The sequence below is a fragment of the Sminthopsis crassicaudata genome, chromosome 6, assembly GCF_048593235.1.
Source record: "Sminthopsis crassicaudata isolate SCR6 chromosome 6, ASM4859323v1, whole genome shotgun sequence".
NCBI classification, from domain to species: Eukaryota; Metazoa; Chordata; class Mammalia; order Dasyuromorphia; family Dasyuridae; genus Sminthopsis; species Sminthopsis crassicaudata.
In genome coordinates, this window is record NC_133622.1 from 158,545,056 (window position 1) to 159,698,488 (window position 1,153,433).

The following is a 1,153,433-nucleotide window of genomic DNA, read 5'->3' on the forward strand; positions in this document are numbered from 1 at the left end:
GACTGTTCATTTCTTAGTCTGTTATATTCAAGTCCCACAACTTGTTCAGATATTCACCAATTGATGGTCATCCTCAGAATTTCCAATTCTTTGTCATCATGAAAAGAGCTGTTAAAAATATTTTTACACCTGTAAATTATTTTTTCTTTTTTATGATCTCCTTGAGATACAGAACTAGTAAAAGTATTGCTGGATCAAAGAGTAGGCAGTATGGCTGCCCTTTGGACATAGTTCCAAATTGTTCTCCAGAATAACTAGATCAGTTTACAATGCCATTAGTGTCCCAATTTTCCTACATTCTCTCTAACATTTGTCATTTTCCTTTTTTGTCATGTTAGCCAATCTGATATGTGTGAGATGTACTTCAGAGTTGTTTTAATTTGCATTTCTCTAAACAAAAGAAATCTAGAACATATGCCTTTAGATAGCTTTGACTTCTTCATCTGAAAACTACCTGTCTATATCTTTTGACCATTTATCAAATGAAGAATGGCTTGTATTTTTATAAATTTGGCTCAGTTCTCTATATATTTGAGAAAGAAGACCTTTATCAGAGACATTGCTATAAAAATTGTTTTCTTGTCTTCTGCTTTCATTCTAATCTTGATTGCATTGGTTTTGTTTGTGTAAATGCTTTTTAATTTAATATAATCAAAATTACCTAATTTACATTTTGTAATGCTCTGTATCTCTTGTTTGGTCATGAATTCTTCCCTTTTCCAAAGATCTGAAAAGTAGACTATTTTAGTATTGATATTACTTTGTCTATGGCAAAGTTTCTTAAACTATGGGTCATGACCCTATATGGGATCTCATAACTGAATGTCAGAGGGGGTCACAAAATTATGATTTATTATAAGTAAATGTTTGATTTGTATATCTATTATATATACACAAGGGCTTCTTTTTCCATTCACATCCCATTTTTGCCCAAGAAATTTTTATATGGTATATAGGTTTATAAAATAGATACATAAACCAGACATTTACTGATAATAAATCGTAATTTTATGAGTCCCACTCTCAGTTATGAGATTCCATTTGGGATCATGACCCACAGTTTAAGAAGTTGAGTTATATACCAATATATCCAAGGTCACGTTAAAAATTTCTTGGATAAGAAACTATTTTAATGACCTAGAAAAAATAACAACAAAATTCATATGGAAGAATAAAAGGTCGAGAATTGCAAGGGAACTAATGAAAAAAAAGTCAGAGGAAGGTGGTCTAAGTGTACCTGATCTAAAGCTAAATTATATAGCAGCAGTCACCAAAACCATTTGGTACTGGCTAAGAAATAGAACGGTAGATCAGTGGAACAGATTAGATACAAAGGACAAAAAAGGGTACATCTATAGCAATCTAATCTTTGACAAACCCAAAGATACCAACATTAGGGATAAAAATTTATTATTTGGAAAAAACTGTTGGGAAAACTGGAAATTAGTATGGCAGAAATTAGATATGGATCCACACTTAACACCATATACCAAGATAAGATCAAAATGGGTTCATGACTTAGGCATAAAGAATGAGGTCATAAATAGATTAGAGGAACAGAGGATAGTCTACCTCTCAGACCTGTGGAGGAGGAAGGAATTTATGACCAGAGGAGAACTAGAGATCATTATCGATCACAAAATAGAAGATTTTGATTACATCAAACTAAAAAGTTTCTGTATAAGCAATACTAATGCAAACAAGATTAGAAGGGAAGTAACAAATTGGGAAAATATTTTTAAAGTTAAAGGTTCTGATAAAGGTCTCGTTTCCAAAATATATAGAGAACTGACCCTAATTTATAAGAAATCAAACCATTCTCCAGTTGATAAATGGTCAAAGGATATGAACAGACAATTCTCAGATGATGAAATTGAAACTATATCCACTCATATGAAAGAGTGTTCCAAATCACTACTGATTAGAGAAATGCAAATTAAGACAACTCTGAGATACCACTACACACCTGTCAGATTGGCTAAGATGACAGGAACAAACAATGATGAATGTTGGAGGGGATGTGGGAAAACTGAGACACTGATACATTGTTGGTGGAGTTTTGAAAGAATCCAGCCATTCTGGAGAGCAATTTGGAACTATGCCCCAAAAGTTATCAAACTGTGCATACTCTTTGACCCAGCCGTACTACTACTGGGCTTATATCCCAAAGAATTACTACAGAAGGGAAAGGGACCTGTATGTGCCAAAATGTTTGTGGCAGCCCTTTTTGCAGTGGCTAGAAACTGGAAGATGAATGGATGTCCATCAATTGGAGAATGGTTGGGTAAATTATGGTATATGAAGGTTATGGAATATTATTGCTCTGTAAGAAATGAGCAGCAGGATGAATTCAGAAAGGTTTGGAAAGACTTACATTAACTGATGCTGAGTGAAATGAACAGAATCAGAAGATCGCTGTACATTTCAACAACAATACTGTGTGAAGATGTATTCTGATGGAAGTGGATATCTTCAACATAAAGAACATCCAACTCACTTCCAGTTGATCAATGATGGACAGAAATAACTACACCCAGAGAAGGAACACTGGGAAGTGAATGTAAATTGTTAGCACTACTGTCTATCTACCCAGGTTACTTATACCTTCGGAAACCAATACTTAGTGTGCAACAAGAAAATGGTATTTACACACATATATTGTATCTAGGTTTTATTGTAACACATGTAAAATGTATGGGATAGCCTGTCATCGGAGGGAGGGAGTGGAGGAAGGGGGGGGATAATTTGGAGAAATGAATACAAGGGATAATATTATAAAAAAATTACTCATGCATATATACTGTGAAAAAAAATTCTAAATTAAAAAAAAATTCTTGGATAAAAAGGAGTTGCAAATGAAAAAAGTTAAAAGAAACCCTGTTCTAAGGTATCTTTTAGTAAGTTGTGGTTTCCCTTTTCATCTCTTTTAATTAGATTAGTTTTTACTTTTGCTTTGCCTGAGATCAGAAGTACTAATCCATGCTTTTTTATTTTTTAAACTTTAGCTGAAGCATAATAGTTTTTGTTCCAGTCCCTTACCTTTACTCTGTGTTTCTCTGCTTCAAGTGTGTTTCTTGTAAGCAAGTTTCTGAAGGATTCTGGGTTTTAATCCATTGCTATCCATTTTTCTTGCATGGGAGAGTTCATCCCATTCACATTTACAGTTATGATTATTGATCTCATATTTCCCTCCATTTTATTTTTCTTCCTGTTTGTCCTCTTTTTCCTTTCATCCTTTCCTTCCTCAGAAGGAAATTTTACATCTGTCTACCACTTCCTCTGGTCTGCCCTCTCTTCTACCAGTCTCTACCTCCCCACCCCCCCTACCCCGTCCCTGACCTTTATTCAACTTCCTCTTTACTTCCTTGTTGGGCAAGATAGATTTGTATATTCAACTGATTGTGTATAATATTCCCTCTTTAAGAAATATCAATGAGAGTACGGTTCAAGCAGTGTTCATCAAGCAGTGCTATAATTGGTTTTTCACACATCTTCATGTGAAATAATGACCATATTTTACTTCTCCCTTCCTTCTATACATAGTATACTCCTCTTTCTTAGCCATTAGTTTTTTTTTTTTTTCTGTCATTCCCTCAAATTCACTTTATATCCCTACTCTCTGGCTATATATATTCCTTATAGCTATATTATATTAGTGCTTAAATTTTAAAGAATTACAAGAATCATTTTCCTTTGTAGGATTTAAACAGTTCAACTCCATTGAATTCTTTGTTTTCTTTTTCCTTTTTTATATTTTTAGATTCTCTTGGGTTTTAATATTGGAGATTAACTTTTCTGTTAAGTCTTATTTTTATCAAAACTTGAAATCCTATTTCATTAAATGACCATTTTTCCCTTGAAGAATTATGTTTAATTTTGTTGAGTAAGTGATTCTTGTTTGTAGCCCTAGTTCTTTCACCTTCCACAATATCATGTTCCATGATCCCTTAATCTGCAGCTGCTAAGTCCTATGTAATTCTAATTGTTGCTTCCCAATATATAACTTGTTTCTTTCTGGCCACTTGCAGTATTTTTTTTTTAACTTGATCTGATGATTTTGAAATTTAGCTATAATGTTCTTTGAAGCTTTTATTTTAATGCTTTTTAACGCCAATTTTACATTGTGGTTCTACGATATACAAGCAATTTTCCTTGATAATTTCTTGAAAGATGCTGTCCCAATCCTCTTTTTGATTATGACCTTAAGGTAGTCCAATAATTCTTAAATTATCTCTCTCCTGGATCTATTTTCCAAATCAGTTGTTTTTCCCACCAGATATTTACATTTTCTTCTATTTTTCATTCTTTTGATTTTGTTTGGCTGATTCTTGATGTCTCATAAAGTCATTAGCTTCCACTTGTACAATTCTTACTTTTAGAGTTGTTTTCCTCAAATTAGCTTTTTAAATTCTTTTTCCATTTGGCCATTTCTACTTTTTAAGCAGTTATTTTCTTTTTTTCCAAAATGTTGCCTCTTCATAATTGTCTTTCTTCACTCTCACTTCTTTTCCCAAGTTTTCTTCTATCTCTCTTATATAATTTTTAAGTTCCTTTTTGAGCTCTTTCATGAATTTTTTCTGGGCTTGAGATCACTTCCTATTTTTCTTTAGGGCTTTGACATTGTTGTCCCCTTTCTCACATAACTTTCTGTGTCTGATTCTTTTTATTATTTTTGCTCATCTCTTTTAGCCTTTCTTTTTTCTCTTAAATTTGAGTTCTGTTCCCAGGATGTAAGGGTCACTGTCTCAGACTTTTTGTGCCTGAGGCTGTAGGCCCTGGCTATTTAATATTCTGTTGCACTGATGTTGCTCTGAGACCTATGGGAGAGTTTGGAGTCCAGTGATGCACTTGAGGGGGTAGGTTGAGCGGTAGCATGGAGATATTTCTTCATTTCCCCAGGGCTACACAGAAACACATGGAAATCTGACTGCTAAAGGTTGCCTATTTGCCCAGGCAGTTCTCATAACTGTAGACTGCTGGTTATATGAGGCATGTGGGGAGTCCTGATGTTGACATTTGTCTGTTCCACTGCACTGGAGTACAGGATCTACTGCTGTTTTGCAAAGGTGGAACCTCATGCTATTTGTTGGGACATTTCCTGTTCTGGATTGGGCTCCCTGTTTATCCAAGTGAAACAGACCTTTTCTATTGATTTTTCAAGTTTCTTGGCTAAAAAATTGTTTCACCCCATCTGGGATGATTTTATTGTTCCAGGATTTGTTTGTAGGCACTATTTTATGGTTGTTTGGAGGTGACTATGAAGAATTACAGCAATGTTACTGCTTATACCTCCATCCTGGATCCTGAAACTGATCATCTCAGCTTTGAATTCTTCATTCAAAAACTGCCCATTCATCTTCCTTGATTCACTGGGGGAAGACTCATATTTTTTATGAATTTGATAAAGTTCTCTATAAATTTGAAATATAAGATCTTATCCAACAAACGTATGTAAAAAATCCCTGCTCCTCAACCTTTCCTTCTATTTTGGCTACAATGATTTTATTTGGACAAAACATTTTTTAATTTAATATGATCAACATTTTCCATTTCACATCTCATAATGCTATCTCTTGCTTATTCATAAGTTTTTCTCCTATTTATAAGACTGATAGGTAATATGAGCTATGTTCTTTTAATTTACTAATGATTTCTCCTTTGATATCTAGGTCATGTATCCATTTTGACCTTATTTTGGTAAATAGTGTAAAATATTGATCTATATTTAATTTCTGCCAAACTGATTTCTATTAAGTACCTATTTTGAAATTGAAATGCAGATGTCATCATAAACATAGAAAAGTATGGATCTTTAACTGAAAGGGAATATATGGAGATGGACTAATTACTTGTTTTAAGGGTGATAAGAAATGTCCACTCAGAATTATAAAATCTTTAAATGTCACAGAAAAAAAGTTGAAATGATTGCATGACTGTGGGTACTTTAGTTTTGTTTTAGTAGTCTAAGGAGAAGACAAAATGGGAGGGATGGGAACTATGTTGAGGAGAAAAGGAAGAAAGAGAAAGAAATCACTATGTATAATAACAATGAATAAATGAAGAAATAAGGCCATGGAGGAAGGAGGAAGGTGGGTAGGTAAGAGGGGAATAGGATCCCATTAACTATACTTCCATCTGAATCTGATAAAGGAACATTGAGCAAATTACACACACACACACACACACACACACACACACACACGTCTGGGAGAGAAAGAGAGAAAGAGAGAGAAGGGGGGGAGGGAGAAATATAGCGCTGAGGTTCCTTAAAGTATCTTTTCAGACTAAATAAAAATATGATCAAATGATAAACAAGAAATTAGCAAAGGACCTGAAAAAACTTTAGAAAAAATTAGCTCACTAAAGGATGGCTACAAAAATAATAAACCATGTTAATAATACAAATAATAAAAGCCACAAGCATATGATTATAAATAGCAAAATTCACATGGAAGAAAAAAATTAGAAAGTTTCAGTGATAATAATGAAAAAAATGGGAAGTAAGAAATCTATTAGAACTAAATCTCAAAGTGAATTACAAGGCAGTGATCATTAAAACAATTTGGTACTTGTCCAAAGAGAGGAAAAAACAATCAGTGGCATAGCTAAGATGCACAATATGCAGAAGCTGATAAAGTAGCACGATTTTTTACAAAGACCCCAGTTACTTATGGAAGGGGTAAAAGCAAAGAAAGATACTTGTTATTTGATAGAAACTGCTTAGAACTCAACAGAAATTTAGCAAAAAAATTGAAAATTGCAAAGAAACTAAGTAAAAAAAAATTCAATGTTTTTCTAATTTAGTCCCATTTCTAAGAATTTTTTTCAAATTTCTAAGACTAAGAGCTATTCCTCCAAAAGATAATGGTCTAAAGATATTAACAAGTAATATTTGAAAGAAATCCTATCAACAACCATGCAAAGAGGAATAATAACTAGAAAATGCAAATTAAAGCAACTTTAAGCTTCCACATCCTTTTGTGGATCAGTAAAGTTGACCAAAAAAAAAAAAAAAAAAGGAAAATGATAAATGTCAGAAGGGCTACAAGAAAACAGACACACCAGTGCCCTGCACTGTTGGTACTATACATCGATCCAGACTTGCTGAAAAGTAGTAGAACTGTCCAGAAAGTTGCCAAGCTATCCTTTTAGTCAACTATTCCACTACTATGTCTATATCCCCAAAGAAATAATAGAAAGAGAAAGAGGGTTTATATGTACAAAAATATCTGTGGCAACTCTTTTCATGGGAACCAAAAGTTGTCAACTAATTATCCTCCTATTGTAAATCAATTAAACAAATTGTGATATGTGAATATAATGAAATATTACTGTACAATAAAAATTATGAAATAGACAATTTCAGAGGAAACTGGGAAGATCTTTGTGAAATGATGTAAAGCAAAGTGAGCATAAGTAGAACAATTTATAAAATTACAGAAAAAACAACTTTGAAAGATTTTAAAACTCTGATCAATGCAATGATCATCTGTAAATTCAAAAGAATAATGAGCATGCTATTCACTTCTAAAATGAAAAAAAGAGATGAGCATTTTTAGCCTTGGCTAATGTAGAAATTTATTTTGCTGGATTATGCACCCTTTTGTTGAGAGATTTGTATTTGTTTGTTTTTAGATTTATTAAAAAGTTTATTTAACTTTATTGAAGAATTTAAAACTTATTACTTAATAAATGTAAATGAAAGTAATGGATTGATTTAGCATATATTTCCTTTTAAAAAACAAACAATATGAAATAGATTTATTGCTTCAAACACACACAAATTTCAACTAGATATCTTGTTTTATAAAAAATTATCTTCCACAAGGCAATACTAGGCAAACAGCTGGCAATATATAATTATCTCCATTATAATTTTATCCCAGTACCCTCTCTTTCTGAGAAGAACAGAATGGCTAACCTCTGTTCTGAATCTCCTAATTCTCATAGCAATAATCAAAGTCTTCCTTGGAGAAGAGTAGAGGAAGGAGATTTTAAAATATTTATTCTTGCCTCCTTGTGAGGCATATTTAGACTTACCCGTGTGGACACATTAACCTATATGAGCAAAACCAAATAGTACCCACATACCACTCCTAATACCATGATGAAGTATGGAAGTAGAAATTTAAGAAGGGGAGACTAATCCTTTGAAAAGTTTGGCTATAAAAGAACCCAGTGCTGGTATAACAAAGAGGAGCCAAAGACAGAAAGAAAGTTAGTATATAAACCAAAACATTAACAGCATCACATTATTTATTTATTTATTTTGTTTGCTTATTTTTGTTTGTTTTTGTAGGAAAGAACTAGAAACAAGGTGATAAAAGAATGTAAACAGATATTATTATATTGTGAGAATCAATAAATATGAAGACTTTAGAGAAATTCTTTAGAATTTAGAGTTCTTTAGCGAATTCTTATGAATTGTTGCAAAGTGAAGTAAAGAAAACAATATATATATATGTATATATATTTTAAAACAATGACTACAACATTGCAAATGAAAAGACAGTAAAACAAAATCAAAGTCTATATAATACCAGTCTTATGCTTGGAGAAAGAATGAAAACATACTTCCCTTCCCTTTTGTTAAGCAAGTGATAGATCATTGAGGTTGTTGTGTTAATTGGTTTTATTTAATTGTGTTTCAGTTGTTAAAAGAGACTCTTATGAGGTTGTAAACTCCTAGAGGATAGGGACTAGCTTTTGCCTTTTTTTTTTTTTTTAATCCCCAGAGTTTAGCACAGTGCCTGGCATATAGAGACACTTGGTAAATGTTTACTGAATTGAAATTGAAATGAGGAGAGGATGAAAAGAGGGCATATATGGAAATATATGAAAACAAAAGGAATTAATAAAACACTTTTATTTGTTTTGTTTTGTTTTTTAATATTGGCAATGAAAAGGATGATGAAAAGATAGCTTGGTTGATGGGATAAATTTTGGAACGGTTGGAGGGAGGGAGCTGTTAACATATGAGAAAGAACCAATTGTATGTAACTGTATTGCAAGTTACTTCTCCCAACTGACTTCTCTTTGAGTCTTAATTGCCTTATTTATAAAATGGTGATAATAATACCCATTATATTCGCCTTGGCTATTGTCAGGTACAAAAGAAAGAACATGCATAATATCTTTTGTATATCTAAAAGCTTTATGTAAATGCTAGATATCACCAGTACGTTCAGGAAGAAAGAAAGAATTGTGGGATTAAAAACATGTCCTTCAGAAAAACATAGTGCCAGAAGAAATGGAGACATTGAATATTCAATATCCAAATGTATGTAATAAGAAGCTATCCTATAATGATCCTTTTCTTTCTCTTTCAGGGTCAGGCAAATGGACATGGAAAGCTTTTTAAAAAGAAAAAAGCTCCAACTTTCTTGTCTGGATATAAAGGACAATAGAAACATATTTTATTCAGTGTTCTTGAAGTTATTCCAAAATCTAAAATCACTTTATAGATAACAAATAAAGTAGTGCATGCAAAGAAAGTAAACAATCTAAAGGGAGTTATGACCCTATATAATGGAAAAATAGTCCAAATTGATTTTTTTCATTTTCTAATATAGAATAGAAGAGACTTGAAAAATACCCAATAGATATAACTCACTATTTCTCAGCTGACAAAGAAAATGTTTTTAAGATTTTTCAAGCAGGAAAAATATCAAAGGCTGGGGTGTAGATTGTGAAGTATAAAATGACTATAAAGTGTAGTGTTCCTTTTAGAGCCTCCAAGTTGAGGTGCCAAAATATACCATCTGGACTAGCTCTCTGGAGGATATCGGAACCAGCCCTAGTCCTTGGTCTTAGTGGAGGAGAGAAGAAGGCAGGAGAATGGTGAGGATAGTCAAAGATGAAGTCTGCTTATTTTAAGTCTTCTTATCCATTAAATACCTTAGTATGATTACATCATTATAGCACCCTAAGCATGTGCCAACTAGAGAACCATTACATCACCACAGCACTAACTATAAGCACTCTTTTTTTGATATGTAAATGCATCTCTTTACTGTAAGTATCCTTTGCTTCAAGTAGAACACAAGTGGTCATGCCTTCCTTGACTTCTCAGGAAGGGTGAGAGCCCTTAGGGGAGAAGGGGAGCCAAACCAGACATTGTCAACAGGTTCCCTCTGGGCTGAAGGGTCTTATACCTTACTCAGAGTTCCCCCACTATCTGTGGCCCTCTACAATAAAGAACTATTTTTTAAAGTTCTGTGACTAGAGTTTTGGTATTACATTTACAATCATGGAAGACATACAAATTAACCAAATCCTGGATTTTGGTATTTAAACATCCCAAAGAGTACAACAAAGAAAACAAAGTTGAACATCATGAAATTTATTTCCAGAATACCAATGAAAGATATGATTTTAATTTAGAAAACATGGGATGAAATCTGCAGTCACCAATACCAAAATACAATGCTTAACTAGTTGAAATCAAATACCTTGGAGAAGAAATATATATTTTTTCAAATACTTAAGTATAGTGACTAATCCTATAATGATGATGATGATGATGATGACAATGATGTCATTTTTATTTTTATCAACTCTACTTAAATTTAGTCAATCAGCTAGTAGCCCACTCTGCATATTTAATTGAAGTATTGTTCTATTAGTGTATTGAATTTATTGGATTTAACTAAATACCTTTCATAAAAAGACTCATATTTCTCTCTTACAGAAAGAATATAGAGACATTCCCAAATGAAAATACAGTTTCTTTTAATTTCTTAATCAGAAAAAATGTGTATTAGCAATTAGACCATCACAATAATACATCAAAATGTTGTATCTCATTTCTAAAGAAATGAGAAACTAAGCACTAATTCAGCTATTCCACCCAGTTGGAATTGTTGAGCATTCCATAACCAATCACTAACAGAGTCTTGAAATACTAATTGAGGAGAAAAAAATGTCAAATGTATTAACTTATTTTGACTTAGTTATATTATTGCTCACTATATTCCCTACCAAGTGTATAATTAAATTGAATTTCATATCTACATTTTATTCTTTACTTTTGAATGCAGTAAATATTGTTTACAAAATCACTTTCAAGATATAATATTATCTTAAAATGCTATTTCTCAATGAACAAGGATTATTCCTCCTCTAGTATGAAAAGAAGCCCCATTTTTATGAAAGAAAAAGGGAAATACAGTAGATCTGTGGTCATCCATACAAGTGAGCTAAGATACTGAGCCTCCAAAATAATTGATGCCCTAACCTCAATTTTTAAGTTTTCCTCTTACAATTTAGTTTCCTTTAATTTTGAAACATGCCTTAGTTTTAATTCTTGTGAATAGAAATGAATGGAAAGTGAATAAAAAGAATATTTTTACTGGATGGTTATTCAATAAATGTATGTCAAAGGAAAAATAAATAAAATTCTCTGAATATGCATGATTTAATAGCACTTTGGGCATGTTTCCAAATTGCTGAACAGAATTGGTAGAGTTGTGAACTCCACCAATAGTGCATTAGTATCTCAATTTCCTATATCCTTTCCATCATTTGCCATTTTTCTTTTCTGTTATATTAACTAATCTTATAGGTGTGAAATAGATATCTCAGAACTATCTTAATTTGCATTTCTCTTACACTATTTATTAGAGAAACGCAAATTAAGACAACTCTGAAGTACCACTACACCTCTCAGATTGGCTAAGTTGATAGGAAAAGATAATAATAAATGTTGGAGGGGATGTGGGAAAACTGGGACATTAATACATTGTTGGTGGAGTTGTGAACTAATCCAACCATTCTGGAGAGCAATTTGGAACTGGGTTATCAAATTGTGCATACCCTTTGATCCAGTAGATCCTTTCCACTGGGTCTGTATCCCAAAGAGATGATAAAAAAGGGAAAAAGACAAAAATGTTTGTAGCTGCTCTTTTTATAGTGGCAAAGAACTGGAAACTGAGTGGATGCCCATGAGTTGGAGAATGGCTTAATAAATTATGATATATGAATATTATGGAATATTATTATTCTATAAGAAATGATCAGTAAAATGATTTCAAAGAAGTCTGGAGAAACTAAGTGAGTAGAACCAAGAGAAGACTGTTCACAGTAGCAACAAAATTATGTGATGATCAATGAGCTTGGATCTTTTCAAATGTGAAATGATTCAGGCCAATTCCAATAGACTTGTGATGGAGGGAGCCATCTCCATCCAGAAAGAAGACTATGGGGATGAATATGGATCACTACATAGTATTTATGCTTTTTTTGTTGTTGTTTGCTCTTTTTTTTTTCTTTTTCATTTTTCCCTTTTTGATCTGATATTTCTTGTGCAGCATGATAAATGTGGAAATAGGTATAGAAGAATTACACATGTTTAACATATGTTAAACTTATTTAACTTGTTATTAACAACAACTGCTTCTTGTCTTTTAAAAGAGGGGGTAGGGGAAGGGAGAGTAAAAAACTTGGAACATAGGGTTTTGCAAGGGTGAATGTTGAAAACTATCTTTGTATGTATTTTGAAAATTAAGCTATTATTAAAATAGAAATAAATAAATAGTGATTTAGAGCATTTTTTTCATATACCTATAGTTAGCTTTGATAACTTCATCTGAAACCTGCTTGCCTTTTGACCATTTATCAATTAGAAAATTATCTCTTATTTTTATGAATTTGACTCAGTTCTCTATATATTTGACTTTGGGCTTTCTAAGACTATCAGTAGAGCATAAGTGCTGGCAAGTCTTTGAATATGATCCCACAGCAGAATATCTTCTTTTCAAGAACTAGTCTTGCTAAGTATTAGCTTGGCAACTCATGAAACAAAATTTCAAGATGACTGTTAGTCCTATTCCCTTCTGGTGGCAGAGTGGTAAGAAAGAGGGTAGAAGGCATTAAATATCACAGAATACTTTGTATCTTAATTTAAAAGCCCAACATGAAGATTGTAACTTATGTGCTAGTATCTCTTTTTTAAAATATTTATTTTATCTTTAATTTACAAATTAATTGTACAAAAGTTAAAATGAAACATCCAATGGAAATAACTTTCAGACATAGAACTATTGTTCTTTGAATATTAAATAAGTACAAACTTATATAATTCAGATGTAAGACAAAGGGTTGACTATCTGTCTTCAGTGAATAAGACTTCAATAAATAAGAAATATGTTTGAAGGATACTTTGATCCTTCAGTGAATCTGATACTTCACTATTTCTGTGCTTCAAGTCCTTAGAAGAAAAAAACATTAAATAATTCACTACATCTATCTGGCCCCAAATACTACATGACATATCTCTTCCAGGACATCTTGACATCTGACCTCATGTTGCTCTCTCTTCCCACCTGTTACTCTCTAGTAAATTTATCTATTTTTAGCACACATTGCTTTATGAATCATGTTAGAAGAGAAAAATCAGAGCAAAATGGAAAAACCATGGGAGAGATTTAAAAAAAAAAAACAAACAGAAAAAAGAAGTATCCATAATATATGTTGATTTTCATACAGTTTCCTTAGTTCTTTTTCTGGATTTTTTCTGACATTTTCTGTCCAAAGTCTATGCAGATTGCTTTGGATTGTGCTAGCATCTCTTGCCAAGGATAAAGAAATGGAGAAATTCTATACAGAATCAGGTAAAAACATGTATACTTTTTTTTTTGTAGGTGTTTAAAACTCAGAAGTTTAAAAATACATTTTAACAAGTGTTTTTAAAATTAATCTTCCATTTTTACAATCCATTCCATCCCCAGTAAACATATTTTTCTTTAAATATCACTCAATACATATCTACTTATTCTGGCAAAACAAATTCCCACATTGGCCTTGTCTGAAAATGTGTATCTCTGCATTTTAAACTTTTCACCTCTCTGTTAAGAGGTGAGTAATGTGTTTCTTTTCTTTTTTTTTTTTTTTTTTAGATTGTGGAGTGGGATTTGAGTAGAATTTATTAGGTAAAAAAAATAGGGGAAATAAAGTCTTTGAAAGACAGTTTTCTCTACAACGTTATAACTGAATAAATTGTTCTAGTTCTCATTTCACTTTGCATCAATTCATAAAGGTCTTTCTGGTTTCCTTTGAAATTATCCATTTTATCATTTCTTACAGTTCAATAATATTCCATCCATGGGCCACTGTTTTTCCAATAGCCTCCACATTTTGTCAGCATATGTTTTAATATTCAATGACTTCAATAAAAGGTAGAAATAAGGGAGAATAGCAAAAAAATTGAGAAAATATGTCTCATAATAAAGAAATAAAAGAGGGTAAAAGTCACCTAGAAGCTATATACCTTTATCTCATTAAAAAAATTAAAAATTTCCTCTGCCAATAAAGATTGACACTTTTTCTATAATTCAGGGAATCATCAAGTGCTTTGACAGTATTACACAGCCAGTATGTGTGATTTGAATGCATTTTTTCCTCATTCTGAGTCCAGCCTTCTATTAAGTCACACTATCCTAAATTTCTATACAATATTTAGCAGAAATATGTGTATGCTTTAAAGGCATTCTTGATAGAAAACATAAGAATTCCTTTCCTGAAAAACTTTTTAGATCAACTTTACCTAAAGTCCAACTTCTTCCTGTGAGGAAACGAAACTACAAGTCCTGGAAAGAGCCCTAAACTCCTTTAAAATAGAAATTCAGTGTGATAAACAGAATTGGAGCAGGAACACCTTAACCCAATTAAGATTATTACCTGTCTCCACCCTTTACTGAATTAAATAGTTTTAGAAAATGATTCTATTGGTTCAACCAAACCATAACCTAAACTTCATTGTTGTTTTCTCTTATAGAATTCTGTCTTTTGTATGGGAATATTATGAAAACTTAGCATGATGACTGGCACTTAGTGGGAGAGAGAGAAATTTGAAGGTTGGATATACTTGGTTCCCTTTGGATTTTCTCTTTTTTATAAGCACAAATACTTAGAGTTAGAACCACTTAATTAATAAAATTGTCTCTGGCAGGCTTGTGCCCCAAATTCAAAAAACAGTATTTTTCTTCTATGCCAAGAAGTTTTTAGATTTTACTTTTCTTTTTTAAAATGTTAATTTGTCGGCTATTGCTGGCTTTAGAAATTCTTATAATTTAGAGAATATTGAAATCTTTAGAATGTTTTCATGCAAATCTCCTTTAGCATACAACTGAGAACAAAAAAAAATAACAATATTGGGTATGCTGGATATGATTTATTTTATTTCTTTTTGCCTCTATTGTCTTTTAAAAAATTCAATTCACCTCATAATTATGCTTAATTATGTATAACAGACAATCTAGATAGACCATTTTAAACATATTTTCCATGTAAAAATTACCTTTCAGATAACCCCCCAGCAAATTTAGTCTTTGATAATCCAAACGGGGAACAGTCATGGTTCATTTAACAAGATACATTCAACAGAACTATATTATCTCCTCCAATTAAACAAAGAGAGGGCATGGCATGGAGAGGATGAGAAAGTAGAAAGACTGATGTCCAGGTGTCTACCACTAGTTAACTGTGCAACATTAAAATAATCACTCTACCTTCCTTATCTATAAAATGGAGTAGATAAACTCTAAAGTTTTCCCCATTCTATAACTTTAGGAATAGATTTTAGTAATATTATTTGCACATGTATGCTACTTTTATAATTATAAATTTATTCTGTGAAACCTATCCCCCTCAATATGATTAATGAACTGGAGAAGAAAATGGCCAACCACTCCAGTATCTGCCAAGAAAACCCCAAAGGGTTCACAATATTAGACATAACTGAAATGACTTAACTACAATAATAACAAATGAATGTCTATAGCAGTAGGATCATAGATCCATTAAATATTAATTAAAGTTATGAAAGAAATATAAAAATAAATAAGGAACAGTCCCTGTCCTTAAGGAGCTTATGATCTAGTTCAATGAATGATATATGTACACAAATCGCTATGATAGCTCATATAGCTCCTTAATATTTATGAAGTGCTTTTCATGAATTATATAATTTGTTCCTCACAACTGAGTGATAAAGATAATATGACTATTACACTCCTTATTTTACAAATTAGGGAACTAATTCAAGTTTAAGTGCCTTCCCAAAAGTCTATTGGACAGTCAGGTTTTGAATTCAGGTACCCTGACTTCAAACCTGACCACATTCCATCCTCATATAAATTAGAATATGATGAGAGCATTTGAGAGCTACAAATGGCGTGAGTGTTCTAAGGAGGAAAAGATTAATGCAAAAAACTACCTCTAGCTAGAGGTGTGCTGCCTAAGAGACAGATACTTCAAAAAGTATGCATAGCTTACTTTTAAATTTAATCTATATTATTAACATTTTTCTATCATTTTCTTAAGTCTGGGCAATCAACCAAACAATAAATCAAATCCTAACTTGTAGTCACTGCTGAGCTATAAATGTTCATGTTGAAAATTTAATAAAGGACTCTTGTGCTAGTTTAAGCTAACTCCATAATACTCCTGCCTCTAGAAGTGAGAATATCAGACATCTGGGCAAACTCACCTAGCTGGAGAAATTTGGAACCAGATGGACTTTTGGCATACTTCATTTCAAAATTTTTAGCAATCTACTATGAAAAGAAATTAAATTAGCTTTAATTTTCCTTATGATTATGATATTTGAATTTATCACTAGGGGAATCCCAAGAAAAGATCATTTATGCTAATTACCTTTTCACTTCCTTACTTACCTCCTACTCTTTTCTCAGCCTTCTAAATCCTCACCATTCAACCAAAGCTACTCTCTTAAAGATTAGCAGTGATCTCTTAATTGCTAGATCCAGTACAATGGCTTTTTCTCTATTTCCATCGTTCTTGCCTGTTCTGATGTTTTTGACATTGTGAAACATCCTTGCTTCATATTCTGTATTCTCCTCTTCATCTAATCACTTCTGAGTTTTCTTTAGTAGATCACCATCCATTTTCTGTCCTAACTGTGGATGTGTATGAGAGCCACATATGTCCTTCTCTCTTCATTATATCAGCTATCTCAGATTTAAACATCTAGTCATACTGTTTCTCCCAGATTCCAGTTCTGTATCACCTATTGTATGCCTCCATCTCTATGTTCCTTTGGTATTTCAAACTCAGTATGCACACAAAAGAATTATTTTCCTCCCTTAACTCTCTATTCCTTCAAACTTCCCTATGACTGTTGAGGACACTGCCATCCTGCCTAGTTACCCAAATTTGTGACTCTTCTCACTTTGACAATCTGCTCACTTACCAAATATAGTCAGTTTACAAAGCTTTTACAAAAACTCCCAAAAAACTACTTCCCTGGTGGGAAATGAACTTACCACATAGCTTCCAAGATTAAGAGCAAAAACATAGCCATTAGACTAGGTAGTAAATCTATAGACCAAAGCCTTCTCATTATTATAGCCATTGGATGGAAATAGGAACAACCTTTCTTTGCATAGCTGCATTTTGCTCAAAAACTGTGTAGGTTTTGTGTGTGCTCATTTTTCTGCTCATTTCACTAACTGGCTCTACTAAATATACTCTCATGTTATCTTAGAACAATTTTTTGCACAAAATATGCAAATATAGGACCATCTCTAACCCCAAAACAGAATGTTTGGGAGTTCCCCATTTAATGGGTTCCAGTGAAGTATTCCAGCCATACTAGGCCTCATTTTACTTCCTCAAATCCCTTTTCACTTCTCTTTTGTTGCTTACTTCTGTCTTATCTCAATCAACTTGTTTCCAAGAAACAGGGGGAGGAGGGAAAGGAAGAGTATTTTTAATATTGTCATTTCTTTCATATTTTTAACCTTTAGAAATGCTTTTTAAAAATATATATATATATATATATATATATATATAATTATTTAGCTTTGAAGATATATTTTTATTCATATTGAGGATATGTATAAGGTCTTAAAATAATATTTCATAAAGTTATCCAGGAGTGTGCTGGATCCAATAAAAACAGCAAGAAAGTCCATTGTTAAATTTTTTATCTAAGTTCTTACACCCCAGAAATCAGCAAGTGCTACTAATAAGGGCTTACTTCATTATTTTATTGATTGCCTGGAGTTAAGTGGTACAAATATTAATTATGTAGATTAAACTTAAAAGTGTATCCTGTGTATACTGTGGAGTTTTTTTAATTTGTTTGAGAGCCAATTGTTAATCCTTTACTAGCACAATCCTGGCATTGTCTGATAGTGTCCCAATATTCAAATAGTGATGTCATTGATTCGGAACTCCTCAAATGTGTTATGTTTCATGCATTTCTCCCTATATCTAGAGAATTTCCTTATTCTTGTCAATATAACTGATTCATTTTCTCTTCCTATCATACAATTCCTTAGTTTAATGCCTGTTCTATAATCATTTATTTTCAAAATTTTAGCCAACTTTCAATTACTCATACAAACACAAAAGACTTTTGTTATAAGATAATGACTTTTTTAGTGCTTTAAGAATCAAAAACCTTTTTTCTTATCCAACCGGAGCTTTCAAAGCAATAGGAGGAGTAGAGTTATGGAGTATTTGGGATAATGGAAGGGTAGACAGTTGAGTCAGAGACAAGGCCCTTGGCTAATTAACTTGGGGAAATTGGGATATAACTCATTTTCCCATCTTCCTCCATCTTTTGGGGGTCTTGGCTTGACCTCCAAGGAGGCTAATGCCTCAACAAGATTATGTTGTTTGGAAGTGCCTAGATAGCAAGATAGAATAAATTAGCAATCTTTTCTATTAAGTTGCCATAATTTTTAACTCACATTGAGTAATTAGGCCACATATAGACAGGTATTTCACAATATTTCTTGATTAGCTGAGTAGCTATTTCCAAACTTGCTGTATCAATCACTTTTTGTTATACTTGTTTTTCCCTTTCTTACCCAATCTATTAGTTCATTTCATCTCTCATTCCTCCCTCTTTCTACATCTATCATAGTCTGTGCTTAGAATACAATAGTTGCCAGTGTGGAAATTGAAGAAGTTTTTGGATCATTCCAGTGGGAGACCTCATTTCTAGACTGACAAGAGTAACTTTAGATTGTTAGTCCATATCATCTCTGAGGTTTGTTTTTTTTTTTTACTTTAAAAATTGAATTTTAAATCCTTGTGGATGTTGGGGCTAATCATGTATCCCCATTTTTAAAAAAGCATTAAGAAATAGGGAGTTGGGAATATCTAGACTCTATGCTTCAAGACTGACCATGAGAAAAACATCTTTTTTTTCATCTTATATTACTATCATTGCTGGAAGATTGTGAGAGAAAACCAGAATTTTTTTCCTCCAAAAATGTAAAAATGTTTTTCACAGTTTTTTTTATGGTAGCAAGGAATTGGAAATTGAGTGGACGCCCACCAATTGGGAAATTGCTAAATAAGTACGGTGTGAATGTATTGTTATATAAGAAATGATGAGCAAGCTGATTTCAGAAAAGCCTGAAAAGATTTACTGAACTGATGCTGATTGAATTGAAAAGAACCAGTAGGAACTGGTACATAGTAACTGCAAGATTATCTGATGATCAACTCTGATAGACTTCCCAGCAATTCCAATAGACTTCCAAGACAATTCCAATAGACTTCCAAGACAATTCCAATAGACTTGGGATGGTAAATACCATGAGTATCCAAAGAGAGAACTATGCAGACTGAATGTGGATCAAAGCACACTGTTTTCATCTTTTTTGTTTGCTTTTTCTTTCACAACATGATTGATATGGAAATAGGTTTTAAGTTGTTATACTTGAATAAACTATATTAGATTGCTTGCTGTCTTGGGGAGGGGGAAAGAAAGAGGGAAGGAGAAAAAAATTTGGAACGCAAAATCTTGTAAAAAATGAATGTTGAAAATGTTTCTCATGTGATTGGAAAAATAAAATACTGTTGAGAAAAAATTAGTTCAGTTTTTGGCTTATTAAGTTTCTTTCTCTCCAATTCCTGCTTTCATACTAAGGGATAGCAGAACACATAATAATATTTCTTCAAACACCTTAACTTCCTATCTTTTTTATTTTCTATATAATCCTCTTCCAAACCATTTCATCTATACATAGTGATGATCAGACTGTTGATCTTGCCACCACATACTTCCATGTTCATGAATTCTGGAATTCCGTTATCTGATTATTTATTATTTAATCTTTTCCTCTGTTTTAAGATGTCTAATATGTTCTTCAAGCTCAAGATGACTGCCAATCTTTCCATCCCTCAGTTCCTTCTTGTCTATCACTCCATGCATTGACTATACTTTCCTCCCTTTTCTATCTTGATCTTTTGGTGAACTTGTTCAACTCTATTCTATTTTCTGCTTTCAACTCTAGACTATTTTGCACTTTGTTTCCTTATTAAATTCTATTCCTTATTTAATTGCCAATGTCAAGCCCTAGCCTTGGATTATTCCCCAAATCTGTTTCATTTGGTCAGTTATATGTATACACTGCTAAACAAAGTTGTAGAAAATCATGAAACTGTGCCAACAGGTTGTACTACAAGTTTATATTACATAATCTCAACGAGGCCCTCACTGCAATAAGGCAATCTTTTCACATGTCCCTAATTGATTCACTAAACCACCCACCACAGCTGCTTTTTCAAACTTTCTCATCTCTTTTCAAACCTACTCATGGTTCACTCTTCACCTTACTCCAATTTTCAGTTGAGAATTTAGCATCATATTTCACTTTTAAAAATTTTGAGGTTCTTCTCCAAAAATTCCTCTCTTTAACTCATTTGTTCTAGATATCTTTTGCCGTTATGTCCTCTTTCATCCCTGACTCAAATAAAGAGGTTGCCTTGACAAATCCTAGCCCTCTACATTTCATTCCATCTTCTCCCAGCAGATTGTACCTTCTATTATCTTTGCTCTTTTACTTATCTTCAATCTTTCCCTGTCTATTTGCTGCTTTCACTGCCTACAAACAAACCTATGTTATCCTCATTCTTAACAAACTCCCTCTTGATCCATTCATCTTTGGTAGGTGTCATGCTATATCTTTCCTCTGTTTGTGGCTAAATAACTGGAGAAAACAATCTAAAATCAAGCTTCTTTTCTTCTCATTCTCTTCTTTCCAACTGTCTACTTTCCAACACCATCATAAACAGCAAGCTTCCAACCTCACCGATCAACTGCAATTAACTTCTCTAAAGTTATCCTTTACCTCTTAATTACCAAATTGAATGTTCTTTTCTCAGACATCATCCTTCTTGTCTTCTCTTCACTTTTAACACTGTGTACTATTTTCTTTGTGATTTTCTTCTTTCTAGGTTTTCACAATATGGCTCTGTCTTGTTTTTCCTCTCTATCTTACTGTTCTTCCTCAGTCTCCTTTGCTGGATTTTTATCCATTTTGTGTTTACTACTTGTGGGTGTTTCCCAAAGCTCTGTCCTGGCCCTCATTTCCCTTTGTTATTTCAACTGAAGAAGTTGAAATAACTGAAGTTATTTCAGTTCCCTTGCATTCAATTATCATCTCCATGCATATGATTCTCAGATATGTTTATTCACACTTTACCCCTTTTCTGAACTCTATTCTTGCATCTCCAGCTGCTTGTTAGATATCTCAAACTGAATGAGACCACTGGATGAAGACATCTTAATTCAATAGGACCATAATAGAACATGTTATGTTTCTCCCCAAACATCCCCTCTTCTGAACTTCCCTATTCCTCTCAAGGGCATCATCAGTTCCCAATCATCCAGGTTGACAACTTAGACATTGTCTTTAACTCCTTATTCTCTCTCTCACATACCTTTCTTTACTAGCCAATCTTTCAACAATTTCTCTCAATTATATCTTTGTAACATTTTTCATATATGCCATCTTTTGTTCTCTGACACTGTTCCCACCTGAATTATTATAATAGCCTGTTGCTTAGTCTTTCTGCTTGAAGTGTCTCCCCATTCACTCCAGTCTACCCTTCACTCAGTTATCTTCTTACATATCTGACCATATCATACTCTACCTTTCATGGCTGTCCATCACACCTGGAATTCTTTCCTTCCTCATCTTTGCCTCTTGGCTTTCTTTAAGTCTCAGTAGTAAGCCTGTCCAAATTCCTTAATGCTACTGTCTTCCCTCTGAGATTACTTCCAATTCACCTAGCTTGTACATAACTATTTGCATGTTGTCCCATCCATTAGACTTCTAGCTCCTTGAAAACATGGGCTGTTTTTCTCTTTCTTATTATCCACAGTGCTTAGCCCAGCTTCTGATACATAATAGGGGCTTATTAAATGTTTATGTCCTTACTCATTTTGCATATGAGGACATTGATGCTGAGAAGTTTAACAATTTGTCCAAATAGTCATGAGTAAAGCTGGGATCTGAACTCAAAGCTTGTGACTTGAAAACCACTCCCCGCCCCCCCCCCCATTGTCTTCTTTGTGATTGTTTCTTCATGACTGGGCAGCTCTGAATGAAATGAAATTTGATCAAGCACTATCTTTTCCATTCACATGTTGATTGTTGTACTTTTAAATAAGTCAAATGAACATTTATTTTCCATCATCATATCAGGTACTATGAAATATAGATTAGGTATATGAACTAGAGTCTCTATGAAAGCTTAAATCTAGTTGGGAATTTCAGTATACCAGGAGTAAAAAGACGTGTCTCTATATTTCTTTAAGTATCACAGCATAATTTGTTAACAGTACTAAAATAGTACAAAATTAAGTGCAAACCTGTGTTAGATGAGGTACAATAGTACAATTCTTCCACAAAAATTGCTTTTGGAAAAGATTTCACCACATTTTCACATTTTCCTATTTGCCTATATCCTTCTCCACATGTCATATGTTATTATGCATTAGAGTAAATCTGAATAAATATGTTTGAGAATTTTGTGATCATTTCAAATAATATATGATTTCCTCATTTGGCCTGAAAATCACTTTACTAGGTAAAAATTTTCACTGGTGCTTTTTTGATCCTTTCTTTTTAAAATCCCTTTTTAAAATTATGAATGAATGATTACAACAAGCACTTATTAAACACCAGCTATATTCTAGACATTGTACAGGGTTCAGGACATGCAAAGACACAAACTATATTGTCTTTTCCCCCAGTAAATATGCAAACTATCAGGAAAGATATATCCACACATAAGTATATTCTATAACCTCAAATTCTCATCTGTGATCTCATAAATTTCAAAAAATTTTTTCAATGATATAGGTTCTACCTACTCCTGGTGATTCTATGAGATTCTTGTGTCCTCAAAAAATTTCTCCCTGATGTATTGGAGGTCTTCCTTGATTTCTCCCAATATTAAGAAGGTATTGCTGCAGCACACTGGCCATCCATGTATCATCCCTTATTCTCTCCATATGACTGCCTCATCCTTTCCTTCTTTCACAAAAGTCTTAATGACATCCTTTATGCCAAATTTTCTCTTGAGATTCTTGTTGATCACATGTCACAGATTTCCTCTTATAAATATATACAAAATATATATGGGGACATCTATACATAGTCCATAGTAGATACAGTGCTAGATGTGAAATCAGGAACAGTTGAGATCCTTCCTCAGATATTTATTATCCATGGGACCTTAGACAATTTTTAATGTCTATTAACCTTATTTTCTTTATCTATAAAATGGGGGTAATAGTAGCACCCACTTTCACAGAGTTGTTGTGGGACCAAATAAGATCATATATGTAAGCATATATGTAACCTGAATGTTATCTATGAACATCATTATTATTATTTTATAGACAAATACCTCAACCTAATTTGGGGTGGGAGAGGCATAATAAGTGAAAGAAAGTCAGGTAGCACTTCATCTAGGTGAGTCTCAAGAAAACCAGAAATCCTAAAAGACAGAAGTGAGGAGATAATATAAAAGTCTATAAAAGTGAGGAAACAGCCAGAGAACAGTTAATTCATATTACATATCCATAGTGCCCTCTTCACAAAGAGATGGGAAGTGAGTTTCATCATATCTACTATGGGACCAAATTTTATCATTATAATTTATCTGAATTTCATTATCATTTAATGCTGAATTTGTTTGTATTATTATAATAGTGTATGTTGTTCCACTTGGGTTTACATATAAACTAAATTATGATATCCATTTCAAGACTTGATTTATTTTTTAAAAATAAAAAAATCTTCAGGCCAGTTCAACAGATTCCAGTTTGTACATTAGTGTTTCTGTTACAGACAAAAGAAAAATAAAAATTCAAATTAGTTTTGAGTCTTTTAGGTTACTTGAAGATTTTCTTAGTGAAATTATATTCATTTATTATATGTATATTTATATATAATATCACATATATTTATTATATTCATATATTGAAATGACATGTTTATCACATGCTTCTGAAAATGCCAATCCCAAACTAGCTTGAGAGAAGCACTGGTCAGAGAGAAGTTATGCAAATATCTCATGCTATTCATTATTTACATCCGTCAAACCTTATTTGCAAAAGGGATTTTGAGTTCCTTCATGCTGCCTCTCCACAACTGTTCAGATAATGGGAGTTCTCTCTAGACTTAATATTTTATGACTTTGTAGCTTGACCTGCATTTGAATCTGGATTCTATTGCTTTCAAGCTGTGTGGCCATTTACAAATCATCTAACTTCTGATTTGTAGTGATTTGGGCACAAAAACCTTTCCAACCCTAGCCTTCCACGTGCTTCCTTATCTGTACTTATCCAATGTGTTGTGAGGAACAAATGAGATACTGTTTATGAAGTGTGTTATAACAACAAAGGATTGTAAAATATGAGTCATTATTATTATTATTATTCATGGCACTTCACCTCCGTGGAAACTTTTTTCTTATTAGGATTACTCTTGTATCTCTGACAATCCTGTAAATTCTTACTAATTGAATAATGTAGTAAAAAAATGAAAAATGAATAATAGTTCTAAAAACCACAGCTTTAGAGTTAGAAGGAAATGTATTGGTGCCCTAGTTATAGGTCACTGGGAGAGGAATGAGATTCTCTGATTTCAAATACAGCAGGCTTTTGGTTGGTTCACCATACTACCTTTTAATGCTTCTATCCTCTATTTAATTACTATTAACTAATTTGACTAATTACTATTAACTAATTTGAAAACAAAAACTCATCTAATCACCTGGGTTTTTAAAAAATTTTATTGATCTCTTTTGTTTTTATACCAGTTTCTTTAACATGAATTCCCTCTCTTCCACCCTGCTAATGTAGATCTGTAAGAAAAAAAGTTAAGGAAAACTGACTAACAACAATAATCTCTTTTGTCATATTATGCAGCATTTATATATAATCATGATCCTCTCAATTTAAGGAAAAAAGAGAAGGACATTTATAGCTAGTTCAATTTCACTTTACAAGATTAGGTTATTAATATCTCTATTTTTATTCATTTGTAAATTTTATGTTCTATAGGTAATTATCCATTTCTTTTTATTGTTAAAAATCACTTTTTAATATATCTATTTGAAGAAACCCTACTAATTCTAATCTGCAATCATTTATCTAGTGGTCTGTTTGATTTCCTTGGACAAAAAAAGTCTAAGGCTTTCTCTGACAATTACAAAAATGTTTGAAAATGTAGTGGAAAAATATTGCCTTTGGCATGCAGGATGCCAAAGTGGATTTCTCTTTTTGTGATCATATAATTTGATACAAGTTATATCTGCCGGTCCCTCTACATAGGTTACAAATGTCAAACTTGATCAAGTTAGTGATTTACCAATTTCTTTGTCGACTTGAATAGTGTCATTCATTTTTATGGTAATGCATGGTTCAGACATCATGGGTCACCAGATAGAGGATACTTTTTGGGCTCAGAAAGGCTTTTCTCAGTTTGGACAAATTAATATATATGATCTTCCAAGCTGTGGTTTGATGGCATAATATACCAGATAAAAATTCTCAGCCATATTCTCAATGCTGATGATATCTATGACTCCAGCTGGGTACCAATGTAAACCTTCCCTACAGTTCTGATGAATCACTGTATTTAGATCTTTCTTACCTCATCTCCTGCTAGGGTGTACTTGAGTCTATTTTGAAGGAATATGATGAGTGGGAGGCACTCTCAGCTTGCATGGACTTGTGAATAGTCTTGGAGCGAAAATTCTGATTAATTTATCTAACATCCGGTGCTTTGGTGATGCTACATGTTTCAGGTGCTCTTTGGGACAATAGCTACATTGGTCCAAGGCGTAGGTAAAAAAAAATGCTCATAAACTCCAAGGATGTGGAACTGTTACTGATTCTGTCAAAAAAAGACATTTAAATAAGAGTTCTTTTTATAACTGCTCTGGGTACTCCTTTACTATGGAGGATACTTTTTTTTTTATTATTATTATTACCTCATTCCCTTAGAAACTTGCCAACACTGAACTGAAAGTTTAATTTTTTTTTGTCTTAGAATACATACAAAATCTAGAGAGTATTTTCTTTATCATTTCCCATTATATTCATTTTCTTTGGGAATAGGTTTTTAAATGCCATACAGGTATTAGAAAATTGGCTAAAAATTTCACTGATTAAATATTCTTTACATCTTCATGCAATTTTCAGATTCAATAGCACAATAGATGGCATTTTTGAAATTATTGTTTCCAAGACAAATTTGAGATATTAGCTATTTTTAAATTCCGAAAATCCAGTCTATTTCCTTTGAGTGTAATATTTATAAAAGATGCTGTTGTGACTCTGTTGTGTACTTCAAACCAGGACAGGTTTAGCTTAACATGACAGACTCAATTTTTTAAAAAAGGAAAAAAAGACTTTATAATCTAGGCTCATTGACCCCATGGCCTCCCTATTAAAATGCCAAAAGAGAAGATTCCAATTAATTTCTACTGTGATTAAAAGAGTACCCCCATCTTCTATGAACAAGACTCAAATCATTGAGCAATTTGCTATCAGAAAAATGCAATATTTGGCTAATGTCAGATTGAATTTGAAATTTCCAAGGCAGAACACTTGCATTCCATTGTATTTCCCACTTTTGAGCCATCTCATCCTGCCCCAGTAATAATTGAGACCTACTAGAGCAAGACATTTATTTTCCCTATGAAAGGTTTAAATATTGTCATCCATGTGTATATGTGTGTGTGTGTGTGTGTATGTGTGTGTGTAGGTGTGTGTGCGTGTGTGTATATGAGTATGTGTTTCTGTCAACTGGAGGCTTTGCTCATAGGCAGTTTACTTTACAACTTAGATCTAAAACTGCAAAGACCTCAGAGGGCATTTGTTCTCTTTTTGTACAGATGAGAAAACCAAAACTAAGGGAGGTCACATAAGTAGTAAGTATTGTAACATCTGGGATTTTATTTACTGCCACCATCTGATTCCTCCAAAAAAATACCGAAATGTAAAAGCTAAAGAGGGAAGTTTTCTGGCAATTAAAAACATGTTTTTATAAAATTACTATTTAAATGTGTTTTATTATACTCTTCCCTCCTTGTTTCTCCTCATGCTGCTATCTACTTTGCAAACTTCTAAGTCTTAATACTGGTCTATCTAGTAGATTTTTAAAAATTCACCAAGCTAATGTTTTCATCTGTATAACAGTTTTCATACAGAATAAATTTTTTCTCTCATGAAATTCCTGCAGAAGTCATATGAAATTTAAAACATAAGTAAAATTGTATTCTAGCAACTGTGGGGAAAAATATATTTTGGATAACAGAGTGGTAAAGCAGATTTCATTATTATGGGTATTAATATTCATTAGGGAAGGAATACTCTAAATCTTTAGTTAGTAGTCACCTGGAAAATAACACTGTGAAAAAATGCAAAATAGTATAGGATCACCAGAAGATAGTACAAAGACAGTGCTTTATAATGGAAAATTCCACAACTCTGAAAACACTCTCAGATCATGGGATTACTTGGTTTGCTTTTGCTTGAACTTACTTTACATCTGCATGGGCAAAAAATAAAGGTGTAAATATAGTGATGTTTATTTCAGGAATCACCTTTTCTTTAACCTAAAAGGGCCTAGAAGTGTGAATAATTACCAAGCAGGAATTTTAAGTTTACCCATCCAAAAGATGATAGTCTTTTTCAGTCTTGGGCAGATCATTGAATTATAGATTTAAGTTGGAAGAGACCTTGAAACTCTATCTGGTCCAAGTGCCCTAATTTTATAGATAGGAAACTGGAACATTCAGAGATTAAGTGACTTGGTCAGGGTCACATAAGTGCTAAAGTTTTAACATGATTGAAGGTCCTCAGACTCTACATATTTTATTCTTTCCATTGTATTGAACTGTTCATAAAACTTTTCATAATAGTCAATCAACAGAAATCTTCCCTTAGTATTATCATATTTTTGTTGTTATTACTGCTTATTCTAAGGTAAGGTAGGTAATTTTAGGAAAGGATGTGTAGCACTTGGTTCTTGAATTCCTAGTCCAAATGACCTCACTATGGTGAGTATGGTGGTCTCTTCCAAAATTGACCTTCTAGAACAACGTTGTTTTTTATTTGGTTGGTTTGGTTTTTGAAAATACTGGGAGAGAGAAGACATAAGAAATTGGTTCTCCATCTTATGGCTCATGAGGGTCACATTGAGCAGCTTGTTTTATATGTGGATAGATATTCCCCTGCTTCTTTTTTACACAGAATGATGAAAAAGATAAGCTGCCATTTAAAGTAATGAGAACTGAGAAAGTTGTTTCTATCTTACTCATAGGAGCACTCTACTGAGACATCTTTCTAACTTCTTACCTCTAACTGAGACAAGGAAGCAGTTCTTCATTATCTGTCAAACTCATCAGACTTCTGTCTCTTCTCCCTACCTGTGAAGGGAGAACAAAAGATTGAGTCTTTTCAGATAAGTGCTAAGTTGCTCGTTTTTTCCTATCTCATGAATTTCTCATTTCTGTCCCCCATTTTTTTATTTCTACAATTTTATTCCATTTTAAATAAAAGAAAATCTAGCTGTTGCCAAATCCTGTTTGGTATGAAATTAATATAGAGATTAGGGGAGTGTCTGGGATTTCTGTAGAGGGACAACTATTTCTTCTTCAGCAAGACTGAAATATGAGTAAAAGTAACTACTGCCTCTATTTGGATGTCCCAAACAGAGTGAAAGAATATTGAAATTATATCCTAGTCAAACACAAGTTTCTGTAAACAAGAAAGCTTATCAGCTGATTTTATATTACATATATATATATTCATTCATACACATAATATATATTTTTACACACACACACCTGTATACACAAACATACATTTGGTTTCCTGTGTTGCTTTCTCTGTTGTTATTACCAATTTCCTATTAATTATTTATGATAAGCTATTTTAGGTACCTTCTTATTCTTGGCATTAGTCATAGTTAAAATAGTGCTATCTTGTTGGAGTCTGGGTTATATTGTCTCATCTATAAAATGAGGATAATAATAGTACTGTTTTCACAAGCATGTCCCAAGGATCAAATAAAATAACATATGTAAAGTGCTCTGCAAATTTAAAGAACTATATTACATTATACTTATTGTTGTTTCTATTTTTATTATCTCAATTTTTTTCAGTTTGGATCAAAAGAGTCAGTATTAATAAAACACATTGTAAGTCTTAAAGAGCTATATAAATGTAAATAATAATAATAATTTTGTCTCATTCGCTTTTTTGCTCCTTTATGTCTTAATTGTTTAATTATTTAAAATTTTTTGTGGTTATTCAATGTATTTTTCTAGAATGATGCTTTTAAATCCTTTAATTTTGGAAATTTTTCTGTTGTACTGTTTCATGTTTGCTTTGCTTTGTTTTAATGGGCTAAATGGGACTTTGTCTCTTTCCTTTGTATATTTTATTTATCATTTAGAATTTTATTTTTTCAAATTTTGAACTTAACAAACACCAAATAAAATGAAAATTTCTACATACACAGTATAATAGGAAAAAGAGCATTGTATGCGCTACAAATCTCCATTATGCAGAGCTTGCTTTTCTTTTTAAAATATATGATAAATTCTTTTTAAAAAGCTTTTCATTTTCAAAACATATGCACAGATAATTTTTCTATATTTACCCTTGCATAGCCTTGTGTTTCAGATTTTCCCTCCTCCCCACCCCCTCCCCTAGATGGCAAACAATCCAATATATGTTATACATGTTAAAATAGATGTTAAATCCAATATGTGTAAACATATTTATATAATTCTCTTATTGCATAAGAAAGATCAGATCAAAAAGGAAAGAAAACGAGTAAGAAAACAAAATGCCAGCAAATAGCATCAAATAGAGTGAGAATGTCATGTTGTGATCCACTTTCAGTTACCACAATCCTCTCTCTGGGTGTAGATGGCTCTCTTCATCACAAGATCATTGGAACTGCATCAATCATCTCATTGTTAGAAAGAGTTATAATCATCAGAATTGATTTTCATATAATCCTGTTGTTGCTGTATACAACAGTCTTCTGGTTCTGCTCCTTTCACTTCACATCAGTTCATGTAAATCTTTCCAGGCCTCTCTGAAATCATCCTGCTGATCATTTCTTATACAACAATAATATTCCATTGCATTCATATGCCATAACTTATTCAGCCATCTCCAACTGATGGGAATTCACTCAGTTTCCAGTTTCTTGCCACTTTGAAAAGGGCTGCCACAAACATTTTTGCACATGTCAACCTGTAACTTTCAAAACTGTCCTAGTTGATTGTGATTCTTTTGGGCCTTCCCTTTGTTCTGTTCTGTGAATTAAAAAAAAAGTCCTTCAATAACCCTCTTTTCTTTTTAAGAAATCTTTCTTTCTTTTCTTTCCTTCCTTCCTTCCTTCCTTCCTTCCTTCCTTCCTTCCTTCCTTCCTTCCTTCCTTCCTTCCTTCCTTCCTTCCTTCCTTCCTTCCTTTCCTTTCTTTCTTTCTTTCTTTCTTTCTTTCTTTCTTTCTTCTTTCTTTCTTTCTTTCTTTCTTTCTTTCTTTCTTTCTTTCTTTCTTTCTTTCTTTCTTTCTTTCTTTCTTTCTTTCTTTCTTTCTTTCTTCTTTCTTTCTTTCTTCTTCCTTCCTTCCTTCCTTTCCTTCCTTCCTCCTTCCTTCCTTCCTCCTTCCTTTCCTTCCTTCCTTCCTTCCTTCCTTCCTTCCTTCCTTCCTTCCTTTCTTTTCTTTCTTTCTTTCTTTCTTTCTTTCTTTCTTTTCTTTCTTTCTTTCTTTCTTTCTTTCTTTCTTTCTTTCTTTCTTTCTTTCTTTCTTTCTTTCTTTCTTTCTTTCTTTCATTCTTTCTTTCTTTCTTTCTTTCTTTCTTTCTTTCTTTTCTTTCTTTCTTTCCCTCACTCTATTCCTAACTCCCTTCTGCCTTCCATCCATCCCATTCAGGGAAGTATTGGAACTATTAAGGATACATAAGACATTGAGAGTGTCATAGACAATTCTCTTTTTTCTATTCTTTGTTCTATAATACAACTTGTATGGAATATGCACAGAGTTTGCCATGCCTGCTTCCAGATTGCCATGTGTACTCCAGGATAATGAAGCAATTCCTTTATTGGTCCCTTAGGCCAATGATTGAGGAGTGGGTGGATGTGAGGGTACTAATTCAATTTAAAATGGAAAGACAGCTTCTCAGGATTTCCTGTCTTCCTTTGATTCTCCTAGGTAGCTAAGAGCTCTCTTTTTAGAATTCCCACGAAGGGGGGCAATGTCATATTACCTCACCCTGGCAGTATGACATCTGCTAACATTTGGCAGCTAAGGCAGAAGGCTTGTCTAAACATGCTGAACCTGACCTTTCAGCCTTGGTTGCCATTTTTATGCTTTGTGTTTCTTCCCCAAACATGGATGGCCGATCAATAATTTCAAGATGAAAGTGTCCAAACTTGGAGAGAGCCTTGTAAGTCTGAGAGGTTGAAGATCCTGGGTCTTTTGGATGTCCAGTTGTTAGTGAAGTCAGATAGTTTCTGCATCAAGAGAAGATAATATGGATATCAAGAAACATTTAAAATTTAGAAATAAACATGTATCTTTTCTAGACATAAAGGAAAAAGAAAGAAAATATAGTAAAACTTCAGTAAAAGGAATTTTACCAATTTGAATTTGTGTAAGGTATGACTAAGCTAATCAAAAAAAAGAAAAAGAAAATAACAATATTGGAAGGATTGAGGAAAAACACTCTAATGAACTGTTAAAGTTATGAATGGATGTACCCATTCTGAAAAACAATTTGACGTTTTTACATGAAAAGTTACTTATCAGTGCCTGCTCTGTGACCCAATTAGCCCAAAGAAATAACAAGAAGAGGAAAAGGGCCTATTTAGGTAAAAATATTGGTAGCAACATTTTGCAGGAGAGGGACAAAAATCTTAGAAACTAAGTGATGTCCATCATTTGTGAAATGGCTGAAAAAATGGGTATATATAAACGGAAGAGAATACTACTATGCTGTAAAAAATGAGGGAAAAGACAGTTTCAAAAAGATATGGAAATCTATATGAAAGCAGAGTGAAATGAGCAGAACCAGAAGAATTTATATTTTTGGATGTGGATCAATATGGAGCTTTTTCTTGAATATAGTTTCATAATACAGGAGTATCTTTCTTTCTTTCTTTCAATTTTCTCCATCCCACCCCAATAACTAAGTGGAAGTAGGAAGAAGGGGGGAACCCAAATACTTCTTCATTAAATATAATGATAATATTTTTGGAAGAAAAAAATCAAGAAAAACATAACTGAGAGATTCTGCTGGTCTACCTTTGTACTAAAACTTATTAAGCAAATACTAACTTCAATACTTTGAAGTCAACTCCTCACTTTAGCAGATGCTTCACAAGTCACTATGGATAGAAAAACTTCATTCTCTGGCCTCCCCACCGATTCTCAGAATTAACCTGTCTTTACTCAATGAGACTGGTCTTCTGATAACAGATCCACCATCTACTCCCAGGCCCACACTCAAAATCTTTCCAGGTTGCTAGTACCTGTTTCTGGAAGAGTCATTAAGAAACTAGTCATTTTTACTTCAGGATGAGGCCTCTTGAGTTGAACTTTGTGGAAATTGCTAAGCAAATAATTCTTATAAGGCATGTACTTAAGAGAACAAACTCTTTTTAAGCACTTTAGAATTATCCACTTACATATCAAGAAATACTGTAATTACACTCAAAGCAGAGATCAACCCTGCTTAGACTGGTACTTTGGTATGGTAATTTCAAATCATTCTTATATGTTCATTCAAAGAAGAATTTCCTTAAGCAACATTTAGCCCAAATACAATATGTACCTAAAAATAGGACAGGATGTAAGAGCTGAAAGAGACCTTGGACATTATATATATTCAATTGCCTCTATTTATAGTCTTTCCTCAACTCCCTTTATGTGAGTGCCCAAATCCTGAAATTATTTCCAACTTAACATGTCTGTAGCTTATTAATACACCTTTCTTTCATATGTCATATGTTCCTTTGGATTAGAATGTGAACTCCTCAATTTGGGGCTATGCTTAAAGGTACATACCCTCAATACCACTATTGGGTCTAAATCCCAAAACTATTTTAAAAAGGGGACAAAAATTTTTTTTTTTGTACAAAAAATTTAAAGCAGTTTTTTTGTGAGTACAAAGAATTGGAAATTGGAGGAATACCCATTGATTGGGCAACAGTTGAACAAGTCTTAGACTATGATATTACTATGCTAAAAGAAATGATAGCAGGTATATTTCAGAAAAAACTCGAAAGACATATATGAACTGAGGCAAAGCAAAGTAAAGAACAGGAGAACATTGTATATAGTAATAGCAATAATGTATGATGATCAACTGAGAATGACTTAGCTATTTTCAGTAATACAATGATCCAAGACAATCCCAAGGTCTTATGACAAAAAAAAAAAAAAAATGCTATCCACCTCCAGAGAAGGAGCTAATGAAATTTGAATACAGATCAAAGCATACTATTTTTCATTTTATGAATTTTGTATGTGTTGTTTTTTTCTTTTAAGTCTGTGGTTTCTTTCACAATGTGACTAATATGGTAATAATTTTTGCATGATTGAACATGTATAATGTTCAAATATCAAATTTCTTGTTGTCTTGGGGCGATGAGAGGTAGACAAGGGAGACAGAAAATTTGGAACTCAAAATTTTTTAACTGAGCATTTAAAAGTGTCTCTATATAACTGGGGGAAAAGAAAATGATTTAAAAAAAAAAGAATGTAAATTCCTTGAGGACAGGGCCCAGTTCTTTGTATCCTGTGTATTTAACATGTAATTCCTGACACATAGTAGAAAACTACTAGTTGCCTGTTGACTTGATGATTTTACAGAGAAGGAAATGATTTGCCAAAGAACATACAACCAAATTGTGACTAAACCAGAATGAGAATACAGGATTCCAGAGGGATTTTCTTTTGGTTTGATTTGGTTTGGTTTTTGTTCCACTACCCTACAATAATAAAATTTCATTTCTTAAGAATTCTCTTATTTATACTTGATTTTGTTGATGTAATACCCTGTTAGGAAATCCCCTTTACCAATATTGATTTTCAGTCAGTCCTTTTTAAGTCATGTCTAACTCTTCATAACTCACTTTGGGGTTTTCTTAGACAATGTTTGTCATTTCCTTCTCTAGATCATTTTAAAATGAGGAAACCAAGGCAAATAGTGGGGAATGACTTGCCCAGAAGAGTCTTCCTGATTACAATTGATCAAATGTATTATAACTGAATTGATAACATTCTGAATTTGTGTCTATCCAATTGTTTTGTCCACTGACTTTTTTTTAAAAAAGTTAAAAACAAAAGTCAAAAATATTTCTTGACTGATAGTTCAATCAAGTATACATTAGGGAAGGAAACAAGGCATTTATTAAATACATACTATATGCCAAGCCATAGCACAAGCTTATTTTGCCCTTTAAAAGCAGGAGGGTGATTAAAAGCATGATGAATATATCTTAAGCATAGCAAAGTAATAATTGTTTCAAAATTCACCTTTAATTTCTACACATGAAGGCAATTTGAATTTGTTACATCTTTATTTTTTATATTAAATTTTGATCCAATCAGAAACATCCTTCATTTTTGGTATTTATAACTAGAAGAATTAGTTAATCTTTCTCTTACATGACTTAGTTTTCACTCATTTAATCAGGGACTGTTTATTACAGATTTCCTTTTTGTTCTTATCATAGCCTCCAAAATCATTTTTTTCTTATGGTCTCTTAGCAGAAAGGTGGCTTTCCCTAGGGGGATGTCAAACACCTATGTTGCCCTCAAGTGAAGGAATGTCATAAAAAATCAACTGAATAAAAAACTATATTTGAATTTCAAGGAGTTCTGAAAAACCATTCTCTGAAACAAGAATAAAATTTTAAATTCTTTCTATTAAGAGAGTTCGATAGGGGCAGCTTGGTGGAGCAATGAATAGAATGTCAGACCTGGAGTTAGAATCCTGAGTTTAAATCTGATCCTAGGAAAATCACTTAACCCTGTTTGCCTCAGTTTCCTCACATGTAAAATGACTTAAAGAAGGAAACAGTAAACCACTTCAGTATCTTTGTCAAGAAAATTTCCAGAGTCACAAAGAACAAGACACAACTGAACAACAGCATTGAGACAGCATGGAAGGAGAGGGAAACATTATTTCTTGCTGTTGTCATATAATACTGATAGCTAAACCACAGATATAAGTGTATATGCTATCCTAAAGAACAAGGAAGTTTTCAAAAAATGAAACCTTTTTGTTGAATATGATATATACATTACAGAATGATGAATGAATACTGAGTGCTTTTTCAAATGTCAATGCAATTTTTTTTACCTTTGAAAATTTTATTTTTCATTTTACTGTTAAAAATCAATCACAAAATATGTTCAGAAGAATTGAATATGTTTAATCTATATTAGATTACTTGCTATCTAGGGGAGAGGGAAGGAGAGGACAGAAGAAGAAAAATTTGGAACACAAGGTTTTACAAGGGAGAATGTTGAAAGCTATCTTTGCATGTACTTTGAAAAATTAAAAGCTATTGTTATTTTAAAAAATCAGTCACAAATACCTCTGATCATGGGATTTGGTTGGGGGAATGAATTTTTCCCTGGGCTCAGTGACTTGCCCAATATTTCACAAGTAGTATATAATAAAATCGGAATTTGGCTGCAGATTTTCTAGAAGTAATAGCAAACTGGGAGTGATCTTCCTGTCCCCAAATTAAACAAATACCTTTGTCAAAGCTGTTACACAATTGCTAAAACTGTCCTCACAATGGCATGGACGTTCATATTTGGCTGATTGGAGAAATCATAATCATAATCACATCTGTGTAATCTTTGGTCTCTTGATTCAGTAAAGGATTTCCTGGCTTATGCTTCTAAACAAAATCTTTTAATAAATATCATTCTCTTCAACCCTAATATACATGCACACACACACACACACACACACACACACACACACACACACACACAGAACAAGAAAATAATACAAGCACACAGTCCTTTCACCTGACATCTCAAAGTGCTTTACAAATATTTTCTAATGAATTTTATTTCCTCTGCCTAATAGGTATCTATTAAGAAAGGAATGACTCTGGTGCCGAACAAGGCAAATGAATAATTTTTGTTTTCAATTAAAGAAAGTAAGACTGTTCAAGATTATTTTGTCTTCCCAACAGATAAATGAACAGAGAATACAAACAAATAATATTCTTTTTTTTAACATAATGATTTAAAAAATTTGAATATGGTATAAGCTGTATTCTACTTACAATACATTTGTTATAAATATAGTTCTTGAAAAGTTTACTTTTAATTAGCTTTAGTAGATTTGTATTTTAAATAGACCAACCCAGTTGTTAAATTACATGATAAATTAACTGACAATTTAAATGAAAATAATGTTGAAATTGTGAAATAATGCATTTTGTATTGAGATAAATGAAAAAGTCAAATAAGTTCTAAAATTATATTCAAAGCATCACATGAAGCTTAATTTGTACAAAGTTATGTATAAATAAAAAATCACTGGAGAACAATAGAATTTGTAATTACCTAACAATGTTTTAAAAATTAAATATTTTAATTGAAGAAAAGCCTCCAAATCACTAATAATTAGAGAAATGCAAGTTAAAGCAACTTTGAAAGTTCTATTTCATACTCAGATTAGCAAAAATGACATTAAAGGAATATAAAAAACGTAAGGGATATGGTGGAAGGGGAAAGACATATTAAGGTATTATTAGTGAATTGGTCCTACTATTCTGGAAAGTAATTTGGAACTATATCCCCAAAGTCACTAAATTGCATGCCTTTTGATCTAATTATAGTCCAAAAAGATTGAAAAAAGAGGAAAAGAACCCATATACATAAAAATATTTATAGCCAAAATAACTGGAAAATTAGTGAGTACTCATCAATTGGAAAATAGCTGGAAAAATTATAGTATAGAAATGTGATGGAATATTATTACAGGAACAAAAGAAATGGCAAAGGAGACTTAGAGAAACTTGGGAAGACTTTATGAACTGAGAGAATGATATGCCCTGGACCAAAAGAACAATATTATAAAGAAAAACAATCTTAAAAGTCTTAAGAACCCTAACTAATGAAATTAACAGCCATGATTCCAAAGGATCACCTACGATGTATGCTATGTATCTCTTGGCAGAAAATTGATGGACTCAAGATGCAGGTTGAGACACACATCTTTGGATGTTGCCAATATGGAACTTTGTTTTGCTGACTGTGTATGTTTATTGCAAAAGATTTCTTTTTCTTTCTTTTTTCACATGGAGGAGGATGTGGGAGAGAGAAAGTGATTAAGGATAAAGTTCTCTCTTCTCCCCTCAGAAGAGAATAAAAAACCAATTATAGACAAGCAGGAAAACTTTGAAAATTATATTCTAAATTTATTATAAAGTTAAAAAGAAAAGCAAACTATGTAATAAAAATTCATAGTTTCATGTACAATTTGTCCTATGATGTATATGAAAATGCTCATTTTATTTGTTGTTTGTGAAATTTAGAATAAAAAAGAAGATACAAAACATTTGAGGTAAAAACAAGAAACAAAAAGTTATATCTTTCCACAATACTAAATGCTTGAGCCTATGTCACAAAATACTTAATAAAAATAGGGAATAAAAAATGAAAATTTTAGAAAAGCTTAATTATTTGGTGACTTTATTCCTATGTGATTTGTGTGCCTATGCAGATTATGTATATATAAACAAGTTGTCTAAACATATGCTGAAACATGGCTTCCTTGGAAGCAGGAATAAATAGAGGCAGCTAGGCGACTCATAGAATAGAGTGAAAGTATGGACTTAGGAAGATTTAAGTTCAAATCCCAGCCTCAGTCTAATTTTGTGAAGACCGAGTTAGCACCTGGATACCTTAGAATCAGCCGGAGTCAGGATAAGCAAAAGTCCTTGGTCTTTATTCTTGGTCTTTAGGGGTAGAAGTGAACTGGATGGACGCAGGATCTCCACGACTTCCCTTCACTTCGTCTATAGCCAAAAGTGACTCTGACTGGTCTTACTCTACCCCCTAGTCCCTCCTAAATTCTCTGTATACACCAAATGATTGAGCCAGCACAGAATAGTGGGAAGGACCATTTTCCTAGCATATTCTAATAGAGTATTGTCCAATAAGTAATTAACCTTAGTGCTCAGTTGTCCAAGTGCACCTACTCAGAGTTTCAGCCCATACATAGTTTGTATATGAGTTGCATTTTTCTTTAAAATTTTGGGGTCATTCTCTTCTTCTGGATTTGTGTCTTGGGCATCCCTGATACCACATTAAGCTTTTAATAATGGGATTCTTTTTCTTTTCTCATACTTTCCTTTGTGTTAGTCAAGGGGTACAACAAATTCAAAACAAAGCTACTTCCCTACTCTTAAAGATGGAACATTACACTAAATTTGCTTGTATCCATTGACTTGGTCTCTTCCCTTGAAATGCTATTTACCCAAAAGACCATCACAAATAATATATAGTGAGTAAATCCATTTATCCTTGCAAAATAGCAAATAGAATTTGCAGAATTTCTATAGATTAGAATATAAAAGAAAATACACAAAAGTAGAAAACTTCTCCAGTTTGGAGTAAAATGATTCACTTCCAGTTGAGAGAGATGACTATCTCACTCATGAAACATTCATTAAAGTGATTGAAATGAAGGGAAAGAAATTGGAAATCAAGGACATTTTGAGTAATTGCTTCTCCTACATGTCCATAGCTTCCAAATACTTTCTCTTTTCCCTAGAATCAGTTTTGAAGAAAGAATGGGACCGCAGAAACATGCCTCAGAAATACAGCATCAGTTATTCACAAAAAAAAACAGGTAAATTATAAAACATTGAGGAGTATGTCTATAATATTCTGGTTCTGGAAATTGAGATAAAATAAACTTTTTATTTTTTTTTTTCAATTCAGTGGATTTTTTTTTTTCTGTTTTATTATTCTACCCACCTCTCTGAACTGAGCAAGAAAGAAAAATAAAACTCGTGCTAGAAACATGTACAGTAAAGCAGAGAAAACTTCTTTGAACAAATCAAAAAAAATCTCATTTTTCACTTTGATTTCTTCACTTTTCCATAGGGAAGTGAGTAGCTTTTTTCCTTATGGATCCTCTGGAATCACAATTGTTCATTATGATGATCAGAATTTCTAAGTCTTTGAAAGTTGTTTGTCTTTACCATTTTGGTCTTCCTTAAGAATGAAGGACAACAACCTTATTGTTCTCATTGCATAAACTATTTCCCTGATTCTGTGTTAGTTCATTCAACTCTTGCCAGGTTCCTCTGAAACCCTCTCCTTCAAACTTCTCCTTCATTTTTTCTTATAGGACACTAGTATTTATTATATTTATATTCCATAACTTATTCAGCCATTTCCCAATAGCTAGATATCTCCTCAGTTTCCCATTCCTTGTCACTAAAAAGAGTTTTAATAAATATTTTTATACATCTCTAAATAAAACTAATGCCTCCTTTAATATGTTGTTGAATCATTTTTCAGTTGTGTCTGATTCTTTGTGGCCTTTTTTTATTGGATGCTTCCTTAGCAAAGATACTAGAGTGCTTTCCCATTGCCTTCTTTGGCTCACTTTACAGATGAGGAAACTCATCTGGATTAAATGACTTGCCCAGAGTCACACAGCTAGTATCTAAGGGCAGATTTGAACTCAGGTCTTCCTGACTCCAGATCTGATGCTCTCTCTACATTGCCACCTAGTTGCCCCCTTAATTTACCCTCCCTCTTATTGCTCCCTCTTTCTTTTCTCTTTTCCCCTCTCTTTTCCTCTTTAGTAAAATGGACTTCTGTACCCAAGAGTCTGTGTGCATTCTTTCCTCCTTTGACCAATTCTATATATTTCTAGTAGCATATCTTAATCTTGCTCTCCCCCCATCCATCTACCCCCCTTCATTACTTTCCTTCTCCCTTTCTATCTTTCTATCTTTTAGGATCATGAAGACATAATGAGACTACTCCTAAGTGCTCTATTTAATTACCTCTATGACTTTTGATGATGGTAGAGTTCAAAGGAAAACATATATATTTATGTATATAAACATATATATATTCTCCTCATATTAAAATGTAGAAGTATATCCTCGTTTAGTCCATTAAAATTCTTTTCTCTTCTTTACTTTTTCAGGTTTCTCTTGATTTGTGCATTTACACTCCCACATTTCTATCCATTTCTGATCTTTTAGAAGTTCTTTATTTCATTAAAGGTCTATTTTTTCCTCCGTAAAATTATACTCAATTTTGTTGGGGAAGTTATATTTATATCAATATTTCTATTTGTAATATGATAGTCCATGTTTTCTGCTCTTTTATAAAAGCAGCTGCCAAATTATATGTGAACCTGACTATGGCTCCTCACTACTTGAAGTCTTTCTTTCTGTGTTCTTGCAATTTTTTTTTTCTTTAACCTGGAGCCTCAGGCTGTGGGCTATAATCCAACTGGGAGTTTTCATTTCAAGGTTTCTTTCAGGGGTGAAAAGTAGATTAAATTTTCATTCTGCCCTATGATTCTAAGACATCTTGGTGGTTTCTTTCAAGATTTCTTGAAATATCATGCCTACATTCTTTTTTTAAGGTTATGACTTTCAGGAAGTCCAATAATTCTTAAATGATCTCTTCTTGATCTATCTTCCAGGAAAATTGTTTTTTGCTGCAAGATACTTTACATTTCCTTCTATTTTTTCTATTTTTTAAAATTTTGTTCAGTGTTTTGAATTTGTCTTGTCTCATATAGACATTCACTTTTAATTTCAGAGCTTGGTACTTGGGCAAAATTTTGTATCTTTTGTATTAAGCTGTTTATTTCCTTTCTGATTCTTTCTTCCACAGAAGAAATTCCTTTTCCAGTTTTTTGCTCTCATTCTTATCGTATTTATGAGATATTTCTAAATCTTTTTTAAACTCTTATTTCATTTCTTCTAGAAATTCTAGTCTAATTTGTATGTAAGTTGTATTTTTCTTTATAGTTTTACTGTAGATGTTTTGAATTCATTCTCTTCTGAGTTTGTGTCTTGCGCATCCTTCATATCATAATATCTTTTCATGATAAGATTCTCTTTTATTTTCTCATACTTTGAATCTACTTTCTGACTTTGGACTTTATTGTTAGCGCCAGGCTCTGTGGATTTCTGAAGGAAATGCCTGCACTCATCTTCCTACTGATTTCTTGGGGGATTGAATATTGTGTTATTCTAACATCTTAGGGACAGTTCAGACTGTTGACCTATTAGCTTTCAGGGCTTTCAAACTGATCTTATTCAGGGAAAAGTAGGATTATTGCCTTCTTCTTCCAAGCTTTGCAAGTTCCTGATCTGGCTTTGGGTCTGAGGAATACACCTGTGGACTTTCCTTGTTTGGAATTCCAGCAGACTACTGCTAAACTTGGCCACTAGCTGGAAAGTTCTGCTGGCTCAGAGCTACAGCACTATAGGCTTTTTTTTTTTGGTCTAGGATTGCTGCCCTGATTATTCTTCTGCATGCCTCAGACTGGGCTGGAAGTTGGAGTTGAGATCCTGCTCAGGTTCCTTTCTTCCCTGTAAGATCTTTGCAATTTGAATTTTTTCCCATTTATTTTCTTCTATTGCTCACTTTTTGACTTCTTCTCAAAGTCTTATCTTCCTCCCCCGCTGGACAAATTATGGGTTAACTCAATGAACTAAAGAACTAAACTCTCACCCATAAAACATTCACTAAACATTCCCTTCCTACTAGATATATACCATGCTTTCAGCAGCAAGACTGTACAAGCCAACTCATGAGTCAACATGCACAAGCCAACCCATGGTCAACATGTACAAGCTAACTGTTGGGCCAGCAAAACTAAACTTTACACCTTAACATCTTCCTCTCTTCTCCAGTGTTATGGAGTACAAAGAGCAGAAGTTTGCTCACTCTGTGACAGAAGCATGGCAGTATCCTGTGTCACAGAAGAACTTGGTCAGAGAACAAAAGAATAGCCAGATAGAAGGTAAAATAGCATAGGGGAGGTTGTGTGACATTCCTCCTAGCTTGAAGGAAAGTGTCTTTTATCTAACTAGGCAGTTATGTCTCCCCATAAGTCTCCTGAGACAGAGAGACTGAGGCTGACGAAGCATGAATTGTCCAGTGTGGGAGGAGGCTGAGACTTTTTGAGAGTAAGTCAGAAAGTGGACAATACAAGAAAATAAGGAAGAAAAATATTAAAATTGTTGAAGATCTCAGAAGAAAAAAAAATCTTAAAGACCTTGAGACTAAGTAGATAAACAGAAAAGATATTAATAGCAGAAGGAAATATGACCCCCAGATCAAGTAAAAAATTTAGGCATTTATGAATAAGTATTGTGAGACAAAGGAAAATGAATCAATACCTAACAAGACAGAAGACTTTGTAGATTGCCAAGATTGCATGCATGAAACTATAGCAGGATGTTACTGAATGGTTTCAAAGAAAAATAAGAATTGTGAAAGCAGAATTTATGGCCTGTACAGCAGAAATAGTTGGCAGAAAAGAAAAATATGAATGCAGGGTGGCCAGTTCCACTAAAGAAACAAAGACAATAACTGATGGGGAATGCAAACAAATGGAAGTGCTGGATGTGGGACTTCTTGCCCTGAAGGGAGAAGAAGTATTCTGGGAAGCAGCCAACATATAGAGTAGTCAGCACCTTAATCATGTCACCATCTCCAGTTTGCTCTACTGAAGACTTTAGGGGATTTCCTTTGGATGAGATCTGGTACTTGAGCTGAGTTGAGATAGCTTGCTCCCAGTGTTCATTCACTCTGTGTATTATGTGGTGTATTCTCACCTGTATATCTTCTCTGATTTCTGTTTGCAGCTGACTTATAAAAATATTCTTATTTTCTATTCATCATGTGTCTTTTGTAGAACTAGCATTTAGTGAAAAGGGAGACAAACTTTGAATATACAGTTTGGGGTACTACTTCCTTGTTGAGGGATAGTAATCAGGTATGCAGCTTGAGACTAAGCATTATTTCCCCTGCTGGGGATAGCAGACAACTATATTTTTAGCTTGGTACTCTCTCTCTCTGAGGAGAATGGAGTTGCCTGTCTCACACCAACTTCCTGTTCCCCCTCCTTTCAAGAATCAAAAACTTCTTTGGAAACAAATGGATGGACAAAACTCTAGAAATACCTATTCATGCCTCCCTGTGAACCCCATTTAGACAGACCAATGAAGATATATTTAATAATCTTTGTGGACAAAACATATCACATATCCCTTTCACAAAGAATAAAAAAAGAATATTACATATTAAATTGGGGGGAGCGTTTTAAGGGAGAGAGAGGCAGGACTGGACCATAAGATTCCAGTTCCTAAAGCATTTGTAGATAATCCCTGCTTTGTCTCATTCTAAGATATCATTTGGAAACTTTCAAGGAAGGGGGCTTTGATTACGATGACTCAGGATTAGCTCTCTATGACAGGGAAGTATTCCATTTGTTTTTGGAGCTAGAAGAACTGATGATTCAGGAAAATGTTAGCTTGAAATGAATGTGCATGAGAAAAATGGAGCACTCACTCTTTATCTATGATATCTTGTGAGAGAAGAATCACTCTGATCTTCTGGAAGACAGAGGGAAGCTTAACTTTTCCCCTCCTTAGCCCCATCTCCATTTACCAGATGTCTCTAAGCAACTGGTACTCATTTTTTTGGTATTTTTATTTTCCAGATTTGAGAATCAAAGAATATTTTGAGAAGGGAGTTCCCAGAAAATGGAGAGATTCCTTATAGCCATCAAAGTTGATAGGAGAGTCCAATTGAGCACCTAAAGGTAGAGGTAAAAGGTGAGGCTGAGATTATGACTCCTCATGATAAAGCAAAATGCTGACTATAGATTCCAGAAAGATAACAGTAAGCTCAGGGTTATATCTAAGAGGGGCTTCATGAGAATTCCACAAAAGAAAAAAAAAAGATTTCTAGGTCCAGGAATCTGAAGGTTCCTTGAGAACCTGTGTTCTCTAAATTGTCTCACTCCTATTAAACTCCTATCAAACAAAAATCAAGCATTTTGTGTAAAGAAGGAGGGAGTATGTCCCAATATGGAAGAATATTCTATTTTTAACTACTATTCTGGTTATAGCACTTTATTGAATGTATTTTTCTAATGGATAGTTGATGTCTATTCATTGATTGATGGTGAGAAATTACTACTGGGCTTATGATCTGGAGGAGAAACAATTTAGGTGGAAAAGAAGGGGGCTAGGTCCAGACAGCATGCGATGACAATGAATAGAGATCAAAAAACTTTAAAAAATTGTCTGTGTATAACTGAGAAAGAAAAAAAAATCTCACTTGTCTGGTGAGATGGAGGTTTGTGAGTAATAATATTAGAGCCACAATCTATCCTTATTACCCTCAGGACAGAAGAAAAATGGTGTTCTTCTCTCTGAGAAAGATCCAACTACCAATGGATTATGGAAATTTGGGAAAGCTTGGGATGCCACATATGTGAAACTGAATTTCTCTCTCATATAGTATATGTGGGTGGGTGGATGGATATATAATATTAACTTCCTTCAGCCCTTTTCTTTGTATTTTCCAAATGCTTCAAAGATGATTTTTCTTTCTTTGGTATAAGTATAGTCTTTATACACTCCCATGAGTTTTTCCCAATCCCAAATTAAAAAAAAAACCCTTCCCTTGTAATGAACAAACAACAAATCCACACATTGGCATTGTCTGAATATATCTCATTTTGTTCCGCTAATCCATCATCTCTCTGTTACAAAGCATGATTCAATACTTTTCTGAAGTTGGTTTCAGTCATTACATTGATTAAAATTCTTACGTCTTCTTATTTGTCTTTACAATTTTATAGTTGTACAGATTATTCTTCTGATGTTGCTCAATTAACTGTATTGGTTTATAAAATATCTTAAGTTTCTCTGAAATAGATCTATCATTTTAATTTGTTTAGCCATCCCCCAATTGATGGATATACACTTTGTTTTTTATTCTTTACTACAAAAAATGGAGCAGGGGGGTTGCATGGTTATTTTTGTATCTAGATTTTTCTTTGATCTCTTTGGGCTATATTTCCAAAGTGTTATTACTGGATCAAAGGGTATTCAAGTTAAGAATTTTGGGGGTAAATTTCAAAATTACTTCCCAGAATGGTTGGAACAATGTACTGATATGCCTGTTTTGCCACATTCCTCTCCAGCATTTATCATTTTGGGGGGGTCATCTTTCACAATCTGATGGGTATAAAGTAGAACCTCAAAATTCTTAACATTAATTTGCATTTTCCTAACAATTAGTGATTTGGAGCATTTGTTCATATGGTTACTGATAGCTTTTTATTAAATCTGAACCTGTAGAATTACCCTGTTCTGGATTTACCTCATGGACTTTTTAATCCATAATATTTCTTCATTGTGTTTTATATTATCTTCTCCTAGTTTCTCAGTTAGATTTTTGTACAAAGGCCAAATTCTGATCCTTCTTGTACTCTTGGATAGGACAGGTAGACCCTGGGTTACTGTTATCTTATAGTTTGGTCCAGTGCTTTTGCATCTAGGATAGGATCTTGGCCTGTGCTTGAATCCCTGACTTCTAGGTGTGTCTCCTCATGATCCACCACAGATTAAGGGGCAGCTGTGTTGTCTTGTGTTGACAATGTCTTTTGTGGTAACTCTAAAAATGATTGCCTTTTAGTAGGGTCTCCTAATATAGTATATGGTTTGTGCAGTTCTATGATCCTTTCTCTTACTGAGAATGTGATGCAGCAGGACCTGCCCTGCCAGGGTCCTTTCATCCTATAACTTTTTTAGAATAGTATTTTATTTTTTCCAATTACACATAAAGACAATTTTAAACATTCATTTTTAAAAATTTTGACTTCATATTTTCTCCCTTCCTTCCTTCCTTCCTTCCTTCCCGAACCCTTTTAAAACAGTAAGCAATTTGACATAGGTTATATATGTGCAATCATGCAAACTATATTTCTGAATTAGTCAGCACACTCTGTAATTTCATCCGGGGGTTGAAGAGAACCAGTTACTTAGTTGATCAGGATCCCTTGATCAATGTCTATATTCCATATATGTTATGTATTTATCTATTTTCATGTTCCATTCTTTCTGGTGTAAAACAAGCTCTTTGTGTAAAGGGATTGGTGTATGTCTAACTTTCTGTCTTTCTGTCTCTTTTTAATCCCAACACCTTGAACAGAATCTTATATATAATAATTTATAATAAATACTTGTGGAATACATGAATGGATGAATAAATGAACCCAGGTTTCCAATAGTGAAGAAAAATAGAGGTTTAGGATGAAGAGAAACTTGTTAATTATAGATTGGGATTGCAAAGGACAGAATGAAAGGAGAGGACAGGAAAGTTAGTAACTGGGCTAGGGTAGAGTTGAGATAGGTGGGGATGAGAGAGGGACTAAGAAGCAAGAGGAGGAGGGAGTTTGTCTTTGCATACAGCCACTCTTTATTATAAGGATTAGGAATTGAGGAAGTAGAAGGCTCCTAACCTCTTCAATCATGTGATGATATCTCATTGTTGGTTCATTCTCTCTCAAATACAAGGTAAGAAGGAAGTTCAAGGTAAGCATCTGGAACAGTGAATCCTAAGGGGACTCACTGAACTCCCATTTGGTGTTAATACCCCTGGTCCATCCATTCCATGATGGTGGAATTAATTCATACACACCGCAGATACCTTGCACATGGTTTCTAGTTCATGGGTCTGATGTCTGAGAATCTGGACTTGAATAAAATAGTAAAATACATGCTGTTGTACTTAAACTAATTTTTAATGATGAGAAACTTGGTGATTGTGTCTCAAGTTTTGGATAGAGACCTAATAACTAAGATGGGATGGTTATAAAAATCTGAGACATTATTGCTTTTGTTACATCGTGCCAGAAAGAGGATTCTTCCAAATCTAATCCTAAAGAAATATTTGTTTTAGATAATTTAGTAAAAGAGAGATTTGCAGGTTAGCAATAGATAATTAAAGAACAAGTCCTCAGACAAAGACCTTGCAAGGATCATGAAAGTCATATCTATGATAGGGAAAGGGAACAGTGTGAAGAGTTAAAATGTTTTCTCTCTTCTATATCACTACGCATGTATAACCTGTCATATTACTTGTCTTCTTAATGGGAGGGAAAGAAAGGGGATAATTTGGAACTCAAAATTTGAAAAAATGAATGATAAAATTGTTTTTACATGTATTTGGAGAGTAATGAAATATTAATTTTTAAAAATTGTTTTCCTCAGACTATAGTGATAAGGAGAGAAAAGAGCCAGTACTGCCTTTATGTGTAGCATCCTACTATATTGTACTTAGTAAGGTGCATTCATAGTGGCCTGAGGAATCATGTTCTCAGAGAGTTTAGTGAGCTAAAATTGAGTTTTTCTTTCCTATGCATTCTAGGTTGACAAGACCTTCAAAGCCCAAGAAGAGAGGGGGAGAGAGAGAGAGAGAGAGAGAGAGAGAGAGAGAGAGAGAGAGAGAGAGAGAGAGAGAGAGAGAGAGAGAGACTTAGATTTCGTCTTTAGATACAGCACCATGCTAAAACTATAATAAGCATTCACCAAACCCTAGTTAGAAGGAATCTATTTAAATTTCAGGAGAAAAGAGAACTCTACAGAAGACATTGCTCAACTCCAAGACTGAATACTGAAGCAAGTTTCCAACAAATAGGGTAGAAAACCCCAGTGGGGTAATTTAGTTAGCTCAGTAGGCATTGCTTTCTATTTTTTAAACATCAGCTCTAGGGAAATCATAGTATCTAGTATACATATTATATAGGGAAATTGAGCTCTACAATGAATTTAGGTGGGATTCCCCATTTTGTCATTTTCCCCTCAGGGATGCTATTGTTTACTGGGGCACTGAGATCTAGTTGGGTTAGTTGAAAGCAAAAACTACCCGACATTGTTTTCACTCAACTTTTCCATTATTTTTAAGTGCCTGACATATCCAGGGCCCTATTCTAGGTATTGCGGCTTTCAGAGATGAATCTTACATTGTTTCTTCATGGTTTGGCTCTTCCCAACCCTTACATTCCTTAACCTCTTTGTCTATATTTTGAAGTAACAACATAGAATGCTTTGAGCCTAGGACTGTCTAAGTAACATAATGAATCAACAAAGAACTTGAAGAGAGAAAGGCACTTATATCAAAAACTATTCAGCAATTTTCTTTATGTATAACATTATTCCCTGGCCTCCCACTATGGAAAGGACATTTCTTGGAGAATGAATCTAACTATGGGAACCTCCAAGTTCTATTCATACTCTTTTAGATCCTGCATGTAATAATGATGTTTTTAGCCATGGGGACTTGATAAAATGGGAAGAGGAAGGTCTCTAGTGATATCTCTGCAGTGTATGAGTCTTAAGTGGTCTTCTAAAGATAGGAAGATTCCTCCACCAAATTAGTCATTATAAAACATTCCACAGATGGCAGAATAGCCCTGCTACCAGAGAGAAGCTTCCCCAACCTTTCCAAAGCCACAATTAATAATTCAAAAAATAACTTCCATTAAAGTCCAAGCTTGAGACTATTAAGTCCAATTGACACATATTCTATTTGAAGACTCCATTCAGGCACGAATTAGGCTAAATAAACACTGAACTCCCTACCCAGCCTACACTCCACATTTCTGAGATTCTCTCCTAAAAAATATGAATTATTTCAATGACCAAAAAGCTAATGATGGATGGTTTTCTGGAGCAATGAGTCCTATTCTGCTGGAAGGAGACTCCCTCTACACAAGTCACTTTTTAATGCAAAACAAGTACTTCTTTGAACAAGCATTGAATTCTAGTGCATACAGTGTTATTATTCGTATTCTGTCCACATACATCAGATCTCCATCTTCTTTTGCTGGCAGGGTATACATTTTTAATACCTTTCTACTTCCACTTGTTAAAATAAAATACTGAATCTCCCTTATTTTTTTGAACAAAACATCTGAGATACCAGAAGATCTCTACCTATTTAAACTCTGAAAAAGAATTAGACATATTATGTCTGCCAATTTCTTCAGTTGCTAGCACCCAATGTATTCAATCTTTTTAACTTGAGTCTCTTATTAAACTGGGACAGTCCTGAATAAAAACCACAAATAAACCTTGCACCCACTTGAAATGGGCACTAGTGCTTGCCCTCATTCAAGACATTGACATTGCTCTGGGGCATGAGTGCCATAGCCCAGGTTGCCAGGTAACAGTAGTGCTCCAGAGAATGCCACTCATTTGCTGCCATTGTGTTTGTCCCATGTGTTTGACCCACCCCACCACTGTAACTCCTTCTCCCTTATCTGTCTCTTGGGATATATATATATATATATATATATATGTAGTTTTTTTTTTCTTTTCCCCAATTAGATAGCCAGCAATGGTCTGTTTTCCCTTTAAATTTAAGAATCCTTCTCTCAACTATAAAAGTCCTTCAGAGTGCCTATTAGGAGCTACATGAAACTACAAGCATACATACATGCCAGAAATCCAGCGATGTAACCCTTGAGAGACTAGCAAAGGACATAGAGATGGAAATCTGCCTTCTAAACAAGGCTTATCTTGTCCTTCATCAGATCAGCAGGGCAATGGGCCAGGAAGCTGAGGCTTAACTGATAAGAAATTGCTCTTGAAGGAAAACAGTGAATGAAAAACTTGAATGTTTAAAAATCAGACTTCTGTATCTGCTTGAGCTATAAAAGAGGCTAGTTGTTCTAAGGTTTCAGCTCATCAGTATAAACAGCAGCTAGCATGAATATGTGCTCAATAAATTGTAATGGGGTTCTGGTGCATATGCAGAAAACTTGAGGCGGGTGTAGGCTAGGGAGCTGGCTTCCAGGAGAATTGGGCTGATAAATAAGGAAAATGTCTTGGAGAGACTGCAGAGCATGTGTAAGGAATTCTGTAACTGGTGCTAGTTAACCAATCATAGGATGACCAGGATGCTCTTTGACTCGTCATTCCATGAAGATTGGTTAAAGGGAATTGTTTCCATTATTATTGGCCCATAATAATGGGAGAGTGAGCACTTTTATTGTTCACTTGTTTTAATCATGTCTGAAACTTTTAGGGGTTTCTTAGAAAAAAAATATTGGCATGATCTGGTACTTCCTCCTCCTGATCATTTTACAGAAGAGGAAAATGATACAAACAGATTAAGTGATTTGTCCAAAATCACAAAAATATAAACGTCTGAGGTCAAATTTGAACTCAGGGAGATGAGTCTTGCAGACTCTAGGTCTGGCCCTCTAACTACTGTACCACTTGCCAGTGGGAGCATAAGCTGATTGCAATAGAAAAGAGATGTTCTCCAAAATACCACTGAGAACTTTTACAGGGAGATGACAACCTTGCTCTGGAGGGGAAATTCAGGTCATATATAACACAATGTCTAATATATAATAGACACTTGCTGAATGTTTGTTGACATTTTAAAAAATCAACTACCAATCTGGCTGCTTCAGCTCCTTTGCTCCTTGGATGTACATGGCAGTGGGGCAAGTAAATGTGTCCCCAGTCATTATTACCAACACCTTTGCAAACTGTTATTAATCCCAGGCATTTGGGGACATTGATCCCTTCTGAGAAGACCAAACCTGGTTATTTATGAAATGGCAATTTTTTTTGTGTGCCTTAGACCCTATTAGATGAAAATTCTTCTACATAGTTATACAAAGTAAATTCACAAATGTCCACTAATACCTCGGGGCAAGTTAGAGGGCTGCTTCTGACATTTGAAGGCTGTGGACCAGTCTCCTTAGTGACCAGTTCTCTCCCCTTTTTCATCTTTCACCAGAATTACTTTCTGATATCATCCTCTTGTATATTCATTCCCTTCTGGTGAATGGAGAAACAATGTTACTCATAGAAAAACCTTATTTTCTAAAAGCTCCTTTTATTCCCCCCTAAGATAGAGTGCTCATTTACTGGTGATAAGCCAGACTTGTAGTTTCTTTTTCTTTCTTTCTTTCCTTTCTTTCTTTCTTTCCTTTCTTTCTTTCTTTCTTTCTTTCTTTCTTTCTTTCTTTCTTTCTTTCTTTCTTTCTTTCTTTCTTTCTTTCTTTCTTTCTTTCTTTCTTTCTTTCTTTCTTTCTTTCTTTCTTTCTTTCTTTCTTTCTTTTTTATTTCTTGCTACTTTAATTATTTTAAATTTTTGTTAGTTTTTGACATTTGCTTTTATAAGATTTTGATTTCCATTTTTTCCCTTCTTCCCCTCACACCTTCCCAAGATGGTAAGCACAATCTGATACATGTACAATAATATTAAACATATTTCCATATTAGTCACATTGTGAAAGAAGAACCAGAAGAAAAGGGGAAAACTACCATAGAGGAAAAATAACCCACCAAATGCATGAAAATAGTGCACTCTGATCTTCATTCAGATACTGTAGTTCTTTTCCTGGATGAGAATAGAATTTTCTATCATGAATCTTTTAGAATTGTCTGAGATCATCATATTAATAAGAAGAGCAAATAGACATGTAATTTCAATTGGATATTGAGTCAATTAAGAATAGCATGTATTATTATCTTTATTTTTTTTTTTTTACAACGGTGAGGCTGCAAGGTCACAATAAAAGGAAAATCATAATTTTAGTGATAAAAAATAAAGATGATTGTGTTAAATAAAATACCTCAAAATGGGAATAAAACATTGAGTTACATCATATTATAATTACATTTTAATCAATTCAGAAAAATTCCATATGGTATATGGTGGAAGGAATTCTAGATTTGGAGCCAGAAGACTTAGGATCAAATCACAACTACTTGTGTGATAGTGGGAAAATTAGAACTTCAACTTTTTCTGTCAAATGGGGATAATATTTTTGTCATTTATGTCACAGGACTCTTGTAAGAATTAAATAAAAATGTTTTACATCACTAATAATAAAATGGCAAAATAGGGAAATGGCTATTGTTGCATGGGCTGCAAAAGGACAGACACAGTCAGAAACTGTTGGTGGAGCTGTGAATTGATCCAACCATTGTGGAAAACAGTTTGACATTATATTCAAATTTGCTAAACTATGTATACCCTTTAACCCAAAAGTATTACTTTGAGGCATAGACCCCTGAAAGAGGTAAAAGATAGAGGGAAAGGACCTATATAGATGAAAACTAAGTAAAAGTTTAAGATTTCATATACAACCTTTTTTTGTTCTTTGTATTTTAAAATGCTTATATTTATAAGTAATTAAGTTTATACTTAATAAATTTATCTAGATATAAATATCTTATATACTATATTATATAATATTTAACAATTAGCTATTTATAAGATATTAATATGATATATATGTAAATATAATATATATGTAATTATGTGAAGGTCAGAGGTATTACAAGAAACATTCTATTGTCTAAAGGATATTGGAGTGTTGTGGATCCTTTAAATTTTAAAATTACTTCAGAAGGTTTTATATTGTTTCCCTGAATTCCTGGCAAACAGATGACCATTTGAACATCAAACCTCATTCATTTTCTGTTTCTTCTCATCATAGCCACTCTTGATGTTGCTTCTTTCTCTAACCCTTTTTTCCTCTCTGTCCTATGCAGACCAAGTTTAAAGCTACAGTTGTTTACAACTATCAGTCATTCCCCCTTTGAGCAGTTTTCAAATAAAGTTCAGTCACTCTGTATAGGGAAAAGGAAGGAAATGGAAAGGCAGAACAGAATTTCCTCTCAGGAAATGACCCTGAAAAAAGTCAGAGCAATGCCAGGAAGAAGGGAAAGATAAAAGGAGCACTTAGCAAAAGTCTAGGGACAGAACTGGGAACTGGGTCTGTTGTCAGCTTTTTCATAAAGTTCCTTTGGCCTTCTGGATTCTAATTTAGTTCTCACATCATTAGGGAAAATGATAGAATTCCAAAGAATCATCACCAAAAACTATGAAAAGGTTACCTTCTGCGTGCTCTGGGCCCAAAAGGGACTCACTATAATACACCAACTATGGAGAGAGAATACTCCTCCATCTAATATTATTCACTTGTGAAATAGTGAATTACTCTCACTTGGGAGTTGTCCCATAAAAACCAGTTCCAGGCTTCTTTCCAGTCCCCTAAAAAAGAGAAATCACAAAAGCAAGTCATAAATAACAGTTCCGGGTGCTGCCCAGACGGGTTCCACAAGTTTGCTTGGGCCTTCCTTTAAGAATCTTAATTCCCTAGCTTTGACTTGTAGGACAGCTAGGTGCTCCTAATTCTCTGCTCTTGTCTTGCTCAGAGGAGGAATATTGATTGTATTATATTCATGGTGTTTTCTTTTAATTTCAGGAAGTATTATTATCATCATCATAGCTTACATTTCCTCTATTAGAGTCCTATTTGGATGTCTCTTTACAAAAGTAACTATGGATTCTTGAAGGGAAAATCAGAAGAAACTCAGCTTTTTATGTTTGGGGACAGAGATGTGCTATGTCTATTTATTATTTTCTATTATTTATTTAATTATTATTTTTATTATTATTATTGTTCAATTTCTTTTTTTTTTTTTTTTAACTTTTTTTTGGTAAGGCAAATGGGGTTAAATAACTTGAAAAGGGCAGATTTTAACTCAAATCTTCCTGACTTCAGAATCATGCTCTACCCACTGTGCTATTTAGCCGCCTCTTGTTGTTCAGTTTCAGTCCTGTCTGACATTTCATGATGCCATTTGGGGTTTTCTTGGCAAAGATAATGAAGTGGTTTGCCATTTCCTTCTCCAACTCATTTTACAGAGGGGGAAATGAGGACTTACTCAGGGTCACACAGCCAATATGTGTCTGAAGCCAGAGTGAAACTCAGGAAGAGGGGTCTTCCTGATGTGCCATGTTAGCTGCCTGCAGTATTTCTGTAAATGAAAATTTCACCACCCTGCATCCAACTTGATAATTTAGGCTAGTCTTCTTCTTGTAGCTCACCCAATCCTAGTGTTTGGTCCCCCACTCAGAAGCATTCCTTCTTAGAGAAGGTCAAGTCAGGAAGGCATGGGCAAGGAGGAGGGATCACCGTACCCCATGAAATCTTGAAAGGAAAAAGAGAACTCAGAGAATATGTTTGAGTACCTTCCAGCTTCAGAGTTCAATATTCAATTTCCTCCCTTATCATTCCTCATATCCACCAAATCCTATCCTTTACCAAGATTCCTTCACATAATTTGTTCTTTCCTTACCCTCACTGTAATTGCCTTGGGCTTCTAGAATTGGTTGTTCTTTCCCCAGTCTTGCCCATAGGTCATGCTTCTGCCCCTCATCTCTAGTATTAACCCAAATTGTGGTCCTCAGTGGCACCTTGGTCCAGGTGATGCTTCTTTTGCAATTTTTTCTTCTCATTTGCGTTTTTTGGCCCTGTATGAATTCTAATTGCATTTGTGAGTCATGTACTCTTCTCATATTACCAGGCCCCAAATTGTTATACTGGGGCACATCTTCCCCATTTCTCTCCCCTTCCATTTATTTTAGTGAGAAAGAATGGGACAAAATAAGAGTAAAGTTTGGACCAGGGAAAAGAAGGGAAACTGCCTCTTTTTCTCCCTGCCCCTATTAATTCCCCAATGAGAGGACTGAAAGAGGGGTTGCCCTATCCCTGCAGAGTGAGCCAAAGGACCAGCAACGATACTTCTAGCATCCCCAGCATGTTCCTTATGCTAGCTGAATTATGCCTTGAGTATGAGGGAAATCATACTGGAAGACAAGAAAGGATAGAAGGCACAAAATTGTAGGATATTGGTTTTTTTAAAATTAATATAAAACTTTTAGCAAAACTTCCATATTACTACAGAAACACTCTACAAAAGTCTTCAAAGTTACACAGGAGTTAAGGTTTATATCAGAGATATAATTATATCACACATTATTAAAGTACTAAAATTAGAATTATAGCTTGATTTCAGCTAGGCAGTGCAGTGAATAGAGTGCTGGGCTTGACATTAGGGAGACTCACCTTCCTGAGTTCAAATCCAGCCTTAGACACTTATTAGATTTGTAATCCCGAATAAATCACTTAACCCTGTCTGCTTCAGTTTCCTTGATTTTGCAAAATTGTAAAAATTTACAATTCTTATAAAAGACAAAGCTGAAGAAGGAAATAGCAAACCACTCCAATATCTTTGCCAAAACAGCCCCAAATAGGATCACAAAATGTAGGATATAACTGAAATAACTCAACAACAATAACAAGATGTCCTTCTTGGGGTCATAAACATCTTTTTGGGCAAGTTAAATAATCCCTGACTTGGAATTGAATGTTCTAATCTTTGATTTTTTCATTCTCTAAACTGTAATTTAAACTGATTAAGTAGAATAACTTGAAGGAATAGAAGATGTGAAAGTAAAGAGAATTTTTCAGTTTATCAGGGTTAGCAATATAATTGTAAGACCTTCCCCCATGAAAATTTAGTTAATTTTTCCTTCAAAGGTATTGAAACGATAATTGAATGTTGGTTCAAGGGATTAAAGTTTCTGCTATGGAAATCACTTCCAGATTGCCTGAGCACAAAATAGCCATGAGGATCTAGAGGGGATCACTGAAGCTTGGCTGATGGACCATGATGGGCATCTCAGTCAAAGGAGCATCACTCAACTGAATTGACTTGGGATGTTTTCAGTGTCTATCCTTGTTAAATGTTTTACTGTTGGAAATTTCTGAGGGCCTTATTTTGTTCTAATATTAAAACAAAACTACCAAGGGACTAACCTCATCTAGGTCTAATCTAGAGCAAGAGAGATGAACCATCACAACACATATTTGAAATAGATTTCATTTTAAAGTTATTTTCATAAACTTCTTAGTAAGACAACTCCATTGAATTAACTATTGCAGATCAATGAAACATTTAGCACCTTGCTAGTTTTCCCTCCACTCCTGATGATGTACATCCCCATAAAGAAATAAATGAACCTGAAAATATTAGGTTGGTAGTTTCATGTTCAAAGTCATTTAATATGATGATTACCAGCATTTTAATGAATATTTTTCAGCAGACTTTTTTTGAATTTAGTTTTTAGAGAAAAGTCTGCACTAGACATAGGCAGTCTGTTTATGTATATCCCATTACCATCAATGGCTGTGTGTATCAGGCAACTAGAAATCAAAAATTAGGAAAATCAGTAAATATAGGTCTGTGTTTCGGGAAGATGCCATGGAAGGAGGGTATTCTCTTTTGTGGCATTCACTGTATATTGATACTCCGTCCTTTGCTCAACGCCAACCCCTTCAGCATCTTTTGTGTAGGCACAAAATAAGTACAGAGACAGTTCTACAAACACAATCTCACAGCTAAAGCTTTGTCTTTCCTCAACAAAACCACCATCCTCAGAACAATAAGACTTTGTTAGGAGTGACTTGGGGGTGGTAAGAAGGCTGGTTGATACAGTTGTCTTTTTCTGACAGCAAGTATTAGCAGTGAGATTTATAAAGCTGTTTTGATTCCTAACCAAATCTAATTTCCCTCTTCTTTAGATGACTATCCATGAAGAAACATTCTATGGTGCAGATTTATTCCACAGAATTACGCTTAAAGAATTTGATGAGGTATTAGGTCTAGAAAACATTGTCTGATAGGACAATGGTGGTAGGTATTGGAAGGGATATTCTCTCACCATGTCTCCATGAGGACTGTTTTATTATTCCTCATTCTAACTGTCCTTATATGCACCCCACCCTCTGTTCCCATGTGGGGCACTCACAATAACTATCTTAAGGTTCAAGATATTCCGTGGGTCTATATCTACTCAAAACCATAGTTCATGAGCTCTATCTATACATTTCCTTTATCTGTAGTCAGACAGATGACACACTCAGTTCAAAACAAAGGCATTTAATGAAAAAGCATAGAAGGAAAATTTATAATAAAACATTCTCATTAACCTGAGGCATTTAACCCCACAAATAAACATGCTATCAGTAGTGATCATGAATGGGGATCAAGCATGAGAAGCACTAAATGTAGGGAATGAATATGTGTGGCCAGGGTACATGGGTCATGTTTGCCTTTGATACTTCAAGACCACGAATTTCTCCTAGTGATGTCATTTATACTCTTACCAGACCTATCAGGTATAATGTCTTCACTAAAAATGTTGCTTTGCTGGTTTTACGATGCTTGATAGTGAACACATGGTTCCACATGGATTTGATCTCTATTGATCTTATGGGGCTGCTGAGCATGGAAGTCTCTCCTGTTCATTGCTTATGGTAAACAACGGCTGCTGAGCCTATGAATCCTACTGAGATAGCTAAGTGGTTCGGTGGATAAAGTACAGAGCCTGAGAAGGCATGAATTAAGTTAGGAGAATGTTTGTATTAACTGTCTTTATCATGTTACCTGAGAACTCAAACTAGCAATTCTAGCAGAAATTAAGGATGATGATCATCTTCTTTTTCTTTTTGTTTTTCTCCTCTTCCTCTTCCTTCTTCTTTTCCTATTCCTTTTAGCAATTAAATGAATTTGAGCTAGAATAAAAGCTAAGTTTTGGAGGCAAAGTCATTGTAATGTCTTTAAGCCTCAAGTCCTGCTATTATTATGCAAAGCTCCACAAATATGGTGATGTGTTTTGGCCAGTGAAAATTCTTGCTGTCTCTCAGTACACTAAACATATGTTCTAATTTTTATGTTTGTTTACGGGGATAGGAAGGGAACCTTTTTTTTTTTTTTTTTTTTTTTTTTTAAATCAACTTTTAAAAAAATTAACAAGAAAAACAAAACACGCCTGCAATAAGTATGAATGGTCAAGCAAAACACATTCTTGCAAAAATACATGTCTCACTCTGCTTATCTAGATCTTCACTTCCAGGTCAGGAGGTGGGTGGGCAGCATTCTAAATGATCAGTCATCTGGAATTGTGCTTCATCATGAATTACAAAGACTTTCAAAATTGTTTTTTTGTTTTTTTGGTTTTTTTACAATATTGTTGTTAGAATATAAATTATTCTACTGATTCTGCTCCTTCATTCAGCATCAATTAAAAGTGAGATCCTTTATCCCTCCTTCATTTATATAGCCTTCAATTTATACCCCCTCATTATATAAGATAATAAATCCCTCATTCATTCCTTTTTTTTTTTTTTTTCTTTCCTTGTGTCCTGTCCCCTACCCCTCATTTTTCTTCAAATATACCCAAATCACTCCTTGGACTTTCATCTTACTTGACTCTCTTTATGACCCTTGCCAACAGCACAGTTCTTGAGGGGATATTTATATCATTCTCCCTTTTTTCCTATTTATTGTTTTAATTTCTTATTGTTACATGGAATTATTAACTTGTTCTGTCTCTTCTATTTTTCAGAGAGTACAGTCTTGTAGGTGATAAAGTGGATAGAGTGTTGGGCCTGGAGGCAAGAAGACCTTTGGTCAATTCCTGCCTCAGAAACATAGCTATGTGATCCTGGGTAACTTCTATGTACCTCAGCTTCCAATAGCATATACTTAATGTGAGTATCAAATAATATAACAATTGTAAAAAATTTAATACAGGGCTTGTCTCAAAGTAAGTGCTTTATAAATGTTAGCTATTATTTGGATAAGTTTTTATACTTTTAGCGCTAAGCTTTTAATTTTTTAAAAAAAATTATCTTCCATAAATCTTTTTAAATTCTTTCCTTTTTCATTCTCGTTTCATTTATGATATCATTTAAAACTATTTATTTAAATTCTTGCAGTTTCTTCCAGAAATACTAAATTCATGTGTGTGTGAGTGTGTGTGTGTGTGTGTGTGTGGCCAAGTTATAATTTTCTTGTAGACTTTGTAGGTACTTGGGGATTTTTTCATTTTCTGGAATTTTCAGTTATCTTTGGTCCCAACTAGCTCTTTATCTTTTGTTTTATTATCTTAACAGCAATCTGCTTTGAGCAACCCGATGTTTTTGGCTTAGCTAAGGAGTTGTTTCAAATGGCCAGAGTCCATCTGGAAGCTCCCCTATCTCTCTGCCAACTAACTCCCTGTGCTGCCTTCTTGGGCAAGAGATTGAGTACAAAATTTGCACTGAAGAACTTTTTTACATTAGGGGATTTATCTATCTTGACTCCATATTCTAATCCTGAGTTGCTGGCCTGAGCTAACTTAATACAAGATGACTTCTGGGTGTCCCTGTTCATCTTCATCTTGATGATGGTCAGGGTTGGAACTTTGGGAGCTGAATCTAGAATTCTGGACCTGCTGGGAGACCCCTTATTGTTGGCTAACCTCTGGATTCTCCTCCTATCTCTTTGACACTTCCTTCTTAGCTTTCTTAAAATCCCTCCCCTTGTCATTCACCCATATGCCAAATTGGTGATTTCTTTTTTTATTCCCTTTTGCTAGTAGTCTCACATTCTACTTAGATTACATTGAAGTTATTTTGAGGAAAGCTGAGCTATATTGCCTTCTTCCTCCTATTCCATCATTTTAGCTAGTCTGAAGGGGTGATTTTGAAAAAAAAAAATCTGTTACTTGGGCCCTTGATCACCTGATAATCATCCTTCTGATAGGATCTGTGTACTAAACTAGGAACAGATAATCTATTGTTTTGGCCCAGATTGTTTATTCTAGCTTCAGTAGAATCTACCAGAGCTAATCTAATGTAGAGAGTCTTCAAGAATACAGGGGCCATTTTTATTGTATAAAAAGGAACAGTAATATGTTTATATTTCCCCTCTTTTCTCTCTCTTCCTCTACTATATTTCTTTCTTTACTTTCACTTCTTGTTGAACCACACAAACTCTTCATTTCAAATGCCTTTTTAAAAATTTTTTTATTTTATTAAATTTATAATTATACATTTTTTGACAGTATATATGCATGAGTAATTTTTTTATAACATTATCCCTTGTATTCATTTTTCCAAATTATCCCCTCCCTCCCTCTACTCTCTCCCCTAGATGACAGGCAATCCCATACATTTTACATGTGTTACAGTATAACCTAGATACAATATATGTGTGTAAATCCAATTTTCTTGTTGCACATTAAGTATTAGATTCTGAAGGTATAAGTAACCTGGGTAGATAGACAGTAGTGCTAACAGTTTACATTCACTTCCCAGTGTTCCTGCTCTGGGTGTAGTTGTTTCTGTCCATCATTGATCAACTGGAAGTGAGTTGGATCTTCTTTATGTTGAAGATTTCCACTTCCATCAGAATACATCTTCATACAGCATTGTTGTTGAAGTGTATAGTGATCTTCTGGTTCTGCTCATTTCACTCAGCATCAGTTAATGTAAGTCTTTCCAAACCTTTCTGAATTCATCCTGCTGGTCATTTCTTACAGAGCAATAATATTCCATAACATTCATATATCATAATTTACCCAACCATTCTCCAATTGATGGACATCCATTCATCTTCCAGTTTTTAGCCACTACGAAAAGGGCTGCCACAAACATTTTGGCACATACAGGTCCCTTTCCCTTCTTTAATATTTCTTTGGGATATAAGCCCAATAGCAGCACTGCTGGATCAAAGGGTATGCACAGTTTGATAACTTTTGGGGCATAGTTCCAAATTGCTCTCCAGAATGGCCAGATTCTTTCACAACTCCACCAACAATGTATCAGTGTCCCAGTTTTCCCACATCCCCTCCAACATTCATCATTATTTGTTCCTGTCATCTTAGCCAATCTGACAGGTGGGTAGCGGTATCTCAGAGTTGTCTTAATTTGAATTTCTCTGATCAATAGTGATTTGGAACACTCTTTCATATGAGTGGATATAGTTTCAATTTCTTGAAATTGTTCTTTCTAAAGTTACCAAATATTTTCTTAATGATAAAATCCACTGGCCTTTTTTTAGTCTCCATCCTTCTTGATCTTCCTGCATTTCACACAATTGATCATTCTCCCCTGCCCCCTCCAAATACTCCTTCAAGGTTTTTGTGAAAATGCTCCCTCTGGATTCTCCTCCTATCTCTCTGACACTTCCTTCTCAGCTTTCTTGGCTGGACCATCATTTATATTCCAGTCCTTTAATTGTGAGAATGTCCTAAAGCTCTAACTTGGGATATTTAAAAATTTCTCTATATACACTGTTGCTCCCTTATCAGCTCCCATGCATTCAATTATCATCTCTATTCAAATAATTGTCAGTTCTAGTCCTATTGTCTCTCTCAGCTCCTGCTCCATATTACCAGTTGTCTAATAGACATTTCAACCTGAATGTCCCAAAGGCATCTCAAATACCTGTCCAAATCAGAATTATGAAATACCCTTCCCCACAAAAATCTATGTAAGTGGCTATGATAAACACACCATGTATGGAAGATGATTACCAAGATATTTTGACTTGTGATGAAAAACTATATATGAAAAACTTATAATAGCATAACTTGCATTAACATTGAGACAGTAATAATCAGTCATTCCTTAACCCTCAAGATATCATGTGCCCCACACTGTATGTTATATAAATCTTTGTTAGCATTTTATCTTTAAAACACAATTAAAAAAGGCTTCTATTTATGTTATACCATTTATCTGAGAAGCCCAAAGTATTTATTACTATCTCTCATTAATCTTCATAGTGTACCTGGAAGCCAAAGAGCAACACTTGAGATTTATAGCTCCTAGTATAAACAGTTCAAAGAGCTTCACATGTACTATCTCATTGAGCCTGAAAGTATGTCCTGGAGTTTCAGTTGGTAAATAGTTCACATTGAGAAATATCTTCCTTAAACTAAGGTTCAAAGAGATTAGCTGGCAAGAATGAAGTCATTTAAACCCTTGCTGAACACAAGTTAATAATCTTTCATTGCAAGAAGCAGGGACTTTATTCATTTCCACATACTTTTCTGAATGTCTAGACTCTGTATTTGTTATCTTCTGTGAGTACTGGGACTGGAGCCATCATGCTACCTTTTCAAAGAAAAGGTATATGGTTTATTTAAAAAATGGGTCTACTTAACAGTGAACAATAGCAACAGCCAAAGAACAGCAAGTCAGGAGAAAAAGAAGAAAATAGTATACTTTTCAGTTTAGATGTATGGACATATGATCATTCCAGGCTAGTTTCTTCCCTCTAATCTGTTCTCAAATTGGCAGATCTAGCTACCCAAAGAAGGACCACTCAATTATCTTAGGATCTGAGGAGTAACCTGCTCTGGGGAAATATATACACTGATTTAGCACTTCAGTTCTTGGGCCCCCACTGATGTATTTCCATTTATACAAATAAAACAATATCATATTAATGATACTTTTAGATCTTATACATAATCATTTAGCAATAGGGAAAAATAGTATCGCATATTAAAGCAATTGCAGAAATAATAATGGGATATGTAAACCTCGGTTATACTCTCCCACCTAATGCACTATCTATGAGGGAGAGTACAAAGACATTTACAGAAACCTTCCAAGGAGATATATAAATGAAGAAAACCTATGTGTTTGAGGAAAATCAGAGCAATGGCATTCTTAAATTTGATGTTCTCTTTCTTGTCAGGAACTCTAAAAGATCAACTTCTTGTTGAACAGATGCTTCTGCAGAAATCTCTATTGATCAGTGCTGTGCTTGACTAACACCTCACTAGCCCTGATGTCTCAACCAAATTAATCAATCTTGTAGTGATATTGCTGATTCTCTTCTACCGACCTGTTTCTCTATTCAGCTAGAATTATTCCTCAGTAGTATATATTGTTTCCAGCCAATTGAGTTCTGAAATTATCTTGTTCTCTCTCTCTCCCTTCTTATCTTTCTGAGTTCAAACTCTGGGTCCTCCCTAGGAGCAACTCTTATGTCATGATCCTCTTTGAGAATGTAGAACAAACAACAACTTTAGTTTATATTTAGTAACTAAAATCTCTCTTCTTTTAATCTACAATCAGACAAATTATATTGTCCTTTAATCATAAAAAGATTTCTGATATCCATTGATTTTCAATGTACTACAACTTGTCACATTAAAAAAAATAGACAAGTATATGTGTTCATCATAAGGAGAGTGGGCTTGAAGTTAAAGTATAAAAGTAGTATACCTATATAGGCAACATATGTGGCAAATGGAAACTGTAGCCTGGAACTAGGAGTCTTTTTTTTTCCCTTTCTGGAGTTTTAATGAATTTCCCTTAAATAAAATTTTCTGCTGGATTCTGAATATCAGAGCCTTTCTAAAATCCATAACTAGTATTTATTTCTCTCATCAGAGCTTTCAGTCACTGAAGACTTGTAGCTATATTTCCATATCTTTCTGTAAGCACTTCCTCTGTCAAAACTAAAAAATTGCTGGTGGGACCTCTGTGCCTGGCACATACTAAGTACATAATAAATGTTATTAACTATTGATGATACCACTGGATCTCTTGAACTAATAAAGCCATCTTGGGGGGGGGGAAGGAAGAGAGGTGAAATTCTGTCCTCCCTACAAGTAATTTTCTCTCAGAGGCTTGGCTCATACTACAGATTGGTAGGCTGCCAGAACTCTTGGGCCTGTTTTATGTACAACCTCATAGCAAGTGCCTCATTTCCGTCTCCCCTCCCCCCAACAAATCAGAAGATATTTCCTTTTGGCATAATCTACCTTCATCTAATAGCCCAAAGAATCTATGTTCCCACCTAGTTAACTTTTGATTGATTCAGTTAAAATATCTGGGCCTTTTATGATTTGTTGGCAGACTCTCTTCCTTACATATTCAGCCTAAAGGAATATGGCTAAATGGTCAATAAGCAGTCTAGGTTTTCCCATTTGTAAAAAAAAAATATTTTATTACCATGCAACTTTTTCCTTTATGAAATGGGTGGCTATCTTTCCTGGAGAGCTATATCTTGTGAGTAGCATTTGAGAAGCATATTTCCTTCGTTAGGTTGAGATGCAGTTTATCTGTAAACTCAATTCTAGCCTTCCTATTAGTTTGAAAGCTTAACCTTAAAAAAAGACACATTTGTTCTGCACAGATATCCATACATGTAGATGTGGGTGGGTTTCTTTTCATAACTGTAACTTCTTTATCAATTCCTACCATTTACTTCAGTGGTAATTTAAGGCATCAGCACCCTAATAATAAATCATATTTTTATAGTGTTTAAACTTTTCTTATAGTAACTCTAGGAAGAAAATTGTATTCATGTTATTATTCTTATTTTGCAGACAGAGACAGAGGTTCTGAGAGGTTGTTTTACTTATGATCAAATAACTAACAAATATCTGAAGCAGGATTTAAATCCTGGTCTTATGATTCCACATCCAATGCTGTCTCTTCAAACCAACACATAAAATAATAACACCTTAAAAAGATTTTAGGTATTGGAGTTAGATTGAGGGGGTGAGGAAGGGAAACGAATAAACATTTGTATAGTGTCTATTGTGTGCTGGGCAGTGTGCTAAACCCTTTTTACAAATATTATCTCTTTCAATTTCCATATTTCTATCTCTGACTCTCCTTGTGTCTGTCTTTCCTTCTGTTTTTCCCTATTGAACTAAAAGAAAGTTGTAATGAAGAAAACTATCCAGAGAAGGAGAAGAATATTGAAAGAGTCTTTTTTCATTTTTAAAATAATATTTTATTTTTCTAAATACATGTAAAGATAGTTTTCAGCATTCATTTTTGTAAAATTTTGTGTTCCAAATTTTTTCTCCCTCCTTCCCTTGCCTTCCTCCTTTCCAAGATGCAAGAAAAATCAAATCGAAAGGGAAAACTGCAAGAAAGAATAACAAACAAACAAGGTGAAAATATTGTGCTTTGATTTACATTCAGCCTCCATACCTCTCTCTCTCTCTCTAGATGCAGATGATATTTTCCATCCCACATCTATTGAAACTGTCTTGGATCACTACATTGCTGAGAAGAGCCAAGTCTATCACAGTTGATCATAGTGTAATCTTGTTCACTGTATACAATGTTCTCCCGGTTCTGTTCACTTTACTTAACATCAATTCATGTAAATCTCTCCAGGCCTCTCTAAAAACATCCTTCTGATAGTTTCTTACAGAACAATAATATTCCATGATGTTCACATACCATAACTTATTCAGCCATTCCCCAACTGATGTGCAAACACTCAATTTCCACTTCCTTGCCACTACAAAAAAGGGTACAACAAGCATTTTTGCACATGTGGATCCTTTTTAAAACAGTCTTGATGATGAGGCTGATGGGTATAATCAAATTTGGAAAGTATATTTAACTATTTCTGAGATTGTATAGCAAAGACATTGGACTCTTCCACTAGAATTCTAACTATAACTCCTTTTCCTACTAGCTGAAGGACTTTGGATAAGTTATTTGGGTTATATTTCCTTCTCTATAAATAAGAATAATACCTGATTCACAGGTTTATTGCCAAAGACTGGATGAGATAATATATGACGGTGCTTTTGAAAAGTATAAAGTTAATTATAAGGTAACAGATATTATTGCTAGGCATGTCCTGGATATGGAGCTAATGTTTCTCTCATGTTACCACAAGTTCTTATAAATATATGTTCTGATAATTAGCAACCAGACAATTAGTATTTCAAAAGGTTTAACAAGGCTGGTTGTTACAGAAATATCCCTCAAAGTGCGGTTGCATTCTCCCCTTGAATATGCAAGCTACCTAAGGAGGCATGGGCTCAAACTTAGAGAGTACATGTAACCAAATGATGGTTATATATATTGGTTACAGGAAATTCTTTTCTCCCTTCTCTCATAAAGGTTTCCTTAACTCTTTGGTGGATTCCTAGGATTAATCCTTCAAGAAGTGTGTGTTTTATCTCTCTTGGTGTCACTGTCAGTTCCCAATTCATATTTTGCCTGCTGTTCTTAGCTCTGGTTGAAACTCGACATAAAAGGGAAATCAGTATTTTCCAACTTCGTAAGTACATTCTCAAACCCATTCTCCTTTCTTCACAGGACTTTCAAACTGCTTTCTGTGGTTCTTACTCCATGCTATGGTACTGCAGGAACATTCTGCCCCAGACTTCTCCTCAGACCCAGAATCTGAGGATCTAGAATCAGAAGACAAATGAAAAAAGAAAGAATTCACTGGCCACCTCCTAAAACAAACCTTTTAATAAAAATTTCTAGGAAGGTCATAACCAAGATCCAGAGCTTCTAGGTTAAAGAAGCAAGTAGTCAGAAAGATTTCAATTACTAAGGAGCAATATTGCACAATATTTGGTGAGAACTTGGAAAATGTTATTTCAAAAGGCAAAAGATATATGCTTACAACCAAAAGTAATCTCTTCCCCAATATGTGTGTATAGAAATAGATAGCTAGATAGATGCATATATATATATAATTCTATGGTTGATCTTTAATGAATTAGAGTACTTCTAAATATTATTGAAATAGAGATAAAAGGAAAATTTGAAATGCAAAAAAGAATTAAGAGAAACATAAAAGGGATGTGTGAATAAACAATCATAAGAGACTGAACAAGGATAAACTTTTGTTGTTTAAATTTCCCCTATATTGTTCTTCTTTCATCCCAGAGAGCTATTCCATATCTCAAATAATTTTGAAAGTAAAAAATCAAAAGAACTGATCAATGTACCCCCCAGTCAGAAAATAAATTCAAAATTCTTTACCTCCTTAAAGAAGTGGGCTATTATCCCTTTTAGGGGATATCCTTGTTCTTTGTAATTTTGCAACATTCTTTTTACATTCTGTTGAGGGCTTCTTTTTTTAAACTTACACTATTGAGATTAATATGTATGTTGTTATCTTTATTCTGCTTACTTTATTCTATATCATTTCATTTAAGTCTTGATGCTTTTCTGTTTTTACCATGTTGTTTCTTACGGCACAATAATATTCTCCTACATTAATGTACTATAATTTGTTTAATTTTTTCTTAAATAATGAACATGTACTTTGCTTTTAGTTCCTTGCTACCACAAAATGTACTACTATAAATATTTTGGTGTATTTAGGCCCTTTAAGAAAAAAGTCAATGACCTCATTAGAATATATACCCAGTAATGGAATCTTGATATCATTTTAGTTATTTTACTTGCAAAATTCCAAATTGTTTCCCAAAATGGTTGTGCAAATTGATAGCTATAAATATTTGTATACTTATACTTCCACAACATTTCCAACTTTAGAAAAGACTAGAAAGCATCTGTCAGAAATTAGGTTTAGACTAACCAACATTTCATACCATATATAATTTGTGACTGAAATATAATTGATCCTATTATAAACATATTGGTCATATTATAAACAAATTAGAAAGGGAAAGGTAAAATTACATTTAGGAGCTATGGCTGGGTGATGAATTTCATTAGGGATTGAAAGATTTCATAAGGGATAGAAAGAATCACATAAGCTAAAATTGATCATTTTGATTATACGAAGTTAAAAAGGTTTTACATAAGCAAAGCAATTACAGTTAAAATAGAAACAAAACAGGTAACTAGGAAAAATCTTAGCAGCAAGTATCTCTGATAAATTTTTTTATCTCCAAACTAAAACTAAAATCACTTTATTCTCCTTTATATGGACCACCATGCATCTAGGCTATCTGTCAGACCTTATCTGGCCTGGTCAATATTATGTCATTAATACAATGGAATGCATCAATGTCCTTGGGAAGAATAGCCTCTGTATCTTTGCTTTGCAGTATTAAGTCTTTTGCAAACTCCCCAAGTCATGAAACTCTGCTGTGAAGAGGATTTTTAAACTGGCTCCATTGGAATGCATACTCAACCACCCTATTCTGCTCTCTCACAGATTGCTATTTAAGATTCTATGACCTCCTTGGTTTCTTAATGATGAAAACGACCAGCCCCACATTGAAAGAAAACATGTTCTGGGTAGGTACTTAGAAAGATAAATCAGAGACTCCCTTACCACTGGTGATGGATGGTTCCCAATAACTCCTCTTCACTTCTGCTCCCATTTTCTTCTCTTACATCTGAGATATATCATCAGGATTTAACACATACTCCAGCAAAACCAGAGCTGTAGACAAACTTTCTGTCTACAACCCAGTGTTCCCAGCCTCCCATCAATGTCAATTCCTTACCTTATCCTATTTCTAAGTCCATCAGCTGCCTTCATGGAATGATCCTTACCAAAATATCAAAAACTCTTTCTCTAGTTGCTAAATGTGCTTAACAAACTTATTTTCATTTTTCTTATGTTGGTACTTTATTACTATTAGCAATAACTAAAAGATGCTCTCCTTGAAAGCAGCTTTATCCTTTTTTTCCCATTCTCCTTTAGTTTATACTCAATTACATCAAGTCACTGGAGAGTCTTCTGTCCCATTGTCACATGGTATCATGATTCCTCATGCTCTTCATCTTCATCCTTTCCCCCACATCAATCATGATGTAAGTACTATTTCAATTCAATCCTTCCTGTTACAGAAAATGTTATAGATTAGATATAATTCAGGCTAGTCTAGTAACAAATGTTTGAGAACGGAATGAAATAAGACACTAATAGTTAACAAAAAGAGGATAACAGTCTTCTAGCATGGAAGGTACACTCAGTATGGACAAAGTGTTGCTTTGGGGAGACCTGGCCCCAATGTCTCCATTCGGAAATGCATCTGATCATCAATGTATGGTGGCTCACAGAGCAGTTGGCGATCTAAAGGGCACTGACCCCTTATGGGCAGACCTCCTTTATTGCTTTTAAGTGATTAAAAAAAAAGTTCCATTAGTGACTTGAATTTTACAGTCCCCAGACCAATCAAATTTCAGAGACATTTTCCTTACTTTTTAGGAGAAAAACCATATTGACTTACAGGGATCCTGGTATATATTGTTCCTATTTCTCAAGACCATCATGGACTCTTTCCTGCCATGGTCTAAATAATTCACTGTTTCTGAGGAAAGGGATGTGTCTATTCAGATGCAACCTTGGAGTTTCTAGGCAAGGTCCCTAGTAACTCTCTATAACAGGATGTCACTGGTATTGACTACAGATCCAGCCCAGATCTCACTGGTTACCTAAATTAAAGTGACAGGAGAATGATGAGTGGTGAAGAGTAAGGAAGAATATTTTTTTAATTAATAATTTTTTATTATATATATTTTTTATAATATTATCCCTTGTATTCATTTTTCCAAATTATCCCCCCCTCCCTCTATTCCCTCCCCCCGATGACAGGCAATCCCATACATTTTACATGTGTTACAATATAGTCTAGGTACAATACATGTGTGTGAATATCATTTTCTTGTTGCACAATAAACATTAGAATCCGAAGGTACATGTAACCTGGGCAGACAGATATTAGTGCTAACAATTTACATTCACTTCCCAGTGTTACTTCTCTGGGTGTAGTTATTTCTGTCCATCATTGATCAACTGGAAGTGAGTTGGTTTTTCTTTATGTTGAAGATTTCCACTTCCATCAGAATACGTCCTCATACAGTATTGTTGTTGAAATGTACAGCGATCTTCTGGTTCTGCTCATTTCACTCAGCATCAGTTGATTTAAGTCTCTCCAAGCCTCTCTGTATTCCTCCTGCTGGTCATTTCTTACCGAGCAATAATATTCCATAACCTTCATATACCATAATTTACCCAACCATTCTCCAACTGATGGACATCCATTCATCTGTAAGGAAGAATATTTTGAAGAACAAAGAAAAAAGCAGAAGGGAAAGAAGAGTTAAAGATTTGTGTAGTCCTAGACTCCTTCTGGCCATTTTTCCTCTAGTCTCAATTTGCTAGTCTTGAGGTTCCTTTCTATTCCTTCTTTCTCTAAGACTCTCAGAACTCTCTTAGTCAATAGCTTTCTATGCAAGGAGATCCTTCATATGCGGCTGTGTCCTTCTGTGCTAGAAAGATCCAAATTAGGAGTTTCCAAAAAGAGCTAGAATTGCCAGAACCCTGGAAGGAGAGCTTGCAAGGCTAGTCCTGAAGCCATTTCTACCTAGTAGCTCTCCTAGACAGTCAGGCACTAAACATTTATTAAACACCTACTATGTACTAGGAATTGTCTTGCTCTCAAAGAGCTCATATTTTAATTTTATGATAAGTTTTTAAACTTCCAGACATCTAATCCAGCAGCTCAGAAATAGCAGGGAGAGAGGCAGCAAAGACATTGAACTCCACCCTGGGGAGTGGAGGAAATGATGAACTATCATTACTGTTCAGATGTTGATGAGACAGTTTTTGCTAGTTGTCACAATGCTTCATGCCATTACTACCCTTTTGTCCTGATATAATTAATCTACTTTGACTGATGATGATCAGATATGTAAATGAATCATAACTAGTTTTATTCAAATGAAAGCCATTTTGGTGGGTGGGGCAGGGCCACAAATGACTAGTAATTGTAGAATTTAGTATTATAGGAAGAAGACAAAGCCATGAAGGCTGTAATTTTCCCTATCCAGAGAGGTAGGGAATAACATTGTGATTGTCACATTGGTGAAAACTTGTGTGAACACCATAACCACTGCCTCCCTCATCCTGACCCTTACCAGGTGAATCATCAGCAACTCAGCGGTAACTTATGGTCTTAAAAAATGGTCTAGAGCACCAAAACTTTCCCAAAGGTTACACTGGAGGCAAGATCCAAGGATCCAAGATTCAAAGCCAGGTCTTTTTTGACTTTGAAGCAACCCTCTACCCATTAGATTCACTGCCTCTATCATTATGTAGCAAGTGTACCTGATAGCTCTTGTCATTTAATCCGAATGGAGGAAAATAAGTGAATGAGTCAATAGGAAAATCAGAAAGTATATGCACATGTGCATTCCCCTAAATTCCAAATTTCCCTTTCCTTTGCTCTTGGAGACACTTTAAGACCTATGAGCGCAGGGTGTCAGAAAAAATAAAAAGTACTTTGGAGAAGTAAGATGCAGAGCTGAACAGCACAGAAGCCTTCAAACTGACTCTTGGTTTAGTTGTAGTTCATTAATTTTCAGAGCTTCTACCTATTGAGCCTGGTATCAGCCCAAGGTGAAACCTGGAGCCAGAACAAAGATATTATATGCCTACCAGGATTATGGGAATAAGCACTTCCAAGGAGCATCAGACCTTGGGCAGAGAGATATTCTGGGTTAATAGTTTTGAGAATTATATCATCTGATGAGACAAAGGGAGGATAACCCTTTCCTTTTCACAGTGATTTTTTTGGACATCAATTAATATAGATCATTGCCTCCTAAACAGAGCTCCAGGCACATGTCCTTCTTACATGTATGTGTGTGTGTACACACATGTATATATATATACATAAATGTGTACATACACATATGTGTATATATTTATGTGTGTAAGTATACATTGTGTGTTGAGGTTGTAAACTGAAATCTCTCTCTTTCTCTCTCTCTCTCTCTCTCTCTCTCTCTCTCTCTCTCTCTCTCTTTCACACACACACACACACACACACACACACACACACACACACACAGAGTGATTTTTGAGTTTTCTAATTCTTAAAGACCAAGGAGTCCAGAGGTCAGCAAATTACTGCCTAAGGGATAAATCAAGCCTACCAACTTCTTTTGTCAAGTCTGGAGCTTAATCTTAGAATGGTTCGCCCATTTTTAAATAAAACTGTTTATATTATAAAATATGAAAATCATTTTTAGCTGCAGGGACCTCCAAAAGCAGGCAGCCTCAGGCAATAGTTTTCCAACACCTGATCTAATCCATCCTATACATGAAAAAGAATCATTTTCTACATTTACCCTTGCAAATAGGCATCCAGTCTTTGCTTAATGACTTCTAATGAGAAGGATCACATTAATTCCTAGAATAGCTCATTCCCCTTTTAAATCATTCAAATTGTTAAGAATATCCTCTAGAACAACGTTGGAAGTTTTGGGGAAATTACTTACATGTATTTGTGATCTCACTTGTTTCATTAATCAACAAAGAAAATCAACAAATGAGAAGAAAGGAGTAAAGGGCATTTATTAAGTACCTACTGTGTGTCATGCCCTGTTAGCCACATTGCAAACATTATCTTATTTGATATTCAAAGCATTCCTGAAAGGTAGATGGCATTTTACAATGGAGTAAACAGACAAACAGAAATTGTGGCTCACTCAAGGCCCCACTGATAGGAAGTGTCTGAATCTGTATTGAACCCAATTCTTCTCAGATCTAGCACTCCATTTATTGCACATTCATAAGCATCTAATATACTAACTCCTACATTAAACTCTGATGATACATAGACAAAAAGAAATCTGCATACAGTGTGGAAATATACAAAATAGATAAATACATTAGGCCAGTTTGTGAATGGATCTAAAGATCTAAAAGCAGGGTTTATATATGATACTAGGGGTAGAAAGAACTATTAAATAGGGGAGTAACATGGTTAGGCCTGCTTTAAGACTAATACATTGGCAGCTTTGTGGAGAATGAAAGTTTAAGGTACGAAGACTATCGAGAAAGCTATTGAAATAGACCAGATGAGAGGTGTTGAGGGTTTGAAGTGGGATAATGCTTGTATACATGGAGAGAAGGGAATGGATAGGAGGGATAATGTGGAGATAGAAATGAGGTTTGACAACCGAGTGGATTTGTAGAGTGAGAATGAAGTATCAAAGATGACACCAAGGTTGTGAAGCTGAATAACTGAGAGAATAATGCAGATCTCAAAAGAAATGCTAGTTTATATTGTCCATAGGATGCTTCTCCCAATTCCCACTTTCAAAGATGCTTCTCAGGTCCCAGAGGAAAGCTGTATCTCCCCCTTCAAGATCCTAGGGGGACATTGAGGGATTGAGAGCTGTCATCTAATGTGTTAGCTTGAGGCCACACTAGTGTGCTCCCCCCCACAATACTCTCAGTAGAGAATCATTTTTAGAAAGATTAGGTAGTTGTTAGGGGCATTTACTAAGCTGATATAGTAAGAACAATATAAAATACTTCCCATCATCCATCCCCAAGGTAATTTAGCCAGGGAGGAGAACTAAAGAGAATCAAGTATTGTATAATAATTCTGAAAAAGTAGATTTTGGGTCCATGTGTTAATACCAAGTCCCACCATCCCTTCTTTTTAATGTCCTTTCTACTCTCCCACTACAGAGAGCCTATAAAATTCCCACTAAGGGGAAGAAAAGCTTACCCACTGATCCTGAACTCTTCTTTTTATCCTATCCTGTAAAAAAAATAAGAGTTCCACAATCTCTAGGTAGCCATCCCGATAGGTAGCCAACCCAAGGGTTGTTAGAATATTCTTACATATTAATCCCTTCCATATAATCTCTGATTCAGCTATGTGCTCTACATGGCACATAATAATCCCATGCCTAGAGTGCTTTGTCCCCTTACCTTTTCTTAATTTCTTTTGCTTCCTTCACAAATCAGCTCAAAGCTCATCTTCTGCAAGAGTCCATTCCTGATCTCCCCAAATACCTTTTCTCTATAAACACCTCATATGTACTTAATATACATTTAATTTTTCAGTTAATTTAAACTTAGTTATTTACACATTATCTCCTTCTTTAGGATGTACACTCCCTGAGAGGTCTGCTTCCTTCCTCCCTCCCTCCCTCCCTTCCTTCCTTTCCTTCTTTCCTTCTTTCCTTCTCTCCATATCTCTGTCTCTGTATGTATGTCTCTGCCTCTGCCTCTGTGTCTGTCTCTCTCTCTTTTCTTTATTTTTTATTCTCTGTATTCAACTCAGTGCCTGACCCCATAGTAGAGCTTAATAAATGCTTATTGACCAACTGAGAGATCACCCCCATCTCATGAGGATTTAGAAGCAGATCAGTAAATGTAAGGATGAACACAGTTGCTTTCCCAATGACAGGTCCCACATAGTGAGCTCATCTTAGAACTAGCTTGCTTATCTGCCACATTTGGGACTTCTAAGAATTTTAGTAACTTTAAAGCCAAAAAGCTTAAGAGTCCTTTTCATGATCATAAAAGAACAAAGTCATCAGCATTTGGAGAGAGACCAAGAAGACTCCAAAAACAAAACAAAACAAACAAAATAAAACAAACAAAAAACATCATGACACATTGTACATGTGTTGATGACTTTGGAGATTTTCAGAACAGAGATGATTTCATCAACAAAAATTGTTCAGGTTAGACGATTTCTACAATGACACAATCCCAATATAACCTCAGCATACAGGTGTATCAAATGATAAATAAGGTTAGAAATTTGGTAGGTAGTTAGAGGTATAAATTCAATATCAGAAACTATCCCTTCTTTTCTTCCAACCTCAACAAACAGTTATTCATAGGTAATAGATGATGCAGCAGTTAGAACATTGACTTGGAGACAGAAAAGATGAGCTCAGATCCAGCTTTAGACACTTGCTAGTTGTGTGACCCTGAGCAAGGCTAACTAGCTTTTGTCTGCTTCAGTGATCTCAACTAAAAATGAAGAATGGTGAGACTCCTGAGATAATAATTGTAAAGTCTTACCTGACAAATAATAGGTGCTAAATAAATGCTTATTAAAATCTCTACATTTAAATCTTTTTTTTAACCTTAGAATCATTTCCCAATCTACCCTCCCCATTGAGTCTTCCTTTATAACAAAAATATTCAAACTAAATCTGAATAATAGGTGTAGGTACACCTAGCTTCCCAATTTCTCTATCCAGAGCAGAAAGATCATAGAATCATAGCTTAAAGCTAGAAGGAAACTTAGAGATCTTGCGGTCTAATCCCTTCATTTTTTGAAGAAAGTGAGATCCAAAGAGATGAAATCACTTGTTCTATGTCACAGTAAACAAATGACAGAACTGAGATTCAAATTCAGGGCCTCTCACTCCAAATTTGCTCTTCTTTCCACTGTATCCCACTGCTGCTTCTCTGGGGTCAAGGCTTGTTGTTACAATTAATCTGAATTCTGGGCTCCTTTAAATAAAAATATTTAATGAACACTTATTAAGTTCCTAGTCCTATGTTTGTGAGAATTAAAAATTATAATCCATTTAGAGAAAAGGAGTGGTTGAAAGGATATAGTTGAAAAGCTGTATAAACTCATGTGATTTCCATAGCTATATTTTTTCCACTCTCTAGTTTTCATGGGGAAATACATGAACCTTTTTATTTTTTTTTTCATTTCCCTTCTGGCCCTGAGTGCAGCAACAGCTGGTCAGAGAACAAAATAGTTGTACAAATCCAGCACCCTTTAAAGGTTAGGTGGCTGGAACTTGTTCTGTTTGTAGTAACTTTGAGAACTGCAAGTAAATAGTGGAAAAGAAAAGGCTAAAGGGCACGCACAGAACAAAGCTTTAAGAGGAACCCACAATTGAAGCAATAGGAGGAGAATCAAGACCAGCAAAAGACACAAAATGAAGGTTAAAAAACTATGATAGGGACATATAGACCAAAGAAGAGATTAAAGATCAAGAAAGAGTAAGTGCTTAATGATGTCAAATGCTTGCTAAAGATAGACAGCACAGTGGATGTGATGGGCTGCAAGGGCTGACCCCCCAAAATATATTGGGGTTTCAGGCCAGTATACTGAGATGTCTAAAAAGAATTAGTAAGCTTAGACCATCTCCAAATCAAGAGGCAAAGATTTTATTATGTTGTTTGCAACTGGCTAAGTTTCAAAAGGGAGTTTAGTGAAGAGATGAGAGATTATGCCTTTGACTGGAGGGCCAAGTTCCAAAATGGAGTTATCCTTGCCATTACCAAGAGGAGAGACAGGAATAAGCTGAAACCATAAAACAGGCAAAGTTTCTAATGAACTCACCATCTAAAAGGGGAAAGACACCATAAGACAGGCAAAGTTCCTAGAAAATTTACAATTAACAAGGGGAAGGGTAGGACCTTACATAGTAAAAGAATAACTTAGGGGGTTGATAGCTTGGCCTCCAGATAGGACATTGTAATTGTGAGGTCGAAACAAGAAATTTAGCAAAGACCAGAGGCTCACTTAAATTCAAGAGGCCCACTTAAATGCCACTTACATTCAACAAAGGCCCACTCCTGTCAATGATCCTTCCTATAGGCCTACCATAGGACCTGGTCTTTTGCTGGGGACTTATATTTACCCTACAGAATCAGGAAGACTAATCTTCTAAGTTCAAATTTGATCTCAGACATTTATTAGCTGTGTGATTGGGCAAGTCATTTAACTCTGCCTCAGTTCTTCATTTGTAAAATGATTGGAAAAAAGAAATGGCAAAGCACTCCAGTATCTCTGCCAAAAGAAAAAGAAAAACAAAACAAAACAAAATAAACCATACCCAAATGGGGTCAGAAGAAGTCAGAAATGACTGAATAATAACAATGATGGTTAAGAAATAACCAAATCTATTTGGAGAAAAAGTAAACAAGCATTTATTAAGTAGTCACTCTGTGCCAGATACTGGGCTAAACACAAGTAAATATAAGCAAAAATAAAGACATTGCCTAGCCTCAAAGTGCTTATATTCTAATGGGGAAATATATCACATAAAAGGAAACTGAAAGAAGATTGGGGGGCTAGTCAAGTGGGGAATGCAGAAAGAAATCTTCAGAAAAGTGAAGACACAACTGAGGAACTGATTAGAGGAAGGTTCCACAGGTCTGGAATGAACTCCCAGGGTGAGAAGCTACTATAGTTTGGTGGACAAAGAAACTGGAGAATAAGGAATAGAGCCTAGAGCTGAACAACAACAAAAAATGATCCTTAATGTCAGGGTCTATTTAACTTTTGTGTTTATATCCCGTGGCTTATTGATTAACTGATTTTAGATGCAACCATTAAGTTCACTTGTTTATAACAGAATCAGAATAAAGGTATTGAAGGGGACCTCTGAACTCAAATAGGAATCACCTTGACAACATATGGAGCATGAATTTGTTTTGGAAATACCCAATTAAGGATGAAGAAAAAAAGCCAGAAAACAGAAGATAAGATCAGATAAGTTGGGTTAAATAAATCCTAGTCTAGGATACACGAGACTTGGAACGCCATATGTGCATGTAATAAGATTGACCAATGAAGCCCCAATTCTGCTTTGTATTCTCTGCCTAATACGTATAAGCTTGATGAACCTGCCTCATTAAGAGCATGATAATGCAGCCTTTGCCTCTCTGTTTCAGAGCATCTAGACATATGCTAACTATTTCCTGTGAACTTACTGCATAAGAAAAGCCATCTTAATTGATAGCTGATCTAGAATGGAGTGTTTACAAAACATTTAAATTGACAAAAGCTCTTGATATTTCCTGTTGGCAAATGAGGCAAGAATTGCTACAAGTCTCTGGGTAGAGGAAGAGATGAAGTGGTTGATGTGAAAGAACTCTGTTTTTTTTCTCCTCTTCAATAGCTGTCATGTTGATGAAGTCCTGAATGATGTTTTGGACCAAGAGAAACTAAAGAATTGGTCCCTGAGGCAAGCAAGCAGAAGGTTCTGATAGAGATCAGTTTAGCTCCATGCTCCCACTCTTTAGGGAGGTGGTATGGTATGAAAACCAAATTAAATCAAACTCCTGAGACTCACCCTCTGCAGAAATCCCAGTCATGTCCCTGAGGTCAACTTTTCCCTATAAAATCTATTTGTGGGCCATCCCATGGCTGCTGTCCTCCTTTGGGTCAGTCTGCCATGACACTCTGCCTTATGATGTCTTTTTCCTTACTTTTCTTCTCCCATGCCATGTAGCATCTTCCCTAACTGCACTATGCTTCCCAACCCTACTTCTCCTGCTTCCAGTTAACTTACTCTTTTAGGATGCTGAGTCACTGTCAGGATTTAGCCTGCAAACTGCAATCTCATGGGGTGCTCCCTTTCTTCGGGGTAATTGTGTTCCACTGAGGAACTTGTCTTTCTCCCACTCTATTTCATATTTACCATTCCCATTGTTCATGTGTCCCTTCATTTTGTCTATAACCTCTTCCCTAAATAAAGCTACCTTTTGCCAAAGAGGATGGCTATTGTGAATTCTTCACATGATTGAATCTCACTTTTTGGTGTTTGCCATCATCTGGTGCCAAATCCCACATCACAGATCACATTAATGTCGTCATGGATGCCACCTCTGCCTTTATCTCTGAAGTATTTCATTCTTTCTAAATCATATGTGAATTGAGTAGTTAGAATTGGATCAGATCAGATCACAGCCTTATGAGCTTCAAAAGATTGGCTCAGTTATCAGAAGTCTAACAGCTAAAATCCACAGTAGAGTCAACTAATAACTTTAACAGCTGAATCCAATGAAGAGCCAGCCCTCCCCACCCCAAAGAGTGACTTGTCTATTGCCATGTTACATCCAGAAGTGACTTGATAAGGGGAATATTTTGTAAACATCACTTTAAATAGGAGTCTTCTCTTTCCAGAGACTGAAATGATAGAGAAGAGTGGGCTCCCAATTCTGGAATTATTTCGCTTCTTGCTAAATCTTTTCAATATATACTCCCTTGTAAAAGCTAGTTAATTAAAGATAGTTAATTGACTTCAACTGATAATCATTCAAGGAAATATATCAGGTGGGGGGCTTATAAGTGATAGTACTAGAAACCACCTCCAGCTTCTCAAATTTACTCTTAGAAGGAGTATAGTTGAGAATAGTTGAGCTCGAGGGACCCATGTGCTCATGGGTGAATAAGATTTTGCCCAGAACCTTGTGCTATACAGAATTTTCCTAGGAGAAATCATTGAAGTAAACGATACCATGATCATGTAATAGAATGGAGAGAATATACCATTATTTATTTTGAGGGTTTTTTTTTTCCTCAGACAATTCTTCTGGCATTAAAGAGTTACCCAAATCAAACCCAAATCCACCCTTCTATTAGAGATTTCAGTGTTTATATAGTGGGACTAGTTCTCTGGTATTAAGGAACAGAGAGCTCCTGAAAAGCGTGGGTTTGTCACTAGATAAGGGGAGGGAAAGACAGTCTGTTCCTCACTTCTCTTGAAGGAGTATGAGAGTGGAAATCTCAGCATGAGAAAGAAGTATCCACTGTGTGTGTGTGTGTATGTGTGTGTATGCATATGTGTATGTATGTGTAGGTATGATACTAAAACATAATAAAAGTATAACAACTTAGCATAAATGTCTCCATTTTGTTTTAAGACTAATTTGTTACCTATTTCTTCTTTTGGGGAATATCTTTTTCTTTAAGATATTTTTCAAGAATAAGATAAACATCTCTGTGGTGGGACATAGTAAATAACATGTGTATTTTTTAAAAACCAATAAACATGGGACCCTCTGATGAGACTACCAATTTAAACATATTATGAACACTTTTATCAGTAATCTTGCAGAAAACCACCAATCAAAAGAAAAGGAGGCAAACAATTTAGGAACACCTGTAGCTAAAACTATGAAAACTCACCTGAGGCCGCAGTCATCAGTCTGGTCTCAGGATGTGATTCAGGTTGCCTCCCATGTTCCTAACAATTCAGACTCAAGCAGCCCATTTTGGCTGAGGGTGGGGCTGATATGACTTGCCAGATGACCATGTAGGAGGGAGATACAAGGCCTGTGACTAGGCAGAGAATAAACTTTGTTGAGACAAGCAAGAAAATAAATGGTACTTTAAAATGTCAGGGTGGTGATTTGTTTTAGAAGATATTGCTTGATAGTATTTTCACCTTTTTTGTTGTTGATGTTTGCTTGTTTTTTTCTCATATTTTTTTTCTTTCATCATTTGATCTGATTTTTCTTGTATACCATGACAAATATGGCAATATGTTTAGAAGAATTGCACATGTTTAACCTATATTAGATTCCTTGCTGTTTATAGGAAGGGATAGAGAGAGGGAGAGACAAAAATTTGGAACATAAGGTTTTACAAAGGTGAATGTTGAAAACTTATCTTTGCATGTATTTGGAAAAATAAAAAGGTATTTTAAAAAAGATATTGCTTAAATTCCAATAAATTTGTGATGGAAAGTGTCATCCACATCCAAAGAGAGAACAATGTAGACTGAATGTGGATCAAAGCTTAGTATTTTCGCCTTTTGTTGTTGCTGTTGTTTGCTTGTTTTTTTTTCCTTGTGTTTTTTCCCTTTTGCTCTGATTTGTGTGTGTGTGTGTGTGTGTGTGTGTGTGTGTGTGTGTGTGTGTGTGTGTGTGTGTAGCATGATGAAGATGGAAATGTATTTAGAAGAAACGAACATGTTTAACCTATATCAGATTGCTTACTAACTTGGGGAGAGGGGAGAAGGGAAGAAAAGGAAAAACATTGGAACACAAGGTTTTACAAAGGTGAATGTTAAAAACTATCTTTGCAGGTATTAGGGAAAATAAAATGTTATTAGAAGTAAAAAAAAAACCCAAAATATTGCTTATATGCTTTGACTTAAAAGTTTGATTACATGCACAGAGCAGACTAAGTTTAATGAGTACTTCTAAATACTTGTTAGCATATGTAACATGGCTATCCAGATATATTGTACTTTATAAAGTGAGTGTGACTTAAGATGCCGATCTATTCATTTCATGGAGAGCGTGGTGGCCCAGAGACAGGAGAAAGAATCCAGCCTGGAAAGACTGATCAGATTCAGCAATAGAGTACCACAGTCAACACTTCAGAAGGGTAATACAGGTGCTGAATTTTTCCTGATAGAGAACTCCTAAAGACCAATAACCACCTTTCTGCTCCCCCTCTATCTCCCCAGAGAGAATATATTCTATTTCTAAAGGTAATCTCTGACCTTCACAATCACATTTATTATGTTTGAACTTGTTGGTTATATAAAGTGACCAACTGTAACTTTCTGATCCGAATGCCCCAGCAGTTGTGAAGGCAAGATAAACAGACGATAGTAGGAATATAATCCCACAGTGGGGTCAAGATCTATACAAGAGAAAATTTTATTGATTTTTAATATTTTTATTAACTCCCCAACAAAATATAAAATTCATGAAGTCCTGATTATATCTAGGCCAAGCAATTTAAACAGTGAATTAGGGGAGAGAGGCTTGGTAAATTGGCCAAAGCTTCCCATGAATTTTATGCCCTAAAAGTTCTTGGAGTTGGCCCCTGGGTGAGGCTTGGAACTGAGGTTTTGTATAAAGAAGGTCTGCTGTGTCTGGCTGAAGGGAGGGAGGGAGGGAGAAAGGATGTCTCCTTCTCCAAGAAGGTAGTGTCCCCCACCAAGGGCAAGTACCTAATTTTCTGCTGACCTAAGCATCTGTAAAACTGTTAATGTTTTCTAGCCCTCAATTTCCTTTTAACTTTTCACATAGGAGGATTGTCAAGGTATCCAAGTGCTGAGCTCAGCTTGTATCCTGCAAAATTCTGCCAGTACTTTGAGTAGAATTAGTTGAATGGAGTTAGTTCTCCAGAGATGTTTAATGGGTCTGAACATACCAAAGCCATAGATTCTACCTGACATCCTCATCTTCCCTCCTGGAAGGGAAAATGTGAAGCCATTTTGAGCCTTCATATTCCTCCCATTGTCATGCCCCCAACTATTTCAGAAGTTACTCAGTATCTTTATCCCACTGTGCAAGTATCTTTTCTCAGAGATTGTGTAACTGTATCATGAGAGTATTGCTGTTTTCTGTGATTCCATTTTCAGTCATAGGAGCCTACCCCTTCTGGCATACCTACAAGCTTCCTGCCTCACTTCCTCCCTTTTAACACTTAGGGGCTAAGGGATATATGATTGTCCCTTTCTTGGGACCCCCTTTCTATCACAAGATTTTGCCCTTCCATATCCCTTGCCCCATCTATGTTTCCTTCTAAGATTGTCCATGATGACAGGATAGAATTGAAGACTGAAACTATTTTCTGACCCTCCCTCCTTTCTCTATTATCTATAGAGGGTTGGCTAGTGAAGTTGTACCTTCAGAGGCTTTCCTCTATCCTGTTTGACAATTGAAACTTCATAATTCCTTCCCCGTCTCTTTCCAGGAATTGTCAACTGAGCAGTACACAATTGTCCTTTGCAACCTTATCCTTTTTATCCTTCTTGGTTTATAAGAAATGACTATAATCTTCCCTTGGGCTCACTTAAAGTAGAGGGTCCTTCACTACTCTAGGGGATTACCCAATACAACAACCATAAGTATCCCATCTCTTTCTGGATCCATAAGAAAGCTGAAGACTGAAAAACTCAGGAAGAATGTAAGCACAATGAAATGAGCTTGCTAAGAAGTATAATGCCCCCTCAAGATTAGTTACCCAATCTCCAAAGGGGTATTGATTCTATGAATAACCCTGTTAGAGGCTAACTTCCTTATACTACTAGCTCACAAGACCCTGCTAGAATGCTTCCCATCAGCAGTCAGCAAACTCAGTTCTTTAGCAAAACATTTATTCAAATAATATAGTTCTCCTCATCTTAAAAAAAAAAACCTCCATCTCCACTAGATATTCCATTTCTCTCCTGCCTTTTGTGGCTAAATTTTTTGAGAAAATCATCGTTAATCAGTACCTCCATTTCCTTTTTTCTCTCTTCTTATCTCTTTTCAATATTGCTTCCAACTTTATCATTCAAGTGAAACTACGCTCACAAAAATTTCCAATGATCTCTTAATTGCCAAATTTAATAGCCTTTTTTCTCAATCCTCATCCTTCTTGACTTTTCATTACCTTCTACAGATTCAATAATCATTTTTATGTAGATAATTCTAAGATTTATTTGTTCATCCCTTTCTTTTTACCTTCAACTGTCTTTTGAACATTTTAAATTCATTGTCACATAGACATTTTAAATTCTCCCTTTTCCCTGACTTTTTCAATTAACCGTTGAGAGTACTACCATCCTCCCAGTCACCCAGGCTCACAATCTAGATATCATTCTCAATTTTTCATTCTCTTTTTCTCTTGGCATTTTAGTCAATCAGTGGCCAAGAACTATCAGTTCCACATTCATAACATCTCTATATATTGCTCTCTTCCTTTACCTAGGCATCCAGATAGCACATTGGAGAGAGTGTTGGACTTGGAGGCAGAAATCTTGAGCTCAAAATCAGTCTCAATTACTTTCTAGCTGTGTTACTCTGGCCAAGTCAATTTACTTTTCAATTGCCTATACTGTAAATGGGAAGAAAAGAGGAAGGAAGTCAGAAAAGCATCTATCATACAGAGTTGTTGTGAAGAGCATATGAGAAAATGTTTATAAAGTACTTAGGACAGTGCTTGGCACATAGTAGGCACTTAATAAATGCTTGCTCCTTCTTCTCTTCCCTTTTAATCTGCCATTGTCACCACTCTTACACAGGACTTCAGCACCCTTCCTTGGACTATTTCGGTATCTTTCTGATTGGTCTCCCTACCTCAAGTCTTTTTCCTACTCTAGTACATCCTCCAGTTAGTGTCAAATTTATCTTCCTAAAGCCTGGTCTGACCATGTCACATGCAGCTGCTTCTACTCAACAACTTTTCTTATGCTTCAGATCAAATATAAAATCTTCTGTTTGGTCAAGGTCCTTCATAACCTGCCTCTTGCTTCAACTTTCTAGCTTTTTGTAGCTTATTCCCCTTTCCATACTCTGATCCAGTGACACCAGACTCCTTACTGTCCTGTGCATAGGATATCCCATCTTTATCCAAAGCAAATGCTTATTGGCTATTCCCTATGCTTGGAATCCTCTCCCTATTGCTCTCCATCTCCGGACCTCTCTGGCTTTCTTCAAGTCCCAATTAAAATGCAATCTTCCATGAGAGGTTTACTCTGATTGAGTGATTTGCCTAAATCACTTCACACAGATAGATCATAAGCATTAGAGATGGAATTGAACCAAGGACCTCTGACTTCAGAGCCAATGATCTGTATCAGAGGAATCAAACTTGCTGCAAAACTCCCCAAGTGCAGCCCAAATCAGACTAAAATGTAATTGAGAAATGGTCAACATAATAAAAATTTAAAAACACAATAGAACATAGATAACATTGATTTGTCATTTTCTAAGTCCACATGAAGCCCACAGAGATGCCTTTCTATTTGAGTTAAATACCACTGCTCTGTGGTATAACTGTAGAAAAAAAGGTTGTTTGGTTTATCTAGGATTTTTTCTTTTCTTTTTATTTTAAATTGGAGCTTTTTATTTTCAAAACAAATGCAATGATAATTTTTCAACAATGACCTTTATAAAACTTTGCGTTCCAATTTCCCCCCTTCCTCTCACTCCCTCCCCTACATGACAAGCAATCCAATATATGTTAAACAATATATGTTAAATATGGTAACAATGTATGCAAATTGAATATAGGCATACATATTTATACAATTATCTTGCTACACAAGAAAAATCTGATAAGGAAGGAAGAAAAATGAGAAAAAAATAAAATTCAAACAAACAACAACAAAAGAAGTGAAAATGCCATGTTGTGATCCATACTCAATTCCCACAGTCTTCTCTCTGGGTATAGATGGCTCTCACCATCACAAGATCATTGGAACTGGCCTGAATTATCTCATTGTTATTTTTTAATAAAGCTTTTTATTTTCAAAACATATGCACAGATAATTTGACAACATTGGCCCTTGCATAGCCTTGTGTTTCATACTTTCTTCTCTCCCCACCCGTTCCCCTAGATGGCAAGTAATTCAATATATGCTAAAATATTAAAATATATATTAAATCCAATGTATATATAAATATTTATACAATTCTCTTGCTGCACAAGAGAAATCAGATTTAAAAAAAAAAGAAATTACATGAGTAAGAAAACAAAATGCAAGTGAACAACAATAAAAAGAGTGAGAATGTTATGTTGTGACCCATATTTAGTTCCTACAATCCTCTCTCTGGGTGTAGATGACTCTCTTCATCACAAGATCACTGGAACTGCCATTAATCATCTCATTTTTGGAAAGAGTCACTTTCATCAGAATTGATCATTGTATAATCTTGCTATTTTCATGTACAATGATCTCTTGCTTCTGCTCGTTTCACTTACTATTAGTTCCTGTAAATCTCTCCAGGCTTCTCTGAAATCATAGGATTTCTTTTCCTATTGTTATACCAATTTGTTATATACACATTCAATAACTTCTGATAACAATGGTGTGGCTATCAACTCATGAAATATTGATCACTGACAAGAAGGCATGGCATAAAGGAAAAAGTACTAGACTTTAATAATAAAAAAAAGCCAAAAGACTGGATTTGAGTCCACATTTTTGCATTTATCTTTAACTTTTGAGTTCATCTATATGTGACAGTTTGTTCATCTATATGTGGGGAGTGATCTACTTCCCTCAATCCCAATTAATGGTACCAAGAAAATGCTTTACTCCCTGGTACTTTATCAGTTAAGAACACCTCTTTGATTATTTAATTGCAAAATAAATCAAAGTATAAATTCGATATGAATCACTCCTTAATGGATTTGAGAGTTTTTGGCCAATGCATTAAATTAGATAATGCTACCTACACAGGAAATGTATATGGATTGATTGAAAGAATTAAACACACTTATCTGCCTGTATATATAAGAAAAAGGATTTCTAGTAGGAACTATTCAAGCTGCTGGATAGTGAATAAGACTTGTACCAGAGGGTAGCCAGAAAAAGGCTGGGGGCTGGGGACTATGATTGAGCAAGCCCAATGGAAGCATCACACTTCCCTTTTCCTTTGACCAAAAGATAATCTTGTGAACTTCAAAAAAGGGGGGGGAATGGAGTTTTCATTGTCCGTTGGAGCCTATGGCAGTATCTCCCAGAGCATCAGTGGCTAATGGCAGCATTTGCCTTTGTACTGATACAGATATTGGAGACAAAATAGACACAGTAATAAAAGGTACCTTCAGAATCTGTAAGGGTACCAACTCTCAGAACGCGGCACAAACGACCACAGAGAAATTTCATGAGGATTATCATGAAGAGAGGAGACAACTTCCAAAAGTCTTGAACTGAGTTTACCTTTTGGAGATATGAGCTCTTTAAGTCTGAGAGTTAAGAATAAACCTGTTCTCTCCAGGGATCTTGTTATGATCAAGAGGAGAGTGTATTCCCTGTTTGGGAGATGTTTCTATAACGACTGTCTTTGCTATACTTGGTTAGTAAATACCCCATTTTAAAAAGATAATTACCTCTGGCTAAATAACTGGTGATCAATGGGGAGTATACAAGATGGCTTGTGAATGAATGAATGCTAGAAAAAGAGTTAACCCCTCAAGCTTACCCCTAAAGTTATCATGAAGGAAGTAGTTAGCCCCATTATAGGGAACTCAACTTTCTTGTATATCTGAAAGGAATAGCATGTGCATAATAGATGTGCAGTTTCAAGTACAATGTTGTTCGTTTTTGTTTTTTTGTTTTTTGCATTATGTAATGGAAATTCTTGTTTTATTCCACAAATTAAAATAAAATGAGAGGAGGGGTGGAGAATAGAATAAATCTCTCCCAATAAAAGAGAAAAGGGCCCAGAACAAGAATACTGGGCATGGCTGACACTAAGTGGAAAAGACATGAATGATTTTATCCAACAAAAGAAACTTAGAAGAACAGAGCAGATAGAGAGTGGAATCTGTAGAAAAACAATAATGTGAAAACCAAATGAGAAGAAAGTATTCAGGGGGGGGGAAATATGTTCAATAGCTTTTAAAACTACAAGGTCAGTAAAATTGAGCCCTGAAGAAAGGGCTCTGCATTTAGCAGTTAAGATAGTGTGATGTCAGTAGTTAACAGTACTTAATTTGATATAGATCTCTCTCTCTCTCTCTCTCTCTCTCTCTCTCTCTCTCTCTCTCTCTCTGTGGCTCTCTCTGGCTCTCTCAAATTTCCTTTGGTCCCATTGGTTCAAGTATCATCTCTATACAGATGGTTCATATCCATATATCTATCTATGGAAAGATAAATACTGTCTATAAATAGATGGCAAATCACTCTAGTATCTTTGCCAAGAAAACCCCAGATGGGGCCACAAAGAGTCAGATATGACTGAAAAACATCATCAACAACTAGATAAATATTATGTATAGATATATGAATAGGTACACATATGCCTAAACATAGGTATATTTATATGTATTCTTGCATGTATTGCTAACCCCTCTGAACTCTAAGTATGTCTTATCAGCTGCCTCCTGGATGTCTCATAGGTATCTCAAATTCATTTACTCTCTTTTCCCTTCCTTAAACTTTTTCTGTGTCTGTTGAAGCCCCCACTAGTCTTCACATCTAGATTCATTGCTTCAGAATAACCTTCGACACTTTACTTCATTCCAATTCATTGAATCAGTTGCCAATTGTCAATGATATCTCAAATACATCTGTCACATTTGGCTCCTCTCTACTCACATAATCATCATCTCAGTGATATTATCTCTCATGTTGAATGTGGTAATAGCCTAACTGATGTTCCTGCTTCCAATCTTTCCCTTTTCCAATACATCCTGTCTGACCATGGTGTTTCCTTATTAAAAAAAAACAAAAAAACAAAAAAAAATTCAGTGGCTCCAGACTATTCAAAGGTAACTTACTAGCCCTCCACAGTCTGCTTCATTCTTACTTTTGTGGAATTATTTGTGAACTCTAAAGTCCAGACAAACTGGACTGTTAACTGTTCTACCAATTCAACATTGCATCTCTTACCATCTTGTTTTGAGCAGACTACTCTCATAGGCTTGGAATCTGGTTTTTCTTAATTATGTCTAGTTTCAGAAACCTTGGCTCAGATGATACCATTTCTATGAAATCTTTCCTAAAGCCCCTACTTGATAGCATTCTCTTCTTCTTCATTTTTCTTTATGCTATACTTTGTTTCATTCTTTAATAGAATATACATTCTTTGAAATTAAATCTTCTCTTGTTTTTGTCTTCCTACCATCAATTCTTCTTTCATGGTAAATACTTAATAGATGGTTAAGTTGAATTGAAATTGCCACCATTTTGGTAAATGAAAAAAAATCTAGTTTCTCTGACTATAAAAGATACCGTATGAATTCATATTATCTTTAAAACACATATACAGTCCTATTGTCTCTATGGAATATTCTCCTTGTGAAGTCGGGAATTTTTTATTTTTATCTCTATTATTGGAGACTAACACAATGCCTGGTAAAATGTAGAAGCTTAATAAATGCTGGTTGATTAACAGATATTTCAGAGGATATCTAACATGTAGTTGAAGGCAATAGGGTCCCCAATCTTCAGGATAAGCCATTATTAAAGGATTCTGAAGAAGTGAGATGTTAGAAAATGGTTAATTCTGAATTATCATATTTGAGTTGGTTTCAGAGAAAAGTAGGAAGATTTTTATGAACTGATGCATAATGAAATAAACAACCATGTACACAATGACAACATAAAAAATAAACAATTTTGAAACACTTAAGAACTCTTATTAATGCAATGACCAACTATGATTTCAGAGAATCTATACTAAAGCAGGATACCCACTCCCAGAGGAGATGGACATCAGATCCAAAATAAAGTCCTCTTTTTTTGTTGTTGCTAATAAAGCAGAAATTTGTTTTTCTTGACTATGTATTTTTGTCATATGAGTTTTTTTCCCTTTTTTTTAAGTGGAGCAAAGAGTAGAAGGAAGAAAAAATAAAAGCTTGTTCATTGAAAAATGGGGGGAATCATCAATATTTTAGCTCATACATTGGGAAAAGTGAAATATCATATTTTAAGATGGGGTGAAGTAAAGGGAGTTGGGAATAAGATTTATGCCTAAATAATTTAAAGAATTTATTGCTGATGAATTAAGTTCTCATGTAGAAGCCTCATAAAGTTCTTCTGGTTATTTTAGAGTCTCACAAGAACATTTTAGCTTTCCTCAATTCTCTGAGGGATATAGAGAGGCTATGGTAATCTAATGATGTGACTACAGTGGATATATCATCTAATTATCAGCTTAAGGGAAACATTTGCAAAAGAAAAAAAAGATGGTAACTTGTTGAAGTTCAGATGAGTAGTGAGGCAAATAGAGCATAGGAAAAGATGTCATGAACAGTGTTAGAACTTTACACCCATCTAATAGTTCTTAGCTTTGATCAAGCTCCGAATATGCTACTTTTTAGCTTCTCCCTTGTCATAACATGTTACCCATTAGTTTCTTAAATCGTTATTTGTCTCAGCTTGGTTTCTGCCTATGCCCTTCCTCACACAGCCTCTCTCCTTTGATAAGAAGTCACTAACTTCAATGTCACCTTTATCCCTATAAGCTATCCTCATCCTATCCTCGGTGGCTTTTTTTGAGCAAAAAAGCCCCATTTATAGCCTTCTCTCATCTGATATATAATCATTTAATCATCATTTTCATGAATATTAAACCTACAATACTTGTTTTCTTGGCTCACCATACTCTGAGCCTATCATGGATTCAGTCCTGGCTCTGCTACTAATATGCTCTGTGAATTTAGATAAACCAATTTTCTCCAAGTTTCATTTTCCTCATTTATAAAATAGAGTTGCCTGGTTACCTTATTTGGGGGTTGTGAAAATGAAATGTATAATGAATATAGAAGCCCCTAGAAAATGTGGAATGCTATAATTCTAAATCAAGTAAGCCTTTTAGTCCTTGAGTCCATATTCCCAAGCACTGATGGATGGCTTTGTAGAAAAGAAGAAAGGGAAAAAATTTTTCAGTGGGACTGAGACCTACACAGAAGCTGTTGAATGAGAAACCATTTTTAGCTGCTGCTCTTTCTCCCCTATTGTGTTTTCATTTGTGACAGGTGTAGAACCACAAAGTCAGCTCTTCCAGAATCAGAATGGTTCTTTCTTTTTTAAAAATAATATTTTATTTTTCCAGATACATATAAAAATAGTTATCAACATTCATTTTTGTAAGACTTTGTGTTCTAAATTTTTATCCTTCTCTCCTTTATCTCCCCACTCCCCAAAACAGCAAGCAATCTGATGTAGGTTAAATATGTGCAATCCAAGGGATGCATCATTCTATTTCTGGTTTCTATCTTAATATGCTAAAAGTAGGATACAGAGAACAAAGTAAACTTCACAATAAAATTATTGAAAGCAGTGGCCTTTTTCTCATTAGAACATGGTGGCATAGGAGTTAAATAAAGTCCTTTTCTAAAGGTTATACAGAGAAAGCAATGGAAAAGACCCAAAAGCAGGTGGGAGGGGGACTAAAGTTATAACTTATTCTCATGCTTTCCTAATTGAAGGTCTTGCATGCTAATGCCAAAACACAAAGCTTATTGTAAGAAAGACAGGTTTAGGAGTATGATAGCCCAAATAGAAGAGCCAGAACCATGAAATAAAAAAATAAAAACGGCAGGACCTGAACCAAATTATGCCCTTGGCTACCAGACAGGATGGAGACCTTATAATAAAAAGGGACCCTCTAGAAGGAATTTCAATGAAGTACAACTTGAACAAACACAATAACTTGCCTAGATTCCTTGGAGAGTTGTCAGATGGGCCTAGAGAGTGGAGTGCCTCTCAACCATTTTTATGCATTGAAACCAGAGAAGGACAGAACACAGACTCATTTCATAGTGATGGCAGCTCAACTTCCCACATGATCTTCTCTGGCAAATTTTCCAGTGAAAATATTTGGAGTGTGCCAATCAACTTTTCTCCCCTTGTCAAACATCTCAATCCCCTTTCCCAAATCCTCCTGTGGTCATCCTTTCCCACCAACGTCAATGTAATATCCAAAACTATAATAGTTTTGTTGTTGTTGTTGTTTTCATTTATGCTATCTTTAACAAAATACTATGAAGGTGTTTGTTGCATATTTCCCACTCTTCCACTTTTTACTAATGCTTGAAAAATATTTCCTACTGCCCAGGTACTAAATTTCCAGTCCATTATGACTGAGGATTTAGGCTTAGAATAATCCTTGAGGGAAATCTTTTCATGGAATCACCACCAAATTTTTTATAGGCTGAGTAAGTGCTGATGGTCAAGTTGCTCCCTTGCTCAGTTGGGCTAGCATCTTCCAATATGTAAAGCCTTAGTTTATTTGTCAATTCACAGCTGGGCTGGATTAAGTAGGTTGTTTAGCTGCTTTGCTGGCCTCTCCCAATCCCAGCTGCTGCTTCTACTAGCTTTGGTAGTTGCTCAGGAGCCATTCAGTGGTTCTTCTGACCTATTAAAGGTTGTAAGCTTGTTACTTAGCTCCACATCCTGATACTCATTCATCTAAAATTCAAAAAGATTAATAGAAGCAGATATCATGCTCTCAGGAACTAACCAGAACCTCTTTTTCCTCATTCATTGGATCAGACTAGTTCTATTTCAATAAAAAACCAATAGGGAAGACTGCATAGAACCTAAAGTATTGACTTATGATTCCTTTTGAATGTGAATTTACCCAACGAGAAAACTTGCTGCACATTGCACTAGTTACTCCTGACTGGATGTTAATTCACCAAGTCACCACATGTTGTGTTAATCAGGAAGGGAATGTTATACATGCTCTAATAACTCTCCAAAAACGATGTATCCCAGCATGCTCCAAAGATTGGGCCCTTTCATTACATAGGAAAACTTTAGACCATACTTACTGTAGGTAGAATCTGGCTACCTTAGACAAGGAAAAGTAGAGCTATGTTTGAACCCTGTCAAATTTTATTTTCTTTGGTAATTGCAGTGACCTAGATTAGTATCTATTCCAAGAATAGTAAATGCTATTTTCAGAGGGACTTCTTGACAGATCCTGGTTCCTGAGATTTAGATAAATAGATATCAATGGATGTCAATTTCTCTAATGTAGAAAGAGATCTAAGTATTTTCTAGAAATCTTTCCCAGACATAAGTTAAATGGACTTCTCCTTCCTCTGCATTTCTATGGTATATGTTATTTTTATGTGATGTCTTTAAATGTCCTCTTCATATTTCTTGGTCTTTCCAACAAGGGAGAACGTTTTTATATATATTTTGTATCTTCCTTGTAGCCCTTTCTTCTAGCTAGAAATTTTGAAGGAACTCTTCAAGTATTTTTAACTTAATTATGAAAGATGTGCATTGCTTCTGACAACAGGAGGAGGAGAATTTGGCAGTGGCATCTAATGCTGAATAAAGAATAATTGCTCTTCCTTTCTAAGGTAAACATGTCACCTAATTTTTTTCTCTGACAACAAATACCTTTGGTCAGATTTATGAACTGCCTTCTGTGAGTAATCAATAAAATGCTGTGTTTCTTTCCCCCTAATGATTTTAATTTCTATTTCTTCTTGATTTGTTTCTCTCCCATTATAGCTTCCCTTTCTTGATTGCTTCTTATCTTCCCTTTCTCGATTGCTTCTTAATCTTCCTTTTCTTTTGTATAATGACTGACATTTCTTCCTTGAAAGAAAAATTATGCTTGTCCCACTTCCAATCCTCACAGTACCTCTCTTGTCCTTTCTCCAACTTATAAATAAGTTGAAGTAGCTATTGATTGTTTCAGATATCTAAGATGAATAAAATGCCAAGCCTGGAGTCAGGAAGACTCATCTTAATGAGTTCAGATTTGATCTCAGACAAAGTTGAGTGATCTTAGGCAAGTCACTTAACCATATTTGCCTCAGTTTTTCATTAGTAAAATGAGCCAGAGACACTCCAGTATCCTTGCCAAGAAAATCCAAAATGGGCTCACAAAAGTCAGATATGAATAAGAAATGATTGAACAACAAAATTCTACCCTTTACAGTAGCTCTGTGCCACAATCTTGAACTGACTAAACGAGTTTCTTACTCAGAACAGCTTTCTATCAAACCCTTTCCAAAACAAACTAGGAACATTCTTGCTTCTTCATTGTCATCTACTTTATTTCCCACTTGATTGAATCTTACTATTCCTGAAAGAACTAACTTAGGTCCATCAGAGAGTTCAAGCACATCAGTGAAATAATTGTTTTTTTTTTTTTCCCAAGGACATCAATGCTTATGGAAATTCCCCTAGACAGAAAATATGCCATTAAAAATCCTACATATTTTCTCTTAGGGAAGGAGAGAAGATAGATCTGTGTAAAGATGCAAATATCAAGTAAATGCAACACTAGATTTGCCTCTCAATCTGAGCCAAATTGTACCTTTAAAAATAAACATGTTTACTTCCTCTTACTTAACTAGTAATTTTCTCCTAATCTCTTGGAAGTAAATTTAAGATATTTTTAACCTAGTTTTTGATTTATTCCAAAGAATTGTATCACTCAATTAAATATTTGGTAAGCCCTATATCTATCCCCCAATAAACTAGGTCCAAACACTACAAAGACTAAGAAAAAAATACCGTGATCTCTGTGCTCAAAAAATTTATAATCTAACAGAAAGAATAAAAATGGTTGGTTTCTAAAAGACAAACTTGATTTCACTTCCTGCCCTGTTTTCTGGTACCCTTAAAGGAGTTTGGGAGAATCTAGTCTCTCTGCAAATAGTCCTAATCCCTTTTGATAATGTTTCTTCAATTGTAGGAGGTGGTTGCCTATATTATAGTTCCATTTAGCAACTAACAATTTGATTCGTTTTTTATAAAGGAATGCTTGCTTCAAAAAGTGCATATAAAACCCCAACATGAGTGAAGTATAATCCCTCTCCTTTATGCCTCCTCAGTCTCTAGGGAAGGGAAGAAGATTAGATTAATAGTTTAGTTTAGTTCCTACACAGCTCAGACCCAGTTTCAAATCCAAAACCCACCTTGGACTCTAGTTCCATGAACCATACTATCTCTGGACAAGGCTTCCTTGCCAAGCTAGCTAGGTATACCATTCCACCTGCAATTCTAGCTTCAAGGTTGTCATGGCTTGAACCCTTGGATCCCATTAGGATAATTTAACTTAAGGAGGATAAATAATACAGAAAAAAACAACAACAAAAAAAATTCCCATGACCAAATAAAAAGAAGTTTAGTTCATGGCTTCCATGGAGTGAGTGAACAGGAATCTTTACCCCTTAGTTACAGTAGATAAGAATGACCAAATAGAGAGTAGCAACAAGTTCAGTCTCATCTGTTTCAAAGACGCAGCAGATAGCCACTGAAAAGAGGCTACCACACATAATTATAAATGAAAAGACCTCCACGTTTTGTAATCAGGACATACTGCAAGCCCATAAAACAAAGATCTGGAAACATAAGGAAGTGGGGATAGTGCCTCTTCAAGGGCTTTTTAAACACATGCAGTATTTCCTTAAGAAAAGTTATAGAGAGAATTCTGGGAAAATGAAGAAGTAGGGCAGAAAATTCCAAGCTCTCTAGATTCCCCTTTCCCCCAAATAAGATAAAATTGCACCTCATGGTTGGGAGGAATTAACTGAGTGAAGATACATTCATGGGAATATAGTCTTAAATTATAATTGTGATTTGAGACTTTATAATAACAAGTAGATCTATAGCTAAAAGTTGCCTTCCTGTTTCCCATTACCTCTTAATTATCATTTAAGTATTTCTTTTAAAAATAATGATGGCTTTGAATTCCCTTATCCAAGGATATCTGCTTGTATAGCAGTTCTCTAGGGAAACTTAGATTGAGTTTATTATTTTTTTACTTTTATTTATTTCTGGGTTAGATTTCCTCAATTAAAATGTAAGGGGGTGGAGCCAAGATGGCAGAGAGGAAACGGGTATCATTCTAAGCACCTCTTCTATCTTCACTACTAATTACCAAATTCAGCCTCAGAAATAGTGTTTGACTGGTAAAATCCATGAATATTGGGAGTACAACAAATTACCAGCCTAAAATAATCTGGAAGATCGCCAGAAAAGGTTTGTCCTGATTGGCAGAAGCAGGCCAGCTCAGGTAGCGAGGCAGAACACAGAGGCTAGCACACTGAATGGACCAGGGCAGGGGTGGTCTCCACGGGTGGAAAATTTGCACGGAGGACTCTACTACAGGTTGGCTACTCTGCTTTAGTTGCAAAGCAGTAGATCAGCAGAGAAGTTACACAAACACCAAAGGTACAGTGTACTCCAACAAATGCCACAATTTAACAGGACCTGGCTACACCCACCCAGCACCAGAAGTGATTCAGCACAAACCACAGCACAACTGTGCAGACCCATTCTGAAATGTAGGGATTTTGCCCAGGGCAGCTATACTTCTGCACACCAGGGGGGCTCTGCCTGGGGCAGCCACAAATCTGCACAGCTGAGAGGAGGAAGCAATGCTGGGGGCAGTAGAACTTTCTCAGAATGGCTGTGCCTCCCAGGCAGAGGCACTTCAGATGCTGGGCTCTTCCCAGGGCACTTCCGCAGCTCAGCCACTCTTTGCAGCCCATTTGCAGGACAGCTACTGTCCATATATCCATCCCTGTTCTGCAGAGGAAGCTGGTAACCTCCTTGCCTTGAAGGCAGAACCTAATGGCTTTTTAAAAAAATGACTAAAAAAAAAAAACAAAAAAAACAAGTGTACTCTAACCATTGATAGCTTCTATACAGCAAGAGAGCAGATTTTCACCAAGATAAGGTCAAAGTGGGTTCATGATCTGGGTATAAAAATGAGATTATAAGTAAATTAGAAGAACATAGGATAGTTTACCTCTCAGACCTGTGGAGGAGGAAGGAATCTGTGACCAAAAAAGAACTAGAGATCTTTATGATCATAAAATAGAAATTTTGATTATATTAAATTGAAAAGCTTTTGTACAAACAAAACTATGTAGACAAGATTAGAAACGAAACAATAAACTGGAAAAAACATTTTCACAGTCAAAGATTCTGATAAAGGTCTCATTTCCAAAATATAGAGAATTGACTCTAATTTATAAGAAGTCAAGCCATTCTCCAATTGATAAATGGTCAAAGGATATGAACAGACAATTTTCAGATGAAGAAATTGAAAGTATTTCTAGTCATAATAAAAGATGCTTCAAGTCATTATTAATCAGAATAATGAAAATTAAGACAACTCTGAGATACCACTACACCCTTCTCAGATTGGCTAGGATGACAGGAAAAGGTTATGCTGAATGTTGGAGGGGATGTGGGAAAACTGGGACACTGATACATTGTTGGTGGAATTGTGAATACATCCAGCCATTCTGGAGAGCAATTTGGAACTATGCTCAAAAAGTTATCAAAATGTGCATACCCTTTGATCCAGCAGTATTACTACTGGGTTTATATCCCAAAGAGATCTTAAAGAAGGGAAAGGGACCTGTATGTGCAAAAATGTTTGTGGCACCCTCTTTGTAGTGTCTAGAGACTGGAAACTGAATGGATGCCCATCAATTGGAGAATGGCTGAATAAATTGTGGTATATGAATGTTATGAAATATTATTGTTCTGTAAGAAATGACCAACAGAATGATTTCAGAAAAGTCTGGAGAGACTTACATGAACTGATGCTTAGTGAAATGACCAGGAGATCATTAATACTTCTACGACAATACTATATGATGAGCAATTCTGATGGACGTCTTCAACAATGAGATGAACCAAATCAGTTCCATTTGTTCAATAATGAATGGAACCAGCTACACCCAGCAAAAGAACTCTGGAAAATGAGTGGGAACCATTACATAGCATTTCAAATCCCTCTGGTTTTGTCTACTTGCATTTTGATTTCCTTCATAGACTAATTGTACATTATTTCAAAGTCCGATTCTTCTTGTGCAGCAAAATAACTGTATGGACATGTATACATATATTGTATTTAACTTATACTTTAACATATTTAACATGTATTGGTCTACCTGCCATCTGGGGGAGAGGGTGGGGAAAAGGAGGGGAAAAATTGGAACAAAAGGTTTTGCAAGGGTTAATTCTGAAAAATTACCCATATGTATAACTTGTAAATAAAAGCTATAATAAAAGAAAATAAAACAGTAAAATTTAAATTCTAAACTAAAAAAACAATGTAAGTCTGCACTCCCCCAAACATTGAGAGAAAAGGATAGCCTTGGAGGATGGGGGCTTTGGGACCTTCTGCATTTAGGCTACCTAATCTGGTGTTTTAAAAGTTATGGTTTGCATTTCTTTGCTGACAAATACCTTGTCAGATGGAAGATGTCCTTTCCCATGAGATCAGAATAAACTCCTTTTGCTTTTTCTCACTCTGAGTGTCTCTGATTGTTTTTCTGTATGCTGCTGTCCTACACATGGTGAACATAAACCAGTTAAAAACAAATAAGGTTTAGGGCAGAATAGTGGTCAGAGAATATCTGAAGTAAGATACTAGGACAATGATTTGGCCCCTGTGAAGTGTAAATACCTCAGGCTAGTACTACTGAAAAAGCAAGCAGAGAGCCTTGGGGCTAGGTAGGTTTAGTAGATTTGCCTTACCACAGAAACTTTTAGCTTTAGAATAGTGTAAGAAGTGGAATGCCTGAGTCCAGGAAGATTGAGGGAATCTCTATGGATAAGAAATGCCAAACCCAGTTGTGCAAATAAGACATGGCTCTAGGCAAGAACCAACACATGGCTTGTGAGTGCCCAAGCAATGGGGCAGGAATGCTGCTGGTTGCAGGCACTTACAGAAGGGTAGAGTTCTTGGTTGGGATTCTAGGTCAAAGGAGAAAACTAAAGGAGGATCTGAAGCTAGAACCTTATCGCAGGAGTAGAGGTGATGACTCCCATAACCTGCTACAAAATAAGTAGGCAAAAGAGAAAGAATTCAACCACAGAAAATTACTATGGGGATAGGGTAAAGTGGGGTTCATCTTCAGAGGAGGACACTGAAATAAAAGCCTCTCCTGCCCCAAAAAAGTAATGTCAAATATTCACTTGCCCAAAAAGAATTCCCAGAAAAATTTAAAAATATTTTTTAAAATAAAATGAGAGAGATTGAAGAAAAACTAAAAAATAAAATAAAATATCTAAAGATAAAGATTTATCTAAAGGTAAATCAAAAGACAAAATAAAAATCTAAAGATAAAGATAAATTTAATAATATTAATTATTTTAATTAATAAGATTAAATTAAATAATATAAATAATAAATAAGATATACAATAGAAATACCCAAGAAAAACAAGATATGTAAAGAAAGAGTAATTTAATTATATGAATTCAGTATTAGAGCAAGAAGTGGCACAAAAAAGTTAGTTGGGAGAGAAGGAGTGGTAGTTCTGGAATCCTACTCACATTGGGAATGGATAAAAGAGGAAATAATACATATATATCTAGAAGGTATATATCTAGAAGGGTATAAAGTCTTCTAAATTTATAAAGAAATAAGAAGGGAAGGTGTAGGGATGAAACTCTTGAGTCAATGCACTGGGGTAAAACAATCAAGCACTTGAGGCTGATTACTGATTGGACAATACTCTATAAGAATATTCTTGGAAAATGTCCCTTCCCACTATCTTGTGCTGGCCCAATTGTTTGGTGTATACAGAGAATTGTGGGAGGGACTGGAAGGTCCAGTGAGACTAGCCAGAGTTACTTCTATGAGAGAGATGAAGAGATGAGGTTGCAGAGATCCCTCATGTCCGTTCTCTTCACTTCTATTGCTAAAGACCACAAGAATAAAGACTTTTGCTTATCCTGACTTCAGATGATTCTAAGGTACTCAGGTTCCTAAAACGGTCACCACATTTTGTGCCCAATGCAGGTCCAAGAACCCTAATTTCACTGAAGAAGCCCTCAGGAACCTGGAAATAGGGTGAGTATTTCAATAGACAAACAGGGACCTTACTTTGTTAAGGGCTAAACTAGTAGCCTTTTCTAGCTGAAATGGGGCAGATGTTAGGAAAAGATTCTCCCCTGCACATCCCCTTGGTTCTTAAAGGAAGAATAAATAGAGCTAGACAATTGGAAGGTGGTAGGACAACAACTTTGTGAATACTACAGTGATAAAGGTCCTCATTCAATTTCCAAGGAAACATTCTATATATACAACATAATACAATTGGCCTTAAAGAATCCGTCAAGTTATAGAAAAAAGAAAAATTTTCAGAACAGCCAGATGAGGAAGTGTGAGGAAAAAACAGGGAGAAAATGAACAGATTAGTAGCAATATAACTAGAGGCATGTGGAGTTAAGTGAGGATGAAGGGCATGGTGAAGGGTGTGGTGAAGGGCATGGTGAAGGGCATGGTGATTCTCCCTATGACCTGGCAGCTTCAACCCCGCCTAAACCAGAAATGGTTCTTGACATTCCCCCATCAACTTCACCTTCTGGGATGGAGGGAGGAGGAGTAGTGGGAGGGGCAGTGATGTCACCAGCACCTCCCCCCCCCACCCCAGCAATCACCCCTCCTATGACTAGATTGCAAAAGGCACTACTTAAAGCCACAGAAGAAGGCCAGGATTTAGCTGATCTGAAAATCAATATGTATCCCATGATTCAACAGTTTAACTCCTCAGATCAAGAAAGTAGAAGATACACTCCTTTGATATAGAAATCCTCAAAGACCTGAAAAAGGCTTGCTCTCTTTATGGGGTTACATCAGCTTATGTTAAAATGTTATTACAGAATTTTGCTCATGAAGTCTAAATCCCTAGGGACTGGAAATCTATAGCAAAGACATGCTTAGAATCTGGACAAAACTTGTTGTGGCTTTCTGAATATAGTGAGCCCTATAGGATACAAGCCCAACAAAATAGTCATAGTGGAGTTAATCCTCCAATCACCTATGACCAACTAACAAGGGAAGGTTCTTATGCAGACATTTCAGTACAGATTAATTATCCCTGAGCAGCATATGAGCAAATTGCTGCTGCTGCTATCAAAGCATGGGCTTTTCTCCCCAGTAAAAACGACAAGGATGAGGACTTCACAAAAATTGCACAAGGGCCAAATGAACTGTTTGCTGATTTTATGGGACGTGTGCACACAGCTGTCATACAACTAATGGTAAAAATGCAGTAACAGAAATTATGATAAGGCAGCTTGCTAAAGAAAATGCTAATGAGGTTTGTAGAAGGATTATACTAGGACTACACAAGGATGCTCCTTTAGAGGAGATCATAAGACGCTATGCCACAGTGGACACAAATACCTTTTATAGCCAGGCTATGATGCAGACTTCCCAAGATCTGAACATGGGAAGACCCTTTTGGCAAGGGACTTCTAGAGAGACTCATCAATGCTTTCAATGTGGTAAAATAGGGCATCTGAAAGTTCAATGTTGGCATAGAGACAGAGTGAGAAAACAGGGTGGGAGAACAAGACCCAATATCCCATGTCCAAAATGCAACAGAGGTTTCCATTGGGCATCAGAATGTAGACTGCTTCAGGGAAACGGGATGAGGGGCCCAATTCCAGGGCCCAAGGCAAAAAATATTGGGGCATGATGGCAATTAATGCTACACCCAGAGAGTGCCTAGAAGTTCAGTACCCAGACATAACAAATCAGCCAGGAAGTCATCTGATGGGAGAAAGGGATTACACAACCAATCAGCCAGGAAGCAACCTGATGGAGAAAGGGATTACAATTGGGAAGAATAGAATTGTATAAAACTGGGACAACTGAGATATCCCCTGGAGAGGTGAAATCTGTTCCTCTCCAGCCTATGGATCCCTTGCTTCCAGGCACAGTAGGCTTGACTATTTCACCTCCTGACAGTGTCCATCCATATCCTGATGTGGGAAACTGGGGAATGTGTAGATAATAGCCCAGTCACTAATATAGGTAGATAATGTGTGACTCATCAACCAGGAGAAGTAGTAGCAACAGGTTTACTGATTTCTAATGGACAATCTGGTGATAGTCGCCCAGATTCTGACTCCAAGAAACAAAATCCAGGAATATACCGGACTGCAGCTGTGACAGCTGACCGACCTATGCTCACTATCTATATAAATGGCATACCATTAGAAGGATTGGTAGACACTGGTGCAGATCATACAATCATTAGAAGTGCCAACTGGCCTAGTCACTGGCCAAAGATTAAGGCAGAAACCTACATGTCTGGAGGATCAATAGCAGCTGAAGTTAGTGCTACTTCTTTGAGATAGAGATTTGAAAGTGAAATAGAAATTTTTACTCCTTTTATAGTTGAAAAAATCCCCATTAATCTATGGGGAAGAGACATTTTACAACAATTAGGATTAAAAATGAGTACTTCAGTTTTTTTAGGCAGGGCTACTGTTAAAGGCCTGCCAACACTTTCACCTGTTCCTATCCAATGGAAAACTGATACACCAGTGTGGATAGAACAGTGGCCCTTAGCTAGTGATAAAATTCAAGCCTTATTAGATATAATACAGGACCAACTTGACCAAGGACACTTACAACCTTCTCTACATCCTTGGAATTCCCCTCTATTTGTTGTAAGAAAGAAATCTGGAAAATGGAGAATATTGACTGATTTAAGAAAGGTAAAGGAACAGATGGAAACTATGGGAACTCTTCAGCCTGGACTTCCATCTCCTACTCAATTGCCTAGGGAATAGCCTCTTTGGGTTTTAGACATTAGGTATTGTTTCTATTCTATCCCTCTAGATAAGGAGGATATGAAAAGAGTTGCCTTTTCAGTGCCCAGTGTTAACTTAATTGAGCCTTATAAAAGATATGAATGTTTTGCCACAGGGAATGAAAAACAGCCCTACTATGTGTCAAATATATGTTGCTGCTGCTCTTACTCCAGTAAGAAAAGCATTTCCAAAAGTAATGTTATTATATTACATGGATGATATATTGGAACGTGCATCTGAGAAGCAAATGTTAGAAGCATGTCTACAAAAGATCATGGAAATACTAAGGAATTACAAATTGCACATAGCTCAAGAAAAAATTCAAAAACATGCTCCTTTTCAATATTTAGAATATGAAGTATACCCTAAGGTGCTTACAGTACAAAAACTTTCCTTAAGAACAGAGAAGCTAAACACCTTAAATGACTTTCAGAAATTGATAGGAGATATCCAATGGATGCATCCAGTGTTAGGCTTGACTACCTATCAATTGCAACCATTATATGACATCTTAAGGGGAGACAGTGCTTTAAACTCACCACACCAGCTTATAAAAGAAGCTCAAGAGGTTTTAAGAGAAGTTGAGCTGGATTTATCCAATGTGGTTGAAAGAGTCACTCAAAAACCCATAGAAATATCAGTTTTTGCTACACAAGAGGCACTCACAGCAGTCCTTCATCAAGAAGACAATGTTATATGGTGGGTGAACCTCCCAGCACAACCAGAACAAAGCCTTACTCCTTACCCAGTGCTTGTGGCTAGAATTTTATTAAAGGCCATTAAGCGAGCAGTACTATTATCTGGGATAACACCTGACAAGATATAAACCTTTTATACCAATGCACAAATTAATGTATAGTGTGAAACCAACCCAGAGTGGCAAATTTTATTAGCCATGGCTCCAAATTTTACACACGGGTCTCCGTTAAGATAACCAGAGTGTTACATTCTTGAAGAAAAGGTATCTAAAGTTCTTCTTTAATGACCAACTATCTTTCCAGATGCATCCAAACATAATATTTTCACTGTATACTCTCGTGACTTAACTATAAAGAGAGTAGTCAGAACTCCTTTTCAGTCCACTCAGCAGAATGAATTGTATACACTCATTGTAGTTCTTACTTATTATCCAAGAGATATAAATATAATATCTGATTCAGCCTATTCAGTGTGGTACAAAGAATTGCCACAGCCCAAATAAAATTTATAGCCTCTAATATATATCAGCTCTTTAAGGAACTTCAAGAGCAAGTGGGAAAGCATCTAGGTAAGATTTATGTCTTGCATGTCCACTCCCATAGTGGACTTCCAGGTCCTATTTTTGATGATAATTCAAAGGCCGATAGCCTTCTAACCACGTTGGGCAGTATTTATTTATTTCAAGAAGCCCAAGAATCTTATTTTAAATATTATCAGGCTGCTTAAGCTTTATGTTTATAATTTGGAATAACAAGAGAGGAAGCTAGGAGCATAGTAAAAGCCTGTACAGCTTGCATTCCTTTCCATGCTCCTACATTCCCTCCATGGAAGAACCCTCATGGTTTGAGACCTAATGAAATTTAGCAAATGGATGTGACCCATTATAAATCTTTTGGTTGTCTCTCTTTTGTTGTGGTAGACACTTTTTCAGGATTCACTTTTGCAATACCAGCAGCAAAAGAGACAACCCAAATGGTCACTGAATTCCTTATAAAAGCATTTGCAGTTATGGGTGCGCCACAAGCAATAAAAACAGACAATGGACCTGCATATACAAACATTTTGCACACTTTTGTGCTTTTACATACCACTGGCATACCCTTTAGTCCTCAAGGACAGGCAATATTAGAGAGGAGAAACAGAGACATTAAGACACTCCTCCAAAAACAAAAGAAAGGGGGAGCTACAGATAACCCTAGAAAATTTCTAAATCTAGCTCTTTATACTATTAACTTCTTGACTTTTGACAAAGATGCACTGGCTCTGGCAGACAGGTTTTATAACCTACTGGAAGGGTAGTGTCCAGTGCGAGCAGCTGCACTATCTTTAGATAACCACCAGGTGATGTGGAGAGATCCAGAAAGTGGTGAATGAAAGGGACAAGATAGGTTAACTGCTTGGGGGAGAGAGTTTGCTTGTATCTCTACAGATGGAGAAGGAATCAGATGGGTGCCAACGAGCCATATTCGCTTTGTTCATTGGAGAGAGATGAAGCAGACCCTTGAAACGAAGGAGAAGACCTAAGAACATTAGGTGGTTCCATTGCTGACTGTGCCCACCACTGTAAGATTATGGCAGTTATGGAGTTTGACTCATGGACATCAAAAATTGTTGGACTTCAAAATCCTCAGGAATCATTAGAATCCCTGAGAGATGAAAAGATTTTTGTAGAACTTCAAAACCCTCAGGAATCATTGGATTCTCTGAGACATGATAAGACTATTGTTGGACTTCAAAACCCTTAGAAATCATTAAATTCTCTGAGACATGATAAGACTATTGTAGGACTTCTAAATCCTCAGGAATCATTAGAATCCCTGAGACATGAAAAGATTGTTATAGAACTTCAAAACCCTCAGGAATCATTGGATTCTCTGAGACATGATAAGACTGTCATTGGACTTCGAAACCCTCAGGAATCATTGGATTCTCTGAGACATGATAAGAGTGTTGCAAGACTTCAAAATGTAAAGGAATCATTGGATTCCCTAACACATAAAAAGACTCTTGCAGGACTTCTAAAACTTGTGGGGATAATTGGATTCCCTGACACATGAAATAATGGACAATAGATTGGTTTTGGACTATCTCTTTGCTGCCGAAGGAGGCATATGTGTGATGTTTATATACCCTCCTTCTAGGACTTCTGCAAATCTTTTATAAGAGTATGTTGATTTATATTGTTTGTTATATCACTACTTGCATATACAATTCTTGTTTGTTACACCACATCAAGCCTGTACCGGCTATGGGGAGAGTCATCACTAATAGCCTATGCATTATTGCTGTATGCTTGTGTAACACCTCCCATGCTGATGGGTTTGTTCATACCTGTTTCTAATAAGACCCTTCAGCCCAGAAACCCACCAGCAATCCCCACTTCCCTTTGGTGCTTTTCATCTCCCTGAGATGTTAGGGAGGGAGTGATCATTTCCTTTTAGTGCTTTCTCCTCCTTTCCTGAGAAGTCAGGGAGGGTGTGATCACCTCATTTTTGGGGTTCTCACTGCCCTGAGAAGTCAGGGATGGCATGACCACCTATGTTCTAAAACAAAAGAAAGTGGGAGATGTAAAGGCCTGAAACTCTTGACTCAATGCACTGGGGTAAGACAATCAAGCACTTGAGGCTGATTACTGATTGGACAATACTCTATAAGAATATGCTTGGAAAATGGCCCTTCCCACTATCCTGTGCTGGCCCAGTCGTTTGTTGTATATAGAGAATTGTGGGAAGGACTGGGAGGTCCAGTGAGACTAGCCAGGGTCACTTCTGTGAGAGAGACAACAAGGTGAGGTTGCAGAGATCCTACTCTCTCTTCACTTCTACTGCTAAAGACCAAGAATAAAGACTTTTGCTTATCCTGACTCCAGCTAATTCTAAGATACTCAGGGTTCTAATGTGGTCGCCACAGGAAGGGACTTAGAAAAGGGGACGACAGAGGTGTGTATATTAATGGTAATGGGATAAAGAAGGAAGAAAGGTGGGAGGAAAGAGTGAGGGAAATGATGAAGGAGAGATCCCTGAAGAAGGAGTGGATGAGTAACAGGAAGGTAAGGTAGTGTATAGAAGTAAAGCAAAAGAGACAGCAGGGATAGGAAACAAGAGATATATACAAACATAATAATAATAATTAGGAGTGGAATTTATTTTTTTTTAAAAGTAGGGATAGTATATATTTAAATAGAATTAATCAGAAGAGAATAGGGGATTTTGACATATTTAACATGTATTGGTCTACCTGCCATCTAGGGGAGGGGATGGGGGAAAGTTGGAACAGAAGGTTTTGCAAGGGTCAATGCTGAAAAATTACCATGCATATGTCTTATAAATAAAAACCTATTATAATAAAAAATAAAATAAAAGAGAATAGGGGAAGAATCATGTACAAACAAACTATAGACAGAATGAACTAGGGATAATCTCAGAAGGAAAGCATTAGCAATAAGGAGGATGAGGAAAGGTCGGATTTTGGCTGAGATTGGAAGGAAGTCAGGGAATCCAGGAGACAGAAATGAAGAGAAAAAATATTCTAGACAGTGAAAATACCTGGAGTCTGAAAGTGGAAGATTACATATAAGGAACAACTAAGTAGCAGTATCACTGCATCCCAGAATCCATCAGAGGGCCATAACATGAAGAGCTTTGAATACCAAATAGAGAATTTTATATTTGATCCTGGATATGATAGGAAACTATTGGGGTATTGAATGGGGGTGAGGGTGGGTGCCTAATATGGTAAGTCAGATTTATGCTTTGACAGCTGAGTGGAAGATGAATTAGAGATTGGTGTCAGGGAGACCAACTAAGGGCCTATTATACTGGGTTGCTCCCCATATAATATATTCATCTAAGAAATACACCTTTAAGTCATTTGCTCAAACACATTAAGTTTCTCAGGACTGGGACTATTTCTCAGCCTTCTCAAAAGAAAAAATCCCTTCATTCAGCAAAATGTTCTCTGAAAAATAAGTTGCATTTGTTAATCTTAAGCCTTTCACCTTTCAAGTTAGGCAACAACAATGTCCAAAGCACCAACCTGTTCTGGTACATTTTCCAAGATTAAATAAATACTTTACTTATGTGAGAGAACTGGGCACTGTTTGAAATGGAACTCCTTGCTGGCTATCCATGTTGAGAACTTGTTTACAGGAATCCTGTGTTGCCAATAGAGTCACTTGTCAAGGACAATAGATGTTGGCACAGTATTGCTATGGGATCACCGGGAGAGCTGCCAATGAATGCAAACTCTTTTGTGGCATGTTCAATGTTATGCTAGGCCATCAGTTTAGGTTTGCCATTAAAGGCCTTCTGAAAAAGGCCAGTGGTAAAAAAGAAAGTGACATTAATAAAGGAAATGAACTTTTATGATAAAGCAGAAAGCAGTTTGGGTTGGAAATCAGAAGGCTTGTAATTTAATACCAACTTAGACTTTAGTTTGTGTGACTTAGGGAAAAACAGCTTCCTGGGTCTCAAAAATCTACATTAATTCATTTATTTATTCATGCAGTCATTCAACATATATTTATAGAGAGCACACTGCAAAACACAGTGCTTTTTTGCTGTTATTTCATTTCTTTAGTGTATATTTAAATGAGCATAAGAAGTTAAAATGAAATAAGAGCTGTATTCAGTTCAATTCAGCAAACATTTTTTAAAAGTACCATGGGCAAGGCACCCTTCCAGTTTGTTAGATTATTACAACAAAAAAAGAAACGGTCCCTGAATTATACTACAAGTATACAAAACATATTTAGATAAGAAAATAAAAGAGCATGGACAAAGTCATACAAAACAGAAAATATTGATAAGTATAAGAAATCAGGAAAAGCCTTATGCAGGAGGTAGCACTCAAGACATTCTTTGGAAGAAACTAAGAATTGGGAGGAGCCAAGATGGTGGAAAACAGTCACGACTTTCTGTGACCCCCTCTAACCTTCTCTCAAACCAACAGCAGATTAAGCTTCTAAACTTGTTGTTCAAAGAACCCACAAAAATTTGGAGTACAACACATTTCCAGAAGAAGATATCTTGGAAGAACTTCAGAACAGGTCTATTTCAAATGGTCAGGGGGATGATATGCCAAGCCAAGACCATAGCATAGGGAGATCCGGGCAAGGAGCTGGGGTGGGAACTCAGAACATTGCAGCTTCCAAGCAGCACACATGCTCTTCTGTGAGTCTCATAGGCTACTCTATCCTGGTTGCAAGTGGGTAGTTTGGCAGATTTGCTACAAAAGGCAAATTGTAAACCACTGAACCCCAGAAGAATGCAGGATCTAGCTATGATTATCCAGCACCAAACTCAATCAGAAGAATTTTCCCAAGGTAAACTAAAGCAGTTGTTGCACCTTTGCATTGAGCAGATCTCAAGCCTTAAAAAAATGATGAACAAAAAACCAAAAAGAACTCTCACCATATACAGTTTTTATGGAGAGAGAGAACAGACCTAAAATCCTGAGATTCCTAAAGGCAAATCAATTTCAGATGAAGCTGCAAAGGGAGATATGAGCTGGTTCTCATTTCACAAAGCATTCTTGGAAGATTGCATAAAAGATCTTAAAAGAGATTTAGAAGAAAAATGGGGAAAGGAAGTGAGGTCAATGCAAGAAGGAATGGAAAAAACATGATACCCTTCAAAATACACATGAAAAAGATAATAACTCACTGAAAAGCATAATTTGTGAAATAGAAAAAAAATGCAATGAACAAAACAATTCAATTGGCCAAATACAAAAGGAGATAAAAAAGGTAACTAAAGAAAATAATACACTAAAAATTAGAATTGAATAAATGGAAGTGAATCACTCAATAAGACTTCAAAATCAGTTAAACAAAAACAAAAAAATGAAAAAAATAGAAGAAAATATGAAATACCTTCTAGGAAAAACAACTGACCTGGAAATAGATCTAGGAGAGACAATCTAAGTATTATTGGACTTCCTGAATGCCATGATGAAAAAAAAGAACCTAGACATTGTCTTACAGGAAATTATGAAGGAAAACTGCCCTGATATTTTAGAATCACAAGGTAAAATAGGAATTTTAATTCCAGAAGCAATTCGCCAATGACCTCCTGAAAGAGACCCCGAAATTAAATCCCCAAAGAATATTGTGGCTAAATTTCAGAACTATTGCACTAAGGAAAAAATATTGTAAGCAGCCAGAAAGAAACAATTTAAATACCGAGGAGCCACAATTAGGTTTACCTAGGACTTAGTAGCTTCCACCTTCAAGGAGCAAAGGGCCTGGAATCTGATATTCCAAAAGGCAAAGGAACTTGGATTACAGCCAAGAATAAGCTATCCAGCTAAAATGAGCATTATCTTTTGGGGAAGAAGATGGATATTCAATGATATAGGTGAATTTCTCCTATTTCTAAAGAAAAGACTATGACAACACAAAATTGGATCTCCAAAAACATAACAAGAGAAACATAAAAATGCAAAAAGGAAAGAACTCTTGAGAACTATATTTCTGTTATGTGTATATTTAGAGAATGTGGATATAATTTAATTTTATTATGATAATATGAAAAAGAAACTAGAGGTAGAAAGGCAATCATACTGGAAAAAGAGGGAAAAGGAGGTAAAACAAGGGAAATTACATCTCACAAAGAGGCAAAGAAAATCTATTATATTTGAGAGAAAGAAGGGAGGGGGATAAGCATTGTGTGACTCTTACTTTCATGAGATTTGGCTCAAAGAGAGAATATCAGGCATATTTGGTTTCACAGAGGCACTTTTCTCACCTTATAGGAAAGTGGAAGGGAAAAGGGAAATGAAAGGGAAGTGTTCTGGTTAGCTTTCTGGAGGTCTTGGGACCAGCCTTGGTTTCAGCAGAATAATCACCAGAAGAATAGTCAGGAATAAAGTTCAAAAGTCTTTATTGTCTCCTTCATAGTCTGTCTCCTTTACATGGGGCTTAACAAGCTTTCTGGAGGCCTTGATTGGGCCTTGGTCTCAGTGGGGGAAGCCACCATGAGGCTGATGAAGATGGAATGTCTTTCCCTGAGTCGGGAGAGCTTGAGCTCCAGCCTACAGTCCTCTGTCTTCTCTGAGTTGCTTTGAGTCTGTCTCTAGGTCTGACTATGACCTCTTAAATACTCTATTACAATTAAATCCATTCATCATACAGAGTATAAGCCAATCATTATATCACTAGGGAACCATTATTTGTTGTAAGATTAATTCAATCATACTGAACTAGAGAACTATTAATTACCATGCTAAACTAGATAACCATTATCTTATCAATTTCACTGAGTTAACAACTTGTTGTAGGAATCCTTGTTTCAGGTACACTTCTCCAGAGTTCTGGCCCATTATAGGGAAAGACTAATAGAAGGGAAAACAGAAGTATTAGGGAAAAGGTATAAAAAGGAGGGGCTCTAAAGGGCAAGGGCTAGTTGAGGGATGTAGTCATCAAAAGCAAAATACTGGGGAAGAGGGAAAGGGGAAAGGAAAGAGAAAAGCATAATTTTGGGTAAATAAGATGGCAGGAAATACAGAATTAGTTATATGTGAATGTGAATGGAATGAACTCTCCCATAAAATGGAAGCAGATAGCAGACTGGATTAAAAGCCAAAATTCTACAATATGTTGTTTACAAGAAACACATTTAAAGCATAGTGATACATACAGAGTGAAGATAAAGGGCTCCAGCAGAATCTATTATCCTTCAGGTGAAGTTAAAAAAGCAGGGATAGCAATCCTGATCTCAGATCAACTAAAAACAAAGATAGATTTAATTAAAAGAGATAAGAAAGGAAACTATATTTTACCAAAGGGCACCATTAATAATGAAGCAATATCAATACTAAACATATATGCACCAAGTGATATAGCATCCAAATTCCTAGAAGAGAAATTAAGAGAGATGCAGGAACAAATAGACAGCAAAACTATAGTAGTGGGCAATCTCAATCTTGCTCTCTCAGAACTAGATCAATTGAACCACATAATAAATAAGAAAGAAGCTAAGGAGGTAAACAAAAGGTTAGAAAAGTTACGTATGATAGATCTTTGGAGAAAAATTGAATGGAGACAGAAAAGAGTTTACTTTTTCTCAGTGGTTCATGGAGCCTCTACAAAAACTAAGCATATATTAGGGCATAAAAACCTCAAAATCAAATGCAGAAAGGCAGAAATAGTAAATGTATTTTTTCATATCATGATGCAATAAAAATTACATACAATATAAGACCAGGAGAAAATAGAGAAAAATTAATTGGAAATTAAATAACCTAATCCTTAAGAATGAATGGGTGAAACAATAAATCATAGACACAATCAACAACTTCATCCAAGAGAATGACAATAATGAGACAACATACAAAAATTTGTGGGATGCAGCCAAAATGGGTTATAAGGGGAAATTTTATATCTCTAGATGCTTACTTGCATAAAATAAAGAAAAAGAAGATAAATGAATTGGGCTTACAACTAAAAAAGCTAGAAAAAAGACAAATTAAAAACCTTTAATTAAATACCAAATTTGAAACTCTGAAAATAAAAGGGGAGATTAATAAAACTGAAAATAAGAAAGTTATTGAATTAATAAATGAAACCAAGAGTTGGGTTTTATGGAAAAAAAAACAAAATAGATAAACCTTTAGTTAATTTGATTAGAAAAAGGAAAGAAGAAAATCAAACTCTTAATCTCAAAAATGAAAAGGAAGAACTTTCCACCAATGAAGAGGAAATTGAAGCAATAATTAGGAGTTATTTTGCCCAACTATATGCCAATAAATTTGATAATCTAAATAAAAGGAGGAATATAAACAAAAAATATAGATAGCTTAGATTAACAGAAAAGGAAATAAATTATTTAAATAGTCCCATTTTAGAAAAAGAAATAGAACAAGCTATTAATCAACTCCTAAGAAAAATCCTCCAGGACCAGATGGATTTACATGTGAATTCTTCTAAACACTGAAAGAACAATTAATACCAATGCTATATAAACTATTTGAAAAAAAAAAGGGGGGGGGGGGAGAAGTACTTCTACCAAATTGCGTTTGTGACATAGATATGGTGTTGATAGATAAACCATATAGGGTGAAAACAGAGAAAGAAAAGTATAGACCAATCTCCCTAATGAATATTGATGCTAAAATTTTAAATAAAATATTAGAAAAAAGATTACAGAAAATCATCCCCAGGATAATACACCATGACCAAGTAGTATACTAGGAATGCAGGACTAGTTCAATATTAGGAAAACTATTAGCATTATCAACTATGAACAAACAAACAAACAGAAATCATATCATTATCTCAATGGATGCAGAAAAAGCATTTGATAAAATTCAACATTCCCATTAAAAACACTGCAGAGTATAGGAATAAATGGACTTTTTTCTTAAAATGAACAGTAGCATCTATTTAAAAGCATCAGCAAACATCATATGTATGGAGACAAACTAGAACCATTTCCAATGCTAACTAAGGTAGTCTAACTGTGCCAGACCTAAGCAGTGTTCATCAAAACTGTTTGCTACTAACAAGATGATTTCAGAAAGGCCTAGAGAGACTTAGGTGAACTGATGCTGAGTGATATGAGCAGGACCAGGAAATCGTTGTATACTCGTTGTATCAGGAGTGAAACAAGGCCTCCCACTATCAACATTATTATTCAATATTGTATTAGAAATGTTAGCTTTGGCATATATAAGAGAAGAAAAAGATTAAAGAAATTAGAGTAGGTAATGAGGAAATCAAATTATCACTCTTTGCAAATGATATAGTATTCTTAGAGAACCTTAGAGAATCAACTTAAAAACTACTAGAAACAATTCACAACTTTAGCAGAATTGTAGGATACAAAATAAATCCACATAAATCATTAGCATTTTTATATATTACTAACAAAGTACAGCAGAAAGAGATATAAAAAGAAATTCCAATCAAAATAACTGTCAATAGTATAAAATATTTGGGAATCTATCTGCCAAGGGAAAGTCAGGAACTATAGGAGCATAACTACAAAACATTTAAGACATAAATAAAGTCACATCTAATCAGATAGAATAATATCAAGTGCTCATGGATAGGCCAAGTGAATATAAGAAAAATGACAATGCTACCTAAATTAATCTACTTATTTAGAGCCATAGCAATCAAACTCCCAAGAAATCATTTTATAGATCTAGAAAAAATAACAACAAACTTCATCTGGAAGAACAAAAGAGCAAGAATTTCAAGGGAATTAATGAAAAAAAAATGCTAACTAAGGTAATCTAACTGTGCCAGACCTAAGCAGTGTTCATCAAAACTGTTTGCTACTAACAAGGTGATTTCAGAAAGGCCTAGAGAGACTTAGGTGAACTGATGCTGAGTGATATGAGCAGGACCAGGAAATCGTTGTATACTTCAACAACAATACTATATGATGATCAATTCTGATGGATGTGGCTGTTTTCAACAATGAGATGAACCAAATAAGTTCCAATAGAGCAGTAATGAACTGAACCAGCTACACCCAGCAAAAGAACTCTAGGAGATGATTATGAACCACTAAATAGAATTTCCAATCCCTCTAATTTTGTCTGTCTGTATTTTGGATTTCCTTCACAGGCTAATTGTACACTATTTCAAAGTCCGATTCTTTCTGTACAGCAAAACAACTCTTTGGTCATGTATACGTATATTGCATTTAATTTATACTCTAACATATTTAACATGTATTGGTCGGCTGCCATCTGGGGCGGGGGGAAGGAGGGCAAAAATTGGCAATGTTGTAAAATTGCCCATGCATATATTTGGTAAATAAAAATTATTTTAAAAAACTGTTTGGTACTGGCTAAGAAATAGAGGAGTCGATTAGTGGAATAGGTTAGGATCACATGACAAAATATTCAATGACTATAGTAATCTAGTGTTTGAAAAACCCAAAGATCCCATCTTTTGGGATAAGAACTCACTATTTGGCAAAAACTGCTGGGAAAATTGTAAACTAATATGGAAGAAACTAGGCATTGACCCATATCTAACACTACATACCAAGATAAGATTTAAATGGGTTCATGATTTAGACATAAAGAGTAATATAAGAAAATTAAAGGATGTCCTATATCTTCTCTATCAAGGCTAGAAACCAGATGAACCTGAAGGGATTTGAAGAAATACATTTTTTCTCCTTTCTTATCAAGTCTGCTTACCCCCTCATGCATGTGTGAGCCTTGATGTATATCTATGAAGAGAATCACAAATAAGATATTTACAAAGTACATACACACACTAATTCATACACAATTAAATGGAGATAGTTTCAGAAGACACTGGCATTTCCTTCAAATATAAAGGAAAAACCACCAAAACTAACAAAATAACAAAAGAGCTCTAAATCTGAGTCTAACCAATAATGAAAGAAGATAAATAATTCAACAAATGAAGACACGAAGTATTTCTGGGAAAACAAACAAACTTGAGTAAATTATTCAACTTGCAACCCCCCACAAAAATACAAATAAAAGAAAGGAAGACATTTTACTTGATCAGCAACCCCCCCAAAAAAGTCCTCTAAATCAAGTTTCAATTTAAAAAATTCTGAGATTCTACCTCACAGCTATCAGATTAGTAAGAATGACAAAAAAAATTATAGGAGGAACTGGGAAAATAGAGATTCTTGTATACTATGGATAGAGCTGTCAAGCCCTTCTGAAAAGCTATTCAGATATATGCCCCCAAAGTTACTAAATACCCCCTGACCCAGTGATTAATAGGCCTCTAATCCAAAGAGATAAAAGAAGGAAAAAGACCCATATGTACAAAAATATCTCTAGTAAATCTTTTTATTTCCAGTGGCAAAGAACTGAAAACAATGGGTGTGGCTATCAATTGGGGAATAGTTGAACAATTTATGGTATGAAAGTATAATGGAATGCTATTGTCCCATGAGAAATAATGAAAGAGATGGTTTCACAGAAACCTGGAAAGATTTGTATGAAGTGTTGCAGAGTAAAATGAATAGAGCAAGAAAAATGATTTCTATAGTAACAACAACACTGTAAAGAAAAACAATTCTGAGGCTTAAGAATTCTGGTCAATGCGGTGACCAACCAGGATTTCAGAGAACAAAAGAAAAAGTACACTATCAACTTATTGACAAAGTGGTGATAAATTTAAGATGAAGAATGAGGCTTACATTTGTCACCACTTAATGAATCTGTTTTGCCTGATTGTGATGCAATATTACAAGAACTATGTTTTTCTTTTAGTATAGGAGGATGAAGAAGTAGGTAGCATGGAGAGTCAGATGGAAGAGGGGAACTAAGGATAAAATAATCAAAAAAAAAAAAGATCATTGAATTTTTTTTAAAAGAAAGAATTAAAATCCCAAAGGAAGTACAGACAGCAGAATAGTTTTGAAAGAATCATGTTAAATTCATTAAACACTTTTTAAAAAGTCACCTGTATACATTAGAAATTCACTTTTCATGCCCACTTTTTCTAATCTAATTTATTGGTTAATGATCTCTTCAGGGCCTAAAAAATAATCCAAGTTGATAATCCAATAGTTGAACTAAAAATTCTTTAATGACCCTATAACTAGTAAATAGTTATCTAATTATGCTACAAATAATATTTTTCTTCTGTTAGAGAAAACCCATATGTGCAAAAAGATTTTTTTTTTGACAGTTTTTTTTTTATTCATTTTTCCAAATTATCCCCTCCCTCCCTCCACTCCCTCCCCCCATGGCAGGTAATCCCATACATTTTACATGTGTTACAATATAACCTAGATACAATATATGTGTGTAAATACCATTTTCTTGTTGCACATTAATTATTAGCTTCCGAAGGTATAAGTAACCTGGGTAGATAGATAGTAGTGCTAATATTTTACATTCACTTCCCAGTGTTCCTTCTCTGGGTATAGTTATTTCTGTCCATCAACTGGAAGTGAGTTGGATCTTCTTTATGTTGAAGATTTCCACTTCCATCAGAATACATCTTCATACAGTATTGTTGTTGAAGTGTATAGTGATCTCCTGGTTCTGCTCATTTCACTCAGCATCAGTTGATGTAAGTCTCTCCAAGCCTCTCTGTATTCCTCCTGCTGGTCATTTCTTACAGAGCAATAATATTCCATAACCTTCATATACCACAATTTACCCAACCATTCTCCAATTGATGGACATCCATTCAACTTCCAGTTTCTAGCTACAACAAAAAGAGCTGCCACAAACATTTTGGTACATACAGGTCCCTTTCCACTCTTTAGTATTTCTTTGGGATATAATCCCAATAACAGCAATGCTGGGTCAAAGGGTATGCACAGTTTGACAACTTTTTGGGCATAGTTCCAAATTGTGCAAAAAGATTTATAGTAGCTGTTTGGGTTTTGTTTTGTTTTGTTTGCAGTAGCAAAGAACTGAAAACAATAGGTATGATTATCAGTTGGAGAATAATTAAACAATTTACAGTATATGAATGTAATGGAATACTATTGTGCCATGAGACATGATGAAAGAGATTACAAATTTGTTTTTGGAATGATTTGAAATCAGCTACTGATATTCAGTTTATATATAATTATTATGGTATGTTAAACAACAAGTTGTAATTTATTTCACCAAAATACTATTTATATTCAACAAAAAATTTAAAACAAAGAAACAGTATGAGGTCTTAGAGAAAATAGTAAGCATATGTGGTCTTTGGACTGCTTTTACTTATTTTTTCAATTAATTAATTAGTTAAAATTTAAAAAGTTTTTTTTGTTTTCAAAATATATGCATAATTTTCAACGTTCACCCCTGCTAAACCTTGTGTTCCAATTTTTCTCCTTCCCTTTCCCCCACACTCTTCCCTAGAAGGCAAGTAATCCAATTTATGTTAAACATGTGCAATTATTCTATACATATTTCTACAATTATCATGCTGCTTTTAATTCTTGCAGAATTTAAGAATTAATGTAATGTATTTTGGAGAACAATCTGGGATTATGCTCAGATTGTTCTTAGCCTGCTTATTAACCTTTGACCCAGCAATACCCCAACAACCCCAATAGCAATAACCCAATCTATTTCCAAAGATGATTAAGGAAAAAGGAAAAGAACCTTTATGTTTAAAATGTTTATAGTGGCTCTCTTTGTGGTGGCAAAGTACTAGAAATTGCAGGGATGCCTAACAGTTGGGAAATAACTGAACAAATTGTAGTATAATTAATGTGATAGATATTATTACTGTCTTATAAGAAATGAACTTGATGATCCTAGAAAAACACGGAAAGTTTCACACAAAATAATGAAGAGCAAAATAACTAGAACTGAGAGAACATTGTATATAGTAATAAAAATATTGTTTTAAGAACAATTTTGAATAAGTTATTTTGACTATATAAATGCTCAAATTAACTATAAAGGACAGATGAAGAAAGATGCCATTTGCATCCAAAGAAAGAACTGATAACTCAAAAGTAGGCAAAGAATAATTTTACATATATATTTGTGTCTATTAATGCCTATCTCTAGGGCAGGGCAAGGCAGGGCGGAAAAAGGGAAGAAAAAAGAGGAAAAAAGAAATTCACTTGTTAACTTTCCTGTATATTTAAAAGAAATAGTAAATTGTACCTAGATATCCAATTTCATGTACAATCATGTTTTTATTATACTTTTTTATGGGAATACTTATTTTATTTCATAAATTAAAAATAAAATAAATTTAAAAAATAAACTATAAAAAATATTTAAACATTTTAAAATATCTGGCAGAGCCAAGATGGCAGTTATAATAGCAGAAGAGAAGAAGATGGTGTTGGGGTGGGAGAGAAGGAGGGGAATAATCCTTACTCTCATCAGAATTGGCTCAAAGAAGGAATTACATACACACTCAGTTGGGTATAGAAATCTATCTTACCCTGGAGGAAAGGAGGAGGGGAGGGGGATAAAAGAAGGGTCCAAGGGGTGATAGAAGGGAGAGCAGATTAGGCGAGGGGATAATCAAAAGCAAAAATACTTTTGAGGAGAGACAGGGTAAAAGGAGGGGAGAATAGAAAAATGGAGGTGGGAAGAATAGGACAGAGGGAAATACAGTTTGCAAAACTGTAAAAAAAATTTTTTTTTAAATTTCACCAAAGTTTCTTTGATAAAGGCCTCATTTCTCAAACATATAGAGAATTGAATCAAATTTATAAAAAATGAGTCATTCCCCAATTGATGAGTTATTAGAAAATATGAACAGTTCTGAGGTATTATCTAACACAGTAGATTGACTAATAGGACAGAAAAGGAAAACAACAAATGGTGGCGGGGGTGTGGGAAAAATGAGACATTAATGAACTCTTGGTGGAGTTCTGCTTCAACCATTCTTTAAAGCAACTTGGAACTATGACCAAAAGACTATAAAATCACATAGATCTTTTGACCTAGCAATACAACTCTTAGGTCACTATTCCAAAGGAGATAAAAAACAAAAAGGAAAAGGACCTATATATACAATAACATTTATAGCAGCTCTTTTCTGGGACCAAAGAATTAGAAATTGAGGGGATGCCCATCAGTTGGGAAATGACTGAATAAACTGTGGTATATGATTATGATGAAATACTATTGTGCTATAAAAAATGATAAGTAGGATGTTCTCTGTAAAGCCTGGAAAAACTTATATGAACTGATGGAAAGTGAAATGTACTGTGCACAAAGCAATGACAATATTGTAACATCATCATCAGTTATGAGCAACTTAGCTATTCTCACTAACATAACTCTGAAGGACTTATGATGATAAATGCTCTCTCTTTCCAAAAAAAGAACTTATGGTATCTGAATATAGATTGAAGCATATTTTTTTCCTTTCTTCATTTTTCTTGAGGGTTTTTTGGGGGGGAGGGGATTGTGTTTATTTTTTTTTGCCAATATGACTATTATGGAAATGTTTTGCATTACTACATATGTATAACCTATATAGAATTTTTTTTGTCTTCTTGAAGGGTATGAAGAGTGGGGAGGGAAGAAGAGAGAGAATTTGGAATTCAAAAATTTTTAAAAAACATATTAAAATGGATTTTACATGTAAGTGAGGGAAATAAAATGCTAAACTAGAAAGTGAAAATAAAATAAAATAACATTTTGATAATTGTACAAAAACCCCAGAAAGTCCTCCCCAAATATTTTAATTATTGTTTTATAATTTTATATAGGGAGAGATTTCTTAATTATAGATAAAATAAGACTACATATTTTATAACATTATTATATGTTGTAAATTTCATTTGGAGTTTTTGGGGACAAAAGTTATCATGGTAGTTATTAATAGCACTTATGGCTAAATCTAAAAAGTATATTATGATTAGTATATTAAATTACCCTAGAGGTTCACAACACTTTTTCGATGTTGTTATTGTTGAAAGTAGTTCATAAATTAAAAACTATTGGGAACCACTCTTCTAGTCTTAAAAAATAAAGAAGCTTAGTCCTGGTAAGAAATGATAAAAGCTTCATCAGAGACAAAAGGCAGTTTGAGTAAAGAAAATGGGACAGAAGAGAGAGATATCGTGGAGGTAGAATAAATGGAACTTGACAACTCATTTGATCTGTGGGTTTCAGAAGAAGAAAGGGTCAGGAATGAGCCTGGGTTTGAGAACCTGAATTTTCGGAAGGAAAGCAATAAGAAAGTTTGAGGAAAAATTAGTTTTGATGAAAATATAACAAGTCCTGTTGTAGACACATTGAGTTTGAGATGCCAAAGGGTCATCCAAGAGAAGATTTCCATCAAGAAGATGGCAAAATGGTGCTGAAGTTCAGGAGAACGATTAGAGAAAAAGATATAGCTTTAAATTTGCAGCAATAAGACCTTTGTAGTGTTTTATAAAACATTAACAAAAACTATTATTTCAGTGGCCAGAAGAAATAAAAGCATTATACAAGAGGTAAAAGCTTGCAAGCCCTTTGCTTTTTTGTTTTTTCACATCTCTCCCCTCTCCAAATTCTTAAGGGATTACAACTCACTATTTATAATCCTTTGAGCCAATTTTCTTCTGCCAACTTTCTTTGCTGAAGGAAAGATTTCTAGATATGCAAATGAGACCCAGATTAATTAGTCCTCTTGAAAATTTTTCAAAGAAAATGTATGAATATTAATAACTCTTAAATTCTCAGAATCCTAATTCTAGTCTGGTGAATCACTATATGAAATGTAAATTATTTTTATTAGTCCTATCAATAATCTTTAGGCAAAGATTGTGCTCTATAAAATAAATATATAAATTTTAAAAGGTACACGATACACTTTTAAGTTTAATTTATATTATTAACACTTTATCAATTTCTTAAGTTTAGACAATAAAAGTAAATAGATCAAATCCTGATTTGTAACCTTTGTTGATTTCTGAGGTGTAAATGCTCACACCGATAAGTTAACAGTAGGTTCTCCAATATATTCCTATTTATCAACCTGACTAGAGTAAAAAAAATGAAACAAAGTATCCCTGAATGCTACTGGACAAGAAAGAATATCAGCAAATTGGTTTACTACATTTATTATCTTCCCAAATTATCTCACTTGTCCCTAAGAAAAATAGGCTAATTTGTTCCTCTTTAATCCTTATGGTGTTCTGTGTGGACATGCCTGTGCATCTATTTGTGTCCCTTTGTTTGAAAAAAACAGATTTGTAAGTGAAACCAAAATTGCTTGTGTAATCATTTCCTAAACCAGCTGAGCATGTCAATTAATATGAGTCAAAGAACAGTCTAGTTAGCTGTGGGTCATCCTTAAGTACCTTTGTTGTTCAGACTTGTCTGCCCCAGTGTTAGGACAACAATCTAAGGAGAAATAAAGCTTCTAAACAGTGATGCAAAACTTCTTGGTCTTAACAAATCACTTAGTTTCCAGAACATTGTAAATTCTCTTAGCCAATGTGTGTGTGTGTGTGTGTGTGTGTGTGTGTGTGTGTGTGTGTGTGTGTGTATTCCAATTGCCTTGAGGAAAGAAAAAACCCATTAGCCCCATTAACTCTTACTTTCCCTCTTTGTTAAACAAACAAACAAAACCAAAAACAGGCAAAGATCCCTCTTCTGTCAAGTCTTTGGAGCATTTTAGAGGACAGTAAATTTGTCATAGAATATTTTTGCACAGTAACACAGAGTATTGATAGCATAGCATAAAATGCCCATGACTTACTATTGTGCAAGAAAAGGACAGTGGACAGCTATCAGTTTTTCAGAGGAGATAGTCCCAGAAATTCCTCATAGTCACAATTCCACCAACAATGTATCAATGTCCCACTTTTCCCACGTTCCTTCTGAAATTCAGCATTATCTTTTCCTGTCATCCTAGTCAACATGAGAGGTGTGTAGTGGTATCTCAGAGTTGTCTTAATTTGTATTTCTCTGATTAATGATGACTTGGAGCATCTTTTCATATGGCTGGAAATAGTTTCAATTTCATCTGAAATTTGTCTGTTCATATCCTTTGACCATTTATCAATTGGAGAATGGCTTGATTTCTTATAAATTACAGTTAATTCCCTATATATTTTGGAAATGAGGCTTTATCAGAACCTTTAACTGTAAAAAGGTTTTCCCAGTTTATTGTTTCCCTTCTAATCTTGTTTGCATTAGCTTTGTTTGTATAAAAGCCTTTCATTTTGATATAATCAAAATTTTCTATTTTGTAATCAATAATGATCTCTATTTCTTCTTTGGTCACAAATTCCTTCCTCCTCCACAGGTAAACTATCTTATGTTCCTCTAATTTACTACTAGTAACTAGAACTAGGGTTCTCTAAGTATACCATCATATCATCTGAAAAGAGTGATAGTTTGGTTTCCTCATTACCTACCTAATTCCTTTAATCTCTTCCTCAACTCTTATTGCCAAAGCTAGCATTTCTAATACAATATTGAATAGTAATGGTGATAGTGGGCAACCTTGTTTCACGCCTGATCTTATTGGGAATGGTTCCAATTTATTCTCATTACATATGGTGCTTACTGATGGTTTTAAATAGGTGCTACTGACAATTTTAAGGGAAAGTCCATTTATTCCTATCCTCTCAAATGTTTTTAATAGGAATGGATGTTGGATTTTATCAAATGCTTTTTCTTCATTTATTGAGATGATCATATGGTTTTTGTTAATTTGGTTATTGATATAGTCAATTATGCTAATAGTTTTTTAAATATTGAACCAGCTCTGCATTCCTGGTATAAATCCTACTTGGTCATGGTGTATTATCCTGGGGATGATTTTCTGTAATCTTTTTTCTAATATTTTATTTAACATATTAGCATCAATATTCATTAGGGAGATTGATCTATAATTTTCTTTTTCAGTTTTCAACCTGCCTGGCTTAGGTATCAGTACCATGTCTGTGTCATAAAAGGAATTTTGTGGGAGTCCTTCAATCCCTATTTTTTCAAATAGTTTATATACATTGGAGTTAATTGTTCTTTAAATTTGGTAGAATTCACATGTAAATCCATCTGGTCCTGGAGATTTTTTCTTAGGGAATTGATTAATAGCTTGTTCTATTTCTTTTTCTAAAATGGGACTATTTAAGCAATTTACTTACTCTGTTAATCAGGGAAGCCTATATTTTTGAAGATAGGCATCCATTTCACTTAGGTTATCAAATTTATTGGCAGAAAGTTGGGCAAAGTAATTCCTAATTGTTGTTCTAATTTCCTCTTCATTGGTGGAAAGTTCTCCCTTTTCATTTTTAAGACTAACAATTTGATTTTCCTCTTTCCTTTTTCTAATCAGATTTACCAAAAGTTTATCTATTTTGTTGGCTTTTTCATAAAACCAACTCTCAGTTTTATTTATTAATTCAATAGTTTTCTTACTTTCAATTTTATCAATTTCTCCTTTTAATTTTAGAATTTCAAGTTTAGCATTTAATTGGGGGTTTTTAATTTGCTCTTTTTCTAGTTTTTTAAGTTGCAAGCCCAATTCATTGGTCTTCTCTTTCTCTATTTTATTCAATAAGCCTCTAAAGATATAAAATTTCCCCTTATTACTGCTTTGGCTGCATTCCACAAATTTTAGTATGTTGTCTCATTGTTGTCATTCTCTTGGGTGAAATTATTAATTGTGTCTATGATTTGCTGTTTCACCTAATCATTCTTTAGAGTGAAATTATTTAGTTTCCAATTACTTTTTGTTCTATTTACCCCTAGATTTCTGTTGAATGTAGTTTTTATTGCATTCTCTGAAAAGAAAGCATTTACTATTTCTGCCTTTCTGCATTTAATTTTGAGGTCTTTTTCTCCTAATATATGGTCAATTTCTGTATAGGTTCCACGAACTGCTGAGAAGAAAATGTACTCCTTTCTGTCTCCATTCAGTTTTCTTTTCTAATATTCTATTTACCTCTTAACTTCTTTCTTATTGGTTTTGTGGTTTGATTGATCTAATTCTGAGAGTGCAAGGTTGAGATCTTCCACTATTATAGTTTTGCTGTCTATTTCTTCTTGCGACTCTTTTAACTTCTCCTTTAGGAAGTTAGATGCTATACCACTTGGTGCATATATGTTTCGTATTGATATTGCTTCATTGTCTATGCTATGCTTTAGCAAGATATAGTTTCCTTCCTTATCTCTGTTAATTAGATCAATTTTTGCTTTTACTTGATCTGAGATAAGAATGGCTGCCCCTACTTTTTTGACTTCACCTGAAGCATAATAGATTCTGCCTCAGCTTTTTACCTTTACTCTGTATCACCCTGCTTTAAATGTGTTTCCTCTAAACAACATATTGTAGAATTCTGGCTTTTGATGCAGTCTGTTAGCTGCCTCTGCTTTCTGGGAGAGTTCATCCCATTCACACTTACAGCTAAATTACTAATTCTGTATTTCGTGCCATTTTATTATCCCCAGATTATGCTTTTCTTTTTCTTTCCCCCTTTACTCCCCTCCCTAGTATTAAATTAATGGGCATCACTTGCCTCACGAAGCTCTCCCTCTTTAGAATCTCTCCCACCCCCTTTGAGTCCCTTCCCCTTTCTTATACCTTTCCCTTATTATTATTTTCCTTTTCCTGTTTCCTCTCCAAGTTTTTAATGAACTGAGAGAAGTTTCTCTATAAACCAGATATGTCTAATATTTTCTCTTTGAGCCAAATCTGATGAGAGTAAGATTCACACAATGTTCCTCCCTCTCCCCAAATTTTCTCAGATAGGATAGGTTTCCTTTGCCTCTTTGTGGGATGTAATTTCCCTCTTTTTATCTCCCCTTTTCACTTTTTCTGATACTATCCCCTTTCTACTTCTACTTTTTTTTTGGTCTTATTACAGTAAAATCAAATTATACACGTGCTTTTTATGTATGCCCATAACAGAAATAAAGTTATCAAGGGTTCTTTTTATCTTTTATGCTTCTCTTGAGTCCTATAGTTGGAGGTCAAAAGTTTTTTTCGCTCTGGTTTTTTTATTAGGAATAAATTTAATTCATCTGATTCATTGAATGTCCATATTCTTCCCTGGAAGAAAATGCTAGCTTACCTGGGTAGTTTATTCTTGGCTGCATTCCAAGTTCTTTTGCCTTTCAGAATATCAGATTCCAGGCCCTTTGATCCTTTAATGTGGAAGCAGCTATATCCTCAGTGATCCTTATTGTGGCTCCTAGGTATTTGAATTTTTTTTCTGGCTGCTTGTAATATTTATTTCTAAGTCTGATAGTTCAGAAATTTAGCCAATATTTCTTGGAATTTTTATTTTGGGATCTCTTTCAGAAGGTATTCCGTGAATTCTTTCAATGACTATTTTACCTTCTGATTCTATTACATCTGGGCAGTTCTCTTTGATGATTTCTGTAAAAAAGTGTCTAGGCTCTTTTTTTTCAATCATAATTTTCAGGAAGTCCAATAATCCTCAGATTGTCTCTCCTAGATCTATTTTCCATGTCTGTTGTTTTTTCCAAGTAGATATTTAACTTTTTTTTTCTATTTTTTTCTATTTGTTTCTTGTTTTTTTTTTTTTTTGGTTTTGCTTTACTGAATCTTGATGTTTCAATGAATCATTCATTTGTATTTGTTCAGTTGTGATTTTTATTTTTTTCATTAGCTTTTTTATTTCCTTTTTTTTATATGTCCAATTGTGTTTTTAAATGAGTTATTTTACTCTATGGAAATTTTTTTCCATTTCACTATTATTTTTTTTCTTACTAAGTTATTTTCCTTTTCCAATTCACAAATCCTACTTTCCTGGAAATGCTTTACCTTTTCCAATTCACATTTCAAGAAGTTGTTTTCTTTTTCCACTTTATCAAATTTTTCTTTTAATGTGCTATATGCTTTTTTCATACTCTTTTGCAGAGTTTCTCTTTCTTTTCCCCATTTTTCTTCTAGCTCTCTTTTAACATCTTTCATAATTTTTTCTGGGAGAGCCTTGTGTGATGGGGACCAGTTACATGCCCCTTTGGAGTTTTGTGTGGAGACTGTCTTTGGGGTTGGAAACCTGCTCTCTTTCTGTATAGAAGCTATCAATAGTTAGAGTTCACTTGGCTTTTTTAGTCATTTTTTAAAAAGCCCTTAGTATCTGCCTTTAGGGCAAGGAGGTTACCAGCTTCCTCTACAGAATAAGGATAGAGAGATGGACACTAGCTGTCCTGCAAATGGGCTACAAAGAGTGGCTGAATTGCAGAAGTGCCCTGTGAAGAACCCTGCAGCGGAAGTGTCACTGGCCTGGGAAGAGCAGCTTCACTGTGGAAGTTCTACTGCCCTGGCCAGAGCCCCTACCACCACCACCACCATGCTGTGCAGAAGTGTGGCTGCCCTGGGCAAAAGCCCTGTGCTGCAGCATGTGGTTGCACAGCTGTGCTGTGAAACATGCTGTCACTTCCAGTGCTGGGTAGGTGTGGCTAGGTCCTGTATAACTTTGTTTTGGGGTACACTCTACTTTTGGCATTTGTGTAACTTCTCTGCTGATCTACTTCTTTGCAACCAAAGCAGAGCAGCCAACCTGTGGTAGATTCCTCCCTGCAAATTCTCCACCTGTGGAGATATACTCACTTCCAGTCCGTTCAATGTGATAGCCTCGGTGTTCTGCCTCCCTGACTGCGCTGGCTTCCTTCTGCCTTATCAAGACAAATCTTTCTTGGTGATCTTCCAAATTATCTTCAACTGATAATTTGTTGTACTCCAAATATTCGTAGATTTTACCAGTCAAGCATTATTTCAGAGGCTGAATTTGGTAATTAGTAGTGAGGGTAGAAGGAGAGCATAGAATGAAGCGTGTGTCCTCTCTGCCATCTTGGCTCCACCCCCTGATAATTTCTTATAGAAATATTTCTTATATTCCGTAACATTCATATACCAAAACTCATTCAGCCATTCTCCAACTAATGAGCATCCACTCATTTTCCAGTTCTTTGCCATTACAAAAATAACTGCTAACAAACATTTTTGCACATGTAGGTTTTTATCCCTTTTTTATGATTGCTTTGAGATACAGGCCCAAAAGGTTAACGCATAGTTTGATAGTCCTTTGATAGTTCTAAATTGCTCTCCAGAATGCTTGGATCAGTTCACAACTCCACCAACAATGTATTAGTGTCCAAGTTTCCCATATTCCCTCCAACATTCATCATTATCTTTTCCTGTCATCTTACTCAATCTGAGAGGTATGTCATGGTACCTCTGAGTTATCTTAATTTGCATTTCTTTGATCAAAAATGATTTAGAGCATTTTTTCATGTGACTAGAAATGGTTTTAATTTCTTTATCTAATAATTGTCGGATAATTCTTTAACCATTTGTCAATTGGAGAATGGCTTGTATTCTCATAAATTTGAGTCAATTCTCTATGTCTTTTAGAAATGAAACCTTTATCAGAACCCTTAAATGTAAAAATCTGTTTGCAGTTTTCTGCCTCCCTTCTAATCTTGTCTGAACTGATTTTGTTTGTACAAAAACTTTTTAACTTAATATAATCAAAATTATCCACTTTACATTTCATAATGTACTCTAGCTCTTTCTTAGACACAAATTCCTTCCTTCTCCACAGATCTGAGAGGTAGATTATCTTTTGTTCTTTTAATTTGCTTGTATTATTATTCTTTATGTTATTAGCCCATTTTGATCTTATTTTGGTATAAGCTGTTAAGTGCTAGTCAATGCCTAGTTTCTATTATACTATTTTCCAATTTTCCTGGCAATTTTTGTCAAATATTGAGTTGTTATCCCAGAGGCTGGGGTCTTTGAATTTATCAAATATTCTATTATTCTAGTCATTGACTACCATATCTTGTGAACTTAATCTATTCCACTGATCAATATTCCACTTCTTAGCCAGTACCAAATGGTTTTGATGAATACTGTTTTATAAAATAGTTTTAGGTCTGGTACAACAAGGTCACCTTCATTTGCATTTTTAAAAAAATTAGTTCTCTTGAAATTTTTGACTTTTTGTTTTTTCAGAGGAACTTTGTTATTATTTTTTCTAGCTCTATAAAGCAATTTTTTTGGCAGTTTGGTAAGGCACTGAATAAGTAGATTAATTTAGGCAGAATTGTCATTTTTATTATATTAAGTTGCCCTACCCATGAGCACTTGATATTCTTCCTATTGATTAGATCTGACTTTATTTGTGTGGAAAGTGTTTTGTAATTGTTCCTGACTTTGTCTTGGCAGGTAGGCTTCCAAATATTTTATATTATCCAGTTATTTTAAATGGAATTTCTCTTTGCATCTCTTGTTGCTGGACTTTGTGGTAACATACAGAAATGCTGATGATTTATGTGAATTTATTTTGTATACTGCAACTTTGCTAAGGTTGTTAATTGTTTCTAGTAGTTTTTCATTGATTCTCTAGGAGTCTTTAAGTATACCAGCATATCAATTGCAAAGTGATAATTTTGTTTCCTCATTACCTTTCTTTAATTTGTTTTTCTTCTCTTATTTCTAGAGCTCACATTTCTAATACAATATTGAATAGTAATGGTGATAGTAGGCAACCTTGTTTCACCTTTGATCTTCTTGGGAATGCTTTTAATTTATCCCCATTACATATGATGCTTATTGATGGTTTTAAATAGATGCTACTGATCATTTTAAGGAAAACTCCTTTTATTCCTATGCTCTCTAGTGTTTTTAATAGGAATGGGTGTTAAATTTGTCAAATGTTTTTTCTTCATTTATTGGGATAATCATATGATTTCTGTTAATTTGCTTACTGATACAGTCTTATGTCTAGCCCATATTTTTGACAATTCTACCTTTTAATTAACCCCTCCTTCCATGACCATTTGGGAAAAGAAAGTATCTGAAATGTACCTTAATTGATGGTCATGTAAATGGCAGAGAAAGAAATGATGATTATAACTGAAATTAAAGTAATAGCTGATATTGCCATTGACAACTAAATCACTTAATAAAAGGATCTTTGATTCTGATTTTTTTTTATCTACAGATTTCCAAGGCCCATTTTATGATTTGTTTGGTTCAATAAAATTCAAATTCAAAAAAAAATTCCTAAAAAATGGTTCCAAAAAAAGGAAGTAGTACTTCCTTGGAATTGACAGCAATGGAATTTGAGCTTTCTTATGTCCTCTTGAATCTTGATTACCTTTGTAAGAAAATCAATAGAAAGGGGAGAATGAATTCAGATGATGTTTTAAGATGAATGAAAGACCTACATTTCTTTTGTTTTTCCTCTTTTTTGGCTCTGTGTCTTTAAAATTTTACTGTGCTTCCAATTTGTACTGTTCATTTGAGGCAAAAGTCCTGTTTCCTGTTTTGTCCAAGTTTCAGCAGTTTGCCCTTCCCCCCAGAGGATGTTACCAACGTCTCCCTTCAGGATGGCTATTGCCACACCAGAGTACCTCTTGCTGAAGAATTCAGTTTTTTCTCTTCCTTCCTTTTCCCTTCCAAGCCTCCCAAGAACCTTCAAAATTCTGGCGTAATGACCCTGTTTCTGCTTCAACTATTTCCATATTTGAGTGGCTTCCAAATGTATCTCAGCTCATATTTTTATAGCTGAAATCACCCTCAAGCAAGCAGTTTGAGGTTTGTACTGCAAAATACATTAAAGCTCCTTAATTTGCCACCAAGTCTTAATTTAGATGTCACAAGATTCTTGGGGTAGAGAAGTAACTGTCCCAGTATCACCTTTCCACAGTTTAACTGAATAGTGTTATTAGTGGGGGTGGGTTGCCTTTGTGCAGCTTTGCTGGGACTTTCTCCTCTTAATAGTTACTACTAATTCAGGAGAACTGGGAAGATTTAAATTTCATGAAACAGATTGAGGGTTAATTAGAATCACTAACAGACTTATAAATACGTATATAAATAGGAAACCCCCTGAATGTGGTTAACACTTTTATTCTTTTCTGCAAGGAACAATAAAAGTGCCAAGTAAATATTAACCAAAAACAAAACAAAACAAAACCCAACAACTTAATAGCTACAGCAGATAATAACAGTAATAATCTTAACTAACATTTACATAACACTGTGTTTTTTAAGAATAGTGCCTTACAAATATCTAGTCTTTTTGTCTTGTATCTTCCTGATTCCAGACAGAGCCTCTCTTTTCTGTACCACCCAGCTTCCATTTGTGCTTCTTGGTTGATGGTCTCTGATAGAAAATTAAAAACAAATACAAGTCTCTCTTAGAGAAGAGTTTTATATTAATGAAGCACATGGAGTGGGAGTTTGTTTTAGATGACCTTTAAGAATCCTTTCAGCTCTCAAGATTCTGTGAATCAGAGGCAGGTTTGGATAGATGGTTGGCTACATTCTCTCAGTATGGTACAAGTTGCTAATAGAATCGCTTGGAGGTAAGAGCAAAGGCTGAATTTACCAGACAGCAAAGATTAAAGAGCTGATTTCTGCTGTCCTCATGGTTTTATAACACGGGCCACAGACTCCTATTCCCAGTTTTATAATATAAAATAGAATATGAGTGCTGTTTGGACTTCTTCCTTTTATTGCTCAGAAATCATGAAATTATTTTGGTGGCTTGATAATACAAAATCTCAAGACTGAGTTCTGTGTCTTTTTGTCTCTGTGTCTGTGTTTCTGTCTTGTCTGCCTCTTTTTTTTTTTTAAAGGTGAGATTACCCTAATTTTTTGTAAACAATGTCTCTTCTCTTTCCCTTGGAAATTCAAATTTCCTTTCTGACTTTATTTTGATCCCTCCCATTTCCTCTAGGAGTTTTGTCAAGTTTGTCAGCTCCCTGGTGCACTATCACCAATCCATCTGTCTGAGAACATTCCTATAAATGCCATTGTTAAATGCCATCAAATATTTTTATTGCTTTCTAGTTTCTATATTCTAATTCTATAAATATTCTATTCTATAAATAGATGATAGATATAGATAATAAATAGATTTTAAATGTAGAGAGGGCCGGGAGTGAAATGCAAGCCATATCTTTCTGTCATTTGAATTGGACCAAGAGTATTGTAGAATTACATGCAGCTTTAAAGGATTTTTGGTTTTGGTTTTGGTTTTTTAAAAAATATTATCTGGTTTACATGAGAGAGGAGTGTGCTTGTAAGGAGGGATAGCTAACTCAAAAGTGCTACTATTTCCCAAGTTCTTGAACTAGCCTTGTTTTCAGCCTGCAGAAGTGCAAGAATAAAGATTGTGGGGGTAGGAAGTGAATGCCTGTAATGTTTGTCATTCTAAAAACTCAATTTCCATAGCTTTTGCCTTTTTGCAGCATGACTTCATCAAATTGCCACTTGGGCTAAAAGCAGGGCTTCATCATTACAAATAAAGTACAAGGAACAAGAAAGCTTATGGGTGCAGTATGAATGATTATCTTATTATCAATTGTCAGTGCTGTTATGTAGGAATAAAATATAAAAAGCTATTGTGCTGATTTTTAAAATTAGGAATTTTTTTAAAAAAGGAAACTCAGAGGAGGTGATGAGGTGAAGTTCAATGAATTCTTGTTCAGATTATTGTAAATGATAGGATTAATAAGTGTCTACTGGTCAGGCTGGATTGAATTTTCCTTACATGATTAAGTTATTATTCAAAAACATGAGTTAAAAATGGGAGTGTGACAGCTTCCATCAGAATAAGGATAGTCATCTATCTACAATGATAAAGTCATGAAGTCTTTTAAGAAGATTAGGAGTCTAAATGGGATGCCCATCAATTGTGGAATGGTTCCACAAGTTGTGGTATATGATTGTGATGGAATGCTATTGTGCAAATGAAAAGCAGGATGAAACCTAAGAAGACTTATATTAACTGATGCAAGGTGAAATGAGCAGAATCAGGAGAACACAAGACAGATTAACAGGAATATTATAACAATGATCAAAACTTAGCTAGTCTTATCAATATAATGACACAACATGATTTTAAAGTACTTCTGATAAAAAATGCTATCTACCTCCAGAGAAAGAACGAATGAACTCTGAGTGCAGTCTGAGGCATTCTTTTTTCATTTTTGTTTTGCTTTTTTGGTGGTAACATGGCTAACATGGAAATAAGTTTTGCATGATTTCATATGTATAATTGATATAGTGCTTACCTTCTCTATGGGGGGTAGAAGGGTGGGCAAAAGGGAGAGAATATGGAACTCAAATTTTTTAAATGAATGCTAAAGTTAAATAAATAATAAATTTACTTAAAAAAAAAAGGAATTTGATTTTAAGATATAATGCCAGTATAGACCTTGTATTTAGAGTCTGATGCCAATATTCTGTTCAATTTTTCTTTTGGATGAAATAAGGCACTTATCTATCACTGACTCCTTTAGTTAATAGGATACAGTGATTCTTGATAAATCAGGACCCCACCAATTTTAAGGATTTTTTATGTTCTTAGACAGCCAGTAAGTTAGGGGAGTGAAGTAGAATCTCAAAAATATCTCCTTTTTGGGAAAAACAAAAACAAAAACAAAAAACTAATCTCTGTTGTAGGGTGGAGAGGAGAAGTATGGATTTGATCCAAGTAAGGGGGACAGGGAAAAGGGTGAGCGTGTAGACCTAGAATATGTTATAGTGAACAATAGTAATTATTAGTCCTACTACATCATTTTGTCTCATCTTCTTATTATTCTCATCTTATTGACCTCTGTTATACAAAGATTCTTATGTGGAAAAAGGAAGGGAAGTAAATAAGTGTTTATAATAGTTCCTACTGTGTGCCAGTCAATGTGCTTGGCACTTTACAAATGTCTCATTTGATTTGGATACAGAAGATAAGTTCTAAAGTCAACATAGTTAAGAAGAGCCAGGAAAGCTTGTATGGTTTTCTATCTCAAGACTGTTTAAACATTTTCTGCTTGTGACCCCATTTCACTTGAGAAATTTTTAGACAACCTCAAATATATGGGTATATAAAAAGGTATACAAATACATTTACTGATAAAAATCATAATTTCATAATCCTCACATTGAGTTACACAATTCATATGGAATCACAAAGCATAATTTAAGAAGCTTTGTTGCATCTAATCTGAGTACATTTTTAGCAAGGAAATATGATTAGGAATAGAGAATTAGTGATAGCCTTTATCGTTCTAAACACAATGCATATATAATTAAACATGCAAAACCTCTACTTAAACAAAAGCTAGGAGTGATGTGTGATATATGCCTAAAGCCTTTGGGTCATAAATTCCTTTTTATTACCTTATCATTTTAAATTTGATAAAATATTTTGCTATTCAGTTCATTTGAAAAATTTCTCTTTAAACTGAGTGGATGCCCATCAATTGGAGAATGGCTGAATAAATTGTGGTATATGAATGTTATTGAATATTATTGTTCTGTAAGAAATGATCAGCAGGAAGATTTCAGAAAGGCCTGGAGAGACTGACATGAACTGATGCTGAGTGAAATGAGCCGGACTAGGAGATCATTATGTGCTTCAACAACAAGACTATATGATGATCAATTCTGATGGATGTGGCCATTTTCAACAATGAGATGAAACAAATCAGTTCCAATAGAGCAGTAATGAATTGAACCAGTTACACCCAGGGACAGAACTCTGGGAAATGAGTGTGAACTACACTACATAGAATTCCCAATCCCTCTATTTTTATCCACCTGCATTTTTTATTTCTTTCACAAGTTAATTGTACACTATTTCAAAGTCTGATTCTTTTTGTACAACAAAATAATTGTTTGGATATGCATACATATATTGTATTTAACATATACTTAAACATATTTAACATGTATTGGTCTACCTGCCATCTGGGGTAGGAAGGAAGGGGAAGGAGGGGAAAATTTGGAACAAAAGGTTTTGCAACTGTCAATGCTGAAAAATTACCCATAGATATATCTTGTAAATAAAAAGCTACAATTTTTTTAAAAAGCTTTAATTAAAAAAAGAAAATTTTCTCTTTAAAAAAGTGCATGTCATCAGTCGAAAACCTTGGCAAATATAAAGTGGTCTCAAGCCAAATCAAATGGACAGATTTTTAAAAAATTAATTTCTATCCACTAAATACCATTGTATAAACTTGAGAATGTCAAGATAGTATTGTTCTTCATATTATCTCATGGAAAAAATTATTTTAGGGAATAAATTAGTCCTACACATAGACTTCTAGAGTTGGAAGAGGTATAAAAGTGAGAACAAGGGCTTAGGTGTTCTTTAAAATATCAGAGGCTTTTTGAGGTTTCAAAATAATTTTCCCCCAAAGTTCTTCCTTTTAATGGTTTCACAAACTTGAGCTTATGTCTCCTTTATGGGATGTAAGTTCCTCTTTCGTGGGGGAGGGATGATAGACGGCATAAAGCAATGGCCAAGATGATCAGATATTTTAAAATTTAACTGCCCCACAAATGTATTAACTTTTTTCACATTCAATTCAATCAACAAACATTAAGAAAGACAGAGAGACAGGAGAGAAAAAAGTGAAATCAGGAGAATAAAAGAGGGAGAGAGGGAGAAAGTATTTTTTGCTTATTTAGCATTTATTTTTTAAAATAATATTTTCTTTTTCTCTTGTTTACATATAAAGATAATTAGCATTCATTTTTTTTAAAAAACATTTTGAATTCCAAATTTTCTCTCTCTCCCTTTTCTGAGATGGTAAGCAATTTAATATGTTATACCTGTTCAATCATGCAAAATATATTACCATATTAGGCATGTCAAAGGAGACATAGAATCAAAGAAAAAAATGAAAAAAATACAGAAAGTGAAAAATAGTATGCATCAATCTTCATTCAGACTCTAGAGATAGATAACATTTTTCATCATGAATCTTTTGGAATTGTCTTGAATCCTTGCATTAGTGAAAATAACTATGCCATTCAAAATTGTTTACCATATAGTATTGCTGTTATTGTGTAAAGTAGTCTCCTGGTTCGACTCATTTCACTTTGTTCATACAAGTCTTTCCAGGTTTTTTTTTAAATTTAGCCTTCTCATTGTTTCTTGTAGCTAAGCAATATTCCTTTACAATCATCTAGCACAACTTGTTCAGCCATTCCCCAATTGATGGTTCCACTTCTTTGACACTATAAAAAACAGTTGTTACAAATATTTTGTGCAAATAGTTCATTTCTTCAGTTGCTCATGGATAGAATAAGCCAATATGACAAAAGTGACAATTCTGCCTAAGCTAACTTACTTGTTTATTACCATATTAATTAAGCTACCAAAAATATTTGAGAACTAGAAAAATCACAACAAAATTCATCTGGAGGAGCAAAAGGTCAAGAATATCAAGGGAATTAATGAAAAAAATTACAAAGGAAGATGGCCTAGCAATATCAGATCTTAAACTATATTGCAAAGCAGTAATCATCAAAACTATTTGATACTAGCTAAGAAATAGAGTAGTAGATAAGTGAAATAGATTAGACACACAAAACACAATTATCAATGACCACAATAATTTAGTGTTTGATAAAAGACCCCAGTCTTTAGGATATAAACTCACCATTTGCCAAAAACTGCTGGGAAAACTGGAAAACAATAGGGCATGGAACTAGATATAGATCTACATTTCACACCATAAACTTAAATAAAGTCAAAATGAGTACATGATTTAGACATAAAAGGTAACATCCTAAGTAAATTAGAAAAGCAAGAAATAGTCCGTCAGATCTATGGAGCAGGGAAGAATTCATTACCAAACAAAATTTAGAAAGAATTAGGAAATATAAAATAGATCATTTTGATTATATTAAATTAAAAATGTTTTACACAAACAAAACCAATGAAAACAAGAAAAGAAAGAAAGCAGAAAGATGAGAAACCATCTTTACAGCAAATATCTCTTATAAAGGCCTGATTTCTCAAAGATATAGAGATCCGAGTCAAATTGATAAGAACATAAACCATTCTCCAATTGATAAATGGTCAAAGGAGTTGGTGAATAGGCAATTTTCAGATGAAGAAACCAAAGTTATCTATAAAAATATGAAGAAATGCTTTAAATCACTTTTGATTAGAGAAATGCAAATTAAATGCAACTCTGAGATACTACCTCGCATATATCAGGTTGGCTATTATGGCAAAAAAGGAAAATGACAGATGTTGGAGAGGATTGGGAAAATTGGGATATTTATATATTGTTGGAGTTTCAAAGTGACCTAACCATTATGGAAAGTAATTTGGAGCTATGCCCAAAGAGAAACCAAATTGTGAATACCTTTTGGTCTAGCAATACTACTTGGTTTGTATCCCAAAGAGATAACAACATATTTATACCAGCCCTTTTGTGGTAACAAAATAGTGGAATTTGAAGAGATGTCCATCAATTAGGGAATGGTATATGCATATAATAGAGTAATGCTATGCAATAAGAAACGATGAACAGTCCAATTTCAGAAAAAATGGAAAGATTATACAAACTGATGCAAAGTAAAAAGAGCAAAATCAAGGGAATATTGTACACAATGACCACAAAATTGTGTGATGACCAACCATAAATGATTTAGCTCTTCTGAGCAACGCAATGATCTAAGATAAATACAAAAGACTTGTGATAGAAAATGTTATATACATCCAGATAAAGAACTGATGAATTTTGACTATAGATCAAAATATTCTTTTTTTCACTTACTTTATTTTTTCATGGTTTTTTCCTTTTGATCTGTTTCTTCTTTCACAACTATGACTAACATGGAAATAGGCTTTACATAATTGCACATTTATCAGCTATATCAAATTGCCTACCATTTTATGGAGGGAAGAAAGAATGGAAGGGAAGGAAGAGGAAGGGAGAAAAATTGAAACTCAAAATCTTATAAAAATGAATGCTAAAATTTGTCTTGCCATATAATTAGGGAAAATCAAAGACTATTTTTAAAAGTAAAAAAGAAATAGATCTTTCCCCCTTTTTTGAACTTCTTGGGATATAGACCTAATAATGGTATTACTGGATCAAAGAGTATGCACAGTTTTATAGCCTTTGGGACATAGTTCTAAATTGTTCTCTAGAATGGTGGAATCAGGTCACAACTCCATTAATAGTACATTAGTGTCCCAATTCCCACATCCAAAAGGAAGTAACTATTAGAAAATAATAGCAGACTAAATAATTATCTAAAAAATATGGGTAAGATAGATAAAAATATAGACACGCTTTTTGTAAGTGAATCACTCCTTAGTCTTCTACATGAAAGAAATTTTTACATAATGTGAATTTATTTGCTCCTGCTCACCCACTTCATTTAGCCTATATAATAAACATACACAAAATAATATCTTTATGCAAGTCCTAAAATGTAGAATACTAAATACCGTACCAGGATAATAAACAGATTTAAGAATTGAAAGGTAAAGTTAATGATAAAGTATGCTCAGTACTGTACAGTAAAGTTTTTTTTTTTCTTTTCTTTTTTTTTTTTATTTGGAGGCTGTGGTTAAGTGACTTGCCCAGGGTAACACAGCTAGGAAGTGTTAAGTGTCTGAGATCATATTTGAACTTGGGTCCTTCCAAAGTCAGGGCTGGTGCTCTATCCACTGCGCCACCTAGCTGCCCCTATAGTAAAATTAACGTAAGTATGGGGGCATTTTGCTACTTCCCCATCCACTGCACCTAACCTGGTTAGGTATGTGGCCTTTTTTATGAAGCTATTGAGAGATGTTGGAGAGAGGCTTTTTTTCTTCCTTGTTTATCTGAGAATAGCAAAAAATATTATCCTCACTAGTTTTTTAACTTTTAAAAATCTTGTATTTGGATCCACATTTTCAGTACAAGAAAAATTCACTCAAATAGGGTAATGCTTTTGCCAACTGTTTCATTGTGAAGCTTTTTGGTTCAACCTCAGGTTCCAGAGGTTCCTTTTCTTCTGCTGCAATTTTAGTAACTAGAATTTTAATCAGATTTTCATTTAATGGTTTTTCTTCATGAAACTTAATCAACTCTTCTAGATCATTCTCATTCACTTCGAGTGCCAATTCTTGTACTAATTTTACAATCTTGCTACTCACTTCTTGAATGTTTCATTTTAGTTAAATAAACAAAAAAATGGAATAAATTGGAGGCACACTCTTTTCTGAACTCTCTTCATATATATTTCTGTTATATATATTGCAATTTTTTTCTTTAATGCCTTTTGAAAAGTGGAAGCTCCAGACCTATTATCCCCACTGAATCATCCAACACTCTTGTTTCCCTCAGTAGAATTCTTTGCTTAATGTGAATTTACTTAAAGTGAGAACTTTCTGTATATGTATTTAGAAAATATGTACAAGATTAATACAAGATCATTTTTGGAGGAGGAAGACACTAGCATCTGGGAAAATCTAAAAAAGTTTCACATGGAAAGTGATACTTGAGCTGAATCTTCAAGGAACTGACAGATTCTAAATGATAGAGATGAGGAGGTAGGCATTGCAGCAACAAAAACACCCAGTGCAGAGATACAGAAAGGAAAGATGTATGAAGAACAGCAAGAGACTAGTTTGTCTGAACCATATTGTTCATGAAGGCATGTAATGAGACTAGAAAGGCAAACTGGGTCCAGAATGTGAAGTACTTTAAATACCACACAGAAATTTATATGTACCTAGTGGTAACTGGGAGACATGAGAGCTTATTGAATAGGAAAGATGGTTAAACCTATACTTTTAAAAACACTTTGTTAGCTGTATGTAGAATGAATTGGAATAGGCATAGACTAGAAGCAGACAAATGATGTGAGTGGCAGGAGAAGATATAAGAATTGTTGTAGAATTCAAAATAAGAAGTGGAAGCTTAATTGAATATATGCAGTACCTGACAAAAGAGAGAAAATGAGGATGACACCATGGCTGCAAACTTGGATGGGTGGTGGTATCTTGGCAGAAGATGGAAGTTTGGAAGAGGAGAGGATTTGGGGGAAAGACATTGACTTTGACTAAAACAAAGTTTGGATTAAAGTCAAGAAAAGTAAGACTAAGATGGTGATTTTGTTCCAGTTGACAGTGAATATAATGGAATGATAATTTAATACTATGTACAGAAACAAGATCAAATTTATTCAACATGTGTTTAATCACAACTCAAAAGTAATCTGCTACCATTAATGTCTTCCAGACATCAATCAGACTAGGCTCCTACCAGATGGTTAGTGTCATCATATTGCCTGCTACATTTAAATGAGAAATGTGTAAATTCACAATTAAGTAATTTTAATGTGGAAGTTTAAAATACCAGAATATCTTTTTACATAATAAACTAATTTAAAACTGAAACTTAAAATTGGAATAATTTGAGAAGAGTAATAAGTTTGAAAGCTTCCAATTTTATCTTTTAAAAAGATGAGATACTATTTCTTTGTAGTGAACAAATATATACATAACCAGTTTGAAGAGAAAAGTCACTGGCACAGCTGAAACTAATATAGGCAAAAGACAATAGAGACAGTTTTAAGTTTCATAAATACAAATTAAGGAGCACAATCCAGAAAATACAATACATTATAGTTATCATTAGGATTTACCAGTACTGTTATTGATGGAGAAGAAAGACTACTGTGTTTATTTTGTACAATAGCTTGGCTGCAGATGGCCTGAAACAATACATTGACATGACATCTTAAAAGTGTACATGCAGAATATGCTAGCAAGTCAAGAGAATTTTTTAGAGAAAAAATAAATTATTTTAATGAGCAAAAGCAAACTCCCCTCCCCCAAAAAGTGTGATGTCAAAAATATAGCTTGTGTCATAAGATTGCTCACAAAATCACTGTATAAAAGGCCTTATTAGACTATCCTCAGCTATTGGCATAGTTGAAATGATATTTAACTAATAATAAGCAAAATAACTTCAAATGTTCCCACATGAAGAAAATACAATAGAGAAGGATGAATGGCAATCTGTCTGAAGAACTTTTATTATAAATTAATTGAGAAATGACAACTCCAGCATCATTCCAAAAATTGTCCAAGAGAATAATTGTTCATGAACATGAAAACTTCAACAAAAATATGGAAAAGCAAAAATAGGAAAAAATGAAACAAATAAAACCACAATATTTATTGATCACAATGCAATAAAATTGAGTATAATTAAAGTGTAATCTTCACATTTTTTTCTTTTTTTGGGGTGATATGGTTAATATAGAAATATATTTTTGCATGATTTCACATGTATGATTGATAAAATTTTGCTTGCCTTCTCAGTGGGTGGAAGAGGGGTGAGAGGAAGAGATTTCAGAATAAATGTTTTTAAGAATGTTAATGTCAATAATAAATATATAAAACAAATAAAAAAGCAAATAAATAAAATTATAATGTTAGAAGGTCCATACATATCAGTGACATGTTGATATATGTGGAAATGCCCATATAATGTTTCTGAAGAAACTGGATTTCTACTTTGTGGTTAGTAGGAAGATAGCTATAACTAAGTGATTACTCTCTTGTTCTCCTACCTTTAAGAGGGCATTGGACTGAAATTAAATCTAACTATTAGATACCAGATATTTGAAATCTCATAGTATGATTCTTTTAAGGATTAGTATAAAAGCCATTATTCTTAGTTACTCTAAATTATCTTCTCTCATGTCTCCTTCCACCAAGGTAGATACCAAGAGAAAGAGTGAGAGGAATAATTTTAATGTAGATCTAGATGGTAGCAAGCAAATATATATTTTAAAGAAAGCTGGTAAAATAGTAGTTGAGAAAGCCACATCATTTAGATGATATTATAAACAAAAGTTAGTGCACTGAAATCTTCACTCGATTAGGGACAGTATTATCTCACTCATTGAGTCCACTCTTAGTAGCTCCTGGGAGTATGGATACTGAAACTCCAAGATCATATTGGGATGCCAGGTTTTTTTCACATACCTGATTTTAAAGAGCAGAGATATACATATGTATTGTGGACCAAGATCCCCAATACCCCCCAAGTGTAGCCCAAACCAGATTAAAATGTAATTGGAAAATATTTAACAAAATATGAACACACTATAAATCATAGATAATATATTTTAAGACTAAGCAAATCAATATGCAGGCTACAGGGATCCTTATGTACAAATTTCTATTTAAATTTGACATCTGTGTTTTGGGGACCTTCTATTTGCCATTCAAATTCAATATTTCGGTTCCAACTCTCTTTCTTTACTTCTCTCTCTCAGAAGTCATTGTTCTTGCATGAAATTGCAATACAATAATGTAAAGTATGGGCTAGCTCCCTGGAGGGCCTCAGGGTAAGCCAAGGGATAAATCAAAGTCTTTGGTCTTTAGGGGGAGAAATGAAGGAAGCAGGCAAGTTGTCACGCAGCTTGCCAAAGATGTATCCTGAATTCTGGACAGGTATACAAAAATCCATCAGCATGGGAGGTATTACACAAGCACATAGCAATAAAGCACAGGCTAGTAGTGATGACTCTCCCCACAGTCAGTGCAGGCTCAATGTGGTGTAACAAACATGAATTGTACATGCAAGTAGTGATATAACATACAATATGAATCATCATAGTATTGTAAAAGATTTCCAGAAGTCCTAGAAAGAGGGTATGTAAATAGCAATTACACATACACCTCCTTCCCAATAACTATTATAAATGGTCAGGGGACCACTAAGTGCATTTAAGAATAAAACTAAATTCCTCCCTGGGGCTGAAGTTTTGGGCAGTCCTTTGCAAAATGTGTCTGGGGTAAATTTAAAACCTGTATCTATGGAGAATAAACACACTATTAATGATTTAAACAATGGATGATTTTCCTCACGTACTACAAAATCAAACCAAGAAAGCCAAAGAAACCAATACACAGTTTACATGCATTCAACATGATGTTATACAAAAATGCATATAACTTGATAGAATACTTCAGTGACAACATTTCTAAGTTACAAGCAAAACCAGTAAAGCTTATTTTAAAAAAGCACCCATCTATCCATGTACACAGCCATTAATCATAAATGAGGAAGCATGGCTTATTAGCAAAGCAAATTTAGCTAACTGTAACAATTGCACTACCAATACACACACACACACACACACACACACACACACACACACACACATATATTGCACAGTAGATAAATCACAGTGAATAATAGACAAACCATTAATGGACATTAGCATGGTATGAACATATCACAACAAAGCAAAATGAACATAATAGCAAAATAATAAATAAGCATACTTGTGATGAATAAAAAGCCTAAGAGAAGAATTTCTAGATAATTAATCAATTTATTAATTAGGCTGACAAATAATCAATAAACTGATGGTCAGTGATCTCTCAGAAATTAAAGACAAGACCATGGAGATCCCTAAATGTTTAAAATATCTCAGGAAAAAGTGGTGATCCTGACAGGTGAAAATCAACCCTATTTGGTGAACAATTAATGAGGGGGTAGACATTTAATGAGGAGGTGAGCCCAAATTCCTGCAGTTGAGAATGCACTTTGATCACGAGACTGAGCAAATTTTAAAAATTTGGACAAAGGAATCCATCTCTAGCCAGACCACTCTGATTTGGTTTCTCCTTCATAAGCTGGATCACCCTAAATTCTAATGAAAAATTCCAAGGACAGAGGCTTATTTCTTAAGGATAGAAATACACCTAAATTAGATTCTGTAAATAAGATCTCCTAGGTAGCTGGTCCCCTACCTAAGAATGAAGAGGATGTACTCAGAGGATTTGGACAATCTTCTTTAACAGAAATGTCCTTGAGAGATTGATGACCTACAAGGACTAGTCCTTGAATGAGGAAATAAAAGGAAAAAACATCAATCCTAATTTAATAATTGATTATTCATATAACAGAAAGTACTTTTTCTCCTACTCATTTATATAGTAACGAACCAGGAACAAAATACAATTGTGTGATATTTAAGGCACATGTCACATAGGCACTTTAGTTTGTTACCTGGATATATATGTATCAGTTTAATCTGTAGCATCTTAAATTAGTTTAGTGATTGGTTTATTGATCAATTTAAGCAATCTGTCACTTCCACATCTGAGAAAGCAATAGAGAATTGTTTTTCTCTACTCAGTGACAGCTGAGGCAGATTGTCTATCATTAGCTTTTTGATTCTTGGATTGTACCGATACCCCTGGAGAATTTCTAGGAAAAAAAGAGCTGCCTTTGGGTTCAGTCTTCCTGCCCTATAATATTTCACATAGTCTCCACTGGAAACATCACTTTCAATGTTCCCATCTGGTTCATAAAATCTTTTTACAACTGCTGTCATTCTCAGAGATGAGTGTCCATCACTTTTCTCCACTATAAAGTCTAACTAACCTGTTTCTGTGAACAATAGGAGGCTGAGACATGTAGTCTCTTTTTAAAATAAGGCTCAGCTTTCATTCTCTCAGCAGTTTTGTATAGGTTAGCTCCATCAGTCAGCTAACTGGTGAGTCCCTTGAATACCAAAGTTTTTCAGCAAAACTATCTCCTCATGGAATGTCCTGACAACTTATTTTAGTAACATGTCATTTTAGTTTTTGTCATCTCTTTTCTGAGCTTCAGCTGTGAATAGTTGATAAGTCTCTTTTAGTTTTTCCTGATATGCTAAATGTAAATGGATTTATCAATTTCTTCATCTCAGGGGCCAAACACTCAGAAGGTTGGCTATTACCCAAACACGAGCAAGTCTTGTATAAAATATAAAGAAAGGAGAATTATGTCAAATATTAGAAATGACATGTGTTGATTCCAGTGAGTTTTTTATTCTGATCTCAGAGTTCCCAATGAGTTTACAAATGAGCACCAAGAAAGCCACTGGTGGTCCAGTAAAGGGAATGCTGAAGTCAGGAAGTCCTAAATTCAAATCTTGCTTCACACATTAGTTGTGTGATTATGGACAAATTATTTAACCTTATTTTCTCTCAGTTTCCTCAACTGTAAAACGAGGGTAATAACAGTACCTACTTCCCAAGGTTGTTGTGAAGATCAAATGAAATAATATTTGTGAAGCAGTTAGCACATGCCTGGCACATAGTAAGAGCTAAATAAATGCTTATTCCTTTCCCTCTCCTTTTCCAATTGAAACATTCGGGCTAGGGAAACGAGTTATTATAGATTTTTTATGCTTTCTAAATTCAACATTTACTAGAGTGGCTTATTTTCAAAGTTTGTCTTAGTCAAAGTGGATTCTAGCAGGTAATCCATACACTGAAAAGTACCTTCTCATAAGACTATGACAACACTGGAAGCTTTCTGATTTCTGGTTGGATACGCTAGTGTATATCTGGTAGTCAGTCAATAAATTAACATTTATTAAGCATCAATTTACCAGACACTATGCTAAGTACTGGGGATTTTAAAAAGAAGCAAAAGATAATCCCTGTTCTCAAGGAGTTCTCAATCTAAGCAAAGCAAACAAATATGCCGAAAATAGATATTTGTAGGAATGAAAAGGAAATGAGAAAGAGAAGGCAGTAGAGTTAAGAGATTTTGATAAAGGAGTTTTAACTGGAATTTAAAGGACGTTAGGGAAAACAGACAGTAAAAGAGAGCATTCTAGGCTTGGGGAATCTATTGCTAGAGAAAATGTCCAGAGGCAAAAGATGGAGTGTCTTCTACAAGAAATAGCCATTTGATAAAAGAGTATGGGGAGCAAGATATAAAAAGATTGGAAAGGCAGTAGGAGGCTAGGTTATAAAAAGCTTTGAAGGATAACAGAATTTTGTATTTGGTCTTGGAGGCAATAGGGAGCCATTAAAACTTATTCAGTGGGGGGTGATAAGGTACGATTTATACTTGAGGAAAATCACTTTGGTGACTAAATAAAGGATGGATTGGAGTGGGTAGAGAACTGAAGCAGGCCAACATAGCAGCAAACTACTGTCATAGTTTAGATATGAGACACTGAAGACTTGCACCAGAGTGGCAGCCATACCTAAGGAGAGGATGATGATACTAAGGTGAAATCAACAGGCTTTAACAAAATTGATGCGATATAGGAGATAAGAGATATTGAGAGACATATTGGATTTAAGATGTCTACTGGACATCCAGTTTGAGATGTCTGAATAGCATTTGGAGGTGCAAATTTGGAAGTTAGCCAAGAAGTTAGAGCAGGATAGGTAGATAGAGAATCATTAGCATAGGAATGGTAATTAAATCCATAGAAACTGGATTTTTAAAAATAAGGTTAAGAAGTAGAGTATAGAGGGGAAAAGAGAACAGGGTTTAGAACAGAAAAAACCTTATGGAAATGGTCAGTTATCACTAAGATATATATTTTTGCTATTCCGTTATAGAGAAAGAGAGAGTCAATATGGAAAAAATCTAAAGGATTATTAGTAATTAAATTCTCTGAATATGAAATAGGAATTGATAATACTCATCTTTGCAAACATTTGCACAATTGGTAAAATCTATTTGTTACTTTTCTAGGGTCTTTTTAACTCATATATACAAGTTATCATAATATTAAATGTTCCTGATTTCTAGGCAATCGTCTATAACAGCAGTTGTTTCTTAGTTTTTTTTTTTTGCATGGAATCAGTGATAATCTGATACAGCATTTTATTTCATAGTTCCAACTTCTGCAATTGTCTCAGCAGCAATGTACTCCCTGCTGACCAGAATTTAGTTTTTAATAGCAGTTCCTTGTTTTTTAGCTTGTATCACTTCCCTTCACCAACCATCTGTTCTCACTACCAGTCATCCACAGACAGAGCCCAGGAAGATAGGTTCAATGAGGTTTACTTGCACAACTGGCTTGCTGTCTGCTCCCATGTTCTCAGACAGACTTTAACTTGCTGTAGCCCAGTTCCTTGGGTGTGGCAATTATCTTCTTCTGAGATCCCTACTTTTCCAATGTCACATAGGATTCTGAAACAAGGCATCTTCATCCACATTAGTCTTCTTAAACCAGTTACTGACCATGCAAAGCATACATACAGTATACTACTGATATATGTATTTATATATTTACATTTATATGTGTGCATAATATGTATACACATGAACACACCTGGGGTGTGGTTATAAACACACATTTTCTGAAAGGAAAAGTTCAAGTATTTCATAGCCCAAAATCCAGAGCTCATACATTAGAGAAAAAAAATACTGCAAACATCTAGAACAAAGCAGGTAAGATATCAAGTTGGTATCATATAAGAATAGGTAGCTTCTGTGATTGATAAGAGATCTCAGAACACAATAATTCTAAAAGCAAAAAAATATATATATATATGTATATATACATATATATATGATTCCCGAGTTGTCCTGAAGCTGATTCAAATGGGCTCCTATATGGTTGTTATATCTACAGTGTGAGCATCTATAACTTATAAATCAACAAATACTACAAATTAAAGTTTGATTTATTGTTTTATTGTTGCTACCTAGCCTCAATCATTGAATTGGTGTTGCCTCCACACCTCAGTTGCCTCAGTCAAACCAAGACCTGTTAAATGCCTTAGCTTAAAAAAGTCAAGGTTTCCCATTGCATCCAGAGCCATCTTCAATTGTCCTAATCTATATCTGGCCACTGGACTCAATTGGCTCTGAAAGAGAAAGTGGGGAAGTAAGGAAAGAACAGGACCCAAAATTGGCAAGAATGGGCAAAGGAAAGATTTCCAAAAAATCAGTAACAGAGAAGTTATACAGATTAGAATATTCCAAAAAATAAAGAAAAACTTCTTTTAAATTAGCTCCTTCATTAGAAATGAGATAAGGTTTTTGTTCAAATCAGGAAAGAAAATGATTTTATTGTAAAGGAGTCCATTATCATCAGTTTTTAGGGATTCAAAGTATACAATGGAGGCTCTCCTACTCTGGTACTCCAAGCTGCCATTCAAAATTCTGTACTTTATTTCTATCTTGAGCTTTTTCTCAAGATCCTGTCTCAAAGTGTGTCTCCCATAAACTTAAGTCCTTACTCTACTTATGAAGCATGATGGGTAAATATTAAGTCTGTCAACCGGGAGTAATATCCCTTTACATTATATACAGCATAAGTAACAAAGCCGTACTTAAGAAAACCACCTGACAGTTTTAGAAGTGGGGTTAGTCAACAACAATAACATTAAACTACTTACTATATGCCAGACAATGGGCTAAATTTGGAGATATACATAGAAGCAAAAAGAAATTCTGCCTTAGCCCTCAAAAAGTTTATATTCTAATGGGGCTACAAAACATAAACAGAAACTGAAAAACAATAAAAATGATGAAAAAGGACAGAAGGGGAAAGTAAGGAGAGTCAGGAGCAAGAACAGAGTGACATGACTGATCTGTGTCCACTTCCTTAAAATGGAGGTTCCTGGAGGAATTGACTAATCAAAGAAAGGAGCCCCAGTGGCAGAGGGATATTCCAGAATAAGAAGGAAGCTGAATCATGATAGTGAAGGTGTTTCCTGGGACAAAGATAGCTAGTGGAGAATGATGGAGAAAGAGATCCAGAAAGTCAGGAGCAGGGCTTAGAGAGAAGTGAAGGACTGGGGATTATATAGAATTCTTCCAGAATTATTCTAGTGAATTCCCTATTCTCTTAAAATCCCCTCAGGAAGACCCCTTTCCTCCCTAAAATGCTCTTTCTCACACACCCTAAAATTGTTTGCTCCCAAGTCTATAAATTCATTATTTCTTGTTTGGTTTATGAACCACAAAAATCCAAGAACATTATGTTTTTAACTATTAAGTTTCTTCCCCTTGTGCTATCTTCAAGGATTAAATAAAATTCTTTGGTTTTGTAAAATCCATGGCAACTAGCAAACTTTTCTCAGAGCAAAGCTGACACTAATGGATCCCATTGGCACAAGTTGATTTCTGTGGCAAAAGAAATATAGCACTCATTAAATGGCTGTGAAACAGGAACAACGAATATGTATTTCATTTCTGTTTAGTCCCTGAAATTTGTGGGGAGGGTACCAGAAGTGGACTAAAAGATATTTCTTTGTCAGATTTCTGTTGAAGGTTAAAAGAGGAAAAATTTGGGGGAAAATGTTGGGTACTTTCCATAGTTCATAAAATGACACAAAGTGCCATTGGCAAAGGATCAAGAGGTCCATTTTATCATCCTTCTCAACTCTAAACCAGATGGCTATAAAACAGATAAAGGTGGCTTGAATTTTTTTTTTAATAATTAGCTGAGCAGAAATGACCCTACAATTTCAAGTTCTATCATATCCCCCTCTTATTCTTTTAAGATCTATTAGACATTTTCCTGTTAATTTCAGAGAGGAGGGGGGGGAAGAGCTTTTCTTTTTCATAAACCTTTCTAACTATTGCTATAGGAAAAGCTATCCTAATGCAAGGATAGAGATAACTGATGTGGCCTTAAGAGTGTTGGGGAGGCAGAGAGAAAAAGTAAATAAAAAATAAGGAACAAAGATTGCTATGGATTCTTTAAAATTTCCATGCTTCTCCCCAACACCAAGTTTAGAGAATTCTCATTTCTCTTATCTGAATATCTTGAGTTTCATTGTTCTAGAAACTTTTAACCTTTAGGAGAAATGTGCTGGTATTTCACCCTGAACTCAAACACAGCTAAAATCTACAAATTAGTTTTGCCTTCCTTGTTCAATGTGCTACTATTTTCAAAGCAAAATTAAGTGTTACTCCACTCCCTAAGATAGATTGCCTTCTATTTTAAGTTATGCACACTCCTCGAGTGAAGTAGTATTTTTCCCATAAGCAAATGATGTTAAGAAAGGCCAGAAATAAAGATTTTCAATTATCAACTGAAAGGGCATTTGCAGTAACAAGAAATTGCTTTGAAAATTGATCTTCACTATCCATTTTACAGGAATCCTATAAGGAGGATTTCCCTAATACTCTGTTTTGAGCAGTTCTGGAGCAAGTAGGATTTACCAGAAGGACCTAGACTGAAAATCCACCCTTAACTAGACCTGCCCCCTAGTGTAAGTCAGAAGCACTCTCAGTCAAAATACCACATTAGAGAATATTAGCTGTTCTTATTTTTAAAATTTTTATTATGAACTTAATCAGCAAAAAGTGAGCATTTCCATATATGCAAGAGAAACAAAAAAAGAATTCTCTTTAAAACTATGACTCTTCATTTCTTAGCATTTGCTTTAAAAATTAATTAATTCTGTACATTTTATTCAAAACTTTTGTTTTTAGGTTACTTTATTTTCTTTTTTCTCTTTTTTTTTAAGGCTACCTTCTTTACTTCCTTTTTGATGGGTCAGATGGGGTATCAATGTTGTTAAATCCCTCCCTAAGTCCCTCAATTAAACATCTAGAAAAAGGAAGGGGGAAAAAACTTTCTAAAAATAAACAAAATCAATCAAATATCTTTATCTATCCCTCTATCCCTATCTATACTACTCTATTCTTATCTAATTTATTTATAGCTATCTCAAATTATCATCGTCTTATCTTTTTATCTAAATTGACCTGCCACTATTTTATCTATCTTCAATCTATCTTATTTGTTTGTGTATATTATCTATGTATTTATCCATCTCTCTTCTCCTTTCCTCTCCTTTCATCTCTTCTTCTCCCCTCTCCTACTTCCCTCTTTCCTACCAGTTCTCTGTCAGGAATTTGGTAACATGCTTCAGCATAAGTATTAGGGAGCCATGCTTAGTCATAATATAGGTCATCATCTTTCTGAATTTCTTTTCTGTATAAAGTTGCTATACTTGTATAAATTATTTTCCTAATTCTGCTCACTTCACTCTACATCAGTTCATAATGTCAAGAATATGCTGAAATAGTTTCTTTCATCACTTCTTATGATGCAGTGATATTCCATTATATTTCTATGTAATAATTTTCTTAGCCATTCCTTAATTGTTTAAAATGGCAATATAAGGCAAATTCTTGGATACCTTTTTTGGCTATTGTTTTTCCCTCAGCTCATTTAATCCCCAGTTTCAGGATCAGAAAGTTTTGTTTCCTTCTTAACATTGCTCCATCCTCACTTGTTTCCCCATCAAGTCTGACATATGTCTGCCTCAAGCTATATGTATGCTCAATGCTTCTTTGTTCATCTCAGATATCTGAGCTTCCGTATTTGTTTTTTCCATATTAGTTGCCTTTTCCTATCACACTGAGAGACAGCAAATTCCACCCCTTTCTGAATTCATTCTACACTAGTGTATTCCTCCTTTTACCTTTACTTCAAATGCTCAGAATAGAATCAATCTCCTTTAGTTTCTTACTTAACTCCTTCAATACTCTTTGTAGGCATCAAGCTTTTGAAAGGACAGCTTTCTTCTATCTCTAATAGAATGTTGCATTACTTCTTCCCTCAATCCCTTCCAATTGTTCAAATACATTTATTTGTCTTTCCAGGTTTCTCTGGATTCTCTTGTTTTTATTTCAAAGTTTCTATCCAGGGCTTTTCATCAAAAATGTTTCAAAGTTCTCTATTAGGTTTAAGTTACTTTTCTTTCTTTCTTTCTTTTTGCCATTAAAGATTATGTGCAACTTTACAGGTAGAGGTATTCTTGGCTATAAGCATATCTCTTGCCATTTGACTTATAATCACAGAATTCCAAAGCTGAAAAGACCCAAGTTATCTAATGCAATCTATTACCGAAAAATGAATATACCTAACCAATAAACCTCTCTTTCCCGAAATGTCACATATTTAATGAAAATTCAACCAAGAAGGTAAAATCTATTCTCTCTTCTTCAGGATAGCTTTTATTATTTGGATGTTTTTCCTGACACCAGACCTAAATTTGTTTTGTAATTCCTGCCCATTGCTCCTGTGAGAGTAGGCAGAACAATGTTAAAACTCCCTTCTCACAGCCTTTCAAGGATTTGAAAAGAAATTATATCCCACCAATCCCCTTAAATATTTTAACTTCTTCCAACCTATCTTCCCATGACATGGATTCAAAAACTTATGTTATCTCAGTTCATCTTCTCAAGACAATTCCTACTTATCAATGTCTTTTCTAAATCATGGGGACCCAGACTGATAAGAATAGTACCAGATGTGGACTCAAACAAATAATGATAGTCCTTGTTTTTCTTGGAAGACAAGCCTTGGAAGCAGTCCAAAACTGGATTCATTTTTGTGACTACCACTTCATATTAGTGACTCCTCTGGAGAGTTCACTACTCTAAAACCCTTAGATTTTTTTTCTTTCAGAACAACTTCTATCTCCTCAATCTTACATTCTTAATTGTTATGTTTTTAAGCCTGAGTGATATTTTATAGCTTGCTGGTATAAGGGCCTGGAATGAGGAAGACCTGAATTCAAATACAATATCAGATACTTCCTACCTCTGTAACTCCAGTCAAGTCAGTTCACCCCGTTTGCCTCAGTTTTCCCATCTGTAAAATAAACTGGAGAAGGAAATGGCAAATTACTCTCATATCTTTGCCAAGAAAACTCCAAATGGGGTCACAAAGAGTAAGATACAACTGAATAACAACAATATTTTATGTTCATTCCTATTAAAATAAATCTTATCAGATTCAGTCAAGTGTTCTAGACCATCAAGACATCTTTGGATCCTGACTCTGGTTATCCAATTTGTTGACCATTTCTCCTAGCTTTGTGTCAACTTCAAATGTGATGAGCATTCCATTTATGACTTTTTCTAAAGTATTGATAAAGATGTTAAATGGCACACCCAAGTCATTATTAACAGCTATTTCACTGGAGTATTCTCCTCAGAAATACAGAAAGGATAGGTCCTTCCCTCAAGGAGCTTACTTCTAATGGGTGAGGTGGGAAGAGGGGAATAACATAAAAGGGAGCTGAAAAGAGAAGAGAAAGAGAGAATTGAAGGTATTTGGCATGTGGCATTATAGAAAATTGTGGAGGGTCCCCTATGGAGCAATGAAAGCCTAGGTCTTCTCCATAAAAAAAAATGAAAGTCCTAATAGAACTAGTCTATCAGGAGGAAAGGCTACAGGGGTAGAAAGTACTTACTTTCACTCTGTAAAACAAACTTCCAGAATGATAAGTTTCTGGGATGTTTGTACAGAAAGTCTGGGAGAGTCACTCAACCAATTTCATCAAATTATATTATTGTCTACAGCATATCTCTCCATCTTTTCCATAAGGTTAGCATAAGGGATCTTACCTAATGCTATGCAAAAATCTAGTTAAATTACAAACTTAGAATTCATCTGATCTACTACATTAGTAGCACCCATGTCAAAAAATGAAGTTTAGACTCCTATGAATTGCTTTGAGGAAGTGACACTAACCTTGTAAGTTCTTTACTTCATTTTTCTAGGTATGTACTAAATTCTTTATTAATTTCTTCTAGAATTTTGTCAGGATTGAAATAAACTCTAGAAGCCTATAGATTATAAACTATATTGTGTCCCATTTTTGAAAATCAGGATTTATTTCTGTGATTTGTAGGAATTTCCTCATTCTCCACAACCTTTTAAGAATCATCAAAAATATTTTGTTATTATTGTTATTGTTGTTAGCTTTCTCATTAGCTTCATCTCTTTTGGAGCTTTAGCACTCTTGAACCTGTTCCTACAGGACATACATTATTCATTTGATGTTTTAAAAAAATCTTTTAAAGTTTTTTATTTACAAAACATATGGATGAATAATTTGTCAACATTGACCCTTAAAAAACTTTTTATTCCAACTTTTCCCCTCCTTCTTCCCACCCCCTCCCCTAGATGGCAGGTAGTCTAATACATGTTAAATATGTTGAAATATAATTCATTTGATTCTTACAACAAATCTGGTTAATGGGTACAATTTTAACTCCACTTGACAGAAGAGGAAACTAAAGCTGAGAGGCATATTATGACTAACCCAGAATCACACAGCTAGTAAGTGTCCCAGTCAGATTTCAACTCAGGTCTTCTTGATTTCAAGCCATTGTGTTCATTGTATGACTTGATCAATTAAGATATTTCACACTGCAACTTCTAAAACCTTACAAGAACTCTATCTAACTACTGTAAGATACACTATATAACATATACTATGCTATACTGTTGTATTCATTTTTGTTATGTGTCCTTCTTCCTATCTTTTGCACATATATTTTCACAACAATGTTGTTTCTTTTCTTCATCCATTGATCTTCACCTATTCTCTGGTTCCTGGATTTACGCACATGAGTACACACAAAGATTTCTCAGTCCATTGCAATGTGACTTCACTCAGCGTCTCTCTTCTCTCTTCAATGTTACCACATGTCTCTTAATTGTTAATTCTAGTGCTTTTCTCTAGGACTACATCCTTTTTTAGCTTCAGATAATTTGAACTTATTACTTACTTCTCTTGGATATTCTCTTACCTCTTTGTGATACTGTTTCTTCCTTTGTCTCTTTTTACTTCTCTGATTCTTTGCTAGATCATCAACCATGTCTGGGCCCTTAAAGAGCTTTCCTGGGGACTTTTCTCCTCTTTTTCTCATGTCTCTCTTCCTCAATAAGACATTTCTTTTCATCTTTCAGTGTCTTTACAAAAACCTTTGGAGCTCACTCTATGAGCTTACTCATATAATTTTGTGTTACACATTTATATCCAGGAGTTTCCATTTGGTAAATATAATCAACATTTTTCCATATTTTGGTCTTTCTTAGACCAACAATTAAGTTGTATCTGTGGGCTTATTCTTCCTCAGAAGGAAACGTATACAGGAGAGCACAGATAGAATTGAACACGGAATAGGAATAGGCAGCAAGAGTGATAAAAACAAAAAAATCACTGGGGGAAGGTGTAATCACATATCAAGAGAAAAATAGCAGGTCAGGGGGTAGGAATAATCAAATAGTAGTCTTATCAGGTCATCCCTGGACTGGGTTGTTTTTCAGAAGGTATATAATAGTTGATCATGTTTAATCATGGGTTGGAGGTTGACATGAGCCAATCTGAGTTGGTTCTGTGGCACAGAAGAGGGAGTTTAAAGTTCAACATGAGAATGCTGCAAGGAATTTCTGATGCCAGATTAAAGAATTCTTAGTTTGTCTTTTGGTCTCTTTTGGAATAGTAGGGGAGATTGAGAAAATCAAGATAGTCAATAAAATCATAATTGCCTTAGTTTTATAATGTTATAACAATAGAATATTGTCAATCTGGAAATACTAACAGGACTTTCTCTAAAAAGTTTCTCAACTCCTTAATTCAATGGAATCAAATCTTTTTCAAAGCTCTTTTCAAAACTCTAAATCCTTCACTTTCAAATCCTCCATTCACATTGTTAGTGCAAACAGACTCTGACTTTCCTTAGCTTTTTATTTATTATCTTCTCATCACTACTTGCTTAAACTTTCCCTCTTCTTTTTCTTTATATCCCTCCAGTGAACTTTGATTAAAACTTATAATTTTCTTTATTAGGCACATCCTTTTCTGACCACAATGCAACAAAAATTATTTTACATAAAAGATTAATGAAAACCAAATAAACATATATTTAAATAAATTAAAGAGCTAGTGAGTCCAAGAATAAATCAAAGACGTCATAATTTAATTAAAGATAATAACAACAATGAGAATGTATACATTCAGTGTAATCCTTAGGAAAATATATACCTTTGACCAATTTTTTCAAACAAAAGGGGGACACATGCAAATATGTTTATGACAGCCCTTTTTGTAGTGGCAAGAAACTGGAAACTGAGAGGATCCCCATCAGTTGGAGAATAGCTAAACAAATTGTGGTGTATGAATGTTATGGAAATAACATAAGAAATGGTCAGCAGGATGAGTTCAGAGAGGCCTGGAGAGACTTACATTAATTGATGCTAAATGAAATGAGCTGACCAGGAGATCATGATGCTTAGCAACAGCAAGATTATACGATGATCAATTCTGATGGACAAGGTTTTCATTAACAATGAGGTCATTCAGACCAGTTCTGATGGTCTTGTGATGAAGAAAGTCATCTGTATCCAGAGAGAGGACAGTGGGAACTGTGTGTGGATCACAACATAATATTTTTACTTTTTTGTTATTGTTTGCTTGCATATTGTTTTCTTTCACATTTTTTCCTTTTTGATCTAATTTTTCTTGTGCAGCATTTTATTTGTGGAAATATGTAGCGAGCTGTCGTCTCCAGAAGCTGCCAGATCGCTCTCTGGGAAGAGATCTGCTGTGTCTACTCAAATCTTTCAGACAGATTCTTCTTCCTGTAGTGAACCGTTGTCTCCAGGCAGTTGCTGTTAACTCTTGTCCAGAGAAGTGACTTCCCTTCCTGCAGAGAGCCGACTTCCCTTCCTGCAGAGAGCTGCGTCAAGCCAGATGTAGTGCAGAGTCTTCTCTTCTCTCTGGAGTGGTGTCCTCTTTTATCCTCCCAGAGAATGGGCATGGGATAATGCAAGGGCTTCTGGGAAGAAGCACTTCAGCCAATGAGCTTGCTCACTCTATCAAGTCAACCTGAGTTCTCACCTTGTAATTGTCCAGACAACCTGAATTCTCACCTTGTCACTGTCCAGACAACCTGAGTTCTCACCTAGTAATCCTAACAGAAATATATATAGAGGAATTGCACATGTTTAACATATATTGGAGGAAAGGAGAGAACAATTAGAATACAGGATTTTGTAGGGATGAATGTTGAAAATTATCCATAAAAACAATAATACCCCAATTTCCCCCAAAAAACATTTAAAAGGAAGAAAAGAGCAGATCAGTGAATTGTGAATGCAAACAAATACTAGGGGAAAAAATTGAAGCCCTAATTAAACATCAAAATAAAAATTCTAAAAGTAAAGAATATATTTGCAAAATTGAAAACAAAAATGCCAAATAAATAAAATTAGGAGCTCTTTTTAAATAGAAAAACCATTAGCTGTTTGGTTACAGTACAAATTCATGCATTCTATTTTAAATTTTCAATAGTATTTTATTTTCCAAATACATGTAAAGATAGTTTTCAAATTCACTTTTGTAAGATTTTGTGTTCTAGATTTTTCTCCCTTTCTCTGTTATTTCCCCCTTCTCCAGGAGAGCAAGCAGTCTGCTGTAGGTTAAATATGTTTAATTCTTATAAACATATTTTCATATTTGTCATGTTGCACAAAAAAAATCAGAGCAAAAGGGAATAAACTATGAGAAAGAAAGAAATATAAAGGCACTATACTTCTATCCACATTCAGTCTCCATAGTTCTCTCTCTGGATACAGATGACATTTTCTATCACAAATCTTTTGGAATTGCTTTGAATTATTGCATTGTAGAGAAGAGCCAATTCCATCACATTTGATCATCATATAATCTAGTTACTGTGTAAAATGTTCTCTTGGTTCTACTAACTTCATTCAGCAAGAGTTCATGTAAGTCTTTCGAGACTTTTTTAAAATCAGTCTGCTCATCATTTCTTATAAAACAATAATATTCCATTACATTCCTATACTATAACTTATTTAGCCATTCCCCAATTGATGGGCATCCACTCAATTTCCAGATCCTTACCACTATAAAGAGAGTGACTAGAAACATTTTTGCACATGTGGATCATTTTCCCTCTTTTATAATAAAACTTATAAACTTTGAAACCAACTTGTCATTTTACACTCAGATTCTTCATTTCCCTTTACCTCCACTATTTTGAAAAGTGCACCTCATTTTATTTTTCCAATCATATTGTAATCTAACAATTCACAGAATCTCTTCTGTATAGATTTCCTCATATAGTATCATTTTTTCTTCTGAAGTTGTATAGTCTATTTTAATTTATTTTTTTATTATAGCTTTTTATTTACACAATATATGAGTGAGTAATTTTACAATACTGACAATTGCCAAGCCTTTTGTTCCAATTTTCCGCTCCTTCCCCCCCACTCCCCTCCCCCAGATGGCAGGTTGACTAATACATGTTACATATGTTAAAGTATAAATTAAATTATACACACACACACACACACACACACACACATGTCCATACATTTATTTTGCTGTACAAAAAGAATCAGACTTTGAAATAGTGTACCATTAGCCTGTGAAGGAAATCAAAAATGCAGGTAGACAAAATAGAGGGATTGGGAATTCTGTGTAGTGGTTCATAGTCATCTCCCAGAGTTCTTTCGCTGGGCATAACTGGTTCAGTTCATTACTGCTCTATTGGAACTGATTTGGTTCATCTCATTGCTGAAGATTGTGAAGAACGTCCATCAGAATTGATCATCACATAGTATTGTTGTTGAAGTATATAATGATCTCCTGGCCCTGCTCATTTCACTCAACATCAGTTCATGTAAGTCTCTCCAGGCCTTTCTGAAATCATCCTGTTGGTCATTTCTTGCAGAACAATAATATTCCATAATATTCATATACCACAATTTATTCAGTCATTCTTCAATTGATGGGCATCCACTCAGTTTCCAGTTTCTGGCCACCACAAAGGGGTGCACACAGAAGACCCTTGCCCTTCTTTAAGATCTCTTTGGGATATAAGCCCAGTAGAAACACTGCTAAGTCAAAGGGTATGAACAGTTTGATAATTTTTTGAGCATAGTTCCAAACCATTCTCCAGAATGGCTAGATGTATTCACAATTCCACCAACAATGTATCAATGTCCCTGTTTTCCCACATTTCCTCCAACATTCTGCATTATCTTTCCCTGTCATTCTAGCCAATCTGAGAGGTGTGTAGTGGTATCTCAGAGTTGTCTTAATTTGCATTTCTCTGATTAAAAATGATTTGGAGCATCTTTTCATATGGCTAGAAATAGTTTCAATTTCTTCATCTGAGAATTGACTGTTCATATCTTTCAACCATTTATCAATTGGAGAATGGCTTGATTTCTTATAAATTAGAGTCAATTCTCTATATATTTTGGAAATGACGCCTTTATCAGAACCTTTGACTGTAAAAATCTTTTCCCAGTTTATTGCTTCCCTTCTAATCTTATCGGCATTAGTTTTGTTTGTATAAAAACTTTTCAATTTGATATAATCAAAATTTTCTATTTTGTGATCAATAATGATCTCTAGTTATTCTTTGGTCATAAATTCCTTTATTATACAGGTCTGAGAGGTAAACTATCCTGTGTTCCTCTAATTTATTTATAATCTCATTCTTTATGCCTAGATCATGAACGCATTTTGACCTTATCTTGGTGTACATGGTTAAGTATGGGTTAATGCCTTGTTTTTGCCATACTAATTTCCAATTTTCCCAGCAATTTTTGTCAAACATTGAGTTCTTATCCCAAAAGCTGGGGTATTTGGGTTTGTCAAACACTAGATTATTAAAGTTATTGATTGTTTTGTTCTTTGAACCTAACCTATTCTACTGATCAACTAGTCTATTTCTCAGCCAATACCAAATGGTTTTGGTAACCATTGCTTTATAATATAATTTTAGATCTGGTACAGCTAGGCCATGTTCATTTGATTTTTTTTTCATTAATTCCCTTGAAATTCTTGACCTTTTGTTTTTCCATATGAACTTTATTGTTATTTTTTCTAGGTCATTAAAATAGTTTTTTTTGGGAGTTTGATTGGTATAGTGCTAAATAAATGGATTAGTTTAGGTAGAATTGTCGTTTTTATTATATTTGCTCCCTATCCAAGAGCATTTAATATTTTTCCAGTTGGTTAGATCAGACTTAATTTGTGTGGAAAGTGAAAGTTTTGCTCATATAGTTTCTGAATTTCCCTTGGCTGATAAATTCTAAATATTTTATGCTATTGGTAGTTACTTTAAATGGAATTTCTCTTTGTAACTCTGTTGGATTTTGTTGGTGATATATAAGAATGCTGATGACTTATGTGGGTTTATTTTGTATCTTGCAGCTTTGCTAACAGTGTGGATTATTTCTAATAGCTTTTTAGTAGAATCTCTGGGGTTTTCTAAATATACCATCATATCATCAGCAAAGAGTAATAATTTGGTTTCCTCATTACCTACTCTAATTCCTTTCATCTCTTTTTCAACTCTTATTGCCAAAGCTAGAATTTCTAGTACAACATTGAATAGTAATGGTGATAGTGGGCAACCTTGTTTCACTCCTGATCTTATTGGGAATGGTTGCAGTTTATCCCCATTACACATGATGCTTACTGATGGTTTTAAATAGATGCTACTGATTATTTTTAAGGAAAAGTCCATTTATTCCTATACTCTCAAATATTTTAATAGGAATGGATGTTGGATTTTATCAAGTGCTTTTTCTGCACTTATTGAGATGATCATATGTTTTTTCTTAATTTGGTTATTAATATGGCCAATTATACTGATAGTTTTCCTAATATTGAACCAGCTCTGCATTCCTGGTATAAATCCTACTTGATCATGGTATATTATCCTGGGGATGATTTTTTGTAGTCTTTTTGCTTATGTCATATTTAAGATTTTAGCATCAATATTCATTAGGGAGATTAGTCTATAATTTTCTTTCTCTGTTTCCAACCTACCTGGTTTAGGTATCAGTACCATGTCTGTGTCATAAAAGGAATTTGGTAGGAGTCCTTCATTCCCTATTTTTTCAAATAGTTTATATAGCATTGGGGCTAATTGTTCTTTAAATGTTTGGTAGAATTCACATATAAATCCATCTGATCCAGGGGATTTTTTCTTAGGGCATTGATTAATAGTTTGTTCTATTTCTTTTTCTGAAATAGGACTATTTAAGCAATTTACTTCCTCCTCTGTTAATCTGGGAAGCCTATATTTTTGGAGGTAGTCATCCATTTCACTTAGGTTGTCAAATTTATTGGCATAAAGTTGGGCAAAGTAACTCTTTATTATTTCTCTAATTTCCTTTTCAGTCTATTTTAATTTAGGAGTCAGCTATTACTTTCCTTAAACAATTAAATTCTGCTAGATCATTTCAAACTAGTTTCAGTTCTGTTTCTCTAGGTGAACTCAACTTGTATTGAAACATAATATAGCTATTGTCTTCCAGGAAAGGTAGAGAGACATGTACTATTTATACTACCACAGACTTCCAAGATCCATTGAAATGTTTTAGCAGTTACAAAAATCTTTAAACTATAATTTGGAAATCCACAGTAAAAAAATGTTACATTTCAGTTCCAATTTTTCATCTCCAATTTGGGATACCATAAATTTCTACAAATCAGGAAAGCGATTTCTTGTCTTGTCTTTCTTTAACTCTCTATTCTCCAACCTGGCCAGGATTATAAAGGCAGAAGGAAAGAAAGAATTTCCATTTTCGATAACCTGGAGAGCTGTTTTGAGATTCCACTCTCCTAAATTCCCTTTCTGTGCTGTATCACAGTGGTTTTGTTATGGATGAATAACACCTTTGCAAGCTGTCCAAGGAAGAAAGATCTTATATACTCTTAAGATCTCTAAGGATCTTACGTGGAAATGCCATCATCTCTTTTTCACTATCTTCATTATTCCCTTTCTGGGACTCACCAAAATTTTTATTTTCTTCTTCTCTAATTATACCTTACAGAAATGGTTTCTTAAGAGTATCATGATCTTTTTTTTTCCTTTTTATCCTTGGCTGTATTTTTACAAGCCTGGTTTTTTAATATGCATAGTCAGCAATAATCAAAAGTCTCATACTTATATTGTCAAATTGGTTTCACAATTATCCAAACTGAGAATCATGCTTAGAAAGAATTATCTCATGTCTGTCTCTTAGATTTTTGCTTAGTTTTTTCATGGCTCACTTCATGGGCTACATTTTATGGAAGATCTTTCTTATTTTTCTTGATCATTTGTGATTTCTTATCTTTATGCTATCCTCTATACACATTTATATCTTTATCCTGTATATTGGTTTACATATTGTATTGCTGCTTCCCTGACAAAGAATATAAGCTCCTTGAGGTGAGGGACTGTTTTAATTTGCATTTGCTATTGTAGCATCTAGTATAGTTTCTGGCACATTTATTAATACATACTTGTTTAGTTGAAGTGATTTTAAAATAAATTAAATTCTATCTCTTCTTGTACGATTGTAAGCATTTTCTTTTTCTGTGTGTGAAGATTGATCAAATCTATCTAAATGGGAATAAATGTTTTAAAATTTTATTTATTTAATATTTTCCCTATTTACATTTAAAATAAATTTTCACATTTGTTTTTAAAACTTTTGAGTTCCAAATTCTCCTCCTTATCCTCACTTTCAGCTCCCATTAAGAAACTACATGTGAAGTTATGCAAAACATTTCCATAAAAATCATGTTGTGAAAGAAAACATATAGCTACCACTCTAATAGGCAAAAACATGGGGTGAGGGGATATATATAAAGAGAGAGAGAGAGAGAGAAAGAGAGAGAGAGAGAGAAGACAGAGAGAGAGAGAGAGACAGAGAGAGAGACAGAGAGAAGAGAGAGAGAGAGAGAGAGAGAGAGAGAGAGAGAGAGAGAGAGAGAGAGAGAGAGAGAGAGAGAGAGAGAGAGAGAGAGAGAGAGAAAGAGAAAGAGAAAGGGAGAGAAGAAAAAGGAGGAGGAGGAGGAGGGCAAAGATGAAGAAGAAGAAAAGAGGAAGGAAGGGAGAGAGAATGCTTCAATCTATATTCAGACACAATCAGTCAATCAGTTTCTTCTCTGCTACAGATAGGATTTTCATTATAAATTCTTCAGAGTAGTCAAGGACTATTGTACTACTGAGAATAGCAAAGTCACTTACAGCTGGTCATCACAGAAATTGCTATTACTTTGTTGTATATATTTCATTTCACTTTTGGAGGACTTTCCAGGGTTTTTTCTGAGAGCATCTGAGCATTTTCTTTATAAATAAAATTACCATTATTTGCTACAACTTCTTTAAACATAATATAATCTCCTTATTTATCTTCCATTCTTCCTGGTTTGAATTCAATTTGGTAGTTCAAAGTAACTTCAAATTCTAGTTGTAGCATGATATATTTCAATCTACCCACAAACAGCCCACATATCATTGTATATAAAGTTTTACCTGAGGGAAATTATCATATAATTATGTAATATAATATCTAATACATTAAAACATTATTTTGAGATTAAAAAACATTTTTAAAAGTACTAATCAGTTCTGAAGATAAAGAGCAAGATAGAGGGATATTTGTCGCCTAGTAGAAAACATCTTTTACTTTCTCTCCTCCTCTCATAGATGTGTATAGAATAGAGATACATATTATTTTAACCTAATCTTTAACATCTTTCTCTTTTATTGATGAACTTAAGCCATTTGTATTTAATGCTAGTTATTAATTTTGATTCATGCCACATTATATAAATTGTAACTGTAATTCTCTTCACTTTACCCTGCTTCAGTTCATACAAGTCATCCTAAGTTTTTCTGAAACCATTTTTATTTCACTATTTCTTATAGTGTAATTATATCTCATTACATTAATATACCTTAATTTATTTAACTATTCCTCAATTAATGGGCTCTTAGTTTCCAACTCTTCATCACCTAAAAAATAGCTATTCAAATGGGTCCTTTTCTTTCTTCTTTGATCTCTTTAGTGTATATACTCAGTAGTATCAGAGAGAAAATGTGTATAATATGTCATAAAACAAATATAGTTTAGTAACTTTGCAGACATCATGGCAAATAGATTTCAGGATTGGACTAACTCACAAAACTACTATTAATAGATCAATTAGTAGATTAATAAACTCACAGTTGTATGTTTTCTTTCATAACAGGACTAATATGAAATTATGTTTTGCAAGACTGCACATGTATAATCTTTATAAAATTGCTTGCCTTCTTAATAATGGGAAAAGGCAACTCAAAATCGTAAAAAACAAAGATTAAAAAATTTTTACATATAAGAAAAATAAATATTAAAATTAAAAAAGAAAAAACACAATTTGATATCATAAACCTTTGATATGATGATGATGCAACTGTTTCATTTGATACATACATGTTTATTGACTATTTATTCACAAAAAATTTTCCTGTTTTCCTTTGGATTTTTCAGTATTCATCATTTTCTTTCTTTTTTTTAAAGAAATTTATTTATTTATTTTAATACACATTGCTTTATGAATCATGTTGGGACAGAAAAATCAGAACAAAAGAGAAAAATCATGAGAGAGGGAAAAAAAACCAGAAAAATGAAGTGAACATATCATGTATTGATTTACATTAAATCTCCATAGTTCTTTTTGTGGATGAAGATGGCATTTTTTATCCAAATCTATTGTGATTGTCTTGGATCACTGAAGCACTGAGAAGAACCAAGTCTTTCATAATCATCACAGATTCTTGTTGCTATTGTATACAATATATTCCTAGTTCTGCATTTTAGGCTCAGCATCGGTTTGTGTAAATCTTTCCAGGCCTCTCTAAAATCAGTTTGCTCATCATTTTTATAGAATAATAATACACCTTTATCTTCACATACCATGCCTCATTCAGCCATTCCCCAATTGATCTACTCATTTCCCAGTTCTTTGTTACCACAAAAAGAGCTGCTACAAACATTTTTGCACATGTGGATCTTTTTCCCTCCTTTATGATTTCCCTGGAATACAGAACGAGTAATGGTATTGCTGGATCAAAGGGTATGCACAATTTTATAGCTCTTTGGGCATAGTTCCAGATTGCTCTCCAGAATGGTTGGATCATTTCACAACTTCACTAATGATGCACCAATGTCCCAGTTTTCCCACATCCCCTCAAACATTTATCATTATCTTTTCCTGTTATCTTAGCCAATCTGAGAGGTGTGAGAGTTTTTTAATTTGCATTTCTCTAATCAATAGTGATTTAGAGCATTTTGGCTTTAATTTCATCACCTGAAAATTGTCTGTTCATATCTTTCATTATTTTCTTAAAACACACACACACACACACACACACACACACACACACACACACACACTTTGCCAATCTGTTGGGTGTAAGGAAGAATCTCAAGTTACTTTAATGTGCATCTCACTGATTTATTTGCAATTTGAAGCATTTTTTTTTCATTTGGCTATTTATAGATTGAATTTTCTCCCTTGAAACTGCCTAGTTGACCATTTGTCAATTGAGAAATGACTCTTACTCTTATAAATTTAAATCAGTTACCTTATATATCTTGGAAATAAGACTTTAATCCAAGAAATTTACTTTAAAGATTTTTTTCCATTTAATGGTTTCCTTTCTAATCCTAGCTACATTCATTCTACATCCTCCCTTTCAAATTCAATTTTAATTTTTTTCAACTGATGAGAATCTATTTTTTCTCCATCCTGCACTTCTCCTCTCTCAATTAAAAAAAATCCTTGTAGCCATGTACAAAAGATTATGTTTCAGGCTACATCCTGAGTCCATCATCTCTGTCAAGAGGTAAGTAATATGTTTCATCTTTTTTTTTTAAGGTTCTGGTAGGTTATTGTGTTGATTAGAGTATTATATCTTTTTTTATAAAGAAGAGGGAATTAAGAGAAGGGGTGTGCTCTTGCATGGTACGCATCTGCTTCTATTTCCTCTCCCCTTTTCTCTTTGCCTCACCCAGAAACAATTCTTATCCTTTCTTTCCTTTTACATCCCTCTTTTTGATCCACCCTTCAAGGTTAGAGTTTGTTTTACTTAGGACTAATCCTTCCCTTAATTTACCCTCTCTCTCATTTCCTCTTTTGCCTTCTTCCCTTTCCCTTCTATTTCCCTGCTAAGTGAAATATATTTCTGCATTCAATTCCATGATTGTGTGTGGGGTGTGTGTGATATAATTAGACCCATGCTTTAGAAAAATTGCTTTAGTGGTTGGTCAGGAGCTAATTTTTTTTTAAAGAGATTCAAAAAATGTGAGATGTCCCAAAGGTAAAATCTACTGTTTTTGACACCAGATTGAATTTGGGTAAGGGATGAGGAGGATTGAGAGAGATACCAAGGAGTCTAAAAATGACTTCTAGGTTGTGATCCTGAAAGTCCAGAGGGATGATTTTGCCCTTTACAGTAATAGAGAAGGTAGGAGGTGAGGAGTTTAGGGGGAAAGATAATGAATTCTATTTTGTTTTCATTATTTTTTAATTTTTATTAATTTTTACAAAAATTTTGTGCATAGGTAATTTTCCAGCATTGACAATTGTAAAACCTTTTGTTTCAACTTTTCCCCTCCTTCCCCCTTACCCCTTCCCCCAGATGACAGGTTGACCAATACATATTAAATATGTTAAAGTTGTTTATATTATTTTTAAGATGTCTATTAGAATCCAGCTTGAGATATCTGAAAGGCAGTTGGAGATGGGAAATGGGAGATCAGCACAGTTTGGGGCAAGAGAAGTAGATTTGAGAGTCATCAACATAAAGATGGAATTAAATCCATGGGAATTTATGAAATTATAGAATGAAGAAATATAAATGGAAAAGAGGAAAATGCCCAGAAGTAAACTCTGAGGGAAATCTACAGTTGAAAAGCATGATCTGGAGTACGATCTGGCAAAAGACAGGAATGGTCATATAGGTAGAGGAAGAACCATGAGAGAGTAGTGTTCCAAACACCTAGGAAGAAGAAAATATCAAGGAGGACAGGATAATCAACAATGTTAACAGTACAGAGGAATCAAGGAGAATGAGGATTGGGAGGATTGAGGAAAGGCTATTAGGTGAGGGAGGGAGAGAATTTGAAACTCAAACTGAAAAAAGTGGTGAAAAATGTTAATAAAAATTACAAACTAAAAAAAAGAGAGATTAAAAAGGAGAGGTCATTAAATTTATACATAGATCATTAGTTACTTTGGAGAGAACATTTTCAGTGAAATGATAAAGTGGAAAGCCAGATTACCTGCCCTCCTTCCTCTCTCATGTAAAATTTTAGAGATTTAATAGGCAAACCGCTTTGCAATATTTACCTTGCTTCTTACTTGTGTACAATATGGAGGCCCTTAAGTTCATATGGTCCCCTTTTCTGTCATCTTATGGAATTTAATTATAATATAACAGTTTAGACTCCTAGAAAAATTCCTAACATTCATCCAAAGTAAGCTACCTGACCCACTTTCTCTCTCTCTCTCTCACTCTCTCTCTCTCTCTCTCTCTCTCTCTCTCTCTCTCTCTCTCTCTCTCTCTCTCTCTCTCTCTCTGTCTCTCTCTGTCTCTCTCTGTCTCTCTCTGTCTCTCTGTCTCTCTCTCTCTGTCTCTCTCTCTCTCTCTCTCTCTCTCTCTCTCTCTCTCTCTCTCTCTCTCTCTCTCTCTTTCTTCTTTTCCTTCCACTGCTGCTGCTGCAAAACTTAGCTAGTAATCCTTGCTCTTCTGTTTTTTTGTTTTTTTTTTTCCTTCTATAGACTGATATTCCTTTTTGAAAACTATTGGACATGACTCAAGTCCACCTTTCAAATCAATCATCAAAATCGTCCAAATCTCTGTCTGAAGGAATACTTGTATTTCTGAACTATGTATCCCTATATGGGATTTTTCTAAATAAATTATTTTTCCTAAATCATTAGAGAGAAAGAAGGATAAAATGAATTCTAAACTCTTATCCTGGGGAAAAGTGAGCATAAACAGCTACAATGAATGAACACAGTCCTCAATAGAAACAATTAATTGCATAATTTAGACAGCTCTTGCTGAAGGTAAAATTAACATATCTCTCTACCATTCCAACATACCTATTCTAGCACTTTACAGGAATCAGGTTGACATAGACAGCCTTTCTTTCTCATGTTCATTTAGACTATTTCCAGCATTAATCATTTTATGACAAAAAGCTTTTTTTTTTTTAAATGTTTCTAGCAGGAATAGCGCAACAGATTTTATAAAAGCTGAACTAAGACACATGATCATTAGTAAAAAGGATAACTTTTATCTTCCCACTTTATAGTTAATGCTTTTCTAAATGCTGTATTTAATTCCTACTTCCCAGACGGATGGCCATTTTGGAATGATTTGACCTAAATCTTATTTTAAAACATGTTTTTGAAAAACAATTATATGATTTATAATGTGCAATAAAAGTAAGGTTTTATATATTATGAATCAATGAAAATTATAATTAAGAAAACAAACTGTATTTCCATTGGCTTATGCATTTTCAAACTTCAAAAAAAGTGATCATCAGTAGATAGTGGAGATATATCACAGGAAGATGAGAACTTCCAGATTATCTTTCCTCAGTTGTCTTTACTGCAGATATTCATGAGGACAGTTTCATAGCGCCCACAAACATGTGACTGCGAGGCCTAGATGAAGTCAGGTAGGAAATGAAATGGATATTAATGAATATAATGTAATGCCAGAGAAACTGAGGCAAGATAGAGATTAGAGAGCATTTAATAATTTATTTAAAGGGGAAGATTTACTAGGACCAAATAGATCCATGGTTTGGTCCCAGTGCTGAATGAGACTATTGTCTCCAAGAATCCAGCAAACAATGTGAGTTCTTAATGACCTATATACACGTGGCTCAGACTCAGGGGGTAGACTGAGGCAGGGGTGGAGTTAGGGTTCTGAGAATGGGAACAGGACTCTGACAGGGTAGGGTGAGCCTCTGGAGAGGGATGACATAATCAGGGAGAGGCACTCCGGACATGGGGAGAAGCAGATCGATAAGACAGTATGTGACATTCTGATAGCTTGGGATGGGGAGAGGCATTCTGATATTCTAAAACATAAGATCTTTTATCCTTATCAAATATTCTGATAAGGGGGGGGTTGCAGGACAGAGAAGCAGGGAAACTGAGTCAAGCCTGGGTCAGGATAATTAGGGAAACTGAGAATTATTTCTCTCTCTTCATTATTCAAATCATTTTATTACCTTCCTCTGGAAGGTCTTAGCCCTATAATTTTTGACCAACCCTATGTAAAGCAAATAAACCAAACTAAAACTAGAAATATTCAAGGACTTATGGCAAGGACCTGATAACTCCAGAGTTATTAGCATCAAACAGCATTCCTCATTTAGGGAGACACACAAGCCTCCCTGTTCAGGTCCTCTGCAGTTGGGGAGCATCTCAGCCAGAGATGGACAGTTTGAGATAGACAGTTCACTGTGAGTTAGGTGTGTGGCTCTTTGTGCATTTAACTCAGCCTCTGCTGAGAAGCAGTGTTCAACAGGGCAACAGGACTGTTGCCCCTCCTAAGAGGGCACCCTAAGTCTGTCAGGGATGCCAAACGGGGGAAAAAGTGGGGCCTGGAGTAGCTCCACCTGTCCCCTCTCAATAGAACAGGAGCTACTACTAGGAAACAGATTTCTGAGCAAATTAATAATTAGACCAAGGCAAACAACCCTGAACTATTAGAGTCCTGATATCAATACTGCAAGATCCTTTTAAGTATGCTAAAATACTAATTAAGAAACTGGGGTAACAGGACTGGAGAAACAGATCAGAGAGACTGCCAGTCCCAGGACAGGTTTTTGATTTCCGGTTGTTTCTAAAAAATAATCCCAAAACTGAGTCTGTCAGAACAATTCCAGCAGAATAAGGGAATTCAAAGTTAAAATATAACTAGCAAATCTCACAGTCCAATAAATTTTAAGTAAGGAGTAAAAACAAAATGTTATGCCACAGTTCTCTTTTATTGTCCTGACTCAGTTTCCATAATTATCCTGACCCAGTCCTGACTCAGTTTCTCTGCTTCAGCTCAAAACTCAGTCCTGCAAAACCTCCCCTCCCTCTTTATCAGAATATTGGTGCTCTTTAAAATATGGGAAAGAACTCTCTATCAAGGTGGAAGATCTAGATGTTGAGCACTCCACATACTCTGACTCAGCTGGTACATTGGTTAGCTTTAATGACTTGCTTTTTCTCTCCCCTCCCTTTTTATTTATTTATTTATTTTTTTGTTATAAGTCATGAACCAACCGATTGATCAATTAGCATTTATTAAGCATTTGTTATGTGTTGGGCACTGTTATAGATGTTGGGAATACAAAGCAAAAAAAAAAAATTAAGTCTGCCTTCAACTTATTTGCGTTCTATCTGGGAAAACAACATGTACACATATATAAAGGAAGCGTTGAGACAAGGTAAAAAGAAAGCTAGATTTGGAGTCAAAGGATTTAGGTTCAAATGCATATCTTTGTAGAAGCTATTCTCCAAAGCCTAAGATCACTCTTTTTTCAGATCCTTTTCTCAAAATCCTTAATTTCTTTCAATGTTCATTTCAGGTGGTACCTCTTCCTTGAAGCTTTCCTGTTATCATCCTGCTCCTCATATACCTCATACCATTAATATTTTCTCACTTCTAAAGTATCTTTGCATTTATATATAGATTGCACCCCACCCCCCGCTACAATTGCAAGGCTTGCAGGATCATTATTCTAAGCATTCTGATGATAATGATGGCACCAACAATAATAATTATAACAATAATAATGGTTCTAAAATATAATGATTTTAAGTTTATGAAGGACTGTGACATATTGTTATCTAACTGTACATAAAGTACAATTTTATAAAGTATAAGAGGATGGATTAACTCTGTACTGGCTTCAAAACATGAAAGTTCTCCTTTAGACAGAAACCCTGATACTAGCTTGCCTCTGCTCAATAGGGACTCTTTCCATTAAGTAAAGGATTCCTTTATTTGGCATTTCAGTTCAAAAACTGGAACTTTACTATTGAAAGCTCAGAGACCACAAGTTCATACATTAATATGTAGAAGAAAAATTGATTTTCTTCTCTGCAGGATTTGGAGCAGCAAGAAAAAAGCAAGGAGAGTTTCTTTATTTAAAAAAATAAAAACAGTCAATGAAGAACCAGTAAAAAAAAATATGATGGTGACTATGACATAAATGTTAATAACAATAGCAATAATAACAAAAAACCAAGATTAAAAACTTAGTAACTTTAAAGGTTAATAAAATGACACTGCACTTCTTTGGAAGGAGTAAGGAATATTGTATATTCTGCTAGATTCAGGTGATTTGTTGGACTACTTTTTTTCTCTAAGTGTTATTTATTCTTTATTATTAAGAATGACTTTCTAAGGAAGGGACAGATTTGAAATCGAAAATGTTGAAGAAAAAATTTAAATTCTTAATGTCTTAAATTCTTTAAATGTCTTAAAATGATGTTAAAATCTTACCTTAATAGCTGTATGGAGGGAGCTCCCATATTGCTTCTTGTACTCTGTTTGAATATCCAAAAGGTCAGTTTCTGATCTGGAAATTATTATTCGATTCAGAGCCCATTTATCAGTTTCAGTATCCTGTCAATAAGTACAGATGTCAGTAATGTGCATATTGCTGAACAGAAGACCAACATATTTTTCATCTGTATGGAGAAGAAATAACAATTTTCTATTAAGATACTAAGTCACCAAGATACCTAACTTCCATGGAACACACCAACTCTAGAGTGAACCAACCTGAGTTCAAGGCCTTCTCCTCATATAAAGAAGGCCCAGAAGATGTCACCTCTCTATTTCTAACTAGCTGCACTCTTTGATTTGATTCCATCATCACTGTAATTTTCCCTCAATGACTCACTTCTCAGCTTCATTTTATGTGCTGTCCTCCATTAGATTGTAAGCTCTTTGAGGGCAGGGATTGTCTTGTCCTTATTTGTATCTCCAGTGCTTAGTACTGTGCTCTTAATAAACATTTATTGTATTTGTATTGTAATCAATATAATAATTACTAAGTCATTTCAACTAAATGAAACTCAGTTTTTTCCTCTGTAAATTAAGTGGATCTGTCTGGATGGATCTCTTCCAACTCAGAATCCTTGAATGTCCCTGACAGAGTTCACTTTATTATCACATTTTGCTGAGCAAGAAGCAGCAGGAAATAATGGCCCAAATCAGAAAAGGGTATATTAAAGGAAAATAAACTTTTTTATTCTTACTATATTTGAAGTATATTATTAAAAGACATTAGTTTATATATTTATATCAATTGATACAAATATGCACATATACATATATATAGATCTACATATATACATATATTTTATATATATACACATATATACATACATACCCATATATATATGTGTGTGTGTATGTATGTATATATATATATATATATATATATACCTACATTAGAGTTGAGTGTAATGACTGCCCCCTCACTCCATTTCTATCTAGCAACAGATGCTATACAAATTAACTATAGAAAAGACAACTTAATTCAAACATGAAGTAAATGCAAAATCCCATCAATAGAATTTCAGATGATTCTCTCTCTCTCTCCTTCCCTTCTTTACCCTTTTCAGTAAACTAAGCATAGAATTAAATAAAAGACTAACCTTTAGAGCCTTATACAGTTTTTCAGCAAAAAAGGCAGGTGTGTTCTTCACACAATTAACTGTTTTTTTTATTTAAAAAAACAAAAACAAAAACAAAATAATGTTTAATTTGTAAACAAGTTTAATCTATAGTAAATGTTTTACCAAGACTTTTAGGGGCCAACCTATATATAGCTAGGAAAGGCCTTTCTATTCTTGAAGCCACTCCAGAACTCTAAATAGATCCATTTACTTGGACCCTCAGAACACTAATTGGCCACAATGATCATAAGAGCATTTACCAAAGTCGCTTGGACTTCCTTTAATCACTTATTATAAAGGGGATAGACTAGATCAAAGCTTCTTAAAGTGCGGGTTATGACCCTTTATGAGGTCACATAACTGAATGTGGAGGTCACTAAAATATAATTTATTTTTAGTAAATGTTTGAGTTGTATACCTGTTTTATATATCTCTATACCTAGGGTCATGTAAAAATTTCTCGAGTGAAATGGAGTCACAAGTCGAAAAGGTTTAAAAAGCTCTAGATCTGATGATTCCATTTTCCTTATTTTTCTAAGGCATCAGTCACCTGGGTTTGTTTTGATTACACTCCAAAAGGTGTCATGGTTTTTCATTAAAGCAATCTTCTTGAGACAAAAAACTACAAAGATACCCATCCAAATATCTCACTGGGCGACATATTACACAGCAGTTGAATTTAAAACCAAACTTTACATAACAACATATTTTAAATAACACAATTTGTATTTATAAAGAGAGTATAGTAATTGATAAGATCTGGAACTAATCATCTGAAAAATACCATAGTCTCTATCTCTTCATTTTATATGCAGTGGATACAACATATGAAAAATAAAATGGACAAAACTATGAAGAAATGAATTCCTCCTGAATAACAATGAAATCATAAGTAACATCAAATTCTGCTAGAAACAAATCCATTATTTATTACAAGACATTTTTACTCTTGAAATATTAAAAATCTGATCTGCAGAGCAATGAATAGATTTTGTAGTTAATGAATTCTGAGGAGCAGTTCAAGATCAGGAAGCATAATTCTCTCATAATTACATGAAGAAAGTAAATATTCTGGGAAAAAAGTTAAACTTATTTTGATATTTGCAAGAGATATAAGGAAAACATGAGGAGAAAAGAGCTAAGAATTCAAATGAGTAGGGGAAACGTGAGGTAACTATAAAATGTCATAGAGTGACATAACTTAATGGGTCCCTCAAACTTATTTTGAGCAAAACTTGCAAACATTTGCTTAAAAATTAAGCCCACAGGGGGCAGCTAGGTGGTACAGAGCACAGGCGGAGGCTAAGTAGAGGTCAAGTGAGCCTAAGAGGTCAAATCTAAACTCAAACACTTAATACTTCCTAGCTGTGAGACCATGGGCAAGTCACTTAACTTGCCTCAGCAAAAATAATAATAATAATAAATTAATCCCACTAAAATTTGTGATGATTTAAGTTCTTAGATCATCATCTAGTCTAACCAGCTCACATGACAGATAAAGAAACTGAAGTCCTGAGTGATGAAGGAAATCAAACATAGAAGAATGGATGAAGCAGTATTCAAATTCAGGTCTCCTGCAACTTATTCCATTCTCTCTAAGGATGCATCATCCTTACCCCTTCTAGATAAAATAATTAGTGGAAACAGATCCAGTACGCCATGAGTCTTGACTAAGAGAGTATAAGCCAATATCTACAATAGAAACAATTCTGACTTAAAATGAAATATTCTCAAGCCTTTATTTGTCACCAGTCCTGTTCTCATTCTTTAAAAAGTATATTTATTTTCTTTTTGTGGTTAGGTGGCTATATTCTTCCCTTGGGGTAGTTTGTCTTAGAGAACAGAGAAATCCTGCATTTGTTGCAGTTAATCACTAGAGTGTCTCCATTAGTACTAAGTCAAGGCACACAGATCACATGATTAGACAATCTCAAAAGTGACTTTTTGGATTCCAAAAAATTAAGAAGGTGAAGCTACTTGAATTTTAAATCAGCAATTGTAAGGTCTGGTTTTTTTCCCAACAAAATTACAAACATTATAGATCCAGTACTAGTGAGCAAACTGTCTCCTTGACCCAAGGCAATTTGTTATTTTGGTTAAGTTACTTCATCAGTGTGGGAGGCTGGGGGAGGGCTCAGTTTCCTTATCTGTCACATTAGGAAGCCAAGTCACCACAAATTTTAGTGGTCTTAATTTGTTTATCAAAAACTTGCAAGTTTTGTTCAAGATAAATTCGAGGGACCTAGTAAATCATACTACTTTATGACATTTCATACCTCACCCTTCCCATATCCATATTTAAATTCTTGGTTCTTTTCTTTCCATCTTTTCCTTAAAATTAAAACATTCCTAAGAATAATTTTTACTCCAGAATTCATCACCATCTCACTCTAGTACCTTTAATCTTACTGCTTAATAATAACAGACTAAGAAAAAAAGAATTAAATTGTGGTAAAGAATTAATAAGATATATAGAAAAAAATTCCCAAATAGTGGCCTGATGGAAGGACTGAATTTGTAGTCTGAGGTACTTGGTTCAAGTGCAATTTTTATTTGTGTTTTCCTAGAAAGATTACTTTACCCTTCTTGCCCTTAGTTTCTTCATCTACACATGAAGAGATTGACCTAGCACAGTGTCTGACACAAAGAAACCACTTAATAAATTCTTTCCTCTTCTCCTCCTTCCCTTCCTTCCTCCCTTTGCCTTCTATCCTGCCTTCCTTTTTTATTCTTCTTTCCTCTATTTCTTCTTCTCTTCCTTCCTTCCAACTTCCCTACCTGCTTACCCACAAAGGCACAGAAAGAAAAATAGAAGAAACAGTCCCAGATCTTAAAATGTTTGCAATCCAAAACAAATGTTCTTAAACTAAAGTCTGTGCATTTCGTTCTAAAAGCATTTTGATTACTGCATTTCCTTTTTTAAATTTTAATTTATTTAATTAAGCTTTATTTATTTATTATTAATCTATTAATTTATTTAGTTTTATTTTATTTATTTTATTTTTAATTTGTGGAATAAAAGCATTTTTATAACATGGTACAATAAAAAAGATGATTGCACATGAAACTGCAAATCAATTCTGTACAGTTTGCTATTCCTTTCAAATATATAACAGTATTTCAATATAATTGCTTTCCTTCATAATCCTATATATTTTATCTTATATATTTAATAACATTTTTCAGAAAAGAGGTCTATAGGCTTTCTCAGATTGCCATGCCACAAACAAAGTTAAGAACCCCTGCTCTTAAGGGAGAGATAAGACAAATTAAACAATTTACAAAAATAATTTCAGAATAAGTACAAAGGAGCTGGGCAGATGCCAAGAGCTTACCGATAGCCAACAATAACTCTGCCAAATGACCTGACATCTCTCTCTTAATGCTGTCCTCAATTTCTCTTTGGCTGATGATTTTATATTCTTCGAATACTAAGAAAATAATAATAATTGATTAATAAGCAAAGAAAAGCTGGAACACAATAACTAATCATTACAAAAGTGAGCTAGAAAACTAGAAGATATTATCATTTTATTGAGCCTCATCAGCACCAGGCAAAGCTCATAAGCAGCCAATTGCCACAACTTTCTAAGCCATCAGCATCTACAATCATTTAACATTTTCTTTGTGAAAAAGATCAGAAGGCAAAATTCTAAATCCATTTTTTCAAGGAAAACACTTTCCTAAAGCTATTTACTAAAATTAAATGAAAAGTTAAAAGAAAGGTAAAATGAATAAATTTGACTTGGTGTTGTTTTTAAATATAGCACAATATCATAAAATATTTTGAGAGAGAGGAAGAGAAAAAGCATTTATATGGTACTTAGTATGAGTCAGTTAGGTGATTCAATGGATAGCGTGCTGAGCTTGAAGTCAAGAATACTTCCTGAGTTCAAATCTGGCTTCAGGAACGTACTAGTTGTATAACTCTAGGCAAATTACTTAACCTTGTTTGCCTCTTCACCTATATAATGGGCAGAAGAAGGACATGGCCAACTTCTGCCAAGAAAAATCTCAAAATGGGGTCATAAAGAGCCTGACAGGATTGAAACAATGAACAAGTATGAAGAAGGCTAGTGAAAGTCTCACACCAATTTCAGTCACAAATGGAACCAAACTAACTCTCTTTCCAAGGCAAGCCCAAATGGGATCACAAAGATTCAGCCATGAATGAAATGAGTGAATAACAACAACAAAATAATATTGTGCCAGGTCCTAAATGCTTTTACAAATATTATCTCAAAACTTTAGGAACATAAGGTTTTGCAAGAGTAAATGTCAAAAACTATCTTTGCATGTATTTTGAAAATAAAAAGCTATTGTTAAAAAAAACAAAAACAAAAACTTACTATAGTACAATAAGTACTATTATTATCCCCTTTTTGCAAGATGAGAAAGCTAAGGCAGAGATCAATTGAGTTGCCTGTAATCACACAGCTAATAAATAGCTGAAACTAGATTTAAATTTAAGTATTGCTGAACCCAGGTCTAACTATTTACTACACTCCAGCTGCCTCACTATACTGTAAAGACATTCAAAACTAAATAGAGTTCTTCAGGTCAAGTAGAGATTCTCTCAACCAGTACATAATGGAAATTCTCCCTTTAATCATTTACATTTACATTTAATCATTTAATACATTTACAAGCAAAGGGAACCCGGGAAGGGACTAAGCATTTATTGAGCACCTACTATATGTGACGTATTGTCATAAATACTTTTGAGAAAATACATATCTCTCTATATATGTGTATTGAAATTTTATTTCATGATTCCCATAACCACCATATCACTTAGTAGTGTAAGTAATCATGTTAGTTGCCAATGTAAGGTAGTAATAAATAAGAAACAGGAACTAAAAGTGTGAGGGGGAACATAGAAGTGATTTGCCAAAACTGCTTCCTAAATGAATTAAGGTCACACTAAAGCCACATATTAAATTAAGAGAAGCCAACTAAAGATGACAGGAAAAGATAATGACACATTTTGGAGGGGATGTGGGAAAACTGGGACACTGATGCATTGTTGGTGGAGTTGTGAAAGAATCCAGCCATTCTGGAGAGCAATTTGGAACTATGCCCAAAAAGTTATCAAAATGTGCATACCCTTTGAGCCAGCACTGTTATTACTGGGCTTATATCCCAAAGATATTAAAGAAGGGACCCATATGTGCAAAAATGTTTATGGCAGCCCTTTTCGTAGTGGCTAGAATACAGAGAGACTTGAAGAGATATATATGAACTGATGCTAAGTGAAATGAACAGAACCAGGAGATCATTATACATTTCAACAACAATATTATAATTAATAATCAAATTCTTATTTAGTCATGCCTCTACCCCCATTTTGTACCTACCAGAAAGGATGAAATGTTGACATATTTAAAGTTATATTAAAACATCATTAAAATCCATCAACAACTTGTGACTCTCAGAATGTGGCAAAACAAGAATAGATTAGCTCTGGGGGAATTCTTTATTTATTGCATTTGAGCCCTTTCTTCCTCTTTATCTATCAAGCCACACTAAAAGAGCCTTTTCTACAGTTAATTATAGATCATCACTTAAACTATAACCTTCCAATCTTTCTGGCAAATGGGGTCCTCTTGTCTTGGTTTCTAGTTCCAGTTTCCTATTTTATTTTCCAAAAAAGGTAATAAATTAAAAATACAGGAGACCTTGGCTCTGTTTATTCACCTTCATTCAGTAGTACTCTGTATGTGAAAAGCAAGACCCACTTAAGGATAAACATTCAAATATGGTCTAAGATGAATCAATTTCATACTTAGTCTCAGCTGAGAAAAGCTCCTTAAACATAGGATCTCGAGGAATTTGTCTTCATCTGTACCCCACTTTTTCTCACCAGCATCATAAAGACTCTATTGAAAGAGGAAAATAATCATTTTAGTACTACAATGCATATGCCAAAATATGTTGCTTTTTAAATAATTTAATCAAGAATATGGGGATTGGAAAAGGGTAGGTATCATATTTTTTTTAATTTATGGAATAAAATAAACATTTCCATAATATAGCAGAATAAAAAAGATGAACACACATGAAGCTGCAAATCTATTATGTATCATTTGTTATTTCTTTTAAATATATAATGAAGTTATCATGTAAACCATTTTTCCCTCTATAAGACACTACTAGACACAAACAGGTGTCTGACACATATATACATGTAAAATGATTTTTGTGTTTTTATTTATCAATTCATCTCTAGATGCAAGTAATATCTTTCTTCATGTGTCCCTTATATTTAATAAGAGTATTTATAATAGTCAAAATGACATTTATTCAAAGTCATGTTTGAAACAATATTGCTATTACTGTATACAACATTCTCTTGGTTCTGCTTATTTCACTCTTCATTATTTCTTGCAAGTTTTTCCATGGTTTTCTAAAATCATTGAGCAAGAAAACATTGTGATGATTTATATGATTTTTATAACTACTTATAGTAGTATTTATCAATATTTATATAGCATATATGATTATAGTGATATCTATAATATATAGTAATCTATATTACTAGTAAATATATAGCAATATATTTTGTTTTGTATATACATAGTTTTGTAATATATAAGTATATAATACATAGCAATATGTATTTAGTATATATAATCATAGTAATATTCCATCACAATTTAACTGTGCTGTTTAGCTACTTAAAGAAATATCTGATTTTTCCAACTTCAAACCAACAACTTTCATTTTCTTTTACTAGCCACAGCTTGCAATTATTTGGAATTAGGACTTTTGCAATCTAGGATCTATGAGACAATGAATTACAAGCCAATGCAAGGAAAGGGAGCTACAAAACAAAGTTGAAGCTCATGCTAGGTATACTATACTCCCCAGGGTTTTTCCTTTTAGAAGAAGAGAAACCAAATCCAGCACTAACCAGTGTCACCACAAAGATAGAAATAGAAAGGATGTTAAATGATTGAAGGAAGAATCATTATTTTGACATTTCTCCTTTCCACGTCTGTTTCTAACCTGAGCATCCTTTTTTGCAAGACTTTTATTCACTTCCAGACTTTCATCTCTTTTGGCCTTAAACAAGAAAAAAAGGGAAAAAAGACATTCATTAAAATAGAGAAAATTCTAGGATATCGTTACCCTCAATCCAACTTTTACATAGAACATGTGGTTATAAACACACTTGCTTCTAACCAGCAAGAGACCTCAGAAGATCTCCCCAGTGCAATATTTACTCAGAACACAGTCAACTGGATGTTTGACTGATATCCTCCATGTTCTGGAACTAGTTATAGTCAATTTAAATTATTTGAAATTCACGTTGTGATCTTTACTCATATATGAATAATTCTGGTAAAGATCTCTTGGAGAGGAATGGTCCTGCTAGAATTACTCCAAACATTGTATTAAAATGACACATTCAAAAATTAATAGCTCCCACAAGAAGGTGAGGTGGTGCAGTCAAAACGATGTGAGTTCAAATTCAAACTCAGATACTTGACACTTAGGAGCTGGGTGACTCTAACTCCATTGCTTTGTCAGAGGAAAAAAAATCTAAATGATTTTGTTTCTGTTTCCAACAATGGGAGATGGGCTTGTGTGGTAGGCTGATAATGAGCATGCTAGATATTTCCCTGCTGTCCTGATCTTAGCTTTTCTAAAATTGAAGTTAGTTTCACTTCTGATAATTTATATGTTGACATGTACTCTGTGCTGTGTGTGTGTGTGAAGAATTGAAGAGTGGACAGAGAGGTCAGTGGGGCAGAAAGCTTGGGGTACGGTAACTAAAGTACGTCTCTGATTTAGAGCATGATATGTGATTCTTCAAGAAAAGTCTCAATGTTCCCATGACTTTACCCTTGATGTAAAAAAAAACAGCAACAATAACATCAATAATAATTGCACTCCTAAGTGCTTTATAATCATTATCTCGTTTGGTCCTCACAACAACTGTGGGGGATAGAAACTATTCTTATCACCATTTTATAGTTGAGGAAACAGGCAAATAAATCACCCAAGATCTCAGTTAGTGAATGTCCTAGGGAATATTTGAATTCATCTCTTGAGCAAATAGAAGACTAGAACTATTTTAAATGTCTTTTAATAAACATTTATTGAATGCCTACTACATGCATGGCATTGTGTCAAATACAAAGAAAGGCAATAATATACAGTCTCTGCTAGTAACGGGCTCACAATCTAATGGAAGAGAAAATATATAAACAATTTTGGAATAAGATTTTTAGATTTGAAATAAAACATCAAGCCAAGCATCCAAGTAAAAATGCACATAAGATATATATGTTTGCACATGCATTTGCTATCCTGTCTTTTTTCTGCTCTAAATAGCAGATCCTCATGGCCACCAGATGGTGCTAATACCTCAGTCATAGACAAAAGGTCCAATCATCAAGGCTGTCAAATGAATCATTATTGGGCAGACATGGATTGTACAAGTATAAGTATATTTTTAGATCAGTTGAAAGAGGCAAAATTTAATTTATTACAACTAAACAAATGCCTGAATACTGTAAGGCAGTCTTATCTAGTAGAAAGTAGCCTGGCCTGGATCATGGAATCTAGGTTTAGAGCCTTTGGCATTTTTCCTTTCCATGACTGTTTCTCACTTAAACATCCATCTAACCTAGCTCTGTTGAATTTGGAATTTCAGGACCGAGTTTGAATCCTGACTCTATGACTGATCATATAGGTAACTTTAGTCAAATTAATCAAATCACATAAGCTGCCAGGGCATTGATCTACAAGTCTATAAAGTGAAGTGTTGGAGTAAAAGTGAGAAGTAAAGTAGAAGTAGAAGTAAAGTGAGTTGGACCGATCAATTACTAAGTTCCCTTCAAGCTCGAGATCTTTGATTCTGTGATTCAATGATGAATGAAACAGTCTCAAACTTGATTTTCACATATGCAAAATGGAGATAATAATATCTGAACTACTCATCTCACAGAAGAAAGCATTTTGTAAATCTTAAAGTTCTCTATCAATAAAGAGTAATTATATCTATAAATATACTCTATAGCTACATACATATGGAATGTATATTTTCTTTTTTATTATAGCTTTTTATTGACAGAACATATGCATGGGTAATTTTTCAATATTGACCCTTGCACTCACTTCTGTTCCAACTTTCCCCTTTCTTCCCTCCACCCTTTCCCCTAGATGGCAGGCAGTCTCATACATGTTAAACATGTTAAAGTATATCTTAAATACAACATATGTGTGCATATTTATATAGTTCTCTTGTTGCACAAGAAAAATCAGATTCAGAAAGATAAAAATAACCTGGGAAGAAAAACAAAAATGCAAGCAGTCCACATTCATTTCCCAGTGTTCTTTCTCTGGGTGTATCTGGTTCTATCCATCATTGATCAATTAGATCTTCTCTATATTGAAGATATCCACTTCTATCAGAATACATCCTCATATCAGTATCATTGTTGAAGTGTATAATGATCTCCTAGTTCTCCTCATTTCACTCAGCATCAGTTAATGTAAGTCTCTCCAAGCCTCTCTGTATTCCTCCTGTTGGTCATTTCTTACAGAACAATAATATTCCATAACCTTCATATACCATAATTCACCCAACCATTCTCCAATTGATGGACATCCATTCATCTTCCAGTTTCTGGCCACTACAGAGAGGGCTGCCACAAACATTTTTTGCACATACAGGTCTCTTTCCCTCCTTTTTCTCTTTAGGATTATATAAGCCCAGTAGTAGCACTGCTAGATCAAAGAGTATGCACACTTTGATAACTTTTTAAGCATAATTCCTGATTGCTCTCCAGAATAGCTGGATCCGTTCACAACTCCACCAACAATGCATCAGTGTCCCAGTTTTCCCACATCTTCTCCAATGTTCGTCATTATCTTTTCCTGTCATCTTAGCCAATCTGACAAGTGTGTAGTGGTATCTCAGAGTTGTCTTAATTTGTATTTCTCTGATCAATAGTAATTTGAAATACCCTTTCATGTGAGTAGAAATAGTTTTAATTTCATCATCTGAAAATTGTCTATTCCTATCCTTTGACTATTTATCAATAGGAGAATGGCTTGATTTCCTATAAATTTCCTAGAGTCAATTCTCTGTATATTTTGGAAATGAGGCCTTTATCAAAACCTTTGACTGTAAAAATGTTTTCCCAATTTATTGTTTCCCTTCGAATCTTATTTGCATTAGTTTTGTTCATACAAAAGCCTTTCAACTTGATATAATCAAAATTTTCTATTTTGTGATCAATAATGATCTCTAGTTTTTCTTTGGTCACAAATTCCTTCCTTCTCCACAAATTTGAGTGGTAAACTATCCTATGTTCTTCTAATTTATTTATAATCTTGTTCTTTATCCTAAATCATGAATCCATTTTGATCTTATCTTTGTGTACAGTGTTAAGTGTGGGTCCATGTCTAGTTTCTGACACACTAATTTCCAGTTTTCCCAGCAGTTTTTGTAAAATAGTGAATTCTTATCCCAAAAGTTGGGATCTTTGGGTTTGTCAAACACTAGATTGCTATAGTTATTGACTATTTTGTCCTGTGAACCTAACCCATGGAATGTATATTTTCAAGCATCTACAAAATCAATTGACCCTTTTCTGCAGTAGTAGATGATCCTCAGGAGTTGCTGGGAGTTGAAAAAATCTATACTTGGTGACCAATGGCTCATGTTAAGTGTCTCTGAACTCATCTACTGTAATCACTTATGAAAGGCCTCTGTCCTTGAGCAGGTCTAGACGTCAAGCTTTTTCAAGTTGGTAGGAGCTCTGAGCCCAGAGTCTGTTCTTTTGCTGGCAAAGCTTTCAATAACTAATCCATTTCACCAAGAAGCAACCACATAGAATTTAGATATGTCAAAAAAAATCTTGACTGTTCCTTATGCCTGTAAAGCATTCCTCTTTGTGCCCTCACAGGATGAATCTTTCCTGTCCCTCAGAATGCAGTTTAGATATCACCTTCTATGAGAAGCTTTTCCTGATGCTGCACTTCCCTGTGCTCTAAACCTCCTCACTGTTAATGACTTCCCTCCCTAACAACTTTCTGTCTTTTTTGTTGTTGTTCAGTCATGTCCAACTCTTCCTGATTCCATTTGGGGTTTGGCTGTTTTTTGGTTTTTGTTTTTACGGAAATCAGGGTTAAATGACTTGTACAGAGTCACACAGCTAGTAAAGTGACTGAAATTTGAAGTCTTCCTTACTCCAGAACTAATGCTCTTAACCACTGCACCACCTAGCAGCTCCCCATTTGGGGTTTTCTTAGCACAAACACAAAAGAGATTTTCAATTTCCTTCTCCAGCTCATTTTATAGATGAGGAAGCAGAGGCAGACATACCCAGAGTTAAACAGCTAGTAAGTGTCTAAGGCCAGATTTGAACTCATTCATTCGTGAATCCCTAAATGATTCTTAATAAACATTTGTTGATTTCATTGACAAAGCAAAAAACTTACTTCTGCCAAAAAGAGCAATCCTTTTCTGAAGTATCCAGATGTCTGTGAAGTAATGTCATCAACAAGACTCTTCTTATATTCTAAAAACAAACATTTAATTAAGATGCTGTGAATGCAAAAATGCCACCATAATGCATAGAAAACTTTCATAGTAATATAAAGACCTAATGGAAGAAAAAAGGCTATTTAGGTAACTTTTGATCTTATTTTGCCTGAGAAGAGTATTAGAACTTTAACTGTTTCTTTTTGCTTATATTTTCATAATCAAAAACAGGGAATAAAATAATTTTTTAAAAGAAAGAAGTGTGTCATTTTCTCTTTTTTTCCAAACATTCCTTATCCCCTACCCCTGAGACCTAATTATTGAATTTAAATTTTTAAAATTAAGCATCTGTCCCCTTTTACTACCTCCCTATTCTCTATCTCTCTCTCTCTCTCTCTCTCTCTCTCTCTCTCTCTCTCTCTCTCTCTCTCTCTCTCTCTCTCTCTCACACACACACACACACACACACACACACACACACACACACACAAATAAAAAAGATTGGGCCCCTGCAAACAAATATGTAGTCAAGCAAAATACACATGCTGATTGCACTGAGCTTAGAATAAGGAAGATCTGAGTTTCCATGTGACCTCAGACACTTAGCTGTGTGACTCTGAAAAAGTCACTTACTCTCTGGTTGCCTTAGTTTACTCAACTGTAAATGATCATAATAGTTTACAAGGTTGTTTTGAGGATCAAACGAGATAACACTATGAAAGTAGGGCCCAAACCATATTATGTGCTATAAATGTGCTTATTCTTATTTCTCCCTTTATTAACCTTATGTAACATTTTCTGCCTCAGATAATATTCATATTTCTCTAACACATTATTCTAAATAAGTTGTCTTTTCCGCAAGTAGCTTCTCTTCCAACGTGTACCTGACCACTTATATCTAAATTGCCACACGACAGAAAGCCCCATTACCTGTAAAATAGGACTGAGAGATCTCCTTCAGTTGTTTATTGTTCCTGGTAATTAGAATTTCGATCAATACATTCGCATCATTTCGCAAGTTCTGAAATAGAAGTATGAATTTTCTAAGAATGTTAATTTTATTTTTACTCTTTTTATTTCCATCTTCACAGAAGGGAAAAGTAGTTTCCAGCAGATTAATTATATCACATATTACACTAAAATAGCTTTCTAAGCCTCAATGCATTTTGTCATTAACATAACACAAATATTCTGAAATTGGCTATCATTAAAAATTACCAAACTTCTGGAAAATGAAGAAAATAAGCTTTCCAAATATAGTAAAGATTGAATTGGTCATTGATGGTATATGCTCAGAGCTTGCTATTAGTCAACTATATGGGAGTTTCATGTATGATATGGGTCATGTAAAACTCAGGCTAAAATGCTGGCACTTTAAGATGACAAAGAGTGCCTTGATATGTAGAGTTGGAAAAATTGATGACTCAGCAGGTATTTTAAAAGGAGTGACCCTCACCTTCAGCTCTTCTCTTGCTTTCTGGCTATGATTTGTATCAGTATTGCTTTGATCTTCTTCCCAAAGGGAAATCAGGGAAAATGAATGTGTTGTTCAATTCCCTTACCACCTTGGTCTCCATGTGGCCATGAATGGATGGCACTAAAACACATACCTCTTTTGAATTTGTTTTCTCCAAACCTTAGGCAAACAAGTGTATATCCTGAGATGGAGGGATTCAGGCCTGAAAACAACTTTGAAAGGTGGAGAATGTTCCTATATTCCATTGGGTCAGAGCTGACTGGCAATGGGAGGCTCCACTAACTACTCCAAAGATCTTGGAGAGACTAATAACTGAAAAGATCTGACCAATTCTGATCTTTTTACCAGCCTACATGTAGTGGGAATTGTTTGGATAATGCAAGGCCAAAGTAAATTGCAAAATGCCTGATTAACAATACTAAAGGTCCATTTATTTTCTTTTAAGTATTAGCATTGTTATTAATACTTAATAATATTAATACTTAATGCTTAATACTTAAAGTATTAAGTATCAGCCTCCCAGCAGATTATAAGAATACATATAAATTAAGTTAGTGAATCTTATACTTTAACATGTTTAACACGTAGGAGACTGCCTGCCACCTAAAGGGGGTGGAGGGAAGGGAAGGAAAAAGTTGGAACAGAAGTTAGTGCAAGGGACAATGTTGAAAAATTACCCATGCATATGTTCTGTCAATAAAAAGCTATAATAAAAAAATTAAATAATTTTTTAAAAAAAGTTGGTGAATCTCATTTTAAACTATTCACTTTGCATATGTTATGTCTCTTTTTTACTTAGCATTTCTTTTGGATGTAGAAATAAAATATCTACCTGACTCATATTGTACACAGTACAATTTCCAACATTTTTTTTGAGGAACACATTGTATTGAAGCCATAACCTAAGCTTACATGTAAAAATTTTCCCTAGGAAATATTAGTCATAATTTAATGAACCCCAACATGTGAGAAAAAAGCATGATTCCTCCCAGTAGTGGATAATGGATGTACCGGTTCAGAGAAGAAGGGATCATTAGCAAAAAAAGGTATTGGTGCAGTATTTCAGCTCATTTGGACGGTGGTTCTTCAAAGTTAGAAATGAATAAGTCATTTTAAAATGAAAGGACAAAGAGCCTTAAAATCAGAAATCATGGCTTGTCATGAAGGTGGGATTATATTTGTTCAGTCTAGTTCCAAGGGCCAGAATAAGGAGCAAAGGGTGGAAGAAGCAAAGAAGACAATTGAGAACTGATGTGAGAGGAAATGTGCCAAGAATTAGAGCTGTCCATAAAGGGAAAGGGCTACCTTAGGAGGTGGACTCTTTAAAGGTATTCAAATAGAAAGATTTTCTGGGTATGTGAAAATGGGGATTTCTTTTTTTTAAACTGGACTGAGATGATTAAAATTATATGATGATCAAGCACGTAAGTAATGCATATTATTTTAAAAGGATCTTGTAAAATTTTAAATTAATTCCTTCTTCCATCCCTGTAGCTGTGTAGACAGGCCAATATCATAGTTCTATTGTGTAGAAGGGAGATTGTCAAAAGATCAGGCTTGTTATAAGAACCAAATATACATTTCCTCCGTGATAAAACCAAAGAGAATTTTTATTTGACTTAATAAGCTTGTAAAATTTGTGATGATAAATCCTGGAAAAGCCTTTTTCTATTGCAAATAAATAATTCACAAATGCTCATGTCTCATTAGGACATAGTTCCTTAGAATGCAAATAAATAATGAAATAGAATGACAAAGTAAAATGACACTGCTAAAGCCACAGTTTATTTTCCTTTTTACCCCATGAAGGATTTGAACTCAGAAAAACTCTTTGTAGGATTCTATACATTGCTACAAAACAGCAGAATAAATGTCAAGTCTGAATCAATTAATCAACAATTAATGCTGATAGTATTAATTGAAGTAATATTAGAAGTATTAATGAAAGAAGAACTATCACCAGTACTGGCAATAATAGAACAAATACTAGCACTATTAGTAGTAGTAGTAACAGTAGTAGTAGTAGTACTAATGGTAGTAATAGCACTGATAACAGTGACCGCATTATTAAGAGTATGAGTGGTAATATTCATAATAATAGTAATAATGTTAATAATAGTGAGGTTGAAAGTATTGTTATTAGATTGAAAGTATTAGTATTAGTTATTACAGCAGTAACAGGAGCATTATTAATAAAATATTATTAGTGCTAGTACTATGTAGTACCATTACTAGTAGTAGATAGATAGTTTTAGCACTAATACTATAATAGTAGTAGCAATTGTACTAATACTAATAGTATTCCATGATGTTACTTGGTAAAAGTGGTAATAATTGTAGCAACAGCAGCAGCAGTAGCAGCAATAATAAGAGCAATACCAGCAGCAGTAATAGTAGGTCATTAATTGACTCAAGTGCTAGACTCGAGGACAAAAGCTGAAAGCTGAGCAGTCCTTATCCCTAAGGAATCCACATAGTATTAGCTGAGCATTTTTTCAGTGGTTAAATTTATTGATTACTTTTGCAAAGGGCTACTTCCTAAGATCATGCATAGACATATACAGATGGTAAAACTTCCATTAGACTCATACCTGCATGGCTTTCTTTAATTGCTTTGCATCAAATAAAGCTGGTGAAGTAATAAGAGCCTTCAACAGACGTTCAAAGTTACCAGTGAGATCCGTCTTCAAGTCATCTTTCAGCTCCTAAAACAAATCCCCCAAAGTAAAACATTTTAAATTCTGGACATTCCTTCTCATCTCACCTGTTAGACAAGAAGAAAAAGACAAACTTCTCTACTTAGGATGGCCCACCCTTCACTCATTCACAAATTCAACTCACTTCTCAGTATTCAGTTACTGCTGCTTAATATTAGAGGATTCCTTCCTTGATCTACAGGCAGATTAGGCTCAGAAACAAGATCTCTGAAGATAAGGAATTCTGCTTAACAGTCTTCCTACATTAGGAAGGATTTGGTTTTACTATAGGGCTACTTCATGTAGAAAGATGAAGGTTTTTTTTTTATAATATTTTTTTCCAATTACATGTAAAATTGTTAACATTTTTGTTTACATTTTGATTTCCCGATTCTCTTCCTTCCTCTCTCCCTCTTTCTTCTCCTCTCTCCTCCCCCTTTTCTTATATGGCAAGCAATTTGATATGGCTATAAATATGCAAAGGCTAAGGATTTTTTTTTTTGATGGTCAAAAACACAGTGCCAAAACAATTAAGCTTTACTTCTTACACACAATTAGTAATGAGGAAAGTGGATTGTGGCTCAAGTGGATGGAGACCAATGATGTTTCTGCCTTAGCTTACAGTTTGTTCTAGCCCAAATTCATTTGTGTGTTAAATCAATAGATTTCTAGTCAATAGTCAATAAGGAAGTTTACAGCCCCATTCTTCAATCTGAGAGACAGGGGGCAGCACTAAAGTGGAGTCCCAAAGCTGATGAGATCTTGATCCCAATGAACCTACTATGGTCCATGGGATCACCAAGAATCAGATGTGACTGAACAACAAAAAAGTCACATACAGATGGTAATAAAACTTCCATTGGGCTCATACCTGCATGGCTTTCTTTAATTGCTTTGCATCAAATAAGGCTGGTGAAATAATAAGAGCCCCTTCTTGGGCTCTAGAGAGGAAATGAAAAAATGTTCCTCCTTCCTTTTATTGGGGAGCTGAGAATTGATGGGTATAGAATGTTATAAATGTGGACAGACAGACACCACTAATATATGAGTCGGAATTGCTATACTGCTTTGAGGGTTTTTGTTTGTTTTTACTGATTAGGCTGGGAGAGGAGGTCTATTCAAAATTGAATCTGATATAAAAGTAAAAGGCTTTGATAAAACATAAATCAAATGTGAAAAATAGAAATCACTGTGACACACAACTATAGTAACTCATGAGCAAAATGCCAACAAAACATCATAAAAAGAACATATCCAACATTCCACCACAGTACCTTTTGGCATTTTAACTTATCTATGTGTTTTACCTTTTCCAAAACTGTGTCAGTCATGTTTATTTTTACATATAACTCCACAGATGATTCTAGAATTATTCCTCACTTTTTTTTTAATCAAAGAGCACCATAAAGGTTAAATGACATGATAAATATCTCATAATTAGTAATGGTGGACTAAGAAAAGGCCTCCCATCTCTGGACGTTGTTTCTTTCCCATTTTATATTAAACTAGAAACGCAATTTTATAGGCACATCCATTCATGACCTTCCATACGACATATGTAATTATCTTCTTTTTTTCCTGAGTCAACTGGGGATTAAGTGACTTGCCCAGTGTCACACAGGTAGGAAGTGTTAATTGTTTGAGGTCATATTTGAACTCAGGCCCTCCTGACTTTAGAGTTGGTGCTCTATCCCCTGCATCAACTAGCTGCCCCCATGTGATTATCTACCTTCTTAGTCACTTCCACTAATTAAGTCTTACCTTCCCAGATATTTTACGATATTCCACAGCAATCAACTGCCGCTGTGCATAAGATCTTGCTGTGAGAATGCTGATAACAGTTCGCTCACTTTCTCCTAATTTTGTAAAGAAAATAATTGTACAAAGCTTCAACTCAAGCTTGCTAAATATTTATTTTGAAAACAATGATAATGATTAAGATATTATAAATGCAGAAATTTTGGCACTTCTAGTTTAATCTCCAGGTTCTGATTAGGTTAGCTCCATCTAGATGCTCATATGACTACATCTTTTTTTTTTTTTTTTTTTTTATTAAATCATTGCACAAGTACAATCAAGAAAGTTATGCTTGCAATTGAGTTAAAGGAGGCATAATCTTTCACAGCATAAGGATATAAGTAACCAGTGTGAATATTTATTTCCTTTTTATAAAGCATTTTATTTTCAAAACATATGTACAGTTTTCAACATTCACCTTTGCAAAACCTTGCATTCCAATTTTTTTTCTCCTTCTCTTCCCCCTACCTCTCCCCAACAGCAAGTAATCCAGTATATGTTAAACAAGTGCAATTCTTCTAGACATGTTTCCACAATTATTATGTTGCACAAGAAAAATCAGATCAAAAAGAAAAAAAAAAGATAAAGAAAACAAAATGCAAGCAAATAACAACAAAAAGTGAAAATACTATGTTGTGATCCACACTTAGTCCCCACTCTCTGGGTGCAGATGGCTCTCTCTCCATCACAAGACCATTGGAACTGGCCTGAATCACCTTGCTGTTTTCAACAGTGTCCATCAAAATTGATCATCACATAATCTTACTGTTACCGTGTACAATATTCTCTTGGTTCTACTCACTTCATTTTGCATCAGTTCTTTAAGCCTTTCTGAAAATCATCTTGCTATTCATTTCTTGTAGAATAATAATAATATTCCATAACATTAATATACATTAATTTATTCAGCCATTCTCAAACTGATAGGCACCCATTCAGTTTCCAATTCCTTACAAAATGACTGTCACAAACATTTTTTTCACATGTGAGTCCTTTTCCCTTTTTTATGATCTTTTTGGGATACAGGCCCAGTAGATACACTGCTGGATCACAGTTATGCTTGCACAGTTTGAGTATAGTTCCATATTGCTCTCCAGCATGATTGGATCAATTTACAACTCCATCAGCATCCCCTCCAACATCTATCATTATTTTTTCCTGACATTTTAACCAATCTGAAATGTATGTAGTAGTACCTAAAAGTTGTCCTAATTTGCATTTCTCTGATCAATAGTGACTCAGAGCATTTTTTCATATGACTAGAAATGGTTTTAATTTCATCATCTGAGAATTGTCTGTTCATATCTTTTGAACATTTATCAATTGGAGAATGGCTTGAATTCTTATAAATTTGTCAATTCTCTATATATTTTAGAATATTGACAAAATAATATGAAATACAGAACATTGCTTACTAATTTTTTCAATAGACTTATGGATAGCGTCAGCATCTGTAAGTTGATTAAAACAGGTAGTCCCTATGGTCTCAGTCTATAAGAGAACACATAAAAAAGAAACATTTTTTTAGCTGCAAAATATGTCTTTCACAAACACTTAGTCTGTACTTAATTTGAATCCTTTAAAAAATCTGGACCAAAACTATGATATTTATCAGTGATGGGAGCTCCCAGTGAGGTACTTCTATCTAAGCAAAGTATCACCCATTTTACTACTAATAACTTTAGAGAGTTGATAAAAAGATTAATTGAGTTGAAAACTTAAGTAAGTTGGCCAAAGTCACTCAGCAAGTATTCAGCAGAGATGGACCTTGAACTTAAATCTTCCTGACTCGTTTCTCTATTGACTGCACTAAAGTGTCAAAATCAAATAGAAATGGAAGCCATTCAACAATTCATAAGTCTCCCTACTGAAAGGGTATTGACTTTTATTAACATTGTCTGTGTTCTATTAATTACTTTGTTAAATATTTTTCAGTTACATTTTAATATGATTCCCATCCCACTGAGAAATTTTGGGAATTTGATACCTCCATACTATATCATATTGCTTCTTAAATGCCTCAACCAAAGATTAATCTATAGGATATACCTACCACATGTTATCATGTATGTTCTAGAAATAGAAAGAATGAATTATACATGTAATAAGCATATTTTCATTCCTTCTCCTATATATAATTGGGATGATCAGAAGATCCTTTATTTTTTATTTTTTTGGTAATAAATGTTTAGCATCATCTGAGAAATGTCCTTCCAAGAGCTTTGTTGACATTATGAATTATTTGGCATAGAGAACAAATGAGAAAAAGATATACACATATTCTAAGCACCCTCCTAAATCCATGACTTAGAAAAAGCTAGCCATTTGGCTAGGAAAAACTCACCAAAAGAAAAAAAATTAAACATTTTAGTTTTTTAAAATGTATATTGTTAATTTCTGAAAATAGCAAAAAATTCAAAAGGTAGTAGCAAAGAAGCACATTCCAGGCATGGACACTCAGTTATGTGAAAGTACAGAGGTGAGAGATGGATACTTCTCATATGCAGAAAACATTTAGTGGTTTCACTAAATAGTTTTATGTTACAATGATTTTACTCAATTCATTTTTTTCTTGAAATATTTTTGTGAAGGCATTATTCCAAAATGTGTTCCAGTAGATTGAGGCATTTACTTATTGTCACCATTTAAAATAAGTGATAGAAAAGAAGGACAAATAAACTTGAAAATGTAATGTTAAAAATATACTGTTAATGATCAAGTGTGGATAGTAATAGTAGAGATTAGAAAATACATGTTCCTTACCTCTTTGTATAGGGGTGGGAGGCTATGAGCTGTGAGTATTGAACACTATATATTCTCAGACTTGATTGGTATATAGTTTGGTTAGCTAAAATTCTTTTCCTCGGTCTTAAAATCATATCTTTTGTTTTAAGAAAGAAGCAGGAAGGAAGTGTATTCACAGATGAAGAGAAATATAAAATATATCAATTTTTAAGGAAAAATAGGACATTAAAAAAAGCATATAAATGAAAATAAGTATCTATGTGATAGGTTTTCTCCATTCCTCAATTCCCTCTTCATAGTGAGGCTGTTTCTTCATTACCATAATCAAGTTTCTTTTTAAGCTGTTATGGCTGTGACTTCCCTTTTATAAAACTCTCTAAGGTTGACTGTTGTTTTGTATTAACATGACTTCATTTGGTCTCTCCTCAAGTGCTTAATATCATTCCTGTGAAAGGCTATTATCTTGTCATTTCAAAGTGAATGGAGAATTAATGTTCCCACAAAGACAAAAATGAGATATTATGTCTGCTCAGTCAATAGATTAAATTGAGCAATCTGTTTTAATACAACCTAATTGATGAAAAATCCAAACCACTCAAATTACAGAATTTTAGATACTAAGATAATTATAATTATTCAACAACTGTCTGTCAAGGTGTTCTGAACAGACAACAGGCAAAAGATTGGCCCTGGCAATAAAAATCACTGTGGCACACTCTTGTGATTGCTCCTCATGCTTTGGTACATCTTCCCTTTGATGATGATTTCCTATAATCTCTTAGTGGTTAGTTTGTCCTTCCGTCTGCATGATTCAGTAATTCTCTACTTACTTAGCACAGGATGCTATTTGGTACAGGTACATTATCAGCTGCTGGTTATTTGAAAATTATACAAGCAATGTTTCTCATTATTTTTTTTTTTTATTTTTTCACTGTTTGTTTTTTGTTTTTTGCTTCTTGGCCATTCACTCAATACAGTGTGTACAGAGTTAAAGAATGAGGTCACAGCAATTGGTTTTGTTATGTATTCGTAGTTCTAAGATTTGCATTCCTGTGGTCCTGATACATTATTGTACCTTCTTCTAAAAAGCTAGAAGGAAATGGCTATAAATTGACTATGAATATAAAAGATTATGTTAACACCATCAAAACTTCAGCTGGAAGTTACCTACTTTTTTGTTTTTCTGAGGCAATTGGGGTTAAGTGACTTGCCCGGGGTCATACAGCTAGGAAGTATTACATGTTGAGATCACATTTGAATTCAGGTCCTCCTGACTTCAAGGCTGGTGGTCTATCCACTGCACCCCCTGGTATACTGACACAATCAAGGAGACTAGACTAATGGAGGGGAGGGAAATGGGAGAGCAGAAAGGTAATAGTTTTTGCCATTGGCCCCAACAATCTCTTCCCTTTTAAAATTGCCTTCGGGCAATATATAAAAGCTGGGCAGACTCAGTATCTCTGGACTGCTATTTCAGTTTTTTTTTTTCTTTTCTACAGTGACAAATGTAGACTGAAGGTTACTTTAACACAACATATAACTAATCCACTGAGTGACTTATATTCCATGCCTTACAGATAAAGAGCTGCAGGTATTTCACTACAGGTCTTTGTAAACTCTGATTAAATTCTTTAATCTTTTCACACTAAAGTAGATTGTCATATAAAAGAAAACATATTAACTACTCATTTCCTATATGATGCCATATATCTATTTGTCCATATGACATGGACTGTCTGCTGTATTATGCTAATAGGAGAAAAAAGAAGCCAGTGAAAGAGCAACGTAGATCCTGGAAGTCTGGTTCTCCCAGTTAGCTTTTGTAATGCATCTTTGTTTCTTTATATTATATATAAGTCTAATGCAACAGGAAATAATGCAAACAGGTTGAAGTTTCTGACTTATCCCTATTCTCTGCCTCTTCTCAGAAATTCCAGGACTGCATTGCTCAGTAATGTGACCACTCATTTGTCTACTGTCTCAGATCAGCTCAAAGCAGAGGTCTTAAGTTGTGTACCTGGATTCATGAAGAGGTCTTCTGTTATTAATAGGCTTGGATCTTCTCAGTGGTATCCAATGAAAAGCTCCTCACAATGAGCTGGAACAAAAGGCAGTCCGGAGCTTTGTTGCTCTAACTCTAGAGCTGGGCTATAAATCCAGAATGGACTAAGGAAGAGACCTGCATCAAGGTATGGGACTGGCCTATATCTGTGCGCCATAGTAAGGTGCAGTCATGAATCTAGCTGACACCTTGCCTGAAGCTGTGTACTGGGCAAGGTTCAAGATGAACAATATTTGTGTGCACAGACCACCCCCCACCCCCACCCCTGCCAAGGGGAGGGTCACAGATTTAATGTTTACTCTGGTTCAAAGCCTGTCTCTCAGTGACTAGGGGAGAGATAACAAAAAAGGGGAAGCTTCTGTTCTGTTACTCCAAACTTGCAGAAAGCTTTCCAGAAAGCTGACAGTGGCCAGAGACAGCTTAGAAAGCATGGTAATAAAAGGAGTCTTTTGTAAAATGAGAAGTAATATCTATCTAAAACCATCAGCAAGCATGATCTATAAGAAGGATAAATTAAAAGTCTTCCCAATAAAAACAGGAGTGAAGCAAGGATGTTCATTATCACCACTATTATTCAATATTTTACTAAAATGCTAGCTATAGCGATGACAAGAAAAAGAAATTAAGGGAATAAAAATAGTCAATGAGGAGCCAAAACTATTATTCTTTGCAAATGATATGATTGTATGGTTAAAGAACCCTAGATTATCAACTAAAGAACTAGTTTGAAAAAATAACTTTGGCAAAGTTGCAGTATAAAACAAACCCACATAATCACGAGCATTTCTATAAACTATCAACAAGATCTAGCAGGAAGAAATAAAAAGAGAAATTTCCTTTAAAATAGCTGCAGACAATATAAAATATTTGGGAATCTACCTATCAAGACAAAATTAGAGATAATATGAACACAATTCTAGAACACTTTTCATACAAATAAAAACAATCTAAACAACTGAAGAATATTAATTGCTCATGAGTAGGATGAGCCAATATAATATAAATGGTAATATTTTAAATTAATTTACTTATTCAGTGCCAAACCAAACTATAAAAGAATCATTTTATACAACTAGAAAAAAACCAAGCAAATTGATTAGGAAGAATAAAGGTTAAAAATACCAAGGGAATCAATGAAAAAAAAATGGGAAGGAAGGGTGGCCTACTAGTATCGGGTTTTATACTATGTTAAAAGGCAGTAATCATCAAAGCAATTTAATATTACTTAAGAAACTGAATGGTGGGTTAGTGGGATAGATTAGGTATACAATATATAGTAGCAAATGGCAATTTAGCAGAACTGAGACATAAACAAATATCTCACAAAGTTTATCATCATAATGTCAAAATGAATAAATAATTTAGATATACCAAATGATGTCATAAGTAAATTAGGTGAGCATGGAAAAACTTACCTGTCAAATCTATGGATAAGGAAAGAGTTTATGACTAACTAAGAGATAGAGTTTATGACTAACCAAGACTCAATTTATCATGAGAAGAAAAATTCATAATTTTGATTACATGCAATTAAAAAGATTTTACACAAATAAAATTAATGCATCCAGCTTAGGAGGAAAGAAGGAAATTGGGTGAGGAGAGAAATATAACAAGCTTCTCTGATAAAAGCTCATTTCTCAAATATATAAGGAACTGAGTCAAATTTGTAAGAATAAGAGTCATTTTCCAATTGATAAATGGTCAAAGGATATAAATAGGTAATCTTCAGAAGAAGAATTCAAAACCATTGGTAGTCATATGAAAGAAGTCATTATTGATTAGAGAAATGAAAATGAAAACAACTATAAGACACCATCTCACACCTATCAGATTGGCTAACATAACAGAAAAGGAAAATGACAAGTGCTTGAGGGGGTGTAGGAAAATAGGACCACTAATGCACTATGAAACAAATTCAGAAAAATATATAGAAATGAGGTTGTACATGGGTTTAAATAACAACCTGAGGATTTTGTAATTTATTCTTGAGGCAATATGGAGTCAAGGAAGATTTTTGAGCCAGAGAATGGTCTGATAGGATTTAAGTTTAAGGAATATTAATTTATTAACTGTGGAAGATGGCTTGGAAAAGAGACATTTTGGCAACAGAGAGAACAATGAAGAAACTATTTTAATAGTCCAAATTAGATGTGATTAAGAACCTGAATCAAGGTAGTATAATGTTGATGTGGATAGAAAGGAGGAGGAATGTAATAGATTGTGTTAGGTTTGAAGTCAGAGAGACTTTTGAGTTCAGATCCTGCATTTACAAACAGTGTGACCCTTGAGGTAGCATTTAAATCTCAGAAAAATGAAGATAATAATTTGACCACGACGGTGAAATAAAGTCAGGAACCCATCTGAGCTCTCCCAAAAAAACTATAAAACAATAACTCAAAATGAATTCTAGAGCAGCAGAATGACAAAATTTAGAGGTGAAAAAATTTCCCAGTAAAAGACAACTTAGAAGATGGATCTGTACCATTAGGAGGAGAGTAGAGCATAGTCCAGCACTGGCATACCTGGACAAGTCAGCATTGAGGTGACTGAATCAGCAACATTGGTCAGAAGGACATCACAAGGGACATATTGCTTACACTGGGTGCAGGACACTGTTACATTGCTCATATATAGATCAAAGGTCTGAGATACAGTACAAAGTGAGAAGGAATATTAGCCCACTAGAATTTGTGACCAAAAGGAAGCAGGGTTCCTAGTTACTTTCTAAGGCAGAAAATAGTGCTTGTGGTCATTCACAGACCAGAACACAGCTCAGGAGAGCAGTGATCATACCTTTGAAATCATATTACCTTGAAAGAAATGAAAACTTACAATTGTAGTCTCCAGAAGTAGCCCTGAGCATGAAAAATCTGAAGCCTGAAACAGTCTCCCTTCATTCCAGGAGCAGATCCCAATTTCAATATAAAAATAAAAAATCAAGAAATTGATTGGAATAATGAGCTAACAAGAAAAAAAGAAACTGACCCTAGACAGTTATTATGGTGACAGGGAAGATCAAAATTCAAACTAAGAAGAGGGCAACAATGTTAAATGACTATAGGCAAAGCATTAAAGAAAAATGCAAATTGGTTTTAGAATCAAAAATAATTCCTAGAAGAGATCAAATTTTTTTTCAAAATCAAAAATAAAAGAGGTAGAGAAAAATTGAGAAAAAAATGACAGTGATGCAAGAAAACCGGGGGGGGGGGAGTTAACAGACTGATTAAAAAGAAAGCACAAAAATATGGGTAAAGATATAGATAAATTTACTGAAGAAAAGAACCCCTTAAAATATAATTGACCAAATGAAAAAGAAATCACAAAAGGGTACTGGAGGAAATAGCTAAGTTAAAAGTTAGAACTGGGCAAATGGAAGCTAATAACTTCACAAAATATCAAGAAAAACAAAAATAAAAGAATGAAAAAAATATGAAATCTCTTTGGAAAAACAATTGACATGAAAAATAAATCCTAGAGAGATAATTAAAAAATTATAAGAGCCTAAATAACATCTTTTGACAAATTATCAGTGGAAACTGCCCTCATATCATAGAACCAGAGATTAAAAGAGAAATACAAAGAATCAACTGATCACTTCCAGAAAGAGATCCCAAAATGAAAGCTCCCAGGAATATTGTATCCAAATTCCAGAACTCCTTGGCCAAGGAGAAAATACTGCCATTACCCATAAAGGAATGGTTGAAATATTGTAGAGTCACAATAAAACAAGATTTAGCATCTTTTATGTTAATATTCTGGGATATGATATTCTGGACGACAAAGGAACTGGGATTACAAACAAGCAATACTCTCAAGAGATGAAAAGGAAAAAAAGGAGCTATAAGTACAGAAATTTTTATAACAGTTCTTTTTATAATAACAAAGAATTGGACATCAAGGGGATGCCCATTACCTGGAGAAGGGGTGAACAAATTGTGGCATATGATCATGATGGAGTACTGTTGTGATATAAGAAATGATGAGCAGGACATTTTCAGAAAAACCTAGAAAGGCTTACATGAAATGATGCAAAGTGAAGTAAGCAGAACTAAGAAAATATTGTACACATCAACAACATTTTATGATAAACTGTGAATAATTTAGCTATTCTCTATAATTAAAAAATCCAAGACAATTCCAAAAGTTTGTAAAGAAAGAAATGATGGAGTTTGAATGCAGATTGAAGTATCCTATTTTTTACTTTTTTTGTGGGAGTATTTTTGGTCTATGTTTCCTTTTATACCATGATTAATATGAATATGTGTTTTAACATAGCTATGGGTACAGCTCACCCTAACCTTCCTTCAACATGTCCTGTTGCAACAAAATGAGAAGTTATCTCTTCCCAACCACATGAGCAGGAAGGAAAAGAATAAGGATGAGACAGTCTCTAGATTGAAGAACTTCGAAGTGGTACAAATTCTGCCCAAAATACATATAAATCAGCAAAGAAAATATTAGGAAAAAAGATGTGTACTGTAATATCCAAGAGATTATAAATTATATATATATTATATTATATATTATAAATTATAAATAAAAATATAAAAATTATAAAGAAATTATAAATCTCTCTGAACAAATATTGTAAGACAAAGAAAGTTGAATGAACAACAATAAATGTGGCCTTCCAAGAGAGCATGGAGTCACAGTGAAAGAGAAGAACAGATTGGGAATACAAGGAACATATAGAAGAGAATATGAACCTGGAACAATAAAAAATAAACAGATTAAAATAACACATGATTTCTATCAAAGTAAAAACCACTGAGAATGTGTAGAGAAATAACTTAAATTTCCTACATCTCCCAGAATCATGTAACATGTCAAAAACTCTGAAAACTATAAAACAAGAAATAATGTAAAACAATTATGCAGAATTTTTGAAAAGAGAAAACAAAGTACTAATCAAAAGATTCGACAAATCACTTCTAGGAAAAAAATCTTGATGCTACAAATTCCAAGAAACATAATGGTTAAATAAGACAACTGTAATGTTTTAGAACACATTCTGAAAGTGACCAAGAGAAAGCTTTTCAGGTAAATGAAAGGAAAATTAGAATAACACAAAATTTTTCTGCATCCACTAGAAAATGCAGAAGAAAATAGAATAATATGATCTGAAAGACAAAGGCACTCAAAATGCAATCCACATTGACATATCCTAAATATCTAAGCTTAATCATCAATGAAAACAAAGATGAATATTCAACAAAAGAAAGATATTCGAAGCATGCTTGTAAAAAAATTTCAAGCAACTCAAACAACAGACACATAAGAAACATGAATAAATACAACCAAGGAAAGAATAAGTAATAAAATAAATTATTCATATCTCTAGAGATCATTTTTAAAAAGAGAGAAAGACATCTGTTGGCTTAAAACAACAAAAAGGAACATCAACAGATTTATTTTTAAATATTAAGATGAGATTTTAAACATTAAGATTAAGATAAAGAAACAGGAAAAGTGATGATAGAAGATAAGGCTTGAAACACTATGCCCTAAAATCCTATAACCTCAATCATTCTTTAGATAAATAGGTTAAAGTAAGAAAGGAAGTAAAGATCTCTAAGAAGGGAGCTACTGGAGAGAGAGAGAGAGAGAGAGAGAGAGAGAGAGAGAGAGAGAGAGAGAGAGAGAGAGAGAGAGAGAGAGAGAGAGTTAAAAATAAAAGAAAAACAAAAAAGAGGAGCTTTCAAACCCAGTTCTGGGAAGGGGTTCTGATGAAGAGCACTTCCATATTTATATGTTTAGTTTATGATGAGGAATGAGTATTTAACCTGTTGAGAGTTTGTGTAACCTAAGAAAAGGTTATGCTTCCATGAATAATATGTTGCTTCAGAAGAAAAGAAATTAGTGCTTTTATGAGCAACCAAAATTTAGGATGAGAGGGTACTGATACAAGGAGAAAATTGCATGGCAAATGGGAAAGAAAAGGTTCGGGGCTTACATATCACTTTTAAATGAAGCCTTTCCTCATTCCCACTAGCTACTAGGCCTTCATATTTTTACTAATTGTTCTGCATTTATGAATTCATTTTATGTAAATTTTATTTGTTTCTCCTGATAAAATATAAGCTTCTTGAAGTCAAGGATTATTTCATTTTTCTTTCTATAGCTTTAACTTCTAATGTTTAGTCATAGATATTTAATAAATACTTGTAAATTGATTAATTTAGAACAGTATAGTATGATTTTTGACTCTCTGGTGAAAGTTTTATAGGTTGTTAATGTCTCTGTTTTGCCTGGAATCTGAAAAAAACAGCACTTAACTGTTTCCAAACTACTAGGAAGCAAAATTATTCATATAAAATCTGATCAAACATAGTGATTCTTATTAGGGACTTACCTCCCTAGAATGAGAGTATTTGGAATATGTAAGGATAAGGAACTGAGAGGGCAACTGGCACCACTGACTGGAGTACAATGCCGAATGTGACTCAGGATTGGGGCCAAAAAGCAATTTGGGCTCATCCACTCATTTCCACAAGAGTGCAATAGTTGGGAATGGTCTGCCTAAATAACTCCTTCATTATTTACAAAGCACAAGTAAGGAAGTTGGCATCATTCTAATATTGACAAATGGAAAACAAAGACTCCACCTGTGACTTGGGAAAGATCAAGGGAGTTGTTGGAAATGCTGTCATTCTATATTCTGAGAATTTAGGGACAGTGGCCCTGAAAGCTATCCTTTATCTCTATGGTGAATCCTAGCCTTTCTAGAAGCTCTAATGATTGGACACAATGGAGAAAATGATTTACTAAACAAATTTCAAAGTTCATCTCAATTGCTTTCTTGATTTTCTAAGTGGAGAGAGAATGTCTTAGCCGGCACTGGTTATGTGTTCATGAAACTCTTCAATCACTACAATCCAGTAACCACCAGAATCCCAAAGTCCTTCAAAAGAGAGTTTACACATCTGTTCCTCCACAAGCGTTTCCTACTAGTACTTCACCCTCAAAATCTATCTCCTACTACAGAATGCAAGCTTCTTGAGGGCATGGATTATTTTATTTTTGCTTTCATATGCCCATCACCAGCCCATATCTTCCTAATAGTTTCTATGTCCATCTCTCACCAGCTTCTTTTCACTCCTTTACTGCATCACCGGTTACTTGGACAAGAATCTATTAACTGGTCTTCCTGCGTCAAGTATTTTCCTTCACCAACACAACTTCCACTCAGCTGCCTAAATGATCTTAAAACTCAGGTCTGACTATGTCTCCATCGGCTTATATTGGATCATACATTTAAAGCCAGAATCTCAGAGGCCATTTAGCTGATCCCCTCCATATTACAGAAGAGGAACTCAAAGCCCAGAAGGGTGCTAAGAAGTGACAGGGTCTGGTTTTAAGAATAGTTCTTATTCCTAATAATCTTTCCGTTTCACTCTGCTTATTTCCCCAAGGATAATATACAAAATACTCAGCCTAGCACTGTAAATCCTTCACAATCTGGCTTCTATTTTTACAGTCATTTTATATTACTTTTTTTCAAACACTCCCCATTTCAGTTAAACTTACCCACTTGCTGTTCGTTGTATATTTCAGGACATCTCCCTTTCTGCTTTTTGTTCAAGTGGTCCCTCATAATCTGGGATTTACTCTCTTCTCTCTCTCTCATAGATTCCCTGATTTTTTCTCTTAAAATACAGTTCAAATGCCATCTTCTAGACTCTTAGTTCTTCAGTTATTAACCTGCTAGCATGCTCTGTCTGTCTATCTCTCTTTCATACTCCCCTCTTTCTTCTTCCTTCCCTCCTTTCCCCCTCCTCTCTGTCTTCTTCCCTCTAATCCTCCATTTTCCCTTTCCTTCCCTCTTTCCCTCCTTCCCTCCTTTCATCCCTCCCTCCTTTCCTCTCTCTCTCCTCTCCTCTCTTTTTTCTCTACTCTCTCTCTTTCTCTTTTCTCTCATTCTCACCCTTTCTTTTCTTTTCCTTCTCCCTCTCTTTTGCTCTTTCCCTTTTCTCTTTCCTTTTACCTTCTTTCTCTTCCCCTCCTTTATCTCTTACTATTCCTATTGCTTTCTCTTCTTCTCTTTGTCTATTCTTCCCTCATTTTTATCCTCTCTTCTCTTTTTTCTCATCTTCTCTCTTAATCATTTTCTTTTCTCTTACATATGCATTTATTAATTTGTGTAATGTTCTATTTCTCCCTCAAACCCTACTTTTGCAACTATAAATATCTTGAGATCAAGGATGTCTTACTTCTAACTGCTGTTTAAACTGAATTGAAACTTTAGGTGATTTGGGTGATTTGAAAAGCACAAGGAAGTTGAGGAAATACAGAACAGGTAAATTTCATGGGAAAGGGAAAGTCATTTGGTTATGATTTAACCTGGGTATTTAGAATCAATATAATTTCTGATAAGGAGAGAAGCCCCAAGGATGAGGATTCAGGTTATGCATGAAGGAAGAAGTCCTGAAATAAACTTTCTTTACCTCACAATTTGATCTGCATTGATCTTTTCCATGATAAAAATTATAGAAGTGGTCTTGGGGATGTTATTACCCTACCAACTAAAGATCTATATTTAATTAAGAGAGTTAGAAACAATTTCACTTGTGTTCGACCAATATGCAGTTGTCTAAGGAAAATAGTGAAGGTAACAAAAGGTACCATTCTCCCTCTTCCTAAGCTTTACCAATTCTAGTTTAAGCAGGATAAGGGGGAGAGGAAAAAGCAGAATTCAATAATAAAGCTTGACATGTGGAACTTTAATTTCAACATATTGATTTATAATAATAATTCATATTTACATGGTACTTCAAGGCTTATCAAGTTCTAAACTTGGAAATAAAACTCATGAAGCACATAGTACCAATGTTATTATCTCCATTTTACAGATGAGCAAACTGAATGAGGCATAGGAAAAAACAAATAACTTGCTTCTAAGAAACATCTGACACTGAAAGAGCATGGCTGATGATAAAGACTGTTGCAGGATTTGAAAACCAACAGGACTCATTGGATTCCCTAGCACAAGATGAGACTATTGTAGGACTTCAAAACTTGCAGGAATTATTGGATTCCTGGCACATAAAATAATGGACAATAGATTTCTTTTGGACTATTTCTAGGACTTACAGATGTGTATAATTCCTCATGTGTTATGTTACTATGTGCTTTATTTAATTATGTGTAATACCTCCCATATTGATGGATTTATATATTCCTGTTTCAAGTGAGTCCCTTCAGAAGCCCACTAATCTGATTTGATTTCCCATTTCCTTTGATGTTTTCATCTCCCTGAGAAGTCAGGGAGGGTGTGACCACCTCCTTCTTATGATGTTTTCACTTCTTTTTTGAGCAGTCAGGGAAGGAGTGATCACCTTCTTTTTTGGGGTTCTCACCTCCTTGATAAGTCAGGAGGTCATGACCACCCTATGTTCTAAATCAAAAGAAAGGGGAAGATGTTAAGATTCTTACAAGGTGCTAAGTCACTGGAATGAATAGAGACAATAATTATCTAATTTAGCATGGTTCAGTATGATTGATCTGACCCTACAAGGAGATGTTATGGGCCAGAACTTGAAACAAGGTACTAAGTGGAAATGAGGAGACAATGGTTAAATCTAATTTAGCATGGATTTAATCCTACAACAAATAGTGGTTTCCTCATGATATACTCCTCATGTATACTCAGTATGGAATATATAAATGAGAAGCTCTCAGAACTTTGGGAGAACTTTGATGGACTTCCAGGAGATTTACAACTAGGATTGACTTCTGGGAAACCTACAATCCCACACTGCTGCAGATTCAGAGTCAAGATTCATTCCCACTTCCACATTTGTGCTGGCTGGAGACATTCAGACAAGAGCTCTTGGGAACCAAGGAGAGAGGAAGGCCTCCAGAAAACTAGCCAAGCCCCAAGTGAAGAAGATAACGTTTTGGAAGAGACACTAAAGGAGTTGGACTTTAACTCCTGGCTGCATTTGATGATTATTGTAACTGAACTGAAACTAAGGCTGCCTCCAAAAGCCCTCCAAGAAATCTGCCCCAAGAGAACGATTATAATTAGAGAAAAAGAACATTACACTTGCCCATGGTTAGTATTAGGGCAGACAGATCTCTGGATTCTAATTCTCATGCTCTATATATTTGAGACTTAGAGTGAAACCAACATTCCTTTACAACTGTTTCATCCCTGTTCCCCTTCTTTACCAATATCTTTCACTATTTCCTTTCCCCCTTCGTTTCCTTCTCTATACTATTATATTTTTTAAACTAATCCCACTTTATGCAGTTTCTTTAACCAATTCTCTTCCTTTATCGCTTATGTTTATTTCTCCTAAAGACAGAAATAAATGACACTATGGGTGCCATTTAGCAAAAAGCCTGTGGAACTGAGTAGGTGCTTAGTAAATGTTAATTAACTTGAATTTATGAGCCATTCCTATATTTATCCTGCATATCCCACCTCAGAGAATGGGCTTTTCTTTCTCTTTGTTTTGAAAATTACCCTCTTGATATATATTGAATATATTGCAATAATTTGAATTTGAATATTTGAAATATTTTCGATTTATTATTCCCAAGAGCTTTCCTTACAGACTTTTAAGTTTTTTTTAAAATCTGGATGGTTATCAGTGGAAACAAGAGTTAGGAAAAATGGGATGCTTTGGCCAAAGATCTCAGAAAACTTAAGCAATGAAGAAGGTTATAATCTTTGCTCACCCACTTTGACGTCATGATTTGCTTCTCTACAAGTTGAAGATTTTCGCACCTAAGAAAAATGAGAAAACCAATGAATATCATATAAATGCTATATAATTCTAAGGTAAGTTAATCCCTACATCAATTTTTCCTCTTTATACCCCAATAATCAGAAGACAAAATTAATGGAATTTTTTTCAGAGGATCAAAGGAAAAATGTAATTGGAATGTTAAATTATTGATATATTCTTCATCTATTCCACAAAAACCTTTACTGTATAACTGCCCCATGCACAGAGGATGAAAATATGGTTTCTTGAATTTGAGGACTTAGCAGATTTTCTTTCTTCTGTAAAATTCAATAGTCCCATGTGGTCTGTTCAGACCACAACTAACTTTACTTTGACTCCTTTGGGGCCTAACCAGTAGTTTTCTGATTTGATTCAGAAACTTTCATTAATAATTCTCGTGGTAATGATGGACAGAGGTAGCTACACCCAGAGAAGAAACACTGGGAAATGAATGTAAATTGTTAGCACTAATATCTGTCTGCCCAGGTTACATGTACCTTCGGAAACTAATGCTTATTGTGCAACAAGAAAATGGTATTTACACACATGTATTGTATCTAGGTTATATTGTACCATAAGTAAAATGTATGGGATTGCCTGTCATCGGGGGGAGGGAGTAGAGGGAGGGGAGGGATAATTTGGAAAAATGAATACAAGGGATAATATTATAAAAAATATATAATAAAAATTATTTAAAAAAATAATTCTCGTGGTACAATAGGCATGTTTTCTACCTCGATGTCTTATTCTATAATAGCATAAAAAGTCAGATTTTTCAGAAGGCTCTGTTCTGGACATCACTGGACAAAAAACACAAGTCCTGGAAAGGGTCCTGGCAAAGAATCCAAGGCATATTTCCCATGAGGATTCATTATTTAAATATATTTACTGGGTCATTTTCAGATCTTGTTGAGAAATTAAATTAATTCTTCCCTGATCTGGAATTTTTTTTTATTAAAACTCTTTATTTTCCAAATATATACATAGATAACTTTTAACATTCACCCTTGCAAAATCTTGTTTCAATTTTTTCTCCCTCCCCTAAAGGGAAAATAATCCAATATATGTTAAACATGTGCAATTCTTTTATATGCTACACAAGAAAAATCAGATCAAAAATGAAAAAATGAGAAAGAAACAAAATAAAAGCAAAAAACACCAAAAAGAATGAAAATACTATGTTGTGATCCACACTCAGTCCCCACAGTCCTCTTTCTGGATGCTCTCTTCATCACAAAACCATTGAAACCAGCTTGAATCATCTCATTGTCGAAGAGAGCCACATCCATCAGAATTGATCATCATATATTCTTGCTGTTGCCATGTACAGTGATCTCCCTGGTTCTGCTTACTTCACTTTGCATCAGTTCATTTAAGTCTCTCCAGGCCTCTGAAATCATCCTTCTGATCATTTCTTATAGAACAATAATATTCATTCATATACCATAACTTATTCAGCCATTCTCCAACTGATGGGCATCCCCTCAGTTTCCAGTTTCTTGCCACTACAAAAAGGGCTGCCACAAACATTTTTGCACATGGGTCCCTTTCCCACCTTTATAATCTTTTTGGGCTAGAGGTCCAGTAGAGACATTTCTGGATCAAAGTTTGTAGCTCTTTGAGTATAGGTCCAAATTGCTCTCTGGAATGGTTGAATCAGTCCACAATTTCACCAACAATGTATTAGAGTCCATATCCAATGATGTTTAATCATAATCTCCCTCCTGCCTCTACCCCAAAAGTTAACAAAAATAAGTTTATAATTGAAAGGTTAAAAATAATTTTAGTTCAATATTAATCAAACACTATGGAGCTAGATGGTACTGTGGATAGAGCACCTGGCATCAGGAAGAGTCATCATCCTGAGTTCAAATCTAATCTCAGATACTTATTAGCTGTGTGATTCTTTGTAAGTACTTTCACTGTTTTGCATCAGTTTTCTAATTTGTAAAATGGGCTGGAGAAGGAAAAAGCAAACCACTCCCTTTTCTTTGCAAAGGAAACCCCAAGTAGGATCATTCAGAGTTGGACACTACTGAAACAATTAAATCTAACACTATATGGCTCTTTGTTTCATCATGGAACAGACTTAATACTTATTGAGCAAGCCACTTAACAATGTGGAGACAATAATACTTGGGTTACTATAAACTCTGAGGGATGTTGTAAAAAAAAGACACTTAATTGGCATGAGGGGAACAAGCATTTGTTAAGTACTTACCATGTGCCAGGCATTATGCTGTGTTATATAGATAATTTATTTGAATAGTAAATTCTAAATATAAGCAAATGTTATGATTGTCATTGCCCTGTCTGCCCCCAGGAGTAGAGGAGTAACATAATTTGATATGTTCTTTATTAAAATTAAATAAATTCTAATCAGACAGAATTTAGTAAATGCTTACTAAGTGCAAGATTTTATGCTGGACACTAGGACTAAAAAAGACCAAGTTTAATCAGTAGAACAGATTAAGAGTTGGCTAAAGCAACAGATACAGTTCTCTCATCACATCATCCTCCCATATCCAATTGGGTATCAAGTCCTGCCAATTTTACCATTCCAACTTCTCTCCTCTGATACTATCAGCACTCTAATGGATTATTGCAATAGGCTATTGGTGGATCTGTCTGCCTTGTTTCTCGCCAACTCCACTCGTCCTTACACATATATCTATCTTATCACATTGCCCTCCTATTCAGGACTTACTAGCTATGTGATCCTAATCAAGTGATATAATCCTTTTTATCTCATTTTTTTAATCTGTAAAATGAACTAGAGAAAGAAATGGCCAACCAGTACAGTATATTTAATCCTATATGAGATCACCAAGAGTTGGAAAGGACTAAAAATAACTCAAAAATAACATTTAGCTTTTAAAGGTCTTCACAATCTGCCCTCCCCTACACACATACTCTTTTTAGTCTTTTGAATTAGAGTATCATTGAATTATTCAGGTATCAAAACCTGAACTCAGTGAAGGCATCAAAATGAAAAGGATGATGGATAGGGTAGATATTTAAGACAGAGGATCAATAGGACTTGGTGACACTGCATTTGGAAGTTGAGTATATAAGAGTCACATCTGACATTGAGGCTGCTAGTAAAGGTCACTAGAAGAATGATACCATTAGTAATAAAAAAAAAAAAAACTCTAGAGAAGAAATAGCTTTGGAGAATGTGGGACAGTTGAGTTTGAGCAACCAATAAAATGTCTCAGAGGCACCTAAAAATTCAGGTTTGAAATTAGAGAGGAGGTAGAGAAGAGGGAGTCATTCATACACTTAGATATGATATCTGAAGCTGATAAGATGAATGAGATCACCTGTGGAGAGTAGCAAAGATACTAAAGGATTAAAATTTATCAGTCAAGATTATCAGGAAGAGAGATAAAAGAACTAGGAAATAACATTGGTGGAAGAAGCCAGGGAAAGGAGATTGAGGAGTGGCCAGAGAAATATGAAAATCATCAGTGGAACTTGGTATCATGAAAGCCAAAAGGAGAGATAAAGAAAAGGAAACACACACACACATACACACACACACACACACACACACACACACACACACACCACACATCTACTCTTTTTTTTGGAGATTGAATGCCATCTAGTTGGAAATTCAGTGTTCATTCACAAATCCTCTTCCAGGATTGACTGGCATGGGAACTTCTGCTTCATTTCCAACCTCCTTGCTCTCAGGAATATTGATGCACACAATCAATTGATTTTAGCCCTACTATAACTCAAAATTTCCAAACTCCAGCCATCCACCATCCTCAGCCCCCCAGTAGCAAGGATTACATGTCTCAGGACAATGACCAAGCTACTTTTTAAGGGAAGAAAAAGATGGGGCAGTAGGGTAAGATTTGTTTTTTGGATAGACTAGGAGGTGGTGAACAGTAACAAAGAAGAGGCTGAAAGATTAAAAAAAAAAGAAAAGAAAAAAAGAAAAATTGACTAGAGGATGAATCAAGGACCCAGGAGGGAAAATCAGACTTGGTAAAGAAAAAGCACTATCACATTGGACAAATTACTTAAAAAAAAAAAATCAGTCTGGGTCTCAATTTCCTCATTTGTAACAATAGAAAGTTGGCTTAGATGACCCCCAAACCCAATCTATCTCATCACCCAGCAGAGGGACATAAAAGTTGAACCAATGCACAAATGGATAAAAACCACATGGAAATACATTGAAACCATAAGCTTACCTTGCAAACTTTACTGTCTAAACTATCATTACCCATTGTGGAATAAACATTTAGAGTCTTTTGGCTTATTCCAAGCCAGCAAAGCTCAAATGAATTTTTTAAAAATGCAATTGGTTTAAAATGTGTATATTTGATAAGTTCATGAACAGGTAATGCTGACCTAAATGTGCTTTTACTTTCCCTCCATCCTTATTTCACAACTTGTCTGGGTTAGAAAATGAGGTTTTGTGCAGGGCTTTAATTTTTTTTTTTCCTCGTTAATTTCTCACACTCCCCTTCTGTCCCTGCTGGTTTTCTCTTCAGTGGGACAATAGACTAGCAGGGGCAGGCTGAGCGGCAAGCTGCTCTGTCCCTTTTTATTAGGTGACTCAGGAACGGAGTTGATGCTTTCTAAGGGACATCCCTGGAGACTAAGCTTTTCCAGTCTGCCAGGAACGCAAAGGGATGTGGAGCATCTCGCTCAGCCCGTTCCACTCCTTGTCCCGCTCCAACGCTCTCCCACAAAATCCCCCCCAAACTCCATAAACTACAGTCAATTCCTCTGGTTCTCACACTCAGAAACATCGACCTCACAGGGAAATGGTAGGTGGCTGATTTTTCTGACACTTTTTTAAAAAGTAAATTTCTCCACTGGGAAATGAGTATAAACTGTGAGCACTGTTTTGTTTTGTTTTGTTTTGTTTTTCTTCCCAGATTATTTTTAGCTTCCGAATACAATCCTTCCTTTGCAACAACAACAACAACAAAATTCGGTTCTGCACATATATATTGTACCTAGGATATACTATAAGATAATTGATATGTATGGGAATGCCTGCCATCTAGGGGAAGGGGTGGAGGGAAGGAGGGGAAAATTTGGAACAGAAGGGAGTACAAGGGATAATGTTGTAAAAAAAAATTACCTATGAATATATACTGTCAAAAATGTTATAATTATAAAAATTAATAAAAAATTAAAAAAAAAGAATTGATCATAAAAAAGTGAATTTCTCCAAAATCAAAAGGTCTTATTTCTAGAGGATCAGCTCTGAAGTAAGGAGGACCTGAGTTCAAATCTATCCTCAGACCCTTCCTAATTGTGTGACTCAGGGCAAGTCACTTAACCCCAATTGCCTCAGGAAAAAAAAAGTCTTATTTCCCAATTTCTATTTTTTTTTTTTTCTTTCGTCTATACTGAAAGGTATTCTCTCTTCCAGTATAGCTGTGTGGGCTGCGAGATTACCAGCCAATTTGCATTCTTTTTGCATTTTTTGAGCTTGGAGGTCCCCCATCCCTTCCATCCCGTAGCACTCCCACACTTTCTGGCCAGAGATGGTGTCCCCACCGTGGCTCTCAGGCAAGAAGGAAAGCTTTCAGCAGCCGGAGCCACGGCCGGAGGATCGTTCTCTAGAGTCCTCCCGGCTCTCGCTTACCCTTTAAAGAGTCCACCCGACTCAGGACGTCTCCAGCAGGATCTGAGGCCGCGGAGATGAGACGCGCAGAAGAGGCCGGCAGGCAAGCAACCTAGGCCAGTCCTTTTGAGGCCAGTGCCCCACCCTTTCCGCAAGTCCGTCCCCTTTGGACTCCACCTTCTTGGCCCGGGAACCTGAGCTTCTCCCATCCAGCGATGGTGGTCCTAACCACACTTCCTCCTCTTCCTTCTAACCTCTAACTCCCGGCCTCACTTCTTCGCCTTTCCCCTGGGGATCTCCGCAGCACTCTTCCCAATTAACATTGTGCACCGTCCCTATCAATCTAGCAATTAATTAGACCTCGGGGCATTCGTTATGCACGGGCAGCTTGCTAGATATCAGGTATTCAAGACCAGAGTAAAATGGTCCTCAGTCCTCAAGTAAGTCAATAAACATTTGCCAAGCCCCTATGTGCCTGGTACTGTGCTAAGTGCTAGGGAGAAAGAGGGAAAAGACAAGTCCCCGCTTACAAAAAGACTCAAATTTCAGTGAGGGAAACAACATGCAAAGAACTGTGCAAAAACAAAGTATAGACAGGATAAGTTAAAAATCAACACAGGGAAGGCTCTAGAACTCTATATACTTTATCTTAGTATTCATTTTTTAGAATTTTGAATTCTAGTGGTGCAGTGGTTAGAGCACCAGCCCTCAAGTCAGGAGGACCTGAGTTCAAATCTAGTCTCTGACACTTAACATTTCCTAGCTGTGTGACCCTGGGCAAGTCACTTAACCCCAATTGCATCAGGCCAAAAGAAAAAAAAAATTGAATTCCAAATTTTTTCCCACCCATTGAGAAGGCAAGCAATATGATATCAATTATACATGGGAAGCTGTGGAAAACATTCATATTAGCCACCTTGCCAAAAAAATAAAATAATAATTAATAATAATAAATGAACTCTTGAGTGCAGACTGAAGCATACTTCTGAATTCATCGGTTCTCTCTGGAGGTGAATAGCATTTGTCATCATGAAATTTTGAATTGCCTTGTATCATTGTATTGCTCAGAGTAACCAATCTTTCATAGTTGATCATTACAATATTGCTGCTATTGTGTACAATGTTCTTCTGAACCTGCTCACTTCACTTTATATCAGTTCATATAAGTATTCACTGGTTTTTCTGAAACCATTCTACACAATAATATTCCATCACAGTTATGACTTATTAAGTTATCCCCCAATTGATAGATATCCCCTCAGTTTCCAATTCTTCACCACCATAAAAAAGCAGCTATAAATATTTTTGTACAAATCCATTCTTTCCCCTTCCCTTCCTCTTTGGGATACAAACCTAGTAGTGGTATTGCTGAGTCAAAGGGTATGTACAGGTTTTGTAGGAATAGTTTCAAAATACTCTGAAGAATAATTGGACTAGCTCACAATTCCATCAATGTTCCTATTTTTTCCACGTTCCCTCCAGCAATTGTCATTTTCCTTTTCTGTCAAGTTAGCCAATCTGATAGGTATGAGATGATATCTTAGAGTTCTTTTCATTTGTGTTTCTTTAATCAATAGTGATTTGGAGAATTTTTTTCATATAACTATCAATAATAAATTGATAAAGAAGGCCTTTATTAGAGAAATATTCTACAAAATTTCCCCCTCAATTTCTAATATTGGCCACATGAGTTTTGTTTGTGCAAAACCTTTTTGGCTTAATGTAATCAAAATTATCTATTTTATTTCTCATGATCCTCTCTCTATCTCTTGTTTGATCATAAATTCTTCCCTTAACCATAGGTTTAACAGATAAATTTTTCATGCTCTACTAATTTGCTTATGATATCACCCTTTGTGTCTAAATCTTGTATCTATTTTAATCTTATCTCGTTACATACAATGTGAGATATTGATCTTTACCCACTGTCTGCCAAACTGCATTCCAGTTTTCTCAGCAAATCCTTGTCCAAAAAACTTGGATATCTGAATTTGTCAAATAGAGGGTTGTTCATTTATTACTGTGTATTGTGTATCTAATCTAATCCATCAACACACCACTTTATTTCTTAGCTAGTACCAATTTGCTTTGATTACCACTTTGTAATGTCCTTTAAATTTTGTATTACCAGGCTACCTTTCTTCACATTTTTTTTTAAAAGGGAAAGCATTAAAATTAAGGAGGAAAGTAGAAGGTGGGATTTTAACTGGAACTAACATTCTTTGAGGGTGATGAGTATAATGAGAAGTTCTGAGTTCTTAAACTCAGAAGATGGGGCAAGCCTAACTTGACATTTACTAAGTAAATGTGGGCAAATAACTTCATATCTTTGAGCCTCAGTTTCCAAAGCTGTAAAATCAGTGTAATTCCAAAAGAGCTCAATCTGAAAGTCAGGAGATACCTTTCTTCAAAAGTGGATCCTGGACAACTAATAATTGTAGAAGCCTGGGAAAGTCACTTAATCTCTGTAGGCCTCAGTTTCATTTTCTGCAAAATGGAGAGATACTGACTTCACAGGATTGTCAAAAGTATCAAATGAGATAATGTATATAGGGAAAATCGATGTGGGAAACTGAAGTTTGTGGTGAGGTACTCTCTTCATGTCTCATTTTCCCATTTTCAATCAAATTAGTGGATGAGTGCCCCACTATGATGAATAGCCCTTTCAAGAGGAGAAATGACCCCTAGAAAGACCCAGTGCTATGGTCCATCAGACTCAATCTGGTATGATACCCATTGTATACTTGACATTCGACTAGGGGAAGTCTTAACATGCCTGGGATAAATATCCTCTTAACTCTCCAATGGATTTGAGGCCAAAGTCATGAAGGCAGCTAATGTAAGTGTTGTGGAGTGCTTAGAGATTGTTCAGACCCTGAAGATACTAAGATGATCCACTGCATCCAGATCATTGATAACCATTTTAACTTTTGTCTTGCCACTAGACTTAGATGATTCTGGAAAAGAGCGTGAGGCTGATGATGCCTCATTTATTTTTTGAAAATAATAGCTTTTATTTTCAAAATATATACAAAGATAGTTTTCAACATTCACCCTGGCAAAACCTTGAGTTCCAAATTTTTTCTCCTTCCCTTCCCCCCAAACCCTCTCCTAGATAGCAAGTAATCCAATATATATTAAACATAAACAATTCTTCTATATATATATTTCCACAATTATCATGCTGCACAATAAAAATCAGATCAAAAAGGAAAAAAAAATTGAAAGAAAACGAAAAGCAAACAACAACAAAAAGGTTAAAATACTATGTTGTGATCCACATTCAATCCCCGCAGTCCTCTCTCTGGATGCAGATGGCTCTCTCCATAACAAGACTACTGGAATTATGATGTTATCTCATTTAAATCTAATTCACTCAAAAGTCAAACTATCACCCTGTTGTGTCATTGGTCCTCTCTGAAAATGGAGAACAAATAATACTACTAGTAATCCCTTACGTATTATAAAAAAGGTATAGTAAGAAGAGTTAATACAAAACTATAGAAGTATGGGCCCTATTCTCCCCAAAATACATAAACTTCAAAAAAAAAGTTAGAAAAATATTTTAACATGTAATTGGAGTAAAAATAAAATACATTTAAAAAAATAGAGTTCAGGAGAAAATAAGCTCAAGAGCAAATTTGACAGAGATAATTCAGAGCTCTTATTTTCTGAAAATCTTTTTCTATCTTTGTAGGGAACTCTTTAAAAGTTCTCCTTGGGTGTGCATAAATAAATCTCTTCTGGGCTATAAGGGCTGGTAAATTTGAAGACTCCTGAAAGTCTGCTTTTTCTTAGTGTGCCATTTTGTTCTTGGCTCCAGTGTTTTTCCTTGGACAGACTGTGCTACCATTATTTATGAGAAATCCATATCTTTTGACTTTTCAAAGTTTGCAGGGTCTTTCATAGTGATAAAATTAACTCTTTTCTCCTTGACTTCCAGAGTTTCCTTTTTAGGGGATTAGCTGTGTCAAGTGTTGAAAAGCTAGATTCTAAACTGGATTGGTTATCTTTAACCAAATTTCCTTTGCAGAAATATCTGCTCTCATTAAAATCATAAGCAGTTTACTCCTTTGGTTGACTGATTCTATAACTCAATAAAGGATGTATTCTCATCTCATAAAGCTATCAGGACATAAAACCATCTTATTGGCTTCCCAGGGTCACAATCTAGTATGCCAGAAATGAATCTGAACTCAGGTATCTTCCTGACCTTGAAGTTAGTTTCTATCTGCTCTGCCAAACCTAAAGCAATGTGTAAATGCTATTTATTATTACCCATCTCAAAGTTTGTCATGAAAAAAGTACTTAAATTTTTTTTGCTTGTTTATTTTATTTTTCACTTATTAAAATTTTGCTTATATTATCTTAAATTGTCTGTTCTCATAAGTTCACCCCTCCAAAACATTGCATACTGTCCATCAGGTCCTATATATCTCCTTGGATGTACAGTTCTGGGAAGCATAATCCTTGCTTAGAGAAGGTGATGAATTCTATCTTTTGCATTAAGAGGAAACCTATCTTTTGCATTGTAAAGTCCTTATCGCTGAGCATTATATATATGCCTCCCCAATTCATCCCTATGCATTATTCTTTAAAGGCAACTTTCCATTTGACCATTTAGGGGAGGCAAAAACTTCTATTCTCCCCCACCCCATTATTTTCTCTTCTCTTAACCATAACCCCTTTGTACTTATTGAGAGATGACGAAATTACCATACTCTCTCTGCTCATCTCCAGGCTGGATAAAAGTTCCCATCTAGCACTTCTCTGTCTCTTGTCTCTCTCAAATTCCTGCTGTTATTATCCAACAAAATATAGTGGTTCTGAGGAAAAAAAATATGATTTTCATAATTATATAATTTAAATTTATCAGAGCTCCTTTTTCTGGCTTAGAAGTTAGTCTTCCAATGTAGCTTGAAATGATTAATTAAATCTTGACGAAGCTCTCCTGTGCATGCTGAGCAATATGAATCAAAGATTATATAACCTGTCCCATCACAGAACTCTGGTCCTGTCCCTCCACCAAGTAACAACCCCCAATGATTTGTCACAACTATTTGCAAACTGTTTCCACAGTATTGGGAAACACCATGGTCATGCAACCGTGGGCTTGTCATGGGAAACTACTCAGGCCCTGAAAGTGGTTGTATAGTAATCTACCTTTCCTCTCCCTTCCCACTTTGTGCATAAAATCCCTGCCTTTCCTGCTACAGGAAGAGGTTTCCTGACCAGAAGAACTTCCAATCTGCAAACTGTATTCTTCACTCTGAAAGGGATTAAACTGCTACTCAATCTCTAAAACCTGTTTATCTCTAGACCTGCTTTGTGCAGCCCCAACTACTCACAATTTAGAGATCAAAAGAGTAAAATTTTATTAAAATTAATTGGTGGCAGTGTTTTTATGAGGTGATAGTACAAGTGAAGCCTTGAACTCTCTAGGACATGAGGGAAAAGACAAGGAAGCATTGGACCTTTTTACTGAGTCCCAATTCTGTTTGACTAACAAATTCAACACACCGATTCTCCTTTTACTATTAAGTCCAGTCTTTGATCAAGCCTGCCTTTCATTAAAAGGAAAGTTCCAGGGACTTTTCTGGATTACTTTGGTAGGTACTGTTTTGTTTTTGCACACAAATTGGCTTTTGCAGAGTTTTTTTTTTTTTTTTTTTTTGATAAGGACTTTGAGTTTTTTTTCTCTCTTTTATAATTGCATGTCTGGCTATGAACTGCAGGTTTTATTTTCTGCATGTAATAAATTTACTTATGTAAGAATTGCTTATACGTTTTGTGTGTGGTTGAAAATCAGTTGAGATTAACAGTTTAATTAAGCATTTGGTTAGATTTCTGAAAAGTTTATTTTTGTAATTTAAGTTATTTGTATTTTTGTATTGTTATACCTCTTTATAATGTACTCGTATTTGTATTCTGTGTATACCTGCTGGTTAAGTGATAACTATTATCTTTGAGTGTACACCTTTAAAAATGGGACAGATGTGTGGTAAAGGCAAAAGGGAAGTTGAAGCAATTCCCATCAACTCCCCTCCAGGCAATTATGTGCCTTCAAACGAATAAGAAATATGATTTTGACTGTTCCTGATATTGCCAAGACTGGATTGTTGATTTGAGACTTTAGACCATGACTGTGTAATTTATCTGGATGTCTTGCTTTCTTCCCGGGAGGACCTAAAGGAAACTCTCTTACCAGTATACTGATAGTTCCTGCCTCAGAAATGAGAAAGGAGATTTGGTTACTGGTTATGGCATCACAGAAGTGGTGGAAGCTTCATCACTACCTGATACCCATTCTGCATAACAAGCCAAATGTGGCCCTAGGCAGGGCTTGTGAATTAGGAAAAGGAAAAAGGATTAATACCTACACTGATAGTGGGTATGCATTTGGGATAGGAAAGCAGCAATCATGCCTGTGGAAAAGATTTGGCCGACCAGCAGCTTTAACTCCCCAAATTCCTGAGAGCACAGCTCCTATAGCAGCAGTCTCTATGGAACTTTCATTTTGCCCCATAGCTAAGGCCATAGTATATCCATCTTGCCCTGAAGGTCTGCCTAAGCCTCTTAGCACAGAAGAGAATGTTTATCTCAAGGCAAGAAAAGCTTCAAAAAGTCAGATAATAGCAGGGTAGAGGTTACAGCAAATTTCAACTTGATTTAAGGAAAATGTTTCCAATACCCAGAGCTAATAAGCAGAATGGGCTGCTTCAGAGTTCCCCATCAGTGTGAGTGAAGCAGAGATCACTTGTTGGGGGGAAGATAACATTAGAGGGCATTTCTCTTTTTCCACTTAAAATTTCTTTTTTATTATAAGCATATCACTTATATTATAAGCACATGAACCCACATGACCTCTAAAAGAAAAACAAGAAACAAGATGTTTTAAGAAACTATGAACTTGAGTGTCTTTTTCAGTTAGTTTGGACTAAATGAGGTCCCTTTCTTGTCTGAGATTCTTCAAGACTTTATTCTCATACCTAGAAGAATTTTTTTAATCAATTGGTAATGATATCCATAAGGCAGATAAGGACTTCATTGTAAAGCTTTCCTTGGACTTATGTCTTAGGACTAGAAAACTCTCAAATCCTATGAAAACCACAAACTCCTACCCACCCTGCCCAAATGTTCCAAAGAAAACTGAAAACTGCAAAGAGGAATATTCCCCTGTAATGTTCTTTTGTTTGGTTTTCTTGGGGGTCTCTGGGAGCAACCTTCGTTTCAGTTCAGTGATCACCACAAGAGTGGCCAGGGGTTAAAGTCCAAATCCTTTGTTATCTTTTCAAAGTCTTGTCTCCTTTCCTGGGGCCCAGTTAGCTTAAAGCCTTCTGGAGTCTTGGTTTCAGTGGAGAAACTAAGGAGGAGAGCCTGACATCAACGTGATGTGAGATGGGATGCATGAACCCGAGTCCAAGGGCTTGTACTTCAGCCTCCAGGCCGCTTGTCTTCCCTGCCTCTGAATGATGGCTGAGGCTCCTAGCTTATATGCTGTACACTGAGTATAAACCAGTCATTATATCACTAGGAAACCATTACTTTTTGTAGGATTAAATCAATCATAGTGAACTTAGAGAACTATTAATCACTATGCTAAACTAGACAACCATTGTCTCATCAATTCCACTTAGTTAGAACCTAATAAGAATCCTTGTTTCAAGTTCAGAGTTCTGGCCCATAACATTCCCCTAGTGTAACAACTCCTGGCATCTTAATGGGGAAATTTAAATATTATGCATGATCAATTTCCAACACAGGTCATTTTGCTATAAAAGGAAAAATTAAGGATACAACATTTAGGCTAATCCGGGTCATTCAGAAGTCTATAATAATCTTGTCCGTCTTTCCTTATCAATTGGTTTAGAGCCCTTTGAAGTCTCATTAATGCTAATCATCTACTGGCTTTAATGATATAGACAACTCAATCTAATGATGCATTAATTACACTTTTGAGTAAGTTAACTTGTTTTACATTTACAAGCTATGGAGAAACATAAGCTACTTCAAAGACTTGTAAATTTATTTGTCAAGAACCCACATACTTTTGCATCTAGAAGATTTTCAAACAAAGTTGTGATGAATTTTAATAGCACACACTGAAGTTTCCTGGGACTATTTATTGAGTTTTTAATGGGAACCAGGAAATATTGGATTTTTTGCAATAGAATTGAATTATGTATTAGTGTTAGTGAGTTTCTTATATATAGACAAAACCAAGAGTTGTAGCAAGAATGCAGAGAGCAAAAAGGTGAAGAAAAAATTAAGAAATGTGAATCCATTAGTCAGTCACATCATGCAAATATAAAAAGGTTTGTATCTTTATATTTTTCCTAAACACCTAAATTAACCAGTTATAATACTGGAAAAAGTAATGTGAATTTAAGTATAGTTTTGAAAACTGTTATAGCAGTTTTATATATAGCATGGTTATATCTTCATTTCTTATAATAGTAATAGTATTGGAATCCTCATCATCATTAACCAGCAGACAAAAAGTCATTACTGTGGTAAGTTCTTGTTTTTTAATAATAAATTGCTGTTCAGTTGTGTCTGATTATTCGTGATTCTATGAACCAGACTGTCTGTGGTATTTTCTTGACAGATATCACTGCTTCTAAAAATAGGAATAGTCTCCACCAAAGTCTTCAGAAATCTCACTGTGATAATGAAATGACTTCACCTTGAAGACAATGTATGATGTGAATCCCATCCTGATCAATTATCAATTCTGATCAGGTCAGGTTTCCCAAGACTAACGGGCATAACCTTAATGAGAACTGACTTTCTCAGGTTGACCATAAATTGAGACAGTCATAATGTGAATTCTATCAACCATAATTGCTTACAAAAAGGAAATTATCATTCCTATCTTTGGACAAATCAAGGATCTGTCCAGATTCCATCTGGCCCCTCTTTGATCCCACCTTTATCTTTCCAACTCCTCTCTGGTTCCTTCTCTTTATTCTGTGAATCCTGCTGCCCACTCCTTTGCTCCCCTGAGACTTTAAAATATTGTGTTTTCCCAATACAAATTGCTGTGTTGTTTTTGCTTGAGCCCATGAAGCTATTAACATGAAATAAATAGCACACCTTTGTCATCGGTGATGGATGGCTTGTCATAGTTGCTTCATGTGGTGAACCAAAACCCTATTATAAATAATATTCTTTTACAACCTATTCCTCTCCTCGACGTTTACTACCTCTCTCTCTTAGAAACCCTTCATCACTGGATTAGATAATTATTCTATTGAGGCTGGAATTCACAATTTCAAACTGGTTTTCTGTGTCATACATAGGCCCAGAGGAGTGTCTGATTCTTTTGGTCATCCGAGAGACATTCCATGAATTACATACTGTCATACAATGATCACAGCTGTTCAATTAATTGATTAAGGATTTGTTTGAATATAGTTTCTACTGGTAGATTCACCTAAGAAATTTATCTCTACTGTTATTTATAATAAGTGGGGTAGGGGTTTCTAATCCTATGATTGCAAAAGGATTTGTTGTTGTTGTTATCATTTGATTATGATTAACATGCAGTCCTTTTTGTCCTTGCCAGAGATCCTTGTTTACCCAAACTATCTTCTGAAAAAGAAGGAAGAACTGGTAAAGAAGCTAGGATTAACCCTCTTGAATCATTGAGTTAATGAACATATTTTGGGAAAAGAAAAAACTAGGATAAAAAGTTTTAATTTGGGATGAAGTAGTTTGGAGTACTTGACAGATTCCTGGACAAGGGGTCCTAGACCTTGATTTAAATCCCTCTTCTACCACCAGCTAGGTAATCTATTCAATCTTGATTTCTTCATTTATGAAATAGGGGATAATAATGCCTGTACTACTTCTCTCACAGGATTTTTCTGTGAAGAAAATGCTTAATACATTTTAAAGTAGCTTTCTTCCCTCACCCCTAATTCCTTATTTTAATCTTTTTTCCTCTTAGGATTTTATTGGTCCCTTTTTCATTTCTGCTTTTATTTAATTATATGTTTCTTCCCCCCCCCCCCTTTTTTTTTCCTTCTTAGGCAAGTAGACTCCTTCTATTCCCTTCAGCTAGTCCTCCTGTTCATTAAGTTTAAAAAATTTCATTTTTTTGTATCCCTTTCCAAAAGGGATTTCTCTCATCATCCACAGTTTCTTTCTGTTTACACTAAATCTTCCTTCTCTTATCACTGATCTTTCTAATTATCTGGCCTTTCTTTTTTCTGTATTCTTTATTTTAATCCTTTTTAGACCCTTTCCTTTAGGTCTGCCACTGCCTTGTAGGGTTTACCACATAAATTTCCCCTTTCCAATGTGCCTTACTCCCAGAATGGTGCCATATTGTAGGGGTCAGGGAGAACGCTGACCTGTGGTTAACTCCCCCACATAATTGGGTTCTTGTATTTCTGAGATCAGAGAAATTAGATAAGCTTCCCCTTATTGCTACCCCTTGATTTGACCTTAACAAATCATTCACTTTTCCCTATTAGTTTGCCATCTCTCCCTTTTATGTACCCCCATGTTTTAATGTGGTCCCTCAAAAGAAGCATTGTAGCACCTGTAGGCAGCTCACCAGGTTCCACAATCTTCACTATCTTTTCTGTAACCTCTATCAGACTTTCTCTTTTCACCCTGTCTTTTTGTAAGCATTTAGAAGGAAGTCACTTACTGGTCTTTCTGTTGTCATTATGTAGCTATCTTTGACTCTTTCATTTATTCACTCTAACTTTTTAAGAAGCAAATAATCTCTTCAGTTTTGGTTTCCTTTCTTAAAATGTTTCAAACTCTTTTAAAAATTATTGAATATTCATATTTTGTCCTATATAGTTAAGCTCAGTTTTGTGGAACAGGTTACCCTAGGCATTATCCAGAGATCTATAACTCTTCTGAACACATTATTCCATTTCCTCCTCCTTTTTCTAGTTAGTATGGGATAGTCTTGTGTTATTCCTATGTTCTTTTCTTTGTATTTGAAGGTCTTTTCCTGAGGGCTTGCAGAACTTGTTTCTAACTTGAATTGAACCAATTCAATAAATTTAAATGGTTAAATTTAACCATTAAAATGTCTTAAAGTTTGGAGCCTTGAGTATTTTTCTGGCGATAATCAGTAAATTGTTTTAATTGCAATTTCATTTTCTCTTTTCAGAAGTTCTGAACAATGTTCTTCTATTATTTCCTTCATTATGGTTTTAAGGGTTTTTGTCCTGTTGTGTTCTTCGGGGAAATTAAGATCTAACAATCTAAAGTTGTTTCTATTCATTCTGTCTTTTTTCATATGTTTTGCTTGTTCATGATTTCTTGAAATATCCTCCCTTCTCTCAAATAACTTCCTTCTGTGCTTTTCATGTCATACAATGATATCTCCTATACTTATTTTATAAGTTAGTTGCTTCAGTTTACTTTTCCAATCTTTAGATTTACAGCTTTTTTATAATGTTGAACTGTGGTTAATTGCATTAATGATTCATGCCTGTTACTTGAGTAATGTTTGTCCCTTTCTATTCTAAGACAGCTATTTTCTTTCCATTTCTTTTTTCTGAAGTTCCTATTTTATTTTCTCTTTATTTTTGTTTCGTATTTTTCTAGATGTTCAAATTGTTCCTATAGGAAAAAAACCTTTTGAGTCTGCCAGTTAAGAAGCATTTATTAAGCATCTTCTATATGTCAGGAACTAGATCAAGTCCATAGTTTACAAAGGCAGAAACAGTTCCTTCTCACAAGGACAGACAACATGTAGACAAGTGTACATAAGCAAGAAATAGAGAGGATAAATTGGGAATAGTCTCAGATAGAAGGCACTAAGATTAAGAAAGACTAGGGAAAGATTTTTGTAGAAAACGAAAATGTAGATGGTATCTTAAGGAAGTTAGGGAAGCCAGGAGGGAGATATGAGAAGGGAGAGTGTTTCAGGCCCATGGGATGGAATGTCACATATGAGAAACAGCAGGCAGCAATGTCACTGGATTTCAGAGTACATGTCAGAGAATAAGATGTGAGAAGACTGGAAATGTAAGAAGGGATCTGGTTATGGAGGAACTTTGAATTTGAAACAGAGGATTTTATATTTGGTACCAGAGATAATAGGAACCCATTGACACTTAATGGATGGATGATATACTTGACTATGACATCCTGGTCTTTGGGAAGATGTGTGGAAGATGGACTGAAGAGAGATTTAAGGTAGATAGACCAATCAGCGGAGTATTGTAATATTCTAGTGTGAGGCAATAAGGACCAGCATTGGCATGACTTAGCAACATTGTTTATAGAGTTGAAAGAGCTCTCAAAAATGACTTGGAAGGATGGTAGTACCATCAACAGCAATAGGGAAGTTAAGGAGAGAGGAGTATTAGAAGGAATGAAAATGCATGTGTTTTGGACAGGCTGATATTGAGTTGTCTATAGAAATCTAGTTTGAGATGTACAATAAACATATGAATATTCAAGTTGAAGGTCAGGAGGAAGTTGGACAAATAGATTTGGGAATCATCTGCAGAAAGATAATAATTGAATCTATGAGAATTGATAAGATCACCTAGTACAGGAGGAGAAGATGACCTAGGATAGATTCTTGGGGGACATTCACATGATGATAAAATTAATATCTACTAGAATCTGCCTTCAACATAGCTTTCTCCTCAACTATAATAGGTATGCCCTAAAAAGAGACAATGTGGTTTTAAGATTTGGTTGATCTCTGTTCCCTGAGACAACTTCCTAGTCACCTAAGGAAATAAAACTCATGTGCATCTGAGTCCCCTTTGATTGTCAGATTTCTGAAGACTATTAGATAACACGTCCTGCACTGTTGACAAACTGAACTTTTATATGAACTTTTTATATGAAGTCCAAAGTGCCGCAGTATCCTTGTACATCTTTGTTGTCTTAGAGAAAAGAAAACCTTTTGGTATCTGTTCAGTGACTTCAACATACTTCATTTCATAACTTTTTTTCCTGTTCTCAGTGTCTTCTGTTTAAATATAACTCCAGTTTTAGTTCCTGAATTGGGGCTTTGTGCAGATTCTATCACATTCTATACTTTTGGATTATGTGGATTCCTGGATCATCTGGATTCCCTAACCTCAACTTCCCAACGTGTGTCTATACTAAAATTCTAGGTTTTCTGCTCCCCTGAATTCTTGAGTTTGAGAATTGGACCTTTAGCCTAATCTTAGAAAAGAGCAAAATGCACCTTCATAGAACCTGGGCTTACATACTGTCAAACCCAGTCTTATTGCTGATGCTCTTGGTTGTCAAAAGAAGTGGTAGCACACCTGTCAGATTGGCTAGAATGACAGGGAAAGATAATGTGGGATGTTGGAGGGGATGTGGGAAAACAAGGACACTGATACATTGTTGGTGGAATTGTGAAAGAATCCAGCCATTCTGGAGAGCTCAAAAAGTTATCAAACTGTGCATACCCTTTGACCCAGCACTGCTACTACTGGGCTTATATCCCAAAGAGATTTTAAAGAAGGGAAAGGGACCTGTATGTGGAAGAATATTTGTGGCAGCCCTGTTTGTAGTGGCCAGAAACTGGAAACTGAGTGGATGCCCATCAATTGTAGAATGGCTGAATAAATTGTGGTATATGAATGTTATGTAAGAAATGTTCTGTAAGAAATGACCCGTGGGATAATTTCAGAGAGACTTGGAGAGACTTACATGAACTGATGCTGAGTGAGATGAGCAGGACCAGGAGATCATTATATACTTCAACAACAATACTATATGATGATCAATTCTGATGGATGGGGCCCTCTCCAACAATGAGATGAACCAAATCAGTTCCAATAGAGCAGTAATGAACTGAACCAGTTACACCCAGCGAAAGAACTCAGGGAAATGAGTATGAACCACTACATAGAATTCCCAATCCCTCTATTTTTGTCTGCCTGCATTTTTGATTTCCTTCACAGGCTAATTGTACACTATTTCAAAGTCTGATTCTTTTTGTACAGCAAAATAACTGTATGGACATGTATACATGTATTGTATTTAATTTATACTTTAACATATTTAACATATATTAGTTTGTATTTAATTTATACTTTAACATATTTAACATATATTAGTCTACCTGCCATCTGGGGGAAGGGGTTGGGGGAAGGAGAGGAAAAGTTGGAACAAAAGGTTTTGCAATTATCAATGCTGGAACATTACCCATGCATATATCTCGTAAATAAAAAGCTCTAGCAAAGTATTTTTGCATATCATCCTTGACTTTTTTTCTAGATCTACAGTAATATCTTTTGCCCATCAGCATCCAAGATTTCCAACCTTTCACACTGCAAGGTATAGATACGTTTAAAATTCCATAATTGCTCAAGTCTCACAGCTTGTTTGCTCTCAATCTCAGTCCATATTTCTAGTTATATGGGTCAGGTGAAACATTGTGCCTTGTGCCTGGGCAATAATGCAATGGGTATAACCTCACTGCAACACCCTTCTCTTCAGCTCGCATCAAATAGATATCAATCATTCTGCAAAGTTCATGCAACTCTCATACAAAATAATTCATGGAAATAAAATGTTGCACATAATTGTTTGTACTGTAGGGCTCATTTCATATATATGGATTTTAAGCATTCATACTTTCCTTATATTTTGGGATAATAGAATGCTAGAGAAGGTTACAAGATCCCAGGAGGAGAGAGAGAAAGGACCTTACAGATAATCTGGACCAATTTCCCTAGATAAAGAAAATGAAGTTGAAGTTGAGGAAACTTAAATGACTTGCACAAGATCATATAGGTACCATGGCTCAGAAGTATGATTTGAACTCCAGTTTTCTGACTGGAGCCAGTGAGTACTCCTTTCATTTTACTATACTTTGATTTACTGCTATCAATCTGAATATGAATTAGCTCCGAGCCAAAATGTTTGTGGCAGCCCTTTTCATAGTGGCTAAAAACTGGAAAATGAATGGATGTCCATCAATTGGAGAATGGTTGGGTAAATTATAGTATATGAAAGTTATGGAATATTATTGCTCTGTAAGAGATGACCAGCAGGAGGAATACAGAGAGGCTTGAAGAGACTTACATCAACTGATGCTGAGTGAAATGAGCAGATCTAGGGGATCATTATACACTTCAACAATGATACTGTATGAGGATGTATTCTGATGGAAGTGGATATCTTCAACATAGAGAAGAGCTAATCCAATTTCAATTGATCAATGATGGACAGAATCAGCTACACCCAGAAAAGGAACACTGGGAAATGAGTGTAAACTGAGAGAATTGGTTTTTTTGTTTTGTTTTGTTTTGTTGTTTTTCTTCCCAGATTATTTTTACCTTGCGAATACAATCTTTCCTTTGCAACAACAACAACAACAAAATTCGGTTCTGCACATATATATTGTACCTAGGATGTAAGATATTTAATATGTATGGGAATGTCTGCCATCTAGGGGAGGGGGTGGAGGGAAGGAGGGGAAATACTTGGAACAGAAGGGAGTAGAAGGGATAATGTTGTAAAAAAAAATTACCTATGCATATGTACTGTCAAAGAAAATGTTATAATTATAAAAATTAATAAAAAAAAGAAAGAAGAAAAAAAAATGAATTAGCTCCGAACCCCCATCACTATACCTTGAAAATGAGCTCTTCTCTACAATAGTTTTTTTCTAGGAGAACAATTTTTTAAAAATCTCCCCAACCTTTTCCCCTCTGAATTAAGAATGTCTTTGTTTCACAGAATTGATATAATACTGGTATAAATAAAAGGAAAACGTAGCAAACAAGCAACCAAAATGCCATTTATTAATAAAAATCCATATTATGGCATGTGCTTTTGGAGAAATCAGAAATCTGTAACATATAGATTAACAATGAAAATACAAAAATCACAAGAAATTCAAGAAATCAGGAAGAGAGCACCACAAATGAGTTACATCATTGGATCAGGGGTGTGGGCGAGAGGGTAATACTCCAAGTAAAAATCATGGTAGCAAGATCAACTTCCACACAATGAGACAGAGAACTCCAGAACTAACTATACAAGGAAGTGTTGGCCACTGTCTAGCCCACAAGAAGAATTATATGAGTCCTTCAATGTGTACACAATTCAGCAAAAGGACAGCAAAGGACTCCCAGGGTAAAGGGTCACCCTCTTCTTCCTTAAAGCTAGTGCAGTAACATATATGGGGAAGAACAAAGCACAGATGAGCCTTTGTTCCGCCGAACCTGTTGGGTAAAATACAGAGAGATGTGCAACACGGTAATGAGAAGACAAGGGAACAGACCCAAGAAAGTCCTCAGTTGCTTGATCAAGATCATCAAATGCCAAATGAATAAACAAAAAGCTGGCAATATTGACCAAACCAGAAAATTCTCAGTTCCACGTCTTAATACTTTACATTCAGTGTGTCCATGTAATAGAGGAAGCTTTAGTCTTCAGTTGAGTTATGTTTTGGGAAGAAGGCAGTTAAGTATATTTAATGGGGAATGGGGTTTCTTTTCACTAAGACATTCTCCATGCCAGCAGCTAGCACATTTGGCTAACTAGTATACCGTGCTTTGAACACAGTAGGTGCTTAATAAATGGTCACAAAAAAGTTGTTACAAGAAAGCAAAACATGGTGGGTGTTATTAATATCTCAAACATTATGGATATGGATGCCAGGATCTTTTAGTATCCTCCTTCACACTCACATATATTTAATTGAAGAATATAGGAAGCAGAGGTATCTGGACCTGTTCCATAATTTCAACTGCAGCTCACAACAAGCAGACCATGATTTGCTTTTTGCCTATCCCCTATAGGTGCTACTGTGGGATCCAGCTAGCTGACACCGTTTGTCTTTGCTCAAATGCAAGATGGTTCCATCATCCATAGAGAAAAGCATCCTCTACTTGCCTTCTTCATAGCACCACATCAGTGATTAGTTTTGTTTCCTCACCATTTCCCTAAATGCCTAAAAAACTTTCATGGATAGTCTTACTAATGCTTTTGACACGGTACTTCTTGTTCTGAAGGTTCACCCATAGTTTGGGGTCTTCCAATTACATGTAAGATCACCAGTGTTATAAGACATGCTTGTGAGAAGGCATGCATCAAGGGAGAATGGCTCTCATACTTCTAAACCTGGATAAAAATGTTGTCTCTAATACAGAGCTGCCTCTAGCACACATGCTTATTTATATGCCAATAAGGCTACGTCAAAGATTAAAAAAAAGCAATATGATGCACCTACAGTAGTTAAACTGACCTCTGGCCATAGTATTATATTAAAACCACATATCCATGACTTCTCCATGAACAGATGTGGCCAAACCACGCACCTGAGCTACCTGATAAGAAACCCCTAAAAGAAACGTCTGACTTATTCTGTCAGGAGACACCAAGGGAGAGCAGATGGATAGCAAAAGGAATCAGGAATCAATTGTCCTCTGCTCAATTCTAACCGGAATCTCTCGTTGACTTTTCTGTAATTTGTCCTAATTAAATTCAATATATACATTTCCTGAAATACTAGTAGCTCTAAAATCCACAGCAAGTAAGAAACACAGGGTATTCTATCACCTAGTAGATAGATAAAACCTGGGGGAGCAAGATATCATGGTAGGTTTTCTAGGAAGGACTCAAGTCTAAAGTGCATCCATGACTATATGGACTGCTGTTGAATGGGAAAGCATGCAGACATTTGATGAAGAGCTTAGTGCACTGATGCATCCCTTTGGATATGCAATGAATTCATTCTTCTAGAAGACGTCAGGATAGCACTCAAGACCTCTCTCATTCTAGGGTGAAGTAACAAAGAGTGATTTGCTCCAAGATTCTGGCCAAGCCTTCAACTTTTTCAGATCTCCATTTTCTGCATTATAAAGTGGTCGCTTTTCCATCGCTGCTGGCGGACAAGTAAAATCTGCAGCTTTCTGATGGGGACTGTGGGAAAGTGTGGAAATCATATGGAAACGTCTTAGAGAAAAGTGCACTATTGATGTAAAATATGATATTAAATGGCAATCATGATTGGATACAATAAGTAAATAATGAAAATATATAGGTCCAAAGCCTTAGGAAAAGCAGAGGGGAACTGGAAGTGAATTCCTTCAGATCGCAGAATTTGGAGCTGAAAGGTCTCATTAAAACTATCTAGTCCAACTCACTCATTTTACAGAAATGGAGTCTAGAGAAATGGAATAATTTCCTTTAAGTTGTACAGTGTTTAACAGTGGAACCAATTTTTGATCCCCAGTCTCCCAAACTCCGAATCCAATGTTTTTCCAATTTGTACCACATTGCCTTTTTTTTTTCTTAAATCATTATATACCCACCAACTTATAGAATAAGTCCTAGTCTCCCAAGATCACCATGATAAATTATTCATTTGCTGATGCTGAACAAAACGAACGTGGACATCCACAGAAACACCACCTACTCAATGTTTCCTGTCCTGAGGGCCTCCCTTGGTTCTTCCCTGGATGAGGTAGCTCAGCTGTGAGTTGAAGCATGTGATGTAGAGCAGGCCACCACTCAAAGCTATAGTTTTCCCTTTTTCCACAAGATTACAAAAATACCAATAACCTTTTTTTAATTATTATTATTTTTACCATTTATAAAAAGATTCTTAGAAAAAAAATACAGATGGATCACTGCCATCAAACTTCAGTTCCATCTTGTAAATTGTTATGAACTTTGACTTCCAGGTTCACTCTTTTGACTGTAACACCTTTGAATTTGTAGGCTCCCTCATTCTCACTCAATAGATTGATGTTTCGCACAGTGCAATACTGTCTGTTCATGTTCTTCTCCAGCCTATCTGGGTTCCTCTTGGATATGTCTATCTTGGTATTCAGGGGATATTCCTCCAGGATGTCCTCGGGAGCTCTTTTCTTTTGTTTTTGGCATTTTCTGGTGATGAAATAAGCCACCAAAAGCACTAACAGCAATAGCATGACAGCAGCAAGGGCACTGCCAATCGATGCTCCAGTTTGGGACAAAGAAGCAGCCACCACTGACTCCTGCATCTCCAGATTCAACGATTTCATGTTGGTGCCATTCTTGATTTGGTCCCCTTCATTGTCATAAATGAGGGAATCATCAAGGATTAGTCGGCCTGTGTGGTCCACAAAGTCCCTGCGCTTGCGCCTCACTGCCGAGGTGAGAGAACGCTGCACTCGTGCCCCGGAGAGGGTGTCAGGGCCAATGATGTAGATGACCTGGAGATACCATTGGTGTCCTGCTTCCACCTGAAAGAAGAGAAGAACAAAAAACTCGTTTCAATGTAAGCAAAGGAGTAATGTTGAACTATAAGACAAAATGGCATGACAGATAAAACTATTCAATAATGGTATAAAAGATAATAGAATAGATAAAACAATAAAACATAATGGATGGAAGAAAAATAATAGTAATAGTAAAAAACAGTAATTTTCACAATTATTTATGGAATTGTGAATCAAATAACCTGGGCCCTACCTTAGGACCTCATATTATTTTTCTGCATTAATATTTTTTAGTAGAAATAATTTTTTCCTAAACAAATTTTTTTTAAGTATTTATACTGTCTGCTTCATCACTTGTCAATTATTGTATGTACTTCCTTTACTGGCACAGGCATAGCCTCTCTATAATTTGGTATATGCTCATTAAAAGTTGCCATAGCTAGGAATGGAGATGGGAGTGCATTCTTATAGTCCAAGCTCTTAGAGAGACTATACCTGGTAGATCTCTTGATCTGCAGTTCTGAGCTGCAGTATGTGTACTAATCAATATGGTGAGTGCCAGATGAGACAACCAGGCATACCAGGAGAGATGAACAGGCCCTGGTTGGAAATGCAATAGTTCAAACAAAGTTCCCTTGCCCATCTGGACAGAGATGTAACCTATGAGTGGTTGCCACACTTCTAGTCTGGATGAGATTGGAAAAGTTGCTGTGGCTAAAAAATGTCACTATCCTGCAACCTAACCTGGAGATATAGCATGGTATAGTAAATATAATGAATGCAGGACTTGGGGCTTGAATTCTGTATCATCACTCTGGGAAAGTGATTTAAAATTTCTGAATTCCAGTTTCCTCATCTGTAAAATGAAGGGTTGGACTTGATCTTTAATACCCATTTATTTCAGCCCCAAACCTCTGACTTCCAAAGCCAGTTCAGACAGCTCCAGAGATCAGTGCTGACATTGACATTGGCGTTGCCTAGGACCATCTTGCCAATGTAATGAGACATTAAAATAGGACCATGGTGGAGCCACAAAGAGTATATTTTCTCATTATGACTGTTATTGTCATGTGTCTCAATACATAATTGCTACATTACCTCTATATTTTATTCATACAGAAATGTTTTTTTTTTCAAAAAATCATTTCAAATTTGAGAAACTATGACTACACAGTACATATTTCAGAATTTAAAGAATTCTTGGCACTTACAAAATAAAACTGTAAAAATGATTAAACCCAACTAAAATAACCTAAGTAAACTAAAATTTCCATATTCCGTTTCTGAACTAGTGGTTGTTTCAAATCAAGCATATTTTTATTTTTTTATTTTTTTGCTGAAGCAATTGGGTTTAAGTGACTTGCCTAGGGTCACACAGCTAAATGTTAAATGTCTGAGACTAGATTTGAACCCAGGTCCTCTTGACTTCAAAGCTGGTGCTCTATCCACAGTGCAAATCAAGCATGTTTTAATAGGTAGATGTACCAATGATCTCATTGATGGAGGTTCCCTCTCCTATCCCTTCCATACTGTGAAGTTGGCCATGTCTTCCTATCAATCCTTTTTAGTGGATTCCCCAATGTAATTTCCCACTGTTCTAGGAGCCATTCTGTAGCCCTCTTGATGCTGCAGGCAGAGCAGATGAGCTGTCCTCTGATTAATCTTCACCTTCACTACATGGTTAGTCTACCTTTTCTGGTCATTTATCTCTTTATAACATGTTTTATATCAATTTCTTGGGCACTTCTTCATAAATAATTTCATTTGATAATCACAAAAATCCTAGAGGCACCTGGAGGCACTACTAGGTGCTATTATTATTATAACATATTATGCATAATATATAACATACATTATATTATTATGTATTTTTATTGAAAAAACTGAGACAGATAACTGTGCTCAGGATCACACAGCTAATGTCTGAAGTCAGATTTTAACTCAAGTATCTCTGACTTTAGGACCAGTGCTCTATCTACTTCACCATCTAGTTACCCCAAATAGACTCATTTATTCAAATATTTACTGAGGAATTTATCATGTGCATGATACATATGCAAGTTGCTATGCTAACTGAATATTTCTTGGATCATCCCACAAGGGATAGCAACCAAAGATAGTTCTATTGACAAGACTTTTATTCCCCTTTCAACTGCCGTAGTCCCTCCTACACACACATGCCAGATGTGGGGCAAAGTCCAAGAAATGTGAGATCTGAGATTATTCAAAATTGGGAAAAATGGGATTTGGCACTAGAGGCTCTCCTGTATGTTTCTCACATACCAATATCTCCATTTTTCCTAGTGTCTGAGTGAGGTTTATGGCGTCACAGAAACATCCACTAATTCCTTTGGGAGATAAGCCTGATTCATTCACATGTCTAGATAATTGGCTGTTCATATCAGCACATCCAGCCCAAGGCCTGAATCACTGTAGGTTGGAAATAAATACAATTCCAGTAAAAAAACGACTATTAGGTACACAGCATTGATGCAAGTAAAGGCTGTGACTTAGGTTATCAGAAATACATTGAATATTGGAGCAGGAGAATACCAAAGAGAAAGTCTAGTTTCACTTTTTCATTTTATAGATAATAAATCTGAAAAACAGATAGACCGTGATTTGCTTATGTATAATGAATGGAAGAGCTGGGAATGGGAGTCATCTGACTCCACTCTACCATATTGGCTTGGCAGATGGTTTCATGAATTTCTGGGATCAAAACTGTTCATCTTCTAGAGGCTGATCTGGAGATGTTATACCTGGTCAGGCTAATCATCACAGAGAATCTGTGCTTGGACCCATATCTGAAGCTTTTCCAGCTTTACGGAACTTATCAAATTCTGGGCCTTGGTGATGTCTTGGGGAACTTAGGCTCCCTTGTACAGAAGAATGAGATATTGCAGTAGGGACCATAGGTGAAGTGTTAATCTTCCTCGAAGACATCATAAAAAGAAAAAGCTCAGGGTCAATCCTAGTCCTCTATGTGGTATTTAAAAGAAAATTAATCCTCTGTTTTATTATTTCTTAAGAAGCCTACCTTATAAAGTGCATCAACTTTCAGAGTAAATCCATCCACACCTGGCATGCTACTGACCATGTAGAAATCAGATAAATCAGAAGCAAAGTGGGCATCGAAAGGCACGTCATGGAAGTATTTATCAACAACTTCTGGTTGACTCCGATCCTAGAATTCATAAGAGAAATGAACAGTTTGGAATAATGGAAATCTTCATTCATTCATTTAACCAACATTTATTCAGCATTTATTTTATGCAAGACATTGCACCAGGCATAGGGAGTAGGAAGTTAAAATGAAAACCGCTTTATGATTTCAAGGAGAGTACATCCTTTCTGTGGGAAGAGTATAACATTATAACATTTATAAGATAAGTACATGTAAGTGAAGGGAGAAAGTGTTAACAATGAAAAGGACCATGAATCTAAAAGTTCTAATAGGAAGAAGGGAGGAAGAGAGGGAGAATAGAAAAGGGCTATGGAAGAGCTCTAAAAAGAATTTTAAAACATTCGGGCAAATTTATTTTTTTTCTTTATTTTTTAAAGCTTTTTATTTTCAAAACATGCATGGATAATTTTTCAGCATTGATCCTCCTTGTGTTTCAGATTTTTCCTTCTTTCCCCCCACCCACTCCCCTAGTTGGAAAGCAATCCAATATATATTAAACATGTTAAAATATATGTTAAATCCAATATGTATAAACATATTTAAACAATTCTTTTGCTGTACAAGAAAAATCAGATCAAAAAGGAAAGTAAATGAGTAAGAAAACAAAATGCAAGTGAACAACAACAAAAAAAGTGAGAATGTTATGTGATCCATATTCATTTCCTACAATCCTCTCTCTGGGTAAAGATGGCTCTGTTCATCATAAGATCATTGGGACTGGCCTCAATTGTTGGAAAGAGCCATGTCCATCAGAATTGATCATCATATAATATTAATGTTACCGTGCTCATTTCCATTAGGATCAGTTCATGTCAGTCTCTCCAGGCCTTTCTCAAATCATTTACAGAACAATAATATTCCATACCATTCATATACCATAACTTATTAAGCCATTCTCCAACTGATGGGCATCCACTCACTTTCCAGTTTCTTGCCACTACAAAGAGGGCTGCCACAAATATTTTGCAATGTGGGTCTCTTTCCTTCCTTTAAGATCTCTTTGGGATATGGGCCCAATAGTAACACTGCTGGGTCAAAGGGTATGCACAGTTTGATAACTTTTTGAACATAGACCCAAATTGTTCTCCAGAATGTCTGGGTCAGTTCACAATTCCACCAACAATGTATCAGTGTCCCAGTTTTCCCACATCCCCTCCAACATTTGTTATCTTTTCCTATCTTAGCCTATTTGAGAGAGGTATGTAAGTAGTGTCTCAGTGTCTTAATTTGCATTTCTTTGATCAATAGTGACTTAGAGTATCTTTTCATATGATTAGAAATGGTTTTAATTTCTTCATCTGAAAATTGTCTGTTCATATCGTTTGACCATTTACCAATTGGAAAATGACTTGAATTCTTATACATTTGAGTCTATTCTCTATATATTTTAAAATGAGGCTTTTATTAGAACCTTAAGTGTAAAATTGTTTTCCCAGTTTATTGCTTCCCTTCTGATCTTGTCTGCATTACTTTTGTTTGTACAAAAACTTTTTAACTTAGTATAACTAAAATTATCTTTCTGGTGTTCAATTATGAGTTTCAGTTCTTTGGACACAAATTCCTTCCTCCTCTACAGATCTGAGAGGTAAACTATCCTATGTTCTTTTAATTTGCTTATAATATCATTCTTTATGTCTAAATCATGAATCCATTTTGACCTTATCTTGATATATGGTGTTAGATGTGGATCAATGCCTAGTTTTTTCCATACTAGTTTCCAATTTTCCATCAGTTTTTGTCAAACAGTGAGTTCTTATTTCAAAAGCTGGGGTCTTTGGGTTTGTCAATCACTAGATTGCTATAGTCATTGACTATTTTGTCCTGTGAACCTAACCTATTTCACTGATCAACTACCCTATTTCTTAGTCAGCACCAAATGGTTTCTATGACTGTTGCTTTATAATATAGTTTTAGGTCTGGCATAGCTAGGCCACCTTCATTGGGATTTTTTTTCATTAATTCCCTTGAAATTTTTGACCTTTTGTTCTTCCAGATGAACTTTTTTATTGTTTTGTTTCTAGGTCTATAAAATAATTTCTTGGGAGTTTGATTGGTATGGCACTAAATCAGTAGATTAATTTAGGTAGCATTGTTATTTTTATTATATTTGCTCGGCCTACCTATGAGCACTTGATATTTTTCCAACTGATTAGATCTGACTTTATTTATGTCTTAAATGTTTTGAAGTTATGTTCATATAGTTTCTGACTTTCCCTTGGCAGATAGATTCCCGAATATTTTATATTATCAAAAGTTATTTTGAATAGAATTTCTTTTTGAATCTCTTGCTGCTGGACTTTGTTGGTAAAATATAAAAATGCTGATGATTTATGTGGATTTATTTTGTATCCTGAAACTTTGCTAAAGTTGTGAATTGTTTTTAGTAGTTTTTTAACTACTAGATGATACTATCATATCATCTGCAAAGAGTAATAATTTGATTTCCTCATTACCTAGTCTGATTCCTTTAATCTTTTTTTCCTTCTCTTATAGCCAAAGCTAACATTTCAAATACAATACTGAATAGTTATGGTGATAGTGGGCAATCCTGTTTCACTCTGATCTTATTGGGAATGGTTCTAATTTGGGCACATTTATTCTCATAAATATACAATATGAACCTGATGAATAAGATCTATAGCTTATTTAGTCACTTAAAGTGACTTAGTGTACAATTCTTTAAAAATCTAAGTTGATGAGTTTCTTGAGTACCCATATCTATTTCTCTTGACCAAATTTGTTTTTTCTTCCTATCCTTGAATAGTGATTCTTGAGAATGTCCCACCTTTCCTGGACCAGCTTCCCTGAATGAATTTTAGCCCATCTTTAGCCATCTTTCCTTTCAAACTGGATTTCCCCAAATGTAGGGCAGATATCAGAAAGCCTTGCTTTTATTGAGAGTGAGAGGTGAGCATCACAGATTATAAAATGTGTCAAGAATCCCAATAATGATTTCCTCCTTACTGATGAATTATACCCAGAAAAAATTTTGTTCTTATTCTTCATTGTTTAATGATAAATTTATCATTACTACAAATCAAAAAGGTATTAGGTATTTTGCCTTGAAGAGAAAAATTCCAATTGTCCAGTATTAAATTATATTTCCATGACTGACTCACAATTTTTTTAAGATTCCTCATCCATTTTCCTTTTCTGTCTAGGTGGTTTTTAGTATAATCCCATGATACTACTACTTCTATTTTTGCCTTGATGAGTTTTACATATTCCTCACCATGCTTTTCTTGCCTCGCCTCCACCACACCTCACTCCCAATTACTGATTTTCCTTAAACAAATATACATTCTTAATATAGAATGATACTGCATTCTACCCTTTTATATCTTTGAATAAAATACAACCCATGAGAGCCATTTTCTAGGCAGAGGTTTCATATCATCAAATCTGAAGTCAAATTTCTTTTCTTAAGATCTCAAGTTCAACTTCTTGTTAGCCATTTTTTCAACTTATGCATATATGCATATATAATTATGTATGTATGCACACATATGCATATACATATATGTGGTTTTATTGTTAACAACTCATTTCTATGATTTTGTCTCCTGGGAATTTTCTCGGGTCCCTATTGCTATACTAAAGCTATTCTACAATGGCGGGCAATTTCCTCCCTCTTTCCTTTTCAGTTTAAAGTTTAAGTTTCCTAAAGTTTAAGTTTATATTTTAGAAATAAGAGAAATACCTCCTTGAAAATGATTGTTTGAGTCTGCTCTTAGGGCAGGAGCCGTCATTTCTATATGTTAAATAGCAGTTCAGAAATCAGAAGTCTATTGTCAGACACCTTAACCAGACATCTCCTTAACCAGTCTCAGGGCTCTTTTGCCATAAATATCCCTGTCATTTGCCTGGTAAATATGGAAATTCATATGCCCAAAGGGCTATCAAAATGTGCATACAACTTCAATCCAGCAGTATCTCTAGGGGGTCTGTATCACAAAGATATCATAAAAGAGGGAAAAGGACCCCATATGCAAAAATATTTGTAGCAGCCCTTTTCATAGTGGCAAGGAACTGGAAACTGAGTGGATGCAGAATTGATCAGCTGCAGAATGGCTGGATAAGTTATCATATATGAATGTTAAGAAATGATAAACAGGCTGGAGAAACTTACATGCTGATGCTAAGAGAAGTGAGTAGAACCAAAAGAACATTGTACATGGCAAAAACAAGATTATGTGATGATCAACTCTGATGGATGTAGCTCTTTTCAAGATTGAGGTGATTCAGCCAATTCCAATAGACTTCTGATAGAGAGAGCCATCTGCATGCTGAAAAAGGACTATGGGGACTGAATGTAGATTACCACATAACATTTTCACCTTTTTTGTTGTTGTTGTTTGCTTAATTTTTTGTTCTTTCTAATTTTTTTTTTTACTTTCTGATCTGATTCTCTTGTGCAGCATGATAAATATGGAAATATGTTTAGAAGAACTGCTTATATTGGATTACTTGCTGTCTAGAGGAGGGATGCAAGCGGAAGAGAAAAATTTGGAACATAGGTTTTGCAAAGATGAATGTTGAAAATCTTTGTATGTGTTTTGAAAATAAAAAACTCTCATTCTAAAAATAGATAATACAATGTTGAACCAAAAACATTCATTTCTAGAGGTGGGACTTTATATTTCTCTCAGGTCAAAACCAACAGAAGGGAACTTTTACTTTCACCGGTGCATACTACTTCTGCTTTACCATTTTACCTTACCAAAAGAGAAGGTAAAATAATTCAGATGGATAGAGAAGAAAAAATAATAAAAATAGCCTAAAAAATGGACCAAGTCAGAAACTTCATGTCCTCTGAAATGACTTTTTTTCCCTGAGGCAATTGGGGTTAAGTGACTTGCCCAGGGTCACACAGATAGAAAGTGTTAAGTGTCTGAGGCCAGATTTGAACTTGGGTCCTCCTGACTTCAGGGCTAGTGCTCCATCCACTATACCAACTAGCTGCCCCCACCACAATAACTTTCATACCAGCAACAGGAATCTATGCTTTAGGTGCTTATTAGGTTGAATACACCCATATTGTGGCCCTTCATTGTAGATTGTTCCAGTGGGGTCAAAGAAAGGCACATAGCCATCTTTGCCAGTGCAGAGGTAGACTTTCTCCAGCTGTAGTTTGTAAGCTGAGTTGAGGTTCTGCTCAGGATTCCAAAGTACACGGCCATAGAGGATCTGACCTATAAAGGCAGGAAGGCAGAAATAATTCAGGTCAAGATTTGGGTTTAGGAAAGAAAAAAAATGGAGAAAGGAAGGAGGTTGAGGTATAGTGGATAGAGTTATTTTAGATCTTGCACAATCCAATAGATATTGGATTTCTTCTAATGTTTTCAGAAGCTTTCACATGAGGGAGAAAAAAAGGAGGCATGTATTATGATTATAAATGTAAAGCAAAGAGAGACTAAGTGATTTTCCAGAATTTACTCAGTGAGTTAATGGGAAGTTACTTTAGGTCTTATTGCTAGTCACTGCCAGGAGCTATACCAGGTTTGCTACCTTGGGTTGAATTAACAGAAAAAAATAATGTCTTGTCAAAACTTAGAGTGATCAAAGGTCTAGATTTGGAATGACTGACAAACTATCTAGTCTACAAGTTCTCAATGAGGGATCCACATGCTCTTTGGGGTTCCTAACACTATTTCAGAGGGTCAAAGAGATTGAAACTTTTCTCATAATAGATGCTATTTGCCTATTGAAATGTTCTCTTCTCTCTAACTTCATATCTGTGTGTAGGCCAGATTTTCTTTAGATACTTCAACCAAACCATATCACAACAGAGAGAATAAAGAAAATTTAATAATCCAGTTGCCTTTTATTAAGCCAGAAATGCCATTCTTCACACTATTTTTTTGGGGGGAAAATATGATCATTGTTCATAAAGTTTTATCTTAATGTGCAATGGGTTTGTTATGTTATTGTATTGCTGATAATGTTATATATTATAGTTTAAATTAGCAAGCATTTTAAAAAATGTATCAGTTTTAATTCTTAATATTAAATATCAATAGATAGGACCCATATAAACAAAAGCTCTTTGGGGTACTTGATCATTTTTAAGAATGCAAAGGGGTCCTGAGACCAATAATTTTGGGAACAATTGTTCTAGTCCAATCCCCTCATTTTGAAAATGAGCAAACTGCAGGAAATGGAAGTTAAGTAACATATTAAAAGTCATAAAGATCTCAGAGAAAGATGAGGTTTGAATCCAAGGTCCTCTGACTTTAGAATCTGTGTTTCTTTCCATTATCCTAATTGCTTTAGCCTCTGTAGAACCACACTTGGAGAATTTATGCTGATGATGTCAAAGTAAAAGTTGATGTGAAGAGCTGTCTCGTTTTTCTTCCTTTTTTCTCTCTGAGAGCCAGGGAGAGATGTATGATAGGACTTACCCTTTGAAAAAGCCCCTTTGTAATCCATTTCTGCCAGTGACATATCAGCTGTGCTGGGGTCCATCAGAAACACCTTTTCATTGTTGCATAGCTGAAATTCAGTGTTGAGTGAATAGACAACTGGCACTGGGCGGTTAGTCTGCTGGAATGCAATAGGTATCAAAAATCTAAATGGAGAGAAACAAGAACTCTATGAAACGGTGGTCCATTTTTCATACAATTCTGTCTTCATCAAAGCACCGAGCATGAGCACTAAGACAGTGAGTTACCTGGAGATGAAGTCTAGTAGAAGGATAGTAAGAATGGTTAAGAAAAGATTTTGGGGAGAAGAAAAGGGCATAAGCATTCTTAAGTGGCTACAATATGTTGGACATCTTGCTTTAGAAATATGATCTCATTTCATTATTGTATCAACCCTGTGAAATAGATGCTATTATTAACCTCATTTTACATTTGGGAATTTTATATTTACATTACATAACTTAGACAAGTCACTTAACCAAATTTTTAGTTTCTTCATTTTATATTTAAAGAAACTAAAAATTAGGGTAAGTGACTTGTCTAAGGTCACATAGCTAAGAATCTAAGGCTGAATTTGAATTTAGGTGTTTTTGACTCCAGGCCTGGTGAAACTTAATAACTAGCTGATAACTGCTTCAAAGTTGTTGAAAGTCACTTAAGGTCTTAAATCAGATGTTAGACGACCAGGCTACTGAGCTGATATTCCTCTATAATTGAGTATGAGTCCTGAGGCAGAGTTGACTTGGATATGGATTGATGGGTGAGTAACTTAAACATATCTCATCACTCAAGAGCCACATCTTTCCCTGGAATTCCATCAACCCCTGCCTTGACCACTTTGACCAGATGCCATTTCTGACTGTTCCAAACAAATTTTTTCCTTAGTATTAACAATCAAATCAACATTCTCATTATTACCAAGAAAGGTATGAAAATCTATTTACTTATGGCTCTATTAAAAAGCCCTGGGGTTCTGAGTAGTCAGCCATCTAGGTCAAAAATACCATCCCTAGACAGATGAGAGAATCTGAGAATTTTTAAATATGAAGGTGGTACATTTGTAAGTAATGGCTAGATCAGGGATATAACCATCTTTGTGTGAAACTAAGATAAGGTAGAGAAATAGCTTGTGGAAAGTGAGTAGGTTGAGAAACTGAGCAGTTAAGGGTGTTTGAAGGAGAGTCAATAAGTATATTGAAATCCCCTATTAGGAGAAAGGTGTTGGGGAGGAGAATAAGATGATAATCCAGGTATTAAAGTCATTGAGGAAAGAAGGGGAGATCTGTAGACTCAAAGACCTGTGTGCCCACAGGTCACATGAGGCTCATGACATTCCTGACTATCACCTAAAGATTAAGATGTAGTTAGGAAATATTTTACAAAATAATTGAAAATACAACAAAACAAAGATAATGTTAACATGTGGTTTTCTAAGTAATATGTAGCCTACAGGGATTTTTAATTAAGGTTTAATGGTCCCTATTGGACATCCCTACTGCAGACAATAAGATTTAGATTGAGAACTATGAACCTCAAAAGAAGAGAGGTTACTGAGTGATAAAGAAAATCACTGGTGATCTCTGTTTTTCCATCCATTAATAACTATCAACCACATTATTTTCATCTACTATCTTTTCAAACTTTCCAACCTTAACTCAAAACTCCCCATGCTTCCCTTCCCATCAATTCTTTTCTCAGGTCCTAGAGATTTGTTTGTGAGAGCATGAGAGTAGCATATTGTTTGGAATTAAAGACCTTTGCCTTTCTTTCCAAATCTGGAACCTTATTTAATTAATAAATAAAACAAATTCTTCTCAAGTGATACCTGAATACCATCAAATTCATTCTTTAGGTCCTTTCTTCTACAGGCATTTTCTCTGCAGCCTCACTCCCATGCTCAGATGCCTTATATATCTAGGTCTTGGCAATCATGCTCTTGGCTAAAAAAGAATCAAAACAACATCAATCCCACCTTTCTGGAGCATGTGCTGTGCAGGGCAGTGGCTTGTCCCCAAGGTCGATCCATGGCTGTGTGGGCTGTACAGTACAAGGGATTAAGTAGATTGTATATTCCCCTGAGTAGTCCTTCCTGGAAACAGAAAAAAGAAGCCAGAGTTAGCAAGAGAGATGGATCTCATTGAATAAGAGTTGTGTTTGAAGAACTTAAGCAAGCAAATTCTGTGGAACAGAAGCCATTGTTTTAACATTTAGGTCACCACTGAGAAATCTGAAAATAATGCTTCTTCCACTTATTCGAGCTTATGCCACAAGAGATAAGAGAATAAAATCTTTAAAAATATGAGAGGAAAGGAAAAACACATATATATATTGCTGGAACTCTGTCTTCCCAGAAATCAGCTGGAGTCAGGATCACTAAATGTCTTTATTCTTGATCTTTTACGGTCAAGGTCAGGGGGCTTAGGCCTAGCAACCTCACACACACCTTCCTCCCTCAAATGCCCGGAAAGACTGAACCCGAGTCTGCGTCTCAATTCCCCTTCCTCCTCCTCCTCCTCCCACACACATCACTTCTCCCTCTTTGTCCCACCAATCAAGTCAGCACCGAACAGCTGGGGAGGGTCAACCTTCAAACAAGTTAATAGGGAACTGTCCAATTGGCAATTAGTCTCACGTGCTTCATTATCCAAGTGCATTGCTCAGTTCTAGACTTTTACTATATATATATAGACATAAGTTATGGTCATTTCTTTTAGTTCTTGGTGAAAATTCCCTCATGATTTATATTTTGTGTTTCTTATTGACTGAGAACATGTTAACAGAAAAGCAGTGAGTTAAGATCATTTATATTTACTGAACCAAATTCATGAAAACAATGATATAGAAGAAAAAGGTATAGCTACCTGGGGCAAATTCTCTCTGCCCTCACTGTTGGGGGTTGGAGGGAGTGTTGAGGCTCACCATCTAATAGTGGGCTATCCTACAACACCTCCCACCCCCACAGAAATGAAAACAATTTAATAGGGAGACAACATGCAAATTAAAAAAGAAAGAAGCCAGGGAAACCTAAATATTGAAATAGTCTCCAAATTCATCTCCCTGACTCAAGTTGTTGTCTTTTCTAATGTATCAAGCATGGGGCAGCCTGTGTAAATGCATGGAGTATGGAGATGGGAAATTAATGCAAAGAACAACATGGAGATCAGTGTCCCTTCATCACAAAGCTCTTAGGGAAGAATATTCTGCAAGAAAATTAAAAAGGTAAAAAGGGGCCAGAAACTTAGTTTATTCCTTGCAAATAAATTAGTTTCTTCTTGCTGTTCGTAATTTTAGTCATGTCCAAACTTTTCATGCTTCCATTCAGGGTTTTTTGGCAGAGATACTGGACATTTACTATTTCCTTCTCTGGCTCAGTTTGCAGATAAGAACACTGAGACAAAGAGGGTCACTCTGTTAATAAACATCTAAGGGTAGATTTGAACTCCAGAAAATGAGTCTTCCCTGACTCCAAGCCCATCACTCTTTCCATTAGACCACCTTAGTCAGATTCTCTCCTTTGCCCAAAATCTTTTGCTGGACCAATTATTCATGGAAGTATTTTTTCAGACATTGACAATAAGTCTTCTTGTCCACACTCTTTAAAAACAGCTGTAAATGTCAGGAGTCAACTTACCTGTTATAAGAACTAGTTGCTCTCCAGAGCTGATATGGTGAATCAAAAGTCTGGGCACTCCACAGAAGTTGTAGATCAAACTCAATTCCTCCGAGGTGGTCTGGAGTCATTATAAAAGACTTCACATCTGGGAGGGTGTGGTGCTCCATGACAAAGTATCCTGCACCAAGAAGGGGGAAAAGCACTTGTATTATTACGTGTCTTAGTGAGAAATATACTTTATATCATAATATACACTAGGGGCTACTATGATGGGCCCAGAACCTTACTATAATTGTACAGCTGTGTTAAACTATTACTGCAAAACACGAATTATTCTAGAGTTTAGAATGTTCCTCACACTAGCCCATCACCCAACAAATACTTACAGTGATTATATACTAAAAATATAAATGTGCTTCACAGAGATGCTAATGAGAAGAGTAGCCATTTGTATGCAAAATTGAGTCCCGAAACTTAACCAAAATAAATATCCCTAAGGAAAAATACTGCTAAAATATATTAATTTTTATTTGCTTATGATTTGGCAATGTATTGACATTGATCAATATCAATATATGTTGATTTAAGAAATACTGATTGATATTGATAATTTTCTTATTTATAACATCTCAGAGTGCTCCTATTTCTATACCTGAGCTTTGCAGCTCTGTGCTTATTATTTGAAATATATGAATTGCTGGTCATTAAACTTTTTGTCATGAAGCTTGATGAGTATAAGGAATATGTGGGCAGGAGTTTCATTTAAGATGTAACCATTAATCCTCACAAAGCAAATGGTCAGGTCACTAAAGATGATGGTAAACTGTTAAACCAGCTCTGAAGCTGACTACTGTCCAATAACACCTGCCATATTCCTCACCCCTTAACATAACATACGAGTCTGTTTGACAACAGGCATGAGCTTTGCCGACTTCCAGATGTACAGCATCTCAAAGACCTGTCTTCATCATCTCCATCCCAGATCTATTATAGGTGAAAACTTAAGAGATAAACCAGATCATTGTATGAACACTGCTCATCTGTCCATTTGTCCTTTCTTTATAGCTCAAGGATTATGATTTCAGCTATGGAGCTGAAATGGACAGTCTGATACATAGATGTTACATCTCCTCTAGGACAATGTCATATTGGATTTTTTTTGTTTCATTTTCTGTTCTCCATCCTCACTCCCAAACTCTGGCTAGGACTCACTGTACCCACAAAAGTAAGAGGGCAGCAATTCATCTTTTGATAGCACAACTACAAAAAGAGTATCACGAGATATTGTCATATTCACAAATATAGTAGAGAGACAATATCATCATGCCTTGTTATAAAGATCAACTGAGGTGGGGTGAGTAACACAGCATGCTATTAGTATTTTTATTCTATTTGAGTTCTCATGCTTGTATGCAGCAGTGATTTGGGGGACTGCTTTAGCTCTTATTTGTGTAATAATATTGGACTACCTGGTTGAAAGTCAACTCACTCCTCACCACTATCAATTGATATTGTTCAGCTGATATTTCAATTGGTTGAAATATCAATATAATATAAGGTTTTACTCTTGGAAAGGTCAAAGCTGCTTAATAATTCCATTTTATATTATTTATTGCTTTTGCATGTAACTTCATATACTTTGTATATTAACTTTAGGTTAAAAAGGACCACTTCATATAAAGGGAAAGATCAATGGGACAAAAACCACCACTTTTAAGATACAACAGATACCACCTCTGAATTTGGCATGTGTCTTGAATTCGATGACCAGACGACCATCCTCTCTAATGTAGATCCTTATTATCTGAAGTCTTGCTGAGAGCACACTTTCTGTCTGAATTCCTAGCAAGGCAAATGATTCAAAACAGAGTCAGAGGATAGAAGGGAATAAATGAAAATATTGGTCTACAGTCATTTTTTCTCAAGGAACACATATAAGTTATGAAATGCTTAAGAGGCAGTAATTATATTTAAACCACTGTAACATATTGTATCTACTCAGATAATGAATTCTTATTCATAGATGAGTTCTAAGTTAACTTTTTATTTGGTCCAGGTGAAGGTTTCCATTACTAATTATTGTTCCATTCCATATTTAACAAAATAAATAACCCAGCTAGACCTTGACAATCACAATTTTGGGCTTCTTCAAGCATGAAAGAAAAACAACAGTTTGGTTTGTCCTCAGAGATTTACTTTTGTTAATCACGGTCTCCTTACCACTCAGAAACAACTTCCAATCTATCCCATAGTCTAAAATATCTGATTCTCTGTTATAACCTAAACCATGGTAACATTTTATATATTCTATTATATTTTTCTCAGTGGCAATCCTTGAGGAATTAATAAAAACCTGATAGATAAATGGAGTGCTCAGACTCTCAGAGATCCAAAGAAAAGCTTGTGAAAGCTAAGGCATGTATGAGTAATAGAACATTACTAAGCTCAACTGAATGTTGGTGAGTTGAATAATGATACACAAAAGCTTTAATAATTGAACCTGCTGAAAAAATGAATTTTAAAATAAAAAAAAATCCGGTATAAGTCCAGAAAAACTTCCTTGGCTGAATTCTATTTAAATGAAGTATAGTCAGCCATGAGTGAAAGCCTACTTTGATGACTCGGTGTAATGGGGAAAGGGAACATGCCACTTGAGCAGAATATAACCTCTCACAGGATCTTACTGAGGTAGAAAGGGTTCAAGTTTTATCCCAGAGACCAACAAGCAGACTGTCTATCTGAGGACAAGCTTAACTAAGCTGAGAGGCTCATTCCCAAAAGATTCACCACTAAAGGATGATGTTAGTCAGCCATGGTAACTCATGAAATTAATTTAAGGTAGAGAAAGGCAGCAACCTATACTGGTGAAAGAAAAAAAATGCATAGATGAAATCCCAAATCCCTGAAATTAGTGTAATTGGAGAAAATAGAAAACCAATGCTAACACTATCAAACAGAGGTAGAGCTCAACGTCCACCAGCTCCTGATGTTCTAAGGGATGTGGCTCCCACATGTGAGAGCAGAAGAAAACATGCTCTTGGAGATTCTTCAGCAATGTGGACCAGAGTTCTAGCATACTTTTCAATTTTGAGATGTATCTTGAGTTTTGAATACCATTCTCTTGCTCACACATCATGTTTTGTCTCCAGTTTTCAAATCATGGAGAATGATGATCTTCCCATCCAGAATGGATAAGCCTTTGAATCTGAGTGCTGAGATACTATGTATACAACCGTGAGCTTGTTATCTTGTAACATTAGCCAGCCCTGGCATCTGACCATTGCTTTCTTGTACATATAGCTTCTCTCAGCATCAATAAATGTGGATATTCTTCTTTTTCATGCCCAGATGGATATATACTTTGTCTATACCTCTGGTGTACAGAAACATGGATTATTCCCCTGGACAATGCAACATGTGTATTGAAGAGAAGGCTCTGGCCACTACTAAAAGCTGGTGGCTAAAGTCTTATTAGCATTCCTAAACTGAGGAAAATAAGGGAGTAGGAAAGAAATGTGGATACCTGTTCTCCAGAGAACAGTGTCATAGAAGAATGAGAACTCCATTTCTGTATGGTGATCAAGAGAGGCCCAGCCCCTGGGTGCTGTCACGTAAATGTATGACACATACAGGGGCACATGGACTGTCAGGAATGACTGAGCAGAGTCCCTCACCTGTCAAACAAAAAAGAAAGGAGACTTGGTTTTGGAACAGTTGTAGAGGGGAGGGGAGGATGAGAAACAGAAGCATAAATTCACATCCACTGAGCACAACTAAGTTACCAGGTACTTTTTAAATGCACAGGTAATGCTTAGATTTCACCTTTAATAGGTTTCTAGTCTTTTTTACCTATATGGCCAAAAGATTCAAGCAGGAAAGATACAATGAGCTACTTATAACCTTTTTGACTGCCGGCAAACCACTTCATCTGTATTAATTAATCAATAAATATTTATTAAGCACCCATTATGCCAGTCACTGTGCTAACTAAACTCTCTAAGGTTCAGCTCTTTGTTTATAAAACAGATGAGTTAGATGCAATGAGTTCTGGGGTCTTTTCTAGGTTTGCATCTTAAAGATGAGCTAAATTCTCCTTTCATGTTGAAGTTATTTCATGATAGCTAAGTTAAGTCACACTAATCCTTTCCTCCCAAATTATGTATAAGTATATAATATACAAACTAGGTAATTTTATATATGCATATATGTATGTATAAATATATACATATATATAAATGTGTGTGTATACACACACGGTATCTACCACATAGTAGGTCAGCTCCTTTCAGACAAAAGACCATTTTATTCTTTCTCTCTATTCCCAGTGTCTAATATAGGGTTTGACACATAATATATGCTTAATAATTATGAGTAGATTTTAATAATAATAATAATAATAACTAATATTTATATGGTACTTTGTACAAGGCACTGTGTTAAGTACTTTACAATTATCTTATTTGATCTTTACATTAACCCTGGAAAGTAGGTGATGTCATTACCCCTATTTTACAGATGAAGAAACTGAGGTAAACACAAGGCAAATGACTTGCTCAGAGTCATACAGCAAGATCTGACCTCAGGCTTTCTTTATATGGGTATGGGATTCAGAATTGGAAAGGATTTATGATTTAATGATAATGTATTGTTGTTTTGTTGCAGACTGGGTGTGCCAAAAGGAAAAAAAAAGAGTCAAGAAAAAGATGATAAGGATTTATGATTTAGACTCAGACCATGAGCAATCTCCTAATTTTAACAGATAAGGATGAGAAGGAACATAATGTAATTTTAACTCAGGTCTTCTGATCCCAAATCCTTTATATTAGACCATATTTTCTAATAGCTAGAAAAAATGAATGTCCTTACAAAGAGCCTATATAAATTAAATGCAGAAGAAACATTTTAATTCAAGATAGAGGCCATCATGTATATGGTCTGAATCTGAATGTTGTATGTTGGTGGAGTCTTCCCATTTCCCCTTCTAGAATGAGAAGTTTAACATATCCCAATGTAGTACAGAAATAAAATGCTTTGCAATTAATCTTCTTATGCCATACCTTTGGTTCAATTTTCCATTTTTTTTTAAAGCAAAAAGATTCACTAATTAAGATGTGCCCCACAGAAATAATTTAATGGAGAAAAAATCCTCCATCTCCTCCAGAGGGCTCAATGAATGAGATATATTGTATTAAATGTTATCACTTGATTTTTGGCAAGGTGTTATTATATACTAATACATCAATATCTTTCAAATTCTCTTGGGTCTAAAATTAGAATGAAACTCTGAACATTCAGACCTCACAGAGGTACTTCCAGTGAAGATTTATAGGTCTGTTCGGTGCTTAAACCAATAAAAGGTAGAGAGAATGAGTCCCTTGTCCCAAGACGCCTTTCACAACATCCCAGGTTGCCTGGAATTTAAGATTCTAGCCTCTCCTGACTCTATATTAATTCCAAGATCCAGTTCAGAATTACTCATTTTGCTTTCCTCACACAGGCTCCAGCTTGCCTCCAGAGCCTAGTTATGTGTTTTTCTTCCCTTCCTTTCAGTAACTCACTTAGCACCAATCTCTCAGTATCCAGTACAACCCCAGGAGGACCATCCCAAGAGGCTCAGCTGCTACTTAACTGGCAAAACTATCGTGACCTGGCAAGTCTCTCCTCATAAACTCTCTAAATTTGTTATTGCCTGGGTTAAATTTGGGTCAATTTGATTGGTTACCTCTATTTTTTTAAATATTCCTTGACTAGCTTTGTGGGGCTTGGTGCTGGTTTATAGAGTGGGGAACTCAAAGAAGACTGTTTGATCTTTATCCTTGAGGGGCTGCAATCATATGATGTCTATAAGTTCCCCCCAAAATAAGAAGTATAAGTTAGTTAGAAAGGGTAAGTAGTATTGATGCTGTTAAAAAGTAAACTTAATATTACATTGGACAGAAACAAAGAAAGGTGAAAGTCAAAAGTTGGCAAAAGAAGCCGGCTGGTGATTTATCATGAGGATACCAAGGTCAGGGCCTTTCTGGGCAGATAGCCCATCTTGTAAGAATCAATAGTCCAGATAGTTTTCTAATCATCCCCAGGGGAGTCCCCTAAGCGGTCCCAAGTTATTAATGTGTTCTCTCGGACTTGGGACATAGTTTTTTATTCAATTTCTCCAATAACCAGTTGTTGACAACAAAAAGTCTTCCATCTTAATATGTCTGAAATCCATACTGTATGCTATTAATAGTTGCTTCAGACAGATGAGGAAAGAGCTAGTTGTTGGCTTGAACAGTCTCTTATGCTACGAGTCTAATTATACTTAGTAGAATTAAATGAATGCTCCTACCAAACATCACTTCTAAGCCTCAATCTATGATTAATTACCAAAAATATGTAATGATCAGTCATGCCAGTGTCAAGCTCTGTCCAGTAGAGGGCAGTGGTATACATAGAATGAGGAAAATCACAATAATAAATAAAATGTTTTATTCTAATTAAAGATACTTTTCCTAAATGATTATTGTGTAGTTCCTCTACGTGCTGCCCAAAGTCTAGGTGAAAAGTGTGAATTCTTACTGAGAAGCAAATAACACATTTAAAAAACTCATTCTAATTACTCTGTTCTAGGATACCTTGGAGATAATCTCCCTCACATGAACCAACTAGGTCTTTCCCCCACTGGACCAAGCTCCTCAGGATCAAGGACATCGTGTGCCTTTCTTTATATGAGACCCCTCTTCTATGACTTGGACTTATGTCTATAAAGCATATTATTGTCAAATTAATTTAATTTAGAGTACTTATTAAGTGCCTGCTTTGGACAAAGCACTGGGCTAGGCACCGAGGGAGACGATAAGATGATGGTTTAGCAGGAGCTATGACCAACAAGAATAGCTTATGACGTCAATTAATAAATGACAGACAATGATAATATTGAGTCACCATAGTATAGTGATCTTGGAGCCGGGAGAGTTACGCTAATGACCAGAATGTGCCGCTTCTTAATTCCATGATTCTGGCTGTGCAAGTCATTTGATTCAGGTTTCAGTTTCTTCATCTATAAGATGGGGATTGACATTTGTTCTTTTGATCTCATAGAACTGGCAGGAAAGTATGCTGTAAATTGTAAGTACTCTGTAAATTCTGGCCAAAAATTGCCAGATAAATATGATTATATGATGCACAAATGTGTATGGTGGTTTTTTCCCTTTACTTGGAGGAAGTGGCTAAATATTTATTAAACACCTACTATGTGTCAGGCACTGTGCTAATCTCTATATAAATATATCATTCAATCTTCACAACAACCCTGTGAGGTAGATTATATTATACGCTCATTTTATAGTTGAGGAAACTGAAACTTAAGTGACTTGCTCAGGATCACAGAGATAGTGAGAAAGGCAAAATTTGGATTCCCATCTGGCACTCTGTGCATTATGGCACCACTGAGAGGGCCTCTGGGATAGGAGATTTAGCAACATGGAAAATGATGTGCTGTAACCATTCTCTCTCTATAACACTTGGTTGATATAGAGTATCAATTTTCTGAATGAGAGTATGACCTATAATCATTCAAAAAGCATTTATCAAACACTTATTGTGTGCCCCATTCTGTATAATATATACATATGCACACAGAGAGGTACACCCACACATATATACACACACAAAATAAATAAAAGATAATATATGAAGGAGGCATTGGTAGCTAGAGGACCAGAAAAGGCTTCATGCAGAGCTACTGCTTTAAATGAAGCCAATGGAAAGGAAAGGAAAGGGGGAGAAAGAGAAAGAGAAGGAGAGAGAAAGGGAAAGGGAGAAGGAGAAGGGGAAAGGGAAAGGGAAGAAGGAAAGGAAGGAATGAAGAAGGAAGGGAAAGAAGGAAGAAAGAAGGGAAAGAGGGGGGAAGAGAAAAAGAAAAGAAGGAAGGATGGAGGGAGGAAGAGAAAAAGGAGGGAAGGAAGAAGAGAGGGAAGAAAGGAAGAAGGAAGGAGTGAGGGAGGGATAAAAGAAGAGAAGAAGGAAGCAAAGGGAGGGAAGAAAGAAGGGAGGAATGGAGGGAGATAAGAAGGAAGGGAGGAGGGAGGGGGAGAGAGAGGAAGGAAAGGAAGAAGGGAGCGAGGAAGAGACGAAGAACGTTTCAGAGAAGGGAGGAAAGCCTAAGTAAAGAATTTTTTTATATGGAAGTTGCTAAAAAGGCCAAATATTGGTTCAATGTTGAGAAAACCTTCCTTTTTTCTAACAATAGGGGTCCTACAGAAGGAAAGCTGGCTTGAGAGATAGTAGGTTCCTCCTCCTTGGAGATCTTTAGCAGAGGCTGACCAGGTGTGCTACAGGGATGATGTATTCAAGGGTGTGGGACCACTGAAATCGTGGCCAACTCTCAGATTCTGTAACTTTGTGTACTGGATTAGAGACTGCCTTTTCTGGTCTTCTTTTAGGAGGGGAGGACCATTGATTGCCTTTGTCCAAGAAACTCAGACTTATGGGACCCGAAAGAGAGCTTATAGATTATCTCAGTTAGTCCCACTCATTTAAAGTTGAGGAAATTGTAGTCTAGGCTGCTATAGTGATAACCAAATGGCAAACCTGAATCTTGGTCTAACACTCATTCCTACATTTTACTGCTCCGGATTCAGAAAATCTATCCTTGCCTTTCCTTCCTCCCTCCCTCCCTATCTTCTTATCTCTGTCCTTCTATCATCACAAAATTCATACTCAGTTCTTCTTCACTCCAAGGTGAACTCTGTATCCATGCACCACACTGCCTTTCAAACATTTTATGAAACATAAGAAATGATGGCAACAACTTATCCATCTACTTTATTTGGTAGCACTGGTTCATTTTATAAGTGATGTTCCCATATGCATTACCAGCAAGGGACTATTATTCAGCCAGTGAAGAAGGAGCCAAAGTACCTGAAGCGTGTAAGGTGCTAATTTAGGTGCCTTATCATCAGACCTGGATTTTTGTCTGAAAAGATGGGTGTGGAGAGAAAACGAGAGGACAGGGAGGGAACAGTGGAAGCACACCTGGAAGTCGGCGGTTACAGATCCCCCACAGACATCAATCAGTTCAGTCATGTCATAATAAGCATCAAATGTCCAGGTGCAGCTCTTCAGGTTCAAGTGTTTGTAGAGCTGGATGGTCTTGGCCTCCCTCACTGTGGGATCAAACTGGTAAGGACGGTCGTAGCCCGGGCCCAGGGCAATGTTGTCATAGATGACTTCATCCAAGAATCCTGCTTCTGGGGACAAGAAAAGGGGTTTTCACTGATCCAAGGGAGCTTTATTAAGCAACGGTGTCATAAGGGACCGCTCAAGTCTTTCCTCCTCTATCTGGGTGACTATTAATAGCACAATGTGAGTACTTCAAAAGTACTGAGATAATGATATGCAAGCCTTGTTAAGTGCCCATTGCCATGTGTTAAATGCAGCGCTTGCTGCCAAAATAAACACTGGATTGGCTCATTTAATCCTCTAAGAGACAGCAGGAAGCTGGGAAGAAATAAGCTTGGGTAGAAGGCATCAAAATTGGTAGCCGGATATGCAAAAAGAAAAAAAGTTTTAAAAAAAATTGTCTCCTAACATCCAGCTGCCCACCCTAACAGGTCAGATGTGTGATGTTATGCCTCATGACTCAGTTACTAGGCAACAAAATGATGGCAGAGGAAATGCATTCATGCAGTAATTCTCAAATTTTTAAACATTGAATTTTTTAAAGAAAAAAACCCAATAGTATAACAAACAAGAAAAATACCCTTTTTTACATCAACTTTTATAATTTTGAATACATTAAAGAAAACTCAGAATTTACTGAATAGAAAAGATATCCTCTAGTCAAATTTGAACAAAAATGGCTTTATGACATCATAACTATCAGAAAGGAAGGAAACAAGTATTTATTAAGCACCTACTGCATACCAGGCACGATACTTAATGTTTTGTAATTATAATCTCATTTTATCTTCATAACAACAGCACAACAACCCTAGGAAGCAGATGCTATTATTCTTCCCATTTTACAGTTGGAAAAACTGAGACAGACCAAAGTTAAATGGCCTAAGGCCATATTTGAACTCAGATCTTATTGACTGCAGGCCTAGTGTTCTTTCTCTACACTGTGCTGCCATCAGCTTTTGAAGACTTTAGTGAAGGGTAAGCAATACATGGTCTTCCAGGGTAGCCTCCTCAATTACCGATAACTCATATTGTTAAGAACTTTCTTTCTTACATCTAGTCTATATCTGTAGGATATATCTGTAGGAAAGCACCAGTTTTTACACACAGTTCTCTTTTCTGGAGCCAAGAAGAATAAGCTTAATCCCTTCTAGCATTTAGCCTTCAGTCTTGAGTCAAGCAAGCAGGATATTGGCATTCTCTAGGCTTACCTGAGATACCTTTCAGATCCCCAATGGTGATGAGATTAGAGCAGACGTGTTGATGTCTGTAGATGGACTCCGATAAGAGAAAATGCACATTGTGTAATGGCATTGTGGAGATCAGAGGCAGCATGCCATCTTGGTGTGGGATCTGGACTGAGATGTGGATTCTGGGGAGGAATCAATATGGATTAGGCTGAAGTCCAAGTTTATCTTGGTTATAGTTAACAAGTAGCATAACAGATTTACTTCTCATAATCACCTTTTTTTCCCCTTATTGTCAAAAATGATCCCTAGCTATATTTAAAGCTGGGTTTTATATATAAAGGTAAGGCTATAATATGGAATTCATTTTTTTTTGTTTTGTTTTTTAAGAATTCTCAACTCTCCGGATTTATAACACCATGAAATACAAAGGTTGGTTGTTTTTTTTTTAACCTTATTGGATGAAATTATTTCAAATTTTTTCTTTCCTATTAGAAAGAACTTTCTTCCCTATAAGTTGAAATTATTATATGAATTCTATTCATTATAGCATCAAAGACTGAGAGCTAGAAGAGCTCTAAGTGAACATTCAGTCTTCTCTCATTTTGCAGAAAACCAAGATTCCAGAATCTACCTGATATCTGATAGCCTTTTGGTGGCAAATATCAGAGGTAGGATTTGAACCCTGGTCATATGAGCAAAAGCTAGCACTCTTTCCACTGTACGAGGCTGGGTTATAATGATAATGAGTCTGTTTTGTTCATTTGTCTCTTCCTCTCTTTATTTCCCTCCCTCCTTCCCTCCCCTTCCTCTCCCTTTCCTCCTTTTCCTTCTCCCTCTCTGTCTTTTTCCTTTTCTCCCTCCCTCCTTCCCTCCCTCTTTCTGCCCCTTCCTCTATTTCTCTCTCCCTTTTCCTCCCTCCCTATCACTCTCTGTCTCTGCCTTTCTCTGTTTTCCTTCCTCTCTCCATCTTTCTCTTTTTTTCCCTCCCTATCTCTCTCCTTTCCTTCCTCCCTCCCTCTTTACCACTCTCTCTTCCATCTACGCCTCTTTGTCTCTGTCCATTCCTCCTTTCTCTACCCCCTTTCTCTCTCCCTCCCTCCTCCTCCCTCTTTCTTTTCCTCCTTTGCTCCCTTTCCTTCTCTCTTCCTCTCCCCTCTTCCTCTTCCTGTCCCTGTCGTTCTCTATGAATTTTAGGATGCCACCAAGCTCCTATATTGTAAATTCAGTCTTCTGCTACATAGTTCATCTGGTAGAACTGGTGATCTTTTACTCATCCTCTTCTCCCTTTCTGAAATGATCTCATACTTCTTTTCTACTATACCATGCCCTGTTCTTCAAGGCTTATTTCAACTTTCATGAAATAAATATCAACACTTCCTTTCATCAGGAGGTTAGGATGCCATGTGGCCAAGAGTATGTAAAAGAAAAACAAGTATTTCCTAGAAGCCAAAAGGGAATGTATGTGCCTGGAATTCCAAGGGGATATTTTATAGTAGCTTGAAGCACAACCCCAGAGCTACCATTTGTCAATTTAGAGGAGAAGGAACTAGCCTGGGAACAGTTATCAAAAGAACACAGAGAAAGATGACTGATACTTGAAAAGATAATGTTTGGTGAAATGGAAGAGTGAGCCAGATATGGTAATGATGAGATCAGTGTGAGAATTGTTTCCACTCTGAATAAGGGAATGTCCAAAAAAGCCATTCATTAATTTATGCCAGAACAAATTTGGAATTGGAAAGCCCCCATGAGGGGCAGGGTCTTGTTGTAGGAGAGGCCATGTGTGGGGGCTGAGCTGTGACCTGATTGCTAATGCTCCTTTCTCTCTACCAACTTAGGGCTATTTATCCACATTTTGAGTTCATCTGATTCACCCAACCTGTGGCTCCGAGAAGCTATAAAATATGAAATGACCATAGTCTGGTAAACCATCTCAGCAAATAGCTAAACTGACAGGTCTTGAACCAGTAGGTGAGTTAGACAGGATGTCTACCCCAAACACCTGAACGCTTTCCCCAGTGGAATGGCTGGATGAGAATAATTTGTTTTAACATCCATGGAAGTGGCTGAAGCAGGCTCTATGGAGCTTTTGGAGCTTGATCAAGCAGAGAAGCTCCCATAGTCATTCACTGCATCTTGGGCCATTACCAGCCACCTAGACATCTGTCCTAGCACTGGACGTCAAAGACTCAGGAAGAGTGAGATTGACAACTTTGCACAATTTTCACTTGAATCCGATTCATGCACAAATTGTCACCTATAAAATCGCTGGTCCTCTTTGAAAATGAAGGATGAGCAATATGCCATACTGAGGTGATGTGAATTCTGAGGATGAATATAAGAAGAGGTGCTGTCCGGTAACATTTGAATTGAAGGCTTTAGGGCTCTTCCTAGTTTTTGTTGGGGAGATAAGGAGAGGCTGCAGGCACTACGACATGGCTTTGAGCATTTTCATATAGTAGCTGTTGTCATTTCAGTCATATCTGACACTTTGTGGCCATACTTACAGTTTCTTTGGCAAATATGATGAAATGGTTTGCCATTTCCTTCTGTAACACAGCATTTGTACTAGATCATAGCTCATTTGATTTTAATCTCCTTGTTGTTTCTCATGTTTACAAACAAACTGTTTATAATAAACTTTCACTGTTTATTTTGTCATTGGTTTGATTATAAGCTCTTGAAAACAGATGAACATTCCTTCAATAGGCTCCCCAGAACAATACTGCATAAAACTGTTTAATTCTGTGCAGCACAATATTTACCATTCTGTGGTACAATAGGCTAACCCAAAGAGGATAAAACACTATAATTTTAGATTTTGAAGGAATCTCAGAGGCCTTCTGGTGTAACCCCTCATTTCATGGATAAGGGAATAACAGTCTTGGAGAGATTAAAGCACAGAGTAAGACTATAGGCCTTCAAACTCTGGATCCTTTCTCCAGCAGAGTTGCCTCAGTTGTTGTTTGTTTGTTTATTTTTGCTGAGGCAATTTGGGGTTAAGTAACTTGCCTGAGGTGACACAGCCTCAGTTTTTTTTTTTTTTGTTTGTTTTGTTTTAAGAAAATGCTTTCTGAGATAAGTGAGAATCAAAAGGAAATTGTCTTTTTATATTAATTTATATTAATTTTTGGTCACTGGTTTTTGTGACCAAATACAAAATCTGAGCATATTCCTCAGAACAGCAGAAACTTTAGATTTAGCCTATCTTTTTCATCTGGTAGCAATGTTAATAGAATAGTTGCTGGGATCTTTTCTCTTTATCCTTCTTCTTTTTCTACTTTGAGTAACTGGAGGAATAAACAGTGTTTGGTGGAAGTTATACATGGCTGTAGGTATTTTCATAACTGATGGGGCTTCTGGAGGTTTTCTCTAACCTTTCATGGAGAAAATGGCACCAAAAGTTTGGGCAAAGTTTACATTCTTATTCTTAACTGAGAAACTAGTGGACCTGGGGAGGTATTGATATAAAACTATATGGAATAGCAGGAAGTTAGGGAGGAAAAATTCCCATCTCCTTTCTTCATTTCAACCATTAGGAAGCAGAAGGGCCAAGGGCTGGTGATGAGAGAAGACCTCTACTAGATAAAGAGGGAAGGAATATAATATTGGGGTACCCTCTCCTAGCATTTCCTATAGCTTAGACATCTGATTCAACTGGTTATCAGACAAGGTGAAGGCAAACTTATTTTTTGATTTTGTACTATTTAATGATATCTTTCTCAAGTAAGATGAAAACAAAAACTCCACAGTCCCTTTGTTCCTCCTTGATTGCCACCACCCTTCTTTTCCTTTGGCTCTTTTCTTTCATTTTTTGCAGTTTATCAGTCGACAGGCCCACCCATTGGCATGAAGATCTTGCAGTGAACACATGCCAATTTTTTAAAAATAGGAACGAACAAGCTTTGTCTTTAAGTAGGCTTGAAATATCTACAATGCCGTAGGATGCTGCTGACAATGCTCTACCACTAAAGTCGTGTTTTTTTTTCCTTCAGTTAGGAATATGGATCGGAGTTTGAGTGTCTTTGGTACCTAGACTAATTCCAGTACCGAGAAACATCATAGTAGAAAGGAAAGTATTAGAATCAGAACATCTGGCTTGGTACTACAAATCCCTCGGAGTATAAAAGTATACAGGCCAGCCAAACTTATTCTCTTCCTCACACATGACACTCCTTCCCTCTCATCACCAAGCTCACTCCAGGGCTGTTCCCTATCTGAGATTCTTTTATCTCCTCAGCTTCTTAGAATCTCTAAGTCTTTTCAAAGTTCAACTCAAATACCATCGCCTGATCCATATGGCACTTATCAGGTGACATTGGTCTGACCTGTTGGGATGCTCCTTATGTTTGACATCAAGGTATTTCAGGGTAGCAATGAAGGACTGAGCTTGGAAGCCTCTGGCGGTCCCAGCCACAACAGGGGTGTGACAGATCGCACTGTCTGTCCCTATGGTAACAATGTTACTTCTCAGGGGGGTCCCCAAATGCCCCGCTTTGTCCACAGCCTTTGCCACACAGCGCACATGGAACCTCCTGCTGAAGTAGATACTGTCCAGGACCTGTAAGAGAACAAGAGAGAAGCTAAATCGGATGTGCTGAACTATGCTGAAATCACAACCAGCTCTATACCCTGTAGTTGCAGGTCTTACCCTGGCTAATCTTTGTTAACTTCAGAGACTCCTAGAATTGATAGAGTTGGTGATTTCAGCTACTGTGATCAACATAAGAATTTCTTAAAGCTTCATTCCAGTGACAGAGGATAGTGGCCAAAGTCTACTGTTATCACGGATATATTAACTATAAACCTTGCAGGAATGGGAACAATGTTTATCCCTGAAATTCAGGATGTAGCTGCTGATTCCCTTTTTTCCATCAGATCACTTTATTAGATGTACCTGAACTTCTTGGCAAACATACTCCAGGACATGTCTTTTTTGTGTGTCCTGGACCCTTTGATGTTGCTATATATATAATCATGCATACTATACATAATATTGTATTATAGTACAATATAACCTTATGTATATAGTTGCCTATATAAAGGCAATTATTTACACTGAAACATAAGTATCAAAATATTTTAAAAGCAAATTCATGCTTAGGATCTGTGTTTTAAGAAGAAAAAAACCTTGTGGTTTTTTGTGAGCTATAAATTTTAAAGTCTTTGCTGAGATTCATTAAAGACTATTGATTTGTTCATTTAAAAAGGATCAGCCGTTCCCTTGCTTCAAGATGGCAGACTAAACCACAAATTCCATTTGTTGTCCCATAATAATGAACCAAATTTGGTGAAGGTCTAAACTCCTTTGAAAGTTATTAGAGAGCAGAGAGAAATGTGAAATGTGCTGCATGTAAATTCTGATACAAATTGAAAGAAATATCAGAAAATGATCAAACTGTAGCTAAGTTTATGGGGGAAAAATTATCTCCTCACTCTAGTGGTGGAAATCAAAGCTCTGGAGAGGTCTTAATATAACATTTATGTAGCAACTCACAATTCTGGGAGGTTGGTGTTATTACTATAATCATTTTACAAATAAAGAAACAGAGGCAAACAGAGTTTAACTGACTTGGTCAAAACCATACAACTAATAAAGTAACTGCAATCAAATCTGAATTCAGGGTTTCCTGATTCGACCCAGTGCTCTGACCACTGCACCACCTTGCTGCTTCCTTTGTTTGTATTGGAGGAGGCTAGATCCAAATCAAGATAATCGCAAAGGTATTTTTTTGGTTCAACAAGCATAGTGTTCTCTGAACTGCTACCTATTTCTTTTAGCTTGCTTTTTGAGAGAAAGTGACAGAAAAGACCATGTTTCATTAATGTAAGGAAATCATCCCTTTTGCTTACCCGACTAGTCTTGCTTTCCCCACAATGACACTATTTTACCCTTCTTTTTTATTTTCCATGCTTTCTAAAATGGAAAAGGCTCCCAGTAGATATTCAGTAATGCAAATTGATTAAATGGGAAGAAAAGTAAATAAAAGACTGTATACACATGCTTGTGTTTAATCCCTCATACTATGTGGGACAGAATTTAATCTAGGTACCTTATTTCAGCTAATGACTCAGTTGGACTTTAAGAAAATCACTAAATCTCTGCCTTGAGAAGAAAATGGCAACCCCACTCCAGTATTTTTGCAGAGAAAACCTTATGTAGAGTATTAGTGTTATTATTCATGAGGTCACATGGAATCAGCTACAACTGACAAAATTAAGCAAACTTATCTCAGAGCTTTCCAAAGGAAAAATGGAAGCAAGTCTATGCTTACTCATTCTGTCATGGCCGTCATACATACCATGTGGTTGACACTGGTAAAGGGTGTGTTGTCGGTGATGGTCTCAAAGGGAGATCTTGCCCCGTTGCCATCTGTGGGCGTTGCTACTTCCCAGCTAAAACGCACCGAGGTTTGATTGATGCCAGCCTCCACACACCGTTCCTTCATAATGGAATACTTGGGGAAATGAGGGTCACAAGGGGTGACGCAGACCAGTGGGTACCCTGGGGAGGGAGATTTTTTGACTCCTTCCTTGGTCACTTCTTCTACATGGTCATAGTCGGCAAGCATGACTACCTGCAGAATAATGAAAGCAATAAAGCTTCAGGGAAGCTCAAGCAGCAGGGCTGAGAGCTGGACCTTCCCTCCCACAAGCATCGCATAAATGACATTGTTGTAGCCTCAGCCTAACTTTGAAACCTAATGGAATCTGTGAAAAGAGGCAACCCTGAGAAAAGAACACAGAACAATAGGTGATGAAATGTATCTGAACTTGAGCCTTTTCACATTTGTAAACCAATTATTAAATTATCCATCAAGTAGTGGAGAGAGGGCTAGATTCAGAGTCAGGAAGACCTTTATTAAAATCCAGCCTAGGACACATACTGGCTGTGTGACTCTGGGCAAATTACTTAACTTGTCAGCTCCACAGGCAGCTCTCTAAGACTGTAAGTAAGTAGAAAAGGTGGCAATTTACATGAGTGGAAGGAATTCCCTCACCAGGCACTAGGTAAATGATATCACAAGCCCAGTCCAAAAATCCCCCCCCAAACAAAACAATAATGCAAAAACCATTAAATGATCAGCTCCATTAGAAATAAGAATACAGAAATATACCATAATAAATAACTGGTTTTGCACATATAAGCACATACAAAATAAATATAAGGAAACTATGAGAGAAGAGATCAGCTGGGAAAGAGGGATCAGAAAAGGTTTTACATAGTAGAAAGTAGAAAGCTAGAAGAGAACAAGGATATTAAGGAAAGGAGATAAAAAGAGAGTACATTCTGGATATCTGGAGATAGCTGGAGGGAATGAGAATGGGAGTTTGAGTGCTATGTTTAAGGAATGGCAAGAAGACAGAACTAAATATTGGTTAAGCACCTAGTACTGCAAGGCTTCAAGTCTTTGTGCTGGTGACAACAGAGGTAAAGAAAAAGAAAATGACAAAGAAAATTACTGATCTCTGCTGTACACTTCAATGCTGTATGAAGAAGTATTCTGATGGAAGTGGATATCTTCAACATAAAGAAGATCCAACTCACTTCCAGTTGATCAATGATGGACAGAAATAACTACATCCAGAGAAGGAACACTGGGAAGTGAATGTAAATTGTTAGCACTACTGTCTATCTACCCAGGTTACTTATACCTTCGGAATCTAATATTTAATGTGCAACAAGAAAATGGTATTTACACACATGTATTGTATCTAGGTTATATTGTAACACATGTAAAATGTATGGGATTGCCTGTCATCGGGGGGAGGGAGTAGAGGGAGGGAGGGGATAATTTGGAAAAATGAATACAAGGGATAATATTATAAAAATAATAATAAATAAAGAAATAAAAAAGAAAAAAAGAAAATTACTGATTTCACTTAACAACTCTCCTTTATACCAAGAGCAAAGGGCAGTCATCTCAAGTTCTTTCTCCTATTTCTTTCTTCCTCCCTCCCTCTGTCTCTCTCTCTCTCTCTGTCTCTCTCTCTGTCTCTCTCTCTCTCTCTCTCTCTCTCTCTCTCTCTCTCTCTCTCTCTCTCTCTCTGTCTCTCTCTCTCTCTCTGTCTCCCTCCCTTCTCTCTCTCTCTCTCTCTCTCTCTCTCTCTCTCTCTCTCTCTCTCTCTCTCCTGTTTCTCTGTCTCTGTCTCTCTCTCTCTCTCTCTCTCTCTCTCTCTCTCTCTCTCTCTCTCTCCTCTCTCTCTCTCTCTCTCTCTCTCTCTCTCTCTCTCTCCTGTTTCTCTGTCTCTGTCTCTCCCCCCACCCATCCCAGTTTATTCCACTTTCTTCCTTCTCTCCTTCCTGCCATGGAATGAGGAAAAAAAATCCACATCAATTCTCTAAATAACTATTATAATAATGTTCTACTGATTCATATTATCCTGATAAAGAAATTCAGAGTGCAAGAAAAGTTATTTCTTATGACTTATTCTTGTTTCTGATGGAGTTAATAATTTTAATGGGTTTTTGAACCAAATTTGCTCTGGTAAGGAAATTTCTTCCACTTGACATAGAGTGCCACTTTCTCTACTAATTATAGTGCTAAAACCTGAGGAGCTGTGAAGTGAAGACAAAATGTAAGCTTGCTGAGAGTAGGGACTATTTCCTTTTTGTTTTTGTAAACCCAGCACCTAGCCTTGTACAGAGTAGGGACGAAATAAATACTTGTTGATAAATTTACTAAATTTAAGTTAATTGAAGAAGTAGGATTTTCTCCCACATTTCTTCATTAAATGCCAAGATTTTCATAGCATCCCTTCACTAGTTCCAGTTTCACCCTGTTCACTTATCATGTTCAGTCCTAAGTTAGAAATATACTTTACAAACAGGAAGTTCTGTGAGTCTTTATAAATCTGTAGGGTAATATCCAGAAAGTATCTTCTAATCTTATCTTCGTTTTTGGGGTGGGGGGCAATCAAGGTTAAGTGACTTTCACACAGGTAGTAAGTAGCTGAGGCCATATTTGAAATCAGGTTCTCTTACCTCCAGAGTCAATGCTCTATCTGCTGCACTACCTTTTACTTCCCATTTTCACATGTCACCAAGATTCTTTCCCCTTTTACTTTTATCAAACAGAAGGCTCCACTGACTTCTGCAGTAACTCAAAGGGCTTTCACCTTCTAAGGTCTCCCTTCCTCCAGGTATTCCTCTAGGAAAGAGTGCTTTCTTTCTGTTGAGTCACTTACAATGGGTGGTGCAGGTAATATGAGACTCCCGGCAGCCTCCTGGTCCAGGATTGTCACTGTTGCGGTGGTTATCTCACCAAGGACTGCTTCCACTGGGTCATCAGGGCCAAGGACCAAGGAGAAGGACTCGTGCCATTCCCGATCTTCATTAGACAGAATCTCTACTTTAAACAGGATGTGGTCCACACCTGTACCATGGAAGCAAAGATAAGGTTGGAAAGACCTGAGATGGTTCTGTGGTGAGCTGTTTTATACACACTTGCCTTTTTGCTAATTGCCTTACTGCTATTTAAAATGAACAGAATCCATTTGACAGACAAAATTCCATTGTGGTAGAAGCTCGGGAACATTCACCTGCAGATGTATTATTCAACACCATATGAGGATTAATGAGGCTTTTCTGATGATAGTTGGATGTAATAAAAATCTATGACTCGAAATAGATTCTACCCTGGCGACATGTCTTCATTTAATTCTTTCTCTCTTTTACTAAAATACATACTCACATCCGTCCCCTGAAGAGCATCAACTCTATGAGCTACAAGGTTAGACTATCCCAAAAGAAAAACTGGGTGATGTTGTAGGACCCTCACAGTAGTTCTAGCTCAAGACTTAGAAAGGAATATTTCTATTTCAAGGCAAAGCAAGATCTTCCTTTCCTCTAAACCTTGCTTTATCTTGATAAGAAGGATTACTGAAGCTTCTCTATAGCTCTGGTGCCCATTCCTACTGCTCTACAAATTTTGGCAGCACTGACACCAAGTGGAAAATATCCAATCCTCTTTATTAAATGATCCTAATGAGTAATTTTAAACCAGTTAATCTGGCCAGTTATAGCTGTTGCTATATATACATATATATACATGTACACAAACATATAACAGTTGGGCTATCATGCTTTCTACCTTGATCTTACCCATTCTTACCCTTCCTTCAGCTTCAGTCTCTGTCTTTGTCTTCTGTGATAAATAGTGTGTAGAAAACCTGCAATGTGATAGCTTCTAACATCATAGCTCATATTTCTTTGTAAACCCTAGAGGACAACAAATGAGTGGATGCTGTGTGTGTTCTTTTATTGTTCACTAAAATTATATGATCATGAAATTATACACTGGACCAACATTTTGTATATATATATAAAATTAAATGTGTGCGCACACACATACGCATGTGTTTATGTGGGTATGTACACATGTATGTGTACTTGCAAATATACAATTTTGACTAAGTATAATTTTATTGAACAATTACTGAACATTAAAACATGCTCTGTGCGTGTGTATATAGATAGATACACATATACATACGTACATACATACACATATATATGTAGAGAGAATGAGAAATGTTTTAATGCAATGGACTTTAAAAAACCCTTACTCATTATTTTTGTTAAATAACTATTAAAAATTTTCTGCACATACAAATGCTTTTTAGATATAACTTCTCCCAATTTCCTTCCTTTACTTAATCCCTTCTTCCAATGCCAAATATATGCTTTTCCAATGAATAAATCCCCTATCTTGGAGTTTCTTTTTCATTACCAGGACTGAATTTCAAGACACGGCTCTTTGGGTAATAATCCACACCAGACTGGGCAGAACCATCTCGAGTACTGCAGCGGACCCTGGAAGTCCTATTCTGGTCTCCTCTCCGGATTACTTTGATGTTCAGAATTGCAAGAGCGTCTGGCCCAGCAGGTTCCCGGACTTGGTATGCAGCCTCTTCAAATTCAATAGTTGGAGCTAAAAACAACAAGTTTGGGGTAAAAAGAATCACATCTCAAAACTGGAAGATCACTGAATTCAAATCATGTTCACATGATTTTTCTATCTCCATCCCACTAACATGCCAGTCTCTGCTTGACAACCTCCAATAAAAGAAAATCCATTACTTCCCATCACAGCCCACCCTTCTTTGGGATAGTTCTGTAGTCAGGAACCTTTCCCCAACATTGAGTCTATATTCACTCTTCCCAATTCTCATTCATTCTTCCTGCTTCTCCCCTAAGATATCAAAAAGAATTTTCCACACGAAAGCTTTTCAAATATTTCCTAACAACTATCATGTATTCCTAATGCTTTCTTTTGGCCAGACTTAGCATTCCAAGCTCTTTCAACCATCCCTCAAATGGCACTATTACAAAGTCCTGAACATCCTGGTTACCCTATTTCATGCTCTCTAGCTTTTCAACGAATCTTCTGGAATTTGGTTCCCAGAGTTAAATACAATATTTTAGATGCAGTCTGAGTAGGGCAGAGTATAGCAGGATTGCCATCTCCATAGTCTTGGACTTAACTTCTTTGACTATCATATATGGTGTTTTCTCATATCAAATTCATACTCTACTATATTCAAATCTCTTTTATCTAGCCATGATTTTCTCATCTTGTCCTTATAAAGCTGATTTTGTTGAACTCAAATGTGAGACTTTAAATTCATTCCTATTCAATTTTGTCTTATTAGATTCAGCCCAACACTCTAGCCCACTAAGGCCTTTTTTGGATTCCGATTCTGTCATTCACAGCGTTAGCAATTCTTTCCAGTTTTATGCCCTCTACAAATTTGATGAGCCTTCATTATGTACCTCTTTCCAAGTCACTGATAAAAATGTTAAACAGGACAGGGCCAAGTACAAATTACTAGGGCAAAGGTTCCCCAAATTTCTTGGTTCACAGTATGCTTAATGTCTCTGTAATTTTTTCAAAATGCCCCTTGGTCAAAAGAGATTCCTAACCATTTGTATTTTTTGTGTTTCTCTTAGAAATTAAAACACACCATGGTGTCCCTGGGAGTTTTCAGTACTTGCAGCACATAATATGGGAGCTGTGCCTGTAGGGCATCCAATAGAGAACTGGAAAGAATATAGATTCTGGGTGTGAGATCTTTGGGTTCAAATTACAGTTTTGTTACTTACTACCTCCATGGCAAGTCACTTACAATGAGGGCGAGTCTATCTGCTTCAAGTCTCTCTCCACTTCAATCTATTCTCCAATTCAGCTACTAAATTGATTTTCCAACATGTGTCCAATATGCCACATACACATACACCCCAACTCAAAAAATGCCACTGGTTCCCTATACCCCCAGGATCAAATATAAAAGTGTCTTCTTAGACCTCCATAATTGAGCTCCCTCCCAACATCCCTGTCTTCTCATACTTTATTGTACTGTTTGATCCAATGAGTAAGGCACTCCATTTCTCAACTCTGACATTTTCTCCAATAGCCCCCCATATCCAGAAAGCTCTCCTTTCTCAAAAGATGATTCCTATTGCTTTTCCTAGTTTCCTTTAAATCTCAACTAAAATCCTATCTTTTCTAGAAAAACTTTCCCAAGCCCTATTAATTCTAGTGCCTTCTTTTAGCTAATTATTTCCTATCTTTTATATAGCTTGTTTGTACATATTTATTTATTTGTTGTTTCTTCCTTAGATTTTAAGTTCCTTGAGGGCAAGGATTACTCTTTGCTTCTTCAAAGACTACCTAACTAACACCAATTAGCTCACACCCCTCTTTCTTGATCACAAGAAAAGGAAAGACTCAAAAATATTTAATCTAAGTATAGCATTGTCCCCAAACTAACAGGAACCATGTCCAAAAAAGGGGGAAATATGATTAAATCTATTCTTGATAAAGTACACTGGCTCTGTCATCACCATGTATACTGTGATCACCATGGCATACTAAATCATCCTGTTAATAATACATTATATCACTTGGACCAAGAATGGAAATCAGTCTCAGTGACTTTTTCAGATTGCAGTTGTTTTTCTTTCTTGGAAATTAGGACATTTGCCTTTCTCTAATGTTGTGAGACCTCTCCTGTTCCCCATGGAGCTGTCAAAGATCACTCATCTTTGCTAGCTCCTTCAAAACACCAAGATGCAGTTCATTTGGATTGAGTGATTTGAAATCATTCAGGCTTAATGTTCTCTTACTATCTCCCTCATTATCTTAGGCATTGATTCCCTCACAGTCCATTTTGTTCTATCTTTTCAAGTCCAAAGATCACAGAAAAAAAGAAAAGCAAAATAAGATTTGAGCAAAGAGATGTGGCCAAGGAGATTGAGAATCTAACAAATAGACATCTTAACTTGTCATTTGAGGTACTCCACAATTTGATTCCAACCTACCATTCTATCTCATGCTACTTATCCTCACATATTCTAAATATGTAAATATTTATAAACATATATATATATATTTTTATAATATGTAAATATTCATAAACAAATGGATAAATTCCCATCTACCAAATATATCTCAAGATTTCCCAATTCAAAAACTTTGTTCATGTTGTTCTTTATTCTTGGAATGTCCTCCGTTCCCCATCTCTGCCTGTTGCTTTTCTAGGAGTTCTTCAAGATCTGGTTCAAAGGTCATTACTTTTGTGAGCCCTTCTTAGACCTCTATAGATCTGTAGTCTGTAGACTTGTTTAATAAAAAACAGTTGATAACAGTACTTCAATATAATTGGTCTTATATATACATACATATATGTATGTATATATACATATGTATGTATTTATGGATATATTCAAAAATAAGATCCTGAGAAAGGGTCTACAGATTACCATTCTGCCAAAGGGGTCTGTGACACACAATAAATTATTAAGAATCTCTGCCATGGGTGTAAAGTTAATTCTTTCTCATTTTATCTCATAATCCATTTATTTATTTTACATTGAATATGTGTCTATATTGATGCAAAGTGAAACAAGTAGGAGCAGAAGAACATCATATATGGCAAAAGCAATATTTTAATGGAAATGCATTTAGAAGAATTGTACATGTTTAGGCTATATCACATTGCTTGTTGTCCTGGGGAGGTGCAAAGAGAGGGAGAAATATGTGGAACACAATGTTTTGTGGAGGTGAATGTTGAAAACTATTTTTGCATGTATTTGAAAAATAAAGATAATTTCAAAAAAAAGCAATTTTCTACAATGATCAACTGTGAATGATTTTACTATGCTCAGCAATACAATGATCTGAAACAATCTGAAGGACTTATAATGAAAAATATTCTCCAATCCCAGAGAAAGAACTGATGGAGTCTAAATATAGATGGAAGTACACTTTTTCACTTTATTTTTGGGAGTATTTCAATGTTTTCTGTTACAGCATGACTAACAGAGAAATATATCTTATATGATTACACATAAACCATATCAAATTGCTTGCCTTCTTAATGAAGAATGGGGAGAGAGGGAGAAAATTTGAAACTCAACATTTTAAAAATGAATTATTATTTTTATACATAACTGGGGAAAATACTAAATAATTTTTAAAAGAATATGTGTTTATATCTTAGAAGTTTATAAGCTTCTTGAAGAAGTGTTTGATGCAATCTTTTTTATCTTCCTCAACTCTTGCAAAGTGCATAATATTTAGGAAGCACTAAATGTTTGTTGAATGAATGAATGAATGATCTTCCCTAGCCCTCATAAAGTCTACATAAGAAGTAATTAATATTTGATTATACATAGAGTTATATAGAACCAAAAGTGAAAGAGAAATCTATTTTTACTACAGCTAACTAGATCCTATAGTTCAAGTTTGAAAGAATAATCTAATCAAGAACTATGAAGGAAAGAGTGAAAGACATCCTATCTGGAAGTCTCTTTTCAGTTTTCTATGTGCTATAATGTCATGGTTTTCAACCATGAGAATAACCTTGAAAATAATTTAAAGGAGAATACTTCCTTTACCCATCAAGAACCCAGGATTAAGCTCTCTCAAGTTCTCAAACTATTTTGCTTTTAGAGAGAATGACGGTTAGATTGAGGATTAAAACATGGATCTCCCCTACTAGAGGGAAGTCTCTTGAAGGCAAGAACTACAAATTATTCACACAGTCATCACTTCAGCTTTCTTAGTATTTAGCACAGTACTTTTCCCACAATAGACACTTAATAAATATTTATTACTAAAATGTCCTTTGAACTCTTTTTTTCCTGATTTTCCCCAACATCTAAATATTTCCTTACTGGTTATAGATAACTACTCCAACAACATCTCCTTTCCCCACCCAGTACTAGGGGTATTAAATGGTAATTATGCCCCATATGTATCAGTACAGTAGTAACTTAAACAGTTTATTTTCAAGTCATTAGATAAGCCAATCTGAATAAGGAAAATGAATAAATTACATAAGACCCTTTCCAGGAAAGTGATACAACCTTTCAAAGCAAAGGAAATACTGGTCTCAGGTAGGTGAATTCTATTTTCAGCACTATGACTGAATTATCATATATTTGGAATATGCCCATTTCCCTCTCTGGGGTCCAGTTTTTCAGGACGATGCTATAACATACTTGTGGTTATCAGGAACATGGTGAAGATGGATTAGGTTAATGGCTACCAAGTTCTTTGAATTCTTTTTAGTAACTTAGAACCAATCTTCAATAAAAGTGTCATTTGTTGCTCCAAGTTATATAAACATACAGTTGTTAAGTATTTCCAAAAGAACCTTGATTCAAAAGCACTTCTAATGTTTAATTATGTAAGCACTGTTCAAGCCACTATTTACTTAAGGCAGTTTTTAAACTTACCATCTTCATCATTGGATATGGTGATGGTGGCCATGTTACCCTTCCCTATTCTTGCTCCACTCCAGTGATTCCCAAGAGGATTGCCAAGGTAGACCCTGAACTGTTCCTCTGGTTCAAAAATCGAGTCATCATTAATATAGACAGTGCAGTTCTTCACCTATATCAAACACAAAGATTTAGATGTGAAAAGAAAGTTCAACCATCTCCTAGATGTCTTTGGGAAAATTATTCTATTTTGTAGATATCTGAAGTGTCATAGAAATACATCTAAAGAAGTACACCAATTGTTTTTTTTTTTTTTTTTGGTTTGGGTTTTTTTTTGCTTAAGTTGGGGTTAAGCGACTTGCCCAGGGTCACATAGCTAGGAAGTGTTAAGTGTCTGACACCAGATTTGAACTCAGGTCCTCCTGACTTCAGGGCTGGTGCTCTAACCACTGAGCCATCTAGTTGCTCCCTAATGCATCTATTTGTAAAGAAGAACATACAAATATTCTTTGGTATAATTCTTACTTCAGAGACTCAATGATAGAATCTTATTCAAATTCAGAGAAGCTTTAGAGCAGAAAAGGACCAAGAGGCCTCATTCTCCCCCTAATTTTCTATATGAGGAAACGGAGGGTCATGGAGATTGAATGACTTGACTTCCTCCCCCCAAAAATATAGGTCGAATACAGGTAGAAAGCATCAGAGCAGGTGATTTGAAGCCAGATTCTAACCACTTATGATGTGGGCAGCTAGATGACACAATGGACAGAGTCCCAGACCTAGAGTCAATTCTAATCTGGCTTTGCAACCTTGAACAAGTTAATTAACCTCTGTCTACTCCAGTTTCTCCATCAGTAAAATGGGTATAATAGCACCTATTTCTCATAATTGTTATGAGGCTGAAATGAAATAAGAATTGTAATGCACTTACTTAGTATAGTGTCTGGCACATAGTAATAACCATTTAAATGTTAGCTATGATGATGATGATTTTTCATTTTTAGCTCTGTCACAAATAAAGAGCAAAAAAAGGAAGGAATGGAACAAATATTAATTAAGCACCTACTGAGATGTATACTCATATGATATCCATTTTATGACTGAGGAAACTGAGGCACATGAAGTGACTTTCTCAGAATCATGTAGCTGGAAAATAAGTATCTGAAGTTGTATTTGAATGCAGGTCTTCCTGACTCTAGGCCTAGCCCTTAAGCTATTGTGGCCTCTAGGTAGAAGGGGGAAGACTACAAGATATTCCGTCCTTAATATGTTAAAAAGGTAGAATTCATGAATGAAAAAAGTATTTATTAATCACTATGTATAAAACATCTTGCTTAGTTTACAAACAGAAAAGCAAAATGGTTCCTGTTCCTATTGTCAGAAAACTAACATTCAAATGGAGGAGACAACCCAGAAGAAGGGATTCCTATTAAAGCTGAAGTCAACAGTTCTTAATGATGTGGAGTGGCCCAAGATGGCTCCTCTACATTTGGCCAGGCTGTTTTGGACACTGGTAGAGGCCTGCTGAGGACGTAGGTCTCTGTACACAAGCCATACCACATTCATTAGCTATCAGTTGAGGATTCTCACAGCTATGAGAAAAGACTTCTTCTGAATTTAAAAATGACTTCAGCCCAAATACTTTCTAAGTCATATTGGCTATCTCAGAAGACTTCCTCCACTATCATTCCCACTGCCCAAAAACATCATCAAGCTCTCCCTAAATACTGGAAGGAAAGCAGAATTGCAGTAGCTCAAAAGAAACACAAGATATGCAAATTTAGAGATATCTTTACTCCAAATGTTCATAAATGGGCTATTTGTACCTAATCTGTATTAGAGCATTCAAAGTTCCTATTGGTCTTATCCACCAGTCAACACATGAATCTTGATTCCAAAACAGTGATGTCATTTTGGTTCTCTTCAAGGACAAGGAACAACCACCAATCCACAGAACAAAAGAGTATCCTTTCTGCTGGGTACAAACATGTCCAAGTCGCTCCTATCTCTCAGTAGATCCTGCCATGACCACATAGCTCTCATCCCACACATCTATAATCCTCAGCTCAACTCCTTGAAAAAGTTGGCTACAATCAAAGCCTTTGCTCCCTCTTGCTCTCTTTCTTCTCAACTATAGTGTGGTTTATGACTCATTATTCAACTGAAACGACTTTCCTTAAGCTACCAAGTCTCTAAATTGCTGAATATTGGATGTGGACTTTCTCTCAAGCATCTTGATTTCTCTGTTGCTCTTGACACTGCATATTTTGGATTTGACAAAAATCCAGAATTGCTTTACAATTCTTATTTCATTTCTCTACCAAAGCCTTAGGCTCTATCTACTATACTAACCACTTGTTTCATATTATGAATAAGTATTAACTCTGAGAATGTCGAGAATTTGCCAAAATTACCAATTTGACCAAAGTCAGCATACCAAGGCTGACAGGAGTATCTCACGTAATGTACTCACCTTCTCCCCTTTCAAAAATGTGATACGTGAATCATCCGTATTCCTTCTCTCCTCGAAGTCTGCCATGACTTGGGCTGTTTGGCTCTGGCTATAGCATCTCACTGAAGATTCATAGCTCAGGTCTCCACTTCGAATGATGGGAATGTGCAGAATGCCATCCTTTTCCTTCACTAGGTACAAATCCTTAGCAAACTGCATGCTGGGCACTAGAAAGATGGATGCAAGAACAATGTCCTCATTAGCTTCCCAGGAATTTCTCTGTGGCCACGGTACCCAGCTACAGAACCAGTGACTGAAGAAAGAACTCATCAACTGCACAGTGGGACAGCAGCAATGAAAACTCATATAAGCAACATGGGACACACTACATCTGGTTCTCAAGGCAAAGTTTTTGTTCTTGCAATGAGGAACATTTTATACTGGAATAAAATGGGGCAAGAAGAGCATGTGGTTTCTAAAGAACATGGGGCTCTTAGAGGAAATGGGCTTCTGTCATGGGGTGGATTGTATTCCAACCTACACATTTACATGGAGTTTAAAGGAAAGCTGATGTATATTTTGTATAAACAAGAACAGCTTGCATTTATATATTACTTTTAAGGTTTGCAAAGTGTTTTACAAACATTATCTCAATTTATCTTCACAAAAATTCTAAGAGAAAGGTATTATTATTATCCTCATTTTACAGATAAAGAGACTGAGAAAAGGTTGAGGATCACAGGTAGTAAGTATCTAAGCTTCATTTGGACCCAGATGTTTCATTCTCTATGCGACACTCTAATCACTATGCAACCTAGCTGCCCACAAATATCTCTGTGCAGATATTCCCGGTATTTCCATGATGACATATTTTCACTTGTTTGTCAGCTCCTTGGAAGTGGAAGGGCTTCTTTCTTTTTTCCCTAACAATCTCTACTACAAAGTTCTATGATTCCAGGACCATAGATCTGGATGTGTCCAGGACTGTCCAAGATTTTCATTTTACAGAGGAGAAAACAGTGGACCAGAGAATGGGCATGATTACCTAAGCTAGGAGGAGAACCAGGATTCTGCCTCTAAGTCCAGTTTTCATGACCACATTGCCTATCTCCCAATTCTGATGTCTAACTGATAAGCTATTGACTCCTGGCTACTTTCTGGGTTTGGATTCTAAGTTTTAATAGAAATCATCACTGGCCCATAGGAGTGCTTAGGGCACCACAGGGATTGCCAAGCAAACAAACATTAACATGCCCTATGTTCAGCCTAGTCTCTAGATCTGTAGGAAATCCTCTTATCTTTTCCCATTATGGCCTCTTAAGACTGCTAAACCTGGAAATGGGGGTTGAGGAATGAAGGTCCAAACAACACCTAATCCTGTGATGTTCAGAAGCTTTGGGAAGATGACTTGATTTACCTAAAATATGTGTAGTGCCCATGACTTTTGATATTAATAAAAATATATATTCATTATCTAACAAGCCTAGCAAATAAAATTTATTCCTAAAAGCATTCAAAAGACTCTTCTTCAAAGAACACCATTACCTAAAGAAAATTATAATGGCTTTGGGTATTTGGGCACATTCAAGTCAACAAATTAAGGTTGTGACACATATAAAAATAGCATGTAGGGTGAAAAGCTTGTGGTGATGATGTCTAGCTTCTACCTTGAAAGAGATAAAAAAAATAGCTCCAGGTCCTGGATGAAATGAAGCTCAAAGCCTCATAGAATGAGGTTTGCTCTCAACAATTTCCCTAGGATTCTAGTTGTTGTGAAGCTGAGTCGGGTAGTATCAAATCAGAGACAAGGGCAAAGGAAAGTGATAATGTTGATGATGTTTAATCAATGAGCCAACCAGATGGTGGGGCTTGTCCTTAAAATTCTTGCTATCTACTAAAGAATTGAGACAGTATATTGTACATGTTAGGGGCTCATTCAATCAATAACTTATTGATCTTCTTAATAATATTCTGAGTCAACTTCAACTCCAGTGCCTGTGGTAATATTGAAAAATGTAAGATTTTGTAAGGTTAGTAAGCAAGATAGGAAAGGACACTTTCAAAGTTCCTTCAAGTTTAGGAGGATTGCAAATGGTATGGTTGTATAAACAGGAGCATGATCCTCCACAGGAATTCTGATGTTATAATATTACTTAACACCTGACATAACATAATTCGGGTACTATAAGTAGTTAAGTGGAAAAGTTCATGGAGTTGAAGTCCAGAAGACCTGAATTCAAATTCTGCATTATATTGCGTGACTCCAGATAAGTCATTTTAATTTCTATCAGTCTCAGTTTCCTCATCTGTAAAATGAGATTAATAATGATAGGGTCATTATAAGGATCAAACAAGATGATATTTTTAAAGTGCTCTGCAAACTTTAAAATGCCATACAAATGTTGACTATTGTTATTATCATTATTATTGTTGTTGCTGTTTCCAGTTTTGGACTCTACAGTAAAAAGCCAATCTAAGAGAGTCACAAAGATGATTAAAGATGATTTAAGGATTTGGAATCTATGGATGAAAATTAAGAGGAAATGAGGTTTAATCTGGAGGTGACTCTAGTGGCCTTTAAGTGTTTCAGAACTCACTATATTGAGAACAATGGTGGAGCAATGAAAGACCCAGACTTGGGGTGAGAAAGATCCTGGGTTTAAGTTCTGATTCTAACATCTAGCTATGTGACTTTGGCTAAGTCACTTAGTCTCACAATGTCCTAGAAACTCTCCAAGATTATGATCTGCAGAAGAGGTACAAAATATATGTTGAGAAGGGGAGTTTTCTCTCTAGGAATGCATATTAGTGAAATCATATGCATATATATCATACATACAAAAATACACACATATGCACACATATATATTAAAATGCATATATATATATATATACACACAGGTAAGTACACTTATGTATTGCCTAAATGTATAATGCATGTTACATTTTGCTATGCAGATATATGTGCCACATATATGCACCAATATATCTTATCATATGCACATGTGTTTAGTTTATATATTCAGTGCATATATATGTCTATATGCATTACATGAATACTTTTGTGTACTTACACATATTTGTATTGCTGATGGTGTGAATATTATATATGTGTATGTTTGAAATGTCAATGATAATGATGATGATAATGACAATGAGGACCATGATAACAATCAGGGGTTCTCCATCTCCAGTGAGAACTGGACAGAAAATGGACTAAAATGGGATCATTTTAGGTTTAGATTTTAAACTTAAGGTTTAGATTCAAGTTAGCTAAAAGAAAGAATTTTGTAGATTATGGTCATAAAATACAATATTAGTGTTATAGATTACTGACATTTAAAGAAGCAGAAGAATGTCCTTCTCTGAAGGCCCCTAAAAATTGTAGATCCATTTATATTGAGAAATTAATGCAATTTGTCCTGAAGCTTAGAACACAAATTACATTCAATTCAGTACTTCAATAAATATGAAGCACGTGCTATGTACAAAGCAGCATGTAAGCTAGGAGCTGAGGGCAAATCCAGGGACAAATAAAACATGGTCTCTATCCTTGAGTTGTTTATAATTTGAACTCCTTGGACCCTATGATTCTATAAAACTCCAATATCAGTACTCGATGGAACATGAATAAACAATTAAAGAGCATTTGCTGTGTATATTAAACATCAAGACAGGGAGGGGGGAGAAAAAGAGGTAGTAGGAGAGGAGAGAGAAGGAAAAAAGAAAGGAAAGGGAGAGAGAGAAAGAGAAGTCACAGTAACATTAGTGGGCATATATTACAAAGCACTATTATCTAGGAAGCACCAGATTGACTATTAATTTGTAGCAAGAGATGAAAATAAAAGGAGGTAAAGAAAAGGAAAATGAAGGAAGAATTTCCCTTGCTGCAAAATGATAATGTTTAAATCCTCTGTGGAAAAAAAAATCCAGTTTTATCTCCTTCTCTTCCTTGTAATCTTCAATTCTGAGAAAGCAAGACCTTTTGCTACAGTTATTGCTCCACAAAAATACTGTGTTCATGGATTTTTAAAATAATTACAATGTGAGTTTTTTTTCCATTGAATGGAACCATTTTTCCATCTCATTCATTCTGTCAAAGAAGAAAACCCTGAAGGAAATATGGAAATGCAATCAGATCCACCACTTGAGAAAGCTCATCCTAGATCTTACCATCTTGAAATGTATCATTGATGGCAATGATGGCTTGGAAAGGTTTGGTCATCTCTGCTCCTTGTGCTGAGCTCAAGAAAACCACAAATGTCTCTAATCCTTCAATCGCAGGATACTGAGCATCATCCAAGATGACCAATGGGCAGTGCTAGAAAAAGATAAAAATGAAACTTATCAAAGACCTAGAATACACTTGTGTTTGGTAAACCAAAGGCCAGGTGATAGAGTTTATCTGTGGGTGCTCTTTAATCTTAAACTGAAAACACTGTTTTCTCCCAGTGTTCTGTTTTCAGGACTTCATATGTAAAAACATGAAGTAAATACTTTATATGTAAATATATCTGCTATCTCTAGAGGGGAAGTACAGTTCTAAGACACCAGAACATTAATGACATGTTATGGAAGTTCTTCCACGAAGTTTTTGTTTCTGCCTTTTTTTTGTGAATAAAGTACAGACTGCAATGGTGCAAAATGACATCATGGTGGTGAGCAAAAAGAAATGATGCCTTCATTAATTAATTAAGAAGTGCCTATGTCATCAGGGTTCTCCATCCTTCTGACTTTATTCTCTGGTGATCTTTGTTCCCCCTCACCTGTTCAGTGTCACCAGGACGAAATTCCACCTTTTTAGAGCTTGGAATGTAGTCAACCCCTGGAGTGGCAGAAGGTGGGTCAGAAGGACGAGTTGCACACCACACTGATGTAAAAGTGGAGAGATCAGTACCATGTCGGATAACAGGGATCTCCACTGTGCCTGGAATGAAAGCAACACAGATTTTTGGTAATCACCTTGAGACTGAATTTTTTTTCCTCCTAAGAGAATAAAAGTTTTATTTTCAAGTAGTGAGGAAATGGCAAACTATTGCAGTATCTTTGCCAAGAAAATCTAAAAATAAGGGCACAAAAAGTTGGACATGATTAAAACAACTGAACAATAACAACATATACTAGAGAAGGTCACTTGCTCTCATGGCCACTTTTAATGGTAAGAAAAAAGGGATGGGAATGGAAGGGGCAGAAGGAGGTAGTTGGATTTTGCATTATTTACCTGCATCTTCACTGACGGTGTATGCTGTGCTGCCCAGGGACACTGTGGAAGCATCATTGGGGCCCCCAATGAATACCTTGGCTGAAGCTACACTTCCAATTCGGGCATTGTCAGAAGCACCTGCCAGCGCAATCTCAAACTCTTCTTCTTCCTCATATTCGCTATCATCAATCAGCATGACATCACAGGTGGAAGTAGTGACCCCAGGTCCAAATATTACACGATTCTCAGATGACATTCCCCTTGATTTAAAATCAGATCCTGATTCAAGAGCATAGAGACTGCTTCCCCTAGCTGATTTGGGGATGGTGTAGCAAATGGCAGATATGATGCTGCTGGAATCTCCTGAAATGGAAAGGTTAGGAAAACAAAAATGTGAAGATGAATATTTCTTAAATATTCACATGAATCTTTGATAGCTTTTGTATGTCTGCAACCCTTAGCTTCCATAGCTAATTCCTTCAAAGATCTGCTGGGAAATTTCTTAAATTGTATCTTCTTTTAAGGTCAAATGACCTTAAACCACCTGAGGATTCAACTATTTTACCCAACTGCCAGAGATGGATTTCCTATTGAGTGCTCTGTTAATTCACAAGACTCATTACCTAAACCCCCTACCTTCCATCAACAAACATCGTGCTTAGAGAGATAAGGGACATATTCACTGCTTTAAAAGAGGCAAAGTAGTTGTCTCCTGAAGGTAGTTCTCAGTTCACAGGTTTTATGAATCTACTTCTGCAGTTAAACTCCCATAAAGGAATGAGCTTGCAAAAAAAAAATGCATGTTTGTAGAAACAATTTTACTTATCTTCTCTACTGTTTCTCTTTTATCAGCCCATGATCACGTCTGGGTTGCCGCCCAAAGAAATCAATGAACCCGACTTGTTCACCAAACGGCAACACTGTGGTTTTATGGAGCATACAATATTTGCAACATTAATTTCTAGTCAGCAGATTTAATAATGAACTTAACAACCATTTAAAGAAAAATACTCATTCTCTTGGCATCCCCATGGCTTTTAAGGGGATTCAATTGCTAAGAGTCTTTATTTTATAACATCGTAAAATCATAAATCCCCATAATTTTTGTTTTGATTTTTACCTTGAATGGTTCACCATAGAAGGGTAGGCAGCATGGTCTGTGGAGAGAATGCTAGACCTCAAATCAGGTCGACCAGTGTTAGAATCCTGCCTTTAACACTTTTGAGCTCTGTGACTTTGGGTAAATCACTATATCCTTCTGACTCCAGGGTCAGGGGTCAGCAAACTATAGCTCCAGGGCCAAATATGGCTATAATCAGCTTATGTAAGCCTCAGAAAATATAAATTTATATTTATTTTGAAATATAATTTTTTAATGGAAAATAGACATTCTTAGCTCGAAAGTCATACAAAAGTAGGGGGCATAATTTTCTGACCTTTGCTCTTAAGCAACCATCTAAGATCAATCTTTGAGAAGTGTTGTAATCTTTATGTATGGTCCTGAGATCCTAAACTGATGAAACCACAGTCTTGGACACAAGGGTGACACTATCCTTGATTCTATTTTTCTCTTCACCGAGCTGTCTCAGAGAATTATCTTGGAATGCATTCTTTACCTCGGAGCACCAGAGGGTCAGGTCAGCCTGATAAATAGTTACTTCCTTTCTCAGAACAAGGCAGAAACAATCTTTTGAGTCAGGTTGCTGATAAAGAATAGATTCTATTGATTTTCCTATTTACCATGGTGGGGGAAGAGGGATGGAAAGCTTGTATATATGTTTTGTAGCTACTCATCCAGTGTAGCTTGTCTATTAGGCTGAATTAATGGAAGCCTTCAGCATACTGCTTATTCTGTTGAGGGGAAATAACCGAGGAAAGAATGGCATTTTTGGAGCTCAATGCATTTATTTTCTATTATGTATCATCCAGGCTCTTTTATTTAAGACTCTGAAAGGCTAGAATGGGACGTCATTATGCTACTGAGATAGGCAGGTGATAAATATTTTCTGTGCTATTTTAAAGATTGAGAAACTGGGACACTGAACTCTGCTCTTCTCTTTAATGACATTACTCCTCATTAGTAGACACTGAAGGAAGTAACAGTGACTCACTCCTATTAGATGAGTCCTCCTTGAGTCCACTAATGGACTATCTGGGAACAGCTTCACTAAAGTGAATATGCTTTGCTAAGTTCTAGATTAACTTCTCAGGAACACCTTTGGCATAGGAAAGAATCTGTCTTAATAAAATGGATTTGCCAAGGCCCCCCCACAGAATTGGGAATAAAGCTGAAATTCCATTACTCCACTCTTATTAAGCTTTAAACTCCCACATAACAGCAAGAATGCTCATGAACTGACCTTTTCTTTCAATAGGTGCAAATAGAAATCCAGCACTCTCATTGACCCGATAGATCTTCTTATCAAATTGTAATGTAGGTTCGTCTTCAGTATCATTAATAATGACCTTGGCCTGGGTGAACTCTCCCAACAAGGCATAAGCTGGCATGCTGAGCTCCACAGTGAAGAATTCAATGTTTTCGAATATATCATCATCATTAATTACAATAGTGCAGGATTTTGTATCTTCTCGCTCATCAAATTGTACCTGTCATTAAGAGAATAACAAGAGGTTCACATCAGAAGCCTATGACAGCTGATTTCTAATAACAAGCACTCCCTGTTTCTGACTCTCTCCAGGCTCTTCACATTGATGTATACCTGAGAAAGAGTCCTATGAGATAAGGCACCAAATTCAGAAAGGAAATGAATTCTAACTCAACCTCTCATACCAACTTACCTGGTATTGATAAAAGAATTTCTATTTTCATACCTCAGTTGTTTTATCTGAAAAATGGGAGCTGCTTTATAAAGACCTTCTAGTCTTTGTTATGAAATATATAAGAATTTTCAAATTATGAAAAAGTCAGAAGATACTTTCTAATTCTGAAGTTATAAAAATATAAGAATTTATTTTCCAATCCTCAAGTTATGAAAATACATAAAACTAACTACCACCTTGCTCTTTGATGAGTACCTTGGACAATTTTTTGTCTAGAAAGTTTCCCTCTTGCTCTAAAATAACCAGTTCTTCTTATATAAACACCAGATTCAAAAGCAGATTTCTTTTTTCTTTCCCAAACTCAATATCAGACTTGTCTAGCTTTAGCATTGAAAAGAAAAGGAGAATGGAGCATGAACTTACAAAAATGAATTTGCATAAAATGGGTTGGCTGAATATTTAGCTAATTTTTCAATATTAAAATAACCTGAATCTAAAATATCTGGAATACAATTGGAACAAACTTGAGAATTTCCTATAGTGAACATATGGGAAGAGCTAGTTATCATATAACCAACAAGATAATAAATGAGACATTTTCCACAGTTTCCCACTCCCAACCTCTCAGAAACTCCTAAAAATGGGGGGAGGCAAAGAAGAACTAGAAATCATTATTGATCACAAAGTAGAAAACTTTGATTATATCAAATTGAAAAGTTTTTGTAGAAACAAAAGTAATGCAGATAAGATTAGAAAGGAAAAAATAAACTGGGAAAACATTTTTACAGTCAAAGGTTCAGATAAAGGCTTCATTTCCAAAATATATAGAGAATTGACTCTAATGTATAAGAAATCAAGCCAATCTCCAATTGATAAATAGTCATAGGATATGAACAGATAATTCTCGGATAAAGAAATTGAAACTATTTCTAGTCATATGAAAAAAATGCTCCAAATCATTATTAATCAGCGAAATGCAAATTAAGACAACTCTGAGATACCACTACACACCTGTCATATTGGTTAGAATGACAGGGAAAGATAATGCGCAATGTTGGAGGGGATGTGGGAAAACACGGACATTGATACATTGTTGGTGGAATTGTGAAAACATCCAGCCATTCTGGAGAGCAATTTGGAACTATGCTCAAAAAGTTATCAAACTGTGCATACCCTTTGACCCAGCAGTGTTACTACTGGGTATCCCAAAGAGATCTTAAAGAAGGGAAAGGGACCTGTATGTGCAAGAATGTTTGTGGCAGCCCTCTTTGTGGTGGCCAGAAACTGGAAACTATGTGGATGCCCATCAATTGGAGATTGGCTAAATAAATTGTGGCATATGAATATTATGGAATATTATTGTTGTGTAAGAAATGACCAGCAGGATGATTTCAGAAAGGCCTGGAGAGACTTATGTGAACTGATGCTGAGTGAAATGAGAAGGACCAGGAAATCGTTGTATACTTCAACAACTATACTATCAATTAAGATCAATTCTGATGGACGAGGCCATTTTCAACAATGAGATGAACCAAATCAGTTCCAAGAGAGCAATAATGAACTGAACCAACTACACCCAGCAAAAGAACTCTAGGAGATGATTATGAACCACTACATAGAATTTCCAATCCCTCTAATTTTGTCCACCTGCATTTTGGATTTCCTTCATAGGCTAATTGTACATTATTTCAAAGTCCAAATCTTTTTGTACAGCAAAACAACTGTTTGGTCATGTATACATATATTGTATTTAATTTATACTCTAACATATTTAACATATATTGGTCGACCTGCCATCTGGGGTGGGGGGAGGAGGGGAAAAATTGGAACAAAGGGTTTGGCAATTGTCAATGCAAAATTACCCAAGCATATATCTGGTAAATAAAAACTATTAAAAAAAAGTGGGGGGAGGGAGATAGATAATTGTCAGTTAATACCAAATAATGCCAACATATAAAATGTCAGTCCTTCACCAGCAACTATGCTCTTAGGAGAAATGCTGAGGACAACACAAGGCATCTCACAAGGCATAGAACTCTCTCTGAGACCCTCCTCACCCTGTCCCATCCCACTGGCAATATGCAACCAACAATGATTCTGACTAGGAGAAATTCTGTAAGGGAGAAAGATCATGATATTTTCTTCATTGGGCACACCAAAGTAAAAAACCTGCCAAAGCTACAGAAATTCTTTCCAGAATACCTTTTTCAATTCTGCAAAAATGGCAAATGCCAACTGATTGATAGTCAAAGAAAAAACTAGATCAGGGTGAGTCACAGTGAATGGCTGCTTAAGGAAGAAGACTGAAACTCCTCTGGATCCAGTTCTTCCCTACTCTGCGAAGACTATATAGATTTGGTTACCCAGAAATCCCACAAGATGGAAGGAGAGTAAGGAAATACTTTAGACTACTGCAAGAGAATTGTACCCACTAGCAATTTGGGGAGAAGATAAATGATGAGTGATTGGTTAATGTGAAGAAAAAAGTCAAAATACAAAGATTTAAAGAAAAAGAAAATAACAGTAAAAACCCAGAGAAGATAAATCAACAGAAAAGATCATACAACTAGAAAAAAAAGATGAACACTCAATCCTTAAAGAATTACAAAGCCCTCTTTAAAAATATTCTAAGACAAAAAAAACTGAACTAATGTCAAATAAAACTCAGAATTCTGTGGATTTATATAAGAAAATATGAAACAAAAAGAAGATATTTCAAGGTATTATTATAAAGGATATAAGAGAAAAGAAATTCATAAGATAAGAAATTAGGAAGGAGAAAAAGTTGGAATTGCCTGCTCTTGAAATGTAAATAATTAGTAAAATGGAAAAAAATTAAATCTAAAGAAATAGAAGATAGATGAATAAATCTGGAATACAAAAATATTGAAGTAAAGAGAAATCTTGCAAAAGAGAAACAAAAAGCAACAATGTTTAAAAACAAAACCATATACCCTATAAAAGTCAAAGGTCACTAATCTTGAATTTAGAATATTCAAAAACAATATAGGAAACACATACTCTCAAAAGAACATGAGAAATTGAAAAATCTGAAAATCATAATGTATACCTAGAATTTTTGAATACAGAAAATAAACCAATAGAAAGAATCCACAAATCATTTCTGGGCAGGGGGAAGGAACTTTTGTACATTATTCAAGATATACAGTAATTATATTTAACAATTCTAATGATCAAAAAATTCTGCCAAGTGGCCAAGAGAAAGACTTTCAAATATAAAGAAAAGGAAAATAAAAGAAGACAACATTCATTTGTGCTAAATTTCTCTCCCTCTTCCTCTCTCCTTTCTTCCATCTCTCCCTCTCTCTTCCTTACTCCCTTCTGCCCTCTCCCTCCCTTTGCATGCACTTGCTTGTGCTCTCTCTCTCTGTCTCTCTCTGTTTCTGTCTCTGTCTCTCTCTCTCTCTCTCTCTCTCTCTCTCTCTCTCTTTGTCTCTCTCTCTGTCTCTCTCCTCCCTGTATATACTGTATATACACACATATAATTTATATATGTATATGTGTGTATATATGTTTGTGTGTTTATGTATATGTATATAATAATTAAGAAGTGTCTATCTGAAACCAAAAGCTACCATTATATACATTTAAAAAGACACTAGAAGCTTTCCCAATAAATAAAGAAATAAATCCAGGAAGTTCCTTCATATTCTTTGAGACAGTTCTAGAAGTGCTAGCAAAAGCAGTTAAGATAAAAGCATAAAAATGCCAGTTGTTAAATCTTGGTCTTTCTAACTTCATGTCATTCATATACAGTCCCTCTCTCTATTCATTGGGGCATCATCCTTATTCATGCTTTCATCACTTCGCAATAGACTTCTAATTGATTTCTCTGATCCCCACTCCAATCCTATCCTCAGCACCAGTGATGTTGAACTCAAAAATCCCTGATACCTATGGTCTGCATATTGACTTAAAAAATCACAAATTAACATTATCTATATTGTATTGCCTATTTTTTTTATTTTGCTTTGTTATTTATTTTGTTAAATATTTCTCAATTATATTTTAATGCGGATCTTTGGGAGTTTCATGGTTGCCTGAAGGAGGACACTAACTGGGCCCTTTTGCTTTTCACAACTGACAAAGAGATTTACTTAAATTTCTTTGGACTACCCATGTCATCATTGGCTCTCTATTAACTGTGAAGAGCAGATATAAAGTCCTTTTATTGGCATGCAAATTTCTTCACAATCTGGTCTCTTCCTATCCCCTCAGTCTCCTTACACTTTACTCCCTTTAATATAATCTATAATTCCATACTGGTCTACTTGCTGTGCTTTCCAAACCATGACCTATCTTCTTTGTTGGTACCTTTAGATGCCTGGAAGCCCATGCCTGAAATATTCTACTTCCTTTCCTCTGCTTTTTGGAATTCCTGACATCCTTTAAGACATCTCAAATGGTATCTTCTAGAGAAGACTTTTGAGACTGATAATGACTTCCTCTCTAAAGTTACCTTCCGCTGACTCTGCCTGTATCTTGTATGTACCTAATTATTTATATGACATCTCTCCAATTCAATAGTCCCTGGAGAAAAAGGACTGTTGTTGCCCTTTTTGGTAATCTGTGAACCTTGCATAATATCTGGCACCTAGTGACTACTAGATAAAGGCTTATTGTTTGATGAAGAGAGGCAGAACTATCCCTATTTGATTATGATATAATATTTTAGTTAGAAAATCCTAAGGAATCAGCAAAAAAAAAATTAATTGAGATTGTAGCTTCAATAATATTATAAGGCTGCAAAATAATTCAGAAAATTAAATGGCATTTTTATATAGCAATGACAAAAACAGGGGATCAATAATAGAAAGGAAAATCCTATTCAAAATAAATACAAAACTATATGAAATATTTAGTAGTCATTCAACCTACCAAAGCATATGCAATTCTTGTATGGGCACATTTGCAAAATGCTTCTTAAAAAATTCAAATACTGGCAGGAATATTTAATGTTCATTGACTGACCACAGTAGAATTATAAAAATGACAAAGCTACCAAAATTAATTTACAGATTTAATCCTATACCAAACTACCCAGGAATATTTTACAATGCAAGACAAAATAATGACAAAATTCATTTAGAGAAAAAAAAGAATATCAGGAAAATGATGAAAAAGATAGGAAGGAAGAGGGAATGAAACTTCTAGACCTAAAACTAAATCATGAAGCAGTGAATGTATAAAAACCATTGGCAGTGTTTTAAAAAAAAATAGAAACGGTGATCAGTGCAACAAAGTGGACAAGGAAGAATCATAGATAATGGAACTTAGTAATAGCGTCTGATAAACTTGAAATAATTACCTATGAAAGAACTTCCTAGGAACTTCCCTAGGAAAACTGAAAAGAAATTTGGATAAAATTAATGTTAGACAAATATTTTCTAGCACAATGGACATATGAGCTGAATAATAAAGATTTTAAAAATCATAAAGTTAGAAGAGTAGCAAGTCATATGTTATGCAAATACAATGGTAGGGGGAGAATATCTAACCATATAAGAGATATAGGCAATTTCAAAAGATGATATAGAAAATTTTGATTATATAAAATGAAAAAGCCTTTGAATAAAATTAATGTATTTTTCCTCTTTTTTGCAACATGACTTATATTTTTAATATTTTTCATATGACTTCTTATGTAGAATGGATATTATATTTCTTTGGGAGGAGGTCCAGGGAAAAAGAGAATTTGGAACTGAAAATAAAATATTTTAAATTAAGAAAATAATGTGCTTATGAGAAGAAGGGAAATGATCAACTGGAAAAGCCTATGCATGAAATATATTAGGACAATTAGGACAAGTTAAGATATATATTCAACTAATGGAAATAAAGGAGCCCAAAATCCATTACCCAGTGAATAAGTGCTCAAAGAATTTGAACAAACATATCTCAAAAGAATAATTGCAAATATTAATAGAAATTTCTTTTTTTTTTCTTCCCATCATGTACTCCACTAGGAAAGAAATTCCTCATATTATTTCTTATAATAAATATGCATAGTAAGCAAGCAGAATGAATTTCTTTATTGGATATGTTCAAAAAGTATACTATTTCTCATCTTCCATCTGAATAATTTATCTCTCTATCAGCAGGTGGAAATTGCTGTCAAAATTATTCACTTTTTAATACTGAAATATTATGATAGGATGTTTTTTCTTGTTCTGCTCATTTCATCCTGTTATCAGATCATACAAATCATTCAAAATCTCTCTGAAATCATTTATTTCCTCATTTCTTAGATCACAATTCTTAAAGCATGGTATTATACTACATTCCTATTATTAACAATCATAAGAAAGAATGTTCCACATCATTAATAATAGAAATGCAAAAATGAAAACAACTTTGTTTGACAGAGATTGCAAAAGCTAGGAATAGTTTATATTGGAGCTATTGTGGAAAGACAGGCAAACTAAAATATCAGGTAGATAGTACAATGGATTTGGGTGCCAAGACCTGGAGAAAGGAACACTCATTCTCCTGAATTCAAAAGTGGCCTCAGACAATTACTGGGACAATACTTAATCATGTTTGTGCCTTTGTTTCTTCATCTCTAAAATGAGCTGCATAAGGAAATAGAAAACTATTCCAATATCTTTGCCAAGAAAACTGGGGTCACAAAGAATCAAACATGCCTGAAATTACTTAACACCAACAAGACACACTGAAGCATTGTTGCTGGAATTCTGAATTGGTTCACACATTCTGGGAATCAATTTGTAATTATACAAAGAAAGTGATTTTTAAAATACCTCTTCTCCTTGATTTAAAGATTCCAATGCTAGGCAATTGCTCTAATGAAGAAGGTGGACATGGAACTGGATCTAGAGTCAGGAAGGCTCATCTTTCTGAGTTCAGATCTAGTCTCAGACACTTATTAGCTGTGTGACCTTGGCAAGTCACTTCCCCATAATTTGAACTAAGAAGTAACGTTCTTCATCTATAAAATGAGCTAGAGAAGGAAATGGCAAACTACATCAGTGCCTTTGCCAAGAAAACCCTAAATGGGGTCACAAAGAGTCAGACATCATGGCTGAACAACAATGTATTTATTTATAAAATAAATGACAAAATTTCATGGTTTTATTCCAGTTTTACTTTGTGTAGAAAACTAAAATCTACATATGAAGAGGAGGATCTTTATGAATAAAAAATGGAGAGAAACAGGGAAATGGGTTTTGCTTGACTTTGATATAAACTGAAACATTTTGTTTATATGGTTATAGTCAAAGACTTTTAGGGTCATTTAAAATCTATAAACCAAATTGTTTTGATTAAAAAAGCATCAAAATTGTAACAATTCATATCAAGTTGTTTTTCTTTCCTCTTTCAAAGAAAACAAAAATTTGCCTGTCTAAATGTGAGGTCTATATCTAATTGTTTTTTTGCCTTTCTCCTTAAAAGTTGTGACCCATTTGGGGGTCAAAAAAGATTTGACCATGAATCTTTAGGGAGTGTGTATATCTTCTTTTCATTTAAGAATTATGCATACAGGAAAGTCAATGGCATTAAAAAACACTTCAATGAAACATGAACCCAGAGCCTTTTAGAAGGATGTGTATTGATTAGAATAACTCATTATACTCAACAGAAAAAGTGACTCTCTTTATAGTAGCTTGAACAGAGGGCAAGCTTAGGTAGAGCTGGTTTAAGTGACAACCTATGTAATAAGATTTCAGGGCCACTAGGAAGGTCCCCTTGATGCTCACACTCCACAAAAGTCTACCATTATTCATTACTTTGAGTTTTTAAGATTCAAAGATTTTTCAGTCTTGAGAAAATTAAAATTTCCCTAGTTAAGCTGATAACACATTATAATTGTAATTTAACAGAACAGCAGCAATTCAATGGTTATCTGAGAGTAAAAAATAAGGAATAAGAGAAAGATACCATAGAGACTTTTCAGTCTTCAAAAAAATTAAAAATTCCTCAGGAACGCTGTTAACACATTATGAGAGAATGTTATTGTTCTATGGGAAATGATGAGCAAGATGCTCTCAGAAAAAAAAAAAAAACAAATTTGTAAAATCTTCCATGAACTCAAGAGCAAAGTGAAATGTATTGTAAATAAAGTAACAGCAATTTCAGGGAAGACCAGCTGTAAATGACTTTGCTATTCTCAGCAGTGCAATGATCCATAATTACTCTGAAGAACTTGATGGAAAATCCTATCCATTTCCAGACAAGAAACTGATATTGTTTGAATACAGATTGAAGTATATTCTCACTCTCTTTTTTAACTTTATTTTTTTAAAAAAAATTTTTTAAAAATCAGGGTAAGAGATCTATATTTTCTTTCACAACCTGACTTTTATGGAAATGTTTTGCATAATTTTACATTTTTTAATGGGGGCTGGGAGTGGGGATAAGAGAGAGAATCAGGAACTCAAAAGTTTTAAAAACAAATATAAAACAAATGTTAAAAATAAAAGAAAAAAAAGCCTTATGATATCAATGATAAACTAACAATCTAGTAAATGGTTACCTGAGAGTGAAGAAGGAAGACAGGAAAAGATGGAAGACACCAGGAGAGAGCAGGAGTGTCAGAAAGAAAAAGGAGAAAGGGACCAATGGTCGTGAGGACCATCCTTGCAGCTCAAGATCAAGAATGAGATTTTTGCCATCCTTATACACTCACCTGGCCAGCATACTCCACATAGTCTTGGTGCCCATGTTTTGAGCCTGGGTTGGAACTAGAGATGGCTGTCCCCTGTTCAGTGCGACACAGGACAATGGCATACTGATTGAGGTTCCCAGTTCTCTTCACGGTGACACTGACAGAGCCAGCCTTCTCACTGACATTGTAACTTGAAACACAAGAAAAAATGGCCATACATTTCATTATACATTGTCATTATACAAATCTGTTTAAGAATCAAGCATATTCTGAATTTTTAAAATTGGACCTGTGATGATATTGGTACGGGCAGCTAGGTGGCCCAGTGGATAAAATGCTTGTTCTGGAATCAGAAAGTTTCATCTTCCTGAGTTCAAATCTGGCCTCAGATACTTAACTTGCTATGTGACTCTGGGTAAGTCATTTAACTCTGGTTACCTTAGTTTCCTTGCTAGAAAAATGAACTGGAGAAAGAAATAGCAAATCACTAGAGCATTTTTGTCAAATGGGGTTGAAAGGAGTCAGATGTGATTGATGTTACTGAACAACAACAATACAGAGATGTTATAAACCACTATGCTTAAAGGAGATTAGCAGAAAGTTAGCACACATGTGCTTGTTGGTCTGCCACTTGGCCCACTGAAGATTATCTGACCCTAGCAAAAAATGTGTCATAGGGGGAGCACAGAAAATAGTGAGAAGTATTAAGAAGACAAATAAAATGTTTTCTCTGATTCATATATGGAACAGCGTGGAGCAGGCAAGGAATAAGTTGTGGAAAAGTCCTAGACTTGGGGAAAAGTAAAGTGGAGTTCTTTAACAGCCCAAATATTTAGATAGCTGGAGATTTATAACAAAGTTTTAAGTAGTAACTTTTAAATCTTTTTATAACAGACTTATTACTTACAATACTTATTTATTATTAGTTTCATTATTTAAAAAGGTAAAAGTTAAAATTGGTACTGTATCTTCATTTTTTACATTAGAGGTCTGCAGCAAAGATAAGTACATGGATCAAATACTTTTGATCTGCTTCTTTCATATCTACCCCTGAGGATGACCTGAGAAACGGTCTCAGGAGATTCTGAATATTGCTACAGGATTCACCTGATGGACAGTGACCTAGAAATCAAATTCAGGGGAATTCATTCACCTCCTTAGGATGATTATTGCTACTCCTACCATTTGTTTAGCCATGCAAAATGCTCCAATTGGTGTTATTTGTCCAAATGACCAATTTTATTTAATTCAAGACAGGGAACATTATTTTGGAGAAATACAACAAAGGGTCAAATTATAGCACAATATTGAAGAGTTTCAATTATAGATATTATTGCAAGTTGCTCTTCTGTACGTGCACATAGATGAAGGAGTCCATGGTATTAATTATTCTGCAAGTTTCATTTTTTTACATTCTGATTTCACACTTAGTGCTTACAAGTATACATTTTCAACACTATTCCTACAAAATGATTCAAACATCACAATCTCTTATTCACTCTAAAAGATTTGGATTATACCTGCTACACATTAATCAGCATACCTCTACTTTCTCCTGTTGTCATAATAAGGGAAAAGACATATTTGCAGAATCAAAATTCATCCTCTTGAAAAACTCAGCACCAAGGACAGAGGAATGGGAAGAACACAAATATGTTGGGCTTTTAACCCCATAAGCTAATGCTTATGTTTAGATTATGAGATTTAAAAAAAAAAAACAGCTTTAAAAGATTAATTCTAGCCCAAACATGTATGTTCATGTGCATATGTGCATTCATTTCAGTCAGATATGACTCTTTGTGACCCTTATCTGGGCTTTTTTTGGCAGAGATAACTGGAATGGTTTACCATTTCCTTCTCCAGCTCATTTTACAGATGAGAAACTGAGTCAAACAGGATTAAGTGACTGCTAGTAAGTACCTTAGGCCAGATTTGAACTCAGGAAAATAAGACTTTCTTAGTTCAGGCCTGGAACTCTATCTATGAGCCACTAAAACCTATATACATGTGAATAAAAATCCCCTGAATGTCTCATGAATGGAATGGCCCTTAGAAGACTTAGCAGAGTACATGGAACAGAATAGGCTCTTAATAAATACTGATTAAGTATTTGACTTAAGGTTGATTTCCAAGGCTCCCTGAGATTCCTCCATTTGGGGGAACAAAACAATAATTGTACCTGGTATGTTTAAAGCTGATCAGGGACCACTGGATATGGAAGACATTGTCACTGACCACATTGGGTTTGCTGTCTTTAACTAGGAACTGAAAGCTGTCCATTGTCTCGTGCATCTTCTCCTCATGTAACACATAACGTATCAAACCCAAATTCACATCCTCTGTGGGGAAAAAACCATCCATGAGTCAATTCAAGCATTGTTCAACTCTATTTCCTTGAATGACTTGCAAAGAGTATTGTGGTATAAAAGGTCAGTGGTTCTTAAAAATAAAGTATTCTTTAGAATTTTAAAATCAAAACAATAATAGCTTAGGCAAGAGGGATCTCAGCTAATAGTGATGGGGAATCACAGAACCTGGAAAGAAGTAGAAAATAGTATACAATAGGAGTTATTAGCTCTATAAAAGCAGCTCCAACTTGACAGTCTTCATCCCCATTTTCACCCCTCCTCCAAAAAAACAGGAAGATGATACTTTTTGGTTCCCTGAATTCCCCACACTATCTTCTTCCACCAAATTTCGAATTTTGTCTCCCTCTCTCCTTTACCTTCTCTTTCCCCAAGACAGCAAGCAATCTGATATGTTATACATGTACAGTCATTTTAAACATAAAAATATGCTTTTCTTAAAAGTAAAAAAACACATCATTTATGTTTTTTAAAAAGTATTATAATTTTAAAAGTGATTATAAAAATGCTTTCCTTAGAATTTAGAAAATTCCACATCATTTCTGTGCCTTGCACATTGTAAGTAGGCACCTAATCTTTGTTGAATTAATATTTTAAAGCATTCTTTAAAAGTATTGTTTTTAATTTTTAAAATGTGTATAACAAAATGTTATCTACCTCTAGAGAGAACTGATGAACTCTAATTACAAAATGAAGTATAACTTTTCCCCTTTATTTTTCTTAGGGTTTTTTTTTCATGGCTAATGTGGATATAAGTTTTACATAATTTCACATTACAATATATCATATTACTTGCCTTCTCAGTGGCTGGTGAGGAAGAGAGAAATTTTAAAAAATTAATGTTACAAATAAAAATATAAAAATATTGTTTCTAAAGAGATTATAAAATACCTTAAATTTAAAAAAATGTAAAGCCCCCAAATTATTTGTGTTTTTATGAGTTTTTAAAAAAATTATTGTGGTTTTATAAAAATGCTTTTCTTAGGAATGGAAAAACCCCACATCATTTGTGTTTTTGTTAGACAGAAAAGTAACCCTCCTGGGAGAACAAAAATATCTTTAAATCAGGCCATGGTAAACAAAGGAAAAGATGTAAAAGATGAATGTGAAAGAAATAAATTCCCAAAGCCCTGTTATGAAGCCCTTGCTGCATATATTAGAACTTCTTCATCTTTTGTGTATCGTGGACTCCTTTGGCTACTGGAGAAGACTATGGGTACCTTCTTATTATAATGCTTTTAAATGCCTGAAACAAAATATAGACAACTGCAAAGGAAATTGTTTCTATTAAAATACAGTTAGTTTTTTAAAGTTCATGGAGTCTAGTGTAAGAACACCCAAGATGTAAAAGTAGCTAATAAAGAGAGGAAGGGGGACATTGGGTCACAGGTAAAGATCACAGGAGAAATGGAAATATTAAGAATACATAAACTGGCTCATCAGAAGCTCAGAAATAAATATATGGTCAATAGGCTACTAGACTTTTAGATGGAATCCTTAGATCAGGAGAAATTCTAAGGCTGGGGGACATGGAGATTCCTGACCTCCAGTTGCCTACCCTGGGTAAAAGTTGTGGCAGCTTGGCCAAGGTGAAGTTTATTCTCCACATAGCCATGTCTGGGTCCAGTTGTTATCTCATAGACAAGATGTTTATCCTCCGTATCTGGGTCCATTGTCAGTAGCTCTTTCTTGGTGATCAAGTTGGTCGCCTAGAATACAAACCCCAAACAATTTTATTCTTGGAGAGAAAATTAAATAGGCTTCTTGTCTCCTTTTTTTAAGGCATCCAAGTGGCACATTTGGATAGAATACCAGGCCTAAAGTCAGGAGGTCCTGAGTTGAAATTCGAGGTCAGAAACTTACTAGCTATAGGATCAGGTTAAGTCACTTGATTGCTGTCTGCTTCCATTTCCCCATTTGTAAAATGGAAATAATAATAGCACCCCCAAAATTGTTGTGAAGTTTAAATATCATACATGCAAAGCACCTGGTATACAGTAGAAACTTGATAGTCCTCCTTTCTTTCATGCTACTCAATGGATAGCTCCTTACCCAGCTATCCATTATTAATGGTAGAATTTCAGGGTCAGAAGGAATTTCAGAAATCATAGAATTTAAAGACAACTGACATATGAATCCCTCTTACAATGTGCCTGTTAACTTGAGATGAAGACCTTGCTTCTAGATGGAAATCAGCTCATTGAGATAACCCATTTCATTTTCAGGTATTTCTAATTCTTAGGCTATGGCCATTGGGGGTGCAACTTAGGTGGTGCAATAGATATTAGTGCTAGGCTTGGAATCAGGAGAATCTGAGTTCAAGTCCAGCCCCATAGACTTACTAGCTATGTAACCACGGGCAAGTCACTTAACCTTGTTTGCCCTATCTGTAAACAGGCTGGAGAAGGAGATGGCAAGTCACTTTAATATCTTTGCCAAGAAAACCCTAAATGGGGTCATGAAGACTTGGACATAACTGAAACGACTGAACTCTTAGGCAAAAGGTTCATCTTATATTGAGATCAATATCCTTCTTTAACCTTCACCCACTACTCCTAGTTTTGTTCTCTGTAGTCAAGAGAATAAGTCTAACTCCTCTTCTATCCTTTTGAAAAGTTTACTTAGGGGCGTCTAGGTGACGCAGTGGATAGAGCGCCAGCCTTGAAGTCAGGAGGGCCTGAGTTCAAATCTGGCCTCAGACACTTAACACTTCCTGGCTGTGTGACCCTGGGCAAGTCATTTAACCCCAGCCTCAGCAAAAAAACAAAAAAAATTTACATAGGAAAAATTGAAGCAAAATCATGCAATAGAATCCATGATAGCAGAGTCAATTCTCCTTCAGATAACATGCATACATAATAAATTAAATACACACGCATGCAGATGTGTGTATATATTATGCATACTACACATATTTTCCTTCAATTCTTTTTCATGTAACATGAATTTAAAGAACAAATGAGATAATGTTTGTAAAGTGATTAGTATATATCTGTCCCTTTCCCTTTCCCCCCATAATACACTCCAGTTTGCCACAGTCTCTCTTAAAGTGCAGTGTCTAGAAGCAAACTTAAAACTATGGGTGTGGTCTGAAAAGGCAGAGTAATAGTGATGAGGACAAAGGAGTGGAAAATTCTCAGACAGTACCTTAAAATGTACAAGGAGCTTTCTAAACAGCAACTGTGTGGGGTAAAGAATGCCAAACGGGTTAATGGTGAAAAATGTGTCCAAGTTCCTTTAGCACATGAATAATATGTTGCCTTGTCACATTTTTTCCATCTTGGGTTTGTGCAGCTGACTTTTTGAATTTGTGAAGGATTTTACATTATATGTGTATGCATATTAAATTTCATCTTTTTAGACTTGACTCATTCTCCATATTATGTATATTTATATATATTATATATATAAACACATTCACACACGTTAAATTTCATCTTCTTACACTTAAACCATTCTCCATACTATATATATAAACACATACACACATTAAAATTCATCTTCTTAAATATAGCCCATTTTCCATTCCATACATAGATTAAATTTCTTCTCCTTAGACTTAACCCATTCTCCTGTAGTCCATAAAGATCTCTATTGATCCTAATTTTGTCCTTCAAAGTAATGTCAATTTCTTGCGGCTCTGTCACCTAAGTATTCATTGACCACAGTTTCTCTATCTTTAGAAATCCATCTAATTGTAACATACATTATTCATAGTATGCTTCTTTACCCTCTCTACAAATATATTGTGAGAGCCTTAGCAAAATGCTTTCCTGAAATCCATCTACATGGTATCTACTACAATCTCTTTATCAAGAAGTCTAGTAATCTTCTCAAGAAAAAAAAAAGTAAGCAAAATTTGTCCACCATGACTTATTCTTGTGAAGCCAGGCAAGTGTACTGGGTCAGTGTGACTATAGTTTCTCCCTCAAAGTAATAACCAAAACACATATTTAATAATTTGTAGTAGGGTTGGAACAGTGTCAAAATTGTTGTCTATAGTTTCCAGACTCTAACTTCTTGCTTTTTAAAATTTTAATTAGTACACCTGCCCACTGTGTCTTCAGTCTTCCAAGGCCTTTTTCATTCCCCACAATTCTGAAAAGATTGCTGAAAGTAGTTCAGTGATCACATCTGCAAGTTCTTTTGGTATCCTGGGGAGAATTTGTCTGGGTTAGAAGACATGAATTCATTTCAAGCACCCAGGGGCTCTCTTCTAACTCTTCACCTAAACTAGACTTCAATTTCCCCTTAACCATTTTTGTTCTGCCCTTTCCAGTATGAAGATCATTCTCCTTGACAGGAAAGACAAAATAAAAATGAGAATTGAGTAGTTTCCTTTTCTTTCCCATCTATTAACATTATACTACTGGCCCCAAGCTAGTGGTTCATTTCCTCCTTGTTCTTTCACCTATTTCAAACATAGTTTATAAATGTTTTATTGTGAAACAGAAAATGATCAACAACAGGAACATTTCCAAGTACAAAAAAGGGAAAAAAAAGATTTTATAAGAGACCATCATTCTATGATATTCAATATACACCTATCCATGTGCATGTATGTATACACACACACATATATATGTATATATATACATATACACACACACATATATAATACACACACACATATATGTTAAACTTAATATACTAGTACCCGCAATGGTTTGCTTGTTTTCTGTACATACTCCCTTCTGAACTTTTTTCTGCATATTTTAAAATATTTTATTGATATGATTTTTCTTTCTTTTTTTCCTTTTGTTTCTTTTTCCTTTTTTGGATTACTGCTACTATCCCCAAACTCTTCTCTTCTCACCTTCAAAGAAAACCTTCCATGGTAACTTTGAAGACCAAGCCTTTGGCCTTTGACCTTTGAAGATCAAGCCCTTTTGGGGGTTTGAGGAAGATATCCAGAACCTAAGTAGAAATCCTGGGCGTTCCAAGCCTGGAGAGACAGATTTCTTTTTTCCCCATTCTAAAAGAGACACGAAAAGACACAGACAGAGAAAGATAGAGAGACAGAGACAGAGAAAGACAGAAAGGTAGAAATAGAGATAGAGATACTAAAAGAAGCTCTGAGCTGGGAGTCCCACATTACTGGGAAGAGAAGCTTTTGCTTTAAGCTTTGAAAAAGTATGGATAGAGGGACTGTGATAGAAGAGAAGAAATATTTTGAACAGGAAGACAAGGGTGTTTCCTGCTAACAGGTATGGATAAATTTTTTTTTCCAAGACACTGAGAAAACCAATGAAGTGTTTTAATTCCCTTTTTCTGCCCCTTTTATTTCTATCTTATAGTGATTTAGTTGAAAGTCTCCCAATTCTTTCAGTCTGTTTGACTGATTTAATTCACATCTTTAAAAGTGAGATAAACATAGCTACATCTATAATCAATCATCAGGCTTGGCCAGGGCTATATGACTGCTGCAAAACCCACCTATGTATCTTTCCCTCAGCCACAGAGAAGAGAATGGATGCCAAGAATGATTTGGATTCAGGCCCTGAACAATGTCCTCTGACAGCCTGGGAGGGCCTGTTAAATCATTCTCATCTCACACATACACTAGGATGAATAGGATGAATATAGACTCAACCCCTATATGTTCCATTTGGTCCACCAAAAAACTCCTTTCAGACAATGATCATCATTATTCATCTACTACACCTATATCCATCTGCCAATACCGTCTCTGAATATTCTCTCCAGTATCCTTCACTCATTGACCTGAACAAAACCTCCACTTCCCACTCTCTCATCCACATCTTCCTCTTCAGCCCTCCCAACTCATGAACCATCCCCCATCCTTTCCAAAATGCCCTTTGGGAACACCACACCATAGCAAACAAATTTCCCTTCATTTTAAAGCTCTTGGGTTTTTTTCCATCTAGCTTTCACTGAGATCAGACTCCCTATTCACACTCCAGCATTCTTGGCCATTTTCTTTAGACTTGGACATGCTCATATCCCATGCATGGTCCTCGAAGAAGAGGCAAAACCCTATCTTTAGCATCATCACTCAGCAACCACATCCTCCTTTGATGTTCACTCAATTAAAGATATTTTTTAGCCCATCAGGATAAAAAGTGGCTTTTATGTATTGGCCCCATATCATAAATTATGAATTCTTGAGACATAATCCCCAGACTTTTTTTAATCATGGTCTTCAGGGAGTCTAATGAATCTTAGATTATCTCTCCTTAATCTGTGGTAAAGACATTTATGAGCCACAAATGACATGACCACTCTAATAGTCATAGAGTTTCTAATAAAAGATATAATCTTTAGATCTGGATAGATGTAGCCACTAGGACTACAATAAGAACTCAAAACACTTACTAAATTGCTACCATTAATGACCAGCAAGTATGAATATTTTAATACTATCTATAGTAACTGGCACTGTATAAATATCCTTATTGAAGAAAATCCCTTCCTCATGCATCTTTGTGAGCTGGACCTTAGTTAGGTTTTTCTAAAAAAATAACATGAGCCAGAGTTTGCACTTTAGTCAAAACAAAACAAAACAAAACAAAAAAACTTATCTAGAGCCATTAACTATATAAAAAACTTAAGCTTGGATGTGAGGTTGTGTGTTCTAAAGGAACAATGTTTATCTATTCATAAAATCCTTGTCAAAATTTTTTAAAATTTTCTTTGAGTCTTTGTTATGAGTTGCTGTTGTTAGATCTATAATAACCATTGCCCATCCAGAGCAAATGCTTAATTTCATAGAGGATAAAATTAAAGCTCAGAAAAAAAAACCAGAATGGCAAAACTGAGATTCAACAGATCTTTTAACTCCAAATACTATAATCTTCCCATTACATTATCTTATTCTTTTGGGGGGAGTTGTATTATTAAGTGCGAACATATCATCACCACTATTAAAAATAAAACTACTCAACATTCACATTATTGATGGGTCTAGGAGTATCACTCTCTCCCCAAAACGTTGATTGATTTCCATCTGGAAGATCTATCAGAACATATAGTGCAATTCTTATCTCTTCCCTCCATTTTAGATGAGGAAACTAAGGCCTGGTGGCTTTAATTTGCCTGAGATTATATAAGTAGCAAATGTCAAAACAGATATGTACTCAGGTTTTCAGATTCCAGATTCAGACTTTCTTCCCCTGTACCTTATTAGATTGTAAGCGACTTGAGGACAGGAACTATCTTTTTGTCTTTTTTTTGTATCTCCAGAGTTAAGCCTGGTCTAGAATAGGTGCTTAATAAATATGTACTCATTGATAACTATTGCCCAGAACCAAGCATCTACCTTACTTTCCAGCCACCGGTTCCAAATTGTGTTGTCATGTACAACTTTCTCCCATTCTTTTCCAGCTCCCTTTCTTGTAACCTGCTTTTCCAGTTCATGGCACATGTCCAATTCTCTTTTTTCACTAACATGTCCTCTCAACAATTCTCTGGTTTCCCTTCATCAAGCAGGTTCTTTTCCTTCTAAGCTGATTACTCAATTCACTTATCTACTTTTTTTGCCTCCTGAGAGATAAATTTGCTTGAAAGTCAAGATCTTATTGACCTCAGAGAAGATAGAGGATAGAACTCAGAGAAACCAAAAATTGGAAGGATCCCAGTCCAATCCATACACAATTACAAAATAACCAGGATTACTCAACTATCGCCTGGAGAACAAATGGTTGGTCATCCAGTGTGTGTTTGAAGACTATTTCTCAAGACAGCCCATTTTGGGGGTAGCTATCCAGTGCTCTGTCCATTACCCCAAATGGGGCCAGGGAGAGTTGGACATGACTAAAATAACAACATACATCTTCCTTTCTTATCTAAAGACTCTTAAAACCCTCTCTAATGCTATAAAGAATGTCTTGTTTTATTATCCAATTTCATGTAAAATGGATCACAGTTACTAGAACTGAAAAGTTTCTGAAGGTTGTCAAATAATTTAAAAGGACTGCACATCTGGGGAGACATGTGCCCCAATGCAGCCTGTCCCTAACTATTAAAAATCTTCTCACAACATAGATACTTGTTGTCCTTATTGTCCTTTAGGGGATAGGAGGATGCTTTTTCCCATGACATTCCAATTCCACTCCCTGCAGGAAATACTATATCCCTCTCCTGCAGGTCAAGGGATTCATCATTCTTCATCTTCTATATCATGGTCTTACTATTTGACCCTACTTTGATTTTCCTGTCTCTTCAAAATCTTTCATCTCTTGGAATCTTCTATCTAGGAGAACTTTATTTTCTCTAATAAATCATGGAAGAGAGAAGTAATTTTTCATATCCTTTAACTTTCTCCTTAAATAGGACAACAAGAATTTACATTGTTTCACCAGATGTTCATTTTCAGGTGAACATACATTTTTGATGAGTTGGGTAGGCTTCAGACTTGTATACCCAGAAGTCACTCTTTGCATAGTAAAGTAGCTACTAAAGGAAAGAAAGGGTGACTCAAGTAAGTTAAGTTAAGCACACAGAGCTAGGAAGGGCTTACCTGTCCATCCATATACTCCAGCCACTGCAAACCCAAATTGGTAACAATTCTTGGGGTACCATCATCCACTGGAAGGATATCCACTCTAAACCGCTGGGGTGCTGCTGTCACAATCTAAAGGAAGGAAGTCATCATTTATAGGCACCAAAAACATCGCATAGTCAAGATAGGGAAAAATGGGACTCTTGAAATGGACCTTTGGGAATAGAAAATAGAACTGAAGTTACCAGCTTGCATTTTGTAATAAGGACAAGAGCAAGTTTGGGACAAGAAGAACAAAAGATACATATTCATGGGGTTTCCATTTTCATTGAAGTTTTTAACCATCTTTTTTTATGGTTTTAAGTATCATTCAGGGATATTAAACATTTCCCTTTTTTATACATCACAATGTCTTCTCATAAGAAGTTAATCGGAACTATTATTAACATTTAAAGGCCCAAGCATATCAATAAATGTCAAAATATTACAATTTTACTTTGAAATAATTTTTATTCTACTATCCCTATATATTAAAAATTCCCTAAATCAATTGACAATGCTTTAAGGTATTTTTAAATTCTAATCTTTCTAGTATTGAAAAAACAATGAAATTTCTTTGAGAAAATCTTTCTTTTTCCCCCTGAAATAAGCTTTTTCTTGTCTCTGAAAAAAAGATCTATCTTTATATGACCAACAAAGCCCAGCAGCAAGAGAAAGGAAGAGAAATTCCATTTAAAATAACTGTAAACAATATAAAGTATTTGAGAATTTACCTGTCAAGACAAGCCTAGAACTATATGAATACAATAACAAAATACTTTTCACACAAATAAAATCAGACCTAAACAACTGGAAGAACTATCAATTGCTCAAGGGTAGGCCATGCCAATGTAATAAAAACAACAATTCTGCCTACACTAACTTACTTATTTAGTGCCATACCAATCAAACTACCAAAAATTATTTGCTAGAACTAGAAAAATAACAACAAAATTCACCTGGAAGAAAAAAATATAAAGAACATTAAAGTAATTAATGGAAAAAATAAATATAAAAAAGGTGGCCAGATATCATCAAAACTATTTGGTACTGGCAAAGAAAGAGAATGGTTGAGCTGTGGAATAGACCAGATATAAAAGACCCAATAGTCAATAACCATAGAAGCTTAGTGTGTGATAACCCCAAAGACCCTAGCCTTTGGGATAATAACTCACTATTTTCAAAAACTGCTAGGAAAACTAGAAAACAGCAGGGCACAAACTATATATAAACCAGCTCTTATACCACATGCCATAAGGTCAAAATGAGCCAAGATTTGATTCAATGTTCTCTATTTTTAAATCCAGAAATATTTCCCTGATTCATGATGTTTCCATATTGGTAGGCCTGGTTTTTAGCACATATCCACTGGTGACAAGAAATATCAACTGGTAGCAAACTTGGTCATTTTGAGTTGTAGTACTAAAAAGGATGAAACATGAACCAACATGTATTATAGAAGAAAAATGGAGAAATTCGTCAAAAATAAAACCTTGATAAAACCCTCTAAATCAAATCTCTCTATATATTTTCCTCCTTGGAAACTTCAATACAAAAGTAGCTACAGGAGAGGTCGGTGAAAAATGCCTTGAAAATAGTTATGAGCATAAAAAATTGGGAGAACACAAAAGCTTGGAAGTTATACATATGCTTTATTTCTTTGCGAGGAATATTTTCTTTAAGAAATGGTCAGAAGGCCAACACTGAACAGGGTGATAACACAGCACACTAAAAAAATGAAACTTTTATAGCACACAGCAAATGATACCAAGTGGCTGTTATTTCTGAATCAACTATCTGTGTACAAACAGACCACTGACTTGTCAAAAGCAGAGAAGGGAAAAGGGAAGCAAATATAATGTTTATATAGTGCCTACAATCTTCCAGGCACCATGCTAAGTGTTTTACAAATCCTAACAACTACCTTGGGAGGTAGCTGCTATTATTATCCCCATTTTACAGAGGAAGAAATTGCTCAGGATCATATAGTTAAGAAGTATCTAAGGCCAGATTTAAACTTAGCTCTTCCTAATTTAGGACTAGATTACTCTGCTACCAGCTGCTGCATCAATCATTACCAAATTATAAGAAAGAATAAAAATGAGAAGAAGCTATGATATAGAACAGAAGTAACTTTTACTTGACCTATTTAAATAAGCTATTGATGATAAATGATGAAAAACAGAAAGAAAGAAATGAAACCTATTATTAACAATTTCCTAAGAAATTGTAATGATTGCAAATCAACTGCCAAAAATGAGGAAGAATAAGGAAAGGTGAGCTTATAGAAAGTTTGCAGAAATACAACTAATCTAGATTATTCTGAAAGAATTTATGAATGACACTGAAAAAGAGATAGCAAAAAGCTGAAAATTGAAAAGGATCTGTGAAGATTTCTCTAATGAACTCTTTTCTCCATCAAGAAGAGTTAAAGCCATTTGAACATTACCATTCCTACTGTGCTGTATGAGGAAGCATAAATGGTACTCAAAAAATAAAAATTTTAAAAAAGAGTATGACTAGACCAAGTAAATATAGAGAAGGTCTACGCTGATTGCAATTCAATTTTAAGAACCCTGAGGAAATAATTCTCAAGATAACTGAAAGAAGAGGCCTGAATGTTTTTAAAAAAGAGATTATTACTGACAAAATAATCATGAAAATATCATATGCCTGCTAGCCTATATTTATAAAATTTGAATGAGCATACATGGGGAAGGGAGTCTCCTTTAGGAAGATATGAAAAGGCACAAGACTTTTGCAAGGACATAGCTGTGAATTCACACAACTGATCAAAAGGCAATGTACATGATCTTACAATGCTTATAGTCTGATGATGATATAAAAGCATTTGATTCAATAAAACAAAATGATGTCTTAAAAATCCTTCAAGCATGTTTCTTTTGCATATATTAAGATCATATAAGATTACTTAAACAATAAAGATGACTTTATTCAATCATCTTTTAATTAATACCATGAAGACCGTAAAAGATGAAGATGTGTTTTTCAGAGTCATGGAAGAGATCTGGGCCAGATACTGTGGATGATGGTGAACTGGATTCAAAATGAACAGGAGGAGAGTGGGCTTGATTACATTTAGGAAAACTGCACAGAGGTTTTAATAAGTTCCATTATTCATCCAGTGATACTGCATAGTTATGAGCAGTAGCACACCACAGTGTGAAAAGCATTAAAGTTGTAAGTCACACAAAGGGCAACATAGCAAGGTCTATGACTAGAGTAAATAGGCTATAGTATATTAACTAAGATTTGCATAGGAGAAATGATATAAGTATATAAGAAGGGAGATGAAGGACTGAAAAGGTCATGGACCAGAGATCTAGAAAGAATCTTTTTTCCCTTTATTTGTACACCCAGTGCTTAGCCTGGGACATAGTAGGTGCCAAACAAAAGGTTGTTGACTTCATGGGATCAGCCTGAGAGTTCCAATGGTAGATACATAATTTGAAACGATCTAAAGAAAGACCTATGGCATGACAGATGAACATGAACTAGAGTCATTCACACAGGATGAGAAAATGGAGATGGACTGTCAGTGAACAACCACACTGAGGAATCAGAGATAGATTCAAATATCAAATAAGCTGCATAGAATGACTTCTTCTGTGGTCATGGTGAACAGTCAAATTTTTAATTTTCACTCTTTCTCATATCTCAGAATCACCCAGGAAACCCACTGAATCCCCCTTGCTAACTAGAAGAAAATAGACCCCCTTATTGCCACATACTGAGCCATTCTGATATTTTGAAAAACAAACCAACTGAGGAAAAACTGCAATCTAGGAAAGAAAGGAAAATGAAACCAGTGATTGATCAGTAATGACAATGCAGGTGTTCAAATAGCAGAGAGAATCCCAGGAGATTTTACTAGAACACAAGGTTAACTTAGTATAACCCATTCCCAGGCTGATTGCTCTACAGAAGATATAGCAGGTGTTCCTTCTCTTGCATGTCAAATGCAGATTAATTCCACACACACACACACACACACACACACACACATACATTCTTTCTCTCTGTCTCTCTCTGTCTCTTTCTTTGTCTCTCTCTGTGTCTCTGTGTGTGTCTGTGTCTGTCTGTCTGTCTGTTGCTGTTTCTCTTCAAAAAAGCACTTGTCAGAGCAAAGCATTGTGCTGTGTGTTATGGATCCAAACATAAGAAAAAATGATGCTTCTGTTTAGCTTATTATTTAGCTTGTGTTCTCTTGTAAGATTCAACAGCACTTAGCATAATACATGGCACATAGTGCTTAAATGCTTGTGAAGTTGTCATGCCATTGAAAAAGCAAATACAAGATATGTTGAGGAAGGGGAATTAAAAAGGGGGAATCAGAGATGGTTGCACCTGAGCTGAGCCTTAAAGAATGAGAAACATTCAAAGAGTAGAGATGAGAAGGAATTAAAAAACTCAAAGAGAGATAGAACACAGAGTTTGGGGAACAGTGAATAGGCTAATTTGGCTTGAACACAGAGCACATAAAGAGTATGATATAATTAGATAAGCCTGCCATGGCTCTTCTTGCCCATCAGCTGAGGAATGGCTGCCCAAGTTGTGGTATGTGATTGTAATGGAATATTACTGTGTTATAAGAAATGACGATCAGGATGATTTCAGAAAAACCTGTTCATTTACATGAACTGATACAAAGTGAAGTGAACAGAACCAGGAGAACATTGTACACAGTAATAGTAAAATTGTAAGATGATCAACTATGAATGATTTACCTATTCTCAACAATACAATGATCAAAGAAAAACCCCAAAGGGCATTAGCCCTTATAAATAAAATATGCTATCCACCTCCAGAGAAGGAAGAATTGAGAAAAGACTAAAATATCATTTTAAAAAGATAAATTTTCATGCTCTGGAAAAGTTATTGTCCAATGAATTAAATGTTTTTCTTATAGTCAACAGAATATATATATATATACACACACACATATCCAGTATTCTTAGCACCTTGGTTTATTTCCAATGCTCTGCAGCAGTGAATAAAAACTTGTTGACTTTGATTGGAAAAGTGGGCTGAAGCCAGAAAGTGGTAGGCTTTAGAGATCAAGCTAGATTTTCTTCTATAAACAACAGAGTTTCTTGAGGAGCAGAGGGATATAGTCAGGCCTGTGCTTGATGGAAATTATTTTGACAGTTTTGTGGGAGCTAGAGAAAAAGAGAAGGGCAACAGAGAGACCAGTTAGGAAGTTATTGCAATAGTCTAAGTGAGAATTACCTGGAATGGAGTGTTAGCTGCCTGAATGCAGGGAAAGATACAGATGTCAGGTAATTTGTAGGCGAATCAACAAAACTTGGCAACTGATGAGGCAAAAAGTGAAGGAAATGCATCGGGATGACTGTAAGTTTGTAAATCTGGGTAACTGGTATTCCCAACAAAAATAGCAAAGGTTAGGGGAGGCAGAGGTTTAATGAGGAAGATGACAATTCCCATTTTTGATAAGCTGAACTTGCGAAGACTCAGGGGACATCTCAGTAGAAACACCAATAAGTAGATATTGATATAGAATTAGAATGTGAGAGAGAGTTACATAAGTCATGTGCATAGAGAAAAGTTAAACCATTGATGGTGATGAACTTACTAAGAGAGAGATTTTAAAAAGAGAAAAACAAGGACAGAGAATTAAGAGATAGGAAAAGGATGATAATAACCCAAAGACTGAGAAGGAAAAACAGAGAGGAAGGAGAAACAGGAAGGGCAGTGTCACGTAAGCAAGGTAGGAGCATATCCAGGAGAGAGGGGCCATTGTTGACAATGTCAAAAGCCAAAGAGATTATAAGAATGAAACAAAGTCATTCATTCTGGGCTATACTGAAAAATAGCCAAAAAAGTCATCTTTTCTTTTTGGTGACATTGTGGAAAATGTACCTGGGATTAGTTATATTGCTTCTTCAGTGTTATATCCAGAAATGCAAAAAGGGAAGAATGATGGTCCCACAGAAGATAAAGAAAAAGTGAAGTCTTATGGGGCACCCTATAATTTCTGCTGAAGAACTAGCTATTCAAACAAAATAATCCATTGAAGGAAGGAAATTTGCTAGCTTTCCTCCTCTAGTTTTAGAAGACATGTTCTGGCAATGCAAACCATTTGTACAGCTGAAGGATTGCTCCAAAGGGGCAATAGAGGGTCACAAGAGATGGAAACAATGACCATAAGGTAGTTAAATGGAGAGGAGGAACCCCTGAATCAGTGCTTGTCATCCATAATCAGACTTTTTTCTTCTCACCTCTTTTCCTGCTTCCTCAACAATGAAGAAGGGATTGGTCCCATCAGAAACAGTAAAGGTAAAACGGTCTTTGAGGGAGTTGCTGCCATCGTGGCTGTAACTGATCTTATTCTGGTAGATGTCTTCCATGGTGAAGGTAGAGGTCTGACGATAATGTTGCCCGTTGCTGGTATGCTCAATAGTGCCATGTCGTGGGGGCTGAACCACAGTAAATGTGACAGACTCTGCCTGTGGAGACAGAAAGGGAGGGAAAGAGAAATGGAGCCCAGGTAAGTGGAGAGATAATGTTGTTTTCCTGAGTTATCCAGAAGAATTTAAAAAAATCCTTGGGTCTTTATCAATAAACATTGAGATTTCCTTATAGGTAATAAAAAGGAAAAGCAAGAAAAAATGACATTAACTACCTTCCCCTTTAATAATGGGTTTATAACCCTTTAATTGACTTTTCCTCATAAGACTATTATGTGTCAGACACTGTGCTAAGAGCTAGAGATGGAAGGAAAGCTAAAAGATGATCCCTGATCTCAAGGAGCTCACAATCTTAAATATTTACCACAACTCTCCTAAATCTTCTCTTCTCCTATCTCTCATTCCCAGGTTCTGCAAGACATCATCTTAAAGCCTACTAACATCCTGGGTCCCCTCTAGTTTATAATATTCTTTCTCAAATGTTTATCGAATGTGTTTACTTTTCACGCTTTCCAAAAAAAATAAGAAAAATAATGAAATAATTAGTTTTGGTCACATATTTGTAACTTCTTGATTGAAAATTATAACTATAAATTAAATGATTTTTTGATAGTTTTTATTTTTCAGATAAATGCATGGGTAATTTTACAACATTGACAATTGCCAAACCCTTTGTTCCAATTTTTCCCTTCCTTGACCCCGCCCCAGATGGCAGGTCGACCAATTTAATTATTTTTAACTTGAAAACTGAGTACCACCAGCTCTCCTTTCTCCCTTGACTCTCCCCATAGACACATGCAAATACAAAACAACATACATGTGCAAGGACACACACACACATCATCTCTCTCTCAGCATCACAAGACAAGAGCTGAGCTTACCTCAGTGTCAGCATCAACGGCTTTAAGCTCAAATTCTGTAATTGTTTTTCTCACCCCTTCTTGCACTCGAATTCCTGTGTTTTGTACAATGGGCAGTGAGTCATCCACAGGGTTAATGGTGATATGAAAGGTTTGACTCACCTAAAATGAGGAGAAAAACATAGGGCATTTTTTTCTTCTTTCACCCTTTTCTTCCCTCCCCCCTGCATCCCTCCTTCCCAATCCAACATAGGGATTCTACAATAATTAATAGGACAAGGAATAGGAAGAAAGAACACAAGAAAACTCACTATGTGTAAGCCCACAAAGAAGTTTTTAAAAGCAGTTTATGGATCCAGAATTAGCTATGGATCCAGAAGAGGCTAAAGAAAATGGTCTTTTATCACACACCACCTTTCACTAAGGCACTAATGTAGTGTTTTTTATGGGTACTCATTGTGGTACGAAGGTAATCCTGGGTTTTCATTTGTGTTTATTTTCCTTCCTCCCTCCTTCCCTTTCTCTGTCTCTCTCTCTCTTTCTCCCTCCCTCCCTCTTCCTGTCTTTTCCCTCTCTCCTTCTGTCTGTCTTTCTAAATCTCTCTATGTGTCTCTCTGAATCAATCTCTGAATATCTGTCTCTGTCTTCCTCTGTCTCTCTAAATTTCTTCTCTGATTCAATTACTAAATATCTCTGTCTATCTCTGTCTCTTATTTTGCTCAGGTTGAAAGTGTAGTGCCTCCTCATAGATCCCATCCCACTCCTTATCAGCTTTAATTTTTCCAGCAGAGCCTGATCACAATCTGATGCTCCCTCAGGTGTCTGCCATCTTGATGCCAGATTTAGGACATTTATCAAACTGGCCTTTCCTCCACTGTAGCTCAGAACTTTCAAACTCAAGCAAACTGTCAACTGCAGCCTTCCAGCAGCAGCTACTACAGATTATAGTGATAATAATACTAACAGTAATAATAGTTAACATTCATACAGACCTATTATGTGCCAGTCACTGTGCTAAGTTCTACAATTATTATCTCATTTGACCCTTACAACAACCCTGGGATATAGTACTATTATTATTCCTATTCAAAGTTGCATAGCTAGGAAGTGTCTGAAGTTGAATTTGAACTCAGGTCTTCCAGATTCCAGGCTCAACACTCTGTTCACTCTCCCACCATGCTCAATAATCCTGGATTCTTAACACCTGTTCCAGTAGAGCACAAGTCCTGTTTTATTAATCTGTAAAGATAGCAATTTCAGTCTTGAAAATGGAATTTGAACCATTCTGGCTGTAACCGCTTGTGAAACTGTTCTTGCAGAGAATGCCCACCTGAATCCAGTAAAATATTGAACAGAAAAATGTGCCTGGTGAAACCACTTGTACTTTGAGAGAGAAAGAATTCCGTCACTCACTAGGTTGGTTCCATCGGAGATTGTGAAGGTAAAGGCGTCATTGTGTTTTTCCACCTCACTGGTGTGGATGTATTGGATGCTTCGAGCAGTTAGGTCTGCTTGAGTGAAGGAACTAATCTGGACACCTGGCAAAAGGGGAAAAGAACACTAAATAATCAAGAGTGAAGACAAAGCAAAAGAAAGAAAAAGAACTGATAAGAGAAATGGTGGTCAGCATTCCCCCACACTCCAGAAATTAAGATAAGAGAATATCTCATTAATAATTTATATTATGTGACAGTCTCCCATATGGACTGCAGCCATTTGGGCAAGGTGAGACAGAATTTCCAAGCTGAAAGAGACCTCAGAGTTCAAATCACATTCAAACAAGAAATAATAATTATAACATCTAGCATTTATAAAGAACATTCTAAGATTTGCAAAGTTTTTACACAGGTTATCTTATTTGATTCTCACAATTACCCTGAGAGAAAGGTTCTATTATTAATCCCCATTTTACAGCAAAAAAACAAACAAACAAACAAAAAAAAACCCCTGAGATTTAAATGACATATAGGGTCATAGCTAGTAAGTGATGGAAGCAGAATTTGAACTCAGGCCTTTCTGACTTCAAGTCATTGTAGTCTTTGATATGTGTCCCCTAATTTTTTCCTTCTATAATTTTCTCAACAAGTGGGGTCCAACCTTTCTTTGAAAACCTCCAGTGAGGAGAAAATCGTTACTTCCCAAGGCAGACCATTACACTTTAGGAAAGCTCAATATGCAAGGAATTTTTCTTCCTTTTTTTCCTTCCTTCTTTTCTTACATTTGCTTCAAATCTGTCTTTTTAAATCTTCTTGCTTTCAATCTAATTCTCTGTGACAAAGCAGATAAATTCGAGCTCCAATACCTGAATAGCTACCATACTCCCTTTGGACTTCTCTTTGCTAATGATCCTCAGTTCTTTCTGATTTTACTCATAAGGCATCCTTTCTTCTTCCTTCCCCATCCTGGCTGCCTTCCTCTGGGATGTCCCAGTTTGGCAATGCCTTCTTGGGCACAAAACTCCAGACGCGATTTGACCTGAGCAGAGTGTCAAGGGACCATTATCTACTTCATATTAGAACCTTCACACTTCTCATTGTAATCCAAGCTCATAACACATTTTTCTTTTTGCTGTGGCTGGCTGCTGTTGAACTTGTCACACAGGTGACAGATCAGTCTGGAAATCTAGATGGATAGTTCTAGGTGATATTGAAAGATGCATTGTTCAAAAAGAGAAATGGAACGTTGGGCTAATGATGGGTCATTAGACTAGCAACTTAGAGACCTGTGTCCTAACTGGGAAACTAACTGGTCATGTTTGACTTTTTGTCAGGATTCCCATGGCAGGAACACCTGTCTTTTTACTATGTTTTCCAGATCTAAAGCCCAATAAGCAGGCTGTGCTTAGTATAACAACAATTCTTTTGCACAAATCCATTGGAAGAACTCATTCGTGGCAAAATCCCCAAACTATTTTTGGACCAATACCAGGAGATCCCTGAGCTCAAACACCTGCAGGAACCATATTCTAATCACGAATCAAACTTGTCTCATTTTTGCTGTTATCCCTCACTGTCAAGGTTACATTGTTACATGCATTAATATCTAGACTCTCTAAAATGGATCTATGTATTCCCTTATGTCTACCTTGACAAATATATTTGTCCTTTACAAAATATATATATATTAAAAATAATAATGTGAATAAATAATAATAAATAATTTATTATTTTTTATTTTCAAAATGTATGCATGAAATTTTCAACATTGACCCTTGCAAAATTTGTGTTCCAAATTTTCCTCTTCTTCCCCCCACCCCTTCTCCTAGAAGGCATATGTCCAATATATGTTAAACATGTTAAAATATGTAAAATCCAATATGTGTATACATGTTTATACAATTATCTTGCTCCACAAAAAAATCATATCAAAAAGGGGAAAAAACAAACAACAACGAAAAGAGTGAGAATGCTATGTTGTGATGGGCAGGTATATTTGATTCTAATATTCTTCACATGTTCTGTGTTTCAGCAGACTAAACTATCAATTACTGATTAATCTCATTTTGCTATCTCTAAAGAAAGCTTTTTGCTTATGATTGCTGTTAACTCTTTGGTTTTATTTTGTTTTTATTTGATTTTATTTCTTTTGAGTTGTGATAGCCTGTGTGAACTCTTTGGTATTTTCAGAGTTAACTATAGATGCATAAGTTCTATGACTTTTTGGTCATTTATTTTCAGACTTGACATTTAATAAGTCATTTCCTATCTCTGGCCTTTGGAATCATTTATAAAAATAAGGGGCGTCTCCTGGATGATCCCTAAGATTTCCTAGCTCTAACATTCTAGACTTCAAAAACAATGGAAGTCTCAATGCCATTAGCCTGATGTTATTACATCTTCTAAGAGACATAGAGCTTTGCCCTGCAGGGTTAGACAGAAATCTATAAGATAGACCATTTCAGTTCCAGCCTGTTAAGAGCTGATGCTGCAAACACAAAAAATATAAAATGCCTCATCAGGAAGCTAATGCTCCAGCAAAGCAAGAGGCTGCTCTATCTTCTTAAGAAATGGTTAACGACAAGTAGAGATGTGAATATAAACTGTTTTGTGGTGGTGTTTTTTGGTTTTTTAATGATAAAAAGAACTGCTGCTGATGTTAGAATCATATAGGGAACATTTAAATCAAAAGGACTTCCTTTTGCTCTTTATGAAAGAGCTAAGTTGGGGTTTTTTGCTGACGTCAACAAGGGCAAATAATCCAATCCCAAAAAATTCCGTAACAACATTCAAGCCCCAGTTTAGGGATGGATTTTAATGGATTTAGGGCACCCACAGGCACAAATGGAAAATACATTTGTTCCATAAAGAATAAAAAGAGGCACTTTAGATTTGGTGTTGACTAACTCGGAAAAAATGAGCTTAAGATGGAAAATCACTGAAACTGAAAAGATGCAGACAACATCAACTGGTCTCCCTAATAATATGCAGCATCCTGCAATGTCATCATAACACATTTTATACACTCTGCATGTAATGTGATTCCTGGCTTCAGGATTACTTTTAATAATATAAATGTTATCTAATAAAAAGCCATACTTTTTTTTCCTAAAATATTCAAAGGAAGATTGATTTTTCTCAATGAGGAGATGACTCCCAGATCTGTCTTCAGTCCTACCTCATTTCTCTCCCCATCTCAAGGGCCCTTGTCACTATATACTGAACATTTCAAAATGAATAAACATCACATATGCATGTCCAAAACAGAAGTAATTATCTTTTCCCCAAAACCTAACTAGTTAGTCTAAATTTCCTTGTCAAGGGAACCATCATCCTTCCAATCTTCCATCATCATCATGGATTCTGCAGTTTCCCTCCTCTCATCATATCTAATCAATTGCCAGATTATATCATTTTTGCCTCCATAATATCTTTTGGATTTGACCCCTTCTCTCTCTTCAGAAAATCTCCCCATGTAGATCATCATCATTTCTCACCTGAACTATTACAGTAATCATAATTCATTGCCCTTTCTGTTTCCAACCTGTTCATCAAGTTGCCAAAGTTATATGCATGAAATACAGATTTGGCTCTGTCAATCCCTACTCAACAACCTCCAGAGACCTCTCATTGCCACTGGGATAAAATAGAAACTTTTATGTTTGATATTTGGAGCCAAAACCTGCCTTTCCAAAATTATTATACGTGACTCCCCTTTCCATGTTCTGACTTACAGCTTGCTGTTTCTCATACATGACACTTTAATCCTATCATTTGAAAGAATGGTGAATGAGAAGAGAAGACTCTTGTCTTAAAGTTGTCACATGGAGGGATTGGGCTTGGACTAGGACAGTCTGAATGACTAGAGAGACCTGGAGCTCCCTCCGCCTTGGAGGTCATCCAGAAGAAGCTGAACCATATTATAGTATGGGTCCCTTGAGTCCATGGCTAGGACTGGAAGCCCCAACAGTCTCTTTCAATAGTCAAATTCTATAATTCTCTGATATCCTATTGTTTTGTCTTCGAATTAGCTAAGTATAATGCCTGGAATTCATTCCCTGCTCATATCCACCTCTTAGAATTCCTAATTTTCTTTATGATTCAGTGCAAGTACCACCTTATCCTGAAACTTCAGGATATTCACCAGATATCCACAGGGCCATCCCTTCAAAAAACACCCTGTATTTATTTTCTACACACACACACACACACACACACACACACACACACACACACAGAGAGAGAGAGAGAGAAGAGAGATTATGCACATATACACACATATAAATACATATGTGTGTGTACATGGTTCCCCAATAGAATATAAGTTCCTTATGGATTAGAATTCTGTGTGTATGAGTATATGTGTGTATACTTACATATACACACATACATATATACATACATGTATTTGTGTATATACATACACATACTTTAAAAAAATTCTTCCAGTCTCTAGTACTATTCAAGGTAATAAGAGGTGCTTAATAAGCAAATCCTAGTTAAAACTCCACCTTTACAAGCAACCTTTCCTAATGCCTCTTTTAAGGCTAATGAATTCTATATATGTACCTGCCATTAATTCTGTCAATACCTTCTTACATAGCTGCTTGCATAATATCTCCCCATTAGACTGAGAGTTGTGTCCCAAACATTTACTTACCACAATTGCTGGCACACAGTGATTACTTAAAAAGTGACAGTTGGCTGACTAAGAAATGTTGAGTGAATAGGATTATTTTAAAATTTAGACTAGGATGATTCCACAAATCATATAGTCAAGGAGGTTGCATGAATGACTAATTAACTAAGCTGGTATCACAGACCTTAAAAGTAAGAAAGGAATTTTGAAGTCTCAATTTCATGGTCTTTAATTCATAAGCAGATTAAATCATGGAGGCCAAAGAGCAATGAGCTTGGAAACAAGCTGGTGGCTTTTACCTCAAATGCCATTGTCAAATTATCATTTAAAGTAAAATGCCAGACTTTTTCTCTCTCTTTCGCTTTGTATTTTGGATTAAATTCCATTCACTTTTTTATTTCTGATTTAATGCAAATTCTGGAATATTTGGTAGGTAAGCCATGTACATAGTCCCTTGGCCCTTGGAGTCAATAACTCTCACAAATCATAGATTGTTTTCTTAACCAAAAAAGAACTAAGGTGGCAAATGTATGGAGAAACACATTTGCAATAGAAACACAGCTGAAATGAAGCAATAATGTGACTCTATTTAAGACTATAAACTTTGGAGACAAGGTGGCTCTCTCTTGGATACTGTTGGATCCTGGGATTGTGGGCTAGGAGGATGTAATATCATTTAAGCCAACCCACTTATTTTACACATACAAACTTGTCCAAAGACCCACAAAGGCATTAAATTCTGAGCATTCTCCTCTACACTACCTCCAAGAGAAAGTTCTTTTCAGTATAACAACCATTCCTACTGCCTCCAGGCCTTTCTTTGAGACTCCAGGGATAAGAAAAAACACAAAAATGATTATAAAATTTCGCCATAACATAACAGCAAAGAAATGACTTGATATAGTTTTGCTCATTCGCACACTCATTCTTGTGATCTAAAATCAAAAGGTAGCAATAAAAATGAATTTCATGTTTTTTCACTTAAAAAGTAATAACAATTTTTAACATTTTTTTTTTAAAAATTGAGTAACAAATTATCTCCTTTTCCTCTCTCTTCCTTGAGAAAACAAACAATAAAAAATACGTATTTGGAAAAAAAGCAAAAGGAGAACCTGGTGATGCTGCATGTTCCAAATATCCCAGCTGGGGCTGCCTTGTAATCCTGTAGATTAGCTCCCCAGGCTCACTGTCCTGGTCAGTGGCTGATAGCTGCAGAGTTGTGATTTTCTTTACTGAGTTTTCATCCAGGACCAGTCCTTTGTTAGCTATGATGTTGGGTGGGAATCTGTCTTCTGTGAACATTGGGAACAAAGTCACAAGAATTAAAAGACTGTTTGACCTTTTCTCTGCCTATGTATTAAATATTTATGCCAAAATATTACTATGCTTAGACTGTTTGCCATTTCCACAGTATACTAAATGTGTAATAGATACATTGGATAGACTTCTCCACTTGGACTCAAGAAGATCTGGCACTTATTAACTCTGTCTCAGTTTACTCATCTGTAAAATGAACTGGAGAAGGAAATAGCAAGCCACTCCAGTATCTTTGCTAGGAAAACCCCAAATGGGGTCATGAAGAGTTAGCAATGACTAAACAATAACAAAAATAACAAATATTTGCATGTATGGATTTGTATGTGTGTACATATTTATAGGTGTATAGTATATGCACACATATTTGTAGATGCATCCCTATGAATAAACATATATGAAAATGGCATGTACATATATGCCCCTGTGTGAATATGTGTGTGTCTAATTGGCTGATGATCTCCTTGGAAAGGAGACATTCTCTACCAATGCAGACCTCTACAATTTAGTCTTAGAAAGAGACTAAGTGACTTGTCCAACGTGACAAGGCCAGGGTATGTCAGATCTTCTTGATGTTGCAATACTTCTGTCTATCCAAGATGTCACACTACCTTTCGTTCCTGATAATAATCATACTAACAGTTTATGCTAAGATTTGCAAAGTGCTTTAATCACAACTGTGGAAGATAGGCAGTTTACAAAGTATAATTCTAGCTCTGCAGTCAGGAGGACTTGAATTCAAATATAGCATCAAATACCTCACTAGCTGTGTGATTTCTGTCTGTCTCACTTTCTGTAAAATGGGGAGAACAATAACATCTATCTCCTAGGTTTGTTGTGAAGATAAATTGAGGTAATACTTGTAAAATACTTAAAACACAATATAAATGCTAACTATTATCAAGGTAGTGTGAATATTGTTATCCCCATTTTAGAGATTAGGAAATTTGTTCAGCAAAGGAAACTAATTTGTCTAGGATTAAGTAATTAGTTAAGTGTCTGATGTTTTGGAGACAGGTGGTGAGAGGTGATTGGGTCTTCCAGGCTCTAAATGCAGTGGCCAATCACAAATGTTTTTAATATTTATAAGCATGGAAGTTTTAAGCTACTCCTTTAAATATCTGAGCTGGCTGCCACTCCTTATGTAGCCTTCCATTCCTGGGGGTTCACCATATGGTGCTAGACTTAATGTGAACACCTGATCAGTTTTAGCCCAGCTGTAGTTCTCCCAACCCTAGTGATCTATCCGCCTCGGTCTCCCCAGAAGTCCACAAGAGCTACAAGCAGGTCCCTCCAAACCTAGCTGCAGGGAGGAATATGTTTGCACTTCTCTCAGATGAAGAGAAATGATTCAGGTTTCATAGTATACATTTCCCACCATAAATCAAGGGGCTGCCAAAAATACCCAGTAAGTACTAGATAACTTCATTAAACAATCTGTCTTTCAGAAGCCCAATACCTTCTTTTTACCTAGGACACTGATGGAGAATGACTGGTCAGTCAGCTTGTTGCCGTCAGCATCAACTACATCAAATTTAAAAGCAAAACTGCCACCGGATTCTCCTTTTTCATGTCTGTATTCGACCCATCCTGTAAAGAAGAGGAAAGGCATTGGAGAGCAAATAAAGATTTGTCATTATTGTTCCTCTTATTTACAAAAATCTAACAAGAGAATCATTCCTAAGTTTCCCCCTTAATTTTACAAAGCACCTTAGACCTCACTTCTGAGATAGAAGCTTTTAATGGAGAGGAATAAAATTCTCAATGTCCACAACTTATTTTCTATTCTCTCACAAGCAGAGTCATTCCCCTAACAAAGTCAGATTTCCCAGACGCCAGAAAACCTGAAACCTGTTGACGTGTTATCTCCCCAAATAAAATGTAGGCTCATTGAGAACAAGCCGGGTCTTTCTTTTGATAAAAATGGCTTTGTAGAAATTTTGCAGCCTTATTTTGACCAAATTTCTGTCAGGATGTGACCATCTTCAAACTGAGTGGTAAAGCTCTGCCCATCCTTAGCCCTTCCTTGTTTCCATCCTTTTGACCTAGAGCTGAGTCCAATCCAGTGTAACCAACATGGATGAAGCCATTCCTGAGTGCAGATTGCTGATGCAAAATCCCATTGCACAGAGAATAATCCCTGAAGAAAGATCCTGCCCCATTCCCTCTCCCTCCCCAGGGAATGCAGCCACTTCTAAACTCAGCCTGTTGTTAGCACAAAGTCTTACCATCCTGACCCTACCTTCCCTCTTCAACTCAACTTTTAAAAAATGTTGGAGAGCACTGCTTCGTAACAGGGTAGCATTTAACATTTATACTTTCACATTGCATCAGCATTTCCTAACAGAACCAGGTAATTTCCCCTAGGCAGCTCTGATTTATGTCCTTCCATTTTGCTTAGTTCATTAACTTGTACTCTTTGGGGAGCAGGAAAGATACAAATTGCCCACCTAAGGAAGACATCATTTTCACTTTAATCTATCCCCGCATCTCACGTATCTCTCTCACACTCTTTCTCTTGCTCTCTCTTGCTTTCTCTCTCTAATACACACACACACACACACAAACTTTTTAACCTCTTTCCTCTCCATAATAAACCAGAATTCTATCAGTGATGTTGCTAAAGCATAAGTAAATTCCAGACAGAAAAAAGACAATTTTTTTAAGGAAAAGCAAACAACATTAAGGAGAATTCTCCCACATAAATAAGATTTTCTTTTAAAAGAAGGAGGGAAAACAACTATGGAAGAAAATAAAGACATAAGCTTGAACACAAAACAGAACAAATGACAATATAAGGGAAATACTGCTCATTATCATGAGGTAAGGAAGATTCCCAGGCTTCTATAACTGTAAATGAGATACAAGGAAATCTAGCCTTCTTTTTTTTTTTTCCTGAGGCTGGGGTTAAGTGACTTGCCCTGGGTCACACAGCTAGGAAGTGTTAAGTGTCTGAGAGCAGATTTGAACTCCGGTCCTCCTGAATTCAAGTACGGCGCTCTATTCAAGTACTGCGCCACCTAGCTGCCCCGAAATCTAGCCTTCTTGACCCAGAGGACTGGAGGGGGAAGGGGGAAGAGGAGAGGAGAAATGAGATGGGTGGAACTGAACTGGCTCACCTTGGCTGATGTCATCTTGGGTGAAACTCTTGACAGGTCCCTTGACAGAGATTTGCTCCAGATTGTCATTCCTTGCCAGCTGCAAGCGCCCCACACTGGGATCCTTCTTCATGACATACATAACTTTCAGGTCATCCAAAATGGTACCTGCCACTTTTAAGTGTTGATCTGTGATCCGGCCTATGGAACCTGAGGAAGAAGAAAATGACTAAGATGCTTCCAATCACTTGAGCTTAGAGTTCACAGGTCATTTAGTTAATTCCCCCATTTTTCAAATAAATTAACTGCCTAATCCAAGGTTACAAAACTAGCTGGTCACAGAATATAAAACAGGAATCCAGCCATACTGGTAGCTAGTCAGTCATCTTCACATTATGCTGCCTCTCTAAACTAGAGGTCCATCAATTCAGTCGCTTGCCAAATTAATTCTGGGGACCAGGGAAGATATTATTATTTACAACTTATCAAACCATACATGTCAAGGAAGGTCACTGTTGATCATGAGTGCCCATGAACCAAAATTTAATTTCTCTAGGTATTAAACAGGTCAATACCTTCCTAATTGGATAATTATCCCCTAGGAAGATTTTCCTTCCTCTGATAATAATAAAAATGTAGATGATAATAATACTAGCTGACATTTACATGATGTTATCAGTCTTGCAAGTTGCTCAAAATACATTAGCTCATTGAAAATCATAGCAACCTTGTGCGGTAGGAATAAAGATTTATATCTCCATTTCAGAGTTAAGGAAACTGGGTCCCAGAGAGGCTTACTTGCTCTGAAATAGTGTTTGTTGAAGAGAATTCTCTTCATAAATTAAAATTCACAAATTTTGAACATTTTGTCCTAATGTCACTAGGTCACAAGTGTCTATCAGACCCCCCCCCCCCCCTGAGGAAGACAGTACACACCCAAGTAAGGAAAGGGTAAGGAATTAGGGCCATCCAATCCTAATGATCTTGTGATGAAGAGAGCCACCTATACCCAGAGAGAGGACTGTGGGAACAACCTAGTATTTTTACTTCTTTTGTTGCTGTTTACTTGAATTTTATTTTCTTTCTCATATTTTCCTTTTTGAGCTGATTTTTCTTGTGCAGCAAGATAATCAAATAAATATGTATACTTATATTGGATTTACATATGTATTTGCCATGTTTAACAAATATTGGATTACATGTCATCTAGGGTGAGGGTGGGAGGAAGGGAGAAAAATTGGAACACAAGATTTTGCAAGGGTCAATGGTCAAAAATTATCCTTGCATATGTTTTGAAAATAAAAAAGCTTTCATAAAAAAAGAAGTCTGCTTTGATTTGCCCACTGTAATAAAAGCTACTGATGGATAAAAAAATAAAGGAATTAGAGCCATCACTACAATTCCTCTGTCTTGTAGCTACTTGGTCCCCCTTCCCTTGATACCTGCTGACAGCTGCAGGCCTCGGTTCACAGCCAGTTGGGGAGGTTTGCTTTTGGGAATCTCCATGGAGAACTCCATCCTCCCTGTTTCAGTGTAGAGGCCATCTGTGAGGGAGAAACGGAACTCGTCCAGAGCCACACCAGGACCACCAGGGGTATAGACAATCAAGCCATCCAGAATATCCTGGTAGGTGAAGGAGGATCCCTGAGATAAGATCCGGCCACTCTCAAGGGGCTCTGAGGAGAACTGTCTTCGATGGAGATAACCTAAGGGAGAAGAGAAGTTATCTTTTTGAGAATCTGCGGGTCACCTACAGTTGGGTGACTCCTGGAAATTCTTACCAAAAGCACTTAATGATACAAACCTTTCTGGGATTATGAGTCAATTTAGTGATAAGGTAGCTTTTTATATCTTAACCAAATAATGTTCTTTCCAACATGGCCTCACCATCAAGATCCATTATCTCTGCAGGCCAGGTTAAAATCTCTTAAGATACAAATAGATATGGCCATTCAGTAGCTCAAGGACCATGCCCTGCCCTATGAGCTTTACTGCTAAATCTTGGTTTCTTCTATTCAAAATGGGGGTGATACCATTTAATTCTGCCCTTAGAAGATACCTGTGAAAAGTGCTCTGAGCTCCTTTGTAAATCAAGATGTATATTTAGTTTTATAATACTGAAAATGTTTTTTTCTTCTCATTGACACCTATTTTTAATATATAATTTATTTCCCTCCAATTAAATATTAAATATTTTTCAACATTTTTTAAGGTTTTGAGTTCTGAATTCTCTATTTCCCTCCCTCTTTGAATCAGATAGAGATCGGCATGTATTTCAAAATATAATTTAACATAAGTTATAAGTAGAACTAATTTGGTAGTGAAGGAACCAGCACCAATGACAGTCACAATATTGGTTCTATCTATAAGATTAAAAGCTTTCAATTTTTCTTATTTTCCTGCTTTTGGGGATCAATAAATTAATAATTATTTATTAAATACCTTTATTGATCTGAGCATTGAATCAGACCAATCTGTATCTGAGGAATCAGAGCCTACAAAAAGATGATCTCTCCCTTCAAGGAGCTTATATTGAATTCTTCTTGGCAGTTCCCATAAAAGCATGAAAATTTCTCATTAAGGAAATCAAATCTACAGATTTATTTCTGTTTTCTTCCTTAATAAGGTATTTTCTTTGGCCAGATTTGTGATTTCAATCATGTAAGACACTCTTGATTTAAAAAAAAAAATTAATGGCAGAAACTAGGCATGGACCCACATTTAACACCACATACTAAGATAAGATCAAAATGGGTCCAAGATTTAGGCATAAAGAACGAAATCAGAAATAAATTGGAGGAACATGGGATAGTCTACCTCTCAGACTTGAGGAGGAGGAAGGAGTTTGTGTCCAAAGGAGAACTAGAGACCATTATTGATCACAAAATAGAACATTTTGATTACACCAAATTAAAAAGTTTCTGCTCAAACAAAACTAATGCAAACAAGATTAGGAGGGAAGTAACAAATTGGGAAAATATTTTTACAGGTAAAGGTTCTGATATAGGCCTCATCTCCAAAATGTACAGAGAATTGACTTTAATTTATAAGAAATCAAACCATTCTCCAATTGAGAAATAGTCAAAGAATATGAACAGACAATTTTCAGATGATGAAATTGAAACTATTTCCACTCATATAAAAGAGTGTTCCAAATCACTATTGATCAGAGAAATGCAAATTAAGACAACTCTGAGATATCATTACACACCTGTCAGATTGGCTAAGATGACAGGAACAAAAAATGATGAATTTTGGAGGGGCTGTGGGAAAACTGGGACACTGATGCATTGTTGGTGGAGTTGTGAAAGAATCCAACCATTCTGGAGAGCAATCTGGAATTATGCCCAAAATGTTATCAAATTGTGCATACCCTTTGACCCAGCAGTGCTGCTCCTGGGTTTATATCCCAAGGAAATACTAAAGAAGGGAAAGGGACCTGTATGTGCCAAAATGTTTGTGGCAGCCCTTTTCATAGTGGCTAGAAACTGGAAAATGAATGGATGTCCATCAATTGGAGAATGGTTGGGTAAATTATGGTATATGAATGTTATGGAATATTATTGTTCTGTAAGAAATGACCAGCAGGATGAATACAGAGAGGCTTGGAGAGACTTACATCAGCTGATGCTAAGTGAAACGAGAAGAACTAGGAGATCATTATACACTTCAACAATGATACTGTATGAGGATGATTTCTGATGGAAGTGGATATCTTCAACATAGAGAAGAGCTAATACAATTCCAATTGATCAATGATGGACAGAATCAACTACATCCAGAAAAGGAACACTGGGAAATGAGTATAAACTGTGAGCACTGTTTTGTTTTATTTTGTTTTGTTTTGTTTTTCTTCCCAGATTATTTTTAGCTTCCGAATACAATTCTTCCTTTGCAACAACAACAACAAAATTCGGTTCTGCACATATATATATTGTACCTAGGATATACTATAAAATATTTAATATGTATGGGAATGCCTGCCATCTAGGGAAGGGGGTGGAGGGAAGGAGGGGAAAAATTTGGAATAGAAGGGAATACAACGGATAATGTTGTAAAAAAAAAAATTACCTATGAATATGTACTGTCAAAGAAAATGTTATAATTATAAAAATTAATTTAAAAAATTAAAATAAAATAAAATAAAAACAAAAAACTATCCTTCTGGCATCTACTCTGGAGCTTAGTCTTAGTTCCCTAGGGGCACCTGAAAGAGCACTAGCCTTTGCCCCGATCAAATAGTCAAAATGCCTCTCAGAAGCAGACTTGAACACAGGTACGGAAGGCAGCTCTCTATTCATTACCCACCAATTTATCAGAAAATATGAGGTGACTAAAGATTTGATTTCCTTAATGTAAAAATTTTCATGCCCTTATGGGAGCTGCCAAGAAGAATTCAAATCATATCTTAAGAACTAACCTTAGTAGCATCAAGGAACTTCTATTAAGAAGAAATATGCTGAAAAATGTACATGTCTTACCATGTTCCGGTTTCTTTGTTAATACAAAAATCAGTTCATTATCAGGAGTGTCTAGGTCTTGTAAGCTCAAAGAAGTATTTTTGATCACCACTCCTGAGCGCTCTTTCACGCTGATGGGCTGGATGGTCATCTTGGGAGACTCATCATTTCTCTTCTAATTAAAGTAGGAAACAACATATCACATATGCATAATTCTTTCTCATATATTTTTGTGTATGGTATAGAGAGTGGGACTATGCAAAAAAAAGCAAAGAGATGTAATTGAAAGAGTTCTGGTTATGGAATCAAAGCTCCTTGGGTTGAATTCTTTCCACAACTCAAGTACTGTCAGGTAAAACAAGAAAACATACCTTTTCCAATGTAACCTTATCTAAAACCATTAGCAAGCATTATCTGTAATAGGGCTAAGCTAGAACCCTTCCAATAAGATCAGGGATGAAACAAGGATGCCCATTATCACCAATATTATTCAATACTGTATTGGAAATCCTATCAATAGCAACAAGAGAAGAAAAGAAATATAAGGAAATGGATTTTTGGAGATATAATGAATTATTTGGAACATCTGAAAGACTCAACTAAAAAGTTAGTTGAAATAACAATTTAGCAGAGTAGCAGAATATAAAACAAATCTATATAAATCATCAGCATTCCTATATATCCAATGATATATTCAATATACTCCTACATATCCAAAGACTTGACTTGTTTTATACATATATATGTATATAGAGAGAGACAGAAAAAGACAGAGATAAAGACAGAGAAGAGAGAGGGAAGGAAGGAGAGAAGGAGGGAGAGAAAGAAGGGGGGAGTGTCTAGGTAGAGTAGTGGATAGTGTGTTAGATTTGGAGACAAAGAGTTCAAATCTGAGAAGACACTAGCATTGTGACTTTGATCAAGCTACTTAATAGTTATTTGCTTCAGTTTTCTCATTTGTAAAATGAGGATGATAATAGCAACTACTTCTCATGATCATTGGGAGGATCAAATGCACTTGTAGGCACTTATCCCAGAATGCCACATACTAAGTATTTTATAAATGCTACCTAGTAGGATAAGAAAGGAAGAGAGGGCTTATTCTTTGGCTTTAAAATAGATTTACAAACCTTTAAGAATGACCGATTTTAAGAATCACAGAAAATATCAGGGATAAAGATGCAACCTATATTTTTAATCCAGGCCAAGCCAGAGTCTCTTGAATACATTAAACTAGCAAACAAGTCTCTGAAAATAGACATTTAGATTCATGAGCTCTTCCCCAATATTGTTGCCCAATTACCATGGCATTCTCTAAGTCAGAGGTACCATTTTAACATTGACCTTCAGAGCTAAAAGCCAAACCCAATCATCTCTATGGGTAGATGTATTCCTACTTGTTACTTTAAGGGTCAGATCCCTGTGGCCAGGGGCCAACTTCTTAATGTCTTTACCTCAATGGTGACGTTGATGCTGTAAATTTCTGAACGGCCAGATCCATCACTCACATAGAAACTGAAGATATCATTCGTTGGTTCAATACTCTCATGAACACTCTGAAAGTAGTAAATGTGATTTTCTAGAATATCCTGAAAAGGGAAGGATGCTTCCAAATCACTGCTGCCTCCTGGGCCAAAACGACTGCCTACATGACAGGAGAGAGATGTTAAACCTTGCTTAGCAATTCCTACTTATTAAACTAAGCTGGAAAGAAAGCATAGTGATCAGAAAGAGCAAATAAGCATTTAAAGAGAGACAATAAGTCATAGTGGAAAGAACTAAGAACTATGTAGCTAGATGGCATAGTGGATAGAAAGATGGGTAAGGAAACAAGCATCTATTAAATGCTTATTATGTGCCAGGCATTGTGGCAAGGAAGGAGAAGGAAGAAAAAAAGGATTTACATGATAACTATTATATATTTAAAAGGAATAGCAAGTCACACACAATAGACTTGTAATTTCATGTGCAATCATCTTTTTTTTAATTATACAATGTTATGGAAATGCTTGTTTTATTCCATACATCAAAAATAAATTTTAAAAAGAAGAAAAATCAACACGAAAGATGTATTTTCTTTGCAACTTTCTTTTTATTTGGTGACTACTATTATTTATTAAGTATTTATGTGATATAGTTTATTCTTAATATAGATTATTGATTCTCACATATCATGATAAATATGTTAATATTTGTATTATCTTATAGGATGTTGGATCTAGAGTCAGAAAGATCCAAATTCAAATCCTGCCTCATACACTTGAGCAAGACACTTCACCTCTATTTACCTCAGTCTCCTCATCTTTAAAATGAAGGTAATAATAACACACCTTCTGGGGTTGTTATGAGGATCAAATTAGATAAGGTTTGCAAACTTTAAAGTACCATATAAGTACTATTTTCATCATCATCATCATCATTATTATTAAAAATCAGAATTTCTAATCAGTTCTCCTAATCTAATCAAGTGTCCCAAAGCATGTCCTTTAGCTCTCTCTGTCAGTGTCCTTAATTATAGGATGCATACATTGTTGATATACACATTCATAGATACTATCAAACAGGATAATATTTACAAAAGCTCTCAAGCCTTACAAAGATAAGAGATTCTGTTCTTGGAATGACTGATGTGCTTTAGAAGAGCTCAGCATTTAAATGGATAAACGGCATAATCTGGTTTCAGGAAGACCTCAGTCAACTTCAGATATTCACTAATTGTAGTGACTCTGAACAAAGGATTTCCCTTCTGCTTGCCTTAGTTTCCTCCTCTGTAAAATGGGAATAATAATCGCATTTGCCGCTTAGGATTGTTGTAAAACAAAAGGAGAGATTATTTGTAATGCACTTTACAAATCTTAAAGCCCCATATAAATAACAGATATGTTTTATATATACTTCTTACTGCCTCAATGGATTTCTCAGTTACTATGGATCAAAATATGACAGTTTTCCATGGGCCATGACTTGATATAAATAAGCAGAAGGATAATTGAATAAATAAAAAAGCATTTATTAAATGCTTACTCTGTGTAAAGCACTCTTTTAAGTGCTGGATATATAAATGAGAAAGCAAGGCATTCCCTGTTCTCCAGGAATTCACCTTCTAATGGATGAATGGATTATACTAGATGCTAGCTTGGTACAGAGACAGCTAGGTGAGCCAGTGGTTAAAGCACTGAGCTTAGAGTCAGGAATACCTGCCTTCCTTTACTAATTATGTGACAGATCATTTAACCTGGTTTGCTTTAATCCTCTGGAGAGTCAAATAGAAAGTATCTTTGCCAAGAAAGCCATAATCCATGGAGTCACAAAAAGTCAAACATAACTTAATAAGAACAACAGTTACAATCCACTATAGTTGGTATATTCAAGAACTCTGTTCCCTCGCTTTAGAAATAGCCCACTACACAGCTTGCAATCATCCATAAGGAACAAGGAGATATTTCTTCAAGCCTTGAAACCCCTTCTCCCCCATTTACTTCCATCAATCTCAGGAGGTTACCTAGCTACTGCCCCCAGAAGTACCACAGGGAGGTGCAACTGAAGTTCTGGGAAGTCTAACTTCTACAAATGGCCTGAGAATGCATGGTTGAGCCCCTTAGGTTACAAAGGCCGGTCTCCCATTGCATCAAGGCCAACTCCAGTTGTCCTGATGTATATCTGGCCACTACATGGTCTCTGGAGGGGAAAGTGAGGCAGGTGACCTTGCCCAGCGTTCCCTCGCTTAAATCCAATTCACTTGAATGCCAAGGAATCCCATCCCTGAAGTTATGGCCCTTCTTGAGAATGAAAGACAAGACATGGTTGAGAAACAGAAAGAAAAGAGACACATTTTATTTTACTTGGTTTATATTCCAAATTCAAATTTTCTAGTTGATCGATTTCAAATTGTCCTTTACAGTTTAGCTACTAAAGAGGAGAGATGAACAAAGCCCCCCCCTTACTTAAATGTCTGGTGGCTGCAAATCCCAGGACAATAGGAAGGACCTAGTCCATGGACTACTAATGATGGAACTCTTTGCTGGATGTTGGACACAAAGACTAGGAGATGAGAAGTCCTTTAATTCTATTCATGCGGAATAAATACTTTCCCTTTCATTGATATATAGCTGAAATTGTGTGATATTCCTCCTCCTAGGAGACTGAGAAAAATTGGCTGTTGGGAACTCCATCTCTCTTTAGATTATGGAGACATAGCCAGAGGATTATGGATTACCCAGGGGAAGATGAGCAGAATAGCTGTCCACACCCTTATCTAGTGTCTTCACCAATCTTATAAAAAAAGAGAAAGTGAGCCTTTTTTGTAACAGCTCAACTATATTAAATGAACACATCAGAGATTTGGGGGGCCTGATATACAAGAAAATGAAATTCTCTCTACTTAGCATTTCAACAATCAACCAACGTTTACTAACTGGGTTATTGCCAAGCATCTTGATTTATGTCTTGCCACAGGAATTCCAATAATTCTGGAAGAGAGAGTGAGGCTAATGACTTTGTATATCTTTGTCTCACTTAAATTCAATTTATTTGCAAGTCTAAACATCACCCTCCTGATATCATTGGTCCTCTTTAAGAACCAACAACAATAACAAACACTTACTAACTAGGTGTAGCCATTACTATGTATTAAGCACTGTACATAGCAGAAATGCAAAAACAAGAATGACTGTCCTCAAGGAGCTTACATTCAAATGGAAGAGAGAGCATGAAAATAATAAGCATATATAAAAAGAAATACAAGATAAACGTTTTTTAGGAAGTGAGGGCACTCCTAGGGGGACAGGAAAGGCTTCTTACAGAAATATTACTTCAGTGGTGTGAAGTGAGATTTCCCTGGGAGAGCAAATTATAAGATGAAAACCACTGAAACCAAGAAAAAAAAAAAAACTTATAAATTGTTAGCAAGGAAGAAGATGCAAAAGCTATAAAAGTAGACACAATAAGAAAAAGTGAAACCTCTTAGGGTCATTTAGTATAAGGACAAGCAAGAATATAGTTTTATTTAAGAAGATTTTCATCAAATCAAAAGGTAAAATTCTGAAATTTAAAGACATTTGGTACAGATAAAATTATATGACAAATTCATTTCTATAAATCAACAATAATAAGTGAGACATTATGTCCCTAGCTGAGCCTAGCACAAAGCAGATACTTGCTTGCTTGATTGATTATATATCCAGCTCTAGTTTGTCTCTGGAGCTTCAAGCGTATATCTTCAACTGCCTGTTGGATATTTTGAACCTAGATTTTCCACAGCCATCTCAACTCATTGCATACCAAATAGAACTCATTCTCTTATTTCATGCCAAACAACTTCTTCCTCCTCCCACCAAAAATCCCCCCCTTTCAGCTAGAATTTATATATTACTTTAAGATTTGCAAAGTGCTGTACACATATTATCTCATTTGAGTCTCAAAATCTGGTATATATTATTATTATCTCTATTGAGGCTAAAGAAGGTTAACTGGCTTGCTCAGGTCAAATAGCTAGTGAATATCTGAGGTTTTCCTGAGTCCTGATCCAGCACTCTTAGCCACCACACTATCTAGTTGCCTATTGCTGTTGAAGTCATGTTACCATGTTCATTTCTTCCCTCTCCTTCATCCCATATATCCAATTAGTTTCCAGATCTTATCCCTTTTCCATCTACAATCTCTTGCCTCCATCCATTTCTTTTTATGCACTTGGCCATCACTCTAGCTCATACCCTCACCATCACTTGTCTGAACTACTGCAATAGCCTCCTAATTGGTTTCTTTGTCCCAAGGCTCTCCCTTCTTCATGTTTATCCTCCACAAAGCTAAAGGGAGGGAAAGACACAGAAATTCTTCTGTGAAAACAGTGACTATTTCTAAGTGAGCTGAAGGTTATCAGACTTCCATCCCAGAAATTACACCAGCTACAGACTGTTCAGGTAGCTGCCTCTTCATGGAAACTGTTAGCGCATACTCCAATTGTTGCCAAGTTCTTGAGAGTGCCAATCATCAGCCTTGCTTGCTAGCAAATATTCCAATTATTGCCAAGTTGAGATACAATACTTAGGCACACTTATCCCTATCCATCATTGAATATCAGAGAGCTACTATAGAAAAGGAAAGAGCCTGAGGTCAACAAATAACTTCTCCCCACTCAATCTTTCTAACTGCCTTCTTATCAATAATAACCATCTCCAACTGAAGCACCAGAGGAGACAAGGACTGGAAGAAGCAGGGAGGAGATCAGAGGATATCCCCAAGAGATCATTACTCGGGTCATACTCTCAGGGTGACCTGGGAGATACCTGAGTTATGACCCTGAATAATTGGAAGAGTTTCTTGGTAATAGAACAAAAGTCCTGATTTTACTGACACAGATAGTTCAGAAATTTCACCAAGATAGCTTAACTTCAGGTTCTAATTACATGAACACAATGCCTTCTCCCTCTCACTATTGAAAAATGAACCAATAAAGATGCATGAGTCAAAAAGCTCTCAAGTACCTGTTCTAGTATTCTCGATGAAGCCATATGTAGGCAAAGTACTTATTTTGACTTCTGTATCTCTCTGGAGGTTCCCAGGATCCACAGCCAGGAAATGGTGAAATGTGAGTGGTGCTCTCCCTCCTTCATCAACCTAAGAGAAAAAGTAAAAAGAACACCTTAGATTGGCTTACGTGCTGGGGGAAAAAAAAGACACTTATTTGGAAAGTTCTGCTTGGGATGATCTTGCAGCAAAAACTGAATTAGACCTACTGTGGGCTTGAGGAGACACATCTGGGTACCTGAAAATTGTAAATGCATTTTCCCCAAGTTTTTTCCAAGTCACAATTAAACGTGATACAATCAGTGCTTCTCTGCAAACCCAGGTCATGCTACAAAATAAAGCTAATTCTAAAGTCACCAGACTCTCCAGTCTACATCCATCTTTCTGCAACTGTCCTAGTAAAAAAAACTACATCTCATCCAAAAAGTGATTGTCTAGCTTTGCTTCCTTGGGACTAAGAGAAAAGGGGCTCAAGTTTTTATATTTACTACTTCTAGTATAAAAATTCTGTGCCTTGTAAAATGTCAGGATAAAAAGGAAAGAATTGATCATATCAAGCCTTAAGCCTGAGAGGGAGAGGGGAATAAACACAAGTCCTCAAATTAAATTCCTTCTTTGTACCCCAAATTATAAGAACTCAGCTTACCCAGCTTAAACTAGGTGCTATATAAATGTTTATTCTCTTCCTTCTTCCATAGACCAAAATCATGTGTTTTCTTGCTCTCTTCCCAGCAATATACTCTGGGACAAGCTACTTCAGTATGATTAATCAATTTATTAAGCACTATGTGCTTAACATTGATATTAAGCTACTATGGACTAAATACTGGGGAAACAAAAAAAGGCAAAAGGAAGTCCCGGATCTCAAGGATCTTACAGGTAATAGTCTCCTAGTCTCCCTGCAGAATGGCCTGAAGCCTTAAGGCAGAGGTTCACACCAAGGGATCATGAGGGTTGCCAAGGAAGGAAGGATAGCCAAGAAGTTCGAGAGAAAACTAGAAGAGGAACTTGAAACTTGTAGAACATATGAATATATCTGGATATGCTTTCTGAATTTTCATTTGATGGCTCACATCTACCAATCTCTCCAAGTTCTTTCACCATAGCACTTGAAAAAAGAAGCGTCAATCTTGTTTCAATAGAGAGTAACAGTGATTGCCCCTTCCTGACAAGAGATATCAAACCACTGTCAAAAAACAGCTGTTATCATGGGACTGCTCAGGGAAGGAGAGGGAATAGGGCTTATTCAGGCAGAAAATGATTCATTTATGTATGTCTATTCTGAAGGCTACTAATAGCACTGTCCATTGTTCTGAAAATTACTTACAGTGATAAGGTCAGCAAAAGTGAAAATGGGAGGCAGATTCTGGACAGGTGTTATAATGACAGTAAATTTCTGATTGTTCAGTTGGTTGTTGTCAGCATCAGAGACAGAGAATTGGAAAATGTCAGTGATTGGTTGACTTTCTGCCTCAAAAGAAGTTGAGTACCTATGTAGGTCAAAATAAGAATAAAATTAGCAAATCACATGAAGAGACAGGCAAAAGAATTATACTCAGGTTTTAAAAATGTCCCCAGTCAGAGTATTCTTTAAAGGAATAAGCAACTTGTTATTTAATTATCTATACGGGACAGGCAAGTCAGTTTATGGAAGGAGCAGAACACCTTGAAGGAGAGGGAGGAGATAACATGTGCCCAGAAATTAGACCACAGACATTTTGGTCTCCAGTTTATGATTCTTTTCAGGACTTAAAACCAAGAGACTGGGGAATACTAATGCCTCCAATGCAAAGCTCTTGATATCATCCCAGGAATAGCCTCTAAGGAAATGAATCCCAGCACGTGCTCCAACAGGTACTAATCTAGAACAGAACATTCTTGCCACTTGGGATGTATCACAGCTGACAAAGATTTCAGTTTACACCAAAAAAAAGTTTTCAGTGAGTAAAGGGATAAAATATTCATACATTATACACACATATGCCTGAAAGGTTTAATAAAACTTATGAATTCATGTTATCTTTTCTTTCTTTTCTTTTTTTTGAAAAGTTGATTAGGAATAGTTGGTACTGCCAAAATAGCTCAACAGTAGAAACTGATTTAATTTTGTCAGTGGAAAAGACATTAATGAAGAAGCATTAAAATCTGCTTTATTGATGCATCCAACGGACTATATCATTTATGTTCACCCAAGTCTATTTGTGAACCTATTTGAAGGTTTTCTTGGCAAAGATAATGAACTGGTTTGTTATTTCCTTCATTAAAAGATGAGGAAACTGAGGTAAACAGATTTAAGCAATATCATGGTCACATAGCCAGTGCTCTATCCACTTTGCCACCTAGCTATCAAGTAACCTTTCCATTCAATTTGCAGTTTAAATATTTCGTATGTGTTGTCTCCTTAGTGGAGTGTAAGCTGTTCAAGAGCTTTTCTATTTTTATTCCTATTGCTTTGCACAAAGCAAGTGTTTTGTATACATAGAAAGTTGCCAGGGGCACTGAGAAATTAAATTATGTGCTAACTCTGTGGCCAACTTGTAAAATCCCTAGGAATATGTCCTTTTTCTTCTGAATCACGTGTACCCTAGTATAATATAAATTAATTGGCTGATGAAATCAACCCTGAATTCAATGATAAACGAATATGTGAATGAGTGAATGAATGAATAGAACATCAATTATTTAAAAGAGGAGAATTGGCCTGGAATTAGGGAATTGGATTCAAATCCTGATTTTAACACCTTATACTACTTATGTGATCTTCCACCTTCACTTTCCTTCTCTGGCCTTCATTTTCTTCTGCAAAATGAATGGGTTAAACCAGATAACATGTATCAGATTTCTCCTTCCTCTACACTGAAATTAAAATTACTATTTCTAAAAGGGTAATTTGTGACTGATAGCACTCAAACTTGAAGTAGAAATAACTGTGTAATACTTCTCACTCCCAGAACTACCTCAATTTCTAGGCTCTTTGTTGAAGAACAAAGAGGAAAAAGAACAGAGTAAGAGTCTTAGCAGTGATGAAAAATAAAGCAAAATTTTTTTTAAATTAGCAGCAACACCTGTCAAGGAAATAAAATGGGTTACCTGATTTTCTGATTGTTGATATCTTCCATTGTAAAGTTAGAAATCTCTGAGAGTTCTTCTACCATTAGTCCTGATGTTCTTGTGAGAGTCCCATATGTTGGTAGAGAAAATAAATGAATCCATATCTTTGAGTCAGGAGAAGAATTATCCTAATAAAGTTTTCAAAAAAAGAAAGAAAAGATAAACATGAATCCATAATTCTTTTGTCAAACTTTCAGGCAGATGTGTGGGTATGTGTAATATATGCATTTTTCTCCCTTTACTCACTGAAAAGTTGTTTGTTTTGGTAAAACTGAAATTTTTGTCAGCTGTAATACATCCTAAATTATCCTTCCTAGAATGCTTAACTGAAAATGCCCTGGGACCTCCATGCCCTCTTAGTCAAAGTTACTGAAATGAAATAATTTGGATAAGAGATGTAAAATAGATGGCTACAATAGACCCTGACATCCACAGAACATCCTACTTGCTATTCAAGCTTCCTGTCCAGTAGAAGGTAGACTGGAGTCATTCATCTCTAGAAATAAATGCCAGTTCTTTGCAGGAATGCCAGAAGGAATCTTACTGTCTGATTACTATTCAAATTCTATCATGGCAAATACAATGTGATAAAAATATGTATCAAAAATTGTCAATATTAACTAATGACAAACCACTTAATTTAATACTCTATATGACAAAATTTTAGCACAATGAAGAATTTCTTCCAACTCCAAATTTTGCCAAGTTACCTCTCTAATGCGTGGTTCTGACCATGTTACTCTTATTAAACATCTTCCAGCAGAATCTAACAAATAAACTCATGATCTGATCATTCAAGGTGCCTCCACAATCTGTTTCCAAATTCTCTTTCCAGGCTTATATTATTTCTTTTCGTCAATAATGCCTTCCATTAATAAATGTCTCTTGAATTTAATTGGTTCATGTTTCCATCAAACTAATTATTCACCACTTTCAATTTGCATTCTACTCTCTACAGACCATTTGCTGGTATTACCTTTTCCTTCATGCTTAGAGTTCCCTTTCTTTTACCCTGCCCCCTCCATTCTCCATTTGATGAGAATCCAATGAGATAATAAAAAAATCTGGAAATCTTATCTGCTACGTTTATGTAGCTATCATCATTGTTACTATTATTCTTTCAAGACTCAACTCAAAGGACAAGTCCAGTTTCATGAAAGCCTTGCCTGTCTCCTCTTTCCCTTTTGGATTTTTAAAATTATATTCTCCTCTGATCTCAATCACATTTTCCCTGATTTCATGGTCTTTTGTGTATACATTTTTCCCTTTCTTAATGGATTTTAAGCTTCCTAAGAACAAAGTCTACATCTGGTATATTTTTGCATTCTAAGTATTTTGCTTAAAGTTTAATTGCTTAAAGTTAATTAACAGAACACTATTATTATCATTTGTTAAACTGAACTTAATCAAAACCTTACAGTTACTATTATTAACCTTCAGCCAGGTTTTGGCCAAACTACACTCCTATTTATTCATTAACTTGTTGGAACCTTTTCCATCCTTATACCTTTGGTCATGCTGTCTGTGACTACCATGCCTTATCAAATGAATCTGACTTTTCAAGGTCCAGCTCAAATTCTATCTTCTGATTTCCAGAGAGGTCTTCCTTCAGTGAACCATGATGAATATTTTGTTTCTATCTCTATCATACATATATTTCCCTGGGTTCATATGTATTTATGTACTTATTTTATGAACTGGTTGACTTTAAAGATCTCAACCACCTTCTTTTATCAATGGAGAAATTCAGACCCAGAGAGGAAACTTAATTTTAAGTAATGTTTCCAGCTAATGGCAAAGCCAAAAAGGAAACTCAATGAGCTAGAAGGTCTCAGAGGCCATCTAAACCAACCCTTTTATTTTAGGTGAGAAAATGAGGGTCAGAGAAATTATATACTTTAGCAAGTATTAAAACAGGTAAGGTGGTCTTACTCCAAAGTCAATGGAAAGTTCCATATTATTTCCACTGTATTCTGCTCTCTTTAAGCATCTTAATTCCAGTGTCAGGTCTTTTCCAACACAATCCAGCTCCCATGCATTTCCCAGCTAGAGAAAAAACTCACTGTTCTTTCTCTATGTCCTTTCAGGATATACTTTGGGTCTCTTAAATACTTTTTAGATACTTAATTTATGCTTTTGTTTAATTGAATTTAATACAACCATTGCCTTCTGCCTCCTTCCTTGCATGCTTGTATCATTCCATGTGCCTGATACTATATTGACATATCATAAGCTGTCCCCATCCCAATTATTCTCTGCTTCAATTAAAGCCCATTCTGTTTACAGAATGATTTCCCCCACCTTACTGCATATTCTTTGCAGGCCCACTACAGAGCAGTTCTAGAAAGGCTTTCCCATGAGACAAGAGTCCTCAGCAGCTGTCAAGCAAAGTTGTTATATAACTTTAAATAAGTCTTTAGCATTTATGCTATGGCTACGCCAGCCTGAAATAGTTCTTTTAAATTTTCTCTGCACTGCTGGGCAAATTCACATTCAATCAATTTCTTAAAACCAGTATTAAGTGCCCAATAGAGCTGCATTTTGATATGCAGGGTAGAATGTGTGGTTAATGGGCAGGAACTGCTCCTGGAGAGAAGCTTTGGGTTTTCAAACAATGACTTTTTGAGGCTTGGCGGTCTATTGATTAAATTTGTATTCAAATGTCATTATGGATTCATGAGTTTCATAAGAGTCAATAGGCCAGAATTTATGGCAAAAATCACCTGTCAATTAGAAAATCAGAAAATGAAAGCTACTTTTGAATTGTAAGAGGCCCATGAATAGTGTCAGAGGGGAGTGATTTCCCATAACATTAAAAAACAATTGGGGAATAAAATCTGCAGGAGAGAAATTATTCCCAGGCCAACACTTATTTCACTTCTTTCTGTTCAGAACTAGATATTATAGTTAAGCTATAAATGTATTTAAAACATATGGATGATTTTTTTTAAGTGTCAGATCATTACTGATTATGGTTTCAAATTTGGGAAGAAAAATCTAAGTACTCAAAAAACTAACATTCAGGTAATCATGAATCATCCTTTCAAATCATATCTAAGTATACAGGAAACTGCATATATGTTATAAACACAGATATATATGCATATTCTATATAAATGAACACATTTTATTATTACACATACCTGTGTGTATTTAATTAACATGTATGTATATATTTGTAAAAGCTACAAAATTAAAGCAGCATTAACCAAGTCAGTCATGAGCGAAAAATCAAATGTAGATTTCTATCTATATTATTTCCCTTGACAAAAAAAAAGTTAACTATCTAGCCTTGGAAACACTAAGAACACCACAACAAAAGTATTTGTATATATCTGCATGTATGTACATGTATATATATGGGCATGTAAAATAAATCCTGAAAGAAAATACATATTATTTTACATATCATATTACATATTATATTACATATAAACAATTTTGTTTCTAGGTTGCAGATTAGCAAAGAAAGTGGAAATCAAATTAAAAAATAAAGTTTAAAAATTCCTTTTATATTTTTAATTGATTGACTGGTTAATGATAATTTGAGCAAGGTCTATACCTTAGACATGGCCATAACATTTCCTATTTAAAAGGGGGAAAAAAGATAACTAGGCCAAGAGAGAAACCGTATTTTCTGTTGGTTTCAGATATGCTGTATCTCTTAAAGGATAGTTAGACCAAAATCTTGGATAGCTTTGCCTCTGGAAGTAACAGTGGGTAGTAATTCTATGGTTCTTGGTCCTGCTTTTGCCTCCTTCCCCTCTTTCTCTCAAATTCCAATGCCTTTGGCTGCAATATTAACTACACTGACCACTCAAAGGAGAAGCCCCAGCCTCAATTCCCCCCAAAAGCCATTTTATATATATATATATATATATGTATATATATATATATATACACATATGTATATACATATACATATGTATATATATTTTATATTAAAGTTATAAAGGTAGACAGCTGAATAAAAAGGTGGACAGCTAATGAATTCACTTTACCTTGAAATCAGAGTGTGACTCAGGTATGGTTTGGCTAGCCAGAAAGCAGCAAGGTAAATTACTATGTGACCCCTTCTATGCCTCAAAATTGTGGTATGTATTGCTTGACAAATAAACAGAGCCAGTACTATATTTCTATCTATCAGAGTATGGTATTTATGGGACACTTCAATATCTTACTAAAAGCACACAAGTTGTTGTCCTTTGAAAAATGGGCGGTCTTCTAAGGAGTAAACAATTTTTGATAAAAGGGGACCTTGAAAAAGCTAGAGAAGGACTTGAATCTGAAGTCTTCACAACCTGGCTCCTTCCTATCTTTCCAGTCTTTCTATATCTCCCTTCTTGTCACACATGCTACAATCCATTGACGTTGGATTCCTTGACATTCCTTGAATATATCCTATCCCCTGACTTTATGCTGATTCCTAAGTCTGGAAGGTTCTCCATCCTCATTTCCACCTTTGGGCTTCCTTAATCTCAGCTCAAATCTCACTTTCTACAAGAAGACTTTCTTGGTCCCCCTTAATGTTAGTACCTTCTCCCTTCCTTATATTCTGAATAGATCTTATCTGTAAATACTTCTTTACACATTGTCTCTCCCAAAAGAATGTGAGTCCCTTGAAAGTAGGGGTTTGAACAAGTTTTTCTGATAAAGAACTCATTTCTCAAATGAGAATGGAGTTAAATTTATATAAATAAGAGCCATTCCTCAATCAGGTAAAGTAATTAAAGCTATCTATAGCCACATGAAAAAATGCTATAAATCTCTATTGATGGGAGACATGCAAATTAAAAGAATTCTAAGGTACTACCTCATACCTACTATTAAATTGGTTAATAGGACAGAAAAATAAAATGACCAGTGATGCAGGAGATGTGGGAAAAAATGAGACATTAATATATTGCTGGTGTAGTTGTGGACTGATTTGACCATTCTTCAGATCAATTGGAACTATGCCCAAAGGGCAATACCACTGCAAAATTTGTAACCCAAAGAAGATGATAAAATAAAAAGAAAAAGAACCTCTATGTGCAAAAATAAATATATACATATATACACACACACATATATATACACACATATTCACACACATATATACATATACATACATATAGATATATAAAACATTTTATATATATATGTATATATATATATATGTATATAGTAGCTCTTTTCTGGTGGCAAAAAGTTGGAAATTGAAGGTATATCCATTGAGTGGGAAATGGCTAAACAAACCATACTATGTGATTTTGATGGAATATTATTGTGCTATAAGATATGATGAGCAAAAAACTCTCAGAAAAATCTGAGAAAGACTTGTATGAGCTGATACAAAGTGAAATGTATTGTGTACAAAGTAACAACAATATTACAAGATGATTAGCTATGAATGACTTAGTCATTCTCAGCAATACAGTGGTCCAAGACAACCCAAAAGGACTTAGGATATAAAATGCTATTCATTCGCAAAGAAAGAGCCAATGGCATCTGTTTACATATTGAAGCATATTTCTTTTTACTTTCTTTGTTTTTTAAGATTTAGGGAAATGTTTTACATGACTAGAATTGCTTGCCTTCTCAACAAGGGAGATAGGATGTTTGGAATTCAAACTTTTGAAAACAAATGTTAAAAATGTTTTTGCATGTAATTGAGGGGAAACTAATTTTTTAAAGTCTACAACCAAAAAAACAGAACCAATTTTTAAAAATATATTTTTATTTTATCCCTAGTATTTAGTACACTGCTTGGCAAATAAGTGCTTGATGAATGCTTTTTGACTGATTGATTGAGGGAAGTACTCCAGAAGGGAAAGGCTCTATCAAAGAAGTGCCTGAGTAGAATGTATCTGAGTAGAATCAGAAAATAACTTTCAAGATCAGAGATAGTCAGCCCTGGTCATTGCTGTAAATTCTGCTGTTTAAGTCAGTCATTCAGATCAATGATAAATAGGGTAATTATAGGAACTTACCACATAAGCAAGGTGTGATCTACTAAGAGTAACGGAACTTTTGCTGGGGACAGTGGCAGTCAGCAAGGAACCTGTAGCCAATCGGGGACCGCTGCGATCAGCCCATGACACCTCCACATTCACTAGTGTAGTTGCTGTGGCAATGCCATCAGTAACGGAGATCTCCATGCTGTCTTCCAAGGCTGATGAGCCATCATGAACATACTGTAGAGCATTCTGCGTGATGTCCTCATAAGTGAAGGGGTCACCTTCCAAAAACAAACAGCACACATCTTTAGATCCAAGATTCAAAAGCCGGTGACACATTTAGAACTTGTTTTCCTAAGGAGATTGAATCAAAGCATAGTATTTTCACCTTTTTATTTGTTTCTTTCTTTCCTGTGGCTTTTTGGTCTAATTTTTCTTGCACAACATGACAAATGTGGAAATATGTTTAAAAGGACTGAACCTATATCAGGTTGTTTGCTGTCTTGAGGAAGGTGGGGGGGGGGGGTAAGGGAGAAAAAAAATTCTTTTTACAAGTTTTACAAAAATGAATGTTGAAAACTATTTTTATATGTATTTGGAAAAATATTGATAAAAATAATTTGTTCCCTTCTATTTTCAAAAGAAAATGAAAAAAATTTGATACCTGGAAATATTTTTTTCTAAACAAGGAAGTCAAATTATTTTGGAGTCTAAATGTTTAAAAATAAAAGATCTAAAACTTGGGGGAAATGACAGGGCTCCATCGAAGCTATTGCAAGGAGACTGAACTTCTCTTTCTGGGCAACCAGACTCATGTAAGAAGGACTTTGATTTGTCATACTAGTTGGTCAAAGGCTATTAAAGTCACCTCTCAATAAGCTTAAATAAATCACAATACATTCTTCTCTGGATTCATGAGTATGAGCACTCTTTTTCTGTGTGGTAATGTAAAGCTGTTTGGAAGAAGAGAAGCTGTGTTCAAATCCTACCTCTAAAGTCAACAAGCTGTGTGACCTTAGGAAGGTGACTTAAGTTCCATGGCTCTCAATTTCCTCATTGATAAAAAAGGAGTTGGATTAGATAACTTTCAAGTGTCTCTCCCAAGTCTGCATGTTCCACAATGATGCCAGTTGGTGCTGAAGGCTATAAGAAATGTATTCAGCTCTTTCTTTGAGAATAATTGTGGAGAACAGGGTTGGAAGTCAAGTAGCCCCTTAAATTCTATTTTAGCAGCCCAACTTCTGAGCACAGACCAAAAGGACTAAGTTCTACCAGGTTCTCAAAAGGCTACTGAGATCACAGAAAGTTCTCCATCTATGATCTCTGGAAGGGGATAGGGATAGTAATAGGAAGATATGAGATGATACCTCAGACTTGGTAATTCTGAAAATGTGTGTGTGTGTGTGTGTGTGTGTGTGTGTGTGTGTGTGGAGGGGCCTTAGTCTGGCCTAGTCTAAAACACTGGGAATATCTGGAAATATATACAAACATACACACATCTATGAATATATATATATATAAAGATATACACACATACACACATTTATATGTATATATACATATACATATATTTGCATATATTTATATATATATATATACATAATTTAAATAAGCCAATTTCAAGTGAATTAGGAAAATGTCTTAAAATTTTTTGTAGAGAGGGAAGTAACACAAATCCAAGCTAAGTAACCATGACAAAATTGGCTTTCAAATAACCCATTTTTCAAGCACTTTCAAATAGCCATTCTGAAGGATCTCATCAACTATCCCTCCATGCCTTGGAAGTAGACAAGATTTGATTTATAATTTTTTCTGTCATAACGTCCACCCAACAAGTCAGAAAAAGAAGAAGAGAAGAACTCCTACCTGTGTTCATAGGCTCTTGGAACTCAGCCGTGTTCTTGAAGAGTGCGCCATGCAAAGGTGGCTTCACTAGCTCAAAGGAAAGGTTTTCAGGAGCCATGCTGCTATCACTCATTGCCAGCTGAATCCCTGTAGAGAGAGGGATGATGAGGACATGATGTTTCCAAAAAAATCTTAACATGTAAAGTACCTTCTGTAATACATAACCCACCAAGAAGATGTTGGGCAGGAGAGGGATTGGATGTCACATTACTTTCCTATCCACCAAAAAAAGGGAATCACATCTGATTTTTCTTGTGCCACATGATAACGTGGGAAATATGTGTAGAAGAATTGCCCATATTTAATATATATTAGTTCACTTGCTGTCTGGGAGAGGGAGTGGGGAAGGGAAAAAAATTGGAACACAAGGTTTCGAAAGGGTGAGTGTTAGAAATCATCTATGTATATATTTTGAAAATAAAAGGCTTTAATAAAAAATGAAATAAAAAATGGCATCATAGATAAAATGCTGAACTTGTGTGATGATAATTTTGATATACCTACCCAACTTAATCAACATTTATTCAGTTAATTGTGACTTGATATATATTGATGATTGTCTTAGTGAATTAAGCAGAATAGAATTAAGAGTAAGGTAATTATGTAAGTTAATGTTATTAGGGTAAGAGTTACGGTTGAGTGAATTGATGATTATATTTGATTTATCAGATAGATTAGCTATCAGTAGGATCAGTATATCAGTAATATGTTACACACACACACACATACACACACACACACACTTTCAAGGATAAAATGTTCATAATAAGGATCGTTTGCCTCTCCCCCTTTAGGAATCATTTCAACCCACTTTCTAGTGATCTTTGCTTCAAATCCACAATTTCCTTGATCCCTAAGATACTGTTAGTCAAACATTAGTGTTTGGGTTTAAAAAGCCAAAAACCTTCATACCAGGATCATATGATCTGTGGAAGACCCTGAAATATTGCTGACAGAATCTTATAACCTTTGGAAAGAGACTGCTAAACTGGCCTGCAGTTGATGATCTTTAGTTGTTGCCCTGTATCTAATAACCTATGAAAGGCTTGTTTGCAAAGTGGTTATGATTGATGGGCATTGCCCTTAGCAAACTATAAGATTTCACCAATTCTGAAATTGGCCAATCATGGAATTGTGCTATCTCATATATTTTGATACTTCCTCAGTGGCTATGAAAGTGGTTTTTCCCCAAGCAGTAGGATCCCTGACTGAGAAAGATCTTAGAATCAATTAATTAGGGACCACCAGCATCTATAATAAATTGAATATGCTCAGGGCTCTGTCTTAATGACTTTGGCTAGAGATTGGAATTATATGGCCCACACCTGGAGTCCAGAAGACTTAAGATTCAAATAGTGTCCTAAATACTTAGCAGCTTGGTGACCCTACTTGACCATAAAGATAGTCATTTAGCTTCTTTTGGCCTCAGTTTCTCAATTGATAAAAAGAAAGGATGGGGAGCCATGACCTCTAAGGTTCCTTCAATTTCTAACGCTATAATCCTAGGATCATGTATAGGCAGCCTTCAACTTAGCCAATAAGTCAAATTCCAAAAATTAAAATTGCAACCCCAGCTATCTGGAATTCAGAAAATATTCTCTTACACACCAAAAATGTATTGGTTACATTCCCAGGTTTTCCTCAAAACCCATTCAGTCCAAAGTAGTTGAAACTGTGACAGCAGCAATATCTCTTTGATTGCAAGGTCTTAGAAGCATGAGATCACAAGATACAAATAAGGGAGAAGGAAGGAATGGACACAGTAGATGAAGGGGGAAAAAGTCAGGAAAAGAGGGATGAAAAGAAGGTAGAAAAATCACTACAGAGAGAGTTTTCATTCAGTTTCTTGGTTTCCTCTCTCTGGTGTTCAAGGCCCAGATTATGAAATTGATAGCTAGCATGTATTTAGCACTTTAAGTTTTGCAAAGCATTTTACAAATATCCCATTTTATCCCCACAACATCCGTGGATGTTATTATTAATTCCATTTCGCATGTGAGGAAACAAAAGCAGACAGAGATGAAGGGTCTGGCCCAGAGTCACATAGTAAGTTGACAAAGGCCACATTTGAACTCATGTCCTACTAACTGCAGGTCTGTACTGCTCTATCTACTGCTCCACCTAGCTGCCTAAAGGTAGACTTACCTTACACCAACCAAGTATTCCATGTTTCAAAATTACACCTTTACCTCAGAGGGCAATTAGTTAATTTACATTAATTAGGAAGAAAAATCTTACTGCATTAATTCACTAATTAGTTCTCTAATTAACCACTATAATTTAATCCCTTATCTTTCAAGAAGTGACTACAATTTTAAAAGAAGTTACATCTTAACCAAAATAAAACTCTATCTTGTGGAAATTCATGGATTGTTAAAAGTCAAATGAAAGAATTCTGAGTTCTGGACAATATAGGGGAAGCTATTTTGAGGCGACCAACCTTGATTTCTTCAAAATCAGCTTCCCTTTGCATTTTTCCTTTGTTCATTTCTCCCCTTCTTTCTCTCGTGAGCCCATAGATTGTCTACTAGCTTCATTTTTTTTTTCATCTTAACTCTCTTGGCAATATATTGAGGCTTCCATGAGTAGGCATGGTAGTATTGGATCAACCATGCTTGCAGTAGTTATAAGCTATTTCTAAGTCAAAGGTATGTACTGGGGACAGCTGCTACAAATTCCAAAAGACAGCTGATGAGACACATTTCCCAGCTCATTATGCTCATTGCCTTATTACTAAAATGCATTCCCACAAAAGAAAATAAACTCCTAATGACAAACATTGTCAAATATGAATTCGATAAGGACTCTCGTCCCCTTGATACTTATAGTCTCCTAAATTACTCTTTCTCCCATATAGATTTTTCTGACTTTGCTGGAGAAAACAAGAATGTTTCATGGTGAAATTTTCTCTCATGTCTGCTCTCTTTGGTTTTAGAGACAGCAATAAATCAAATAACTGGAAACTTGGAAATACATTCTATGTTGTCCTGCATCAGTGAGAGTTGCCTTCTGAAGGGTTTATTTCCATCCCATTTATATGTATATGGGAAAGTGGAGGGTCAAAGGGGAGAACAACCCATTGCCTGTATCTTCTGAAAGGAGATAGTTATAGTTTCTTGGTGCCAGTTGGGACAGGTTCAATTCATCCAGAGGGATCAGTGTCTTAATAGAGCTGCATTTCAACAACCACTTCTCTCCACAACCCAATTGATCTTCCTTACCCACGTTAGCTTGACCTCCTCGGCTGACCTCAAGAAATGGAACTGTGATCTGGAACAGCGGGGCTTGCTGATGAATGGGAAGTAAGTGGATGATAAACATCATTTCTTCTGTTGTGTGCTCTCCATTTGAAACTGGAAGGGATGAAAAGCCCATAAAATAAATCAACTACTAGTCTGATGGCATACAGGTTGCTTCTATGTGTACGTATCCCATATCTTTTTGAGAAAGCTGCAATACTTTCAAAAGATCTTAACAAATCAGGAAAGTACGATATGCTGAACCAAACTAGCAAAGCTTTTTAAACTGGGTAAGAAATAGCTAAAATGATCACAATGACACAATCAGACCAGCCTGGTAGTTCTAAAATAAGGTGATTCTGATAAATGTTTATGAAAAACATTTTTAACATAAATTATTCTCTCACTGAAGAGGTGAGAAAAGGCATTTATTTACTTATTCATAGAATTCTTTTGGATTGGTTCATTTTTCTGCATCTCTAGAGATGAGTTTTGATTCATAGAGTCTGTTAAATCATGCAGGTGCTTCCATAAAGGAGGGAAGCTTTGTTCCAACAAAAATAATAACAAAAACTCTACATTTATAACAAAGGTGGGGTGTGTGTGCAAAAGAATAATTATGATGTCATTTTGAAGACAAGAAAATGGAGATGATGTGATTTTCATTTATCATGCTCTATAAACTGCATAAAGAATGTTATAGTATGTAATTTTCCTAGGTTCTTTGAAAAGCAAGTAACTCAATCTCCTGGAAGAAAAAAAGAAATTATTACTAGCATCTTCTTTCTCCTGCCTATCAAAAAGCATATACTTTTCTTTAAGGAAGTAAACAAGAACTTATTAAGCACCTGCTATACATCAGAAACTATGTTAAGCACTTTACAAATATTGCATTTGATCCTCACAACCATCTTGCAAGGTAGGTGCAGAAACCTCAAGAAAACTGAGGCAAGGAAAGTTTAAGTGATTTTTCTTAGGTCACACAGCTGTTAAGTGTCTGAGATTAGATTTGGACCCAGATCTTACTAACTCTTAGGCTAACACTCTATCCACTGTACCATGTAGCTGTGGATGAACTAGAAAATTATCAACAAATATAAATTTTTCCACATACAAAAAGGCAAGAAAAAGGATTATATATAAGCAGTAATATGTATAGTTTGTTTTATCTGTGCATATCTATAAATATAGATATGTATATATTTATATTATATGAAAATTTAATTTTGTAATCTCAACATTGCCCTTCATGCTTTTCTAAAAGGTAGATTTTTGTGCATGTTGAAATAACGTTGTTTTAAAGGATATTTATAATTACTTGAGAACAAGTAGGTTGCATTTAGGAAACTGAACATTTTCAATGATTCAAAGCTTCTCCTTTGGATAAAAACTCATTTTTTGCCAAGACCAATATTTTAATTATTCTTAATGGCTAAAAAGAACTTCATACAACAATTTCTGAAGAATCAAAATGATGGCCGAATCAAGAAGCAATAGAGAACCATACATATGCATATATATATATATATATATGTAATCCATTATCACTATAGTGTATGTGACACAAATAATGATATAAGTATATATTAGGGGGGGATGATCAGAAAAGGAGGTAGATAGATTATATAGAAAGTTAAGGCAGATAAAGGTCAAGTGCTACAATGGTATCCATATATTGGTAAAAGACCAGCACACTGGAAGCTCCAATGTTAGATATAGGAGAGGACAGAGAGAAACATCATATAAGATGAGAAGATCTTGATGGACTTCACTGATATATGAATATAGAATCATGTAATTCTTTTTTTACTGTGGAGAAAACTATTGTTAAACATTCAAAATGTCCTATGCTAACAAATAAATAGTAATTTTGAGAAATAGATGAATGGATTCCTGTGCATAGAAAGTTAGTTTTAAAATTTTTCTCTTATGCAACAAACTTGGGCAGGTGGGTAGTGCAGTAGATAGAATGCTTTAGTCAGGAGGATCTGAGTTCAAATCCAGCCTCAGACACTTACTAGCTGTGTGATCCTGGACAAATTATTTAACTCTGTTTATCTCAGTTTCTACATCTATGAAATGAACTGGAGAAGGAAATGGCAGACTACTTCAGTATCTCTGCCAAGAAAAGCCCAAATGGGGTCATGACATCACTGAACAACAAGATGCAGGACGTTGTGCAAGACACTGGAGATACAAATAGAGAAAGGAAAGGATCCTTGCTCTTGAGCTTATAATATATTTGAGGAAGACATATTGTACTTATATAGGGATATAAAAACAGATGAAATATATTCACAATAATGGGAGAGGCAGCATGAGAGGCACAAAAAAATTGTGAGATCAGGTACAGATTGGGACTTAATTGGATCCAGGACTGCTTTTTTAAGAAGTGGAGGTGAGGAGAGAATGAATTCCGATCCAAAGAAAGGCACGGAGGAGAGACAGGATGCCGTGGATGAGCGACAGTAAGAAAAGTGTGATTGGGCAATGTGCAGAAAGAGAGTTAAGTAAGAAAGGTTGGGACCAGGCTCTGAAGGGCTATCGATGCCAAACAAATGCAAGTTTTTGCATTTCCTCCCATAAATATAGTAGCAATTTAAAATCAAACTGATTTGTTTGCTGCATGTAATAGATGTTATCTTTCAGCGGTGTCCAACTTTTTGTGACACCATTTGGGTTTTGATGACTTTTGTTATTGTTGTTTTTGTTTTTTTGACAAAGATAATGGAATAATTTGCTATCTCCTTCTCATTTTACATTTTACAGATGAGAAACTAAGGCAAGCCGAGTTGAGTGACTTGTCCAGATTTGCCCAGGTAGTCTGAGGCCAGATTTCAACTCAGGATGATGACTCTTCCTGATTTCAGACCTGCAGCTCTATTTATTAATTGACTGAAATTACTTAGGAAGAGAACAGGAAAACTTACTATTCTCATATTAAACATGAGTTCCTATGTTTGATTTTAAAACCTTGCTCTGAGTGCTATTCTTCTGATAATTTATTGAGCACCCAGAGAATAGTGTTTCCCATTTACTTAGAGAGGCAGTGAAGGATAAAGGAGTGGGTCTGGTTCTATTCCTTTGTTCACAGGCAGAGGAGAGATCGGCAGGTCTAGAATCAGAAAGACTCATTGTCCTAAGTTCAAATCTGGCCTCAGACATTTACTAGTATTAAGTCATTACTAGACACTCAAGACCGGTGGTCCTCACACTTTTTAAATAGGGGTCAGTTCACTGTCTCTCAGACTGTGGGAGGGCCGGACTGTAGTAAAAACAAAACCTCACACTCTGTCTCCGCCCCTCAGCCCATTTGCCATAACCGGGTGGGCCACATAAACTTCCTCAGCGGGCCGCATCTGGCCCACGGGCCGTAGTTTGAGAACCCTTACCTAAGACTATCTTTGTAGCTGATTATTATCCTAGGCCAGAAGAAGCAAGTTCATCCCTGTATTGACCTCTGGAGTAATTCTGACTTTGACCAGCTTTTTCTTGCTAGTCTATGGCTTTCAACTATTAGGGAAGGGGATCAGCTACTAAGACCACACCAACATAGTTCTCTTCATTGAACTCTACTCCACACCCTCAAAGTTTGTTCTTTCCTACTGCCATATGGTAGGAGTCAACATCTTGTGTCATATTTCTTTAGACTTTATAATAACTCATTGGAACACTTTTTAGAATTTATGATAACCATAAGAACATAAAAATGACAGGTAGAAGATAAAAAAGGAATCATGAATTTTGAGGTCAGTTGTCTCTTTTTTTAATCTTCATTTTTAACCTAAATGTCATCTTAACTTCAATTTAATTAACTTTAACTTCAAAAATTGTTCCATTTTGCTATAATTTGTGTAGTTTCTAATGTTGGTGTTAGTTCTATTCCTAAATGGCCATGATTTGTTGATCTCTTTGCCAAGAAAGCCCCAAATGGGGTGATGATGAAGAAAGTGACACAATTAAATTATTGAACACCACCACCACCCTTGGTAGAGAGGGACAACGATGATAAGAATAAGTCCTGTTCTGATGCTGCTTACTATGTTCAACCAAAGGGACTGTGATACTAAGCACCCCAAATATCAATTTCATACATTTCCTTCTCTCCCCAACAACTTTTCTTTTTGTAATTTTATTTACATGAACATTGTCATATTTGAAGACCCTCAACCAAATTTAAGCAATTTCACAGGAAAACAAAAACTCTCATCTACTAAAATAATCCCTAATTCTCTTCTTCTGTTAAAGTACATATTTTCTCAATGATCATCCTTGGTTTCACTGCAGCATTTGACACTAGTGATGATCATCTTCTCCTGGATATTTTATGTAATCTCTTAAGTTTTCATGACACTACTTTCTCTTGAGTCTTTTCCTACCTATCAGAAAACTCCTTCTCAACCTCCTTTGCTGGATCTTCATCCATCAATCCCCCAAAGCTTTATCATGGGCCTTTTCCTCTTCTCTGAACTATTTCCCTTGCTGATCTCATTAATTCCCATTAGTTCAATTATCATCTCCATGAAGATGATTCCCAGATCTATATATCTTGCCTAACTTCCCTTTTGGCCCTAATCTCACAGCATCAATTGCTTCTTGGATCTCTCAAATTGCTCATCCCATAGGATCTCAAACACATTATGTCCAAAAATGAACCCATATTCCCCCCAATTCTCCCCCTTTTCCAACTTTCTTATTACTGTTGAAGGTACCATCAACCTTGTATTGGGTGGGCTCACAATTTAGTGTCATCAGTGATTCTCACACTCACCCCACTATCCAATGTTGCCAAATCTTGTAATTTCTACCTTCCTAATATATACATACATATCTCTATATTTATCTATTTATCTATCTATCTCACATTCTCTCCACTCACACAGCCACTAAAGAATTTTATCACCTTTTACCTGAACTATTACAAAAGCCTTCTCATTCTCCCTTCTTCTTGTCTGTTCCTATTCCAAACCATCCTCCACTCAATGCCAAAGTGATTTTCCTAAGGCAGACATCTGACCATGTCACCCTCCTCCCATTCCCCAAGTTTCCTATTTCCTCCAGGATTAAACAGAAAAAAATTCTGTTTGGCAGTGACACTGACTTTAATATTCCTCACACATAACATTCGATTTGCTAATCTAATGACTTTGCATTGATTGTATCCTCCATACTAACCCCCATAACTAAAGTATACACTCATTCTCTTCATCGCTTTCTCCCTCTATCCTTCTATTTCTACTCCACCATGTTAATATACTATAGTCTTCCCAGACATTTTTATATTGTTGGACAACAGGGATATTATGAACACCTTTGCATAAATTAATATTTTTAGATTATTCCTTGTCGTACATTCCCCCAAATTGTGTTTCTGAGACAAAGGAATGAATAGTAGGACAGTTTGTATCACACATTGTCAGACCATTCTCCAGAAAGACAGATCCAATTATAGCATTGCTATAATAAACAAGCCTATGTGGTCTCTCTCCATTACCACCAATACCAAGGCTTGCCTGTTCTATGAGTGGATAGTTTTTTGGTGTGTGATGGTACCACGTGTCTTTTAATCTGTATATGTAACAATTTACTCAGCTACAGAAATAAAGATTATGTACTAATAGGCCTAATCAAACCATCAAGACTGGATTGATGGTCAGTTTAAGTTAGTTTGGTTTTATCCTCCTACTTGATTTCATCACCATGAGAATCTGTGTCTATGAGGGGAGCACGTTTCTCTGCAGAAACACTTACTTTGACTTAGCTTTGAGATAAGGAGAAATAGAATCAAGTGGGCTTAGTCAGCAAGAGGTGACAGTAATAAATAGGGCAGAGTCCAATGTAAAACCATTGGGCCAAAGAGAATTTTTGCATGCCTCATGGATTTTGAAGAATAAAACTACAAACTATTAGTTAGATGAAGCTTATTATACATTTTTTTGCTGTTGAAAGCCAGCAAAACCAAGCATAAACAAAATAGACTTATAGGTTCTTAAAGTGGTTTACTTTCTTTCATGCATATTAATTTAAACCATAAGTTTTAGAACTGCTAGATATCTATTTTAGAAGACCTACTTGCTGCATGGTTTTTATATAAGTTCTAGAAAACAGTCTTAGGTGGGAGGAAAAGTAGAAAAAGAAAGAGCAGGTTGGGGGGGGGGGCAAAGAAAAGGGCATCATCGAACAAAAGGAGCAGTGGCTCACATACCTGTGAAACGGAAGCTCACGGATTCTGGAAGTCCTGAAAGAACAAGGATATGGATGTAAGTGTTGATATCTCTTCTGACTGGGAAGGGACATAGATTAAGGAGTTGGATTGAGGGTATATTGGGAAAACTGGGGCAGATAGGTGGGGATAAGTAAAAGCTATCCTAAAATTTCACAATCAGATGCATTTATATCATGGCAGTTACAGTGATTTACAATACATCCTTTCAGACTCCATTTTATCAGTACATGAAATCCTACAAATCTGTGAATGCCAGGGAATAACATATTAGTGACAAAGGTATCTGATGGGCCGCTTTCACTCGAGAAATTGAATGATCTCTGAGAATTTGACTTATGCACTAAATGAACAAGAGGAGATTTAACATATGGCATTTACTTCCAAGATAATCTAAGTTCTATTGTCTCCAAGTTATAGCATGGAATAATGAGCAGAAGAGTATACTTAGAGTCAGCAAGCCCTGGAGGTTCAAGTCCCAGGGCCGTCTTTTAATAGCTATCTCTTCATAGGTAAGTGATTTGGCTTTCCTGAACCCCTTGAGTTTTCTCAGCTGTAATTACTGTGGGGTAAAAATGCTTATAAGATCTATCTCACAGACATGGTGAGAGTCAAATTAGAAAATGCATATGCAAAAGCCCTTTAAGAACTTAATTGTTATAAAATGCCAGGTACAAATAAATAGCTCTTGTTTTTCTCCTCCTGTTTAGCTGAGGGTTGGATAGAAAGATTCAGAGGATGAGTCACTATCCTGCTATTCTTTCTTATTGAATGTTTTGTGCCCTACACAGCTCAAGCAGATGCTCTTTATAGCTGAATAAAAGTATGCTCATCCACTGTTATTTGTCCTTCATTTTGAAGAGAACAATGACTTCACAGGGTGACATCTTGATTTGAGTGTGAATTGGATTTAAGTAAGGCAGAATTGCACCAAGTGTGATTTTCATTTTCTCTTTCAGAGCCATCAAAGTCCAGTGGCAGGATAAAAGCCATTGCCAGTGATGGCCAAGGATGTAGTAGATGATCTTGCTATCTTTCATGTCAGACCAAGCACCTGCTTCATCTACCTTCATGGCTGTTTATAATAAATGTTCTCATCCACCTGGAGACGTCTTCACAGGCTCAGGATGGATATCCCCCTAACTCACTGACAAGTTTGAGGCCTTTCAATTGCCCTCAACCTGGTTTAACCCATCTGCTGAAATGACTTACCAGGATGTGGCTACAGCTTATTGGAGGAAAGTTGGGTGAAAGTAGACACCAAAGGTGGATAAGCAGTCCTGAAAAGGTGGATAAGCCTGAACACCCCATAGATCCCTCATCCTCTGTAGTCTTATAGGGGATGGTAGAAAGGAATAAGTATTTATTAAGCACCCATTATGTATTAGGCATTGTTCTGAGTGTTTTATAAAAATTATTTCATTTAAACCTCACAAATATAACTAGGAGTTAGGTGCTGTTATGACCTCCATTATACAGTTGAGGAAATTTCAGTAAGTAGAGGTGAAGTTACTTGCCCAAGATTATACAGCTAGCTAGAAGATATCTAAAGCTGGATTTGCACACAGTTTAGAGAAAGCATTCTTGAGCACAGTAAACAAGGCATTACTTTTACCTCAACCTGTTTCATCTGGCTCTAAACTCCAATGCTGGGTCTCTATGTTTTTAAATATATTTTTTATTTTTTAAGCTTTTTTTTCAAAACATATGAATAGTTTTCAACATTCACCCTTGCAAAACCTTGTGTTCCAAATTTTTTTCCTCTCTTCTCCCTACTCCCTTCCCTAGATGGCAAGCAATCCAATATATGTTAAATGTATGTAATTCTTTTGTACATATGTCCACAATTATCTGCACAAGAAAAATCATAATAAAAAGAAAAGAAAATGAGAAAGAAAACAAAATGCAAGCAAATAACAACAAAAAGATGAAAATGTTGTGAAATGCGCTCAGTTTCCACAGTCCTCTCTCTGGATACAGATGGCTCTCTTCATCACAAGTCCATTTGAAATGGCCTGAATCACCTCATTGTTGATGAGAGCCACATAATCAGAATTGATCATCGAATAAATGTTATTGCTATATACAACCATCTCCTGGTATTACTCACTTCACTTAGTTCATTTAAGTCTCTCCCAGCCTTTCTGAAATCATCCTGCTGATTGTTTCTTACAGAATAATAATATTCCATAAAATTCATATACCACAATTTATCCAACCATTCTCCAAATGAGGGGCATCCACTCAGTTTCCATTTTTTTGCCACTACAAAGAGGGCTGCCACAAACACTTTTGCACATGTGGGTCCTTTTCCCTCCTTTGTGATCTCTTTGTGATACAGGCCCAGTAGAAACACTGACAGAACAAGGGTATGTACCCTTTGATGGCCCTTTGGGCATTGCTCCAAATTACCCTCCAGTATGATTGGATCATTTCACAGTTCCACCAACAATGTATTAGTGTCCCAGTTTTCCCACATCCCCTCCAACATTTATCATTATTTTTTCCTCTCATTTTAGCCAGTCTAAGAGGTGTGTGGTGGTGGATCTCTATGGTTGGAGATGAGTATTTGTACTCTCCATCTTCCCTCTAAAACTCTGCTTGGTTTAAACTCCATGAAATAAGATGTTCCTTCATCCAGTATCCTCTTATGTTCCCCACTGCCTTTCCATCTTCCTTTTTGCATCTACACCTCAGATTGTAAGATCCTTAAGAGTAAGTTTTGCTTTTGTAGCCTCAGTGTAAGCACAATGCCTGGCACCTAGTAAATGCTTCCTAAATATATACGGAATTGAATTGACTATACTTAAGCATTATCCTTGGGTTGTTTGTTGTAAGGAATACATCTTTCTATAAGGATTTTCCATTCTAGTTTGATGTATTTGTTGAATTCTCAAGAATATTTGAAGGTTTGTATTTTATAAGAAAGGGAAATTTGACATATGCAAGTTTAAAAACTACAATGAATTTTTGTGGTATAATTTTCACTATCAATCATGGCTTGCTAAATATTTGACAGATGCAATATTTTTGCAATCTTCAGGGATACTTTTCATGGCTTACATTATTTTTCTGCATCATCAGTATTGATAGTTAAGACTAAGTTCCTTAAGAATAATCTTTTTGTCATTTCTGGTAGCAATGACCTGATCCTGAATCATTATCTTAACCCCCTACATGTTTATAAATAAATCTATATGATTCAATTATTTGTTTCTTAATAAATATACTGCTGATTAAATTCATGTGAATATTACCCATTAAGTACCTTGTGATTCCTCCCTGGGATCCTTGAAGATAACCACTTTCAATAATAGTTAACAAATCTAGTAGTATATACCCATTGTCAAACTTTACAATTGCTTCAAGAAATCACATCTGTTGAAAAATTATTTCTAAAAAATTTTGACCCTTTTATAGGTTTTTATCTCCTAACAGAAAAATAAAGGATTCAAAGTATAGAATGAAACATGTTTTTTGGCCCTGCCAACATGGCAATTTGTTTTATTTAACTATTCAAATTTTATTACAAGGGCTTTAGTTTTTTTTAATTTTAATTTAATTAAAACACATTGTAGGGGGTGTTGATTTCTTAATGCCTTTTGCCTCTAAGGTTGTATATATTACTGAGCCAAGAATATATGTTAAAACTCAATTTACCTAATGTTAATTGTTCTAAATATGATCATTCCATTGGGCTTTAACTTCAATATGCCAGTAAGTATATTAACACACATAATGAGAATATCCTTAATATCCCTATATTTACTGTGTTTTGCCTAGGGAGGAACATAGTATTTTATTCATTGATTCATACTTAAGTTCAAATTCTTCAATTTCTATTCTTCTTTGAGGAACATTAAGAATTGTATACTTATCAAATCTAACTAACATTAGAAAAAGTTCTGACAAGATATAATAAGGGTTTAGTGAGCTTTTCAGTCGAGCTATGTAATGATGTCACTCATGTAGATGAAATAATTAATACAATATGTTGATAGTACTGCCTTTTTCATTTGAAAACCATATTTGTTCTATTCTTGAATGATGTTAGTGGATTTAATGTGATGCAGCAGAATTGTAGCGGCTTAAACTATCTTTCTGGAAGATGTAATACTTATATCAATTATTCTAAACATTAGTATGTTGGTAGTGTATTTTAAATAGAGAATCGTTTTCCATGTGGACATCAACTATGCTAGAGTTCTCACTAAGTTTAGATATATTTTGTATATTTGCAGTAGCTGATTAAACCATGAATGTGCAAATAAGTCAAAGGCTTTGACAAAAGAAAGTACAAAATGTCACTTAGCTTTCTGGTACCTCGTTCAATAACCACAGAATTGATAATGAGTTTTTCTTTACAAAACTGAAACATTTTGGCTTACTATTTTTGTTCCTCGATTTGTTTTCTTATATTTATGTAGTTGTTGTGTGATACAATCCAAAAATATTTGATATAAAGTATATTTGATATAAATATTCAGTTGGCTTCTATCTGGAGGAAGTCCTTGATATCCTCACCTTTTTATAATAAATGAGATGTTTTCTATTTATAAAGATGGGATATCAGAACTATAATTGACTTAGCTCTTCTCAGCAATACTATGATTCAAGACAATTCCAAAAGACTCATGATGGAAAATGCAATCCACATCCAGAACTGATGGAGTCTAAATGCAGATTGATGGACACTAATTTTCACTTATTGTATTTTTTATGGTTTTCCTTTTTGTTCTGTTTCTTCTTTCACAACATGACTAATATGGAAATAAATTTTATATAATTGCACCTATATAAGTCATTTCAAATTGCTTACCATATTAAGGAGAATGAAGGAGAAGCAGGAAGTAAAAAATAAAGAAAGATAGGATCAGACTTGCAACAAAGAGGAAGCTGATAATTAACATGCCTCTGTGCAGTGCTTGAGCCAATGATTATTGATCTTATCTGGCCCCATCAATTTCCAGTTCTACAGAAAAGTTTCCAGAATCATTTCCTTTGATATAACCATTGTATTGTTCATTATTTGATGGCACACAAGCCTTCTGTGTTTCCTCTCATCCAATTTGTGCTTTTATTATGCTGGACTTCTTTCAAGCTTATAAACAAGCAAAAATTTTCCATATTCTTCTTTGGGGCATTTTTCTCACCTCTGACTCTAAAACATATATAGGTTTAGCTTTTGAGTGATGTTCAATTATTTTGTGTCTGTGCCACTTTGATTCTTAACATGCCTTTACTTTTTAGCTGTAACTTTTAATTGTTAATTAAAAATGTCAAGAATTTGATGTTTTTCCTAGATCCCACTCTGCATTTCTGCTCTACTGCTTTTAATCAGACAATATGGTGTTCAACTATTCTTTTGTGTGTACCAGCTAGATATTGATATAATTTTTCAATTTCTTTCCACAGGTCTTCAATAGTTTTCTCAAAGAGATTTTTCTATGATGGCATTTCATGTTTGCCCTTGGGAAAAGTCCTCAATACCTTCTTTCATCCTATGGTCCTTGCCATGGCAACAGCCACAGCATGTCCTGTTATGTACAAATGTTTGTCAAATAAGATGTCAAATTTTGTGAGGATGTGCTCATTCACAATCATTCTGACAGAGAAATAATTTATTTTAGTACTTAGTATATTAATTTTCGACAACTATGTAACACAGTGTATAGAATGCTGGCTCTGGAGTCAGGAACACATGAGTTCAAATATGACCAGTCTCAGATATTTCCTAGCTGTGTGACCCTGGCCAAGTCACTTATCCACGTTTGTCTCAGTTTCCTTATCTGTACAATGAGCTGAAGAAGGAAATATCAAACTACTCTTGTATCTTTGCCAAGAAAATCCCAAATGGGATCACAAGGAGTCAGCCATGGCTGAAATGACTGAACACCTAAAAGTTTATTAATTAGATTTATTGAATCAAACTCCAAAAAGAATTTTCAAAACTCAATTCTAATTAATCCCATTTCCTTTTTAAAAGTGCTCAACACTGGAGTCATTTTTACTATCCAGATCATTATAATGCAGCCCTTCTAGAATTTATATTAAAAGTACATTTTCAGTAATTTCAGGATCTCCTGTTCTTCCCTCTTGAAATTTAAGTAACACCTCAATTTCTGCCCTTCTTTTTACCTAATTTGGGCTGAGGAATGAAGTTCCTGAAAGTGACTATAATGATCATGATTTAGCTCTACCTTTGATTTCATGGGTGTAGTAAATTCTTAGTAAGGAAATTCCAAATAACACTACTGTTAAGTCCTTCCTGCAAAATTTATAGTCTTAGAGACTCAGTATCTGGGATAATGAGAAGATAAATAATTTACCTAGTCACACAGTCAGAAAACCAGTTGTCCCCTCACATGTATTGCTCCATTCCAGAGGTGGAACATTATACAAGAAACTCTTTACATTTGTATAGACTACAAGGGAAAGTTTCTCATAAAGACTACAAGGAAACAGTATTGGAAAGCTTCAGATTTGCTCCAAATCACAGAACTAAACATAAGTGGGAACTCATGACTGCTACCCTTTAAATTCAACTGAAAACTCTCTTTTCCTTCTTTTTTATTTTCTTCCTGAAATTCTTACTCATGCCAGGACATCTTTTGAACACAGGCTGTAAGGCAGAAGGAAATTTTAAAAGCACTTATTACACTGGGCACTGTTCTAAGGGCTTTATAAATACTATCTCATTTGATTGTCCTAAACCCCTGCAAAGTAGATGGTGTTACTGATCCCATTTACAGCTGAGGAAACTGTGACAGACAGAGATTGTGACTTGTACAGGGTCTTTCCTGACTCCAAACAGAATGTTCCATTCCTTGCGCCACTTATCTACCTCTGGGTAGCTTATAGGTTTCAAAGTTTATTATTTAGAATATCTGTAAGATAGTTTAAAAAACTGCACAGAAAGCACAATAAATGTGGAAATATGCTTAGAAGAACTTCACATATTTAACATATATTGAATTACTTGTTATCCCACCAGCAGGATGATTTCAGAGAGGCCTGGAGAGACGTATGTGAACTGATGCTAAGTGAAGTGAGCAGAACCAGGAGATCGTTCTACACAGCAACAACAAGATTATACAATGATCAATTCTGACGGACATGGATCCTTTCAATATTGAGATGATTCAAACTAATTCCACTTGTTCAGTGATGAAGAGAGTCATCTACACTCAGAGAAAGGACCGTGGGACCTGAGTATGGACCAACATAGCATTTTTACTCTTTCTGTTATTGTTTGCTTGCATTTTGTTTTATTTCTCTTTTTTTTCTTCCTTCTTGATCTGATTTTTCTTGTGCAGCAAGATAATTGTATAAATATGTATACATATATTGGATTTAACATATATTTTAACATAGTTAACATGTATTGAACTACCTGTCAGCTAGGGGAGGGGGTGGGGGGAAGGAGGGGAAAATTTGGAACAAAAGGTTTTGCAAGGGTCAGTGTTTAAAAATTAATTATCCGTGCATATGTTTTGTAAATAAAAAGCTTTAACAAAAAAATAAAAATGTAAAAAAGGAGGGAGAAAAATATGGAACATAAGATTTTGCAAGAATGAATGCTTAAAACTATCTATTCATATGTTTTGAAAATAAAAAGCTTTAAAAATACAATTAAAAACATAAGAGACAAAGCATTGGAGCTCAAAGTCAGATGGAAATAGGTTGAGGTACAAGCAACCTATGTTGGATTACTTGCTGCCTCGGGAAGGAGGATAGGAGAAAAGAAGGAGAAAAAAAAATTGGAGCACAAGGTTTTGCAATGGTGAATGCTGTAAACTATCTTTGCATGTATTTTGAAAAATAAAAAGATATTAGTGTAAAAAAAAAGTTGAAAAAAGGCTTGTGAGGAAGCCTTCTAAAAATTCTCTCTAATGGGTTGATGTTTCTACACATCTAAAAAAGCAATCATAGATGATACTTTTCTATTGTAAGGCAGAGAAAAGAATGGTTTATTTATGTTTTTGTTTGTTTGACGTTGAATTTATAAATCAAAATAAAACACATTTCTTATTATTATAGAAGAATGGAGAATCTAAACTAAACTTAGACAAGTTGAGAATGATTTCAATAAATAGCTGACTTTCTTTGTGAGAAAGTTTATGCTACTACATTTAGGGAATAAAAGATCCCTAAGATACAGAAAAATACCATGAATAACCAACAGAGCAGAATTTACAGCAAAAAAGGTCCTGTGGCTACAATAGAATTAGAAATAGAGAATTTTTTTCCTTAAAAGTCAGCTTTATATTGAAAGTGTTAAACAGATCAACCCTGCTGGTACCTTTACTATTGAGGCTATATAGATAATGCTATGACAAATAGATGTCCCTCATTTCAGTTGAAAAATGGAAAATGTATAGAGTTCAGAGATGAATAGTGACCTTGATTAAAGGAAAGGAAAATGGATCCTAAGGAAAAAATACATTAAAATGGCACAGAAGGGGCTAAGGGAAAGATCAGAATAAGCTTATCACTGGCAACAACTATGAGATATTTTGTTTTCTACTGGGGAGAAAAGGAAGTACGTTACCAGCAAAGGAGAAAGCCATGATCTCTTGGAGATGGGGAGCCGCAGTGGGAGGCCGGTACAAGATTTTTCCTTGGTTAACATCTGCCTGAGTGAAATACTGAATGGGGAAATGAGGTCTGTCTTTGTGCTCAATGATACCTGAAAGAGATTATACAAAACTGCATCAGCACCAATGCTGCCACTTGATGGGAAAATTACCATTATCTCAGGATGGGCACAGAGCCTCTTGACCAGGAAAATGGCTTTGATTCTCCAGTGACATATCTAAGACCACAGAGACCATATGGCAAGTCTAAATCTTCAGCCTCTCATCTAGGAGATGGCAGACTCTCTGAACATAAGCAGCAGAGAAATGGCAGAAAGGGAAGCCCTTCCCAACAAGGGAAGATCCTTTGGGACAAGGGAAGCTCCTTCTCTAGATAAGCCTTATCCCAGAAGTGAAGCCCACAATCACTCCTTCCTCTTCTCTGTACAAAAGGTTGGTTATCAACATTTTTTAGCAGAAACAAGAACAAGACAACCAGACATGAGTTTTGGTCTGAATACAGAGCTAACGCTTTAGACATCACAATGGGGGCTAAGCCATAATCCAGGAGCACCTGGACCTCACAGGATATTTTTGGACCAGACCCGTTTTCCGTAACACTTGCCTTCATTTGGATGCAAAGGAGCAGTGATATTATACACAATCCTTCCACTTGGACTCATGGAGTCGACAAAAGAAAGATGGTGGGGCTGTATTACACTCAGCCGATCCTCCTGAACCTAGAGCACAGAGAACAGAATATAAGGATTTTAATGAAAATCAAAACCAGAACAGAAATGAGGGAAAGACATCACTATTCATATAATGCCTACTTTAATGCCAGGAACCGTGCTATGGGCTTTTATAAATATTATTTAGTTTAATCCTCACAACAACCCTGGGAAGGGGGTGTTGTTATTATCCTGATTTTACAAATGAGGAAGTTGTAGACTGTAGTCTCTGATGCTATGATGAGGGCATTAAACTAATTTCTAATTTTAGGCCTAATTAACTCTAATTTATTTGCTTACTAGTTGACTCCATACTTTGCTGGATCCTTACTTTTTAACAGTGTGGATACTCCCCCTCCCTTGATGCAAATTGCATTTCTCTCCTCATTTTATAAATTCATGTCTATGGTCTTCCCATAAATTATCCTCCAAATAACTGCCCGATGCGCTTGTTCTTGCTCTGATTCCCTTAAAATCTCAAAGATAAGAATATTTAACTTTTGTTCTCATTTCATGGCTGGCCCACATCTTTTTCAAGACATCCATTTCCTCAACGATGGCTTTTATTGTACTTTTTGTCCACAAATTGTTGATGGATTCCAGTTAATAGAAGTATAAATGAACAGCCACAATTCTTAAACTTCTATATAGAGCCTCTGCTTTCTCCTTTGGATTTCTGCTAGTGTCCACTCCAGGGAGGCATATTTTTGATCAGCTATTACCTACATAAAGCTCAGACCACTAAGGAGTGTGTAAATAAGACTTAGCAATGGATCGCAACAACTCAGCTATTATTAATTAGCCTTTGAGAGAACCCAGCTCTGAGTACTACAATGCTGGAGGGCTCAGTTTTTACCAATGTCCTTTCATTTTCAAAATTAAAGTCTAGCAAATATCAATAAATGAATATGTCCATACAAAAAGAGTTGAATATAAAATTTATTATATAAAGATAGTGTATTTTTAAGATTATTTCTTTAACACATAAATCAAGTTTAATACAGTAGTACTAACACTGTCCTATTTGTTTGTGTTCCAGAAGCACAGGTGGTTAGCAGCAAGAGCACTGGACCAGTTTAGAGAATTTCTGTTCATATCCAGCCTCATACCCTTCCTACCAAGTAACTTAACCATTTCCTTCAGTTTCTTCAATTGTAAAATGGGGGTAAAAACAGCATCTACCTCAGAGTTGCTGAAGATCAAATATAATATTTATAAAGCACTTAGCACAATACTTGATATATAGTGGGTACTTTATAAATGTTGACTTTGATCATTATTACTATTATTACTATCATTATTACTCTTTTTTAAATGTTTCACTAACACTATCTCTCTCTCCCTCTCCCCTCCTTCCCTCTGTCTCCCTCCTTCCCCCCTTTCTCCTTCTCCCCTTTTTCCTCTCTCTCTCTCTCCCCAACTCTATCACTGCTCCATTGGCTCCCCTCTAGCTTTTCTACTTGAAAATTTAATTACTTGTGGTTTTACTGTGAAAACCAGGCAAACTGCCCCTAACTACAAAATCAGGCTTACTATTAACTGCACTTCCACACTCCAGGGATTCTTTGGCAAATCGGATTTTTTTTTAAAAACCCACTTATAATAGCTAAATTTTCTTATCATCTCCAGCCCCTTCCCAACTCCTTCAAATTTTTACAATTTTTTAAATATAAAAGGAACTAAAAATTGTCATCTTTCTCCTGCGATCTCAGCTCCCCAAGCCACCTATAACATATGCAAAATATATTAACATTTAATTGGTATTATACAGGGAATTGGAAGGATTCCAGTTAGGTGAAAGTCTTCAATTGAGCAGTTTAGAAAGTCAGGTCCTTTTTGCCTGAGCTAACTGTGGCAAACCTTTATTTAACCAAAAGCAGTTTCCTCATCCTTTGCAGCTCAGCCCTCTCTATTGTTCATCTCCCCCCTTCACAAAATTTTGAATTCCTATAGCAAATTTAAACACTGGAAGAGGAAATAATTACCTGTGGGGGGAGTGAGGAGGGGTGAGGGAAAGTTACAAATTAGTAGAGAAAAACAAATAAAGCCAGCCCATACTAAGGGTTCTCTCCTCAATTACTCAAACTGCCTTGGGGTAGAAGAAGGGGAGACAATTCCAAACTTTTCTAATCCCACCAATACAGGTGAACAAGACAGACTCCTTTCCACTTTAAAACTCAACTTCATTTAGAAGGAATTTGCCCATTCTTAAGGATTAAGTTGGGATCAGTCATACTGAAGGAGAGGGACTATAGTCTATTAGAAAAGACTGAATGCTCCAGCTGCTTTGGAACTGCCTCTAAGGCACACTTGTCCCTGGAAGAAACATCTTTTGCAGGTTAGGACAAATTCCCTTTAGTAAAGGGTCATATTTCAGGTTGTTGGAATGTAATGAGCTAGGAAAATCAACAAAGTAAATAGTAGCTAGTCCTTCATCCCCAAAGCAGTCAAGTAACAAAAACAAATTTTAAAAATGCATGTACAGGGCTGCGATTAGCTATATAATGTCCAATGAACCACCTTCTCCAACAGCTTTAGCTATTCCTTGTACCACTTTTTCTTGTCCATATAACTAACAATCTGAAATGCCCTCAATTAAAAACCTAAGTGACTTTAGGGAAGCCTTTAGGGCACAGTGAAGAAAATGGGGAATGAAAAATCAATAGGAACTGGTCCTGAATCCTGACTTCCAAATTTTTATAAGGGTATTTAATGGCAAGTCACTGAATCTGAGTTTTCATTTCTTCATCTATAAAAGGGAATAATAAGATAATAAACATCTATCTCAATAAGTTATTGGGAAGCACGAATGACTTAATGTTCATATTAAATGCCTACTATGTGCCAATGTAATGAAAATAAGTTATGTTACCTTAATAAAATAGTAGGAATGCCTATCAATTTAGCATGATTAATTCCATTTTGTTTTACGTCTCCATTTTGTAAGTTGTTTTGAGTAATTTGTTTTTTTCTATAAATTGTTTTTTCAATACTGAAACAAGCAGTTATATGATATTGTAATGATAATAAAATAACTAGCATTTATAGAGTATGACATAGTAAACCACCTGTGTGTTCTTAAACAATAAATATATGTAGATCCTCCAGTAAGAGATCACAATAGAAAAATATTATAAACAACTTGATTAGAAGTCTATCAATCAAATTATGCAGTTAGTAATTTAAGAACACACATAACTAAAAATATTTTTAAAATTACATCGGAGGCCCCCAACCATCAGTCTGTTCCAAGGGTTCAATTAGAACTGGTTAGGGGAACACTATTATCCACACTTGAGATTCAGGCAGCCCATGTCTTTGGAGGAGAGCACTATTTGATGAAGACCTTTCAGATAACTATCTGGGAGGAAGGCATCTTCAGAAAAATGTAAGCAGCAAATGGAATGAGAACTAGGATGGTGTAATGGAAAGGGAACTGGATTTGGGATTCAGGAAAACAAGGGTTCAAATAACATCCTAGACATTGTGTGAACTTGGCCAATCTGCCTAATCACAGGATGAGACAAACTGGATGGAGGGATCTCCAAAGTCCTTCTAAGTATCTTATCTTCATCTACACGACACTGATTTCTTGTGCTGGGCCTTTAAGTTTTTAAAGCTCTCCATTCCCCACAGTTGGGATATTATGGAGCATTCAGTATGGCAATATTTATGTTTTTTATACTGTTCTTAAATTTGTAAAAATCAATTTTATGTCCAGATAATTGGGCAACAATTCTGTCAGTATAAACGATTTGTTTCAATGTAGTTTATCTGCTGAATTCTCAAAGAGATTTTAGTAGAGGAGGATATTCTCTGTTAGTTGGTCAAGAGTAGGAAGTTTCCGTTATATCTTAATGCAGACTCAGAAATACCAAAATCTAATGCAAGGAAACATGGAGCCTACAAAACAGAAAAGCAAGCTGGCATTATTGAAATCTACTCATATGAAAAGGGAAGTTAGGGAGAATAGAAGGAACAGGCCAAACTCCCTAGGCTTGAGGAAATGGGGCACCCAATCACAGTAACCTCAAGGGTTCTTACCTAGCTTTGGGAAAGGGAGCAGGAGCATGGAACTTGGATTGATTAGTGCTAGTGGAGGGCATGACTTCTGGAGAATTGTTGGCTTGCTTACTTAGCTCCTATTCCCCAGAAAAACTGTTCTTATTCTGACACCGTGGCTCAGTCTTGAGCTTTGCTTTTTTGTTGGTTTTTTATCTTTCTTGGGGTTTCTTCATTTAGCAGGGTGAGGAGGTTAATGGGGCCATTACTTGGTATATAATTCGAGCCCCTGATCATGTCTTTCTGGACAATGGAGAGTTAAATTTCTGCAAACTGCCTTGACGTGTGACTTATTTTCCACCACCAAGTCATTGTATAATCTATAAAGATCAAAATGTCTTGGTTCTTTGAGCACAGCCTTTCTATAATTTCTGGTGGCAAAGATATGATGCTAAATCTTTATTATAAACCCCTTCATTTCTATAAACAAATCTGCATGACTTAGTCATTTGTTTGATGCTGGTTTATCCAACTGTTGTCTGAGTTCATGTGGCTCCTACCCATAAAGGCTCCTACTTTTTGATTTTGCTCTTGGATCTTGGCTATTTCACAGGATCCCCATGGAGATAAACATTTTTCGGTAAAATTTAACAAATTATCTCAAATGCCAGATCTCGGCGTTTCTGCAACACTTGATGCTGTTTGATCTCTTTCTGGATATTTGTTTCTTTTTTGTGTTTTCAAGATCTCTCTTTCTCTCCCTTCCTCCCTCCCTCCCCCCTCTCTCTTTCCTTCTGTCTGTCTGTGTCTCTTTGTCTGTCTGTCTCTCTCTCTCTCTCTCTCTCTCTCTCTCTCTCTCTCTTTCTCTCTCTCTCTCCCTCTCTCCCCCTTTTTTCTTTCTCTGTCTGTCTCTTTGTCTCTATGTGTCTGTTGTTTTTCTCTGTTTCCCTCTCACCATCTCTGTGTGTGTTTGTGTGTGTCTTTTTGTCTCTTTCTCTCTCTCTCTGTCTCTGTCATTTTTTAGTCTTCATCTCTGGATATTTATACATGTCATGCATGACCACTAACCTAGGAGAAATCCTAGGTTCTCCTCTCTTTTCTCTCTATAATCTCTCACCTGGTGATCTTACCAACTTCCATGAACTCAATTAGAATCTCTGCAGATGATTCCAAATCCTCTATAGCCAGCTCTGATTTGTTCTTCAGTACCAGTCCCATATCACAGACTGCCTATAGAACATTTTGAACTAGAGGTCCCAAAGGTCTCTCAAACTCAGAAACAATACTCAAATTCTCAAAATAAAACTCATGATCTTCCTTCTGAAAAATCACCTCTCCTCCAAATGCCCTTCTTACTATTAAAAGCACCTCTGTCCTTCTCATCACTCAGGCCTGTCATTCTTGACTCCTCTCACAGAATTTGATAATGGAAGAATCTTAATAACAAATTATTTATGTATATATTATAATTGTTGGCCCAGACCTGTGACTGCATATGTCTAGGAAAAACTCCAGAGAAGAAACTACCTCTACCCAATGCAAGTTATCAACTACTGTGCAGCTTATAACCTCAGAAAAGAGATTCTTATCTTAGAGTCCACAGATTATGGATTTGCAAATAAATTTCAGGGAGTTTGTTTATAAATCAATCAATAAACATTTATTAAGTAGCTGATATAGGTTAGGCACTATGCTAAGTTCATGAGTCCATAAACTTTGGATGGGAAAATGTTAATATCTTTATTGTCATTAACCTCTCAAAAAATTAGCATTTCCTTCCATTTAAAAAAAAACAAAAACAAATATTATTCTGAGAAGGAATCCAAAGACTTCATCAGACTTTAAAAATCAATGACCAAAAAATGGTTAATAATTCCTGCCATGCAATTTCAATAGACTTGTGATGGAAAGAACTATCTGCATCTAGAGAGAGGAGTATGGAGACTGAATGTAAATCAAACAAGTATTTTTACTTTTTTATTGTTGTTGCTATTGTTTGTTTGCTTGGGTTTTTTTCTTTCATATTTTTCCCTTTTGATCTGATTTTTCTTGCATGACATGATAAATATGGAAATATATTTTAAGAACTGTACATATTTAACATGTTAGATTGCCTGCTGTCTACAGGAGGATGGAGGTGAGAAGAGAGGGAGAAAAATTTGCAAGTTTTTGCAAAGGTTTATGTTGACAACTATCTTTGCATGTATTTTGACTAGAAATGATTTTAATTTCTTCGTCTGAAAATTGTCTTTTCATATCCTGTGATCATTTGATTGGAGAATGACTTTTCTTCTCATTAATTTGAGTCAGTTATCTATCTTGGATATAAAAAATTTTCCCCAGTTTTCTGCTTCCCTTCTAATCATGACTGAATTTGTTTGTACAAAACCTTTTTAATTTAACATAATCAAAATGATCAATTTTGCATTTCATAATGTACTCTAGTTCTTCTTTGGCCTTAAATTCCTTCCTTCTCCATAGATCTGAGAAGTCGACTATCCTTTGCTCTCCTAATATTCTTATTTATGTCTAAATTATTTATGTTTAAATCATGAACCCATTTAGATCTTATCTTGGTATAGAGTATTAGGTGTTGGTCAATGCCTAGTTTCTGCTATACTAGTTTCCAATTTTCCCAGCAATTTTTGTCAAATAGTGAGTTCTTATTCCAGAAACTGGGGTCTTTGGATTTATCAAACACTAGATTAGTATAATCATTGACTATTGTGTCTTGTGAACCTAATCTATTGCATTGATCAATTACTATTTTCTAGTCAGTATCAAATGGTTTTGATGACCTCTTTGCATTATTTTGAAAAATAAAAAGCTATTATTTTTAAAAGAATTTAAAAATAAACTTAAATAAAAAAAGAATTCCTATCTTGGAGTGTTGACTAAAGTTTAAATGGCATGTTCAAGGTAATATAACTAGTATAGATCAGAATCAAAATTGGAACTCAGGTCTGATGCTCCAACTACACTGTGTCTCATATACATAATGCATACATATATACACAATATGATACGTATAAACATAACCAGAGTAGTCCCAAATTGCATTAATTTAATGTGGGTGAAAAGAATGAAAAACTTACTAAGCAACAGGCACCATCCTAATTTTATGAATCACTTATGAGAAAAGTAAAATTGCTATCAAATATGTTTTATGCTTAACAATGCACAAATTATATTTAGAATAATATCCCACAAAACATTTAATATAAATCATAATTGAAAAATTAAATATAATTGTTCTTAAACCTCAGTCTATATACTTGGACACACACGTATACTAATCTCTGCATTTCATTTACTCAGGATCTTAGGAGGTCACTTTAAAAACCTGGCAAGATTCAGAAAATGTAGATAATTTCTATGACTCTTAATCTAGAGTCATTAAACCCCAAATCATTTAAACCCCAAATAAGACTATTGGTTGTCATTTAGGCAAATACTGTACCCATATGTGTATATACATAGTTTATGTGTATATTGAGTATATGTATTTATATAGATGCCTATGTGTATAAATGTAAATATGTTTACATAGATGTATATGTTTGAGTTATTTTCAAAAAAAATCAATCCAAATTCCTCTAGCCAGAATGATAAATTATGAATTTTATAGTGCTGATAAATTATGGTTTTTTATATTATTATTTACAGTGTGAATAACAGCATTAACTATTCATTAAAAACACTCTACTTTTCCCCTTTTTGTCTTTGTCTTGTATAAAACCCATCATTTCTGAAGTGATGGTTGTTCTCTTTGTTGTGGTTCAAATCTGCAAGCTTGTAGTTCAATTATGTACGAATACGGGGGCACCAACTAAATGGGCATCCTGTTGGAAGGCATCCTGCTTATACATTTAGCAAGACAGCATTATCATTAACGAGAGCCCCATGCACTCTGGGGCTTAACAAGAGTCAGCATCTGCCAAAGAGTAAAAGGTTATAATATTCCAGAGTAGGAGGATCACATCAGAAGGAAGGCTTTCTCTTCAAAGACAGTCGGCACTTTTCTGATCTCATCCAACCATTTTACCCTGAGAACATAATGATAGGATCCTACCTGTCACGGAATGCTCAGGGGCAGGGTAGTCACCAGGAAGAGCTGGAGGATGGCTAGCCACTAAGTGGTCCAAGGAGGACTTCTCAGAAGTGCTGGACTTTGAGCTATTGGCAATGATGAATGCAAGGTTATGTACAGCACCCATCAAAGATCATTTAGGAATTTTTCCTTCTTATTTAGGGTGACAGGCTACTTTAGGAGCAAAATTTAGGATCAGGGGAGAAGAACTAAAGGCTAAGATTGCAATTCTCTCTTTTTTTTAAATTTTACACTACTGTCATATTCCAAAATACTCCTTCAATTCTTGGACTATCCAAGCCACTATCATCACTGAATTCATCTTTATAAGCAAGAGAAAGTTTAGTAAAGTCGATAGTCAACAAGGATGCCATATTGGTAGCATGTGCATAATTCTAGATCCCATAGTCCCCCCGCCTTGAGAAGAAGGAAAGTGGCTTTCATCATTTTTCCCTGAGGACCAAAATGAGTTACTGTAATGAATCCATGTTGAGCTGCTTTTTAGTGCTGTTTTCATTGAAATTATGGCTTTTGTACTGCTGATCTATTTATTTCACTCTGTGTTGATACACAGAAGTTTTCTAAGTCTATCCTATTCTAAGTCTATAATATTCTATATTCTATTTTTATTTTCTAAGTCTATTCTAAGTTTATTTTCTCAGTCTATTCTAAGTCTATTTCTATATTAGTCTATATTTCACTACATGTATATATATAAGTATATACTATATATGTCAACAATATATGTATGATATATGTAGTATATGTCAATACACTATACAATATACTATATATGCCAACTGGCATATATAGAATACTATAGAAATATAGAAATAGAATAGAGTAGATTATATAGTGAATAAATCCCTGGGCCTGGGATGCTTATTACCTATGAGATCCTGGCATTTAACCTCTGCTTGTCTCAATTTTCTCAATTATAAACTGGGGATAATGATAGCATCTATCCTCCAGGATCACTATGAAGAGCTTATGGGGTAATAATTGTAAAATGTTCTACCCAGTGCCTGGTATTCAGTAGGCACTATTATAGTTAGTTATTATTATTCCTCCAAGACTCAATGGATCTATGGATTTATTGCTTGGGGAATTCCCTCCAAAGGTGCAAACTCCAACAACATAATACAAAAACACTAATCTTATCTGTGTCTCCCCATAAGCTTGGATGGGGGTTTGGGCAACTTAAATGGACACCACTTGAGCAACAGGGACACATTCCAATCATCCACTTGCCTTCCCTCATCTTCTCTAACTATCATGCAATTCTTCAGTGTTTTTGGAATTCCTCATTGATTATATGTCCCAGACAATTCATACTTATCATGTGGCTCTCCATTGCTTCTAAGATACTCATTTTAAATGTACTGAAGACAATTGTATTCCATGTCTCACCATAAAACAATGCTGGTAAAATATTAGTGGTGAAAAGATGAGGCATGCTTTTATGAAAAGCTTAGCTCATAAAAGAAGCTTTACAATTTCTCCAAGTAATCCAATCAACTCTTCTATTTATAAAGCAACTTCCAAGGTTTCTCTGACTTTCTTGTATTCATTGCTTTCTATAGCACAGCAGTATTCATTTAGGTAAGGAGAGTACCTAAGTTTTAAGTCATTCAAAGAAGTTCATTTTTATAATACTTACATAATAGTGGTTCTGCACACCTTACTCCACATCAGTTCATAAAAAACTTTTTATGCCTCACAGAAATGATCTTTTTTTCCTTATTTTTATAGCATAATACTATTTAATTATGTTCAGATACCATAATTTGTTCAGAAATTTCCCAGTGATGGGCATCCCAACACACAAAGAGCTGCTACAAACATTTTTGTACATAGAGGCCCCTTTTGTCTTTCTCTGATCTTTTTTGGAAGCAATGTGGCAGCCCCGAGTCAAGGGCATGCATTCTTTAGTAACGTTTCATGCAAAATTCCAAAAGTTTTGGACTCATTCACAGAACATCAGTATGCTACTTTCCCATAGTTCCTTCATGACAAATACAAGAGACGCAGTAACCTTTCTGGTGTGATTCCGAATTGTCTCCCAGAATAGGCTTAAGCTACTCTTTTACTGTTATTTCCCCCCTTCTTATTCAGTCTCCATCTCACTGGTTTTCTTCCTCTCAATACCAGTCAGATCTGAATGTGTGTTCTCAGTCAATCGCCTTCTTTCTTTCCTGATATCAGCAGGAGGTACCAAAGGCAAGCAACAGTCTTGTTATATCCCATGCTGAGAAGACAATATCTAGAATATTTGAGTATTATGTTCATTTCCTGATGCCTCTCTGTTCCTGGCTATGTCCTTAGTCAGCAGCTGTGAATTACATCCTATTATCATTTCAGTAAGGCAAAGTCATAATATTCTTGTGGGCAAAAAAAAAAAATGTAAGATGAATAACAGCATTCAGGTGGATTTTAACTGAGCAAAAAATCCTTACCCGCAGAGTATTTATTAATATCAACACAGGGCAAGGACTCTAATAATAATCCTAATCATAATACATATATGCATAAACATATACACAAACGTATCTGACTATATTCACATATATGCATAAACAAAGAATATTTCATGAATAGCAAAGCACTCTGTCCTTCAAGGCTCTGTACTAGCTTGGATAAAGACCTGCTTATCAAATTGCAGAAGACGCAAACCCAGAGAACAAAATCCTTTGATTAAAAACCAGGATTCAAAAGTATCTCAAAAGGCTGAAACAATGGGCGAAAACAAAAAACCCCAGGCATTTTATAGGCACAAATATGAAATCTGACATTTAAGAAGATCTCAGCAGTCTAAATATGCAAAAGGAAAGACATCCCATGGTTTAATAGTCACATGAAGGGATTAGCTCCAGAGGCCAGACAGAACCAGGAGCAATGGGAAAATGTTTTAGAGGTAGGATTTATTTAGGCTTGACATATGGAGAAATATTCTAAAAATAAAATAAGTTGTCTCGTGAGTTGATGGGTTCCGTCATCATGAGAATATTCAATATAAAGGCTAGATAACCACCTATTAGACAAGTTATTGAGGAATTCTTACACATTTTATACAATGACCACAATGCTTTGAGATCCACGATTCCTACATTGAGTGAAAAATATGTGCATACCATTAATGATAAAGGGAGGATAAATGAAATTATTGTAAAGTCAGGAGTTCACCTGGTTTGAAGGAAGGAACATTTTCATTCCCACTGAATTATTTCTCCTATCTAAAGAAATGACAGGGAAACCTCTCGGACCGAACTCACAGTCATATGCAGATTGGCTCCCAGGAAAAGCTTTGGCGGTTCAGGTGCTTTTGGCAAGATGGCAATGTTGAATACTTGGTTCTCCAGATGGGCTTGGGGGGCAATTGTACTGGATACCTGCAAGGGCAGGACAGAGGAATAAGACTCTAATCTGTATTTAGATCCATACATTCACTCTGAGATATATTCAAGACCAACCTAGCCTTCTTGTAATACTTCACACACTTGAGACAGCGAGGTGACACAATGGACAGAGTTTTGAGGCATCTGGATAGTGCAGTGGGAAAAAAATTAGTGCTGGACTGAGAAAGAACTGAGTTTAAATATAGATTCAGACATTTTGTAGTTGTATGATTCTGGGAAAATCATTTAAATTCTTTCTGCCTCAGTTTCTGGGAAAAGCTCCCAGAGTTGTTGAGGATAAAATGAAATAATATTAGTGAAATACTTAGCACTTTGAGTCTGATGCACAGTAGGCTAGCAATATTTATCAAGCCCAGGTCCAAGCAGGTTCTACATCCTTGTTCTGCATCCCCTAGATACCAGTAGCTTCCTTATATCAAAGATGAATGAATCAATCCTCTAAGTAAGTCACAGTGTCTTTTACTGGGGCACATATTACAGAAATTCTGAGTCTTAATATACAAACTAACAGATGGAAGGTATTGATAGCTCATGACAGCATTTCAGAAAGAAAACAGAATTAAATCTGCAGAGCTCAGCTGATCTCATTTAGTACATAAAGCAAACAAAAAGGTGAAAGAAAAGGGCAGGAGCGAATAAAAGCATAGCATTTATCTCATTTTAGATCTATTTAATATCTCTAAAGTGGTGAATGGAAAATGACTGGCACTTTTACAAGCCCCCATTCATACACACTATTATAGGGAAGTTGGTTTAATAAATAAAACAAAGTCTGATGCCTTTACAATAACATTCACAAAATTCATATGTTTCAATGAGCTCTGTCTCTTTCAGAGATATCCTATGGGAAACTCAGTACTTTTTGCAGCGATCCTGCCATTACACAATGCATTTTTATAGATCTACCTTAGGGAGGATGTATAGAATATCAAGGTCCAGATCCACAACAAGACCAATCCATTTCCTCTATTTTGTTAGGGACCTAAAGCTAGTTTTATCTTAGCCAAAGTCCTCTCAAATACAAGTTTGCATCTAATAGCAAAAGACTTGCCATCTGTAGGGAAAGGGGAAGGAAGAACCATTTCTTAAGCATCTATTATGTGCCAAGCATTTTACAAATATTATCTTCACAATAACCCTGGGAGGGAGATCCTGTTATGATTCCCATTTTACATATGTGGAAACTGAGGCAAACATAGATGAAGTGAAAGGATCACAAAGCTGGTAAGAGCCTGAGGCCAGATTGAACTCAAATATTGTGTTCTTTCCACTGTATTACCTAGCTGCCTACCAAAGCTACTCATACAAATGTAATATAAATTTTAAAAGAAATTCCAAAGAAGAAGATTTCCAAAAATGCCTTTGAGTATTTTGGAGTCATTTGAACAAGTACATTGGCTCCCAAGATGAATAATTTGAAGATTAAATTAATTTGGATACTATGCATGTTTTCAAAAATCAGCCATGTTCCTTCATATTCAGATCTTGTACAGTAATAGTTGATTAATTATTGGGTGACAGGGTATAATCGCAGAGTCATCTCTAGCATTTTCTGTACCTACAGCTAACTTTTTTTTCTGCCAGAACTTATACTTTACTGATCCAGTCTTCAAGAACCTCAGGTCTCCTTTCTGCCACATGGAGGCAATGGAAGAAGACTTTAGTGGAGGAAATGGTTTGTTTCGTGTATTGCCATGAAAATTAGATGGAAAATCCTTGGTCCTTGATATGCATACCTGCTTTAACTATAGCTTGGGATAGTACATCCTATATTTTTCTTGATATTTTGAAATAAATCTGTCCTATAAACATTTCTAGGGAAAAAAACGAAGAGTTATTTGTTCCTTTGGATCTATTCTTACTTAGATAACTATACCTTTAAATCTCTTGGAAAGAACATTTTGAATTGGCAAGTGAAGCTACCTATCTTACGGGTTTATAAGAGTGTTTGCTTTTATTATGACATCAATATAAAATTACCCACAGTCCTTTTTTATATTTGATGCTTTGATGTATCATTTATCTACATACACACACATTACTATTAGTTATGCTTCAAGGTACTGAGATAATGAACCAGAGAGTACCTGAAAGCTGAAGGAATCGCTCTGAGTCTGGGAACCCGAATGCTTGTACCACACAACGCCCTCATTGATATCCTGCTGGGTGAAGGTGTTGGTGGGTGTGGCCATTCTCCCATCAGGCAGGTGCTGCCTCCCATCCACTGGACTGCCCGCCGGCATGTTCATCAAAAGAACCAACTCCCCTGTAGAAGCAGAGCACAATTACCAAGAGGCAGATGGGCTGTCAACTCTTTATAGACTCATAGAGTTTCTAAAAGATACTCATGAATGTTCTGCCAGGAGTTTCTATTCTTTCACCAGAAAAGAGTTGCTGCCCATATAGCTGACTATAGATATGTTTCATCCAAAGCACTCCAGTCCCTGGGAGAGCAGTCTTTTCACTTTTTAATTTGTAATTTTTCTTTTTTATTTTCTTACCATCTAGCAAGGATAAGGGTCACAAAAAGGTAATCATTACAAAATCTTAGATAGCATTTACAAATCTAAAGCAAGTCTAACCATTTCTGCAAATAGCACCAAAGTTAAGTATGAAACAAGTGACTTATGTCCACTAAAATTGCATTAGAAAATCAAAGGGATATGGAGGTGTGGGATAGGGTTAGTTGATAAAGGACTAGTTTCTGATCCAGAAAACTCCGGGATCAAATCCTGCCTTGGACACATTCTGAATCTGGTCCAGGTAAATCATTTAATCCCTCAGAGTTCTAAAGCATGGCTTCTTAAACTTTTTCCACTTACAACCCCTTTACCATGAGAAATTTTTTTCCAAGAAATTATCTTTTTTTAAAAGATTTTTATTTTCAAAACATATGCATAGATAATTTTCAACATTCACCCTTGCAAAACCTCATGTTTCAAATTTTTTCTCTCTCTCCCTTCCTTCCACCCACCTCCCCTAGGTGGCAAGAAATCCAATATATGTTAAACATGTGCGATTCAAAAGCTTTTTATATTCAAAACATGTGCATAGATAATTTTCAACATTCACCCTTGCAAAATCTTGTGCTCCAAATTTTTTTCTCTATCCTTTCTCTCCATCCCCTCCCTTATATGGCAAGAAATCCAATATATGTTAAACATGTGCAATTCTTCTCTACATGTTTCCAAAATTATCATACAGCACAAGAAAAATCAGATCAAAAAAGGAAAAAAATGAGGAAGAAAACAAAATGCAAGCAAACATAAAAAGAGAGAATATACTATGTTGTGATCTAGACTCAGTTCCCACAGTCCTCTCACCATGAGAAATTTTTACACAAACCTGAGTATACAGATATATAAAATAGGTATGCAAATCAAACATTTATGAGAATAAATCATAAAAAAATTTATTTTAAAATACCTTTTTGGTATACATACAATTTTGCCATTTATTAAAGATGAAAGCAAATTTGCATACCAATGAGATGGATGTGCTTGTTTATTTTTACATAAATTTACACTGGACCCAGATGATAATGAAAGGGAAAGTGAGGCAGGTGACCTTTCACAGCCCTCCCTCACTCAAATCCAATTCACTTGCACATCATGGCATCAGCTCCTTGATATCGTGGTACTTCTCGAGAACAAAGGACAAATTACAATATAACAAATTTAATCTTGGTGGAATATTGCCAAAATTTTCACAACTCCCACATTCAGTTATACAGCCCCATGTGGGATGGTGACCCACAGTTTAAAATTTTTTGCTCTAGGCAATATTCTTTTTTTTTTTTTTTTTTTTTTTTTTTTTTTTTTTTTTTTTTTTTGCTGTTGGAATTTGGGGAGGATTTTTGAGAGGCAATTGATCTTAAATGACTTGTCCAGGGTCACCCAGCTAGTGTTGTATAAAGTGTCTGAGGCCACATTTGAACCTAGTTCCTCCTGTCTCCAGGGTCCACCCTCAGCTAGCTAGCTGCCCCTCTAGACAATTCTTAAGACTATATTGAAGTTTCAGGAGCAGCTAGGTAGCTCAGTGGATAGAGCACCAGCCTTGAATTCAGGAGGACCCGAGTTCAAATCTGGTCTCAGACACTTAACACTTCCTAGCTGTGTGACCCTGGGCAAGTCACTTAGCCCCAGCCTCAGGGTAAAAAAAAAAAAAAAAAAGACTATATATTGAAGTTTCAAAGCCATTCCCACCAGTGGAGGGAGTTTTCTCATCTCACAGTTGCAGCCTCTTAGCACTTAAATCATAGTCCTTATCTCCAATGAGTATGAAAATGAGAATAGAGAGATTTTGAAAATTAATGTGGTATTATGCATTGATCAACTTTTACCAGAAAAAAAGGTCCCAGAAGGCAGATTTGCTGGGTAGGTAAAGAAAGAAAAATTTTCCCCAAAAAAGGAGAGGTTATTTCCCTTTTGATCTGATTTTTTTGTGTACAACATGATAAATGTGGAAATGTGTTTAAAAGAATTGCACATGTTTAAACTATGCTGGATTAATTTCTGTCTAGGGGAGAGGAAAGGAAGAAAAATTTGGCACACAAGGTTTTACAAGAATGAATGTTGAAAACTATTTTTGCATGTATTTTGAAAAATAGAAAAGCTATTATTATATTAAAAAGGAAAGGTTAAACCAAAAGTTACACAAAATTTGATTGGAGAAAAACTCAAGAAAATCTATTTTTAAAGAATTAAGTTTGCATTATAGATTTTCTGAGATTTGCAGATTACAGCAATATTTAAGTTTTTTGTATTATTTCTAAGTCTTCCTTTATACTCAATTTCTTTGACCCTTTTTTGAAATGAAAACAGAATATTTTCATCTTTAAATAAAACATTGTCTCTTGTTATTCATTCTCCACCTGAAATTATTGGTCTCTTAAAAAAAAGTCAATTTTATCCTATTTTCAGCTCTGAATTTTCTCCATATTATCATTTTAATAGAGATGATGATTACTATCAATAAATTGGAAACAACTAACATAAGAAGTAGTGTATTATGCCAACCTGTAAAGAATAATGAGAAGCTGTGTTAGACTACTAGACAATGCTGAAATGGGAGTCAGAAAAACCTGAATTCAAGTTCCACCCCCAACTCAGTTTCTCCATCTATAAAATGAGATCACATAAATAGCACAGTGGATAGAACATCACCCTAGAGTCAGGTTCTGAGTTCAAATTCAATCTCAGACCTTTACTAGCTGTTCCTAGCCAAGTCACTTAAATCTATTTACTTTAATTTCCTCATTTGAAAGAAGAGCTAAATAAGGAAATGGCAAACCATTTCAGTATCTTTGCCAAGAAAACCCCAAATGAGGTCACAGAGAGCCAGACATGACAGAAATGCCTCAATAAGAAGATATCTATTATATCTTTTTCATAATAACTCTGGGTGGCTTAAATGTAAGGAAACTCAAATGAGATTAAGTATATAAATTTCTTGGTAAAACTTTAAAAATAAGGAAGGAAAGAGAGAGAGAGAGGAGAGAAAGACAGAGAAGAGAGAGAATCAGAATAATAGAGAGAGGGGGGAGGGAGAAACAGAGGCAGAGATAGAAAGAGAGGGACAGAGGAGAAAGAGAGGTAGAGGGAGAGGGAAAGGAAGAGGGAAAGAGAGAGGGAGAGGGAAATGGAGACAGAGAGAGAGGGAGAGGAAGAGGGAAAAAGGGAGAGGGAGAAGGGGAGGGAGAAGGAGAGGGAAAAGGAGAGGGAGAGGGAGAGGAAGGGAGAAAGAGAGAGACAAAGAGACAGAGAGAGAGAGGAGGTGGGGAGATAGGCAGTGACAAGACAGAGACAGAGAGGGAGGGGCAGAGGAGAGGGAGAGAGAAAGAGAGGAAAGAAAGAATGGAGGGAGAGAGAGAAAGAGAAACAGAGAGTGACAGAGAGATACAAAAAGAGACAAGAAGGGAAGGAGAGACAGAGAGAGAGAAGGGGGGACAGAGAGACAGAAATACAGTGACAGAGAAACACAGACAAAGGCGGAAAGTGACGGAGACAGAAAGAGAGGGACAGAGAGATAGAAAAGAGACAGAGACAGAGAGACACAAAGACAGGAAAAAAAGAGGCAGAGAGGGAGAAAGATAGAGAGACAGAGAAACAGACATATATATAGTATATATGTGCCACTAACAAATCATCTCATACAAATGTATCTATCGATAGATAAAGAAGAAATCTTCTAATCAGATCAAATGATCTATTTATATAAATAGGCATGCACACAAATATGTACAAAGAGGTATGTATTCTCTGATATATGGTCATATCTTAGCTAAACAGAATTATTCCATGGCTGTCAGCCAGAACCAACACAGGGTGGAGTTTTTTTGGGTTTTTTACACATTTCTTTTTTAATACTAGACATTTTTAGCCCTTCTTCAACCAAGCATAGGTTAAGAATTCCTTCAAAATGGTTAAAAATTAAGTTGGAAGAAACATTTTTTTCATTTCTTATCTGTTTATATTCATTTTTCAGTATGCATAAATATGACTTCTTCACAAAAGAATTTGGACTTTTGAGTTAGAACTTGAAAGATAGTATATCTACATGTAAAGAATGGAGGAGAGGGAAGTTAGAGATAAGTTAGTTAATGTTGGGCTAAAGAGTTTAAATATTATTAGATAAGCAATGGAAAACTAGTGAAGATTCCTGAATAGATACAGAGTGACATGATTAAATCTAACCATGCAAAAGTATGCAGGATGAAGGAGACAGGGAGAAATGAGAGGGCAGGATACCAGAGGTGATTGCAGTAGTTCAGGTGAGAAAGGATATATGCCTCAACTCAAGTGTTTGTAGTAGGGGAATAATATTTGAATGACAATTGGAGTGTTAAGGAATGTAATTTATCAACTTTAACAAAAAAAAAAAATGTTTCCAAAGGCAGTATGAAATAGCAGATAGATAGAGACTGGATCTCAGTCAGGAAGACCTGAGTTCAAGCTTTTTCTCAGATATATACTAATTGTGTGACCCTGAGCAAGTTCCTTAAGCCCTCAATACCCTAGACCAGTGGTACAAAACTGAATTAGAAAAGGTGGGACAAGGAGAGGAAAAACTAACTTAGAAAACATAAATTAACATTATCTAGGTCGTACTGTATTTTTATTTATCTTGTTAAATATTTCCCATTTATAGTTTAATCTAATTTTGGTTCCAAAGGAGTTTTACAGGTTGATTGTAGTCCTCTGGGAGTTTGATATCTCTTCCCTTCATACCCCCAAAAGCCTAAAAATGACAAAGAAAGTGCCCAATCTTAATTGGTAAATAGTTTCTTCATTAGTGGTACTCCATACAAATGAAATCATGAGTCCAGACAAAAAATTGATTCACATCACTTTCTCTCTCCCTCTCCCTCCTTCCCCCTCCTACTCACCCCTTCTCTTTCTCCCTCTCCCTTTTTCTCTCCCCTCCCTCTCTCTGTGTGTCTGTCTCTGTCTGTCTCTGTCTGTCTCTCTGTCTCTCTCTTTCTCTTCTTTGTGTCTATCTGTCTCTCTCTCTCTCATTCTCCTCTCTGTCTCTCTCCTTCTCTCTCTCTGCATAAAATATATATATAATATATACGTATATATAGACCAACATACTTATTTATATAAACATGCATATATGTATACACATGCACATGTATAAATATATACATTTACATATACAACAATTTTATATGTATATGCATATAGACATATGCATTTGTCCTTGAATATATATATGCATGTATTACACATATGTACTATGAAAGTGTATGTACGTGTATTCAAATTCAGTTCTCTTAACAAGGTGTAGTGAATAGAAAACTCAATTATTCCCAGAAGTGAAGGTTTGAAACATAATAATAGTTGATGGAAATGCTATCACCAGGCAAATTTATCCAATCTATTTGAATTCAATTCAATTGATTCAAGTTAATCAGCTTAAATGCCTTATCCTACTGGTTCCCTCCACCATTTTTATTCAAGTGGTTCTTCTAGTAATAATTTGATTTGATTATGAATAATAGGAACACTAAGCATATTAAAATTAGAATGGTATAAAATAAAAATAATTTTTGTTTTTATTGTTCACTTGTTTTTAATAGTGTTTGACTCTTTGTGATCCCTTTTGAGGTTTTCTTGGCAAACATATTGAAGTGCATTGCCATTTCCTTCTCCAGTTCATTTTATAGATGAGGAAACTGAGGTAAATAGAATTTCATGACTAGCTCAGTGTTACACAGCTCGGAGGCCAGGTTTTTGAACTAAGGATGATGAGTCTTCTGATTCCAGGCCTGGATCTCTATACTGTTTTAAATTGCAGAGTGTTTTGCATGGGATATCTCATTTGATCTTTATACAGCCTTAAGTGCTTATTATCCCCATTTTACAGTTGATGAAACTGAGGCAAACAGATTAAGTGACTTGACCAGGATCACAGGGCTAGTATTCTGTTATAGCAACATTTAAACTAAAGTCTTCACAGTTCCAAGTGCAGCACTATCCACTGATTTGCCTATGAGCCTGGAAATTAGGAAATTAAGGAATGGAAGAAAGAAATTAAGAGATTAATGGTCAAGGGTAACAATAACACTAAAAAACAACTGTTATGATCTTCAGATAATAGGATAGGTCTTCAGATATTAATGAATGTTCCATTAATATTTATTAAAGATTCAGTTATTCAGGATACAGAAAGTTGTACAAAGTAATGAATAGTTTATTGGATTATATACATCTTAGAATAGGTTGTGCTTAATTTGGGGATGGTCAATTATCAGCTAAGATAAATATAATTGATATTTTAATATATCACTTTTAATAAATTGCCATAAAAGTACCAGCAATATCATTACTTTAGGCTTATTGTACTGTGGCATAGCCTCTTAAATCCTTAAACAGGATGTCATAGAAATTCAGTTGTCTTCTTTACATAAGAGATATACAAAAACCATGATAATAAGACAGAAAACTAAAGAACTTTCTGGAATAAAGACTCCGAAAAGTTTTCCTACGTGAAAGGTTCAAAGCTTAATCAAGAAAAGCTTTGATCAATGGAAAAATACCAATCATGGACCAAGTTCAAGGAGCTATTTAAAGATTTTCAAAAATCGTACTTTAGTTGGGTTCCTAACAATCCCATATCTGTAGAATTAGATCTGAATTAGGACAAATAATGCATTCTATGAACTAGGCACATGTGTTCAAACTTATACTATTCAAATTTGGGATTATGTAAAATATTGTCATTGGTTCCAATCCAATGGAAACATGCAGTTTCAGAGCTGAATAGTGTAATGACTTCATAGGAGTCATTACTTGCATTAATTTGGATCTAGCTCCTCTCTCTGTCTTTGTCTCTGTCTCTCTTTGCCTCTGTGTGTGTCTCAGTTCTGCCAAATAAAAAGTTGTTCCATGTAAAATGTATGGGATTGCCTGTCATCTAGGGGAGGGAATAGAGGGAGGGAGGGAATAATTTGGAAAATTTATTACAAGGGATAATGTTATAAAAAAAATTACTCATGCATATATACTGTCAAAAAATTTTATAATAAAGTGACTTTGTTTTCAATTTTTTTAAAAAAAGTTGTTCTATTGAAGAAACAAAACAACCCTATTAACCCATTTCTTAATGCGAACAAAAATAAGAGAGATATCATCAGTAAATCCTAAATTGGTAAAAGCATTATAAACTATGAAGTAGTGGTATATAAGAGAAAAAAAAATAAATACCAAAATGGATCTCAGGAAACCTCAAGTCTAATGTCATATTCTACTTACAATGAGGTCTTGGGAAAGCAATTTAATTTGTGATCCTTAATTTCTTCAACTGTAAAATGGAAATAAGAATGTCTGTCCTGTCTCCCTCACACAATCATTTTGAGGATTAAAGGAGGTATGGTACAATAAAGAATTCTGGAAACCATAAAGTAGTTTGCATATAGTAAAGGTATCCTTGTTTTGGCTGTTAGAAGTTGGCTAACACAATGGATCAAGCACTGGGTTTGGAGTAAGGAAAATGAGTTCCTATACAGATTCAGGTTCTTACTAGCTATGTGACTTTGGGAAAACCATTTAATCTCAGTTTTCTTAACTGTAAAATAAATGTGAAATAGTAGCATCTATTTTGCAGAATAGTTGTGAGGACCAAATGAGATAATATCTGTCAAATGCTTAACACAGTGTCTAGCACAGGGCAGGTACAATATAAATGCTAGCATTTGTTATTTATATAAATATTAGCACTGGTATTGGTGCAGTTTGCAGTTAACATAGACTAATATGAATGACCTGAAGGATTCAGGATAGACCATCTTTATCATCTCAAAGTGGGAAAAAAAACATTACCAAATTTTGGGTGGTCTTCGGCAATCGTGTAGATGATTTCAGAGTCTCTGGCACCTAGCACTTCAGCCCGTAAGATCTTGTTGGTGATTGGCAGCATCCCTCCCTCTGGAACCCACACCAGTGAGTTAGCCACCAGCTGAAGGTCTCCTTCAATCTATGAGAGAGAAAAAGGCATATTGAGTGTAGAAGTAACTGAGCAGAACCCACCTTTAGGGTCACATTTCAAGAAAATGTCAATACTATTATAACTTGTCAAAGACATCCATCAAGAAAGAGTAGACCCAGACTCAAAATCACAGATGGCTTTCCCTTTAATTGGGAAGACACAAAATTTCATGTTTTAGAAGTCAATTAAATTCAACTAAATAAGTATTTTTATTAATATTCCTTCAGTTATACACAGTGAGAGTTGTATTAGGTCTCCCTTAGGATCCTTCAAGTTCTTTATGACTTCATGAACCCAATATTTGATTCTAAGTGATAACATTGTACAAGATACCAACTGGTTGCCAAGATAAAAAGTGGAAAAAAAAACTTTACAATCTATTGAAGGAAAAGGTTTGATTTAAAATATAATATTTTACATTTTTCAGAAACTGAGCTAGTGAAATACTGGTGCTCTGGTTTTCAATTTTTCCATATATTAAAAAAATAACTAGATATAATTTTAAAAGGCTTTTATTTCAGGAAGGATTTTTATCTATATTATTATCACTATTATCAGATACACAGATAGCTAAAATAAAGCCAAGAACATTCACAAGGGGATAGCCATGTGAAAGAGAGACAAGGCACCACTTTATATTCATACCATATTTGGGGTTTGGTCCTTTCCCAACAACAGGCAATTATAACTATTCATATTACACAAATCAAGCAAGTAAGCCATTTAGTAGGCTGGTGGAATTCAGCATTGGGGAGCTGGAAGAAAACCTGGGAAAATAAATATCTAATGCCTAATCTATAGAACTATACAGAGTTCTATAATTACTAATAATTGTGAGGAAAAATCCGGAGGAATTTCATATTGTCCAAATTACTATAGCATCTTATTCACAACAGTTTTAAACAATATATCAGCATATAGGTAAAGTATCTACTACAATGATGTCAAAGGGACTGCAATTTCCTGAATCTTACAAAATACATTTACCCTTGCTCCTAACTTCCTGATTTAGTGAAATCCATTCTTATACTTGCAGCAGCCTAAGCTATATTGATTATAGGATGTTCAGCCTCAGACACATTATTGGGCAGCATCTCTCTCCTCTCTGATCCTCTCCATTATCTCCCCCTCCTTCCTCCTTTTCTCTCTCTAATTATCTCTCCAGACTCTCTTTCCATCTGTTGGTCTCTGTTGCTCTGATTCTGGTTCTGTTTCTCTGTCTCTCTGTCCTTCTGCTTCTGTCTGTCTGTCGCTTTCTCTCCAAATCCCTGAATTTAAGTAACATACAAACACATATATAAAAGAATTACATATACATGCACATAAATACATATATGCATCTATCTCTAAGGATAACTTAAATTCAGAACTTTGAATGATTCACAAAAAACCTCTATCCCAACTTAGCCATAATGTGCACCTCCATTCCCAGGGAGATTGTCATGTCCTGTTAAGGAAGATGGCCCCTTAGAGCTAGTACCCACAGGGAGCAGACATCCTCTCTGCTACAAAGAAAAGATTCTCTGGATAACAGATTTAGGCCTAAACAGGACCTCAGCGGCCATCTAGAACAATCAACCTCATTTTATACATAAGGAATCTGAGGATCAGATAAGCTGAGTTGATTAATTGTGAACATCTTCACTAGACCCCATCATTCCTTCTAGTGGTCTGAAAGTTCTTCTTTTCTTAGTCAAATGTCTTCGAAAAATTCAGAAACTGGAGGATAAAAGAATGAACCAATCCCTTCTATTCTAATGGGGAAAGCAATGAGGACATATATATGTCATTGTTATTATTCAGATACTTCAAGTATTTCTGATTCTTCATTACCCCATTTGGAGTTTTCTTGGCAAAGATTATATATGAGACACAAAATAGTTTGAGGGGATATTAGGGTCTACAGAAGATTGTTTTTTTTTGTTGTTGTTTGTTTGTTTTGTTTTGTTTTATTTTTTTAAGGATGGGGGATAGACAATCATATTTGGAGGTAAGAGAGAAGGAACCTGGATAAAGGCAGAGGCTGAATATTTGAAAGAGGAGGAGATGACTGAGGATATTGTCCACTGGAAAAGACAGACAGAGATGGCATCAAATGCTTCTGTACAGAGGTTGGCAGTGCCATGGGGAAGTAACAGCATTTTGTCAGAGAGTCAAGAAAAGGGGGATAGAGTAACAGACAAGGTTAAAGGATTTAAAGATGAAGAAAACCACAGAAGATGGAGCTCACATTTAAACCTTCTTTTTCTAAATAAAGAAGCATAATTTATTCATTTCCCCTCAAATAATGGTTCCAATACTTTGATACAATAAAGAGTTCAGCTAGAAATATCACTGCACAAGCAGATCCTTGTGCTTTTTCTGGGATCTCATTTTTCCATATGCTTGGCAGTGATAATGTTGGGTAGCTACAGATCAGTGACTTGGGGGTATAATTCCAAATCATTTTCTACAACATCGGACCCAATTCATAGCTCACCCACAAATGTGTTAATGTGCCTGCCTGTCTTCCCACACTCCCTCCACAAATTGCTATTTTCATTTTTTTGTCATCATTGCCAATTTGATGTGCATGAGGCAGAACTTCCTAATTACTTTGATTTGCATTTCTCTTGCTAGGAGTTTATTTGGGCCATTTTAAAGATCTACTAATACCTTGGATTTCTCCCCTTATGAATTTTCTATTTAGAGTGGATAGAGTCAAGATGATGAAACGTTTTTCTAGCCCAAGAAAATTTCAGAGGAAGGTATGAGAAGTTTGTGATGCTGGACTGGAAGCCTATTTTGAGCCACACACAAAGTATCAGCAATAGTAGCTACAGAAGCAGCAGCAGCAATTTCAGTAACTAACTCTCAGCCCATAGAGGGTGAATGGCAAGCCTCTGCTGCTCATATGAAGTTCTGGGGTCACAGGCCAATTTTAAGCTCAGTCCTTGCAGAGGACCTAATATGCCATGCCAAGGAAACTCTCTCCCTGGCATAGCAGCAAACCTCTGCCCACTGAAATGATATTCTCTTTCAGCGTTACCTTCTCTTTATCCTCACCTACTTCCCTAACAAGACTTTATACCTCTCTGTCAAGATTTCTCCATTAGAAATTTTATATCTTTCTGCCAGGACCTTGCCACTAAGGAATTCAGTCTTTCTATTCATGCAAAGCAAATGCTAATAATAAACTTCATTTTTATTAGTCTAGCTTTCTGGGTTCACAAATTCCTTTACGAAGGACCTCTGCACTTCCAGAAGGGGGTTCTCACAACTCCCTACCTTGTGCTGAATCCTAAGGGGATTTAGGTTCATTTGGTTCCCTGAACCCCAAACCTCATCATTTAACTCCCTGACCACCAGGAACCCTAACCTTGTCATTTGGTTCCCTGACCAGGAAGCCTGAAATCTAATAAATCTAGATCTCATCAAAAGGAATGAAAAAGTAGAAGAAAATGTGAAATAACTGACCTAGAAAATAGACCAGGGAGAGATGATTTCAGTATTATTGGACTACTTGAAAACCATGACCAAAGAAAGAGCCCAGATATCATATTTCAAGAAATTATAAAGGAAATATCTTAGATCTAGTGGGTAAAATAGGAATGAAAAAAATCAACTCCTGAAAAAGATCCCAAAATGAAAACTCCTGGGAATAGTACAGACTCTCAGATCAACTCTCAAATCAAGCAGAAAATACTTCAAGCAGTCAAAAAGAAATAACTGAAATATTGTAGAATCACTCAGAATCACGCAAAACTTAGGGACTTCCATGTTAAAGAAGAGAAATGCTTGGAATATGTTCCAGAAAGCAAAGAAGATCACAACCAAAAATAACCTGATAAAACTGAGTCTAATCCTACAGGGAGGATGGATATTTAATGAAATAGATCACTTTCACATATCCCTGGTAAAAGACCAGAATTAAATAGAAAATCTGATATGTAAACACAAGACAGATAAAGACAGATAAAAAGATAAATATGAAAGAATAATCTCAGTAAAGATGAATTATTTACACTCCTATATAAGAATATAATACATGTAACTTCTAAGGATTTTACCATTATTATGGCAGTTAAAAGGAGTTTACCTACACAAAGGGATTAAATGTGAGTCCATTATGTTTGAATGATTAAAAAAAAAAAAAAAGATGATGAGAAAGAGTGATGCATTGGGGAAAAAAAGAGAAGTAGAATAGGGAAGATTTTTCTCACACAAAATAGACATGTACAGAAAATCTTTTATAATGGATGAGGAAACAGTGGGGGAAGACAGGTAATGCTTGAACCTCACTCTCCTTGGAATTTGTTCAACGAGGGAAGAATATATGCCTATTCAATTGTGTAAAGAAATGTAAACTTACCCCAAGTAGGACAAAAAGATAACAGAAAAGGTAATAGGAGTGATGAAAGGAAGGATATAATAAGAAAGAAGCAAAATAAATTTTTAAGAAGGGATACAATAAAAAGAAAAGAAACAGAAGAAAATGAAATGGTGGGAAATATACAAATGGTAATCAAAATAGTGAATGTCAAGAGAAATGATTATTAATAACCAATGATTTGGGGAGATAGATTTCTTCCTTTTTTCTTTTATCGCTATTTCAAGACCTCATCTTTGAAGATTAAGCTAACCTCCTCTAGTCAGACATCACTCTTGTGGGAAAGTTATTGTTCTCTGCTAAGGTTTGGTTGAGAAAAAATTCTTTTAATAGATTCCCCCAAAACTGGGGATAATTTAGAAGTAAATAACATGGGGCAGCTAGGTGGTGCAGTGGATAGAGCACCGGCCTTGAAATCAGGAGGACCCGAGTTCAAATATGGTTTCAGACACTTAACACTTCTTAGCTGTGTGACCCTGGGCAAGTCACTTAACCCCAGCCTCAGATTTCCAAAAAAAAAAAAAAAGTAAATAACACAATCCATGCTCATTTGAGTTGTTTTAGCCCCTCATCATAATATTCATTCTCTCATAGTTTATTAACCAAATATCATTCTCAGAAACATCCCTCTTTCAATGGCCATATATATAGAAATAAGTGTGCTATCATGGATGCCTTTGTTCTAAGAAAGAGATAGCCAAATGATCATCCTTTTATTAATATGATGGCATTATTAATAAAATGGGCAAATTACTCAGAAATGTTTCTTTAAACTTTTTAAATGAGAATGAGATGTACTCACCCATAAAATGGGAACAGATAACATGATGAATTAGAAAACAGAATACAACCATATGTTGTTTAGACTTGAAACAGAAAGACACACACAGAGTTAAAATAAATAGTTGGAGCAGAATCTAATATGCTATGACTGAATTTTTTTAAGAGATGGTGTAGCAAGCATGATTGCAGATAAAGCAAAAGCAAAAAAAAAACTTAATTAAAGGGAATAATCAAAGAGACTATTTTGCTAAAAGGCTGTAGACAATGAAGTAATATCAAAAAAATCTTAAAGCAGGCTTCTCTGATAAAGACCTCATTTCTCAAATGTGTACTAAGTATAGAACTGAGTTAAATTTATAAAAACAAGAACCATTCCCCAATTGATTAATGGTCAAATGATATAAACAGGCAGTTTTCAGTAGAAGAAATCAAAATTATCCATATTCAAATGAAAAAATATTCTATTGATTAGACAATTGCAATTTAAAACAACTCTTCCAGGAATTCTTGTTGGTCTTGGGTACAGTTAGCATTTTTGTTTGTAGCTGTTTTTACATTGTTACCTTTTGAGTTTGTGTCTTGGACTTCCCTGTCATTGTAATAGCTTTTTAAGATCAATCTTGTTGTAGGTACACTAGTAATTGTTGATGGACTAACAAAATAGTCTGACCATTCTGGAATACACTTTGGAATTATGCCCAGGGAGCAATCAAACTGTGCATAATCTTTAAATATCAATAGAATTCCAAGTTTGGTATCCAAAGAGATCATAGAAAAAGGAAAAAAACCATGTATAAAATACTATTTACATCAGCTCTTCTGGTGGCAACAAAGAGTTGAAAATCAAGGGGAATTTCACCAATAGTGAAATGAATGAACAAGTTGTAGCTTATACCTGTGATGGAATATTATTGTGCTATAAGAAATGACAAGAGGGTGGTTTCAGCAAAACATGGCAAGAACCATGTGAACTGACATAAAATGCAGTGAGAAAAATTGAGAGATTATTGTGAACTGCACAAAACCAGCAATATTGTAATGATGATCAACTGTGAAAGACTTGGCTACTATAATCAATACAATGATCCAAGATAATTCCAAAGGGCTCATGGGGAAAAATGCTATCCAATTCTAGAGAAACTGAGGCACTCTGATTGCAAACTGAAGTATAATTTTCTCACATTTTTTGAAAATATGACTAATGTGGACAGAGCATATATTTTGTATGATTTCACAAATATAACTAATATTGTAGTGGTTGCCTTCTTAAGTACAAGTGAGGGACAAAGGGGAAAAAATTAGGCACTCAAAATTTAAGAAGAAAAGAATGCTAACAATAAATTTTAAAATATCCTTTTTTTTTTTCCTGAGGCAACTGGGGTTAAGTGACTTGCCTAGGGTCATACAGCTAGGAAGTCAGGTCCTCCTGACTTCAGGGCTGGTGCTCTATCCACTGCACCAACTAGCTGCCCCCCAAATGTCTTTTTAAAAAAAGAACTGCTTGTTCATATCCTTTGACCTAGCAATAGAATTACCATGCATATGAATTAATAATATCCTTATCTATTAGGGGAAATAAGTCTTGCTCAATTCCCTATATATCTTAAGTAACAACTTTCTCAGAGAAATATGTCAATGAAGATTTTTTTTCTTCCACATTTTAACTATTTCCTTTCTAATTTTTTTTTGAGGGGGAAGCAACCGAGGTTAAGTGACTAAGGATTGATTTGAACTCAGATTTTCCTGATTTCATGGCCAGTGTTCTATCCACTAGACCACACACTTCCCTTCTAATTCTAATGGAATTTATTTTATTTTATTTTTATTTTCTTCATTGAAGTTTTTTATTTTCAAAACATATGAAAGGATAATTTTTCAATATTGACCCTTGCAATACTTGTATTCCAATTTTTATTCCCTTTCCCCCACCCCCTCCCCTAGATGACAAGTAATCCAATATATGTTAAACATGGTAAAAAAAATATATACATGTAAATCGAATATAGGCATACCTATTTATACAATTATCTTGCTGCACAAGAAAAATCTGATCAAAAAGGAAGAAAAAATGAGAAAGAAAATAAAATTCAATCAAACAACAACAAAAGAAGTGAAAATGCTATGTTGTGATCCACACTCAGTTTCCGTAGTCCTCTCTGAGAGTTGTCTCTCATCATCACAAAATCATTGGAGCTGGCCTGGATTATCTTATTATTGAGAAGAGCCACATCCATCAGAATTGATCATTGCATAATCTTCTTGTTGCCATGCACAATGATCTCCTGGTTCTGCTCATTTCACTTAGCATTAGTTCATGTTAGTCTCTCTTAAGACTCTCTGAAATCATCCTAATAGTTTCTGACAGAACAATAATATTCCATTACATTCATAGACCATAACTTATTCAGCCATTCTCCAATTGATGGGCATCTGTTCAGTTTCCAGTTTCTTGCCACTACAAAAAGAGCTGCCACAAACATTTTTGCACATGTGGGCCCCTTTCCCTCCTTTAAGATCTCTTTGAGATATAGGTCCAGTAGAAACACTGCTGGATCAAAGGGTATGCAATTTAAAGCCCTTTGGGCATAGTTCCAAATTGTTCTCCAGAGTGGTTGGATCAGTTCACAACTCCATCAACAATGCATCAGTGTCCAAGTTTTCCCACATCCTCTCCAATATTCGTCATTATCTTTTCATGTCATCTTAGCCAATCTGACAGGTGTGTAGTGGCATCTCAGAGTTGTCTTAATTTGCATTTCTCTGATCAATAGTGATTTAGAGCATTTTTTCATATGACTAGAGATGGTTATTTGATTTTATTTTTACAGAAGCCTTTCAATGTTACTTAATAAAAATTATCTATTAATTTTTCTGTGATCTTCCCTATAACTTGTTTAAACACTTTCCCTATCAATATCTCCAGTTATGAACAAGATCTCATTCTATGTTCTTTAAATATTTTTAATAACATGACCTTTTTTACCTAAGTCATCAAAATTAATTTGGATAATAATCAATCATCATGGAGTATGAGATCTCATTCTACAACTAATTTTTGTTAGACTACTTTCCAGTTTTGATAAGCATGACATCTAAATCTTTGTCCAAGTCACGTATCAAAATAAGAAGGTCAGTGAAGCATTTAAAAACATGCAAACAGAAAAAACATGAGATTTGTAGGGATGTAGCAAAGCTGAAAAGTTAAAACTAACAAGATTAATTTATTATTTGCTTTATGAAAAAAAATCTGTTAGTAGTAGAGGCCCATGGTTTCATGTACAATTCCTGTTTCCAATTCTTTGCATATGGAAATGTTCATGTTAGTTAAGGTTTGTCAGGTACAGAATAATAAAATGTAACAACATAATTTCATAAAGAGGTCAGAGTTGCACTTTATCAAACCAATTTTAAATGAGTTTAGATTTACCACTGTTTAAATTATTATCAAAAGTCCTTAACGTGAGGGTTGTTTTTTTTTCCAGCTTGCTACTACTATCAGATTATAATAGAGAAAATGCTTATTAAGCACTTACTGTGTGCTAGACACCATGAGGATAAAAATATAAGCAAAAAGACCGACAGGGACATCAAGGAGCTCTCATTGTAACAGATGAAGACAACACATAAATGAGGTACTTGGGGGGGGAGTGGGACAAGGAGGAAGAACACAGAGGGAGAAAGTAATTTAGATAGTCAGGAGGAGAGATGGAATATTAATGAACATGGCAGTATGGGGACTTCCTCAAATGGAGGTTTGGAAGAATTTATTGATCAGAGAAGGAGGCCATTGAGGGGTTCATTGACTCCAATTCCCCCATTTTAAAAATAAAGAAACTGAGGCAGGTAATTAAGTGATTCACCCAGAATCACGTAGCTAGTAAGCAGGCAACTAAATGGTCCAATAGAGAGTGTCTGGGTCTAGAGTGAGAAAGTCTGTCACTTGTTAACTGTGTGAACCTAATCCTATTTGCTTCAGTTTTCTCATCTGTAAAATCAACTGAAAAGGAAATGGCAAACTGCTCTAGTATCCAAGTGAAGAAAATCCCAAATGGGATCATGAAGAATACGACTGAAATGACTCAATAACTAAAATACAGTTTTGCGGGAGGAACGAACTCAGATTTTCCTAAGTCTCATGTCTAGTTTCTATTTACTACAATATGCTAACTCATAGAATAAGAAAGCGAGGCAGAGTCCCCCCAGAAATAATATTGAGCCCCATTTCCTTCCAAGCATATTCTTTCTTTTCCTTCCATCTCTTTTTTACTAGACTCAAGACAAGTTTTGTTTTTGTGAAGTTCTTCTCTTCTGAAGTTGTATCACCAGATCTCATAACAAATAATATCTTTATTGCATTAGGTCTTCTCCTTCAATTTGATCATTTTTTCATTCTCCCCATTAGGGGAAAGTCCTCTCCTTTTGGCTGTTTCTTCCAAATTTCTCGTTTCTCTAATTACTGGTTCTGTTGCAACCATCCCATAGGTTAGGAGCAGGGCTGGAAATGGAGAGAATGCATTGTCTTCATGCTGGAGAAGGGTGATAGGCAAGGTAGGAATTCCTGCTGGTTTCTAGACCTTTTCTCTTTGATAGTTCTGACAAGAGCAGATTTTGAACAAGATAAAAGCAATCTCCAAACCACTCTCTGCACATGGGGCAGAGTTTAAGCCAACAAAGGGGACGGAAAGAATCTTTCCCTTCAAGCATGATCCTGAAAGAGGACACCAGCTGGCCAAAAGGTCCTCCAGACCCTTCACACTGGCCCAGACTGGACTTAGTGGTGATCTGTGCTGACAATGTGAGCTTGTTGTTTAGTGATTAGTGCAGAGTGATTGTATTATGGGAATTTATTCTCTTTTTTGATCTTTTTGTTTAGCAATTTCTTATTTTCTTGAGATATTTCTAGAATAAACTGCAATAGTATAGAAACTTTCAGGTCTGAGGTTTTTTGAGATTTTCCATTAACTTTTTTTTTTACATCTAAGTCTCTGTATATCCACATTAGTATATGTAGACATCTCTTCCTCTTCCTCAGTCATTTTTGTAGTCATCAGAATTTCACTTTGAAACTAAGATCCCAATCCTCTTAAAACCAAAAAACTTTGTTTAAAACACTTTACTGTTTAGAATACTAGCCATGAAATCCCATCTTGGATTGGAGCTTTTTGAAATGAATTCTCACAAATTCTTGGGTTGAGAAGGGTTCTACACACATGAAATGCCTATCAGAAGTGTCCAAAGAAAGATGATCCCATGCACAAGAGAGACCTCTGAGTATTGTTTCCATTGTCTATGCTGGACTAGAAAGATGTAAGAAATTAACTTGGAAAAATTAGCTGAGATTGAGTTACAAAAAGACAAGGAGGAAACTTCACAAAACTTCACAAAAAGACAAAGTCAGGAGCACTTTGGCTTGTCACTCACATCTGGCCCTGGGAAGACTCAACTTTGGACATGGATCATCGGTTCTATTATATGGTATCACTCATTTAGCAGAGGATGAGAACTAGACAAAATGAGTCCTTAAAGATGCCCCTCCACTTGCAAGGTGAAGAGTACCCAGAACTAGTATTTAGATGATGACTACATCATCATGTACCTCAACTACAGAAACCAATCAGCTGGTTACAAAGCATCTACAAAAAAAAAATGCCACAAAATGCAACAAAGAACATTTAAAGGCCTTCTTTATTGTGTATCTCACCAATTTGCTCATTAAATCATGTGAACCATTTTCAACCCCCCCCCCTCCCCATCAAATAAAAGTTTGGAAAAGACAGGACACATTTTGGCTTCTTAATTGTACAAATTGCAATTATTTGTATTGTACAATTGTAATTGTAATTAATTCTAAGTACATTCATATGACCATTCTTTCAAAAGTTATCCAACAGCAATGAAAAGCTACAGGATGAGATATTTATTCCTCTAAGTAAAGATTCTAGCACCCTTTTCTCCTACTACTACAAAAAGTCTTCCTTTCCCACGGCATTTGCTAAAAGTCAGTGAGCATTCAGATTAAAAAAGATTATACAACTATATATAATAAAAAATACTAGTGACTATATGAGCAAGGGAGGAGACTAACAGAACTCCATTATCCCCCAAACACAGGACACAAGAACACTGATGAACCAATGGCCATAAGGTCACCTATAGTAGCAGATATCTTATACCTATTTGGATTCTCCTTCCTAGTCCTACAGTCCCAGTATACTGAATCATCTCATTACGTTGAAGCAGGCAGAGTGATAACCAGGAATGCTGATTTGATTATCATTTCCAGATAAAGGGGTAGAAAGTCAGGTTAAGAGATGGCTAATGGGGGCAGCTAGGTGGTGCAGTGGATAGAGCACCAGCCCTGAATTCAGGAGGAACTGAGTTCAAATCTGGTCTCAGACACTTAACACTTCCTAGCTGTGTGACCCTGGGCAAGTCACTTAACCCCAGCCTGGGGGAGGCGGGGAAGAGATGGCTAATGTGAGAAACAGATGCTATAGGAATGGGTAAGGAGTACACTTGAAAGATGAAGCATAAAGTATTTTGTCCCACTAAAATAGTTATATAAAAAGCCTACTCATATTTTGTCTTATCAGTACCAACTATCAGATAAAGGAAAAACAACATTCCTCAGGAAAAACAGTGGGAGTGGTACAATTCAACAAAATCAAGGAAACTAGCTACACAGTAACCAGGACCAAATAGCCAGGGATTATTCCCAGCAACCCAGGAATTTTCCATCCAGTGGAATTTATTGGCTTTTTGATATCAAAGGTACCCAAGAGTAGCAAGTTACCAGCTCGAAATAAAAACAAAAAAGGATCATTAAAGATTATCAGGTTTCTTGACAAAGAGAAATATGTGAAAGAAGCAAGATTTCTAAAATAACATCTGTTTACTTAAATAAAGAATGTGATCTAGCTTCTCTCTGGCCACATTCTAACTCTTGTCAGATACTGAATAGCTTTACAGAAATATCTCAGCATTTTTTTTACTTAGTAATCCATCCAATTAATCAAACATTCAGAAAAGCTCTCTTCATCAATCCTTAATCTTGAGGATTTATTTTGTTTCCCCTGCTCCATACCTCGATTAGATATGATTGGTTGCTAGTTGGAAGCCTGTTTTTCATAAATGTTCCAACAAAAGTCTTCAGGGTGATATTTAACAGTGTTTGCATCCAGAACAAGAAGAAAAAAAATGGCATTTTTATGAATGTGGATTTAGAGGTTGGAAGGGAAGAAGGACAGAGCTGGCACATATTTATGTGGAATATCTCTTCTTTTGGTTCTAAAATGGGCATCATGTGGGCAGCCAATTCCCTACCCAACAAGTATCTGTTCTGATCAGAATGGTTGTATAGCACAAGTTCTGTGCTCACCCAATCCCTGTTCTTTCTGCCCACAATGACAGCTGAGAATCTCTATTGAGTGTTATCAGTAATGGTGTGGACAGCCACTCACAAGGGATTAGGCAGAAAGCCCTCTACCATCATACTGAGGTTACCAAGCAGACAATAGTCATCAATCAACCCTGAACAGGAGTGTTTAGTTTAATGTAGATAGTCTCATGTCCCATATTCACATATGGTCATTCAAAACAAAACCAAAAGAAATCCTCCAAGATTGGCCACATGTCTCCTTGAAACTACAGGGATGTTGTTTTCTTTGCTCATCAGACATTTCCATCTATAATAACTTCAGCAAAGGACGCAAAAAGGACTGTTCAAAGGAAATCAAAGACCGTAGATTTAGTTTGATCATATACTGAACAAACCACTTCATCCTTTAGTCCTCCTTCTCTCACCTCCTTTTTTGGTGAAAAAGACAAAAACAGAAAATACATGAAAGAAAATTCTAAATATCAAGTATTATTATTATTATTATTATTATTATTATTATATTATGTAATATTATCATCATATTAGGATTATTATTAGCATTAATTAATTAGTATTCGCATCCAGTACATACTAATAGACCTAAATGCTGAGATCAATGATCTAAATGTCTACAACTGGAGGAAGGATGATATGACACTGAGAAAGGTAAAGAGAAATAGTGTCCCAAAGAGAAATCAGATCACCTCAAAGATAAAGGTAGCATTACTAAGGTTAATGGGCCCAGTGCTCAAGAAGTAAAAGAAGAGTCAAACTTAGCAGCTCAAGGAAGTTACATTAGTCATATAAACCAAAATAAGCCCTACTATGTAAATACATCTGTAAGAAACAAGAGTTCCAGTGCTTAAGCCAACTTGTACCAAGTTATGAACACTGATTTTTCAATGTTCTGTTTGCTCAGATTGTTAAATTTATATCTTAGAAACCAAAGTATGATTTATTGTTTTGCTGACTGATGACTTAAGAAAATGATAGAGAAATCATTAATGAGGTAGTTTGGGGGTGTTACAGACACATTTATTTTCAGAAAGGTGTTTGTTAAACACATATAATACTCCTGAGTCTAGGAAAACCAAAGACTGCTCCATAGGCAAATCCGTCCACACTTTTAACTTTGCTTCCTCTTCTAATTCCTGATGAGTACTTCAAACTGCCCCTGAGGATTCTGAAAGAATTCAGCTATTTGATAAAGGAAAGAGATTCATCATCTTCCACTTGGATAAAAGTGATGGGCAGGGCTTTCTAATGCTTGCCCAGACAAGAGGACAGGCAATTTCCTTCCTCCCTGAGAATACAGGCAATATTCACATAGAAGGAATAGAATGAAAGATACTTAGCCTAAATGAGAAGATTGATGGGAGATATAACTAGGGTCATCAAGGATCTAAAACACTGCCAAAGAATAAAGAGATTAATACTAAAAACTGGCATTTATACAGTGCTATTAAGTAATAATACTATCCTTACTTTGCAGATGAGTAAACTGAGGTTGGGAACAATTAAGTGATTTTTCCAGGCTCACAGATCTACTATGTGTTCAGAAGTCACCTCTGAACTCAGATCTATCCACTGTACCACTGGAGAGGAGCAGATCAATGAGAAGAAGTTTGCAAAGAAGCCAATTTAGATTTAATTTAAGCAAGCTTTCCCCCCTCTTATCAATTAGAATTATCCAAAAGTAGAATGAGTTGTGTCAAGAAGCATTGGTTCCCAGTACATAGAATTCCCAATCCCTCTATTTTGTCCGCCCGCATTTTGGATTTCCTTCACAGGCTAATTGTACACTATTTCAAAGTCCGACTCTTTTTGTACAGCAAAACAACTGTTTGGACATGTATCATATATTGTATTTAATTTACTTTAACATATTTAACATGTATTGGTCAACCTGCCATCTGGGAGGGTGGAGGAGGGGAAAAATTAGAACAAAAGGTTTGGCAATTGTTAATGTTGTAAAATTACCCACGCATGTATCTGGTAAATAAAAACTGTTAAAATTAAAAAAAAAAAAAAAAAGAAATTGATGTCTAAAAAAAAATAAAATAAAAAGTAGTAGTAGGTTCCTCATTCCCAGAGGTCTCTAAGCAAAAGTCAAATGATAACTTTTCAGGTGTCCTATAGAGAAAAGTCTATTCTCTAGGATTCTTTCAGGTAGACCATATAAGTTAATGCTGACAGCCACATTTAAGCTCCATGATTCTTATCACCAAGCCTCTGTCTTGGCTTTGTCAGTGAGCTCAATGATCTGTATAGGTAAGCCTGGGCTAGGGGATTACACCAACACTAAATCATGGGACAGGATTCTGTGACTTTCTGCAATAGGAGGGACCCCTCAGAAGATAATCCAGATACTAGAGAGCAGTAACATTCTACTTTGCTCCTTTGGGAGGGTTGGAAAAGCCAAACTTCAGGCTTTCAATTACAGGAGTTCAAGTGGGAGAAAACTCTTATATCCTCAAAATTCCTTGATTAAGTACTCACCAAGAATCAATTTTCTAATGGCGTCTGAAAATAAGTACTTCCTTATTTCCTCAGATACTTATTAGCTGGGTAACTTTAAGCAAATCATTAACCATTCCCTGCCTCAGTTCCTCTTCCATGAAAGAGATAAAATTCTAATACTCATCTCCCAGGCTCACTGTGTGGATAAAATAAGATAATATTCTTGGCATCCCCTGGACTTAAAGAATACTAACCATCAGAGGGGCATCAGTCAGGTGAGTAATACCACTCTACTTCTAAATGGCCTTATGGTTCACTGGCCATTGACCAACAGAACTTGACATTGAGGAAAAAGGGACTTCTAGGGACAACTCCAACTTACTTCTCAGGAACTATATCCTTGACTTCCCATATTCCTCCTTATCCATAGGCATTCTCTTATAGATGAAAATACCATTATTTCTTCCTGGGACAGCCAACTCAGCTGAAATCCCAGAACTAACCTTAAACATCATGTGCATCACATCCAATTATTCAGCAGTGCACTGTAATGAGCTCTCTGTGCAGAAATTAGAACACTGGGTAAGAAAGCCTTGCAGTCTGGAGTTATACCGAAACATTTCCTAATAACCTCTCGAGGAGAACCAGAAAGGAAGAGAAGAAATTCCCTTCTCTAGGTCTAGACAGACTTCTTTGGAAATCACCTTCCCTTAAAGGTTCTTCTCCCAGGGCTATTGCAGGAAGGTGATAATAAGGATGAAAGGGAGACTGGGTATCTGCCAACTCCATCTCCCTGCGTTACTGTCTATATTATGCTACCATCAACATTCTCAGTGCTGGTAAAAAAGGATTTTTTAAAATAAAGAGAGACAAGAGATTAAGAAACTGGCTAATAAACCACCATAAATTCAGTTTTCTAGCTTCATTATTCTCTCTTGCAAGATATAAATGATCTTTTGGGGGGATAATGATTAGTGACTTCTAACACATCTTCGGCAACTCAACATTTCTTCCTGCTCATCAGGGATGAGTCAGTAGGCACTTATCAGGGAGTAAAAAATGCCAATGGAGTGATTTTTTTTTATCTTGTGAGAATAGGAAAGAGACTTCTCTGCTTCATGTAGGTCAAGAAATCTTCAACTATCACCAAGTAAGAGCAATCCCTTAGCTTTCATTCACTTTCACCAAATGGAATTCAGAAAGATTTACCTCAATATGGAACCCAGTTTCCCAACTGCTACCTTACACCTGACTTAGCTTTTCCAGTGATTTTTAACTGGATCTCAAAATGAGTTCCCTTACCCTATTCCTGCCTGGCTAACTGAATGGTTTTGATGTATGTCTAAGCTATGAACTTCACATTTTATATGCCATTTCAGATAGGCAGATAAAAATTTTTGTGACCAGGGCAAAAGGTGAAAGAACTGGGAGAAAATGAAGCAATTCAGCCTCGATATTTTCAACAACAGCCACAAAAAAGATGCTTTGTTTTCTGAAACTGGAGCAGAAGCAATTTTCTAAATCCACAATATTTATATTGCCACATATAATGAAACAATAAATGAAAAACTGCTTCATTGTAGAGTTAAGACAATTGAAAAAGGCATATCCCCTCTTAGCCTACTTCTTTCATATAAATGGAAGTCTAATAAACCCCAGATCAGTAAACTGCAAAAGAAACTTTAGTCATGATTCAAATCATCTCTCAAATAAGGCACTTTCTCAATTCTTCTCTACCTTGTCTATATGTTTTATTTATTTGGTGGTGATGTTTCCTTCAAGGAAAATGGAAGCTCCTTGAAGGCAAGAATTGTTTCTTTTTTTGTTTGTTTGTTTCTTTGCTGAGGCAATTGGGGTTAAGTGACTTGTCCAGAGTAACACAGATAGGAAATGTTAAGTGTTTGAGGCCATATTTGAACTCAAATCCTCCTGACTTTAGGGCTGATGCTTGATTCACTGTGCCATCTAGCAAAGCCAAGAATTATTTCATTCTTGTGTTCCTATTCCTAGCTCTTCATAAGATACTTGGAACACAGTGGCTTTTAATAAATCCTTGTTGATGGAATATGGTTTGCATTGCTTCCCTTCTCAATGAGGGGAAGTAGAGAGGGAAGGGGAGAAATTTGTAATTGAAAATTTGAAAAAAAATGTTAAAAATTGTTTTTACATGTAAGTGGAGGAAAATATTAAATATATAATTTAAAAAATAAATCTTTGTTGAATGGAAATTAACTTGAAAAATAGGTATTTAATAAAAAGAAAGCAGACAAAGAGTGATGCTATAAGCAAATGAGGAAAACAAGGGATAGTCAGTCTCTTTCATATCTGTGGAGAAGGAAGGAATTTATGGCCAAAAAACAACTATACATTATAAAATGCAAAATGGATAATTTTTTTATATTAAATTTAAAAGGTTTTGTAAAAACAAACCAATACAGCCAAGATTAAAAGGGAAGCAGAAAACTGGAGGGGGGAAATTTTACATCCAAGGATCCTGATAAAGGCCTCATTTTTAAAAGATATAGAGAACTGACTAGAATTTATAAGGATACAAGCCATTCTCCAATTGGAAAATGGTCCAAGGATGTGAACAGACAATTTTCAGAAGAAATAAAGCCATTTCTAGTCATATGAAAAATGCTCTAAATCACTATTAATTAGAGAAATACAAATTAAGACAACTCTGAGGTATCACTTCACACCTCTCAAATGACAGGAAAAGATAATGACAAATAATAAAGGAGATATGGGAAAACTGGGAAATTAATGTAATTGGTGGAGTTGTGACCTAATTCAACCATTCTGGAGAGCCACTCGGAACTGTGCCCAAAGGGCTATCAAACTGTGCAAATGCTTTGATCCAGCAGTGTTATTACTGGGCTTATATCCCAAAGAGATCTTAAAGGAGGGAAAGGGACCTGTATGTGCAAGAATGTTTGTGGCAGCCCTCTTTGTAGTGGCCAGACACTGGAAAATTAGATGCCCATCATTTGGGGATTGGCTGAATAAATTATGGTTATATAAATGTAATGGAATATTATTGTTCTATTAAAAATGATAAGCAGGCTGATTTCAGAAAGACCTGGAGAGACTTACATGAATTGATGCTAAATGAAGTGAGTAGAACCAAGAGAACAGCAAGAACATGATGATCAATTCTTATGGATGCGGCTCTTTTTAACTGTGAGGTGATTTAAGCCAATTTCAATAGACTTGTGATGCAGAGAATTATCTGCATCTAGAGAGAGGACTCTGGGGACTGACTGTGGATCACAACATACCGCTGTCACCTTTGTTTTTGTAGTTGTTTGCTTGCTTGTTTTTTTTCCTTTCTCATTTTTCCCTTTTTTTCTAAATTTTCTTATGTAGCATGATAAATGTGAAAATATGCACAGAGAAATTGCCCATGTTTAAACTATGTATTGGATTATGTGCTATCTAGGGGAGGGAAGAGATAGGGAGGTAGGACAAAAAATTTGAAACACAAGGTTTTGCAAAGATGAATGTTGAAAATTATCTTTGCATATATTTTGAAAAGTAAGAAAGAAGGTATTTTTTTTAAAAAGAAAGTCAAGAAATGACTTTTGGGGAAAAAAATGACCTGAAATAGGTAAGGGGAATGGTGGAGAATGGGAAAGGAAAGAAAGGAAGGATGCTAAAAAGTATTTTGAGGATAAATTACTAATAACTATTTGGAGAGGGGAAATTTCATAACATTTAGTTTTTATTTTTCTCATAACCCTGAGACTAAGAGGGTATAGTGAGGAAAAGATTATGTCCCTCCCCCAGGTGATGGAGGGAAATGTTAGTATGTTTGCTGTTGCTATACTTTTGAAGTAAATATCCCTCTGTAAAAGCTAATTTGATTGTTAAATGGATTGTTAAATGGTGGTTAAATAGTGCTTAAATAGGATTGGAGTACTTGGGGCTCTAAAATTAGAGAGATACAGTCAGTGGGGGCTTGGCCGATGTTGGAGCCAAGTCCTCCTTGATTCTTTAAGAATACTGGGAAGGTACCCCCAGGGTGCAGGGTGAGGGCATGTGGAAATGTAACACCTGGTTTTCAGGCTGAAGGGGCCAGAATAGTGACTTCCATTCTGTCATCAAGCTAGACAAAAATTGAGAAGGGGGAAAACTGATGACTAAGGAGGCTGTGGGGAAGGAGGAATAGAAAGACGCTGCTGTGAATTGGTTCCAACATGCTGGAAAATAAACTGGAATGATGCAAATAAAACTACTCACCTGTTTATATCCTCTGACCTACTGAACATATAATCCGAGGAATTTATTGTCAGATAGAGCATACGCACATATACCAAACTTTCCAAAGGAAAATATGTGAAATCAGACCAAAAAAAAAAGCTGAAAAATAATATGTGTTTCTCCCTCCCCATGAGAAATGGTTCAACAAATTATAGGAGGGGTGGGGAGAATTGGCCCTGGGATTTCATCAGAATAGGGAGCACTGGAGAAATGACCTCCAATTCTATTAACCACTCAACAGCTGGATTCCTTTTTATAGGGGAATATTTAGTTCAAAGGTAATAACAGGAACAAATGTACAAATATCTCCCTCCAATATCTAGAGGGGACACAATTCTCTCTATCTCCTTCAGTGTCTGAGTTGTTTTCATTCAATTCACATTTTTCTAATTATTAGTGCTGTAGATTCTTTTTTAAACCTGCCCCATGAACCATGAAGAATAGCAATTATTCTGCAATATGTAATTAGGTATCATATATAAGCTATATAATATATTATATATCATGTATAAGATATAACATATATAACATTATATATACATATACATATATATACATACATATATACATACATACATATATATATATATATATATATATATATATATATATATAATTCTGATATTTTTTCAAGCTCTGTCCAAGATCACACTATTAAAATTGGGATTCAGACCGAAGTCCCATGAGCTCTTTCCTATTAATGAACAAGCATTTCTTAGGTGTCTCATCTGCACTCAGCAATATGCACTGTTAATAAAAGGAGAGAGAAAAGGAAGAAGAGGAGGAGGAGGATCTCCCATTCCTAAAAATCTGGTTAAAATAATATCTGTTCTTTCTTATAAGTCACCAAGAGCTCCCTATGAAAGTTCTACCACCCATCCAAAAATTATTTTCTTTTTAAAAATTATTTATTCATTCATTTATTTATTCTTAATACACATTGCTTTATGAATCATGTTGGGAGAGAAAAATTAGAGCAAAAGGGAAAACCTATGAGAGAGATTAAAAAAAAAACACAGAAAAAAGAAGTGAACATAGCATGTGTTGATTGACATTCAGTTTCTGTAGTTCTTTTTTGGATGCAGATGCCATTTTCTGTCCAAAGTTTATTGGGATTGCTTTGGATCACTGAACCACTGAGAAGACGAAGCCTTTCATAGTTGATCATCTCACATTCTTGCTATTATTGTGCACACTGTATTCCTGGTCCTGTTTGTTTCACTTACTATCAGTTCATGTAAATCTTTCCAGACCTTTCTAAAATCAGCTTGTTCATTTTTATAAAACAATAATATTCCATTACTTTCATAAACCACAACTTATTCAGCCATTCACTAACTGATGGGCATCTACTCATTTTCCAATTCTTTGCTACTGCAAAAAGAGCTGCCACAAACAATTTTGCACATGTGGGTCCTTTTCTCTCTTTTTTTATTTCTTTGGGATATAGGCCTAGTAGTGACATTGCTAGATCGAAAGGTATGCACAATTTTATAACCCTTTGTGCACAGGTCAAACTGTTCTCCAGAATGGCTGGATCTGTTCACTATTCCACCAACAACGCATTAGTGTCCCAGTTTTCCCACATTCCCTCCAACACCTATCATTATCTTTTCCTATCATCCTAGCCAATCCGAGAGGTGTGAGGTACTAGGAAGCAATCATTTTCAACAAAGTTGATCTTTGGCCTGCTCTGTCACTATCTCCACAGAATTTGAGTTAATATTCAATGGGATATATTCACAGGGACGATAGCCGGTCCTCCATTTCCCTTTGCTGGTACTGTTCCCCCAAACTGCAATGCTATCCCTTCCTTCCTCCACCTATCCAGATCCTAGCCATTGTCTTACCACTTGCTTGGAACTAGGGGACTAGGTGATATAGATGTCTACTTCTTTCCTAAATTTTCCATAAAATCTGTATCCCACAAGTTAGAATTTTACTAAATCCTCTTGGTATTCTCTACTTTATGCTAGGTCCTTTCTCTCCAAATACTAATACTATTAAGAATATTACACTTTGGGGATGCTAGGTGGTGCAGTGGATAGAGTACCAGCCTGAAGTCAGAAAGACCTGAGTTCAAATCTGGTCTCAGACACTTAATACTTCCTGGCTGTAAGACCCTGGGGAAGTCACTGAACCCCAATGCCTCAGCAAAAAAAAAAAAATAATAATAATAACAATTTTATATATATATATATATATATATATATATATATATATATATATATATATATATATATATATATATATATATATATACTTCTTTTCTGGGCACACAATAGGGACATAATAAAATATTTGTTGTGTACTCATTAGCCTGAACACAAGAAAACATTATTATCAACATAAGCTTTCTAGCTTTAAAGTCACAGAGCACAATACATGAGGTGGATGCTTACCTTTGGCACAATCTGTACTTTGAATAGTATATTCTGGAAGGAGTATCCATCACTAGCTTGTAGGAGAATGGCATCAGAGGTCCTGGCTGAGCCATCATGTGTATAATAGAGAAGGCCCCTGGCCAGGTCATCCAGCTGGAACTGATGGACAAGAGCCCCTGGATCACGTAGTGGCTGAAGGAGCTGTCCATAACTAGGGGCGTTTACCACTTCCACTACTACATCTTGTGGATTGTCATCATCCCGGATGTCCAGCAGCTGGGTAGTGATGGGGGCACTTTGTCCTGTGCTGATTCGAAGAGCTTCATTCTTCAGCAGATAAGGGGCCTGCAAAGGATTTATGGATTTATGAGTCAAAACGTCAAATGGAGAATATTGCTGGTTCAAGAGTGATGACCAAATAGATCACAAAGTGCCAAACCATGTTTCCCAGAAAAGTCTCAAGTGAGAGAGAAGACTGGATGGCTATCCTCATAGAATGGCCACCAAGCTTCCACCTGTACACTGGAAACTCAGAGGTTCCCCCAGATGGGTCAAATTTATAGCTTAAATATCAAGGGATATTCTATGAGCACATATTCTATTGGAATGAAACTGGTTCAGCTGCTTGAAATAACCTGTGAAGTGGGCTTCCCCACCAATCATATTAAGAGTTCTACCAAATGATGGAAGAAATGGCAAGTTTAGAAGTATGACTTTTGAAGGTAAGGAGATTCCATTTGGTCATTCAACATTATCTATTTCAAGAATTCTGAGTTAAAACTGATAAAATCATAAGTATTAATGGAAAAAAAGAAATCTCAGTAGTGAATGTACATATTTCCAAGCATCCTCTTCCTCATCCCAGGATCATTCCAGAAGAGGACATGTCCATTAAAGCTTCAGTAACAGCTCTTCACTCCATCATCACTCTCAATAACGTCCTATAGCTAGCTGCCTATCATTCTAGGAACAAGTACAAAATACCTTTCCAGGCTTTCTATACTTGCTCCCCAGAAGTGATCCATTTTAAGTCACTTTTTAAGTCCCAAATAAAATTTCACCTTCTACAGGAAGTCTTTTTTAATTTCTTAATTTTAGTGTTTTCCCTCTTTTATTATTTCCCATTTATACCATTATCTGGCTTGCTTCAAATATGTTTGTCTGCATGCTGCCTTCCCCATGAGATTGTAAGCTCCTTGAGAACAAGGACTGTTTTTCATTTCTTCTTGTATCTCCAGTATTTAGCATCATTTCTAACACCTAGCTCTAAATAAATATTTGTTGATTGACTAAAAGAGAATTTGAGGAGAATAGCAAAAATTGACATGCTATAGTTTCCCCTTAAAAGTATTACTTTTAGGCTTAATGATTGAAGTCATCGCAAAATTCATGGGTTTGCAATATTAGCACTTCAAGGGCAGTGCCTTTGTCCTCTCTGTAATTTGTTTCTCCCACAACACCTATTACAGGGTTCTCTTCACAGTGAGGCATATTTAGAAAACATTGACCATCACAAGAGGAAGACTAAGAAAGTGAGAGAGAAAAAAAATGGGATGAGGTTTATTGAATTATGGTAAGTGCTTTAATGCAATTAATTATCTCATAGAAGGAAAACCTCACTCCTCAGCTCCCTAGAGTAAAACTTGTGTTAAATAGGTCAGATTTCTACACAGCTGAGGATCTGACCCCTTAAGCTTCTCAAATACTTCAAGGATACATGTTTCAATCAGAATCAGAGAATCTCCTAATTGGAAAGAACTATAATTGGAAAGGTGAATGAACTTATCTAATACCTGATCACAATTTCCTGTACCATTTCACTGCCACGGCGCCATTGCAAATTATAATTTTTCTGTGACATAGTAGATGGTCATAGGGAGCTGGGGTGACCCACCATACTCATCATTTCTTGGCCAAACTGGTGATAAGTACCTTGATAACAAACTGACAAGTTCATCCCAGTGCCCGGACGTAGTGCTATATGAAAAAATATTAACCATAGAGAATGGGAATCTTTTTTAATGCATTATCTACATCCTGCCTTCTTATTCAGAATATATATTTTAAATGTTCACATTTTCTTACTTCCTTGGGATCAGATCACTATTATGAACCCCAAATATTTTATATTTGATAATACAGGCAATGCTGAGATCTACTGAGAGGTGTGTTTGATCCCATGATAAATGGTCTTGGTGATTTTTGAGTCCCTGAATCTTATTTTTATGATTTTTACATCTTTTCTTCTTACTTTTTACTTTTTGCTTCGATAAGTAGGCCTGCCTGTAGCAGTCATCCTTCCTCTATATAATTTGTTGCCTCTAATCTTCTATAGGCTGGAAAACCTGATAACAGCTTATTAGAATTTTGTGTTAAATAAGAGTAAACAGAGTCTGGGAGTAGGGAAGACAGGAGCTTGCCTAGTTTCCCCTTGAATAAGATATTTTAAAAGAAATATCTTTCCTCAATGATTTGGATGTGGATTAGTGTATTAATTTAATGGCTTCTGCTCAGATGCCATTTTGGTTTGCTTCTTTTTTTTTCTCTAATACATTTAAGATAGTTGTATACTTTGATCAGGCAAAATGTTACTATACTAATCATTCATTATCTCTCAGAATGTCCTAGACACCTACTAATCCATGGAGCAAATCTATGATAACTGGGTAAAAGTCTTTCATCTGGGAAGTAATGATTACTTTTGTCTACCCATACTGTCACACACACACACACACACACACAAAATCGATGATTACATGATTATGAACCTTTGATTTTCCTTTTATACTGGATTCAGTCACAATCCCCATAGGAAACAATCCAGAGCTTGGCTTAAATGAAATTCAGGATATCCTAAAAGCAGTCAACTTCACTGAACCTTGAGTGTGATAAAGAACTGCTAAGTGCCATTAGAAGTATATGTATGGGGGCAGCTAGGTGGCGCAGTGGATAGAGCACCAGCCCTGAATTCAGGAGGACCTGAGTTCAAATCTGGTCTCAGACACTTCCTAGCTGTGTGTATATGTATGGTGGGGAACTGGTAAGGGTGGCAGTGGAAGAAATAATGGTAGGAAAGAGTTTTTTCCCTCAGGATTATATATCAAGTGCTAGAAGAGATCTCTGAGGCTTTTTAATCTGGTAGCTAAGGGGTACAACAAAATCAGGAAAACTTAAGTTCAAATCCAACCTCAGGCATTTTATTTCTCTTTGTGTGCTAGAGTTTCCTTATCTATTAAAAAAAAAAAGAGAGAGGGAATAATAAAAGCATTTATCTCCCATGATAACATCGGTAGAGTATATTGCAAACTTTAAGGTACTGTGTAAATGCTAACTATTGTTATCTTTATTATCATAGGCCAGTCCCTTCATTTTAGAGTTGAGGGAACTGTTTAGAGTAATGCGTCAGTGGTAAGATTCAAACTCATGTTCTCTGACACTAAAACCAGGGTTCTTTCCCCTATCCTCCCCTAATTCAGTGTCTATCCATTTCAAGGGGATTCAGCAGTGATACCTACCTTCCATGAGTGGGCCATACTACTATTTCTCTAGTTCTCTGAATAAATAATAATGATAATGAATAAATAATAATAACAACAATGACAACAATATGCATGGGGTTCTACCTCCACCTGAGTTAAGAAACTTGATAAAATCATGTCCTAAAGTAAGAAGAAGGAGATAGGCCATCAAGCACCAGGCCTGGTGAACTCACCAGATATATTATAAAAAGTATGTTCTCTTCAGGGTTAACTCATGTCCTTAACATATTATAAACATGATCATAAGTGTTCTTTCAAGATGAGACTTAAATAATTAAAACAGTAAAAATCTCATCAAAAAGCCAAGGCCAGGAGCCAAGGAAAACATCAGTATCCTTTGAAACAGAAATATGTTATTTTCTTTACAACCTACTTTATTTAATCCAAATCTCTCTCTTAGAAATCACATGAGTCCTCCCCACCTCTACAAAATACACTCCCCATTAAAGTGGTATTAGTGCTGTCTGATGGATGCAGCATTACCACAGTCATGTGATGTGAAGCTTGGGGATTATCCATCTCCTAAAAGACCAGCTGGAAAAGTCCAAAGCTGATAGTTTCTGTGCACGGGAATGACCCTGGCAGACCATAACATAGGCAGCAGAGACCTTTAGCCAGTATTAAGACATAAAAGTGGAAATGGCCAAATTGATTTATGTGATGATGTCTCAGAGAAACTCCGAAGACTGCCAGAGAAAAAAGAGATCAAAAACCAGAAGCAATAAAAATCATTAACTCAGTAACCTCCTCTCCCCCAAATCCCATCTTTAGAAAATGTCACCCACATAAAACATTCTCACCAAATGGTATTAGAGTTTCTGGGAACACCAACTCCATATTTTAAAAGTACTTTGGGTTCCACTCAGGTCAGAAAGTTTTTTTCCTAGCACTAATCCTAATCCTTTGGCTCACTTAGTGGAAATTATTTTGTTAAAAACAGTGAAAAATGGAGGAAAAAACGTTGGCAATCTGAGAATGAGGTCCTTTGAGCTCATCTTTATATGAAAATTATGTCATATTTTAATGGCAGACATAAGAAATACCTTATCTTGGCTCAAAATCACATGATTTGAAATGTTTATGGAATAGATTTCAAATGAAATTAGTTTGCAACTAATTAATTATAATTTGATTACTATGTTATCCCTGACATGGACCAATTTTATGTCTGATCACCAGTCATTTTTGCAGTCACCAAGATCTTCTGTTAGAGTTTATAGTTGTTCCTGGGCTGTTCTTGCTTATTCTATGTTCATGTAATGACCTTTCATGTGCATGAGGCTCTATGAATTAAGCTTCTACCACAAATATTTATGCCAGATATATAAGTGCAATTTGTCAGAGATGAACTAGGAGAATATAATGCCTTTACTCTAAATTTTATAATATTCTCCTGCACTGATCTTAATGTTATGTTATAACCCTGTCTTTTATGCATACCATTGCCCTCTTCAAGCTATGGGAAAATCTGGCCTGTAAGCAAAAAATGATTTTTACACTTTTAAATAGCATTTTATTGCACAAGTTTTAAAACTGATTAAAGAAAAATACTCTGCTTGGGGCCCTACAAAAACAGGTGGCAATGTCATCTTCTTAAAATAGGCAAAACTGGAAAAACACCAATGAACTAGCATATTAGACTACAAACAAGTTACACCAAGCACACTTACACATATAAGGAAAGCCCATACTCATTTCCATCCACCCAACCCACCAAGCGTACCTCAACCCAACTTTAAAAGAAAAAAAAAACAGTAAAAAAGGTGATGCTGGGGAATAAAAATAGCACTGGAGTGATATTCAGGACACTTGGGTTCTAGTTCCACTTCTTCTACTCTGTAGGTAATTCCAGGACCTAACATGAGGTCATTTCTGGTTCTCTGTGTCCCCATCTATAAAGAGAAAGTCTTGGGCTAAGAATTCTTAACAATTTTGAATTTTGGATTCCTTTGGCAGACTAGTGAATCCCATTGAGAGAAATGATTTCTAATTTGGGGAGATTCAGATTTCCCCTTTTCTTTTTTCTTCATTTTAAGACCTCAGTCTCTGAAGATTGAGCTAACCTTCTCCTCTATCCAGACCCCATCCAAGTATGGTAGCCATTGTGTTCTATAGATTGCCCAAGGCTAGGAGTAATTTAAGATTAAGTAATTTAATTAAATTTGAGGTCTACTCCTAATTGTAATATTCATTTTCACATTAACTATTAACCAATTAGACTTGATTGCCCAACCTCTGGAACACTCCACTTTCTTTTTTTTTTTTTTTTTTTTTAAATTCATTTTTCCAAATTATCCCCTCTCTCCCTCCACTCCCTCCCCCCCCCCATGGCAGGTAATCCCATATATTTTACATGTGTTACAATATAACCTAGATACAATATATGTGTGTAAATACCATTTTCTTGTTGCACATTAAGTATTAGCTTCCGAAGGTATAAGTTACCTGGGTAGATAGACAGTAGTGCTAACAATTTACATTCACTTCCCAGTGTGGAACACTCCACTTTCAAAGGAGCATATAAATTGTGAGCTACTGCCATATTTGTCTTTGGTCTAAAAGAGAGATGGCCAAATAATTATTCTTTTATTAAAATGATGGCTTATTAATAACATGATTAAATTACCCAGAAATTATGCTTCTCAAACCTTTTAAAATATCACATTATGGACCCTTTCTCCAAATAATGTTATTTTAAAATGCATACCAAGATACATAGAACTACAAAGGAAACCAATCTTACTAATATAGATTTGTCAAGATAATCAAAAAACAAGTTAAAAGATTCTGGATTGGACAAGACGAATCTCATGAAACAGTACATCATATGGAATCCCCTAGTAGCAGAGCCACTGATGTCTGATATCTTGCAAGTTCAGAAGAGTTAACAATAATAACTATTAATATCAGTCAAGTTCTGCAAAGCTACGTCTAGAATACTTAGTATAAAGTTAGCACTGATAGTAGAAACCCCAGGCTACAAGTGAAGTTTTATTATATCATTTGGTACTCATAATCCCTTTGGGAGAGGCGGGGTGGGTTTGTACAAAAAAACTGAGCTCAGGCAGGTGAATGGTCAAGGGCAGAATGGAAAATCCAAGATTTCTGATTTTGACTTGAGCGCTAGTTTTGTTTTCCTCCTTACAGTAATGCAAATTATCCCCACTATCCTTTTCCTTGGGGAAAAAAATGAAGGCAGCAGGAATTTTGGTATAATCCTTTATGATCTCCTTGATAGAAATTTTGCTTTGCCCTTGCGGTTTCCCAAGCAAACCGATTTAAGAAATCTAGATTAAGGTTTTATCATTACCTGTGTGGAAAACGCTTGGACATTGATCAGTTGTGGTTCAGAGAAGAATTGCTGGTCACTGACTCTCAGGGAAAAATGGCCTTTCCTAAACAAATATCCAAAAAAAGAAACAAAAATTATAAAGATAGTCTTTGAACAAGATCATAATGAATCTATTTGTGTTGTACAAGCCAGGATTTGGATTAAAAATTAATTATGGAATGAATGAGTTAGAGAGAAGTTAGGGGTGGAGATTGGGGAGAAAGCGACATGGAAAGTTGAACTCCATATTGGGAAACTTTCACTATTAGTAAGGGGCAATATATGATTCATCTTAGGAAACTGCCTGGCCATAGAGCAACTAAGTCACATAGTAGTTATGTACAGTGTTGGGCACTGTTGTTGACTTGGAGCAGGGTAGCCTTCCTAACCCCAAGGTGAATCTCAGTCCATTATACCAAAGCTTCTTCTACTATAAGTCATGACTTTATATGGGGTTGCATAACTGAGTGTGAAAGCTGTGAGATTATGATTTTATTGTCAGTAAGTGTTTGATTTGTAAACCTATGGTCTCATAAAAATTTCTCAGATGAAAAGGGGTCACAAGTGGAAAAATTTTAGGAAGCCTTTCACTATACCTCACTCTCTCCTTGTGATAAGTCTATTAGAAATTAAAGCCTAAGAAAGACTCATAATTACCCAAGATGAAGTAACCATGAAAATATTGCCCACAATTAAACCATTTGATTGCCTAACACTGTATAACATTCCAGTTTCTTACATTGTTTCTAAAATTCATAAGGAGAATATAATGGAATGTTATTGTGTAATAAGAAATGATTAAACAAACAATTTTAGAGAACACTAGGAAGGCTTCTTTCTATGCAAATAGATGTAGAGAAAAACAAGCAAAACTAGGAACAATTTATACCATCATTACTTTAAAGAAGAAATATTACTTTGAAAGATTTTAAAACTCAGATCAACAAACTGAAAAATAAGTCCAAAAGAAATGAAGAAAAAGCATGTTACTTACTTCCTGACAGAAAAATGAGGAACTTAAAATGCAGAGAAATATGGTTTTAGATCTGGTTAACCTGGTTAATGTGGAATTTGTTTTGTCAGATTATGCATGCAAATATTGAAGGATTGGGGGGTTTGGGTTTATTTATTTGTTTTCTCACTTAAAATCTCTTTTCACCTGAGAAATTTTATGTGATCCCAGATTTATAGGTATATAAAATAGGGATACAAATCAAATATTTGCTGGCAATAAATCATAATTTCATGACCCCTACACTCAGTTGTATGATCCTATATGGGGCTGCAACCACCATTTGAGAAGTTCTGGTATCCAGCAGAAGAGATACTGGGAGGGATAGATTGATTTTAAATAAGTATTAGTCACCTACTATTATCAATACACAAATTAAACATAAAGGACAATATGAAAAAAGACATTATCTGTATCCAGACATAAAACTGACAAATAGAAGTATTGAATAATTTTATATAAATATACCTATATGTTTCTAAAGTTAGCCATCTCTAGGTTGGGGACAGGTAGAGAGAAGAATAAAAGGGAAAAAAAGGAAATAAATTTACATGATAGCTTTATTAAATATTTTAAAGGAATAGCAAATTGTACATAATGGAAATTCACAGTTTTATGTACAAACATCTTTTTATTATACTATGTTATAGAAATGCCGTTTTATTCTATAAATAAAAAAGAAAAAGAAAAATAACAAACTAAAAATATTTATGAATATATCAGAGTTAAAGAATTAGGAGTCAGGTTTTGGCCTACTTAACCTAAAACACGACTATATTTGTTTAGACAAATACAGTAATGCATACAAAAGGGTGTATTTGGGGATGGGGAAGTTTGATGTAAATAAAGGCAGTGAAATATGTAGAAATATTTCCAAAAAAGTGAATAAAAGAATGTCTGAATAATTATTTAAATTCTATTATATGCACACATTCTATTAAAGAGGCACCTAGTCTTAGTTAACCTAAGAAGTAATATGAATGGGATTCAAGTCTCGATGGTGACATATACTGGGTGAATGGTCCTGAACCTCTTAGTGCATCAAACAACTCCCTATCTATAAGTTCCAATTAATCAATAAGCATATAAGAGCTTGTTATTTGCTATGTACCAAGCAATGAGCTAAAAATTGGGCATAAAAATTAAATTCAGAAATGGTTCCTGCTCTCGTTCAATCACATGGTGAGCTCCTCAAGGGAAAGGATTGTTTTTGCCTTTCCTTGCATACACAAAGCTCAGTCCAGCACCTGACACATAAGAGGTACTTAATATTTACTGACTGACTGATTCAAGGAAATTATAAAAGGGAAATTACACAGACACGGTCACACATATATGAATCTTCCTGATGGAGTGACAAGAAAGCAACCTTAGAGGGGAAAGAACTAGAAATTAGCAGTTAAGTGTGGGTGAGAAGGTTTCCTGCAAAAGATGGTATTTGAGTTGAGTCTTGAAGGAAACCATGATGCTAAAAGACAGAAGTGAAGAAAGAGGCCTTTTAGGCAGTGAGGAGCTGATTGATTTTTGTAAAAGGAATTTTTTTCATTAGGACTTCCCTATGAAATCACAGATCTAGCAGGAAAAAAATTGTGCTTATTTCAAACATCAATATTTGCTCTATTCTTATTCTAACAGCCTCCTTCACTCAATAAACTCTACTGGCTCCCTATTACCTTTAGGATAAAATAGAAACTCTGTTTTGCTTTTAAAGTTCTTCTAAACTTAATCCCATCCTATTTTCCAGTTTTGTTATGCATTATTTCCCTTTCCATCTGCTTTGGAATCAGTCAAATTGATCTTCTGTCTGTGCCTCACACAGAGTACTTCATCCATGACCTATCTTTGAGTCTTTAATTTCTTTCCTCAATATTTGGAATATATTTTCTTTTTTCACCTCTTCCTCTTAGAATCCCTTACTTACTTAAAGATATAGTTTAAGATAAAAATTTTAAAAACAAATGTTAAAAACTATTTTTAACATGCAGTTGGGAAAAAATAAAATACCAAATAAATAAAGTTTTAAAAGATACAGTTCAAGAGCCACTTCTTAAATGTAGGTTTTGCTAATCCTAATCCCTCAAATGCTAATGTCTTCCTTTATTAAATATATTTTATTTCCTTGATATTTGAGGTATATGTGTATATATAGATATATAGATAGATATAGATAAATATATATATATGTATATACACACATATATATATAAATATATATACATAATATACATACACATGTGTATGTTGTCTCCAAGATAAAATGAATTTGTGAATCTGCAACATTTCTCCTCATAATGGTGTTTGGCCTCCTTCAAGATTGAGGCACATTTATTATTCTTGCTATGATTACAGTTAACATTGAACCTTTTTTGAGGTTACCAGTACTGTCAGAAATGAGCTAATATAAAAAGAAGACTCCATATTTACCTACCTCACAATTTTGCCTGTCCCTTTTGTGGCAGAACTAGAATGGGAAATATTCAATCTGAGAATAAATAAATATCCATAAATATTCAACTAATCTCCTTTCTATGCTTTTAACTCTAGGTGCCTATTTTCATCTAGAATCAACTTAAAATGGTTTGCAATGTGGAGGAAAAACAGTGGGATGGATAATCCAAAATAAGAGCTTATCTAAATGATAAGATGTTCTTCCTTCCTTCTTTCCTCTCTCCCTTTTTTTCTTCCTTCCTCCATCCTTCTTGCATTTCCTTCTTTCTACCTTTCTTCTCCTCCTTCTTTCTTTCCTTCCTACTATTCTTTATTCCTCCCTTCTCTTTCTCTTCTTATTGAGAGAAATAATTATTTCTCTCTTTACTCAGGACCAAGGTTTTCCCCCATTTCTATTTTCCTATCCAGAAATCAACCAGTGTGGGAAATCTTGAGCACACACTTGCCCAGGCTAAAAATCTAATCAAATTTAGTAAAAGAAATTCCAAGTTTAGGTTAAGAGTACATTCCTGATCACTGTGTTTACTCAGAGAAATCTGGGAAAAGGTGGATTCTCTCTTTTGTCAGACAGATGCTATGGAAATTGTTAAGTTTCTTTTACCAAGATTTGGATAATCTAAGCCACATACCTCAAGACCTTCCCTGGAATATAACCTAGCCCCTCCTTTGTAATATGAGGGGTCTCTGCATTTAAGAATGCTATTGATCTATTTTTTATTAATAAACATGCTAACTTTATTAATAAAATCATTACATTTCCCAAAAACTGTCTCCCAAACTTTAGATGTCACACTATTATCCAGGTCAGCAGTGCAAGGACTACTCATCAATCCAACCTCACTACTGCTCAACATGGAAGCTTTAAACTACTCAGTTTTCAAGCTGGGTCTGTTCATTCTTCTTAGTAAGCTTACTGGACCATTATTTCCAAGAGCCCACCTTACTGATGCTGAATTTAGTGAGAACATCTGATTTGCTTTGTACCCCGCAGCTCAGAACTCCCAAACTCAAGGGACTTGTGAGCTTCAGCCTACCTGGTAGCTAAAATTCTAGGCATGTACCTGTTTAATTTAACTGCTGAAATATGCTTGATTTCACCTAATGTTAAATCGGTTTGCATTCACAGGATATACACCGTCTGTGGTAGGAGGAGGAGACGACTATCGGGAGTGTGCTGAGTGGCAGCAGAAATATGGATCAGTTGAAAAATTAGCCTCAATTAATCCACAGACTCAATAATTAAGAGTTGACTGTACTTTCAGGTCTCATTTTTAATATTCTCAGAAATTAATAATTCCTATCAGAGCATGTTTCATGATAAAATGATAAATAAAATATTCATTCTAATAGATGGAGACAGCAGCTGGGGCAGCTGTGTCTATGATAGATTCAGTTTCTATTGGACTTCACAGCTATGTAATTGTGCTAGGAACTTTCCTGTCACATCAGAGAATTACCCATAATTATGTGATAAAGTGAAAATGTCTGTAACGGAAGCATATTTCCTGAGCAGTTACAAGGAGATGGCGGCAGTCGGATGAAACTGCCTTGTACTTAGGCAATATCTATCATCCCAAGAAACTGAGAGGCTGCTCTTTGAGAGGTGAGATTGAGAGGAAGGAAGGGAAGAGGAAGCAGGGGATAAAAATAACAATTCTATGCCGAATCACCTGGGCTTGTCTTTGCTGTGCACAAAGCGTACTCTCTTCTCTGTCAGGTCTTCCCAGTTAAAATGGTCAGTTGCCCCCAGAGGGACCTCTTTTCCATTCACCAGGAGCACCAACTGGCCATTAGTAGGGATGCTGGCAACATGGAATAGAAGCTCTGTGCCTCTGCCTTCTACAGCATGGACATTCAGCAAGGAGAAATCCAGGGGCTTCACCGAGCCGATCCCCAGGGCAAGGGAAGCATTCGTCTTAAGTAGGTGTGTAGAGGTGCTGCCTAGAAAACAACACAAAACTAGCAAGGTCAGACACAGATGTTCCCCGATTCTTGGTCATATAATCTAGGCTTGGATATTTATATAAAACTACTTTGTATGAAAATCCAGGTGAACATGATGGGAAGGGCTAGACCTGACATCAAGAAAGAGAGGAATTTGAATTATATCTCAGGTATATGAGAACTCACTTAATCTCTCTGGATCCCAGTTTCCTTATCTATTTATGACTTCTAATGGTCAAGCCTTCAAATCTATGTCCCTTCTTTTAGCCTTTAAAATCTATGCCCCAAGTCACCTGTACATAAATCTCATTTTTTTTGTAGTTGTTGCTGGGGGGGGGGGTAATCAGGGTTAAGTGATTTGTCCAGAGTCACATAGCTAGTGAATGTCAAGTGCTTGAGGCTAGGTGGCCAGGGCTCTATCCCTTGTGCCACCTAACTGCACCCATTCATTGATTCTTAACCTAAGATCAATGAATATTAAAAAAAAATGTAATTATATTGCAGTTTTCTTTTAATAGTATGTTCTTTATTTGGTGCTCTTAAAAACATTCTGAGAAGAAGTCCAGGGATTTCATCAGACTTGCCAAAGGAGTCCATGACAAAATAGTATATGATTCTCTGCATTAAGATTAAAAGGCAAGAGAAGTATTTGATTGCAATCAAAAACAGATTTTTCTAAAACCTTTTTTTTTGATGTAAGGATATATGAATAGCAATTTATTTATTCTTATAATAATAATAATAATAATAAATCTTATTTATTCACTTCTTGGATTTGATTTCTGATATCATATTTGTTTCTGAACCCAGATTCAGAAAACCTAAAATTCTGTTCATCACTAGGAAAGAAATATCCCTGTTAGGGATTCTGTAATACAGGGATGCAATATCCCTATCTCAAAGTATAATACTTGGAATTAAATGGCTAGGGCTCCCTCCTACACCTAAATCACAAAGGACAGCTTTGGAATGCTGAATTTTACTGTGAACTATTATATTGTAAATCTACTCTAGAGTACCAGGTACAGAGTTGGTACTTAAAAAATGCTTATTAATTGATGGGAATGTAATTAACTTTCACAGGATGATTTCTCCACTATATGCCAAGAAGAGTAAGCTCAATTACTATGCGATTTATATAAATAGAAGAGCATTTTAGCCACGAATGATAAAAATTAACGACAATAACAAAATAACTTCAGAGATTTGCTCACTTTAAAATGCTTTGTATTCAAGTGTCAATTTTAATTTAAATGAAGTCTTTCTTGATAATGTAAATCATTTATTCATGCATTTGGAGAGACTACTCTCTAGTTGCTTTGGAGCACTGATAATGGAAAGGAGGTTAACTTCTCAGTCTGTTTCAGAAATGTGCACATAATAGATATTCATTCATACCACATCTGCCTATATTCTGTTCTCCATGTAGATACAATCATATCTCAATTGATGGTTCTATATATTGACACTTTGGAGTGTTGTAAATGGGTTATTATTTTCTCCATTAAAAAAAGTTTATGGTATTCTGGCTCAGCTATCATGCTTTGCCAAATCCGCGAGAAGCCCTTTGTTCCTAAGCAACTCAAGATGTCCACACAAAAGTGGGAATACTGTAAGTGATAGCTCTTTAACAAATGGAGCCTTTCCTGCTGACTACACAGCCTGCCCATTGAGAAAGTGTAGGTGAATTCCCAAGACTGTCAGATGAGAATCCCTCAGCGGGCACTCACCATGACACGTTCCATTCTGGAGGTGGCCAGAGAAGCCAGGAGCACAGCTGGAAACACAAAGCCCATTCTTGAGAGACATGCCATGATCACAGAGATGGCACTGTTCCTCATGGCTACACTCCAAACACCCAGGGGGACAGGCTGTCAGGAATAGGAAAAATGAAGGCAGCCTCATTAGTCTTGTCAGAGGTTCCCCCAAATCTCCAGCCAACAGAAAAAACAAAAAACAAAAACAAAAAAAAAACTTCATAGCCAACATGAAATAAGCTCTGATCACAGAAAAGTCAATCAAATCAGGAATCAAAAAAGATGGAATTTCATAGCCCATGATATATTCAGCATTCATACAACAAGCATTTGCTGCAATTTACCAATTTTAATTGTGCTAGACACATCCAACAAAGGGAAACAACATTTGGATAAGATATGAGTCCTGCCCTCATGCTGTGTGTCTAGCACACAGAAGAACAAAATGAACAATACTGTACAATAAATATAAGTATTTTATAATATATTGTATTATATGTTATAATTATAAATCATATATTAAATTATCAGTGCTTATATATATGCATATTATATGTTTATATATTTAAACATATGTATGATTTCCATTAAATCTTCATTATTTGTAGACTATATTTGCTAATTTGTCTATGTGCTAAATTTTATCAATGCTTGCCATGATTTTATGGTCATTCATGGACATGTGCCAGGCAGCAAAAAATTTGGGTCACTCGAAATACATGTTCCTAACTGAAGGTTAAAAAAAAAAAAAAGGTGATGGATGCTGTACTTTGTTGTTTTAGTTTTTATACTATAACCAAGAGTCCTTATTAGTCTATTTAGTGTCACGTTCTTCAATTTTTGTGCTTTTTGTTAGTGACTGGATTGCGGGGATAGTCCCCAAGTATCTGAAGTCTAGTTTTCCTGATTACAAAAAAATTAAGATGTCTTACAAAGAAAAAAAAGTGTATTAAATAATTTGTTTTCAATCATGACTTACAGTGCTGTTGACCATGAGTTCAATGTTAATGAGTAAACATGGTATTGAATATACGAAATGACAAAAATAATACGGAAAATGACGAGGTAATTTGCAAGTATGTATATGAGACCAGATAAAATGATAATGTATGATTATGATATGATATAAATGATAAAGTAAATTAGAGACTCACAGGAACGTAACCCTGTATTTCCCCTAGAAGCAAATAATTCAGTATTTAGTATTTGCTAATTCAGTGTTCTGAGCAACTTCATACCCCCTAACTATTATAAGTGATAAGAATTTATTGTATATGCGAACATATATAGATATAAATTTATATATATATACATATATATATATATATATAATTAGAAAAGAGAATTAGTGAACTGGGAAGTACAAGGGGGAAAGTTGTTATCAACTTTGGGAAATCAGAGAAAGCTATTGAAAAAATGTAGGTGAATTCTCAAGACTGTCAGAGATAGCATGGAGGAGATAATATTTGGGTTGAACTTTGAAGGATAAGTAGGAAAAATATTCTAAGTTATATTTTTGTTCACTGGATATCTTTTCAGATATCTATTTAAATAACTATTGTAGTGAACCATTTGGTTAAAGAAAAACTTTTGGGGATTGAGGGAGTAAGGTTGTAAAGCAAAAATCACCCCTAATTTATAAATTCTGATTTTGATGCAGAGAGGCTTATCTAAATTTAGCTGCATAAGAATTTCACATTTCTAGTTGCTATATTTAAATGTCCAAAAGATGATATGCTTTGGTGTCCTTGGCCCTTCTTCCCTATCACTTTTCCATCTCAACATTGCCCTCTCAATAGAGAACTTAGTGTAATCTTTCTTTTTCATTAAATGTTCCTTTGGAGTTATTCTTCCTAAAGACCTTTAAGGGCAGAAATGATTTATATAAAAGAGTTAATTTTTGACTTGAATTTTTATCAATTATCTAGTCTAGTAATTAACAAATTACTATCAACTGCTTTAGATGATTCCTCATGATTGGAATTCCTGTATCACAAAAGATAGTGGTTCCCTGGAAATCAGCACACCTAATACAGATGTTCTCCCCCTCCCTCAGAACTTTTTTTTTTTCCCCACTGAGGCTGGGGTTAAGTGACTTGCCCAGGGTTACACAGCTAGGAAGTGTTAAGTATCTGAGACCAGATTTGAACTCCTGACTTCAGGGCTGGTGCTCTATCCACTGCACCACCTAGCTGACCCTCAGAACTTTTGCTTTCTCAGACAAACCTTACCTATGCATCTCTGTGTCCTGGTGTCTACATAATGTCTCTTGCCACATTTCTGAGTACATTGGGCTTCAAGGAGGAGAAATGGTTCTTCACAGTGAGTACACTCATGGGGACCCAGACACTCAAGACAATGATCACCACAGCCTAAAAAATAAAGTCAAAAGAAACAACAATTGGAAGAGTTAAAATCTATTTTTAAAAATGGGTCATATTATTAATTCCCAAAAGAAAGAATCAACATATAGCAATTTCTATTGATCCACATCTCTATTTTTATATGTCTACAAAATCTTTGCAAGAATAACCTGATTTGAGACTGTTAGAGAGAGGCTTTCATAAATTATATTCTCATATGCAGAACCCAATATTTAATATAAAAATATTGATTGATTAAATTAAAATTATACCCTAAATATTCTGCTCCAACAAGGTATGCCCTATATATGTATAAGATATGATCTATAACTATTATATATAATTTAACATGTAATCATATGTATTAGTATATAAGTATATATAATAGAATATAAAATAAAAGATAACTTTGATTGCTCTTATCATTATTATTTAATTATATAAAATATAAATTATTTATAATATATTACATATTATTTAATATCAATTATATTATATATAAAATAATAACATTAATTAAATATTATTATTAATGTACCCAAATGGAAAGATCTAGAGTGAGGGGTAACCTCGGACTGTTTAGATACTACACCGATATACATGCCATGTCAGGAAATCAGGAAATCAGAAAAACACTCATCCCTTCCCCAGAAGCTTAGATATCCCCCCAGTAGAAGATTTATGTGGGAATATGAAAAAGAAGATACAAAGTATGCATGAAGGGAGTCAAGTATTACACTTTAGAAGTAGATACATCTGTCTACATTTTCAAAGTATCTACTACATACTTTGTGCTCATATTTAAGGAATATATAAAGACAGATATGTTGCCTAACCTCAAAGAGTTTGATATGTAATTTTTAAATAGATTACTGGAGAACTAGATCCTAGAAGTTTCGAGCTGATGATCATATCAAGTCTTAACTAAAATTGTGATAGACACACATCTGACTTACCTGTGTCATCATTTCACTGACACATAAATTTTCACTAACTCCTCCTATAAACAGGTATACTCTTAGGGAACCTGGTCTCAAGGTTTTCTTTTATACCCCTTCCTGCAAGTGGCATTTTCTGAGCAATGCGATATATATGAAAGCCACCACTATTAGTGGATATTGGTATTCTTAATCTGCTATCTTTACTTAAGAAAAAAGGGAGAAAAAATAAAATAAAAAATAAGCAAAACAACAACGACAAAAAGAACAAAAGGAGAGAAGATAAAATTAGAAGTGGCTGGAGAGCAAAAGGTAAATGTGAAGGCAAGCAGAAATAACAGTTAAGGACCTGCTCTGCCACAAGCTCTTGAATATTTAGTAATACAGCAGAACAGTATTTGAACAGTGAAAGCAACATGATAATGAAAAAAAAATTTCAAAAGACTTTAGAATTCTGATCAATGAAATGATAAACCACTGTTCCAGAAGACTGAAGGTGACTCATGTTACTTGTCTCCTGCAGAGAGGTGATAGACTTAAATGTAGTAAGAATAATAATTGTAGAAATAAGTATAGAAGAATTGCACATGTTTAACATATATTAGATTACTTGCCATCTAAGGGAAGGGGTGGGGAGGAAATTTGGAACACAAGGTTTTACAAGGGTCAATGTTGAAAATTTATCCATGTATGTATTTTGAAAATAAAATGCTTATTAAACTTTTTTTTATTAAAAAAGTTTTTGTTAAAAACAAAAAAAAATGTTTAATGTAACATGAAAAAATGGGAATTTTCTTCCCTGGACTATGTGCATCCTTGTCATCAGTATTTTCTTTTTTCTTTCTTTTTTTTTTTAAATTGTTCAATATGTGGAGGGAGTAATGAAATGGAAAATTAATAAATGCTCATTGTTTCTCAGTCAATAAACATTTATTAAGGACTAACTATATGCCAAACACTGAGATAAGTGCTGATCTCAAAAGAAAGGGAAAAGACAGTTTCTACCCTCAATCACACTCAAATTTGGAAAGACTTTGCTCTTTTGATAATATCTGAGGTCTGTGGGAGGACAATCATAATGGTTAAAATGTAGAAGCCAGGGTTAAGTAAACAGAGACTTACTCTTGCAATGGTCCGCATCCCTGTAAAAGGAAAGCGAACACTGCTCCACACAGATGCTATTCTGAAGTACATAGCCATCCATGCACTGCAGGCAGTCTGTGCTCAGTGGACCCTGGCACGAATTGCAGCTCCAGTCACATTCTGGGGGAAAAAAAAGACAAATCCAAGCATGATTAGCTGCAATTCCTGTAGACGGGGAGCAAGAGTGTTTAAGACAATAAATGTTTATTGACTGAGAAACTGATTTTTCAATGTTTCAGCTTTCAGTGCACCTTATTCTTACTATAAGCTCTAATACAAGCATACACTTAATTACAGCCCCTATTCTCACACAAACGTTTTGTTGTTCTTACTTTTCCAAGAAATTTACCTGGGATGTCAACAACAAAAAATATGGTTTCTATTGCTTTGGGAATCTTTAGCATTTAATAAAGATTGGATATTAGCTACTTTTTGGAAGAGAAGAGATCATGTAGAATTTATCTTCACATAAAGACATATTCACAAGATGTGACAAATCCATCACTTTAAGCAGCAAAATTCATTATTCCAAACTGACTCCATGAGTGTCCACTATGTGCGTAGCACTGGGCTGGGCACTATGGGACATGCAAACAAACAAACAAAAACCCCACTGGATTTGGAGAGGATTTCAGCATGAATCCAATTTCATTTCTTTGTCTGTAGAATGAAGAAATTATATTAGATGTGTTCTGTCCTAGTGCCTCTTTTCTTATACTCTCTTGGTAATTTTACCAATGGTTTGCTTATCATTTCTACACAAATGCTTCAAATTTATATGTTAATCCCTAGCCTTGTTCCTGAGCTTCAGTCTCATACAAACAATTGCCTACTGGGCATTTCAAACTGGACACCATAGAGACAATGCATGTCCAAAATAGAATTCATCTCCCTCCACTGTGAACTTTCTTCTGATCCAAACTTCCCCATTTTCCCCACATTTCTTAGTCTCCCAGTTCCATGACTTTGTCATTATCTCTGATACCTAATCATCTCAACTCAGACCTCTCTCTCAAAGACCTTTTTTTTCATTTTTCTTCAGTGGCTCAATTGTGTCTGAGTCTTTGTGACCTCATGAATCATAATTTCTATGGAGTTTTCTTAGTGAAGATACTGGAGTGGTTTGCCATTTACTTCTCCAGCATTTTAATTATTTTGAATTTATTCTGTATACACTTTTACACGCACTTCTCTTCTCCACTCTCACATAAATTCCTTTAGAAATTACTTATTTCAGAGCCTAGCAAAATGTTTGGCACATAGAAGGTGTGTAATAAATGCTTGCTGATTGATCACTCAAACTCCAAATCCCAATATCACATAATATATGGCCTCTGTAACCTGAGTTTATTTTTTACAGTGAGTGATGAGAAGGCAAGACATCCACAAAACAGCTAATAAATAATTACAGGTAATGGAAAAGAAAGTACTTATCCTCAGCCTTGTCCAGCCCTTATTCCAAATAGTGCAAATCAACCATTATCTACCTTTCCTTTTGTCCAGAATCCAATATTTCTAAGTCTCCAAGAAGCCAGTAACCATGCAAGACTGTACTTGTGCTCCAAAGAAGATTTAGAATGTTAATCTCATTCATTTATTTGGTTAATCTAGACCTAAGGGCCATAGCAGAGGTAGGAAAGTACAGGATTTAACCAGTAAATCAGACCCTTTAACAAATTTTTCAGGTCAGCTACAAAATTATTTACAAGGAAAAAGATTTGCATTCATCTCGGCTGTTCAGCCAGCAGTGGAGAGGAAGGAAATGGAAAAGCTGCTCTTGATTGAAGGACAACAGACCTCCTAAGTTGATAATGAAAGTATCCAAGAGGTAGAATTATCACACATTTGTGAATTTTTAAAGTATCCCACATTTTCCCACCTGCTTAATACCAAAACTCCAGCTCTTCTCCTAGAATAGAGGGTGAGGGGGAAGAGAGAAATGAAGAAATAAAGGAACCTTTCAGAAGCAAGCTCAGAAGAGTAAAATACTGATGGAATACACATTGCTACTCATTCCTTTTTCCCTTCATTCCTTCTAAAAGGCAGCACAAAATTATAGAATTTGTGGAGATAACTGGGGCAAATGGATAAAAACAGAAAACTTTTTTTTTGATGGCACAAGATCTCTCAGTACTGCCAGTGCTTTTCAAAAACATGGAGGCACAAGAAACTAGGCCTATTATGAGAAGCTCAGCCTTGGAGGGGAAGTAGTAAGCGCCTATTTACATCACTTGCATATAGACACACACGTCAAAAAGACCTTTGTTAGTGATGAATGTATGAATTTATTTTTCTTGGATGTACTTATTATAAGGCTGTGATTTTTTTTATGAGAGAAAAGAGTGGAAAGGGAAGAAAGATAATAATAGAGATTCAAAATGAAGAAAAAAGTAAAATAATATCAATGAAATATTAAAAAATACAAAGGAGAAAGCAAAAGAAAGATCAAAGGGGATAAAGATAAATTGGACTGTTTGACACCATTATGTTAAATATACAATTTTTTTCAAACTCTATGTAACAGATATTCACCATTTCAAGTGGAGTCTGCTTTTTCTGCTCTTCTCTGTATATGAAAATGATCATACTTATTCACATTTGTCAAGTTAATAATTTTTAAAAAGAAAATTTAGGGAGAAAAAAAAACCTTTGGTTACCTTTGCACGTCTTGGTAGACAGGTCGAGGTAGTATTGCTGTGCACAGCTCTCATACTGACATTCTCCAAAGAGAAGGACCTTACTTGGGTCCCTGCAAGAGGTACATCTTGATGGAGAATCACAACTCCAGCACTGGGCATTGCATGCTGAGCAGACAGAGGGGAAGACCAAATGATTACAACCCAAAATATCAAATACTAGTGTACTTGTACAATAGGGTTAAGGTGCTATCCCTAAAGATACGGGGGGAAAAAGCACGCTGGAATTTTTGTCATTATTTTCATTCATAATATTCCCTTAGGAGAGACAAAGAAGAGACATCCCAGAAAAAGCACTGGGATTAGAATCACAAACATGGTGACAAGGCTCAGGTGCATCAACTATAGACCCTGGTTTTCCATAAGTCTCATTTTCCTCACCTGTCAAATGGGCTTCAGTGATACAAGATGATAGTATCCCTTGGATAAAAAGTACATGAGAATTCAGTCCAGGATAGATGACCAACTCTCAAGAGAGAAATTTGGAAGACATAAAAGAAAACAACTACAAAAAAGAAGAAAAATTGGGCAATATTTGGATAAACCAATGAGGATGTACCAATAACTCAACAATCAATTAATTTAATATAAATATATAGGCTCTCAACAATGAGATGATTTATAGGCTCAACAGTGAGATGATTTAGGCCGTTTACGATGGTCTTGTGATGAAGAAAGCCATCTGCACCAGAGAGAAGGCAGTGAGAACTGAATGTGGACCATGACATAGTATTTTCACTCTTTTTGTTGTTGTTTGTTTGCATTTTGTTTTTTTTCTCATTTTTTTCCTTTTTAATCTGAATTTTCTTGTGCAGCATGATTTTTGTAGAAATATTTATAGAATTGCACATGTTTAACATATATTGGAACACTTACCATCTAGGGAAGAGGGTGGGAAGAAAGGATGGAAAAAATTAGAACAAAGGTTTTGTAAGGGTAAATATTGAAAATTAACCATGTATATATGTTTAATTAAAACTTTTTATTTTCAAAAATTAAAAAGGAAACTATATATATATATATATATATATATGTATATATATATATATATATACATAGCACTAAAGCTGAAAGAAAGATCAGATAAAGAAAGATCAATTTAAGAGTGTGACATAGGCCTATAAAGGTAATGTCCAGGGTGCTAAAGTTAAAAAAAAAAAATGAAGGTGATTACAAAAGCTAAGGATGACAACCACAAAAAGTTTAGTTTAATTTGGTTTTTAACTATATTAAGGGAAAGAAAAGGTTCAAAAACTGGGCAGGAACAATGCTCAAGGATAACTGAACAACACAGATAAGATAAGACAATTAAATTCTATTTTGTTTCTGTTTTGCCTGCCAACAAGAATGACCTTCACACTCAAAATAACAAAACTAAAATAGCCAATAAGGAATTGATAGCCAAGATAAATAAGGAGACAGTATGAGAGCATCTAATTGTCTTTGATGAATTCAAGAACCCTGACCCAAATAAACAGGATTTTTGGATACCAAAATGGAAGGTGTGATAATATTTGTATTAACTGGCAAACCATAGAAAACAGAAGAGGTACAGTAGGTCTGTAAAAAAGCAAACACTGTTTCAATGTTCAAAAAAAGGTTAGAGATTGTTGATAGGCATCTAGAGAAAAAAAGAAATGATTACAAGAATCCAGCATGGCTTCATCCAGACCAGGTTATATCAGGCTAGTGTTACTTCCTTTTTTTAACAGGATTACTAGGTTTTAGAGAATTCTGAAATTATAGCAAAGCATTTGATAAAGTAATCAAATATTTTTGTGGAAAAGAGGGAGGAGAGGAGAGAGGAAGAGGAGAGGAAAAAGAGGAAGGAAAGGAAGAGAGAGAGAGGAAGAGAAAGACAGAGACAGAGACAGACTATGCAATAAAAACTAATAAATGAATTCAGAATTGACTGAATAATTGGACTTATGGAATCATCAATGGCTGGATGACAACAAGAGGTCTCCTTAAGGGAACATCCCAAGTAACTCTCCTTGGTCCTTTTTAATCAGTAGTATACTCATCAAATGTGCAGATGGCAAAAAGCTTAGAAGTAATAGTAACACTGGATTACCAAAATCAAGATCCAAAAGAATTTTGATGGGATTAGAGCACTTGGCTCAATAATAAGATGAAATGCAATAGGGATGAATGTACCACCTTATACTTGAGGTCAAAAAATCAACTTTTAATGCTACATTAAAACAAAAAAGCTACATTAAAACAGAAATAAGGAAGTGACAATCCCACTTTATCTGGAATTATGTGTATAGGTCTTGACACCACAATTAATAAGTTGAAGTATATTGGAAGGAAAAATTAGATCTTTGAGTTTATGCCATAAAAAGAGCTATTAAAAGAATGGGGATGGTTAGAAATGGAGAATAGAAGATTTAAGGGAAGGAAAGAATAATAAGGAGCAAAAAAAATTTATTCAAGACTTTGAAAAGCTATTAGATGACTTGAGAGTTGGAAACTGTTATGTTTGGTGCCGGGGGGTGGGGGTGGGGGGGTGGGGGCAGAAACAAAAGCTATGAGTAATAGATGAAAATAAATAAATTTGGACGTAATATCAGGAGAAACTTTCCACCAATAAGAGCTATTAAGAACTATACACAAAACTCCAAAGTTAGACTGATAAAGTAGGACTATCATCTTCTTATTCCTGAAAACTTTGTCTTTTTTAATGTAGCTCAAAGTCTCATTAGGTTTTGGGTTTTGTGAATTTTTGGCTGTCATATTATATACAGATCATGCACATTCAGCTTTCAGTCCATTTTATCTTGTACATTGAAAGTTGATTCTTTGACCTCAAGTATAAGGCAGCACACATTGAGAGGTGGTCAGTTCTCCTTCATGGGAGATCTTCAAATGGAAACTGGATATTCACCTGATGGTTATATTACAGTATGGATTCTTTTGCAGTATATATTGAAATAGAGTTTTCCTAAAATATGTTACAGTAGAAGAATTCTGAAGAACAATTGGAATTAAAGATGAAATAATGGAAATACAGCTAGGGTACTGACCAGTGAGAATAATGAATAAGGTATCCACATAATTTGAATTTGCACCGCATATTTTCTTTCTGCTAACCAGTTACCATATTTTATATAATCATGTTTTGAGTAATGCAAATTTTAATGATGCAACAGCTATTCCAGAGGGATTCATTACTCAAACTAATAGGGACTAACTGTATATGATAAAAATAAAAAGATAGTCTGATCATAAGGTGAGAGTGAGTGCTGACTAGTGGACAGCCTGAATTTCCCACTGATATCCTATTAATAGCAAGAGAAATCATGCAAGGCCTCCAGTATTTTGGATGAATATCATTATAGTGAAATTAAAAAACAGTATATGGGAAAGTGTAACCCAGAATAAATAGACATGGATGAGTTAATGCTGACATTATTGTTCAGTTGTATCTATCTTCATGATATCATTTGGGATTTTCTTGGTAGAAATACTAGAATAGTTTGCCATTCGCTTCTCCAGCTCATTTTACAGATAAGGAGACTGAGGCAGGCAAGGTTAAATGACTTGCACAAGGTCACACAGGTAGGAAGTGTCTGAAGCTGGATTTGAACATAGGAAGATGAGTTTTTTAGATACTCTTATACTGTCTCCTTACTTATCTTGGCTATCAACTCTTTATTGGCCATTTATTTTTGTTATTTTGAGTGTGAAGGTCATTCTTGTTGGCAGGCATATATATTTCCAGGTCTTGCACTTTACTGGGCCACCTGATGCCAATATTACTGAAGGGAAACTAAATGACATCAAGTTTAAATACTGGAGTATATTTGGAGATGACCAATTGATAAATTAGTGTCTAGATGAATTTAGATGAGACTAAGGGCTCTGAAAATAATATTAGAGAAGGAATGGCTGAAGTAAGAGTAAGGGGGAAAAGGATATGTCCTTAAATGCTTAGAAGGATTTCACAAAAGATTGGATTTATTCTGTGGTACTCTTTATGATAAATTGTGTAAAAGATAAATTGAAGAAGGGGAGGAATACTTCATGAGGATTGTAATCTCCATTACTGGAGATCACAGGATCATCAATCTAGAGAAAGAATGGATTTAAGGGTCACTGAGTCCAACTCCCACATTTTATAGACAAATGAGGTTTTGAGAACAAAATATCCAAAGTCAGACAGCAACCTGAATATGAACTGAACCTGGATCCTCAGAGTAAGAAACTAGAGTTTTTCCCAATGCATCTTTATGCCTTTCAGCAAAGGCTAGATAACGGCCTGTCAGGAGTGCTTTAGCAAGGCTCTTTTACCAGATGGAAACTTGGGCCGGATGCCTTCTGGGGCCCAGAGCTCTGAAACACAGTCTTAGATTCACTTGTTTCTTAGTTCTCATCACAACCATAATCAATAATTTTAGAAAGCATTACATTAGTGTTGAATTCCTAAAGACAGAGTAAAGCAGTAGACTACTCTTAAAAAATCACCATCAAAAGAATCTCAAAGGGAGGCAGACTCTCAGTTCTCATGTCCTTCAATATAGGAGATAGAAGTACCCCTCAGAGATATCAGGGATGAGTGATATCCCTCTACATGATAATGAATCTATTAAATTGGCTCAGACTGCAATCGTCTCTACATGTCAGAGTTACAAAATGGAATTATAGATTATCAGTATAGCATGCACACAGACACACACACACTCCAATTTCCCAAACCACAGCCAGACTTTCCCATCCCCTAAGAAAATGACAATTTTTAGCAAAGGACCCAAGATGGAAGATTATTCCACCAAAAATTCATAACTCTACTTAGACATATACACTCCAATTTCCCATTCCACAACCAGACTTTTCCATCCCCTAAGAAAATGACACTTAATTTTTAGCAAAGGACCCAAGATGGAAGATTATTCCATCTAAAATGCATAGCCCTATTTAGAATACACCATACTTTCCCATTCCCTAAGAAAATGACACTTAATTTTTAGGAAAGGACTCAAGATGGAAGATTATCCCATCTAAAATGCATAGCCCTACTTATGTGATAGTACTTCAAACATACTTGACTTGTGCAGAGGTCACATTGAACATAAAAAGAAGCTTCCCAGAGGAGAATGACTTTAATATAGTTCATTTTTATCATCCACTCTACAGCAGGAGCTCTATCTTTTTCCTTTCCATTTTTTGTTCCCACAATACCACTACTGGGAAGACATACATCCCCATTACTATTTCTCTGCTAAGGCATCTTTGTTTATGTGTTGAACATTCATGTACATTCATCTTTGTTTTTATAGAATCTAAGAGTTCCCCAGACTACTAGAGATAATCAAACAATATGTGTTCCCGACCAGATTCTAGGAAATGGCCCAAATAATAGCACTCTAGCTCAGAGGTCAAAGATGAACAAAATCAGAGTCATCCTCAACTTTTCTAATTTCCCAATCATGCTTGTTGTAATTATTTAGTAAAGAAAAAATGCAATAGCTTTAAAAAAACAAACAAACCAAATAGTACCTTGGTTGAAATAAGATAACTAAAACACTTATTAGCAGTGATTTCTTGTCTTCTACCTTTACTCGGGTGCAAAACTCACACATGTTAAGGAGAACTATATTACCTTTTCCAAGTTATTGCTTTTATCTTTTGTAAAATTATATTTCATTTATACTTTATTTTAAAAATTATAATTTATAAATATATGATATTTCACAACATATGTGTATGCAAATAAAATGTAAATTTACATTGTTTATTCATAAAATTAACTCTGCTGTGCTCTCCTCATCTCGTGTCCTTTTCATCATGAAGGTGAGTGGTCTGGCTTACTAAAATCTATACCAGTTTCTGGTGGCCCTTCCAATCTGGAGAGCCATCAAGTACAAGTGCAATAAGATAAATATGTAATAATTATTGGGGAATCAACCTCGGTTTGAAGAGGCTCACATCCCAGGATGCATCCTTTGTCTATAGAAATTCTTAAAAAAACATCTTCCTAGTCATAGAAGGGATGCAATCAGCGGTGGCAAAGGGAATACCTACCATTAATAAGATCAAAGATTCCTGACTTAATAGAGCAAGTATAAAGTTAAGGAGGAAGTTGGACATAGGAGAGTTGACAATATCAAAGGAAGGTTGTTGATTAAAGAGAAATAAATCCAAGTTCTAGAGCCATCCCCTACCACCATACAATGTACCAAATGAGAAGGAAAGCAGAGAGCAGATTAGTGTAAAACATACGTTGGCAGGTGTTGTTTTCATCAAGATAGTGCCCTGGGAAACAGGTGCTAGTACACAAGCCATTGTGAGACAGGACAAGGTCAGCTTCACATGATGAACAGGAGAAGGGGCCGTGGCCATGGCAAGTTTTGCAGGATGAGTGACACCCTGAAGAAAAAAAAAAAAAGAAATATTTGAGATCAAACTTTCCAAAGATCAAGCCCAGGTGACCCCAAAAGCATAACGCTTCCCTTCTTTTCTCCATTGATGGATACAGAGAGAGGCTCATATTTCCAGAAGATACCTCTGGCACCTTTGCAGGTATCTCCAGCTTTGGGGTTCAGTAGCTACTTACTTTTACAAGCTCCATCCTCTGCATAGTATCCAGTGGGACAACTAGAAACACAGTGGTCCCCTAGCAGCAAGTACCGGGCATTCTGACACCTGAGGCAGATGCTGCCAGTGTTGTGGAGGTCGGCTACACATTGTTGACATAGAGGATGGCAGTCTGGGAAGCAAAAATAATAATAATATTTAATTAATATAATTATATTAATTATAATACAATGGTTATAATATATTATATATAAATCATATATAAACATAATATAATAAAACAAATTAATATAAAATAAATAATATTTAATTAATATAAAATATATACAATATATGAATATATAATATATATACATGAAGTATAAATATAACACTTGATAATGATGTAATATAGTAATATAATAATATAAAAATTAAATGATGATGATGATAATGATGATTATATGTAATCATGTTACATAGAAGTCTCAGATGGTCCTGTGGACACAGTTTGGATCAAGGCAGCCTGGTATAATGGAAAAGGTATATATAGGATTTGGAACACCTGATTCAGAAAACCTTACTTACTGCTTATGTGAACTCAAGCAGGTCAGTTTACCTCTGCCTACCTGTAAAATGATGGACAAGATGAAAGGGTAGGAGACTATGCATCTTTATTACCATGGGCACTGTGCTAAGCAATATAACAAAGACTATCATTAATAGCAGAACCTCACAGATTTAGAGAGCACTCACCATCACTCTGTAGAATGATGCTGACCTCTCCTTCATAAAGACTCTAAAATTCTATCCTTCCCAAAGGGCCAAGAAGCTCATAATCTGAAGTCTTTGGATTTACATGTTTGGTTAACTTCAGTAAATAGAAAATTAATTAATTTATTAAGTAGAAAAAGGCGAGAAAACACCTTCTTTGCAGATGCAGAGCCCTAGGGATATGGAAAACTTCATATATCATCATATTTCAGCAAGTTTTGCTGAGTCGATCTTTTAAATTTTTCTTTTCTTTTTTTTTTTTTTGTTTGTTACAAGAGATGGGTAAAGGATGGGGAATATTTTGGAAATGAAAAGTGGTGAAAAACTAGGAGATATAAATAAACATTTTTTTAAACAGAAGCAAAATCTCATGACACTAAATACCATTTTAAAAAGCATTAGTGTAGGAAAGCTTTTTCTATGTTCTACTAGGCAGGGTCCCCTATCCCATCACAATAATAATGTCCTATCGATCTGATTATAATTAATTCTATGGACAAAGAAAGACCTCTGTACAGCAAGAGCCATTCTATTCCTTGCCCACACAAGTTATTTTCTATAATGGAAAAAATAATCATTGTAGTCTGTTTTTATTGTAGCTGGGGCTCTCTGTACTTCTATCTTGTCTTAAAGTTGTGATTACCTGCAACTCATCTCAGACTTGCATATGACAAACACCTCAACTTGGGAACAGAAACCACTTAAACTCAGAAAACATTCATCCAAACAAGATCAGTGAGGTCCAAGTGCCAGGAAAAGGGGGATTCTCGGTGTTTCTTTTTTTCTTCTTTCCTTTGTGGACTCAAAACACTGATGTACAATTCAATTAACAGAACCTCATCTTTAATTCTTTCATCATCTCTAGTTCTCAAAGACTGAGAATATAATTTCTAACAATACTCTCATTGTTTTAAAATTCCATTGCAACAAGACATTTCCTAAGACTCTTAGGTGACTGTAATGGGATTTTACTTAATCAAACATATATCCTGCTTTCCTCATTCCTGAGCCACAAAAAAACATTATCTCAATAACTGATCCCCTTTCCTTCTGAAGGATTCGAAATTCCTTTTCCCACAGGAGAGAAGTTTCCAGATTTTCCTGTCAATCCAGAAGGAGATTTAATAGTGTCCATCTCAGAAGCATTAAGACAGATTCATAAACTTGTTTTTCAACAGCATTAAAAAACTAATGACTCTTGGCCTTCCTCTGAACTTGGAGAGTTTAAGAAGATTTTACAAGTAGTCTTTTGTCAGCCTCTAGGAACAATGAAGGATATCCTGTGAATCACATTAATCCTCATTACAGTAATTCAGCAAATTATAAGGGGAAATAATAATGAGGCTACCTTCCATCTGGCAGATTGTCAATTTAAAAAAAAAAGTCAAAACAAAACAAAAGATTTTGCTTTTCTCTGCTTATTTCTTTTTATGGAAGTGCAGAAGTGCACTTGTCAGAAGTACAAATGCAAGGTGCCCATATGCAAGCCAATTACACTATTTATATAACAGTTCATGAAATTAAAGAGGCCAGTGTTTCATGCCTTTAAATTGTGAATGAATATGGAGTCCTGAAAAGACTTCTGTTTTGAGGATTTGGGAATAATTATTCTTAATATACTCTGTCTCCTGTTCCCTCAGGACATGCCCTTCTAGTTAAGAAGTAGCTCAGAAGGTATTAGAACCTATCAGTACCTAATTGGTACTTTTTTCCATAATATAATCAGGAGAATTGAATAAATTCTCTAAAATGAATAAAAAAGGTGGGGAGGGCTTTCTGGAAAGAAAATGGACAACTAGGAAATATCCTGAGTTGTCCAGTCTGGATACAGCTATTATCCTCCATTTATAGAGGTAATGTTTCACATTAATAAATATACCATAGAGATATTATGTAATTTTAAATTATAGACAGATAATGGCAGAGAGCTGCCTAAAACCAGTGAGATCAGAATTAAGCAGACCAAAATCTTAAGACCCCATTCTCCTATAATTCTGTGATTTTCTATGCATGCCTTCAAGGAAAGCATGACACACAGATGATAATAAGTAGGGGGACTTATTGAAGAGATTATCAATTGAGCAATACAGAGTCCCACAAAAGTCCCAAACTATTCCATAGCAGCTGCTTCAGGAAAACATTTAGTCCCCTTATGTACAGAATATCCCAAATACCTTATTCCACACATCATGTTCTTATCCAACCACTATTTACCCATTCTTTGAAATTAGAAAATATATCATTTTCTACTCTTATTCTCTGAGCATATTCAAAGAAAAAGGAAAAATATCACTATTCATTTACCAACCCATTCATTCAAACCTAAGCTTCCCAATGTCATAGTATATGATAAGTTTTCAAATAAAAAATAGCTAGTTAAATGTAAAGCAAAACATGCTCTAATGTCCCCAGCTTCCATTGATGGAGAGGTTTCCAATTAGTACAACTCTTATTTTTAGTGATTACAGCTTTTTGTTGAGTAATTTAGGTGGGATGGAATGAAGCAAGAAAAGGAATGAGCAAAATCAAAAGTGGATGTGTTTAGCAGGGGGGTCTATCCACTAGAGAAAATGAGATGAAAGATAGAGAAGTATATTATGAAAGATCTGGACAATCTCTCCTGAAGGATAGATACAGTTTGGGATCTGGTTTGGGTGAAGTACTACATAGAGCTTTGGAGAACTGATGTCATACCACACAGGTGGGTAAACTTCACAGGCCTGGATAGTGATAGGAACTAGGAGAAGCTCGCTAATTCTTTGTTGATTCAGGTATATTAGGGTAGAATTTTTGGTCCTCAACTTCTAAAGGAGCTGGACTAAATGCATGGGGAGAGAAAGAACAGCAATGAGAAAACTCCCTTCTTCTATCTTTGTCCTATAGCAGTTAAGCTAGGTTTTGCTTCACTTAAAAAAAGTAAATGCCTAAAACTAGAACAATAGTTTTTTTTTTTTTCCATAGGGATGGACACAAAAATCAAACTGTCTTTGAACATCTCATTCTTCTCATTACATCTCAACTTGAGTAACAATGTGAAACAGTCAAAATCAAGATAAAGGGTGTTTGGGATTTGTTCTTGGGTCCTTTACATCGAGAGAGAGAGGAGAGAGGAGAGGAACAGAGAAACATAGAGGAACAAACCGGCAGAAAGACAGAGAGAGAGACATAGAGGGACAGACAGAAAGAGACAGGGGAACAGAGAAAGACAGTCTGAGATAGAGACAGAAAGAGAGACAATGACAGAAAGAAAGAAAGACAGAGACAAGGAGAGAGGGAGAGAAGAACAGATAGAGACACAGAGAGGTAGACAGACAGAATGGGGGGGGGAGGGAAAGAGAGACAAGGAGGGAGAGCAAGTGAGAGAGAGAGAGAATGAGGGGGGGGGGGTTCCTGTTTCTAATGTTTAGGAAATTTAAAAGCTGCTTAGTTCAGGGACCAGACTGACATTTAGGTTATAAATTTAAACCCCAAACCTAAATTTGCCTAAGGTACAAGAGGTAAGTGCCCTTTGTTTAAGAAAAATTACTCTGGTAGTAGTACATAGGATGGATTGAAGTGGAAAGAAATGGAAAGACTTATTAGGATGTCATTGCAATATTTCAGGTGAGGTGATGAGGGCTTGAACTAAAGCTTGGTGAGTAGAGAGAAGAACATTGGATGAGAAAAGTGGGAATGTAGAAATGGCAAGATTTGGCAACTGATTGGCTATGCAGGATAAGGAGTTATGTACAATGTGAAGCTAATACAGCTGAGAGACTGGAAAGATAGTGGTTCCTCCAAAAAGTGAAGTGAGGAAGAAGAAAGGCTTTAGGATGGGAGGGATGAATTTAATTCAGACATATTGAATTTGTTCTGGTTTAAAATGTCCAACAGAGAAGATTGAAACTCATGTAAGACTGATTAAATCTATCTCTATTTGTAGGCCAATAGCTTTGGTTATTTCAGCTGAATGGATCTAAAAGAATTCTCCATGTCTAATCAAATATTATTTACACTATTTAATAATAGTCAAGTGATCAGAAAAATCCAATGGAAATTCAACATCCATTTATTTCTAGGTTATGCTACAAAGTATTGCAATAATCAGTAAAAGCTTAAACATAGATACCAGAAAACATAATGAAGGAATGACTAACTTATCAACTATGCCCACAACTCACAATCCTATGCTTTACTATAGCCAGGAAGTGACTCTGGCTTCTCAGAGGCTTTGCTAGAAGGATTCGGGCTTTGAGATTAGCCCCCATGATAAAAATTTTTGTTATATAAATTCACAAAAAGATCAACTAAAGAGGTGTGAACTATGGAAAGAAGGGAAGGAAGGAGGGAAGAAGGGGGAGAAGGAGGAAAAGAAAAAAAAATACGCAACTGTACAAATGATCTCAAAAGCTGAGTGAATGATCTCCAGATTTCTAATTCATTAAATAGATTCTATATATTTAGAAAAATATATTTTGCATTTTAAGTGAAATTATATGTGTTTGCCCCAATGTTTAAGAGGGAAAATTTTTAAAAAGAGAATGCATTTTAAGAGACCATAATAGATTATCTTGGAAAGGGAAAGATTTGTAGCTCTGCTAAGTAAATAGGTCCACTGACTAACAGGCAGCATGAATTAGCACTATAAACAAATAAATGCATAAACAAACAAATGAGGGAATCATGAATTATATCAAAAGATCTAGCTGAAATACACCTCTTGCTTGTAAGCAAGCCAACAATTCTATTTATTTTCCCAAATACACAAAATGTGAGTACCTGACAACAGTTTAAATAGGATAAAAATTACTTAACAGCAGCAATATCTAACGATCTATGATACTGTAGCTGACAAGGAAATGGTTTGTGGTCACACTGAAATCACAGTTCCTTCTTTGAATCTCCAAGGCTGACTTCAAAGATCAGTATGGATGGATAAGAGCTTGTTTTGGTCCAAACTCTTTTTTCTAAGCTTATGATACCAAATCAAGAAATCTCAAAGATATTAGTGTAAAGTGTAATGAGAAAGCCTTGGATGCTTGTATTTAAGGGGTAATAATTCCTTAACTGACAAATGATGATCTGCTTAGGCAAAACTACATCATAATGTATTTTATTGATGGTGTGCTAGTAAATTAAGCTCCTAAAGCAATCAAATTGAATGTTTCCAGGCTATTAAGGCAGTTTATAAAAGACTATTGGTTCTCTTCAAAGCATCTCTATCAGGTCCCTTTGGTAGAATGTAAACTCCTTGAGGAGTTATTGTGTGGTCTGATTAAAGATACTATAGTGATGAAAGTATTATATATTAAAAAAAAAACACTAAGTGAATAAAATCAAAATATCAGATCCAATATCTTTTTTACAAAGGTGTTGTAATTCTGTATTTCCCTATAAAAAAAACTGAATACTGGAAGAGGGATGCAATTGGTGGTATGATGGATAGATTGTTGTACCTGGAGGTCTCCTCCAATTACAAATTCAGTGTCAGTCACTTCCTAGCTGGTGACACTGGGTAAATCACTTAACTTCCATTTACCTGTCTCAGTTTCCTCAAAAATAAAATTAGAATAATAGTACCAAACTCCCAGAGTCATTATGAGACTCAAAGGAGATTGTATTTGTAATGTACTTAGCGCAATACCTGGCATGTAGTGAACATTTAATAAATGTTTGCTCCTTTCTTGGTTGACTGCTAGTTTGGGATTCCTGCTTGATGGATTTTCATACCCTCAGCTGTGTTTGTTTCATTCTTCAAAAATATTCTTGTCCCAATTTATCATCTTTTTTGTGTTTTTTTGAATCCACATCACTTGGTACATAGTAGATACTTAGTAAAAACCTATTAACAGAATGTCCATATAATACATAATCTGCACAGGGTGTAAAGTTGGTATAGTAATTACCAGCCAATTTGGTACTATGTGCCAGTGTGCTGCAAATATCTCATGGATCACAGAACTAGGAAATGGGCATCATGGGCAGGCTGCCACCATCATAGCCATTTCTGCCCATGAATCCTGTTCTCTTCTCCCATTTCTCCATAAATCTGAAGCCCAACTCAGGATTTCACCATGGGTACACACTACAGCCAGTCACGGTCAATAAGTATTTATTAAGTGCCTACCACGGGCTATCACTTTTGCAAAAGTCCATGTTTTCTCAGTAATTTACTGCATTCTGTAGGTTTGTCCCAACACACTAAGAAATCTACATGCATGCTGCAGAAAGGCTGACTTCGAAATCCTGTCATCCTGAGAGCACATTCAGCAGTTTCTTCTTTGCATGAAAATGCTATTAGGAAGCAGCTTGGCTTAGAGTTATAATTTAAGCATAAAAGATTTTTGGACCACAAAGGAGATCTTGTTCCATTCTTATATTATAGATGAGGAAATGGAGAACCAGAGTCCAATGACTCCCATGGTGTTCTGGGAAGAAGCAGAACCAAGACTGACAGCCAGGGCCTCTGACTCCAATCCAGGTACCAGGTCACTTTCTAGTTATAGGCCTTTGGGCATACTGATTAAACTTTCTAAAGCTTGGTTTCCTTATCTACAAAATACTCCCACTTTCTTATCTACAATATACTCCCACTGCTTCCTTCCTTGGGATTATTGCAAATGCACTTCTTTAAAGATACTAAAGTCAGATATAAATGTAGACTTTCTGTTGTTATTGTTCAGAACTGCGATGTCTCAGTGAAGGGGACTCTGGTATGGAAGCTCCTTCATCAATGTCAACCGGTAACCTGTCCACAAATGACTGGGTATCTCCAGATCATGGATTTGAAATTAGAAGTGTCCTTAAGCAGAAACAGGGCTAAAGCTAGTTAAAAAAGGCTGATGAGAGCCAATTATTCTGTTTTTCAAAGTGAATATTTACACCTCAGAAATCAACAGATTTAAGCTCAAGGTTTGATTTATTGTTTTAAGGATTATCTAGACTTAGTAAAGTATTAATAATGCCGATTAAACTTAAAAATAAGTGGGCAAACTTGCTTTATAAAAATCACATACAAGAGAAAAATGCAAATTCTTTCCTTTAAAAAAAATGCCCTATTTTAAATTAAGGTCACAACTTCCATTTAAAAAAAAATTCAGAAAGAAATGGATGCTTTGAAACATTCAGGCTGTCTTCAGTAGAAAGAGGAGCCTCTGAAATGAAATATAAACCAGACGAACAGAGCTGAGACCATCAATGAAGGTACCAGAGAGAAGAGAGGAATGCAAATCATCTTTCAAATAACAGAAGGGAGGGTAACAAGCAGAGGAGTCAAAATAAGAAAATAGATGCAAGGGAGGAAAGACCACAATAAAGAGAACAAAGGGGAAGAAAACAGAACAGAGAAGAGAGAAAAATAAATGTGGAAAGAAAAGAATAAACCTGAGGGAAAGAAGAGAAATTAAAAGGTAACTGGGAAGTAAAAAAGAGAAGGAAAACTAATAATAAGAACAGAGTTAAGAGAAAGAAATAACATCATCATGGCATAATTATTATAACAAAGTGCAATGGAGAGGATTGCATAGGAGATCAAACTGGATTGTACTGTTGTTCCTAATCCTGAATTAACATATACGATTCTAGGTTAGATTCCATGGACCCATGGTTCAAGTTCCTCCAGCTTCAGATCTAAAAACACTTGGTATCTCTGAACTTTGATTTTGAATTTGCAAAACAGGAATTAGCAAATCTCATGTGTGCACACACATACACACACACACACACACACACATCCTTCCATGATTTCTTACTAAGAGATGCTATTTGTGAGTGTTTAGAAAAACACTATGCAAACTATATATGTAAAAGGTAGTAGTGATAATAATGTAATATCAAAAATAACACACAAATTATATTTATAAACTAGACAGATGTCAGACAAACAAACTGAAGGAAAAGAAGGAAAAGAGGTTGGGAGGTAAAGAGGCAGGGGGAGAGGGGGAAAGAGAGAGAGAGAGAAAGAAAGGAAGGGAGGGAGAGAAGGAAGGAAGGAAGGGAGGGAGGGAGAGAGGGAAGAAGGGAGGGAAAGGAGGGAGGAAAGAAGGAAAGAAAGAAAAGAAAAGAAGGAAAGAAAAGGAAATGGAAAGGAAAGGGAAAAGAAATGAAAGAAAGAGAAAAAGAGAAAGGAAGGAAGAAAAGAAAGAAAGGAAGGAAGAAAAGAGAGAAAGGAAGGGAGAAAAGAAAGAAAGAGAGAAAGGAAGAAAGAAGAAAGAAAAGATAAAAGAGAGAGAAAGAGAAAGAGAGATGGTTGCCAAATATATCCTGACTATAAAAACAGAGTAGCACCTGTCAAAAGTCATACTGTGTCCTTTACAAGGTGGGAAAGGAATAAAAGACCCAAGTGTTTGTAAATGTATATTCCTAAAGAAGTGAGATTTGGTTTCCTTTTTCTCTGCAGACAGTCCCTTAAATATCTAACCTCCTTTCTTTAAGTCATTCATTCAGTACCTACTATATATCCTGTAGCAGGCTAAGTTAACTTTAGAAGTACTGCAGTGAAAGGGAAGAAAAAAGGCAATGGGTAAAGTAAGCAGGTTTTCAGGAAGGATTATTTTGGTAGAATTAGGCAAAGAAAAAAAAAGATGCAAGTTATGATATTCAAGCTGAGCTGTGACCTCAGTTACATTAGAGTTCTATTATTCCATTCATTTTTAAGTTTTTGTGTTTTGCTTTCTTTCTAGGTTTCTAGGAAAAGCTGCTTTGAAAAAAAAAAAAAGAAAGAAAGAAAAGAAAACCACTGTCGTATCCACTAATCAAAGGGAAAAAGGATTTGTCTCCCACATAGATCAGTCCATTCTATTTTGTCTCTATGTTCAATCTGGTAGCCGCTTAATGTGATGCCTTCCATTGGATTTCAGTGAATCTTCCATAAAAAAAAAAAAGAAAATACACACATGCGATGTTTTTTTTTTTTTAATTTGGTATCTTTTGAAAAAGAAAAAATCATAAGTATTACATTCCAACACGTGTTATTTTTATTTTCTGAATATTTAATAATTAATAATCCACTAAGCATTTCATATAGCAATCTGAGATTTTTCAAAGCTCTGAGCAGAAAGGGAATTCAAAATATAATTAGGAGGGGTTTTCAAAGGAAAGGAAAGAAAGGCTTTTGCAGGAGGGGTAGCATTTAATTCACCAACTAAGAAAGTCAAAATACACTATTTATAGATGAGGTTCTAAAATAAGTCAGAGATCACAAGGAACTCTTGCAATCATCTGATCCAACCAGTGCCTTTCATAGATGAGAAAATTCAAGTCCAATGAGGCTATATGACTTGTATAAGATCATATACTTGTATAAGGTAAATAGCTAAATTGAGATTTCCATGTGATTCGACTCTAAAATCAGCATTTCTTCCATCACAGCAACCCTCCTCCAGTAACACTAGGCACTAGATGGTACTCACCAAGTAAGGGAAAATAGGCAATATTAAAGCTCACGGAATGGAGCCAACATTTGCATTTTGGCAACTTCCAGTAACAATTGCTCTTATATTTTCCCTCTGGAGCCAGACACAATAAATCTAATTCTTTCACATTTTAGTCTTTCAAACAGTTGGCATTCCATATCTCCTCACAAGCATTCACTTTCCCAAGTAATCATCCTCAATTTCTCCCATGAAAGAGACCTCAGATGTCACATAGCCCAACTTGCCTCTCTTTCTCATTGTCCATTTTTTGAAGAGGACCAATTATAATTCAGGGTAACAATTTGACTTGCACATGAATTGGATTTAGTTAAGTAAGGCAAAGTTGCATATTCATCACTCTCATTCTCTCTTCTCAGGTCTTCAAAGTCCAGTGGCTGAACAAAAATCAAGATAACTGGCAATGGCCCCGGATGCAGTGGATGCCCTTGGCATTTTCCATGCCCGACCAAGTTTCAAGCACACCACAGAGCCGGCTTCAGCCACCTTCAGAGCTTCTGGAACAAATTGTCCTCGTCTACTCAATCTGCCAGAGAAAATCTGCATATGCTTCGGTAGGCATCCCTCTAGTTCAATGATGGATCAGAAATTTGTTGTTATCCTCAGCCAGGTTTTAACCTATCTGCCAAGACAATTTTAGCAGTGTGTGATCACAGTGCACAAGTTAGAGTTAGGTGACAGGTGGATACCAAAGGTACATGAGGAGCCCCGAAAAAGGTCTGGTAAGCTCTCATATCTGAGCTGCTAGTCCTCCTGAACATTCCCCACATCACTCACTCCCTCTGCAATACACCCTGACAATCTCTTCTTGGAGACTTCCAGAAAAAGGAACTTCACAAGCCCCCGAAATAGCCCATTCTACTTTCAGACACCTCTAATTATGAAAAATGTTTTCCTTATATGGAGCCAATATTTGCCTCTTTGAATTTATATCAATTTGATATTTTATGAATTTGATATTTTATATCAATATTATTGCTCCAACATGGCTCTTTTCAACAATGAAGTGATTCAGTCCAATTCCAACAGACTTGTGATGGAGAGAACCATCTGCATCCAGAAAGGGGATTGAATGTGGATCACAACATGGTATTTTCACCATTTTTGTTATTGTTTGCTTGTTTCCTTTCTCACTTTTTTTTCCTCTTTGATCTGATTTTTCTTGTGCAGCATGATAATTGTGAAAAATATGTATAGACGAATTGCATATGTTTTAACATATATTGAATTACCTGCTGTCTAAGAGAGGGGGTGGAGGGAAGGAAAAGAGAAAAAATTTGGAACACAGGGTTTTGCAAAGGTGAATGTTGAAAATTATCTTTGCAAACTGGAAACTGAGTGGATGCCCATCTGTTGGAGAATGGCTGAATAAGTTATGGTATATGAATGTTATGGAATATTACATTTCTATAGAAATGATCAGCAGGATAACTTCAGAAAGGCCTGGAGAGACTTACCTGAACTGATGCTGAGTGAAATGAGCAGGACCAGGAGATCATTATACACTTCAACAACAATACTGTATGAGGATCAATTCTAATGGATGTGCCTCTTTTCTTTCTTTTTTTTTTTTTTTTTTTTTTTTTAAATTCATTTTTCCAAATTATCCCCTCCCTCCCTCCACTCCCTCCCCCCGATGGCAGGTAATCCCATACATTTTACATGTGTTACAATATAACCTAGATACAATATATGTGTGTAAATACCATTTTCTTGTTGCACACTAATTATTAGCTTCCGAAGGTGTAAGTAACCTGGGTAGATAGACAGTAGTGCTAACAATTTACATTCACTTCCCAGTGTTCCTTCTCTGGGTGTAGTTGTTTCTGTCCATCATTGATCAACTGGAAGTGAATTGGATCTTCTTTATGTTGAAGATTTCCACTTCCATCAGAATGGATGTGCCTCTTTTCAACAATGATGTGATTCAGATATTCCAGTGATCTTGTGATGAAAAGAGCCATCTGCACCCAGAGAGAGGACTGTGGGGATTGAGTGTGAACCATAACACAGTATTTTCACTCTTTTTGTTGTTTGCTTGCATGTTGTTTTCTTTCTTATGTTTTTTCTTTTTGACCCGATTTTTCTTGTGCAATACAATAATTGTATAAAATATGTATACATATATTGGATTTAGCACTTTTAAACATATTTAACAAACACACACACACACACACACACACACACACACACACACACACACACACATATATATATATATATATATATATATATATATACATATATATATTCCCCCCTGAGGCAATTGGGGTTAAGTGACTTGCCCAGGGTCACACAGCCAGGAAGTGTCTGAAGCCAGATTTGAACTCAGGTCCTCCTGACTTTAGGCCTGGTGCTCTATCTACTACACCAACTAGCTGCCCCAACATATATATTTTAAATATGTTCAACATATACTTGTCATCTTAGGGAGGGGTAGGGGAAAGAAGGGAAAATCTGGAACACAAGATTTTTCCAAAGGTCAATGTTGAAAAATTATCCATGCATATGTTTTGAAAATAAAAATCTTTAATAAATAAATGAGTAAATAAAAAAGAAAAGAAAATTATCTTTGAATGTGTTTTGAAATTAAAAAGTTATTATTGTCAAAAATAAATTAAAATAAATCCATGCATATCCTTTGACTTAAAAAAAAAAAAAAAAAAAAAAAAAAGAATTGCTCCTATACAGAGGTAATTAAGTGGCGAAACATCCTGGACAAATCCTTTTATCTCTATCTGCCTCAGCTTCTTCAACTATAAAATGGAGATGATAACAGCACCTACCTTACAGAGTTATTGTAAAGATTAAATGAGATATTTGTGGAGTACTTAGCACAGTGCCTAGTACATAGTATGTGCTTAATAAATGCTTATTTTCTTCTTTCCTATTTCTGTCCTCTGGGATTAAGTAGCACAAGACTAATCCCTCTTCCATATGAAAGCCTTTCAAACTCTTGAAAATGAAGCCATCAGCTTCCCTCCTCCCCCAAACTTTATCTTCCTCAGTTTTTATTTATTTATTTATTTATTTATTTTTTAAATCTTCCTCAGTTTAAACAGTCCCAGGTCCTTTGGTCAATCAATGTATAGTATGGCTTATGAAGGGGTGGTCCTTTCACCCCTTCTGGATGTTTTGTAGATTGTTAAAGTCATTCTTTATTTTTATTAAAGCTTTTTTATTTACAAAACACTTGCATGGTTAATTTTTCAACATTGACCCTTGCAAAACCTTTTGCTCCAAATTTTTCCCTCCTTCCCACTCCCTAAAGTCCTTCTTAAAATGAATTTAACTCTATTTACATATTGTATCTTTTCAGAGAAATGAGAGATCACTGTGGTTGGAAACAACCATCAGAGAAGAGACAGTATTTCAGCTGGGTCTTACAGAATAGGATTAGTAGAATTTCAATGTCCCATCCATAATGGCTGCCATCATCATTCTTCTTATTTCTCCACTCATCATTATCTCAGACTAGAATCATAAAATTTTACGGCTGACAAGGTCCTGACAAACCTACAGGTCAAATTCTCATTTTATAAATGAGAAAATTGGGGCTTACAAGGTGAAAAGACATTTGCCCATGATTCTACAGTGAACTGGTGACAGAGTTGAGACTAGAGTCCAGATCTCTTGCCTTTCAGTTCATTGCTGTCTCCATGACATCATGGTTGCCTCTATAGCAAGATGGTGGTCCACGACTATTTATAACTTGGCTCATAGATGGCCATATCTAGCAGCAGAAAATACAAGTTGAGGTCTCTCCAGGTTCTTTCTAAAATTTAATAAATTCAATAAATATTTATTGAATCCTTTCTATGAATAGGGCATTGTGAGAGACACTGAAGGGGATACAGAGATGAATGAGACAGCCCTGGGCTCCAAGGAGCTGATATCACAATCTTGTTGCAAGGGCAAGACAGAGACACGAATAACAATGATACACAGCAGAATATTATTCATTACTTGGTAGTGTTATGAAAACATGATTAGCTTTACTTCAGTCTCTCATCACCTCTCATAGGGTCTATTTCAAAAGCTTCCTAATAGGTCTCCCTGCTTCCATTTTCTTCCCTTTCTCCACAGAGATGACAAATAGATATCCTGAAACCCAGATATTACCTGTCATGCTCAAAAATCATCAGGGGCTTGTTTTGTCTTTAAGATAAAATTCAGGGGGGCAGCTAGGTGGCGCAGTGGATAGAGCACCAGCCTTGAATTCAGGAGGACCCGAGTTCAAATCTGGTCTCAGACACTTAACACTTCCTAGCTGTGTGACCCTGGGCAAGTCACTTAACCCCAGCCTCAGGAAAAAAAAGAAAAAGAAAAGAAAAAGATAAAATTCAGGGATAATAGGTAGAGCAGGGGACCTGAGTTCAAATCTAGTCTGAGACCTTGGAGACAAGCTCCTTAACACTGATCTCCTCCAAAAATAAACAAATAAAATAGATTTTAAATTTTAGCACACAATTATTGGTAAGTTGGGTTTCACAGACCTCTCCTGTCTTATTTCAACATACTGTGTTTCCATCAAACTAGCCTTCTGCTTCTTCCTCCAAATACTCATTCCAAAAACTCCAGACATTTGTCCAAAAATCTGCCATTCCTGGAATGTCCTCCTTTCAGTCTCATCTCCATCTTCATCCACTCCCTAGCTTCTTTCAAAGTACCACTCAGCCACCACCTCCCACATAAGCTCTCCTGTGCTCCCCGGAATTATCAGCATACTCCCTCTTGTATAGACTTTGTATATACTTTGCACTCCCTGCACAAGCTTAATTCTTCCCAGCAAAATGTAAACTCCCTTCAGGGCAGAAAATGTTGGATTGCTATCACTGTATCCTCAAAGCCAAGAACAGTGGCTTGTACAAAGTAATACACGTCTGTTAATTCTTTGTACTTTCTATCTCCTTTACAAACAAAAATAGGAAAGGTGAAGATAAAAAACAGGGAGAAAAAAGGAGAACTCTTTCCCCCAACTCTGACCACTAATAAACACCTCTAATTGTCTCTAATAAATATCTCTTGTACCTACATTTTCCAGGCCCTTTCTTTTTAAAAACACCGATAACAATGAATTGGAAGGGAAAATCATCATGAGACTCTAAAAGGTGCTTATGGATGAAATACAATTGTTAACAAGCAAAATACATTTGTTAGCAAGCTTCTTAAACAGGCAATGCATGGCTCTCAAGACAATCTAACATCATTTATTCTTTCTCAGTTTACAGAACTTTCTCACAAGGGAAGGGCATCCATACTGCCTTATGATTCAGGTGGTATCCTCAGTCCTCCTGCATGGGAAGTCACACTAAGGGATGCTTCTTTAGAGATAGATCCGGGAAGTCACAGTAAGGGATGCTTCCTTAGAGACACAGATCCAAGAAGTCACGTAAGGGAGGCTTCTTTACAGACACAGATCTGGTCATGTCATCCCATTCCTTTTACTCACAACCTTTCTAGGATCCCTTCCGGCATATGAGGGAAAGCCCAAACTCCTTTGCCTGAGGGTTCAAAGCCCTTTATAATCAGTACATCTCCACAAATTTTTTCTTGCTACTCCACTATGCATTACTCTCTACTTGAACCTAATTAGATTACTCATCACTCCCATGCATGACCCATTTGTGGTTACTTCCATATGTCTACTCATGATGTTTTCTAGAGCTGGGCTGCTACCACCTCTGCCTATTCATCTTAAATGCCATATCTGCCAGGTGACCCTTCCTGACACTCCTATACAAAAATGATCACTTCCTCCTTATGAAGCACTTAATTTCAACTTCTCAGCAACTCTAATGGATTATTTTGAACTGTAGAAATTTGCACCAGTCGCATATGCCTTGACTAGTCCCAAGAGAGCAAGACACCTGAGTTCAAATCTAGTCTGAGACCTTGGAGACAAGTTCCTTAGCACTGATCTCCTCCAAAAATAACCATGTTTTATCTGTAAATTTCAAACCTTATGTAGGAGCTGCCTCAGAGCTCTACACATGGCAGTCATTTAACAAATAGCTACAGAAGAAATTTCCCAACATATGCAGTTCCTTTTTTTCCTTTTTCTTGTTTTTTTCTCTTATTATTTTTCCCTTTTGTTCTGATTTTCCTCTTCTAACCCAATATGATTCAGAAAGAAATGTGTACTAAAAATTTTGATGTGTATATATATATATAAGCAAAAAAAAACAATAAAAATATGTAGAAACAATATATAAACAGGATAAGGAAAGAAAAAAAAGAAATTTCCCCAACAATCCATTTCTTCAATCATAAGTATTATTCTCCCTTACCCTTGTCTATGTTTTCTTCTTTAATTTTCACTCTTTTCTATGAGGAGGAGAAATAACATGATAGTTGCAAGACCAAAGTAATAATAACCCAAGGCTTTGGAATATTTTGCTGATTGCTAGGAGCAAAGAGATAATTTATTTTATAAAAACTATAAAGAGAATATTCATACTGAGTAGATGAAAGTATTTCAATGGCTGCATGTATTATATCTGTTGCATTTTTCCTCTTTTTTTGGAATAATTTGTCTTTGTTGGGATTTTTCAGTCTTGGCCTAAGCTTCACAAAATAAAAACTTTTGCTTGATACATTTTGGTATATAACAGTAGAAGTGGGAGGCTGAAGAATGGGTACATTGCAATAAGATGTCATATTCACAGGAAAAAAAAGTACAATGAAATCACTGGATATACATCCAAGGATGTTGATATTATTTGCATGATAAATTAAATGTAATATATTCCTTTTTATACAATTAACAGCAATGAAGAGTCTCTGAAAATAGCATTTCATACAGCATTTAAGGAGTTACAATTATATGAATAAGCTATTTTCCATACTAGAAACAAACTAGAAAAACACAATAATGAACATTCTATTTGTCAAGATCTAAACAAGGTCCAGTGACAGAAAAAATACATTCTACTAATAGCCCTCCAGAAGCTGAACTATTCTCTAGTGTGTCTTCAACAGAGGCAGTTGATGGAACACTGAATAGAGCATGGGACCTGAGTTCAAATCCAGACTCAAATATTTATTTCACTTAACCATTCTTTATTTTAGCTTCCTCGACCTGAAAAATGGAAATACTAATTGTGAACTGATTTTGGAGAGCAATCTGAAATTATTCCCAAAGAGCTATTAAATTATCTATATTATTTGATTCAGCAATACCACTATTAAATTTATTTTACAAAGGTGACTAGTGGAAAAGAAATAAAAAACTAAATGTTCTAAAATATGTATAGTACTTCTCTCTGATGGCAAAGAACTGGTAATATTAGGGAATATGTGAATAAGTTGTGGAATGTGATCATGATGAAATACTACTGGATTATAACAAATGAAGATCTGGGTGATTTTTTTAAAAACACAGAAAAACTTGCATAAAATAATGAAAAATGAAATGAGCAGAACCAAAAGAGTTTTGTATACAGTAACAACAAATTTTTTTAAAAACAATTTTGAGCAAGTCATATGATATATAAAGGAAGATGTAATCTCCATCAAGAAAAAGAATTTGTAAATAGAAGTGTATATAGAATGATTTATATATGTGTATGTATGTAAAATCCTTCTGTACATACTCTTTTATAATATATATATATATATATATACATACACCCATCTAAGGCTAACTTTAGCATATATTTTATAAGAATGGTAAGTTGTACATAATAGATTTGCAGTTTCATATTATACTATATAATAGAAATGCTTGTTCTATTTCATAAATTAAAAATTAAATAAATATATATTTTTTAAAAGTGCAGTGCCTGACACATAGTAGGTGCTCTATAAATGTATATTCCCTTCTCTATCAAAATATGGTACTTCTTAGGATACTTATAAATAAAAAGATTTTAAAATTCTCTTGGCTCATCATGTATATAACTGAGCCAGCATCTCCTATAAAAAAAGAAGTTTGAGACATTGGGCAAAAGAAGCACTGAAAAAGGACTCATCTTTTTAAATTCTTCTATATAATAAAAAAGCATGGTACCAAGGGCAGGGGCAAGAATATGGTTAAAGGGGAATTACTTGAATGGGAAAACATACTTGAGGGTCAATGAGTTCCTAGAAAAGGTCAATGAAAAGAATTACAAGTCAAATCCCACCACAACCAAAAAGACTACAATAATATCTGTAGAAGAAAATTATTTCTGAGCCCTAGGCAGAGGGCTCCAAAGTCCAAACCAGAATTGAATACAACAAATCTCCAGAAACACCAGAGTATGTTCAGTCCTTTGAACTGTGACTGGATTTTACTTATATAAGGCTAGAGTTTCATTTAATTTAGTCCTACAATTCTCTATATTCCTGACCTCCAGCAACCTCAGAGATATAATGACTCCTCCAATCCCCTAATTGATGGAGAAAGGAGCAAACTGTAATAATAAGTACTACATAAATGTTCGCTATTATTATCATCATTTTGTCATTATTTTGAAACTTTAATCTATTCCCTTTCTCCTTACATAAAAATTCTATATACTGCTTCATAAAAATTACCTCACATACTTTGGTGAATACATTAAAATATATGCATTTTGATTGTACATATATAACCAATATCAGATTGCTTACTATCTTGGGGAGAGTGAAAGAAAGGGAAAGATGGAGAAAAATTTAGAACTCAAAATCTTAGAAAAATGAATGTTGAAAACTATCTCTAAGATTATAAAAAGGGGAAAGGGCCCACATGTTACGCGTCAAGGAACTAGAAATTGAATGGATGCCCATCAGTTAGGGAATGGCTGAACAATTTATGGGATATGAATGTAATGAAATATTATTGTTCTATAAGAAATGAACAGCAGGATGATGACTTTAGAGAGATCTGGAGAGACTTACATGAACTGATGCTAAGTGAAATTAGTAGAACCAAGAGAACATCATACACAGAAACAAGATTATGTGATGATCAATCCTGATGGATTTGGCTTTTTTCAACAATGAGGTGATTCAACAATGCCAAAAGACTTGTAACGGAGAGGAGCTATCTGCATCCAGAAAAAGAACTGAGGGAACTGAATGTGGATCACAACATAGTATTTTCACCTTTTTCTATTGTTTGCCTGCTTTTTTTTTTCTTCACATTTTTTTTCCTTTTTGATCCGATTTTTCTTGTGCAGCATGATAAATGTGGAAATATGTTTAGAAAAAAATTATCTTTACATGTAATCTAAAAAAATACTATTAAGTACAAAAAAGTATGTATTTGCAGCACAGAATGGATTTCAAATGGAAAGTCTACATTAAAGATATGAGAAGGATAGCCCAACACTTTACTTCAGGAACTTACTATCTCACCCAACAAGCATATGAGCTGATGCATTTTAACTGGTTTCCCCCTTCTGATCACCTATTATTGTCTCTATCTATCTTATACCTCTACCAGATTAATCTTTCTTTAACAGAATATTCACTGTGATATCCTTTGCTCAAAAACATGTGACATGGACATTCCCACCCAATGTTATGACTCACACTGTTCTGCCAGCCTAGAATACCCTCCCTCATCTTCCCTGCACATATTTCATTCATTCTTATAACATATTTGTGAATTAATAATGACGATAATAATAGCCAACATTTACAAAGTGCTTTGAGGTTTTTTAAATCTCAAATTAATTAATATCATTTTCTTTCATCTTCAAACAACCCTGAGAAGTAGTGATAATAATGATATTTCAGACAAGGAAACTGAGACCAACAGAAGATAAGTGCCTTGTATAACTATCTGAAGTCATACTTGAATGCAGGCTTTCTTGATCCCAGGTCCAGCCTGCTATTTACTGTACTATCTAGGGGCACCAAGTTCAGTAAGACACACTGTTTTATCTCAACAATCTTTATAACTGTCAGAAATAAACCAAACTCAAACAAATATAATCATAATCACTTAAGAACTCTGATCAGCATATGAATCAGTCTTGATTGCAGATGATGATGAAGGACGCTGTCCACCTTGTGACACAGAGATAAGAATTTAAATGGAGAAAGAAAAACACATTCTTTGGATGTGGCTGAAATAGAATTCATTCTACTTGACTATACTTATTTATTACAAGGATTTTATATTCTTTTTCCCCTTGTGGCAGTAAGAGAGATGTAGGAGGGAGAAAAAGGTGAATAAAAATGAAAAAAATCTATTAATTTTTTAACCATAATTCCAATCCTTAAAAAGCTCCCATTGCCTTATTTCCTTACCCAGATGATAAATTCTTGGGGGAAGGCATTGCTCTTTGTTTTTCTACATCTTCCATATTATTTAAAAGCACAATGTTAAATATATGTTGGCATTCAAAGAACCTTCTTCTGATTGAATGAAAGAAGGAAATAAGTATTTATTAAGTACTTACTGTTAGCCAAGTCCTATGCTGTGTGCTTTACAAATATTATCTCATTAAATCATGACAATCACCCTATAAGGAGGTGCTATTAGTATCTCAAGTTTACAGAGGCAAACAGAAGGTGATTTTCCCAGATAATAAATGCCTAAAATTGGATTAAATCAGGCGTTCCTGGCTCCAAGCCCAGTGATCCATCCACTGTCCCATCACTACTATCTTCAGATTGCAACACTTCCAAAATGCCAAAATGGGAATTATCATCAGTTGAGGGCAGGCACTCATTTATTGTTCATTTTTGTACCTCCAGTGTCCACAGGACACATAATAGGTATGTTACATATGTTGCTGAATGATTGATTAGGGAGTTAGAAAACTGTTGTAAGATTCTCCTCTTATTGTCTCCAAAGTAGGGCCTTAGATCCCTGAATGTAATCCCAAAGGGTAATCTATTAAAAAGTGGAAAGATGGGACCCATCTCACTCTCCCCAAAATAGCCAATCATGGGGCTTGTCTCCAACTTAACTTCATCACCACCTCCCTTTACCCATTATTCCATAAAAAAATCTCCAAATCTATCCTCTCCCACAAGCAGCCTCCCAGACTACATATATTCGTAACCTTTTTTAGTTTGGGAGGAATAGACCCCTCACTTTGGTTAAAATTTCAGTGTGACCTAGACACACACAGCAGCAGGGCTATGAAAGCAAAATTCCATTCCCATCCTCTGTGCATCATACCCTGTAATCCTGGTCCCCTCATAACAGGTAGGTTATGGTTTTTAGATGGGTAGGCTTTGGACTTCAAAAAGAACTCCATCTCCTCTGTTCATTTTTGTTGGGACAAAGTGAGCTGCACAGGATTAGTAGACATGGGTGGGTTGCAATCTGCATTGCACATCTTACTCCATTATTCTTCCTCACAAATCCACCCTTTTCTAAATGTGCATCAAGGTCACTCCATCCTTTCATTCTGTTCAGTTCTCAATTTCTATGTTCCCCTTTACTAAAACTGTTTTTTTCCCCCAAGGTTAACAATCCAAATAGAAACAGACAGGATCCAGAGCCAAGATTCTTGGGGAAAGATCTGTCCCCTAAAGCAACAGACTCACTTCCTGTCCAGCTTCTATGATTGTAATTAAGCAGAGAAATTATTCAGGGAGGGGAGCTCACCTACATCATCAGCTTGGACTGACTAACTGCACGAAGAGGCATATAGGCATAGGAGCTCTGGGAGTGGGAGCTCCCCTCAGACCACTGGTCCTGTTCCAAACTGACCCTCACAGCCATTATCTGGGGAAGTCACCCCGATGGAGAAGGGGGCAACCATATTCATCAACTACTACTCACAGAACAGGCTAAAAAAGCAGATCATGATGAGGAAGCAGAATGCACTGCAGAAGTCAAACCATCAAATCTCCTTGACCATCATCTCCCCTTAAAAACCAATGGAGAAGGCCCAGAATCCTGAATCCAGAAGCCTTGGAAATAGCAATACTTTTGGCCCAATGCCCTGAGCCATCATCCCTATGGGCGTACAGCCTAGCAAATGCTCCTACAGATGCAAAAACTATAGTTACCTAAAACCCAGGAAAGAAAGTTCTTGCCACCAAAGTTCTTAGTGCTATTAAATGGTTTAACACCAAAAAACTGATATAATTTATCAATGAAAATAAAGAAAATATTCTAACACTTGCTTTGCCTTTGTACCCTAAGGACCATGGAACCTTTCTATTTGACTTATAACTAAAACTTTGCACATGTTAATTACTCTGTTAGAAGGTAAGTTCCTTGGGGGAAGAAACTGACTTTTCTATTTGCACAAAGTGCTCATTAAATACTTTATTCATTCATTCATCTCAAAAATGCCAAATCAGATGGTTTTTGCTCAAGCCTCATCCTTTCTGACATTTATGAAATATCTGGCACCTTCTCTTTCTAAATACTTGTTCTTCTTGGGCTAGCAAAAAACAATTTCAATATGTTATCTGTATAGACTCTCCTTCTTGCACTTTTTAAAAGCTTAGAGAAATAATTTTTTAACCTGTGAGGTTTCAGTTGGCTTTCAACTCGTGCTAAATATATTTGTGCATGTATATATGTATATATGTATGTGTGTAAACATGATACCTTCCAATTAGTTGATAATAACAATTGACTAGAATCAGGTAAAATGGACATTTACAAGCTAACTTTCAACAAAAATCTTTATATATTTGTGGGATATTCCATCTGGATCTCTGGGAAAGTATTTGTTCAACTATAACAGGTTTTAAAACTCAATATCAAAATAAACTGAACTTAGAAACTGACCCTTGAATCTGTATCATAAAATATTAGACCATTATTTCTAAAAATAATGAAGGATATGCAATCATACTCTGTTTACTAAAGTATCACCACTATTACTTAGTGATGTTTTAGTAAATGTTTCCTATTAAGAAGAAAATATTATTTTAAATGTATTATTTCATTTCTCTTCTATCCATTTTAATGTCTGTTTGTGTACATGTTTTATAATATTAATGATCATTCACATGGTAGTATATGTATATAAGTAAATTGCACATATTGGGACACATTCTCAAAAACTTTTATTAATAGGAGTAAAAAAATAATTTGGAGACCCCTGATGAGGTCAAGAAAGAGGGATAAATATGACAATTAACAAAGGGGCTTTGTCATTATTTGTATTTGCTACATTTCTCCTACTCATCTTTTGGAAATCTGAGTTTAAAGAGTGGAGAAAGCCACTAGTTTTTGTAGTAGCTGATTTACTTTTGTATGCAGCATAGTAACTGATAGAAAGAAGTTAATGATTCTAACAATCAAGAAGCAAATATTGTTGTAGCAATCAGTTACCAGATAACCAACAAGCATTTATTAAGTGCCTACCATGTTCCAAACAAAGAACTGTGTTAAGAGCTGGAGATGAGAACAATGATGGCAACAACTATAGTGATAATGATGATAATAATGAAAATAACTATAACAGTAATAATAGAATTTATATAGTACTTTAAGGTGTGCAAATCATGTTATGTTATTTCATTTAATCTTCACAATAACACTGGGAGATAGGTATTATTATTACTCCCCATTTTATAATAGGAACTAAGGCATGTACTCAGAATCACACGCAATGTCTGAGATAGAATTTAAAAGCAGGTCTTCCTTCCTAACTTGAAACCCAGTGTTCTACCTATCTAGTTCTCATGAAAGAAAGCAAAATAAAACCAACAAAAACCAGTGCTTGTTTCCAAGAAGCTCACAGTCTAATAGGGGACACAAACTCCAAACAACTATAACAAAATAAGATATATACAGTATAAAATGGAGATAATCAATAGAAGGAATGGATTATTATTAAGGAAATTTGAAGAAATGCATAAATAGTGAACTTTCTTGAAGAAAGGTATCACCTTAGATGGGAAATCTTGTCTTATACCTTTCACAACAGGCAGTACTCTTCCTCTCAAATTACCTTGTATTTATTTGCATTTATTCCATTTCTATTTTATCCTATACATATTTAACAATTATACTTATTTGTTCTCCATATTAGAAAACAAGGTTCCTGTGAATAGAAATTGCAATAATCTTTATGCTTCTAAATCTAGTGGCCAATGTGGATGCCCCATATATCCTTGCTGATAAGTAGGTGTTGCCATTATTGTTATTTAAATAGAGTAAACAGCTTATCTTCTCTCACCAGTATCAGAATGTTGTTGGTGGATGTGTAAGAAAGACAGGATTTCCTGAACTAGAGCAATGATGGATTCTCCCAGCTCCCATAAGTAAGACTTTGACTCACCCACACAGTAGCCCACAAGGTTCAGGTACTGTTCTTCTTTACAACTGGTCTTGCAGGTTCCACTCACAAGAAGAGCATGGGGATGGCAAGTGATGCAGTCAGAATCTGTAGGACCCTGGCACTGTCTACATGAAGGATGGCACACTTGGAGAAAGAAAAATTCCAAGGTTAAAATCGGTATTATACAAATGAAAGAAACACAATTACTAGACAAGTCAAAAAACACCCCTAAGAATATTTAGCAACAATAATGGCAGCATATTCTCTGACCACTTAAAGACTTCTGAGGACCCTTGGACAAGCAAGAATCATTTTGGATCCATTCACATTCCTCATATTCATGAGGCTGCTCTCCTCCAAACAGAATATTAAAGCAAAAAGATATAGCTAAATTGCTCAGCATTCAATCAATCAAAAATATTTATTGCTGGGACAACATATGCAATAAATGAAATGATCCTTACTTTCAGGAAGCTTACATTTTAACCAGGGAACCAACAAAATTATAATTAAATATAAAGTGAATAAATCTAAAGTTGTTAATTACAAAGCAATTGGGGGGCACTGTCACTTCAGGGGATATGAAATAGGGCTTCTTAAACTGAGGCCCTTAAATCACTTAGGGGTCCAATAATAGATTCCAGGGTATCCAAGAATGGGGAAAAATGCAATGTGGGGAAAAATATGCCCTTATTTTCACTAACCCTTAAGTCAGAATTCCATCAATTATTTAGAAACATTATTCTGAGAACCCCAAAGACTTTACCAAATCACCAAAGGAATCTGTGACACCAAAATGGGCTAAGAATCCCTGCCATAGAAGATGGCCCTTGAGCTGCATTTTAGCACTTACATATTCATCTTGTGGTTAAGGAAACTTGGCTAGATTTATATGATTTCCAAACTATTCTCAAGGAGATAGAGCAAGCAGTCAGCAGACCAATCTCATACACCTCTGTCCCTTCACCATCTCCATAAACCAAGTTCTATGATCCACCCATAACATACCCTGTACCTGAGAAAACATTGCCAAAAGAGGCAAGCCACAAAGGCAGTCACATAAAAGTGGGGAATTATACAAGAGACATTCTTAAACAGTACTTGTATAATACACTTTTTTTAAATGCAAGAAAATTCTATTCTCTGTGACAGAAAATCAGAAAAAGCAGCAGGCTAGGAAATAATAAAGACTTTCTTCTGACCAAATGTCTGTGATACTTGTAAGCCCAAATTTGTCCCATGGTATCAGAATCTATAGTTCCTCTTGTTAGATGTCTAAATTTCAGGCATTTGGGCACGCATTGTCAAATAACTCTGTGTGTGTGTGTGTGTGTGTGTGTGTGTGTGTGTGTGTGTGTGTGAGAGAGATCAAATACATGCAAAAAACATATATATATATATAATATGACCAAATATATGTAAAATAAGTACATATATGATCAAATGTATGTGAAATATGCATACATGATCAAATATATGCAAAATATATGTGACCAAATGTACATAAAAATATATATACATGACAAAGCATATGTAAAATACTCTTCGAACCTTAAAGTGTTATATAAATATTAGCCATTGTTATTGCTCTTATTACTACTTCTCTTCTTATTTCCTGTGGATTTCTGGGTATCTCAACTATCATTTTCCTTCATTCAACCCAGTCTCTATAGTATGTAATTTTAGGGGATAAACACAGGCAGTCTTCTTCATCCTTTTCAGTTTCAAGCTGTACTGACTAGATTGGCAATTCCACATACTTCCTGAGACTCAAACCATCTCTGGCTTGGAATTTATCAAGTTTATTTTGTACAAGATCCAGAAATCCACCCTCTTGGCCAGATGCTGCTTTGTTAGAAGATGGTTAAGAAGGTAGAGTATGGGGGCAGTAGATTATACCAAGAGAACTAAAAGGAGAAACCTAGAAATAGGATCCAGAAGATGGATCTATCCCCAAATATTCCAAACAAGATTTATCTGGGGTGTATGGTGGAGACTCTCCCTTTGTGAATCAGGAGCATCTGTGTGTAAAAATGATATTACTACTCAATTTTCTCTGTTACTTATTTTACCATTCTGTACTGATTTCATATTTTCTCTGTTGATTTTATTAGTTCCTACATGGGTTTGTTTGTAGTACTACATGTACTACAGTGTACTAGATGAGTTCTTAAGCTATATTTCTGATTATATTTACTCCAAATGCATCTGAAGATACAACTGAGTCATTATATCCTTGTATTTAGGAAACACAAATAGCTTGTCCTAGCTCTGACAGAAACTAGAAAGGGCAAAAGATGCTGCTTTTTTATGAGACTCACAAACCAACTCACATAAAGCAGTACAGAAAAAAAGCTTCTCCCACCCACCACCCCACATTGGTACCTGAATCTGAAATTCAGTTCCTACAGCAAAATGTATGAGGTCATTTATCTTTCCCTTCACTTGACATATACCAAGCTGATGAGACATTTTGTATTTTTTTTTAAGAAAATTCACCTTAGGGTGTGAGCACTAACAAAAGGGAGGCAGCAGTGCCTAAAAGGAGAATGCATCTGCAGGAGTTCCTCCTGCTGCCAAGGCAGGCAGCAGGTACTGAGCTCACTGGAGAAAATAGGAGGATCTTAGCCAAGGGCAGGGGAGGTCTAAGTAAGCCTGACACTGAGGGGAAAGTGGAAGGGAGGAATGAGACTCTGAGTAGAATGAGTTCTTTGGCTGGCAGGTAGCTTGTGGAAAGCAAACGCAGTGATTTCAGGTAAACTCAACTGCTTCTCCTCTGGGCAAAAAGCCAAGAGAAGTACAGCAAGGTAAGAAAAGCAAATGGAACACTGATTAAAAAGCTAGCAACGGTAACAACCATCATTCACTCTGCATTCCTGAGAATGGAACTTGGAAATGGCTAATCTACCAGATACCAGTCTTCCCAAGATGAACTTTACAATCTGTTTCCTCCCCTTTACCAGGGATCTCAGAAGTGATCCATGGTACCATCTGCCAGGATTCGTGTGGGTGGGGAGAAGATAGATAACACAAAAACTTGTGCTAGAAGCATTCTGACTTCGGTTTCAAGCAAAATTTAATTACAACAGAGAGAAACCAAACAAACTTTGGGGGGGAAATAACCAAAGACTGATAGTTTTGAACATATATAAAAATTTAGAAACAGAGGGGTGATATTTTTCCCCTGCTAAGCCTATATAAAGATGAAATAATCCCCCTGGAGAAAAACATCTTTTAAAAAGCTTTGGTTAAAAATGTTTTGTAAGAAAAGTTCTGGAGGGAAATAATACTCAGATTATATTTAATAGGATAAAACAACATTTCACAAATCACTGTGGACCAGGATCACTTTGGGGCATGAAATATATTGGTGGAAACTACAAATGCTGGTCTAAAAAGCCTGGGAGCATATAACATATATATTAAATGGAAAATGAGAGCTGGGGAGAACTGGAGCAAAAAGGAAGAAAGTAAGGTTATTTCCCTTTGGATACTTTGCTGTATATAATACTTTCATAATCTTATAAGATGGGAAAATGTCATTAGCATCAATATTTTTTCACAATACTCATTCAAATCACATGGAACTCTCAGGTTTTGAGGAACACAGATTTGTAAATAAAACTTAAAAACTAAAATATGTAACTGCTAAGACACAAAAGATCAAATTTTCACCACCAGATCAAATATTGCTGTATAATTTGCAGAATCTCAAAGGTGAAAGAGATTATCTATTCTTACCAGGCTCTCCTACTAAATATTTTATTATCAGTACTCCAGAGATTAGAGGGGGATGCCAGAGGAAACTTAGCAGGACACACTTCTAAGTATGTTATATGTTATGTTATGTTATATTACCTCATATCACATAATATGATATTATATCATATAACATTATGTTTATTATGTTATATCACATCATATACTAGGCTATGTTATAATCTAGTATAGTATATATTACTTTATAGCATTTTCCAGATCACTTTCTTATATCTAAACAATCAACAAAACAAAGACCTAATTTGTGGCATTTGATGATTTCTGAGGATATTTTGGATGACAATGTGAATACAATGAAAATTTAACAATCAACTCTTATGAGCTGGTACAAACTGGCTGCTGCTCTCTCCTTATTCTAAACCATGCCTGAACAAGAATTACCCTGTCCCCTCCTGCCAGAACACACCCAATAAGTCATCACTCAGTTTTCACTTGAAAACTCTCCAATAAGGCAAAGTACAGTATCTCCCAAGCTATCCTTTGGATAGCTCTCGTGTATCTAACATCAAACTTATAATTGCTTCTGCAAATTCTACCTAGTTCTATATTCTGGTTTTATACTCTGGAGACAACAAGGTTGAGTGTTATCTCTTTGTGAAAATTATTCCAGAACTTGAAGACAAATGATCCTGTCACCCCTGAGTCATCTCTTATTTGAAAGGAGCATTCCCAGTTCCTTCAATCAGTCCTCAAGGGACATGAACTCAAAACCCTTCATCATGTTAGTCACCTGCTTCTGGAACTTTACAGCTCATGAGCATCTTTCCTGAAATGTGATCGCAGCAACTGAATCCAATGGCTCAAATCTAGTCTAAGCACAAAAAAGTAGTCAGACTTCCCCTTCTTAGTTCATCGGGACTCCTAATGCTTCCAAAGGTCATGTTAGTTTTAAGTCTCACAATGAACTTGTGGTTCACTAAAACTACCAGGTCCTCTTCAAATTAACAATTGCCCACTTGGCCTTGCATTTTAACCCAAGAATAAGGCTTCCCGTTTATATTTATTGTATTTCATCTTATCCAATGCTCCAATTAGTCAAGATCTCTGGTATATATTTATCCCGAATTCCAAAGTGTTAGCTTTGCATCCTCTGAAGATGTTTTAGTCATCAATTAAGACTCTCTAGAACCAGGTTTAGCCTCAATCACTCCCTAGAAGAAGATGCCTTCCAATCACCCTGAATGAGCTGTTCCTATTTCTGGTTCTTCCTGCCTCAGCAACCACAAGATGCTCCCATTTTTGTACTCAGGAAGTCATGACTTGCAAACAGCTTACACTTCTTATCTATTTAGACTAAATATAAAAAACCTGGGATGCTGAAACCAATGCGGATAGGGTTGGAAAATTGCCTCCCAAGCACCCAACTGTCTAATAAAAGACACTGAGTAACCTGACCCCTTGACCAGAATGGGCTTCTGATTTTACCCCAGTGTCAAAGAGCACAGGGCTATGCAGAGAAACTCCTGGAGCACCTCATCCTTCATAGCTCCCTAATTCTAAAACCACTTTCTCATCATATCTAATTCACATATTTCTCTCTTTTCCACAGCACTGGTAAGTAAGCCCCTTAAGAATAGGGATTATTTTTCCCTTGTATCCCCAGTTTTTAGTACATGTTTAAGCATGTGTTATTTTCTAAGTCACTATGGGACCACAGAGATCCTTGAGTTTAGTTTAAATGGGCCTCAATTCTATTGGAGTAGAACATCCCCTGTTCTAAAGCAAACCTATTTGGCAGTTCTCTTACTACCCCTAGGCTAGGTGTCTCAGACTCATCGAGGGCAGCTACTGTATGTAGATGTTCACTTACTATGTATCTCCCTACATTTCATGGGTATTTATTCTTATTTTATTTGCTCCTTCTAATGCAAAGATCATTCTCCTTAAAACATAACAAATCAAAAGCAGAAGAAAGATTAAAAATGGCAGAAGTCTGTCTTTTCTCTATCTGCCATTAATATTCCATAGATTCTTAACAATCTTGTCCTTTTTTCTGATAATCCTCTTTTTCTTAATAATGATTTTAAGATATTCCTCTCTAACTTTTTCTTGCCAAGTCATCAGCATTATTGACAGTATTCTTTTAAGTGGCACCAGGACAAATCAAATTGCTTACAATCCACTGGAGCTTGGGGAAAGAGGAAAAGGAAAGACATGGGCAAAAAGACCATGACATCAGAAAAAGTGTGATAAGGGCAAAAATGATATTTAAGCAAAGAATCCTAAGAATCTTCCAGAGGAAGAGATCACTTTCAGCTATAGGGAAGAAAGAATTCATGGAGGATCTATTCTTAAAGGGTTATTCCATGCTTTTCTATTCATCCTGTTATTTCCATTTTATGTATATATCCTTTGAAATCCAATTAGATGGCTAAGTATTCTGTTCCATATCAGTCATAAACCATGAATGAGGCTGAGGACTTTGTGCAGCTCAGTTTGATTTAAATCCAATTTATGCATAAACCAATTCACATCACTCTCATGACATCATTGGTCCTCTTTGAGAACAAAAGATGTACAACAACCATACCATTCTCTTTAGACAATACTTTCCTTTTCTTCCTTGTTGGAGGAAAATAAATGTTGCTCTTGCATCCTCAGAATTTCATTCTTGGAGTTCCTATCTTTTTTTTTTTTTGACCTAACTTCTAAAGGAACTTAGGATTCTTCCTCTGTACTCTTGGAAATAAGCTCACCCCAAAATGGGGGAAGGATCAGACTCCTTAGTTTTTCCTCTTCTAACAAAAATTCAAAAATAGGGCTGTCATTCCCCTACAAGATCCCCATCATTTCTACTCTAGCAGTCAATGTTTCCAGCTTAAGAAAAATCAACCTTAGAAAAATAACTGAAGGATGAAATAACCATTAAGGCAACTTAATAAACTATTATCTGCTCTCCTTTTGTGAAATCAGTATATGTCTGGATACCTGAAGCCTAATTCCATAATATATGATGTCACTATTGCAGGTTTAAGATCTATTTCTCATAATGCTTATCCATTTCTTCTTTTTTTCCAGATAGTCTGGAATATGCTTTTATGACAATATAAAAAATCTTTTGTTTCTTGATCTTTACCCAATAACTCTCTAACATATTTTTCCCTTCCAGTTCTTAGCTTTTCTCAAGTAAATGTGTATTCTTCATATGCAATGTTATCCTACTTCTTGTGAATAAACTACACCCTTCCAAAATCATATTTCTGTCATGAGTATTATTCCAACAAGTCTCAGTGGTACCTAATAGGATGTATTTACCTACTTGTGTTAGACTCTCTAGTTCATTTTGTTTGCTAACTGTACTATGTTGTTTTTTATCATTTTATTATTATTTTAACTAAACAAGAATTTTTTGGTTCTCTGTCTACTTTGTGCATCTGTGTGGGGAGAGTCAAAGTCACAGGTTTTATTACTTAAAATCAAATTTAAAGAACATTTTATCTTGTTTCTTGTGAGCTTCAGGTTATCTTTACTGGTACGAGATCACAGCATCTGAAATTTAAAGTTAGAAGCCAACCTTCTTATTTATATGTAAAGAAGCTGAGGCACAAAGGTTATATGACTTGACCAAGATCACCCAGCTGGAGGCTGTCAGATTTGAAACTATGTCTTCTTGAATGTAAGTTTCACATGTTTTTCACTATCATGTTATCTCTCTAGATTTCATTTTCCTATAGTATAGCTACTCATTCTCTCCAGAGTATGATTATTATCCCCTGGCAGATATAACTCCCTTTATTTTCGATTTAAAGACCTTTGAGTTGTTTTTGTAGGATTCTAGGTAATTACCAGTCCTTGCAATATGTATCCTGTCTAAGCCTAAGAGCCTTTAATTCTTATATGTTAACCATGGATCAGAAATCCATCCCTATCTTTTTAACCCCCTTGTTCGTCTTCCAAATTTATCTTTTTCTTCTAAAACCCTTGTCTTTGTTAGGCAGCAAAAATTAAGATGCTGCCTTGTGTCCATCAGGCTGTAATATGTTGGTAAATGCTTAATAAGCAGCTTTCTAGGAGGGAAAATTTACATTTATGCAGGGCATAGTTTTTAAAAGTATAATCTGCATTATTAACATTTTCTCCATCTCTTCCTTAAATTTAAAACAAGTTATTTTACAGGGATTCTTGTATCCAAGGTGTAAATGCTCACACGCTCAAAAATTAACAAATGGATCTTGAAAGCCAATTGGATCTAACTCCTACACACCTTTGCCTTAAGGTCTTGAGTTTCTTGCCCAGGATTTCACAACTTTTAGTAATGCTTTCTAGGTTCCTTCTGGCAATAACATTCGGGCTCACATGAATCACCAAAAGTAGGTATTAATCATCTAGTTTGACAAGCCTTGGTAGGTTCAGTGGGTAACAGAAGAAATAATTTACCTTACTTACCCTCAGTAGGAATTAACAATCACTGCTATGAACCTCTTCTGCCTCTGACCCTTCCTGGATGATTGCTCATCTGAGAGAATCTATCAATATACCTCAGACAGCAAGGAGCTGCCTTCCCTTCAGGGCACAGCTCCATCTTCTTCAAAAACAGCTTCATTTTTGTGTCTTAGCTACAAGTATTCACCATTTCTTCTTTTTCTCTTTGTTCACAGGGTAACCTTCTTGTATCCTCCAACTTCTCAACACACAGTAGTTACTCCTTGGCCCATTGGAATCCTTTTTCTTCTTATTTTTCACATTTAGCTTTTTCTCTATTATTAATCAATTTAATATTTCATTCTTTCTTATAGGTCTCTCATCTCATGAGGGATTAACACCTAGAAAAGCTACATCCAATTTCCTTTCCTTTTTCTTTGTCAACTAACAAGCAAGAACACATATTTTTCTCTAAACCAAAGGGTCTTAACATGGGACATATGAACTTGTCTTTTTCGGTTACCTTAATAACTATTTCAATATAATTGGTTTCCTTTCTATGTATTTTATTTTATACATTTAAGAGCATTATTCTGAAAAAGGATGGATAATATTAAAAAGTAAAGAATCACTTCCCCTAAACCCTTAATTTTGCCAAACTTCCCATTCTTAGAACATTCCTTCATTTTCCCTCCTCCTCTTCACTCCATATATCCCTTAAGTTGCCAAAGTTCAATGACTCTAATCTCCTTTGCCATTTTAAAAGATTTGCTATAAACAATACCAAACATCAATATAATCAGTCAGATTTGCATTATGTGAATTATTCCTTATCTTTATTTACCCAGGCAGGATCTTGGTTCTGGCCTTTATTGCCTCCCAGCTGAACTTTTGTAAAAATCATCCTAACTGTTCTCCCTGCCTTGAGCCAGTTCTCTAGTTCAAGCATCACTCTCACCTAATAAAATTAACTTCTTAAAACACAGCTCTCTATGAAACTCAAAAATATTCAGTGGTTACCTATTATTTCAAAGCGTTATGCTTAAGGGCCTCCAAAATCTGGCTCCCATCTTTCCAATCATATTTGTTGTTACTCTTCTTCAGATATTACATGCTCCAGCAAACTAGAGTTAGCTTTTCCCTAAAACTGGTATTAAAATTCCTACCTCCCTGAACTTACCCAATTCCTTAGGCTTAAAATATGCTCTCTCTCTCTCAGTCCAGTTTCTAGACCCTGTTTCCTTCGAGATTGTCTTTAGGGGCTCCCTCTCATGTGATGCTTTTGCAGGACCCTCCAGCTAATATTGTTCATTCCCTTCCCAATCCCTAGTTTGAATGCATATGGACTATTTGTGCTCAGTCAGAAGTTGAATCTTCTGACCTTGTACTGATCTAGTCAGACATAGTCAGGCACACCATACCTTGCCCCCAACATAGATGTAATTTTGATCCTTTTCAAGAATGAAGGACCACAACCATAATATTTGTCAAACATATTGAATCTTCTCCCTCCAGTCCTTAGCATATATAAGCATTATAAAAGCAGGGAATATTTCCCTATTGTCTTTATAGCACAAGCATCTTGCAGAGTACCTTATGTATAGTAAATGTATAATCAATGCATATTAGATTGAATGTCTGCACATGTACAAATTATCATCCTGTCAAAACATTTGTTGAACTCTTTGCAAGATAAGGAAAGGGGGCCTTAGAGAGCGTGTTTCCAAAGTGAATAAACTTTCATACCTTTTCACCCATCCATGCTACTACCAGGCAAAAAAGTTAAAGATATAAAGCACAGATCAAAATATTCACAGCATCATTTTTGGAGTAGCAAAGAACTAGAAGCAAAAGAAGGTACCCATCAACTGAGTCATGATGGGAAAAAAGGTAGCAAGTGAATGGAAAGAAAAATGTCACATCATACAAATAAAAAAATGTGAAGAATTCAGAGCAGCACTTACTGGAGCAGTTGCCCTTCTGGTTGAAAGATCCATGTGGGCAGTGGGGGAAGCACTGGCCATCAAAGAGCACCTGAGATGATTTACAGGATGTGCAATTGTCTGGGCTCTTCCCTTGACATGCCAAACAGGAATCATGACAAGCTGGAGAAACACAAAGCAAGAGGTAATGATTAACAAGAAAGAGAAATTTAAAAATATAGCTTTTACTCTTTAATTTTAATTGTATAGCCAAAAGCCAAGGTCCTCTTCACTTTCACTTTGACTACTGTAATAGTCCCCCAATTGGTCTCCTTGCCTTTAGTCTATCCTTTCTCCAATTCATTCTTCCAGAGAAATTAAAATATATTACAAAGTGAGTATCTGTAGAACATGGGTTATATATAGACTAAAAATGAAAAAAAAGGATTTATAATTAAAATGATGATATAGTTATATATTTATATTTATATAATAATGTAGATAGATAATTATATATAATAAATAGTTAAAATGGTCATGGTGGAGCCCAATTCTCCAAAATATACTCTTGCAAAGATCTAAAAAAAAAAACCAATGTATAAAATACAGGTGACAAAATGCCAAACAACTCAACAGTAAATACTTCTAGCCAGCCCCAGACTATACCAAAAGATCCTGTAAGGATCAAATGAAGTTTCCCATCTGGGAAATCAATGGGAGTTCAGGTGAGCAGGTCTGAAACCAGCCAGCATACAGGATGCCTGCCAGCACACTATAACTAAATACTTCATCCAAGAATATGGAAGGAAACAAAGCCCAGCACTAGCACAAAGTCTCAAACTAGGAATTGTGGCTAAAGACAAGAAGAAAATGTAAAATGCCATTAAGAAATCATATGCGTTAAGAGACACTCAAGTTCAAGCCAGAAGAAATATATAATTCCACAAATACTAGAATAGGAGATAGGGGAAGGGAAGGGATGAATAGATGATAAGGGATACAAAAATACTAGGAAGAAATAAGCAAAAGGCAAAAGTGAAATAAGAATGCCAAAGAAAAAAAATGGAAGAAAAAATTAAATGGTTAGGTTTAATTTGCAAAATATATAAGAAACTGATTGGAATTTATGAGAAAAAAAAAATTCTCCAAGTGAAAATGGGTTAAGGATAAGCATAAATCATTTTCAAGAGAAGAAATCAATAAGAAAATGTGCTTCAAATCACTACTAATTAGAGAAATACAAATTAGAGTAATTCTGAGGTTCTACCTGATACCTTCAGAGTAGCAATGATTAAAAAAAGGAAATGATAAATGTTGAGGGAGGGGCAGCTAGGTGGCATAGTGGATAGATAGCTGTAGAAAAAATGGGAACTTTGATGCATTGTTCATGGACCTATGGATGAGAACAACCAATTTTTTGGGGGGTGGGAAGAGAATGGAATTATACACAAACTATGAACTCTATGAAAACAGAATGGAACAAAAAAAAAAGCATTCAGTGAGTCCAAGAAAGATTTAGAAGTGTTAAAACATAATCAAAAGATTGAAAAAAATATAAGAAAATATAAGGTATCTCTTATCAAAAACAGATTGAAGAGAGAGAACTTAAAAATCACTGATCATTCTAAACACTATGACCAAACAATAATGAGGATGAAGATAGCATTTTCTAGCACTTCTGAGTTTCAAAATGTTTTATCCATATTGTCTTATTTGTTTCTCACAACAATCCTATGAGATATTATTATTATCCTCATTTCACAGTTAGAGAAACTGAAGCTGATGATTTGTCAAGTGTCACAAAACTAGTAAGTATCTGAAGCTGGATTTGAATTCTTAAGTCCAGCACTCTCACCACTGTGCCACTTAGTTGTCTAAACCCTGCTCCCCCCCTCAAAAAAAAATCTAGATACCATATTTTAAGACAGCTTGGAATAAAACTGGTCAAATATATCAGAACCTGCAGATAAAATAAAAATGGGAAGGATATACCTTCCAAAAGAAACTTTTAATTTAAATTTTTTTTTAAAACATCCATAAATGGCAGGCAGAATCCAGCACTTCCAGGTCAAAGGAAAAAAATACTATAAACAACAACAACAACAAGCTTTCAAATACCAGGGAGTCACAATCTGGACAAAATAAAACTTAGCAGCAACTACTATATAATACAGGAAAGAAAATCTTTTAAAAGGCAAACAAAGGCTTACAACCATAAATAACTCTGCAAGACAGAGCATAATCCTATAGAGAAAGAAACACTGGAATCCAATAGAATAAAGGACTTTCAAAGATTGTTAATGAAAATGCCAGAGCTCAGTAGGAACTCTGAAATGTAAACAAAGGAATCAAGAAAAACCTAGAAAGATAAATACATTTGAGCTAATGGAAAGGACAGAAGGGTGAAGAAATGTTTACCTTCTAAAAGAAGAGAAAAGGCAAGTGGCTATTTAGAACTCCACAGTCTTTGATTACATAAAATCAAGTTTTTGCACACAAAAATCCCCAAAGTAGACAAAGCCTTTAGAAAAAAAGCAAGAACTGGGGTGGGAGGTGCAGCAAGTTTCTTCGATAATGGTCTCATTTCTCAAATATACAGAGAATTGGACCAAATGTGTATGTTTTTAAAAGGATCTATTGCCTAATGATACATAGCCAAAAATATGAACAAGAAGTTTTCAGAAGAAGAAGAAATAAAAGTTTTTAAAACTATCAACAATCATATAAAAATGCGCTAAATTATCAAGAAATGCTAATTTCTGAGAGAAATGCTCATTGAAACAACTCTTGAGGTACAACTTCATGACCATAAGATTGGCTAACCCGACAAAAAGGAAATGTTGGAAGGGATGTTAAACACAATAACATACTGCTGTTAGAGCTAAGAACTAGTTCAAATATTCTGAAGAACAATTTGGAATTATAACAAAAAGGCTATAAAACCATGCATTCCCTTTGCAAAACCACTACAAGGTCTATATTATAAAGGGATTATAAAAAAAAAAAATTAAAAGGACCCCTATGCAGGAAAATATTTATAGCAGAAAAACTGATTCACAAAAAAAAGTTTCAATGAGTACAAGAGCAGAATTTATTAGATCTCAGACAAAAAATTTTTTAAATGGTTAGAGCAGCAAACCTAATTTCACACAAGGCAAAAGTAAAAATACACAAAGTTTTAAAAGATAAGCATGAGATCTTTGTGCTGTTTAAAAGCACCATGGACAGTGAATTTATGAATTTAAAGAAGGAAATAAAATTTATATATCAACTACATATCAAGCATTGTGCTAAGCACTTTAGAAATAATGCCTTATTTGATTCTCACACAGTAAATTTTGTGAAGTAGATACTGTTATTATCCCCATTTTACGATGAGAAAATTGAGGCAGAGACTATATAACCCATACATTATGTTGTCTAGGGTCATATGACTAGGAAATTTGACCTGAGTCCCGAGTCTAGGCCAAAACACACACACACACACACACACACACACACACACACACACACACACACACACAAACAAACAAATTGAAGGGAGAAACTGACAGCAAAGCTATAATCATATGAACATCAATACAACACAAGAAAAAAAGTTAAAAAATCCAAACATACGTTTAGAAAAGTTAAATATTATAGAATTCTGGTGATTGTTGAATGGAAATTAAAAAGAATATGCATATTTCTCAGTTGTTTATTGTTCTTTTACAAAAACTGTACACATGTTAAAACATAAAACCTAATAAATACAAAAAGCAAAAATATCAAATATATCCAATTAAGATCAATGAACATTTGACAAAATATTAAAATTGAAAATTTGAGATTAAATAATTTTTTTTTGGAGGCTGGGATTAAGTGATTTGCCCAGGGTCATACACGAGATTAAATAATTTAATCCAAAAGTAAGTAATTTGTGGGTAAAATGTCAGGAAAAATTATCTATCTCTTAATATTTTCATTAAGAAAAAAAAAAAGAAAGATCAATGAAAATAACTAGAAAAACATCAATTAAAAAAATTCAACCTAAAAGTAGAAATTCTGAAAAAAAAAAATCAAAGAGTAGATAAATCTGTAATAAAAAAAAAATCAAGTGATGAAATGAGCAACATTTTTAAATAAATAAAGAGATAATCTGATTTTCATGAAAAGAGAAAAATAATAAATAAAAAGTAAAAATCATAAAAGAGGGAAAAAGGGAAATCTTTCCCCAAAAAATGTGGATTATATATCCCCAAAGCCCATGATAATTTAAAAGAAATAAATAGCTATTTGTACATACACACACACACACACACACACACACACACACACACACACACACACACATACACACACACTCAGAGAAGGAAATACAGCCTTTAATTTACCCAATCTTACATAAGGAAATTGAACAAGTCATAAAGAAGTTCCCGAAGAAAAAATCCGGAGATTACATGAATTTACAATGAATTCTGTCAAATATACAAGAACAAATAACACCAACTTTAAATAAATAAGAAGGAATTGTCAAATTTTTACTTTAACAAATACAATCTTGATATATAATTCAGGCATAGATGAAACAGAGGAAAAGAACTATAAATCAAAATAATAATGACTATCAAAATAAACACTGAATAAAATATTGGCAAAAAGGATTAGATTTATATCAGGAATTCAGAAGCACAAGAAAAGACTAATAAAAAATTTAATAACATTATTATATTAATAGAAAGATAGAAAGAGAAGAGGCTTTTGGCAAAATTCAATATCCATTTATGTTAAAAACAGTAAGAAGCAAAGGAATAAATGGATCCTTTATTAATCAGGAATCTAAAAACACATAAATCTAAGATCTAACATAACCTTTAAGGAAGAAACTGAGGCCTTTCCAATAAGATGAAATGTAAAGTGGAGCAGTCCCTTTTAATATTATTATCTGACTTAATTCTCTAGCAATAAGACAAGAAAAAGAAAGAAAGAAATTGAAGAAATAAGTATAAATAAGAATGGAACAAAATTATTGCTTTATTTAGAAAATTCAGTTAAAATTAAAACAATAATTCAACAGTTACAGAATTATAAGTTAAACTCACAAAACCATCAATTTTTGTACATTATCCACAAAAACCAGAAAGAAAAGTTTTTTTAAAATCAATTTCAAATAGCTATAGAATATATAAAATATATAACTATGTAACTAAAATATAGAAAATATATATCTATAGAATATATAAAAATATACTCAAGAATGAATAGGAATTATATGAATATCATTATAAAACCTCAAAATAAAGGCAAACAAATAAATAGTGATAAGTCAACTGTTCATGATTTGGAGATGCTAATATAATAAAAAGGATGACATTAATTACAAGAAATGACAAATTAAAAACCATATCAATCAAATGCCAAGAATTATTTTATAGAACAATCAAGGGGGGGAATTCTCCTGAGGAGAAAGGTGAATAATTTTAAGGGAAACAATGGAAAAAAAAATTAAAAAGAAAACTATACCAGTTCCAGATATCAAACTATACTACAAAGCAATAATTATGAAAACATTTTGATATTGGTTAAAAACAGGAAAAGCAAATCAGTGTTACAGTTAAATTATACAAAATCCTGAATTAAAGCAAAATAGTGCTCTAAAAATCCAAGGACACTAATTACTGTAATAAAGATTCAATATTCAACAAAAATCCATAGGGGGAAAATAGAAAGTAATCTGGCAGAAATTAAATTTAAACCAAGGTCTCATACCATATATCACATAATGAAGTTGAAACAGAAACATGATATAGATATAAAGGCTCATGTTATAAACAAATTAAAGAATTAGAAAAAGATATAACTTTTACAAGAATCAATAGAAGAGTTCAACAAAACAAGCTTAAGAATATAGGAGATAAAATGGACAATTTTGATTTCATAAAATTAAAAAGTTTTCACACAAATAAAATCTATTTATATCCACACAGAAACAAATACTCCAAATCAAAAGTAATGAGAGAAAAGCAAATTAAAACAACTCTGAGATTCCACCTCACATATTTTAAATTGGAAAAGACAACAAAAAAAGGAACTGACAATTATTGGAGACTGTGGAAGGACAGCCACACAAATATACCGTTGTGAGAATTGTTAATTAGTCCAGTCATTTAGGAAAACAATTTGGAACCACATCCATTTGGCTTATATGCCAAAGGGATTAAGGAATGAGGAAAAAGTATAGCATTACTTTTTTTTAATTACAAGTAACTGAAAACTTAAGAAGTGCCTTTCAACTGAAGAATAACTAAAAAATTTAATGGAATGGAATATTATTACATCACAAAAACAGTGCAAAATGGATGAATTCAATCAACTCAAGGAAGACTTGCATAAATTGATGCATAAGGAAATAAGCAAAATCAAGAGGACAAGTTATACAGTGAACACAACATTGTAAATGGAAAGAACTTTTAAACTTTTAAGTATTTTTATCAAAACAATGGCCAAACCCAGCACCAAAACCTTTGATGGTGATGTTAATGTGTGGATTCCATATGCTTGCCTATGTATGCTTATTTGTTACATGGGATCACTTTTGGGAGAAAGGGAGAATTATGGAAGAACAAGTAAAAATGGTAGTAATAAAGATGATTTAAAAATCTTCAATTAAATGTTTAAAAAATACAAAGTCGAGGTCAGAGGAAAATTCAGAGGGAGACAGAAACAAGCAGGACAATTCTGGAACTAACATACTGAATTTGTTATGTATTTGATAAAAAAAGAAATGAAATTACACATAACAGATTAGTTTAATATACAATACATATGGTTTAATATATAATCTTTTTTTCTCTTTGTCTACAGTAATATTCATGTTTGGTGATGCATTCAAAATGTTAAAAAATAATTTTCTTTAAATGGAAAAAAAGTTTTCAAAGTCCTATTTATACATGGCTATTCTCAGATTCTGAGACACCTTTCTTTGAGAAAGACTAAATGTGTAAAATTCCATTTTTTTCAGAAGGGTCCAAGTACTCAATCAAGTAAAAAATATAAGCTCATGAAAGAACAGAAACTGTTTTTCATTTTTTTGTCTTGGCATTTCTGGCACAATTCTAGCTTTATTGATAATATAACTTCCCATAAAATCAAGGCCCATCTTTTCAATGCAATCACTTCCCTAGCATTGCAAGATAACAGTAAGACTTGGAATACTTCTGCTGCTGAAGAATTAAAGATGACCATCACAGAAAGCAATAGTGAATATGTGTATACATATGACATCAAGCTACGCAAAAGACATTCCAATTTGTTCAACTCACCTTTCTATAGTTCAACTGGGGCTTCCTTCTCTAGTCCTCACATTTCCTCAAGCAACCATAACCACTTTCATGACTTCCAGCATGTCCATAGATGTTTAATAATAGTACAAAAGTATTTTAAATGACCAAACTGTAAGACTCCATACAGTCCCCATAGGACTGTATGATTCTTTTCATAAAAATATTTTTCTATCTTTAACTTTTTGGTAAATAATAGTAATATATATATATATATACATATATATATATATATATTACTATCTTTCATCTTTATAATACCTTCATTTCTAAAATATATTATTTTCCCAAGAGATTCTATGATGATACTAGCATATTAATTTATAACTGTCTAAAACAAAAACAAAAAAAATAAAAGAAATTTAAAACACTTTAGAGGTTTTCAAAATGTCTGTCACAATTCTGTTCTCTTAGGGAAATCAAGATTATACAGCAATAGTGCCAGTCTTGAGGGGTAGAAACATTCAGGAAAGAATGACTCCGTGAGCATGCAGCTAATCAAAGATATTTGAAAGAAAGAATTTCAACAGGTGACTCCTTCATATATCCCATGTTTTCAGAAATTGGCTGGGAAGTACAAGACTAAATGTAACTTTTAAAAAAATACATTGTATTGCTGAAGCAGAATTTTAACTAATTTTAAGCCTGTATAGAATGAAAATGCTTCTCTAATAAATTCTTGAGTCTCTTAAAGATTCTAACTAATCTATCCATTATTAATTTGCTTCCATCTTCTCCTTTTGAATATTCAATAGGATTCCATAATCTTCATTTATTGTTAATGATTCTATAGAAAAAAGGTTTAAAATCTTCACATTCGAACCATATCAGTTATGTTTCCTGGCTCTCCATATCAAAAACAGTGATTTCAGTCATTTGCTCATCTCTTTTTTTTTTTTTTTTTTTTTCTTTTTTTTCTGAGTGACTTGCCCAGGGTCACACAGCTAGGAAGTGTCTGAGGTCAGATTTGAACTCGGGTCCTCCTGAATTCAAGGCTGGTGCTCTATCCACTACGCCACCTAGTTGCCCCCATTTGTTCATCTCATGCTGGACCTGTGATTTCCTGGCTAGGAAAAATCCCTCTACCTATATAGACTGAGACCCACTATTAAAAGTTTAAAAAGTCTTAGAAAGTGTTATTAGTATTAGAAAGTTAGAGGCTCAGAAAGACTGCTGATTCATCAACCAATCAGGATTTATAAATGGCCACACATGGCAAGGAATACAAAGAATTCTGTCCTCATAGAACTAGTATTGTAATGGAGGAGATAATAAGGAATAAATAGGTTAATATAAGATAAATTTAAAATAGATGGAAGGTAACAGATGGGAAAGGATGCCTCTAGAAATTAGCATTTCAGTCGAATCTTAAAGGAAGCCAGAGGCCAAAAATGAAGAGGAAAAGAATTTTAGGGAGGAGAGACAATCAATGTGGGGGCATTTGTCCATTGTTATATAATTACTACTTGTTAAAGACAGAATTTAAACTCTCATGAGCTCCTGAGTAAAAGTCCAGCACTCTCCACAATCCCCTTAATTGAAATATTTTGATTTATACTATAAAAGGGTACAAATTGGATGAGGATTGAAAATGAAAGGGATAAAGTCCCAACAAAATTCATCATAGAAGAACAAAAAAGAATCCCACCACCATAGCAAGGATGTGTTCATAGAATGATAAAAGTTTAAAAGGAGTATGAGAAATCAGGTCAGAAAGAAAAAGAGCTGAGAGAAACTTGATATTAACCTTCTGTAGGTTATAAAAAGTAATAGGATGGATGAAAAAGAAGAACAGCTGAGAGCTGAAAACAGACTCAACAGATAAGAAAAGATGAGAAATATCAAGATTTAAAAGATGCTCATGCTGCAAAATGAAGAAAGAGAGACAAAAATTGGACTTTCCTAAAGTTGTTAGTACTTCTTATCCCAAGGCTGAAGAGTTAAAATGTAGTTATTTCTCTTGAAATCCATGTTTCTTAACGATGCATATTTTAGATCTTTTATGTAACATAAAGGTGGGGTATATCAGCCTACCCAGGTAAGTGGCTACACATTCCCTCCTGGGCTGGCTGTCTCCTTTGATTTCTATAATTAAAACTCTGCCCAGAGGCCCTCATTGCCTCCTAGCAACACTGAAGTAGATCAAAATACCCAGAATTTACTCTGGTCCTTCCCTCTTACCTAAAGCAAATTAATTTATTTACAAAAACATCTGTTAAATTACATGTTTTTTAAAAAAGGAAATGGGGCCAAACCTGTAGCTACTTCATTCAACCGCACCCCACAAAACAAGATTCAGCTTGAGAAGGTAATACTGACTTAGAGGGAGGAGGTGACTGGATGACTCTTTATAGCTGAAAACTGGGTAATGCTTACCTGAACCAAGTTCCATGATCACTCAAAAAAAAAAAAAAAAAAAAAAAAAAAAACGAGTTTGTACAGAGTTGAGAGAGTAAGTCTCTTATTTTCTCTGCATTTACTTTTTAAACCCAATGCCTCTTCTAAAATCAGGAATGAAAAAGGAGACACACAAAATTGTTTTTTCTTCTTTAATTTAGGAGTTTTTAAAATATAAAATACAGCATTGGAAACTCCTCAAAACTGTGACAATATGAATTCATCAAGCTCTCATTTGGAAAGTATAAGTCTGTATCAATAAATGGACACTGAACTGTGCCAATTACATTGAAATAAATAATTCAATGAGCCTGTATTAAACACCTATTATGTGCTATGCAACTCTGCCAGGCTTTAGAAAAGCAAAGAATGAAAATGCCTTTATTAGAGGGAAAGGGACCCACATGTGCAAAAATGTTTGTGGCAGCCCTTTTTGTAGTGGCAAGAAACTGGAAATTGAGTGGACGCCCATCATTGGAGAATGGCTGAATAAATTGTGGTATATGAATATTATGGAATATTATTGTTTTGTAAGAAATAACCAGCAGGATGATTTTGGAGAGACCTGGAGAGACTTACATGAAGTGAAATGAGCAGAACCAAGAGAACATTATATTTAGCAACAAAAAAGATTATGTGATGATCAACTCTGATGGACTTGGCTCTTTTCAATAATGAGATTCAGTCCAGTTCCAATGACCGTGTGATGAAGAGAACCATCTACACCCAGAGAGAGGACTGTGGGAACTGAGTGTGGATCATAGCACAGCATTTTCACCATTTTTGTGGTTGTTTCCTTGCTTTGTTTGGTTTTTTTTTTAATTTGCTTTTTCTTTTTGATCTGATTTTTCTTGCGCAGCATGATAAATGTGGAAATATGTATAGAAGAATTGCATGTTTTTAACATATATTGGATTATTTGCTGTCTAGGGGAGAGGGGGGAGAGGGAGAAAAAATTGGAACACAAGGTGAATGTTAAAACTATCTTTGCATATATTTTGAAAATAAAAAGCTATTATTTAAAAAGAAGAAGAAGAAGAAAGAACTGAAGGCTGGAAGACCTGAATTTAAATCAGAACAGTGTCTCACCTTCCTCATCCATAAAATGGGCATAATAATAGCATCTATTTTACCTCTACAAGAGCAAGTGAAATAATAATTGTAAAGTGCTTAGCAAATCTTAGTGTACTTCACAAGTGGAAAAGCTTTAATAACTATTAAAGTTTTAGACTGCACTTTTGAACCCCAGATATAGAGTGATTTTGACAAATCCAATCTTTTTGATTGTCTTCATAATCAACCCTAAATACTGCAGCCAAAGTTCTAATCCACATTTCTGATTAGATATAATTGGATAGGTTTATTTGCAAACCAATTGTTTAAATCAAAGAGACCTAATCACTCTCTCTATTAGTATGTATTTTCTACAAAGGAAAGTGGAGGGATCTGGCTATCCTTTAATTAAAGAACAAATATTCAACAAATCTTGAGAGAATCCTTCAAAATTGTTGGCATCTTTCAATTTGTAAATGGACATTTCCAAAGAAATTTTTCCAATTTGGAAAAAAAAAAAAACTACAGTGAAAGTTTAAAAATGCATATTATTTATAGCAGAGATATCAGAAAATATACACAAGTTGAATGACTTGCCTCAGGTCATAAGATATCTCATCAGAGGCAAATCCAGATGTTTTGGTTTTGAGCCTTTCATGACATGACACAGGACCAGGAGACAAAGAGATTTAGCCTTCCAACCTTAGAATGGAATGCTTTGTTCCAGTGTACTGAAAACTAGTGATTCCTCAGAATATTTTAAATACATAAAATAAAATACATAAGATAGGAAAAAATGAACAAATTACACTGAAATACACTTATCAAAATATATATTTTTAATTAATCTCTCCTAGGTTTAGAACTCCTGCCTAAAAGCATTCAGTCTTCTCCAGTAATAAGACTGATTTAGGTGAATAAATTATTTTAACTGTTACAAATACCTGAATCAACTACAAAGGACATATTAAGAAAAACATCCAGAGAAAGAACTGATAAAAAAAAGTATTTATAGAATGATTTTACATATTATGTACATATTCATATCTATTAGTAATTATCTCTAGAGTGTAATAAGAGGGGAAAAAAGAGGGGAAATTTACATAATAACTTTATTATATATTTAAAGGGAAGAGCAAGTTGTACAAAACAGATTTGGAGTCTCATCTACAGTCATCTTTTTAAAATTATACTGTGTTATGGAAATACTCATTTTATTCCATACATTAAAAAACAAAACAAAACAAACAAAAATGAATAAATAAATAAATGACATTCATTCCAAAGGATATGAAAGATAAAAAGGTTAAGGCAAATGAAAAAGCCAAGAACTTCCTTCCAGAGACATCTCAATTTGTCAGTGTCAAAAGACAAAATTTAAGAATTAAATTGGGATGAGCTGCAGATCTTAACCAGGTAAGTTAGAACTATTGCCTGTTCTACCTGGAAGGACACTCTATCATCACCTGGCACAGGCTCCTCAGAGTCTATGTTCAATAATCAATCAATCAAAAACCATTTTTGAGCATTTACCAGTTGTGCTGAACACTGAGATACAAAGAAAGTAAAAAACAGTTCTTTCTTCAAGGAAAGGTAATACAAAGGCAAAGTAGGAGAGATTGTGAGGGCCTATAAGAAAACCCATGTACCAGATCTTATAAAGCATGGAGGGGAATAAATTTTATTTTGGTTTATTGTTAAATATAGACCCTTTGTATACTCTCAACTGTAGTCAGACTCTATAGTCACAAAAATTGGAAAGAAAATTAAAATTAACAGCAAAGCAATAATCATCTGAAATTTCGAAATTCAATTATGGAGATGAGGCAAAATAATGAAGCAAATGGTGGCAATCTCTCTTCCAGGCATAGTTGTATATTCTAAAAGGGGAATATTCTTGGTGTGGAGAACAGCCTGGGCAAAAGCATGGAGATGGTAGATGTCACATATAAGAAACAGCAAGAGGGCCAATCTGATTAGAATGAAGGTTGGAGGAAAATTGGCAAAGGCTTCGAGTGACAAAGAGAAGAGTTTGTATTTTGTCACAAAGGCAAGGGGCAGAGATGAGTTATCATCAGAATATTTCTGTGGCAGTGATGAAGGAGAATATCATAGATCCTTCCTTCAAAGTGCTATATATTGCTTCTACGCAGAGATTCCCTGTTTATTATTTTGAAAGGAAAAATATTCTAACCACTCCATAGTGAAAGACTAGGGGAAAAATGATAGAAATTTCCCTATAAATATTTCTTGCCTTTTCTTTGGTGGCTACCAAGATCAAAGGGGCAAAAAAATCCCAATGACACAACTTTTTTTAGGTTCTGTATACAGGAAAGGATGTGTCTGGGTGAATATGGGATAAGGGAGGGGAAGAGTTATATTCCCTCAAAGAATTGCTGGTTTTCTAAGTATCATTCAACTGTTTAAAACATCAAGTGAGGTTTCTACAAGGTTTCTAGAGATACTGAATGAATGACATGAAGCTCATCAGCTGTCACACTCAATATTCAAGGAAAATTAAAGACAACAGAGTTTTGAGAACTAAGCAGGCAAAAGAAAGAGTAGTTGAGTTCCCTGAAGGGTCGCGGGCAACTACATTACTTGATTTCCTCAGCATTTACAACACCTATAAATGGATCATCACAATTTACTCAATTACCTATGGGAAGATCAGCAGGAAGGCAAGAAGGATTTCTAATAAGTCCCTGTTGGGTAACTAGGGATCATGGTAAGTAATAATCATTTCTTGCCTAGCCAAGAATCACAGGGTGATAAGGGAAACAAGAGGTCAACATGTTCCCATGAAACTTCCTTATCTTTTCGCCTAAAGATAAGAAGATTCCCAAAATATCCCTTTATGTAATTTTAGTAAAATATCACTATGTACCTAATTAAAGCCCTAATACGATAGTATACTCATGATTAAGATCATAGGAGTATAGATTTAGTGATAGAAGGGAAATTAGAAAATATCTAATCTAACAACCCCTTCATGTTATAGACAGATACATTGAGGTCCAAAGAGGTAGAGGTGATCTAATGCAAAAAGATACAGGTAGCAAATGAAAAACCTAGGATTGGAACCCAGTACCTCTAATTCCAAATTCTATCCTCTTTTCTACTCCTAGTTATTCACTCTATAGGTTAGAAGGTCAAGCAATTATTAAGTATTTATTATGCATCCTAGGAAAAATATCATCTCTATAAAAATATGTATATACATATAAACACATGTGTATATGTGTGGATATTCTATGAAGGGGTATATATGTATGAGAGAAGCATCACATATACTCACTGTGTATTGGAGACATATATCTATGTTTACATATGCCTATATGCACATGTGTATATGTATGTGTGTGCATATATTTGTTTGTTTTTTTGCTAATTTATCACCCTTTTCTTCTTCAAGATGAATTATACCAGCATTACTGATTTAAGCTCTTTGACATTATTTTAAAACATTTGGGTCTTTTATTCTCTCTGAATCAATCTCAAATTCCAGATAAATCTTTAGAAGAACCACCCAGAATTAATCTAAGAGCTATTAAGAAGAAGTAGATTATATTTTTTATTCATATGGACTATATTATATTCACAAGAAAAAATAAAATTTGTCCATCAAGGGGAATTTTTCTATCAAAGGTTTTCAACCTGTTCTCTGCCAGGGTTTCAACACAGCATCTCTAAGATTCCATTACAAGGCAAGTTTGTACTTGAGAATCAGGTATAATTTCAATTAGATCTGCTCTATCACCTAAGGGTAACACAAAAGTTCCACAGACACAGAATGCTGTTTCTTGTGAATGCTGTTGGATTTTTTTTTACCTGTCAATATATTTCAAAGTAGTAATAATAAAAATTTTAAAAATATATCTTTTCTGAAAAAAAAGACTTTTTTAGAAGGAAGGAGACAATTTTTTATTTAGCACCTAGTATGGACTAGGAACTATGCTAAACCTTGAGTATCTCATTTGATCCCTGTAACAGCCCTGGAATTATTGCATTTATAGTTGAGAAAACTGAGGTAGGCAGCTACTCACATAGCTGATAAATGTGGAAGAATTTGATTTCAGGACCAACATTCCATTTACTGTGTCATTTACCTACCTTTTAAAATAAGATTTGGATTTAGATTTGTAATATATTAAAAACAAACCAAAAAACAATATACCAATGGCTTCACTGATCTAACTCAAATGTGATATTTGTTTCAGGGATTAGTACATGTGTGTGTGTGTGTGTGTGTGTGTGTGTGTGTGTGTGTGTGTGTGTGTGTGTGTGTGTATTGCCAGAAACAGAATATCTACTCTGTGAAGTCAACAATACCATAATCTGTGACTATGATGACGTTAGCCAGAGCAGTTAAACTAGGGCAATCCTGATGAAAAAGACTAAAGCCAGGTAGAAACTCTGAAATGCAAATGCAGGAGTTAAGACAAGCATTAAAAATGTTTGAGCAATCAACAAAGTATTAACATTCTAATGGGAAGAAAAGAAACAAGTGTCTCATCCTATCCAAAAGTCTTGAAGGTCATAGAAGTAAATAAAACAACCCTCCCCCCCCCCAAAAAAAAAGTAAGACAAAAATAGTTTTGTTTAGTTGCAATTTTTTTTTAAAGTAGATTAAGAGGAATGAGAGAGGGAGAAAGAACAGACTAAAGAAGAAAGGGAAAGAAAAGTAGAAATGAAAGCTACTATTAAATACAATAGTTTACAAATAGAAGCTTATAATAAAAAAAAAAAAAAAGGAAAGGAAAGAGTGCATCATTTATTCCATTCATCTAAACTTCTGAAAGGGAAACTAAAAGACATATTATTAGCGATTAGCACACTCTGTTGTCATTCTCCATTGTAGAGAGAATGGAAAGAGGAAGATAAGAGAAAAATGAGAACAGGATACAGGGAAATGCACAATTAATGATCATAAATTTAAGTATAAAGGGGATGATCTTACCCATAAAATGTAAGATGACAGAGGACAATTCAAAAAATATATTTACATATTTGAAAAATATTTTAAAAAATAAACATTTGAAAAATAAAGATTCCCATAGCTTTAAATAATGAGCTTGAGCAAAATCTTATGCCACAGATAAGCTGATTAAATTAAATGTAGCAATCTAAATCTCAGATGGGAAGCCTCTAAAATAAACTTGATTGAAAGGGATAAACAAGGAACCTATATTATGCTTAAAGGCACTATAGACAATGGATTAATATCAATACTTAATATTTTCACTAAATGACATAATACCTAAATATCAAAAGAAAAGTTAAATAAGTTAGAAGAAAAGTAGGCAGTAAAATGATCCTTCAATGTATTCTTCTTATCTATATCTTTAATTTTTAAAAAATTAAAAGTTATGCACCTGAAAAGAAATTTAGGGAAGGTAATAATAACTCTGGCAATTACTGAATAGAAAAAGAAAAAAGTATGTGTCTGTGTGTGTATTCTCAGCATTACTTAGCATTCATATTGAAACATAAAAACTGCATATATAAATTTAGAAAACTTGACATATCAAACATACCTTTTAATAACTATGATGGAATAGAAATTATATTAAATAAAGAGCTATTGAAGAAAACTTTAAATGAATTGGGGACTTCATAAAATAATCCTGAAGAATTGGGGTGGGAACAAAAAAGGAATCAAAGAACAACAAAGATAATTATAAGAAAGAGAAAACATATTAAAATACTTGGGGTATGGCCAAATTCAGTATATAGTGGAAATTTTCTGTCTCTAATCCTTTTCAACAATAAGAGAAAAACAAAAATGAGGTGATTCAGGCCATTTCCTACAAATTTGTGATGGCCAAGCCATCTGCATCTAGAAAGAAGACAATTGGGACTGAATTTGGATGACAATATAGATTCACCTTTTGTTATTGTTTGCTTGCTTGTTTTCCTTTTTCATCTTCCCCCTTTTGTTCTGATTTTTCTTGTGCAACATGATAAATGTGAAAATATGTTTAAAAGAATTGTACATGTTTAACCTATATTGGTTTACCTGCTGCCTAGGGGAGGAGAGAGATAGGGAGGGAGGGAGAAAAAATTAGAACATAAGGTGTTTTTGCAGGATGAATGGTGAAAACTATATTTGCATATACTTTGAAAAAAATTCTTATTATAAAAAACAATAAGAGAAAGAAAGAACACATAAATGAATTGAGCACACAAGTTTTTAAAAATCTAGAAAACAAATTAAAAACTCCAATTAAACACCAAAATAGAGAATAATCAAACTCAGACTTCTTGGAGGACAAAAACTCAATACTCAGTGTTTTCATTTGTTCTCCTTCCATTTCCTAATGCTTTACAAATATCATTATTCCATCCTTATTAGTCAACTGATACTGCTCTAAATTTACCATTGAGCTTCTACCTGCAAAATCTGATGGTCTTCTAAAAATATCTGCTCTATTTAACAATGTTAATCACTTTCTCTTCAGAAATACTCTCCCCTCAGGGCAGCTAGGTGATGCAGGGGATAGAGCAGCAGCCTTGAAGTCAGGAGGACCTGAGTTCAAATCTGATCTCAGACACAACAGGGTCACTGTGTGACCCTGGGCAAGTCACTTAACCCCAAATGCTTCAGGGGAAAACATACTGTCTTCTCTCCCGTCTGACCATTCTTCCATCTCCTTTGCTAGTTCATAATTCACATCCCATTGTCTAAGCGTTCTAAGGCTCTATCCCGGGCCACCTTCTGTCTCTTCTACATGTCTTCTCTTGGTGACATCATTTTACATGCATCCTAGTTCCAGTCCTTCCTGAACTCCAGTTCTGAATCACCAACTTCTTGTTAGACATTCATTGTCCTGAAGACCATTAAAACTCAACATGTCCAAAATTGAATGTATTATTTTTCCAAAAAAAAAAACTCTTGTCTCTACCTCTTCCCTATTTCTATGAAGGACACCATATTTCCAGGTGCCTAGAGTCATGACCTCCATATTATGCTAAATTCCTTATTCTCTTTCAATCCATATATCCAGTTTCCAGACATTACCATTTTTAACTCTACATCTCTTGCATTTGTCCCATTCATGCAATTCATGTAGCTACTACCTTATTTCAGACCTTCCTCACCTCCTTCTTAGATTATTGAAATGGCTTCCCTAAGTGGTTCTCCAGGCTAAATGTCTCTCTCTGTCTATAATCTATCCTCAGCAAGAATGCCAGTAATTTTCCTTAAATACAGGTCTCTCCATGTCTCTTCCCCTATTTCAGTGTGTCCTTATTACCTCCACTATGAAATATAAAATCTTTCATTTAGCTTTTAAAGCCTTTCACAATCTGACTCCAACCTAATTCAGCCTCCATATATAGTATTCCCTTTCTTACACATTATGACTCAACCAAACTGTACATCACTTTCTCTTCCTCATTTATGGTATTCTATTTCCCCTCTCCAGGCCACTATACTGGCTGTCTCTAGATCTGGAAATCTCTCTGTCTCTTTCTTTCCATCCTATCCCTCTCTGTCTCTATCACTGTCTCTACTCCCCATCTCCCTTCTCTCCCTCTCCATCTCTCTGTCTTTCTCTGTGTGTTGCTGTCTGTCTGTCTCTCTCTCTTCTACCTTTTTATCTCTTTCTGTGTATCTCTCTCTGTATCTCTCTATGAATCTCTTTCTCTCTTTCCCTTGCCTCCCTTTCTCCTTTTCTCCTTCCTTCTCTCTCTCTCCCTAACTCTGTCTTGCTCTTCTTCTTTCTCTCTCCTTCCTCCCTCTCCCTCTTTCCTTCCTTCTCTCCTCCTTCTTCCTCTCCTTCTCTCTCTCCCCCATCCCTTCCCTCTCTGTCTCTTCCTCTTTCCTTCTATTACTCTCTCTCTTCCCTGCCTTAGCTGTTGCCTTACAGAACCTTATGATCTTTCAAGATTCACCTTAAGTACCACTTTCCACACAAAGCCTTTCTGGATCCCTCAAATGCTAATGCATTCTCTCCCCCCCCACATGTATTTATTATTTTGTATGGTTATCATATGCATACTTATGTGATTTGTGAATTAAATGAAGATGAAAGAATAGAATACTTCTTACTTTCTGGGGTACTGGCCCTTCCAGTATGTCCCAGAGAGATAGTTCAAGTGGTCTTCACTCTTTCAAAGTAGAAGCCAGCCAATAACTATTAGACAAATTCCTACAGATAATCTCACCAACTGACAATAAAAGTTGCCTCAAACACAGTTTGAGTTTGACATGAGCCCACATTTTGCTTAAAAGTACTAATTTGTGTTTCTAAAAGGCAATTAGATGACACGGCAACTGAGTTTGCAAAATAAACTATATGATTTATTCCAGCTGCTAACTGTATTGCTTTCTGGGAAAAAATATCTACATAATATTTGACTAACCATGTTTAAGAAACTGACTAAAGCTATTCCTGTTCTTGGTGACTTTAATGAAAAAAGGTCAGGGGCAAAGAATTTAAAGTAGTCTTTTTGGCCTCCAGTGGAAAGTGGAAAGGGGCTGCTGCTTCATTTTCATTTTTCACTCCATTACTTTTCTGTGCTTTCTCCTTTTATCTTAGTTCCCCACTCACTTAACTACCCAATTTTCTAAGACAATAACAATTGACATAATGCATTCTGAGAGACTTCAACAAAATAGCCTAATAATATACAAAGAACAAACATTAATATCTCCCTTTTACAGATAAGAAACTGAAACTCAAGTATTAAGTGGTTTTCTCATAGTTTCAAAACCAGTATGTGTCAGAATTAGGACTCAAACCTAGGATCTCCAAAATCTGTTCTTTTTTCACTATACCACATTGCCTCCAACATAGACCTAACCAGAATCTGGGAGCATTCCAGAACATTTTAGTAGAATCCCAGCAAACTACTAGTGTGCCTGTTCAGAGCCCCTGGCCCCACATGTTCTTAGATTGCTTACCTTCACAGACTCCAGTGCTCTCCAAGTAAAAATGGTCTTTGCACCGGGACATACATGTTCCAGAAAAGATTTCCTCAAATGTCTGTTCAGCCTGCACCCCTTCCTCTGGTTTCCTGCATTGGGTGCAATTAGAAGGCTCTGGACCAACACAATTCAGGCATGAAGGATGACAAGCTGCAACCAAGAATAAAAAGTAATACACAGGCTTTTTTTTTTCTCAGCAAAGGAGGAAATCCATCACTGAACCAAAGCAACTAGAAAGTCCGCTGGATGAATCCATTTACTAATGCAATCTCTCCCAATAGTCTCTTGTGATATCCAAGTTGCCACTAATTCCAATGAGATTTTTTTTCAGTGAGCAAAAATACCTGATATCCAATGCTCATTTTAAAGTCTTTTTTTGCCCAAATAAGAGCCTCGTATTAAAAATTCCACTTGCTTATGAATGTCATTGACCACTTATTCCTTGAAGGAAAACAAAATGGAAATTAATAATTAATTGAGATGCTTTGTTGGGCAAATGAGGAAAAAAGCAAAAAAAAAACAGATTTAACCCTGGTAAAGAAAATATCCATTTCCTAATATTTCACATGATTGCATACACAATCTATATCTAATCCCTTACCAACTCAGGGAAGGAAGAAAGGAAGAAGGGAGAGAGAGAATTTGAGACTCAAAAACGTTTTTAAGTTTTAAAAATTGTTTTAATGTGTAATTTGGGGAGAAGTAAAATATATTGGTTTTTTAAGAAAATATTAATTCTTTTGTACACAAGCAGAAAAATCATGACATACCATATCAGCCTGAAAATGATCTATGTTGTCCATGGACAAAACTAAAAACCAACTGCTTTACAGTAAAAAATACACACTAATTATTTGTGTTGTCAACCAAATATCTCAAGCTTGGAAAAGATGAATTTGCTTTAACAGTCACACAGATTTTTTTTAACTTACACTTTTAGTTACACTGAAAAATAATAATAAAAGTTATAGTCATCATAGCTAACAAATTAAGTGCCATGGTTTACAGAGTACTTTACATAGGTTCTTTCTTTCAGTTCTTTCAACAACCTCACTCTAATTCTCATTTACAGATGAGGAAACTGAGCCTGAGAGAGAGAGAGGACATACAGAGGGTCATATGATTTGAAAATACCTGAGGCAAATTCAGTTCTCCCTAACTGCAAATTCAGGAACCACATATCCATCAACTTCTAAAAGAAAATCCCCAGAAGAAAAATAATGACATTTTATAGGCGTTTATAAGTCAATGTAAGAATTCTCCCAATACCTTTGCAGATGCCGAGGTCAGGGTAAAAACTCTGTCCACAGTCAGAGAGACATTGGTTTTGGTGCAACACCCAAGAATGTGAACAGGAGGTACAGTGGGCAGCTGAGGGGCCTTTGCAGCTGGCACAGGAAACATGACAACCTAAAGAAAGCAACATAAGGGAAATTAATATAATGGGATGTGAGTTAGCTATGAAGAAATAAAGATGGCTAGCTGCTTTGCCCCCTGTTCATGATACACAGAATAGACAAAGATTCATCACTCTCTTAGCATTCACAGAATATCTCCCCTAAATGCACCTCTCTGTGGATTCAAAGTCTGACTCCCTTTCATCAGTGGTATACTTCAGCTGAAACTCTGAATCAACAAGCACTTTAGTGCCATGTATTGCAATAGTTGCTTAGAATGCAAAGACAAAAAATAATCAGTTCCTGTCTTCAAGGATCTTAATCACATTGGGGGGAGAAGCAAGCACACATAAAATAAATACAAAGACATAGGAGGGGAGGCACTGGCATTTGGGGGGATCAGAAGAGGTCTCAAAACACATAGGAGGTAAAAGCTTGATCTAACCTTTGAAGGAAACAGAATTTTAAGAGAATGGAATACAAAGAGCCCTTAAATTTTTTTTCAAGTAGCAAAAATGTATTTTCTCTCTCTCCTGCCTTCTTCTACCTCATGAAAATAGAAAAAAAGAAAATCCTTGTAACCATTATATATGATCAAGCAAACACATTCCCACATTAACTATATGTCTCAAGGGTACAAGGAGACTATAAGAAGATGACAAGCATTCATGAATATTGGAAGGGCATAGGACCAATACTTAGTAATTTAATACTATTTTCTTTTAAGAATTACATTTCCTAAATATACAGATGGGTCCCAATTTTGAAATGAGTTATGTTGTAAAAGTCAGTTTGCAAGTTAGATGTTGGTAACTAGGAAAACATTTTCTAATTGAAATAAAATTATACAATATTAGTGACTTTCCTAGCCCTACCCACAAGAATGTGTTAGCCATATAATCTACGTGAATATAGGGTAGGTATAGATGGTTCAATGAATACAGCACTGGTTCTAGAGTCAAAAAGGCTCATCTTTATGCATTCAAATTTGACCTTCAACATTTACTTATGTATGCATCCCTGAACAAGTTATGTAAGAATGTCTCAGTTTCCTCATCTGTAAAATGACTTGTAGAAGGAAATGGCAAAAATGCCAAGAAAACCCCAATGAGGTTACAAAAAGTTAAACATCACTAAAATGATGTGGAAGATCTCAATTCATAAGCAGAAACAAGAGGGAGAATGATTGAGGTTAGTAATCTAATACCAAAGATAATAGGAGGCAGGAAGAAGCATTTAAATAGATAGAAGGATAAGTTTTTCCTTCATTTCCCCTTTTGATATAGTCAACCAATTGTATTTAAAAGGTGTTTCCTTCTCTCTGCCCTCTTGACACTATCACCCATTTTACCACAGTTATCCTGCTCCCAACACACTGATGTAAGCAGCTGGGATAAGGGTGGAAAGGTAGATTGTATAAGGTTCAGAAAAGTGAGAAGCAAGGAAAGGAGAGAAATCTAACTAGAAGGAGGAGAAATTAATTCCTGAGGAATCTAGTCAGAGCAGTCACTAATTTGCAAAAGTGTCTTAAGAGAGGCTTGACCTGTTCTGAGCTTCTGGAAAATATTTGGGTCATGTATATATTCAACCTTTTAGTTTTGAATCTTAAATAAACTTTGCTACTACTATACCTATATATCTATGTAGGGTTTAGAAATCCTATTTCTAAATGATACATAAAAGTAGACATGAAATTTCTCAGCTCATAATGATTGAGATTTATAATTTTAATAATTACAGGTCATAATTTACATGTATATATAGCTAAAATATATTATTGTGTGTATTATATATAGTTATATATTCATGTGTCATACATTATATACATAACATAGATGTAATATATAACATATACAAATATATTAATGTTACATATCATGTATCTTATATATATAAAACATATTAGCAATAAGATGGGGGGAAAGGATAAATTGTGATACATTTTTTTTTAATTTTTAAATATTTGCTTTAGATTTCAATTTATACTAGCTACACCATAAATAAAGTTTAAGTTTAAATGTGTATAAGGACTTTAGGGAAAACATAACTTTAGTTTTTGGTGAAACAATTTATCTCTTGAGAGGATATATATGCTTAGCATGATTTTAAATCACTTGAACTCTCCTCACATACACACTCAGAGATATTCAGATTCTACAGACAAAATTCCAAAGTAAAGGGGAACAAAATCCCCTCTCATCTAAAATATTCCATTTACGTCCAGGGATCCTGAAGCAGTAAGATCATTCATTCATAGAAGGTCATAGCACAGAGCACCTCAAAGAGTCCTCATTAATGCTTTCTCACAACGATGTTAATGAGAATGACAAGAATGGATCAACAAGGCTTACCTGAACATCTGCCAGTGCCATCAGGATAGTGCCCAGGAGGGCATTCTGGAATGCACTTGCCTTCATGCCATACGGTATTCTTTGCACATGTCAGACAGCGAGGACTCTCTGGACCACAGCTCTCACAGGATGGGTCACAAGCTAAAGAGGGAGAAAAATCCATAAAGGAAACAAAACAGCAAAGCATATTCTTTATAATTGCAATAGTTCCTCTCAATATAATAACCTCATTCTCTTAGGCAGCTGGGCCAGATTCTACTTACTGGATCCCAGCCTTTCAGAGAATTTTGCTTATTCAACTATCAGGACTGAAGGAGAAACAGTTACTAATTCAAGAATAACTAGTAATAATACCAATATTGCCAATCCAGCAAACATCTCTTAAGCACCTACTGTGTGTCACTATGCTAAATACTAGAGATACTATTTAAAAAAAACAATTCTTTCCCTCAAAAAACTTACAATTTAATTGGGGGGAAGGGAAGAGACAACACATGAAAGGAAATAGAGGGAGATGGGACACTAGGACATATATAGCACAGGTGGGGTGAGTAGAAGGTGGAGAAACCAGGTAGAATAGCAGAAAAAAATGGAATGAGCTGAGAGTCCAGGTCATGTACTTTATAGAGGAAGGCATTGGGAAGAATTTGGTATTCTACACTCCTATCCTCCAATCAGCAGAGAGATAAGGCTGAGGGATGTGGTGCCCAACAACATTCCCATCTGGGAGTGCCATCTTGTTTCCTGGAGTTGAAAATAGTCAGGATGGCAGATGTAAAAGTGAAGCATTTATGTAGTATTTTAAGTTCTGTAAAGCACATTACAAATATTCTCATTTGATCTTCACAATAACCCTGGAAGATAGATACTCTTGTTATCTTCATTTTATAAAGGAAACCAAAACAGGCAGAGACTTTGTGATCTGCCCAAGCTTACATAACAATTAAGAATCCAAAGCCAGATTCCAATTTAGGTTTTCCAGGTCTAGGGCTCTATTTACACCAGAGATACACCTAAATTAATATGATACCCTGGCCCTGTTGGAAGCAAAACAAGGTTTCTCCCCCCAAATTCAATCTATTCTACTTAAACATTAATGAGTTTCACAAAGTATCTGAATTTCAAAAACTACTTCGATTGACTCTTAGAAAATCACCCTTTTCACAAAAAGATCGTTTGTTCATTCATTCCAAAAATGTTTACTTGAGCCCCCTTACTGAGTAGTGGAAAGGAAGCATGATTCTAATAGGCAAAGGCCTTATTATAGTCCATGGACCTGGGTGAAGTTTTGCCATCACTAACCAGCTATGTTAAACAGGCAAGTGACTTCTCTGAAATTCAGTTTCCTCATCTGTAAGTCGGCAATAATATCTATCATATAGTAGGAGCAAAATGTGGATGTTACAAAGAAGCAAGTTTAGACTTAAAGTAGGAAGAATTCTAATTGTTAAAACTGTCCAAAAACAAGCTGTTTTGAGTTACCTCTCACTCAAAGACTTAAAGTTGGAGGACAGGTTTTCAAGTCAGACAGAGGAAAATTTTTGTTCTGATAAGGATCAAACGTTGCCTTCTAAGGCCTCTTCAAGCCCTTAAATTCTATGTTTCTAATGGCATTCTTTCAACAGGCTATTAAAATGCCTCATATTTATTTGATTTTGAAGTTACTGCAGATATCAATTATTCTCTTGTAACCTATATCTGTCTCTGATAGCATTCTTCAGAATAAAACCCAGAGACTGTGGGTAATAATTATTGCTAATAATTAATATGACATGGTATAACATATAGAGAGAAGGCCTTGTTTCAGATGCCTATTATTCTACCTCAGTTTCCTTTTCTTATATATTAGATTGTTACAGCCCATACATGAAAGATCCAGAAATTGAATTTGGAAAGGAGGCATTTGGGGAAAATTAGGGAAATTTTCCTAAAGGAAAATTTTTAAGTCCAAAATCTAGGCCAGAGTTTAGTTTTAGGCAGAAATGGAACCAGGATCAAGATCAGTTAAGAAGGCTATCAAAAGATAAAGAAATACTATGTATGATTAAGAAAGTTGAGGGAATAGAGTGTAAAGAGTTAGATTTAAGAATGGATAGGCAAAATTAAGTAAGAAAAAAATCAAGTAGAATAATTAAAGAAAATTTATGGAGGGAATCAGTGTCTTGGGCAAACTGGTGAAACAGACAAAAGATTGATGGAGTATGAACCAGAAACTGTTGAAATTAAGAAAAGGAAGCCATAGGATTGTCAAGTTATATTTTATATATATATATATATATATATATATATATATATATATATATATATATAAAATTGTCAAAGTGGCTATAAAAGTGTTAATAAGATGCTTAAGACTAACTTGTAACCACCAACAGCAGTCAAAAAAAATTCCAAGGCTGAAAATCTCAGCCATTGTGAGTAGACAATTATGTAGATAATCCTTCACCTAGCATGGACTAATTTTTTTTTTTCTGCCATAGTTAAGTGACTACTATGTGTTCTAAGTGAAACCTGATCTCCATCCTGGAAAAAGCAAAGGTTCCCTCTGCATATCCCAGGTTATAAGGAATAATGAAGCATTTCTTAAGAAAAAAATACCCAGAAAAAAAAGTTTTACTGTAGGAGAAAAGATTTAAGATCTGAAAGAAATGAACCTTATGAAGATGTTAGAAAATGGAAACGTTTCACACATAGGAGAAAAATGTATACATAAATATAATTTTCAAAACCAAATTATACCCATTCCTGAAGAGGAGGAATCTAGATGCTTTTAGACTCCAAAGATGAATATAGTGGGGCCACAAAAGATAAAAGATGCAGTAAGCAATAGAGGATGAATATAAAAATAGAAACTAAACCACTATTGACTAATATTTTCATAACATAAATAACGGTCAATATTTAGATAATAATTACTAATATTTACTAAGAATATAATTTAGGTAACAGTATTTATTTAGTTACTAATAACTAATATTGATTTAACACTCTAAAGTTCAAAGAAGACAAAATGCAAGAAATGAGCTATTGGTTTAACCCATGGCCTCAAATATCTATGTATAAATTCCAAAATTTAGGCAAGAAAGAAGACAACTTAAAAATTCTAAGGAAAGCAGACAAATTACACTTCATGGTGATGCAAATAGTGTTCCCTTTGAACTTTGGGGGGCAATGGGAGGGAAACTGAGGAGCTCTCCTCTGGGAGAGACTCGCCCCAGGGAATCAAGATAAGTAGTTTTATTCTGGTGGGAACTGGCAACATCCTCTATTGATTACACCCTCTACTGAGTTGAAAATTAGTCCAGGACCACTCCTAATACCTTCTTCAATTGGAAATGTTGGTCTGATAATTAACTCAAACTGTCCCTAACCCAGGCCAGGATCTGCCCATAAAACTGAGAATTGTCAGCACACTCCTTACAAATCTCCTGATTTTATTAGGGGTTTGTCCGCTTAAGAGAATTCTTTCTTAGTGAAAAATAAAACTTTCCTTTTTGCCATAGTCTCTTGGGTTCGTAAATTCTTTTCATGTTGGGCCTGCGTCTACCTCTCAGCCCATTCTCACACCTCATAAATGGCATCCCTGATATTTGATGAGATGAAATTCATGACTGGACCATGACTCTGAGTGGTTTTAACTGATTTAAAAAAAAATTGAACAAGTGAGAAAGATTGGAAGGAGAGTATTTTAGGTAAACTATAGTTTAAGAAGAATTTAGGAGAAGCTTAATAGAGAGGAAGAGTACAAACCAATACAGTATTTAAAAAGTGATTTATCATTGATGTATACTACAGACCACTTGGTCAAAAAACAGAAATAATAAGGAATTTGGGAAACACAACCCCAAAGGGATGATACAGTAGTGATGGGGAATTTTCAGTTATTCAGAAATGTCTTGAAACAAGAGTCCTGGAACACCTCAATAATTCCTTAACTTGCCTGAGTAATAATGTTATCCTTTAAAAGGTAGAGAAACAAAGGGAAATTCTACAATGTCTGATTCTTACTGAGAAGAATGAGTGTTAGGAGTAGAAATGATGGGATGAAATGGTAGCATAGTTTGACATGTACTCTAGATTTTCTCAAAGCAGATTTCAGAATTCAGAGGAAAGAAAAACTCTAAGAGTGCAACATTTCCCCAGGGCCCAGGAGGAATGGGAAATGTATAAGAATGAAATACACAAAGGAAAAACAACTTCAATAAGGAAGAAAAATGGGACTTCTCAAGGCATAAAGAATGCACCCCCACCATCTCAGATTTTAAAATAAAAGTTTTAAAGATATCAGCAAAACCAAATAATAAGAGATAAATCTAAATATTGTGTGGTATGGAAATGGTGAGGGGTCACCATTTAATAAAAAAAAGCTGGAGATGTCTCTAGAGTAAAGCAAAGTTTATTTTACATTCTCGAGAGAAGGGAGTCCCACCCTGTGGGCAGGACAGCACTTTTAATCCCTAACGCAAAATACCTCCTCCCACCACTGACCCTCATCCTCATTGGCTGAGAGTCTTACCCATGAAATTGAACTTGACCATTAAGTACATAGTTGCCCATATTTGACTGAAATAGGGAGGAGATTGTGTCATGAGAGGATAACCAGAAGGGGACTAAAGTATGCCCTTGAATCAATGCTCAAAGTCCTTCAGGCCTACCCAAACTCTGAAGTAGATGAAGCCTTACTTGATTTTCACAACTGTCTTGAAAGATCTCACTTCATCTCATTCAGTATCAAAATACTATAAAAATAATCAGGGACACTAAATCTCAGATGGGCTACAGCTGGAAAGAGATGCTAAAAACTTATATAATTACTAATTATTACTATTGATATAACACTCTCAAGTTAAAGAAAACAAAATTCAAAAAATTGAGCTAGTAAATAAGAGAAGAAGGGAAAGGAGGGGAAAAAAGAAAGAGAGAAGAAAAATATTCTCTCTTGAGGAGGTAAAAATAGGTCAAATAGACTCCTTTGGTTAGGAAAATCATGGAGCACAAAGATAAGGCAGATGTTAGAAAATCTATAGTACTGCAAAGACCTTTACATAGGAAATGAGAGACCAAATTAACATAATGTCTTAGATGTCTAAGATAAGAGGGGAGATTGGAAGAAAGCACCTCACAGTTCTAAATAACTTCACCAGATGAACTTTATTCTTAGGTTTCTTTAAAAAAAAAAAAATGGCTGCTGGGAGTAATGTGAAAGATTATGGAAAACTAGAAGGATACCACAAGATTAGAGAAGAAATGTTCCAGTTTTCAAGAAAGATAGGAATACCAAATCTGCAACCTTTATATCAGGGAACTTAACTGTATTTATTGTAAAAAATTGAAGGATCATTATTAAGCAAGTAGTTAGGACAGGTAGGTGGTACAAAGGTTAGATTAGTCAAGAAGACTTGAGATCAAATATGGCTTCAGATACTACCTGTGTGTCCCCAGAGAAATCATTAATCCTGTTCCTCATCTGTAAAAGGCGTTGGAAAAGGAAATGGCAAACTATTCCAGTATCTTTGTCAAGAAAACTCCAAATGGGGTCATGAAGAGTCAAGAACAACTGAACAACAAAGTTGGCAAAGATATGGAAAGAGAAGGAGTGATAAAAAGGAGCCAATAAGGCTTCATCAAAAACAAGTAATGTCAAATTCAGCCCATTTCCTCTTTTGATAAAATTACTAACTGTGGATATAATTGTCTAGATCTTAGCAAATCATCAGCTAAAGCAATGTGTCAAACTCAAATAGAAACAAGAAGCTGTTAATCCACACATAAAGATCCATGCAGACTGTATAACTGACTTAGTTTTAAAATGTAATGTTCTCTGTAGCTTATTATATTTTTATTTGTTTTATTAAACATTTCCAAATTACATTTTAATCTGATTCAGACTTCACTCAGCAGTATTGTAGAACACCTCTGTGCTAAATAAAGTAACTCTTATTATTCTTATAAGAGAAGACAGAGAGATATAGATGAGATATAAATACAATTATTCTCAGAATTCAGGAGTTAGGCGCAGTTGGCTGGTGGGATTGGAAGGACAATTGTTAATGGTTCCACATCACATTGATAGGATGTCCCTGGATCTATATTTCTCCCAGTGCTATTGTACTTTTTTTTTTCCAGAGATTTGGATAAGGGCATAAATAGAACACTCATCAAATTTGCAAAAAACATCAAGCTGGGAGAAAGCACTCACGTATTAGATAAGATTTGAGATCCACAAGGCTCTGAATCAGCAAGAACCCTGAGCTGAACCTAATAAGATGAAATTCAATGGAGTTAAATATAAAATCTTACAAAAAATACAAAAAGGTCAGATTCACAAATGTTATTTGGAGGGTTAGACAGCAATTGTTCTGAAATTGATTCTAGGGGTTTTAGTGGACGACAAGCTCAATGAATCAGCAGTTGATGTAGAATGAGGAGAAAGGCGGTCTCAGCACTCTGCCTGAGCCAGATATTAACTAGATTATTAAATTCAGTTCTGAGAACCACGGTTTAAGAAGTTCATTGATAAACTGGAAAATGCCCAGAGTAAGAAAACCAGGACAATGAAAGACCTTGAGTTCATGTAATAAACAGATAGGTTGACAGAACTAGGCCTGTTTAGCCTGGAGAAAAGAAGCCCCGGAGGAGATGATCTGACAGCTATTTCCAAGTATATGAAGGGCTATTTTGAAGGAGGAATTGGACTTCTGTTTGGTCCCAGCAGGCAGAAAGAGAAATTGGATTTTCAGAGATGAATTTTCAATTGATGTGAGGGAAAAACTGCCTGAATTGAAGCTATCTCAAAAGGTAATAGGTTACCCCATTCCTACCAAATCTTCATGCTAGGACTGGATGGCCATTGGTTGAGAATTGTACATTGGAAATTCCTCTTGTATATGAGACAATATACTATAACATGAAGGTATCAGACACCACATGTGACCAAAAACAATTTCGAGTGTGATCCAAACCAAATTAAAATGCAATTAGGAAATGCAAAGTCAACAAAATAAATTTTTGTTGTTTGGTCATTTCAGTCATATGTGCCTCTTTGTGACCCCATTGTAGTTTTCTTGGCAAATGTACTGGAATTGTTTGTCGTTTCTTTCTCTGGATCATTTTACAGATGAGGAAAGAAGGTTAAGTGACTTGCCCAGGATCATATAGCTAGTAAGAGTCTGAGATCAAATTTGAATTCAAATTTTCCTGACTCCAAGCCCAGTGATGTATGCAGTAATTGCCCCAACAAAATTGAAAAAAAAAAATACAATAAAACAAAAAATTGTTGATATGCAGTTTTCTAAATCAATATGAATCCACAGGGATCCTTATGTCTGGTTTAGTGGCTCCCATTCCTATCTGCATTTGACATCACTGTAGTAGACAGGGCACCACCTTGAAGCCATCTCAGATCAAAGACGATTTGTGATATATAGAGAAGGTAGCACCAACCTGCACAGTGGAGGAGGTTCCTCTCCTTGGTATGCCTTATGCAGAGATATCACAGCTCTAGTCCCTTTCATGTAGAAGCTGGACTAGAAGCCCCCTAAAACCCCTTCCAACTCGGTCTCTTAGATTCTGTGATCAACTAGATGGAGCAGAAGATAGAGCCCAAAACTTTGGAGGCAGGAAGTCTGAATCCTTCTTCAGATATTTACTTGGATTGTGACCCTGAGCCAAGTTTCTTAGCTGCTCTGTTATACCTCAGTTTCCTCAGTAAAATGGTGATAAGAGCACCTACCTCTCAGGTTTGTTATTAAAGTCAAAAAAGTCACATGTAAAGTACAGTGTAGATCTTAAATGCTATTATTATTATCATCATCAATACTCTAAGACCAGGTCTCTATCCATTATGCTCTACTACTTCTCTTGAAATCATATGGAATTTGTTATATTAGTTCACTATTCTCAATTTTTAGAAATACCTATTTTCTTTCTTTTTGGCACTGAGAGCTTATTTATTCATGTACTTAAAGTGTTGTTGGTGCCTTATGTTAGGTATCAATAAATGGCACTGTTACCCCCCCCCCAGGCAACTTAACCTCCTCTCAGTCTTTCAATGCATTTATAAGTTTGGGTGAAAGGGAAAGAAAGCAAAGGAAAAGAGGGAAAGCAATCACAAGCTATTCCGGCTACCACATTCTTACCATCACAGACTCCATTCTTGTTGTAAAACCCCTGACCACAACTGTCCTTACAAGAACCTTCTTTGAGCACTTGCAATTGATCCTGGCAAGACAAGCAGTTCTTCTCAGTTGGTCCCCAGCATGTAGCACAGGATTTGTGGCAACCTGAAGGCAAAACACACAATCACTGAACAGCATATGACACGAAAAGTTTTGTTTTAAAGGTCTAGAATTGTCCCTAGGATACTGACACCTTTGCTCCTCACATGTTGAGAAGGAGCAAAGCGTAAGAGAAAATGAACTGCATCGAATGTCCAAAAACCTGTATCTTGGTCCAGGCTTTGAAATTTACTGGTTATATTAACTAGAAAAAGGAGTTCAGTTTCCTCATCTACTTTAAAAAAAAATCATAGAATGCCAGAGCTGAAAAGAGCCTTGGAGTTCTTACCCAACTCTTTCATTTGAAAGATGAGGAACCTAAGGCCGAAGAGAAATATTGCCCAAGATCACACATTTGCCAAAGATGGAATTGAAATTCAGACTCTGGACCACTTCAGCGGAAACAGTAAATTGTGATATAAATTTAATTTTTATCATTACTTCTAAGGAGAGTGCACAAAACAAAAGAAGTGCACAAAACATGACCAGAAATCCAAAACAGACACCAAAAAAGTTATTACATTCAAGAAGAAACCAAAGGCTATTGGAAAACACTGTGTGGCAAAATCAGTTAATAAGAACTAATAAGAAAATTCTAGCTTTAGGGGGAAAAACTTTCTAAAACTGAAACTCTATTTCAGAAAATAATATATGGTGGTCCCCACCAGAAACTCAAGCAGTTTTATCAAGTGCATCTCAGACAGAAAAGGCCAGGGGAGATCAAATGATGATGAGAGAGGGTCAAACTGCAAAGTGACTTCACCTGACCTTGATACATCAGTTTGAGAGATCAAACTATATCATTAGAAATCTAAAATTAGCATCCTAAGCTATATGAGAGCTACTTTTACATGATGCTGATTTTTTTAAATAACTAAAAATTTTAAAAATAAAATGTATAAGAAATATCACACTTGTGGGATTTCCATACAGCACAACAACATACAGTAATTATGGGACCAAACATAATGCTTTACTGATAAATTATAACATATGTTTGTACTTTCCTTGTTTCTGTTTATTTTCTTCTGAGATACATTTTATCAGTTTATGAAATATTTATATATGTATATGTGTTATTGATATCATTGCATACAGATTTTTATGTGAGAGCTATATATTTTGTTGCCTGTTTGATGTTATTATGTATATATGTATACACAGAAAAAATGATAAGGATGGTCATGAATAGAAATGCTAGCTTTTGCTCAGATATTGTTTGGAGAGAGAAAGATTTATGCTGTGTTGATCTAACACAAAATGTGTTAGTAATGTAAAATATTTTATCTTTTTGTAGCTAAATGATGTTGTTACAGACCACTCCTCTCCTAAAATTTGATTGTAAATGTTCACCATGGGGATGATATAAGACATATCACCCCTTTAAGTCCAATTTAGTGATGAAAAGGCAAGGAAAAGTATTTTGGGGGTAAGTAAGAGATTTACATTAATTGCCAAAGGATAAAAGTTAACTGTCATTGCTATAGATGAACATTTTATAGCTAATAATAGAAAAATTAATAAAACTATGCAAATATATTCATCTGTGTGTGGAGAAATAGCTGCATATATTACTATGTCTATAAAGAAATAACTTCAGGTGGGATTTGAAGAGTTTGGGTGTAAACTGTGAAAAAAAAACAGAAAGACTCAATTTTCTTGTAGGAAAATTATATTTTAAAAGGCATAAAAAGATTTTTTTATTAATTAAAAGTGGGAAATATGAATATAAAGAGTTTTAAGGACAGTGAACAAATGGAAAACTATTGAACTCTTCACAGCTTCTTGGAGTCACAGGTGAGAGTCAGGTCACAGGTGGACACCAAAGATGGATGAGCAGCCCTGAAAAGCGCTCAGCAAGCCCTCATCAGAAATGCTAGTACAAGTGAACATTCTGCATACCCCACACTGTGAGTAAAGAAGTAGTTTTCAAAGTTGCAGCTATTCCTGAACAGGCAAAGACCATATAAGCCTACAGTTCAGAGCTCTGAGTTATTCCTCCCCTATGGTATCTAGACAGATTCTTATGAGTGTGTGCCCACTTTTCATTACAAATATTGAAAACATTGGTGGGAGAGTGTTCAAGGGGGGGTAAGGGGATGGAGTGCAGGTGAAATCTCTGCAGAAAGACAGAAACTCTTAAATAAATCTCAAGGATTTGGATTGGTTTATTCATTTGCAGAACCTAGAGGCTAATAGAAAAGGGGTATTGAGTGAGTATATTATGAATAATAGCTCTCCACTGCCGTTACCTTGTTTGGCCTCTTGCTTTCTTGTCCTATATATTCATGTATAATTGATCTATTTCTGGCACTTTAGTCTTCTTTGAAGTGGTGGCATAATGTTGTTTGAGGGTTTTTTTAAGAGTTAATGGGGAACAGAGAAAAAATGTATTATTCCAACTTATTGGTCACGTGACTCAGAAGTCAATAACATAAAATCTTGACCCTCTTTCCCATACAAACACCTCCAGCACTACAATCTCAGTCTCAAATGACAATATTCCATATGTTCAAGTCTCCCTTATCAGTTAAAAAAGGCACTTTTCCCTTACATCCAGCCACTTCATTACTAAATAAAGATACTCTCCTTTCTCCTTTGCTCATTTTAAAGGACATTGATTTTTTTCCGTGTTCATTTTCTTTGAGCATTTGTCAAAGCTGACCCAACCCTTCTTCTTCAAACCTTCTCCTCCCTTGGTTTTAAAAACACTGAATTTTCCTACCTCATTGGCAACTTTTGTATCCTACTCCTCTAACCATTCCCTCACTGGAGACATTGCTCAATTTAATAAGCAGGTATATTAAGCATCTATTATGTGCTAGATCCTGAGGAAAACATAAATAATAGTGAGTCCCTGCCCTCAAAGAGCTGACTTTCCTAGAACTCGATTATATCTTAAACCATATTTGTTCCCATCTCTACATTCTCAAATTCTCAAGTATATTAAGCATCTATTATGTGCTAGGTCCTGGGGAATACATAAAATAATAGTGAGTCTCTGCTCTCAAGGATCTGACCTTCCTGGAACTCAAGATTGTATCTTAAATCATATTTGTTTTCATCTCTACATTCTCAAATTCTCAAGTATATTAAGCATCTATTATGTGATAGGTCCTGAGGAATCCATAAATAATGGTGAGAGTCTCTGCCCACAGGAAGCTGACCTTCCTAGAACTCGACTGTATCTTAGATCATATCTGTTCCCATCTCTACATTCTCAAACTCTATGTTTCCTTGTTTCTCTGTGTGTGTCTCTTTCCACGCCCCCATTCCTTCTTTTTCTCACTCTCTCTCCCTCCCTTCAGCATTTTCACTTACTTTTACATTATTTTACAAGGACAAACATGACACAGAGATGTAATTATTGTATTTTCTATTTCCTATATTGGCTACACAATAAATATTTCTAACTATGGACTAATATTTATTTTATCAATATGGACAGCTAGCTGGTGCAGAGCACCAGACCTAGAGTCCCAAAGACCTGAAATCAATTCCAGCCTCAGACACTTACTAGCTTTATGACCCTCGCCAAGTCATTTACCTTTACCTTAGTTTCCTCATCTGTAAAATGGGGTTAATAATGGCACCTACTTCCAAGATTCAAATGAGGTATTTATAAAGTGTTTAGTAGAGTTGCCTGGCACACAGCATATAAATGTTAGTTATTATCATTAATATGGTTATTTATTCCAGTGATATGCATGATGACCAAACCATATCTTAAGACTATTGTTTCTTGAATTTCTGTAGCCACAAAAAAAGGAGTCCATTACCCAATGGCCAATCTCCATGTAATGAACTTCTCCAAACTCAACTAAGCTAATATTTTTGAAGACCCACTTTTAAATCTTTCTAGCACCTGTGAAAACCAGAACTCTACCAGCATGGCCTCCCAGAAGCTAATGCCACCTTTGCTCCACAAAGAGGCATTAGAACAGCGCTTGAGCTGAATACTGATAAGAATAGCTCATCTTTATATAGACTGTTAAGGTTTACAGAGAGGAATTACAAAGAGAGAAGTGGTCAGAGAATTAAAAACATCTCAACTCCAGTTCTGCCTATGAAGCATACTGTCTGCATTAGCTTAAAAAGTCACGATCCCTACATTTATAGCATAAACTTGTAGCAAAAACTACAGTTTGCAGACATTTCTTGATCTGTATAAACAGACAGGGATTTCCTCAGTAGGAGTTCTCGACACTTTATATAAATGCATTACCTCAAAAGGGCAACCACAGAAACTGAGAGGATGCCCACTGAGAAGTAGCTGTATAAATTGTGGTTTATGAATGTAATAGAATGCTACTGTGTAATAAGAAATGATGAGCAGGTAGATTTCAGAAAAAACCTAGAAATACTTATATGAATTGATACTGAGTCAAGTGAGCAGAACCAGAAGAACACTGTACACAGAGGAACAGCAGTATTTTATGAGGATGAATTATGAATGATTTAGCTATTCTGAGCAATACAATGATCTAAAACAATACTGAAGGATGTAGGATTTAAAAATGCTATTGATCTCCAGAGAAAAAATAAATGATGTTTGAATGAAAATCAAATGATACCTTTTCTTTATTTGTCTTAGGGTTTTTATGTATCTGTGCTTTTCTCAAACTAGTATGGAAATACATTTTGCATGAATGTATAGGTATAACATATCAAATTGCTTACCTTCTCAATGGAAGGGAAGGAGAGAATTTGAATTAAATGAATGTTAAAATTTGTTTTTATATGTAATTAGATTTAAAAAAATAAAATGTATTAAAAGCCCAATTTTCAGATAAGGAAACTAGAGCTCAAAGAAATAAAGTGATTTGCTAACATCACAAAGATAGAGCTTAAGTAAGGTTGGAGTCAAACATGATTCTCTCCTAATTCCAGGTACAATAACTGTTTCATTAAAACAACTGTCTCTCAAAATGTCCCCCAGTTTTACTGAATAATTAATGACCATTTCTTTTTTTCTTTTTTTATTCTATTCTCTTTTTTCCAAATATATGCAAAGATAGTTTTCAACATTTACAAAACCTTGTATTCCAAATTTTTCTCCCTCTCCTCTTTTCTCCTTTGCCCTCCCCAAGACAGTAAGTAAGCAGATATAGGTTATACACATTCAATTCCTCTAAACATAAATCTGTATTTGAATGACCATTTCTTAAGAGTGAAAATATACTGCAGCAGAATATCTCTTCTGCTGACTCATGTTACATATGACAACCACTAAATTTGGTTAACTATTTATATCTGACTTCTTGGAATATGCATAATTATAATTTTTTAAATATACAAATAATAATAGCTAGCATTTATAAAGCATTTTAAAGTTGTCAAAGTATTTTACAAATATCGCATTTGATCCTCCAAATAATTGGATGAAGACGCTCTTATTATCTCCATTTTGCAGCTGCCATAAATCATGGTTCTAAGAAGGAGTGGGGCCAAAGGAGAATTTATTCTCTTTTCTAAATATATGGGACAGTTAGGAGGCACAGCCAATGAAGAGCTAGGCTTGGAGTCAGGAAGATCAAAGTTCAAATCTGATCTCATACACTTACTGTGTGACCCTGAATAATGACTGAACAACAATAACAAAAATATCAACGCTTTATCTAAAAGGATCATTATTTGAGATGGATTAGAATGGAAAGATTGGCTCTGAAGACAAAGGAAATATGGGTTCAAATCTCAACTCTGTCAACCTTCTTGTGCGACCATGAGCAAATCAGGGCACAATTTCCCCATCTGTAAAATGAGATTGAATGAAATATATTCTGAAGTCTCTTCCAACTCTCTAGAGCTAAGCTTTGTCATAAAGAGCAACTCTCTTCAGTTCTAAAAAGAAATTATACCAATATATGCCAATTATACATATACCTACACACATACACACCTACACCACTCACCCTAAAATCTGCCTTCAAAGGAAAGATAACGGTTTTATCTTTATAATCTAAAAGCAGAAACATCAGATCCAGAATTTCTCTTACAAAAGGATAAATGAAACATTTCTCTAGTGAAATTTATAAAGCTTCTCTCCTAGGCAGCATCTAACTTTCATGACAAATTCTTATGAACCAAAGGAACAACCACTGGTGTACTCTGTCTTATTCTTCTGTTCAAAGTTATTCCACTCAGATAAGTGACAGAAAAGTTCTAGGGCCTTGTTTTCTGGTCCATCTGCCTCTTAGGATAGGTTTCCCTCCCATTATGGCATAATTAGCTCTCTGTCTCAGTGGCCGCTTTCACATTTGATCAGTAGTTGCTTAGTTTAAATTTTTAAATGACCAAAACAGTTTTGTTTCTAAAAATGCACCAATGACCCAAATTGCATAAACCTTTTTGTGACCTGCCCCCCCACAATCTTTCAAGTCTTCTTGCACCATACGCCCCCCTCTCTTTCTATCTATCTATCCATCTATATATATATACATATATATAAAGATATATATAGATATAGATATACACTCTGTGATCCAATGATACTGGCCTCCTGGTTCTTCTTCCCATATAACACTCCATCTCTGAACTGTTAACATTATCACTATCATTCATCATCTATCAGGCCTAGAATTTTCTTAATTTTCATCTCCTCCACCTCTTAGCCTCTCCCTGACTTCCTTCAAATCTTAGTTAAAAATCCTTCCTTTTGAAAGATTCTTTTTTCCAGTCCTCAATTTTAGTGCCTTCCCTCTGAGATTAGATCCAACTCACTCTGCTCTATCTTATTTCTATATAATTATTTGTATGTTGTCTTCCCCCGTTAGACTATAAGCTCCTTAAAAGCAGTGTCTATTTTTGTAGTTGTTTATTTTTCAACTTTCTTTCTATACCCCACTTTTAGCACAGTCTGTGGCACATGATAATGAGGGAAATGGTTGATTTAGACCTGTATTTTATTCTAAACTTATCTCCAATCAGTATTAATGAATTTAGTGTGATTTCACAGGGGTAGTAATTGTTGGCATTTATTAGTATTATATTATCTACTAATATACATTTAATCAGTTAAGAAAACTAACACAAATGTAGGATTTATGTACATTAATACATATTTCATATATATTAGAGAAATAATTAAATAAAGCTAGATGGATTCTTTCTTATGTTATATCTCAAACTTTAAATTACAATCAATAAATTCACTAATCCCTTATAAAGCCCACTGGTTGCTACAAAGTTTACTTCCTAACTACAAAAATGCTTACTAGAAGATCTCTACTCTTTTGAGTGAAGACTGCATGATTATGCCCAGTGTGGCTGGGATGTATTGACAAATTAACCTAACTTATTTTTGTATCTATAGACCTCTCTGTCTTGTCCAATATGAGAAGGGGACCATCTTAAGGCCACTATGTCGGTGGAGATGATCTTTGCTTTGCCCATCTTGTGACTACCCTATGCTGATGCAACATTTCTGGCTTTCCTGAAGGTCAATCAAACAACAAAACTTTATATCTTACTTTACCTCTTCTAAGTGGATGGGAACTATAAAAATAAGGCCATGGGGAAAGGGATCCTCAAATCATGAGGAAGATCTAAGGTCTCATTTATGAAAAAGGGTCTGGTTCCTTTAATAAATGATTATTGACTCAGACTTCTAGCTCAGTGTTTTTTCTTGCAGAATAGACAGTTTTGGACTTCAAAGTAGATACTTAGCTTATCGATGTGACTCAACACAAAAAACTCATTCATCTTTATCCTTCATACATTTTGTTGTTTTGGCCTTCTTTATTATTTTCTGCTCACAAATTAAAATGAAAGTACTATGTTAAAAAAATGACATCTACTAACTTTCCACCATATAGCAATTATAGAATCAAACTTGACAAGTAACTCAACTAGGAAATCAGTAACAGATTTCTTGAAAAATGTGTATCTATGTTTATACATAGTGATATAAAAACAATTAAAGTGATTGTCCTCAACATTTTTTCCCGACCTCTGTTAATCAATTATCTATTGATTTCCCAGTTGGTTACCAAATCTTGCAGCTTCTATTGCCACCAAATCTCTTGAATCTTCCCTCTTCTCACACAGCCATCACCTTAGGTCAGACATTCATCATCTCTCATCTAGACTAGTGCAAAGACCTCAAGTTTCTCCCATTACACTCTATCCTACATACTGCTGCCAAAGTGATTTTCTGAAATGGACACCTGCCTGATCATGATATTCCCCACCCAACAGATTCTACTGGTTCCTTATTCCTTCCTGGAAAATAGATCATTTCTTCTGTGGAGCTTTTAATGCCCTTTCCAACAGGCACCACCTATTTTCCCAACACATTATTCATTATTTCTCCTCCTGCACAGAGTATAGTCTACCTCTCAGACCTGTGGAGGAGGAAGGAATTTATGACCAGAGGAGAATTAGAGATCATTATTGATCACAAAATAGAAGATTTTGATTACATCAAACTAAAAAGTTTCTGTAGAAACAATACTAATGAAAACGAGATTAGAAGGGAAGTAACAAATTGGGAAAATATTTTTAAAAGTAAAGTTTCTGACAAAGGTCTCATTTCCAAAATATATAGAGAACTGACTCTGATTTATAGGAAACCAAACCATTCTCCAATTGATAAATGGTCAAGGGATATGAACAGACATTTCTCAGATGATGAAATTGAAACTATTTCCACTCATATGAAAGAGTGTTCCAAATCACTACTGATCAGAGAAATGCAAATTAAGACAACTCTGAGATACCACTACACACCTGTCAGATTGGCTAAAATGACAGGAACAAATAATGCTGAATGTTGGAGGGGATGTGGGAAAATTGGGACACTGATACATTGTTGGTGGAGTTGTGAAAGAATCCAGCCATTCTGGAGAGCAATCTGGAATTATGCCCAAAAAGTTATCAAACTGTGCATACCCTTTGACCCAGCATTGCTGTTATTGGGATTATATCCCAAAGAAATACTAAAGAGCGGAAAGGGACCTGTATGTGCCAAAATGTTTGTGGCAGCTCTTTTTGTTGTAGCTAGAAACTGGAAGTTGAATGGATGTCCATCAATTGGAGAATGGTTGGGTAAATTATGGTATATGAAGGTTATGGAATATGATTGCTCTGTAAGAAATGACCAGCAGGAGGAATACAGAGAGGCTTGGAGAGACTTAAATCAACTGTTGCTGAGTGAAACGAGCAGAACTAGGAGATCACTATACACTTCAACAACAATACTGTATGAGGATGTATTCTGATGGAAGTGGATATCTTCAACAAAGAGAAGATCCAACTCACTTCCAGCTGATCAATGATGGACAGAAATAACTATACCCAGAGAAGGAACACTGGGAAGCGAATGTAAATTGTTAGCACTACTGTCTATCTACCCAAGTTACTTATACCTTCGGAAGCTAATAATTAATGTGCAACAAGAAAAAGGTATTACACACATATATTGTATCTAGGTTATATTGTAACACATGTAAAATGTATGGGATTACCTGCCATCAGGGGGAGGGAGTGGAGGGAGGGAGGGGATAATTTGGAAAAATGAATAAAAAAAAATAAAAAATAAAAATATTTCTCCTCCTGCACTGTGAAAAGGCCAAATAACTTCTCTTTTGTCCATCCCCAGTCTCTGTACTAGCCAATCCCTATCCCTGGATGGTGAACTTCTGGCATCATGTCAACTGCCTTAGCGAGCATCTCCACAGTGAGGATATTGGGGAAAATTATAAAAACATAGTATAATAAAGACTTGAACAGTCATTGAAGCATTCAAAGACTTTCTGTAACTGGAAGGCTAACCCTATGGTGAAGAAGAGGCTCTCTGACTAAATATGGAAGCATTTGAAAAGGACTCTCTCTCAGCATCAGACATTTCCTCTTTGTCTTAACAAAAAGAGCCTTAGTGACTACTCAGCTTCTGGTGACTAGTGAATTGAGTGAAACCTTAGAACTTGTGAATTTGAGAGGTCTGGAATAACCTCAGCTTTCTGGCACTCTGGAGTCTGGTTTGCAGCCAGGATAGCATCAGTACTCCATGGAACATGGTGTGACTTTTGGGAATGAGCTTTAGAATGTGACCCAGTGGTGGGTGAAACAGAGACTCGGGGCTACTTTTGGATATGAACATGGTAGAACCCACGTACAAAAGAACTAAGCTCATTATATCCATAAGGTATCAAGGGAATTAGTTCTTGATATATTTTTGAAGTAAGTGGAGATAAAGAGAGGGGGGGAGGGAAGGGGGGAAAGAGGAAGAGAAAGAATGAAAATATGAACATGCATTGAAAAGCCCTGCTAAAAATAAGTAAGGCCCCCTATTAGCTAAGCTAAATGCCAAGGGCCTGTCTATTATCTACTTCTCAATCATAGCTGAAACATTTTGATATTCATGTCTGTTAAGAGTTAGATATGCCCGGAAAAAAATTCTCTTTTTTTGTGAGAGGATTTCTATACTGATTTATGAATGAATTAATGAATGACTGAGTATGTGAATGAGTGAGTAAGTGAATGAATTTATTAATCATTTACTAAGTACCAAGTAGCATGCTAAGTGCTATGAGGCTATGGATTTTGTCCTTCTGTCTTTTGGCTCACACAGCAAGGATCTATAAACAGCCCAGACAAATACCTATTCCTGCCAGACTCCTGCTAAAGCAAAGATGCTGGGCCAAAACTCCTACCACATCCTTTACATTTCTCTTCCTCTCTTTACTTTAAATCCAAATGTCAAATATAGTAGAAAATTGAACAAGATGAATATGTCAAAGGGTAATCCAGATGCTCTGCCCTGGTGTGGAATTCAAGAAATTAACTTGTCAATGTCCAATAATGGTGGCATTTTGGTTTTCTTCACAACCTCTCAGTGAGCATTGTTTATTTTTTAAATTTTTAATAGCCTACTTGTAGTCATTTTATAACATGTAGCCATTCTGAAAGACAGGAAGAAAGATCAAATACAAGGCGAAAGAGAATGAGATTCCACATTTTGCTGTAAGCTACCTATTATTATTACAAGGAGTACATGTCCCAGAGACAACTACACACCAGTATCCTGTCTCCTCCAAGCCATGGTTGATAACATCAATCAATCAAGAATTGATTACTCAATGTCTCCTATGTGCTTAGCATTATATTTATACTAAAGACTTTGAGGAATCCAAAAGAACTCTAAAGGACCATTTCAGTTCTCACTGAGCTTATAATCTAGTTAGACAGAAACCCCAAAATAGTCAAATTTCAAAAATAAAGCATTAAATGTCAAATTGTGTAATGTAGTTAAACTACAAAAATTCAGAGGAAATTTGTTAGGTTCTTACTAAGTGCTAAGTCGGTACATAACAATTCTCTAGTCCACACCTTTTGGTTCCAGCCTTTAAGGGGAGTTTTACCCCTTTGAACTTCTGGGGAGGAGCTTACATGTTTAAGAGGAGCAAGTTCATTGGTTGACATATTTTTCCCACAAGACCCTGAGTTATTCCACGCCCATTCTCTGGGAGGATAAAAGAAGAAGTTAGAGTCTGGAAAGTCAGTTCTGGATTGGATCAAGGAGAACACGTCCCGTGGATTCACAAGTGAAGAGGACAGAGAAAAAGATTCACAGAGAAAAGAAACCTCCTCCCAGAGAAGGATTACAGAAATTGAAATCAATCAATCATAAAACATTTATTAAACACTTACTGTATCCCCAGGCATTCTGTGAAAGAGCTGGGAATAAAAGGATAAAGAAGGAAATAATTCCTAGTCATAATAAGCATTTGTTCAAATGAGAGACAAGCAGAAGGGAAAGGGAAGATATTTCAATTAAGGAGACAGGATAAGTGAAGGCATAGAATGGTCATAGACATGACCTCTTTAGGAGACTGTGAGAAAACTAGACTATTAAAATCCCAACGGGTACCCTAGACTTCCGACATTTCCGAAAATGCCCCTTTAGAACAAGATCAATCATAGAATTAAATACCATATTGCAATTCAATGAAATGTCTCATTAAGACTTCCTTCTGCTATACTCAGTACTCCAGAATCAACAGCTCAATGTCTTCAGACAGCTGGGCTTCTCCAGTCAACAATTAGTTCCAGGGAACAGGTAACTCTAGGATTTCCTGTGCTAAAAGCATAGTCCCTAAATCTTAGTCTCATCAGTAGGACCCTGTTGGACACTTAATATGCTTCCAGATGGTAACCTTTTACTTCTAAACATAAATACTAGGTTGGGCAAGAAAGCTATAACTCTAAACCCTCCCCTCATAGTAAATCTGACCCACTTGAAAGAATTTTGAATAAATTGTGAATAATAAAATGAATTATATTTCAGTACATTTATCTCACTATGAAGATAAAAAATACAGGCCTGCTTTGCATTTATTTTAAGTCAGAGATTTAGTATTACAGATACAAAATTTAAAAAGCTCTCCCCCTCATGTCAGCTAAGGGCACCCTCCAAGAAAAGTTTTTTAAGGTATAACTCCATTTGACTTAATTAAGCCTTTATCAACTATCATAGTCAATCAATAAAAATGTATTCATTAACAATAATATTCAATATAGTATTAACCAATAATAAACATTTAATCAATAAACATGTGTGTATGTGTGTGTGTGTGTATGTGTGTGTGTGTGTAAGAGCTATCATGAAAGTGAAATAGGCCTTCAGATCAGATTGGATATGACACTGAAGAAAGAGAGGGGGACTCAAGAATGACTGGATGGCTGGGAGGATGATGGTGACCTGAACAGTAATGGAGAAGTTCAAAAACATTTATTATGTACCAATTAAGTGCCAAGAATGGAACTACATTCACAGTGAAACAATCATTATTCCCATATGTTGACTTCCTAAATTAAGATTTCCTAATCTTTTTTTGTTTAATGGATAGACAGCATCTATTAAATTTTGAGTCATACCCTTCCCACAATGTCTTTGAATGCATAAAATAAAATACATTGGATTTCAAAGCAAACCACTGAAATAGTTATCAAAATATTATTTTTAATTCACAAGAGTTCAGGTTAAAAATTCCAGTTCTGAATGCTTTCATGACCCAAAATGTGAGAGCCTATAGCATGCATGACCTTGAACTGTTTTTATTAAAGAGGTGAATGTCCTATCTAAAATCACAGAATGCAAGGAGATGGGAATCCAGTGCTCTTGGTCCAGCTTCATGGCTAAATAGCAAGGAATTATAAGCAAAGCTCCTTCTCCCTCATTACATTGTCTAGCACAGGTTCTTAAACATTTTCCACTCACAACCCTTCTTCACCCAAGCTACTTTTATATGACCTGGGCATATAGATATATAAGATATACAAATCAAACATTTACTGATAATAAATGATAATTTCACAACTTCCACATTTAGTTACAGGATCCCATATGAGGGTCGATAACCCAGTTTAAGAAGTTGAGATCTTGAGGATAGGGAAAGAGAAAGAGACAGATATTCCTGGGGTAGGAGAAGCTTTAACAGGATGACTTGGCAAGCAACTTTATTTTCTTCCTGACAAAAAGAGAATTGGATGAATGTGAAAAATATTTGTTTGGAAATTCATCCCTACATCAGTTCAGTGGATCCCCTCCACCAAAGACCTTCCTGTCACAAGGGTTTCCTATTTTGAGTTCATCACAATTCAGTTCAATCCCACAAATGTTATATAGATAGATAGATAGATAGATAGATAGATAGATAGATAGATAGATAGATACTCTATTATACATATAAATTATGATTTATAATATTATATATAAATTTTAAATATATGTATATATATACATATATATATATATTAAGGACCTACTCTGTACCAGTCCTGTGTCTTGAATTTCTTTCATTTCTCCTTATGAGTTATAGAATGTAGCATTTTCTCAACATCCCTTTAAAAAACACGTTAATATAAAACAACAGTAAAAAAAAAAATTAAATTGTGGGCCTTTTGCACCATAGCACATGAAGGTCAGCTTCTTTTTTCTCTCCTCATGTGTTATTTACACCTCAACAATACCTATTATTCTTCAATTTATTCGCTATATAAAAAGGTGCCCATGACTAGTAATTATGCAAATAAATGCTAGGAATCAGTATCCTTGGCACTGTATTCATTTTTGTTTTATTTTGATGGATCAATAAGTGACAAATTATATTGAATGTAAATCAGCCAAGGGATATTTTGGGGAAGGCTGTCTCTGATTTCATCAATATGGGTAACTCCTGTTATGAAATTCACTCCATCGATGTAGAACAGCAACTCATCTACATCTTTTAATCTCAGCAAATTTTCTGGGACTGTAGCAAGTCAAGTGGCTCAGTGATACAATATGTGGAAAAGGCAAGAACTCATATGATCATAAATCTGAAGTTAGATGGGACCTCCTATCATTTCACAGATGAAGAAACAGAGAGGTAAAGAATGTGCTCAAGTCAAACTGGTAGTATCAGATGTGACATCTGAACCCACAACCTTTGCCCCTAAAGTTAGTGGACTTTCCACTGTGTCATATTCTAGGCCTGAAAGCTAGCCCTCTCTGTAGCATGCTATGGTCACTTTCCATTAAAAGAAATCCATCCAAGAACATTGTTATTTATCTTATTGAGACAGACTTCTTCCCCTTTTAAAAGTTAAAAATAGATTGGCAGACTCCCAGTATCTCATTATGAAAAAATCACAAGTTCAGCTCCTCAAACACTTTTCAGTTAAGCTTTTTTCTAACTAACAGAGGAAGCCAGAAGGGGATAATCTATGAAAAATTATTACAGGTTTATTCTGAGTTTCTGAAGCTTTCTTTTCCTCCCCTCTTGGTCTTATTTTTTTTTTTTAACCAAAAAAAAAAAAAAATGCAACCAAGCTGAACTAAAGCAAATTGGTTTAATTCCTTTGAGGAAACAAGAACAAATTTTCCCAACAACTTTCTACTTCAGGCACGCACACGTGAGCTCTTGGGTGGAATGTACAAGCAATTAACTACCTCCGTCTGGAATCAAACAAAACACTAGCTTTTTGAGAGTATAACACCACCGGGCAAAAAGCTGGTCATAGATTATAAAAATGTGGCAAAGCAAAATGAACAAGAAGGTGAAGGAAGGTCTTGGAAAAATTAATGACCCTTTGAAGGCAAAATTGCTCCCAGGGGTGTTTATAAGATATCTACTTGAAGAGAAGGAAAGAGGCAGCAAAGAGCAATTTAAGTAACTTTATCAAATTGGAATTTAGGCAGTTTATTAGAATTACCCAAATCTCAGAAAAATAAAGGTGTCTACTTAAATGAAATAGGTTTATGACTCATTTTGCTGAAAATGTGACATTCCAACCAAGGTCCCCAAACTAAATACCCAAGACAAAGTTATATATTTCTTAACATATATAATAATATATGTGTGTGTGTATAAAAACATATATAGTTATAGTACTTAACATAATCCTGAATCTTCACAATTCACTAATAATAAATACCACCATAATTGCCATTTGCCATTATCATTCCCAGAAAGCCATTACACATAAATTAAACATTTATGGTCTCTGAAAATGCAAATATCTGCTAATTGAACTAGCAGGTTATTCTTTAACATAAGCCTTTTCTACAATCAAAATTGTTAGTGGGCCTATAATATTCATTAATACTCCTTCTTTCCCTCAAGTCACCCACAATATTCTCCTAATGTTCTCCCATGACATTAGATTAAGAGAATGACAAATATATTCAGTAACCCCTTCAACTACACATAACTTCATCCCACAAAAAAAAAAAAAAAATCTGCGTAAATCTCATAAAATGGGATAATATAAAGGAGAAGAAAAAGTAGCAATTTGTGTGTGGGGGGGGGAACAAGAAAAAATGATAACCAGGATGTAAGTCAAATTAAAGCAAATTATTGATGTTATGGTGACAAAGAAGTGTCCTTTCAAGAATATGCAATGGAGATGGAAGGGAAAGCCATGCAAACTACCTAGATTCAGGAAAAGTAAATTTCAAAGGGTTCATAGCAAAGATAGTTGAACTAAAAGTTCAACCTGGGCAAAGTCAGCCCAGGAGGAATGAGAGATATTCAAGAATAAAATTCTGAAGAAACAAAGGGAAAAAAGTCCAATATGAAAGAAAAAAAAATGGAGGCCTATATGGATACACAAGGAACTCACCAACCAACCTAGATTTAAAAAAAAAAAAAAAGGAAATGTACAGAAGATTCAGGCAACAGAAGATGAATATAATAAAATGAGGATCAAGATTGCAAAAGTTCACAATGAGCTAAGGCTGGCAAAGGAAGGTAAGGAACATTTTGTTTTATTTTATTTTATATTAGTTCTACTGGGAAAAAGAAAGCTCCAAGCAAAGATAGCTTTTGCTTTGAATGAATAGGACTATGATAACTTACAAAAGAAAGAAGCAGAGACACTTGAATTTTATGTTGTTTGTTTTCTCTGCCACAAAATTCCTTTACACTGGAAAGAACAAAATCAAAATTATAACAGTGACTTGAAACCAAAACTAAATCAGGAAAACCTTCTCAATGCATTTATACAATGTCTATTATGTGCTATCATTACTCTGTTTTACAAATGCTACCTCATTTGATCCTCAGATCAGTCCTGGGAGATAAGTACTATTTAAAATCACTACTCTGAATTTACAGAGTTTTTTGTTTTTTTGTTTAGGTCTGGTCTTTTCATACAAAATAAATAGAATTGACCAGTTTCATTGAATGTCCATCTTCTTCCCAGAAAGAAAATGTTCAATTTAACAGGGTAATTTATTCTTGACTGCATTCCAAGTTCTTTTGCCTTTTGGGATATCAGATTCCAGGCCCTGAGTAATTCTTATTGTGGCTCCTTGGTATTTGAATAGTTTCTTTCTGGCTGCTTGTAATATTTTTTTCTTGGTCCAATAGTTCTCAGATTTAGCCATAATATTCCTTGGGGTTTTAATTTTGGGGTCTCTTTCAGGAGGTGTTCGATGAATTCTTTCAATTGTCATTTTACCTTCTGTTTCTATGATATCTGTGCAGTTCTATTTGATGATTCCCTGAAAGATGGTGTCTAGGCTCTTTTTTTTCATCATGTATTTCAGGAAGTCCAATAATCCTTAGCTTGTCTCTGCTAGATCTATTTTCCAGGTCAATTTCCCAATTAGGTATTTTACATTTTTTTCCTATTTTTTTGTGGAGATGGAGATTTAAGTGACCAACTGTCTGAGATTGGATTTGAACTCACATTTTTCTGACTCAGTACTCTATACCCTGTGCCACACATCTTTCCAAATAAATAAGGCAAGAATAAGAAAGTACATAAATGATTTTGATTAATTCAAGTAACCTGTCCTGAAAGTACTCACAGATGTCTCTATTAAACCAGTTGCCAATGAAATTTGAAAGATCAAAATAGATGAAGTACAAGATTGGAAAAAGGCAAATGCTTCAATTTTCAAAAATGAGAAGATAAGAGTTTATGATTCCTGAGGAAATTCTAGAACATGAATCAGATGAAATAAGTATATCTAGAAAAGGAATTGGTTATTATATCACAAGTCAGCAATGCTTAGTTGGCAACAGATCATGCTAGACTAACCTGTACAGAGATTTGATTACCTAAATCTTAGCAAAGTTTTTAAGAAAGAATCTCATATTATTCTTGTGACAAGCTTGGGATAGATAGCCCCTTAACTCACCAAAAGGTTTAAGGACAGTTGGTTACTTTCATCCTGAGATAATTTTACCATGATGTGGCCGTTGGACATTCTATAGCTTCTAGGAACTGCAGGTGAAAGATGAACACCAAAGGTAATTGAACAGCCGAAAAAAAAAAGATCAGCAAGCCCTACTCCAACCTGTAAAGACTTCTCTGGGCAGAATGGGCTGATGAGAACAATTGGTTCCAACAGCCAAGACAGTGGCTAAAGTAAGCACTATGGAGTTTAAAGCTTGGTCAGTTATGAAAGACAGTGCTAAGTCTAGATCATTTACTTTATGGTGGAGCAGTCTTGGTTTTTTGAGCTTCTACTCCACTTCAATGACTCTGCAAGAGACATAGCTTCCCTTAAATTCAATTCGCATGCAAATCAAAATATCATCCACAATGTCATTGTTTCTCTTTGAAAATGAAGAACAAAACTTCTGGGGTTGAAGCTAAGATAGTGGAGACAACAAACATTTCTCTCTGACCTTCTCTACAACCCTCACATTAATTATGATATCCAGCCTCCAGATTAGCCCTGGACCAGTAGAACCCACCAATATTGGGAATGCAACAAATTATCAGCAGAAGTTAAATTCTGAAGATCTAGAAAGGGTCTATTTCCATTGGAAATGTAAGAGAAGCAGCCAGCACAACCAGCTGACCACAAATGCCAGCACAGACAGCACAGAGTCCTAGGGTGGTGCAGTCTCTGCAGGTGGTACAGGCTCCATCTAGCAGAGAATATATGGGGAGAAATCTACAGGAATCTACATCAGTGTTGGCCACTCTGTCCTAGTTGCAAACCAGTAAATCAGCAGAGAAGTTATAAAACATCCAACACAAATACAAAAGATCAGTGGTGAATCCCAAAAAGCCTCAAGCTTACATGACCTAACCACACCCACCCAGCACCAGGAGTGAATCAGCATTGACCCAGCACAGATGCAGCCACTTGGAAAATCTCCTTCACCCTAAAGGCAGACCTTAATTTTTTTTTTAAATGAGTAAAAAAAGTAGAGGACTCTGATGATAGACAGATTTTATGGCAAGAGAGAAGAACATATCTCAAATCCTGAGGAGACTAAAAGCAGATTATCTCCAGATGAAGCCCCAAAAGGCGACATAATCTGGTACCCATCACACAAGGCTCTCCTAGAAGAAATTTAAAAAGATTTTAAAAGACATCTAGAAAAAAAATGGGGAAAGAAAATGAAAACTTTTCAAGAGGGTCTAGAAAAGGCAACACAAAAACTAAAGAAAATTCACCACAAAATAGACTTAGTGAAAAATGGAAAAGGCACTTCTAAAGATAAATTTGATAAAATGGAAAAAAGAATGCAACTCCCAGAAAAACAGAATTTGTGGAACAAAAGAAGAAAATAACTTCTTGAAAGACAGAATTTGAAAATGGTGGGGGGGGGGGGATTCCATAGACCAAAACAACTCATTTAAAAATTCAATTGGACAAATACAAAAAGAAGTTAAAAAAAAAAAAGTAAACGAAGAAAATAATTCACTAAAACTCAGAATTGAACAAATGGAAATGAATGACTTCATGAGACAACAAGAATCAATCAAGCAAAAACAAAAAATGAAAAAAATAGGAAAAAAATGTAAAATACCTAATTGGGAAATTGACCTGGAAAATAGATCTAGCAGAGACAAGCTAAGGATTATTGGACTTCCTGAAATACATGATGAAAAAAAGAGCCTAGACACCATCTTTCAGGGAATCATCAAATAGAACTGCACAGATATCATAGAAACAGAAGGTAAAATGACAATTGAAAGAATTCATCGAACACCTCCTGAAAGAGACCCCAAAATTAAAACCCCAAGGAATATTATGGCTAAATCTGAGAACTATTGGACCAAGAAAAAAATATTACAAGCAGCCAGAAAGAAACTATTCAAATACCAAGGAGCCACAATAAGAATTACTCAGGGCCTAGAATCTGATATCCCAAAAGGCAAAAGAACTTGGAATGCAGTCAAGAATAAATTACCCTGTTAAATTGAACATTTTCTTTCTGGGAAGAAGATGGACATTCAATGAAACTGGTCAATTCTATTTATTTTGTATGAAAAGACCAGACCTAAACAAAAAAACAAAAAACAAAACAAAAAAAAATTGACCTCCAAATATAGAACTCAAGAGAAACATAAAAAGGTAAAAAGAAAAAAAAAAAAAAAAAAACTCTTGAGAACTGTGTTTCTGTTATGGGTATGCATTAAGAGTACATGTATAATCTGATTTTACTGTTATAATATTAAAAAGAAACTAGAGGTGGAAAGGGGTTTGTAGCAGAATAAAAGAGGAAAGTGAAGGTAACATGAGGGAAATTACATCTCAGGAAGAAACAAAGAAAACATATAATTGAGGGAAAGAAGAGAGGGTGATGAATATTGTGTGAATCTTACTCTCATCAGATTTAGCCCAAAGAAAGAATATTAGATATATTTGGTTTCACTGAGAAACATCTTTCATCTTATAGAAAAGTGGAAGAAGAAAGGAGGAAAGGGAAAGAGTAGTCTAAATAGAAAGGAAAAGAGAAATAGTAGGGAAAAGGTATAAGAAAGGGAGAAGGTCCAATACCCCTGTTTTTGTCCATCTGCATTTTTTGATTTCCTTCACAGGCTAATTGTACACTATTTCAAAGTCCAATTCTTTTTGTACAGCAAAATAACTATTTGGACATGTATACATATATTGTATTTAATTTATACTTTAACATATGTAACATGTATTGGTCAACCTGCCATCTGGGGGAGGGGGGTGGGGAGAAGGAGGGAAAAAATTGGAACAAAAGGTTTGGCAATTTTAAGTGCTGTAAAATTACCAATGCATATATCTGGTAAATAAAAAGCTATAATAAAAAAAATTAAAAGAAAGGGGGAATGTCTCTAAAGGGGGAGACAAGTAGTGCTCATAAGTAAAATACTGGGGAGGAGGGAAAGGGGAAAAGGAAATAGAAAAGTATAATTTGGGGTTAATAAGATGGCAGGAAATACAGAATTAGTAGTTTTAACTGTACATGTGAACGGGGTGAACTCTCCCATAAAATGTAAGAGGACAGCAGACTGGATTAAAAGCCAGAATCCTGCAATATGTTGTTTACAAGAAACATATTTAAAGCAGAGAGATACATACATAATAAAGGTAAAAGGCTGGAGCAGAATCTATTATGCTTCAGGTGAAATAAAAATTAAAAAAAAAGTAGGGTTAGCCATCCTGATCTCAGATCAAGCGAAAGCAAAAATTAATCTAATTAAAAGAGATAAGAAAGTAAACTATATCTTGCTAAAGGGTACCACAGATAATGAAGCAATATCAATATTAAACATATAAACCAAATGGTATAACATTTAAATTCCTAAAGGAGAAGATAGAGTTGCAAGAAGAAAGAGACAGCAAAATTATAACAGTGGAAGATCTCAATCTTGAACTCTCAAAACTAGATAAATCAAACCACAAAATAAATAAAAAAGAAGTTAAAGAGATAAATAGAATACTAGAAAAACTAGATATGATAAATATTTGGAGAAAATTGAATGGCCACAGAAAGAAGTATACTTTCTTCTCAGCAGTTCATGAAACCTATACAAAAATTGACCATATATTAGGACATAAAGACTTCAAAATCAAATGCATAAAGGCAAAAATAGTAAATGCACTTTTTTCAGATTATGATGCAATAAAAATTACATTCAACAAAGGGCCAAGAAAAAATAGACCAAAAAGAAATTGGAAACTAAATTATCTCATCCTAAATAATGAATGGATGAAACAGTAAATAATAGACACAATCAATAATTTCATCCAAGAGAATGACAATAATGAGACAACATACCAAAATTTGTGGGATGCAGGCAAAACAGTAATAAGGGGAAATTTTATATCTCTAGATGCTTACTTACATAAAATAGAGAAAGAGAAGATCAATAAATTGTGCTTGCAACAAAAAAAGCTAGAAAAAGAACAAATTAAAAACTCCCACTCAAATACCAAACTTGAGATTCTAAAAATAAAAGGAGAGATCAATAAAATTGAAACTAAAGAAATTATTGAATTAATAAATAAAACTAAGATTTGGTTTTATGAAAAAAACCACAAAATAGATAAACTTTCAATTAATGTGATTAGTGAAAGTAAAGAGAAAAATCAAATTGTTAGTCTCAAAAAATGAAAAGGAAGAACTAACCACCAATGAAGAGGAAACCAGAGCAAATATCGGAAGTTATTTTGCTCAACTTTATGCCAATAAATTTACAACTTAAGTGAAATGGAGGAATAACTACAAAAATACAGATTGCCCAGATTAACTGAAGGGGAAATAAATTATTTAAATTGTCCCAATTTAGAAAAAGAAAAAGAACAAGCTATTAATCAATTCCATAAGAAAAAAATCACCAGGACCAGATGGATTTACATGTTAATTCTACTAAACATTTAAAGAACAATTAACTTCAATACTTTATAAACTATTTGTAAAAAAAAAAAGGAAATGAAGGACTCCTACCAAATTCCTTTTGTAACATACACATGGTACTGATACCTAAACCAGGTAGGTTGAAAACAGAGAAAGAAAATTATAGACCAATCTCCTTAATGAATACTGATGCAAAAATCTTAAATAAAATATTAGCAAAGAGATTACAGATAATCATCCTCAGGATAATACACCACAAACAAATAGGATTTATAACAGGAATGCAGGGCTGGTTCAATATGAGGAAAACTATTAGTATAATTGACTATATCAATAACCAAATTAACAAAAAATATATGATTGTCTCAATAGATGCAGAAAAAGCATTTGATAAAGTCCAACACTCATTCCTATTAAAAAAAAAAAAACACTAGAGAGTATATTAAGAGACAGGTCAATTCTCTGAGAGCCTCCACAGCTGTGGGTCATAACATCTGAAGGAGTTGCAGGGCTGCCTTTGCTGACACAGGTGTTACAGAGTGGGAATGAGATAAATTGGAGGCAGAGGAAAGAGGAAAGAGTAAAGAGGTCAAACAACACAATGGCCTCTCAGTCAGAGAAGTCAGAGAACAGCAAATGCCTCTCAGTCTCCTTGTATCAGCTTCTCATAAGAGGAGATCCATTCTGGGTTGGATCTCCAGCAGTGACTGTCAGGTGGCTCCCTTGTATTCCAATAGCTCTCCCGTGTATTCCAACAAGAGTATAGGAATAAATGGACTTTTCCTTAAAATAATCAGTAACATGTATTTAAACCATCAGCAAGCATCATATTCAATGGGGATAAACTAGAACCATTCTCAATAAGATCAGGGGTGAACAAGTTGCCCACTATCACCATTGCTATTCATTATTGTATTAGAAATGCTAGCCTTGATGATAAGAGAAGAAGAGATTAAAGGATTTAGAGTAGGTAATGAGGAAACCAAATTAATCACTCTTTGCAGATGATATGATGGTATACTTAGAAAACCCTTGAGAATCAACTAAAAAGCTATTAGAAATAATCCACAATTTTAGCAAAGTTACAGGATACAAAATAAATCCACATAAATCCTCAGCATTCTTATACATCAATAACAAAATCAAAAATCAAGAGATACAAAGAGAAATTCCATTTAAAATAACTGTTGACAATGTAAAATATTTGGGAATTTATATGCCAAGGGAAAGTCAGGAACTATATAAGCAAAACTATAAAACACTTTCTATACAAATAAAATCAGATCTAAGCAAATGGAAAAATATCAAGTGCTCATGGATAGATCGAGCAAATATAATAAAAATGACAATACTCCCTAAACTAATCTATTTATTCAGTGTTATGCCAATCAAACTCCCAAGAAACCATTTTACTGAACTAGAAAAATTAACAACAAAATTCATCTGAAAGAACAAAAGGTCAAGAATTTCAAAGGAATTAATGAAGAGAAAAGCAAATGAAGGTGGCCTAGCTGTACCAGATCTAAAACTAGATTATAAAGCAATGGTCATCAAAACCATTTGGTACTGGCTAAGAAATAGAGAAGTTGATAAGTGGAATAGGACAGGTTCACAGAACAAAACAGCCAATATTTGGTAAACCCAAAGGCCCCACCTTTTGGGATAACAATTCATTATTTGACAAAAACTGCTGGGGAAATTGGAAACTAGTATGGTAGAAAGTAGGCATAGACCTATGCCTAATGTACCATATATACCAAGATAAGGTCAAAATGGGTTCATGATCTAGACATAAAGAATGATACTATAAACAAGTTAGAAGAACATAGGATAGTTTACCTCTCAGATTTATGAAGGAGGAAGGAATTTGTTTGTTTGTTTTTTTAATTTATTTTTTTAATTTTATAATTATAAAATTTTTGACAGTATATATGCATGAGTAATTTTTTATAACATTATCCCTTGTATTCATTTTTCCAAATTTTCCCCTCCCTCCCTCTACTCCATCCCCTAGATGATAAGCAATCCCATAAATTTTACATGTGTTACAGTATAACCTAGATACAATATATGTGTGTAAACCCAATTTTATTGTTGCACGTTAAGTATTAGATTCCGAAGGTATAAGTAACCTGGATAGATAGACAGTAGTGCTAACAATTTACATTCACTTCCCAGTGTTCCTTCTCTGGGTGTAGTTGTTTCTGTCCATCATTGATCAACTGGAAATGAGTTGGATCTTCTTTATGTTGAAGATATCCACTTCCATCAGAATATATCTTCATACAGTATTGCTGTTGAAGTGTGTAGTGATCTTCTGGTTCTGCTCATTTCACTCAGCATCAGTTGATGTAAGTCTCTCCAAACCTTTCTGAATTCATCCTGCTGGTCATTTCTTACAGAGCAATAATATTCCATAACATTCATATACCATAATTTACCCAACCATTTTCCAATTGATGGACATCCATTCATCTTCTAGTTTCTAGACACTACAAAAAGAGCTGCCACAAACATTTTGGCACATACAGGTCCCTTTCTCCTCTTTAGTATTTCTTTGAGATATAAGCCCAATAGCAGCAATGCTGGATCAAAGGATATGCACAGTTTGATAACTTTTTTGGCATAGTTCCAAATTGCTCTCCAGAATGGCCGGATGAAGAAGGAATTTGTGACCAAAGAAAAACAAGATCAAAATAGATCATTTTGATTATATCAAGTTTAAAAGATTTTATACAAACAAAATTAATGCAGACAAGATTAGAAGGGAAGCAACAAACTGGAAAAACATTTTTACATACAAAAGATCTGATAAAGGCCTCATTTCTAAAATATATAGAGAATTGACTCAAATTGATAATAGTTCAAACTATTCTCTCCAATTGATAAATAGTCCAAGGATAGGAAAGACAATTTTCTGATGAAGAAATTAAAACTATTTCTAATCATATGAGAAGGTGCTCTAAATCACTATTGATCAGAGAAATGCAAATTAAGACAACTCTGAGATACCACTAAATACCTCTCAGATGGACTAAGATGGTCGGAAAAGACAGGGACGAATGTTAGAGGGGATGTGGGAAAAACCCTAATGCATTGTTGGTGGAACTGTGAACAGATTTAGACATTCTAGAGAGCAATTTGGAACTATGCTCAAAAAGTTATTAAACTGTATACCCTTTGATCCAACAGTGTTTCTACTGGGCTTATATCCCAAAGATATCCTTTAGGAGGGAAAAATGTTTGTGGCAGCTCTCTTTGTAGTGGCCAGAAACTGGAAACTGAGTGGATGCCCATCAATTGGAGAATGGCTGAATAAACTGTACTATATGAATGTTATGGAATATTATTGTTCTGTAAGAAACAACCAGCAGGATGATTTCAAAGAGGCTTGGAGAGACCTACATGAACTGACATTAAGTGAAATGAACAGAACCAGATCATTCTACATAGCAACAACAAGACTATACAATGATTAACCCTGATGGACGTGGCTCTCTTCAACAATGAGATTATTCAAACCAGTTCTACTTCTTCAGTGATGAAGAGAGACATCTACATCCAGAGAGAGATCTGTCGGAACAGAGTGTGGACCACAACATAGCATTCTCAATCTGTTGTTATTTGCTTGCATTTTGTATTCTTTCTCAGTTTTTCTTTTTCTTCTTTCTTGATCTGATTTTTCTTGGGCAACAAGATAACTGTATAAATATGTGTACATATACTGGATCTAACATGCATTTCAACATATTTAACATTTATTGGACAATCTGCCAGCTAGGTGAGGAAGTGGTGGTAAGGAGGGGAAAATTTGGAACAAAAGGTTATACAAGGGTCAATGTTGGAAAAATTACCCATGCATATGCTTTGTAAATAAAAAGCTTTAATAAAAAAAAAAAAAGAAGAAGAAAAAGGACAAACAACTCCCAATTTTTCATGTTTCTAGCTTATTTGTACATAGCTCACATGTTGTCTCTCTCCAACTATGAGCTTCCTGAGAACAGGGACTGTTTATTCTTATGAAGAAAATGGAGAGCTATAAAATGAACAATAAAACATTCAAATGAGCCTGGAAATTCAGACTCAGAAAGTATTTGCAAATCATTCAATGTCAATTTGGCAGAAAGTTTTCTTTGGAGTATGCCAGAAATCTGTTCTAAGTCCTAGAGTATTTAACATCTTTATCATTAACATGGAGAAAGGCATAGGCAGAAAAAGGTTCATTAGCTTTTCAGGTGTCACACAGCTAAGAGGGATAGGTAATTCCTAGATCAATACAGTCAAGATTCAAAAGGATCTTAACAAGCTAGAGCAACTATAACAAACTAGGACCCATGGGCCAAATCCAGCCCATCATTGTACAGTCTACAAGTTAAGATTGATGTTTATATTTTATAAATAGAATTTGTCAACCCCCAGGCTAGAGCTTTGGGCTAAAGCTGATAGATAAGATTCATCAGAGATGAATGCAAAATCTTGCACCTTGGCACAAAGAATCAATTTCACAATTAATAGGAAAGCCATGGATAGATTATAAATTGTTCTGAAAAAATATCTAGAATCTATATCAGACTACAAAAAAAAGTCATTAGTATGACAGCCAATAAAAAAGCTAATATAATTTTGTATTGCATTGAGAGGCATAGTTTAAAAAATGGGAGATAATTGTTGTCCCGGACTCCTCCATCAGGCCGCAAAAGTTCTAGATTCCTTTCCAGGCCCCAATGTTTAGGGCTTTAACAAGCTGAAGAATGTCCAAAGGAGGGCAACCTGCATAGTAAAGGGCCTTGTGTCTATGCCATAGGAAGAACAGTTAAAGGCCCTGGACATGATGAACCTGGAGAAAAGATTTGGAAGGGTCAGGATTGTAGTTATTTCAGTCATTTGGGGTTTTCTTGGTAAAGGTACTGAAGTGATTTGCCATTTCCTTCTCCAGCTCATTTTACATATGAGGAAACGGAGGCAATTAGGATTAAGTGATTTGCTTAGGGTCACATAACTAGGAAGAGTCTGAGACCAAATTTGAACTCAGGAATATGAGTCTTCTTGACTCCAGCCCCACAGTACCTTAACAACTGTGCCGTATAGCTACCTAGAATCATGCTACCTGTCATCAACTGAACAGCTACTACATGGAGGCAGGATTACATTTATTCTATTTGTCTCTCAAGAGCAGAACCAGGAATAAATAGAAAGATTTTCAATTCTCAGCTAACGTCCCACCTTCTCGAAGCAGTAAACTGGTAAAAAAAATTTTACAACCAAGAGTTCAAATAAAGGCCTTATTTCTAAAAGATATAGAAAAATGACTCAAACTTATAAGAAAACAAGGCATTCTTCAATTGATACATTGTTGGTGGAATTGTCAACTGATCCAACCATTGTGGAGAACAATTTGGAATCATGCCCAAAGGGCTATTAAACTGTGCATACCCTTTGATCCAGCAGTGTTTCTACTGGGCCTATATCCCAAGGAGATCATTAAAAAAGGGAAAAGAACCCACATGTGCAAAAATATTTGTTGCAGCCCTTTTGGTAGTAGCAAAAAACTGCAAACTGAGTGGATGCCCATCAGTTGGAGAATGGCTGAATAAGTTATGGTGTATGGGTGTTACAGAATGATTTCAGAGAGGCCTGGAGAGACTCACATGAACTAATGCTAAGTGAAGTGAGTAGAACCAGGAGAGCTTTGTACATGGCAACAACAAGATTACATGATGATCAATTCTGATGAACATGGCTATTTTCAACAATGAGATGATTGTGGCTAGTTTAATGAACTTGTGATGAAGAAAGACATCTACACCCAGAGAGAGAACTAAGTGTATATCACATTTTCATGCTTTTTTTTTTTTGTTGTTGTTTGCTTGCATTTTATTTTCTTTCTCATTTTTTCCTTTTTAATCTATTTTTCTTGTGCAGCAAGATAATTATATAAGTATATACTCATATATTGGATTTAACATGTATTTTTATCATTTTTAACATATATTGGATTATTTGCTATCTAGGAAAGGGAGGAAAACTAAAACACAAGATTTTTCAAGGGTCAATGTGGAAAAGTTATCTATGCATATGTTTTGAAAAAAAGGCTTTAATAAAAAAGAGTGAACAATATATGAATGCTTTGAAAATAAAAAGCTTTAAAAATAAACAAAGTCACACCTACTAGAAACTTTTCTCAATCCTCTTTAATCTTAATGCCTTCCTTCTAAGATTACCCCCAATTCACCCTCCCTACACCTCATTTGTACATACATGTTCACATTTTGTTTCCCCATTAGACTGAACATCTTAAGAGAAGGGACAGTTTATTTTTGTTTTTTGCCTTTCTTCCTATCTCCAATGCTTAGCATAGTGACTGGCACATGGCAGGTGCTTTATAAATGATAGTAGGTTGGCCCTTCCCAGTCTTTTCCAAGAACATCCTGACCTGATTCTTATTCAGTGGGTTGAGGTTACTGAGCTAGTACTTATAACTAAGGCTTGTTGATATTTGAAAAGCAATGAAGTGAACTAGGAGAGATCATTGCAGGCAGAAAACCTGGATTTAAAAGGTCTGATTTTGAGCCCCAGTTTCACCATGGATTATTTTTATAACCATGGACAAGTCAATAAGTGAATTAGACTTCAGTTTTCTCATCTGCAGAATAGAGATGATATTCCTAAGATGTGAAGAAACCTTAGGGATCAGATAATCAAAATTACTCATTGAACCTGAGTCCCAGGAAATCTCAGTGACTTGACACACATGAACTGAAGCACCAATACAAGCACAAGAATCCAGTGTCATGGCAGAGAGGGCTTCCCTCCCAGCTCAGCAGGACCTGTCAATGCTTGCTCAGCTGACAAAGCTTGTCAGGAACCTAGTTTCCTGTCACAGAACAATATAGCACAAGGGACAGGAGCAAAGGAAAAATAATTCCCATGTGGACAACAGTCTGCAGAATACAAAGCACTTCCCTCACACTGAGTAAGGAACAGATATGTCCTGTTGTAGGTGGTGATTATTAGTATTCATTTTGTCTGTTTCCCTGGACGGTTCTTTTTCAATCCTTATTTCTTATTTTGCCATATATTTTAGTAAAATATATTTAGTAAAAATGATTTTTGCTCCCAATATTCTTGTTATTTAAACACTATGTATCACATTCCTCAGGAATGTGCCAAACAACCAAATGATAGACTTAAACCAAAAGTATGCTTAATTAAATAGTGTTCAAATGCCTAGAGGCATATACAGAATGACTTACGCAAATATTAAAGGTGCATTTTATTGCATTATTATTTTTTAGTCTGTAAAACAGTAAAAAGTCTACTTTGGGCATAGCTTTCCCCCCAATATTTCTACTCTTTCATCTTTTGAAATTCTATTTGCATCTTTTCTTATTAATCTCAAAAGAAACCAGAAGGAAATGGTATTAAGCCACATTAGCAAGACTGGTGTTTGTTATTATATACAAACCTTCTTCCCTGCCAGTTATTACCTAAACAGTAGTGATGATCCTGGTAGAATCTTTCCCCGCAGGCAGTCACACACTGTCTTTCTTTCATCAGTAAGGATGGCTGGCATGAGGTGCATTCAAACCCATTGGTGCACGTGGCACACTCCTGCCGACAGGCTGCTCAGCCCATGATAGCAAAGGGAAAAAAAAGGAAAAACATCCAGTTAGCTCAAAGATTTCATCCCAGTGATTATCCATGTATATACCTCAAGACTTTGTCATGTTCCATATAGACATCCACTAAAATATAGCCCTATCCAACACAGAAACCATCTGCCCAACCTCTATCCATATCTACCTCCACACCTTCAGTTCCACATTTTGTTCTTGCTCCAGAAACAGTAATCAAATCAATAATATTATTGCAACTAAAAAGGAAATGACAATTTACCATTTTATGAATCTACTCACTATCTCCATCACTAACCAGACCAAAACTACTCTTCCTGGCCATCATTAAAAAATGTATTACATTCTCCTATTAGAATGTAAGCATCCTTGGGAACTGAGTGTGGATCACAACATAACATTTTCACTCTTTTTATTACTGTTTGCTTGTATTTTGTTTTCTTTCTTATTTTTTTCCTTTTTGATTTTTCTTGTGCAGCAAGATAAGTATAAATATGTATACATATATTGGATTTAACATATATTTATTATTATTATTATTATTATTATTATAGCTTTTTATTGACAAAACACATGTATTGGTAATTTTTCAACATTGACCCTTGCAAAACCTTCTGTTCCAAATTTTCCTCTTCCTCCCCTCACCCCCTCCCCTAGATGGCAGTTAGTCCAATATATATTAAATATGTAACATATATTTTAACATGTTAACATATTTTGGATTACTTGCCATCTAGGCAAAAATTTGAAGCACAAGATTCTGCAAGAGTCAATATTGAAAAATTATCCATGCATGTGTTTTGAAAATTAAAAGCTTTAATAAAAATGTAAGTATCTTGAAAGTAGGAACTGAATTTCTCTTGTACATTTCTGGTCTAGTTACTACTATGCAGCGGGAACTTAATAAATGCTTGTTGATTCACTAATTGGTTAGGTCACTTTCTGATTATTTGTGGTCACAGAAAAACAAGAAATTAGAAATACCTAAAAAATGACTTTATCTTAGCAAATGATTTCAAATTTTGTTCTGTTAAACTTCATACAATAGATGGCAACAGAATAAACCAACTTGAATTTTTCCTCTTGGTTCTTTTTTTCCATCATTTCCTAGAAGGGATACTTCAGAAAGAAAGGGAAAAGAACTAATAGTGATGTTCAAAATTTTTAAAAAGGAAGAAAAGAAGGAACAAGTATTTCTTGAGCACCTACTATATGCCAGGCACCATGTCAAATGCTTTCTTTTCTAAAGCTAATATTTCTAGTATAATATTGAACAGTAATGGTGATAATGGGCATCCTAATTTCACCCTTGATCTTACTGGGAATACTTCTAGTTTATCCACTTGGTCATGAGGTAGTATCCTGATGATAAGTTTCTGTAGTCTCTCTGCTATTATTTATTTAAGATTCTTGCATCAACCAGAGAGAAATGTGGGAACTGAGTATGGATCAAAACATAGTATTTTCATTCTATTTGTTGTTATTTACTTATATTTTGTTTTCTTTCTCATTTTTTTCCTTTTTGATTTTATTTTTCTTGTGCAGCATTATATTTGTGGAAGAAATGCACATGTTTAACATATATTGAATTACATGCTGTCTAGGGGAGAAGATGGGGGGAAGGGAGGGAAAAAATTTGGAACACAAGGTTTTGCAAGGGTGAATGTTGAAAATTATCCATGCAGATGTTTTGAAAATAAAAAGATTTAATTTTTAATAAAAGATTTTCCCATCAATATTCATTAGGGAAATTGGCCTATAATCTTCTTTCTCTGTTTTGGCCCTTCCTGGTTTAGATATCAGAACCATATCTGAATCATAAAAGTAATTTGGTAGTACACCTTTTCTCCCTTTTTTTCCAAATAGTTTATATAGTAGCCAAATGCTTTCTTATTTGATCATCCCAGCAATCCTGGGAAGAATGTTATTAACCCTATTTTCAGATGAAATAACTGCCTCAGCACTTCAGGCCCAACATTCAAACTCCTTCTGAAGGAGAATAGAAGAGTCTGGAAAATATACAAACTGGAAACAATGGGGCAGGGAGAAGGGCTAAGAATCAATCACCAATTTAGGCATTCACTTTATTTATGCAGATAATAATTCATCATTGCCTTCTCTTCCCATGTGATTCTCATTCTTTCTTCCCATAGATGTTTTAAAGAAAAAGCACCCATTTAGCCAATGCACTTCTTTTTTTATGTCTTACTCGTAATTTCTACCGTATCATGGCTGTTGTCCACTTATCTTGATACATGAACAACCAACCTTAATTCATTGCTATCCATTTCCTCAATTATTTTCTTTACAGTGAGTAACTGCGAGTCTGTGATATGTTGCCAGCTACTCACACTTTCCACATATCTCTTCACTGCCCTTTAGAGAATTCATAACTTTGATTCTTCAGAGTCCACTATGTTCCAAAATTCATACATATATGGCATCATACCAAGGGAATCTTCTCTTTAAAATGGTGAGCTTTTGTGCCAAAGAACAGCTTTGGAACATGGAAAAGTCAGACAAAATTCCCTAAGTATGCCAATTTAATTTCACTTATTCTTTTCTGAGTCCAACTCACTGCCTTTGAGTTTGTCCTAGATAGAGGAATAGAAGGATAGATGGAAGGAAGGATGGATGAATAAATCGATAGACAGACAGACAGATAGATAGGAAGGAAAATTCAGAAGGAAAATTGCTCGTTCACTTTTCTGGACAATGGGCAATATTTACCCTTTTCTTTCTTCCTGTATCGATTACTATGTAGGTCATTCTCTTTTGTAAGCATAGATCATGCTGAGGAAGTCACATAATGCTCTAAGCTATCTCTATATAAACAGAAAAATGCTATCTGCAAATGAGAGAAACATTTGGAAGAATCTCTCTTCTATTTGAACTCTGCAGGCAACTTAATCTATATCCACTTTCCACATACATCCATCTCAGTTTTATGCCTCATTTGATGTTAATAGTCTGAGGGTCATTGAACAAAGTTGTCTCTGTTGTTATATCTACAAAGGAACCTTGCTTGATCTTAACATACTCAAGAAAGACTCTTTGTTAGAGAATGTTAAGTCTCCATTTTGCTATGTCAAAATTAAAGTGAGAAGGGGCTTGAGATAAGAAACCAAAAATAAGCACAGTGATTCTGTATGCTCCATTTCCTCTACTCAGGATTGTGACTGTAAAGATGAGGTCCACCGTAGAGAATTGTGAAAGTCTGCCTGCTCCCTTCATATAGAATAATTAAAGATAAAAGACTTATGATTATTATAAAGATCTTAATAAGAAAATGGACATATGAACCTGCAGTTATTTAAGGCTTTTCAAATACCTTTTTAAAAATTAGTATGTTTGTGATTCTTTTTCTGTTTTTTCCCTCTTTCTAAGACATCCTATAAAATGATCTGTCAATACCTTTGTATGAATATCTTTAGTGTGCTTGTTACAATCCATTGGCTCCTACCATCTTTGTTGACTTACCTAGAGATATTTGATCAAATTCATACATATCACAACTAGCAGAACTGGCATTTGATTCCAGATGTTCTTACTCCATGTTTCATGATGCTATTAATTATCTCTATTTGCTAAGATCAATTTCACCTGAAGAGAGGATGTACAGTTCTCTCCATGGGTAATGTCTTTCTACTCTGTTCTTGAAATAAAATTCTAATGTATAGAACTGAAGGTTTTGAGTAGTATACAAATATTGAGCTTCTTTTATTTCTTAAACTTAACTATATTTTCCATATATATTTTTGCCTTTCTTGCTCTCACATTTGCAATGAATTTTCTTACCACTTAACCCAATATATGTTGGCTTAGAGAATCTTGTCAAGTTCTTCAGAGTTTTTCTGTACTTCTTCATACTTCATTACTACATAAGCTGCAATTATCTTTCCAGGGATCTTCTTGCTTTTGCTTCATTAGCCATCTTCATTGCCTTATTAGCATTTTAAGAAGAGATGACCATCTGTCATATGAATGATTTCTTACTGTCTTTGGCACAAGATGAAGTCAACTTTGCCATATCTTTTCTTGTTGTTTTGAAAACCTGTAAGCTATCATTCTATTTAGTTTTTGATATTTTGCATTTTTTTTTGTTCTGGAGAGGGTGTCAATATTAATATGCTCCATTTCTTCTAAGAATGCATTTTATTGTGCGACTGCAATTGGGTCAGTTCATATGAAGTGGATTATACATAAGGCAAGTCAAGATATCTGGCGAGTTCCTGACCTGCTTCCAACTTATGAGCTGTGGGACATTTTGACAAGTTATTTAAATCTCTCAGGTTCAATTTCATCAACTATAACTGGCCTAGAAAATCTCTAAAGTCCCTTCCAACTCTAAAAATTAAGCTGGAAAAACTATATCTTAGAGTAATCTTTTAATGTATAAGATCCAATGTCCTGAAAGTAATCTATTTATTTATTTTTTTTAATAGTTTTTATTTACCAGATATATGCATGGGTAATTTTACAACATTGACAATTGCCAAACCTTTTGTTCTAATTTTTCCCCTCCTTCCCTCCCCACCCCCAGATGGCAAGTTGACCAATACATGTTCAATGTGTTAAAGTATAAATTAAATACAATATATGTATACATGACCCTTGAAAGTAATTTATCTGTTGTTTGTTGCTGTCATTGTTCAGTCGTTTTAGTCATTTGAGATTTTCTTGACAAAGAAATTGGAGTGGTTTGCCATTTTCTGCTTCAATTCATTTTACAGATGAGAAAACTAAGACAAATAGGGTTAAGTGACTTGCCCAGAATCATACAGCTAGTAAGTATCTAAAGCCAAATTTGAACTCACTTCAGACTTGGCACTTTATCCACTGTGCCAAGTAGCAGTCAATACACAATTGTAATCTTCATATTATTGTCTCATAGGGATGGGGATGGGAACTTATGGTTTTATTTATAATGCAAAGAAGTCCTAGATGAGGAAATTCATTCTACCAATGCAGATCAGCACTTTCTCTGTTTCCTGCAGCCTTAGATAGTGGCTGAAAGCACTGAGAGGATAAATGATGTGGTCACAAAGCTCATATGCAACATACATGGAACTCATATCTCCCTAGCTCACAGGCAAGCTCTACCCACTAGGCCATGCTGCTTCATCATTAAAAGTGATAATCAATTAGATGATTAGACTGATATTCTTGGTCTTTGTCAAATTATCAGACGGAAAGGCATGATTGGGGTAGAAGTGGTCAGTTTACCACTTCCCCCAATCCCAATGGGTGAACATGTCTCATAACCCTCTACATCAAGGTGAACTCCAATCAGGCTGCACTCAGTCCCCTATGAGCTCATCATCTACTCTGCTACAATAGGTGAAGCATTCTTCCATATCTGCCTCTAAACTATGGAATTACAATCAAAACAATTTGGCCACTACAACTGAAAGGGTACATCAATCTACTCATCATATCTGTGATTGTCTGAAACAAAACACCACTCCTCATGTAAAATGAGAAAAATTAGTATTACTATTATATTTAATATTATTATACATAATATTATTGAACTAATTGATATATTATTATACTAATATTATGCAGATATATTTATTATATCAATATATTGTGTTATATTAATATTATAATTATTAATTTTATTATATTAGTAACTAATTATTAATTATGATCCACTTTTCTATCTATTTTTTATATAGTCCCAAATCCTGTTAAGGTCAATCTCTGACCTTACTCTAAGCCCTCAAGGCACATGTTCATCAATTTTGGGTGGAACCCCACCCAATTAGTAAACCTAATTTCTGTTTATAGTGGATAAACAGAATCCTGTCTGGGCGAGCTCTTGCCCAGAGGGAATGAACCCAAGTTCTTGATCTCCTCCATTAGAGCATAGCGTGATCCATTTCTTGAAGGAGAAAAATAGCCACAGAGGTTCAAATGGAAATAGCTTCTCCTAGGATTGTTAGAGAATGTTGAATCTGGTGACGAAGCCAAGTTCTCAGCAGAAGGAACTGAAGACTTTTAGCCCACCTCTTCATGAAATGTCAAGGCAATGTCAAACCTGTAAGCCATCATTCTATTTAGCTACAAATATTTTTCATGTTTTGCATTTTTTGTTCTGGAGAGGATGTCATAAAATTAGTTCAAATTTAGCTTTAGATACTTACAAGCTGTGTGATTCTGGACAAATTACTTAACCCTGTGACCCTCAAGTTTCTATCAATATTTTTTGTTTATTGATTAAAAAAAAAAATCAAGGTTGGTTTTCACTTGTAAGAGAGAGTCTTTGGTTACCAAGAGAAACAACTTGTTATCAATTTATTAATGCAGCTAGTCTAATTAAAAAATTGATTATTAATTATTAATTACCCAGGAACTCTGTCTCTTGGGGATTTTCATTCATTTCACACTCCATTATATGTTTATTATATATTATTTCCCCTATGTAAGCTCATTGAAAGCAGGAATTGTCTTGTCTTGGAGATTTGTTTTGGGGGAGAGAGTTTTGTCTTCTTACTAGTAACCTTTTAATAAATGATTATTCTTTCATTGATTTATCCATCCACTCACTCCTAATAACCTTCCAGGTGAGTTAATGCCCAGATGTGAGAAGTATTAGCCAGCAATTCAATCATACCTAAACAAAGGCTAGCACTCTGGTAGAATCCTAGCTCACAGCTATGCACACAACGTCCGTTCTGCAGATGCTTCCTAGGATCTCGGCAGAGGTCACAGTGGTCTGGAGACTGAGAACAAGTCAGGCAGTCTTGGGCACAAGGGACTAGAATCAAGGACAAAGAAAAAGAAGTATAAGTGGAAGGCATTTGGCCTAGCCCTCCAGACAGGAGGAAACTATCAGGTATCCAGAAGGTAAATATGAAGAAAAGCAAAAGTGACAAAAATTCATTGCTAGAGAAAAATTTCAAAGAGTTTCTCTTCTGTCTTATTATCCCCTAAAAGCCATTAAGAGCATTAAAATCATCCAAAGAGTGCAGACAATACTAACTGCATATTGCTTTGTCTGACTGATATGATAGTGAACTAAGAATGATCAGCCTCCAAACAGATATGATTTTCAAGTCATTTATAATTTTTTGTTTAAATGTTCTTAAGCTTTGAGTTTACAGGAAACTAGTGTGTTTAATATCAAAATCCATTTTATATAATTTGCAATTCATTGAATTTATATCCCTATCTCTAAAGGAGATTCATTGGATTTGGAAATTAACAAGTACTTGATTATCAATATATGATAATGATGATGATGACGGTGATGGTGGTAGTAGTGATAGTATAAGGAAGGAATAAATTAAGAAGAGAAGAGAAAGAGGATAATAGTTGGTATATAGAGCAGTTTCTGTTTGACAAAGCATTTTGAATACATATCTCACCAGCGCTTCACAACAATCCTGTAAGGTGAATGCTATAGATTTCATCAAACCTATTTTGACAACTAATAAGTAACTTAGGCAAGATTAGAATCCAGCCCTTCCAGATTCAGTCCTTTGTACAACATAGTAGACTGCCTCTCTAAAATAATTATATGGTAAGCACACTAGTGTGATAAGCCCACTTGACATATATTTCTGAAAGCAACTGAATTAAACCATAAAATCACTTTCCCTTTTCCCTGCTATATTAAGTAACACACTACAATTTACCACAATAAGTTAAATACAACAAGAACAGATGCCAATATAAAAAATTAGTACCTACAGATGAAAATTATTAATTGTGAAAGGCAAATCAACAATGCCACTTATCCACACATGAGCAAAAGGCTTTGCAGAGAATGCTACTCTAAAGATTGCTAACAATCATTTGCAATATAATAACAAATTATACAATGTATAACATAAACAACCCTCCCAAAATATTTTTGGGATTTATTTTTGTTTTGTTGGATTGTATGGTCTATCCCTGTTATTTCAGCAGCATGGGAAACTCCTAATGTATTAATTATCATTAACTAATTAACTGATTCAGCTCCTAGTGAATTGAAAGCAGAATTGAAGAGAAAATAGATATGGTATTTGGGGAGAAATAAACCTTTATATATTTTTTTAAAAACCTAACTTATAAGGGTCCCCAAATAAATCATTTTTGTTTAATTGCTCACCTTAAAAGAGCAACTAAAAGACTCTGAACAGTCATTTCAGCATCTTCAAAAAAAAGAAAAGCTCTTTGTTATGCCAGCTTAATTTAATTACACAAAACTGCAACTCAAGAGAAAAATCAATAAAAATAAAATGGTAGAATGAAACATTAAGGAAACAAGAACAGAAAAAAGAACCCAAAGAACTAACTCCTTTTGGATTTTCTTAGTATGGCCATTGCTTTCTGGAAATAAAATCCAAATTGTACCTACCTGATTTACAAGCTGGGCAGCACTGTCCCAGGACTTCTACTGCCAATGTACCCACTGGGCACGGGAGGCAGGAGGCTTGATAACAGATTACTTGGGCATCTCGGCACTCACACATTTTGCATGGACCATCATTCCACCTTTCTCCCTCCTATGTGAGAATAAAGGAATGAATGAGTTACCAGAAGACTTTCAGTGCTTGTTTGATTTGCCTAGGAATTTAGGTACTGACTTAAAGGGTTTATGAGTATATACAAACAAATCATAATAGTATGCCAAATGTCATTGTCTAGAAGTAGGATTCTTAACCTGGGATCAGCAAACTTATAAGAGAGATAGACAGAAATAGAGAGGTAGAGAAAAGGAAGGAAGGAAGGAAGGAATGGAGGGAGAGAGGAAGGAAAGAAGAAGGGAAAGAGGGAGGGAGGGAGTGAGGAAGGAAGAAAAAGGAGGAATGAAAGGAAGTGAAGAAAGGGAGGGAGAAAAGGAAGTGAAGAAAAAAGGCAGAAATAAAACTGCATTTCAATATAATTTGATTCTTTCTATGTATTTTATTTTATGCATTTAAAAAACATGATTCTAAGAAGGAATCCAGAGGTATGGCCACATTGCCAACAGTGTCCATGACACACACACAAAAAAAACTACCCCTCGTCTGGAGCCATTATAGATGTCTCTTCACAAGCAAAAAACATTTGAACATGACTCTCAACCTCTTCAACTGGAAAGCACAATAAGCACACTCTCCAGTAGTAATTGAGGGGAATTTCATTAGGGAATTTCCCCAGTTTTGCTAGGACATTAAGCCTCTGTGCTCTTAAAGCAAATGCTTTTTCCAGGTGTGGTTTTTATCATACGACATGTGTCATGTGCCAAGAACTTTCCAACTCTGACATATTCTCTGTGTTCAAAAAGATGGAGGTAATGAAACTAAGTGTTCTGCCTTAGGATTCAAAGCACGTTTGAAAGATGAATTCACTTATCCTCACAATACCTCTGTGAGAATGGGAGGAGCAAAGATTGTGAATAGGATACATGAGAGCAAAATTTTAATTAAATGATTTTAAATTTTCTACTGAACTAACCAATCTGACATACCATAGTTAATGACATTATTCTGGTCTCCTAGACAAAAAATAAAAACTGCCCTTCAAAAAGAAACTTGAAAAAAAAATCAGTTTCCAGATGAAACAGGATATATCAACCATCTCCTAATCTCCTTCATGCTTTCATTTCCCAACTATTCTACAAATGTGTACTCAAATGAGCTCAGCATATACCTAGCATCTACACACAAATACATAATACATACATAGTAAAAACACATATACATCCTCTTGTATTTCCTCAGGTAAGCTAGAGTTTGCCAAAATAAGAAAAGTATGTAAATAAATCCACATCACATAGGAAAAGTAAGAAATAAGGAGTTTCAGTCTCAATAACATGATGGAGTTTGATATGAACAAAATAATACATCAACAATTGAACAAAGAGAAGAGGCAATGTCTAATGGATTCAGTCTGAATTATCTTGCTTTTCTTTCATTCCCTTGAAAAAAAAGTTTCAGCAAAACTAATCGTATATTAAAACTTTCAGTAGTCCCAAGATATCCCATACTACTATATAATTTTGGTCTAAATTTGGACAAATTTCTATGTCTATATTAAAATACAAATTGTTCTGAGATCTGGTATTACTCAAATTTGAGAAAGCTATCAACATAAAGAGAAGAAAATATCACTAAGAAGTTCACCAAACAAATCATTTTTACAGTTAATAAACCAAAGACAAGAACTTAAGTCATTTTTACTCAAATAAAATAAGACTGCTTGTAACAAACATATAAACCAAAAAAATCACATTTTGAGGAAAATCTTAGCAGAAGATATCTAAATGGTAATTCCCACTATAAAAATCTATTTTTCCCCCTATGAAATCAAGGTAAGGTCAAATATTCTAAAATCACATTACAAAAATGGAATACTAGAGAATAGTAGTGTTCATGTTTGTTTAAAATGTTTCTATAGACAATCTTAGTATTCTTATCTTACTAAAGGACTTAGGGTCCTATGGATATCCCAAAGTCCTATGGATCTTCAAAACTTCTTTAGAAACAGACATCACTCGAAAGTTAATTATTCATCATAATGGAGTTTTTTTTTTTTCCTTCTTATTTATCCATTTCCTTGTCCTTCCTTAACTGAATTTTCTTTGGAATTCTTTAGTGATTTCTATTCTTTCCTATCTTTTACCTATTTAATTAAGGGTCTTTTTCCTATTAGTGGGGTAGAGGAAGGATAGATCAACACCTTCATGACCTTCTATCTTTTCTCTTTACTTTTATCCTTCATTTTGCCTTTTTTCTTCCCTCTTTGTCTTTATCTCTTTTTCTGAGATCAAAACTGAAACTGAAAATAAAGCTTGTCTTGTATTTATTCAATGAAGAAAAAAAAAAGAAAAGAAAAGAAATAGATGTCATTAACCCCTTACAAGTGCACTGGGAGACAAACAGAATCATCATCAGAGAGGAATTAGGGAATCTGCTCCAAATCTGAAAATAGTCTTTAAAAAAATCAGACCCTCACTCTCATCGTTATGTCATCAAAGGCATCCTCTTGTTAGTCCTAGATCAATATAGAGTGGTCTACAGTCCAAATCAGAACATTTCAATCTCAATTTTGCCATGATTTTGCCAGCTTTGTAGGTGGGCTACTCTGAACCCCAGTACGGTGTAGATAAAACAACAGTGCATTAGGAGATGACCTAAATTCAAATGCAAGTTTGGCTCTTATTTCCCAATCTATAAAATGAGAATGCTGAATTAAGTGATCTACGTGATTCCAGTCAGCAATAAAACTATGATTCCAAGAATAATGCTTTATGATTATATACTTTATAAGGTGGTAAAGAAAGAGCTTCATAAACACTGGAATGGTATAAAGATGTGCTCTACCATTACTATTTTTTATTATTATTATTAATGGGTCAGCAAAACATTTTTTGATGCTAGCTAAATCTTAACTAATAAATATCATTTAATTTATCAAGTGTGCCAGAAAAACCCACCTTACTAGGAGAAAGGTGATATAATGGAATCAATAAATATTTGGAAAAATTAAATATCTTTTTGGTTTTTTTCCTCTTGCGCAATAAAATATAATAAATAAGTAGAAAAATAAAATTTAAATAGTTTTTCCCACTGTTAAATAATGATCACTGTCATTTTTAATTAAATTATTTCTATAAATATTGGGGATAAAATCAATTCTCAGTTTTGTTCTCATACTCACATCTTTTATTTGTTCTTCATAAAGACAGTGTTGACGTCTTGAAACACATTCAGGACAGCATTTTCCATCTAAGTGAATTAATTCTTCGTCCTATAAAGAGAAGGAAAATGAGATACTTATCAAAATAATAATTCAGTGGCAAACAAGAGAAGCAAATTGGTTACTTGATTTGAACAAATTACTACATATCTGAATTTTTTCCATGATCCATTTGACTGGACTTTGGCCACTTTTCCTATTTAAAAGCGATATACTATATCCACAATTTACACTGGGAAATGTTCATTGGTACCAAAAGTAAGATTTGTGCTTATATATTCACTCATTCATTTGAAAAGAAATTTTTTGGTTTTTGTTTTTTATTACAGGTCTATGATGAACAAAACATATCAGGCTCTGCATATATAGGGACAAAATGAAATGACCTCTATCTTCAGTGAAGTATAAGGACAATTCAATACAAAGGACATTTAAAGTAATTTCTACAGATATGTGAAACAACTGTAGAGATCAGGAATGGTGTCAGCTGAGTTGAGACCTGAAGGCAATCTGGGAATGCAGAGAAAAAGCATTCTAAGCACAAATAACAGTCTGAATAGACACAAAGATGGTGTGTCCTGGGAAGAGATCAAAAGACAGTGTAGATACAAATGAGAGGATGTGATTCTATCTTTCAGATCACTTGAGCATCTTCCTCTAGACCAATTCCAGATGTTGAAATGACTATTCTCACCAACATCTACTAGTACATACCCACTAGTCGTAAACTGATTCACAGATTCTGTTAATCAATTGGTAACTATGCCCAAAGGGCTATGAAATCACATATGTTCTTTGACCTAACAAGACCTCTGCTGGATATCCATCCCAAAAAAATTTTTAAAAAAGGAAAAGAACCTACATGTACAATAATATTTAAAACAGCTCTTTATTCAAGACAAAGAATTTGAAATTGAGGGAATGACCACTAATTGAGGAATGATTGAATAAATCGTGGTATGTGATTATGATGGAATACGATTGTGCTATAAGAAATGATGAGCAAGGTGCTTTCAAAAAAAGCATGGAAAGACTTCCATGAGCTCATGCAAAGTAAAATGTACTGTGTACAAAGAAACAGCAATATTGTAAGGTGATCAGCTACGAATGTCTTAGCTATTCTCAGCAATACAATGATTCAAGACTTCCCTGAAGGACTCATGATGAAAACTACTGTTCATACCTAGAGAGGGAACTGATTGTGCCTGAATGCAGATTGAAAAATACTTTAAAAAAATTTTTTTTCTTGAGGTTGCTTTTTTTTTTTTGGGGGGGGGGGGAGAATCTATGTTTTCTTTACAACATAAGATTTATGAAATTGTTTTGCATAACTTCACATGTGTCTTCTCAATGAAGTGGAGAGGGAAGAAGGATGAGACTCTGGAGCTCAGTTTTAAAAACAAATGTAAAAAATTGTTTTACATATAACTGAAAAAAATTAAATATTAAATAAATTTAAAATTAATACACATAATAGTACCTGCTCCCATGTTTTCAGGCTGCATGTTTCTAGGACATCCTAATTCTGAATCAGACTTTATCTATTAGCCTGTTTCCTGCTGCTAGCAAACATCTCTCAGATTTTCACAAAGCTTAAAAAACCTTTTATCTGACCAAAAAATACCCATACCATATCCGGCTTCCTTTTCACACAGTGAACTCCTACAAAAACCTGTCTCTTCTCCTTGTCTTCACCTTCCTTCCCTCCTATATTCCCCTCTACCTTTATCTTTCTACCTTTGAGGTTCATGCTCAAAATATATAATTTAATTTGGGTCCCAACAGCCATTATCTATCAAACCCCAATACATTCTTCTTTGGTCAATGACGTCTGTGCACGAGTCATGTTCTTTCTCTCTACCATAACTCCTACCTACAAACTAGGAGTGTTAGGAAAAGATTCTCCCCTGTCCTCAGCTCCAGCCCCACCTTGGACGCCAAATGTTGAGACCCATCCAGGGTCTTAGAATCAGCCAGAGTCAGGATAAGCAAAAGTCTTTATTCTTGGTCATTTGGGGTGGCTCTCAGGGGATTAGATATAGGAATCTCCATACCTCCATTCTCTCTCTCCCTCTACCACCAAAGTATGACCCTCTTCCTCCTACTCCCCCCATTGATATCACTTCCCCTTCTTTGTCCACACCCACTGATCGAGCCAGCATAGAATAGTTAAGTAGGGTCATCCTCCAAACATGTTAATAGAGAATTGTCCAATCGGTAATTAGCCTCACGTGCCAGATTACCTTGCATCTGCTCATTTGTAGCTCTTGACATAGGAGCCTTCAATATACATATCACATACATAGATTTGGCAAATAAGAGGTCACAATTTTAGTTGAGTGATGAGGTTGGAGACCAGACAACTGAGAGTTTAGAAATGAATAAGAAGTTAGGAAGTAGATGTACCTGTGTAGTCTTCTGTCTCAACTCTCTCCCTGCTATAATCTATCTTCTAATGAGCTTCCTCATACTCACATTTCACCACACCAGCTTCAATAAACAACTCAATAGGTTCAATTCCAGTAGCTCCCAATTTTCCCTAAGGCCCTATAAAAAAATTTTGTTTGGCATTTCAAGTCCTACACAACCTAAATCTTCCTACCTTTTCAGTCTCCATACACACCTCAGTGTAACTACAATGGCTTAAATTACTTGGTGCTCCATCTCCCCATTCCATACATTTTAACTGACTGCCCCCATATATAAAACTGCCTTCCTCCTCATCTCTGCCTCCTAACTACTCCCCTGGTTTCCTTAAGACTCAGATCAAATTGTACATGGCAACAGCAAGATTATGTGATGATCAATTCTGATGGACATGGCTCTATTCAACAATGAGATGATTCCAAGCCAGTTCCAATGGTTGTGATAAAGAGAGGCATCTGTATCCAGAGAGAGGACTGTGGGAACAGAGTGGGGATCACAACATAATGTTTACTCTTTTTGTTATTTGCTTGCATTTTGTTTTCTTTATCGTTCTTTTCCTTTTTGATCTGAGTTTTCTTGTGTAGCATGATATTTGTGGAAATATATATAGAAGAATTGCACATGTTTAACACCTATTGAAATACCATCTAGAGGAGGGGATAGGGAGAAGAGAGAGAAAATTTTAGAACACAAGATTTTGAAAGAGTGAATATTGAAAATTATCCATGTATATATTTTGATAATAAAAAGTTCTAACTTGAAAATAAGACTCAGCTCAAATCCCATCTTCCCCCAAAAGAGTTTTTGTCACTAATTCATTCTTTTTAAGAATACTTTCTGTAAGGATGCGGTTCCCGCAAAACAAGAGAAGGGAATTGTAAGGGCCCTTTAAATGGGCAGACACAGTGCATTGGGAGATTTGAGTCCCCCCAGGAAGTAATTTCTGTGGATATTAGGACTGCCCTTGGGTGGGATCCTGTCCATTTTGAGATAGCTTCGTAATGGGTGACTCTCTCGCTGATTGGCTGTGTGTGTGACCTCACAGGCCCTTTATAAGCCCACTGCAGGCAGCAGTCGCTCTCTTCACCCTGGCTCCCTAGCCTGGGTGGCCAAGCCAAGATGGATAGCCAAAAGAGGTAAGGGTTTTGGTAGTGAACACGTGGGTCTTCTGACCAGGTGTTCACTCGGGAACCAACAAGTCAGGGCATCAGTCAGGGCATTATGTGAGTAGGTATAATAAAGGCTTTTAAGATTACACGTGGCTGTTCTTGAGCGCGCTACTGGTTATTAAGCTATAGATTCAAAAGATCGTGGCCAGAGACCTTTGAAGGCCTCAGAGGAGGCGAGCCGGGTAGAGTTCACACTGCAAAGGTCAGTGATCAAAGGTACTCTGTTGGGCCTAGGACAGACTAGTAATTGTAACTGCCAGGAGAGCACATTACAACTTTCCATATACACTGCATATGTCTTGTATGTAGTTATTTATATGTTGTCTCTCCCACTAGAATATGAGCACTTTGAAAGTGGGAATCATGTTTTTGCCTTTCCTTATCTCTCCAATGCATATATAGCACAGTATCTAAGCACAGGATAAACATTTAATAAATGCTCTTTATGGACTTCTTAAGCCCTTGCAATCTGCCTTCCATCCTCACCACTTCACAGAAACTGCTCTTTATTGAAAATGACAATGGCCTTTTTCAAGTCATCCATCTGAAGGGAGCCATCACCAGTTGTGACCTATGTCTTCCCAATGAACTCAGATGCCTCTGGGGGAGAGAATGAGGCTGCAGACTTTGCATAGCTCTGTCTCACTTAAATTCAATTCACTTGCACCCTCCTGATGTCATTGGTTCCCCTTGAGAATAAGGGACGAACAATATTCTTCTGAACATCTCTGACACTGTCAAATATCCCTTCCTTCTGGACCTCTCTTCTCTGCAATCCATCCTCCACCGAGTCATCTTATTAATATTTCCAAAGTATACAAATGAGTTCCTTTTCATTACTCCTCTGTTCAAGAAGCATCAATAATTCCCTGATGTCTTTAGGATAAATTTCTCTATTTGGAGCCCTACATGACTGTGCACCCAGTCTATCTTTCCAGGCTGATTACACATTCAAAACTGAATGTGTACCCTTCACATTAGCAGCTAGATGGCTGAGTGGATAGCACTAAGCTTAGATCAGAAAAATTCATCTTTGTCAGTTCTATCTGGCCTCTGACACCGACTAGCTGTGTGATCCTGAGCAAGTTACTTAATCTTATTTGTCTCAGTTTCCTCCTCTGTAAAATGAGCTGGAGAAAGAAATCTAGTATCTTGGCCAAGAAAACTAAAAATGTGATCACAAAGAGTTGGACATGATTGAAATAATTCAACAACAACCCGGTCACTACTCTATGCTCCCTCACCTGCCCTCCCCAAGAAACAATAAATGTTTGTTAACTGACTACTCCAACAAAATGAAGCTACTTGCTGCTTCCCATATTCCAAATGCCTTTGTCTTTGCACTGGCTGTTCCCAAATACTTACAATGGTCTCTCTTATCATCTCTACATCTCCTAACCCTCCATTTCTTTCAAAGTCCAGCTCCAATGCCACCTGAAAGGTCTTTCCTGTCTCTGCTGGTTGTTGGTATTCCCATCACTACTATGCTTATTTTGAATACACTTTTTGTTTACCAATCTGTCAATTCACTTTGTGGATTCAGCTTTCTAAAAAAAAAAATCAAACTATCTTCACTTTTGTATTTTGATTTCTAATATTTAACCTAAAAACAGGCATGCAGCTGGTGCTTTATAAATACTTATTAATTCATTGACTGAATATGCTTAGAAAGGTAGATTAGAGCCTGCTGATGAAAGGTTTTTTAAATGCTAGACTTTTAAAGAGGAAGCCATAGAAGAATCTTAAGGAAAAGAACCTTGGCAATTAGTTTGCTATGAAGTAAAACATGGTGTATAGGGTGTTCAAGGATGTGAGATAACTGGAAGTATGGGTCTGTGCTCAAATGAAATAAGGAAATGAGAAAGATTAGCTTCTATTTGGGAGATACTAAGTCTGACAAGCCAATGGGACATCATTGGTAAAGAGAGTGAACAGATGGTGATGTGTAACTAGAGTTCAATAGAGAAATGTGGATAGAATTATAGATTTTGTATGCATCTGATAATAGATGATCATGATTGTTGATGAACTGACAAAGAAAAGTTAGAAAAAGAAGAGAAGGTCCAAGACAGAATATATCCACACATTAGGAGTAGAATGGGGATGATGATCCAGGAAAGAGGCATGGAGAAGGATTGACAAGACAGGTAGAAAGATAATTGAGAGAAAGCAATGTCAGGAACACTAGTAGAGAAAAAAATAACCAGAAGGAATGAATGGCTATGAGAGACAAATTCCTGTAAACCAACTAAAAAACAGATATACTTTTATCTTCATCTGGGAAACAAATGAAATAAATGACCCCAATTATCAGTCCAGTCTGCAGCCTTGGAATAGAGTGAAATTCATAGGACTGTTTAGAAATTGAATTTGTGACCTTATTTCCATTACCAAAGGGCTCTGATTAGACTGTTAACTACCATAATTTTCCTCTGAATGTTTCGAATGCATTCATGCATTTGGGATAATAATTTGGACCTATTATTTAATTAGACATTATTGTTATATACCTTTAAGTACATAATTTGATCCTAAGTAACACTAAGAAAAACCAATATTCCTATCAGCCACAGCTCTGATTCTTGTTGTTCAACCACTTCAAGCCACTTCAAGGTCAAAGACAGGACCAGAAAAGAATCTATTGTTCAGACTACAATCAACTTAGTTTCCCAGTGCTGCTATCCATCTGCATGAATCATCTAAATCAAAATACATGTATTTTATAAACAAAGACCTTAATTTTGTAATTCTATGACCTTGGAACTTTATTTAAAAGGGCATGAGTGAAACATATATGTTTTTAGAGGTCTTGAAAAGCAGTTTCAGGGAGGGGAGGGGAAGAGTTTTTCTTATGGACCATTATAATTAATGTTGACCTGAAGTGATTAGAGGGTTTTTTACAATGGGTGATGTGGAAAGGAGAGCCATTTGTATGTAAATTATCTTACAGAAAACATGTACCACACCTGAAAACTATTCAGATATGTTTGGAAGAGAGCATTGGCAAAGTCCACTATGCATGAAACCAAAATCTCTTTTTAAAAAGGAGATTTGCTTATGCCTCAATAACAAGAAGCAACATGGCTCTTCTCATTCCTCAAAAATTGACTATAGCCACAACACACTCCAGTCCTAGAGAACATTGCCAACTCAGTCCTGGTGAGATAGGAATCCTTAAATAGGAAAGCTATTTATAGTAAAAGTGCCTGAATGCCCCAGACTTCTGCGTCAGTACTCTACTAGATGGAGAGTGTGGCTCGGATTACAAGAAGCCTCTTACAAGAACTTGCTCTATAAAACAAAATTAAATCTCTCTGCTATAAATGGATATCTGCTGAAGAGCTTAGGATGGTCCCCCTAACCCTTTGCCCCCATCTTCCATTCTTACCCACTTCACACAAAGCTTTCTCTCCTTCAGAAACTCCCACAGGGAAATCAACAGCACTTCTCTGAGGGAAATTTCCTCTCTCAATTCATGCCCTTCTCCCCCCATCAATCCAATTTGGTTTTGATACACGTCACTCATAGTTTTTCCTGAAATATTGTAATCAATTCAATATTTCATTCAGTGAACTTTTATAAAACCCTTATTATAGGTCAGGTTCTGTTCTAAACACCAGAGATATAAACAGATTTTGAGATGTAAATATATACTAAATATATTCAATACATTTATTTTTTTTAAATTTTATTATTACTTATTCTATTTATTTTATTTTAATGACAGCTAGCACTTAAACTTAAGACAACACTTAAAAGATTTACAAAGTATTTTATTCTTCACAACCACTCTGAGAGGTACTATTATTACTCCAGGAATATGAGGAAACTGATGCAGGTAGTGATGAAGTGATTTGTCTAGGGTCACACAAGTAGTAAATATCTGAGTTTGGACTTAAACTCAGGTCCTTCTGATTGCAGGGTCAGTGCTCAGCCCATTACAACATGTAGCTGCCTTACCTGAGGTAACAGAAATATATTAAATATAATAAAATATATTAATATAAATATGCTATCTTAAGTGAAGCAATATTAGTAAAAATTCTTTGTAACCTTAAAGCACTATATAAATGCTAGCTATATTATATATATATATATATATATATATATATATATATATATAAATAAAATATAATATTGAGGGGAGACACATGATATCAACTAGAAGAAATCATTCATAAGAGGAGATAGCTGAGCTGTGAATAGTCTATTCAATAATACAAGTATGAATACTAATCTTTTTTCTAAGTTAACATCATTATCTCCTCTCCCTTAGAATTTATGTTAAAAGTAAATTTTAAGAAGAAAAATAAAAGCATCATGCTATGTTATGCATTTTAAGGTTAGTTTTGCTTACATGATTAAGAATAAGAAGTGTTCTGAGTTAGGCAAGTACTCAAGAACTCTGTTAAAAACTCTGCTTTAAAAATTCTTTGGTTTTTTTTTTTTCCCTATCTGAGGCTGGGGTTAAGTGACTTGCCCAGGGTCACACAGCTAGGAAAGTGTTAAGTGTCTGAGACCAGATTTGAACTCGGGTCCTCCTGAATTCAAGACTGGTGCTCTATCCACTGCACCACCTAGCTGCCCCTAACTCTGCTTTAAAAATTAACCAGAACAAGAAATTAGAATCTGAATAGAAACTGATGCCCATCAGTTGGAGAATGGCTGAATAAGTTATAGCATATGAATGATATGGAATATTATTGTTCTATAAGAAACAATTAGTAGGCTAATTTCAGAAAGCCCTGGAGAGGCTTATATGAATTGATGCTAAGTGAAATTAGCAGAACCAGGAGATCATTATAAATGGCAACATAAGATTATACGATGATCAATTCTGATAGAAGTGGCTTTCTTCAACAATGAGATGATTCAGACTAATCCCAATGACCTTGTGATGAAGAGAGCCATCTACACCCAGAGAGAGGAATATGGGGACTGAGTGTGGTTCACAACATAGCATTTTCACTTTTTTTGTTGCTGTTTGCTTTCAGTTTATTTTTTTCTCATTTTTTCCTGTTTGATTTTATTTTTATTATGCAGCAATATAACTGTATAATATGTATGCATATATTGGATTTAACATATATTTCTACTATGTTTAACATACATTGGTTTACTTGCCATCTAGGAGAGAGGATGGGGAAAGGGAGGGATTGGAACACAAGGTTTTGCAAGGGTTAATGTTGAAAAATTATCCATGCATATATTTTGAAAATAAAAAGTTTTAATTTAAAAAAATAATAAGCCAGTAGAGAAAGAAAGTGCTGAGTTGCTTCTGATATTGCAGGGCACAGATGCCTTATTATTGGGAATCTTATCATAGGACTTTCCCATGATATAAAATAGGCTGGCCTTCTGGGACATGCTGGAATCTGCTTTGCCACCAGGAAGGATATAGCTTTCTTAGAGTTTTTCACCATTGCTCATGTGATGGTCTGTCCACCTATACCTTGACTGGATGAAACACAATGAGGAACAAAAGGGAGGTAATAGTCCCAATGTGTTCTGACCTTTTTTACCTAATTTTTTGTCAGAGACTCTTTTTTCCTCCTGGGGGGGGATGATTTCTTTCTCTGCCACCATATCACTATTGGTACTATAAGTAAAATGGTAACAGAAACTGAGCCCGGCACATTTATGCATCTGGACAAGCAACAGCAATAATGTCTGACTGCTTTACCTAACTGGTAACCCTTCAGAATCATCTCACCCTGTCTTGTATTTTGCCCAAGTTTCTCATCTGACCAAATTCTCCAGGAGCTCATCACAATTTTAGGCCTATTTCAACCTTGTCTGAACAAGTAATAAATAGCCTAGTCTGAACCTCAGTGATTGATTCCTTGGAATAGACAGGACCCTAAAGGTTCAACAAGTCCATCCTTATATCTGTGGTTGAACCATACTCAACCCATCCCAGATAAATTCTATGTTTACTATCTGTAAAAGTCATTTATACTCCTAAAGTAAAAAAACAAAACCTTAGTTTCTCACCTGGGTACATTTCACACTGGCACACTCTCCAATATGGCAAGTCACCTGACCTTGATCACAGGTGCAAAATTCACAAGTAGAGCTCTTCCACATTTCATCATGATACCTAAGAATCCCATTATATAAGCAGTTTCCTGCAGATGACATGCATTTGTCACAGCATTCTCTGGGATTGTGTACTTTGTTCTGACCCTAGAGTAATAAGAAAGGGAACACAGCTTAAACCATTGATCAAGAAATGAGGTTAGAGGAAGAATCAAAATCATCAACATTGTCAAAATGTTCCAAGGTACCAAAATTGTAAGCTACTCATTTCCCATTTCCAGTTTAACTGACACAAGCAATTTTCCCCTCATCTCTAAGTAAACACATCTGCACCAAGATGATGAAAAAAAGATATTCTTAACTCCTTTGTAGATTATATTGGCTATGTCCTAGCATCTCTTAAATTAATAGCATTATCAGGATAAAAACATGCTCTTTCAAATACCTTTTCACAGGTGAGAGAAGGACACACATGTTTGTGACATCTGGTCTCTCCCTTGTCGCATATACATGTAGTACAAGTATTTTCAGTCCATTGTTCACCATCCTGTGTAAAAGAGGAAAAATGAAAATCATTGGCTAAACATCAAACAGAGGGGAAACCCAAGAGGACAATGGACTGCCTGGCAGAAGCCTGTCTCCCTCAGAAGCAAAACTTGTTCTCAAAGACAAAATGTCCTTTACCTAAATATATTTTAATGTTGAGCAATCAAGGGAAAAATGAGAAAATGCACCTCCTTCCCTTCTTGGCAAAAGTGGGGACCTATGGGTACAGAAACTTGCATATTTTTTTGGACTTGGGTAATGTGCTAGCTAGTTGTTTTAGAACTTTTAAGGAATGTCCCATGGGGTAAAGGGGAAAAATATATATATATATATTGAAAAAAATCAATTAAAATGTATGTGCACATACATATATATATATGTATCTATATGTACTGATAGATTGACATAGAGATAGATACGTAGAGCTAGATGATAGATAAATAGAGAGATAGAGAGATACACACACAAAGATAGACAGATAAATGGATAGATGGGTAGATATAGATGACAAATGAATAGAAACAGATAGATACCTACATAGATATAGAAAGATTATCAGGATGATAAAGAGAGAAAGGATATATATAGATAATAGATATGCATATATGCATTCACAGATACAGATGAGAAGTAGATATATAAATAAATAGAAGGAAAGAAAAAGGAAGGAAGGAAAGAAGGAAGGAAGGAAAGAAGGAAGGAAGGAAGGAAGGAAGGAAGGAAGGAAGGAAGGAAGGAAGGAAGGAAGGAAGGAAGGAAGGAAGGAAGGAAGGAAGGAAGGAAGGAAGGAAGGAAGGAAGGAAGGAAGGAAGGAAGGAAGGAAGGAAGGAAGGAAGGGAGGGAGGGAGGGAGGGAGGGAGGGAGGGAGGGAGGGAGGGAAGGAGGGAGGGAGGGAGGGAGGAAAGGAAAGGAAAGGAAAAGAAAGGGAAGGGAAGGGAAGGGAAGGGAAGGGAAGGGAAAGGGAGAGGAAAGAGAAGGGAAGGGAGAGGGAATGGAAGGGAAGGGGAAGGGGAAGGAAAAGGGAAAGGGGAAGGGAAAGGGGAAGGGGAAAGGAAGGAAGGAGGAGAGGGAAGGGGAAAGGAAGGAAAGGAAGGAAAGGAAGGAGGAAGGGAGGAGGAAGAAAAAGAACTTAAAAGATTTAGATTCTCAAGAAAATGTCACTGTTTATTTTCCTTTCATGTCCCTGAAGAGACAAAACTCAGCAAAAATTTCTCCCAAATATCCAAAGCATTTATAAGGTGACACAGCATCTCCAGCCCATCTCTCCAGTTGACTCTCCAGTTGTAGGTGACTACAAAATTAGCTGCTTGGGTGAGAAAAGACTGTTCTACATGGAGGAATTAAGGAAATGAAGCTAGTCATGAGTGTGGAAGAAAATATCACTCAAAATCCCTTTGCAAAGTTACACAAAAATTGTTGGAAATGTTAACTAGCATAAACACTGGATGTCCTAATGATGAGGTTTAGATTTGGGGTACCCAAATGAAAATGAGGTCTAGTGGTGGCGCAGAGTCCCCTGTAAAGGAATTTACAGACCCGAAAACCTAGATTGATAAAAGAGGTTTATTACGGGGTTTGGAAGTAAGGTTCAAGTCTAGTTAAGAAAATAGGTGAGGATAAAGAGAGGGCACTGGAAACATTCCAGTGGGCAGAGAGTCTTTAGGGTACCAAGAGGGGTGTTGGCATGTTTAGACCCTCTGCAAAGAGAGGGCTCCAGTCTGGCTCTTTTATAATAGGGAGCTTTGGTTACAAGCTGAAGGGGGCTTGTGGGTAGAGCCCCAGGTTGGCTCCTGGCTGGGTTTCAGCCAGGGTTAGAATTTGAATTGAATTCAATGGGTTTTGGGACTGAGCCATTCTCACCCAGATAACAAAGATGAAACTGTTTGTGCTTGGGATGGAGTCCCCTCATTGAGGCAGAATGGAAGATTTTCTCCTTTAAGGATTTTTCAGAGTTTTGGGGTTCCCTCTTCTGATAAAAAATGTTTGGGGATAGGAATTTACTTTATTTCACTAATATGGAGGGAGAATAAATTAGAGGAAGCTATCACTGCATTTCAAACAGGAACTCTCTACCCACAGAGATTTGAAACGGAGTTGCTTGGGGGCAATGAGAGGTAAAGTTACTGTCACACAGTCACACAGTCAAGATACATAAGAAGTAGTGTTTGAACCCAAGTCTTCCTGATTCCAAAGCCAGTTCATTACACCATAGTTAACTCAAATATATTTGCTTAACAAAATTTTAAGGAAGCTGCTTCTATACAATGGTTAGCTGAGGTAACATCAGCTTCTAGAATGATGGTAAACAAATGTCCAAAGGAAAATTTAAGAGTCAAATGAAGATGTTACCTTACCAGCCATTTTCAAAATACTTTATGTCCATACAAAGCAAAAGCATTTCTGAAAACACCTCCCAATGGCTTTCATTGATCTAGCTCTTAATCTACTGCCCTGAGGGCTGGTACCAGACAAAAGGAAACCTCTGGCTTATTAATTTATTTTAATAAATTTGTCACATACTATCAGCTATACAGATGTTCAAGGGAAAGAATATTCTTTCATTATTCAACTCATTTGACCAAAATTTTATGAATACCTACTAGGATACAAGGCACTGGGATAGACAGAAGAAATATACCCTCTACATCTCCACGTACTTTCACTGACAGGGCAATAGGGCCTCTAAAAACTGCTGATGCATATATAGAAAGATGTGTGATTTTATGTACATATTTATCTTCATATTTTTGTTGTTCAATCATTTTCAATTATGTCCAACTCTTCATTACCCCAGTTTTCTTAGTAAAAATACTGGAGTGATTTGTCATTTCCTTCTCCACTCCTTTTTCAGATGAGAAAACTGAGGCAAAGAGAGTTAAGTGACTTCCAGGGTGACACAGCTAGCAATAGGATATAATATTCAAAATATGAATTTAAGATTCCAAGTTTAACACTCTATCTACTGTGCCACCCAATTGCTTCCTTAATTTTCATATAGCTTTATCTATACAGATATACTATTTACTTAAGTATCTAGATTATCTATATAAATATTTGTATCCATATATGCATAGATAGAAATATACAAAAGCATATATATTTGGCCCAAATCCCAGGAAATATAAGGAAAGCAATTCATAAGGTGATTATTCCCAGTAATATTTTATTTCCTGATTCAAAATCTGAGCAATAAATATTTCATCTACTCACACATGGAACTAGGGGCCACATGCCAGAACATTCCTTTATATTTCTAATCCCCTGCAACTTTTTCCCCATAAAAAAGTTTCCATAAAGTAAAAAAGCTGCTTCAGTAGGAGTTATTAATTCTTGCAAAAAGTCAGCCAAGAGAACTGGGAAAGGGTTAGAGAAGGTTCATAGGAAGAGTGTGAGAATGCATATCTAGCTACTTTGGCAGGTATATCAAAGACTGATTACCTGATATACTTTTCCAGCTGAAGAGCAAGATCTTGGAAGACACTGCGGGCAACATTTCCCAGGAAGTCGAGCCGCTTCTTCATCCTAAATACCCAAGATGGGAAAACAGCAAAGGAGAAGTTAGAAATTAACAAAATCTCAGTCAAGTCGATGAGCATTTATTAAGTACTGACTACATGCCAAGCACTGTGAAAAAGGGGGAGAGGAAGTACTTTATCCACTTTAACCTAAGCTTTTATTAAAACAAGCACAATCAAGTTATAGTATCTCAGGATCCTAGTTCTTTGAGATAGGAGAAAACTCAGAAGCCACTGGGCTAATCCTTTATTTTAAACATGATCTTATCTATGTTTCCTTTCACAACATGACTTTCATGGAAATGTTTTTCATAACTTCACATGAGTGTGGCTTCTTAATAGGGGTTGGGGGTGGGGAGAAGGGAGAGAATCTAAAACTCAAAAGCTCTAAAACTGTTTTGAATGTAATAAGAAAATATTAAAGAAATAAAGAATATTAGAAGGGGAAAAAAAGAAAAATAAAGATGATCTTTTAAAAATACAAAAAGACTTCAATGAAATGATGAAGAGCAAAGGAAACAAAACCAAGAAAACATCGTATAGAGTAACAGCAATATTATCTTAAAAACAACTTTCAGCAACTAAGTCATTTTGACTATCAGAAGGACCAAAATTAAAAATAAAGGACATATGAAGAAAGATATTATTTGAATACAGAAAAAGAACTGATAAGTAGAAGTATGTATAAGACAATTTTGCATAGATATACCTATTTATAGCTAATGGTAGCCATAACTAGGATGGTGGAGGGAGGGGAGGCAAGAAAATAAAAAGGAAAAATAAAAAGAAATTTATATGATAACTTTGTTGTATGTTTGAAGGGAATGGCTAGTTATAGTAAATTTGCAGTTTTATGTGTAATCACCTCTTATATTGTGTTACAGAAATGCTTGCTTCATTCTATGAATCAATTAAAAAAAATAAAAGATAAGGAAAATGTATCAAAGGTCAGTTCCATCTATAAAAGTGGTCTGAAAACCCCAACTCCAGTCCTATGTTGTTCTATTTGCTAAATTCAGAACACCAGCCCTCATGAGATTTATTGGTGAGTTCAGGAATGGGAATGTAGCTCTTTAATTGAATCACTCCACTTTTCCCCTGGCCTTTTCCTCTAAATGTATGTTTTCAAATGTGAATCTGGAGGTGGCCCCTCAGGCATTTATAAATCAACCATAAAAGTAATCCCTGGTTATAAACAGGGGAAAGGGGGCTGAAGAGTCAAAAGACTATGTCTAAATCACTTTAAATCTCAGGAATATACGTACTTTAAGAAATAAATTCTCAGGAACTATGTTGCTTAATACAGTTTTCAGGATAAAACCACACAAACCCCCTCCCCAAAAGGTATTATGTTTAAATTCAAGTAACACCTAGAATGGGTGCTACTTAGTCAAATTCAAAAACACCTATTATGTGCCAGGCATTGTGCTATGAGGAGGTCCCTCCTGGAGGAGAACGGCAAGGTATCTTTTTTTAAAAGAGTATAAAGGATCCTTCACTTTTTTTCATAGGTTTCATACCACCTATGTGGATTTATCCAATTTCTTCCTCACTTAATTTCTTTTACCATTATAGGGGTGGGAAAGCCAGAAGCAAAGAGCTAAAAGTTCTTTCTCTACATCTGTCTTTCAACCCCAATCAAGTTCTTCCTTAAATAAAGGTAGGGGCAGAGACTTATGATAGCAGATTTAGGTAATCCATCCCCTGTCTGCCTCTCATCACTCCCAATCCCCAACCTGGTACTACCTTCCTACAAGTAAGGACAATGCCCAAAATAAGGGAGAATAGGACCTGACAATCAATCAGAAAAATTCTCTCAAGATAAATATTTAAAAACAAAAGGAGAGAAAAGGAAAAAAGATACGCTTTTTGGTGATGGAGAAACAAGGAAGTCTATCTGCAAAGAAAGCTATAAACAAAGTAATCACCAAGTTGAAAGAGGCTCCATACTTGGAGAGAAGTCCAGAGATTTTCTTTTAAAAGTATGTCAAAAAAGAATTTGTCTCAGTGGAACCATACTGGGAAGATGGTGATATCTCTCCGTCTTTACTAGGGCTGTCTCCTGTATCTGTTATGCACTTCCCATTTACAATCAATCAACAAGTATTTATTAAATTCTTGCTCAATGTCAGTTACTGTGCTGAGCCCCAAGGATACAAGTACAAACTAAAGAATCATTAAGTTACAAAGAACTGACATTCTATTGGAGGAGATAATAAGTACTATAAAAATATCAACATCATAAATATAAAGTGAATATGTACAAATGTATATTAAGTACGCAAGATAGTTTAGGAGGAAGAGAAGTTTTATTTGGGAAGGAGAGATCAGCAAATAAAAGCTGCATTTTAAAGGAAATGGAGAACCCATGGGAGTAGATAGTTAGAGAAACAGAAATTGAAGTGGGTTTTTTGAGGAATTTTTTGGGTTTTTTGTTTTTTGATTTTGTTTTTTTTTTTTTAACTAACAGAGAGAAAGTGGATTCCCAAAGTTTAGAAGGAGGAGTAATATCCAAAAAGGCTAAAATAAGTTTGGACAAGGTTATGAAAATGATGTCAAAGATAACCAAAGAAGTTTATGATTTTATCCTAGAGGCAATAGGAAACAAGAGGAATTGGTTGAGTAGAGAAATCAATGGTCAGATCTGTTTTTATGAAAAATGACTTTGGCAGTGATCCATATATTACCGACTTATGCCAAAGAGACCCTTCTGGAAACCATTTTGATAATCTAGGTGAGAACTGAATTAAAAAGGTGATTGTACAAGTGGGGAGGACCTTAAAGCAAGAGATGTGAAAAGGCAAGTTTGGCCATTGATTGTGTACCTAATGAGGAAGAATGGTAGGTCAGAGTTAATGCTGAGATTACAAACTTGAGAGTTAGAAAATGGCAATGACTTTGACAAAGTAGGGAAACTTGGATGACGGGAGGATCTGAGAAGTAGAAATAAGAGTTCTGTTTCAGAAAGTTCGAGGTGTCTGCTAGACATCCAAAATTAAAATGACTCCTGAAACTCAGGGGAAGAGATGGAGTTGAACAGATTGTTCTGGGAGTCATGTTTAAATCCAACTCAACCACCACTTTCCAGGAATTCTTCCCTGGTCCCCAATCAGCTAAACTAAATCATCCACTCCTAAAATATTATGTATTTGGAATATATTTTGGGAACACATATTGAGTTTTATTGAAGAGCACACCTTAGACTATAAGAGAAAGAAAGATATCAACCTGTAGAGACTGGAAGAAGGTGGGGAGGAAATTTCATTCAAATCATGGAAATTGGAGCAAGATGAGAAGAGATAATAGCGAATAGTGCCCTTCTGTTACATTATAATGGGATAACAAATACATTAAGCCTTATAAAAATGATTATTACCCAGCCTCTCCTTAATGTTCCTTTAAATTTGGCTTTCTTAAGATTGGGGTGGGAAATATAAAGAGTAAGGGAAAGATGCAGACATAGCTAGGAGTAGGGTAATAGTATTAGTATAGTATGAGTGAATTCAACTAAAGTTTTTACACATAAATTGCTTTCTTAATCTATTTACCAAGCAAGAATAAATGACCCCTCTTTATCCAAAGCCATTCTGACCCAGGAACCCTCCAGCTTTACCTCATCAGTGATCCAGGACAGATAGCTTCATCTCTAAGGCAAGACCCTGCTAAGCTCCCTGTTTCATTTAGAGTAATCTTTACAAATCACTTGGCACAAGTCCATAGGATAACAAACACGCATCCAAATGCCAGGAAATAAAACAAGGCCAAAAGGTAGGTGTTATCTGTCAATACCCAAGCCTGTTCAATTCTTCTCCACCCTGGCATCTAATCATTTGTCTCTTTGTTCCTTAGGGGAATTTTTCAGACAAAAATCTTCTGGATTGGCAGATCAGACAGACTAGTTCCTACTTTTTTTTAAATTTGGCATTTTTTTTGGAGCTCCTAGGAAGACACATAATACTTTTTAAAAGGGTGTTGGAGTAGAAGGATAGCATTAAGGATATATAGCTTATCAAAGGATATGAACAGACAATTCTCAGATGAAGAAATTGAAACTATTTCTAGCCATATGAAAAGATGCTCCAAATCATTATTAATCAGAGAAATGCAAATTAAAACAACTCTGAGATACCACTGTACACCTGTCAGATTGGCTGGAATGACAGGGAAAGGTAATGCAGAATATTGGAGGGGATGTGGGAAAATTGGGACACTAATACATTGTTGATGGAATTGTGAATACATCCAGCCATTCTGGAGAGCAATTTGGAACTATGCTCAAAAAGTTATCAAACTGTGCATACCCTTTGATACAGCAGCATTACTACTGTATGTGCAAGAATGTTTGTGGCAGTCCTCTTTGTAGTGGCCAGAAACTGGAAACTGAGTGTATGCTCATCAATTGGAGAATGGCTGAATAAGTTGTGGTATATGAATGTTATGGAATATTATTGTTCTGTAAGAAATGACCAGCAGGATGATTTCAGACTTGGAGATCATTATATACTTCAACAATACTGTATGATGATCAATTCTGATGGACGTGGCCCTCTCCAACAATGAGATGAACCAAATCAGTTCCTATAGAGCAGTAATGAACTGAACCAGCTACACCCAGCGAAAGAACTCTGGGAGATGACTATGAACCATTACATAGAATTCCCAATCCCTCTATTTTTGTCTGCCTGCATTTTTGATTTCCTTGACAGGCTAATTGTACACTGTTTCAAAGTCTGATTCTTTTAGTACATCAAAATAACTGTTTGGACATCTATACATATATTGTATTTAACTTATATTTTAACATATTTAACACGTATTGGTCAACCTGCCATCTGGGGGAGGGGGTGGAGGGAAGGAGGGGAAAAGTTTAAACAAAAGGCTTTGCAATTGTCAATGCTGAAAAATTACCTATGCAAAAAATTTTTTGTAAAAATAAATTTAATTAATTAATTAATTTAAAAAAAAAAAAGATATATAGCTTAGAGACTAAAAAGACCATTGCTCAGGAGGAAAGGGCTTCCTTTCTCATCTCAGAAGAAGTGGGTTTATTCACATATCATAATGCTTTTTTAAACATTGTATCAACAAATTAGTTCACTAATTTTAAAAATAGGACTTTGACCCAGAAGACCATGAACCCCACTGGATGAAAAATATAATTTTTGTTGCTGAGGCAACAGGGGTTAAGTGACTTGCCCAGGGTCACACAGCCAGGAAGTGTTAGGTATCTGAGACCACATTTGAACTCAGGTTCTCTTGACTTTAGGGCAGGTGCTCTATCCACTACATCAACTAGCTGCCCCTGGATGAAATATTCATTATCCAGCTAAGACAGACTTTAGACATCTAAGGCATAGCAATTAAGACTGTTTGCTTTTTGCCTTTAAGACAATTTACTTGGTTTCTCAATATTTCTAAAGGCAAAATGGGATCATGGTATTTCTAATACCATTGGAGGTTTTTAGCTTCAAGGTACATTGTTCAGCGTCTTAGAGGCAGGAATAATGAGAATGTCTTTCACCATATTATATTTTGATTGATAAAATATATATAGCATATTTCTAGTCTGTAATATTCACTGGAACCACAGAATTATTATCATTGTAATAATAATAAGCTAGTATTTATAGAATGCCTACTATGAGCCACTTTTTTTTTACAAATATTATTTCATTTGATTCTCACAACAACCTTGGCAAGATAAATGCTATTGTTATCCCCATCTTACAGTTGAGAAAATTAAAGCCGTCAGCAGTAAAATGAATTGTCTAAATACCTGAGCATCTGAGCCTAGATTTGAGTCACTTATTGTTCTAATAATAAGAAGAAAGTAAATTGAGTGAGTTCTATATTAAATTAGGACCTGGGGAACAAGATTTCAAAGTCTTGAATCACTAGACCACTGCCCTGGCAATAGATTTATACAGGCGTTGCCCTGCACAGAATCAACCAAGAAGACTAAGGAAAGAATTGCATACTGGGGAAGTTCACACTGGTGGACTGTCTGAATATAAGAATTCTGAACTGCAGCCAGGCAAAAATCAGGCCAGGTACCTACACTAAGGTTGGTACTAACGTTGAGCCCGAAGGAACAGAGACATCAGGCTATCTTAGGTGAGCAAATCTGACCAGATTAGAAATGGAGCAGCTCAAATTTCCACATTGATCAATAGTGGATTCGGCACATGGGTGGCCACTGTACTTTCCAGAATGGGCAAAATAGGGGGTCCAGACTCAGAAAAAAAAAAGCAGGTGTAAGGATCGATAAATGGACAAAGACAGACAGGTAGGTAGATGCATAGGTATTTATTTCATAGTGACAAAGACAGACACATAGCCATAGAAAGATAGATAATAGTAGATAGATAAGATGAATTAATGATATTAATAATGTGCTATAGTTCTTAGTCATCTCAACACAAGGTGTTCTGATTGGAAATTAAATGTTAGAAAAACCCTAAGTAAAAGGTTGACAACAGGGATTCACTGCACACACACACACACACACACACACACACACACACACACACACAAACAGTAGAAATATGCTTAATTATCCCACATACATCAAACAGTTTGAAACCTCAGGCTTAAGTCTGGAATGTGTTTAATAAGCATAAATGGGGAACAAGTGCCCAAAGAACTGAAGGCATACTATAAAGGACAATGAGCATCCCCACCAAGTGACTCATGTATTACTTTGCAGCTGGGTCCACTCTGTAAGAAACAAGGAAATGTTGCACATAGACCAGCTGGCAGGATATAAACACCATTCAGCATTCCAATAGATCCATCTCCCTTGCCATTTGGCATTTAGCATCTCATTTAATTGCCTTGTGTCTATCTTTGAAAATATTGCCTAATTGTCACACTGTAAAACGTAAATTGATTTTTTTATCTGACAAAGAAAGGGGTTTTGTATCAACTGAATGTTGGCTTTGAACTATTTAGAGTACAGCTACAAATGCTGAGAAAGGAAGTAAGTTCCTGGGCTGGCTCTCTCTTGACTATAAGAGCTACAGTTTTAAAGAGATGGTTATTTGGGGAGGGGACAACTTTATTGTTGTTGTGCAGTCAATTAATCATGTTTGATTCTTCCTGACCCCATCTGGGATTTTCCTGGCAAAGAGTAGTTTGCCATTTCCTTCTCTAGCTCATTTTACAGAAACAGAAACTGAGGCCAACAAGGATAAGTAACTTGCCTAAAGTCACATAACTGAGGAAGAAAGAGGAAAAACTAGCTATGAAGTACTAGTTCTTTATATCTTCAACATGTACCTCGGTGCCTGGCACATAGGAGGCGCTTAATAAATACTATGAGATTGACTGATTGATTCCCTTAAGAGTAGGGTAAAAAGAATCCAGATTTAAATTAGCTAGGTTATTTATAACCTATGTGAGCCTCTGTTTTCTCATTTACAAAATGATGGCTCACTCTAAATGTATGATCTGATGAACCAGGAAATAATAAACAGTTACCCTTCCACATCACAAATTTCCCCATTGCAATTTCAATATTTCATGGGTCAGCATAACAAATTAAATGGAAATTTTTGAGGAATTTTGAAGAAACCATAAAAGCCAGAAGACAACACAGAAAAAAATTTAGAGATTCAGAAATGAACAAAATATATGTACAGTATTGTATCATATCAACCCAAATTTTACAATAAGGGGTTATAAACACTTCATAAAAGAAAAAAAAACATCAGATTTCTTCTCTGATAAGAAAGATCAAAAAATTTATGTAGAGGGGCGCTGTACCCTTAAAGGAAAACTATTTCAAGAATTAAAGGATCTCATAATCTCATTGACAGCCAGGTGGCACAATGGATAGAGCACTGAACCTGAAGTCAGGAAGACTTAAATTCAAATCCAGTTCCAGTCTTTTTTGCTATGTGATATGGATAAATCACTTAGTCTACCCAAATAAGAACAATAATAACACCTTATCTTGCAGGTTGGGGTGAGGATTAAATGAGACAATATTTGCTTTTTTAAAAATGTGATCCATTGCATGGCACACATCAGGCATTGGATAAATAAATGCCTATTTCCTTTTCTGCTTTCTATGTTAAAAAAGTAAATAAAATCACCTACAAAGTTATCCACATTACAAGTGTTCACACAATATATCTTAAAGCTAGACAACTATAGTTACAATGAAGCAGAGTCAACTAGAAAACAATATTCCCAATACTGCGAGATTATCTTTGTGTGATCCTTGTTGGTTATATCTGTATCTACTCAAGCAAGACAAGTATTATAGAGAAAACAAAAGCCCCTGGATTGTAGAGAGAAAATTTGGCTCTGTCAAAAATGAACTGTGTGACTCTATTTTCCTCATTTGCAAAATAAGGAGATTGAATTTCTAAAGTCTTTAAGCTCTCAAATCCATGATTCCTAAAACCCAGTTTCACATTGTAACAATTAGCACAAGACCTATTTTTAAAGTTACTAAGGGAAAAAGAAATGTCACAGATAAGAAGAGTTTTGTTTTTACCAACAACATAATTTTTCTTTAATGATAACAAACTTTATATTTTTTCTAGTCATTCCATGGCCCACAAACATTCTAAAATGAGACTGACTCCTTCAACATTTTTGCTATGTGGCTCCCACTTACCTGGCCACAGAGCAGCGGCTGACATTGAGCAGTGAAGCACTGGGAAGTCCCATTTCTGCACACACATTTAGAACATTGGCTCAGCTGCCATTCTTCACCATCCAGAAGCAAACGACCATCAAAGGAACAGTGCTCTAGAGGATACAAGTATCATGTTTTATGGGCATGATCCTGCCCCCTCTCCTACATTCCCCTCATTCATGCAATCCTTCCTTTCTCTGTAATGTCTGCAGTTCAAATAATGTAGCCCTGAAGCAATGTCCTACCTACCTATTCCCTTCTTTTCATGTTCCCAAAATATTAATCTCTCATATATGGCCAAAAAAAAATATGTCTAAAGCACTAGAATTGGGGGAAAAAAACTAAGATAAATTCAAAATTCTCCAAAGTTTTCAGAAGTATCCTTCCTTTCAGACATTATCCACCTATGCCCATTGACAATCACTTTCAGTGGATTGAAAATGAAAACATCTGAGAAATGTCCTACAACTTTCTGAATATTTTCCCAAGTTTGTGGGATGGGGCTTAAAGCCTGAATAATCTTATGAAGAGCAAAAATACTGAGCCCTAGAATGGTAAAGGAAATGCAAATTTAAATTAAGTTGAATTTAAAATTTGGATTAAAAAATTAATTTTTCAATTAAAAACAGGTCTATCTTCAAAAAAGAAAGAAAAAGAATTAAATGATTAGAAAGTCTATAAGGCATAAAGGTGGAGAATATCATCAAAATTTCATCAAAGAAGGAAAAGAACAAAGGATGAGAAAGAAAAAAGCAGTCCTATTCTGTCCATTATATTGCTGGATACCTCATTTTGGTAGGGCTAATTCCTCTACGGAACAAAAAAACAAATGAAATATATATTCTCTGCCATGTAGTCTTACAGAAAGTTGTGTAATTAAGGCACTAATCATCAGGGTTAAAAAGGCATCTGCATAGAAAATGGATATATTTCCCCAAGTGCATCTCTAGTCCAGAAGCTTGGCATAAAATTCCCAGAACTAGTGTCATGCTAGGGTTAAGAAGGTTAAGAGAACTATATTAAGAATTGTCCTCCTGATTTATTTGGGATCAACCATGGCCACCAGGTCCCTTATCAGAACATCTGCTTCTTGACCTTCTTTATCTATAAAGGGAGGATATTCAAGATGCCAGTACAGTGAAAGAGAATTGCTTAAGGAAATGTTTAGTTGCACATTGACTCCAGTAATGAGTCAGAGAGTCAGGAAAACTCATCATAAGGGAAGGCAATAAAGGAAGACAAAAGATCACAAATCTTACTCATGTACCTTAATGATATTTAAGAAATACTCACTTCCAGGGCCCATGCATTTTGGACAGCAGGCATTTTCAGGGATGGATTCCAGCTCTTGAGGCCCACACGAAAGATTTGGACATGACTTTCGGGTGCATCTAACTTCTCCATGACTGCAAGAGCAAATGGTGCATTGAGAGGTTGTCCATTCTGTCCCATGCTGCAAGAAAAGAAGAAAGAAAATTTAGGCCAAGATTATAGATTTTCAATAAACCAAACAACCAGAATCCTATTATTATTATATTATAATCCCTATATTAATTATTTCATTATATATGTATGTATGTATATATATAATTCTATTAATTAAAGTAAATTTCTTTCTTTGGAAAAGGATAGGTTAAGTTTCCTCATTGAACTAGAGAAATCAATATTCTGCTTCAGAAAACAAAATTAAGACTACCCAAAACAGATAATTAAAATATAAAAAACAGATATTAAAATTAATTCACCTCATCTTTCTATACTAAATAATGTGTTCATTAATGTCTTTCATTTTTACTTTTCTTAATTTTTATTCAACATATGGGGGGGGGGGAGCAGAGGTAGTAAGGCATTTGGGGTTATGTGGCTTGCCCTAGATCTTATAGATAGTAAGTGTCAACTGTCGAGGCCACATTTGAACTTGGGTCCTCCTGATTCCAGAGCCAGTACTCTATTGCTGTACCACCTAACTACCCCCAATAATACTAATTTTAACATTTAGTAAGCATGTGCAGATTGCAAGACACTGTGGTCTTGATGTAGAGATCTATATTTGCTTTTTCAGCAGCCTTTCCCTCTAGGAGAAGTTAGGTGCCATGATTGGCAAGAGCACTAAATTTGGAATCAAAAAGACCTGAGTTCAAATCCTACCTCAGATATTTACTAGAAGGATGAGCCTGAGTAAGTCATATAATCTTTTCCACACTCAATTTCTATATCTATAAAATGGGGATAATTCTTACTTTATAAGGTTATTGTAAGGATCAAATGAGGAAATATATATATATATATATATATATATATAAACACTTTACAAGTAATAAAACATTATATAAATGTTAGCTATGACCATGCACCTAGGAATATCATGGGACAGCTAGGTGGTGCCATAGTGCAGACCTGAAGACTTATCTCGAGTTCAAATTTAGCTTTCTGAGACACTTCTAGCTTTGTGACGCTGAGCAAGTCACCTGTTTGCCTCATAAGTTTGAATCCTGATTTTGATTGCTACGAGTTCTGTGATCATGGAAAAGTCACTTAAAATCTCAGGGACTTCATATCCTCATAGTTAAATTAAAATTGATATTATTTGCATTTCTTACAACACTGCCTCAGTTTCTTCATCTACAAAATGAATTGAAGAAGGAAATGGCAAACCACTCCATTATCTTTGCCAAGAAAACTCCAAACAAAGAATTAGAGATGACTTTTTGCTTACATTTGTATTCCTGGCTTTAAATATAGTGTTCAGCACATAGTAGGTACTTAATAAATAGCTTTCTAAATCATATTCTTCTTTTTAGCTATATTATGTCTTTTTCTTTACTTCTTTTAAACTTTTAAACTTTATCTTTTTTGGTATGACTTAAAAAATAAAATAAAATTGGCTTTTACATACACTCGTAGAACAAGAAGACCACATGAAACTACAAATCTATCATGTATAGCTTGCTGGTCTTTTAAAGGTTATATTTATTTAGTTTATTTTAAATCAACAAGACTAGCAACAGTTCCAATGGCAATTTCTGTCCTAGGATAATGATTTCTGCTATAAATAACTTTAAAATTTGTAAAATGATTAAAAAAGGAATTTCATGATGGATAGTTTTAATAAAAGACATTTCTCAGTGAATGACATTTTCTGGTCATATACAGATAAAAACAAAACTCTTGGATTTTAAACAACATTTTGAAAATCTAAATAACAACTCACAGTTCTTAAAAAACTCAAAATCTGAAAACTCACTATAACAAAATAACCTACAGCATAAAAGAGGGGCAAGCTCATAACTTGGTCCTAATCAGCATTTGGTAATAACAGCTTCAATGCATTACAACAAAACCCCACCTTTAAGTCAGAGGCATTCAACTGTAAAGACAATCAGGATGCTACTTGATAAAAAGTGATAAATTCATCCAATCAGAAAATGCTTGCTGGGTAAATCTACAGTAATGTCAGCAAATCATCACTGGTACCCTGTGAATGGTGGCCAGTGGAATGCTCAATTAATCAGAAAATGATTTCCAGGATGGACAGGGACCAATGACTATTTCTAGGTCATGAGATAATAACATATATATCAATGGGACATAAAGGCTGTCTGTCAGTAATCCCACACATGTCCTTTTTTTTTCCTTTGATGTACAGGTTTTCCCTTTTTTCTTTGGATTTAATTTTTTAAAAAACAAATAAAATAGGTTTTTACATATGCATTATAGAACAAAAGAAGATTATACATAAAACTACAAATCTCTATCATGTGCAGCTTGCTTTTCCTTTTAAGTATATAATAAATTAAATCAATAACTTTCAAATTTGTACTTGCTTTTTTGTTATTTCTTCTAGGCTTCCTTCTCTGCTCTTCCTTACTTAAAGGGGGACCATAAGTCTACTTTGACCTTTCCTCTCATCTTCTCCCTCTTCAAGTCTTTTCCTACCCACTTGTGAGCCTCTGATACCATCTTTTATAATCAATTTATATGTGATTATTATTTAATAATATGTTAAAACTCAGTTATGACCATTTTATGTCTTTTAGGTAATGTGGATTTTTGTGAGATGGTAGTGTTCCATAATACACAACTTCACAGCATCACCAGAAGAATGTTGTCAAGCAGTAAACTAGCATTTGTCCAGACAGCAATAAAACAACTATGCATGTACAAGATAAAGACAGAATAAATTGGAGGTAGTCTGAAAAGGAAGGCATTAAGATTAAAAAGAACCAGGAGAAGCTTTCACAAGGTAGATTTTAGCTAAGACCTAAAGAAATAGAGAAGGGGAAAGGGGAAGAAGAGAAGGAAAAAAGTTCTAGGCAAGTGGGACAGCCCAAGAAAATGTTTGGTGTCTGGAGATGGAATGCCATGTTGGCTCTTATCTGCACATTGCATTTCAACTGCCTTGTAAGAATGAAGCTAAGATTTTACATGGAAATTTATGTTCTAAATGACTGCTGCCCTTGGCTACCATCTATCTCTTCACTTGGCAAGGAGACCAAGTGTCTTGGTTTCTATGCCTTTTTTGGCTTCCACATAGTGGTAAGTGATTTATACTAGTTAAACTGTCTTAGAAATGGTAACTCAATTTCATTCCATAAACATTGTTTTAAGAATGTGCTAAATACAAAACAGTATATACTAGGCACTAGGGATTCAAAAACAAAACAAAAACAAGAAGTTACATTTTAAGAGGGTAAGAAAGAGAGGGGAACAATTTAATAGATACATACGATACAACTTGGAAAAGTAATAACAATATATGGATAGGGTAAAGGGGGAGGAATCATGTTCAGTTGTTCACTATTTATAGAAATGTAAGTTAGGAACTGGACCTTTGATTATACTTCTATAGGGAAACTTAGGGTGAAGATATTTCTTCTATCAGTGTAATGACACCTTCTTTGCAATGTAGAGCTTTAGAGACTTTCCTAGAGCGCAGATAGGTTAAAGAAGTGACCTATCTGGGATTAACAAAGTCACTCTGTGTCAAATTAGTTTTAATGGAATTAATTGGTTCAAGATTGTTGTTTGGCCTCAAGTTGTATTTTTCTAGAACTAATTAATAATCTAGAACTAAATAATAAAATAAGGAATTTTAGTAATTCCTGAAAACTTAAGACTGCTGCTTCCAAATATCTTGGCATTTCACTTCATTAAAGTAAGGACTTACAAGAAATTCTTGTGAGAAGGAATTATAGTCATTTGTAAACCATTTGTAATTCATACCAACTTTCATCCAAAGAGATCATAAAAATTAATTACAATGGCAAATTGTTGGCAATTAACTGTCAATCATAAGGAAACTCAAGAGACATAAGTCTAAACAGTGTTCTCCCTACATGATAAGCCGCAGAATTATGGAAAATTTAGTGCATTCCACAGAGGAAAGGTACTGTTAAATGTCAAAATTATTGTAAAAATGATGTTTGGGAAATTGCACAGAAAGTTAAGTATGCCTGGATCCCTTACATGCACTGATATTAACCATGCATGTGACCTTGATGCAACCAGTGTAATGCCTGCTTTTCATAAGATCACACTAGTCGCTAAGAGTGGTGTCCTGAGAACCAATACAACTTATTAAGCACCATACTTTGAGTTCAAGGGGCACTCTATATAGAAGATGTTGTTTTTAATTTTTCAGTGTTTTATAAGAAATTGTCACAAGAACCGTCGGTTGTTATTTAGATTTTCAAAATGCTGTTCAAAAATCCTTTGTGAAAGTTAGTACAGCAGAGGTAGATTTGAGTAGAGGATGGGTAGGGAATTAGTAAATAACAGAGCAAAGATTCCAAGAACACGAGATATTTTGGGTGACATCCTGATTCCATTCACTTTTTTAAAATGGGGAAGGGTGAGCTTTTGCTAGATAAAAGTAAGTATGGCTAAACAATGTTCATCTCTACAAAGATCCCATGAGCTGAGTTGGCTCTCAACACACATCTAAAGGAAAGATAAAAGTATTTGTCTCACTTACTGGTGTTAAGAAAAATAACTTTTCTTTGCATAAGTCCCTACAGTTATTAAGTTGTAGATCAAGAATACTAATGAGGAACTAAGAATGCTGTGTATATTAAAGCCTCCACTTTAAGAGGAGCAGGCCCACAGAATTCATATTCATTTCTTTCCTCACATACATAAATCCAGTCGCCTTTTAACCTCCCAGGCAAGCACAGGGAACAGACCACACCCAAATTCCTATATTCTAGCAGATGAGGCTATCACCACTTGTCATATTTTTTTTCTTTCAGCAAAACTTTCAGAGTTATCTTTCCAGACGCGATATTATCTGGTGCTAGGATTAAATTAGCACTGAGGGGAAAAAAAGAGAATTAATGGCCCTTGTGGCCCTGCCTTCCACAAGAATATGTGTGCACAGGGAGCAAGAAAAAGCCTGCCAAGGTTCTTTAAACAAACACTCTGGGGCTTGTCTCCATCACCTCCTTGGCAATGGTGCACCATTTCCTCCCTATCTCACATTGGGCACCTGTCCAAAAGTTAATTTGGAGGGATAGCTGGGGGTCGGTCAGGTATGAAACAATCCTCCTAATCATGAACATCAGAGAATCTCAAGTGGCCCTGGAGCCAGCCAAGTAGTTCAGGTGTCCCCTTGACTTGTAGAAGGTACTCACGCAAGGAAGGATTTGTCTTGACTTGACAATGCTTATTCTGAGAGCAACTGTGGTCCTTGTATAAAATTTAGGTGAAATTTTACATGGATCAATGCAGCATTTTATTTTATTTTAATTTCAATTAAAAATATTTATTTTCTCCCTCATACCCATCCCCCAGCTAGAAAGAAAAAGAAAACTCTTATAACAAATGCGCATCGTAAAAATAAAACCATTTCCCACATTGGCCACATTCAAAAATATTTGTCTTATTCTGGACCCTGAATCCATCACCTTTCTATTGTCAGATGGATTCATCATCAGTTTTCTGAAGACATGGTGGTTTCCTGTATTGATCAAAGATCTTAAGTTTTTCAAAGTTGTTTGTCTTTACAAACAGTAACAGTATTGTTGTCTTTTTATAAATTGCTCACCTGGATTCTGTTTACTTAATTTTTCATCAGTTCATATGTGTTTTCTCTGAGCCCATTTCTTTTGTCATTTCTTGTAGCAAAATAGCATTCTGTTACATTCGTATACCGTAACTTATTTCCAATCATTGGGCATACCTTTAATTTTTAGTTCTTTGCCACCACAAAATAAGGAGTTGTTTTGTATCCATGAGTCCATTTCCTTGTTTTTAAAAAAAGTCTCTTTCAAGTGTAGCCCTTTTAGTGGGTCAGAAGGTATACACAGCTTAGTAGCTTTGGGAGCATAACTTCAAATTACACTGGAACAGCTGGACCAAACAATTCACAGTTATTAAAGTACTAGTTTACCAAAGCCCCTAAAATAATGAATTTTAGGATATGTTCTCTTAATAGAATGACATCCGTAAATATTTTATAAGTTAGAAGTCAAAGGTAATGAAGGAAGAATCAGTAATGTTTAGAAATAAGAGAATTTTATTTTGATTTTTGTTTTCTGAATATGCTAAAAAGGAAAAGATTCAGGAGAAATATGGTAGGCCAGGGACATGGTGAGCTATAAACCAAACTGAGATGTGAACTTAAGCCACTTAACAGAAACTAGAACAAATCTAAAAAGAAAAACATGACAGCATTTGGTAATAGCCCCAGAAAATAAATTTAAAAAGAGAAAAACAGTCTTAAAATTGCCAGCATTGGAATGAGGGTACTCCAACAAATTATTTCTTTCAAGACAGTACTTCACTGAATATTAGTACAGTGGATAAAGCACTGGACCTAGAGTCAGGAATATCTGAGTTCAAATCTAGCGTCACACAAGTTTCTTCAAATTCTCCCTTCCTGACAGTTAACTCATTCTGTCTTTCAGAAAAGAAGTCCTCTTTAATCCTTTCTTGTCACTGAGACAGACTCTTGTTATCTTACTCCAGAATAAGTTAAATTAAAATTCCCCAAGAAGTTCTTAATTATACGTGCTTAACATATTGAATTACTTCTGTCTAGGAGAGGGGATGGGGGAAGGGAGGGAAAAATTTGGAATACAAGATTTTGAAAGAATGAATGTTGACAACTATGTTTCATATACTTTGAAAATAAAAGGCTAGTATTTTTTTTAATTTCTAATTCATGGAATAAAACAAGCATTTCCATAACATAATATAATTTTTAAAATATGATTGTACATGAAACTGCAAATCCCTTTATATACAACTTGCTATTCCATTTAAATATATAATAAAGTTATCAGGTTAAAAAAAATCTCTTCTTCCTTAAAGATATAGTATCAACAACTGTAGTCCCTGTGGAAAGGGCATGTAATATAAGTTTATGCATGTAAGACTCAGGTTTCTGCCCCTCTGGGGCAGTAGAAAACATTCTACAGTGATCTGCTATGAAGTTCAGAATTGCTTTTTTCCCCATTAGCTGTATAAGCTGGAATTGTCTGACTCTTTAGCACCACCTGATTGAATGATATTAGGACATTTTCCACAGGAGGGTGAAGGACTTCTTCACTCACACTATTTGGTAATGTTATCACCACCATACCATTGAAGCCATGTGGTCCCAAGAAATAAGCATGGGGTCTTGGCATTTTATTTATACTTTTCTACTGTAGGTGCAATCTGGCCCAAAAGCAAGAACAAAGATTCAAAAGCAGCAAAAATCCCCTGTGCTGTGTTAGGCTAGAATAAAACCCCAGATAGTTCCAGTTATACAGTCAATGAGAAGGAAAAGGCTATCACTAATCATATTTTATGTGATAAACCAACACAAAATCCCAATTCATGCCAGTTCTCCAATCTCCCAAAAAGAGGTCTCCAGTATTGTCCACAGGGGAGATACCACTTTCAGTGGTCCAGGAATGCACCAAAAACCCTCTTTCATTTGAACCCTTATTTTAATCATCAAAAAATAATAAGGTTCTTCTCATGAATTATTTTTCCTATTCTGTTCACATAAAGAACTTCTACGGCTTTGTGAATCTACAATCCTACTTGTAACATACAGACTATAAGCCTTATCATATACAAGGCAACATGGTCTTCCCAAATTCCCACCAACACATAGCATTGACGTTTCTCTGGCACTAGCCTCTAGCAGCCGGAAAACTAGCATCTAGAACCATTACCAAACACCAAGGTTTCAACTCAGTCCCTCGAGTAAATGTATAATATAACTTCCTAAATTTCAGGTTAAAGAGTAGCCTAGAGACATAGCAGATTAACTAGTCTAAGCCCTCACCTTTATCATTATCAGAAAGTAAGGCATTTTTAAAAAGTAAGGCATTAACTCAAACAACAGTCTTTTTATGTCATACTGAATTTCAATTCTTATCCTACTATGCCTGCAGTATGGTCAAGTATGCAAGAAAATGATAGATCCATATTATTTCCTTTATTAATTTGTATAGCTCTTTTCTTATAGTATATCCCCTTTATTTCCAAATACACCCCTTCCCATTTCCCATGTTCAAAAAACTAGTCCTCATAACAGAAAAATTTAAAAAAAGACAAAAAAGCAATTTAGTAAAAGTAACCAACACATTAACCAAGTCTGACAATACGTAGGACAGTCCATGACCAAAGCACCAAGCCTGGAATCAGGAAGATCTAAATCTGAATCCAGTCTCTGACATCTGCTAGATATTTGACTCTAAGAAAGTTAATTAATCTCTATTTGCTTCATTTGTAAAATGGGAACTCTGAAGAAGGAAATGCACATACTGCTCGAGTATCTTTGCCAAATGTGTGTGTGTGTGTACGTGAATCTGTGTGTGTGTACATTAAGTGCTTTCCATGTTTCATGCACTGTAGAAATACAATTATAAGCAAGTGAGATGGTCTCTACCCTCAAAGAACTTATATCCAACTGATGAAGACAAGACATGGAGAAGAGCTGAGGAGTGGAGGGATGGAAATATATATACATATACTCACACGTTCTGAAATCATTTGCAAATGACCAGGAATTAAGCCAGAGGCCTGACTAACCTAACAGAATCTAAGATGGAGTCCAAGTTGGGGGAAGAAGAAAAGGGAAGAAAACAATGGCTTTGATATAATAGTTTAGCAATAGCCAGGAAGCTGTAGTTTTGGGTTTTTTTAACCCCTTTATATACTATTATAGTTACTGTTTTCCTAGTTCTATTGAATTCATTATTCATCAGTTTATATAAGTCTTCCTATGTATATCTCTGAACTTCTCATATTCATTATACTTTACAGTTCTATAAAATTCTATTACATTCATGACCAGAGTTTGTTGAGCCATTCCACACTTGATGGGCATCTACGTTTTTCTAGCTTTTTACAACTATACAAAGTGCTAACATGAATACTTTGGCATATGTGAAGCCTTTCTGTTTCTGACCTTCTTGGAGTATATGCCTAGTAATGTAGGATCCATTCCATTTATATGTGATGTTTACTGTAAGCTCTTAGGCCCTTCTTTCATTTTTTACATTTCTAAAATTGCATCCAAAAGGGCCTGCTATAAAAGAATAAAAGATAAAAAATCCTGGGATGATATCCAAGCAACTTCAAACATCATAGCCTCTTCCCCATTGATGGTCCCAGACCACCTGCTAGCCAATTTGGAGGCACTGATAAAAAATGCCAATAGAATAAACAAAACAGTATATTTCTGACGACTTTTCTCAAGAAACCTGAATACCCAGTCTGGAAATGCAAGTTTTGAACGAACACTCCATAACTTAGCCAAGAATGAAAGCTACCCTCATCAACAAAATAAAAATTCACAATTATATAATGCCTTAAAGGCCTGGAAAGTTCTTTCTGCTGACCATCTGAGGAGACAAGCACAATTATTATTATTTTCCAATTCCACAGATGAGAAAAATGAGGAACAGAGAAGTTTAAGAATTTGACTCAGTTCATCAATCTAGTTGAATCTAAATCTTCTGAAAACATGGTTAGCAATTTTTGACCCTACACCAAAGCACCTTCATGAAGTCCACAAGAACATCTCTGTCTTGCCATGATGAACAATAAAATCAGAAAATAACCCAACTGCTGAAAAACACTTACCCCATGGGTCTTCCCGTCATGATGACACAATCCTGTGGTTCTCAAGACACATTCTGGGCAGCATTGGTTGGCAGCTATTTGAAGCACTTCTCCCTAAGTATTTTTAAAAAACATTAATTATTTTTTTTAATTTAAAAATAAGGAGGCAGAACTCTTCATTGAACCTTGTCAGGAAGTATGCACTCAATCTTGTACGAACTTTCACCAAGTAATGAAATGGATCTTTCCTTTCTAAGGTGAGCTACCCTTACAGAAAAAAATAGACCGCCTCATTAGGTCCTTCCCTTAAAAACACATAAACTCTAAGGACAATATTGCTGGTCTATTGCATTTCATATTAACCTACCCTTACAGTCAGAATTTGTAAGCAGCCATTCTACTGCTTATGGGACATAAAGGGCAAAGAAAACAAATCTGTTTTTTAAGATTAAATGGCTTGCCTCACATTCATTTATATACCCAGCCAAAAGGTGAGACAGGAAGCAAGAAAAACCAATGATGTCATGCCTAAGCCACAAGTTTCTCACATGCCTGCATGATAAAGGCCATAACAAAAAGCATTTAGCAGAAGCATAAATTTAATTTTTAAAATTAAATATATTTATATTTATATATATTTTTATAGTTCTTTGAAAATGAATAGGGATAATTTCAGAAAGGCCTGGAGAGATTTACATGAACTGATGCTCAGTGAAGTGAACCAAGAGAACATTGGACATAGTAACAACAAAATTATGTGATGACCAATTCTGATGGAAGTGACTCTTTTCAGCAATTCAGGCCAGTTCCAATGGTCTTATGATGGAAACAGCCATATACACCTAGAGAGAGAACTATGGAGACTGAGTGTGGATCACAACAAAGTATTTTCACTTTTTGTTGCTGTTGCCATTTGCTTTTTGTTTTCTTCCTCACTTTTTTCCTTTTTAATCTGATTTTTCTTGTGCTGCATGATAATTATAGAAATATGTATACAAAAATTGCAGATGTTTAACATATACTGGATTACTTGCCATCTAGGAGACTTGTTAAAGGAAGAAAGGGGAAAAACATTTGGAACACAAGGTTTTGCCAGGATGAATATTGAAAACTATCTATGCATGCATTTTGAAAATAAAAAACTTTATTCAAAAAAAAAGAAAGTCTATGGCTCTGAAGTATTGACACTCGTGGTGCCTTCAGAATTTGGCAACTTTTTAAAATATTTCAAACAAAAGGAAGTTACCATCCCAATTTTTTGGATGGACTGATACCTAGGTGAGACTATCATAGAAAGTAATAGTTTCTCTTTTTTAAAAAATTGTAGAGGCCTAGCAGGCTAGAATGACCTCAGCATATCCCTAGGTATACTTTGCTATAGCAAAAACAAAAGGTATAACATGATTATGGAAGTTAGGTGATGGGCATGGGGTGGGGAGGGCATATCTAGATAGCACAATGGAAAAAGGCACCAAGCCTATAGTCAGGAACATGAGAGTTTAAATTCTGTTTCTGACACTTCCCATTTGTGTGACCCTAGGCAAGTATTTCTCAGTTTCCTCATCTGTAAAATGGAGATAATAATCACTCTTACCTCCCAGATTATTAGGAGGATTGATGTGATAATTGCAAAGCATTTAGTATGGTGCTAAAACATTATATAAATGTTAGCTATTGGCTATTATCATATAATAACTGAAAAAAGAATATGAAAAGACATACACTAATGAAAAATACTCTACAAGAGGTTCTCTCTTAGACATGAAACCATATCTACCTCAGAAATCATGTACTTATCCACAATTCAAGGAAATTAAGAAAGCTAACATCTCTCCTGGTACAGAAAAAAAAAAAAACTCAGAAAAAAATGGTGAACAGTAGATACAGAAATTCTACCTGCAAAGGTAACAAGACAAGATAGTGTGCTCTGGCTCTACTGTGTCAGATCCCAATATATTAATGCAGTATCAGTTCCAATTCCACTTTATTCAAGATATTAATAGAATATATTAAGAACTCAACATTTGCACATTTTGACCATCCATATGTCCCATTCAGAGTCAAGAGATGATAGGGAAAAGCATAAGAACACTAGCTCCGACTTCCAGGGGCAGAGTCAAGATGGCAGAGATGACACATGTTTCTCTCTGACTTTTTTCTATAACCCTCATACTAATTCAGAAATCTGGCCTCTGAATTAGCTGTGGACCAGCAGAACCCACAAATATTGGGAGTGCAACAAATTGTCAGCAAAAGATAATTTCGAAGATCACCAGAAAAGGTATGTTTCAATTAGAAATGGAAGGGAGGAAGCCATCTCAAGTAGCTGAGTACAAATACCAGCATAGAAAGTTCAGAGTCCCGGAGTTGTGCTCTAAATCACTATTAATCAGAGAAATGTAAATTAAGACAACTCTGAGATATCACTACACACCTGTCAAATTGGCTAAGATGACAGGAACAAATAATGATAAATGTTGGAGGGGATGTGGGAAAACTGGGACACTGATGCATTGTTAGTGGAACTGTGAACAGATTTAAACATTCTAGAGAGCAGTTTGGGACTATGCTCAAAAAGTTATCAAACTGTGCATACCCTTTCATCCAGCAGTGTTACTACTGGGCTTATATTCTAAAGAGATCTTAAAGAAGGGAAAGGGACCCACAGGTGCAAAAATGTTTGTGGCAGCCCTTTTTGTAGTGGCAAGGAACTGGAAACTGAATGGATGCCCATCAAATGGAGAATGGCTGAACAAATTATGGTATATGAATGCTATGGAATGCTATTGTTCTATAAGAAATGACCAGCAGGATGATTTCAGAGAGATTTGGAGAGACCTACATAAATTGATGCTGAGTGAAATGAGCAGAACTAGGAGATCATCCTTACATGGCAATAACAAGACCATAGGAAGATCAATTCTTGTAAAGGGCAGGAACTCTGTATGACTGATTTAATCCTACAACAAGGTGTTAACTCAGTGGACTTGATAAGACAAAGGTTATCTAATTTAGCATGTGAGTTCTCTAGTTCAGTATCATTGATTAATCCTAACACAGTGTTAACTCAGTAGAATTAAGATAATGATTCTCTAGTACTTAGTATAGTTCTACAAGTTGAAACCTATTTACAAGATTGACACCTACAATGATGTACTTATAATAGAGTAGATAAGAGCTAAGAAATCTTGGAGAAGAGATAGACTTCAAATTAGAGACAGCTCTCCTACCTCCTGCACTTTTCCACTAAAACCAAAACCCATTCCAGAGGGTCTCCAGAAAGCCAATCGGGCCCCAGGTGAAGGAGACAGACTGTGAAGAAGACCATAAAGTCAAGGACTTTATCCCTGACTATTTTCTTGGTGATTATTCTATTGAAAGCAAGGCTGGTCCGAGATCTCTAGAAAACTAACAAGGACATTACAAATTCTGATGGACATGTATCTCTTCAACATTGGGATGATTTAAACCAGTTCCACTTGTGCAATGATGAAGAGAGCCATCTACACCCAGAGAGAGAAGCATGGGAACAGAGTGTAGAACATAACATAGCATTCTCATTCTCTGTTGTTATTTGCTTGCATTTTGTATTCTTTCTCAGTTTTTCTTTTTCTTCCTTCTTGATCTGATTTTTCTTGTGCAACAAGATAACTGTATAAATATGTGTGTATATATATGCATATATATATATTAGATCTAACATGTATTTTAACATATTTAACATGTATTGGATTACCTGACAACTAGAAGAAGGGTGAGGGAAGGAGGAGAAAATTTGGAACAAAAGGTTATGCAAGGGTCAAGGTTGGAAAATTTACCCATTGCAGATGCTTTGTAAATGAACCTGCTACTAGAATCCTATGATCCTAGAATAGAGAAAGAAATAAAACATGAAGTACCTGTAAATGTTGGCATACTTTAAAGATATCGTCTCTGGGGAAAGGCTGGAAAAACATGAGTAAATACTGATGAAAGTATTGAATTGACTAAGAGAAAATGGTCTAAACTTCCAAGAATCTCGAGGAAGTGTGAGTACCAACTATGTGTTCTTTAAAATATAAGGACTTTTCTGAAATTTGATATTTATTATTGAAAATTTGTCAAGAATTATGGCACTAGGGGCAGCTAGGTGATGCAGTGGATAGAGCACCAACCCTGAAATCAAGAAGACCTGAGTTCAAATATAACCTCAGACACTTAACACTTCATATCTATGTGACCCTGGGCAAGTCATTTAACCCCAATTGCCTCAGCCAAAAAAAAAAAGTTTAAAAAAAAAAAGAATTATGGCACTATTCTAAACCATGAAGTGTTATCATTCAAGCATGAGTGACTGAAAAGAAACAGAAGCTGAAAGGGCAAGAAATGCAAAATTCTCTTAAAACCAAAAAAAGCATTTTGGAGACAAGTAGAGAGAGATTTGGCCATTTGCCTCACATAAGCACCTGTTAGTCTATAAAGATCAAAACAAACTCTTTGTCTTATATACAAGCAAATGACAGGTTGGAAAGCTTGATAACAGTGTTGTACTAAGAGAATATTTGCCAGAAACCTGCCTGAAAAGTGCCTAAATCTCTCTGAAATTTTAGTTTTGAAATTAAAAGACAAAGTATATAGGGTGAAGTTGCAAAGTATGGGCCAACAACAATCCACTGACATAGCCTGAGCAATATCCAGGCTTGCAACAACCAGTTAGCAACACCATCTTACTATGAGTTCTAGTACACAGGATTAGTTCTAAAAAGGTCACAATGATACCAAAGCTAAGGTGATAATTAAGAAGAAATAAAAGCCTCATATACCACTCAAGGAGGTGGATATTAGGTACCGCTGAGAGCCTAGGACTTCTGCTAAACTGCATATGTGAATCATATTTCACTGAACCAAATCCATCTGTCTCAATGAACCAATCTCAGTTGTCTGAAAATGACTGCATAGACAGAGAAAGAGTAAAGGAGTACAAGAAGTGATACTAGCTAAAAACTGAGAGAGAGATACCAAAAGATACCAATCTCTTGAAGACACTTTTATGTTGAAAGGTAAAGTGAAATAGAATATTGTAACATTAATATCATACATGGTACCAAGAAGCAATTGGTACTCTCCACTGCAAACTGCTTAGTTCCCTGAAAGCTTTACAGACTGGTCTTTTGATTCATTCACAGCTCCTTGACCACACTTTGATTCCCTACCTCCTATGCAATAACTTACCAGAAGGACTGGAACAGTCCCACCAAAGTTGACACAGGTCTTAGATTCATCTCCCAGAGCATATCCAGTCTTGCTGCCCATTGCCCCATCATCAGTTTTTTGCACCATATTCTCAATGAAGCCTTAAGCCCTACTGTAATCCTTGTCTAAGGTCCCACTTGGTGGTGCCATTTTTATTGAAGTGAAGAAGCTTAGTAGAACATCTTTTGACTTTGGAATTTTATTTTTTGCTTTCTTCTTCATCATTGATATGTTCAAGGAAGCTGGATATGCCTAGAATCTTACTAATGTATTAAGTAGGAGTCTCTTTTTTTGTGGGAAGCAATTGGAGTTAAGTGACTTGCATACAGCTAGTATATGATCATACAGCTAGTTAGTGTTAAATGTTCTGAGCCTGGATTTGAGCTTCTGACTTCAGGCCCAATACTTGATTCACTATACCTTCTAGTTGCCCCCTGAGAGTCTTTTAAAAGATGTCATTAAACAATTTAAACTAGAGTATAGGTAAGAACTATATTTATGAAAGAAAGAGAAGCATTAAAAAAAAAAAAAAACAAGATACTTCACATTTAAAATTAGAAGCTTAATATAGTTTTACTTTAAAAAATAAAAAGGTTATTAGAAAAAATATATATTCCCTCAATATTGACATGTAGGAGACTGGGGTAGGAAATGAGAATTACAATAATTTGTATGAAATTGGAACAAATGGAAGTTTTCTGAAAACAGATAAAGTAACTGCAGTATTTCCACGCAGCTTAGCCTGACAACCTCAAAACAATATTGCTACGCCCCAAACTAATATGCTATCTAAAGGTCTTTAGAAAGTCAATCCACATTTTCTACCCAATGGAGAGCTGAAAAAAACACCTCATACTTAAGAGATATATATATCTTATTTGGTACTTCAAAGTTCTAGTTTCTGAGAGTTATGTTTAATATCAGCAAAATAAGTATAAGAAGATTGAGTCTTTAAGATATGAGAAAGGTGAAATGTGATTTAATCCTCCAACTTAGTTGATATAATCATAGAATTTATTAAAAATGATAAAAGTTTTAATGTAGTGACAAGACATTAAGGCTAACTGCAAAATTTTGGTCACCCTTCTATATAAAATCTAGTCATGTTTCTACGGAATTAAGGGGAACCCTGTTAGTAAGTCTTTTCAGGACTTTTAATAGCTAACACCCAGAAAGAGTACCAGGGTATCCAGAAATGGAACCACTTTGTAGAAAAGAACTTTTCAGGGTTCTTAGAGGAAATTTTTCTCTGATTGGCTTGATTGGTCATTGTGTTTACTTTCTTAAAAGGATTCACTTCATCCAAAACTTTGGGAGTTCAAGACTAATTTGAAGGAATAAAGACATAAACATCAAACAGAGGGAGAAAGGAAAAAATTTTTATGAAGAAGGAAAATGAGCACTAGGACCACTGATAATATACAATACAACTATCTATAAAGCAGAATAGAACCTTTGAACCCAACTGTAAAACCTATCCAAGTGAGACACTGCACCTGCTAATGCTTTCTAGGACTCAAAAAAAAAAAAAAAATTTCAGGAAACAGGAATTTAGAGTTACCTTTACTATATATACATTCTACACACATGTCATGACTATTTACTCTTAAGTTTGAGTCCATTTTTCCTACATATATAGTATATATTTCAAAGACAAAGATCTCAGGAATATGGGAGGAATATTTTGTAGCTACTGTTTGTTACCAGATCGATATATTACATTACAATGCTGCACACTAATTGTGTCTATTTGCTGACTCTTAATGAGAAGCACAATGGTGGAGGGTCCTATACTAGTAATACCCCCCAGAAACCACCAGCACCACCACTCAATCTTCGAACTTGCAAGTGATAAATGAAGAGTAGTTGTAAGGAGCACAGACTCAACATATAAATCTTAGGATACCAGTTGACTGATATCAAACTCTTCAAAATAGTGGTTCAAAGAACAAAATTGGCTTGGGTGGTAAGCATCTTTAAAGGTTTACAAAAGAGTATGTTTATAAGAGAATTTACAAGAATAACATTCTAAGTGGCTATTAGATTTTAACAGGAAAGATATTTAATAGGAAAGATATTTTGTTGATTCTTAACATAACAAGCAATGGTCAAAGACAATTGTTTATTGCTGCAAAAGCCACTGGGAGTTCTAAAAGTAATTGTGGGTTCACAGTGCCTTGAAAATCACTAAATCATACAAGAATTGGAATTGGAAAAAAATATTAGCAGTGTTGCACAACATCACTATACAAAGCAGTCAGAAATTGACTGGGGGCTTGAAAGACTCAACCACCAAAAAGATCCAGTCAAAAATACTGATATTTCATACAGTATTTTAGATATAAGGTGAAGATCTTACCTTCTCAAAGTCACACTGAGGGTTTTTGCAAACAACAGGCTTGCAGACAACAATGTCACCATGGCAACGACAATCCTGGCATGAATCAGGCTTCCAAACAGTGTCATCCTGCAAAGAAACATAAGTTCTGAATTTAAAACCAATCATTCAGAGTATAGGTATAGCAGCAGTCACAGGAGGGGCTGACTAAATTAAAAGGCAAAAAACCCCAATAAATCATAAGCACTTGTGATATTTGTTCAGCAGTGATTAACTTCCTACCAAATCAATAAAATCAGTAATCTATCTCAGGAAAGTTAGGTCTTAGAAAAAAATCAGCAAAACTAATCAATACATCAATAAAGGTGAAGATATGGAGAAAATACTATCCTGTGCACTTTCCACTTCTACAAAAGGAGTGGGGTAAGAGGTATATGACTTTTAAATGAGAAAGAGATAATGACTCTAAGAAACAAAATCATTCATATTCCCTTCAAATATCACAGAATTGGAATATGATCAATGACTTGTACAGGGACCATTTTTTTGCATTATGAAATCAACAGTGTCCTTGAGTCACTAAAAAACTCAAACGAAGGGAACATGTTGTCTTGAAAATTAGTTTTATGTGTACAACACCTTTCTATTTTCTTCTCTCACTATATGGCACATATTCTTGCATCAGGAGTTCTTTATTTGATATCCGTGAACTCATTTTTTTTTGTAACTTTCAGCATAATTGGTTTTCTCTATAACTCTATGCCTTCAAAAATATTATACTAAGCTGAATCTGGTGGCAATAGCTTGCAATTTCTACTACCAATGAGAATAAGGCTGGTGGATTACTTGAGCTTGGGAGTTCTAACCTAAATTATATTTCAAGCCGATCAGGCATCCACAGTGAGCGTGATCACCACTAGGTTAAGTCCCCAAGAGCAGAGGACCACCAAGCTGCCTAAGTAGGAATAATCTTATCCACATCAGGAACTGAGTAGGCCAAAGCTTCTACACACTAACCAACAGTGAGATGGGTTCCATATGATACAGTTTCCAAAAACATCTGGAAAGGGTTCCAAAAATTTTGACCGGATTGATAAAATGGTCAGGTCCATAGAACATAAATGTTTATGAAGCTTTGACTCATATTGTTCTTATTTATCAGCTTCTGTCTGCTTTTGTCGTGTCTTTACAAATAAAAATTTTGGACTTAGAATCCATAAGCCCTCAGTTCCAATCCTGCCACAGACAATTATCAGCAGAGTGCCTTGGGAAGTCAATTGCCCTGTGCCTCAGTTTCCTCAAGTGTAAAAATAGGCTATTAATAGTACCTATTTACCAGAATTATTGTAAAGATAAAAATGAGATTTTTTTACAACTGACTGATACTTTATATCATTATAAAACATTATAGAAATTCTAGTTATTCTGTATAAATATGTATACATATATTGTATTTAACATATACTTTAACATATTTAACATGTATGGGACTACCTGCCATAGGGTAGGGGGTAGAAGGAAGGAGGGGGAAAGTTGAAACAGAGGTTTTTGCAAGGGTCAATGTTGAAAAATTGCCCATGCATATGTTTTGCATATAAAAAGCTATAATAAAAAAAAGAGATACTAGTTATTTTTGTTGTTATATCACTATGTGAAAAAAGTAAAACAAAACAAAACAACCAAGGTTTAATCTTTAAATATTGTACTAAGTCTATCTTGAAACAGAACATTTTTTGTTAATTTAATTATAGCCCACCCCTGGTCTCCTGAGAAAAACTCAAAGATGAAAGCACCAGATAAAGTAAATATAATCAGTAGGGGGAGTATATGAGCAAGCCCCAAGTCCTCTAGTGAGTAAAGGACAAAAGGCATCTCAACACATGGACTGATCATTCCTCCTCTGCTCAGGCCAGGCTTTCAACATCAATCCAGCAACCAAAAGCAAAAGTAGCAAGTTCTTTTCCCACAGTCTACAGCCTTGGGATCCTTTTTTCCTCTACACAAATCAATGAAAAGAAATATGTAGAGTTCAAATAATCTTTAATATGTAACTAATAAACTATAAATTACATAGACAATCTCTTTATAATTAGTTCTCTCTCCCCGCCCCCTTTCACCATCTCCCATTCCAAGTTTTCCCTTCTTTTTCTCAAAAAGAAAATCTTTACCAAAAAAATTAGCAACAATAGCGACACATGAAGCAGGTAAATTCAGGTAGTACTGAAGTCCTGGCATGAGGGTGAGGAATAAATAGGTTACTACCACATCATTCCACCCAACACATTTGATATCACTAGGCCCTAAAAATTGGATATATATAAAGAATCTGCTCAATTTAAGGTAAAAATGTTTAAATAAAGATTTATAAGTGTAACATGCTAGGTAGACAAAATAAGAAACATATTAACAAAATAGAATAGTGTTCAATAAATCTAAAGACCCTAGTTAGTGGTTAAACACAGTTAGGAAAAATAGAAAGAAATATGGTAGAATTATATTCACACCAACAATTTATACCACAAGCCAAGATAAACTCTAAATGGATACATGATTTAGATATAAAACATCATATTATAAAAATTTTTAAAGAGTAAGGAAGAAAATACCTTTAAGATATACAAATATGGGGTAAGGAAAATCAGAGAGAAAAAAAGACCAATTTTTATTACAAAAAAATGTATATAACCCAAAGCAGCTAAAACAAGAGAAAACAGGTAACTAGGAAAAATCTTTGCAGTGAGTTTCAATAAAAGTCTATATACAAGACACATGAACAAGAGCCATCTCCCAACTGATAAATGAAAGATATGAGGGCAGTTTTCTAAGGAAATATAAATTATCAATAGCTGTGTGGGACAGAAAATGCTTCAAATCACTAATAATATGAGAAATGCACATTGAAACAACATTGTAGTTTTATTCATGTTTATTACATTCTCAAAGTTGACCAAAAAAAAGAAAATTACAAATATCGAAGGGTTATGGGAAGATAGACCTATTCATGCACAATGAGTGCAGTTAATTAATTGGTCTAATCATTCTGGCAAGCAATTCCCAAAAGTAACTCAACTGTGTGTATGATCTAACCCAATTATACCAGTAATCTAGTGACACTTCAAAGAAATCAAAGAAAGAGAAAAAGGACCCATGTACACAAAAATATTTATGCAGCTCTTTTTGTACTGTTAAAGAACTAAGGACTTATCCATGAATTGGAGTATATGAACAGTTTAAGGTATAAGAAAGTAATATAATACTAATGGCATAAGAAATTATGAAAAAGATGGTTTCAAGAATTCTAGGGAAAGTTCACTTTGAAAGTCTTAAGAACTCTGATCATTTCAGTGGTCAATCATGATTCCAGAGGTCTGGTGAAGAAGAATACTAACCATCTCCTGACACAGGTGACAGACTAAATAAACAGAATGAGACATATAACCAACATGGGGATTTGCTCTACTTGACTATTTGTATTTCTTGAAAGAATTACATCTTTCTTTTTTATCCCCAATGTGGAAGAAGGAAAAGTGGGGAGGAGAAAAAAAGATAAATTCTTAATAACTTTTAAAAATAAGATAATTTTGGAATAAAGAAAATTGTTCCATATTGTTAATTATTAGAGAAATACAAATTAAAATAATTCTGAAGTGGCATCACACACCTATCAGATTTTCAGAGACAACAAACAACAAAAAGAACAATTGCTGGAAGGATTTGGGGAAAATTGGCACAAAATTGTAACTATTTATCCAACAATTGATCCAACTATTCTAGAGAATAATTTGCTACTATTTCTCCAAAATCTAAATTCTATATAGCCTTTAACCTAGTAATACCATTACCAAATAATATCTTATAGTGGGATCAAAGAAAAAGATCTTAGAAACAGATATTGGAAAGAAATCAAAGAAAAATCTTAGAAATAAGGTCAAAAAATGAAAAAAAACTATATAAGCATAAAAATAATTAAAATTCTTTTGGTAGTATAAAAAAATCTGTGAACTAAGAGGGTACACATAAGTGAGGAATGACTGAACAAATTAAGGCATATTAATGTAATGGAATATTATTGTATCATAATGACAAAAAGGATGATTTCTGAGAAGCCAGGCAAGACTTTGTGAATTAATACAGAATTAGGTGCGCAGAATCAAGATAATAATGTATATATAAAAACAATAATGTGACAAAGCTTTGATCTCTTATCAATACAAAATCCAGCTACAAACCACAAGATAGGTGATGGACTTATATTGTACAATAAGACATAAAAATTTCAAATGTGAACAAGATAGAAATTTGTTTTGACTATATACATAATATAGATAGATTTATGATTTCATTCTCTCTGGTATATATTTGGTATTTATTAAATTCAGAATTTTTAAAAGAGAGAAAAGATATAAAAAAGAAAAAAGAAAGGAGACATAGCAACACAGAGAATTTATGTTATTATCAAATTAAATTTTATGCATACTTTTTTAAACTTCCTAACAGAAGTTCACACTATGTAAAATCCTATTTTTTGTTCTTCATATCATTAAATATTCATGTTGTTTATTATTTTAAAAATCAAGGAAAATAAGATCAATTTTAGCATATCAAATTAACACATTTATTGAAATAAGCATTATTTTTTCTTCTCAGATCTCACAAGTATAAAATAATTCACCTATAAAATGTTCTAGTTAACCTAGACAATTTACTGGTAGCAATGAGTTTAGGGAAAGAGAAATGATGCCTTTAATTGATACACACGGTATATCTAATCTTTTCAGAGTGTAAAGGGATATCCAAGAAAGTTGCCCCAATCTGCTATAATAGGACAACTTCCCATGGAGCTAAGCATATGTTCTTTGTATCTAAAGGAAGAGATGTGTTATTACGTGTTTAAGGTCTTGTCCTTTGAAATAATGAAGTAAAGGTATCCATGGTCCCTGTCACTGCCTATTGTGTTCAAAAAAATTAGCAACTATGGGAAACTTTTGTTCTCAAATTTCTTCCTCTCTTTTCAGTGTCTTATTTAGGTTTCTACTATCTCTATCTAGGACTACCAGTGCAGAGAGGGGATCTCTTCCACACACATACACCTCTGCTTAAAAGCAACATACATATGGTAACTGAAGAATGTGATTGCCCATGTGAGCATCTAACATAACCTCAAGTCCCAGATGCCTCTCCTTTGTGTGACTTCTCAGCAAAGACAACCAAGTATCAGTCCTAAGATGGACAATCCTGTTGAGCTACTCCATTAGCTCAAAATGTCCAAGTCAATGAGAGATGTTAGCAAAATTTGCTTACTATAGCTTTTGGGGCAGAGGGATGTGTTCAGAGAAAACTAGTATCTCTTGGTGAGAGCTGCTGAGCCCTCTACAGGGATGTTTTCCTCCTTTGGTGTCTGTCTGATCCACCTAACTTTCACCTTTGACTCCAAATAGCTACAGCATGCAAAGTTACACACCTGGTTAAACTATTTCAGCAGATGGGCTAAACCAAGTTGAGAGTAACTAAGAGGTCTCAGTTCTGATGGTGAGTTGGGGACGGGTGTCTACCCCCAGCATATGAAGACTTTTCCTGGTGGAATGGGTAAATAAAAACCATTTGTTCTAACAGCCACAAAAACGTGAAAAGGCGCTGTGGCGCAATTAGAGCTTGGTAAGCAAAGTCATCCACTGCATCTCGAATCATCACCAGTTGTCTTGACTCTGGGACAAAAAAAAGTAGCAAACTTCAAGATTGGTTTGATGAAAATGATGGGGAAATTCAGAAGCTGTTAAATGAAAAATAAGAACTCTATAGAGTGCCAGCAGGGCAGTTCATCCGTCTCTGAAAAGGAAGTATTCAATTCTATCAAAAATAAAGTGCACTCAAAACTGAGAGAGATGCAGGATTCTTGGTTCAGTAAGAAAGCAGATGAAATTCAATTTTATGCTGAGAGTAAAAATTCAAAGCATTTTTATGATGCACTGAAAGCTATTTATGAGCCAAAGACCTATAGTGTCATCAACTACTCAGAGCTAATGGTGCCACACTAATTAGTGATAAGGACATGATTCTAGAGAGATGGGCTGAACACTTCCATAGTATTCTCAACAGACTGTCATCAATCAATTGTGAAGCTATTGACTATTTATCTCAAGTTGAAATCAATTACTCTCTAATTGAAGTTCCAACTGAAGAAGAGGTTGAATGCCATTAGAATACTTTCATGTGGTAAAGCACCAGGTACTGATTCTATTCCAGCTAATATTTACAAGGTGGGGTGGGTCTATTGCTCATACAAAAGCTAATTGAAATTTTCTAGATTATATGGCAAGAAGAAGTTATGCTCCAGGAGTTCAAGGATGGCTCCACCATCAATCTCTTTTTTAAAATTTTTTTATTAATTTTATAATTATAACATTTTTGACAGTACATATGCATAGGTAATTTTTTACAACATTATCCCTTGTACTCCCTTCTGTTCTGAATTTTCCCCTCCTTCCCTCCACCCCCTCCCCTAGGATAGCAGGCATTCCTATACATATTAAATATGTTATAGTATATCCTAGGTACAATATATATGTGTAGAACCGAATTTTGTTGTTGCAAAGGAAGAATTGGATTCAGAAGGTAAAAATAACCTGGAGAGAAAAACAAAAAATGCTAACAGTTTACACTCATTTTCCAGTGTTTCTTCTCTGGGTGTAGCTGATTCTGTCCATCATTGATCAATTGGAATTGGATTAGCTCTTCTCTATGTTGAAGATATCCACTTCCATCAGAATACATCCTCATACATTATTGTTGTTGAAGTGTATAATGATCCCCTAGTTCTGCTCATTTCACTCAGCATCAGTTCATGTAAGTCTCTCCAGGCCTTTCTGAAATCATCCTTCTGGTCATTTCTTACAGAACAATAATATTCCATAACATTCATGTACCATAATTTACCCAGCCATTCTCCAATTGAACACCATCAATCTCTTAAAAGATAAAGGGAATAGATTGCCCTGTAACAATCACAGGAGTGTTTCTCTCTTAGTTGTTGCTGGAAAGAGTCTTACCAGAGTCCTCCTTAATAGTCCTCGTACATCTGGAAGAAGGTCATCTACCTGAGAACCAATGTGGCTTCAGAAAGGGTGGAGGAACAGTGGATATGATAATTGCTGCCTGATAAGTCCAGGAGAAATTCCAGGAAACAGATCCAAAGCCTTTGACACTGTCAGTTGTTAGGGCTTATGGAAAATTATATCAAAATTTGATTGCCCAGAGAAGTTCATCATTATAGTACATCAAATTCATGATGGCACGCTTGTTAAGGTTCTGGCCAATTGTCTTAGGAAGATTCTGAAGATCACCTGACATGATAAGATACCAAACATTGAGGTCCTTTCTCAAATTAAACTGCCAAGCATTCCACCTCTACTGCAGAGAACACAACTCTACTGGGCTAGCCACATTGTTCAAATACCAAATGTATGCTTGTTAAAAAGACTATTTTATGGAGAATTCATAGGGCAAGCCCTCACAAGGTAGTCGGAAAAAGTGACACAAGGACGCTCTCAACATTTCTCTTAAGAACTGATTGTATGACATGGGAGAACTGGTACAGGACTGCCCAGCATGGCATCCTTTATCAGAGCAGGTGCTGTGTCCTATGAGCCAAGTAGAATTGAATTAGAGCATAAGAAATGAAAAATCTGAAAAGTTAGAGAAATCACCTTAAATATTCATAGAGACCATTTGTTTCCAGTCTGTGACAGAGAATTCTGAGCTCTTATTGGTCTGATCAGCCACAGTTGGACACACTAACTTAACTCTAACATAGTGATGTCTTTTTGATCCTCTTGTTGAACAAAAGTCAGAAACCAACCAACTACAGCTCTGCAGAATTCTACAAATTGATGTATAATGAGCCCTCCCTACCTGACTGGCCAAAACATACAGACCCTGAGTGAGCTATTGAGATAGACTGTACAAATCTGAGGTGAAAGTAAAATGCTTACTCAGCAGAAGCACAAATCAGCTAGGGGTCTTTCCTATATCTAAAGAAAGAGTAGGATTAATGGCTATGTGATGTTTTAAGTATCCGTTAAAGTGCACATTAGTGGGGTTTTGTGTGTGTGTGTTGTCAGTATTCCTTTTGCAATAGAAAAAAGTTATTCTATACCTGATATCTGCTACTTTATACATTAAATAACTTTTCTTTCCCCCCCCCCCCTGAGGCTGGGGTTAAGTGACTTGCCCAGGGTCACACAGCTAGGAAGTGTTAAGTGTCTAAGACCAGATTTGAACTCGGGCCTCCTGAATTCAGGGCTGGTGCTCCATCCACTGCGCCACCTAGCTGCCCCCTAAATAACTTTTCTAGAACAGATTTTGTTCATATTTTTAGAAGAAATCTTAGCCATTAACCATACTTAAGCTTTGTTTAAGATATTTTCCCAATAGTTCTTTCTACTCTGGGTTGTAAATGTAATAAACCAGAGAGTATGTGAAGAGCCTGATCCACTCATTTGGGGAGGGGGGGGGTCAGCTCTGCACAGGAAATATATTTGGGGGATCCCAATCCAAGTGAGCCCAGAATTAGAGTCTCCAGAGAGTAATAGGTTCATTCTCTACATATGACTGGTAACAGATATTTGAATAATATTTCATATATTCCATTCCTGTACTCATTTTACTGATATAATCTCAAATATCTATGCTCATTTCAAAGGGTATCTATTTATTTGTTGTACCTCTATGATTAAACTGCAAATTCTCAATAATTTCAATTGTATTTACAATACTATTTCATTGTTCAAATAAATTTTACTTAAAAAAAATATTTCTCCATCTGGGCACTGACTGCCAAAAACTTACTGTCGTCATACAAGTTAATGATCTAATGTTAATTTTAAAGAAAATGAACTGCTTTTCTGCTGAGTGAACAACCAAATCTTTTCTAAGACAGTATGGAAATTTTACAAATCTTTTTCTAGCTGCATAATATTACTTCATAAGAGACACAAAAACTAGATTTCCTCAATAGGCAAAATTTTACAAATAAATTATATTCTTTTTTTGGTTCCTACATTTTATTTTATTTTATATTTATATTTTTTATTTTTCAAAATCTATGCAAAGACAGTTTTCAACATTCATCCTTGCAAAACCTTTTGTTGCAAATTTTTTCTCTCTCCTCTACCTTGCCCCACCCCTAAGCAGGAAGCAATACAATATATGTTAAACATATTTCCATACTTATCATGTTGCACAAGAAAAATCAGATCAAAAGCAGGGAGGAATGAGAAAGAAAAAAAAAAAACCACGTAAGCAAACAACAAAAAAATGTGAAAATACCTTTTGTGATCCACATTCAATCTCCATAATTCTCTTTCTAGATGGAGATGGCTCTCTCCAGAACAAATCTATAGAATTGGCCTGAATCACCTCATTGTTGAAAAGAGCCACATCCATCAGAATTAATTGTTGAATTATCTTGTGGTTGCTATGTGATTTCTGAAATCTTCCTGCTAATTATTTCTTACAGAAAATTAATATTCCATAACATTCATATATAATAACTTATTCAGCCATTCCCCAACTGATGGGCATCCATTCAATTTCCAGTTTCTTGCCACTACAAAAAGAGCTGCTGCAAACATTTTTGCACATGTGAGAGATTTACCTCCTTTATGATTTCTTTGGAATACAGACCCAAAGGAGACACTGCTGGATCAAAGGGTATGCACAGTTTTGGACATAGTTCCAAATTGTTCTCCACAATGGCGGATCATTTCACAACTCCACCAACAATATATTAGTGTCCCAGTTTTCCCCACATCCCCACCAATATTTATCATTATCTTTTCCTATCATCTTAGCCAATATGAGAGATGTGAAGTGGTACCACAGAGTCACTTTAATTTGTATTTCTCTAATCAATAGTGATTTAGAGCATTTTTCATATGACTAGATATGGCTTTAATTTCTTCATCTTAAAATTGTCTGTTTATATCCTTTGACCATTTATCAATTGGGGAAGGGCCTGTATTTTTTTTTCCTTTTTTTATCATAGCTTTTTATTGACGGAAAATATGCATGGGTAATTTTTCAACATTGACCCTTGCAAAACACTTTTGTTCCAACTTTTCGGAATGGCTTGTATTTTTATAAATTTGAGTTGGTTCTCTATATATTTTATAAATGAGGCCTTTATCAGAAACACTGGATGTAAATTTTCCCCCAGTTTTCTGATTTCCTTCTAATCTTGGCTGCATTGGTTTTGTCTGTACAAAACTTTATTTTTATATTTTTTATTTTATGTTTTAATATTATATATATACATATATATAATCAAATATTTAATATAATCAAAATTACCCATTTTGCATTTCATAATGTTCTCCAGTTCTTCTTTGGCCACAAATTCGTTTAGAAGTTATATTCTGTATGCTATTACTACAGTTCGGTCACTTCATCCTATCTCCAAAATCAAAACATTCTAATAAAATTCATCTTCCTTAGAAAGCCTCCAAATGAAGTACTAATTAAGGAATTCAACTGAGAAAATCATGATAAATAATGAAAATATAATCTGTATCAAAATTCTCTTTAATAAAAAGTAATTAAATCTACTTAAGCATTGCATGTTCACATCAATATATACATATCTGACAACAACAATATCCCCACTACCAACAACAAAAAGTACAAGCTAAATGAGGTATAGTATAAAGACTGCTAAACTTGGGAGTTCTAATCCCACCTATGACTAAATATGTAACAAGGCACTGAATAGAGGGGCACAATGGCTTTACTTTTGTCATTTACAAAATAGGGAATGACCTTTTTTCTACAAAAATGACATCACCTATATAAAATGCCTTCACAACTTCTACATATTATATTCATGTCAGTTATTTTGAAACCAACTAAAAACCTTTCAATTTGCCTTCCCAGACTAAGTGCTCACTGTAACACTTAATTAGTACTATGCAGTAAATAATTTATGAATCCTTCCCTCAGGAAGGATTTTTGGGGAAAATAAAGCATCATTTTCAAAGCCGCTGTATTAACTGTCACTACATATTATTTCAACTGAACAGTGTAGTAACTGTACTTTAAATATTGATTAAATGTATAATTTTAGCTCTCAGGGCTTCTCAAACTACAAATGAGAGAGAAAGTTACACTCTTTAAAACCTCCTGGGACTTTATTTTTGTCCATAGTTTTAGTAAAAATCACATTCTCTCCAAAAGAAAAAAGAGGAGGTGAGATTTATGGAATTCAATTATTCTCTATGCAAAGAATAAAATTGGGAGCCTAATGGTGAGAATATACAAATATAGTCTGTCAATTAGCATTTTAGGTACTTGCTGTGTGTAATGGATATAAAGATAGATAAAAGAGATAAAGCACAGGACTGAAAAATGACTAAAAAAAAAATGACAACAAAGACATTTCCTACCTTAAAGGCACTCACTCTAATAGGGAAACAAGAGGCAAACAACTACATATAAATAAACTATGGACAGGATAAATTGGAAATAATCCAAAGAGGGAATGCACTAGACTTACATGGGATCAGAACAGACTTCCCAAGGAGCCAGGGAATCCAAGTGTAGAGATGAAGAAGGGGAGAATTTGAGGCATGGGAAAAGTAAAAGTGCCCAGAGTCAGATGGTGAGTGTTGGACCTTGGAGGAGAGGGAGGAAAATAATCTTCACATTGCCATCATCAAACTGTTTTTGACAAATAAATTATGCTCCATAATTTACTTAAGTATAATAAAATTTTCATTTTTCAACTGAAGTTAGGTTATTTTTAGAGAATTATTTTTTCTTTAAAATGATTTACCGCATGGTATCTACATAAAATTTAGGAACTAAATGTTTAATTCTTTATCTTTATTTTAAATTAGAGGCAGTGATGTAATAGAGGACTCTCTTTGGACAGACTGCCTTGGCATTTAGTAAGTGTCTGATCATGAGCAATGATGCCTCTAAACAACTCAAACAAGTTGCCAAAAGGAAGAGAATAAACTTTTAATCCACTAATGAATCACAGGGGCAAGTAAAGTAGTTGAGTGGATAGATCACAAAGCTTATAATCAAAAAGATTTGTCTTCCCAAGTTCAAATACAGCCTCAGATACTCACTAGCTTTATGACCCTAGTTAAGTCATTTTGCCCTGGTTGGCTCAGTAAAATGAGCTAGAGGAAGAAATGGCAAATATCCAGTATCTTTGACAAGAAAACCTCAAATGGGGTCACAAAGAGTAAGACACTGAAATAAAATAAATCACCAGTTAGATCTTTAAAAGAGAGAGATGATTATTAATCCTGCATAAATTCTCTCCTTTTAAGAATATTAACCATATATTAAATGCCAACTAAAAGAGAGCAAATCATCAATTAGAGATGTGATTAAACTACTTCCTTCTGCCACATAATTGCCTTCATTGTGTAACCTGCCTTTTGACCCACTAAACAGCCTAAGTGATCATCCAGAACGATCAGCTCCCCCAGCTTTCTAATATGATGAACCTGGGGCAGAAAGATTATCATCTTTGGAAAGGGAGCCAGCAGGAGTTACAGATCAGACAGCTGCTGTATATAATTCAAAGCTACTTTGCTTTGTTGAATGACAGGGGGCTGAAAAAAATGGGCTGAATTCATCAGTATCATGGGCTAAACGCGAATGTATGCATGTATGAACAGGTGCACTGAGGCATGTACATCATAGAGAGTAAGATGGAAAGAGGAAGGTCAGAATAGAATCTCCAACCTAATAATTCAGGGTGCACTCAGACTGATATCTTCCAATAACCCATAAAATGAGGTGGCTTAGATCTTTTATCTATATTTCAACAAATGTGATTGAGGCACAGAAAGAGATTAAGTCACTCAGATAAAATTGTTTATTACTAAAAATTCGGGGGGGGGGGAGTTTTGGCATCTCACATTCAAGGATTTGTTTTGATCAGTCCTAAAACACAGAGCTAGGAACAATGAGCAGAAGGTAGATTTTGGTTTGAGGGGAGGATGGTATTTCCTAATACTTGGAGGACTCCAAATATGAAAGGAACAGACTCATGAGATAGTTTCTGAAAGCCAAAGGTCTTCAAGTATAAGATTATGTGATATAGTAGAGAGAATACTGAACCTGGAGCCTGGGAGCCCTGAGGTCAAATCTAATTTCATACATTTACTTGTTATAGGGCAAATTACCATATCTTTGGCTGTCCCAGTTTCTCATCTGTAAAATGGGTGAAAAATATCATCTACTACATACTGGGTTGTTTGTTGGAGGACTAAATGAAATCACATTACTAAAAGAGCTTTGCAAAAAGTAAAGTGCTGTATCATTATTATAGACTAACCTTCACACACTCAAGCCTAACTTTGAAGGCGTTTCTTAAAAATAGCTCCAGTCTACAAATGGAACTTTCTTCTGAATCACTTTCATAGACTAACTCCTGACCATCCAGCCAAAATTGGCTACCCCAGTATTCCCCAAGATTTCTATCCCATCTCTCACCTTTACAAATGTAATGCTCTCCCTCCTATTCCAAGTGTCAATGCCCAATCCTCCCTCCAATCTAACCCCAACTTTAACTTTGCATTGAATTACTTTGAATATATTTGTATTTCTTTACTTTATATTTCTGCTGCATATAGTTTAAATATTATTATCTCTCCCATTAGAAAATCAACTTTTTTGAATGGATGTCCATCAGTTGGAGAATGGTTGGGTAAATTATGGTATATGAAGGTTATGGAATATTATTGCTCTGTAAGAAATGACCAGCAGGAGGAATACAGAGAGGCCTGGAGAGACTTAAATCAACTGATGCTGAGTGAAATGAGCAGAACCAGAAGATCACTATACACTTCAACAACAATACTGTATGAGGATGTATTCTGATGGAAGTGGAAATCTTCAACATAAAGAAGATCCAACTCACTTCCAGTTGATCAATGATGGACAGAGGTAGCTACACCCAGAGAAGAAACACTGGGAAGTGAATGTAAATTGTTAGCACTAATATCTGTCTGCGCAGGTTGCATGTATCTTCGGAATCTAATGTTTATTGTGCAACAAGAAAATGATATTCACACACATGTATTGTATCTAGACTATATTGTAACACATGTAAAATGTATGGGATTGCCTGTCATCGGGGGGAGGGAATAGAGCGAGGGGGGGGGATAATTTGGAAAAATGAATACAAGGGATATTATAAAATATATATATAATAAAAAATTATTAATTTAAAAAAAAAAAAGAAAATCAACTTCTCATGAAGAAGAATGAATGAATCTTTCATTCCTTATGCTTGAATTCCCAGGTACTAACAGTGCCTAGCACATAGTAGGTGCTTAATCAATACCTAAGGAATGGTTGAGTGTTCATCTGAAATTCCATGAATCTTATCCTAATGCCAACCACAATTCTCCTTATATTGCCTTGGATTAGCCAAAGAAAATAGGAGTTCCATATTTTGCTTTTGTCTTTGTGGTCTCAAAGTGCCTTCAAATAGTGCCTTCCACTAAGCAATGCATAATTAATAAATGTTCGCTAATTTGAAAACACAATGTAAAATTTTTTTGTACATGATGAGAAATTTGTTTTATTGGACTATGCACATTTGTAAAAGGAATTTTAGAGGGTTTCTTATTTTCATTAGGGTGAGAAAGGATTTTTGCTTATTAAAAAATAAAAGTTTTTTTTGCAAAATACTAAACATTAGGTTCCTTTCAAGAGTCAAACAGAAGGCCTCTTTTTATTGTATAGCTACATAGGTATCTTCTCTAAGAAATACATGATTAATAAATGTTTGCTGATTTGAAGACTAGATTTAAGGGTTGGGTTTTTTTTTGTATGTGATCAGAAATTTGTTTTACTAGACTATGAACGTCTATAATAGAAAATTTAGGATTTTTTTACTTTCATTGGGGTGAGAAAGGATTTTTGCTTATTGAAAATAAAAATATGTTTTGAAAAATACTAGACATGAGGTAGCAGTGACTCTTAAGGTTTAAACAGAATGCCTCTTTTTTAGTAACAGCAACAGTAACAAAGGTATTTGGAAATCACAAGAGACAGTGATATTCTAAGCCAGGACAAAGTATCTGCTTGGCAATTCCCCAATATACTTTGTTTCATGAGTTGCCATAACTCGTGGGACAGACTACTGATTATAAACCTATCAGTCAGCACAGTTTATGATGATTTCTTCTGTGGTAGATATAGACTATTGCCAGAACCATTCCTGGAGTTTTTCTAACATTATAGAAACAACCGGAATTTATACACTTCAATTTGAGTCTATATAGAATCCAATGTCCATGAAAGGGCATCTAGGTGGTATAACTGGGACTAGAATCAAGAAGAATTATCTTTCCAAGTTCAAATCCAGCCTCAGACACACAAAACTAGCTTGTGACACTATCAAACTTTTTTGCCTCAGTTTCTTCATTTTTATAGTGAGATGGAGAATAAAATTGCAAGAAAATCCCAAATGACTTACTAAAAATGACAACTCAAAAAACAACCTAGAATCACCACCCAGTCAAGAAAGGGGAGAAGAATAGTAAACACTTTCAAAGAAATATAATATGGATGGCAAAATTGTTTTGGTGATCCTTCACTTTCCTATATATCACTTTCCCAGCAGTTCTACCATAATTTTGCTATCTCAAATCAAAAATTCTCCAAAACAAACAAAAAAGGATACTCATAAGTTTTCAGAAATGTAATTAAGGATAATGTGACAGAACTAATAGTCTGCTTCATATTTCTACCTTATGCAATTCAGATATTGGGAAAGCTCCAAATAGAAATTTTTTTCAATTATTTCTTTTCCTCTGTCCTCTGTCAATTTACAAATGGCATTTTTAAATTATGCTTCTTGACACCCTCTACTTCCTTTTTCTACCACTTTGTCACCATCTCTGCAGAGTAATAAGAGTCCACATAGAATTCTGTGCTGTTTTGCATTTTCCTTTGTTTCATAAGTTATCATGTCAAAAAATCCATTAGCAAATGGCCAGCCTATGGGGTGAGCTTCTCTATCTTAAGCTACATTTCTCCCTGGAAAATACTCAAGCTTTCACTGGGACAAAACTGTAAGAAAACAGGTTCTATCCATTTTGGACCTCTCCCTTCTTTTCCTAGCCAGAAATAATTACCTCCTGACCAGGTGCTTCAGAGAAAAGCACACACCACAACCTGGGGGAGCACTGTTTGCTGATTTGTGGAAATCTCATTATGTAGCTGGCCTTAAATCATACTTCATGTCTACCTTAAGAAAAAGCTAGAAAAAATGCTAAGGATTGGTTGGTCTCAGAGCCTCTCTTCCCCCACCCTGTCCACTTTATGGGGCCCTTCTTCTCTTTTTGTTGTTTTTAGCCATTTTTCAACAAGCCCCATTTTGTGAGAACTCATGTGGGAGTTTTCTTAGCAAAATTACTGGAGTACTTTGCCATTTCTTTCTCCAGCTCACTTTAATTAAGTGATTTGCCTAGGGTTATACAGCTAGTAAATGTCTGAGATATAATTTGAACTCAGGAAGATATATACTCCTGACTTCAATCCTGGAAGTCTTTCTACTACATCTTCTCCTGCCTTCTCTTTCCCTTAAAAGTGGTCAAATCAAAAATCATTATTCTGATGCTATTTAAGCCATGACTAGGCTAAAAAAAAGTTTTAATCCCCAAAATAGCATAGGTTTCCTTAGTCCCTCATCCAAGTCCATGAACTCCACCCATTTGCTTAATACAAAGAAAAGCTTTCTGGAACCCCATGGCATCATACCAGCCTACTGGCTACTTCAAGAATCACCATACAGATACTCTTGAAAATCCTTTCTTCTCCTTCACCTCCAATACTTTTAATGGATAAGCCTATTTTTGATCATACCACTTCTTCTATGAATAAATCTCAATAAAGAGCTGTGATAATTTTTTAAAAAGCACTGTATTACTCTGATTTCTCTCATATCAGAACAAGTCCTAAGCCAAAAAAATAAGTAAAATAAAAATAACACCCTATTCAGCCATCCTTCAGCACACCAAGGATTTTGTTATTTGTCTTTCCATATCCACTTTGAGAACAGAATGAAATCAGTACTACCATCCTTATTGGAAAAGGATTTGATAATTAACTATTCTAAAGCTCTACTCAATATCAGTGATTCCTTAGACAAAAACTCCACCACGGTCTAAAGCCTCAATTAGAATATAAGCTCCTTCCAAGGAAATCATAAAGAAGGGGAAAGGGGCCACACATGCAAAAATGTTTGTAGCAGCTCTTTTTTCCGCAATCCATCAATTGCGGAATGGCTAAAGAAGTTGTGGTGTGTGAAGATAATGGAATATTGTTGTTCTATAAAAATGATGAAAAAGATGATTTTAGAAAGGCCTGGAAAGATTTACATGACCTAATACTGAGCAAAACAAGCAGAACCAAGAATATGTTGTTCATTGCAACAACAAGAATGTGTAATGATCAACTATAAAAGATTTGACTTTTCTCAGCAGTTCAGTGATCCAAAGTAAATCTAATAAACTTTAGACAGAAAAAGCCATCTGCATCCAGAAAAAGAACTAAAGAGACCGAATACAAATCAACACATGCTATGTTGACTTCTTTTTACTGTTTCTTTTTTCTCCCATGGTTTTTCCTTTTTGTTCTGATTTTTCTCTCCTAGATGATTCATAAAGTTATTTATTTTTATTTAAATTACTGAAATAAATAATTAAATAATTTTTTATTTTTAAAGTTATTTTAGATAATTAATTAATTGAAGCAAAAAAAAAAAAAAAAAGACTGTAAGCTCCTTGAGGGAGAAATGGTCTCACTTTTTGTATTTTGTCTTCTCAGCACCTATCACAGCTCTTGGGGCACAATAGATATTTAATAAGTGACTATTTACCAATTCATTTATTCATTCATTTCAGTAAAATAGAGCTTGCCAGAACTTGTGTTCTGCTGGCAGAAACCTTAAAAATCTAGGGATAATTCCATGCCATCTTGAGACATCAGAAGAATGCAGCTGTCATTTTATTTCACTTCTCAAAAACAAAGTAAGCACTTAACTCAAAACTTCCACCAATTAAAATGATCTATCACTCTTGTCATTTAGGAAATTTCTATCTTTCACTTGGGGAGATAAAAAGATAGCTATATGTTCAACAGTCTTGTTGGATGCCTTTAGTATACAGCTACTGTAGCTATTTTGAGAACCTTGCATCATTTGTGATTATGTGTCCTTAGCTCCAAGAAGCTTCCCTATCTCTGACTAAATGCTAGGCCCTCTGGTCTGAGTTTATCATTAGCACAGCTACCAATTGGTCAACAAGTATTTATTAAGTGCTTACTATATACCATGAAGACTGAAAGAGGAAGGGTATTCTAAGAAAGGTGAACATGACTGCTTACTATATAGGGGAGGAGGGTGGAGGAAAAGGAAAGAGAAAAATTTGGAACACAAGGTTTTGCAAGGGTGAATGTTCAAAACTCTTTGCATATATTTTGAAAATAAAAAAATTTTTATTTAAAAAAAAGTAAAGAAAAGGCAAACATGAGCAAGGGTAAAGAGGCAGAAAGGACTATTTGTAGAGAGTCAGGAAACCAGTCAGCTACGTGTTATGGTACAACTCTGTTGGCCAACTTGACTATATCAAGAATCCAATTCAGTGATGGCTTTTGGCTCTGGATTATGAAGAAAACCCTATGTGTGAGTTTCATAATACGAGAACATTAGTGCTATTCCTAATGCTCTCAAAAATGATGGGTTGCTGGGATGTCATAAGCTTACAGGAAAGCTAGCTTATATAATGGGATACTTCAAAGATGATGGGTTGTTTTTTTTCCAAGGTTGAAATTTAAATAAGTCATTGAACAAACATAAAACTAAACATAAAATCACAGCATCTCTTTCGCAATGCCCTTGCATCCTGTGATCTGCTGATCTCAAAAGCTTATCTATTTAGGCAGCCGTTTTTTTAAGCATGATTGCCTGCTAAGCAATGAATAGCAACATGATAAAAGGACCAACTGCCTAAGAACAGGAAACTCTGAATTCAAATTCTCCTTGTCTGCAGACATCACTGACCAAAGTTGCCCTAAGAAAATAAGTGATATGGTTTACTTCCAAAAACAGGCCTGTTTTTGGATATCCAAATCACTTGAATACTAATAGCTAGCATATTGGACTGGAGTCATAAAGACAAAATCAGATCCTGCCTTAGCCAGAGCAGGATGTAACCTTTGGGGGCAAGTCATTTTAACTTCTGTTTCACTTTTCTCAATATAACAACAGTACCTATTTCACAGAGTTCTGAAGATTTGTTGAAATAGCATCTATAATGCCAGTTCCAATGATCTTTTGATGAAGAGACCATCTACACCCAGAACGAGAACTGTAGGAACAGAATATGGATCACAATATAACATTCTCATTCTTTTTGTTATTGTTCACTTGCATTTTGTTTTCTTCCTCATTACTTTCCTTTTTTATCTGATTCCTCTTGTGCAACAGGAGAATTATATAAATATGTTTATACGTATTGGATTTAACATACATTTTAACATGTTTAACATATATTGAATAGCTTGCCATCTACAAGTGGGATGGGGGGAAGGAGGCGAAAATCTGAAACATGAGGCTATACAAGGGTCAATGTTGTCAAATTATCCATGCATATGTTTTGAAAATAAAAAGCTTTAGAAAAAAAGAAATAGCATCTATAAAGTGCTTTGTAAACTTTAATATTGTTTAATAATTAAAATTAATATTTAATATCATTCTGAAAATGAGCAAACTGAGGCAGGGAAATTCTCAAAGATAGGATTTAAAATCTAGATTTAAATCTGCTTCTAGAAATATTAAGTACACTTTCCAGTGTACCACATTTCTCCTAAACCTCTTTCACATAACACCACCTTTTCCTCTAGTCATAAGCATTCTCCAAGATGAGTCTCAGTATCATCTCTTATTTTTAAGAATACCTTGAGCCTGCGTCAAAAGTGGTATGTAGCATCTATACTCCAAGGACTGTGGATCTCACCCCATTGCAAACAAAGAAAAAAGATGCCAGTGTTGATGAGAACAGCATATCAATTAAGTCTTTAAACCACCCCCCAGTCCACTCCTGGGCTAGGCAATCCCAGTATTTCCTAACAACACAAGCATTTTGATTGGCCATACTTCTAGCAAACGCTGCCAGGAAGTTGCTGAAGAAAAGCAGCGATTGACGATCTCAGAGAAAGACCACTACTAGGCCTCTTTGTTAAATTCCAAGTCTGAACTCCAAGCAATTACACTTCTGGTACAATTACTGGCATCACCCACTCCCTGCCAAGCGCAGAGACTTGGCAGCTGAAGAATACAGCTTTCATTTTATATTTCCAGTCCAATTAGCTGACAGTACCAGTCAATTGGCAGAATGAAAAAAACTTCAAGCCAAATTGAAAGGTTTCTGGGTGGTTTGCAGTGCTGGGCCTTTGTGCAAACAAAAACGAGATGAAAGAGACTAAAAGAAGAATTAAAGAGTGTCTCCTACCCCCAAAAGAGCTACAGATTGAATTTAGAATCGAAACTGTGCATAAGATTTATTGAAGACTTTAAAAGGAAATCATTCTACCCTCCAGGTTTGTTTTATTAACAGTAGGAGAATTAAGGTATTGTTCCTTCACTATCATCATGGTCTAGACAGGTCTTATTAACACGTACATACTATATGGAGATGATAGAAAATGACTTGTAAGAGCATCTAACTCATTCACTGTCTTATTCTTTAATCAATGACATTTACTGAACAGCCACAGGGTTTGTGGCATTGAGTTTGATGCTGGAATAAAGGAAATTGTGGAAATGTGAAAGACAGAGAAATAGATAGCAAAAATAAAATAATAGCAATAGTATTTAATAATGTAATAAATAATAGCATAAAGAACTGGCTACTTGGGAAATGAATAAGAAAAAATAAAATTAGTCTAGTCAAATACAAAGGGCAGGACAAGGAAACAATCCTCAATCCACTTCTTTTTCTCTCTCCAAATTAGAATCACTAGGAAACAGAAATAGAGAAAGAATCAGTTACTCTATAACTGCTACTGATCTTACTGACTTTCTACACAAAAAAGTGACCTTTTCTGGCCTTGCTCCTCTGTATGTATTATCTTCCTGTATCATATTAGCTTAAGCTCTTTGAAGGCAAGAACTGTTATGCTTTTTTATTTGTATCTCGAGTGCTTAGTACAGTATAAATGCCTGGCACATTTTATGCATTTAATAGATAGTTCTTCATTTGTACTATGACCTATAGACTGAATCCTAGTGAGGCTCCTCAGAAAAATCAATCAATCAAAAAGTATATTCAATGAACAGAGTCAGGCACTAGGGAAACAAAACAAAAAATAAGATAAAATAAAATAGCTCTAACCATCAAGGAATTTATGTGGAATTGCTATTATCAACCATAATGGGAACTGTTTTCCCAGACTGTCTAGTTAGCATTTTTAAGACAGTCTCAACATCTCATTACACAACCTTGTTACTCCCTAGATCCCACCTTTATTTCCCCTCATCTATAAAAAGTCATGCCTCCCCCCCCCAAAAAAAGCAAGTTGATTAATCACCTGACTCTGACTTGCTTAGTCGTGGATGACGGAGTCCATGAGCTATTTCATGTACTAAATGCAAACCTTTGTAACCTGTGATGGATGTCCATGTCATGGGTGTTCCATGTCACTAACCACTTCATCGTCCCGAATCTATTTCATATTTCTACCCGATGTTATCACTTCTTGTGCCTTTATTTTCACTTTAATGTTATTATAATATTAATTAATCACAATAGCTAATATCTATATCACCCTTAGCAAGTTAGAGACTACTAAGCACTTTACAATTAATATCTCATCTGATCCTCAAAACAATTCTGGGAAGTAGATGATATTATCCCCTTTTTACAGATGAGGAAACTGAGACAAACAAAAATTAAGTTGACTTGCTCAGGATGACACAACTAGAAAGCATTTGAGGGCCAATTTAACCTCAGCTCTTCCTGACTTCAGGCCCTCTATCCACTGTACCAGCTAGCCATCTAGGGCAAAATTACATTGCTTTTCTCTCACTTAAATCCAATTCACTTACATGTCATGGCATCCCTCTTCCCGATGTCATGATACTCTTAGACAACACAAAGCTATCAAACTGTGCATAGCCTTTGATCTAGCAGTGTCCCTACTGAGCTTATATCCCAAAGAGAGAAAAGGGATTCCTTTAAAAAGGTAAAAGGACCCACATGCGCAGGAGTAGCCATTCTATTTGTGGCAGCAAAGAACTGGAAAATAACCAGATCCCTATCCATTTGGGAATGGCTAAATAAGTTATGATATATGAAAATAATGTAATATTATTGTTTTGTAAGGCATGATGAACAGGCTGATTCCAGAAAATCCTAGAAAGATTTCTATTAAAAAATGCTGAAAAAAGCAAGCAGAACCAGGAAAACACTTTACACAACAACAAGATTGTATGATGATTAATTATGACATCATTTTGTCTTTTTAAAAAAATATTTATTAATGACTTTTGTTTTTATATCATGTTCATTTTTAAATGCCCAGTCTTTTCTTCCCTTCCATACTTCCCTTATAACAAGGAATTTTTAAAAAACATACATTCAGTATGGTATTGCCTGTCGTCGGGGGGAGGGAATAGAGGGAGGGGGGGTAATTTGGAAAAATGAATACAAGGGATAATATTATAATATATATATATATATATATATAATAAAAAAAAACATACATTCAGTAAAATAAACCAACAATTCTATCTGAGAATATAAGCAGTACTATGCATGATTTCTCCCACCACCACTACTACTTCAACAAAATGAGGGTGCTATATTTTATCATCAGTTTACAAACCAAGATAGGTGATGATATTCCTCTAATAATTCTCTTTATTCTCTTGTTCTTTACAATTTCAGCGTATAATTGTTTATTTTTAATTTTTTTGGATCTGCTCAGTATCAATTCTTTGATGTCTTGACATGTTTCTCTGAATTTCACATTCCTCGTTTTCTACATTACAATAATATCTCTTTGTATTCATTCATTCATTTCACTGTTCTCTAATCAATAGACATTTATTTTTGTTTTTGCTGCTGTAAAAAGTTCTGCTAGGAATATTTTATATGCCTTTGGACCCTTTTTTTCTGCATTTGATTTCTACCCAGCACTGGGATATATGAGTCAAATTCTAGTCATTTTGTCTCAAACAATTCCAAATTATTCTCCAGAACGAATGAACCAATTCATAGGCTTACATATTACTTTATCAAAGTATCTATCTGTCTTCCTGAAGCCCCTGCAATATGACCTATTTCCATTTTCTATAATCTTTACCAATTCACAAAATAGAAAATAAGACCTCAGTTATTTCAAATGGCATTTCTCTTCCTATTAGAGAGATGGAGAGCAATCTTTCATATGATATCTTATAGAAGCAAGTTTTTTTTTCCAAAATTAAAAGCAATATACCCTCTTGCAGATAGTATGAGTTGTTATTTTTACATGTTAAATAACAGCAAAGACAGCATGCAAGCAAACCAAAAAAATTTGTAATATATATAGGAAAATCATTACATTGTAATATTAGCATTATTATTATTACATTAACTATCATGTATTTCTTTGGATTTTCTTGAAACTAGTCCCAAAAATTGTATATCATCATAATTTCTATAGATACATCTTTACAGGTTAAGGGCAATGGAGTCTTCCACTTTGGGAACTTCCACATGGGGAAATTCCCTCTACCAATACAGGTCAGCAGCCTCTGCAACTTAAGAATCTTAAAAGAATCACTCTGGGAGGTTGAATGATATGGCTACAGTAAGACAGAACCAGATATGTCAAAAGTGTGATTTGAACTCAAGTTTTCCTGGCTCCAAGCCCAGTCCTCTTAACAACTAAGGCAGGCTGCCACGAGAAATAGCAGTTTTCAGAAGGAAAAACCTAGTCATGAAACTGCCAAAAGAAGATGACAAGTGGAGATACTTCTAAAATGAAAAAAATTCCATACATAAAATTGCTCTTTTTATCCTGAGGATGAGTTTTTAGTCCCCTTAAGGAAATATTTTCCCTCTTCTTTGAAATTGTAGCATAATAAATTCATGAGTAAACTGCAAATATCTGAGATATTTCCCCCAAATCAAATAGAATGGTTATCAAAAAAGCAGGTAAATAATGAGCTTTAAAATATCCTACCAGTAGAGAGGCCTGATGAATTTTGCTTTGTTGATCCATTATTGCCTTAGCTCTAATATTGTAGAGTTAAGTGTAATGTTCTATAGCTTTGGTCACTTTATAAATTTGCTAGATAACATGGCCTAATAAAAATTCAATGAAAGCTTGCTCTCCTAGCAATTTTTCTCAGGTACCAAAATATCCTCAACTCCAGACAGAATGTTAGAATACAGAGCATTTCAGAAGAGTTGTCAAGTCCTTCCATGACTTTTTAAAAATAGAGCAGAGAGAAATTTTAAAAGACATACAAGAAGGCATCAAAGTACATGTGGACAAGGATTATACAAGATTAAACAACATGAACAGATTCTGATCCATACTACATTTGATCCACTAAATATATGAAGGATATCAAAGACCCAAGACTTTTCTGCTAAGATTGGAGGGAATTCAAGACACAGCCTTCTGGAGATCTCAGGAAGTGCCCAGACTACCCAAACTCTGTCTTCACTACAGTCCTGACCTCCAGATTTGCCCACTATTTTAATAAATGTTCTAATAGTGTCCCCTACAACATCCATCGTTTCTGATTACTGATCTGTGAACTTGAAGAGAAAATTCCAGCTACTGTTCCTTGTTCTTGAGCACAAAGACAAGGGTCCATAACATTTTTTGAATCATGGACATCTTTAGCAATCTGATGAAGCTTTTGGATTCATTTTCAGAATAAATTTATTTTCTTTCTAGGGATTCTATTTACATTTATAAAACAAAATGCATAGAATTATCAAGCAATCAATTACAATGAAATAATTATTTTAAAATTTTAAGTTGCCTTATCCCAGTTTAAGAACTGTTACCTACTATAATAACATATCATTTATACATTAACCTAGTTACTTAAGTCATTAAACATTTATCAAGCACCTAATATGTGCCAAGAGGCACTTAGATGGCTCATTGGATAGAGCATTAGGTCTGGAATCATGAATAGTGGAATTCAAATCCAATCTCAGGCACTTAACTAATTGTATTGATCCTGGGAAAGTTATTTAACCTGTCTGCCTAAATCCACTAAAGAAGAAAATGGCAACCACTCCAGTATCTTTGCCAACAAAACTCTATGGAGCAAGAAAAAACTATGAACAGTAGTAACAGACTATGATCCATGGAGTCACAAAGATTCAAACACAGCTGAGCAACAATAGCAATGTGCCAGGCATTGAGTTAGTTAAATGCTTGTGATACAAGAGACAAAAGTTAATCCTTGCCCTCAAAAAGTTTAAAATCTAATGGGGCAACAATATGCAAATACACACACATATAAAGCAAGTTATGTAAAGTATAAATAGAGTATAATTCAAAAAGAAAAAGCACTACAATGAAAAGAGGTTAGGGAAGGCTTCCTATAAAAGGTATGACTTTAGTTGAGATTTAAAGGAAACCAGGAATCCAAAATTTGAGCATCAGTAACAACCAACTTCTCTTAAAGTTTGGCTGCTGGGATGTTTGCATCTCTGTTCCTACAGCCTTCTCATCCTGGTGACTCCTGTGTTTCTCCATACCTAGAAGTTTCTCCTCTAATTTGTAAGCTCCTTGCTAGGACGACTCTTCCAGGAAGTGTCCAGATTATCCAAACTCTTTTCATTCCAGCCCTGAACGCCAGGTTTGCCCACTATTTTAGTAAATGTTCAAGAGCTTCTCCTCCAACACTCATCATTTCTGTCTACTGATCTGTGAACCTAAAGAGAAAATCCTAGCCAATGCTCCTTGTCCTTGAGATGTGCCAGAAGTTAGGAAACAAAAGGCTGCCATCTAATCTGTCAGTGAGATGGATCTCATTACCTGATCCTACTCTAGAAAGAAAAAGCACTCAATTTAGACTCCTGCCTATCATTAAATGATTCTTATGAGAAAAAACTATGATAACTAATGAGTTGCCATTGCAAATGCAATGCAAAAATCTTCAACAAATATCCAAGGTGTGGCAAAACAAGCTCAACCAAATATAATCTCCAAATAAAATGATGCAGCTAAAGGCAATTACTTTTGGCAAATCAACAGATTTTAGAAAAAGTTGGAGAAATTTAACCTTTTTGCCAAAGTTTACTGTGGTTACAGGAGGATCAGGGGGAAAAAATTTTTTGCAAGTTCAATTCAATAGGCACCTATGAATCATCTATTACATTCAATTCAATTAAGATATCTTATGAGATATCTGAGGCATTGTCTAAATACATTCTCTCTAACATAATTAATGGTCTAACCAATTTCTAAACTTTCAAATTCTGCTTTTCAAAAGAAAAATAATGTGAAAAGAGTGAAAAACATATTGCTTATAAGTTAGGTAATACACATATTATCATCCCCGTTACTTCTTTACTTTGCTTTATTTTAAGCAAATAAGCAAATTGGCTCTCAGAAAGGATTTCCTTAGGTCATAAAGCTAGTAAGAATCAGTCTTGACACAAATGTAAATCTTTTAGAGGTCCTGTATCCAAGTGCATCCTTGTTTCCACAAAACCATGTTTTTTCTTTTCAAGACTGATAGTAATGAGCCATTTGTTTTTCTAGGTGCTATTGAGTGTTCATTATAAAAGTTCATTTGTTAACAATATTTACTGACTATATGTGAAATTCTTTACACAGATTTTCAAGGAAATCTTTTTATTCTTGTTTCTACTCATTGGAAACTCTCATCCTTTCTAAATAAAAGTTCCTTAATATTCAGTGTAAGGTAACCAAGGCACACAAAAATGCTGAATTAAGTATTCATTTTCTTGGACAAAATAGTTTACTGGCATTCTTATCCATACTGCCACAAGCACTGCAGAAGGTTAAATTCCAGTTGAATTAACTATTGCTATCATGGCAAATATCTATAAAAAGAGGCAATCAGTATTGGGTAAACAGAATCAGATTCTAAAGAAGGGTTTCTATGGACACTGCCATAAAATTAGGAGAAATGACTTATAAAAACTTTTTAAATCTAGACTATAAACAGCCACTGAATTCTAGGGAGAAGAGCCATGCGGAAGGAGCAACATTTAGTTTTTCCTTAAAAGGCAATGAAATTAGCGGGGCATTAATTAATCAAAGGGACTATGGCATAAATTTCTGATAGAAGTTCTTGTTTCCCCAGCATAAGAAGAGTCAGAAATTCTCAGGCTTGCCTACTGACCAGGGTAGACCACCATAGCAAATACAAAGGCAAGGAAATCAGTCATATTCATCTGAACTGAGGCCATTTCCTTGCTGAATATCCTTTCTATGTGAATGGCCTATGAGTGTCTGCCTCATTCCAATCCAAAGACTGAACAAATGGACTGGGCTGGCTCAGGCCTTGTCCAGAAGAAAGGAAAAGGATGAATATGAAGACAGTCTCCATTGGGAGAACAAAAATGCTCTTTCTTACAACCATTACCTCTGATACTTCTTTTGTTTTAAATCTAAGATATATATATATATATATATATATATATATATATATATATATATATATATATATATATATATATATATGATATAAACCTGAAGTATCACTTCCACTTCTACCAATTCACAATCCCTTCTAAAAGCACATTTTATTGTCCCAAGTCAGTGCATTCATCCACTCAACAAATAACTATTGAGTATCTTCTATGAGCAAGGAAGGATGAGAGAATACAGGGCAATTTGAAATAAGCTGGAATGAGCAGATTCACAGCTAAGGCTTTTTTTTTTCTTTAGAATGATAAAGGCTAGAAAACCAGGATTTTCATTTCACATCCTTTGGGGAAAAACAAATGCAGAAAGGTTGTAAAACAGCTTTTTTTTTAATTAAAGTTTTTTTTATTTTCAAAACATATGCATGAATAATTTTTCAACATCGACCCTTGAAATACCTTGTGTTCCAAATTTCCCCTCTTCCCCCACCCTTTCCCTATGTGGCAAGTAATCCAAGTATATGTTAAACATGTTAAAATATATGTTAAATCCAATATATGTATACATATTTATACAATTATCTTGCTGCACAAGAAAAATCAGATCAAAAAAAGAAACAAAATGAGAAAGCAAATAAAATGTAGGCAAGCAACAACAAAAAGAGTGAAAATGCTATGTTGTGAACCACACTCAGTTCCCACAATCCTATCTCTGAGTGTAGATAGCTCTCTTCATCCCAAAATCACTGGATCTGGCCTCAAGCATCTCATTGTTGAAAAGAGATATACCCATCAGAATTAATCATCACATAATCTTCCTGTTGCTATGTACAATGATCTGGTTCTGCTCATTTCACTTAGCATCAGTTCATGTAAGTCTCTCCAAGCCTCTCTGAAATCATCTTACTGATGATTTATTATAGAACAATAATATTCCACAACATTCATATACCATAATTTATTCAGCCATTCCAGTTCCTTGCCACTACAAAAAGGGCTGCCACCTTTTTGCGCATGTGGGTCTCTTTCCCTCCTTTAGGATCTTTTTGGGATATAATCCCAGTAGAAATACTGCTAGATCAAAGGGTATGCACATTTTGATAGCCCTTTGAGCATATGGAACTCAAAATCCTACAAAAATGAACATTGAAAACTATCTTTATATGCAGTTGGAAAAACAAAATTCAGAAAGAAAAAAAAAAAAAGAAACCTAAAGCTCATCTCATTAATTAAAAGATTTTTTCATCAAAAAAGTCACAGATTCTAGGCTATCCCATTCCATCAGCTACTATGATAAAAAAAATAAGTCATTACTTATTGGTGATAATTTTCCTTCTTTAATGATGGCTGAGCCAAAACAACTACTAAAAAAATACAAATGTTTGACCAAGGTACTACTATTAGAGATATTTACCAAAGAGGTCAAGGAAAGAATTTTTTAAAATTACATATAAAAAATATTTAGAGCAAGCCTTTTCCTTATAGCAAAGAAATAGAAACAAATTGAATGTCCATCAACTGGAGAATATCTGAACCAATTGTGGTATATGAAAATAATGGAATATTATAGTACCCAAAGAAAAGAAAAATATGAAAGATTCAGAAAAAACTGAAAAAACATATCAAATGATGCAGAGCAAAATGAGCAGAACCAGAAGAATAAGTTACACTGGGTCTCTACTTCCAAGATCAAACTCTTTCACAACCTGGCCCATTACCTTTATAATATTTTAATACCTGTTTTATAGTCATGCCCACTCTTAGTGACTTCTCTTGGAGTTTTCTTGGCAAAGATACTGAAATGATCTGCAATTCTTTCTCCAGATCATTTTACAAATGAGGAAACTGACTCAAACTGGGATAAGTGACTTGCCTAGGATCACACAGCTGATAAGTGTCTGAGGCTGGTTTTGAAGCCAGAAGTTCTACTGACTCCTGGCCCAATACTTTATGCACAAGGATACTACCTTGCTGTCCTTCTCTCTCCCACCTTATTCCTCTCCCCACATTCTTCAGTCCAGTAAGACTAGCTTCTTTTCTATTCCTAACAAGACATTCTTTTTCTAAATGCTAGGTAATGTCTCTCACACCTGGAATGCTCTTCTCCTCCTCTCTGCCTCCTGGATTCCTTCAAGTCTCAGCAAGAGTCCCACTTTCTGCAAGAACATCTTCCATAATCCTAGTGCCTTCCCTCTGAAACCTTCTCCACTCTGTTCTGTAAGCATCTTGTTTGTAAGTAGTTTTGAGATGTGTATCCCCCATTGAACTGTGAGCTTTTTGAGAATATGGATTGCCTTTTTGCCTTTCTTTGCATCTCTTACACTTAGCATAGTGACTAACAGAGAAGACATTTAATAAGTTCCACAATAACATAACAGAAAACAACTTTTAAAATCTTCTGAATACAAATTCGTATAGTAACAGCTCATGATTTTAGAAATCTGGTGAGGAAACAGGTTTCCTACTCTTTGTTAGAGAGGTGATATACTCTCTAGAGTAAAACAGAAGAGAGCAGAAGAGAAAAGTAGGGAAGGTGAATTATTGGATAGTGATAGAGATGCCAAAAAAGGAAGGAGGAGGGGAAAGGGAAGAGGAAGAGAAAAAGGTAAAGGGGAAGGGGAGGAGGAGGAAATGAAAAGAAAAAGGGAAGAGGAAAAGGAAGGGGAGAGAATAGAAGATCAGACCTTTTAAAATATTCAGAAGAAAACAAGAATTCAAAAAGCAACTACAACAAACAATTTTGTTACTACCTTTTCAGATTTTCTTTTTCTAAAAAAAAGTCTGCATGTAACAGGATCAAGATTAATGTATGCTATTTTTGTTCTTTATGCATATAATTTTATGTATTTGTTGATAATTACAAAATTCATAATGAAGAATATTTTTAAACTACAACATATGCATGGGTTTGGAGTTTAGACAAATAAAGCATTTGTTTAAAAAGAGGGGGTAGGGTTTTAAGAAATAATAACTAGAAGGGAAGAAAAGGAGATAGAAGGAATAATTTAAACAAAAGAGGCAAAAGAAGTTTCCTTTGGCTTCCTTAAAGACAGTACCATAGAAAGTTAGCATAAAGGAACCTGAGAGTTTATGAATCCAATTTTCTCATTATGAAGATGAGGATGAGGAAACTTTGGCCCAGAAAAATCAAGTGGCTTGGGTCAGCATTGATTCAGGTCAGCTCCTCCAGAGCCTTTACTCTAGGGTCTTTCTAGGAAGCCCTGTGCCATCCCTAAGTCCAGCACACCTAAATCCTGTCCTATTTTCTCCACACAAGAGCTGTCTCCAGAGCTTGGGGACCCAGACCAGAAATGTCAGCCCTTGTGTTCCATCAAAACACCCCTCAGGCCACCTCTTTATCTGAGAAAGATTCCTCTCAGGATATATTTCCACCTGCCACACAACTGCCAACTCTAACAGTGGAAGGATAAAACACCAGAACTGCAGTCAGTTCCAAATGCAATCTTCAGAGAATAACTTAGCTATGTGACCCCAGACATCTGTCTCAGTTTTCTCAACTATAAAATGGGAATAGCAATAGCATCTACCTTCCAGGGTTATTGTAGAGGATCAAATGAGATGCTAGTTATAAAGCCTTTTTACAGTGCTTGACAAATTATAGGTACTTATTAAATGTTTGTTTCCTTCCTCCCTTGTTATTTCTGCCTTCATAATAGCTTTTGCATATATCCCCTTCTCTCCATTCACACAGCTACCACGCTGTCATAGACACTTCACTACCTCATTCCTAGGTTGTTGCAATATCCCTCGGTTGTTCTCATAACCTCCCCTTCCTTATCCCTTCTTGATTTAACAGCCAAAATATTTGTCATAAAGCATGGGTTTAAATACGCCACTCCCTCTACTCAATAAACTCCAATGATTACCTATTACTTCAAGTATCAAATAGAGAATACTCTATTTGGCATTTAAAAATCTTAAGCTGATCCTTTTCTGCCTTTCCAGTTCCTCTATTTATTATAAACTTTATTGCCCTCTACATGTTCTATGTTCCAATGACATGAGACCTTCTTACTGTTCCTAAAACAACTCTCAACTCAATGCATTTCCAGGGCCAGTCTAGCCCCTATACCTGAAATGCTCTCCCTCCTCATCTGCACCTCCTGATTCACCGGCTTCCTTCAAGACTTGCTCAAATACTGCTTTCCAGGTCTCTCTCTTAGAATACTTTCTTTCTATTTACACTGTATATCTCTTGCACATACATAGTTATTTACATGGTGTCTCCTTCCATTAGAATGAGAGCTTTTGAGGTGAAGGGACTATGCTTTTGTTGTTCTTTACATCCTCAATGTTTAGCACAATACTTGCCACATTTTCAGTTGCTTCATCTGTATCTCTGACTCTTTGTGCCCCATTTTACAGATTAGCTCATTTTACAGATGAGGAAATGGAGGTAAACAGGATTAAGTGATTTGCTCAGAGTCAGATAGCTAGTAAATGTATAAAACCATATTTGAACTCAGGTCTTCCTGCCTCCAGGACTCTATCCACTATATCCACTACACCACTTAACTGCCCTTGACATGTAGAAGCACCTAATAAATCATTGCTAATTATTGGTAATATATTGATAATATATTTTACTGTCTGCCCAATAAGGCAGCAAAATAAAACCAAGACAAGTGAAAGGTCTCCTTACTCTCAGCCCAGAAAGCAGAATAACAAGAAACTTTAAATAAAAGGTCAAAGAATTTGGACTTTGTTCTACAGGCAATTCTATGAAAGAGAAACACAAATAAAGAACTCTAAGTAATGAACCTGAAACAGTATTAAAGTCATTCATGCATGTCTGATCTCTAACAATGATGCTCATGAATGTTTCCAACTTCGAAAGTTCCCCTGAGTTTATGGACAATTAACTTCTAACCTTGGAAAGCCACCGAGTGGGGCTGGTAGAAGAAAATGAATTAAAGAGAGAAAGGGACTTAATACTCACAAAGGAAGAATGCATTAATAGGTAGCTCTCAGCAATGGTCTAACTGTTCTCTACTTTCTGTAGTCCTTATATTAAATTGGATGATGCTGTTAAAAATCATCTAACATTTAGAAGCACATGTTCTTCTTTCAATCAATCTTATCTATTCAAAAAAGAAACGATGGATATAACTGTTGAGGGCGTAGCCCCCTTAAAAGATTCCTTTTGATTTACCAGATCTGGTCAAAACCCCAAGGTGGGGAGATCAGTATCTGAGCCAGTTTGGGCTTGTACCCAGCCCCCACCGGATCTGAGCTGGCTTGGATAACCCAACCCCCAACTATCTGCTCAGGTTTCCCCAAAACAGTTTCTTCCTTATCTGAAAAGCCCTCCGAAAATCTGACCTTCCAGGAATTAACCTGAGCTCCGCCCATATGGCTTCTTCAAGCAGATAAAAACAGCAAAGGTAGCATCTAGTAAATCAAATTCTATATAGAAAAATAAATCTCACAGTTTCAAAAACTCAATTTCCCAAGTATAAGATGAGGAGAGCATGGTTAGCCAGCAGTAATGAAAAAGCTTTAGGAGGTAGATGGGAGAGGAGAAGAAGGTGTTACTATACTGCAAGTCCAATAGCTATTAGACTATGCAATTCAGGCTGCATTAAAAGAAGCATAGTTCCCTGATAGGGAAGTAAGAATCCCTTTGTTTTCTGCCCCAATAAGAACAAGTCTCAGTGTTTTCTGTTCTGTGCTAGTACCATAATTTAAGAAAGACATTGATAAAGACATCTTGGCCAATGGGATCCTATATAGTGATCTTTGCTAACATTTCTGAGGTTAAGGAGGGTCTCATGGATGAAAACTAATCTCATTCCCAGACTGCCCAATGTTCACTTGCTATCCTAAGAAAATTCTTCTGGCATCATGAGCCAGTGTGGGCTCAGTTATTAAGCCAATCTCATGACTCAGGCTAAGGACGCAATGAAATATGAATGAAAACCCAAATTCAACAAAAATAAATATAATTACATTGAGAGATTTAAAGTATTAATTAAAGCACTTGTTCCTCTACCAGATTCAAGCAAAAAGTGGGTCAAAAGAATATTGAGAATTCCACCAAACCTCAGAAACACAAATTCCCCATAGGCTGAGAAATTTAGGGTTTAGACAATATGGAGGCCTTGCCAAAGGTTTAAACCCTAGCCTCCTGTAGCAATCAAATACTCAGAAGAGTTTCCTTGACCCCTTAAAGAGAAAACTGTCCCAACTAAGGTAAGCCAGATCATACTCCCAGCCCAGCTGCCCAGCACACAAGACTTTCCCAGAGACACACAGAATGGAAGGACATACAGGGGAGACTACCCTGCAATAACAGCTCTCCCAAAAGCCATACTTTTTGTCTCATACAAAGATCTGACTTAGTTCTCCCTCTCTTTATCAAGGATAATAAGACTTTTTTTAGGCTAAACATATTTGAAATCATTTCAAGCTGTCTTTCTATGATCTGAAATAAAGCCATCAAACTCTGAATTTGTCCATGACAACCAACTCAATTCCTTTTTGTACTGCTGACTTACTTCTGACATTCTTCCCACATTCCATTTCAAAGACTAGGAAAGAAGATCACTTAGTGATTAATAGCAAAATGAGCCTGTTTGGGTATTAGACGAACACTAGCTGGAATGGAGCTTTTAAAAATCAAGCAAAATCATACTCCCCACCCCATCCCTTTTTTTGAAAGTCCGTCTCCTGGCTGGTTGGTTAATTGCTTGCTTTTGACAGTGTCGTGAGAAATAATAAGTCCTGGTCTTATTATCCAGAGAAAGACTGATATACACAGATATATAAGATAAATTTACATATATATATATATGCATATATATATGAGTGTGTATGTGTGTGTAAAATTATCTATACATCTGTGTATCAGTTTTGTGTATACATACACAACTATTTGTGTCTAAGAATAGCCCTCTCTGAGGTGGAAGGGGAGAAAAAGAGAAAAAAAATTACATGATAACTTTATTATATGTTTAAAAGGAATATCAATTGTACATAAGAAATTTGCAGTTTTATGTCCAATCATCTTTTATTATATTATGGCTTGTTTTACAAATTAAAAATAAAATAAGTAAATGTTAAAAAAAAAAAATTATATTGGATATCCAGGCAAACAGTTCAGTAGGGTTGAGGGTTTGTGACCCTAGGCAAATTTCAATGCCTCACTGAGCATCAGAGTTTCCTTATCTATAGATAATGAGAGAGTTGAACTTAATGACCTCAAAAGTTTCCTTCCAGCTCAAAATCTCTTATTCTATAATCCTGTGACCCACCAAACCGGAAAAAGGACAAAGATAGCCTTTTAGTCAGGGGAGCCTGTGTTTCACTTGACCCACATAAGCATTTTCTTCCCTCCTGCACTCTAGTGGCTTCCTTTTGGAAACTGTTCTTACAGATCTCTAGGAGACCCATGTAACAAAGTCGATCTGAGGGTCCTCCTGATCACCAGTTCCTACTGTCCCCCTCTCTTTTTCTGATCATTCCTTTATTTCACTATTAAGCTCTAAAGCTCTTAGAGGCAGCCAAATGAAGGTCTTGAAGGTGACTTTCGATTGTACTGTTTATATGAACCTAAACAAATTTTACCTCTGGTTCTCAATTCCTTCATAAGGGATTGAATTAGATTATCTGTAGACAAGACACAAATCTCTATTAAGTATTTACTATGTGAGGCAGCTAAGTGGCGCAGTGGATAGAGCACTAGCCTTGAATTCAGGAGGACCCGAGTTCAAATCTGACCTCAGACACTTAACACTTCCTACTGTGTGATCCTGGGCAAGTCATTTAACCCCAGTACTTACTACGTGCCAAGCACTGTGCTAAAATCTGGGAGTACAACTCCAAAAAGAAAGAATGTAGACCCCTGCCCTCAAAGAGCTTACACACTAATGGGAATTGAAAAGTGATAGAGAGGTGAGGGATGAGAGTGGCAAAATATAGACAACCAAAAAAGCAAAGCCAGAAGAGAAATAAAGGATAACTGTCCTGGGTTTCTGCTTAAAATAAAGGACCTACTAATGGAAAATGGAGATGGCCCAACAGATGTTCTAAGGAAAAGAGATTATAGATATTTGAGACCGAGAAGTCTCCAGCAGCAAAGTCTAAAAATCATAAACAAAATTAGAGGAGGGAAGCACCTCTTCAGACTCTAAATTCTATATTGCCCCCCCCCCACATTAATTTATCAAGTTACTTACCTGGGAACATAAAAAAAAAGGAGTTTCTACTGAGATAGAGGGAAAAGTGAGATGAGAATAAAAGAAACAAGAAGACCCTGGAAAGGCAGGCTCTCTTACTGTCTTTTTAAGGAACAGTATGAAAACTGGAAGTATATAGAGGGAAGGACTCAAAAGGAAGATACAAGGTAGCAAAGGAAGGAAGCACACTTTCCCTAGTAGAGTTTCATCCCCATGCCCTCTTCCTGCCATACTGTTATCAAAGAATCCAGAGGCATTTCAGAGGCAGGCAGCCTTAAAACATTTTAGGACCAGACCTATATTTGCCTGCCTGATTTCTACAATTCCAAAATTTGAAATTTTTCTGAAACTGACTTTTAAAACTAAACTTGCCATAATAATTTCAGCTCAGGAGGATGCACAACAATAGCTTTTAATCTTACTGCCATCCCCACCCCACCCCCAACAGGGAAAGGCAATATTGGCCACCATCCTTGCAGAAGAATGAATCTAGAGTGCTGAAAGGAAACTGCTTGTTTCTGCTAGAGGCAGTGATCTTTGGTGAGCAGTACTGACTCAGTGACAGACTAACTACCAGGACATATGAAAAGAAATAGGAGCTTTATGTTCTTCCTAAGGCTTAGCCACTGAAACTGTGGGTGTCAGTTTTTATGAACTGATGATACTGGGTTTCTACTGAGACAAAAGGAAAGGGGGTGAGAAGGAGGGGGAAAGAGACAAAAAGAGGAAGGAAGAGAAGAAGGGAGGGAGAGAGGAAGGGAAGGAGGAAAAAAGGGAAGGAGGAGAAAAACAAGATTTCCATCCATTTTCTAGAGTTACATACAGAAAATGTATAGAAATGGGGAACTAAGTTGGAGACTAGGTACATGAAATCAAGTAACTTGGGGAAAGGAAGGAAACAAACATTTATTGATCATTACGTGTTGGGCATTGGGCTAAGTAATTTAAAAATATAATCTCATTTGATCTTCACAAACACCCTAGGAGACAGGTAGGATTATTTTCTCATTTTACAGCCAAGTAGTCCAAGGCAAACAGAGGTCAAATGATTTGCCCAGTAAGTTGTCTGAGGCTGATTTTGGACTAAAGTCTTTCTGACTCCATGCCCAGCACTCAATTCACAGAGCCACTCAGATGCCTCTCAGAAAGAGGCCTGCATAAACTCAATCCTTTGTAAGATTACATTCTAAGTCAATTTTTTTGCTTCTTAAGATTAATCTGAATATTAAATGTCATACCATTAAAAAATTAAAAGAAAGATTAGATACTTTCCTGGCTATGGCCAAGGGTTGAATTCTTAGCCAAACAAGAAAGGAGCAGTCACAAAAGGCAAAGTGTAAAATTTTAATTACATGAAGTTGAAAAGCTTTTGCATGAACAAATTTAACGTAGCTGAGATGAGATAAGAAGGCAATTATTAATAGTGGGAAATCTTTCTATCAAATCTCTCTGATAAGGGTCTATAAAAGCATGATATACAAGTAACAAACAGAAATATATTAACACCAAAAAACATTCACCAATCGATAAGAATAAAAAGATATGAAAAATAACAACCATATTGAATATTACTACAAATCACTAATAATAAATGCAAAAAGTTTAACATTGGAGTTTCACATAACATCCAGCAAATTGGCAAAGATATCAAAAATTTGAAAAATTAATGTTGGGGTTTTGGAAGGGGTTGTGGAAAGATAGGCACACTAATGAATAACCTCAGAAGTGTGAGTGAATTTATACAACCTTTCTAAGAAGTAATTTTTTTCTTTTTTTTAATTAATTTTATAATTATAACATTTTTTTGACAATACATATGCATAGGTAATTTTTTTACATTATCCCTTGTACTCCCTTCTGGCCGAATTTTTCCCCTCCTTCCCTCCACCCCCTCCCCTAGAGGGCAGGCATTCCCATACATATTAAATATCTTATAGTATATCCTAGGTACAATATATATGCGCAGAACCGAATTTTGTTGTTGTTGTTGCAAAGGAAGAATTGGATGCAGAATGTAAAAATAATCTGGGAAGAAAAACAACAAAAAAAAATGCTCACAGTTTACACTCATTTCCAAGTGTTCCTTTTCTGGATGTAGCTGATTCTGCCCATCATTGATCAATTGGAATTGGATTAGCTCTTTTCTATGTTGAAGATATCCACTTCCATCAGAATACATCCTCATACAGTATCATTGTTGAAGTGTATAATGATCCCCTAGTTCTGCTCATTTCACTCAGCATCAATTGATGTAAGTCTCTCCAAGCCTCTCTGTATTCCTCCTGTTGGTCATTTCTTACAGAACAATAATATTGCATAACCTTCATATACCATAATTTACCCAACCATTCTCCAATTGATGGACATCCATTCATTTTTCAGTTTCTAGCCATTACAAAAAGAATTGCCACAAACATTTTGGCACATACAGGTCCCTTTCCCTTTTTTAGTATTTCCTTGGGGTATAAGCCCAGTAGTAGTATGGCTGGATCAAAGGGTATGCACAGTTTGATAACTTTTTGGACATAATTCCAGATTGCTCTCCAGAATGGTTAGATTTCTAAGAAGTAATTTAGAAGGGACTAAGGAAGGGACCAAAATTTATTGACTGATTTATATAATATTCTTAAGTATTATTGTATCTCAGAGAACAGGGAGAAGGAGACAGAGAGAAGAGAGAATAGCTGGATCTGCAAAAGAGAACACAAACTATTTATCAATTAAGTTTGCCATCTTATGTGGCATTGTTCATGGTGCCAAAAACAAGTACAATAGTAACATTATAGATCATTGATCACAGATCATTATAACGAATATACTAATAAGGAAAAATTGAAATATTGTGAGAATTACTAAAATACAATTGTAATGATAAACTTATTTGACAGAGAGTAGCCACAAACTCAATTTGTTTTTAAAAAGAAGAAAAAGAAACCTGTAGTAAATGTAACGCATAATAAAGTAACCTGTAGAAACAAAGTAGCTTCTCATCCATTCAGGAAATGACAAAACAGACTATGTGAAATGAATATAATGGAATATTACTCTGCTTTAAGAAATGAATGCTGAAAAGCTTTGGGAAGATTTGTGAACTGACTGAAAGTGAAACAAGCAGAAGAAAGGACATAAAAACTGCCAACAATAAAATGGAAAGAATAACAAAACAATCAAAACTGAATATTGTGATATTACAAAGACCAAACCTCTGCCCAAAGAGACATGAAAAGGATTTTCTCACCCATGCTAGAGTAAAAAAGAGATAACTTTTCCAATATATTGATCTGTGTCATTAAACTGATTTCTTTTTTTTAATCATTTGTTAAAAGCTTTTTCTAGGAGAAAGAGAAAGATATGTTTGGAAATGTAGGGGATATAGAAAGAGATCAGCAGTTGTTTATAAGAAGTTTCAAAAATGAGCTCAAGGACCAACTTACACATAAAACTTTTCCCTATATGGTAATGACTTCTTTCTTTTTTCATATATGTATACAAATATTCATGGTAACTCCCCCGCAATAAATATTAACTTCTTAAAAGAAGGAATGATTTCATTTTACCTGTGTATCTCTAGTACTCGGCACACAGTAGGTACTTAATATATGTTGATTAACTGTTTAATAAGGGAAATGAGGTAAAACAAAAAAAGTGAATGAGGAAGATGGTAAAAAATTAACTAAATACTATGGTATTTACTATATATACAACTAAATATATTATAACTATATTAAAATAATGATGTAATGGTATAAGCCTGTAAAATATGCTGCCTGAAAAGTTAATGTAACATAAAATCTATAAACATTGGACACACGATTTTTAAAATTCTTTTTCACTTAATAGTATTTTTCATATTACATGTAAAGATAATTTTCAGCAATGACTTTTATAAGATTTTGAGTTCCAAATTCTTTTCCTTCTTCCCTCCCTCACCTCCTTTCTCATAACAGCAAACAATATAATGCAGATTACACATGTACAATCATCATATTTCTACATTAATCATGTTTTGAAAAAAGAATCAGAACAAAAGGTAAAAAAAAAAACAAAAAAGGGTGAAAATAGTATGTTTGGATTTGCATGTAGACTTTTAGACTCCATAGTTCTTTCTCCGGCTATAAATAGCATTTTCCATCATAGTTTTCAGAATTCTCTTGGATTAATGTATTGCTGAGAAGAACTAAGTCAACCATAGTTGATCATTGCACAATGTTGCTGTTACTGTGTCTCATAATCTGGTTCTGCATCAGTTCATGTAAATCTTTTCAGGTTTTTTATGATCTTTTTAGGATATAGATCTAGTGGTAGCATTGCTATAATCAAAGGGTACATATAGTTTTATAACCTTTTGAGTATAGTTCCAAATTGCTCTCCAGAATGGATGGATCAATTAATAACCTCACCAACAATGCATTAGTGTTCCAGTTCTCCCACATCTTCTCCAACCTTTATGATTATCTTTTCTTGTCATTTTAGCCAATCTGAGAGGTGTGAGATGATACTTCAGAGTTGTTTTAATTTGCATCTCTAATCAATAGTGATTAGAGCATTTTTTCATATGACTATAGGTAGCTTTAATCTCTTCACCTGAAATTGCCTATTCATATCCTTTCACCATTTTCAACTGGGGAATTATTTATATTTTTATAAATTAACTCAATTCTATGCATATTTGAGAAATGAGACCTATATCAGAGATACTTGTTTCCCAGATGTTTTCTTTCTAATCTTGGCTTCATTGGCTCTGTTTGTGCAAAAAGGTTTTATTTAATATAATCAAGATTATCCATTTTGTATTTCATAATATTCTCTATCTCATTTGATCACAAAGTCTTCCCTTCTCCATAAATATGGCAGATAAACTATTCCTTGCCATCTCAATTAAGCACACAATTTTCAAAAAGCCTTACCTACTTCCTATAGCACATAAGATAAAATAAGTCCTTGTTCCTTTTCTGACTTATTCAGAATCAAGTCCTCAAAAAAAATAGCTTTAAAGTAGGAAAAAGTCTTAAGAAACCAACTAGTCCCACCTTCTTACTTTACAGAGGAAGAAACTGAGGCTCAACAAAGCTACATGCCTTGCTCAAAGTCACATAGCTGGTTAAAAAAAAAAAAAAAAGCAAAATTTGAATCCAGGTATGTTGACTCCAAAGTCTTCCCACCGAACTATACTGTCCATCTTCCTCCATTCCTTGAGCAACATGAATCCTGCTGATATAAATTCTATAAATATTTCTATAGAAAAAAAGTTATAATCTAGCAAAGAAAAGACCTAAGGGTGATATGATAGCTCACTGTCATAAATTATATGCTATGTCACAATCCAATAAATGGATTCTACTTGTTCTCTTTGGTCCCAAAGAGACAAAGAGGTAAATTTAACATTAACATAAAGAAAAACTTCCTGATGATGAGCATCATCCACATGTAGGATGCTCAAAATGTGATGGGTGGCCTTTATTGCAGGTCTTCAAGCAAAAGTTGGATGATCACAAGTCAAGCACATTTTAAATAGGATTTAAGTTCAAGAACAAGTTGGAAAGCTGTTCTCTGAAAGCACTTTGAACTTTGAGATTCTGGTATTCTAGAAACCAGTGTTGTCCATGATTACAGAGATAGGTGAGTACTAGTAAGTTAAGTAAATCTCTTGGGGTCCTTTTACCTTCCCATTTCACTTGTGACAAGCATTTTATTTCAAACTTTTTATAAGCAATCATGGTTAAATGATTCCTGACTCCAATATTGCCCCCATCAACTAAATTTGTGCAGGGAATACTGAAGGTCATTGCTTTTGTCTTTTTCCATTTTCCACTTCTTTGGCATAAATGATTTATTTGGAAAAGGCAAGTTTTAAAGGCTCTCCAACATCTGAAAATATAATCAGAAAATGGAATCGGGACTGGTTGGATTGTTAGATAGTTGTTAATGGCTCAATGTCAACTTGGCAGGAAAATTCAACTGAGGGACCCAAAGCTATTTAACATTTTTTATTAATGACTTCAATAAAGGTATAGATGACATTTTCAACAAATCTGCCTGTAGAAAAAAGTTGGGAGGGAGAGTTAACACACTGGGTGACAATCAGGATCTGTGAAGATCTTGACAGGCTGAACAGAATTTCAGATAAGATGAAATTCAATAAGAATAAATGCACAAAGTCTTTCACTTGCATACAAAAAGTCCATTTTACTAGTATAAAATAGTGAGATAGAAGACAACAATTATTCCTAAAAACATCAGAAAGTATTCAGCTCAAAATGACCCAGCAGTATGACATGGAAACCCAAAAAAGCTAACAAAATCTTGGATTGAATTGAGAAGCATTGCTTCCAGGAATAGGGAGGTGATAATCCCATTGTACTCTGTCCTCCTCAGAACTTTCCTAGTATTATGTACAATTACAAGCAGCACAATTTAATACTGTTGTGCTATAAGAAATAACGAAAGGGACAATTCCAAAGATAACTGAGAAGATTTCAATGAACTGATACAAAAAGAAATGAACACAACCAGGATTTCTATGTCATTTATACAAAAACAATGTATGTTATTTTATATAATAATCAACATGTACAACAAAATATACAATAAAATGTATGTTTACACAATAACTAGTTATTTATATTTATTATTATTTATATAACAACAATATCATAAAGACAAAAAAATTCTGAAAGACTCAAGAACTCTGAGCAATGCAATGAGTCAAGATTCTATAGGTCTTGGAATGACACGTGCTGCCCATCTCCTCACAGTTATGGATAAAGAGAAAGTAAAAAATTAAGGCATAGATTTGTTCTGTTTTAGACACAGCTAATGCAAGAATTTTTTTTAATTTTAACTTAATTTTTTAATATGAGAATGTTTTGCTTAACTATCTGCTCCAAGGGGTTTTTTATTCTTGCTTTTCTATGAGGATGGAGCAAAAAATAGATTTTCATAACACTGAAAAACAATGAAATAAAATTTAATTTTTAAAAAGGGTTATTAATGGCTTGGTAATCTGGAGAAAAGATTTTTGCTGTGTTTAAGCATTTGAAGGACTGTGTTATATTCCAGTTATCCAACAGTACAATGGCTTGACCTAAGGGGTAGTGGGTTACCCCTCCTTGGAGGTCTTTAAGCCGAGGCTGAACTAAACAATCACTTACTTGTTGGGTATGTTTTAGTAAGTATTCCTTTTGTGCATGGATTGGACTAGTTGGCTGCTGAGGTCCTTTCCAATTCTCAAATTCTATGATTTTCATCTGATCCTCAAATACTTTTTGTATATCTGTGACAGGAGTGTAGAAGAAAAGGAAAAGCTTGAATCAGCCTCTAATTTGAGAGTGTGGCAATTGGCGGGCAGGTTTTGATCTCTGCAGTGTTCCCATCACTCCCCCCTCACAGAACCCTGCCATTCAAGGAAAGAAAACATTTTAATTGAGCTCATTTAAAGTATTTCATCTAATTTCCAGGCTTTGCCATGATGAGTAAGATTAGATTATAGGACTTAATGTGCACTGAGAGAAAAGATCCTTTCATTTTACTCTGGGATCCAGTTTAAAAACTTAATGAACATGATGTGGGAGTTTTTGCTGATAAATACATATTTGATGAAAAACTAGTCCCCAGCTGGAATTCTGTTACTTCACAAAGGTTGTCTGACTCCCTTAGCTGGTAGGTAGCAAGGGAGAAACCTTCACAGAATATAAGGGATCCCAACAGAAAAATGTGAAACCATAAAAAAGGGTGATCCAAGGAAGCAGTAAGAGAGCAAGGAGTCAACCGGTAGACACAGGTGGCCACTGCTCTCCACTGGTCTCCATGTGAGGACAAGGAAGCAATAAAAAAAAAATCTACCTGAGGAAGAATGATGGGAAGACATGAACAAAAGTGAAAAAGGAACAAGATAAAATGCAGAGGGAGAGAGAATAATAAAAGGAGAAGGGAATAAACATGCATGAAGCATCTACTGTACACCGGGCACTCTACTAAAACACATTTAAAAAATAGTATCTCATTTGATCCTCACAACAGCTCTGGGAAGGCAATATCATTATTATCCCCAAATTGAGGAAACTGGGGCAAATATATGGGAAGTGACTCACATAGCTAATAAGTATTTAAAGTAAGTTTGAACACAGTGCTTTGTGACTCCAGGTCCAGTACTCTATACAATGAACTACCTAGCTGCCTCCTGAGGGTATAACCACACAGATGAGATGAAAAGTCTCTCAAAGAACTGACATGAACCATGTGCAAATATCCCCAGTATTGTGCAGGTAATTGTTTGTCTTCATTCTCAGAGAGCACCAATGACATGCAAGCGAACTGCATTGAAGTGAGGGACAACTGGGCAAGGTCACCTGCCTCCCTTTCCCCTCCAGAGCCATCTGGGTCCAGTGACCAGATATAGATCAGGTTGACTGGCGATGGCCCTGATGCAATGGGAGACTTTGGCCTTTTTAAATTAAGGTCTCTAACAGGTCTCAGTTTGACTAAGGCAAAATTCAGTAATTAAAGCTAAGTAGCAATTGAGGCTAAGATAAAGTGGGAAAGGTAGGAGGAGAGGGTATTACATACATAGCTCTTCCTTACTTCTTTTTTTTCTCTTTTTCCTTAAAAATAGACTGAATAAGAAGGCTCTAGCTTCATACGCAAATCTGGAGAACCAAAATCAACTGAAGAAAGTCCAAGTTTGAAGACATTCAAGTAAGTGACCAACATTACCACTTCCCTCCTCCCTACTCCAATCTATAAAACAATCAGCACATTCATTAAGCACCAACTATGTGCTAGGGAGTTATGCTAGGTGCTGAGGATACAAAAATTCTAACAAAGGAAAGGGTACGGATTGAGACCAGTCAGCATCAGGAGCGTGTGTTTCCTTGACTCTGTGTATTCCCTGCAAGTAGTCTCACTAGCAGTATGTTTTGAGTTCATTTCCATTCTCCCTACTGCTATTTGTGGGAGAGTAAGATCCAAAATAGTAAGTAAAAGGAATGTTTTGCTTGTGGCCCATGAGCTCTAGTTTTAGGAGTTCAGACCCAACAGAGACACCTCTAGGAATCTCACCTCCAACTCTCACAAATGATAGAGAAAGGTAGTCCAGAGGATGTCCTAAATATGTAACAATAGAAAAATGGATTGGGATGGGTTACTCATGGCTTTAAAGGCCAGATGAAAGCATATCTATTTGATCCTAAAAGTGACAGAGAGTCAATATTATGTATTGAATAGAGGAGGCAAATGGTCATACCCATTCTTTTAGAAAATCACTATACTAGCTGTGTAGAACACAGTTTGTAATGGGAAGAGACTTGAGGTAGGGAGGCTAATTAATTAGAGGCCAGGCCTAAAACCCCTAAAGGTTCAACAGCATCTAACTTGTGTGGCTCAGATTAATTAAAATAAAATAATTCACCCAGGAAATGAAGTTAAGCCTTTCAGGAAATCATTTCTGTTTGAAAATAGAAACTGGCTAACCCAAATGAATTCTCACTGATGAGATGCCTGGGTGAGATAGATGCTTTTCAGCTTGCTCAGTATAATTCCCCATGTTCTTTTGCTCACACCCCATACCTAGCAGTTTACAAAATAAAAGCAGCTTGTTTGTGTCTATAATGTTTTCATCACCACAATCCTGAGACAAAGGTAGGACAATATTGGGGAGGGGGGGGTTGTTTTTAAACTTGCCCAGAATCAAACATCTAATAAGTATCTGAATCTGAATTTGAACTCGGTTCCTCCTGACTGTCATCTAGTTACTCCAATAATAAAAATTTGAAATGCACTTTACAAATATTAAGCATTATGTAAATTCTAAGTATTATTATTATCCACCAAAATCCTTTCAGTCAGTGGTTTTCAGGTGTTGTGCGGTTAAGTTATACTATCACAGAATCTCAAAGCTGGAAAGGACCTCTTCAAATCATTAAATTCAACTCATTCTGGACCAAGAATCCTTTCCACAATATCATAAATAAGGAGGGACCTTCTGCCTCCAAAGGCAACCCATTCTAACATCCATTTGACAGATTTTATTACATTTTTCTCATATCAAACTTAAAATTGCCTCTCTATAACTTTCATTCATTTCTTCTTGTTATGTTCTCCTGGGCCTCCTCTAAGGGCAGTCCCCCGAATATTTAAGAATAGCCTTCATGCTCTCCCATCTCAGTCTATTCTTTTACAGGTTAAACATTCCCAGCTATTTAAAACAGTTTTCAAACTATTTCTTCGTACTTAATCCTTTCCATAGTGTCTCCCTCATTATATTGTGAGTTCTTCCAGGACAGGGACTGTATTTTGTACTTCTTTGTATCCCCAATGTTAAGGACCACACCTAAGTGTGAAGGGCCAGGTCAGTTCTCTGAAGTCCCCACAGCTGTGAATCATGACACCCCTGAAGGAATGGCAACTCAGCCTTTACTGACGCAGATGTTTCTTGTGGATTGGGAATGAAATAAATTGGAGGGAAGAGGAGAGAAGTCAGAGAATGCAACTGCCTCTCAGTCTCCTTGTATTGTTATCCCTTTCTGCTATCCATGATCCATTCTGCTGGTCAGAATTAGATCCACAGCAGCTACTAGCTAAGATTTAGCACCGTGCCTGATTAGGCACTTTGTAATTTTTTTATCATTTTTTGACTATGTATACACTTCTGCCTTGCTAAAAGGAGGCACCCAAAACTAAAGAAAATATTCCACAGGGAGCCTGATTAGAACAAACTACATAACAAGTCTAATATTTCCCATGGTCTGGATAATAGAATTAATTTTCTTGGCCACTATAACACCAAAGGCTCACTTTGAGCTTGCAGTGTGCTAAAACTCCTTGACTGTTTTCATATAACTATTATCTAGTCATACATCTCCCATATGAAGTTGACTGTTTGAACCCAAGTATATTGCATTTATTCCTATTACATTTCATCTTATTAAATTTGAGACTCTTTGGGCAGTATAGGAAACCCTTCCTCTTGGTCACTGAATGGACAAAACCTCAGATAAACTGAAACTTGGGAAATATCTTAATTTAGAAAGGACAAGATCATCCAAGGCATTCTGGACCATCACCAGTCATCTTGACTTTTGCCTTGCCACTGGACTTTGATGATTCTGGAGGACAGAGCAAGGCTGATGACTTTATATGCAATCATGCACAAGTCAATTTGTCATCCTCATAATGTCACTGTGGTCCTCTTCAAGAACAAAAAAACCAACTAAAGACCTTCCTTTCTCAGAATAATGATTTTTAAATGTGTAATTTAAAAGGCACAAAATGACAAAGGAAATCTATTATATTAAATACAATTATCAAAAAAAAGTTTTTAAATTCATGGGCTTCTCTAAGAACCTAAGTCAACCAAAATAGGTTTGAATAGAGACAAATTATTGACCCTTCTCTGTTTTATGTCATTTGTAAAAGTGACAAGCATGTCATCCAAGTCAACAGTAAAAATTACGATTAGCACAGGGCCAAAGGTGGACTCCTCAGGCACACAATTAGATACCATTCTTCAAATTCAGTATGGCTCTAGATACCAATTCAACAGATCAAATCCTAGCTCTGCCAGTCATGTGATTTAGGACAAGTCACTTGAATCTCACTGGAAGTTCAACTAAATTAACTAAATCTCTTCCATATAAAATTCTTCCAGAATTTTCCAACTGGACTTTTGTCAAAGTTAATGGCTTATAGTATGTCAAATTCCTTCATTTTTACTTTTGGTGGGGAAGTTACCACAACCTTTATCCTTTTCTAAGTATATAGCACCTTTCCAATTCCAAGAGGAGCACTCACATCTGCCTGTTTTAAATCATTTCCTGGGATACAGCAAACTTGGAAACATCTGAAATTCAGAATCAAAAATCTTTCCCATGATAAAGTTCTCTTACATAAGTTTTTCCTAAAGTAGAGCATACTTACTATATATACCATGTCAAGGAATGAGTTCTTAGTCTATCATTTTTCTTCAGAAATGGGCTATGTCAGGAAGAACTTTGAAAAGCAGACACAGCTCAAAAAAGTTCCTTCTACTGATATATAACCAAATAATAGAACCAGAGCAATTAATATAATAAAAACAATACTGTAAAGATAAGCAAATTTGAAAGACCTAAGATCTCTGTTCCATGCAGTAAACTAGGCATAATTCCAGAGCCCCTACCTAAGGACAGAGAGGTGATGGACTCAGAGTATAGAGTGAGACATACATTTTCGAACATTGCCAATGTGAATATATATTGTCCTCGACTTTGCAGACTTTCTATGAGGGCATTTTTACTTTATTTTTAAAAAACGAAGGGTGGGGACCAGATGAGTTAGAACAGTTGGCTAAAAAAAAATGAATAAGGGAAAATCAGAAAAACCTGGAAAGTCTTACATGAACTGATCTGAAGTGAGGAGAACCAGCAGAATATTGCACACAGTAATAGCAATATTGCAAGATGAACAACTAGGAATGACTTACTCAGCAATTTAATGACCTAAGACAACTCCAGAGGACTTACAATAAAAAATGCTATGCACCTCTAAAGAAATAACTGATGAAGTCTGAATGCAGATCAAAGCATGCCTTTTTAAAACTTTATTTTTGTTTTGTTTTGGGCTTTTTTTCCAACATGACTAATATAGAAATATGTTCTGTATAATCTATTTTAAATTGCTAGCTTTCTCAAGTGTGGAGTGAGTAAAGGAGAGAATTTAGAACTCAAAATTTTAAAAACTGTAGGTTAGAAATTTTTTATATGTAACTGAGAAAAATAAAATATAAAAATTTTCATACAAAAAAGTAACTGAAGTATTTTTAAATGCATAGAAAAGTATAGAAGAAAATCCAGAAGAAAATGCAAACAGGTTCACTTTAAAGGTCACAGGTTTAAATTATTATAATTTAAAGAGAAAGAAAGCTGTACTTAAGAGAGATTCTCCATCTCATGTATAATCTCATTATGGAAATAATCATTTAATTTGGCATGCACAATATATATAACTTATTAGATATTCAATATATAATTTGATTCATAACCTTAAAATTAAATATATAAACCTATACGAATATTTAAACATATATATGTCAACCTTCCATAATTTATTTCCATTACCAAAAAGTTTTATTCTTTTCCTTCCAAACATTGGACTAAATTTTAAAAGGCATCATACTCCCAAGGGGTGAAAAATCCCCAGAGCATCACACCCTCTGCATTGTGACTACAGAATGGATCATGTATAGAAGGCCAGGATAAGACTTTATTATGTAGCAATTGTAAGTAGAAGTCTGTCCAAAATTCAGCACAGGAACTTAAACAGGTTTCTGAAAACAAATCAACAAAATCGCAGGAGTGATTTTTTAATTATTAAATTATTGTTTTATTTTTAAATTAAACTAAACTTTTGAAATATTTTTATTTTTTTAAATATTAAATATTAAATTAAATTTAAATTACAGCTAGGTGATATAGTGGATATAGCATTGGACTTGGAATCACAAAAACTCATCTTCATGTGTTCAAATCCAGTCTCAGTCACCTATATGATCCTGAGCAAGTCATGTAACTGTTTTCCTTCCTTTCATCATCTATAAAATAAGCTGGAGAAAGAAATGGCATATCATCCTAATATATTTGCCAAGAAAACTCCAAATGGGATCACAAAGAATTGGATATGACTGAATAAAAACAAAAAAATTTTTAATGCTCTAGCATGATTTGATTTGGATATGTCAACACTCAAATCATATTTCCTAACAAATGTCATTTGATCTAGAGGTCTACTGAAAGTGTGGTGGGCAGAAAGAAGTCTCTTCCTCCTCCCTACTCCAATATTTTTATACAAGTGAATTTAGATTAAAAACAACAAAGATGGCCTTGAAGGAGAAAGAGGTCATAAAAAAGGCAGTTCACAGGCTGAGGGATGATATATGCGGATATGGGAAAAAGCATAAGACATAGACTAAGTTTTTCCAAAAAACATTTACTTAGTAATTAATGGGGGAAAGATCAAATAAAGAAGAATGCAAAATGAAAGCACTGAGCATAGAAAATCCTCCCCTAAGATAGCTTCAGTTTAGCTTGGATGGCAGCACGTCTTGCCTCAACCTTGCCTGAGCAAAACTTCCCACTTCAGACCCAAAGAAGGCCCCCAGGCTTCATGTTTCCCTGTACTAGCTTCCAAAATCACAAGTCTGATCATGTCACCCCCTACTCAGCTAACTCCTTTGCCTTCCTCGCCACCTGGCCACAATCAACCTTTCAAGCCTTGTTATACATTATTGGACTCTCCTCTCTCATACTCTAATCCAGTCAAACTGGTCTTGCTTCCTGACAAGCCATCTCCCACCTCCAAGCTTTTGTACTTGTCATCCCCCCATGGTTGAAATACATTCCATCCTCTACCTCTTGTCTCTTAAAATCTCTTACTGTCTTCAAAACTCAACCTAAAGTACCTTCTAAGTAAAATCTTTCTGGATTCCCCAGCTACTAGTGTGTCCTCCCTTAAAATGACCTAGTATTTATTTTTTACATGCTTATTATATGTATATGTTGCTTGTCTATTAGAATGTGATCTCCTGTATGACAAAGACATAGCTGTCTTTGTATCCCCACTGCCTACCAGGGTGCTTGGTTTCTAGTAGGTGTTTAATAAATATCTCTTGATTGACTGATCAACTTTTCATATCATTCATTATCTTCTTGAGCAGTGATCTCCAAATGTGGACATGAAATGATTTGGAGGGATGAATGACTAACCAGAGGGTAACAAGATGGGTCACACCAGCCCCTTTAACAGTGACTTCTGTCTCTTCATCCTTATTTTGATGGCCTGTTTTATGTGATTATGCCAGATGTGGGGATTATGCTCTTCAAAGCTAAAAGGATATAAATATAATCAAATCTAATCAATCCAACTCAGAAGATAAATTTCCATCATCATCATCACCACCTCCTCCCAAAATGCTCACACTGTCACTGGACCATCCCATACGTAGATTCTACTGTGATAAGCAGTAGCCACTAAGTAAAACAAACAAACAAACACACAACACACACACACACACACACACACACACTTTTATTTTTCCTTTGGGAATGAGTAACAGAAGATGAATAGATATTAATGGCTTTTAATTCTATTATTTTCTCCAAAATCTACTGCCCTCTTGTAAATTTCTCAATTTCAGGGGAGGGGAACACTGTTCTTTCAGTTTCCCATGTACTCAACTTGATTCTTAAACTTAACTCCTTATTCAATTGAGCCTACTCTCTTCAAAGTATCAATAATTTCATAATCACCAAGTCTAATGGCCTTTTCTCAGCAGCAATTAAAACTATTGACCTCTCCTCTCTGGATTCTTCTGACAATTGTTCTTAGTCTTTCTTCAATATGTCTGACAGAGGGTCATCTCCAGTGGTTCTGATCTATATCTTGCCACTGGACCCAGATGGCTCAAATTGAGACCTGTTAAAGATCATAGCTTAAAAGGCCACATTCTCCCACTACTTCCAGGGCTATTTCCAGTCATTTTGATCTATATCTTGCCGCCAGACCCAGATAGCTCTGGAGGAGAAAGTGAGACTGGTGACTTTGCACAGCCCTTCCTTGCTTAAATCCAATTCACTCTCAAGTCATGGCATGCATTCTTCATGCAAGTTATCTTCAAGAACAAAAGACAAATAATAATAACTTGTCTGACAGACCCTTCTTAATCTCCTTCAACATGACATCAGAGACAGGTAGATGACATAGTAGATGATGTGCTGGACTTGGAGACCTAAATTCTCTATATCTTATCCTTGCAAAAATCTCATTATAGGATCTTGCACTAAAAAAAATAAAATAAAATAAAAGTCTGAATAAAATTGTTTAAGGCCTCAGTGACTCCATATGCATTTAACCACCTTTTTATGCTAAAAAGTAAAATTCTTAGCTATATGTTGAGCAGTCCAAAAAGTCTTTAAATAGATATGAATTATGCTTAAATTTTAATTCAAAGCAGGTCAATGCTTCTCCTGTGTAAACTGAAGGAATAGAGCTAAATCTTTAGGAGTTCTTCAAGCTCTAATGGTCTCTCTGTGAGCCCATTTGGTGAACTCAACTGTTATCTCCATGCAATGAATCTCAGCTTTAGAGATCCTAGTCTCTCTCCTGAATTGTAAGATCTATATCACCCACTATTTAATGGGTATTTGTTCAAACTGGAATTCTTCTAGACATCTCAAAACAATATGTCTAAAATAGAGCTGATTATCTTTTCCCCAAAAGCTATCCCTCTTGCCTATTGTCAAAAAGGGTACCACCATCCTTACAGTTTCCAGTTATGTGATCTCAATGGCATCTTCATGTTCTTTTCTTTATATTACTTTGCAGAACCAATCAGCTGCTAAATTCAATTATAGTTTCTTCCTCTATAGCTTCTTTTGTTTATATCTCCTCTTCATTAAAGAAAACTTCACTCTAGTTCAAGCCCTCATCAATTCTTTCTTGGACTATTCCAATAGCTTCTAAGTGGATTTTGTATGCTGGATCTCTCCCCACTCCAGTCCATCTTCCACCCTTTGCTGAAATGATTTTCCTGAAGCATAGATTGGGCGACATTATTCCTCTCCCCAATAAACTTTAATATAATTAGGTCTTTCAGACTCCAGGTCCTGGGCTCTACACACTATGGCACTATCCAGCTGTCTCTTTTTGTGGGCAAAATTATTTATCCTTCAATAAAGACAAATCCAACATAGTGCATTTACATTCATTATTGCATATCTGTGACCAAACATGTCATAATTTTTATTCATTTTTAATTAAATTTTATTTTTTATTTCCTAATTGAAATTCTCTCCCTCTAACTGACTCCATACCCCCATCCTCTACCCCAATAAGAAAGCAAGAAAAATAATATTCTTATTACAAACATGCAAAGTGAAGCAAAACAAATTCCCACATTGCTCATGTACGGGGAAAAAATCAGGCAGCGAGAATCTATTTTTTTTCAGTAAGTATCAACTTCTCCCTTGGAAGTAAATCTACTTGAAAATATAAAAGAAAACACTGTTGGCAAACTGAATAAAGAACTAGAAATGGAATTTTATTTTTTTAAAAGTTTCATCAAGTTGCTAGGTCACTGGCCTTTCTGAAAAATCTACTTGTAGAAGTCAAGACTGACTTTCCTGAACAGATAGATCATCATCAATATTGCAGCAAACAATTTATCCATGTCAAAGGAACCCAGGATAAAAAGATGAAAGCCAGAATCCACATGAACATTAGAAATTGTTCTCCATGTGTTTTCTTCCATGATTAATACATATTTTTGTCACTCAGGACTTCCTTGGTTTCATATTAAACACAAATACTATTTCTAGACAACCATGTCATGGATTAAACATGACAAGAGCGTAGCCTTATCTGTTAGCAGCTCCACATGGCTGATGTATTGAGGGAGGAGACAAAGACTGCTGATTCCCATGGTTGAGACTTAATTCAGGAGCTGTGCATATTATATTATGCTCCAAAAAGTTCTTCTCATTTTTGTGGTCACTTAGAAGCAACTCAGAACAAAAATAACAAACGGGTTACTTAGGGGCATGCAGGTACACATCAATAAAGCTGCCACCTTTCCACCACTCCTGAATCCAATTCCAGACTAATACCTCCAGAAATTCCACATTTTTAAAAATTTCATTATCCCACAGACAGGTAGGATTAGGAATTGTCCTATATTCCTACAGGAAAGCCCTTCCCCTCCCTTCTGCTCTAAACTCCTAGAGTGCTTTGAAATGGACAAAGTGCTTTCTCCAACAACCCTGTATTGCAAATACATTATTACTATCCCATTTTACAGATGAGAAATCAGAGGCTTAAGAGAGAGTGATTTGCTCGATAGCAAAGCAGCAATATTTAAATTAAAAGACCTTTCATGGGTCATAGATTCCCTATTGGCAATCTTGTAAAGTCTATGGGTTCCTTGTCAGAAGAAGGTTTTTTTAAATGTCTAAAATACATACAATAAAATACATGTAATCCTATGTTACAAAGGAAACTATATTGAAATAGTTATCAGAAAAATTTTAGAAATAAACCAGTACTTACTCTCATACTAAGGACTCTTGAAAGTCAAAAGACATAAAATCAAAAGCATTTAAAGCATTGAGCTGGCAAATAAAACTAGCAATTTTTTTTAAAAAATTAAGTAAAAAAACAATTATCTAGTTTCACTTTAAAAGAAGAAAACAAAACTGTCAGCAACAAAGGGAAAATGAAGAGTTTTGAACAATTGAAGACGAAGGAATCTATGAGAATGATTTTGTCCAATTATATGAAAACAAAACTGATAAATGAATTATATGAATATTTATAAAAATATAAGATAGTCATATTAATCGGAAGACAAAATGGAAAATTTAAATAATACAGCTTCAGGAGAAAAAAAACTAAAAACCATAAATGAGGATCCAATGAATTTATAAGTGACTTCTATCAAACAAAAAACAATATTTACATAACCAATTTGCAAAAAATAGGTCAAGAGGGGATCTCTACCAAATTCCTTCTATCATACAATTCTAATAAGCCAGAGAGAAATGAAACAATTAAAGAAAATTATGGTCTAGTATCTTTACTGAATAATATAAAATGCAGCATCAGTAGGCAAAGAAATCACACATAACACCACATCATATACTTCTGATTATACATTATGATCATGTTGAATTTATATCAAGAATACAGGGTTAGGTCAATAAAAAAAATTATAAACACAATAGATCATATTAATAACAACATACTTAGAACCACATAACTATGTAAACAGATGTTGAGCAAGTTTTGGATAAAATTCAATATACATTTCTGGTTTAAAAAAAAACAGTATAAAACAAAGGAATAAATAGATCTTTCCTTAATAAGGTAATTAGCATCTATCTAAAACTAAGAGCTACAATTCTACATAATGGAAAATCCTGGTATCCAAAGTAACACAAGGATATTCATTATCACTACTATTATTTGATATACTGAGAGAATGCCAGCTATCTCAATAAAATTAGAAAAAAATAGAAGTAACAAGTCTAGGTTAAAAGGGGGAAAAAATCTTTCTTTTTTTGCAAATGTTGTGACAGTCTATTTATAAAACCCTTAAGCAGAAGCTAAAATTCTAATTGAAATAATTAATAATTTCCAACAAAGTTACAAGATACAAAATACAGGGACATAAATCAGTATTTCCATCTATTAAAAACAAAACCCAGCATGAAAAGATAGGAAGAGAAATTTTATTCAAAATAATTACAGAATAAAGTATTTGAGAATCTATCTTTGTAAGTCCCTCACAGGAACCAAATAAACACAACTATAAAATATTATTTATAGAAACAGATAAAAAACTAAATATTTGGAGAAATTGCTCTGGGTAGGCTGTCATTATGTTAGGATGACAATTCTATCTAAATCAATTTATTTATTCAGTGTTAAACTACCAATAAATAACTTTATGGAGTTAGAAAAATAATAAAATTTATGGAAAAGGAATAGTTTGGAACCCCCCCAAAATGAAAAAATAAAATAAAAAGGAAGAAGTCTATTAAGTAGTAATTCTCAAAATTATTTGGAATGGATTAAAAAATAGAAAGGGCAACTATGTGGTACAATAGATACAGCGCCAGGCCTGAAATAAGAAAGATTCATCTTCCTAAGGTCAAGTCCAATCTCAAATACTTACTAGTTGTGTGACCTTGGGCAAGTCACTTCACCCTGTTTGCCTCAGTTTCCCCATCTGTAAAATAAGCTGGAGAAAGAAATGGCAAAGCATTCCAGTATCTTTGCCACAAAAACCCTAAATGGGGTCATGAAGTATCAGACATAATTGAAATGACTGAATAACAACAACAATATATTTAGATAAGTAGGGGAGATTAGATACATAACATAAAGAAAATTAGCAAAATATTTCACAAATACAATTGCTCTAGCTTTTGACAATTAAGAACTCAATGGTCAACAAAAACTTTTGGAAAAACTGGAAAGTGATATGACATCAATTAGATTTAGACTAATACTTCATACTATATACTAATATAAATTCTAAATAAATATATAATTTGCTTAGAAAAAGATATATCATAATCAAATTAGAGAAGCTAGAAGTAAATGTCTTAAATGACTATGGAAAGAAGAAAAAGAATTCATGGCCAAAGAGGAAATAAATATGATCACAGTAGGTAAAATGGTTAATTTTAATTCCATAAAATGTAAGTTTTCACATACACAAAAAATAATATAGTTAAAATTAGAGAGTTAAGTGGGGGAAATTTTTGCAATGAGTTTCTTTTTAAAAAGTCATGTGTTCAAGACCTCTTTCCATGTCGTTTTTTAATGTTTCTTTGCTTCTTTTTTTTAAATCATTACCTCAATCCACCAACTCTTTTGCCCCAGAATAGAAGCTATTCCTTATAATAAATAAGCAATTAAGCAAAACAAATTAATAAAAGGTCTATGTCTGAAAATGATCTCTTTCTATACCTCTTGTCCAATACCTTTCTGCCAAGAAGTGGTAAAAATATTGCAGTTTTCTGCAGTCAGTGAATTGATCAGAATTCTGCAATTTTTTAAAATTGAGATCATCATATATATTGTACACCCACTTCTGCTCAATTCACCCTGTATTGGTTCCTAAGTCTTCCTATATTTATCTGAATCCATCACCTCTCAAGGTCCAATGATATTTCATTAAATTCATAATCCTTAACTTGTTCTGCTATCATTCAGCTGATGGACACCCAAATTTAGAGTTTTCAAGTCTACTTTACATTAATTAACTCATTTGATCCTAAGGAAAATCTTGTGAGTTAAGCAAAGCAGGTGATAATATTGTCCAAGCTCATAGTTAAGTGATTTAGTAAATGGAAGAACCTGAATTACACCCGGTCTTTCCCAACAGATCATATAGTGAATAAATAAATTAATATACTTTTAACTAGAGCCAAAAGATACTAACAGTGAAAATCTTTACTTTCATCCTGGGAAAGGAGCTGCTCAGTTGTGCATTTTCATTACAAATGTAGTCGTCTTCCTAACTGATAAGCCATGTTTTGTTTATTCAATTAAAGACACAAAATGTGTTGCTCTTAATAAGACACCATGATGAACTTTTTGATTTCACAACAACCATACATAGTGCAATGGGATACTTTTCAATATACAATCCAAAAATACCAGGCTTTAAATTTAAAAAAAGGGGGGGGATTGAAGATCCTTCTTCACCTAATATTTCCCACTCAAATGAAATTGAAAGAATTACAACAATATAGGAAGAGCAAACTATCCCACCTTCCCTCCCACCTTACCAGTGCCCCCAATCAACAGGTAGTCATGACTTCACAAAATTTAATGGAAAAATTAGATTTATTACAGTAGAAATGAAGATGCATGTGGAACCGAAAACCAGACCAAGAACTCATAATTCATGCAAAAGTGTACATATTTATAAGAGTAGGACAAAAGGAGGAAAAGATACCAGGAAAAGATACCATTTTCCCATGGGACAGGGAAAATGTGCACAATAGAAGTGGAGAAAGAACAAAATCCTTCCCAAAAAAAGAGGAACAATAGCAAAAGCTTCATTCTTTTTCCTTAGGAACTGATACACTATGAAAATAGTATTTTTACTGTTTACTAGTGTACTATTACAATATGAAAATATGTTGGTTTTGTGAAATGGGCCAGTAAGTGTTTGTTTCTATTCTGTGTAATTTGTCCTCCTCAGTTTCAGGCACCAATGGTAATAACTTCCACCAGATCCAGGAGTTTGAGCCCAATGACCTTGAAGTAGGATGCTACAACCAACCAGCTTGGTAGGGAAAACTCAAGAAACTAAGAAACATCGGACTCCAGTCCAATGGGATTTTTTTGAACTGGGAACTGGGACTGTGCTCTACAGAAACTGAGGTTAAACTGTAAACCTAATAATCTACCCTTCCTCAGAGACTAAGATCTGAGGCAGAAAGGGAATTATGCTTTCCATGTTAGGGGAGTAAGCTTATATGTTTGTGATTGTCTTTTGGAAGTAAATATTTCTTTATAAAAAGCCAGTGTTAATAGCTAAATGGAAGTACACAGAAGACAACCTTACAAGTATTTGGGAGACTGACATCTGTAGGGGCTGAAAACCTATACATCCTAAAATCCCCTTAAGGATATTGAAGAACTCTTGAAGAAAGGAGTAAAAATAAAACGTGTGGCCTTCAGACCAGGTAGTTTGTCTTACATAATAAATGCTTTCTATTCCATTCAAGAGGGCCACCTGATGGTCTAGAATGAAAGCTTTCTATATAAACTTAATTCTTCAGGCACAATATCAGACATAAATTACAAGATGTCAAAATCTTTTTAAAACATTGCTGGCGAATTAAAATTCTTCCCCTAGATTCGAAATCATTTTATTCTTAAAAAAAAAAAAAAAAAAAACTTTAAATATCGCCAATGTTAGAGTGGAAAAGGGTACATCATATTCCCTAAATCTCAACAGTACTGTTTTTATAATAGTTTTCAATATTTTAATAATGTCCTTCAGAATTAGTTCTCTGCAAACAACACATTTTTTCTGTTATTTTGTTATTGCTATATCTAAGTAGCCAGAGGAAGAAAGAGGTTTTAATTAACCAGATTACTAGAGATAGGAGTATTCTGGATAATAAAGACTCCAGGCTAATCCAAAAACTTTTCTATCTCAAACCCTGGTAATGGAAATTTTCCTAAAATACATTTGAAAAATTTCCTGCTTTATAATACAAAGAATACTATTCTGAATACAATCACTGTTTGATCCTGTAGTGCCACAGATCATTTGCCAATATTTCTTCTGGTATAGTATTATAGAAATGGAAATTTTAACATACTTTAAAACTTGAGGAACTTGTATTTGCTTGTCTATTTTTTGTAGAAAACAAGTCACCAGCTCCTGGGGAAAAGTTACTTTACCCTGATGGTCTTGCTAAGTGAAGTAAAGGCGAATTTGCATGCTTCCACAGAAAGGCATGAAGGAAAAGTAATATTCTCACCCCAATTGAAATAGTAAACAGACTGGAAAAAAATTGCAGCTGAGTAACAATGCAAGGCAAGTCCTAAGGACACACCTGAAACTTAATGTCTAACCTGGTTGGCAAGTGGTGGCTAGGTACTGACAGATTCAAATGCCTGTCTGAGGAGAAGAGGCCATCTACCAGCTGAAAATGAGCAGAGGATCAGCACATAGCTGCTCAGTGGATAAACAGAAAATGGCAACAGAGCCAGATTGGTTCAGCAGAGCCAGCAGGTTGAAGTGCAATGGGGAAAATAGCCCAGAAGATGACACCAGCAGTTTATAACTCAACGGGGAAAGTAATTCAAATTTTCAGTGAAGAAAGTAGCCCCCCAGACAACCCCGGAAAGCCAGAAAAATAACACCAACAGTCCTCTGGGGAAGTAACAAACAATGGATTCAAAGGAAAATATGGGATTTGGCTATGATACAAATCTAGGAACAAGAGCTTCCATAGCTACAAGTTCTGTTACTTAAGTTCCTTCTCCTACCTGCATCAAGGAAGTCTGGAAGAATAATACTCCCTGTACATGTGGGAGCATTTTTTTATTATTTATCTTGCTATTAAAGTAATTATTTTTTTCTTTGAATTAATGTGTCTTTTGCCCTGTTTCTAATTTTTTTTAAATGTTGGTGAGGGCTCACAAGCTGTGGTTTTGAATAGATGCTAACTCAAGCATGCCTTAAACTTGGGTGTAGCTGTGAGGCAATAGTTCCACATTTAACAGGGGGACAGGAGGGAAGACTGGCTGAGTTAAATACCTCATGAGTCTTTTTTCTTATTCAAAAAGTGTTTATCTGACACCTAATCTCAGGGTTGAAAGAAATTTCAAGCTTCAATTCATAGCTGAACAATAATCTCCTCTGCTTTAAGACTTTTGAGAAGGGAAAGCTCCTACATCCCAAGAAAATGCATTCTACTTTGTGAAAACTCAAACTGCCAGGAATGTTTTTCTCTTCTATCACACCAAAAATATATTTCTCTGAAACTACCCCCCATTGCTCTTATTTATTTCTTCTGGGGTCAAAAAGGACACAATTAATTCCTCTGCCCATGAAACACTCAGAGACGACATTCCCATCCACATCCCCCACAAGCATTTTCTTTTCTAAGCAAAACACCTTCAGGTTGCTTCAATCATTCCTCTCATATAGATGATCTCCAGCCCTTTACCATTATCCAGGCTGCCCTCCTGTAAAGGTCAGCAGATTCATGTATAAAGTACTGCTGCTATCATTTGTGAACAGTTTGGTGTTCAAAGTGACAGAAAAAAAAAGAACTTTGTGTATGAAAAACTGGTAAAAATCCACTTGCAAAAAAGGAAAAAAGTCTTATAGAAAAAAACATGTAGAGACACAGACTGTGAAGAGGCCCAGATTAATGGACCTGTTTGAAGACAGAGAAATGACTGAGCCTACCATAGTCCATCTGCCTATTTGCATGTGACTGTTTTTAAGTAAAGGTTATAACTGACAAGATTACAAATCAAATAACTTTAGAAATTATGGAAAGAGTAAAGATCTGACAGAAAAGTGGATTTCAGAAAGTTTGCATCATAAGAGAAAGATGAATTACTGTCTGCCTGATCTGATTTCACGCACTGACAATGTAAAAGAGCCAGCAATGAAGGTATTGATTATGAAGACACCAATAGGACAGGCAGCCCAAAAGGGAGACTTCAACTACTATGCTGGAAGCCTGCAGGATACTTTCCCCATTGCCTGAAGAAAAAGCAGCAGAAGCTTCTGGGAAGTTCCAGTACAAGAAAGCTGATCTCTGCTGCTGTCAGGATGGACTACTGCCCTCTGGCACCATCTATAGCATCTATTTCCCTATCTGGTATGAAAGGGGCAAATAGGATGAAAGGTTTTTCATCCGGTTAGCACAGCTTCAAGCAGTAGGATGGTGCAATGGATAGAATGCCCTTCCCCATTCCTGGAAAAGCTCAGCAATTTATTGGCTGTATCTGTTCCCTCCTCTGAAAAAAAATGAGCTAGATTAATAAATGGCAAACTACTCTAATATCCTAGCCAAGAGATGACCCAAATGAGACCATGAAGAGTGAGACATGGCTGACACCATTGTTGCAGAAGCATATGGGTTTTCCTCATTTATATGTGTACTTGCTAAGCTTCTACAAGTATGTGTCCATTCCCTCACATGAACATTGTGTGGAAAGGATGATTTGAATTTTGGGTGGTTTGTGATATTTTAATCATTCCTAATTTTGAATTATAACTGTGACTATTTTATGTTTAAGAGTTATAGTGTCCAAATCTGGCCTCAGATATTTAACACTTCCTAGCTGTGTGACCCTACACAAGTCACTTGACCCCAATTGCCTCAGGGAAAAAAAAAGTTATAGTGTCATGATGACTAATTTTGAGTAAATGGGATACTCACTAGTAGGAGCTCAGGAACTAGTGTAGTGAGGAATAACAGTGTATACGCTCCACAACAGAGTTACCCACAGGATCCTATGGAAGAATTTTTTTCCTTCACTAGGAATCCAAGAACTACCAGTGTGAGGATAGGATGTCATGAGTAAGACAGCCCATAGAGCAAGCGTGCAAGGCTTTCTCCACGCACTAGAAGTGACAAATGACCTTCCTAAAATGTTAAATGGATATTCCATCAAAATCTGAGCAGGTCATCAAGACTACCACTTAATGATTCTAACTTAATTTAGCCTAAAATCTTTTTGGCTATGCTATCACAGTTCAGGGTGCTCCAAGGATAGGAAGCTTTCAAAAGAAAAATTATAAATTACTGAATATGAAAACAAACTCCAAATCTTTAATAGTTAGAGAAATAGTCATCAAAACAATGCTGAGATTGCACATGCATGCAAATTGGCAAAGATGACAAAAGATGAAAAAGTCAATACTGGAGAGAATTATGAGAAAGACAACCATATTCATATATTAATGGTGACACTGTGAAGTGTATATATCATATATATATCAATTTGGAATTATTCAAGTAAAGGTCAACCTTTGTTATATACCCCAAGAAAATCAAAGAGAGAAACAAAAGTCCAATATATACCAAAATAATCATAACAGCATTTTTGTCATACCAAAGAACCAAAAACTAAGTAGTTGTCCATCAATTGTGGAATGTATGAAAAATCTATGGTATATGAAAATGGAGAAACATTATTGTGCAGTAAAGACAATAATATTTATTCTGAGTAATCCAAGAGACTCACAAAAAATGTGCAAAGAGAAATATAAACTTACATAGAGAAAAATAAAGCAGAATAATGAAAACAAGATACATAATGACTTTTTTTAAAAATAAAATTAATAGGTTTCTAAGAGGAAGGCAAACTCTAAGTAACTGAAAACCAAAAAAAAAAAAAAGGTTTTATAGAACAGATGATAAAACACAACTCCCCCATCTTCCAAATATTATATATGTGATCAGATGTAGTCACCATATCAGATATTTAATTGTTTTTCTTTCACATACTACAGGTTCAATGAGATGATGACTTGTTGAAATAATTATGACAATAAGAAAATCATCAGTAAAAATATTGTTAAATAAAACATATGGTTGGCGTATGTTGGGCTTTACAATTCCCTAAATACCTTCATTTTTTGCTATCTAGTTATATGTCTTCCTACCTCCCACTTTCTTATACCTGAGTTTAAAAAAATCCCCCTCTCATTGAAACTTTCAAGCAGAGTCTGGATATCTGTTTGTTAGGTATAGTAGAGTAGGAATCTTTTCTGCTCTGGGTTGTAGTTAACAGTTGCTGAAGTTCCTTCCAATTCTATAATTCTGTGATTGTGTGATATGAAGTATGTGATTGAGGAGTATCTCTCCGGTTCTGAATAGTCTTCCAAAGATCACTAAAAGTGGCTCACTGCCTCTCTGGGAGCCCAATCCACTTAGGAACAACAGAAGCAAATCAACTCCTTGGCCATGTCTGCAAATGGATAATCCATTCTGCACCACTATCCAAACACTCCTTGCCAAAAGGCAGCATGTTTTATCATCAGTCCTCTAGAAAATCATGACTGGTCAGTGTATTAATCTTAGGAAGTTTTTTCCTGACATTAAGATCAAGAGTCTCTCTTTTCAGTTCTGCCTTCTATGGCTAAACCAAAGCCAACCCCCTCTTCCAGGAAATACTTGAAGATTGCTAACATATTAAACTCACAATAAAGAGTGAGATATACACTTTTAAATAAGGCCAATGTGTGAAATTTATTTTGCTTGCCTTTAAATATTTGAGACATAGGTCATAATTTTTCTTTTTATCTGGGGGAAAGGGGAGGGTGAGGAAGAGGAAAAGGGATAGGGAAAAAAAGATGAAAAGTCAGAAATCATGGTAACAAATTGCTACCATGTACCCCTGAATCTTCTTCAGGTTAAACAATCCCCATGTCTTCAAAATATCTTCACATAAAATGGACTCAAGACCCTTCACCCTTTTTTCCCATTATTTTCCTATGGATATTTTGCAACTTATATAAATGCCCTTACTAAAAATGCACTCAGAAATGAACATAATACTCAGAATGTAATCTGATTCTAATAAGAATAGAGTTCAGAGAGACTATTGCCTCCTTATTCCTGGAAGCTATGCCTTTCTTAATGCAATTCAAGATCAAATGAAACTCTCTGGCATAAGCTTAAAGTTCAATAAAACTCTCACATACAGCTATCCCTTCCACATCACTGAGGTTAGAGAACTGGCACTTCACCACAACCACAATATGGAAAAGCTAGTTAAAAATTTTGGGCCCTCCCTTTGAACCAGAGAAGAAGTGTGAATTTTTTTTCTTTTTCTTTTATGGAGTGTTTACAATACCTTATTGTAAAATTTATGTTAAATATTTGGTCATAGGCTATATGTAGCCAATGCTAAGTAAAAACATTTTTATGTCATCTGCTAGTCTTTGAAAAACTCCCCAAAATTTTTCATTTCATTTCTTTAAGCTTACCATGATATATTGAAACCTGAAACCATGATGGGGAAAGTCAGGATATGAAAGGGATAATTGTATTTTTCAAAGTGCTATCTCTCCAAATTTCCCCCATCTTATATGTGTTGATTTTTTTGAGCCCCAAGAATACTTTACATTTAATCTTATATTTTACAACCTCGATACTTATTTGGGGTTTCAATTATCTTTTATCCATATATACTCTGTCATTTCTAAACCAAAGATCATTCTTCTTGATAGAGAAACTGAAATTGTCCATGATCCCATCCATCCTGAACAATGATCCTTTCTTTGATCCTCTTTTTTTAAAATCCATTATACCTGAGAAAAATCAATTTTAGGTTGTCCTTAATATTTCTTTCCATCACTGCTTCATCCTGAGATTTAGAACTCCTGACACCATTCTGACAGCAATGCTCATTGCTTCTATATTCATCCTTTGTTTATGTTACAGAAGGGGCTTCTCACTTACACACACAAACACCTAAGTCAAGGTGGTCATGGAAAGCCAAGAATTAAATTGTAAAATGAGAACAGGGTACATAGATGAATCTATTCACTGATACCTTTATGAAATGCAAATAAATTTCTTCCTGATTGAATCAAGAAGGCAACACTATATCTGATCAAGAAAATAAATGTCATCCTTCTAGAAGCTTCAAATAGCTAAGTCTAAAAGTTGGGAGAGATAGGGATGATTTTAAGCCAGATGCTCCCTGGAAAGAGAAGAGGAGTGGCTGGGATGGAAAGAACAATAAAACTGGGCCTGCTTTGAAATAAATTTTGTTCGTTGTTCTATTATATACACATACTGAAAGTATAGGGAAATAAGTGGAATTTGTTTTCTATCATCCATATCATTCTTTAAAAGTTTCCTCTTACTACTAGGATGGCTTCTGCTGTTTAATTTTAATTCATGAGATGAATGAATGTTATGAATGAATGAATAAGCATTTATTAAACAGCTAATGTTAAGATGTTGTACCAGGAACACAAATTAAAATGCCAAATAGTTCCTGCCTCAAAATGTTTAAAGGGAAAAAACATAGTGCAAACATTTATATACAAAATAAATCCACAACCAATACAACCTTGTTGGGAAGAGGGAGAAAAGAATCTAGTTTCTAGAGGAACAGTCTGGCAGTTACATCAAATCCTAAAATCAGGGCCCTTAAAAGTCAATTGGTATCAATGGGTTATTTATCCACTTTTCACTTATCATTTATCTATCTATAGACAGGCAATGGACTAACATAGGGTTATCATTTAATGTTTTGTGTACTTTGAAGCATTTTTAGAGGCTTAACTATCTGAGGATTCTAGAAGAATGACGTATTCTCTTGGCCAGTTGTATTGCTGCCTTCTTGATTTAATCAGGAAGGTAATTATTTGTATATCATAAAGGTATCAGTGAAAAGATTCATCTATGTACCCTGTTGACACAATTTTATTCTTGGCTTTCCATGACTACATTTAGCATTTTACACTGAGCAAATATCTGTTTCTTAATCATATCTCATAAACAGTTATCCCTTATGCAGGAAGAAAATGCATATGCATAGCGCGAGGCTCATAGGAGGCACATGAAAAATATTTTTCTTATATTTATTTAAGTTTATGTAATAAAACAAGCATTTCATAATATCAGGTAATAAAATAGATAACTGCATATGAAACTGCAGATCTTTTAAGTACCACTTGTTAGTCCTTTTAAATATGTAGTTATCCTAATGATAAATACTTGTTGATTGATGTCACCCAAAACCTACCAGTAAAGAACCGATTTATTGGTGACTGAGCTGAAAATAAATCCTCTACTTTATGAGAAATACAAGAATTATACAAGAACTCATTCATTTACCTACATTTCCCTTCTCTGATAGAAAAGTGCCCAACTTATGTATAAAAATGACTTTCCATCAAAAGAATACATCACCTCTTGTAACATATCCTAATTCCATTTCTCTCCTAATCCAATTATTGAACTTGGTACATTCACATTACTTTAGAAACTGACCCGAGTGCCTTCTAATCAATAACTGTCTTCACTGCCCATTGACAAGACCTGAAAAGTGAAGCAATTTTCCAAAGAACATATGGCAATTTAAGGAAGGAATCTTCCCTAAAGCCTGATATTCATGGTTCTCCATCTAAATAAACAATCTCAGGACCACTGTTTAGGTAAATTGGGTAAATGCAGAACTTGCTGAAAATTACTGCAGATTTCTCCACAATTCAAGCCCATATTAGTTACAGAACAAGAAGACACAGTTTAAAAACCTTATTTAGAAAGAGGTGCTACTGTCAAAACTTGGATCTTAATTTGCATCTCAATTTCCCAATTAAGAGTTGCCAACATGTAATTTGACACCAGCTAGTTCATTATTTATTCCATCTTCCACTAATAGCACCAGTCATCTTGCACACAAAGGATTCTCACAAAATCCAACAATGAGCAGAATTAACAAGATACAATAGCTCCACAGAGGAGGAAGACCAACCTCTAAGAATCTTTTAGTGCCTGGTGACTTTCTTTATTGGGAATTCTCTTCAAAATCAGCAGGGGTTTTGATATACAAGAGATGGGAAAAGCAGAACCTAGACAGACTCCCCTATTGGAGGGGAAAGAGCATGAAAAAAGAAAAGGTTTAGTAAAAGACAAATTATATTTTAAGAGAAATTACAATTCTCCCTGCTGAAAATTCTAAATCCTGGAAGTCCTAGACAAGACATAACTTTTCACTTAAGAAAATAAGTCTAATTGATTCAATAAATTTATACATAGCAATAAAAATAAATTAATGCAATGTAATTTTAATGACCAAACTTGGCACTAAAGAAAAGCTTCTGTCCCCTCAGAGGTATGAGATAACAGGAGTAAAGTATGGAAGAATTTATTCAACTCAATGTATGGATTTGTTAGTTATGCTAAACTTTTTTTTTCTTTTTTGGGGGGCGGAGGGTTACAAGGAATAAGTCACTAGGCAGAGGTGAAGGGAGGGATATATTCTGAAATAAAGGTGATATAGAAGCCAAAAATAATAAATATTTTAAAACTTAATATATTCATACCCACATGATGATGATAAATGTAATGATCCATGATCCTTCAATACTCTATGGGGAGGGGGGAATGAGAGAGGTAGGTGGGGAAACCGACCAACAAGATGGTACTCAAACTGGAAGAGCTTCAAGTAAGAATCTAGCTGCTGACTCTTCCATCATCCAAAGATCATTCTACTAAATCTGGAGATAATGACTACCATATGATGATTTTTTTCAACCACAAGAATTCACAAAGACTATCCACTAAGGTGAACAAGAATTTTAAGTTGAGTCAACAGTAGGAGTCATTTCTTTGGGATCGTGGATTCCTGAACTAGTAAAGGATACATCATAGAAACCATGATGGTTCATTCATAAGAGAAGACCACAAATGAAACCATTTTTCATTCCCAGATCTTCCTGTAGGAAGTTAGGAGAGACGGGAATGTGGTAGTGTACCCTATTAAACAGCTTAGATGCAACAACTTCAAGATAAGAGCAGCAAAATCCAAATCCAATATGGTGCCATACACAAGAACAGCTAAAAAATTCTATATGCAACAATGGGGACAGCTAGATGACCCAAAGGATAGAGGGCTAGACTGTGCTTACTCTGAAGTAGAAAGTAAGAGAGTCCTTCTAAACACAAGCCTGAAAGCAGAAGCTAATTTTCCAGTTTTCAGATGTTCAATGAAAATACCAGCTGAACATTCCTTACTTAAGAGAACACCTAAGGTGTTCACCTAGTTCTACTCACTTTACTCAGCATCAGTTCATTAAATGATTTGCAGGTTTTTCTGAAATCGGTCTGCTCATTTGGATCATCTTAAAAGAAATTGTCAAATGATCCTAAGTACTAGTAAGATTTAGTGGCATCTACAAACTAGAAACTGTTGTACTTTTCTGAATCCCTAGAATACATAAGGAGAAATAAGTTTTTGCAGAGAATAAGAAAAAAAAATGGATTAATTCTCTATTTGTATCTAGTTATAGGGAAAAGGCACATAAAATATGTACCTGGTTTGGAAATTCAAGAAAGTATAGGGAAAAAAAATATGCTAGAAAGCATTTCATTCAATAAAAAAAAAAAAGGTAATTGTTAAGTTCTACTATTTGCCAGGCATATTAGTGGTAGAAACCTATAAGAGTGAGTAAACAAAATTATCACTCTTTGCAGATGATACAATGTTATATTTAGAAAATCCTAGAAAATCATCTAAAAAAACCACCTGAAATTAGCAAAGTTGTTGGATACAAAATAAACCCATGTAAACAATCAGTATTTCTATACATTACCAACAAAACCCATTACCAAGGGATAGAAATTTCACTAAAAATAACTCTAGGCAATATAAAATACTTAGGAATCTACTTGGCAAGATAAACACAACAACTTTTGACATAAATTCAAATCTAAACAAATGAAAAATATTGTCATGGGTAGTGCAGAACCAATATAATAAAAATGATATTTCTATCTAAATTAATCTATTCAGTGCCACATCAATCAGCCTATCAAAAAATTAACTTTAGGGGCAGCTAGATGGCACAGTATATAGAATACAGCCCTGAAGTAAGGATGGCCTGAGTTCAAATAGGATTTCAGACATTTAATGTTTACTAGCTTTGTGACACTGGACAAATCATTTAACCCCAATTACCCTGGGCTGGGTGTAATGTGTATTTTTAAAGCACTAGAAAAAAAGTATAGCAAAATTCATCTAGAACAAACGCTCAAAGATAGCAAGAGAATCAATGAAAAAAATGCAAAAGAAGGAAATTTAGCAGTACAAGATCTCAAATTATATTATAAACCAGTAATTATCAAAAACAATCTGGTACAGCAATTAACAGAGTGCTGGACCAGTGGATAAGATTAAGTACAAATTGTATTATAGTAAATGACCATAGTAATAGTGTGTGAGAAAGAGAGAGAGACAGAGAGGGAGAGAAAGGGAGGGAGAAAAGACAGACAGACAAACTTTTAGAACAAAAACTGTTGGGAAAACTTGAAAATAGTATGGCAAAAACTACCATGTACCAAGATAAGGTCAAAATGGGAACATGATTTACACATAAAGGAATGTACTAGAAGTAAATTAAGAGAGCCCCAAATAGCGATACTGATACTAATTGAATACAAACTGAAGCATGCTAGCTTTCATTTCATTTTTCAAACACTCTCCAAAAGGTTCTAATTCCATATCAGACTTCTTGCCTCTCTGAGTACATGCAGAGTCCTTACACAGGATCATCTTATCTTGGAGAGTACCAATCACATTGCTTATTTTACTTCCACCTATGTGATTCATCTTCACACCAGTTGCCTTGTCTCAGTACCCCTCATTTCCTACTTTCCTCTACAATTTCCACATCTTCTTTAGGTTTTGACTTCCCCTATTAAAATGGAAGCTTTTTGAAAGTAGAAACTGTTTTGTTTTCATGTTTTTGTTTATCTAGGACTTAGCATAGTTCCTAGCACACAGAAAGCAATTAATAAATCAATCATCCAGATCCAAGAACTACCTGTGTTTTTTTTTACAGAGAAAAAAAAATGGTGACAAATATGTGGCTTGGGCCTATTGTTTCACATTTAAAGAGTGATTTAGAATTCTCCATGGAAAACAAAACTTCATTGCCAGAAACACAGGGTCTTCCCTAAACCACTCACCCTCCTCATTTTCACCCATTCCAAATTAAATATACTTTTGACCCAGTAAGATAGAAAATCTGCCATAGGATGTTAAAAAAAACACCTCTCAAGAGAAGCATATATAAACAGAATAGTTTTAAAAGTAACACATATACTTTTTTTTCTAAGCAAAGGCATGGAGATTCATAGAGAATATTGTGTTCTGGGATGCATGTGTGTATGTATGCATGAACACATCTGTAAAAAGATGTTATTTGAGTATTTCAGTTCAGGAAAAACAGCAATTTAAAAAAACTTAAGATAAAATATATTTGCTTTTTTAAAAGTGAGTGTTTTATATTTCTACTATATTTAACATCTATTTGACTACTTGCCCTCTAGGGGAGGAGGTGGAGGAAGGAAGGAAAAGACTGGAACAAAAAGTTTTGTAAGGGTTATTGTCAAAGAATTATCCATGCATATATTTTGAAAAATAAAAAGCTTTAACAAAAAAGAGGGGAAAAAATTTAAAAAATAAAAAATAAGTGTTTAGCTCACCTCTCGCTCAAAAAAGTTTTATTGTGTTCCTAATATACAGAATAGTTTACTCGAACTCAACATGGGGGGAAAATGTCTAACAGTTCTCTCTCTCCTGTAGGAAAAATCCTCTCTCCATATTTCAGAGGGAAACAGCTCAATAAAAAGTCTCAAGAGAAATAATCTGGGCCTCAGAATGAATCAGATAAAAGCAAAACATTCACCTATCAGGCATTGAGAGAACTGGGATCGACACACTTAGAATGACAAAGGTAGCTGAGGGAAACGAATAGGATTTCGGTACTCAAGAGCCCATAGACAAGAAGATTTGTGTCTTTGCAATCATTTAAAAGCACATCTTCCCCAAATGCAACCCATTGTACACATCTTCATTTAGCAGAGTGAAACAGAGCTGTATGCTCCCGGGGAATGGACAGGTGTTGAACAATAACACTTGATTCCTACCAAACAAAAAAAAAAGGCAGTAAGTTTGTGTTCTGGGGTTTGTTTGAGGTTTGGAATGCCTACCCCAAGTCAAAATAGTCTGGGAGAACTATGGCAAATTGAGAATTAATCTAATTTATCTACTTGGTAACTTCCATCAACTTATGACTTAGCCAGTACTTAGATCCTAGATTCTTTTGAACTCAAATGTTCAATAATCTAAGTGAAGACTGTTAACCAGGATAGAAGATAGAAAAGAAGCCCTGAAGTCAAGAAGACTTGAATTCAAATTCAGGCTCACACATTTACTCACTGTGTGACCCTGAGCAAACCATCAATCTAAGTTTTGTCATCTGTAAATAGAGAAGAATAGAACTTGCCTCCTATGGTTTTATAAGGATAAATTAGGTAATATTTTAAGTGTTTTACAAACTTTAAGATACTACATTAATGCTATTAAAATAATAATGTTGTTATTATTATTATTATCCTAAAATAGAAAGATATAATCACGGCTTTATGGTGATATATGGTATCTCCCAAGGATAACTGTGTTCCAAGGAAGACAACTGAAAAACATCCTTCTTTTTGAAGCATTCCAAACATCTTAGTAAAAACTGTTTATTCATTCCCTCACCCACCCAAGTTAAATATTTATTCAAGAAAAATTAGGAAAATTAAATAGTCAAAACATATGTGAAATAATATTTGATCACAAATTGAATTTAGGGGGACCCTCAAAGGACACTTTTAATGATCTTCAAGCAGACACAAAGGATCATTGCCCACAACCCAAGTATCAGTTAAGTCAAAAGGGATGGACATCACCAGATAGGTATGTTAAAAACTAGATGTTTTCCATGATGGAGAGTTGGAAATAGTAATTCTTTCAGCCTTTGGGACAAAACACAGTCAGAACATAGCATTGGAATTGTTGAACAAAGAGATGATCAGAAGGAAGAATCATTGTCACTTAGAGGTCTGGTAGCAACTCAGCTCACTCAGGATAGGGACTTTTGAGTTTCCTCATGGTGGAGCTTTTCAGTAGCATTGGGAAGAAGCAGATTAGCAGGAAATCTCCCCTCCCCTCCATCTTCATCAGGCCCACCTGATCAGGTTACACTCCTCACGAACAAATCATAAATGTCAATTCAGGAAAAATAAATCAGTATTTGTCATGTCTCAAAAGTAACTAAAGAACTGTAAGTTATCTGCATTGAACAGAGACTCTGGATAGAAATAATAACTATCATAACTCTCTTCATCACTTATTATTCATCTGTATGGTATCTACTAAGAATTTAAATAGTTCCTTGAAAAAAAAATTTCTCAGCAATATAAGGCAAAATCTAAAAAATTCAAGATTTCCTAGAAGTCATTTAATCCTTGCCCTTGGCTTCAAGTGGAAATGCAATTTGATCATCCAGATTGATAACATCATCCTGCGCTCAAGGCACTCACACTTTCCCAGTGATTCTTGTCTCAGTGACTGCTGTTAGTGATCAACTTTGGTAATTACTGGACACTCAAAATCAGATCACAAGTCTTACTTATATCTCATATCAAGAAAACTGCAACTTCAGACATTCTGCAACAAGAAATCTGAAAACAGAGGCTGTAATGATGCAAAAATGTACAAGCAAACTCTGAGATCCAACTAACAAAATCCATCTTTCTATAAAAGAATGGAGATTTTTTAAAAAAATAATTTATGATAAAAACTAGAGGGGAAAGTAATCTGGGAAGATATTTTCACCAAATTTCTCTAATAAAGGTATAATATTCAAATTACATAGGAAATTTTTACAAATATAATATGAACAAAAGCCACCTTCCAATAGATCAATGGTTAAAAGATATATTAAAAAGTCACTTTTGAAAAGAAAAAAAGGCAAGCTATCAACAATTAAGAAAAAGTGTTACAAAACATTAATAAGAGAAAACAAATCAAAACAATACTGAGGTTCCATATTTCATATTCACCATAATAACAAAGAAGCAAAAATATTGAAAACATTTAGTGTTGGAGGCAGAACTATAGAATGACAGGCCCCTAATAGGTAGTTGGTCCAACCATTTTAGAAAACAATTCAGAACTGTTCAAAATAATTCACTAGACAATGCATACTTCTTTGACCTGGCTTTGACTACTACTTGGCATATACCCTCAAAATGTCAAAGACAAAGAGAAAGAACCCATGGGTGTATGTTTTATTTGATGCAATACTTTTTATTATAGGAAAAGAAAAACCTGGAACCAAAATAGGTATCCATCAATTAGGAAGTAATTGATCAAATGTGCCTAAAATGGTAACATGAATTAAAAAAATATTATTGCCCCATAGGAAATTAGCAAAGGGATAGAGACAGCAAAATCTAGGAAGACCTGTATTAAAGGATATAAAGCAAAGTGAACAGAAAACTGAGAACAGTTGATACAATATATATCATGTTATAAAAGGAACACAACTTTGAAAAACTTAAGAACCTTGATCAATGTAATGGCCAGTCATGACTCTAGAAGACTGAGTATACTTCCCACTACTAGCAAAGGGGTCCCCCAGCTTTTGCCCTGGCTATCTTGGTGTCTATAATCCAATTCCTGCTTTCCTCTCAACCTCACAGAAGCACTCTGTTCCTTCAAGCACCATCCTCTATATGCAGTCTTTCCTGATCCTCACTTGCCAGTTCCCTCCTTCCTTAAATACCCTATATTTACTTGGTATATATTTTGTATGCATGTTTTCCTTATTATTTAAATGACAAGGGGCAAGTAATAATTTCTATGAGCCTCAGTTTCCCCATTTATAAAATGAAGCATTTTACCTTGCATAACCTTTAAGAGTCCTTCCAGCTTTAAATAGATGATTTTATAGATTTTAATGGAAGTCATTTAGTTCTTTGCAAATGTCATCCCTCATTCAATGGATGGAAATGAGGTGGAAAGTTCCCCCCTACCTATGTAATACAGCACGGTGTATAAAGGATACTAGGAAGTGCCCAGTCTCGTGAGTTCTCATTCAAGACATGTTGCTCATAATGAGAATAATGATCGCCCAAATTCCATGGGTATTTTATTAATAAATCTGTTATACATCTTATCTTATTTATAGATATTTAACTTTGAATTAGCTATTTTATCTCTCAAAGTCCCAATAAGGAAATTAAAATTTAGGGTTCTTCCAGCTCCAAGATTCTACAAAATAACACTCTCACATTCAGAGCTAAGGGAAAATAGCATACTACAGAAAAAGCTGGACTAGAAAAATCTACTAGAGATGTGAGGCCGGGAAAGAGACAGAGAGACGTCTTATACTCCACAGTAGTGATAAAGGAGGATTTGTGTGGAAGTGGCAAAGAATAAAGTATCAGTAAAAATATAAAAGCGGTTATAGGATCTACTGCATGAAAATATAAGCAGAAACAATGAAGCATGGTGGTTAAATAACTTTAGCGACAACTAACAAGATGAACTGAAATCACTGGCTAATTTTTATTCTTATTCCCAAGTGGCTGGCAATACATGGGAATGAATCCGCTCTTCTGGAAACTGAGGTCATTTTTAGATGGCTAAAAATAAACACTTACACTATCTTTTTTTGGTATCTTACCTAAACCATTGCTTCTTTAAGGAATCTCACACTTCAAATGAACCCACATGTCCTCAAGCAGGGAAAAAATGCCCAATGAGGGATCATGCTGGAATAATGATGTCACAAAGTGATAAGAAGACTATATCTTGACTGCCAAAAAGGCCATTTTCAAATGAGCCAGATCAATACCAAGCTGTTGAAGAAGCGCTTCATCCCTCTCTGGTTCATTTGAGAGGCTGGCGCCAAACAAACAAAAAAAGCTTAATCTTATGGGATATAAATTTTTTTGAAAAAGGAATAGGCTGTGATATTTCTGTAGGAAAATCTTCTAAAATGTGACCTTTAGGTTCAGTTAATGATATAAGATATAATATAAGAATTCAGATGGCTACCCAAAGCTTATTCAAACCCTAAACTGTTAATTTAAGAGTACCCAACTAAATGTGATAAATCTTACATGGAACCATCTTCCACTTTCTAGTTCTATATAAATCTGTAAATACAAAGTTCTCTCTTTCTGTCCTTTCAGTCCCATCAGAGGAAAAATGTTTGAATGGATCTGAAATCCAGAAACAGCTTTAGGCAAAGGCATCAGTGGATTTTTGGTTTTAAATGGGTTTTCCAGCCGGCAGCATGATAAGCAAAAAGGGAGAGAGTACTACATGAAAGAATTATGTTGTTTGTTGGGTTTTGCGTATTTTTTTTTTAAACTCCACTTGGCAACCATCCTAGATCACGGCTTTGGGGAAGTAATGTATCTCCCTGATGAAAAATGAGCTAACAGAGATTCCATTGATACTCCACTCATCAGCTTTGTACATGTACTCAGGTTTTACCCTACACAAGAAATTGAACACAAATTGATTTCCTGAACTTCAAAAAAAAAAAAAAAAAAAAAAAAAAAAAAAAAAAAAGAGGGAAGGGGGTGGGGAACAAGGAATAATTTTGTTCAGATGTATGCTACCATGGTACAGGCAGGATAACATTTCATCCTGACAATTTTAAGCCTAACTACCAACTGTTTTAAATGCATAATTGAGCTTTTCCTTCGTGAATATAAAGTAATCTTTTGAGGCAGGTTATAAATAAGTCATCAGAATGCCACACCAAGTTTCTATATTGGAAAACACCACTGACGGCTTCATCAGTTAGCATGAAGAAAAGGTCAGACTGAAATAGCATTTTTAAAAAATAGCTTTCTCCTTTAGTCAATCTTCTCTGATATTTATAGGGCAGTCAGTCAATAAACATTTATTGAGTGCCTACTATATGCCAATCCAAGTGCCAAGCTTTTGGAAACAAAGGAATTCAAAAGAAGGTCCCTGCCCTTAAGAAACTTGCGATCTAATGGGGAAGACAACAAGCAAACAAATACGTAAAAAATGAGTTATATAAAAGATAAATAGAGAATGATCAAAAAAGGGAAGGGGCAAAGGAGAGCAAGAAGAAGTGGTCAGATAGAATGACACAAATGAGATGGAGCTGCTGTGATGTTAACTACAAAGAACCCACAACTTGATAAAGACTATTTTAAGCCCTTGGAGGAGGTAACTAAAAAGCAGAAGTTTGAGTGGGATCTTGGAACCTCACAGATCTTCAAAGCATACCTCCCCAAGACAAGCTCTTGGTTTGAGGATTCAGAGGTCAATAAATTCACCAACATGATGATGAAAGTAGGAAACAAAATACGGACTAGATCCTAGAACCCTCAGGAGAAAGCAATACAAAAAAGTACCCTGCAGCCACAGCCAAGGAACCAAGGTCCCTGAGTGTAAAGCATATACCATCTTTCACCAGTTCCTATCGAACTGTCAGCCTGTCCTTGGCCCAGACCCACTGAGTGAGTTACTGGGCTCCCTAGCCATGAAACTGATAATTCAAGAATGCCAGATAAAATCAGTCCTGTAGGATGTTGACATCAGAAAAGCTGTCTCATGAATTAATTACTAGAGATCTTCCATAACTAAAACCCAGCGGTCAAGAGGAAGCCTGACCTGCACAAGAGGGCAGAGACTTGCCCACTACCACTAATGGGGTACAGGGTAAGAAGGGTAGATCCATAAGAAGAGAGTCTGGTACGGTTACTCAGCCTCCATCCCCTCTGCCACTGGGTAGGTCAACCTGAACAAGAAGAAAATCATTCATTTTCATTATTTGGAAGATGGGACATCAGCAGTGTAGCTTTCAGGGAGGAGAGCAATTGGAACTTTAGATTCCTCTCTTATCACTTTGCCACTATCAACTGGTCTTACCACAAATTATAGTAAAGCATCCATTTGTACATATTGGTAACAGCCAGGTAAAATGTAGGGGGAGGCATCTGAATAGCACATTACTCAAGCTGAGTCAGCCTATGTGGGCCACCCCACCACCTCCCACTCCCCAGCCTGTCCCATTTTCTTCCTGCAGAGGAAACAATACAGGTTGGCTTCTGCAGATGAGCTGAGCAAAGCTACATATCCTTTGCCTTAATTTTAACCAAACCTCTGGCTGCAAAAAGAAGCAGCATTCAATTTTAAAAAAGCTTATGAAAAAGTCCTATGCTAGCTCATAATAAATTACATGCATATATATGTGTGTGTGCATGTGTCTGCATATATGCATATACAACATATATTTATGTGTGTTGTGTATGTAGATAGATTTTTAAAAATCCAACATCAAACCAATGTTTTGCTCAACAGCTCATTAAAACCAGCCTGGCTAAGATAGCTTTGTTGCACAAATCAGTTTTGAACAAAATTTATGAAAAGCAATAAACCCAGTCTCTAGCACTTTAAAAAAAAAAAAAAAAAAAAAAAAAGCAGGGGCTTAGAGGAGATATTAGATTTAAGAGATATTGGGAAAGGTTTTCTGTAAAAGGTGAAATTTTAGTTGGGTCCTGAAGAAAGTCAGGAGGCAGACATGAGGATAGAGAGCCTTCTAAGCATGGGAATTAAGCCAGAAAAAAATGCCTAAAGAGATGCGAGTATCTTGTTTAGTTGGGCTTTTATTTTTTCTTTTTATAATTTATCCTCCTCTTTTACCCTTGGCACTAAAATTACACTGGTCAGCTTCAATTTCTGGTTCTTAGTTTAGGGTTTTAAGAAACAAAAAAGGCTACCTGATGACACTAAACCTGGAGACAGGAAAGTCTGTATTCAAATTTTACCTCAATTTTACTAGCTGTGTAACTTGGTACATTTAACTTCTGCCTGCATCAGTTTCCTCAACTATTAAATAGGGATAATGGAATTTACCTCTCACAGCTATTATGAAGATCAAATGAGATAAAGTTTGTAAAGCACTTAAAATCAGGCCAGACACACAGTAAGTAAATGCTTGTTCCTTATCTCCCCTTATAAAAAAATGTAATTATCCATTATGATCTTCTTTATCTGAGTTTATTTTTATATTTCCTCCTCCAAAAAATTTAATAAAAAGGTACCCTTTTGTTTCCTTATAATTATAATGAAAAAGAATTGAAAATAGCATGAGAAGAAATAAGATCTAAGTGGCTTGTGCAGGGTCACACAACTAATATAAGTGCCTGAGGCAGGATTTGACCTCAAATCTTTTTATTAGGCTCCAGAACACAAAGATTAAGTCACTCACACTGTTCTATGACTACCCACACCTCAAGCCTGCTCTTTTAGATGCTAAGTCGACTATAAAAAGGAGCACAGTGGGAAGAAACACTAGGGTAGAGATGATCCTGAACTCTAGTGAATAAACTACTTTTGAACAAACAGAACTATATTTAATTCCAAACAAATTAAGGAGCATGCTGAAACACAAGGGCACTGCAAATATCATTTTTAGACTAAGATTTATTTTTTATTTTTTAATTATGTTATGCTCTTCCTTATCTGGGTTGCTTATTTTCGCATTTTTCCCAAAGAGATAAAAATAGATGCCCTTTTGTTTCCTTATAATGAAAAATACTTGAAAACAGTCATGAGAATAATTTCATCTACATAATCAGAACATATTATGAAAAAAAATTAGTCACTAAGCCTAAAGGAAATTTGCAGCATTCTAATTTTTTTTCTATTTTCATTCTTGGCTATTTCTCTAGGAAATTTGTGTTTAATGAATACTGAATGTATCTCTAATAATGCCATAAACTCATGCATGATCATAAGAGAAACTAGATAAAAAACTACAGCAATTTCAGGCCATGTCCATTACTATTCATTAATAAGAGAGAAATAGGCTGATGATGGGGACATTACTATCACCTTTCTGTAGAATCCAGGATAATATATTTCTTTATGCAAACAAGTATTTGAAGTTTTTTATTCTCATAAATTAGGGACCAAGATTAGGGAAGGAAGACGAAAGGCCCCTTAAACATGAAGACCAATGCAAATTTTACAAGCTACTGAAATTTTTACTGGCTCCAAAATTATTCGATTGCACAAATAGCTTAAATCCAGCATTCTATCCTATCCTGTTGGGCAAGAAATATATCCAAATAACATGATATACATAAACCCTTGTTGAGGAGTCTTATATAAATGCTATAGTTTCCAATGTCATTAAATAATCAAGGAAATAGTCTTAAGAAACAAGGAATAAAGATTGAGGAGAGATTGCACTATATAATCAAGTAACATTTTTTTAATTCACAGAAAAAAGTTCAGAATAAAAGGTAGTAAAATAGCAGGTCAGTTTTGAAAATAACATTAAATTTATTATATACTTTTGGAAGGAAATGAAAACTATATGAAATAATCATTGTTTGATACAGAATCCTCTTTTGTGTACTTTTTATGAAAATTCTGTGTATGTGTATGCTCAGAATAAAACAAAAATGTTACATATGAAACAAACAAAAAGATAATGAAAAGGGTGTACACCAGTGGCGGCTCATGAGATAAAATCCCTAAAACCTCAAGTGTCACCTCTGCAATCTTTAGTTAGCAACCCTCTGGACACCCAAATTACCAGTGAGAGAGGAAACTAGGAGAATAACTCCAGAGGGGCTATTTCATTAAATCAGTGTCCAGCACACACCAAGTACTTAGCAAATGCTTGTTGACTAATTGATAATAACCTAAATTAAAGCACATCCAAAAGTTCATTCAGCCAGAAGGCTTAATCGAAGGTTAAATGAGAGAGCCAAATCTTTCACTTATCTGAACTAGTACCTTGGTCAAGTAAATCTCAATATGCCTCAGTTACTTCATCAGCAACAAAGGGAAAGGGAAGAGAAATATAATGAAGAATTTGTGTAAATTGATTTATGAATATCTGTTATTGGATGGACATTGTTGTTTTTCCCAAATGGGAAGGTGAAGTTAATTGTGTAGGAGGATTTGTGGTATGGCTATCTTTTTGTTTTTTGCTTATATAGTCCATGAATGTCCACATGCACCTATATAAAGGTGTTTCACAGGAAAACAAGAGTAGATATCTCTACCGTCTTCTTCTCTAGGACAGATTTTGATTCCGGTCAAGAAGGGACATAAAAGATTGGGGCAGACATTGGCCACTTTGATCTCCTCAAAAAGAGGGGATACTAGGTTAGAATTATATCTCTATTATTATTATTAATCTATGGGAAGTAGTTTTCACTGTTCCTTATTGAAGAGTGATCCAAGTTTTATAGCCAAGACATGAACTCTTTCCTATCAAACACTAGTTCTATAATTTAAAAATATAGTAAATAATATCATTTATCCAAATCAATAATAATATAGAAATCATATGAAATATCAGAGAAAATATACCAGAAAATAGAGTGAAGGCGTACTCCTCTTGGGAGCAAGAGCTCAACCAAGTCCTAAACCTTATAGAAGAGGAAATTCTCCCAAAGTCTCCCAAAGATAGAGACGGGAACATGATAAGAGATAGCCAGTGTCTCTACATGTTGGCTTCTTCCCAGAATCTTTCCCTGGAGAGGCTGGAATGGCGCATCTTCTCTCTCATAGAAGCCAAAAGAGGCTGGACTTATCTCTTCAGCTCTCACAAATCTGCCTGACTCTCATGCAGGAACAAGGCACTGAGTAATTCATGTCCCCCATTGAGAAGACAGTCCCCTACAACTGACCCTTTGAGCCAAGGGTTGTCATAAAAAAAAAAGAAAACTTAATTTAAAAATTAAAATTAAACATTATACACAATTCACATGGAACTCAGTGGAATAGAGCCATTGATAAGCACTTCAGAAGAGCATTATTCATATTAATAGTAAAAGAAATTGATTATAAGCAAAGTTAATATGCAAATGGAAATTTCAACCTTTGCAAATGATGGCTTTGACATGAGTATCCATAATTTGCAGTGTCAACAGTGCTAAAATTATACCCCTTAAAACAGGACATAGAATTTTCAAGAACAGCTAGATAGCATGGTATAGAGTCATGTTTCTGAGTTCAAATATGGCTTCCGACACTTACTGTGTGACACTGGGCAAATCATTTAACCCTGTTTGCCCCAGTTCCTCATCTGTAAAATGAAATGAAGAAAGAAATGGTAACACACCCAAGTCTTTGCCACCGAATGGGATCACAAAGAGTCAAATGTGACTGAAATAACTGAACGGCAAAAGACAATCTTCCCAGTAGATAGATAATTCACTTGGAGTATAATTTGATCATTTCAAAGGAATTAAGAACACTACATTAAGAAGAATTTTCTTTCCTTTTCAACAGAGATTAATCAATCAAAAAGGATGTATTAAGGACATACAGGATAATATATCTATCATTAATAAGGATATATATCTTTAAGGATAGATAGAGCTCCAGGCCTGAGTTCTGGAGGTTTAATTCGGCCTCAGACACTTCACACTTACTAGCTATGTGACCCTGGACAAGTCATTTAACCCTGATTGCTATACACACACACACACACACACACACACACACACACACACACACACACACACACACACACCAGGAACTATGCTAAGTGCTGGGGACACAAAGACAAAAATGAAACAGTTCCTGCTTCCAGTGAGCTTACCTAGAGAAATAACACATATACATAGAGGCATGGTATATGGAAAATAAAAAGTAATCTGAGAGGAGAAACTAGCATCTAGATCATCAGGCTTATGTAGGAGAGGCTGGAGATAGCAGTTGAATTGAGTAAATACTGAAGGAAGCTAGAAATTTTAAAGATGTGTAAGTGAGGAAGGAGTGCATTTCAGGGATGGGGAACAGCCTATGCAAAAGTGTGGAGGTAGGAAATTTATTATTATTATTATTATTATTATTATTATTATTATTATTATATAATCAGCTTGGCCAAACTATGCATGGAAGGGAATGATCTAAAATATGAGCTTATGAGCTTACATTTGATCTCAAGAAAGACACTGGAGTTTATCAAGAAAGACTGGACTGGACATGGAAAAGACCTGAAGCAGGTATACCACATAGAAGGCTACTGAATCATAGAACAAGAAGTGAAGAGGAATGGAGAGGAGTGAAAAGATCATCTAAGCTTCGTTTTATAAAAATGACCAAACTTCACTGATCTATATTCATTGACCTGATAGAAGCTTTCAATTTCTTGAAGCAGTTTTGAGAAACACACACGTGACAAATGATCTGGCTATACTTTTGTTTCTAAATCAAAGGATCTAGTGGAATCCAAGACAAAAATTTAAAACTTCCATCAGGTACCAAAAAAAAAAAAAATCACTCAAGAAAGATTCTTGTGAATAAAGCTCCTATAAAAATAATATCACTTGACATTTCACTTTCATTGCCTCTTTCAGTCACTCACTACAAACCTATAATTTATTTATTTGGGGAGGGGGGCAACCAGGATTAACCAGGATCACACAGCTAGTGAGTGCTGAGTGTCTATGGTTCAGATCTTCCTGACTCCAGGGTCAGTGCTCTACCCACTGTGCCATCTAGCTGCCCAATTCTGTAATTTAGACAGAGTCAGTATTCTTGGTTATGGCGCCATTGTAGAAATGCAGACACAACTTCCCAAAATGACAATCCAGACACTTATAATGAGGGGAACAAGTTCAAGAATTGTCTTTTGGGGGTACCAGGTTCTTTTAGCACACCAGCATGAAAGCCTCCATGGAAAAATTCTAAAGAATAGAAGCCTCAGAACTATATGACCGGCCTTGGCCTCTTGTGAAAGGCAATGCATTGTTTAAAAGAAGGAAAAATGTTTAAGCAGTGGGTGTCCCTAAGATAAATAATGTTAAAAAGGCTCCAGTGCAATATCAGATAGCCAGATGCAAACATCTTTTCTGCACTCACATCATAAATCACTTCTCATGGCAAATGCAGTCTCAAGTTCCTAGTTAATCATTTGGCTATTACAAACAGTATAACTGAGAATTTTCCCAAGCTTCAGGGAAACAGCTTATACTTCCACTGTGAGGTTTCCCTGTCCTTAAAATCTCCAAACTGCTTTTATTATCCTCAGGTTCACATAAAAGATGAATCTAGTCTCCAATCAACTATTTTTCTATATTTAACAAAAAAAGGCAATAACATAAAATATTATTGTAGAGAGACTATGTAAATTGTCCAGTTCATTGATGAGTTAATTCAAGCATAGAAATATAAAATGAATTGCTAAAAGTCATATAGTGAGTTAGTAAGAGAAGAGAAGACCATAACAGAGTTTCCCAGTTTCTAGACGCTTGCATGCACTGGGGCAAAAAATTTTTTTGAGGTGGGAAGGGGCAATCTAACCAATAGCAATAAATTGGATTATAGAATTCCCTTTCTGGGAGACATGTGGTCCATATCCTTGCTAAGCAAAAAAAAGCAATCAAAAGTTCATAGATGATCCTTTGGTTCCCATGATGAAGGATAGGAGAACTGTATCAAAAGCATTTGGTGAAGAAATCACAAAAAAGGGAAAAGGCCCCACATGTGCAAAAACGGTTGTTGCAGTCCTTTCTGTAGTGGCAAGGAACTTGAAACTGAATGGATGCCCATCAGTTGGAGAATGGCTGAATAAGTTATGGTGTATGAATGTTATGGAATATCATTGTGCTAAAAGAAACAACTGGCAGAAAGAAGAACAAGAAATCAAAAATAGATAATTTTGATTATATTAAATTAAAAAGGTTTTATACAAACAAAACTAATGCATACAAGATTAGAAGGGAAGCAATAAACTGTGAAAACATTTTTATATTCAAAGGCCTCATTTCTAAGATATATAGAGAATTGACTCAAATGTATAAGAATTCAAGCCATTCTCCAATTGATAAATGGTCAAAGGATGTGAACAGACAATTTTCAGATAAAAAAATTAAAATCATTCCTAGTCATATGAAAAGAAATAATCACTAATGATTAGAGAAATGCACATTAAGACAACTCTGAGATACCACTATACACCTGTTAGAGTGGTTAAGATGACAGGAACAAATAATGATGAATGTTGGAGGGGATGTGGGAAAACTGAGAAACTAATACATTGTTGGTAGAATTGTGAATACATCCAGCCATTCTGGAGAATGATTTAGAAGTATGCTCAAAAAGTTATCAAACTGTGCATACCCTTTGGTCCAGCAGTGTTACTACTGGGCTTATATCTGAAAGAGATCTTAAAGGAGGGAAAGGGACCTGTATGTGAAAAAAATGTTTGTGGCAGCTCTCTTTGTAGTGGCCAGAAACTGGAAACTGAATGGATGCCCATCAGTTGGGGAATGGCTGAATAAATTATGATATATGAATGCCATGGAATATTACTATTCTATAAGAAAAGATCAGAAGAATGATTTCAGAGAGGTCTGGAGAGACCTACATGAGCTGATGCTAAGTGAAATGAGCAGAACCAGGAGATCATTGTACACATTAACAACAAGATTATGCAATGATCAATTCTAATGGACATGACTCTTTTCGACAATGAGATGATTCAGACCAGTTCCAATTGTGCCGTGATGAAGAAAGCCATCTGCATCCAAAGAGAGGACTTGGAGGGAGAGAGAGAGTGTGTGGATTATAATATAGGTTTTCACCTTTTTGTTGCTGTTTGCTTGCATCTTGTTTTCTTTCTCTTTTTTTCATTTTTGATCTGATTTTTCTTATGCAGCATAATAATTGTAGAAATATGTATAGAAGAATTGCACGTTTGACATATATTAGATTAAACTTGTTGTCTAGGGAAGGACTGGAGAAGAGAGGGAGAAAAAATTTGGAATACAAAGTTTTGCAAGAATGAATGTTGAATTCATATATTTTGAAAATAACCACTCCCAACCCTACTCACATCCCCAGTCCACAGCAGACATTTAATCAGTCAACAAATATTTATTAAGCACATACTATGTGCCAGGAACTGTGTGCCAGGCTATAAGGATTTTTTAAAATAAGCCCTCAGGAAGCTCTAACGAAGAAGGAAACATGCCCCAAAATTATATATACATATTCATATGTATGCATATATGTACATAATATATACACAATATATACAATGTAAACAGAAAGTAATCTCAGAAACAATGCACTGAGGAAAGTGGGAGAGAAGACTAAGAAAGGGCTCCTGCAGAAAATGAGATCTTGAGATGGGAAAGCCAACAAAATAACAATAATAATGATGATAGCTAATATTCCTATAGCACTTAATATTTGCCAGTTATTCATAAAGAAGATCCAACTCACTTCGGAATCTAATACTTAACGTGCAACAAGAAAATGGTATTTACACATATATATTGTATCTAGGTTATACTGTAACCCATGTAAAATGTATGGGATTGCCTGTCATCTAGGGGAGGGAGTAGAGGGAGGGAGGGGAAAATCTGGAAAAATGAATACAAGGGATAATGTTATAAAAAATTACTCATGCATATATACTGTCAAAAAAATTTATAATTATAAAATTAATATATATATATATATATTTGCCAGTTATTGTGCTCAGCACTTTGCAATTATTATCTCATTTTATCCTTACAACAAACCTAGAGAGTGGGTGCTATTATTCTTCCCATTTTTACCATTTTATAAACTGAAGCCAGCCTAAAGCAAAGATGAAGAATGAGACCATTCCAGGAATGGATGACAGCCAATGAAAATGCATAAGGTGCAATGATGGAGAATAATGTTTGAAGCAAGTAGGGTAGTATCAAAGAGTTGGAAACAGGAGAAGGGCAAGTGAGCATAAGAAAACTGGAGAGAAAGGAGCTAAGGTGTAAAGGGTTTTAAATGCCAAATAGAAGATTTTGTATTTGATAGTCAAGATAACTGGGAGCTAATGAAGTTTATTAAGTAGGGATGCCCCAAGGAGACAGCATGGCCACAACTGTGCTTTAGGAAAACCACTTTGGCAGACAGCTACAAAATAGATAGGAGTGAGGAGAGACTTGAGACAAGACCAACCAAATACTATTGCAGTAATCCACAAGAGGAGTGATAAGGGCCCATTCAAAGATGTATAAATAAAAAGAAAGGAATGAATAAAGGCACTGTTGAAGATAGAAACCAATTGGTCAAGGGTGACACCATGATGGAAAGCCTACATGCTTGAGAAGATGGTGGAATCCCTGACATTTATAGGCAAATTAGGAATGGGGGAGAGTTTGCATGAAAGGTGAAGAGCTCTGTTTCATAACTATTGAGTTTGAGATGTTTCTAAGACATCCAATTTGAGATGCCCAAGACAGAATTAATGATGTAGGACTGGAACTCAGTAAATAGGTCAGGGCTGGATATTTAGACTTCAGCAATTATTGAATAATTGGGAGCTGGTGAGAATATGAAATAAAGTAGAAGGAAAAGAGAAGAGGATACAGTATGGAGTCAAGGAATAAAACACAATTAAGAGACTATGACATAGGTGAATATTCACCAATGAGGCCAGAAGCAATATCCAGTCTTCTGGGCTGGCAAAGAATGGCTGGGAAGACTCTGGGGCAAATACCAGAAGCTCTAAGAGGCAGATGGAGCCTATGCTAGTTAGCCCTTAAAAAGAAGGGGAGACATGGGTATCCAGGATCTTAGCTGGCCCAGAATCGAAGAGAAAGTTCTTAGGGAAAGTCTGAAGCAGTGAGAAAATCCAAAGGTGAAGATTAAAAAAGACAGGAATCTGGAAGCAGGGAGATCTACAAAAAAGTCAACAAGAAGGCACTAAGGCTAAGACTGAGGTCTGAAGTCCGGCTTTTGCAGGTTGCTGGGAAGGCTTTGAGATTAATCTGAATAGATGAAATGGGAGAGGGAACATTTATTGAATACCTTCCACCAAAAAAAAAAAAAAAAAAGCAATTACTAAGCACCTACTACAAAAAAGGCATTTATTGAATACCTGCTATGAGAACCAGGGGTTCTCAAACTACGGCCCATGGGCCAGATGCAGCGGACTGAGGATATTTATGCGGCCCACCGGGTTATGGCAAATGGGCTGAGGGGGGGAGACAGAGTGTGAGCTTTTGTTTTTACTATAGTGCGGCCCTCCAACAGTCTGAGGGACAGTGAACTGGCCCCTATTTAAAAAGTTTGAGGACCACTATGAGGAGCACCTATCATTTTACCTGACACAAAGTAGGTACTTAATAAAGGCTTGCTGACTGATTTGCCCTGTCTATTCCTTAGATCTCACTTTCTACACCTTGCTTTTTTCTGAGAATAATAGTCAAGTCAATAGTATCATGACTACAGGGGGAAAAAAGTCATGATAATCTATTCATTTTGTGGCTCCACTCACAAAATTCCCTTCTCTGGCCACCACTGGCCTATAGCTATGATAACCCATCCCTGCCACACACATTAGAATAAACAGTAGGGACCGTCTCATTTCTATCTCTGAATCACAAATTCCTGCTATAGTTCCTGGAACACAGGAGACATTTCATTAACACTTGTTAGTTGATGGTTCCTACTGTAAGTCTTGGTCGCTGTGGGTAGGGAAGAGAATGAAGACAAGGGAATAATTCTTAGAATTTATTACTGTAGTACCTTCACATAAAATCAGTCACCATGACACCATTAACTTCTAACCATAAAACATTTATCAAATGATAAGGCAAAAGGAAGAATAATCATAGCATTTACTCATCGTAGAAGAAATCAAGAATGATCTTAACATGTACTGATCAGTATACAAATAATGCCATTTAATCAATAGAAAATAAAAACAACAATAATCAAACATCACAGGTACCCAACAGATGATCAGAGGCAGGAAAAATCTTCCATGAATGGGACTTGGATCATAGCTTTTCACCAATATATACAATATCCATGGAGAAAAAGGGCTGTACATTTACAGAAAATAAGGGAGATAAATAAGTGAGGAAATCCATGTGGCCAGGACAACTCACAACTCTGTACTGAAGGCCTAAATGTACTTGGTCCCTTCATAGTCAATCTGTACCATAAAAGACCACTTCACTATTGGATACTTTCTTTTGGATCACCACCACACTTCTGATGGACAAAACTATACCTTTCTTTCTCTATGAAGCAGGAGCAAGCTGTTTTTGTTTCTAGCCACCCTCACCAGGGAGCTAAAAAATGTTACACTCTTTCAGTGGCAAGCATTTGCCTTATGCCAAGCTCATCAGATATACAAAAAGCAGGGCATTCTGCTTTAACCCATCCACTCATTTTACTAACTAGTTCACAACAAAATAGATGTAAACTCTCTTTCTCCATCTCTTTATCTCTTCTCAAGGAAAAAGAGAGAAGGAAGTTATCCAGCCACTTCTGAAAGGTTTTCCCTCTCTCAGGCTTCAAATGGCACCAGAGATCAACAAGATCAATAGCTCTTTACGCAGCTACAGGATTCAGTTCTCAGCCAATGAACTTCCAGTAGCTACTCTGGCCTTTTCCCAGATACTCAGCAGGGTCCTAGCAAAGCAACTAGAGCATCATCTGTCCCAGCCAGAAGGCTTTACTCCTGTGTTCAGTTTCCTGTACCTTCTTCCAAGACAGTACTGCTCAGCATTGACTTGGGAGTCAGGAAACCCTGAATTCAAATCCTGTCTTGGACATTTACTAGCTTGTGTTACCTTGGATAAGCTGCCTCACTCAGTTTTTTCATCTATAAATGAGAATAATAATAACATCTATCTCCCAGGATTGTCATGAGGAGCAAAGGAGATTAACAGTTTTAAAATATTTTGCAAACCTTAGTGTATTATATAATTTCTAGCTATTATTATTATTAGTATTAGTATAGAAAGTTAAATGAAAGAGCCAATATATTTCACACAATGCATGTATCCAGGTAATACGAACAAAACTATTGTATGCCCAAAAAAAATTCCAAGGAAATACGGTAGGAAGTTGTAAGAACCCCCAAAGAATATAATTGTAAAATGAATCAATTAGTATTTACTAAATACATACTGTGTGCCATGAACTCTGTTAGGAGGAAGGAAGTAGGTCAGCTTACAAATGCAAAAGTGAGCAAGGCTCTGCCCTGAGAGAGCTTACATTCTACTTGAAGATAAAATATGTTCACACATAAAAAAATACAGGAAAGATATGAATGAAAATTAATACAAAGTAATAGGAGAGGAGAAAGAAGGGGTGGCTAATAATAGAGAATCAGGATGGGCCTCTGGAAGGAGGGGGCATAAACTGAGTCTACATGGGACCAAGAGTTTTTGAAAGGCAGAAATTAGAGTACCGCCATCATTGGGGACGAAGCCTTTACAAAAGGAAAGAAGACAGAATGTCAAGTATGTGAAATAATATGAAGGCCAGTTTCACTGGTGAGTAGAGTGTGTAAGAAGAGCAACATGCAAACACCTGGAAAGATAGTCCGGAACAAGATTATAAAAGGAGTTAAATGCCAAAGAGAGGCATAAAAAAAGGTTATAGGGAATGACTCCTCCCAAGAACAGCAAAAAACAGTTCCAAATGATAAACCATATTAACAGAAGTGTTCTACACGAGAATGTGTATCCTGGGGAGAATAAAGACATGGATAAATAAATAAAATCAATTAACAATTGTTAATGGATTGATTGCTCCTAAGATCCTAATTAGCCCCTCCAATGGCAAGTAGTTAAGGTAAGAGCTAAGATTTATAATAATTGAAGTGTTAATTTAATATTATCCCCACAAAAGGTGGCTAATCAGCTAAATATTTTTAATCTTGTAGGAAGAGCTCAATTACTATTACTGTAACTATATGGTAATCTCCAACAAATGAAGCTAAAAACAATCCAGTTGATATTACAGAACTAATTATTCATAAATTGCCCAATGCTGAGTTTCACAAGCATAGGGAACTCCTAGTGAGGATACTAGACCAATAAAGAGCAATATTCACACTGAAATTCAAAATTTTAGAAAGTTGCTTGGGAAGTTCAAAATTTTTAAAAACTGGGGAGGGAAGAGATGTCTGGTGTAATGAGTGGTTAAGTAAGTTGTCCAGCATCACACACTTTATATATAACAGAGGAAGAATTTAAACCCAGGCCTTCATAAATCCATCTTGGAACACTATCCATTAGGTTTTCTCTCTCCCTGTCTCCCTCCTCCTCATCCCCCTTTCCCTTCCTTTCTTATTCCTTCCCTCCCTCCTTCCCTCCCCCCCCCCCCTCTCTCTCTCTCTCTCTCTCTCTCTCTCTCTCTCTCTCTCTCTCTCTCTCTCTCTCTCTCTCTCTCTCTCTCTCTCTGTCTCTCTCTCTCTCTCTGTCTCTCTCTCTCTGTCTCTCTTCTTCCTTCTCTCTGTCTCCCTATCTCCCACTGTATGTGTCTCTGTCTCTGTGTCTGTCTCTCTCTTTGTGTGTGTCTGTGTGTGGGTATCTGTCTCTGTCTGCCTCTCTCTCTTTCTCTTTATTCTTTCCTCTCTCTTCCACTTTATTCACTCTCTCCTCTCTAATAGTGAGTCACAATATGGGAAATTATATAAAAACCTGGGAGAATAGGGGAGTAGATTTCAGCACATCCCCAAAATCGGTACTGAGATAAAATAGGATTTACTAAAGAAGACAGTATTAAGTTTTCTATCTGTCAACAGTATTGCCATTCAGACTAATAAAGCTAATACTAATAGCATGGCTATTACCAATCACACAAGTAATGGAATTTGATAGTATTCCCTTGCTGGTTGAAGAGGAGTTTCATATTAATCATTACAGTGACAAAATTAGTAGCAAGCAAGATTGAGAGTGTGCTGGCAAAGTTTAATGAGAAAATAGCTATATGAACTGTAGCTCCACTATGAGCTAGATTTCCATCTGGAAGCAAATTCCAATCCTGCAGTTACAGTCAATGAGACTCAAGTAAACTAAATCATGGGAAGAGAAATTCAAAAAAAAAAAACTCTCCAGTTATACAATAAAATACTGAATCAGGGTCTCTGATCATTAGACATATAAATTAATTATAAAATTTCCTGTTAGGACTATTAAAATGATTATAAATGCTTATAGTTATTAGTTAGATTCATCATTTCTATTATTGAATCTCCAAATAGAGATACTTGTCCTACCTCAGCTAAGATTAGTATAGAGCCAACTGTTCTTTCTTCTGCACCAAATAATAAATAAAATTGTCAAAAACCTAATTAAGATTTAGCTTAATTAATGTGTTTGACTTGTGTTCCCGTGAAATAAGTTGACTCTTTACAAAAACAGGTCTAAAAGAGTTAACTCCCGCTTGACCTTTTGAAAAGCTTTGTTTAATCTAATCTCTCCTGGAAGTGTAGTTCAGAATTGTGAGGAAGAAAATTTGGCTAGGAAAAAAAGGGAAGAAAGATTTTTTTATCCATAAAACAAGAAAATTAATTTTGCATGTGAAAACCCATTTGCCAAAAGCTATTGTACTAGCTGAAAATGAATAGGGAAGGGATGAATTATTATCTCCTTCCCATCCTTTCCAAAAAGCTAGTGAGTACGATGACCATTAATAATAATGATACTGCCAAGGAAAGCTAAGGAGGCTGATTGGACCAATCAATCAGCAAATATTTAGGTGGCTACCACGTACCTGAGTTTAAATCAAATTTCCAACACTTCCTAGCTATGTGATCCAGGATCACTTTCCTTTTGTTCGCCTCAGTTTCCTCAACTGAAATATGGAGATAATCGAACTACCTACCTCCCAGAGTTATTATAAGGAACAAATAAGATATTTGCAAAGCACTTACCTTGGTGCTTGACATACAATAGGCACTAAATAAATGTTAGAGATTATTACAAAGTACTAGACTAGGTTCAAGGCAGCTAAGTGGTACAACAAATAGAATGCTGGTCCTAGAGTTAGGACTGATCTTCCTGAGTCCAAATCTGGCCTCAGATACTTACTAGCTGTGTAGGTCTGAGCAAATCACTTACCTCTATTTTCCTCAGTTGCCTCATCTATAAAATAAACTGAAAAAGGAAATGACAAATCACTCCAGTATCTTGCTAAGAAAACCCCAAATAGGATCATGAGGAGTTAGACATGAGCAAAATCACTGAAAAACAACAGACTAGGGTTTGTAGATTCAAGGACAAAACTGTCTCTGCCCCCAAGAAAATCACATTCTATGATATTGTAAACAAATTAGAAGATAGTTTACCTCTCAGGTTTGTGGAGGAGGAGGAATAAATTTGTGACCAATGAAGAACTAGAGATCATTATTGATCATAAAATAGATAATTTTGATTATATTAAGTTAAAAAGGTTTTGTACAAACATAGCTAATGCAGACAAGATTAAAATGGAAGCAATAAACTGAGAAAACATTTTTACATCCAAATAATCTGATAAAGGCCTCTAAAATATATAGAGAACTGACTCAAATTTATATCAGTTCAAGCCATTCTCTAATTGATAAATGGTCAAAGGATATGAACAGACAATTTTCAGATGATGAAATTAAAACTATTTCCACTCATATGAAAAGGTGCTCCAAATCACTATTGATCAGAGAAATGCAAATTAAGACAACTCTGAGATATCACTACACGCCTGTCAGATTGGTTAAAATGACAGGAAAAGATAATGATGAATGTTGAAGGGGCTGTGGGAAAACTGGAACACTGATACATTGTTGGTGGAATTCTGAATGGATCTAACTATTCCGGAGAGCAATCTGGAACTATGCCCAAAAAGTTATCAAACTGTGCATACTCTGATCCAGCAGTGTTACTTTTTGGGCTTATATACCACAGAGATCTTAAAGGAGGAAAAGGATCCACGTGTGCAAAAATGTCTGTGGCAGCCCTTTTTGTAGTGACAAGAAACTGGAAACTGAATGGATGTACATCAATTGGAGAATGGCTGAATAAATTATAGTATATGAAGGTTATGGAATATTATTGTTCTGTAAGAAATGACCAGCAGGAGGAATACAGAGAGGCTTGGAGAGAATTACATGAACTAATGCTGAGTGAAATGAACAGAGCCAAGAGATCATTATACACGTCAACAAGACTATATGACAATCAACTCTGATGGACATGGCTCTCTTCAACATTGAGATGATTCAAACTAGTTCCACTTGTACAGTGATAAAGAGAGCCATCTACACCCAGAGAGCGAACCATGGGAACAGAGTGTGGAACACAACATGGCACTCTCACTCTATTATCTGCTTGCATTTTGTTTGTTTTTTTTCTCAGTTTTTCTTTTTCTTCCTTCTTGATCTGATTTTTCTTGCGCAACAAGATAACTGTATAAATATGTATACATTTGGTCAACCTGCCATCTGGGGGAAGGGGTGGGGGGAAAGGGGGAAAAGTTGTAACAAAAGGTTTTGCAATTGTCAATGCTGAAAAATTACCTATGCATAAAATTTTTGTAAAAATAAATAAAACCAATCAATAAATAAATTTTAAATAAATAAATTTGTATACATATAGTGGATCTAATATGTATTTTGACAATATTTAACATGTATTGGACTACCTGCCAGCTAGGGAAGGGGGTGAGGAGGAGGGGAAAATTTGCAATAAAAGGTTATGCAAGGGTCAATGTTGGAAAAATTACCTATGCATAGGCTCTGTAAATAAAAAGCTTTAATTAAAAAAAAAATCACATTCTAATAGGGCACACCACCAATCAACAAAGATGTATTTAAGTGTCTACTACTTGCCAGTTTTTAGGGATATAAAGACAAAAAATGAAATAATCCATACTCTCTGGAGTCGGCATTCTTATAGGTTTATCAAGTAAATATATAAGTATGTGCAAAATAAGAAAAAAAAATAGAAGAAAGTTAATGAAGGGGTGCACTACAAATTGAGGGGACCAAGATAGGCTTCATGTAGAAAGTGGAATTTAGGCTGAACCTCCAAAAAAAAAGAAGAAGAAGAAGACAAAAGTAAAAAGGGAATTTAATCCGGGGACCACGGTAAATTTACAAGAATTAGGAAACTATAGTTGGAAATATAAATTGGAACCAAGAGAAGGGCTTCAAAAGCCAAAGGGAAGAGTTTATTTTGATACTATGGGCAATAGGAAATCAATGGAGTTTATGGAGTAGGAGAAAATTCTTGACTGGACTTGGCTTAGACTATCTTTGCCCCTGCCCTCAGCTTAAATTCAATATTAAATTAAAATAATACACTAAGGACATTAGTTAAAGAAAAGAAGTTTTATATAACATGAGGAGAGAAGGATATTCAACAAGAATATGCATTGAGGACATCTTGATTTGACTGGGCTGAAGAAAACTTGCCCATGGTTGTCCATGATCTGTGGTGCTCCAAAACGTATCTGCTTTGTGTTCAGGCAACTAAAAGGTGATCTCAGAGCCATGGAAATGAGAGATAAAGCATCTTATTGAGGAATAAAAAGACAGCAAGTTTGGCTGGAACATGGAGTGTTGGAAGGAGAATAATGAATGTCCGATGAGGCTAGAAAAATTGGCTGGGGCTAGATCATGCAGAGTTTGAAAAACTAAACAGTTTTTTCCTTCCTCTAGAGAAAAGAAAAAGCCAGTGACATTGACAAATTAGGAGAGTGACATGGTCAGCTCTTAGTTTGAGGAAAATTAAAATAGGGTCATTTTTCCAGCAGATGAACTAAAATACTGAAACTTAAAGGAGAAAGACCAATTAGTACACTGTTGCAAAATGTAATGAAAGCCTGAACTAAGGTGGTAGTTCAAAGCAAATGACAATAATGAGACAACATACCAAATTTTTTGGAATGCTGCCAAAGCAGTCCTGAGGGGAAATTTTATATCTCTAAATACTTTCATTAACAAACAAAAAAAAAAAGAGAGAGAGAGAGAGAGAGAGAGAGAGAAAGGATTGCTCATGAATTGGGCATGTAATAAAAAAAAAAAAAAAAAACTAAAGAAGCATCAAATTTTAAAATACCAGCTAAATATCAAAATTGATATTTTGGAAATCAATTAGAGTATGATCTCAGACAAAATAAAAGCAAAAATAACTCTAATTACAAGAGACAATAAGGGAAACTAGTTTGCTAAAAGGTACCATAGACAATGACATAATACAAAAATTTTTTACAGAAAATGTCTGATAAAGTCCTCATTTCTTAAATATATACTAGGGTATAGAACAAAGTTAAATTTTAAAAGAATTCTCAGGACAAAAAAGGGTACATCTATAGCAATCTAATCTTTGACAAACCCAAAGATACCAACATTAGGGACAAAAATTCATTATTCGGAAAAAAATGTTGGGAAAACTGGAATTAGTATGGCAGAAATTAGATATGGATCCACACTTAACACCATATACCAAGATAAGATCAAAATGGGTCCATGATTTAGGCATAAAGAATGAGATCATAAATAGATTAGAGGAACAGAGAATAGTCTACCTCTCAGACCTGTGGAGGAGGAAGGAATTTATGACCAGAGGAGAACTAGAGATCATTATTGATCACAAAATAGAAGATTTTGATTACAACAAACTAAAAAGTTTCTGCACAAACAATACTAATGCAAACAAGATTAGAAGGGAAGTAACAAATTGGGAAAATATTTTTAAAAGCAAAGGTTCTGACAAAGGTCTCATTTCCAAAATATATAGAGAACTGACTCTAATTTATAGGAAACCAAACCATTCTCCTATTGATAAATGGTCAAGGGATATGAACAGACAATTCTCAGATGATGAAATTGAAACTATTTCCACTCATATGAAAGAGTGTTCCAAATCACTACTGATCAGAGAAATGCAAATTAAGACAACTCTGAGATACCACTACACACCTGTCAGATTGGCTAAGATGACAGGAACAAATAATGATGAATGTTGGAGGGGATGTGGGAAAACTGGGACACTGATACATTGTTGGTGGAGTTGTGAAAGAATCCAGCCATTCTGGAGAGCAATTTGGAACTATGCCCAAAAAGTTGTCAAACTGTGCATACCCTTTGACCCAGCAGTGCTACTACTGGGCCTATATCCCAAAGAAATACTATAGAGGGGAAAGGGACCTGTATGTGCCAAAATGTTTGTGGCAGCTCTTTTTGTTGTAGCTAGAAACTGAAAGTTGAATGGATGTCCATCAATTGGAGAATGGTTGGGTAAATTGTGGTATATGAAGGTTATGGAATATTATTGCTCTGTAAGAAATGACCAGCAGGAGGAATACAGAGAGGCTTGGAGAGATTTAAATCAACTGTTGCTGAGTGAAATGAGCAGAACCAGAAGATCGCTGTACACTTCAACAACAATACTGTATGAGGATGTATTCTGATGGAAGTGGAAATCTTCAACATAAAGAAGATCCAACTCACTTCCAGTTGATCAATGATGGACAGAAACAATTACACCCAGAGAAGGAACACTGGGAAGTGAATGTAAATTGTTAGCACTACTGCCCATCTACCCAGGTTACTTATACCTTCGGAAGCTAATAATTAATGTGCAACAAGAAAATGGTATTTACACACATATATTGTATCTAGGTTATATTGTAACACATGTAAAATGTATGGGATTATCTGTCATCAAGGGGGAGGGAGTAGAGGGAGGGAGGGGATAATTTGGAAAAATGAATAAAAAATTTAAAAAAAAAGAATTCTCAATTGATAGTCAAAGGATATGAAAAGATAGTTTCCAAAAAAAAGCATTCAAGGATATCCATATTCCTATGAAAAATGGTCTGAATCACTAGTGATTACAGAAATTTAAATTAAAACATCCCACACCTATCTGATGGGTTAACATGACAAAAAATAAAAATGACAAATGCTGGTAGAAATGTGGAAAAACAGGAACATGAATTCACTGTTGGTAGAGGTGTGAAGTGGTCCAACTGGTCTGGAGAACATTTTGGATGTATGGTCAAAGAACTATAAAAATGTGCATGACTTTTGATCTAGCAATAGCACTAGTAGGGAAAGGGACCTTTATGTACAAAAATATTTACAGCAGCTTTTTTTATGGTGGCAAAGATTTGGAAATTAAGGGAATGTCCATTGTTTGGAAAATGGCTGAACAAGTTTTGACGTATGATTGCGATAGAACACTATTTTGCTATAAGAAATGATAAAAGTGATTGTTTCAGAAAAAGAAGGGAAGATCTATCTCAACTGATGTATAATGAAGTGAGCAGAACCTAGAAATCATCCCACTGTAACAGCAATAATGTAACAATGATCAACAATGAAAGACTTAGCTTTTGATCAATATAATAATCTAACACAATTTCAAAAGATTCATGATGAAAAATTCTATCTACCTCCAGAGAAAGAATTAATGAACTCTGAATGAAGAGTAAAATATATTTTTTTTTTACTTTACTTTTCTTGCTTTTTGTGATATGGCTAATATGTAAGTATGTAGTGCATGATTTTGAATACATAATTAATATTATATTGCTTGCCTTCTCAAAGGGAGGAGGAGCTGAAGAGAAAGAGAAAATTTGAACTTTGATTTTTTTTTACAAAAAAAAATGCTAAAAGTAAAAAAAATAAATTTTAAATATTTTTTTAAAAAAGAAAATCAACTAGATTAAGAAAAATATAGGGGAAAACTAGAGGATTAAAAAAAAACCCCTGAGGCTGATGTTTTGAAGAGGGGAAAAAAATTGCCAGTAACAAAACTGGAAAAAAGTAGAAATCACAACAGAGAAAGAAAAAAAGGATTCTGAGATACTATTTTGTCTAAATATGTATAGACAAAACTGACAAATTAATGGAAATGAATGAATATCTACCCAAATACCCATATTAGCATAACAAGAAATAGTTATTTTAAATAATTCAATCTTAGAAAAACAAAATGAACAAATAACCTGTGAACTTGGTGAATTTACCAGAGACTGCCTGGTGAATCAACTGTCAGGGAACAGGCATCAATCACGAATTGTGTTAAGCACAGGGAATACAAAAGAAAAAGGAAAGCTAGTCTCTGCCCTCAAACAGCTTGCATTCAAATGAAAATACATAAAACAGAGCTGAAAGGGAGAAAGGGAAGGATTTGAAGAATAAACAGAAGAAGGAAGAGGAGAAGAAAGAGGAGGAAAAAGAGGAGGAGGAAAAGGAGGAGAAGGAGAGATTATATTGAATTCCTTCTATGATACAAATATGGTTTTTACATTTAAATGAGGGCAAGATAACTCAGAGAAAACTATAAACCAAAACCCCTAATGAATAGAATCAAAAATTTTCAGTAATACCGTTAACCAATATTTGGTCTTTGAGTCAGTTGGCTGATCTTTGCCCTAACTCATCAGAAAGATTTTTATGTTCTAAACAAGTAGGATTTATGCCAGAAATGAAAAGTTCACGTTTTTTTTTAATGAAAACTTACATAGTAGTCATTATTGATAATAACAAATATCCAAAAATATCTTATAATAGCTAGCATTTAAATTGCACTTATTGTGCCATTGCACCAAGTGTTCTATAATTATCTCATTTGATCTTCACAGCTCTGGCAGGTGGGTGCTATTATTACCTCCATTTTAAAGTTAAGGAAACCAAGATAAACAGAGATTTCGACTTGCCCAAGCACACAGCTAGTAAATGACTAAAACTAGACTTGAACTCCAGGGCTCTACTCTAATTCATTGTACCATCTCCATACTCAACTTAATTTCAAGTAAAAACATTTAAGAAGCACAGGAATTTTCCTTAATATGATAAATACTAGCTATCTAAAACTAAACAATCTTCCTTAATATGGTAAATACTAGCTATCTAAAATAAGAGCCACTTTATTTAATGGAGATAAAAATAAAGGCTTTTAAAAATTAAGGTTTTCCAATAGAATCAGAGTAAAGTAAGGGTTTTCATCATCACTACTACTATTTGACACACTACTAGACATGCCATTAAAGAAAATAAGACAAGAAAAAAAATTGAGGGAATAAATATAAACAAAAAAGAAGCAAAATTATCACTTTTGCAGAATATGTATCATATTGGCAATAATGTTATATTTAATAATTTATGATAGTATATATACATATATCTAAACATGCACATTGTGGAGTCACCAAGAGTTGAACATGATTGACTGACTGAAAAAATAGATACACAAATATATGCACACACATAAAATATGGTCTACTTAAAGAACTCTAATGGAGGAGTCAGCTCAAGTCTTTAATATTTAAGAATGTTTTTATATTTAAAAATGTGAACTCTATTCTTAGCTCATCGGCCAGACCAGATTTGGTCTTCAGGCCATAGTTTGCCAACCTCCATCCTAAGGGGTCACTAAAAAATTATTTGAAATAATTGATTTAGCAAAGTAACAGGATGCAAATCCTGCTATCCAAACAAATTGTCGACATTTCTGGATATAGCAAACAAAATTCAGAAAGAAGATATAGGAAAAAGAAAATCCTTTTGAAATAATATAGATTGTGTAAAACATTAAGAAAGCTACCTACCAAGACACATATAGGGATTAAATGAATAAAACTACAAACACTCAAACACTAAAAGACACCCATGAAGGAGGGGAGAAGTAGCAACTATTAATGGTGACTCTGTGCTAATATGCTAAATTAATTTACTTGTTCAGTGCCATACCAAAGAATTATTTTGTAGAGTTGGTAAAAAGCATTAAATTTATATGAAAGAACAAATGATCAAATTTTAATAAAAATAATGAAAAATAGGTGGGAAGGAGCTTTGTACCAGATATCAAACTATATTATATTATTAAAAAATAATCAAAACCATTTAGTACCAGTTAAAAAGAGAGATTGATCAGAGGAAAGATTAAAGAAGCAAATCAAATAAACCATATAATCTAATATTTAATGACTTACAAGTCCCTAAATTAATGACAAAATTACGGAAAAACCTGGAAAGCATTTTGGCAAAAATTAGGTTTAGATGAACATATCATATCACAAACCACAGTAAGCTCCAAATGGATACATGAATTCACTATAAAAGGTCATATATTCACATGAGTGTTAGTTCCTTGATTTATATAGTGACTCAAGAGTATTTAGCACACAGTAAGTGCTTAATAAATGTTTATTGATTATTGAACGACTAATTGACTTTGTAGCCTAAGAAAACTCCCTATCTAGGCAAATATCTTATACATCATAAGAGTTTACTAAATGTTTGATAGAAATAAATATATTTGGCTTGTTTTTCTGATTTTATTTAGATTTTGCCTCACATATTACTCTCATTCTTTTCTACAACTAAATTGTTTATCCAGAAAGTAAAACCTCCCTCTTAAGAATGATCTGTTATCCTAACTTGGAGCATTAGAGTTAATTTGTGGAATTGTTTTCTAAAGTACACACTCAAGGTGATAATGATCTTGACCAACATTCACAAAATAAATCAGATTAGTATGTAGAGTTCATTCATTTAATATTTAGTGGCAATTTGATAACTAAAGAAATCAGCCATTAACATGCTCTGATTACAACCTGTCTGACAGATTCTGGGCACTCAGCTCTTTTAGAGCATTTTTTTTCACATGTTAAATGAGAAATTGTGATGGGGCTTTTCTGGTGCTATAATTTTCTTTAATAAAATCATTCAAATATGGTGGTTGTTTGTGCACTATTTTCCCAAAAAGTCAACAGAGAGACACATTCAACTGTGTAGCTTAAATGAGATAACCTATATAAAATGCCTTGAAAACCTTAAATCACTATGTAAAGGCTATCCACCATCACTATCACTCATCATCTTTACTAGTATCCTATGAAAACAGCTAAAATTTATTCCATTTATCTTGGCTTTTTGCTCCAGAAGTTGGATGGTTCAGAAAGCTTTGAAAAGACCAAGTGTAACATTAACTCATTAATAAATAAATAAATAAATAAATAAATAAGGATATAAGCTTATGTTCATTAAATTTGAGTATGATGACTGTGACGAAAAATATAAGTAGCCATGGATTTAAGTTGCTTGAAGGTAATTTTTTTCCTTTTGTCCTATTGTCAACTTGAGAAGGAAAGAGGCATCTCAATCCTATTTATTGTCATGAAATGCTTTGTTGTTTCCTATGATAAGCTTCCTCCATCATATTAGGGATTTAACCTTTGTAGTCCATGCTGTTAAAATCTATAGATATGACAATCAATCACTTAACCAATAAACATTTATTAAAATACCTATTTGTGTTTATTAAAGCACCTACAATGGATGAGACAGTACACTAAGGCCTGAGAATATAAAAAGAGGCAAAAGACAGTTCCAGCTCTCAAAAAAATTTACAATCTAATTTAACCTAAGACACTCCCTCTTCCTCTCCCTTTCTCTTTCAACTTACCTTTCAAATCAGACTCCATGCTTGGTAGACCAAGAGACAGCTCCAAGACCAAAAATTCTTGATCCTCAGGCTTTCCCTTGAACTGTCCATTTTCTTTACATATAACTCAAAGGCCAATTATGATTCTTAATATCTTAGGCCCACCAAGGAACTGATATATTAGCATGTTCTTGATTAGGAGATGTCAAAGCAAAGCATATCATTAAAAATAATTAAATAAAACTTTTCATACAAACAAAAAATAAAAGGGCAGATAATTGTATTGGTATTCATAAATATTAAAAGACCTAGAGAAAGTTAAAGGATCCCATAGTATTGAGTATATATGCTGGGGAGAATGTACAGAAGGATATAAACAAAAATCCTTATAATATGGGATAGCCACAATGTACTAGAGTGAAATCACAGATCCATCTGTCAGTTATTTAATAAACATTTATTAAGAACCTACTATATGTCAAGCACAATTGTAAGGATACAAATGCAAAAAATAATCTGTATGTAGCATATTTAAAATAGAACCAAAAAATTATATTTCTTTTTATTAAAAGAGTTTCTTGAGAAAAGGGTGAAAAGAGAATTGTCTTTGACTGTCCTAAAGAAGTGTGTTACATCTTTGTCAAATTAGGAATAATTAGAAATAGAAATTTAAAATAATTACAAAACAGCCCTCTTTAGACCAAATTCAAGAGCACAAGACAGACAAATCTGGGGAAAGAAATACTAGCAGTCCCCAACTTACACATGTCCCTTCCCTATTATGTTTACCCACTTTTCTGTGATAAAATCACCCATGTCAGGAGGATTATCATGAAAAAAATCTTAGCACTTTTGGAAAATCAACTGAAACAGGCTAAGGAGGATGGAACCCTTTGGCAGACAGGCCAAGTCTGTTTTTCTTAGCAGGAATGATGTTTGGGGTTTAGGAGAATATGAGGAGCTATGGGACAAGGCCTACTAATAAGGAAATGTAAGTCAAAAGTCAAACTTTGCCTATTTTGAAATTTGTCTCAAGCTAAGTGGCACGTGGATAGAACACTGGACTGGGAACCAGAAAAAAATCATCCTCTTAAGTTGAAATCCAGTCTCAGACACTTACTGTATAACCCTGTTCAAATCACTTAATCCTGTTTACCCTCAGTTTCCTCATCTGTAAAATGAGATATCTTTGTTCCATTTGGCTTGTCATTTTCACTGGTATCCACATAAGTCAACTTGACTATCCAGATTTCCACTCCTAAATATACTGTACTTCAGGATTCTACCTCTTAGAGTTTCCAGATTGTAATTCCCAAAATGAGCTGGAAAAGGAAATGGCCAATCTCTCCAGTGTCTTTGCCAAGAAAAATCCAAATGGGATCACAAAGAGCCAGACACAACTGAATAACAATGAATTCTAAAAATTCCTCCTCATTCTGCCAGGATGCAGAATTACTATGCAGCAGGCATGCTAAAAGTCCAGAGATACCAAGTAAAAATTAAAATCCAACCTTAAGTACCACAATTCAAATGCATCTCTTTTACTGTCTCTTGTGCTATCAACAAGATTATGTGATGATCAACTGTGATGGATGTAGCTCTTTTCAATAATGACGTGATTTAGGTCAATTCCAATGGTCTTGTGATGGATGAAAAGAGCCATCTACAACCAGAGAGAGGGCTATGGGGACTGAATAGAAATCACAACATAGTATTTTCACTTTTTTTATTGTTGTTTGCTTGCAATTTGTTTTCTTTCTCTTTTTTCCCCTTTTTGATCTTATTTTTCTTGTGCAGCTTAATAATTGTGGATACACGTATAGAAAATTTTCACATTTAACCTACATTGGATTATTTACTGTCTAGGAGAGGGAGAAAAATTTGGAACACAAGATTTTGCCCAAGTAAACGTCAAAAACTATCCTTGCATATATTTTAAAAAATAAAAAGCTATTATGGGACTCAATAGAGGTCAGAAGCTTTAGGCAAGGATGGTCTTGATGCCATATTATAAATTCGTGGGGCTCCCCATACTCCAGAGATAAACGATCAATGGAAAAGACTGTCTGGGTAACGCATTCTTGTCTTTAAATAAGGCTTTCTCGGCGTCTTAACATTTAACCAAGGAGGGACTTATGGTTCATTTAAGGGTATATGATTTCTCTTTGGAAAGGCTTCAACACTTTTCTAATTCAAAATAAAAGGTGGGTTTTTTCTGCTCAATTAGACAGACGTTATACAAGTTGCTTTATTTACAGATATTCCCACGGAATTGTAATTAGGAAAAATCTTTCTTCTACATGTTTGCTCTTGCCAAATATATGCTATGAGATTCGTGCTGAGGCCTTCTCTTCAAGAAGCAAGCTAGTTAAACTAATACAGGTTTGCTTGGAAATCAAAGAAATTCATTTAATCAAATTGTTTTTGTGGTTAATTTGCAACTGATAAATGATCAGCCTGCTAACTGCACTTAATAAATCCTCTGGCAAAACATCACATCCTCAAAACTGAAAATGGTGAACATCAGATGTCCTTTCATTACTATGAGCAGGAGGAAAAAATGTGTGTATGTATATGCGTATATATGTGTGTGTGTGTGTACACACACATATATATGCATATGCACATATGAATTCATGGTTCTGTTATAAATAAACATCATTTCATAAAAAAAGGGAAAGGACTTACATGTGCAAAAATGTTTTGCATCCCTTTTTGTAGTGGCAAGGAACAGAAAATTGAGTAGATGCCCATAAGTTGGGGAAGCCTGAATAAGTTATAGTATATAAATGTAATAGAATATTATTGTACTATAAGAAATGAGGAGCAACTGTAAGAAATGACCAGCAGGAGGAATACAGAGAGGCTTGGAGAGACTTACATCAACTGATGCTGAGTAAAATGAGCAGAACCAGAAGATCGCTGTATACTTCAATGCTGTATGAAGATGTATTCTGATGGAAGTGGATATCTTCAACGTAAAGAAGATCCAACTCACATCCAGTTGATCAATGATAGACAGAAACAACTACACCCAGAGAAGGAACACTGGGAAGTGAATGTAAATTGTTAGCACTACTGTCTATGTACCCAGGTTACTTATACCTTCGGAAGCTAATAATTAATGTGCAACAAGAAAATGGTATTTACACACATATATTGTATCTAGGTTATACTGTAACACATGTAAAATGTATGGGATTGCCTGTCATCAAGGGGAGGGAGTAGAGGGAGGGAGGGGATAATTTGGAAAAATGAATACAAGGGATAATATTATTTAAAAAATTACTCATGCATATATACTGTGGAAAAAAATTCTAAATAAAATAAAAATTAAAATTAAAAAAAAAAGAAAAAAGAAATGAGGAGCAAGATGATTTCTGAGAGGCCTGGAGAGAGTTATATGAACTGATGCTGAGTGAAGTAGTAGAACCAAGAGAACATTGTACAAGGCAACAAGATTACATGATGATCAACTCTGATGGACTTAGCTGTTTTCAATAATGGAAAGGGCCATTCACATACAAAGAAAGAACTATGGAGACTAAATATTGATCAAAGCCTAGTATTTTCAGCTTTTTGTTATTATTGTTGTATTGTTCGCTTTTTTCTTATTTTTTTCCTTTTGATCTGATTTTTCTTGTGCAGCATGATGAGTATGGAAATATGTTTAGAAGAATTACACATGTTTAACCGGAGCAGGGGGGAGACAGGGAGAAGAATTTGAAATACAAGATTTTGCAAAGGTGAATACTGAAAGCTATCTTTGCATATATTTGGAAATACCATATTGGTATGATGACATAAGGAACCTGACCTAGGAGAGTACCAACATTAAAGCTGCCTTTCTGACAGGAAGAAGATGTTAGCTTGTGGAGGATTTTTAAGGTCAAACAGAACATTTTCTATCTGACCCTGGAGGTCACAGGGAGCCCTTGCATTTTACTGAGTAAGAAAAGCAGTATGGAAAAGCTTTAAAAGTTGAATGGAATTCTGGAGAGCAATTTGGAACTATGCCAAAGGGCTATAAAACTGTGCATACTCTTCAACCCAGCAGTCCCATTACCAGGCTTATATCCCAAGGAATCATAAAGGAGGGAAAAGGATCCACACGTGCAAAAATGTTTGTAGCAGCTTTTTGTGGTAGCAAAGAATTAGAAAATGAGCAGATTCCCATCAATTGGGGAATGGCTGTGGTATATGAACTTAATGGAATATTATTGTTTTATTAAAAAGAAAGGATGAAAAAGCTGATTTTAGAAAGGTCTGGAAAGATTTACATGAACTGATGCTGAACAAAAGAAGCAGAACTAGCAATATATTGTATACAATAACAGCAAGAATGTGCAATGATCAACTATGAAAGACTTGTATCTTCTCAGTGGTTCAGTGATCCAAAGCAATCCCAGTAGACTTTGGACATAAAATGCCATCTGCAGCCAGAAAAAGAAGTAAGGAGACTGAATAGAATAGAAAGCAACACATGCTATGTTCACTTCTTTTGGGTTTGTTTTGTTTTTTTTAATCTCTCCCATGGTTTTTCCCTTTTGCTCTGATTTTTTCTCTCCCAACATAATTCATAAAGCAATATATGTTAAAAAAAAAAAAAAGAAATAAATTTAATGGGGGAAAAAAAAGTTGAATGGAAGATGGATTCCAGTGGAAAGAAACTTGAGGCAGAGAGACCAATCTACTACTGCAATAGTTGTTGTAAGGATATATGGGGTGGAACCCAAGGGGCAACTGTGAGCAAAGAAAAAAGGGATACTGTACCCAGAAGACAGGAAACCTTATGGCTTCAGTTAAAAATTCACTCTAAGTGTCATTCATCTGGAAGTATTGACTCAGCTTAGATTTGTGCTCCAAAATCCAATACCATTTAGACTGACACAGTAGTTTAATGAAGACAGAGTGAAAAGAAGGGGCTGCTGCTCAAAGATCCCTTTCAAGCAGACCAGGGATTAGGGGGAATACAGGCCTGTGAATTACAGGTGTAAGGAATGGCTAAGATCTCAGACTCAGAAACTTTGTCTTTTATTATGTTAGTAAGGAATATAGCTCATCTACATCTTTTTTACTTGCCAGTTTAATAAATATATATATATGTATATATATATATATATATATATATATATCATCATCACAAGAGAAAAGTTTCTGCAAAATTCTTGAGATATCCATCAGAGGACTAATAATAACAATAATTACCATATTTATAAATACCAACTGTGTACTGTGTACTATGCTAAGTTATTTTACAATTATTATCTCATTTACTTTTCATAAGCCTGGGATATATATGCTATTATTATCTTCATTTTACAAATAGGGAGTTCAAAGACACACAGTAAGTGTCTGAAACCATATTTGAACTAAAATCCTCATGACTCCTGGTTCAGTGTTCTATTTGCTATGCTACCTAACTACCTTGATTTATTAGACAAAATTGGCAAAGGTAGTAGTAGGCTATTTCTCCATGCTGCTGAATTAATAAAATGAGAAGAATAAAATTCATTCAGATATATACAAGTATTTATGTAAACTACTTGCCTAATTGCTCTGCAACAAAACAATTATGTATATAATTAAATACGAGTCGGAATAGTTTAGTGTTAAATTGATTACAATGGCAGAGTCCATATACTGCATGCTCATCCCATAACAATCCAATTCTGTAAACATCTTAATAAATCTTAATACCTGGAATGACTATGAAAGGCCTTCTGCTTGGGGTGAGAACACAAGGATGAAATTAAAACATTCTTCCAGCCCTTATGGAGCTTTATTATAATCTAAGGGAGCTGGAAAGAGATATATACCAATAACTATAAGACAATAATATCTCCTAATTTGTTGTATACATAATCATCTGGTCACCAACCCCAAACTAAACAGAGGAAACATCACTCCCAAGTTTAATATAATGAGTTCCCTGTTTCTGGTTAAATTCAAACAAGGTAACTTGACTTTTTTTTAATATAACTACTAGAAGTCATCTTTTTTTAAGCCTTTTTTTAAGGCTAATTTCAGAAAAGCGTGGAAAGACTTACATGAATTGATACTGACTGAAATGAGCAGAATCAGAACATTTTACACAACATTATGTGATGGATTTGGCTCTGCTCAACAATGTGATGATTCAAGGCAATTCCAATTGGGATGGAAAATGCCAATCGCATCTAGAGTAAGAACTATGGAGACTGAATGTATTTGCACCTTTTTTTTCTCATGGTTTTTTTCCCCTTTTGGTCTGATTTTTCTTGCATTCGTGAAAAATATGGAACTATATTTTAGAAGATTGAACATATTTAATCTATATCAGATTGCTTGATGTCTTAGGGAGGAGGGAGATGAAGAAGGGAGAGAGAAAAATTGAGAATACAGTCTTATAAAAATGAATTGAAAATTATCTTTACATGTATTTGGAAAAATAAAATACCAATAAAAAAATTTTTTAATATTTTTTAAAGTGTTCAAAGTAAACAATGAATCTGTGAGACTAAAATTATGAACTTAAATCAAAGAAATTTGTCTCTCTTGATTTCTGCAAAATATTTTCTGATTTTGGATGTGAAACTTTGTTCAATTTCACCACACATTCATATCACTTCCAAGGCCTACCATCAAGCCATATGCATCCTGACCATTGACCAAAGCTTTGTATTTCCCATTTAGATCCTAAACAATTTTGGATGGAGAAACCATATAAAGCTTTTCTGCATCTTCCTCAGAATCTATAATATGGTAAATATTTGGTAATTAACTTATATTATCTCTCATGATATTAAGAATTCTGGATTGAATATGTTTAATATATATGTATTACCTATGTCAGATTGCTTGCCATCCCGTTGGGGAAGGGAGGAAGAAAAAGAAAAATTTGGAACTCAAAATCTTATATATATTGAATGCTGAATGTTGAAAAAAACTATCTTTACAAGTAATTGGAAAAAATAAAATACTATTAAGGAAAAAATAAATAAGGTAAGGGTAATATAAAAAAATAAATTCTGGATTGGAATAAGGGAGCCTGGTTTCTATCTTCAATTATTGTTCCTAGGAAATAACCATTTTAGCAAAGCACTATTTGAATGAAAGGCTATTCTTAATAATAATAATAATAATAATCTCATAATATATCTTTTGGTAAACTCCCCAAAAGCCATTTTCTCTGACATCCTTATTTTTCTTTCCATCTAAAAATATGAATGTTATATTAAATAAAATACTGTGAAAATACAACTAACAACATAAATTTAATTCAACAAGATATTTAATGTTTTAGGCACTATGAATAGAAAGATATTTTTAAGGCCCTACCTTCAAAGCATCTACATTATGTTATAGGAAAACATGTATACCAAAGTAAAAATAAAATGTATACAAAGATAATCTCCAGAAAAAGGGCACAGATCTAATATAAAAAGCAATTTGTTTGCAATATCAAAAATAGGAGATTGGGGGGGGGGAGGAATAATAAAAGAAAGTGCAAGAGTGGAATGGGAATAATGGAATAGGCGTGGTAAGGGAGTTAGGATTATTCCTGGATGCATCTTTTCTATCTGCAGAAAAACTATTTTGGGCAAGTTAAATGCCTTATTTTTTCCTCTCATATCTATATATTTGTAAATGTCAACTTATTTCCAAGTAGCCACCATGACCTCAAGAAGAGATGATATTTCGATTTCATTTTCACCAAGTGTAGCATAATAATTCATATTAAAAATAATCCTTAATATTCTACAGTAACAACTGAGAAAACACTAAAAATAGCCACCATGTAAACAAAAACCTTCTAAACAAGAAATTTCAGGAAGTGTTGATAAGGGAATCAAAGGGTGTTTTTTTTAATGTTGTCTTCCTAGATTCTTCATCATTTTTTTGTGTTCAGATGCCAATTCCTCCTCTACCAACAAAATTAATGGGCACCAGCTGATGGCAGATGGTTCCTTAAAAGAGTTTAAAAAGTTGGAAACCAGCTGTTCAGGTCCATCAAACTATCTGCTATTTTTGTTCAAATAAAAATAATTTTCATCTTGGTAACTTAATCCTTTGCTCTACAGAAATCTTAAGATTTTTAGGGCTATCAGCATTAAATATAATCAGTTGCCATAGCAGAATGACCATTGTTTTTCTTTTTTGGCATAAGGACCATACCTTAATACGAGCAGCTGTAAAAATAGAGATTTACTCCAGTTTATTTAGTCCTTTCTAATTTGACTCCTAGACATTAGGGGGTGACTTTCTGACATTACTGCTTTGTTTATTTTTTTTATGGTCTGTGCACAAGCATTTGAACATTCTAGGTCAGTACCTGTGGTATTTTTCCATTTTGAAATTACTTTATCATATCATAAATGTTTTTTAAATTATATACAAGACTTTGCTGAAGGAAAAAGTGACTTCCATTTTCTGTACTGATCCCACAGCCCAAAAATTATGTGACCAAAAGCTTAAGCTAAAGAGATTTTGGCCTGAGTCAGTGGTGTATGACAGTTAAACAAATGGGAACCTGAATTAAAGTCTCCTATAACTCACCATCATCGTCTGCAGACAATTTAGTTACATAAACACACACAAAAAAGAGAAACCTGCAAAATCTCTCCCTTTCTCAAAATTACCACTAATAAGAAAGCTTGCTCTTACAACCAGATTTACTGGATAATGGACACAGTTTACCCAGACTATCAGTGGAAAGGAACTATATTCACTTTTCATCGATCCTTAGAGAATCCTCCATATATACAATAGTCATAAAAATCTTTTGCAAGTAATATGAAGCATTCACCTCTCCCCCAAGTCACCTGGTAGCTCTGAACTCTTAGGGATTACAGGGCTTATAATCCTACCCCAGCATCATGGGATCACAGGACATCTCTGAAGGCCCTCCCATAAGAGCCATAAAAACTTTGATCTTTTGTAACTCAAGAATTTAAGTATATGCCCTTTAATTATTCAAACCAAAGTATTTTTCAAGAGTATCCAAGGCCCCTCCACTGGAAATACAGACTCTCACCTAAATAGCCTCTGACAGGATTATCTTTCTCTGGTCCAGAAGATGTTTATTGTATAACTGCCAGGGTAGGAGATTAAAAAATAATTGACTTGATCTCTTAGAACTGATCATAGAAACCTAAAATATTCCAATCTAAAACTTTGGGTCCAATGTTCGGGAAAATCAGAAAGTCAATTAACTTGACACTTCCTTTTTCAATGTCATAGATAGGAAAGTAAAGGGGGGAAAGTCTTTATAAAGTTCTACTATGTACTAGGCACTATGCTAATTGAGCACTCTATAAATATCTTATTTGATCCTCACAATTACCCTGGGAAATAGATGCTTTTGTTATTCCCATTGCAGGTGAGGAAACTGAGGCAGGTATAAATTAAGTGATTTGCACAGAGTCAGAGATCTTCTTGACTCCAGCAGGGTACATAGGATAATGATATTTTGGGATAGTCAGTGGTCACAGGTTAAAGCTCTCCTCAAAGAAAAGGCAAAACGGAATGTAGAAGGAGCTTAGGCGGAATACATCTGATCCTCAAAATAATACTTGTGCACAGTGCCTGGAACATACATAGCTGGAACATAAAAAGTCATTAATAAATGCATATTCCCTTCCCTGTATATGAAATAGCCCATCATCTTAAATAAATAACCTTCTTTTCCCCTAAGTCAAGGGATTTCAATCACTGCTTTTTTTTTTTCCAAAATGATTTCTTTTCAAAGCTCAATCAAAGGATTCCTTCATGCATGAAGCCTTTGGGGGAGCTTCCTCCCCCTGAAAAAAGTTATCTTTTATTTATAAATAAAATATATTAGCATATGCTATGTGCCAGGCATTGTACTAAGCACTGAAGATACAAATACAAATAAAAAGACAGTCCTCAAGAAGCTTACATTCTAAAAAGGAAAGAAAATGAATTAAAAAGGAGCTGAAAATGAGATATCCACTCAGGCATAGCCAGTAGAGCCAAGAGAGGGAAAAAGGCTGGCCAGCCTGGATCTAATGGAGATTCCAATGCAACTAAAATGCAAATTTTTGTTTGCTATTTTTATTTTTAATTTGTGGAATAAAGCATTTCCATGGAATAGTACAAGAATAAAAATGATTGCATATGAAATTGCAGATCTACTATGCACAACTTGCTATTTCTTTCGAATAATACAACAAAATTATACGACAGAAAATTTTCCCCTCTCCCCAGAGATGGCCACCAATATTCACAAATAAGTGTGTGTGTGTGTGTGTGTATGCATATATATATATATATATATATATATATATGTGTATATATATATATATATATATACACATATATACACATATATACACCAATATAAAGTTAAATCTATGCATAGTTCTATTTATCATTTCTTTCTCTGGCTGCAGAGAGCATCTTTCCTCATATGTCATTTAGAGTTAATTTGGGTATTTATAATAATCCCAAAATAACTTAGACATTCAAAGCTGTTCTTAAAACAATATTTCTATTACTGTATTCAATATTATTTGGTTCTGCTCTCAATTTACTCTTCATTATTTTATGCAAGTAAACGTCTTCTTGCAATATATAATCCACTAAAACAAAATCTACACTTCATCATTTTTTTATATGTGTGTGTTGTCTTCTCCTGTAGAATATAAGCTTCTTGAGAGCAGGCACTAATTCGTTTTTGTTTCTAGGTATACCTGGCACATAGTAGGTATTTAATAAATGTTTCTTGACTTATAATAACAATAGCAATTGACATAGCTATAGTCCTATCAAGGGTCACATAGCCCTTTTGCAGACCTTATATCTAAAACAACCATGTGAAGTATTCTAGATTCAAGGCCAAAGTAATTTTCTTTCCTTCTCCACCCATGACTAGAAAGCCCAGATGCATAATGGGGCAGCAAGAAAAGAGAAAGCAGAAATTGCTCAAGAGTGGAATATCTTTTAAAACGCTTGACTGTGGTCCTGCAAATTTGTGCCACTGACACAGAAGAGTATATCAACGGTCACACCTAAAAGCAAACTTTAAACCCTTAAAAAAAAAATCTTTAATTGCTGAGGTCCTAATTCAATTTATTTTGAAGAGTACCATTATTTCAAGTTTTACTGCGCTTTGGACTTTGCTTGAATATTAATATCAGTGATTTAGGAACTGCAGATTTCTTTTATGCCTCATATAATTATAATCCTGACATTTTCAAAATTATGTCCCTCTTACAAGTTTTATATGCAAAAATTATGCTAAACTAATACACAAAAGGAAAAAGGAAGTCATCTTTTCAATGACACCATTTAAATCAATCAACCAACAGGTACTTATTAAGTACCTAGTTTGTAGTGGGCATAGTGCTAGGCATTTGGAATACAAGTGCAAAGAATGAAACAATCTCTATTTAGAGATTGCATTCTCTATCTAGGGGTTTGCATTCTAACAGAGAAGATAGGTACCCATGTGCAGCATACAGTTAAATATATATATATCCAACACATGCTATGTTCACTTCTTTTTTCTGTTTTTCTCTCCCATGGTTTTTCCCTTTTGTTCTGATTTTTCTCTCCCAACATGATTCATAAAGCAATGTGCATTAAAATAAATAAATTTATTAAATACATACACACATATATAACTCCATACAAAGTAATTACATACAAGGTGCTCTTGCTGTTGTTATATGTCCTTTGTTTTCTAAGATGAACAATATCTGTGGATGACTTGGACTTAAGTGAGGCAGAGTTGCACAGTCATGCTGAAATCCAGTGGCAAAACAAAAGTCAAGATGATTGGTAATGGTCCAGAATGCAGCAGATGACCTTAAGGTCTTTAATGTATGATTGAGCTATAAGTATTCCACAGTGCCTGCTTCAGCCACCTCTATGATTGTTGGAATAAAATGAAATAAATTTTATTGGCCCATTCCACGAGAGAAAATCTTTACATGCTCAGGTAGACATCCCTCTAATTCACCAATGGATCTAAGGCTTGTTGATTACCTTCAATCTGGTTTTAGCCTATTTAGCAAAGCAGCCTGCCACAGTTTGACCATTGTTCTTGCTGCAGCTTCCTGGAGTCACAACTGAGAACCGAGTTCCAGCCAGGCACCAAAGGTGTGTGAGCAACTCTGAAAAAGGCTTAGTAAGCCCTCATAGCAGAAACGCTTGTCCTACTTGAAGACCCTTGATACTCCTTAAGGTTTAAGGTGTAAAGTTGTAAAGGGAAGAGGGCACCAGTGGGAGGGAAAGGGAAATCAAAAAAAGGCTTCAGGCAGAAACTGGTATTTAAGCAAAGTGGTAAAGAAAGAGGCAATGACTACATAGAATTCCCAATTCCTCTATTTTTGTCCACCTGCATTTTGGATTTCCTTCACAGGCTAATTGTACACTATTTCAAAGTCTGATTCTTTTTGTACAGCAAAATAACTGGACATGTATACATATATTATATTTAATTTATACTTTAACATATTTAACATGCATTGGTCAATCTGCCATCTGGGTAGGGGGGAAGGAGGGGAAAAATTAGAACAAAAGGTTTAGCAATTGTCAATGTAGTAAAATTACCCATGCATATATCTGGTAAATAAAAACTATTAAATAAAAAAAGAAAGAAAGAAAGAGGCAATGGAATATCATTGTTCTATAAGAAATGCTAAGGCAGACTTCAGAAAAACCTGTAATGATTTACATGAACGGATGCTGAGTATAGTGAGCAGAACCAGGAAAATATTGTACATCGTGACAGCAATATTACATGATGATCAACTATGACAGACTTAGTTCTTCTCAGCAGTACTTTGGTCTAAGACAATTCCAATAGATCTGTGATGGAAAATGTCATCCACATCCAGAGAAAGAACCATGGAAACTGAATGATATCAAAGCATACTCTTTCCACTTTTTGTTTTTTCTTTCTCATGTTTTTTCCCTTTTGCTCTGATCTTTCTTTTATAACATGACTAATATGGAAATATGATTAAATTAAAATAAAATAAAATCTATGTCAGATTACTTGCTGTCTTGGGGAAGGGGGGAAAAGAGAGAGAAGAAGAAAAAAATGGAACTCAAAAGCTTACCAAAATGAATATTGAAAACAACTTTACATGTATTTGGAAAAAATAAAATACTATTAAGTGAGGAAAAAAAAAGAGAGGGGGGGGATTCTACTAGGTAGACATAAAGAAAAAGTGCATTCCAGACTTGGATGGTCATGTCAAGACATAGAGTTGGAATATCATGTGTGAGGAACACTAAGGATTCCTTTTTGGTTGGAACACAGAGAGTAGGAGGCAATATGATGTCCACTGATGCTAGAAAGACAGGCAGCAGCAAAGCACAGTATATCTTAATTTTGGAGGCTATAGGAAACCCCTGGAATTAATGGATTATGTCAATTACTCCTAGAATTAATGGAGTACATCAATTATGTCAATTATGTTGCCCCAATTGTGGCCCAAAGCAGATTAAAATGTAATTGGGAAACATTTAACAAAATAAATAAAAAACAGTAAAATAACAGTAATATTATATTTTAAAGTTAAATCAATATTCAGCCCATAAGAATCCTTACTTATGGATAAGCACCCTTGTTTTTATTTGAATAGGCCACCAATACAACAGAATTACATATGCAAATCTACAGTTAAAGAAAATTACTTTGGCAAAAGTAAATATGACTGACTGGAATAAAGAGAGGTTTGAGGCAGGAAAACCAAAATGAATGTTGTAATGATAATCTAAGCAGGAAGAGATGGGGCTTGAACCAGTCATGTGGCATTTGAGACATAAAAAAGTAGAAAAGGTTGGAGCAGCTAGGTGGCGCAGCGGATAGAGCACCAGCCTTGAATTCAGGAGGACCCGAGTTCAAATTTGATCTCAGACACTTAACACTTCCTAGCTGTGTGACCCTGGGCAAGTCACTTAACCCCAGCTTCAGGGGGGGAAAAAAAATTAGAAAAGGCAAGATCAGATTGGATATGTGTGGGCAGAATAAGGAGAAAAAGAATAATCCCAAGGTTATAAACCTGATGAACAAGAAGAATGCTGGTGCTTTCTACAGAAACAGGAAAGTTTGGAACTAGGGAAGTGTATTTTAGAATTAAGATAATGAGTTTTGAATGTTTTGGAAGAAAAGAAGGTCTGGAATAGCTTCTGTTGAGATTGAGATCAATTAAGAATGGATTAAAAAAAGCTACCTCAATGCAGACCCAACTGTGGTTAGAAAAGGACATTATAGAGCTAAAATGGCTCATTATTAAGTTAAGATTTAAAAGGGAAAAAAAATTGAAGTAGTAGTGGGCTGAGAAAAAGCTGATGGTCAGGGAATTGTGAAGCTAAAGTGGGAGTAAAAAGAGCTATAGGCAGGATTAAGTACAGAGAAAGGAGGAGTGATAGAGGGCTATGATGGTCAGAAAGAGGAATGTTACAGTTTCTAATTAGAAAAATGGAGCACTTAACATGCGGCGTGTGTTCATCCCTACACATGACTAAAGTAACTGATGTAAATCATGGAATGCCAGGAAGTTAAGGAAATGGGACAGTATATGACAAGTACAATTATCTAGAGAGGGTAAACAAATTTACTAATTTACATTTTCAAAAAAAGAAAAGGTTAAAGTGAATACAGAGGGGAAAATCTGCAAGTGATCATGGGGAGCCAAAGTACCATTTTCATTTCCATAATCAGTGTGACAAGGGTAGGGAAAATTATAGCAAGTTTTTGAGATAAAGATGAAATTCTTCAGTTTTTGTTCCTTGAAAGAAGATCTCAGGACATTTGGGCAAGTCAGCTGCTCTTCATTGCTATCACTCAATTATAGCTTTCAGGACACCATGTAAATGAACCCACAGATCATTTCCTGTTTGGTAGCTTGTATAAATGCTGTCAGCTAAACTCTCAAAAAACTACTCTTTCAAAGAGTGTCAGGATTTACTGGATCATATATCTAGAACTGGAAGGTCAACTAGTTGACCTGTGCAGTTTCTTCTGACTTTAGATATATAATAAGACTAAGACCAGAAGATAATGTCATTTGCCCAAGGTCCCACAGACAGCATCAGAGGCAGGATTTGAACATTAGGTACTCTGAAAGGGAAGCAAACAAAGATTAAATTATTTGCTCAGGGTCACACAGTTAGTGAGTGAATGAGATCAAATCTGAACTCAGGTTTTCCTGTCCCTGGCTCCAGAACTCTCTCTACTCTACCACCTAGCTCAAAAACAATCTCTACATGCCAAATAATGGGTCAGTCTAAAAAAAATCAAACTGAATAGATGAAACTATATTGGATTGTAATTATCAAGTTCACAAATATAGCACTAGGAGGGCATGGCTCATTTCCCAATTTTTAAATGGTCAAAGGATTTAACAAGCAGTTTCCAGAAAAAGAAATCGGACTTATCCATAATGATATTTTTTAATTCTCTTAACCATTATTAAGTAGAGAAATGCAAATTAAAATAATTCTGAGGTACTATCTCACACCTATCAAATTGGCTAATATGACAGAAAAGGAAGATGACAAATGTTTAAGGGGATTGGGAAAATTAGAACATGAATGCATTGTTAGTTGAATTGTGAACTGATTCATTTTGGAAAACAATTTGGAACTAGGTTAAAAGGGCTATAAGGACCTGTGTCCTAGTAATACCAATGCTAGATCTATATTCCAAAGAAATTTTTTTAAGTTAAAATGGGAAGGGTGTATGTGTATGTATACAAAAATACTTATAGAGCTCTTTTTGTGATGGCAAGGAAATAGAAATTAGGGAGATGCCCATTAATTGGGGAGTGGGTAAACAAGCTGTGACATATGATTGTGATAGAATATCACATGTGGGGGCAGCTAGGTGGTGCAGTGGATAGAGCACCAGCCTCGAATTCAGGAGGACCCGAGTTCAAATCTGGTCTCAGACACTTAACACTTCTTAGCTGTGTGACCCTGGGCAAGTCACTTAACCCCAGCCTCAAAAAAAAAAAAAAAAAAAAAAAAAAAAAACTAAATAAAATAAAATAAAATAATCCTTTAAAAAAAAAAAGAATATAGCATGTGCTATAACAAATGATGAGCAGGATTCTTTCAGAAAAACCTGAAAAGATTTACATGAACTGATATAAAATGAAATGAACAGAACCAAGAGAAAACTGTATACATTAACAGCAATATTATATGATGATCATCTATCTGTGAACAACTAACTATTCTGAGTAATACAATGATCTAAGACAATTCCAAAGGACTTATGATGGAAAATGTTATCCATCTCCAGAGGACTGATAGACTCTGAATGTAGAACAAAGCATATTATTTCTCATTTTCTTTTTTTTTCTTAAAGGGTTCTGGCAGGGTAGAGGTGTTGCATTTTCTTTCACAATGTGAAATATGTTTTACACATGGGGAAGGAAGAGAGATTTGGAACTCAAAATTTTGGGGTGGAAATGAATGTTAAAAGTTATTATTACATGTATTTGGAAAAAAAATAAATATAAAAATTTCCAAAACGAAAAAGGGCATAGCTCAATAATATCTCCCTTAACTATTTCAGTTTTTTTGAAAAATATCTAGCAAAAAAAAATCAAGTTCAGAAAGTATATTGACAAAGCAGACGATACTACACCATGTCAAATTTTAAATAATTTAAATTTAGTATACTTTAAGTAATAAGCCATCTGTTTAAACATTATAAATTCATAGCTTCATATTCAGTCCTCTTTTCTTGCCATTCTTTGAAACATCCCTACTTGTAGATATTTGTTCATTTCAAAATCAAAACATAAAATTAAAAAGAAAAAAAATCTAAGAATGTTGATGGAACTCCATATGAATAGACAGAATTAATATGGCAGGCCCCTCACCTCATCCCCTCCCCCAAGAAAAGTTTATGTTATCCTGAATTGCCCTAAGAGAAGCACAGGGTCCCGCCACCATATCATGCCAAGGTCAAGTTAGTTCTGAAAAACTCTATTTCTGATACTCTATATTCAATTCTAGGTACCATATTTTAGGAAAGACATAGACAAGCTGGAATATGAACAAAAGATGACAAGAATGATAAAAGGTCTAAAAAAACAAACAAAAAAATGTCATCCTAACTGGCTGAAAGAATTAGGATAGTTATCCTGAAAAAGAAAATTCAGGGGAATATGATTATCTTGAAGGATTTGAAGAGTTGTAGAAAGAGTAGATTACAATCTCTCCTTGGCATCAGAAAGCTAAACTAGAAATGATGAATAAACATCATAGATTGGAAGAGTAAGATTTGATGTCAGAAGTGTCCTAATCATGAGAGCCATCCAAAAAGCAATGGATTTCCTTGGGAAATAATGGATGTCTTCACGCAAGAGCTATGCTGTAGATAGACTAGATGTTCTCTGAGATCTTCTCTCTTTTTGCTATTAAATCATTTTTCAGTTATGTCAGAATTTCCTCGGCTCTATTTGGGGTTATCTTGGCAGGGATACTGGAATGGTTTGATATTTCCATCTTCAGCTATCTGTCTGTCTGTCTGTCTCTGTCTGTGTATGTATGTGTGTATGTTTATCTCTCTCTTCTGTTTCTCTCTTCTTTTCCCTCTCTCTGTCTCCCTCCCTGTTCTCTGCATTTGTCTCTCTCTCCCTTCCTTCTCTCTCTTCTTTCCTTCTTTCTCTCCTTTCCTTCTCTCTCTCTCTCTCTCTCCTTTCTGTCAAGGTCCAGGCTAGCCCCCTTTGAAGGGCTCAGAATCAGTCCTAATCAGGATAAGCAAAAGTCTTTGCCCCACATTGTGGGCGCCATAATGTAATGTTCCGATTATCTCTCAATTATAATCCTTCTCTGGGAGAAGGTTTCTTTTCTGTATAATCTTTTCCTCTTTGAGCAAGTTTCTTGGGAGGCTTCTGTAGTCTCCAGCCAGAGCGAAGGTAGAATCTCAAATCCTCTTCTTCCCCTCCAAAAAAGTGTGCGATTGCTGGACTTGAGAATCCACGGGACGTCTTCTCCTTGACCCAATCCAGAACTGACTCCTCAGACTCAATGTTCCTCATTTTATCCTCCCAGAGAATGGGCTTGTGGGAACTCCTTACTGACCAATGAACTTGCTCCTTTCTAAAGGTGTGAACTAAAACTGTGAACCCTGAGCTAGAGAATTGTTAAGTAAAGACTTAGCACCCAGTAAGAACCTAACACATTTCCTCCTCCTTCTTCTTCTTCTTCTTCTTCTTCTTCTTCTTCTTCTTCTTCTTCTTCTTCTTCTTCTTCTTCTTCTTCTTCTTCTTCTTCTTCTTCTTCTTCTTCTTCTTCTTCTTCTTCTTCTTCTTCTTCTTCTTCTTCTTCTTCTTCTTCTTCTTCTTCTTCTTCTTCTTCTTCTTCTTCTTCTTCTTCTTCTTCTTCTTCTTCTTCTTCTCTCTCTCTCTCTCTCTCTCTCTCTCTCTCTCTCTCTCTCTCTCTCTCACACACACACACACACACACACACACACACACACACACACACTCACACATATACACATACACACACATTCTCTCTCTACTTCTCTCTCTTTCCCTCTCTCTCCCCTCTGTCTCTCAATCTCTCTCTTTTTCTTTTGCCCTCTCTTCCTCCTTCCTTCCCTCCCTCCCTCTCTCTCTCTCTCCCCTACACCTCATACTCCACTCCATCCTATAGATAGAGCTCTTCCACTAGATACTACAATCCAATTCTTCATTTTACTATAAAGCACTAATGAGAACAGTCTAAACAATTCTTTCAAGCTTACAAAACCAATTCAAGAATGCAAGTTCTTCCTCACAAGTAGATTACTCTCACCCCAATCCAATCAATATCTTTGTGGAACAAAGGTATAACATTAATTTCATAAATGAAAAGTCTTGGGCTCTGTCAAGAAAGAATGTGCAGGTCACTCTTAAATCTAGTATTTCTGCTTGCTATCATCAGTGAACTATTACTCATTGTGCATGTAAGCTTCCCTCCCACACACATCCCATTTCTCCTCTTCCTTTTCATTATTATACAGGGGCCATAGGTCTTCCCATGGATGCTACAATAGAATTTCAGAGATTCTGAGAAGCGATTGCTAAAAATATGAATTTAGCCAGAATACCAAAATCCTTATTCCTATTTTGGATAAATTTGCTAAGGATCACATGCACACATGCATGAATGGTTTGCATGTCAATTTAATATCTGTCCAAAAAGCAATTACCACATTTTCAGTCCTAGTTCAGCACTCTCTCTGAATCAAAATGCCACTCATGAAATTTTCAAATCCGTTCCATGTACAAGGGAGACCTTCTTTAGGTAGTTCTCATTAAAATTCTTAAAACTAGGCAGCGTGGGGAATGGGGAAAGCATTGATTTGGGAACTGAGAACGTAGATGGGAATACTGGTTCCACCTGTGCAGTATTAAGCATATAATCTAAGCCTTAGTTTTAAAGGAGACTGGATAAATTTCAGGGAGTCTATGAACTTGAATGGAGGGGAAAAAAATCTTTATTTTCATTAACCTTTACTTTCCTTTGTAAGTCTATGTATTTAGTTGCATGCATTTAAAAACATTATCCTAACGAAGGGTCCATGGACATCACCAGACTGCCAGAAGAGATTCATGACACAAGAAAGATAAGAGAGAATCTTTGGACCAAATAATTGCTAAGATTCATTCCAGCTCAAAAACTATCTCCTATGACTCTAAAACATTTCCTTGTTGGGCTTATAATTAAATTATTATCAACAACAAATAATATCTGAGATACTAAATGTATGTTTAAAAGTAAATAAAATTTAAAAGTAAATTTAAAAAGTAAATAAAACATGGTAAACATTCACATAAGTAAATGCCTTCAAAAGAGAGGAAAAACCACAGGACATTAAGGTAGAGGACTATTTTCTAGGGAAACTGAACCTGGCAGAAATGTTAACAGACTAAAAAAAGGCTAGTGCACAGCTTGAGAAGAAAACTAACATTCATGTTCATGAAAAGCACAGCGTAATTAATACAGCTTGCTGCCTGGGAAGCATCTTCTAATTCCACAACAAAAAGATAAGAAATTTATTAGGTAGCTTGAAACATCTGCTTCTAACACTGAAAAATGGACAAGAATAAAAACTCATTAAAATTCAAACTCATTATTTGCAAAAGAAGACACAAAATCTTTTGCCTTTCTCTTCTTTTCCAAATTATTTCAAAATCTGGGTACCCAATAGGAGACTAGAGCATATGACTCATGTAGGATGTATGAAATACATGGGCAAGCCAAACCACCTGAGGTACACAGTGCCTACCTCTCTCCATCTGGATCTACATGTTGCCAAAAAATGTGCCAGGCTAAGATCCCTTTAAGAGCTACTCCTGAGGCAGAGTGAGTAGGGCAAAGAGGGCAGAAAAAAAGGAACTACATTCAGTCAGTCTTATCTAGGCCTGAAGAAGTCTTCCTTATACACAACAACCATGCGTATTGCCTTTAGAAAAGAAAAATCATGATAACTTAGTGAGAATTTTCTGTGATTCTCAACATTCTCTGACATTGTCATCTTCTCTAGAGAAGCAAAGGAAAGAGTAGGACTGAGGACAATTTTGAATTTTTCTTTGATTCATAAAAAGGTTGTCCTCACACTAACCAACTTGGTGTAACCACCCACATAGGAAAAAAAATCTCATTGTTCAGAGTGTGATATTCATTGAATGAAAAAATGGGAGGTCTCATTCATTAGTATCACTATATGGTTATTCATCATGGAATTCAACAGTCTAGGAAATGGTGGAATTAAGGATTACCCAAAAGGGCAATGGAAAACAGCAATATGAATATACTATAACACTCGAGGAATCACAAAAAAAAAAAGCAATATAAAGGAAGCCATCAAGGAAATAAAAGCAAAATAAAAATGAGATTGGTTGCATGGAGAGAACAAAAGACACCATTAAATATCTCCTCTACTCCTTATACCTCAATATTTAGCCAGTCAAATAAAACCAAGAAACACTTCAACCACTTGAGTAAGTGGGCCATGTGGGGCAAATTTAATAGATAACATGAAGAAAAAATATGTAAGATATATAGACATTACTCCCTTTCCCACATCTGAGCTACACAGTCGTAATTACTATTTCCTGGTACAGAATATCACATCTCCCACCTTGTGGAGCTTCATTCAGGATTTTTCTCATACCTGAAATTAACTTGTATTTAATTTTCATATTGTGTTCTTTCAATAGAAACTTAAGTCCTTTAGGAAAAGGATTTTTTTTTTTTTTAGTTCCTTTGGTGCCTAGCACATAGTAGTTGATTGAGAACTATCTACCTAATTGATGAATTATTATACAAAGGACCCAGATCAGTTGTATCTCAGATCCAATTAAGTTTATTAATTGGTTTAAAATTCTGAGGACTTGGAAAAATCCACCAACTCATTCTCAAGTTTTCCAACCTGTTTTCAATGATATCTCCTTTAAATGAAGGAGTCCTTTACTGCATCCCTATGATAAAATGAGACCATGAAATGGTCATGTAATGTAATAAATGTTTCTTCCCTTCCCTTTCTCACCAACAAAGCTTGACTATCTTAAAAATAATGTCTATGCGATTAATATAGAAATGTCATTTTGCGTGACTATATATGTATAACCTATATTAAATTGCTTGCCTTCTCACTGAGGACAATTTCAACAAATGTTGAAAAGTGTTTTTCTATGTAAGTAGGGGGGGAATATTTTTTAAAAATCAAATATGTCTATGTAAATATAAAACTTAATAATTATGCATTAAATTATCATGCAAATAGGCAGAACTCTCTAGATTGCTAACATTTTGACCCTAGGAAACCGAGGTCCTTATTTGTAATAGCAAGGATTGACCTTTTTTCTTAAATCTTTTTTTCAAAAGGTCTCCCACAGTTCCCCTCCCATAACTGAAATCAAGAAAACCAAACTCCTATTATAAACATAAGAATGAAGCAAAACAAATTCTCACATTAGCCATATCCAGAAAAATTTCTCAATCTAAAAATCTGAGTCCATTGTCTCTATGAAGAGACAATGTTTCATCATGGGTGGCTTGGCAACAATGGGGCAGCAATGGAAGTGGGTTTCATCATGAATCCTGTGGAATGATCAGTGTTTTGATACGAGTTCCTATTTCTCTTTCCACAAGACCAAAAAGAATATAGCATTTCCTCTCTTCTTCCTAAGTTGTTTTGGATAATATACAGTTGCCCTTCTGTGGGATTTATTATCCTTGGAAAATCTCCTTTTCAAGTTTATCTAGACACAACGCCTACTAGGCTTGATCACTTGCTTTGTTGATATGCCAAATAACCTCATCACTTTCCCCTTAGCACGTAGCCTTCATCCCAGACAGAGTCCTTTGAAAAACAACATTTAATCACCTCCCCTGCTCTAGGGAAGGTTTGAGAGACAGAATCTTGACTCAAGATGTTTTGTACATAATAAACACATGATACATGTCTGCTGACTTGAATTGAAGGTGGTCCTTCAAATTAGTCTTAAAAATAAGCTGTCTATTCCCAACACAGATTAAGTTTCAGAGAAAATTTGAAGAGAAGCCAAAATGGGGGGAAATGACTCCCTTCCCAAGCCCCTTATTAACTTCTGCTGAATCAAATCTTAATGGCATGGTTCCTTTGTTTTATGTAAAGGCAACACCCAGAAAAAAACAGTAACTCCCATATTCAAACATACAAAAATAAAACATAAAATACAGGCCAAAAAACTTTCATTCTAATGCTAAAAAACAAACTATATGACTTAAAGCAATTTTCTTTATTTCTGAGACTCAGTTTCCTTCTTTCTAAAATAGTTAAAAGAAGACAAATTTTTCTACTCATATCCACATCAATTAGCACAATCTTAGCATATTAAATCTTTAATAAATGCTTTTCTTTCATTCATTTATACTCTCCATCCCCAGAGAAATTATTACATTGTGTAAAATTTAACTCCAAGTATATTGCTAGTTTTTTCTAGGCTCTTAGATGTTAAATATCAAATGTTAAACCCAAAGTTCCAACACCAAAGATGATCTAAAATGTAATATTTTAAAAATCAACAGTAACAATTGAAATGACTAATATTTTACTTAGTATCTCAGATTAACTTTATTACAGAGTTTCAGAAGATAAAAGTAAGTGACCCACAACGTGATTTATTATTATTCACACTTAATTCAGTCTAGTATATTATTAAGCAACAAATGCACCAGATTTCCCAGAAGATGTGAACCCAAATTTTTCCTTAGTTACTTTGTGATCCTGGACAAGTCAGAAGCTCTCTCAGCCTCAATTTGCTCTTCTATAAAGTGGGAATAAATATAGCACCTACCTCACAGGACTGTGAGGATTGAATGAGGTTATATTTAAAGTGCCATGTGAATGATAGCTTTTATTTTATATTATTATTTGATCCAAATCATTATAGTACTAGACTCTCTATGAAAAACTACCTAGATAGCAAAGTTTCCAAAGTATAATGTTAATATTTGTAGGCAAGACTTTAGGACTATTAATAGCAAATCTGGAATCAGAAAGACTCATCTTCATGAGTTCTAACATGGCCTCAGACACTTCCTGTTTAATTTAATCTCAGTATCCTCATCTGTAAAATGAAAAATCACTTTAATTTCTTTGCAAAAAACCAAAACAAAACAAAACAAAAAGCCAAATAGAGTCACAAAGAGTTGGACATAACTGAAAAACAACTGAACCACCACAAAACTTTTTGATATAGTCCCTAAAATCCTCTAAATCTTGATAATTTCAATGTTCCATTTCAAAAAGGATCAGTCAGTCAACAACTATCTATTAAGCATCTCCTAAAGGCAAATATATATATTTTAATTTTAAGGCAATCAGAGTTAATTGACTTGCCAGAAGCTGGTTTTGAACTCAAGCTTTCCTTACTTCAGGGCCAGTGTTCTAACTACCACTGACACAAAACCACTCAGAAGAACTAATTCAATTCCAATTGAGCAATGATGGACACAATCAACTACATCCAGAAAAGGAACACTGGGAAATGAGTATAAACTGTGAGCATTGTTTTTTTTTTGTTTTGTTTTGTTTTGATTCCCAGATTATTTTTACCTTCCGAATACAATCCTTCCTTTGCTACAACAACAACAAAATTTGGTTCTGCACATATATATTGTACCTAGGATATACTATAAGATATTTAATATGTATGGGAATGCCTGCCATTGAGGGGGGGGTGGAGGGAAGGAGGGGAAAAATTTGGAACAGAAGGGAGCACAAGGGATAATGTTGTTAAAAAAAATTACTTATGCATATGTACTGTCAAAGAAAATGTTATAATTATAAAAATTAATAAAAAATAAAATAAAGAAAGAAAGAAAAAAGAAAATAAAAAAACAAGACCACTCAGTATGACATGCTCTCATCAGAGAAAGTGCTGTGCTCAATTCAGCAAAGCTGAATTGAATTGGTTCAGAAGAAACACAAGATGCATAAAGTTAGAGAATCCGCCCTGATGTTCATGGAACTATTTGTGTCCAATCTGTGGCAGAGCATTCCAACTCATATTGGTCTGATCAGCCACAGTGGGACATCCTAACTTGTCTGTAACACAGTAATGTCATTTTGGTATTCTTTCAGAACAAACCAATAACCACCACCGTTAAGCATATCCCATATACTAATCACTGCGCAAAGTGCTAAGGATACCAAAAAAAAAAAAAAAAAGGGGGGGGGGGCAGGGGGGAAGACAGTCCCTACTTTTGAGGAACTCACAATCTAATGGGTAAACAAGCAAACAAATATATCCAAACAAATAGGGACAAGTAGGGGATAATAACTAGACAGAAGGCACTAGAATTAAGAGAGACTGGGAAGGCACTAGAATGAGAATGAATGGGGAAATACCAATGCAACTGGAGGGTGAACAAATTGTACCCTAATTTGAATCTGACATTAATATGAGGATTTTATTTCCTCTATGTGACTGAAAGAATGCAACATGGCCACTTTAGAATGCAAGGAAAAAAAGGGCAGAGAATTTCATTTCCAGTGGATTGTATTCCCTAGGGAAATGAGTATGAATGTGTCGGGATAGCAGATAATATTCAAACAGCAGATGAAAATATGCATATTAAGAAGGTCAACTGTTTCACCGACTAGCCTTCAGAAATTATTTTACTCACAAAATAAACAGACCAAGTATATTAAAAATGACCTACCAAGAACAACGAGCCCTGGAAGACACAAGCACCTGTTGGATAAAAACAAAACAAAGAATTAAAAGATGTGCATTACATAGCAACAGATACTGCATCAGCAACAGAATACAGAGAATTAATGGATTTGATAGTAAGCTCTTTCCTCTGGAGCCATACCTTCTTACTATCTTCTACTTCCATATATCTTGACCCCTACAAAATTGCCATTAAAATTCATTTTTCACATTTTTCAACAAGTTCATTTATAATGGCATGCCATAAATACACTATAAAATTTCCTCTGTATTAATTCAGAAAAGCTGCCAAGACTGGCTCCCAGCCTACCTTGCCAGCCTCATGTCTCATTACTTGTACACAAGAACGCTACTCTGAAAACCAGAAATTTAATAGACTCTCCATCCACTAAATATATCCTTGAACCTTTCCCTTGAACCTCAGTAAGGCCATTCCCACAGCCTAGAATGGTCTTCCCTTCTTCCAATTTAAGTATGATCTCCCACCTCTATTCCCCAGTAACAGGCCACTGGCATTCTCCTCTAAATTCAACAATCCATTGGTGATTACTCACCATTTCTTGCAGTATCTCATATCATTTCTATATTCCCCATGCATGTCTTATCTCTGCAAGTATAAAATAAGCAACTTAAGAGCAGGGACTGTATCAAATATGACTATAAAGTGGCACAATGGATGGAGTAATGGAGTCAAAAAGATTTAATCTCAAATCCTATCTCAGATAGGAGTTGTGTGGCACACTGTGTAAGTCATTTCATTTTTCTTTGCCTCAGTTGCCTTATCCATAAAATGGGGAGAATAAGAACACCAAGGATGATTTTGAGAATAAAAGAAATGATATTTGTAAGACATTTAGCAAACCTCAAAGCTCCATTAAATACTGACTTAATTATTATTATTATCATCTTCTTCATTGTTATTTACTCCTTGATATTCCCCCACAGTGTCTACTAAAGAGCTTCACACAATAAATATTTTAAATGCATTTTGCTGGTGTCTTTTGTCATTTCTCACTCACTCCTCAGAATGAGTTCTCCCTTGTGACAAAGGAAAACAATTAAACAAAGACATCCCAAGTGGGCATAGGATTATGCCCCAAATCCAAGGTCCTAGAGAGGCTAAGTCTGGCCCATCTCTTGAGAGCGAGAGTTCTGAGTTGCAAGTGGGCTCTGTCAATTGGGTATCTGCAATTGGTCTGGTATCAATAAGGTAATTCCTAGGAGCAAGATGCTATCAGATTGCCTAAGGAAGGGCAAATGGACTCAGCTCATAAACTGAGTAGGTCAGAGCACACAAGCCAATTAGGAAGGGGATTCTGCAGGTAAAGAAATCTAGACTCACTGAATAACTTGTCTGAAACCCTCCAAGACAATAGAAGACAGAGCTGCTGGGATGCAAACCTAAAGCTCCTGACTACAGAAACCTAGTGTATTCTCTGAGATTTTGTCAAACACTCTCCCTAACACAAAAAGAAATTCACTATGTATAATCAACTCATACCAGAGCAGATTTTACCTCTGGATAAATAAAGTTAGAAGAGAAAGGTATCTCTTGTATATGTAAAACAGCGTAACCATTTTCAAAAGAAACAATCATTTGTGTCCAAGCACATGTGCACTAGCTTCCTAATTGGTTCCTCTCCAATCCAATCTTCACAGAGCCACTATACTAATACTTCTAAAGCACAAATTTGACTATTTCATTCTCCTGCTCCAGAATTTCCAATGGCTCCCTAGTGTAAGGATGCGGTTCCCGCAAAACAAGAAAAGGGAATTGTAAGGGCCCTTTAAATGGGCGGGCACAGCGCAACAGGAGATTTGAGTGGCCCAGAAGTATTCTCTGTGGATATAGGACTGCCCTGTGGGTGGGATCCTGTCCATATTGAGATAGCTTCGTAATGGGTGACAGCTCTCTTGCTGGTTGGCTGTGTGTGTGACCTCACAGGCCCTTTATAAGCCCACTGCAGACAGCAGGCACTCTCTTTAACCTGGCTCCCTAGCCTGGGGTAACTGAGCCAAGCTGATGGATAGCCAAGAGGTAAGGAGTTTGGTAGTGAACACGTGGGTCTTCAGACCAGGTGTTCACTAGGGAGCTAACAAGTCAGGGCAACAAGTCAGGCTATTATGTGAGTAGGTATAATAAAGGCTTTTAAGTTTTACACGTGGCTGTTCTTGAGCGTGCTACCGGTTATTAAATTATAGATTCAAGAAATCATGGCCAGAGACCTTTGAAGGCCTCAGAGGAGGCGAGCAGGGTAGAGTTGACACTGCAAAGGTCAGTGGTCAAAGGTACTCTGTTGGGCCTTGGACAGACTGGTAATAGTAACTGCCAGGAGTGCACGTTACACCCTAGTAATAATCCTTAATATAAAATATAAAATCCTGTGTTTGGATTTAAAGCCGTCCACTATATGGTTCCAATCTACCACTCCAAGTTCATACATTTTACATTACTTCATACAGTCTACATTCCAAAGAAAAAGGCCAACTTGCTATTCCCTGGAAGGAAAACAGCAACACCTATCTCAGTGTCTTTGCAGAGACTATCCATGTATGGAATGAATTTGTTCATTTCCATCTAGCCTCTTTCAATGCTCAGCTCATACCCCCTCCTACAGGAAGTCTATCATAATTTATTCCATTCCCCACTCCATTGTTGAATGGACCCCCCCCCTTCTTTCAATAACTTACACTTAGCACAGTGCTGACACATAAGAGGCAATGAATCAAATGCTTATTGAGTGAATGAGTGATTAACTATCACTGGCTTTATCCTCCTTGGAGAGATAAATGAGAAGATAAACACATAATATTTATTCATCTTATATACATCTGTTTCATTCCCCTTCCTCTCCCTACAATAGAATGTGAGCTCTTTGATGGTATGAATTGTTCTACTTTTATCCTTTTATTCTTAGTTCCCAGTACTGTAAAAATAACTAATCAGAGTACCTTTAACCTTGACCTTGGGAAGCACCTATATTTAGAAGCCAAGGAGATGGGAAGTATAAAATTTAACATTGGTAGATATGGAGAAAATGATGGTTGTTGGAGGCAGAACTCCATAGTACATACTTGATAAATGCTTGCTGATGTCTATAACCTAATTTCTTCTCCCTTGATAAGTCTTTCAGTATATAACCTAAATCACATAAAACATTTATCAAGATTCAAGTCAAAATTCAGGGCAGAAGGCAGAAAAGAGTAATTCTCCCATAGTTTCTACCTTATTAACCTAAAGTTTGTGCTCAACCAAAAGGCTCATGGAAAGAGAAAGGAGACTTTCCCCAGTATTTTCATAAACTCTTAAGGGATTTTCAGACTTAAAGTAAAAACTAACTAATCAGAGTACCTATAACTCTGACCTTGGGAAGGACCTGTTTTTAGAAGCCAAAAAGGAGATATAAAGGATAAGAAGATTTAACATCAGTAGATGTGGAGAGAATGATGGTGGTTGGAACAGAACAGCATCCCAACTGGACCTTCCACACCTTTGCCATTGTGGGTTCTGTACAATCACTGCAGTTTCCCAGTGACAATGGAGAGCCATAAAAAACCATGGACATGCTCCAAGAACCATCTGAAATGATGGAATAGAGTTGGTGATATCAACATGGAGACTTCATTTGCCCCATTTATTTCCCATTTTACTTTTTCTCTTACAGAAAATAGACCAAGAGGATGCTAGCCATGCTGCTTCTCCACCCCATTCCTACAACCAATGGACTGCTCCTACTTTTAGACTTGCTATTTCTGTCCCATTTTGTGCTACTTTAAGTATTCCTCAGTATATTTAAGACAATGTATTAATATTCCAATAGTCATTCAAAGCTGTAGCAATCCTGTTCAGTCCAATGTTGATGGTTACATCAGAAATGGAGGAGGAAGAGAATTTGAAGCATTGTTATTCTATAAACTCAATTTGTATAAACTGGCTGTGGGTTTAAGGCATACTTTTTTTTTTTTTTTGAGAGTAAAATGCAATATTCAGAACCCAGGACATTTAGGGGTTAGAGCATCAGATCTGGCATCATTTTTTCATTCATTGATTTTTGTTGCAGCAACAAGCAACTATTAAGTGCTGAGCCCTGAAGATATAAATACAAACAGAAAAGGAGTGCCTGCTTCAAAAAGCTTTCATTCTAATGGAGGAAAGGATTAGTAGCAAAGCTACTAATTGGAATTAAGTAACTTGCTTAGGTCACACAGTTAGTAAAAGGAAGTTTAGGAGGTAGTTGGATGGTGCAGTGGATAGTGTAGTAGTCATAGAGTCAAAAGGTCCTAAATTCAAATCCTCCTAAAATACTTATTTAGTAACTGTGTGACCTAAGCAAGTTACTTAATTCCAATTGCCCCCACCTCAAAGGAAAAAAAAAAGGAATCTGAAGGGAGGCAAAGAGGGATGGTAGAAAAGATACTCAACAGGGGTTATTGAAGAAAAAGTCCAGAAAGTCAGGAGAGAAAAGAAGGTATGGATGACTTGAATGTCTTTCTTAAAGTGAGGTTTTGGGAGGAACTAGCTAATCAGAGGAGAGACTGCATTAAGACTACAGCATATTAAGGGGGGAAAAAAATCACTTTATTTGGAGTCAAATTTTGAGCTGGGTTTGCTATTTCTTCCTTGTGTGATTTTGAGCAAGACTCAAACTCACTGGGCCTGTTTCTTTGTGAACAAAACAGGGAGGATGGAGATTTCTTTCCCTCTCTAAGATGCCCTTTATTCTCTTATCCCCTGTACTCATTTTCTTGATTACACTCCTCCACCAATGTAAGGAATGTGGTCTCTTTCTGAAATTAGGCCTTTCTACCTTTGTATAACCTTGAGGATAAAAGGGAAGAGTTATTACAGACTGTACATATATATACATATGTATATATATATACATATATAAGTACACACACATACATATATACATATATTTAAATACATATTTGTGTCTAATGGTAACTATCTTTAGGGCAAGGTGAGGGGAAAAAATGGGAGAAAAATGAAATTTTCATGATAACTTTATTATATATTTAAAAGGAAAAGCAAATTGTACATAAGAGATTTGCAGTTTCATGAGCAATCATCTTTTTTATTATACTATGCTATGGAAAGTCTTGTTTTATTCCATACATTAAAAATAGAATAAATTTTTTAAAAAATTTTGCAGAGCAAAATGAAAAATGAAACTTCATCAAAAGAAAAGGACAAAGGGAGATGCAAATAGAGAGCTTTTTAAAGACAGTAATGGCAGAAAATTCAAGTGACCTCAAGAAGTAACCTTCCATTTTGTATATACTTTGCAAAAAGCAGCATTCTCACCAGCTAATGAAGTTGCTTCTCTGAGACTTGCTGCACATGCTTTTGACAAGTTTTCCTCCCCAAAGTTTTCCTTCAGAGGAACATCCATATTTATGAATGGAAGGCTCCATCCTAATAGCAATCTATGAGACAACCAATACAGAAGTAATCTCCCTCTCACTCCTAGCAACTCCATTCATCAACTAACAAAAAGTAACCTGAATAGCTAACTACATTCTTCAGAGCAGTTGTGTATGAGTCTTCATTTAAGCTTTAAAAAAACAAAACAAAACAAAACAAAAACATGAAATTAAAAAACAAAAGTTCATAGCACCAGAAATTCAGAGCTAGAAGAAACTCTGAGATCAGAGAGGTGACTTCCAAGATGACTTGGGAATTAATAAAATGTGGTGACAGCAATATTCTAATCTCTTTTCCTTTCTTAAAAAGTGCTGAAATCATCCTCAAGACTTGATTGCTCTGGGGATTGAAGACTCAAACATTGACAACGCTTCTTGGTCACTTGAGTACAAAATAGCCATGAGCAACTCCAGGCATGTTTTGATACTTGGCTGGTGGACCATGATGAACAATTCAAACAAGGAAAATTCTTTCAGCTTAAGCAACTCAGAGACGGCTTTGCTACTAATCCTGATTGAGTATTCTCCTGCTATAACTCAGTAAATCTTCTTCTGTTTCTGTTGAATGAACTAGAATATCAAAACTAAAATACCAGTGTACTGACCTTAGTCAAGTCCAGTACAGAACATAGAAGCAAGATCTAAATTCAGACTTTGACTCCAAATCTGACCTTTTTTCCACTAGCTCAAGCTGCTTCTCAATGGCATATCAAAAGTCCCAAGAGGAATGGTCTCATGAGGAAGATACAACACTGACTCTTCACCTAATTCTATCTCTTTGATCCCAACTGGCCCAGCCTACTTAAAAGCAATTATCAAAGTTTTTGGTCTCTTAAAAATTATTAAAAACCTCCCCCCATAAAGAACTTTTGTTTGTGTTGGTTTTATCTATCAACATTTATCATATTGGAAATTTAAATATCTTAATATTGTAATGAAAACCTCATGGCCTCCTTTAAAAAGACCTCAAAGAATCCTCAAATCATGATTTAAGAATTGCTACTTATCCTAAGGATTTCAGGAATCTACAAATAACCAGCTTTCCTTCCTTTTGTTTTAAGGCAAGAGAATAAGATATTTCTCAGTAAAATGTCTAGGATTGAAGTTTTAGTGTTATAGAAGCAAATCAGGTTTACTAGTGGAATCCTACTTGTGAGATATCATTAACTGTTCACATCCTAGTACTAAATTAGTTTAGCAATCTAGAGTAATGTAAAGAACATTGACTAAGTATTTGCTTTTAGAAATGCACTTTTTTCTTTAAAATGAAGATATAATTCAGAATGAGAAAGTTGCAATTACCTATAAATTACAATGCGATAGGATTAGTGTAATTTTTATGCTGCAATTAAGCTTAATGTAATAGAATACGGTAGAGTATCATGATAAAGTATAAATATGGCATTCTCCATTTTCAAGTAGCCCACAGGGCTATTTGTAAGACTGGAGGAAGTTTTTACTTCTGTCTTTAATTTTTGACATTATTATATTCTTATTCTTTTTTATAGCTTTTTATATAAAAGATACATGCATGGGTAATTTTTCAGCATTGACAATTGCAAAACATTTTGTTCCAATTTTTCCCCTCCTTCCCCCCACCCCTTCCCCGAGATGGAAGGTTGACCATGTTAAATATGTTAAAGTATAAGTTAAATACAATATATGTATACATGTCCTTTATATTCTTATTCTTAACCTTGTTCTTGTGGGGCTAAGGAGGGCAAGGGGCAATGAGATTAGGAATTTAGTTGCTAGTTTTTTCAAAGAAAATGATAGAATGATATGGAAATTTATATCATCTGTTAAAGGACAGACTGAGTGAGTTTAAGTATCCTAAGATTTGGACTTCAAACTCTAGATATCACTGTGTTCAGGCAATGGGAAATATGAAAAATATTTTGAAGGTAAGGGGCAGTGATAAGAATTTAATTGGTTCTGCTCAATATTATAAGCAATTAGATTTCTTCCTTGGTCTGAGGAAACAAAAAACAAAAAAAAAAAAAAAAAAAAAAATCCAAAGGACCAATGAGTGAAAGCTACAGGGAGATAGAATTCAGTTTAATACAAGAAAAATATTCTAGCAACCAATTCTAGCTTATTTGCATCTCCCAATAATAGGTGCCACTTTAAATCCCATTTTACAGTGAAAAGAAGTGACTTTCTTTCTCAGTGTCACAAAATGGACTGCTTTGAAAGATAGGGATTCCCCATCATTAGAGATCTTTGAGAGAAGGTTAAGGTCGCCAGCTTCCAACTCTATTTTTTTTCTTTTTTTCCCTGAGGCATTTGGGGTTAAGTGACTTGCCCAGGGTTACACAGCTAGGAAGTGCTAAGTGTCTGAAATCACAGGTATTCCTGACTTTAGGGCTGGTCCTCTATCCACTGCTAGCTGCCCCTTGTTCCCGCTCTGTTTTCTTGTTTCAGGAGGGGTGACCTTGATTTCTTAACTCTTTACACCTTTATAATTCTATCATCCTATGTTTCTCAGATGAATTCATTGCTAGCATTCATTTTCTTTCCAGGTAGAGTAGGTTTCCAAAGAAGCTTATAAAAGAGAAATATAATTCTGGAAGATCCCAAAGACCTATTAAACCTGAAAAGATTGACTGTACACAAAATATACACACTTTTGTTAGGCAGAGGTTTTAGAGGATCCTAAATGCTGCAAAAAAGAGAGCACTAAACTTAGAGACTTTAAAGATTTGGCTTTAAACGGGTTTCTACCATTTATTACCATGTTCTTAAGCAAGTCATTTCTCTTTAAGCCTCAGTTTCCTCATCTGTAAAATGGAGAAAATAATACTTGCACAACAGATCCTATATTTCTGCTAATAATAATAATAATAGCTAACATTTATATAGCATTTATTATGTGCCAGGCAATTGTGCCTCATTTGACCTCACAACCATCCTGGGAGGTAAGTGCTATTATTATGAGTGCCAAAAAAGAAAAAAGGGAGGGGAAAAAAAAAAAAAAAAAACAGCTGACATATCATAGTAAGAAACACAAGATTTACATATGGAAACCACCTTGGAGATCAATTAGTCCAACCCCATCATTTTGCAGTTAATTAAGAACAACCATTTGCCCTTCTAGAAACCTTCAAAGGTTTTAAAAGCACTCACTTCTCATAACAGCCTTGAGAGAGTTAGCACCAATATGATTAGCCCCATTTTACAGATGAGGACACAGATGAGGTTTAGAGAACTTGTCTATGGAAGTTCCCACCAGTACTGTCAGTAAACATTCATTAAAAACCTATTATTTCCCAAGCTCTGTATTAAGCTTTGAAGATGCACAGACAGGCAAAAAAAAAAAAAAAAAAAAAAAATCCCTTACCTCAAGGAACTCACAATCTAATGAGGGGAGGAAAACATGCAAACAGTAAATATTAACAAGTTATATACAAAATAAATTGGCAATAATCCCCAGAATGCACAAGAACTTTTTTTCCCCTTGGAGGAAAAAGGGATTAAGTGACTCGTCCAGTATTAAGAATTTGCTCAGCCAGTAAATGTCTGGGGTCGAATGTGAACTCAGGTTCTCCTGACCCCAGAGCTGGTGCTCTACTCACTTGTACCACCTAGCTGACCTAGTACTAGAATTAAGGAGAATTGGGAAAGGCTTCCTATAGAAGATGCGATTTTTGCTGGGACTAAAAACAAACCAGGAGGCTGAGATGAGGAGGGAGAATATTTTCGAGCATGGTGGGGGTGGGGAAGGGGGAAATAGTCCAATGACTATGTTCAAAGACGTTGCGATATTCCTACGTTTGATTCTAAAGATAAGTTGTCATTATGAGTAAAATCCAAAATTACACTTTGCTCCCAATATCTTTTGTAATTGCATTTCCATCTTTAGAGAGCCTTCTTTGTCACAGTAAATGCCCCAACTCAACAGCAAGATGTTTAAGTGAATCACTTTCATTCCCTCTAAACACGGAAAAGCTATTTCTTCAGGAAAAAAGCAACCTAAAGAAACTAATGGAAGCCTCTAAGTAAAGGCCCGAGGGCAGTAAAAATGGAGGCGGCTTCTCCAGAACAGAAGCAGGATTTGCATTCCAGAGACGAGTCATTTAAGCTTGGGGTTGGGGGGTGGGGAAGGAATTGAGGAGTTCCCTAAGAAAAGGAATCCAGGTTGGTGAAATGCTGATCCTTCAACGCACCCCGACGAAAATTACTTTCTAGACTAAGTGGGTGTGTCTAAAATAACAGGTCTCGGAGTAATTTCTCTTCCTTCAAAGTATTGGGGGATTTTTTAATCCTTGTTAAAATGTAAAAGCTCCAGGAGGGCAGATTAGTTTTATATACACCCCAGGACCTAGCAAATAATAAATGTTTAATGACTGATGTTTTATATGGTCGAAAAGGGGCTTAATTCACTTCTGTTGGGCATCTGTAAAATGGGGGGGGGGGGTTGCTTAGGACTAAATGGCACGTGAAGTCTACAACAACAGATCTATAATCCTATGATCCAAAGAAGGGGTCATTTCTCATCCAGCCGGAACTCCCTTTACTCACATGAGTGTTCTGCCCGAGCCCTGGTTATTGATTGGGGCTGGGTAATGAATGACTTAAAGAAAAGCTTGCAGACGGACTCGCGGCCGAGTAAGACTAGAATAACACGTCCACTTACTTCTCCATGGGCATTAAATGTTTGCCATTCTGTTTAACTAAAGGTCCCAGAATTCCGCCCCGACTCCCCCAGACCTTCTCCACTTCCTACTCCCTCCAGCCGGCCTCTCCCAAGACTGCAGCTTCCAGCCTCCGACCCAGTGACCTTACTACAAGTGACTGCTCCTTTCCCCCACCCCGGCTCAGCTCCGGGGGTTACCCTCGAGAGCCGAAGGGGCTTTGCTTGCACCACCTGTAGAAAAGCTGAAGCCCCCGCCTCTGGGGTGGCCCGGACTCCACCTGCCCCGGTTAGCCCCCTCCGAGGCACCAGCAGGTGAATTCCCCGCCCGCCCGCAGCAGAATGAATAATGAATGGGAAGCCCGGGAGCTAAGGAATTCAGCTTGCAAAGCCGCCTGCTCCCATCCCCCTCTTCCCAAGTGCACGCACTCCCTGAGCTCGGAGAAGCCGGTTTGGCTAAGTTTCTGCCAGCTCGACCACCCCACCGACCAGCTCTCCTTACGCGCCCTCTCCCCCCACCGCGGCTCGGTCTTTATTTCTCCAGCACGGAGTTTGATAGCTCGGGGCACTACCCCCCGCGCTGGTTGGGCTCTCCCTCACCCGCACAGCCTCGGGCACCGCCGCCTCGAGGCTGGAAATCAGACGCGTCGGCCAGACACCCGAGCCCAAGCCGAGAAAGGGGATCTAAATCGACTCCCTCCTACCCCGGCTGCAGGAACAGAGGGTCGAGCCAAGTCTGCCCTCGGGCAGTTTTTAAGATTTTTCTAATTGTTCTGGACCCGCGCCTGAACTCTAGGAGAAAGGGAAACCAGGTATCCACTTAATAGGTGGAATCTGCGGGAGCGCTCCTCTGACAACTCGAGGAGCATTTAACAGGCGGGTATTAGGCGCCTTCTAGGTACCAAGTGTAGGGCTAGGCGTGAGAGGCACCGCGACAAAAGTGAAAAGGCTCCGGTCTTCAAGGAGCTTCCATTCAGACGAGTGCAGTTTCGAGGATCCCCTTCTCGCCACCGGTGCGATTATTTCACAAGAGCATCCCCCACCACCGCCAGCCCTCTCCCCATCATTAAGCCTCCCTTCAGGGGAGAAGGGAAGGTGCCCTGAGCAAGCTCCCCACCCGTCCGAAATGCACGCGGGGCTTTTTTCGGGGAGCGTGATGAGAATGCAGAAGCAGCAGGGGAAAGGTTTTTAGTGTGAGGGAGCTCCCTCCAGGCCCACCTCCACCCGTCCCCAAAAACACTCCACATCCCTCCCAACTCACTCGCGGAGGCTTAGCGGGGGAGCCCCCGCACTCACCTCCAGTGCGCACCGAAGGCGAGGGAGTGAATTCCGCCAAGGCGAACGAAACGCCGAGCCACACTCGCAGGTACTCCATGGCGGGGCGGCCGGAGCCTGTGCCGACGCCCGGCAGGGAGGGAGAGAGAGCTCGGGGGGGCGCGGAGCCCTTCGGGGTGCGGGCGAGCGAGCTGCTCCGGGGAGCCGGTATGTCCGCAGCCTCACGGGGACGCTTAGAGCCGGGGTCGCGGACGAGAGGCTGCCATCGATCCCGCGCCCCGCTGCAGCTCCGCGAGCCGGGAGTTGAGCCTCAGCCGCGGTTCATCTCCAGCGGGGGAGAGTCGCCCTGCCTTCTCCGCTCCGCTCCCGCTGGCGATGGAGATCCCCCGGCTGCGCCGCGCCGCTCTCCTGCGGGCTAGCTTTTTAAACTTCGCTTGACACCCTACGTGGGCACTACGTAGAGCGAGCGAGCGAGCGAGGGAGGGCGAGGGGGAGGCTGCGCGAAGGCAGCAGCCCGCGGCAGCCAAGCAGGCTGGGGAGCGAGCGAAGTGGCGAGCTCCGGGCGCGGGGAGACGGCCACGCCGCCCCGGCTGGCTGCAAACTTTCTCCTGCAGCTGCGGCGGCTCCCGGCTCCAACTACAACCGGCCGCCGCCACCGGCTCCCCAGTTCCTGGAGAACCTGGGGGAGGTGCTCCCGGCTCCCTCCGGGGGCCCCCTCCCACGCGCGCGTGCGTGCGCTCCCCACACACTCACGCGCGCACACTCTCCAAGCTGGCACCCCAGTCTTGCCCCAGCTGTACGTGCAGTGGAAGGGCTGGGGCGGCGCGACCCGCTCTCCCAGCTCCTCCAGGACAGTGCGGCACAGAAACCAGCGCCGAGCTTCTGCCACCTCCACCCTGAGTGAATATGGGGCTGTACGGGAGCCATCATTTTAAATGCACATGGGGGAAGATTTACAAAAGCCAGAGAGTGAGCGCCATCTAGGAAGTCTAGCGCGCTTGGGAACGCGCTGCCCAAAAAGACGTGTACATATCGAACCAGCTACATTTCCCACTTTGGAAGACAGTCTCTCTTTCTCCCTCCTCTTCTTCCCCTCCTCCTTCTCTCTTCCTTTTCCCTCTTCCCTTCTATTCTCTCCCTCTCCTTCCTCCTCCTTCTCCTCTTTCCCTTTCTTCCTCCCCCCCCCCCTTTTTTTTTCCTCCCTTAGTGTGAAAATGGACTCAGGACTCAGAGAGCTTTGGCCAAGATTCCAGAGTCACGTGAGGGGAAAAGAAGAGGGAGGCAGGATGGGAGGGAGGGAAAGAAAACCAGCAATCTGATCCCCTTATTCATTCTGTAGTTTAGCCTTGGCTTTCCTCTAAGATTGGATCAAAACTAGTCCCACCGAGAGAAAAAAGAGGAAGGTAGCATGTTCTTTACTATTAAGCCAACTGACTTCCTGGCAGAAAGTGCAGCAAAAAGACACAAAAGCTTAGTCTGTGCCCCACTCAGTCCCAGGACTTTAGAGAGTTTGGGGGTCGAAGGTGTGACCCAAAGGGCCTGACACCTCTCCTCTTCACTGATGCTGAGAAATTGAGAGTGTTTTTAACTGCACTGAATTTCCCCCCCATATTTGACCTAAATAATAGGTAAATCCATATGATTTTTCTGCATAGAGAGAAATTCCGCTGCTCAAATTTAGTTTTACCAACCAGGATATAAAAAAGTTGTCTTTTTATTGTGTTAAACCCTCTAAGGCAAATTCATCTTTTACTTCATCTGAGGGGGAAAAAGTGACTGGAATAGGATGTTGTCCCAAGAAGGAGATCTCTGCCTATAACATAAATGCGGAGTTTTAAGAAATAAAATATTTGGGCATAGGCAATCTGAGCCACTTATTTTCAAAACAACAGGGTTTAATCCCACACCAGTGTTGAATTATGGCTGCTCTGTTAATTATGCCAAATGAGAGAGCTGAGCTTAATCATTTTATGTAATTGAAGTTGGAGAATCAGAATGACTTCTGATTGGCCTAAACCCTAGAGCATAGACTTATTGTAGATTTCTGCTAATTAGCAATCAACTTGCCTATAATGCTGTTAGCATTTTTTAGAAGTACTATAGACTAAGCTAGTAAATAAATCAACTCAATCTGACTAGCTGTCCAGCTTTATTTTATAACTATTGACAAATCCTGGGGAGCTTTATTATTTCTGACTGATCCGAATACTACTTGGAATTGTTCATTTAAAAAAATATGTAATTTGTATCTGTAGCTATGCCGGCCATATAAAGTAGCATGTTTTCTGATCAGCTCTTCCTAGGTTGAGCAAAGAGTACATTCTAATTGGAAATTAAGAGGGGGAGGTCTGAATATCTAGATCTTATTCTTATATATGAATAGGTAGGTGGTGACTTGGGTAGCTAGACTTGGAGTTAAAGAGATCTGAGTTCAAATGTGGCCTCAGATACCTACAAGCCATATGACCCTGGACAAGTCACTTAAACTTGTTTGCCTCAGTTTTCTCATCTGTAAAATGGGCTGGAGAAGGAGATGGCATATTGCTCCATTATCTTTGCCAAGAAAACCCCAAATGGGATCACAGAGTGTCAGACTCTGTAATGACTAAATAAAAATGAATATAGCAGTGGTTGAAGGGATGTTATATACAAAAGTTACTTCCTTTTATTAGGGTAGGCAATGTGAAAAGAATAATAAACTTGAAGTTATAGGCCCTATCTCGGATTAACCTCTTTGGGACTTGGAGAGATTTTTACAGTACTCTGAGTTGACTCTTCCAACTCCCATTGACCCTGGCAATTTCTGAACCACAAAGGGGTAACTGCTACTACTTTCAGTATTAACCTGCTAGGTGAGTATCCTCCTAGCACCAACTCACAAACCCCCATTGGTATTCATCTCCTTAATAATCAGTCATAACATTCCACAATTCAGCAAAGGCAATTACTCAAATGGTAGAGCAAGAATAATGCTTACAAAGCATTTCCTAGGGCACACTTTTCTACAAATATACACTAAAAGGGTGGGAAGAAGAATGGGCATGAATTTAAAATACAGTAACAGTGAGATGTGTAGAGGGAAAACACATAACCCGAGTAATTGCTAACTCTAGAATGCAGGATCTAAGCATTATGTTTCTCCAGAAGGTTCTCACAACATTTGTTAGGAGGATGATATTAGTGATTCCATTGCTTAGTTGAGTGCAATCCTCCAAAGGCGTGGTGCCCCAGGTCAATCTATTAGACGGAACAGAATAGACGAGTTAACTGCTACTAAGTTATATTGACCAGACTATCTAACCACTGGACTTCTATGGTTCCAGCCTAAGTCAAAACAGGTCATTCAGCCTCTAGACTGATGATGGACTGGTAGATTATTCAGCTGTTCAGCTGAATAGGCCTTAATATCTCTGCAAGATGGATCCATACACCAGGCTCCCTAGCTTCACTCTTTAATGGATATCTTTAATCTTTCACCACATTTGGCCTCAGCTTAGCTTTGTGATACTCAACTCTCCTAGGCTAAAGTGTTGCCATGTTCTTGTCAACTAAAGTACTACTGTGCTCTTCCAACTAGGGCAATGATAATAATGTAAAAATAGTAGAAATCTCTTCTCCTTAACTCCCACAGAGTCTCAGTATTGAGACTCCAGGTATGAGGTAAAAAAATGTAATATCTTTTCTAATCAATGATCCTTCCTAATGTGAAGCAAGTTCACTCAGAAAGGCACTCCATTTTCCTTAGGATGAATCAGTCCCAGTTAAGTCACTTGCACACTTCCCAGAATCCTTTGGGGGAATCTTATGCAGATGAATAGCTGAAGGCATTCATCTTTACATTTTTGTCTCTTCCATTAGCTTCTCCCAATCTCCAACTCCTGATGGAGTTTATCTGGAAAACCCTATGTCATATATATTACTACATTATAGATGATCTAAGATCCAACTCTTGATTTAGAGAAATTTTTGAATCTCATATTTTGATGTGAGAGATCTTGTATTCTCTCATCAAGATAGGAAGGAATTAATAATTGAAAGTACCTTAGGCAATTAGCCTCCTTTCAATTAACAAGCATTTATTAAGTGCCTACTTTGGGTCAAGCACCAGGCTAGATATGGGAGATACAAAGACAAAAATCAGATATGGTCTCAGCCCTTAAGCAGCTACTTTTCATAGGGGAAATAACCAGTAGATAAATTATGATTACCATATTAATATAAGTGTAATGAATATACTAGTAATTTAGTTTTTCAGAGCTATGATTTTCCCAACAGGTTCTAACTTGGGAATCAGTCTCACAATGAATCTTAAAGTTATCAATCAATTCTTGACAATGTTCTCACAATTACACTACATTCCTATACCTGTATATGCTAAGTGAAATGAATCAAAGACTGCAGAATCTGTTCCTGTTACAGAATTCTGGTTCTGTGCCCCCACCAAGTAATGATTCCCAAGATTTGAAACAATCACTTAAGAACTGTTTCCACAGGACTTGAGAATGCCTCTATTGTTCCATGGTGGGTTTGCTGTGGAAAACCACTGAGACATTGGAAATGATTGTGTTGTAATCCATTTCCCCTCTCCCTTCCCACCTATGCTTTTTGTACATAAACTGTGCCTTCATTCCAGCATGAGGAGCTCTCTTCCTCAGGACAACTTGAAAGATCCACAGTTTTCCCCCTCTGAATGTAATTAATTAAAGCACTATCTATTTTCCTGTCACTCCTGTCTTTGAATTGCTTTGTATGGCTCCTGCTACTCCCAAGTTAGAGACCTGGCCAGGGCTATATTTAAAATTCTCTTAACAAAATATATTGTAACACCTACTCTCAGGCACCTCCTCTCAACTTATTCTAAACTCACAGACTGGTCCACGGAGAGGTGAATACTACTACTATCTTAGTGTTCTAGTGGTAACTCTAAAGAGCTCAACTTTTAACATGTTACATATTCTGATCCTCCACTGGTGTGCTCCCCACCAACAACCAACCAGTAGCCTCAATTCGTTTTTAGCAAAAGCATTTATTTATATGACATAGTATAAAAAAGAGTTACTATAAAAATTGTCTTCATCAAACACACACAAAAAAAAGGTCTGGAGTCTACTCTCCCATATATACACTCAGAGACCATGAAGTAAAGAGTAGATATGGACTTTAAATATGTGAAGCACACATGTAGAGAACATGTGTGACGAAAAGGTGTAAAAATGTAGAAAAGCCATTTGATCTTACTGTATCTTTAGCATAAGAATAAGGATATTATAAGATTATTCAAAAGAGCTGAACAAGTTTTAGAAAAATGTAAAGTTATAATTAGCAGGGCAAGATCAGAAGAAAGTAGAGTATTTTGCAAATTATCAGGCTCAGTTGTTCACTCAAAAATTCCTGAGAAAGTAACAGTAGGGGAGAGTATATGAAAATTGAACTCTAAATCACCCTCCAAGGAGGAGGCGGAGTTAATTTAAAAACTGGAAGATTTCATGCACAGAGAAGGTTTGCCAGTGGGAAAATTCAGAGGTATACTTAAAACAGAGAAAGATGCTTCACATATAACTCATACTGAATATAGATTTTCTGTATCTCAGGATTATCACAAGCTCAGGTAAGTATTCTTATTGCGACAGGACTCCTGTCTTTGGGGGGGAAATCATCAGAATTTTGGACAGGGCATGCTATATAGTATGATTAAAATGCTAGAAGGCAACTGAGCTAGATAAAATGTTTAATTTAGTGGAAAGATTCAGAGGATATGCTTTTGAATGTGTGAGGTCTGTTAGAATAGAGAAACCTGAAATCATTCATCAAGAAAGTTTGCAAGTGCTGGAGTAATGCTGAGGGACTAGCCTTCCCATAAAGATGGTGTCTACAAAGCTCAACAAAAACAATCAGTACAAGAAAAAATAGCATTCAAATTTGTGGTGTGAATGGTTAGCCTGCTTTCTAAATTGGTATAACTATATAGCCAGGGATGATCAGAGATGTCTAGCAAATGCTATATTGGAAAATAAACATTTAAACTGAATTCGATTACTAGAATAATTAAAAATTAAAAGACAAAAATTTAAGGGCAGCTAGGTGGTACAGTGGATAGAGCTTTAGCCCTGAAGTCAGGAAGACCCGAGTTCAAATATGGTCTCAGACACTTCACACCTCCTGGCTGTGTGACCCTGGGCAAGTCATTTAACCCCAATTGACTCAGAAAAAAAAAGACAAAAGTTTATAGTAGCATGTTTGAAAAAAGTAGGAACATTGACAATTTCATGCTATTTGTGAAGATGAAAGATGAAGAGAACAGAGATTACAATGTTGACGCAAATTACCACCAATATAATGCTAACAGAAAAAAAAAAGCAGGATTTTAAAAAATTTCACATCTATTCAAGATGGACAAATGAATGGTAAATGCAGAGTGGAAGAATGCAGAGTAGGTATTAGAGAGGCTAGATTACAAATAATAAATATTAATTTTAAAAGTATAGAACTAAAGATAGAAAGCTTTCCAGATTTTTCAAACAGCAAACATCAATCAATTCATAATAATTTGATTCAAAAACACCACAATCAAGATACAATCAGAGTAGCAGGACTATTGGCTAAGTATAGAGCCTATTCTTTAGAATGTACACAATGTCCTGACTACAAGCAAATCTATGTGTCATCTCGGTAAGCCTGCTTGGGGTATGGCTTTGACCCTTATTTCATAGCACTTGTTGATATCATCTGATTGATGCATGGTATTGAAATGTTTTTAACTGGCTGCAGGTCCAGTCAGGAAAAAGAAATACTGTAGATCTCTATGTGAGAGACAGGTAGCAGCAGTGGGCACAGTATTAATCTTCCACAGCTGCTTTATCTCCACACCCAGCTGCTGGGTGGTTATGAATACATGGTGCTTCTATTTCTTGAGGAGGGGCAAGTGTTGAAATCTTCCTGATCTTAGATAAATGAATTTCAGAGATGGAATATACCAGCTTATAACTTGATGTGCTTCAAAAGATAGTTGTTATCAAAGGTCCCTACAATAGCCACAGCCAAAAGCAGCAGTGGCTAAGTCTGGTGAGGAAACAGCCTTGAAGATCCTTGCTTGATCCATCCCGGCACTGAAACAGCATAGAAACCTAAGCCAAGGAGTGATATACCAAACATAGAAGTGAACTTCTTGGAGGTTCCTGAAAAGGAGAAAAGGATTTTCTTGATCAGAAAGTACCCTGCCCTATTTGGCAGGGATTGGGAGCAAGGGAATATTTAATAGCAACTACTTTAACTTTGAGTTCACCATCCCCAAACACAAAGAAGATGTATAGAGGGGAAGATGTGCTTCAAAACTTAGGAGGGTGTTACACTTTGGTCCTTGCAATGTTTTCCCTTTGTTAAAATTGATATTAACTGGCAGAGATGTTAATTGACCTATTGATATGGAGGGAACAAACAAGATAGGGTCTCTCTTCTTCATGGTCATGACTGTGGATCCTCTATATTCGAATTCTCCATTTATGGCTGCTTGAATATATTTTTGACCTGGAAACTCTGGATTGGGGGATTCAATGTTCCAAGGAGCAAGTGCTGAAGAATAAATGATGATGTTAGGCCCAAGTCTGTGATCAAGAATTGAAGCAAAACATTTTTTAAATAAATCTTTGCAGTTCAGAGAATGTAAGAGAGATTTGAAAAAAACTAAATAAAAGTGATAACCATATAAAAAAGTTGAACATAAAATATCTCAGATGAAAAAGAAACATATGTCTGGCAAAATAAAATTTTACATTTAGATTTATAAGAGTGGGGAACTTTTTTTCTACAAAGGATTACTTGGATATTTATACCATCATTCACAAGACTTACACAATTATCAATTTAAAGAACTCAAGCAATAGGAAGTTGTTGCCTGCAGCTGCCTTGGCAGAGACGCATGTGAGCCATACCTTTCCCACCTCTGATTTAGAAGAACTGTGAAGATATTAATATTGTAATTATAAAGAGACATCTAGAAACTGAAAAAAAAATCATTACCTCGATACGAAATGACGATTAAAATTGTACAGAAGAAAACTGATACACTGAAACAATAGCTCAAAAAATATTGAAGCAAAAACAGAGATAAAAGAGGAAAGGATGAGAAAGAAGGCATGAAAAGTTGTTCAGTTTGGTTGGAATGTAGAACATCTACATAGAAATGTGGCCAAAAAAGATAGATTAGAACCTGATTCACAGCACCATAGTATGCAGAGAGAGGGACTGTAAGGCAGAAAATAGGCACTTTCTTTAGGGAGCACTTAGGAAAATTATGAGCAACATTTTATAGATACAATCTTAAAAGTTGCCCTCCTCTGACCCTCCCCCCAAATAAAAGAAGAAATAAAAGGAAAAAATTATCCTCATAAGAAAAAAGTATCTGATTTCTAGAGCACATGGATATATGAAAGATTCTCAATTATGGCCATTCCAGGAAGTATATGTTTGGTAGCAACTTCTGAGGATTCCAGAGACAAGGGGGCTCAGCACTTCTACCCTCTGTGGATGATGAACTTCATGACTGCTTTCAGACATATGTAGACCCACCAAGGACTTATCACTTCGGTATAACATAGCAGATCCTGAGTAGCCCTTTTGTACTCCCCCTGGGAGTGCTACATCTGAGAAAGAGAGAGAAAGAGAGGAGAGAGAGAGTTTCTAGTTCAATTTCTTCTTTCAGCCTTCTGTGGGCAAGATATACATAGCTCCTAGACTATTAAGGAGAGGTGAGAATTACAAGTCTTTCTCTACTCCAGCTTTTTGGCAATCTCAACCTGTGCAACTATGTTAGGGAGACACTACTGAGAAAACTTGAACCCCAGGCTGATTTTTCTATTTTTATATCTGTTCTTTCCTAATCCTGGGTGAATTGTATCTGTCCCAAGATGAACATATTTAGGCTTAGAGGCACCATTATGAATTCAAGTGATCTAGGAAATGTCCTTCCTCAAAAAAGATGGTTGCCTCCAAGAGTAAGAGGATTGGCCAAGTTTGAATCCTTTTACTAGCAGACATTTATTGGAAATTGTTTAGATAGCACAGAGATAAGGTAAAATGTAAAAGGTCTCATCAGTAATCACACAAATTGCTTTATGCTTTGATGAGATTCACACATCAGCCTTCCAATAGTTGTAAGAGTCGTTATTAGTTAAGCTCTACTGAAGTTTCTTTCAGTTTGTTTTTTTTTCTTCAAATACTCATTTGGAAGTATTCTGTATTTAGCATTCCTTTTGTGTACAAGGAAAAGAGATACTTTCCCCATAATTAATTCATATTATGGTTAAGTGCCTTTTTGGAAGTCATTCCTTTTTAGATAACTCAAAATAGGAGCCTAAATCTAAGCTTTATATAAATCATCGCTTTAGCACTTGGGCTAGGGTTTAGTTAAAGGGAAAGTGGAAGAACAAGGAGTCTATTCCCCTTCTTATTAAAGACTGGGCTCCTCTAGAACTGAATTCAGTCTGGATTACATGTCTGGTTCACAGCAAAGAGAAGGGAATAGCATAGAATTCGAGTTTCTGATGGTCCCAAAGTGGTTAATTGTAGTTAGATATATCACACAGAACCATCTGATTTGTGTGTAGAATTGATGATTATGTCTTGATTATATAGGAATAAATTCTTACTTTGAAAAAAATCTTTTTCATTTGAACTCACACTTCATTACAAAATTAATCTTGCATAAAGTATGGCATGTGTTTGACTCAGCAATACCTGCTGATATAGTATAATTAGAGGAAAAACCTTATAGGATAACACACCTTAATATGTAGAAGTCAACTCAGGGAATCTTGGAATTATAAATAAATATTCACCTACATTTTACTTGTTTCAGAGATACCCAAGAAGATTTCTAGTACTGCTCAAAAGATAAAGGAATGAGAGATTTTGGTTGATTACTTTTTAACTCTTTTTTTCCCTTGAATTCTATAAGATAAATTTTTCTACATGCTAAAAGTGACAGCTGGTTCCAGTCTGCCTGTCTACTGGGGCTGCCAAGACAAAAAGAAGAAAGAAAAATTAATAGCTTAGTACAGGAAGTACTATTCCTTACAAATTAGAATGGCCCAAATATAAATCTGTGATTCAATTCAATAACAAGCATTCTTGCCAGGTAGACAAGAAATGAATAAAAATGCAGGAGTCAAGAGAAATGTAGAAATATAAATACAAATTTGAGGACATACATAGAGTTATTTGATGATGAAGAGCTTGAGTTCTTTTTTTAAAACAATTAATTATTTTATTCTGAATTTAAGAAATAAAACAAACATAGTAAAGTGGGGGGGGGAAAGATGATACATGAAATTACAAATCTATTACGTACAACTTATTATTCTTTTAAATCATATAATAGTTATCATGTAATTTTTTTCCTTTACTCTTCCCTTCCTCTCCCTGCCCTAACATTAAACACAAATATGCATATACATGTAAAATCATTCAATACATACTTCTATTTATCAGTTCTATCTCTAGATATAAATAGCATCTTTCTTCATAGGTCCTTTCTAGTTAATTTGGTTATTTATAATAATAAAAATGACTTAGTTATTGAAAGTTGTTCTTAAAACAATATTGTTACTGTATCCAGTATTCTCTTGATTTTATTCATTTTGCTGTTCATTATTTCAAGTAAGCCTATCCATGTTTTCCTAACATCATTGAGCTCATCATTTTTTACAGCACAATAGTATTCCATTATGGCTTGTTTAACCATTTTCCAATTAACAGGCACCCTAGAAATTTTCAGTTCTTTGCCACCATAAAGAGAGCTGCCATAAATGTTTTAGAACATATAGGCTCTTTTTCCTTTTTTTCTAATCCTCTTGGGAAACAAACCTAATAGTGATATTGCTGGGTCAAAGGGTATAAGCAATTTAATCATCTTTAGGCATAATTCCATATTGCTCTCTAAAAAACTGGATCAGTTCACTGTTCCACTAACAGTAAATTAGCATCCCAATTTTTTCAGGTCCCCTCCAACATTTATTGCTTCCCCTTTCAATCATTTTAGCCAATTTGATAGATATAAAATGCTATCTCAAAGTTGTTTTAATTTGCCTTTCTCTAATCAATAATGATTTAGAGCATTTTTTCATGACTATAAATTGTTTTGATTTCTTCATTGGAAAGCTGCCTGTTCATATCTTTTGACCATTTTTCAATTGAAGAAATGACTAGTATTATAGATTTGATAAAATTCTCTATATATTTGACAAAATTCTCTAGAAATGAAACCTTTATCTGAGAATCTGTAAAAATTTTCTCTCCAATTTTCTGCTTTCCTGCTGATATTAATTACATTTGTTTTATTTGTACAAAAAAAATTAATTTAATGTATTAGACATTACCCATTTTACACCTTACATTGTTTTCTATCTCTTGCATGTAAGGGCTTATATATTAATAGAAGTATCCTATCAGGATTTTAGTATTGTCAAATGAAATAGAGATCTTAAATTTAGTTCCCTTTAGTGATAAATAATAAAGGCTTTCTTGGCCCAACTCCTCTCATTAAAGATATTATCTTGCACCACCCAACCCATAATAAAAGGACTGGTCAGAAGGTGATTGTATGGCCCTGCATAATTCACTAGTAAGAGTAGGCAAGCAACTACTTTTCAGAAGTGATAGAGAATGTGAGGCTTCTGGAAGTTTGCATTCCAAAAACCTAATGATTGTCTAGTTAGCCTGGTTTGCCTGCCAAAAGCTCTACTTGACTTAGTTATTGTAGACAGGGACCTCTAAAAAGAGAACCCTGAAGGATCATAAGTACCCTCAGGGGAGAGACTGCAGAATGGCTACTTTAGGTCTTCCAGGGACACAGCCATTTCTCAGCCCTACTCTCAAAAAAGACAGATGACTTAGATAAATGAGGGCTGTCAGACTATTAAGAAAGGAATGTGGATTTTCTAAAACCAAGCATCCAATTAGCCTCTGGGCTTTCTATTTAGAATAAGGAGAAATGAGAGTCAATAGCTTGTTCTGAACCATGTCCAGAATCATTTGGGTTCTTCCTAGTCATTATATTATACCCTTTTTATCAGACAAAATCATATCTAAGGCTTCTGCACCATGGCTTCATCCAATCTAGTCGACACTATGTCATTATTATAGTGGGGTACATCAGTGCCCCCAGGAAGTGGGGAGGGGGAGACTCTGTCCCACAGAATATTTCAGCATAAGGGAAAGTTCAAATAACCCTGAGGAAGACCAACAAAATATACAGGTGAAAGTTGGCTACTTCTAACATTAGTAACAAGAATAAACAAAAAGGTATTAATAAGGTAGACAGACCCTTACCACTTACCAAGAAACTGAGCAGCCTGGTCCATTACTATGATCTAAAATAGCTGCAAAATTGAGTATGGCAACCTTGTTCATCTCTCTTTAGTCCACTGAAAACCACCAGTTAATAATAATGACTAACATTTATGTTGGATATTATTTTATATAGTAAATGTTTTATCATATTTATTATATAGTAAATGTTTTATAATTATTATAACTATTATGTTTATTTCTTCACAATAACACAGAGAGGTAGTTGTCACCTGAAGAAACAAATTAAGTGACTTACCCAGGATCATATAACAAAAGTATCTGAGGCCAAATTTAAACTTATTTTCCTGATTCCAAGTTAGGAGTTTTATTTTAGACTGGCACCTAACTGCCAGTCTTATCATCTGCCTTTCCTATAGGCTACACAGGGGGATAGGTATAGCAAAGTACCCTGGCCTTCATCATCATCTTTAGAAAGGAATACCTTTTACCTCCCTTGGGATCCAATGTTATTTTGTGTTAACTACAGAAGCTCTATGGTTTTCCATTTGGCCCTACAACAACTAGTATAGAAGTTGTCAAAAGATCTCATACAAGTACAAATTCCAAATAGATCATGATATCCTTTCTATTTGTGGGACATCTTCAAAGTCTGGGAAGCTTCACTTTTCATGGATTGTCCTTCTTTTATGCCTTTAGGCAACTAAAGAGATATCTAAATCTTAGGCAGCTGTACAATCAAGTCCTTGACTTTTAGGGGAAAACTGAACTCTTACTCTCTGTGGCATGAGCCCTGCTAGACATTATTCCTAACACAACACTTATGAAAATAATCGCCTCTCCAGAGAAAGAACTATGGATACTGAATGCAGATTATTGAAGCATACTATTTTCACCTTTTTTGGCTTTGTTTTTTCTTTCTCATAGTTTTCTCCTTTTGTGCCAATTTTTCATTCACAACATTACTAATATGAAAATAACCTTATCAGATTACTTGCTGTGTCAAAAAGAGAGGGAGGAAGAAAAAAATTTGGAACTCAAAATTTTATAAAACTGAATATTGAAAACTATCTTTACATGTAATTGGAAAAAAATAAAATATTGTTACATGATTTTAAAAAAGTAAATAATTGTCCCTTATGTACAAGTTTTGTTAGCTGAGGATCAAGTCTAAAAATTATACCCTAAAAATCTGCCAAATAAAGGATGATATCATAAACAAATCAGGAGAGCAGGAGATAATTTACCTATCAGATCTTTGGAGAAGGGAGAAATTTGTGACCAAAGAAGAACTAGAAAACATTATGAGAGGCAAAATGAACAACTTTAATTACATTACATTAAAAAGGTTTTACACAAACAAAACCAATAGAAACAAGATTAAAAGGGAAGTACAAAGCTGGGGGGGGGGGAATCTTTACAGCCAGTGTTTCTTGTAAAGGTCTCATTTCTAAAATATGTAATCAAATATGTGTCAAATTTATAAGAAGATAAGTCATTCCCCAATTGATAAATGGTCAAAGGATATGAATATAAAATTTTCAAATGAAGAAATTAAAGCCATTTATGGGCATATGAAAAAATGCTCTGAACCACTATTGATTAGAGAAATGCAAATTAAAACAACTCTGAGGTATTACCCCACACCTCACAGTTTGGCTAAGATAACATGAAAAGATAATGATAAATGTTGAAGGGGGTGTGAGAAAATTGAAATACTAATGCATTGCTGGTGGAGTTATAAAATGATCCAACCATTCTGGAGAGAAGTTTGGAACTATGCCCAAAGGGCTATAAAACTGTGCCATACACTTTGACCCAGCAGTGCCACTACTGTATCCCAAGGAAATCATAAAGGAGGACAAATACCTACATATGCAAAAATGTTTGTAGCAGCTCTTTATGTGGTAACAAAGAATTAGAGAATGACTAGTCATCAACTGGGGAATGGCTAAATAAGCTGTGGTGTATGAAGGTGATGGAATATAATTGTTCTATTAAAAAATTATGAACAAACTGGTTTTAGAAAAGTCTTTAGAAAAGCCTGGAAAGATTTACATGAACTGATGCTGAGTGAAATAAGCAGAACAGGGAATACATTGTACACAATAATTGCAAGAATGGGCAATGATCAAGTATGAAAAACTTGGTTCTTCTCAGTAGTTCAGTGATCCAAATCAATCCCAACAGACTTTGGACAGAAAATGAATCTGTATCCAGAAAAAGAACTGTGGAGATTGAATGTAGATCAGCACATGCTATGTTCACTTCTTTTTTGTTTTTTTTTTTTTCTCTCCCATGGTTTTTCCCTTTTGTTCTGACTTTTCTCTTCCAATCTGATTCATAAAGCAATGTGTATCAAAATAGACAAATTTTTTTTTATTATATATATATATTTTATAATATTATCCCTTGTATTCATTTTTCCAAATTACCCTCCCTCCCTCTATTCCCTCCCCCCAACGACAGGCAATCCCATACATTTTACATGTGTTACAATATAGTCTAAGTACAATACATGTGTGTGAATATCATTTTCTTGTTGCACAATAAACATTAGAATCCGAAGGTACATGCAACCTGGGCAGACAGATATTAGTGCTAACAATTTACATTCGCTTCCCAGTGTTCCTTCTCTGGGTATAGTTATTTCTGTCCATCATTGATCAACTGGAAGTGAGTTGGATCTTCTTTATGTTGAAGATTTCCACTTCCATCAGAATACATCCTCATACAGTATTGTTGTTGAAGTATACAGTGATCTTCTGGTTCTGCTCATTTCACTCAGCATCAGTTGATGTAAGTCTCTCCAGGCCTCTCTGTATTCCTCCTGCTGGTCATTTCTTACAGAGCAATAATATTCCATAACCTTCATATACCATAATTTACCCAACCATTCTCCAACTGATGGACATCCATTCATCTTCCAGTTTCTAGCTACAACAAAAAGAGCTGCCACAAACATTTTGGCACATATATGTCTCTTTCCGCTCTTTAGTATTTCTTTGGGATATAAGCCCAGTAGTAGCGCTGCTGGGTCAAAGGGTATGCACAGTTTGATAGTTTTTTGGGCATAGTTCCAAATTGCTCTCCAGAATGGCTGGATTCTTTCGCAACTCCACCAGCAATGTATCAGTGTCCCAGTTTCCCCACATCCCCTCCAACAATCATCATTATTTGTTCCTGTCATCTTAGCCAATCTGACAGGTGTGTAGTGGTATCTCAGAGTTGTCTTAATTTGCATTTCTCTGATCAGTAGTGATTTGGAACACTCTTTCATATGAGTGGATATAGTTTCAATTTCTTCCTCTGAGAATTGTCTGTTCATATCCTTTGACCATTTATCAATTGGAGAATGGTTCGGTTTCTTATAAATTATGGTCAGTTCTCTATATATTTTGGAAATGAGACCTTTGTCAGAACCTTTGTTTTTAAAAATATTTTCCCAATTTGTTACTTCCCTTCTAATCTTGTTTGCATTAGTATTATTTGTACAGAAACTTTTTAGTTTGATGTAATCAAAATCTTCTATTTTGTGATCAATAATGATCTCTAGTTCTCCTCTGGTCATAAATTCCTTCCTCCTCCACAAGTCTGAGAGGTAGATTATCCTCTGTTCCTCTAATCTATTTATTATCTCCCTCTTTATGCCTAAATCATGGACCCATTTTGATCTTATCTTGGTATATGGTGTTAAGTGTGGATCCATATCTAATTTCTGCCATACTAATTTCCAGTTTTCCCAACAGTTTTTTCCGAATAATGAATTTTTATCCCTAATGTTGGAATCTTTGGGTTTGTCAAAGATTAGATTGCTATAGATGTACCCTTTTTTGTCCTTTGTATCTAATCTGTTCCACTGATCTACCGGTCTAAAATAGACAAATTTTTGAAAATAAACTGAAAGTAATAAAAAAAATTTGCCAAGATCTTTCATATTAAATCAACATACAATCGGATACTTGGTTACTTCAATGCTAAGGCTGGACAAGGTGAGAGAAATATGTAGGACTCTATGGTTAGGAAGAAAGAGGCTAATAACTTATAAATTATAAAAAAAATTTTTCATGTCTTTAGATAATGAGCATTTTCAGGAAAAGAATAGGTAGGCACTGATCATGGCAAGCAAGAAATAATACACATATATTTTACTTTACACGTTATTTAGAATGGCATCAGTTGCTTTAAACATTGGGTTATAGCAATAGTGTAGTAAGATGCTTTGTTGAGCTTGTTAACAGTGACGTAAAGCTTTTAGTTGTTCTTATTTGCTCCTTATCTTTTTTCTTTATAGTCTAAGCTTATTCTTGCCTTTTTGTGTGTCTTTCTCTCCATCTTCTTCCTTGTAGCCCCACCTCTCTTAATGATTTTTCTTTCAAACCAAATGAGGAAAAATGGAGGAAGCCCCATTGCAATGTTAACCCAATTACTACTATCTCCTCCAGCTAAAGGAATCTCACTTCCTCTTTCTCCTGGAGAAATTATTTTAAAAAACCAAAAACAAACAAACAAACAAAAAAAAAAAAAAAAAAAAAAAACCTCTAGCTCTCTTCTATGGTTCTAACTTCCTAGTCAAAGACTGCATTTTGACAAGATGCTACTGTTTAATATACGCTTCTTGTAGGATAAGAGCTTCAGAATTCGAAGGGAATTTAGAGATGGCTTAATCTGTCCCTTTCAGATTTCCCTAAATCACCTTCTCCCAACTGTATCTCCAAAATAATAACCACATACTTGCAATGGTGGTAGTTAGTAGCTCCCCTTTTGCCCCGCAACTCCCTCATACTCTCCTATCCTCCATCCTCCCTCACCTTCTCACCCCCACAATTGCTCACTCAAGGAAAAGTTATCATTAGGTAAAGAAAATATTCAAATACAAACACATATACAAAACAAACAAAAAATAAGAAAATTCTTTCAAGAAACAGTAAGACTTTTGGTCTGTGATTTCTTTCACAATGTGACTAATATGGAAATATGTTTTGCATGATTGCACATGTATAACCTTTATCAAATTGCTTTGCTGGCTCAGGGAGAAGGAACGTGAGGGAGAGAGGAAGGGAGAAAATTTAGAACTAAAAAAAAATTTTAATGAATGTTTATAATTCTCTTTATATGTAATTGGGAAAAAATATTTTTTAAAAAAAGAATCAGAATAAGAGGAAAGACTGAAAAGAATGGCATTTGTTGACCTTAATTTGCTGTGTTTCATAATCCCATGTAGGGTATTATAGTTGAAAGTGGAAGTGATGAAATTCAGATTTATTATCAGTTTGGTTTGTGTACCTATTTTATATACCTATATGCCTAGGGTCATGTCAACAAAGAGTCTGCTCTGTCTCCTATATGATTTGATCAAACTGCTTTGATCTCAGAAATCCCAACTCCTCATGACAACTGCTTCTCTCCATGTTCCAGGCATAATAGTATAGTCACATCAACCCCTTCTTTCAGTTGCAAAATCAAGACAAAATTACCGGGGAGTCAAAAAAGAAGAGCTTGGAAAATTTCTACCCAAACAGCAGACTTTCATATTTAGTGTCCTCATCCTTTTTGTTGCAAAAGGCACCGTTACAGAGTCATTCCAAAAGGGATGAATTTGTGCATATGACTTCCTTCTAGGAAACAGTGGCCTATTAGAATTATGCTTCATAGAATAATGCTTACAGTGTAGCAAAAAGACATTTGAAATCACAGTAGATAAATTGGATTCCCAACTTTTCCACATACTCCCTGTGTGATCTTGGAAAGGGAAGGGAAGGAAATAAGTATTTATCTAGTGTCTACTATGTGTCAGTCCCTATGCTAAGCAAATTTTACAAATATTGTATCATTTGATCCTCAAAACAACCCTGTGAGGAAGTTGCTATTATTATTATCATTTTACAGTGGGAGTAACGGGCCCACAGAAAGGTTAAGTGATACAGGGTCACGCAGCTAGTGTCTGAAGCCAAATTTGAATACAGGTCTTTCTATTCCATGTCCAGCACTCTATCCACACTGGTGTCTCTTGTATAAGTCAGTTCTCTAGGTCTCAGTTCCCTAAACTGTAACATGAAAGGTTGGACTAAGTCATCTCTAAATTCTCTTTAAATTCTGAAGTTTTTATCCTACAAGATGTCATTCTTTTATGCCATGTGAAGCCATGACAGTGGTATTCTGCCATCCTCCTCCATAATGTTTTAATTAAAACATTTTTGTAAGTCCTTTTGTAAGCACCTTTCAAACTCCATTATAAATCCTCCAGCTATGAGTGCAACATGAATGAATTTTAAAAACTAACTCGTTAATGTCACAATGTGAAAGAACAATTAGTAATTTCATTAATTATACTCCTATTTACACTTGTATTTTAAAGGCTGTTTTTGTGTCAATTTAATTTAAGAAGCACTTTAATCCTAATTATCTCATTATCATAAATGTATAAAAATATTTCATGGCATGAAATAAAAAAATTTTAAATTCAGACTCTTTCATATAAAACAAAAGGGTTTTTAAGTAGTGATAAAATTATAAATAAAAATACACTTTAATCTCTCATTAATTACAAAAAATTTATTAAAATTTGCACTTCAGATATCCAGTGGACTAGAACCAATTACCATTTTATATAATTATATGTGAACAAATTCAAATACTTCCTGGGATTCACTATTGGCTCTGACCAGGACCTAGCCATAGACATAAGCCATAACTGTGAAAGTGGTGTTTGTGTGTATGCATGAGACTATATAGAAATATGGACCTATGTGAAAAATTAACCCTCAGCTTTTTGTGCCTTTTTATTTCCAAGGCTATATTGGAATCTACTTCTTCCTAACTTCTCATTAAGAGAAGTTACAAGTCAGAGAGGAAGCTAGAAATGGAAATTATAAGGAGGAGGAAAAAAGATAAAATTTACACGATAACTTTGTTGTATATTTAAAAGGAAGAGTGAGTTGCATAGAGTAAATTTGTGGTTTCATATTCAATTATCATGTAAATTTCTTTTTTCTCTTTTTTCTTTCCCTTCTCCCACCATAGAGATGGTTGCAAATATGTAAAATAATCCTACATACTTCTATTTATCTGTTCTTTCTCTGGATGCAGATGGCATCTTTCTTCATATATGCTTTGTAGTTAATTGGGGGTATTTATAATTGTCAAAACAACTTCCTTGTTCTCCTTCTTAAACAATATTGCTGTTATTGTCAAAATTACTTGTTCAAAGCCATTCTTAAAACAGTATTCCTGTTTCTGTATAAATGTTCTCTTGACTCAGCTCATTTTGCTTTTCATAAGTTTGTGAAAGTCTATTCATATATTTTTCTAAAACCAATGAGCAAGTATTTCTGACTCCAACCCCAATCTCCATTGGACCACATTGTATAGGAATGAAGATTCAAGCCTTACCACATAACCTGGTTGTATAAACATAGGCAAGTTATGAAACCTCTCAGCACCTGAAAACTGTAATTTCTATGGGAGATACAGTCTGCATTGATAGGACCCTCCACACTAGGAGTTTTCTTAATTTCAAAAATCTTAGATCTAAACCAAAGGCAAAACAAAACCAAGCTCTATTAAAGGCTTCCAACGATGTCTTCTTTGTTGGTTGTATATTTCTTATTGCTTTCAAAATTATTATCATTTTAGTTTTGAGTAAAGAAAGTCCTAAATAAAACATGTATGAAAGAATTTCACGTGTTTAACTTGTATTGGATTGCTGTGCTGTCTAGGGAAGGGGAATGGGGAGAAAGGGCGGAGACAAATTTGAAATGCAAGGTTTTGTAAGGGTGAATGTTGAAAACTATCTTTGCAAAGATTTTGAAAAGTAAAAGCTATTATTAAAAATACAAAAAAGAAAATCCTAAATAAAAGTGAAGCATGATTTTCTTTGGGAATCTTAAGGGACTTGGTATTTGTGTCACACACAACAGCAGATGTGATTATAAACCACAGGAAGACTTGTGAAACTCAAGAACAGCTGTGAATTCATCATAAAGCATGCCAACACCATCAATACTGATGTTGTTCTGTGGGATTGACAGGGTCATGTGTGATTAATATACAATCTGTGCTTTGGAGATCATATTCCACATCTAAATGAATCAGACAGAGTTCATAGGACTTTTATCAAGTGTATAGTGGAGCAGCTAGTGGATGGAACACAGTGGATAGAGGATTGATTCTGGAGTTATAAACACCTGAGCTCAAATCTGGCCACAGAAACTTGATACTTACTAGTTGTGTGATCCTGGACAAGTCACTTAATCCCAATTTCCTTGCCAAAAAAAAAAAAAAAAAAAAGGGATAGTAAAATCATAGGAGTCTTCTATGGTAATGTTATTGGAAACTATTTTAAGACCATAGCAGAGTAAAATGAAAATATATCTCAAGTAGTATTTATGTTGATAGGAATATGGATTCTCAGTCTTAATAAGCATGGATTTAATTACATCCCACTATTTCCTAATTTGAAAATTATTTCTGACTCCTGGACTCAACAGTCTACTATGTAAACATACAGCTTATCTCCCATAGAGAAAATGTTCAAAACCTGGCCCCACTCCAGGCAGTGCAGAGCATTAATAAACTTTCAAAATTTCTCTCTACAAATATGGAACTGCAATGTTCAAAATTCTTGGAAGGAAAAATTTCTCTCTACTTCACAGAGTCATAAAAAGTCATACATGGTCTGGGATCATACAAGTAAGCTAGAAATGAAAATTACAAAAGGGGAAAGGGAAAAAGAAAGAAATGTACATAACTATTGTATATTTAAAAGGAAGAGCAAGTTGTATATAGTATATTTGCAGTTTTGTGTGAAATTGTCTTTTTATTATGTTTTTATGGAAAAGTTTGTTTTATTCCATAGATTAAAAATAAAATAGAACAGAACAGAACGAAGTATGGATAGGGAAAAACCTGAAAAAAAAAATCTCTGAAACAGTAAGACAGAATTATGAGACTACCTAGGTTAACATCAGCAATTCACATAGTAGACACCTCTGTTAATGCATAAATGAATGAATGCAGCTGAATGAATGAGTAAATGAACCTCAATTAGTTTACAAACAAACCAAATCAAAATCAATCCAGTTAAAACTAAGAAAGGCTAAGAAATTAGATGCAGTTGTAGTCATAGGAATCTTCTGAAAGGCAGAAAACTAAATGCTTTTGTTGCATGACCAACTATTATAACCTCAGTGGAATAGGGATGAGAGAAAATAGACTCTTTGAGTCTCTAAGATATGAAAAGTGGGGTTGAAAAGAATCATAGCATCAGAGGATTTAAAGCTAGAAGAGATCCTAGAGGAATAAAAAAGTGTACAGGCACATAATAACTAGGTGAAAATGATTTTCTTAGGAAAGCATTTTCAAGCTTCACACCAGCAATACTCAAATCCAGAAACCCAAAGATGTATATATGTATGAGCAAAAAGGATGTTAAGAAAACTGAAAGGATACCGAGCCAAAACTTCCTATCCCTTACCAAGGTTTCTAAGCTAGATGAATAAAAATAGATTTGCTGTACATCTTTTCAGTTAGTTGTCTTTCAAAAGGGGAGTGGGGAAATTGTAGATGATAGTATCTAAATGAAAGTTCTATTCTCCAAACAAGAAGGCTACAAATTGAATCTAGCTAGACAAAAGTTTAGTTAAAAGAAAATTGTCAAGGAGAGTTCAAAATTGTAGTGATTGGGGCAGCTAGGTGGCGCAGTGGATAGAGTACCAGCCCTGAATTCAGGAGGACCTGAGTTCAAATGTGATCTCAAACACTTAACACTTCCTAGCTGTGTGACCCTGGGCAAGTCACTTAACCCCAGCCTCAGGGAAGAAAAAAAAAAAAAAAAAAAGAAGAAGAAGAAGAAAAAATTGTAGTGGTCAACAAAACATCCATTGTTTTTGTCTTCTTTTTTTAAGGCAAGCAGGTTAAGTGACTTGTCCAGGATTACATAACCAGCAAGTGTCCAAAGCCAAATTTGAACTCAGGTTCTCCTGACTCCAGGGCCAGGGCTCTATCCACTTTGTCACCTAGCTGCTTCACATCTGTGGACTTAGAAGACTTAAACTAAAATCCCAACTCTGTTTCTTGCTACCCCTTTGATCTTGGATAAGTTATTTCACTATTCTAGACCCCAGTTTTCTCATCTATAAAGCAAGAGTATTGGATTGTATGATTCTCAAGTCTCTTTCTGGTGGTATAAATTTATACTAAACATTTTTCAGCTTCCCTAAAAAATTGAAAACTTCAACTTATCCATCCTTGCTTCTCTCCACACACACCCCAGTCCAACCCCCATTCATGATCTTCTGTCTAAGGAATCTAAGAAAGTTGGAGTTAGAAGGGACTGTAAAGATCACCTAGCTCTAGTATCTATTTTTAGATAAAATTATTAACACAGCAATATGACCCAGCAACTCACACATAGTAGGCCTATAATGAATATTTATGAAATTGAATTAAGTACTTTGGACATCAAGCTGGTACAGTGGATAGAGCCTCTAGCTTGGAGTCGGAACCACCTGAGTTCAAATCCAAATCCAACCTCAGACAGTTACTAGCTGTGTGACTCTGTACAAGCCATTTAATCTTGCTTGCCTCAGTTTCCTCATCTGTTAAAAAAATGAGCTGGAGAAGAGAATGGTATACCATTCCGGTAGCTTTGCCAAATGGAGTCACAAAGTTGGGCATGACTTTGCCAAATGTCAGACAATTAATTAACAGTATGAGAGAGACTCAGGTTTCATGAACTTTCAGCCTAGAACTCATTCTGCTTCATACTAGTAAGAAGACATGAATTAGAGTATACAGCTTGTGATTCAAAGCTTTCTTCCTCATTGTTTCAATAGCAGAGGTATCCTATTAAAAAACAAACAAACAATAGTTAGATTTCAATAAGAAGCACTTTTAGTTTAATCTGCTTTATGATATGAGACAGATATGAAATAAAGTCTTTCTCAGTGTTATAGATGGCAGTTTCCCTCCTTGTAATAAGTGGTTTTCACTAGGAACATTGCTATAATTATAATGGCTTCTGTGTACTCATTTCATAACACAATGGCTTTTAATTAAAGTGCTGTGGTTGTTCTATACACCTACATATAACCAGCATATTATTTTATTCAAAGGGATATGGAGTAGCTACCACTTTCACCAGCATTCTTCTGAGATTAGCGGCACAAGTTTGGACACCTTATAGAATGTTTAGCTAGTGTAATGAAGTAGAGACTGGCTAGTTAAAAGCCCAGTCCTTAGTACATGCTCAGATTTGCCCTTCCTGATTGGTTATACAAAGCATGAGGAGGCTATTTCCTGCCTGGTTCTAATCCAATATATCCATCCAAGTTCTGGAATTCTGTTTTTGGTCATGTGTGTAGCAATTCCTGGTAAGAGTTTGGTTAGCCACAAAACCCCCTGGGATTTGTACTCTTCCCAGTTTGGGAAGACAGGGAAGTAAGAACTCTAGAGAGAAGGTGAAAGATTTTTATGAGATGATAGCAGGGATTTGTGGGACTCTTTGGGAGAAGAAAAGGGGAGAAGGAGAGGTGGAAGTCATCCTAAGGCATCAACATAACCATTATAGCAATTAGTGTCTTCTACATTGGCAATTCCATTCCTTAGGTTATGAAAGATTATTTCTAAATGAATAAACTGTGAGGTGGAATAAACTAGGTAGCACAGTGGATATAGCATGGAATCTGGAAGAAAGCCTTAGTTCAGATCTAGTTTCAGACACTTACGGCTGGCCAAATCACTGCACCCTGTTTGACTCAATTTCCTCATCTTTAAAAATAAGCTGGAAAAGAAAATGGTAAACCATTCTCAGTAACTTTGCCAAGAAAACCCCAAAAGGAAACATGAAAAATCAGAAAAAAAAACTAACAACAAGATATGAAGTCTGTGACCATGGTGTGGTTGTTGTTGTTGTTATTTTAATTGCCCCAACAGTAGTCAGTACTGAGAGAATAAAGCTAGCTAGAGGAAGGAATGGGCAGGCCCCATCAGAAGTCCCACCAATCCAAAATGGAAGCAATTGTCTTGGGAACAGGAGATGGCTGATGATAGAGAACACTGATGAAGATTATGTGGAAAGATTGTTAGCAGAAGATGCTGGCTTCAAGCATAATGATCCCTCATGATAGATGGACAAAGGGTCCGTTCTAAACAAATGGCATCCATTTTTTGAGTCAACAGGTAGTTACACTTAAGAGCTCCACAATTTCTTAAAATGAAGAGCTCAATAATCTTAGGAAATCAAGGAAAGAGTTGCACAAAATAATGAAGAGCAAAATGAGTAGAACCAAGAAATCATTGTATACAGTAATAGCAATATTATTTTAAGAATGATTTTGATGTTTGTAGTGATAAGGAAGTGGAAATTACATAGATGCCAGTGAATTGAGGAATGGCTACATAAGTTGTGGTATATGAATGTAATGTTACTGTTGTATATGAAATTATAAGCAAGCTGATTTCAGAAAAGTCTGAAAACTTACATGAACTGATGCATGAAGTGAGCAGAACCAGAATATTGTATACAGTAACAACAACAGTTGATATGATAGCTCTATCAGACTTAGCTCTTTCTAGCAATGTGGTGATTCAAGACAGTTCCAATAGGCTTGGGATGGAAAATGCAATCCACAACCAGAGAGAAAACTATGGAGATTGGATATACATCAGAGCATAGTATTTTCATTTTTGTTTGCTTGCTTTTTTCCTTATTTTTTTCATTTTGGTCTGATTTTTCTTGCACAATATAACAAAAATGGACAGGTTTAAAAGGATTGTTCACATATAATTTATATCAGATTGCTTGCTGTTTGGGGGGGGAGGAAAATAAAACAGGGAGGTAAAAATTTTCAAACATAATATCTTAAAAAAAATGATGTTGAAAAAATATTTACATGTATTTGGAAAAATAAAATACTTTTGAGTTTTAAAAAAACTGAGCAAATAAGTTATTTAGATGATTATAATTTCCAAATTAACTATAAAGAACATATGAAGAAAGACAGTATTGGCATCCAGTGAAAGAACTAAAAATAAAAGTATATGCAGAATAATTTTACATATATATGCTTATTTATGGCTAATGGTAGTCCTCTCTAGAAAAAAGGGAGAATTTTTTTATTTAAAAGCAATAGCAACTTGTACATTGTAGATTTGCAGTTTTATGTGCAATCATCTTTTTAAATTATGCTATGTTATGGAAATACTTGTTTTACTCCATAAATTAAAAATAAAATAAATTTTTAAAAGACTTCCTGAGCAGAAATTAGGAAGCCCCTGTCAACCCTATATATATTCTATATGTGATGCTCACTATTATGGTTCTAATGTTTGATTCTCCACAGACTTTGCATCTTCAGGCGAAGAAGTGTTTACAATTTGGGAAAATTATTTTGTAACTTCTTGTTGTCTGTTACAATGTTTCTTATAAATGCAGTAGACAGAGAAGGAAGGGCACCTTGGAATATATCTTCCCTGGTGAAAGTGAGACATGACTCATGTCAGGGGATGGATTTAGACATTGTTTCTCACTCTCAAATTCTCTATTTATCTTATAGGAGCCTGAATCCTTCCACAGATCCATCTTCTGGAGCCAATAGAATAATAGGCTTTTGGAGCCAGAAGGACATTTCAGATATTTATTTTAAGCCTTTCTTTTTTTCAAATGAGGAAATTGAGTCTCACAGAATTTATCCAAGTTTATACAGTACAGATGTTCTAAATCTAAATGTAATGTTCTCTCTAACATTAAAAGCATGAGCCTAAAGAAACATAAAAGGACAAGCTATTATGATGGGCAATTTTTTAATAGCCAGAAAATTAAAAAAAAAAAGATGAGAATACAGAAAAGAAAGCTATTTACCGATTATATCTTTCACTCCACATTATTGTCAGCTGTGTTCCAGTCAGCATTAACCTTTCACATGTTGGAGCTTATGCTGTGGGGAATATTCTAATAAATGCATCTCACTTGGCTTGAGCCCCAATCCACACATACACACAAAAATGGGAGCCTCTAAAGTCAAACTTAGAAAGAGATTTTGGATTTCCCCATCATACAATATTCTTGATATTTAAATTCTGTTTTACTTAAACTTTCTCATACTTGGGTAATCTTACTTTCATACTATAGCATTAAATTTAAGTTTCTCTTTACATTACCCCTTTGTAAGAATTTCTACTGGAAATTAATGACTTCTTAAAATTATTGAATTTTAGATCTAAAAGGAGCTTTGGTGATCACCTAGTCCAGTTACTGTATTTTACAGATGAAGAAAGGCAAAGTTATTTGCCTCAAGTTACATATCTAATGAACAGCAAAGCTAGGATTAGAAGCCTGGGCTTCTTGACTCCGGGATTATTTCCTCTTTCCAAGACACCCATTGCCTTTTACTTTTCAATAGAACTACTGAGGAACTTTGGGGGGAGAGTAGAAATATGACAGACTAATCGGGAGCATAAATTGAGTTTATTTTCACTTCATTTTCACAGGATTAATAAAAACTACAATTCTTGATATTTTCTGGATAGTTCACCTTCTCCAGTTCCTTGAATCTTTTTGATCATTCAGGATTTTTTTTCCCCAGTTTAAAAATAAATTTAATTGGTTGGTCATCGTCCTCCCCCTGGTGGAAAAATTTGTGAACTACAGAAAACGGAATGATCCTTTTTCTCAAAATCGTGTCAGATATATATATATACACTTAAGCAAATAAAATGAGTAGGAATCATTATATTTTATCTCAACTAGATTTTATGATTTTGAAATCAACACACATAAAATAATGAGAGTAAATGGCAATACTATTTTCCAAAAAATTAGTTATTGAGAAATTAAGTGTATGCTTAGTGCACTAGATTAAAACAAACAAACAAACAAAAAAAGGATGATTATTGCCCATTTGAAATTTATATTCTATTTGTATTCCACTCCCCTACACTATAATCTTAGCTCATGAAGAGAAATAATTGTATTTTATATGTACTTTACCACTAGAGAAAATCTGTCCAATTATCTGGCTTCAACAGATAGAAATCCTATGTTCATTCTTGAAGTTGTGTGGGTGCTCCACTCAACACCAATGTCATGGTTTGTTTTTTTAGACTCATTTTTAAAAATACTGGATTTTTTAAGTCTTATTAGATAGAGCAGGAAGCAGCTTCCTAGCTGTATGACTCTGGGCAAGTCACTTAACCCTAATTGCCTCATTAATTAAAAAAAAAAAAAAAGTCTTTGACTTGCATGAATTGATGCTAAGTGAAGAGAGTAGAATATAGAGAACATTGCACATAGCAATAAGATTATACATCATGTTCTTTTCAATAATTAGGTGGTTCAGGCCAATAGACTTGTGATGCAGAGAGCTATTGGCTTCCAGAGAGAAGACTGAGTGTAGATAACAACATAGTATTTTTACTTTTTGTTATTGATGTTGTTTGCTTGATTTTTTGGTTGGTTTGTTTGTTTTTCCATTTTTTCCCTTTTTGATCTGATTTTTCTTGTGCAGTATGATAATTGTGGAAATAAATATAAAAATAAAATATTAACATATGTTGCTTTACTTGCTGTCTAGAGAAGAGGAGGGGGAAAGGGAAGCATAAAAGAATTGGAACACAAAGTTTTACAAGGATGAATGTTGAAAATTACGTGTATGTTTTGAAAATAAAAAGCAATTATTTTAAAAAATAAAATAAAATGGCTCAAACTTTGGATACAAAGTTTGGATACAAATCAATTTAAAAAAAGTGAATTCCCTAATCTGAAACTCTACTCCTGAACCTAGAACTGAAAAGGACCACTGAAACAAAAACAGTCTAAGTCCATTTTAGAGGCCTTAGGGAAGAAAGTATACTCAGCTCAGCCTAACACATGATTTTCCTGTTGTGAGTGAATGAAACCTTCATCCATTTATGTTTTCAGAAAAAAAAAGAGAGAAAGAAATCATCCCAGACTGGTAGTTTTAAATATGCTGCCAATTATGGCCATGCAACATAGAATAAGGCTGTTACCACATATGAGATAGCCAGTGCAGGATGTAATCTCCCCATAAGAATGTCTCCTACATAGATAATTCCATTTGGGATAATTTCAGCTTCCATCAAAGCCCTGTTGAATAGGAAAGGATTGTTATTGAATTGACATTACCCTAAGTGAACTATGTGTAATCAAACCATAAATTCCTCAGAACTAAGATTAGAACTAGTAAAAGGGAAAAAATAAAGAATAATAATGAGAAAATATATGATATATAATTGAATCATCTTACCATGTTTCTCAACATGCAATTGACATTCAAAAATGGGAAATGGACAACAAAAATTATATCAACACTAATTATAATCATTCTATCCAGAAGTTTATTCAATGAAAATTAATTTTCATAAGCAAAAGAGACCAAAAAGTACCTATCTGACTTACTTGACAAATTAAGAGATATGATTGCTGCTAGTCAGCACTGGTTTAGGATATGAACTCATTTGTAAAACCTAATGAAGGATGATGAAAAATTATGAGCATTTGTTTCATAAAGCAGAGATGTGATAGGAGCAATATGTATGATAGAAACATTATTTATTCAGATCCTTGTCATGAGAGATGCATTTTGCCAAGTGCCATGGAGGATAAAATAAGGAGAAGCCATTGACCTTGCCCTCAATTATATCCTACAATTTAATTGGGAAATCAGAATTCACATGAAGTATTCAGAGTAGCTAGCAATATTTAATTTGATTTATCTGTGCACGTAAAGAAATCAGTAAGTATTCATCGAGTATCTAATATTATATTTGATGCTCTAAAATATAATAGAAGTTTAGAGCCCCAAAAAGAACCAGGCAAGAGGAAAATCCCAACCCATGGAGTTTGCTCTATCTGTGTTGAGATGGAAGCTGTTCTAAAATAGGAGAACTCGATTCAAGAGGAAAAACAAAAGGGTTCTTCTCTTTAACTATTACATGGTAGGATAGCTATGGAGAAAACCAACTTTCTATGGCTTAGAGAACTTTCATTTCAACTCTTTCCCATTGAGAATGGTAGTAACTCACCTTATTAGCCTGAGTAGGTAGTTATTGTGTTCTTATTAAAGTGAAATCTTGGCTCAAGGCCCTAACAACAAAAAAGTTCAATCTTCCTCCTTGGTCTTCTGCATTTCAGCAGATTTCTGATCACATGAAAAAACATAATGGATTCAGCTCTAAACATAATTTCATTGTGTTTTTTACTCATGGCCAAAGAAGTAAAAGAAAAGAAATGAAAAATATAATAGCATATTTCCTATGTGACTCCTGTATCTGACTCTTCTCAGAACTAGAGTCTAATTGCTTCCCTTGCTATTTTGCCTCTTACTAACTGCTCTGCTCTGGACATACCTACATCCATTCCAGCCTTATCCCTTACCTCATTATCCTGGTTCTTCTCAAAAGTTTAGCCTCACTCTTATAGTCTCATTATAGAAAAAAAAAACAACTTTAGGGCCAGAAGGGATAGGGGTTTTTCCATACTGCTGCCATCTTGTCTTCCATTAGCCCTTCCTTCTTCTTCCCACAGTTTGTGTTCTGATTGCTCTTATGTCACTTAAATTCTAGGTTTTTAATTTTTTGTGTATTAACTGAAACATTATGGGATTGACACAAAATATAAATAGGACCTTGGCAGAGGTATGCTGAAGCCAGTTCAAACCAATTTGCAAGAGCCACAGTTTCAGTGAGAGCATTTATATTTTGGAAATCAGCAAATGCTCTAAATCAGGACTTAATTTATTGTTTTTGTTGATTTATAGACTTAGTAAAATGATGTAGAAAATATTAATAGTGCAGATTAAGTTTAAAAGTGTATTTGTATACCGTTCCCCCACCCCAAAGAAATGGTTGTTAAAACTGCTCACTTCTCATCACAGAGATCCTGTGAAATCTATTTTTATTTTCCACAGCACCCAATTGGTAGATGTTCTTTCCCCTGAGTTAATTCATATAATATCTAGTAAGGCCTTAGGGAATAAGGGGGAGAATTGTTCTGAGGTGATTTGCTTTGTAATGATATGGGAGAAAGGAAATTGTATTTTCAAAATAGTAGATATGAAATTGTTTAAAAGAAAGCAAATTCCTTAAAAGGTCGAGAATTGCAAGGGAACTAATGAAAAAAAACTCAGAGGAAGGTGGTCTAAGTGTACCTGATCTAAAGCTATATTATATAGCAGCAGTCACCAAAACCATTTGGTATTGGCTAAGAAATAGACCGGTAGATCAGTGGAACAGATTAGATACAAAGGACAAAAAAGGGTACATCTATAGCAATCTAATTTTGACAAACCCAAAGATACCAACATTAGGGATAAAAATTCATTATTTGGAAAAAACTGTTGGGAAAACTGGAAATTAATATGGCAGAAATTAGATATGGATCCACACTTAACACCATATACCAAGATAAGATCAAAATGGGTCCATGATTTAGGCACAAAGAGTGAGATAATAAATAGATTAGAGGAACAGAGGATAGTCTACCTCTCAGACTTGTGGAGGAGGAAGGAATTTATGACCAGAGGAGAACTAGAGATCATTATTGATCACAAAATAGAAGAGTTTGATTACATCAAACTAAAAAGTTTCTGTACAAACAATACTAATGCATACAAGATTAGAAGGGAAGTAACAAATTGGGAAAATATTTTTAAAAGGAAAGGTTCTGACAAAGGTCTCATTTCCAAAATATATAGAGAACTGACCCTAATTTATAAGAAACCGAACCATTCTCCAATTGATAAATGGTCAAAGGATATGAACAGACAATTCTCAGAGGAAGAAATTGAAACTATATCCACTCATATGAAAGAGTGTTCCAAATCACTACTGATCAGAGAAATGCAAATTAAGACAACTCTGAGATACCACTACACACCTGTCAGATTGGCTAAGATGACAGGAACAAATAATGATGAATGTTGGAGGGGATGTGGGAAAACTGGGACACTAATACATTGCTGGTGGAGTTGTGAAAGAATCCAGCCATTCTGGAGAGCAATTTGGAACTATGCCCCAAAAGTTATCAAACTGTGCATACCCTTTGACCCAGCAGTACTACTACTGGGCTTATATCCCAAAGAAATACTAAAGAGCGGAAAGGGACCTGTCTGTGCCAAAATGTTTGTGGCAGCTCTTTTTGTTGTAGCTAGAAACTGGAAGATGAATGGATGTCCATCAGTTGGAGAATGGTTGGATAAATTGTGGTATATGAAGGTTATGGAATATTATTGCTCTGTAAGAAATGACCAGCAGGAGGAATACAGAGAGGCCTGGAGAGACTTGCATGAACTGATGCTGAGTGAAATGAGCAGAACCAGAAGATCACTTCAACAACAATACTGTATGAGGATGTATTCTGATGGAAGTGGAAATCTCCAACATAAAGAAAAACCAACTCACTTCCAGTTGATCAATGATGGACAGAGGTAGCTACACCCAGAGAAGAAACACTGGGAGGGGAATGAAAATTGTTAGCACTAATATCTGTCTGCCCAGGTTACATGTACCTTCGGATTCTAATGTTTATTGTGTAACAAGAAAATGATATTCACACACATGTATTGTATCTAGGTTATATTGTAACATATGTAAAATGTATGGGATTGCCTGTCATCAAGGAGAGGGAGTAGAGGGGGGGGGGGATAATTTGGAAAAATGAATACAAGGGATAATATTATAAAAAAATATAATAAAAAAAAGAAAGCAAATTCTTTAGCAGACTTGGTGGCAATTTAAGTCTTTGGATTGAGATGAGGGGGAATCTTCATCTATCCCTTATTAAAATGTTGTTTTTTTCTGACTCTTTGTGATCCCTTTTGGCATTTTCTTGGCAAAGATGGTTTGGCATCTCCTTCTCCAGTTTTTTGTGTGTGTGGTTTTTTTTTTTTTTTTTTGAGGAAAAAAACAAGGTTAAGTTACTTGCCCAGGGTCACAGAGCTAGTAAGTATTTGAGCTTAGATTTGAAGTCAGGATAATGAGTCTTCCTGACTTCAGGCCCATGTTCTAGCCATTGCACCAATTAGCTGCCCCGATAAGAGAAGTGGGCAGCCTCTATGTAGAGGTCTCTAAATGGGCAAAGATTCATTAATTGGAATCCTAAGGAGAAGAGATTTTGGCTGGTGGACCAGAGACAATTGAGTAGGTGGTGATATGAGGCTCATCTTGGTTTTGACTCAAGCTTGGTGACAGATTATAGGGTGGGAGCTTATAACTTCTTTGCTGTTGTATCTTATTACAAATTACTTTAGCCTCTGATGAGGATTGATAATTGTTAGAAGTACTATCATCGGTGCTGAGGGCCTGATTTTGCTGGCATTGCTTCTATCAATCATCACTGATTGGCATCAGGAGCTTCATAGTGAATTGTCCCTGATGTCACTTACACTGCATACTTATAGAACAATAAGAAATATTAATTTTTAAAGAAAGAAATCTGTAACTTGCTCTATTTCCAAACTAGGTCAGAAAAGGCCCTTAACCTCTCTCTGTCTTAATTTCTTCAAATATAAAATGGGGATAATAGCACCTACCAATTAGGGTTGTTGGTCAGGATCAAATGAGATAATTTTTGTAAAATATTTAGCATAGTGCCTGACACATAATTGGTGCTCAATAGGTGCTTGTTCCCCTTCCTATGTTCTCTTTCCTCCATTTTTCCATATGATCACTTATGCACTGAAGTCACTGAATACTAAAATTTTCATAGACTTAATTTGGAGAATCTTATTGAGTCTTTTATTTTCTAAAACAACTGGCATTTTAATTGTTCTCATTGTGGTCTTTTTGTAGACAAATTTGAGATGGCCAAGTGCCCAATGAAATGTCACTCTCATTTCTTTTGAAGGCAAATTACCTGACTGTGACACATAATTTATTTACTTCTCCACAGAGAAGCTGTGATGTTCATTTAGCTGCAGCTTCTTTTTGTCTTCTAGTTTCATTTACAAGAACTTCCTGATGAGCACATTTCCCTTCCTGGTGGGCACTGGTAGACCTGAAATCAGAAACACCTGAGTTTAAATCTGGCTTCAAAAACTCACTGTCTGAGTGACCCTGGGCAAGTCCTTCACTTCTATTTTACCTCACTTTGCTTACCTGGGAATAATAATAGCATCATGACATGATGGTATACTTAGAGAACCCCAAAGACTCTGCTAAAAAGCTACTAGAAATAATTCAAAATTTCAGCAAAGTGGCAGGATACAAAATAAATCCACATAAATCCTCGGCATTTTTATATATCACTAACTAAATGCAACAGCAAGAGATACAAAGAGAAATTCCATTCCAAACAAATGTTGAGAGTATAAAGTATTTGGGAATCCATCTACCAAAGAAAAGTCAGGAATTATATGAGAAAAATTACAAAACACTTGCCACAAAAATAAAATCAGATTTAAATAATTGGAAAGACATTCAGTGCTCTTGGATAGGCCGAGCGAATATAATAAAGATGACAATACTCCCCAAACTAATCTATTTATTTAGTGCTATACCAATCAGACTCCCAAGAAACTATTTCAATGACCTAGAAAAAATAACAACAAAATTCATATGGAAGAATAAAAGGTTGAGAATTGCAAGGGAACTAATGAAAAAAAAACTCAGAGGAAGGTGGTCTAAGTGTACCTGATCTAAAGCTATATTATATAGCAGCAGTCACCAAAACCATTTGGCTAAGAAATAGACCGGTAGATCAGTGGAACAGATTAGATACAAAGGACAAAAAAGGGTACATCTATAGCAACCTAATCTTTGACAAACCCAAAGATACCAACATTTGGGATAAAAATTCATTATTCGGAAAAAACTGTTGGGAAAACTGGAAATTAGTATGGCAGAAACTAGATATGGATCCACACTTAACACCATATACCAAGATAAGATCAAAATGGGTCCATGATTTAGGCATAAAGAGGGAGATAATAAATAGATTAGAGGAACAGAGGATAATCTACCTCTCAGACTTGTGGAGGAGGAAGGAATTTATGACCAGAGGAGAACTAACTATCATTATTGATCACAAAATAGAAGATTTTGATTACATCAAACTAAAAAGTTTCTGTACAAACAATACTAATGCAAACAAGATTAGAAGGGAAGTAACAAATTGGGAAAATATTTTTAAAAGGAAAGGTTCTGACAAAGGTCTCATTTCCAAAATATATAGAGAACTGACCCTAATTTATAAGAAACCGAACCATTCTCCAATTGATAAATGGTCAAAGGATATGAACAGACAATTCTCAGAGGAAGAAATTGAAATTATATCCACTCACATGAAAGAGTGTTCCAAATCACTACTGATCAGAGAAATGCAAATTAAGACCACTCTGAGATACCACTACACACCTGTCAGATTGGCTAAGATGACAGGAACAAATAATGATGAATGTTGGAGGGGATGTGGGAAAACTGGGACACTAATACATTGCTGGTGGAGTTGTGAAAGAATCCAGCCATTCTGGAGAGCAATCTGGAATTATGCCCAAAAAGTTATCAAACTGTGCATACCCTTTGACCCAGCAGAGCTACTACTGGGATTATATCCCAAAGAAATACTAAAGAGCGGAAAGAGACATATATGTGCCAAAATGTTTGTGGCAGCTCTTTTTGTTGTAGCTAGAAACTGGAAGATGAATGGATGTCCATCAGTTGGAGAATGGTTGGATAAATTGTGGTATATGAAGGTTATGGAATATTATTGCTCTGTAAGAAATGACCAGCAGGAGGAATACAGAGAGGCCTGGAGAGACTTAAATCAACTGATGCTGAGTGAAATGAGCAGAACCAGAAGATCACTATACACTTCAACAACAATGCTGTATGAGGATGTATTCTGATGGAAGTGGAAATCTTCAACATAAAGAAGATCCAACTCACTTCCAGTTGATCAATGATGGACAGAGGTAGCTACACCCAGAGAAGAAACACTGGGAAGTGAATGTAAATTGTTAGCACTAATATCTGTCTGCCCAGGTTACATGTACCTTCGGAATCTAAAGTTTATTGTGCAACAAGAAAATGGTATTTACACACATGTATTGTATCTAGGTTATATGGTAACACATGTAAAATGTATGGGATTGCCTGTCATCGGGGGGAGGGAATAGAGGGAGGGGGGGATAATTTGGAAAAATGAATACAAGGGATAATATTATAAAATATATATATATATATAATAAAAAATTTTTAAAAAATAAAAAATAATAATAATAGCATCATTATGAGGATCAAATGAAGTATTATTTGCAAAAACACTTTACAAAGTATCTAGTACATAATAAGTGCTAAAAAAAAATGTTTACTACCTTCCACTAACTTTCTCCTCTTTCCCCCTCCAAGAGGATGTCTATTAGAAAAGGATCTCACACTGAGAAATAGCAGTGAGAAAAGGTGATTCTTGGCCTACTTTGGATGACTTCAGGTCCCCAGCCTCCATTGAAACAGAAAGTAGTCAGGCTATTTTTTCTTTTTTTAAAATATATTTTAATAGTTTTTATTTACCAGATATATGCATGGGTAATTTTACAACATTGACAATTGCCAAACCTTTTGTTCTAATTTTTCCCCTCCTCCCCCCCCCCCCATGGCAGGTTGACCAATACATGTTAAATATGTTAGAGTATAAATTAAATACAATATATGTATACATGTCCAAACAGTTGTTTTGCTGAATAGGACTTTGAAATAGTGTAAAATTCAGGCTATTTTTTCTTGTTGTTTATTTATATTCTTTTGACTCTTGAAATGCCATAGTTGAAGAATTCATCCTTAAGTGACTAATCAGTGATGAACCTTTCCCTAATTAGCCAAACCTTGCAAAGCAGATATAGTAAAGCCTTTATAGTGTAATAGAATCAATGTTCTGCTCCATGTCAGAGTTTTCTAGAACTCAGGAACCCCTCCACATCACAATGAAGCATCAAAGAGTAGGGGATTTTGGGAAGGCACTAGAGCAAACATTTGTGAAATGATCACCTTTCTTATTTATAAAACCTTTTAGAAAAAAAACAGAGATGGAATTTGTCTTTGACTCTTTTACTCAGGAAGAATGTGGTCCCGAAGCTTTACCTTCTTTTGATAAATCACATAAATTGGATCTCTTGTGAGGGTGCTGCCTAACTTACTGATGAGCTATTGGGGAGAAAAACCACAATGACTATCACTCTTTGCAGATATAGTATAGCCAGGGGGGCATTATGGACCTGATTGAACAGCATCTGTTTGTCATTTCTCCACTGCTCATCTAACTGCCACTGTTGACTTTCATAATTTAAAGGTTGGATGTTGTCAAATTATCTATTACCTATCATGAAGTGTTTTCCTCCACAATACTAACAACAAAAAAGGGGAAAAAATCAAGTAAATTAAAATCATTCTGAAAGACAAAAATCATCACATATTTCCAAAGTAAATTGGTCTCACATGGAAAGAAGCTATTGTGTACCTTAGCTTTTAAAAAAAAAAAAAAAACTTGTTTTTTGCAAAGACATGATAGGAGAAAGCAAAACAAGACATCTTTTTTTCAGCTTTGAAACAAGAATTTCTATTTAACTTTCACTATTTAATATTCCCTTAAATTGGGCTTTAAACTTAAAAAAAAAGCTAAGTGCTTTAATTGTCTGGGTTATTTTTCTGAATCAGAAAAAAATTTAAGTTCTGTCTATTTTGAACTAGTTAGTATTTTGAGATTTTCAGTACAATTCCTATTTGCTTATTAAAGTTATGTTTTAGCAAGGTTTCTTATTGGGTCACTAACTTTTTGAACAATTTAGAACTTGCCTGGAGGTCTGACCTGGATTGGTCCTACAAGGGTAATTTCTTGGAACTCTAAGTATTTGAAGGGTAGCATTAAAGGACCCAAGAAAGTCCATTCATTCATTCAATTTTTCTTGCCTCTTTAAGCCTATCAAATGCCAGGCACTAGAGATACTAAGACAAAATGGAACCATATCTGTCCTCAAGAAACTAACATTCTATCCTGAGGACATCTATGTACATATGTATATGTCAAAATAAATACAAAGTAATTTGTCAGGGAGAAGAAATAGCTTATGAGGAAAGGCTTCTCATAGGAGGTTGGATTTAAGCTGAATTTTAAAGGGGATCAGCACAGTAGTGAAGTGCATAGAGTGTCCAGTCCTGGAATCAGAGGATATGATCAAATCAAATATGATTTATAATAGCTGTGTGACTCTGCACATGTCACTTACCCCTGTTTGCCTCAGTTTTCTCCTCTGTAAAATGAGCTGGAGAAGGGAATGACAAACCACTTCAGTATTTTTGTCAAGAAAAACCCCCCCAAAAGGGGTCAGAACAAGTCACACATGTCTGAAAAATAACAACAACAAAAATTGAACAGGCAGTGATGAAATGGGAATGGATGGGGAAAAGTTTGGGAAAGCATGAATAGAGGAAATGGAGTGTTCATTGGGAGAACATTTATTTTGGATTTGTATTCTACTTGACTATAGAATATATAAAGTTCAATAATGTTTGATGAATCTAGAAAATCAGTTGGAACAGGTTATGAATTGCTTTAAATATAAAATAGAGGAATTGGTGATTGATCCCAGAGATATTAGGGTAGATCATAATCATAGAGAACACATTTTACAAATGATGGAGCAGCTCTTCAGTCTCTCCATGTGTAGAGATGCCATCTGAGGCATGTGCACCAAATCTGTTACACAAATAGACCATGTTACTAACAAGAATAACAAAAACCATGATTATACAAATAGAAGTAGAAAATTGTTTTGACAAAATATAACACTCATTTCTGTTAAGACACTAGAAAACAAAAGAATAAATAGATCTTTCTTTAATATGGTAAGTATTGTTATTTAGTAGTTTTTGTCATATCTTCTTGGACCCAATCTTCTTGGCAAAAATTCTGGAGGAGTTTGCCATTTCCTTTTCTGATTCATTTTATATGTAGACATGTAGATAAAAAAACTGAGGCACACAGGATTTAGTGATTTGGCCAGGAATATACAGCTAAGAAATATCTGAGGTCAAATTTGAACTCAGGTCTTGTGCTCTAACTACTGCAGTGCCATTTAGCTGCTCCTAATAACAAAAATGAAAAAAATCCATAATTATATAAATAAAAGTAGAAAATTGTATATTTAAAATCAAGAGCCAATAGTTAAATGTAATGAGCACCAAGTCTAAGCTTTCCAGTAAGATAATGGGGAAAGTAAGGATGTCTATTATCACTGCTATTATTTAATTTCATGTAAAGCTCTAGCAATACAATAAGGAACTACATTAAGGAAATAAGTAGAAGCAATGAGAAAACTAAATTATTGCCGATGATATGGTGCTTTACTTATAAAAACATGGATATTTAACTAAAATTAATTGAAACAATGACTTTAGCAAAATTTCAGAATATCAAATATATCTACATAATTCATCAGCATTTTGTATATTGCTCACAAAGCAAACAGAAAAATAGAAAGAGAAAATCTATTTAAAATAACAACAGAATTTATTAAAATACTTGGAAACTTACCTTCCAAGACACACATAGGTATTATATGAATATTACCACAATATGTCTATTCTTCAGAAGTAAATTCAGGCATAAATAAGTGGAAAAAATATTAATTAATCATGGATTGGCCATGCTAGTGTAAAAATAACAATGCTATCTAAATTAATTTGTTTAATACCATAATCAACTTACTGAAGGTTTACTTTATAGAGCTAAGAAAAATAATAATTCATCTGGAGAAAAAAGATCAGTAATCTCAAGGAAAATATGAAAAAAGTGATAAAGAAGAAAGGTTAATACCATATCTGAGACTGTACTGCAAATGAATAATTATCAAAATAATTTATTACTAGTTAAAAGAGATTAATTAAAGGAATTAATAAGGAATACAACATAAAAAGAAGCAAACAAATTTAGTTTCTTAGTGTTTGATAAACCCAGAAATTCCACCACTAGAGTAAAGATTCATTATTCCATAAAAATTTCTAGGGAGGGGCAGCTAGATGGCGCAGTGAAGCACCAGCCTTGAATTCAGGAGGACCTGAGTTCAAATTTGATCTCAGATACTTAGCACTTCCTAGCTATGGGACCCTGGGCCCAAAAGTCATATAGCTTGTACTAGGTATTTGTTCAATAATTTTATAATCAATAACTTGGATTAAAAAAGCAGAGAGCAAAGTTATTAAGTCAAAAGTGGCATAAACATGGGGAGTTAGTATGTTAAATGGTAGAATTGAAATTTTGAAAGACCTTTATTACTCAGAATGCTGAACTGACATCAACAAGAATAAATTCAATAGAGCTACCCCAGCCTCAGGAAAAAAGAAAAAAAAATTAACACAAAAATTGCTAGGGAAAGTGGAAAAGAGCATGGTAGTAATGTAGGTTTAGACCAGGAGTGTTCTGGAGCCAGCTCAAAGCAGCTTGAGATAATCAAATCTTAATTTTTCAGAATGAGTATTTCATACCTTGGAAATTGACAAATGCTACAAATCTGGGTTTGATTTATTACTTTGTGAATTGACTAGACTTAAGGAAATATTATAGAAAATATTAATAATGCAAATTAAACTTAAAAGTATTTAGAGTGAATTTTTTTCTTAAAGAGTTGGTTGTATTAAACATTTGCCAACATACCATTGGGTTAGATGAACCACAGGAAGGAAGTTTGGATGGAGACTCAAAAGAGCAAGATAGAATTGGAATTACATGATAAATTTGTTATATAATTTTTAAAATATTGTACATAATTGAGGTTTGTACTTTCATATACTATTGTTTCATTCCCTTTTTAATATGAAAATCTTAATATGTGATGATTTCTGTCAATTCCCTAACTTTTCTTTCTTCCTTTCTTCCTACTTCCCTCCTTCCTTTCTTTCTTTCATTACTTCTGTTTTTCTATATCCTTTATTTCCTTCCTTTCTCTTTCTTTTTTCTTTCTCTCCTTCCTTTTTTTCTCTTTATCATTCTTTTCTTTTTAAAGTTGGAGTTCCAGATTTTTCTGATTCTTCCCTCACCTATTGAGAATGCAAATAATATGATATTAATTATATATGTGAAATCATATAAAACATATTCCTATATTAGTCATATCACAAAACAAAGCAAAATAACAATGAAAATGAGAAAATTACAATTTAATTTATACTCAGAATTCATGTTGGCTTCTCTCTGAAATTCTATAATTTTAAAAACACAAAAAAAGAAATAATGAAACTACCCTAGGTCTTGTTTTTGCCTTTCTTAACTTCCTATACAACTTTTCCAAAGCAGAGTTCTGAAAATAGGCTTATGTGTGTCTTGGGAGAAAAGCAATTCACAAACATTCTATCTGTTCTAATTGCTTGAATAACTTTACCTTCCTTGGTTTCTCTTGGTGATTATGTTTCTGTTCCAAAGTTTTTGTTCAATATATTGGACTACTTGCCATCTAGGGAAGGGTGTGGGGGAAGGGGGAAAAATTGGAACATAAGGTTTTGCAAGGGCCAATGTTGAAGAATTGTCCACTCATATGTTTTGAAAAATAAAAAGCTTTAATAAATAAAAAAAGGTTTTGTTCAGCTCTTGTCTTTTTATGAGGAAGAATTATAAATCCCAACTCAGAATAACTTATTTGAGGTTGTTTGTCTTTTGCCTTTTGAAATATTATTTTTCAAGATTTTTTTTGTCCTCTATTATAGTTGTAGCATAGTGTGGTTGTGATCCTGACTGTAGCTCCTTAGTATATAAGCTCTTTCTATCTGATTGTTTGCTCTATTTTCTCATTAAAGGGCAAGTTCTTGATTTTGATCATGTTATATTTCCCCTGAGACTTTATTTGTATTTAATTGTGAAACTATTCTCTTATTATGGTTTTACCTTTTGGACTTTTATTAACCCACTGTATTTCTTCATTATATTCTTGAGTTTCCTTCTCTTTAAGCATATTTCTAATTTCAATCAATAATTTGGGACTTTGTGTCAGGAAAAGATTTCACACACTCCTTCCCATATTCCTGGATTGGATGACCAGGTCATATTTGCTCCTAATCCTGATTATCAGTACTCCTGTCATTGGCTTCCTCTCCTTGTCATAGATGCTTAGAATACTTCAGGTCCCTACATAATGTCTCTAATCAGAGATGCAAGCTTAGAAACTCTTCCAACCCCAGAACGTTCTTCATCATAATGCTTAAGACTTCTGGCACCTACTGTAAAGTCCCGAGTCAGACTGCTTCAGACCTTCCTGAAGCATTCCTAATCAGGTCACTGACTATTTAAGTCTCTGGCAAGATCTTTTCCCTGGCATCCATAGGCAGAATTCTGCCTGTCTCTACAGACTACTGATCTTGATTTAATGGCAACAAGGTGGTGCAAAGGAAAGAGTGCTGGCTGAGTCAGAAAGCTCTGAGTTCAAATCTTATCTCAGACACTAACTAGCTATGTGCCCCTGAATAAGATACTTCATCTCTGTCTGCCTCAGTTTCCTCATCTTCAAAATAAAGATGATAAACAGTACCTATCTCCAGGATTCTTGAGAGGATCAAATGAGATAATAATTGTAAAATGCCTGGCACATAGTAGGTATTATATAAATATTATCTATTCTTGATAGAGCTTATTATTATTACTCTTTGAATTTCTTGATCATTATTCTATCTCATGCCCTTCTATGATATTTTGCTAAATTATACATGGGAAATCTATGCTCCTTTATAACTATGATATTGCCATCTTAATGGTAGCTCTATTGAATTTATTCTTGTTGATGTCAGTTCAACATTCTGAGTAATAAAGGTCTCTCAAAATTTCAATTCTACCATCTAACATACTAACTCCCCATGTTTATGCCATTTTTGACTTAATAACTTTGCTCTCTGCTTTTTTAATCCAAGTTATTGATTATAAAATTATTGAACAAATACCTAGTACAAGCTATATGACTTTTGGCAACTTATTCTCCCTCACTTGATCTCAGTCTCCTCATCTATAAAATGAGAAGACAACTCTAGGATGTACTTTTCAGACAAGTTGCCACTCTGCCTCCAACTTGAAGTTTTTACACTGAGTTCTTGAGAGCGATAAAATATATACACATATATATATATTGACTATTCATAAGAAGAAAGTTGCAATATATTCCAAAATGATCATAGCAGTACTTTTCATGATAGCTAAAAAGTAGAAAAAAGTAGATACCTATCAATTGGGGAATGGTTAAACAAATTGTGGTCTATGAAAGTAATGAAATATTGCTGTGCTGTAAGAAATGATGTGTATAATGACTACAGAGAAACATTGAAAAATCCATGTGAACTGATGCAGAGCTGAGAAAACAATATACAAGGTGACTATAACAGTGTAAATGAAAAGAACAATACACTCCAAAACCAAAAAGTAAATGTAACAAAATTATAAAGATCCATCAGTATTCAAATGAAGAGATATGAGAGGAGGCCCCCATAAACACCCTACCATTTGATGGAGGTGGGAAGTCCACAGCCATAGCACATGTTTAATTTTTTTTCAATTTATTGATTAGTGTGCTGATTTTTTTTTCTTTTCTAAAAAAATACTATTTATCCTATGGGAGAGAATCTGATGAGATATTTGGAATAACTATAGTGATATTTATACAATTTATATAATCTAAATCAAAGAAAAAAGCAACAAAAACATCTTAAAAAGCAATCTTGTGTTCTTATGGTAAGGAGAGGGATAGAACTCTACATACTTCACTTTTGCATGATAATGACTTATGAATCATTCTTTGGAGTTATTCATTTAATTTCAAATCCCATCTACTGCCATCTAACTCATACTTCTAGAAATTGTTTGTTAAATGTATCAATAAAATTTTTAACTGGATCTATATATAAGCACTCCTGTAAACTAACACCTAAATAATTCTATGGCTCAAGCAAACCTGCCTCCTAGCTACTGACTATTCCACTCTCCCCACTGCCTTGCATTTTTACTCATTTCCTCCATCATTTTTCTATTCACCATCCCCCTCCCAGCTTCTTTTTAAGTTTCAACTAAAATCTCTTCCTTTATTGGAACCCTTCTCTATCCCTTTTTAATTGTAGTGCCTTTCTGCTGTTAATTATTTTCTATTTATCTTATGTGTAACTTGCTTTGTTATCTATTTGTTTGAAGCCATTTCTTTTATTAGATTGTAAGTTCTTTGTAGAAAGGTACTATCTTTTGACAATTTTTGTATCTTCAGCCCTTAGCACAATGGCTGGCTTGTTCTACATACATGATACATGCACCTAATAGGATATAAACTGCTATGCTGATTTTTCTTTGTATTCTTCCAGGCCTGGTAATGAATATTTATTGAATTATATTAATTTAAATTAAAATTAATTGGACTAAAATGAAATGAGGTCAGTTAGATATGATTTGTTCTCTGCAAACTTCACAAACATGCTAACTCTGTGACTTGGGCAATTCAACTTCTCTAGAGTTGTACTCAATGTTAACGTCCCTTCCAGAGGTGTCTGTAACCCCATGAAAATATGTTGCCTCTTAGTAAATAACTGCAACCTTTTTTCACTCTTCACAAATCATATATGATAGGACCAGGGATCTCCTCTCTCCCTACTCCATTACTCAACAGAGATTTATTTTCCATAAAAGACAACAAAACTGGATCTGGTACCTTTGGAGCATTGTATCCCTTAATGAACTTTCCAGGGTACCTAAAGAAGAAGGGGAAAAGCAGTTATAAAGTGCCTGCTACATGGACCCACATTTAACACCACATACTAAGATAAAATCAAAATGGGTCCAAGATTTAGGCATAAAGAACGAAATCATAAATAAATTAGAGGATCATAGGATAGTTTACCTCTCAGACTTATGGAGGAGGAAGGAATTTGTGTCCAAAAGAGAACTAGAGATCATTATTGATCACAAAATAGAAGATTTTGATTACACCAAATTAAAAAGTTTCTGCACAAACAAAACTAATGCAAACAAGATTAGAAGGGAAGTAACAAACTGGGGAAACATTTTTACAGTTAAAGGTTCTGATAAAGGCCTCATCTCCAAAATATACAGAGAATTGACTTTAATTTATAAGAAATCAAGCCATTCTCCAATTGATAAATGGTCAAAGGATATGAACAGACAATTTTCAGATGATGAAATTAAAACTATTTCCACTCATATGAAAGAGTGTTCCAAATCACTATTGATCAGAAAAATGCAAATTAAGACAACTCTGAGATATCATTACACTCCTGTCAGATTGGCTAAGATGACAGGAACAAATAATGATGAATGTTTGAGGGGCTGTGGGAAAACTGGGACACTGATACATTGTTGGTGGAGTTGTGAAAGAATCCAACCATTCTGGAGAGCAATCTGGAATTATGCCCAAAAAGTTATCAAAATGTGCATACCCTTTGACCCAGTAGTGCTACTATTGGGCTTACATCCCAAGGAAATACTAAAAAAGGGATAGGGACCTGTATGTGCCAAAATGTTTGTGGCAGCCTTTTTTATAGTGGCTACAAACTGGAAGATGAATGGATGTCCATCAGTTGGAGAATGGTTGGGGAAATTATGGTATATGAAGGTTATGGAATATTATTGCTCTGTAAGAAATGACCAGCAGGAGGAATACAGAGAGGCCTGGAGAGACTTACATCAACTGATGCTGAGTGAAATGAGCAGAACCAGAAGATCGCTATACACTTCAACAACAATACTGTATGAGGATGTATTCTGATGGATATCTTCAACATAAAGGAGCCAACTCACTTCCAGTTGATTAATGATGGACAGAGGTAGCTACACCCAGAGAAGAAACACTGGGAAATGAATGTAAATTGTTAACACTAATATCTGTCTGCCCAGGTTACATGTACCTTCGGAATCTAATGCTTATTGTGCAACAAGAAAATGAGATTTACACACATATATTGTATCTAGGTTATAATGTAACACAAGTAAAATGTATGGGATTGCCTGTCATCGGGGGGAGGGAGTAGAGGGAGGGGCGGGATAATTTGGAAAAATGAATACAAGGGATAATGTTATAAAAAAATATATAATAAAAAATATTTTAAAAATAAATAAATTAATTAAACGATAAAGTATTTGAAAACTTTAATGTGCTAAACCTATTGTATAAACAATGTTAATAATTTATACCATCACCATATTAAAATTTATAAATACATATATTTAAAAAAAAAAAAAAAAGAAGAAATGACCAGCAGGAGCAATACAGAGAGGCCTGGAGAGACTAACATCAACTGATGCTGAGTGAAATGAGCAGAACCAGAAGATCACGGTACACTTCAACAACAATACTGTATGAGGATGTATTCTGATGGAAGAGGATATCTTCAACATAGAGAAGAGCTAATCCAATTCCAATTGATCAATGATGGACAGAATCAGCTACATCCAGAAAAGGAACACTGGGAAATGAGTGTAAACTGTGAGCTTTTTTTGTTTGTTTTTCTTCCCAGATTATTTTTACCTTCCGAATACAATTCTTCCTTTGCAACAACAACAAAATTCGGTTCTGCACATACATATTGTACCTAGGATATACTATAAGATATTTAACATGTATGGGACTGCCTGCCATTTAGGGGAGGGGGTGGAGGGAAGGAGGGGAAAAATTCGGAACAGAAGGGAGTACAAGGGATAATGTTGTAAAAAAAAAAAAATACCTATGCATATGTACTATCAAAAAATGTTATAATTATAAAACTTAATTTAAAAAATAAAAAATAAATAAATAGATAGATAGATGAATAAATAAATAAATAAATGAATGAATGAATCAATTAATTAATTAATTAATGAAAATAATGTGCCTACTATTTGCTGGGTGTTCTGCTGAGCCCTTTACAAATATATTCTCATTTAATCCTCAAAACAATCCTGGAAGATAGGTGCTATTACTCCCATTTTACAATTGAGGAAACTAAGACAAACAGTAATGTTCTCAACTTTCCCCAGGCTTCAGACATTGGTCTTCTAATATCAGCATCCTCTTAGGTTCAATGTTGGGACCAAATGAGGTATTTGGAAGTTATTGAATATTTAACAACAAGGACATGGAAGCATTTACTCAGAGGTTTTAAGTATTCACCTTCATTTCCATCTGGAAATGTGTCTGATTGCTAAGTCAGCAGGATGTGATGCCTAAGACCCATGTGGTCTGAGAGACCCAGACTATAAATGACCAGTATTTTTATATCCCTTGAGATGACCAGGACACTAGGTGAGGGATGGTGAGGCAAAGAGTTCGCAGAGACAACTTTGTCTTTTTCCATGTAAAGCTTCACCACATGGTGGATGGGAGGAAAATGCTTCAGGAAAAACAACTGTTTGGACATGTATACATATATTGTATTTAATTTATACTTTAACATATTTAACATGCATTGGTCAACCTGCCATCTGGGGGAGGGGGGAAGGAAGGGAAAAATTAGAACAAAAGGTTTGGCAATTGTCAATTTGGCAATGTTGTAAATAAAAACTATTAAATTAAAAAAAAAAAAAAGAAAGAAAAGAAAAATGCTGATCCTGTTATTGAAAAGGGATGGGAAGGTGTCAGCCCATCTTAGAGCAGTCTCTATTCTTCTAGATCAGAAAGCAAAGAGGAGCACAGGAATGGCAGTCACGTTTGAAAGACTCAAAAATCTACTTCAACTCTGTAATTTCACAGATAGTAAAACTGAGTCCCATAGAGGTTGAACTGTCCAAGTCAGCAAGTGCTGATTCAAAAGCCAGAATTCTTCCTGTGTACCACACTGTAGTTAAATATTGGTATTAATTATTCCTGGAATTCTTTCCAGTAAAACTTTCTTTTTAAAAACAAGAATAGTAAAACAAACAAACAAAACTGATTTCACCAAATGGAAATGTTTCATGAATAACTGTCAGGATCTTATTCCTTGTATGATTTCTTTGACCTTAACTGCAGAGATTCCTTATCAGCCACAAAGGCTGGGCTGTACATTTCACCCTCAACTTCACCTGTCCAACTGTCATATGCTTAGTAGTCTTCACTTCCCAGGAGAGAATAAATGAATTATAAAGTAGACAGACAGAGCAAAGATCCAAAAATGGAAAAGAAAATAATAAGAACTTTCCACTTCTCAAAAAAAAAAATTCATTAAAAAAAAAAAAACAACTTGTACCTGAATGTCCAGAAACATAGTTTTCTCAAATAATTATGGTAAATACCAAAAATGATTGTAGAAATATCAAAGATAAAAGTAGGAAATTGGGGAAAATTTTGTACATAATTTTTCAGGTAAAGATCTCATAGCTCAAATACATAAAGAATTTTATCAAATCTGTGAGAATATGAATTGTTCCCCAATTGTTAATGATCAAAGGATATGAACAGGCAATTTTCCAATAAAGAAATCAAAATAGGGGGCAGCTAGGTGGCGCAGTGGATAGAGCACCAGCCTTGAATTCTGGAGGACCCGAGTTCAAATCTAATCTCAGACACTTAACACTTCCTAGCTGTGTGACCCTGGGCAAGTCACTTAACCCCAGCCTTTAAAAAAAAAAAAAAAAAAAAAAAAAAAAAAAAAAGAAATTAAAGAAAAAAAATGCAAATTAAAACAACCTTGAGATATCATTTTATGCTTATCGAATGGTTAACATGATAGAAGGGGAGAGTGACAAATGTTTGGAGGGAAAGTAGAAAAATTGGGACACTATTTCACTGTTAGTGGAACTGTGAAGTGATCCAATTATTTTGGAGAACAATCTAGAATTAAGCCCAATGAGTTATTAAAACTGCTTATATCTTTTGACCCAGAAATACATTCCTAGGTCTACTTCCCAAAGTGATCAGGAAAAAAGGAAAAGAGTCTACATGTTCTAAAATATGTATATATCTTTGTGGTGGCAAAGAACTGGAAACTGAGGGGATGCCCAACAATTAGAGAATGGCTAAACAAGTTGTGGTATATGATCATGATGAAATTTTATTGTTCTATAAGAAATGATGAGCTGGTTGATTTTAGAAAAAAATTATTTAGAAAAATATAGAAAGACGTGCATGAAATTAATAAGTGCACGAAATAAAATTAAATGAGCAGGACCATTGTATACAGTAACACAATATTGTTTTAAGAACAACTTTGACTCAACACATTAAAAAATGTGTATTTAAAAAAATTAATGTACATATATAACCAGGAAAAATATTTTCACAAAAACAGCTTTGAGCAACTATGTCATTTTTTATATTATCAATACCCAAATTAACTATAAAGGACATGTAAAGGAAGATGCTATCCATGTCCAGGGAAAGAACTGATAAGTAAAAGTATGTATAGTATGGATTTAAATATATATACACATACACATGTGTATATATTATTATATGCTCATACATATTTACATCTAATGGTCTAGGGAAGAGTGGGGAGGGAAAGAAAATATAAAAAGTGCACAGTAGAGAATAAAAGAAAAAAATAGAAAAAAAAACCTAGAAAGCAGAGTAGCTTTGAAAACAGTATGTAGTACTTATATAGTTTTCCCAAAAAAGTAAACAGTGTGAAATGTAAATTCATGTTTTTTGAGTGAATCCTCTTTTTATGTTGTGCTGTGTACATGGAAATGGTTTTTGTTTTTATGTATTTAAGTTCAAAATAATTTTTTTAAAAAGGAGATTGCTTCTGGAATCATGCCCCAAAAGTTATCAAACTGTGCATACCCTTTGATCCAGCAGTGCTACTACTGGGCTTATATCCTAAAGAAATACTAAAGAAGGGAAAGGGACCTGTATGTGCCAAAATGTTTGTAGCAGCTCTTTTTGTAGTGGCTAGAAACTGGAAAATGAATGGATGCCCATCAATTGGAGAATGGTTGGGTAAATTATGGTATATGAATGTTACGGAATATTATTGTTCTGTAAGTAATGACCAGCAGGATGAAGACTGGAGAACTTACATGAACTGCTGCTGAGTGAAATGAGCAGAACCAGAAGATCATTATACACTTCAACAATGATACTGTATGAGGATGTATTCTGATGGAAGTGGATATCTTCAACATAAAGAAGATCCAACTCACTTCCAGTTGATCAATGATGAACTGAATCAGCCACACCCAGAGAAGGAACACAGGGAAATGAGTGTGAACTGTTTGCATTTTTGTTTTTCTCCCAGGTTATTTTTACCTTCTGAATCCAATTCTTCCTGTGCAACAAGAAATTTGGTTCTGTCCACGTATATTGTATCTAGGATATACTATAACATATTTAACATGTATGGGACTGCCTGCCATCTAGGGGAGGGAGTGGAGGGAGGGAAGGGAAGTGAGTACAAAGGATAATGTTGTAAAAAATTACCCATGCATATGTGCTGTCAAAAAAAATTATAATTATAAAATAAATTTTTAAAATTTAAATTAAAAAAAAAGGCGACTGCTTTCACCATGAAGGCTTAATGCCACTTTTATTAATTATACAGGGAGAGGGATAAGTACTGAGGTACATCATGAAATCTGGGTTCTGGTCTTAGTTCTGTTAATAACTTACTACAAGCACTGGAACAAAATATTTGGAAGCTTCATTTTCCTTCTTTTAATTTTCACTTGTTTTATTTTTTTCAGTCCTATTACCCTAATTTGAGATTTTCTTCGCAAAGATACTGGAATGGTTTGTCATTTCCTTCTCCAGCTTATTTTAAAGATGAGGAAACTGAGGTAGATAAGATCAAGTGACTTGTTACAAGTCACACAGCAAGTAATGGTATTTCAACTCAGATCTTCCCCACTCCTTGTAGTCTTAAGACTATCTACTACGCCACCTAGCTTCTCTATGTTATTACTGTATTAATAGTGTAGTTACTATATTAATAAAATGTATTAATTATTATGTAAGTATTAATGTGGTGATGCTGACTACCTGTAGAATCCACTTAATGTCCCTTGGCCTGTTTCCTTTTTTTCAAATTAGAGAGTTGGAGTAAGTAACTTCTGAGTCTCCTTCCAATTCTAAATTGATGATTACTATCTATGCCTTTTTAAAAAATGGGTGATGATTTTTCTATTTTAAAGTATTTTATTATGAATTATTTTTTAATTCTACAAAATATTGTTTGTAATTACATTCACCACTTATTACTATTTTATTAGGTAGGTTGCTTAGTGATAATAGTAGATAAAGCCTAGATCTGAAGTCAAAATGACCTGAATTCAAATCCCGCCTCAAATAGTTACTAGCCGTGTGACCCTGTACAAGTCACTTAACCTTGTCTGCCTCAGTTTCCTCATTTGTAAAATGAACTGGAGAAGGAAATGGCAAACCACTCCAAGAAAATCCTATATGGAGTCACAAAGAGTCAAACATGATTGAACAACTAAAATTATTTTATTATTAAGTTATATTTTTAAAAATTAAACATTTTATTATTTTACTTTTAAATTTATTTTTGCATTATCTTCTACATTATGTTACATTATTTTTACATTACAATATTTTATTATAATATATATTTATGTTCTAATATTATGTTGTATATTAATATATTAAATAAATTTAAAATATTTATTATAAAAATCTATGCAATTTTCAAATGGGTAATAAGTATTTCCTATTTTAAAATATTTATAGCATAACTAATCACTATTATGACAGTATAATTATGCTATATATGTGTATATATATGTCTATACATAAATGTGATAGACACACATCAGAGCTATGGTATAAAATTGCTTTCAGAAAAGATAAAAAACCCTTATTTCAGATGAGAAAGTTGAGGCAATATGTGTCCAGTTCACTATTCTGCACTTGCTGTAATGGATTCCTCAGAGCTCCATGGTTCAATTGTATAATAAAATTATACAAGGAAAGGAATAAGTACTGAGGAACATCATGAATCCTAGGGTCTGGTCCTAATAACTTGCTGTGAGAACAAAATCTATAGAAGCTTTATTTTCCTCCTTTGTTGTAGATTTAGTCCTCAAAGTACAGCTCAGAGAGATAAAGACATCATAACTACATGTGCAAAAGTGTTTGCCGTGGCCCATTTTGTAGTGACAAAGAACTGGAAACTGAGTGGATGCCCATCAGTTGGAGAATGGCTGAATAAATTGTGGTATATAAATGTTATGGAATATTATTGTTCTATAAGAAATGATAAGCAGGATGATTTCAGAGAGACTTGGAGAGACTTACTTGAACTGATGCTAAGTGAAGTGAGTAGAACCAAGAGAACATTGTACACAGCAACAATAAGATTATACAACGATCAGTTCTGATGGACGTGACTCTTTTCAATAATGAGGTGATTCAGGCCAGTTCCATCAGACTCATGATGGAGAGAACCATCTGTACTCAAGAGAGGGAGGGGACTGAATGTGGATATAAACATAGTATTTTCATCTTGTTATTTTTGTTTGCTTGGTTTTTTTACACCTTGTGCATGTTGAATATGGAAATATGTTTAGAAGAATTGCACATGCCTAACCTATATTAAATTGCTTGCTATCTAGGGGAAGAGGGAGGAAGAAAAATTTGGAAAACAAGGTTTTGCAAAAGTGAATGTTGAAAACTGTCTTTGCATGTATTTGAAAAAATAAAAAGCTATTATAAAAATATAAAATGTATTTATTTGTTTGTTTGTTTTTCTGAGGCTGGGGTTAAGTGACTTGCCCAGGGTCACACTGCTAGGAAGTGTTGTCTGAGACCAGATTTGGACTCAGGTCCTCCTGAATTCAAGGCTGGTGCTCTAACCACTGCGCCACCTAGCTGCCCCCTAAAAGTATAAAATTTAAAGAAAAAAATAAGAACATCAAAGATACTTATTTTTTTTCTTTTTTTTAAATTTTTATTCATTTTTCCAAATTATCCCCTCCCTCCCTCCACTCAAAGATACTTATTTTTGTAATCTTGATTTAAGCAAGGAAGCTCCAGGAGGTTTCATGAACTTCCTGACAAAATCCTAAAAAACCACTTATACACTGCTTTGAAACAGCCTTCAAAGGAGTTCTGGGAGGATAGTTGAGGTAAGGGATATGAGTGAGGAAAGAGTGAATCGTGCTTCCTTAATTCCACTAGTATCTTGACCTACAACATTCTTCCTCCTTATTCCAATCACTAATATCACAAGTTGTGAAGATCTGGTCTAGCTCCTCTTGTCAGGATAAGCAAAAGTCCTTGCCCCACGTTGGGCGCCAATTGTTGCGAGCTGTCGTCTCTAGAAGCTGCCGGATCGCTCTCTGGGAAGAGATCTGCTGTGTCTACTCAAATCTTTAAGACAGATTCTTCTTCCTGTAGTGAACCGTTGTCTCCAGGCAGTTGCTGTTAACTCTTGTCCTTAGAAGTGACTTCCCTTCCTGCAGAGAGCCCCGTCAGGCCTGATGTAATGCAGAGAGTCTTCTTCTTTCTCTGAGAGTCCTCTCTTTTATTCTCCCAGAGAATGGGCGTGGGATAATGCAAGGGCTTCTGGGAAGAACCACCCCAGCCAATGAGCTTGCCCCCTCTATCAAGTCAACCTGAGTTCTCACCTTGTAATTGTCCAGAAAACCTGAATTCTCACCTTGTCACTGTCCAGACAACCTCAGTTCTCACTTAGTAATCCTAACAACAAGTGTCCCCTCTAGAGACATACACAACATTGGAATAGCACAACAATCCTTCCCTAATCAATTTAATAAAATTTATGCTGTTTATATCTTGTTTGTATCTGGCTGCCTATTTCCTCTCTCATTTGTCTGTGAGCTCAAGAACAGGGACTCTTTTTTGTACCTTCTCTTTGTATCCTTAAAACTTAGCATAGTGCCAGGCACATAGTAGATGCTTAATAAATGCTTATTAACTGACTGACTGATGACTTTACCATCATATTTCTCTTTATTAGGATTGAGTGGAATCTGTGTCTTGAAGAAGAGAAAGAAAGATGGATGGATCACAACAAAGAATTTTCATCTGTTTTATTGTTGGTTGTTTTTTTCTCATTTTTTTGATCTGATTTTTCTTGTAGAGCATGATAAAGATGGAAATATGTTTAGAAGAATTGCACACGCTTAACTTACTTTGGATTATTTGCTGTCTAGGGGAGGGGGGAGGTCAAGAATAGGGAGAAAATTTGGAACACAAAGTTTTGCAGGGGTGAATGTTGAAAACTATCTGCATATATTTTGAAAAATAAAAAGCTGTTACAATTGTGGGAGGGAAAGAAAGTTGGATGTTAATTTCAGAAAGTACTATGGAAAAGCTATATTGTCAATGCAGAAGAAAGAATATAAATGATCTTGAAGGGTTAAGCCATTAGAGGTAAGGTAAAAAAACTTTCAATTGTTAAAACACACAATCATGTATTGAAGTCCAGGGACCACCTGATGTATTTGTTGACTGCACAGGTGAAGAGATCCATGTTAAAGGATTAATACAAGGGGAAAATATGCTTTTTTGATTCAGAAATTTCATTGAGAATCTTTGAGGTTTGATGTGGTGGTACAGATCTGTAATCCCAGCTAATAGGATGGCTTAAGCTGACAATTCTCTTGAGCTCAGCATTAATAATAATAATAATTTATATATTATTTACTATCTGCCAGGCATTGTGTTAAGCATTTTACAAATATCTCCTTTAATCCTCATTACTATTATTATTAATTCCCATTTTACAAATGAAAAAACTGATGCAAATAGAGGTCAAATGACTTGCTTAGGGTCTACTCAGCAACTCAGATCTTCTTTCTTCCAGGCAAAGCAATCTGTCCATTATACCACCTAGCTATCCCTATTCAACCTGCTTGATGTTCTTCTCTACTCTCTATTCTCAGACATACAAATCTTTCTGTTATGGTCTGATTCTGTTATGATCTTTTGTAATGATTCCTTCTAGATTAAGCTTTCCTAACCTTTTCAATATCTATAGATTTTTTGACAGTCTGACAATTCTATAATTTCCTTCTTATAAAAATGTGTTACAGTTCATAAAATAAAATATATAGGATTATTAAGGAAGACAAATATATTGAAATGCTGCTATCAAAATATTTAAAATCAAGAGCCCTAAATTAAAATGCCCTTGCCCTAGGGTGAGGGCTAAAGCTTTTTAACAGAAAAATTTGGGGAAGGAAAGGTGGCTGGAAATTAAATATGCCTTAATTAGCATATTTCTAGAGTGCAGATATGGTTGGATTTTTGGGTTTTTTTTTTTAACATTTCTAGAAATTCTAGAATTTTAAGAATACTTATAGCATGAAAAGGAGTTTGCCAAACATATAAAAGGCTAGTAAGCAGATAAATCGCAATTATACCATGGGACCTTTAGTAACTTCATAGGAATATCTCTATTACTAGTAATTCAATATTTTTTCATCGATTCATTAATTATTAATAAATACTCACCATGCTCCAGGAACTGTGGATTCAAGAACAAAGAATGAAACAATCGATCCGCTTTCAGAAGTGTACATCCTAATGGTGAACACAAGTGGGACAGGCCATTGAGGAAGAAGTATCCTTGCATTAGGAAGAAGTGAGTGGAAGACTGCTTAAGTTTCACTTATAGTGGCTGATCAGAAATCGTATCTGTGAAAATGGATAACATGAATTCTTGGAAGCCAATATCTGTCTGAGTGCTTATAGTAGCTGGTTATTGTGAGTCAAGATAAAAGGAAGCCCTTAGAGTTTCCTGAATAATCATGTGTAGTTAATATTAAGTAATGTCGGATTTGGGAGTTGTATGTGAAAGAGATTTCCTCTCCTAAGGAAGATAAAAGAGGCTGGAGTTTTCTATTATACAAATTTCCTTTTTAATCACTCTGTGTAGCCATTGAAGAAGGTAAATGGTATCTGGAAATTAACAGTAAACTGCAGGGAGTTGGATTATATCAATTAATGCAATCATTCCTGATCTTATTGGTTTGGTGGACCGGATAACAAAGGCCCCAGAAGAGTGGTTTGGAGTTATTGATCTCACCGAAGATGCTTCCTTCTCCATCTTTGTAGGGACAATTTTGTTTTTATCTGAGATCAGTATGTTTTCACTGTTCTTCCTCAGAGTTATTGGAACTCACTTTTATATTCTCACAGTTTGGTGGTCAGAACCCTGAAAGAGACCCACTTCCTGAGAACACGGATGTCCACCACTATACTGATGATGACATAAATATTGACTGCTCCATGGTAGCAAAAGTCTCAGATTGTGCTGAGTGAAATGAATAGAACCAGAAGATAGTTGTACACTTCAATGCTGTATGAAGATGTATTCTGATGGAAGTGGATATCTTCAACATAAAGAAGATCCAACTCACTTCCAGATGATCAATGATGACAGAAACAACTACACCCAGAGAAGGAACACTGGGAAGTGAATGTAAATTGTTAGCACTACTGTCTATCTACCCAGGTTACTTATACCTTTGAATCTAATACTTAATGTGCAACAAGAAAATGGTATTTACACACATATATTGTATCTAGGTTATATTGTAACACATGTAAAATGTATGGGATTGCCTGTCATCAAGGGGAGGGAGTAGAGGGAGGGAGAGGAAATCTGGAAAAATGAACACAAGGGATAATGTTATTTAAAAAATTACTCATGCATATATACTGTGAAAAAAAAATTATAAATTAAAATAAATAAATAAATGAGTGAATGAATAAATAGATAAATAAATAAATAAAAAGTTTCAGATTGGATGCAAATGAGAGATGAAACATGGGTGATCAACCTCATTAAAAAAAATCAGGATCCAGAACACTTTGTATTAAGTTTTTAGGAATACATTGAATGGAAAGAACCCAAATGATTCTAGATGTATCAACCAACAATTGATATTTACTTCCTCACAGACTAAGAAGAAAGTTCAACAGATTATTGATCTCTGTGAATTTAGAGAATTTATATTCCACCTCTGGGAATTTTAGTGGTTCCATTTTATCAGGTTATTCACAAATCTGTCCCTTTTGAAAAAATAGGGACTAGAACAAAATGAACGTGTGGAAGATTTATTGTCCAGCAATGTCTCCCCTTGGGTTTTTATATAATCCCATAGGGTCTATATTAGAGAAAGTTTCTATTCATCAAGACCAGGCTTAGTGGAACTTTTGGCAGACATTAAGATATGACTAGATTAAATGATGCTTAGTTTTGTAGAGCCATGAATTCCCCCAAAGGAGTCATCCTAATGTATTTGAGAAATAATTGTTTTCATGTTATTTTGCTCTAGTTACCACTGAATAATTTCACACAGAGCCATATGATTGCCATTCATCTAGAAATTTCCTATATGAGTTGAATAATTCAAAATGAGTCCTCTAATAAGATGGGTAGAGCACAATAATGCAAGGCTTCTTAAACTTTTTGCACTCATGACCTCTTTTTTTCCAAGAAATTTTTGCATGACCCCAGTCATATAGGTATATAAAAATAGGTTTACAAATCAAATAATCATGGGTAATAATGAAGGAATTGATTTTTAAATGATTCTTTGGTATACATTTATTAAAGATGAGAGCAAATTGGCATACTAATGACATGATTGTGTTTTTTTTTTACATAAAGAATTAAATTTTGGTGGAATATCTGCTACCTTTTACTATTGCCAAGTTTTTGGCAATACCCATATTCAATTATTCAATCCCAAATGGGATTGCAACCCACAGTTTTAAAATTTTTGGAATACTGCATCTAAGATCATGCTTAGTTGAGTCTTTCAGGCATAAGTAATATGCTTGAATAATTTGTCATGGAAGGCTTAAAATTCCATTCCCATTTCCATTAAATAAGAATTAATAATTAATAAATTAACATATAGTCTATATGATATGCCCACACCCTCTTTCTTATAGAAACTAATTTTTATTCTGATCTTCAACACCCAAAATATGAGCATTTCAAAATAGATAGCATAAAACATTCACAAGATTGTGTATAAAACCATGAATTTCCACTTCATGACACTTAAATTTAAAAATACATGATTATTTTCAAAATTGTCCTGCTTGTCTGTTTCCTTCTTAAATTCCTTATATGCATTTTAAAATTGTTTCAATGACCTTTTTTGCATCATTAATACTATAATCTTTATCCCTAATTCCCTGCCCTCAATTTAAAAAGCAGAATATTCTGTTTGTTTTTAATATTATAATAAATAAACATATCAAGCCAAAAAATACACAAAAATACACACAAAATACACAAGTCAGAAATCTCTCTCTCTTTTTCCTCCTTGAGTCTACCATTTCTCTGCCAAGGGGTAATATGCTTCATCATTGGTCTTCTGGAGACATGGTTGGTCCGTGGTCTCAGAGTTCTTGAGACTTTCAATGTTTTTATTTATAATATTATAATTTTTATAGAAATTGATTCTGTCCACTTCCCTTTGTATCAATACTATCCAGGATTCTCTGAAATAATTTCATTTCTTATGGTGCAATAATATTACACTCATATAATATGATTAGTTTAGACATTTCCCAATAAGCACCCCTTAGATTCTAGTTTTTTACTTGTCTTCTTTTTTTAGAATCAAGAAGCCTGTTGCTTGTGACTTTTCTCTCCTTCTTAACCTTTCCCTCCTCCACCCATGCTTATTTCTTTGTGTGTGTGTGTGATACATTTCTACACTGAACTGTTCATATGTATTTTTCCTCACTTTGTCCCTTTTTTCTGGAGTTTTGTCTAACTTGAGTTTCACCTGATGTCTACTCCCCTAAATCCTTCTTCTATGTTCTTTTTATGCAACCCATTTATTTATCCTTTCCACATTACTGTATTCCTTTTATCCCTCCTTCTCTTTTCCTTCTTCCAACAGCTAAAACAGAACTAATCTACCCTCAGATTCTGTTTTTCAGAATTAACCCTTTCAGTTCCACTTTCCATTGTTCAGTCATGTCTGGCTCTTCATGACCTCATATGGGGTTTTCTTGGCAAAGATAGCATCATTTTGAAAACATGACAGGTCATTTCTTTCTTCTCCATCTACTAGATTGTTAGTGCTACATTACCATGCAGTTCTTTCCAATTGCTTAAATACATTGACCTTTCTAGTTTTGCATCCTTGTATTTGCATCTCAAAGTTTTTATTCAGCTGTTGTTGGTTTGTTTTTTTTTTTTAATCTGAAATGCTTGATAGTTTTCCCCTCCACTAAAAGTGGGTTTATCTCACACTACCTAATAATAATGGCTGTACTTCTATAGTGCTTTAAAGAATTGGAAAGCTTTTGAAAAAGCATTATCTCATTTTTATTCTCACATGTTGTTAGTTCTTAGTTTTCTAAGAGGATTAATACCATGGAGTCATATCTTGATTTGCACATAAACTGGATTTAGGGGAATCAGAATTGCACAAAGTCAGCTGCACTCTCTCTTCCAGAGTCATTGAAATCCAGTGACAAGACAGAAGTCAAGATTACTGGCGATGGTCCAGGATGCAGCGGCTGACCTTGGCATCTTTGATGTCTGATCAGATTCTAAGTGATCTATAACACCTGTTTCAGGCGCCTTCTTGGTTGCTGGAACAAATTGTTCTTGTGTGCTCATTCTGCGAGGAGAAATCTTTATCTATTGGGGATAGATGCCCTTCTATCCACAGGCTGTTGGTTACCCTCAATATGGTTTAGCCTGTCTGCCCAGGTAGTTTTACTGAGGTGTTCATGCATGCAGTATTTAGGGTTATATATTTATATATATATATATATATATATATATATATATATATATATACACACACACACATACATATATGCCAGGTGGACACCAAAGGTGCAGCCCAGAAGAGGGTTAATCCAGAAGTGCTGGTCTTCCCTGAATATTCCATATGCCCGACCCTCACAACAACCCTTGTAGGTAGCTGCTATTATCTCCATTTTACTTTAATAGATTAAGGCAAACAAGTTAACGGATTTGCCTAGGGTCACATAGCTATAAAATGTTTGAGGCTGGATTTGAACTCAGATTTAATCCTAACTTCTGAATCAATGCACTATCCATTGTACCACCTAGAAGATTACATTCAGTTGGTTAAATCTGCCTTTTTTCTCTTATTCACAAGGAGAAGCTGCCAGGTTTTCTTGTGTCCTGGTTATAGCTCCTTATTGCTTCAACTAATTTCTTCTGGATACTTGAAAGGATGTTGTTTTTTTTTTTTGACCTTGGATTTTGGTTGTAATATTCCTGGTGACTTTTTCTTTTGGGTTTACTTCAGATGATTGGAAATTTCTTTGTAACTTTACTTCTTGCTTATTCCTCACAAACTTGAGTTTTAATTTATGAGAAATTGAATATAGTGTCTGGGAGTTTGTTTTTTCCAAGGATAGGAAGGAAGGAAGGGAAGGGAGGGAGGGGTCTAGATAGTCATCTTGACTGAAAAATCTTCATCTACATTGATATTTAATTAAAATGACTAAAAGAACTATAGAATGAGAAGGAATGATCATGATGATGATAAAATAAATTAAAAAAACAAGTGACCTTTGTAGCACTGTGTTATTTCTACACATTCACCTGAAAAAATCAAGGAAATATTGAGAAAACAATGACCATTTCTAAAGAAAGATCACCACCTGCTGGTTATCTAAATAACTATTTGTTTAAAAGGCCATATAATATATAATTAGCCGTGTTATAATTGTCAATTAAGCTTTTATCCATGCAAATAGATTTTTATTTTTATTTTTTAAAGAAAAAATGGTATTTTGCAAAAGGGATATATTTACAGTTCATGCTACATTTAACTTATAAAACTGAACACACACAAGTAGTTTCCAAATTAGTGCCTACTTCCTACTTACTATATAAATATGACTTCAAAGAATACTAGAACTACAGTGCCCTTTAAAAATTATTTAGCCCAATGCTTTCTGGCATGAACAATGAAAAAACAGATCAAGTGTGATGAATTAATTTGCCCAAATCATAGCAAGTCAATGGCAGAGTTGAAGCTAGAGACTGTATTCTGCTCACATTCTAAACCCACGCTTCCTCTACTCCCATACCATTGCTTATCTAAGCCCCCTCATTTTTGAGATGAGACTCAGAAAGATTATTATTTGCCTAGAGCTATGCATCTAGTTAAGGGCAGAAGCCATGAGAATTCACAGTTGTCTTCTGACTCATGGTCTCTCCTGCCTTCTCAGTTACATAATTGGCTATAGAGGCCAAAACATAGAAAATGTATAATGCTAAAATTGGAGATTTTAAAAAGCTATAATGGTATATAGATAAAATTTTTGGCATCAAAATTATAAGATTTTTTTTTTAAAGAGTTGCAGGGGGTGGTGAGGAAAAGACCACTTGAGTAATCATAAATTTAAAATATTTATCATGCAATCTAGATAATCGACATGCTTTTTCAGATTTCACTTTTGTTATCAAACAAAATGAATGTGTAATTTTTTTTCCTCCTTATAAAACATTATTATTTCACAAGGCTTTAAAAAATGCTATAAACATGTTTGGGATGATTTACTATTTCTGTACAAAAGTTCTATCTAGCTAATGAAATGATCTTGGCATGGTATATAAAAAGCTAGCCTGGAAGCAAGAAAACTTGAGTTTCAATTCCTCTTCTGATGCATATAGGCTATGTGACCCAACCTTATCTCTATCTCATAAACAAAATTATGTTCTAATGAAAGAAAAACCTCTTGCCTGGGGATTAGAAGTTGCTCTGATTCCCTGTGTTATTTCTTTGGGAATAATTTCTATTCCTTGGGCTGCTCTGGTTGCTCTATTCACAGGGAGAGCCCCTGAAGTTTTGCAGATTAGAGGAATTTTCAAGTAACAGTAAATCAGCTGATCTATATCTCAAAGAGACAAGATAAGAAGACCTAATACTAATGCCTACAGCCTATTTCCCCTTCCCCTTTTCTATTGAACTATTCTATCATTTTACCAAACTCTTATCACTTCCATTAGGCTTTCTTAAAATGGGCATAATATAGACTTTAGAGATGTTTTTGCATAGTTGTGATTTGATAAATTGTATTCAGTGGATTAGATTTTAAGTTCTTATAAAAAAACAAGTGAATTAAACATTTTATATCTATGTAAGAAAATGATATATTGGATGAAACCTCTAATATTTTTCTATTACTCAACAGGTACTCCCTAATCCCTTTTTATCAGTTCAATCATTTCATTTGAATTATATCTGATGCTAAGTGAAATGATCACTGTACACAGCAATAACAAGATTATATGATGATCAATTCTGATGGATGTAGCTCTTTTCAACAATGAGATGATTCAGGCCAGTTCCAATGATCTTGTAATGAAGATCTACACCCAGAGAGAAGACTGTGGGAACTGAGGGTAGATTACAACATAGCATTTTCACTCTTTTGATTGTAGTTTGTTTGAATTTTATTTTCTAATTTTCTTTTTATTTTTATATGATTTTTCTTGTACAGCAAGATAATTACATATGTATGCCTAATTGGATTTAATATATATTTTTACAATGTTTAATATATATTGGATTACATGCCATTTAGGGGAGGGGATGGGGGGAAAGGGGAAAAATTGGAACACAAAGTTTTTCAAGGATCAATGTTGAAAAATTATCCTTGCATGTTTTGAAAATAAAAAACTTCAATAAAAAAAATTATATCTGAAAACGGCCATAGATTCTAACTCCCTAATTATTTCTTCTTCTCCTCTTCCTTTTATTTCTTCTTCATGAAAGTCAAATAAGTCTTCTAATTACAAATCCAGAATTCCAATCTGCTGCAAGTTTCCATAAAACTGCCATAAATTTAGCTTTAAGAAAATGGAGGCATGAGGAGGGAAGCAGCATGTTTCTTGGGGCATTGACTTCAAACTTTATATAACAGATCTATACTGAGTAAGAAAAGTTTTGGAGAAGTTAAAAGACACAGAAGCCATTATGTACTGGGCTCTTTCTAGCCAATACATACCACTGGAAGCCCTGATGACCAATGGTTTTTTTCTTTATCTAATCCATTCTCTTTCCCATCCACTTGTATGTGTACAGGGAACAGAGTCCAGGATCATTCTGGAATTGGTATTGTAGTAAGACTGAAGAGCCCCAGCTCATTTCCCATTTCCAATGAGTAGACTTCTTTGCAAATTGTGGGAATAATAAACTGGGTAAGCACATGAGCACAAAGACCAAACTTATATCTCTATTCTTGAGAAAATGTTTTTAAGTCACTGGATATCAAAATAAAAATGGTAACCAAGATTCATCCAATCCCAATTTACTACTATAATAGCTTAAACTGTCCCAAGACTTTTGGAATAATTTGTATAATAAAAATACCATTTCTGAAAATAAAAAATAAACATCTTAAAGTCTCTAAAAATCCATATTACATTGCTCTTAATTGTTGTCATTCTCTTAGCAATGTTTAATAATTAACCCTAAAGAACCAAAGTAACTGAAACCATTTGCCAAGAGCTCTGTCTTCTTTTCCACATCTCACAGCACACTTTCACTCTAGGTGACCCTTCCCCTCATTTTTGTGAGGGATAGAAAATCCTATCCAAAAATGACTACTCAGAGATCACTCATAGAAAAGCAGAATTATTTATTAGAATCTCAAGAAGCAGACCCCATCCTGGTCTGTGAGCCAGATTCACAGCAGGAGAGAGCCACTCCCTTGAAGATGCTCATGACTTTTATACATTTTAGACAAAGAACCTCCAAAATCTCACCCTCCATAGGTTGTGATTGGTCATATTTGGTCAGTGGAATGCAGCTGGCAATGTGATTTATAGCTTCTTTGGCCATGTGTAGGTTAATCCCTATTTGGACAAAGGAATGCAGCCTAGGCCTTCACATGACTGGGGGCTATAGGCCTGATTTTACATTAGCTAGCAGTCTCTGATCAATATGTGCTTAATCTGTAAATTCTTCACCATATTGCACACATTTTCTTCAACAGATTTCTCCCACTATATTCATTTTCTCTCTAGTGACTACAAACAAGCCCACGTTTTCTCCATGCTCAAAAAACTTTTAACTTGAGTTTAAGAACCCTTACTACCTCACTATAATGTACTTCCCAGCTAAACTTCTTGAGAAAGTCATCTACACTCACTGTTTTATCTCCTTTCCTCTTCTTCATTTCCTTAATCCTGGGCAATCTTCAGTTAATCTTTGCCCTCTCCAAAGTTGCTAATGATTTCTTAATTTCCAAATCTAATGGTCTTTTCTGTCCTAATCCTTTGATGTTTGCATCATTTGACACTGTTGAATTCCTCCTGAATTCTCTCTTCTCTGTGTCACCATATGATGGACTCAGCCTAAATTTTGCCTTCTTTAAGAAGGCAATTTTGGTTTCTCTATCTAAATACTAGTATCAATTTACACACAGCATGTGTATGACTGGTTTATTTATTTGCTTCCCTGCCTTCAAATGTGAATTTTTTTTGAGATTGTTTTTGCCTTACTTTAAAACTCCAAAATTTAGTTTAGCGCTTGGAACTTAGTACACATTTAATTCATTGAATGACTGGTTCCTAATAAGTCTATTAAGACAAAAATTTCTGCTGCAGACACTAAATACCCATAACTCACATTGATTTTACAATTATTAAGGTAAAAAAAGTAGTAAGAGGTTAAAATTGGGTTTAAGATACAAAGGAGACAATTCTCTTATTAGAAATATGTTGATTTAAAGTGTTTTTTTAAATTATGAATCAGATACAAAGCTAATTTCTGAGTTATCTAGTTTTCTGTTTATCAATTAGGGAGTTCTTTCCCAATTAATTTGTTTTCTGATTTATGCAACATTAGATCATTGAGGTCCATTGTTGCTATCTTATTTAGTCTGTTTCTTTGATTTAATTGTCTGGTTTTCAACTAATATCAAAGGTTTGATGACTGATGCTTAATAATATAGTTTGTGGTCTGGAAGTTATATTCTCTTTCATTAATTCCTGTATTATTTCCCTAGAAATTCTAGGTCTTTTGCTTCTCCAAATGAACTTTATTATTTTATTGAGTTTGACGGTTTGATTAGTATAACATTTTGATTAGTATAGCATTAAAACTATAAATCAGTAGTATTGCTACTTAATTTTATTGGCATAGCTATTTAAGCTATTTATATGAACTCTTTGTAATTAAATCTATACAATTATTTTGCATGACCATCAGTTTTAATTTTTGTCATCTTTGCTAAGATGAAATCTCAGAATTATTTTCTTTTTTATCTCTTCTTCCTGATTCCAAACTATGCTATTTTGTACATAATCCTCTTATGTCTAAGAAATAATAGCTAGCATTTAATACTTTTGAATTTACAAAGCACTTCACAAATAATAGCTTTTTAAAATCTTCATAATAACCTTGGTTGGTGCTATTATTATCTTTGTTTTACATTTTATGGAAATGAAGCACAGATTAAGTAACTTGCCCAATCACAAAGCTGTTGTCCAAAGCCAAATTTGAACTCAGATGTAGTAGTCTATCCAAAGTGCAACCTTGTATGCTTTCTTATATTTGTATACCTAGTACTTCATATAGTGTCCTGCATAAAGTCTTAATAAATGTTGCTTCAACTCCAGGGCATAATTATCATGGAAAGGGGATGGAAGCTGCAGTGATAAAGCCAGTAATGGACTCTGGAAAGCCAAGGAGTTTCTTGATTGTTTTAAGATGATGACTCCATTTCACTCCCACCTTCCATCAATCTCCCTTCCTCCCAGGAAGAGCATATATGTGTTCCAAAACTTATTTCTGGATTGTTGTTGTTTTTTAAGTTTAAAATTCTGGTCACCTATTCTGTAAGTCAGAATAAAGATAATACTAAGGTTAACACTTGCAAAAAACAAATTAAGTGCTGCTTCATTCACAGTGATTTAAAACATTTTTTCCCCTACATGATTGTTAAGCTGCATTTCTTCTACTGTAAAATATTTGCTATGGCCATTTATTGGTGGATTGCTCTTATTTTTATGCATTTCTCTCAATTCCCTATATATCTTAAGCATTAAATCTTTATCAAGAAAATTTTGCTTTGAAAGTTCTTTTAATCAGGTAACTCTTTCCCTTCTAGTTACAACCAGCACTTTTATTTGTACAGAAAATTAAATTTTATGTAATAAAAATTGCCCACTTTCTCTTGTGATCCTTTCTCCTTTGTTCAAGTGTTTTCTCTACTCTCCTGCTTCCCAATTTGTTTATATGTGATCTTTTATAGCCATGTAATGTATGTACTTTGAGTCTATCACAATAAAGCATATGGTGTAAGACTAAACCTAAATTCTGCTAGATTATATGCCATTTTCCCATAAGGTTTGTGGAATTTAGTTTAATACTATAATATTTGAAGTCGTTGAGCATGTCATTTTATTCCCATAAATATAATTGCATAACAAATAATTTCACTGATCAACTTTCCCATTTCTTAACCAGTATGAAACAGTTTAAATGACTATTGCTTTGCAGTATAATTTAAGATATTAATATTAAGCTCCTTCAAAAAGGTAATCCTTAGGTAATTTGATTAGTTCAGCATGGAATTTTATAAATTATTTCAGGGAAGATAGTCATAATTATTTTATCTTATCCAATCACAAGCACATAAATTCCTCCTCAAATATTTATAACTTCCTTTATTTAGTAATTTTAGTTTTAGTCATATAATTTTTACATGTCTTGGTAAATTTTAAATTGCTATATATTTTATATGTTCTAAAATATTCTGTAATGAAATTTATTTTTTGTTGGATTTTTATATAATTAAAAAATACTATTTAAGTCAAGTAGTAGAGTTTTTAAAAATCATTAGTTACCCCCAAAAGAAAATCCAAAAAAATAAATAAAATTACTGCAAAAATTGACTGCAAAACTTTTCTGCATCTTTTGATTTAGTCCTGTGATTTGTTATTTTTTTAAATTAAATTTAATTTAAATTTAACCCAATTAAATTTACTCAATCCTACACTCCTGGTATAGGAATACAACAACTTGGACATAATGTAAAATATTTTTAATATGTAGCTGTAGCATCTTTGCTAATATTTTATTCAATATGTTTCCATTGAAATCTATTGAAGATATTGGCTTATAGTTTTCTTTCTCTGACTTCAATCTCACTGATTTAGATAATGGGATCTCTTGCAGAAGGAATTAGGGATTTCCTAATTTTACAATCTGGATAAAAATGAAGTCAAATATTTTTCTGATTGTTTAATAGTATTAATTTGTAAGCTCAACTAATTCTGAGTTTCTTCAAGTCTCATACAATTTCTTTTTCTGAGATTGAATTATTTAAATACATTATTACTTCTGATGATGATCTGGGTAATAAAATTTACTTTCAAGGATGAAAATAAGTAATTTATTTTGAAGACATGATGACTTATGTCATCTACTAATTATTAAATCCAATAAAAGTCTTTTCACAAGATGAAATTTGTTATATAGTTTCTTTAATACTCTCTTCTGCTTTTACTTTTTCCTGAGGTAGTAAGTGCTCCATCTTTAGTAATAATCCTTCACTTGTTGCACTACGGAGAAATGCACGTACCACAAAAGATCCTAGAAACAAACAAAACAAAATTTGTATTATATTCAATGTATACCTGTTATCTACATGTATTGAACTTGAAGGCACTGATATTTACTAAACTGTTTATAATTCTAAAGAATTTTTTAAAGTCTTAAAACAAAGACTTCCCTTTTAGCATACAAGATAAATTGGCTTTTTACTAAAAAAAAAAAAAAAAAAAGTGTCCTTAAATGTCCTTGATCTCTCCAAGCAATTCATTTCTTTCCCAGAAGATATTCACCCAAATTTCATTTTATTACAAAGATAATATAAAAGGGAACAGGTGGTGATATTCACATTAAGTGAAAAGATTGTAAATATTTATTTAAATATTCAGCACAGCTGCTACTTTGCCACCACTTAGTGAGATTCCCTGAAAATAGATAAATTGAAATGTGATCAACCAAGTGGTAGCTTCTTTTAAAAATGACATTTTTTTCCCCCTCAAAAGAAGCACTTAGTTTCAAGTCAGCATAAGCTGGCCACAATTGTACTGCTAGTTTAAATAAATGATTCATTCAAGAAATACCAAATGGGAAAAAAAAAAAAAAATGAACTGATCAAGCAGCCAAACTTATGGCCCTGGCACTCTAATAATACATTTCTGAAAGCAAGAGTAAGTGAAGAAGGGTCATAGGAATTTTGAGGGCATAAACATGAGTCCTATAGCTTCAGTGGGTTGTTATAGGGAATACCCCCATACCTCTGTCTTTTCAACAAGAACATGTTACCAAAAAAAAAAAATGCACAATGAGAAGGTGAAGGAAATTAAAAAAAGACCCTGAAATTACCAAGGGGTCTTTTGTAGAATTCAAGCCCACCCCAAACTCAATTCTACTAGGACTATTATTCACTATTCTTCAATTATTCATATTATTAATGAGACTAGTACAGACTGCAAACTACCCAAGTTTTTTCAATCTGGATGACTCCTAACCATGTACTTCCATGGATCCTTCACAAACATCTCCCTAATGTGCTTCTTTATGGCACTGTTATGACTTTAAGAAATTCTGGTAATCTTATTTAAATTTTCAGTATGTATATAATATCACAAGATCAAAATATCACATATCAAACAACTTACCACTGCTCTGTGGTTTGTGCCTGCAGACATCAGTGATAACTGCTTGCAGATTAGCAATTATTTCATTACTTGGCATATCCAGCTGAAAGAAAATGATACAATTATAAACAATATAGAAACATGTATTGTACTCAATCTTCAAATTAGCAAAGACAAAATAGTTTTAAAAAACTGTGGGAAGACAAGAACTCTAATACACTTGATTTAGTTGTGAATTGACTGAAATATTCTGGGAAATGATTTGGAGTTAAGAAAAGTGACTAAATAATTCATTCTTGCCTTCAATCTAATTATCCCATAACTAGGTTTAAACATCAAAGTAGTACAGGAAGAAAAGTCCCATAGATATCAAAATAATCAGCACTATTTATAGTAACAAGAATCTGGAAATAATTGTGTGCTAATCACGTGAGGAATGGCTAAACAAACTAAACTATAGTAGATATATAAATGAAATGTAATACTGCAACACTTAAGAAATAAATAATTCAGAGAAATAAGGCAAAACTTGTATGAGCTAATACAGAACAAAGAAAGCAGAATCAAAATAATATGAACAACTATAACAATATAAATAAAAACAGCATTAAAAGACAATAGAATTCAGGTCAAATATAGTAGGGAATGTTGATTCCACATGACTGATGTTAACTACATTTCCTTTCAGTTAAGAAATTATAGACTGAGTAGAAAGTGATATGCTGCCAACTTCAATTACTATATTAAACAGTTTTATAAAGCTTCCTTTTTGGTAAGGAAAGATACTATTAGAGTATTTATTGGAAAACTATGTCCAAACAAAATGTATTCTAAATAAAATTTGTGACTTGAGAAAATAAGAAACAGAGATAGCAGATATCTGGGAAAACATTGACTAAAAAATAAATTTATACAGTATTATTTTTTTAAAGTTCTCTGGCAAAAAAAGAATCTCTCTTGGGAAGATGTGGGATTCTCTTGCTTTCTCTAACTAGGCTCACAGTCAGTGCCCTACTCTCCCAGGACAGATAGGGCTGTTAATTGGTTAAGGCCTTCTGGGCACCCAGTTTAGATCAAAGGGAAGACTTTGTGGACTAGCCAGAGGCATCCACCCCCTAAATGAGTTCAGGTGCTGAAAATTAGCAAGTGATGTTTGGCATGTGTTGGTAGGCCTGCTGTCTGGGGGGAGGGGGGAAGGCGGGAAAGGTTGGCAGTTGTCAATGTTGTAGGATTGCCCATGCGTGTCTGGTAAATAAAAACTATTATGAGAAAAGAGGAAAAAAAAAAGAAAAACAAAAATAACATGTGAAAAGCAATGGGGTTTAATTTAAAACTTTTGTTGCAAATAATGGGGAAGAGAAGGAAAGAGTGTCCAATACACAATTCAGGCAGATTCATCAACATAAGAATATAACATATAAGGGCAGCGCTGTGTTAGGGAACACAGTCACAGATCCTGACAGCAGGAAAAAGGTTCTCCAAGGGAAAGATATGCTCCTGCTAAAAGAGAGTGTGTTCTCCAAAAACCCTTCTACTCTGATTTTGGATGCTTCCCCTAGCACATAAATGTTTATTATCAAGAAGAAAAACAAGATAGTGGTTAACAAAAATACCATCTTGGGAGATTGCCCATTAAGGGGAAAAACAAGCTGGTGGTAGACAACATTATTTGGGGGACACAGCTGCACTGATCTTTGAAAATGTTATTGTCTGTATTCTTCCATGAGCACATTCCATAAACTATAGTCTCACTTAAAGGAAGACTGTCATGGTGGTTTCAAGAACACAAATTCTTATGAACCACCAATGATTTATCATATTGTGAAAAAACTTCCACATAAATCTTATACTGACATTCATTTTCAGGACACATTAATGAGATGTATACATAGGATCACACTAACTCTACATAATCTACATAATTCTGAAATTTTTCAACTTTACATTCTCTGTCTTCAAATCAATTTCTCCAAAGTCCTTACTTCAACAACACAAGAAATATCCATAGGAATTAATTATGTCAAAATTAATCAGTTTGTTGGTTTGTTTTTAAAATAATGGGGAAAAAACCCCCTCATATTCAGGAAGTGAATCCCTCCACAAAAAGACCTGGATTTATCCATGCTATCACACTATACCCAAAATCACACATTCTCATCATGTTTTGCTTAACCTTCCTATATTCCAAATACCACCATAACAAAACAAGGAATACCTTGCAATTTAGTAAATACTAACCAGAAAAACAAGCAAAGAACATGTCCTGTTCATAAAGCTAAAAAAAAAAAAAAAAAAAAATTTATTAAGTCTTTTGTTTGACATTCAAATAGGAAGGTCTTTTGTAAAGATACCAAATAATTTAAGCCCATTGAATTCAAAGATTTGAAAAATGAAGTCATCTAATCAAAAAAGAACAGCTCTATAGTCAACCAAAGGGCAAAATTGCCTGGTAAGAAAGCAAAAGTTCATACAATACAGCTATCATAAATTCTTCTGAGATATTTGTGGACAATTTATATTGGACAGACAGAAATCCTAGGGCCAGGTAGAAATCCTAGGGCCAGATGTTACTACTCTGCACTAAAAATCATCCAGAGGATTCTTTTAAGATTCCTCTACTAGAACCTTCTTTTGAGATTGGAAATTATAACTTTTGGCAATATGACATCTTTTTAAATTTTCTGTGTTTCTTTAAAAATTGAACAATTAATCTGGTTCCTAAATGCTTTTTCTTGGAATCCAGTGATGATTGATGGTGAATGAAGTGTTCCTATGTATAGGAAGAGGGTATGGTAAGGAAACTATGGGCTCCTTAAGGATCATGAGAACCTGAAGAATTCCTGCCAACATTTACCACAAGTTTATGTAGAAGAACTCAGACTAAGCTTGAATGGATTCAGTGGAAAAGCCTGAGGACACCCTAATGAGATCCCATTGCTAATACACTAAGTGATACTGTTGGGCAGTTTCAAATTTTTATGACAAAAAGCAAGATGATGGATGCTAATAGATTCTTTCCCACTAAACTGTAAGCTCTTTGAGATCCAGAATGAAATTTTTCATCAGCACATAGTGTTTAATTATAACATACTAACTGAACACTTTTATTAGCTGGAAGAATAAAATTTCACTTCTTTGGTTAAGATCACACTAAAAATACCTGGCATCATGATGCTAGGCATCATATTAGCCAGAATTTGGCAAGATTTGTATATATACCATATCTATTTTGATAACATTTATCAAACTGCCTTGGGGGAAAATGATTAGGGGTAGCTTGATTTTAAGGCTATAATCTAAATCCACTTAGATCAATTTTGAAAGATAGAAATAGATTACAGGCATTCTGTATCTTTCTAGATATCCAGAAATCTTTTATTTCTTCAGGCTTTTGTGACACAAAATGGAATCTCCTCATAATGCTAGTGGTGAAATAGAGAATAACAATAGTTCACAATGACAAAGTGCCTTCCTTAAAGCAGCCTTAATAGAAAGTATCATATCACTGGAAGTAGTAAATTTAGGAAATAAAGAATTAACTTCCTTTCAGGAATATCTTGGTTTTTTCACTATCATAAAGTATCTGATTCTTTAAAAATAAAAGTTAAAAAAGAAGACATGTTCCCCTTAGCCCAACAACAGCCAAATATAATTCTTCACCATGTGATACATAAATTTGTGTTCTGTGCTGAATTCTCAATGCCAAAAGGAAAGGAACATGTTAGTTTTTGCCTTGGTATTCTGAAGGCCTTGTACATTAAGTAGATGCTTAATACATTTGAATTATAAAATTGAATGTAATAAAGCATTTTCTTGGGGGAAAATGAGGGAATGACATTAAAAAAAATTTTTAAATGCATTATCTACCAGTCTCAATAAGTATTGAAAATAAATCTTGCTTCCAAGCTAAAAGAAAGTTATACTTCCTATCCTCAGATATTCTGGGAAATCCCCACTGGTCTGATGGAAACTGGCAATAAGAATAAAATATTTTTGTCACTCTTCTAAATTCTATAGCCAAATTTCTTTGCTTCATGTTAATGAGTACTGGCAGAATTGTTCTGGAGTTTTTTTCACTCCTTAATTTTTAAATTTTCGGGGCAGCTAGGTGGCGCAGTGGATAGAGCATCAGCCCAGAAATCAGGAGGACCTGAGTTCAAATATGACCTCAGACACTTAACACTTCCTACTGTGTGACCCTGGGCAAGTCACTTAACTCCAATTGCCTCAGCCAAAAAAAAAAATTTTAAATTTTCCTTTAAAAAAACCAACTCACTTCCAGTTGATCAATGATGGACAGAGGTAGCTACACCCAGAGAAGAAACACTGGGAAGTGAATGTAAATTGTTAGCACTAATATCTGTCTGCCCAGGTTACATGTACCTTCGGAATCTAATGTTTATTGTGCAACAAGAAAATGATATTCACACACATGTATTGTATCTAGACTATATTGTAACACATGTAAAATGTATGGGATTGCCTGTTATCGGGGGGAGGGAATAGAGGGAGGGGGAGATAATTTGGAAAAATGAATACAAGGGATAATATTATAAAATATATATATATATATATAAAAAATAAAAAATTAAAAAAATAATAAAAAAAAAATTTTCCTTTAAGATTATTTCCTTGAAAATCAAACATATTATACTGTAGAATTCAAAGAAAAATAATTAAGAGTTTTATCATTAATTTAAAAGAGTAAGAAGATCAATTAAACTGCTAAGTTTTTTAATTGAATTTAGTCATATATTGCCTTTAGGCTATGTTTTTTAAATGTATCAATCAGTATTATAGAAAAAGCCTTCAAAAACTTATCTAAATTCCAATAGATTTGGGATGAAAAATGCCATCTGCATCTACAGAGAGAACTATGAAGACTGGATTGAAGCATACTATTTCACCTTTTTTTTTGTTGTTTGTTTTTTTTTTTTTCACAACATGAGTAATGTGTCATGATGTGTTTGAAATGATTGTACATATACAATCTATATAAGATTGCTTGATGTCTTGGGGAGGGAAGAGATAAGAGAAGGGAGAAAAAATTCAGAAATCAAAATCTTACAAAAATGAATGATGAAAACTATCTTTACATGTAATTGAAAAAATAAAATACTACTAAAAAACTGTCTATAATATATACATTTTGTAGTTTTTCTGAATTCTAAATACAGACCTGTTTTTCCTGTCCTAACACATTCACTAAAACCAAAGGCATTTAGATTTCAACATATATCACACTTACCTGCATTTTTGTTACAACTTTTATTAAGTGCTAGGCTGACAATTTTTTGGCAGAATATGTCAACATGCTATTTATTACATTAGCAAAATGCAATAAAGACTGATGTTTACTACTTTTGGAAGAAATGGAACATATAGGAAGAAATGGAATATATAGAAGACAGGCACATATAAAAGTTTCAAATATATTTAAAAATGGCTATAAAACCAGTTAAATGAGGTCCCAGCATGTCTGTTTGTACCTGAATGCCTGTCTGAAAAGATCTGGTTTTATATCAGATTGTTTGCTGTCTTAGGAAGGAAAAGGAGCATGAGAAGAGAGAGGGAGAAAAAATGGAAATCAAAATCTTATAAAAGTAAATATTGAAAAATATATTTATATGTAATTAGAAAAAATAAAATACTATTAAGTAGAAAAAAATTTAAAAAGCAAATAAATAAAAAGATCTGGTTAGCCAACTTCAGTATTTTTCATGAACTCAATATTTACAAAATCAGAAAACAGAGTTTAAAATATCCTGCATTCTGAATGATATCTATCCAAAAACCATGTGGCTGAAAAGTATATGTATTAAAAATAAAGACACACAAAGCAATGTAATTTCAGAGAATTTTGGGTAGTATGAACTGCTGCAAAGTAAAGTGAGAAGAAGAAAACTGTATAGAAAAACAACTTTAAATAACTACATGCCAGCACTTAGCAGAGTACCTGGCACATAGAAGGTAAAATTCTTTGGATTTATTGGTTGTTAAATTCAATCTTACATATGATTTTACAGACTTTATAAACTAGAATGACATGGCACAATGATGTTTTTGCTTATGTAAGCAATGCCTTTGGAGGAAGAAGGCCTGGGTTCAAAAGTCATTTTAACTGTTAAAAAAAAAAAAAAAAAAGAAAGAAATTGTTTAACATACCACATGTGGCAGGCTAGGGCTGACCAGGATAATTTTGGTACTATAAGTTCAACAATGAAATAAAATTAAACTTTCATAAAAGATCTGACAGTTTTGTAGTTAAAAAAACAAACAAAAAAAAAAAAAAAAAAAAAAAAACTTAAGTTCTTAAGTTCCTGTAGCCCCTTCTACCATGAGAGAATTGTTCCAGAGCCTTTATGTGGGGAAGGGCCTCTGCCCTCTCCTAACTCAACCAACATGCCCCTGAGCCATTGCCCTCTTGTTCCCTTTACCTTTTATGTAGAATAGAGTCTCTTTCAGGGAAGAGCAGCCAGATGACCCAATGGACAGAGTACTGAACTTGGAGTTAGGAATTCAAATCAGGTCTCAAGACCTTTTCTAGTTATGTGACTGAGCAAGTCACTTTGCCCTATCTGCCTCAGTTCCTCATCTGTAAAAATGAGCTGGAGAAGGAAATGACAGACCATTTCAGTGTCTTTGCCAAGAAAACCCAAATGGGGTCATGAAGAGTTGGGGAGGGGACTGCCTACATCTTTCTTCCATCATTGAGAGGACTGAATGGGGAGGGGGAGAGGGGAAGGACTAGTTCTGGAAAGCTCTGGATCCCCCAGCTGCCTGTGAAGAGGGTAAAGCATTAGGGTCTAAGGGAAGCTTCATGGACTCTGGCAACCAGGAAGTCCCACTGAGCCTCCTTCCCCTGAACCACTTAAATCTTAGGGCATTAGGATACTTCTCCCACCACACAGAATAAAAAGCTTTTTTTCAAAATTGCCATAGTCGGCTGATTAAATAATACTATATTCTCCCACTCATGTCCTCATGTGGTGACATTACAATTTGGAAATGACCACCAAATTTGAAATACTTCCAAGATCAGGGCCAGTCAAAAGATGGTTACTCTTCACCCTCAATCCCAACCAAAGTGCTCCAGAAGAGTCATCAACCCTAGTGAATGCAAAACTGGCATCACCGCTGCCCACTTTCACATGAAAAGAGCCGTTACTAGTTCTGGCTTATGAAGCAGTTTTTAAAATAAAACAAACTAAGACAGTAATTGCATATTAGGACTGAGAGGTGATCCCTTTAATGAAATTTGACTGTTTTAATGACTTTCTGAAAGGCCCAGGTGCAGAAGACATTATCTAGAGTGCCAAAGTAAACATGGCAGCATTCATAAAGCAACACAATCAGACCTAAATGCCAAACCTTTCATTGTTAGCCTGACAGCTCCTCCTGGAAGAATGGATCATATGGGACTGTTCTGGGAAGAGGAGATCAGGAAGAGAAGCTACAGGAGAGGAGGAAAGTAATGCTTCCCAGAGTTCTCAGAGAAGGATATACATGTAACAAATCATTGCAGAAATGTGAACCGGTCTAGTGTTTGAAAAACTCAAAGACCTCAGCTTCTGGTGTTAAGAACTCACTATTTGACAAAAATTGCTGGAAAAACTGGAATATAGTATGGCAGAAATTAGGCAGTGCCCAACTCCTAATTCCCTATTCAAAGACAAGGTTGAAATAGATTCATGATTTAACCATAAAGGGTTATATTATAAACAAATTAGGAGAACAAGTGTTAGGGGCCAGAACTCCGAATTTGAAACAAGGGATTCTTACAAGATACTAAGTCAGTGGAATTGATAGAGACAATAATTATCTAATTTAGCATGGTTCAGTATGATTGATTTAATCCTAGAAAGAGATGTTATGGGCCAGAGCTTGAAACAAAGTACTATGTGGAATTGAGGAGACAATGGTTAAATCTAGTTTAGCATTGATTTAATCCTACAACAAATAATGGTTTCCTATGATATAATGATTGGTGTATACTCAGTGTGGAGCATTTAAGCTAAGAGCCTTAGCCAGGAGAGACACTCGGAGAGAAGGCAAAGGACTGGCAGCAGGAGCTTAAGCTCTCAGAACCAAGGGTAGAAATTCAATTCGACCTTCGATCTTCCTAGTGGCTGGCCTGGACTCCTGCACTTCCCCCACTAAAGAACAAGGCCAGAGTGAAAGGCTCTCCAGAAAGCTGCCCAGCTCCAGGAAGGAGATAATAAAGAATCTGGATTATAAGAAAGCTAACCAGGCCCTAGGAAAGGAGACAAAACTTTGAAAGAGATCATAAAGGCTGCACTTGTGGTGACTACTGAATTGAAACCAAGGCTGCTCCCAGAGATCCCAAGAAAACCCAACAAGAGAACTTTACATTTTAGAGAGAACATTACAAATAATGGATAATCTATCTCTCTGATCTGTGAAGAAAAGAGAATTTTATGGCCAAAGAAAAGCTAGAGAACATTGTGAAATGAAAAATGAATAATTTTGACCATATTAAATTTAAAAGACTGCATAACCAAAACTAATGCAGCTAAGATTAGAAGAAAAGCAGAAAGTTGGGAAAAAAAAAGTTTTTACATCCAGTGTTTCTAATAAAGGCTTCATTTCTAAGATATATATAAAACTGACTCAAATTTATTCAAGCTATTACCCAATTGATAAATGGTCAAAGCATACTATCAATTTTCAGACAAAGAAATTAAAGCCATTTCTAGTCATTTGAAAAAATGTTCTAAATCACTACTGATTAGAGAAATGCAAATTATGACAACTCTGAGGTACTATCTCACACCTCTCAGAATAGCTAAAAAGAGGTAATGCTCTTATAAATGCTGGAGAAGGTATGGAAAAACTGATACACTAATACATTGTTGGTGAAGTTGTGAACTGATCCAACCTTCTGGAGAGCAATTTGGAACTATGCCCAAAGAGCTATTAAAACTATCAAAAACCCTTTGATCCAACAGTGTCTCTAATAGGTCTGTATTCCAAAAGATCATAAAAAAGGGAAAGGAACCCATATGCCCAAAAAATATTTGTAGCAACCTCTTTTGTAGTAATAAGGAACTAAAAAAATTAAGTGAAGCCCATCAATTGGGGAATGGCTGAATAAGCTATGACATATGAAGGTAATAGAATACTATTATTTTAAAAGAAATGATGAGTAAGCTGACTTCAGAAAAGTCTGTAAAGACTTAAATAAATTGATGCTGAGGGAAGTGAGTAGAATCAAAGAAACATTGTACACAGTGACAACAAAATTATGTATTGATCAACTGATGGACTTGATTCTTTTCAACAATGGAGACCGATTCAGGCCATTCCAACAGACTTGTGATGGAGAGAGCCATTCACATCTAGAGAGAAAACCACAGAGACTAAAATGTGGATCAAAGCATAGTATTTTCACCTTTTTGGGGAGAGGTTATTGTGGTTTATTTGCTTTTTTTCCTTTCTTGTATTTTCTTTTTTTTTTTTTTTTTTTGATTTGATTTTTCTTGGGTAGCATGATAAACTTGCAATTTAGAAGAACTGCACATTTAACCTATACTGGATTGCTTGTTTTCTAGGGAAAAAAAGAGAGGGGAAAGTTGGGAGAAAAATAAGGAGCACAGTTTTACAAAACTGAATGTTGAAAACTGTTGTGATACAGTGCTAGAGGTCTAACTCAGACCTGTTGAATGGATCTCTTCATGTGAGAGGATGATGATACAAGGAGACTGAGAGGCAGTTGTGTTGTATGACCTCTCTTCTCTTCCCTCTGTCTCCAATTTATTTCATTCCCTGTCCACAAGCAGCATCTGTATCAGCAAACACTGCTTTGCAACTCCTTCAAGTGCTATGATTCATAGCTGTGGAGCCTCTCAGAGAACTGACCTGCCCCTTCACTTAGGCATTGTTCTTAACAGAAAACCATCTTTGCATGTATTTGGAAAAATAAAAAACTATAATTAAAAAAAAAAAAAAAGTAAACCAAAAGCAGCCAGTGGCCATATAACTAGCCATCCTTACCCTATCAGTTTACCATATACAGCTACCTGACTGATGCTGCTCTTTTAGTGCAGAAGGAAGCTGCAGGTGATATTTTTGAAATGCCCTTAAATTCAAATTTCACCTGAATGTCCATTACAGACAAAGATCTTATTTCATTTTTTTAAAAAGCACCAGAGAATGGTGTCCTTCCCCTAGGAAAGGCCACTTCTCTTCTTTGTGACCAGCATTGGCTTTGGTACTAAATATTCAACATTCAGTTTTGATTGTTTTCTGGTTATTTCTTTGGTTTATATTGCTGCAGCCATTGTGCACATTGTTTTCCTGATTATATTATTTTATTTTGGTGTTTTTTTTCTGAGTTAGTATAAGCCCATCTGTGCTTATTATTATCCGTGTGGATAATGTTAATGGTTTCTTACAGCACAAGAACATTCTATTCCATTTCCTACTACAGTTTGTTAGGCCATTCCCAATGCCAAGACATATCTTTGTTTCCAAATCTCTGCTACCATCATACAAAAAACAACTGTGAAAGACCTAAAGAATTGTTATCGATGCAATAACCAATGCTAATTCCAGAAGACTGGTATGGGGATCACACTTCCCATATAGGGGCAAAATGGCCTCAATGGGCAAATATGCCAATGTGTGGGTTGGCTTTGACTAATCCTATCTGTTGAAAGGCAACTTTTTTTTATTCTGGGTAGAAACTATAATAGGGATTTAAAAATTATACCAAAAAACCCTCTCCCCTCGCCAACCCCCCCAAAAAACAAACAAGCACAGAAAAGAATAATGTAATATTTAAAAAACAACATAAGAGAGAAAAACAAATTTAGAATAGGACACATAAGCAACGAAGTGTTAGAACTAGCATGTTAAATTTTATGTATACTTTCTAAAGTTACAATAGAAATCCTTTTTACTTTTTTGCGTAAGGAACCATTTCCTATTTGTTGCTTGTCAAGTTCAAAAAAAAAAAAACTAAAAGAAAATAGATAAAGGTTATTTTCTTACATCTATGATTTGGGAGTGAGTTTTTAACTTAATTGATCAAGATCACAAAAGATAAAACATACTTTCAAGTACATAAAACTGAAAATCTTTTGCACACTAAAAATAAATGCAGCATAGATGAATGGAAAAATTGTTGACTGAGGAAAAAAAAAATCTTTGCATTAAATAAATATGACCATTAAGGGTCTGGTACCCAAGACAATGGGAAATGAAAACAAATATGGAAGACCAAAAGACATTACCCAATAGAAAGATGGTTGAAGGAAACAGTATCAAAAAGGACTGCAAACTATTAAGTAGCCATAGGAAAAAATCTGATTCCATACAAACAAAATGTCACCTTCAAGGATCTCTCCCAAAAGGGTATATACTATGCATAAATAAAGATAGCACTATAACAACAACCTCTGATGGTAAATTGCTCTGAAAACAATGAAACAGAAGACACACAACAACAAAGATGTTTTCCACTACCAAGCAGGAGATACTGCGAAACAGTCCAGCTAAAGAGCATGACAAGATCCTCTAGAAGATTCCATATTCAGATAATGCTGCTCCAGCTGCACCAAGCCCAGAACTTTTCAGAGCCTCCTGAATTATAAAGCTCTTAGAACTTAATCTGCTCATTCACACAAGAAAGACCGAGTAGATAAGATTACAACATACATCCACATGGACACCCAACAGAATCTGTGCACCAACATTTACACTTCAGACAGATAGTACAAATGAAGACTAACTAGGGCCCAGAATTTGAACGGAGGGCAGATTGGATTGCCTTTGGGAAACTGCAATGATCCTTCAGTGACAACCAAGCTTCCTTGTAAAAGTTAAATTTGGTTATTTTTTTTTTTTAAATCCCAAGAGTGCATTGCTGTCCTTCTGTGGCCATGAGAAATGGAACACAGCAGTAACCAAAAAACTGGAAATAATTAACACATCAAGGCTGCACCATACAACCAACAAGCAACTTCAGAGAACAGAAATGAGAGATATCATAAGGTAAATGTGCAATAGAAAGAAAATTGAGGGAGGCTTCTAACATGCTTATGGTAAACTGACAGTGGGTCATAGATCTAAGTCACACAGGACAGTCTGAAATGAGTAATACTAGGGGGTAGGAGGAAATTCCTCTTTGATCATATCATACATTTTTTTTTTGAACAATGAGAATGAGAAATAATGCTTCAAATTACTAATAATGTGAGAAATACATATCAAAACAATTCTGATCTTTTGTTTCATCACCTGCAAATTGGAAAAGATGATGAAAGATGCAAATAGTTGATGTTGGAGGAGCTGCAAGAAGACATTCATTAATACAGGGTTACATTGCTGATCATTGATCCAATCACTATGGGAAGCAATTTGAAGTGTTCTGTTTTGGGAATAACATTTTAGGAAGGCATCTATAAACTAAAAAGTGTAGAAAAACAACTAGGCAACTAGGATAATAATGAATTTCATGTTCAAACAACAGTAGAAGATGTTTGAGGAACTGAAGGTAGTTAGGCAGTAGTCCTCAAAATGTCTTCAAGGTTCGTCTTATAAAAGAGGAGCAGACCCTTCTGTTAAGCCCCAGAAGAAAGTCTTAACAGTAATGACTAGAAGCTGCTATGTGACAAATTTAGATTTTATCCAAGAAAAATGTTACTAACAATTAAAGCTATCTAAAAATGGAATGGCCTGCCTAAGGAAGTAGGTTCTCCTTTTTCACTACAGCCTAATTCTGTGGACTCAATAATTTATTTAAATAAACACCTACTGTGTCCAGAAAATGATCCTTATCAATAGGAGAGAAAGACATACAATCCCTGTCCTTGTGGAACTTACTAATCAAATCTGAACCCTATGCAAGTACTAGAGAAAGAGAAAGAGAGAAACAGAGAGAGGGGAAAGGCAGGTGTGAAAGCATAAGCTCTCCCTTAAAAAGTTAACCATTTCACAATGATGACAAAATATGCCTAATCTATACCAAAAAAGATACTAAGTAGTAGAAGATACTATAACTATTATTAAGGTATAATTCCAAAGTAAGGAGGACAAACACAAAGGATATAGAAATTTAAAGACATTGTAATTCAGAAGCACAAATGCAAGGGACACATCTATCAAAGGTAAATTATTCTCCACATACATAAAAAGGAACATCATATTCCAATAAGTCCCACTGCAACTTACCACTGCTATTTGGGTCTTAAGAAAGTTCCCTCTTTCCTCATCTACTGCAATTTCATGTCCAGTTTTAAAGAATTCAAGCATTGTCACAATGTCATGATTGATGGAATCTGGTGTGAGAAATACAAAATTTCATTAATGTTTATCAGATACAAGACAAAAATCACAAAATATTAGAACTGGAAGTGGCCTCTATGACTTTCTACTCCATCTCAGCCCTGAAAAAGAATCCTTAGCCCAATGTTCTTGACAAGTTATTACCCAGCCTAAAAGATTCTCAACCAGGGGAATGCCCTGCCTCCAGAAGCAGCTCATTCTCTCTCAGGACAGCTCTAACTGCCCTCTTTAGGCATACAGAGCAGATGCAATCCCTCTTTCACCTGTCTTAGCAACGATCTACTAGACATTTCAAATAGAAAAAGGCATCTCAAATTTATGTCCAAAACTAATTCCCTCAATTACTAGATCTCTTGGTCTTCTGTACAAATAATATTCCAGCTCCTATCTCTGTTCCTTTGTACCAGTACTTCCTCATTCTGAAAGCCCTCTCACCTTTACCTCCACACCTCCACCTCTACAGACAGTGAACTACTAAAGTTTATTGAGCAATGGGGTGACATGATGAGACCTAATTTTCAGGAAAATAAATCTAACAACAGAATGGAGTAGCAGGCAGACCAACCAGAAGGCTACTTTAATAGTCCAGGTATGAGAAGATGGAGATGTGCCAGGATGGTGGCAATGTCAGGGAACCGGATATGTGTAATAGATGATATAAAAGTACAACTGACAAACCTTGGCAAGAGACTGAATACAGGGAGTAAAAGTATGAGTGAGAAGACTGACAGTGACATAGACTGTGACTAGAAGGTTACTCTACCCATGACAGTAAGAGGAAAGTTAGGAAGAGGAGAGGATTTGAAGAGAAAAATGAGTTCAGTTTTTGTTAAGTTTGACATATCCGATAGGCAGCTAGAGATGGGGTGAGCTGAGTAGGGTTGAATGAGTAGATTTGAGAATCATGAGCACAGAAAAAAAAAAAAAAAAAAGAATATGAGAACTGGAGACCACCAAATGAAATATTACAGAGGGAGGTCGGGACAGAGCCATGAAGGACACACCTATGTGTGGGAAAGGATCCAGAAGCAGACAGATAAGAAGGGAAAAAACCAGAAGAAGTAGTACCCCCAAAACTAGAGAGAAGAAAAGTATCAAGGAGAAGAGGGTGACTGATAGTGCCAAAGGCTGCGAAGAGATCAAAAAGCATGAAGACTGAGAAAAGGTTATGAAATCTGGTAATGAAGAGAGATCATTAACAACTCTGGAGAGAGACAATGGAGTCCAATGTCAGACTGCATAACGTTAAGAAGAAAGTAAGAGGTTTGGGGGATGGAAGTAAGATGGCAGAGAGTAGACAGGACATTGTCCAAGCTCTCCCCTGAGTCTTCCCTTAGAAACAACATTAAATCATGGATTCTGGAGTGACAAAACCCACAGACATTTGGGGTGTAATGATTTTCCAGCCTAAGATATCTTGGAAGGACTTTAGGAAAGGCCTGTCTCAATTGGGCAACGGGGAAGGCAGCCCAGAAGAGGCATGGTGTGGGGAGGCCCAGCATGGGAAAATCCAACACAGGGAACCTAGTGGGAGGCTCTTAGCCAGAGGGTCAGCAGACCACCAACGCAATTTCCAAAGGCAAACAGTGAGCCCCCAAACCCCAGAGCAACAGGCAGGCCTCACCAGCTCACCAGCACAGAGGGCAAGCCTGCAGCAGCACAGGAAGATTAGAAGACAAACCCAGAAGATGATGGGAAAGGCAAAATGACTTCAACTGAAGCCTCAAAGTGGGATATGAACTGGTCTCCAGCTCAAAAGACACTATTAGACGAATTTAAAAAGAATCTTAAAAGATAGATAGAAGAAAAATGGGGAAAATAAATGAGTTTTGCAAGAGAGTTATGACAAGTTGGAGAAAAAAGTCAGTAGCTTGCCTGAAGAAAACAACTCCTTAAAATATTTAGCGAAATGGAAAAAATTCCACTGAACAAAAAACAACTCTTTAAAAATACAATTGAGCAAATGTAAAAGGAGGTAAAAAAAAAAAATTAATTGAAGAAAATAATCCATTAAAAACTAGAACTGGATAAATGAAAGTGAATGATTCAGTGAGACATGAAAAATCAGTCAAACATTTCAAGGTAATCCCAAATAAACTTTGGATAGAAAATGCCATTGCATGAAGAAAAGGAACTATGGAGATTGAATGTTTATATCCCTACATGAGAAAATGATAATTGTAATTCCTGAGAACTATAACTCTGTCAGGATAGCCAGAAGGAGTATACTTGGAGAATATAATTATTAAATAATAAAATAAATACATATATTTATGTGCTGGCTTCAATGTGATGATACAAAAAAGAAACTGGGGTGGAAAAAAAGATTGTACTGGGAGAAGAAGAAAGAAAAATTAAAATGGGATATTATCAATTATCAAATATTAATTAACAATTATCAAGAGGCACAAAAGGCCTATTACAGTTGAAGAAAAGGAGAAGGAAGAGCATTGAATGAACCTTAATCTCACTAGATTTGGCTCAAAAAGGGAACAACATACATGCTTAGTTTGGTGTAGAAATTTGTCTTACCCTATAGGGAAGTAGGAGGGGGGAGGGGAAAGGGGGAAAGGGAAAAGGAAAGAGAAAGGCTAATATAAGGGAAGGCAGAAGTAGAAGGGGAAAGGAATAAGAAGTGGGGGAGGGGGCTGATTAAAACCATTCTAGTCATATGAAAAGGTGATCTAAATCATTATTGATCAGAGAAATGCAAATTAAGACAACTCTGAGATACCACTATGTACCTCTCAGATTGGCTAAGATGACAGGAAAAGATAATGACGAATGTTGGAGGGGATGTGGGAAAATTGGGACACTAATACATTGTTGGTGGAACTGTAAACAGATCCAACCATTCTGGAGAGTAATTTGGAACTATGCTCAAAAAGTTAGCAAACTATGCATACCTTTTGACGCAGCAGTGTTTCTACTGGACTTATATCCCAAAGAGATCTCAAAGGAGGGAAAGGACCCACATATGCAAAAATGTTTGTGGCAAGGAACTGAAAACTGTAGTGTATCCCAGCAAGGAGAAAGGCCTTTTCATGTGTGACAGGGATAAAAGCAGAGATAGAGCAGAAGCTATCTGGGATTCGTGAGCTGAGGATACAAGTTTCAAACCTATATCAAAATGAGGGTTCCATTACTTGGTTCTTTTCAATAAGGTGATTCAAGGCAATTCTAATAGACTTGTGATGAAAAGAGCCATCTGCATCCAGAAAGAAGACTTTGGAGACATTGTGGATCATAGCATAATATTTTCACCTTTTTTGTTGTTTGTTTGCTTGTTTTCTTCTTTTTCATTTTTCCCCCTTTTGATCTGACTTTTACTTTACAGCATGAAAATGTGGAAATATGTTTAGAAGAACTGCACACTATTAGGCTATACTGAATTACTTGCTGTCCAGGGAAGGAAGAAGATATGGAGGGAGGGAGAAAAATTTGGAACACAAGGTTTTGCAAAGATGAATGCTGAAAACTCTTTGCATATATTTTGAAAATAAAAAGCTATTGTTTAATAAATGAATGGAGGAATGAATGAATGATGAGTGACAATGGAAAGACTTACATGAGCTGATGCCAAATGAAGTGACCAGAACTAGGAGACCACAGTGCACATTTAAGCCGCAATACTATGTGTTTGGGATCAACTGTGATAGACAGTTATTTTCAGCAATACACTGATCCAAGACATTTCCAATAGACTCAGGATGGAAAATGCCTTCTGCATTCAGAGAGAGAACTACGGAGACTGAATGAATATCAAAGCATACTATTTTCACTTTTTTGTTGTTTGCTTTTTTTCCTTATGATTTTTCTCTTTTGTTAATGATTTTTATTTCATAATATAACTAACATGGAAATGTGCTTAAAATGATTGTACATGTATAACATATATTGCTTGCTGTCTTTGGAAGTGGGGTGGTAAAGAAGAAAGAAATAAAAAAATTTGGAACTCAAATCTTACAAAAATGAATGTTGAAAATTATTTTTACATATAATTGGAAAAATAAAAATACTATTGAAATTTTAAAAAATAAGGAACAAGTTATTTTTATATGGTTTCATATATGATCCCCCTTTTTTTCTGTTCTTTGTATGTGGAAATGACCATATTGTTAAGTGTTTATTAAGTAAAGAATTTTTTAAAAAGTAATTTTAAAAAGAGTTAATAGATTTTTGATACTTAAATCATGACCAAACACACACATATACACATGGGAAAAGAGTCCATTAAGTGATGATATGTGGCTCATTTCTTTCAAAGCAATGTTCAGTAAATATCAAATAATATGCATGGGAAAAAAAGTAAAACATAAGGTGTGAACAAAGTGAATCTAATTTAGAAATTAAAGGAGTTCAAAGTACAGATGTGCATCTGTGTGTGTGTGTATATATATATATATATATATATATATATATATATATATATATATATATATATATATATATATATATATACACACACATATATATGTAGCTGAAACTCAAAATGAAACTGAATTTTACCTGTCAAAGTTATATAGTTTTAAAGGTTTTTTTTAGTAGAACATAATGTACTAAAAAAAACAGGATAAAAATATAAGATTTTCAACTGTTGTGTAAGTAAAATATAGCTAATATAATCGTAGCATTTCATGTCCTTAGAATGTGCCAATTCATTTCATTCAATGTGGCTCTACTCACTACCTTTAGTAAAGCTGAACAAAAAAAAAAGAAAATGATGGTCTCAGCTGCAGAAAGTTTTTTTTTTTCATTTCACCCACTTGTTCAAAATGTAATTTATGTTTTGTCTTTAACGCTTTTGCTAGATAGGAAGAATCAAATTTTCTAAACTAGGAAATGAATAAGCTCTGAAAATGCCTATTACAGGCATTGTTCCAATGTATTCAAATATTTTTGATAGGTTAATCATTTGTTTGGCACACATAAGCAGCAAATGTTTGGCTTGTGCTATTAACTATATCATGGTTAATGTGCAAAATGAAAAATTTAAAAGGAGGGAAAAATGTATTTTTCAATAGTCAAATTACTGCTCATTATGAAAATAAAAAACAAACCAAGGCCCATTCATGAAAGTAAATAGTTTAAAGAACAGCATTCATTGTTTGAGGGGAGAGAAAAATCTTTGAAAAGACTCTATTCTCAAAAAAACGAAAGAGCACTTACTCTGAGGTGAGAATACTCATCAAAAATTAAAAGAACAAGTAAAGAAATCAAAACTATTAGTGAATAGACGAAGCAGTGAAAATAATAACATAGCATTAATAAAACTATTATCCTGGACAGCAAGGAAAAAAATGCCTTTTGGGATTCCATTCAAATTTCTATCCAATTACATGTGACAAAACTTGATATACATTTAGTCTTGTACTGAGTCAAATTAATTTTGGTTTGAACTAGTTAAAACACAAAAGATGCTATTTGATCATATTTTATTTCTTGTTCAAAAGTCACAAAATAATCATCTAAGCTCAATTCTCATTCCAGAAATATAGAACAAATTCCTTCAGTCAATTAGCATTTCTTAAACATCTACCATGTGCTAAGAACTATATTGAGATATACAGAAAAGCAAAAAACAGAGCCCCTGCCCTTGAGAACTTCACAGTATAATAATGTGGGAATAAACATGCAACCATGTGTAAACTAGCTGCCTACAGGATAAATTAGGACAAATACCAACACAGAAGTTATCTAACAGCAAGATGTGTATATTTTGCTAGCCTCAGTTTCCTATTTTCTTCAGATACAGATAACAAAATATTCCAATATAACAGAAAATAGGCAAATCTATTGAAAATTTATTATATCTTGGTTTGTCTTTAAAATTAAGTCAAAAGAAATATTTACCAAAAAATAAGATTAACAGAAGAAAACTGCACATTTTTTATGGTTGTTTACTGTTTGCTCTAAAATACTGACAAATTCTAATATAGAAATTATGTTTTATATGGTTGCACATGTATAGCCTATACATATGACACTGCTTGCCATCTTAGGGAAGGGAGGGAAAAAAATTTGTAACTCAAAATTTTTCAAGAAATGAATGCTGAAAATTGTCTACATACAATTGAAAAAAATAAAATACTATTAGATTTTTTAAAATAAATTTACTGTCAAATCAAGTTAAAATTTAAAAATGGAAAATGTGCCAATACTATAATAAACCAAGTTTTAAATGATAATCAATTGATAACAAGTAAAATTTATTCACTTTAAAAAGATTACTGAGGCACCTAGGTGACACAATAGATAGAGCACCAGCCCTTTAGTCAGGAGGAGCCGAGTTCAAATCTGCTCTCAGACACTTAACACTTCCTAGCTGTGTGACCGTGGGCAAGTCACTTAACCCCAGCCTCAGGGGGGAAAAAAGATTACTATGAAATTGGTAAATTTTAAAAGTGTAGTGAGTCACCGATAACAATACTCCTGGAAATTGAGCTAAATATAGTTAGATAGCACAGTTGCACCAGCCCTAAAATAGGGACGATCTGCGTTCAAAAGCAGTATCAGACACTTGACACTTACTAGCTGTGTGATGTGGGCAAGACAACCTCAATGGCCTCACCAAAACAAACAAACAAATAAATAAATAAGTAGATAAATAAATATCACCAAAAAATGCAATACTTGGATGTATATCTTATATTATACCATCTTAGCACTTCTATTTTTACAATTAAATAAATCATAAGTGAAGTTACTGATATTATATAAAATATTAAGAAAAAAACTATCTTACTTTGCAAAAGCCTTGGAAATTTTTGTTTTAGTTTCCTCCTTAATGGCTGAATTGCTGGCATCATTTCTGGAACACTTACATAAAAATCCGCCTGGATTTCATCATCCAAAATCTGAAAATTACAATAAAATCACATTATATAGAAATCTACAGCCTAATGAATCTAATAAAGTTTTCAATATATTTTAGGACTTTTAAAAATAATTTAGAAGATGAATACTAAACACGATTTCTTTTCATATGATAATACAAATAAGTTTGTTAATTATGTATATCACCCCTGGGAAAAAGCATTTCTACTCTTTTTAAAAATATTTTAAAATAGGGGGGGCAGCTAGGTGGCACAGTGGATAGAGCACCAGCCCTGAATTCAGGAGGACCCAAGTTCAAATTTGATTTCAGACACTTAACACTTCCTAGCTGTGTGACTCTGGGCAAGTCACTTAACCCCAGCCTCAAAAAATAAAATAAAATAAAATATTTTAAAATAGGTTTTAAAATTTTTTAAAAAGTCTTTTTATTAGGAAGACCCTCAATGGGCCTAAATGTTGTAAAGATCAAATAAATTCAGATACATGGATCTTAGTTAGGCAAAGCTATTATATAGCCAGGGCAATGTACTGATTTTTTTTTGGGGGGGCGGGGGGGAGAGAGGTTAGCACATGCACCTAAAGTATAATCTAAAAAGTTTAATTTCTAAGCATGTCCCAAAATGTGAGAATCAAGCTTAATTAATACATACTGCAATGTTCATCTGAGATATTGAGAATCCCAAATGTACTGAATCTGTAATTATTCTCACAAAGATCGGAAAAGCAATATATTCTACCACAATACTTTATAAGTTTACATTTTATTTATTTTGGGGGGAGGGAGAGTGAGGTAATTGGATTAAGTGACTTGCCCAGGGTCACAGAGCTAGACAGTGTCTGAGGCTGGATTTGAACTCAGGTCTTCCTAAATCCAGGATTAATGTTGTATCCACTGTGCCATCTAGCTACTCCAATAAATTTACATTTTTAAAAGGGCTAAGTTCAAGTTTACTTTCAGACAATTCTTCTCTTTAATGTTATAGAGAGAACAAAAATATTAATGTGTTACTAAAAAAGGACATAATTAATCTAAATAGCTAATTAACACCGGGTAGTTAGGAGGTTCATTGGACAGATTGTTGGACTAGAGTTAGGAAGACTCATGTCTCAGTTCAAATCTGGTCTTAGACACTGTCTAGCTGTGGGCAAGTCACTTAACCCTGTTTGCCTCAGTTCTCCAACTATAAAATAAGCTAGAGAAGGAAACAACACTCCAGCATTTTTGTCAAGAAAATCCCAAATTGGGTCACAAAGAACTGGACCCAACTGAAAAACAATTAAACAAGAGTTACTTTAAAAAATTATCATATTACAATGTATCTCACTTAATTACCTTTAAAATTATCTTTTAAATGTTACTTTTTTAATGTATTATCTTTTAAATGTACAAGAAAAAATGATTTGTTTAAAAGGTATTATCTGGGAAGCAGGTGTAATTTTTAAGCTGCTAATGCTGAGTACTATTTATGTCAGTACACATTTCAAATCCTTGACCTTTCAAAATGGGACAAAACCACATTCACTCGAACACTCATTTAGACAATTACTACTAACTTTTGGGGCTATCATACCATCAAAACTGGACCCTCAAAAAGTACACATGAAATGCGTGTTCTTAAAGTAGATTACAATTGTTTTTTGAGAATTTTGTTATTTATATTGAGATTCTAAAATATAATCTAAAAATATAACAAATATTATATGAACCCTGCACCCTAGGGAGAGCTGTTCTTCCAGAACACCTGCTGCTACAGGTCTGAGAACACAATTCCCAAAAAGGAGAAGAGAGATCAACAGCCTCTTAAAATCTGAATGCTCAGGGAGTTATGCAATATTCATTGGGTAAAACTGATAGGCTTCAGATGTAGGGGAGAAAAAATGGGGGAATGGAAAGGAAAGAGAAAAAGGAAGAAAATAAAAAAAGAAATGAACAATTGAAAAAGAAAAAAAAAGAGAGAGAGAGAAGTATATATGATAGGAAAAAGTAAAGTACCACAAACTATAACTCCAAATAATCACTTCACAAACTGGTAATATATATTTCTTACCCTTGGGCGTTTTATTAGCTATTCCTTCCCTATTCAAATATAATTGAGTTCAACTCAGTTGGCACAAAAATCTCTTTAATTGCACCTCAAGATGAAATACATACTTCTACTAATGCCATTCTATTGCTAACACCTTTTAAATATCCCAACTAGTCTATTCAATAGAAACAGGAATACCAAACAAAACATTTTAAATTTTAAACTCTTGTGAACTATACAAAGTATTAGAATTAAACTTCAAAAAATCTAGTTCCAAGTACTGATTCAAAACTGTAGGCAAATCACTTAACCTCAATAATTCTGTTTACTCATCTGTAAAATGGAGATAATATTTGCCTTACCTTCTTCAGAGGACAATTTATAAACCATAAAATGCTGTATACTAGCTATTGTTGGCTCTCAAAGAACCAAACATATATTTATCACATTTTAATCCAAAACAAGTTTAGTGATTATTTAATTATATTTAATCATGATTATTCATGATTAAATGAAAGATAATATCTGAAAAAAGAAGCAGTCTTGGCAGAGTAGAGAGCCAAATGAATTTGGCACTGGGAAGACCTGTGTTTAGGAACCACCTAATACACATGGTATGATTCTATCAAGTTTCCTAAATTCTCAATACTATGCACTAGTACAGTGTGTTTGCCCACCTGGGAATTCTCTATGCCAATGAAATCACAGATCCAAGCCCTAACTTTATCTTCTAATTTCTGAAAATGAAAATTTACTAATATTGACAGTTTAAAAGGATGAATTCAAACAATACTTAAGCTATTTATAACCAGCTAGGGGCAAAATTAATTTGTATGCTCCTAGCGAGTTAAAATGATAATTTAATTTATTTAATTGGCTGACTTAGAAGAAAGAAGGGATGTCCATGGGGAACTAGAAGAAGGGGAAGAGATGATTTGCAAGATTCTGCTTTAATTCAAGCAATTAGAAGAAATGTAAAAATAAGAATGGCTAGAAATTGCATCAGAAATGCCCAGCAAACACCTTTCCTCTGGCAAGTATACCTCACTGAAACCCTAGGCAGTAATTACTAATGGTCCTACAAAGCTCTACTGTTTCTGGGTGACATTATTTGTCAAAATATTTCTTCTGTGGAATGAAAAGCTCCAGTGTGCTTTCAGCCTTAATGCACCCTTACTCTACTCTGGTGGACACTAAACCCTGATAAGTGGACTGTACATATTAAAATCCCTTTGTGCCTGTAACCATGCAGCAGAACATTCTATTTCATAAATTCAAATTTTGTTTACAGGATTAGTTGCTATCCCTGACATAAAACCCAAGGGGCACATGTGGTTTATTTTTATTGTGAATTTAACTATAACTAAACACAAACATTACAAGATTTTTAAAGGAAAGAAAAATGTACAGTAAATTGCGAATTGTGAAATATGTAGTTTTTTTAAAAAGTATCAGATAAATTAAATGAGATAATAAAACAACTGCCACATAATTTCCTTTCTGAACTTTTCTGATGCTGTGCACTTTTTACAATGCTTTTTTTTTTTTTTTTTTGATGGCTTAAACTACTCACTAATCCACTTTCTCCCAACAAGTAGAAGACATTCTTTACGACACAAAGGAAAAATCAAAGAAAACAAACCAAAGCATTGATCATGTATAAGCTCATGTTTCATTCTCCACACTGTGGTTTTAAAAAAACAATGGTTTTCTATCTTTCAATGCTTTACCCCCAACTATTATCTTGGCAATTATCCTTAAAAATAAAGAGTTCACATCAAACCCACAGTACCTCAGAAAAACATGCTGTCATGAGTGAAATGCTATGTTTGCTCTAGTTTTAAGAACTGTCCATATTTCTCAAAGGAAATCCTTGCCTAAGACAGATAATTGAAGCTTGGGAATGATGAAATTTCAAGACTTTTTCCTCTTAAGCCAGAGAATACTTCATATTCCATTAGCTAAATTCTCAGAATGAAAGTTTTTTTTCCCTAGCAAATAAATGCTAAGATAAATATATTTTATTATAAAATTCAAGTGACATGTTTTTTTCTTATTTCTAATAACTCACTCTCTTCTCAACCACAGATTCTTAATAATAACAGTCAAATAAAATGATAATTATTTAAAACTACTGTTATTTAAAATTTCCTGCCTCTAAGAAATATAAACTGAAGGTACTGTGTCTAAAAAGGAGTCAAACATATTTTGTCAATTCTACAAGAGTCAAATGTCAGGTATCAATCAGCCACTTTATTAGAATTCAAAATCTCATGATTTTGAATTCTAGTCAAACACAAAATCCAACATGTTTACCATAAGGATAAGAGTACTCAAATTCTCAAATTCTAAAATGTGCTTCTTTACCAGACATTTCTTGTTGTTTTTTAGTCTTTTCAGTTTGTCTGACTGTGACCCCAGCTTTCTTGAGTTTTCTTGACATAAGATATCTCATTTAATTTATCTAATACTTAAAAAAAAAAAAACTACATATTTCACAATTCGCAATTTACTGTACATTTTTCTTTCCTTTAGAAATCTTGTAATGTTTGTGTTTAGTTATAGTTAAATTCACAATAAAAATAAACCACATGTGCCCCTTGGGTTTTATGTCAGGGATGGCAACTAATCCTGTAAACAGAACTTGCTCTTTCCTTCTCTAGCTCATTTTATAGATGAGGAAACTGAAGCAAATAGAGGTGAGATAACTTGCCCAGAATCACTCAGTCAGCCAGCCTTCCTGACTCAGTCCCAGCTCTCTGCCCATTGCATCACCTAACTGCTCCTTTCAGGCATTTTTCTCTTTTCTCTCTAGTCATTCTTCCTACTCTATCAGTGAAAACCTTGTTTATCCATAGCATACAAAAAAAGTGAAGTTAAAAAGGTTACAGACTTCAGCACCCTGGTGCTTAGTCTCATCTAAATCTATGAACAGGAAACATTTTGTTTACATCTCACCAACTACCAAGAACAAACCATGAATTCAATGGAAAGCTTCATAATCAACCAGTAACTACTGAACAAGGAAGCAAGGCAGCACCTTCTGAATCAGTGCAGATCCTCCTGCAAATGCAGCTCCATTTTCTTCTGCGATTTTAATATCTGAATCTTTCTAGGGGGAAAAAAAACAGAAAAGTTTGTTTCAAACTAATGTTTGTATGTAATGTTTCTTATAGATCATGAAGGTAGTAATGTCCATTTAAGCCAAATCTAAAAATTAATGAGTCATACACAGAAGCTAAATATTGTGCCCTTTTTTCAATTCTGAACCAAACCAATGGTATTTCATGGTAGACTTTTGCTCACAGCTGTCTTCCTAGATTGTTCACACCGAGCCTACTAAGTTTGGGACTAAGTCTCAAAAACCATCCAAGCATGATTTTCCAGAAGGAATATAAATTTTAAATATCTTATTTAATTTGTTCTCTTAAATGTTAACTTCTTTTAAGCTAAGGTGTTCTGTGATAATTAGACAAAAAACTTCCAAGGAGTTGAGCAAATAAATCACATAGTAATGGCAGAAAAGATTGGGATAAATTAAGAAATTTAAAACACAAGATGTAAACTAACACATTTGAAGATTTAAAACACACTATTACTAAGACACACTATTACTTGATAACATACAACTTTATTTCAACACTTTGCAAGTAATCAGAACCTGTGATTTTGTCAATGTCTAGTCCCTTCCCTGATACAGAACACAACCCCTTTTATTCCTTAGTCAGTGGTTCTTTAAAAGGTGATTCAGCCTCCACCTTTCTACTGTCTCCCTATCCCATCACCACGGAGGCGCCTAGAATGTGAATCTGAGAGCCCCAGATATTGAGGCCTGGCCAACAGTGTTACTCCAAAATCCAAGATCTCTCCATGCCATGGTGAAATGCAGCTGCAGGATTTTAATGGAGAGAAGCTATACAAAATAATGAAAAGCTGAAAAATATCTATCACCATAAAAACCTATAATATTCAAACATGAAAGAAAATTATTTTTCTGGAATAAAATAAATTGGTAAAGGCTATTCTCTAATTTTCTACCTTCATATAACAAAGGACAACAAGTTCAAAAGTACAAAAGAGAAAAAGAAGCTGAATACATCTACAATCTAATAAAGTTTTGGATGTAATAGGGCATTATGGATTTAAAAAATCCAAATCACATGATAGTGGTTTCAAATTGAAATAATTTCTCCAATTATTGTAAGTAGTGACTGTCTCATATCTATAATATGATATTGAACTGAAGATTTTTTTAAAAATCTAATTCATAAAAGTAAAATTTTTTAAATGTTTCTAGATATTTTGGTACCCTAAAAAAAAAAAAATTCCCAACATTCCTACTAGTCCTTAGAAATACAGTTTCATCACTTAAGAATAAACCCAACTAAATAATTAGATTGCACTAAAACATTGTTTTCCATAAAAGGTTTGTAAAGTTTACCTACCTCTGTAAACACCAGAATTTTATTCATCTTTGTAGTAAATGGATATGGGAAATTAACAACACTGACAAATGGCTCCACCTTTTTCTAAAATGCATGAGGAAAAAAAACTAAAGATTAAAAAAACCCAACTCTATAAACCCACAACTAACATATTCTATTACATATCCTATCTTCCCCAGTTATCCTATTGGTCTACCAGTAACTGTGCTACACAATCATGGGATAAAGGAGGAAGAGAGAAAGAGATGTCCTTCCCAAAAAACTCAAATTGGAAAAATTATCTAAAACTGTAGTATTTTCCTGAAGCATGGGGAGGGGGAGGGGACATCTCAATGAACTGTCATATTTAGATAAATACCTAAAAAGCAATTTGTCTCAAATTGTATACAGATACCAAAGGTCACTTCTAGTTTAAATTCTTGATTCCAATGAAGTCACATTGTGCAAATTACAGTGTCTTGTTGGAGAAGGTATGTACAATGGTAGCATGCCTCCCATTCAGGCAGCCATGGCAGATTCTGTAAAAGATTTATGGGAGGAAACAGACAATAGCCATAAAGGATAAGAAGGTATGGATGACTGACAATTTGCACCAATGGAGGGTATGTACCCTTTCATTAGATATATTAAATTAGTGAAGTGACCTTCCTAATACACCTATATAAAATGCAAGAAGTTGGATATTATCTTTACAAATAAGGGAAAGAGAAAAATGAACAGAAGGAAGAAAAAGTATATACTTCCATTCTTATACCTAGAATATATGTATGCTATTCCTATATAACATTTTCCTACTGGTATCCGGAGAAAAGAAATATCCAATAAATGCTATGTTACTATTCTTATAGACCAGTCATAATTTTCCCTCTCTGAAATACAGAACATTCCACTCATATCCTTATTATATAGTAGGGGACAATTCTGACCTCTCAAAGGCCATGCCAGCAGAACGTACACTGGAAAGGCTGAATCATCCAAAGATACATCACTAGGTGATAAGTTTTTCAGCCACATAAATTTCTGAAGACCACACACTAATTTGTAGCTGGGTTGAAATCAATATGAGAGGCCAGAAGTGCCCTCAGCAACAAAAATCACAGATTCTTTAAGTACTAAAGAAATAAAACAGAAAACTGGAAGAAAAACAAGTTAAGACAAGAAGTATTGATATGCAACAGGAGCTATTAATCAACTCCCAAGTATTTATTAAGTAACTACTAAGTACCAAGAAGAAGCAGCTAGATGACAGAATGAAGTCAGGAAAATTCTACTTTCAGAGAGCAGATCTAATCTTAGACAAAAAATACCTGTGACCTAAAGCAAATCACATAATTCTATTTGCCTCAATTTCCTCATCTGTAAATGAGCTGAAGAAAGAAATAGCAAACTATTCCAGTATTTTTGTCAAGAAAATCCCATAAGGATCACCGAGTTGAACAAAACAGAAAAAATGAAACAAAAAAGGATCAAAGTCAGTCCTAAGGCAGCTGCGAGACAAAGACAAAGAAACAAATCCTACCAACAAGGAACTAACGTTTTAATGGGGAAGACAACAAGTATTCTGATAATGATACATAGCACACAAACAAGAATATAAAATAGCTGAACACAAGGTAACTTGGGAAGGGAGTGCTAGAAGCTGGGAGAATCAGAGAAAGCTCCACGAAGAGGAAGAAGGAAGGCAGGCATCCATTCCTGATATGGAAGACAGTTAATGAAAACTAAAGCACAAAGACATGAAATAAAAAGGCAGAACAGAGAAAGATTGTTGAGTGTGAGAAGGAAGTAGTGCCAAGGATGCTGGAAGGACAGACTAGGAAGAGCTTCTAAACAGAGAAGTTCTGTTGAGCATTCAGACCTATACTTAAGGAAAATCACTTTGGCAACAGCATTGCAGTGGTGCCATCATCAAAGTGAGGGTTGATGAGGACCTTGAAGGTGAAAGTAAAGAGGGAGGTCTGAGAAATGTTGTGAAGGTAACAACAGCACTGACTTTGTGGGATGAAGACTGAGGACTGAAGAATGTCAACATTATGACTTTGGGGTGCCTTTGACAGAAACAGGCAGGTTTAGAAGGCAGCTGAAAATTGTTTCAATAGATTTTACTTTTTAAAAATTTTACTTAATATAATTTTTTCATTAGCTACTACTCATGGTGAAGTTAATTCTTCATAAGGCTAGTTCTAATAATTCGAATAAATCAAAATAATTTAAAATGCTGTTTCTATCTGATAAAAAAAATGGGATCATGTGATGAATTATATTTTCTAGTATCACATTCCTAGAAAAAGCATTAAAATTAATATTTTTATTAAGTGAAATGCCTTTAAATTTAACTGGCAATCAAAATCTTCAACTTGAGTTTCATGTTTTCCAGTAGCAGTCTTTAAATTTTCTAAAGTTCTTATGATACATTTATTTGTTGTACTCTATGAATATTTGTTGATATTGCCTGCAATGTGATGGAAATGAAAGAAATTAATGATAATTAATCTCTAAGGAAAAACAGAAGACCGAGAAAAATTCAAAATGCATATAAAATGCAGAATTATGCATGAGTAGTAGCTCATAAACTACATGCTGCCTATTTCAATCCTAGTACTCAACTAATCTGAATAATTTCAATGACAATTATGATTTAATGATTTGTAATTTATTAAATTAGTGATAAGTAAAGTAAATCTTAGATATCAAATCATCCAGTGATCACTGCAGTTATTTTTTTTAGGGGGGGAAGACACAGATGGGGAACAATTAGATGTGTCTGACTCTTTGTGACACCATTTGGGATTTTCTTGACAAAGAACCAGGAGTAGTTAGCTATTTCCTTCTCAGCTCATCTTACAGATGAGGAAACTGGAGTAAACAGGCATGAGTGACTTGCCCAGAATCACACAGTAAAGAAGTGTATGAAGCCAAATTTGAACTCAGATCTTCCAGATTCCAGATCCAAAATTTTACTGAGTTATCCCGCTATAATAGATGACTTATACATTGCCTGAAGAAGATTTTTGGAAATTTTTTTAAACAATTTTCTTAGCTCAATAAAGCTACTCTAGACTTTCTTCAGAGCACTTTATTAGAACCATCAGAACAAAATGCAATAAAGTTTGCTTTCAAATATTCATTAATAAAGCCATAATCATTTAAAGTAGACAATAATGGGATGAAAATTCACTTTTCTATGTTTCATACCAATTCCTTTAAAGCAAGAAATATCATTACCAGTGCATAAACTAACTTAACCATGTAATGTCTTGCATTTAACATTTGGATCCCAAAATTTCTGAAAATTTAACAACTGCCCCCCCCAGAAATCACCTAAGAGGGGATGGGATCAAATCAGGTTGTCTTAGCAAGGAGAAAACTCTTTCTTTATTAGATACTGGGGAAAAGGAGAAAGGAATAGAGGATAATTTAAAGTGATTCTGAAATGAAAAGAACAAGGAGCTCACATCAAATGGCTTCACTTTTCTCAGCTGAGAAAGGAAAAGGGAGGTATGGGGAGGATTAAAGAGAAAAGAGGTTTGAAATAGCTTCTGTGGGGAGAAAGATAGGAAATCAAATTGCATTGCTGCAGTAAAGGCCCCATTAAAGTTGACTAACATAAGTTTAACATATATATCCATTCCACACAGTTGTGAGCTTCTTTCTAGCTTCCATCCAGAAGCCTATGTATAGGACACACAGCTACAGCAATATAGGAACAATTTAGGATTAAGATTTGCTAAGAGATGAGTGGCAACAGGGCAAGTAGGCAAAGGATTCAAATACAGAAAACAATAAGGGCTACCTTGATTCAAGATTGGAAAATGAATTCAGAGTAGAGATAGAGAAGGTACTGAGGGATAGAGGGGTTGGACATCTCCATAAGGTTGAAAAATAGTTTTAGGAAGTGTAAAATGAAGCGCAAGGAAATGTCAAATGACAGGTGATGAATTTCTAATTAACAAAGGGCAACACTTCTGGGTCAAAGGATGAATGACTATGTGGCCACAATGAAGTAAACGAGTAGGATTTAAGGAAATTAAAGAATTGAGAGGGAGTTTGAAACTATATCACTATGAAGACTGAAATTCCCTAATATAAGGACAGGAGATAATTAAAAAAAAAAAAAAAAAAAAAAAAAAAAGAAAGAAAGATAAGGAAGTAGGGCCTGAATGCCTTGAGAAAGGAGATGGGATGACTTAAGAACAAGGGACTTTACAGCCACTATTGGTAGAAATTTTCAATTCAAAGGAGGTGCAGCTAGGTGGTGCAGTGGATAGAGCACCAACCTTGAATTCAGGAGGACCTGAGTTCAAATCTGGTCTCAGACACTTAACACAGACTCTGGGCAAGTCACTTAACCCCAGCCTCAGGGAGAAAAAAAAAAAATTAAAGAAGGAAAGGTTTTTGAGTGAACCAGGTAAGGAAAGAATGCAGAAGTGAAAGTGAGAAGGGAAAGTATATTCCAACTCTTCCTCCCATCCCCCCTGGGCCAACAGTGTCTATGAAAAGATAGAACCAGTGCTGGAAAAGACATTATAAATATAGCATCATCAAAGGGAGCCAGGTTTCAATGAAAGCTAATAGATGGAAAAAATGTCTGGAAAAAAAAGGTTCAGACAAGGGGAAATTTGTTTATCTATATTAATATTCAGTAGAGATAATGATAGACTTTGTAAGCAGTTCCAAAATAAAAGTGTAACACTACAACTGAGCTATCAAAAGCCATTGTTAGATGTGGTTAAAATGTATGTTATCTTGTTCCTTCTACTAGCCAAAATAACATTTCCTTAAAAAAAAAAGGTTTTTTGCTAATAAATCTCTGAACAATATCAATAATAATAACCATTTAATTACACTTTAACCTCTTGTTCACATTCACTCAGTTACTTTAAATAATGATTCATACCTTCTTCTTCTCCAGTGACATATCCAGTGTTAAATCAAGATAAACACCTTGCTTTGGATTAGAGTAGTCCAGAATTTGAAATTTTTTTAGTAAATCAATTGCTTTATTCACTTCATAAATCTGCCTTGGGTATAAGCGTTTTAAGTAAACATCATCCTCAGGCTCACCCTCCATATAAGTATAGGTCTTTAATTTTTCTATATCATCTGTTTTTGCATTTGAAGTTTGTACTTTGGAGCCTTTTTTCTCCTTTTTTGCAGGTCTATGGGAAAAAATACATATTGAAGATTAGCTATCACAATATGTAAAAGATCTATAAAGAAAAGCATTAAAAAAATACATGACAGGAGAAAGAGCAATAAAAAAGTTGGACATAAACTTAGGAAGTTGTGAGACTGCTTAGCAATTCACAAAAAAAAAAAATACATTTTCAAAACAGTGAAATTTCCCCAAAATGATATTCCCTTCTGGACAGTTGCACTACAACTGAAATTTACATGGAATAAATTATGTAATTTTTTTTTCTGAGAAGACTCAAAAGTTGAATCCAGTAGAAAATTCCATATTCTACATAGCTTTATCACAATAAATATCTACATTTACTGCTAGGGCTCTTTCCATAAAATAAGCAATTCAACAGAAGTGATAAATATAGACTCTTATGATTTTTAATTGGCCATTTGTGTCTTTTGGATGGAACTTAACACAAAGCATATCTAAGCAAAATGCTGTTTCTGCATCTACTTTGTTTCCTTAAAAATATTTAAACATCCAACCTGGGAAAATATTTTAATTTTTAACTCAGTACAAGACTAATTGGGTTAGTAAAAAATGGGACCTAAAATATCTGTGCTTCAAAAATTACATGTTCCCTTTTCTTTCATAGTATACTCTTGAGTGTTAGATAAGTGCAGAAAAACTAACAAAACTACTTAGTTTTCACAGTAATACTACTAAATTCATTTTAACAAATGTTTTCTATGTATCTACTCTATTGTGTGAAACACTGTAAAGAGATAGAAATATGAAACTGGCCATAGTCCATGCTCTCTTTGATTGTTCTAATAGCGTGATAACAAATGTTAAGATGTACTATGATCAGTACTGTGGAGAAAGTATTAGCAGAGAAATTATACTGAACCATTGATAATATACTTGGAATCCATTCAAATCCATTCATGCCTCTTAACTTTCCTACAAGCATGAGGTATTTTATTGTTTTGCCAGAATCTAGGTAAATTATTTTGTACATAACAGTTTGGTAAGCCCTGCTAAAAAAGGGAACAACCTGTTCTCAGTGAAGCCACGCTTGCTCTCTGAAATCACTATTTCCTTTCTAGATGTTCACTATCTCTTTTAAGAATTTAGTCCATATTCCTTAAAATAGTCAGGAGCATATATTTAAAACCGTCAGTAAGCATTATATGTAATGGAGATAAACTAGAACCTTTCCCAGTAAGATCAGGAGTGAAACAAGGTTGCCCACTATCACCATTACTATTCAATATTGTATTAGAAACACTAGCCTCGGCAATAAGAGTCGAGAAAGAGGTTAAAGATATTAGAGTAGGTAATAAGGAAACCAAACTATCACTCTTTGCAGATGATATGATGATATACTTAGAGAACCCCAGAGATTCTACTGAAAAGCTATTAGAAATAATCCACAACTTTAGTAAAGTTGCAGGATATAAAATAAATCCACATAAATCCTCGGTATTTTTATACATCACCAACAAAATCCAACAGCAAGAGATACAAAGAGAAATTCCATTCAAAATAACTGTCGATAGTATAAAATATTTGGGAATATATCTACCAAAGGAAAGTCAGGAATTATATGAGCAAAATTACAAAACACTTTCCACACAAATAAAGTCAGATTTAAATAACTAGAAAAACATTAAGCGCTCTTGGATAGGCTGAGAGAATATAATAAAGATGACAATACTCCCTAAACTAATCTATTTATTTAGTGCTATACCAATTAGACTCCCAAGAAACTTTTAATGATCTAGATAGAAAAAGTAACAATAAAATTCATAAGGAAGAACAAAAGGTCTAGAATTTCAAGGGAATTAATGAAAAAAAAAAAAAAATCAAATGAAGGGGGCCTAGCTGTGCCTGATCTAAAACTATATTATGGAGCAGCAGGCACCAAAACCATTTAGTATTGGCTAAGAAATAGATTAATTGATCAATGGAATAGGTTAGGTTCACAAGACAAAATAGTCAATAATTATAGCAATCTAGTGTTTGACAAACCCAAAGATCCCAACTTTGGGGATAAGAATACATTTATTTGACAAAAACTGCTGGGAAAACTGGAAATTAGTATGGCAGAAATTAGGCATGGACCCACACATAACAGCATATACCAAGATAAGATCAAAATGGGTCCATGATTTAGGCATAAAGAACGAGATCATAAATAAATCAGAGGAACATAGGATAGTTTACCTCCAGACTTGTGGAGGAGGAAGGAATTTATGACCAGAGAAGAACTAGAGATCATTATTGATCACAAAATAGAAAATTTTGATTATATTGAATTAAAAAGCTTTTGTACAAACAAAACTAATGCAAACAAGATTAGAAGGGAAGAAATAAACTGGGAAAACATTTTTACTAACTGATAAAGGTTCTGATAAAGGCCTCATTTTCAAAATATAGAGAGAACTGTCTCTAATTTATAAGAAATCAAGCTATTCTCCAATTGATAAATGGTGAAAGGATATGAACAGACAATTTTCAGATGAGGAAATTGAAACTATTTCCACTCTTATAAAAGAGTGTTCCAAATCACTATTGGTCAGAGAAATGCAAATTAAGACAACTCTAATATACCACTACACATCTTTCAGATTGGCTAAGATGACAGGAAAAAATAATGATGAATATTGGAGGGGATGCAAGAAAACTGGGACATTGATGCATTGCTGGTAGAGTTGTGAACGAATCCAACCATTCTGGAGAGCAATCTGGAATTATGTCCAAAAAAGTTATCAATCTGTGCATACCCTTTGATCCAGCAGTGATACTACTGGGCTTATAAAGAAGGGAAAGAGATCTGTTTGTGCCAAAATGTTTGTGGCAGCCTTTTTGTAGTGGCTAGAAACTGGAAAATGAATGGATGAATGCCCATCAATTGGAGAATGGTTGGGTAAATTATGGTATATGAATGTTACGGAATATTATTGTTCTGTAAGAAATGACCAGCAGAATGAATACAGAGAGGCCTGGAGAGACTTACATCAACTGATGCTGAGTGAAATGAGCAGAACCAGATCATCATTATGCACTTCAACAACAATACTATATGAGGATGTATTCTGATGGAAGTGGATATCTTCAACAAAGAGAAGATCTAATTCAGTTCCAATTGATTAATGATGGACAGAATCAGCTACACCCAGAGAAGGAACACTGGGAAATGAGTGTAAACTGTTTGCATTTTTGTTTTTCTTCCCAGGTTATTTTTACCTTCTGAATCCAATTCTTCCTGTGCAACAAGAAATTCAGTTCTGCACACGTATATTGTATCTAAGATATACTATAATATATCTAACATGTATAAGACTGCCTGCCATGTAGGGGAAGGAGTAGAGGGAAGGAAGGGAAAATTCGGAACAGAAGTGAGTGCAAGGGATAATGTTGTAAAAATTTACCCATGCATATGTACTGTCAAAAAAAAGTTATAATTATAAAATTTTTAAAATGCCATTAAAAAAAAAAAAAAAAAAGAAGAAGAATTTAGTCCAGAACTGACTGGCCCAGGAATCAGTGGCTTAACAGTCATACCCATTAGTTCTTTCTGTACTAGAGAACAAAGTTCATCTAAGTAACATGACATAATTCTTCAAAGGTAATCCGATGCCCTCTTCTTCTCTCTGTATTTATCTTGGATACGAACCTTTGCCAATTATCATTCTTCTCTCTTCAGCAGTCCTATTCCATTTTCGAGACACCTCTTTGCCAAAAACATCTTTGTTTAAAAATTCAATTGAAAATACTATCCACAGATAGAAAAAAAAAAACTGAAGGAGTCAAAATGCAGATCTAAGCATATTGTTTTCACTTTTTTTTTTTTTTTTTTTTAACATGATTGTACATGTGTATAACCTATATTCAATTGCTTGCCCTCTTGGGGAGGAAAAAAACTTTGGAACTCAAAATTTTATTTTAAAAAATGAATGTTAAAATTGTCTTTATATATAATTAGAAAAAATAAAATGCTGTTTACATTAAAAAATAATAATAATCTAAATCCCTTTTTGTTGTCCTTGTCTTTCCTTGTCTGCCTCTGCTCCTTTTTAGGTTTAATACTACCTGATATTATTTTTATAAGAAAATGCCAAACTAGATTTATTCTTTGTCAGGGGACCAGTCTGCCTGCCTGCCAGTTGGTCTGTCTGCCTTCTTTCTTTCCTACCTGGTTAAAGCTACTTTGTTGTGCATTCACATCATTACTATTGAAAAATTTTAAAAAGATTTTGTGTTTCAAATTTTTCTTCCTCCCTCTCATCTCCTCTTTCTCCCAGACAGCAAGCAATCTGATATTGGTTAAATATGTACAATCCTCTTAAACAAATTTCCATATTTGTCATCTTGGGAAAGAAAAATCAGATCAAAAGGGAAAAGACCATGAGAAAGAAAAATCAAACAAAGAAAAGGTAAAAATATATCCTTCTATCCACATTCAGTCTCCACAGTTCTCTCTCTGGATGTGAATGACATGGAAAATCAAAGTTCTAACCAAAAAACTTTTAGCATTTTCATATGATTCAGCATCAGGAACAGGTGTGATGTTACCAATGATAATTATATTAAACAAAATGCATTGCTTTATGCTTTAAAACTTTAAAACTGTGCCTCCAGTACTACTGGACAGTACTCCAGTACTACTGGACTTTTCCATAGACAGAGTGTTAACATTTCTTACAGGTGTTGTTTCCCCTATTAGGACATGAAGTCCCTGAAATAGATGTCCTGCTGACTTTTTTATTTTTATATCCAATGTACAGCATCAATGCTTTGTACACAATACTTAATGAATGCTTCTTCATTTATTCATCCCATCACCATTCTTTACAAGACTGGCTCAGTGAGTAGAATACTGGTTCTGGAGTCAGGAAAGCCCGAGTTCAAATGTGGTCTTAAACACTTACTAGCTGTGTGACTAGACAAAGTATTTAACACTGTATTTTTGTCTTAGTTTCCTCATATGTAAAATACAGGTAAGAATAGCACCTACCTCACAGGTTTATTATTAATCAAATAAGATATTTGTAAAAATGCACATAATAAATGCTTATTCCTTTCCTTCCCCCTCTCTCTTTCTCTCTCTCTCTCTATGTGTGTGTGTGTTTATATGTACATATGTATGTATATGTTCTTCTCCCTAACTCTATATTCAAAGATTTCTCTCTTATATTAAAGGATGAAAAAGAGGAAAAGTTCATCAAAATTAATAAATCAACCAAGTCTGACTGTACAGTTTGGTGCGCAACAGTAAACAAAGTAAAATAATTTAACTCATACAATTAAACTTACAACTTTTCACATCTTAAATTTTTTTTATTATGCAAAATGTACTATTTTGCTGAAATTACTTGTCTTACAACTTGTAATTGAGTTCAGACTCTTTTTGACACATTTTTGAATTCTTCATCTGGAAAACACAATTTTATAACAGAATAATAAATGTACAAACTCATTTTTCTCAACTTTAGCTCTGGACAGGACAGACTTTTTTTTTTTTTTTTTTTTTTTTTTTTTTTGGGAAAAACAGTTGGGATTAAGTGACTTGCCCATGGTCATACAATTAGGGAGGCTGAATTTCAACTCAGGTCCTTCTTACTCAAGGGCCAGTACTCTGTCCACTACACACAATGAGTCAGTAAATGCTGTTTATATCTATCTTTTGACCACAGCACAGTAGTTTCTCTCCATTTTGGAATTTCTGCAATTCTGAAACAATGCTGAGCTTCTTAGTACATAGGCTTGAAAAGGAAAGGTCCTTTAAAAACCAGAACAGGTTAACACAGGTTCCAGGTCTGACCTTAGCTTGCCACTTGACTTATCATTTTATTTATTTATACATGTATTTTTAACTTGCTGAAATCTATAGGGAATGAGTGGTATGTGGTGACAATTTATTTCTCATTAATAAATCTGTAATCTTTTTTTCATTAAGTATTGTTTAATGAACTAGAAACTTGAACACTGGCTTAGGAAGTCACATCTGAGAGTGGGAGTTAGACTTCAGAATCACCACTTTAAAGTACAGGAATGACAGGCTCTTAGCCAAGGGTGGAAGTGACCTAACTAACGAAAGCATGACTGATCCATCTCAGGGCAGTCAAAAACATAAACAAAAGTTTACTGTACATTCAAATGAAATGGACAAAGAACAGCTGAATGAAAACACACACACACACATACACACACACACATATACATGCATGCATTTAAAAAGTTTACCATAGAAATATATCATATTTAACAGTTAAGCAGAAATTTAGGGTGGTTTAAAAAGGAGAATAATATGGAGAAGTAAAGAGTTACAAGCAAAACACACTTTCAGTTTCTGAGGTGAAAAATAAAAGGGAGAAAAGAAAAGTAAAGAACCTGAATCCAAAGGAGTACCTTAAATTGCCTCTTAGACAATTGGGGAACAGCTGGACAAATTATAGTATATAAATGAAACAGATTGCATTATAAGAAACAATGAGGCAATTTCAGAGAATCCTGGGTAGTATCAACTGACACAGAATGAAGTTGTCAAGAACAGAATAACAATTTAAACAAAGATTGCAACATCCTAAAAAAAATTAACTCTGAAACTCTAATCAATGCAATGACCAATCATGTATTAAGAATTTTTAATGAACTACGCTACCCATCAGAGAGATGACAGATACAAGGTACAGAAACATACATGTATGGACATGAGCACTGTGAAGATTCATTTCCTTTGATTTTGCTTGTTACTAGAATGACTAAAAGTGATGTTTCCAAAAGGAAATTCAAAATGTCATTTTTTAATGCACACAAGAAAACAGAAAAAAGTTTGGAAGGCCATACACACAGTATGTTTTCAAAATAATGTGTAAAATTTACACAATCTTTTTCACAATATTAAATAGAGATGCTCAGCTTTACAGTAAAACTTCTGATATGTATAAAAATACAATTTTCAATGCTTAAGTTCATAATTAATTTTTTTTCAAAATACTTTCAAATAAACAAATGACACCAGAGGAAAATGTCTAAGTAAAGAATTATTATTATAAAATTAAACATGTGCACTTCTCCTAAATATATTTCCATTATTCATCATGCTGCACAAGAAAAATCAGATCAAAAGGGAAAAAAACACAAGAAAGAAAAAAAAGAAAAAATCAAGCAAGCAAACAAACAACAACAAAAGGTAAAACTACTATGCTTTGATTTACATTCAGTCTCCATAGTTCTCTCTCTGGGTGCAGATAGATCTTTACATCAGAAGTCTATGGAAATTGCCTAGTATCGAGTACTTATTAAATATTTCATGAATCTTGGTGACTTGGAAACAAGGGACTACTGGAAGTGGCTTGTTCCCCCTCTCAAACACAAATTATGATGTCTATTACTTAGAAAGTCTATCACTAATATAGCATGTACTAGGCTCTGCCTAGTTACTTAGGAGCAGAACCCATCACTCTATGACACTATTACCTCATGGAGGGCAGAGCTCCTGTCTTAGATATCTGTGTATTCTCTGCACTGCTTGGTACAGCATCTCACTTATGATAGGAGATAAGTAAGTTTGTTCACCTCAATAAACATTATTAAAAGCCTACTATATGCCCAGCACTATGCTAGGCAAACAGAAATTTAAATTTATTGGAAGGAAACAACCTGTATGTAGATAAGCAAATACATAAGACATACAGGTAAATATAGAGGGATCTGGGACTTCAGGAAAGACCTAAGCAATCGATGGGAGCTAAGCTGAGCTCTGGAGGGAGCTGGAGATTCCAAAGACTCAAGGGGGACCAGCCTACTCATGAAAAGGTACCTGGTGAGAATGCAGAGTTCTATGGAGGTAATGTGAGTCAGCATAAAAAGACAAGGGTAGTCAGATTATGAAGAATTCTAAATGTTGGAGAAGTCAGTATTTTATCTTAGAGGAAAAAAGGATTCATTAAAAGCTTCTTGAGCAAAGGAGGGGGGACAAGATGAAGTGGTGATGTGCTCGTTCAAGACAAGAGAGAGGGGAAGAGGAATATTTCCCATATTCCAGCTTTTCCAATTTAGTATCATGGAAATAAAATTATTTGGGTGATGTGGTGTTTAAAAGACATATCGTCCCAAGGATAAACTTCTGATAGCTACCATACAGAATTCCCTTCCCTCTACCAACATTGCCCTAATAGACAAACCTTCATAATGAAAACCAATTAATAATCATTAAAATGAATAAATGAAATAATTTTTTAAAAGAAAACACTTACTTTGCAGCATAATGTCTTTTGGCTGCATGAACATTTATAAAACAAGATGTAACAGAAGTATTATAAGTGATCCTGGAGAAACACTGCCTGTGGTACTGAAGGAAAACTGAAAAAGAGGAAAACATGAGAAACATTAAAGTGTCAAATTATCTTTATCATATTTTCAATGTAAGAATAGACTAGCACTTGGCAAAAAACTTTACTTTGGTGGGGGAAAAAAGGAAAGCAGGTCCCAACAAGAACAAAAAACGCTTTACTTGGATATAGTCCTGATTTCAATACCACCTATGAATAATGTGCTACATTCATTCTATCATGGTATCTCATTTCACTTCTGTAATTCCCATCTGTCATTTCCTAGACATCCTGCACAAAGACTCTTGCACTAGGTTTCAAAGCCCAGCCTCTTCAATTTTTAATTATCTTGGGGAACCAGTGCTACTGGGTGAGGTGACCTTTTTCCATAACGCCCTGGATAATATGATTTATTCCATTCTCCTGGAGCAAAGAAAATAGGTTTTTGTATCAATGAGCAGTTTGAGATTACAGGCAACATTGTGAAACTTTCCAAATTCAGTACAATTCAATCTCTTTTCCCTATGCAATTCCAGGCTTAGCTCATTAATCATCTGCAGTTTACCCAAGAAATAAATCATTTTAAATAAGTAATAAATTACAAGCCAGATTGTTGGCTCAAATTTGTCATAGATTAAAAAATGTGTTTAGGATCTTGTTACTAATGTCAATTACTTTACAACAGTGCAATAATACCTTTTTTAAATTTTTATTATAGAACAAATTTATATTCATTCATATACCAAGCACATGGAGAACAGGAAAGTACATTAGTATTTTAAAGCATAAAAGAGCAGCAGAATTTTCAAGTAAATAATTTATCAAATACTGTACAATATAAAAATAAAATAAAATAAATAAACATAAAACAAAAAGCATAAAAAATACAAGTTGTTGGCTAAGATGACAGAAAAAGTTAATAATAATAAATGTTGAGGGGATATGGGAAAACTGGGACACTGATGCATTGTTGGTGGAGTTGTGACCAGATCCAGCCATTCTGGAGAGCAATTTGGAACTATGCCCAAAAGGGCTCTAAAACTGTGCATAACTTTTAATTCAGCAGTATTACTACTGAGCCTGTAACCCAAAGAGAATATAAAAGAGGGGAATGGACTGACATGTGCAAAAATGTTTGTGGCAGCCCTTTTTGAAGTGGCAAGAAACTGGAAACAGAGTGGATGTCCATCAATTGGAAAATGGTTGAATAAGTTATGAATGTTTTGGAATATTGTTGCTCTGTAAGAAATGACCAGCGGGATGATTTCAGAAAGGCCTGGAGAGACTTGCAGGAACTGATGCTGAGTGAAATGAGCAGGACCAGGAGATTGTTGTATATTTCACCAACAATACTATATGATGATCAATTCTGATGGACGTGGCCCTCTCCAACAATGAGATGAACCGAATCAGTTCCAATAGAGCAGTAATGAACTGAACCAGCTACACCCAGCGAAAGAACTCTGGGAGATGACTATGAACCACTATATAGATTCCCAATCCCTCTATTTTTGTCCGTCTGCATTTGTGATCACAGGCTAATTGTACACTGTGTCAAAGTCCGATTCTTTTTGTACATTAAAACAACTGTTTGGACATGTATACATATATTGTATTTAATTTATACTCTAACATATTTAACATGTATTGTTCAACCTGCCATCTGGGGGTGGGGGGTGAGGAGAAGGAAGGGAAAAATTGGAACAAAAGGTTTTGCAATTGTCAATGCTGAAAAATTACCCATGCATATATCTGATAAATAAAAAGCTACAATAATGAAAAAAATAAAAAAAAAAAATAAGGAATGACATGTCCGACTCACGCTTAGAGAAAACCACGTGGAGTGAGGAGAGACTACAACCTATTACAATAGTCCAAGTGTGAGGTGGCCAGGGCCTGCCCGGAGGCAGAACGGTTAGAAGCGTCGCTCCAGCCCGGGGACAACGCAAAGTCCACTCTCTTGCCGTCCTTACCTCTCCCGAAGCAGCTTGTGGACGCCGCCATGTTGACAGATGAGGGCTGCGCGAGGTCAAAATTAGTCCCCGCAGCCACTAGAACAGGCGGATGAAAGGTTCCGGCTGGAGAGAGGCGGAGGGTGGGGACCAAAAAGAGCTAAGGACCAAGTAGGAACGGCGAACAGACTGCCTCACTCCGCCCCTTCCGTGGTAGTGACACTTTCTGTCTTCCCCCTTAGCTTCACCCCTTCCAGTTCCGCTTTCCGGGTATCCAGCCACTGAAGACAAAGCCTTGGTGACGCAAGTAAAAAACAGAAGCACTCTGGAAGCGTCAGAGCGTCGCGCGAGTGCTGGGCGTGACGCGAGCGGGCGCGTGTAGAGCCCGAGCCAATCGGAGGCGTCCAAAAGAACACGTGGTCTGAAATAGGCCGCATCCCTTCTCCTAAAATAATCTCCCTACCTTGGGGTACTTTATCTTTTTTTGTCTTTCGCTTCTGTAAGTGCTTTTGATCTTCCTAGTTGCCATCCAACAGTTAAAAATTTAAGCACTAAGTAAGCTGTTATACTGTGCTCTTGGTTTTTTTATTTGTTTTTTACAGAATTGAAGTTTACAAAGATAAAAATGAAACAATTCCTGCCCTCACGGTGCTTTCCTTTCATTAGCAAAGATATTATGTGTAAATTAATTACTGTGATTATAAACAAATAAAAATAATCCGGCAATACGAACACTTAAATTAGTTTATGATTAAGACGTAATTTCCAAAAAAAAAAAGACGTAATTTCCGTGATGATATAAGCAAATAAAAGAAAACAAGAATCTGGTTACTAACTAATTAAATTGTTTTATGACAAAGAGATATACGATTTCTGTGATTATAAGCAAATTAAAGAAAAAACGAGAACCTGGTTACTTATTCAAAGGGAAACTGAAACTCAAGAGAGGAGGAAAGGGCCAAATGGCACATTTCAAAGGAGCATCACCCACGCTTGAAGTGATGGGATATTTTAGTTGCTGCTGAATAAAACAAAGGTTCAGCAGAAAATCAGAGAAGTCACTCAGTAGGTCAATTAATTTGTCCGAGGTATTGTGAGGCTTTAGTCAGGGCACAGATGCATGCTGTTTAGCACAGAACCTTTAAGGTTAGTGAAATAGATCACTGAAATCTACAACCAGAATTACCCTGACCACATTGGTATTCACTTTTCCTGTGCCTCTTGGCCCATGGGCCACTCTGCACATTCGAAGTGCATTAGTGAGACTGACCAATGGGACTATATTAGAACCCCTGTATCCCTACAGTATTGCTTTTCATTTACAGAGAGTCAGTTACCAGTGACATCAATAATTGTTAAATATAAAACATTTATTAAATGATAATACAAAAGCATTAATAATGATAACACTCAACAGAAGACCAGATCAGGAACAATCACAATAAATCTATCCACCATAAACCACTTTTACACTTTCCCACCATTTTCATGTAGCTTACTGGCAAGAATATGGGCACACATAAAAACGTAAGGGAAGCACAATATAGGAAAAACTCATTTATCCAGGGCAATTCACAATTCTGGGCAACAGGTTTTGATGTCTTCCTTCAACAAGAATTTATCACACAAAGTCCTGGTCCACAGGTTTGTTTTGTTTTGTTTTGTGGTTTTTTTTTCCTCGTCAGTTTCTTCTTTGCTCTTGAGGCTATTTAGAGCCATCCTTTAAAAAAGATCTGAAAATAGGAAGAGATTCTAAGTCTTATCTCACAGTCATCTCACAGTCAAACATGTATAAAGCCTTTACTTGCTACTAAGTTTCCCCCTTTTAACCAGAGTTAGAGCAGTGGAAGGAACTTCATTTGTGAGAGGTTTCTCTCTCTCTCAGCTGTAGGTGGTGCTAAAGAGCAAGAAGCCTGATAGTTCTTCACCCAGCAGCAGGATTCAGTTTGCTTCCTTTGAGTTTCTACCAGGTAGCCCAGACTTTATCCCACCAGTCAGCAAAGTGATGCTGCTCTTCTAATCAGCAAACTCCCAGCCGAGCAGAGTTTTGGCTGGAAGTTTTCTATGACTACTTGTGCATCATCCTTTGCTCAGCTCACCCTGCTGCTTCTTTGTCAATGATTCATCTTCTTTTTATGAGATACAACCTCAAAAAAAAAAAAAAAAAAATCTAGCTTTCTATCAGGAATGAATCCAACAGTCTTTGTAAAATCTTCCTACTGATCCCAAACAGTTATTCGATTCATAGTTTGTCACAAATCTTAAAACACTAAAAATAGGAGGCAGCTGGTGGTGAAGTGGATAGGAATCAGAAAAACATGAATTCAAATCCAGCCTCAGCTATTTAATAGCTATAAGACCTTGGGCAAGTTACCTAGGCTACACTTTCATAGTTTCCTCCTCTCTAAAATGGGGATAATAATAGCATTACCTCCCAGGGCTGTTGTGAGGATCAAATGAGATCATATTTATAAGTGTTATACAGTGTCTAGTACATAGAAGGTGCTATATAAATGCCTATTATATTAACTACCCTTTGCTCAAAAATAGTTCAGTGCAAATGAATTGTTGGATCAAAATGCCTTAGAGCCATCATTACCTTCATCAGCTCTATCATCTAAGGAAGATGTTCTCCCAGTACATTCATCTGAAAAAACAGTTCTATGTGTTATTTCAAAATAGTCTGTCTCCTAGACATTTTATTTTGTTGACTTTCTTCATACATGCATCATATCAGTTAATTTTATATAAGTATTCTCTCTCTGCTCTTTAAGCATCCAAACTGTTCATTTACAAATACATACATATTATAATCATTTTACATTTCCCCTAGTCTCTGTAATGTTCAAGCAATTCCTTTATGGACTGTGTTTTCTGGGAAACAAGGCCAGGCTTTGATTCATTCTTCTATTGGTTGCTCTCTTTATCTCCAATAAATGATATTTGCCTTCTACTTTCAAATACTGGAGGACCAAAGGATCATTCAGGCCTTACTATGTTTTTTTTTTTTCATTTTTTTTTATTAAGCATTTTTTAAAATTATTTTTTATAATTATAACATTTTCTTGGCAGTACATATGCATAGGAAATTTTTTTTTACAATATTATCCCTTGTACTCCCTTCTGTTCCGAGTTTTTCCCCTCTTTCCTTCCACCCCCTCCCCTGGATGGCAGGCATTCCCATACATATTAAATATCTTATAGTATATCTTAGGTACAATATATATATGTGCAGAACCGAATTTTGTTGTTGTTGTTGCAAAGGAAGGAGTGTATTCGGAAGCTAAAAATAATCTGGAAAGAAAAACAAAACAAAACAAAACAAAACAGTGCTCACAGTTTACATTCATTTCCCAGTGTTCCTTTTCTGGATGTAACTGATTCTGTCCATCATTGGTCAATTGGAATTCGATTAGCTCTTCTCTATGTTGAAGATATCCACTTCCATCAGCATACATCCTCATACAGTATCATTGTTGAAGTATATAATGATCTCCTAGTTCTGCTCATTTCACTCAGCATCAGTTGATTTAAGTCTCTCCAAGACTCTCTGTACTCCTCCTGCTGGCCATTTCTTACAGAGCAATAATATTCCATAACCTTCATATACCATAATTTACCCAACCATTCTCCAATTGATGGACATCCATTCATCTTCCAGCTTCTAGCCACTATGAAAAGGGCTGCCACAAACATTTTGGTACATACAGGTCCCTTTCCCTTCTTTAGTATTTCCTTGGGATATAAGCCCAGTAGTAGTATCAGGCCTTACTATGTTATCCCAAAGCAACAAATCCTATAGATGTAGTAACATCTTTCCTCAGAAAAGGCCAGGGCGACTCAGCAAAATCCTGACATTCACTAGAACAAACTTTCTTAAATTCTTTCCACTCCCCATTCATTTTCATCAGAAAATTTCATCAGAGAAATTTTTACACAATCTCAGATATATAGGCATATAAAATATATATTTACTCAAAACAAATCATAAAAAATTCTTTGGTATACATATTTTACCATTTATTAAAGAGGAAAGCAAATTATTATTATTAATGAGATGGATGTGCTTGTTTATTTCTCTCTTTTTAAAATTAACTAGGGGGCAGCTAGGTGGCAGCTAGGTGGCGAAGTGGATAGAGCACCAGCCTTGAATTCAGGAGAACAGGAGTTCAAATCTGATAGCAGACAATTAACACTTCCTAGCTGTGTGACCCTGGGCAAGTCACTTAACCCCAATTGTCTCAGAAAAAAAAAAAAAATAATAGTTAATTTTTTTTTTTTTTTGAGGCTGGGGTTAAGTGACTTGCCCAGGGTCACACAGCTAGGACGTGTTAAGTGTCTGAGACCAGATTTGAACTCCGGTTCTCCTGAATTCAAGGCTGGTGCTCTCAAAGAATTAAATCTTGGTAGAATATTTGATACCTTTTATTGTTGCCAAATTTTTCATGACACCACATACTCTTAAGCAACTCCACAGTTTAAGAAGTGTTTCACTAGAGCAAACAGCAAAATCTGAAATAGTCTTAAAAGAAATTTATTATGCCTTTTGGGAGGGGAAAAGCCTGAAAGGTGTGGCTCCCTTCTGAAGTTCTCCAGAAGTTATTCCATACAGAATTTAGATAAGGGAATAAGGACGTTTGCCTCTTTGGACACACAAAGGCAGGAGGTAATAACCATAACAAGGACAGTTTGAGATGCATGTCAGCTGATAAATCAATCAAAACACAAAGATTGAGTAGGCCCAAAACAAGTATTGGATAGAAACTAAATCCTTAAATCAGCAGCTTTTTTCAGCTTTCTCTCTGAATCTAGTATCAACTTTCCAGTAAGCTTTTGAGTTAGACAATAGCCTAGCCATATAAAACTAGATTCAAACAATATTCATACATGACAAATAAATGATAAATATCTATTCCACAATCCCAACACATGCTCTATGAGATACAACTTTCATTACATTCTTTCTTTGGTTAAACATTTTCTTCTTTCAGCAAATAAACTGGGATATGATTGGCATCTTTGTCCATATTCCAATTCTAGAAGCCTAAGGAAGCTCAAGCATCATCCTTTTATGTGCCTCCCTCTTGTTCTAAAGAGTCTCAAGTAGTTCATTAAACTTAGTTCTTTTTAAAATCCCCATATTAAAAGTCTTTTTCTTTTTTTTCCCTTTTTCTGAGGCTTGGGTTAAGTGACTTGCCTAGGGTCACACAGCTAGGAATTAAAAGTCTTTTGAGAGTACTCAGAGTTTCCATAGTTGGTGAGCCTGGAGATTATATTCACCTTCTGTAGTAGGACTAGAAATCCCCTTATTCTTATAGTAGGGGGTAATCTTCCCTAAAAATCAATAAAGATGTCTCTAGGATTTGTTTATTGCCATTTCCCTTGTCACTTGTATGAAAAGTCTTATCCACATACAGTTGGGTCTCCTACTAATTTGGTGGATTTCCAAACATCACCAAAATCACCATGTCCTGTCCTGATGATCAGACAAATTTCCAAAAGGAGATTAGAGTGGCAGATCCAGGAAAGCTAATTAACATTATATCCTTATTGCACATACTTGCTATTAGGGTAAAATAACATCCTTTTGTTAACTGATCAATGATTTTCAGGTGCCTTATTCAACCTGAACAAAGAATTCCAGGATTAGAGCTGCTTACTACAATCCCCAAAATGCAAAATTTTGAAGTTTTCACAAACACATAACATATAACAGAGCTTATTATGAGAAGTTAATATCTGTTTTGTCCTTATAAAGGGTCTATCCTAATCTAAAAAAAAAAAAAAAAAAAAAAAAAAAATTCAAAATTTTTAAAGATAAATAAAATAAGATAAAAGTGAAAAATAGGACAAAGAAAAAGAAAGAATCTAGTTTTCTCCTTTCCTTGAGGGAAAAATTCACTAATTCCAAATAAGTTCTGAAAATGTGTAGAATTTTCCCAAAAAAATTTAGGGACATGAGATCTTCAAACTGACCTATGTATAAATTCCTCTAAGACTCTGAAGTACCCAAAGTACCTTAAATTTCTTCAGACAACCCTGAAATGCATACTGTAACACAATTTAAGAGCCAAACATTTCTTTTGAGTTCCTGCAACAAACATATACAGCACCCAAAATTTGGAATTTCCTAATGCAGAGATTGCAAATGCCAAATTCACCAACAATATGAAAAAAAAAAGGGACTTGGCTCAAAAAGAAAGTAATTTTTTATATCTACCTGTATAATAACCCACCAAACATTAAACACAAAAGAACAATAAGAGTATTTTGTCCTGGGATCATTTGTATCTTATCTAAATCAAAAAGCTAAAAAGGCAACAGTACTATAGAGAAAAGTATTCAAATTCCAGCCATGACTTTGAGTAAGTCACAACTTCTGTGGTCTCAGTTTCCTAATCTGTACAATAGGGCTATTGGATTTAATGATCTAGGAAGAAAGGAAGAAAGGAAATAGACAATTATTAAGTGGTATCTCCCATATGCCAGGCCCTATACTAAGATTTGATGCTCACAATTCTGGGAGGTAGATACTATTATTATTATTCCCATTTTACAGTAGGGAATAGCAAATAGCTTTAAAGTGACCCACCCAGACTCATACAGGTAATAAATAACTCAGGCCCAACAGTAGAGTGTTCCTACTTCCAGGACCCTTGAAGATATGTGATCTAATAATAAAATACTGTCATGTACTATAGTACTTGCAAAATACTTTACACTTGTAATATGTGCTTATATAGAACTGCCCGATTTATTCTATGACTATTTTCTAGTTGGCTGTGTGTAAAATGAATGGTGGAGATGGTGGAGATAGAAAATTACTTTTAGCCATAAGTGACTCAAGGATTTGCCATGTATAATCTCCTATCTTGCTGCAGAGCTGAAGATGCTGGTGACTCAAGGGACAATTTCATGAGGTAAAAAATTCAGTTTTAGGCCAAAGAATCCTTCTTGGACCAAGAGTATGGCTTTCTAGGTAAATCTAGAAAACCATTGAAAAATAATTTACAAAAATGGGTCTAAGATTCTGACTGATTAATCTCCTTGACTCAATCCAGGTATTAGTCTTCTATAGATGTCCTAGAGACAAAGTGATTTTCTAGTAACTTCCTAGAACAGATTCTGATCCCTCTCTAGTCTACTCACATTTGTACAAGGTAAGCTTAAGTCTCATAGACTGAACTATGAGAATGAAATTAATTAAATAAGTATAGTCCTTTGGGAAATTGGGAAGGTCTTCTATTCCCCTGAGCAGTTTTCCTGAGTTGAACCAAATCAAGGTGTCTTCCATGTCTATCCTTGTAAAATATTCTCTTGCTAATGCTAAGTAAATCTCATTTTGCATGACCTATGAATGGCTCATTTGTTTAAAGATATTGACCATAAACTGGCTTGAGTCAAACACAACAGCATTCCATTTTCTGTTGAAGATCAATTAGTTCTGTTCAGATTGAGTGAATTAATTGCTGCACCACAGCTTCAGTAACAGAGCTTCCCTCAGGAATCTAGAAACACAGAAAATTTTTGCTGTTTTGTTACTCCTTCCCATTTTCCTTACTGATCCTTTTACCATGGAGAGTTAGCTTTGTATAGTTAACTATATTTTTGATTTGGAACCAAGATCAAATAGGACTACTGATTCTTACTAGATGGGGGACTTCCAAAAAATCATCTAATCTTACTCTTATTTTTCCTCATTGGTTAAAAAAAAAAAAAAAAAAAAGGAGAAATAATATTTCCTGGGGATATTGTGAGACATATATATATATATTAAAATGCTTGGCAAACCTTAAGATCATATTATCTGTTAGCCTTTAAAAACATAATATTCCAAAAAACTTTGTAATAATTGGATTTTGAAGTACCTATTCCTTTAAATGAAATTCCTAACTTTATTATTTCTACTTTTTTTTTTAATTTAAAAAATAAAAAGGGAGACAGCTACTAGTACAGTGTATAGAGTGTTGGGCCTAGAATCTGGAAAATTTGAGTTCAAATCCACCCTCAAATACTTCCTACTTCCTTTTAGTCCCTCTTAGCTTTAATTTTCTCAATTATAAAACAGAAATACTCAATGACACTTATCTCTCAAAACTTTGTTTCTAAGATATAGAGGGAACTGAGGCAAAATTATAAGAACACAAATCATTCTTTGATTTATAAATGGTCAAAGTATAGGAATAGACAATTTTCAGATGAAGAAATTAAAATACTCATATGGAAAAAGCTCTAAATCACTATTGATCAGAGAAATGCAAATTAAGACAACTTTGAGGTACCACTATATACCTCTCCGTTTGGGTAAGATGACAGGAAAAGATAATGATAAATGTTAGAGGGGATGTGGGAGAACTAGGACACTAATATATTGTTGGTGGAGTTGTGAACTGATCCAGTCATTCTGGAGAATAATTTGGAACTATACCCAAAGGGCTATCAAACTGCTTATCTTTTGATCTAGCAGTGCTACTATTGGGTCTGTATCTCAAAGAGAAAATAAAAGACAGAAAAGAATATGCATACACAAAAATGTTTGTAGTAGTTCTTACTATTGTGGAAAGGTATTAGAAATTGGATGGATACCCATCAATTGGTTGGGGAATGGCTGAATAAGTTATGGTATATGAATGTAATGGAATATTATTGTCCTATTGACCTAGAGAAACTTACCTGAATGGATGCTGAGTCAAGTGAGCAGAACCGGGAGATCATTGTACATAGCAACAACAAGATTGTGTGATGATAAACTATGACAGACTTAGCTTTTATCAACAATACATTGATCAATTCCAATAGATTCAAGATGGAAAATGCTACCTGCGTCTAAGGGGATGGATGTTATGTATTGAGGCATACTGTTTTCAACTTTTTGTTTTGTTTTGTTTTTTTCTTTTTCAAGGTTTTTCCCTTTTGTTCTGATTTTTCTTTCACAACATGACTAGTACAGAAATATGTTTAAGGTGATTGTACATGTATAATCTATATCAGATTGTTTATTATCTTGAGGAGGAGAAGGTAAGAGAGAGAGAAAAATATTTGGAACTCAAAATCACATAAAAATGAATGTTGGACAAATCACTATTGATCAGAGAAATGCAAATTAAGACAACTCTGAGGTATCATTACACACCTGTCAGATTGGCTAAGATGACAGGAACAAATAACGATGAATGTTGGAGGGGCTGTGGGAAAACTGGGACACTGATGCATTGTTGGTGAAGTTGTGAAAGAATCCAACCATTCTGGAGAGCAATCTGGAATTATGCCCAAAAAGTTATCAAAATGTGCATACCCTTTGACCCAGCCATACTACTACTGGGCTTATACCCCAAGGAACTACTAGAGAAGGGAAAGGGTCCTGTATGTGCCAAAATGTTTGTGGCAGCCCTTTTCATAGTGGCTAGAAGCTGGAAGATGAATGGATGTCCATCAATTGGAGAATGGTTGGGTAAACTATGGTATATGAATGTTATGGAATATTATTGTTCTATAAGAAATGACCAACAGGAGAAATACAGAGAGGCTTGGAGAGACTTACATCAACTGATGCTGAGTGAAACGAGCAGAACCAGAAGATCATTATACACTTCAACAATGATACTGTACGAGGATGTATGCTGATGGAAGTGGATTTCTTCAACATAGAGAAGAACTAATCCAATTCCAATTGATTAATGATGGACAGAACCAGCTACATCCAGAAAAGGAACACTGGGAAATGAATGTAAACTGTTATTTTTACCTTCTGAATCCAATTCTTCCTGTGCAACAAAAAATTCGGTTCTACACACATATATTGTATCTAAATTATACTGTAATATATTTAACATATATAAGACTGCTTGCCATCTGGGGGAGGGGGTTGGGGGAGGAAGGGAAAAAATCTGAATAGAAGTAAGTGCAAGGGATAATGTTATAAAAAATTACCCATGCATATGTACTGTCAAAAAATGTTATAATTATGAAATAAAATAAAAAATTTTAAAAAAAAAAATAAATAAATAAATAAATGTTGAAAACTAAAAAAAAAAAAAAAAAAAAAAAAATGAATGTTGGAAACTGTCTATACATGTAATTGGAAAAATGATATACCATTAAAGTTAAAAAAAAATAATAACTTTTAAACCCTCTTAGCATAGTGCCTAGAAAATAGTAGGTACTGTAAAAATCCTTATTTCCTTCTTATTTCTCCTTTTTCTGGGTAAGAATTTCAGTTCACCCTGACGATAGAGTTCATGAATACTACCACAAAATAATGACCAACAGAGATTACACAATCAGTTAAGTAGTATCCAGTGGCAACCATGAAATCAGAAGACCAGAAAGAAACAGACCCAGTAGAAACAGTACAATGATCTTAATAGAAGATGTAATCCATCCATGGATGTTTCCTAAATGTAAACCTCACAACCTACAGCCTCTGGCAATTCATGTTTACTACATGTGTGCCTTGTCACCTGTGTTGTATCCACTTCTCTCCCTTAAGCAATGTGGCCCAGATTTGCGGTGAAATGGTTGGATATGTTCTATTGCTACTGTTGTAATTATTCCATTTCATTAACTGTCTTAATTTTTAATTACTATTATACACATCTGGGGATTTTAGAGCTGTGGTTTTAGAGGATACAAATAGAGTATCTGAGAGTACAACTTACCACCAAGTCAGTGAATGACAGTAGCTACCCTCAATACTGTAGTTTTTGAATTTTATTTTATTTTGGAGAAAATCAGGTTAAGTGACTTGCCCAGGTTCACAGACCTAGTAAGTGTCTGAATCTGGATTTGAACTCAGATTCTCTTGACTCCAGGGCAAGTACTCTGGGACATCTAGCTGCCCCGTTCAATTTTAGATATTAAATATTAAGGATTCTCTTAAAGATGGATTTCTAGCATCGTTTGAAAAATAGGTTTGTTATTTTCTCAGATTCTTCATAAATCAATGTAATTTTCGGATATTTTATTCATTTTACAGCTTCCCCTTCTTACATCACTCTGCTCTGATAAATCAGGCAGATGGTTCCATTTCAATGGTGTTAAAGAAAAGCTGGTTCTCATCTCCCAGGAGCAAAGTCAGAGGAGAGACAGTCTGACAATCATCACTCCAGCATCTAATCTTAATTGCTTCTACCACACACTGAATTCCAGCTATCTCAGAGAGGCTATTCTATAGTCTCTTAGAAATGGTGATGAAAACAAGATCCTCAATTCTGTGGACAAGGCTGAGTCTCTATTCACTTTCCAGGACTACAAAGCTCTTGGAAGACAGCTCAGAGCTTTGTGAATAATTCATCCCCTCCATGAATATCCAGAGGAAGTACCTGCAGCTGTGGATGGAGGGCTGTGGAGGGGACTGACTGCCTAGTCTTGTATTACTTCTGCTGCAGTGAAGCATAATGGCTGGAGCATCAGATTGATCAGTCCACGGGCAGAGCTGGTTGAGGTCAGGGTAGGGATGGGGGGGGGTATTTTAGTAAGAACTATGAAATTTTAAGTCAAGAGAGATCTGGGTTACAACCCTGTCTCTGATGCTTACTGGGAGAATACCCACCCTCTGTACCTCGGTTACCTAGTCTGTAAAACAGGCTAACCACTTAGCACCTGTCCCAAGAAAGTCTTTAAAAGGACAGGAGCTAACGTGATGGCTGTTAAATACTTTCATAACCAATCTTCCATTGAACTTTCTTCATCTGCAGGTTTCAACATGTCACCTCTTTGGTTCATTGCTAGAAATGATCTTTGGGGATTATATCAGCTCAGAGGCAGTTTCTATCCTCATTGCCAAATAAGATCATTCTCTTACTCTACAGAACTGATTGAGTTTGTCTTTAGCCAGAGACACTAATGTAGGAGAAATAGAAAAAGGAAGAAAACAGCCTGTGGGGCAGGGGTACTGCCTTTTTTAATAATTTTCCTTGTTATCTTTCAAAGGAAGAAGGAGATTTCTAGGAGGAGAACCTTCTTTTTTAGGGATTGTGCTTTTCCATCTTCATAGTTCATAGTATCATAGCTTTGGGGATGATAGGGACCTTAGAGATCATTTAGTCCAGTCCTTATTTTATGAATTGGGAAACTGAGATTCAGAAAACTTAAATGATTTACCCAAACTCCTTCAGACTCAGATCTCTGACCCCAAATCTAGCTCTATGGATTAGATAAAAGTTTTCTAGATTGTCTTTAACAAGGTATGGGTGACTTGGTGCTAGCCACTTGTACATAAGAAATATAGGACTTTGGAACAAAGGATTGAAAGTGGAAGATGATACCTTCATGACCCTGAGGGGAGAGGAGACTTGTCTCTTTGCTTTTCCCCTTTCTGTTCATTAGCACAAGACATCTAAAAGCAGCTTGGGTTTGACAAAACTTGGGAGTGCAGACCCAAACAGTCCTTCGTGGTTTGTTCAAAGAGAATTCCCTAAAATGGCTCTGAAGGGGGGGGTGGGGAACGACAATCTGGTAATCAGTCATTGTGTGTGTGTGTGTGTGTGTGTGTGTGTGTGTGTGTGTGTGTATACATGTATATTAGTGAATCCACTCTTACCACTGATGATGTGTGTTTTTCTGAGAGCATGTGCCCTGATTCATGGGAAAAAATGCTCTTTTTTCTTCTTTTATTGCTTTTTGTTACTCTATTTTTATTATTATTTATTTTTGTCAAATAGCTTTCTGGAAGGTGTCTTCTAGGTGACTAAGAATTTTAAAAGTAAACACACTGGTGGAGGCTCATGAGACAGTTTTTTTTTTTTTAATTAAAGCTTTTTATTTTCAAAACATATGCATGGATAATTTTTCAATAATAACCCTTATAAAACTTTGTGTTCCAATTTTCCTCTTTCCCCCACCTCTTCCCCTAGATGGCAAATAATCCAATATATGTTAAACATGGTAAAAATATATGTTAAATCCAATATAAGCATATATATTTATATAATTATCTTGCTGCACAAGAAAAAATCAAATTAAAAAGGAAAAAAAAAAAGAAAGAAAACAAAATGAAAGCAAACAACAATAAAAAGAGTGAAAATGCTAGGTTGTGATCCACACTCAGTTCCCACAGGCCTCTCTCTCTTTCTGGGTGTAGATGGCACTCTTCATCACAACATCATTGGAGCTGGCCTGAATCATCTCATTGTTAAAGAGAGCCATGTCCATCAGATTTGATAATCTTGCTATTGCCATATATAATGATCTCCTAGTTCTGTTCACTTCACTCAGCATCAGTTCATATAGGTCTCTCCAGGCCTCTCTGTATTCATCTTGGTCATTTCTTACAGAACAATAATATTCCATAACATCCATATACCATAACTTATTCAGCCATTCTCCAACTGAAGGGCATCCATTCAATTTCCAGTTTCTTGCCACAGACGTTTTTGCACATATGGGTACCTTTCCTTTCTTTAACAATGAGATAGTTTTGAGTGGGTATAGACCTACAGACTACCCTGAATTTGGGTTTCATGTCTGGCTGGGAGAGGACGTAAAAAGTTAAGGCAATACAAAATTAAGAGAGTTTATATCAGGCATTTTCCTCCAAAGCTAATCCTGAACCCAGAACAAAGATAGAGACTCATCATCTATGATAGAGATGAAGAGCCCCAGTAAAACAGACTCAGAGGTTCCTGCCGTTAAGCCCAGGTTTTTTCAGCTAGGAGTTAATCAGTAAGGAACCTTTGTTTAATGGCTGCAGTAGGCTGTTTTAGAGGAAGAAAACCTGGGACTTGTAGCAGAAATGCATAGTCACCAACTTTTCCACCTGGATGAAGAGGGGCCATTTTCCTTGCACTAAAGATTCTAGTATGTGAGTTAGTTAGCAAGCAGTATAATTTCTGGACTATAAATGTCATCTAGGTTAATTGTTCCAATGGCTTTTATTAGAAGTAGGTTAAGAATTACATTTTTAAAAACATTCTACATTAGAAACTTGTTATAAAATATTTGCCTCCTTCATTATACACTTAACAACAATACTGTATGAGGATGTATTCTGATGGAAGTGGATATCTTCAACATAGAGAAGAGCTAATCCAGTTCCAATTGATCAATGATGGACAGAATCAGTTACATCCAGAAAAGGAACACTGGGAAATGAGTGTAAACTGTGAGCACTGTTTTGTTTTTCTCCCCAGGTTATTTTTACCTTCTGAATCCAATTCTTCCTTTGGAACAACAACAACAACAACAACAAAATTAGGTTCTGCACACATATATTGTATCTAGGATATACTATAATGTATTTAATATGTATGGGAATGCCTGCTATGTAGGGGAGGGGGTGGAGGGAAGGAGGGGAAAAATTTGGAACAGAAGGAAGTACAAGGGATAATGTTGTAAAAAATTACCCAGGCTTATGTACTGTCAAAAAATGTTATAATTATAAAATTAATCAAAAAAATTTAAAAATATATTTGCATCCTATAATGATGTAAATTACTGTTTTTGAATACTGAATTACTGAAAATATATATCCCTCATCTGTGCATTAGAAAAGCTATCCAGAATTTAACTCACAAATGACTAATTCTCAGATAATTTTAGTTAATTCTCCATTTGTCTCCTGAACCCATTGAATGCAGAATCCAGAATTCTCTTAAGACATGACTTTGGGAGTAGGAATTTCAAGCACTAAGGCAAGCTGAAAGCATAGGTTATTTTTAGTTAGGCAGATTGGTGTGTGTGTATGTGTGTGTTCTGCAGCTGTGAAACCATACCAGGAAGGCAGCTGTCAAGCTTCTCTAGGCCAGCCATCAAGACCAGACCTAAGAGGCCTAAATGGCTTTGTTGGAAGAATCCTTAATAAAATTTTATCACCAGCTTTTTGAGAGAAAGAAATGCCCCCACCATTAACCAAATAAATAAAGAACCTTATTTAGTCAGTAAGGCTGCTCTTCATTGTAAGGACTCCTGGATATTCTTGGCTATTATAATAAGTTCAGTTTTAATTCCTGAATTGTGGTCTTCTGAAAGTAAAACAACAAACCTAAATTATTACAGTGATGGAAGGAATGTTTGTTCCCCTGAGGTCCTTGTTGTGTTTCTTGGGAAGATTGGAAGGAGGCAAAATCCTGATAAGCATAAGCAAGGTCAAGTTTTACCAGGAATTCAGAGTGCTTCATTGGCTGAAGAAACTGGACTTTCTGCAGGGAGTCCTTGCATGTTTCTCCTTGCTGTTATCAAATGAAGATATAATTATACTGAGAATGTAATTTGAGAATAGGAAAATAGGGACATTCAGTGACAGCTTATGGAGCATCGGGAGCCTTAAGTCTGAACATGGATTTCGACAGAAAGTTGCTGAAATCACTTATATTTTAATTGTCTCTGACAGAGATTGCTATAACGGGCCAAACGACCATAAACATTATTCATTGCTCTGAATACTTGTGGTGGATTATTGAAGCTCAGAATAGCAGAATCTGAGGCTTAGAAGAGACCTCAATAGTCATTTATAAAGTCCATCTGTACACAAAGAGCATAATACCCATTTTAATATACTTATCATTATACACATCATAAGAATTATTTCTATTATAACATGCCCAAAAAAGTGGTTGTCCAGCCTTTGCTTAAAGACTTTCTAATTGTAATGTAGTTGGGTAAAAAATAAAATACTATTAAATATTAAGAAAAAAAATAAAGACTTCCTGGGAGAGGCAGCTAGGTGGTACTGTGGATAGAGTATTGGGCTTAGTGTCAGGAGGACCTGAATTCGAATTTGAACTCAAATACTCACTGGCTGTATGACCTAGGGCAGATCACTTAATGATGACTGCTTCCAAAAATAAACAAAAATAAAAATTTCCTAGGAGAGAGAAAACCCACCATCTCTCAAGAAAATCTTTTATACTTTTTGGCTGCTCTTATTAGGAGACACACAAAGCCTATATTTGTTTCTTTGCAACTTCCAACCATTGTTCCTGATTCTGCCCTTTGTATCCAAATTGAATAAGTCAAATCTCTTCCCCAGGTCTTTTCTATTCCAGGCTAACATGCCCACTGCTTTCAAACAATCCTCATATATAATAGATTTGCAGCACTGGCTTGGCTGCCCTTCTCTGGACATTTTGTCTTTATCAACATCCTTAACTTGTACCACCCAGAATCAAACACAATACTCCAGATGCAGTCTGACCCAGGCATAATGCCAAGGTATTATGGTCCTCTTTACATAGACCAAGAAGACATCGACCTGTTTGGTCCATCACATTAAACATAGAATTTATAATCTGGATCTTTTTTAGGAAGTTTCCTTCTAATTATGCCTTTTTCATCTTGTAGTTGTGAAAGTGATTTTTAAACTCAATTGTAAAAAACTGCATTTTTCTTATTGATTTCATCTAATTAAATTCAACTCAAGATTCTAACCAAGATCATGGTGGATCTTGACGCTAACATTCAGTGTATGTTAGCTATTTCTCCCAACTTTATATCATCTAAAAATTTGATGAGCATGCCATCTAAACTTTATTTAAAACATTGATTAAAATGTTAATTGTCAGAGATCTCTGGACATTCCAATGGAAGGTTAATACGTAGCCATTTAACCAATTCTAAATTCATTTCCTTGAAATATGACTTAGTCTCCATCTTTCTCTCTTTACTGTTGTTCAGGAATTCCAGTTGTGTCCAATTCTTTGAGATCCCATTTAGGTTTTCTTGGAAAAGAAACTAGAGTAGTTTGCCATTTCCTTCTCCAGCTCATTTTACAGATGGGCAAACTGAGATGAACAGGGTAAATAACTTACATACTGTCATACACTAGTCTATGGCCACATTTGAACTAAAGATGAAACTTCCTGACTCCAAGCCCAGCACTCTATCTGCTACACAATTTAGCTTTCCTTTTAGTTTTATTACTAAATATTATAAGATCTTTTATCAAATTCTTTGCTAAAACATAAACTGTATTTATAGTATCCTGTTAATATACTAGTTACTAACATTGTCAAAGAAGAAATAAAGTTAATTTGACAAGCTTTGTTCCTGAAGCCACCTTGGCTCTTGGTAATCACCAGTTTCTTTTTCAAGATGTTGACTAATCATTTCTGTTAGAATTTTCCCAGGAAACAAAGTCAAACTCATTAACCTATACTCTTCAAACTATAAGACTCTCTTCTCTTCCCTCTTTTGAAAACAGGGACATTTGTCCTGTTCTAATCCTTTTAATATTTCTCATCTTGTTCATGATCTTTCAAATATCATCAACAGTATTCCAGAAGTTGCATTTGCCAATTATTTTTTTTTAATTTTGTATTTTTTTATTAAAGCTTTTTATTTACAAAACATGTACATGGGTAATTTTTCACCACTGACCATTGCAAAACCCATTTGCCAATTCTTTTAGTTCATGAGGATGTAGTTTATCAGGAATATGTCACTTGAAATTATCAAGGCCAGTTGGATCCCCTGAAAATTAATTTTTCCAAATACATGTAAATATATTTTCCAATACTCATTTTTGTAAGACTTTGTGTTCCAATTTTTTCTCCCTCTTTCCATTACTTCCCCCTCCCCAAAATAGCAAGCAATCTGATATAGATTAAATATGTGCAATCCTTTTAAACATATTTCCATATTTGTCATCTTGGGAAAGAAAAATCAGACCAAAAGGGAAAAAAAAAACATGTGAAATAAAAAACAAACAAACCAAAAAAAGGTGAAAATAGTATGTTTTGATCTACATTCAGTCTTCATCATTCTCTCTCTAGATGTGGATAACATTTTCTATACTATATCTATTGGAATTGTCTTGAATCAATGCATTACTAAGAAGAGATGATTTGAGAGAGAATCATCAGTTAGTCTTACTCTTACTGTGTACAATGTTCTCCTGGTTCTGCTCACTTCACTCAGCATCAGTTCATGTAAATCTTTCCAGCCTGATAATCATTTCTTATATATTATACAATAATACTCCATTACACTCATTTATCATAACTTATTCAGCCATTCTCCAACTGATGGAAATCTATTCAATCTGAAAACCTCTGAAATTCCCAGTGCAAAGGTCATTGGACTTTGTAAAGAAAACAGAAACAAACTAAAAGGAAATGAATCATAACTTGTTCATTATACAGATCAGAATATTGTACATATTTTCAGGCATCTAAATAAAGTAGGCATTTTTTCTTCTCTGGGACCTTTATTGGTTACTTCTTTTTAATGTTCTTTTATTTATATTATGGTAGTCATACAGGTTTGTCTCATTTGCACGTATTTTACCCTGCATTGATGCTTGCAAATTTTCCCGTATTTCTCTAAATCCTTTATATTCATCATTTCTGAGCATTTTCCACTATATTCATATGCTATAGAATTTTTTCCAGCTAATCCCCAATCCATGCAATCCACTTTGTTTCTAATTCTTTGCTGCCATAAAAAGTGTTATTATAAATATTTTGGGGGAAAAATTGGGGGTGGGCAGCTAGGTGATATAGTGGATTGAGCATCAGCCCTTCAGATCAATGAACCACTGAGAAGAATCAAATCACCCCCAGGATTAAATACAAAGTGCTCTGTTTGTTATTCACACCCTGGCCCTTTTCTGCCTTTCCAGTCTTACTCTTAGATCCAGTGACTAGCTTCTTGGCTATTCTACAAACAAGATATTCCAGTTCTAGATTCTGGACATTTTGTTTGACTTCATATCTGGCATCTCTACCTACTGATTTTTCTGGCTTTTTTTAAGTTCCAACTAAAATTCCATCTTATACAGAAAACCCTCCCTTACCCCTCGTAATTCTAGCGTTATGTTTTTCTAATTTATCCTGTATGTATGAGTATAAAAGCCAATTGTTTTCAGTCTTTGCCTCCCAGATTGATACTTTGGTGATGGTAAAGCTTCCAATGATCCAGGGGAAAGGGGCTGGCTGGAAGGTGGGGGCAGAGGAGAAAGAGATAGGGCGGTATATGGTATACATATGATAGAACTGATGACCCTTGTAGGATGAAGGTATGTATACTCTTCAAAGTATAAAGATGTCACCCAAGGGAATGAATGATTGGAGGAAAAACTGGCAACAGCACACCTTAAAAATGAGCAGCTGAGGCTTCCATAGAGAGCTATTACTGGCCATTCAATGAAAGCCAAATGATTTGGGTTTAAAGGCCTAGTCAAATAGCTCCATCTAAATTTTTGTTTTATAAGAAACAATCAACAAGATGACTTTAGAAAGGCTGGAGAGACTGGCATGAATTGATGCTAAGTGAAGTGAGTAGAACTAGGAGAGCATAGTACACAATAAGATTATATGATGATCAATTGCAATGAATTTGGCTGTATTCAACAATGAGATGATTCAGGCTATTTCCAATAGACTTGTGACGGAGAGAGCCATCTGCATCCAGAAAGGAATATGGGGACTGAATATGCATCACAACATAGTATTTTCAATATCGTTGTTGTTATTTGCTTACTTTTTTCTCTCATTTTTTTTCCTTTTTGAGCTGATTTTTCTAGTGCAGCACAATAAATATGGAAATTTTATGTTTAGAAGAATTACACATATTTAACTTGTGTTGTATTAATTGCCATCTAGGGAAGGGGAAAGGTGAGGAGGAAGGAAGAAAAATATGGAATACAAAATTTTGCAAGAGTGAATGTTGAAAACTATCTTTGCATGTATTCTGAAAAATATAAAAACTATTATTATTATAAATAGCTCCAACTATCTCAATTCTTACTAGTCCTTCTTATTATCTAAATGAAACTTATCTCAGATAAATTGAGACCTGGGAAAGACCTTAATTTAGAAAGATCAAGGTTACCCACTGCAACCTGGACCATCACCAGTAAGCTTGAGTCTTGCCATTGATCACTGCAGAGCCTCCTGACAAGGGCCAAGTTTCCCCTACTATATTTCAGATTTTTTTCATATTAAAATCTTGCTTCCTTTTTTTTTTTTTTTCCCATGGAATATCTCATCATTCTTGACAAACTGGAGTCTGATTGCCTTTAAGGAAGATTATCTTATAGTTGGAACAGTTGTTTGACTATGGTGAGGAATGTTGTATACTCAGTTTGTCAGTACAAAATGTATCCCATTCTCCATAGTGATTAGTTTTTAGCTTTTTAAAAATTACTTATGTGTGTTTATATTTCATCCCTAAATACCTCAATAAGCCCTTTAAAAGTCTTAGTAACTTAGTTGTTTCTATCAGCCTTCTCTCTCTTTCATTATGTATTCTATCAATTTGCTTTACCTACCAATTTGTTCTACTTACCTTTTATTTGTCTTTTCTTAACAACCTTCTAATTTCTCTTCAAGCCCTAATCCTTAATTCTCTTGTTATCAAAAGACTCAGTGGAACTCAGCAGGGATGGGGAGTAAGTCCAGGACAAGCTGCCACTGCTTCCCCAGTTGCAAGCTGAACCAAGGAATAATGTTTCAACCAACACTTAAAATAAGAGAAGACCAACAATTCTCAGGAGAATCTGCCTTTGTGCTCACTGGTGTGACATACCCCCAAATGCAGAATGCATCTTTATGTGCAGGAGCAATCTTTATGCTATTAGTTTGATTTCTTACTCCTCCCTTCAAGGTTCCAATTGGTCAGATTTACAGTCAGAAGTAGTTACAACTGGTCAGATTTACAATCTGAATTACAATTAGATCAGATTTACAATCAGAGTTTGCTACAATTGGTCGGATTGACGATTCTCTTTACAAGTCCGTTCCATATGTCCAAAGGCTTGTGTCCTATCATTGGCCTTAGCGAGTTTGGGTTCGTTTAAGCCTGGGCTCCTTTGTCAGGAATTTTGTTATTTAGACTTGACACACAAGGTCATAGGTTGGAGATATCTTAACAAACTACTTCATCCCTCCTTTCATCCTGTTTTGACAATATCTGTGGAAATCTAATTTCTCAAACTCTTCACACTCTTGTGTCATGGAAACTAGAAATAGAATCTAAACCTGGAGATTGTTCTTTTTTCAAACTGAACTCAATTTCTCCAAAATCTTTGCTAAATTTCTCTTTAATTCAACGTGTGGCCTTTTTCAGAAATCCAAATCTTTCTAAATAATGAATAAAATTTCATTTTTCTGTTCACCAGAGCTAACTGCTCAAACTTTCATTTTAAAAGGACCCAAACAGGTGCCTTTTGGACTCCTAGAATAGGATGGACTTATAACTTATAAAAGACATCGGTAGGAAAAAAGACTGATCTCGGAACAGCAGTGAATAATTTTGGAGGGTGAAGGGTGCTGAGTCTGATGGGTTGGTTAGTATATAATCCCAACTGCTTCTTATTGATGTATCATGTTTTCTTTTCACTTTTGATTTTGGTAACCCTATTTGTAGGGACTAAAGGAATTTCCTCCATCCTGAAATCAATGAATATTGTCCCAGAGTTCCACTTTGAGCTATGTTTCTGACATACTTTTACAGCATTTGGCCATTCAAGAGGAGTCAATGAATACAGGATATGATGCAAAAAGAATGATATTGAGAGAATCTAAAAAAGTATGCTACTTTTGTGGTTATGAAGAAATATATTTAATAGGCATTTATATGTGTCTCCATGAATATGATATAAGATATGAATGGACTATCTAAATATGGCTCACATTGTTAGCCATATTTAGATAGTCCATTCATATCTTATATCACATTGTTTGGTACAATCTGAAGTTTGAATTGCCCTGGAAAGAAGAGGAGAGCAATTTGAGACATGGGAGTGGTGATGGTAAAGTGGAAAAAAGGTAGGGGAGATAAAAGGGGGAACAAACTGCTGGAACATAATAAGGCTGGGCATTTTTCCTTCAGTCTTCCCTGGGGGTGGGAGAAAAGGGAGGAGGGGGTGTGTGTGCCAGATAATCTGTTATATCTCTTTGTTCTCCAAATGTTTCAGGCTTAGGAGTAAGTCAGGTTTAAGATAAAACTGCTTCTCTGTTCACAATCCTTCAAATGGGGGTTTTTCCAAGCTTATACTTTCAGACTTAACTCCTTCCTACCAAACACTAGTTTCACCAAAGACCATCACAAAGGGTGAATAGAGGATAAGCCTATTTCTTTAAAGAGATAACAAACGGAAATCAGGGAAGTTATACAGAAAATTTAGAAGAGGAGTGAATGAGTTCTTTAGATGGGAGTGATTTGAGATCTCAGCTCAACTAAGAGAAAAGCTCCAATTTCATGTAGGGGGAAAATTATTAAAATCTTTAGGGAAACAAGCTGAGAATCAGGAACATATTGGGAGCCAGCTTCCTCTACAGTATCCAGAAGTCTTTCTCTTTGTATTGTATAGAACATGTCTGGACTGCTTCCTTTTTTAAGAAGTAATGCCTCCTGATTCAGACTAGTTCTAATTGTTTAGTGAGGAAGAGAGCCATCTACACCCAGAGAGAGAGGACTGTGGGAACTGAGTTCGGTTCACAACATAGCATTTTCACTCTTTTTGTTGTTGTTTGCTTGCATTTTATTTTGCTTCTCATTTGTTTCCTGATTTGATTTGATTTTTCTTGTGCAACAAGTTAACTGTATAAAAATGTATGCATATATTGGATTTAACATATATTTCTACCATATTTAACATATATTGGACTACTTGTCATCTAAGGGAGGAGGTGGGGGAAGTAAGGGAAAATTAAAACACAAGGGTAGATGTTGAATAATCGTCCATGAATATATTTTGAAAAATATAAGGCTTTAATAAAGGGGAAAAAAATTAAAATAAAAAAGAAGTAATGTCTCCTCTCTTCCAAAATTCTCATACCAACTTTACCTTTTCATATAGATATACAGTCTTACATCAGTACCATCTATATCTATTTGGTATAATGTCCAAGCAGCAACATTCAAAATCTTTTAAGTAGAAACACACACATATACCCATATGTGTATCTAAAAATATACAAATAAATTGAAATCTTAGTTTAATTTCTGAGACTCCAGGAGAATGAAGAGCATAGAAAACAACAAAATCACAGATATTGTTAATTTCCAAACAAAATGCCACAAATGTAATTCTTTTTAAATTCTTCGATCAGTTAGTAAACTTGCATTAGATTTCTATTCTGTGTCAGAGACTGTACTAGGTTCTGTAAAATGATATAAGATATGAAGGGAATATCTAAATATGGCTCACATTGTTAGCCATATTTAGATATTCCATTCATATCTTATATCACATTGTTAGATACAATCTGAAGTTTGAATTGCCCTGGAGAGAAGGAGAGCCAATTTCAATCAGTTAGTAAACTTGCATTAGATTTCTATTCTGTGTCAGAGACTGTACTAGGTGCTGTAAATAGAAATATAAAAGTAAGACAATTCCATCCCTCTAGGAGTTTGCATGCCAAGAAAGAAAGTTAACACATATGAGGCTCAATATAAAGAAGGAATTTTTAATCTAACTGGTCATAGTCATTATGAGTAGAGCCACAGGACCTTTTCAATAGCAATTATATAATGAGAACCGGAAGTGATCTCAAAAATCATCAATACTTTTAATATTTCAGATGAAGAGACTGAAGCCATTCTGGACTACACCTAACTCAAGCCAATCCCTTGGCAGTTTAAATCAGCAGAATGAGACACTTCTAGGTCATTTAGCAATCCACAAATTTGCCTAGCCACAGTCAAAGACCCGTTTTTAAATAGACACTGGGAAGCCATGTCACCAGCTCTAGAATTTGATGATTCTTCTGTAATTCTTTCCTTAACTAGAGGAACCTGAAAGATTTTCTCACTTAATTGTAGTGATAAACACTTTTATTTACAGGATACTTATCTGTAAAGCATTTAACATATATTTTTCCTCTAAATCCTCACAACTAAGGAGGTGGGTGCTAGAGGTATTATTTAACCCACCCAATTTATACTCTTTGATAGGTGGAGAGCACAGACTAGATGTGAATAAATGCATAATTAACTTGAAAAGATTATCGAATGTTGCCCACTAGATAAAGGGCAGGTGATGTCTCACAGGAAATATCTCATGACTAGCTAAGATCAGGTTGTACCTCTTGGGTTATTTAAAAAAACAGGAAGTCCCATCCGTCATCATGTTAAGAGGCAAGAAGTTCTATTGAAGGGAAACTTCATTAGGATTCTATAAATGAAGAAAACAACTTCCAGTAACCAGGAGTTTTTAGTCCTTTACCACATATGCCTCATTATTTTGTAATTTATTTTTACCTAATTTCCCCACAAATACTTTTTTGGGGGAGAGGAAATATTTTTGTATCAAACATTCTTACTAAATTTTTAATAAATACCTTTGTTTAAAAAAAAAACAAACAAACTAATCTGGACTTATTGTCAGTAGAATGCATACCAGAGAGGCTCATGAGCAAAAGTACTAGAAAGAAACACTTAGGGATTAGCCCTAGAATCATGAAAGTAATAGTAGCTTTACTGATTGGGAACCCTAAACTTTGAGTCTGTATTCAGTTCCAGGGAGTAGCCTTATAGATGGGAAGAATGATGAGGAAAAGATGAAAAACTGAGTCAGAGTTTAATGACTTATGTCCATACAGGTTGTTAAGTGTCAGAGGTAGAGTTTAGATTCAGGTTTTTCTGTTTCCAAGTCATGGTGCTATACTACTTATATTCATTTTTGTTCATCCTCTTTTAAAGGGCAAATTCTCATTTTATTACTAAGTAGTAAAATAGTAATAATATGTATTTTGTTTCTTCCTTCTAGGAATTAATCTAGTAGGGACATCAGTAGACTAATTGTACCCACTAAAGAAATAGGATCCTAGACACAGAGTCCCTGAATCTCCTGTCCCTGCTTGTCACCCTTTAATCTCACTAGATGCTAAAGATGGGAGAGGAACTAGTTGCGTGATGGAATGCAGTATCACTCCCTGTGGTCTTTAAGCTCCTCTTCAGTTTCACAGTGTTCCCATCTACACTGGCTATCTGCCAGGTGGAGATGGGGCCAGGCTTACCATTCTGAAATGTTTACAGAACACATGTAAGATGGAGTTTTCCTCTTCCATTCTCTTATGCTTAAAGCAGAAAAACCTGAGGTAGGAAGATTACAGTCAGGAAATAAAGTCCTTACCTATAGCATCTCATAACAAATGAATGGCTCTTTCAAGAGCCTCACTGAGGTATACAATCATTCCTCAAAATTTCTTCTTCCTTGCAAGTCAAAACTTAAGAGCAAGGCTGAGGATTGGCTGCGATACTCTGATTTCATTGCTTCCTGGGGACAACTGTTCTGGCTGCTGGATTCTCCAATTGTTGATGCAGTATCATCTCCCATAGGCACTCTAGCTTCCCATTCCACATGCTCTTATTAATAACCAGCGGTATTCATCCTCCTTCCAGGAAAAAAGGAACAAGACCGTGCCATCAAGTCTCCAGCTTGTTTAGGGGAACAGCAATAACATCATTTCTTCAATTCCCAGAATTCATTCCCTAACCTGAGCATCCCTCAAACTGAGAGAGCTGCACTCTCCAACTAAATTATGGACAATCAAAACCTACCTGAATGCATTTCTCAATGATTAAGGAACTCTTCCCTTGTCATATTGTCCCTGTCCCAATAATTCTAATTATTGTTATTTAAGCCTAATTTTCCATCCTCCAACTACCCAATCTCTAATTCCCATTCCTCTCAACCTTCAGTCTAAATGTTCCATACCAAAAATACTCAATCTTGCTTTTTGGAACTAACTTAGCATTTGGAACATTTACAACAAACTAACTTTCATCTTCAGTGTTTTCCTTTCCCGTTGCTTCCATCTTCTGGCTCTCATTGACTCCCTCCTGGCTTCCTCCTGATAACACAGTTTCCCTGGCCATCCTCTTTCAGCACTGGTTGTATTATCATTCATTTCCCCCACTCCCAACTCACTGACTAAGATGGGGTGAGTTGGAACACTTCTTGCTCCCCATGGTCACTTCCCAGTTTTTCCCCCACAACTATCCTCCTTTAAAGTTAAGTCAAACCTCCCACCTAATCAAAATACTCCATCTAGTTGCAAGTGGGAGAAAGAAAATAACATGGTTTTTGCATAATTTTTTAACTTTGAATCCAACATTACTAATCACAAACATTAACAAAATACTCATTTAAGTCATTTTAATCTTTAGTGAATTATATAATGTTTTTAAAAAACTTCTTTTCAATATCAGTACAAAAATAGATACATTAAAGTCATTTTCAAGGTTAGAGAAAAATAACAATGGTACCAGAGCAACTCACACGGTAAAATGTATTTTTTTCCCTCCAACTTCCTGATCTGGAAGAGTATACTATATTCATGGACCTGTAATGTTCACCAATGTAATTAAACAAATGAGGAATTTGTTTAAATATATATGAAAAAATCATGAATGGCTGTTACATTCCCCCTCTTTTGCACTTTGGTATTGTGTTTTGTTTGTTTGTTTGTTTCCCAGACTTCCCAGAAGAACTTTTGAGTTCTTGTATCTCATCTCTATGGGTTCCCATATTTATGAGACTGGGGAAAACTTAAGCCTCAGCCCTTCATCAGACTTCCAGCCTTAGAAACAATAGACCACTAGTCTAACTTTAGCATTTCCTTTCTCCTGGCTTTAGGAAAAGGAACCCAAAGGGGATTTTTGTCCTGGCTTATTTCTTATTTTTATCTGAAGGTTACTGAAACACTGTTCATCAGTATACAATGGCATTATTTCTTTTCCTAGATATTTTTATATCAGCTACCACCTTTGTCATTTCTGTTATGATTGTTTTCAAGCATTCAACAACATCAAGTCCCTAATATGAGCCAAACAGTGGTCTGGGAGCTAGAAAGTTGAGAAGGGTTTAAGGGGTGTTGGGCCGGGGTGGGGGGAATAACATCTCTGGTATGAGGATTTGCTGAAAGCTTTTCAGGGCTCATTCACTTTTGGTTTCTACCCATACTATTACCCAGCTATCATACTTGTAGCTCCAAGAAGCCGTAGAATGCATAATACCAAACTGTGATAAAATCTTCTTGGCAGATGGGCAATACTAGGTTGAGAATAATAGGCAGGTCTCAAATCTGTTAGTGAATTAGGGGGATGTCTGTCCCAAGCATGTGAAAACTTTCCCTAGGGGAATGGACAGTTAAGAACAGTAGAGTGTTTAGAGCTTGGTCAAACATCAAAAACACCAAGGTGACAGACTTCACTCCTTGCCATTACTAGTCATCTTGACTTTTGTCTTGCCACAGGACTTTCATGACTCTGGAAGAGAGAGTGAAGCTTTCCACAATTCTGTCTCACTTAAAGCCAATGCATTTTCAAATCAAAACATCACCCTGTTACACAGTTAGTCCTCTTAAAAAAAGAAGGAGGAAAAACCAGGTTAGCAAGACATTTTCTAGGAAATACAAATATTACTTGTTCCCATTTTATAGATATGGAAACAACCCCAGAAATGTTTTGCTCTTGTTTTCGGATTCTTCCTACACATCTTCCAAAAGGTCAGATCGTAGGAGGAAAGAGGGGAACAGATCTATTTTTTATATAAATAGCATTTTGGTGCTATCTATAGTTAGAAAAGAATATTTTTCTCCAGTATAATATAAGATTCTGAAGGGCAGTGATTTGTCCTTTTTGTTTCTTGGTACACACACTTCTCAGAACACTGTTTTCCATATAATATAGATTTACTAAATGTGGGTTCTTTAATTAAAAAGGAGGCTTGAGGTCAAAGTCAAGTTTTTCATGCATATTAAGAGCAAAAGAATTTATTTACCACTCAGTGCTTATTTTTTCATCTGAAAAAATGTGAATGATAATACCTGTGTTGTAAACTCCCAAAAGGGAATGCAGAAAAAATGGTAGGAAAGATAGCAAAGTGGGGGAAAAGAATTTTAAGTTAATAGAAATGGTTTTTAGAGAAAGAAGAAATAATTGTCTCTCGTAAAAATAATCTAGTATCTCAGGCAAGACTTCACAAATAAAGGGCTTGTTGGACAGTTTAAGCAGATTAAAACTTGAAAGACAAACAAGACGTCTCAGTCAAGGGGAAAGAATCCATGTTTGAAATAAATTGGACAGAAGTGTACAAATGGAGGGAGATCTATAAACAAGACATCTACTAAAAGCCATCTCCTAAAATGATACTGGTAGATTAGGGGTTTGGGAAAATAAAAAGAAATAAGCAGGTTGTGTGATATATGTCCAAGGAAAATATTACATGAGGGCAAAACAAGCTATAAAAATTATTAGAGTTCATCCTATATGAACTTGGTCATATAATCCAAAACTATGCTTCTGAGCCCCAGTTTATAAATTATTTGTTACCACATAAATCCTTCCCTATAGCTTGTATTCAAGATAACTGTTTTAGCCTGAGTTGTTGTTATGACTACGGACTACAAAGATTGGGTAGGGAGCTGGTCCTATTCAATGAGCACTCATTACATGAAAATCCTTTGGTCTATTTCAGGTAAGATGAGCTACTAAAATGTTGCTCAACTACCAAGGCTTATTAGTTCCTCCTGGAACTATTGAAAAATTTCCACAATCTCTTTAAGCCTAAATAATCATCAGCAGTATTTTTGTGACTTACTGTTTAATCTTCTATTCTAGATCAATAATGAAAATGCCAATGACCTGACTTTTCCAGTTGATTTCCAATTAATCTCTTTCATCTGAATGTTAATTATTTCTTAATTAGTCAGATAATTTCAACACTTTGATTCCTAAAGCTTCAAGTTCTTAACTCTCAAAAAAGTTTAACTACTTCATGCCATGATTATAAAATTTGTTTAATAGTTCTGGAAGAAAACCTTATTTTAAAATTGAAATACATTATATTCATTGGTTGGTTTTCCTTCATCATTTATTTTAGTCACTGAAAAATTTTAACCAAGTAGAGAGAAATTATTTAGTCTTATAGAAAAATGGTTTTCAGCTGTTTTTTATAGGCAAGGAGGAAAATTTGATCTAATAGATACTGAGATTTGGTAGTATGAGAAGTGTAACTGCAATATGACTTTGGAAATGGAATGAGGGACTCAATTATAGCTCTAGAGAAGAGGAAAGGAATAGATGATGGGGACAAATCTTGTGTTAAAGAACTGAAAATATAAATACAAACAGAAAGAAGGAAAATACTTGCTCTTTACACATAAAAGGAAACCCAAAAGTGGAGGGGAAGAGAGAGAGGGAGAAAGGGGGAATGCGGGAGAGAGAGAGAAAGAAAGAGAGAGAAAGAAAGAGAGAGAGAAAGAGAGAGAGAGAGAAGAGAAGAGAGAGAGAGAGAGAGAGAGAGAGAGAGAGAGAGAGAGCCTTGGTGGGATTTCTTTAAAATGGAAGCTCTGAGAGAAACCAGAGGAAGGGGGCCACATAGGCAGTATATAAAAGAAATGTATTAAGTGATGTTCTTTCCAGCTGACTGAAGACAGATTGAGGTCATGATCTCAATCATGGCCTCATGATTGTGACAGCTGCTCCAAAAAAGGTTTTCCAGTTCTCCAATACAGGTTATTGAGACATGCAGAGGATGCAGCATTGGCTTGTCTGATGCCCATAGTTCATGAGAGAGTCTGGAGAGCCTGCTTCCATGAATGCCCAGATGGCATGGAATAGAATTGGCTTGGAGACACCATGGAACATAAGTAGACAGTTGGGAGTGTCTTTGGTCTGCTAATTATGTGGTTGGGGAAAGCCTTTTTCAAATGACTTCATAACCAGAACTTCAAAAAGCCCTCCATTGGTCTCAGCCATTCTGTTTTCTCTTAGTGTTTTGACTCTTTTGCTGACAGGGTCCAGGGAGAGACAGTATTATAAAGGGAAAGCCTAGAAAGAGCTTTCTCAACATTGATGACTCCAAGAAAGAGATTATGGTCTTCAGGTTCCATTTGCTCTTTTTTGTTCTAAGTGAAGGTTGAAGTCTCCAACCTTGCTTCAAAAAACCAAGAAAACAGGCATCTGGGCTTTGTAGCCTGCCCAATATTGTTGCGCAGATGAGCAAGAAGGGTAACTTTAGAAGCCACCCTAGTGGTAACTGAATCTAGGATTTATGCAGAATTAAATAGATTTGACTTTAGCCAGAGAAGTGTTATGAGGAACTGGACTGTGTCATCTCTCTTTAGAGACTGAGGTGAGATAGAGAAAAATGATCACCTAAAGTGTTGTTCTTTATTCTTGCTATATATTTAAAAAAAAAAAAATCCCTCTTTAAAAACCAATTTATGTTAATTGGTTAAATGAAATTGGGGTGCCAGTCACTGGTAACTAACAATAGAGGACAACTAGTAGGGGTTCAAGCTCATGGCAGTAGAAAAGAGACACCCCAAAACTTCTCAAGGTACATTAGGAGGGAAGTGGAGCCAAAATGACTTAGGAAAGTGAGCCAAAGCTGGCTACATTGGAAAGTTCTCTCTTTTCCACATGAGATTTTTCCTCATGAAAGGAACAGTATCTCCTACCCTACACCAAAGAGAACTGTTGAGAAGACTGTTTTTGAACTAGTTTGGGGGACTAAGGATGGTACCACTAAAATTCTTTTCTTGCTACCTGAGTCCAAAAAGGGCCAGAGGTAGAGTGAGAGGAACTCTAGCTGCTTCCTTAGACTTCTTTTTTTTTTTTTCCCCCCTGAGGCTGGGGTTAAGTGACTTGCCCAGGGTCACACAGCGAGGAAGATTTAAGTATCTGAGACCAGATTTGAACTCAGGTCCTCCTGAATTCAGGGCTGGTGCTCTATCCACTGCGCCACCTAGCTGCCCCCTCCCTTAGACTTCTGACCCTATATTCATGCACCCACCCAGCCAAGAAAGTTACATCCCAGTCTTGTTGAATATCATTTCCATTCTATAGCTAAGTTAACTTCCTTCTGTAAACTGCCAAATGTTCTGTTAGTGTTTATTTTGTTCCAATCTCAAATCTAAGATTTGCCAATTAGATAATACCAGGCTCCTATTCAGGGTTTCCAGACTGGTGGCAATTGGGGGGGATTCTGCTGCAGAATCTCACATTTTGTGATCCTGGGAGTACAGTAACTAGTTAAAGTTGGAAAGAGACTATTTACTCAATGTTAGATAACAAGGAGGATGGGAAAGATCTTATTTATGATCTTAGGTGCTTCCTATGGGGCTATTCAATCTGAGATGGATAGTTATCTATGAAGTTATAATTGGGGAAACAGGAGGACATCTTCTCAGCTGATTATGGTATGTAAGGTATTATTAGGTATGTAAGCAAAAGAACATGAGAAACAATTAAAACTAAGTAGGCATACAGAATAATACCAATTAACATTGGTCTGAGTCTTCCCAGGAAGTTCAGGGGGAATGATGGAGGATGACCTTGGGTCATTTTCTCAAGAATGCTGTCAGATTCTATAACGGGAGTATAGAACATATTTCTAATATACAAGTATCTTAATAAGGGGAAAAGGTCTTCCTTATTAAAATAGTCTTGTATAAATGCATAAACGTATACAGCATATATTTTTTTCTTTCAAGTGCTATCAGTTCATTTACATTACCCAGAGGAAGGTTGTCAGTTGTGGGTACACAATTCTAAGAAGCAAATATATCCTTATAGACCTCATTAAAAAAATAGTGTAAATCACAAACCAGATACTGTGAAATGAGTCATGGCAATGATAGTTTCATGATCCTGCAGCAGAAGGTTTATTCAAAAGAAAACAAGATCAAAAGGGGAGGCAAAATAGATATACTCATGAAGAAATCTAGAAAATGAAGGAAAGGGGAGAGAAAAAGGAGAGAAACATGATGGAAAATACTTGGGTAACACTACCAAAATGCCATCAAAAGTGTTTCAGACCATTCACACAGAAAGAAGAAATGAATAAAGAATCTGGGAAACAAATCAGTCACAAGCTTGACAGGGTAACACAATATAGTACTGAGGTTAAACCTCAATTAACTGGATTCTACTGGAGTTTCTTGACTTACCCTAATGATACTTTTATCCTTGAAAAGATGGAGGAAGTAGCAAGGGAAAATTCTATCCTGGATCCACTTCTCGTAAATAAGGAAAAAGTGTTCAGTGAAATGGAAATGATGGGAACCTTAAGAGAAAGTGACTACTTTGTACTTTTATCTTAGATCTTATAACAGAGGAGTAAAGTGAAGTTATGCAAGGTTACATGCATCCTCAATATTGGGAAGGGAGATTTCAAAGCATTCACACAGTCAGGGAGGAACTTCTGGACTATACTTTTTTATAAGATAAGCAGAAATGGAAAACTCACAAGAATGAAGTTCTAAGTAGCCAAAGAGAAACAATTCTGATTAAGAGGAAAAGGAGATTTTATAGGATCATAAATTTAGAACTTTGGACTTCCCAGATGTTCTAGGTCAATTCCCTCATTTTCAAGATGAGGAAACTAAGGCACAGAGAAGCACAATGATTTGTGTGAGATCAATGAACATCAACTCCAGTCTCTTTCCATTGTCCCCAATCACTCTACTCAACTGTACCATAGAATTTCATGAAGAGACAAATATGGCTCCACTTTAAATTTACCAACCAACCTATATTTTTTTCTTTTTTTTTTAATTATAACTTTTTATTTACAAGATATATGCATGGGTAATTTTTCAGCATTGACAATTGTAAAACCTTTTGTTCCAATTTTTCCCCTCCTTCTGCCCCACTCTCTCCTCCAGATGGCAAGTAGACCATTACATGTTAAATATATTAAAGTATATCCAACCTATATTTAAAAAAAATACAAAGAAGGTGGAAATATTTAAAGCATAAATGCCAAAAACAAAAACCCAACAACTTTGGGACTCTTAAAAAAAAAATGTAATAGCTATTGTTTTTAACACTATTTTTCTTTTTAAATTTTGAGTTCCAAATTCTCGCATTTCTTCTCTCACGCACTGAGAAAGCAAGCAATATGTCAATTATATATGTGAATTCATGCAAAACATATTTCTTTTTTTTTTTTTTTTTTTTGTTATTTTTTTTTCTTTTTTTTTTTTTTTTTTTAATTTTTTATTTTATTTTATAATTATAACATTTTTTGACAGTACATATGCATGGGTAATTTTTTACAACATTATCCCTTGCACTTACTTCTATTCAGATTTTTTCCCTTCCTCCCCCAACCCCCTCCCCCTGATGGCAAGCAGTCTTATATATGTTAAATATATTACAGTATAATTTAGATACAATATATGTGTGTAGAACCGAATTTTTTGTTGCACAGGAAGAATTGGATTCAGAAGGTAAAAATAACAGTTTACATTCATTTCCCAGTCCTTTTCTGGATGTAGCTGGTTCTGTCCATCATTAATCAATTGGAATTGGATTAGCTCTTCTCTATGTTGAAGAAATCCACTTCCATCAGCATACATCCTCGAACAGTATCATTGTTGAAGTGTATAATGATCTTCTGGTTCTGCTCGTTTCACTCAGCATCAGTTGATGTAAGTCTCTCCAAGCCTCTCTGTATTTCTCCTGTTGGTCATTTCTTATAGAACAGTAATATTCCATAACATTCATATACCATAGTTTACCCAACCATTCTCCAATTGATGGACATCCATTCATCTTCCAGCTTCTAGCCACTATGAAAAGGGCTGCCACAAACATTTTGGCACATACAGGACCCTTTCCCTTCTCTAGTAGTTCCTTGGGGTATAAGCCCAATAGTAGTATGGCTGGGTCAAAGGGTATGCACATTTTGATAACTTTTTGGGCATAATTCCAGATTGCTCTCCAGAATGGTTGGATTCTTTCACAACTCCACCAACAATGCATCAGTGTCCCAGTTTTCCCACAGCCCCTCCAACATTCATCGTTATTTGTTCCTGTCATTTTAGCCAATCTGACAGGTGTGTAATGATACCTCAGAGTTGTCTTAATTTGCATTTCTCTGATCAATAGTGATTTGGAACACTCTTTCATATGAGTGGAAATAGTTTTAATTTCATCATCTGAAAATTGTCTGTTCATATCCTTTGACCATTTATCAATTGGAGAATGGCTTGATTTCTTATAAATTAAAGTCAATTCTCTGTATATTTTGGAGATGAGGCCTTTATCAGAACCTTTAACTGTAAAAATTTTTTCCCAATTTGTTACTTCCCTTCTAATCTTATTTGCATTAGTTTTGTTTGTGCAGAAACTTTTTAATTTGGTGTAATCAAAATGTTCTATTTTGTGATCAATAATGGTCTCTAGTTCTCCCTTGGACACAAACTCCTTCCTCCTCCACAAGTCTGAGAGGTAAACCATCCCATGTTCCTCCAATTTATTTATGATTTCGTTCTTTATGCCTAAATCTTGGACCCATTTTGATCTAATCTTAGTATGTGGTGTTAAATGTGGGTCCATGCCTAGTTTCTGCCATACTAATTTCCAGTTTTCCCAGCAGTTTTTGTTAAATAATGAATTCTTATCCCAAAATTTGGGATCTTTGGGTTTGTCAAAGATTAGATTGCTATTTTTATTCACTATCTTGTCCTGTGAACTTAACCTATGCCACTGATCAACTAGTCTATTTCTTAGCCAATACCAAATGGTTTTGGTGACTGTTGCTTTATAATATAGCTTTAAATCAGGTACACTTAGACCACCTTCCTCTGACTTTTTTTTCATTAGTTCCCTTGCAATTCTCGACCTTTTATTCTTCCATATGAATTTTGTTGTTATTTTTTCTAGGTCATTAAAATAGTTTCTTGGGAGTCTGATTGGTATAGCACTAAATAAATAGATTAGTTTGGGGAGTATTGTCATCTTTATTATATTCGCTCGGCCTATCCAAGAACATTGAATGTCTTTCCAATTATTTAAATCTGACTTTATTTTTGTGGCAAGTGTTTTGTAATTTTGCTCATATAATTCCTGACTCTCCTTTGGTAGATATATTCCCAAATATTTGATACTATCGACTGTTATTTTGAATGGAATTTCTCTTTGTATCTCTTGCTGTTGGATTGTGTTGGTAATGTATAAAAATCCTGAGGATTTATGTGGATTTATTTTGTATCCTGCGACTTTGCTAAAATTCTGAATTATTTCTAATAGCTTTTTAGCAGAGTCTTTGGGGTTCTCTAAGTATACCATCATGTCATCTGCGAAAAGTGACAATTTGATTTCTTCATTTCCTACTCTAATTCCTTGGATCTCTTTCTCGGCTCTTATTGCCAAGGCTAGAGTTTCTAGTACTATATTGAATAGTAATGGTGATAGTGGGCAACCTTGTTTCACTCCTGATCTTACAGGGAAAGGTTCTAGTTTATCACCATTACATATGATGTTTACTGAAGGTTTTAAATATATGCTCCTTATTATTTTAAGGAATAGTCCATTTATTCCTATACTCTCAAGCGTTTTTAGTAGGAATGGATGTTGGATTTTATCAAATGCCTTTTCTGCATCTGCAAAACATATTTCTATATTAGCTTTAAAAAGCAAGAAAAATAAAGTGAGAAAATTATACCTTAATTTGCACTTAGTTCATTAATTCTCTCTTTTTTCATCATGGCTCCTTTGGAATTGCCTGGGATCACTGAATTGGTCAGAGTAGATCAGTTTTTCATAATTGATTATTATTATAATATTGATGTTATTATGCACAATGATCTCCCAGATCTCTCACCTTACTTTACAACAGTTCATATAGATCTTTTCTGAAACCATTGCCCTAGTCATTTTTTTAATAGTACAATAGTACTCCATTACAATCATATGCCATAATCTGTTCGATCATTCCCTAATTGATGAGCATCACCAGAATTTCCAATTCATTTTTCACTCTACTTTTTAAATATTATCAAGAAGGATAAATTATAACAAAAGGGCTTATATATGACTTTTTTAGAAATATTAAATTAAAAATAATAAAAATGGATAGGCTTACTGATTGAAATGGATGAAATGTTGATAACATTTAGGTATTTCAAACTCTTTGTGACCTCATTTTGGGTTTTCTTGACAAAAGATAGTGGAATGGTTCAACAATTCCTTCTCTAGCTCATTTTACAAATAAGAGATTGAGGCAACCAGGGTTAAGGCCAGATTTTAACTTGAGGAGAAGTCTTCCAGTATCTAGATCCAGCATAGGATCCACTGAGCCATGTATTTGTCCTAGATAATAATAGAAGATGGATAAAAATATAGCTGTTTGACCTGATTTTGCTTCTTATTTTCTGCCAAAAAGAACTTTTAATTGGAGATGGCAAGACAAAAAAATGGTCAACAGAAATTTGATGCTCAATTGGGGAGGTACAGTAGTTAGAGAATATTTAGAGGCCCTTGATTCATTCAAGTCACCAGATCTAAGGTATTGAAAGAATGGTAGTTACGATTATGATAATGGTAGTTTGTGATGTGTGAAGGATTGTAGAGGACAGGAATGATTCCATAAGATAAATGTCCAATGAGCTTAACTTTGATTGTTGAGAAAATTCTAAAACACATTATTAAAAGGGATGGTTATTGATGTGGAAATAGTTTTCAAAAGAAGAAATTCCAGCTGTTAATAATCAGAGTAAGATGCTCTAAATCACTAATCATTAGACTGAGATTTTGTCTCACTCCTATCTGATTGGCAAAGGTGACAAAAAGGAAAATGACAAATATTGAAGGGGCTATGAGAAAACAGATATATGAGTGCACCATTTGGGGAATTGTGAACTGGTTCAGCCATTCTAGAAAGCAATTTGGAAATGCACAGAAACAATCATTAAATTGTATATATCCTTTTTTACTTAGGTTTATCACTACTAGGTTTATATTTCTAAAGAAGTCAGAGAAAGTCACAAGGAAAAGATTCTTTTAATATGTTGGGTTCAGGGAGAATTCTTGACTAAACAAATAGAGCTGACTACAAAGATCAAATGGACAATTTTGGTTACCTAAAATTGAAAAAATTCTGAAAAAAATAAAATCAATGCAGTTAGAATTAGAAAGAAAATAGTTAATTAGGAAAATTCTTTGTATGAAAATTTTCTTATAATATCTGATATGCAAGATATATAGAAAACTGATGCAATTATTTAAAGACAAAAATCATCCTTCCTAGCTATGTGGTTAAAGGATATTAAAAGATAAGAGTTAAAAACATGCGAATGCTCAATAACTATAGGAAAAAAATCCTCCAAATCACCAATAAAAAAGTAAATGCAAATCAAAAGTCTTATATGCTACTTCATAATTATATCAGTATGACAAAAATGTAAATAGCAGTGCTTATAAGGGCTATATAAGAGCAGGCACTCTGATATAATTTCGATATAGCTGCTAAAATAGCTTATCCATCCTAGAAAGTAATTTGAAACTTTTCTGTTTGACTAGAAGTCAATAAATTAAAAAGATTTGCTGGAAGATAAAATAATTAGCATCTGCTGGTGAATAATCTTGTCAAAATATTCAGGTGGGACAGGAATTCTTTCTGATAGAATTAGGCTAACTTATCTTGTTGAGCAGCCTGATGGTCTAAATCTTTTAACAGGATTTTATAAGTTCTCTTCCTGTGATTACTAAGATTACTTTTTCAGTGAATATGTTTACCCAAAACTCTATACTTAGTCAATAAATGTTAGGATTACAAGATTTAAAAAGATTACAAGATTTAAAAAGTGCCTATTATGTGTCAAGTACTATGCCAAAGACTGGACATATATCTCCTAAGAACTATACCCTAAAAGTCACCAAACTGCATATCTGTTACCTACCAATACAAATTAGACATATAAAAGATCAGAGACAGAGGAATAGAACCTTTATATACAAAAATGTAAAAAAAATGCAGTAGCAAAAAAGTAGAAACAAATTGACTGCATAACAATATATGAACTTAATTGGATTGTTATTGTGCTTGTCAATGGGACCAGAACCAGCTTCTAACCTGTGGGTGGCTGCAGCTGAACAAAACAGGCTAGAGACGGTAAAGTCAGGAATCAAACAGAAGTTTAATTTCAAAATGACAGAAATGGCTTTCAAGCAAGGACAAAACTGCCAGAGCCTTGCTCCTAATGGGAGGGACCCCTTTGTGTGAGGAAATCTCTATCTTTATCTGTTTATGGCTACACAGTGAGCTGTAGCCCTGACAATGAGGGGTAATAGCAATAATGTGACAAGTTTGATTCACAGCAAGGTTTCATGACCAGAAACAATTTTGGGATTTGGCTGAGATCATCCAGAGGGAGTGCAAAGAATTGTTACCCTAAACTCAGGGCACAGCCTGCTTGCTGGGTCCTAGTTCTGGAAAACAATCTCATATCTAGATGTGCCATAAAAAAACAAAAACCCAAAAAACAAAAGAGATACATATGCTTCTGATGGCCAAAAGTACAAAATAAGATAGTCATTGTAGCCTCAATCAAAAGTGTGAATTTGTTCTGTTTTGCTGGAGAGAGTAAATTAATTATTAATAGTAATACCAAAAAAGAAAGAAATCAATGAAGATTTTAAAGAATACACAGAAAACGCTAGAAAGAAGTTCAAATGAGTATACAAATAAACATGGTGCTTATGACATTATGATGTTAAATTAAATATGCACTTAAAAATCAAACTGTGAAATATACCATTTTGTTTTTTTCTTTTTTTTTTTAATTAAAGCTTTTTTATTTTTGATAACATATGCATGGACAATTCTTTAACATTAGTCCTTGAAAAGCCTTGTATTCCAATTTTCCTTCCTTTTTCCATGCCCTACCCTAGATGGCAAGTAGTCCAATGTATATTAAACATGGTAGAAATATATATTAAATCCAATATATATATATGCATACATATACAATTATTGTGCTGCACAAGAAAAATCAAATCAAACCAATAAAAAGAAGAAAATGCAAGCAAACAACAACAGAAGGAGTGAAAATGCTATGTTGTATTCCTCAGTTCCCACAGGCTTCTTTCTGGGTGTAGATGGCTCTCTTCATCACTGAACAATTGGAACTGGTTTGGTTCCTCTCATTGTTGAAGAGAGCCAAGTCCGTCAGAATTGATCATCATATAATCTTGTTGTTGCTGTGTACAATGTTCTCTTGGTTCTCCTCACTTCCTTTAGCATCAGTTCATTTAAGTCTCTCCAGTCCTCTCTGAAATCATCCTGTTGGTCGTTTCTTACAGAAAAATAAGAACATTCACTTACCATAACTTATTCAGCCATTCTCCTATTGAGCAATCACTCAAATTCCAGTTTCTTGCCACTATAAAAAGGGCTGCCATAAACATTTTTAAACATGTGGGTCCCTTTCCCTCCTTTAAGATCTCTTTGGGATATAGGTCAATTTTTTTCATCTGAAATTTGTTCGTATCCTTTGACCACTTATAAATTGGAGAATGGCTTGGATTCTTATAAATTTGAGTCAATTCTCTATTTTAGAAATGAGGCCTTTATCAGAATCTTTGACTGTAAAAATGTTTTCTCATTTAATTGGTTCCCTTCTATCTTGTCTGCATTAGTTTTGTTTGTACAAAAAACTTTTTAACTTAATATAATCAAAATCACCTCTTCCTTATCTTCCCTTTTAGAGTAGGACTCTATGTTGGATAGAACACTGTCCCTAGAGTCAGGAAAACTGAGTCCTAATCTTGTCTTATGCACTTACTGGTTGAGGGACCTTGGTCAATTGCTTCCCCCTCCCCCCCAAAAAAGAATTTCCCTTCCCCTTCCGATAGGGACTGTTTTTTGCCTCTTTTTTATATCCCTAGGGTAGCCTGGCACCTAATAGGTGTTAATTAAATGTTTATTGATTGAGTGAATAAAAATATTATTTGCCATGATCAGACTGCAAATGGAATATTCTATTTAATACTGGGTGCCACATTTTATGAAAGATACTGATTAAATGATTAACATTCTGCTAGTGTTTAGAAGAGGGCTACTAGGATGTTAATAGGTTTTGAGTTCATACCATATGAAGATCACCTGAAAGAACTTCATTTTTCAGATTGAAAGAGAAGACTTAGGGGCAGCTAGGGGGTGCAGTGGATAGAGCACCAGCCCTGAATTCAGGAGGACCCGAGTTCAAATCTGGTCTCAGACATTTAACACTTCCTAGCTGTGTGATGCTGGGCAAGTCATTTAACCCCAGCCTCAGAAAAAAAAAAAAAAAAAAAAGAGAGAGAGAGAGAAGACTTAGAAGACATTATTAAGAACATCAATTTGCCAGTATCAAAAATGAAAAGGGTGAATTTACCACCAATTAATTTAGTTAATTTGAGTAGAAAAAGGAAAAAAAGAAGATATGGCTGCCTTCAAATATTTGAAGAGCTGCCAAAGTGAATGTATTCAGTTTGTCTCAAGAGACAGAACCAGCAGCAATGGATAGAGGTAACAAATGATTACTTTTAGGTTTGATTTAATTTTAGTAGGGATTAGAAGTAGGAGAACTTTGGTTGAGGAGGAGAATGAACCATTCTTTTTATGAACCATTCTCCCATTGATAAAACTTCTATTTCCCAAATCCTTCCTTCAAAATTTCAGCTGATTGATCCCTGTAGGTGTGATTTTTCAATCCCTCAACCCAAGGTAGGAAGAATGTGGTCTAGAATCTTTGCCGAAGGCCACTGCCTCAAATTAAAATGTATTTTTACTTCCATTCCCTAAATTTACTTCCACCAGAAAAGTTCCAGGAAGGTCCAGATTAATTTATTCTTCACTGTTTTTGAGCAACTATAACCATATGTATCAATAAAATCTATTTTTTAGTTGGAGCCTCCAAATGATTTTTCCCTCTATGTCCTTGACCATTCAAATCATTCTTCTAATGTATACTTAATCCCACAGAATACCAACACGATGTTAATGATAATAACACTGTAATAAAAATAGCTAGTATTTATATAGCATTTAAAAATTTACAAAGATGGAAAATTATTGTTCTATAAAAAGCCATCAGCAGGATGATTTCAGAAAGACCTGGAGAGACTTACAAAAACTGATGCTAAGTGAAGTGAGTAGAATCAAAAGAACATGATACATAGCAACAGCAAGATTATACAATGATCAGTTCTGATGGACATGGCTCTTTTCAACACCAAGATGATACAGGCTAGTTTCAAAGGTCTATTATGATGGAGAAAACCATCTGTACTCAAAAAACTATGGGGACTGAGTGTGGATTACAACATAGTATTTTCACTTTTTTTGTAGTTGTTTGCATTTTGTTTTCTTTCTCATTTTTTCCTCTTTGATTTTTGTTTGTGTGTGTATGCAGGATGATATTTGTGAAAATCCGTATGGAAGAATTGCACATGTTTAACATATATTGGATTACTTATTGTCTAGGGGAGGGGGGAAGGAGAAGAGGGGAATTTGAAACACAAGTTTTTGCAAAGGTGAATGTTGAAAACTATTTATGCATGTGTATTAAAAATAAAATGCTTTTAAGTGAAATGAGCAGAACCAAGAGATCATTGTATATAGCAACAGCAAGATTATATGAAGATCAATTCTGATAGATGTGGCTCTTTTCAACAATGAAGTGATTCAGGCCAGTTCCAATGGTCTTGTGATGATGAGAGTCATCTACACCCACAGAGAGTGAACTATGTGAACTAAGGGTAAATCACAACATAGCATTTTCACTTTTTTCTTGTTTGCTTGCATTTTGTTTTCTTTCTCATTTTTTCCCTTTTTGATCTGATTTTTCTAGTGTAGCATGGTAATTGTAGAAATATGTTTAGAATACTTGCACATGTTTAACATATATTGGATCACTTGCTGTCTAGGGGAAAAGTGAAGGGAAAAATTTGGAACACAAGGTTTTGCAAGGGTCAATATTAAAAAAAATTATCTATATATGTGTTTTAAAAATAAAAAGCTTTTAATTAAAAAAAGAAAAGAAAATACATTAAAAAAAAAAAAAAAGAAGAACAGAAAGGGAGCTAGTTGATGTAGTGGGTAGAGCGCCAGCCCTGAAGTCAGGAGGATCTGAGTTCAAATTTGGCCTCAGATACTTAACACCTTCCTGGCTGTGTGATCCTGGGCAAGTCACTTAACCCCAGTTGTCTCAGTAAAAAAAAAAAAAAAAAAAAAATCAAAAACACAGACAGAAAAAATAAGACTTACAAAGTTCTTTATATGTTATCTGATTTGATTTTCACAAGTACCTTGTGAAGTGCTGTTATTATTATATTACATGTTATTATAACATATGAAATATATATTATACATATATGATAGATGAGTAAACTAAGGTTCAGAAAGGTTGTGTGCACTCTTACCCTATTGAAGCATGAATGACATCTTAGAAAAACTTGTGGGTTTTCCCCCCAACACATTTGCTAAATTCAGAAAAATGACCTAATCCTACGCAACTTGGAGATTTAAATCCAGCCTGAGTCAGTGTTTCCAGTTTCATTATCAGCAAACAGAGCAGCTACAGCCCCCTTCTCCCACATCTTCCCCACAGTGTAGCCAATCTTTTTTCTAGCACCCACTCCCAGGCAGTGGCGGCTGCAGGAGTAGCAGCAGCTGTGGGCAGCGTGCCAGATTAGGCAGCAGTCTTGCTCTGTCTCAGCTGCACTTCACTAGAAGTAGCCTGAGCAATGAGGCTAGGGCATCCCAGTTGGAGGTACTTGACAGGGACAGGTGGCAGCTTCCCTTCCTCCCTCCCCATTACAGCTGTAGTGGTCCACATTCTCCCAGCTCCTGAGGACTGCCCTTCTACCATAAATTACAAAGTATTTTAAGGTTTGCAAAGCTATTTGCAAATATTCTCTCATTTTATCTTCATAATCCTAAAAGGTAGTATCCCCATTTTACAAATAAGGAAATTCAAGCAAAAGTGAAGTGATTTTCCTAAAGTCACTCAGGATCACGAAGCTATTAAGTATCTCATTTAATCTGTTTTGAGGCTAGATTTTAACTCGGGGGTTTTCTGGCTTCAGGAACTCTCCCTACTGATTGGGACAGGTAACATGATATAAGCTTTACCTTCCCGGATCAAGAAGTATAATCACAAAATGGTGAAAGTAGCCAGTTTGTTGATGAAAAGGGCACTTCAAAGTGTAGGATGTAGACCTGACTTTATGGAGTTTAAAATACCAGATACATTTTTCCTAAAACATTTCCTTGACATTGATGAATATTTCAGGGATTTAAATCATGTCCCTGTAATTAGTGAGAGACCACGAGGTGCAATTTGGTGTGTGTATAAAGAACCTTTGATATGCTTTGAGGAAAGTCATCAACTTCACCTCTGAACTATCAGCTAAATTTGTTCCAATCTTGTGATTATCTGGTTACTGGAGCTTTTTGCATATACTGTGTCTTAGATTCTGTTTTATATTTTAGAAATGCTGGACATGATAAACGTAGAAATATGTATAGAAGAATTGCATATGTTTAACATATATTGGATTACTTACTGTCTAGAAGAGGTGGGGAGAAGGGAGGAAGAAAAATTTGAAACACAAAGTTTTGCAAGAGTAGAATGTTAAAAACTATCTTTGCATATATTTTGAAAATAAAATCTATTTTTATTATTATTTGCTGAGGGAATTGGAGTTAAGTGACTTGCCCAGGCTCACACAGCTAGGAAGTGTTAAGTTTCTGAGACCAGATTTAAACTCAGGTCCTGCTGACTTCAGGGCTGGTGCTCTATCCACTGTGCTACCTAGCTGCCCCCTAAAAAAAAAAAAAAAAAAAAAAAAAAAAGATAACTCCCCCTCTCCCCCACTAAGGAAAAGAAATGCTAGATAGTCTATATTACAGTTCTGACTGCTAGACTAACATCTATCCCTGGGATGCATAATATTGCTTGAATTGCTATTTGACTTATGAAGGGCAAAATATTTAAATTATGCCAACACAGAATTTAAACAAAGTATTGTGAATGTGAAAGATGTTCAAGGAAGAGATATACTGATTTTTAATTGGTAATTTAATTTTATATATTAATGAAAATTCAGAGAAGTGATTGTATATTATTAAACAGACAAAACAGTCAGTTTCCAAATCTATTCTAATTGTTAGAAAACCCAAGAAATTTTATTATTTTCTGATAATCTTATTTCCTAGAAATTACATTTTTGTTTCAAGAACTTTTGTACTACTGTTGCTAACAAGCAGTCAAAATTGGAACATAGTGGTAATTTTGCTGAGATGAACAATATAACAAAAGGCCAAAAACCATTTTCCTTGAGCTATCTGTCCCACTCTTACAGATTTCTTTTCTGTCACCCTTGTCAGAAACAATTTCTTTTAACATATTCTGAAGATTATGACATCTGCTTTTGAAGTTTCTGATTCAAAATGCTTAAAATAAAGATTGTCTCTTTATGGAGGCGGGGAAAGAAAGAAGGAAGGAGAGGGAAGAAGAGAGAGAAGGAGAAGGAAGGAGAAGGAAACAGAGGAAGGGCGAAGGGAGAAAGAGAGAGGGAGAGAAAAAGGGAAAAAGGCAAAAAGAAAAGAAGAGAGGGAGAGAGGGAGAAAAAGAGAGTCCCAGTTCCTATAGTTTTTGAATCAGAATATGCTGAGAATTTGAGGCCTGTCCTATAGGGATACATTTTAGTTGAACAGCAATTCTGGCTAAAGGGATGCTAACTAAAAAAAAAAAATTTCCTGACATAAAAGTGGAATGAGTTGCCTAAAAACTTAGTAGTTTCACAATCAAGGAAAACCTCTGTTGGAGGTCTTTAAGAAAAAGCTGGGTGATCACTTGCCAAGAATTGTATAGAAAGAATCAGATGGATAGATAGACTCTGAGGTCCTTTTTTAATTTTGAGGTTCTATGATTCTCTATTTCACAGGCTGTAAGCTCTTTATGATCATTTTTCTTTTCCAGGAGATTTTTTTTTAGGATAAATTTTCTCATTTCCATGATACTTTAATTTACTGGTAATTTCTGGGTTTTTAATGATTATTTTTTAATAACTTTGATAATAAAAATATGAAACAAGAAGTAAACAATTTGATATATTAAATATTTATAAATATGTAATGTAAAGCCATATCTATATGTTAAAGAATAGGCTAGATTTCTACAAAAGTAAAAAGTATATAACTTTTTGAATAATATAGATTCATGTATGATAGCTTAGAAGTATATTTATGTGTTACCAATAAGTCATATTAAATGTTAATAGATGTTAAATTATATATTAAAGGGTAATATAGGTTCACATAATACTAAAAGCATTTATAACTATATATGACAGATGAATGTTAGAAATATTAAATATTTTAGATTTGAATATTAAATTATATCATCATATGAAAAAATAGTTTGCTTCCTCTTGTTTCTAATTTACATTATCAAAGTTTTGAAAAATAACTGAAATTTTTGCTTTCCCTCTTTTAATTATTTACTATTTATCCCCTATCAAGCTTGCTTTTTATATATTTATTTCTGTCTTCTCTCCCCCATTAAATTATCTTCTGATAATGATAGAACCAAATATTAACAGAATGTCACAAAATAATACATCTCTATGCTACCTGGACTACATTCATTGATTCATTTAATTTTAATGCCTACTATGTGCTAAGTGCTGGGATTACAGAAAAAGCAAAAAATAGTCCCAACCCTAAGGGAGTTTATAATCAGAAGATGTTGGCATTTTGTTCAATCTGCACATATAAATGTTTAAATGTGGCAAGAAACTATATATATTGACAAATGGCAAGTGTAAAGGTATGATGGAGGAGGAAGGAATTTGTGACCAAAGAACTAGAGATCATTATTTATCACAAAATAGAAAATTTTGATTACATCAAATTAAAAAGCTTTTGTACAAACAAAACTAATGCAAACAAGATTAGAAGGGAAGCAACCTTTGTAGTTAAAGGTTCTGATAAAGGTCTCATTTCCAAAACATATGGAGAACTGACTCTAATTTATAAGAAACCAAACCATTCTCCAATTGATAAATAGTCAAAGGATATGAACAGAGAATTTTCAGATGATGAAATTGAAACTATTTCTACTCATATGAAAGAGTGTTCCAAATCACTATTGATCAGAGAAATGCAAATTAAGACAACTCTGAGATACCACTACACACCTGTCAGATTGGCTAAGATGACAGGAACAAATAATGATGAATGTTGGAGGGGATGTGGGAAAACTGGGGCACTGATGCATTGTTGGTGGAGTTGTGAAAGAATCCAGCCATTCTGGAGAGCAATCTGGAATTATGCCCAAAAAGTTATCAAACTGTGCATACCCTTTGATCCAGCAGTACTACTACTGGGCTTATATCTCAAAGAAATACTAAAGAAGGGAAAGGGACCTGGATGTGCCACAAAATGTTTGCTTTTTGTAGTGGCTAAAAACTGGAAAATGAATGGATGGATGCCCATCAATTGGAGAATGGTTGGATAAATTGTGGTATATGAATGTTATGGAATATTATTGTTCTGTAAGAAATGACCAACAGGAGGAATACAGAGAAGCTTGGAGAGACTTACATGAACTGATGCTGAGTGAAATGAGCAGAATCAGGAGATTATTATACACTCAACAACAATACTATATGAGGATGTATTCTGATGGAAGTGGATATCTTTAACATAGAGAAGAGCTAACTCAGTTCCAATTGATCAATGATGGACAGAACCAGATACACCCAGAGAAGGAACCCTGGGAAATGAGTGTAAACTGTTTGCATTTTTGTTTTTCTTCCTAGGTTATTTTTACCTCCTGAATCCAATTCTTCCGGTGCAACAAGAAATTCGGTTCTGCACACATATATTGAATCTAGGATATACTATAACATATTTAACATGTATGGGACTGCCTGCCATCTAGGGGAGGGGGTGGAGGGAAGAAGAGGAAAATTCGGAACAGAAGTGAGTGCAAGGGATAATGTTGTAAAAAATTACCCATGCATATGTACTGTCAAAAAAAAAAGTTAAATTAATAAAAATAAAATTAAAAAATCATGCATAGTATATATATATATATATATATATATATATATATACACATATCCATTGATGTAAAAAAAAAAAAAAAAAGAGTAAAGATATGTACTAAGCAAACCCCACAACATGTAACATTCCTTTATGAATGCCCTTATGCTGTAAATCATGATTTCAAAATGCAGAGCCCTTGGCTTAAAATACACATCTGCATATTATTTTGGACAAATCTTCAGTTATGTTCAAGAGGGACTAATTCAAAGTATGTTTTTTTAAAAGCTATTTAGCTTTGTATTGTGCAGCTAGATTAAATTGTATTCACCACTTCCTTCCTCCTCACTACCTGACACTGGCTGGTTGAATACTATGGTAAAAAAGAGTTATTACTCCATGGTCCTTTATGTTTGCAAGCTTCATTCACAATAAAAGTATTAATGCTTTCTAATCAAGCTCTACCCTTAAAATCAGAGGTCCCACTAAAGACCTCCAGATTTTCCCATGTGGCCCACCCAGCTCAGATCCTAGTGCTTTTAAATATCTTGGAAATCATAAAACACTTTATATTAACAATTCTCAAATGGTCCTTATGCATTATGAAAAAATTACCATGTTCATCAGTTTACCTAGTTCTTCTTAGAACATTAAGGAAATACAAACGAAAAAAAAAATATCTTGAGATTTCTTAGCTTTGACCCAGATTCTTCAAAAACAATCTTGGTTTCTTTCCATTTTCTTTCAGTCTCTTGCCCACCTCCTACAATGACCCTCTCCCTCCCACATGTTACAGAACAGTTCAGTACTTTTCCATTGTGGTAACTGTCTGTACCTTTCTCAAATGTGGATAGTAGATTTTTTTTTTTTTTTTTTAAATTTAAGCTCCTTTTCAACAATGAGATGATTCAGGCCAGTTCAATGGTCTTGTGATGAAGAGAGTCATCTGCATCCAGTGAATGTGGATCACAATATAGTATTTTCACTATTTTTGTTGTTGTTTGCTTGTATTTTATTGTCTTTCTCATTTTTTTCTTTTTTGATCTGATTTTTCTTGTGCAGCATAATATTTGTGGAAATATGCATAGAAGAATTGCACATGTTTAACATACTGTGGATTACTTGCCATCTGGGGGAGGGGGTGGGGGAAAGGGAGGGAAAAATTTGGAAAACAAAACATGCATGTTTTGAAAATAAAAAGCTTTAATAAAAAGGTTTTTTTTTTTTTAAAGTTTAAGTTCATCTGAAAGTTCCTGTGTGTGTTAGATCTTAAGCTAGAAATTAGGGAATTACTACTATGCTAAGAGTTAGTCCTTCTTCATTATCCTGTTCTAGGATGTCATTGAATTCTTTGCTTTTTGTTCTCTAGTTAATAAATAATACAACTAACAACACCACATTTAATAATAAAAGCAATAATAATAGCTAACATTTATATAGTGTTTACTGTGTGCCAGACTATGTACTTTACAATTATTATCTTACATGGATCCTCACAACAACCCTAGATTATAGGTACTATTTTTATCTTATAGCAGAAGTTAAATGACTTGCGAAGATTTTACAGTCAGTAAGTATCAGAGGCTAGATTTGAACTGATATCTTTCTGACTTTGGGTACTACATTATCTACTACATCACCTAGCTAATCATGTCTCTATCCCCTCCCCTCATAAAGAGGTAGTTAGATGGCACAGTGGATAGACTTCTGGTCCTGGAAAAACTTCCCCTCATGTTTATTAGCTATGTGATTCTAGGCAAGTCACTTCATCTCTACCTCAGTGTCCTTTCCTTATCTATAAAACGGGGACAATAATAGCACTACCTCCCAGCTGTGCTGAAAGGATGAAACGAGATAGTCTTTGTGGAGTGCTTAACTACAGTATCAGGCACATAGTAGGCTCTTAATAAAGGCTTGTTTCCTTTCTCATTCTGCTGCCAGAAACCTGAGGATATAACAACCCTCTTACAATCACCTCAGCACATTTTGTTCAGTTCAGAATCATCCCTGGTCTCCGGAAAAAGCTAATTCTTAAGCTTTTGAAATTTGAACTTTCATTTCCAGGAACATATCTTCTATTTATAATATTGTTGCTATGGAACTATTTACCCACTGCCACACAGTTACCTAAAGTAACTGTGATAATGAACTAATTTATAAAAAGAGAATCAGACTTACAAAATATCATCAGTAGCATGGATAGATAACAAAATAGACCTAGTTGGGCTTTTTCGTTTTGTTTTGTTTGCTTTTTAAAAAAAATCAAAACAGATGGAGGCAGGGAAGAGAGGAAGAGAGAGATGACCCTCAATTACAGCAGCTGGGGAGGAAAATTTACTATAACCCCAACCTTTCAGTTGGATGTTCCAGTCTGCTTGTATCTGCTACAGAAAATGATGCTGGCTGAACCCAAGGAAGGCTAGTGGTTTTGCACTTTATTCAACAGTCTTTGCCCTGCTTCTTGATCTACAAAGGCCTCAGATGGCTGTATCAAATATGATTTTATTCACCTTCCTTCTTCTGGTGCTCCAGCTGGGACAATATCTCATCTCCTCTCTTCCAAACTCTAAACATGGTCTATCATGAGCAAGTCATATTTCTCCAATTATTAACACTTGTCTTAATTTTGTCAAAACAAAAATTTTGGGGGGTGAATTTTACTTTTTTCGAATTATATGTAAAGATAGTTTTCAATATTCATATTCATTTTTGCAAGATTTTGAGTTCCAGTTTTTTTCTTTTTCCCTCCCTCCCTTGACTCTGCTTTCCCTAAAAGAGCATTTCACAATATTCTCTATTTCTTGTTTGGTCATAAATTCCTCCTTTTTACAAAGAGATGATAAACTATCCCTTTCTTTCCTAATTTGCTTTCACCCTTTATGTTTAAATCATGCATCTGTTTTGACCTTCTCTTGGTATAGGTGTGAGATGTTGATTTATGCCTAGTTTCTGCCATCCTATTTTCCAGTTTTCCTAGAAGTTCTTGTCAAATAATTAGTTCTTATCCCAGAGACTGGAGTCTTTGGTTTTATCAAACAGCAGATTACTATAGTCATGTATCACTTTGGCTTGTGTACCTAATCTATTTTATTGATCCTCCATTTTATTTTTTAGGCAGTACCAAATAGTTTTGATGATTGTTATATTATAAAACAACATATTATAAAATGATTTTAAACATAATTCTGTATGAGGCATGTTGAGAAAGAAAAATTAAAACAAAAAGGAAAAATCATGAAAAGAAAGGAAAAGAAAAAAAAAAGGTGAAAATAATATGCTTTGATCTGTGTTCTGAATGTAGAAGACATTTTCCATCCAAAATTATTGGAGTTGCCTTGGATCACTGAATTACTGAAAAGAGCAAAGTTAATCATTGTTGATCATCACATAATTTTGCTGTTACTATGTACAATATTTTCCACAGGATGAATGAAACCTTCAGCTCTGTTCCTGAGATAAAGAAAAAAAAGTTGTAAAGACAGACTTTCTGGCTACATAAATAATGGAAAGGGGGTATTCTTCCCTTCTTATAGGGAAATTCAGAATATCTTCTTCTAGAATCAGGTATCTGTTGCCTCCTATATGGATGCTTCCATCTTAAATAAAGCTATGCTACATATAATTTAATATTTTTCTTCACCAAACTCTATGTATATATACAAACTTTCTTTGTCTGGTTCAGCTGAAAGGTCCCTGGACCTTTTCCTTTATATTTGTATGATTATTTTTTTGTCCCACTTTGATTATGTGAAACAGTAAGTTCCACTGGGGTCTTTCCTCTTTCTTCCACAGTATGCTCCTTTATCCCTTCCACAGAATAAAATGTAACCCAAGCCCTTTATGTTCTTTGAAAAACTAGGTTTCTGAAGAGATACTTGGTTTTTTTCCCCTTCTCTTAGAGTATAGACTTTCTTCTCACATAGCTCCTACCAACTACTCTACTGCATTTATTTTTGCAAGTTTCTCTTAATTGCTATGTTTGCATTTCAGATTTTTTCTATTCATTTTTTTTGTCTTTTTATCAGTAAAAGATATGATCCTTTGTCTAAGGGAGTGACAGTTTATTTATTTGGGTTACTCAAGAGTTCTAAGAGAAACAGTTTATTCTGACTTGGAGTTCCAAGATAGTAATTGCTCGTTTCTGAATGCAGCACATTACATTCTAGCTCCCAGATTAGGGGCATTTTCATTGACTGACCCCCATACCTGGAATTTTCTAGTTCCTCATCTCTACTTACTGGCTTCTCTAGCTGCCTTTAAAGTTTTAGCTAAATATTCATCAGCAAGAAGTCTTTCCTGATCTTTCTTAATAGCATAGCAATACCTTTTCTCAGTTCATTGTTTACAATTTATAATGTATCTAACTTGTTTGTGTGTAGTTGTTTGTATATTGTTTACCTCATTAATCAGTGAGTTTCTTGAAAGCAGGGATTATTTTTTTGCCTTTATACTCCCATTTAGCACATGATTATAGGACACAATATAATTAATTATAATTAGAAAATGGGAATTTGGTTGCCAACTGAAGTGAAGGCCCCAGAGTCTGAAGCCAGAAAGGTAGAAGAAAGGTGAAAGGACAAGTTTCAGAACTATGTTAAAGAGAAATTCTAAAATTTTCTCAATTTTGTTGCTGGTTGTTGCTGAAAGAAATGTTTGACCACACAGATTTGTGGGATATTGTAGATTTTGCTTTTGCAGTTATAAATATATACATATTCATATTTTGTAAATATATCCATTCATATGAAAAACTCTTACCTGTAGGTATTCTGTCCAAAGGAATATAAATTTTGATCATTGAAACCTCTCATGATATCTTAGAGTTTATGGTATAGATTTCTTTTTAATAGCCATGACTTAAACCTAAATTACTCTGAGTCTCACAGGTTTCACAACAATAAGTTATGATCCAAACTTACCTTAGTCATTGTTTGGATTCTGATAGCTTAGAATGAATGTAAATAGCAATTGTTGCTGTTCTGGTCAGAAACCCTGAGGTTTCCCTTCCCAGATAGATTTTATTTTTGATAACATTAGGTAAATGGGGTGATTTTCCCCCCTTATTTCTTATCTAACCTTAATCATTGAATGGGTACTGTTTCAGACAAAGTGGAGACCTAGGAAAGACCTTAGCTTGAAAAGTCATTCTGATCTTTATTTTCCTACTGGACCCAGATGGTACTGAAGGAGAAAGTGAGGCAAGTGACCTTACATAGCCCTACCTCACTTAAATCCAATTTATTTGTTAGTCATGACTTTACCTTCCCAATGTCATGGTCCTTAGAAGGACAAACAACTATAACAATAAATGTATATGTATACACACATATATGTATTTTTTATATATATATACATGTATATCCACATACATACTTCTGATGTTGTTATATCTTTATTTATTAAGTAAATGGCTATTTTAAAAATATATTATGATATTATGAATAGGTAGGTTTGTACAAATGTCAGGACATTTGTTGGAAAACTAAAGAAAATGTAATTGTAACTGTGATCATTCTATGACAGTCTATACCTGTCCATGTGAAAATGGAGAAAGCCCTGTGTGAGAGGTATGAGATCCTACTCTGTGGAGAAAGATATCCATTTATTTTTCCCCGTAGGATTATACTTGATTTTCCAAATGAGTTATCCTTTATCTTTCGCCTTTTGAAATATCATCTTCCAACCTTTTTCTCTTCTTTATGGTGATATCTATTAAATTTTGTGGGTTCTTGAATTCTGTCTTTTTGGCTACTCAGTTTTTTTTCCCCCTTTAATCTGAAAATGCAAGATTTGGACTATGAATTTTCTTAGAGTTTTCATTTTGGAGTTTCTTTCATGAAATGATCAGTAGATGAATTCAATTTTCTTTTTCCCCTGTAGTTTGAATAGTTCTAATGGGTCTGATCACTTTTTAGGTATGACTCCTTGAAATATAACATTCAGACCAATTTTTTTCTGGTTGTGGTTTTCAGGAAGTCTGATGATTCTCAGAATTTTTCTCTTTGAATTATTTTTCAGGTGTTTTTCATATGGGGCCGATGAGCTTATAGGTATAGAGTACTCAGCCAATGCAATCCCCAATTGGATTTTGGATCATGTGCAGACTTTCTGTAACTGATTCCAGTCCTCTTAGTACATACAAAGTGGGCTCTTTTTGACTGACTTTGAAGCTAGAACTGGGGTGCACACTAATCAATGTGGACCTTTGCTATTTTGGTCTTTTTGGTTTTCTTGTGCTTTGTCATTTCCTCATTTAGGTATTAGGACTATTTTTTATCTCAAAAAATGGAGTTTCATAGAATGCTTTCTTTCTCAGTTTTTGTGAATAACTTGGGTAGTATGTCTACTAATTTTTTTAAAAATTTGAAGTAATAATCCTGTGAATCTACCAATTTCAGTTTTTCCCCCCCTCTGCTAGTTCCTTTATAGCTAGTTCTAGTTCTTTTTTTGGAGAATGGATTATTTTGGTCTATATGGTCTTTTGTTAATTTGGGTATTTTATATTTTTGAAGATATTGTTTGTATATATATTTTATATTCACTGGCTTACATCTTCCCTCTAGAACATAAGGTCATTGTGGGTAGGGATTTTTTTTTTTCTTTCTTTGTTTTTGTATTCCCAGAATTTAACATAGAGCCTGGCACACAGTAGGCACTTAATAGATGTTTATTGATTCATTGATCTGAAACATGCATATTATCTTCAACATAAAGAAGATCCAACTCACTTCCAGTTGATCAATGATGGACAGAAACAACTACACCCAGAGAAGGAACACTGGGAAGTGAATGTAAATTGTTAGCACTACTGTCTATCTACCCAGGTTACTTATACCTTCGGAATCTAATACTTAACATGCAACAAGAAAATGGTATTTACACATATATATTGTATCTAGGGTATATTGTAACATATGTAAAATGTATGGGATTGCCTGTCATCGGGGGGAGGGAATGGAGGGGGGGAGGGGATAATTTGAAAAAATGAATACAAGGGATAATATTATAAAAAAAATTACTCATGCATATATACCATGAAAAAAATTATAAATAAAAAAAATTTAAAAAAAAGAAACATGCATATTAATACAGTAATGGTGGAGCTATGATTTACCAACCATTATATAAAGTAGTTTTATGCTATTCTCATAAGTCACTAAATTGCATATCATTTGAATCAATGATACCACTACCAGGATCGTACCCCAAAGAGATTTAAAGAAAAAAAAAAGGAGGTCATTATAGACCAAGTATTTATAGCAAATCTTTATAGTGGTAGCAAATAACTAGGAAGCAAGGAAGTATTTGTCAATTGGGAAATGCCTGAACAAATTGTTTTAGGTGAATGAATATAGTAGAATATCATTTCATTGTAGGAAGTAATAAGAGAGATGGGTTCATAGACACCAGAAAGACTTGTATAAACTGATGCAAGAACAAGTGAACAGAATAAAAACAATTTATACAGTAATAACAACATTGTAAAGTCAAACAACTTTGAAAGACTTAAGAATTCTTATCTGATGACTCAGAAGAACCTATGATTACGTGCTGATGGAGAGATGATGCAGAATAAGAATTTTGGATATGGTCTATGAAAGATTTTGTTTTGCTTGACTCATTCATCATATTTGTTAACAAGCATTTTGTTTTACCATTTTTCCCCACTTGGAAATGAAGAAGAGAAAATAAATTTTCATCATTTACTTTTGTAAGATAAATTTTTCCTCCCTCCCTTCATCCCTCTTCTTCTCCCTCCCTAAGATGGCAATCTGATATAATCATATCAAACATAATTTCATATTAGTCATACTGTGAAAGAAGAATCAGAACAAAAGGGAAAAACCACAGAAAGAAAACAACAAAATAAAACAAAAGTGAAAATACTATTCTTTGATCTGCATTCGGACTCCATAGTTCTTTCTCTGAATGTGGATAACATTTCCTATGAGAAGTCTTCGGGAATTATCTTAAATCATTGTATTATTAAGAAGAGCTAAGTCTATCAAAGTTGGTCACTGCAAAAAAAAATTCCCTGTCAGAACTCTTGACAGAGGTTTTCAGTTCTGTGGTAGGACAGCATTTTCATCAAACTATTAAATATACTTCTTCTTCTTCTAGTGTAGTGCCTAGCAGTAGCTGCTGTTGGGATTCAAAGAGGTTCAGTTTACAAGAAGGGTTTAGGGTTCTCTTTACCCAGAATACAGGGTTTTTTACATCTATATTAAGTTAATTGCTGGGAAGATCCTGACTTTTCAAAAGACAAATTAAGCTCATCATCATCATATCAGGCCTGGGGAAAAGTTGCTAGCTATAGTTACTAATTCTAAAAATAGTTATAGGTTTGAAAGTCTAAAGGGTTTCCCCAGAAAGGAAACAAGTAAAAGAGGTACCTCATGTATCATATGAATCAAGTATAGAACAGTTCACTGTATTCCCACACAGAGAGGAATGATATGGGTAAGAGCGTGATTAGAATAGAATTCAATAGCTTACCTTATAACTCCTGGTATAGTCAGTGGGAGACGAATATTTAAGTATAATTGAGATATAAACAATTTTCACAGAATTAGCCAAGTTATGTTTCATTTTTCATTGTCCATACTTGACCTTTCAGGTGGCTTCTTTCTAATGCTGATTTCTCCTTGGCTCCAGCCCATTTCTGATGTAGGGGCTTTACCATGTTCTTAGTTCAAGGAATATCACCACTCCTGCCTTATTGATGGGAGATGTTGCCATAGCAATTGCAGATCTCCACACTTTCCAGGTTCTGGTAAGGAAGAGAGACATAAAAAAGTAAATCCATTCCAGGTACCTGTCTGCCTACATGAGGCTAGTGGGGGTTAAGCAATTGCCCTTCTCCTACCTGACCCTCTGTCTTCTGGATAGCTCAGTATCATTCTCCTGATTCAAAATAGAAGAGAAGAGAGTAGTTATAGGGCAAGTTGTCTCTTTAGAATAAACATGGAATTTTGGCTGAGCAGGCATTTGTGCATTCAATCTATCACTAAGTCCCACAGAGCCAAACCATGCCCCTAAAGTTCCCATGAGATCCACTGGAAGGGAATCTGAGAGTTCATGCTGCTCCACCTTGTTTCTTTGCCTGAACTTTTGTGCAAGAAAAGTAGTTGATTTTTAATTTTTATTGTTATTATTATTTTTGCTGAGGCAATTGGGGTTATATGACTTGCCCAAGATCACACAGCTAGGTATACTTGATTTTTCTAAGTGGGCTTTGACATTAAACAGAAGGTCTTAGGGAATGAAATTTCATTTCATTGAAGGGAATTCCTTCATTTAATCAAACTGTTGCTTCATAAGCTACATGTAAGAGGAATTATTCCATAATAAAAAATTAGATAAATATTATAAAATGGATATTAGTAATGATCTATGGTGTATTTCAATCAGATAACCTGTATATAAATCCTTGTTCTGCCATTTATTACTTGTGAGCAAGTGTCTCAATTTCTTTAGACTAAGGGAAAAACAGAAACATGGACAAAGAAGTTAATTGAGGCTAGAAATTACTGGTGAGGAATCCTTATAGGCATGGATTGGACTAGATGGAGACTGGGTTCTCTTCCAACTCTCATATTTTGTGATTCTGTGAGTTTTAGAAGAGAAAAACAGAGAAACTAGAAATGATATTTATGTCATAAAAAGAACTTGAAACCATCAGAGATTAGTCAAAAGCTGTAATTTCTGCAGTATTAGTGTCAGCCAGCCACCTGCTCCCTGTGCTTACACTGGGATAAGTACCAGCAGTATGGCATTAACTAGTACTTATGTGTTCATACCCTGTATTCTAGAAATTGCTTGGCTATGTAAATAAACAGTTTCTAGAATAATTGGGCAATGTAACTGTGATTTCCTTATTCAGATGAATAAGAAATAATAAAAATGTTATTCATGTTGTTAATAATGAAGATAGAGCCCTTGGTAGATGCTCAGTATTAATTGTTGATAGCTTAAAATTAATTAAAAGTAATTTCTTCAAGTGAGAAAGGTAAGCTCTAAAGTATTTTGAAAAACTGATGAAAAAATTCAAATAAAAAAATAAACAAAGGAAAAAAATAACAGAAATAATAAAGTCAACATATTAGGGAAAATGTTATGAAGTTATTGATCCAGAGAATAAAGATTTCCTTTATTTTTGTATGAATGAGTAAAAAAATATGCTTACTGTGCTAAGTTCTGAGCATGCAAACAGAAAAGTGGAGAAACTGTATCTTCAGAGGAAACAAAACATGGTTTGCCTCTTTTTGTATTTCTAGCTCTAGTATTTACTAGGTGCTTAATAAATGTTTTCAGATTGATTGATTTATTACAATTGATTGGTCACTGTATTATTAGGGATATAAGTACAAAGAATGGGATAATCTCTATAGCCAAAAAGCTTATATCCTAATGGGAGGGACAAGTACATTTACAAGTTATACATTAGATTTAGTCATACCGTGAAAGAAGAATCAGAACAAAAGGGAAAAACCATAGAAAGAAAACAACAAAACAAAACAAAACAAAAGTGAAAATACTATTCTTTGATCTGCATTCAGACTCCATAGTTCTTTCTCTGGATGTGGAATTTTAATTGCACTAAGATTTTGGGGGCATTGTATAAATATATGTAGCAAAAACATAAAGCTAATAAATCAAATACATTAAAAATAGTTAAATGAAAGGTAGTTGGAGAGGTGGTCACTAATGGTTGGGTAGGAGCAGGAGGACTTTGTGCAGAAGATGGTACTTCAGCTGCTTATTAAAGGAGGAATGAGACAATATGAGGCAATGTGAAAAGGGAGTGCAAAAACAAAGCAGTGGGAGATGGGTATTATAAGTGAGAACAGAGAGGACCAGTATTGATGGACTGCACAGGGTGGTGATGTACAATAGAAATATAAGTTGGAGACAGGTTGGGCCCAATGAGCCTGTGGTGCCCTTATTCAGATAAATTCACATGTTTCCTCAAGTATATAGGAAACTACTGGAGTCAATGAGTAGAATTCACTGACAGTCAGATCTGTACTTAAGGAGAATTATATCAGTAGTGAGCAGTGTGTACAGAATGGTTTGGAATGGAGACTTGAGGTAGAAAAACTTATTTAGAGGCTATTGCCATAATCTAGATGAAAGGTGATCAGACCCTGAATGAAGGTGGTAGCTATGCAAGTGAGAGAAGGATTCAGATTTGAAGGATGCTGGGAAAGTGAAAATGGCCAGATTTGGCAATTGAATGAATAGATGGATGAAATCAGGCAGAGTGAGACAGCTAAGATAATGCTAAGATGAGGAACCTAGGACACTTGAAAGATTACAGTGCCTGTGATAGAGGGAAGTTTGCAAAATGGAAAGATTTCATGGAAAAGATAAAGGATTCAATTTTAGACATATTGAATTTAAGATGTGTCCAAGAATCCTGTTCTGAAATATCCAACAGGATATTTCCTGAGGCAGGACTGAAGATCCGGGAGTCTTCTGCACAGAGATGACATTTAATCTGAGTCATTATTTCCATTCATTAATGCTGCAAGTTTATTATATAACTCTTTCTCAGACTGTGAACCAATTTCTAAATATTATTTCCTACCTAATTTTTTTCAGGTATTCTCAATTATTCATAAGATTTTGGTTATTCACAGAGCATATCATTAGTAGGTACTTCTGACCTCACTCCCATATTTATTTCTTTATAGTCTTCCAATTTCAGTAATGACTGGAGAGAGGAGTGAATAGAGAGGACAGGCTAGCCCTCACATGGAAGAGACTTTTGGAAATGTATGATGATACATTAAGAAAGTACTCTGCTCCCTAGTTTGGAACACAATTCCCCAAACAACTGGTTCCAGAATGCTGACCACAAAATGAGTCAGACAATTGATTGGATACATACAAAAAGTACTAGCCTGCCAGAGCATGACCCCCTATTTGATTGATCTTCCCCCCACTCCACCCCCAAGCTGTATTTTGGACAGAGAATCAGTGATGAAGGGGAAAGGCCTTTAGCCCCCCAACTCATCTCCTTACGGGGCTTCCTTCCTCTTCAATCAATTGCTGAGTCCTGTTGTTTCTACCTTCCTAACATCTGCAATATTCCCATCTGTCCCCCCATCCCCCACTTCCTTCTCCCCTTCCTCTTCTCCTTCTGTCCATGTAGGGGATCATATCCTTACATGAATGCTTTGTCCAAAGGAATATAAATTTTGACCATTTGAACTTCATAACTTGTCTTGGGGCTTGGGGAGGGGGTGAAAACTAGATTTTTTTTTTTCTTACTTCCCTATTTATTTGTTCGGTCATTTAAAAAAAAAAAAACTGAGACACTTATCTTATGTAATTTTTATTTATGTTCTCTTGAAATACATCTCTGAAAAGTCAGGCTTTGATAAAGCTCATTGTGATCCAAATTAAGCTACTTAATTATATCTTTAAATCCAAATCATTCTGTACTCTGATTGGCCAGTAAAGGGCCCAAGCCCAAGCCTCACATGATCTTTGTTTGGGTTTTGATAGCTCAAAGTAAGTGTAAATAGTAGCTGTTTTTATTCTGGTCAGAAATTCTGAGGGTGTTCCCCTTTCCAAACTGATTCCTTTTCTTTTCTTTTCCTTTTTTTTTTTTTGGGGGGGGGGAGGCAGGTTAAAGAAGCCATTCTTTGCCTCATTTTTTTCTCACCTAGCCATAATCACTAAATGGATTGTTGCCTTAATCAAATCGAGACCTTTTGAAGACCTTTAGTTTACAAAGGCCAAATTCTCCCATTGCACCCAGGGCCATCTCCAGTCATCTGGATCTGTATCTGGTCACTGAATCCAGTTGGCTCTGGAGGACAACTGAGTCAGGTGATCTTGCACTGCCCTCCCTCCCTTGAATCCAATTCATTTGCATGTCTGTCCAGGCATTATCTCCCTGATATCCTGAAACACATCTCGGAGCTGGAAGATCTTGTGAGAACAAAGGACAAACAACAATAACAACAACCCAGCTTTTAAATTGTTGAATGGGCTTGGGAAAGGCCTTAGTTCACTAAGGCCCAAGTCTCTCACTGCCTCGGGACCATCTCCTGTTGATTTAGGACTTGCCACGACTCCAATGACTGGAGGAGAGAGGCTGAGGACTGAACAAGTTCTGCCTCACTAACATCCAATTCACTTTCTTTCTTTCTTTTCTTTCTTTCTTTCTTTCTTTCTTTCTTTCTTTCTTTCTTTCTTTCTTTCTTTCTTTCTTTCTTTCTTTCTTTCTTTCTTTCTTTCTTTCTTTCTTTCTTTCTTTCTTTCTTTCTTTCTTTCTTTCTTTCTTTCTTTCTTTCTTTCTTTCTTCTTTCTTCTTTTTAGTTTCAAAACATATGCATAGGTAATTTTTCAACATTATCCCTTGCAAAACCTTGTGTTCCAATTTCCCCCTTTCTCTATCCCTCCCCTAAATGGCAGGTAGTCCAGTATATGTTAAACATGGTAAAATATATATTAAATCCAATATATGCATACATATTTATACAATTATCTTGCTATACAAGAAAAATCAAACCAAATAGGGAAAAAATAAGAAAGAAAATAAAATCCAAGCAAACAACAATAAAAAGAGTGAAAATGCTATTGTGATCTCCACTCAGTTCCCAGTCTCCTCTCTGGGTGTAGATAGCTCTTTATCACTAGATCATTGGAACTGGCCTCAATCATCTCATTGTTGAAAAGAGCCAGGTCCATCAGAATTGATTATCATATAGTCTTGTTATTGCCATGTATAATGATCTACTGATTCTACTCATTTCACTTAGCATCCGTTCATGTAAGTCTCTCCAGGCCTTTCTGAAATCATCCTGGTGGCCATTTCTTACAGAACAATAAAGTTCCATAACATTCATATACCACAATTTACCCAACCATTCTCCAATTGATGGACATCCATTCATCTTCCAGTTTCTAGCCACTGCAAACAAGGCTGCCACAAACATTTTTGCACATGTGGGTCTCTTTACCCTCCCTTAAGATCTCTTTGGGATATAAGCCCAGTAGTAGCACTGCTGGATCAAAGGTATGCACAGTTTGATAACTTTTTGAGCATAGTTCCAAATTGCTCTCCAGAATGGCTGGATGTATTCACAATTCCACCAACAATGTATCAGTGTCCCAGTTTTCCCACATCCCCTCCAACATTCTGCATTATCTTTTCCTGTCATAGCCAATCTGACAGGTATGTAGTGGTACCTCAGAGTTGCCTTAATTTGCATTTCTCTGATCAATAGTGATTTAGAACCCCTTTCAATATGATTAGAAATACTTTCAATTTCTTCATCTGAAAATTGTCTGTTTGTATCCTTTCACCATTTATCAACTGGAGAATGGCTTGTTTTCTTATAAATTTGAGCCAATTCTCTGTGTATTTTAGAAATGAGGCCTTTATTTCCTCTTCTGTTAACCTGAGCCATCTATATTTTTGTAGATATTCCTCCATTTCATTTAAGTTATGATATTTATTAGCATAAAGTTGGGCAAAATAACTCCTAATCATTGATCTAATTTCCTCTTCATTGGTGGAAAGTTCTCCCTTTTCATTTTTGAGACTAATAATTTGATTTTCCTCTTTCCTTTTTTAATCAAATTAATTAAAGGTTTATCTATTTTGTTGATTTTTTCATAAAACCAACTCAGTTTTATTTATTAATTCAAATGTTCTTATTTTCAGTTTTATTAACCTCACCTTTTATTTTCAGAATTTCAAATTTGGTATTTAATTGAGGGTTTTAAATTTGTTCTTTTTCTAGCTTTTTAAGTTGCAAGCCCAATTCATTGATCTTCTCTTTTTTCTATTTTATGCAAGTAAGCATCTAGAGATATAAAATTTCCCCTTATCAGCAGTTATTTTAAATGGAATTTTTATTTGTATCTCTTGCTGTTGGACTTTTGTTGGCAATTTATAAAAATGCTAATGATGTATATGGATTTATTTGTATCCTGCAACTTTGCTAAAGTTGTGAATTGTTTCTAGTAGTTTTTTAGTTGATTCTCTAGGATTCTCTAAGTATGCCATAATATCATCTGTAAAGAATAATAGTTTGGTTTCCTCATTACCTACTCTAATTTCTTTAATCTTTTTTTCCTTATTGCGTGGGCAAGCGTTTCTAATACAACATTGAAAGGTAATAGTGCTAGTGGGCAGCCTTGTTTCACTCTTGATCTTACTGGGAATGGTTCTAATTTGTCCCATTACATATGATATTTGCTGATGGTTTTAAATAGATGCTACTGACTATTTTAAGGAAAAGTCTATTTATTCTTATATTCTCCAGTGTTTTTACTAGGAATGGGTGTCGGATTTTATCAAATGCTTTTTCTGTATCTATTGAGATGATCATATGATTTTTGTTAATTTGGTTATTGATATAGTTGATTATGCTAATAGTTTTCCTAATATTGAACCAGCCCTGTCTTCCTGATATAAATCCTGTTTGGTCATAATGTATTATCCTGGGTTTGACTTTTTGTAATCTTGTTGCTAATATTTTATTTAACATTTTTGCATCAATATTCATTAGGGAAACCAAGTCTATAATCTTTCTCTGTTTTCACTCTATTGGTTTAGCTATCAGCACCCTATCTGTCATAAAAGGAATTTGGTAGAACACCTTCTTTCCCTATTTTTCAAATAGTTTGCATAGTATCCAATTCACTTTTAAGTCTAGAAATCACTCTCACTTTCTTTTAGAAAGGACTAACAAGAGCTTACACTCCTTATCTTAATCCTGTCTGTTATTTAAATGTTGTCTTCCCTTAGATAAAGAGCTTTTTTTTTTTTTTTTTTTTTTTTTTTTTTCTGTATCCTATGGCCTAGTCATTTAATTCAGGAATCACTTAAATGCCGGTTGACTAATCTTGGTGTTTGGCCTGTAGATAAAGGCCTGGGTTCTTTGCCTCTCAGCCTTACTTCTTTTCTGTTCTGAGGAAGGAGGTTAACAATGGCTGTGACCTTGGGAGCTTTGGAAGGTCAGGAGGCTGAGCCAGCAGAGTATGAAAACTATAGTCCAAACCAGGATTTGCTGGAAGCCAGATGGTGGGGAGTGAAGGCCCAAGTGATTTCCTGTCAAGTAACTAACTCAGCAGTAGCAAAGAAGTAGACTCACCAACATGATGGAGCAAATTCTATTGCTTAAGGTTCTGAGGATGGGAAGATTTGGCTTTAAATGTTGGAGGAAGAAAAGTGGGGGAGGCAGTTATGATTGTACTTTAGTTCTTGCTGTACCTCTTGTGAAAGCTAATTGATATTAATTGTTTAAATGCAATTAGGGTGTTATTCACTGGTGATTGAAAATAGTGGAGAACATACAAGAATGGGGGTTTGAGCTGGTTGCACTCAAGAAGAATAGAGACAATTCTTCAGGGTTAACCCTAGAATGCTGGGGAAAAGATGCTGAAAGATGTTACCAGCCTTTCTCTGCTCCGGAATAAGCATTTATATAGCACCTTTTGTGTTCCAGGAACACTGTTAAGTGCTTTTAAATTTTTATTTATTTATTCATTTATTTATTGTTTGTTTATTTATTTTACAGATATTATCTCTTTTCATCCGAGGTGCTATATTATTATCCCCATTTTTATAGAGAAAACAGAGGTTAGTTTATTTGCCCAGAATCACACAGCTAGTGTCTGTAAGATCACATTTGATTCAGGTCTCCCTGACTCCAGATGGAGCACTATACTATTGGAAAAGTAGAGAGATGACTAGCCTCCTTCTCTCTCGTAAAGTCAGAACATCATTCACTTTGCTGCCATAGTACTTGATAATTTTTTTCTCTCCATAATTTCTTAACCCAAAGATCCTCCCAGAAAAGTATTCTTCCCAATTTGGTCTGTTTGACTGTTATTGTCCAGTCGTTTTTACCCTTACTTACCATTTTGGGTTTTCTTTGCAAAGATATTGAAGTGGTTTGTCATTTATGTTTGCAGCTCATTTTATAAAAGATGGGGAACTGAGGCAAGCAGGGTAAGATGACTTGCCCAGGGTTTCAGAGGTCAGATTTGAACTCAGACTCATCTTTCTGACCCCAGGCCCAATATTCTATTGATTGTACCCCCTCATGGCTGGATCTATTTGGCTAGAGCTCAATAAATCAAAAAGCAAAACTACAAGAAAAAAAAATAATAATTAGCATCAATTGATGAGATGTTGCTGGGAGAACAGCTATGTCCCAAATAAAAGGAGATACACATCTAGAGGATTTTACATAGCTTTAGGGTAATAGTGCTGATTGCAGGAGGAACTCCCCCAGTGAAACTATTCTGCCATTTTCCTGGGAAAGTAGAGTAATAGGTACTGGATAGGAGAAAATTAACATTGAGATTAGAACATGTTAATCCTGATCTCTCTGGAGTTGTTCCAGATCTGGCTTGTTCCAGTGGGATATAGTTAATTGTATCTGAATATCTTGGTGAGACAGGAAATGTTTTACGACAGTGGAGTTTCTTTCCAGATAGAATCACAGTTAGTCTAGTTTATGTTTTTGAATACAATACAGCTGGAGGGTCTCTCTATTTACAGAAGGAATCTATAAGTTCTGGGTTTGTTTTTGTTTTTTTAACCTCTACAATTACTTCTTCTGGAGCAGAAGATATTTTTCCCAAACTTTCCTCCACTATATATAATTTCTATTTCATATTTTAGTGGTGCCTTTTTTTTTTAACTTCCACAAAAATCACAATATTTTAAAATACTATACTCACATTTTCAGTGTCAGTCCAAAATGCTAGTGTGACTTGTCTCCCCGAAGGGCAATGCCTGAAACGAATAAACAATTCGATCAATTCTAACAGAGCAAATGAGAAATAGTAATAGTAGTATAAATCATAGTTATGATTATATTAGGGCAATTATAAAATAGTGTTCTTTTAATCATACAATAAAACTAAACTTCTTAAAATAAAAATGCTTAAAAAATAAGATTAAAATCTAAGACCTGGCCAAAAATGTAGGAAATCCTGTGTAAAAAGAAACAAAACAAAAGAAAGAACATTGCCCAGTATTTACATTTCTACCTGACAAAAAGGAAAAGAAAGGGAAAAAACAATTATTCTAGACAAGGTTCCCTCTTGCTATGTAGTTATTACCACAACGCCTATCTACATGGACATATTGGGTCCTAGAATTTGGTGGCTATTGTCTCTTTTGGGTTCTAGGAAACTCTAAGGGGTTGGGGGCATCTTTCTAATGTGGTTAACCAGTTTCTACCAGTGTGCTTCCTCAAAGATTATGTATTGATAGCAATTAGTCAACTAGACTCAATTAATTTTTTGGAAGGGGTATTTATTTAGGTGGTATAGGAAAAACAATCGATACAAAATATTTCCCCAAATGTCTGTGACATAGTCTCCCACCAGTACACCTTGTCTCCATGGGAAGGATAAAACTCTTTTTCATGAGTTAGTCATGTTCCTCTTAAGCAAAGTACAGCTTTCCTTCTAGGTTCTCTGTAGAGTCCTGAAGTGCATTTCTTCAGTTTGTCTTCAACTCTTAATGCTGCCAGGTCTGGGAAACTGCTGGAATGATAATGTCAAAGTCCAAATCCTCCTGTCCTCTGTGGTCCATAAGGTCTTTCTTCAGTCAAGGAAAACGGGAGTAGGGAGGAGTAGAGGAAGAAAGAGAACAAGCTTTCTCTTTTCTATTGCCACTGAAACTTCCTGGATTGCAGATTTTATAATAAATTCATCTATTTTATGCAACTCCAACCACGCATGACAGAGCTGTTTCATAGTTCAACATGTTCACATTGTAAATGGATTTGATATTACCAGGTACCCTTTTTAACTAATGAGCTGAACAGACACACAAATGAATTTTCTCAGTTGGGGAACCTCCCACAAAAGTACTGAAGCTAAAGCTTTCAATATGGTCCCAATTTCCTGGTGTTCAAGATATTGCTATTAACCATTCCCAAACGTGAATTTTATGTTCAGTGTTTCCAATAGAGAACTTTTTAGATGTCTCTCTAATCAAATATAGGGTGCCCAAACTTTCTTTATTGGATAAGTAAACTTTATTGGGCAGGTAGGTTATTTATCACACACATTCTATTGTTGTCTGCTTGTAACATTGAAATGTACAATTCAGGCAATCACAGAATTCTGCCCAAGAAATCTGCCGCCATTGTCTACGGGATTGACCAAGGCCATCTGTGTGATTACAGGTGAGTCACTTAAGCTGTTTCCTCATCTAAAATGAGCTGGGCAAACCACTCCTGTATCTTTGTCAAGAAAATATGACCCTGAATGAATGACACCAATGAAAGGCCTGAACAACAAAGCTCAATACAGTAGGTGGAGGATAAAGAGATGGAGTCACAGCTATAAAGGTATTCTTGCCTACAAGGAGCTGGGAAGCTATCAATATTGTATATTAATATTGCAAAGGTGGGTTTCACAATGGTAAAGAAACAGCTTTGCTCTTCACCTTGCGTGAGCTAAGAAGGTTCTGTTATTTGAATGTTCTATCCGTGAATTCTTGCTATTTGTCCTTTGTTCTTGAAGAGGACCAATGACATGGGGAGGGTGATGTCTTGACTTGCAAGTGAACTGGATTTAAGTGAGTTAAGGCTTGCAAAGTCATCAGTCTCACTCTCTCCTCCGTCCTCAGAGGCCAATGGTAAGACATGGGTCAAAACAACTGGCAATGGCCATGGATGCAGGAGGAAAGTGAATAAATAACAATGTTTGAAAAGGCCAGTTAGATATTGTAATAGCCTCTGGGAAAACTATAACAATTCAGTTCCATAGTAACCTGGGGAAGCCGCTCAATTAGTGATTACTGACCCTCAAGACACTTGGCTTTGAATCCTCGTCCCTCAGGGGAGTTATGAGTTTGATGATGGGTGGCTGGGAACGGTTTGATCTTAATGCTCCTGATGTGGAGGTTTCCCCTTAAGTGGATAATTTGATAGATGACCATCTGGAAGGTAGAAGTCTTTTAGCTGAACATATGGGGCTTGGCCCTGAAAAGCTCCACGGACACTAGGAAACCAGCTTTGCCTCTCCTAACTGGGCTACTGAGTGCTCCTGCAGACAATGAAAGAAGGAAAACACTCATTATGTATATCTTTGTGCCCCTGCTTAAAATCCTGCTGGATTGTATACTTAGAACAGAGGGGATGTGTCCATAAGGAATAATACCTTGCTATTTTACTGTGACCTTGTCTATCTAATTGATCCAACCACTTTGGAGAACATTTTAAAACTATGTCCAAATGGCTATAAAACTTATATGCCCTTTGACCTAGCAATACCACTAGTAGGTCTGTGTCTCAAAGAGATAAAAAACAAAGAAAAAGGACATCTATGTACAAAAATATTTACAGCAGCTCTTTTCGTGCTTTAAAGGATTGGAAAGTAAAGAGATGCCCACCAATGAACAAGTTGTGGTATATGATTGTGATGGAATACCACTGTGCTATAAGAAATGACAATCAGGATAGTTTCAGAAAAATCTGGGGAGACTTACATGAACTGACACAAAGAGAAGTGAGCAGAATCAGGAGAACATTGTATATAGTAACAATATTATAAGGATGCTCAACTATGAAAGATTTAGTTACTGTGATCAAGACAATAATCCAAAATAATTCCAAAGGACCCATGATGAAAAATGCTATCCATCTTCAGAGAGAGAGCAGATGAATTTTGAGTGCAGATTTAAGCATACTCTGTTTTTGTTTTATTTTTCTTATTTCGTTTGTATTTTCTTTTACAACATGGAAAATATATTTTGTATGACTTCACATGGATAATTGATATCAAAATGTCCACCTCAATAGGAAAAGAAACAATAGAGAATTTAAAACTCAGAATTTTAAAAATTGAATATCAAAATTATGTTTATGTGCAATTGGGAAATATTTAACAAAATAAAAAACATATCAGTGGCAAGTAACTGAAAATTGAGTGAGTTGGGGAATGGCTGAATAAGTTATGGTATATAAATGCTATGGAATATTATTGTTCTATAAGAAAGATGAGTAAGTAGACTTATTTCAGAAAAGTCTAGAAAAATCTACATAAACTGATGCTAAGTGAAATGAGTAGAATCAAAATTACATTGTACCTGGAAACAACAACATTATATGATGATCAACGGTGACAGATTTGGCTCTTTTCAACAATGAGGTGATTCAAGGCAATTTCAATAGACTTGTGATGGAAAGTGCCATCTGCATCCAGAGAGAGAGAAAATTATGGAGACAATCAAAGCATAATATTTTTACCTTTTGGTTGTTGTTTGTTTGCTTGCTTTTTTTTCTTGTGGTTTTTTATGTGGATTTTGATCTGATATTTCTGTCACAGCATGACAAATGCGAACATATGTTTAGAAGAATCACGCATATTTACCCTATATTGAATTACTTGCTGTCTATGGGGAGAGGGGAAAGAGGGAGAAAAATTTGAAATATAAGGTTTTGTGAAGATAATGCTGAAAACTATCTTTGCACATATTTTGAAAAATAAAATTATATTAAAATATATTGGGGAAAACAACCCCTCCAAACAAACACACAAAAGAGAAAACTGCTTGTTTTTATTCTTTGACCATCTATCAATTGGACAGTAGCTCATATTTTTATAAATTTTGCTAAGTTCCCTATGTATAAATTAGAATATACAATTTAGATAGGAGTTATTTCATTAGGATGCAGAGTCTAGTCAGAGGCTCTTTTGGGAGAATGAGCTGGATCCAAATTTATAGAAGATAAGATTTTGCTATATCATAGCTGGAAAATTGCATAGTGCTCTTTAAAAATTAAATTTTTATTCTGAATTCAATTATCAAATAAAATGGGTATTGGCATAGCCACAGTAGAACAAGAAAAGAGGATTATGCAAGAAATTGTAGGTTTCTATTATATACCGCTTGTTTTTCAATTGCATGGTGTTTTGAATAATCCCTATGTTGCAAAGAGAGATGACTAGCAGCAATACCACATATGTACTAATGTACACATTAGTCAACAAAGTTTTATTATTACTCACTGGAGGAAGAGAATAAAGGAAGCCAATGGGGAATGGTTCAGTGTGTGGTCTCTATTGTCTTTAGTCGAGGGGTATGACATAATGGGAGTAATTTGCAGTAGTATTTGCCCTCTAGTTAAAGGCCCAGAATCCTTCAGGGCTCAAACTTATACAGCATTTTAGACAAAGAGCCCACATAATACAAATAAAATGCTGTCCCACCATATATGGGGAAGATATTCACATAGTTGGGCCAGTGAAATGAGAGTATTTCTAAATTGCCTGATATGAAATGAGGAGTCGAAGGTCTCAGGAAACTTATCTCTGAGTGTGCCTTTCATTAAGAGGCTGGGGCTGGACAATGTTCACTGGCTATTGACCCCAAACTGTGAGCTTCTACAAAACCTAGCTTTCTTTGTGTAATGCACCATTGCTACAAATCATAAACACTAGGATATCGGAAGAATTCCGACCAAAAGGGCAATGGAAGGCATACTCTAAGTTTAGTAGAGCTGCTATGACATTATAAAACATGATGATTTTGCATAATAAATGCCTTAAAAAATACCTTCAAGGATATTTAAGAGTAGAAAGGTAAGTGGGATAGTCATGTATCAAGAGTCAAGCACAAAAGGACAGTGAAAATGCTATACTCATCTCAAAATAATATTATTATCAAATTTGAAATGATGTTAATATATTAAAATAATATTACAGTTCTAAATATCTGCTCATACTTCCATAGAAGAGTTATAGAAGCTATAGGTAAGATCTGTGCTCTAATGGAGAGAGGCCCTATATCAGAGACAAGTCCATCCACGTGGTCCTCTCATGTGGTTCTGATAAAAAGGAGGAGGACTAAAATACTATTGCTTTATCTGAACCTTCTTGGGGAGCTATCTCTTCATCACTAACAATACTACCAGTAATCTTTATCAGACCATGTTCCTGACAACCCAGTATGTTTAACAAGTTAAACTTTAGGAGGCTGTTCATCGTGTAACTTTCACCAGATACCAGAGTTTGAGGAGTCATAAGACCTGATCTCTAAGAGAGACCCACAGAATTACTTCATTTTGTAATAAGCTCAATTTTAAAGAATGATGAAATTGCCTTAGTTCTTTAGCAGCAATGCCAAATATTATGTATTTTGTTAATAACCATGCTCATAAATGCTGAAGTGAATGTGTGCTGCAGATATGCCCCACTGAAACTGAATTAAGACATGTATTCCAAATTTTGAAAAAATGCCATTTTAAAGAATTCCTTCTTCTTAACTTCTCACCTATAAAAAAATGAATGATTCTAAAAAAATAAATAAAATTAACAAAACAATGTATTTTCACATTATTAGGACATAGATTGGAGTGAAATTTAGAATAACAAGTTGGTTTATATAGAATATTTACATATAAATATCAAATGCATACTTGAATTATATATATTTATATATACATATGTATATATATGTGTGTATGTATGCACACATATATGGATACATACAAATAGAGAGATAGAAAGAAAGGGGGTAAGGTTTGAAGCTGAGTCTCCCCAAGGGTAGCTAGATGGCACAGAGGATCAAAAGCGGGGGCTTACAGTCAGGAAGACTCATCTCTTATAGTTCAAATCCAGCATCAGATACTTAGTAGTTATGTGACGCTGGACAAGTCACTTCACCCTGTCTGTCTTAGTTTCCTCACCAGTAAAATGAGCTGGAGAAGAAAATGACAAGCCACTCCAATATTTTTGCCAAGTGGGTCACCAAGAGTTGGATATGACTGAACAACAATCAATTCTCTAATATTCACTCATGTTCTTTCTGTTGGCCCCAGCTTCATCTGAACATGAGAGGGTTAGACTAACTGGTATCTAATGTCTGATCCAGCTCTGAATTTCTTATCTTAATTGATGATTTATTTTGGTAGAAAGACCAGAGACCAGTAGGCTTGATCATGTATCCTGGATTTTGCCATATAGCTTTGGGGGAATCACTTCACTGGACCTCAGTTTCCTTAGCTGTAAAATGAGGGAATTGGATCAGTTAGTTCTTAAGTCCCCTTTTCAGATGTGAAATTCTACAAATTTAATTTGGTGGGTGGGTATTCAGGCATTTTCCTGGACTACCCACTGAATAGAACTTTGGTCTGGCATTGATAATATTTCCCTAAATAAAGGATAAAAATTCTCAGGGACATCCACCAAGAATAAGACCTTTCCCCTCTCCCCAATCATTGTAGAAGGCTCTCTATGTAAGGCAAAAACAACTAGAATCTCATCTGAGCATGACTAATGTACCTAAGCTCCAATTTTCCAAGATGGTATTCAAAAGGCTGAGTAGATACAGACCCAGATAAAAAGAACCAGATCAGTGAGATTAAGACAAGAGAAGGGCTCCAGAGATTCTGATTTGAGGTACTGGAATTGTTAAGCAGGAGCCATCCAGCAGCAAGGGACAGAGCCATAATATGGAGGAGAAAATGCAGATCTTGCTCTGCACTAATATTGGGTATTATGAGGATTATGCAGATCTAAAAGAAGGGTGTCACCATCCTAGTGATCCCTAGTTCTTTTTTCTATTGGAAGCACTGTAAAACTTGAGCAGGTCCTTGAGACAGGTGGGGCTCCCTAGATTTCCCCCCTGTGATTATGTTGCAATTCCATCACATTTTTAAGTGGAGGGATTAAAGAAAAAATCATTCTACTTGCTTAAAAAAATGTATAAATTTTATGCATTATTTCCTAAACTGTCCTTCCTTCTAAATTTCTTCCTGTTCTCTTCTATGATGTAAAAAATATATATAACAATGTTCCTTTTTTATTTTTGGCATCACTGTTGCTAACACTCTCTCCCCTCAATTAAAAATGAGTAGGAAAAAAAAGAATAAAAAACCCTTGTAATAAATAAGTATAGTCAAGCAAAATGAATCTTGTCAAAAATGATGTCTGCACCACGTAGCCACCGTCTTTTTATTAAGAGAAGCTTAACATGCTTCATTCTTTGTCCTTTGGAGACATGTGGTCAATACTCTGGTAAAAATTCAAAGCTGTTTTTCTTTATATTGCTGCTGGCCATGCATAAGTTGTTCTCCCCATTCTGCTGTTTGCAGAGTCATTTCATACTATTCAAGGTTCTCCGAAATGAATTCTTTTATCATTTAAACCAGCATAATAACTATCCAAAACATTAATAATGTACATACAACTCCTCCAGTTGTTTAGAGGCAATCTGTGGGCTCTTTCTTCCTCCACTTTTAAACCCTCATTCCAGATCAAGAAGAATGTTTTCCTTAAGATTATTACCTCCCTCTAAATATGTCTCTGTGTATCTTCAACCCTCCTTTGTCCATTGTGAGGTTCATTTGAAGGCCACTCCCCAGATTTTCTTCTATATTTATATGTTCTTTTCATAAGAGATAGTAAACCTTACACTCCTCTTCCTTCTTTATATGTCAGGGCATTTCTCCTTGTACCCTTCTTTATCTTTCCTTAAGAAATAATCTACCCTTAGAACTTCAGCCAAATCCCCAAATGACACATTGTTATGGGATAAAAATGAGGAGTTATGTACAAAGCCCTGGCCATAGTATTGGAAGAGCTGTACTTTCTTTTGGTCTTCCACATATCCAACTCTACAAGTTTTGATGACTGTACTCATCAAAGTACAATCTGAATCACTTTGTTTTTCCTTTGATAACTTAGGTAACTTCATGTGCTTGGGATGCCCCAGGACACACACAAAGCACCAGTTCTTTGGCCTAAGGACATCTCCTCAAGCCAACAAGTGTGAGAAATATTTTAAAAATATGACTAGACCTTTACGAAGTAATGAAAAATGAAAGAAAAAAATCCATGCTCATTGAATGGAATAGCTCTATGATCATATAAGAAGAAACCTGAAGGATGACTAGACATTTGTGTCCTCAAACACAGCTGCTTTTCTCCTCACCCATTTCAAATCTATTGACTCAGCAAGAAAGGGACTGGCTGAAAAGAGAATCAGTCCTTGGAGTCACTTGAAACTGGCCTCCTAGATAGAAACATCTTGAGAGGAACTTATTTTTTCTCCTTGACTGGAATGTTTGCATGACATCATCTTTTTTAGATTTTCTCAGGCTCTTGTTTTTGTATTTCAAAGTTACCACTCAATCTTTTCATCAGAAATGAAATGGGTCTTATTTTTATTTAGTTCCATTAAAAATCCAGTTCCCTTGTAGTATTAACCCATCTTTGTAGAATAAATGTTTTGTTTGAAACCTCTACTTTTTTGCCTTTTGGAATATTGCATTCCCAGATATCCTCTTATTTATGACTTTTTTTTTTTCTTTTTTTTTGCTGAGGCAATTGTGGTTAAATGACTTACCCAGGGTCACACAGCTAGGAAGTGTTAAGTGTCTGAGGTTCTCCTGACTTCAGGGCTGGTACTCTATCCACTGCACCACCTAGCTGTTCCTATGACCCATTTTTGTCAAATTCTATTTAGACTATAATTCTTTAATACTTGAATTGCTTTTTTCCTAGTCTTCTTATTTTTTTATTCTTATTTAATTCATTTATGGGATTAACCCAACTTTGTAGAATAAATGCTTTGTTTGAAACCTATACTTTTTGCCTTTTGGAATATTGCATTCCCCGATCTCCTCTTATTTATGACCCACTCTGTCAAATCTTGTTCTACTTAGACTATAACACTTGAACTGCTTTTTCCCCTAGATACCTGCACTATTATTTCTTTAATGTGGGTGGTTCCTCTGACATTCCTTCAATTTTTCTTTGGGATGACCCTTTCAGGTGGTGATTAGTGTATTCTCGCACCTTTAACTTACTCTCTGCTTCTCAGTAGTTCTGAGTAGTTTTCATTTGTGATTTTGTGATAGATAATATAAAAGTCTTTGTAAAAATTTTAATAAGCTAGGCAAATTATATCTATAGTATTACCCTGATATATCAATCTAGTTATTCTATTTAAAAAAAAGGTTCAGGTTTGTGGTATTTGACCCAAAAAGAATTTCTTTTTAAAAATCATTATTTTTTTTACTAAAGCTTTTCATTTTCAAAACATATGCATAAATAATTTTCAACATTCACCTTTGTAAAACCTTGTGTTCCAAAATTTTTTCCCTCCCTTCCCCCACCTCTCCTTTAGACAGCAAGTAATCCAATATATGTTAAACATGTGCAATTCTTCTATACATATTTCTACAATTTTCTTGCTGCACAAGTGCTAAACATGTGCAATTCTTCTATACATATTTCTACAAGCTAAACATGTGCAATTCTTCTACACATATTTCTACAATTTTCTTGCTGCACAAGTGCTATCTGTCCAGACTTCATTATGGACTGTCTACATGAAGAGCTCAGTAATGGCCTGAATGTATAACTGAAGAACAATAGGGACCAAGAACAGGTAGTGGAGATGTCCCATAGTGGAAGGCCTAGGACTAGAAAAAGGGATTGAGTGCTGATAGGGCTGATAAGGGACCAGTGAGATGCATGAACTCAATCTATGCTATGACAGCCCTTGGGAAGCCATTTTGATCACTTCTCATTTTCTCCCTCTCTGAGAATTGTAAGCAAGAGGTAAAAAGCTATTTGCTCCTTTTTACTGAAGGAATTCTTCTGTTAATAACTGTGTCCCATTTCTATGCAGTTTGAAGTGGGTGCATATTTTAAAAAAACAAACCCAAACTTAGATGGATATCTAACTTGAGTTTGTCTAACTATGAATGAGTGAAGCAAGTTTATGAACATGAGAGGAAATTTTCCCCAGTCTAGGCTGGGTGAGGGGCAGTCATTGGGAGAACATTTGTTATTAATATTAATTTTCCAGAGAACATTAATATATGTGCAGCTTATAAACCAAATCTTTTCCCTTTGAACTTGGAGACAGAAAGACTTAAAAGGAATGAGGCAAAAATCTGTGTAGAGTGTGGGGGGGGATTGTGAAGTTTTTGCCTGAGGGTATTTTGGCACTGATTTGATTGTGTCTATTTAGCAATGTTTGGGATTGACCCTTGGAACATACTCTCATAATGTGGCTCCTTTCCCATAGATCTCAACCTGCTTAAGGTACATTTTATCTCAACCTGGGACCAGGCATTTAGTAACTATCTCTTTTTTTAAATTAAAGCTTTTTATTTTCAGAATATATACATGGATAATTTTCAATATTTATCTTTACAAAAACTTGTGTTCTAATTTTTTCTCTCTTTTCCCTACCCCTTCCCTTAGACTGCAAGTGATCCAATATGTTAAATATGTGCAATTGTTCTATATATATTTCCACAAATATGCTGTACAAGCAAAATCAGGTCAAAAAGTAAAAAAAAAAAAAAAAAAAAAAAAAGAGAGAGAGAAAAAGAAAACAAAATGCAAGCAACCAACCAACAAAAAGTGAAAATACTATGTTGTGGTCCACATTAGTAACCATCTCTTTAATAACAGGTAGTGGAATACTGCAAAGATTTGTGTTATAGTTTATAGAGTTTATCTTTTACTCTTAACTGGAGACTGTATAATGCTAACTACTTTTTCTGTTTTTTCACAGGCAGTTTTTGTTCTCTTACTCCATGAATGTATATTTGATACTCACCTGCCTTTGTCTGCTTCATTTTCTTAGCACCAGTTTTAACTTTTAGATATTCTCAGTGCTTCTACTTCTTTTTAAAGTGAGCTTTGAATTTCGTACTTCTAAAAAAAATACTTTCCTGGAGCCTTTCCTTTGATTGTCTTTCAAGTTTGCATTTTTCCTATTTCTTTCAAGTTTTATAGTACTGCATGTTGCTCATTCTTTAATTTTTTGGATAGTATCCAATGCTAGGTTTGCACTGGAAGGAATGCAGTAAATATTTTATTAATAAAAGGAGAACCATTTGCCAATTTTTTAAAAAGAAAAAGAAAAGAAAAAAGTATGAGATACAATGATAAAGTCAAATTTTCCAAAGTCAAGTCATATAGTAAATATCTAATAAAGCTGAAATATTATTTTGAACCAAGAGTCTTAGGTTCTTGAAGGTAAAGTTAATGAAACAGAAACTCTTGCAGGTTTTATCTGGCTGGAAATGTTACAAAGGTTTTATTATGAATTAGAGGCTCATTAAAAAAGTGAACATATACAAACAAGGCCAGAAATAGAGGCTTGTATATGATAGATCTAACATTATCTTACTTAACACTGTTCCCCTCTGAACTTTAGATTTCTCATGTATTTTTCAAATGATATTGATAACATTTTTATTTCTTTCTCCATTTCTCTAATAACAAATAAGTATACTCAAGTAAAACAATCTTATTTTGTATTGGTCTTGTCTGAAAATGTATTTCACGTGCTGCGCTTTCTACCAAAAGGTGGAATCTAGACTTGGCACAGGAAGCCATCATAGTTTCTTGAAGAGAGTGCAGTTTACCTAAGTGTTTCTTTATGAAGATTAATCTGATGAATATGATTATTACTGCTTTATAGTTTACAAAATGTTTTTCTCACAATAATCTTTTGAGGCAAGCAGCACAAACATCAATGAAGAATTTTGGTCTGAAAGAGACAAAAAACATCCACTCAATTACAGAAAGAATTTTTAATTCTTGTAGAAGAGGTAAAGAGAGTTATTTGGTGACAACCCTTTGGAACTTGAACTGCCTTATTCTAGATGATTGAATAAATTTTTTTGTTCATGTGGGAGTTCTAAACCATGAGCAAGTAATCTAACCTCTGATGACTCAGTTTGCTCATCTATAAAATGGAGGCAATAACTGCACCTATCTCCCAGGGTTGTGAGGATCAAATGAGATAATATTCAAAAACTGCTTAATACAGTGGCTGGCATAGAGTGCTATATAAATTATAGTTAATATTATTTCACAGGTGAAGAAATTAAGTCCCAGAGAATAACCTGTTGATGTTTCCATAGACAGCAAATGATTGTTTAAAGCTGTATTTAATCTCTGGATTCCAAACCCAGTAAGCCATTATCGTTATGTCATAATTTAATTGTATGTCCCAGCCAATGATATAGTGAAATTCTAAAGAGAATCTGCCAAAGTAATAATAGCTGACATTTATATAGTGCACATTTGGCCTTTATACAAGGAAACATTTCTTACAATTAGAAGCATTCCAAAGTGGAATGGACTACCTAGGGAAGTGTAGATTTTCCCTCTCTCAAAGTCTTCAATCAAAATCTTGATGGCTACCACTTGTTAGGCAGGTTACAGAAGGACTTTTTGAAAGGCCCTTTGAAGAGGAATATCAAACATTGTATGTATACACAATCTTTGTCTTATAGTTTTAGGCACAAGGCTCAATACACATAAGTTGGCTAATTGAGTGATTGAGTCCAGGATTCCTAAAAAAACAAACAAACAAAAAAAAACAACCTCATGTACATGAAAAATGAGATATCATTGAATATTTTCTCAGTCTGAATCCTCAAGATCCAATCTATGTTCTCTGGAAATCTCTTTATATTTAATTCATTACTATGTATCTTGTTTTAGTCTGTCCTTCCATCCATCCATTCATCCAGATAGCCAAGTATCTTGTAAGAACAGCTAATATGAGTGAAACTATATTGTCCTCCAGGGTCCTAGTGGAAGCTGAAGGGAATTTGTGTATAGACATGAAAATTTCAGAGAACTCTTTTCTCATGGGAACTAACTTTGACTCCTGAAAAAGTTAAACTAACTCTGAGGTTATGGAACAGGCGCCCCAAAAGATCTATCAACAACAGCAGCTTCAATTATTGGAAAACCAGGAGACAGAAATAACAGTTTAGCAGAGAAGTGGTAAAGGGTAGAACAGCAAAGCAACTCAGTCAATGACTTCAGCAATTCAGAGCTTACTGGAGAAAGCAGCTCAGTAATGATAGTAGACAGGTAGATAATAACAGCAGCTATGCAGAGAATTAGGAAGCAGCTGCTTTGAAACAAGACAAATGTTCCAAATCAGGCACTCAGTACTCAATCCTGAGACAGTGCATTGTTCACACTATGTGCTTTCCTCTCAATGGTAGAATGGGAATGTACTGTATCCCCCTTGCTTGTGTATGGGGATTTTCCTTATTTTTTTCCTTATGTGATAGAGTGGAAAAAACATAGATCCTGGGCTTAAATCTTTTAAATCTGTGTGACCTTGGACAAATAACTTAGTTTGTTCTCAGTCTTCTCATCTGCAAAATGGTTGGATGAACTGATCTCTAAAGTCCTTTCCAACTTTGGATCTACAAACTCATGAACTTATTCCATAGCTGCATGCTTGGAACATACTCTCTCCTCATCCTGACTTAATAGAATTTGGTTTCTTTCATGAAAAACCTTCTACAAGGAACTTTTTCTAATCCTCTTAGCTCCAAGTGACCTCCTTCCCTCCAAATCACCTTTTGTGAATTTTGTGTATGCTTTTTAATTTTTTTTATCTCCTTGAAGGCAAGTGATATTTAATTTTTTTGTATCCCTAGCCTCCTGACTGATTGAAAGTTCTCTGTTCCAAAGGAATCACAGATCTGTTACCTATCCCTATCTATTTGGTAGTTGATTTGTTTATAGTTTTTTTTTTGTTGTTGTTGCTAAAAACAAAATATCTTCATTTATAAATAAACATTTTTCTTGTATGTAAAAAGTTATTTTACAAATAGACTAATAACAATAATTCACATTTTACATAAAGCTTTACCAAGTACCCTTCCAATAACTCTGTGAAATAGGCTGAACAAAAACTAAGGCTTAAGACAAAAATTTTAAATGATTTTAAAGAATTGTACAATTTAAAAATGCTTACATTTATGTTTTGACACCATTTATATGTTGTAACAGTGGATAAACAAATGAGTTTAACATCTAGTTAGCAAAAATAAAATAGGAAGATAGCAGACTGTGTGTTTCTTTCTCTAGGTATCTATATCCTAGGTGAGTTCCTCCTCTGTCTCAACCTTGGGTATTAGCCACTTGATCTAATTCTATTCCAAGGTCTCTGAATGCCTCCATCCTCTCCTCTTACCTAATCACACAGTTTCCCAGGATTATGCCCTATATCAAGCCTTGTGTCATGGGGTTTCTCCCTATGCCAAAAGTTCTTCCTTTCAGCTCCAATAAATGTCTTATTTGGATTTTTTTTTTTTGTGTGTGTATATTATTTTCATCATGAATTACAAAGTTAACCTAAGGGTGCCTTTCATGTGCTTATCCTTAGGGGCCAAGATTGACAGTAAATGGTCATGGGAATAGGTAGTGAAATAGGTCTTTATAACCATTTTTTTTTATTGTAGCTTTTTATTTACAAGATATATGCATGGGTAATTTTACAGCATTGACAATTGTAAAACCTTTTATCCCAACTTTTCCCCTCCTTCCCACCCACCCCCAGATGGCAGGTTGACCAATAAATGTTAAATATGTTAAATATAAGTTAAATACAATATATGTATACATGTCCAAACAGTTGTTTTGCTGTACAAAAAGAATTGGACTTTGAAGTAGTGTACAATTAGCCTGTGAAGGAAATCCAAAATGCAGGCGGACAAAGATAGAGGGATTGGGAATTCTATGTAGTGGTTCATAGTCATCTCCCAGAGTTCTTTCGCTGGGTGTAGCTGGTTCAGTTCATTACTGCTCTATTGGAACTGATCTGGTTCATCTCATTGTTAAAGAGGACCACGTCCATCAGAATACGTCCTCATACATTATTGTTGTTGAAGTATATAATGATCTTTTTGTCCTGCTCATTTTACTCAGCATCAGTTCATGTAAATCTCTCCAGGCCTTTCTGAAATCATCCTGCTGGTCATTTCTTACAGAACAATAATATTCCATAACATTCATATACCATAATTTATTCAGCCAATCTCCAATTGATGGGCATCCACTCAGTTTCCAATTTCTGGCCACTACAAAGAGGGCTGCCACACACATTCTTGCACGGTCCCTTTCCCTTCTTTAAGATCTCTTTGGGATATAAGCCCAATAGTAACACTGCTGGATTTATAACCATTTTTACAAACATTGAAAACTGAGGCTCAGGGAGGCTAATTGGTTTGCCCCATGGGGGTTAAAAGCTTAGTAAAGTCAGATTGTCTGATTCAAAATTCAGTGCTATACCTATGAACGCTAAATTACCTCAAAAGTCTTCTTAAAAGAGAAGGCCCTAAAATAATGTGGAAGCAAAAACTAGGGAAACAAATTCTTTAAAAAAAAATAAAATAAAACCATGGGACTTGAAAATTGGGAATGATCTTATAAGTTATTTGGTCTAAATCCCTTCATATTTTATAGATAAGAAAACTGAGAGCCCAGAGTAATAAAAAGGTAATATTTGTCAAGTGTTTAGCATGGCACCAGGCAAATAGTTGGTGCTTAATCAGTGCTTATTTTCTTCTCTTCCTTTTATCTAGTTTGTGCTCTCTGGCTTTATGACCTTGGGACTTTTGGGACACCCCATAAAGCCAGTAGCTAAGAAGAAAATATTGTCAACAACAACAATATCAAAAATAACAAAAATGCTTATATAATGCCTTACAACTTATCAAGTGTTTCATAAACATTTCATTTTGTTAATGGAATCCTCTGCTATGGTATGATACTTGAAAAAAACAAAAAAAATTCATGCGGTTTGCTTATCCTCTTTCATGGCACATTAAGGAAGTAAGCACATATTTGACAGGCAGAAAGACCTGAGTCTGGTCTCGACTTTACTATTTACCATGTGTCCTTAACCAAATTTCTCAACCTTTGGAGAACTTAGGTTTCTTAATTTGAAAAGAGGGAGGATTTATCTCTACATTTCTTCTAATTTTAAAATTATATTAACTTAGTTACAATAAAAATAATATTCTAGTCTACCTTGAAAAAGAGAACAAAACAGAATGATATCTACCTCGTTCTTCCCCTTATTTCCCACTTCCTCTTACCCCTAACCACTGGTTTCCCTAACACAAACACTTCAAGTGTAGGCAGGAGGACTTCATATAGTTAGGAAATAGTTCATTTTTTTATTACAGTTTTTTTTTTAAACATATGCATGGATAATTTTTCCCCCCCCTGAGGCTGGGGTTAAGTGACTTACCCAGGGTCACACGGCTAAGAAGTATTAAATGTCTGAGACCAGATTTGAACTCAGGTCCTCCTGAATTTAAGGCAGGTGCTCTATCCACTTTGCCACCTAGCTGCCCCCTGGATAATTTTTCAACATTAGCCCTTGCAAATGCTTGTGTTCCAGATTTTTCCCTCCCTTCCTTCCACCCTCTCCCCTAGATAGTAAGTAATACAATTTATGTTAAACATGTTAAAATATATATTATATACTTTAATATATTTAACATATATGGGACTACCCGTCATCTAGGGGAAGGGGTGGAGGGAAGGAGGGGAAAAGTTGGAACAGAAGTTTTTGCAAGGGTCAATGTTGAAAAATTACCAATGCGGGGCATCCAGGTGGTGCAGTGGATAGAGTACCAGCCCTGAATTCAGGAGGACCCGAGTTCAAATCTGGTCTCAGACACTTAACACTTCCTGGCTGTGTGACCCTTGGCAACTCATTTAACCCCAATAACCTTAAAAAAAAAATTACCAATACATATGTTTTGTCAATAAAAAGCTATAATAAAAATAAAATAAAATATGTTAAATTCAATATGTGTATACATATTTATACAAATCTTGCAGCACAAGAAAAATCAGATCTAAAAGGGAAAAAAATAAGAAAACAAAATACTAGCAAACAACAGAAAGAGTAAAAATGCTATATTGTGATCCACACTTAGTCCCCATGGTTCTCTTGCTGGGTACAGATGACTCTCTTCATCACAAGATCATTGGAAATGGGCAGAATCATTTCACTGTTGAAAAAAAAAAGAGAAATGGCTCATTTTTGAAGCTGCTATTCCTCCTTTTTAACACTCTTACACCACCTCAGCTGTCCAACCTATGGACCACTTCCATAAGTGTGGTAAGAATGACAAAGGAAGGCAGGTCACCATAGCAAGTAGACTCTTCTGGGTGAGCTTGAAAGAACATGTGCAGACAGACATTCTCTGGCTCCAGCCCATTACATGGACCTCTGGGGGCCTGCCCTGAGCACAAATGACTAAGAGCCCGCGTGGCCAGTTCTTCACACTCAGAATGCAATTAGAGGACATTTTTCATCATAGGACACATATGCACATAAGGTATGTAAACACACACACAGATGTATATATACACATATACACACAAATATGCCTTAGGAATACAAAGATAAAACATTTCTCCTCATGGAGCTCAAATTCTGGGGCTCTTGCTATCCCAGTTCAGAAAGCTCTCCTGAATTTAGCCCTCAATAGGCCCAACGATACTGCTATGGCTAAGTAAAACAGGAGTGAGCCCAGGAGTAGACACAGCAAGGACTAACAGATTCAGGAAGAATGACTGCTCTTGGTAGAGAGAATTGCTGGTTCTAAACTTAAGAAAAGCCTAGATCCTGGGACCCTGCCTGGTTGCATACTTCACCTCGGTGAGAGGGAAATTCATCTAAGTGGGACCTCAGGGACCCAAGAAGAGAAAAAAGGACTTCTAGGTAAAGGAGTTGGGAGATGTTCCTTTGCCATATTCCTTTTCTATTCCTGGGCTCACTCCTGTTTTACTTAGAAATTGAGCCCACTCTCTCATGTATATTGTCTATGTGGGAGATTATTCCCTGGACTTTGGGGGGTAGGGAGAATGTTTTGTACCAAACATTCTTAGACTATCTTGGTCAGTGCATCTATTAAAAACCAATGGAGGTTACTACTGGCTAATTACTGATGGGGAGTATACTGGTAGGGTCTGTGTAAAGAGAATATCCAATGCTGGATTATCCCTGGAACTGAAGGCAGTAGTTCCCTGGCTGAGAACCCAATCTGTCAAAGTGACTGTAGATTTTGGGGAGTTGGCCCCACACATTAGCAGTGGAAGAATTGAGGATTTTAACAAGGGAGGGAACATCATTTCAGAGCTAATGAATAAAACACAATTTTTTACAGTACCACAAAAATTGTTCAATTCAGTCAAGTTATTTTAAAAAAACAAACTATTTTGGGAAAGAAATCACCAAATAATAAATTTGCACTCATTAATATTAATCATTGAGTCTTTTATTATTAATTATTGATTTATCAATTAATACTTGAAACTATTAGGTAGGTAAAAAGTTAGACCTTCCCATCAAACCAGTCATTTTAGTAGTCTCTCATTTACTCAAAGTTCCAATGGAAGGGTGAATTCTCAGAATCCTTGCTTTCCTTTAAGACCACTTCTTCTTTTTTTTCTTTTTAACTGAGTTTTTTTTTTTAATTTAGAATTTTTTCCCACAGTTATATATGCATGAGTAATTTTTTTTATAATATTATCCCTTGTATTCATTTTTCCAGATTTTCCCCTCCCTCCCTCCACTCCCTCCCCCCAATGACAGGCAATCCCATACATTTTACATGTGTTACAATATAACCTAGATACAATATGTGTGTGTAAATACCATTTTCTTGTTGCATGTTAAGTATTAGATTCCGAAGGTATAAGTAACCTGGGTAGATAGACAGTGGTGCTAATATTTTACATTCACTTCCCAGTGTTCCTTCTCTGGATGTAGTTGTTTCTGTCCATCATTGATCAACTGGAAGTGAGTTGGATCTTCTTTATGTTGAAGATATCCACTTCCATCAGAATACCTCTTCATACAGCATTGAAGTGTACAGCGATCTCCTGGTTCTATTCATTTCACTCAGCATCAGTTGATGTCTCTCCAAGCCTCTCTATATTCCTCCTGCTGGTCATTTCTTACAGAGCAATAATATTCCATAACCTTCATATACCATAATTTACCCAACCATTCTCCAATTGATGGGCATCCAGTCATCTTCCAGTTTCTAGCTACAACAAAAAGAGCTGCCACAAACATTTTGGCACATACAGGTCCCTTTCTGCTCTTTAGTATTTTTTTGGGATATAAGCCCAATAACAGCAATGCAGGGTCAAAGGGTATGAACAGTTTGATAACTTTTTGGGCATAGTTCCAAAATGCTCTCCAGAATGGCTGGATTCTTTCACAACTCCACCAACAATGCATCAGTGTCCCAGTTTTCCCACATTCCTTCCAACATTCATCATTTTTTGTTCCTGTCATCTTAGCCAATCTGACAGGTGTGTAGTGAAGACCACTTCTTAGAAGACTTCCCTATATTCCCCAATATTTTCTTCCAACCTACTTGGACAATATTGATTTGTATCTATATTGTACCCTTCCCCCTAAATAGAATGTAACTTTGAGGCTAAGGGCTGTTTCATTTCTTTTTTGGACAGATACCTTATTGGATTCTTTAATGTCATTTCCATTGATAAAGTCATTACCATTTCAGATACTAAATGATTTGACAAAGCCAAGAAGAACTTTGCCTGGGGAGAATTTTGTTTTTTGCATCTTCTGTAGCTTTAGCTGATAAGGAAAAGGAGACTTTAGCACATAGAGAAAGCTGACTAGTCTAATTTCCATAACGTTTCTCCTTGATGAAGGCTTTGGAGGACTACTGGCACAGTTGGCAGTCTTTGGAGCACTGCTATTCTGAGGGTTCTTGGGCTTACCTACCCACCAGTGACAATTATATTGTTGTTGAATATGTTGGGCTTCTTCAATGGAACTACTTTCTTTGATGATAATTCTGGGTATTAGGCTGGAAGCACGGTCTCTAGGGGCAGGAAGCCTACAATCCCAGGTCTATTAGGCTCTGAGAAGAAGGGGTAGTCAAAACGGTTAACTTACTGGGTCTCTGCTACATTCAGTTTTTACTTCAGGATGTGCTGCTGGGTCATCTAGGCCAGCTTGCCTGTCCCATCATGATAGGATGAAATATCTGATACTGAAGATAACAGGAAGCTACTGGATTTTATTGGGTAGGGGAGTGACACTGTTGGACATGTCTTTCAGGAAAGTTACTTTGGCATCTGTATGGAGGATTGACTGTAGTAGGGAAAGACTTGGATTAGGGAGAATGGTTTGGAGGCTCCTGTATTAATCCAGAGAAGAGATGATGAACTGTTAGAAACTATGTGAACAAGGAAGAAGAGAAGGAAATAAGAATTTATAAAGCACCTCCTATGTGAGAGGAACTACAAATACTATCTCATTTGATTGTTACAACAATTCTGGGAGTTAAGTGCTATTATTCCCATTGTACAGATGAGGAAACAGACAGTTGAGTGACTTGGCTAGGATCATACAGCTAGGGTCTGAGGTCATAGGTGAACCCAGGTCTTCCTGTTTCCAACCTCCAAAAGAGCCATGAGTAATCCAGAGAAAAGGAGAAGGATGCTAGAGATGTGGAGGTAAAAATGATAAGGATGGTCAATAATTTTAATTATGTGGAATGAGGGAAAGTAAGGATAATAACACTGATGATGTGAACTTGGGTGACTAGGATAATTGGAGATGTTTAGAAGCAGGATGAGAAAAGGATGGAGTGAAATGTAAGACAATCTAAGATACATGTCTCCTCATTCTCTTGTGACTCACATGAAAAAGGGGTACAAAGAACTCTTATTTCCCAGTCACTGCTCCAGCATCCAGAAGAATATCTATTTTAGCCACCAGGGTATTTGAAGCTATGGGTGCTAGGAGAGTGGGTAAGCTGCAACTACCTTGAATGGCTATTGCCCATCAAAAGAGGTTAGGATTTTTGTAAAGAGCAGGAGTGATTGGGAAAGCATTCAGAGATAAGGGGAGGTATAGTATTGGAAAAAAGGATTGGCTATTGCAGGGTATTTGGCTGACCACATACCAATTGGGCTCTCCTGTTTTTAGTTTCTCTTTGTCAATGACATTATAGTGATCTTATCAACCCCAGAATATTAGAGCTTTCCCACTAAAACCCAGGCTCATTTGAAAAGAATCAAAGCGTACGAATCACCTATAGTTCAGAATATATGTACCTGATGGTTAATCTATTTAGTTTGTCAATAAGTATACTTTGGACAGTTTTTCAGAACAACAATGAGCAATTCTCTTCATCCTCTCAGGGAAGATTTCCTTAATTTTCCTTCTTAAAATAGCTTTATAATTACTTATATAACATTTGGTAACCTGAAGGATAGATTCACAATGTAATGTGGGACTTTTGACTGAGAGACCTCTGAGCCCATGATGGTATACATGAAGGAGATATGACTCCTGATTTGTGGACAGACTTTGGATTCAGAGGAATTTGAGTTCCTATTCTCAAAGAACTTACCTTCTATCAGGGAAGAATGTAATGGATATTTGCAGTTGCACTGGGTTAGGCAAAGTAGAATTCTTACCTCTGGGATAATTAATTTATTTGTATTCCCCAGTCTTCTTAATGAAAGCCTGGCAATTCATAGCATTAGGTGGGTTAGATTGTAAATGTTGGCATTGAAAAGGTGATATAGAGATGAATTTATTAACTATTGTAGCTATTATTTGGTAGTTTCTATTTTAGCTGATACAAAACAATAATTTAAAATGTTTAAAAGTGAGATGCCGTTAGTCATAGCCTAATTTTTCTGTCAGGTGACATTTGATGAAAATGAAAATGAAAAATCTGATGAGATTAAAATCTGATATGTAGCCTTCAGTCATATGTGTTGTGTCCTGCTTTCTAGAGCCCCTAAGTTGGGGTGACAAAACATACTGTGCTTTCTAGAGCCCCCACACCAGGATGATTAAATATATGGTGTCCTGATTTGCAAGGCCCTGTGTTTCTAGGTTCCCATGCTTAGTGTTCTGCTTTCTAGAGCCCCCAAGTTGGGTGATAAAATGTACTGAGCTTTCTAGATCTTCTAAGCCAGGATGATTAAAATTTACCATGTTAGTGGAGAAGTGATGAGGCGGGACTCCTGAGGATGGTGGAAATATGGAGTCTTCTTATTCCCAGTTCTTTCACCCTTATATACCCTCATATCTTTATGTAACACTGGGCATGCACTAAGTATATACTGCTCCCATGGGACCACATAAACAACTTGCTATTGCATGGAGTTTGCCACTTGCAGTCACTCAATTACAACACCCTCTGACTTCTCAGGAAGGTCTAGAGCCCTTAGAGGAGATGGGGAGTCCAACCAGACATTGTCAGCAGGTTCCCTCTGGGGTAAAGAGTCTTACATCTCACCCAGAGTTCCCCCTCTATCTGTGACCCTCCACACTTATGTATGTTGTTTTTTCTTTTTAACATGGTGCTCTACTTTTCTGGGGTAAGCTAAGAAGAGTTATTGCAATGGTTACAGATAATAGGCAATTTGATTCTCAAGTTCTGTGGTGCTTTGTTTGGCTTTGCTGCTGCAAATACAAAATGATGTTTTTTAGGCTTTCAAATTGGATTATTAAGGATGGGAGTGCTAATTATCCTGGATTTCTGGATTAACATTAGTATTATTTGATAACCTCAAGAAATCTAAAAGAATTTTTTGACATCTGGGGGGGAGGGGGGAAGTATCTGTTGCCTTCTCTTTCCTGAGGGCTATTTCTATTATTCTAAAAAGTACACTTCTTTGAAAGAAAGCAAAGCATGAAGCAGTTGGGCCTGTACAGTGATGGACTTGATATTCCTTTAGTTCTAGTTAATGATTTGCACATACACAGCATGTTTTATTAATGGAAGGCCGTGAGTGCATTTTACACCCAATAATAAAGTTTAAGATTAACTGAAACAAACACAATGAGCCCAGTGTGCTGTAACCTAACATCACAACAGTAACTGTGCATTAATCTTCCAAAGCTGATAATAATTGATAAGTCCAAAATAAGCACTGAGAAAGGGGCTTAAATTCAAATCCCAACTGAATGGCAATATTATGCCCTTAAAATCATTTAGGGTACTGAAGTTGTTCAGGTAAAAATTAAATCCAACGAAAAAAGAGCCTTGCTACTTTAAACCCCCAAATCACAAATAAATGAAAATTAGTCAAAATAATTTTAATTGGGCCCTTCTTGTTATCCAGAATGCAGCGTGTTTATGGACAGTTGTTTGCACTTTCCCTTTGGCCTAAGATTTCTTTGAGAGCGGGACAGCTTTAGGCCTTTCTTTGGATCTTCAGAGCTTAGCACACGGACCGGTACACAGGCATACAAAGAGCGCTTAATGAATGCTTCTAGTGCCCTCCCCGCAATGACGTTCACTGGATCATGTCTCCTACCGGGAGCTGGGTACAGAGACTATCACGAGCCTTTCTCTGTATCTTCGGTGCTTAGCACAGTACCTGACACTCAGTAGGTACTAAATACATGCTCTGTGGCTTGGTTTGGAAATCCCTCCCTCGTAGCCACATAATCATGATACTTAACGGGATTAGAAGGAGAATGGGGGCGGGGGGAATAAGGGGAGGCCCAGGCTGCGCATTTACTTTCATTTGGTATTTAGGGTTAGGAGCAGGCTCATTGATCCAGGGAAGGGGAGAGAAAAGGTGCGGGGAGCGCCTCCAGGTAAGAAGATGCTTTCCACAGCTCATCGCTGCCTGCAGCAGCATCTCTTGGACTTGACATCATCCACGTCCATCAGCGATGCCTCGGAGTCGTCCCTCTAGACGGCCCTTCCGTCCGAGGACTGCCTCGGCAGGGACTGCGGTAAATAGTTCGCAGTAAAAATAGATGGCGGGGTGATCTCAGCTCTGCCTCTCCTTTCGTCCCTCTTTCCCTCCCTTCCAGGGTACGCGTACATCCCGCAAAGCTTGCAAACAACCGGAAGGTCGGCGTGCGCGGGGGATGCAGAAGAGGGGGAGCTGCAGGAGAGGAGGGGCCAGCCCGCCTCTCCATACAGTGCGCAGGCGCAATTCCGCCCCCACTGAGCGTGCATGCGCGGCCCCGCCCCCGAATAAGCCACGGGGGCGTGCCCGGTTCCCGCCAGCCCCTCCACGTCAATCAGCCCTCCTTCTCCCACACTCGGCACCTTGTTGTTAATCTCCATCCGCTGCTCGCGCGGGGGTCGCCTCCTCTCTTCCCCCGGTCTAAGAGCTTGGAACGTGGGCAGCGTGTGAGCGAGAAAGAATCGGAAGGCGGCGGGCGCCGAGGCCGCGGCCTCAGCGAGCAGGCGAAGCCCAGCGCCGAGCTCCTCCCGCGGCGGCGGGCCCAGACTGTAGCCGCGGAGCCGGGCCCCGCGGAGTCGCCTCAGCGAGCCCTCGGAGCGGGGCCGCCCAGCCGCGGCCTCTGCCTCGGTCCTCCCCACGGCCCGGCCCGGACCGGCCCGCCCGCCCCGCGCCCCCCCCGGCCGGTGCCTGTCCTCGCCGGCGGGCTGCCTGCATGTCTTGGCTGCCCTCAGCCCCGCCGCCCCCGCCGTCCCCGCCGCCGCCGCCGCGCCGCCTCCCCCGCTTGCCCCGCCGCCGCCGCCGCAGCCGCTGCCGCCGCCCGGAGCCCGGCGCGCTGAATGCAGGTGAGGCGGGGGCGGAGGGACGGGCGGGGGAGGGGAGCGGAGCGAGGGAGTCGCGGGGAGCGCGCGCGCCCGCCCGCCCGTGCCCGGCTCGGGGCTCCGCGCTCATGGCAGCTGGGGAGGAGGGAGCGAGGTATGGCCGGTCTGCGGGAGCGGGGAGGGAGGGCGCGTTAGTTGTGCGTGTGGGAGGGTGGGCGTGTGCGCGCGTGGGGAGTGGGGGGGGGCGGTTTGGCTCAGGGACCGATCTGGGGAAGTGTGCGTGTTGGAGGATTGTTGGGGGAAGCGTGAGGCTTCTCGAGTGTGCGTGGGTGTGTAATGTAGAAGCCGGCCTACAGTCTATTTACCACTCCTCCAGGGTGCGTGCGTGTGTATATGTGTGTGTGGCGCGCGTGTGCACAGGTATCCCCAGCCTCAGTGTTGCGAGCTGCATCCGTCTTGGCTAGCGTGTGCTCGCGTGTCTATGGTACACGCATGCTGGGCCCATTCTTTCTCCCGCGCGGCCATCGCAGCGTCCCGGAGACCAGGCCAGACCCCAGCCCGCAGCGCGGCCTAACCGCCCGGGACCGCGCTGCGCAGGCCCGCCCGACTTGTGGGCGGGCGTGTCGGACGTGGGGGCGCCCGGGACCCACTTCCCCCCTCCTCCCGGAGCCGCTTGTTTTTGTTTTTCACGCCTCCGTCCCGCGGGGGCTGGCGGGGATAGGAGAGTCCTGTGTGTGTGTGTGGAGATGAATCAGAGCGGAAAACCGGGAGAGGAGTGTTGGAATAGGCCCTGCTCCGATTCCCCGTGGGATTGAATGGGAAGCGTTTCCCCTTCAGAGCACATCCTGATGTGTTTAAGAAACGCGGCGGGGGGGAGGGGAGCAGGGGGCGGAGGGGGTTGGGGACTTCCCCTAGCGAGGGGCGGGTCCCCGTGGGCCATTCTGGTGCAGATGGGGAAGGGCTTGGGTGTCGATGGTTGAGAAACTGCTGTAGCCTGCCTCCTATGGGAGAGAGCGAGGGGAGGTGACTCAGGCTGCTGGAGGCTGGCCTGCTTCTGTGTGTACATTATTTAGCATAGGCCAGCTAGGAGGATGATTTAAAAGGAGTTTAGAGACAGTTGTGCTTCTATAGGAAGTATAATGCTGACTGTATTATAATTGTCTAGAATTTTCACTCGCGCTTTCAGGCTTTGTGACATATACTATCCCTCTCTTCCCTCATGTTTTTCAGTTACTTCACTTTTTCAATGCTATTTTGATAATAATTTGATTAATATTCTAAGCAAAGTATAAGATATATTTGCTTCAGTGATACTAAACTTGTTATTAGTTTTTTTTTCCTAATGATTTGTGTTACCTGCCCTACTGCTTCTCCATTTGCGGACTGGCTGATTATCTTTATCTTAGTTGGGTAAAAGTTTTTTCTAATGAGATTGACTTCTTAATATGTGGATTTAATTTTTATATGAACAGAGATTGCATTCTCAAACCTGGCTTTAAAATACCCTTAGATCTCTAGGTCTCCTTTCCATAGCTACTCCCAGACACACATCACTTGTTCATAGTCCCGAATTTGGAGATGATTAAACACTTGTACTAGTAATCTTAGTGGGTAGCTCTAGGTTACAAAACCAAGATAGAAGATTTGGTGGGTTTTTCGTTTTTTAAGAACATCTTTCTTCCCAATAGCACACTTAACGGTTGCTAGTTATACTTTATCTTGTCTTTTTTAGAGGGGGGGTAGTTAGGGAGGGGAATAAGCATTAAAGAACACTTGCTGTGCTAAGCACTTTAAAAATACTTTTGTCATTTGATCTTCAGCAACCCTTCAAATAGGTGCTGTATTATCTATATTTTACAGTTAAGAAAACTGAAGCAGAGAGGTAAAGTGACATGCCTGGAGTTATAATAGCTGTTAATGCTTCTGAGGCAGGATTTGAATTCAGGACTTGACTCCAGCCCCAGCTCTCCAGTGCACCACTAGCCTCTGCCATTTCATTATGTTATTAACATTCGGGCTTATCCTATTAAAACCTCATTAATTTTAATTTATGTTTGTGAAGTGGTAGAAATTTTGGAGGAAAGAACCCTATCTGTGCTGATTTAGTTTTAAACTTATATTTGGAGTATCATGTATTTTTCTGTGATTTTTAACTTTAAAATGTCCAGTGTAAAGTCTTTAAAGAATTGTTTTAATGTATTTTGACTTTGACTTAAAATTTTTATTTAAAAAAATTAAGTTATAAAAGGTTTGATTTTAACCAGGACTCAGAGGTCCTTGATTCTTTCTGGAGATCCATGATATCACAATTATATTCACAATAATACTTTATAAATATACCCACATAAACAATACCAAAACATTGAAAACTTGCTGCCCTTAATGTGTTGGGAGATAGCCTGTGATTTCATTGGCATTGAAAGTTCCCAGGTGAGTAAATTCCTTCTACTAATTCAGGTCAGGCACCTTGTTTGCAACTTACTTTTAGACAATTGTTTGTAGACCTAAAATTTAAGTGACTGCTCAGGTCACAGCCAGTTTGTGTCAACCCAAATAGTGCTGTCTGATTAAAATTTTACAGTAACAGAGAAATAAGTTATTTTTATATCTTCCTAATGTGTAAATGAACAAAGAAAAACAAGATAGTAGGCAATTCCATTAGTTCACCCTCACAGTTATTTTGAATCAGACCATCATTCATTTATCAGAAGCAGTAGTGATGAGATGGATATAGATGTGCTGGATCTGGAATTAGAAGACCCGAGTTCAGATGTAACTTCTGACTTACTGTGTCGCCTTCCGGGGTAGGTCTCTTAACCCTCTGTGTTTGCTTGTTAACTCACTATAAAATGGGGATAACAGCAGGGTAGTTGTGAGAACAACAAGATGCTAAAATGGATATGGGTCTAAAGTTAGGAAAACTCATTTAGCAGCCTCAGGCACTTGACAGAAACTGGGTCACCCTGGGCAAGTCACTAAATCCCAATTGCCTCTACCAGAAGTCATTTTATTATGTTTGTTTTAACTTCCTCATCTGTAAAATGAGCTTGAGAAGAAAGAAGCAAACCATTCCAATATTTTGCCAGAAAAATCTTAAATGGGATCATGAAGATTCTGAATACTGAAAAATTTAGTAACCACCATCAAAAATTGTGAGGTACAACTTTTTTTTTTTGTGAGGATAACTTTTGTAAAAAGTGCTGGAACATAGTAAGTTTCTAATACATACTTATTCCCTTTCTCATTCATGCTAGAAGTGACTTGTCCTTTATGGATGTATTTAACCATAAAGAATGGTGTGAACATTAATAGTTTCTGTAAATTGTTAAAGAGGCTTAGTTGAAAATAAGCAGAATTTTCAGAGATTTAATTGAAAAGTACTTTTTTTTTTGGAGGAGGGACAAGAAAAGTTATTAGTGTTGGGAATGTAGGAGGATTATTGGAATTTAGGTTTGGAATTTCCATTTCTTGAATGATTTTCAAAAGAAAACTAGGCCTTAGTACTAACATTGGTTGTTATTTTTATTAAAGCAGTAAACTATTGGTTTCAGCACATCATTCATGTTATACTTTCTGACACGAGTACTGGAACAGCTTTGTTTATTATAAAATGAAAGATGTCAGGCTTCTGTTAAATCTATGTGATTTTTTTTTTTTTTAATGACTCGAATGCAGGGATACTGAACTGAAAATTTTTACTCAAAACTAATAACAGAAGTATAATTTTTATTATAACTTTATATTTTTATTATTTTATTTATTATATATTTTATTATAACTTTTATTTATAACTTTATTTATTTAAAAATTTTTATTATTTTTATAAAATTTTTTACTACATATGCATGGGTAATTTTTTTTTTTTTTACAACATTTAATTTCCTGTTGCACAGGAAGAATTGGATTCAGAAGGTAAAAATAACCTAGGAAGAAAAACAAAAATGCAAACAGTTTACACTCATTTCCCAGTGTTCCTTCTCTGGGTGTAGCTGATTCTGTCTATCATTGATCAATTGGAACTGAATTGGATCTTCTCTTTGTTGAAGATATCCACTTCCATCAGAATACATCCGCATGTAGTATTGTTGTATAATGATCTGGTTCTGCTCATTTCACTCAGCATCAGTTGATGTCTCTCCAAGCCTCTCTGTATTCATCCTGCTGGTCATTTCTTACACAACAATAATATTCCATAACATTCATATACCACAATTTACCCAACCATTCTCCAATTGATGGGCATCCATCCATTCATTTTCCAGTTTCTAGCCACTACAAAAAGGGCTTCCACAAACATTTTGGCACATAGGTCCCTTTCCCCTCTTTAGCATTTCTTTGGGATATAAGCCCAATAGTAGCGCTGCTGGATCAAAGGGTATGTACAGTTTAATAACTTTTTGGACAAAATTCCAGATTGCTCTCCAGAATGATTGGATTCTTTCACAACTCCACCAACAATGTATCAGTGTCGTTTTCCCACATCCCCTCAAATTCAATATTTTTTCATGTCATCTTAGCCAATCTGAAAGATGTGTAGTGGTTATCTTAGAGTTGTCTTAATTTGCATTTTTCTGATCAATAGTGATTTGGAACACTTTCATATGAGTGGAAAGTTTCAATTTCATCATCTGAAAATTGTTCATTTCCTTTGACTATCAATTGGAGAATGGCTTGATTTCTTATAAATTAGTCAATTCTCTATATGTTTTGGAAATGAAGCCTTTATCAGAACCTTTAATTGTAAAAATATTTTCCCAGTTTGTTACTTCCCTTCTAATCTTGTTTGCATGGAATTTTGTTTGTACAGAAGCTTTTTAATTTGATGTAATCAAAATTTTCTATTTTGTGATCAATAATGATCTCTAGTTCTCTTTTGGTCACAAATTTCTTCCTCCTCCACAGGTCTGAGAGGTAAATTATCCTATTTTCCTCTCATTTATTTATGATCTCGTTCTTTATGCCTAAATCATGGACCCATTTTGATCTTATTTGGGTATGTGGTGCTAAGTGTGGGTCCATGCCTAATTTCTGCCATACTAATTCCCAGTTTTCCCAGCAGTTTTTGTCAAATAATGTATTCTTATCGCAAAAGTTGGGATCTTTGGATTTATCAAACACTAGATTGCTGTAGTTATTCACTATTTTGTCCTGTGAACCTAATCTATTCCACTGATCAACTAGTCTATTTCTTAGCCAATACCAAATGGTTTTGGTGACTGCTGCTTTAATATAGTTTTAGATCAGATACAGCTAGGCCACCTTCATTTGATTTTTTTTTTTTTTTTTTTATTAATTCCCTTGAAATTCTAGATCTTTTGTTCTTCCATATGAATTTGTTATTTTTTCTAGGTTATTAAAATAGTTTCTTGGGAGTCTGATTGGAATAGCACTAAATAGATTAGTTTAGGGAGTATTGTCATCTTTATTATATTCGCTCGGCCTATCCAAGAGCACTTAATATCTTTCCAATTATTTAAATCTGACTTTATTTTTGTGGCAAGTGTTCTGTAATTTTGCTCATAATTCTTTGCTTTCCTTTGGTAGATAGATTCCCAAATACTTTATTTTATCGACAATTATTTTGAATGGAATTTCTCTTTGTATCTCCTGCTGTTGCATTTTGTTAGTGATGTATAAAAATATTGAGGATTTATGTGGATTTATTTAGTATCCTGCAACTTTGCTAAAGTTGTGAATTATTTCTAATAGCTTTCTCATAGAATCTCTGGGGTTCTCTAAGTATACCATCATATCATCTGCAAAGAGTGATAGTTTGGTTTCCTCATTACCTACTCTAATTCCTTTAATGTCTTTCTTGACTCTTATTGCTGAGGCTATCGTTTAATACAATATTGAATAGTAATGGTGATCTTACTGGGAGTATAACAATCTTTAAACAAAAATTTTTTGATTTTAGAATTGTCTGTTTATACAAGCTTATAAAATTTTTGTAAATGTTTCCCTCTCCAACCCCCTTTTATTTTGGATAGCACATTTCATTAGAGTTCCTGTGAACCTAGTAGGCAAAATATTTAAAGTTTGGAAAGGAAAATTTGTTAAACTTATGTTGGTATTACTAAAGAAATCGGGAGCAACACAAAAAGCAACTATTTATGAAGCAAGTGTCTCAAAATGTATAATGTTAAGGTGGATATCAGATACTTTTGTTAGATATAGGAGACAGAGTGGCACAACAGAATGAGCTCTGGGTTAGTCAGAAAACTGGAATACTCTAGTTCTGAATCTTTCCATTGAACCAGCTGGATCACAAAATCATTTAATCTCTAAGCTTTAGCTCTTCTATAAAATAGGTACCTGCTCTCTCTACTGAACAGGATTGTTGTAAGAATCTAATTTGAATCCTTCTACAAGTCATATATTCTGCAGTTTTTATAGTATGGTTTGGTTTGGGAGGGGATGTGCCCAAATGTCTTACAAGATAGTCTCTTTTCATAATACTGCTAAAATATTTTAGTTTTTCAATGTTAATTATCAGAAGATACAACCCACATAAACAAATCCCTTTCAATATTGAAGAGGGTAAAGGGATTCTGAGACCAAAATGCCTGAGAACTACAAATTTGGTCTAATGACTTTATTTTGTAGATAATGAAACAGGCCCAGACATAGTAGGAATGAGATTTGTACATTAGGACCTCTTGACTTCAAACCCTATTTTTCCTCTGTCTTGTTTTTTTTTGAAGCTAAGTACATGTTTACAAAACAAATAAATGCAAACAAAAATTCAAACATCTAATATTTAGTACTAGTCTTAAGACCATAAATGGAGTGCTGGTCCTTAGAGATGTAAGTTATTCAGATTTAAGTCATACTGTATAAATATCTACAGTTGTAAATATTGTGTGCTGTGTTTTTATAGAATTTTTATTTTATAGAATCTTATCTATATTGTGTTTTAACAGAATCTAGGTGAGAATTTTCTTTTCAGTTTCTTGGATTCTGTCACCAGTTAAGACTTTGAATAAAAAAAATTTGGAGTTTCAGCTTTTTTTCCAGAGATCCTAAAGCTTACATTCTTTCTTCCCCCCCCCCCCCTTCTCCCTCCCCTCCAGCAGAGCATGAATCAAGAGTACAGTATAAGGTCTCTCATTTTGGGTTGACCTTTAAACCTGTGGCTGTTTGTTGTGCTTATTACCATTCTAAAATAGAACCTGTGGGACCTTATTCTAGAAAGGACTATTTTAAAGAAAAGATCAGATAAAATAACAAACATTACTTTGACTTCTGTCTCTAGTCTTTATCTCCTTTACCTCCTTATTTACCAGATACTATTATAATACTTTGGGATGGAAGAATAGATTATAAAAGTTTTGATAATATGTAATAAGATGGTTGCAGTAGTTAGAAAAAGGAAACAGAGGGGAGAGAAGTGAGTCCATTGGAATTTAGAATTGGGAAAGTTTAGTAGCTTATTTGGATTTGCCCAGGGTCACACTGCCAGATCTCAAAGCCAGTGCTTCCCCCCAAACCCCCACCCTTTTTTTTTTTTTAACCATACAAGCTTATTTGTGTCTTAGGTATTTCTCTAGTCTGTAAGGTGGCATGTGCACATACACATGTATGGGCAGGAAGGGTATATACTAAGATGAATCCCTTTTCAAAGGAGACCTCAGGGTGCTCCCACATTATGCACAAGGCCATTGTTGATATCAGTGTTTTGTTAATGCTGTCTCCTTTGAAAATTTACTTAAGTTTTGTGTTTATCCCTATACTTATTGTCTTTCTCCTTCACCTAAAAGAATGCAAACTCTGGGGACAGATTGGTACAGTCAGAACTGGGATCACAGTTCAATCAGTAAGCATTTTTCAGTGTCTCCTATGTACCAGGAACTGTGTTAAGTGCTGAAGAATTAAGAAAAAGAAGACAATCCCTGCCTTCAAGGAGCTCACATTTTAATGAAGTAGACAGCATATATCATACGAACATAGTAGTATTAATGTATTATATGTTATACAATATAATTTAATATATACAGGTTAAGTAGAAGATAGGAAAAGAAGAAAGGCATTAGAAGTGAGAGGAGTTGGAAGAAGCTTCCTGTAGAAGTATTTTAGTTGGGACTTGAAGGAAGCCAAGGAAGCCAGAGATGGAGATGAAGAAGGAAGGCATTCCAAGAATGGAAATGGGAAAAGTCTGGAGTTCAAGAGAGTGCCTTGTGATTTAAGAAAATCACTTTGGTAATCAAATCAAGGATGGTCCAGAGTGACAGGCCTACCAACCAATAGGTTGATATAGTAGTCCTGGTGTGAGGAGTTGGGTGCATCAGAATGATAGCAGCCTCAGAGCACAGAAGGGGTGGTTTGAAGAGGTGAAATCCATGGGTCTTGGCCACTGAATAGAGGGCGAGGGGCACGTTGTATATGATACTTAGGTTGTGAGCCTGGGTAACTGGGAAAATGTTTTCTATAGTAATAGGGAAATTCGAAGGGGAAAAGATAATGAATTCAGTTTTGGATAATGCAGAATTTTTAAAGATCTTTATAAGACATCTAGTTGGAGATATTCAATAGGTGGTGGATCAGAAATGCATTTTCATAGGCCTGGGAACCTCAGCATTAAGATGATGCTTTTGAATCCATGGAAGCCATTGAGATTACTAAATGAAGTATGTAAAGAAGAGAAAAGAGCTTGGGACAGAAATCTTAGTAGATTTCTAGGCTAGTAGGCCTAATTTTAATCTGTACAGGGAGACTGAACAGAACGGGTCAGATATACAGATGGAGAACCAAGAGAGATTAGTATTCCCCAAAGAAGAAAATGTGGAGGACAACTAGGTGGCACAGTGGATAGCACTGAGCCTGAAGTCAGACATTTTTGTTTTAGAATTCAATTTTGACCTCAGACACTAGCTGTGTGATCTTGGCAAGTTGCTTAACCCTATTTGCCTCAGTTTCCCCTCAGTAAATTGAGCAAACACACTGTCTTTGCCAAGGAAACCCCAAACAGGATCATGAAGACTTGGATGCTACTGAATAATGAAACAAGGAGAGGACAAGAAAGATAAGGATTGAGAAAAATATATATTTGGCATTTAAAACCTTTCATTCTTCTTGACCTCCACTTAACTATGAAATTAGGAGTTAGCTAGTTCTTTGTACCTCAAGTCTTAGATTCTAGATGTGTTTCTTTTTCTTCTGCCTTTGCATTTCTGGACCTTATTATATAATATCTTGCATATATAGGCATTTGATGTTCATTTGAAATTTTAGAAATTTGGTATTATCTGACAACTGCTTTTAATGATCAGGTTCGGTGACCTTTAATTAGGAAGTGAAGAAGATGAGGAAAATAAAACAATGTAGTAAGTTCAAATGTTTATAACATAAGCTATTTACATAAATACAGGGGAGAAAACCAAAGGAGTGATTAGAATAAGGATTAGATTAGTAGAAAGATGAACTTTTAAAGTTACTGTCATTGTGGGATTGGAGGAAAGGAGGGCATGGAAGAAATATGGGATGTGTGGATGACAAAATTTAGCTTGTTGCTGCAGAGAGCTAGGTTATGGAGTAACTTATGAGGGTGAGAAGGAAAATCTGCGGATTTGATAAAGTTTTAGTTTTTTAATGTTGGAAATCGGTGGAAATAAAGCTCATCTAATTATAGATGAGCAAGACGGAAAAAGCAGCTACTTATTAGAGCATTCCAGGTGAGAGGAGGTTGGTCCCAAGAATTTTGTTCTTATTTTAAAATTTTTACCTAAGTAATCTATTTGGTGCCATCCTAATTAAATTAGAAAAAAAATTCTCTTAGCGATTTAGGAAAAAAAATTGATTTGGGAAGTACAAAAGGTCAGAAAACTATGGGGGGGGAAAAGGAAGGAGGTTCAGCAGTATCAGACCTGAAAGTATATTATAAGGGATAATATCATTGTTGAAATGTGAAATGGAGAATTTCAATTGTTTTAAATTAAATTTTTCTTGTATAATTAAAACCAATGTACAGTCAGATACATTGTGAATGTGTTGGAATACTGCTATGTTATAGGAAAATTATGGACTTTATGATTTAGAAAAACATGGAAAGACTTGAATTTATGAAAGATGTTATCCACCTACAGAGAAAGATGATAAGTGGAAATAGGCATTGTATGGTTTTACATAAATGTGTTGTGTATATTGTATATTTGTGCAAGTATTGTATGTGTGCATGCTTGTACTGTTAATTATAGACTTATTGGGGGAAAGAGAAAGGAGGGGAAAAATAAAAAGTGTACAGCAGAAACAAGAAAAAATACAAGGAAGGAAAGAAAAGCTGGGTAACTTTGAAGGCAATGTGAAACATTATGCAAGATTTTTTTAAATGGAAATTTATTATCTTATATAGAATCGGCTCTTATGTTCTGTGTAAATGGAAATGTCTTTTTCTTGTTTTGTATTTAACTTCAAAATGAATAAAACTTTACCTGCGGGCCCCCCCCCCCCAAAAAAAAAAAAAGGAAAATTCTTCTTATTCTTCTTTACCTTTTAAAAGCTTTAGTCATTTCCTAGTAGGTAGCAAGGTGACCTAGCAGACCATTGTACTTTGAATCAGGAAAATGAGTTTAAATTTCTTCTTAGAGATCACTTGCTTGCTCACTGTAATCCTGAGGAAGTCATTTAAACTCTCATAGTTTCTAGTTTCTTTATCTTGTAAAGTATGAATAATAGCACCTCAAGTAGACTTTTGAGAATTAATTGGCATAAAACATGCAAATCACTTTGCAAATTTAAAAAATCCTAAATATTAGTTATATCTACTAGTGGATATTACTTATGGGAAAGAAAAATAGGAAGGGAGGAAACGTTTTAAGTGCCTACAATGTGCCAGGTTGGCACTTGGCTCAGCACTACAGCAATATTGTCTGATTCTCATTTTATAGCTGAGGAAATTGAGGCAAATAGAAATGATTTGCTAGGACCTATACTAAAACTAGCAAGTCTCAGGCTTGATTTGAATTTGGGTCTTCCTGATTCCAGACTTTATTCATCCATTGGACCACAAAGCTGTCTCTGTTGACACTACTGACACAACACATTTGATAATGTACCTAACATTACCTGTAGTCTCCCACTTTCCCATAGATAGCTCAATACTTTAGTATTGTTCATGGCCAATTAGAAACTTTAAACTTTTTAGTGGCATTTGCATTTACTGAAATCACTTTATATCTCTAGTGCCTTACATTTATATACTTCTTATAGTCAGCAAATAATGGTTTTAGTTCTGTTTATCATAGGATAAGAATAGGATCACTGTTTATCATAGTATCATAGTTATATAAAGGGAAGGGACAAAGATATATAAGGTGGGTAACTCCCTTATTTGAACAGCTGAAGGATGTTTTTGCATGTTTATTAGAGTTTCTCATTCTCAATGTTTTATTACATATAAATATAGTTATAATATATACATTAAGTGTGAGATGCACTCATCTTTTTGTTAGTGATTTTTTTTGCCAAAAAATTTCTTAATAGTAAAATCACAAGGTCAAATGTATCAACAGTTTACTGACTTGATTTTCAAAATTTCAATTTACAGATCTACCAAAAGTATATTGTGTTGATTTCTTAGTCCCTCATATTTTCATTTTTAGCATCTTTGCTGATTTGAGTGAGAGGAAACTTAAGAGTTTTGATTGTATTTTTAATATTTTTAAAAATAATTTTTATTTACCAGATATATGCATGGGTAATTTTACAACATTTGACAATTGCCAAATCTTTTGTTCTAATTTTTCACCTCCTTCTCCCCCCCTCCCCCCATGGCAGGTTGACCAATACATGTTAAATATGTTAAATACAATATATGTATACATGTCCAAACAGTTATTTTGCTGTACAAAAAGACTCGGACTTTGAAATAGTGTACAATTAGCCTGTGAAGGAAATCCAAAATGTAGGCAGACAAAAGTAGAGGGATTGGGAATTTTATGTAATGGTTCATAGTCATCTTTCAGAGTTCTTTTGCTGGGTATAGCTGGTTCAGTTCATTACTGCACTATTGGAACTGATTTGGTTCATCTCATTGTTGAAAATGGCCACATCCATCAGAATTGATCATCATGTAGTATTGTTGAAGTATATAATGATCTCCTGGTCCTGCTCATTTCACTTAGCACAGTTCATGTAAGTCTCTCCAGGTCTTTCTGAAATCATCCTGTTGGTCATTTCTTACAGAACAATAATATTCCATCATATTCATATACCATGATTTATTCAGCCATTCTCCAATTGATGGGCATCCACTCTGTTTCCAGTTTTTGGCCATTACAATTCCATATTAAATTTAACATTTAGAATCTTTCAGCTAACTGTAATCTCTTCTAATGTCCAAAGCCATGTTTGTTGTGTTTTTTAAAATAACTTTTTGTGAAGTTAATAAAATTTTCTTTTGTTATAAAAAACATTTAGAAAAGGAGATAGATGCCTTTTTTCTTGTGAGTTTTTATTGTGTTTTGTATTTGTTTAGATTCTGATTCTAATGAGTATTTTTTTGGTTTAGTTTCATCTTTGACCATCAGGACAGAAACTTCAAAATTTCTGATCATCTGAGATTCAGTTTGTTGAAGGCAAATTTGGAAGATGGAAGTAGAGTTCTTTGCATGATATTCGTTTTCATAATCTTTTAGAAGTCTGGTTGCTTGAGAATTACAGATTAATTTGTTTGAAGGAGGTATATCAGTTATTTAATCTGTATAAGCTTCACCCATCCTTAGGGGAAAAAAGAGAAATATGAATGTTTTATGCTATCATAATTGTAACATGTTATGACCTTTTATTTTTCTTCCCTTAAATTAAAGAGATGGATATTCGTGCTATTTTCATTTTTCCTAAACAACGCGTGCCAGGTACTGTGCTGAATTTACTTAGTCACCTCATTGCATAAGTTTTAAAAGAAGTTACAAATCTAAGATTAAAGACCAGTTTTGTTTATGTATATGAAAAGTGTTTCAGTCTAGTTATATATAATCAAAGCTAGTCTCATCATATTATGACTTCATTTTAAAAAATTCTTACATTATCGTGGGCTCATAAGAAATTTAGCTCTAATAGGATCTTGCCATTTACATCTACTTTTATTGTACTGAATAACAAGAAACACAAATTAAAAGAGTAAACAACTAGTTATTAGGCAACTCTCTGGGAGAGTCATAGTATAAAATTGGTTGGTAGGAATATATTTTATATATTGGTATATATATATTTTATATATTGGTTGGTAGGAATGAGATTTTAGACCCAATAGAAGATAAATCACAGTTGATTCAAGTAGGAAGAGATCACTTGCTTACAATTTGAGGTCATTCCTTTTTGGGAGAAATGAGGGAAATTCACTTGCTCCAGGAATAAGCTTTCTAAAACATTGACATATGAACAGAATTTCTTATCAGGAAGGTTGTGCACTTCTGAGGTTGCTGGAATGGTTTCATTGGATAGATTAAACCAAGAGAAGTGATTTCAGAAATTTGTTCTGATTTGTGTCCTGTTGTGTCTGGTTTTGGGGCTCTTATTTTAGCAAAGACCTGGTATAAAGAAAGGTAGCAAACAAGGTGAGTTGGAAACTGGAATCTGGTTCTGAAATGAAAGACTATTCATTTGGGGAAAGTGGATTTAGGGTTTGTCAAAGTTATTGTCCTCCAAGATCTGAAAGATGTTGGGGTGGGATTGCAGAGAGGTGAATTTAAGTTACATTCACTGAAAGTTTCTCCTCTCTGATTTCCTCTTTCTTAAACACTGCCCCTCTATACCCGTGAGAGGTAGGACAGGCAATATTTTCTTCCATTAGAAAATAACCTTCTAGAGAGCACTGTCTTTTTTTTTTTTTGTATCCCTTGTGCTAAGCATAATACTTAGATATAGTAAATGCTTAATAAATGATTCATCAGAACAGAAATAGTTAATTCTATTGGAAGGGAATTGTTTTAAATATAAACTAGTCTAGATAGTCTTTGATTATTCTGATTCTCATATTGTCATACATACAACAATAGGGACTTCAAAACTATGGATGAGGTAGGACTTCAGGTGCATTGTGAAACACAGTAATATTAATAATGTTAGTAATGTTAATACTACTACTGCTTATTCGTCTTTTCTATTTGTGTTCACATCTGTATCCCAAGATTGTCAAGTATTTAGATATCTCTTCAATGACTAAGATATCTACATTAACCATAAATGTCAATTAGTCCTGAGCCCCCAGTTTACTAAAGAGAAAACTTTTACCAATAAATTTTCACTCATTTACATCAAAAATCTCTACTTTCCTAAGTTTTAAATAGTGTAACAAACAATAAAACAGACTTAAAGGTATATTACAGCAGCTGTGAGATCACAACCAGTCACCTCTATTATTGTTACTGCTGATCTCTCGATTCTAAATATACAGATCCAGCTCCCTGGAGATGTCAATAAAGTCTCTTCAAGAATTTTCTTCAAAACACTGGGAGGGGAATGAAAATTGTTAGCACTAATATCTGTCTGCCCAGGTTGCATGTACCTTCGGATTCTAATGTTTATTGTGCAACAAGAAAATGATATTCGCACACATGTATTGTACCTAGACTATATTGTAACACATGTAATGTTGGTATTGCTGTCGTCGGGGGGAGGGAATAGAGGGAGGGGGGGTAATTTGGAAAAATGAATACAAGGGATAATATTATAAAATATATATATATATATATATATATATATATATATATATATATATATATATATATATATATATATAATAAAAAAAGAATTTTCTTCATTATATTTCTTTGCAAAATCAGAATCTTTGTCACATAGGAAGTTTTCAGCTCTACTTTAAATCTTCTCTGACTTTAGACCCCTGTTCTGTCTCTCCCTTTTTTAGCTTCCTTTGCTCTTTTGTCTTTCCTATTTTATTAAATTGTAAACACTTGAAGGTTAATAGGGACAAACTTTTTTTTTTGTGTGTGTGTGTGTGTGTGTGTGTGTGTATTTGAATCATCATGTAGCACAGTGTCTAGTGCATAACACGTTAAAAATATTTATTGATTGTTGACATATCAGCATTCGGTTTTCCTACATCTTAACAATTTTGCATAGTTATAGATGGTCAGTTCTGCTTTCCTATTCACTTTTAAAACTACTTAAGTTAGTTGATATCATATATCAATATAAATGTATTAATTCTTTAAAAAATTATTTTTGATGTCCATTTACAAAATTTAAGATCCATATTCTTTCCCTCCTAACCCTTATTTGCATTCAGACTCCACTTTCTCTGGAGATAGCTTTTTTTTATCCCAAGTCTTTTGGATTTGGATTGAATCATTTTATTAGTCAGAATGGTCTTCTTAAAATGTTGCTGTTAGTATGCACAACCAAGAAAAGGTTTTTCTTACTCACTTTGCATCAGTTTACCACTCATCTTCACCGATTTGTCTGAAGCCACCTGCTCATCTTTTTTCTAGCTTAATAGTATTCCATCATAATCATATATCACATTGAGCTATTCCTCAGTTGATGGCCATCCTCTCAATTGGTATAGATCAGTATTTCTGAAATGAGTAATATCTTCATTTATCCTTGAGACACTACAAATGAGGTTTTAGGTATGAAAGGTGCTATTATCTCAACGTTCATTTTTTTTTCTTGTTAACCTGAACTGGGTTTTTAGACCAAGATACACATGCACATGCACACATGTATGTATGTATATATAAAGCTTATTTTACACAAAGCAGCCTCCTTTTCACTATGTGTGAAGTGACTAGCAAGCTAATTGGACCCCAGTATCTTTGAACTGTTAACAGTTTGCTTTTGAACATGTTTTAATAATAGGTCTTTGAAATTGAAGTGGTTCTTACCCTCCTTTTATCTAAACCACACAAACATCTTGATTTCTTCTAAGTATACCTTTATAAATTTCTTTAGGTTTTTAAAATTATCAAATGTCTTTTTGTTTAAAATCTAGTCAATATTCTCTGAAAATAGATTAAAAAAATTTTTTTTTTGGTTGTTATCTTTGTCTATATTCAGACATCATTTGGAGCATTTCTCCACCTGAGAAGAAATGCCTGTTCATATTGCTTGATCGTTAATTTATTGAGGAATGAGTTTTCTAACCAATTTTTAGTTTATCTTGGATATTAGACCTTTGTCAGAAGTTTGTTCAGGATTTTTTTTCCTAAATGATTAACTCTAAGATTCTAATTGCATTTTATTTGCTTGTGCAAAAGCTTTTAAATTATTATCTAAATAATGCATTTTCTCTTTTTTGATCATTTTAAAGTCGCTATTTAGTTGTGAAAGATAATGCTCTTTCATTTTCTTCTAGTTTTTAGCACATCGCTAGCTAGCTTTTTGGTACTTAGAAGTATACCAAGTTTGTGAGCAAGAGTTTTTATGAGTCTGTTTTATATCCTGGCATTTTGATGTTAAAGTTTCACTTAATTTTTAGTTGACCTAGGGTTCCATAAGTTAACTATTATGTCATCTTTAAAGAGTGGTATTCTTTCCTTTTTGCCTATGTGTACTCCATGGATTTCTTTTTATTTAATGCTGTACTTTATATTTCCAAAACTATATTCCACAACTAATAGTGGTGATGGACATTTTTTCAAATCCCAGTCATTGGGAAAGGTTTAGCATTTTATCTATTTACAACTGATAATAATTATGAGTTCAGTATTTTTTCATTAATGTTTATTAGATAATATTCTATAGTTTTTATTATTATCTCTCCCTATAGATTACATATTAGAATTGCATTTCAAAAATTTGGAAAGATTTTTCTCAATTTTTGTAAACACTTTATGTAGTATAAGAATTTGTTTCCTTTTTTTCACTCAACTCAGTAATTTTTAACGTGTTTATATGTGTGTGTGTATATCCCAAATCTCTTACTTAAACTTGTCAATTCTTGATTGTAATTTATTAGCAACATAACATTAAAATGAATACAAAAGTGATTATTTACAATACTTTTATTAGTCACAGAAGACAGATCTTCAACCATCACTATTACTGCTTGCTTCTCAATTCTGAAAATTGGGCCCATCATTTAGCTCTCAGATTTGTAATTAAAATTTCTTAAGAATTTTCTTACTATTTCTTTGTAATATAAGACTTAAAACTTCTCATAGGAAAGACATTCTCTTTTTAGCTATTGCATTTAAATGTTTTTAGCTATTTCAGTTAAGTATCTCTATATTGACAGTTAAACAGCCAGTTTTTCAAGATTCTAGTCATTTTTAAAGGTACATTAGTAGCACATCTTGTTTCTATGGCAAAAGCTATTGGTAGAAAGATGAAGTATTTATTAAGTGCTTATTATATCCCATGTTCTGTGCTAAGGTTTAGGGATAAGAATAAAAGAAGGATTGAACAGTTTCTGTCTTCTCTAATATGAGACCACACACACACACACACACACACACACACACACACACAAGGCAATTGATTATTGGACTGAGGTGGGTCATTGAAGGTAGAATGGAAGTAGTGTGAAGACCTGGAATCAAGGGATATCAAGTGTCAGGATATTTGTAGCAATGGAATTCATAAAGTTAAATGGAGACTGCATCATGTATGGAGGTATCTGGGAAGTATGGAAGCTATCTTTTTAAAAACTGTCCATTGTTTTCCCTCTTCCCCAGTTGACAAACATTTTTATTTATTTGTATCATTTGATTTCTATAACATTACATTTTCTTTTCTTTTTTTTTTTATAATTATAAAAATTTTTTTTGACAGTATATGCATGAGTAACTTTTTTAATAACATTATCCCTTGTATTCATTTTTCCAAATTTTACCCTCCCTCTACTCCCTCCCCTAGATGACAGGCAGTCTCATACATTTTACAGGGGTTACAGTATAACCTAGATACAATATATGTGTGTAAATCCAATTTTCTTGTTGCATGTTGAGTATTAGATTCCGAAGGTATAAGTAACCTGGGTAGATAGACAGTAGTGCTAACAATTTACATTCATTTCCCAGTGCTCCTTCTCTGGGTGTAGTTGTTTCTGTCCATCATTGATCAACTGGAAGTGAGTTGGATCTTCTTTATGTCGAAGATATCCACTTCCATCAGAATACATCTTCATACAGCATTGTTGTTGAAGTGTATAGTGATCTTATGGTTCTGCTCATTTCACTCAGCATCAGTTCATGCAAGTCTCTCTAAACCTTTCTGAATTCATCCTGATGGTCATTTCTTACAGAGCAATAATATTCCATAACCTTCATATATCATAATTTACCCAACCATTCTCCAATTGATGAACATCCAGTCATCTTCCAGTTTTTAGTCACTACAAAAAGGGCTGCCACAAACATTTTGGCACATACAGGTCCCTTTCCCCTCTTTAGTATTTCTTTGGGATATAAGCCCAATAGCAGCAATGCTGGATCAAAGGGTATGCACAGTTTGATAACTTTTTGGGCATAGTTCCCAAATTGCTCTCCAGAATGGCCGGATTCTTTCACAGCTCCACCAACAATGTATTAGCGTCCCCGTTTTCCCACATCCCCTCCAACATTCATCATTATTTGTTCCTGTCATCTTAGCCAATCTGACAGGTGTGTAGTGGTAAGTTGTCTTAATTTGCATTTTTCTGATCAGTAGTGATTTGGAACACTTTCATATGAGTGGATATAATTTCAATTTCATCGTCTGAGAATTGTCTGTTCATATCCTTTGACCATTTATCAATTGGAGAATGGTTTGATTTCTTATAAATTAGGGTCAGTTCTATATTTTGGAAATGAGACCTTTGTTAGAACCTTTACTTTTAAAAATATTTTCCCAATTTGTTACTTCCCTTCTAATCTTGTTTGCATTAGTATTGTTTGTACAGAAACTTTTTAGTTTGATGTAATCAAAATCTTCTATTTTGTGATCAGTAATGATCTCTAGTTGTCTTCTGGTCATAAATTCCTTCCTCCTCCACAGGTCTGAGAGGTAGACTATTCTCTGTTCCTCTAATATATTTATGATCTTATTCTTTATGCCTAAATCATGGGCCCATTTTGATCTTATCTTGGTATATCTTATATGATCTTATCTTGGGATAAGTGTGGATCCATATCTAATTTCTGCCATTATAACATTACATTTTCTTTTTTTTTGTCTCTCTGCTTAAGTCATTCAGTAGGTTCTTAAAGGAGATGTAGATTCTATTCCTTAAAACTGGGGCATCATTTACTGTCAGCTTGAGGCCTGAGAAGCAGCAAATGTAGTAGTTAGCTTGAGTGAACCACTGGATTTAAGTTTACAAGAAAGGAAATTTGCTCCTTTGTGAATTTTGAATTGTTTGGCATTTGATTAAGGATCAAAATCTAAAAAGACTATATTAGTCTGCTTTGTTATTTTGGCTGGATATTTGTCAAAAAATTTGAATTGCTAATTACATGTTTTTCCTGCTTTAAATATTTTTTCTGATAATAAAACCTGAGTAACTGTATTTCAAAATGATTGTTTTGAATCCTAAAACAATTTGCTGTGGATCAAGCTTCATTTTTACCTTTTAAAATTTCTTTTGGTTCAATTACTATATTTTCAGTCCTATTTTTAGGATGAACAACTCATTATATTCATTCCTAAAATTCATGCCTAAAAATTAGTCAACTGAATGAGCCTCAGCACTGGCTCTTGCCTGTTTTTGAGTTCATTTATAATTTAGTTATTGAAACTCCCCAACCTTTTCCTGTATGGAAATAACTTTTTGCTGCCCCCTTCAAGTTTGGTCTCTGCTCTTTTACTAAGGTTTATCTGGTTTTACTGAAATGGGAAGGCATCTAGTTAGCATTTATACACCCTTAAAGACTTAAAAAGAACTTTAAAAGCATTATCTCACTTGATTCTTACAAACCTGTGAGAACAGCTCAAGTTTACCTTTGTTGCTTGCTTGGCTTCCTCTTTTATCATAGAGGACCAAAATTACATCACTATGTTAGAGTCAAGTTAGTATGGCCGACTGTGGCTCATCAGATCAATTATGACCTCAGGATATTCTGTCACAGATTGGACACAAATAGTCTATGAATAATTGGGGTGAAATCTCTCTTTGTGCATCCTGCATTTTTTTCTGAGCTAATTTAATTCTCCTTCATAGAACCTTCTGATGAGTGCATGACATGCTGGGGGGGTCCTGTGCCAGTATCTCCTATGTCATATAATGAATTTAAAAATTTTTAGGATGAAAATATCCTTAAATCTTTTTTTTCCCCCCTTTGGCTCCACCTTGTGTGCACTTGCTCTGTGCGAATTTTCCACAAAAGCTTTGGCAAGTACACATTTGGTGTTCAAATAATATGGCCAACCCAGTAGAGTTGCATTCTCTACAATAGAGTTGGAATACTTAACAGTTTAGTTTGAGAAAGGACCTCAGTGTCCCGGGATCTTATCCTGCCCAGTGATTTTCAGAATGTTCCCAAGACAATTCAAATGGAAGCAATTTGGTTTCCTGGCCTGGTGGTGGTAGACTGTCTAGGTTTCACAGGCACACCATAAAGTGGACTGTACAATGGCTCTGTACCTTCAGTTTGATATCTAATACCTCTTCTCTCCCACACTTTCCTTTGATGCCTGCCAAATCCTAAGCTAGCTCTGGAATGGTATGGCAATGTCTTTTGACTCGTGTGTAAGTTGGATTTAAGTGAGGCAGAGTTGCATTCACCCCACTCCTCCCTCTCTATTCTAGAGTCATCACTATCTGATGCCAGTCAAGATGACTGGTGATAATTCGATGCAGTGGATGACCTTGGTGTCTTTGTCTAACCAAGTGCTCCACAGCACCTCTTCACCTGCCTTCATGGCCTTTGGAACAAATTGTTCTCATCTTCCCATTCCACCAAGAGAAGTTTTCACATGCCTTGGGATAAGACTAACTTTCTTAACTCACTGTAGGGGTTATCCAACACCTGGTTTAGACCATCTGCTGACATGGTTTACTTAGGAGCCACAGGTGAGTAAGGTGAACATCAAAAATGTAAAACCAGCTGTCTTTGAGAGTATATGTCTCCTATAAACACACTTTACACCTCAAAATTTGCCTAAGGTCCCATAGCTGAGTTTTTCTAGATCCCATCCTATTCATAAACTACCCATATACATGCTTTATTCACAGTAAATTCTGAACACTTGATCTTACCAACTTCTTTTGAATATATATTCTCACACACATTTATACTTCTCTAACCTTTCTGCTGACCCCCATACTCACATGTCAAGCTGCCTGTTGGGCATTTTGAACTGGATGTTTCTCATAGACATCTTAAAACACTTTTCCTAACTTCGCTGTATTGTTGAAGGCACTACCATCCTCCCAGATATCCGATTTCATAACCTGGGTGTATGTCTCTCAATTCTTTACTTTCTCGCCCTTCCCTTTTCCCCATATGTCTGCCCTCTTGCTTTTTTTTTTCCCCTGAGGCTGGGGTTAAGTGACTTGCCCAGGGTCACATAGCTAGGAAGTGTTAAGTGTCTGAGACCAGATTTGAATCCAGGGCTGGTGCTGTATGTACTACATCACCTAGCTGCCCCCGCCCTCTTGCTTTTTAAAAATTTTGTTGTATTAACATTGCTTGCAAGATACTTGATTGTAATCTTCTCCCATGCAGGCCTCATCATCTAATTTTTGGATTATTGCCATAATCTCCCTCTCCTCTCCCTCCCCCCCCATCCCAGAACATTCTCCACTTATCCTTTATTTTTCACTTACCTCCAGTTGACCCAGTATGAAATATAAAAACTACTTTCTATTGTTCAGAGCTCTTTATAACTTACTCTTTACTCCCCCTTCCATTCCACTCTTCTCTACAGTATATCCCCATATATTCTGCAGTATAGTTACTCAGGCCTCCTTAACTCAGTGAACAAGATACTTCCCAATTCCTGGTTTTCACTGGCTATTCTTTAAATCCCAGATTTAAACCTACCTTGTACAAGAAGTCTTTCCTGATTTCTCAATTCTAGACCCTTCTTAATTCTTGAGCTTTTATACTATTAGTTTGATTTTATTTTAGACTAAAGGAAAGAAAAATATAGCTGTTTTTAAATTATTTTAATCTCAAAATTGGTGTTCCTCAGAATAGCTACATGCTTAGGTTATTTTACAGGTCTTTGATATAGAAAATCTTTTGTAGTTAACTGTTAGGATTACTAAGTGAGAACTGAGGTTTTCTGGACAATTACAAGGTGAGAACTCAGGTTGACTTGATAGAGGGGGCAAGCTCATTGGCTGAGGTGGTTCTTCCCAGAAGCCCTTGCATTATCCCACGCCCATTCTCACGCCTCAGTTCTCACTTAGTAATCCTAACAGTTAACACTTTTAATTTCTTTACCAAGGAATAGAAAAGTTAAATTTGTCACATTCATTGTGATTAGAAAAAAAATTAGTGAGAATGTCATTAGTATTCTATGATGTATTAAAGTAGAATCAAGCAATGTTTGGTACCTTGTGTTAAAATATCATTAAATTCATTATTGTTAGTTTTCTATACATGTGATATTTCTATTCCCATAAGAAAATTATATATCTTAAGCTTTTTATTCTCTAAATTAAAAAGCGAATTATATATACAACAAAGTATTGAAGTTTAGAAAGGAGAAAAGTGTTTAGGATAATTAGATATGGTATTAGTATAGTTGATTTAAAAGATCCTCTCCCACTCTAAAATTATTTCCAGGTATTCTGAGCAATCTGCTCATTATTTCTTCAGCACCTTGGTATTCCATCACAATCAGATATAACAACTTGTTCAGCCATTCCCCAATTGGACAACCCCTCAATTTCCAATTCTTTGCCACCACTAAAAGAGCTGCTATAACTTTTTGTACACATAGATTCTTTCTCTTTTTTAAAAGCTTTTTATTTTAAAAATAAATGCATAGTTTTCAATATTCACTCTTGTAAAACTTTGTGATTCAAATTTTTTCCCCCTTCCACCTCCTCCCTTAGCAAGTAATCCAATATAATATGTTACATGTGTGTAATTCTTTTATACATATTTCTACAATTATGCTTAACAAGAAAAATCATATCAAAAAAGGAACAAAAATTGAGAGAAAACAAAGAAACCAAGCAAAGAATAACAAGGTGAAATTATTATGTTGTGATCCCCAATTCCCACAGTCCTCTCTCTGGATGCAGATGACTCTCTTCATCACAAGTCCATTGGAATTGGCCTGAATCACCTCATTGTTGAAAAGAGTCAGGTCCTGGGGGCGGCTAGGTGGTGCAGTGGATAGAGCACCAGCCTTGAATTCAGGAGGACCCGAGTTCAAATTTGGTCTCAGACACTTAATACTTCCTAGCTGTGTGACCCTGGGCAAGTCACTTAACCCCAGCATGGGGGGGGGGGGGAAGAGAAGAGTCAGGTCCCTCAGAATTGATAGTCATATAATTTTGTTGTGTTCAATGTTCTGGTTCTACCTGCTTCACTTAATATTAGTTCTTGTAAGTCTCTCCAGGCCTTTCTGAAATCATCCTGTGATCCTTTCTTATAGAACAATAATATTCCATTACATTCATATACCATAACTTATTCAGCCAATCCCCCACCTGATGGTTATCCATTCAGTTCAAAAAGGGGTGCTGCAAACATTTTTGTATATGTGGGTCCTTTTCCATTTTTTTAATGATATTTTTGGGATATACACCCAGTAGTGTGACTGCTGGATCAAAGGATATGCAGAATTTAATAGCCCTTTGGGCATAGTTCCAAATTCTCCAGAATGGTTGGATCCATTCACAACTCCACCAGTTTTCCCACATCCCCTCCAACATTGCCATTATCGTTTCCTGTCATCTTTAGCTAATCTGAGAGGTGTGTAGTGGTATCTCAGAGTTACCTTAATTTGCATTTCTCTGGATCAATATTGATGAACCTTTTCATATGACCTAAAATGGTTTTAATTTCATCTGAAAATTGTCTTTTCATAGCCAATTATCAATTGGAGAATGGCTTAAATTCTTGTAAATTTTAATTCTCTATATATTTTAGAAATGAGGCCTTTATCAGAATCATAACTCTTTTCAAACTTTGTATTGTGATTGGAGGTCCTTGCCCCACTGCAGGTCCCAAGCTCTGCTGGTCCAGTGAAAAGCCAGTATTTGGCCAGTATTCCTCCAAGAATTGATACAGAGATCCAGGATTGCAACCCAGATACAAGTATAGGCAGTGCAAAAGTATCACCTTCATTGCTAGCAAACCTACAAATCTCCTTATCACCTACTGTTAGATTCCCTAATCTACCCAGCTTGGTCTGAGGTAGAAACTACCACTGCTACTACTTATTCTTTCTCCTTGAGGCCCACTCCGGTCTCCCAGGCCAGTTTGTGCTGTTTCAGTTTATGCTGGACTACAGACCCCTGCACTCCCAACCTTCATCCTACCTACCCTTGGGTATCCTCTAAGGGCTCTGCTCTTCAGAACTCCTTTATAATCATTATTTAATGGTTTGGGGGGAGGGAGTGGGGAAGAGCCCAGTAAAATTCTTGCCTATACTCTACCAACCTGGCTCCCCAACTTTAAAATTCTAGTCTTGTTTTATATGGTAGGATCAAAACAAAACAAATTCATATTTTCATTTCAAACAAATCATATCTTTGTGGAATTATAAGGATTGACCCTGAAAATAGTCTTAGTGTTTCATATATATGGCTTAATCTGTGAATTCAACTATATGAACTTAAGTTCTCTACTTTTGGGTATATTCCTGTACACTAGTGATATTTTGTCTGTCCTATGAATTCAAATACGTGAGCCCATGAAATATAATAGCTCTGACCTATTTTAAGTTCTTACCTTAGGTGTTGGGTCTCTCACCTGGAATACTGATCCCTGTGTGTGTTTTAAAATCCTGGCTTAGTAAATAACTGTTTTCTTAACTAATTTCTTAATAAATGACTAAAATAAAAATAACTAACTAAATAAATAACTAATAACTAATAGTAATTAAACTAATAGTAAGTAAATAACTAAGTTCTTAATGTTCTTTTCTTTGGGGGGGGTTAATATATATTTTGTTTTCCTCTGATAGCTGTCATCAGTACCTTCTTGAATGTTATAATGGAAGGAGCAATGGACGGAGCAATGGACTTAGATGGCCCAAATCAACCCTCTGATCCTGAGTGTCCTCATCTATCAAATACAGAATTATAATACTTCTAATATATTTAACACAGACTTCTTGTGAAAAAGCAAATTGTAACTCTTGGGGAAAATGAGATGCTATTAAGATGTTTAAACTCATAAACAGCTTAGAGTAGGATAGATGAGAACTATAGAACACACACAGATTGCCAAAAAGATGTTAGTGATAAGAACCCTATCTTTAAAAAGTTAACACTTAGAAACTGAGGATAGTATCTTTTGTTTAAAAATAAAATAGAGATGATAGCCACTTATCAAGCCCTAAGGAATCTTTTTTAATTTATAAGCATGTTTTGGATTCATAGAAAACTCTGACTGTGTTAATTACTCTAAAAAGTGAAAGATCAATAACTGCTGATCAATATTCCCATTTTCCTGTGTACAGTATTTTTTTTTTATTGTAGGTTTATTTTTAATATATATTGTTTTATAAATCATGTTGGGAGAGAAAAATCAGAGCAAAAGGAAAAAAAAACATGGGAGAGATAAATAAACAAAAAGAAGTGAACATAGCATGTGTTGTTTTATGTCAAGTCTCCCGAGATATTTTTCTGGATGCAGATGGCATATTCTGTCCAGAGTTTATTGGGATTGCTTTGAATCATTGAACCACTGAGGAGAACCCAAGTCTTTCATAGTTGATCATCACACATTCTTGCTGTTATTGTGTACGATGTATTCCTGATTCTGCTTGTTTTGCTCAGCATCAAGTTATTTAAATCTTTTTCTATAATTATTTCTATAATTTTCTATATTTCTATATTCTATATTTCTATTTTCTATATTTCTATATTCTATATTCTATAGAATATATTTTTATATAGAATATTTTTTATATTTCTATTTTCTATAATTCTATAATTATAAGTTATTTAAATCTTTTCCTATAATTAACATGTTCATCATTTTTTATAGGACAATGTTACTTTACCTTCATGTACCACAACTTGTGCAGCTATTCTTTAGTTGATGGGCATACACTCATTTTCTGATTCTTTACTAAAACAAAAAGAGCTGCCACAAACATTTTTGCACATGTGAGACCTTTTCCCTCCTTTATAATTTAATTGGGCTATGTACAATATTTTAATGACATCCTTGCTTTAAGGTATTAGACATGAAAAGGCAAAATTCTACAAGAATTACATTCTACATTGTGTATTTTACAAATACACATTTAAATACACCTTTCCCATTAAATAACTGAGACATATCAAGAATACAAGATTCTTGTGTTTTAAAACACCATTTGATTGAACAGAGCAATATGTATATAGGCAAAATTTAGGCCCAGAATTGAGGTATCTTAAATGGCCTTTAGGAAATTGCAAAGTTCTTTTAGTGACCCAGAACTTTTTCAAAAATTAGCTTATATTTTTAATACTAATAATCTTCCAGTGGCAGCTAGATTGTGTATAGCAGATTGAACAATGGATTTGGAGCTTGCTTCCAAACTGAGTTCAAATCCTGCCTGAGACACTGTGTAGTGCATTAATCTAGGCAAATCACTTAACCTCTCAGCCTCAAGTTTCTTTAAAATTGAAATATTGTTCCTATTCGACAACATTGTTTTGTGAATCATAACACAATGTCAGCTGCTATTATTATTAGTAGTACTTTAAATATATTTTAGTAGTCTTGAAACACTATTGTCTCTAAAAACTTAAAGTTGAGAATTACCCTATGTACAAGATTGCACAATATTGGTTGAGTGGGAAGGGCCGGGCATCCTTATTTAGAGAAATCTTGATTTCTTTGTCATTAGTGTCATGTCTAAATTCCTATTGATAGAATAATGTTAACATAATTATCTGTTTTAGTGGCATTTAATCTTTTTAAAAAAATTTTATTTTAAGGTGATACCTATATTTTTATGTTGGTGAAAACTAACATAAAGGTTGCCACCTTGGATGCTACATGTTTTAATTTTATTGGTGTATGAAAATGATTTCCTAGTGCTATATTGTAGCTTGTAGTGCTGTAGTGTTCTTAAGAGTTTCCCAAGCATTAATTATGCTGTATCCTCTGGAGTATTTCAGAAGTGATTTATTAAAGCTTCTATTATACAGTATTTAGTCACATTATCCAAAGGCATTTTTTTCCTGGTTGTGAATTGTGAGACATTGCGTCCTCTCCTGGCCCATCCTCCCCCCAAATAGTTCTTTTTCTTGTGATAGTTTTTTAAAAAAAAATTATAAATCAGTTTAGATTGGAATATTGAGCTTGGCAAAATGAAATTTAAAGTACTTCAGAGAACAGGTAAGATAGATCTGGGCACTGGAAGTGATAGAAGAAAAATCTTTAGTTAGGCTAATGGTGAGTTTTCATACCCAGGGTAAAGGTAAAGAGATAGTAAGAAACTATCTCAGTGCCCTGCTTTGAGGTCCCTTGTAATAGCTATATTTTTAGTGATCATTGAAAGACTCAGAAGGGGAGGTGATGCAGGATTTGTGAAAAGTTAGTATCTTATTCAAAGAAGGAAAGAAAATCAAGCCTGCAAAATCATAGGCGCTTAGTAAGCCTGATTCAAATTCCTTTCAATTGCCTAATAAGCATTTAGGGAAAAGTAGTGGTGTAAGTGGTTTTTACTTATTTCTATAAAGTAGAAGGTGATGTCTTGCTATGAGGGAAGGGAGGAGTGGAGGCACTTAAGAGTGATAAGGTAATTAGAAATATTTAGAATAGCTGCTATGTAGAATATTTAGAATAGCTACCCTATGTAGAGTGTGAGAGTCTTAATAAAAGTTATATTGCAGTAAGGATCCATTTGAGATTAGAATAAAAATTTGCTGCAAATCCTGTGGGTAGTTGTCTCTCTAAAGCAATGATTCATCAAGAATAGGAGGCAGAAGAGGTTGGGAGTAAACAGTTTGATGTTTGGAAAAGTGTAATTCAAGTTCTTTGCAGTTGACAATGTGGGGTTAAATGTTCCATTTCTAAGACACTTCTAAGGTATCATGTCACACCTATCAGAATGATTAACATGACAGAAATGGTATGTTGAAGGAATGTGGAAAAACTGGGACAAAGTATTACATCTCTTCTGCTATAGTTTTGGGAATTTATTATTTAGGTGAAGTTGGTCACTTTCTCTTTTAAAATGACGTTACCTTCCAATTCTTCCCTGTTTCATTTTAACCTTTCGTCCCCAGTCTCTGTGGAAAATCTTATGTTTTTATGTTTGTTTTCCTTTGAGTCTTTTCTGGCAGTTATTATAAAATTATTTTTTCTACTTAAAATTAAAAGAAACAACTGTTATATCTTTTGTTTAGATATGGCTAGTATTTCAGTATTCCCTCCACATCCCAGAGTGTATTATATTATATATATATATGCAATACATAAGAATACATAGTTATATGCAATATATTACATATATACAATATATATGCATTGTTAGATATAATAAAGAATAGTTTTTAAAAGGAAAAAGAGGGGGAAATGACAATAAACTCTATTCTTGAAGCTTTGTGTTTATTCTCATTTGTTTTTTGATGTCTTGTTTATAATTTCTTGCAATTCTCTATTTTGTGGGTGATTTTTCATAACATTGTTCTAATCATCTAATGCTTCTGTAGTGCTATTATTTCCTAGTATCAGTATTCCAGGAATTACTAGATTTAGAATATTTGATGTTGATTGGGGTTTTATTTAGTTTATTCATCTCTCTAGCTGTAATTCCTGAATTACACTAGGATAGGCTATGCCTATCTATTTGGCTTTGCCCAGGTACACTTAATTTCCTGGACTGATTTCCATTTTCTTTGGTTAGGCCCCTAAAATATTTGAATTTTAGAATGTTGCATTACATTTTCTGGGTGATTCATAGGCTATTGTAGGATATTTTGTTCTCTTTATCAGTTTTCAGGATTGAATTCTAACAGTAGTCACTTGCTTTTTTAAAAATCTCCTTATGTAATCACATCAAGAATAGTGGGATCCCATAACATACCACTTGGGAAGAATGCTGGAATCTTACACTGGAAACTGGGTTTAGAAATAGGAAAAAGACTGTTCAAGCCTTGGCCTAAAAAGAAAGTTTTGCAGGAACTCCAGGAGGTTCCCCGTTTTCCATTCAGAATCTTTCCACTATAAGGAGATCGTGCACATAAGGACAAAAAGAGCAGTCACACTTATGATGTGTTACTCTTCAATCATGTCAACTTGAATCCTTTCACCTGGTTTTACTTTTAATCATGTCTTACTCAAAACTACTTGTTATTCTATACACAAATACCAAGAATAAAGTTAAACTTTTAAGTCCCCTTACCTCCATTTTAGACTCTGATACAGAAAACTGATTTCTAGTGAAAAAATCCATAGTGAAACTGACCTATAGCAAAATTCCAAGCACTATATAAATATTAAACGCATATGATTCTCATGTCAATTTTAGTAGATATGTACCATGAAACACTTGGTTCTAAGAGCCATTTGAAGAAGGGGGGTGGGGAGGAAGCATTATCTTAGCTACAAAGGAGTTCTTTACTTTGTGAAAGGCACACAGGCTAACTAAAAGGGGTCTAATGGGAGATGAGAGTGAAGAGACATCACTTAATAGAGGCTGGAAGGGAGAGGGGAAACAATGATGGGGTGTAGACAGACAGGAGTTAAGGACTATCCTAAGGGAAAACAAGATTGCATGTGTATTATGTCTACAAGAAGTGCATGTGGGAATCCAGGGACAAGGATATGTTAGTACATAGTAATGAGGGTATTTTCCTCACAAAGGCAAGAGAGCTCTTGTGCAGGAGAAGGGAAAGTCCCGCAATCAAAGGGTCCTTGAAACTAAAAAATACTGATTATTTGAGTCCAAGATAGCAGCCCTGACTTTTGAATAACAAACCAGACATCCTTGAAGGATAGGATAAAGATATCAAGCCTAGCTCCCTTTTACACACATTCTCCAAGGCTATGCTGCATCAATCACAGTAGCTACATTCTTAAGATGACTACATCATTTCCAAGGCTGGGTTGTCTGGGGTTTATTACAGCATATTGGGGTCTCTATTATTGTGGTTTCCAGGCTACATCATTTCCAAGGGTTATACTACATGCTACATCATTATTATACCTATTTAATAGTTGAGTAAACAGAGACAATCGGAGGTAAGTAACTTGTCAAAGGTAAGCAAGGATCTGAGGTTGTTTTTGAATTTAGTACTTCTAATTATAAGCTCAAGGAACTCTCTGCTGTACTGCTTGGTAACTAAAGCCCTACTGAAAATGCAGGCTTGACTTTTTAGACTTTCAAAAATTTAAGAAGGACTTTTCTGACATGCAAATCTCTGTTCAAGTCTGTTTTTGCAAAATGCTGTTGAAATAATAGCTTTGTAGAAAATAGATTTGCATGTCTCTTGATTTATGTTTTATGATCTGAGTCTGCTGAGTTAGAAGTTTGATTTATCAAAGAGATTCTTTGATTGCTTCAGTCTCTTAAATTGTCAGCTAGAGTAGCTTTCATGATTGAGTTGCTTTAATTACATTATATATGTTGGGCAAGAAGTGTGTGTGGGGGCGGGGATTTGGGGATAGTGTCTATAGAGACTGGTTTTAACTTTGCTTATGCTTTCATTAAGTGGGTTTGTGGAAAAGGTCATTACTTTTCCTCTCTTACATGTCTCAGTTTCTTTATTCATGAAAAAGAATGTCTGATCTTCTGAAATTCCATTCACCTCTGAAATTCTGTTTTACTAAATATGTTAGGTAACCTTCCTTCCCTCCCCCCCAGCAGAATATAAGGCTTTAAATGTGTGTGTGTGTGTGTGTGTGTGTGTGTGTGTGTGTGTGTGTGTGTGTGTGTGTGTTGGTAATGATATTGCAACTCAGAATTAGAGATTCTTATAATCTCAAAGATTTAAATTACCTAATTTCAGTTTAGTTAAATGAAATAATGTAGCCTGCTATAGATGACCACAATTTGTAGATGAACTCTATCATTGAATCCTAATATCTGTTTTTTGTCTACTTCTGGCCCATGCTTCTCTTTAATACTTGATCTCCAGCTCTGGATACACAAGTAAGATTCTATGTGACATTAGTTTTCTATGTCCCATTTTGAGTTGTGACAATCATTATTTTGTATTTCCTTTGTAGTGTGCTCTTAAACCTGTCCTTTAATACATATTTTCTGATATATATGTGAAAAAATGTTTTATAAAATCATCAGGAGACTACCTGGAATATATGAAGATTAAGTGAGGAAGAAGCTTGTGGGTCTTCTGTTTATGTAATGAACCATTCTTGATTAAAAAGATTAGAGCTTAGTAAAAATTTTGAAACCCAAGAGCAGAGAAATCTGGATATTCTGTCAATAAAAGGTTAAGAATAACCTTTGGAAGGAAGGGGGAGCAAAGCTAGTATGGAGTAAACAAACCAAAGAATTCCATTTAATTTTGAAAAAAATTAAACATTTTAAAAATATGGAATGTAAGGTTATTCGGATTTTGATGGAGGAAAATGTGGATGGAATGAATAATCTCATATCACTGGTACTTTAACTGATTAAAATCAACTTCCTCTCTCAGCAGAAAACTAGGAACAGATAAATCACTTATTGGCAGATTTCTAGTACTGAACAGATCTCCATATCCTTTGTAAAGAAAGCAGGGAATAGGGTAAAAAGTTACCAATTTATAAACACAGGAAATATTAAATGAAAAACAAAGATTATGAACAAGGAATGTACAAAATTAAACTACAGCAGTAAACCTGGATAGGAACATAGTAGAATCCAGCACCATGTTGTTGACACATTATGCATGAATTAAGGCAAATTTTGCAAAGTAGGTGTAGTTATAATCACAGACAAAAATAATATGTACACATACTATAAACATAACAGGAAAACAAAGTCAAAAGACAGTATAATGAATACCAAATATGTGTGCACATGTATGAGCACACATGTAGTCATAAGCATTTGTTGGGAAAACTGATAGAATTTCATGAATAGACAACAACTGTAATATAGTTTGAAACTCTTAAAGACATTAAAAAAGTTGATTTCCAAATTTTCTTCCTCTTACCTCTTCTTTCTCAAGACATTAAACAATTTAGTATCGGTTATATGTGCAATCATGTAAAACATTTAAGAAAAGTGTTTTAAGCACAGTTAAATCAGCAATATGTTAGTCTTGACAAGAATTTTATAAAACTTAGATATATGCTATATCTGTGGTAACTGAGAACAGAGGAGTAAATATATGCAATTCTTATTATTAATTAAATTATATACAATTCTTGGATACTAAACACACTAACACTTGGCATTGCCTTTTTGAAACAAGTAATAAAATCTCACTGGATAAAAAGGAAAACAAATAACCAATGTATAAATGAAAAGAATTTGCTGGCAGCAAAATATAGGAAATTTTATCTAGTTAATATGGAAGAAAAAAATTGAATTAATATTTTTGCAAATATAAAACAACTGCCTGTTATCAAAACAAAATTTAAACAAATCTCAAAAGAACATTTAGAACAACTTCAGACCAGATGGATTTGCAATTAAGTCTAATTTCTTTTTTAAAAGACGTTTGGAAAGTCAAGGAAAAATAGTATCCTAATAATCTCCTTTGAGACAGATATGGTCCTGATACTTAACGGGAGAGAATTCAAAGAGCTGTGTAAATTAATTTTCTGATGAATGTTGATACAAAATATTGAAGAAAATATTAGCAGCTGCATCACCATATAAAGAATTTGAGACATGTGTAGTCTTGTTAGGAAGACTATACACATCATTTATAACAATAAAAATGGTTTTTAGAAAAAAAAAAGGTTTTGTGAAAATAGAAATCAAAGTAACAAAAGGACAAATCTGGTAAGTAATAATATAGAAACACTGGTAAGCTTTCCAGTAAGATTGGGTATAGTAAGCATGTCCTTTGTTAATGTTCAATAATTAAGAGGAGTTTTAGAATATAAATTATAGTATGAGCACAGGCAATGAGAAAGCAAAAATTATCTGCCTTTTCCCCAGTGATTTGGTATAAAAGAATGTTAGAAAAGTGACCAAAGACAGTAAAGGAAAAAAAAGCCCACAGAACAGCAGCTTTTCTTATGCTTCTTAAAAATAGTAGATTTATTTTAGAGGAAATATTTGTGTTCACTTTTAAGACAAATTATATATATAATTAGAAAAAAACACTCGGGAATAGATAGGAAGATCTCAATTGGAATTGAATAGCTGTGCTGTGCTGATACAATACTACTACTTAAATTATTTTTCATATTCAGGTGCAATGAAAATAAAACAAGAAAAGAAATAATTTTATGGAACCAAGAGTTCTACCAAAGTCATCTAAAGCAATAAGAGGTCAATAATCTCAAGTTAAAATTTTTTTAGGGGGGAGGGGAAGTAAAAAAGAAAGGAGAATCTATCAGTGGTTGATAAACCTGAAGAACTCAATGGCTAGCTTATTTGATTAAAAATTGCCTGAAAAAATTGAAAGCAATTTGTTAAACATTTCTGTCTACATATTCATTAGGAATGTACTATGCTATTGATTTGTGACAAAGCTATTAAAAATCATTACAAGAAAAGCAAGGTAAATAAAATCTTTGTCACATATATAAATGTAGAAATAATTCTTAATCTTTAAAGGATAAATAAATGATAGTTGCATAAAAATGGAAATTTTGTGCACAAGAAAAAGTTCCTAACTAGGGGGAAATTGAATTTGGTCTGGTGACCAAGATACATAAGAGAATTGATTCATATAAGAACAATAGCCATTCTCAGTATAAATATTCAATTTTAAGCTATCACTCATCACAGGAAAAAGATGTCCAGAATTAATAATTATAACAAATTAAAACAATTCTTAGTTCTTCTTGTCATATTTGCAAAAGTTAGCAAAAAGAAAAAAGTTATTTAGATTCTAAAGGACCTAGAGACATACTGCTGAAGAACAAATTATTTTTAAAAAGCAGTTTGAGTCTATTTCTGGAAGTTAAACTATATGATACTCTTTGATCTAGTGATAACACCATTCCTAGGCACATATCAATATATATATATATATATATATATATATATATATATATATATAATCTCACATATATCAACAAATATATGAGAAGTAGGAAAGGGCCCTTTTGGACTAAAAATTGTATTATGGTTTGTCTTGAGGGGAAAATACCTCAACAAAAGAGAAAACAGATCATTGGATTGGGCAAGGAACTAAACAACTAGCAGGTCAAAACATCCTAATATGTACAAAAAGGATTTGGAAATAGTGTAGATGCTTATTAGTTGGGGGATAGTGTTAAGAAGTTAATGGTATATACACCTATTATTGAATAGACTTGTGCTACAATATGAAATGACAAAAAGGATGTGTCAGTGTGTCGAGAAGGGCCCTTGAAGATAATGATCATGTTTAGTTGCAAAAACGGTCTAATTGTCCTCACAAGGGCTGTTACTTGGACCAAGGATTAGGCTTGTATTGTTTAGGTTGGAGGTCAAGTCAATAGCAATGGGGAAAGACAAATTTAGTTCTGATTTTGGGGGAAAACTTCTTAAAACATTTAGATCTGTAGAAAAATAAGAGTCCCCAAAGGACTCCTTTAGAGATCTTCAGCAGAGTCTGGACAACTACTTGTTGGATATGAATTAGAGATTCCTTTTGTGGAAAGACTAGAGTAGATAGCCTCTGAGATTTATTCTCTTTATTCTGTGTCTCATGCCATGATTCTGTGATTTGTATGAAATGAGGCATCTCATTTTGGAACATAAAACAAAAACAGGTTATGTGATGACCACCACATCCTAAAGGAAAGCAATTCAAAAAGATCTGAGAAGTTTTGAGCAGTTATGGATTGGCTATATTTGTTACAAAGCAAGTCTTGATTATTTGGGAGGAGAATGGAATTGTAATGATATTCCTACCAGTTAAAAAGCACCAATGTAACATTGAAAATACAAAGAGAATAAAAGGAGGTCCCAAAAGGGGATATAGATAACAACATTAATGGTATTTACTACTGTATTTTAAATAAAAACAAGCTGTCATCTGCAGTACAGTTTTATATGCAGTTTTTTTTTCTGGTCTTTTTGAATAAGGAAATTTTCATTCATTGGTGTTATTAATGTTTTTGATAAAATGTTATGAATGAATTTCTAATTTACAATACAATTTTTTAAAGCCTGGTGCATTAGGATGCCTGCCTTTTTACAACAATGGTTTACAATGTGGTTTTTCTTTTTTTGCCATGTTTGTTAATTAATCTAGTAGGTATGAAGTGTTTGATCTTAAAATGATTTTCATTTAATCTTTTTTCTCTTAATTTGAAGTTTTACAAATGATTGTAGTTTTCTCAATGATTTCATATTTTGGGACCTTTTACATATTAGGATCATGACTATTATGTGTGTGTGTAAGTTTTTATATTATATTTATACTCATTCACTATCTGTCTTTAATAGCAGATATTACTGCAAAGATTTTTATCTTGTCATCTTAGAATACATAATATTTATTTAATGACATCTTTAAACCTAATTTCTACCAGTTGGCTTTCCACTTTTCCCTTCCTCTTTTTTTAATGTAGTGAATCCTTATTCTAGTCCTTGTTTATTAATGCTGTGCTATTTATCTCAATTGCTTCTATATCTATTCCACTTACTGTTTCTTTTTTATCAATTTTTTTCGATTGTATTTAACCCTTGTGACCTCATTGGGATTGGTTGGTTATTTTATTTGTTTTTTTGGCAAAGATCCTAGAGTAGTTTGCCATTTCTTTCTCTAACTCATTTTGCATATGAGGAAACTTAAGTGATCACAGTTAGTGTGAGGCCCCATTTGAACTTCAGACTCCGTAGTCATTCCATTTTAGTACCACCTAGCTTGCCCATATATTCTTACCATTATCAATTCATTTGTAATACAGTTTGAGATCTGCTATTTCTTTCTTTCCCTCTTTTCCCATTAATTCATATTTCTCCACTTGAAGTCTTCTTTATCATGGAATAGCAGACTTTTATGTTTATCATAAAAGGCCTGAGGAACTAAGAGTAAAAGTTATTAAATGACTTGCTGTAAGTACCTATATGGTCAATCACAGAACCAGTCCTGGGGCTCCGGATGACTAATCTAGTGCAATAGAACCTACAGTGCTGGTCTCCTTCCATTTCCTTATGTCTAATATGGAAAAAGTAATGTTTGCAGTCATGTTCTCACATGTTGATTGTGAGAAAAAAAACATATGAAGTCTTTATTTCATATTTTTTGCTTTTAAGATGATACACCTTTTTTTTTTTTTTTTTTTTAATTTTTATTTTTTGTTTTTTTAAATCTACCACACTTGGGCTCCAGTATTCTTTTCCCCAACTTTTCCCTTTATTCCTTTTACTGCTGTTTTCTAACCGAGTGGGGCTACTTATTGTTCCCCAAACTGGCATTTCGACTTTAGACCTTGGCATCCTAGGATTCCATGTTACTGAAGTTTTCTCTAATCATCGCTTTCTTACTCTGCTTTACCTTTTATATATGTTAAACAGTGTCCAGAGAAGCTAACCAACTTAAAGGGAGTGGCTATTTTTACATTCTTGTATTTGAATCAACACCAAGTTAAAAAGTATAGCTATATCTTGCTTTATAGTAGATGCATATTTTTAGTTTAGCAAACAGCAGATGTTTGAAATCTGTATTGTATTTGTATGTCTTTGGAAGTAGATCTGTTTTGTCATAATTTAATTCTTGTTGATAGCATGCATATCACTCAAGAGCTGTGCTTTATAATAGTTCACAAAACAATCTGAAAATTTTATCAATAACAGCATTTAAAAATATGCAGTTATGAGAAATGAGTTTCCTTTACATGGGGAAAAGAGAAGTGAATGAGCATTTTTATTGTCCCCAGTATGCCAAATATGCTGCAGCGGGTACAGTTATGGCAGATACAGTTTGGTTTCAGCATTTATCTATATTGGATGATGTTATAATTAGAATGAGAGTTTTAATCTGTAAACGAACCCCTATGAAGCAAAGATAGAGATCTGGCAAACTACTCCATTGGCCCTTTTAAGGAAAAGGTTGGAAACTACTCTTTTTTCCCTTAAATATTTCAGGAGATGACATGTTGAAATACTTGGCTGGATTGCTACTGTTTTCTTTGATTAATTGATAATATAAAAGATTAGCTTTGTTTTTGATAATTGTAGACGTCATTCATATAGCTATTCTGGAGCAACATAAAATTTACTGATGCTAATGCCCATATGGGGTACACTTTATGAGTTTTTTTTTTTTTTTTTTTTTTGGTAGGTGTAAGGATACACAAATGGCTAAGTAAACAGTAGTGTCTTTTGGTGTGTTGGCTTTTCAGTAGGCCTGGCATTTTTAGGTCATTCATCTTCATTTTTTAAAGATTCATCCAGTATAATTCATCAAACATTTGTATTTTTAAGGCATTGTATTAGGTAGAAAATTAATAAAATAGAACAAAATGCTTGCTTTGTTCTTTGTCTTATCATGTATGTGTGTTTGTAGCTTTTTTACAAAGGAGGAGAGATTAGGAGATTGGTGTCATAAAATCTTTCAAATAGCAGTTGCCACCTGATAGAAAAAATTGAGGAAAGCTAGGGATTCTAAAAGGTAGAGAAATATAGTAAGGTGAATATTGCAAGGACAGACAGAAAGGAGAGAGATGGAATACTGAGGTTAGAAGTTAAGCTCCAGTTTATTTGGAACATAAAGGGCATGAAGGGAAGTCATGTTCAGGAAAACTAGACTGGAGCCAGATTGTGGATTGTCGATACATAAAATAGTTACCTTTTTTGGTGGAACACGCATTTTTTTCATTCCAAGTCAGTTTTTTTATCTTGATAGCTGCTGTCGTCCTTTTGAATGGGGAATATCTTCACTCATTGGGTAGATTAAAAATTTTTTTTGGAAGGGGAGAACTAATTGTTGTCTTCCTCTTTGGCAGACCATTGTCACTACTTTGAAATCTCTGGCTCAGCAACTATAAAATTCTAGTTTGGCAAAAGCAGTATACATATCTTTGTATAAGAATTTATGGGCATGTGAAATGAATGTATTGCTTTAAAATGTTCCATATGCTTTACATATAGTGATTTCATTTCAATAGAATATAAAAATCACGTCAAAGACATTCCATTTCCTTTTTCTTCTATTAATACTTTGAGAAGAGAAGCATTTGTTTTATGGAATACATTGTAATAATCCCTTACTATTTTTCAGACTAACAGGGATGCCAAAAGAAAAATATGATCCCCCAGATCCTCGCAGAATTTATACCATCATGTCAGCAGAGGAGGTAGCCAACGGAAAGAAATCTCACTGGACAGAATTAGAAATCTCTGGTGAGTCAAATCTAAAGGATTAATAAAGCTTCCAAACATTGACACTTAAAGAAATAAGCATGTATATATTCACATAAATTCAACCAGAGGGACTATTTTATAGAAATTGTACTCTGAAATTTGTCTGGAATTGTCATTCTCTACCTTATAATTACTTTATAATTGGCTTTCAGCCTGTCATTTTTTGGAGCTAGAGTTCAATCTGAAATTCTTTGATGCCCAAATATTGTCTTTTCACAGTACTTTTGACATGTTTTTGTTTTTTATTTTTTTTTAAGAATTACTTGAATTTGTTCCCAAACAAAATGCTTCATGCCTCTTGTAATCCAAGATTAATATATAAATATGGAGACTTCTTACATATGAAAAGTAATGGTATGATTTATGTTTAGTCATTAATTATTTTGGAGTCTTAAATATTTTGTGATATATGTAACTTTAGCCCTTTATTTTACTCAGTGTGCTATAAATTGGTATTATAGGGTGATCATAGTTCTCTCCATTTAATCTTCACTTTCCCCTTCCAAGCATCTTTCCTCCCTTGATTTTCCACAACTGTATTGTTCAGCTTCAACTTCTCTTTAAAATCTCCATTAAAATCTGCTCTTAGGATGGGGATATGACTAATTGTGTGACATTCCCGCTTTCACCTTTAGTCATTTTCATTTTAATCAGAGATAGATCCTTATTATGACTTGCTCAAAATTGTATCAGATCAGCCTTGGTTAGGAAAAAAAAAAGGTCAGACTTAACTCTTGCTCTGGAAATGAAGCAATAACATTTCAAAAATGTAGTGGATATACTCTGCTATGAAGACTGGGTGGTTAGTAGGTGATAAAAGTAAAGCAGTGTACTGTGTTGCAGTTACTTAGTTTAGTTCTGCCTCTTTTCTGTCTCACCTTTGTGTTTTGTTGAACGGGTCATTAGGAGACTAGAATGTTTAAAAAGGGTTAAAATATTTTTATAGTTATACAGTCCATTGTATGTCACCACAGGCCCGCTTCCTGAATGTAAACAGTGTACCTGAAGATTTTATCTTTTTAACATTTTGCTTTTTTAGGTAGAGTGCGGAGCTTAAGTACATCACTTTGGTCATTGACACACTTGACAGCTCTACACCTAAATGACAATTATCTTACTCGCATTCCACCTGATATTGCCAAGCTTCATAATCTGGTTTACTTGGATTTGTCATCCAATAAACTCAGAAGTTTACCAGCAGAACTAGGAAACATGGTGTCTCTCAGGTGAGTAAACATACAAACATGTTCTACTATCTAAAAATTGGAATTCACAAAAGACTAGGCATTATAACTCATAATAGAATTCTCAAGTATGGAGATAGGTAAATGTTCAACACAAAGAGAAAATATTCTACAGCTTAATGCTTTATTGAATCTTATCCAGTATTCAAATTAAATTTTATTTGTTTCCTGCTGATATTTAAAGAATTTTCACATCTAAGAAAATTCTGTAAGTACTCTTTTTTTTTTTTTAATTGAATTAAGTGTATTTTTAATACACATTGCTTTATGAATCATGTTAGGAGAGAAAAATCAGAACAAAAGGGAAAAACGTTTTTCATGGAAGAGATTTTTTTTAAAAAGTGAGCATACTATGTATTGATTTACATTCAGTCTCTTTAGAAGTTTTTTTTTGGATGCAGATAGCATTTTCTGTCCGATTTATTGGGATTGCTTAGAATCACTGAACGACTGAGAATAACGAAACTTATTTGATCAATGCACATTCTTGCTATTAATTGTGTACAATGTATTCCTGATTCAGCTCATTTATCTTTTTTTACAGAATAATATTCCATTACCTTCATATACTACAACTTGTGCAGCCATTTCTAAAATGATGGGCATTTATTCCTTTCCCAATTCTTTACTATCACAAACAGAGCTGCTACAAACATTTTGGCATGTGTGGGTCCTTTTTCCTCCTTTATGATTTCCTTGTGATACAGATCTAGTAATGGAATTTCTGGGTCTAAGAATGTACAGTTTTATTGCCTTTTGGTTATAGTTCCAGATTTCTCTTCAGATTGGGTGGATTACTTCATGACTCCACCAACAAAGTATTAGTGTCCCAGATTTCCCACATCCCCTCCAACATTTATTATTATCTTTTCCTGTCATCTTAGCCAATCTGTGAAGTGTGATTTGTAGTCAACCTCAGAGTTGTTTTAATTGCATTTTTCTGATCAATAGTGTTTTAGAGCATTTTTTCACATAAGTATAAATGGCTTTAATGTCATCATCTGAAAATTGTTTATATCCTTTGACTCTTTATCAATTGGGGGGATTGACACAGTTCTTCATATATTTTAGAAAAGAGACCTTTATCAGAAATATTTTTTCCCCAGCTTTGTACTTCCCCTTCTCCAAAGATCTGATAGGCAAATAATTTCTTCTGCTAATTTGTTTATGGTATCATCCTTTGTACCCATATTATATATTCATTTTGACCTGTTTTGGTATGGGATGTGAGGTAGGTCTATGCTGAGTTGCTGACATTTTTTTCCCAGGTTTCCCCAGAAATTATTGTCAAATAGTGAGTTCTTACTCCAGAAGCTGGAGTTGGGGATTTGTCAAATACCAGGTTGCTATAGGCCTTGTCTGCAGGTAATTTTGATTCTAATGATACCATTTCAATCCTGAGTGAAGACATAAGAATTACTAACTTTTACCTTTTTCAGTCTGATTGGGAAACAATGAGTAATCATTGGTACTTTACCCAAATTTTATAATTAGGAATTTGTAGTTTCATTTTTCTTCTTCAGATTTTGATTATACTATGCAATATGGAATTAAGTTGTTTATTTTTTTCCCCCTTAAAGATCACATTAATTATATTTGTTTCTATTACTAGGGAATTGCTTTTAAATAACAATCTGTTACGGGTTTTGCCTTATGAACTTGGTCGGCTCTTCCAGTTACAAACCTTAGGTTTAAAAGGTAAGTAGTGGAGAGGGATTGGGGAGTAGGAGGTGGTGATGGACTTAGAGGGTATGGATTGGGGAGGAGAAAGGTGAAATGCTCCCAGAACTAGGATAAAGCCTTTTGGTATGAAGTTGAGAATTTGTTTAGTTACTTATAGGGCACAAATGGCTTGCCCAAAGGCTGATTGATTTATCATGGGACCATCTGTGTGTCTGACAACTAGTTTGAAAATTTTTTCTTTTTTAATTTTCTAAATGGATTATACAATTTCTTGTGGTAATGTTTTAAAGCATGCCTAATTTTTAAAGTTATCTGTTTTTTAAAATACTGCTTTGTTTATGTCTATAAAACTCAAAAGCTTCTCCCCCCCCCCAAAAAAAAAAAGTATCAAATTTTGACAAGAGTAAACAGATGCACTAATTATGAGGTTACAAGAGGGAAACATAGCAGAAGGTAAGCTGTCCATGACTTAGTGAGTTCCTGAAAATATGGGTGCATTATGCATATTTAGAGAGAATTTTCTAAAATCAATTTGTCAAAAGCTACCTTAAGGAGTAGTTTCATTAGATAAATCCTGAAAATTATCTATTTTTAAAATAAGCTGAATTAAGTGACTTAAGTTAAAAATGACACGCTGAGTTATCTTAGTGCCTCTAAGAATTGACATGATCTGAACATTAGATTTTGGCTTGTCCTTACAAAATTTCTTTTGATTCCAGGATGGTTTTATTTTCTAACAGACAGTCCTGTTTGTGGTGGTTTAACTAATGATGTGAAACAAGAAGAAAAATCTCTCATATCAAAACAGTACAATAACGAAAATTGGCTAAAACCAAAAATTGCTTAAGTTAGTTATTCCATATGATCATCTTAGTAGTTATATGGGGGCTCAAGTTTCTAGCCTCATTGAAGCATTCTATTAACACCTTAATATATTTCAGAAAAAGAAACAGATTTGAATGGTGAAAGCCATAGTTGAAATTTAAGTGTCATACTCTGAAACATCGCATTTGAAATGTGTCCTTTGTATTATTGTATATGCTACTTTTAATAAAAATACATTTAATTTTACTAAAGAACTTTCTTAGATTGTTTTTTAAAATCCTCATTAAATATTTGTTACATTTGACATTTTATTTGATTCTAATTATACCTTTTTAACTCCCCATCTGCATCACTATCAACTTAAATCCCAAATCATTTGTTTAGGGTTAATCAAGGTAGCTGATTGCCCTTTGTACCATTACAGTGCATTTTGATAAAGAATGGGTTGTCTCTTCTCTAACATGGAATAAAACTAGAGTTCTGTTGCAAAACAGGTTAGGCTATAAGTTCCTTTGGTAGGTTTTAAATACATTTTAACACTCCGTTTTAAAAATTTTGATTTCCAAATTGTCTCCTTCCCAGTTCCTCCCCCATCCTTTGAGAAGGTAAGCAATATATCAGTTATATGAATATGCCTAACTTGTATATTGTCTTTTGGGGGGAGACATAAAGTTTTTAAATTCTTACTTTGGGGTATGCAGGAAAAAACTCTGAGCTTAAAAGGTACGTTATATGCAGGTCAGGATCATTTCTGTACTGTTTATCATTAGCTCTTATCAACATATTGGCTTTTTCTAGTCTGCCAGAGGAGGAGGACATTGTTCAAAACAATAAATATATAAGCATATACACACACTTCCCCCTTGTGGAGGAATGCAGATAAGATAGCTAAGCTACAGATGTGGCCAGAATACCTTCATATAGTGCTTGACCAGAGCATACTTATGGAGAGGCAAGTTATAACTAAAACTACTAACTAAGCTGGATATAGGTCTGGTTAGAGTATAAGTCCATAGTTACTGGGCATTTTCCACTAACTCTTCATTATTTTCAAAATTTTTATTTTGAGCCGAAATGGAGATTATCTCCTATTCATTTTCAAGTAAAAGGGAACAATTATGTCAGTGAATAGTTTTTTCTAATATTCAGTTGGTTTTCTCTGAACAAATTTAAATAATTTTGCCATGTTTTCAGGAAATCTCTCTTTTTAAAAAATGTCAGAATTTTTAAAAGTACGTTTGTAGTTTGCACTTGAATTAAAGAAAAGTTTTGTTGATATTTTTCACTTTTCCCACATCATCATCAGTTATCTCAGCTATTTTTCGCCTACTTCCCTTAGAATCATTCCATATGACAAATATTTTTTAGAGAGGAAAAATCATTAGCACAGCTGATGAATACATTTTTTTTAAAAAAAGTGCAACTTTGGTAGGAATTAAATTTTAAAAAGTAAGAATTTGGAGCTTTTATGTGTCCAATTTAAGGAAATGTTTTTCTTTTTGTTCTTATGTGCTGATTATAATGGACATGTAATGTAGGTGAATGAAGTTTAGACAGCTATTACTTGGCATTCTGTAGGTTTCTCTTCTATTTCAAAACTTTGGAAATCATACCATTTTGTCCTTGCTCTTTATTTTAGGCAATCCTTTATCACAGGATATTCTCAGCTTATACCAGGACCCAGATGGAACAAGAAAGCTACTGAACTACATGCTTGACAATCTAGCAGGTGACTTAACCCTATACTTCTTTTCTCTCTAGTTTCTCCCATCACAGTATTTCTATTTTTCAAATATTTTTCAAATACTAAGTTCTATTTTTCAATTCATGTCTCTTGTTTCAGCAGTCTTTTCTTTTCTTTTTTTTAATATATATATATTTATTTATTTATTTATAATTTTTTTTCACAGTATATATGCATGAGTAATTTTTTTTTATAATATTATCCCTTGTATTCATTTTTCTGAATTACCCCCCCCCACTCCCTCCCCCCAATGACAGGCAATCCCATACATTTTACATGTGTTACAATATAACCTAGATACAATATATGTGTGTAAATACCATTTTCTTGTTGCACATTAAGTATTAGATTCCGAAGGTATAAGTAACCTGGGTAGATAGCAGTAGTTTCTGCAGTCTTTTCTATAGCAATATCAAATAGCTTCAACTATCTTTGCATTTATAGCTCCTGCCATAATATTCCTCCTTAGCCATCAGATTATTCTCTTTCTCCAGCAGATATCCAGTTGATAAATGAGGTCACTTTAAAATTAGTGGCATGATGTGCTGGATGAGTGGTGGATTCAGAGAACTTTGTGAACTCTTGACAAGTCAATTAACTTGTCTTGGCCCTCCATTCTTCATTTGTGCCTGCCCTTAATATTTGAATCTGTGATATCTTGATTGTTTCAGGTTGTTCTGACACCCCAACTATGGCAACAGTCTTCTTTTATTCATACATGAAAGGCAAGGCTTTAAGAACTTAAGTACTTATGATGTTCCAAGCATGGTGCCAAACAATCAGGGCTTTATTTGTTTGTTCTTGCTGAGGCATTTTCGGTTAAGTGACTTGCCCAGGGTCATACAGCTAGGAAGTGTTTAAGTGTCTAAGGTCAGATATGAATTCAGATCCTCCTGAATTCAGGGTTGGTGAATATCAGGGTTTTTAATATGGTTCCTGACCCCTAAAAACTTAGCTCATACTGGTCATTTTCCAAGTGGACTCCACATCAGTAATATCTCAAAATTCATTCCTACCTCTATGTTCAGTTACCCCATCTTAATTTTTGCATTAGTCTCATAATTAGTCTTCATACCTTTATGCTATTTCCAATTCAATTTTTACCTATAGTCAATTGTGTTTCTTAAATATTATCAGCACTACTCAAAGGGAAATTAGAGTTGGGTACAATACTCAAAACAAAAAATACCTTCAGATACCTTCTGAAGGCAGGAGACAGTTTTATACATGTGTGTGTGTGTGTATGTATATATATATAAATATAAAAATAGATTTACATGAAGAAAAAGGTTTACATGTAATAGGATACAGAATTCTGTGATGAGTATGTGGGATATGTGAATGCAGAAGTTATACTTGGAGGCATATGAAACTGGGAGTATAAAATACTTTTTAGTCTGATAGATTTCATTGTGTAGAATAATAAGCCAAAGAGTTTATCAGGATGAGAATTTATAGCGATAAAATGTATTTGTATATCATATGTATTGATTTGGGCAGAGAATCAGTAGTTTCTTTCATACCTTATATATTAAGCTTAGGCATATCTATGTTGCTTACATTGTACAATTTTGTGTGGGGCTGGTGGTAGATGTATGTGTTTTAGTTTTGGTGAAATTAAATATTGATGATCTTGGTGGTGGTAGCAAGTTTTGTTATTTTTCAGTCATGCCTCATTTAGGTTATTTTTGGTAAGGATACTAGAGTGATTTCCCATTTGCTTCTCCAGCTTATTTTTACAAATGATGAACTGAGATTAAGTGGTTAACTGACTAACCATTTAATCTCACTTCATTGTTTGTAAAATGATGCTCAGGGTCATACAGCTAATAAGTCAGAGACTGATTTTTGAACTCAGTTCTTCCTGACCTCAGATCCTAACACCTTATCTACTAGAGAACATAGTTGCTCCTATTAGAGAGTTAGAATGGTGTGGAGAGGAATGCTATGATTGCCAAAATGTCATCATCTAAGTCCTTAGCAGGTTCCTTTATTTTTAAATGCTTTAATTTTTTAATATGATATTTTTCCCTCTCCATGTCTTATAACAGCAAGAAAAGAAAAAAAATCAGATAGCAAAACTAATCTGTATATATCCAAAGACTGACACAATATGTAGCATTCTATGTCTATGCCTAATGACCTCACCTTTACCCTCCCATTTATGTTATATACTTATGCCATACTTGGTGGTTCTTTTTTCATTCTGAATTAGTGGTATATGTCCAACTGTATTTCTGATTTATTTATTATTTATTATGGTCCAGCAAAACATTATAATATGGTTTTAGAACAGAGAACTTAGAATATTGGACTAAATCTCCAATGGTCAAATTCAGTAGAAATACACACAAATTTTACATTGGGGTTAAAAAAATTTGATCTCACCAGTACAAGGAAAGTAAAGCATTGGGGGCATAATTTTAATCTAGTTCTTAATATAGCCTCCCATGATGGTAGGTTTACAGTCACTGGAAGTTTTCAAGCAGAGTTTGGATGACCACATATCTGGTATATTGTAGTACTGTTTTCTTCAGATCTGGATAGGATTAGAGGTCCTGTCTGAACTTCTTCAATTCTTTAACTTTCTTTAATAATTCTTTAACCGTGTTGGTAATGAAATGTAGTGAAATGGTCCTTTTTGTACAATTGCATAGAATCATGATCTTTTCTTCTGATTATGTGGCTTCTTAGAAAAAGTACTGAAATCTATTGACTTTTTCCTTTCTGCTTTTTTTCAAAATAAATATTTTGTTCACTAAAGAAGAAATAATGTGTCTTAACTATAGTTTAGAACATTGTCATATTTTTTGGAGAAAGATGAGTTAATAAACTCTTTATTAATTATTAAAAGGTTTTTTTTTTTTTTTTTTTTTTCCTTCTCCTTGAGGCAGGGGGTTAAGTGACTTGCCCAGGATCACACAGCTAGTGTCTGAGACCACATTTGAACTCGGGTCCTCCTGAATTCAGGGCTGGTGCTCTATCCACTGTGCCACCTAGCTGCCCCAATTATTAAAAGTTTCATGAATTTTCTAGTTATAAATTGCACTCTGTTTGCCAGTGAATGCCAATGTTTTTGAATTTATTACTTAATTTTTAAAAGATGTTTTACAAGTAAGAGCAAAAATATACTGTTATGTGCCTCATTGATGCATCAAGTTCAAATGGGAAGAAAATGAGAATATTTTAAATCTTTAATTGTTAGATTGTGAGGAAGTAATTTTATTTGGAATTCAAGAGTATTAGAATTTTAAAAATTTATGGAAAAATATAATTTTTGGCAGTAATGAAAACCTCATTGAATTTTGTCACATATTTAAAAATTATTCTCTAATCTATGGAATATTATATTTAAGCAGGAATTAAGAATCAGTTTGTTCCTTTATTTGTAATTTGCACTAAAATGTATGATATTTTAAAAAATATACATATCTTCTACATATATCTTTCAGTTCATCCAGAGCAGCTTCCTCCGAGGCCATGGATTACACTAAAAGAACGAGACCAAATTCTGCCCTCAGGTAAAGATTTTATTAACACTTCCTCACTTACACGCAAAATTCTGTTTGGTCTTTGTGATGCATAATTAATAGCATGCCTTTTCTTTTTCTCTGGGCCTCTCATCAGTAATCACATCATGACTTCACTATGCTTCTCATTACTAGACCACTCATGGATTCTCAAAAGAAAATATGTCTTACTCTGTCCAGTGTTGGCTTTATAGTGAGTACCTGCTTAGATTACCAGCGCAGGAACAGTGTCAATAAGATGCATAATAGAGATTGCACTGATTTTTTTTTTTTTTTTTTTTTTTTCCCCTTTAAGTTCAATGTAGAGTTTTAAAGTATTAGAGCAGCTACTTGGTGCCGTGTATCCTGGGCCAATAGTAGGAAGACCTGGGTTCAAAACCAGCCCCTTATTAATAAGTAATAGCTACTTATTAGCTGTGTGACCCTTGGTTTGAACTTAATTTTGTTTGCCTCAATTTCCTTTTACAAAGTGAGCTGGAAAAAGAAATTGGCAAACCATTCCCATGTTTTTGCCCAGAAAATCCCAAAAGGGGGTTATAAAGAGTTGGAGATGACTGAAAAATGACTGAACTTTTGGGTTGCTTCTAATAATTGATGATTTGGCAATAAAGAATGGTATACAGGTAGCTACTTGAGGTTTGTTTTAATTACTCTATTCCTTGGATGTTTTTGAAAGCATTATAATACTCTTAGAGATCACTTATCCTGGAGGCTAAGACTGATTTTTATATAGACCCTCTTGTTATTAATTAGCTTTTTAAAGAAAAACATTAGTAATATGATAATCAGGAAGACATGATTTTTGGGTCTTGTACGTATCCTTCTAATATTCCTGTTTTTATAAATCTATGTGATGGAGAGGATAATGATTGGAATTTGGAGTCAGAGCTAAAACCATAGTTTCTCCGACATTTGCTGTCTGTGTGATTCTGGACAAATTATATACTTGTCCAGAATATATAGTCCTATATTATTATTATATAGTCCTAATTTCTTTATATATAAAATTGGGATAGCATTAGTACTTTATTTCCCACCCTTTTTTTTGAGGCTCAAATGAGCAGGAATTTACCTTAATCCTGCTTAAGAGTTAAGTTATATTAGTTTTGTGTGTAGTTATTCTGAAACCTCTTTTCAAAAGTTGGCTTTGTGTTTGACTAAGTGAGATGAATTTTCAGGAATAAGTTATTTGGTAGTTGGAGGTGGTAGGTATTCTGAGGGTGTAGATTCAATCATCCATTTAACCTTTTGTTAATGTTAGAAATGTTTTACTTATGAAAAACAAAGCTGTGCCTTATCTGATAATACCGTGGAATTACATTGTACAGTATTGTTAAAATTGTTCATTAGTGGGATTGTGTCATTTTTTCCAGTAAGAAACTCTGTATTCTTAAATTTAGGAATTCCTTAAATTGCAGATGCAATAATGATCTGGACCAAACAGACCCTGATGGCTTTCCTAAAAAGCACTTAAATATTCTGAATTCAGTATATTTAACTTTATATAGAATTTAGTTATTCCCGATTTGTTTTTATTTTTTTAAACATTGGAGAGAAGCTTTTCTAAGCAATTCTTTTTTGAAGTATAAAAATAGGAAGAATAAGACCTTGCACAGCAGGTTTTTTGGCCTTTGAAGATTTTGAGTTACCTCTTTCATTAAAACTGAGAAAAACATGAATAACAATACAAGCTTCTTGATTTCAGAAATATGTTTTTGATATTTCTTGGAGTGCTTGTGAGACTTGCATCTGTACTCATGTTCTGTGCTTATTTATGTTCCTTAGTTAGACATAGAGGTTTTTGATAAAGTTTGTGAAAAATTTATTGACACTTAACAGGTAATGGTTTCTGTTTGACTTTTTAGAATAGGGTTGAAACTTACCCCTTTACTTTTCTAGGGATAAAATCCAACATAAAACGAGAGATACAGTGATGTAAGAGTTCTCTAGTCAGGATAATAAAGTGATGTGCAAAGTAGTAATCTAGCTAGATTTGAACTTATATTAATAGTACTGATTGTCTGAGTTGGCTTTAAATGGAATCAGTGATTTGAAGCTATTAACATGCTATATCCTGAGAAGGTGTAGGTTGTCCACCGGGCTCTGAGGTGGTTTTAGGAATGACATAGTTAGCATCTGTTGCCTTTCCCACTTCAATCTTGGACCACACCATAGCCTGTAGCACTAGAATGGGGAAGACAGAACTAAATTGTATTTGACAAAGTTCTTTTTATTATCCCATGATTATAAAATGGATGTTTGATTTTTAGTTTAATAGATCTGGCTGTAGACCTTTTACTTTTCATGGAAATGAAAGCTTTTCTCTAGAAAATTAGTCTTGAGATCAGATTTTGTGTGCCTGATTTTAGACTTTAAAACCAAGGCTATAGATTTATTCTTCTGCTAAAAGGGAGAGGGAGGATTAGTGACTTTTGGATGAGATAAAGGTTTGTTAATTTCTGCAAGATTCCTGCTTAAGTTTATATGGGAAAGTTTTACTGAGTAAATGAGTTATTTTCTAGAAATAACATTACAGGGAATATCTAAATCATTTAAGTTTACAGCCATTTTATATTCTGCCAAAAATAAAGTGCATGTGTTTGAATTAATAAACTGCTGTAGGCTGTGCTTTGTTAGTCCAGTGCTAAGTTAGTAGTAAAAAAGGGAGAATTTCTTTTTAAGAAGATTTATAATTCACACTTACAAATTCAGAGTGTCCCATTAGTTTGGATAATTAGGAGGTTTTTAGCGAATCTGAGCTAACAGAAAAATTTGCTTTGGGTGTTTCTTAGTTAACAATGAAATTCTTGGTTTTCCTTGGTGAATAAGTATTGAACATATATGTATGTGCTTAGTGTATGTACGTATATGTGCATATACATTATATTTCTTCACAAGCAAGCTGCCTAATTTTCTCCTTTTTGTCCCTTGTTTTTTCTCCTTTTTCTTCCTAGCATCATTCACGGTTATGTGTTATAATGTGTTATGTGATAAATACGCCACCCGGCAGCTATATGGCTACTGCCCATCCTGGGCATTAAACTGGGAGTACAGGAAAAAGGGAATTATGGAAGAAATTGTTAACTGTGATGCAGATATCATTAGTCTTCAGGTAACACTAGAAATTAAATTGTCTTTCACTTAAAGACAAACTGGTTTAAAAAAATTAGAGAATAAGCTTGAGAATAAGCACCTAATGCCTAAAAGGAAACCATACATAGAGAACTTGTTTTTTTCCATTCCTTTTTTTTTTTTTTTTTTAAAGGATAATTTTTATAAGGGAAAATTTTCATGTTAATTCCAAATTTCACAGGTCCCAAATAGACACTTTTGCTTTTCTTGATTGTATTTTACCCTGAGGCTAATTAATTTCTCATAAATCTGAGCAGTTAAGTTTAGGAACAAATTGTTTATGAGAGAGAGTTTTGCAAGATAGAATATTATGAAATAATTTTAAACTTTAATGTGTAACTTTCAAGGGAGACCTATAAATAAGCTTGACTTCAAGTAGCACTGAGAGGGAATGTTGGAATGTCTTTACAAATGTTCTCTATTGCTAATGCTTTCTTTACTCTTTAATACTCTTTCAGCCAAGTTTTTGATTTTCCCTCATTTTGTCATACTTTGCTAAAGCAAATTTAATTGAAATAAAACTATTGTTGTGCAGTGGCCTCTCTTTTGCTTGCTAGTTTCTCAATACTTTATAGCCAATATAGTTATTTATATGCAATTTATTTCCTTTTTTTTTTTTTTTTTAAACCAATATTTTAAAAAATGTGTTAGAGATTTGATGGTTTTTAACAGTTATCTGTCTGCAGCCATAAATTTCTACATAAGTTCTAAAACAGGCCATAAATACTGTGTTTTCAGGTCTGGGGAGTCAAAATGCAATTTTAATTTGCTATTTTTCTTTCATTTTCTTCCCAGTGTTCATGTGTATATTTGAGACACAAGTATCACGGGATAAAATGCCGCTTTTGAAAATCAAATTTTCTAGAAAGAATAGAGGCAGGCTAAAAGCAAAATCACTGGACTGAAAAATGAGAAATACTTATCTTTATTGAAAAAAATTATCTGACTTTTATCATTACCCATTATTTGATTTTATTACTTATGAAAATATCTATTCTGTAGTATGATTATTTTTATTTCTTAATGGCCATTTTTGATTGTACCTTGGATTTTAGTTGGTAAAAACATAGTGGGTGTGGGGATCCTTCTTAATTTTAAATTAATGCTTCCTTGTTTCATGGTCCTGAGTTCTCTGATATTTCTGTTAGATTTTCCTCAGTGTGTTGTAGGTGATGACTTGATTCTTCTCTTCACTTAGGAAGTGGAAACAGAGCAATACTTCACCCTCTTTCTGCCAGCATTAAAGGAGCGTGGATATGATGGATTTTTTTCTCCTAAGTCACGTGCCAAAATCATGTCTGAGCAGGAGAGAAAACATGTGGACGGTTGTGCAATATTCTTCAAAACAGAAAAGTAAGTATAGGGAATAAGATATAATGACACAGACATTGTTTCTTAATTCTCATATAGTTAAAATATAGGTTAATAATATAAGGTAATAGAGAAGGCTGCCAAGTCATTCAAGCTCAATAGCCAACTTGGGTTTCTTTTGTGGCAAAAAATTTTGGACACAGCTATTATCAAAATAATTTCATTAAACTAAACTATCCTTATTTTACTTTTCTATAGATATTTTAGTTCTCATTGGACTTAGAGTCCTCTGGAGTTTAGGGACTAAGTGGGCAAAGGAGATGAAAAAATGAGCAAATATGAAATATTAGATGAGTGATTTGTATTGTATTGTATACAAAGCAGTATTCTAAGTGCTGGAAATAACAGACAGGCAAATTATTTCCACTGCAAATTCTGTAGAGAGGCTTAGAAATTGTTAGATTCAGTGACAAGGCAGATGTGAGGCAGTTTCTTTGTCATTTCTAAAAACATGTTGAACTTTATGATGGTGCCATGGATGACAGATTCTGGATTTTTCTTGATGTGACTGCTATGCTTCCTCAAATCATAGTGGCTCCTTTGGAGGAATGCTGGAGGCAGGGCCTGTGGTTTGTGTGGTAGTGCACTATTCTTTCCTGGAGCTCTGAAGCACAGAAAGGCCTGAAATGTGTGTTGTCCAAGGTTGTAGGTGATAAATAAGCCTGTCACCTTTCTCTACCTTACTGCTCCATCTTTGTTGGCTTTCCTGTCTGTCCCAGTGGTTAGCAATTTTATGTTTAGGATATTGGGCCGGGGCAGGTAGGTGGCGCAGTGGATAGATAACCCCAGCCTCAGAAAAAGGAAAAAAATGGATGCAGATGGCATTTTCCACCCCATGTTTATTGGAATTGTCCTGGATCAATGTATTCCCGAGAGAGCTAAGTTTTATCATAGTTAATCATCATATAATCTTGCTGTTAATGTGGACAGTGTACTTCTGATTCTGTTCACCTGACTTGGCATCAGTTCATCTTTTCTGAAATCATCCTGTTCATTCTTTCTTATGAAAAAATAATTTTTCACTATATTCATGTACTATAACTTATTCAGCCATTGTCCACTTGAGTGAATGAGCATCCATTCAATTTCCTGTTCCTTTCCATTATATGTGGGTTCTTTTCCCTTTGTTATGATTTCTTGGGGGCACAGATCCAATAGTGACACAGCTCAATCAAAAGGTATTCAATTGTATACTCCTTTGGGCAAGAATTTCAGATCTCCAGAATGGTTAGATCAGTTTATATCTCCACCAACAATGCATTATTTGTTCTAAGTTACCCACATCCTTTAATAAAGGATATTAGATACAGTGACTAGTAAGGGCACTATTGAGGAGCAGGTCAACAAAAGTGAGGGATTTGATGCCTCTGGTCCCATGGTTTGCTGTATTTTCTCCCAAGGTACTGAAATTTTAACACCCTTCCACATATAGGGTATAGTGATAGACTTTGTGAATACAAATAGGAAATTGCCTACAGTCACAATGCTGATCTCAAGGAGCTTATTTGTGGAAAGGAGTTAAGACATACACTCATAAATCACCTTATAAGTTAGGCAGAAATGCAAATGAGAAGGTCATATGAACAGTGCTATAAAAATCTGAGGAGAGAAAGAACACCTCCAGGTTTGAGAGAGTTTTATTAAAGAAAGTAAAATCTTAGCTTTGAAAAAAGGGAAAGAATTCATGGATTAGAAGTGGAGTGGGGGTGATTAAAAAGACTATTCCAAACAGAGGAATTTTGGGAGCAAAGGAAAGTAGTTGGGAGAAGACTTAAGGAGAAACAGTATGTATCAAAAATATATAAAGAACTTTGTCTAATCTGTAGGAATACAAATTATTCTGTGTTGTGGCCATCTTAAGAGCTCGAAGTATATGAGTCCTTTGATCTCAGAGGCAAGGTGAATGAGGCAGGGGACTCATAGAGTATGAAAAGAGCTCCAATTTATTATACAGCACAGCCTTGTTGATACACTTTTTTTTTGCAAGTGTGAGTAAACTGGCAGTCCCAATCACCATTCAGAGAGGCAGCTTGTAGGATTTGCATATGTATGGTATCTGCCAATGGGTGGAGGACCTAGCAATTTAGCAACCCACTCACAGGTGAGAAGCCCTGTCAAAGCATCCCTACTTACCAGTAACCAGCTATGACCCTCCAACCAAAACCTTGACCATGGTCACAAATCATTGCTCCTTGCTCAACAAGGCATTCATTTCTGCAATATGGCAGAAAACTTATTGTCCACCTTTGGTGGTAGCCTCAGTATTCTCTCTCAGCAAGGTCCCATATCTAGCATTTCTCAATTGATAAATGGTCAAAGAATATAAACATGCAGTTTTCTAGTGAATAAAACAAAGTAGTTTATAATCATAAGATTGGTGAAAGATTAATATATTTTCCCAGTTACATTGTTGTATAGTAGAGCAATAATAAGCAAAATTTTGAAGCAAAAAGGAGCTATAATTTGTTGAGGTAAAAATAGTTTGACAAAAAAAGTGTGTTTGAAATGAAGCTGGAAAGAAGTTAGTTTGGGTTATACTGTTATAAGGCCTCAAATGACAAATAAGGGTCTGTATGTTACAACTACTAAAGATTTTTTGAATAGAGAAAATTATGCCAGAGTCATTTATTCACATACTTATGTAGGCAATAGCAATGAAGGATAGATTGAAAGGGAAAGTGAAATCAGAAAGACCAAGATTTATTTCAGTAGTGATGAGGGCCAAAACTAGAGGAGTGATACCTGGAGAGATACCTCTTGGTTTTGAGAAGATAGATATATAAAATACTGAGTTAGGATAAATATTGCAATTTTTTTTTAAACCAAACTATTGGGTTATTCAATGTTGATTAATATTTGTGAACCTGAATCTAGGATGTTTTCATTAGAAACTAATTCTGTCAAAACTTAAACTCATTACTTACCTTACCTATTATGCTATTCATTAGTCATATTATTCAGTCACAGACTATTTGTCTTCATAGTTCTTGGGAGTAAGATGCAGAAACAGTTGGGGAAAGGAAAACTATTCTCAGCAGTGTTTGTGTCAAATTAATGTTTATTTTACAGCTTTCATTCTTGTTAATAATTGGGGAATAATAATCAGGATCATTTGGGGGAGAAGTGTGAGCATGTGTTTAATTGTGTAAGAACAATATAGTTCAATAAAAGAACTAAGAGCATGGCAGAACAACTGAGGTGATATGGCTCCCCTTTCCAAAAAAAAAAAGAAAAAGGGAAAAAAAAACCCAAAACACAAACATGAACAATTACAGGTGGCACAGTCTTGAAGCATCTTGAAGCATTGATTGTTTTCCTGATATACCTTGGATGAGTCATTTATCTTCCCTGAGTCTCAGGTATCACTTCTATAAAGTGAGTTTGTTGAAAGATTGCCTCTAAAGTCCCTTACAACCTGATATCTAGGATGAAATTATTCTGAATTCTGCATGTTCTGGTGTTTTACCAGCGGAAATGTTCTGTATTTAACCCACTTTTATTCAACATTTTTATCAATAATAAAAATGGAAGGAGTAACTAACACATTGAGATTTATTTTTAAATATTTTTATATTTAAATATTATCATTAATATTTAATAATATATAATGCTATACAATATATTAAATAACATTATATATATATATATATTTTAATGTATTTAAATATTATTATTTTTAAAAAGGAATAACAAATTGCCCATCTTCCTTGTCCAGAGGCAGTTAAGAATTGTGAGCTGCCTTGAGGAAGCTGAAGAGTGTAAACCCTGGGAATATAGTGGGTAGTATTGGTGAACAAATATGGTGAAGAAAAACCAGTTTGAATTATCACTCAGATATGGACTGCCCAGACTTTGAGATTCATAATGCTGTGTCCTGAGATGGAGGTTGGAGAAGACCCTGAGAGACATTATGTAGGGCTTCAGTGAAGTGTTTGACAGAATTAGAGAAGAAATAGTTTAGAAGAAAAAGAAGTGGGTTATTGAAGAAGAGAGTCCCCTAAATCCAACATATCATAGATATTAGTGGTTTTGTGAGGTAACAAGAAATAGAACAACATCAAAAAGATTGGAAATATAGGGCCAAAGTCTTAAGATTTGATATTAAAAAAAACAATAATCCTTGGATTCTCTGAAAACCATGATTTAAAAAAAAAATTGGGGAGGGCTGAGCCAAGATGGAGAATAGATGTGACTTTATGTGATCTCCTTCAACCTTCTCTCAAATCAACAGCAGATTAAGCCTCTGAACTTGTTTTGGAGTGACAGAACCTACAAATATTTGGAGTAGAACAAATTTCCAGAAGAAAATACTTTGGAAGGACTTCAGGAAAGGTCTGTTTCAGTTGGGTAGGGGGAGAGGCTGCCAAGCCCAGATCACAGCACAGGGACCTGGGGCAGAGAGCCAGAATATAAGGACCTCCTGCCAACTGAGGATTCTATTGTGAAGTGCTAAGGCTACTCTATCCTGATGCAAGCTTGGTGGTGTAGCAGATTTGCTGTGAGGCACCCAAAAGCAAATACAAAAGATAAATTGTAAGCCACTGAACTCTGGAAGAACGCAGGGACCTTGCTTCGCCTCAAGAGCTCACCTCTACCTTTTTTTAAAAAAAGAGGAAAAAGAACTCTGAACATAGACAGTTTTTATGGAGAGAGAGAACAACTTCAAACCTTGACATTCCAAAAGGCACACCAGCTCCAGATGAAGCCCCAAAGTGTAATACAAGTTGGTCTCCATTTCACAAGGCTCTCTTGGAAGAATTCAAAAAGGATCTTAAAAGGGGCAGCCTTGAATTCAGGAAGACCAGAGTTCAAATCTGGTCTCAGACACTTAACACTTCCTAGCTGTGTGACCTTGGGCAAGTCATTTAACCCCAGCCTCAGGGGCGAAAACAAGGATCTTAAAAGAGTTAGAAGAAAAATGGGGAAAGGAAATGAGAGATCTTTGTTGGAGAATATGGAAAAGGAAAAGCAGAAATTGAAAAAAAAAACTCTTTAAAAAATAGATATGATGAAATTGGCCCTAGAAAATGGATATGAAAAAGAAATCAATTCGTTGAAAAACAGAATTGCTGAAATGGAAAAAAATGCAATGAACAAACCAACTCATTTAAAAATTCAATTGGCCAAATACAAAAAGTAATAATAATAAAATAATTGAAGAAAATAATTCATAAAAATTAGAATTGAACAAATGGAAATGAATGACTCAAGACATCAAGAATCGATCAAACAAAACCAAAAAAAAAAAAAATGAAAAAAAAATAGAAGAAAATGTAAAATACCTCATTGGGGGGGAAAATGGCTATGCTGTTTCAAGAATTAAGATTAAAAACTGGCTAGATCTTTTAGAACCCGAGAGGTACTGCAAAGTCATGGCAAAATCAAGAACTCTCATCAAAAAGAAAACTCTGGAAAGTACACAGAAAGAAGCAGTTCATAAATGTTCTGAGAAATATGAGGCATTATTATGTTTCCACAGATATTGTCAAAACAGAATGAAAGGATGTGTGGAGTATCTTGTTAAGTATCTTATGAGTCAGAATACTAGCCAATCTAGATTCCAGGATTCAGCTGGCCCAAACCCACTAGAGTCAGTGATGGGTATCAGCCTTCTAGATGGAATGGACTAATTAGGAGGATTATAAATCCAGCCAATTATAACTCTGATTGTAAATCCAACCTAATTGTAATTCCAAATTTAACCAATTGTAACTATGACTTAATCTGACTAATAGTAATTGACTAAATCCAACTAATCTAAACCTTGAAGGGAGAGGTTAAGAAATCTTAACAGTGTAAAGCCTGCTCTGGATACTTCTTACTTTTGAGCATTGGTTCTTCTGGATTAGTTTGCAACTGGGCAAAACAGTAGGCAGCAGCAGCTCATCCTGGGTTTACTCCCCAATCCTGCTGAGTTCCACAGAGTCGTTTGATAACATTTGGAATTACTCAAGATTATGGAATTCCCGGAACCTTTTATTAGAAATTACAGGAAATCTTGGAGCAAAGATAAATCTTTAGATGAGTACAGGCTAATTCTGTGGAAAAAAGTGAACCTTTAATGGAGTAGTAAGCTAATAGACTTTATTGAACAGATAAATTATTCAACAGAGTTGAATAAGAACTTTGAGATTTGAATACAAGAGGAATTGAAAATATTTGTATGATACAATTTTTTAGTTATCTTACTCTTCATGAGTTTCTTGGGTTTCTTGACAGTGCTAGTAGAGTGGTTTGCCATTTCTTTCCTTAGCTCATTTTACAAATGAGGAAACTGAAGCAGAGAGTTAAATAACTTGCTCAGGGTCACAGAATGAGTCTGAGGCCAGAGTTGAACTCAGATCTTCCTGACTTTAGGCCCAATGCTCAGATTCTAACAGGAAGATCAGAAAGAGGTTTCCATTCAGAACTTTATATCTTCAGAGTATTTTGAGGAAGTTAAATGGGACCGGCAGGGAGAATGAGAGGGGTGAAAATTGAGGAACGGTTTGAAGAATTGATTCTGTTTTCAGGATAAGAAAGAGGAGAAAGATAAAAAGTGGAATGCAGTAGTTTAGAAAGGAGTAAGTATAGAATTGTCCATTTTTATAATTGAGATATTTGAGAACACAAATAGTAAAGTTAGTGAATGGATATCCGATTAATTTCATTTGTATTTGAATTGAACAAAAGGTGTTGAATACATGCATAAACATAAATTCTTTTTTGCTTAAATACAACTTAAAAGAGGAATTGCATATATTAAGAGGTAGGATAATACTAGGAAGCAAAAAATAAAAAACAGAATAATATGGATAGTGATAGGAAAAGAATTAGAATTTAAGTTGGGAAATGACTCATTAAAATCGCATGAATATGGGGCAGCTAGGTGGCACAGTGGATAGAGTACCAGCCCTGAAGTCAGGAAGACCTGAGTTCAAATTTGGTCTCAGACATTTAATACTTCCTAGCTATGTGACCCTGGGCAAGCCACTTAACCCCAATTGCCTTAGCCAAAAACAAACAAAATCTCATGAATATAATGAAAATATTCAAGTGTAGAGTAATTAACTTATAAGTGATTTAAAAAAAAAATAAAAAATAAAAATAATTAAAAAATGATAAAAAAAAAAAAGGATTCCTAAATTGGATGGGGAGTAGCCATTCCCAAATAGACAAAATTATCAAAGTATATATCAATAATCATGAAAAATGTGCTCGTTTTACATTAGAGGTGGCAAACTTGCTGCCCTTAAAATTCCAAGTACAGTGGGAAGCAGATTAAAATGAATTGGGAAATATTTAAAAACAAGCTAATATAAGGCTCAAGTATCTCATTTCTTTTCCGCTTAAAAGTTTTTCTTTCATTATCTATCATATTGGCAAGGACAGCCAAAAAAAAAAAAAAAAGGCAAAATTAGAGTTTTTTGAAGTGATCCATGAAAAGACGTACTTAATACAATGTTGGAGGAGCCATACTGCTAAGCAGTTTGGAACTATGTTCTAAAACACTAAATTATGGATACCCTTTGACAGTTTTCACCAGTACTAGGTCTCAAAAAGATCCTATATGTAAAAACCCCTATAGTAGCTTTTTTTGTTTTAATAAAGTGGAAACTTTAAAGATTGTAGAACACCTGAACAAGAAATAATATGGCTTAACTAATAAAGGGGATGATTTCAGAGAAATGTTAAAAACCTTTTATGAACTAATGTAGGGTGAAGTAAGCAATTTAGGAGAATAATTTGTCCATTTTTAGCATTGTAAAGAAAAACAATTTTGAAAACTCTAAGAGCTACTTTAGTCCCTGACATAGAGGTGATTCATTAAAGATTCAGATAATTTCTTCACATTTGTGCTGTCCTATACATATTTGATATAAGGAATTTTTCTTTTTCCTTTCCTGACTTTAGTATTTGGAACTGGGTCAGAATTGTTATCACCAAAATAGATAATAAGGAAAAGAAAGAAGTTTCCTCATATCTGTTTGGTTTTCATATCTATTTCCCTTGGGCGTTTGTGAGGTTTTTTTTTGTTTTTTTTTGTTTTTTTTTTTTTTTTTTTTTTTTTTTTTTGTTGTTGTTGTTGTTGTTGTTTGTTTGTTTTTTGATATCTTCACTTGCTTGTGAACTCTTCTTTTCCTACAACTCTCTTTTTCTGTTATCCTACATATGTGGAAATGCTCATTTTAACTGGTATTAAGTTTTGTTTTTGTTTTTGTTTTTTTAAAGCAGGACACTTTGAATCACCATGTTGAATATATAATAGTCAAGTCAAGCACTCATTATATGCTAGGCATAACAAAATGTTTTCATATATATTCACAATTTCTTGTTATGGAAATGCTCCTAGTTTTGTTTGTGGTTTTTAGAATTTTTAAAGGGTTGTCTTATTGGTATATCACAGATCAGTGTCTTACTCTCTTTTTACATTCCTGTGGTTTACATAAGAAAGTAGTAGTGGGTTGGAGAAAATTGTCCTGGAGATTTTTCTAAATATCGATATATACTTTATATTATTTATTTTTCTTATAAAACTTTGCACTTTTAGAAAATAAAACAGTGAAAGGAAATGAAGATATTTTGCAAAAATGGGAATAATTTTATAAAAGAAGACTTCCAGCTTGAAATGATAGAAATAATGTAGTCTAAACTACTCATATATATATATATTTTTTTTTTATTGGTGCATATAAAGATCATGTTGATGAGAAGTAATAGATGCTGTGGAAATTTTAAAAAGGAAAGCTCTGTGTTGAGAATTGGCCCAAAGACTAGAGATACCATTCAACTGTATGTATTTTTTCTTAAAAAATACATTCAATTGAATGATATCTCATGTAGGCTTGCAGGATTCCTTATTTGTGATCCTTTTTTATTTTCTACAACACTCACAGGTAGGCTTACATTGTTCAGGATAAAAACCAAAAACCACTATTGAGCTTAGGAATTTAAATGAGGGAGATGGCAGTATGAAAAGTACTAGTCAAAGAAAACTTCATGAGGACATGAAACTTGAGCTGATCCTTCTTGACTAAGTAAAGAGATAAGTTGTTCTCAGTCTACTATTCTGGATATACTTGTATATTAAGGTCCCATAAAATGCTTATAAGAATTTGTCATAATTTCTTATAGAAATTAAAGGGAAATTTTATAATAAAGCCATATAAGTAGGTAAAATTTGATTTTATAAAACAAGAAGATCCAATTTGTAAAATCATGTCATATAATTTAAATTTAAAAGGAAAAGATCATGTCTCTTTCTATTGGTTTTAGGACATAAGAATATAACCTGTCATGTAAATACTACTTGAGATTTGCTGTGACTCCTGCACTCTGCCCCTTTCTTCCTTCTGCACATATTTTGTGTGTCTTCTTTAAAAGTAGACAATCTTCTGGAGTGGCTATGAGACTTGACATAGTTATTGTTCTTCTCCTTGAGCACAAATCATCTTAATGCCTTTCAAAATGTGACTATGCCTTTCAGATTTACTTTGGTGCAGAAGCACACAGTGGAATTTAACCAGGTGGCCATGGCAAATTCCGATGGATCAGAAGCCATGCTGAACAGAGTTATGACGAAGGATAACATTGGTGTGGCTGTGGTTTTAGAGGTCCATAAAGAATTGTTTGGAGCAGGTGAGTATCCCTGGGGTTACTGGACTTTCAGGGAACATTTCAGCTGATTTGTTCATTAAGTTAAATTTCAGTTTGGTGATTAATGTCTTGCGAGAATAAAATGTGGCATTTTATGAAGGAAAAGAAGAATGGTTAACAAGTGTCATGGAGAGGTCTTCAATCTGTCCTTCTAAAAAGAGACTTTGAAAATGGGAAATGTGATCATCAGACAGTATTCCTTTTGTAACTACATTAGCTAGGTTTTAAAGTTTAAACATATATTCAATTATTTCTTGATGAATCATTGCTTAGATCTTTCACTTGGCACTTTCACTTTCTGGCATGTTTGTTCTTCCTTTCTACCCACACTGGTATTTCAAGACAGATAGACTAATAATTACTATGGTTTTTTGTAAATCTATATTCCAGTTTTATTTATCTATCTAGTATATGACTGTGGTTGTGTATTGTGTGATTAGAGGGATATGGATTATGTTATTTTTCAAAGTTAACTTTCAGTCCTATATACCATAAATAATAATTTTAAGTAAAGCAATTTGCTTCCTTTGGTTTCCAGAGTAGTATTTCTCAAAGCAAAATTCTCTGGCATCTAATTCCAAAAAACTGAATTTTCAGACTTGAAGAAGGAAGACATTACACAAGCAATTAATTGAAGGGGAAATGTCCAAGAGGTTTTATTAGATGTTTTTGAGAAAGATAGCCTTTGTATATCATTGATTTAGATATTATATGATTAAATGTCCATGAGGATTTTTGACATTTTTGTTTGTCTTTTTCTAACAATTGAATTTAGGTATGAAGCCTATTCATGCTGTAGACAAACAGCTACTTATTGTGGCAAATGCCCATATGCATTGGGATCCAGAATATTCTGATGTGAAACTTATTCAAACTATGATGTTTGTCTCAGAAGTAAAAAACATCCTGGAGAAAGCCTCTAGTAGGCCTGGTAGCCCGTCAACTGATCCTAATTCCATCCCACTGGTGCTATGTGCAGATCTTAACTCTTTGCCGGATTCAGGTATTTAAGGAAATGCCTCACCGTTACTTTAAATGTTGTTGCCTTTACTTTTAGTTGAAATATAGATATAGGGATGTCTATATTTGGAGAGAAACTTTCATCTAATAGATCATTTAGGTCTCTGGAATAAAACTTTTTGTGTACAAAGTGCTATATATTCATTTTGTGCTAGAGTAATCTTCAGTGAAATAATATTAATTTTTAAAAATTAATTTATAATAATATTTTTGACAGTACATATGCACAGTGAATTAATTTTTAATACTTTAAATATTTTGACTAGATCCTTTAAATATGTTATTTTTGTGATTAAATTTTAAATGTAAAAATTTTATTTAAGCAGGAATGTTTTGCTGAATAACATAATTATGTCTAATATCACTGTGTTTATATCAATAACCTGATATAAACATGGTGCTCAGAATCACCCAATTATCTGTTATTGTGTATTTATTGAATTGATAGACTTTTTCTCCTTTGTAAAAATTCTCTACCCTCATATATGAGGATGCCAATACAGTACCATTTCCCTCATACTTTAGCAGAATTTCTTTTGTTATTTAATACTTTATCTTCCACTGTTTACTTGTAAAAATTATTTTTAACATTGATTTCTTGAAACTTTTGAGTTCTAAGAAACTTAATTTTTGAGAAATTTCCAAATTCTCTTTATTCCATCTTCTCTCCACTCCCCATTGAGAAATTAAGCTTTTTGACATAGGTTATGCATGTGCAGTCACGTAAAAATATTTTCGTGTTAGTTGTATTATGGAAGAAAAAACAGGACTCCCTTCCTCTGTGTCCCTCAAAAAAACCCAAAAAAACCAACCTCCAGAAAAATAAAGTTTTAAAAAAAAAAATGCTGTGCTCTGCATTTCAGCCTTCATTAGTTCTTTTCAGGTGGATACATAAGTCCTTAGGATTTGTCTTAGATCATTGTATTGCTATGATAGTTAAGTCATTCACAATTGATCATTGAATTATATTTCTATTACTGTGTACTGTATTAAACATTTTCTTGGTTCTACTCAATTTACTTTGCATCCATTCATATACATCTTTACAGGCTTTTCTGAGGACATGCTGCTCATCATTTCTTATAGTGGAATGGTATTCCATCATAGTCATATACCACACCTTGTTCAGCTATACCCCAGTTGGTGGGCATTCACTCAGTTCTCCACTGTTTCCTACCATAGTACTTGTACATAGACGTCCTTATCCTTTTTAAGATCTCTTTAGAATACAGATCTAATGGGGTATTGCTAAGTCAAAGAGTATACATTTTTTTTTAATAGTTTATATTTACCAGATATATGCATGGGCAATTTTACAACATTGACAATTGCCAAACCCCTTGCTCCAATTTTCCCCCTCCTTCTCCCTCTTCCCCCAGATGGCAGGTTGACCAATACATGTTAAACACGCCAAAGTATAAACCAAATACAACATATGTAGAGTATACATATTTTTATTAGCCCTTTGGGCTTAGATTCAAATTGTTCTCAAATGGTTGAATTAGTTTACAAGTCCATCATCATTTCATTAGTGTTTTAATTTCTCCATATTCCCTCCATCATTTTAGTAGGAGAATATATGAATCATTTGTTAACAGCCTGTTTTCCCTGGATGAGGATTCTATATCAGATTCAAAGTAAAAATAGTTTCCCTTCATTTTTCATTTTGATACAGCCTTTCTTGTGTTGATTCATTATCAGAGTTTAAAATAAGTCTTTGATTTCAATCCAATTTCCTTTATATTATTTTACTTTTTGTCCCTTTGTCTGGCCTTTTGTGAATATTAAGTCATCCCTTAGTTTTTGAGGGATATATTGAGTTATAGTTAATTTGTACCTTACTGAAAAACCTGGTCTGTAAAATTGACCACATAGTGGATGATATGACAAATATTATAGGCTAATCAGAGGGATAAAATAAAGGCTGGCTTCTCAGCCTTCAAGAGAAAAAAGAACCCATTTTTTGCCACAGAAACTTTTGAGGAGGAGCTTTTGTTTTGTTTTGTTTTGTTTTTTTTTACATTTTACTTTCACAGGTATTTAGTGACAATATATTTGAGGAAATTCAAAGCTTTTAGAGTATTTTAATTTTTCATGAAGTCATTTCTAGCCAAATTTTAAAAATCCTGAAAAGAATGTTGATTGAAGAAAATTTTATTAACCCAGCCTGCAAAATCAGAAAATGCAGAAACCTGGGACAATTCCAAGACAGGCCTGGGTCTATACTTGCTGTCTTGCTCACACACATGCACAAGAAATAACAGCCTTTCTTTATTCCTTCCTTCTATCAGGTGTCGTGGAATATTTGAGCAGTGGGGGAGTAGCTGATAACCATAAAGATTTTAAGGAATTGCGCTATAATGAGTGTCTCATGAACTTCAGCTGCAGTGGGAAAAATGGTACCTCAGAAGGAAGAATCACACATGGCTTCCAGCTCCAGAGCGCCTATGAAAATAACTTGATGCCTTACACAAATTATACCTTTGACTTCAAAGTGAGTGAAAACTTTGGGATTGTCATGCAAATTATTATAATAATAGGAATATATCTTGAAAGAAAAGAGTTCGTGTCTTTTTAAAAAAAATAATTTTCATGCTGTTATATTTAGTTAGATTTCATGTGATAAGTTGAGTCTGACCAAGAATATAAGTAAAATGGTAAGGAATAACTGACAATATTTTGAAGCTTTCTTCTGAATACAGAATATTCTGATGTGAAACTTATTCAAACTATGATGTTTGTCTCAGAAGTAAAAAGCATCCTGGAGAAAGCCTAGTAGGCCTGGTAGCCCATCAACTGATCCTAATTCCTAATCCGATGGCAGAGCAGAAACCCCCAAACTTTGAGGAATGAGTGGCTTAAATTTAACAATGTAATCTTGATATAGCCCTAGAAATGTCTATTTAGCCTTTATACATCTTGACAGAATTTGGGGATGTTTCTGCACCATCTATTCCCCCCTACTTCCCATTCCCCCTCAATTCCCTGGCTCCTTGATTTTTTTTTTCCCCCCCTTGTAAAAAATCCCTCTTCTCTCAAACGAAGACACCAAACCTTTAATGAAGCTAGACTGAACTCAACTATTTTTTAAATAGTATCTCCTTCTTTGAAATGTCAAATTTTTTATTTCCTAGTTATTTTTCAACTAGAGTGATAGCAGATTATTATTTCACAAGGGCTTCTTTTTTTTTTTTTTTTTTTTTAATAATGTATTGTGTGGGAGGGGGACTCCAAATGTTTATTTCTTTTAGCTAGACATAGAAGAGATCATAGCACAGATAGTATTCTTGGGTAATGAGCTTTATGTGACTTTTTGCCATATATCCATTGTCCTCTTCAGCCTTGAAATCTTCCTTACCTGTACACTGCTAACTCCAAAGAGAAATTTAGAGAACGATTTCAGTCACAGTCTGTCCACAGATCTCATTAGATTTGGAGAAGACTTACTGCCTTTCAAAGAGCATCTTTGGAACGCCTCATCTGATAGGAATGGGTTAAAAATAAAGTGCAGGAAGATTTAAGATAATATAGTCCAGTGTAGCAGTGTTGAAAAAAAGGAAAGTGATTTTTGAATTGGGTCGTTAGGGGTCCCTCTTCATGATTTTTTTTTTTTTTAAATAACATTTATTTATTTATTGGTGAGGCAATTGATATTAAGTGACTTGTCCAGTGTCACACAGCTGATAAGTGTTTAGTGTCTGAGTTTACATTTGACTTAGGGCCAGTGCCTCTATTCACTGTGCCATCTAACTTCCCCCATAATTTTCCCCACCCCCCCAGCCCCCTCTGAGGCAATTGGGGTTAAGTGACTTGCTCAGGGTCACACAGCTAGGAAGTGTTAAGGCTGAGGCCAGATTTGAACTCGGGTCCTCTTGATTTCAGAGCAGCTGGTGTTCTTACCTACTGCACCATCTAACTGTTCCTGTAATTGCTTTTAAACCATTTTATTATTAACTGTTCTTTCTCCCATGCTCAAAAGAACATCAAATTCAAATCTGTCCTTTTTATATCTTTCAACTTTGCAATCTCCTTGTGTTAGAGATTTTCTGTGAAAGGTGAACATCATAGTGCTTTTGGATCACAAAAATAGATTTTTTTTTTTTTTTGATTCATTTAGGAAATAATTTTTCACGACTTTGTATTAGGATAAAGTTGGACAATTTTGCATATCTGATTTTTTTGGGGGGAATTATAGAGATCATTTATTGTTTTCAACTTATGCAAATTATACTTTATTCAGTCTGAAACCCTTCATTTCAGAAACTAACATTTAACATCATATGTGTAGAGATAAACCAAAAATTCTCTTATTTCACCCAATGAGATTTGTGTGTTTTGTTCCCTTTCTTAGATCTTAGAGAATGTTTAGTTACTATACATAAGCATAGTACCTCTTCCTCTTTTAAAGCATCTTAAATGGATATGATTTCTGGGAAATTAAGGGGGAAAAAACAGATAGGAAAGCTTATAACAATAGCAACTCAGATGTATTAACACAGTAAAGTAGTAAGTAGAAAGGCTAAGATTCCAAATTCCTGAGCTTTTCTAATCAGGGGCAGGGAGGTTAAGTTCTGATTCTGGAATTAGGAAGGCTTTTTTCCTCCCCTTAGTTCACATTGGCATAGCTTACTAGCTATATGACTCTAGGCAAGTCACTTTACTCTTTTTCCCTCAGTTTCTTCATCTATAAAATGAACCAGATACATGTCAAACCACTCTAGTGAATTTTCCAAGAAAACCCCAGAAGGAGTAATGAAGAATTGAATATACCTGAAAATGACTGAACAGGAACAAAATAGACTCCATTTTTTAATAACACAACCGTGCATCCTGTTTTATGTTAGTGTTCACCTGTTTTATAGCCACTAACATTTTTATTTTCACACATACCCTATTTACAAGCTTCTCAGCACTCAGTGAACACCTCCAGCATGATACATGGGTCTAAGTGTACAACTTGATAGCTAGTCACAGTCATGTTCCTCTTCTGTGCCCATATGCCAGGAGGTTCTAAGTTCATTGTTGAGGCTTTTTATTGTTGTAGACATTGGAACTGATAGGATATATTGATTCCTCCCTCCCCCCCCCCAGCCAATCTACAATCCCTGGCCCAGCTTTGATGAGGTCTATATATAGTATGTTTTTAGATAATCAAACTCATTACATAGCATTGTTTAGACCTCATGTTTTTACACACATACATTTTCAAGCTCATAGATTATTTTTACAGTTGTGACTATCTTTAAATGGATTTGAAGCATTTTAATAAATAATTTTACTCTTTGCCATATGATAAAGTAGAAAAAAATCCTGGGGGGCAACGAGGTGGCGTGATGGTTAGAGTACCAGCCCTGAAGTCAAGAGTACCTAAGTTCAAATGTGGCCTCAGACACTCTAGCTATGTGACCCTGGGCAAGTCACTTAATCCCAATTGCTTCAACAATAAAAAAAAAAAAAAAGAAAGAAAGAAAGAAAGAAAAAAAAAATGATCCTGGATTGGATGTCAGGATAAGGGTGAAGCCTCTTGTCCTGAATACCCTTGTATATATGATAAGAGGGAGTTGGATTAGAAAGGTCCCTTTAGGTCTGAATGATCTGGTTTACTCCCCTTGTTTCTTCTCCCTCTCCATTTTATTTTATTAAATCATTTTATTTTTCCCCTGGTTATATGTTAAGAGATTTTTAGCATTCATTTTTATAGGATTTTGATTTTTTTTTTTTTTTTTCTCTTCTCTCTTCTGAAGATGGTAGACTGTTTGATATAGTTTATACATGTACTATATATTTCTTTATTAGTCACAATTGCAAAAGAATAAATAGATCAAAAGAGGAAAAAAACTACCACTTTTCTTTTTTAGAATTAGAAATTATACATATTTCTTAGATAGCAGTTTGTTCCTTTTTAATTTTTCAAAACCTATTTACTGGTTTCTCCAACCAAGCTTGCTAAATTTCAATGTGTAATTAAACTTATCTAAGTCCAGTTTCTGAAGATGTTTTGCCCTGGTATAAAGTTTTCTGGTATAAATTAGGTATTGCTCTATTAACAAAACAACACCACCACCACCCAAAAAAACTGTTCTACAAATTTTTGTCATAACTTTATAGTATCATTGGAAAATGTGAAATGTTTTTGAGCTACTACTCTCTTATTTATTTATTTTGTTTGTTTATTTGTTTGTTTGTTTATTTATTTGTTTTGGTTTTTTTGATTTGGCAATGGGGTTAAGTGACTTGTTTAGAGTCACACAACTAGTAAGTGTCTGAGACCAGATTTGAACTCAGGTCCTCCTGACTTCAGGGCTGGTGCTCTATACACTGCGCCACCTAGCTGCCCCTGAGCTACTATTCTCAATGGCAGATACCATAAATTGCTTATTTTACTAATAAACTTTTAAGAATTGTACATTGTTTTTGTTAGTATCTCACATTGTTTTTTTATCTCCTCTTTCCTATCCCTCACCCTCTACCCCAATCTCTTTACAGGGTGTGATTGACTACATTTTCTATTCCAAGACTCATATGAACGTGCTTGGTGTCCTGGGGCCTTTAGATCCTCAGTGGCTGGTTGAGAACAACATCACTGGGTGTCCACACCCGCACATCCCTTCAGACCACTTCTCACTGTTAACACAACTTGAACTCCATCCTCCACTCCTGCCTCTTGTCAATGGTGTTCACTTGCCCAATAGGAGGTAGTGGAGTCCAGCCCCGTTGAGACGGGGATTTGTTGCTATGGACCTGTACAGTTGTAAATCAAAGTATGTAGGAGTGAAGTATGGCCATCCTTAAGCTGCTTCTTCAGGCTCCTTTCATTATGTGTTTGCTATAAGATTTTGCACATTTTGGTGCATATTGGTATCATTTGGCACTAGGGCTGGAACCAAAGTATTGCTCCCTTTCTGCGTTTTTAATTTAGTGTTTTAACTATTGGACCTGTTTCTTATTCAAAAAGTTAGCTTTCATAGTAAAGAAATGATCAGTTAAAGGTCCAACAATATGTATTTATTGCTCCAAGACGCATTTTCTGCCTAATTATATAAAAATCAGCTATCCATCTTTTAAAATAAAATGTTTTCTTTTAACTACATTAAGAAAATTTAAAATTTGAACAGTTTATCTTGCAAGGAAATGCTTGTTCTCCTTTACTACATACTGGTTTGCCTCTCCAGATCACTCTGCACCATTAGTAAGTCATACATACAAAAATACATCCCTGTGTGTGTGTGTGTGTGTGTGTGTGTGTGTGTGTGTGTGTGTATGAGTGTGTACATATCTATGTATATAACTAGATCTATACACACAAAAACACGCTTTGAAAATAAAGCGCTTAATAGTACAGTGTTTTGTTGGGCAAACATTCTGACATTTTATGGGAAGAACATAAAACAAGACCCCCTTATCGATTATATATTTGTCGGTCTTAAATTATTGGTGAGACCTAGAAGAGCTGTCTCCCTACTTTATTTATTATTGGGAAAACAGTGGGAAATACATTGCCACATAGCTTGAAAATAAAATTTGATCTATTTGAAAATGGAGTGCATACTTCCTGTAGATGGCAATTTTTGTGAAATCCTATCCAATTTTTTTTTCCTCCTTGCTTTGCTGCATAGTAGACCTTGAATAACAAAAGTTTTGCCAATATGACCATCTCCCTGACACAGCCAGACCCCCCAGGATCAAGAGGACAAAAATACAGTGGCAGGAATCCTAGGCATGTCCTAGGTGTGTATATAATGATGGAGCTACCAGGTGACCTCTTGGCTTAAGAAAGATTTGGGGAGATATACAACAGGGAGTAGCTCAATATCATTCCTTGAATTATTTTTCCTGACCCTAGCTGCCAAATAGCTATCATATGCTTTTACTCCTTGTTTCTGTTCTCTGTCAGGGTTGAATTAAGAAGCTGCTGGTTCATTCCCAACTGTTGATGCTCTTTAAATGTGTTATTTTATGCCCAGGTGGGGCCAGTGCAAAAAAGAAAAAAAAATCTGTGCCTCAGGAGGCAGTAAACATAATGCAATTTTCTTGGGGGTGGGGGGGAGAAATTAGTTGGCTGCTTGATGTTAATTATGGCACAGTAATAGGAAAAGGTCGTGTCTGTGTTTTTAAGTTTTTCTTTATTCTGCTTTTTTGCTGCTATAAGAGTTTCCTGAAATTTATATTTTAAACTTTTCATGCACTTTACTGTTTCTAGTCTCAAAATGTGATATTTTTATTAAACAAAAATTTTTCCATTATGTGAGTGAAACTTTAAAATAGCCTATATTTGTCTCTCCAAATACAAACACACAGGTCAAAATTTAAATTAATTAGTTTTAAATATATACAATTTGTTTCTATCAGATTTGATATCTTAGGCTGTTTTATTAGTCTTGAAATGATGCATTTCCTTTGTTTTATAATAATTTCATCCATAGTAAATCAATCAGGCTACATAAAAATATTATTCCCAGGTGGGTTTATTTTTGTGGGAGGAGGGTTGTTGGGATTATGTGATGTCATCTGTGGGACTGCATTGAATGGTTTTACTGAAGCCTAAATTCCCCTTTCAAAAGTGCCTAGTGATAGAGGCGTTGTCTGTCATCTATTAAAATTGGACATCATTGTAGTTGAGTGAAGTTTGATGTAAATAAAAATATTATTTTAAAAAAAATGTTATAGCACCAAAAAAAAATCCTTAAGGTAACATTTTCCAGGTATCCCTTCTTATATACCTCAAGCATTCAACATCCTAGCCATGCAAGTAATTTGAAAATAACTAAAGTATAGTACTGGAAAGTAGAATAGCATGAAAAACTTAATTTTGTGGACATTGCCTTTTTTAATCAGCTCCGTATCTTGTACTTTGTTTTGGGTGGCTTTTCTGCTCTGGAGGTATGCACTAACAAAACGTTTTCCTCCTTTCATATACGCATGTTAATTAGCAATGTGAGCAATATTTCCTACCATACTTCACTCCCAATATTTTTGAGATGTTTGTATAAAATGGAATTTAATGTTCACCTATGATTGTATATGAACCACAGAGGAGCCCATTTATTAATAAACTTTTTTAATAGTTAAATGTTATGGGGAAAATAATAAAAAAAAAACTGGGAAACATTGTAAACAGCTTAAGTTTATTTTGTGTATGACCGAGGCACTCTGTTGCAGGAAGGTGTGTAATTGGGTTCTCTCTGCTTCCAGATGCACTCATTCAAACCATTTATTATCTTGTGTAATTTTAACATGGTTTGAGTAGGTGTGTAGCAACTCATGTTGAAATGGGTAAATTGTGTTATGTTTTTGGTGGCACACATGCCCTTGGGACCTGATATCTCAAGATTCATGTGTATGGTTTCCCTTTAGCCCACTCACTACCCCAGTCCCCCACAAACTCTTTGTCCTAATAAGTTCCCTTTGTAAAAGGAGTAGTATCTGTTTTGAGCTACCTGTTCAGGTGATCAGAAATGCTGCTGTCCTCAGTGTTGTCTTACTAAAATGAAATGTAGGCCCTTTGGATCTTTGACAGTACCTAGTTTAAAAGAAGAGAATGAAAAAAATGTGTATATACTCTAGAAGTAAAATATACACTCACATGCTTTCCAGTTTTTCAATTAAATGAGCTTTATGCCATGGAGGTGCATACGAAGAGATGAAAAATTGGGGCATTTTTAGTTTGTGATTTATGCTTTTTTGAGTTGTCAGGTGTGATTTCAAAGTATATCTAGAAGAACACAGTCTTCTTTAAAACTATTTAAAGCAGTGTTTGGGAGAGGGAAAATTGTACTATTTGCCATCATTGGTCATTCAAGAGCATGTAGCATCATTTAATCTGTTGGGCATCATTGCCCTTTTCATAGCTTTACTCATTGTAATGGGGAATATTGCAGCATCCTCAGGACTGACATCTGAAAAAGGCTCAAGTCCTTATACTGCTCCTTGCTTGTTGACTTTGTTTTTTAAAAATGTGCCTGGTGTCAACTTTTAAGCAACAGCACTGCCTAAAAGCAAGCAGAGAAAAGAATCCCAACACCATTCTATATAGGCAACTTTTTAAAATTCGATATAGAAAATCTGTTAAAGATTTACAGTGTTTTATGTAAAAAACTTTTTTGTATGAAGTAGCTAAATATTTTCATTTCATTACTTTGATGTAAGGAGGGTGAGCATTTGATATCACACATTGAAGTCAGGTATGGCACAATGCGTTCTGAGACCAGCTTCTTCACCCCCTCTACCCAATTTGCCTTGTTATAAGCTTCTCTTTTTAAATTATCCTTTCACAAGCAGATATTTAATTTTATTAACTTGCAACCTTTGTAAATGTTTTAGAAGCCACTGTGTGTTTTAGTTTTCAGAAATTTAAAGTTCCATTTCTTGGCCCCAACTCCTGAAAATTTTAAGTCACAAAATAATGATGAATGAAAGATAAAGACTCATATCACTTGGTTCCATAGTGGCTTTGTTAGGTAGAGAATGTATCACATAAAACCAGAAAGCTTATAAATAGAATGTTCCATTTAAAATTATATTACTATAATATTCCATATTAAAAATTATGTTACTAGATAAGCAAAATTTGAAATTACTTACAAGGTTTCTGAAATCATCAATACATTATACTATGAATAATCATATAGATATAGAAGGGGGAATAGCATACATAAGAAACAATAGATGGGACCGTGTACAAAGTAATGCCTAATAAAGTCAAACCTAATGAAAGGTCAGCTTTTTGTTTTTAGGGTTTTATTTTTTTAAAGCAGTATAATTTACTGATATTTTTAGGTTTTAATTTTTTGTTTTTGTTTTTTTAACCTAAAGTCTGAAATACTATAGCAGTTTTTCAGAGAATGGGCTAATGATTCAGTAGCATAGTCATAGAAGTCTAGCAGTTTCAGATAGTTTAAACATATGAATATAAATGGAGCAAAGAGCTTGCAAATTATGTGGAAATGACCATAGTGAATGTTTATTTTCATAAGATACAAATTCTCACATGCCTCTCTCTTTTTGTTTTTTGTTAAAAATAAAATTATCTTTCTATTAATTGAAAATATGAACTTATTTTTAAAAAATATAAGTAGTAAACTCAGATTGCTGCATATATTTTTTTCATTTTATTGGTATATTTATACCATATCTGATGGATTACTAACATAAAGGGGGGGGAAGTTTATGTAGTCACCAATGTAGAAATTACATCATTATTTGTTATTTTAAAAGTTCTAACAGTTAGGTTATACATTTGGTTTGAAATTAATTTTTCTACAATGCTGGGCATCCAGTTTTTCAAATGAAAAATAATGAATTTTTTCTGTCTTTAAATTGGACCTGTTCAGCAATTTTCTGCTTCAGAAGAATTTCAATTTGAAGTTGCATATTTACTTTACTTAAAGTTTTCAAACAAAACCTTGTTGCTCGTGCTAATGATTTCTTTCCTTGCCCTTCTTAACAATTTAATTGAATTTTTAGAAATAATAATATAGGGAGAGAAGAGGGCAAATGGTCTCTTGGCCAGGCATGGCCACAATGAAGAGTTATTCTTAGTCCCTTGTTTATATTACTCTTTCAGGAGAACAGTAAAATATGGGGATATTGAAGAGCCAAGCTAGATCTAAGTGGTGATTTCTTAAAAATTAATTAGTAATTATTGGACTCAATACAAGACTTCAAAATGTATGACCATATAGAACTAAACCTATCAGTAGTTGAACATTTCTGAGAGCAAAACAAGTTTTTTTTTTTTTAAATTACTGAGACCATTTGTGCCTAGCATATACTAGCAGCATACGTGACACAATACAAAAAAACACCTGAAGTTGGAGGTGGATTTTTTTCATGAAGTAATTTTAAATTATGCGGTGGAAATGGTTGTTATCTATATATTTTGGGAGTCTTTAGCAGTGGCAAAATGTGCCAAGTGATATGATTCTTTGGGTTATATTGTGTATAAGCTTACAGAATTGTTCAGAAGTCAGAATAGCTCCTGCTTTCTAGTGTTTTGTAATTGCTGTTAAATAATTCCCAAGCTTTTAACCAATAATCTGCTTTTCATGTTTTCTTTCTAAAGTGTAAGAATCATGGTGGCCCTTTCTAAAAGTGACACTTGTTGCTTATTCTTTATTACCTTTAAAGTTTTTTTTTTTAATTAGTAGTGTGGGTTTTTATTTCTTTCAAGCAATTAGTGTTTTGTGCCATGTTTCCTTAATTTGTGATTTTCTGAATTTATAAGGTTGACAGTGGTGATTGTTAATGAGCTTTGGCTTTGCTTATCACTCGGCAGTTTTGATATATTGTTATTAGTTTCAGTGTGTGAAACAGTGTCTGGTTTGTATTCACGGAAAACTATACTCTCCTTTCTCCTTGCTTAACTTGCTAAAAAAACAAAAACAAACAAACAAACAAAAAAAAACACTTCCTACCTGTGCAATCCCTAAACAGTGCTTTGCTGGCTTGGTGGGTGGGTGGGATGGGATGTCATGGTTCAACCCCTGTAGCCCTGCATCTGGATTCCTGTGTTACTGCACACTGGGATCTGAGATTGTTCAGTGTTGTGAGTGGCAAATTCTTTAACACCAGCAGCACCGAAAAGTGCACTATGGGCATTTGTACAGTTGTCCAAATGCAGGCTGTCTTCTTGCATTCAGGAGAAACTGAAGATTAGATTTCTGTAGAAATTACTTTAGATTTTTGAAAGCAATGAATATTTGTGTTTTTTCAAAATTATTATTGTTTATTTTTGCTCTTTTTTTTTGGCATGAGTTTGTGTTTGTTTTTTTTTTTTTTTTTTTCCCTTGCTGAATAGACCAGGCACTGGAAAACAAGACCATGAATAATTTTTTTTCCTCCATTGTGATCTTTTTCAACTCTTCTTCAAAATAAGTGCCAACATATTGTCCCCATAAAGCCAGCTGGCCTCTCCGACTTCTTACCCTTCCGTCTGAGGAGAAATGGGACCTTTCTTTTTTCATTGCCTAGCATTGAAGAATTCATGTTGTGCACTCATTTTTGTGGATTGTAAAGTGTTGTAACTAGGGGTAGCTATTGGTTGGAAAGCCAAGCACAGAACTTTAGAACTGAAGTTTTTTCATTTGTTTTTTAAAATTTTCAAAGCACTTGCAGATTCTACTGACCTAGTACTCCAAAGTCTAAAGAATTTTAAAAATTATGCTTTGATTTTTAGGGAAAAGAAAAGCCCCAGTTTGTTATAAAATGTTCTATTAATCTTTTTAAAATTAGCTTTTAAAATAAACAATTTTTAAAAGTGGAAATAAAGTTGAATGAAGTGCCATGTAAATTGTAGCTTGCTAGTTTTCTCTCTTAAACAGAATGGATCTGTGGCGTTATCATTTCAATACTCGGTGTCATCTCTGGAGGAACAATGTTTCTTTTTTGTTGAACACTCAGACTAAATCACCAGCTGCTTTATTTTTCTATTTATTACATTTATCCAGTTTAGGAGGTCTCAAAACTTGACCACGCTGCTCAGCCAAGGTATTTTTTCACAGTGGACGCTGTACAACATGTACGTGCAAGAGGACACAGTTGAGTCTTGGTATTTTTTATTAATGTGAAAAATGACTTAAACAAAGCAGTCTTGCCTTTTCATATCTTGTGGCAGCTCAGAAGGGAGGTGCTTATGAACTACTATGTCAGATGACAAAATACTTTTTTTTTCCACTTTGGAGATTGGGTACTGCTCACACATGATGTATAGGGCTAAATATCTGCTTGTTTCCTTGCACCTGTGTACTTTTCCCTTCTGTCCCTGCCCTCTCCTTACCCTGTAGGCAATAAATGGCCATTTTGCAACTGCACACTCTTGGTCTTCATTTTTTTTTTTTTTTTTTTTTTTTTTTGCTTCTCTTTTTCTGTGTTGTTCTCTTACTAATATAGATCATAATTTAGACCTCTTGAAAAATCCAAGTTGAAAGCTTTGGTAACTGCAGAAAATCCAGGTGACAGAAAATGTCATGGTTAATACATTTCTCAATGAATTCTTGGAGGGGGGAGGAGGGGATGGGATGGGAATGATGTAAAAGGCTGGGGGAAGGGAAAAAGGCTCTGTTGGGCTCTGGGACCTGATTGTTGCATTAGGGCTTTATGTTCCTTTATTAGGTAAGTTAGTGCAAATCATGTTGATTATTTTTCAGAAGCTATACCTGTTTAATAACAAAGAAGCAGGTAGGTGTGTGACAGTGGATACACTAGTGTGCTAGACTTGGAATCTTAGATCTGGTGTGAAGTTTTCACAAGCAGATATATGCCCCTCAACAAATTTCAGCCTCACGACCTATTTCACAATTGTTCTGGGGGAAAAAAATCCAATTTGCATAAAGTCCTTTGTAAAACTCACCTGTTTTGATAGCTTTTTTGGTTAATTATCCTATTATAACAATTACTGTACTCTACATTTTATTAAAATGGTGCACAGTAGTAATGGGACAAATTACTAGATCGTTCCTTGAAGCTATATCTACACTGCAGGAAAAATATTCATTTATGGAGAATCCCTTAATCTTGCCAGATGAGTGTTGGTCTTATAGTACCTCTCATTAGATTTCTAATACCCTTAAGCCATGGTAATCAAATTCCAACACTGTCATGTTTGTGTCCCTTTTAATGTGTTAGTATGTACCTAAGTAATATGCACCATGTTTGTATTTAAGGAGTACCTTAGGCTGTATTGTAATTGCTTGAATGATTCCTCTTTATCTTATGGGAGAATGTAAGGAACACAGGCTATAAAAAAGCACCAATGCTACAGCTACTTGAGCCTCATTTGCCAACTACAGAAGAACAAGGACCTTATCCAGTAATCTTGTTAAAGCCAGGCAGGTCCTAATTGCACCTTATTTTCTGGTTAAACCATATTTGACACTTTTTGGCGGTATTACTTTTGAGGCAACACTTAGGCCTTCTTAGGCTTTAATTCCCTACAAACATGATTCTAGAGACAGGAGGCTTTAAAGGAGAATATAGCCTTGGATGAATTTGGCAAACCTCTCTTTTCTTCTGTCTTTCTCATTCTTGTCACTATCCAGCCAAAACCACCTCCTAGTCTTTTCTTTGTGCTTCTAGAGTACCTCCTTGCTTTTACTTTCTTTGGTCCCTGTGATAACAGTAAGAAAAGCATTGGCTTCATCCACTTGATGATTGCTTTCTGTTTAATCATGAATTGTCATGAGTGTCCTCATTTGGGAATGTGGGATCTCTTCTAGTTCTAGGTCTTTGATTTTATTTCTTTTCACTACTTTACCTTTTGGTTTTAAACTCTCAGCTGATTTCTAAGAAGCCATACTTTATCCCCTCTGCCACTATCCCACTTTGAAGATCACTTGTCTTTCATTCAAAGTATCTTTTGCCTTTTACTTTTCTCAGTTAAGAATCTGTCTGAACCACTGATCTAAAGCCCTATTCTAATAAGTATACATGTTGATATTCTCTTAAACACCCCCACTTAAAATTTTTTTTTTTTAATCCCCACTTCCTTGGCCTGCCATTCACTACTCTGTATCTTGGAATTATCTAGTTACGTACATGTCTCTTCCAGTTATGTGTGAGCTTCTTAAAAGTTGTAATATTTTATCTTTATATCTGCAATGTTTAGCAGTATCGAGTGCACAGGTGCGGACACAGACACAGATATTTTCCACTTAAGTGCTTATTGACTTAAGATGATTTTGTGCCACTCAATGAATTTGAGATAGAGAATTCTCTTCTTTTACAATTTTTTACATAGTTTTATTCCCCCACAGTTATGTGACAAGAAAATTTATAGTATCCATTTTTACAAGATTTTGAGTTCCAAAGTTTTCTCTTCTCCTTTTGACCTCTTTCTTTCCTCTTCTGAAGGTAGTCCATTTGATATAGCAGTTTTTTATCCATATTCTATCATGTAAAACATTCCCTATTAACCATAGGAAAAACAGAACAAAGTGGGAGGAGGACTTATGGACTAAGTTTATTGGATTATATTTTCCTTTGTGAGATATTTTTTACTTATTTTGAATCATGTTTTGCTTAGGAGAGCTGAGTTAATCATAGTTTTTTGTTACATGATTGCTGAGACTGTGTACAATGTTTCGGTCTGTATCCTAAAGAAGTCATTAAAAAAAAAAAAAAAGGAAAAGGGTCGACATGTGCAAAAAATATAGCAGACTTTTTGTAGCAAAATATTGGAAACTGAGGGGATACCCATCAGTTGGGGAATGGCTGAATAAGTTGTGGTATGCATACAATTGTGCAGTAAAAAAAAATGATGAAAAGGCCGATTTCAGAAAAACTTGGAAAGGCTTGTTTGATTTGATGCAAAAGAAAATGAGTGGAACCAGGAAAAAGTATAAGTATCAGCAACATTGTGTTATGATCAACTGACTCAGTTCTTGTCAGCAACACTGATCTGGGAATTCCCTTAATTGTTTTCTACCTCTCTGGCTTTGAAATCTCCTGTCCTCACACTACAATCTTCAATTCTCTGTATCCTTTCCAATTTACTCAGGTTGTTCCCTTAGCTACTTATTTTCCTTATAATTGTGTGGAGTAAGATATGGTGAAGGATTTACAGACTTAGCACATTGATCAGAGACTGCTAGCTAACGTAAACCAGACCTATAGGCCCCAGTCACTCGAAGGCCTAGGCTGCATTCCATTGCCCAAAGAACTTGTGGCTCAAGAGGCTGTAAATCCCGTTGGCTGCATTCCACTGACCAAATAGGGGAGTACAGAATTGTATGACCAATCACATCACGTGGACGGTGGGATTTTAGAGGTTCTTTGTCTGAAATGTATAAAAGTTGTGAACATTTTCAAGGGAGCGGCTCTCCTGCTGTGAATTTGGCTCACAGACCAGGATGGGGTCTGCTTCTGGAGATTCTAATAAATAATTCTGCTTTTCTATGAGTGATCTCTGAGTAGTCATTTTTGGATAGGATTTTCTATCACTCACATAATGTATTTACTAAGTATTTGTTAAGGCCCTATCATGTGCTATACACAATATTGTCTGGTTAAAGTACCATGGAAATCCAAACAATAGAAGTAGGAAAATTAGTTGAATAGGTTCTCCCATTGTATTGCATTTCATTCCTTGACAATTAGTAGCTTTGGGTTTTTCTTTTCATTTTCTTTTTTATTGTTTTGAACTATTAACAACTGGAAGAAATCATTCCATGGCACCAGAATGGATTCATGTTATAAAATTCTGATTATAGCCTTATTTGCTATTTCAAGGCATAAAAGCTTTTTCTTACCGACTTTTTTTTATTTCCTTTCCTTAGCAGTTATTCCAGGTCTACTTCTCTTTCTATATCTCCTCTGGTTTCCTCTCAGCAGATGTCCTTCCCTCCTGCTTTACTGAGAAACTGAAGACCATCCACCTTTATTTTTCTTCCTTAAGCCCTCATCCTGAATCCATAATAAAATATTTTTCTTCTCTCCTTTAGTCTTGTTCCTAAGCAAGAAGTGACTGTAAAGGTCCGGGCTAGCTCCTCTGAAGGGCTCAGAATAAGTTTTTGTCAGGATAAGCAAAAGTCCTCGCCCCATGGTTGTGGGCGCCAAATTGTAATGTTCTGTTGTCTCCAGAGACTGCCAATTGCTTTCTGGGAGATCTGCTGTCTCAACTGCAGCCAACTCTGACATAGAGTAGAGACTCCTCCCTTGCTTCTTTTATCGTCCCAGAGAATGGGCATGGAATAACTCAGGGGCTTCTGGGAAAAAATACCTCAACCAATGAACTTGTTCCTCTTAAACATTAAGCTCCTCCCCAAAAGTTCAAAGGGGTAAAACTCCCTTCAAAGGCCAGAACAAGAGAATTGTTAAGTACTGACTTAGCACTTATCTCATTAGCACTTAGTAAGAACCTAACAGGTGACTACTTTTTTCCTCATAGTTTTTGTTCCCAATCCCATTGCAAATCTCCAAGAGTTTATTCCCATTTCTCTTTCTGTTTCTCTTCCCTCTTCTCAGCCTTTGCTGCTCCCCACCCACAACCCTTTCTTTCTTTCTAATCCCTGTCCATTCTTTCCCCATTTTACCATACTTAGTGTTTCCTCTTCACTTGATCCTATCGTCTCTCTAGCCAGCATTCTATTTCAGTACTACTTTTCACTGACAAACTCCTAGACTTAAAAAAAAGTTGTTAGCATTTGTTGCCTCTTCCTCATCACTCATTCATAGTTGCCTTTGATTTCCTTGTTTGGCTGAAATAGCTTTTTGAGATGTTAGTAATATTCTCTAAATTGACAAATGTTAGATTCTTTTTGCAGTACTCATTGTCTTAACTCTGCAGAAGAATGCTTCCTCTTGCTTACCTTCCTGCCCCTACTTTCTTCTAGAACATCTTATTTTTTTCTGATTACATGTAAAAAAAATCGTTATTTTTGTAAAGTTCTGAATTCTAGATTTTTTCCTTCCTTTTACTCTTAATTTACCTCTCCCCTCCTTAAGATAGCAAGTAACTTAATATAGGTTACCCATGTGTAATAATTCTAAACATTTCCATATTAGTCATGTTGTGAAAAAAAATCGGGACAAAGGGGAAACTACAAAAAAGAAAAAGTAATTACCTCCAAGTCTCTCCTTTTTAAAAAAAAAAAATAAAAAGGTGAAAATGGTATGCTGTGATCAGCCTTCAGTCTCCATAGTTCTCTCTCTGGATGCCGATATTTTCCATTGCAAGTCTATTGTAATTGTCTTGGATCCCTGTGTTTCTGAGAAGAGCCAAGTCTATCATAGTTGATCGCATGATCTTAGTGTTAGGTTGTACAGTATTCTGGTTCTGCTCACTTCACTCAGTATCAATAAAACATCTTATTTGAATCACTACTCAGTCTTGGCTGAATCCCTATTTGCCTTGGCCCTTCTCATAACTTTCTCTTTTGGGGTATTTCATTAGTTCTTTTAGTTTCAGAAAGCATTTCAGGCGATTCCTGAGATTTTATGTCTCCATGTAATATATGTGGGTTTAAATAGGTATGTACCTAATTTATCTCTTGAATCCTCATCATTCCTAGTTATCATTCTGTAAGATATCTTTAGATGTCCCTTGGTCATCTCAAGCCTAACAAGGCCAAAACATTGTTCACCATTCCCATGTCTTCCCCATTCACACTTCCAACTTGCCATTTCTGTAAACTTAATTTTTTTCTTATTAAGGGCAACACTACCCTCTTACCTACATTTCTTTCCTTGCAGTTTCTTCTATTATTATCCATGTTTTTATTTTTATTTTGTTTGATATATTTATTTTCAATGAAAATCTGCTTTCTCTCCCATCCTTCTCCATTCACAGAGAGGATAATAAAGCTCCCTTTACACAAATATATAGTCAAACAAGACAAATTGACCTCTTGCCATGTTGGGAGGTTATGTTTCTAACATCTGATATCAGAAGGTAGGTATAATGTTCCCTCCTGAATTTTGGATTCATTGTTGGTCATTTTATTGATCAGAGTTCCTAAGTCTTCCAAAGTTATTAGCCTATGCAATATAGTTATTATAGAAATCTTCTCAGTTCTGCCCACATCAGTTCACTCAAGCTACTAGGTTTCTTTAAAAACATTCTTTTAGTTATAGCTTAACCATAATCTATCATATTCATACACTGTAATTTGTTCTGATTTTTCCCAGTTGATGATGGGCATTCCCTCAATTTCCAGATCTTTCTTCAAATAGAGTCATATTTGTGCATATCCTTAGAAATTGTTTTGCTGAGGAATTATCTGCCCTTAATTCTCCTCTTTTCTTTCTTTGTTAGTTGGAAAGTATTTTTTGTAACTATTTTCTTTACTTCTTTAAATGAGTGCCATTATGTTGTACATTTCCCCCATACTTCTTTGTTTAAAATTATAATTATGTAAAATAATTTTCCCCATCCTTCTCTCTCTTTCCTCTTCACCTCCCTTTGCTCTCGTTTAAAATCATCAGAGTAAGAGTACCACTTTGATGCCCTCTAGCTAAATTGGTCTCTAAGACCTGCTGGTGAGATAGGTTTTTGAGGCCATCATTTTCCTACGTCAAAATGATGATTATTTTTTCATTTTAGCAAGTTTTTATTGTCTTATGTTTCTTATATCATCTATATCTATATCTCCCCATCTCTGAGAGCTATTCCATGTAATAAGCAGTATTTTTTTTAAAGAGGGGAAAAATAGACATAACTGATCGGTACAATGAAAAAATCTGAAAATGTGCAGTTTTTATGTTGTCCTCACCTCCAAAAGAATAGGTTGGGATATCTTCTCATATCTCTTAAGTCCTATGTAGTCTTTGTAATTTTGTCACATTCATTTAAAAAAAATCTTATGTAATTGTACTTTTTATTTATGAGGTTGTTATTGTGTTGATTCTTTTATTGGCTCTGCTTACTTTTCCTGAAATGGTTCAGGTAGATCTGTCCATGTATCTTGGTAGGAATCACATAATTTCTTTTCTTTTCTTTCTTTCTTTTTTTTTTTTTTTTAATAATCTTTACAAATTACAGACTCCTTAAGATAGACAAAATACTTATTTTTAAACATTTAAATAGAAGTATATTTTACTTGAAAGTAACTATTATCTCTATAGTTTAACATTCATAGTTTATACTATATTGAAACAAAAATTAGGATATTTGAAACTTTTCCCACAAATGTGGGAGCTTCCCCACAAAAAAGAAAATACTTTCAACAACTTAAAAGACCACATTACTGTATAAAAAATGACTTCCCACTGATTAAACTCATTGTAACAAGTTGTTATATGATAAAAATTATTCTTCAATGTATTTTAATTTGCATCTTTTTACATTTTACTTCAATTACTACATTTTGGTAATGAAAACATAATGGATGTATCTAACATCCATTCTTCTCTTATCCACTCTTCATTATAATGCCAGTACTATGGGAATTGTGCAACACAAAATTTACAAAAACAATAAGGGAAAGAATCTTCCTTTATAAAAGGAAAGAATCTTCCTTGAAGCACATAATTTCTTACAGTGTTGTAATATTTCATTATTTTTAAATTCTACAATATTACAACCATTCCCCTTGTCAATAGACATTATCACAAAAAGTGCTACTATATTTTGGTGTATGTGGGGATTTTCTTTTTATTGATGAGCTCTCTGAGTTATAAATTCAGTAATAAAATCTCTGCTTCAGAGTAGTGCCAATTTAGCACTTTAGTTGCATAATTCCAAATCATTCTCCAAAATGATTGGAGTGTCTTAGAACTTCAACAATATAACCATGTGCCTGTCATTTTTTGACTCTTTCAACATTGACTGTTATCATTTTTGGTCATTTTTTTGTAGTTGTAAATATCTTGTCTCTTTGAAAACTATCAACTGAATTTTTAGATTTAAAAAAAAATTTCGAAATTTTCAAAAATGTTGATCACTTATCTGTTGATATATATGTAAACTCATATGCACATGTATATAAATACATATGTATGGATGCATGTGTTTGTGTCTTAGGTTCCAAATCCTATCATAATTTCTGCCTCCCGCTTCCCCCCAATTTGACCATTTGACCATAAAAAGATTGAGAGAAATATAATACTTGATTTGGGAAAAGAGAAAGTAAAGAAGACAAATCACAGACTGATATCATTAATGAATATTGACTCATATTTTAAACAGCCTTCTGCCAAACAGATTATAGAGGTTTTATTCAAGAAGCCATTATGAACAAATGATATAAATACCAGCATGCAAGAATAATTCAATATTAGGAAACAACATAATCGTTGAAATTCAAAACATCAAGGATCATACAATCATTTCAATAGATGCTGAAAAAGCCTGTGACAAACAATACTATGTTCTTTTATACTAAAAACCCTACAGAATGTGTACAGAGAAACCCTTATGATTGTTTGTCATGGTTATCTTTTTTTCTTGAAGCTTTGTCTCTTTAATTCTTGAATGCATTCAGTTTATTTATAAGTGATAAAAATAGTCCCCTCATTTTTCTTTGTTCAGTGTAGGCACTTTGGGTTGTAGTGAGGGAGAAAGTGATGAATTCCCAATAGCAAGAGAAAAGTCCCTACTCTTTCAACTCACACAGCTGGTCTTGAAACAGGCCAGGTTACAGAAAAAGAAACATTTAGGGTGACTGGATTGGCAAGATTTTCCTTAGAGGGGACAACATCACAGGTCAGTCGTATTTACCATAGGGAAATATCCATCTCTTCCATTTTTTATTCCACTGCCTTTAGACCTCCCACTGTCCTCCACTGGAGTCAGAAGACCAATAATAGCATCTCTGTTGGACAAACCCTTCCCAGCATCAGTTCAGAACAAAATCTTCCATTCCATCTCTGTAAATCAAATGTGGTGCCTTTGTATGTAAATAGATAAGTGGGTAGAGAGATGGAAAAAATGAGATTTTCACTGGGCTGCACTGGAGGAAAACATTTAATCACAGCTGCTACTGATATCTCATGATTGCCCATTGCCATGGCAACAGCTAACAATGGCAGGAGTATCATGGCAATTGGGTTGCCTATTGATTTTTCTTTCTCGGTGACCCAAGTGACCATTCTACACCTGATCCATGTTCTACACTTTCATTGTTAGGACCTAACTGGCATTTTTGAAACTGCCCCTTGGGCATCCTAATATAGCATATTCTCATATTTTGGCCATCTACCTAGGATGCACTGATCAAATAGACCACCCTTACATTCATGCTTTATTCAAAGTCCTGGGTTTTCCCTTACCTAATTCCCTCATGTGTTCACGGGATTGTAGATGAAAAGAATGCAGGAATGCTCATCTTATTTTACTTATTAATGTTTCTCTTGACTGCTTGTGTTTGCATTTCAAAATTTCTGTACAGTTCTCTCATTTTTATCCATAATGCTTTGAAATCTATTAAATGTCCATTTCTCTCTCCATAGGATTATATTTAGTTTTATTGGCTAATTCTTGGTTGTAAGCTTAGGTACTTTGCTTTCTGTAATATTGTTTTGCAATTCTTCGTTCCTCTGTAGTGATGACTGATAAATTATTTGTGATCCCGATTTACACATTATTTAGCATGTAATTGAATTCTTTCTGTCTGATTGGTTACAGTAGTTTTTCCTTGATCTGAGATTTCTGGATTTTGACTGCAATATTCTGTAGTCGAATGAGAATTTGATGGTAATACTTGAATTAATTTCTTTTTAGTTGCTGCATATATTTCCCCCCTCCCCCTTTTGGGAGCTCTGGCTTTGGACTCTAATGTTCCTAGGAGTTTAAATTTCTATTTTCACAGTTTTCTTGGATTTTGAGACATCTGACGAGGTTTTTTGTTTTTTGTTTTTTTTTTTTTAATATATAAATAGCTTTTGATTTTCAAAATATATACAAAGATAGTTTTCAACATTCATCTGTGTTCCAAATTTTTTCTCCCTTCCCCCACCCCTACCCCTAGACAGCAGGTAATCTAATATATGTTAAACATGAGCAATTCTTTTATACATATTTCCACGTTTATCATACAGCACAAGAAAAATCAGATTGAAAAGGGAAAAAATGAGAAAAAACAAGCAGACATCAAAAAAGTGAAAATACTATGTTGTCATCCACACTCATTCCCCCAGTCCTCTCTCTGGATTCAGATGGCTCTCTCCATCACAAATCTATAGGAACTAGCCTAAATCACCTTGCTGTTGAAAAGAGCCATGTCCATCAGAGTTGATCATCATGTGATCTTGTTGTTGTTGTGTACAATATTCTCTTAGTAAAGTCTCTAAGCTTTTCTGAAACCATCCTGCTGATTGTTTTTTATAAAAAAATAATATTCCATCACATTCATATACCATAACTTATTCAGTCATTCTCTAACTGATGGGCATCCATCCATTCAATTTACAGTTCCTTGCCATTATAAAAAGAGCTGCTACAAACATTTTTGCACGCATGGGTTTCCTTTCCCTCCTTTAAGATCTCTTTGGGATACAAGCTCAGTAGAAACATTGCTGGATCAAAGGGTATAATCAGTTTGATAGCCCTTTGGGCACAGTTCCAAATTTGAGAGTTTTTCTTGAAGTTTGATGTCTAATCTCCCATTTTTTTTGTCTTGGCATTCAAGTTGTCCATTGATTTTTTTTCCCTTCCTCCCAACCCCCAGCTAATATTTTATTTTTCCAATTGCATGTAAATATAGTTTACAACATTCATTTTTGTAGGATTTTGAGCTCCAAGTTTTTCTCCCACTCTCCCTTCTCCCAAGACAGCTTCCCCAAGACAGCAAGCAATCTGATTTAGGTTATACATGCACTGTAATTTTAAACACATTTCCTTCTTAGTCATGTTGTGAAAGAAAAATCAGAAGAAAAGAGGAGAAAAATCACAAGAAAGAAAAATCAACAACAACAAAAAGCTGAAAATAGCATACTTTGATCAACATTCAGGCTCCATAGTTCTTCCTCTGGATGTGGATGGTATTTTCCATCCCAAGTCTATTGGAATTATCTTGGATCATTATATTACTGAGAAGAACTAACTCTATCATAGTTGATCATCACATAATATTATTGTTACTTGTAAAATGTTCTGATTCTGCTCAGTTCACTTGGTGTCAGATCATGTAAGTTTTTCAGATTTTTCTGAAATCTTTTATCATTTCTTACAGCACTATAATAGTATTCCATCAGAATCATATACCACAACTTGTTCAACCATTCCCTAATTGATTTTCACTCGGTTTTTAATTCTTTACCATCACAAAAAGAGCTGCTACTAACAGTGTTGCACATGTGGGTCCTTTTTCCTTTTTTATGGCACTACTGGATTGAAAGGCATACAGTTTTAGCTTTTGGGGCCTAGTTTCAAATTATTTTCTAGAATGAATCAATTCACAGCTTCACCAACAGTGCACTAATGTCCCAATTTTCCTACATCCCCTCCAACATTTATCATTTTCTTTTCCTATTATGTCAGCCAATTTGATAGATGTGAGGTGGTACCTCAGAATTGTTTTAATTTGCATTTCCCTAAAATTAGTGAAGTACCTTTTCATATGTATAGATGACTTTGATGTTTTCACCTGAAAATTGTTCATATCCTTTGACCATTTATCAATTGAGGAATTAATTATATTCTTACAAATTTGAGTCAATTCTCTATATTTTAGAAATGAAGTCTTTATCAGAAACATCAGCTGTAAATATTAGTTGCTAGCTTTCTGCTTTCTTCATAATCTTGGTTGCATTGGTTTTGTCTGTGCAAAAACTTATATAATTAATTTAATCAAAATTATCCATTTTGTATTTCATAATATGCTCTTTTGCTTATAGTATGATCTAGGTTTGGGTCTAATGAAGACGCTTGGGGGATTTCCCTGTTTTGTAATTTGAGTAGGCTGTTCTTGGATTCAGCCAGCTACTCTCCTCCAGCCAGAAAACTCTGGGTTCAATGTGATAACAATGTAAGCCTTCCTTTTGTCTGGGATACCTTCAGATTTCAACCTGGTCTGGAAGCTGGAACTGAAGCTCCACTCTTCCTGCGGCCGGAGCCACCAATTCATTGCTTGCTAAATTGTTCTTTCTCAGTACTTGTCCAGCACTAGTAACTTCTCACAGTGGAACACTGTCCTTAGATGTAAATTTCTCCTCCTCTCCCTTCCCTATAACCCTCAAGCTCTGAATTGGTAACCCAGAACTGAGTTGTGAGGAAGAGAGCTTCCAGTTGTCACCTGTTCCTGTACTGAGATTATGTTTGTGTTCCTCTGTGCTATTTTGGGGGCTTCTTTTTATATTGGCACATGGCCTCTCCCTACCCTGGAATGCTCCATAAGACTCTTCCCAACTAAATCCTGTTCCCTGTGTCTGCTATACTTTGCCTTTGCTACCCTAGTTTGGAATATATTCTCACCGTGATATTTTCCCCCTTGTAGTTCCTATTTAGAATTCTGCCTGGTGTATTTTCTAGATCTGTAGAAGAATAGTTATTTCTGCTATTCTTGGCCTGCCCTTCTTCCCCCATGATTTGACCAAGTTTAGCCAATGAACCACAGAGTCTGTCATATCCCCCCCTTTTTTTTTTATTTAAGCAATTGCTAGTTTAGTCTAGATTCTCAAAAACTCTTTTTAAATTTCTAGACTTTATCCCCTTTTAAGCCATCTTCTTGTCAAAGAATATTTCTAAATATTTCTAAAACCTGATTATATCACCTAAAAAATCTTTAATTCTCCATTACTTAGTAAAACACTCAAGAGACAAAAAATAAGTTCCTCTATAATCTCTATTCTGTATATTCAGCCTATTTCATAGTCTCTCCTTTTATCACTTATCTTTTAATCAATCTGAACTATTTTTAGTTTCTTCCCTTTCCTTAAGATGCTATATCTTGCTCCACCCCATGCCCCCAAAACCTGATATGTGCTCTCACATTTCTGCCTCAGGTGCCAACTCTAAAGCCTTCCTTGATATCCCCAATATTAAGGCTTTCTTTTTTCTAAACTTTCCTTGTGATATAATTGGTGTGCTCATTGTATCCTATTATGCCTTTCCTTGCCCATCCTCTCACCCCACCCTCAAATGTAAGGTCCTTTTCTTCAGTGACTGATTTGTCTGTCAACAATAAGATTCATATTGTATGTGTTCTATAAATGTTTGTGGAGCTGAACTGAGGGCCTCAGGGCACAACAAAATGGCTCTCATTTTAAATTCCAAAAAAGTGACCTAGAGATAAGTTACTCAGGATAGTTTTTTGGTTTGTTTTTACAAATGTATTTTGAAGCTCTCAATCTATATGGCATTCAGTCTATCCTGAATAACACTATTTTAGATGGTAGCTCATAAGGCTCATAAATTTCCACTTTAACATATATCTAGGGTAACATGATACTGTGGAAAGAGTACTCACTCTAAAATTAAATCAGCTCTTTAATTAAATTAATAATTTACCAAGTTCCCATTTCTGCCCATTGATTCACACATGGTGTAATCCTGAGACCTCTCACCATTCTTTGGATGCTCTATGAATTCTTGGTGTTCCTCAGTCTCAAACTGAACACCTGACTGAGCACTATATATAGTGGGGCAATCATCTCTTAGCTCTGGGTACCATGCCTTCATTCAATCTAAAATCATATTAGTTTTTTTGGCTTCCATATCACTTCTGAATATTTTTCCCAGATATTTCTTGGAATTGGGGTAAAAAATGTGTTCAAATTCTGCCTCACATAACTTATTAGTTATGTGAATTTGGGCAAGTCATTTCAACCTGTTCCCTTTTTTGTAAAATGTGGATGATGATAATAGATACTTAGTAGGATTGTTTTGAGGCTCAAATGAGATGGAACATTTGTCAAGTAGTATGTAAACCTTGAAAGCATGTAAGTGGTATGTGCAATTTTCAACATTATCTGTCTATTATCCTTTAAAAAAATCATTTACAAGTGTGATAAGTATGCTATCCGTAGCTTTATCCAAGTTAGTCATAATATTAGATACCACAGGACCACACCACTGTAGATCTTTCAAGCTGATCAAAACTACTTGATTCTACTATATCCTATCTTATCTGCAACCAAAGCATGATAAGACTTTGAGAAATGCATTAAACTAACCTAGATGCACATAATTTTCTTAATCTGTCAGTTTAGTATTTTTAGTAAGTGAACCTGTGATTTCACTGAAAAAAGGAACACACAGAAAAAAACTCTTTGATTATATTCTGCAACTTGAGTGTTAAGAAAGCTGCCTCGGGCCATGGTGTCCAGGAGACAGGCTCCCAATCCTGTCAAAAAAAGGAAATGAGGGCAGGCCAGTTTGACCTGCCCTATTATGATGATACCATGCTGGCTCTATAATTCATTAATCATTCTTTTTATGATACATTCTAGGGTTTTGAAGGGAATCAAAATCAAGCTCAGTGTCAGAATAGCATTTATCCTCTGCTAGTAACCCTTCACTCATTCCTAATAGTAGATGCCAATGGAAAAGGCTTAATAATTAAGTCTAGGGTATTCTGGTCATGTGATCAAAGGGGATGGATCATTATACATTATTGATACTCCCATTATCTCTGTCAATTTCTGTTTCTCTCTCCTCATCTCACCTTATTTTTTCTGGACATTTACCATCTTTGTGACAGATTTAATATAGATGCCCAACTGGCTTTAACCCTGATGCACCTCAGAACTCTAGAGCTCAAGTGGTTCACCAGCCTCAGTTCTCTAATAGAGATTTCATGCACAACTATTCCTGGCTATCTTTTTAAGTTAGGAAAGAGAATTACTCTCCAGAAATGGAACAATTACAGCTGAATCCATAAGACAAGAAAGTAAGATGTATATACATAAAGGTAACTACATTCTAATCCTTAAGGCATTTATAGACCACCTCTTCCTCTACAATCTGCTTGCTTTATAAGGGTGTTTACACTGATTCATAGTTTTGTGCTTTGGGATCCATGTAAGAATTACTCCTACTGTAACAATTCTATTAGCGCCCTACCCCATTATAAGATTTCTGGGATCCATATAGTACTTCCCCTCTTCTTATATTCTATAAGAATTACATCCATTTTCAACTAGCAGCAGACATTGACTCTGACCATCAGTGTGAAAGAGAAATAATTGGTGGGGGGGAGCTGTAGAAATTGGTCTTTAGTTTCCTTGTCTTGGGGTAGCCCCTGGGCTTAAAGAACCTCAAGACTTCAGAGATGTGTGTTTGTCACATCCAATCTTGCAGGAAGTGTTGGAGATAAAGAAGAGATGAAACTGGGACTGTGCATGATTCTACCAGACCTGAAAAGGGGATTGACATTTAGTAGATCCAAGTCCTGTTCTCCCAGAAGGCAATTGGAATAGTGTAGTCCTGGGCTATCATGGGGCAGATCATAAATGAGAGCTGATTTTTTTTTTTTTTTTTAAGGCTGAAGCCAATAGATTTAAGAGGAGTAAAATTCAATTAAAACCTAGAGCTCAAAGCAGATAATACATCAGAGAAGATACTAAAATTATAAAGATGCATAAGTATTTTGGTCTCAGAAAGATTGCAAATTTCATTTAAAAATTCATGACAAGTGAGACTGATCCAGTGTATCATGAGATAAGAAATTCTGTGGAATCTGAAAAGCATGGAACCATGATGAAATGTACACAAAAAGGGGAGGAGGGATAAACACATGGCTTTATATCCTTGCAGAACAAAGTAGTAAACAGAATAGGACAGAAAGGGGAATATTCAAATAACAAAGGAGATGAGGAAAATGGGGGAAAACTTAGTAAAAAACTCAAATTAAGGAAAGGGTTGACAAACAGGATGGAGGAATTGAATTCTATAAACAGGGTAGCATCAAATTAGATTAAGCAAAACTAATTCTCAGGCAAAGTACTGACTTAAAAGAGAATTTTTAAAAGTAATTAATACTAGAGACACAAATGGTGGAAAACAAAAACCTAACTTTTAAGTGTTAATAAATGAGATAATAGAGAGTAGCAACTGGATAACCAAAATCCTGCAGTCTGTGCTTACAAGAAACATCTAAGGGGCAGCTAGGTGATATAGCCTAAGACACTAGGTGTGTGAAACAATCAGACCACAACAACAACAATAAAAAAAAAAAAAAAAAAAACTCCAAGAGGGTGGGATGATACTTTTTCAGATGATTTTTTTTAAAAAAGGCAGAAGTTATAATGGTGCTCTCAGCAAATTGAAAAAAAAGAAAAAGTGATGGAAATAATGATTAAGAAAAGCTGAAAAATCAACAAGTTAATTAAGTGCCTATTATGTATTGGGTGCTAAGGATACAAATAGATAGATAGATAGATAGATAGATAGATAGATAGATAGATAGATAGATAGATAGATAGATAGATATAGCTTTGCCTTCAAGGAACTCACAATCTAATGGGGAAGACAATGGGCAAAATCCTCCTGTTTATACAAGGTCCAGTTAGGATCAATTGAAGTTCATCTCAGAGGCTCAGAATGAGTAATAAGGAAAGACCAGGAAAGTCTCTTGAAGAAGTTGTAATTTCAGCTGAGACCTGAAGATAATAGTAGAGATGAAGGGAAGAATTCCAGACTGGGGAAATGGTGTTTTTTGAGCAAGAAATAGCAAGGAAGACATTGTTATTGGATTGTAAACCAGATGAGGTTGATTAAGATGTAAGGAAAGAGAATTACACTCCAGAAATGGAACAATTACAGTGAATCCACTGGGGTGGGAAGGATGTAGGTTTTGAAAAACTTTAAAAGCAAAAGATTTTGTATGTTCTCTAGGTACCTGGAGTGTGTTAATTGTGCATGTGTGAGTATAGATGTGAGTGATTTGGGCATAATTTTTTTTTAGGAAGATCACTTTTATAGGTAAGTAGAAGATGGAGTGAAGCAAAAAGAGACTTGAGGGATAGATACCAACCAATATGCTACTATAGTTTTGAGCTTGGATGACTGAGTCAGAAAAGAGAGGGAATGGGGCAAATTCAAGAGAATTGTGAAAGTAGAATCAAGAACACTTTGCAACAGATTGGATATAGTAAGTCAAAATGGGAAAGAAGGCCTGGGTGATATGTATGTTGGGAAATTTGGGTGTCCTGGTGAATAATAGTGATGTTTGGAAGTGGGAGGGAGTGGATTGGAGGGGATAGAGATCTCATTTTCAGTTTGGAGAAGGAAGGCTTAATAAATTAATTTTTAAATTATTTTATTTTTGAATTTTAAATCATACCTTTTTACTTTTAACTTTTAAAAAATTCTTTAAAATTATTTTCTAAAATTTTGATTTTAAACACCCAGGAGGGGGATAAGCATTACAAAATACAAGAAAAAAAATTCAATAGACTCAATCTTATATTGCTGGATTTTTTAAAAAAGTATGTAACAACTTTAAAGTGTTATTTTTCAACTGCCTATACGTTACTTTTTAAATTGACTACTTGACTAGCTCTTCTCTTTACTTTTCATCCAGTAAAATAGGAAAAAAAGAGGAAAATAAACTCAAAAAATAAGCATAATTGAGCAAAATGAATCCATGCAGTGACCATGTCCGAAAATGTTATATCTGGATCTTGAGTCTCTGCAATCCTTCTTTGAGAAAGGAGCTAATACGTTTAAACTTGAAGACATTGTTGGCAATAATCAGAGAAAAAGTTATATCCCTAAAAACATCTATTAAAATTTTTTTAAAAATCAATTAACTGAATATACCAGTCAAGTAAATCAAAGTAAACTAATTTGAGAAAATCTTAAAAATTAGAGGAAAAGTGGGTAAAATGGAAATCAAAAAAGGACATATAACTGGTACAACTAAAGGTTAATTCTTTGAAAGAACTAACAAATCTGATAAACCTTTAGTTATTCTGACTACTAAAGAAGAAGGCAGGAAATTGAGTCAAGGAAAAAAAAAAAACCAACATTAAAATCCCAAGGCCAGAAAACATAATTAATAGAACTTACCCTGCACAGTTGCATGCCATCAAATCTTACATAATAGTATTTTATCTTCAAAAATTGTCAACCCAGTTTTCTTACTAGACTAGATAATACAATAAGATGGAATAAGAAATAATTGAATGTTCTCAAAGATTAGTTCATAATATCAACTTGACAAGAGTTGTCCAATGGAATGCATTTGACACACTATTACTACTACTACTACTACTACTACTACTACTACTACTACTACTACTACTACTACACTACTACTATTACTACTGCTGCTATTGCTGCTGTTGCTGCTGCTGCTGCTGTTACTATTATCCCTACACTTCTTTCTTCCTGTCATCATCACCACCACAACCACCACTACTAATACCAGGTAGCATTTGTATGTCACTTTAAGTTTTACAAATACTTCATTTGATCCTTATAATAGCCCTAGCAGGTTGGTGCTATTATTATCCCCATTTTACACATGAGACAACTAGAGATTAAGGGATTTGCCCAGGGTTACATACCTAATAATTATTTGATGCCTATTTTGAATTTAGGTCTTTCTGACTTTAGGTCTAGCACTCTGTCTACCACCTTGCTACAAAAATAAACTCTTGTAATAATTATGTTGTCTGCTCCTTTGGCTCTCCTACTAACTAACTGCTCCTTCATAGTCTTCTCTTCAGGTTCATTATCCATGTAGTACTCCCTAACAGTGAGTATATATGTGTGTATGTACACACACAAACACATACATATGTATATACATACACACATATGCATGTATTGGTATATACAGTTCTCTCTTTCATATCACAGGAATTAGGGGTGCTCACAATCTGGAGAATCCTTGTAAACTTTTTGGCAATTCTTTTATACCAGAGAGGGTTAGAATTATTATGGTATTAAAAGATAAAATATGTTAATATTATAGAATATTGTATATATCATATGCATTTCTGAGTTTCTAAATTTTTTGGCCTTTGCATATTGTCTGTGACTTCTGCAACCCTCCCTCCAAATTCGATCTTCTTTGGCAGCCTTGAGTCATTTAAACCTCTGTATATGACTTTAGGGACTCTCAGAATGAGTGCCCATAGAAAGAATAAAATTTCTCTTAAGATTGGGGTTTTCTCCAGGAGGACCTGAGCTCAAATCTGGCCTCAGACACTTCCTAGCTGTGTGAGCCTGGGCAAGTCACTCAACCCCAGTTGCCTCAGCAAAAAAAAAAAAAATAAAATAAAAAAAAATAAGATTAGGGCATTCTACCTATAAGACCATGATGGAGATCAGAGACTGAGTCAATGGCGGCTATTGACACTGGATTACTATCATATTAGGAAATACTTCATCCGAACAATGGGGGGGACACTTCAATTTCTGGAGCACAGCAATTTCTACTAGGGAATTAGAAGGACAGATTCCCAAAAGGACATCCTCAAACAAGTGGCAAAAGCCCCTTATAGCTTAGTCTTAAGAGAAATCTTATTCTTTCTATGGGCACTCATTCTGAGAGTCCCTCAAGTGTGGATACAGAGGTTTGGGTGACTAAGGTAGAACTGCCCAATCTTAGATGTCTAAGTACAATTTTATTAGCATACTATGACTACGACTTCTTTAACTTTTTCCACTTGCCATTCCTTTTGGTCCAAGAAACTTTTATGTGACTCAGTATGTAGGTAAAGGTATACAAATTAAACATTTACTGATAAATCATAATTTCACGACCCCCACATTCATTTATGAGACAACCTGTGTTGTGAGCCACAGTTTAAGAAGCTGGGTTTAGACCATAGATTTTAATTCTATATTTCAGGAGTTATACTCAGAGCTATCCTTTGGTGTCCTAGTTAATGTTTAACAAACTATTCTTTGAACAACAACAACAAAAATCTATGTATCAAATTTTAAAGTTTGTTTTACATTGACATTTTTTTCCTTCACTTTCTGAAGTCTAGATGATCAATAAAACAAACAAAAAAATGCCCTAATTTGTAGCATATACCAACTTTCAAGGTATAAATACGTATGCTGAAAATTTAACTCTCAGCTCAATAGAGCCAGTTGCAGTTAGCTCCATTACACTCCTGCCATCTTCCTCCTCTCTCCAAGTTGGGTGACTGCTGCTCTGCTTTATCTCACCCTCATTAAGGCCTCATTTGTATAGACAGCTGCTGTAGCCATGCTGATATTCCATTTAAGTCTGTCCCCATGTACACTCCAAGGGTACAGCCGATGTCACTTGTGTGACGTTTTGTCCCGAAGGATGAACATAACTGGTTCCTGTGTCACTTCTCTGGAAACCATGGTTGTATAGGCTCAAGGTTCCTTCATTACTGGGGAGGATTCTCATTCCTCTCTCAATCTTTCTCCTTTCTTTTTCTTTAAAGCTCTGATATCAGATGAGTTCAACACATTTTCCAAAGAGACATCTAGATGAGTCATGTACATCTGGGCAATTCTATCCCCTTGGGCACTGCCCCTTTTACTTATCCTCTTAGTTATTAAGTCTAAAGGTTAACCTCTCTATTTTCAAAACACAGTTCTTGAAGACTAAACATATTGATGTTCATTTCTAAATACTGAAGTGTGTTGATAGTTTTTTTTTTTTTTTTGTTCCTTACATTAGCAACTCATAGCCAGTACATGCTGACCTGTCAGTATATTTATTTGTTGTGTCAACTTCCTTGGATGCCCATGGGGTCAGTGGAGGGTCTCTTCATGGTTCTACTGAGAGAATTTAGTGTACGCAGACAAAATGTGGCTGTCATGCTGTTCCAGGCTTCTTCATCAGGATTCCTTAACACCCAGAACTCTCCTTACCTCACATTGAACTTTCCCAAACCAAAAGGTCTTAATGGACCAATATTGCCAATTCTGCCAAATATTCAGCTACCAACTCAAGTCATGTAGATCTGATGGTTTGGCTCTGGACTGGAATGAAACAAGATGTTTATAGGTCATATAATGCTTAACAAAAGAAATACACTTAAGAATAGCATGGAAAGAATACTCAGCAAGAATAAAGAGAATTGGTTCAGTTGATTGTAATTCCCTATCCCCATTACATAGCAGGGCATGCCTGAAAGAGTGTGTTCCCTTGTATGACACTGGGGAAGTCCTTAATCCTGAGGAGCTGAGGCTGTTTGTTGACTGACTTTTGTTGCTTTAGTTGAGAATTAAAGTCTTATGTCTCACAGATAATTTCACTAAGTTTTAAGGAAGCCTGGAGCTTATATGATGAATTTCCAGGTGTGGAGTGGAGTCTCCTATTGTTGTTTTTTTGTTTGTTGTTTGTTTGTTTGTTTTTGAGGCTGGGATTAAGTGACTTGCGCAGGGTCACACAGCTAGGAAGTGTTAAGTATCTGAGACTAGATTTGATCTCAGGTCCTCCTGAATTCAAGGCTGGTGCTCTATCCACTGCGCCACCTAGCTGCCCCTTGGAGTCTTCTATTGTGATGTTTAAAAAATTCTGAGAGACAGAGTTTCCAGGTAAATTAAGAACAGTTTTGTTGACTATGTCTAGAAAGCATTCAACAAAAACAGGCTCATTCATTGTCCCTTCAGTAGACTGAACTGCTGAATCTTTAACATTTATAGTCTTGACAAAGGGATGCACCTGAGCATGAAGATCAACTATGATCAATAATGAGAGAATGGCTACTACAATGGGAAGTAGGGCATATTAAGATGAGGGTCTTTGGGGACATAAATCAAATCTTAGTCTTGATCTTTGACCAAGTGTTGATCAAAGTGACTTAATAATTTTCATATTACTTGTCTCGTGAATGGGAGAATCCACATTTCACTTATCCAACCTTAATTTTTCTTCTGAGCTTTAATCTCACATCATCAACTCCTCTGAGGACACTTTGAATTGAATGCCCTATGGACATATTTAATTAATCATTACAAAACAAAATTTATGAATTTTCCTCCTAAGCCCTTGAAATTCCCTCTGTTAAGAATATTACCATCTTCCTGTTCTCAGATTCATTGCCTCATAGTTATTCTTGCCTCCTTCTCCTTTTTATTCCCCATTCCCAATAAATTGCTAGTAATGTTTGTCAATTTTGCCTCCACTGATATCACATTTTTCATCTGCTCCTCTTCGTTTATGGCCACTACCCTTCTTCAGGCTCTTATTACCTCTTGATTGGAATATTATAATTGAGTTCTAATTGGTCTTCCTTCCTCAAGTCTCTTTCTTTGGTAATCCATTATCCACAGAACTGACAAGGTAATTTTCCTAAAGCATAAGGCTGATCATATCAATTCTTGGTTCAAAAAATTCAAGTTCTTTTCCATCACTTCTAGGATATAATCTAAACTCAGCTTTTGGTCATTTAAATCCTTCCATCATTTGACTCCAGACTACCTTTCAATATGTTCAATATTTGTTTTATTTATGCATTCTACCTTCCTTGCTCTTCAGTTGCTGCTCTTCAGACATAGGATTTTATCTCCTCTTTCTATACCTTTGGATTCATGTCCTCCATGACTGGAATGAACTTCCTTCCCATTTCTTTCTCTTAGAATCCCTAACTTTCTTTGAAGATAAGCTAAAGTACCATTTCTTATGTCTTTCTTTCAAATGCCTTCCCCATTCATATATGTAAGCATGCATATTTACACTTATGTATATACATATATATATATATATATATATATATATATATATATGTGTGTGTGTGTGTATGTATTTGTAAGCAAATGTGGTGTGGATACACAAATACACACACACACACATATATATATATATACATAAGTGTAAATATGCATGCTTACATATATGAATGGGGAAGGCATTTGAAGTGTTATTTTCCTGACAGAGTTCCTTGAGATATTTAATTTTTGCTTTTCTATCACCAGTGCTAGGCATATAGGTGTTTAAAACATTTATTGATTGATTAATTTCTGTTTCTTTTAATACTTAGTAATGATGTGTGGATACAGCTAGGTAGGTGGTGTAGTGCTGAGTCTGGAAGACTCATCTTCCTGAATTCCTGTCTGGCCTCAGACACTATTTGTGTGACCCTGGGCAAGTCACTTAATGACATTTGCCTTAATTATCTCATCTGTAAAATGAGGTGGAAAAGGAAATGACAAATTGCTCTAGCATCTTTGCCAAGATACCAGAGGTTTGCCAATCCCAAATGGAATCATGAAGCGTCAGACATGACTTTAAAATGACTGTTCTGAGTTTTACCCTATTTTTCTAGGAACCTTATCTCCATGAAAATTGAGGATTGACTGTACATTTAAATTTGTTCTGTCTTTCACTAATTAGCATTTCTGGAACTGTGCCAAATAGCACTGGGAAGAAGAGGAATCTCTTATTTGTCCTGGAGAATATTTTAGTATTTATTTATCTGTTAGAATCCCTAACTTTCTTTGAAGATAAGCTAAAGTCCCATTTCTTATGTCTTTCTTTCAAATGCCTTCCCCATTCATATATGTAAGCATGCATATTTACACTTATGTATATATATATATGTGTGTGTGTGTGTGTATGTATTTGTAAGCAAATGTGGTGTAGATACACAAATACACACACACACATATATATATATATATATATATATATACATAAGTGTAAATATGCATGCTTACATATATGAATGGGGAAGGCATTTGAAGTGTTATTTTCCTGACAGAGTTCCTTGAGATATTTAATTTTTGCTTTTCTATCACCAGTGCTAGGCATATAGGTGTTTAAAACATTTATTGATTGATTAATTTCTGTTTCTTTTAATACTTAGTAATGATGTGTGGATACAGCTAGGTAGGTGGTGTAGTGCTGAGTCTGGAAGACTCATCTTCCTGAATTCCTGTCTGGCCTCAGACACTATTTGTGTGACCCTGGGCAAGTCACTTAATGACATTTGCCTTAATTATCTCATCTGTAAAATGAGGTGGAAAAGGAAATGACAAATTGCTCTAGCATCTTTGCCAAGATACCAGAGGTTTGCCAATCCCAAATGGAATCATGAAGCGTCAGACATGACTTTAAAATGACTGTTCTGAGTTTTACCCTATTTTTCTAGGAACCTTATCTCCATGAAAATTGAGGATTGACTGTACATTTAAATTTGTTCTGTCTTTCACTAATTAGCATTTCTGGAACTGTGCCAAATAGCACTGGGAAGAAGAGGAATCTCTTATTTGTCCTGGAGAATATTTTAGTATTTATTTATCTGTTAGAATCCCTAACTTTCTTTGAAGATAAGCTAAAGTACCATTTCTTATGTCTTTCTTTCAAATGCCTTCCCCATTCATATATGTAAGCATGCATATTTACACTTATGTATATATATATGTGTGTGTGTGTGTGTGTATATATGTATTTGTAAGCAAATGTGGTGTGGATACACAAATACACACACACACACACACACACATATATATATATATATACATATTTAAGGACCTTCTATGGCTACACTTTTTGTAGTTTTTAAGATGAATGAGTACTATTATTTTGTTGAGAGCTTCTAATGAATTTTTAGAAATACTCATTCAATTTTTTTTTTGTTTTGTTTTGCCAAGTATGAACCAATTTGAATCATCAGAATGATTCAGAAAAGCAATCAAAGAATGAATTAAACTTTTTTTTTTTTGAAGTGCAGATAGAGTTTGAAGGAAAGGAGAAAAAGCATAAGCATAGAAAGTCCTTAATATATATATATATGTATATATATATATATATATATATATATATATACATACACACATCCTTTAATCTTTTAAAAATTATTAATGAACTTTGTCAAGAAAAAGAGTAAAATCTAAAATTATGACCAAGTTAGATTCATATCAGCTTTAGATATGTTTTTGATTACAATTAACAAAAAACCTTCCATGTCAATGCTTTTTTAGGATTTTTAAATAAATTAATGCTGAATTTTATCAAGAATATTTGCCATGAGTATCAAAATGTTCTGATTTCTGTTGTTATTTATATATTGTGTTCTAATCATAAAGTTCTCTTTTTTCCCAAAGTATCCAGTGTTTTAGCTAAGGAAGCCATCTCAATATGGTGAGAAAGCTGCCTCAATGGAGACATGACTTGTACCTTGGCTTCTTCGGCTACTCAAGTCTTTGGGTCAATTTTAAGAAAAGAACCAGTCCAATTCTTTATGATTTCTTGTAGCACTATACTGTTCTATCACATGCATCAACCATAATTTTATTCAGCTATCTCGCAACTGATGTATGTCCTTTCACTTACCAAATCTTAGCTACCACAAATAGAATTGTATAAAGTTTTGTGTACATGGGTTCTTTTCTTTCTTTGATCTCTTTGGGATATTAACTTACTAGCACTATCACTGGATAAAAGAATATGTACAGCATAATTACTTTTGGGGGGCATAGTTCCATATTGCTTTCTATAAAGACTGGACTTGTTCATGGCTCTTCAACAATGCATTAAAGTATTTGATTTTTCACAGTTCTTCCAGCATTTGTCAGATTTATCAACCTTATGATTATGAGATAGTACCTCAAGTTGTTTTCATGTGCAGTACTCTAATTTTTAGTGTTTTAGTGCATTCTTTCACAAAACTATTGATAGTTTTTTTTTTTTTTTCTGAAAGCTGGCTAAATATCCTTTGACCATTTATCCTTAGAGAATGACTCATAAATTTGACTCATATCTATCTTAGAAATTAGACCATTATCAAAGGAATTTGATACAGAGATTCCACCCCGTAACTTCCTGCTTTTCTAATTTTAGCTGCTTTGATTTTATGCAAAAACTTTTAAGGTAATCATTACCCATTTTACTTCTTCTCCAACTATGCCTTCCATTTGTGCTAACGTGACTTCCCATTCTTCGTGAGATTTCCACTTCCTATTGCATAGGTCTGATTTCTAGTCTCAAGGGGAAAGAAAATTGATCTTTTTCTCACCACAACCCTTCCATCTCCTGCTGAGTATGGCCATTGAGCAGCAAGGGGCCAGTCAACTTCTATCATTACTGCTCAACTCCTCCCTGAGCAACTTCTACCTCCTGTTGTCCCTGCCAGCCTGATCTCCTGCTTCCCCTAATGTGGAGACTTTGTAGTGTGAAAATGAGCTATCTATTCTCTGAGCTTATATTCTACTGGACTCATCCCCTGAAGGAAGATGAAGAGGTAAGTATGATGTCTTGCTGTGTAATCTATTGCCTAATTTCCAGCCTTCAGAGGGAAGAGAAGTGGAAAGGTCCCTTTCATCTTACCACATGCCTCCCCATCGTGTCTTCTGCTTGATCTTCTGTCTCTTCTGGGAAGAGGAATGGCATTTTCTACTTGGTGATGAATATTCTTATACCTGATCATACCCTATACATCCCAGTGAACCCCTGTATCTATCCAGACTCCATTCCCCATCCTAATCCCTTCCAAACAGTGTTCATTGTCCTTCTGGAACACAATATAAGCAATACACTTTCCTTCATCCTCAATCTTTTCTTACTCCCTCAGTCTAGCAATCACTGAAACTTGGCTCTTCCTATGCAGCCTACATGGCCACCTTTTCCAGTACTAGATTAATTTTCACTCATTTTCATTGTTACTTCCAGGCTCTTCTCTCACCTCTATCTCTCTCTTCCTTCAAGAGTCATGCAATGCACATCTACTGTTGAATCAAAATCCTGGTAGCAGTTGCCTACAGACATCCAGTTTATTTTCCTCCTTCAAGAAATCCAGTTTCTGGGGGCAGCTAGGTGGCGCAGTGGATAGAGCACCAGCCCTGAAGTCAGGAGGACCCGAGTTCAAATCTGGTCTCAGAAACTTAACACTTCCTAGCTGTGTGACCCTGGGCAAGTCACTTAACCCCAGCCTAAAAAAAAAAGAAGAAAAAGAAATCCAGTTTCTGGCTCACTATTTTTCTTTTTTTCCCCCAACTCCTGCCCTTTTACTAAGGGACTTCAACATACATATTGACTCTCTTGCTCCTCAGTTCCTCATCCTACTCACTTCCCATGACCCATCCCTTCTCAACCTCAAGCAAAGATATGCATATCCTTGATCTTGCCAATAGCCATAAATATATTTCTTTCATATTTAAGAATTTGGAACTCCTGTTATTGTTTACCATAAATTACAAATTTTCCACCTTCGACTAGTCCTTTCAATGGTAGTTTTTTAAAAATTTCATTTTTAGTATACTTTCTTTAGTATCTATCCTCTACTCAAGATCCTCATTCTCTGATTTAGAGCCCCTATAATTATTTAGGCGCTCTCTTTTTTCTGTATTTTTCATTAAATCAAAACTTGTAAAGTATCCATTCTAGGCTCTCCACTTTGGGTGATTATTGCCACTGCAGAGCTTTCCCTGTGACTTCTCCTTTTTCCATTGTGTATCACCTCAAAAAATTAATTATTGCAAGTATATGTATATTACTCCATGAAAGGCCTCGCATGTCCCTGATTATACAACTCATCAGTGATTAACTTTCCCCCCCATTTGTATCAAAATTTTCACCCTGGATGTATGTGATCCTATTCTTTCTGGTACTAGTTGCCTCTAGAAATTCTACCTTCCCTTTTTTTGATGTAAGATGTGTAGACTTTTCAGACTCTAAATTCCTTCCACCCACCACAAAGTCCTCATCTTCTTTTCCAGACCATCTCTTTTCATCCCTAGGAACATTCATCAATGGAGCCCTTACCATCTCCAAAATAAGATTTTTCTTCATCACCTCTCTTTTCTTTTTTTAAATAAGTTTTTTATCTTTCAAAATAGATACAAATATGTTTTCAACATTTATCCTTACAAAACCTTATGTTCCAAGTTTTTCTCTCTCCCTTCCCTTCCCCCCTCCCCTAGACAGCAAGTAATCCAATATATGTTAAGCATGTGCAATTAGTCTATACATATTTCCACATTTATCATGCTGCACAAGAAAAAACAGATCAAAAAGAAAAAAAAAAGAGAAAGAAAACAAAAAACAAACAAACAACAAAAAGGTGAAAATAGCATTGTGATTCACATTCAGTTCCCATAGTTCTCTCTCTGGGGGCAGATGGCTCTCTTCATCACAAATTTATTGGAATTGTCCTGAGTCACCTTATTGTTGAAAAAAGCCAAGTCTATCAGAATTAATCATCACATAATGTTCTTATTGCTATGTACAATGTTCTCTTGGTTCTTCTCACTTCACTTAGCATTGGTTCATGTAAGTTTCTCCAGGCCTTTCTGAAATCATCCTGCCTATCATTTCTTACAGATCAATAATATTCCACAGCATTCTTATACCATACTTTATTCTTCCACTCTCCAATCGATGGGCATCCATTCAATTTCCAGTTTCTAGCCACTACAAAAAGGGCTGCCACAAACATTTTTACACACATGGGTCCCTTTCTTTTTTTATAATCTCTTTGGGATATAGGCCCAGTGGAGACACTGCTGGATCAAAGGATATGCAGTCTGATAACCTTTTGGACATAGTTCCAAATTACTCTCCAGAATGGTTGGATCCGTTCACAACTTTACCAACAATATATTAGTATTCCAGTTTTCCCACATCCCTTCCAATATTCATTATCTTTTTCATTATCTTTTCTAATCTGAGAGATGTGTAATTGAACCTTAGAGTTGTCTTAATTTGCATTTCTCTGATTAGTACTCACCCTCCTTTTCAATCTTTTCATCTTTTTCCTTCTCTGTCTGAAACCAAGGGGTCACTTTTCTCCTTATTAGCCCTTGATTTCACTTTGGCACATCACATTCTTTTTTTCCCCCTATCTCCTTGTTCCCTTCCCCCTTTCTTATGCCTTCCCATATTTTAATGTAGTCCTCCTAGAATCAGTAAATAACCTGTAGTTGTGTGTCATAAGATTCTGTCCATAGTGTCCTATGCCCTTGTTATCTCAACTAAACTTCCATCATTAGCCTTATTTCCTTGTGAACATTTAGAAAGAAGTTTCTTAATGTTCTCTTCATACTCATATTGTTGCGGTAGCTCTCCTTGCCTATTACATTTATTCACTCTCTTCTCTCTGTATTTCTGTTGTTTGGAATGTTCAAAACACAATCTCTTCAGTTCTCATTTTCATCCTAAAAATGTTTCAAATGCATTTTTATTATTGAATATCTATTTTTTTGCATATGATTAAGCTCAGATATTCAGAGTTGGTCACTATGCCCTCATCCTGAGTTCTCCTGTTCTTCAGAAGACATTATTCATTGCCTTCTACATTTTTTTGGTAGATGTAGGACAGTTTTGTATTATTCAAGTTTCTTTTCTTTGTATTTGAGTGTCTTTTTCCTGATTGCTTACAGAACTTGTTTCTGAATTGAATTGTTAAATAAAGCCAGTATGTGTCTTTGAACTTGCAATCTTGAAGTTTATTTGTTTGTTTGTTTGTTTGTTTTCCAGAAGTGATTTATGATTTTTTTCAATTGGTATTTCATTTTCTGTATCCACAAATTCTGTGAAATTCTCTTCTATTACTTCTTGCATTATGGTGTTAAGGTTTTTTGGCCGACCTATGTTGAATCCATGTATCCTATTTTCAGGATCAGTGTGTTATGTTTTCTTGGTGAGTATGTTTTAATGTTCTTGCTTTTTGCTTCTCTTCTTCTAGATTGTTTTTTACTTGTGTATATTTTCTTTTTTTTTTTTTTTTTTTTTTTACTTGTGTATATTTTCATTTGCAATCTATCATTCTCATTCTTGTTTCTTTGGTGAGACTTGCTATCATAGATTCCAGGTGGGTTTTTGTTTGTTTGTTTGTTTTTTGCTGTGTAGCCTATAAATTCTGCTCTCATGATTTTCATTTCTCTTTTGAACCATTTTTGAACCACTGTATTTGTGGTTCTATGTTCTATGTTCTGATCATTTTTCTTTGGCTTATATTATTTTTTTCACAGATGCTTGAACCCATTTACTAGACTTGGGGACCATCGTTCTTTCTGTTGTTAATATTTTTCCTGTTGATTTATCTGTTTATGTTCAAGATCTTTGAATTTTCTTTTTCCTGAAATCTTTCCCCCCACCTCTGATTTTTTTAAAATTTAATTTCTGACTATCCCCTCTGATGATTCTTTCCTTGGAAGCTGGAACTCAATAACTTAGTCCCTTTCTCTTTTGTACATGAATTTAGCCTTGAGCTGAACTGGCAACAACTGGATGCTGTGTTCTTTCCTTCAGGCTAGAGAAATACTGCCCACCCTATCCTACAGGGTATCTTGTCCTAGTGTCCTATCTTGCTCTTTCTCTTTACCAGTTCTTTGGCCCAGAACAGGTACTTCATGGTTTTTCAGTGCTAATGCTTCAGGGATATCTGCCATAGCACTAGCTGATACAACCCAATATACCTAATCTGTCCCACTGATCAACCTTTTTCTTTCTTATCTAGTACCAAATTATTTTGATAATTATAGCTTTGTGGTAAAGTACTAACTTCAACTATAAAATAAGATCAAGTTAGATAGCCTTTGAACTTTAGAGGAAATAAAATCTCTACAGATTCAATATTTTAGAGCCAATTAATATAATTACTGTCTGTGTGACTTTGGAAAGTAAGCTTCAAGATCAGAGATGGGAAGGTATCTCACTACTATCTCAGGTGGAGAATTCTGGAGAGTAAAGCAAATCAGGAATGATATGTGGAAGATGAATCATGCTCCTCTTGACAAAGAGATGATAGATGAGAGAAATACAGACATACATTTTAAACATTAAAGTGTCTGGAAAAGTACATTTATTTTATTTATATAAATTTACTTGATTTAACTTCTGTATTTGAAAACATTTTTCTGAAACTTAAGACAATTTTGAGATACCACTTCATACTTTTGAGATTGACTAAGATGACAGGAAAAGATAATGATGCATATTGGAGGGAATGTGGGAAAACTGGGACACTAATTAATGCATTGTTGATGGAGTTGTGAACAGATCTCACCATTCTGGAGAGCAATTTGGAATTATGCCCAAAGGGCTATCAAATTGCATATCCTTTGATCTAGCAGTGTTTCTACTGGGCTTATATCCCAAAGAGATCTTAAAGGAGGGAAAGGGATCCACAGTTCTTTTTTTTGTAGTGGCAAGGAACTGGAAATTGAGTGGATATCCATCAGTTGGAGAATGACTGAATAAGTTATGGAATATTATTATTGTTCTATAAAAATGATGAGCAGACTGATGATTTCATGAAGGCCTGGAAAGACTTACATGAACTGATACTGAGTGGCATGAGCAGAACCAGGAGAACATTGTTCACAGTAGTAGCAAGATTATGTGATGATCAGTTGTAATGGATTTGACTCTTTTCAACAATAAGATGATTTCAGGTACTTCCAATAGACTTGGGATCCACATCCATATCCAGAGAGAGAACTATGGATACTGAATGTGCATCTAAGCACCTGTTTGTGTTGTTGTTGTTTGTTTGCTAGTTTTTTTTTCCTTTCTCATCTTTTTTTTCCCCCTTTTGATCTTTCTTGTGCAGCAGGATGAATATGGAAATAAATTTAAAAGAACTGCACATGTTTAACCTATACTGATTGCTTGCTGTCTTGGGGAGGGGATAGGGAAGAGAGGAAGAAAAATTTGGAACATAAGGTTTTGCAAAGGTGAATGTTGAAAACTATCTTTACATGTATTTGGAAAAATTAAATATTATTAAGAAAAAAGAAATCATTTCCCCTTTACATAAAAATTATAATTATGATTGTTTTGTATAACTCTTTCATGTTTATAAATTAAGAATAGAGGGAAAATGTCAACAATAGTTTGGTTTACACATAACAAAATTAGATCAGAGAATTAGACTTTTGCCCCAAATTCCAGGGATTGCCTCTCTGGAGGCAAGTTAATTGTTAATATATTTTAAAAAAATTTAAATGGTATTTTATACTATTTATATCTTATATTCTAAATAATTTAAATCTTATATTCTAAATTGTTCCCCTTCTTCTCCATCCCACCTTATCCTCAGCAAGAGAGCAAGCAATCCAATATAGATTAAATGTGCAGTTCTTCTAAACAGGTTTCCATATTCATCATGCTGAACAAAGAAAAAAAAAAGGCAGATGAAAAGGGGAAAAATCTAAGCAAATAACAACAATGACAAAAGGTGAAAACGCTATGCTTTGATCCACAGTCATACTCCATAGTCCTATTTCTGGTTGCAGATGGCACTTTCCATCAAAAGTCTGTTGAAATTTAGACAGGTTAATTGTGAGAGGACCTTATGCTGATGTTTATTAATCATGTTATTAGTTCCTTAATAGCTGAGAGACTCATTTTACCCCTATCCCAAAACAAATCACTGTTGTAATAAAAGGCAGGTAGTTGGGTGTTTCAGGAAAAAGCTGAAGCCTTTGACATAAAGGTAGTAGAATGGGGTTTAGACCAGAAGGAAGGTTAAGGCTACCTACAGGAAGGAAAGGTTTGTCCTGGAAGAATGGCTACCCTCCCTTGGGAATTCAGTCTTGGAGTCATCTTCCCAAAAGAAGCAGAGAAAAAAAAGAGGAAGAATTCATATCTCTTATTTTGTTTCCTTATACAGTCAAACCTTACTTTATAGCAACTAGGAATTAGATAGGTATTTTTTTTTTTTTTGGTCAAACTAAGCTGGTAAACATTTATTATTAGGTTATATTGATATCATTTATATTAAATGTAGTATATTTGTGTTATCATATATCATATACTTTATAATAATATATAATTTGTTATTTATTGACACTTACTATCTGCCAGACACTGCAAACTTTGGGAATATAATGAAAGGCAAAGACAGTCTTGCTTTCAGGGAATTTACAATTAAATGGGTGAGACAATATGCAAATAGCTATGTCTAAGTGATATGTATAGGATGAATTGGAGATTACCAGAGAGAGAAGGAATTAGTGTTTTTATTTTAGTTAAATAGTTTATTGGAAAAAATGGGCAGAGGAGGGGTCACCGGATTCACCAGGGTAACAACAGCACACAAGTTGGGAGAGATCAGCATAAAACTCTGCTATCTCAGCCTCCTCCTGGACTGTGAAGGACAGCCTGGAGTGTTCGGACACATCAAGAAGTGACTTAAGTATGATTAGAGGCAAAGAGAGATTCACTGGCTGCAGTTCCTGACTTTCCACTTGGAGTATACTTGGCTTGAGCAGCTTGGCTGTTGGCCGTGGCCGCTTAATATATTCTTCTTGGGCAGCCTGGTCATTTTCCTTCTTTCCACCCCAGATCTCCATGGCATAGGCCTTTGGGGCTTGGCTATAAGAAAAGGTCCATGTCTTATGCCAGGGCAGGTACTGAAGGCGCATTTTGACCCCCAGAGAGGAAAGTGATACCAGTGACTCCAGGAGGTACAGTCCAGTGAAGGGCAGTTACAGTTGCCATTGCAATCTCCTCATGTGAATACTTCTGGTCCAGTTATGGCCAGCATGGACCTTGTTAGACTTCAGCAAGGTCCCTTCCAGATAAACATGGTAGACTCTCAGAAGCCAGAACCTTCTCAATATCATTACTGACAAACCCTTCAGGCAGTATCTCTGGTTCCACAATGGGGACAATACCATTCTGCTGGCAAATGCCGGCATATTGGGTCAGCACATTGGCATTCTTCATGATGGCAAGTTGGGAAGGTATATTATACCCAATCTTGAGCACACAATGCCAGTGATAATGTCTAGAGTCAGGAGATGGAATATCTTATATGAGAAATGGATGGACACCGTTGTCCTGGATCACAGGGTATGTGTGGAGAAGAAGACTGGAGGAAGCCATTTCATGAAGTGCTTTGAAAGTCAAAAAGATTTCATGGTTGACTGCAGAAGTAAGGAGTTTATTGAATGGGAAAGGAGAGATATTGTCAGACTGGCATTTTATGAAAATCACTTGCATTGTGACTAGAGACTCAAAGCAGGGAAATAGACCAGCAGGCTGTTGTAATAGTTCAGATGTGAGAGCTGATAAGAATCTGAACCAGGAGGGCTGCCAAGGTCAGTAGAGAGAAGGGGTCTGAACAAGAGGAGTTACAAAGGTAGAATTAGTAGGACTTGGCAACTGATTGGATGTGGGATCTGAGAGAGAATGAGGAATCAAAGATGGCATCTAATTGGATGCTTGGATGATTTAGAGGATGGTTAAGGATAGTTAAGAAGAAGGGAGACTTGGAGGGGGGGTCTTAAGTAACTAATTCATTTTATTTGTTATCTTTTATTTTACATCAATTTAATTTCCAAATATCTATTACACTCTATTGTACTCAAAAAGTACTCAAACCTTTTGACAAAGAACCAACAAGAAAAAGAGAAAAAGTTCAGAAAATTATTTACATCAACTGAGTTTGACCTTATAAATAATATTCCATGCCAGTAGTCCCCTACATCTGAAGTGGGTGACAATACTGCTTTTTGGGTTCAATGCACAGGCTTCTGGGATGTTTATTCCAAAAAGAATTTCCTTCAAATGAGCAAAGCTTTTTCTACCTCAAATACTGTGAGAATATTGGGACTATGCATATATACATGTGCCATGGAACTCATCTGCTTCTTGGTTTTCAAATTATTTCTTTACCCACCCTCCAGTAATAGAGAATGTATTCGGCATACCTACAAATACTTTATACATACTTTATAGTGAATTGAATTCCTAATTTATCTCTAACAGGAGATCTAGGAAGCATGGGGTTATATCTCTGACAACATGGTAGTGAATTGGCTAAGCATCCACAGAAGCTTTAACAGAGTTAATATATGGTCTATATATGGAAGACAGCTGGTCTGCTGGAATATTCAAAATCAAAAGGTTAGCATATTTTTCTTAGCAACAGACATTGGTATCAATTTTATTGCCTTCAAGAAAAGAAAAAGAAAAGACAGCTGGTGCTGAAGTGCTATTTAAAGGGCCAACTGAAGCTATGCTTTGTCCAGCACTAGAATAGAGAGGCACAAAGTTCGGGGGATGCTTCTGTCTCCTTGTATCACCAAGAAAAAAGCTTGTAAATAGCTAGGCGCATGATGAGTAGAGCCCTGCACATGGACTCAGGAAGACCAAGTAGTTCAAAATTTTATCAGCTGTGTGATCTGGGCAAGGATCACCCTTAAAGGTCACCCTGCTTAATTTCAATTTCCTTATCTATAAAATGGGAGCACTGACTTCCCACAGTTATTCTGGAGATTAAAAAAATGTATTTGGAAAGCACTTAGCCCAGGACCTGGCCCTTGTAGGTATTTAATAAATGCTTGTTTCCTTCCTATATTCCCATTGCCATTACCTTCCCCCAATCTCTTTCTAACCAAGGCATTAAAATGTGGATCCAAATTGGAGGAGTCTGCATGGGGTCGGATATTTCCCTTAAGAAGACTTCCATATTTGAGTTTCCCACCCTGACTTAAAATGAAAGTATTGTTGTTACACCAGAGTTCTTTAGTGTCCTTTAAGACTGGGGAAACTGAGGCTTAGAAATTACTTGGCCAAAGTCACATTAAAAGTGTGTAGGGGAAGGTGGGGGTGGGAACTAGAACCCACCATCTAGAGCTAGAATCCTTTACTCTGAGTACTATAAGATTCTTCTTTTGTCTTAATTGATTCTTAATTAAATTAAATGAAAATTAATTTTCTTTTTTTCTCTTCTTCTTCCTTCTTCCTTCTTCTTCTTCTTCTTCTTCTTCTTCTTCTTCTTCTTCTTCTTCTTCTTCTTCTTCTTCTTCTTCTTCTTCTTCTTCTTCTTCTTCTTTTTTACAATTAATAAAGTTTATTTTATTAATTTTTATAATTATAACATTTTCTTTGACAGTACATATGCATAGGTAATTTTTTTTTTTTACAACATTATCCCTTGTACTCCCTTCTGTTCCGAGTTTTTCCCCTCCTTCCCTCCACCCCCTCCCCTAGATGGCAGGCATTCCCATACATATTAAATATCTTATAGTATATCCGAAAATTAATTTTTTCAATTAAAAGAGATTTCTCTAAGACGGTTGCGGGCACAGGAAACACGCGGTCCTTCTCTGAACACGACCTTCCCTTTCTCCTTTGACTTTGAGTACGCTAAAGAGTGTCTTTAATCATTAAATAAATGATGGTGCATCGGAGCCAAGCAACTGAATAAGAAGAAACTACTTTTCCATCAGTAACACCAGAGGGCAACCTTGTTCCATTTTCAGTGATGCTCTTTACAACTTTAAAACGGGCTTTCCAGGAAGGAGTTTCTGAGCCGTGCGTGGCTAAGCCCGAGGGTTTAGGAATGAAGAGGGATGGAATGCTTTAGACAGCTGTGCTCCAGCATGTGAAAAAGATAGGATGAGAAGGCCCAGATAAGCCTTGGAACGGCTCCCAGTTACATGTAGTTATTGTGGTCAGCATGTGCGGTGCCATTCTAGGACTCCATGGGATCCCACTGACTAATAACTCGGTGTGGAAAAGCCAGCAAAGGAAGGGAAAGGAATCTGTTTCTAATTTAGTAAGGGAATCTTACACCAGGCATCCTGCCCTCCCGGCGAACGGCACTGTGCATGCCAGACAAACTTGAAATGCCTGATAGAATTCTTACCATGACTGAAAGCCATAAGTCGTTAGCAAAAAGCTAGGATGACACCCACGGACATTGATTTTTGGGGGCATTTCTGATGAACCATAAAATGGCAGCTTGTAGCATAATGCAAAGGGGAAGTTCAATGAACCCAAGTGACTATTCCCTTCCCCCCTTTTTATTATCATGTTTGACATATTAGACAGAAAATGATGCACATTTGCAAAACATCTTTCACCTCATTTTGAGGTCAATAATGGTAGACATATGCTATAAAGATAAAAAGGACTTAGGAGTGTATGAAATAAGTTGGTTTATTGATGGTTCTTGCAAGAACAGGGAGAGCCCTGGGCAGATCTGCACTTATAGATATAGGAATGAGCTTTTTATTTCCCATTCTAAAGCACACCAATTGGCTGGGGACAAGCAAGTTAACAAACCTCTTATCCTCTCGTTGCATGTTCCTCCTTGACATGTTCCCCCTCCCTCATCCTATAACCCGTGTTCAAAAATGGTGGAAAATGCCTCTTTTGGGGAGGAGAAGCTCATATTAATGAATTCATTTAGCATGTTACCTTAGTGCTTACAGTTACCTTTTGCCCACTTCTTGTTTGAGGGTGATTTTTTTCTATTTTATCAGTTCAGCAACTCGCTATCTTGTTTATAGAACTAACTTGGCCAGCTAATATGACTTTTTTGAAGTCTTTGTCCCTATGTGGAAAAACAATTCTATAGGTTATTCACATTAGTATAAGGATTATTGATTTAGATTCTTCTTTGTATCGTTGAACTTAGGATTCTGAAACTTGAGAATCTCTCCACTCCATCTACATCCATTCATACTTTATGTGCTTCTTATTTAGATCCTTAAAATGGGTTCTTTGTGTTATACTCTTTGGTAACAGTGTGGTAAAAGCTGGGGACCCTTTCTCACAATAATTTTTTTTAAATGCCTAAGATAAAATGGTTTTAGGTAACATTTATATGTTTAAAATTTGCAAAGTGTTTTGCAAATATCTCCTTTGATCTTAGAGGATGATACCATAGGTATGTATTGTTGCTCTCATTTAATAGATGAGGAAACTAAGGCAGACAGAATTTAATTTTTTCTAAAATCCATGCCATCTTGTGCTAAAACTCCACGATCAAATGTAAATAGTAACACCAGCCTCCTGGTTGTACCTTGAAGAAGAACACTCTCTGTACTAAACTTTCTTTGATGGTTTCCCATTCCTGGAACATTTTTCTACTTCCCCTCTGCCTACTGACCTCCCTGGCTTCTTTTAAGGCCCAATTAAAATCCCATCTTTTACAGGAAGCTTTTCCCAACCCCTCTTAATTCTAGTGCCTTCCCTCTAAATACACTATATATAGCTTGCTCTGTGTGTGTGTGTATTTATTATATATGTATTGCAAATTGTCTCCCTCACTAGACTATAAGCTCCTTGAAGGTAGATACTATTTTTGTTTCTTTTTGTATCCCTATAGTTCCTGGCACATAGTAGGGCCTTAATAAATCTTTGTTGATTCATTGATTGCTCAGGGTCACATAGCTAGTAAGTGATTTGAACTCCTGTCTTCAGAATTCAGGTTCAGTACTCTATGACCTCTTACAAAAAGACAATTATATCAAAATACATTTATCAAGATACTTTTAAAAACTAGTTTGTGGATCTCAAGTAAAGAGGAAATAGCTATAGTTTCCTGAGGAAAGAGGTTACAAAGGTTTCTCTCCTTCAACCCCCTCATCCCACCTTCCCATAGATTATCAGATCAAGAGTCTTTTGTTCAGTTTTTTTTTTTAAACAGGAGATTTTAGAAAGTTGAAGAACTTTCAGACCCAAATATCCCTTGGAGAGTTAATGCATTTAATGTAACTTTAAAGGTATGAAATTATATTTGTGAGTATAAGGGTTGTGGAACAGAGAGTAGGTTGTGGAGAGACAGCTCCTACATGTGTAGAAGAGAGTTGAATAAGAAACATTAGAGGTAGAGTTTAGCCTACTTCATTGAGTTGTGGGCTTTTGCTTTGTTTTGTTTTGTTTTTGATGGAAAGGTGGGGATTTTGGTTGCTTAATTTCTATTCCGAGTATTGACTTCCCACCTAACCAAACACATGCATTCTCCTTGATACTTGCTAAATTAAACAAAGTAACAGGAGCCTTGATCTCTCTCTTAATGTTTATTTTGACTACATTTTAATCAAATAGTTATCTGTCCAGGTCTTTTGGATATTTAGCTTTCTTCTTTATAGACTAAAAAAACAAAACAAAACAAAGTGTGGGGAAGAAACTTAGACTTCAAGCTCAAAGACCCTTTTGGGTTGAAAATGTTCATCCTGAACCAGGGACTTTCCAGGGGAAATAATGGAGCATAAATTGTTTATTTGGAAAAATACCAGCAGACTAAGCTGAGAGCTGTAAGACCCAATTACTAGCTAATAGGATCTACCTGCCAGTTGCTTCTACATATTAAATTAAAGTAGAATTCTTGAAGTAGAAAAGATAGGTTTCCATTGCCTGGCTTCCATCCCATAACAACAGGCGGTTTCTTTGGTCTTGTTGCTATGCCACACTATTTCCCTCACTGCAGGGAAATGGGATCACTTATGGAATCTTTTTTTCTTTTATGCCCTGTCTTGAAAGCCCTCATGCTGTAATAGAAAAAAAATCTAGAAGAAGAGTTAAAGAACCTGGATTTGTAATCTTGGTTCTCCCACTTATTTCTGTGATCTTAATGGCCACTTATGGGACTACGTGATTTCTGAAACCCTAAGTTACTTCTAGGTGGAAATTAATAATTCTCAGATAAACTTCTTTTTTAAAAAAAATTATAGCTTTTTATTTACAAGACATATGCATAGGTAAATTTTCAACATTGACAACTGCAAAACCTTTTGTTCCAACTTTTCCCCTCCTTCCCCCTACCCCTTTCCCCACTTGGCAGGTTGACCAATACATGTTAAATAGTTAAAGTATAAGTTAAGTACAATATATGTCTACATGTCCATACAGTTGTTTTGCTGCACAAAAAGAATCGGACTTTGAAATCCAAAATGCAGGAGGACAAAAATAGAGGGATTGGGAATTCTATGTAGTGGTTCGTAGTCATCAGATAAACTTCTTGATGCCATGCAGATTTAATTTTCAAACTGTCAGTCATAAGTAGAAATTAGCTTTTTTGTTATTTAAGTGAAAAAAATTTTCATGAAGAGCATGAAGAGAGTAAGAGTGTAGGACTGTGAAGAAATAGTCCCAATTTATGTAGGAAATTTTTTGCTTGGAGTAAACATAGGTGAGTTGTAGTTAGGTGGTGTCAGTAGCAGATTTATCAGAGTATTCTCCATTCATAGGGTCCTGTTGAGCTGAGACAGGGGTTGATCTATATAGCATTGTGGGAGAGAGCATGTCCCAGGAGAGGGGCCCTAGGGAAGCCCACATAGTAGTAAGGGTCCAGCTGCCTCCACTCCAAGACTATATTTTCATATGACTTCATTGCTTATATTTCATGGTAATCACTGAGGTGAAACTGAGAGGAAGACGTACATTCCCCTTAAGAGAAAGCTTTCCCTAGATGTTGGTATCTTGGGGTACCAGCCCTGTTAATCTCAGACTAGTCATGGATAGTTAGGCATTACTTAGCTCAATCCCCTTAATTTAAGGATGTTAGGGATTGAGCAAAGGAGTTATTTATCAGCATGATAAACCTTCCCTTAGGCCTTTGCTAGTCTGGTAATTCCATTTTCACTGAACCCTTCCCATCCAAATAACTCATCTTGTCAGCCACATATAACCTCCTACTCTCTTGCTCCCTTGTATTGTGGCTTTAGTCTTTTGATGATTTTTGATATTCCCTTTTCTAGGGAGTTCCAGCTTTTCAATACTCTCTTCCCCCACAATATATGCATGTGCATATATACACACAAGAACACACACACAAATAAAATATTTTATTTATTTTAATCAGCCAAATTCTACCTTGTTGCATTCCCATCCAATCTCTTCCCATCCCCCCAAAACCCATTTCAAATGTGTAGTTAATCAAAACAAAATTTCATACTAGCTGTCAAAAAAAAAAGTTTCATTTTGTAGGCTGAATCTTTTCTCTCCTCTGTCAGGAAGTAGGTAGCATGTTCTATCAGTAGTCACCTGGAATCCTGGTTGGTCATTAGGCTGATAAGAATTCAACATAGTCATCACATTCATATATCATACCTTGTTCATTCAATTTCCAATTTACATGCATTTTTAGATTCCTATCCTTTGTCACCTAAAAAAGAGCTATGTGTATTTTGTAGAATTTGTTAGAATTAACTCCTTCCATAGTCTATCTTTTTCCTAATTTCTCCTCCCCCAACTCCATTTTCTCTCCCATTTTCTTGTTGAATGAAATGGATTTTTGTTGGTATTCTTCCTTCTTTTGAAATTTTCAAATAAAAGTGATGAGGTTTAAGTGTCACTTGCTCCATCCCCTTTTTCCTTTTTTTCTTATTGATATACCCTGATTATGTGAGATAATTTCTCCAACCTTCCTTCCACTCCTCTCCCTCCCTCAATGTATTCCTCTTCTCTTTTCTTTTTACTTTTTTTCTTTAAAAGCACCATAGAACCACTCCTAGGCCTCATCTAATGGGATTCCCTCTACCAACTCTAATGGTGATAAATAAGGTTCTGAGAAGGCATGTATATCCTTGTCTTATATTGGAATCTAAACAGTTTATTCTTTATTCCCTTATCATTGTTTATTCATGTATATATTTTTATGTTTTTCTCAAATCCCATATTTGCATTTCTAAATTTCTACTTAGCTTCTTTTACTGGGAATATTTGGAAGTCCTCTATTTCATTAAAGATTTATTTCTCTCCTGGAAGCATTCCCCAGGTCTCCTGGCACCCAGCAGTTTGGAGAAATCCCAATTCCTGGTGATGGGTCCTTTTGTCCCCTAGCTCAGTAGGAAGCATATCAGCATAGTCAAAGCCCAGGAGGAGTCTAAGTCAAGGGAAGCAAAGCTTGAAGCTTGCCCCACCCTCAGACCAATCAAGTCCTGGATTGGTAAATTGATAAATTTGTTGATTTAAATTAAAAATAAATCAATTAATCTATTTTTTCAAATAAAAAACTGAAAAAAAAAAAGTACACCAGGGATTGCCCCTTCAGTGCTGGAGATCTTGAGCACTCAAGCTTGTGGCACAAAAATGACTTTGGGCATGATTGTATGGGAATAATAAAGGAAACTTCACTTGACTTTATTGTTTTAATAACTCGTAAGTTGAGGTTTTGCAAAATTAAGAATAGAAGACTGAAGACTAACCTTGTCATTTACCTGCATCCATCCAGGGAGGTTATTAATTTAAAATGCAGCAAGTCACATGTCATTTGGAGAATGGCCAAAGTGGCAATGGGCTTTTTTTCCCCCATATTTGTTTCTAATAAGGGATTGGCTATAAATTTGGTGAGGGTATTTTTGGATATTTTTCAAAGCTGGGAAAAACCATTTTGAAAAAGTTAGCCCCCCCCAATAGAGAAATAAATTTCTTTGTCAAAAAAATAATTGAATAGATTTATTTTGCTAGCGGGAAAAAGAATAAGTTTATTAATTTATTAAAATAAGTTTAAATTCATAATCCTAATTTCATTATTAAAATAAACAAAATTCTTCATTTAAAATCAGAAATAAACCAATTGGTTTCTTTGTTACATGAGTATGGCCAATGTAGGAAAGGTTATTTCCCTTGCCCAGCATGGTTTTTAATGGGTTTTGCTCTAGGTTAAATGATGGTATTTTGGGATATTTCAGATTTTTATTCAATGGGCTGGATGGTGCTAGGAAGTACTATCTTGAAAAATTTGGATAAATAAATAGAACATGCATTTTTTAAAAAAAGTAAATAGATTTGTTCACTAAAAACATGAAAATTTCAATTTATAAAAATAAATTTGTCCATTTATTTCTTTTTTCCTAACTAATGATGGGCATAGTGAGAGGGAGAAGAAGAGAATCCTGGTAGATATTGGTCCTATCATATACTGCCTCAATAGTAATTAGGTCCTAAGGAAGAGGCAACTGAGTGGGGCAGTGGATAGAGCACTTGGTCTGGAATCAGGATGACCTGAGTCTCTAATTATTAACTTGTGACCCTGGACAGGTTACTTAACTCCAAGAAAAAAAAGAAAGAAAAAAATTCTAAGGATCTTCTAGGACAGTGATCTCAAACACATAGTCTACAACTCTCTCAAATGCTGCCCAAACCAGATTAAAATGTAATTGGGAATATCTAACAATATACATACATACATTACATTTTAAAAGTAAAAAAAAAAAGTATATTTTAAAATCTCTGTGACTAACAGGGATTCTTTTCAGTGAATTAATGACCTTTGTTTCTATTTGAATTTGACACCACTGTCTAGAATCTAGAGATTGTTCTCCCACTTAAAATTTTCTTAGGGCTTTTACTGGACAATCTAGATTGTGCTAAAAGGAAAAAAAAGAAAAAAAAAAGATTTTTGCTCCCTCTCTGCCTTTGAAATGTCATTATAGAGGAAAAGAGAAAAAAATTAAAAAATATGGAAAAAAACAGAAGTCAGAAATCTTAACCTTTTCTTTCTTTTAAAAATTTTATTACCCCATCTTTTTTTTTTTTTTAATTTTTATTTTTTTTCTGAGGCTGGGGTTAAGTGACTTGCCCAGGGTCACCCAGCTAGGAAGTGTTAAGTGTCAGAGGTCAGATTTGAACTCGGGTCCTCTTGAATTCAGGGCTGGTGCTCTATCCACTGCGCCACCTAGCTGCCTCCCCATTTTATTTTTCAATGACAGTTTTTTATTTTTCAAAATACATGAAAAGATAATTTTTAATATTCACCCTTGCAAGACCTTGTGTTCCAAAATTTTTCCTCCCTCCCTTAGACATCAAGTAATCCAATATAGTTAATTCTTCTTTCTTCATTTGGAAGGACAATCTCACATCTCAACAATCAAGTTCATGGGTTGAATGGTACCAAATTTTTGCAGTTCACCATGGGTCTCTGAGGTAAAAGCTCTTATTAACTTTTATCTCATAAATCTGTTGCATCTAATCTGACCCAGAATCTCTGTTGATCCCAGCCCTTTCCCAATACTGCCAATCCACCAAAATCTCCCTCTCTATTAAAGCCACGTCAAGGGAATAAATAATATGAAATCTTTGTCTCCTTAAATGCCTCTGTTGAGACTTCTTCCATAGGGGCTAATTAAGGACTCTCACCCCATTCTAGGGATTTAGAATTACCAGCAAGTCGGCTAGGAGATTCCCTTTCTTCCACATAAATACATATTTACTGTAGTTAAAGAGCAATAGTCTTTCTTCCCTCATGCTATTAGAAAGCAACAATATGAGTCATTGGTCCCCAAGTCCTTTCTGGGAAGGAGCTGTGCAAACCATTTCTGAGGAAAGAAGGCTCTCAATTGAGGGGAACCCAATTTTCAGGGTATACAGAGACCTCTGAGGGGGCAAGAACCTTTAGATCAAAGTGACGCTGTGCTGGGATAATACTGAGGAAGGGCTATATCATCAGGTAAGTTCCTGGAGACTGTATTCCAGGAACCACTGGACTGGAGAGCCCTTCTTCTTATGGCAGCATTTGATTTGTCACAGATGTGGCTTCTGAGATACTGGACATTTGACCTGGACATTCAGGAGCATTAGCACGCAGCTATTGTTTAGTCAGGGCAAACATATTATCTGAGATGGGGAGTGACATTTTGCCAGTTGGGGATAGGTTTGAGGGACACTTGGTTTATTTAGGTGGGTGTGCCTACTGTTTAGAGGGCTGTCTTGCATCACTCAACCCATAACAGGATGACTATAGACAAAGGGTGATTATATAATCTGTGTCATCTATTCAATAGCAACTAAGGACCAATAATGCATAAGCAATTGTTTTTCAAAAGCATTAGAGTAAATAAGAACTTGAAGCTTCAATAACTTAATAATTGTTTATTTTTGTCATCCCTTGCCTTGGTACTTGCAAAAGACCTTAACTCAGCATAGTTGTTTTTTTTTTTTAAATAATAGCTTTTTACTTTTAAAATACATGCAAAGATAATTTTCAACATTCACCTTGCAAAACCTTCCCCCATCCCCTCCTCTAGACAACAAATAATCCAAAATATGTTGAACATGTGCAGTTCTTCTATACATATTTCCACAATTATCATCAGCACAGTTTTTATGGACAGAGAACTCCAGAAAGATGGGCCTTGTAGGGTTCTAGGGCCTAAGGGGAACTGCTTACATCTTCCAGGGTATCCTGCTCTGTTCCCCACCCGAAAAACATTGACTTACAGGTAATGTGGGCCATCATGATACCCAGGAAAGAAAGATGGGTTCTCTAAGACCTGTAGAGTTTAATAATAATCTCTGGGCTTTTGATTATGGGAAAGCAAGTATCAATAGCTTATTCTAGCCTGTGCTCAGGTTTTCCCCTAACTCTATTCCCCAAAATGTGATTGAAGGGTCTGCACTCAATTTTTTAGAGCTGAGTTGCAGCCTTTGTCTCTCATATGGTCCACCATCTGATCTAGGACTTTTGCCACCATGGTTTCATTTGACTGGTCAACAATGCCATCCATGTAGTGGTTGAAACAAGGGTGTTAAACCAAGCAGTGGCTGGACGTGGACAATTTCCTCCAGCGCAGCTGGAATTAGGTTAAAACATAATTGGGAAATATAGAACAAAATAAATAAAAAGCATAATAAAACATAGATAACGTTACATTTTAAAACTTAAGTCTATATGTAGCCTGCAGGGATCCTTATCAGTTGCTTCCATTGACTCTACTATATCAATTGCTTTTCTATAAATCCTATGAGAGAAGGAGTGATTGTTTTCTGCTTACTTGGCAAGTAATTGGACTATTTTCCTCCATCCTCCTCCATTTGAACTGATAGCAGTATTTACTATCTATCTATTTACAGCTATCTTTATCTTCTCTATTTTTTTCAGCTGATCAGCCTAAACCTATGTAGTTATATTGTGGGAGTAAGGGAATCCAGAATGAAAGTCTGAAGCCATTTTTGATAGTTTCATAAAGAAGATTGATCTAATTGCTCTCAAGACAGGATCTGGAGGTTCACACAGGTCTGATTTACCAAATCCATTTCCTTTAGGAATTTCATGTCCCTCACCTTCCTCATTGCTACAATGAGAATCCATCTTCACAGTGATGATGAGAGTGATTCCCATTTCAGCTACCTAAAAAGGAAGAAAGGATGATCTCTATCTAGAGATGTTAATTGATTTAGCCGATTCTGTAACTAAGTTCCCAGAAGCCTCCCCCAAATTATGAAACTCAGTTATGGAGTCTCAGCATTGACTTCCCAGAAACCACACACGCAGTAATCAGTGTGTACAGTGATTTGTCCAGTTTCTATTTGACTTTCTCATACATAATAAGTGGTCTGGGTTGTTGTAAGCATTGCATATAGGGAAGGAAGAAATATGAGATAAAGTTTGAAAAGCATGTTTAGTCCAGGATATATAGGCCTCTGACTGATTCCCTTCTTGTCCCTATATACATTAATTTTATTTGTCCAAAATATTTTCAGCTTCATGTAATTAAAATTACATATGAATTGACTTCATATTTTGCTTCGTTAAAAGTTCATCTCCTATTCTTATTGGCTTCTTAATTTTTTTTTAATAGTATGACCTTTAGTATTGAGGTCAGGCTGATATTTAGAATGAAAAGTAGTATAAAATGTTGTTCTAATCCTAATTTCTGCTGTACTGTCTTCTAATTCTCTTAGTAATTAAAAAAACTCATAGAGCATACTTTCTTAAATTCTTTTTATCAGTTTGTTTAATATTGGATTGATAAGTTGCACAGTTTCTGATTATCTTTTTCATTCTGTTCATTGATCTACTCTTTTGACCAATGAGATGTTTTTGATGATTCCTGCTTTTTATTACAGTTTGAGGTTTGGAATTAATATTTTCCCCTTTGTTTCTACTTCTTTTCATTATTTCTTTTGATATTTTAGGCCTTTTATTTTTTCAAGTGAATTTTGTAATTATCATACCAAGTTCTGCAAAGTATCTCTTTGATAATTTGATTGTTATTAAAACTAAATTCACTTCAGTAGTGTTCATTTTTTTCATATTGGCATAGCCCAGTCAAGAATATCCAGTATTACTCCAGCTGTTTAAGGAATTCTTTATTTCTTTAAGGAGCACTTTGTAATTGAAACTATACAAGTCTTTTGGGCACAGTGGATAGAGTACCAGTCTTGGAGTCAGGAGGACTTAATTCAAATGGGGCCTTACTAGTGTGTGAGCCTGGGCAAATTACCTAAATCTGTTTACTTCAGTTCTTCATCTGTAAAATGAGTTGAAGAAGGAAATGCTAAATCACTCTAGAATCTTTGGCAAGAAAACCCCAAATGAGATCATGAAAAGTTGAGCACAATTGGAATCATTCAACAATTTCAATTCAACAAAAGATTGATCCCTATATACTTTATAGTTAATTAGAAGGGGAATCTCCTTTTCTTTTATTACTTCCTAAATTTTGGTATCATTATATAGAAATTCTGTTGATTTCTGAGGGTCTTTTTTGGTAACCCCAACTTTGTTGAAAGCTCTTAATTGTTTCAATTAGCATCTTTGTTGATTCCTTAGAATTTTCTAAATAAATCATCATATCAATCAGCAAATAGGGATAGCTTTACCTCCTTATTTTTTTAATTTCTTTCTCTTGTTTTATCAATACTGCTAATGTTTTCAGGACTACATCAAATAACAGAGGGAAGAGACAGTATCTTTGCTTTCCTCATGCATTTATTATATAAGATACTAGTTTTTTATTTTAGATAGCTACTTTTGTGACATTAAAAATATCCCTCAATACCTATTCTCTATTGGGTTTTTAGCATAAATAAATGCTGTAGACTTTTCCTGAGATAATCATGTGATTTAGTGCATTTAAATTTTATTATTGCTATATTTATTGCTTTCCTACTAGTAAATTATACATGTATAACTTATATAAATTCCACTGAATCATCCATGATGGATGATTTCTTGGATGGAACTGCTGTAGGTTTTATTTAATTTTTAAAAAATTGATACATATGAATGTTATTGATCTATATTTCTCCTATGTTTTCATTTTCAATTTTGTATAATATAATATTTGTATTAATTAGTCTTTAAAGGTTTGAAAGAATTCTGCTATGAATCCATCAGGACCAGGATTTGTATTCCCTACCCCCATTCCCTTTTGTAATTTCTTTACATTTGTTTCTATTTTTTTCCCTGAGATTGAATTATTCAAGATCTCTATTTGACCTTCTGTTAATTTGGGTTTTTTAAAATTTTCAATTGTATTCTTATTTCATTTGCTTTCTCAGTTTTGTTAGCACATAATTGTAAAATAGGGTCTGATGATTCTCTTAATTTCTTCTGTTGTGATTGTTGTGATTTCACTTAGTTGGGTGTTTTGTTTATTTGATTTTTTTTTGCCTTCGTTTAGTCAGATTAACTAAAGGTCTTTTTATTAATCTTCAAAGAATCAATTTTCAGTTTCATTCATAATTTCTAAAGGGTTTTTAATTTTGAATTTATCTAATTCTCTAATTTTTAAGATATCTTTTTAATGCTTATTTTGCTTATTTGTTGACTTTCTAACTTCTTAGGTGTATATTTTGTTCTGTAATTCTCTCTTTTTCTATTTTGTTAATGCATGTTTGTAGAAATGTGATTTTTTTCTCTTTAAAGACTTCTTTAGCTACATCCCAGAATTTTCGGTGTTTTTGTATTGTCATTTGGGCAGCTAAATAGTATAGTAGATAGAATGTCAGACCTGGAATCAGGAAGATTCATCTTCTTAATTTCCAAGATGGCCTCAGATATTTGCTAGTTATATGATCCTGTGCAAATCACTTCATCTTGTTTGTCTCAGTTTGCTTATCTATAAAATGAGTTGGAGAAGAAAATGGCAAATCAGTCCAGTATCTTTGCTATGGAAACCCAAAAGAAGTCACAGGGAATTGGACATGACTGAAAAATGACCAAACAACAAATTATATTTCCCTTTCACATAATTATTAATTGTCTCTATGATTTGTTCTTTGATACACTTATTATTTAGGATTCCATTTTAAAATTCCCATTTGAATTTTTTTGTTTCTTATTTGTATCCTCTGAACTGGTTAATAACAATGATGATGATGATGATGATGACAGTTAAGATTTATATAGTTTTTACTATGTGTCAAGCACTGTGCTAAGAGCTACGCAATTATTATCCTAGGGAGGTTAGTGTTACTATTATCGTCATCTTATAGATGAGGAAATTGGGACATAAACAGTAGGTAAGTAACTTGCCTGAGGTCATAGAGTAATTGTTAGCTCAAGTTTTCCTGATTCTAGATCTGGCACTCCATCTGTACTATCTGGCTCAGTAATGCTTGGAAATTTTTTTTACTTCCTTGTGGTCCATAAAGGATATATTTATTATTTCTGCCTTTTTACATATGTTTGCAATATCTCGATGTTCTGATATATAGTAATTTTTTTTAAAAGTAAAAGATAATATTTCTGAGAAATAAGTATGTGCTTTAGCAATCCCATTGAAAAGGTGTCATAAATCATTTAGCTCTATTTTCTCCAACAATTCATCCAATTCTACATTTTCTCTTTTTGCTAAACTTGGTTTGTTGTCTGGTTTATTTCAGTAAAATTTATTTATTCTTTATGTTTTGAATGTTTATTTTCATTTGGATAGTGTGACTGCAACTCTTATTTTTTTTAAATTTACCTGATGTAAATAAATTTTTTCCTCGTCCTTCATTTTTATTCTGAGTGTTTTTCAAATATGTTTCTTATTAGTGATATAGTATGCTGTTTTATTTTCTCATCCAATCCATCATTTCTTTCCATTTTTATTAAATTATTTAATCCCTTCATGTCTAATGTTTTTTTTTTTTTTTTTTAATTTTTTATTTTATTTTATAATTATAACATTTTTTGACAGTACATATGCATGGGTAATTTTTTACAACATTATCCCTTGCACTTACTTCTATTCAGATTTTTTCCCTTCCTCCCCCAACCCCCTCCCCCTGATGGCAAGCAGTCTTATATATGTTAAATATATTACAGTATAATTTAGATACAATATATGTGTGTAGAACCGAATTTTTTGTTGCACAGGAAGAATTGGATTCAGAAGGTAAAAATAACAGTTTACATTCATTTCCCAGTCCTTTTCTGGATGTAGCTGGTTCTGTCCATCATTAATCAATTGGAATTGGATTAGCTCTTCTCTATGTTGAAGAAATCCACTTCCATCAGCATACATCCTCGAACAGTATCATTGTTGAAGTGTATAATGATCTTCTGGTTCTGCTCGTTTCACTCAGCATCAGTTGATGTAAGTCTCTCCAAGCCTCTCTGTATTTCTCCTGTTGGTCATTTCTTATAGAACAGTAATATTCCATAACATTCATATACCATAGTTTACCCAACCATTCTCCAATTGATGGACATCCATTCATCTTCCAGCTTCTAGCCACTATGAAAAGGGCTGCCACAAACATTTTGGCACATACAGGACCCTTTCCCTTCTCTAGTAGTTCCTTGGGGTATAAGCCCAGTAGTAGTATGGCTGGGTCAAAGGGTATGCACATTTTGATAACTTTTTGGGCATAATTCCAGATTGCTCTCCAGAATGGTTGGATTCTTTCACAACTCCACCAACAATGCATCAGTGTCCCAGTTTTCCCACAGCCCCTCCAACATTCATCGTTATTTGTTCCTGTCATTTTAGCCAATCTGACAGGTGTGTAATGATACCTCAGAGTTGTCTTAATTTGCATTTCTCTGATCAATAGTGATTTGGAACACTCTTTCATATGAGTGGAAATAGTTTTAATTTCATCATCTGAAAATTGTCTGTTCATATCCTTTGACCATTTATCAATTGGAGAATGGCTTGATTTCTTATAAATTAAAGTCAATTCTCTGTATATTTTGGAGATGAGGCCTTTATCAGAACCTTTAACTGTAAAAATTTTTTCCCAATTTGTTACTTCCCTTCTAATCTTATTTGCATTAGTTTTGTTTGTGCAGAAACTTTTTAATTTGGTGTAATCAAAATGTTCTATTTTGTGATCAATAATGGTCTCTAGTTCTCCCTTGGACACAAACTCCTTCCTCCTCCACAAGTCTGAGAGGTAAACCATCCCATGTTCCTCCAATTTATTTATGATTTCGTTCTTTATGCCTAAATCTTGGACCCATTTTGATCTAATCTTAGTATGTGGTGTTAAATGTGGGTCCATGCCTAGTTTCTGCCATACTAATTTCCAGTTTTCCCAGCAGTTTTTGTTAAATAATGAATTCTTATCCCAAAATTTGGGATCTTTGGGTTTGTCAAAGATTAGATTGCTATTTTTATTCACTATCTTGTCCTGTGAACTTAACCTATGCCACTGATCAACTAGTCTATTTCTTAGCCAATACCAAATGGTTTTGGTGACTGTTGCTTTATAATATAGCTTTAAATCAGGTACACTTAGACCACCTTCCTCTGACTTTTTTTTCATTAGTTCCCTTGCAATTCTCGACCTTTTATTCTTCCATATGAATTTTGTTGTTATTTTTTCTAGGTCATTAAAATAGTTTCTTGGGAGTCTGATTGGTATAGCACTAAATAAATAGATTAGTTTGGGGAGTATTGTCATCTTTATTATATTCGCTCGGCCTATCCAAGAACATTGAATGTCTTTCCAATTATTTAAATCTGACTTTATTTTTGTGGCAAGTGTTTTGTAATTTTGCTCATATAATTCCTGACTCTCCTTTGGTAGATATATTCCCAAATCTTTGATACTATCGACTGTTATTTTGAATGGAATTTCTCTTTGTATCTCTTGCTGTTGGATTGTGTTGGTAATGTATAAAAATCCTGAGGATTTATGTGGATTTATTTTGTATCCTGCGACTTTGCTAAAATTCTGAATTATTTCTAATAGCTTTTTAGCAGAGTCTTTGGGGTTCTCTAAGTATACCATCATGTCATCCCTTCATGTCTAATGTTAAGGGAATTAGGTTTATTTTCCTCTGTTTGTCTGTAAGGTTAGTTTCTTTTCCAAATTCGAATTTCTTTTTCTCATCCTTAATACATGTACTACTTTGTCTCTTCAGTTGCTTTAGTTTGATATACTTCAAAGGAACCTCAATCCTGTTGTCTCTCTTCCCCCTTCTCTTTAATCATCCCTTCTCATTTGCTACTCTTTCCCTAGTTTTGAAGTTTTACTTATTTGTTCCTTTTTTTCTTCCTTTCTTAGCTAAAGGTTATGAAAAATCCCCCTTTCTCTTACTTTCAATTTGCTTGTTAGTTTAAAAAAATTCATTGCTTACTGTCTTAGAAAGCATGGAGGGAGAAAATTTGGAACTCAAAAAACAATTTTTAAATGAATGCTAAAAGTTATCTTTACATGTAATTGGGGGAAAAATAAAATATCATAAAAAGGAATTGAGTCCCAAAAAAGCTCCATAGCTATTTGAGAAATGAGGGAAATGGAAAACAATTAAGTTTTTAATATTAGACAATTGCCTATTTTAAATGTTATAATGAATATCAAGAAAGTTAGTTTTGGCAAATAAAAATTTAAATATCTTATCACCTTACTCACAAGTTTATAAGCATCTTTAAATTTGTAGGGAAGTAATAGGACTAATAACAACAATAATGAAAGACAGTATTAATAAATCACAAAAAGTATCTGTGAGATTAAAAAGCTTAACATTTCTATGGATCACAATTTCAAAATATATTTTGATCTAGTCACAAATAGATATGTCTGTCAATAAATCTGAGAGCTTGTTAATAAGAATATCCCCTCCAATAAAATAGGTTGTGACACATCTAAAAAAAATAATTTTCCTTATTTTTTTTCTAAAAAAGAGAGATTTGTTTCATTCTTTCCATTATTTATCTTGCCTCTAGACCACTATTATTTTATTCATGGCCCTTATATTTACATATTCTTTCTTTACTGTCTGCATTCCTCATGAAATTAAAGCTTCTAAGTATCCTATTTTGTACGCTATCTCCTAAATAGTTTCTGCATTTTGTCTTGTAGATCTTACCTCTTGACCCCTTTTTTCCTGATGTGCTTGCTTCATTCCTATAGGTGAAAGAGAAAACATTATCCCATAGTAGGAATTTTCCTTGGTTCCTAATTATATAGTTCAACATTTCTTCAAGTCATCACCTCATCCCATCCCATTTGTCATGAAATCTCTTCCCTGAGTTCTTCCCTTCCCTTCTAGGTTTCAACTTCCCACCCAGGAATTCTTTACCTGGGGCAGAATTATTATGCTCTTAGCACCAAATCCGGACAGATTCTATTGATATAAGATATCCATCCTTTTTTATAGAATATTTCTTTTGCCTTTTTTGCCTTCTCACCCCTATTCCTAAAGGTTTTCCTCTTCCTGAGAGACTACAGGTTTTATTTTCCTTTCATTGTTTTCTTTAAATTCAATTTTATTTTTAGCTTTAAATTTTCTGCCTCTCACCTCCTTTCCTTGTCCCTATTGAGAGGAAAAAAAACAAATTTGGGGCAGCTAGATGGAATAGTGGATAGAGAACTCACTCCTTCAGTCAGAAGAACCTAAGTTCAAATCTGACCTCAGACACTTAACACTTCCTAGCTGTGTGACCCTGGACAAGTCACTTAACTCCAATTACCTTACAACAAACAAAAAAAACCCACAAAATCAAAAACTCATTAAATATATAGTCAAATAAAACTCTCCTATTAGCCAGACCCTTTTCTAAAACTGAAGTAAGTCTGTTGGCTAATAATCAATGAGGAATATGCCAGATTGGGACATGAAAGCAATATCACCAGAGAGAGCCCATTCATGTTACACTTAAGAGCTCTGAGGAGAGAAGTAGTTACCTGTCCTCCAGGGAATCCGACCATCAACTCAAGTGGGAATTATGGAAATAGTCCTAATGGGGGAAATTTTTATGAAATAGGGTTTTAAAAAGAGAAATGATTGATTAGATCTTTACATAACAGAAGATGCAAAAATGGGCTGAAGGGAGTAGATGGAGATGAAAAGGCTGAGTTAGTAACCATTTGTAACCAATATGGAATTATAGGAAATAAAATCACATTTTTTGTTTTATGACTGCATGATGAAATCAGAACTGTAGCTAATTATTTGTTCTCTGTTTACTTTAGCAATGCCAAAATCACCAACCTTACACAAACATTCTCCTTTGACTGGGCTTGTTGACCTGAAGTTAAATTGTGACTAATCAAGTCACTTCCTCACCAGAGAGAGCTGTCCCAGAAAAAGAAAAATGCCTTGCTAGGCATTTCAACTTGAACATTCTTTGAAACTTAATTTTTGCTCGAAAAATCTGCCTGGTCCTTTTGTCTGTTAGGAGCTTTGTAGATACTTTATGCTTGAGGAAAGTCATAGATTCCATCAAGCGATGTCAATACTAAACACTTTGGGGATAGGGTTGGAAAAATTAAGTGGCTAGGAGACACAATCCATTCAGGCAGTATTTGTTTCTAAGTGGTAAAACACAGACAAAATTTTCCTTCTTTACTGAGGTCTCAGCTTTCTTCTCTTGATGAGGCAACAAACTATCCCTTTGGTCTTCTTCCTTTGCCCCCCCGGACTTCAATTTGCCTAAGATACTTCTTACTACTAGAAATGTTCACCCCTCATTCTCAAAGAGAGCCATTGACAGTAAGAGGGTGATTTCTTGACTTGTGAGGGAACTGGATTTAAGGGTTTCTCTATTGTTTCTTCAGCTGTGTATTACTTGTCTGCCTGAAGGGCAGGGTTGGTAAAAGTTTAGAAGAGAACTCCTGGTTTTTCTAAGTTTCCAGCAAAGACACTTGATTCTAGTCTTTTTAGGGAGAGGTCCCTGAAGGGAGAAAGAGGGATTCTGAGAAGAAGCCAATATATAGAAGAAATGGCATGTTTGATCATGCCTTTATACCCAGTTTACCACAGTAGAGACTTTGGAGAATTTCCCGTTGGATGAACTTTGGGACTCTTGGTTCAACTGAGATATCTTGCTCCCGGTGGGGGAGAGCTCATTCATTCTGTGTCTTGTCTGGTATATTTTCATATGTATAATTTCATTAATTTCTGTTTGCTAATGGCTTGAGGAAATAGGTTTATTTGCCATTCACTATGTCTTTGTATGTCTTTATTTTTATTTGGTGGGAAGATATTCAGGCCTTGAAACACTCTATCCCGATTAAAAGATAGTTAACAAGAACTTAGCATGAATCTAAAAAAATTATTGTCTTTAAGAACTTAGCATGAATCTAAGAAAATTAAAACCAACAGTATTTAGGTTGGAATTAGTGGGTAGCTATAATTCCATTTAATAATATAATATCCACATAATATCCTTTCTCCCTGAAGAAAGCAGAATCAGCCCCAATCTCCTCCTGACAGAATCAGCCTCTGTTGGAGAAATTGGGTAGAGGAGACCATAATTAATCCATTTATGCCTACCTGTGACATAGGCCTGAGACAGACCTCTAACCTACATGGGCAATACCTGGGACAAACTGTATATTCCTAAAGAGCTCCTTGATATATTTATTAAATATCTTCAGACTCTACAATCCAGTGGCCAACTGTCTACATAAAACTAGCAAATTAACTGGAAATGGAATGATCTTTTTGCCTCACTGGTAATCTGCTCTATATTCATCATATTTAACATATCTCCATTTAGCCTTGACTAAATACAACTTCATTATTTCACTGAATATTTCAATTTAGGGAAGATGTAAAAAAATGTAATCATGGATATAATTGCTGAATCCAGGTAAATCTCATTCCATTGATTTCAATGATAACCAAGGCTCTTACAGTCAACCTCTATGGTTGGGATACAGAATAGCCAATAATGACCCCAAATTTTAGCCTCCCAAAGTTTAAAAGGGCCTCAACCTTTTTTTGAAGAAGAATGTCCTCTATAACATCCCTAACAATTGGCCCTTCAAGCCTTTGCTTGAAGACCTCTAATGAAGGGGGAGCTTACTCTCTCCTGAGAATTCATGGACTTGAAAGCTTTTCTGATATCAGGTTTAAATCTGTCTCCAAATGGATGAAGGCTAATCTTTATTTTGTGTCTAGGAATGCTTCAGATATTTAAGAACAGTCATTATAATTCTACTAATTTTCTTCTTTTCTAACCTATGGCACAATAATGATGATGGTGGTGATGGTATAATGGCATCTTGATAACATTTCAAGATTTTCAAAGTTCTTTACAAATATTATCTCATTTCATCCTCACAAAACCAAGGGAGATAGAAGCTGTTATCTTCATTCTTTAGTTGAGGGAACAGAGAATGATAATGACTTTCTCAGGCTCACATAGCTGGTGAATGTATAAAACTATGAATTTGAATTAGGTTCTTCTGATACTAGGCCAGAAAGCCTCCATCCTTCCCACTCTTTCACTATTTTCCTTGGTATTATTGACTTTTTATTCTGTTAGATTAATTTCTTTATGATTTACTCTAATTCTATAAAATTTAATCAAAACAAATATCCTTTGTTGATTTGCTGTGATACTGAATAAGTAAATGTATTTGTAATTAATTGTAATTTGTTGCAAGTTGTAAAATGTAATTTAAATTTGTAATTGTAATTTTTAAAATATTGGTATAGCCTATCCATAAGCAATTAATATCTCCCCACTTATTTAGGCCTATAGGCCTATCTCCATGATTTCATAGATAGATCTTCAAATAATCAATCAAATAATCCTTCATTAGTAGTATAAATTCCAGTTGGTCGTAGTATAAAATCTTTCTAAGTTAAAATTGCTTTAGCCTTTTATTAGTGATTTATTTAACATTTTTGCATCAATATTCATTAAGGATATTGACTTATAGTTTTATGTCTATGCTACTAAGCCACTGAAGGTCTGGTGGTAGCCCTTGGTGATATGGGTCAAGATTGGCTATTCTAGGGGATCATCTTAAAGGCGTCTGTGAAGATCTGTTATGGATGCCTGTATCATTGATGGGCTATAACTGTATGAGTGACTGGTGCCTGATGCTTGGTATAAAAGGGATATGAGTATGAATTTGGGGAGTTTGCACAATAGTGAGAGAAAGTACAATGGGAGAGTTTTCAGTGATAATGGGTGGAAGGCTAGGTAGGATTGTATTGGAGACAAGTCCACAATTGTTTATAATAGAAGAGTAAAAAATAACCCATATCTCTACCTTCTGGCTAGTTGATCACATATTCTTTTGGATCATGCTATAGTCTCTAAAATGGCTTCACTTTGCAGACCCCTGACTTAAAAACACAGTGGGGGAAGATCCACTAGTTGATGCAGTGGATAGAGTACTGGTTTTCAATCATGAAGAACCGAGTTGAAATGTGGCCTCAGACATTTATTATTAGCTGTGTGACTATGGACAAGTTATTGAATTCCTATTTGACTCAGTTTATCATTTAAAATGGGGGAATGCTAGAGAAGGAAATGGCACATCACTCTAGTAAAATTTGTAAAGAAAACCCCAAGGACAAAAGTTCACAGAATTGTACAAGACAACCACAATCATCTCATTTTTAGGGAAACTTGATAGTTCATTGGAAAGAGTGCCTGGTCTAAAGTCAGAAAGGCTGATCTCCTGCATTTCAATTTGTCCCCAAGCCAAGATTTAGATGCTGATATAGATATATATAATAAATAGTGATACTGAAATTAATTGGTAACTGGACCTCAATTCAGTTGGGTCTTTGAACAAAAACTAAGTGACCTCTTCTAGGACAAACTACAAATTATTCTTCTCCAGTTACAGATTGGAATTAGTGGTCTCTGAGGCCCCCTTCTGACTATTTACCACTTACTAAAATAGAAGTAAAGAAAAGTAAAAGTACCTTGTGTTTTGAGGGGAAGTTTAGTTTAACAGAATCACAATGACACCCCAAAGATGAGGAGGACATAGGCAGGGATCCTTATTGAATCGACCAATCTATTGTTATATAATATTATGTTGATAACCCAATGTTGATAATGAATGCTGTTTTGATTTGGCTATCCAAAGCAATTATGATAGAGGTATGCTGAGATATTGCATAAAACATTTTGATTGAGATCTGTGCTTGATGTGCTATTTAACCTAAGAGAATAATTTCATGTGCAGTTATTTGGAACAATAAATTCAAAGTGAGTTTGACATTCCTTTCCATTTTATCAGTGGCCATGCAGTAAGACATGTACTCTCATCCTTCATCAATGCTGTTTTCTATTATTATTCCATAGTTCTTGCTTGGCAGTTTCCTACATTATCTCTTCTACCACTGGATGCCACTATAGGACTGTGATTAATATTCATGAATTATATTGTTTACTTTTCCTTTGAGTATATATTTAATATGTTACAACGCCAGCCTCTCAAAATTTATAGCATATTTGTCACTCCCAAAGTGTGTAACTCTAATATTGAATTAAAAAAATTTAATTAATTTCTATGATGAGCAAAATACCATGTGAAATACAAAGAAGTATGAGATGGAGTCTTTGTCCCCAAGGATATGACATGGCAATATGATTAGGAAAATAAAATACATGAGCTATCATTAAACATTGATTTAAATTATAATAGATTCATTTTATAATTTGTTATATAATTTATAATTCATTAATTATAATTACATATAATTTTATTAATTTAATTATAATTAAATATATTATAAATATAATAAATAAATATAATTTATATTTCATTAAATAAATTAATTATTATAATAAATAAAATCATTAAAATGATTTAAAATATAATATATTACAATAGTTGACACAAAGCAATATAAATGTCAAATAAATAGTGCAGAAAATAAATACTATGGCAATTCAGAGAAGGTCATGTTGGGTTTCTCTTTTCTGGCAGAATGTTTTCAGGGACAGAAGCAAGATAGCAGAAAGAAACGAGGCAAACTTTTTGCATAACTCTCCCAACACTCTAAACAATTTTTTTGCTAGTTCATCCTAGCTCTAAACAGCTTTAAAAATGTGTCAGACTGAATTCTGAATGGGAAAACTAACAAAAAAACTCACAGCAAGTCATTTTTCTGGCCCACAGCAGCTTAGGAAGATATACTAGGGTGGGGAATGGTCAGGAGCATGGCTTTGGGGGAAGGAGCACTAGTTATGGGTCATGAGGTAGCAGCAGTGGTGGCACTGGGAGCTTTCAGGGCACGGGGATGGTAAGGAGATTGAATACCCTGGTCAGAAAGAGATTCCAGGGGGATGCATATACTAGCATTGGTATAGCACCAGGAGCCATTTGTCAGCTCCATCACCCATAACCCCAGTTCTGGTCATAGCTCCAAGTTGGAAAGGAGCTATGGGGACAAGGGAGCAGGTACCCTACTTGAGTAAGAAGCAGAGATCAGACCAGAAGGGCAATGACTAGACTTCTGCCTAGATCTCACTACTTAACTTATAGGCCTGGTTGAGAAAGTAAGGAAATAAAATTCAGATGATCAGGCCAGAAATTTCTCCTTTGTATCCCCATAATTCCCAGAGTTGAGCAACTCTAACATAAAGTTAGTTCAAAGTCAAATAATAGTCTGGGGAATTGAGCTAGCAAATAAAAACAACAGTAAAAGAACCTTACCACAAAAAGTTCCTATCATGACAGAGCTCAATACATAAGAAAATGATAATATAATATATGACAGCATTTACAAGAAAAGCCTCAAAGAAAAATCAAGATTAGATATAGATCCAATGATAACTCCTAGAAGAGCCAAAAAAAAGAGAGATTTAAAAATGGCCCAAAATGATTTTCAAAACCAAAAAAAGATCAATAAAGGAAAAATTGGGAAAAGAAATGAGAACAAAACAGAAAACAATGAAAAGAGAATTAAAAACAAGCTCTTAAGCAAAAGAAGCATAAAATACTAAAAAAACAACAACAAAAAAGCCAAATTCCTTGAAAATCAATAATCAATCATTTGACATTTATTAAGATCCTATTACTTGCCAGGCATTGTGCTAACTTTTGCAAAAATCAGAATTGATCAAGTGGTAATAGAGCTATAAAATCTTACTGAAGAAAATAGCTCCTTAAAAATGAGAACTGGACAAATGGAAACTAATGACTCTATAAGACAGCAAGAAACAATAAATCAAAGTCAAAGACTTGAAATACACAAGAAAATGAATAATGGGAATACAATTGACCCATAGGAAATACAACTGACCTTAAAAATAGATCATGGAGAGATTAATATAAGAATTATTGAATTACTTGAAAGCTATGATTGGAAAAAAAAAGCCTAGATGTCATATTCCAAGAAATTACAAAGGAAAACTGCTCTGATGTCTTAGAACTAGAGGACAAATTAGAAATGAAAAGAATCCATTGATCACTTCCTGAAAGAGGTCACAAATTGAAAATTCTTAGGAATATGATAACTAAATTCCTGGGGTGGGGGTGGGGAGTCTCAATGAGTTGAGGAGAAAATAGTGCAACAAGTCAGAAAGAAATCATTCAAATAATTAAAATACTGTGGAGCCACAGTATCAGACAAGATTTAGCAGTTACCATTATGAAGGAATGGTGGACTTAAAATACAATATCCTAGAAGGCAGAGAATTGAAATTGCAACCAAAAATTATTTACCCAGCAGAACTGAATATAATCCTATGATGGAAAAAAATAGAGATTTAATGAAATAGAGAATTTGCAAACATTCTTAATGAAAAAACAAGAACTGAATAGAAAATTTGACAGTCAAACAGAAGACTCAAGAGAATCTTAAAAAGGTAAACATGACAGAGAAATTATAAGATACTCAATAAGGTTAAATTGTTTACATTCCTATATGGGAAGATGATACATGCAACCTCTAAAAACTTTATTATCCTTAAGACAGAAAGAGTCTAGATAGAGACCATGGATATGAGATATGAATTTGTTAGGTAGAGATGATCTTAAAAGAAAAATGGAAGGATGGGAAAGAGAGATGCACTGGGAGAAAGAGGAAGGGAGAGGAAGAATAAAGAAAATCATCTCATAAAAGAGGTATGCATAAAAAAGAGTTTTTACAATGGAAGAGAAAACTTGAAGGAGGAGGGGGAGAAGGAGAATAGGCAATGCTTAAACCTCAGTTTCATCTGAACTCGTTCAAAGAGAAGAATATGTGTGTGTGTGTGTGTGTGTGTGTGTGTGTGTGTGTGTGTGTGAGTGTGTGTGTGTGTGTGTGTTGTGTGCATACATATATATGTATATATATACATACACATAAAAGTTGGATTATAGTTATTTATCTTATTCAACAGGGAAATAAAAGAAGGGAATAAGATAAAAGGATGTAATTAGATGAATGGTGGATTAATGGAGCCAATGGTCTGATGCAAAACACACCTGAAAAGTTTTAATGCTTTATTTCCCTCAATTACATGTAAAAATAATTGAAATCTTCATTTCTTATAATTCTAAGTTCCAAATCCTCTTCTATTCTCTTTCCTCTCCCCCATCAAGAAGGCAAGAAATTTGGTGAAGGTTGTACAAATGTAGCAATGAAAATATATTTTATATTATCATATGAAACAAACAATTCCTTCCCCCAAATTGCAAAAGTGAAAAACTAAAACGAAAACGAAAACAAAAAAACAAACCAACAACCCAACAGTATGCTTTGATCTGCATTCAGATTCCATTGGTTCTTTCTTTGGAAGTGGATAACACTTTTAAACATACATCCTTCAAAACTGTCTTGGATTTTTTGTTTTGCTGGGAATAGCTAAGTCATTCACAGTTGATCATTGTACAGTATTGTTGTTACTCTTTGACAATGTTATTCTGCTCATTTCACTTTGTATCAGTTCATTTAAGTTTTCCCAGGTTTTTTGTACTATTCTGTTTGTCATTTCTTATAGCACAAATAAGTCTTTTGCCTTTTGTTGTTGTTGCTCATCTCCTTGAGATGCAGACCTAGTAGTGATATTACTGGATCAAAGAGTATGCACCATTTTTGTAACCCTTTGGGCATAGTTTCAAATCACTCTCAAGAATGGTTGGATCACAACCTCCACTAGCAGTATATTAGTGTCCCATTTTAATCACATCTTTTCCAACATTTGTCATTTTTCTTTTCTGTTATATTAGCCAATCTGTCAGGTGTGAGGTGATATCTCAGAGTTTTAATAATTTCTCTGTGTTTTAATTTGCATTTCTCTAATCAATAGCAATTTTGAGCATTTGTTCATGAGTATAGATCTTTTTGCTTTCTTCTTTTGAAAAATGCCTATTCATATCTTTGGACCATTTATAAATTGGAAAATGACTTGAATTCTTATCAGTTTTTTCTATATTTGAAAGATGAGACCTTTATCAGAGAAATTTGCTACTAAAAACTTTCCTCCAATTTTCTACTTTCCTTCTATCTTGGCTACATTAGTTTTGTTTGTGCAAAACCTTTTCAATTTAATATAATCAAAATTATGTTTTTTATTTACCATAATGCTTTTAATTTTATCTATAGATCTGATAAATAAACTATTCTACTCTTCCTTAATTTGTTTCTGGTATTACTCTTTATGTCTGAATCATGCACCCACTTTGACCTTATCATGGTAAGTTGTATGAGGTGTTGATCTATACCTAGTTTCTACCAATCTGCTTTCCAGTTTTCCAAGCACTTTTTGTCAAATACTGAACTCTTGACCTCAAATTTTGGATTTTTGTGTTTATCAAACACAAGATGACTATGGTCATTTCATACTGTATTTTTCATAACTAATCTTTTCTACTGACCATCATTCTATTTCTTAGCTAGGACCAGATTGTATTACATTTTGAAATCTAGAATGGCTAGTCCACATTCCTTAACATTTAAAAATGAATTCCCTTGATATTCTTGACATTTTGTTTTTCCTGATGAATTGTTCTAGCTGTATAAAATAATTTTTGGTCATTTTATTGTTATGTCACTGAATATATTAATTTAAGTGGAAATGTTATTTTATTATACTGACTTGGCTAACCCATGATCAATTAATATTTTCCCAATTGTTTAGATTTTGCTTTATTTGTGTTTTGTAGCTTTGTTCATATAGTACCTGGTTTTGTCTTGGCAGGTAGACTCCCAAGTACTTTATATAGTCTAAAATTATTTTAAATGGAATTTGTCTATCTCTTGCTGTTGGACTTTGCTGATAATATATGCTGATGATTTATGAGGATTTATTTTATATTTTGCAACTTTGCTAAATTATTAATTATTTGAGCTAGTTTTTTAGTTGATTTTCTGGGATTTTCCAAATATGATGTGGATATGAGCTTATTTTCTATTCTATTTATTTCAATTTACTTTTATGCTCTTATTACTAGAGCTAACAATTCTAGTTCCCTATTAAATAATAGTGGTGATAATGGGTATCCTTGCTTCATCTCTAAGATTGTTGGGAAGGCTTCCAGCTTATCTCTATTGCAGATAATCTTTGCTCCTGGTTTTAGATAAATACTATTTATCATTTTTGTTTATGCAGTTGGGGTTAAATGACTTGTCCAAAATCACACAGCTAGTAAGTATTAAGTATCTGAAGTCAGATTTGAACTCAGGTTCACCTGACTCCAGGGCCATCTCCTGCTCCTTATTTATAATTTTAAGGAGAGCTCCTTATTCCTATGCTTTTTAGGGATTTTAATTGAAATGAATATTGTATTTTGTCAAAAGTTTTCTCTGCCTTTATTGAGATAATCACATGATTTCTGTTGGTTTTGTTATTGATAGGTCAATTATGCTGATAGTTTTCCTAAAATTGAACCATCCATGCATTCCTGCTTTTAAGTAGTATCTGTGTGTGTGTGTGTGTGTGTGTGTGTGTGTGTGTGTGTGTGTGTGCATGCACATATGTCTACAAGAGCATTTATCAGTGTAAGTTCAGATCTGTAGTACAAAATTTAAGAAAAATTTCAAAATTTTTGATTTGCAACTTATTGCTACTCAGAATTCATCTAGCTGATGCTTAGAAATTGTCATTGGTTCAAACTCTGTTATTAATTTTTGAATATTTTTCTCCATCAACATCTATTATTTCCATTCTCATTGTAAATTCAATGGGGCGTTATGATCATATCTATGCAATAACAGAAGATTGCATAGGGCTGCATAAATGCCTTCCTATGTAAAGCCTTTGGAAGCATCTCCTGTGTCTGGATTGTGTTGTTAATTCTTCCCTATCTATACCTTGTGTATTTGGCCCAACTGCTTCCCTTGTGTTTTTCACCTTCTGATTATGGTCTACCCTCTCTCCCTAGGCTCTCTGTGCCTGTCCAGTGGAACTTGATCTCTAGAAGAAATGGGTAACAATTGCAAAAAAGCAAATTTAAGCCTTATGTAAAGAAAACCTCCTAATAATTAGAGCAATGGCAAAATGGGATTGGATGCTGCATTGGAAGGAATGGGGTTTCCCTTCACTGATGTTTTTGAAGCAAAGGCTGTATGGCATCTGGTCAGTAATGGAGAGGGGATTTTTATTCAGTTACATGTTGGACTAAATCAATCCAACTAGACCTTAGTCATTACTGGAATTAGGGATTAGATCTTAATCATTACTGGAAGCTATAAATGTGTGTTGTTAAAATATTTAGATCACTGTATTTCAATATAATTAGTTCCTTCTGTAGTCCTATGCATTTTATTTTATGCCTCATAGATCTCTCTGATAATCTGATAACTCTGTGATCATCCTTCCCAGAATCATGCTTGCCTTGCACAAGACACTTCATCCCCAATTTTGGATATTTTTCTCTGGCTGTCCTCTTCCATGCTTGGGATACTCTCCCTCTGCATCTTTGCCTCCTAGTTCCCTTTAATCCCAACTAAAATCCTGCCTTCTAATGTTTTTCCTCTGTTCATTATCCCTGATTTTTCTTGGATATAGTTTATACATAGTTATATTTGCATGTTGCTTCCCTGTCAGAAAGATTCTTTTTTTCAACTTTTATTTTTTTATAAAACTTTTTATTTTTAAAACATATGCATAGTTTTCAACATTCACCCTTGAAAAACTTGTTCCAATTTTTTTCTTCCTCCCTTCCCCTAGAAAGCAAGTAATCCAATAAATGTTAAACAGTGCAATTCTTTTATACATATTTTTACAATTATCATGCTGCACAAGAAAAATCAGATCAAAAAAGGAAAAAAAATGAAAAAGAAACAAAATGCAAGCAAATAACAACAACAAAAGTGAAAATACTATGTTGTGACCAACACTCAGTTCCTACACTCCTCTCTTCATCACAAAATTATTGGAACTGGTCTGAATTATCTCATTGTGGAAGAGAGCCATGTCCATCAGAGTTGATCATTGTATAATCTTGTTGAAGTGTATAATGATCTCCTGATTCTGCTCATTTCACTCAGCATCAGTTCATCTGTATTCATCCTGCTGGTCATTTCTTACAGAACAATAATATTCCATAACATTCATATACCATACCTTATTCAGCCATTCTCCAATTGATTGGCATCTACTCATTTTCCAGTTTCTGGCCACTACAAAGAGATCTGCCACAAACATTTTTGCACATGTGGGTCCCTTTCCCTCCTTTAAGATCTTTTTGGGATATAAGCCCAGTAGAGACATGGTTTAATAACTTTTTGAACATAGTTTCAAACTGCTCTCCAGAATGGCTAAATCAGTTTTCAATTCCACCAACAATGTATTAGTGCCCCACATTTCCCACATGCCCTCCAACATTCTTCATTATCTTTTCCTCTCATCTTAACCAATCTGTAGTGGTACTCAGAATTGTCTTAATTTGTGTTTCAAAGAGGTACTTAGGAGTGAAGACTCTTATCCTTCTTTCCACACCTAGATCTAACATAGTGTATAACACATAGTAGGCACTGATGCAGTATCACAAGGTTTCATTGTTCCTGCTTCTGCTTAATTTAGAATTCAGCAATTTCTGGGCTCTTGAGATCCTGGGTAGACTTTACACTTTCTAATAGAGGAGCAATGTTCTTAAGTGGAACAAGTATAATTTCAGATCCCGAAGATACAATTCTAGACTGTGCTAATAGGTAAACTTAAATTGTTATTTTACCTTTTTTGGGGGAGGGGGCTATTCTAGTTTGACTCTAGGTCAAAGACCAGGACTGGGCTAGATTCATGAACTTTTAATCCTTGAGTTTTAAGAGGAGGCAAGTTAGTTTACTTGAAGATTCAGTTGATAGGAGTGTTTTCTGATAATTTCTTCATGTTAGAAATAAAGTATTTAAGTACTTTCTCTCCCTTCAGGTCACAGTTTAGTTTTAGCTTGGGATTAAATGTGGGAATGGTAAGGCAGAACCAAGATGGTAAGAGTAGGCAGGACATTGCCTGAGATCTTCCCAACTTCCCTCAGAATCAATACTAGATCAAGCCTCTGAACGGATTTTGGAGTGACAGAACCCACAAACATTTAGAGTAATGATTTTCCAGCTTAAGATATCTTGGAAGGACTTCAGGAAGGATCTGTCTCAATTGGGCAGAGGTGAATGAAGCTAAGAGCAGGATGGTGAGTTCCAGTGCAAGGAAGCCTGGAGTGGGGAATCTAGTAGGAGATTCTTAGCCAAAATTTAGTATCTAGATACTCTTCCCTGGTTCAGAAGGCCAGTGCATCAGCAGACCAGTTATGAGACTTCCAACACAACTACAGAAGGCAAATTGTGAGCCCCCAAACTCTAATATAACAGATGGGACTTGGCTAGACCCACTCAGTGCCTTAGAAAAGCCTGCAGCACCATCGGTCCCAAAACAATCCAGTGAAAGACCCTGTCCTCCTGCAAAAGAAGCTTGGGAAAATCTCCTCTGTACCCCAGGAGCAGAGCCCAATTTTTTAAAATAAGGGGGAAAAAGCAGAGTTCTGACTATAGAAAGCTATTATGGGGGGCAGTTAGGTGGTTCAGTGGATAGAGCACCAGCCTTGAATTCAGGAGGCCCCGAGTTCAAATCTGGTCTGACAGCTAGGAAGTGTGACCCTGGGCAAGTCACTTAACCCCAGCCTCAAAAAAAAAAAAGAAAAAAGAAAGAACAAAAACTATTATGGAGACAGAGAAGATCAGAACATAAACCTTAGTTTCTTGGAGCAATTAAATATTAAGTATTTTTAGGGGAAAATGAGCCTTATCTCTATGATGGAGACCTTACATACACTAGCTGTTATTTCTCCCAAATACCAGCCATTACCAACAGGGGCTTTAGAGTGGACTTTCCGCCTTTTAAATATCTTCAGAGTTATAATTGGACAATCCTAACCTTGGGGAGGGACTGGTAGTTGTTCCTTAGGTATGTCCAACACTTCTTGACCCCCATTTGAGATTTTCTTGGCACAAATACAATTTTTTTTGGTCCATTTCCTTCTCTAGGAAACTGAGACAAACAGGATTAAGTGACTTGTCCAGGGTGACACAACTGGTAAGTGTTAATGGCCAGATTTGAACTCAGTAAGAGGAATCATACTGACTCTGGGTCTGGTGCTCTACCCACTGTAGCACCTAGCTTCGCCAATAGACCTGGAGGAACTATTTAGTACAGATTTTTTAAAAAGCCGGCAACAGACAGCAATCAATGTAATAGCTACCCCTAAAGAAATATATTACAAAAGTGTCAGAGATGTCAAGTTTTGTCTCCTCACTTTGAAAAAACTGAGCCCTAAATCTTTTTTAAAATTAAATTAATTGAAAAAATGAATACTTTTACTATGCATCATCAGTACTATATCAAAACAAAGATGAAAGTAGATTTCTTATACATAGGTAAGTGTCAGTGCTTCATTTTGTTTTCTTGTAATCTGAATCCTCAGCTCCAAGTCACACAATAATTTGTTATTTTTTAAATTAAAGCTTTTTATTTTCAAAACATATGCATAGATAATTTTCACCATTCACTCTTGCAAAACTGTGTGTTCCAATTTTTCTTCCTAATATTCTCATTCTTGGTCCTTGAGAATGGTACAGATATGAGGATGGCCATTAGGCAGAAATGTGGAGATGACTTAGTGGTTCCAGATTGCAGATGGCAAAGGGCTGCAATTAGCCTGCTTAAGTTCTAAGCTGTTCTAGTGCCCATTTGACGGGCATCCATTGGTAGTCTCATACTGATATCCATTGGAAGCACCTGCTGCTCCACCTGCTGCTGGTGTTCCCTGGCTTTCCGTTACTGCCACTAATTGGTCCACAAAACCTGTGATGTGGAGGATTACACAGCAATCAGCTTGAAGACATTGCCCAATTCACTGTAATCATTAGAAGCTCCAGGAACCATCTATCTTTCTCACCAGACATCTGTATTGTCCAAACAACTCCATCAAAGTACATGTAAAATATTATAGTCCATAACAATTCCAAAGTAGAAAGATTTTGGAACATTTTGGGCCTTTGTTTCTTTCCAAATGTATAAATAGAAGTGATTTTTAAAAGTCCAGAGTTTTAAATGGCAGAATCATGGTTTTAGAAGGAATGTCAAAGATCAAATAATCCAGCTGTTTACAAACTGGAGATCACATATTTCAACAAAGCTGTGGGATAAATCTAGGAGGAGTGCACTTAAACCAACTCAAAGTTTAGAAAATGGATTGCATCCTTTCTTTGAGGTTCATCTTCAAAATAACCTCATCAATACTTTAGCCAGTTATCACTGATATTCCATTTCTCAGGAACATTGTAGACATCCAAAACTGTCCCTTCAGTACCAGATGTCACTCCCCCAGGTACAAGGGACAGATTACAATAGAACCACAACCTCAGTATCCACAGCCACTGTAGGGATGCTCATTTAACAGACCCAGATCTTCTCCTACACTCTCTCCCCATACCCTTTACCCCCAAGTGCTTCTCTGTATAAGTCTGAGCTTCAGAAAGGTGAAAAATTTTCTGACTTTTTTCTGTGATAACCATTGGCTGTCAATTATATGTTACCTAATAAATATTTAAATACACACACACACACACTATTTACTTTTCATGACCCTGGACATGTCATATAATTTGTCTACCTTGGTTTGTCCATCTATAAAATGGGGATAATTATAACACCTAGCTTCCAAGGTTGTTGTGAGGGTAAAATGATCTATCACAGTGCCTGCCATATAGTTGGCAGGTAATAAATGTTTATTACTTCTTTCCTTCCTTTGATAGCATGAAAGCAACAATCAACAAGGATTCATTGCTTCATATGGGCAAAGTTTTCCCTGGACTTTAAACCTATTTATTAAAAATACAGAAATGCCGCAAATTCACATTGGTTTGTAAGAAAAACTGACATGGGGAGATGGGAATTTACTAGTTCCATTTCAGCAAAAGACCACACAATCTCTGGTAGGTAGGACTGAAAAATAACCATGATTAGTGCACTTCTTCCACCTTGCAGTAATCTTTCTTTTACTCCAATACTTGGGAGACAGAATCCTACCCCTTTCTATCACATCCATCTCTGGGGAGTGGATAGGAATTAGGGTCATATTATAAATCAATTACTATAAAGTCCCAATTGCATGTCCAGATCCCTTTCCTTTACATTGAGAAAAGGAAACGTTGATTTTGTATCTGATTTCATTCTATAACTGATTTTTGTCCCACAATTACCTAAATCATAGCTCTTTGTCTTTGAACTTAGTTTAGAATTCAACTGGCCTTTTATGAGTTTAACTTAGAAATCAGGTTCTGCTGCTAATCATTGTTCTATTCTTGTCTCACAGAAATTTGTTATCTTTGGGGGATGTGGGTGGGCACCAGGGAGTCTGGTCTACTATGTTTATGTCACCAAGCTATCCATCAAGGATGTCTAGTTTACCCTCCTGGCTGGTGGACTCAAACAATGAACATTTCAGAGTCACAAGAGGGGAGGAGAAAGTAATTGCTAGCCCCCCATTCCCAACTATTAACCAATCATTATTTCCCTTGCCTCAATTATATAACCAACCATGTTGTCCTCAATTCCAAGATATTGCCAGTCTTAGAACCAATTGTATTATTTCCTTACCTACCTTGTTCTAAACTTATAAAGTGAGCTACGTCTTTATATTGGGGTCTTTGCCTTAAATTGAGTTGATCTGTTTTATAAAGAAGTAGCACACGTGATAACAAACTATTAGCTTGCTTGGAGAAAATGTGCTTTTGTTCAATTTCCTCATTGTTCAATGACATCACCCTCTCAGGAGCCAATCCCAGACGTTCTGGGTCTATCAGAGTGGTTGTCTATAGTATCCTGCTAGAAATCCTAGTTACAAGATAGTTATAGCTCAGGTTCCAAGGTCTCATGAGCATCATCTGAATCTGAACTGAGGCATTCAAACAACTCAGAGCAGAAAGAAATATCCCCAGGCTCATTTACCTAGCCAGGGTGAAAGAGGGACGATAGGGGAAGGAACTCCTCTTCTTATGAGTTCAGTTCATGGCACTCACAATGTGGATGAATGCCCAGTCTAGTCTTTAACAATACAAAAATATGATATTTTAAATATTGGGAAAATGTCACATGTTAAATATGAGAGATCTTAAGACTAAGAAGATTTTGGAAATAATGCTGCCCTTGACCATGTCTACATAATTTTAGATTGTCCCCAAAATGGAAACAACTCATGATATTAAAAAACTCAGTGTGAGAGAGCTGTGATTTTTTTCATTATGAAGAATTAGAACTTCTACCACAAACCAGGGCTTCTTAAACTTTTCCCACTCATAACCCTTTGTCACCTGAGAAATTTTTATGTGACCCTGGGTATATAGGTATATAAAATAGTTACACAAATCAAACATTTACTGATAATAAATAAAAATTTCACAACCTCCACATTCAGTTATGTGACCCCATATATGAGGTTACAACTCACAGTTTAAGAAACTTTGCCATAAAGAGTCATGGTCTTTGAGTGACTACTAGGAAAGAAAGAATTTATCACAATTAAGTAAAACATCTGCTTTTGTTTATTGAAGAACAGTACATGAGTAGTACATTTTAGAAAAAAAATCATTATTGTTAGAATTGTTTACTCTTTGATTTGTAGCAAACACATCATAGAAGACAAGAGATCTGTAAAATAAGCTTAGTTATAAATAATCTTGATTGCTCTGGGTTTGATTCTGGGATGTTTCTTTGTAGGATGTTAAATGAAGGCTTGGAAAAGACCTCTGGGCTCTCTCATCAATTCCTTCAGTTTCAGAGATAAGAAATTTGATGCCAGGAAATTGCAGCGATTTCTTCAGGATTATACTGGAGATAACTATCATGGCAGGCATTTAATTCCAAATTCATTGTCTTCAGAGTCACTATGTTTTACCACACAACTCCTGGCATAATGCCAGTGCTAATAGCACAACACAAACAATCAATTGGCTTTTCTTTGCTACAGTTTACTAAGGTAGAGAGAATTTTTAGGTTTAACAAGTCCTGATCTTTTTAATCTAGTCTGTGCCCAAGAGGTTTGATTGCCCATTACTCTGTGCAGACAATCCAATTATAATCATGTGAATTCCCTGGGCAATTTTCTCTCCTAGTAATTTCAGAAATTCACAGGTGAAGAAAAGATTCCTTGCTTCCCTTCCTAACTCATGCCAGCTGCTCCAATTTGATATTTAAGCTGTGATTTCATTTGAAGGAAAATCTTTTTGTGAAAATTGGGGGATATGAAAGGTCATCCTTACATCTAGTACTGATTAAGATTGATATGAAATAATCTTTATATCTAATAAATTTATTTATTAATGTTAACTAAAGATATATAAATCAAGTACTTGTTTGCTTCTTTAGCGAGAAGCCAACATGTTGCCGAGTTGCTTCAGAAAGATCATTTTGGCAATTTGTTTCTAGGAAGAAGTTCCTGAAAAGATGCTTTTATTGGAATTTTTAAAAATAGTAAAAGAAACAAGAATTCTTAATAAGAAGAAAAGTGAATTCAGATGATCTTAAATGTGTTTCCAGTTTCTCTGCTTTTCTGTTGAGGTAGATCTCAATCTATGGAGTAAATAAATCAATACTAATTAGTAAATGAAGTCACCAGTTTCATTTGATAAACTATTTTGCTCTTCAGATTATTAGATCTGTTCACAACTTTACTAATAGTATAATTGTATCTCAATTTTCCCACATCCCTTTTCTGTTTTATTAGTCAATTTTATAGGTGTAAAGCAGTACCTGTTCTTTTAATTTGCATTTCTCTAATCAATAGTGATTTAGAGTATTTTTTCTTGACTGATTATAGATAGCTTTGATTGCTTTGTCTGAAAACTGCCTGTTTGTATCCTTTGACAATTTACAAATTGGGGAATGGCTTGAATTCTTATAAATTTGACTTAATTCTCCATATATCTGAGAAAGGATTTCCCACCTTAGTAAATTCTGGAAGGTAAGTTTTATCCATTTGCTCTTTGGATCCACACATACTTTTTTCGCAGTCTTCAAAAATACTCTGAAAAAACAAACAAACAAAAAAAAATCTTCAAAATGTTTCTTTCCAATCTTAAATCATATCTTTGTCCAATGACAATTTGGAGGAGAGAAACAAGATGAAATTGGATGATGGTTAGACTTGTGGATTGCAGCAAATGGTCAGGAAAATAAAATTAAAAAGATTCCTTCTATAAATTATTTATGAAAAAAAAATGAGAAGGGAGAGAGTCGTCCAGCACAGCACAGCACCAAGTCCTTTATCAGAAGGTTACAGAACTTCCAGTGACATGAGGCATAGTCTGTATGTGTGTGTGTGTGTGTGTGTGTGTGTGTGTGTGTGTGTGTATACAATTACCCTTTCCACATTGGGACCTTCCTAATTTAGATATATCATGGGTTGGCATAAAAAATTAAATAGGAATTTGAGGAGGAGAGTTATAGAAGCTGCAGATGACATGCAAAGGTCAGCAGATAATGCAAGCAAAGTTTAGAAACCCAGAAATGTATAAAATATATATACAGTATTATATAATATAAACATATTTTTATCTTTTAATACCATAATAATTCAGATTTCTCTGATATGAAGAGAGGGCCAAAAATTTTTTACATAGGTTTTCCAGATCAAGAAGATGCCGTATTTCTAACCCCCAGCAACATATATATATATTATATAGAGATACACACACAAAGAAGTCAGTATTTTTCTTTTTTTTTAAAAAAGTGGAACACAAGGAGAAAAAGGGTTCTTAGTAGATTACAGGGGAAAAGGACTAAATTTACAGAGACATGGAGGTCTTGCCAAAGAGACAGCTGCTATGGGAAAGTAGTGTTTATATGGAAAGTTTATGGAATTTTTGTACCTACAAGGTTATCTTGGAGATCAAACAATTCAACCTTTTTATTAAAATTTTTCATAGTGTTTGTAGATGTAAAGCTATGTGGGAGTTAGGAGTGATACCGAGTTCAGAGGTTAAGCCTCTCACTTTGCTGAGAGAAAACTGAAGCCAGAGGAATGAGATGGAAAGCTTGGAGATGGACTTTGTACCAGATTAGGAAACTGAGGCCCATGGTGGCTGAGCAATTTGTCTCAAGTCCTACAACTTGAAAGTGGGAGAGTCGGTCTTCTGAGCTGAGGTACAATGCTTTCAAGAAGGCGAGTACTTTGCTCCATTTTATAGAACTAGAATTAAGACCCAGCTCTGTCACTAACTCTTGGTGTCAAGGCTGCCCTTGAATAAAAGATCCAAGTTAACTCTTTGCTGGCCCTTACTTGAAGTCTTTCCATTTGGGTAGAATCAGCTCAAGCTTATGCTCTACTGTTATAGCCTTGGAGAACAAGGGGTACCTCCAAACCAAAATGAGGCGTATGAGGAGGACTTTAGTAGTTGAGAACAGTATTATTCTTACTTTCTTTTTTTCTTTTTCTTTTCCATTGGGAAAATATTATTTATTTTTAACATTCTAAGTGCAACTTTCTGGTACCTGGGAAGGTAGGAGAGAGTGAGTTTTGACAGAAGTTCAGAGGACTATTTATCAAGCAGCAGCAGATCACAATGAGAAATTTCCATTTTCTGACATCAGACAATAGTGAGGAACCAAAAAACCTCCAAAAGCTTGAGACATACAATAGAAGACAGTAATCTTGGAAAAGCCTTTACTTTGGGAAACATTTATGAGAAACTTAGCTATCATAAACTTTATCTTACTTAATGAAATTAGGAAAAGGGAAATCTATTTTTTTTTTTTACTTGCAACTTACATGAATTCCACATTTTTGCACATTTTCTCAGGTAGATGGATAACCACTGTCATAATTTCTTCTATAGGGATGGCATCAGTTGATAACTTCTGGCATAAACATCTGCTGCTGCCACTTTTGACCATTTCAGTTTCTAAGGCTATAAAAAAATACCCAAGCATTTAATTTATTCCCATAGTTACATCTTAAAGGAAATGAATTACATCTAGACAATCAAAAATTAGAAATGTTAAAGAGTTCTTGCTTCTGATTCCATTTCTTCTCAGGTTTAAAGTGTCTGAAATAAACTCTAGTCATAATTCTTAAAATCCTAATTTTTAAAAAAAACTTTAGAAGAAAAATTAATTCCTCTAGGCATTTCATTTTTTTCAAATTGTATGACCAACTATTTCTATGGATATTATAAAATGATGAATTTCCTGTCACATATGTCCTAAATGGTGAGGTTTTTAAATTTTAGTTCCCTATGTATTGTATAGGGCTATCTAATTTCTCTAGGAATACTTCATGAAGATATACTTAAGGTTTATCATCAGATTACAGGATTTACTATTTATAATTTTGTAAAAATCTAGATTATTTTCCCCCTTTCCTTTTTGATACTTATTTTTCATAATATTACACATCATCTACAATAAAATAAATAAACCTGAGTAAACCAATTTGTGTAACCATAACATTAATTCAAAACATTCTATTTGGGCTGTTACCAAGAGTGCCCCGAGGGTAGTGATTTGCAATTGAAAATTTCAATAACTGATGATAAAGGTGTATATTGGATGTTGCATGTTGGAAGATAATTTTTTTTTTTTTAAATTTCACTCCTTTTCTATCTTCCTTCTCCTTCATCTACAAAGTGAATTCTCCTGAAGTTTAAGCAACTTCCTGAAATACCTACTTTTTTGGGAAGCACTTTGAGCCCTAAAATAAAAGTTTTCATTTTAGTCTTAAATGAATGGTATTCTATCCAGTGGGGCAGCTATGTGGTACAGTGGCTAGAGTGTTGGACCTGAAATAAGACAGCCCATTTTCATCAGTTCAAATCTGGTCTCAGACACTTACTAGTAGGTTGATCCTGGGCAAGTCTCTTAATCCTGTTTACCTCAGTTTCCTCATCTGTAAAATGAGCTGGAGAAGAAAATGACAAACCATTTCCACTATGTTTCCCAAGAAATCCCTCCAAATGGAGTCATGGAGAGTCAGACAACAAAATTCTATCTAGCAATGGAATGCAATGACACTAAATCTTGCTTAGCCAATTTTAACTTTTTTTCAAAGAGTTACTCAGAAAAACATAAGTGAATATTCTTACCTGGACCTGAAGAGCCAGTGGTGATCACCAGCATAGCAAAGATCAGAGATATAGTTGTGAATGACATTATCATTGCTAGGAGAAGGACTCAGACTTGATTAACAACTCTGAATCTAATCTGTGCTCTCTTTAGGACAAGTGCTTGCTATTTATTTAGGTACCACTCTCAAGGATCCTCCCACTGCCCAGGTTTCCAGTGGACTAACTGAGTCATCAATCTTTGAAGCTTAAAAATGTCATCGTAAACTTGTTTTTTCCTTAAGTGTCCTTTACAAACTCCATGACATTGCTGCAGGTCATTGTCAACATGAATTACTATTATTGCATTTTTTTTTTTCATATAGACTGCGGCTCCATGGAATAGAGTAGGAAGTTTAAAAAAAAAAAAAAAAAAAAAAAAGGTAAGGGCTTAAGGAAAGGAAGCAAAAAAGTTATTCCATAATAGATTTACCATTTCATGAGCAATCATCTTTTTTATAGTATTACATTGTGAAAATGCTTGTTTTGTTCCATAAATTAAAAATAAGATCAATTTAAATAATAAAAAAAGAAATTCTAAAACTTGGACCTTTGTGCCTAGTATTGTCAAGTGAATATGGAAATTGGAAGTCTTTGATCAAGCCTTTTGATCATCTGTTCAGAGTTTGCCTAGAGGAAACTAGCTTAGCCCAGTGAATAGAATTCTGAGTCAGGAACAAGGAAGATCTGAGTTCAAATTAAGCCTAAAACATTTAGGTATGGGTCCCTGAGCAAGTCACTTAATCTCTGCCTTTCTCTTGACAAAATAGAAATAGTACCATCACCTCCTGACCATCTGCTGGATAGCTAGATGTCACAGTAGATAGAGCATCTGGAGTCATGAAAACCTGAATTAAAACCTGACCCCAGACAATCACTAGCTGTGTGAATCTGGGGTAGTCACTTCACTCTATTTGCTTCAGTTTTCTCATCTGCAAAATGATCTGGAGAAGGAAATGGCAAATCACTCCAGTAGTTTTCCCAGGAATACCCCAAATGGAATCATGAAGAGTCAGACAAACCATCTGTAATAATCCATGGCTCAGAGTCTAGCCATTATTTAATCCCACCTTGTCTCACCTTCATTGGATAATGGTGTGGCATTTAAGATTAAAAAGGAACTTTTTGAGGATTTCTTTTTCTATTTTTTTCAGGTTCTTATTGAAGAATGGGAAAAATATGTATGGATACAAAGAAGAATTAGATAAAACCTGCCATAAAAAGTTAAATAAGGTCAATTGTATATCATTTGCTTACTAATTACAGATCAGAATTCAGGAATTGTTCCTCAGGAATTTAAAGATTATTACTCAGATTAGTCTCCTCAAATGAGGGCTGCAAAGTATATATTTTGGTTCAGAAATTTTTTGTGGTCACCTACTCCAAATTATGTTCCATTGTGCTTAAATTGAGTCCTATCCATCATAAGTCTGTCAATGAGAGTGGTGTCTTTATGTTTTAGCTTCACTTGTTTTGTTTTGTTTTCTAGTAAAGAAAAATATTTAGAAAAAAAGAAACCCATTATTCAGGTATAGATGAATTTATTAATTGGTATGTATTCATTCGCTTCTTAGAAAAAAACAACTATCACACCAAATGTGAAAGTGCAGAAACCATGTCAGTCATTTTTCAATCATATGCGACCATTTCTGACCTCATTTGGAGTTTTCTTGGCAGAGATACTAGAGTGGTTTGCCATTTCCTTCTCCAGCTCATTTTACAGATGAGGAAACTGAGGCAAACAGGATTAAATGACTTTTCACAAAGCCAATACATGTCTGAAGCTGGATTTGAACTTAGGAACAAGAGTCTTCTTTATTCTAAACCAAATCCTCTGTCCATCGTGCAACCTAGCTGTCCTGCAGAGACCCTGCCAGGATTCCAAGATTATTCCAAGCTTGTCTTCTTCCCTGTTATGTATTCTCATTTCTTTTATTGATTTTTTTTATTCTGGAGAAAGACTCTTTTCAGGAACTATTTTCCTGGAAACAAATAGCCAAAATGCCCTTTTTGAAGCAACACAATAATGCATTAGCTTTTCTCTGAGAATATATAGCCAAATATTTGATTGATATATCAACATTATTTTTGATTTATATAGATTTATTTGATTTAGTCAACATTAACAAAAAAGCTTATTAGAAACATTTAAAGTTTCCTTCATTACATGGTCATACTCAATTTTAACCAGTGCTGGAGGTAAGGCTAGCTATGCAAATCCCAATTCTTATACTAAGGCTTCCTTTAAATGGAAGGGTAACTTGAACATGACATTAAAGCAAATGACATGAGTTAGGAAGGGAAGCAAAGAAGCTGTCTTTACCTGTGGATTTCCAAAATTTAGGAGAGAAAGCTACCCAGGGAATTCACATAATTTTAATTGGGTTGTCTGTATAAAGTCATGGGCAATTGAACCTTTAGGCACACAGTAAGAAAAGAGATTAGGACTTGGTGACCCTAAAGATTCCCTCCATCTTTGTAAACTTTTCAAAGAAAGGCCAAGTGATGCATTGACCATTGACAGTATGCCAGACTGTGTGACAAAGCACATTGATTCTGTGGACAATAGACTTGGGATGAAAGCGTACCCTTGGTGGTTACTTCCTGAATAAACTTGAATAAATCACCAGGCTTCAGATCCCTAATTTTTGAATTGCAAGAAATTGAATGAGTTAATTGCAGAGGTCTTTTCCAAGCTTATGTCTAACATCCTTCAAAGAAACAACCCAGAACAATCAGAATTATTTACAGCTAAACTTGTTTTAGCACTCTCTTGCCTTCTGTGATGCGTTACATTAGATCAAAGAATTCTCAAAGGATAAACAGAAAATTTTCAGATGAAGAAATTAAAGCCATTTATGGCATGTGAAAAATACAAATTAAGACAACTCTGAGGTACCACTTTATATTTCTCAGATTGGATAGGATGAAAGGAAAATATAATGATGAATGTTGGAGGGGATGTAGGAAAACTGGGACACCAATACATAGTTGATGGAACTAATCTAACCATTCTGGAGAACAATTTGGAACTATGCCCAAAGGGCAACTAAATTGTGCACACTCTTTGATCCAGCAGTGTCTCTACTGGGTTTGTATGCTGAAGAGACCATAAAAAAGTAAAAAGGACCCACATGTTTTGATTTGTATTTGTCAATATTAATGATATACTGATGTCCTTTGTATCACTGGCAATAATTTGTAAATTTTTTTTGTAGCAGCTCTTTATGTAGGGGCAAAGAATTGGAAATTGAATAGATGCCCATCAATTGGGGAATCATTGAATAATTTATGGTATGTGAAATTAATGTAATATTATTATTCTACAAGAAATGATGAGCAGACTGATTTCAGAAAAGCCTGGAAAGACTTACATGAACTGATGCTGAGTAAAGTGAGCAGAACCAGGAGAATATTGTACATTGTACATAGTAACAGCAAGATTATATGATGATCAACTGTGATGGACTTCAAGACAATTCCAATAGACTTGGAATGGAAAATGCCATCTGTATCCAGAGAGAGAGCTATGGAAACTGAATGTGGATCAAAGCATAGTATTTTCATCACCATATCTTTTTTGTTTCTGTTTGCTTTTTCTTTCGTGTTTTCCCCCTTTTGGTCTGATTTTTTTCGTATAGCATGACAAATGTGGAAATCTGTTTAAAAGGATTGTTTACCTATATGAGATTGTTTGCTATCTTGGGAAGGGGAGGGAAGGAAGGGAAGGAGAAAAATTTGGAACATAAAGTCTTACAAAACTGGATGTTGAAAACTATCTTTACATGTATTTAGAAAAATAAAATACTATTGAAAATTCTAAAAAATTAAATGAAAATATTGCATGTTCTTAGCTCTGATATAGGTTAAATGTATGCAATCCTTTAAAACATATTTCTATATGTGTCATGTTGTGCAAGGAAAATTAAACCAAAAGGGAAAAAACATGAGAAATAAAAAGCAAGCAAACAAACAAAAATAAAGGTGTGCTAGTGAAAAGTATTAAATAGCAACACCTACACATAAGAGTAGGATATGCTACTCTGATCTGGTGTTTTAGTCTGATATAGGTTATACATGTATAATCATATTTCCACATTAGTCACATTGTGAAAGAAGAATTAGAACAAAAAACTACAAGAAAAACAAAAGTACAAAAAAGTGAAAACATTATATTTTGATCTCCATTCACATGCCATAGTTCTTTCTCTGGATGCAATAGCATTTTCCATATGAGTCAAAAAGTGTATTTCTGATATGTATGTTTTATAAGTAGCAAATAATTTTCAGCAATTTAAAAAGCATAGTAGAAATATTACCAATTATTAATTTTCAAAATGCTATCTTCATAGTATGAATTTCTGTAAAAAAAAAAAAAAAAAAAAAAAAAAAAAAAAAAAGCATTTTCATTCATTGTTAAAAGGAACCTTTGTCCCCAATCCTAGATGTATAGAGAACTAATATAAACATTAGAACAAAAGTCATTCCACAATGAATGGTGATCAAAGGATATAAGCAAATAGTTCTCAAAAAAAGAATTACAAACTATTGCCAGTGATACAAAGGACATCAGTATATCATTAATATTGACAAATACAAATCAAAACATCTCTGAGGTTTCATCTCAAACCCAGTAAATTAGCAAAGATGACAAAAGTCAGGAATGGCCAACATTGACATTTCTTCAGTGGTTAGTACAATTGTGAATTCAAACATTTGGAAAACAGTGAAGACAATGATTATAATATCTATACCTTTTGATCTACCAAGATAACAATATACTCATTGACTTCAAAAGACATAAATTGACAAATAAAAAATTTAAAATGAACACCAGGGTAATCATAGTGATCAAGGTAGGCTCCTCCTCCCAAAAAAGAAAATTACAATATATTTCCCTCCATACTGTAACACAGATTCTGGGGTTCTAAATCCTACCCACCCTTGGAAGTTGAGTATCCAGGGGCCAGTGCTATATATGTCCTCTTTTTAGTTCTAGGGATAGACCAGAAAGTCTTTGTTCTTTGATTCTAGTAACTCATAAGATCCTCATCATGCTATCTCCAATGATTACCAGATGATAATGAGTTAGCCAGACTGAATTAGTTAGAAGGATTTCATAAGGAGAAATAAAAAGAACAGTCGGTACCAAACATTTCAAATCGTGACACATTCTCCCACTATTACATATAGAATCCAGAGAAATGCAAATTCAGATTTATAGAAAGCAAAGAGATAAATTCATATCTCCCGATTATTGCAAGTCTTTTTTTCTCTCCACAGAGTTTCTTTTAAGCATGGTGCAGTTTATTGCTAGGCCCTTCCAGAGTCCTGAGGCTACATTTCCTTGTTATATAATTTGTTCTTGCTTCACAATTCAGAAGCAAGAAAATAGTCGAAATTGAGTGAACTACACTGATTCCAACATGTGACTCAAATCTGGAGCTAGCTCAGTTCCCTTTCAATTCAGTTATTGAATTTAGTCCAATTTCTGTCTTATAAGAAAAATTTATTCAATTATGGGAATTGTGAGAAAACTATTACATTGTTTGAACAATGTCTCTGCATGGCTAGGAAGTTGGACTACTTCTACCCCTTGCTTAGACGCCCTTAAGTAAGAGTCAGTCATTTAAGTCATGTCTGACTCTCCATGAGCTCATTTAGGGTTTTCTTGGAAGAGATACTGGAGTGGTTTGCCACTTCCTTCTCCAGCTCACTTTACTGATGAAGAAACTGAAGTAAATGGGGTAAGGGACTTGCCAAGAGCTGCACAGCTAGCAATTGTCTGAGTTCAAATTTTAATTTCAAGAAGAGTTTTTCCTGATTACAAATACCACTCTTAACTCTTAGATACCACTTAACTGTCCCAACTAAGGGTCTATATTATGCTAATCAGAAACCCAGTCAGCTCTCTAGACTGCTGTAAGTTTTCTCACAATTCTACATACGGAGCAAACCATATTTCTTATCTGAAAACTGATCCTATACTGGTCAATCAAGTATCATTTCTATGTTCTTCTGATTGAATACAGACACTTTGGGGGGATGGGATATTTTGTAAATTTAGGGAATTACACCTGTTTGTTCTCTCCCTCACAACTGAGAAAGCTTTTAATCTTTCCTCTAATTAGATTTCAGATGACCTAATTTTGTACCCTGATTGATTGTTTTATTTTAATTAATTAGTTTCATATGATTAATTGTTTTTAACATATACAAATATGTTTTCCCTTGTATTTGGGGTTCAGTGCCAAGCTAAGGAGTCCTCATCCCAACTTGTGATGCAATTGGCTAGCATTGTTTAATAAATTCATATGCTCATAAGCTCAAACCTTTGTTTCTTCAGTTATTTCAGATTTTATCCACCACAATTTTTGATGGCCAGGTCATCTGAACTCTACTCTAAGGATGACAGTTTTTCATAAAAACTCCCTAAAGACTCCACTTAATCTTTCACTGAGGAATTTTTTCACAGTTGACTATCTTAGATTACACTTCTTTTAATTTTAAAATCTTCTGAGCTAAGATTTACCTCCTATTCTGAAGCTTGGGTAAGAGCTAAGGTTTATCCCTACACTGGTAGGAAAGGTTTATTCTCACCCTGAAGACTGAGGTTACTCTTTTTAAGAGAATGATGGGTTTAAACTACTGAAGTATTCCCCCTTGGATAGAAATTTCTTTTGTCATGAGTCCAAGGAAAGAAATTAACACACTTTAGAGAAATTCCTATTGATCAGAAACTTCCCATATATAGGGGTGGAGGAGTTGCCCAAAAGATAGAGTTCTCAAATTATGCTAAAATAAAAATCCAAATGAGCCCCCACTTTGGTGACAAATTAAAGGCTTTGCACTTAGCTATCTTTATTTCTTTCTTTTTTTCTGAGGCAATTGGGGTTAAGTGACTTGCCCTGGGTCACACAGCTAGGAAGTGTTAAGTGTCTGAGGCCAAATTTGAACTCAGGTCCTCCTGACTTCAGGGCCAGTTGGCGCCTGAGCTTAGCCTTTTAGTAAAAGCTACAGAGGCTACCAGCCGTATTTGTGTCTTATTGTTTTATCTGGATTTTTATTTATTTTTTTTGTAAAATGCAAAAAGAAATTGTCTTGTGTCATATTTAGTGTTGTTTATAGATTCTTCTACCTTAAAATATTTCTAGGGTGGAAATGCAGCCAGCCAGACTGCAGAAAAGCTGCAGCCAGAGAGTTTTAGTGTGCTGGGGATGATTAATGAAGTTTTATACTTGAAGTAATTCTCCCAGATACTAAACTGTCTGTCTCAGTAATCAGGATTAACGTCCACTTTTAGTGGGAGATCAGTTTTTAAAAAATGCTCTGAAAGATATTTTTTCTCTGTCATTCAGACTTGGTTACATTGGAATTATAGAGTTAAAAGTCAGATAAAGAAAACTTTTTTTCTGGTTTGTGGAGCTGCTAAAAACATCTTGGAGATTAAAGAGATTGAAAATTGATTATTAAGGAGTTTTGAAAATAGTCATTTTTAAGATTGCAGGGGAGAAGGCTTAAGATTTTGTGTAATTTCAGGAACTTACCTCCTCTTTGCTTTGTCTGATAAGGTGCACTTAGCAGAAATTTAATGTATGCTGAAATATCTTAGGAAGTTTTGGTATACCACTTTCTAGAGTTTGTTTTAAGGAAAAATAAAAATGAGATTGTTTGAAAGTTTTAGGGGTAAAGAGCACTAAAATGCGTTAGTTTTAAGTGCAGCTTAAAGTGATAGGCAGCTATATGGTACAACAAATAAAGCTCAGCTTCCTGATTTCAAATATGGTCTCAGATTTTTACTAGCTGTGTGACTGTGGACAAGTCACTTAATCCTGTTTTGCCTCAATTCTTCATCTGTAAAGTGAGCTGGAGAAGGAAATGGCAAACTATTCCAGTATCTGTACTAAGAAAATCCCAAGTGGGGTCACAAAGTGTTGTCCATGACTGAAACAACTTAATAGTTAAAAAAACAAAATAAAACAAAACAAAACACTTAGTTCACTTTCCCCCAGAAGATTGATCAACCTGTTATATTAGTGGAAGAAAATAGCTGGTTTGAAAGTAATCCCAGGAAGAAGAAAAAAAAATAGATATGCAGTTTGCCTTTTCTTGACCATGAAAAGAAAAAAGCTTGTTTAAATCAGAGAACAACTTAAAAGGGAGAAAAAAATCATTTAGGAATGGAAAGAATGATTTAAACAAAAATGGATCCATGAGGGACTACTTATTCCATCGTTATCATTGCTTGGATCCAGATCAGGAATAGATATTCATAATGACAGGAAGGGACAGGGATGATCAGGAACAAGAAAAATCTACTGAGAAGATTGAAGTAGAACTTTCAGTGTTTTATAAAATAAAATTAATTGTTTAAGTAAACTGGAAGCATAGTTACCAGAGAAAATTAAAAAGAAGTCATTCATTTGTAAGCTCAGAAACCCCAAAAGGCAACAATTTTGCAATTAATCAGCATTGTGTAAAATTTTGTGTTAAATTGCAAAGAAGAAATTCAATGGAGTAAAGTTTAGTCTTGTAGATAATTTGAAATATTACATGAGGAGGCTCAGTCACACCTTTGGAGCATTTATATACTAATAATAAAATACTAAGCCAAATTAAATTGTAATACTTTAGAGTCTCACCAGCCTAGATAAGAGAACTGGACCTCAGATTGGTAATCCCTGGGGGAAGAGGGAACAGAAGAACCTGTGTCTTCTCTTTCCTGCTCCTCAGCCATAGAATCACCTTAGAAACATTGAAAAGCCAAAACATTTTAGACACCCACGGGTCTCCTATTTGCTTCCCCAGAACATCTTATTGCAGTTTCTAAATTGTGAGCCAAGGACAGAATAGATATAAGAAGAAAGATAGCTTTAGGACTCTGGGAAGAACTTGCTTAAGGAAAACTAAGTGGAAAATCTGTGAAAGACCCTATAATCAAGAGATGTGGATCCACTCCTTTTCTATAGGATTTCTATAGGTTTGAGCCTGAATTTCTCTGGATTCTGTGTAGACTGGTATGTACTTTCTTAAAAAAAATGGAATAGATTTGAGGACTCCTTTTTGATATTGGTACTGTGTAAAAATTATGTGCTAAATTTGTAAAGGACAGACCTAATGGAATAAAAGTAAACTGAAGATGATTTGTGACATAATTAGGAAGCAGAGAGGTACATAGGACTTTTGTCAAACTCCGTAGCAAAAAGGGAAACAGAATGGAAGTTGGAGACTGCACTAATATGAAGATTAATTAGAAGTTAATGAGATATGTAAAAAATGTTCTTAGAAGCAGAAAATGTGTGGTGCTGGTTTGTTTTTTGTTTTGTTTTGTTTTTTAGTGCAGCTAAGCTTTCATTTCCCAAAGGCATGAGTGTAAAACCAGTGACTTTCCACATAAATTGTTGTCATACAAGATCTTTATCTTTGTAAGCTACCAAAATGTCTTACATAGATTTAAAAAGAAAAGCTGAGAATTTAGTACAGCTCTTTAGAAATGTTTGTCATATCTTCTTTTGGATAATAGGAGAATAGGAAGATTTCCATGCTTGTAAAATTATTATTCTAGTTCGTGGCAGCCCTCTTTGTAGTGGCCAGAAACTGGAAACAGAGTGGATGCCCATCAGTTGGAGAATGGCTGAATAAATTGTGGTATATGAATGTTGTGGAATATTGTTGTTCTGTAAGAAATGACCAACAGGATGATTTCAGAGAGGCCTGGAAAGACTTACATGAACTGATGCTGAGTGAAATGAGCAGAACCAGGAGATCATTGTATACTTCAACAACAATATTGTATGAGGATGCATTCTGATGGACGTGGCCCTCTTCAACAATGAGATGAACCAAATCAGTTCCAATAGAGCAGTAATGAACTGAACCAGCTACACCCAGCCAAAGAACTCTGAAAGATGACTATGAACCATTACATAAAATTCCCAATCCCTCTATTTTTGTCCACCTGCATTTTTGATTTCCTTCACAGGCTAATTGTACACTACTTCAAAGTCCAATTCTTTTTGTACAGCAAAACAACTGTTTGGACATGTATACATATATTGTATTTAATTTATACTTTAACATATTTAACATGTATTGGTCAACCTGTCATCTGGGGTGGGGGGAGGAAGGGGAAAATTGGAACAAAAGGTTTGGCAATTGTCAATGCTGTAAAATTACCCATGCATATATCTGGTAAATAAAAACCATAATTAAAAAAATAAAAAATAAAAAAATAAATTATTATTCTATAGTAATAGTAATAATATAGTATAATATATACTCTTCAGATAGTCAAAGTTAATTTATAGATTTCTCATGATTTCCAAAGTTTGTTTAATCAATTTTGATATAATTGTTGATATAGAAAAGTAGCATGATTTGTGTAGCAATATTTAAAGTTAGCAATTTAAGAGTTGGATTTATATTGGCCTTTGATTTATTAGGGAAAATTGTAATTTATAGTATGATTGATTCATGTTCTGAATGATAACTGTTGATGCTATTTTTGGAAATTTAAAAGCAATTTGATTTTAATTTTTCTGTACTGGTCTCTGAATACAACTAGTATAGAATTTCAGAACTGATAAATAATGAAATGATTCTCTATGTAAAGTAATTCAGAAATACATTTAACTGAATTGATATTGTTTCACTAGCAATAAATTTTATTTCACTTTTGAGTCTCTAATATTGTTTTGTTATTATATATTCCTTATTCTACAATGTGATTTTGCAAAACTCTTGTATAAGAAAGATCGCTAATTTGTAAAATCATACTTAGTGTACTGCATTTGTATTATCAGGAGATTAACTTGTGATCAGAATGCTATGAAATTATGAATTTAAACTATCACTTATTAAGAAAAATCTTTTGTTGCAATGGTAAAAACAAAGCCCTCAAGTATTTAAGTGAGTATATTTTCCTTTAAAATGAAGAATAATAACTATTTAGTATTTGGGAAGAGTACAAAAGTTCTTGTAAAATCTAATTTATAAATTTCTTTGGGGTCTTGCCAAATTTTTAGTCCCTTGGATTTTCAACCTTTGTGACATCATAAAATATTATAATCACTGGGAAAGGAATTGCAGAAAGAATGTTATGAAATTCTAAAACTATGAATTGATTTAATGAGAAATTGAGAGCTCCTTCTCCATCACAAAATGTGAGATATGGAGTGGGTAAGATTACAAGTTTTCTTATAGTATAAAAATAATTTTTATTTTTATTTTTTATTAATTTTAGTTTTTATTTACCAGATATATGATGGGTAATTTTACAACATTGACAATTGCCAAACCTTTTGTTCCAATTTTCCCCTTCCCCCCACCCCAATGGCAGGTTGACCAATACATGTTAAATATGTTAAAGTATAAATTAAATACAATATATATATATGTGTCCAAACAGTTGTTTTGCTGTACAAAAAGAATCAGACTTTGAAATAGTGTACAATTATCCTGTGAAGGAAATCCAAAATGCAGGCGGACAAAAATAGAGGGATTGGGAATTCTATGTAGTGGTTCATAGTCATCTCCCAGAGTTCTTTCACTGGGTGTAGCTGGTTCAGTTCATTACTACTCTATTGGAACTGATTTAGTTCATCTCATTGTTGGAGAGGGCCTCGTCTATCAGAATTGATCTTCATATAGTATTGTTGTTGAAGTTTATAATGATCTCTTGGTCTTGCTCATAAAAGTAATTTTTATGATTGGTTGTACAACTACTGATTATGAAAATTATGAAAGTATACCTGGAATAAATAGTATGTGTTGAAGTCATATTCGAGCCAAGAGGTAGACACCGGTTTTAAAGACGTAATACTTCATTATATAGATTTCTGTTCATTTGAAAACTTACAATGACCAGTGTTTTTGAGTGGACTGTGATGTATCCACTGTATGGGTAAAACTCATAAATGTGATTATTTTCTTAATTTCTAATGATTGATTTTAACACTAGGATATCTCTAAACTAGAAAGAAAAATGAAGATTGACCACTTTTGGAAAAATTTTGTACATAATAAGTATTAAAGGTATAGATTTTTATTTATTGCCATTTATTTTAACTAATTGTAATAACTTTAAAATATATAAAATCTGTTCTAAACTGTAAGCATTTGAAATAATTAAGTGAGGTAGTATTGTGTTTTGAATTCCTTTGAGTTTAAATTCAGGGATAACTATTTGATGATCTACTTAAAGGGAATGTGGGTTAAGAAATGTTACTGGAAGATATAAATGATTTCAAAGCTTGACAAGACATTAAAAAGATAATAGCTGGATCCTTTGTAATCAATTTACCTATTGTACTATATCCCTTTTGAGTAGGAATGTTTCTCACCTGGTTGATTCTGAGCTTGCTTATAATACCTAGGAATAATGTTGCATGATTAGCTGTTCCAAAATGAATATTTATGTCTTTTACTTGAAATCACACAGAGCTAAGGAAGTATTCCTGCGGAATACTTATGATAAATCAATCATCTTGGGTCTGAGAAAACACTCCTATTATTTTTTCTTCTCCATAGTATTTTATTTTCCTAAATACATGTAAAGATAGTTTTCAACTTTCATTTTTGTAAGATGTTGTGTTTCAAAATTTTCTCCCTCTCTTTCTTACTTCTCTCTCCCAAAACAATAAGCAATTTGGCATAGCTTAAATAAATGCAAACCTTTTAAACATATTTCCACATTTGTCATGTTACGCAAGAAAAATCAGACCAAAAGGGAAGAAATCATGAGAAAGAAAAAGTAAATAAACAAACAAGCAAAGGTGAAAATATTGTTTCAATCCACACTTATTTTTATAGTTCTCTCTTTGGATGTGGATAGCATTTTCTATTCCAAGTCTATTGGAATTGCTTTGAATCATCACTGCATTGTTGGGAAGAGCCTAGTCCATCACAGTTGATCATCACAAAATCTTGTTCTGGTTCTGCTCACTTCACTCAGCATCAGTTCATGCAAGTCTTTCTCAGCTTTTCTGAAATCAGCCTGCTCATCATTTCTTATAGAACAATGATGTTACATTGCATTTATATGTCATAAGTTATGCAGCCATTCCCCAAGTGATGAGTATCCACTCAATTTCCAATTCCTCACCATTACAAAAAGGGCTACTACAAATATTTTTTGCACATGTGGGTCCTTTTCCCTCTGTTATGATCTCTTTAGGATACAGATCCAGTAGGAAAACTCCTGTTATTCTTCTCTCCTTTCATAGAAAGTATTTCTGACTATGGCAGAAGACTGCAAATGTTTTATAATGAATCTTATTATTATCATAATCAATCATAATAAGTATTGGTGAAGTATTGGTATAAATGCTCCAAATTTGTGACCAATAATTATTAACTTCTTAATATGGGTTATTAAGGAAACTTAGTTCTTAGATTTGTTATCTTCTTGCTCATTGGGTTAATAGTTATATATTCATGTATAAGATTAGTTCCCTATAGTATTACTTCTTTTTGTATATTAAAGTCAAGTAAAGTTGGTGGTTCTAAATGATATATTTTAAACTTTCTCTGCTAGGAGTAATCTCTTTCAAAGACTTACAGTGACCAGTGTTTTTGAGTTGACTATGATGTATTCATTGTATGAGTAAAACTCCCATAAGTGATTGTTTTCTTAATTTCTAATGATTGATTTTAACACCAGGATGTCTTTAAACTGAAAAGAAAAATGATGACTGACCACTTTTGGAAAAATCTTTGTATATAATAAGTATTAAAGGTATAGGAATCTCTTTCAAATCTATTTGAATATTCACTTTCCTAAATATAAAAACTTCAGATATGTTTTAAAACAGAATATTTTGAATATGTTTTAAAAACTGTTTGTTAGATATGTTTTAGTAATTGTTTATAAGGTCTGAAATTGATTTGAGGTTTCCATATATAGAATTGTTCTAATAAATTGTCAAGAATCCTTTAAATCATGATTTTTTTTGAAAATGAAAAGACACAGAAGAAATGCAAGTTGTTCATCACCTTTACAAACCAATTTAAACTACTCTACCTGGAGGTGTTTATATATGTACATTGGGAAAATATATGTATTTACACTGGAAAAAGAGAAGGGAAATACTGGTACCCAGAATGCCCAGAAATAGAACCCCTTCTTAAACCACATAAGAGGTCAATAAATATTCAACGAAAATTTTAAAGCATTAACTTGATTTTAGAAAAAAAGAAAAAAAAACCATGGCTCAGTGAAATAACATCATTTTATATAAGTAATATATTTTTGTGGTTTTACAAATAAAAACTAAAAATCCAGTAGCTTACCTGTCCAAAGAGATATATGGACAATGAATTTAGAATCTAGTATTCTCTGTTAATCTGTAGAAATTCCTGATTGTCTTAAGTAAATAGCCTAAGATCACTTTCCCTCTTTCCTTCAATACAAGTAGCCATACTTCATACAAAGTAGTTGGATATAGGCTCATTGAAAACAATAGGTCTCTATAGTAACAAAATCTTAAAGAGTTTAGCTTCAGAAGGATTATTCCAATTTATTGAAATTCATACATTAACTAGACTGTCTAGCCAAAGTATTTCAGTATTTGCAAGATAGTTAAATGTTAAAAAAATTTTAGTAATAAATTTGTATCTTGATTTCAAAATTTTTCTTATATAGATTTAAAAAATGTTTGCTCTCTGTCTGAAATATTAGGAGAAATAAAGTCTATTTTTACAAAGTCAAATCTTAATGGATCTATTTTAATATTCTTATTCTAAAAGAAATTTACATGATAATTTTAGTAGATATTTTTTAAAAATATCAAGCTGTACATAATATATTTGCAGTTTCATGTGCAATCATCTTTTTTATTATACAATGTTTTGGAACTGCTTGTTTTATTTCATAATTTTTAAAAATATTACTTAAAATTTAAAAAAAGGAAAAAAGGTGCTTTCCTTTTATTTTCCGTTTCACATACAGGATTCAGATACAAAGAAGAAATGATACATGATACATGATACATGAAGACAGAAACTCTTTAAATTTTCAGATGACTTAGTTTAATTAGATGTTTTCCCTATAATTCTTGTGTTTATGAGGCTAACTCCTTAAGGACTGAACCACATGAAATGATCACCCAAATGATCATCATTAGGTTTTATAAGACTATTAAGTACACTGTCTGATTTGTAGCAGGTTTAAGCAGCATTAACGTGTCATTAGAGAATCTAGAAAATGGATTTACTTGCAGAAATCTCTGCAGATCTGCACTAGAAACAAACCCATTCCAGTTACTGTTAAGTAACAACCATCTCCAGTCATCCTGATCTGTATTTGATCAGTGGGCCCAGATGGTTCTGGAGGAGAAAGTGAGGCAGGTGACCTTGCACATCCCTTCCTTACTGAAATCCAATTTACTTGGACGTCATGATATCACTTCCCTCAATGTCATGGTTCTCTTTGAAAATGAAGGATTAAAAAAAGACAATAACAAATGGCCCAGGTAAGGACATTTAAGTTAGAACGCATATTTCTCAGTTTAAGTCGATTATACTGGACAATTTGTAGATGATATTCAAGGATGGTTGCTTTTAACTCAGACATTCAAAGGGAGAGGATGATTCCTCCCAAAGCCCCAGACAAGGATTCATCTTGACAGAAAAGGAGACATTCTTATTTCTTTTCACTCTCACTTATATTTTTGTTTTTCTTGTAATTAATCCATATTGTGTAGTTTTCTATGGCCAATCCTTGCTGACACAGTGCTCCTACTTACCATGCTACCCCAAGAATACATTTTCCCACCCTAAAGATGTTTAGCCCTTTCTCCCTAATTTATCTCTTAAGTCATTCATGGCCAGTGAGAAAACTATAGTCTCAGTAAGGTTACAAAAACACTAGTGGCTAGCCAAGACTAAGAAAAGGACCAAACAAATCAGTGTGATCATCCCCCTCACTCTATCCCACATTTCTCACTGGCTCCAAAGAACTGTATTGTACTTTTATGTGATACTTTCAAGAAAATAACAAAAGAGAATTGTGGGAAAACATAAAATTATAGATTGTAGCTATGAAGATAATATGTATATCTTTTTGTTGTTTGTTTTTGGATCATTTAGTTATGTCTCACTCTCTATGACCCCAGGTGGGATTTTTCTGGCAAAAAATATTGGAGTGGTTTGCCATTCTCTAGCTCATTTTTCAGATGAGTCTGAGATGAAGTGACTTGCCCAGAGTCACACAGCTAGGAAGTGCTTGAGGTCAGATTTGAACTCAGGAAGATAAGTCTTGTTAATTTCAGATTGGGTGCTTTATTTACTGAACCACTTAGCTGCCCATCTATTTATCTACATTCTCTTAGATGAAAAATTGCAGCAATACACAGTTATTATAAGAAAAAAAAGGATAAATATATATATGCATATATATACACATATACATATACATCAAATACATATATATTTGTATATATATATACATATACACACATATATATTAAAATATATAAAACATAATATATAATATATATATTAAAACACACACACATATATTTTTTATTTTTATTTTTTTATATTTTATTTTATTTTGTTTTTAATTTTTAAAATAGTTTTTATTTATCAGATATATGCATGGGTAATTTTACAACATTGACAATTGCCAAATCTTTTGTTCTAATTTTTCCCCTCCTCCCCTCTCCAGATGGCAGGTTGATCAATACATGTTAAATATGCTAGAGTATAAATTAAATACAATATATGTATACATGTCCAAACAGTTACTTTGATGTAAAAAAAAGAATCAGACTTTGAAATAGTGTACAATTAGCCTGTGAAGGAAATAAAAAATGCAGGCGGACAAAAATATAGGGACTGGGAATGCTGTGTTCACGGTCATCTCCTAGAGTTCTTTCGCTGGGTGTAGCTGGTTCAGTTCATTACTGCTCTATTGGAACTGATTTGGTTCATCTCATTGCTGAAGAGGGCCACGTCCATCAGAATTGATCATCATATAGTATTGTTGTTGAAGTGTACAATGATCTCCTGGTCCTACTCATTTCACTCATGTAAGTCTCTCCAGGCCTTTCTGAAATCTCCTGCTGGTTATTTCTTACAGAGCAATAATATTCCATAACATTCATATACCACAATTTATTCAGCCATTCTCCAATTGATGGGCATCCACTTAGTTTCCAGTTTCTGGCCACCACAAAAAGAGCTGCCACAAACATTTTGGCACATACAGGTCCCTTTCCCTTCTTTAATATTTCTTTGGGATATAAGCCCAGTAGTAACATGGCTGGGTCAAAGGGTATGCACAGTTGGATAACTTTTTGAGCATAGTTCCAAATTATTCTCCAGAATGGCTGGATGTATTCACAGTTCCACCAACAATGTATCAGTGTCCTTGTTTTCCCACATCCCCTCCAACATTGCGCATTATCTTTCCCTGTCATTCTAGCCAATCTGACAAGTGTGGAGTGGTATCTCAGAGTTGTCTTAATTTTCATTTCTCTGATTAATAATGACTTGGAGCATCTTTTCATATGGCTAGAAATAGTTTCAATTTCTTCATCTGAGAATATCCTTTGACCATTTGTCAATTGAAGAATGACTTGATTTCTTACAAATTAGAGTCAATTCTCTATATATTTTGGAAATGAGGCCTTTATTGGAATCTTTGACTGTAAAAATGTTTTCCCAGTTTGTTGTTTCCCTTCTAATCTTATCTGCATTAGTTTTGTTTGTACAAAAACTTTTCAATTTGATATAATCAAAGTTTTCTCTTTTGTGGTCAATCAATGTCTCTAGTTCTTTTTTGGACAAAAATTCATTCCTCCTCCACAGGTCTGAGAGGTAAACTATCCTATGTTCTTCTAATTTATTTATAATCTCATTCTTTATGCCTATGTCATGAATTCATTTTGACCTGATCTTGGTGTATGGTGTTATTGTGGGTCAATGCCTAGTTTCTGCCACATTAATTTCCAATTTTCCCAGCAATTTTTGTCATATATATATAATTTTTTCATAGTGTTTTCTCTTTTTTCCAAATACATATATAAAGACAATTTTAACATTCATTTTTCCAAGATTTTGAGTTCCAGGTTTTCCTTTCTTCCTCCACTCCCTCTTCCTAAAATAGCAAGCAATTTGATAGGGGTTGTATATGGGCAGTCATGTAAAACGTACTTCTATATTAGTCACAGTTGTGAAAGAAGAAACAGATCAAAAATAAAAAATTATTTTAAAAATCAGGATCATTCTTGAGGGAAGAAATGAATGAACAAGAAGATAGTAGGAAAGAAGTAGCAGGCTGGAGCAGCTTAGGATTGGAGTAGGTAAAGATTCATTAGGGAGCAGTTGTGATAAAAGGAAAATATGGGAGAGGTGGCACTGAAATAATATCAAAGACACTGAATTCCATTCTTTGGCATAGATAAACAATATAATTGATAGAATACTGAATCTTGAATCAGGAGATCTTGAATCAAATCATATTTTAGGTGCTTACTAGATAGTTGACCCTTACAATTTTTTTCTTTTTTTAATTGAAGCTTTTTATTTTCAAAATATATGCAAGAATTTTTCAACATTTGACTCTTGCAAAACCTTGTGTTCCAATTTTTTTCCCTTCTCCCCTCATTCCTTCCCCTAGTCAAATTATCCAATATACGTTAAACATTGTCCCTTACAATTTAAAGATGAGGGAGTTCACTTATTCAAGATATATTCAGGGAGTAACCATCAAAGGTGGGATTTCACCCTAAGCCATTTTAACTTCTCTTTGCCTCAGTTTCCTCAACTGGAATTTGCCAGAAGCAATTTTATTTATTTTAATTTCAGTTTAATATCTAAATGTTTCTCGTTTAAAGAGAGAAATGACCAAAATGCCATAGTCTTCTCTTGTCCCTCTCCTCCATGCCATTGGACATGTCTCTATCCCAAGGCAATTTGATAGAATATTTATAGGAATGAACAAGCAAAATGACATTCTGTGATAGAACTTTATTGTTGTTGCAGGTGAATTCTTTAAAAAATTAATATTGTAATTAATTGTAATTATAAAAAAATTGCCTACTTCTCAGAATTATTTTGAAAAGAAATGAGATAATATAAAGTGTTTTGCAAATATTAAAGCACTATAAAAATGGCAGTTATATATTCTTGTTCCTGAAATGTGTCAAAATTGAAACCTTTTTAAATGATGAGATATTAAAGAGACAGTGGAAAGAATCTATAGTGCTTAACTATGACTTCCTCTGTCCTCATGTTCAATATAAACTCTTCCTATTGACATACTAGCCTAACAAGACAGTGGAAAAATGTTTAATTTTTAAAACTAAGAAGTTCTTACAAAGAATGCTGCCCTTGACCATTTCCATATATTTTAGATTGTCTGAAACATAAAAATAAGGCACAATATTAAAAAATGTGACAGCTGTGATTTTCATTATGAAGAAATAGAACTTCTCCCATAAACACAGCCATGGTCTTTGAATGACTATTAGGGAAGAAGGAATCTGTTACAAATAAGTAAAACAGCTGTTTGTATTTATTGAAGAACAGTACACGAGTGATACACTTTAGGAAAATACATTTATGTTCAAAATTGTTTACTTTTTGAAACATAACACATTCCAGAAGGCAAGAGATCTGTAAAGCAAGCTTAGCTATAAATAATCCTGATTGCTTTGGGTTTGATTCTTGGTGTTTCTTTGAAACATGTTAGATATAGGATTGGAAAAGACCATCTGGGGCTATCTCATCCAATTTCTTACCATTTAGAGATGCGTGAATTGACTTGTTTTTCAGGCTTGGTGACTTATTTAAGTTTACACAGGGAGTAACCATCAAAGGTGGGATTTTACCTTAAGTATGTTTTGCCACAACTTCTGGCCTACTGTCAATGTCAGCAGCAAAACACAGACCAACATTTGGCTTTCCTTTGTTACAGCTTATTAAGGTGTAAGGAATCTTTAGGGTCACCAACTCCTAATTTTTTTCCTGAATGTGTGCCCAAAAGGTTTACTTGCACATGACTCTATCCAGATATTCCATTTGAAATTATGTGAATTCCTGGGCAGCTTTCTCTCCTAGTTATTTTAGAAATCTGCAGGTGGAGAAAAAAATCCCTTGCTTCCCTTCCTAATTCATGAGAGCTGCTCCAATGTGAGTTATGTCCAAGCTACCCTTTCATTTAGAGGAAAGTCTTAATGTGAGAATTGGATTAGCCTTATTTCCAAGATTAGTTGAAATTGGATATAGCCCTGATATGAAAGAACCTTTAAATATTTCTGATAAGTTTATTTATTAATGTTAACCAAGGATATAGAGATCAAGCACTTGGGTATATATCCTTAGAGAAAAGCTAATATGTTACTGGATTGGTACAGAAAGATCATTTTGGCCATTTGTTTCTAGAAAGGAAGAGACTAAAAAGAGCACTTAAATCAGAACAAAAACAATTAATAAAAGAAATGAGGATTCACAACAGGAAGGCAAGCCCAGATGATCTTATTTGGAATCTTGGCGTTGTCTCTGAATATTCAGATTTGGTGCAGTAGACTTGTTTCTAGGGAGCAAATGAATTGATACTAATTAATAAATACATATACAGCTAAATAATATCTTTTAACAATTCTCTTTTCCCACTAGAAATAAAACAATACAAAAGAAGTGAAACTTAAAGCCACCAGTCTTACTCAATAGACTGATGTAATATGTGAGATCCTTTTTAAGCACAAAAGAATATAAATTGGGATAACTAATCATGAAAAGCTGATAAACCTAAGTATATATTTTCTAGCCTTCATCCTATGCAATCAATGTGGGAAATGGAATTTTTAAATTCTCAAGGAACAATGTTCTTTGTCTAAAAGCACATGATAATTCAATTGGCCTACCTTTTTAAATGTTTTAAGATAAGATTTAACCACTTGCTCTTTGGATCCATACATATTTTCTTCCCAGATTTCAATGTGACTCTGTAAGGAAAAACAACAACAAAACAAATTCTCAAAGTATTGCTTTTCAATCCTAAATGTCACACTTATATCAAATGACAATTTGGTGAGGATGAAATGATGAAATTGGGTGATGGGTTATACTATTAGTATGAATTATGTCTGATAATTAGGAGCAAATTATGAAAAAAAAGATACCTTCTATGAATTTTTTATGAAACAGTAGCGGGGTTAGAGGGTCTGTCCACTATAGAACCTAAGTTCTATAAGAGATCTATTGTACATCCAGTTACTGACTTAGCATTGTTCTCTACATATGTATACAAAAAGCCAATATTTTTCTTTTATTAATATGGCAATCGAGGAGAAAGTAGCCTAAAAGGACTAAGATTTTCAGAGATATGGAGGTCATCCCTCTTTAAATAACATAAAGAGACCACTGTTATGATTGTACATAGTGTTTATAGAATCTCAGAACATTAGGCTTAAAGTAGATCTTGGAGACCACCTGGTCCAACTTGTTCATTTCAGACATTTTCTTTCTTTCTTTCTTTCTTTCTTTCTTTCTTTCTTTCTTTCTTTCTTTCTTTCTTTCTTTCTTTCTTTCTTTCTTTCTTTCTTTCTTTCTTTCTTTCTTTCTTTCTTTCTTTCTTTCTTTCTTTCTTTCTTTCTTTCTTTCTTTCTTTCTTTCTTTCTTTCTTTCTTCCTTCCTTCCTTCCTTCCTTCCTTCCTTCCTTCCTTCCTTCCCTTCCTTCCTTCCTTCCTTCCTTCCTTCCTCCCTTCTTTCTTTCCTCCCTTCCTCCCTTCCTCCCTTCCTCCCTTCCTCCCTTCCTCCCTTCCTCCTTTCCTCCTTTCCTCCTTTCCTCCTTTTCCTCCTTTCCTCCTTTCCTCCTTTCCTCCTTTCCTCCTTTCCTCCTTTCCTCCTTTCCTCCTTTCCTCCTTTCCTCCTTTCCTCCTTTCCTCCTTTCCTCCTTTCTTTCTTTCTTTCTTTCTTTCTTTCTTTCTTTCTTTCTTTCTTTCTTTCTTTCTTTCTTTCTTTCTTTCTTTCTTTCTTTCTTTCTTTCTTTCTTTCTTTCTTTCTTTCTTTCTTTCTTTCTTTCTTTCTTTCTTTCTTTCTTTCTTTCTTTCTTTCTTTCTTTCTTACTTTCTTTCTTTCTTTCTCGACAATTGGGATTAAGTGACTTTCCCAGGATCACACAGCTAGGAAATATTAAGTATCTGAGACTGGATTTGAACTCAGGTCCTCCTAACTTCAAGGCTGGTGCTCTACTCACTAACTTATTCATTTTCCAAGTGACATAGATTTAGAGATTCTAGGAATGTCAAAGGTCATGTTGCCTATTTCCTTCACTGTATAGATAAGGATGCTAAAATAAACCCGTAGCAGAGCCTACACTTAAAGCCTTTCCATGTTGGTCGAATTGGTCAATGCTCTCTTGGTAGAGTGGCCTCTAAACTATGCTTTGGCATCTGAATAGAAGCTTATTGGAGAATAATATTGTTCTTCAGTATTTGGATCTATGATCACATTGATATGGTTATTAACTCCTGAAGTTGATCATTAATCATTTATTAGGTTGCTTATATGTACCAAGGAGTATAATGAGCACAGAACAGAGATTCACCTCTGCTTTCTCATCCTATGCAATTCGTCTTTGGGTATAACCCTCAATTACTTGTCTCTTAGAGGGAAAAATATTAAACTGATACATTTCAGAATCATTAGTGTTCTGTTAAAACAGACCTTTGGAAGCAAAGGAGAAATCATTAGAATGGGACTTCTAAATGTTTGAGGGATGTGTGTGTGTATGTGTGTGTATGTGTGTGTGTGTGTGTGAAAAGAACATTATTAAAGATGTAAAATAAAATATATGAGATTACAAAATCAATATTGAATTGCAATTATTAAAACATTTTCAACAAATACATTTCCAGATCCCTGGTTTAGACCTTTGATACATAGAACCATTGCCCTATGAGATCCTGAGTGAAATTCTCAACTATTAATAAAAATGCTGCTTTCTATTACTTTGGATAGTAGCAGACAGCAAGTTTCAACAGAAACTCAGAGAATCATTTAACAAACAGCAGAAGATAACAGGGATTCACTTTCTACATAGAAAATAGTGAGAAACAAATCTCCAGTACCTGAGGTAGATTAACAGAAGGTAAATAATTTACGAAAAGCCTTTGTGTCTTGAAAGACATGCAAAAGAAGCTTGGATTCACCTCATTATATTTAATGGAGTTAGAAGAAGGGAAGGTGATTTTCTTACTTAGTACTTACATGATTTCTGAATTCCGGCAACCACTACTAGGTGGTGAAATAGATAGTGTCTTAATCACTGACACAGGGACGCCTTCCGACATTTTCAGGCACCTGCACTTGTGGTTAGCATCATTGGTTTCTAGAATACCTGAGGCCACAGAAAAACCCAAAGCAGCATCACCCAGTTTATTCTGATAGTTATAGGTTCTGAAGTACATGCCAAAGGATTGAATGACATCCTGAACAGCTCAAACATTTGAAATATTAAGTTCTTGCTTCTGACTCCATTTCTTCTTTTTAAATTTTTTAAATTTTAAAATATTTATTTTTCATATATTTAAAATTATTTAAAATATTATTTTAAAATAAATGAGTCAAACCTAGTCAGATTGCTTCAAGACTCACTAAAAAAATGAGAAGAAAAAAAACCCATATCTTTTGTTAATTCCCTAGACTAACTGCTTCCATCTTTAAGCATTATAATTAAAAAGTTCTTATCACAAAATACGCTTAAACAATGAGATTTTTAGGACTTAAATTCTTGATATGGTATATAGTATTATATAACTTCCCTAGGAAAGCTTCATGAATCTATACTTCAGACTTATTATCATAGAATAGGATTTAAAGTCCCTAACTTTGTGAAGTTCTAGACTAATTTTTCCTTGTTCCCTTTTTCTTACTTTGTTGACAGTATTACATGTGTTCTGCAATGAATCAGATGAGCCTGAGTAAATCAGATGAACTAAACCTGAGTAAGTACAGGATGTAATTCAAAACATTCCATCTGAACTGTTATCAAGGATGCCCTGCAACAGTCAGTTTCAACTCAATGTGTTTAAATTTTCAATTGCTACTTATAACAAATTATACATAATAGATTTTCAGTTTTATGTGAAATTATCTTTTTTTATTATACCAATGTTATCAAAGTACTTGATTTATTCCTAAAAATAAAATAAATTAAAAAAAATTCATTTACTGATGCCATAATTGTTTCAAAATCCCAGCGATTCATGTTGATAAATGATGACTTTCTGATCTCTTTCCCTGTTTGGCTTTCTGAAATATCTACCTTTGAGGAAAATACACTGAACTCTGAGAGAAGCTGGTTCATTTTAATCTTAACTGTTAAGTTTTAGTAGTAGTAGATTTGCAGTTTCATGTGCAGTTTAAATCGTCTTTTTTATTCTACTATCCTCTGGAAATGCTTGTTTTGTTCCATAAATTAAAAATAAAATAAATTAGTCTTAAGTGAATATTATCTATCTAGCAGGGAAAGTGACTTGATTCTATACCCCTCTTCCCCAGCCCATTTGATTTTTTTAAAGGGATACCCAGAAAAGCACAAGTGAAAGTTCTTACCTTGCACTGAAAAGATACTGATAGCTATCATCAGAACTAGGACCATGGAGGCAATAGTGGATTTCATTCTGGCTTGACCAGGGAGAGGAGGAGGAGTAGTAGGAGGAGTAAGAGTCAGGCTGAATTCACAATCTGGATCTGCATCTGGATCTGAATTTCATCTGTGCTCTTTTCAGAACCAGAGCCTCCTATTTATTTACACTAATGAGGATCCTCCCACTGCCCATGTCTCCAGTGGGCCAGCTGTGTCATCAATCCTTGAAGCCTAAAAATGTTATTGCTGAGCTTGCTTTTCCAAAGTATTCATCACACACTCCCTGCCTTTGCTGCACATCATTGTAGCATAAGTTTCTATTACTGTTTAATGTTGTTATTATTATTATTTTAGAAATATGGGTTATGGACTCTTGAAGAGAGAAGGAAATGCTTAGCAAAAAAGGGGCTTGACAACAGAGAGCTACTGAGAAATTCCAAAGTTCAGGCTCATTTGACCAGTATGTCAAGTGAATGTATGTGGCAAGGACAGAGTTCAAAAGCAGATGATAAATATTGCCCCTGATCTAGGCTGAATTCAAATCCAGATTCTAATCATCTATTACCCATTGAGTCACTTTTTCTACTGTTTTCTCCTTGGTAAAATGGACAATGATATGTATCTCCCAGACTTAGTATTGTGAGGATAAAATTTCTAATGTGCTCTGACAACATTAAAGTACAGATAGGCCCTGATTAGTGATGATAATGAATTCTCTGAAGTGACTTCCTATATTTAAACTTGAAATATTCAGAATTACAATTTTGTAGAATATGACCATTGATACCAGCTTAATAGAAATAAGCAGTGCAATACATATTGGAATAATATACCTGCTTCACGGGATTCATTGTTCACACTGGGGCCTGTCCAAATATTATGATGATGGTAACAATGATGGTAGGGAAGGTCCACTTTTCCAGTCAAATTTTCCAATCTTTTTTCTTAGGCTAATAAAAATTACGTTTTTCTCCATTTCCATGGTGAGCGGGAGAAAGAAATGGATTACTTGAAGAAAGAAAAAGATTATTTGGGAAAGATTTACTTCTGAAGAAGCAAAAACTTCTTGCTATTAGAAACTTACAAAAAGGAAATTTAAGAATTTGTTCTTCCCACAAGTTTCTCAAAAGATGGTTTTGCTTATGTCCTGTACATACAGTTAGAAGAAATTCCAGCTGCATCTGTCTGGGCTCTGCAGACCTCAGTTTACTTTCTCCTTATATCTACTTTATTTGTGCAGTGCTTTTTACCGTTAAGGCTGCATAAATAATCTTAGTCTAGTTTAGCTTTTGTTTGATCTATATGCTTAACCCTGACTCTCCCAGTGGCTGATTGTAGAAAAAAATAGCTGAAAACTTCTCACTTCTGTTTCTCAGAGAAGACCTTTGCTCTCCTGACTTCAGTCATTTTCACTGACTCTCAATGCTTGAAAATTTTTTTTTCCTCCTTATCACTGTTTTGGGCTCCCTTGCTTTATTTCACATACCACCTAAATTTTCTATTCTCTACAAATAGCTTTTCCTGAGCTTTCTTAATGCTGGCACTATTCCTTTATTTATTATCTTCAATTTAACCTGCAGATATTCTGTTTATTCATAAACGACTTCATGTTGTGAGTTCATTGAGAGCAGGGATGTATGTGTGTGTATTTGTGTTTTATTTTTTGCCTTTCTTTATATCCCTGAAACCTAGCACAGTATCTGTCACATGGGGGAGGTTCTTAATAAAATGCTTGTTGACTAAGAATAATGATCTAATGGTAGACCCATATCATACCATTCTCTTCCTATGCAAGAGCTGTCTTTGAGTCAGAAAATAACCACAATGATGTTAGCTCGCAATCATATAGTGCCTTAACCTTTGTGAAACTTCTTCTCCACAGCCCTATGAAATAGCTACTACAAACATGATTGAATTCTCTGGACCTTGCCCATATCTTCATCTGTAAAATTTCAAATTGGGTCTCTCAATCTGACTTTTTCCAGGCATTCCTATTGCACACCTAGTCAAATATATCTAAAGACATCCATGGTTCAGTTTGAAGTTTAGTTCATCTGGTCCCTTGCAATGAGAGAGTAGCAGAGAAATCTGCACTAGTGGGAAGCTGTTTCAGAGGGATGTGGTTGCCTTGCGGAAGTTTTCCAGTACAATAATCTATAAACAAGAATGCCATCATGCTTTTACAAAACTATCTACAAAACGGCCACTCTAGGGTTGTTACCATCCTGGAATACCAAATCATTTGGGAATGGTTGGACCCTTGATCAAAATTTTCTCAACTTACCCTTCTCTTTTCAAAATTATTTATGTGATTTAATATTTTATTTATCCAAGTTACATACAAAACATTTTTTTTTACAAATTGTCCTTTTCTTGCCTCCTGGATAGCTAGGTGAAGCAATAGATAAAGTTCTGGGTCTACTCTTCAGGAAGACCTGAGTTTAAATAGCTTAGTTTCCTCAGTTTGGTTCAGTTTCCACAAAAGTAACATAGAAATAATAATAGCACTTACCTTTCAGGGTTGTTGTGAAGATTAAATGAAACAACATTTATTTGTTTTTTAAAAAAAGAGAGCACATTTATTATAGTGCCCTAATACTTATTCTCTTCTTATAACAATTTTAGGGCACCATTAGGATAAAATCTGGAGAAAAAAAAGATAAACCATTCCAGTATGTTTACCAAGAAAACTTCAAAAGAATCAGACAAGACTGAAAATGACTAAAAAAAAATTTCCATATCATCTCTGGTCCCTTCTCATGTTTTTAAACCAATCTGCAACCCAAATTAACGTTTGAGAATGCTGAAGTGCGTTGTTTCTGTAATGTTTTCTGGGTTTTTTCTGATCATGAATAGGCAGAATGACCCAGTGACTCTCAATGAGCTATTCCAAGTAGAAAATGCTATAGGAAGATTAATCAGAGGAATTAATCTGGAGAAGAAGAGTTAGATAGAATATAATATTTCACATAAGTATCTAAAGTGCTTTCATGTGAAAGGATGAGGATTTTTTTTTCTGCTTGGTTTGGAAGGCAGAAACTAGAAGTATTGGTAGAAACACCAGTAATAAATTTAGTCTCAAAATCAGGAAAATCTTCCTAACAATTCAGAGGTGGAACGGGCTCCCTTGAGAGGAGAAATTCAAACAAGGGTTGGAGGGATGGAGAAGTAGAAATTCTGTTCAGGTACAGATTGGACTAGATGACTTGGGAGGAATTTTCTAAAATCCAAATGTTTTAAGTAATAGGCAAAGCCAATGAAAGAAGGTTTTTAAAGAATTGGGATAAACTCCGCATTTTTTAAAATGTCAATTTCATTATAGTAATGACAATCCATCACATGATTGGTAAGTGGTGCTATTTCTTGTAAAAGTGATTTGCTGAAATGAAGGCTTTTCTTAGGTAAACACACCTCTGAATACAGACACAGTCATTCGGTAATGTTATTGCAATGATTAAATCTGTGTAATTGAATTTGTTTTTTAAAGAATAGACTCTTTGATGTTTTTCAAGATGGATTGATTATATTAAAATATTAACATAGGAAGGAAAAAACCCCTAAAAGTCTGGAATAATTAGACAAATTTTGAGTTAAATCCAAATCTTTTGGCCCCTGAGATTGCAAAATCATGTTCATGTTTCAATTTATTGGCAAGGAATCACACTGGGTTTCAGTAGCAAAAGCATCTGAGCTCTCTGAAATTAGAAAGTATTCTAAGAAAACTGAAACTACCGCATACCAATGTAGAAAGAATCTCAAGTTTCCAGGCTTTAAAAAAATTGCTCCTAATTTCTTCACTCTCATATAATAAAGATATTCTCATAGGCAGGAAATAGTCAAAACAATTGGTGATAATTGTAGATCCCATTGATTTTTTGTGATGGTAAGATCAATTGAGAAATTCCTATTGCAGGCCGGGGTGCAAGCTCTGTGGTATGGGAGGATGGATATATGAATTGTAGGGACTAGGTGAACAAGGATGGACTCTTATCAGTATTATTTGAAGAATCATTTACTTTTGATGAATTGATAGATCCACTGGAAGAACCAAGACATTTTAAAGTGTAATACATATACAAAGGAAGATGCATTCACCTTGTCTGACTTTCCCCTTTTATTTCAAGCCGGGAAAAATGCATCCTTTAGATATGAAAAGACTAAAAAAAACTCCAAAGATCTAAGTCCATCTCAGAATATTATTTTCTATTTATCAGTTTTTCTCAAATTAGGAAACTGTTACATACAGATTAAATATTCTTATTTTCTTATATAAAATATTTATTTTGTATGTTAACATCAAATAAGTACATTTCCATACATAGAAGTTTTCTATGAAATCATGAATCTCCATTTCATAATACTGCTTTAAAAAAACAAATAAACAAAAATTTCATTTATTACCTTAAATACTCTTCTGCTTGTCTGTTTTTCTTTTGAACTTTATTTTTGGAAGAGAAAAACCCTACTTTTAAAGAAGTAATAAATAAGTACAGTTAAGCAAAATGACTCAATATAGTGGCCATGCCCTAAAATGTCTGTCTCTTTCTGTATCTTGTGTCCATTGTTTCTCTATTGGAGAAAGATCATAGATGTTCTTGCAATTGCCTTAGTTAAGCTTTTAAATTGTTTTTATTTTTTTTAAATTATCTATTAAAATAGTTTTTCTTTATTTAAAACTTAAACTTGTTTTTCTTTACAATGTTGCTGATCTTATACAAATTCTTCTCCTGTACTGCTCAATTTATTCTTCATCTAGCCATACAATGCTTGATTCTCTGACATTATCAATTTTTATAGTGCAATTCTGTTCCATTATATTCATATGTCACAATTCAGTCAGCCATTCCCTAACTGTCTAAGAAGCAAATTAAAGCACCTATTCAGATTCTGCTTTTTTTTTTTTTTTCTTTTCTTCATTTTTCCTCTTCTCTTCAGGATTGGGAAAAATGTTTCTTTTGAAGTTATTTTTTTCTTTGATATTTTTCCTTTTAACTGTTTCTTCATTGCCACTTTTTTCCCCTATTGTGTTTGATGCAAATACATCAAACTCTATATGTGCATTAAACCTTTTGTGTGATTCAGTTAAGACTAGGTTTCATCTAATGTCTAGACCAACTCTTCTTTCTCTGTATTTGTATATTCTTCTCACCCACTCCAATTATGAGAAATAGACATTTCTGTACTCCCCTATCTTCCTACTTTTTAAAAATAAACTATTCATTCACTCTCCCTTCTCTTCTCTCTTAAAACCCTCAGAATAGAACCAATTCACCTCACCAGGGTTTCTATTTTCTTTATTTAACTCACTCAACACTCTCTGAAAATAGGGGAGAGGGCTTTGTCCAAGTAATTGAAAATTGGAATACCTTGCCTAAAAATTAGAATGGACCCACCAGAAGCAGAGCAAGTAGAGGGCCCAATGGATAAAATATTAGACCTGGAGTCAGGAAAACTCATTTTCAAATCTGGTTTCAGACACTTAATGACTGGGTAAACCTAGGTTAGCCACTTAACTCTGTCTGCCTTCAGACCTTCCTTTGTCAAATGAGCTGGAAAAGATGACAAAATATCTTTGCCAAAAAAAAGCCCAAATGAAGTCACAAATAGTTAGACCTAACTGAAAAAACAAAAACAACAACAACAACAAAAAAAACAATAACAGAAGTGAATGACTTCATGAAACAATAAGGTATGTTAAAAACAAAGTCAGAAGGCTAAACAAAAATGGAAGAAAATGTTACGTATCTCAGAGCAAAAACATCCAACTTGGAACAAAGATATGGGGGGAGGGGAGTTCTATAAGTAAGAACTACTTGAAAACCATGATTTTTTTTTTTAAATTCCTTAAAAGAAAATTGCCCAGGTCTCTTTGAATCAAAGGGAAAAATAGAAACAGAAAATATTCACCTGGTAAAACTCTTTATAGAAACCCCCAAACAAAAGCTCCCTGGAACATCAGTCAAAATCCAGAATTTTCAGGCTAAAGAAAAAAAAAATACCACATGGATCTTGGGGGAATGGATTCATATATCAAGAGGCCAAAGTCAGGATTGCATATGATAAACCCACTATATCACCACTATAATTGATGGTATACATGCAGCCACTATAAATCAATGGAGAACTTGCAATACAATATTCCAGAAGGCAAAGGATATGGGCTTACAGCCAAGAATAACTTTCTCAACAAAAGTGTTATCCTACAAATGAAAAAGGATCTTTAATAAATCAAGGAATGTTAAGTATTCTAAGGAAAAGACTAGAGCTACAGATATTGTGAAGTTCAAATACAGGAGTGAAGAGAAGTATAAAAAGGCAAATATGGATGAAAAACAATAAATGACTAAACAAGGATAAGTTGATCTTACAAATATGGAGAGGTGACATATGTTTCCCTTCATATCTCCATCATCCTTAGGGTTCATAGAGGAAATGCAAGTAGACAAGGCCTGGAAGTAGCTCTATTATGGTTTAGTAATCTTAAGAAAAGAATGGAAAGAAAGCTGAAAAGGAATATATTTGGGATAATGGGAAAAGGAGGTTAGGACACCATTATCTCACATAATCAGGATGCATCAGGAAATACTTAAACAAATGAAGAGGAAGAGCTGGGTGGGAACTGCTGCTACTTGACACTTCCTCTTTTCTGAATTGATCAAATTGTTGTTCTGTCCTTTTAGTCATGTTTAACTCTTGCCTTTTGCCATTTCCTTCTCCAGTTCTTTTTACAGAAGGAAAAAACTGAAGTAAACAGGGTTAAGTGACTTGTACAGGGTTACACAAATCTGGACCCATATTTGAATTCAGGAAGAGGAGTCTTCCTGACTTCAGGTCTGGTGCTATATCCATTGCATCACTTAGCTGCCCTTACATATATACAGAATTGGGTACAAAAATCCATTTTAGTCAAAATAAGAAGAGAAAATGAGAAGGGGAAGGGAGAATTTGAGGGGGTTCTAAGAAAAATAGACTAAGGGTATATAAAAATATTTATAATTCTTTTTGAGGTGGTAAAAGATAAGAATCTGAGAGTGTCCACAAATTGAGAAATGGATTAGCAAGTTATGGTATATAAATATGATGGGATTCTATTATACTAAACTCTCAGTGTAATGATCAACCAGCATTCCAGAGGACTAATAATGAGACATGCTATCCATCTCCTGATATGGAGGTGAAGGACTCAGAATGCAGAATGATTCCATTTCTTTTTGGATATGACCATTATGGAAATTTGTTTTGATTCATTACATGTTTGCATTGGGTCTTGTTTTTCTGGTGTTCTTAACTAGGGGTGGGATTGGGATGGAAGGTGAGGAGATGAATTTGAGCCAGTTAAATTTTTTAAATATTAAAAAACTAATATTTTTACCTTCTTCCTAAATCCAATCTTTCCTTTGCAACAAGATAACTGTATACATATGCATATATTGTATTTAACATATACTTTAACTTATTTAACATGTATGGGACTACCTGTCATCTGGGGAGGGGATAGGGGGAAAGAAGAGAAAAGTTGAAACAGAAGTTTTTGCAAGGGTCAATGTTTTTTTTTTTTTTTTTTTTGAGGCTGGGGTTAAGTGACTTGCCCAGGGTCACACAGCTAGGAAATGTTAAGTGTCTGAGATCAGATTTGAACTCGGGGCCTCCTGAATTCAAGGCTGGTGCTCTATCCACTGTGCCACCTAGCTGCCCCCACAAGCGTCAAGGTTGAAAAATTACCCATGCATGTGTTTTGTTTATAAAGTTATAATAAAAAATAAAATTAAAAATATTAAAAAACTAAAACAAAAAAGGAAGTACTTTCCATCATAGTTTCCTAATATGGGGGAGGGACTTGGAGAGTACATAATGTGCTTGGTTAAGAGTTAGAGATGGGGAGAAAATTACAAATATACTGGTTGGACTTATGTGGGTTTAGACAGGAAATCCTTCAAATTATGAACCTCACAGGCTTAAATCAAACAGGATAGTTAACATCCCATATTGCTTTCTTTCCTATCCATCACAAAAAAAGGTTGGGAGGGAAGGCTGACTTTTAGCAAGTTTTTTCTTTCTAATTGCTTCTAAAATTTCCTGGCCATGCATCCCATGTGTGTACAAGAAGTTGCAGCTTTGGGGATGATCTAATTATAACCTATAGCATTTCCTACCATGGTCTGACTGGAATAGTATAGCCACAGAAAAATGGAAGTGACTTAGTGCAAACAATTTCATTTTCATTTCTTGTATATTTTCTTGCCATCTACAACAGATGCCTTCACTTTCTGTCTTTTCACTTTCTTCTTAACTCTTTAAAATCTGGTTTCTGATCTCATCATTCTAACAAAACCATTCTTTCCAATTACTAAATTTCTTTCAATTGCCAAATTCAGTGGCCTTTTCCCAATCCGCATTGTCCCTGATGTCGTTGTGTTGATTAATTTCCTTTCTCTTTCAAGTGAATTGGATTGAAGTGAGGGAGGACTGTACAAAGTCACCAGCCCCACTCTTTCCTCCAGAAGCATCTGGGTCCAGTAGCTGAATATAAATCAGGACGACTAGAGATGGCTCCTGATGCAGTGTCTGGAAAACCTGGGTTTAAATATTGTCTTGGCAAGATTGTCTGTATGATCCTAAACAATCAGGTAGGACCTCAGACAATTCTTTAAGATTGGAAGTAGCCAAATTCATATCTGCCTTTTATTGATATATAAATGTTAAATATAAGCACTTTTAAGATTAGCAATGTCCATAATCCTTGCATCAATTGCACCTCTAAACCATGAATGTGGTAAAAAAAAAAAAAAAAGGCCCAGTATGGTTAAAGTATTTGTGTAAAGTCTCTTATTTAGTAAATGGTGGAGGAAAATAGCAAGGAAGGAGAGGGAGGGAAGAACCTAAAGGAGTCTTTTCATTAAGAAAGGGGAATGTTCCATATAGACTTCTTTCCTTTTCTTGTTTTGACTGGCTCAGTTCATTGATGACAATAGATTTACTGGATTTTATTTTTGACTAGATTGTGGATGAAGCAAGTCAGGACCATCTTGTGGGTTAAGAATTCTGTTAGGTTTGGTAATGACTAAGATAGGAAGAAGTAACATACTTTGAGATATAATGTGGTTTCTCACATTATCTTCCACTTACTGAAGAGGATAGAGATCCTGCTATAATTCAATGGCTGATACTACTGATGAGTCTGCAGTTTGCATATGGGACTTCTGGTTTCAACTCATCCTTTGTTTTCACACATTTTTCAGATAAAAATAGAGGAAGACAAATTACACACTTTAAATTCATAAGAGGAGCCAGTGACATACCTTATAAAAGCATCATGGGAAAAACCCAGCCCAATATTAGGTTTCATGCTTTAAAGTAAATGCCCCACAGCTCTTTTTGTTGTAGCTAGAAGCTGGAAGATGAATGGATGTCCATCAGTTGGAGAATGGTTGGGTAAATTGTGGTATATGAAGATTATGGAATATTATTGCTCTGTAAGAAATGACCAGCAGGAGGAATACAGAGAGGCCTGGAGAGACTTACATCAACTGATGCTGAGTGAAATGAGCAGAACCAGAAGATCACTATACACTTCAACAACAATACTGTATGTGGATGTATTCTGATGGAAGTGGAAATCTTCAACATAAAGAAGATCCAACTCACTTCCAGTTGATCAATGATGGACAGAGGTAGCTACTCCCAGAGAAGAAACACTGGGAAGTGAATGTAAATTGTTAGCACTAATATCTGTCTGCCCAGGTTACATGTACCTTCGGAATCTAATGCTTATTGTGCAACAAGAAAATGGTATTTACACACATGTATTGTATCTAGGTTATATTGTAACACATGTAAAATGTATAGGATTGCCTGTCATCAGGGGGAGGGAGTAGAGGGAGGGGGGATAATTTGGAAAAATGAATACAAGGGATAATATTATAAATAAATAAATATATATATATATAATAAAAAAATAAAAAATAAAAAAATAAAGTAAATGACCCAGCTTTCTATTTTATAAGGAGGGAAAATATATTCTTGAAATGAGAGAAATATGACTTCTAAGTGGTTCATTTTCCTTTTAATTTTTTATTTATTCAAATTTAATTTATGGGATAAAAAGCATTTCTATAACTGTTTAATAATAATAATAATAAAAAGACTACTGACATCAGGAGGATCTGAGTTCAAATCTGACCTCAGACACTTAACACTTACTAGTTGTGTGATCCTGGACAAGTCACTTAATCCCAATTGCCTCAGCCAAAAAAAAAGATTACATATGAATCTGCAAATCTTTTGAGTACAACTTGTTATTCCTTTTAAAGTTTTAAAGTGATTCATTTTCAAATAAAGCATTTTTTTTCATTATTTCTCAAATTTTATGCAAGGATGACCAGGTAAGGTTCTTGCTTTGGAATAGCCATGAGTCAGGTTTAGCTGAGATACCAGTGGATTGAGCCACAAGACAGTGGGTGTTGTCACTGTTATACCTGAGTTGAATATATTTTGCTTAATGAATGTGACAAAGACAAATTTTAGCAGTGTGTTATACTGCCACAGGGACTCACATGATATAAAATGACAGATAAAGATTTCATGTAATTACGTGAAAATCAGACTTTTTGAGGGAAGGGAGAATTTAGCAATCTTCCTCTTTCAACTATTGTCTATTATCTGACCTGACGAGTTTAGTTCTAACACCATTGGTCTACTCACTGTTGGTTTTTTAGCTGCCTTCATTGAAATAAAAATATGAATATTTATTTTGTATGATATGCTAGGATTATATAGCAGTGAAGGAAAAGTCCTTGTTTTCAAAGTATCAGATAATCCTTGGTTTAGGACTTAAAGGGACCTGGATGGCCAATTGACCCAACTTCTTCAAGAAAAAAATGAGGAAATGAGGGTCCAGAGAGATTAAGTCATTTTCCTTATATATGTGTGTGTGTATATATATATATATATATATATATTTCTATGTTGCCCTACCCTGACCATACACTCCATGACTGACTGATCCCTCACAAGAAATAAAAAAGTCTAGCAAAAAACTGCATCTTATTGCAAGTGCAACATTTTGCAACCTTCTTTCCCCATTGTAATACTATTAGAAGAGTAGAATTTGATTCATCATCTATTCTCCAGCACTAAAATGAATCATTTACCAATGATACAGGTACAGGTGTCTTTTAATCTTTCTTTCATTTACCTTATTGCAACTGTTGTGAATGTAATACTTCTGCTTCTTTCTTTGTTCTGCATCAGTGAAAACAAGTCTTCCCATGCTTTTCTGAATTCCTTTTACATGCATTTATTATGGCACAATATTAATAACATACCACAATTTGGTTAATTATTTTCCAACTGAAGGGCACCCATATCATTTTCATTTTTTCAGATAGTATTAGTCATCTCATGGATATGGGACTTCTGGTTTCAACTCATCCTTTGTTTTCACACATTTTTCAGATAAAAATAGAGGAAGACAAATTACACACTTTGAGGATAGACATTCCCATTGGCTTTTCACTAAGGAAGAACTGCTTTTCTTTGTTAAAATATTGCAGCATCTCTGCATTGGTCATGACAAGATTGTGCAAATAAGATTGAAGAATGAGTATCATGGAGGACAGACTTTTCAGGATTCTTTTTCCTCTTAGAAGGTTATTAAAGATGTAGAAATACTTCAAATTCTCTCTCTTTTGGACTGCCCTTTCTTAGAACAAATCTTCTGGGAGCTCTCCCTTGAACTTTTAGTGAGGAGAGATTTCTTTTTCTTCCCTCATCCAGCACCCAGCAGCAGTTATAACTTAAATATATGGGAGTAAGGACAAAACCAAAACTGAACCTCAAGTCACTACCTTCTGTTATGTTTTTCTTTCCCTAAATTTAGGTCACCAAACAGCCATCTTGAGAAATATTTACAGAGTTTTGGGCTACCTCATGAGTTACAAAGTCCCTGAGTGCCTGAGTTGGTATTGGCTGCCCAGCATGAGATGCCTGTAGGAGGATGCTGGAATTGAAAAGACTGAGAAAAATTGGACTTTCTGAGTCACAAAGACATTAAATGTGAAATATGTATTTATCATACATAAAGGTTTTCTTTACCTCCCAGTCCTATTACAAATATTTTGGTATATGTGGGGCAAAGATCTCTGAGTAATTTATGGCCAGGACAGCATTAATTTCCTGAGGAGAATGGAGTGATGATCTAGATATAACCCAGTTGTAGCTGAGACAGAAACTCCTCGGAGAGTCAGATGAGCATGAACCAATGTTATATAAATGTTCTTGAGGTATTGGGGGAAAATGCTTGTAATTTATTATTTTATATTTTATTATATATCATAATGATATATTCATGTTATAATATACTACATTATTATTTATACATATCACTTTGTGAAAGACTTATTGATGTTAAATGGTTTAAAAATACCTGGGGTTCTACTAACTGGTTAAATAGAACAGTGAGAAGAACTCATGGAGGCCTATGGAGACTAAAGTAGATGGTGGTAGAGAAAAACCTCCATAATCCCCTCATTATCCTAAGAACAGGAAGGGGCAGATGAAGGTGGTCTTGTTCCAGAAGAGTAAGTGAGAGTATACTTAGTACATACAGTATTGCAGAGATTTTCTAAAGAATTCCAAAGTGGGGTATGTAACAAGCAGGAAAAATGAAAATATTCTAACTCCATTCTTTTAAGAATTCTCTTAGTCTAAGTCAAACTTCATATGGATGAGTCTAAAGCAGGAACCTTTGTGGAATCTGTCTCTCTAACCTTTCATCCCTCATGTCATATCTGTTGTCACAAAAATGTATTACAAATATTTTGGCATATTTTATGATCTATATATATTTAAGCTCTTTGTGATGGAACTTCTGGATCAAAAAGTATAAACAGATTAGTGACTTTTTTTGAATAATCATAAAGTTTTCCAGAATCTTAGATTAGTTACCAGTTCCGCCAACTGTGTTTTAGTGTGCTTGTTTTCCCAGATCTATGCCAACATGATTATTCTGTCTTTATCATCTTTAACACTTTTAAGATGAAATCTCAAAACCATTTTAATTTGCATTTCTCTTATCACTGGCTACTTAAAGATTTTTTTAATATGGTTGTTATCATTTCTTCTTATGAAAACCAATATTACCACCTTTTGACCACTTGTGTATTGGAGAATGATCATTGTTCTTTCATTTGTGTCTATTTATTTATTTTTAACTTGGGGGAGATCTGAGCATTTAAAAAAAACCATAAAGGAAAGAGGCAGTAGAGAGAGGGGGGGAGAGGGGAAGAGGAAGGAGGGAGGGAGAGAGAGAAAGAGAAAGAGGGAAGGAAGGAGGGAGGGAGGGAGAGAAGGAAAAACTGAAACAATTTTTATTGTCTTCCCTCCCCCTTCTCCTTTACAAACCTAGGAAAGGGGGAAAAATGAAGAATGAATTTGGCAGATATCCAGCCAATTTATTCAAAAGTTTGAAATCAAAAAGGATGGTGGAAGAATAAAACTGTCTGTTTATCTTTTAAGCTACATGGCATGAGGAATATCTACAATTAAATGAACACTTAGGAGTTTACAGAAGGCAGAATCCAGGAAAGCGCCAGCAGGAAAACCTATGGTCTAAAAAGTCTGTACATAGATGCAAAAAGCTTTGGCAGTAAGCAAGAGGACTTAATGGTCCTAATGTTGGAGGAAAATTCAGCCTTTAAAATCCCTTTTCTAAGTGAGTATAGAAATTCTTCCTTAATCTTTTTTATTCTGGCACATGAGAATGTCGAGTTGGGGATAGGCGAGGAAAAACGGAAAGAGGAGAGGGAAGGGAAGAGGAGATTAGGAGGAAGGAAAAAGAGAGAGAGAGAGAGAGAGAGAGAGTTATTTATCTCAAAATAATATAGTAATATTTTTATATTGTTCAGTAAAATTTTTCCCGACTTAAAATGAGACTCAAGCTCAAGTTATTTAAATACTTAAACTGCTTCGGATTATCCAAACTAAACAAACAAGATAGGTAAAAGAGTGTGGGTGGACTAGGTAGCATCTTATATTAAGAAGATATGCCTCCTCTAGAAAATCAGGAATCACAAAGGGGAAGCATGGTGCATAGCATTAGTGACCAATGGAAGTAAAAAACAGAAGAGAATTCATAAAACTATTCTATATACTACTTGGACAGGAAGAGGAAATAGGTGGAGAGTTGAGGAACCAAATCATAAGGCTGGCACAAGGATACCATAGTGATAGGAAGAGTAAAACGATCCAGATATTTGCTGGAGTTCTCTCTTTGTCAACTGCAGAGCAGCTAATACCTTTTTAATTTGCCTTAAGGATAATGTAATTCTTTAAATGATGAAAACCAAGGGAGGGTTGTATTCTGGATCTGATTCTCACTAACCTAGAGGAGCTTATTGTTGGGATGGGTAGCATTGTGGAGAAATAACCACTGTACCTGCCTTTTAGAGTTTAGGATAAAGGAGAAGCTAAATGTTAGGAAATACTTCCTAACCATTAGCATCATCCAAATATTTGTTGGATTTTCTAGGAGCCAGTGGGTTCCCTGCCTCCTCCCTCCCCTTTCCTCCCCCTTATATACCTTCAGGCAAAGGCTAAATGACTGCCTATTAAGTACATTATAGTAGGTTCTTTCCCCCCTTAAATAGGACTTAGATGGACACTGAAGTCTCTTCTAAGCCTGTGATTCCATGAAGACAGCAGACGAAAAAATAGAATGTAATCACACTGGTCTACTCCTGAAGAAGACTAGGGATCTGGTTACTGCTTTGTCACTGGCAAGCTGTAGTTGGGGGCAGAGCCTTTCAGCACTCCAGGTACATCCAGAAGAAGGAAATTGGATTCTATGACATCTAAAACCTATTTATCTAGCATCTCCTCTTCACATTATGCCTTCTGTATTCCCTTTTATGTATTTGTAATGTAAATGTTTAACAACCAGCTCTTTGAAAAGTAGGACACAGTTTGAATTTAATCTGCATTATTGACATGTTCTGCATCACTTTCTTAAATCTAAACAAACAACTGAACAAAATGATTTATTAAAAAAAATAGATAAAAGCATGAGCCTTGGAAAGGAGAGACAGAGAGACGCCATCCTCTCCCTCCCACAACCTCCAGCCTCTGAGAAAGAAGGGAAGGAAAAAAAAATGGGTGAAGACCAAGGAATTATGTGATTACACAGATACAGTGAGCAAAATTATCTGCTGAGTGAAGTATTATGGGAAGAGAGGCTAGGGAGGTGAGGCAGGTTTGAGGAATATTATATAAGAAAGATGTGGAACAGCTTTAAGGGGAAATATGATCGAGAATTAGCAATGATCAACAAAGATGTTCAATTTGCAGTGAGTGCCCTGTCCAAGCTGGGGTCACCTAACTGCAATGACTAAATTCACTATTATTTCTTCCTTTTCTCCTCCTGGGCTTTTATTGCAGGGCTAGAAAATAGATTCAGACTGACCAAGGTTGAAGGATGATATGATAGAAGAAGAGAAGATGAGAGATTTTAAAGGGGCAGAGAGAAGTTTTGAAGTGACTAATTAACTGTGGGATCTCAGGAAAGAAAGCAAAGAATAAAGCGGCTAAATTACCAGGAGATAGGGAGAGACCAAAGGACAGAGATCAGCTATGGTAGAAATGGAGGAATGTGAGGCATTAATGATAAAGGAAGTTAATAACTATGGTTTTAAAAGATAAACTATGTTGATATTATACATATATTTTATGCATTTCTGAGTTTTTAAACTTTTTCTGTGCTTCCTGTGTAAATAATCTGCAGCTTCTGCAAAACTCCCCACAAAATTCCCATTTAATTTCTTATGCCAACTGCAATATATTGAAATTGTGATGTGGAAAGTATAAATGTATATCTGTTGTGCTTCATGTCTGCAGCTTCTGCAAAACTTTCCACAAGATTCCCATTTAATTTCTTATGCTAACCACAATATATTGAAATTGTGATGTGGAAAGTGTAACTGTATATTGAAGTCTCCTAATATGAGGGCAGGCAGGAATTGTGAGGTTCTAAATGTCTGTGATGGAGAGAAACTGAGGAATTTCCTGAGAAAATAGATCAACTAGACTTTTGTTGTCCATAGAAGTTTGGTCTCAGGGTGGGGCTCTTCAAGAGCTTTAGATAGTACAGGGAGTATTTCCTGCAGAGAGCACAACTCTGTTGGGTTGCCCACATTGTTCAGATGCCAAATGAACAAGTGCTCAAAAGATTAGTTTATGGAGAACTCACACAGGGTGGTCAGAAAAAGTGATACAAGGACATTCTCAAGGTCTCTCTTAAGAACTTTGGAATTGATTGTATGAATGCCACAGGAGATACCGGCAGAGGAGCTCCCAGCACATTATGCCCTCACCAAAGAAGGTGTTCTATGATTAAGGAAAAATTGAATTAGCTCAGAAGAAATGTGAGATGCACAAAGTTAGAGTCCATCCCAAATGTTCATAGAGACTATTTGTGTCCGACCTGTGGCAGTGTTCTGAGCTCCTACTGGTCTGATCAGCCACAGTTGGGGACTCTGTAACTCGATTCTAACAAAGGGATGTCATGTTGGTCTTCTTAAAGAATGAAGATTGTCTTTCTAACTTGAGATAGTACAGGGGAAGAGGCAAGTGTTCAGATTTGAAGAAATAATGTTTCTTTCCTCTCAAGGCTGAAGAGTCTTGGCTTTTCTTCTGTTTCCTGGAGAGGTGTGGGTCTGATGCTCCAATAAAATTATATTTCTCCTCTTCCCAAGGAAGGCTGGAGACCAGGCAGAAGATTAGATTTACAGGAGAGCTTGTGGGTTTAGTTACCTAGACTATTTGGGGGAAATAGGTCAACAACTGGGATTGCAGAAACTAGCAGACATAACAGCTGTTCCCAGGTGACAGTGAAACTAGGTCATGGCAGCCAGGTTTTGGTCCGAAAGGGTAAAGAAGCATAAATTGTGCATTCCAGTGAAGCTCCAAAAAGTCAGTAATGTTTATGAGTTACTGTTGTGGTGGTCTTACTCTGGGTTTTTCTAAAGCAGGAATTAGACAGTCTAAGGGGAAACTCCATCCTGTGTGTTTTGTAAACACCTCAGAATAACTGAGGTCCATCTGGCAGGTGGCTGGTATAAATGGGAATACTGAGAACCTGAATAATTTAAAAAGCACAAAGCAAGTGCGGGGAGAGTGATAATTACACAATCTCAATTTCCTGGTTCTATGGAATGTAATTAGAAGTAGGTTGAGGAAGAATCTGGGACCCTGAGTCTGGGATTCTATGAGAGGTAGAATCAAGTTCATTCCCATTTTCCCTTATTGGGTATTTATCTATTTATGTCTCCTTATTCGGAGTTTATCTTAGATAAGAGAGCAGGAACATAGTGCATAATCCTACTGTGTTCCTACCCCATAATAAATTGAGAACTTGCACTTTAAAAAATGATCATCAAAGAATATGTGTAGGAAGTACGACATTATGGTGTGAGTGGCAACCATGGAGACAGGAAAAACCCAGATTTGAAATCTTCCTCTGACATATAGACTTACACTGTCTATAACTCAGTTTCCTCTTATGTATATGGCATCCCTTATGGGACCACTTCCCAAATTGGACAATTAGTTTGGGGTCTCCAAAGGGTGCAGTTACTACTACTCTCTACATTCTAGGAGTAAACCTGAGGGGATAATTTTCTTGTACTGTAGCTTATGAGCCCCTACTGGTATGCATTTTACTAACAATCAGCTAGATTCTATTAGCTTTTTGGCAAAGGCATTTATTAAGATTTTATAGTAACAAAAGTTGATATAAAAATTGGTATAAAAATTCCCCAAAAGTTTGGTGTTTCTTTTCCCATAAATACATAGAGGGTCTGTGGAGAGAGTAGACAAAAACATTAAGTAAAGAATTAATGAAGCACATGTAATAAAAGAGTGGCTCACAACTTCTGATTACTCAAAGTCCTTTTCTTCCTTTGTAGAGTGCTAATTAATCTCCCCAGTACCTTTATAAATAGTACTTCTTTCTGCCATGAAGAGTCATATTTCTTGAAGCTGGCTTTCTTCAGGTGATTATGAAATGAGTGTGCTATCTCCTATAGGTTCAATGTCTCTGATCCCAGCACTGTCTGCTACTGGTCCAGCCTTTTTGATGGCATGATCAATGAGAGACACAACTCTTGAATTCCAGTTCTTAAACTGGAGTCATCTTTTCATTCATTAGAATGGTGTAAGATTAATCTAAGTTCGGAATTTGCATTCAGCAGCCATAATCTTAAAAAGTATATAGGTAAAGTTTATTACTGCTCAGAACTTTGATTTAAATAAGATGTAAGGAAAGAGAAAACTCATAGCACAAAAGTAATGCACAATTAACAAACAGTAGCCACTATAACAAACAAACAACATAGAACATACATCATCACCACTCCAAGGAAGCCTCAACATCTGAATTCCTTGACTGGGAGAATGGTCATAGCTATTCAGAGTCTTGAGTGGGATCCATTGCTAGGCAAGCTGTATAGTACTTCCCAGCCTAAATCTTTGAAGTTCCTTTCCACTAAGGAGTTTTTATAGGCTGAGAACAAAAAAGGCATTACTCTAAGTATTTTCATTTGATATGTGACTCTTGAGACATAGCAATCCAGGTTTCTGGGGTAAACACAGCTCTATAATAAAGGATTCTCATTAATTAAGGCACCAGAAAGATGACCAACCCTTCTTGTGTGCTTCCCTGGCATTCTATCAGATAACTGCCAGCATGTTCTCATGTTCTCAGCAAAAAAGAATTACACAAAAGACTTTGTTGAGACTTATTTAAGATTCCTTACTCATTAGGATTCTTTACAAATGGCTTGCCTCTTAACAGGTAATTTGATCTAGCTTGCTGTTTTTACAGGTAGTCAACAGGTATGGGACTTGATCTTAATCAATCATAAGATATTTCCCATATGGCAATATCTACTTTTTCTCCAGTGGCCAAAATCCTAAATTCCTTTTGAAGTATTTGTGTATATGTGTATACACACACACACACACACACACACACACACAATATTTTTGACAGCTCAAAGTGTGTATAATTATATAATTTGGGTGAGGATAATTAACATCTGTAGAAGCTACTTCACATAGTTTTAAGGATTTAAAGAAATAATATATGTTAAATGCTTTGCAAACAAGAAAGCAACATATAAATAAAAGTGCTGATCATATAATGAAATGAAAACCAATCAGATTCCTCATGATAAAGAAAGAGATACAGAAGAACCATCAGATTCTAGGGGATCAGGCTGGCCATATCCCTTCTTTGTGTTTGTTGAATATCTATCTCCTTCTATGGCTAAGCAAAAAAACAAAAACAAAAACAAAAACAAAAACAAACAAACAAAAAAACCCCGATCTGTTAAAAGTTTTTCATTCTGCTCCAAAACCAACCCTAAACTACCAGGGGACTGCTTGAGTCAGATCTAGCCCAGAAAATTTTCCCCAGAAAAATAAGAATATTGATGATCTTGCAGGTCACTTCTAGCTTTAATTACATGATTGTTACTGAATTTTGTTGTTTTCTTGACAAAAACATTAAAGTAGTTTGTAATTTTTTTTCTCCAACTCATTTTATAGATAAAGAAACTGAAGCAAATGGCATTAAGTGACTTACCCAGGCTCACACCACTAATAAGTATCTGAGGTCAGATTTGAACTTGGGAAAAGGACTCCAGATCCAGGTGCTCCTTAATTCTTGCTACTGAATAGGGCAGAACAATTTGCTAAAATGTGACTCTAGGATGATTGTGAGTACTTAAATCAAATATGTGTTGTATTTAGAAAATTTAGAATCCTATTTTAGAAGTAGGATTATCTCTCTTTTATATTTCTATGCCCAGAATCCAGCAATAATTTCTAGCATATGATAGATCATTAATATAAACTTACAAGTTGGTTGAAATATCTTAAAATGAATTCCACTTGTGGAAATATCCAGAAGAGGGCACCTAGAATGGGTGCCCATTGAAAGCTGGAAATAAACAAATTTAGACTTGATTTTGGGAAACACTTGAGAGATGGTGACCCCTCTCCTAGGCAGTCTTTGAGCAAAGGCTAGACAATCATTTGTCATATGTGGCATAATGGGCATTCTCTTATGTGCATAGATGAATAAACAGCTGCTAAGGTCTTTTCCAGCTTCCCAAATCTATTATTCAAAGCCTGGAAAGGGCATAGCAAGAATTCAGAGAAACAAACAATGTTCATTTATGGTACTAAATGGTCCCAGTTCTATAAGATTATAAAATCTGGGATTCAATATTAATAATCTCTGTCACAGTCAATTAAAAGAGATAATTTTAATAGCATTCAGTCAAAATCCATGCTCAAACTTTAAGATTTCTGCTGTCTCTCAACTTTTATATTTCTCTGTTCTCTAGTTACAGTCTCTATACAGTTATAATTTCATTTGATAACTGCAAGGAGAAATTTGCAGGGATTCCCTCAGAAAGCCCAGTTTCTTCAGCCAGCAAAGCACTCTGTATTCCTGGTAGAGCTGACTGCTTGACCCTTCTTATGCTTATCAGGATTTTCACTTCTTCCAATCTTTCCAAAAAACATACCAAGGACCCCAAGGGAACAAACCTTCCATCATTATAAATTGCTTTAATATTTTATTTCCAGATACCACACTTTAGGATTGGAGTGGAACATATAATTATCCTGGATAGACAAGAGTTCCTAAAATATTGAGGATTCTTAGCAACCTTATAGACTATGTCAAGTATACATTTTTTTTCCCTTAAAATGAAAGTGATTAATTTTATTAAAGGGTTCTTTTAAAAATTCTATAAAGGGGTTCTCCCAACTGTTGATTGGCAACCAGTCCATGGCATAAGATTTAGGCCTCAATAGGGCTTGCACCATGTTTAGTAATATTTCAGAGCTACCTACCTGGAATGTTTTGTCTGCTGCAAAAAAAGGAACACTTTTTACCTAAACAACACTAATCCACCACTCAGCTTGCCACAGTGACTGAAATCTTACAATGAGTTATGCCTTAAAGAATTCAGATACAGAATGGAGAAATAACTTAAATTATCTGAGAACTGGTATCTTGTAAATTAAATTCTAGGCAATTTTTATAAAAACAGTAAATTGCTTTATTAAGGATATTAATGTTTTTAACAAGCTTCTAAAAAAAGGCAAGTGTATGTTTCTAATCCAGGAATGTTTTTTTTTAAAAATGCAATACTTAGCTAATTTATTATGAAAACCATTAGATCAGATGACAATTATAGTCTCAGGTGTCCATGAATGATACTGCTTTGCTAATCCACATACTAGAGTTATTAGAACAAGAAAAATGGTCCTCTTCATCCAGGTGCAAAATTTGGTGACTGCATATTTCCACAAATTCAAAGCTTTCTTCCTCTAACAGCCTACAGTAAAATAAATAAAATAACTCTTTCTGATCAATTCCTGGAAGAGGAAAGTGGGTTTATGTATGGGGAGCTCTATGTCTATTCTATTGGAGTTCTTTGGGCCTATCAGATATAACAGATCTCTACATCACCCTGACCTACTTGCACTAAGGTTAGGATGAGCTATGGAGAAAAACACCCAATTTTGTGTAGCATTAGTTTATATTTAGGGCTTCTCTCTCCCAGTCATGAAACTCAAGTTCAAGGTAGTTTTTGGGTTTATACACACTTAAAACTATCCATGAGCCCCCAACAATGTATTTTTTATTTATTATTAATCAACTAGGGTAGATCATTACCTCATCAAAAAGCCATTTAATGAGATAATACAGAAATTAAAAAAAAAAAAAAAGAACATTTCCCCCATGAACCAGGGCACATGCTTTTAGTTGAGACTTTAGCTGAGATGTTGCCTCCTTCCCATAGGAGAGAGGGAACTCTGTCAACTCCATCTTTTACCTTCTAGCCCTGAGGCTTAAACTGTAGTTCTTTTAGGAAGGCAGACCTTCAAACACTCAACAACAGACTGGGGAAAACTCTCAGCTGTTTATTTTCCCCATTTGAAGAGTCTTTCAACTCTTATAGCTTTGACTTTAGAAGGCTTTTCCTCTCCAAAAGGAGATTTACACCCCACCCCTCCACCCCCGCCAGGGCCAAGCTTTTTTGGAACACAGTACAAACAATAAGCAATCCTGGGTAGACAAACCTCCAAGTCTTTCTTTAGAACCTTGTTCACCAAGGGAAAAATATCTGTCCCAAGCCTCTGACTTAGAAAATCCTTTTGTCTTCTGCCCAATGACTGATTATCAGATTGTCCCTTCTTCAGAGCCATTTTAGGTAATTTTCTTTCTTTCTATTTTTAAAAATATTTTTTATTAATTTTATAATTATATATATTTTTTACAGTATATATGCATGAGTAATTTTTTTTATAACATTATCCCTTGTATTCATTTTTCCAGATTTTCCCCTCCCTCCCTCTACTCCCTCCCCTAGATGACAGGCAATCCCATACATTTTACATGTGTTACAGTATAATTAGGTAATTTTCTTTGAACAAACCATAAAAGGCCATTTAGGTCTGCACTCCCAAGTTTTGTCAAACTCAATATCCTTTTAGGTGTCCTGTGCTAATGAACAGAAAAGGGGAAAACAAAGGAATAAGTCTCCTCTCCCTTAGGATCATGAACGTATCATCTTCCACTTTCAATCCTTTGTTCCAAAGTCGTATGTTTTAGCCAGCAAGTCATGCTTGGTAGAGATCACCTACATGGAGCAGCCCAACATGAGCTAGATTTGGGGTCATGGATCTGGGTGAACGCCGCCTGTTCTCATTTAGACAGGCTGTTTAACTTCTCTGAAAGGTGGCTAGGGATTCAAATCCAGCCCCAGCTAATTACCAGCTCTGTGATCTTGGGCAAGCCACTTAAGTTCTATCTGTCTCAATTTTCTTAGCTGCAAAATGGGGATAATAACAGAACCTATCTCCCAGAATTGTTATAAGGCTCAAATGAGAGTGGTAAAGTACTCAGGGCAGTATCTGGCACATAAATGCTTAATGAATGCTTACTCTCTTTCCCTTTCTCCTCAGTTTCCCAATCTGTAACATAAGGGCTTGACTAAATGATCTCAGGTCATTATCAGCCCCAAAGCTATGATGCTATGAATTTTGAAGATGGGTAACAGTGAAGGCCATACAAGTGTGATGAAGGGCATCCAGTACAATCTTTAAACCAAAGTTTCTGCTCTTGGAAGAGAAATATCCTTCTTTTTGGGGTCGTAACAGTGGAAAATTATAAAGAACTGCCAGGCCTTTCCCTTTTTTCCTATTTCTTCTGCATTAGTGTCTCTGGCTAAATACAAGCTCAGTAAGAGAGAACAAGAGTATGAGTATGGGAGTAAGAGAATGGTCTTTTTAGACACTGAGAACTGGGGATAGAAACTGCCCCTGAGGCTTATATAAGTCCCCAAAGACCCTTTCTAGCAATGAACCAATGACATAGTGAAACCTGCAAATAAAGAAAGTTCGATGGAAGGTTGGTCGTGAAAACATTTAACAGTCATCACATTATTAAATGATGGTTGACCTGTGTTAGCTCTTTTGATTTTCAAGATTACCTTGGGAAGTAGATTCTAAAGTAATTAATCTGTTTTCTGATGAGTAAACTGAGGTGTCGAAGTTGGTGTTCTGCCTGTGAGTGTGAGAAACAGGATTTGAATTCAGATCCCTCTTGGCTCAAAATCTCACCCTCCTTTTATTATAACCCACCTTACACTTTAGCAGACTAGAAAATGACCTCTCCCCCTGAGCTGATCAATCTGATGCTCCAGCCATCATGCTTTAAAGCAGCAGAAGTAGTACAAGAGTAGGCAGCCTCCCCAGCAGTCAGTCCCCTCCACAAGCCTCCATCTACAGCACGTTGTAAGATGTCGCTGCCAAAACTTACTGACTGTTCATATTCATGGAAGGTATGAATTATTCACAAATCTCCGAGCTGACTCTTCCAAGAGCTTTGTAGTCCTGGTAAATGAACAAGCTCATGTTTATCCAAACACTCCATAGCCTTCTTTTCACTGCTGTTTCCAACACTGTGGAATAGCCTCCCCAAGAGAAATGAAATTTAGTGTGTGGTAGAAGCAATTAAGATTAGATGCTGGAGTGATGGTTGTCAGACTGTCTCTCCTCTGACTGCTCATGGGAGATGAGAACCAGCTTTTCTTTAATACCACTGGAATGGAACCATCTGCCTGATTTGCCAGAGCAGAGTTGAAGAATGAATAAAATATTTGAAAATTACATTTAGAGTTATGAGGAACCTAGGAAAATAACAAGCCCATTTTCCAATTGTGTTGGAGTATTCTTAATATTTAATGTCTATAATTTAAAGAACTAGAGAAGCAAGATAACCAGTACAGCTTCATCTAAGTCCAAGGTACTCTGTCTTTATCCCCTAAAATCACCACTCACAAATCACTCCAATGTCAGCCAAAGAGAAATCTAATTTAAAAGAAAAGCACAATGAAATGAAACAGTAAGAAAAGTAAAAACAAAATATAGACCCATAAACTTCAGGCACACTATCCCTCAAGTAATAATAATTAATAATAATGTTATTATAGATAGATTTATTTCCCATGCATATACTTGATATGTTTACCTTAACTACTATAGATTTTTTTTGGCTTCTGGTTGGTAGGTCTGTGCACTCCATATGAGCAGTCTATTAAAGTATTGCTAAGGTCCTCCCTATCTCCTTTTGGAGGAAGGAAGGTAGGAAGATAGGGAGGGAAGGAGCTTAGGAAGGAAGGAAGGAAGGAAGGAAGGAAGGAAGGAAAGAAAAGGGAGAGGAAAGGAGGAAGGGAGAGAGAAAGAGGGAGGAAAAATAGGAGGAAAAAAGAGAGTGAGGGAGGAAAGAAGGAAGGAAGAAAAGACAAAAGAGAGGGAGGGAAAAGGGAAATAAAGAAAGAAGGAAAGATATATGCCTTTGCGGGGGAATGTGATTTTGAGGTAAATTCTGAACCAAGTGGAAATACATATACCTAAAAGAAACCCAGGTCCAGTTATAAGAGTTGTGTGTACATGCTCATTTATAAATAAAAACAAATTAATGTAATTTGGGATTTGGTTTTGGGGTTTTTTTTCTTTTAAATTAGGGGAATATAATTGACTGACTAGGATCAGGCAATCATTTTCTTTTATAATTCATATTCTCTTGTGATTCATTATGTCAATCAATGTTCATATAAGAAAGTCATAGAATTTCAGATGTTTAGGGGACCCTAGAGATATGATTTAACTATCCCCATCTTACCCATAAAGCATCCAAGGCATAGAGAACTCAAGAGATCTTTCCAAAGGAAATGTAGGAAATTATTATAAGAATTAGTATTGGAACCCAGGTCCCCTGTCAGTCAGTTCTCAGGATATGTATGACAAATGATTGGATTATTTTCTGGTTTTTCAAGATGTGGTATGAACTTTCTTGAGCTCCTGCTACTTGCCTAGAAAAATATGACAAGTGTGCTTCACGAATAAATGTCTTGCTAAACAGTTGTTTAATCTTAATAATCATTTTAATAACTTAATTAAAGTTAAAATTAATTAATTTAATTTCTATATGGTCAAATAGTAAAGTTGAAGGATAAACTTTTAATATAAACTCTCAGATTGTTATACTTATTTCATTATTTTTCTAAAGAATGGATAGATTTGCCCTATAGCTATCCACAGGGAAATGAAATCCAGCAAAGGACTCGACTGTCTTCTGAGAAGTTGCAGAAGAGATTTTACAATTCCAGATCTGGTACCAGTTGTTAATACCAAGTTCAAACCTGCATCCTCAAATCCTTCATTACTTCTCAACAGGCAGGAGGAAATGATGGAAGGAGATAAGATTTACACTCAGGAAGTCTCTGCCTCCAATATTTATGTGATCTTATCCCCATCTTCTCCTCTATATAACAGAGATAATAATACTTTTTACTACCTATATTACAAGATTGTTGTGAAGAAATTGCTTTGTAAAAATAAACATTTATATTAGATAGAGCACTCATACATTGAAAATTTCAGCTATTAGGCATAAAGAGGGAGATAATAAATAGATTAGAGGAACAGAGGATAATCTACCTCTCAGACTTGTGGAGGAGGAAGGAATTTATGACCAGAGGAGAACTAGAGATCATTATTGATCACAAAATAGAAGATTTTGATTACATCAAACTAAAAAGTTTCTGTACAAATAATACTAATGCAAACAAGATTAGAAGGGAAGTAACAAATTGGGAAAATATTTTTAAAAACAAAGGTTCTGACAAAGGTCTCACTTCCAAAATATATAGAGAACTGACCCAAATTTATAAGAAACCGAACCATTCTCCAATTGATAAATGGTCAAAGGATATGAACAGACAATTCTCAGAGGAAGAAATTGAAACTATTTCCACTCACATGAAAGAGTGTTCCAAATCACTACTGATCAGAGAAATGCAAATTAAGACCACTCTGAGATACCACTACACACCTGTCAGATTGGCTAAGATGACAGGAACAAATAATGACAAATGTTGGAGGGGATGTGGGGAAATTGGGACACTAATACATTGCTGGTGGAGTTGCGAAAGAATCCAGCCATTCTGGAGAGCAATCTGGAATTATGCCCAAAAAGTTATCAAACTGTGCATACCCTTTGACCCAGCAGCGCTACTACTGGGATTATATCCCAAAGAAATACTAAAGAGCGGAAAGGGATCTGTATGTGCCAAAATGTTTGTGGCAGCTCTTTTTGTTGTAGCTAGAAACTGGAAGATGAATGGATGTCCATCAGTTGGAGAATGGTTGGGTAAATTGTGGTATATGAAGGTTATGGAATATTATTGCTCTGTAAGAAATGACCAGCAGGAGGAATACAGAGAGGCTTGGAGAGACTTACATCAACTGATGCTGAGTGAAATGAGCAGAACCAGAAGATCACTGTACACTTCAACAACAATACTGTATGAGGATGTATTCTGATGGACGTGGAAATCTTCAACATAAAGAAGATCCAACTCACTTCCAGTTGATCAATGATGGACAGAGGTAGCTACACCCAGAGAAGAAACACTGGGAAGTGAATGTAAATTGTTAGCACTAATATCTGTCTGCCCAGGTTGCATGTACCTTCGGATTCTAATGTTTATTGTGCAACAAGAAAATGATATTCACACACATGTATTGTACCTAGACTATATTGTAACACATGTAAAATGTATGGGATTGCCTGTCATCGGGGGGAGGGAATAGAGGGAGGGGGAGTAATTTGGAAAAATGAATACAAGGGATAATATTATAAAAATATATATATATATAATTAAAAAAAAAAAAAAAGAAATGACCAGCAGGAGGGATACAGAGAGGCTTGGAGAGACTTACATCAACTGATGCTGAGTGAAATGAGCAGAACCAGAAGATCACTATACACTTCAACAACAATACTGTTTGAGGATGTATTCTGATGGAAGTGAAAATCTTCAACATAGAGAAGATCCAACTCACTTCCAGTTGATCAATAATGGACAGAAATAACTACACCCAGAGAAGGAACACTGGGAAGTGAATGTACATTCTAAGAGAGGAAAAAAATATTCCAGAGATGAGGAATAGCCTTAAAAAAAGGAAAGGAATGAAAAAGGAAAAGAAGATGAAATGTTGTATTTAAGGAATGGAAAATAGATTAGTTTGACTATAACAGTAGAGTTTGAATTTAATTCTAGAAACAATGAAGAATCACTGAAACTTCTTTAGCAAAGGAGTGACACAGTCATATATGGACTTAAGGAATATTTATTTGTCAGGAAGAAACTGAAGGGAGACCACTTAGAATACTATTGAAATAGTTTAGTAATGAGTTAAAATGAATTTAGTAATGAGTTAAAATAGCTAAAGTAATGAGATCATGGTCTAAGGTCATTTCTATGTAAGTAAAGACAAGGAAGATTGATTTGAGAGATATTATGAAAATGGAATTTAGAAAACTTGGCAATTCATTGGATTGAGGAGAACAGGATGGATGAGAGCAAACTTGTGAGGATGATGCTTGGGTTGCCTAGATGATTTGGAAGAATGAAGATGTTTTGGCCATCTAAAGAGAGATGTCCATAAAGCATTAGTGATATTGGACTGGATGTGATAGAGTAGGGATGTAAAAATCCAGGAAGGAAAAGCTATTCAGAAGCAGGGGCTAGCAACAGTATCAATGCTGCAGAGGGCTTTTGAGAAGGATGAATAATGAGAAAATATCATATGAGTTAGCAATAAAAAAGGAATTGTTGATGTTGGAGAAAGAGCTTCTATTTGAAGAATGGATGTGGAAACCATATTGCCAGAGGATGAGAGGTGACTGGAGGTGGGAAACAGCAGGGAAAAAATGTAGGCTACTAGGATTTTAGCAATCGGGATGCAAAAGAGGAAAGGGATATAGATTCTTAAGGGAGACATTTGGATTCAGAACAGTGATGATCTGGGAAAATAAGAAAAGGAAAGGAAGGAGAGAGAAGGGGGAAAGGGAATGAAGGAAAGAACAGAAAGAAGGAAGGGAGGAAGGAAATAAGAATTCATAGAGCATTTCCTGTGTGGCAGGTATTGTGCTAAGTACTTTACAAATTTTATCTCATTTGATCCTCACTACAACTTTACAAGAAATCTGAGTCAATAGGTTGGTAGAAGAGAAACAAAAAATAGTGAGGAAAATAACACAGTAAAACAGAATAGGCCAAATGTTAAGAGAGGCATCATATGAATTACAAAACAATAAACATCATATCTTTTTTAAAGATGGCATTTTCTTATTTTATTTATTTAATCTTTTCCCCCAGTTACATTCAGAACAATATTTTTCATTTGTTTTTAAGATTTTTGAGTTCTAGGTTCTCTCCCTTATTCCCACCCATAATTATCTTCCTTTTTTTTTTTTTTTTTTTTTTTTTTTTGCTGAGGCATTTGGGATTAAGTCACTTGCCCAGAGTCACACAGCTAGGAAGTGTTAAGTGTCAGAGATCAGATTTGAACTCAAGTCCTTCTGACTTCAGGGCTGGTGCTCTATCCACTGTATCACCTAGCTGCCCCATTCCCAACCATAATTAAGAAACCACATGTGAAGTTATACAAAACATTTCCATAAAAGTCAAGTTGTGAAAGAGAACATAGATCTCCCACCCTAACGAAAAATAAAAAGCTTCAAGAAAAATTAAATTAAAAATAAATAGGCAGATGGAAAGAGAAATAGAAAATGGTTTTATCTATATTCAGACTCAATCAGTTCCTTCTCTGGGTATAGATAATATTTTTTATCATAAATCCTTCAGAGTAGGTGTGGATGATTGTACTACTGAGAATAACAAGTAAAATTTATAGCTGTTCATTCCAGAACATTGCTATTATTTTGCATACACTATATTTCACTTTGTCCAAGAAGGACTTGTCAGGTTTTTTTTTTTTTCCTTGAGAGCTTCCTGCTCATCGTTTCCCAAAGAACAATAATATTCTATCAGAAACTTTCTCCAATTTTTTTTACTATTACTATTGCTAATTGTATTTTCCCTCATTTATTCTCTCTCTCCTTTCACTCTGTCCCTCCTCAAAACACTGACCACTCCCTTCCCTAATATGCCCTCTTTTATCACCCACCTTCCTTCCCATATTCCATTCCCCTCCTATTTTCCTGCAGGATAAGAAAGATTTCTATATCCCTATTGAGTGTGTATGTTACTTCCTGTTTGAGCCAATTCTGATAAGAATAAGGTTCACTTACTCACCCTCTCCTCTCCCTCTTCCCCTCCACTGTAAAAGCTTATTTTTGCCTCTTTTTATGGCAGATATTTTGCACCTTTCCACTTCTTCCTTGCTCTTTCTCCTAGTACATTCTTCTCTCACCCTTTAATTTCATCATTTAAAAAAAAAAAAAAAAAGAAAATATCCCTTCATATTCAACTCATACTTGTGTCCTCTGTCTATATATACTCCTAACTGCCACAATAATGAAAATGTTTCCAATGAATTATGAGCATCATCCTCCCACAAGGAATATAAACAGATAAACCTTATTAAATCCCTTATGATATCATTTTCCTGTTTATCTCCTTAAGCTTCTCCAGAGTCCTATCTTTGAAAATCAAATTTTCCATTCAGTTCTGGTCTTTTCATCATAAATGCTTGAAAATGCTCTATTTCATTGAATGACCACCTTTTCCTCTGAAGAACTATACTGTTTTGCTATATAGGTGATTCTTGATTGCTCATTGGAATATTTTATCCCAAGCTCTCTGGTCCTTTAACTTAGAAGCTGCTAGATTTTTGTGTTATCCTGAGTGTGGCTCCACTATACTTGAATTGTTTCTTTCTGGGTGCTTGCAGTACTTTCTTCTTGACCTGGGAGTTTTGGAATTTGGCTATAATATTCCTGGGATAGACATCATATCTCAATACTTGCAGAAAAAGCTTATAGCACCAGATTCCTATTAAAACTCCTAGAAAATATAAGAATAAACAGAGCTTTCCTTAAAATATTAAGTAATATTTATCTAAAACTTTCAGCAAGCATTATCTGTAGTGGGGTTAAGTTAGAAGCCTTTACAGTTAGATCAGGGATGAAGCAAAGATGCCCGTTATCACTGCTATTAAATAATAGTGTATGAAAAATGCTAGCTGTAGTAATAAGAGAAGAAAAGCAAATTGAAGGAATTAAAATAGAAAATGAGAAAACAAAGCTATCTTTCTTGAAGATGATATGATAGTATATTTAGAGAATCCTTGAGAATCAACTAAAAATTATTTGAAATAATTAAAAACTTTTGCAAAGTTGCAATTTGCAAAATAAACCCATATAAATTAATAAATGAATTCTATATATTACCAACAAAATCAAGCAGCAAGAAATACAAAGAAAACTTTCATTTGAAATAACTATAGACAATAGAAGTCTACTTGCCAAGACAAATCCAAGAACTATATGAACACAGTTACAAAACACTTTTCACCAAATAAAGTCAGATCTAAAAAATTGGAAAAACATCAATTGTTTATGGGTAGACCAAGCTAATAAAATAACAATGACAATTCTACCAAAATTTATTTATTCAGTGCAATACTAACCAAACTACTAAAATTGTTTTATAAAGCTAGAAAAAATAATAACAAAAATCATCTGGAAGAACTAAAGATCAAGAATACCAAAGGAATTAATGGGAAAATGTGAAAGGAAATAGCCTCACTATACTAGATCTCAAAAACGTATTATAGAGCAGTAATCATCAAAGCAATGTGGTTCTGGCTAAGAAATAGTTGATGGATCATTGGAATAGATTATATATACAACACACTGCAATAAAAGACCACAATGAAGAGCCAAACTTTTAGGTAAATAATTCACTATTTGACAAACAACTACAGGGAAAGCTGAAAAACAGTTTGGTAGAAACTAGATGTAGACCAACACCTCAAACAATATACCAATACCTTGCAGGTTTTCTTTTGTTCTCTGCTGTGCATTTTTTTATTTTATTTTTCCTTTCTTTCTTCCCCTCTCCCCCTGCCTCTCCTAAGCAGCCTACAATTAAGCATAGATATATTTATATTTACCTACATAAACACACACACATATACACATATTCATATATCCTTCTCACACACATATGCATACATATGTATATGTTATCTCTTATTTTCTATGCCTGCTAACTTCTCTACTTTTACCTCTTAAATTCCCTTGCTATTACTTAATTCCCCCCCACTCCAAGAATCCCTCACATATTATTTCCCTCCACCCTTTGCCTCCCTTTTTTATCCCTTTCCCATTAGTCTACATACTTTACCCCACTCCCATTAACCTAAATATCCTTCTATACCCCCACCTTATTCTATTCCTTTTCCATTTTTTTTCTTTATAAATTTTAAAGAGTACTATACCCTTCTTGGTGTATATATATATAGATAGATATAGATATAGATAGATAGATAGATAGATAGATAGATAGATATAGATATAGATATGGATATAGATGTAGAGATATAGAGATAGATAGATAGATAGATATAGATATAGATATAGATATAGATATAGATATAGATATAGATATAGATATGGATATAGATGTAGAGATATAGAGATAGATAGATAGATAGATAGATGGGAGGGAGGGAGGGAAGGAGAGAGGGAGGGAAGGAGGGAGGGAGGGAGAGAGAGAGAGAGAGAGAGAAGAGAGAGAGAGAGAGAGAGAGAGAGAGAGAGAGAGAGAGAGAGAGAGAGAGAGAGAGAGAGAGAGAGAGAGAATTTCCTTTTTAATGCATTCCTTGATTTCAGGATAGGATTGTGAGTAAGATTTCAGAACTGCCAGCCTTCTTCCCCCAAGTAATTCCGCATAATTACTGTAATTTTCCTACATGTTTTTTTATAATCACATAATATTCCTCTTTACTCCAATCTTTAAACATAAAGTTTGTCCTTATTGAGTCCCTTGAAATCAGTCTTTGATATTTGCTCTTATATGTTAAATTTTCTATTGAGTTCAAATTTGTTTGCAACAAGATCTTCAAACTCTGATAATTCACTGAATATCCATTTTTTCTTTCAATATTATATTTAATTTTGCTGGATATAATATTTTCAGTCACAACCCCAACTGTTTTGATTGTTGATAATATAATATTCCAGGACCTGTGGTCTTTTACCATAGCTGGAAATAAGGTTTATGTGACTCTAATTGTGTCTCCAACATATTTGAATTGTCTTTTGTTGTTGCTTGTAAAATTTTCTCTTTAATCTAGGAGTTTGTTCCTGTATGTTTTCCTTGTAGGATCTCTTTCAAGTGGTGATCAGTAGATTTTTCTTTTGTTTTTACTTTCCCCTATTGTTTTGATTATATCTTGTATTATTGTATCTAGATTTTTTTTCAGAGGGGGTCATAGATTGCATATAGTCCAATTATTCTTACGTTTTCTCTTCTTGATTTGTTCTTTAGATCTGTTGTTTATCTTATCAGATGAAAAATAATTTCTTTAAAAGAATATGATCTTCAAGATTGTTGATTGGTGGAATAGATTGGATACACAATGTACAAAAGTAAATGACCACATTAATTGAGTATTTGATAAATCTAAAGACAAGCTTTTGGAGTAAGAAGTCAATATATGACAAAAACTTCTAGAAAAACTGGAAAGCAATCTGATAGAAACTAGACAGAGACCCACATCACATACAGTATATCAAGATAAAGTCAAAATGGGTACATGCTTTGAAAGAAGTGCCTTTCATGTTTATGGATAAGGAAAGAGTTTATGACCAAAAAAGAAACAGAAATCATCACAGGAAGTAAAATAAATACGTTTATAACAGTATAGGAAATTGAAAAGATTTTTATACACACAAAAACAATATAGTCAAGATTATCAAGAAAGCAGAAAATGATGAAAACCTTACTAAAAGTTACTCTGATAAAAACCTATTTCTTAAGTATATAATGAAATTTATGAAAATAAGAACTACTCCTCAATTAACAAATGCTTGAAAGATATGAATAGGTAGAAAAGGAAATGAAAGCTATCAGTGGTCATTATAAAAATGCTCTAAATCAATAATAAAGAAATGCAAATTAAAACAACTCTGAGGTATTACCTCAGATCTATTAAATTGGTTAAAATGACAGAAAAGGAAAATGATAAATGCTAGAGGGAGGTTGAATAATAGGTATTAGTGCACTTTGGGGGGACTTGTGAATGGTCTAATCATTCTGGAGAATAATTTGGAACTATGCTCAAAGGGCTATAAATCTATATATATCTTTTGACTCAGCAATATCACCCCGAGGTCTGTACCCCAAAGAGATCAAAGAAAAAGAGAAAGAACTTATATGCACAACAATATTTATAGCAGCTCTTTTTGTGGTTGCAAAAAATTGGAAATTGAGGAAATGCCTATCAGTTGGGGAATGATTGAACATGTTGTAACATATGATTGTGATGCAATACTATTGTGGTATAAGAAATGACAAACAGGATGATATTAAAAAAAACTGGGAAGATTTACATGAACTGATACAAAGCAAAGCAAACAGAACAAGGAAACATTGTACACAGTAAGAGAAATATTGTACAATGATCAGCTGTGACTTAGCTATTATCAGCAATACAATTGCTAATTCAATACAATGGATCAGCAATCCATAATTAAATAACTTTTCCAGAGTCAAGCAACTAGGGAATGAATGTATAAGGAAAGTTTTTAACTCAAATCTTTTTGATTCCAAGCCTCAACTGTATATATACTGAGTTACTTAGGTGATAATTCTAAAGGATTCATGATGAAAAATATAACCCACCTTCAGAGAGAGAACTGAACTCCAAGTACAGAGTGGAGCATTTTTTGAAATTTCTTTTATTTTCTTGCTTTATTATTGTAATTTTTTACAATATGGATAATATGGAATTATATTTTACATGACTTTACATCACATTATTTGCCTTCTCAATGAGTGGTAGAAGAACCAGGGTGGGAAAGAGGTTTAGAATTCCAATTTTAAAAATATAAAAAAGACATATGATCATCCTTATATGTAGCTGAGATGGAGTGAAGTTATACAAATCAAAGGGATTCAGGATGACATATTAGGAATCAAGGGTATTTGAGGAAGTTTTTTTCTAAACTCTCCATTTTTCCATGTCCTCTCCTCCCATATTAGAAATTTTATTTGACTTGACTTCAAGGTTATATTTGTGCCAAACAGGATGTCAAAGCGACCTTTCCCTTCAAGCAGTAGAGATTCACAAGAAGCCTTTTCAAAATAGAACCTGATCATTTGGTAGTCTGCCAAGGAGAGCTGAGGACCTTATGTACCTTTGGGATTTGCTGAAAGATCAAATTAATGTCCTCCCTTCTTTTCCCCCATTCTTAAATTTTTGATGCTCCAGAATTATCTTGATTGAAGGTATATTCCTACTGCTCCTTAAACCAGAGAAACAAAGCCTTAAGTCTGAGGTTTTTCTCTTCTCTTCATTTGCCATAACAGAAGCCCAGCAAAGGACCAGAAATACATGACTATACAATGCTGGGAGATGTAACTGCAGAAGATGAATTGACCATATCACAATATTGGAACCAGAGGACCTCCCTGCCATGGAATGCTCTGATGCTTTCCTATATCTCTTGGGAAAGGGTGAGACCTAAAAGTGAACGTCCTCTGGGAACTGAAGGGAGTGATAGGGTATTTTGACTATGCACCTGGCCATATTCTTTTCTCCATCGTGCATCTGTTTCCTGCAAAAAGCTGAGGTTATGGGGACAAAAAGCCTAACTGGAAAGATTAGGCAATGGCACTAACTTTAGCTGTCCTTGCCCACCACTGAAGGACTATACTTAAAAATGCAGAAGATGTATAAAAATAAAAAATAAAAAAACCACTGGTCAGGAAAACTCAGCTTCATGAGTTCAAATCTATGTGACCTTGGGCTTGGAATCAGGAAGATCTGCCCAAGTCAGACATTTACTAGCAATCATTTAACTGTTTTCCATAGTTTCCTCATCTCTAAAAGGGGGATAATCACACCTATCTCTCAAGGTTTCAAAGTGCCTTGCATATAGAAAATGCTATATAAATGTTAGTTTTGTCATTGCTATTGTTAACCTTGGATATTGCTTGCTTACTATATCTTGATATATCTGCTTGCATCTTATCTTCCCCTTTAGATTGTGAGCTCTTTGCTGGTTTTTGCCTTGTTTTGTATCTCCAGCACCTAGCACAGCACCTGGCACATAGTATATGCTTCATAAATATTTATTAGCTGATTAATTGAGGATCCTTTACCTTTAAAGCAACAGAGAAGACAGAATTCTCCAGGAAGCTCTAGCAGGAATCTAGACACTGTAATATTCACCTTGAACAAGTCCCCTTTGGGTGTTCTCATCTATTAAATGAATGGGCTGGGGTAGATTAGTGCCTCTTTCAGCTCAGAAAGTGCATGGTTCCCCAAAACACCAATTCTATCATGCTCTATGAAAACATGATTCCTCGGGTCATCTTGTATAGGATGACTTCTTCTCCCAAATGGATAACCCTTAAAAAGCAGACAAACAAACAAAAAAAAAACGCCCTTCCTGACAAGACATGTTCCAATAAAAGAATGGGAGGAAATAGTTTTACCCATAAAAATTCTCAAAATTTCCCCATTATATGCAAAGTTGCAATCTGGTTAGTAGGAGGAAGGAAGCATCAGATTCCTTAGGAGCAGAACTAACAACGCCTTAAGCGTACAGATGTGCAGATGATACAGAATAATTAATAGCACCCCAGGATCTTAGGGATGGAACAGAACCTAGAGTCCAGAGTTCATATACCTACAGGGGTCAGCTCAATGTTTTGCCTCTGAGCGTAGCCATATTCCTGTCCTTTGATATATTGAGTTAGCTTGAAAATATTTTGAACTTGCCCTTTCACATAAAATTATATGACCATTATTTCTAGGATGTGAGTTTCTCTTTAGAAGAAATAAATCAATAAAGATATATTAAGTGCTAATCATGTGTTGTGGTCAATTACAAATAATTATAATACTTAACATTTATATAATGCTTAATATGTGCCAGACACTGTGCTAAGAACTTCACAATAATTTTCTCACTGGATCCTCAGCATTACCTTGGGAAGTAGGTGATATTATTATCCCCATTTTACAGAGAAGGGAAACTGAGGCACACAGAGATTAAGTAACTCAGGATCGCACAAAGAATTAAGCAATCCTTTTTCCTCACGAAATATACATTCTAACAGGGGAGAGAACAGGCACATATATTAGTATAAATAGAATCAATATTGATTGAATAATCAGTTGGCTCAAAATAAAACAAAGAATACTAGAATCAAGAACATTATATGAAATGTGGATTTACATTTAGTCTTATTAACAACAAACTTTTATCAAGAATATTGTTTCTCAGGATATTGCTACCAATAGTATAAAATTATCATGATTACCAAAGCATTTAAAAATTAAGCTTTTACTGCCAAGCATGAAGTCTTACCTATAAAAACTTTTAAAGCTGCAAAACTAAAAGATGGAAACAGAATTTTCTTGTCATTTAAAAATCTTCCACATAGAGTTTCAATGGGTCTTGAATATATTTGTTCAGAATATAATAATGCAGCAGGGTATGATTAAGTTATGGCATCAAGGAAGATGGAGATTTCCTGGAAAAAATTCAACAAAAACCTTTATGTAATCTGGTAAGTGGGATTGAGAAATTGAATATCATAATTTAATAAACATAGCAAGCATTATATTTCTTCCGTTTGGATCTGCATGAGCATGAGCTCTTTCATTTATTATGGTCACTACATTGGAGTACTTAAATAAACTGAATTTCGAACTAGAGCTTTGAGTCTTCATAGAAATGAAGCTGGAACTTTCAGATGATTTAAGCATTAAGATGGAAGACTAGACTTTTTCTCCAATTATCACTAACTTTTAAAAGTCAACGGAGTGGGGGGGTATAAAAAGGAATTATTCATGAGAGATAAAACTATATTCACAGGAAAAGAAAGAAATCTACAAGATAGCATGGAATAGATCTTTAAAATTAAAAATCCTCATCCATAATGTTCTTCTCAAACACCACTCCCTTAGGTGTAAAAACCACAAGCAAGAATAAGTGTTGTATATATATAAACACAGTTATATGCCGAAAAAACTGAAAAAAAAAATAGAAGATCATTCTTAAAAACCATAAAATGCTCAAACAAATAGAAAATATCAAGTACAATTATAAACAATTATCTCAAAAAAAAAAAAAGAAATAGAACTAATTGTAAAAGAACTACAAAAACAATAAGTTGATGGTTGTTAGAGTAGACTCCTAGTTCTGATGGATTTATATTGTTATCACTACAGTTGTATTTGATACTTTCTGACCCCATTTGGACTTTTCTTGGCAGAAATACAGGAGTAGATTGCCATTTCCTTCTCCAGTTCATTTTACAGAAGAGGAAACTGAGTCAAATAAGGTCAAGTAATTGTCCAGGATCGCCCAGTTAATAAAGTCTCTGAGGTTGGATTTGAATTTTGGTTTTCCTGACTCCAGGCCTGGCATTCTATCCATTGTACTATAGGTATTATTATTATTAAAACAAAAAATATATAGAAAACTTTATCTCAGTGACTGAAAAAAAATTTGACAGAGTATGACATTTATTTATGCTAAAAGAATTCTAGAAAGCATAGACACAGAGAATTTTATTTTAAGAACTTATACAATAAAAAATGTTTATCTCCTAAAGCCCAAGGATGTGTACTAGAAGCTTTTCTAATAAATATAGCATAGCAAGGATGCTCTCTGTCTACCATACTTGATATGAATCTAAAGATTCTATCAATAACAACAAAAAACAAGGGAATTAAAGACATAAAATAGACAAAGAAGAAGCAAAACTATTCCTATTTGCTAATTGCATGATGTTTTACTTAGAAAATTCAAGGAAATTTATAAAGAAACTAATTGAGACAATTAATAAGACTACAAAATAACTCCTAAAAATCAACATTAATCCAAGAGGCAATACTAGAAAGGGAAATCCCATTCAAAATAACTACAAAATTCATAAAATATTTTGGAATATATTTATTAAAATACATGAAAGACAAAGTTTCTGTTACAAAATGTTCCTTAAAAAATAAAGAACACACCACCCCTAAAGTCAGAATCTGAGTTCAAATCTGGTCTCAGACATTTAATATTTTCTGGCTATGTGACTTTGGGCAAGTCACTTAACCCCACTTACCTCAGCAAAAAACAAAAAACAAAAACAAAAACAAAAAAACATTAAATTACTAGAAGAATATTCAATGCCCATGGACCTGCCAATATAATGAAAATGAAAATACTACTAAAATAAATTTACTGATTTTATTCTACACAAATAAAATTACCAAAGGGATAGTGTATAGAGCTAGATAAAATAATCATGAAATTCATTTGGAGAAATAAACAATTTAGAAAATCATGGAAAATAATGTAAAAGAGCCCAAAGAAAAGGTGAACGTCATTTTTAGGCTTTAAACTACATTATAATGGAACCACGAAAACCATTTGATAGGGGCAGGGAGGTCCGCCTTTATGGATGGTGTTGAGATTTGATAGGTGGAAGACAGGAACTTTGGTTGTGGGTGAAAGAACTGGTGAAGAGGATACCATATATGGTTGAGTTAACAAAAGAGAAGGAGGGAGGAAGGGAGGAAGGAAGGAAGGAAGGAAGGAAGGAAGGAAGGAAGGAAGGAAGGAAGGAAGGAAGGAAGGAAGGAAGAAAGGAAGGAAGGAAGGAAGGAAGGAAGGAAGGAAGGAAGGAAGGAGGGAGGGAGAACCAGGAAAATACCAACATATACAATGACTACAGCAAAGGAAATCAGACAAAGTAAAGTATTTAAGGCTGAATGCTCATGAAATGATAAAGATTACTTTTTGCTCCAAAGACAATAGTTATAGATATAGAACCTTGTTTATAGTCTTAGACTTGGTTAATGTATAGATTAATTTTGTTGAATGTTTTCTCTTTTTTTATTCTTTGTTATAAGGGCTAACTCTCTGGAATAGGTGAGGAGGGCATATGTCAGTGAATGGAAGATATATAAAAACATGGTGTCAAAAATATATTATAAAAAAGTTATTCAAACCTTCAAGTCAATTTGAAAAAAAAATCTTATTTTGGAGTGATATATTTTCTGGCACCAAATAAATAAAGTCAACCGCAAACATACAAACATACATACAAAAATTAGACAAGTTTTTTTTTTGGGAGTTTGAAGTTCTCTGACATTATGTTCACTTGGACAAGTCAGTTAATCTCTCTGAGTCGTGATTTATTCATCTATAGCAGGAGTGGGAAACATATGAACATACAAGGCTCACAAAATCATTTGCTAAGGTAACCATAGGCAATGATGAGCAGAAAGTTAGGTACAAGAACCTCCCACTGCTTGAGTTCTATAAGTTGATAATTTTATATGACCCATGATGTTATAAATATTCAAATGACCCTTGGTAGAAAAAAGCTCCCTTCCCTGAACTAAAGGAATGAGCAGAATAAACTAGAGAGTATATCTCCATATATATATATAAAATTATAAGTTAAAGTATATTTCAAAAGTCTATTCAATCACATTTCTCTCATTAATATTATTTTTAAAATTAATGAGAACCAAGAAAAAAACAAAATCAACTAAAAAAAGTGTTGATTTTAATTATATCACTTCTTTTATATGTTTAAATTTGTGTTTTATAGTGTATAGAGTATAGTTTTTGTATAATTTATAAATAAATATGCCATAACAGGGATGCATTTTAAAAATTTTTTGATAAGGTACATCATCAAAATATTTTGGAGACCACTGAAGGTATTGAGGTTGTTCCTTTTTATCAATTAGCACACTGTAACTCAGAAAGATTAACTGATTTGTTGGAGGTTATCCAAATAGTGGCAGAAATGAAATTAGAAAATTCAAACTCTGGAAAACTTAGATTAACTAGTACATTTTTGCTGTTGATTTAATCTATTTTTTTGGAGATGGGAAGCCTTCTCACCCCTAAATAAGACATTTTTTCAAATTAACTTGAATATCTGAATATAAGATGAACCCTTTGGTCCACTAAAGCAGCAATTTCACTTTACTTAAAGCTAGGCACAAGGAAGGTCAAATACTGGAGCATTAGCTATCCCAGGGCTGCAGCTGTCTTCCCCAAAATCCAAATTGAAAACAAGCTCACTCCTAGCGTTCTTAGAGAAATCAGTCAATATATTATAATAAGCATAGACTTGTTCAAGCTCAAGGATATTTTTTGTTCAGTTGTTTCAGTCATGTCTGTGAGCAATCTATAGAACTGTATTTCCATATTGGGACAAAGATTTAAGGCCATGTCAAATGATTTAGTTCAGCTGACTTAGTTCTACAAAGCAAGAAATTGAGACACTGAACTGAAAAACTGATGAAAATCAAACAAAACAAAACAAAACAAAACAAAAAACAAGCAGTGAGTTAAAGGTAATGGTCAGCACTGACATGCTTAATGAGTTCATTAATATTAACTAGTCCCCCCCCTCCCGAAAGGAGTTTTCTGTCATTTTTGAAAATGAGTTGTATGATAAGGGAGGGGGAACATGTCAAGGAGGAACATGCAATGGGAGGACCAAGAAATCTGTTAATTTCATCATCTCCAGCCCAAATAGGGGGAGTGGGAAGGAATTTTGGGCTTCAGGACAGCTAATAAAAGGCTCATACCTGCATCTATAAGCTGAGACCCATCCAAGGACCCCCCTTCCAGGTGGATCACCCGTTTCTTGCAAGAACTGAAATTAAACCAACTTCATACACTCCTGGTTCTTTTCACCATTGTACACATTTATAACAATGTCTGATTCTTCCTGACTCCGTTTGGGGTTTTCTTGACAAAAAAAAAAAAAAAAAACTAGAATAGTTTGCCATTTCCTTCTCCAATTCATTTTACCGATGAGGAAACTGAGGCAAATAGGATTAAGTGACTTGCTCAGGGTCACAGCTAGTAAGTGTCTGAGATCAGGTTTTCCTGACTCAGTCAGGTTCTTCATCCACTGTGCCATTTCACTGCCTCAAAAAGGTAGTTTATTGCTAAAATTTTGAGGTTGTTAAAGGACAAATCTTTACCAAGCTTCTCCTACTTTCTCCCCCTAAATTTGCCCTGGAACTGACACAGACACACACATATAGATTAATTTTCCCTAAAAGGTAATAAAGCCTTCCCCATTACCTGTTTCGCTTGGTCTTCTCAACAAAGATATAAGGTACCTGAGGCATTTAACTGATGCATTGAAAAAATCACAAGATGCATTACGGAAGATGCGTATTCAAATCCATCCTCAGACACTTACTAGGTGTGGAATTCTGGGCCAGTCACTTTGGTCAGGCTTAGGTTTCTCATCTGTAAAATGGGAAAAATAATAGCATCTTCTTTGCAGTTTTGTTGTGAGGATCAAATAAGAGCTCTGAAAACCTAGCCATTTGCACATCTCCTTACACAAAAGCATGAAGAAGTAATGGGATAATCAGAGGTCTCACAATACAGAGTTGAAGTAGTTCCCCAAATGATCAAGATGGGGAGAGAAGGATGTTTGTGAAAGAACTGAAAAAGTGAGGGATTGGAGGTCACAGGATAGATTAAGGACAGGGTTTAGAGTTGCAAAGCAAAAGGAAAAGTAGAAAGATAATAGATCATGATCAGAAAAAAGGAATTCCAGCTTACATGAACATGGAAATGGAACACTTGTGGATGATGGCAAGTTCAATGGTATGGCTCTGTGTATCTGGTAAGATGAGCAATAATGGGAAATGAATATTTTCTATTACATTTTAATTTTTCTTTAAGGGATCTTCATTGAATATAATTTTATCACATTATTAGTAAATTATATGTTTATCATATCTGCTTTTCTGCACTTAGAGTTAGTCTTTATGCTCAAATAAATATTATAGTATTGTACATTAGAGATACATATAAATTCCTTCCTTTTACCATTTAATACTCTCTAAAGATCAACCATATGTAATATTTTAGAAATTCTATTTAGGTCCTTAACACTGTTTTATTTATCTTTTGGTTAATTTGTCTAGAATTGAAAAGACTAAATTAAGATATCCCGCTATAGGCATATTAATATGTGTGTGTGTGTGTGTGTGTGTGTGTGTGTGTGTGTGTGTGTAGGGCTATTATTTTTTCTCTTGCTTTGCTCATTTCACTTATCTTAGAGATCTAGGTTATGGCTTACATAAAACTGCTCCTCAACTGAATGGCTTGGTATGCTTGATTCTGAGTATAATGTCCCAGATTAGGTCCTTCCTTCAGTGAATTTAAGAACTGGTCTTGTTGTCCTATAGGCTCCAGAAACTCCCCTTGCTGTAACCTCTACCTGGATTTAGGGGTTACTCACATAATGGACTCCTGCCATGGGTTGCAGGATCTGCTAAAACTACATTTAGCTCAAAGGTAATAGGAAGCCATTGGAGATCCTTGAGAATGAGGGTAACATGGCTAAACCAATGCTTAATAGAATTTATTTTGTCAGCTTTCTAAAGGATGGAATGGAAGAAAAGAAAATGGAATCTGAAAGTCCCCTCAAGAGGTTATTTTGATAATCCAGGTAATAAGGACCTGAACTAGTATTGAAGTTGGAAAGAAAGCACCAGATGTCAGAAATATTATGGAAACAAAAGCAACAAGATTTGACAATTGATAGAATCCAGGGATGAGGGAGAAGGAAAAAGTCAAAAATGATTCTGGGGTTAGAAATCTGGGTAAATAAAAAAGATCAAAGGAAAATCTGCAGAGGAAAGTTGATTAGTATTGTTTTAGAAAAGTTGCGTTTGTGTGCCCACAGAATATCCCTGCAGAGATGTCCTGCAGGGCAATTGGTGATGCATGACTGAGTTTAGGAGAGAAAAAAATATATATACTATCAACATTATTTTTGGGGGGATGGAAACATTCCAAATTTAGAAAATGTAACTTAAAACAACTAAGTTTTCACTTCATGCTGCTATGAAAACTGGCAATTCTGGAGGATTTGTGGGAAGTGACTAGGTCGCTAATGTACTGATGGCAGAACATTGGATTGGACATCCACAACTGTTCTATTATCAAAAAAAGCCAATGCTCTTTGACCCAGTAATCAATTTCTCTGCTGGGCATATACCCAAAGAAGATCAAATACTGGGAGAAGGGCCCATGTATTTATAACAACACTTTTTTGTGGTAGAAGTAGAAAGACAGTAGAGCACGATCAGAAAAAGGAATTGCAGCTTTTGTGAACATAATAAAATCTACCTCTCTGGTTTGTTGAGAGGATCTAATATTTGTAAAGTGTTTAGAGTAATGTCTGGCATATAGTAGGTGCTTAATAAATGCTTATGCTCTTATTCTTTCCTTCTTATGCTCCAACTTGGGAATGGCTGAACAAATATAGGCATATAAATCTAATAGAGCAAAATATTTGAACAAATAGAGTAGAACAAAATAATAGAAACAAAAAAACTCCCTTTACTCAATAGAAATGTGGGACATTATGAGTGCAGAATATTTCATGCATTGTCAGACCCAATTATTTTGTTAGCCACTTTTTCTTAGCTTATTTTTCTTTGTAACAAAGAATGATTTAATGAGAGGAACAAAGGAGCATTGTTTATCAGAAAATTACTGTTGTTAAAATCAAGACATGATTTTTTTTAATTAAAAAAAAAAGAGATTCTTCAACTCTGTTTGAAAGTCAATCTCACATTATCCTGCCAGAAATCAAGAAGATTGATGGTCCCAGGTCCTGGCCTTTTGTCAGTCACCATACTATAGTTAGAAGTCTGGACACATAGCATTTCACACCTCATTAATGTAGTTAATCTACTTATAAATGTTTTATTTTTACTCCCTTAAAAAAAGATCCCCAAAGAATTCCAACATTCTGATTATATAGATATCCATATATAAAATGCATACATACATACATGAATGCTTATTGCAATCTAGTTCAGCCCTGAAGATAAAGATAATAGAATCAGTCCTCTGAGACTCCAAGTTTAAAATTTCTCATACTGTGGGCAGAATCTGGAAAAGGCAAATCAGAAGAGCTAAAAAGAAATCATATAGGGAATATATAAAGAATTTAATTTTTGCATCACCCTCTAAATATTATGCTGTTGGTTGAGCACTTAATATCCTATCAGACCTATGTGCTTATATATTGTACCACATCTGGAAGATATAAAGATTTTGATCAGCAGTTGGAAAAAAGCCATTCCATACATAAATCCTCCCTCTGCCCTCTTTATCTTGCTTTCAGGCATTGGCTCTATAATTACTGCCTTGATAAGAAAATCTGCTTCTCATTCCCACCAAGTGTCTTTTCTCTCTCTCTCTCAAAGCACAACTATAGGTATTCTTTATTATATTGAAATTCAAGCCTTCAGAACTGAGAAAAGAATGCAAGTTCATTTGCTCAAATCTAAGGATTGAACAAATGTTACCGCAGAATTGGGAAGGGAGGGGATCCTGAAATGAAATAGAATTCAATATTTTGTGCCTAAACTTAGAGGCAGCTAAGTACTGTCTAGAGTCAGGAAGATTTGAATTCAAGCCTGCCATCAAGCATTTATTGGTAGTGTGGCAAATCACAAATAACTAGTTTGTCTTAGTTTTTCTTCCTTTTTTGGTGAGGTAATTGAGATTAAATAGCTAGTAAGTGTTAAGTGTCTGAGGTTGGATTTTAACTCAGGTCCTCCTGACTTCAGGGATAATGCTCTATCTAGCTGTGTTGCCTTAGTTTTCTCATTATAAAACAAGGATAATAATAGAACCTTTCTCCAGAGGTTGTTATAAGAATCAAATGAGATAGTACTTGTAAAGTACTTAACATAGCACCTAACATATAAATGCTTGTTCTCATTCTTCCTAAATTTAGAATCCTGGGTTTGAATACTGAGTTTGCAATTTATTATGTGCCCATAGAGAAATAACTTTAACACCTCAATTTCCTCATGTGTAAAGCAGAAGAAGAATTTGTTTCAGGAGGCAAGCATGAGACCAAGGGGACATGGCAAGACATAGTCATTGTAATATTTGTTCTGGCTCAGTTATTTTACTTTGCTGTAAGAGATTTCATCCCAAGATTTGGTGGTACAAAGTGCATATGATGATATATCCAGAAGTGACTGTCATAAATATGACAAAAAGGTATCAGTGACACTTTTTGTCATTCAGTTGTTTTTCAAGCCTATGTGACTTTTTATGACTCCATTTGGGGGTTTTCTTAGCAGAGACACTGTAATGGTTTGCCAGTTTTTAAATAGCTTATTTTACAGTTAAGGAAACTGAGGCAAACAGGGTGAAGTGACTTGTCCAGGCTCACACCTCTGGTAAGTGGCTGAGGCTACATTTGAACTCAGGAACATGAGTCTTCCGGACTCTGGCTTTGCACTCTATCCACTGTACCACCTAGCTGCTCCTCAATAAAACTTATTAAAATGTGAAAACACAAAGTGGGTTGAGAAAAGCGTTTGGGTGAGATAAACCAGAAGGTTCCTTCCAGTTCTAAATCCTAGGAAACTATGAGAATGAGGGGAGCAAAATCCAGCACCTGGATTCCAAGCCCTTACAGGTTATTTCCAGAGCAAAGGGTAGAATGCTCAAGCCTAGGGAAAGTACCAGAGGAAAAAAAGTATTAGAAACAAGTATGAAAATCATCTACCTCTAAACAGGTGGTAGATTCAATCTACTGGGAAAGAATCCATTCTCCATATCCCACCATGGGATCACCTCTTATAAAATGAGAAAATAAGGTTTCCTCTGAAGCTCTGCTGGAAACCACCTTTTCTGATGAAGTGAGGAATGTCTGTGTTCAGAAAGACTGCAAAAACTGAGTCATGATAAAGATCTTTCATGCTCAACATGCTTCAGTTCTTTTTTCCTCCATAATACTACATTGTGTTCATATGCCACAATTTGTTCAACAACTCCCTATTTGGTTTTCAGGCTTTTTTACCTCCATAAAAGTTCATCCATTAATATTTTCTGGCCGTTCATTTTTAAAAATAAAATTATTTGTTTGCATAAGCATTTATGATTTGTCCCTTACATTATTAAGCCTTCTCCTTGTCCTTAAGTCAGCACATTTTATTTTATTTTGTTTTATTTTTTTGAGGCTGGGGTTATGTGACTTGCCCAGGGTCCCACAGCTAGGAAGTGTTAAGTGTCTGAGACCACATTTGAACTCGGGTCCTCCTGAATTCAAGGCTGGTGCTCTATCCACTGCGCCACCTAGCTGCCCCTAGTCAGCATATTAAAAAAAAAAAAAAAAAAAAAAAAAAAAACCCTTCATTTACAAATATACATAGTCCAGCAAAACAAACTCTCATTTTGGCCAGATCCAAAATAGGTTTCTTTCTCTATCAACCTCTCTGGTAGTTGGTGAGTAGCACATTTTAACTTCATTCTTTAGGACTTGTAATCTATCATTGTGTTGATCAGAGTTCTATAGTCTTTCAAAGTTGTTTCAGTGTTATTATCATTGTATAAATTATTCTCTTCTGTTCACTCCATTCTGTTTCAGTTCATAAAATGTTCCACTTTCCTTTGAAATTGCCCATTTTCTCATTTATTAGGGCACATTATCTTATTATTATTCATATCATAATTTCCTTAGCCATTATCTAATAAGAAGTCACCTTAATTTCCAATTTTTGACTACTACAAGAATTGACCAGTATCTTTGTATAGATCATTTTCTTTCTTCCATCTCTTTAAATTATGCAAAAGCTAACTTAAAAATATGCAAAATTTAGTGGCTCTTCTGGTCAAATGACCTTTTCAGGACAATCTCCCATTTGACATGCAGGACTTTTGTTGAAGACTTTGCAGCTAGATGGCACAATGGGGGCCTAGAGTCAAGAACACTTATCTTCCTAAGTTCAAATCCAGCCTCAGACACTTACTAGCTGTGTGACTCTGGGCAAGTCACTTAACTCTGTTTGCCTTAGTTTCTCCATCAGTAAAATAAGCTGGAAAAGGAAATGGAAATACACTTCAGTATCTCTACCAAGAAAATGCCAAATGGGGTCATGAAGGGTTGGAAAGGAATGAACAATAACAACAATTGTTGCTATTGCTATTATTATTATGTTATTGTTATTAACAACAATAGGCTGTTTGACTACATCACCCCTTGGTGTGTCAAATCCAGGAAGGGTTTTTACTTTTTTTTTCTTTTTTAAACTATTTAAAATTTTTTTTAATTTAATTTTTATTTTTTGAAGGTTTTCAAACTGATACTTCCAATTATTTCAGGTTATATTTTGGTTTGGATTGTGACACTTACTCTAAAAACCAAGGTTCGGGGAACCTATTAGCAAGAGATAGAAGTATAATCATTATTGGAACAAAGACCAAAACAAAAAAAAAAAAGAAAGAAAAAAAAGAAAAAGAAAAAAGAAAAGAAAATTATCCAAGTCACACTGAATGCACATGTTCCTTGTTTAACAATTGGCACCAACCTACAGAATAGTCAGATATGACTGAAATGATTGAACAACAACAAATGTAATGTGCAAAACACCATGCCCCATTGAGAATTTATATTTGAGAATACAAATACAAGGAAGCAAGAAGTTCCTGCACTCTGAGATCTTACATACCAAGGGGAGGAGACAATATATTAATGAAAGATGGAAAGGGGCAGAGTGCATGGAAGCCTCATGGATAATTAAGATGACACATGGAACTTTGGTTCTTGGCAAAAGTCCACCTCTCGCAGCCTGGGGACTCAGAGGCTTAGTTAAAAGTTGCAGTTTGTAGCTCAAAGGAATATAAAACCATACATAGCCTCTGACCAAGCAATATTACTACTAGAGCTGTATCCCAAGAGATTTAAAAAACAAAAAAGGAAAAAGGCCTACCATGTACAAAAATATTTATAGCAGCCCTATGAGTAGAGTCAAGGAATTGGACAGTGAATAGAGTTCCAGCAATTGGGGAATGGCTGAACAAGTTGTTGAATATGACTGTGATGGAATATTATTGTGCTATAAAAAATGATGATCAGAATGCTTTCTGAAAAACCTGGAAAGACTTATATGAACTGATAGAAAGTGAAATGAGCAGAAACAGGAGAGAATATTGTACACAATAACAGTAATATTATATAATTTTCAACTGTAAATGACTTAGCAGTTCTCTGTAATACAGTGATCCAAGACTTCTGGAAAACACTAACCACCTCCAGAGAAAGTAATGAATGCAGATACATTCTTTTTCTTTGTTTTCTTTGTCTCTATTTTCTTTCATAATATGATTCAGATGGAAATAAGTTTTGCAAGTTTGCACATGTATAACCTATATCAAATTGCTTGTCTTCTCAATGAGGAAGAGGGGAAGGGAGACAAATTGGAACTCAAAATTTTTTAAATGAATGTTAAAAATTGTTTTATGTATAATTGGGGAAAATTAAATAGTAAATATTTTTAAAAATTTAAATTTGGTTGGGAAAATATTTTTAAAAGGAAAGGTTCTGACAAAGGTCTCATTTCCAAAATATATAGAGAACTGACCCTGATTTATAGGAAACCAAACCATTCTCCAATTGATAAATGGTCAAGGGATATGAACAGACAATTCTCAGATGATGAAATTGAAACTATTTCTACTCATATGAAAGAGTGTTCCAAATCACTACTGATCAGAGAAATGCAAATTAAGACAACTCTGAGATACCACTACAACCTGTCAGATTGGCTAAAATGACAGGAACAAATAATGATGAATGTTGGAGGGGATGTGGGAAAACTGGGACACTGATACATTGTTGGTGGAGTTGTGAAAGAATCCAGCCATTCTGGAGAGCAATTTGGAATTATGCCCAAAAAGTTGTCAAACTGTGCATACTCTTTGACCCAGCATTGCTGTTATTGGGATTATATCCCAAAGAAATACTAAAGAGTGGAAAGGGACCTGTATGTGCCAAAATGTTTGTGGCAGCTCTTTTTGTTGTAGCTAGAAACTGGAAGTTGAATGGATGTCCATCAGTTGGAGAATGGTTGGGTAAATTGTGGTATATGAAGGTTATGGAATATTATTGCTCTGTAAGAAATGACCAGCAGGAGGAATACAGAGAGGCTTGGAGAGACTTAAATCAACCGATGTTGAGTGAAATGAGCAGAACCAGAAGATCACTGTACACTTCAACAACAATACTGTATGAGGATGTATTCTGATGGAAGTGGAAATCTTCAACATAAAGAAGATCCAACTCACTTCCAGTTGATCAACGATGGACAGAGGTAGCTACACCCAGAGAAGGAACACTGGGAGGGGAATGTAAATTGTTAGCACTACTGTCTATCTACCCAGGTTACTTATACCTTCGGAAGCTAATAATTAATGTGCAACAAGAAAATGGTATTTACACACATATATTGTATCTAGGTTATATTGTAACACATGTAAAATGTATGGGATTGCCTGCCATTGGGGGGAGGGAGTGGAGGGAGGGAGGGGATAATTTGGAAAAATGAATAAAAAAATTGAAATTTGGAAGAGGTGATCATGATGACCATATCATTAAAGAAATAGTTGTCAAACATTTGGGAGCACCAGCTGTCAAGGGGATAGAGGACTGCTCTCCTTCCTCACACTCCCTCCTCTCTAGGAATAGCAAAGTCTTGGGAGGCTGGAATTCACATTCCAAATAAATTGATTTTCTTGGGGCAGAAGTGAATACTTCTCTTGTCCCTTCTTTTTTTTCCAGAGTTTTCTCATTCTGCACCTGCTTTCAATTTAATTCAATTTCAATTTAAGTCAACTCATTCATAAGGGTAGGGCTCCGTTGATAATTCTACCTATTTAAAAGGAGTTATCTTTGTTAGGTCAGCACTTTATTGACTTGATCAATCAGAATTAATTTTGATTTGGATATCTCCTGGAATCAATCAAAGCCATTGTGTGAGACTTGCTCACAACTTAAGGCATCTCAGAACTAGAGATTTTTTAAGAAATTAGGAGAGGAATTAGAGTTGTACAGAATAGTGTCAAGAACTGGTAGCCCTCAGTCAACCAGCAAAAGGAGAGATAGAAAACTCTACCAAGCTATGTCAAAGAAGGGAGATATTAAAAAGGGCCAATGTCTCTTCAAGCATATCAAAGCAGGAAACACAGGCTTATACCCCCAACGAGCCCATTATCTGAGGACTAAGGGAAGCCCCTAAAAAAGGTCAGTTCTTTCTCTCACTTCCTCTCCTGGTGCCTGCATATCTACATACACTATAATAAAATCCACTATTTCATTGCCCAGATATATCCAGTAACCTGAACTTTGCCTCAAACACAGAAACTGGGGTTAATTAGAGATAGATATAAATGAAAATTTATACAGAGAACCCAACCTCTGCCTAAATGTTAGGAATTTCCCTAAAAGCATTTCAAATGATTGGGATTAAACTCATAACTAAAATAAACTCCCTAAATCTACAGAAGAAAGAATGGCATGGGTCTTGGAGACATTATATTGTCTCTAAGCATAAAATGAGTCAATTATTATGTCACAATAGGGTATACATCTTTCAATAGTGTTAAACATTTCAATAAATGTTTATTAAGCACCTACTACAGGGAACTTTTAGAGACCTGCTTATCCTTGAGTCTCTGACATAATACCCTAGATTCCAAGTTCTTTGTATACCAGAATGTTCTTTAGAACCCAGCTTATTAAACTGTGGGTCACGATCCCATATGGGGCCTTATAACTGAATATGGGGCTTGTGAAATTATGATTTATTATCAATGAATGTGTGATTTGTAAACCTATTTTATATACTTATATAGGTAAAATATCTCTGGTAAAAAAGGAGGCATGAGTGGAAAAAAGTGTAAGAAGCCCTGCTTTAGAGTAGTAGTCAGGAAACTATGGCCAGTGAGGGCAAATACAGCATGCTTTCTATTTTTGTATAGCCTTCAAGCAAAGAATGGTTTAATTTTTTTTTAAATACATAAACATTTTATCTGAGAATATAAACTAAAAAAAAACCCAACAACCAATATTCTTAGCCCCCTGGTCTTCAGGCCATCTAAAGGCTGATGCCATTCGTTGACCCTTGAATTAGAAAGTAATTCATGATTGGTGTGTTTATTTTTGCTAGTCCATTTCTGGGGGGAGTTAGATAGTGTAGTAGATAGAGCACTGGATCTGGGTCAGGAGAATTCACCAAAATTGGACTCAGACACTTATTAGCTTTATGGACCTGAGCAAGTCACTTAATCCTGCCTGCCTCCGTTTCCTCTTCTGTAAAATGAGCTGGAAAAGGAAATGACAAAGCACTCCAATATTATTGCAAAGAAAACCCCACTTGAAGTCATGAAAGTGAACATGACTGAAATGACTAAACAACAACAAAAGTCAATTGTTCTGAACAAAAACAATGAAATGACATCATCACCATGACCTGAAACAACATCCTGCTCTCACTCTGCTTATGGAAGGACATTCCCAGAGAGAATGTATGTCACTCTTCCAATGCCACGTACTTGTTTTTCTCAATAGTATTTTATTTTTTCAAATACATGTGAAAACTGTTTTCAAAATTTATTTTTGTAAGATTTTGTGTTCCAAATTCTTTCCCTCCCTCTCTTTTTCCCTTAAGCCCCATGACAACAAGAAATCTATATAAGTTAAATGTATACAATCCTTTTAAGCATATTTCCATATTTATCATGTTTTATGAGAAAAATCAAACCAAAGGGTTTGTTTCATGAGAAAGAAACAAACAACCTCCCACCAAAAAAAAAAAAAAAAAAAAAAAAAAAGGTGAACATACTATACTTCCATCCACATTCAGTTCCTATAGTTCTTTCTTTAGCTGCTTATGGCATTTTCCAGTCCAAAGCTATTAGAATTGTAAGGCTCTAGTCTTGAACCCTGCTCCTTATTAATTCCCCATCAGATGGAATTAATTCTTCATTTTGGATTCTATGGGATCATTTTTATTTTATCCTTCTCACTGAACCCCACTTTTACAGGACAATCCTTTAAATGGAAAAAATAATATCAATAATAGCTGAAATATATATAGCACTTACTATGTGCCAAGAATTATATTAACTGTTTTTTAAAATTTTATTTATAAATTTTTGACAGTATATATGCATGAGTAATTTTTTATAACATTATCCCTTGTATTCATTTTTCCAAATTTTCCCCTCCCTCCCTCCACTCCCTCCCTAGATGACAGGCAATCCCATACATTTTACATGTGTTACAATATAACCTAGATACAATATATGTGTGTAAATCCCATTTTCTTGTTGCACGTTAAGTATTAGATTCCGAAGGTATAAGTAACCTGGGTAGATAGACAGTAGTGCTAACAATTTACATTCACTTCCCAGTGTTCCTTCTCTGGGTGTGGTTGTTTCTGTCCATCATTGATCAACTGGAAGTGAGTTGGATCTTCTTTATGTTGAAGATATCCACTTCCATCAGAATACATCTTCATACAGCATTGAAGTGAACAGCGATCTTCTGGTTCTATTCATTTCACTCAGCAACTGTTTTTAATTATGTCACTTCATTTTCATAACAACTCTGTGAGGCAGATGCTATAATTATCCCAATTTTACAGTTGAGGAAATTGAGACAAACAGAAATGAAGTGACTAGCTAATAAATATCTAAGGATAATATGACATCAGATCTTCCTGAGGACTTCCAAGTCCAGTGCTCTAACTATTGCCCTACCAGAAAATGAATGATTTTCTAGTGGAATTTCTAGGGAATTTCATCCAGAAGCAGGAGGGCTGGGAATCCTTCTCCATAGCATCTGAGCTCCTGCTTCATCTGTGATGAAGCACTGAAGACCAACTGGGCAACAACTAAATCAATGGTCTGAAAAAAAAATATGCATATAGATTTGTCCATTTTTGCTCTTTTCTGCCACTGTTTATCTTCCATTTTTACTGGCTCTTGGGCTATTGTTATTAATAGACTTTGTTTTAAAATATGTACTTCTGGTCTCCATGTATATTAAAATTGCATTTTTTTATGGTCAACATTTTATGTGATTAAACTATCTTGCTGAAAAGAAGAATGAGGTCCAAGACCATATGGGAGGACAGGAAGCATGAAATGTGGTAACTGTCTTTCTAGATGTATAGTACTGAAACAAAAGAAGTACCAATTTGGGGAGGTGAGGGAAGCACAATGGAAAGCTTATTTAACTGGCTTACTATAATTCTAATTCTGTGCTAACCAAGAATTTGGCATAGAAGTAACTGGCTATGGAGAAGAAGACTTCCAACAACATTGCATTAGCCACGAGCCTAACACAAAATTAGTGATTGATTATTCTTATAGTTTCTATTCAAAAGGGATCTCATTTTTAAATCCAATGTGAGCTGAGAGGAAGTAAGGATCCAATTTGCACAATCAAAATGAACATTTTAGCATGTAATATGTCAAAATTCAACTGGATGGAATCAAATATGAATGGAGATTTTTTTTTTTTTTTTTGCCTCTTGTAAGAGCCATAAACTGGAATCTGAGGGGAAATGGTTCAGAATTCTGACTATTGTGACATTGGGGGATTTTTGAACTCTGTTTTGCCAAATTACACAATACTGCATTATTAAGCATCATTTATCAAAGTAAAAATGCCCTCGGGGGCCAAAAAATATAAGCACAAAGGCATCTATAAACCATTCATTGTATTTCTAGTTTCTGATCTTATATTCTGAGTCAAGTATCTAGCACCACTTGGATTTTTGTCAGGTATAAGAGACCAGAAGTTGTCTCCATTCAAAAAACCAAGAAAGTAGGAATCAGTGATGATTCACTTCCTCTTTTTGGCCTACCAAAATAAATTTCAGAGCCCCTAGAGTAAGATTTAAATAGCTTAAAACCCATAATAGCCTTTGAAGATGTTGTTCATGGCAGGATGGAGTAAAAAATGGCAGACTGGTTTTGGCAGAAAAAAGGCCTAAGTTTGAGACAATTCAGACCAGTTCCAATGATCTTGTGATGGTGAGAGCTATCTGTGCCCAAGCAGAGGACTGTGGGAACGGAAGGTGGATCACAACATTGCATTTTCACTTCTTTTGTTGTTTGCTTGAATTTTATTTTCTTTCTCATTTTTTTCCTTTTGGATGATTCTTCTTGTGTACTAAGATAATTGTATAAATATGCATGGATATATTGGATTTACATACATTTAAAAAAAGAAAAATCCAAAAAAAGGATCTAAGTTTGAGTTTTACATCAGCTACTTGGTAAGTGTATGACATTGGGCAAGTCACTTATTTTCTGAATATCCCTTTCCTCATACTCAAAGACACGCAGTCCATGAATTTGGTTTTTAAAAATATTTTGATAACATTTCCATATAATTGCTTTTCTTTATAATGTTATTCTGAGAATGGGTTCATAGGCTTCCTCAGATACCAATCAAAGGGTCCAGGTGACAGAAATGTTAAGGATCCCTGTGCTAAGACTTTAAGTTAAGCTAATATACATTTGTGGGAGGGATTTTAGCTTCTTAAACTATTTGAATTACAGGTCTAGGCCAACAACAAAAAAAAACAAACTTGATGGCATAGATCAGAAATTGTCATGCTATAGCCTATGGCTCAAATACATTTTATTTTCAAATGTAAAAATCATTCTGAGAGGGCCATACAAAAATAGGCAGCCAGTAGAATTTGGTTATAAGGCTCTAGTTTGTCAACTTGAGACATAGACCATCAAGCTGTATGGACCACTGTTCCAAGTCAGACATAGCATTTTCCAAGAGAAAAAGACTTGAAAGGTCTGATCCAATCCTTTCATTTATGGAAGCCTAGAAACTACTGGCCCAAAGCCAGGACAAATCCAATTCTCCTAAGTACCAGTCCAGGGTTCTTTACTGCCAATATGGCCCACTTTGGCATTGAGCACATCCCCGTCACCACCTCATTCATCACCATTTGCCAGTTGCTTTCACTTCAGAAACACCAAACCACTATCTGTTCAAGGGTGACATTTGCACTAGCCCAGATGTAGAAATGTCAGGACTTGCAAAGTGTAGAATATCTGAGAGAGGAAAATTAGTTGTAGAGGGACTCTACCTTGAGAACGACTCTTCTCACCTTTTCCCCAGATTGAAGGTTGGATTATTTTTTTTTAATTCGGCCAATAACTGGAAATATTACAACAAAAAGATCATGGAAAAGGAAATGTGGGAAGATTCTGAAGAATGATGTAATGAGCCCTTGAAAAAAAGTGATGGGGTTTTTTTCCTTGAAGACTTAGAGCAGTCTACTCTTTAATGTCTATTTTGTATTTTTTCCTCACTGTGGCTCCAGGGACTTGAGACATTCAAGAATTACTGTAAAATTGTGAAGTAAGTACAATGATTTATTATTTTGCTGCAAAGGAGCCTGGGAAATTTAAAATGTTGAAGTTTGCCTCCTTTTACTTTTTTTTTTTTTTTTTGCTAAAGCAATTGGGGTTAAGTGATTTGCCTAGGGTCACACAGCTTGGAAGTATTAAGTGTCTAAAACCAGATCTGAACTCAGGTCCTCCTGACTTCAGGGCTCCTACTTTTACTTTTCAAAAATGTTTTGTTTTTCATAGTAGCAAAGAATTAAAAATCCAGGTACCTTCCCATTGAGCAAAGATTGAACTGATTGGTAGAAAGAAGTAATAGAATATTACCTCTATGTAACAAATAAGAACTATAGCAAGCTAAGAGAGACATGGAAAAGGTTATTTAAACTGATGGATTGAAGTAAGCAAAACCAGAAAAACAATTAACCAACATTTATTAAGCACTTACTGTGTCAGGCACTATGCTAAGTGCTGGACAATATACACATGACTACAAGAATGTAAATAGAAATAAAAATAAATTGAATGTTGTTAAATTATAATTATCAGGTTCTTTACACAGTTTTTCCTTCTCTGTATGTTCTCTCTCCAAGCTGGAAGGCAGAAGAACAAAGATTGGGCTGGGCCGGTCCTAAAGTCAGGAAGATCTGAGTTCAAATATGACTTCAGATACTCCCCAGTTTCCTGGGTAAATTATTTAATCTCTGTTGGATTCTGCACTCAATTTAAAATGGGAATAATAATAATAGCACCTACTTCTCAAGGTTGTCATGCAATCGAATGAGCTAAGGTGCTTATTTAGCACAGTGTCTGGCATATAGTAAGTGATACATACAATTTTGCATGCAAATTTATTTCCTTTGCTTTCTTATTCCAAACTTGTTTTTCTTTTTTAATTATTCTATTTTTAGTTTATGGACTAAAACAAAAATCTATTCAGGCAGACAGGTGTAAGAGCCCTTTAAATGGGCAGCGCCACAGCGCATCGGGAGATTGAGGCCCAGAAGTAATTTCTGTGGATATTAGGACTGCCTTTGGGCGGGATCCTGGCCATATTGAGATAGCTTCGTAATGGGTGACTCTCTCGCTGATTGGCTGTGTGCGTGACCTCACAGGCCCTATGTAAGCCCACTGCAGGCAGCAACCGCCCTCTCTTTAACCTCCTGCTGTTCACCCTGGCTCCCTAGCCTGGGTGGCCAAGCCAAGATGGATAGCCGAAAGAGGTAAGGGTTTTGGTAGTGAACACGTGGGTCTTCTGACCAGGTGTTCACTCGGGAACCAACAAGTCAGGGCATCAGTCAGGGCATTATGTGAGTAGGTATAATAAAGGCTTTTAAGATTACACATGGCTGTTCTTGAGTGCGCTACCGGATATTAAGCTATAGATTCAAGAGATTGTGGCCAGAGACCTTAGAAGGCCTCAGAGGAGGCGAGCCGGGTAGAGTTCACACTGCAAAGGACAGTGGTCAAAGGTACTCTGGTGGGTCTAGGACAGACTAGTAACTGTAACTGCCAGGAGAGCACGTTATAGACAGGAAGCATCAATAATAATTTTCCACCAATGAGGAGAGTTACGGAAATGCATCTGGGTTATACAAAGATCAGACTTAACCCAGAAGAAGAGTTAAAGAAATCTGTCTTCTTTACCTCTTTGTAGAGGTAGAAAATGATAGCTGTGGAAGATTCCATATGTGGCTTATGGGCTGATTGGTTTTGCTGAACTTTTTGTGCTTTTTCTATTTTATCACTTATTAAAAGTGACAGCTCTCTACATAGGAAGGAAGGAACATATATAATTAAAATGACAATTTTACCTAATATATATATATATATATATATATATATATATATATATATATATATATATATATATATATATATATATATATATATATTATGTACACACACACACACACACACTGGCATCCCAATTAAGTTACCAAAAACCTAATTTCACTGAACTAGAAGAAATAATAACAAATTCATAAGGAAAAACAAAAAGTCAATATCAAGAGAAATAATGAAAAAAATGTAAAGGAAGGAGGTTATATCAGATCTGAAACTAGATTATAAAGCAATAATTATCAAAACTATCTGAACATAGAAAAAATAACAACAAAATTCATTTGGAAGAACAAAAAGTCAAGAATTTTAAGGGAACTAATGAAAAAAAAAATCAAATGAAGGTGGCCTAGCTCTACCAAATCTAAAACTATATTATAAAGCAGTGGTAATCAAAACTATTTGGTACTGACTTTGAAACAGAGTAGTCAATCAGTGGAATGGGTTAGGATCACAGGACAAAATAGTCAATAACTATAGCAATCTAGTGTATGACAAACCCAAAGACCCCAACTTTAGGGATAAGAACTCACTATTTGACAAAAACTGCTGGGAAAACTGGAAAATAGTATAGCAGAAACTAGGCATTGATCCACACCTAACACCATATACCAATATAAGGTCAAAATGGGTTCATGATCTAGGCAAAAAGAATGATAATATAAACAAATTAGAATAACATAGCATAGTTTACCTCTCAGACCTGTGGAAGAGGAAGGAATTTGTGACCAAAGAAGAACTAGAGATCATTACTGATCACAAAATAGAAAATTTCAATTATATTAAGTTAAAAAGTTTTTGTACGAACAAAACTAGTGCAGACAAGATTAGAAGGAAAGCAATAAACTTGGAAAATATTTTGACATTCAAAGGTTCTGATAAAGGCCTCATTTCCAAAATATATAGAGAATTGACTCTAATTTATAAGAAATCAAGCCATTCTCCAATTGATAAATGGTCAAAGGATATGAACAGGCAATTTTCAGATGAAGAAATTGAAACTATTTCTAGTCATACAAAAAGGTGTTCCAAATTACTATTGATCAGAGAAAAGCAAATTAAGACAACTCTAAGATACCACTACACACCTCAGATTATCTAAAAATGACAGGAAAAAGTAATGACAAATGTTGGAGGGGATGTGAGAAAACTGGGACACTGATACATTGTTGGTGGAATTGTGAATACATCCAGCCATTCTGGAGAGTAATTTGGAACTATGCTCCAAAAGTTACCAAACTGTCCATACCCTTTGACCCAGCAGTGTTACAACTGGGCTTATATCCCAAAGAGATCTTAAAGAAGGGAAAGGTGGCCAGAAACTGAAAACTGAGTGGATGCCCATCAATTGGAGAATAGCTGAATAAATTGTGTTATGGAATATGATTGTTCTGTAAGAATGACCAGCAGGATGATTTCAGAAAGGCCTGGAGAGACTTACATGAACTGATGCTGAGTGAAATGAGCAGAACCAGGAGATCACTGTGCACAGCAACAACAAGACTATACGATGACCATTTCTGAGGGACATGACTCTCTTCAACAATGAGATGATTCAAACCAATTCAAATTGTTCAGTGATGAAGGGAGCCATCTACATCCAGAGAGAAAACTATGGGAATTGAGTGTGGACCACAACATAGCATTATCACTCTTTCTATTGTTGTTTGCTTGCATTTTTGTTTTTCTTCTCAGGTTTTTCTTTTCTTTTCTTTTTAGATCCAGTTTTTCTTGTGCAGCAAGATAACTGTATGATATGCATACATATATTGGATTTAACATATATGTTAACATGTATTGGAATAGCTGCCATCTATGGGAGGGAGTGGGGGAAAGGAGGGGAAAATTGGAACAGAAGGTTTTGCAAGGATTAGTGTTGAAAAATTACCCATGCATATGTTTTGTAAATAAAAAGCTATAATAAAAAATTAATTTAATTTAAAAAAAGATTGCTGAGTGGAAAAAAAAAACTATCTGGCACTGGCTAAGAGATAGAAAGATAGATCAATGAAATAGAATAGACATATAATTTACAGTAAGAAATAAATATAATTATCTTGAACTTGACCAGTGTAAAGAATTAAGATTTGGGGACAAGAATTCATTATTTGAAAAAAAAATTATTGGGAAAACTGGAAAACAATATGGCAAAAACTGGGCATAGACCTATATTTTACACCATTTTTCAAGATTAGAAGAAGAGAATCTTACCCTTTTTCACTTTGGCATATTCACTATAGTCCACTCAAAACTTTGAAATCTATCCTTCCTAAGCACAACTAGCCTAAGGCAATACCATGGAAGCAAATTTACCCATCTCCTTTTTTTTTTTTTTTTTTTTTTGGAGGCAATTGGGTTTAAGTGACTTACCTCGGGTCATACAGTTGATAGTAAGTGTTAAGTGTCTGAGGCTAGATTTGAAGTCAGATTCTTCTGACTCCAGGGTCAGTGCTGTATCCATTGCATCATCTACCTGTTATCCTCATCTCCTTTTCATCTTCTTTTACCCACCCTCACCACTGTCTTATTCTTACAAGATCTCTTTCTTTGAGATGGATTACAACTAAACCCATATGAACTTGAAGTATAACACTTTCCACCTTATTTTAATGGAGACTTCAGACTGAAAAGGAATCTGTCTTAAGTTGACATATTTCACTTTTAAAAAAGGTAGTTAGCAAGGTAAGAGCAGTGTGGGGAGACAGATTTGTGGCTTGGCTCTATCTCCTACCTTTCCTGTTAGTGCAGAAAGCAACCCTATCCTCCCAGTCCCTCATCCTGGATTCCTCACTGTCTGGACTCCTCACTATACTCCACCATTATCCAAGCTATTGTCAAGTCTTTGCAACATCATTTGAACATGTTCCCTTCTCTCCTCTGACATTGTCACTGCTCTAGTTACTGTAGGCTCTTGTCACCTCACACCTGGATTACTGAAATAACCTGCTAGTGAGTCTGCCTCCCTCAAGTCTTTCCCATGCTAATCCAGTCACTAAACTAATTTTCCTAAAGTGCAGGTCTGATCATGTCATCCCCCTACTCAATAAACTCTTGTGGTTCCCAATTGCCTCCAAAATAAAAAACAAAAGCCTCTATTTATATTCAAAACCCTTTATAACTTAGCCCTTTTCCAGCTTCCCAGACTTCCTATACATTACTATTTCACATACACTGATTCAGTGACATCGGCTTCCTGGCTGTTCTAGCACCAAAACACGACATCCCTACCTCCATTTATTTTCTCTGACTGTCCCCCATAATATCTGAAATGTTCTCCTTCTTAATTTCCCTCTTCAGATTTCCTTGACTTTCTTTAAGTCCCAATTAAAATTCCATTTCTTAATTTTAGTGCCTTCTCTTTGTCAATGATATCCTGTTTATCCAGTAGAAAGCTTGTCAGTACATATTGGAAGGGTAGTGTCTAACACACTACAAATTTAACAAATGTTTAATGACTATCTGACTGGGCAGGGGTGAAATTTGGGCTCAAGTCTTTTGAGTCCAAATCCAACATATATCCTTATGAGCCTCAGCCTAATGAAGCTAATAGCCCAGGGTTACACGGCTGGGCCACAGCAGCACCAGAATAATAGTTGATGCAGCTCTGTCACATGGAAGAGGGACTGGATTTGTTTTATTTGGTCATAAAAGACAGAACCTAGAGCAATGGTTGTAGAGAAGCAAGCAGTCATCTTGACATTTTAGTACAGTCTAAAGCTTAAAAAAATCTTCCAAAGCATTCCCAAAATTGCCCAAAGGACACTTCCCAGCCTTCCTTGACTCTTGCCAACAACCTTGGTCAGTTTTCCTTTGTTTAATTATCTTTTTCTCATTTCCAAATCATATTTTATTTTTGAGTTCCCTCAAATTAGATTAATCACTGATTTACAAGCAAAGCAGATTACAAGCAGAGGAAGAAAGATAAAGTCAAAATTCTCAAATCCTGAAGTTCCTGTTGGAAGATATTGGTGGAAGTAACTCAAATATCTTGAAAAAATGCCCATGGAGGAGGAAGAAGGTCTTTTGTCCACTGATTAGGTCTATTAAAAGGAAATCAGGTTGGATTGAAAAGAGTCAACCTGAGTTCCAGCTTTTCTGGAAAAATCCATAGTAAAAATCCATTAAGATCTCTCAGGTCTCTAGCTTGCAAGATGAGGCTCTCTCTCTTTGTAAGAAAAGTACCGTACTAATGTCCACCAATATTATAAAAAAGGAAAACTCTCTGGGCAGAGATATAGATAGCACCACTTTGAAACAAATTAAAAAATATTCTGGAGGTAGACTTCATGGCTAGTCCCAAAGATGGGGCTATGCAAGAAAATCAATGGGAAAAGTTAATTGATAATCAATTCAGGATTGCTCTCTTTGTTGGATTCTTTTTTTCTATATTATTTTATTTTTCCAAATGAAGGCAAATATGGTTTTCAACATTCACCTTTGCAAAACCTTGTGTTCCAGTTTTCTCTCTTCCTCCTCTACCTGCCCATTCCCCAAAATAATGCAAGTTAACATAGGTTAATTAAACATATGCAATTTTCCTAAATATATTTCCTTATTTTGTTGTACCAGAAGAAATCAGACCAAAGAGGGAAAAATGAGAAAGAAAAAAGCAAACAAACAACAAAAATGGTAAAAATACTATGCTTTGATCCACATTCAGCCTCCATGAATCCATCCAGTCTCTGGATGTAGATGGCATTTGGTTTTCTTTAGGATCAGGGAAAACACCATTACCAAGAACAACAAATAGATCTTATCAAGAGAAATGGGCAAAAGTTGCTGATTTATCCAGAAACTTGAGATTATCCTCCCCTTCATTCTCCCCAATCATCTCCCCTAAAAAAAAGTGTTGGTTTGGCTATGAACAACTGTTCTGAAAGTCGCACTTGTGCAAGGAAACATCCCACACATGATATCATCAAAACCATTTCCCCATTTCCTCACTCTCCCTAAATTACACTTGAGAATGGCAAAATCATTCTCATCACTCTCATTTAATTCAAATATTTGGTTTGATTATGTTGTATTTGACCTAGCTAGAGGTCAGTAGGAACATAAGGAAAGCTCAAGTCAGCTCTAATCAGCTTCCAGGTGTAAAAAGAAGTAGATCATGAATTCTGATTATAAAAGGACCTTTGTTTACCTTCCAAAGAGTTGCTCTATAGTTCATCTTGTTAGAAGGATCCTAGGTCTCTTTGACAATTCTTATTCCTTTTTTCTCTCAGTTCTTTCAAGTTCAGGGTTAATAATGATGGCAATTGGGAGTAAAGAGTGATCTGACCTTCATAAAGTAAGTATATAACCTTCAACATAATCAGTGTTTGTGACTAATCATGATTCCAGAGGACCAATAAGGAGGCATGAAAATGTTGAAAGTGAAATTCTTCATTTGGGTTTTTCACCCTGATTAATGAGACAAAATTCAGAACAAAGAGAATTAAGAGGAATTTATTATAAATATGTCAAGGTATGGGCTGATCACCGGAAATCAGCAACAGCTTCAAGGTGGGAGGCAGTTTTTATAGATAACTTTAAGACAATCCAGATAGGTTCACCTCAGCTAGAGATTGGGCCCTTGCATTTCGCTTCCTCCCCCAGATAGCAAGAATTGGTAGGTGAGTATGTACACATGACAAAAACCTTCAAACTTGGTGCCTCCTTTCTTATCAGAGCCTTCCTCAACACTGATTGCTAAGATGCTAAAGTGATATAATAAAGTGATTCAACAACAGAATAAGACAGATTTTTGGACATGACCATTATGGGGATTCCTTTTGTTTGACTTTGCTCATCTTATCAGTGTTTTGTTTTGTTTTTTTCATTTTCTTTAGTGGAGGGGAGAAGAATATTGAGAGGGAAAGTGGATTATTAACAGTATTGCCTAAAATAAGAAAGAAAAAAGAGTAATTGATAAAGATAAAAAATGTATAGAAGGAAATGCAAACCAGACAGCTTTGAAAGTAAAGTGTTGCACCTGTCAGATTGGCTAGGATGACAGGAACAAATAATGATGAATGTTGGAGGGGATGTGGGAAAACTGGGACACTGATGCATTATTGGTGGAGTTGTGAAAGAATCCAGCCATTCTGGAGAGCAATTTGGAACTATGCCCAAAAAGTTATCAAACTGTGTATACCCTTTGACCCAGCATTGCTGTTATTGGGCTTATATCCCAAAGAAATACTAAAAAGCAGAAAGGGACATGTGTGTGCCAAAATGTTTGTGGCAGCTCTTTTTGTAGTGGCTAGAAACTGGAACATGAATGGATGTCCATCAATTGGAGAATGGTTGGGTAAATTATGGTATATGAAGGTTATGGAATATTATTATTCTGTAAGAAATGACCAGCAGGAGGAATACAGAGAGGCTTGGAGAGACTTACATCAACTGATGCTGAGTGAAATGAGCAGAACCAGAAGATCGCTATACACTTCAACAACAATGCTGTATGAAGAGGTATTCTGATGGAAGTGGAAATCTTCAACATAAAGAAGAGCCATCTCACTTCCAGTTGATCAGTGATGGACAGAAATAACTACACCCAGAGAAGGAACACTGGGAAGTGAATGTAAATTGTTAGCACTACTGTCTATCTACCCAGGTTACTTATACCTTCGGAAGCTAATAATTAATGTGCAACAAGAAAATGGTATTTACACACATATATTGTATCTAGGTTATAGTGTAACACATGTAAAATGTATGGGATTGCCTGCCATCGGGGGGAGGGAGTGGAGGGAGGGAGGGGATAATTTGGAAAAATGAATACAAGGGATAATATTATAAAAAAAATTACTCATGCATACATACTGTGGGAAAAAATTCTAAATAAAATAAAATAAATTAAATTTAAAAAATTTTTAAAAAGAAAGTAATGTGTTGGATTTTTTACATATTTGAAAAGAAAAATAACTGAACATAACAGAGATTCATGTTTTCATGCATAATACTTTGTAAAGGAAGGGTAGAATGCTATAGTAATTAGAAAGCTGGCCTCAAAGCCCAGAAATAACTGGGTTTCAGTCCTGTCTTGGCTGTGTGACCCTGGGCAAATTACATAACCTCTCAGTGTTCTGTGTAACTGAGAATATAAGTTGCAGAAAAGATACTGAACTACATGGTTAGAGGGTATTTCCTCACCTGGGAATTCCCTATCCCAATGGAATCAGAGACTATTGCTATTCCTACCTTCTATATGGAAAAGATAATTTTATTTTCTTTGTTGAATTCAGAATTTAAAAAATAATTTTTAAAGGAAAAAATAATCAGTGCTTTATTTTTGGGGGGTGGGAGGCTAAGAGGAAGTACTATTGGGGAAGAGAGGAGGGGATGAGAGGCAGAAGTTAAATTTGTGGTGGAAAGAAATCTTTTTTTGTTTAGAATCCAGGTTTAAAAGTCCATAAAAAGCCAAGAGGGGAATCCCAGTCACTTTGCATGAACCCAGTTCCTCCTGGAGGAACGGTAATTGGCTTAGAGTAACTTCAAGGCATTTGGAAGTCCCCTGTTGTCCCCATTCAAAGGGAGATGCTTAATTTAGTGGTTCCAAAGGCATAACTACAAACATGCTGAATCAGTCCCTTGGAGACCTCCTGTCTGCAAGAAAGGAATGGGACTCTTGGAGGTACCAATACCAGGAAGCCTTCACTACTTCACTGGCTGATGGTTTAAGGGAGGATGATCCTAGGGTTTTACAGAAACCACATAAGCATGCTCAGGTGTTGTTCAGTCAACTACATAAATGTCTGAGCTGCTAGGATAAGGAACTGTTAATCTCCTCATCAAAAGGAGCCCATGTAAATACCACAGATTCAAAAGACTGGAAAGGACCTGAAAAGTCATCCAATCCACCCTGTATTTCATTGATAATCCCCAACAAGGGCTCAGACTAGAAAACAAAATTGTTGTGTTTGAGACAATGTTAACTACATGTTTAATATTTGTCTGAATCACTTAAAAGTAACATCTACCTTTATAATTCTTTTCATAATGGCTGCTATATTTTTAAGCAGGAATAGAATATTAGGAAGAGACAATTTAACTGAAACAAATAATTAATTTATCTGAAGAGACATAAATCTCATAATTGTGAGACTAGGACTAAAAGACCTTATCTGAGAGACTGAATTAACTGAAAGAGAACATCTGAAGAGGTATTTTCAGACCATGTTTAATTCTTACTGTTTGAAAAAACATTGTGAAAAAGATTCACTTAAATTACCATTAGAATTGAGGGAGAATCAGTAGTAACATTGTAGACTTTTTTTCTTTTGTCTTTCTTCTGGTTTTGAAGAGTACAAAGATGACTGGTGGTTAACTTTTCACATTGTAAATAATTATTTTCACTTTGTTTTATTATTTGCTACTGTCACAAACTATATGAGCAATTACATTAATGTTGTTGGTCTACTGGGACCAGAGAAGTAAAAAAGCTTATGTGAAACAGAGCAAAGATGGTGAGAGTAGCATGAAGAAATATACAATGAGCTCCTCCTTCAAAAAATTCATCTCAATAGATCTAGAAAATGCACCAGACCAAACCTTGATTAGTAAATTGATAAAAAAAAATCACAGTGAGTCATTTTTTCAAACCATATCAGTATATGAAAACAGACAGAAAGGTCTGTGGACCATAGAGATGGGATGTGACCATAAATGCACCATGTAGAGCCTTCCTGCATTGGGGAAAAAAATCTGTGGACAGGACAAGTGGAGTTCCTAGATTTGTCAAAGAGGAGTTTGAGTTTATGTATGATGCAACTGGCCGAATGGCAGTTCTGGTGCTCACTATCCAGCTCTGAGTCACAGATCTAGGGTGGATTGAGGACCATCTTACTGTGAGCAAAAAAAGGTTTTTTTCAGCCTTGGTATGGACTCGGCCAAATTTACAACTTGATCCTTCCTCCTCTGAGCCTATGAAGTCCTAAAAGACAATTTCTTTTTTTCTTTTTTTTTTTAATTTTTTATTATATATATATTTTTATAATATTATCCCTTGTATTCATTTTTCCAAATTATCCCCCCCTCCCTCTATTCCCTCCCCCCGATGACAGGCAATCCCATACATTTTACATGTGTTACAATATAGTCTAGGTACAATACATGTGTGTGAATATCATTTTCTTGTTGCACAATAAACATTAGAATCCGAAGGTACATGCAACCTGGGCAGACAGATATTAGTGCTAACAATTTACTTTCACTTCCCAGTGTTTCTTCTCTGGGTGTAGCTACCTCTGTCCATCATTGATCAACTGGAAGTGAGTTGGATCTTCTTTATGTTGAAGATTTCCACTTCCATCAGAATACATCCTCAT

At 35.0% G+C, this 1,153,433-nt stretch overlaps 7 protein-coding genes, 3 long non-coding RNA genes and 3 pseudogenes across 15 annotated transcripts; 3 read left to right on the forward strand and 10 right to left on the reverse strand.

Annotated features, from left to right (window-relative positions):
- Positions 1 to 25,484: 25,484 nt before the first annotated feature.
- On the reverse strand, positions 25,485 to 31,668 carry LOC141547299 (small ribosomal subunit protein eS4-like; annotated as a pseudogene).
- A 131,381-nt stretch (positions 31,669 to 163,049) lies between these two features.
- On the reverse strand, positions 163,050 to 208,178 carry ANXA3 (annexin A3). 5 transcript variants are annotated; one of them, XR_012483721.1, is made up of 14 exons: positions 207,884 to 208,178; positions 202,214 to 202,262; positions 188,139 to 188,214; positions 186,688 to 186,782; positions 184,822 to 184,935; positions 181,684 to 181,774; positions 180,711 to 180,790; positions 176,262 to 176,318; positions 175,039 to 175,132; positions 172,589 to 172,684; positions 169,233 to 169,291; positions 168,070 to 168,192; positions 164,254 to 165,221; positions 163,050 to 164,151 (listed from the first exon to the last, which is right to left on the reverse strand). XR_012483721.1 is itself a non-coding variant. In XM_074276762.1 (13 exons), exons 1-13 carry the CDS (start codon positions 208,069 to 208,071, stop codon positions 165,153 to 165,155), a joined length of 1,191 nt encoding a protein of 396 aa, XP_074132863.1. In that variant the 5' UTR covers positions 208,072 to 208,178; the 3' UTR covers positions 163,050 to 165,152. The 5 variants fall into 5 exon arrangements, 2 of the variants coding, with proteins under 2 accessions (XP_074132863.1, XP_074132864.1); XR_012483719.1 differs by having other exon boundaries at positions 163,050 to 164,159; XR_012483720.1 differs by having other exon boundaries at positions 163,050 to 164,173.
- Positions 208,179 to 213,340: 5,162 nt separating this feature from the next.
- LOC141548014 (uncharacterized) lies at positions 213,341 to 263,819 on the forward strand. The gene is made up of 3 exons (XR_012483722.1): positions 213,341 to 213,471; positions 261,339 to 261,504; positions 262,556 to 263,819. It is a non-coding gene; the product is annotated as an uncharacterized LOC141548014 (long non-coding RNA).
- FRAS1 (Fraser extracellular matrix complex subunit 1) lies at positions 223,596 to 711,919 on the reverse strand. Its single transcript, XM_074276760.1, has 73 exons — positions 711,810 to 711,919; positions 700,440 to 700,471; positions 574,632 to 574,739; positions 567,062 to 567,154; positions 557,273 to 557,432; positions 555,959 to 556,092; positions 547,256 to 547,339; positions 543,717 to 543,818; positions 543,227 to 543,418; positions 533,598 to 533,687; positions 530,311 to 530,458; positions 528,580 to 528,723; positions 521,814 to 521,948; positions 492,122 to 492,265; positions 483,984 to 484,124; positions 481,505 to 481,645; positions 480,212 to 480,385; positions 460,577 to 460,717; positions 450,471 to 450,614; positions 426,153 to 426,305; positions 425,819 to 425,965; positions 419,555 to 419,701; positions 416,877 to 417,017; positions 414,685 to 414,825; positions 412,427 to 412,567; positions 410,423 to 410,693; positions 405,272 to 405,356; positions 398,441 to 398,767; positions 376,620 to 376,773; positions 368,382 to 368,560; positions 366,151 to 366,267; positions 354,681 to 354,795; positions 354,031 to 354,168; positions 345,462 to 345,494; positions 339,239 to 339,370; positions 335,979 to 336,104; positions 334,146 to 334,393; positions 328,153 to 328,301; positions 326,390 to 326,552; positions 325,020 to 325,152; positions 319,992 to 320,182; positions 318,559 to 318,712; positions 315,520 to 315,783; positions 314,099 to 314,287; positions 312,450 to 312,569; positions 310,778 to 310,957; positions 305,004 to 305,128; positions 303,612 to 303,752; positions 302,542 to 302,769; positions 296,261 to 296,374; positions 289,340 to 289,490; positions 287,595 to 287,754; positions 285,437 to 285,605; positions 276,348 to 276,594; positions 274,006 to 274,350; positions 273,551 to 273,711; positions 272,958 to 273,105; positions 268,806 to 269,011; positions 266,348 to 266,504; positions 261,336 to 261,536; positions 259,792 to 259,979; positions 256,905 to 257,180; positions 254,931 to 255,163; positions 250,624 to 250,784; positions 249,266 to 249,480; positions 243,774 to 243,924; positions 241,985 to 242,092; positions 240,269 to 240,428; positions 238,610 to 238,726; positions 236,617 to 236,783; positions 235,202 to 235,407; positions 230,069 to 230,215; positions 223,596 to 227,052 (listed from the first exon to the last, which is right to left on the reverse strand). The coding sequence occupies exons 1-73, from the start codon at positions 711,886 to 711,888 to the stop codon at positions 226,462 to 226,464; spliced, it is 11,997 nt and encodes a 3,998-aa protein (XP_074132861.1). The 5' UTR covers positions 711,889 to 711,919; the 3' UTR covers positions 223,596 to 226,461.
- LOC141546224 (small ribosomal subunit protein uS7m pseudogene) lies at positions 650,199 to 650,799 on the forward strand (annotated as a pseudogene).
- A 66,436-nt stretch (positions 711,920 to 778,355) lies between the features above and the next one.
- Positions 778,356 to 822,056, reverse strand: MRPL1 (mitochondrial ribosomal protein L1). The gene is made up of 9 exons (XM_074275501.1): positions 821,715 to 822,056; positions 819,667 to 819,772; positions 811,169 to 811,430; positions 806,272 to 806,355; positions 804,867 to 804,938; positions 799,708 to 799,819; positions 792,849 to 792,955; positions 779,676 to 779,757; positions 778,356 to 778,578 (listed from the first exon to the last, which is right to left on the reverse strand). Exons 1-9 carry the CDS (start codon positions 821,743 to 821,745, stop codon positions 778,457 to 778,459), a joined length of 978 nt encoding a protein of 325 aa, XP_074131602.1. The 5' UTR covers positions 821,746 to 822,056; the 3' UTR covers positions 778,356 to 778,456.
- A 53,599-nt stretch (positions 822,057 to 875,655) lies between these two features.
- On the reverse strand, positions 875,656 to 887,070 carry LOC141547241 (uncharacterized). Its single transcript, XR_012483547.1, has 3 exons — positions 886,777 to 887,070; positions 886,126 to 886,180; positions 875,656 to 877,180 (listed from the first exon to the last, which is right to left on the reverse strand). It is a non-coding gene; the product is annotated as an uncharacterized LOC141547241 (long non-coding RNA).
- Positions 887,071 to 909,304: 22,234 nt separating this feature from the next.
- LOC141547300 (uncharacterized) lies at positions 909,305 to 911,270 on the reverse strand. Its single transcript, XM_074275763.1, has 3 exons — positions 911,234 to 911,270; positions 910,290 to 910,870; positions 909,305 to 909,962 (listed from the first exon to the last, which is right to left on the reverse strand). The coding sequence occupies exons 1-3, from the start codon at positions 911,268 to 911,270 to the stop codon at positions 909,924 to 909,926; spliced, it is 657 nt and encodes a 218-aa protein (XP_074131864.1). The 3' UTR covers positions 909,305 to 909,923.
- On the forward strand, positions 910,663 to 987,231 carry CNOT6L (CCR4-NOT transcription complex subunit 6 like). 2 transcript variants are annotated; one of them, XM_074274618.1, is made up of 12 exons: positions 910,663 to 910,769; positions 949,096 to 949,217; positions 950,278 to 950,464; positions 952,095 to 952,180; positions 954,630 to 954,719; positions 958,187 to 958,255; positions 961,219 to 961,376; positions 962,595 to 962,749; positions 972,234 to 972,385; positions 973,179 to 973,406; positions 975,715 to 975,917; positions 979,910 to 987,231. In XM_074274618.1, the coding sequence occupies exons 2-12, from the start codon at positions 949,106 to 949,108 to the stop codon at positions 980,120 to 980,122; spliced, it is 1,653 nt and encodes a 550-aa protein (XP_074130719.1). In that variant the 5' UTR covers positions 910,663 to 910,769; positions 949,096 to 949,105; the 3' UTR covers positions 980,123 to 987,231. The 2 variants fall into 2 exon arrangements, with proteins under 2 accessions (XP_074130719.1, XP_074130718.1); XM_074274617.1 differs by lacking the exon at positions 910,663 to 910,769 and adding an exon at positions 940,808 to 940,993.
- A 32,580-nt stretch (positions 987,232 to 1,019,811) lies between these two features.
- Positions 1,019,812 to 1,023,731, reverse strand: LOC141547301 (fructose-bisphosphate aldolase A pseudogene; annotated as a pseudogene).
- A 33,495-nt stretch (positions 1,023,732 to 1,057,226) lies between these two features.
- LOC141545742 (interleukin-8-like) lies at positions 1,057,227 to 1,061,941 on the reverse strand. Its single transcript, XM_074272986.1, has 4 exons — positions 1,061,786 to 1,061,941; positions 1,060,474 to 1,060,612; positions 1,058,650 to 1,058,730; positions 1,057,227 to 1,058,276 (listed from the first exon to the last, which is right to left on the reverse strand). The coding sequence occupies exons 1-4, from the start codon at positions 1,061,856 to 1,061,858 to the stop codon at positions 1,058,228 to 1,058,230; spliced, it is 342 nt and encodes a 113-aa protein (XP_074129087.1). The 5' UTR covers positions 1,061,859 to 1,061,941; the 3' UTR covers positions 1,057,227 to 1,058,227.
- Positions 1,061,942 to 1,080,760: 18,819 nt separating this feature from the next.
- Positions 1,080,761 to 1,086,543, reverse strand: LOC141547043 (C-X-C motif chemokine 13-like). Its single transcript, XM_074275352.1, has 4 exons — positions 1,086,368 to 1,086,543; positions 1,085,021 to 1,085,150; positions 1,082,674 to 1,082,754; positions 1,080,761 to 1,082,342 (listed from the first exon to the last, which is right to left on the reverse strand). Exons 1-4 carry the CDS (start codon positions 1,086,432 to 1,086,434, stop codon positions 1,082,285 to 1,082,287), a joined length of 336 nt encoding a protein of 111 aa, XP_074131453.1. The 5' UTR covers positions 1,086,435 to 1,086,543; the 3' UTR covers positions 1,080,761 to 1,082,284.
- A 34,334-nt stretch (positions 1,086,544 to 1,120,877) lies between these two features.
- LOC141546986 (uncharacterized) lies at positions 1,120,878 to 1,128,311 on the reverse strand. Its single transcript, XR_012483483.1, has 3 exons — positions 1,128,145 to 1,128,311; positions 1,123,396 to 1,123,561; positions 1,120,878 to 1,121,322 (listed from the first exon to the last, which is right to left on the reverse strand). It is a non-coding gene; the product is annotated as an uncharacterized LOC141546986 (long non-coding RNA).
- Between the last annotated feature and the right edge of the window lie 25,122 nt (positions 1,128,312 to 1,153,433).

Excerpts from the sequence above, each read along its gene's own strand:
- ANXA3 (XM_074276762.1), bottom strand. The coding sequence starts at position 208,071 with ATGGGAGAAGCTCAGGTTCCCGGGCCAAGAAGGTGGAGTCCAAAGGGG. Across the intron at positions 175,133-176,261 it reads TTGCAAAAAAGGATGCTCAG|AGTCTTTATGATGCTGGTGA; the intron begins GTTAGAAACAGA and ends CTCTTTCAATAG. Across the intron at positions 172,685-175,038 it reads CTTTTCTCAGCTGAGACTAA|TATTCGAAGAATATAAAATC; the intron begins GTATGAAATTGA and ends TTATTTTCTTAG.
- FRAS1 (XM_074276760.1), bottom strand. The coding sequence starts at position 711,888 with ATGGAGTACCTGCGAGTGTGGCTCGGCGTTTCGTTCGCCTTGGCGGAA. Across the intron at positions 528,724-530,310 it reads CTGCCCAGCTTGTAAATCAG|TCCCTTGTGCCCAAGACTGC; the intron begins GTAGGTACAATT and ends CCTTGATTCTAG. Across the intron at positions 257,181-259,791 it reads TATTACCTGCACCACCCATT|GTAGTCATGCTTGCCGACTA; the intron begins GTAAGTGACTCA and ends ATTATTCTGCAG.
- MRPL1 (XM_074275501.1), bottom strand. The coding sequence starts at position 821,745 with ATGGCGGCGTCCACAAGCTGCTTCGGGAGAG. Across the intron at positions 804,939-806,271 it reads AAATTCTGGTGTTTACAGAG|AAAGATTCAGATATTAAAAT; the intron begins GTAGGTAAACTT and ends TTTTCCCCCTAG. Across the intron at positions 778,579-779,675 it reads GCACAAACCACAGAGCAGTG|GATCTTTTGTGGTACGTGCA; the intron begins GTAAGTTGTTTG and ends GTTTGTTTCTAG.
- LOC141547300 (XM_074275763.1), bottom strand. The coding sequence starts at position 911,270 with ATGGCCGCGCGGGAGAAAGAATGGGCCCAGCATGCGT. Across the intron at positions 910,871-911,233 it reads AGAATGGGCCCAGCATGCGT|CGCGGAGCCCCGAGCCGGGC; the intron begins GTACCATAGACA and ends AGCTGCCATGAG. Across the intron at positions 909,963-910,289 it reads GGATGGAGATTAACAACAAG|TCCCTGCCGAGGCAGTCCTC; the intron begins GTGCCGAGTGTG and ends TATTTACCGCAG.
- CNOT6L (XM_074274618.1), top strand. The coding sequence starts at position 949,106 with ATGCCAAAAGAAAAATATGATCCCCCAGATCCTCGCAGAATTTATACC. Across the intron at positions 958,256-961,218 it reads AGACCAAATTCTGCCCTCAG|CATCATTCACGGTTATGTGT; the intron begins GTAAAGATTTTA and ends TTTTCTTCCTAG. Across the intron at positions 962,750-972,233 it reads ATATTCTTCAAAACAGAAAA|ATTTACTTTGGTGCAGAAGC; the intron begins GTAAGTATAGGG and ends TATGCCTTTCAG.
- LOC141545742 (XM_074272986.1), bottom strand. The coding sequence starts at position 1,061,858 with ATGATAATGTCATTCACAACTATATCTCTGATCTTTGCTATGCTGGTG. Across the intron at positions 1,060,613-1,061,785 it reads CACTGGCTCTTCAGGTCCAG|CCTTAGAAACTGAAATGGTC; the intron begins GTAAGAATATTC and ends ATTTTTTTATAG. Across the intron at positions 1,058,731-1,060,473 it reads TGCAAAAATGTGGAATTCAT|AGTATTTTTGAAGACTGCGA; the intron begins GTAAGTTGCAAG and ends TTGTTTTTTCAG.
- LOC141547043 (XM_074275352.1), bottom strand. The coding sequence starts at position 1,086,434 with ATGAAATCCACTATTGCCTCCATGGTCCTAGTTCTGATGATAGCTATC. Across the intron at positions 1,082,755-1,085,020 it reads TGCCGGAATTCAGAAATCAT|AGTCACATTGAAATCTGGGA; the intron begins GTAAGTACTAAG and ends TTTTCCTTACAG. Across the intron at positions 1,082,343-1,082,673 it reads ATCTTAAAACATTTAAAAAG|AAACAAGTCTACTGCACCAA; the intron begins GTAGGCCAATTG and ends TTTGCTCCCTAG.